This window comes from Coturnix japonica, chromosome 3, assembly GCF_001577835.2.
Source record: "Coturnix japonica isolate 7356 chromosome 3, Coturnix japonica 2.1, whole genome shotgun sequence".
Taxonomy (NCBI): domain Eukaryota; kingdom Metazoa; phylum Chordata; class Aves; order Galliformes; family Phasianidae; genus Coturnix; species Coturnix japonica.
The window spans coordinates 29,911,810-31,065,242 of record NC_029518.1 but is presented as its reverse complement, the minus strand read 5'-3'; the positions used below and the strand labels follow the sequence as shown (position 1 = coordinate 31,065,242).

General features: G+C 39.3%; 17 protein-coding genes and 6 long non-coding RNA genes across 45 annotated transcripts in view; 12 read left to right on the top strand and 11 right to left on the bottom strand.

Annotated features, from left to right (window-relative positions):
• Positions 1 to 173,186, top strand: part of KIF26B (kinesin family member 26B) — a 253,790-nt gene extending 80,604 nt beyond the window's left edge. For both annotated transcript variants that reach the window (XM_015857747.2, XM_015857748.2), the window contains 12 exons: positions 21,489 to 21,655; positions 76,786 to 76,969; positions 111,674 to 111,880; positions 113,537 to 113,630; positions 115,236 to 115,498; positions 118,200 to 118,383; positions 122,890 to 123,049; positions 147,193 to 147,355; positions 148,478 to 151,913; positions 163,146 to 163,348; positions 164,708 to 164,858; positions 167,144 to 173,186. In XM_015857747.2, coding sequence (XP_015713233.1) covers positions 21,489 to 21,655; positions 76,786 to 76,969; positions 111,674 to 111,880; positions 113,537 to 113,630; positions 115,236 to 115,498; positions 118,200 to 118,383; positions 122,890 to 123,049; positions 147,193 to 147,355; positions 148,478 to 151,913; positions 163,146 to 163,348; positions 164,708 to 164,858; positions 167,144 to 167,292 — 5,361 coding nt within the window. In that variant the 3' untranslated portion in view covers positions 167,293 to 173,186. The remainder of the gene's footprint in view (positions 1 to 21,488; positions 21,656 to 76,785; positions 76,970 to 111,673; positions 111,881 to 113,536; positions 113,631 to 115,235; positions 115,499 to 118,199; positions 118,384 to 122,889; positions 123,050 to 147,192; positions 147,356 to 148,477; positions 151,914 to 163,145; positions 163,349 to 164,707; positions 164,859 to 167,143) is intronic.
• Positions 173,187 to 184,872: 11,686 nt separating this feature from the next.
• SMYD3 (SET and MYND domain containing 3) lies at positions 184,873 to 512,793 on the bottom strand. Of its 2 annotated transcripts, XM_015857596.2 has the most exons (12): positions 512,535 to 512,793; positions 483,679 to 483,742; positions 477,229 to 477,336; positions 476,043 to 476,100; positions 471,483 to 471,619; positions 255,936 to 256,003; positions 254,327 to 254,429; positions 246,317 to 246,427; positions 230,217 to 230,304; positions 226,705 to 226,879; positions 191,009 to 191,117; positions 184,873 to 185,571 (listed from the first exon to the last, which is right to left on the bottom strand). In XM_015857596.2, exons 1-12 carry the CDS (start codon positions 512,696 to 512,698, stop codon positions 185,470 to 185,472), a joined length of 1,287 nt encoding a protein of 428 aa, XP_015713082.1. In that variant the 5' UTR covers positions 512,699 to 512,793; the 3' UTR covers positions 184,873 to 185,469. The 2 variants fall into 2 exon arrangements, with proteins under 2 accessions (XP_015713082.1, XP_032299451.1); XM_032443560.1 differs by lacking the exons at positions 471,483 to 471,619; positions 476,043 to 476,100; positions 477,229 to 477,336; positions 483,679 to 483,742; positions 512,535 to 512,793 and adding an exon at positions 387,357 to 387,405.
• Positions 512,794 to 512,946: 153 nt separating this feature from the next.
• LOC107311246 lies at positions 512,947 to 515,301 on the top strand. Its single transcript, XR_001553959.2, has 2 exons — positions 512,947 to 513,053; positions 515,060 to 515,301. It is a non-coding gene; the product is annotated as an uncharacterized LOC107311246 (long non-coding RNA).
• Positions 515,302 to 515,781: 480 nt separating this feature from the next.
• Positions 515,782 to 523,851, bottom strand: TFB2M (transcription factor B2, mitochondrial). Its single transcript, XM_015857597.1, has 8 exons — positions 523,530 to 523,851; positions 522,611 to 522,699; positions 521,703 to 521,856; positions 521,194 to 521,342; positions 519,334 to 519,423; positions 518,696 to 518,758; positions 518,104 to 518,255; positions 515,782 to 516,814 (listed from the first exon to the last, which is right to left on the bottom strand). Exons 1-8 carry the CDS (start codon positions 523,834 to 523,836, stop codon positions 516,628 to 516,630), a joined length of 1,191 nt encoding a protein of 396 aa, XP_015713083.1. The 5' UTR covers positions 523,837 to 523,851; the 3' UTR covers positions 515,782 to 516,627.
• Positions 523,852 to 523,905: 54 nt separating this feature from the next.
• Positions 523,906 to 569,981, top strand: CNST (consortin, connexin sorting protein). Of its 2 annotated transcripts, XM_015857593.2 has the most exons (12): positions 523,906 to 524,127; positions 526,300 to 526,410; positions 536,092 to 536,529; positions 542,301 to 542,506; positions 544,843 to 544,873; positions 547,949 to 548,035; positions 548,480 to 548,594; positions 551,597 to 551,618; positions 551,796 to 551,889; positions 555,848 to 556,719; positions 563,974 to 564,109; positions 565,766 to 569,981. In XM_015857593.2, the coding sequence occupies exons 3-12, from the start codon at positions 536,142 to 536,144 to the stop codon at positions 565,969 to 565,971; spliced, it is 2,157 nt and encodes a 718-aa protein (XP_015713079.1). In that variant the 5' UTR covers positions 523,906 to 524,127; positions 526,300 to 526,410; positions 536,092 to 536,141; the 3' UTR covers positions 565,972 to 569,981. The 2 variants fall into 2 exon arrangements, with proteins under 2 accessions (XP_015713079.1, XP_015713080.1); XM_015857594.2 differs by lacking the exon at positions 526,300 to 526,410.
• On the bottom strand, positions 559,990 to 588,382 carry LOC107311245. 2 transcript variants are annotated; one of them, XR_001553958.2, is made up of 4 exons: positions 588,289 to 588,382; positions 586,594 to 586,720; positions 571,778 to 571,928; positions 559,990 to 560,244 (listed from the first exon to the last, which is right to left on the bottom strand). It is a non-coding gene; the product is annotated as an uncharacterized LOC107311245 (long non-coding RNA). The 2 variants fall into 2 exon arrangements; XR_004306606.1 differs by lacking the exon at positions 559,990 to 560,244 and adding an exon at positions 571,142 to 571,668.
• On the top strand, positions 571,912 to 579,319 carry LOC107311247. The gene is made up of 2 exons (XR_001553960.2): positions 571,912 to 577,730; positions 578,032 to 579,319. It is a non-coding gene; the product is annotated as an uncharacterized LOC107311247 (long non-coding RNA).
• A 46-nt stretch (positions 588,383 to 588,428) lies between the features above and the next one.
• Positions 588,429 to 598,272, top strand: SCCPDH (saccharopine dehydrogenase (putative)). Its single transcript, XM_015857595.2, has 12 exons — positions 588,429 to 588,732; positions 588,809 to 588,921; positions 589,733 to 589,813; positions 590,272 to 590,401; positions 591,874 to 591,923; positions 592,406 to 592,536; positions 593,006 to 593,123; positions 594,647 to 594,766; positions 594,883 to 594,939; positions 595,444 to 595,555; positions 596,321 to 596,402; positions 596,831 to 598,272. The coding sequence occupies exons 1-12, from the start codon at positions 588,528 to 588,530 to the stop codon at positions 596,934 to 596,936; spliced, it is 1,305 nt and encodes a 434-aa protein (XP_015713081.1). The 5' UTR covers positions 588,429 to 588,527; the 3' UTR covers positions 596,937 to 598,272.
• On the bottom strand, positions 597,491 to 619,814 carry LOC107311240 (kinesin-like protein KIF28P). Of its 3 annotated transcripts, none has more exons than XM_015857588.2 (22): positions 619,711 to 619,814; positions 617,702 to 617,890; positions 616,762 to 616,965; positions 615,253 to 615,288; positions 613,958 to 614,182; positions 613,516 to 613,670; positions 612,921 to 613,032; positions 612,481 to 612,548; positions 611,588 to 611,730; positions 610,483 to 610,601; positions 609,639 to 609,729; positions 608,722 to 608,776; positions 608,224 to 608,347; positions 607,531 to 607,675; positions 606,336 to 606,454; positions 605,515 to 605,622; positions 603,768 to 604,042; positions 602,380 to 602,514; positions 601,567 to 601,733; positions 601,083 to 601,189; positions 600,570 to 600,720; positions 597,491 to 600,329 (listed from the first exon to the last, which is right to left on the bottom strand). In XM_015857588.2, the coding sequence occupies exons 1-22, from the start codon at positions 619,762 to 619,764 to the stop codon at positions 600,100 to 600,102; spliced, it is 3,012 nt and encodes a 1,003-aa protein (XP_015713074.1). In that variant the 5' UTR covers positions 619,765 to 619,814; the 3' UTR covers positions 597,491 to 600,099. The 3 variants fall into 3 exon arrangements, with proteins under 3 accessions (XP_015713074.1, XP_015713075.1, XP_015713077.1); XM_015857589.2 differs by having other exon boundaries at positions 610,483 to 610,598; XM_015857591.2 differs by lacking the exon at positions 600,570 to 600,720 and having other exon boundaries at positions 600,177 to 600,329.
• A 648-nt stretch (positions 619,815 to 620,462) lies between these two features.
• On the bottom strand, positions 620,463 to 672,448 carry AHCTF1 (AT-hook containing transcription factor 1). 5 transcript variants are annotated; one of them, XM_015857587.2, is made up of 36 exons: positions 672,344 to 672,448; positions 664,881 to 665,007; positions 663,511 to 663,764; positions 657,398 to 657,578; positions 655,683 to 655,890; positions 654,400 to 654,516; positions 652,969 to 653,053; positions 648,144 to 648,294; positions 646,065 to 646,197; positions 645,804 to 645,985; positions 645,321 to 645,382; positions 644,399 to 644,527; positions 643,834 to 643,924; positions 643,661 to 643,750; positions 643,360 to 643,500; positions 642,590 to 642,694; positions 641,794 to 641,887; positions 640,706 to 640,829; positions 640,491 to 640,547; positions 639,108 to 639,254; positions 638,191 to 638,378; positions 637,891 to 638,035; positions 637,669 to 637,800; positions 635,935 to 636,082; positions 635,699 to 635,849; positions 635,110 to 635,217; positions 634,336 to 634,531; positions 633,383 to 633,586; positions 631,698 to 632,124; positions 630,473 to 630,575; positions 629,604 to 629,710; positions 628,807 to 628,988; positions 624,376 to 626,212; positions 623,063 to 623,190; positions 622,044 to 622,150; positions 620,463 to 621,315 (listed from the first exon to the last, which is right to left on the bottom strand). In XM_015857587.2, exons 2-36 carry the CDS (start codon positions 664,999 to 665,001, stop codon positions 621,123 to 621,125), a joined length of 6,828 nt encoding a protein of 2,275 aa, XP_015713073.1. In that variant the 5' UTR covers positions 665,002 to 665,007; positions 672,344 to 672,448; the 3' UTR covers positions 620,463 to 621,122. The 5 variants fall into 5 exon arrangements, with proteins under 5 accessions (XP_015713073.1, XP_015713070.1, XP_015713071.1 ...); XM_015857584.2 differs by having other exon boundaries at positions 672,233 to 672,387; XM_015857585.2 differs by lacking the exon at positions 672,344 to 672,448 and adding an exon at positions 668,809 to 668,938.
• Positions 672,449 to 684,750: 12,302 nt separating this feature from the next.
• Positions 684,751 to 701,817, bottom strand: SRD5A2 (steroid 5 alpha-reductase 2). The gene is made up of 5 exons (XM_015857728.2): positions 701,503 to 701,817; positions 689,448 to 689,611; positions 687,288 to 687,389; positions 686,576 to 686,726; positions 684,751 to 686,052 (listed from the first exon to the last, which is right to left on the bottom strand). Exons 1-5 carry the CDS (start codon positions 701,784 to 701,786, stop codon positions 685,986 to 685,988), a joined length of 768 nt encoding a protein of 255 aa, XP_015713214.1. The 5' UTR covers positions 701,787 to 701,817; the 3' UTR covers positions 684,751 to 685,985.
• Positions 701,818 to 727,053: 25,236 nt separating this feature from the next.
• Positions 727,054 to 738,204, top strand: LOC116653171. The gene is made up of 3 exons (XR_004306604.1): positions 727,054 to 729,413; positions 729,819 to 729,983; positions 736,207 to 738,204. It is a non-coding gene; the product is annotated as an uncharacterized LOC116653171 (long non-coding RNA).
• An 853-nt stretch (positions 738,205 to 739,057) lies between these two features.
• On the bottom strand, positions 739,058 to 762,481 carry MEMO1 (mediator of cell motility 1). 2 transcript variants are annotated; one of them, XM_015857727.2, is made up of 9 exons: positions 762,288 to 762,481; positions 753,996 to 754,077; positions 752,277 to 752,345; positions 750,581 to 750,693; positions 749,297 to 749,408; positions 748,699 to 748,841; positions 747,455 to 747,531; positions 741,260 to 741,364; positions 739,058 to 740,020 (listed from the first exon to the last, which is right to left on the bottom strand). In XM_015857727.2, exons 1-9 carry the CDS (start codon positions 762,346 to 762,348, stop codon positions 739,889 to 739,891), a joined length of 894 nt encoding a protein of 297 aa, XP_015713213.1. In that variant the 5' UTR covers positions 762,349 to 762,481; the 3' UTR covers positions 739,058 to 739,888. The 2 variants fall into 2 exon arrangements, with proteins under 2 accessions (XP_015713213.1, XP_032299447.1); XM_032443556.1 differs by lacking the exons at positions 752,277 to 752,345; positions 753,996 to 754,077; positions 762,288 to 762,481 and adding an exon at positions 751,257 to 751,364.
• Positions 762,482 to 766,582: 4,101 nt separating this feature from the next.
• On the bottom strand, positions 766,583 to 771,112 carry DPY30 (dpy-30 histone methyltransferase complex regulatory subunit). Of its 2 annotated transcripts, none has more exons than XM_015857618.2 (5): positions 770,960 to 771,112; positions 770,534 to 770,605; positions 770,401 to 770,448; positions 769,079 to 769,221; positions 766,583 to 766,878 (listed from the first exon to the last, which is right to left on the bottom strand). In XM_015857618.2, the coding sequence occupies exons 2-5, from the start codon at positions 770,567 to 770,569 to the stop codon at positions 766,806 to 766,808; spliced, it is 300 nt and encodes a 99-aa protein (XP_015713104.1). In that variant the 5' UTR covers positions 770,570 to 770,605; positions 770,960 to 771,112; the 3' UTR covers positions 766,583 to 766,805. The 2 variants fall into 2 exon arrangements, with proteins under 2 accessions (XP_015713104.1, XP_015713105.1); XM_015857619.2 differs by having other exon boundaries at positions 770,937 to 771,040.
• Positions 771,113 to 771,206: 94 nt separating this feature from the next.
• On the top strand, positions 771,207 to 801,562 carry SPAST (spastin). Of its 4 annotated transcripts, none has more exons than XM_015857604.2 (17): positions 771,207 to 771,762; positions 775,368 to 775,451; positions 776,647 to 776,730; positions 781,573 to 781,668; positions 786,709 to 786,896; positions 787,651 to 787,784; positions 788,079 to 788,172; positions 789,642 to 789,716; positions 791,338 to 791,409; positions 791,912 to 791,987; positions 792,551 to 792,642; positions 793,909 to 793,988; positions 794,769 to 794,811; positions 795,479 to 795,558; positions 797,094 to 797,164; positions 797,974 to 798,014; positions 798,906 to 801,562. In XM_015857604.2, the coding sequence occupies exons 1-17, from the start codon at positions 771,357 to 771,359 to the stop codon at positions 799,026 to 799,028; spliced, it is 1,839 nt and encodes a 612-aa protein (XP_015713090.1). In that variant the 5' UTR covers positions 771,207 to 771,356; the 3' UTR covers positions 799,029 to 801,562. The 4 variants fall into 4 exon arrangements, with proteins under 4 accessions (XP_015713090.1, XP_015713089.1, XP_015713092.1 ...); XM_015857603.2 differs by having other exon boundaries at positions 775,365 to 775,451; XM_015857606.2 differs by lacking the exon at positions 781,573 to 781,668.
• Positions 801,563 to 804,210: 2,648 nt separating this feature from the next.
• SLC30A6 (solute carrier family 30 member 6) lies at positions 804,211 to 815,906 on the top strand. 5 transcript variants are annotated; one of them, XM_015857609.2, is made up of 14 exons: positions 804,211 to 804,339; positions 805,585 to 805,671; positions 806,466 to 806,550; positions 807,969 to 808,011; positions 808,780 to 808,845; positions 809,269 to 809,349; positions 810,147 to 810,182; positions 811,187 to 811,281; positions 811,647 to 811,695; positions 811,940 to 812,059; positions 812,312 to 812,414; positions 812,683 to 812,730; positions 813,313 to 813,381; positions 814,679 to 815,906. In XM_015857609.2, the coding sequence occupies exons 1-14, from the start codon at positions 804,322 to 804,324 to the stop codon at positions 815,174 to 815,176; spliced, it is 1,398 nt and encodes a 465-aa protein (XP_015713095.1). In that variant the 5' UTR covers positions 804,211 to 804,321; the 3' UTR covers positions 815,177 to 815,906. The 5 variants fall into 5 exon arrangements, with proteins under 5 accessions (XP_015713095.1, XP_015713096.1, XP_015713098.1 ...); XM_015857610.2 differs by having other exon boundaries at positions 804,211 to 804,356; positions 814,679 to 815,197; XM_015857612.2 differs by lacking the exon at positions 804,211 to 804,339 and adding an exon at positions 804,496 to 804,664 and having other exon boundaries at positions 814,679 to 815,197.
• Positions 815,907 to 818,515: 2,609 nt separating this feature from the next.
• Positions 818,516 to 832,021, bottom strand: QPCT (glutaminyl-peptide cyclotransferase). 2 transcript variants are annotated; one of them, XM_015857613.2, is made up of 8 exons: positions 831,840 to 832,021; positions 829,944 to 830,277; positions 826,346 to 826,492; positions 824,126 to 824,407; positions 821,444 to 821,620; positions 820,524 to 820,623; positions 819,958 to 820,074; positions 818,516 to 819,186 (listed from the first exon to the last, which is right to left on the bottom strand). In XM_015857613.2, exons 1-8 carry the CDS (start codon positions 831,899 to 831,901, stop codon positions 819,041 to 819,043), a joined length of 1,365 nt encoding a protein of 454 aa, XP_015713099.1. In that variant the 5' UTR covers positions 831,902 to 832,021; the 3' UTR covers positions 818,516 to 819,040. The 2 variants fall into 2 exon arrangements, with proteins under 2 accessions (XP_015713099.1, XP_032299438.1); XM_032443547.1 differs by lacking the exon at positions 831,840 to 832,021 and adding an exon at positions 830,395 to 830,497.
• Positions 832,022 to 834,477: 2,456 nt separating this feature from the next.
• On the top strand, positions 834,478 to 872,148 carry PRKD3 (protein kinase D3). Of its 3 annotated transcripts, none has more exons than XM_015857601.1 (19): positions 834,478 to 834,586; positions 835,960 to 836,994; positions 846,514 to 846,652; positions 848,383 to 848,514; positions 849,210 to 849,367; positions 850,549 to 850,738; positions 853,099 to 853,176; positions 854,434 to 854,617; positions 856,316 to 856,439; positions 858,301 to 858,378; positions 860,020 to 860,296; positions 863,913 to 863,965; positions 864,348 to 864,420; positions 867,400 to 867,506; positions 868,087 to 868,248; positions 868,702 to 868,800; positions 869,018 to 869,285; positions 869,803 to 869,888; positions 870,571 to 872,148. In XM_015857601.1, the coding sequence occupies exons 2-19, from the start codon at positions 836,704 to 836,706 to the stop codon at positions 870,742 to 870,744; spliced, it is 2,673 nt and encodes an 890-aa protein (XP_015713087.1). In that variant the 5' UTR covers positions 834,478 to 834,586; positions 835,960 to 836,703; the 3' UTR covers positions 870,745 to 872,148. The 3 variants fall into 3 exon arrangements, with proteins under 3 accessions (XP_015713087.1, XP_015713088.1, XP_015713086.1); XM_015857602.2 differs by lacking the exon at positions 834,478 to 834,586 and adding an exon at positions 834,731 to 834,751; XM_015857600.2 differs by lacking the exon at positions 834,478 to 834,586 and adding an exon at positions 834,967 to 835,089.
• Positions 872,149 to 875,009: 2,861 nt separating this feature from the next.
• On the bottom strand, positions 875,010 to 880,548 carry NDUFAF7 (NADH:ubiquinone oxidoreductase complex assembly factor 7). Its single transcript, XM_015857615.2, has 9 exons — positions 880,450 to 880,548; positions 880,055 to 880,129; positions 879,187 to 879,297; positions 878,408 to 878,618; positions 877,866 to 877,924; positions 877,066 to 877,179; positions 876,129 to 876,272; positions 875,686 to 875,859; positions 875,010 to 875,321 (listed from the first exon to the last, which is right to left on the bottom strand). The coding sequence occupies exons 3-9, from the start codon at positions 879,265 to 879,267 to the stop codon at positions 875,109 to 875,111; spliced, it is 996 nt and encodes a 331-aa protein (XP_015713101.1). The 5' UTR covers positions 879,268 to 879,297; positions 880,055 to 880,129; positions 880,450 to 880,548; the 3' UTR covers positions 875,010 to 875,108.
• Positions 880,127 to 895,250, top strand: CEBPZ (CCAAT enhancer binding protein zeta). The gene is made up of 16 exons (XM_015857599.2): positions 880,127 to 880,752; positions 880,832 to 882,405; positions 883,332 to 883,563; positions 884,148 to 884,319; positions 884,953 to 885,041; positions 885,534 to 885,587; positions 886,304 to 886,406; positions 887,280 to 887,348; positions 889,547 to 889,613; positions 890,665 to 890,765; positions 891,544 to 891,604; positions 892,554 to 892,762; positions 893,722 to 893,805; positions 894,255 to 894,316; positions 894,407 to 894,488; positions 894,923 to 895,250. The coding sequence occupies exons 1-16, from the start codon at positions 880,228 to 880,230 to the stop codon at positions 895,060 to 895,062; spliced, it is 3,624 nt and encodes a 1,207-aa protein (XP_015713085.2). The 5' UTR covers positions 880,127 to 880,227; the 3' UTR covers positions 895,063 to 895,250.
• On the bottom strand, positions 894,772 to 895,905 carry LOC107311256. The gene is made up of 4 exons (XR_001553961.2): positions 895,770 to 895,905; positions 895,453 to 895,497; positions 895,137 to 895,220; positions 894,772 to 895,023 (listed from the first exon to the last, which is right to left on the bottom strand). It is a non-coding gene; the product is annotated as an uncharacterized LOC107311256 (long non-coding RNA).
• Positions 895,906 to 896,087: 182 nt separating this feature from the next.
• On the top strand, positions 896,088 to 903,577 carry SULT6B1 (sulfotransferase family 6B member 1). Its single transcript, XM_032443548.1, has 6 exons — positions 896,088 to 896,235; positions 898,257 to 898,346; positions 899,280 to 899,406; positions 900,075 to 900,169; positions 900,454 to 900,610; positions 901,474 to 903,577. The coding sequence occupies exons 1-6, from the start codon at positions 896,203 to 896,205 to the stop codon at positions 901,602 to 901,604; spliced, it is 633 nt and encodes a 210-aa protein (XP_032299439.1). The 5' UTR covers positions 896,088 to 896,202; the 3' UTR covers positions 901,605 to 903,577.
• Positions 903,578 to 1,145,475: 241,898 nt separating this feature from the next.
• Positions 1,145,476 to 1,153,433, top strand: part of LOC107311223 — a 10,708-nt gene continuing 2,750 nt past the window's right edge. Inside the window, exon 1 of the long non-coding RNA XR_001553948.2 lies at positions 1,145,476 to 1,145,604. This is a non-coding gene — a long non-coding RNA (uncharacterized LOC107311223). The remainder of the gene's footprint in view (positions 1,145,605 to 1,153,433) is intronic.

Below are 1,153,433 nucleotides of genomic sequence, written 5' to 3'. Positions count from 1 at the left end.
CATATAACTTTTCTGTTATAACTTCTTCTTTTAGCCTGAATTAGCTGCATAGTTCTCCTGTGTTGGTATGCTCCTAAACCTGTAAAGTGTAGCGCTAGTTGCTTTGTGGTTTGAACTGCAGAATGTTAAATTTCCTTGGTCCACGGGGCACCTTTGGTTATTTTACTGCAACTTCATCTTTTAAAGTTTTAGATTTTAAGAAGATTATTAAAATTCAGTATAAAATTAGTAACAGCGTGATTTGTAGATCTGAGTGACAGGAAGATAAGAGAATAAACAGATCTAGGAAACTCCATCAGCCTCAGGAACAATGTGGGCTGCAGAAGGGAGGGATGGGGAACAGACAACATGGCTGTTGATGTGAGTGTATAGTGAGAACCTCCTGCTTCTGACCTTAAGGTTGTGAAGTTTGAATTCGGTACAGAAAAAGATGTATATGTAAGGATTTGAGTGGGGTTGTTGTAATTATAATGATAGCCAGTGAAAAAGTACTTCTTTTTCTACTGCACTTGAAAAAACCTTTTTGACCAAAAGTTTGGAAAATGAAGTCTTAAACTACATAGTGCCTCCTGGCCTCGGGCATTATGATCTCAAGCCCATTGAGAGAATTATCAAAGGCTTTGTTTGTGTACAGTTGATGAAAGCCTACAGTGTTTTCTGTTTCCTCTTTATGTAAAATATGTGTTTAGAAGAATACTGTTCTCGGAGAAAGAACCAGCTTGTTCTGGAGTTCTGCAGTGATGAATGATTTGTTTGGAGTTTACTTAAGTCATGGCTGTCTCATAAAACATCAATTCTTTCAGGCACAGCCTTTAAAAAAGAAACTGGTAATGATTAGATTTGGGCACAAGATGAAGAGTTCAGATACAGAGCCAAAGCCTATGTGAGAGGTATTCTCATCCAGAATTTTGATGCCAAGATTTTTTCATTGTCTCTACTGTCCAGTTTACTTCTTTTCTACCACCTGCTGCTGTTGCTTCTTCAAGTGTTCAGTGTGATAAAGCTAAAACGTTAGTGTTGCTACAACACTGCCACAGTAATTTAAGCAGCTTCTAAAACATACAATGCAAGATACAGGAATCATGATACTTGTTCCATCTGTGGGTTGACACGTTTCTTCCTAGAGCCAGACCCATTTTGCCAAAGCATCTTAGCAAAAAAGGAAAAGGAGATCTATATACTGTCTTTCCTAATACCATACTTTTACATGTCCACACGCAATTTCGTACAAGATCTGTAATATGGGAGTTTTTTTTTGTCCGTGTGCAGTTTGGTTTTGGTCCAGAATTTTTTGGCTTATCTTCAGTCACTGAATGTGTGAGATCTACGTTTGAGTGCGGTGGCACCCTGAACAATGTAGAAAATTTTGTTCCTCTTACTGACAGATTGTAAATGACAATGCTGAGAAACTCTTGTACTTATTTTTTGATTTTTAACTCAGAGAGAAACTGTAGGCTGGGAGTGCAGGAATTGTTTCCTAAGCTTGTTTGACTGGGCCGAGAAACAGATTGTCAAACAAATTCATTGACACTTAAATTAATATCCTCACTTTAATATCTCAGTTGCCCTTATTCTTCATGCATTAGTTGTTATCTCTGAAGTAGCTTTCTTCTGACTAAAAGCCTTTTTAATCCACATCACTAGTAATTAGATATGACCCTACTAAAGTCGCAGTATGTCATCAGCTGACGTTTTGCCATGATTGTTTGATCATTCAGTTTGTATGTTAGACAAATTGATTATTTGTATTTAATTCTATCTATCCCTTCAACTAACAGCTCAATTGTGCATGGATTCTCTAACACCATCAGGAGGGGAAACTGAAGTCCTTGCTAACTGATAGAGGTGTTTCTTTTTTCACATTGCTCTGGGGTGATTTGATCTTGTACAGCAATTTTTTATGCATGACTTAATGACCTCAGAATCATTTCTTTTTCCCTTCACGATACCAGGATGATGAAGGGAAGAAAGAAGTAAAAGGTATCCCATGGACTGAAAATAACTAAGTAGGCTTATCCGATGAGTATGAAAACCCCATGACTCTGATGTGACATGAGGAAGAAATCTGTGGACTATTACAGGAGTGAATTAATCCTGTAACTTAGTGAAAGCCAGGAGATCACAATTAAGGAGGATTTGGAGTTTTGGTTTTCTTCCCTACTTTTTAGATTAAGAATTTCTTCCAAGTATGAGACTGGTTTCTTTTCTGAAATAATAGCTGTGCGGATTCCTTGCATCGCTGAACAAAAGAATAAACTGAGAGAAGATATGGTTTAAATGATGCAGAAATGGGAATGGAGATAGGTGGGCAAAAAACAGATTGATTAACGCACATTTCTCTTTGTTTCCTATACTGCAAATAATGTGTCACAGAACCACTGACCAAAAGTGGTCAGCTTCTCCTTACACTTAATTTTATAGTTCAAGAACATAGAGATTCAAAAATTAAGGCAGCATATTCAGAAATGAGAAGAGGAAGCACACTTTTCATGTGATATACAATTCTGTGGAACCTATTAACATAGAAACAGTGTTGATGCCAGAAGCTTAGGAAAGTACATAAAAGAAGTATGTGCTTATGTAAGCTATAAACAAAAGAAACAAACCACCACCACAATCTTTCTGTTACTTGAGTAGTAGTAATGATAATACTAATAAAAAATAAGTTTCCATACAGCATAAGGTGATATCTTATATTCCAGGGAGGTACTTTCCTTTAAATACATAACTAAGGACTAGTATTCTTGAAACCATCACTGAAGCCTTCCTATAAAGGTGCAGCTAGGCTGCCTGGGGGAGGGATTCTGATGTACTTTGTTAGCTTTTATGCTCTTTGTCCCTCTGTTTTGGAAGTGGCCCTTGAGTGGCAGCTGGAGAAAGAGCGTGGATTAAAGCATGAACCTAGAGAAGGGTAAACACCAGATGACAACAGTGCTGTGTTTTGGATGGATTCCTGTAACAAACAGATCAGAGAAGAGAGCTTTTTCAGCAATTTCAGCAATATTGCTGGGGCTCAGTGTAGTTGTACATTTCATATTTGTTTATTTTTATTCCTACTGAAGTATGCGAAGATTCATTACTTCTAAAAACTTTCTTGAGTTGGAACATTAGTATGAACAATGTGCTGATCTTTAAAGCTGCATAACAATTCAGTCCAGAGACTGATATTACTTGTGTGTCTTGCTGTTCTATATCTGTTGTTAAAGTGAAGAATATAGAGATGTTTGCTCAAGGGTAACTCATTCCATCTGAAATGTAGGAAGAACATGGGTTGACAAAAGAATTCGGAAATTCATTAGTAGTTTTCCTTTAGATTCCTAGAGGGAACCAGTCTTCACACAAAGACAACAAAAATCACTGTCTTCTCTCCACGGTAGAGACATTTGTTTCTCACATTGACGCACAGAATTTAGATTAGATTTAGGGACATGATCATAAATGTGTTGTTCTTTTGATTTTACTTAGGAATTAGGAGCTGGCCTTTTAAGTATGAAGAATTACATTATTGTACAAAAAATTAATCAACAAAGCTATTTTTTTTTTCTTTGATGCTATGCTTGTGAGAAGTAAGGAACAAATAGCTGGGGGCTGATGTAACCCTGAAACGTGATTCTGCACAGTTATTATGTAAAGCTATTGTTTTCTTTTCTCTGAAGTGTTTCTGAAAAAGTATTGGAAGTGGAGCATCAAATTCACTGCTGGCATAGCTCTTTCTTTAGTTTAGCAGGTTTGAATTAAAACAATTGGTTTTTCCCCTGTCGTGAAATAGTTGAACTGAAAATTTTGGGTGTAATGAGAAAACAGGTCAGTAGAATTGCCACTCTGGACTTTGAGAAAAATTTGAGCCACTTAAGGAGCTAGATAACAATGTCCTATGGGAATATGCTTTAGAGCTTTTAGAGATCCATGAGAAATGGACACTTTTAAAGATACATCTTTTAAAAGCACAATGAGAGGCAACTGTGCTGTGCAAGTGAGGCAGAAGACCAACTTGCCTGAATAGGAATCTACTCCTGGAACTTGAGGAGGGGAAACAGAAAGATTTCTGGAAATAATATCAGGATTCACATGGGAGATTGTAGAGTTGGAGTTCACATTTGTAGGGAGAAAAGAATAAATGCCAATTTGAGTAGACACTGGTCAGTATGGTATTAGACAAGAAAAAAGGCCTTTTTTGAGTATTTCAACAATAGATCTAAATATAATGATGGACTGATACTTGATGAAGATCGTCACAAAGCAAATAGGGTTGAGAAAAGGGCTTGCTTTTGCCTCAGTTTTTTATAGTAATGATAGATTTGTCTGGTGGGCAATCACTAGGGGTGTTTCCCAGGGCTCAGTAGTGGGGCCATTTCTGTTCACCATTATCAGTGATCTGTATGTGGGAGTTGAATGTATCCTTAGCAAGTTTGCTTATGATAATTAACTGGGATGTGCTATTGACTCCCTGTAGGGGATGAGAGACCCTGTAGAGAGATCTAGATTGGAGCATTGGGCAGTCAGCAATGCCAGGAAACTCAACAAGTGTAAATGCTTGTTCTGTACATGGGACTGAGTGATGTACCTGAGGTACAGACTGGGAGATTCATGGCCAGAGAGCAGCCTTTGTGGGTGATGACCCAGGCCAGGGATGTGCTAGGGGATGTTTAGGTTGGATATCAGGATAAACTTTACAGAGATTGTTGGGAAGCACTGGAATAGGCTTCCCAGGGAGGTGGTTTAGTCACCATCCCTGGATGTGTTTAAAAACCATTTGGATGTGGTGCTCAGGGACATGATTTAGCAGAGGGTTGTTAGTTAGGGTAGTGTGGTTAGGCTGTGGTTCGCCTCAACGATCTTTAAGGTCTTTTCCAACCTGAGCAATTCTGTGATTCTAACAAAGCTGATAAAAGAGGGCTGAAAGGCATATCTCATGAGGGGAGTCTAAGGGCACTTAAATTGTCTAGTATGTAGAAAAAGGAAGCTGAGATGTAACCTCTTCACACCCTGCAACTTCCTGAGGCTTCGAAGTAGAGGAAGGTGCTTCACTTACGTTTCTCTAGCTTCTCCCAGGTAACCAACAATACAGCATGTGGTAACAGCATAATGTTTCCTCAGGAGAGATTCAGACTTAACATGATGAAAAATGTATTTACTGTGAAGGTGGTCAAACTCTGTAACAGGTTTCAGAGGGAGGAGATTTATAACCCATGCCTGTCAGTGTTAAAAAGTAATTTGGATAACGCCCTAAATAGTATACTTTAACTTTTGATTATTCCTGAAGTGGTTGGACTCAGTGCTCTTTGTAGGTCCTTTCCAACTGGACTATTCTGTATTCCAGAGCATTATAAACTTGAGAGATGAGTGTTGTCAGATAAAATATGTCCAAGGCCAAACTCTGTTTTCTCTCACTCTGGGATAATTGTCTTGCAGCTGGCATGACATCAGTGTAGAAGAGATAAGAATGAGATCAGTGTCAACCATATAATACCTGGTCATCTGAAGAGTGAGAACAGCAGTGGTGATGGAAGTGGATGTAGAATTTTGCACTCCAAGAAGTCTTGGCTTTCCTTTGTGCTGGTGAATGGAAAGGCTTTTTTTTTCCATGTGCCTTTGATCTAACCCTAAGCTGAAGAGGCTGTTAGAACTTCTCTCTTGACAAACGAAAGCAGAAGGCTGATCAGACAGCAACTTTTGAACTTTGATTTGCATAATGCTGTTCAGTGGAGAGTAAGGAAAGATTACATCCATACAGGGGTGAGGAAAAGATCGCTCTCACCTAGTGAACCCATCTTTTTAAAAAAATCTGCAATGTTCTCTGAGGAGAAATGAAATTTCACTTCACCTTTCACACCCAACCAACCTTTGTAGCTGAACTTAGAACTGCTCCAAAGATTGAAGGGAAGGGAGACTAATGAGTTACCATCTTTCTAGAAATTGGTCTGTGCTCACTGTACTTTCTGTCACTAGGAAACCTCAGTAGAACCATCCATAGCTGTTTTCATGGGAACACAGCAGTCACTATCACTCATTTCATTAAGGTACTTGAGGACTTTGGTTTCATACATGAAAAAGATAACCTGACTGGTAGATGTGAACATCCAAAGGCTGCTGTGCCATAACTGCAAGGTATTTGTAGCAGAGATAGAGGTGAAGATGAGGTGTTCCTGTTGTGACAGCTTTTAAATCAAATAAATGTCTGTCACAAGTGGGTTTGAAGTTATTTGATTCTTTATAAATTTGTGAAAATTGTATATATGTGTGTTTGTTACATAGCTGGCTACATTTATGTACAGACTGTTGACTAATTGGAAAGGCAGAAAAAGAATTAAGGGTTAGAACTATACTTAATGACATTGCCTTTGCTCCTCTAGCTTCATGGTAGCTGCATTGATCTCTAACGAGTGTGGTTTGGTGTCTCACTGGATAGTTGTAATGCAATCCTCTGATATAAATTCTGTAAGTCCTTTGTATCTTTTACTGCTCTACCTACTGCTTTCTAGGAAGATCAAACTTATTAAAAAGTCTAAACTGCTTTTTATTGAAAAAGATTTCTTTTACAGTCATGTACTGTGATATTTCCTTCCCTCTAAGGAAGATATAGCTAATAGCTAAATATAAGCCAATTTGAGACTTTCTGTCACTGATTCCTTCAGAATTACAGAAAGAAAAGATTTTTTTTTTTTAAAGTGAGTGTTCTATTTTCATAAGATAATTGTTTTGCTTTTTGACCTCAGATACTTTTGGTCAGGTCAGAATGTTCAGTTGTCAATAGCAATGCAAACTTTGAAGAACTGAAGATAATGTTCTTATTGTGTCAGAGGGACACATAATGCCAGTGGAAGTACAAGTAGGGATTGATAATCACTATGAATTTTGTGGGTGGATTTGTTCAAGTCTTCCATTTCTGCAGTAGTTTCTAAAGATGTAACAAATGGCAGGAAGAAAAATTGCAAGGCTTTATTACTTTTTTTTTTTTTCCCTTTCCAAGCCTGGCAAATTTCAGGCCACTGGAGGTTGCTGGTTTTAAATTCAGTCTTTGTGAGTAATCATATCTGTGTTTTGTTCTTGCATATTTTCTCAATTGTGGTATAATATAGAAGACAGAAAATAATTCAGTTGTTATTAAAGTTACATAGAACACATCTGAAGGAAATGTGTAGTAGTGAGATTTCATCAATTTTAAATTGATCAGTTTCTCTGATCACTGCCAATGCACAGGAACTAAGAAATGGAAGCAACACAACTCAGTTGTACCATGAAAATATACTGTGGCAGACTACATAGGTTAGGAGGTTTTCCAGGCTCAGAGATATGGCTTTCTTTGCTTCCTCTTTTTTAGCTTACAACTCATAATAAAAGTAGTTCCAGGAAATGCTACAATCGTGTCATCCTCATGTGGTGCTCTGATGCTCCTAGGGAATGTTCCATAATGATAATCTGCTGAAGCTCTAAGTTTTTTTTTCCTAACCTTTCATCGTCGCCTGTTACTGTTGGATAACTTTGGATGCTGTGTGCATGAAATCCATTGTAGAAGGGGTGCTTGGCAGGGATGACTCTGGGTTGGTGAAAGAGTTACACTGCCTGTTTTCTACAGCTGTAGTGAACAGAGTAGCTTAGTGGTGGAAAGTGTTCTAGAACCCTGTGAATGTTTTATTTAATGTATACATACATTGATTCTGCCTCTGATTTTTTGGGCATTGTTTTCTTTATTTGTGTACATATGTATTTCTGCTTATACGCACACAAATACATCTTTTCCTTTCTCTTAATTTCTTCTTAGAGAGACTGCTTTTCTGCTTCTGAAGGAACGTGCTGAGAAACAGGATAGATTCTGATCTGAAATCAATGTGAAATCAAGTTTACTTCTGCATGTTATAAAGCAGCAATCACGCCTTCGTGCTTTTAGTAATGTTATGGCATCCTGCTAACATTAAGAAAATCAAAGAATCAGAGAGCTTTGAGATTTGAAAGTTAATATTATGTAATGGAGAATGTTTCAGCTTCTCTTAAGAATACTTGTTAACCAGTGGTTCTAGTAAGAGTTCTAAGAGTGGATCTTTATTCTCCTGTGCATGGAATGGTCTTTTCCTGTTTGGAGCTAATTTGTGTCCATCTTACATTCCCTTTGTCCTGGTGTAAATGACTGTGCAAAACAATTATTTACTGTTAAACATATCTGTACTTTACAAAATTACAGAGACCTTTTCCCTCATGTCTATAGATTACATCACTGCACTCCCACTGACCTTGAGTCAGTGATCTTTCTTTTGGCATGTTGCTGTGGAGCAGAAAATCAGTTCATGATGGTCTATTAAAATTTAATTAAAATAAAGACTTCCTTTCAAAAACAGATTTAAAAGTAAGTTCTGAAACTTTTATGTTACAAATTGTGTAAACAAGTTGAAGAGGAAAAATCCAGAATGTTTCATGAGCAAATAAAAATTCTCTGTGGGGTGCTGAAAGCCAAAATGAAAATTGAAGATAACCATAAGGCATTTATTACAGTTCAGAACAGTTTCCTATATTTCAGTTGATTAGCCTGTTTGTTGTTGTTATGTTTGGGCTTCGTTAAAGGCATTTAATTAAATCTATTGTAAATCTGTTTTATTCCCAGTGGGCCAGTTAATGTAATCTCACTGTTTGCTTATAAAAAATATCAACCAATGGTTCCTCAACTAATTTGAATCAGTGTTTATCTTTAGACCCTAGTGGAGTGTGCTTTGTCAGTTTAGGTTATTGTGCAAACTCCTTGGGGCCGTTGACTTTTTGCTATGTAGAGGAAAGCTACTCGTTGCTCTGTGAGTAAAAGGTAGAGAAATAACTTGTTGAAGACTATTTAGGGTGACATTTATGAGGAAGAAATGAATGTATATAGTCATATCTTATAGTTACTTTCAGATAATTTTCATAAGTTGATTTTTTTCTCTTTATCTTCTGTATTGTTAAATTTTCCAAGGCTTTGTTTTATTAAATGTTATTGGGGATGCATGAGACTTATGGGTGTAATTTATTTGTCTTTTGCCCTTCTTCTTGGTAGTAAGTGGCTGATATGGGATCAGCTTCATTCAAGCTGTGTGGAGGTTATCCTTGGGTTGTTCTGAGTTCTATTTTACTGGAGAGTAATTTTTTAGGAATTAAGTAGTTATTATTTGTTCATCCAAAGCCCTCATGATAGTTTATACTGACTGAATATGAAAGAATATCCTCTTTGAGGGATTTTCACAGATTTAGTGCTACAGGTGAAGAATGTTAAACTGTTTCTCCTGCTGCTTTTTCAGGAAGTGCTGCAGAGTACAGCCAAACTATAGCCAGCAGCCCCTTTCCTTCTGTCATTTGCTTTTCAGTACCATGCAAGTTTGAAAATATCTGTAGCTTGTATTTTCCAAATTGATCACTGATCTTCTGAATGTTGCCTGAGGAAAGTAAAGGAGTTGCAGCCTAAATCTTAAATCTGCAATAAGAAAATTTTGTTAATCTGGTATTATTTAACTGGTCAGGAGAGATGAGGAATGATATTAATTGCCCAGTCTGCGAGTGAATGTGCACTAAATTCCACTTGAGAACTGATAGAATCACAGAATTATCAAGGTTGGAAAAGACCTAGAAGATCATCTAGTCCAACCATTACCAATATTTCCCAGCTAAATCATATTCCTCAGCACCACATCCAAGCGTTTCTTGAACACTCCCATGGTTGGTGACTCCACCACCTCCCTGGGCAGTGCATTCCAATGCCTGACTACTCTTTCCAAAAAGTAATACTTCCTAATGTTCAGCCTAAATCTCCCCTGACACAGCTTAAAACCATTTCCTCTAGTTCTATCACTGATTACACGAGAGAAGAGGCCAACCCCCAGCTCACTACAACCCCCCTTCAGGAAGTTATAGAGAGCTATAAGGTCTCCCCTGAGCCTCCTCCTCTCCAGGCTGAACAATCCTAGCTCCCTCAGCCGCTCCTCGTAAGGCCTGTGCTCCCTCAAGCCTTACGAGGATAGTCAGCACATTTAAGGTTTTCTGAGTAATAGAGGGGACCTACTGGGAAAAGTGGGAGTGTGGTTTCCTTACTGTAAAGCTATCATAGTGAAGATGGATTATGATGGTTCCCGCAGACCAAAATGTAATGGGAAAAAGATCATTGCATGCATTTCAATTAAATGTTAGGCCAGCTTTAGCTAATGTGATGTTCAGCATAGATCCCTTTAAGAAAAAGATTGAAAATGGCCAACTGAAACAAACGTGTTTGAAAATGTGACAGAAGTTGCATGGAACAACATGTTGCAAAAACACAAGTGGCTTGGAAAATAAAAGTAAACTAGAAGTATATGAAAAAGCCTGACAATACATTTGGTGTTGTGTAGGGAATACCCATTCCGTTTGGTGGAATATCATTGCAGGCGCATAGGCTGAAGCTCACATGTTGACCTCTGTTGAGTTGTTGAAAGGGAACTGGGATAGAGGGAGGCACAGTCTCTGGCAGTTTACAGCACACACTGACAGAGCTGAATTTGGTGTTCATTTGAGGATGTGTTCCGTCTTTTTGCTATCATTAGCTGAGACAGCAGTTAATCTAGAGTAAACAGAAGAGAACAACATAATTCAGCACCTAGTTGTGCCTATAGAATGCACTGCAGGAAGAGGCCTCCAAGTCAAATACTTAGTTTAGTGATTTTTATGATAGCCAGTAACAGATGTAGCGCTATACAAACGAAGGTAATAAGGCAATCAAACCTATGCCTTAAGGCATTCACCTTTAGGGCCAGGAAGGCGCTGTTTCTCTCTGGCTAGTGGTTTTGTTTGAAGGCTCTTTTGACACCTATTGAATCCTTTTCATGTATTCCTGTTAAAACTGTTGGCTGCTGCTGTCATAAAATAATTTTAAAACCTCAGCAGGACATTTTTATTATTAACATGAAAGTAAGACAGGTGTTCAGGTATTGTGACAGAGATTAGAAAAATGAACCTTGTTAAATGGAGAGGTCACTCCTGCTGTTGCATAGCTTTGTAGAGCTGACTATTTTTTATTTTTATTTTTTAAATATCAACTGCATACTGACTCCTTTGGAAATGAGGTAATTTCATGGCAGTTCCTATTAGCAATGACAACTGTGAAATTAGCTGCTACTACAACTCAGTTTTGACAACACAGAAGGGTGGGGTAGCTACACAAAGCCAAAGGGCAATGCGATTCAGCATGACCTGTGCTTTGAGACAGTAGATTAGTCTGTGGTTTCTGCATCCACCAGAAAGTGGAATTTTTCGGCATGGAAGCTGAAGCTAAATGCTATTTCCCTGTGGTGACAGAGGAAAGCAGTATTGTTATGCTTTTTTGACTTGAGAGGTTGTCTGGGATCAAGGCCTTGCAAGGAATTTGCACTGAAAGGATATGCTCTTAGGAAGATTGTTTCAACATCTCTGCTTTTGGGAAGGAAATATAAATGTTTCTCAAGCAAGTGCAAGGCTTAGCCCTGGGCCTTTTCCCCATGAAATCCAGACCCCATGCGTGCCTCTCTTGCAACACCAGACTGTTGGTTCTTCTTGTTTCCACTGTGCATTTTTATTTTTTAATATATAATAACCGGTTCCCTGTATTTACATTTTGACCCACTGAACCCTTCTGTACAAACGGTGTAATTTTTGAGCAGCTCTGTATGCAGCCTTGGATAATGACTCCTATTTGGGCATCAAGACTACATCAGAAAGTAAAAATTTTGAATGAAAAGTGTCACAGCATGAGCTTTAAAACAGTTTCATCCCAATGCCATTGGAATATTACTCCTAATCCAGTTTTAGTGTTCTGACACACGAGTAGCTTGGTAAGTTTCTATCAAGTTTGCTAATATGTAATAGATGTGCATGCCTGGTTTTAGCAAATTGAAGATGAGTTGACTTTGTTTCTTTCACTTAACTCTAAGAAAATTGATTGCAAAATAAACCGGACCATCTTGCGCTTGCCACAGGCTGTGTACCTATATATTGACAGCTGTCATAATTCCATGCCTGAGTTGTTATAACCTTTTGGTGAGATGGAAGGCGCTCAGAAAGCCAACTGGCTCCTTGAACAGCATTACAAATGATAAGCTGAAAGGATCACCTGAATATGCGCAACTTCAGTGATGCTGATTTTTTTAATTTTTTTTTTTTTTAATTTTTATTTTTTTTTTAGCACTTAAATGGATACAGAAGCATTTTATTAACCTTAAAATCTCATCCAGGAGAGTGGCTACATTTCCTTTACAATTGCTTCACGTGGAACTGAGCTCAAACAAAACCAAGGAAAAATGCCTTCCCCTTCAGGAATGAGACAATTTTCACTTTTTCAGAGGAGAGATCTTACTCCAGTGCAGGTACACACTGGAAGAAGACATGTTGCAGTATTGATCAATCTTAATTGAAATGCCTAGATAGAATATGTTAACATAATAGCCAGACAGCAAGGTTTTAACACAGTATTCTAGTTTTTAAATCCTTTTTATCCTCCTGCAGGTTCCTGTGGAGTTTTCTAAAAGAGCTGAGGACATTCGGAACCTTAGATCTGTCCTGAAGTTAACAAAGCATTGATATAAGCATTTTAATTTTACTAAATACTGGATTAGAACATATAAGATTCTCCTTGGAGTCCTTTCAAATGATCAGTGGTTAACTTTTCAAAGCAGTAGTGAAAGAGAAAGCTGCACCAACAGTACTTTTAGTCATTGGTGTCAATGTTTAACTTTTATATAATCGGCTTTTAAAAATGTACTTTGACATAGAGATGATTTAGGAAAGTTTATGGAAAAAGATACTACAAGTATATCTTCTAACTTAAAATGTTTGAATCAAGAAGGATTTTCAGTCTCTCAGCTTAATTTTCTTAAATGTCTGTATTACTTTGTCCAAACTATACCTGGCTACCAAGTGAGTTGACTCTTCAAGCAAGTGTTAAATAGTCACAAACCTATTTATTTCCATAGAAACCATGACAAATACAAACAGAGCAACAACACTGTTTGACAGGGGAAAATCTCAGCTATGAAACACTGTTTTTCAAAACAGCCACCACCAGTATCTGTGCATTTTGGCCAGCAGTGAACAAGAGCCTGCATGAAACGCTTGTAAGAAGCTGTTCTATTGGTAGTGACCCGCTGTTTCACAGCTGCTATAGCAGTGTTGCTGAAAAGCATCTCCCACTACCTCACGTCCACTGTTTGGTCTTTATAAATATTCAGCAAGCATTGATGAATGTCAGTGGATGCCATTTTTCCACATGGAGGAATTCAGTCCCACCCCTTTGCTCCACATACACTTCCATGCCAGACGCCATTTTGTCAGTCTGCCCTACTGCTGCCATCTGTCACATGGCAACAACATGTAACTGAATATTGTTGGGGAGGTTCAACATCTTCTGCCATACCACCATTATCTACCTCTCATGTTGTAGGCCAACATAATAAAATAGAATCCAAAATTCAAATGATCTGGAGAAAAAAAGTAGCTAAGAAAAAATAAAGTAACTGAGAAGTTACTTTATTTTGTGCTTGTGCAAAAGCTTATGCCTTGGATGCAAGATTCAAGTCCTCTGGTAACTTTAAAGCACTATATATATGATTGTATTAGCTAATGCACAGAGACATTGTGTATTACTGTGCTACTATCTGCCAGTACTGCTTTAGTTAAACCTTTGTCTGCAGTTTACAGAAAAACTGACATTTGTAATTTTTGACAGTGGAGAATCCAAGCTTCAAACAAATTCAAGACAGTTGCTAGATCTCTTAGGGTCAAACTCGCACAGCCTTCTGTGAGTAGATGGATAAGAGATGTGTCAGGCTTTCACTGATCCTATTCTCCCAAATGTGAGCTGTTGTGGTGATTGTGTGTGTTGCCTTCATTTGCTATGCCACATTTTTATGAAGCAATTAGTAGGGAAATCTCTGTGCCTGTCAGATGTATTCTTTTCACACTGGAAATGAAGTAGTCATTTCCAGTGTGGTCATTTCTCCACATTTTAATAGTAGAATTTGATCATACGTCTTTTAAATAAAGACTGATGATCTGTTTCCCACATCTATCTGTGGGAAAAGTAATGGTATTTTTTATTGTTTACTCCCTTGCTAGCTAGAGAAAGAGGTTGCTTTCTGGGTCAATAATGCCACTTAAGTTAAGCCTGTGTGCTGACACACTCTGGTATCTTCTGGTGCTGCTCTGGTCAACTGACAGTGAAAGGTCAATGGCTTACAGATTGCTGTTTGTGATAGGGAAACATCTATAGTAATATTTGAAAACCTTATAATGTTTTGGCATTGCTGGCATGATAGTAACTGATCAGAGAAATGGAAGTGTGTTTTCATAACAAATGTATTGGTCCTGTACACCATGAACTTGAAAGGCTTCTGCCTCAGTTACAAGGGTACATCTGCTTCATTTGACTGTTGCATTATGTGTACAGGGTCAGGGCAGCCACAGCTTTCTCATAGATTGTCATGATACCTCATTGATGAGAAAGCAAGCAGATTTTGCTGTGCATGTGCATGGTACTATTTTTTGCATTGCATTTGGGTGCCTAGCCAAATTTTTTGTTTGTAGAATAATGGGAATATGCTAGGTAGGAAGCCTTGCATTGCTGTACTGTCCACAGAGGTTTAACCAGTGGAGCTTAATGAATGAGAGGGGTATTTGGATATAGCTGAGAGTACTTTACTGCTCTACTTATAAGGGCTTATAAGTTAAACTTACACATTTGCAGCTTGCAAGTGTCTGTCCATGAGTAGTCTGCTTCTCTGCTGTGCAGAGAGTGAGAGAACCCTCCCCTTGGGGCAGCTGTCCTTCAAATGGCTTTCTTTGGGTGCAACAGGAAAGGCTGATAGAATACTGAGGAAGGTGAGTTATGATAGCTCTTGTTTTTTTTGTAACACAGTGGAGGCTTTACCTTTCAGAAAATGTGTTGACAATAAAGTAGTAGCCAATAAATAAAATGTGAAGGATGTGACACACGTATTGTGCTGTAAGAGTAGTGTTGACTGGAATCTGCAACTTTCATACAAGGATGCATTCACTGTAGGTGAATACTTAAATCCACATAGTTTACCCCCTGTAATATTTTTACATTTTTGTTTTCCCTTTTACCCAATAAATGTATCAGTAACAAATGAGAGAGCAAGAAGCAAGCCAATATGTTTTCATATTCAGTACAGAGATTCCTTTCAATGTAGGTAGAATACTAACCTTTCCATAGTATAGTTAGTTTAGGTGAGCACTGGCAATCTGGGAACACTGAGTTCGTTGCTAAGCCAAATCATCATTGCTAAGCCAAATCATCATTGCTAAGCCAAATCATCATTGCTAAGCCAAATCAAATGTGTTAAATAGCTATAATTTTTATAGAAGGACATATGAAGTGGCTGCCACAGTCAAAGGTTATCTTTCTTCTGGACAGCAGGTAGCTGGAGAGTGCAGTTAAACTCTAGGTGCTGTCATGGTTACTAAGTAGTAATGCTTAAGTACAAATAATTTATGCTAAATACAGTCTGACTCTTTAGAAGCGAAGCCTAGAATAGAATCATAGAATTGCTCAGGTTGGAGAAGACCTTAAAGGTCATCGAGTCCAACCACAACCTAACCATAATACTCTAACTAACAACCCTCAGCTAAATCACGTCCCTGAGTACCACATCTAAACAGCTTTTAAACACATCCAGGGATGGTGACTCAACCACCTCCCTGTGGAGCTTATTCCAGTGCTTCACAATGCTTTCTGTAAAGAAGTTTATCCTGATATCCAACCTAGACTTCCCTTGGGGCATCTTGAGGCCATTTCCCCTTGCCCTGTCAGTGAGGAGAGACCAGCCCTGCTCTCACTGTGAGCACCTTTCAGATACTAAAAGAGAGCAATAAGGTCTCCCCTCAGCCTCCTTTTTCCCAGACTGAACAGCCCCAGTCCCTTCAGTCTTTCTTCATAGGGCACATTCTCTAATCCCTTCGCAAGCCTTGTTTCCTTTCTTTGGACCTGCTCCAGCAACTTCATGTCCTTTCTGTACTGAGGTGCTCAAAACTGAACACAGTACTTGAGGTGGGGCCTCACCAGTGCCACAATTAGATTCTTGCTATCCCAGTGGTTCCTAAAACTTTATTCTTTCTAAGGGTGCACTGTTTTGTCTTTCAATACAAAGTATTGATGTATTCAAAAATATTTCAGATCTTCTGTGGAATTATTAATAAGGCAGGAGGAAAGCATGCCTGAGGAACTTCTCAGTTTCAGTTTTCACAGTGTCTTTGATAAACAGCATTTGATGTGTCTAGATCACATACTGCAAATAAGATCCTGAATGTAGCAGATGTTGTCCATGTCTTTTTTCATCCTTTTCCTCATTCTTCTGACAGAAAAAGACTATCAAGAATTGCTATCTTGCTCTTGTTCACTCAATCTCTGTATAAGCAGTCTGTGATCTCCTGCTGTAGCAGCTTAGTATTCTGCTGTGTGTGAAAAAGGTCATAATAAAATGCCAAGTTACTGTGAGGCTGCATCAGTACCCTTAGTTACAGGAATTTGTTGCTGTTTGAAAATGTTTTTCTATAGGTGGATTTTGCCCTGAATGTTATCTGTTGTATTGAGAGGTTTGTGGTAGATACGGAGCGTGTCCCTCATACTCCATGGTATGCTAAAGCCAATTGACTTTTTGAATTGCTGTTGCTTTTAAGTTGTGTACGCAGTAAAACTTTCCTCTCTCTGTTCCCCACTCCCAAAGCCCCACTTCAGTTTCAGTGAACTCTCTATCAGATATACCTCAGAGTGTTTGAATCTCTGTTTAACAGTGGTATGGAAAGCTGACTGACACTGAAGTCCGCTATTTTCACATAACTGGTCCCAATAACACGCCAGAGTTAGGAAAACAAAATGTATAAAAAGTAAAATTATCCACTTTTCTCTTTGTGGTACTTAGCACAGTTGATCCTAGCTGTTACCTTGTTCCTTGAATACTATGATAAAGAACAAAAAAGTGCAGCCAAAAATTATCATACAGAACTTACTGCATGCTTGTATGCAAACTTATGTGATTGGTAGAAGGAGTGATGTCATTATTTCGAGAAGGGCTCAGATCAAGGAGCCATATTGTAGGAAGAGTACACACTGATAATTGATATATTCACTTGTTGAGAAATGCATTTCTGCATTTACTTAATTTTTCTTGAAGAAGTGAATGAGGTACTGTGAGATGTCTCTCCTGTTGCCTGCTTTATCTCTCCCACAGACCATCATCTAAAGAATTTTGGCCAAACAAGAATAACAACTGTATCTTGTTATGACTCAAAATTCTGTTGAGCCAAATGGACTTGGCTAGAAAGTAAAAGCTGAACAGAAGAAGTGCCAGAACACCTGGTTGGGCATAATGGAAGAGCAGTTAAGCTGCTAAATTTGTGTTCTAAGCAGACATACGAGAATTTATGATGGTTTTGGAGTGTTAAAGCTTCTGGGGAGGTATTTTTAATAGCTTCCCTCTCATCTTATAAAGGGGAATCTTTCACAAGAACCTGTTTCTTGACATTTAGACATCCAGACATTTGCTTTCTAAAATCCAGCAGTTATTTCTTCAAGATTTATCATGTGAAAAATTCAGTGCTGCTCTGAATCAAGAGCGGGCTGCCAAAGAAGTCATTCATGAACTTGCATTTTTATGAAAGCTTTCTATTGTCAGTTTCTTTTTGCTAGTGGGCTTCACTTCTGAGAACAGGATCTTCTATACCGCCTCCAGTGTCACTGTGAAGCATCCCTCAGATGTTTATCGTGAATTTGGCTTCGGATGTGGATATGTTTCATGCCTTTCTGTACATTTAGTTAATTCAGCAGTCACTGAAGTGTACTAGATTTCAGGAATGTTCATGGGTACTTCACATCCTCCAAAACAAAGAATGTTTCACTTCTTTCATAAATGTTGACTTCAGTTTCTCTGGCACTACCAGTTGGAGTCTTCAGTAAGGAGCTTTAGAAACATTAATGAGATTGGCTGTAAAATGCCCTTATGTAAATATAATTAACCTCATACTGCAGATGGCAAGTTTTATTCACAGAATCTCTCTTTAATTGTAATAGGAAGAGAATCTAGTCTGTCTAACTCCTGTCGTTAACTCTATTTCCTATGAAATAGAGAATTTAAATTGTGTCTTATCTCCAGCTCTTGCTGTATACTGTCAGAAAGCAGAGAAAGAAGAGGTTAATGGTTGCCTCACTTTTATGAGACAGGCAAAAAAAATGGGGCTTGGGAGGGACATCTGTCTTGTTCCATGTGCACTTAAAAAGGTTTTTATTGAGGCATGAAAGGTTGTGTTGTTCCAGGCTTTGTCCTTTTGTTGCTTATCCATTCAACTGATGTGCTGCCAATAATTCAATAAAAGAATTTCTTAAAATATATCCTATTAATTTATCTTAAACCTCATGTATATGGTATGTGGGTAATCAAAAGGCAAGAGCTGAGGAATCTGTTTTTCTTTTCCCCCTTAAATCCAGAAACAGTATCTAGTGAGAGAGGCACTGACACTGAAGGGGCAGATTTGGGAAGCATCACTGCCAGGCATATCATATGTTATTTACTCTCTACCACGTGCCCCTTCCGTTTAGGAGATCCTGGACTTTGGCTTAAGCAAATTCTTTTGTCTTAATTTATCTATGCCTTGTTTTAGGCAAACTAAAATATGGTCCCATTTTGTTATCTTTCAGTGTATGCGTCTGGGAGTTTGATTCTGTGAAAACTCACACTGAGAAGTAGGTTAATGCTTAGAAAGTGAGTCACTGTGGGTAAGAAAACCACACAGTGGTGCCAGACACTGAGGACTTAAGGAGTGTTTAAGGCCAATTTGCCCCATTATGAGTGTCCATCCAGTACAGCTCTGGGAGAGATCTCTATCCATTGGTGTTTGCACTGGAATGCTGTTTTTCATGGTTGATTCATCATGGTCAACATCAACAACAGCTTTCTGTGCCAAATTGAGTTGTGTGAATGAAAAAGAGGGATAGTTGCAAGGAATTGCTGCTTTTCCAATAGGCTGTTGTGGTCAGTACCATACAGATGTTGCACAGCTTGCAGTTTGAGTAGTTTTACTATGGTTGTATTTAGACTATTGTATGACGTGATAAAAAAAAATAGTAGTACTACTGACAAATCATAGAAACATCCCCACACAACTCCAGAAGTATATGTTATTCCTAAAATGAGTATTATTTATATATTTTCTTTCTTTGTCCTTCAGGTTGCATGGTACTCCACACAGACAGACTCTGTAAAGATATTTGATAATTTCCAGTTTCTTATTCAGTTCCTTTGCATTTTTTTAATATAAGAAAGTATGGCCTAAGTACAGTCTTTTTTACATTACTCATCCCCATTTATTAAAAGGCATGAATATATGTTTCCTTGTCTGATATCTATTCCTGTTTGAGTGCATAGGTGAGGAGGAATGGTCTATATATGTATTTTTCTAAAATAATCTCATGTCTCCTACATAAGAGAGCATTTGATTTTGGACTGTGTTAATGAACCATGCATCTAATCAGCTTTTGAAGAAACTTGAGTATAATACTTTACAGGAAATGTACACAGTTAGTGGCTCTTTATTTCTCATGTTTGGTCTGTGGTCTTGGTAATAGCATTTGTGGATATGAGTTTGGATTGCCTAAAATTCTCCAAAGCTATTTCGTTATTCCTTTTATGACCATGGCATGGTGTGTTTTGTCCTTTCCTGTTATGCAGTTGGCTGAAGTGGCTCTTTCAAGCTTTTCCATCTTGCACTTTCAGGGAATCTGCTGACAGAGATAGAAATATGCTGCAGTGGCTTGTAGAAATTTATATTTGGCAATAGATGGGGAAGTTATGATTGCAGTTGAGACTGTCATTGAGATAAGACACCTCGTTAGCTTAATTGCTATCAGGTTCCTGTGGAGTGAGTGTCACTTCCTGTTAACACTCAGCACAGTCTGTATTGAATAATCACCACAGAATGATAGAAGGGTTTGGATTGGAAGGGACCTTTAAACATTATCTAATTCCAATGCCTCTGCCATGGTCCATCCCTGATTTCAGTTATATAAAGTGGATGGATTAAGATGGTTAATTCTGTCTACATGTTCCACTCTGAAAGAAGAGCCTTTTAGATCTGTCTGCTTAGTAGTGGCTATTTTAGCAGATGATGAACATAGTTTTAAGGTAATTAGGGGAGATGGGGCAAAATCTCGTGCTGGTTAATTCCCTGCAAATACAAATAACTGAGTTAACAAAAATTATGCAAACACTGGCAATTAATTGTTTAGTGAATTCAAGTGTTTTGGATGCCTCAGGTGGCCTTAAATAGGTTAGTATAGCATTGAAGAGTCTGGTTAGCTCTCCGCTGGAAATAAGGGGAGGTACTGGCAGGTAGTCTAAATTACTGAGTTTTGACAGTAGTATGAGATGATTTTAAGTCAACTATCTCATTGGTAGCTTCTGAGAGCACTGCTCAATAATTAAAGTGAGCCTGTAAATCAGAAAGGGGCAGTGTGAAAGAAACATGATTAGGACACTTTTAGCAATTTTACTGGTTTCTCATAAAATACAGTGGCTGGTATAGTATTCCTATCCATTGGTTATCAAAGTTAATTGACCTCAATTATGTAAAATATGGATGAACTGTTTTCTATCTGTAGTAGAATGGGTAACAGCTAAACTAAAGCAAGCTTAGCTGGAAAATGAGTTAACTACAGGATGATCTCAATTTTATTGATGTGGCTCACAGCGATATCCTTCTGTTGTTGTGGTGACATCACCTCCTTATTGTGGTGATAAAGATAGAAACAAAAAATGAAATAGAATGTGAAAGACTGGTTCTAGCAAATGTTTTGCAGGAGGAAGAAAGGCTATGCCTTGGTATATTGCTAGCATTATCTGTTTTTCCCAGACAGAGAAAGGTTGTGATGAGTTTTCATAACAGAGATAGAATGCTGACTGGCCATCAAAAGAATGAAATCATGGGGTGTTTAAAGCCTTTTAAGAAAGCCAATGAAAATGAATGGTAATGATAAATAGTCTAGGATCCTAAGGGACTCCTTCCTATGCTGTGTTGGCTTTCCTGAAGAAAGGTCAACAAAAAATAGTTATACGCTAGCACTGTGTTATTATACAAAGGCAAATAAATGTGTGTTTTCTTTTCCTGAAGTAAAATATAAATATCTTACACATATCAAAGCTCTTTTGGTTACCTTAATGTGAAACCTAAAAAGGATTGTGATTTACTCTTTCCATGTGGATGGAAATCCATTGACATTATTGACATTTGTAATGATGGGATTAATTTATCCCATTAATTTTAATGCAAACAAGGTTAGGTCTGAGACAGAGTAATGTAGATGAGCATGACAGATGCAGTAATCTTGTTCTTAGAGTTGCAAAGATGTAGTGGATGAGATTCCTCCCTCACTCCATCTGCAACCCAGAGGTACTTCTGGATGAGGAGGGGTCAGCTAGTGAGCTTTAGCTGATTACACTCACTTCTTTTTTTTCTATCTTCAGATATCTCAGCTTATGACAGAGACTAGTCGAGAGGGCCTGTCTGAAGCAGCATTGAACCGGTACAATGCAGATAAACCCTCCTTGTACAGCTTCCCTGCTTCCCAGAGCACATACGTTGCTGCTGATGTATCCACAGGCACCTCGGTGGCAGCATCTTTTTTTGCCAGGTAAGAAAGACCTCTCGGATTTTACTTCTCTGGAAATATAATTTCTTTCAAAGGGAATTCTGTAGTGAAGGCATGGGGTTGACCAACTACAGCACACATGTTAAGAGATGTATCCATAGATACAACTCTATCACAAACTTGCTGAATTACCAAGAAAATGTTTAATGCACCTGTGTGCTTCTGTCTCTAAGACAGGGATTATACTTCTACCTTTTTCTTTAAAATAACACTTAAACACTTGTTTTGGGTTAAAATGTGATTGCATTTGTGGAACAGTGCCAGATTTAGCGTGATTTTTTGAGATGATTCTGTGAAAGAGAAGAGTGCATCAGAGTAAGTTTTTGAGACAGGCAATAAATTGTACTGCTGATCAGAGAGGGATAGTTCTCTTTGGCAGACAACCTTCTGACTTCTGTAGTGAATTTGACTTCTGTCTAGGCAAATTATCAAGACTTACACCTACGGATGGATCATTTATTGTTTTTTATTTCATTTTCTGCCGTGCTTTGAATTGACCTGACAGTCTAAACTCAGCCTTAGACTGCACTTTCTGTTGAGTACTGAGCCAGTGTTTTCAATTGAGGAATATTATGATTAACTCTATTAATTTGTTGGTAAAATGACTTGCTCAATGGGCATAACAAGTGAAATATTCACTTTCAACAATGGAAATATTTTTTTTCTGTGCAGAAATATGCTTTCTAAAAAGTAATCTTTTCAGCCCACTTGAATCCTGATCTAACAGGAAGTTGAAATAATCTTTGACTTCTAATACTCTTCAATAATTAGAAGACTGACTTGAGAAGGGTTGCGGAAATAATGAAATAACAAGAGAATAAGTAATTTTCAAATGATATATCTGAATTTCAAAACATTGAGTGAATTTATGGGTAGCTGCCCCATATTCAAGTTAGCTTCTTCCCCCTTTACAAAGCTAACTATTAGTAATTCCACACAATTCTATTTTATTATCAAGGCAAATGGAAAAATTACAAAGTTGCTGAATTTTGAAGATTGTAAGTCTGGAATGAAGGTATTGCTGTCCTATTTTTTCCTCACATGAAGACTGCATATGTTCAATCAGTGTGGCATGATAAATGTATCATGTAAGAGGGTGAATAGAAGAATTTTTAGAGGAGCCGGTGAATGTTTTTTGGGACAGCTCTGATGTTTTCCCTTACAGATGCAATGCTGCATTAGCAAACGTGACTGAGGACAGCGGTCATGATTTACTATCCTTTTCTATTCAATTTCATGCATTTTAAATTAAAAGTGTTGAATGCAGTGTCTAGCTCACATGGTAATATCTAACCAAAGCACACTTTGGGATTATTGCGTATATTAATGTGAACTGATTCATGAAGATTGCTTAGCTCATTTGCTGTTCATTGTTGAATTGTTTTATGCTGATAGAATTCATTTTCTCTAAATATACTCTGCTGAAATGCTGGAAACTGGCTAAATTTACTCAAAATCCATAGTGAGAATCCCAGCATTTTAAGCAGTACTAGCTTCTAGCTGATGGTGTATTCACCACAGTTATCCTTGGCTCAGAAGAGAGATGCCATGTTTAGGCTGTTTATTTTTAAACTATATTTAGCAAGATGGAAGGGACTAGTTTAGTTTGGATTATTACATTTGATTAGTATCATTTATATGTCTGTTTAGCTCTGGACTTCGTATTATTTCATCTGCTGATAGTTCGAGCGGAAAGAAAATCTTTACTGCATAACATTTTAACAAGAAAGTCCACAACTTGCTTTTAAAATGTGGAGCCTCCTGTTAAGTTTTCTTTTGTATCTTATGTGTCTTGTGCTTTGGTGAAGTTTTGGTAGAAAGGATAAGAAACTGTGTCTTATGTGTGCTACAAAATAGCAGTGATTTGGAAACCCATTAAAACAGTGCTGTCTTATAACAAAAAAGGTTATTCACTCCAGATTATGAATCCTAAGCTTTTTTGGATGTGCCCCTTGAAGTAGTCACTTCCAGCTTTGCCTGTTTGTACATATGTTGTTCCTGATGTTATGGTAAAAAAGTAAATTTTTCGTACACACAGAAGTTTGATAATTTGTAGTTGAGATTGGAAGTGGAATAATGGAAAATATTCTTTTGGAATTTGGGTTGTATCACACAGCATTTCACTCAATTCCTTAAAAGCAACGCAAACTTCAAATGAGCCTCAGATATAAGTCATCCATCATCATGGAAAAAAAACCCGATTAACTAAAATGTTATAGCATGAAGGAAATGCCAAGGCATTCATGAGAACCTTTAGTTGTAAATGCTTGAGAAACAATCTGGAATAAACTAAGAACTAGGAGCCTACCATTTTTCTGTTCTTGGGTACTGCTGGTCCAACAGTGCTACATGCTGACTAGTCTACAGCTGGCAATGAGCTATGGAAAAATTTCTGAAGGCCTCAGGAGACTTCTTGTTTGTCTCAATATTTAATTGCCATGTTTTGTGATCGATACCAAGCAGATTGTCCAACTATTTAAAAGGATGGCAACTTCTGTGAATTGTCATTTGTTGGGATATTGCTGCAAAATAACCTATAGATAGATTTCCTGTGGAACAGTATATGTATGTTTTAAAGAAACAGTGAGAACTGTCCTGTGCTGGCAGGTTTATGAATATTAGATGACACATGTGAATAATGAACTTCTAATGGTGATATGGAAACTGAATTAAATAAATAGCCCTTTCAATGACAAGCGACAAATATGCCTTCTTTTTAAGGGCTGTAATTCATTTTAGTCCCAATTTAGCATTGCTTTCTAATAAGTACTATATTTGTGATAAAGATTAATTTAGTGAATGTGATATAATGTTAAGATTCTTTACAATAAAAGAATAGGATATAGAGCATTTAGGATTGGTACATGAGTTAGCTTCTGCTTCTATTTTGAATCTTTGTCATAAGAAGCACTGCATCTTTGGACTGTTGCAGCTTAAAGTATACTAGCCTTGTATCTTCTGAGCATGGTGTAGGAGTGTCACTATCTGCTAAGAAAGAAGCGTTTTCCATTGCTAATGTTACCACTGGACTGAGGGAAGGGCCTTGTATTGCTGGTCTCTGTGGGGATCTAGCAGGACAAGGAGTTTTGTACTGGACCTTGTTTTGCTCTTATCTCTGCTAGTTTCTACATGGGGAAAACTTCTGGGACGTGGACTTCAGCTTTTACCTGGCTGTTCCATAAATAAACTTCTCTTTCTGGATTAAACTTTTCTGTTGATCTAACCTGTGGAGTCTCAATAGTCTGTCAAAGCATGATAACACAAAGCAGGACCTAGAAGTCATGTATGTGATGCTACTCTTGTAGATACACCAAGGCATGTATGTGTTTTCCAAATCCAGTACAGAAGTATCTGGAATTTTGAGTAATGTCTTATTTTTAGAAGAAGTAAGAATATAAACCTTTAGCTTTATGTATAGCTGATGTGTAGCTGCTCAGCATGAGATAATTTCTAGTTACAGTGACCCTCCATTCCTGGAAAAACTCTGGTGACCCTTTTCGCACTCAGTCCCCATGACTGTTAGTTTGGCAGCTGGGGGAGGTGAGGCAGTGCTGTACTAGAAAGGGATATTGTGAATGTTGTGTTCAAAATGCTGCTAACTGCTCCATGAATTTCCTTTCCACTCATGCAAATGCTTTTTAAATTAATTAATTTCTTATGTTCTTTGATGACGTAGAGCTCCAGACTCCTCAGAACATTGAAACTCATGCATACTGGATTTTGCACATGTGATAACTTATCAGCTTGGCTCAGAACTGAGGAATATCAGAGTTTACTCTTTTCATTAAAGGTTAGGAACTGGTTTAAACAAATTATACCATTTTGAAGCCAAGGCTTGAATTTTTCAGCCTAGTGGAAGTTCACATAAATGACAGCATGGGCTGGTATACATGCAGCAAAAGTATATGAGAAGCAGAGGCAGTGAGTGGTTATGCTGCTTTTCTGTGTCTTTTCCATAGAACATTCGGATGAGATTTTGAGTATTTTAAAATGGTGTGTCTGCAGATATAAAGAGTGATGGACACAGCTGCTTTTTCAAGCTATGCAGTAGTTCACTGGTGTTTAGTCACTGCTTGATAAGTTTCAGAGGTCAAATAGTGCTGCCCTCAGTCTCCCTAAGAGAAAATTATTTTCTGAGACTTATATGAAAACTTATTTTGGTTTCTTTATGTTTAGACTCTTTCATTAACTGAACAAACTGGGTAAAATGGTTATATTATGATCACGCTCTCAGATATTTTTGCGGACTATGTATTTGTCATGGTTTTATTAAATCTGATAATAATTTCTATTCTTTTCTCATCCTTATAACATACTTGATAATAAATGAGTAAAGAGAAGGTTGTTAAGATTACAGATCCATGAACTGTCAGCAGGAATTCTGGCAACAAGATTTAAAACATCAGTAAATAGTTTTTACAAGTATTTCTGCCTTTAAAGACTGTATTGGGGCTGACTAGTTGAGAAAATTTCTGTGTGAGTGATCTCAGTCAACCTGAAAGACCATGAAAAAAATGTTTTCAATAGGCACTTAAGCTAGAGCTTACCATTTTGAGGGGTTTTTCATACTTGATTGGTATTCATCAGTAACGTAGGTGATCTGTGTTTGCAAGCACTACTTTTCTGTGTTCCCCATTGATGTAAGAGCCCTAACACACAGTTTCTTCCTGTTATTGGTGTTATTTCATGTGTATTAAGTAACTGCCTGTCAGAAAAGAATCTTGACTCCTCCAAAGCCAAACAATGCCAGTAGTTAGGACACAAGGAATACACTGCCACCTTTTCTCTCATTTGATGTAAACAAAAACATTCCATCAGAAAAGACTGTGCTGCCTGCAAGAATAGCCTGTTAGTTGATTCAGTGGTTTCATGTTGAAAAAAAAAAAAGTTAATTGTCACATCTGGATGAGGGAAAGCAAAGATATTTGAAAAATCTCCAATTTTGCATGTTACTGAAACAAAAAATTATGAATTTATATTCAATTTAGCCTTGGGTTGGAAATCTGCTTGTGATATGTTTAATTTGGCATTGGCTGTAAACAGAAATGGTTTGAAACTTCATGCCAGTTAGATGCACTTTTTGCTGGTGGCAGGTTAATAGATGTTATTCAGAACTTAAAATTCAAATAATGGACCTTGGTTTTTAAACAGGATTTTGGGAACAACCCATAGAACCATGAAAAGAAATAAGCTAAAATTACTCTTAGATTATCAGAACCCTGTACTTGTAGGATTGTGTTCTCTGATTGGCCTCAAAGGACATAACTGATAAAGGGACATAATTCCTCTTTGTATTCTAGTATCAAAAGAAGCCACTTCAGGTTTTCAGGGAGGTTTACTGTGACTTAACAAGCATAATTTTCTAGACTGTGTTTTATTAATAAATATTTAGAACTTGTACATAACCTAAAGTAAAAAAATAACTATACAGGAAAATGTATTCACCGTTGAACAGAGAAATTGGAATTCCAGTCCATGAAAGGTATATTGCTTCGATGTCATGCCTGTACTGAAATATGTTGCACCTGCTTCTGTGCACTGCATGAGATGAGTGCTTTCACATCTGTACTTGCTCCACATCCGGTATGTATTGTACTGATGGTGATGGCAATGAAGTCATCAGTGAATAATGTTATTAACTGAATAATGTTATTGAATTGGCCATCAAGATTTGGAGTTTCTTGTGTAACTTAACTTTCACAGCTTTTAGTAATCTTGATAATGTTCTGAATAAAGCTTCCAATTCCCTTCCTTTTTTTGGGACATTATATTCTCTATGATGTGATAACCATTTCATTTAATGAATAGTTCGTTCTGCAAAGCAAAAAGCAAGTACCACAAAACTTTTTGAGACACTTTTTAAAAACAATTTAAGTGTACTTCATTATATTCATCAATTATGATATATATTGCCTGAAAACCAGTATATTAACATTTTTCTGATCCCTGCAAGAATATGTGTGCTTAGTAACATCTCTTTTTCCCTGTAACTGTGTGAATGCATTGCATTATTTTTTACTTTTTTATGTACATAAGATTGTGGATGCTTGTTCAGTATTCATTTGCCATATTAACTTCTATGTGATCAATTCTGTTCATTTTAAAATTGAAAAAAAAACCAAACAAACAACAAAACAATATAACTAGGGGAGACAATACATTTCCATCTATATAGCAAAAATGCTAAGTCACAGCTTGAGCCAGTGATTGAGCACCTGGTGGGAAGGCAGGGCAAACCCAGGAGAGCTCAGGTGCAAGCAGTGCTCCAGAGTGATCAGAAGGGGTGAAGCCAGGATCCACCTCTTCCCAGTCCTCATTTAAGTGTTGGCAGTGGAAGTGAGGGCATCTTGTTTGAGATCCTTGCCTACCTGAGGCCTTTCAAGGGTAAGCAGATTCTTTCTTTTATTTCTTTGCCATGAAATATCCTCACTTGCTGCAACCTAGGACTTTGCTGAAATGCTGTTAGTGCTACACATTGTGTTACAGCATTACAATGTGTATATAAATTTTCCTTCATTTTTGTCTAAATGGTTTGTAGCCCCTTTCAAAGCAGAAGACAACCAATGCTTTCTCTCCTTGGTAGTTAGCAGTGGCCTTTGACTAATGTTTCTGAGATGTTATGGTGGCTTTCCCTGTTGGTGCTTCACTGATTACTGCTGATATAGATAAGAAACTACAGATCTTTAATTCACAGAGTGGGGTCACATTCTTGTTTCAAGCCATGTCTTAAATGATGTGGACTGATAAATGTTTTGTTTTAGAGAGGAGAATTTTGGATGCTATGATATGTCACTGAGGCACTGATGATTTTTGTCAGTTGATGAGGAAGGAGGGACTTTTTTCATAGACTTGCATTCTTAATTCTTGCAAGTAATTTTGAACATTCAAAACAAAAGTGTCTAGGTGTATGAAGTCTAAATTTACTCTGCTCTCCATATCCTATGTTGAAACAGTGGTAATTCCTTTAGATTAGTGGTAACCAGTGTGATTTCCTTCTGATTTCAATAAATTTCAAAGGGGGGAGATGACTAAGGATGGGTTTGGCCTTATAATTTCTAAGAGCTTTTGAGTACTAAGGTCTTTGAAATGTGAACATCCGTTCTCTGTTGATTTTAGGAAAACTTAGAAGGAAATGAAGGTATTTCCTTCTCTCGCAACTCCTCAGCACTGCATTTCCTTCACTCACAGCTCCTCAGCACTGCCTTTTGCTGCACCTGACATGAACACTGAGAATAATTGCTAGCAGCATATGCAGTAATCCTGCAGCACCTGTTACCAAAGATTCCTGGTATTTAATCTTGGCTTTTACACTTAGGGCAGTGGAAATAAAAATGGACAGCATTAATCTTCTTACTTCTAGTAAGCTGTGACTGCCAACTGTAGTAGATGCAGCTTCATTTTGATTTACTGTTTTGCATATTTCCTGCTTCCTTTAAACCTTGATGTAGGAGATCTGATTTATTGTGTCTCTGTCTTGGTTTGCAGAGAAAGACAAATGGGTGTAGTTTTGTTGTGTATAGCAGAAAATTATGGGTAGCACCAGTTGTTTTCTCTCTGTTTTTAACACCACCAGACTAACCTTCTCTCAAAGAGACCATAAATCCATAGTAACAAGACTTTTTCTTAAACACCTGGAAGTTCAGAGCGGCAAACTTTTTATTCTACTTACTGGTTTCCTGTTTCAAGAAGTACTGTTACAATTCTGTTCAAGTAGCCTTGAAACTCCAGCTGTGATATACCCTGTCTGCAGAGTTCTTCACTCAGCTGCTCGAAGATCCAGCTGAAATGCTGATGTAATCTGCCTCTTTTATTCAGTTGCCTGTTTTCAACTATTTTTCTGTTTAAATTTATTCCATGGATATAAATGTCCATTTAGGGTACAGACAAAGAAATTCACTTAGATTGTGTATTAATCATCCTCGTTTGAGTAACCAGATTAAAGACTGGTACTGGTAACTAGTAAGACAATTTCTTGTTTTACTACCTCAGCAGTTATGAGAGAAAAGGGCCAAGTTACTCTATTATTCCAGTTACATCAATAGTATATTTGAATTTAGGAAAGAATGATGATTAAATGGAAACCACAGAAATCTAGACAAAGAGAGAAAAAAATAGCAGAAATTATTTCCGTTTTATATCAGAATACCTCTTTGTATGCAAATGCAGGGGAAAAAGTCAGACAGTCTTTCATTAGAAAGGATAAGTACATAAAAGTTGGACAGCATTGTATCTTTTGTTCGGGCCATCTGTAAGCAAGCTGTGCTGCTAATCTGTCCAGGACAGAGCATATCAACACTGTACATAAGTTCAAAGTTGCCTACTTCTTCTTTTTTTTTTTTTTTTTATTACTGAAGTGGAAACTATAAATCTAAGCTTTTTCATTTCAAGAGCTGCTTCATTTCCAGTTCTTCTCTTTTACTGTGCTTTTGCCTTTCTGTGGCAACATCGACCTTTTATTATGACAGAACTACTTTAATTCAACGATGTGATCTTGCTTGAGTTATGTCCAACTATGTGTAAGACAGCACTGTCAGGAGATTCCTAAGAGCACAATGACCTTTGGTTTAGGGCAGTTAATTAGCTTTGGACTTCTGTTTTGAATCTTGTTTGAGTCATCTTGGGTATCTCTGCAGGACACCACATAGTAGAGTGTGCTCCAAAAACTAGCACTTCTGTAGACAGCAACTGTTACCTGTCACAAGTGAGATGAGAGCTGTATGAGATAATACAAAGATCATTTCTTGGAATTTCAGGTTTAAAGAATCTTAGGATTTCACACATTGAGATCCCTGTGTTTTTTCTCCTGTGTTTTAATGAAAGTTTTAAGTGTGCTTGTGTAATGAAAGGTGAGAAAAATAATACTTTTAATACTTCCACAAGTTGAAGAGAAACATTCTGTATTACAGAACTCATGGAACAATGTTAAGAATTGATAGGATTGGGGAATGTTTCTTCTGAATTAGGATGTGCATTGGAATTGGAAAAGCAGAAAGGAGAATAGAACTCTTAAGTGGAAGTTGAAGACTCACTAAATCATGATACTCTGGGAGTGTGAGAGCTAATATGTCCTTTAAAGCTCTGTATGTCATTTAAGCCCTCTTTAAAGAGGGCTTAGCAGAACAATTGAGATCTCCAGGAGCAATCCTGGACATAACAGTGATCCAGGGTGAGAATACCTGTAATGGCATACAATAACCAAAATAAATGAATGAATAAATAAATGACAATGAGTTTAGGTTTATGGGAAGTATGTGCTGGTCATACTTTTTGAAATGTTTCTCCTGAGGTTACTACAAAGTTTGTTAATAAAGCACAACTGGTACAGTGCGTGTGGATTTCACTGAGCTGTTTGGGTTAATACTGTATGGACTCTTATTAGAATAAGGCAAATGAAATTTGGAATACATTTAATAGACAAAACTAGATGAAATTATGTACAATGTTAAATTACATTGGGATTTTCTGGAGATAGAGCATGTCACAGGACATTGACTAGAAAAATACACCTTTCAGGTGATGCTCAGATGGTGGTGTTGAGAAGATTATTATGTGGGCCAATGTTATCTACCACTGTCAAATGTAATATCATAAATTCAGGAATAAATAATATAAAACATGCTTACAGATTAGGGGCCTGTATACTGAGAAGCATGTGCTGGAAAGGATCTGTTCATTGTGGTTAAATAGTTGTATTACAAGTGCACAAAGGGCCACTGTGGTCAAGAAGGCTAATGTATCTGTTGAATATCTGCAAGAATAAGATGTGATAAGAGACTGGGACTTGACTCTGCATTTGGAATAGATATTCTAACACTGCTAGGATTTTCTTATTCTGATGTGTGCAGGTCAAGAAAGATGTTGAAAAAATGGAGAGGCCTTAGAAGAGACACTGAAAGTGTTTGAAATTTGTAAAATGTGCCTTCCAGCAGCTTGACTTCTTTAGTTCATCAAACAGATTCAGAGAGAGATATTGGCAGTGCACAGGACACCCCAGTGTGGAACAGAAATGTGATACTGTAGGACTTGAGTCTAGCAGACAAAAGCATGTCAAGTTGTAATAGCAGGAAGTTGAATGTAGACAAACTCAGTGTTGTAATGAGATGTGCATACTTAAGAAAGGGCAATGACCCGTTGAAACGAACAAGAGTAGCAGTGCATTTGCTTTTAGTGTGTGTTTTTTCAATTAAAAATATTTGAACAGGAGAAAAAAAAGACTTGTTAACCATAGTTTGCCATTTTTAAGAGATTCAATGTAGGGAAGATCTTTTACTTTTGCTTTGCAGGAAGTTACATTAAAGATATAATAAGCTCATTTAACAATCTGGGAAGACAGTCATTTGTGTTCAAGTTACAATACCAGAGTACTATTTCTGTTCCTCTATCAGCCAAAAATGCTGTAATGAAACTAAAGATAAAATTGCCATGAAGAAAGAATTATTTTGTTTTTTTAATTTAGCTAGGTGTGATTGGGAAATGTCAGATTTTTTTCATGTTTTGTAATTGAACTTCAGTGGGTTGTTTATGTATTAGCTATGAGTATGTAGAATTTTCATTTTTACCTTATATGCAAGAAGAGGTGGGAATCTGTTTTCTTTCATAGCTTCCCAGAGTATACATCTGGTTTGGTTATGCATTGTTTTCCTCTTCTTGCCGTCTCTTATCTGTTTCAGAAAGTGTACCAGCATAAATCTTAAAACAACAAACCTCAAAAACAAAACAAAAAACTCTAAAAAGATATCAATTCTTTACTTCTTTCTTTGCATTTGGATTAAGGATACCAGTCAGCAAAGATGATGGGTGTTTATCACTGACAGGAGCATATTAATCAAAATCCTATTAGAGAGAAAAGAACCTCTTAATATTTTCACATCAAAATTAAGATGAGAAGCTAGCAGCCAAAGCTGAAATAAAAAACATACTGTGTGTGAAGTCAAAGGCTTGGGGGTAAATGTATGTACTTGAAAATTACTGGGATGAAACCAATGTTAAAAAAATACAACAACAAAACAAAGCAACACAAATCCAGCTGTTTCACTTGATGGATCATAAAATCTGAATAAAGTCCTTCAAGGGCTCTTTTTTTTATATATATTGTGAGAGACTTTTTTGTGTAGTTACAGCAGCATCTGTTTCCCATCTCTGGGAATTCAGAGAATCCACAGGCACCGACATGCTGTCTGCTGCAGAGAAGCTCTACAACATAGACAAATGCTTCAGACAAGTGCTCGATATGTAATATAATTGTCTGCAAGCTGGAAAGATGTCAGTGTTTGCAGGGAAGAAGTGAAATCTAAATCAGTAGCATAAGCAATAGGAGCAGCCCTTGCATAAGATTTCCTTTGTTCATCTGTAAGGAGGGGACTGATAAGCTAGCAGCACCTAAGTCAATAGGATTAATCAGCTGGAGAAGGTAAGCAAGGCATAGCAAGAGGACTCAGCGGCATTTTACTGAGGCTATATCCTTCAAAAAGGGTTCAAACAATGGAATGGATAAACTAATTGTTAACAAATTTGAGCCTAAAATATAAGGGGCCTTTTATGAATAATGACAATGGATTTAGTTACTGTTGAATGATGAAGGAAAACAGAATTTGTCTTCATTGTTGTTTCTGGTTCATCACATTTTTCATTCTAATGCCTTTACCCTTTCTATAAACAGGATTTGTGTATATGTATTAATCATTTTGTTATCTTACATGAAATTATGTTACCTCATGGTGAGAGTTTGTTACATGTTATTGACACCTGGCGTCACAAAGCAAAATCTTCAGGATGCTATAAATATGGATATAAGTATGGATACAGCACTGATTTTCTAGTCTGTATTGTGTTCAGTGTGTTGTTGCTTAGTTAGTGATATGCTCAAGGTAATGGAGAGGTACTGTAAACGTTGTACTTCTCTCATGGGTGGAGATGGACTCAACCTCAGTATAAGTCAAATATAAATTGCATTTAAATACAGATTTGTACTTGGATGAAACACTACGTTCATTCTAGGGCACCTGCTCATGCATATATATACAGAAGAGGTGATGGAAAATATCCTGTAATCCCTAGAGGACCACCATGGTGCTGTGTGAACATACTTTATTTTGTATAGTAACCTAGAGCACATTTGTCTGGAGAACTGCCTTCTAGCCTCCTTTGAACCTGAAAAGTGTTTTGTCCACCTCATTCTACCTTACCATTGCTCCTATAATGTAGAAAGGAGTGGAAAGATCTACAGGGCTGCTGGCAAGGAGGGAGAGTCTCTTCCCTATGCTCAGAGAACAAGATTAGGCTGGCTGTAGCTGCTGTTTGCCTCCTTCAGCTGCCACCTCTAAAAGAGAGAAGTGCCAGCCACCGTGTGTGAACTGTAATTCGGTCCCAAGAAGAAAGCTGGGGCTGTGAGTCCATATTTCACACAGGTCCCTATAAAAATGCTGTGCTAGTGGAAAGATGTTATTTCAGAAGTGTCTTCTTCAGTTTTACCAATGGATCAGCTTCTATTTCTGGTGTGCAAAGCTGGAGTGTTGTTGAACCAAGTTCTTGACTCTTCCTATATCCTTTATGTAGAAATTAGGTTCCTTGCATGAGTCTGTGACTACATCATTACCTGAGCTGCTAGGAAATCCCTGTAATTAAGGCTTCTTACAGGCTGAGGCTGAAGTTTAAATCTGAAAAATACGTTCAGACTAAAAGTTTCAGCTTTAATTTGTGTGACGAATAAGTGCATTATGAATACAAGAACCATAAATTCCCAGAGTAAAATGTTCAAAATTGCTGAAGAGATCAAGTTTCCAATAATACTGAGGTGAGAATGATTTGAGAACATAGGTCTCTGTTTCAAAAATTGAGTGTTTATGAGCTTAAGTAACAGTGACTGTCACTAAAATCCGGACTCCTGAAGTTATATTAACTTCTGAAAACTGTACCTGTGATGATTACAACCTTTTCAGCCTTCCACGAGACAGACTTTTATAGTTGTGATCTGATTCAGATTTATCTCTGGTTCTGTCATAAAGCACTATTCCTATATTTTGATTTTTTTTTCTAAATTCCTTACAAACAAGTATAGTAGAAGTCCAAACACATTATAGAATGTGCTAGCTCCAAAGGACAATATCTTAAATGGAAACATCCTTTTCTTTTGATTTGTGCCAACTCTTTGTTTAGTAGTATGGCAGTTGTACACGCATATCCCAGATGTTCCTGGGAACAAAATTCCTCCTTAATTTACAGCAGAATTCAGTTTTATCCCTTGCTGGCTTTGTGTTTGTCAAACATATAGATGTTTAAGGCCTTATACTCAACTGTGCTACAGTAGTCTTTTGTATGCCTCTTAAGAACTGATGTTTATAAAATAATTCAGGTTGGAAGGAACCCCTCCAGGTTTTCCTACTCCCTGTTCAAAGCAGGCCCAGTTGTATCATATTGCTTACGGTTGTGTCTCATGGAGCTTTGAATGTGTCTGGATGGAGTTTGGGCAGATTTCCAGAGTCTCTGTTCCATTGGTTGTCCATACATTCATGGTGAAAACAAGATATTTATGTATAATTGGCACTTCCCATGTTGCAACTTTTGCCTCTTCTCTTGTCCTGATGTATATTCAGGAATGCATCTGGCCTGTTCTTCTTTAAAGCCTCTTATCAGCTGTTGACATCTCTAAGATCTCCTATTTACCTGTTCAGGACAGAGTAAACTCAGATGGCTCAACCTATCCTTGTACTTTACATGCTCCAGCCCACTGTTTTCCCAGATGTTTGTGGGCAAAGAAATAGTTTTCATTGGAGAGAAGGTAATGGTAATATACTTTCAGTGAGATAACATTCTAGAAATATAGACTTCTTATTAAAGTAAACCTGTCTGTAGTGCCAACTCAATCAGCTTTTTTTCTGGGGCTTAGAAAAGATGCAAGTTTTCAGATGTAGTTATTTCTACAGCTAATATTTTCTCTGCTGTTCTCATAGTGAATATTAGTGTGGAACGTCCATGGTGGTTCATTCATATTTGCAGAGTCTTTGGCTGAGAATTTAACAGCATTGACAGCCCCAGCCTCTGTTTCATATCCTCAGGAATCATTAAACATTGATGTTTCATGGAAAAAGCCATCACCACAGATTGTGCTGATTTGGACACTATTTGACTGTGTAGGCCACAACAGGATTTTTCCAAAATCTGCTTCAGTCAAGCAGTTATTCATCTCCTTTGTCCTGGTAATAGACTTTCACCTGTTTCTTGTGTGCAAGTATTCTCACTTTTCTTTTGTATCTTCCCTCAGCTCTGGCCATCTTCTTTTGTATCTTCCCTCAGCTCTGGCCATCCAGCAGCTATTCCTGCAAGAAACTATCTGCTCTGCTCTGTACATTTCAGTTGCTTTTTTAGGACTGAACTATGAACTTAAGGACAGATTATCTTTGGTTTTGAACAGCTACCTAGCTTCTGTGATGCGATTAATTGCTGTTTTTTCAACCTCCTTTAGCATTTTGAAAGCACCCTGTTGCTCATGCCAATCCAGTTATGTACCCTGCAAAACAGAGCACCATATTCAAATTAATAAAGATTAATTAGTAAAGAATTAAAAGAATGAAAGATAATTAATGCCAATCAACATGAACTTACGGAAAATAGCTCTTGTCAAAATGACTTGTAATCTCATCAGAAAGAAATATCAAGTGGAGTTGATTAAATATAATTGCATTGATGTGAAATTTGGAAGTTGAGGACTCTTAAGTCTACTGGGTGTGTAAAAGGAGGCAATGGCTAAGAGATGAAGGAAGAAAAGCTCAGAGTTGAAGTATGTCTATAATGTAAGACAGTTTTAACAATTGCAGTTCTAAGACTAGTAACTTTTTAAAATTACTATTAAATTTTCTGTCAACATGAAGGTCATACTAGTTGCTGACAAATGGAAAAATCTATATGATGGTTACTGCCACTGATTATTTACATTAAGTCATATTATGAAGATACTATTTAATTCTGTGGAAATAAATCCATCTGAGCGGGACATGGGTATTCAAGCTTCATCACTTTGAGAAGAGCCACAAGAAGTGTCCTACCCGAGGATAAACTTGAGAGAAATTGAAACTTGTCAACAAAGTTCTCCTGCACTGAATCCTACTTTTTTGAATTACTGTGAAGCTACTATGATGGTGTGCCAAGAACAAACTGAGTTTGTAATGGTTGGAAATTAAAAATTGTAGACTGACTTGTTTTCTTGAGACACAAAACTGCAATGACTAAAAATGCAAGTTGATAGACTTGCTGTGTTTTTTTGCTCAATGTGATTGCCTTCATGAAAGGTTCTAAGGGAGGGATGCCAGCTAGGTGTGCCCATTGCTTTCAGCAAGCTCAGCATGTCAATGATACATCACTCAGGGTGATGGGGTGGGATGCTTTTGCATTTTTGCCATCATTTCTTTGCTTAGAGTTGTTGTGGTTCATAAGACCTCCTAGATATAGGTTTTCTGAATTTAGAAATGTGTGAAATATAGTAATTGGACAAAGCAGTTCTGAGATTTTTTTTTTTTTATTTTGCCAACTCCCTGGTTACCTGTGTAGTATCCATCCCTTCAACTGAATGGATTAAAAAAATCTGTATATGGCTCACACTTTAGTTATGCTGTAGTCTTCCTTAATCATTTTAAGTCTTCCTCAGTTTCCCAAGTAAAATCAGGAAGACAAGTATATGTTCAAATACAGATATGGACAAAATTGAACTTCTGTTTAAATACAGTTTATTTATATACAGTTTGTCCAATAGTATTTTCACAGAATCACAGAATTGTTTTTTTAGTATTTCCAAAAGAAAGGAGCAAAAACATTACCTGGATTCTGCTCTGTACTTTAAGAGTTGCAATTAAAGATTATTTTACTCTGAACTCAATCTGGAGAAGGAAGTGCATCATGTAGCCGTTCCAAGTATTTTCCTTTAAACCTTTTAGCAGTGTATACATATAGAGATAGACAGACCTGACAGCTATTTAGCTACACTCTACTAAAAAGAAAGAAGATTCAGAGTGTTGTGTTTTTTGAAATGCGCATTGCAGTTAGTATTCATAAATAATTGTTTAGCATAGGGATGCATTTTATGTTTTTCTATAGAAGAAAAAGATATTACTGGGTTTAGTGGTTTTATTTGAAAGTTTCTTAATCGCTCCACAAGTGTGGCTCTAGACATCTGATGTCAGGGTAATTAAATAACTAGAATTTCAGCCAACCCTCTGAGTGGTGTGACTGGTAAAATTGTTTTCACTGTGGAAGCTTGAATTGTCTTCCATGTTCAAGTATTACTTCTTCAAGTACAGTTCTTTAGCCTAGGTGAATGTCACCTCAGGCATAGAAGGGCTGATTCTTCCATTTGTATCAGAAAAAGGGCAGTGTATGCTAGAAATGATAGGATTTTCTTTAGCATACCACAAATTCTCCAGACCACTCAGTGTGAAGATCTTGTGGCCGTTTTAATCTCAGAGTAACCTCTTAGCTGAGTGTTTTGCCTTCTTTCATTTTATATTCTCTACATGGAATAAGGTGGATTTTTTTGTTTGTTTGTTTTTTTCTTTTTCTTTCTCCCCCCTCCCTGAGGAAGGGAGCTTTAACTTTATGGAAACTTTGTACAGAAATCTCTGTTTGAGGCTACAGCTGATAATTAACTGGGTGCCAGACAAGGTAGTTTAGATAGTAACATAAGAAGAATGCGTACTCATTAACTCCATATTCCTATTAAAATCAAATTTATTTTCTCTCTCTCTTTTCTTTTCGGCGTTTGGATTATAAATTGTACACAGTGTCATGGGCCACTGGACAGTCATCTGAGTGTGGTTTGCTCTGAATAAGTGATACTGAACAGTACTAGGCAAGCCTCATTCCTTTACAAAGATAATTTTAATTAAATTTCAATTGACCTAAAAAAAGGAAGAAACTAATTAAAATTATAAAGAGGTATTTCAGTTGACGTAATCTGTCAGTAAGAAAAAGAGAAAATCAATCTGCCATGGAATTTTCTGGCACCACTTGTACACAAAGACGTTGCATTACCTAAGCAGGAGCATCAGATCAATGCTTCTGCGCACAAAGCAGTTCTGAATAGCATCAATGGAAAACCTTGCTGCGTTAAATAAATGTTAGCTCCATGTTTTCTTAATGTATGATTTTTGTCACGTATATTTAATGCTGTCAATGCAATTCCCTTTACTGTTCTTATGTGTCTCCTAAATGTCCCTGAACCAGTGGCCATGGTAACCCCCGCTCACTGTATGTTAAGTTACCTCCAAGATTGCCTTACTAGGGCTGGTTGTTAATGAGCATCATTTGCCTGTTCACTTGTACAAGGTCGTTCTTAATTTCTTTCTGGATTTGGCATTAGTTCAGCATTGAAGAATTTCAGCCCTAGCATCTCTTAGATGCTTTATCTTTTAAAAAATAAACTAAAATATGTATATATGTGTGTATATTTACGTATTGTAGTGCTTTGCTTAGTATTTTTCTGATCTGATGTGACATCTATTTGCTATTGATTTACTCATCTTTTTATTGTTGAAATAAGGATTTTTACTAATTCACGTCTCTTCACTATAAATGTTGGGGCCTTCCTGTACACTTTCTAGTTACTCAGATAAGATCTGAAAAAATGCTATATATTTATTGCTGTCTTTTTGCCTATGGAATCTCAGTTCCAGTTCTGTGGGCCAGGCTTGTTGTTTAGTAAACTGATGCAGAAATAAAAGTGAAGCATGAGAATTTGGACCAAACACATTGTTATTTTCAGATTCATTTTTCTTCTCAGAATCAATAGATTTGCCAGTGGCTAAATGGGAGATCACTGCTGAAAAAGGCTTTTTGGCTTCTGTATCAATTTTATAAATGCACAAATTTTTTTTGTAATTGTGGACCTTGAAGTTTATGATGCTCTTAAAGGATTGTAGCTTATGCAAAATGTCAGATTTTACATAAGAGACAGGGCAAAATTGTCATATGTGATTGTGACTTCTTTTTGGCTACCTTATAAATAAGGTAAACTGTGCTTTACATTAAGTAACTTTATTCTTGCTGTATTTTTTCCCCCCTCTTTTTCAGAGTTTGCCCTTCACATTCTAAATTAGAATCCTTAGCTATAAATACAGAATTTAAAAGTAGCATAAGAATATAACTATTAGCATTACAGAAGCCATAAAAAAAGAAGCCATGAGAAAAGAGGTTATCTATGTCTCATCCATTATTTTCCTTCAGGAGGCATGGGGTTGTATATGCCTCCTCTGCATGAAGGCAGACAGCACAAGGCAGCTCGCCTATACCAGAGCTTCCATTGGCATTGAACATGCGAGACAGAAAGGGCACAATTTTCTTTTGACTTGAATGTTTCAGGCTGGCAGTAGGAGAAGAAAAATCTTGTGAATTTAAAACCAGAATTAATTTGCTGAGGATAATTGAAAGTCAGTGAAAAAGGAACCTCATGCTGCCTCTTTTAGCAACATTTCGGAGTGGAAACAGCTGGAGGGTTCAAGGCTTACCAACCTGAATAATATGCAAAGAAAATTAAGTGGTGCTAGGTCGTTGCTACTTAGTGAAAAATAGAAATGTGGTTTCTGGAGCAAAGAAGAGAAGAAGTCAGATTAAGGGTAATGTTAAGACTTGTTTGTTTGCACCTGAAGAAAAAGCTGCAGTTATATCAGAAACCGTGCAGTATCTTCGGCTGAATCAAAGGAGAGGTGGCTAGCAGGGCAATTGGAGTTCATTGTCCCACTTACTCTGCCCTTGTGAAGGTTCCCTGTGGAGTGCTGAGTCCAAGCATTGGGTGCCAGCACAAGAAAGATATGAAACTGTTGGAGTGGGTCCAAAGAAGGGCCTCAAAAATGGTCAGAGAGCTGGAGCGCCTCACCCTTCTATTATCGTCCCACTGTAGCATTACAGGCACGTACTTATTTTCTCTACCTGTTGGAGTTTGCAGTGAAATTGCAAAATGTTGAGGATGCACATCAGTGATTTTTGAACTGGGATCTTTCGATATCAATAGTGTTTCTTTCAAGGGGGAGCACCAACTAATGAAGATAGCCCGGTACTGATTTCATGAATGAGTACATTCATCTTAAGGAGATATGGAAATATATGAAAACTACTCCAAAAGTGGTAAAAATCATGGAAACAGTGGTAAGATGCCCTACCAGTTCATGCCTTTTTAAGGTATGTGAATGGTTTATTTGCCCTTGCAAGCTTTTTTTGGCTAGATCATGTAGTATCTATTCTCCTACCATTCACAGAAAACCCAGCACGGAATGTTCCTTCTAATGATTTAGCTGGATCAAGAGAAATGCAATTGCATGTTTTTCTCCTATTCAGACCGAGTTGTACTGCCAGGTAAATTGAGATTAAGCAGATGTGGTATTAACAGTTGTGTAACCTTGATGGTAATTTTTGAAGATTAGCGTAAGAAAGTATGGAGACTCAATTATGACAGAAGTCATAAACAATATTAAATTGATGAGTTGACTTGAATGTGTATGTTGCTTACCAGTTCCCAGCAGGGACTGCATGCTGTTCTGGCAAAACCCACCCACATGATGCTGGGTATGCCCACTTAGTCACAGATGCTGGGTATGCAGTGAAGTCCAGGCTGATAAATCTGCTGGTTGTATTAGTTGGGCTCTATGCTGGCACTGCAGGAAACAGCAGGAAGGGTGCAGGTAAAAGGATGCTGATGAATCAGTGATGTGACTCTTGTGGGATAAGGAAATATCTGTAAAGCTTGTCTGGGGGAAAAAGGTGAGAAAGCCAAGACTGTGATAGATACTGGGGGCGTGATGAACTTTCACATGTCATCTTGTGTTTTCTTTGATGTGGGTCATGGTCTGCTGATACCACAGTAGGGGTGTTTAACAAGTCTCAGTAAAAGAGAACTTTGTATGTATGTGGAAGCAGCTGTGCAGATTTGAATGGATATTAGAGTAGTAGAACAGTCAATGCACTGAGACATACGTTAAGTGAGACAAAACTAAATGAAGATATATAAATACATTTTCTCTATGATAAGGAGGGAATCTTTATAGTGGGAGATCTGCTATTCAATAACTTGCAGCTTACTTCCAGAATAACATCTACTTTCAACTATAATGGCTTCAGAACAATCTCCCCAGTATGCTGTAACTGACAGTGACTGCAAACACAGTGTTAAGGAATTGTTAATCCTCTCTGAATTGCAGCCCTACTGTGTTGGTGGTTAGCACGCTGCTCTTGGTTTACATTTTTTCCATTGTAACATAACGCTTCACTGGATTTTGAAAAACGCAGCAAAACCTTTGAAGATGGATAACAATTCTTTTTTTCACAACACTACAACCCTGCATTGTGGATGCAAAGGGCAATGAAGTGTTCAGGCAGGAAAGACATTTAGTGGATAAATGGGCAAGAGATCTGTTCAAATGCATTTCTGAGAGTTGTCTAGAAGAATGAGAATAATACAATACTACTGAGATTTGTATTGCCATCAGACCCCATTCTACACAGTCCTCTACTTCTGGTTGTTCATAGTGGCTGTTAGACTGGGGAGCCTCTTAATAAGTCAAATTAGTTCTGAATATGACTATGAGAAAGTGCCTGTGGATTTGCTGTTGCTCAGCCTTACAAGTTCAGCACGGATGGTTTGTGTGGGCTAGGTCAGAAACTGACAAAGGTGGTTGAATGTTATGTTAGCGGTTTCAAGTGTCAAAACGAAAAGCACAAGGTGATGTATATATTTTCTTTTAAAAAGCTATGATAATTTTATTCACAGTTTATTTAAAACATAACTTAAAGAAGACTGTGGTTTGAATTCTAAAGTCAAACTTGAATGAGAATGCTTAATAATTTTGTCAATTTATATGAGCATGTCAATTATTAATATATGTGGAACAGAGATGTAGACATGGAGAAATATACTTGTACACTAACTGAATTATTCCCTTCTGAGTTTTTTCTGGTGGGAAATTATACAAGATATTATGAAGTCTTAGAGTGGAAATCAAAGAAACATCACCCTGTGTGATTGGGTGTAATGGCACCAGGGGAGCCTGAAAATATTGTCTCAATTTATCATTTTCAAGACAAGCAACTTGAATTTTAAATGAAGCAAGAAAGCCTTCAGAAATGTTTGCTCATAAAGCTCAACTTCTACATTTATTTTCCTAGTATGTTTGGATTCTTGGCTGTTAAAATATCCTTTCAGCGTTGTTGACTTACTGCTGTTTTATCATGTATTTCTAGCCAGAAAAGGAAACTAAAAATTTCCTTTCTTGCTCCCTTCCACTGTCTGTCAAAAAAAAAAAAAAAACAAAAACAAAACAAAAATGGAAAAAAAACAACCCAATAAGCAAAACTGCTGATTTTTTTTTTTTTTCCCCGAAAGTTTTGTCTGTTTGAGACAATAAGAACCAGAATAGATGCCTCTGTTGTTTTTGTTTTGTTTTTGCCAGTTCAGTATTTTCTTAAGCTAATATGCCTCATCTCTTATTGAGTCCTTTTCACTGATAGCTTTCCATCCTGTGCTCTATTATAACATTTTAAATTATTCATTCATTTGCTTTTCGTTTCACCTTTTCTATCAGCTACTAAGATGTAAGAAGTGAGCTTCTGTGATTGTCTTTTCCTGCATGCTGCCCTCCTGCTTTTACTTAAACTGCTGTTAAAAGAAACATGCAGTAGTATGAAGCTTACTTGGAGGAAAGTGCAGAGGAAATTTTTCAGACATATTCTTTTTAGATTGCTCCTGGTGAGGGCTAAGGTGTTTGTTTTATTAATTAAAAAGTCCAGTAGAACTTGGTAGAGGGCTATCTTCTACTGATAGATTTCTTAAAGCAGCTTATAGGATTTGAAAGAGTAATGCCACTGTGCTATAGAACTCAATTAGTTACGTAAATATCTCTTTGAACTCTCCTATGACCCATATGTAGTTTGGAGTAATTTCTATAGAGTTTAATTTATTTCAGACTTCTATTGGTTTCTTCCTTATTATATTTGATAGGAATTTCCCATGGGAAGAGGATAAAAATCCAATGAAGTATGACTTGGAAAAAAAACAACCAACCCTCTGGTTGTATGCATTATTTGTAGAAGAAATGTAGAACTGTATTCTTAATTGGTAACATAAGAGATTGATTTATCCACCTGCATTCTCAATTTTCATTTGGGGGAAAAATGTGAAATTACAAGCACTTTTGAATTATAAAAAGCTTTCTGTAAGGTTGAGTAAAACTTTTTTTTTAATATTGTAATGTAGCACAGATGTGCTTCGCTAATTTCCTCTACCTTCTGAATGTCAAACTTAGATTACGATATCAAATATGCAGCATTACATACAATATGTACTTTGTAAGATAAATCATAGTGTCAGAGTAAATGAGAGGGAGAATAACAATGGACTCTAGCACTGAGACCTTAGTATGTCTTACTATTTCCTGTGCCTTTCAATATATATATACACACACATATATATACAACATAATCTGCAACTTAAAAAAAAAACAACAAAAAAACACCACCACTGTTTTTATCTATATTTAGAAGAGATGCTCTGTAAGAACTGCCTTCTATTTATTATCATGGAAACTACAACAGATAAGAAGAGCAGTCACACTGATACAGCAAATTCTCTGCTACAAAGAACTATTTTTTGATGTAGTCAATGCCATTCACTATACATTTTCCGTAGTGATAAACAAGAGACATTCAGAATATGACTTGTCACCACTGCTAAAATGTACCTCCCACTGCCTCATTGTGCTCACATCTGTCTGGGCTCTAGAAACATTTTGCAAGTGTCAATGAATGTCAATGGGTGCTATTTTTGTCACCAAAATTCTATGACACACCTTTGCTTCATATGTAGTTCCATGTCAGATACCATTGTGTCAGAGTGCCCCTCTGCTGCCATCTGTCTCTCAGCAAGAAAATGTAATGGAATATTGGTGGGAAGGTTCAGCCTCTATTGCCACGCCACTAGCATCCACCTGGGGCCTCCATCATAATAGAGGTGTGGACCTGTTGGAGTGAGTCCAGAGGGCAGTCATGAGGTGCTCCAGCCCACTGATCATCCTTTCCTCAGAAAGCAGGCTGAGGGAGTTGGGGTTATTCAGCCTGGGAGAGAGAAGACACTGGGGGAGATCTCACTGTGGCCTTTCAGTACTAGAAGGGAGTTCATACAAAAAAATGAAGAGATTCTTTTTACAAGGGATTGCAGTGAATGGAAAAGGGTTAATGTTTTTAAGTTGTGCGGCGGTTAATTAAGATCAGATATAAGAAAGGTATTCTTTACTCTGAGGGTAGTGAGGCAGTAAAACATATTGCCTAGAAGAGCTGCAGATACTCTATCTCTGGAAATGTCCAAGGCCAGACTGGATGGCACTTTGGGCTGCTTGGTCTGGTGGAAGATGATACTGTCCAATGCACGTGGGTTGGAACTGTGTGATCTCTGAGATTTCTTACAACTCAAATTGTTCTATGATCCTGTAGACAGAAAGGACTTTCTTGTGTTTTCTATTTATGTTGAGACTCCAAGCCCTATCTTTCTGAATAAACATTTTGTATGATGTATAGGTGCTATTTTCACATAATTTACAGTTCCATCAAATAAAACTCTTGTGCTTCATAGCCAGTTAACTTGTGAGGGAAATAAAAACAAATTACAGAATATTTAACATGGTTAAACTTTCCAAAACCTACAGTTAACAGCAGAATGTTTAGATTTCTAAACATGTTGGATGCTAATTCAGTAAACACATGGCAGTTTTGCTTAGGTCCTACATGGAACAACCAGAGATCAGCAGCTCAGTTTAAACCAATTATCTAGTGGGAAACTAGCCTCTAAACAAAGAGAAAGCAGCGATTGCAAGTCTAGTGATGTTTTGCCATGGGTTAAATAGGTAACTGAAAATGTGTCTTTATTCTGTTGGTTGAAGTTCCTATGTTTCAGACTTCCTTGCAGGGGTTTTGTTTCTGCCACCTAAGGCTTACAATCAGTATTGCAGTACAACTGAGAGTGTTGGCCAAATTGCACTACTTGCACTTTCAACCTAATTATTCTTGTATGATCGAAGAAGCTAGAAATTGAATTGGAAACCTCAAGGGTCTGTAACGTGAAAACTCAGCTGGAGATGCTAAGGTTATCACTATCAGCTTGGTATGCTTAATTAGAAGTTGAGTAGCAGATTATCATTTACTTTACTGGTGTCAAAACCTTCATTAGAAATGAAACTGTGATGAAGAGGAGCATGTGGTGAACAGAATCTACGAACCATAACTAAGGTCTGTTTATCTGGGCGATGACTGGAAAGAATGAGAAGAGAGAAATGCTGAGGCAGGCTTACTCTGGATGAATAAAATAGTGAATTTAAGTCAGTACTTCTGGGGAGCTGTTAAAACAACACTTTTATGGTGCGGGGACTGGGGAGAATGGAGAGCTTGCAAGTCTTAATATCTATTGATTTCTGCAATTTCATTTATACTTAAACCAAGTAATTTAAGGACTAACAAGATGAGTCCAGTGTAGACTGGTACCCAGATACAAGCATCAAGCTTAAGGGAAATAATGTTTTTGTCTGTGGACCAGTGGTGGATTTAGGTGTCTTTTCTCACTACGGGGATGGTATGTCATTTCTGAGCCCTTGTTCAAAACTCCAGCTGCCAGTAATTCCCCATATCTTATTCATACCTGGCAGCTAGTGAGCTGCAAATACCTGCTCAGGTAATTTCAAATTAGCTTCAAACGAATCTTGATCTTTAATTGCACACTTCACTGTTGTGTGAATATTGGAGTAGCGTGTATTGGGCTTACCATGATGGAGCCTTTCCAAGCCTCAATGAGCAAAGTCATTCCTATGTGCGTGTGAAGTCTTGTACACAGGCTCTCTCTGTTAGCTCTGATAACCACAGCATTTGCATTTTCACCCTCAGCTGCTGATTTACTCTAGTGCTTTCACATCAGATAGCCTACTTAAGCAGAGATAACAGACAGATGAGGAGCAGTCACTAAGAAATCTGTAATAGCTTAGGTGAGCTGAGTGAGATTTGTGGGTAAAGAAGTTCAGAATTTTAGTGAAAATCATTAATTGTTGGATGCAAAAGAGCTGTAATGCAAGAGCAGTTTTCACTGTGTTTTCTAGCGTTTATCTATGGTAGATAAGTGGTATACATTAGCAACAACAAGAAATTCTCATTTACCCTTAATGCAGACTATTCTATAGTGAAACAATTCTAAATAACATGAAATGTCTTTTCAAAGAGGTAAGAGTTACACATCTGATTTGGATTTTCATTCTGCTCTTAATGCTAGCGTTCCTACCAGCTTCAGTGGGAACGTTTTAGTATAAACTGAAATAGAGGAGCAAAGGTTTTTCTTCTGAATGGAGCAGAACAGGTGAACATAGTCTTGTTGCAGTATTCTATTAGCAAATGCCGTGTAGTTTTATTATGCAGCAAGAAATAATGGCCTTACTCATTGCTTGTACTCAAAAGTGTCAGCTTTTCACCGGAGTACTGCATAAAACGAGGTTACAATTAACAAAGGTTACCCCAGACAGACAAATATGTGCTGTACAGCCCTGTTTGGGGTTTGCTTTTATTTATTCACTAAACAGGGAAGTATCATCCTTGGCACTGTGGAGATCTAAGCTTCAGCTTTCTCCTCCCATAACTGATCTGAGCTGGTGGACTTCATAGTTGTGTGAGAAGTCCTTTGTCTTTTTCTGTTCCCTGAGAGAGCCATGATTACAAATGTGTCAAGATAGTTATATACCAAGTAGTCAAAGGCCTTTAGCAGAAAGCAGTATCACAGCTTGCTCAATATGTTTGTACCCCCTAAATCAGGCTGTAGGTTGCATCTGTCGCTTCCCAGTGCTGACATGTGTCTTGTTCATGTGCTTCGGACCATGGGACAAGAGGAGGGTGGAGAGTGGCCAGGAGCTAGCTGATGATACTAGAACAATTTGTCTTCCTACAGCTTGCTCCTGGTCCCTGGACAAAGACCAGACAAGAAGCTAAGAGTGTCAGGGAGTCATCTGTAGGTGGATAAATTGACTTGACAGGTGGCCTTGTCTGTGCTCTGTAGGTCAGGCGTATGCTGATGCCTGGGGATCATTCCCTTATTAGGCTTTTTGAGCTTTATAGATTGATGGCAGTGGTACTGATGACAATATTATGATGTGAGTGAGTGGAGAGTATTTCTTACTGGACTCCTAATAAAGTTAAACAAAGTTTAACAAAAGTAATGTGTGTGGCACCTGGTCCACTGCCTGCCAAGATCTTGAATGCCTTGGGCATCTTGGCAATGCTTATGGATGCTATTGCCAGCAACTTGTCAAAACTGACATCATTTTCTTTTAGAACCTCCAGAAAAATCTCAAGGGGAACCTGGTGATCCTCTAAGCCTGTCTGAATAAAGACAGGTTCCTGATAAAGACAGGTTCCTGTTCAGCCCTGAGACTATACTGAATGAGAAAAACTAAGATGGAAATACCCTCTGAGAGCTAGGAACAAGCATAAAGATGCTCTAGCTCTGTGTGACAGTGAAGGCAATTCATGCTTTGTAAGAATCTGTACAGAGAATGCTAGAGACGTTAACTTTGCTGGCATACTTTTCCCTTTATTTATTTGTTTACTTATAATTTTATAGTTGTCGTTACTGCATGCTGCAAAATGTATACAGCTGGGACTAATAACTATTTTCCTTTGACTTAGCTATGAAAGCAAGTTCTATAATGAAACCTTGAATTAACGTCTTCCCTGTCCATTGACAAGTTTTTTCAGTTTTTCCACTTAATGAAAAAGATCCCACATAGAGAGAAAAACATTCCCTGGGTGAACATATTAAATATGCTTTACTATGGGCCATACATAGATGTCACAAACAGATTTTTTTTGTTAGTAAAATGATGATCTTTTATTGTACAAACAATCTTAGGCAAGTATTTGAATGCATAGTGCATTCTATGGTTCATGCACAGTAGAATTGTTTTCCACAGTCATCTTCTGTATTGGACTAGGTATTACTTGTGTTTGTTGGTAGTGTCATATTGTTACTGAATTGATTTACATACTTACTGGTTAACTACGTGGTTGCAAATGTTCCCCATCAGAATTTGCAGTAGTTGTGTACAGAAAAAAGAGGCTTAAAACTGTTAGCCTGTGAAAACTAGAAGAGATTTTTGAAGTGGATGAGTTACTTCTTTAATGTATTTAAATAATATGTGATACCTAAACAGAAGGTATGAGTTCAGTGCAGTACCTGCTAAGTGAGTTTCTGTGGCCTGTGTTGTGTAGGATGTCGGGAAGGATTGTAGGACAATAGTTATGACTTCTATACCAAAAAGTTTCTTCTATAGCATAGCTTATTCAGAAACTTGCTCTACTCTTTCCTTGTGCAGAATTTCACAAATTAGGCTGGTACCATTGCATCCTGCTGTTTTCATAGAAGCTTTAAAAAGGCAGATTCATGCAGAGGCTGTACACTGAAGAGTGTAATACATTTGACTGTTGCCATGGTAATTATTGTCAGTATTGCTCAGTTTAAAAAATAATGAACTATCTTTGAGAAACTTCACTTGCTGCAGCGCATGAGTAAGTGCATACAAGCTAATACACACGCGTGCATACCAGCACAATCATTTATACCTGTGCTTCTATGCCAAATATCCAATTCCAATCATAAATTCAGTGATTTTATCTGCTACTTTATGCATACATAGTTTTAAAGGAATAACTTTGCCTGCTGCATTTGGAAACTATCCCTGCCATACATCAAAAGTTGTTGCCTGGCTCATGAAAACTTTTACCATTATTTACCATAATTCCACATTGCAGTTGGTTCTCCCTTATTCAGGACAAGTGGGAAGCTGAAATAAGCTGAAAAACCCAGCTATTGAGGGGAGGCAGCTGAGTGGCCACTTATACAAAGCCAATGTTTTGACAGTTTGGCTAGCATTGTGCTGGAGCTGCTAATCTAACACTGACTCCTGCTGATCAGACAGGAGTCCAGGGTTATTTGCTCAGCCAGAGCATCCATCTGTGCTGCTCTTCATTGCATTTAAGATGATATCCAAAAACCTACGGACTAAGGAAATGTTACCTGAATTGATCTTGTGGGAGTGTGTCAGTTTGGGTCTGGCTTGTCTTGTTAGCTCCAGATGGAACTGCCCATGGAAAACCCAACCTGGCCCCACGTGGAGCTATTCAAGTGTGTTCTGCAACACACATCAACATGTCCCTCTGTGACTGGATCCTGCAGGAGCTGATTTTTTGGGCTCCGCTTCAAGGGCTCTTGTGGTTGGTGTTGTATGTTTAGTGGAGCAATAAGGCTTGTAGCTCTGGTAGGTCCTGGAGAGGCAGAACAGAGATGGTTAAATTGTTCTGAAATACTGGAAGGCTGACTAAACTTATGAGTATTTGGTCTCAGAAAGCCTGTATTGTTACTTGAGTCATGTAACTGAATATAAGTAGTTTTTAATATTTTGTCAGTTCAGCCATAGGAAGAAGATAATCTGCATTGAAGCAATGGTTTGTACATATAAGATCTCACTTTCAACTTTTGTAACATGTCTTTCATTCCAGAGCAGTTGTGAATAGGGTTTATCTGGAATACAATGTATGTAGATATTTTTTATGGGAGTTTAAAACATTTTATTGTTGTCTACGTTTTATATTGAATTTTACTTTAAGCTTTTTATGAAAGAAGTTACCCTTCTCCTCTCCCTTAAAAAAGCTGTTTATGATTTTCTGTGAGCTAAGTTCTCTACAAGACAAGGTGTTACTGATGGCACAAAGCTGTGTGTGCCTTCTGTGAGGGAAAGATTGTCCAGTAAATACCCCAACTATTTCTCTGTTCTCAAATCAAAACTTTCTGTTACATCCCTTCTACAATAATTGGTTTTAACCAGACTGCAGGGAGAGCTGAAAACATTGTATCAAGAAGCACAGAGTTGCAGGGAAGGGGTAAATAGTCTTATCTATAGGATAGAGCCTCTTGAGCACTTCAGAGGCTTGTAGATGTGGTGCCCTTGACACTCCTTGACCCTTTAGACATTCTCAGCACACACAGTCTGTTCTGGAGAGCCTCTACTTCATGATGACTGATAAGAATCCTGACAGTATTGTTCAAAGGAACAGGATCTGTAATGAGGAAGCTTGAGATCATTTATCCACGTGCATGTTATGGATCATTCAACTGTATTGGTTAATTGTGGTCTAGTGATGTAATTGGAATTCTGGAAACATGAATTAGTGTCATCCTCAAAAAGAATCAGAGCAAAGTGATGTTTTCTATTGGTTATTCCATTTAGATATAATGTAATTTCAGATACTTGTAGGATTATAACATTGAGTCCCGACATGATGGATTCTCTAAGTGGCTAGATTGGCTGCTTGATAAAAATTAATAGTGAAGCAGGTCAGTCTTATTCTGAGGCAGAAAAGATCTTTTCAGCCTTATGTCTGAAGATTCTCCCAAAACACCACTTTACCAATCATTTAAACATAAATCAGGGTGTTTTAAAATCTAAAAGATTAAGTAATACGAACAGATTAAATAAGCATTTTGTTGATTTATTTTTTTCCAGTCTTTCTGGTTTTATTATGGCATGTGCTCTATGAGCTCTACTACAGTGGACTCCTTGTACTTAGCATAAGAAATAGAAACTGTTGATCCTGCTTCAGAGGTTCCAACTCAAGTTAACAAAACAGTTGTTTGAAGAAAAAGATCAGAAGTGATGAAGTAGCTGATGAGGTGCATTCCTCCAGTTGGTTCCCTTAGTTTTCTGTCTGCAATATGATGATTGTGCTGTTTATCAAGCATAATATGAGAATAAATTGAAATTAAAGAAGAGGGAACCTGGGAGCACTACATGTGAAGATGACTGGGAGAGCCAAGGCTGGGGAGGCGAGTTGAGTGTTTTCTTTGTGTGGTCTTTATCAAGTGCAATTCTGCTTTGCACAGCCCTGCTAGTGGCAGCACTCAGGATTCTGCTCATTCTCATCCAAAGTTGCTTTCTACAGTTACAAGTCCAGGAGGAAAACTTAAGCTACAAGCTGGATGTAAATGCTTTGTGACTTGGCTCGCAACTTGCTTGAGGGCTGCTGAGTATCTGCTTACAGGTCACAAGTAGGAATGAGTTTTCTGTTTACAAACAGTGCATTAGACTTGGCTGAGGCTGCCCATTTAAAGAAAAAAGTACAAAATGTAGCATCACAACTTATTTGAAACATGAAATAGTTTGTAATTCAAGGACGTTACACTGAGATTTAAATACTGTAGGTCATGATGCAGAGTAAATTCACTAAACATCATAGGCATGATTTCAAGGGAAAGATGCATATTTATTTTATTTTATTTTATTTTTTTTTCAATTTTATGAGGAGCAGATGTGTTTAGCTGATTCACTGTTTTGAAGCTCAGGGTAGTGCCGGTAGTATTACAGAGTGGCAACTTCTGGCCTGAAAGATGAAAAAGTGCTGGAGAAAGAAGAAATAAGATGTCAGGGCTTTGCTTGGTTGTGTGTGAAATGTAAGTGGGGGGTGATTATATTCTTAGGATTTCTTTTTCCTTCACTGAGGCTTTCCTGACAGTCCTTGTCTATGAGGACAGGGAGCAGGTGGGTGCTAGCGGTGAGGGACTTGGCAGAACAGCTGCCCCATCTTCTTTCTCCCCATCCTTTCTGACTCCTTCCAGCAGGAGCAGCTTTCCTATTCCTGGCCCAAAAGCGGCAGCCTTCAGTGACTGTTTCTGTAACCCAGACTGAATTCTCTCTGAATGACCAGCTGAGGCCATGCTGAGTTGATATGAATAGATGAAAGTAGAGTATCCATGTGCTTACCCACTTGTCAGTCTTTCTATTTTTATGCATACCTTATCAAATCCTTAAAACCTGTTCTTGTCTCCATCTCTCACAGTCTGTTGTTCACTTATGTGGACCTCTTGGCTATAGTGTAGACAGACATGGGATAAGCAATTGCCTGTGCCTTTTAAGAGTTAGCATGGCCATTTGACACTCTGAGAAATGGATAGTTTGCAGGTTAGTATGGACCAGAAGTTGTCCCCAGGAGCTGTGTTTGCATACATAGGCCCAGTTTTGAGGGCTGAGAGAGTTTATCTAAATTCCATACCAGCTGGTCTCCCTTGCTCATTTTGGGTATGAGCACAGGTACAGCCATGGGTTCAGTTAGTGATTGGTGGCACTGTAAGTTTTATTCTGGTTTATCTTCCCCACATGTGCTGTAGGAGATGGCTTTTGCTCAGAACTAGCACCTTACCTGTTATAATTATTACTAGAAGAGGGTTTATTTATTTATTTATTTATTTTTAAGTTCCAAGGGAGGGAGGGTTCTTTAGTTGTCACATGCAAGAAATGCATCTGAGTTCTGGTGGATGCTGTTGGTCAGCAGAACGTCATTTGGCTGAGAGAATGCTTCACTTAATACTAAAAGAATGGATTTCTAAAGACCTGTTTTTAGTATGAAGTTTGTGAAGTTGACACCATTATATATCTTTAAAACTGGAGTGGACAAATGTCTTTCACAAATGGCACAGGTATAGTCAGCTGTGGTCAGAAGATTCAGACCTATCAGAGCAGTTCAAATTTTTTTGAGACAAGTTTTCACGATGCAGAATAAATATGTTGTGTCCACAGAAATGGAAACCGTTATTTCACTACAGAAGTGACTGGAATATGAGGATATAACTGATGGAAACTTGTGCTTAAAAATAATATCACTGCAGTTTTTATTTGGCTTTGAGTGGTTTTACACTGTGGCTGTCGACAAAGAATGATTTAGATGGTGCAGATAATTGCAAATGGAATTTTCTGCAAACTTTGGGCAAATCTGTTCATTCACCGTGACTGGGTTTTGCTGCTGAATGGTTTTTCTGTGTGCAAAGGGAGTTTGTGTTGAAAGATTTCTCTGTGAAGGACTTTATGCAGAGGGGCTGCTCTATTTTTTTCTGGTTTGGGACAGCTCTGCATAGAAAATATCTTCTGACAGTGCACTGACTCTGTTGACTATGAATGCAATATGCATTAGAATTGCAGCAGATAAATCATTCTGGATGAGACAGGTAATGCCAGCTCTGTTGGACTACAGGGTGCTCAACTAGGTATTGCATTCTGACACATTTCCAGCGCTCCTTCATGATTTTCAGTTGCTTCTGTTTGCCTATACTGTGATTTATAATTCACGTAGTTCTCTTCATGCGTTGTTCTCTGCTTGTCTTTATTTCTTTGCCATATCCTCCATGTAGCAATCACTGACATACCAGGTGCCACAATGTCCCCTCTCTGACCATATTTTCTTTGCATACCACTTGACTGATATTGCTTGAAGGGAGTTTATCATCATCATAATATCATCATCATAATATCATAGTCTCTTGCGGGTTGGAAGGGACCTTAGAGATCGTCGAGTCCAAGCCCCGGGATTCGAGCCTCCTGTGTAGCAGAGCGGCACTTCTACCACTTGCACCACAGGGGGATTCGAACCCGGGCCCCAGTGTTGCAAAGCAGCGTTCCTACCAGTGTGCCACCAGGGCACACATAAACATTTATAAACAGGAGAGGGAACGACTTCTTACATGGGTTGATAATTATGTGACAAGGGGAATGGTTATAAACTAAGAGGAGTCTTAGATTAGATGGAAGTTTTTTACCCAGGGTGTGGTGATGCACTGACACAGGTTGCCCAAGGAGATTGTGGATGCCCCATCCCTGGAGGCATTCAAGGGCCAGGCTGGACATGGCTCTGGGCATCCTGTTGTAGTGGTTGGCAACCCTGCACATAGCAAGGGGGTTGAAACCAGATGATATTTGAGGTCTTTTTCATTCTAGGCCATTTTATGACTCTGTGATTGCAGTGCTAGCACCCACAGTCCTAACTGGATCAGGCTGCTGAAAAACATACTACGTGAAGGAAGCCTCTATTGTTTTTTCTGACATTTTGAAGTTATAGAGAACTCACACGTAGGAATGGAAATACTGAAGAGCATTAGAAGTCATGATAGTGTATGTTCCTGTTCCTGGTGGGTACACTAATGAATAAATGTTTGGTTGTCCTATTATGAAAACTGAGTTTTTTACATCTTGAGATGTGGCAGATGTTTGACTAAGGAACCAGTATGGAAGAAAAAGTTCATTCTCAGTCAGGAAAAGTAACTGATTTCTTGGAAGACAAATTGATGGATAAAGGACAGCAGACACATACAGCTGCTTCTGAAGTTGAAGATATGGAGACAAACTGCATGTGCAACTCAAGACAGAAGTAATAGTTTTATATTTTCTGCCAGTCTCCTGAGAAGGCTGTGTTAGTTGTATGTTGTAGTATTAAACTAATTTATATGTAATGGAGGATTTTTTTTTTACTTACCAGCTGATAAAAATCTCAGTGTCTGTAGAATCTGAATTCTGACAGGTGTTAACTTAGCATAGGAATCTGATAAAGATGCTCTCAGTTGTCTTTTGGAGGAGTTGATCTCTCTCTGTAGACTGAATAGATGCTAGAGGTACTACTTGAGAAGCTAAATAAGGTTCACGTGCTTCAGCATTATGTATATACTCCTTTTCTATGCTCTTTGTCTCTCTGAAGATGACATAAATGTGAATTTATGTGCAGATCTAGGAAGAGGGAAGAAAGTTACTGATTCAGCATTTGGCACTCTAATTATTTGCTGCTGCTGTCAGAAAAACCCAAGAGGATCCTAGCAGTGACTTCTGCTCTTGGACTCCTTTCTGAGCTAGAGAACTTCAGTGTTGCCTGAGGGACACCCTGGCACTCTTCTGGTACTACATAGGGCTCTTGTCAGAGAAGAACTTCAATGCTTTTAAGCTCTGGCGCTATAGTAAGTGTTATAGGTCTGGTGAATTCACTAGGAATAGGCTAACCAACAAGTAGTTGCTAAGCCCTGTTGAGTCACACAGTGTAGCTGCTGTATTAAATCTTAGTCACTCCCAAATATTATCAATTTTAATGAAAACTCTTAAATAATCTCCACAATTTGCAGTTAGAATAGTTGCCTCTAAACAGCATTTTCACTGATTGCTGCTGCATGGCTTACTGTAAGACTGCTTTCTATTCAGAATGTAAATTAATTTAGGTTATTACCATTTGCCTCAGATTTTGCCGATTAAGAATGAAGAAAGATGGAATAGTATTATTGCTTTGAAAGTGACAATTAGATATCTTGTTCTGCCTTAGGTTGCATTTCTGTTTGTTTTCCTAATTTCCTTTGAATACTGTTTTGCATTTTTCTGTCTTTTCACCTCTTTTATCTTTCAGAGGATTGTCAGCAGAAAATTCTAATGTAATTATTTTGTGGATCCTGTTCTTGCCATGAAATGCCTTTCTTGCCACAAACCCCTGTGATAGACTCCCTGTGGTATTTCTGGCTGACATACTCCAAGCTCTGCAGTTTTCCTACCCGTGTTCTGGTCATGTCATTAAGGATAAGGAATATAAAAACCTCTTTCTGTAAAAGATAAGGATCCCTAAATGTTAACTTTAACTGGCCTGACTAGTGAACATGAGATGCTGTCTGTTGCCCCATGTAACAACATGAAATGTTGTAGGTCTGCTATGAACTGTGGTTTAGAACAGTGGGTCTGAGTAGTCAGGTGGCGGTCACACTGTCATTGAGTAGATATTCCTGTGGCTGTGCCTGTTGAATCAGGCTATGCTCTTAAGAAACAAAAATGACAGGTACTAATGAAGCAAAGGCCAACCCATTGCAGTAGACAGATACAAAGCCGTATCAATTGTGTTCCCATTTCTGTGGAAGACTGTATATGTCAGAATGTCACCAAGTGTTGAACTGGCGCATTAAGCAGCAGTCATTGCAGAACAGAAATAACACTAAGAATATTTCCTAACAGGAGAGGTAAAGGAAAGAAATATCCTGGAGAAATGAAGGAAATAATGTGTGTCCAAGTTCTTGGCTGGATTGGGGTGTCATTTGCTCAGTGGTATGGATTTAGTACAAAGGTCTGCCAGTTCAGTTGCTTAGCTTTAGAGAACATATTAACAGGATCTAAAAGCCTTTCTTCTTCTTGTTTTTCTTTCCTTTAGTTTTTCTTATGTTTTAGCCTTCTTTATCTGAGATTCCAGTCTACACTAGATTTTCAGGGGGAAAAAAAAAAGATAGAAGGAATTTCTTTTAGCAACAAAAAAGCCCAAGTCCCTTTTTCAGAAGGACTTCTGCAGCCTCATGTGTTTACAGCCTTACTAATGAGTGGTGGAATATATCAGTGTTATATATTACAGTCTGACACCTCATACTTGTATGCATCTTCAGTCAAATTGCAGGAAAAACATTCACACGCATAGTGAGAAGAATCTAAAAAAAACAACCCTATATACATATATATATATTTTTTGTCAGAAACAGACTAACGTGAGTATGAAAGAAAGACATGAAAGACAACGTGTGGCATGGATTTCAGGCAAACTTTGGAGGTTTTTGACAGCGAGCACAGACACAGCTTATATAGCTAACATTTGGACTTTGTGGTCAGAAGAGCCAGGTTTCTGCTAGAGAGTTACATGTTATAACAGTAGATAAGTATATTTGGTTGATCATTTGACCCCTTATTAAATAGTAATGAAAATATTACAAATGTCAGTGGAAAACGTCCTTTAGTTCTGTAGTAATTAAGGCTTTCCCAAACTTTTTCATGTCTCTGGCTTACTCTGACGTGGCAGCACCATGTCATTTGACATTATTTGACAGTTGAATTTGGACTTGGTGAAGTTTATCCTTAGATACTGCTTCATAATGTCATCTTTGTCAGACACTCCTATTTTAGTATCTGTGAACAAGATGCAACTCCCATACTGTTACTCAGAGCTGCTCTGTAGGACTGGCAAGTTGTTTTACTGATAAATGTTCTCCATTAGCCATTGGGGCTGTGTGGCTTTGCAGCATAAAATAACTTAGGTGGTCATTTCTTTCTTGTCTTTTTTTGCTACTTAAATTGTGTAGGAGTTTGCCCAGGTCTTATTTATGTAGGTGTGTTTAGAGGCTGTGAGAGTAATGAGATAGAGCATCCTGTGCCTCTGCACATTGGAAGGGCAGAAGTAAACTTGCTCCCTCTCCTCCCACCTTGCCTCTTCAAGGGGTACAAATTATCTGAGAGATAGAAGGATAAAGGTAAGTTCTTCACTCTCTTGACATATGCTGTCATCCACAGAGGAGAATTGATTCTGTGTGAGGCAAGATGTACCCCATAAGGATGGACTGCACCTGCTCCCCAGTCTTGGCTTCTCTACCCAGCTCCCAAGAGGTTGAGAACTATCTCAGCATTTCAGAGCTCGTAACTGAATGAGCCCAATCTACTGATACTGGCAGTAAATCCCCTTGTTTCGCTGAGGCAGTGCCTCTGTAATTATGTAATGCTCAAAATCGCTATTTTTGTTATAATCCTTGATGATTATTAGGAGTGTTAGTTGCGGAAACACACTGCTGCTGTTGAAACAGTTGAATTACTAAAAAAATAATGTAGGACAGTAGTGAGAGATAATTACACCTATCCTCATGTTAGAGCAGCGCAGAAAATACAGTAATGGAAAGGAAATTGATTTGTAAATCACTATGTGTGGTTGATAGTTCTTAAGTCGGGTTTTGTGTATTTAGACATTTACTATTCAATCACTTTAGATGCTACTGAAATCAAGTAAAAACTCTTCAAAATTTGTTCCTTTTATTATTGCAAAAAAAATGAACACTGTATTCCATCTTGAATGAGAGAGCAATGCATTAAAAAAATAAAAGACTATGAGAAATGAACACAGTTTCAGATGATGGAGAAAGCCAATTCTTAATCCTGTTTGTGGGCTTGGCTCCAGTTGGGCTAGCCATGTGGGTAAGGGAAGCAGGATTTGGCACTGGGAAGCAATAATGCTGAGGAAGTCATAGGCACTGAGAGATGGAAGATGCAACAGCTAAGCTATATTCTGTATTTCCAGAAACACTGGGATGTAGAAAGGAGAGTTCTTCTCTCCAGTGGTGTAATACAGGAACATGGGGAATACTGGCTGCATTGTTTTGAGAGCAACTGAAGAACTTAGGGAGTTCAGAGGAGGGGATTAAAATAAATTAATGAAATCTAATAAAAAAGACTAAATATGTATAGTTTGGTTAAGTGGTGACTAATGTGGCCTGAGGGAAAGAACAGCCCACAAATACTTGAGAGATGGAACTCCCTCAAAGAGGGAGAGAAGAATTGTTTAGCATAAAGGATGAGTTCTAGTTATAAGTAAATGGGGGAAATAAAACAAAGAAAAACTTAATCTGAATATTGAGAACAATTTCCTGAATGAGAGCCCTGTTGTTGCTCCCTGGAATAATCAGCCCAAAGAAGCGTGGGAGCCTGACTTCTCCATGTATTAAACACTTGGCTGAAAAAATAACAAATATTCAGTGGGAACTGTCTTAGCCCTTGCAAGTGGGAAGAGAGAGGGTGGTATCACCATGGGCTTACTGCCCCTTGATTCCCTGAAGGAACAAAACATTCCTTAACATATTTTTCTTCCAGATTTTTATTTTCCCCTGAGAAATCATTTCAAATTTCACAGCACATCAGTAACTATAAATGTAAGCAGACATGGGTCACAATGTGCCCTGGCAGCAATGGAGAACACCTGCACCCTGGGCTGTGCTGACAGCTTTGGGTCAAGGGGAGTGGTTATTCCCCACAACTGTGTCTGGGCACTGCATCCAACTTTGAGCCACACAGTGCAAGATGCATGGAGAAGGCAGAGGGAGCTCACTGGGGCACCACCTAGACCCTGGGTTGAGCAGGGGGATAGACAGAGACCACCCTTTCTACTGAATTGTCCTGTGATCTTATGCAGCATTAGTCTGGTTTTGCTGGACGCCAGCAATGTACATCAGACAGTCTTTAGAAATTTTTCTAAGAATGACTCACTCCAGTTTGTCTTACAGTAAAGTATGAGATAATGTACAAGCTTAGGAAGAGGGAAAAGAACTCTACTGGTATAAGGCCTGCTCTTTTTTTCCCTCCCCCTGTTAATAAGGTCCTCACATTTTTACTTTGTACAATAGCCATGCCATTGGACTACACTGATAAATGATTTTTCCCGGGAAAGAAAGAAAATTGATTAAAAAAAACAATATGTAAATAGCCCCAAATCCTTGAGGCAGTTCTGTTTGTCTAAGCCATGAATGTGTCAGCGCTGCATGTTGTCCCCACTGTTTCGGTGCTCCCTTGATGACAAACTCCTGCTGCTGCTCTCACTCGCATCCCTTCTGTGCTGGTGATGCTGCTGGCAGTGCCTTTCTTCCAGGCAGGTTGTGGCGTGCTGGCTGTGCAGTCTGTGTGAGATGCCATTCCACTGGCAGCTAATGTAAATGCCGTCTCTCTGGGCTCTTGCTCACATGTGGAGAGATGGTGCAGTGCTGCGCAGAGCATCTCTTTGCTGGTAGGAGATCATGCTTCACTTGCTCTGACATTCTGCCTCTTGTGCTACCATTATACCCAGACCAGCTGAGGATAAATTGCTTTAACATCTGAATTTTACGCAGGTATAAACAATTAATGAGTTTGCAAGGCAGTGAAAAATTAGGCTTCAGATCCTCAGCCCTGCATGTTGTGTCATCAGCCCTGAGCAGATGCTGTCGGTATGTGAATGAGGAGACATGCAACAGTGATTTTTAAACTCTCAGTAGATTTTTTTTTTTTTTAAATTATTATTATTATTTTATTTTTTTTTTTGCCAGCTGCAAACTGCGTTTTGAAAACTGAAATTGTAAGATAGGTTGTGGCAACAACTGGGATAAAAGTAACAGGCTGTGGGTGTTACTTTTTTTTGTGGGTGTTACACCCACAGGGGGTGGGTGGGAAGTAAAGGAAAGGGCCACAGTGGCACAGAAGGATCACAGGAACTCCTCTCTCACACTGCTTCTGGCTGCCCCTTGACTTCATGCTACAGTGCCCTGTCATATTTTTCCTTCCCTTCCCCCTGATGTATGGGCACAGCTCTGCACAGGTCTGTGATGTGAACTGGAGCACTGGGGTGGAAAGGCAGCTATCTGCGTTGTGCTTGCTGTTCCTCTGCCCCACAGGCTGCAGCCAGCAGGGCAGCTTGGTGCCTGTGGCTCAGCTTCACTGGGACCTGGGAGCCTTGGAATTTTGCACCCAAAGGATTGGATTTGCTCTTCATAGCAGCCTTTCTGATAGCTCATATATAAGATAAATATCTGCTGTGGCCAGGTATACTGTGTATTCTTCGCTATGTAAATTATGCTTAGTTCATTTAGTTGCAGAGGTAGAAATTGCATTATGTGCACGTGTGTATCAGAACAGTGTATATTTTAAAGATATAATCCCTTGAGCTGTCTGCAAGGGAATTCAGGGAATTCTTGAGTTACAAGTTAAATGGAGTTCCAGAATACCATTCTTTCCCTGCCACTCCAGTCACATGTGTTTTGTGTGTCTTGGTCCTTCGCATATTAGCTGGCTGGGAAGAGAGAAACGGATGCAGCTTCTTTAAGGAAGCTGAAGGGAGGAGTTTGCAAAGCACTATTCAAAACCTTGCTACCACGTGAGAAACATATTGCAGGAGCAGGTATCGGGTGGGATGGTAGGAAGTTACTGTGAAATTCAGTGGGGCCATGTTCTTGGGTGAAGTCTGTTCAGCCCTGGCAGTGTGTGCCAAGGGAGTTGCAGCTCTTTCTTTCCTTCTGGCTTTGATTCATCCCTGTGCATTTGGGGATCTGTGTGGCTGTCTTTTGTAATCTCTGTACTGTTGCCTTTGAGGAAAGCTGCAACTCCAGCCAGGAACATCTGAACAAAATGTTTTATATCACACATGAAGAAAAGTTACTTGCATTTGATTATCTAGCCATAATGTAGTAATGATAATGATGGATTGGAAAGCAATTTCAGTAATGCAATTGTAGTTATTTGGATGGTGAATCAGAGAATTTTTAGTACATTCTTTGCTTTTTTTTAAAATAACTTCCAGTATGCCCATTTTAAAGTGTAATCAAAACAACCTGCTTTCTTGGTTTATGTGTTGGTTACTATGAAAAGTTCCTAGCATGGAGCTGTGCAGATGTTTTTTGTGTGTGTAAAAGATGTGCCTACATGAGTCATTCTCTTCTTGGTTCAGTATGGCAAGAACTGATTGGATCGAAATAGTTAAACTTTACATTAGCCATAAATAATACTTACGGTTATTTTAACTTGCTATTTATTTATTTTTATTAGCTGACCTAACTTTCATCCTTTGTTTTTTCTTCCTCCTACTTTAACAGTCATTTATGAATTAGAAGGGTTTTAGTTTCACATCTAAAGAGGCAATTTCATACTAATTCAGGGTAAAGAGTGGGACAGATTTCAAGGACTCCATGAAACAGCTGCTATGAAATCATACAGAACTATGTGGAGTGACACCAACTTAGATTCCCTGAAAATTTGCTCCAGATGTACTGTGTATAGTTATATGTTAGTACATAAAATGTTTTTTTTTTTCTTTTTCCCTGAGTTTTGTAAAGCTTCTTGGTGGCACTGCCTTTCTGTGTTATAGTATTTCTGAGCTGTACACCTGAACAGTCTGGTGAGAAGCAACAGTGGTTTGCAGGAGCAAAGCTCCACAACCCCAGGTAATACCCAGTGAATTCTTCCTCTGATTTTGGTCAGATTAGTGACTGAAGCTGTATGAACCATTTGTTTTTGGTTTAGTGGCAGAAATGAAAACAATGAAATTCTGTTTTGAGTTAAACACAGCATTAGGTTTCAATCTGATACAGATTATTTTATTTCTCTTTTCATGTATGCTAAAGCTTAAAAGCTTATGCATATGTTGCTTTAAGGCACTGAAACATTTCACAGGACCTTACAAAATTCCAGTACATCTCTTTTTCCTTCACATTTAATGTCCATAGTGGTGAGGGGTTGACAGTTGCGCTAGATGATCTTAGGGGTCTTTTCCAACCTTAATGATTAGCTGATTCCCTTATTGTGACCAAAGCCACTTGCCAAATTGTGTTTTGCTTGGCTATTTGTCCAAAATCTGAAGATCCTCCAGCTTCTATGGTAAATACCAATGAATGCCTTGTGTTCTTAAATGTCAAGTTTTAAGCTATGATCTGAGAGGTAAGAGTAAATCATCACAGTAAGTGTTATACTTATATACTTATATATATATATACTTATATATATATACTTATATAACCCCTAACCTAGAAATCTAACGAACTGGGGACCAGATTCTGAGCCATGTTGCTCTTTCTGTGCTAGTAGAGGGAGCAGCCCTGGGCAGCACTGTATCACTTGCAGGCTAAGATGTTTCTTGTTAACTTTTGGGTGGGAAGGTCCTTCTCCACCAGGGAGCAGCCATGTACCCCATGCCTCCCTGAAAACATGCCTTTCTCTCCCTAATAATTCAGACCAGTGTTGGGGGTACCACATGCTGACTGCCGTCCCCATCTCCAGGCTTGTCATTTGAAGGAAAGACCTGTCTTCTCCTCAGCTTTGGACTAATTTAGATGTTACAGAGGCTTAATCTCCTTGACGCTTTCTTCCACTAATTCATCTTACAAGGATTTATGTAACCAATATTATTACGGACTAATTAAAACTAATAATTTTCAAGCGGCCGCACATAGTTATTTATTCTTCCTTAGCTTGTGGCAATGTGACAGACGGTGTTCAAGCATCTAGAATAACTGTGCCTGCTTCCTGTTACATAAGACAAGTGCTTAAAATAGACTACTGAGACAATTTCTGTTAGTGCTTTTTTACTACCCAGCCAGCTTCAGAATATCAGAGAATTGTCCTTATTTAAGCCATTGTGACTGCCCTTCTGCTGAAATCTTGCTTAATCTTGGTGAAAAAGAGCATGAAAATAAGCTTTTTCTTTTTTGTTATTTGACTTTTTCTTGTGTCATCAGAGAGAGATGGCATAGTCACATGCCTTTCATACTCCCTTGGTTCCTAAATGTATTCAGCCAGCCTCTGTGCGCTTACAAGCCACTTTTACTCCCATCCAGTTACTCAGAAGTTGATGTAATTCAGTCGTGCATGAAACGATTATGTGGCTATCTTGGTGAACAGTGATAGCGTAGTCTTGTCCTGCCCTCTCAATCCCAGTTTGGCTGCCCAGCTGGACAACTTTGCTGTGAACCTCTCACCAGATCTGTCATTTTAACCAGCTTTGTTCACTGCCTCATTGTCTTCTAGCCTTAGGGCTTTCTGTAGTATCCTTCAAGTTACTGAGTGTTTTCTGCTTCAACAAGGATCCGCATCAGTGTGTGGGATGAAGCCTATAGATAGGAATCTGTTCTGTAACTCAGACAATGCCTATTCCTGAAGTGTGTTGAGCTTCTAAAGGTCCCATTAGTCTCAGTGGGAGCTGAGCGCATGTCACAGCTCACATCACGGGAGGTGCTTAGGTCCTTGCAAAACTGAACTTGTGCAGCAATTTATCATAAATTCATAAACAAGTGAATCTAAGATTGGCCTCGGTGAGCTTCAAAGCATGCTGCTGTCTCCCAAGATTCATTGAAACTGCCCTATTGGTATCGATTTGCATTTAATGTGATGTGCACCTCCATGCAGCAGTAAAGATGTGAAATATAAAGGTACAAAAAGTCCCCATGGATACACTGTTTCTCCTGGTACAACATGCTGTCTAATTATGTGTCACACAGTCTATAGTTTTTCACTCTGCACCTTCAATTTCAGAGGCAGTTATCTAGAATAATATCCAAATAAATCCAAAGGGGAATATAAATGAGTTCTAGTCTGGAGAACAGAATGGCAAATTAAAGTCTAACTTCGTGTAGTGAGCAGGATCTCCTAATAGGGTAAGGACTGCAGCATCACTCTTGAGTGGCTGCAGGTGTACTAATGGTGGGCTGAGTGCATTTTATCCACCTGCTGTGTTTCCACTATTATTTGATTAAATGACTTGATGGGGCAGTAATGGGAAAAAGTTAAAAACACACAAAAAAACCCAAACACAAATGTAGCTTTTTAACATACTAAAGCATCTAATAAAGTGACAGGAAAAAGAAGCCACTGATACTGATGAGTCAGAGATGAGAAAGATCTGTGGGCTGGTAGCTTTGTCTGGCATGGTGTTCTGCTATACCAGCTCAAGTCTGAAGCAGGGTGGTGACATCTGTCCAAGCTAACAAGGCCCATTGCCTGTCCTGTGTTCAGCAGTGTTTCTGCTCTTCAGTCTCTGCAAGCAGGACTGGCATGGATGGAGATGTGTTCAGGGGGAAGTAAGCTGGTTCAATCACATCTGTGTGTTCAGACATAACCTAATAAAGACATTTTTATTGGGGGGCATTTTTCTTCTTGCTAAAGCAATTGTCTCAGTACAACATCCTCTTGAATAACTGCAATTTTATCATTAGTTGGTACTTTATATTATGTTCTGCTATACCACTTGCTGAATGAGAATAAGCTGTGCCAGAATAAATATCTTCACATTAAGAAGGTTGTTTGCTATAACCATACTGCTGAAAGTAGTGTAACTTTAGTGTTTAAACTCTGTAGCTTGTTGAGAGTGCTTTTTAAGGTCATGAGAAGGGAAAGCGTTATGGTATTCTGGTATCTGCAAACAGTCTTTTAGAAAGTGCAGATTGCAATCTCTGTTTGCTGGCTCAGAGGACACAGAAAAATCAAGGAGGGAGGATGAAAGGGGGGAGTCTGCCTGGAGCTCCTCAGGGTTCCACACTGTTTTGTTCTGAGCCCAGGAGGCTTAAACTAGTAAAGCTAGTCAGTCTAAATAAGTGTCAAATGGATACCTTACAGATATAACGAAGACTCCTTTTTTATCTTAAACTTCAACAGGAGGGTGTTTTACTACAGGGGAGATGGAGAGTTTAATACAAAGAGGAGACCCCAGATGTGTCAGATCACCATTAGGTTACATCATTTTAAGTACACTGCTCATTCAGTAAGCTTTCTGTCCTCTCTTATTTAAATCAGATAAAAAAGTCAGTTGAGAGCAGAGTCTCATGACATTGGAAACGGAATTCTGTGTTTTATCTTCTGGCTAGCCACAGTGCATAGAGGTTTTACAGTTAGTTAAAATGAACAATATGCCAAGTGTATCACCTCCTTTCTGGTGGATTTCTCATGGATTCATGGTTGGGGAATGGGCTTTCATTCTGGCTGTACTGCATGAAATATTCACACCAGGTTCTCATTAGAGCAAAATGCGATGTTCCAGCATGCGGATGACAAAAATATATCACAAAAGTATATCACAACAGCAAGATGTGTCACAAGAGAAAGAAAATATTTAGTTTTCATCTTGAGAGAAAGGACTTTTCTGGTGTGCATTTGCCATAGGCCTACGGGACTAAGAGGCTGTAGTCCCCCTAACAATCCAGAATTGCCAGTAAGACCCTTGTCTAATTTGTCTGATTCCCTCACTCCAGAATCAGTTTTAGCTGTATTTCATAATTATTTAACATGACTTAGTGACAATGAGTTCATGTAGAACAGAGGGTTGCATGTGGTTATGAATCGATCAGTAGAGGCTGATGTTCAAATGAAATCAAATAAATCAAAACATGACACTATAATAGGATGCATTTAGAAGATTTTTTTTTTCCTTAAAATTCTGAATAGTTCTAAATAATGTTGAAAAAAAGTTTTTTTTTTTCTGAAAATACTTTTGCTAAGAACCAAGCATACATGAGAAGCGCTTGTTTACTTAGCTGTTTGCATGAGAAGTGCTTTCAGAACTGAAAATAAAGTGGCTTTCACTGGAATTTGTACAGGTAATAAGAGAAAAGCTGCAGGTTAAAGTATTTCTATCTATTACAAATTCTTGTTGATGTCTGGACCACACCTTACTGTTCACTTCTTCCTGGCAAATGCTTAATATTTGGTGTGATGTGTTTAATTCCATGTTGTTTTTCATTTCACTTGACTGGAAATATAAAAACAAGTACAAAAGGTTTGCTTATTAGAAAAAATAATTGCCAACTATTACCAGTGTTTTCCATTTTCATAATTTTTCTCAATAATTCATTCTGGAGCATGATTAATGTAGGCTAAATATTAAGGTCAGCTCACAAAGGAGCTAGCAGAATGCTGAACATTCTTGCAAGAGGCTGGGCACGGGTCCCTTGTAAGATGAGGATGTTTGGTTCCTTGTAGAATTGATCTCTGAGGCTTCAGTAGTTGGAGAGAGAAGGCCTTAGAACACGGGAAGTGGTGTGGGTGAACTTTTTACCCAACTTTTCCCTTGTAAGAAATGTAGATTTCAGTCAAAGTAAATTACTTCATCATCTTCTGCTGATTTAGTTTATTTCTTCTCAGATCAAGAATCAAGACCTTTAAAAATGTGTTTTGGTTACATGTTTGCAAAAGTTAGATTACTCTTTTTTTTTTTTCCTTTTTTTTTTTTTCTGTTTTGTTTTGTTTCCTGGAAATCTGTTTCAGTTATATTTAATTTAATATTCTAAAAACAAAACCTTTCATTTTGGATTGAATAAATAGCTGAGACTGATACTGACTGATTTTGTTGAAAGCTTTCAGAAAGAAGATATTTTGTAAGACAAAGAAGCATAATACTTTTGTTATTCTGCTGTCAGAAATGCATTAATGTGTTTTAGAGTTCTGCTGGATCAAGTAAACTGTAAGGGACCACAGGGACTTTCTAGTCCCTATCCCTTAGTCTTCTCAGAGCAAACTTATCTCTCAGATCTGATGGGTTGCCCAGAGCTTGATTTGTTTGTGTATTAACATGCCCCAGTGGCAGAGACTGGACAATTCTACTTGTCTGTCCACAGAATATAGAATCCTTTCCCCATCTTAAACCTCTCATTTTTCAGCATATGCCCGTTACCTCCTGTACTCCTGCTGTGCACCATTCTGATGTGCCTGACTTCATCAATATTGTGCCCTTCTTGTAGGTACTGGGGTCATGCCCTTAGTCCCCCTCAGAGGCAGAGCAACCAGTTGTGTGATTCTGTTGAGGAGATCTAAATTAAATTACTGTTTGCCACGGTTCATGAATTATGTTTCAGCAGAGTAAAAATGGGGTAATAATATTCCGTTCTTTTGTTTTCTTTGCTTTGTTTGTAGGCTATTGGCACAGTGCTGATTTTAGCAAGTCTGCAGTCTGTTAATAGCAGGACCTCCATCTTAGACCTTAATGTATTATGGATAGGCTCTAGTAGCTGAAGAACTAAATTACTTTAGGAAGATGTGCAAGGTGACATTAAATAAACTAGAGCTTCTTTAAAACACACTCAAAACAAATTACACATTGTAAAAGACATGCTGTGTTTAAGCTTGTGTCTTTTCAAATTGTGTGCTGTATGTGTCTTCCCAGTATGTTTTTGCTGGGCTCAGTAGAAGAAAGGTGAATTTGGAAGGGCCAAAAGGATGCTGAGGAAAAAATGCAAGCCTTGGCTATGTGTTCAAGATGGAAAAAATATTATTCAGTAATTAAAATATGGCTGTATTTTAAAATGCTCCCTTATAGTGGTGCCTGTTTTACGCCACCACTGAGGAGGAAGAAGAAAAAACCTCTCTTGAAGAACTATTATTATTTCTAGGTGGCGTCCTAAGTAAAAGACAGGACTTTCAGGAACTCTCAAAGGAAATATTTCTGACTATGACAGAAGATTGATTGATCATCAGAGCTGGGCTTAAGTGCATTGAATTTCAGTGCATCTACGCTGTCAGGATATTTTATCATTTGTATTCAGGTGTTACTTTAAATACAGTGGCCTTGGAAATATTAATGAGGCAAAGAAAATGATAAAGCTTACCTGCCGTTTGGCCTTTTCATGTATCTCTTTAATTGTTCTGCCAACCAGAAAGTTAAACAATGACAAATTGGGCTGTGAATCTGTGTGCTGGCTGCTTTCCTTCTTGGTATCATGAGAGGTTTTACTGGATGGGCCAGAAATAAAGCAAAATAGTTTTCCTTGCAGTGTGTGTCCAGGTTTTTTATCACTGAAGGTAATAAAATAACCTCAATCTTATAAGGCTCATAAAACTTAAAATTAAAAGAATGCCTTTATGTGATTTTAAGGACTGTTATTAAATGGCCAGCGGTTTGTTGGCCTCATGTTGCAAAGCTTTTCTTAGTCATGTTTTTGAGTTATGGTAATAACTGTAATTATTTCTTGATGATGAGTAGAGTCAACGGTGGGCTGGCTAACCAGAAGTCCTGTCTCAGGGGTTGAGGTTTGCTGGGTGATCTCAGACATGAGAGACATCTGTTTGTCGTCCAACCCTGGTGGTACTTCTGGCTGAAAACACTATAACAGTACATCTGTGCCCCTAGTATTTTCCAGCTAACTCTTGAAGACTGTAACAGATCTGTGTATGTTTCTTGTTTTACAAAAGAACAGTGAAAATATGAAACAGTGCACATCAATTTTAATACTTAGGGGCAATTGTAACATCTTATGATCTAAATCTTAAGTATATACAGGCAATAATGCTTAACACACAAATGGATGGAGATTGTTTAGGGCCTTTTCTTGAAAGATACTACTTCCCTTTCCCTAAGCAATGTGAGATAGAAATTAGGGCTAATCTGGTCTGTGGCTGTCAAGCTCCTGCCTGTGCAGTTTTTCCACGTGACTTGAAAATGCATTGCCAAGTAACTATGGCAGTAATTAGTAACTACTTACATTTGAATTCCTTTGAGTTACAGTACATGTAGCTGTTTTTCTTCCTGTATTAAACTAGTGCTAAACATCTGATTTTATTTTATCCAAGTATAATGGTTCAGTCTGCCTCATGCATTAACTGTGCAGCGATGCGTATTCAACTTATCCTTGCAGTTTTTCAGTAACGAGATAATGCTGTGATTAGTTATTTGTGTGACTACCATTTTTTATAAAAGCAGTTTTCAGATAGAAAAGATTAGTTAGATTAATCATAAAAACAACCTCTGTGTAGCCTTTAGAATGAATTAAGCAACTTGTGGTTTGTTTTCTGTGTTTTAGTGCTGCACATTTTCCTAACGGTTTTTTTCATCTGGTGTTTTGTGGATCAAACAGTAATGGCATGAGAAGCAGTTTGTTTAGTATCTTGTCATATGCTTCTATAAAAGTGAGTTTAACCTAAGTAATAGTAGTATAGAACAGAGTTCAGCAGTAGGTATTTGTGTAAGACCTGAGCTTCCCATTAAGCTATTGATCTTCAAGCGAATTGATTTTCTTCATCTTGGAGGAACCAAGAGCAGTTCTGATTTACACAAATTTGAACTTGATATAAGAGCAAGGCTGAGCTGTTAATTCCACTGAGATTACCTGTGTACAACAAGCATCACATTTTATAAGGCATGTTCTGAATAAGCCCTATTTTGAGTGTGTGTAAGAATTAAATAATAAGTTAAAATTAATGAATTTCTGGACAGTTTTAATACAGTTCCAGGGGAGAGCACAGTCACTAAGGCACTGTGGTCAAAACATCTGAATTAACCACCCAAGAAGTAAAAGACTGCAGCCTGGGATAGCTTTATTGTTGCTATGAAATTGAAGGCATGCATACAAATAATGAGAACAATAAGGGGCAAGTGTTTACTGGGCATTAGAGAGATGTTTATTATACCTTCTACAGCATAAGCAGAAAGTGCAAATTATCTCCAGATTTTAAAGGCATTGTAAAATAATTAAACACAAATACTAAGGATCTTCCTGGAACTACAAATCTAGAAAATGTTCCTCTGAGGATTCTTATTTCATTCTTTACATTGCTCACTAAGCTGCAATACCACAGCCCTGGATTTAGCCACATGGAGAATTACAGTGGTGTGAAGTTACCCTGATTTTCATTCTTAGCTCATAATTCCTGTTAGAGGGCATTGTTTGTGGGCTGGGATGTGGCAAGTTGACTGCAAGTTTTGTAGCTCTGTCATTTTGCTTTCAGTTTGGATGATAAAAACTCGCATAGAGATAGGCTGAAGAGCCTTTGAGTGCATTCTCTGCTCCTGGAGCAAGCTTCTCAGGTGTTAACTTGAAAGACATCAAGGTCCTGGAGCGTGTTCAGAGAAGTGCAGTGAAACTGCTGAGGGAGCAGGAGCACAAGTCTTAGTAGGAGCAACTAAGGGAGCTGGGATTGTTCAGTCTGGAGAACAGGATGCTCAGGAGTGACCTTACCACTCTCCTCTACTTCCTGAAGGGCAGTTGTGGCAAGGAAGAAGGAAGAAGGTTCCCAGCCTTAAGTAAGTTTGAGGAAAGAAGAAAAGGAAAGGAAAGACTGATACAGACAAGACAGTGGTGCACTTGGAGCCTCCCATTTTTGTCATAGTACCTAGGTCATATTAGCTGTAATGTCACCTCAGTGAGCCTTTATGATCTATATAGATGAGAAGGAGAACCAGAATCTCTTTGGGGTAGGTGATGTGCCTGCAATTGGATAATGTGAACGTCACTATTAGTGTCAAGTTTGTAAAGGCAGTGAGTAACTGATAAAATTCAGTATCTAAAGATCCTTAAGAAGCAACTATAGATTTACCCCCTGTAGCCAAAAAATCATGACTGCCAATTTTCATAGAAAAAGGCCTTATATGATTCTAAATTTGCTATATCACTTTGGTTCTGATGATATAGCTACATAAGAACCTATATGATGTGACAACTCATTGAAATAAATATGTTTACTGGAAACAGAAAATACACCATGAACCCACATTTGCAAACATGTCAGTTGGAAGTGGTAAAAAATACTGGCAGACTTCCAGAATGTTGTTGTTTGACATTCCATCAGTTAGTTAAGATACAAAGCAGATTATAATTTACTAAGTAGGTGGCAGTCAACAATTTCTACGTTTTCTCCAGGAAGAATTATAGCCTTTAAAGATAAATAATTAAATATATTTTTTTAAATTAAGAAAAAAGTACATATTATCAGCAGGGCTTATTTGTGGAGGATGAGGTTGAGCAGTGTTTCTTTTCACTGGCAGGTGACCGATTGGAGACCACAGAAATTGATGAATATGGATATTTCACATTGAGTAACCAACACGTTTGGTCAAAATTTATGTTACTGCTAGTTGTGTATTTGTACATGCTTGGTGACTTGGTTTGGGAGACTGATTTCCAAACTAAACTTCTTTCTGTATTTCATCTCAATAGAGAGGTATATCAGCAGGCAAGGAAGTTTTGCATTATTAAAGGTAGAGTTTTAATTACTAGACCAGACCATAAATCTCCTTTGACCTTATAAAACCAGACCATCTTGAGGTAAGCCATCCTTTCTCATATGAAGTTCATGCCTTGCTCCCTCAGAATTGCACCTAACGGAGAGTGTTCTTCCTATGAAATGAAATGTATGCCTCCAAACAAAGAAAATAAATAGATATTCAGATTTAATGCAAATGTTGAAATTAAAGTTAGCTAGTGCATGATTATGTAGCCTCCCTCGCTTACATGCCATTTTTTCTGTGGAAAATAAAATATGAAAGTGAACATAATTTCAATTTTTATTTTGTCATAGAAAGACTGGTATATCAGCTCACTGGACTCTGTGATCTCAAATTCTGTTTCTGAGAGTAATAAATACTGGATGCAACATAGTGTAATATAAAACTCCACTAATGAATAATTATACAGAGATGTACACCTAAGGAAATTTCACATGTCAATGGTAAAGGGTTTGTCAGGCACTAGAGTATGATCCAGTTTTACTCATCTATTATGATCTCTGCTGACACAAATGTGAATAATATTTTAATTATTCACATAGGTGTTTAATCTCCTCTGAATCTAACAAATCTGTTGGCCTTACTGACCTCTGCTTTGACAGCAAGTCCCAGAGTATTAATTTTGCCTTGGATGATATGTTATTGAAAACTTAGATAGCCGTCCCTTGAATTTTATTAGCAGTACCTGCTTTCTTACTTAAATGAGAGGAAAGAAGCATGCTATGAGCTGTCACAGCTAAGTCCCACAAAGTTGATATCTTACGTGCATTTATGCCTGCACTAGTCTGTTTGAGCAGAATGAATGTGAGCATTATGTACTGCAGGGAGGCTGTATTTCCTTTAGCAGCGTAACAGAGATTTTTGTTGTTACTGTTTTTTTTTTTTTCTTCTCCCATGACTATTGCTTAGCAAAAAGTTGGTGTATGGAGTTGTCCTCGGTTTCTTGAAATTGCTTTTTGTGAGCAGCCAAAGTTAGAAACCATGAATGTTCAAACTGCTACTTCCACCCCGTTTCCTTGTAAATGCTGTACTCTATTACCCAGATACCTTTCCAAACAAAGTATTTACAGATCTCCACAATGCCTTTTATTTTGTCTGAAAAGCTTCACCATCTTCAAAGTTCATTCATTTGTTACTACAATTAAAATGAATAATTTTCTTAGTAGAGATGCTTGAGTCTTCCATAGCAGTGCCTTTCTTCTATATTAAAAATGGATTATTTAATCAAGTTCTGTTAATTCATCTCTTTAGGTCTGCTGAAAGGTATCTGAGAGTCTAGAGGTAAAGTGTACTCTTTGGAAACTTATCTAGAGTACGTCCATTTCTTCTATCAATTCACAGATGATCTTCAGCTTCCAGAAAGCTTTCATTAATCTTGAACTGACTTTTACCCTAAGGAAGTTAGTTCTACAGTGAATGTGTCCGACAATCCCAGCATACCCATGAAATGGGGACATTTTTTTCTCACAAAATTTCTACATAGGTGGGAGGTGCAAAGAATTTAAACTGCCTCCAGATATGTCCTATTAAACTTGTGTTTTGCAAGAAAAAAAAAAAGAGCAAAGAATGTTCCTTCGAGAAATAAACTCAGTCTTTTCAATGGACCAGCTGGACTCACAAACCACTTCCCCTTATGTGCCAGTAATCCATCAGTTTGATTTGGAGTGAACTTTAATCAGCTTTCTAACATCCTCCTGCAATTTCAAATTGTGATCTTGTGATTTATTTATTTATTTTCCTCTGCTGCAAATATTTTAAGCTTTCTGAAAGTCTCCATTTGCTTGTTTGTATAAAGACTTTCAGGAAAAACAGTACAAATTAACTGAAGGTGTGAATACTTCAGTGAAGCGAAAAGGCTTTAAATTGGTCTTCCTTTGGAAGATAGCTCAGTTAAATACATTAAGGACACTTCTATTGTGAATGAGTGTGTCCACACCATGGCTCAATACCCTTTAAATTACCCACTTAATAAGTTTAATTTGGATCAGGTTTCTTCTGTGCTTCTGAGGGCTCTGTCCCTCTCCCTGTTTCTCATGCAGTGTATCAGCCTGTGTCATACAGGAGCCCACCACTCGCCCCTGTGTAGTTCACAGATGATATTTCTTGGCTCTTGGCTCAAATGAGATGTAAAGTAAGAATGAGTATAACCATCTTATTGCTAGCTCATGAAACCAGTCTGCTATTGTCACCATTACTGCAGCAGTATGCATAGTCTGAAGCAGAAATCAGAGTCCTATTATGCTAGTGACTAAATGAAAACAAATTAGCTGGCTCCTGTACAATGAGCAGAGTATGAACAGCTGCTAGCTATGCTGGGCTGGCAGTGAGCTGCAGCCATATTGGGTCTGCCAAGGTCCAGCCTGGTGCTTTTCCAGAGAGGTCTGGTGGCCTGGAGAGTCTGTGTGGGAGAGCCAGGCCTCTGACTTGCCTGGAAGAAAAAAATGTGACAATTTCTAACCTATGCTAGATCATGTGGCCAAATCAGCTGCAGCTTGTGTGACCAGCTGCATTTAGAGTAATGCTAACCACCCAAGCTGAATGCTTTTATTCATGCAAATATGCTTACGAGAAAGCCACACTGTGCAAGTTTGTGCTGCTTTGTAGTCTACATCTGGTTAAAACATACTTCCCTACCTAGTTAAATGCTCTGGGAATTACCTGAGGCTTGTTGCCTTTTTTGATCTCTTTCAAAATTCAGTAAAGTCTAATACTGCTCATAAATGGTTTTCTTGCCCTCCATTCATTGATTTTTCTCTCCTTGGGGAAAAACAGAAAACCTTACGAAGTGAGATAGAGTTCATTGCTTTTTTAAATACATTTTACCAGTTGAAGACCAAAAATATAAAGTAAAATGCAGGTTCTTCTGTTTGAACGCAATTGCAAAGGTTGTAGCTGTCAAACTAGAGCATAGCTCCAAGGTTTTGAAAAGACTGGTATCTTAAAAAAAATGCCACCTATGGGCTTGATTGGTTCAATGAGTAGTTTGTATTAAACTATCACCTTTGAAAGAGGAACCGCGTAATGTGCAGAAGCATTTTGTGATAGAGAGAGGTAATGGCTCAGTCAACTTAGAAAATGTTTTCTAGGAAATACATATTCACCTAAGGCTAGTCAGTGAGACCATAGTGAGTAGAGCCTTTATTTGCACCTGGATTAATGAGCTTGACAAGGTAAAAACCATAGTAAATTTTTTCAGTGTGTTTAATGCTTGTATGTTCAGTTGTTGCATGTAGTGAGAGATTTTCTTTTAAATGTTATACTGGAGCCAAGACACATAGGAGTTCTTTATTCAGCATGGACAGCTTTATAAAGTATGTGGAAGCTGAAATCACTGAACCCTCTCCAGTCTTTTAAATGTTATTAGGAAGAGACAAAAATGTTTTTTCTTTTTTTTTTCCATTTGGTTTTCTCTTATTCTGACTGTGCTTTCTAAAAAGGAAATAAATGACAACAACAATATTAACAGAGAGGATCAGGTTATGAATTGCAGTGTCCTAAGGAAGAATGAAAGGGCAAGGACAAAGACAAGGAGATAATACAGAAACTTTGAGTTATAATTCCGTGTCAAGTCAATTAAAATCCCCTACTTTTATTAAAACCTAATCTATCTGCAACTGCTTTGCATTTGCCATAGGCTAAAAGAATACACACTGGGAATGCATGCAGTGAGCTCACGATCAGCTGACATATGGCAGCTTCATGCCCAGCAGTGATTTGTTCATGTGTTTGAGACATTTGATACAAATGCAAGGTACTTACATACCAGAATGAAAAGTATATGTATATATATATATACATTTATATGTATGTGTATATATATTTTCAGTCTTTTTCCCCTAAGACCTTGAAACAAAGTAATCACATTCGGAAGTTCAGAGTTAGGTAACATATACTGATGCCAGCATAATGGAAGAAAAGATTCTTTAAAACCTAGTAGGATTTTGAGTTACTGGTCTTGACTGTCACAGTTTAGCAGGGTAAGGAGAGCTGCTATCAATATAGACTTCTTTTATATCTGTCTCAAGTCACAGATCAGTCTGCCTAAGCAAAGCTTGAAAGTAGCCTCATGAATTATTATATCCAGCTTTCCTTGGAAATTATGCTCTAGTTGACCTGCACTGTTTAAAGTGTCCATTTTGCAAAAGGGAAACCACGGAGCAGCATAATTAATATCAACACTAACCCTGGATAGTGCAGAATGAATGTGTTGGAACAAAACAGCTGCAACAAAGGCTGGGTGTTGAATTGTCTCAATTGTAAAAACAAAGTACTGAATGCTTTTGTTCCAGAAAATCTTACCTTCTTAATCAAACAGCATTTAATCTATACAAACTGCAGTATTTGTATCTAATACTGTAGTTTAAAAGCAGTCTTCATTGTTTTCCCTACTTAGTGGTTAATTCAGTTGCAGTTGGTATGATTGCCTCTCTTATTGCAAAGAGCAATATTTTCATTGGTCACAGTTTGTTCAATGTTTAGATTGTCTTGTAATTTAGGAATTGCTATAAATTTAAAATAGTTCATGCACTTTTTATGCCTCAGCAAATCTACCTGAGCATTTAATACTAATTAGCATCAACAATGACTGTTTATATCCAAACACTGCATAGGTGTTCATTTTCCAGTCGGAGATTTGAGAATGACGAGCAGTTCTGTGTCAACCACTCAGTGCCTGAACTGAATTTTATAATAGAAATTGGCATACAGCTCATTGATTTAATTGGAGGTTCAGGAGCTTTCTTGCAGGCTGACTTGTTTAAACAGTTGAGACAGTGACAGAGGCTTGGTTCAGATCCTACTTAATGCAAATTATACCAGAATATAACCAGAATAATAAAATTGTTGGAATCAGAGAGGTCAACACTGAGATAGATCCAATGTGGATGGTAACCTGGTAATTACCTTTATTTATTCTTGATTGCTTGTGTTGATGAATTTTGGATTGTTTTATCTTACTCTTGTCATTTTTCCCACAGAGCCGCTCAGAAATTGAATCTGTCCTCCAAAAAGAAGAAGCACAGGCCTTCTGCATCATCTGTTCCTGAATCTCCTCTCTTTACTACCAGCTTCAGCAGTATCCTTCAGGCTTCCCCACCCCCTGCACCACCTTGTTTGTTGAGGGCAGTCAGCAAAGTGAAAGACACTCCTGGTGTGGGCAAGGTAGGCCTTACAAGTATTCTCAAAATTCTCATTTTCTGTGGCAGATTATTTTCCTTCCTTTGGGTAAAACATCCAGGGAATTAGAAGAGTATGTCCTTTCTTGCATGAAGTGTACTGCAACTGGTCCCTGTACATGGACAAAGGACTGGCAATGTTAATTAGTTACAATGTGTGAACTTGTGATTGGGTTGAAGTTGTCTTGAACACAGGCAGCCATAATTGTGCAGCATTATGTTTTGAGCTCCTGTTTACAGAAAGTGCAGCTGCATGGGAACCACTATGCTACCCAGTGGTGACAGTGTCCATTCTGTTAGCATTTGTGGGGAGGGTTGGTCTCTGTGGCTGTGTTTCAACTGTATAGCAGGTGCTTACTGTGACATATTCTGGGTTCCTGATCCCCTTGTTGTTCAGGCTGGTATCTTGGCTGAACGACTGTAATTTACTTCTGACTCATGTATCCTGGCTTTCTTCCAGTACATTCAGGACAAGGCTTGGTCATATACCTGAACAAAGCCTATGCTAATAATGATGAATTACTCCTTTTTTCCTTCTGTCATGTTACTTCCTTCCATTCTCTTGGATCACATCCTCTTAAGATACTGTTTAGGTGCATACTTGTGAAAGGGTCCAGGCTTTTCAGGTGTATAAGTAAAACAGAGATTTTGCACTCCAGCAAAAGAAAGAGCTATTAAGCACAACAGAAAATAAGGAACTTTGAAGCATAGATCTTCTATGAATAGAATTTACAAAGATTCTAATCTTGTTGCAAAACTTGATGACAAGGATTCACATAAAGTTCTAAAGTTTCTTAGGAATGGGTCAACTGTCTTGTACAGACATAACTTCTTTGAGTGGGAGGATTCTACTATCAACAAAATATTTAGAAGTTAATTAGCCAGCTCAGTTAGTATGGATATGAATACAACTGAAAAGTCTGAAGTGGAAAAGGGAATGCAAGGGCTGCTCTGAAAGAAATGCCTGCTGTGTTATGATGCTGGTGCACGATGTCAGAGGCAGATGTTGATAGTGTGACAGTAGGTTTTGAACCTCCCATCAATATTCCATTACATGCTGTTGCTGTGTGACAGGGTAGCAGAGGGGCATTCTGAAGAATTTTTTTGGAATGAACACATAAATTAGTGCATATATAAGTTCCCATTTTTTCAGAGAAAAGCCCTGGCAAAGTATGCTGCACCATACTGATATTTGGAAGAAATACTATTTAAATACCAGCATTCAGCTTTGCAGGAGGAGGAGGATGAAGTAATGAGAATCAGCATTTTACTTTGATGTTAGCTACACCCTGGACCCTAGTGGAAATACAGCATTGTCAAAGCAAAGTAGTAAAGGATCTAATTTCCAGAATCTCTCCCTAACGTGAATGTTTGTGTGTATATTGCAAATAAATTAGCAGTGGTGCTTGTACAAGTTGTGACATGCACATTTGCTTTGGCTTTGCATTTGCTGGCAAAGGGAGCTGATCCCCAGGGAAGCAGTCTGTTATCCCTACAGTTTTCTCTTGATAGCAGTGTTTTCTTTTGGGCTGAATGACACTCAGCTCTGTAAGCTACCACAGCCCAACCATCACTTTTTCTTCTCTCTGTGCTGCCTTTGAGTTATTGAATATTGTGTAAAGTTATTGAGCTATTGTGTAAAGGAGAGTGGCAGATTACTTTTGCTGGACTTAGAGTGGCACTATTCTGGATGACTGTACATGCTGTTTCCCCAAGTCCCCTCATTGTCTAGAACATAATCAAGTCTGTTTTGTTCTTTCTGACAATGAGCCAAGAAATAAGAGAAAACAAGCAGGCTTTCCATGCAGGAAAAACAAAGTATTCCATGACTCAGGTTTCCTTGGATTTGCTCCCCAGGCTGCTTCTCTCTTTCTCCCAACCTCCCGTGTTATATTAAACAAAAAGTAAACTAAACCAGATTTTATTTTATTTTTTTAAATGAAAACCTGAAATGTTCTGTTAGAAATCACGTTTTTCTGACTCTCCCATTCCCTTTGAAAAACAGCTCGAATGAAAAATTTGCTGCCAGCATTAGTAAATGAGTTGTTTTCAGGTGGCACAAAGTTTAGGATGAATGGATGTGGTCTCTGTGCTCTCTTTCATTTATTATTTTCCTGTGCATGCTATTACAGAACTCTGCCACTGAAAGGTATTTGATGTTTGGGCAGAGAATAATTGAACTTCACTTACATATATTCTTTTATGTGAATTCCTCGTTGGTGCCTGTTAATCAGAAAATGAAACAATGAGGTTTGCTCATAAAAATCACCCCTCTGCAATGGGTGTTAGGGAGAAGTAAGTCATCACTGAGGTTTCTTTGGCAAGTCATCACAATATTGTGTTTTATTTTTCTGTAGCAATGGGATTCCTTTTTACAGAGCCTAGTACCATTTTGCTAGATAATGTATAAATTCAGACAGGAAAAAGCCACCAAAGCCAACAGTGGAAAAAAAAAATACACCAGTTTCTGCAGGGAGGAAGACCAGACAGACAGGAAGCAAGAAGAAACAAAGAGATATTATTGTTCATCTTCATAGTGGTGTCTTCAACCCGTCAACAGTCTAATATTAGATACCCCTTGCTGAGCTTTGGTAGGCATTGGAGAAGAGAGATTATTAAAACCTTTGAAAGGGGAATAATAGGTTACACTGCAGATATTTCTGAGGAGCTCTTTCTGAGTGTGTAGGGCAGGGTAGGAGGCAGCACAGACAGCTGTTTTGATAATCTACTGAGTTAGAGATGCAGGAGCCGGTGTTCTGGCAGGGACTGAGCACAGGGCCTGTCCTGTCTAGGAAGGGCTGTGAGTGGGAGTTGAACAGCAACTGTGGCCAGATGTCAGGAATGCTTGCAAAATGCTGGCAGGTGAGCTGGGGATGTGATAGACACTCCTGAGTCATTCTCCTTTCTCTGAAGTATATGTATGACATACTAAAGAAGACTCAAAATAAATAAATAAATAAATAAATACACACACATATATATAATTTTTTAAAAAAAATATATATTTTTAATATATATATAAAATATATTTATTATATATATATATATATATTATATACTATAATTAGTGATTAGCCTGTAGGATTTTAATCTTCCTTTAAGTAGTATGATATTAAAAATCAAAAGATGGTCTTATGTCATACCATCCCACTTTGTGTATCTACCATGTAACATACTATTCTTTTGATCCAGGTGGCTAATGAAAAAGCAGTGCTTTGCAGTTTTTCTGGTAAAGGAAAGTGATTATAAAAGGAATGGATCAAATATGTTTAATACGATTCAGCTCCTTTACAAAGTAATACAAATTCTTGCATGCAGATTGACAGAACCAACCAAAGTTAGTTTTCCCTCTTATGCCACTGTGATCTTTCAGGCAGGACAGGACTAGGATATTCCATTCCTTCTCCAGTTTTAGGGCTTTTCTTGATTCTATAGTACCAAGATTTTCTTGTTCATGTTTTTCTTTCTGCTTTTCTGCTTGACCTTCTGTGACTTTCTTTCATCAGTGCCAAAGGTAACAGTGAACAAGGCCCTACTGCTTAAGCCATTCAGATTTCTGAGTAGGTTCAGAATTATCTTTGGAGGAACATGCCAATTATCTGGCTTTGCAAACTTCATTTATCTCAGCTAGCCACTGCCTTAAAATTGTACTTTTCAGTAGACAGAGCAAGAATTACTGCACCGTCCTTGACATGCTTTAATCCAAATTTAATAGTACAATACATACGTTAATAGTAATTATTCTATTGGCTATAGCCTGTATGAATCATAGTTTGAATAGTATTTTTCAAAATATGTTTTCATACCTGTGTTCAATCTTTGTATCAATTCAGTGACTCATGATTGCAAAGTTGCCTTGAAGGGAGCATGTTTTGACTAAGCCCACAAGATACGGAGACATCCCTTTTGATTTCGAGAGTTTGCATTTTGACCATCTGATGCAGATGTTAGGATTACTTTGGCTACATTACTGTATACATTAAATTGATGTCTACGAAAACCTGTATTGTGGTCAGCAAAAAAGCCAACACAACTTGCAGGATACATTCTGTAGCTCACTTTCCTGCCATCCATCTTGAAACTTTTTCAGAGGGAAGTTGTTCTTTTCCCTTTGCAATGTAAAGGTTCTCTCTCCTTTATCATTCAGGTGTATAGGAAGGAAAAGTTAACCATTACATGATAAACCCTTTATTACAGAAAGCAGTTTCTGTGGTGGAAGCTGTTTTTGTCCAAAGTTACCATGGTTACTGAAATGGAGGGGAAAAAGAATGATCCCTTGAGGTGTTTAAAGGAGACTAATGTGTTCATCATTGTTGTCAACATGATTGTTGTATGAATTAGTTAGTTAGTTCTGCTTGGAATTAAATCCAGATAGCCCTTTGCCATCCAGATGGAGTTGCTCAGAACTAGGGTTTTCCTCTCCAAATGTATCAGCAGATCCAGGCAGAGGCCTTCATGCACTTAAATTAGATTACTGCTAGGTATCCTTTTTTTCAGAGGAGTTTTAATACCTCAAGCTGCTCTAAGAAAAAGACGAGATTAATAGAACCTGCAAAAATTACTATAAAATGAATTGTTTACCTCCCTTAAATCATATTTTTAACACAGTTATTTTGTCTTTATCATAAAGTCAGCTGTGGTTGTGCAAGTGCCATCACAGGAGCCTGTCAGAGTGCGTTTAGGTTGGCTGTGAGGTTGAAAGAAAGATGTCTTTTAAAGAAATTTCCACCCAGTCATGCTTCCACACTTTAAAGGGTAATTGCTGTTACTTTTCTTTGCAAAGTGTAGGAGCTTGTGGGAAACGAGGAGTACGTATCAGCCAAGCCTGCTATGGGAAAACCTGTCCCTCTACCTACACCAGATAAATCCTGCGTGGAAAAGCAGGGCTGCATTTCTGCCATATAGCCTGCCCTGTTTGGGAGGGGAAGATTAAGCCTCAGCCCACTAATGAGCCTGCCTATGGATAAGCCATTCATTTTGGCCCACCTGCATGCAAGCTGTTGAAAGCCTGAGAAGTGTCCTGGCAACTTGTCACTCCAGGCAGCAGGACTGCCAAGGTTAGTTGGTGAGGAGCAGATCCTGTAGAGAGGGAAGTGGTTTTCCAGAGCATTGACTATGCAGGCAGGGGGATGGAGCTGGCACCAAGGAATATGCTTATGTCTGCAGTGGGGAAGTTGGAGGCAGGATCCACATTCTGTCCTTGCATCTCAGTCCACAAGTGGAGTAGTTCTGTTACATGGTGGTATGGTTATATGCTCTACCAGTCCAAGTACTGTGCTTGGATTCTGCTGTCTTTTTCTTTGGTTTTTTTTTTTTTTTTTGCCTCTGCTCTTCTTCCATAAAATAAACGTTTCTCTTTTCAATGGGGAGGATGAAATGAGCAAGGAAGAGTTCTTTCTTGAGAGTAACCTACAGCCCTTAAATGAAGCTCTTTGTTATTGAAAAAAGCATCTCTATTTCCATATGTTATTGTAGCAGAACTAGTACTCTAATTTGAGCATTAACTGTCAAAGATAGCTAATATGGATAACAGTGCTGCCCAGTATACTTCTATTTTTGTCTCAGAAAGTAATAAGAAAATGTTATTTTTAGTGACAGCTTTCTATACATGTTTAGAAAATATAGTTATAGGGGAGCATGTGAACATAAGAGGTGGGTGGAGTGTGTTTCCAGATGGAATTGAAAGAGAAAATGATATCAAAATGGGATACAGGTTTTCTCATATTTCATCTATCTCACAGTCCTTTCTGTGGTTGTTTTATAGTGTGCTTCACATAGGGAAAGAGCTGTAAAAACTTAATTTTGTATTGTTTGCCTTGGCCTGTTTTGCTGGATTTTTGTGTAAACATTGAGTATCAAAAGAAAGAGAGTAAATGAATACAGGCTGAGGGCACAAAGTTTTGTACATTCCTGAGTGACTTTATGTATACAGTGCCCCCTGCATTGTCATGGATGTATGACTTTATGCCCAACAATCCTTGACTTTTAAGCAGCTTTGTTCTTATATCAAAGTCACTTGTTGGTGTTTATGATCACAATTTGATTAGGAAGCACTATCAGATGGCTCAATTAGTTTTGGATTTTCCATTGTTGTGAACCTTCATTAGCTGCAAAAATCTTTAATATTGATCCCATACTAACTGTGCTTTAAACATGTTTTCATGCTGTTGAAAAGCATCACAGCACAGTGGCCACGCTTTAAAATCTCTTAAACATTAATGTTTATGCAATTTGAGTGAAAACTACTGGAATTTTTCTAGAATAAAAACTCACTGTTTTTAAGACTGATTTCTTCTATTGTTTTCAGAGGTATCGTATTTTCATTTCCTCTGGTTTTCAGTTTCATTTATACTGCTTGTTGATATTTTTGTTCTTCCTTTCAAAGACTCAGTAGTACTATCTGAAACGTCCCCTTCTTCCCTGCCCTTCCATCCTCCACAATATGTAACCCCTTTAAATTGCTGTTTAAATCCACCAAGAAGAGGTTAATAAAAATCAGGAAAGTCAAGGTGGAAGGAACTTAAATTACAAAGGTGTTCCTCGGGCAGTGCTGAGCAAGAAAATGCTGAACAAATTGCTTAAATCTGGATTGCAGTTAAGTTTTCTGAGATCTTAGGCAAATTGCAGGCAGTGTACTCTAAATTCTCAACTGTTGACCTTATTGCATTTTTTTTCTCTTAAAATTTCCTGAAGCTCTTATCCTCCCCACTTTTTCTTTTGTGTTTGACTCCTCTCAGCATGTGTCCAAGAGCAGAGCTCAGTGGGGATACTACAGAGGCTCTGCTGCAGCTCTGATGTAACATCATGAACTAATGATTGGGCTGAGCCTCTTGATTCAGCTGCAAAGTTGTTCTGCTTTCCATTATCCTAAAAGTCTGGGTTTTATCTCATTTAGTAAGACATTGGTAAGACATTGACTTAAATAGATAACCAGCCCAAGTGAGAAAGAGTCTAGCATGAACTCTATTGTAATACTGGAAGTACCATTAGATATAGCCCTTTTAATTCACTGTCTCTTTTTCACCTCTTGGTTTAAGAATCAAACCAGCATAGGGAAATCTCTTTGGATACATTTACTGTATTTGCCTTTTCATTTATTTATTCATTTTTACTTTTTTTATAGGAAGCTCTCTCTCCATGCCAAGTCATTATCTTTCTTTTTCTTCACTGTTTAGAGCCTCAATTATTGCATTCTTAGGCTGGGATTCGTGGTGCTAAGTAGATTGATTGCTGCATTTCTGATCTCTGTTAGTCATATAAACTCCTCTCATGGATAAATGGAGAAAAATGCTGCCTCTGTTAGGATGGGCAGACTTCCCTGCAGGATGCTTGCTTTATTTTTCACTTGACTACAGGGGTGACTTGTAGACTTCTGCCTTAGAATAACTGTTTTTACTTCCTTAAATAAGGTGAAAAAAATCATGATTATGAACACAGCCTCTTGTGTTCTGCTCTGAACCTTTAATTTCAACATGAAAACAGATACCAGGAGAAAAAATAGGAAGATGCTTGCAGAAATTTATTTCTGACAGGATGGACCTGTCAGACTGGTGTGAGTACACACACCAATTGGATAAGAATTTTGGCCTTCAAATCCCCAAATGGTCATTGCTCTGTAACTAGAACAGTGAATTGCTTTTAGTGGAGACTCCTTCCCAAAAAGGCAGGTAGTGTGGCTTGGGGTTGGAATCATTACGTTACTGAATATGGATTCTTGACAACCAAGTGCTGTTTCATTTTCCTCATGTGCGCAGATGTTTTCCTCTGTAGTATTGCTAAAGTGATTGGCAATTAAAAGACTTTCCATTGGTTAGTTAAATATTAAATGCCAGATATGAAATGGGATACTTACTAGTGTTCTTGTTGATATGAAACAGTATTTCAGTTACATATAATAAAGCTAAAACAATTTAAAATCATTGACCTGATCAATTTCGCAAAATCAGGAGATTAGTTAGAACAATTTTTAAGGTCTCTGTCCCTTACAACATTTTCTGTGGAACTCAGAAAAGATAAATTGAGGGAGAGGGATGGATGGGGATGTATATGTGCAGTACATGCTGTACATACAGTGTACAGATGCATCTACTAACATAAGCATGTATATATGCATATATTCATCTCTGCCTTCCCTCAGTACAATGGGAAAGCATTCCAAAGATCTATGCATGTTCAACAAGTTACAGAAAAACTGAGAGAATAACTAGCTGTAGATTTCCACTAGTTTATTAGCTAGTGGCTTGTTTTAAGAGGAATAGTTTGGTGTTCTCTTTTAAGATACAGTAACTTCTCATGAATTTTAACCAAGAATGTTATCCTTCTTGCTCCAGTCAGTCCTCCTCCTCTACATTGCATGATTTTTCTCTTATGTGGGGATTGAAAATGCTTATACAAATGGCAGCATTTTACATTACATTCTCTAGATATCTGTGAGGCTCTATTACCCTTCTGTAGATCTCAGTTGATCTCATCCATATTAATAGCTGCTGGATTTTTCCACAGATCAGCTCAATTTATAATATTTGTTCTGAAGGGCAGATGCTTAGTTAGAAAAAGATGTGGTGTTGAAATGTGGTACGTATTAAAAGGCCAGGAGAAATTCTGCACAGTAATCTTCATAGCAGCTCATACTCTGTTACTTAAACATAAATGTGGGAAAACTTTAAAAACTGTTGATACTTCCTTCCCTACCTCCCTTTTCCCCCAGAAAATATAACACAGGTATTCCCAACTGTACAGTATAAGCCTAACTATCTTTGCTGTTATTAATGTCTCGCCCCCTTCTTCCACCATTTGGTGTTGCTGGGGGTTGGAACTACATGATCCTTGAGGTCCCTTCCAACCCGGGTCATTCTGTGATTCTGTGATTAGGCCAAATACAGACCTCGATTTGCAGCAGGAATTTTTTCTTGACTAACTCAACACCCCAGCCCAGATTGGAGAAGCAGCATGTCTAACGCAGCTGCCTCCTTCTCCCTCTCCCCATGAAAATAAATACCTTAAACATTGCATTTTTGTCTTTAAACTTCTGTCAGCTCTGAGGAGCAGCGCTAAGGTATGTGCTGGCAAGAGATCTGACAGAGGCACCGAGGTTGTGGGTTGCTTGGCCACACACGGAAGGAGAAGGCATGCACCCTGATTGATAACAGCATGTGCAGATGTGATAAATGTGAGGAGGCCCGGTCTGCTTTTTGGGAAGCTGAACAGCAACACAGACGAGGACGTGGGACTCCCCCAGGGCCTTGTGCTCGGTGAGCAGTGGAAGTCATGAATCTCTTTGGATGGAAAGGAGTTATTCATCATAAAGGCTATTATGCCATGTGGGGCATTGCTGAAATGGAACACCATCATGCTATTTCCTATCTTATCAGGGTGTATTAATAATGCAGCAGTAATAATAGAAGTACAAATTAAAAATAACTGGATGGGCAGATAAGCAGTATTCTTGTGATTAAGGGGATCAGGAATTGCTTCAAACATTTAATTGTGGAGCAACACATAGAGGGAATTTGCCTTAGCTATTTTGCCTTTATGATTTTTCTTACTCTTCATCTTATCTCTGCAAGCATTATTTCAGGGGCTTTTACAAAGAGACTAATAGGTACGCTATTTCCTCCCAATTTTAGACTGTTCTTTTTCTTTTTTTTTCTCCAAAGGAGTGAGGTATCTTTTGCTGATCCATCTAATTCAGCAGAGACTAATAATGCTAAATAAGAAGAGTATTCTGATTATTAGCCTTCCTCTACATAAACCGCTTATCATTTTCTCCGCCCATTTCCAGCCCACAACATAAAGGCAGACAAGACGTTACAAATGTGAAATATTTGGGATTCAGAATGAATTGACTGTTCCCTGGAGGTCTGTAAGCTCCTTTTGAATCACGGCAGCATGAAATCCCTGGCGTTCTCAAGTCCCTTGGGGCAGAGCAGTTGGGCTGAGCAGAGAGAAATGTGGGCATCTGGTTATCCAGCACCAGGTGACTGTGCTCTACTTCTGTCCTTTCTTGTGCAGCCTGTGTCTGTCTGCCGCTGGCCTGGCAGGGCTTTACCTGATTTTAGGATAGTGCAACAATTGTGCTTTCAATTTGCAGTTGTTATGCATAGCTCCATGTAAGCAATGCTGACCCAGTGAGATAAGGCTAAGAAGCCCATATGGTGAAGTACCTGATGTGGTGATGTTGCAGAAGCTTAGCAAAGAACTGCAGTGCAAATGTTATTCCACCATTTTTCTGGAAGTTGGTGAAACTAGCAATATGGGAGCTCAGCATCAAAGACTGTAAATCTTTTGTCATCCTGCTTTTACCATGGTTTTAGTGGTCCAAAGCCTAAGGTGAAACAGTGCTAGGAGGTAAACTATGCTGATCAAATTGGAAGTGGGCAGACTCTATCCACCTGTGTTTACTTTTGAGAAAAACAATCTGTGGAATGTTTTCATCTTGTTAACTAGGTGACTGAAACATTCTGAGCATATGAATTAAGGGGAGTGGTAACATTTCTAGAGATCATAGCCTACCAATAAACTGAGTGTCCATATAAAGATAACTGCTGTCTTATCACTTAGTCCATCAATCCCAATCCAAGTTCTCTTCCTTTCATTTCCTTCCCACAAATGTTTTCCATTTACCCATTCACTTATCTGATGCTCATCTTATTGCTACTGACTGTTTCTGGTGTCACTTGCTGATTTCAGTTTGGCTGTTGCAGCTTTACCAGCTGGGATATTGTTTTGGCCATCACTACATCCTCCATGGACCTTCTAGCCGTGTCTGTTCCTGTCTGAGTAGTGCATCTTAAATATTGATGCTCTTCCTCATTCCAACCCTCTCCCCCTGCTTTTCCCTATGTGGTTTACATATGTATCAATAAGAGTTTTATCTTATTCATGCGTCTAGAGGGTGGAAAATGGAAATGCATAGCCAGTTACCAAAAACTGGAGATAAAGCATACGAATTGAAGCTGCTCTTCTCATATGCCTGGTCTGTAAATTTTCAGACAATCATCCCAAAAGAACAGTTAATCAAAGAATCCTTCTTGCAAGGCATTGACGTCCTCTGCTGTCTCTTGAGGACAGACTGTGGAGATTCAGTCAGACCTGCAGACTGTACCAAACAATGAAGCTATTAATATTTCTTTTTAAAAATTTCCCAGTTACTGTCTAGACAGATAACATACAAGGTGGGTGCCTAGCCTGAAGAGCATATATATGTATATATATGTATATGTGTATGTATATATGTATATGTATGTTACTTTCTCATGGGAGGTTTGTAAGAACAAAAACACTTCCCAGGCTTTTTTCGCACCAAACTTTTGTGTTTCAGTGTGTTTGTGATTTGCTATTTTTGTATGTCTGTGTTACACAGTGATGTATATCAATTTGTCCTAGAGCATATGGATAAGAGAGAACATGTCCTGTCTAAAAGCCCAGATTTCCTTTCTCTATGAATTGCGCTTACATTTACCTTCCTCAAGCATCCTTCCACTTATGTAGAACTTATTCCCTCATGGTCCAATTATATTTTTTTTCTCTCTTATTTTTAGTTTACTACTTGAGATGGAAGAACATCCAGCAAATTCTCTCCCCCCTGTTGGAAAGCTTCTAAAAATATGCAACTAAGTAAACATGTCCATTACTCAGTCCAGGATCAAATGACCTGACAGGACAGATAAAGCTGTGACAACATGCTCTTTCCCTCCCTTCTCCCCACCACCTTAATCCTAAAGCACTGCTGCCCACCCATACCCTTCATTCATCTCCTTGGAGGAATGTTAGCATTCTTCCCTAAGCAGCAGGGTCAAAGAGCATACCTTACACAGCAGTACGCTTCCTTGTTTTGAAACAAGTGAGTCAAGTCCAAATTTGTAATGATTGTTCAAAGTCCAGCTGATAAGAAAATCAAGCCATGAATAGTTAAAGGCTGGCAACTGGTTTTCATACTTTCAGGATACTAAACTTTCATACTTCATTGCAAGCAGTATTTTCAGTAAATTGTGGAAAATCTGAACCGGAAGGTAAATTGAATATTTATCAGGCAAGTGTTACCATTTGAAGTCACTTTCTTTTAAGATTAGATGTCAAAACATTCTTCTGAATGAAATATAAAGGCTTTTATACCTGTGTAAGGTTTTCTGAACCAATACGAACCCAGTTCAGCTGTGATTCTCACAAGTAGTAGGCAAATGTTGCAGTGAGTGATTCCTGGTCACAGTATGCTGGGACTTGGAAAACAGAAAGGTAAATTGTAGTTTGCCTTGCCTTGCCTGGCAAGACTGCTGGCAGATATGCTGCCCTCTACTCATGGCAGCATCATGGTAACTGAAGTTCAAGGAGTACATATGACAGCAGTCACCCCATAGTGAGCAAGGGACCCTCAAGCAGCTACCCTTTCCTGTGTCCCCAAATGGAAACAGAATGGAAAGATACTTTCTTAAATGAAAATGGTAGAGTTTTAGACTCCAATATTTTCAAAATCCTGGCAGCTTAAGATTCAGAGCAGTGGAGGGAAGACTGTTGGTGGTCTTTCACTGAATAGACAAACAGATCAGGAAAACCATAATGTGAATTAGCAGTCTTGACTGAGAGCCTAAGATGAAACAGGCAGAGACACTAAACAATCCTCGTGCCTCTTGAAATGGCCCTGGCTAAATAAAACTGAGGTATGTTAATAGGTAAATTGGTCTTAATACAGTTTATGCACAGTACCTGGTCTGTTTAGAAAAAAGATTTTGGCCTCCAAAACTATCAGCAAGGCATCTTTTGTAGCATTTATTTTACTTCATTAGAAAAATAATTAAAACAAAAATAAATCTTGCTTTGTGCATGTTGGGCAGGCTATCCTGGCAATCATGCCTTTAGCTCAAATCCTAACCTGTGCTTGCAGAAGTCAAACAAGAACACCTCTGTCACACAGAGGTACCTTTTACTTTACACAACCCAAATAGTTGCCAGAGACCACATCAAGGTCAAGAGTAACAGGGAGGAGGAGGAGGAGGAGGAAGGATGAAGTGGGATTATATTCTGGCAGGAAGGGCTTCATGTTAAGTGAGATGTTAATTTGCATTTGCTGATATTTAGTTGAGTTTGGAAGTAAAGTCTGTTGCAACTCCATCATATACAAATGTTTTTACTTATGCTTCTGTGTTCACCCCCTGCCGCTAAGAATCCAATTTGTCTGTGTTCTGCTCATCTTAGGGATAAGAAAGAGAAAGAAAGAAGCAAACCTTCCTTTCAGTTCAGGCTGAAAAAAAGAGTAGCCTTACCCTTAGTTCCATCTGGACATGCCTTTGTCATTGTGGTTCAGACCTGATTTCTTTGAAAAATTTCTTTGAGTCACCATTAAAAATGTCACGAAAGAAAGAAGGTAAGAATGAACTGAAAATTCTTAGATCTTGCCTGGCTTAGTGCTTTGCCTTAGCAGAAAGTATACGAAGTGACAGTTAAATCATTATCACAGACTAAGGAATACTTTTTATGTTGTTGAGTAAATTGCTTTATTTCACCACTTATGTTCATCAGGCCTTTAAATTGTGAATCTGTAAGGGCTTAACTTACAGTTCTTGGTTTTCTGTTATTTGAATTATCAGGGAGCAGAAGCAGATAAGATAATACAAAAAAGAAATAATGCAGATAATAGAAGGTGGTGTAATTGAATCTGAATTAGATACAGAGTACAGGTTAGAGATTAAAGCAGCAAAGTCTCATTATGGAATGTTCCTTGGAAATAATTCTTCCTTTTGATTGTTTGGTTTGTGTCTTTGAAAATAGTTGTAATTAGTGCAGATGATGAGATGCGGAAAAAAGATGGTAAAAGCAAAAGAGACTGATAGCTGAAAGTATCAAAAGAGTCAATGGAGGTGTGTTAAGAACTAGTGTCCTGTGCTCAAATGCTTTATTTTTGTTGTTTCCAGCTGCTCTATATCACAAAAATCCACGTAGTGTTTTTTTTTTTGTTTTTTTTGGTTTTTTTTTGTATGGTCCTGGAGAGGTTACAAAGATATTTCTGACATATTTGCATTGATTCTGCTTTAAGCCCCTGAATATTGTTCTCAGAGGACATTCATTGCTCTGCGCCTTTGACAGACAAAGAAAAATAATTTCCAGCTGAGAAATTAGGTGCTTCTGCAGACTAGCCTTTTAGAATAGTGTCTGCCGTCAGAAAGGCTAATCGTCCAAATGATAGACATGCATGGTTGACTTTCCTCTTTATGCTGACTTGATTGAGACACGATGAGCATGCTGCTGGCCTTTACAGTGGATAATTTTGTTAGAACAATATCCTTCGGGAAAGGCTTTTATACAGCAAGGATGACAAGTGTGGCAAATTGCTTACAAACCCCAGACCTAGAGGCTTCTCTTTCTGAAAGCTGCCAGCCCACAGTGCAGCAGTGCTACAAAGCTGGAATTCAGTAGTTGTTCCCTCTGCTGTAAAAAGTGTCCCCCCTTTTTTTTTTCTTTGTTTTTCCTTCAGCTCTTTGCTTATTTTCTCAGAAGGTTTGTTTTCAGAGGGCCAACAAGTTTGGGAGGCCAAGAGTGCATGAAAACTGAACAGAACCAAGTGTTCCTGATGAGATCTGCTTGTTGTTACACCATCAGGGACAGAAGTGATCGACTCCTGATTAACTGAAGTAGGGCGCTATTTTCTCCCTTCCGTTCTATTTCTGTTACAGAAATGTGCATAGAGCCTCCCACTCTCTACTTTACTTGCTTTTTGTATTTCTCACTTTTGATGAAAGCAGAGTGCAGCTGCTGAAGCCATCATATTTCATGACATTTCTCATAGACTATGTATTTCTGTTGCAGCTACTACATAGCTTGTGGTGATCTGCTCTTCTTATATGGTGAGGACTCTAGTTCTAATTGCTTATAATATCATAAACAGAATGGTCTTTGCAATAAAGTGGAGAGACAGGGCAGCATGTCATTTCCACAGTAGGTGACAGATCCCAAAGGATTTATAATCTAATTTCCCTTCATTAATGACTGTGATATTTAGCTCTTCCATCCTGCCCTTTTGCTGTCTGTGCCTAATTTTCAGGACGCTGTATCATGCTTCTTGTACACAACGCATACCTTGACTACATCTTGTTTTGTGCCTTATGCCTTTGCTTCCAGAAATACAGTCTATTTGTATTGTCTTTCTCAATGCCACTTTTTTTACTCTCCCCCACTCCCCTCAGAATAGCCATCTGTGTTGTCTTCCTTTTTTGGAATATGCCATTTCCTCTTACACCAATCAGTGTCTTTACTCCCATCCAGCTTCCCCAGTGCAACCTGCTGACATTACTCTGTTATAAAAAGAGACGAAGATGCCTGAGCCATAGTTGAAGACTGATTGAGTAGATCAGGGCAGAGCTCTGTGAGTGCAACTCTGCTGATCAGTAACTACTTATATCTGAAGATCTGGTACCTAGTATCTTAGATTCTTCAGCCTAGTTCACTGTATCTCATTTTCTTTGTGTCTGGATAGGACAAGCAGACAAATATTTGGTTTCACTCTTTTTATGTGAAAAGAGACATGCAGAAGAACTGTAATTGGCTCAGATGCCATTGATGCACAAACAAATGTTTGTATTATACTTGAGATATGACTTGCTAGAAACAGTGTTTTAATGGACTTATCAAAGACAGACGCTTCCTACCTGCTCAGTTAATGCTGCTGTTCTATCTATGCAACCAGGGTGATGCTACCAGCTCCTCATTACCTCCCTTCCTGACCTCTCTCTATTGCCTTTTTGTGTGAGGATGTGCTGCCATTTCTCCCATAACGCTTTTTATTTCAGCTGGTACCTTTAGGATGTATTTAGATATAACAAATTACATTTAGCTCCCACACTGGTTTCTCTTTTCATAAACAAGCCTTACAAAAATCTCTGTGTTGGGCAGTTACATATAAATTTGAACTTTTTGTTCATAGAGAGGATAAGGTAAGTGATGGATTGCAATAATAAAATATACCAGTGTATTGCTGTGTATAAACTGGTCCCTTATGGTATAACATACCTCTTTTCAGCCTTATATCAACAAAATGCATTCATTTATATCAACAAGGCATTCATTTAGAAAAAGGAAAAAGTATCACCTAATCTGAAAGTTAAAGCCTAGAATTAGTACAATGTCAGGGTTAGTGAGACATACAGACACCTCTTTGTCTAAACTGTGTGCCAAGGAGAAAAAGGCCAGAAATGACCTTTGTGGAAACGTTGAGACCACAAATGAAGAACCTCATTTTCACTTCTAACAGAGCGTGTGCTGAGATTCTCAGAAAGTAGCAAAAGCTGAATAGGCTCTTTTGGCTTATACACACAGAGCGACACAGCAGAGTTCTTATGCTTTTCCAGTTGCATGTAACTGTAGATGTTGTGTCAGCATGTACGATAGCAATTCTAGAGAATCATTCAGGCAAATCTTGACTTTTCACAGCCTACTCTTCCACATCAAGAGAACTGTTGTCATGTGGAATTGAAGTAAATCACGGCTTCTATTGCAACTCTCTGGAGATTGTCAGCACAGTTAATGCATGTGTTGTGGATATTGTTGGAATTGATATCACATCACAGATCAGAATTCATTTATAATATTGGTTTGGAAGTCAGATAGAAATTTATGCTTATTAAACAAAACCAAACACCAAAACAACAGTGTTTATCATTCAGCCAAAAAAAGTAATGGTGGATTTTCTGTCATTAAACTGACAGGATGATACAACTGCTGTAAATAACACCAACTGCTAAAATCTTTTGGTCTCTCCAGTGTACAAACTAACTAAATATGGATTAACTATTTTCCTGTGATGTGGTTTGCACTAATCCAGTGTCCTCTGATAATGGGAGAGGGCCTTGATTAGAATATTTTGGTTTCTCCTCTGTATATGCTGTGGTTTCTCAGAAATCACTTCTCACCTTCATGGAGTTCAAAGTAGTATTTCAGAATCTGTTACCTGAATGATGCCTGAGAACATCTGTGCAGAGCTTATGTTGGGATGTTAGAGTTGGATGCCTGTCCCTAGGGACAAGAGTTGGACTTGGAAGAATTTGGAAGGTAATGGAAACAAGATGGTCAGATTACTCCTTAGACTTGAAAGTCTGCAGATTGGTGATACTGTGCCACATTCTTAGTCCCTCGTGTGCTTCGCTTTATACAGGAATGATATGAGGGGTAACGGGCTCTAGGTGGACCCTGACCTTCCTCTTGTATTAGCACATGGTTTGTTCACATCTATGAGAGCAGTACAGATGCAGGGCTGCTCTGGTGCTCTTTCAATGCCCCTTCCAGCAGCCTTTGCTTTTTACCTGAAAGTTTTTGGAGTGGCGCGTACTTTGCTTTGCTCATGACATGCCTTTAACACAGTGAGCCCATTTGGGGCTGGGCACTGGGAACAGATTTCTCAGATATGCTGCTGTACCTTGGGAGACCCATACTTTGTGGCTATTATGGAAAGATTAGATTCAGCAGCTCAGTGACTCTGTCAGGCTGCTGCAGTGAAATAGAGAAACTGAACTACTTTCTGTTGTTGACAGGCAGACAGACTGCTAGCAGCCATCTGAATTGAAAGGTTTCATCTTCACACTTTAACAAAAAAACCCCAACACTGGAAAGAAAGCATTAAAAGTGACAGTGGTAGAAGTTAGGCTCTCTGGTGCTCTGTGCCATCATTCTTCCCCAGATATCATTATGATCTAAAACAACCACTTCTCTTTCTGGTAATGTCACCTTTGCTATCTTGTGCCCCTTTTGGTCTTCAATTTTATAGCAAAGCTATTAGTGATTGTCAGGAAGGAGAGGGAGAGAGAGGATAGACTGAACAGGAGAAGCAGTAGTAAGCTACTTTCATAGAATACAGGCAGGTTGGTAGCTGAATATCTTCACTGAAATCGTTTTGTAACAAAACAGAGGACTGCCTATCAACTTAGAAGCCTGGAAAGCCTCTGTTCCAACTGAGGTTGGAGTTAGTGAGTTGTCAAGAACATCTACAAATGTCTCCTAAGTACTTTTGTGCTTGAACTTGTTAGGATTTTCAGCATGTAGAATTAGCTGAATGCTTTTAATGTTGGTGTTCTTCCCAGAAATCCATGTTTACAGTCCAGAGACTTTCCACACTTTGGAAGAATCTACATCTGGTCAGGTAGCACCTAAGCATGGTTGCACTGCCAGAGATGTGCCAAACAATTTTAACATGGCTCAAGATCTAAGCAAGCTTGTCAAGTCCCAAAGAGTGTGTGAGACCAACTGCAGCTGAATCTCTTATCAAACTCTTCTATGACTGGGACTTTATCTCCTGGTTCTGAAGCCTAGTGAAGCCTCCTTCCAGCTTTCTCCTGCTGGCTGGAGGCAGAAGAAAGCTGAATTAACCAGACATCTTTTTTTTGACTCCCTCGACAGACATTTTATATCCTCAAGGATACACCCATGTAGGTTTTCTCTTAACTTTTTCAGCACGTATTTACTTACAGTCTTTCACTGCATAAACCAGTCTTCCATAGAATCTGTGAATTTGGCTCTGTCACAGAGCAGTGATGATTTGAGCAGCCCAGACTTAGATGAAGGAGGAATATAGAACAGAAAAAAGGAAGTTACGTATGTCTGTAAGGATATTTAAAAACTCTTGATTGGGTGAAGGGGCAATATTTAATTGGTGCACAGTAAATTTACAGTGTAAATGATCATCTCAAATGATCTCATGCTAGAAAATAAACTCCCCATTTCATTTCTCCCTTTTTCGTATGTTTGGAACCATTTGAGAAGGCTGTATGTAAAAGTTCTGAAGATTCACAGCATGGTGGAGGGAAGATTGATTTTATCATTTTATACAGACATATACATCCACGGACAGAAACCAACTTACTGCAACAGTCTATAATACGTGATTCCAATCCAGAGATTCTACGTAATTAGATTAGCCTTTGGCCTAGCAAACACTTCATAAAGTTCTGTTAATACAAGGTGAAAGGCCTGGTATAATAAAAAGAGGAATTTATTGTGGGCTGAAATTGAAAAAAAAGCTAGTCACAATAAGAGTGGTAAACAAGGAGCACTCTAACAGTGGTCAGTCTCCATGTTTTTAGTAAAATATTTATCTACGGCTCTCAGATGAGGCAGATTTCCATTCCATTATGCACTGAAAAACTGATATTCAGTAGCAGTTACTGTTGTCATTTTTATCTTTGCCATCAGTGTGCTCAGTGCTGATTCAGTGAATCAGTTCTCTAAGTCAGACTAAGAAAACAGATTACATGTAGGACCAGGATATGGACAAGGTCCAAATAGAGGAAAAGTCTGAACTGTGGCATTAACATGTGGATGAGAGAGCAGTTCTAGCAGAGCATGGCAAGGGTCTACTCCTGCACCCATACTTGGCTTCAGTGGCAGCCTAATTTGTTCTCTGAAAACATTTGGAAAATCCCCATTGACATCTGATAGCTTTTCCCTGTGGTATCAGTGGAAGATGTGTTGTCTGTCAGTGCAAAAAGGCAGTCCTATGTGGAAATTTTTTTTTTAAAGTGTGATTTACTATTACAACCCTGCATTTTTCACTGTGGGGCTGAAATGAAGTGTGGCCTTGTTGATACAGCATGAATGCAGCATGAGTTTTTATGAAAGCAGACAAATGGCACAGTAAGTTAATGCCATACTCTATCTCTAGACATCTGGGTTTACACCCATGCTCAGACCTTGTGTAAGAATGAGTCTGGATTCCCAGCAGATGCTTTAGCACACCTCATTCATGGTACTCCTGTGAGTTTTGGCAGGTTTCCATCTCCGGCCAGGAGAGGTTTGGGATTGGAATAGCTGTCACTTGCAAACCTTTCCCTTACTGTAGTCCTCATTAATGCAGCAGCAGAGTTACCAGTGTATGCAGTCTAGCTGAGCCTAGGCATAGATTTCCCATTCTGGGGAATCATACTGGCCATACTGATGTAGATGTTCCAAGTGTTCAGCCTTGCATAGGCTTTCATCCTTCCTTTGTCCTAGGTCATCAACAGGCTTAAAGCTATTGGTTGCATTCAAGCCTTGGGGCAATGATGTTCTTTAGCTAGCTCTTCCTCTTTTATGTGAGGAAAAAAGTGGACTCATTGTCCAAGTCCAGCCTTGTCAGTCCCCATCTCCAGATACTCTTCTTTTTCTAAAGAGTTTGACTGGTCTTATATGTTTTCCTTGTATTGAGAGGAACCCATTTTGAGGAAGTATTCTGAATACAGTCTTCCTTTTGTATTTTTTATTCATTATTTGCAGTAGAATCTTTTCTTTCTAGTCTCATAAGGTCCTGTTAGTCTTCAAGAGTTACACTGATGAAATCCTATGATTATCTGTCTTGCCTGTAGTTAAAATCACTGTGGCCAGGATTTCATCTTATGTATTTTGGCTTGTCTGTGCATAAGTACTAACTAGAATTTTTAAAAGATTTTAAGTTATCTATCTGTCATTTTTCTTTATAACAGTTCTGTATGTTCCTATGTTTTTATTCTTATAATAGCATCATAGAATGGCTTGGTTTGGAAGGGTCCTCAAGGACCGTCAGGTTCCAAACCCCTGCCACAGGCAGGGTTGCCAGCTACTAGATCAAGTACTAGATCAGACTGCCCAGGGCCCCATCCAGCCTGGCCTTAAACACCTCCAGGGATGGAGCATCTACAACCTCTCTGGGCAACCTGTTCCAGCTCCTCACCACTCTCTTAGTAAAGAACTTCTCGACACCTAATTTAAATCTCCCTTCTTTTAATTGAAAACCATTCCACGTTTTCCTATAACTATTTACTCATGCAAAAACTTGATTTCCTTTTTGCTTATAAGCTCCCTCTTAATGCTGGAATGCGGCAAGGAGGTATCCGCACAGCCTTTTTTTTTCCCAGGCTGATCAACGTAAGATCCTTCTTGTGCAGTATTTGCAAAGGCTATATAATAGAGATTTCAATATGCTTTTCTAGGTTTACACATGAAAAACATGCCTGTTTTCAGACCCTCTGAAAAATGTAGGCTTGGGTTAGTATGCGATGTATACCAGTTCCTATTCAGAGTTTTCTGCACAGAAAAATATCTTGTTTTTTGAGCTGGATTTTGGGGATAGTTTTTATTTAGCTCTTGTTGTTTCATCCTAAGATGATAAATTGGTTTTATTAATGGGGAAATGTGTTAGATATATATAGATTTTGAATATGCGTCTCTAGAGACTGACAAAGTGTAGATTAGCCCTACAAAATACATGTAATACTACTTCAAAAAGACATAATTATGTGCATAGACATAAGCCTCTTTATAGACATCAACTTGCTCAGTCTTATTTTCCTCCATTTTTATTAAGTTTAATATAAAGTTTTTTAAAATAGTATTTTTTTCACCTGGGTTTTACTTTATACTTCTGGTATTTAACTTTTTTAATACACGCTCAGTTAGTAGGTCCGGTTCTATTAATTATCCTATGTCATTTTTTTATATTAGTTGTGATATTTATGAATAACTCTTCACTGCTATGTCAGTTATGCTAGTCCTCAGTAATCACTAAGTCAGATTATTTAAAAATGGATTAAATTGTTTGGAATTTGATCTTATCTTTTGAAGAAAAAAGCAAGTTTACAGTATTCTATAGGTAAAGAGTGCTTTTATTATAAGATTATGATATATTTATGAACATATAGTTTGCATTATGATTTATATATTATGATTTATAGAAGTTTGTGGACTCCAGTGTTTTTATGAGGCATATATTAATATAACATTTTAAATGTAATCTGCTAGGTACTAAGTCTCCTATATGAAGGCTATAGAAAATAATGACTTACTGAAACAGCAAATCGTAGGATGGTTTGGGTTGGAAGGGACCTTTAAGATCAAATAGTTCCAACCATCCTGCTATAGGCAGGGACACCTCCCTCTAGACCAGGTTGCTCAAATCACTGGAGAACCAAGGTAGTAGATGTGTGAACAGACTGTCGATGTCATCATATTCAGTTGTTGGTGTATCTTATAAATGTTAGAAACCTTTCTGCCGGGCAAGCTATCGTGAGTGATACTAAGTTATCCTTATTTGGAATTTGTTGTAGATAAATGACATCTTTGTCATGCTTTCGTCTCTTTGGTCGCTTGCAATTTTTTGGAATATATTCTAGAGTGTTATGGTCTGTGGATGTTCATACAGTAAGAGACATAGTAAATTAGACTTACTGTGTGTCAGTGAGCTGTACAGAAAAGATTTGAATCAGAGACCAAAACAGTTTGGAAAGAGTTATTACAATCTGTCAAGTCAATAATTCACATTTTAGAAAAGCCCTCGGTATAAATTTACAGTTCGGATTCATTTTACAACCTATCAGGCCATTAATCAGGGCTTTGTGAAGTCCCCTAATGTAGTTTTATATAATCTCTATTTTTGTGTTTTGACATGATAGACTATAACAGCTTAATTAAAATAATATTGAGAGGTTTACTGAATCCTACAGTACTGAGGACATCCAGAGTTAGTCAGTCCACTGAAACTTACTCTGTGTTATACAATGAATGGATGTCCTCAAACATCTTGATGGAGAACACGTTTCTTGCAACATCTAGAAAAACTGCTGGGAAGTAATGGCAGAGTGAGTATCCTTTGATTCGGTGACGTTGCATGCAGTGTTCTTATCATAAATTGTACTTAATATTAGCTAATGAACGTTCACATGCAGTCATGTAAGATGTAGTATTTAACAGAAATATAGTAAGGATAGTGGTATACACAAGATTGTATGAACCATGATAGATTAGCATTTCACAGAATCAACAAGGTTGGAAAAGAACTACAAGATCATCCAGTCCAACCATCCACCCATCACCAATAGTTCTCACTAAAACATGTCCCTCAACACAACATTGAAACGTTCCTTGACCAGCTCCCGTATGGATTTAGCTCCATTCACCACCTCTCTCTGGGTCTGGCTCTCCAGTCAGTTCCTTACCCAGCCAAGGGTGTACCTGTCCAAGCCACAGGCTGCCAGCTTTTGCAGGAGAATACTGTGGGAGACGGTGTCAAAGGCTTTGCTGAAGTCTAGGTAGACCACATCAACACATCCACCAGACAGGTCACTAGATCATAGAAGGAGATGAGATTGGTCAAACAGGACCTACACTTTGTGAACCCATGCTGGCTAGGCCTGATCCCCGAGTTGTCCCGCACATGCCATGTGATCTCCCTCATGACAATCTTTTTCATAACCTTCCCTGGCACCAAGGTCAGGTTAACAGGCCTGTAATTCCCCAGGTCCTCCTTACAACCCTTCTTGTAGATGAAAATCAAATTGGCAAGACTCCAGTCTTTTAGGACCTCACCAGTTGATAAGGAGAGCTGATAGAGAATAGAAAGCAGCTCGGCACTCTCAGGTGAATCCCATCCGGCCCCATGGACTCGTGGTGCTCCAGGTGGAACAGCAGGACTCTGTTTCCTCTTGAATCGTGGGGGTTTGCTCTGCTCCCCATCCCAGACAGCCAAGTCAGAGAGCAGAGAACCCTGAGGATAACTGGTCTGATCTTTAAAGACAGACATAAAGAAGGCATTCAGAACCTCTGCCTTTTCCTTATCCTCAGTGGTCACATTCCCAGTCTAAACCAGTAAAGAATGGAGATTCTCCTTAGTCCTCCTCTTACTGTTGATGTATTTGTAAAAGAGTTTCTTGTTCCTTTTTACCCCAGTGGCCAGGTTGAGTTCAAGCTGGGCTTTTGCCTTTCTGATTTTCTCTCTACACATCTTAACAACATCTCTTCTGAGTTGCCCATCCCTTCTTCCACAGGAGGTAGATTCTCTTTTTCTCCCAGAGCCTTAAGAATAGCTCCCTATTCAACCACATTGGTCATCTTCCCTGCCGTCTCATTTTGCAGCTCAAGGGGACAGCCTGCTCCTGCTCCTCCTTTAAGACTTCCTTCTTGAAGAGCGACCAGCTGTCTTGAACCCCTCTACTCTCTAAGACTGAACCCCAGGGGACTCCTCCTCCTAGTCTTCTGAACAATTCAGTCCACCCTCTGGAAGTCCAAGGTAGCAGTTTTGCTGCTCCCCCTCCTGGCTCCACCAAGAATTGAGAACTCTACCATTTCATGGTCACTCTGTCCAAGACAGCTCCCAACCTCCACATCTCCCACGAAACCTTCTCTGTTTGTGAACAGCAGGGTCTGTGTTGGTGAGCATCTGAATCAAAAGCAGATATAATTATATCAAAAGCAAAGATGCCCTCTTTCCAAAACAAGATTTGTATGTATACTTATTTAACCTTGTATAGGAAAGATACTACGTAAGAATAAAAAGCATGGGGCTATTAAAGAAATACGCACAGAGATGCATAGTTTGCCTCCCAGGTGAGTGCTATGATGACCTTCTTTAAAAAAAAAATGATTGTACAGCTATAATGCTGGTCAACAAGGGATACAGACAAGTGGCTCCAATTAAAAATCCACATTGTTGATTTTTCATTATAACACTTGTCCTTGTGTCTGCAACTGTACCTTAGGCTTTCCAGCTGGACAGATATTTGGTTCATTCTGTCTAAGTGTGGTATTGCCAATTCCAGGAACTATTTGGAAGGATTTTATGTAGTGAAAGAAATGAGGAAAATCTAAGTTGATCCAAGTTTTGGCTTTGGCTCCACCAGTGAAAAATCTGAATATTGTGGTTGGCATGCCTCTTTTGGATCTTGTCTCAAACCTGGCCACGCTCTCTTTCTGTGTTTCTCACACTTCATGTTGGTGTAAATGATCAATCTGTACTCAGGCAGTGTCACTTCAAGATATACCTTGTTCTGGCTTTGTGGTGTTAAACCACACCAGACCTTCACCAGACAGGCAGTAGAGCTGTTTCGATACCTACTATTCAGCGCTGACTGAGGATCACTTTTAGATTTGGAGGGTGAATATTTCATCAAGATTCATTTTATGCTGCACATTAAGAATCACTGTGTTATTTGTTGTGGTATCTTCTCCCTTTTATCTTTCTGATGTATTTCACCTTGCTTGTTTGTTCTGTCTATCCCCTAATCTATTGTGGGAAGATGGCTCTTAAAAGAAAAAAAAAAGAAACAACCTTATTTTTGTCTTCATTAATCTCTCTACTTTGTGCTGAATGACAAAATGTTACAAGGCATCAAAGATCATTTCTTCCTCGATACTAAGTTACAGTAGTGACAAGCATGGAAGATGAATTATCTTAAAATGAAAGATCCTTTTATTGCTAGAGAGAAGGCTAGTTGCTTCCATCATTTGTGAAACCTGTGCACTGACTGTTACTTTCATAGCCATTGTCTGGCATGCGGTGCCACCCATGACAAATAGCAGTGTTACCATAGGAATTTTTATAGCAGGTGAAAAAGGGTCTTTTAAAGAGGTGGATTTAGAAAGAAATTCTTCAGTGTGATAGCTGAGATATCTCCACTGGTATCAGTAGAGATGAGATGTCTCTGCAGGAATTGTTACCCACCAAAGGCACCAACAGCTCTAAATCAAGGGAACTCAGTTCTGAGAATGCTGAGCCTCAATCTTGTCTCCTGGTGACATCAGACTAGAATTGATAAGAGCACAGAGGAGATTAAGCACCTGGCTCTGTCTCCCATCTCCAAGGAGGATGGAGTCATAGAAGTGCAGCCTGCCCAGTTTCACCAAGGTCCTGTACTTGTTCTTATATACCACCAGATTTTTCGTTCTGACTGCGTCAGGAAAAAATAAACCATTAGTGTAGTTCAGGCTAGCTAAGGATAAAGGCTTCCTGAGTGACTCCTGAGTCATCACAAGCTTGATCTTTAGAAACTCTCCATGGGTGATGCTCCATGCTGGCAATAGTTGCAATGCGAGGAGCCTTGCTTGGGTTCAGAGCATCTAGAATAAGATTACAGATTTAACCAAGTCAGTAAGATATCTAGAAAACGGGTCAGACTAGATTTAGGAACTGACAAGACAGGATCACTTTGGCGCCTATGACTACATTCTTTATGCTCTGTAGGACTGAAGCAAACTTCAGTGAACTTCTGCTTTCATCATCTTGCTCATGTTTATCAGTGGTGGCTGTGGCACTTAACAATTGCTATTGCTGGATGTACGTTATCAGCAAAGGAATTAGAACTGCCATATGCTTCTCTGTTAAATCATTTACTAGGAAAAACATAAGCTTTTCCTAACAGTCAAAACTACTTTCTCCTTTGAGACTTGCTTCACCTAGCTATCAGGAAGAGTAAGCATTTTTACCATTCTCTTGGGTTGAAATGTTTGTCCAATTGCCTTGTTAAGGTTTTGAAACCTGAATAAGAATGCACTTTTGCATTTGTATTAAGCAGCTCAGCCTGTCTGCATCTACAGTGAGAACTGTTTTAAAGCCGCACCTGGAAAACAAGACAGATTGATCTCTTATAACTAGGAACTTAAGAGACAAAGTAGTAGTATGGCAGTTTTGCTTTAAAAACCACTGGTAATAACCATAGTGTTCACACTCAATAAGTCCTTATTTTGTATTTTGGTTATGGAAGAAGCTAATTATGCTCAGTATAAAGAAAAACATATTTGCAGGTCTCAGCAAAACTCTTTTTTTACAGTTCTTGTGAACAGCAGCTGCAGGCTATCAGTCTGGACCCTTGACAAATGGTTTTGACATTTTGTACAGACACCCCTCATGAAAAAGGGTTTTTATTTATTCTCAAATGTTGAATTCTGCATTATTGATCAGGTGCCATTCATTAAAGGCTGCTACTTGCTTGCAAGATTACACAGTCCTTAACCTACACATACCATAATAAATTACACTGTTGGTGAACATCAGCATTAAAGCAATGTTAAGGTTGCATGGTTAAGTGTGCAAAAGTCAGGAAATAGCATTTAAAGTTGAAAACAATTGAAGCTTTGCTTGAATTAAGATTGCAGAATGTCTTCTAAGGGCACGCACAAAGACTGTGAACAAGCACTAAATATTCATAGTAGGGCAAGTGGTTATAGTTACCAGTTCATTCACAAACACAACCATTATTTATTTGTCAAAGCATTTAACAGGGCAGAGAGCAGTGGATGAGATCATTAGTGGTAAGAGTCACCAGGCGCATGGGTACATTGTTGGCTGTTTCTTGCTGCCACAGAAATGTTTTCATCAAGTAAGTGTCAGTAGCAGTGCTGTGCTGTTAATCACAACTATGCGTGAAAGAAGTCAGTGGCTCCCTATGCCATGAGGCAAACTACATTTGTCGAAGTACCATTTTTATTTAGCTCTCCCCTGGGGGTTCCTAATTAGTTTTTTCTCTCCTCTCCTCTCCTCTCCTCTCCTCTCCTCTCGGCAGTTCCCTTTCCCAATTGAAAGAACTGGACAACATCAAATAAAGTAAGCAGGCAGCACACTAAACAAAAAGGAGAGAGAGATGTAGATAAGGCACAGGAATCCTTGGCAGAAGATGTTGAGAGTGCTAGAAGCTTGTCGATCCCAAAAAATAACAAGGAATTCAGGGAAGCAGAAGTCACTGAGAGTCGCTAAGGGTTCCTGCTCACAATGTTTCTAAGTTGCAAACTGCCGATGGCTAGGAGAGTTTTCTTAGGTAATGTCAATTCGAGGTTGCTGTCTTTTTCATTATTTTTTTCCTGAACTTTATTCCTGGCTGCTGTTCCTAATACTTAAAGCTTCAAATGTGGATGGAGCTGGGGAAGAGGGAAAAACAGTGATTATGAGAGCACCAAGTGAAAAATGGAAGAGTGGACAGTTAAAGAGTAAAAAACATGGAACAAAGAGAAATACTAAAAATAGAAGTCTGATAGTTTCCTGTTACTACCTGGAGGTGTGAATGCAGCCTAAGGATGCACACCCAGGGGTGTGATAAGATGAGAGACTAGAAATATATCTCACTGACAATACAATCCCTCCCTCAGACTTCCTCCTTCATATTCATGGATAGCTTATCTAGCTGCAGACAGAAGGAGGATCGTGTAGAAATCCCATGTCTGAGCGAGGCTTCAGCTTGTGAAGGTTATTTTAAAAATAGCTGAGGAAGGGAGCATCAGCAAGGGGATCTGGAGGAGCTGAGCAAAGCACCTTGAGAAGTTGTATGTACCCAATGGAGACTTTTGGGGAGTACTCCTCTCTCCAGGCCTAAAAGGAATGGCATGTCCCTAACGGGCTGTAGACTTGGTGCAGAGCACAAGATCCCCAAGGTGGACCATCACGGCCTGTGGCTTTCCCCTGACAGTATGAGTTCCCCCCAGCTTGTGTCTTTGTGTGGCGCAGAGTGAAGGAAATGGACCAAGTAGCATGGTGAGCCGTGGGAGTATTGGCCAGGCACAGCCAACAGGGAACCAGTGGGATGTCAAAGCAGCCTGCAGCAGCGGGAAGCTCTCAGAATCAGTCCCTTTTGGAGATGGTATGTTACTGTGTTTCTGATTTATGTGAACCTTTATACAGCTTATAGAGTCTTTTGTTCTCTTGTCCCAAACACAGTAAACAGTCCTTTTCATTTCAGAGGCATGCAGAATCAAGCCCCGCATAAAAATCTGTTCCACAAATTTCTTTTAAGGTTCAGCAAATGTATTTCTAATTATAGGTAATATGTAATGTTACAATTTGATCTCATTAATTCTAAGTGCCTGGCTGTTTAGGCTATGTAGCTATTGTGACTCCCTTTACCACTGCCAAAATGGAAGCATGCAGGTAGAATTAAACAGGATATAACATATAATATAATATAAAATGTTATATTTAATGTAATATTTATACCCTGGGAAACATTATAGCCTATGGTTATGGCATAGGAAGAGGAAGAACTAGAATTCATATAGTCTGTTTAGGAAAAACAGGCATTTCCTGGGATCGTGGATCATTCCTTTATTCTTATGCTTTATTTCTATAGTTGGAAAATGAATGTAACTGTAAATAGGTCATAATTCTGTCAAAAGCCATTGCAAAGCCCTGCAGCGTCTTCAGGTGGATGGTTTACTAATAAGATAAATCATTTTCATTGCTTGGGATTCAGAATCGTGGTTTTATTGTTTCCTCTTTTTTTGAGTTTCCTTTTTTTCATGCTTGTTCCTAACAAAGGTCAAGTTCAGATCACATATAATTCCAGGTGAGTAAGAAATTACTGTTGAAATAAAAGATGTTATATTGTATTAATTCTTGCTAAAGTATCTAGCTCTAATCCTTGAAGTCTTGACTGAATGTTTCATACTACGTTTGGCATTGCTGGGTGGTTATACTCCCCTTCTTGTGACTGGGTTTCTGCTCTGAATCCCTAAGTGTATATTAGATATCTCACCTAATACCATTACTGTATCCATTCATGTGGACTCTCTCCAGTAATACCAGCCCCTTGCTTTCCTTACATTTCTTTTTCTCTCCATGAATTCCCAAATATTTTTGCTAGTCAGTACCATAAACCATACCTTCTGTATCCTGGCTGTCATTACCAATTGCCACTCCCAAGCTCTCCTCATCTTTTTCCACATTTATCTGCATTAAACTCCAATTTGTCACCTCCTTCAGCGTGGCTTAAATAATGTAAATCCTTATATGATTGTATTGCTACTCATTTATTGTGCTATGCCGTATAACATTATGTGTAGACTGGCAAATCTTCTTTTGTATGCAGTTGTGGAGATCATCTTTATAAATAATGAAAAAGCCTACAATTGTGGTTGTACATCTTCTGTGCAATACCTGTATGTACTTTGTCCTTGTAGCACTGAAGAGACTTCACAAAGGCATACATAAGAGAAACTTTGTCTTTTATCTGAGTTCCCTCCACAGAAATTCTTGTTTCCTGAGACAAAAAACAGAGAGGCTTGTTCATCTGGGAGTTCTTATTCTCCTGAGAAAGAACATAATGTGAAGCCCTTGGTGCCACCCTCTCTCTAATTAGACTTGAAATAACCTGCATGCTTAAAATTGTTGAGCCACATTTTTTCACCTTTTCCATAGCTTCACAGAAAGGAGAACTGGATCTCTTAGAAGTAATGTAGCAAACCTGATTATCAATGAGCATGTATGAGGTATGCTACTGTTGATGTTGCTGTATTCTGTCCACACCAGTCCTTGTGGCAATGGAGTCGGCATAGTTCTAGTGTGTTGGTAGATTTCTTACAGGAAACTCTGAATGGATGAAGCAAAAATCCTTTTAGTCTCTCTGTACTACAGCAGGATATGAGCATCACCTATAAGATCACGTGGGGATTTATCACCTATAAGGCACGTGGGGAAATTTAGGGAAAAGTTGCTTCCATGACAGGATGATTCTTATGACTTCTTTTTAAGAACAAAGCAAAATTGCAGTGCCTTATGGTAATTTGGTAATCTAGCAAATGCTGAAGTAGCAATATGACAGCTGAGTGACTGGGCTGATGGGACATAGATGCTGGTTTCAGGAAGCGTAGGTGCACATCACTACACCAAATTACAGGATCAAAACTCAAAGCTACTGCTGACATAAACAAGACAGAGGTCACTGATCCATGCCCTGTGACCTGAACATATTTCACACCAGATTTTGCTGAGCTTATTAATAAACGTGCATCATGCATTTGATAAGGTTAAGTTCTTAAGATAAGAACAATATTATTAATGTTTGGTTACAACACACTTAAACTACTTTCTGTTATTGCTGGAAGTGCAAATCAGTTTTACTGCTGTGCAGGATGGAGTTAATGAGCTAGTAAAGGAAATGTTTAATTGCTTGTTTCAGCAATCATGAGAATGAAACAGAGACACAATTGTTTCCACTGCTTTTCCAAAGCAATATTTTGCTGCTTGCAGTAACAGTGACAGCCCTTTCCGTACCAAATGTAGCACTGAGAATGAGGCTTGTGCACATGCGTTTCTGACTAATTTACATCAGCATAATTTACCTCGGGGTTTTGAGTTATTTTTTTTTTTTTTTCCCCAAACATATCCAGGGAACTTCCATTAAAACAGTGTCCACTCATGCAATCTATTTGTCTCATTCTTGCTTAGTCTGTTTATCTTAATAGCCCACATTTCATTTTAGCACAATCAGTTAATTGTCTCATGACCTGTAAGGCACACCCTTTAAAATAATTAACAGACCATTTCTTGATTCTCTGGACACTGTAGACAAAGTTCTAGCTTTACATCCATCACACTAAAGATGTATGTGCTTAAGCACTTGGGATGCTGTAGTTTTTTTGTGGCTGCTAAGACAAAAATACATGCCTGCCACCATTATTTACAACTGTAACAGTGAGAAATTACAAAACCCACTCTTCATTAACCTCCAATAAGGCTGTTTTTGCAGCCAGTGATTGCCATTACATTGATGGAGTGCTAATACAGCTCAATAGCCTCAGTTGGCCTGTCTCACCCGTGACTGCATCGCAGCTCCTGCCTCCTACCACTACCCAGCATACGTCCAGCAGAAGCCGCTCAAATGATTGATGAGAAAAACAGCTCATAAAGGCAAGCACAGTGCCCAAAGCAACAGCTGTCTAGCCCTATCCTTGCAGTAATTAGATAAATGAACCCCAAATGATATCTTACAGGCAAGAGTAGAAGGAAGTGATAATATCCCCATCGCTTCTGTTGCCTCATTCCAGCCTCTGTTTGTAGTTATCTGTCTTTGGTATAGATTTGACACAGCTTACCTCTCCCCTCTTCCATACTCACTTCACTTCTGGTCCTGCAGACAGACCCCTGCAGGCAGAGGAGACACCAGAATGTCAATTGCAGAGGCTGGGCTCTCTGTTCTTTCTTTCCCTCCCCTCCCCAAATGTACCACTTGTTCAAATTTGCAGAGCCTGCTGAACCTTTGTCCTTCTCCTCTGAGGAGGATAACAGAAAGTACATGGTAGGTCACAAATAGTGTTTACCAGGAAAAAAACTTGCAATTAGCAAATACAATCTTCAAGAAATAGTTGATGTGTTCATAGTAACGTGCAAGATACAGAAGGAGGAAGCAAATAAATGTGGTTAATGCATCAGAAATTGCAATAGAAGCAATTAAAAGCTCTGCATTTATTTTTATGGTACAGAAGCACTGTGGTGTCACATCAGTGCTCCCTTGATGCTACTGAAGGGTAGCCAGGAAGGAACAGTAATTTTGTAATGCTAATAATCACCATATACAAAGTAAAAGTGTGTGTATAAAATTAGATACAAAGATACAGAAAGTAGCTGTGCATTTTTGAAAAACAGTTTATATAGTTTAAATATGCTCATAATCTATGTATCTATCTATATAAATATGAAGAAACCCTGCTCAGGAATAATACTGTAGAGGTAAATGACTGCAAATTTCAAGAACAGAACAATTCTTTGCAGGTAGAACCTGATAGCCCAGGGAAGGAAATGCAGGTCCTTTTGGATTGAATAGCTGTCAAATCAGACCCTGTGAACTCATAGGAGAAAATACAGTAATTTTTCAGCGTGAGCAGAATTAAGAAGTGAATTTATGTCCTAGAAGAGGCACAATAATGATGCAGTACAAGTGACCTCTTTTATTCTCTCTCCGCTCTTAAGCTTGGTTAATTCTAGCTGAGTTCAGCCAGATTTACAAGAGTGTAAGCTTAGATCAAAATTAGACCCAGGTTGTTTGTTTTATCAGCAGCACATGTCTCGAGAAAGTGCTTTCATCTTTCCCTGCAGAAACAGTCAGAGGTGCGTCTAAGAGTGGGCGCTGCCAAGGCCTGATCACTGGGATTCAAGTAAGAATTTCTGGCAGACAGAGTGGTCCCATTAATCACAAGTGGTATCTCTTAAACCCTTCAATTACAAGAGATTAGTGGAGAGCTGTAGCATTAGGCTAAAACAGTAATGACACGCAGGAAGTGAAGCAGAAAACCTGCTTTCTTCTTAAGAAGTTGTTCAATTTACGGTTTATTTAAATATAAATTGCAAGCATAAAGTATTATAGTTCTTAAACTTCACTGTTCAGTTAGCTTCAAATTAACCATACTGTACTTCCCCAGGGCAGCACTGTGATCTTCAACCTGCCTGTTCCTTTAATTGAAGTCTTTTAAAGTCCATTAGGTTCCTGTGCTATCCCCATACCTGCCTGAATTATGTTCTTTTATACTTGCACTGCTTTCCCTATGGCAGGGATTGCAGGAGCCCGCATGGACTCCAAACACCCCACCCCACTACCCTCAGTCATAAATTGCACAAAAGACTATGAAATGGCAGAGCAGGAGGCTATCTTTTCCCATTGTTTCTAATGCTGTTGCTTAGTTGATTTAGTAGCTTCAGAACAAGTAGCCCAGTTATCAGGATACCCACAGATAGTCATTGTAGTGCTCCTCTGCCATAACACACAGGAAAAAAACAGATCTGAAAACAAAAATCCGAAATGCCCAGGAAATAGAAAAGTTCATGCTAACAGCATGTTTTTCTTCAGAAATGTCTGTGTTTGCCAGAGTTGAAGAGCCAACTGGTTAGTTTATGCTGCTAGACTCTATCTCCTGGGTCTTCTGTGATGAGTTCCCTTTTTTATAGGGGTTCATTCAGTTTATCTGATGCTAGTAAGTTTTTAGGATTTTAGTTAAGTTGGCCTTTTACTCCAGAGAAAGGCAAACATGGTACCTGAGCTTCTATTGCTATAGCTGCTGGAAGTTAGGAGGATTTGCAGTATTACTTCAGTTGTATGTGACAGGTATTACTCTGATTTTGTGTGAAGAGGCTTAATCAGGACAAAAGCTCGCAATGCTATTCTAGTATAAGGCTAGTAACTGAGGTTAAAATAAAATGCCCATGCAGTTGGAGGCAAGAAAGGATCAGGTCCAGCACTTATGAGTTGTATAGGGGTGTTGGTGGCCTTTGTCATCCATAGAAATTAGCTTTGCTTGGGTTGAGTTTATAAGATTTTCTGGAAGTAGGAAGAGCTTGATGTGACGGTCTGCTGTAGGACAAAATGAATGCAGGTGTGAATAGCGGGCAAGATCTGGCAGAGGGGTGATGATTGTTTTGTAAAGTTCAGGAACTGATTTGTCTGCAGGTAGAGAATTTATGGGGAGAACTAAAGCCAGACTGATAATCATCCATATTATTTACATCTAAATTGCTTGCTATCTGGGCTAAGAATGCAGTATAATCTCATTAAATCCATGAAGAATTATTTCTGTCTTAGAAATATCTTATTATGTACTTATTTAATGATTTGTGAGCTAACGTGTTTTAACAAATTTTTTATTGCATATTACAATCCACTTTCTTGACAATGATTTCAAAGTCTTGCCATTAAAACAGGACTCTTTTCACAGCTCTTTGATAATGACACTTAAAACTGAGCAGTTCATCTTTTTGCGTTTATATGAAATTTGAAAGGTATAAATTACAAATATGGCTTTTATATGCTTGTTTTATTGATCTAACTTCTCCATAGAAACCACAGCAATTCCAATGGCTTAGCAGTCTAGATTACCTCACAGCCTTCTTAATTGGCTCACTAGAGTACAGTTACTTTTCAATTTATATTGAGAGTATGACAAAGTTATGTAATATCTCTTCATTGTTCTTGAGTAACATGGACACTAAAACACTATGAGATTCCTCATAAATTCTATATGTACAAGCTGCTTGTTGATTTAGATAGAGACAAGTTCTGGCTTTATGCAATAGGCATTTTAGACCAAATTCTGTGCGTAATCATTCTTGTGTTTTACACTGATTTCCATGGGGCTACAGCATAGCTAGTAAGATTTGGTTCAATGTTATGAGTAAGTTCATTCAACACATCAGAATACAGCTCATCAAATGACGTCATATTCTTGTGTTTGCTGACAGGTCAAAGTCATGGTGCGCATTTCTTCCACGCTTGCCAGAGACACATCTGAGTCCAGCTCTTTCCTAAAAGTTGACCCCCGTAAGAAGCAAATCATGCTCTATGACCCAGTCACCTGTGGAGGTCAGAATGCTTTCCAGAAAAGGGGCAACCAGGTTCCACCCAAGATGTTTGCTTTCGATGCAGTTTTCCCACAGGATGCATCACAGGTAGGCAAAATATGATCAGAATAGTTATCTAAACAGTAGTATCCATCAGTGCCAAACTGATTTCAGCTGTGATAGCTGTACTTTCATTAGATTTAGCTAGAGTTGAGTTTTGTCAATATCATTAATAATGAAATAAATTTATTAGTTTATATCTAAATAATTGCTGGCTTTTTTTATTCCTTACTGTAAGCAATTGCTCCTAAAATCACATGTGCAATAAGCATGCTAATTGTTGCCTAGAATGCAAATCCTGAATATCAATAACTTACATATTTAAAATTGATTATTTGGTGTATATAGCAATCTGATCAGAACTGTGGTTCTTTAATGCAGTACTCTATTCATTATGAAGTCAAGGATTATTTGAACAGTTTACAGTAGGAGGATTGGGATTTTAGTCCACAAATCTCTAATCATGTGTATATTGATTTCTCATTTTTTATTAGACTTTGATTTGATGAACCGTGTTACCCAAATATCACGAGGAATACCGTAAAAGAATAAAGTAACATTTCAGAGTATAATTAGAAAACAGTACTGCAATGCTACTTCTGTACCTGTGAAATACTCACAACTAGGACACAGGGCCAGTAGAAGAACCAGAGTATGATCAGATCAGTAGTTCCATCCCTGACCAAGTTCTGTTCCAGGCAGCCAGCACCTTCCCAGACTACTGCCTGGACACAGTTTGGGGATGTAATGTACCATCACACACAGGGTGCTTCTTTGAGGCTGCCCTGTCTTAGGGCAGTAAAAAAAAGTTCAGATTATGGACAGGAGTAAGTTGATACTTGTTAGTCTGTGAACAGTGCCCTTCCTGTCATAACTTTTACTATTATAAGGACCAGAAATACCTAGGAGATAATGGATGTCTAGTGAGAGAATTTATGTGATTTACTGTTTAAAAACAGAATGCTTTCTGGAAAACCCTAAACTGTTATTTCTGATTCTGTTCAACCCTGTATTGATAGCCAGTTACTGCAGAAACACTGAAGACTTTACAGAGTTTCTGAACCTTAAATCTAAGTATGCCCAGATATATTTGTGTTCTACTTCTTAAAATACTGCTGTAGACTTCAGGATGGAGTCTACTCCTGCTATAGGCAACAAAGACTCATAAAATGTAGAGAAAAACCCAGCTTATACCAGAGGCTGTTTTTCTCCCCTTACATTGCTTACCTACCTGCCAGTAAAAATGAATTCAGTCCATAATTGGGAAAGTAACAGAGCCTATTAAAATTTCTCAGTATGTGCCTTTTAATTAAAAAATAAATTTAAATAAACAGCCCTTTAATAGGCAGTTCTGACAAACCAATTGCATTCCTCCATCTCCTTACAGGATGTGCTTTTTGTTTAACCCCAGAAAGGATGTTAATGAAACTTCCTTGACAGAGCAAAAGTCCTGTTTCATGCACTTACACAAATATCACAAAATGTCACTACCATCAGAGCACTGACCACATAAATGAAATGAGCAGGATTAGATCTTTTGATACTTAGGCATGGTATCTGGAGCACTGACAAACTTTACTGCCATTTATACTGAAAACGCTCTATTGAATTTCCTTCTTATTACTCACAGTTTTCTTTCTTTCACTCTCTCTCTCTTTTTTTTTTTTTTTTTTTTTTTTTTTTTTTTTTTTGTGCCTATGACAGGCTGAAGTATGTGCTGGGACTGTGGCTGAGGTGATCCAGTCAGTGGTCAATGGTGCGGATGGCTGCGTGTTCTGCTTTGGTCATGCCAAACTTGGTTGGTATTGTTAAACGTCTCTACCTGAACAGCAAAGTGAATATTTGTAACCCAAGACTGTTAATACTTTAGGGAAAACAAACCTTCACTTTGCTTTGGTTTGCTGATACATTGCATGCATAACCTTACACCACATCTTTGCCTTTCATTTACACATCTCTCAGTTTGGCATAAATGTTGGACAACATGCTCTTTGAAGCAGAGATTGTCTTGAGTTGTTGCTTCATTCAGTCCCCTTATCGCTATAGTAATTTTTAGTATTCTATTATCTTCTTAATTAATGATCCAGTAGGGTCCTATACTTTTACAAGTGTGCCTGGAATCGAGACCACTTATCCAGCTAACCCCAGAATGCCTCCGGACCAAGCAAAAGTAACAGTAGAATGAGCAATTGGATGTTTAATGTTTTTGACTTCCCAAAGTCTAGTCTGGCAGGTGAGATGGAAAATAAGGCCCACTGGGCGATAGTGTTTCCCAAGTGCTATGTGTCCAGTCTAGGGCTCTGGTGGAGCTTGAGTTGAGTCTCTGCAGTTGTTTTGTTGTCCTCACCAGTCCACCAACCATGAACACGCCCAGATGTTGCCACAGACGTATACATAAAATATCATTTTCACTGGTCTTTTTCCACTTAGATTTAATGTATGAAACAAAACAAAGCAAAAAAACAAAACAAAACAAAAAAAAAAACAAAACACAAGTACTTACCCCAAATTATATATATTCTTATTATTTGTCTTAGAAATTTAGGACAGGTTTTGAACTTGTCTATATATACCAATATGTAGACAGTTCTCAGTCAACAAACTTTTACAGCAGAGAAGCCAGAGCTACACTTGCAGAGTTAAACAATAATGAAACAGCAGAAACTTTACACCCAGATATAATATTTCTTGTTGTGCACCCACTTCTGCACCAAATGAACATATGTGTCTGTATTTTTTATTTTGTTTTTCTTCTTCTGTATAAAGTTACATCTTTGTGATGCTTAGACCAAGGTTATATCAATCCCAGACACAGTGTATAAGGGATAATGTTGTATTCTGTAGTAGATTGGAACATGTTGCATATTGATGTGGTTAATGCCCCATTCCTGGAGGCTTAAGGTGAGTCTGGATCAGGCCCTAGGAAACCTGATCTAGCTGTGGATGTCCCTGTTTGTTGCAGGGGAGTTTGACTAGATTGCCTCTAAAAGTCCCTTCCAAGTCTAAGGATTTTATGAGTCTAAAATGGCATTCAGGGTACACCGCACTTAAGAGTATTGCAAGCAGGGCATTTTAGAAACCATGGCATTCCTGCTCTGCTCATTTACATCACCATTCCGCCACGGTAGTAGCTGCTGTGCTGAGTGGTAGGGACCTGCAGTACCCCATTTAGGACATGGGGCATGTCAGAGGAACATGTGTGATAACAGTTTGTTGAAAGCAACTCAAGATTTCATCTGTCAGTTTGAAATGTTCTCCATTTTCCATAAATTGTCTGTCTGTCTATCTCCCTTTTCTGAATGTCCTTTTTGTAGTGAAGAAGTTGTTATCATGAGGCTGTGTATGATAAGATCACTTTGCAGAAGGCTATGAAAGACTTTCTCTGACTCCCCATTCCTGACAGGGAAGTCATACACCATGATCGGCAAGGATGATTCCATGCAAAACCTCGGCATAATCCCTTGTGCCATCTCCTGGCTCTTCAAGTTGATTAATGAACGCAAAGAGAAGACAGGAGCACGCTTCTCAGTCCGGATTTCTGCAGTGGAAGTGTGGGGGAAAGAAGAAAATCTTAGAGACCTGTTATCCGAAGTGGCTACAGGAAGCCTGCAGGATGGCCAGTCCCCAGGTGTCTACCTTTGTGAGGACCCTATCTGTGGCATGCAGGTGAATCCAGTCTTCAATTTACATGAAAACAAGCATTATGATTTTTATTTTGATCTATCGAGATGGTCTGAATTCAAGAACTACCCAGAATGTAGAGTTTATAGAGCTGAAAGTGTTTACTTTAAAGCATGCAAGAACTTTATGACCTGCAGCTGCATGGCCATCTGCTCTCATGGCCTAAATATTTGTACCTCTGGTATAACTGATGTTGAGCAGGGGCTTGTGTTTGCAATAAAACGTGAAAGCATTTAGTACAAACAAAAATTCACCTCGTTCTTAAGAAAAAAAAGAAAAAAGAAAAAAGAAAAGAAAAAGTGTGATCCTTCTTTTGTAAAACAAGATAAAATATTTACAGTACTGCACAAATAGCTGGAGGCCATTAATATGGCTGTTTATCTCTTTATAAACATTATTTATAGCGCTTGCATTAGCAATGTTGTAGGAAGCATTAATCGCTACTTATTAATTGCTGCCAAGACAAATGCCTGAGTTGGGCAAGCCAAGAATAACTCCAACTCTTCTCAGGTTTGGAGGTTTATCAGGAATGAGTAACTGGCTTTTGTATTTCCTGGGTAACCACAAGAGAGGCTCAGTAGGCCCTTTATGTTTAATTTTGATTTGTGAGACAAAAAAGGCCTGTGCTTTCAACTTGTTCTCTGTGATGGAGTGAATCTGATTTTTGTATGACCAGATGGACAGAGGGCAAAACAACAGGATGGAACATGAGTACATTATTTTTTTGCCCTAACTATAATGGCTGCTTCCATCTAGAAACGGCAAAGCAGTTCTCTCCAAGTATGGGAAAATGAAGGGAGTAAGAAAACAGATTCTGTCTGCACCCTGTTTCCAGCTGCAGTCATGATTCACATCCCCAAATTCATAGATTATAAGATTTTAAACAGCAAGTAATAAAGTTTGTGTTTTCTCTCTTTGTGGTGAAGCCACAGCAAAACTTCCCATTTTACTCAAGGACAGGAAACTTTTTTGTCATTTTAAATAACAATCAGAATTCTCATTCTTGCTTGATTCCTGGTTTTAGTGTGTTATGAAATACTTACTTTGTCACAAGGGATCTCACTCCCTGGTATGCAGTAATGGGCGCAGTACAGAGAGTATACAAAGGAAGACTCAGGTTCTTCACATTTCCCATTGGGGTGACAGATGACTAATTTTGGTCTGAATTAGCATAGAATACTAATATGTTTCATAACTGCATTGTCTTTCTTTACAGCTAAATTCTTCACAAAGGTATTTAAGCACAATAACATTAATAATAATAGGTATTCCACTTATATCGGTAGCCTATTTTTGCATACCTATATAGAGAGGAGCCATAGGCTAAGTTAATTATTTTAGATAATGGAGAAAAGGTAGCTTCATGAGAGGTTTGTGTTTCTCTGCAATGTAAAATACTGCATTAAAATAGGACCAGAACCTCTCACTGTGTGTGCCTGTAAGACACAGTGATGTTCTGTAGTCTTGTCCTACACCTGAATTTTCAAAATGCTCTAGTGAAAGGAAGATGTTATAGCCATATAAATATGCATAATCGGCAGTGTGTATAGCAAATGAATAATCACCATATGTCATACTGTTTGTCATTGGGCCTTTCCAAGTATGCACATTCTCTTGTTGCTTACATAAGTGAGATCCGTCCACAGAATGGCCTACCTTCTGCTTGCTGTGTTAACTCCTTCTTGCCCCTCAGCCTGCAGCTGTGTTACTTCATCCTGTGCAAAGTCTTGGCGTTATCCTGCTTCAGGCTGATTAATGATCACAAAGGGAGACAGGAGCACTGTCTTCCTTAGGGAGAACTTTTAGCTGTATTAGCCAGTAGGTGGTAAAAAACCCTGAGTATGGGAATTCATCACTGTATTTATGCCAGACAAAACAAGTCTATACTACAGGCTGAGGGCCAATTCTGCATACTGTTAAAACCGATGCCATCAGTTTGCACTGTTACATGTGCCTTCCACAGGCAAGCAAATCTTAGTTGATATGAAACACGCATGCATTCCTTAACAACATGGTGGGTTAATTATATCTGCCCTCCTACGCTGTCTATCGCTTTGAAGAGATAAGAGCAGACTGGTGGCAGTGATTGAGGTCCAGCAAGTGGGAATGTATGCACGCTACTTGTCTTGCTCTGGTTAATGGATTGCCCCATCTTGTGTGCAGGTGCATGGGTGTGTGTTGTGAAGGAACATGAGAGTGGCTTCTATTCTGTGTCTCTCTTCACATGCTGTGGGGCTGAGCACAGGTTTGATCCTGTTGTCTCACAGTTTTAGCTGCAGACTGCTCCCTTCTAGCACCTTCTGATGGGTAACACGTAGGCCTTTCCCTGCCAGTCTTCACCAACTGTTGGGTTTGATGTCTCATCCGCAACAGTTTATTTTTGTTTTAACTGTCAGGAGGACACAGTGGTTGTCAGTGCAGGAAAAAGAATGTAGGAAAAATAATAAACTTTTAATAAATGGCTTAAAATTCTGGGGAAAGTGAAGGAACAAATGTATGTATCTATCTAGCCCATGGGACAGTTTCCTGCCAGTGTTGGGAGGGTCTCATTCAACAGGCTGCTTCCACTTTTCTAATCCCATCAGAAGGTGGCTTTTCTACAGCATGAGTTGACTGCGGTGGATATCTGATAGCACTGACTCCTATGGGAGCCCCTGGGTAATTTCTTCCCTATGTTAACCCTTAGCTCCAGAACCAGAGCGAGCTCCGTGCCCCTACAGCAGAGAAGGCTGCCTTCTTCCTGGATGCTGCTATCGCTTCACGGCGTGGCAGCCAGCGGGACTGCGACGAGGAGGATCACCGCAACTCCCACATGCTCTTCACGCTGCACATCTACCAGTACCGCATGGAGAAGAGCGGCAAAGGCGGAAGTAAGCTGCTCCCTCACTCCCTTCTCTTTCCTCCAGACTTGCCTACAGATGGGCCTCGAGTAGGCTTTTAAGCAGTGTTTTCTAGTGGTAAGGATTAGCAGTGGTCCACAATGGGGTGGGTCCAGCAAACTGCTTGCCCACGTGGTGAAGATCCAGCAAAGGTTATGAAAGGCTGCTAGGGATCACTGCCATCAGTTGTCAGTTGAGCTGTCTTTATGGAGATATTAAAAGTTAGTTCTCAGCACTTTGTTTACATGCAAAAGTGTTTTTTGGGTTAGCTTTTAGCATTATCTTTACTGGTAGCTCCAGGATTGAGATCACTGATTAAAATATTGTAGCCATGGGGATTCCCTGCCACCCTCGTATTAGCCATTCCAGTCCATCACCTCAATATATAGAAGTGTGTGGGAGCTGATTTTGGCAATAAGTGAACTGCAGCTTTTCCTGTAGATGCACAACATTTTAGTTACTATAAATCAACTGTTTGTGAAGGCTCCAGCCTGAGGGTTTGCTCCCTCTCTTTGCCAAAGATAAAGACTTTCTGACTTGAGTATTTCTGTTTCCCATTTGTAAATGAGGAAAATGTTATCTGCCATGTCTACCTACGTGTTGCCATAATTTTCAAAGGTTTCATCTGACTCGCACCATTTATATTTGATATATTTGTTATTGTATTTGTTATTATATTTGTTATTATATTTACCTTCTTTTTCAAGTCTCCCTAATTATTTATAGCTGGAGATATATACAAGTGTTTGGTTTTTTTCCCCTGCAAATTCCAGTGATAAAAGAATTATAAGGAGCATCCCCATCTAAAAGCCAAACTTTTCTGTTATTATTTTGTTAAATTTTACTAAAATAATCTTCTTTATATATATACACACATGTATATATATATAAAACAGAGAAGTAGTATTTGTTTGAAAGACACCTTTGCTTTTTGTATTGATGGGCCTAAGCAGTTCTTCAGATACACATATTTCAGCTCCTGTCTCTGCATTGGTTATATGTATTAAGGAGTAGATTGCACACAATTATGTGTAACAGGCAAGCAACTCTGGAGCATTAATGTCTAATGTTTGAAGGCAGAAAATTTACATTTACTGTACTTACAATGTGAGAGAGAAAACCAGAAAGTTGCTCTAAGTGGAAATACAGTTTGCATGTGTTTAAGTAATAACCCCAGTAGAATTGGCAGGCAGAAAACTCAATTAACTAAATGTTTATTAATTAACCACCCTGCGGTGGAAAGGAAAACTGTGAATGCTCAAATGGACTGGTGCATACAAATAAAGATGGCTGATTTTAAGGGAATTATTATTACAGTTATTTAATACTCCCTGCTTTTTACTACTGGCAAGTACACGTACATACAGTCCTTTGCTACTGTTTCCAAATGCAATTAATAAAATGGGAAAAAAATATTTTCCTGTGGCCATAATGACTCATTAAGAAAACAATAAAAGAAGAAGACACGACCCTTTGAGATTATATTATAACATGCTTTGCCCACTGTCTGCAGTTACTTTTTCATCTTTTGGCCATACCAACTCCTGTCTTCAGGTTTCCATATCTGAGTGGCCTCTCAAGCCAGGCAGGGTCAGATCTGGCTGATAATTGAATGAAGGGGAATTCCAGCTGCTCATAAATGGCACCTAGTGATTAGCAGTGTCTCCTGCTGTAATGAAGTACTTCTCAGAAAACAGCATGCAGACAGTGGAGATAGAGAGATTCCAGTAACAGGATTAAAAAGAGCTAGGAAAAAGAAAAGAAAAAGAAACACAGCTCTGAAAGGACGAGATGAAAAAGCTGGTTGATGCGTGGTTTTGGCAAAAAAATGACAGCCAGATTAATGAGTAAGTACTGTACTTACCTCATGGTTGGATTCATTACCAGGAATGTCATGAAGCAGACTTAGCACTGTTGAAAGAAATGGGACTGTGGCAGAACTGACCATTATTTTTCAGTTTCAGCACTGTAGAGTCCCTGTGGCCACAGACGAAAACAAGTGCTAGGATGTTCCACTTCTCTCTATAGTGCCAGGCACGTTAGTGGAGAACTTGCCTAACAAATAACTTCATTTTCAGATAAAGCAACTGGACTGTCCATCCTAAACACAGGTCTTATTTTGACTTGTAAACTAAATAGGAGCAAAAGATCCTGTCTTTTCTGTTGTTCTGGGTTTCCTCAGCCTGTGCAATAGGACTGTGAGTGCAGAGTAACTGAAGTTTAAAAGCCAGCGATTGCTTTTGTTTTGTTTTGTTTCCTCAATGGCTGGTAATCCTAGTAATGGAAATATTTATTTAATATAATTCACTGTAGTCATCTCCTGTCATTTTCAGTAGCAACTAAACTTGTTTTTCTAAGTAAAATCACTAGGGATTTCTCACAAAAACTAACATCAGCCTTCTGAAGGTCTTAAAGGACTTTGGGTTTCCTGTGTCTAAGGACACCTAAAGGGGAGGCAAAGATTCAGAAGCAGTGAAGGTGCAGCTGCCTGTGTGGCAGGGAAACCTGACTTCCTTCAGTGAACTCAGGCATTTGGTGCATGATTAGGGTTACTTCCCCATGAGAACCTCAGAAAGCATGGTGGTGAAATGTCCGCAGACATATTTAATAGATGGTAGTGTGATTTAGGGACAGCATTTTGAATGTCTGGCCACTAGCATTTGTTATAATCAGATACTTACACTTTACTTCTTTTTCATGATACTCAGTGTGACTTTACCAATATTGCAGTCTGATGTATGGAAGTCCTCTATTGCCAAATACCTGATGCAGCAGAAAAACTAACAAAGCCTGAAAGAAGTACTTTATTTTGTCAGCTGTTGACAGATGCTGGCTACACCGCTGGAATATAATTCTCAAATTCTATAGCATAAACCACCTCCACAGAAAAAAAACGCCTTCTTTCTTCCTTCTTCCTTATTCTTTTTTTTCCTCTCTTCTTTCTTTTCTTTGCTCTTTTTATCATTACTTTTCTGCTTTTTATTTTCTTCTCTTATTCTTATGTTTTTCTTTCTACTTCCCTCTCATTATTCATATTTCTTTTCATAAAAGTCTACTTCTATTTTTTCATCATAATTAGCTGTCACCTACAACTGAGCGCGAATTATAGAATGCTGCATAACACATTCCACAGAAAGGCTCTGAATTTTTAATTTTAATTTGTACAGAGCAGTGAGCTTTGTGTTGTACAGTATTTGCAAAACAAAATCTCACTCTCTCCTTATTTTTTGAATGTAGATTGACATGTTTGAAGTTACAGCTAAGTTGCATATCCCTTCAGGAGCAAGTCTGAAAAATAATATGATGTATCACCTTTTTTGTCAATAAAAACATATTTGTGATTGTTAAGGGATTTCCAGTGCAAAGAAATGTATCTAGAAACTTGTTTTCTAAGGTCTCCATCATGGAGCATGTAGTTGCTCACAATGTTGTATTTTCTTGGTGACAGATCTCCCCCAGTTCTAATGTATATATTTATTTGGAGGTAAGGTACATAAGTTAAGGTGCTGTGTTGAAATGGCTGTGAGTTTGTTTGCATACAGATGTAAAAATATTTCTGTTTCTGTTTATATTCAGATCCTCAAACAGTGCTCTTAACGTTTAAGTATTTTCCTAAGGTTTCTTCTAAACTAACTCTTGAGAATAGGGAGAACTGGTCATAGATTAGATGAAGGAAAAAAGAACTAAGAAAAAAATCTATAACATTGTCTTGAGAAAACAGGGAATTGGAAACACTTCTGCATAGTCTACATAGTCCCTATCCCTGAGTTCATAAAATAACCATAGGTTTCTTGTGAGAGCAAATCTCTGTTAAGCTTGGTGTTTCAAATGTAACATCCCCTCATTTTAAATGTAGTGGTATTGATACAGAGGAAACAAGAGGGAAAACCGGGATCTGCTCAGTTTTAGAGGAACTACTCTTATATGAGAACAACTTTTAAACACTACACTGTGCGTAACACTGCAAACCTTGTCTTAGCCCAAATGAGAATGGAAGAGTAAATAGGCTTAAAGGAAAGGTGAGTATCCTGCAGGCCTCATGGTTCTTCTGAACTTCCTGTACTAGAGTTGTGATAGAAAAGGGAAAAGCTGGAGCTACCACAAAGCCACTGTTCACTAAGCAGCAATTCCCAACCTGTAGTTTTCCTATCAGTACAGTAATCACAGAGATGGAAAGAGAGCCAGCTCAGGTATAGGCTAATAGAACTATATTAGAGAATAAAAAAAAAAGCACGGTGGTGACTGCCTGCCCCAGAGTTAAACTTGAAGGAGTAGGTAAGTAGTGAAAACCTCAGCAATTTTTGAATGAGTCAACAGTGGACAGCAATACAGTCTGAAAGTGAACTAACAGGATCCCTATAGTTTGTTACTACTACCATGAATTAGGAGGAGTTTCTGGGTTGTCTCCTCTTTGTGAGTCATGGCGAGTCTTTTGCTTTCCTGGGAAACTGCTGTTGGAGGCACATGCTAACCATCCTCTTCCTTTGTTTATGGCAGTGTCTGGAGGTCGCAGCCGCTTGCACCTTATTGACCTGGGGAGCTGTGTGAAAGTGCTCAGCAAAAACCGGGAGGGAAGCTCTGGCCTCTGTCTCTCATTGTCAGCACTGGGCAACGTCATCCTTGCCCTCGTCAATGGAAGCAAACACATCCCCTACAAGTAAGTGATATTCTGTGCACTTAATGAGTGAATGTTTGCAAGAAGTTGCTTGTCTGCCCCTGAGGCAAACTTGTGGTAAGCAGAGAGACTCCTGGGGTCAGCACAATCCTCTTGAGGCAGTTGACAAAACGTTCTGAAGGTTCAGTGAACCCTGATCTAACCTTGTGTCTGGTAACTACGCTGTACTTCATGTTAGTGTTGCCTTAAAGATCTCAAGGATCAGAGTTCTACATATGAGAATTTTGTTTTATAGGATTGTTCAAAAGCATTTTAATGTTTCAAAGCATCTGAGATACAGTTTTGTATTAGCTCCATGGAGGCAAAATTTGCTTCCATGAAGGAGCGAAATAATTATAGGGGACATTATTTTACTGCTCATTATGAAGATTTTAATTTCTCAAAAGTATCTGTCACAATAAACATGCATCTTTGCTATGGGATTATTACTGTGATGCAAAGATACTTTACACTTTATTTGTATGTGGTTTGAATCTATCAGCCTTTCACTTGATAAAAAAGAAATAGGCCCTATATGTCACAGTAGACAAGTGGCCTTTGTCATTGCAGGTATCTTCTGGGAAATCAGAAGAAATACTCACTTGGTAGATAAATTTTTTACTCATTTCTCTTTATTGTTGTCTTGAACCATTTGTCATGTGTATAGGACTGAAAGCAAGTTTGGACTACATTACTCAATCCAGGCAGTCACAGAGCTTTTCTTTCAGAGAGGTCTCTGATATTGCATGAATTATTGTTCATCTCTAGCCTAAATCCAAGAGAGTAACAGCCAGCCTTATAGGGATGGCTTGCAGTAGCCTCTTGTAATCAAACTGCCATTAAATGTCACCACTCATGGAAGATATGTATTCTGGAATTGGGAACAGTAGGATGACATGGAGATTGAACTAAGAAAGTCATTCACAGAGTATATTTTGTCCTTAAATTTACCCTTTTAGCCATTTTGAAGGCTGTAAATGTGGTTATTTCTCAAATTCAGAACTGTAAGATATTGGCTAGTTTTACTTCTTTGGTTTTGTCTGCATTTTGGAAAATAAAGATGAAATGAGTTTGCTTGTAATTTTAATTTTAACATTTATTTTCCAAAGTTATTTGGCAGTTTGTTCATAAAACATGATGTTCAGAAATATTCCTGCTTCTGGAATTTAGTCAGGCTGAAATTCAGTTAAGGGTCAACCAAATTTGTGCATATAAACCATCATAAAATGTGTTGTGGCTCATTCATCTGGTTGTAGTGTGAAATAGCTTGAACTCTACAATTCAGTCTATGCTTATCAAAAATCTATCCTTCTTGGTAGGTTTTATGGATGGAAGGGAAGACAAACTGTAGAAATAATAGAAAAATGATGTTAACAATGCTCCCTATGATAGAATTAAACATACAAGGAATTGCTACCAAGCACTACAGCTGTCTTTCCTTGCATGCCCAACTGTGAGAAAAGCGTTACCAAACATCTTGCTGCTCTAGCAGTCTCCTTCTGTAGCAATTCCCAGCTGCTGCACTTCAGAGTGTCCACAGCTAGGAGTGCCAGCAGACCTGCTCAAAGCTTCTCTGTACTGCTGAAAGAAGGCAAAAGCTCTCTTCAGCCCAGAACCTTCTCTTCTATCTGCTCCTATAAGAAGAGCAGTGGTACTGAAAGCAAGCACTATTGCTCAATGATTTGTCAGTGCAGGTGGAGTGGTAAGGAAGGAGGGGTCTGTGTGCTGCATTGTAGAAGCTGAATCCCATAGGCTGGTTCAGTAGCCCCCCTTGTTTACAGCAACAGCTCGTCTATCTAGTTAAGATCATTTCCCTTCCTGTAGGAGCATTCTCTTTCATCGTTAAGGATAAAATTAAAACTTTGTTGATGAACATTGAGTGGTACTGAAGGAAAACAGGGAAGTGTTTCCTTATGTGAATGCACTGTGTGTGTGGTCTCAGCTAATTTCCACAGAGCAGGAGACAAAATGGAGCATCTTTTTTCTATCCGAGCTATTAAAGAGCCATTAAGAATTTTGTGGCAGCCTGTCAGTAGGCAGCATATGGCTTCCTGGGAGCCCTAAAATAACATCTGAAAATGTAGATAGGTTTTTTCTTTCTGCAGAAATGTAGTTTCCCAAATTGCTTTGTCTTAAACTCTGTTCTTTGTTGTATCTGGCCTTTCTCCACAGGTAGCAGTTGTAGGGAAAAGCTTGTTTGGATTTATTGTTGGTATAAGCAGATGCTGCTACATTGCCTTGAGTGGGCAGTGTGTTCATAGTAAGGATTAATTTGCCTCTTTGTCTGTAGTCTCTCTGGAAAACAGATGCTGATCTACTGTATGTTTTGCACTTCTTTTTCTTCTTCCTGTTTGTTTCAAGGCTAGGGAACAGGGAGAGCCACAAAGTTGGAACCTTTCTCCCTTGGGAAAATATCTGGGAGCTGTGATACAGATGGACTCTAACATGTCATTAAAGCTGAAAGAAAGTAACACAGAAATTCTGAAACATCAAGTAATGCAGGTTGAGGTCTTGTCCTGCAATCAAGTTAAATTCCACTTACATCTAAGGCATTTGCAAGAATCCCTGTAAGAGGCAACCACTTGCAGCTAATAAGTGGCTATGCCATGGTTTTTGGAAGATTGTATCTTTCATTCATGTACTTAGAAGCCATCTCTAATATATCAGTGGGCTATCTATTTGTTGCTAATAACATCCAGACCAATTTCAAACCTTCCAAAGCACATCATTCTGTCACAGTATGAACTAGCAAGTTCTACTAGCTCAAGCCAAGTCTTATAAAAATAAAGTTATTTATTTGACTTAAATACATCACCGTTTCATGTCACCAGTTTCCATTGCTCTTGAGTTATAAGCAAGCCAGTCAGAAGACTGGATAAAAATTATTTCCTTCCCAGGAATTTGAAATAACTTTCCAGTTTTTATGAAGATACTTGCAGCCCCAAAGAAGAGCAAGGAACTCGGCCCTGAGCATGTCTGCTAAAGGAGATTTTGCTGAGCTGTAGTAAATACTGATGCCATTTTGTATTCTTAAAAATGTTTCTGCCTGATATTAGAGCTGGGTTTTTTGCCTCTGATTTCTAAGAAGAATATGTTTTAAGCCCTCAAATGAATACACATTTGCACAAACTCCAAATACTGGTTTATATAGCTCACTATTCAAAAATTACTCCAGTTGCTAGGCAACAGGAGTGGTGATAATTCATGGTAATGCTGTTTTGGAAATAATCATTTTTATACATTTTAATGGCTATGAGAAAGAAAGAACTGTTTAGAAAAGTGCAGGGCTGTATGAATTCCTTTTTCAAAAATTGTTGCTTGTTTTACCTATTAGGCTTTCCTATTAATGTGCATTCCCAGCGTGTTTGTGTTTCTGGAGGCATCCTGTATTTTGAGGATGCTCATGCTTATCGAGAGACGAAGTCTTCTTTGTAAGGTAAATAGGAGTGAGTTGGAAGCATGAATTTTTAGTCTGTACTTCTGCTCTTGTCTCAGATGTTTTCAGGTCCTTGCATATCCAACATGCTGGTATTGGTGTACTTTGTTTTTTTGTTCCCCCGTCCTATCTATAAAGAATGAAAGATATTAAGTGATTGATACATAAGAGGCAGAACCACCATGTTTTAAAATATAATCTGGTCCTTAAACAGTGGGCTAAGTTGTTTTTTTTTTCTTCTTTCTTATATGCATTAACCACCTACTTATGTATTTATTTATTCATCCCCATTTATAACAGAGAGAGAGAAAAAAAATCAATCAGAACTTTGTAAAGGACCTTCAAACTCAACAAAAAACACAGTTGACATTTTAAATGTTAAGACTCTGGAGGTTTTTAGAGTTAAGGGCTTGCACAGATGGTTTTAATGGCATGGGAAGTCTGGCTTTTTTATGCCCAAAGGGGGAGTAATAGACTACTAGACTTCTTTTAAGAGGAGAGGAGAAAGGGGAAGTGCTGGATAACAGTATTTTTGTATAGAAAATGAGCTTAAAGAATATGCTTTATGTCAGGTATTTTCTTTAAACTGTTAGTTGATTATTGGGATAAAAACAAAATTGAAGTTTCAATGAATCTCAAGCCAGTAAGTCAGATTTATTACCTTATTACCAATTACCTTATTGGTTGAATGCGTATATCTACCTAACTGCTGTTTTTTCGTCTTTCTAAAGAACTGCATGGGAAAAAAACTGGGATATCTTTTGTTTGCACATCTTGCCTTTACATGTATAACATGAACTAAAATATTTTTCTCAGACAAAATGTCAGTGAAAACTTTTCAGGAAGAGATAAGAAAAGCTAAAGATCACTTCAAAATAATTTTAAAGGAAACTGATTGCAACACCTGGATTTAACTAATCAATAGCATGTATGCTGTGCTTTTGAAACCTTACTTGCATCTTTGCCATTAATTCCTCTGTTATACTAAAAAAAGTGTGAAGTAGGGTTTCTTTCATGGATGTCAACTGGGGAAAAGTGAAGATGTAAAAATAGACCAAGTGTTAAACTGATGTGCAAAAAATGACTGAAGAGGAGAGTTCGTTACAGCAAGAAAACACATCCAGTAGTGATAACTTTCTTATGCTCTTTTTCATCCCTTTGTGAATCAGGAATGATTTCACTGGCATCAGTGGAATTGCAGCACACAAATAAATAAAAAATGATGGGACATGACAATCAGACAGTGTGCAGTGTACAGCAGTGGAAGATTCTGGCAGTGCTTCCAGTATGCCTGCTTCTAAGCATATAGTAGCACCATGAGCTTGTCTCTGGGATTACCCTTGCCAGTAGATGCTCCTACTAATGCAGTTCTTGAAGAAGTTCCCTGCAGAGCACATTGAGCAGCTGCTGATGAAAGGATTGGCCATAACAATATATGGAAGGGTATTCTGTGTAAGTGAAATGATATTTAATAGCCAGTGTTGCTACCTGTTGGAGTTCTTATTTCCAGAAGGACTCCTAGTCAGTTATTAGTATTCATACTAGAGGTTTTAACCTCAGTTACAAGCTTCTACTAGGTCGTACTTTTATGGGATTCATACTACTGAGTCTGCTTACTGGCTGCAAGAAGTTAATGACAAAATTGAACTATATGCTCAATGGAAAATCTATTTATTGGTTACTTCACAAGAGTCTAGACCATAAATTACTTATGTTTTTATTTGAGTGATTTCAGTTACTTAAGCTTTCTACTGCGGCATTACAATTTTTTATTGCTTGCTTTTGCTTTTCCCAATAAGATCATGGTACAAAGGTCACAGAAAGCCTCAGAAAAAAAAAAGTGCGATCTTTGGAATCTGTAATCTTTCTGTGTTAATGTAGTAGTTGATATATCAGAAGTAGGTGAAGAACATTTTTGCTGCTTTAATTCAAAAAATATGAAAGCAGATAAATGGAGGAATGAAAAGGGAAAATGAGGACATGAGTGACAACTGAAACAGAACCCCAGGACTGGGAAGTAGTCCAAAATGGATGGAAGAACTCCAAGAGACATTGGGAGATAAGGCATAGAGAAGGCACCAATTCTCAGAGAAGAACTCGGAAGCAAAGGAGAAAATGAAATGAGCCCATTCAAAAAGAGGAATAAGCCTAAGAAGTACCCTTGAGTGATCCAGTTGTAGGAGAGCTGTCAATTGAGATTTTGTTTAATGTGAAATAGTTCCTAATTAGCTATCAAAACCGTGAGCTGCTCAGAAACAAAAGAAGTTTTCTGTGATGTTGGCAGCCAGATCATATGGGCCAGAGCCTTGGCTAACAGGCACTGAAGCCACTGGAGCATTGCCATGTTGCACCAGCTGAGGACCTGGCCTTAGGTGCATGCTCTTTGACACTAGCCTGAGTACCCTGGCAACTTGCAAGAGCAATGCAGTTGCTAGTAATAGATGTGCACCGAAGCACTGTCAGCACAGATATAATGAGGATTTGGAGCATCTGGCAATTATTTTCACCTTTGGGGGTTTTCTGTAGTTGACAGTTTTACTAGGCTGAATATCTGTCAATTTTCTCCTTTATTCCAGGGCCCTGTATAAAATAGATGGAATCAGAGATGTGCAGTCTGTGAATGTAGGAGAACTTTTCACATTTTATTAATTTAATCTACAGCTCTGGAGCAGGAGGGTAAAGGATTTTGCATGCTCTAGCAATTGGTATTGCAGTGTTCATCAGCAATGTACTTTATTGTAGGACAGTTTGTACTGATAGTGTAGATTTGAGCTTCATCTGCATGTGTTACAGTACTGTAGTTCATCAACAGGTTAATGAGAGAGAGTAGACAAAATTCTCGAGGAAAGCTTCAGTGGAGCACAAAGTCACAACATGCCATTCCCCAGCTTTGTATTTTCAACTCAGTTCTGTCAGACTGGCAATGTGATAATTATTGAAGTGTCTGTATGTGTGTGTGTGTGTAGGATGCAAGTGAGTGTGTAGCTTTCACAGCAGACCTCAGTTGACAAGGCTCCATTCTGCACAGTGTTCATGTGGGAAGAATCAGGCCTTGTGAGTTAGCTCTTGTAATTCTCTTTCTGCCACTCAGTGAATTACTTCTTTAAAGATACTGTAATAAGCAAATAATGATGGACTGCAAAATGAAATGGGAAGGGAAGTGCTTATGGTTTATAGCAAAACTTAATGGCATTTACTAATTGTGTTTAATTAGCCATTCCTATCAGCAGCAGATAGCCGTATCAGTGAAGGACACCGTGTTGGTCCAGGGCCAGCACAGCCCTGACTGGTAATGAACAAGCAATCCAGTAGCATGCAGTTATTGCTGAAATATAACTTGATTAGAACCCAAATAGGCAGTTGTGATGATTTCACATACAAATGAATCTATACTTAATTCATTAAAATGCCATTTTGAACCTTGATATTGTTTCACTAAGGTACCCAGCAGTTTATTCCTACCTGATCCATGACTGGTACAGGCTCAATTGAACACTAATACATTTTCTTCCATGGCAATGTGGTGCTAATTCATTTCATGTGTAATTGAACAATTTTAAAATAGCCATATTCTTGGAATAACTAGATCTTTTGCAGTGTAGCAAATCATCAAAAAGCATGTAGTAGTTATTTTAATTAGTCCTAGTTCACATTTTTTTTGTTTTGGTTATATCCGCTTCCATGAACAGTTACGTACGAATATGATCTGTGAAATTAACTTTCATTTCCCTACTGATCCTTTCCCTACACAAAACTGGTGTGACTTCTGGCAAGAAAGCATAGACATCTTCCGCAGACAGCCAAAGATAGTATCTTTTCTGTGTATAGTGAAAGCCCCTACAATGTGTTGTTCAGATTTGGGCATCTCACCTCTACAAAGAGGCCAGAGAGAATTTAAAGGAGAAACAAGAAAGATTATGAAAAGCCTGGGATGAGAGCTGCTTACCTGGAAGAAACTGTAACAGAAATAAAGCTTAAGAACCTGCAAGGAAAAGATTTCTGAGAGAGGAGGTGACAATTGCCCTGTAAATATTTCAAGGATGTCTGAAATGTAGCAGTTGGCTGTTACATGTGCCTGTCATTTAGAAATTTTCAGCAATTTCTTTCTCAAGACTTGTGCCCCAGTGACATGAGATACCTAGATCATTTCTGTACTAGATGATTTAACTCAATTAACTGTTTTTCTTCCTCATTCATTTAGTTATACTTTTATTAAGGTCTCTTTCTCTTTGACACTCTTAGTCAAGTTCTCACAGCACTTGATCCACAACAGTGTAAGTCAATGGAAGTCTTTCTACTGGGCTTTGACTTAAAACCTGGAGATTAGAAAACATGCTTATATCTAATTAGATGAGATTATCCTCAAATCCTTGCTAGGGGTTATTGTATACTGTAGTTCATGTTCAGTATTTGATGACTAATGGCTTACTTTTTGAGAGAGTTAGCGTGTAGATAAGTTTTGCCTAGTAATAAGATTGATTGGGATTGCAAGGAATGAGTCCCACAGTGTGAATCAGTGAATGCAAAGACTAGAAATGTAGTCATCTGATAACATGTTGCAAATGAGGCTGCGATCATGAATTTGGAGCTCCAACAGGTTATACAGGAACTTACCACATAAATTGGGTTTTTTGCCACTGAAGTGGCACAAGCAGGACTCTGTGATTTTCCTCTTCAAAGTCATAAATACTTACAAATGGTATTTGCAACCTTAACTTACAAAATAAACAATAATGTCTCTTGCATTCTCCAGACAAATAGTTGAATGATGTTTCTTCAGACTGTTTCTTTTCTCTGACTCTTCTCTGTTGTGAAGCTTAAATGAACCCCCTCAGTGGAGTGGCAGGCCTTAGAAGCTTTGAGGAGAATAACAGGGTAGCAAATGCTGAATACATCAGCCGGTTTGTCAGATTGCTTCAGCAGCACTGGAGCAGCGTTGCACCCGCAAGATTTTTTCTTCCATACAAACTTATAACAAGGTTCTTATTTTTGTAACAAATTTAGAGGAAAGCATTGAAGACAATCCCCTCACTGCCCTTCAGATGCCAACCAGCTTTTGCTGGATGATCAAAGTTTTCTGGATGGTGGTTGCCTCTGGGCCTGTACACAGTGAACAGATGTGAAGTGAGTTTTGTAAAATATGCATTGACTTTTCAGAGTTAAGCAGCCTGGTTAGAACTAACTTCTGAAACATTAAAATGAGTTCCCTCTCCTGCTGCAGAATCAAACTTGTTATTTTAATTTTTAATTGTTTGTTTGTTTTGTACGGGCTATCAAGCAACATGTTTTCCAGCAATATGTGATGAGATTTGCTAGAATGAATTTCAGACAGCAGGTTTGACTAGTTGAGATGTATTTTGTCTCATCCAATTTTGTACACTGTCAGCAAAACTTCTACCTGCTATATTTATAATCATGGATTATTTCTGGGGAGACTTGAGATACTGAATGTTTTCTCTCCCTATTCCTTAGTTTGTTCTCTTGGGCAGAAAAAGAGCTTTTCTCATTTTGAAAATCAATGATAAAATGTACTCCAGTACTGGCAAAAAATATCAGCCTTCCTGCCTCCCTTCAGTTTCTGGCTCTGCAGATCAGAGAGCTGGACAAGTAGGACCATGTCAGTGGCTGTTCTGGATGCTGTTACAACCTGAGACCTATAGAGATACAGACTTCAGTCTCTGTAGTCAAAACAAAGGGACAGACTGGGAGCTGTGGTAAATACAAAGGGATTCTGGGGCTCAGGAGAGGAAGCATGATGTATTCGACTTTCTGCAATAGCAGATGCTCTCACTGATTGAGACTGTCTCACTGCCTGCACCACACACATCTCTGACAGCTTGCAGCACTCCCAGGTGTCCCGCCTGCCTAAAGCAGCAGTACCAGAGGACAGGGATCTCTCACAGCTCCCACATCCTTGTGCTGAGGGCAGCTCAGGCTGCAGTAGGCTCCTGCACCATTCAATTCAGAAACACCTGGAGAGCAAACAAGGGCAACCACTTACAGCTGAAGCTACTAAAAGCACCTCATCATCTCTCTACCTGGGACATGAAGCTCCCTGGTATAGTCTTTTGAGGACAGAACACAGTTTTCATTTCTGCCTCCAGCTATAAACACAGTAGAAGAATCTTTTCTGTTCCTAGACCACATTTTCTCTCTGTTGCAAACAAGGATTTTCATGAGCTCTTTGTGATGTGCTTTGAAGTTATACACCTGCACAAGAGGAATTAGATGCAGCATCCAGGTCTGTTACCTAGCTGGTGTATACAGCATAGGAAAAAATGTGTTTTCTAAGGTATGATGTTACAGAAATAACTGTGCTTCTGCAGAAAGACACTGTGCTGGGAGCTTTTTGCACTCACTCAGACCACACCAACATGCATCTCCTGAGTCCTGCTCACTCTCATGTATGGATATTTCTGGAGCAGTGGAAGATGGTTGTTCTTGTGCCATAGGGAATCGAGGGCAACTGTGCCATAGTTCTGCATGTTATTATACACACACATATATATATGCATGCACGAACAATATATTCCTGAAGTGTGTATTTTTCACTCAGGTGAAAGAAGGTCTGTGGAGTACCAAAGCTGAACAGGATTTGACTCTGAAAATGCATGTCTGTGAAAGAGAGCCAGTTTGGCAGGCTATGGTGTTTTTTGCTCCAGTGAGATGTGTGAAACCCTGCCATGTTTTTTCAGCCAAGAGTAGAGGTTGTTTACTGTGGAGTGTGTTTTACATACAAAATGAGGATGTTCTTTGGTAGCCCTTAGGATTGTTTATCATACAGAATATAAAATGATCAGTTACCAGTTTAACTAGCTTTTGTTTTTTCTTGTTGGCTGACTGTTGCTACTTTAGATGTTTAAATGTTGTGTAGTGGCATTTGATGGTCTTAATTTGGTTGCAGTCCTTTATGAGTTCTTCCACCTGAGATTATTTCTGTGTGCACCAGACATAAACTTCAAGTAGGTTACACAACCAGTCCTCTGTGGCTGTTTGTAGGTGCTATGCCAGGTCCTCTAACATTCCTCTCAGCACAGCAAACCCCATAGCAGTGAGGGTGCTGTCTGTGGAAAGACTGTTGTTGCTGTGACTCTGAACATGATGCTTTTGATCTCCCTCCTCTATAAGCTATCACGGCTGTCACTTGTGTTCCCAGTAGGGTCACAATATGTCCAGTTAGGGACATGATGCTTCTGCAGCACCATGGCAGAACTTCCTTGGCCTCTTGGTTGGTATCAAACACTTGTTAAGCATACTGTAAAAAACTGAAATGGATTTTTTCATCTTCCTAAGAATATGAAAGACCAGAGAACAACAGGTAACTGAAGAGAACAACAAAACAGTACATCTTTTTCATGTTTACTTCAGTGCTAAGAATGAAGAATGTTTCAAGCTGTTTGATATTACAGTAAGGTAATCAATCTAACAGTAACAGTGTGGATATGTGAGAATCATTCTGACGGGCAATTATATATCTCTTCTAAGCACACAACAGTTATATTATAATTTTTATTTTTATTATATTTTATATTATTTTCTGTATTGAAGCCTGCTCTATGTTCAGAACATAAAAACCTTCATCATAGTTTTATGTTCCCAACCATACAGATATAAAATGAATAACTGTGTGCTTCATAAGTATTACCAGTGTAATTTTCTTTTGCCTTAACGCATCTCCCAGAAATATAAAAATCAAAGTTTTTCATATTAAAATATAATTCCGTAATCTAATGAATTCTGTGTTCTTCTCTGTATGTTATTTATATCAATAACTGAAGCTTCAGATCAGTTCCCTTCTAAAATTTCACAATTTGGAAGTAGATTTCTGTTCTGCCAGAACCTAACTAATAGCATTATTTTAAATTTTATTTTATTTCAATTATTGTTTGTTATTTACAATTATTTATTATTATTACAGTAAAAAGGGACTGAGTTTATGTCCTATGCTGGTATTTTAGATGATATGCTGCCCATATCACATTTCATGGAATTTTGCAATACCTGAGGTTCAGGCCGTGACTCAAAATTTACCATACAAGGACACCTAATGGAAATAGTGTTTTGACTGCTGCCTCAATGATTGCGCTCCTAAACATTCTCTGTTGTCATATGTGATGATCTTTTACATGGTGGAGAAAGTCTAGAGATGTGTAAAGCTCTCGTTCTTTTATGTTTCCTTTTATGTTTGCTAGGTCTGAAATGGGATGGTATATACTGCTGTGCTAATAGATTAAATGGCATCTATCATAACATAAGAGATCAAACAGAATTATTTTTTCTCCTCTGTTACAGTTTAAAGCTCTCAATTCTTCTCAGATCATTAGCATATAATTTTCAGATGAGCTAGCCAGAAGGTCCCTAAATAAAAATTAGTAGAAAAGATTAGCTTGGAAAGCTATGCTGGTAATGAGCTGTTGCGCTATAGTAATGTGCTAGGTTTATAGTTCATATCTAGCCCTAATCAGTGATAAGTGCAAGTTGTCAGCATTTGATAGCTAATTGGTGTTCCTTGGAATTACATTGCAACAAAAACATTGAAATTAAAGTAAGGCTTTTCTTTATGTATGACAAGTTAAGAGTTAATTATAAATACTTAGGTTAAATACACCTCTTAGCTAAACTATATGCAAATCTGTTGCTCTGAGGGAGTATTCATGGGTCATCAAAACATCTTTGGTCCCTTTTGTATCATAATTTAGTTTTCTTGGAAAGTGATACAATGTCATCTTTGCAAAAAACAGAAGCCATTTACTATGTGTTTAATGTGTCATAAATCACATGCACACAAGCCCTATATATGGGCTACTGGAAAATATTAACAAGGCAATAATGACTTGAACTCTCATAACAGCCCATTTGTTATTGACTGTATTTACTCCATGTTCATTTGAGAACTGCTATCCTCCCACGGAATTAATTGGACATAAAATCATAATATAGATCTGAAAAATTATAAAACAGGAATAATTTAAGCCACAGGACATGATGGACTCAAAAGCTCAACTAACTTGACATCTGCAAGCTGAGATTTTTGTCTCTGCACAGCAATAATTAGGTGGCTCTAATCACTCTCATAATGCTAATATGGGAAATGTCCTGTCTGTCCTCAGTAGCTGGTGCTGGGAATGACTTCTCTGCACAATGCTGTCTTAAAACTGTGGAGTCTGAGGAGCTCCAAATGTGGGGCTGGCTCTGAAATACATGCTGCTGAGATTTTTAGCCACTTTCTAAGTGACTGAAGCACAGCATCAGCACGCCATCTCTTTTCCAGTCATCCCAATAGATTTTTTAATTGGCTGTTTAATTGACCATTTCCAATCAAATTTAACATGGGGATAGACCTTCAGATCTTTGAATCCTATGCAGGGCTCCTGGGACAGGGCAAGGAATACGGCAGAAGCAGGTGCCCACTTGGGCTGGGCCATGAAGGTGTGAGGCAGCACTTATGTTCTACAATGTGTGCAAGATCACATAAGGAGTTGAAATTTGAGGAGATGAGTCAGGCTGGGATGCAGCAAGTAGAGGCCACAGGGAGTATAGAGAAGAGGGGACAACAGAAGTATAGAAAATGGAGAAACATAAGTCACAAACCCAGAAGAAACCATTCTTCATTAATTCCTCTATTCACAGTATGATTTGTTCATTTATTCAGAGCCTCGCTGTTTGAAATGCAATTAGATGAATGTATTTTCCTGCCGAGTAAAATCCATACAGTCTGTGGACAAACCCCTCTCTAAATGATTTGCTCATCAGTGTGTATAGGTGGATAGGGAGAAGAGAGGCGCTAAAATGAGTTCACTGCTAGATTGTCTGAATTAAATGAATGATTTTTGCTATTGCAATAGCTACAGAAGTTAGCATTAGAAACTTTCAGAAAGTCCTGCTACCACACAAATTCAATATTAGCATTTACATGTTGGAGGAAGAAGTCCCTCAGGCCTGAATGAGTTGAAACTCGCTGTGGAGTAAATACAGACACCAGATATTGTCTTCTTGGAGGGGGAGCCTTGAAAAGACTGTTCCCAAGATGTAGAAATATACAATAGCCATTTATACATTTGCATTCAGCACTCCTGGATATGACTCTCACTTGTTCTTTTTTAAACATAATGATACCTAATGTTTGATTTTCTGGCTGAAAGAGCAGTGGTAAATGTCATCTGTCTAGATCTGAGTAAATAACTGAATTGGTATCCCATGAGAAATTATTTGTTAAGCTGAAGAAGACGGGGAGCTGTAAAATGTATCTGATAGCGAAGACTGATGGGACAGCGGTAGCTTGCATTGAAGTGGGAGCTATCAGTGTAGAGGAAAGGCCACCAGGGAAGATCCACAAGGATCAGATTTGGGAGAGATTTTATTTAGTGTCATTATCAGCAGCCTTGACACATAAAACAGAAGCATGCTAATCACCCTGGATGGCTGCACAAAGCTAAAGCCATCCTCTGTACAAAAGAAGAGCATTGGATGGGAGCAGCTCTGAGACTTGAGGGCTGGAGAATAGAAGAGGGAAAATGGCCTGAGCGAGGGCTTGCCTTGACAGACTACTAACAATTTCTACTGAAATCTGGGAGCTCATCAGCTACATAGAGGAGTGGGATGTTTGTGCCAGCTGAAGTGTATTGGTTAAGAATGACAGATGTTCACAGGTGATGTAACAGTGAGAAGGCTGCAATGAAGTCTGCAAAGGCATTAGGAATGACATTAGAAAAATATTTAATAATTAAATGATGAATTCAGACTGAAACTAGTACAAGAAAGACTAAAAAAGGAAGCAAAGATAACTCTTTTTATGAGAGAAGATTAAATGAATTTGTCTTGCATCCTCAAATTGAGTGAGGGAATAGAGAGAATGTGGGCAGCAACGCCTGTAATTACAGCAGGAACATTCCCATCCCTGGAGAGGGAGAGCATTGGAAAACAAAGGACTACTTTGGAGCATGGGTTAACAGGGGAATAGATGGCTTCCAGTGTGCTGCTCTCAAATGGTAGTCTGGGTGGGCACTGCTAGAAATTCCTAATGTTTTTAAGGATGGATCTTGTAAACATTTAAGGAGGATTATATGGTTCTCTCTACTGGGTTGGGGCAGAAAGTGATAATTCAGTGTCCTCTCACCCCAACCATCACCCCCTTTTTAATGACAGACTCACAGGAATCCATGCTCACAGAAACAAGCAATGCATTCCTCTTCCCTTTTTCTTGGTGGTTGTTGTCCATATGCTCTCTTTTAACAGAACAATTATAATTCCTCTTGCCTTCTTATGTCTCCGGACGCACTGACCAGTGATTGACGGGATTCTGAGGAATGCATTTACCCATTCTTAGGAGAGAACAGCAGGCATGCGGAGAGGATTCAGGAGGGAGGCTGTAGAGATGTGTTGTAAACCACAATGGCACAACACTTAGAATAAAAGGAAGGCCATACTGATTTGGGCCAAATGTCCCCTACTATCCTGTCTGACTAAATTCAATTGCAGATGCCAAGAAGAGAGTGTAAGGCTACAGCTTTGCCAAAATATTCTTGCAACATCAACTGTTTTCAGCTGCAGGAATTACTGAGCTTCAGCAGCAGCTCTGTAAACAGAAGAGGGACCTTCCAGGCACATTGTAAATGAGTCCAGTTTGAGGCTTTCTGAAAAGAGTTGAAGGTTAAAAGGAGCTTTTTATGAAAGACTGGCTCAGCTTGGTTTTGAAATTTTATTTTAACGCTTCTGGGATTTTGAACAGCGAACTCTTCAATAGATATCTTTTTTTTCTTTTTTTTACCATTTAAAGCTAAATACATATAAACACTAGTAGTTGAAGTTTGCTGTCAGGCACTCACAAGCCTGCTCTGACTGCCAATCTTGTGGAGAGGTAGCTATTAGCATGGAAATACTTGAATTCACAGTTGATTTTCTGAGTGTAATAGATGCCTATTGAACACCAAAGCATGCTCTGGTTACCTCGGGTAAAACTGCAAGCTAGGGTTAGAGATATGAGAGTCTATGGAAGAGCCTGTCTAATTAATGGTATTATAGTGAGCAAAATAAATCCCACTAAAATAAAGAATCCATTTTAAAGAGGAAGAAAAAACTCTATGAGATATGAAAAATGCATGTACCTCATTAATATTTTAAATAGATGAAGATAAATGTGTTTGGTACAGATGATCTCCAAATGGTTTACATGATAAATCTATATACATTTAAAATCATTACAAATTGATTCTTCCACTTTTATTTAAAATAGGAAGTATTTGCATGGAGACTGGGGTCCCTCAGGTTTTAGTTGGAGTCCCCTCTGAATGAAGTATGATGGAGTATTAGGAGGGGTCTAAGAACCAAACATGTACTTTTCTTGTGCCTATGTTTATAGATGAGAAAATTCCCATTGCCCTGTAGCAGCTGCTAGATCTTGCCCCATCCAGCCAAAACTTATTAAACACATCATAAAACTGCCTGTGGTTCCATGGTTTAACTTCATTCCCATGTATTTGACTTCAAGAAGAGATTATTCTATTCATCATCTCACGCATCCTGTCACTAAGTCTGTAGAAGCCCATTTTAAATCCTGTTGAAGATTATGGGAGCCTTTTTGTTGACTTCAGTGACAGCTGGGTTCAGACCACACTGCCATGGCTTTCAGCTTATAAAATCTCAGAATTGGAGCTTGTTTTCAGACATCACCAAAACCGGACAAGGGTAGAGATTTTTTGTTAACCTCTGATCTTCAGTTGAAGTTCATTATAACATCCTCACTGGTTGTTACTTAGTCTGTTTCATCACATCTCTATATCAGCCCATTGTGAGAGTAGCTCAGCCCGTTTGTGGGCAGAAGTCTGATGGCTATTCATTTTTTTCTTAAATGAGTTTTTGGTCCCTCTCCAGTTCCTAAGAAGCTCACCCCTCCCCGACTGGCTGTTGGCAGTACAAATATGGAAGTCACAGGCTTCCAGGCCAGAAAAAGAATGTGTAAAGTAGACAACCAAGTCTAGACTTAGTCACCTTGTTACTTACCCTGTCATTTTCAGAATATTAGTGGCAGGTGAAACCTGCTGTTTGTTTTCTTTCTATTCTGTGCAGGAGTGTGATGCCTCTACAATAATGCTGATGTTGAAGGCTGCAGGGGGCTGGCATATAAAATCTTCCTAATCAAAATGAGAGATATTTTGCTAGGTGGCTTTCCAGTCTCCTGGAGATGGCATCTGTTTATGCTAGCAGTAGCTCCAAGTGGAGTGGTTTCTAAAACTGAAGAACAGTCGGTTTGTTTTCAGGTACAGCTCCATTTGGTATTGCAATTAGGATAACCAAAGCTGCTCTCCAGAACAGGAAACTGGGAAGGTTACACTGCCAAATTTTTGGCATCTTGATGAAGGAGTGTAAACTACTGCTGTCAGTGCTGCAGATCGAATGAGCCTAACCAGAATGAAGTAATTATGAAATCCTCCCAAAATATCATGAATATTCATGGATCAAGTACAAGCATTAGAAGTTTGTTTTTGTGCGAGGAAATAACCCTGGTGTTCCATTCTTAGTACATATGAAATCATAATGCTCCTTGAAAGCAAAGGGCACAATGCTGTAGCTAGCTCCTCAGGTTAACAGGTACCACAGTGTGCAGCAGCAAGCAGCCTTTCTGACCCTTTTCAAATTGTCATGCTGTGTTGACAGTGGGGGTGGCCAAAATGCTTGCCTAGTTGTCTGGGGCATGCATAACACAGGGTCGTGCTGGTTGGATGGGCACGTGCTTGTTGCTTGCACTGAGACCAGAGCTGAAATGTCTGCTGCCCTGCCTTCTCTGCAGGGGCTGTCACTGCTGGTAACTCTTCAGCATATGTCACCTCTGCTGATGGCACTGGCAGCAGCTGAGCTGCAGGAGCTGAGGCTTTCCAAAAAACACCCCCCTTGTTTAGCCTCTGGAATACAGAGACGAGAGGCTTGAATTAATTGGCCATGCCTGAAAATGGCAGCCTTTGGCAAAAGCCCATGCTGCAAACCACTGCTCGACCCTGCAGGGCTGTGGGTGCTGGGAGGAAGCAGCTCTGACAACAGATTCTGAGTGGTGGGAACAGATCCCAGCGCACTTGCTGGATGCCTCCTTGCTGTGCTCAGGCCACCTCCCCCGTTAGCTACCACAGGGGCTGTGGCTTCTGGATCCTGTCCTCAGAGGATGGAGATAAGTCCTCACTTTACTTTCTTGTTGTGAAAGAAGGGATTCCTATTCCCCTGCCACTGACCTGTAGCACCAGGTGTTGGCCAGCCACTCTCTGTGCTGTCTGTTCCCAGGATGAGCAGCCCAGGAGAGGCAAGCAGGCTACTCAGCTCCCGCAGAGGCTATTCAGCAGTGGCTATGACTGTTGTTTTCCCATTGAAAGCAAACATATGGCTTCAATGAGATAAATCAAGCCAAACTTATACCTGCAATGCTTTCAGATAGGGGAGCCAAACAAGAAAGGGCATAGAAGGAGGAGGGCTTTTTCTTTCCCTTTGTGAATGAGCCTCCATGCTGGGTAGAGCAGAGCCTTGCTACATGTAAAATCTTTAAATTATTTAAATCTGTATCAATACTGGTTTTAACTGTGTGAATCTCTTTTTCTCCTGTAAATAACAGCCTGTTTATTGTTCAGGTTTTCCTAACTGCTGGCATTGCTGGTTTGGGGGGAATCTGGCTTTAACTTCAGCATACAGTTGCAGAGCCTAATTAGCTCCCTAGATTAATTGTGCTTCTGTTTTTCAGCTGAGAATTTATGAGGAGCTGGCACTGTAATGAGACAGAGCAGTAGGATCCTTTTTATCTTTGTGCTTTGTTTGTGTGTTTTTAATGGTTCCTTGTGAATGAAATTTTGCTCTGTGCTTGGAGTTGGAGTCCATTTTAAGTTCTTTATTCTCTCTGACACTGCTAGTAGTCCCTGCAGAGCTGTCTTGCAGGCCTTCCCTTCCGCCCACCTCTTAGACATGCTCTTGTGGTGTCAAAGACATTCACACCTCTAAGCTCTCATCTGAGAAGCATGTTGACCTGTAAATAAGGGGTAATGTCTTTGTTCAATATTCCCAAAGTGAGACATTCTTCCATACCAAACCACAGACATTCATGTAGCTGTGCTTAAGACTGTAGGGAACTTCTTTCTCACACTGGATTAATTATTTTATTGAAGCCAGTGCTGGTTCAGTTCTACTGCTGGCACAAGGCAGAAATGAGAAGGTCAGAGGGACAGTCATTTTAAGATAGAATAGCTGGAGCTGTTTGGACTATATTTTTATTAGTTTTCTGTCTTTGGTGAAAAGAAAGAAAAGATGCTATTTTGTGCTTCTGTCACATGCACAAGGATTGTTCAGCAACATGAAATTTCCACCGAGAGCTTTATCAGTCCCCTTGGCCTCACTCCACTTGTGTCTGCACACACTGCTCTTATTTCCTCATTCCTACTATCAAAATTATTAACAGAAAGGAAAGATGTAGCTAAGCAAACTATACCGGTTCTTCCTGAATTCAGCCATTAGTAACATACTGTTTTGGTTTTGTACCTTTTAAGCTGTATGTTGTCCTCTGCAGACATTATTTCTTTGCAATAAGAGCCAAAACCAAACAGAGTATTTATGTGATTCTCTCATTATGCAAGCATTTATTACTTTGAACAAAGCAGTGCATTAGCACAAGAGAGCAGAGTTAAGACATTATGATTAAATCTAACTGCCATACTTCCAGAGATTTTTCCTTTGACATAACTCTATAAATAATTAGACTACAAGACACCTGAGGGCATACATTGTCTTATCCTGTAACAATAACACCTTGAGAGAGTTGACAGCATTTTTCTTTTGGCCAAGTGCCTAGGAAGACACCAAGGTGTATAATTAATAGAGAGCCCAAGCACACACCCTTGCATGTCCTTATGCTTACTTATAATATTGCATTCTACCTCTCGAGAGTGTTATTTCTATTCTTGATGGCTCTGCTTTCATCATTAAATAGCCAAAATCCTTCAGCTAGTGCGGTGAGATGAAGGGGAAGACCAGGAAAATATTTTCTTTAAGGTAGGTGGCTAAAAGAAAAAAAAAAGAAACGAGTGATGCATATAATAGGATTGGTTAAATAACTCCGCAGCAAAATCAAAGTTCCAAGACTTGAGCTGGATCTTCCTTTCCAGCATTCCCTCTATCTGTGGAAAAGCCCTGTACTTGTCTCTCCCACGCAAAGAATGAGATGCTGGGCAATGCAAATTCCTTCAAACTTGCTGAGCATAATTTTCTTCCTGCTTCATTTCCATTCACAAATTCTATTTTGAAGCCCTAAACAAATGCAGTTATCATCTGCCTCTTCTCTGTGTAATGCATTTGGAACACGTTACCAGCATGGTTTCTCATAAAGCAGAAGGATGTCAGAAGGCTCTGTCCAAGCTGTGCCCCCTCATCCAGACCTGCACTTCACTTATGGAGTACAGTGTAGTGAGCATGCCAAAATATGTGGTGGTTATAGGGTACCTTCAATGGGTATCAGTGAGAAGCAGAAGGAATGTGAGTGGAGATAGGGGCCCTGATGTTTACACAGCACCAGTAGAGGACATTAAAGGGAACAAGAGTTGAAGGAAGAGAAGATCAGTACTGGAGGTGGGGGGCTAATAATGATGCTGGACTGTACAGTGACAATAATAAAAAGATAGCAATAAATATCCAAAAGGTTATTTACAGGAAAAACTCACCCATATGGAAGCCTTCAGCCTGCTGGGAACCACTGAGGCAATCTCCACCAAGGAGCAGTCTCCAAGAGATGCTGCCTTAGTGGTGGTCAGCCCTTAAATGAGGTCTAGAGGAGATGGAGTCAAGCTCCACCCCTTCCAGAAGCACAGCTAAATTACTCTCACCTGTGTTCCCACAGCTGACCAGACACTTGCCTCAGCTGATTAATCAGAGGTTCAGGCTGTGATTACCAATTTCCCATACAAGGGGGATTTAGGCATTGTCCAAAGTTATCATGATCTTAAGTACTTCATTCTTCTAATATCTGATTCTATTTTGTTTCAATCTGAGTATAATTAATCAATTGTGAAAAAGGAAAATACATATATATATATGAGAAGCATTAAGATGTATGGTTTTTTCCTTCTTGCTGAACCAGTAAAAAGATAATTTATGCTGATCCCAGTTTGCTCGGCAGTCTCAGAAGAAATAGCAAACACTTTTCTCACTGCAACACATATCTCTTTTTAGATTTAATATCTTTTAGGGATCCTTAATAGTAGTTATTAAGAGACATAGAAGATAGCAGTATGGGTCTTGTGGGGTCTTCTGTAAGGTCAGAGGGTGAAGATAAGAGAGTAGCCTGGAGAAGAGACAACTTCCCCTCCTGTCCTTTCTGCAAAGACAGTTGCTACTTCATTGGATGAAGTGAATCTTTCTGTCTGGCATCTTCACAGTTCTTCCTTCCTTTCTCCTTCCTCTACACCATAACTACTGACACTCTTCTTGGAGATGTGTGAGTGTAGCTTTCTTTTCCCAGGGTACCTGCTTCTGGATTTTTCCAAAGATAAAGCTTTGCGTAGTTTATTTGGGAGTTTTATCTGTGTGGAATTATAGGGAATAATTAGCAGTGTTTTACTGTAGCCATGGTGATGTAAGGACCATGGCAAGGAAAGGTTTACAGTTAAGGGTAATGCATTTTGTTTGACCAAATGCTGCAGTTAGAAAATCAAATAACCTTTAAGTACTGAAAAGGCTGCAGAATGAGTTTGCTGATATAAAGGCTTTGGCATCTGAGTATTTTTCTGTCCTCACATTCATGTGCTGTTCTCTGTGTTTTGTATTCCTAAGTTCACGAGGAGTTACGACAAATTTCCTAAACTATAAAAACATTAGTGGATAGGATTCTTTTAAAAGAAGAAAGATGCCTGCCCATGCAACCTGGTGTAGGGAACCTGCTTTGGCAGGGGGATTGGACTCGATGATCTCTGGAGGTCCCTTCCAACCCCTACGATTCTGTGACTCTGTGATTTTGTTTCTGTGAAAGATATATAAAATGGGGTCAGTGTGCTACTCTGGCATGTCAGCCCATTTCTTTTAGAGCAGAACACAAATGGATCATTTCTATTTCCAATGCATCCCTGAAGATCTTCTATTTGCTACAAAGAAATTGATGCATGAGAAACGTGCACCCAGAAACAGCAGCTGTTCTACATTTCCTATGTCTAAGTTTGTTTTTGCATGGGCAGAAGATAAAAAAATGTTCTTCCCTCTCGAACCTCTTTTAGTCCAGACCTTTCCTTTGTAAAGCTTGTGGCTTCACAGGCAATATTGTTTTTGCAAATACCAGCTCACGAGTCACCCAATGAATTAATTTTCTTTTTCACGCAGAAATGCCATCTCAGCACACAAAAGAGCAAAGCATTACTTCACATCTCACACTGTATGACAAGCTAGTTCCAGTGAGATATCCAAAATATCAATAATTTTATTTGTAGAGGATAGTGTGAGTTAAAAATTAATAGTTAGTAAGTCACATATCTGTGTTAATTATGTTCCCTTTGATTTTTAGTCTTTCCTTAGGAGTTGGCAGGGCCTATATTGAGACATCAGTGGACTATGAGCAGGTGAATGTTTTAAGACAGTGTCTAGAATTGACAAAAATATGTGATCATTGAATTTCTTCTTCTTTGTTTTATTCCACAATGTACAGTTCTGACAGAAGGTGAGTTATTTTGTCTACACTGATAGTCCAGATACAGGCAGTATTGGAGCAAACTCTGAAATTAGAAATCAGTATTGGCTGGACTTTATGCTGCTAATTTTCGGGCTTTAATTCTTAAAAAAAAAATTCTGCCCTTTAGTTTCTTTCTAATATGTGTCACAGCATTTGAATTACAGAATAAGAATTTGCTCTGTATCATCATTCTTCTCACATGCATGTATTTCAATGCAAGGCAGATGGGACAGATTATTTCATATTCATAATGCATATAGCTCTAGGAGAGCCGCACTGCAGCATGCTGATGCTGGCTGCATGGGTTATGTATTCTCAGGAGATCTACATGTTCAGAATGCATTCTTTTGCCCTTTCCCCCATCGTCTCCTGTTTGGCTGTGATAGAAGCACTAGCAAATGAAAGGCTTGTTATTGATTTCTGTACAGATGTTTATAATTTCCGTGTAACTCTGCATTGGAGTGGCAGTAACTGATGTACAAAATTTGACATCTTAATTATTCCTTGATGGAAAGGAGGGCCACTAACCTGAGGTACAGCAGCCTATTAACTTGGGATCTGTGGATTCAAAGCAGCCTTAGGTCACAAGAGAAATGAGTGAGGCCGTCTCACTGTAGTCTTTATGGATGCTTGCTTGCTTCTCAAAGCTGCCAGATTGTCTTCAGTGTGTCTGGAGCAGAAGGAAGCGGAAATCATGAAACAGAAAATATTTTCCATCTAGTATTGCTAGCTTAGCTGAAATCACAAATACTATTAAGCTCAGGAGTAGCACATTTTATGAGCCAGCAGTGCAGTGTGGCTATCCTAGAGCTATATGCCCCACCTTAATGCTAGATGCAACAAAATATGCATCCTAAATGCTGTACTTTACCCAATTAAAAAGAGAGATTCAAGAATTCTGATGTTTGTCTGGCAGTTCTATCCAGTGGACATAGGCTAATCTCCTACAGGTTGCAGCTTTATGCAGAATTCCCATGAGCTGGGAATGTTAAATGCATGACTAAGGGCACACATGAACCATAAGTATTAGCAGAGATTGAACAGCGACCCCCAAAAATCTAATCCCAAGCCATTGATAGTATTGCTGTCAGGAAGCAATTGCTGCATGCAGTTTATCAAGTATAAGTAAATATCAGGCTGCTGTCTTTGCTTTGAGCCATGTGTAACCATTATCCACAACCTTCAGTGCAGGACAGGCTCTCTTCAAGAAAATACATTTCCAAACTGGTCAGCTATTCGATTTCTGCATTTAATGGTTAAAGCTCCCTTAAAAATATATATTACACATTTTTACTACAGGATTAGATGAATACCACATTAAAGTTATATATGCATCGTTATGCTGTTAGAATTGTTGCGCTTGATGATTCCAATTCTTAGTCTAGTCACAGACAGTCCCACAGTTAGGCATCAGCATTTCAAAAGCTATCGAAATCTGAACAATAGAGTAAATGGCAAGAACAGAAAATTTGATTCCTGCTTCAGCAAAAGAAAAGATATGAGAAAGAACAGTTGTGAGAAGTCTTAAGGCTTGACTGGTTTGTATTTCACCAATATCATCCAAAGTTACTTCAGTGATTTAAGTAGCAGCATTATTGAATTACACAGTGCCCCAGCAGGCAAGGGAAACTTTGGGTCCTCTAATCTAATCCACTACACTCTTGTCTCCTGGAGCTAGTTCAGAGTCTGCTTGTACACTGGAAAAGGGCAGCACTTTACCATCTGCTGCAGCAATTCCTTAGTTTCCAGCACTGGTCTGCTATTCTGTATTCGCCAGTGATAACAGCGCTGAAGAAATGAGACCATATGAAGATGTAGAAGGGGAACTGGAAACATAAAAGAAGTTTAAGTTGAAGTCCGGAGTCTTTCAGTGTGCTCAGCTGCAGATACAGGATAGTGCAAACCCGAGGAACAGAACTAATTAGAATTCCATTAAAAAGAGGAGAAAAAATTTTGCCAAGACCCAAGTCACATCATGATGGTTGAAGTGAAACCTCGCAGGCTAATGTAGCCTTAATTCATTTTATTTTGCAGAGACAGCAAGCTCACCATGTTGCTTCGAGAGTCCCTGGGGAATATGAACTGCCGCACCACAATGATAGCTCACATTTCAGCTGCTGCGGGGAACTACGCTGAGACGCTGTCCACCATCCAGATTGCATCCAGAGTCCTCAGGATGAAGAAAAAGAAAACTAAGGTAAGATACATATAACTTCCTTCTTGCAGTGCTGGAAGAGGGAGCAGGAAAGACGCCAAAAGATCCTTGATGGGGCAGCGAGGCATGTAGCAAAATCAGCAATCGATTCCAAAGTGCAAAGGTTGTATGTGCCCTGTCCTAGGCGAGTGGCTCAGAGCACATAGCAGAGACCAGGGGAATGTAAACGCTTCAGCATCAGATAGAGGAGTGCTTACAAACATATCTGTCTTAACAGGTTTTTAAGCTGGCCTTGTTTATTGAGATAGCTGAGAGTGTAAATCTTCAGTTATGTTCTTAGTATTAACAAAATAATAAGGAACAGTAAATTGGGTTTAATAAAGAGTTAGATTCTCTGTGCTTCTCACAGAGAGTAGGAGCAAAATGAATGCGAAGTATTGTGTCCATTGCCAGCACTGATGCCCTGTTTATTGTGACTGCCTCCAAATATGAGTGATAGATTTTCCAAGAAGTGTTGGTGGGCTATATCTAATTCCATGCTTATGGAGTCCTGGTTCCTTCTGTATAGCTTGCAACGTGAACTGCATGCAACCAGTGAATGCCTGATTTAAACTGACAGTCTATGGATTGAAAAAATTTTTGAAGAGAGACAACTGAAGGGATTAATTCCACACACCATCACAGCAGTGTCCCCCTGTGAAGGGATTCATTTCATACACCATCACTGCAGTGTGTACTCAAGGACTCCCTTAAACATATTATACAACTTCACACACTGGCATTATGACCAAAAGGGACTGTCTTTATTTTTCTGTGCCTTATTTCTGTAATGAGTTTTCTTGTTCCTGTTCACACACAAAAATAGGAAAGCCTTTGCTAAATAACCAGTTTATTTGGTTGGCCTTAATTAGGTGAGGGCTCCTCACCTATTTTTTGGAAGCCTCATGACTGAGTGTGGGACATTTAGAGTTGGGGCACTGGGTACTCTATTGACACTGCTGTAAGTTTGCTGTAAGACTGGATATAAGAAGCTTCAGAGCTCTGTGCCTTAGTTTAGAGATTTCCCAGTTTGGATGTATCTTTTTTTGTGTTTGCATATGCTTTGTTTAAGGAGCTGTTTGCAATTCTGAAATGTCATGATCTCTGTGTCTCTTGGTGTTGCAGTACACATCAAGTTCCTCTGGAGGAGAGAGCTCTTGTGAGGAGGGCAGGATGCGGCGGCCAACCCAGCTGAGACCTTTCCATTCTAGAAACACTGTTGACCCAGACTTTCCTATTTTGCATTTATCAAGTGATCCTGATTATTCATCCAGCAGTGAGCAGTCCTGTGACACAGTGATTTATGTTGGCCCCAATGGTACTGCCCTTTCTGATAAGGAACTGACAGATAATGAAGGTCCCCCTGACTTTGTTCCTATAGTTCCTGCACTGCAGAAGACCAAAAATGAGGGCAGGCTGGAGGAAGGTAGTGAATCAGGGTCCAGCACATCTGAAAGAGATTGCCTGAAGTGCAACACCTTTGCAGAGCTACAAGAGAGGCTGGATTGCATAGATGGCAGTGAAGAGACCAACAAATTTCCCTTTGAAGAGATGCCTGCTCAATTTAGCTCAGACCAGATGTCTAAGTGCTCTGTCTCAAGCCAACTGGCAGAGCTTAGTCACTTACCAGAGTCAGATAAGGAAGATACAATGCCAGAATGTCAGCATCCTGATAGAGAAGCCAAGGAAAATATAAATGCAACCCCCAGCAAAACTAAGAGAAATCACTCCCCCATTCCTTCTGGAGCTCTTACTAATATTTCAACTCCTCCTTCTCCCAGGAGTGTAACAGGCAGCTCTAGTAAAGAGCTTAGCTCTTGCCAGTTAGCACACAGTACCAGCTTGCAGAGCAGCAGAGAAGGTCTCAATACCTGTGGCTTTGTGGAAGGGAAACCAAGGCCAATGGGTTCACCCCGGCTTGGCATTGCAAGCCTCTCCAAGACATCTGAGTACAAGCCACCAACTTCTCCTTCCCAGAGGTGCAAGGTCTATACACAGAAAGGAGTTCTCCCCAGCACCACACCTCCACCAGCTCCCCTGACTAAGGACACTGAGATGACATCGACTGAATCTTTGTTACAGCCAGAAATACGAACCCCACCTGCAGGAATGAGCCCTCAGATCATGAAGAAGTCAGTGTCATCCACCAATGGGGATTTTGAAGAGACCATTCTCAATGAAGATCAGCAACAAAACCATTCTCCTGAATCCAAGAAAGAGATTCTAAGCACTACTATGGTGACTGTGCAGCAGCCACTGGAGCTGAATGGGGAGGATGAGCTGGTGTTCACCCTCGTAGAAGAGCTAACCATTAGTGGGGTCCTTGACAATGGGCGCCCAACCAGTATCATCAGTTTTAACAGTGACTGCTCTGTGCAGGCTTTGGCTTCTGGGTCTAGGCCAGTCAGTATTATCAGCAGCATATCCGAAGACCTTGAATGTTACTCCAGTTCAGCTCCTGTATCTGAGGTCAGCATCACACAGTTCCTTCCACTTCCAAAGCTGGGCCTGGATGACAAGTCCCAGGATGATGGCAGCAGACGCTCATCTATCAGCTCATGGTTGAGCGAAATGAGCACAGGGAGTGATGGTGAACAGTCATGCCACAGTTTCATTGCCCAGGCATGCTATGGGCATGGAGAAGCAATGGCAGAACCTCCCGTCTCTGAGTTTGCAAACACCATACAAAGCACCAGCATGATTTGTGTAGGTGACAAACAAAAGCCAGCAACCGACAACATGCTTATATTGTCAGAAATGGGGGAGCAAGCTTTCAGCAAAGTGCCACCCATCAAAGGCTGTAAAATATCAGCTCTAGGGAAAACTACTGTCACAATTAAAAACACTGCAAGCCTCAGCAGCTGTGAGGGCTACTTCCCAATGAAGACAAACATTACTGTTTATCCATGTATTGCTGTTAACTCCTTCAAAGCACAAGACACTGATGATGCTGTATCGGCAGAAAATGCAGACCCAAAGGTTGCTCACCCCCATGAAGGGAAAGAACCCAATGCTAAAAAAGATATCAAATTTGAAGATCCTTGGCTGAAGAGAGAAGATGATGTAAAAAATGACAGCTCTGGGAGCAGTGATGTGTCGAGGTCTGACATGAACATAGCTTCAGCCAAACCTGAGCAGAGCACAAAGCAGTCCTCAGCAGACAGGTTTAGCAGCAGCAGCAGTGGGGATGCCTCTGTCTCCCCAGGATGTGACAGTCTGAAGAGGATTGTGGATGGGTGTGAGATGGCAGCATCTGGCTCTGCAACCCAGAGTCCCATTCATTCCAGTGATGTCTTAAAGGGCTGCAGCCTCCCACGAAGTCTCCCAAAGGCAAGCAAGCCAGAGGAGCCTGACAGTCACCTCCATTCTACCGCTTCCGACAGCAATGGAGTTGTTTCTCCTGCCCACACTCAATTTTCTAAGGCCAGCCTAGACAGAAAATTGGCCTCTCCCAAGCATTGTGTTCTCACTCGCCCCAAAGGGACACCTCCTCTGCCTCCAGTGAGAAAGTCAAGTCTAGATCAGAAGAACAGAGCCAGCCCCCAGCACAGTGCTGCCAGCAGCACCACCAGTAGTCCCTCTGGCCAGCCCACACCCTTCCTGGCCAGCTTCCCTGAGGAGCTGATTGCCAAACCAAAGGGTCCTGGCATTGACAACAGCAGCAACAACAGCAGCAGCAAGCTGTTCAGTGCCAAGCTGGAGCAGCTCGCCAGCAGGACCAACTCCCTTGGGAGGTCCACAGGAAGTCACTACGAGTGTCTGTCACTGGAAAGAGCAGAAAGCCTGTCCTCTGTGAACTCCAAAATGAACCCTGGCAAAGACACCACCATGCCTCGGACTGGAAGGAGCGTCAGCCGCAGTGTCATGTCCTCACCGACCAACTCAGCTCTCTCCCAGTCTGCAGGAGCCTCGCCAAAAGCTGGCCAGTCAAAGATCTCTGCAGTCAGCAAGCTCCTGTTGGCAAGTCCCAAGGCTCGAAGCCTGTCTGCCTCTGCTACCAAAACACTCAGCTTTTCAACCAAGTCTCTGCCTCAGTCTGTTGGGCAGAGCTCCAGTTTGCCTCCAAGTGGAAAGAATATGTCCTGGTCAACACAGTCCCTCAGCAGAAACCGAGGCTCTAGCCTTGCTTCTAAATTGCCCCTTCGGGCTGTCAATGGAAGGATTTCAGAGCTCCTCCAAGGCAGTACCAGCTCCAGAGGCTTGCAGCTGCGAGGAAACGTGGAAGCAGATGAGCGTGGTGGCCTTCATGGAGAGGAGAAGCCGGCAGTTCATGTGTTGCCATCCCCTTACAGCAAGATCACCCCTCCCCGGAAACCTCATCGCTGCAGCAGTGGTCATGGGAGCGACAACAGCAGTGTCCTGAGTGGGGAGCTGCCCCCAGCCATGGGGAGGACTGCCCTGTTCTATCACAGTGGTGGCAGCAGCGGCTATGAGAGCATGATGAGGGACAGCGAGGCGACAGGGAGCGCCTCTTCTGCACAAGATTCAATGAGCGAGAACAGCAGCTCAGCCAGCGGCAGGTGCCGGAGTCTCAAAACACCGAAGAAACGATCAGCCACAGGTAAGCTTGAAGTGATGTGAAAGGGGAACACAGACCAAAGCAGCTAACTGCTTCATGGTGGGGAGGCCCTTCCTGAAGGTGGGCTAGTAGATCAGTGCCAGCTGTGTTTGCAGCAGAGATAGGCCCAGACCCTGAGCTTCCTCTGAGCAACATGCACAAATATCTGTGTTTGCATTGCCTATGTTGTGGCTATCCTACTCTGAGCCTGTTGGATTTTAACTTTTGAGTTACAAGTCCTTCCTCTCCAAGTAATGTTACTGTTACTAAGGTATACTAGTAATATCATAAATATGGGCACTTTAGCTCTAACATACTTTCAAGTCCGAGAGCATTTAGTCATCACAAAGAGGATCAGAATCCCCAGTAGCTTTCTTACTGCGCTTTTAAAATCAGATAGCAAGACCCTGCTGGTCCATGCCAGGAGTCCATGATGTTGCAGCTTGTACATCTCACCAAGATAATAGCGTTTCATAGGTTTGAAGGAAAGGGATGAGGATCATCCATCAGCTGGTCACCTCACCTTTTTTCTCGGTTCTGTTTTTCCTACCAGAAGTGTAAGTCTTGCCTAACTTCCTTCCTTATTTAAAAAATGCCTATAGATACTAAAATTGGTATATACTAGTATTTAAAATATCTGTGGCTGCATATCCTGCAGTAGCTCTGTGTAATTCTCATAGAGTTCCTAATTCACTAGCTATTGTCACTTGCTGAGTTACTTACTTCTGGGATTCATTTAGAGTGAATGAAATGACGGAGGCATTACCCTCTCTTTCCTTAAGCTTTTGTTGTAGTAGCAGGAAGAACATGTGCAGCACGGATGTGAAAACAACAAATACCACATTTAAAACCATATTCAAAAGTGCGTGTCTGATAATACCTGTTCTGAGGATACATCTGAAAGTCACTCTGCATTGTGCAAGCAAGGGCCAAGTCATGAAGTAATCTTCCTGATGCTAATTTTGCATCCTATGAGAAAGACTCTCTCCCATCCCTTCTGCATATGTGCATACAACTTGATCTTCCTCTTTCTGATGAGCTGCTCTTTTAGTGGTTCCTTTCAAATATGAACTTCTTCATGGTAACTTGCAAGAAAAAGAAGGATGATTTTGTATACTGTGGAAAAGGAATCCAAAGCTGAACACACAGAATGCTGGGAATGCAATGTCAACTGACTGTGTCTTGTGGAGAAGCTGTCCATAAGATATAGACCTTTTTCCCACAGGTTATTTGCTTTTCTTTGGATTCTGTAGCAAAGATTGTGTCTTTTGCTTTCTCATTGCTTTGATAGTGAGACAGTTAAAGGCATCCAGTAACCATTCTTGAGAGAAGTCCATCTGCAGCACACTCTGTAAGGGTCACTGTCCCTTTCTTTAGCTTACGCCACAGTTGGTGATTTTCAACAAAATTTGAACCAGAAATAGATGCAAAAAAAATCACGATTTCTGTGAAAGCAGAGCAGCTGTGCAGGTGAGGGAAAGCATAGAAAACTGCAGTGTAGATTCATCCATGTCTGACACAAGACACTGCCCTTCACTGCCCCTTGGATCTAGCCAGCTTTGATCCTACCTGGCCAAGCAGTGATGGTGATCTGTCATGAAGTGCAGATATGCAAAGGTAGTCAAGCAGGAAGCTTTCCTTAGTGAGGCAGGTGGACAGTCTCAGCTTTGCCACTGTTTTACTGCTAGGTAAAATCTGACCCTTCTCATTAAGTACAACTTTCTCTGTGTCTGACAAATGTGTATGTTCAGTCTAATTTCTATTGTGGCTTAGTTCCTCTCTCCCTTGTCAGCAATGTTGCAGGTGCTTACCATTGCTAAATTTTAACCACTATGATGGAGCGTTTTCTGTGCATAGCCAACATCCCTGCAAGATGCTTATCCTGGTAGGCAAAGGATAAAAAAAACGTGGCATGTTGACATCCCTCAAAGTATGCGCAAAGCTTCTCTCTTAATTGAGTCTGTCACCTGACATGGAGAGTTTGCAAGCGTGTTATTTTTGTTGCTTTGCTTCTGAGAGTGATTCCCTGTATCTGCAGGTAATTCCTATATTGGTTTGAGTGAGTTGTGTTTCTAAGAGGAACCAGTTCTTTTAATGCAAATGAAAAAAGAAAAAAAGATCTTTATTACTTTCTATATCTGTAGCAGCAAACCACTGCCCAGAAATTCATAATCCTTCACTTTCTCGTAACCCAGCTCCAGTTTGAATTTCATCCTGCGGCAGTAATATCATAATTCTGGTTTGATGTGTTTGATAATAGTATAATTTTTCACATGTCAGCAGATTTATGATGGCATAAAATCGGGATTATTACCTCAATGCAGGAGAACATGAAGGAGGATCTGAGATATAAGGAAGAATAGAGCTGTTCACAAACATATTTTTATTGCATAATAAACAAAAAAATATGCAAAGGTTTGCAATCTTTTATCCTCTGTAATTTCTCCTGTCTGTAAGTCTGTTCTCATCTGAACGATCTCTCTCAAGGAACACTTTTTAATGAAAACGTTAGCATACAAAGGTTCTGAGCTCTTGAAAGATGGATATTATTTTAATACATAGTGTCAAGAGCATTGGACCTTTCCTGATTTGCAGTCACAGATCCACTGTGCTGTAATGGATATGGCACTATAGATATGCTCATTTCAGGTCAGGCAACCTTGTCCACTTTATTTATGATTATTATTAGCAGAAATGCTAGCTGTCAGACACGATCATCATGAATCAGCCCAAGGCTCCTTTAAGAGAAGCTATAAAGAGTCTTTAGCAGAATCACCAGCAGCCCTGTCAGATCTCACAATTACTTTTGAAGTTCTGACACATTGGGGAGACATCATTTTTTTCTTGAGATTAAGATCTTGTCTTTCAGTGCTTTTAAGTGCGTTATTTTTATGTGTAGGTGCTTCTGTGCTGATTGTCATACATGAAGCATCAGACCTACATACCTACATTGGCAGCTTTTGAAAGATAAAGCTAGATGATATCCTTCAGTGTAGCCCTGGGTTAAATTTTGGGCTCCACATGGGTACATGTACAATTCACCAACAGCCCAGTGCTGTGTAAATAGGAGTAAAAAAAACACCTGAACAATGACAACAAAAAGCAACCCAACCCAATTATTAGCCCCTTATATTCTGATATCTACTAAAAATCGTGTGTCTATATCATGAACCACTTAAGCCTTCCCCCTGAAGTAACCTTATATTCTCATAAACATTTCTGTCATTGTAGCTTTCAACACTGGTCCTATAATGCAGCATCAGCAGAGACTGCCCTAAAGTGACTGCTTACAGCAAGAACAGAGCTGTTTAACCCTGATATATCACTGTATATTTCAAAGCTTTGTGTGGCCACCCTTTAATCCACCTTGTGTTGCACATATTACTCTAGATTCCATTTTACAGGTGCAGAAATCAAGGCGGAGAGCTTTACTGACTTACATAATGCCTCCACTAAGTGACAGCTGGATCCAAGATTAAAGTGCAGGCACCCTTGACTCCTAACCTCAACCCTGACTGACTTGGCTGCACATCCTCCCTTGCCTTGCTGAGCACCAGAGACAAGGGTTTTATCTGTTATTTTTTGTGGCACTCCTTCCCCCCTCTCCATTCACATGCATCTGTGCAAGTGTATTTGCTCCCATTTATTTGCTCACTCTGTTAGCATTTTTCCTGTAGGAAGCAATCCGCATCTCAGCCATTTTCCTGGCTCTGTCTCCAGTCTCTCTCTCAGGGAGGCAATGCTGTCTTGAGCAGAGCACTGAAGTGTTACAGCATAATCATCACTAGCACCAATTATATATTATTTTTTTAATACCTCAGAAATTTAAAGTGCAATGGCCTCATGCTGCTCCATGGAAAGGCAATGACAAGGATGCTTTTATAGTACAAACTCTCTTGTGTTATCAGGAAGTGCATTCAGGCTTAACTCCATTTTACCCAAGCTGTATTTGTACCCTGGAAACACAACAGGGATGACAGGCAGGGTGGCAGGGAAGGACTTGCGAAATGTGTATTGTGTTCTCAGTTGTGCTGCTGGCTCGCTCAGTCACCTTGGGCAGTCTGTGTAATATCTGTTGTCTGTATCCAGCTCACAGAACTAGATCTTGGCCTTGTGGAAAAGCTCTCAATGCAAAGCAGGACTGGGTGATTTCAGCCATGCAGCTTTGCTGCTGCTTCCAGGTGTGTGATCCCATCAGCTCTAAGCTAGCAGCAGTGCGAGAGCCCAGGCTTTAATTAGATTTACTCAGTATAGCCAGGCCAATTGTATTCCCACACAATGTGCTCAAATGCCTTGTTCGCGCTTTTTGCCCTATCTTAGAGAACTCAGGACTGCCAGATCTGCCGGGAGGCCTCCCCTGGGGATGGCAGAATGGGAAGGGCTCTGGGACAACGTGTTACAAGATAAAGCTTTCAGTGGAAAATGTAGGGATGTTCCTGAGGCTGTTTGCTTTGCTGCTCCTTTTGGGAGCAGGCTCAGGTGCCTGAGGGAGCCCCAGTATATATGACATGTGGTGAGGCATAGGGACTGTTATGTATCATTGCCTGCTTCACTCTGCTGAGTCCGGAGCCTCCTCTGCTGGGGAGGGTCTCTCCTTTGATTTCTGTGCCCCAGTTGAGGTTTGTCAGAGCTGATGACAGAAGGGTAAAGTATGCAGGTCTGTGCTCTGTGTCCAGGCAGGCCAGAGGAGCAGCCAGTATGCAGTGCAACATGGCATAAAGGTGAAGGTCAAAGACATGGGAAGAAGAGGTGGCTCATGTGGGAAGGAGGCACTGCCAAAAAAAAGTCAAGGCCCAGAGGAGAGAGTTCTTGTAGAGGGCTTCTATATGGGGTTGCTCTGGGCCACTTTAGCCTTCCAGAACACTGTCACAAAACATTGAGAAACAAAAAACTAAGGGATGCTGTTGTTGGTAAGGCCAAGACTGAACAAGACTCTGGAAAGCCAAGGTCTCCAAATGCTGGTTTTCTGATGTTTGAATGTGTGCCCTGAGCTGCAGTTGTATTTCCCAGCATCTGCAGGACCATGCTCCTACCTGTCTGGGATAGGATTTGCCTCTGTGTGTGTGTGTCTGTGCTTTAATCTTCTTTGCACAGAGAACCTGTCTGCCTATAGATAATTAAAGTTTCTTGCTGCAGCAGTTTATTGCTTTTGCAGTAAAGTTTCATGACTCCTTGCGGCTCTTTTGCAGTTCTGAGTTTTGCTACCAAAGTAGAACAAATTGCTACATGATTTTAAACACTTTCATAAAAAGACAGACTGTTAAAACATGACAGTAATTATCTGCAATTAGAGCGCCTGTTTTGCTCTTACCTCTGTGCTCTAGATTTCACTGCTGGGTTGGTTTTAAAGATGGAGATTTCAGATTTCTTGGAAAGCCATGATAACTCCATATTCACACACACTGCCTCTCTGGAAGCAGTTAACCCAGTCCATGAAAGCAGCAGAAAAAGCCAGGGGCTGAATCTGGGGTCTGTAAATTATGGAAGTCCATCTCCAACCAGTATTACAAAGCAACATGTTTTGAAACATGGCCAAAATGATAATGCTGAAACAAACCACCAAGAATAAGAATCTGAGCTTTTTTTGTGCTGAATCCAAGTGAAAAGGAATTTGGTTCATGTTTAGACTGCCTAAGGCACTGGGTAGCTGAAAATTGCCCTTTGTATCACAAAGCTGTAAGGCTTCTCCAGCATTTCCACTTTAACTTGCTTACAATTGACGATAGCTAATTGATATCCTGCATTATACCCTTACCATGACAAAGGATGTTAGAGCCATACAGCAAGATGTTGTTTGCTTGCAGGTGACCCCTTTATGCATATGACTTCTGGCTGGGAGAGCAAGAGGAGGGGCAGTGTGGGCTTCAGCTCCACTTTTTTTTTGTTCATTAAAACAACAGCATTGATTTTCCCAGGTCAATGCGAGGCCATTTCATGCAGCAAATCTGTGTTGAAAGGGATCAGAGTAATCATTTTTTACACGCTTGACTACTGCATGCCAGCACTGAGCTTTCAGCCACATGAACATAGGAATGATTTAATAGAGGACATGGCAGCAGGCTATTGTGCACAGTGAAGGCTCCATGTAACATGCATGACTGAGTCGCACGCCATTACACCGAGTGTAAGTAAAACCTGCTTCTTACGCTGCCACAGAATTAGCTCATAGGAATGCCTCTACCACTGTCCCATCATGATTTCATGCTGAGGCTGCAGAGCCCATTCCTTCTCCGTCCTCTGTCTTTGCCGGCCAAGCCAGTAGCAGCACAGGCATTTAGCACAGAACTGCAGTAACAGTAACCAGCTCTTTAAGTAACACCCCAATGCTGAGAAATGCATGTCAAACCAAAATCCAGAGCAAAAGGAGATAAAGATGTAGAAAAGACTCTGGTTGTTTTTTTGCTAGGGATTGAGGGTGCAGAAAGCGCAGCCCCCATGATGTACATCTTCCCTGAAGCGTCTCCCAGATTACTTGTCAACCTGCCACACTGCAGGAGGGCTGCTTCCTCATCTGGTTTCAGCAGTGTTCATTCACCAGCTATAAAATGCCCTGAAAGACTCCTTTTAAAGTGAGATGGTAATTCAAGAAATATGGTTAAAACTGAACAGGATGGGTAGAAAAAAATTAGACGTAGGCTGTACCTCCAGCATATTTGTTATACATAGACATATATGTGTATGTCTATATGTATATATACATATAGAGGTTCCTTAGATAGACAGAAGCAACATGTCTAGTCTAGCTATGAATGGAAAATTATAAATAAGGGTTGCTTTATTCCTGCATACAGCAAGCAGTTCTGTCGAGCCCCAAGTGTCCTTGTACTCCTTTACTGATTTGCAATGGCAGGATTGCATACAAGCCAACACTGAATAAGGGCTGAATTGTTTAATGGGGAGGTGGTCATAGAAGACTCTATTCTTAATGACAAATCCCACTGGCGTTTTCTTTTCCAGCTCTTCAGGTGCAATCTGAATTGCCAGGATGAGCAAATGGAATTTAGATTTTCTGGCAATAAATGCCAGGATTCTTTACTGATTGCAGTACTAACCTCAGGGTGGGCACCCTAAATATTTCTGATGAAACCTCCATGCCATCACAACAACTTTCCACTGGAAAACACTGGCAATGACTTGAGGAACTGGGGGAGGATTTTAGCATTGCACAAATGGTGTAAAAATTCAAGGAGGAATGAGTAGCTGATCTCTTCACTGAGAAAAGGGCACTGTAAAATAAACTAGGAGGTGGGAGGTCAAAGGAAATGGGAGGAGTTGATTCAGTCATGGATAATTGCCCATGAGGGCAGACCCTGTAGGAAATGTGAAAGAGAGAAGTCAGCATAGCATCTTCAGCTCAAACAAAGCAGCAGCCTTATTGTTGGACAGGGAAGAGCAGCAGGAGGAACAGACAAATGATCTTTGCCAGTCAGCAAACAATCTGAGTGGAGGTTGTTGCTATTTTTCCTTGGAAGTGAAGCTACGGAAGGAATGATGTTGGCTCAGGGGTACTGCTCTCCTTAGCCAAGATTAGGTTTTTGTAATCATGCTTGTATGGACTTTCTAGTGAGAAACAAGCAAACAAACAAACAACAAAATGCTGACCAAGATCTGCACACAGTGGCAGTTTTACCTCCACAAGCATGTAATGCAGTGAGAATAGCTTTGGCTATGCATGCTGCTTTTAAGATCACACTATAAACTTCTGGAATTATACAGTATCAAATTACAGTTTCATCTTCAACAACTTGAAATTCCAGGGGCAGTGATTGTTTTGCATCCCATTCAGATGCATCCCGCTTTGAAGAGTGTGGGAATACAAGAAGGACTTTACAGAGCAGCTATACAAGTCCTTGTATTCCCACAGAAGAGATATGCATCATGCTCCTTTTTGTGGGTATTTGGCATTTAGTGATTTAGAGGAGGGTTGTTAGAGTTAGGGTAGTATGGTTAGGTTGCAGTTGAACTTGATGATCTCTAAGGTCTCTGCCAACTGGAGTAATTCTATGGTTCTATATGCTTTTTGCTTTTACCTTTTCCACATAAAAGATGCTCCAACTGGATTATGTTCTTAGAAAGCAATAGAAATATCGCTTTCTAGTCACAAAATATACAGTAGTTAAACAAAATCAGCTTTCTTAGGGGTTCTGCCATGGTTAACAGATGCTTTTATGAGCACATGCCCTTATGGAGTTGGGAGTTTTGCTGAGGTCAGTGGGTCTTCTTATCCTTGAAGTTACCCTTCCAGACTTAGCTAGCTTGGTCTGTGTTTCTAATACTTTAAAGATGAAGGCTCCTCTGGACATATCTGTGCTGCAGTGTGTTGTAGCTTCAGTGCCGCTCTTCAGCCAGATCCACTTTCACACTGCACGCATTCACTCCTCTGTTGCTCCTTTTATCTTAATTAAACCCTGTCTGGTCTTTGGCAGAGCTGAACCTGCCGGACCTTAACCAATTGCTCAAAGTAGAAAACCGATCTGCTGTATTCTAGGCATTTTCAGGGCTGTTTCACAGTGTGGTAATTCGTGCTGAAGCTAAGCCTGAGACTTGGAAAACTGCATTCATTTTAGCAGTTGGTTGTCTCTGTGTGTTGATATGGATGAGGAAGCTGTCAGCTGCTCTGTGGCACTGCTTAGGCTGTATCTCCTGGCTGATCCCAAGTAATATGAAATCAGAAAAGCAGAGACTGAATGGAGGAGTCAGTGGCAGGAGTCTCCTGTCAGACAACACAGTTATTTTCTGTACCTGGGCTAAAAAGCAGCCTACTGATCAGTGTATATTTTAAATAACTAGATTCAGTTTTGCATTCCTGCAAACATGCAATGCTCTGCCTGACAGCTCAGCCTTGACTTACTGCCTGTCTGTGATGGGGGCAAAACCCAGAGGCTGTGCAGATGAGCTTATGCTAGTGTATGTCTTGCCACAGCTGTGGTCTCTATCTCTTCACTGAAGGATATGGCCTCTTAGACAGTCTCATGCTGGTGCTCTCCTTCTAGACCCCAGGCTTCTGGTCATTCAGTTAAACGGGTATGAATAGAAATGCAATGCAAAAACATTTACTGTAATTAATACTCCAGTGACATGTGTTTCGCTTTGCTCCAAGTAAGAGCCTGGTGGTGTCCTCATGGCAATCAGAATTTTTGCATCTCCAAGGGAACTGCTGCCTCTAAAAGCTGAGGAGCAGCAAAGGTAGGAAAGAGGTTGCTTTCACACTCAGACTACTCCTCTGAGAGGCCAAGAGCAAAACCCTGACAAAAAGTGCTTTTAGAGGTAGTTAGTGCCTAAATCTTTTAGGTCTCATCGCAACTTGAAATGAACTTAGTGCCATTCACAGCAAAGCAAGCAGAGGGCTTATTTCTCAGGAGGGCTGAGCCCTTTGCAGGACCTCTTGCATGCAGCAAATAGTAATGGTCTGCCAGCCCATCTCATCTCCCTTCATACACACAGTTGCTCTTGCCCTTCAGTTGCCTCTCTCTGGCATCACTGATGACAGTCAGCCTCAATACAGCACTTTGTTGGTGCCTTCCCAAACCACTTCTCTGTTGTTGTTGCCAATTGTTAGCTACGCTGACATTGACTTCCAGTGGTGTTTCAAAAGGTCTAAAAAAAACTTGTGCTTGCTACTATTTGTAAGGCTTCATTTGTTCTGGCATGGGCTCATTTGCTGGGCTGCAGTTTGATTAGAAGCACGAGTATGATGAATGTGACAGGATGGGCAGGTCAGGGCTGAGGCCATTTGGTACAAAAGGGCTGCCTGTTTGCATGACTTCGCTTTGCTCTCCTTTTCTTGCAGGGAGTTCTTTTGGATTCACTGGAATAAAAGCTCTGTTCGCAGATAGGCAGCAAGACAGTGCATTCTCCTCCATGTTAAAGCTAGCATTTACAGGTTAATTGCTGATTACTAGCTGTTGGTTTCTAGCACAGACTGCTGCACTCACAAAGCAATGATAGTTCACAAAGTTGTCAGCTGAGATATAGACACCCGTGAATGAAACCGATGCTGGATACTTGCAAATCCAAACATTGTTTTAATTTTCATTGGCGTGTGAAGTTGGCAGACTTTTGAAGCTGTACACATTCAAGTTTCAATGAATAGAGTGCTAAGGATTCCTTTAGATGATTTTATCTTGTTTTTAAAATAAAATTTGCATGATCATTTTGCATCCCCTCCCTTCTGGCATCAGTTTTGTTCTTGCAGCCAAGAGTCAGTTGATAGTTTCATGTAGACTTGCTGGCTTTGGCTTTTGTTTTTGTTTCTCCCATCCCCTGTACCCCTGATGTCTCCTAGGAGAGACGGTGTCGGCTACAAACCCTTTTATTTTGTCTGTAACGCAGCTACTGCTCTGATTGAACTAAACTGAGCGGAGAAACGTAACCGGTTGTTTTCTGTTTTTTTTCTTGCACATGTCTGTTCTTTCTCCCAACAAACCATATGCTCAACTTCCCTACTGCTGCCATCAGGCCAGTGATGTGCTTTTTCTCCCTTGCTTTACCTGAGGCCCTGACTTGGCAACTCACATGGCAGATGCATTCCATATGGCTAGGCTTTATCAACCATGGTAAATATTCTGCTATTGCAGTGCTCCCATCCACTGTACTGGTATCATAAAGCAGAGGTATTGACGCAGACACAGTGACTAACCCTTCTGCCAGTCAGCTGTTACTGCTGCAGCCTTGCCCTTAGCCAGCACTAGGCTATGCGTGTAAGTGAGGAATGTTTTAGAAAAAATACCATACTGAACTGAAAAGAGGCTAATTCAATTCTGTGGCAATTGCTGAGTTTATACATACATACATACTGCAGGCATTTTGTCCTTGCTAGTGGTTTTGCTGCCCTGGCCACTCCAGAGTGGTGCTGTGCCAAGGACTAAGTGTTGCCGTAGTAGTTCCTGTGTAGCAGAGGAACTTGGGCATCAAAGTGCTTTTTCATGCTACTATAGGAAAAAACCACCAACAACAATGGAAACAGTATGACCATACCTCCCCTAGAGATGGGCTGTGGAGAGGCTGGCTGATGGCTTATATGTAGGCTGTAAAAACTAGCACCAGTGAAGAGAGAGGATAGCAAAGCCAGACCAGATATCACCTGATGCTCTGGCCTGCTGGCATTATACCTGTACATTCTGAGACCTGAGCTAATGGAAGCAGATGCAACCTCCAGAAGCTTTAGGGTACGTTTGCCCTCTGAGTATCATATCTAACTGTGCTAACACAACATGGTGATTTCTGCATTTGCAGGCTCACAGAGACGGAGGCTTATTCCAGCTTTATCACTTGACACTGCCTCCCCAGCGAGGAAGCCTGCCAACAACCCTGGGGTCCGCTGGGTGGATGGGCCCCTGCGAAGTGCACAGAGGGGGCTGGGGGAGCCCTTTGAGATCAAAGTCTATGAGATAGATGATGTGGAGAGACTCCAGAGGCGACGAGGAGGAGACAGCAAGGTGAGTGAGATCCTTATGTGCTGTCTGTCTCCTCTTGGAGAGGGGAATTCAGATCAAATGTGCAATTCATAGGACAGCAGTCAGAACTGTGTAGTATTATACATGGTTAACTCAATGGGCAGCAAAACTTGTATCTCATTTAAGACCAGTTGTAACTCAAGTTATGCCTCCTTCAGTAACAGCTAACAGACATTGGTCTCTTGTATTTTTGTCCTTGCTAATAGTCTTGGTGACTCGTGTGCTCCAGCAGCTCTTCACATCTATCTATCTTTCTATGCAGCAGTGGTGCCACAAGTGCTTTGATGATATTGTTTCCAGAATAGCAAAGCTTCTCCTGCCAACCTCACCCTGCAAAACTTAAAGTTGGAGAATTGTAAAGACCAGCTCTTGAGAAGTACAGTCATGAAGAGTATCTGAAGTTGGTCTTTTTACAATAACTGTGTATATGAGCTTTATTGTAATTTTAAGGCGTTTTTCCTTCCTAGCCTCCTGTCATTCATTTCAGGTTGCTGGTGGTGGTGTCATCTGATACAGTTTTACCTGGAGAAAAACATCACTGCTTGGGGTGGTGTTTCTGCTAGGCTTGTTTTACACAGCAGATTTGCCTACAGAACAGAAGATATAGCACTGTTTAGGCTCTAGCACAGGCTTGAGGAGTTTAATTCTGGTAGTGGAGCTGCCCCCAGACTGGTTATGATTGCCAGCCCTCACTGTGGCTTCACTTACTGCACATCTTGATGAGTGCCACACTTGGAAATCATATGAGGCCAACAGGAGTGCATCCAGACAGCACTGCAGCCTGTGCTGTTACAGTGCCCCTTGTCTTTAAAGATGTATTTTCATTTTTAATGATGATGAATTGATGGAACTTTTCACACCAACATCGTCTTTTTCTTTAGGAATGTTTAGAATTCATATTGCTACCAGTTTTTTTATTTGATGACATGACTGCTTCATTTCTTACACACCAAGCAGAAATGTATCGAGGATTTTAACACACCAAGCAATGGATTTCCTTTTCCCAAGAGTTTAGTTTTTTCTCAGCCAAACTTCTGTTGACAAAAACCAGAAATGTTTTGCTGCAGTTAATTCTGATTTCAAGATGCTGTGTGGTGTTATTTATTATTGTTTACTATTAAATAGAATTGCAAAGAGTCCAAAGCTCACTGATCAAAAGCATTGAAATAATCAACACAATAAAAATAAAACAGATGATATTTTGTGCAGTAATTCATATGCTTCCAGAGTAAATGTCTCACTGTTAGTATTACTGTTTGGAAGATGGTTTTGCTGAATGGATCTGGGTATTTCTTCTCCTCTTCACTTGTTCTTTCCCTGCTCATTTTTCCTGGATGGCAGGAAGTGATATGTTTCAATGCCAAGCTGAAAATCCTGGAGCATCGCCAGCAGAGAATTGCTGAGGTCAAGGCCAAGTACGAGTGGTTAATGAGAGAACTGGAGGTGACCAAACAGTACCTGATGCTGGATCCTAATAAATGGCTCAGCGAATGTAAGAACATATTGTTTATTGCTTGAACTTATAGGTTTCCTTTGCTTTATTTCACTGTGAGGAAGGGAAGTAGAAAGGTTTGCTAAGATTGAGATGCATGCTACTGTGTTTGTAGACTGAAATGAGCTGACATATGACCTAAGGACAAAATTTAGGTTGACCGTATTTCTAGAGCTAGTCCCAGTAATTCTTACTAAATCTTGATGATAGAACTGAACAATCCTTTTTGCCTGAAAGCTGAATGCTAAAACGGTACAGCGTTGTAACGGTGAATATTGCCATGGGTAGATTTTCGTTCACATCTTTCAGCTCACAGATTCCAAAAATGAGATAGATATTTATTTTCTTGTTCTCAGATCACTGAGCAATATTATAAATCTACTCTTCTACCACAAAGTAACACTGCAGAACAAACTTGTCCCTTGGCACCGGTGCACTTAAATGAAGAATGAATTTGGCCCATTTTTCATAACTGCAGATGTGTAAAGTTCAGACCTTAGAGGGCATTCACATTGAGATGCAGAACCTCAACACCTTGAAGGAAAAAGCACACTGCAGTAACTGTACAGCATTTTTAGTGTTAGTGAACAGAGGAACTTGTGTTAAAGAACTCTCAAAAAAAAGAAAAAAGAAAAAAGAAAATCATATCCAAGCGGTTGTTTGTTTGGTGGTTTCGTTTAATGATAATTGCATGGGGTAAAAGCAGGTTGGGAGCTGTGTCCTAACTCTTCCCTAGACAACTGTCATAAGTAAGTTAACACTAGATTTGTACGCCCTACAAAACAACCACAATATAAGGCAGAAAAGACAGATTTAAAGACCAGAGATTTGTACATTGGCTTTTGGCCATTGTCATGGGGTTACCCCTAGATGTAAGTCTGTGACAGGGGGGCACAGGCCCCAGGAAAAGAAAAAGGAGAGATAAAGGAGCAAAGGGGATAAAAAAGGAAAGAGCTTTGCCAAACGACCTGGCCAGCCCCGAGCCATGTTTTTCAGGAGAGGTGGAAAAATGGAGAGCCAGCAGATCGTTCTAACAAAGAGAAAACACAACGGCAATGATCTGAAGAGGAACTGGAATTTACTAAATGTAACCAAATCAAACAAAATGAGAGAGATGAGAGCACCCAAAGTAGGAGTCAAACCACAGAAGTGCGAGGGAGGCATTTGCTTTGCTCACTGGTGAGCTGAGAACGGCCGGAGGCAGAAAGTGGCTGGGGTCCAGTCCGGAGTCCCACCCTGCTTCCTCCTCGCACCAAGTCCTCTGGGGATGCTGCCCCTCCCCTCTGGGAACCCAGAGTGGCAGTAACACGGAACCAGAACATGGACTCTTTAACTGCCACTGTTCTGCATGATGTTATGTTGTGGAATACTGGTGACAGAAGTCACCAAACCACAACAGCCACACATTGCCATTCACATACTGATGTGTGATGCCTTTGCTTCTGATTCCAGTGTAATAAATTCAGGAAGCCTCGAGGATAGCACAGACTACAGGGCTTAGATGAGATGTGAAGTGTTGGCTAAGATCACAGTTTCCACACAGCTTCCATGGAAGCAGCTGCCAGCTGTCTCTGGCAGCAAAAGGGAATCTATGGTAGTGTGATGTACACACCTTCTGATAACACTCTTGAACAAGCTAGTGAGAATTGCCCGGAACAGGGAGAGGTGTGACAAGCAAGGAAGTTGGAGGATAGTTTCTAAGTTATGAATTCAGCAGAGAACTTACATAAAACTCTTTTTTGGTCAGAAGAACGCATGAGAGAGTCAATACATATCATATAAATGCATGATGCTAAAGCAAGCTCTGAATGGAAACAAAACCAACGGAAATGGTTAAAATCAACTTGGCCAGTATTACACTACACTGATTAATTTCTCCATCATGCTTAACTTGTAGGTTCCCTGTGAGAGCAAATGTTAGCCTTAAACCCACAGGCGTTTTGTTCCCACCTGGTTTACTTACAGTGAGCCATGTGGTTGCTGGAGGAGCAGTTCTATTGGCTTTCCAGAGGGAAAGATGGAATGTGGCAAAACTCATCTGCTGCTCTGGAGAGGATGGCAAAACATATTACTCAAGAAAATATTTTGTGCAATCTTAACAGTAATTTCACTGACAAGCCATTTTAATAGCCATTAAATAATACACACAATTTTCACAGACAGTGGGAAGCAAAAGATAACATTGTGTACAGTACAAATGTTCTTGAAGGCTTGAATTGGATCCATCTCTCTCAGCAACTAGTGCTGGATTTTTTATGCTTTTTCTATTATTTTCTTTCTTACAGTCGATCTGGAGCAGGTATTTGAGCTGGATTCTCTGGAATACCTGGAAGCCCTGGAGTGTGTAACTGAACGTTTGGAAAACCGTGTCAACTTCTGCAAGGCTCATCTCATGATGATCACCTGTTTTGACATCACCTCTAGACGCAGATAAAGAGCGAACCTCAAGAGAATTTCAATGCACATCTCTGCCATCCTCCTTTTCCCTTCTGAATAGCATCCCAAAGACAACAGAATGAGGATGAAGGTTGGAGTCAAGTCTCAACTGTGTGTATGAGAGATTTGCTTTACTATACAGAAGAGTAGTATTAAAAAATAACAGGACATGCATGAAAAAATGGAGATAGAAGGATGTTGATTCTCTTAGCCTAAAAGAGCACTTTGAGGAACCTATAAGGACATGTCTGTAAATAAGAACTGCTGGCAGAAGAGACTTATTTCCCTGCATTAGCTGAGGGAGGAGGGAAGGTGGTTATAGGACTTCCACTTGAGAGGTTCATTAGAAGAAATCCTATCCAGAAAGACTGTTCAAGTGCCTTGCAAATCTTTATTATCCAAACATTTATGTTCATACTTTCTTGTGTACAGATGGTGCTAGTCAAAAGATGAAAAAGGAAAAAAAAAAAACAAAACACACTTTTGAAATGTACTTACAGCTTGTTTTTCTCTTGGTGTTTTCTCCTGTTTCAGACTTGCTGTTTCTAAGTAACTTGTGTTTGTAGAAATATTTCCTAATCAGTACAACATATGAATAAATGTTAACTGTCTTTTGTTGTTAACAGAGTAAGGCCACTCAAAGAGAAATTTGGCTTCCCAGATGACACACAAATGTTTCTAACAGTGAGAAAGGTTTGCTTATATGTTCTTCTGTAAAATCTTGTGTTAGAGGGCACAGTGATTTTCCTAACCTACAGGTTTTACAGTGTGTGAGGGAGGAGAGTTGATATTATGGTGAAGTAAGTACCTTTTGCATTTGATTAAGCCCCCATAACATGCTTTCTTTTTCATATACTTTTACCTTTTTGCTGGCTAGAGCTAGTGATGAGAAGGTACTTTTATCCCAACCCCTTTTTCTGGGACTAACAACTCAATGGAAAATTACTCTTCAGGGTGAGGGCTCCCATGCTTGTCAGTTCAAAAATGAATTATTACTTTTTCTTTCTTGATTCCACAACTGATAAAGTTTAACTTTGCCTTCCTTATGTCCCTGGCCCAGACATACCTGCAGGTTCTGTTCAACTCACCTAGTCCAGAAATAAGCAGCAGTAATGAGCAAGCAGATCTAGTAATTCAGGCATGATGATTATGATGTTTTCCTAATCAGCACTCCCTTATTTGAACTATGACAAAAGTCACATTGACATCAGTGGGTGACATCATCTGGTGGGTGACAACCCTGCTCATGGTGTGGGGGTGTGGGGGTTGGAACTGCGTGATCTTTAAGGTCCCTCCCAGTCCAAATCATTCTGTGATTCTGTGATAAAAAGAATGAGGGTCTGGGCCTCAGTGAACAACAAGATATTCTACTTATTTGCATCTTTATCTATAAAACAGTATGTGGGGAGGACCATCCTTTGTGTTACTTAAACAAGTGTGTGAAGTTTGCATGTTAATTACATATGAGCATAAATAATTCTTCTATAGCTTTCTTCTTTTACATTGAAATAATTCACAAAACGATTCTCTCACATACCCTTGTGTGACCTTCCTGTTGGTTATCAGAAAGTAAGGCCAGCATTTGACATATACTCAGTATGCATCAATTCATCAATTTATTGTTCCTATATATAGCTCTTTACCTGCATCATCATCATATTAATGCCATTTTACAGTATGCCAAGCATCAACTACCAGTGAAAAAAAATCCACAGAAATACTGAGGAAACAGTGCAATTTCTCTGGTTTGTTTCTCTTTGTAATGATTTTAGTGATGCTTGTTATGTATTGGTTCTGTTGGGGCATCTCTTCTCCATAGATTCCCATGATTCTTGTACAGTTCTACAGAGCCATGGCAATTGCCTCTGCAGTTCTGTGCTGGATGAAGACCCAGTACCTTGGGGATATGGAGCATGTCTTCTTTTGTGGATTCAGTCATGTAGAGTCCCAGATTCATGCTGTCAGGTCACATACACAGAAAAGAAGCTTTCCCAGCAGCTCCCATCTTTCACTCATCTGTGTCCCCAGGTAGCCCTGTATGCTTCCCAGGTTGTCACTTGTGTCTGTTCTACTTCTGCTTCCCTCCCTGGTCACTCCTCCACATTAGATTCCCCACCTTAGTCATGCAAAAGGAAATTACATTTTGCCTTCTTTCAGCTTAAGCATTTGAGAAAAAGTATTTATTAGAAAGTGATCATTAGGCTAAATGGATCATAGAACCATAGAAATATAGAAGCACTCAAATTGGAAAAGACCTTAAAGATCATCGAGTCCAACCATGACCTAACCATACTACCCAAACTAACAACCCTCTGCTAAATCATATCCCTGAGCACCACATCCAAACAGTTTTTAAACACATCCAGGGATGGTGACTCAACCACCTCCCTGGGGAGCCCATTCCAGTGCTTCACAACCCTTCTGTAAAGAAGTGTTTCCTAATATCCAACATAACACTCCTGTCTCATACTAGCATTCGTATCCTAAAATCAGTAGTCATCTCTTTTTTTTTACTTTCTGTCACTGCATTTCAAAATCTGCATCTATACTTTTGGGAATTGTGGTGGCTTAATGCATACAGGGGAATGTAAATTTGAGGAGATGTGACATCTGTGAAACATTTTCTTGGTTAAAATTGCTTTTTACTTTAGAATCTATTCTATTGTACTTAAAATATCTGCAAAACAGATAATTTAAAACATCATGTCTATAGTAGCCAGCATTTTACAGAGGACCCATATGCTCCCGCAGGTCACCCCCGAAGTCCCATTCTTTCAGCAACTGCCAGTATAATGCTGATTTATTCCTGATTTCATTAAAAGTCATCAAGTTACCCAAAATATACAAGAGCAATGTGAGCGGAGTCCTTAATTGTTTGCATATTCAGAAATCAATCTTATTTCCCTGGAACAACTTTAGTGGGAAACAGCAATGTTAATGCAATTAGAAGTGAAGGTTATATCTTTGTTCTCTCATGTAATGGAGGACCACATATCCTTATTATCATGTTCTGCAATGACTACAGAGCAGCAGCCATTAATCTGCATTACCATAGCTATGTTCAGATCTACTGCTTGAGTAGTCTGGGCCTGACTGTGAAAACTTTTTCATCTTAATGTGCTTGAATGTTATTTCTACAAGGGGCAGAACTTGCTCTATGACCACAAATTCAGTTGAGGCCCCAGATTTGGGAGTTTGGCTGCAATCTGAATTGCAGATTTTTTGCACCCATTCCACTGATCCCCACAAGTGCTGGGAGTAGTCCAAAGCCTGGGTCATTTACCAGCAGCTCCGGAGCTCTGCTTCCCTTCAGGGTGTGGGAGAACCCTAATTGATGGTGCATTAGTCACAGCTACCTGTGGCTTTTCTCCCACCATCCATACTTTGTATTTGCTTCAAAATGGCTTCTTCTCAATTCATTCACATCTAAGCAATCAGAAGTATTATTTCACAGAAAGACAGGCAACAAACTAATACCCAAGCTGTCCTTTCTTAGCTCTTTACTAAAGCTGTATGCTCTAGGAGAGATCTAGTCCTTTAAAGAAATATTTTCTTTTCCATTTATCTCAATAATGTGGTTTATTTTAAAATGGCATTATTATCCATAGAGTAGGATTCCGATTTTATGACAGCTGAAGGAAATGGGCTTTCTGACAAATACTGCCTTTTACAAATGTTTGTGATTTTCTGTGTTTTTGTTTTTTCTAGTGAGCTAAAAGTAATGATAAAACCAAAGGACAGTATATACATACAAAAAATGCATATGAGCATAGCCTGAGAGAGACACCCCACACACATTACTGTGAGGAGATTGCATAACTGGTCACAAATGGCAACAACACTGCTATTCATCTCTTCCAGGGTTTGCCTTTAAAACCCTTCTCCTATCACTCACCAAGATGAAGTTGACTTATTCCACACCACAGGGAAAACTTATGCTCAAAACACTTTTGAAGACTTCCTTCAAAGGGCCTTTATTCCTGCTGTTCTTCAGCCTATAAAGCTGGGTTTCTGCAGTTCTCATGCAGAGGCTGTCATTGAAATGTTAAGGCCTGTCAAAATAATAGAAAAGAACCACTACGTATTTCAGGGTATCACAAGTTGAAGGCAAGAGATCTCACAATCATCACTGTTAAATACAATTTGTGCTTTTCTGTGGTGCAAGTAACCTGGTCATGTCCATTGAAAGCCGTGAGATAGAGCATTCTGTCAAGTCCTCATTGTTCTTAAAATTGTAATGTAAAAGTTTCCACATTGCAGAGGACTGACTATAGCAAATGTTCTCATAAACCAGAGATGGAGTGACCCCCTGCTGCCCATTCCTATGGGGAGAATGGTCACACAGTATGAGGGATGCACCAACTCACTTCAGAGATCAAAGAATTTCTACCACTGCATAATGATAGGAGTAAGAGATGGCACTATTTCTCAGTACTGTGGATAGATGACATGACATACCTTACCTAATCCTCATGTCCTTCTAGCCCTCATTTTGTTACTCCACAGGCTTTTGTGTTGGCAACACCCGGCGCTTTTTGGAGACACAAGGCTGGACGTTGCTAGCTATTACAAGATTTGAAATAGGCTTTCAAATAACTATGTCAAACAAAACTGTGAATGATTTGTCAATGCAAAGGTAATAATCTCTAGCTCTTGCATTTATTGTGTGCTCATCACAGGGTTATCTAAACCTCCATACCTGCTCTTGGAAATTATAAACCATTTTATTATTGGCTTTATCTTTTCTTCTTTCTCCTTCTCAAGCAACGTAAAAAAAAGAAAGAAAAAAAAAAAGAAAAAGAAAAGGAATCATTTTGCCTTGAAAATGTAGCACTCTTATCTTGACCCTATTGAAGTCAATACAGAATTTGCCAACAGCCCCACTAAAGCAGACTCAGTCTCACTTACACGACATTTTGAAGCTTATAAAGGGAGTGATTATTGCACAAAGAATGGAGGTGCTGAAAGTGAAATAGTAACATCCATGATATTTCAACACCACCTTCAAAACTCTCAGACAGGAAAAAAATAATCCCCAACCCAATCCATCTTACTTTGAGTGGTCCTACTCAAGTATTGAGCAAACTTTATAATAATGGTAATAAAATGGTGCTTGAGGCAGTTTCAGCTATATTACATATCTCTATATACTATCAATATGGATGTATTCACCCTCTCTATTGTATATGTATGTGTGAATATTTACATATAGCACACATACATATATATATTTTATGTATGCATAGTTGCTAACTTTCCTGAGTAAGTTTTACTTTTTTCCCCTCCCATAGCTGAAACTGCTGGTTACTAACATCCACATCATATTCTATGTATGAAGGATATAATTTATTTGTAAACTCAGGATGTTCTTGTTTTATGGAGTTGCTTGTGTTCTATCATTTATTTACACACCATGGTTGGAAATGCTCACCTGGGTGCTGCCCACTGCAGGGAATGTTTGCTAAACACATTTCCCTCTGTGCTTGGCTACGTTCTTTCTCATTGTAACAGCGGTATAAAATGGAGCTAAAGGAGGAGACAAAACAATGGATACAAAACCGATGGGCGACTCCAGAAGAGGATGTATCAGTAGTAGATATATCCATACTTCATCAACTAAATTTTATAGGAAAAAAAAAAAAGAAGAAGAAGAAGAAAGAACAGCATGAGGACAAGTTCAAAATGTTGGATGTCACAGCCATTTCCAAGTTGGTCAACAAATGCATTGACCCTTTTGCCATTAAAATTGTAAAGTTTATTGTTTGCTGGCTAAAAAGAAAAATATCCCTTCTGTGGTATCTGAGGTGTGAAACATTGTCAAAAATATGATGTCTGGAAAAAAAAAATATCAAACTATAGTGGCATTAAATGTTTACTTTTATCTTACCGATATATCTGCTTCCCCCTCCTGATTTGCTTTGGATAAGAACATTTATGAAATGGCAGAGAAGAAGGTGCTTTTGACCTAGCACAAGGTGATGTCCTATTAGTAAGAGTGAATTAGATCAAACTTGAAACTGAAATACCCAAAGGGGTTCTACCAAGCAAGTATTGCTGAGAAGCAGATTTGCCAGAAAATAACAATAAGGAATTGCAGAGTATGATAGCAATGACAGAAACACTGCAACCAAGCATAGCACCATTAACTTCTCCCCTGCTGCTGTCTGGAAACAAAAAGAAAACACAGCCAGCAGGTCTGAACTAGTTATCTTTATATATAAGGGGGTTATGGATATGTGCTTCCTCATATTAGCAGGCATTGCTGAAACAGTATCTGTGAGCAAGGAAAAAAAATTGAGACAAAAAAATTATGAAAGTGTGTTCAGAATTATTTTTCATCTCTCACATCTGTGTCAGATTTCCCTTGGCTGCCATGCAGGTATATTATACAAGGTGCATGTTTCTGTCCGTTACTTCAGATGTGTTACTCCCTCAGTGAGGCAATGGTGGCAGGTTCAGCCCATCCCTGAGCTTCCAGGAAAGTGTCTGCAATTTCTGCTTGCTTCTATGGTACTCCCTACTGATAATCAAGAGTGCCTCACTTGTGAGACAAGAAGCGAATTAGCTCTCTGGGGCAAATCTTAAATGCTTGTTAACCACTGGGTGAGTGCCAATAAGGAAATTCTGCTCTTCACATTGGAAGAAAACAAGTCATACTTCTTGTGGGAAGGAGAAAAAAGGAAGCATCTTAACATCTCCTTTAAGACTTGTCAAATGCTGACGGATGATTCCTCATATGCCCTGTGCTGGGAGGGTCAAGTTAGCGCTCCAGGAGTCTAAAGCTTTGGTTGACATCTGCGTGCATTTAAATAACCCTCCCTTTTGGGTTGTTATTATATCAGCTCAGTGACAGAGATGGCAGCCTCAGTGGCAGAGATGGCAGCCTCAGTGGCAGGGGATGTCATCACCTATGGTGACTGCCACTTATTAACTAAAAATCTTGAGGTGGCCACAGAAGCAATGCCTGGCCCATAACAGCATGGGTTGCCATAGGGGAGAAGGGGGGTTCCTCCTCTCCTAGTGGCAAACCCTGTATGACTCCCGCACAACTTCAGCTGTTGCCCCTGGGCCAACAAATTTACATGCTGGTGCCTCTCTGTAGTAGCTGTAAATGAAGATAAACAGCCATTCTTTCATCCGTGGGCTGCTCAGAGCAGCTTTGATTTGCTGTAAAGAGCTAAAAGGCTTATTGCCTATTTTTGAGGTAATTTATCTTCATTGTTGTTATCATGCAGCCACATCAGTATAAAAGAGCCCAACGTGCCTTACAGTGACAAAACCAGAGAAAAATGGGTTAGCACAAGTCCTAGACTTTGTCTGAGAGAACTGATGGTGATTTCTATACAAGCTGAAAACAAAATCAATTCATTGCTGGCCAATTCTGAAGCCTTGGAGAGCTTAATGCTACACAGCTCTGGTATGAAGCAGGACTGTCAGGAAAGGTTTGGGACATGGAACAAGAGCAGAGGCACATACCTGACAAAACATGGTGCCCTAATGAGGCATAGTTGAAATGGTTGGTACCTCTTGTAAACTGACATCTCAGCCATGACCAAGTCTTTGAAGTGAAAAACTTGCCAGTCTGAAGATAAAAGCAGAAGGTTTAGCAAGGAAACCTGACAGGGCTCTGTCTCCCGATGGTGGTCCTGAGCAAGCTTCCTTACTCCTGGAAAACCAGAGTGAGAACCAGAGAAGAACCAGAGGCTAAAGCTGGTTCCTATCTCACACTGGCCCACAACACACTGGGGCCATGAGACCTCACCTTATTTTGGTTGGCAGCATGGACTGTCTTTAAGCCACTGAGAAGAGAGGGAAGAAAATTAATCTCACTGCTTCACATATGAACACAAAATTAATGTTTATCTCCTCTAGAACAAGACCATCTGTGAATGGATTTCATGTCTTATGATATCTGTTAGCATTCATGACAGTTGCCAATTTGGCAGTTTTGGAGGCTGACATCTGCTATTTAACCAAGCAACACTATGCTGGGCATGGCCAGGCAAATGCTTTACAGTGCCCAAAGACCAAAATGCATAAAAGCATATAGGTAGCTTGGGGGTCCTATCTGCTTTTCCTTCAAGAACAACTCTGGCAAATGGTGACATGGGTACAGCCCTAAATGGCCAAAAATAGTTGGTCCCCAATGGACACTTGTCAAGGGAAAAGATTTGCATTAATCTTCTTGCATGTTTACGTGTACCTCTTCCATGGAACCTTATTGCATGGGTTTGGCATCCATACTTTGCATTAGATTGCAGATTCCATGCCAGCCAACTGGCAACCAAAAGTATACAGCTGTGTGCATTTGGCACACATCCATATTCCCATTTCTAGCTCCTAGCTGCCTAAGTACAGCCAGACGTGTGGGTGTGGTGTGTGGGACTCCCAAGCTTGCTGTGGAGAGAAAGTCTCACAGCTCCAAATAAGGAGGATCTTTGTCATGCATTTTAAAGGGACCAGGAAATGTCCTTGTCTCATCCCTGCCCCACTTCATTCTCTGAATGACCGGAACCCAAGGTAATGGGGAGAAAAGTGACATTTCTCTGGTTTATCAAAAGATTAATTCCTCATTGCAGTTACAGCAATGCAGAGAATGAAAACAGGAGTGCGGAAGCCAGGCTGCTCATGGCTGTGGTCCTCCAGCCTTCAGCAGCTCTGTGCCACCCACCCAACAAGCTGCTTTACTAGCTGCCCTGGTGCTTGTTTGAAACAAGAGTACTAAGTCATTCACTCCTATCTCTTAGCTGGGTGCCCAGGGATACAACCATAGAGAGTGGGAGCAGCTGCAGAAGATTCACAGCCCTGCTTTTATTAAAGAGCCAACTGCCCACTCCTAAACTGTATGTGATGGCAGCCCTACAATGCCCAGCAAGTTTCACCGCAGGAGCCAAGCAAAATACTGTAAACATCATTCTCTCCTAATTTCCAAGGACAACAGAATGCAACACAATTAGGCAAATAACTGACAAATAACAGCTCATCTTCTCACCCTGCAGTTCGTGACCTGTGCTGCCCCAGAGTAGTAGTTTGGACTCCTGCCTACCATGAGTTTCCAGAGGCTTGGAGAACATTTCTGAAGGTTATATGTAAAGCCACTAAGATGCTGCGAAATCCACAGAAAAGCTTGTGGAAAGCATCTAAGCCTGTACTTCGCATCCATCGGACTCTATTCTTTTAAGGCAGGATTCCCATACAACATATTAGCCAAAGAAAATTTTGAGTTGGAAGGGAACTTGAAAGACCATCTAGTCCAACTCCCCTGTAATAAACAGGGACATTTACAGCTAGATCAGATTGCTCAGAGCCACGTCCAACCTGACCTTGAATGTCTCCAGGGACTACCTCTCTGGGCAGCCTCTTCCTGAAAGCCAGGCACGGCAAAAGCTTCAGATACCACATGACAGTGCACTGCCAGGGCCCTGCAGTGGGGACCCCATCTCATTTTGGGATTCATCTCATCACAGTGAGAACAGAAAATTCACTGGTACTAAGAGCAGGGGGTAAACAAACAAACCAACCCTCTATCATCTAAAAGCAATGTCAAAACTAGCTACGAAGATTCTCTGATTTATCTTTTTTCCTGCTCAAACAGGAACTTCATGTAAGATTGACCCATGCACTAAGCCATGTTGATCTCTCCATAAGCCCTCACTATAAATTGTGGAGGCCATCACACTGCCTTATCTTGCTGAGCTTGTAAACCTTTGAGCTTCAAATTGCCTCCATGACCCTAGAAATTCTTCCCTGGGCAAGGCAGAGGATGCCTTGGGGCTTTTTTTCTTTTTTGTAAGAGCACAGAAATGCAACTTAACTCAAAATAACCAAAATGTTTCAGATGGGCAAGCTGCAAATTGATTTTTCTAAGAAATCAAGTACCTGTCCACAGCCTGGTTTTACTGATATGAGGCCATACAGGCTGCTGAGGAGCTGGCCCAGCCACTGAGGGTTACCTCCTGCATGAGCTTCTGCTACAAGAAAAAATCAGACAGTTCTGGTGCTGGATGAGGGGTGGGCAGGGGCAGAAGCTGAGCAGCCGCCACTGCCTCCTGCCAGCTGAGTGCAGCAATGGAAGCACCTCTTCCAGGGCCAAGGTGAGGCTGTGGATCCCTTCTGGTCCCAACCTGCTACTCTGGCAGTGGAACTCATGATGGCTGCTTTGAGATGAGTGTGTTTATGGTGCCTAGTAGGACACGGAGACTGATTTCTGAGGAAGAATAAGCATCAGTTGCCATCTCCTTCCCCTGCCAACAAATCTGCCTGGGATCATCTGCAGGCCTCAGCCAATTCAGGGTTTCCATCATTTCAGTTTGGTATGGTGCTTGAGGTTTTTCAGAGGAGCTGCAGATGGCACATGGAATTCAAGCCTAATGGCAGATGGCACTGTTTGAAGGACAAGGAACTGGCTGTGAGATCACACCCAGAGAACAGAGATCAGTGACTCAGCATCTGGATGGAGAATGGTGACAAGCTGTATCCCTCAGGGATCAGTACTGGAACTGGTGCTCTTTAACATCTTCATCAATGACATGAACAGTGGATTGAGTGCACCCTCATCAAGTTTCAGGGTAACACCAAGTTGAGTGGTGCAGACAACACATCAGAGGGACATGATACCATTTAGAGAGACCTAGGCAGGCTGAGCAGTGGGCCCAGGTGAACCTCATGTGGTTCAAGAAATCTTAAGTATGTGGAAGATCTTGCACCTGCATTGTGACAACTCCTGTTATCAGAACAAGCTGGGGGATGTAAGAATGGAGCACAGACCTGACAAAAAGAACTTGGGTGTAGTGGTAGATAGGAAGCCAGACATGAACTAGCAACATGCCCTCACAGCTCACAAAGTCAACCATATCCTGGGCTACATCTAAAGAAGGGTCAAGGGAGGTGATCCTGCCCCTCTGCTCTGCTCTCACGAGACCTCTCCTGGAGTACTGTATCCAGATGATCCAAGAAAAGGAGCGCTTCCTCTGCAAAAAGAGGCTGAGAGAAGCTGGGACTGGAGAAGAAAAGGCTCCAAGGAGAACTGATAACAGCCTTTCAATACCTAAGGGAGCTACAAGAAGGAAGGGGACAGACTCTTTAGCAGGGTCTGCTGTGACAGGACAAGGAAAATGGTTTCAAAATAAAGGAGGGGAGATTTAGATTGAATATAAGGGAATATTATTTAATTTTTTTTTTCACAACTGGGGAGCTGAGGCACTGGAACATGTTGCCCAGAGAGGTGGTTGATGCCCCATCCCTAGAGACATTCAAGGTCCATCTTCCATCTGCCAGCCATAAAGCAACGCATCATCCTTGTCTGGTGGCTGGCAGGCAGCCCTATCCCAGACCTAGAATCAGCATTCCTCTGGTCTTTTTGATTTGCAGAGGCTTTCTATTGACAGTTTAGTTTACCTTTCTCAGTTCACACATTTCCTTGTTGCACTACAGGTTGCCATATCAAATAAACAAAAACCAGCAAGGGCAGCAATCAGCACAGACCTACTTGTAGAAAATACATAAATAAGATTTTTGTCTGTTTTTTTTTTTACAAGTTATGTCACAGTCTCCACTGAAAACACTTGGCAAGGGAAAATAATTATTTGTATGCCCGCATTACATTGACCTTTCAAAATATCAGTATTTACTGGCACCTTCCACTGCAGATGTTAAATTAACATTCCCCGTTTGTAATAAGGAATCACTTTCAGTCAGCATTCCTGGTAGCATGATGAGGAGCATTACTCCACAGTAACGGGCACCTTGATTACAGTTCCATGTAGGGTTTAAGCTGGGTACAAGATTTTTTTCTCCAGAGCTGGAAGTGATTTTGAAAAAGAGACTGGATAGGGAACCAAGTGAGAGAAGAGAAAATGAATTGCTAAGCCAAACCCCAGTAGCCCATGGTTGCTCACCTTCACACAGTCCCTAATATCTCCAAGAACTCAGCTTGCAGGCTACCAGCTGCCTATCAGTGTCACAGTGTCTGGTTCATCCTCATGCAACATGATGACCACAGAAGCCCCTCCACCCTCTTCTTGGCTGCTCTGTTGCTCAGCAAACACTTTGCACACACCACTGGGGTATCTGCAGTGGGACAAGGAACAACACCAAGCAGGAACAGGCCAGTCCTCACCTATTCCATCATCTCAGCACCACGCCTGGCCCCTCCTACAGCAGCAAGGCAGTGCTCTAATAGCTTCATTAGAAACAGATTCATTAAATGGCAACATGCAAACATAGAAAAGAGCAGAGCAGAGACCCTGGGGAAGAGTGGAACTCTCCTAATTTTCTCATCAGACACCCTTCTACATAACCACCTCCTGGCTTCTGCTCTGAAAGTCAAGTGGAATTGTCAAGAGGAATCACCTGTGATTTAAAGAGCAGCTTTGCTCCAAGTACTATGTAAAACTGCCACCTTCCTATTCACAGCCTCTGGGGATAGGGAATCAGCTGCTGAATTGAAGGGGCGGAGGCAGAAAACATTGCTCTTTTCTAAATTCTTATCAGCTCTGAGCTGAAATGCAGATGGGAAGCAGGTTCTTTAGCTGTGAATGAAGTAGACCACTATGTGCTGCCTATCCAAGCTCAGGAGATAGAGGAGAAATTTAAGCAACAAAGTCATGTGATTATCTCCCCTTCTTCCTCCTCCAGAGGCAGGAGATATTGTGCTTTTCTTTCTGTGTAAGCATCTTTGGAGTTAAAAGGACTTGAGCAGGTTGCTTCAGCCTTGCCTTCTTGCTGGAAGCCCCATCAGAATCTGGTTAACAAGGAGCTGCAGCGTCCGAGACTACTGAAAAGCTTGTGTATGTGTGCGTTCCTCTGCGTATATGTGTGTCTGCTGCTGTATAGAGATATATTTAAAAGAAAGTTAATTGGTCTCCTGGGAACAATAAAGAACTTGTTAGGTTCCTCTGTGTGAGCAGTGACTGTATGAAGCCTAATTACTGAGCCTGAGTTATTCTTTTTGGAGGGGGAGGGAATCTCTAAGGTCCTTATTAAAACCTACAAAAAGTCTAAAGAATGATGGAATTAGAATTGATTGTCCATGTTGATCACAAGCGCAGAGCAAATAAAAATGTTGAACTCACCCCATGAAACACTAATGGGGGTCATATAGGTATGGTTTACACATCACTATTATTGGGAAAAACAGAAATCACTGTGCTGAATGACAGGACTGGGGAATAGAAGATGGCAGATTTTCAGGTAACGCGCATTCATTACGCTTGGGGCAAGAAAAACACACTCGGTTGTTCTTGTAGAGACCATTTTGCAAAGCATTCATCTCAAAATGTATTTTCAGCACGATTAACCTTGTAAAATCAGAAATGAAAAGGCCAGTGGGAAAGAGAAAAGAGGCTTTCTAACTTGGCTTTGGTCTGAAATGCCCAAAAGTATTTGGGATGGTTTTGTACTGCTTTCTCGAGGTGGCAGAGGCACAGCTTAGGCAAAGGCAGCTCGCAGAGTGCTCCCCATGTGCTGCAGCTTGGTTTTGGAGGAACTATAATTGCAATGAGAAAAGCTGATGGTGCCTTTCCATCCCTTGCACCCCACAACCAGTGATGGCAGGACTGAATGGAGCGCTTCTGCACAGCACTGCAGCCAAGCTGGACAGACTGATGCAAGACAGCTGTTACTTGGTTCAGTATGGGGTCTGATGTGCTGCTGGGTGCTGCTGCTCATATTTGACCACTTCTGCTGGAGCAGTCACTGACCCCTGGCCTTTGTTCTGGAACTTTTTGCCATCGTGGCATTGTGTGACCTTGGCCACATTGATGCATTTACCCATGAGCCTCATTTCTCTCAACTTTCTCTTTTCTCAGCTTTCTCAGTCTTTTCTGGAAAGTATCTGGAGATATTTGGAGAGCTACATCTTTTCTGCAAATAGCTTCCCAGCTGTCCTACAAATAAGGCACTAAAGGAAGGCAAGTAGATTCTTAAGCCCTCACAGGTAGGGAAACAGTGACATAAAAACATGGAGACTGTCACAGCTCATTCCTTTTTCAGTTTTTGATCATTCAGTTTTTTAGCAAACAAACAACAACAACAAGCAGAAATTTCCCAAGGATCAGCAACAACAGAGCGAAAATATGAACCTATGCACATCAGTATTGGTCTGACCCCAAGTGATCTGCCCAAGGTCACACACAGTTCCTGGCACAATGGAGAAGCCAAACCAGAGCTCTGCATCCAGAACTGTAAGACCTTCCTTCATCTCCTTGCTTTACAGGAGATTTAATTCTGAATCAGGAAAAAAAAATCCTCATAACTGGCACAACCAGAACTCTGCTCGTTATGAGTCTTGCAGTGGCCAAGAAATGGAAAATACCAGGCAGCAAAATAGCCTCTGTGTTTCATAAATATGCTATGCAAAACAACAACAACAAAACAACAAGAACAAGAACAAAAAAGCTAGCTTAAAAAACAGAAACAGCAGACAAATGGGTTGCAGCAGCTAGAAAACTGAGTAGAGTTTTGCTGGCATAAACCTGCACACAGCAGACTGTACACTGGGTGACTGACTCAAGGAGGTCACAGTCTCCTGCATGTTTCTCACCAGCTTCTTTCCTTTCTACCGCCTCTGCTATGCATTGCAAATTCTGTTTGCTAAGGACCTAGATTTTTTTATTTTATATTTTTTTACTTCTAACATCATTAGCACACCTTAAGGGGGTATAGATACAAAGAACTGCACCATGCTTAAAGAGCACAGTTTAGGGAACTGGTGTCATTTTTGACAGGCTTTGTTTCACTACTATCAATTATTCTCAGAAAACTGTATCATTTCCTCATTCTGTTGGCATTGCATTACTTCCAAACACAGAATACAATGTAGTGCAGTTCCTTTAAGGGTAATCTAACATTGTTGCTCATACAGTAGTTTAAGGGAAGGCAACAAATCAAAAGTAACTCAAAATGTATTTCTGAACCTCCAGGCAAAACCAAATTACCATTACTTTCCAAAGGTGCTGGAAAATCCTCTGACCTGACCTGCTGGAAGAAAGCAGCAAGCCTGCCAGAATTATTGACAGTGTTGCATTTAGCCTCATTCTGACTTCAGCATCTTTACCTTAGCAAGCTGATTCCACCCGAAAAATTTCTCAGATATTCTTGAGAGCCAAAACATGATGTCTGTATAAAGATAACTCCAACTACTTTGAGCTTCAGTTAAAAACCTTGTTTAGAAATGACTGCTTACTTAGCCAACGTGTCTTCATCCCTGGCACACTTGCTTTCTACTGCGCTTTCAAAATCTTCCTGCTGTCACACGCCAGCCTTCTCTGCAGAAAACAAGCTGCAGTGGGAAAGCTGTGAGAGAAAACCTGCCAGCAGCATCTCCCCACAGCACTAGCAGCCGACAAGTGAAACCACTCAATAATCAATTGAAACCAACCACAACACCTGATTCTTTCCTTGACCAAGCTGAAAGAAATGAAAGTGTTGTATCAACAGTAATGAATATGAAGCACTAATTACATCCCTGTACTAAGGAATCTGTGCAGAACAGCCCAGAGAAGCAAGACAGGCAACAAGGCAGTGCTCTCAGGACCCTGACCCAAAATCACTGATAGGGCACCTATCAGAAGAGCTACCCTACAGCTCTTCACATGGTTGTACACATACCTTCAGGATGCTCTGTAGCCTTTCTCATCCAATGCTGGGTAAATCTGACCCTCTCCTAGCACCTGTCTTTCCCCGTTGCTGTGCTTGCACAGTTGTGGTGTGCTGTACCAAAAGGCAGTGCCACAGTTCGGACATACAGACGTATCTGCATCCACAAGAGCTGGTGGGTATCTCCTGCTGTACAAATCAATGTACCATCTTAGCTCACACTCCGAAGTTCTTTTCATTCACAAGTCTTAGTACTAGATATAGACTCATAAGATAACACAGGTATCATCTTTACACAAAGACACACGTTTTCAAATATAATGTGTCCCTTTAAAACCAGAAAACAGCTCTTAAAGACTGAGCATCTCTCACATTTCCTGATTGTCCATCAGTGATGCCACAGCTTTGTCAGAAATCCCAATAAATGCAAAGGTCTGACCTCCCTCCCAGACAATTTCCTTTTCATAATAGCAAGAAGACCCAACCAAGCAGTGAATTTCTGTCAGGATTATTGCACTTCTTGAATGGCTGAGATGACTCGGCCTCTGGCCTCAAGCCATGCTACATACTCCAGAAGTGCACTGCATTTCATAGGTTATTGCTTGCATATTACTGCCGGACAAGTGAACACTCCATATGCTGGAACAAATTCAAATGCCTTGAAAAGAGATATCTTCCTCAGTGTTGGTATTCTTGTGCTGGGGCTGTAAATTATGCCCAGAGTGTTTGTTTTCTTTTTAAATGTGTTCCCGTCTCATAATAATTAATGGTGTCAAGTTACTGGTGTGAAGAAAGCCTGACTTTATAACAACTACAGATTAATGAAATAACAGTCATGGCTGGAGTAACAGCAATAAATTGTTGAGAGGAGTGACACACCTGGAGCGATATATTCAGGGGCCTTAAATTATCTAGGTTTCAACGTTCCTCATAAATATTTGGCTTTTGTTAACATTTGTTCTGTGTTAAAAGTGGAAGACAGCAGCGCTGGTAACAGCAACTCTCCTGTGAATGAGTGTAGGGAAATGGAGCACCGTATGCTTTCCAAGAAATGCTCCTCTTCCCCAGGGCTGATCTCCTTGTTCAACAGATGTCTGCAGATCTTACAGCTTCAACACAAGGCCACGTGTGCTTGGTGAGAGGGAGAATAAAGGAGATGTGGAAAAGAGGGGAAAAAAGCCCACATATAGTTGTCCTGACAGTATATTTAACCAGTATCATAGAATCATAGAATCCTTAGAGTTGGAAGGGACCTTTACAAGTCATCATCCAACTCCTCTGCAATAGAGGGACATTCACAGCTAGATCAGGTTGCTCTGAGCCTGGCCTGGTATTCTGGACTGCTCACATGCTTAAGCCTCAGTCTTCAGCCTGCTTAAAATCCTACTTAGTGTGTACTACAGCATCCACACTCTCAAATTTGAAGTACAATTTGGGGGAAGTGGGCACAGTAAAGACAAACTTAAAAAGCTTAGAAAGGTCTACACACCACACCACAAGCTGCCTGAGTGTGTGCTCAGTGCACCTGTCTGCTATGCAGAAGCAAATGGGATGCCACACTTCTCTTTAGGTACTTGACTGAGTGTGTAGGTGCTGGAGGTTCAGAGGCAAGCAGCACTTCTGTGCACTAGCAAAAGGTTTGGCTTCAGCCCTAAAAGAACTTCACAGTGATACAAGGATGCTTTCACAGCCTCGTCACCCTAGAAACCAAGTCATCCTAATTGCTTATTGAGTGCAGACTCATACTGCATATATAAATGCACCTCTAGAAATTCAAGATGTGATTTAGAATATTGGGAATCTTTTAAAGAGCACTGGATCTTGCTTTTGGAAACCGCATCTAATGGGAAGTCAAAGGGAAAAATATGATCTCTCTACTTATTTATAAGACTACATATTGAAGTGCTGGCATAAACTGGTGCAAAGAATTGACTGGTCATCTCAATGAAGTTATATCATTTTGTTGCAAATGAAGGTGGTATGCGTTTCTCTGTATTTATTATCAATTAAATCATGTGTTGCAAATGGATAATCAAGTCTTACCATCTAAATTGGCTGTCTGGTAGGAAAAATATACAACTGTGTTCTAGTCAACAAGCATAAGATGTAAGGCCAGAGATCATTCAGAGATAACAGAAAAGATAAAGAAATCATTACCTAAAAAGCATGTGAGAGGAGCTCAGCAGTTGTGTCCTATATCACTGAGATTCCAATCTGATTCTCAGTTCTTCTTACTTTCAGCAGTATTTGGATTTGAGGTTCTAGCTATTAAATAAAAACAAATTATTTTTTTCCTTGCTTTATGTTTAAGTTTGTAGTTTTATCAGCATGTCTTAAGATCAAGTACTAAGACTTACTTACTACCATTTTGACTTGTAGAATTTAAAAACTTTCTGAAAACATCACATATCCCTCCACACATTAACTCAATCTAGAAGATCATAGAGAAAAACACTTTTGTCAAGAAAGTAGGACCTGATGAAAAGATACCAGAATCACTGAGAAACTTCCTAACATAACAAAAAGAATTCTGAATCATTTCTCCTCGAATGTCCTATTCTCCAGACTTGGATTTTATTCAGTGCACTTTCATGATGGCTTCACACTGTTCCTTTAAGTCCATCAAGGCTTGCATCAGGCTGTGATCTGTCCCATGGGTCACCTTCATAATATCATAGGCCTGGAGAAGAAAACAGAAAGGGACAAGTTAGACATTGTGCAGACTATGTACAGGGGTTGGTAACTGCAGTGGGACATGGATGTAAGTGCCAGCTCTCAAGGCTTCAGTGCGTGGCACAGTATCTTAAGTATCTCAAAACATATAACAATTTGTCTCTGACAGAGGAGGAAGTACTGACACATTATTCTTATATGTTAAATCTTCAAAGTTCGCTAATGAATAGCACAGAAGGATGTTTAGCATAGCAGAGGAAGGTGCTTTTGCACTGAGGCATGAAGGCAATTTTAAGATTGATCACCTATGGCTCCCAAGGTTCTGATACATTATTTCAAAAATGACTGTGGTATTTCTGTGATATTTAATAGCCACAAAGTCCAATAAGTAGAAATGGATTAGTGCTTAACAAATAGAATTAAGTGCTCTGACTATAGATGGAGAAACGATGTACAGCTTCAATCAAGAAGAGTCTTTGGAGGAATGAATGAAATTCTACTTCAAACTTCTAGAGATGGACAAATGTGGAAATTCTGTCATCACTTATTTTTGTTTCCACTTAGCTGCTTTTTTAGAAGAGGTAGGCACCAAAATGTTAAAAGAACGAGATGAAATAGCAGTCAAAACAAAAACAGTGTGCAAAAAGCTCTACAGACAACTTCTGAGCAGCCACAGTGCCCTTCTACTACATGGTAAAACACTCTGTTAAACAGAACAAAGGAAACTCCTTCTTCAGCATTAGAAATGTCTGAGAAACATGAAACAAAATCTGAAATCCTAAATTTTTGCTGTTTTATTTTAGGAGAAATGCAAAACTTTTAATGGTTTTGCAAAACATTTTCAAGTCATAATTATTTTCCCTGAAAAGATTTGCTGAATTGTTTTTAGTGTTTGTTTTCCCTAATTTAATATGTTAGGGAAATGGTGTAAACAGCAGGTCCTTAGGTGTTTTATAGTTGAACATGAGGAATTCAGCTGTACAACAGCTTTATAAATATAAATAATGGATCAGGTAGTGCAAAAAGCAGTAAGAGCCCATCCTCATCTGGCAGAGACTGCTAGATAAAGATGAGCCCTGCTATGGTATAGGCATGCCTGGATGGCACAGAGCAGAATAGCTGAAGGTTGGATCCTATGCATGCTGCTGTGCAGCACAAACGTAGCTACACTCAGGCAAAGTATGGACAAGATAACTCCAGGATAAAATGGCAAGATATATTGGCTAGAGATCCAGACATATTCAATATCTGGATGGTCTCATCAAGAAAGGTGATGGATCTATTGTGAATGGGCTGTTTTAACAAGCTGTGCATTTGGATATGTCTGGATGCCAGGGCATAGTCCCAGGGCAGCTGACCTTGATCTTCATACCACCTACAAGACAAAAACCTGGCAATTAGTGATGGTTCTGAGCAGCCTGATGCACAGATGAAGATGTAATGCTATGTCCTGCTATATGTCTCTATTGTAACACAAAATTCCTTAATATCATACCACCTACCCTGGAGATAACACTAACATGGCTGACTTCTCTCTCACCTGAAAAAGTTAATTTCTTTAGTATGGCAGGTAAATGTACTCAGTCTTTGTTGTTCTGTCTCCTTCAGAGGGAAATCATACTTATCACATATGCTGAACTTCAAGTAAGAACCAGGCTATACTGAAGTCAGAATAACAATGACTTCTGTAATCCTGAAGGTACACTGGCATAAAGTTATGTAGCTATTTTTTGCAAAGATCAGCACAAAATTAGGGGTAATTTCACCTCCAAAGCAAATGTTTTGTTACTGAGGATGTATAAAAGGTGTGGAAAAATATGCCAACTCTCTGACACCCCTTTAATCTATGGAATCTTACAGCTAACCAGCAGAGCCAAGGCAGAGCAGAGTTTTGTTCTTGCATCTGAGAGGAAGACCACACACACAACAATCCTAATTATGAAAAACTATAGTGATTGCAAGGCAGCAGCAGAGGCTGCGGCGCGGCGTCATCAACCACACTGTCTCCCTGAAGAATATAAAACCCATTAGAGTAGTGGTATGACTGTTGCTCCATGAATGCAAATGAAATGCAGCACAGTCGTTTGCTCCTGATTTGCATTGGGATGGGATGGGATGCCCATTGTCACAGCTCCCCGCAGATGCAAGATGGCTCCACTCCATCACAGTGAAAGCAGAAAGCAAATGGCCATGAGCTGAGATGGCATAAAGTGAAGGCTGACACATAAGAGTGAGTGCTTCTCCTTGTCTCCCTGTTGAGGGGGGCACTTGTGAATGCAGGCAGAGATAAAACAAAACCAATCGGTACTGGGCTGGTATACATTTCAGCACTTGAAGCAAACACCTAGAAGAAGGGAATTTCTTTGCTGTGAAACCAGGGAGGGATTTTACCCCTCTTCCTGCACTTTTTGCCATCATGCCAGGAATTTCAAGAAGGGGAACAACATTGTACCTCCTGCAGGCCTTCACAAGGCAAGAAAACCATGTCCATCAGCTCACAGGAGGAGAGGCACTCACTGCCAAGAGGCAGGGGTCAGAAGACAGGTCCAAGCTTTCTCCTGTACCCTGCTTGTCCGCACAGAGTCCAGCTGCATTCAGCTTATGGGCAACCAGAGCAAAGAGTTTGCAGTGCTGTGATGATAACCAAAGACGCATACCAAACGTTGATACTACCTAGTGCACTTTGGGACAAAGCCAAAGGGCTCTGTGATTACAGTGGCTGTGGTAGTGCTTCACTTCCAGGCAGCAGAGAGAACATCAGTACAGACTAGGCTGTACAGCCATGTGTGAAGATGCACGGGTTTGAACACACTGATGCAGAGGGGCTGTCAAACCACAGTAGCTCTGCAGCTGTGCCTGATTAAACAGGATTTATATGAGTGAGGTGAATTTCACTCAGATCCCAATTCCTCTGCACCTTCCACATCTTTCTCCTTAATGCCACACTGAAATTAGTCTGACGAGGGCTCCAACAGGGTGCTATTCAATGTCAGAGTGTATTAAGAAGAGTAATGAAGCAGAGAAGGCAATCAAGTTTCTGCTCTGAACATGTGGCATGCTCTGTTGACACATCTAATCACAAAAGACCAAACTGTGTTCCGATATAACCCCAGGACATTATCTGAGGTATATTAGGAATCACATCCTTTACTCACAACAAACTGGAAATTATATCTTGCTCTGATTTGTTTTGGTGTAGACAGCAATGAAGAGAATCAGTTTCAGATCCCAGTCAAAGAAGCACTGTACCCTGTGTATACAGGTTGCACAGGGATGACAGGACCTTTCCCTTCTGCTCAGCAGTGGGAATGGGAGGTAAGGCTCTCCCTGACTTACATCTAGGGGTGGAAAGGGGGAGATGGAAAGGGCAGCAGACAGAGATGCAATAGAATTAGTGTGTAAATTGTTCTGCATCCCAGCTGCAAAGCCCTTACTGTATACTTTTGCCTTGGAGACCAAGGTTAGAGATGCACCAGTGCGTGGCACAGAACAGTAAACAGCATGCTCCTTTCATTTTTTTTTTTTTCATTTTTTTTTTTTTTAATGGATAGAGATCAAAGCTTGAAAAAAGGTTTCTGTGTTAAGTATTGCTCTGCACTCAAAGAATAATGCAGTAACAATCTGGCTTGCACAGAAAACTTAGTAAATATATACAAAAAGCTAAAGCAGCTTCTGCTTTCATTGACAGCAGCAGAGATGTATATGTAGACAGAGATGGCTCTAGAAGAGTTAACTCCAGGTTCATTCAATGCTGTATCTTATTAGAAAAGCTACTAAAGTCCACCTGTTGATGCACTGCACCAATCTCAAGGAAGACAGAAACTCTTCTGCCTGGGAGCTCACTGTTTGCTAAAAAGGAAGGTCTGAATGTTCGGAAATAATAAATATTACTGGGGAAATAGCACAGCAGATTACGTGGCACACGACAGATATATAGCTTACTGTTGAATAATGAATGGAAAATATAATTGATTACTCTCACATCAGCATGTTAATCATCAGAATTGGACACAATTTAAGTTAAATATATCAAAGGAACATTTAAGTTAGTTGGATTTAGTAAAAATAATAATAATAAAAAAGCACTGTATCAAATATTGATTTATTATTTAAACAAGTGAAAATTAATAGTTATCCAGTTTGTATAAGTGATCAGATGTTAAAACCTAATAGATATGTGGGTTAAAAAAAGCAAGTACAAGATATTAAGTTATCCATAGAGTCCTGACTGTTATTTAAAGGAGATCCAGACAAGAGTAAACACCACTTCTCCCATGTCTCCAGCACAGATTCCTGTCTCTTTCTACCCCAAGCAGCTGTTGTACCCCTTTACCACATAGCTAGTTCATCCTACAGTACAGATATCAACTAAAGGGAACAAAACAGCCAGCTACTGCACTGGAGAAGACTAAAATACCCCTGGTTAACTAGTGCTAAGATAATACAAAGGGCAAATAAAGAAGCAGAGGGAAAACATCAGCTTAAAGCAAGGCACTATACAAGCTTCACCCAAGTGTCAGAACTGGGGCCTGCTCCTGCCTGCAGCACTGAGCAAAGGCAGTGAAGAGCCAGCATCAGACACTGGAGGTGGGCAGGAAGAGGAGTTGGAGAACCTCACGGAACTGGTATTGCCTTCAGGTTTACTTCAGCAAAGGACAGTTGGCAACACACACAAATGAGCCAAGCCTTTCTTGAAGCAGCATATTGTCCAGGGGGAGAAAAATACCCCAGCAGTGACGCAGTTTGAGATGGGAAGTGAGTGAGTCTGCGTCCTGAAGACACATCACTCCTGAAAGGGGATTCTTTGGTATACTTAGGATGATAGTAAAAGCAATATAATGTTGGGCCAAATAATCCAAGGTAGGAGGAAATGAGTAAAAAAATCATTTTAGGTCCTGCAGGGACAGCTTAAAACCAAAAAGTGACTAGTAAAACAACTGCGAAAACATATTGAAGAAGATGGTAAATGATACAGAAATAGGAGGGATCAAGAAGCATGCCTGTTTGTTGTGTTTCTCACAATGAAATACAAGCACTAAAAGGCAAAGTTCTTCTACCCAAAATCACATACACTTATTCGGAATAAGGAGGGTAGAAACCACACTCTGCTCTTTGCTTTCCACTGGTCTCAGACTCTCTACACTATGAGAGTAGAAGGCACTGAGATATTTTTATCTCTTAGCTCTAATAGTCATTTTTCATTCAGACACCTCTGAGCTATCAAACTGTAATTAGCAGTGACTGATACCAAAGATAGGCAGTGCCAGAAACACTTTGCAACAGTGACCCATCACTACATTCAGCTGCAGCCTGAGGAAGCAGCACTGATGATAGAAAAAGTGGTGAGGAATATCCAAAGGCACAAATTACAGTCAGAACAGGAGGGTAGGGAATCCACGGTGGGTTTAGGGTTAGGGAAGGAAGAAGCAGTCCAAAGTACTGACCTGTTTCAAGGTCTCCAGTGCCTGTGGTAACATGCCTTGACTGTACTGCAGTTTGCCCACTCGCATCAGCTGCACAGCCCTCAGTGGATGGAAATCAGGATAATACAGCCTGCGGAGAAAAGGGAGGGAAACGCGTCACTGTGCCGGCTCTCACCTTCACAGTCACTGCCTCTGTGGAGAGCTATTAGGGTGGGACTGCAAAGTCCTTGTGAATGTTAATAAGGTACTCAGAGAAAATTAGCTGCTCTACCAAGAAGCATGAAACACTGAGGGGAATTAGAAAATTATTACTCTCCATCTCAAAGGAGTGCCTTTAACATTATCCTGTTAGAAAGTGACGGGAGTGGGATTATTGCATTTGCTACTGTTGGATAGCACAATAGCATTTACTGTACTTAGTATTGCAAACAGAGGTCGTTCACAATCCTACATCCCCAAAGAGGTATAATTTTTTCAAGGAAGGTTCAGTAGGAAAACCTGTCCTGGATCCTATAGGATGAAGGAGAAGGACTGCACGTGACACCAAGGGTATCATAATTTCTGAGGGTATGTTGCAGAATGAACTGGTAATTTGTGTTGCAGGAAACATTTTGAATTTGACTCGTGAATACAGGCAAGGTATTTGCTCGCGTGAGGAAAAACTCCTTTTCTCAGTTTTACAGAAGCAGAAGTTTTCCATCAACCTCACTGGAGTTACTTTCAGAACAACATATGTTGAGATGAAAGCAGAACTGTATTCTCTTTTCGTAAGACGTAGACGGAGGGCAATGTCATCATTAATTCTCTTCAAAACACTCACGAAATGTCATAAATCTAAAATGAAGATCAGCAAGCATCATGGAAAATGCTTGCACACCCCAAACCCCTTTTTCTGCTGGTTTCACACAATTTCAGTGAAGACACAGAAACACATGGGAAGCATGCCTGGTAAAAACTCAGCACCATGACCTATGATGCCTCTCCCAAGGAAGCAGAGAGCAGCTTCATGTGAAGAATCCATCCTGAATTCCCATGTACACCAACCTGTTCAGACCACAAAAACTACAAGAAGTGCACAGTGGTGTTCTCAGCCCTCTCGGGGGTTGCAGCCCAAAAAGGCTGGAGAGTCAGTAGGCTAAAGAGAAGAAAAATGGCAGTACTTGTCTCAGCCCAAACCAATTGCTGAGGAATTTCAGTGATCCAGATAAACAGACGCTACACATTTATCCAAAGGGTTATTTTTAGGTCTTTTTTTTCTGATTACAGTATCAATTAACATGGTACTGTCTGCTGCAAGTTAAACAAAATAAAAAATGCAACAAAGTCAGAGATTTGGGTGTGGATTAGTGAAGAGTGAATAGGAATTGCAAATGTAGCATGGCACCAAATAACAACTGATAACATGCACAACTTTATAAAACTTGCTATATGATGATACCAATATGGGTACACACTTCTGTTCTCACCTGTGACAGTGGCAATGAACTGAGTAAACAGGTAATTCTGCCTCATTTTGGACTACTGAAATATTGGGTTGCCTGGGGCAACAATCATGGCCATAGAAGCAGCAGCAAAGAGTTTTGCATGGATAACTTTCTGCAGTCCTCAGTAGACTTTGCTGTACTACGACAGCTCTGATTTCTCTCTGATCACGTGGACAAATCCAGGCTGCGCTTCGGTCTGGCAACATGAGGCTTGCTGAACTTCACAGGAATCCACCAGAGTGCAGAATCTGTCCCTGCATGCAGATGGGTCTCTTTATAGCTCACACATTCACTTGCAGTCAGTAAAGATTTACCACTGTGGTATGGGTAATACCCAGAGAAAACAGGAGGCAATTTAACAATGTCAGGTACTCAGCCCAGACTACCAACCATAAACTAAAGCAAGTGAAAATTTAAGATGAGGACATGGGAGGACTAAGTGTGGAACAACGAGCTCTGAGTTCATAAATATTTACAAAGCTATTTCACTGCACTGATTTATGTTGAGATCTTATGCATGTATATAGTTACATTTGCAAGCCTTAAAATTGACATTTGAAACTACTATTTATTATCATATTCCGGAATAAATCTGTTAAACTATTGGAACACCTTTCAAGAAAGCATATGCATTGAGTGAGTTTATAAAAGAAATCTGGGCAGCTTGCAGCTCTTCTGGAGGATGTGTAAGTGGGCAGAAAGCCATTGGCTTCTTCTAGGCATCCCCAGGATTCAATACTGTGTAAAGACAGCATGGCAAAAAGAGCTAAAAAGCAGTGTCAGGTACTTGAGAGCAAATCTGTTATCCTTGTATGCTGCTCTGAACAAAACAAATGGATATATTTAATACTAAGGAAGACATTTGCCAGCCAAAGAAACTGGTACCTAAAGACTGTCAACAAGAAAATAACACAACTATAGAGGAACATATGCTGCAAAACATGGTTCAGCTTGGGAAGAGTGGGATTTCAATCTGAAAAAGATTTTATGAGATTTACCAAGGCCTGAGGCACAGGAAGGGGAACAGCATCGTATTGAAAGATGAAATAGAGAAAGACAGTTCTGTGTAGTGATGTTTCCTGCCCCTTGGCACTGGACAATGCACGGCAGTTCACTTGCAAAGAGAGATTACACAGACTACAATAACTATCAAGTAAAGCTGCATTGTAAACAAGAGAACTGGAGGAGATCTTTAAATTTTAAACCCCACATTTAATCTAAGATAGTGCAACTTTGTTTCAGCTTCTGGCTAACAGCACCCAAGTCAGCCTGTCCCCTGCCTATCTGCTGGTCCCCAGCTTGGTGTTACCTGCAAACAACAGCAAAACAGCTTCTATTGCCTCCTCCAGGTTTTTGGTGGAGGTCCAGTCCTAAGCAGTACCCTACAGCACCAACTGATACCAATTGATCTGGTGGCCCGGCCAGGCAGGAGGGTTGGAGCTTCATGATCCTTGAGGTCCCTTCCAACCTGGGTGATTCTGTGATTCTGTGTGATTCTATTTGTTACCTATCAAGCTGTCTGCTCATCTGCACTGTAATATCCTAACTTGGATGTCAGCTCCCTGACCCTTTTGGCCTCCTATATGTTATAGTCAGTAACCTGGCCAGCTCTATCAGTGCCTTTGCCGGAGGCAGCCATCAAACCCAATGGGTTTGTATGGGTTACACTCTCTCAGGGAAAGTTCCCAGCTCAACTCTCCTTCTGGGTTGTGCCTGGTAGACTGACAAGTAAGAGCAAGGCAAAGAAAGCACTGTCACCGACTATTCAAAACTTCAAATGAAAGCTATCCCTTAGTCTCCAGGTAGTTTACTTCAGTATTTCACTGTTCCAGGAACCAGCAATTTCTGCATTTTGTTCACTTAATTGAAGGATATCAATTTTCAGTAGACAAAGATAAGGCCAATACTTTGTAAAGCCATAGTAGTTTCTAATACACCATGAACTCGATAGCCCCTATTTGCAGTTCAGCCCTCATGTTCGCCTTGGTGAACCTCCAGAGCAGTCACTGTTCATACACTTTATAAAGAAAAAATCTCTTCATTCTACATATCTATTTCAGCTCTGAATCCCTTCAAGCAATCATCTGCATTCTTTTACACATGGCAATGTAAAAAAAAAAAAACAAAAAACAAAAAACAAAAAACAAAAACACAAAAAACCCCAAATCAACAAAAAACAAACTTGACAAATTTTAGACAGCTCCTATTTCTTAATACAGTGGTTCCTCTAATTTCACTCAAATGATCTCCCATTAGAGCATACATAACCAGAAATGCTGTGTTCTCCCAGGAGCTAAAGCCTACTATTAAAAAAGAAAGAATATGCAAAACCATTGTCTTCTCTGACACCTCATATTTTAAAATAGACTCCCACCGTTTCCTGTAAATCCGTCTGCAGGGTTAACATTTGCACCTTTGTCTTCAGCCTGACGTAATTAGAAGCAGGCAGGATTTATAAAACCTGAAATAAGGGTTTAAGACGGAAATGTTACAAAGCTCTTTAATATGGTGACATGTGAAAAGTGATGCCATACATGACTGCAAATTGCTTTCTAGTACCTTTTAGCACAAGTAAATATGACAGCATAAAAAGACATAAAACAGTTTTTGGAGCCACGGCAACAGAGAAGGAATTAAGAACAGACTTCTGGGCTTCAGGAAAGGTGTGAGCCGAATGCAAAGAGGAAAGCAGCCAGCGCTAGCTATGCTGGATAGAAATGTTCACACAAATACAGCACCTGATAAGCATGACGTTCTTTTCTTCTTCTTCTTCTTCTTCTTTTTTTTTTTTTTTGACTTATTCTTGACTTCAGATTGAATCAATATTTGAGTGCATTCATTAAAGCTGCTTGCTTGACCACAGTTTAAGAATTAATTTTATGGTGTCCGGCTATTTGCTTTTTTCATTCTTTATTGATGTGACACTGGTCATCTAATTCACATGATAATTTTTTCCACTCAGTGACTGGGGTGACTTTTAGGACAAATTTAAGGAAAAATATTAATTATGCTAAAAAGTACAAAATGTTTGGTATCTATCAACATTTCCAAGAATGATCCAGTTGCCTTATGAGCAGTCAAAGAAATCATATTCCTCCAGAGTTGAATACAGGTAAACTAACTGTGCTCATTTACAGCTACCTATGTTTATTTGGGAGCTCACAGTACTTAGTACCAACTGTACTGTGCTACAGCTGCTCAGTCTTATCTCTAAACTTCACCTATCCATTCTTACACCAAAACCAGGAATCTGAAGCTGAAATAGTGCTTAAAAAAACAATGCTCTATTTACAGAAAATATCCTTTTTATAAATAATTAGTTTAATATTATAATAATCACTGGCCCCGAACAAGAGTTTTGTCTGAAATAAAACAAGATTATAGGGTTATTTCTGGAGGAAATGGGAAAATGTTATTGATACTGGAATAAGCAACTTTGTTTTCCATGCAAAGTATTAGAAGTCAAATTGTAATTGTATAATTTCCCAGGGCAGTATATCTGTATTAACTGATGCATAATCTTTACAGTTCCCCCACAGAAGATCACTGGCCCTGTTCTCATATTACCACGTGTTTATTTCTTGGAATAAAAATGGTTTTAAACAGACATTCCTTCTGGCTTCTCCCTCTCTCAGCTCCCTATTTATGGATAACCTGGTATGATTAAACCAGTTCAGGACCTTACAACTCCCCTTATACCTTTCTTTAGCAGCCATGTCAGTTTTGGAGCAGCAGACAAAATCCTTTACCTGTAGTAGAGTTGGTATACTCCAGCTGCCCTGAAATTTTTATCATCCATTTGATCTCCTCATCACAGTGTCTCACTGACACTGTCAAAGCGCCACTGAGCACTTCAATGCAGGCATCAGCTTTTTCAGTTGTTTTTTTTTTCCCCCCCCAATATTACCTTTGTCACTTGTGGGATCAATCCCTCAGCATTAGCGTGGAGGATTTCCTGTCGGTAATTGCTAGTGCACATCTCTAGCTAACAACAGAAAGTCAGCCTTCTTCTTTGAGCCAGCCACAGTCAGCCATCAGTAGAGATACGTAGACACTGCACCTCTGTTCAAACTTCCCTTGGAAGTCTTTATGCTCTTGACTATAATACATTTTGGCTTTATGTTTTTACAGTCTAATTTACATGTGCTCTCCATCTGTATTACTGCTTTATCAACAAAATCCTCTGTTATCTTAAATACTGGAAGTTTCATCAAAGCCCACAACTCATTTAAGTATGCCATCATACTGAAAAGTATAGCGTGACTGTCCTTGGTCTGCACAGATGAGAAGCTGAGGCACGGGTAAAAGAAATGATTTCTCCAATGTTACAAAAGAAAAACCACTGGGAAAGCCAACAATTGAACCTGGATCTCAAGAACTGTTTGCAGGTTCAGGCATTATGATCTTTTTTATGGTTCACGCAGGGCCTGGTTCTCAGGTTCGTGCTGTCTCATCTGTCTGCTTCTGCCAAGCCAAATGAAAGAAAATACGGTTTTGTTGGCTTAAAGGGCATGCTGTATTTCACAAACAAAATGTAGAAACAGTAGCAGTAGATTAGAAATGTTTGTGACAGACAACCAATTTCTTCTTAATTTTTTTTTTGTTCTGTCCTCACTCTAGATATGTCCCTTTATCTCCATGAAATAACTGCCTCTGAAAACAATTCAGGATTTAGATCTGTGAAATCACGGTTCAAAATCTTTTTCATCATATCTATGTCTTATAGTCCTCTACTAGTATTTGTTTCAGTAATTTAACTTATATGATCAAGTAAGCAATCACACTTCTTAATCAACGGAATTCACAAGAAATGTTAGCTATCCATCACAGAAATCATTTCTCTCTGGCTGCTGATCATTCTTCTGTATTCCCAATGGTGACAATTTATGCCACATCAAAATGGATTTAGTTCCAGATGTTGGCTCTTTGAACAATAACTTTAATAAAATATGTTTGAATGATAACTGTAGTAAAATGATGGAGTGGTATAAACCACCATTTTTCTCTTGGCTCTGGATCAAACTCCTTAATTTAAAATGCTGATGGTATTTGAGTGGTCCATGTCGAGTATTCTGTTTTCTGCTGTTAGGAAATGTCAGGATAAGAAACAATGTTCAGATTGGAATGGAAGAAGCAAAAACTTTACAAAGGATATTCCTGTGTCCTGGCTGATCATCTTGCTACTCTTGCTATTTTTACCATCTTTAGATGGTGACCTCATGACAAGTTCGTCCTCATAGATAGGATGAACTGTTACTTCAGAGAGGAATACACTGTGTAAAGTCCTTGCATAGCCAGAGGAACAAGAGGACATGGTCAACAGTTCAGTTCAAAGAACTTATAAAAAGAACATGCATGGGAAGAGATGTGAAATATTAATCTGTGACAAAGACCTTGGTTGTTCACATTCTTCTCTGAGCAATTAATCTACCACAAGTCACTGATGTTAAGAGAACTGCCCCACCCTCAATATCTTATATGGCTAGAATACAGCAGCAAGACTGGTAGGGGTAATGGGATGAAACTTCAGCACAGGAAGTTCCACACGAATGTGCAGAAGAACTTCTTTATGGTGAGGGTGACGGAGCACTGGAACAGGTTGCCCAGGGAGGTGGTGGAGTCTCCTTCTCTGGAGATATTCAAGATCCGCCTGGACACCTACCTGTGTGACCTGGTGTAGGGAACCTGCTTTGGCAGGGGGGTTGGACTCGATGATCTCAAGAGGTCCCTTCCAACCCCTACAATTCTGTGATTCTGTGAAGACTGGATGCAGTAACAAGCAATGCAAGTTTAGACTCCAGTGTTCTGCGAGATCGTGGATCTACACGTCTGTGTGACCTCTCCTTTTCAGCCACAGAATGAGAGCTCAGCCTGGGAAAGAAGGATAAGCACTACCAGAACTCCTATGTTCACTGCAGAAAACTTAACTCTAATAGGTTCCCTGTCCACTAGTTATGATAGGAGTCCCCCCAGTATTAGTGCAACCCATACCTAATTGCAACTACAGTTAGTAAACCTCAGAGCGGTGGTGTGAGTGTGCATGAGCATGTGTAGGTGCAAACTGCACATCAAAGGATGCAGCTGGCAGTGTCACCAGCGTCAGTGCAAAATGCCTTTTCTCCACTCAGCAGTATCCCAGATCACCTCAGAAGTGTGTTGTAATACAGAAGGCTGATAATGTGAGTTAGATCATTGGTTTAAGCAATAGTATCCTTTTTTTTCTTTTTTTCTTTTTCTATCATACCTCCAGATAATTTTGTAGAGAAACTATCAGGTGTGGTGCAATAGCTCCAGATAAAGGATTACAAACACTAATGCCAGACAGGATGGCTGTGGTTTGGAAAGACACTGTTCTCATGACAGCAGTGGGTCAGGAAAGAATCACAGCAACAAGTCCTTTCACTGAGTTTCTGTCACCTTCCACTTCTGAAGATGAAAGAATTATAGTTTTTAGTACTATTATTATTTTTACCCATAGATCAGTGTTCTTGTAAGCATTCACATATACAGTTGTAGTTCTGAAGTAGTCTGTATTACTTGAGGAAGAGATTTTGGAGTTAAAATAGATATTTCTACAAAAACATTAGCTCTGTGAATGTTATGGTCAAAAAAACTTCAAACCAAACTGACCATTAAGATATTCTTTGGAAAACAGAAAAGTGCTGTTAAAATACACCAGGCCACTACATATTGAGTATTGCATGCAATTCTGATCCTGTCGCTTCAGACAAGTTCAACAGAGAGGTATTCATATACCTGGCTTTATTTCCTGTATCTCAATTTTTCCACCTCTAAGGTGAGAATACCCATCTACTCAACGGAGTAACCATGCTACATGGTTAAAACGTGACAGCTAAACAAGACCACCTGTCTGTACTGGAGAACACTAACCTCTGTCCAGTCACTCAGATGGCTAGAAAATTTCTTGCATGACCTAAAAAGCATGTAAATTGCTCCAGAGTTCCTTAGAAAATAAAACAATCTGGAAGAAAGCGGAAGGGGAAAACAGCATTCCTTACAGGAATAAAAAAGAAAAAAGGAAATTGGCTATGAACTTCATGAGCAGCAATCATGAGCAACAATCTCTCCAAGGCTCTAAAGGATTGCCTGAAATGCTGGTTGAATATAAAGAACAGATTTTTTTCATACAATGCCACATTACCTCTTCATAGGTGGAAAAAGGTGCAATCCTTCAGAAGACCAAGGCATGTCTGAACTCTCTATTTGTAACAGAAAGCAGCACATTCACTGAGCAAGCATTTTTCAAGTAAAGTCATGTTTGCTGTACACCTTGATTAATGAGTACATTTGTATCTTGTCAGAACAGGCAAGGGGCAAAAAAAAATTAAGAGAAGTTTGCTTGAGGAGGAAAAGGACCCATGAAACAAATATTTCAGTTTACACCGTAAAACAATTTTCAAGCTTCCATGCTTTATATGGTATCTCATATCAGTACCTGGTTTGCCTTATGAGCTACTGTCTTCAATGGCTAAACCCAACATGTATGTTACAGATAGCAGAACATCTCAAGGCACCTTCCACTGATGTAATTCCGTATAATAACACCGATCTTAATGCTTGGCGCATTAACTGACATGGTGACACCAGCTTTTGCTAGTACATGGAACACCATGCATCTAAGTGCTATAAAACAGTGTCAATGTCAGCACCACAGAATCAAAATCAAATTTCCAAAACATTGCTCAGAAAGTGTAGTATTTTGGATTAAAAGACATTTGTTTCTCTTTTTGTTCGAATGTTGCTTTCTTTCTTCAGTGCTCACTGGGACAGCAAAGTTTTACACTCAGATTTTGCAGTATCAGTCTACCACTCTGTGGTCATTTATAATTGTATTAAGACAAAGAGATCCTGAGGTTTTGCAAAATTATACTGAGTTGCAGCTACGTAGCCTAGCAAATCAGAGCTTGTTTAGAGATATGTGAGACAAGAGGATAAAATATACTTTCCAACAGAACATAATATTGCATAGAATTTCCTCACTACAATGTTCTAGATTGTATATCTAGATTAGCTCATTAGCGTTTACATCTTAACACAACAAATTTACTTCTATAGGCAAGATAAAGCATGAACAACTCATTTAAGCTGAAGTGCAATGCATTTGGGTACATAGTGAGTAAACTGGCTATAAACAGAAACAAATAGTTTGCAGACTGCAACTATGGGGCACCGCATTCCCAAACTTAGCTCCCAAGGACATAACTGTTTTATCTCTCACTTAGTGGCTCCTGCATAAACATCCATAATGGGTCTGTTGGGAGAATAACATTTTCTCAAATTATGGGAACACCAGTCACTGTAAGGAGAGTTATAGAACACCGGCTGCCTCATTGGGCCAGACCGCATTTGCAGTGACCAAACATGACAGGGAAGAAAATGGCCTTGAGCCCATTAGACTTATAAAAACAACAAATATAATAAAAGAAAAAAACTTAGATTTGCACAGGAAATTCTGAGAAGATACATAACTGGGACAGGACCAACTCAGGCCCTACCATGGTACTTACACAGGCCCACTTCTGACAGGAATCATCCAAAACAATCTGGTAAACATTTACCTTGCATTGCACTCACTGAGGGCAGCAGGCACAAAGAAAGAGCTTCAACTGCAATGCAGGCACATGAATAAGATGCTTGTAACGGCCTAAAACCATGAAACATTGAGCAACCACATTTATCTCTTAGCCAGTAGTGTGGAGGCAACTAACACACTGATTTATGGCATAGTGGAAGAGGGGAAATGAGCAAAAGAAACACATACAAACTTTATCAAGAATATTTTTTCTCTCAAATGTTAATTGTGTCCCACTGATATAGCCCCAAATTAACAGCTAGCACCCTGGGAAATGCTCCAGCAAGCTGCTGTGCAAGTGCAGCAAAGCTGCCAGGGTAACATATGTTGGTTAGATAGGTTCTGGCCTACTACATCCATCTGAAACACAGGTTCAGATACTCTTTTGCCAGCTAAAATCCTTTAACTCAGTATTTACAATTGGTTTGCCACTGCACATACCAGTTGTTCCTTAGGCAAGACCTCCAGTCTATCTCACAAGTCACATCTAACCATTCTAATTTCTGAATTACCTTTTCCCTCTTTTCCCAAATACAGTCTCTTACTTAGTTCTCAGTTTTCTTCCTCTATTTTCTCTATCATTCTTTCCTCGGCTCTTTTCACCATTCATTTTATTTCCTTCTTTCTCTATTTATCCCACCAGGTTATTTTTTTTCCCTCTCACCTTCTCTGTCATCTTTTCTTCCTTTTTATTTTTTTTTTTTCCCACTCTTGGGCCCTGTCCACCTACACATAACCAAAGTGACAGAAGGTGATTGCTCACTTGGCTGGGTTACATACATATCTCTGAAGCAAGAGCTAACAGCTGCTTCAAAGTAAACTCTCTGTATGCAATAAAAATTATAACATGTTAGAACATGCAACAGTATACTGTGCATAAAGCCTCTGGAAACTGTCCATTGATCTACAACATGTCCACTAATTTCTGTAGCCTATAGGGCATCTTTCTAAATTGGTACAGGGGGCAGACATGAAAAAAAGATCTGTCAATACTCTTTTGTGAGATATAGGAAAACCATAAACTATGAATCCATGAGGAGGATCATGAGCAGGCATCAAAATAAAAAATGGCATTTACTTGCCTCAAGCAAGATCAAAATGTCACAGCCTCAGCTTGTAGCACAAGTGGACTTCACCATTTCATTGTCAATTTGTGATTTCTCTGAAATATAAGTCAGATATCTCTTGGCTTTCCTGGTATTCATTCTCAGGACTTCTGTAGTGGTTTGTATCTTGTGCTGAACCAGATGCATCTCAACAGAGTGAAGCAAAAGACCTCTCTAGAAAATGATCCTCTCCTGTCAGTTGGCAGTTTATTTCCTAGAAACATGGAGATCTTTCCAGGAGTCACCTTGCAGCCACATATTGCATGCCACTAAATTCTTTTCACATAAAGATTTACTGCTCTTCTTCTGAGATATATGTTATTTATAAAGACTAGTAACTACAAAGGTTTCTGCTAATTACCTTCTGCCTTCCTGTAGGTTTTTGTGGGTAAAATCTATGATTTACTTTATCATAGTCCTTCATATTTAGGGCAGTATTTACATTTCCCCTTATCAGATTAACTGATGAGGTGTACCTTCATATGATAAGGTATATGTCTCAGTTCTAGCCCTTACTTGGCTGGTGCCACCATCTGCAGCTATCCTTAGTCTTGAATAATCAGATCTGATTTCACCCAGCTCTACTATGGATATGCAACGAGATGAATACAATGACTGTGCTCCTGGTTTGACTTTTCTTGGCAGCTTTGCCATGTGGCCTTTTACAGGCACATTTTAGATGCAATCCTAAAGTTGAATGACCATTGCTTTGATGTTTAGGCCATGTTTTTGAGACTTTTGACCCCTCAGAAAGCACCTGGATCACTATGGTAATTTTTGTACAAACTAAATTTTAAGTTTAAATGTAGGACCATGAAAAAAAAAAACCACAAAAACTATGCATCGCTGTTACAATTATCTTTACCAGTGCATGTCCGGAACAGCAGTACGAATGATGCCCACTTCCAAACATACAGTTTCTAAATTACAATGCAGTAGAAGGCTTGAATAATTTACCCATGTAATGAGACTTTATATGTTGCTGTAAAGTACAAATAATGCTAACCACGCAAGTAAGTTATGCAAAATATGAATCTTTCCTTTTGTTGCTAGTTTGAGGCATTATACAGTAGATGCTTAAAAAACTGCAGAGTCTAATTTCTCTATGACATTTGTTTATGAATAGAGATGAGCCAAAAGGGAAATTTTGCTGTGCAAGGAAGTACACTGACAGCATGAACACTACTGGATAGCAAAAGTATTTCCACCGTGACATAAGTAGATTTAAAATGAATCCATTCAGATAGATATGCAGATTGCTTTAGCATTTTAAAATAAAAGGATTAAATACAAACATAGTGCAGTTTTTCTGATTCCTACATCATATAACATAGATTAAGTCATCTCATACAGTATGTCATACAATGCTATACAACATCCAAGACATAACATTTTAAGCCAGCTTCATGTGGACAAATATTTATACAAGAAAAAACACAATGAAAATGGTTATCTGCCACTCCTCTTAACAGAGAAGCAATAAATGGAGAGATTATTGGCTTAAAGAGTACAGGAATGTCTTGTTTTGTCTATACTCCAGAGCACTTACACTCATCTCTTCCATTCTTTTTATCTCCTCTTTTGGTGATATTGTCTTTCTATTTCAAGAACAGTCAAGCCTCCACAATCCATTTCCAAGCTCTCCACAATCAAATCTCCTCTAGCTTTCACTATGGCTTGATTAACTCCAAGGCTCCTTTCTCTGAATATTTTTACATCTTTACCTGTGCTCCCGACAAGATCACAAACTTCCACAGTCATCAGACCTGCCATTTGCATCACAAGCCCCATGTACAGAGTAAGGTATCAAAACATCACATACTCTCATTGTCAGCACATCTGTGGCATGACCCTACAAGTAACAGTTTTATTTTTAAAAGCAGTGAATAACCATCTACCTGAAGAATATGCTCCATAAATCAGAACAATGAACAAACTAATAGCAGTGCAGGCCTTCCATACTGTAAAGCAGTTTACCCAGTATCTTTGTAACCCAGTAGCCATTTTATAAGTACAAAATTATTACTGGCTGTCCACTCGATGTGTTCTGCTGTATCACATTTGCTACTTTATTCAAAACGAGTTCTAACAAATATTTACCTTACAGATAGGTAAATGAGTCAAAATAGGTTGAAAGATGATTTACAAATACTGTATGGGGTATTTGATCAAAAGGCAGTTCTACACTTGCCATCATACAGTGACTATCTGAATGTACCCTGAGTTAACTTGATTTGCAATTATGACTACATAACGTGTGAGTTTAAGGAGGATTCTTTCTGCTATGGTGTTAATGCTCCCAGTGAAAACAAACATAAGCAATTTCACACCCAGTCTGAATCATTTCCAAAGTAAATTGGGCCACACGGCATTAAATCAAGAGAAAGACAAGTATTTGCAAAGATTAATTAAAGTTCCTTGAAGTCTATTTGGGTTATTTACTACTGAGGTGAAAGTACTGGTCAAACAAAAACACTACCCTTAAAAAAAAAACAAAAAAGCACACATCTCAAGAAATGCACGTAAAGATAAAATCCAATGATAATGATCACGTATCACCCTCCCCTTCAGTGTAATTTGATGATTTCTTTCTCTAAGTGGATAAGAGGTAGCTACAAAATTGGTTTGTGGGAAAATTAAAAAAAAAAAAGGATTTACCTTTCAGATACTAGACAAAATGGAGTAAGGCACACGCTAGATACAAGAATGTACTTTGTGTTATTGGGTTAATATTCCTGTTGTGCTATCTTATGATTCAAAATTGATGGTACAATAAGTGTAAATTATGAACTATTAATTAGAAGTGGCAGATTGTGCTTAATGTACAAGCAAATGCTAACCAGCAAACAGAGTCAGTTGCTATAGTAATTCTATACTCGTTCGAGGTCTTAAGAATCATTAAGGGCTATGACGAATTTAGTCCTTTACAAAATAAGTGCTTTCTCATCACCTCATTTAGTGGATTTTCTACACAATCCCCATGTGCATACTGCACACATCACATGGTGTCTAATCAAATTCAAGTATATTTGAATTTTTATTAAATGCTGACCTTTCCAATATACATTTCATTTGTGTTCATATCTAATATATACATTGTGATCTCAAATATTCCTCAGTGCTTATATTTAAACTGAAGAAAGTGTTGAAAGCAGCTCACTAGGAAAAATGGGATCAGATAAAAAAAAAAAAAGAATAAAAGATTTTTAAAGAAAAACACAATAGTTAATTATTGCAAACCTAAAATCTGTGAGAAATTCTCCCTTGTGTAAGGGGCCAGCACCGGTCCTGTGCATCAATTAAGCCCACTTAAAACACATTTTAAAGGCTTAGATGGGATTTACGCGGTACATAAGCCTGGGGCTGTCTGTCTGCATGTGAATTTCATCCTCTATGAATATACCTGTCAAAATAGCTGAAGTCTGAGCATTAAGGATGTTGTTAGCAAATCAAAATCTAAATTTTCAGACACTGTGCCTGCTATTGTATTTGTCATCTTCCCTTTCTTATAGCAAAACAAAGTGGTTATACGCACAAAGAAAGTGCCAGCAACTGCAGCTTCAGTACTAAACTTCCTCATTTAACTTGCTTTAAAAAGGAAGATGGATGGTACTCTCTGATGAAGAAGATTGTTTCTCTCTTTTTCTCTTTAAGGAGCAGGCTTTAGTGCTACTCAACTTATGCGAGGGAATGCAGCGCAAGACAAGCATTGTACTGAGCTCCCGATACACACAAGGCTTCAATTACCTATTTTGTTCATGTAAATATAAGACTTTAAATGCATGATTAAATTGCTCCTAAAGATCTAAGTATCTAAGGAGCTGGAATTTGATCCCTGATGAACAGTTATTTAGGATTAATGGAAGGAACAATTCTAGAATCTGGAATCTCTACTAAGTTCAACAACTGAACAGAAAACAAGCTTTCTATTCATGACATGAAGCATTCTGACAAGTCGTCAATTGCTTGGACTCACATAAAATTGCAAAATGTATTTTAAACTTCATTTTTGTGCATTTTTCTTTGTATCACTTTTTCTTTCATGTCACACCAAATTGCCAAAATATCACTGTAGCCTCATTTAAATCCATCTTCAGAATTCACATATCATGTAGTGCCTGAAGAAAGCACACTCTGAAACTCCCCAAAGCTCCCACAACTTAGGCATCCTTGTCACTCCTCCCTCTTGAGTTTTTTGGGAGACATTATCTTCTGGCATCACTCTTCCAATCTGACCTCTTGCAGTCATTTCACGCCATCCTAGTGTACATTACACTGCATCATCTAAGCATCTAAGCTCTAACTTTACCTCTATTCAAGAAAACATTCAAAAGAAGTTCTGAAATAGCTGCTTAGTTTATCTATGTCGGCCTTACCTTCATGTCTAAACCCTTTCCTAGAGTTACCTGCTGTTGGTTCTCCACAGTTACCAAATAATCAGTTCTGCTACTATACTTGAACATGACTTGAGAAAAACTTCATGGGACAATAAGATTTATCCAATAGGATATTCACACAAACAGATATCAAACTTTTGATACCCAAATGGAAAGCTTAATGTTCACAGGTTCACAGGTCAAAACAGAGTCAAGGACTTCTTGAAGAGGAAATCCTGAAAATATAACTCACACTGCTGAATATTTCCTAGCATTAATAATTCAAGATGTCATTGTGAGCTGAGTCATCTGTCATGTCAACGCAGACTTCTCACTGTAGGGGAAATTTGCACCACAATCTGACTCTCCAACTTGAAATGGAGACAAATTGCTTGTAATTTACTAATCTTTGCCACGAAAACTTGAGGACAGTGCCTTCATATAGGAACATCACACCTCCAGAAAGAGAAGCCAACTAGCTACAAAACTCCTCCTTCAATTATACTGGATGTTCCAGCTACATCAGTGATTGCATGTAGTAATTGCTGGAGCAATAAATGCCTATAGACTAAGAACACAATCCTCAGAGGGCTACAGCTTCTAATTTCTTTGGAAAAGAGACACAATCTACACCATGAAAAATATAATTGCACTTTAATTATCAGTTAGCTGAGTAGCATGAGATATGTATGCCTTCATTTTTTAATAGCTTCTACGACTTCCAGGAAATTGTGGAAAGAACTAATAGAACCCACGAGTTTTATTTCTGCCTGATTCCACCAAAATAAATAAATTAAAAAAAAAAAATCAAATAAAGATTCAAACTCTTCTGGATCAGTCATAACCCAGGAGGAACACTAGCAATAATGAATACTGATACACAAGCACAGCTGCAATGTTCACATCAGTGGCAAGCGAAAGCAAAAATTTGCCCCTTCGGTTGAGTTCTGCTACATTAAACTGATAAAAAGCCCTTGTCTGACTGACTCAAGGTTACTTCGTTGTTTCATAAGGTCAGAGCTTTAGCATTTGAAAAATATTTTTTATACTGCGATATTTACCATATATCCTTCTACAGAGAAGTTGTAATCATTCAGGAATAGCGCAGAATATGCCTTACATAAGGAAACCCTTAGCAACAAAAACTTATCAGCATTTAGAAGGATTTTTTAAAACAGATTTATAGCCAACAAGAAACATTAAGCTGGATACACTGCAATCTAGCCTTGCTTTTATAAAATAAATGATATAGAGAACCAATGGAACAGCATGTAAGATGGCAACATGTTGACAAAGCCTCTGTAGGATTTAAATCTTCACACAACTAATTAAAAATATACATTTAAAAGGATTCCTCTTTAGATTTAATGGAAAAATTGAGGCAAGACAACGCATCTTCATTTTGGCCACAAAGTCTTTTGTTCATGCTGACCGTAAGCACAGGACAGCTTTTTAACTATAGTAGTATGTTGAATGCATACTATGTCACATCGCTGGGGAATTCGAAAGAATAGAAAGTGTGTCATAGGGAGAAGCAGTTTCTCCATCCATTTTCAGGGAACGAGGGTGGAAGGAAAACAAATGTTTGAAGCTTTGTGCTTCTTATCATATAACAGATTTGTTTGACCACAGGATACACACACTCGTTACAAATGAACATCAGTTACAAATGCAAAAAATGTACTCTGGGAATGGGGATATTTTATCTTTACAAAATATGCACCAGGCACAGTGATGTAAACCATTTTATATAATATTATTGAGTTTTCTCATTGTTAAAAGAGAAGTTAACCAGTGAAATTGTCACACAGTAGCCATTATAAATTATTTGGAGATGAAGAAACAATGCAGCTCATTGTAATAAATCTTCATCACTCCTTTGCTGAAAAGATACCTCCCGCAGGAAAACATTTGGCCTCTGAAGACAGAGAACTGTCAAAGCTGAAATATTAAAGTGCTCCCACATTGATATCACATCGGGATTCAATATTATACTGAAAGCGTAAATGAGACAGAACTAAGTATTTTCATTTGAAAATTAGAAAGGAAAGATCTTGAAAGAAGACCGTATTTTCTCCATATTGCTTATGCTATATTATCCTATGTAACACTTTAAATGTCCTGTGGTAATTAAGAGTAATAATAAAAGACAGGCAAAAGGCATATGTTTACCTATGGATAAAGCACCTACTAAAGCACCATCCTTGAGCCTGATTATTCAGTAGATAACGATCACTCACTGAAGGCAAGTAACTTTGAGCTGCACCTTGTATGTATAGGTGTGTTTAAGGTCCACAAATTTCCGCTGTAATTATTATCAATGAAAACAAAAAGCAAAATGAAAAAATAACCAAAACTGCTACATATCCCCTTTTTCTTTTGTTTCATTCTCACAGAATCATAGAATGGCTTGGCTTGGAAGGGACCTCAGGGATCATCAAGTTCCAACCCTTTTGTTGCTTTCTTTCTTTCCTTTTTTGAGGGGAGTGAAATGTGGACTTCTTAATAGCAGAATATTACTCTTTAAGATGAGAACCTGGAAAGCTTCAATGTTTCTGGGCATTTTAAAGACTGACTAGAGGTTACAGGGAGGTCAATATTAGTCACCATTTTCTTATTGTTATGCTCCTTTATTCCCACAGGTTTTCTGTACATAGCATGAATTTGCATAGGCAACAAAGCACTGAAATAAGAGACTGGACCATGGATAATAGAAGAACAGTTACACAAGAAATCAGAAACATCAGTTGCTTTAACACAAGTGTTTCTTAAAGGATTTGCACTAGAGAATAATACTCTTCCTGAGCACTTGCTCTATTTCCCCTGTCCAAGATGACTAATCAAAAAAGCACTGGTATTAAATCAGTAAGCAGAGCCAAAGCCTGGAGAAATGTGTCAAAAGTAGATGAATATAACCTTGCAGTATTCAAGGAATGGAAACAATACCCTGGGGCACGTTAGAGAAGTACATGATAGTAATTATCTAAACGGAGATAACCAGTGTGGGTTTAGAAAGGCAAGAACCTCCCTAACTAATCTACTTGACCTTTATCAGGAGGCTAAATACAAGGCTGATAATGAGCTTTGCAAATAGAAGACTGTGTTTGTATTTTCAGGAGATCATGTAGACATGCACAACAAATAGACAAAAGAAGTAAAACATCTTTGTAAAAAAAACCCTGTGAAAACTCACAAGAAAGCACGCATACCATGGGAACACCTTTAACCCTCCATTGTCCACTGAATCACACAGAGAAGTGCTGCAATCCAACAGCAGTGCTATGGGATGAACATTCATTACATCATCTACAGCCTAAGATTGCAGTGTAATATAGAGACAGAATGTGTAGCTCCATGAGAACTAATGGCTTGTTCGAAGCTAAGTAAAGGGGAAAAATGTATACTACCTACAGAGATTTCAACACACACCAAAACTTGATTTAACGGACTATGCAGTTATAGAATAATCTTGTATGCTAAACTTCTCTCTTTTTTTTTTTTTTTTTTTCCCTTCCATCAAGACAGCAGATGAACCCAGAGATGTGGATACAGATAAGGGTTACATAGGTACACCCACTCTCCAAAACAGTGTCCTTGAAACTGTTCTAGCTTATGATAGTCAGCAAACAATTTGGGTTTGTAATGCACAGGCCATAGCAAAGTTCAACCCTCTGTCAGCCGTATTCAAAGCCCACAGAAATTAATGAGGATTGGACCATGGATCACATCCTAACACGTTTTTATTTCACTGTAATGAAATTCCAAGGTGCTCATCTGCCCACATGGAATGAAGCAGACATGCTCTAGCACAATGATTATTTTCCTCATTCCTACACTGTCTTGGCAGGGAAAGGAAGGAAGACTGCAATAAAAGGAGGGGCCACTAGTGATGACAGAGATGTATATGCTCAGGTTGTGAGGGGAAGGGGAATAAGGGATAGAAGTAACAAAAATACAACCCAACTCTCCACAAAATCTTCCTTTATCATGTTAAGGGAGTATAAATAAATAAATAAGAAATGGATGGAGTCAGACAGGAAAGTAAGGAGTGTAAGAATTTGGGAGAGGAAGGAGGCCAGTCCAAAATACCTCCCCAATGCGAGTTGCTGAGACAAAGAGAAAATGAAGAACATTCACTATGGAATTGTAGAAAAATCATACTGCCTTTACCAATTGCTCAAGAGTTTCTTAGGTCAGGGAGGTCAGTAACTATTCAGGAAGCGTAAGAACACAGAAAAAAAACATAAACTATCCCTGCAAATGAGACCAAATAGTAAGCCAGGACACAGTGATAAGAAAAAAAAAATTATTCTTCAGATAATGTGCATTTGTAGTCACAGAAAAACATCTTGTTATAAACATTTAAAGTATTGGACCCAAAAAGCCATCTGGAGATGAATGTACACATTGCTTCTTTTTTTCTCCTCATTTCAGAAATGCACTAGAAACAGCAAGAAACATTTTGTCCCTCACTCTCAAGTGGAACATATTTCCCTGCATTTTTAACTGAATTTATCAGATCTCTGATGTTGTTCCACAGTCTATGACAACTTGAATCCTTCTGGAATAAATATTCATAGCATGCATATTCCAGTCATATGTGTGAATTGCTTAAGCTTGGTTCTCATAATTAAAGCCATTAGCAAAGGTTTCAAGATGGGTTTGTGCTTGTACAGAAACTTCCTGAAGCTTCATCTCCATTTTTTAGCGCCAGTGTTTGGCTCCTACTGTCTCAGCGTTAAGCTAGTATGGAAGGAAGCAGTTTATTCAAGAGAGAAAATCTGAGTTAAGGATTAAAAACGTTCACAAAACAGTCACAGAGTAAAATATTTTGAAAAACATTTGCTTAAAGAATTCCAATAGAAATAAATCTGAGAAGTCTGTTTGTGGATAGTTGGAAAGTCAAAGCATAAGTAAAATATGGGAAACAAATTTGTTGTTATTCCTTGCTTGCTCAGCTCTAGTCATAATTTGCTTTGCTCAGGCCCAGTTCTGGTATCAGTGATGGTGTCCCTTAACCTCTGGCTTAGTTCGGTCATGTTGTAAGGAACTGCTGCACACTAAACTTCTGAAAAATGGTTATATAGGGAAATACAAAATACAAGATGGTGATATATGCTAATGTAGAAAGTCCCAGGGCGTGGTCCCTTGAGGGTGGCTTTGGGTTATGAAAGAGTCTTTCTCTTGAATCAAATACCTCAATTTTAAGAGTTGGAAAAGCTGAAAGATGAATATTGACTGTAAAAAGGGCACCAATTGGACTCAGGAAGTGAAGTCAGTATTTTGAGTAAATGCAGAGGCTGAAAGCTTGTCATTTGTAGCCTACCTTCTAAGAGAAAAGGTCAGCATTTGGAAAAGAAAATGCAGGGAAGGAATGAGAGTGTCTGGAGGACAGTGGGAAAATAGAAAGGTATCATTTAGTACATGAGATAGAGGAATGAGTGTCCAAAGGTGGCAAAGTAAGTAACTCCTGGAAGTTTTTTCAGCAGCATAACAATCCTCGCAAAAAGAAGTTGACGCTACACTGCCATCAGTATACTGATAGCTAAAGCTATCTAAAGAGTGCCAGGACACCTAACAAACTGTGACATCCAGTAGTCATTGTCTGCCTAATTTAATAGGAGAAGCAACCTTCCTGAGATTAAACTTTCCATTTTGACCTGCTATATTTCCTCATACTTGTGAGAAACTTCCTATGAGAAACCATAAAAATACTTCATTAGTTTTCAGCAAATCTCTCATTAAAACTCCTCCTTGTCACAGTTCCTGGATAAAATCTAGATCATGTGGGAACTACTAACAGATCACTCATGCCCACAAAAGTCAGGCTGCCCAAGGCTGGAAGGGTCTGGTCATACTCTATCTTATTATTGGGTCCTTTCCTGACATGCTAGCTTTATCTTTTCCCATGACAGCTTAGGAAAAAAGAAAACAAAATAACAACAAAAAACCCCACCACTTTTTCAGCCTGATAACATGATTTATGGAGACATCATATGTCTGTCAGTATTTCTCTAGTAACTTCTGAGTTCACTGGCCAATTTCAACTAAATTTGGGAGTGCAGTAGACTTCTCAACAAAAGAGAAAGATACCAATACCACTTTCCTCAAGGTAAGGAATATGCTGTGAGATTCCCTCAAGTTGTATTTGAGGGAATGAATGCAGGAAAAAATGCTATAAATTCTCCAACCACGTGAAACTTTGGTTTTCACACTACAAAAGCCATTATGCTTTCTCTGCAGTGTGAATTCCCAGATGTGTAATAAACAGTGTGTGAACACTGAAGCACAGCTATCATTCAGTCAATCAGCATAAAAAGTCAGTCAGAGACAAAACTCTAATGGAAAAATAGCTCCCTTAGCTCTGGAGGCCAGGGAAAGACTTGCAAAACTTTTGTGCTTAGAACTCTTTAGAGCTATGAATGTTCAAATGGTGAACTCATAACAAGTCACTGTAGTTATGCTAGAGCAATGTCAATGTTCATTAAAGTAGAATAAAGCTCATTTTCCATAGGAATTTTCTCAGAGAGTTAGTCTGCTAAGAGCATCTGAATTTTTAGAGCATGTTGGTGATACTTTTCTTTTAGAGCTGCCAGGCCACTGCCCTAAGCTTCTATGGGCAGAACTTGTTCTGGTATTGCTTACATCTAGTATGAAAGACTGCTGCCTGTAGCAACGAGAGGCTACAAGGAAGGTACTGGGCTACCCTAAGCACTGGGCTCTGATACCTTGTGACTTGAAGACTCCACAGACAGCAAGTTTCCAATATGTGCCTTACTTATGCCTGAAACCAATTTTTCTGTGTGGTTGTACAAATGTACAAACGGACAAATGGATAGCACTTCAGGAAAATCTGTGCCTTAGAAAAGGCAAACATTTAAATGTAAAGAAGAAAAACAGATCTCCCGAGGGGCAGTTGTTAGCAAGCTTTCTTCAAAAGGAAAATAAACCAGACAACATTCTGTAAAGTCTGTCTATATAATACTTCTATTCCCCTGAAATACAGTATTCTTATTAGACACTCAGAGGACTAGGTACATCCTACATAGGTACCGTGTGACTGTGGTCATGGCATGATTTATATCAGTGGAGAGTTGAAGGTCAGTGATAGCTTGGCCAAAGGGCATTCATAAAGTGTTGTCAGGAATGAAACAGGGCAACAACATACAGCGATACAGAAGACAGATCATGTACAAAATTAGCAATATTTTCACACTAGAGAAGGAACAATAGTGGCAGCTATTAAAAGCAAAGTAGTACATACATCAAGTCTCGCTTCTTCAGACTGTGATGAGCCATCCCCAACACTTTAATTACCAAATCCATTGCCCAGTGTCAGCCAGAGGTGGGATTTATTTTCACTATTTAGACCTATACTTAGACTATACATACACTTCACTTTTCTATCACACTGTTATATGCTATCGTTAACTCTAGTCTCTCTGATCTACCAGCATCTTCTCAGCTTCTCTTTTAAAACACTATGAAAACAAGAGTCACTGCACTGAAGTCAGTGCAAGCTAAAAGCTAGTAAACAGTAAAGGCAAAAGTCGTGAAAGAACCACTCTTCACTAAATTTAACACACAACTTTATGATGGTTTTGGCCACATATAATCTCCCTGTAAAAAAGTTTCTGAAAAATGCTACTCAGGTACCTACAGATCACTTTATTAAAACAGACATTTCAGTAAAGTCCAAAACTTAGGATAAACTCTTATACTGCACAATATGCTCTTTAATATAGTCAGGCAGTTTCAAAATTGTTTATTGTAAGTTTTGTTTCTATTTCCCTGATCTCTCCCTTAGTAATTTCTTAATTGTTAGTAACTTAAAGAGATAAATAATACACACTTGATAATGGCTTTTCCTTTTTATTATAAAAAGCCCCTTTACTTAACAGAAGAGAGTGTGTAATACCGTGAAGAACACTCTACTGATGCCTCATTAGATCTTATCTTTGCATTTTAAATCCTAGCTTTGCCTGAGTTATGTGATAAAATAATTTGTAATCTCCATAGAACTGTGAAAAGTAGTTCTTTTCAACTATTGAGAACAAAGTAAAATTGCAAAGCACGGGCACACTAAAATTAAATAGCAGATGATGCCTCATGGAACTCAGGCAGAATTAGAAACATCTGACAACAAATCGTAACAAAAACCTTTACAGTGAACAAAAGTCATATCCACAACAATCTCACTTCAGGAGAAGACTGCCAATTTTAAAATGATGTACATGAAAGGTCTTGAATTTATGAAAGCACCCTCAGCCTTAAAAAAAGATCTATCAGAAACATAGATAGATGTAGAGAAACACTACAGAATCCAGAGACACCAGAATCATGCATCGGATGATAGCGGTATGAGTATGCGACTGTGCTTTCAGGAACATGAGAAGGGAGGGTCTATTGCTGCATTACTGCTTTATAGTGTTTCATCTAGCAACAAATTCTTCCAGCTAACTTTTCTCAGGATTCTGACTGTTGGGTCTGACAGCCATGGATTTGGAGACAAGTAATAGCCACTGCACCAGGGATCGGGAATATGAGGGGGAGGTCAGATGAACGAGTTTTCTATCCACTTTATGAGACTTGACAGTTTTGAAGATACTGGGGGCACTTCCATATGACTCATCCACAAGCTGTCCAGTTGACTGATCTAAAACCAGCCCAGCAGATCAAACTCTAGCCCAAATGAAGCCAAGAGAATTTTATCTATGAATACACCAGTGCCAAGGATTCTTCCTCATGGCTTTGATTTTTTCCAAACACATATACCAAAGAGTGTATTTACTTCAACTTATAAAAGAATACAGACTTGACAAATTCTCTCTGTCAAAAAAGTGTAGTAAGAACTCCAGTGTATGCAATAGTCATAATGGCATGTAACTCAAAATCCATAAAGTGGTGACTTCAGTGGTGCTCAGCAGAAATATAGGGGTCATTCCTGATATAGTAGTACTTACTATTTCTTCAGATTAGCAAGAGATGTTGCTCAGAAAGTCTCCTTTAGGGACTCAAATGTTACATCTTACATACATGCACACTTGCAGCAATATCCATCGTCTGCAGAATGTTAGTGTGTTTCAGCAGGTTGGTGGGAATTTTCTATTAAGCACCGAGGACTTGCATGGTCATTTCTGTAGAGTCCTACCTCACTTTTAGAGATGCTATTGAATGTTAGAATTTTAAAAGATGTCTGCTATGGAGTTAATTTTTCAGTGAGCTGGAATGAGACTTTAGCATCTTTTTCCTTTATGTTACTGTAGAACCATTAATCTTTTTTTTCACTTTCTCTGGATAATTCCACGAAGATGCAGTACTGTTTACCGATCTCACTCTTCTAGGAAATAAATATGCCTTTTCAGTAACATCCCCTCCCTGGTGAATTTCTGTGTGCCCATTAATATTGGGTCCCCCACATGCAGCTACAGGCACCTTACTGATAACGCAAGCATATGGGGACTGTGTTTATTTAGGTTAAATCAAGGAAGCATCCAACAAATCTGATAGAAGCTGTATACTTTCATGAATCAGTCTATTTTACAGGTTCCATCTGCTCTTAAAGGCTTCCCAGAGAACAACACCGTGTCATTATACCGCATATTTCCATTGCACTATCCCAAACACACTTAAGCTGCTGATAGATTAATGCTTAGTTCACTTGTGGCATACATTCTTGGGTTCTTACACATGTTCTTATAAGGAAATGGAACTCACTAAGCACTTAATCACAAGTTGGTGTACTGTTATTGTATTAAATACAACGTGCTAACTTTGTTTCAGAAACAGTCTAAGGTATTTCTCTGTAGCACTGCCAAAGACCTTGCAAATCAGATCACTTCTATAAACCTCAGTTAAAGAAAACCAAGCAGAAATTTGACAAAAGGTAGCCCTGGCAGCTAGGGATGAGCCATCTGAGACATGTTCAGAAGTTGCCAATGGCTTTTGCTGTTTACTAGAATACACGTTGTATAGCTTAAGTACACACACATTAGTTTGAAGTAAACCACTACAAAGATCTTTGATAAAAACATGGAAACAGGCAGATATAAAAATCAACAGTAGTAAAACTGAAGTAAAATACAACTAACATTACTAAAATCATCAGCAATCCCATTCACTGTGAATTTACCCAGTTAGGTAGCAACAACAGTAAGAAAAACTGACATATGGAACGAGTATATGCAAACATGAATATACATCCAAAGTGCCTGCACCTGTACCTGGGAGAAAGGCAGAATTTCATGTAAAATCCCTTACCACCCTCACCTGATGTAAAACATGTTCAATCAGTTCAGAACAGCCAAGAACCTGACTGTGTTTTATGTTAAATGTGTGTGTGTAGGGGGATGGGGGGGGAAAGAAAGATTAACAATGTGTATCAAAAAATTGTAAGTACATTTAATCTGCTTGAAATCTAGCATTTATTAGACCAATTCTGACTTAAGAAATAGCTGGAACAGAAGAAAAAAATAGTGCTTGATTCTCTTACTAGACAAAGCCCTGCCCTGTGATGTACAACACTATTATAACCAATAGGGGATGTCTTATGCCACTGAACTGTATATTGCTGAGGCCTGTTAAATAAAGGTCTGCAAACCAACGTGGATTTCTATGGATCTTTGTCCTTTTTGTTTATCAGCAAATTTGATGTCAAATCCATCATTTAATTTAGCAGGGTCTGAGCATAGTTTGCTGCAGTTCCTCACTAGCATCACTAGATGCATTAAATGCCTCATGTTTTCAAATGTTCTGGCACAGTGACAGTCCTTGTCACTGCAAACAAAAGGGGAAGAGTCATGCTCTGCTGAAATATAGAGTTGGTTTCTCACGGATGGGCACAGTTTAAAACAGCACAAGTGTATAACCACTGTACATTTGAGTTCTCTTCAAGGTATATGAAGACATATTTACCCTGGGACAATGCTGCTCTCAGAGCACAAAGGGCTAAAAACATGGAGTACTTTGAAAAATTAACTATTTTTACAGAATCACCTGGGTTGGAAGGGACCTCAGGGATCCAACCTCCCCCGCACCACAGGTAGGGCCACGAACTTTAAAGAATTATGGAATTATTTTTACAGAAAATTGATATATTTTTATTTACACAGCTTAATATTGATACTGTTATTGAAAAAATACATTTTTTTTTTAATTTTTTTTTTTTAAACACACACATTCTCCTTCACTCCACTGGCATAAGCAACCTTACACAATCTGATAGTATCTCTTGATATATATTAAGTATTGGTAGAGCTCACCTGCACTGCAACATGCCGGTAAGACAATACACAGATGATCTGACTCAAGATGGGTAGCAACAGATAAAGCTTGACTATGCATTCAGGATGTTATCTCACTGCAAGCATGTACACTCGCTTTTCATCTCAAAATTTTGAGATGCTGAAATGGTAGAGGTAATATTACCCAACTTGGTTACAGGTTTTGAAATATCTTGAAAAATAAATGGGCTTACTTTGGCACAGTACAGAGACACATTTTTAAGATAAGCTATCTATAGCTATTGTCATGAGAGCAAATAACTAACTAGTAGAACATCCCCCTATCGTATCTTATTTTGTGTGAACTTTGAAAGATTTGAGAAGTTATGCTGTGTTCCATCAGACAAAACGTCTGCACTTCAGAACACCTCAGACAGTACAACATACAACAATTTTCCCTTCCTTCCAAGCAAGATCTCCAGCCATATCTACATAAACAGTTTTAAAACATGTATTTTGAGCCACTGACTAAAGTTTCCCAGAAAGCACTACAGTAAATCTTGCAAATTCCCTATATGACAATAAAATTAATCTCCTGAATGTTTTCATTATTTATGACTGTATACACCAAGCCTTTTCTTTCATAGTAATTTAGGACCTAATTAAATATTTCAGTCTTCCAAAAACATTGCCATACAAAAATCTTTTCTGGTTTATCAACAATTAATCACGTAGAAAAGCTGGTTTAGAACACTTCTACTTGTTGGCTGTCACTTTCCTCAGTTTTAAAAAGACTTCTGAAATGCTGACCAGTCTTAAAAGCACACAAAATCCTTGGTGTACATTATTCAACACACCTGAATTAATATGGAAATGTATTCATGATGTGTCATTATAACACACTTTGATTCCAAAATCTTCACTTCTAGCAGTCCATCAACCATATGATCCAAGAGCATATGGCACTGCTGAAGAAAGCTGATTTTCCTCCTAAGGAAACTATTAGCAAACATGACAATATTCATTGTATTTGTTTTCTCTGTTATCGTATGTAATTATGGGAGATGTTAAAAGAAGGGTTTTCCTCTCAAATTTTGATCTTCACATACTTCTTCTAATTATTTTATGGTTGCCTGTACTCTTTCCTTTCTCTCTTTACTGGTAAAGCTTGCAGAGCACTCCTCAATTTCCCTCCAAGATGACCTCTGTTCATAATACATTTTTTCACTGTTCTCTAGTAGACCTGCATAGTTTTCTCAAGGTGATTTTTTCTCTCTGATATATTTATCTTGCTCTCATTTTGACAGCTTAGATGGTCCTTTGGGCAACCTAATTTCTATTTCTTGAAGCCTTTTTTTTTTTTTTTTTTTTTTTTAGCAGTGCTAAGTCCTTTGTTATCCTTCCAACATTTAGAATTATTTACTGTCTTAGTTAAGCTTTCTACCAATAGTTATATGCTTTCCATTTCTTATGCCTTACTTTCATTTTCAAAATAACATCACTGAAGGTGGTTCAGGCTTCTGTGTCTTGCATGATGATGAAATGACAAACTGAATCTGAGAAAAGAGCTTCCAGGATACTCAAGGGCAGAGTAGGGCACCTGCAGGAGGAGGTTGGGAGAAGTGAATCACTGAATCACCTATTTAACCATGGGAATTGATAATCTAGTGCTCAGTATACATCTCAGATACCAGCAGCGTTGGGGGTTCTAGCCAAAAGCAGATACATTGTTCTGTACAAAGCATGAAAAGGAAAGGAAGAAAGCATCAGCTTTGGTGGCAATTGAGGGAATACATACAAAAGAGTTTTGCAAGTTACCATAAGGTCACGTAATATCACTGTCATCTTTTTCACTCTGAATTGCATAATCCAGGTTTTGAATATGCAGTGAAATAAGGAGATTAGCCATTGACTTTTCCTATTTCTCCCCCTAGAGAATGCTTTGTTCCTTATAACTTCTCTACTGCCATTTTCTGCATGCCCCCTCTCTCTTAACTCTTTAATCAAAGATAATATTGTAAGTTTATCTTTCTTTTCATTTTTCACCACAAGTTTCAAAATAACACTCAGCTACTGTCAAAGCAATCCAAAACTGGGCATGCCCCATACGTATATATTTTTACCTGTTAATTATTCCCTTGACATCACTTTCCAATCCTACCCCAGATCAGGTTCTAACCAAACCTTTGTTTAGCACCTGTATGCTATCAGTTTCCCCTTTTCCTCTTGCCAAAGTTCACACAGATGTTGTGAATTCCCAAACAGCCTTCTCCAAATTGTTCCAGGTGAAAAACTGAGCTGCATTTTTTCCCACAGCAACCAGGTTCCTTGTAACACCTGCTTGTGCATTTGTAGGTTAATATGGTAGACATTTGTACCTGCTCAGTCCATCCACAATGTCTAATATTCACCTTTACTTTTGTCAGTGGTTTACTTTACTTGTGCAACAGCAAGCAATTACTGGGGGGGGGCGGCGAGAGGGGGAATCTTCTGAATATAAGACAAAGATATCAAACAATCCCATGTAAGAGCTAGAAAACAATCTGAATCTTTCAGATCTGGGAGGCAGACCAACTAGGACTAAAATCTTAAATCTAGATAGAGCACGAAGTTTGAAATGATCTACTGTCTTCATCTGAAAGAGATCCAGCGGTGCCAAAAGAAAATCTCCACAGATGAAGTTATCATTGGAAAAGAACACAGTTCTTTCAAGAAATGTCTCAAAACACTTGGAAATGCCAAGTGGGAGATGGAGAAATGAACACTTGAGCCAGATAAAAATGAAACTGGAAATCTCTGTGATTCCATTCACTAACATCAATAGAAGATCACTACTAGTAACATCCAGGTTCACATAGCTCTTGGTGCAAATGAAAGGTGAAACAAGAAACTAAAACTGAAACCAGAATCTTGAACTGAAGTTTGAAAAAATCAATATGTGTATACAGAGGTACTGGCTGAGCACTGTTAGGAACACCTTGCAGCAATGAAACTGTTTGAAAAACGGTCTTAGTCAGGCTACCTGATTATAAATGTTAGATATACTGAGGGCAAAGTACTACCAAGGTGATGTGTTGATGGTTGGACTACATGAACTCCGTGGTCTTTTCAACCCTAATGATTCTATGATTCTATGAATTAACAGGAATGTTTCTGTACTTCTTATGTGTAATACAGTATATTGGACAGCCTAAAAATACCTAAATTATTTGGAAAGATAGATTGTATGACTGGAGAGAACAGCAAAAAATGTTACATCATCACATATGTGAAAATGGAGAAAAGTAGACAGTGAAGCACTAACTGGAGCTTGTGTTTACAGAAGTCAATGAAGTTTATGTACCTTATTTTCACTTTGGGGAAAACAAATGGTTGTAATAGAAGGATACAAGACAGCTAGAAAAGAATCAAGCATCAAAGGTGGTGGTGCTGTGCAGACATACTATCAAGCAAGCAGCAAACCAGAAAATCCATTTCCTAAGCAGGAAATGAGTTGATTGAGACATAGATAGCTTAGGCACCAGACCTCAGACATAAAACATTTCTTTCATTTCTGGAGAAGGCTATTGGGATTGGAGGGGAGGAAGGATCTAATGGGGAGGAAGTTGGGAGGAATAAAGGGTAGGAGTGAGTGGCTGAAGTCTCTTAAGGGATCCCTAAAGATGTTGGACCAGTGACAAGCATGCTCCCTGTTTATCTGTAAAAAAGGTATAAAAAAGCCAGAAATTGTGCAAATATCGCTGCAAAAAAATTCTCATTTGGAGGAATTATGTAGATCCCTCCAAAAGTAAAGTCCAAAAACCAAATATGCAACACAAAATTTTACTGTGAAGCCTGTGTTACCTCCCTTTTTAGGATTTAAAATAGGAACAAAGACAATGATCATACAGAATTTGTAAATGTTCATATATACTGTTTTTTGAAACCTATGTTAGATGGCAATATACAGTGTGCTGTGCATTGGGAGGCTTGAATTACAATAGAAGACACTTCATATTTGTGTAAGTGAAAGATGAAACTAGCAACTAAAACTGAATCTATTAGCTGAAGCTTGAAGGAACCGGTAAGCATACACAGAGCTACTGGCTGACCACCACTAGGAAAACTTTGCAAGAGTGATGGTTGAACGTCTTTTCCAACCTTAATGATTCTGATATGATTCAATGAATATGTTTAAGGAAGTACTAAGAAACAGTCACTGAGGTGAAGAATGTTTTTCAGACTACAAAGGTAATTCACAATCGTCTCTCATGAGGATACCTAATTGCTTCTTGAGCTGTGGTGGCTTGTAAAGACAGTTTGGCTTCCACTGATTTATGCTAAAACTGCTAACTAATTTCAGACAACCCACCAAACACCAACCCCACAAGTTGTGGTCTGCTATCAATAACCTGGAAGGAAAGTGGTGAAGTGCTCCCAGTGCTGCCCACCATCTCATCAACTTCAGCAATTCGTCACTACCAACCTCTTTCTTACCTCTGTTCATTTCCCAGAAAGATACAACCTATTCTTTTTGTAAATGTACCTCATCAGTTCCTTCTCAAATTCTTTATGTTTACTTGGCCTTTTTACTATCTCTAGATGACAAAACAATGGAGCCATTGATGAACCACAAATCAATCCATGGCTGTTTTTAGACATCACAAAGAAAGGCTACCTCATCTATTCTGATGATTCCATAAGCTGTAGCTTTTTATGTCTTGCATTTGTCTTTTCTTCCCACACATACTTCTCTGATTTTCAGAGACAAGTACCAGTTTCTAAAACCCTACAGAAGAAAGCAGGACTAGCTATTATTCTTTGTCTAAATTGTTTCCCTACCTTCATATTTTTGTCTCCCTCTCAGGTGATCCCACAGGTAAGAGGTATGCTTACTGCTGATCTTTTATGATAAAGACACTGAACTTTGGTCACTGAATGGCTCCTATCTATAGGTTCAGACACCTGCCTGCCATGCACTAGTCCCCAAGGGACCTCCCATAACCAAGATGCCAATTGGTGCTGGGTCTTAACCCTTAAGCATCAGCATCCCCCAGTGGTTCTATCCATCACTGCAGCTCATTTGAGAACGGGTGTTTTTTTTTTTCTAGGTATCCCAACAGTCAACATACAAGTAAATTCAAGAAAGGTGCCTCAGAACCAGCCAGTACTTGGGAGTCCTCTCCGCTCAGTAAATGAACTATATAACACAGACAAAGTGGGATGTATCGATTAGAAAACACAGACATGTAAGATCGAGGATTTTTAAAAAGAGTGAGGGAAATTAGACAACAAAAATCAGGTTCATTATTACACCTCATTTGAAGAATTAAAAATGGCTCTCAACCTTGAGAGCCAGATTATTAGGTTCTACAGCCACTTTGGGCTTTCTTTTTTTTAATTACAAAATCATGACTCATGGAAAAGATATGATAGCAAACATTCATTTTTAATCTACCATCTGATAGAAATTCTTAGACTTAGAAACTACTTGCCATCGTATCTATTGAAATAGAATTCTAAATCAAAAATTGCTGACTGACATTTCATTCACACAATGAGAATTCAACTATGTTCTTAAATATATCCTGGGACCTGTTCTAACCTACCATATAGGACTTGTTCTGGGAAGTACAAAGTACTATGCAGTAAGCATATCCTGGTCATGGCCCTTTGCAAAATAATCTGAATTTGTGCTGATTGGGACTGCCTTCCCTGTTCCCTGAAACACCTCAGTCACTGAAAAAAGGACAGCTTAGGGAATACTGCAGAATGATGCTGGAAGGGACGAAGCACAGTAGAAGAAAAGCAGACAAAGGATGCACACCTAATATGATGCTCACATCTCCCCAGCTCCCTCCTGCCAAGAAGCAGAACAGCCATATCAGCACAAGCCCTGCATTGCAGCTGATTCAGCAGAGGGAGGATGGAGGCGGGGAAGCATGCAGGAAAACAGAGGTGCATCAGAATCTCACCACACCTGATGCCACAAGTGCCCAGAGAGGAAGCACAGCTTCATCTCATCCACTCTGCTTTCTAAATAAAAAAGGCCCACAGTATCATCTAGCCCCTTCTGTCTCTGGTTCTTATAATACAACAGCTGAGGACACCTAGTAGAGTTTATAACATATGAATACTGCCACTGTTTCCAGTGCAAACACTGAGTACTTGATGAAAAGGGAAAAAGGAAAACAATAAAAACGCCAAGCCAAATGCCCAGAACATAAGTGCCTTCTTTGCAATTGGAGGGCCAAACACTGGGCTCCTTCCCCAGAGGTAAGGGAAGTATGATGAGGGCAGTATCTCTGAATCAGAGCCTTCATGAGCAGCAGTCAGCCCAGAGTGTGAATGTGCTGAGGCATGACAAACCCATGCAACACCTCTTGCTGATACTCAGTTATTCTGTGCTCAGAAGATTTTTGTAAGGAAGTTTATTTTTACAAGCTGCTGAGTGCTGACTCTGATGTGGGGCAGCTTTCACTTACACAAATGCCTCAGATTTAGTTAAGGCTCTTAGACAGACAGCAATTACTGAGACATTTACAAGTAAAGCTGTGTAGATACACCTGGCTTAGATTATTCAGTGAAAGTACATCTTGTAACAAATAATGGACAGCTATGGTTCAGCACAAGAGGAGGCATCTTTTCATTTTGAGAGCCACCATCTCTCCCTTCCTTTGGAAGCTTTAGAAATATTTGAGAGTTCTTAAACAACGCTCCTTGGCAAATGCCATTCTCACTACCTAAAACTCAGGGGTCAGCATTCACTGTGACAAATCAGCTTTATGCAACTCAGCCATCCATTTAGCCACCAGTTGCATGAAGTGATGATTCATAAAAAAATGCATTGCAATTCAGTGCATTACACAGCACTGAAAATTAATCCCGCTGCTAAAGAAATGGAAAATGCACAGTAAACACATTACCAGAAATTAAAATTGTTTTCGACCAATTCTCTTGAGCCTTTAAGGTTGTAACAATGATCTCCTATTTATATGGACTGCTAGAAATCTCAGGTGATTCCCTGCAGAGAGCACCATGAATATGTTTTCCAGAGCTGAGAAAAGAAAAATAGAGAGCCATAATGGAACTGCAGGAGCAGCCAAGCAGTAGATTGATACAACAGGAAAAATTCAATGCATCCCCAAAGATTTCCTAGGATTTGCTCTCCTGCTGCTTAGGGCGCAATTTGTTGTAATGAGAAACCAAGGATTTTGTTTCAGGTGTGTCAGAGCTTATCATGATGACTATAAGGTATATATAAAAAAAAACAACAAGTGAAAATCACTCTTAAATAAGCTTCTGGATGAAGGGAGAATAAGGGTAAGTTCTTTAAGTTACATAAAAAGGTCAAGTACCTCGTGCGAACATTGTTTCCTAAAAGATACTAATTGAATAAAGTCAAAACCTTCACATCCAATCTCCTGCATTAAACCACATGAAAACTACAGTATGATTCAGTAAGCAAAACAGAGAAAGCTTTATTACATGACCTGGTAAAATTGCTCTTGGTCTCCCCGTAATCTTTGCTCACTGTAAAAAAATCCTCGATGTTCACATGTGAAGAACCGAGTTAATGAATTATAAAACAAAACCCAAGAGAGAGCACTGAAACGGAAGGCTGCTCTGCTCAGCCAGAGCTGGCAAAGGGGAAAGGCCGGCAGCAAACATGTCCTGCTACAGTAATGCACCAGCTTTGTTCAGAGGGCTAAATGGGACGCGTGTGATGTGAACTTCACCCAAAATAAATGTAAGAATTTGTTGGCACTCCTGCCCACCTATATGAGAGATAACAGTGACTACGAACACATAGGCTGTGGTTGGACTTGATGATCTTCGAGGTCTTTTCCAACCTGGGTAATTCTATGATTCTATGATCACGTCTCTGCAGTACTGGTGTAGCAAAGACCACAAAGATTTCTCATGATCTACATTATGGTGAAAGCTCTGAAATGCTGCATTGTTTCTCAGCTGTTGCCCAGAATTTTATACAGAAACAGGCTTCCAGATGAAATTTCCTCAGGCAAAACATTGCATGCTGATGGCAGCCTGGTTTGATTACAGAATCTATAAAACCTGAAACGCTGATATTCACAGCAGCATATATTGGTGTACATGGTGCCGCAGAATCTAAGTGAAGAAAGGGATGATCTAACAAATACCTTCCACAGTAGGAACATTCATGCATGAATGACACTGTATCCAGATATTCAGCTCAGGTTTATCATCTAGTTACAAACAACCCAGATATCCAGAACCAAAGACTTTCAAAACATAGCTTTCAAAACAGGGCAAACACAGACTACTGCAGGTAAAACAGCTCCAGGCTCCAATCAATTTCAAGATCTATCACACGAAGTAGAATCTTCTACAGCATCTTTGAATTCCAAAGAAAGACCATCAGACTCAGAAACTACCCCAGCACACAGTATAGGATCAAGTACTGACAAGGTCTTGGCCCCTTGCAGTTATCAGAATAACGTAGAGAGGCTTTTTCACTTTGAGCTGAAACTTCATTTTACAAGATTAAACTTTTTTTTTTTTTTTTTTTTTTCCCCCTGCAAATTCTCTGTACAGAACGTACTGAGAATAAACATTCCAGCCAGCACTGTCGCCCAGCCTTAACACAGCTCAGCATATCTGATATCCTCACAGTGTGGTCTGAATCAGAAAGTCAGCTTCTGATCAGAGTGGTGGGGCAGCACCTGAACACAGACAACACCAGGGAGTTGAGAATGAGTTATTAGAGCTCCTAGAGCTCATTTTATTTACTCTTAGCCTGACTACGCAAGCAGAATGGAACTTCTGCTTCATATATTTATCTGGAAAGCAAGGCAAGATTTATAGCAAGAAGTAAAAACCACTGAGCAGCATCTAGTCAGCATCTTACCCTGTAATGAGACACTCCCCAACACACACTTATAGCTGGAAACAGACAAACCCGCTGCAGCTCTTACCTGTATGGTCCAAGTGTCTTGCTGCCATAACACAAAGCTTGTTCCCAGGCTTCAAGGTTAATACAGGCATCCATGGCACAGTCCAGCAGTTTCAGCTGATAGATGTTTGTATCTGGAATACGACTGGTATGGCTGCTCAAGAGATGTTGGCATTTTGCTAGAACCTTTTCCCATTCTGTTATTGGCCATAGTTAAGGAAATATCCTTAAAGCAAAAACCCAGATCCTAAATGTTGTTAAAAAGGAGTGGGAGCTACAGGGTATTAAGATAAAAAAGCTGCCATCATTTCAGACTGCTTCCATTCTTGAAAACGTACTTGAACTTCTGAGTGGTAGTTTAGGTAACTGTGCTTTGTTTGCACTTAGAAAAACAACTCATAAAAAGAGCAGAATTTCAGCAATAAGAGGTAAAAGTCAAAATTACAAGATACTTTAATAGGTAGCAAACTAAAATTCAGTTACTTTTGCTTTAGCTTTTGAAGAATCCTTATTTACTGAAGTTATTCCTTCAAATCTTACACCCAATAGCAAGAATCCATGGAAATATGCCTTGAAAAAATGTTTCAGGAACTAAAATAAGAAAATTAATTTTCTGTGTATTAAAATAATTTTAAATTCTCATAAATTAGAACCTTTCTTGCAATTAATATTATTTTTCCTCCTTGAAACAGTTGCAAGAAGCACTGATTTTCTTTTTTTGTTTTTTCCCCCATGTATTGCTGCATGTTTCCTGCACTAGAAATAAAAAGAATCACCGTTCTGATGTCTGAGCACAGCTTGTGTTTAGGGACCTAGGCAGTGAAGATGATTTTCATATCTAATGCTACAGGAAGATTTTTGTGTTTGGCAGAGAGGAAGAGTGAGCTGGGGATCGAATTCGTATCAGTTGGAAGTGCCTTATCAGAAATCACTTCTTTTTATTATATTCTAAACTGGTTTAGCTTCTCAGTGATCAGTTAAACACTGATCTTCCAAGATTTTAAATGGGTACTGTCATCTGGGACTTTATGGGAGTCTCAGAATGCAAGCAGTCTAAACACTAAAAACTGTTACCATACACAAGTGTAACAAATTAAACAAATAAGCAAGAATTACAGCAAGAGAAGTAACAGCACTGCTTGTATCAGAGTCCTTTCTACACAATCAACTCAAGGACGTTCAGCAATTATCTTCATGACATTACCGCAAATGTTATTCACGCCAATCCAGCAATGGATGTAAACACACAATGATAACCCTATGACAAAGTAATTAGTCCTTCCTGAACATGGGAATATTTACATACTTAAATTTAAGAACGTGACCACTATGTGTCTGGGCCAGATTTATAGCATGGTTGTTACAAGGCTAAACCAATTATTTGTGAATTGCTCTCATGCCCTTGGATTGAAGGAACTGCAAAGAAAGGAATGTGTTAATATAAAATTGCACCTTAACCTTTATATCTCTCACCAACATTAATGTACTCTCTACAACTGATTAAGGACAGACAAACAGAAGAATAAGGGATATTATTTCTACTTGATACAATTATTATGAACTTTTTTTTGTAAAAGGTGTGAAGCACTGACATTCCTGAATGATTACCATTTTAGCTGATGTGCAGTCTTGCTCTGCTTTCATTTCTCATTATGTTGCATTGTTCATTCACTTGTATCTAATAGCAAAAGCGTTATATCACAAAACCTACTGGGAACAAATTTTCAGGTACATAAATTGCAAACTAGAAAATCCACTACCAACTGTACCAACTGCTCTGGGACAAAAGGGTGAGCTGTCGATCTTACATCTAGTCCTAAGACTGGAGAAGCAGCTTTCAAGCAACTCTGCTGCCGTTGAGCAGCACACAATAATCCCCCTGCACTTGCCTTTAATATCCCAATTTTTGCGCTTAAACGATTGTCAGAGACAATTTTAAGCCATGCATTGGCTTCTGTTCTCTTAACTGCAAATTAAGCAATGCAACACTCTATCAGTAACTCAGATTTTGGAAGTCACTACCTTTCTAAACTGTAGAAACTATTCATTTAATTTATTAAAGCAAAAACAACCCAAAAAACGAAAAACAAACATTTGCAGAAAGGAATCACTACGTGGTTCAGTCAGCAAAGAAGGTTTCTGTTCATTCTTGGCAAGTGGACCAATGTCAAGCTCCTTCCTCATACACTGTGCCCACTAAGGTATGACAATTAGCAAAGGAACAGCACTGTGCTGCAGTGGAATAGATGACATTTCAAATTTGCCACATCTGAGAACAGAAACTGAACAGACAACTTTTCAACCAGTCCTGACAGCTTTTACTATGGTGTGTTTGATGCATTTGTAAATATTAGTTAAATGAGCAATACTAAAGATCCTAGCAAAATTCAGTAAGTGCAATTTCTGCTGCAATTAAATACAAGGACATTAAACTGCAGAGTATTTTGGCTTCTTATCAGTTAGCATCAAAATCATTTAAGCCTCACGTTGTATATTTGTGATTTAAAGTCCAGGTTAAAATATGGGACCTAGACCACAGTTGAAGATCTTGTTCATTGTTGCCCATCTCAAGTCAGTTGCTAAAAAGAAACTTAAACTGGTTTCTAGACTTTATGAGTGTAGCTGAGATGAGCATTTCCCTTAGAAACAGTCCTTTTGCTAGAAGACTGAGTATGTCTGGAATGGAGAGAAAATTATTCATTTATGGTCACAGAAAAGAAATCACATTTCCAGTTTGGAATACCACTGCACAATATTGTTCTTTACATTGACGAAACAGAGTACTGAAAGATGTCATTCTCTCTGGCTTCAGAGATAACTCAGGGTTCAGAAAACAGCAAGACACCTTACTACAATATAGTGGAATTCATGGTCAGTGAAATTCCACCAAAGAGATGAAGATGACAAATGGATCAACACAGACAAATTCTTCCAGAAAAAATTCTCCCCTTCTACTTGTTGTTTTTGGACTTTGCTGTTCACTGGAGTTTTAGCTGAACTGAATGCATACATGATGTCTATTAGGCTCCAATCCTGTTATTACATTTGATTTGCTTAATTATCACTTATTGTTATGTAAGTTATTGCAATGATTCAGTAATTTTTGCAGTGACCCTGACTATGATTATGCCTTTGTTATTGTCATCGCTATGCAAGGAATGAGAATCTGGATTGTCCACCATGGGCATGATGGGACAGACAACATTTCAGTTTGAGTTTTATTCCATTTAGAAATGGATTTATATGAAGACTGTGATGGTAGAAGTCTACGTCTGATCCAAATTATACCTTCTCCACCCCAGATACCTGCTACCCCTGCCATGAAGCAGTTCCATTCCAAGAAATCAGAGAGTCCGCTATTACTAGCACAACTGGAAACATTACATGGTTTATGTGTACTCACATCAAGTAAATTAAAATTCTTTTTAAAACAACATAAACATTTAGGGGAGAAATCTCTAAAGATTAACTGCTTTACCTTATGATTGTGTTCACAACAGAATGATGAACTGTTGCATATCACTGAAAGGATACCTTCTTTTGATTTTGGATATTTCACCTCATTTACAGCATCTCTGACTTCCTTCCAGGCAGCCTCTTCACCTGCCAATTTCTTAGCATCCTGGTTAAAAAGAAGGAAGTATTTTATTAGAAAAGCAGCAAATGAGAGGGTGCAATCATGATAAAAAGTAATCTAAAATAAAAATAAAAACAAAACACACTGACAAAAGCAAATTTGAAGAATTTAATCACTTTTTTTTTTTAAACTGGAAAAACACAAAAATTCACTTTATTTTCATACTTAGCCAGTGTTTGTAAGCAAAGGAGAAGATAGGAAGGAAAATGAACGCAGAAATGGAAACATCAAATACTCCAACCAGGTGCTAGGTTTACAACAAGAGCTATGATCACACAAGAAAGAGAACCTGTGGCATGTGACTTTTTCCTACAAAACACATTGAGAAAATCAATTTCTCTCAAAAACCTGATACCTAATTCTTCACAGACTCTTAACCGCACTGTAGTAGGTATTAGCAAATAATTTTTACCACATTCTGATTATTGAGACTTCACAAGCAGAGGAAGGCTATGATTGCAAGCATAAGCTTACAGGAAATGTCTACAACACAGAAAAAACTGAACTTTGTTTTTGTTTTATAATTCATTGTTATTTATTCCTTATTCCACCCGATTATATAAACAGTTACATTTTCCTATCACTTTGTTATAAAGAAGGCAAAAATGATTAATGGTTACAGCAGAAAGGGAAACAGTTTCTCTTCCAGCTCTCTAGCAGGGACTAACTGCACCTCAGGCAAACCACTTGGAACAAATTTATTAAAGCATCCTACAGACACAGCTAAGCATCTTGAGGGATTTCCAAAAGCATCTAGATACTCAATTTCCATTGCTATAAGCACTTAAATAACTTTAAAAATGTGGCTTCTAAGACATTGCAGTTCATTATCTCTCTCTCCTTACAAAAGGCTCTGCTACTCTCGAAAGACTTTTTAAAGTGTAAATTCAGGACTATTTTAAATACAGTTCTGAAAGATCAGCCTTCAGCAGGGATGGAGGCCTGGAGATTAATAGAAAACACGTTAGAATCTAACCAAGCACTGCGTAACCAACAGATGCTCACTGTTTATCAGAGGACTGCCTCTATTTATTAAAAAGCTTGCAATTTGTATCTGTCTAGAAAAGCATAATTTTCATACTCCACTGCTCCTTATTTACCTTGAATTCAAAGCAGAAAATACTTGTAGTATGAATCAGAACCCACTTTCTCATTCAATTTGCAGTTTTGTTCTTCCAAGTACTTCATAAAACCCCAGACCTCTGTGTATTCCTGGGAGAATTAAATTAAGACTGGTATCAGCTGCCCCACATATCTGTAGGACACAAATTACAAGGTGGGAAGCCTTACCTCAATGCATTTGGCATGTGTACTTCCCACACAATCAATTCTCTGATCAAATGCTCATCTGGAAATAAATCTGCACATAGCTGAATTTACCACCAGAAGAACGTAAGGTGAACGTTAGGAGAAGCAAGCATATGTTGTGGAAATGTTGTCAGTACAGTTAATGGACATAACTAGCTCTGTTTCTGCCCTGCAAGAGACCTACACTGACCAGTTAGCTTTAGCATAACCTCTCCCAGTTTTTGAGGGAATATGTCCATTTCTAAGCTCAGCTTGTTAACACGTAGCAATCTGATTCTAACATGCCTTTGTAGGTAAGTGCAGTTCACTGGTAGATTTAAAAGACAAATCTAGATATTAATAACAATGTCCATGAAATATAGAATTTAAGGAGCTACATGGAAAATAAAAATTCATTTAAGTCCAAATACAATTCTCTGTGTTTCTGTAGCATGTAGTAAGTTTAACAAATAAAAACTCAGAAACAAGGAAAATGAGATGGATTTGTAAATCAAAGAAAGAAACCTATGCAACAAGTCACAGGCCAATGACTGATATGAAGCACCATTAGGATTTGATTTGCTCTCTGTGGGACTGATGGATGAGTCAAGTTAAAGCAGTCATTGACAACTTTTCAGTTGCTTCGCTTTTTGTTCTAGAATTTCATTAACAACACAAAGAAGTCCAAGGTCGGAGTTTCCTCTAACCTTTACACTAGAGCATAGGAAAAAGTAATCACAGGCTTTAAAAATATCAGGTAGAGAATAAGGACTGACTGTTGGTCAAATAATCTCAAAACCCTCTCTGGATTCATGGTCTTTATCCCTTTTGTAAGACACTTCAGGATGGAAGGAGCTGGGCACCCAGCCCAGCCCTGGGAAGGATTAAGTCACAATTTTCAAAGAGATATTTTGTTTTCAAGTAGAGGCATTTTCGGGACTGGCTTACATAAGAAAAAGCAAAGACCCTGTCAGCTGGCCCTTTTACATCTTGCCTGTTCTTCATCAGATATTCATACATCAAAGTTTTGTCCTCTCCTGAACACTCTTGTTCAAGGCACAGCGGCTGCTTCCAAACAGGCAGCCAGGTAAGAGCTGCAAGGCCACCAGAAAGGTCTTTCACTGAGAACACTTCTGCCCTCCACACTAAATGACAATGGCTTCTTCTGGACATAAAATCTGTGAGTAAATAATTATAATCCAGTGAGGCAGCAGCATGTAATTCTGCTTCTCCTCACTTTTTGTGGTAGCTTTAAAAAAAGTCTGTATAAGGAAACTTCATGAAACATAATATTTTAACAGTTTAAAAGCTACCTCAAATATCTGAGCATTTCACAATAAAAAGCCGACCACAACTTTGTAATTTGCTTAATTTAAAAAAAAAAAAAAGTTATGATTTGCTTATTTTCTACAAATTCAAAGTATCAAGTACAGATGTGAACCTGAAAGAAGAATTTTGACCAACCTAATGGGTTAAAAATTGATGAGGTTTTCTCAGGTTTTGTTTGAAGAAGGTTTCTGAAGAGCTCAGACATTTAAATAATGGCATGACATTTTAAAGTAGACCCTTAATACATTATGCTCTGAAAGCATAAACAACAACTTTCCAATTCTATTCAATAGTGCAGCAACTACTGACACCATGTTTGTAGTAAACACATTAACTCAGTGTTTTAGACCTGGTGTCAAGAGGAAATCATTACATGATTCACATGTGCTGTGTTTAACAGAATCCTAAATCTTCACCCAGTTTCAGTCTTGAAAATGACTTTGTTGAGAACTATGCGAATGTGGAAGTGTCAGTGCACAGTGCTGGTCAAAATGAACTGTCATGATCAAGATTCACCTGTGATATAAGTCTCAAAAGCTCCCCTATTCTCCCCCATGAAAAGAAATGCCGAATGCCAGTTCAACAATCCTGCTCAAGTTGTCCTCACCAAAAGCTGAGCTGGTAAAGAGAAGGCCTCATATTCTTTGCCATACAGCCCTGAATAGGGTGGCTGTGATATGTAGCGATTCAAAGGCTACTCCACAGAATAAAAACAGTGTTGCATTCCCAGTAAGACAGTCACGAGGGGGTGAGCCCTACTTCGGAACAAAATGAATTTGTACATTTTATTTTAGAATTCTTAAAGTAAAACAAGACACATTGTGGCTGCATGCCATACTGCAACTGTGAGGTACATTGTTCAGTATTAGGCAGCTGCATTACCTCACATCATTGATAATGGTTGTTCATATAGCACTTATCTTCATGGATTACAGACTCTGGTGTCTGGAAAGGCAAAAGAACTGAGGCTAGTAATACTCCAAATTGTACTCAAATATTTAACAGCCCTTCACACCATTCCCATTTAAGGATTCCACATAGTCATATAGGTCAAGATGAAAGTTTCCCCACACCCTGCATACAGTCAGTGGAAAGAAAACAAGTACATTCAGATAGTTGCACGAACATCCTTCCCCTAACATTGTTTAACTTAGCTACACACTATGTTTCCCTGGCAACTTAAAATGAAGAATCAAAAACTACAGTGGGAAATTTATTACAATGACGTGCTTTTAAGAAAGAGAAAATTAAGATCAGCATCCATCTCAAGAAGCTTAATCAAACAAAATGAAATGGGACTAAGATAAATTTATCCCAGCAACACCTTGGAGTTAATCAAGTTTTAAAGTACAGATTTAGAGAGGAGCAAATAGAGTAACAGCTCTCTCTCTCATACTCTACTCTTATTCACCAAAACCCATTTCTACTCATTTCTGCAATTCTTTTAGATGCACAAACATTTTTTAAATTGCATTTTCAAAGACCTAAAGTATCTAAATACTTTGTGTTACGGGGGAAGTAAAACAACATCCCTCTTCTTTCTGATCCCCCTGCTTGTAATCCAATCTTAGCCTTCTCGAACACAGCAGAATACAGCATTTTTCATTTCTGTTCAGATACCCATGCTGAGATTCATCTGACCAAATGTCAGACTACTTTTCTATACAACAGAGAAAGAGATGCACTCTCAGAGTGCAACTTGCGTTGTTCTAAAGCAAAGTGCTAAAATGCATAGGTCACTTTGAAAGTAAGGTCTCCTATTTATTTCCATGGAAACAAAAACAGATACAAAGAGCACAATAACGCTATTTGGTAGAGCAAATTCTCAGCTGCAAAACACCGTTCTCAACGCAGTCACCACCATTAGCTAGCCTGCATGCTGTGCCCATAAAAACTGGCACCAGCAGAGGTGGCCCAATGTAGCTGTTCACCGCTGCTGAAATGCACTGCCCAACCCCTCACTTCACTCACATCCACCACTTGGGCTCCATAAACACTCAGTAAGCGTAGGTGAATGGCAGTGGGTGCCATTTTTTCCACATAGAGGAAAACCCTTTTGCTTCATATATACTTCCATATCAGACGCCATTCTGTCAGACTGCCCCTCTGCTGCCATCACACAGCAACAATGTGTAATGGAATATTGGTAGGACGGTTCAGCCTCTACTTCCATACCACCAACATCTGCCTCTGACATTATCTGCCAACATAATAAAATATGACGCATTACTTTCTGAGCAGTCATCACACATCTGCTGAATAGCAGTCAGAGCATCCTTTTTTCTCCATTTTACCCATAACAGAAAGCAAGAGTAGCTAGCTCAGATGCTCTACAGCTCTGAGCTATAGAGCTATACAAGATTTGGTGACATACATCATACTTTTAGAACTCCATTTCAGATGTGGGACTTGTTTCCTACCTTTACAATGGTGGCATAATTTATTTCAAGGTCTAATTTACTAAGTAATTCCAGTTACTCTGTGTGATTTACCTGTCCTCATAGATGTTTATTATTCTATCAGTCTTTGTCAACCACAAATACAACCAGCAATGATTTTGCAATTACTTTCAATTCATTCACGAAAATGCTGGATACTGTAGAAACAAGGTCATTATGGACTCACTCTCTTGTTACCTGGTAAGCATTATATATAACTGATGATTATGGTGATTTAATGTTCAAGTGTGGTGTCAGAACAATCATTAGAGTGTATATGTATGAAATCCTATAATAAGAAAAAAAAAAAAGGACATCAAAAAAGGCTGCAAGCTTTTCACTAGTCTTGAATCTCACAGCCCACCTCATTTTTTTCAATACTGAAGACACTCACAAATCAAGTGTTACTAAGAAATATCTTCTGTTTTATATTCACTCTTTGTAACAAAAATCTAAGCTGCACTACAGGCAGAATTTCTTTTCTCAAAAAGCAGCATATTAGTAGGATATCAGGTTACTTAGTCATGACTGTACAAGGGCTATCCCAGCTCTTTTCATTGCCTTTTCTCCAAACTGTTTAACAAAACCCTTGTGGGACATCCAATTTAGTAGGTCCCCACCACTGGAGTCCCTGTGGGATGACTGGTTCCTTGCAAATGCAGGACCCCAGTGCCTACGATGGAAGCTGTTCATTTCATGGGCAACAGGACCAAGCTTTGTTGTTTGTAACAGCGCTGCTATTATTAACTTTCTAATTTCAGATGCTTAGAGCTTCTGACCAAAAAATTCCACCCAAGTTGCATAAGTTACAAGCAGAAACAAAAATACATTAGACCATGAGAAGAGTAATAAATGGAAGTTCACTACAACTCATAAAAGTCACAGGATGGGAGGAAGGGAGGAAAATCAAAGTATTAACAGTTTTGCATTGGAGAAACAGGGTCTTAATGCCAGATCACCTGAAATTTCTTGGTGCATTTGTAATTCCACTGTAATTTCTATTATCAGTCCAAAAACTCGCATGGGTAATTTGGTTACCTGAAGAATGATACTGTAAAGTAAACAATTGCTTGACACAACCTGTTCTCAGCACCTTTCTAGTTGGCCATTATTCTTATTCAATAATACTGAATTTTTTTTAGTAATTGTCATTAAAAATAGGAAATTGGCCATATCCCAAAGCATGAAGAGGATATAATCTAATATGACATAATGTCATGGAGACTACTATAACACCTTTGAATTATTTTTAGGGTCTTTATTTACTGTTTGAAAGTCTACTATGCAGTTGGCTCCTGGCAGCATTTGATTGCTATTATTACAAATTGATATGTCTCAGCAACCAGTGGTGATCAGGCACAGCAAAGAGAGGTAGCCTAGTTTCTAAAATATGTATAGAACATCAGACATCTTGACTCATGTGTAAGAAACCTGCTGAAAAATATTAATTGGTGATACTTCAATATTGGACTTTCAATTGTCTAAAACAGTCCACAGTATTAGTAATGTATTTCTCTGTCACCTGAGAAGTACTCTCCACCATTTCACTCGGAGCTTAGAGAACAGATCTACTATTCTCCTAAAATATTTTTCCCATTCCAATGGATGAGTTTTATCCCTCAGAAAGGCCTGGTATTTCAGCAGCTCAATTTTTAATATTTCTTTTGCAGGTGAGGGTTTGGGTTGGGGAAAAAAAAACTTACTTTGCATTCTGAACACATAACCCTACCTTCATTAATGAAATGTCCTAAGTAACACAGCTTCACAGCATGTTTCTTCCCTATAACAAACATCTATGTCCAAACTACCCTGTTATTAAGGTAGTTGCTGGAATCACCTCAAAAGCTTTCAAAGCTCAGTAAGACTCTTTGTGCCTGATTCAATGATTCAACCCTAATATACAGAGACATTTTGAAAGTAAAGATCTAGTTGTCCAGACATTGTCAAAGAAACAGCAGAAACTTTAGTCTATGACCAACTCTTGTTGGCCCTAAAACATTTTCTTATCATTTCTAAAGCAATATGATGCAGCAGCACTTTTCACTTAATGTTTGTGGTTAGGTAATCTTGTACAGTTGTGATGTACTATTCTAAAACACTCCTCAGTTGAAAACACTGTTTGCTATGTAATCAACAGCTTGAGTAATACAATTTACTGAGCAATCTTGTGGAAAATAACAGGAGATCTTGCAGTGGTTCAACAATTTACACATTCCTCTGCTGTAACTCACATGGCCAGAGTGAATTCAGCCTTTTCAAGCTTGCTGCCTTTTACACACACACACACACAAGCACAACGTTCCTGTTCATGCCTAGACTGAATTCACAAATGCAAACATTTGTAATTACTACTTCAATTACCACATTATTGTGATATTAATGAAATTATTGGCAAGAAATTGATCCGGCACATCGCTTACCACAGCAATTTTTCACTCCAAAGCAGCCTGTTGTATCTTTACAATCTCAAAAGTTATAGACTTCCTTGCTATTCACATGAGCTCATCCTTGCTTTGGTAGACCTTAGAGGATACTAAGTAAGGACTGGAATTTAGGCACCGAAAGAACTGTTCTTACCTTTGTCTATCTACTGGCAAGATATCTGATATAAGCAACAACACTTTAGCATTGTTTTAGTTACTGCTAAGTATAGTTAGCAAATGACTGACCCATATCTCACAATCCGAAAATAACTTTTTAACTACATTTCATTTTCATTGTAATGTTTGCTACATGCTTATTGCAGAAAGTCAGAATTACACTGTAAAGTGTGGCTGTATTCAGCCTCACATTAATCTTATGAAAAAAAAAAAAAAAAAAAAAAAAAGGAAAATCATTGAGCCAATAAAACTGCATGCTATTACAAGTTAACTTAGAAAATTGTTGCCAAAGAACCTGTTTCTACCTTGTTTCTTCTCTACGTTGTTGTGATTCGGAATGTTTGTTACGCTTACTGTTTATGTCTTGGTTTGGTGCTTAAAAAGTAATGTTTCCTATGTGGTTATGTGTTTAGTCACTCATTCCTTCACAGAAAAGGATTTAGACTACATCCGTGTAACTGATGAAAAATAGGTATTTTCACTCACTTTCTTTTCCTTTCTTTTTAAAATTCATATCCCAGTAGTTACACAACATGTGTAGGAAATTAAAGCTACTGCATACCTATAATTAAAAACTACTGCATTTTTTTAAAACTAAAAACGACTGCATTTCTATTATAACATCTATTTCATGGGACTTATGAAGATCAATAACAACATTCTTCTGCTAAATGTAACCAATGCTTTTCATTGTCCTTTAAAATTATCTAAAAACAAAATGGTTTATGGAAATAATTGATTTGCCAAGTGTTCTTGCAAATGGCTGACTCAGATTCCTTTTTGTTCTGTCCAGAAACTAAAAAAATATATATCTGAAACCATCTCTACCTACCTCCAACTTCTATTTGTCACAGGAAATTGGAAATTTTATCCTCTTTCTGGGAACACTGAGAGATTAAGAGTTCAGAGGCTCTTGACTTCTACATCTTGTAAAGACAAAATGTCTTGTGTTTCTCGCCCTCTGCCAGAGGGTCCACAGAAACATGAATATATAGTAATAATATCAAATTGAAAGAAGAGATGCGCTGATTTTTAATAAGTACAAGAAAAGAAAAAGTTAGAGAGACATTTCAGTTTTGTAAAAAGCAACAAAACATTCCAGAGAAAACATCTTAAACAGTTCTACAGAGCTGAGATGAAAGAGACTGATAAACAAATCAAGAAAGAGCAAAAAAGCATCCCCTAGGTCCTACTGATATTAGAAAGCACCTTTACATGTTAACATACACAAGCTATTATAGCATCCTCATTGAAAGAGAACTCAAGGTCTGTCTTAACAGAGGACTTTTAGGAATTCAAATGAGATAAAACAGTTTTCAGTTTGCTCCCTTCAAAGTACAACAGCATCTCTCCACCACATTCTTGAGCTGTAATGCATTGTCCAGTAACACTACATTAACAGTATAACTAACTTGACCAAAGTTAATTTCCCATATGAAGTATCACATGCAGAAACTTTAGATATAATAATTTGATGTTTCTATCCAGGAAAATGTGTTCACAATATGATTTGCCTGATTTCATAGAATCATAAAATGGTTTGGGTTGGGAGACACATGGAACATCATCTAGTTCCAGTTTCCCTCTAGACACCTCACTCTAAACCAGGTTGCTCAAAGTCCCATCCAGCCTGGCCTTGAATGCTTCCAGGGAGGAGGCATCCACAACCTCACTGGGCAGCCTGTTCCAGTGTCTTACCACCCCCACAGTAAAAAAATTCTTTCTAATATCTAGTCTAAATCTACCCTCTTCCAGTTTAAAGACATTTCTCCTTCTCCTGCCTTTACATGCCTTTATAAAAAGTCCCTCCCCAGCCTTCTGGTAGGCTCCCTTCAGGTACTGGAAGGCTGCTGTAAGGTCCTCCCAGAGCATTCTCTTCTCCAGGTTGAAGAGCCCGAGTTCTCTCATCCTGTCCTCACAGAGGAGTTGCTCCAGCCCTCTGATCTTATTTGTGGCCCTTGTCTGATCTAGTTTTATGTTATAAATTACTGCTGTTTCTCTCAGCATATTCCATCTTCTTTATGCTTATTTTAAAGTTCTTATCCAGAATGAAACTTTTCTTATTTCTGTTTATCTTCCAAGTAGAGATGAAAGAGGGAATGCTAGATGAATGATACAAAAAAAAAGAAACCCTAATAATAATTAGTTCTTATGACAGTTCCAAATAAGCTGGGCATTTGAAAAGGAGAACACTAGTTGGGCACTTAAATGTGGATGCTGCAGCGCGTAGCAGCAATGGGAGCAGATTCCCTTCCCTTGGCAAAAGAATATTTCTGCTTAAGACATCTGACAGAAAATTTATATTTCCACTTAAATGGATGTGTGTGAAAAGAATGAGGTTCTGCTCCCCTCAGATGAGCAGAAAGCTGGACTCTTTGGCACTCCAAGTCTCTAACTCTTATGTTGGCTCCAAGCACAAAACTGTTGGCCCAAATTGATTCTCGTTTCTCTATTGAGAGTGCCCCAAAAAAGAAAGGACTCTGCAGTATCTTTTCCATGACCTTTGACAACCTAAGCAAGCAAGCTGACTGCTGCCAAGTCATGACCAGAGCACAATGAGACAGTCCTGAAGCAACCAGGAACGATAAGTTGTCACGGAAAAATGATCACAGACCATTTGTCACTGTCTGACATTGTTTGTGGGACTGCCTTTTGATGGGGAAAAAATTACAATGCTGAAAGATGGAAGAAGCCTCAGAAGTTGTGCATGAAATGTTAAGAGACTGAAGAGAAAATGCCTTTGTTAACAAACAAGAGAGTCCAGAAACTGTTGCCTTGGTTTTCAGTGGCATTTTTGGCACTAGAAGAAAAGCAAACTGTTGGTCCATGGCTGTTATGAAGCACATCCCAAGAAAGTAAGACCCCTGAAAGAGAACGGAAGACTGTTAGACTGATGGATTTCAGGACATGATCCAGGGTTTACTTCATTACCAAATGTCTTGCCAGAATGAAGGAACAGTTAATCAGCCAACCACCTATGGAAAGAATTAACATTGTGTCTTAGTGGGCAGCTAATTACTGCCACTGGCGATACTAATGTTCAGCTGAAAGGGTGAGTGGGTGAAATATGATAGAGCTGATTTGACATCCAGATGTAGCTTGCTTTAAAGGCAGTTCAAGTGGTAAACAAATGAAAAGATGAGGAATGAACAGAGTATTTATAAAATAAGGTATCATAAACAACTATCTTTTGCTAGCAGGTCTATTAAACCAGCTTTTTGTTGGAACAAAGCCCTGATCTTTTTTTTTTTTTTTTTTTTTCAACATACCCTTAAATAGTTCAACATGAAATAAAGGTAAAAAGCCATATTCAAATTACTCTCAGAAACCTCGTCGACAAGTCAACCATGGACATACGATCTACAACAAATTTGATTGAGTTAAAGGACCATTTACATTTAATAAGAATCATAAGCTACTGTTTCATTATTTCTCAGAATAGTAAAAAACAACAACAACAAAAAACAAACCAAAACAACTCCACAACAATGAAAAAAATCTAGTAGTTTCAGGAGCTTCTTCAGTGCTTTTGTAAAAGAGCTGGTGAGTGCATGGAAGGGCAATACCAGCTAAAGAATTGCAGGTCACACTTTCATATGGAAGCAGATGGTTTGGCTACTGTTCAGATGACCTAATTCTGAGAATCTTGAAGTTGGAAAATAGACTTGTGATATTCTGTACCAAAACTCAGAGCGCAACATGACTGAATACTAAGCAGAGCAATAAACTGATTAAAGGAATAAAGTACTTACTGGCATTATGTTATTATTAGCTTTGGCAAGTATAAAACACTGGCCAAACGTAAAAATGATTCAAATTCATTGCTTTTGACCTTGTAATAAATAAAAGCTTTTGAAAAACCAAGCTAGACAGAAATACTAAATCCTGGCTCCCATGGAGAAAGACAACTCATAGTAAAGTGATTCTATATGCACAAATCTCCTGTAAATCCATGGCTGGAAAGGTGAACAATACTCTGGCTCATGACTCTGGAAAAAAAACATTCTCCTTTTAAAATGTTTGTCATCAGTGTAATCCCATCTTTAATTGTAATTAATGTAAGAGGCTTTTATGTGCCAGAAGTTCAGCTTTTAGGAAGTAATACACTTCAAAATTACAGTGGAGATTGATCTAAAAATGTCTGGAGTAAATAGTAATGTATAAAGCTGTCAGAGATACAATGAAGACATTATAGCAGCAAAAACTTGAAATACTGAGAGCCAGCAAACATTCTGTGAGTGACTTCAATAGAGGTCGTCTTTCTCACTCTTTTTAGTTCCTGAATTGTTTCTCACCTCCAGCCACAATCAAGTAAAAATATTGGATAGATTCACAGCTAGTAACATTTAATTGGGCAGTAACTTTACTGTCAAAAGGATCATCTCAATCTTAACCAGTTCACACTGCTGTGTTAACACAAGCTTCTCTTTCCATGTTAAATCAGTAACCACTTGACTAGTTGCTGAAATAAACTGGCTAGCATTATGGTATGATGTTCTAGAATTAAAGTGAAGCCAACACTGGGACCCAGGCACCAAAAATTATTTGAGATCCACAGCTAATCTAGTCACTACTGTTCACCTTCCATGTCTTCTCATCCTTGATGACAACTATGAACCTGCATTTGCCTATGACTGTCCTGGTGGTGGGACAGCCAAACAGAAAAAAATGCTTAAACTCACCATGAATCTCTTTGAAGAGCAGTGACCAAAGAGGAAAGCTAGCTTGTACAGCATGCAGTGCCAGGCCATCTGCACAGACATAGTCCTCTCCACTTGTTCTAGCACTGTGTCTGCTTACAATGAGTGAGCCAGTGTATCTCAACAACAGTTGAGCAGGATCCCTGTGATTGGGGTGTTGTATAAGTATACTTGAAAATGCAGACTTTGACATATAACAGTCTGAGATACAAACAATTGTGCAAAAGAACTGTAATTGGGAAGCAAATAGAGACGAAAGTTGATAATTCTGTGATTCTGTGAAAGCTACACTGTATAAAGCCTCCATGACTTACCATAACGACAAAGGGATTATGAACGTTAAAGCCACTGATGGTGTTAGAGGGAATTTTGCTATTTTATATAGCTATTGTATAAAATATTACATGTATCCACATTAAATGTAAATAAGAAATAAAGACTATTTCTCCACAGATAAGATGCATCTTAAATCATAGCTTACCTGAAATCTAAGATGTCAGAAAAAGCCCTGGCAAAATCACATCAACTAGTGCAACAGCGCACTTTGGCATGCTACTCTTCTTTACATACATAGTTAAACCACACAAATGTAATACTATGTAACCACAATCCCAGTTTAATCAATTTTAGCTCAAATAACAGTGAAGAAGCAGCAACATTGGCTGTATTACAAATGTATCTATAGTAGCAACCAGAGACAAATTATTTGAAGTGTAACCTATGCAGCTGCAACTGCACTCTGCCATGCAGAGCTAGTGAGACATGTAATCATAAGATTCTTGTTTTTGTGGAATAATGTAATATATCTCACCTAACTTTATCTGTTTAAAGAGTTGGTTTTTACTTGAAGGCTTAAAAAGGGTAAAATGAAAAGGATTTCACTTTACTGTAAATAAATCTGTACCTCTCAAGAGTGATTTGTCAACTTTCACTGGTCTCTAGTAGATACTCAGCGGCTTGCAGAGATACTCTGCAAGACCAGAACTTGGGAGCAGCAAGAAAACATAATCTCTGTAAGTGTTGAAACTAGAAATGTAGGGAGTTCTGAGGAGATAAGTACAACTGGAGAAAGGAGGAAGGGAGAAAAAAAAAAAAAAAAAGAAAAAGGAGGGAAAAACAAGAAAACCAGCAAAGAACTTGAAGGTGTAAGGCATTACTAAGGAAACTAGAACTTGCATTGTTTATAATGAAGACTTCTGAACTAGATTGCTGTTTGACTAAGCCCATTGTGTTAACGTGTCATGGGGTTATCTAGATCGATCTATGTCTGTGACAGTGGGGGCAGTAGGCCTGTGGGCCCCCTGGCCCCAAACAAATGGGAAGGGAAAAAGGAATGGGGGAGATGGGAGCTGGGCTCAAGGAAACAAACAGAGCAGCAGCAACGATCTAAGGAGGAAAACTTATTTCACTATGATATGGGAACGCAAGATAACACAACATAATACAATCTAATTGAAATTTAGGCTAATAAATCAAGTAAAATAAGAGAGAGAGGGGGAGAGAGAGAGAGGCTTCCAAAGACTGAGAAGCCTACTTTGAAAATGAAGGCTTGGAAGCACACCCACACATTCACATTCACTACACACCCCATTCTGTAATGTCAAAGAACAGAATTTCCCAAAAAATTATCTCTTCCACTGTTGTACCTACAGTGCTGCATGTCCTCCAGCTTATCATCAGAGCCTGAGATCAGTGGTAGAAATGTACCTGTTTCCAATTCAGTCATGAAAAGCATTATAACAGTAATATTTCTGTTGCATTGAAAAGAAATGATGTACTATGAAGATTGCTGGAGTTTATATCTAATGATCCTATACTGAAATAAAGAACAAAGAAGACTTTTTCTTAGATATCAATAATGTTGAGATAAGTTTCCTAGCTCTTTAAAGATGTCTTTACATGGTAACAGTGAGGAAAGCTTAAAGAACTTCAGAATGCAATCAGAAGGACTTTTCCCTCACAGGGAATTTTCCCAAAAGATTTAAAAAAATAAAAAAAATAAAAATAAAAAAATAAAAAAAATAAAAAATCTATTGGAGATGAATTCAAACCACAGTTAAAAAACATTCAAAGTGGAAAAAAAAAAAAACAACAAAAAACCTTTTAAACTTATTTATGAGGTTATTACTTCTATAAATTTACATATCAATAACATCAATACAGTATCTGCAAATGTGGTATATTGTGTAATAGTGACTATAAGTGCACTCCAACCTGTGGATCTTGTTTCTTAAAACATGTGACATGCTGAATGGTCTTTATGCCACTTGTCTCCCCTTCCACAGCTGTTAAGTGATCCATAAAAACTCTTTAGCACGTTTATGTTTCTTAATCATCATTGCATCTGTGTTGGGATGTCATTCCCCAAAGCTAATCTGAGATTTCATGGTGGGCGCTTGAATGAGCATCTTTAAATAAAGATAGAGGTCTTTGCTTCCCTTCATTGCCTCCAAATAGCATTGCAGCAATCTTTTTCAGGCACAAAATGCCAGCAACGTCTGCACATGGGCAGGAAGTCATTTAATATTATGTCATAAACCTGAAATTCTTCTTTTGTCTCCTTTTCTGAACTGGCTATCTATGATTCAAATGATATGTTTTGCATTTAGTGAGCATACTCTGGCTTGAACAAAATTATACAACTGTCCTACCCCAGACGCTTTTTAAATGCTGTTGTTCTTGAACTAATTTTTAATCTTTTTGCCATACAGCAATTACTTTGTGAATCAAACAGTACTCCTTAGAATCACAATTTCACTGTGACTCACCTGTGTGAATTTCACTGTGGTATGTGACTCAACAAAAGTGTTAATTTCTGAAAATTAGAATAAGTGTATCTATAACTAGAGAGATAAAGTGAACAAACTGCTGTGAATACATTTTACAGCCTCATTTTACATTCTGTTGAGATGATTCTGTTTGATCTCACCTCAGTCTTGGAGCCAGAATTATTCTGCTTGGGCTGTCTAAATATGATTAAATCCCAAAAATGATCAATCAAGGCCAGCTTGAACCCTAGGTCCAGTTGAACAAAATTTTATCTACAACAGCTTCTGCACCAAGAACTTCCAAAAGAGAACATAAAAGCTATGAGTAGTTGTGCAAGAAGATTCACCACTCTGGGTGTCACTTAGCTCTGACAATTGCTAAATGTATGTGGTGATTCTTGAGTATTTATTGATGTAGATGCTTGGGAGAGTTTATTTAACATTACTATGAGGATAAACACAGCCTTCCTGTAGCATTAGGCACTCAGTTCCTGTTCTAAAATTACTTCTTCTATAGAAAAAAGATCATCCTTTCCTTTCTCCTTATGGTCATATTAACTCATTTTCAGAGTTCCTTGAATATCAGAATAATCTGAACCACACCTTGGAACTGGAAGTGGTTCCTAGCTTTGTGGACAGCAAAAAAATTTAGCAAAAAATTCTTCTTATCATGTGGTCAGTATTCCCTGCCTTCCTTTCCTTCATGGTTGTCTTTTGCAGCAACAGAAACAGAACTGAGGTCAGGAGTTATTTTCTTCTGTATACTGGTAATTCAATTAGTAGCAAAATCTAAGCACCACATAAAGGAAGGGAAAGCGTTGAATGCCCCTGGAAAATTCTGCTTCATTGGCAAGAGATTTCTTTGCTCAACCTACCTTTTCTTGATCCTGGCAGAGGCAACAGTCACATTCAAAGCAATACTGGCGCTTCAGCTGCTTCTGTCGTTCACTGGTGGGCATCAGTGATTCAATATAGCTGACGGTGAGCTGTGTGCAGCAGATAGGGAAACAGGGTTGGTATGTTTTACAGAAATTTCATGTGTAGCTACGGTAACATTTTTTGATACATTTTTCCTGCATAACATGAAAACTTAACAGGTACAATAGAAAAAGAATGACAACTTTTACAAACATATATTCAATGGAGAAACACCCTTTCACACAACACATGAAATCCTGAAAAATTATAAGAATTTTAATCCTGAAAAAAAAAAAAAAATATAAAAAAAAAACAAAAAAACCAAAACATTATTCCAGATTTTCATCCAAAGCTGAAGAAAAAAAAACAAACAAACATAAAAGAAAGAATAAAAGAATGGCATTTCAGCAGCTGAAATGTCTGTGAATGATCTCATTTTTTGTCTAGCTTTAAAGCTGAAGTGTGCATGTAACATCCATATTACACAACTTCTGATTATCTCCAAAAAATTTATCGGAAACTGTTACTTTCTTACAAATACATCTTTTGTGCTATACATGAGCCTGCAGTAAGCTTCTCTTATGTCATCCCTGTCTCCAGGCCCAATGTGATGTTTCGCTCGTGATGAAAGTATCATAAAAGCACTGCAGTCAGTTATTGAAACTACTGACAAGAAAATGTATTTAAAAAAAAAAAAAGAAGAAAAAAAAAAGAAGAAAATGCTTAAATTTGTGCTATTTTAAGCTCCTCATGCTCCATAACAAATTCCAGTGAATTACAGAGAACACGAGAACACTTGTTTGTTCACTTTGACATCTGCCAGAAGGAATTTTTCAAGGCAACCATCTGTAGAGTTCCTCAAATGTTTAAAGTGCTGTGTGGGCACAAACTAATGATAAGGGAAAGAATATAAAGAAATAACAGCCCATCTCAGACCAGCATTCAGAAATAATTGCTATGGAGTGATTACACTGTACACCTTGCCCAACATGCTTTGAAACACTCCAGAGAGGTCAGAGCTAAAAAAATCAGGTCATATTACTTCATCCTGAGCCGATCCACTTCAACTAATTGGGAGAATTTTCACATGGTTCTCAGTTAAACCATGAGAGTCATCTCAAAGTACTCACAGTACACCAATTTCTACTGATGACTATGAAATCCATTGTTAGAACCTGCATTTTGCAAATTAGCTAGTACTCTAATTAAACAAGCAATTAACAAGCAACTAAAATAATGCCTGCATTTCTTTTTCGTTCTTCATTGCAGTGTGCCCTAATTACTTATTGAAGGAGGACTGTATTAAAACAAGATTACTGAGACAGTCGAGTCAAGCACTTAAAACAAGCATAAGCAGAAAGCCTGTGTAAAAAATATGTGGTAACCTAATTGAAATTGATAGTGTAGTTTATTAAAGAGATAAATTAAGTTACACATATTATCAAAAGTCAGAAAGTTTAAGAATTTTATTAGATTTTTCTTTTTAAATAATGTTCTGCCACAGCCTGTTCATTTCTCAGCTGAGAGAAAAGTAGCAGGTGGAAAGCAGAAGACTGTACTAATCCTTTACACAGAAACATTGGGCATTCCTGAGTGTTCTGTGGGGAATGGGTGGAAATTAATTTGCCTATATCTTTTCCACTCTTTTCTGCCAAGTTTGACCTCTTCTGCCTGTTTTCATTCTCTCCAATCTCTTCCCCTGGACATGAGTATTGTTGTCTAGTCATATTCTTCACACCTAGCAATCTAATCTTGGTTTCCAGCCCTTGGTTCTAGCTCCCTACATAGCACTTATTGGCACAAATGACTGTCTTAAGTCATCCAGTCAGTCTCAGATGTGCCCTTCTCCATCCCCTGCATGTATCTTACACATTTTGCCCACATTTAATCACTAACTGTTACTATCTCAAATGTACAGTTCTTGTTCTCCTACTCTGGCTTCTCAAACAACTTTAGTGACCCCACTGAGGATATGTCTTCATTTCTTCCTCTAGAGGGTCCTCCTCTGTATCTTCCCTGGTGTGGTAAGAAAGACCTGTCTCTTCTTTCCTACAAGGCAGTTTCCAGTCAAGCTGTAGGCTTTGTTGTTGTTGTTGCCATGTGTGTTGCAGAAAGGCGGAAAGCAGGAATAAGTTTGAAACCAGTAATTTCTTGTCTTGAAGGCTACTGAAGAGAAGTTGATAGGAACATCACTTAACAACCTGCTCTGGATTAGAACATCTGACAGAGGGAGGAGGACAAAAAGCCACATCACGTTGTATCTTCTTCTAACGTTTTAATGATTTAAGGTTTCTCTTGTCATTGGAAGCCCAAGTCCAAATTCCCAATCCTGCCATAAATGAAAAGAATGTTTGTAGCTGGCAGACTGAAAATACAGTTAGAATATTTAGAAACATGACCAACCTAACGGTGACTAAGTCTACACTAATCATTTAACTGTTTAAACATAAAAAATCTGCATTCAGGTCTCATTCCTACACTTGCTTAAATTTTGGATTAAATGAAGAAATCTCTTCATTAGATGCAAGCCTCATTTAACATGTACATATTCACGATATACGCCCACTTATCAAAGGTTGCCTTAGTGGTATTTGCATGTGGGATGTGTGGCATTAATTAAAACATTATTTCAGCTGACCAAAGCTTGCCTCTTTATTGCAATGATTATGAAGAATGTAGTAAATCTTTTTCCCCAAGCTGAAGAGTACACATTAAATAGCATTTAAGAAGGCAGGGAATTGCTTAACAGCCTTAAGACCTATTGACTCTCATGACCTTCTCCTTGGAAATGCAGCACAGTCTAAGCCATACTTCTTGCTCTGACAGAGAAACTTTTTAACCATTGGTATGGTGGATAGTTTCTCACATTGCTCATCCACCAAATGACGTGGACAAGATTTTCCCTCATCACTCCCCCTCATTCTGGTGGGGGGTTTCAACTTCCCAGACATCTGCTGGAATTACAATACAGCAGATAGGGAACAGTCTCAGAGGTTCCTAGAGTGTGTGGGAGATAACTTCCTGACACAGCTGGTGAAGGAGCCAACGAGGGGAAGCAAAATTCTGGACCTGCTGTTTGTTAACAGAGAAGGTCTGGTGGGGGATGTAAAGGTTGGAGGCTGTCTGGGACAAAGTGATCATGAGATGCTAGATTTCTCGATCCTTGTTGAACCACAGAAGGGAGTCAGCAGAATTGCCACCTTGGACTTCTGGAGGGCGGACTTCAACGTCTTTAGGACCATGGTTGAGAGGGTTCTTTGCTGGGTAACTTTGAAGAGCATGGGAGCCCAGGAAGGCTGGGAATACTTTAAGGAAATTATTCTAAAGGTGCAGGAGCTGACCATCCCAAAATCACAAAAGACGAGCTGATGGGCAAGGAGGCCGGGCTGGCTGAACAGAGATCTTTGGCTAGATCTCAAGAACAAAAAGAAAGTTTATGGTCTCTGGAAGAGAGGGCAAGCTACTTATGAGGATTACAGGTATGTAGTGAAGCTGTGCAGGGAGAAAATAAGGAAAGCCAAGGCTCATCTAGAACTGAGCTTGGCTGCTAAGGTTAAGGAGAACAGTAAATATTTTTATAAACACATCAACAGCAAGAGGAAGGCTAGGGAAAATCTCCATCCCTTGTTGGATGCTGAGGGCAACTTGGTCACCAAGGATCAGGATAAGGCTGAGGTACTTAATACCTTCTTTGCCTCAGTCTTCAATAGTAAAACTTGTAACTCCCTGGGAACACAGCCCCCTGCACTGGTAGATGGGGAGGGGGAACAGAACAAGCCCTGCATGATCCATGATGAGATGGTTCTGGACCTGCTTCAAAAGCTGGATGTTTACAAGTCCATGGGACCGGATGGATTGCACCCTAGAGTGCTGAGGGAGTTGGCGGATGTGGTTGCCAAACCACTCTCCATAATTTTTCGGCAGTCTTGGCTGACTGGGAATGTCCCGGTGGATTGGAGGCTGGCAAATGTGACGCCCATCTTCAAAAAGGGTCGGAAAGATGATCCTGGCAGATACAGGCCCATCAGTCGCACCTTGATGTCCAGGAAGGTTATGGAAAGGATAATCTCAGGAACCACCACGGATCAACTAAAGGTCAGCCAGGGGATCAGGCCTAGTCAGCATGGGTATATGAATGGTAGATCCTGCCTGACAAACCTGATTTCATTCTATGACAAGGTGACCCACTTGGTAGATTAAGGTAAGGTTGTCAACGTGGTCTACCTGGACTTCAGTAAGGCCTTTGACACTGTCCCCCATAACATTCTGGTAGAGAAGCTGGCTGCCTGTGGTTTGGATGGGCGCACGCTCTGCTGGGTGAAGAGCTGGCTGGATGGCCGGGCCCAGAGAGTTGTGGTCAATGGAGTAGAATCCAGTTGGTGGCTGGTCACAAGCAGCATGCCCCAGGAGTCAGTGCTTGGGCCACTGGCTGAATATGAGCCAGCAGTCTGCCCAGGCAGCCAAAAGGGCCAATGGCATCCTGGCTTGTATCAGGAATGGTGTGGTGAACAGGACTAGAGAAGTCATCCTGCCCCTGTACTCAGCATTGGTGAGGCCTCACCTCAAGAACTGCATTCAGTTTTGGGCACCTCAGCACAGGAAAGACATGGAGGTACTGGAGCAGGTCCAGAGAAGGGCAGTGAGGTTTGTGAAGGGCTTGGAAAATCATCCCTATGAGGAGAGGCTAAGAAAGCTGGGGCTGTTTAGTCTGGAGAAAAGAAGGCTGAGGGGAGACCTTATTGCTCTCTTCTAGTATCTGAAAGGTGCTTACAGTGACAGTGGGGCAAGTATCTTCTCACTGATGACAAGTGATAGGACGAGGGCAAATCGCCTCAAGTTGCACCAAGGTAAATTTAGGTTGGATGTTAGGAAACACTTTTTTACATAAAGGGTAGTCAAGTACTGGAATAGGCTCCCCAGGGAGGTGGTTAAATTGCCATCTCTGGTTGTGTTTAAGAGCCGTTCTGATGTGGCGCTCAGGGATATGATTTAGCAGAGGGTTGTTAGAGTTACGGTGCTGTACAGCGATGTATAGTGACAATAATGGAAAGATGGTACAAGAGAGGTGGTAATAAGTATCCAAAAAGTTATTTAAAGGAAAGACTCACCCAATAGAGGCCTTCAGTCTTCTGGAAAATGCTGAAGCAATCTCCACCAAGAAGCAATCTCCACCAAGAAGCAATCTCAAAGAGATGCTGCTTCAGTGGTGGTCAGCCCTTAAATGAGGTCTAAAGGGGGTGGAGTCAGGCTCCACCCCTTCCAGGAGCACAGCTAAATTACTCTCACCTGTGTTCCCACAGCTGACCAAAATCTTGCCTCAGCTGATTAATCAGAGGTTCAGGCTGTGATTACCAATTTCCCATACAGGTACTATGGTTAGGCTGTGGTTGGACTTGATGATCTTTGAGGTCTTTTCCAACCTGGGTGATTCTGTGATTCCCATACTGCCATGTTGCAGTGGTCTTAATTTATGGTTCTTCTGTTGTTGTTTTTGTTTTGTATAAGCTACAGAATTTTTAGACAGAGGATTCTGTAAGAATTTAAACTGAATTGTAATTAATGCAAATGGCAGGGGAAAAAGAAGTAAGTCATCTTGGTTTTGCAACAAGTCTCAAGGTCTTAGGGTTGTGTAGAAACATCTGTTCCTGAGACAGAGCTACGTAGGTCACGAGCAGGCTGTGACTTTTCTCTTTTGGCATTTATGATCAACATGACTTCGAATTCCAGGAAAATCTTACACATCTTTGTTGAAAATCCATCAAGAAGATATTTACCGCTGGTCATATGAACTTACAAATTTTATTTATATGCTTCTAAAACTTAAGAGGACTGCATGTTATGTGGCTTTCAGCAGAAAATATACAAATTTGCTCTAGCTGTACTCTGAAGTAGACATGAAGCAATGCACACATTTTGGAGCAGAACTCATACATCTCATACATCCTGTCTCTTGAGTACGACTAATTGATTTGAGCTACACACTAAACTAACCACAGCTATGCAACTTCTGATGGGAGAGTAGGCAAAATTAATTTACGTTTGTCTGTAAATTACCAACTAGACATAATAATTAACAACAACAACAACAAAAATAAAAAAGATAAAAAATTACTGGTGGAAGCCAATGGGAACTTTCTGCCTTCAAAAAGTATGCAATTTAATAGAACTGTAGTACAAAATCCAAACAATATACCCAATGTTTAATCTGAACTTCTATCTTGCAAAGCAAAACGCAAGGAACAGACGATTCTCCATCTTGACAGCTCTCGGTGTTTATGATGATCCCTGCAGCAGCATATTTTGCTTTATTAGAGCTTCAGCTCTAATCTGCAGTGATTATACATGAATCACACGTTTAAATTCCTATAAAAACTAATAGTTGTGACTCGTGATTTCTTAGTGTTTCGAGACTGTTAACAATGCCTTTGCCACAAAAGAGGACCAAAGAGGCTAGAATTTCTGCATGTGATTTTATAAGCAATTGGTTTTCCAAATACACAACACCATCATATTTAGCACCTTTATTTTATAGGGATTCAAGACAAAATTTTCTTCTGCCTTATGAGTCCTAACTTCCTACTGCCTATTTTTTGACCCTGAATAAATTCGAATGCCGCACAAAAATTAAATTAAAACCCATTAAATGATACCTGTCCTCATGTGAAAAACATACAAGGCCAACATCTGTCCAGACACAAGACCAAAAAAGAAATGGAACAACTTCCATCAGGAATTTATTTTTTTTTTTTAGGTTCTTGCATCCATTTTCTCAGTGGTGATCAGTATAATTATTGTGTATAGCATCAATCCTCTAAAGTATGACTGAGGCACAAATATACTAACATATACTAACATACTAACACCCTGGGGAGACACTACAGCCTGTTTGTATTTTTAAATACATAACCCATCTTTGTGAATCAGTAAGTCAAGATAAATGAATAGTGTTTATAAGTACATATAACTTGGCTTGAACAAGATTGCCAGACAAAGTAATGGCTACACTCACCGGCTCCGTGAAAATATATTGCATCCTATAAAATTTCTCATCAGAAAAAGTAAGCAAGCAAAAGCTTGGTGTTAGCTCTCTACAGTATTTTGCCTAAACATAAATTTCACCATTTACATATTTTGATCATAGAGAACGGATGGATTAAAACAAAAAGATCAACAACTATTTATAGGGAGGAAGAGATACTGCTCCCCAATTATAATATGTAAGTCCTTGAACTTCCTAGTCATCAAAGCACTGATGCAAACCGTATTTACTAGAGGTCATGATTATAAAATAACTAAGGGCTAGAACTGCATAGGTCATTGTTACATAGCAATTTACTTATATATTTCCTCTTCGCAGGCTTTACTAAACAAATTCTGCACTGCGTTTCTCTGACAAACATTTACATCTAAATTCTTATTTAGCCACAAATGAATTGCTTTCAAAATAAAAACAAATGCTGTCTTAAAAACAAAGCTGTGAATAATTTGGAATCTGAAATCTCTTGTGAGAAGTATTTTGAAGTTTTTCCCACTGAAATGTCAAGAAAACAAACCTGGCATTGCTACTTTTGCTGCCAATTACAGGTTTACTACTATAGCATAGCTGCAGCCTGACAAATGCTTATTGTTGCAACGATTTGGTGAACACTACATTCCACTCAAATATTCTAAGTGTTTCCATCAGGGTAAAGACATTCAAACACAAACAAAATGAAGTGCCTAGAGGAGGAAAGGAGAAACAAGAATTTATCAAGACTGCTAGTGATTTATGGGAAGTAATGATTATGGGGCCCAGGCAGTGTGAAGAGATGATTCTATTAATCATTTTCTCCCTGATAGCTACGTGCTAAAAATTGGCACCAATATATCATCAAAATATTAAGCTGGTGGCCCTGCAGTCTGGAATTTATTTAGGGAGATGTCATTGTTGCAGGTGTCTGTGATGGAAGAGAGGACAAGTTAATTACCTCTTCGCCAATCTGGATCTCTCGGACGGAGCGAAGTAAAAGCTGGTATCCTTCAAAAACGATCACACAGTTTGGGTCACAGCTGTGATTCAGCAAAGACATGCTGTGAGAGGTGGTAAAGGGAGAGAAAGAAAAAAAAACTTTAATATACTGTCATTACTGTGGACATAATTTGGAAGTAGCTAACTATATTACATCTTAAATATCAAGCAATTAAGTTATCAATAAATAAAATCCCTGGTAGATGAGCTGCTCTTGGTTAGGGGAGAAAAGTTATTGTTTACCAATGTCTATCTTCAAACAGAAGCCATGTCTGAATCTGCCTTCCTTAAACTCTGGATGGAAGGGCACTTGCCAAGGATTTGGGAACTATAAGTAATAAGTAATAAGTAATAGTCTCGTGCGGGTTGGAAGGGACCTTAGAGATCATCGAGTCCAACTCCCGGGATTCGAGCCTATGTGCTGCAGAGCGGCACTTCTACCACTTGCGCCACACGGGGGATTCGAACCCCGGGCCCTGGTGTTGCAAGGCGGCATTGCTACCACTGCGCCACCGGGGCACACGTGTGGAGGATGCGGACTTAAATTCACAATTTTCCCAACTCATAGTGATTTGAAACAGCAAAATTACATCTGCTCTGAATTAAACTGGAAAAAAAAAACTTTAGCACCCTTTTGCAAGGCACCATTAAAGAACACTGCAACTTCCTTACCAGGCAGAAGCTTTTTAGAAAGCTTTTAACTAATAATAATGCTCCAAAATAAGGTTCATTTTCCCCAAAGTATATGAAAAGATTTGTTTCCATTTCCCTCTGAAATCAGATGACTGTCCTGTGCTTTTCATAACATTAATTTCTCTGTCCTCATAGCAGTTCTTCTCCTATTTTTATCACGAAGCAGGCCTCAAGATCGTGCCGTTAGTCAAATCTTGCACATATGACATTAGTAGAGAAAGAAACAATAGCAACAGGCCCCTTTAGATTCTGACAATACAAATCAACCCTAGATTCACACAAATAAATTAATATAGTAAGGTAAAATGTTCAGTTATTCATGTTCACCACTGATAGTTACAGTAACAGAATTCTATGAAGGCAAAGCCTTACCTGTTACATATTTATTAACTAATACAAACAAGAATCTGAATACCCATTTTTCAAGGGGTTTACCTTTTTGCCTTACTTTCTTAGGTATGGTAATTAACTAATAAACACATTCAATCTTTTTCTTTTAATTGCCAATTTAGAAGGCTCTTGGTTGCAAAATATGTATCCTTCAAAGCAGCACAGAACATATTTCCTTTCAATTATTTAGGAAGCCTTAGTAACATGTTTATAATGTTAGCATTTATTGTTACTTAAAAATGACTACAATCTCCATAAAAATAAGGTATGAAGACACATCCTATTTAACTGTGTAATCAGAACCTTCTAAGAATGCTTTCAATTTGATGACTGCTTTCTATTCTCTTCTAATTTATTTGCATTTGCCAGTTTCTTGTTTAAACATGTTACCTGCTTTGATGGTGCTTATAGCTACCTCGGAAAAGAGGGAAAAAAGAAAAACCTAACATAGATTTTGCCTGTGAATGAAACAGTGTCCATGGTACCTGGGATATAGGCCAACACCAACATCCTGCATCTCTCCATTACTGATGGTGAAACAGTTACAGGTCACCTGTAAAAACAACGGAAAAAATCCAGGATTACCAGACTCATTTGGAAACCCCACACTCAAGTGAAAAATCTTCCAAAATAAAATGAAGGGGCAGCTGGTAATTGGATGGGAAACATTCAAGTCCAACACTGGTGCTCTTTCATTTAGGAGTAATCACATCTGGGACACACTCTCCTGTAAAACTGCCGTCAATTAAAGCAGAAATAATAGTATCCTGCAAAAATGTGGGGTTAAACACATGCAGAGGCCCTACTTTCCTGTCCAGAGGGAGAAAAAAAATACCCTACACAGAGTCTGAGAAGCTCAGCCTGAAGACTACAGAGCAGGTGACAGTGACAGCAGATGAAAAGAAGTGGCTGCTTCCATGTCAATATTCTACTGATGCCAGGCTGTCACAGACATTTTAATGAGTGCTACTGGAGCCCAACAAATATAGCTGTGTCAGTTTTAAAGTAGAGAGCAGCCTTGACTGTCGCCAATGTGATACAGGCACAAATACATACAAAGACGGTACAGTTCCCCATTGTTTGCTCTCTGGATATTTTGGTTTGTATATACAAGATCACATAAAACAAATTTCAAACTGTAATTAAAGATAAATATAAACTTTCATCTCAAATATTCCACTAGATATGTATCTTCCCTCTCACTCATACAAACTTAAAGTAGCTTTACACAGGAGTAGAAAAGAATAAAAGTTCTGTGCAAGGAGATAGAGTCAAACTGCAAAATAACAAACAGGAGTCATCGTGTTCAACTTAGAATACAACTCCTAATAGACCTTTAATATATCAGATTGGTTTTGGGGGCAAAACATGAATTTTTTTGTTTGTTTGTTTCTTTTAACGTTGTTTGTATTTTTACTGTTTGTTGGTCAGTTATCAATGACGTACTCACACAATACTTTATGCAGAAAAAGACTGCATATAAAAGAAAAGTCCCAGGTCTGTTCTACATAACATTAAATGCCATTTATTCTCTTTAGGAAAAAAAAAAAAAAAAAAAAAAATCAAAAAAAAAAAAAAAAAAAAAAAAAAAAAAAAAAGTTAGAGAGTTAGAGTATGATTTGGCAGTTCTGAAAATGAGACTGGAAAGTTGCAGTTTTATTCTGAGCAATTACACAGAATATTAAATTTGCACCTCTATTGCAAAGAGGTGCACTGAACAACTTAATAGTACATATTGTCTTACAGAATTGACAAATTATTATTTATGAGAGCATTAACCATAAGGTGAGAATGAAATCCTTTTTCAAAAATCTCTCATAAATTCTGACAGCAACATTAATTCAAATAAAAGTATATGCAGTAGGGTTTATGTTATTTTAAATGGTTAGACAACTCTATGATTAGTCTATTATTTATATAACCCATTCAAATGTTCCTCTTAAATTATCAAATACATACATCTTAATTATTTTTGTCCAACTGGCATTGGATACAAAGTATCAGACAACTTCAGAGCAAAGATTAGACTATTTCAAGTGGCAATTAAACTAGCTCTAAAAATATTGACTTGATTTTGGTATTTATTGAAAAAATAATGCCTTCCAGGTAAAAGAGAAAGAAAGCCAGCTTATGTGGACCTTAGCTCTCTCTAGTGGATTATGAAGTAGCAGAGGTCAGACATTTCTTAGAAGTAAATGAATCCCCCTTCCTTGCAAATCTCCTACTATTACCATAAAACTGTTTATATTTAACAATATGGAATTTTGATCACTGTAGAGTTATAGAGACAATTCCATTATTTTCTAGTAAAGGTACATATTCTACCATGTGAAAAAGTTTCACACACAGAAATCACAACATTTTCACTTTTTGCTTTTTATAGGGCATACTTAAAGAAAAACATGAAATGAACGGATGCTCTGAGATTCAGATATCAAGACTGTCTTTCAACAGCAGCTCTCTGTGAGGCACTTATTAACCTCCCTGTTTTAGATGTTTTCATGGTATGCAGTTGCATCCCAATATCCTAATGAAGTAGTGGAATACCATCTAATTTCAAATTATTTGCAGTTTCCAATATGAAACTGGGAATCAGAAGCATTCAGAGTCACATTTAGAAAGGCATGTAGGTACCTCAACACAGACAGAAGTCTAACTGCTCCTATGAATTTTAGGCTACATCATTTTGCTCATAGTCTGACCAGATTAGCCTCCTAGCAGACAATCTTTCCCCGCTGTTAAATTCAAGTATGGAAGAAAATTAGACAGTGATGCCCATGCAAAATGCAATACAGATGCTGCCCTTTGTTGTGGTTGCTTTCTGTCTGCAAGCGGAGAGAGAGAACATGAGACAGTAGTGAGAAATAATATCACCTATGGCATTTGAAATTCTGATATATGTTAGTCTCCACTGACAGTTTGCAACTGGCAATAGATAAATGAAATCTGTCAAAGTCCATCAACAGAGGGTTCAGTTGTTTGTTTCCTTTTTGATTTGTTGCGAAGTTCCTAAGAATCTTCTGAATATCCCCTATATTTCTGTTCACATACACTTTTAAGAGGTTTCTTATCTCCCAAAGTTACAGATGAACCCTGACAAGGGGACTGCTGTGGTTACAGTTCAACAGAGGAGTTAAGGTTGTAGGCCATGCCTTGCTTGAAACAAGAGTAAGAGGAATTTCTGTTACACAAATCCTGAAGAAAAATCCATTTTCTAGATTCTTGGGATTCAGTGTTGCTCAGACAGATGAACTGCAGTTTCCAACATTGCTGAGAAGAGCACACTGGACACTGCCTATTCCAAAATAAGATGAAGAAATCAGTTATTGATCAAAACCTGCTGTACCTAAAAGTCAACTGACTCCACATCCAAGAAAAAAAGAACAAAAACAAATAAAAACCCCAAGAAGAATAAAATCAAACAAGCAATGCCTTTCTCATGTGTATTTCTGTCAGGTTTCATAATCATCCTGTATAGCCTTATTTCTGTCTTAACAGATGCATCGTACTCCCAGTAAAACGATCTTCAAGGTTGTGATTCTTTGTGAACCCAGATTTTAAAATAAGGAAGAATAAACAACTCAGGGTAAGTTGCTGCTTGAGGATATGGTTTCTTCCCTACAGACACGTAGCCTTTGTCATCTTAACTCCTGCAGCATCATTTATCTTGGTTATTTAATTTATGTTTCAGTTCAACCTGTCCCTTCTGATTCCTCTAAACATTCTTTTCTGTCCAGTGCCATAGCCCTATAACTGCATATTCACATATAGAGACAGAACAGAGTATTCAGAGTTTGTCATACCCACAAATAAGGAAAAATGTTCACATACTTCAGAACTTCAAAGCTGAATAGTCAAATTCCTCTGTCACTTCTAAATTTTCTGAAATAACACATTTCCCAGTATGAGAACTGAGGAAAAATTCTCACAGAAGATTCACAGACTTTTTGAGTCTCCACAGGGCAACGTGTTTTTTTAGGACTCTCCTATAGTTCTCAAGACTTCACATCGTAGACTGATTGGCCATAGAATTCACTGACAATTTAAACTATCAGTCCTCAGTGCTTGAGTTTGCACTGTGGCAATAAATCTTGCAAGTTTATTTAAAAGGAACTGCTATGTCAAACAACAAACAATATTACATACACTGATGGATTTAAATAAAAGAACTTGCTCTTTTAAGAGACTGTACGTGTTTTAGAGAGGCATTCTGTACTCAGTAAGGTAGCCCAGAAAGAAGACAATCTTTCCCAAACCAGTGGAGACACAGCATAGTCCAACTGACCACTACTCTCAAACACAATTTATCAGCAGCAAATATAACTTGCTTCATTTTGTTACGTTTTATTTCTTCTTTGAATGGCACATGGGAACTCAGTAATTTACTTCATAGGAGGTCTCTGTTCTCAGGACATTTGGAGCTACTGTCTGAGCAATTCCTGTGTTCAGACCCACAGTTCAGAAGAGAGACATGAAGACTTATTCTGGTGTTTTTATTTGACAGAGGAGTATGCAGTTTGGGAACATACTCCACTATGTTTATGTTCATTATTAGGCCTATCCTAATTTTATGCCCTCCAACTGATTGTGAGTGACTATGGCTCCAGTTCAGTCTTCATTAATGTCACTTTATACTATGTCTTTGTATTTGGGTTAAACAAAGCAGACTCAGATCCGACAGCAGGACCATCTAGATTTGGAATTTCAAATACTAAAAAAACGGAAAATTGGAATAAGGGAGAAAAGAGAAAGAGAACAAATTTGGATTGGTTAATGCCCGCTCCTCAAATCAAATTACAGAAACCAGGACTAATAACCATTTTATCTCTACATATTCCTGTACATTACTAGAACACAGTGAGGTTGTTCTTATAATATACATAAGTAACCTGCACAAGAAGCACTGTAAACAGTATTCTTAAGAGACTCAATCATTAGTTAGGATGAAGGATTGGACAGTAAATGCTGTGCAAGGCGCACAGTATCTCAAATGACAAGCCCCAGAGACCTCCTAGAGCCACCATCCCCCATTGCAGCTCTGTACTGATATCTTTCCTATTTGAGGATGAACAGATACCAGGCACAGATGGCTGACAGATCTCAGATCTCCTAATGACTGCATTTGGCACACAGAGTGCTAGAGAAACAGTACCAAACACCAAACAAGGCTCAACAGCAAATGCATGGCATGCCGCAGTAGTGACAGACCAGTTAAGCCCCTGTTTGATGTCTTTCATTCAGCTGCTTTTAGCCAGAGTCCACAGCATCTAGGCAGGCAGAGTTCCCTTGCTCTGAAACCTCAACTGTATCCAATACACATGGTATTGGACAGAGTGAGAAGCATTAGATTGGCTTTCAGAACATTTTATCTTATTTAGGTTTTCAGACTAAGGAAATCAGACAAGCACTTAACTGCGATACAAGCTTAAAAGCCAAATTTTGCTGTAACACTATGAAATTCAGAGAAGTTATGTTTCTTTTACATCAGGACAGAATTTACAATTATTACATTTTTCTGCAAAACAATACATTTTTACCTCTTGTGCCAAAACATCAAGGCTTTGGTTGAATTTGAGATGACTACATCAGAGCTGCTTAGAGCAAAGATGTGTATTTCCATCTGTTTTCTTAGTTTTTCAACTTAAGTCATTCTCCTAATCAACTGCCAAAATTTCAGATCTTTTTGTAGTCCCACTACAAAGTAGTGTACAAGTGTAGTACCACTTTTATGTAGCACATAAAAGTGGTACAGAACATCAGTTTCCCTTGCGGAAGGGTGTCAACACCTACAGGCCAGTAGACCAGATAAATTAGTCCTGACATTAACAGATGATTTAATGCAAGAGTGCTTCAGGCATCCGTTTTTAGAACTCAGCTAAATGGTGCAATTTCAATTGGAATGGAATGAAAATAGGTCATGGCAAATTACCTTCTCTCTTCTTACCCGACGCATACTTCTCCAATTCTTCAAATAAAAACATTTAGCTAGGTAGCTAAATATAGTTGATTACTAAGAATTTCAAAGCTATCATTAGTAAGATAAATGTTACATTTGCTATGGGCAATTCTTTTGTAGTGTGTGTGTAAGATGCAGTTACTAACTCAAGAAATGAAGATCTTCAACCTGAAACATGGAAAAACATTGCACTTTTTGGGTAAAATTAACTATCTTGAAGCTCTGTAGAACTTCCATTAAAAATTCTGCCTTCTCTGTCCTGTCTTTTTACAAATCTCTACTTTGACAACAAACTGCAAATCTCATGTTCCTTTTGTTGAAATCCTAACTTTTTATCCACCTCTGCAAATATTACTGTTACTTCTTCTTGAGACAAAACCAAAACGTACCTATTTCTGGAACAGAGCTGGAGAGAAAGAACTGGAAAGCCATTGCTGGATCATATTTCAGTATGCATGCAGCAGTAGGCATTATTAAATGGAGTGGAGGCACGGCATCCTTCTCCCTTATTTTCCTACAAGTGGCTCCTTTCCTGTGAAGTGGCACAGTGTTGTTACCTTCATTTCATCAAGCCGCTGCATTCCCACTTATTCAAAGTGAACTATTTGCTTACTGGATTTTATAAAGCTTCATGGGTGGCTGGGAGTGGTTAAATGGCTTTGTATTTTTCTTGCCTTTCTGTTTATCTTCATCACAGAGAGTAAATGTTAAATCAAGTATGAAAAATAATGGTGAGATTCAGCTATGGTTGCCACTGTGAAAATGACATAGGCAAAATAAGACATAAATGTATTAATCTTGTATAATTCTAGCTAACAATACACTGGAATAAACAACTAAATAATCTCCCTCCATTACCCAAATGATTTCATCATACCATACTCATAACTGCCTAGGCAGCCTGAGTTAGATCAGATGAAACCAGTCTAAATATTCCAGGTTTTCCTGACCATATTCTTACAGTTCCCATACTATTATTTTTCCTTCTGGAGGTGTCTGATGTGTAAGGCCTTCAACTATATTTATCTCTTGAAGTTCATTGATAAATCTTTGATTTGTTGAACTTGGTGGATTTTTGCCTCTATTTTCTCCTACAGACTACATCTGTTTCCTAACAATGTATTTTCAACTTGGAAAAAAAGAAGATAAAGCTCTGGATAGAGCTTTTCATATAATTTCTTTAATATTACCTGCAACAGGAAATTTCTGAAGGCATGAAAGCTTGAGAATTCTTTAAGAGGGAGAAAACTCAAAATGAGAAGGAAAGTGAATTCAGTGATCTCTTCCAAAATGTGATCTCACAAATATTTATAATCTTTAAAAACATTTTAAAAAACAACATACATTTAAAATTGGATTTTTTCCCCAAAAAGGGCAATAAATGAATAATATACATAAATAAATGAATCCATTTAGAAATGTACTAAGCACTTTGAGAAATTCCCACAATTTTTTTTTTAAATTCTTTTTTTCTTAAGCATTATGCGTTTTCTTAACTTTCTTCTTGCTATTTTAGACAGACCTCAAAACTGACATAACTGGGGACTTTCAGAATTGAATCTTTTTTTCTTTTTTTTATCAGGGTGAAAAATGCATGAAAGCAGCTAAAGTGACTACATGGCATTGTAAACTTGTATATGTCCATGGTCACAGCAAGCAAGGCTTACTACATACAACTTACTCTGTTTCATATTAACCAAATGAAATTACAGTTTTATGTAAAGTTTGGATACCTAGGCCCAAAAGAATGCTCATATAACTGACAGTTCATTCAGTTCCTTACATTATCCTTACATGCTTTCCCCACAGGTTAGCAACTACTTTAGTGTTGACATTCAGTTCTATAAAATGGACTGCTGTTATTTTACAAAATCACTAAAGTGAAACATAAATATATCCATAATTTATTTTGTAACCTAGTCCTAACCAACAAAGTATTAATATTACCACTTTTAAAAACTGGTTGACTAGATATACCTCTATGTAAAGCTGTCTCTGTCAGATATCTAAGCCCTTCCTCCTGATTAAAGATTTTTAGAAATTAGTAAATAAGGCAGTTGCAAATATGCTTCCTTCCAGATAGCTAGCAGATCAATCATCTGCTGAGAGCAGCATTTTGAATTACACAGAAAACAATAATTTGAAAGCTCACAAAATGCCAAAGCAGAATTTCATAAAATACTTCTAACATTTGTAAGTTTGTTAGCAATTTATTAGTAAAAATTAGTATATTATGCCTGCAAAATGCAGGTAAACTCAACCTTACTCCTTTCTTCCCAAAAGTATGCATGAACGGACAAATGATACTGACTGAATGTATTAAGACCAGGTGGCAATGAGAAGTTTCACAGGACAAAGTAAAACTGAAACAAAAAGCTCACTATGTTCTTAACCTTGAAATGATTAAACATCCAGCTGATTGCCTTATTAAGACATCTTTTGGGGGGGGGAAAAAAAAAGTAACTGCCTGTTAGAGATTATTTTAAGAAATCCAGGCACTGAAGAGATGGTTAAATCCAGACCACAGTTCTAGACATCTATCTGATTGAAAGGGAAGACTGATTGTACTCAGAGTGTGTGTGCTGGCACAGAAACATGAATTTGACCATATCAGAAACTAGCAGGATTCAGAAAGGCAGAAAATGTAAGTCAAACTCAATTTCCTTCTTGGGTCAAAATAGAGCACTGTTACATTTAAGGTAAAGATGTAATGCATAAACAGCAAATTAAAACCAATGTAGCAATATTGAGGCCTGAATAATTCAAGTATTCACCATTCAAAGTGTTCATGGACTTTTGCAGGACACATGAACTCTTACTTAGTATATCAAAAAAATCAAATCCACAGGGCTTTCCAGACAGACTTTTTGTTATATTTATCCTACAACTCTATTCTGTTGGGCTATTTCAAACATTGCTCTACTCAGGGAATAGTTTCAATAATTTAATTTTTGGAATTCCACAACACTGGACATGTTTAGTCTCAACAGAGGACATACGCTTCTAGTTACTGTGAGGATAGCTCTCATGCTTATGTCACTAGTTTCCTTATTCCCATAATAATGTTAGTCCAGCATTCCTGAACAATTCTATGTGATGATAAAATACATGCAGCCAATGACTTTTAATATAACTGAAGACAATTTGCTAGCACTGTGTGCTATATGAGACCATACTGGGAAGTAACAGAGTAACTCTGAAAAAAAAAAAAAGAAAAGCATTACTTCTTTGGAGCTGAGGGTGCATTTAACACCAAGATCTAATTCAGAGAGCTTCATTTCCCATTAGCCAGGGTAAGGGATTTTACTTGAAGAGGCTCTGGGTGCTAAAATCTTTTCCATTCAGAAATGCCTGGATAATTGCTGCAGAGCAAGGGCTACAGAGGAAGCTCCATTTCACATTTTCTTTGGTAGAAGATAGCTCTTAAATTTCCCAACAGGAAGAACCATGGCCATAGTTTGGGTGAACAAGGCTTGAAGCATTCACAATATCTGTGCCCCAAAAACTAGTAGGAGGAAATATTAGTATCCAATCCATGGGGACGCCTTAGAAGTGCCATTGCTTCAACAGAAGAGAAAAAACTTCCAATATACTGTTCTACCTATATCTGAATAGATTTTTCCTTTAAAATAGCATTTTTCCTTATTGTACCAAATTAGTAGTGCAGATGTTCTGTACTGCTATTGTACGCTAGGAAGAAAGATAACACTTGAAAACAGCATTAAGCTACACTTTCATTAAACTAGTAATTAGATAAAAGAAATTACAATGACTTACTGCAAAATAACCTCATAAATTAAGTCCCAACACAGAACTCCTATCAAAGTGACATCAAACAATGAGCTGATGAACTGCAAAATAGTTACACATAATTTTTTAAGAGCACCACTTGCAGAAGGAAAAATGCCATATTCCTATGCATGAACTCATGGTATACAGACTTCAGCTGGTGAGAAAATCTATATTTCTGCTTCCAGAGAGAGAGATGCTGCTTGAAATGTACAACCAGTTGCCTGTTTCCCATGAATGCAAGGTCAACTTGAAATTTACTGGAAGACATTTAACTACCAAAAAACCCCCAGTGCTTCAGAGGTCCTCAGGATTTTAGGTACACTGGGAATTAGCAATTTTCAGGACCTGTCTGCACAAAGCTGTAAGCAACCTGCTCCAAGTTCAGTGTTGGCCCAGCTTTAAGCAGGACATAATAAGATGACCCCTCCAGATTCCTTTCAACCTTTAACTCCATCTGCACCAACTTCTCACATGTTCATATTTCAGGTTCTATATATGTAAACATAAATATCATATCTATATACTTTAAAGAAGTGCACAGTCTTACTAGAACATTAAAAGCCTGATTTAGAGGAAAAGAAACTGAATCAGTTTATTTGCCATTTTCTGTGATATCTTCTTCATACAGTTTGTAACTAAACAATCCATCTAAAATCCAGAATATTTCTTCTTGGGAAAATCAGAAAATGGAAGGTATCAAGAAACTTTCAAGCTTGTCTACAGTTCCTGCGTGTCCAAAGTTCTAATCTACACCCACACTAATATCAGCCAACAACTTTATTGATTTTCTATTGCTCCTGGTATCCTTCTTTTGGAAGGCTATGTAACAGTGTAAAGAAAGCTGAAAACCATTCTAGCATGACTTTCTTTTGGTTCTTGGAAATCAACTAGAGAACAATAATTTTGAAGTACTAAGCAAGAGTACAAAGAACAGATGGAAAGATACCTGAAAATAATCTGCAAATACAAACTATCTTCCTGTAATTCAATGAAATAACATGAGATTCTAATTTACTTGCTATCCAGTGTGATATGCATGAGTACATGAAGTAACAAAACTTAAATTAGGCATTGTAAATAGTAACAGTGACGCTGAAAAAAGACTCTTCCTCCACAATTACATTAATTGCCCTTTCTCTATAAAGAAAAAACAAACAAGCAAACAAACAAACAAACAAACAAAAACCCCAAAAAACCACCTTACTATTTTATTTTGAAGCATCTTTGCCAGATGCCTTTGAAATAGAGAATTAAAGGAAGGTTAGACAAACATGATCTTGAGCTCACCATTTAAATGCTTGTGGGCAGCTAATTAAAGTTCACAGACCTGTACGTAGTTGCTGTCTACAGGAAATTCTTATGCCAAAGAAAGAATTTTCTCCTCACTCCTTCACCTTTGCCATTCCACAAACTCACTAGCAAAGAAGCACTTCATCTCCTGAGAGCATTTCTGTGATGAACAGAACTACATCTATATGAGGTGAACCAAATCCAACAGCCAGGAACAGAATCTGTCAACTGCTCAGAAACATGACTTTAGCAAGTATTAATGGGTAAGAACACATGTTAATACAAATAAGCTAGAAACAGAATGATCCATCTGCTGGACAAACATTCATTTATATATATAAAAGCAATGAAAATGATCCCTTAGGGAAAAATTCATACTTCTGAATCTCTTTCTGCAAATCACATTGACAATCCTCTAGTTACACACTTGCTATTTTAAACAAAAGAGAAAGAACCCATAAAACTACTAAAAACTACAGAAGATAAACCAACCAAAATATAATCTCAAACAGATAATTTGCTTCTTAATGATCATTTATCAGCAGTTCAGTTATGAGAGGAGTGTAGAAGACCTGATAAAATTGCAACCGGGGCCTACAGAACTCAAATTCCACAATCTAACAATTTTTTACAATTATTATACATCTCAATTTGCTCAGCAGTTCCAGGCGTTAAGCCAGCTCTGACATACCATTGGCCTACACTGTCATGCTCTCAAAGATGCCAGCATGACAACAAAAGGAGAAGCAGTGCTGCCTCTGCAGCACTGAGGGCTAAATTGTGCTCCGTGAAGCTGAAGCTTCACCCACCTCTGGCTCTCAAGGTCCTCGACTGCAAGCCATGTTCACCAGTTCAGAAGAATGGCCTCTTACTAACAAAGGATGCTTTGTATCCGCCAGAAAACTGACAGTATTTTACCGTACATCCTATGAAAAGTTCATTCATTCACTTGGGTATTGAGGTTCTGGTTTACAATGAGCTGTATCTAAAGACCGTGTATTGTGATGATTCTAATATAGGTAACATTAACTAAACTTATTTAATTGAACAACCAGTTCATTTTCATGCTGAATCTGTCCAGTGGGAGGATTCCCAATCCAGAAGACTCAGAGACTGTCCTAGGACCTGTGCAAGAGATGGGAATGTGACAGCAATAACTATGTGACATGGCTTTTGTGTACACTGCTCATTGAAAAAATGAATCATTGAGTAATATCTGGCAACATTTAATGAAATGAATGCAGAAGTTTTTTACCAGAGGAAGTATGTTAAAGTGAGAAATCAAGCACAGCACACTCAGTTTTGGCATCTATTTTGGATAATCTCCTTATATTGCAATACTCCCACGAGACCATGCAGCAACAGCAAAGGGCAAGAAAGCTGTCAGGACTTCAGGAAAGCTGCATTACCATGGGCCAACGTGGGGAGATGAAAGTAAGGATAGTTTTGTGAAAATAAAATTAGCGATTGAACCTCTACATAAAGGTCTTATTAAAAAAACAAAACTAACAAAAACAATTCTCACAAATCTGTCTCAAGGAGATGCACTAAAATAAAACTCACATTTACCGACACTTTTCTTTGCCATATCCCTGTGTACTCCAAACACACTCCAGACTGCGAACATACTATCACATCGTTCTGTGTTTGCCTAAAAAAGTCATGTTATTTAGCCACAACGACACATTTTGCAAACCAAGTATCCATAGTAACTAACTGCACAACAGAACATGAATATTTATCCATTTCAAAATTATTCACAAATGAAATTGCTAGATATTTAAATAATAAACATGCGAATCTATACATTTCCTTCATTCCATGAAAAAAAAAATATTTATCCTAATTAAAGCTGAGCAGGCCATTTTCAGTATTTATTCTCCAAAAGCAGCTTTTGCCTTTACCTTTGGAATGCCTGAAATTAGGTGATAAATCTTTCAAAATTTATTCAGAACCAGTTCAAATGTTTCTTTCTCATTACTACTTTTGAACTTATGGAACCAGTTGTGAACAAAGTAATAAAAACACACTAAAATACCAGCAGTTGCTAAGTCTGAAAACACACTGGGTGACTGAAAAGCTGGAAATACTGTGGCTTAATATTGTTATACTGTGCAGCACAGATGCTGGATGTAGATCACAGTTCCAAAGGTAGAAGAAGTCTCTGGACAATAGCTTCATACTAAAATAACACCAATTAATGGAACAATAGATGTTGGGAAAAGTTAATTCTTTATTTTTTAGCCCACACAAATTGTTACCCAAGAATCCTGAGAAGTATGATTTCAAGTATTTTGGGGGAATATTTTTCTCCCGTCATTTTCAAGTTACTGGAATAATAATTCCTTAAATGCTTTCTGAGTAGAATTAGAATCAAAAATTAATAATGCATTCAATCCATAAAAGCAAAATAACCAAATATTGCATTATGTAGGGAGGGAAGAAAATAACCTTTTTGGAGAGTCTTTTCTCATTACAGCTTCTCTCGTATCTTTCCTGCTTCTCCTTTTGGCACTTAAATTGTGTAATTACAAGTTGAGAACAGAGTTCGGCAGGCATAAAATATTATTTGCATGTATATTTGTAGCTTTGTATTTCTATTTACTTGAGGACATCAAGCAATATATAGGCATTAATTAGTTGAGCATCATTACGGGACAGTGAAGAAGTGCAGGACTGAATCACAAAGGGGTTGAATGTAACACCACAGCCACACAGAAAACCAGCAGCAGTTGGATGTACAAAAGAATTTTGATCAGTGTCTTTGAGTGTATTCAGAAGGTTTGCAGTTAAAAGGAGAAAACAAACAAATGAGCTCAGTGTTCTTTGGAAAGTAACAGAAGCATAAAATCCACAATTGAAATTGGATTTCTGGCTTTACATTTCTCTGTGGCAGATGCTGATGGACCGTGCTGCAGGCACTGTATTGGTAATGTTATGCCAGTTAGGGGGCTGTGTACTATTTCATGTCCTCTGTCTCAACTGTGTAATACTGTGAAATCAGCTGGTAGCTCCAATGCACTTCTCTAGCGTGTATTCAGTCTCCATTTGCTTTTATTCATGCTGATTACAGCCTAGCTGTTAGCTGCCACTGCAGAGTACATTCATCATATAGCAAAAATTAAAGTAATACGAAAAGGGTAGAGGAAGAAATCTCTTCAGCAGTCAAAATTTATATAGCACCAGATTTCTTTGTAAACCTTAATCATAAATCCACGAGGGAAAACGCTGTTGAGTCAGGGATGACAGCAATCAAACTACCATGGGTTTTTCCCACAGTCCATATTGCACTCTTCCTATGAAGCATCTGTCACCCCAACCAGCATTTTTACTTTGGCATGGGGAGATTAGCACCTGCAGCACTGAGGGTGAATGGTTGCCTGCTGTGAGGAACAACACATGTGGGCCGTGCTGTGTAAGGGAGAAGCAGTGGTAGGGACTGCCCAGCCTACGTCCACAAATACAAATAACTCTGCCAGGGCAGGAAGGTTTCCATCATCAAACTTATCAGGGCTACAATTTCATAGTGAAACCAACACATCTAGAATGCCTTTTGTCATGTCCTGTTAGAATTCAGGTTCTCTAACCACTCTAACTGGCAGCTGAAAAGCTTTGTGTCCACTTCTGTCTTCCATAGAGCTGACAAATGCATCTATTCCCAAGAGCAGAGAAATTCTGGGAAGGGCCTTCACCATGATGGGCACCAGGAGGCCCTGAGGCAGCCTCTATAGCAAAGTGTCTACCATTAAATTTAAAAGAAATAAAATACCTGTTATCCTAGAAAGCAAGAGAAGTATACCTAATATGTGTACAGCATATAGTGTCAATGTAGAAAAACAACGCACGTGGGAAAATAATGCACATAGGAAAACATTCAGTATTACTCATTTTCAGTCGACAAATAATATGAGCTGTTTTTCTTGGAGTCATTGAAAGTGCACTATGAAATCTCTGCTATTTGCCACTCTCGGGGGACCAGACTGGGACAATGATATAACTTACTTCTATGAGTTGCTTTGACATTAGGGCCCAGCTAGAGATTAATTCAAATATAAATATATATATATATAGATATAGATATAGTCTATTTGGATTTCAGAAAATAGGCACACCCATTTGTTAAATTTTACATCATAGCTCAAAATTTAATAATTTCAACAAATTTCTGGTGCTCTGAAACCATCACAGATGTTTTGAAAGGCATGCATGCTGTTGTTAAAGCATACCATGGAGCTTTCCACGAATAACACCAAAAGAACAAGGCTCTTATTTTATTTTTTTCATCTTAGGAAAATAAGACAATTCCCATAGAGAAATGTTAAAATATGCTACACACAAATCACAGCCTCACCAGAAATAGGAGTTTTCTTCCCTAGGTATGGCTCATAAGCCACAATAACAGCACCAAGTAAAGCACAAGCAGAAATTCTTGCATAATTCATGTTACTTTCAGGTGACCTCCCTTAGCCCTCACACAAGACACAGCTGAAAACAGCTCTGTAGACGACATGAATTTGAAAGAGCACAAAAGCACTTACATTAGCAGAACAGAACCTTAATTATACATTAAAAAGTACAATTTTAATGAAAAAAAAAATGAGTTTTGAGTTAGATAGCACTAATATAGCTATATGTGAAAAGTTTTGGCCCATCCATCCCCTGAGGTGCTTGCAGTACTTGACCGGTTCCACAACTGATGTATATCAGTACATTTGAATCAGACTTCAGATGATTCTGTTACAATTTATAACAGTACAGTATCTCTCAGACAGTGACAAAAATTCAACATAATTATGGAGGGACTTGGTTGCTTTATTGGTAATATTCAATATTCTACACAGACTCAACTCATTTGTTGAATTATTTTTGCCTGAAGACTCACTCTCATTTTGACACTAATCTCTGTTAAGGTTGGAATGAATTAAACATTATCACAAGAAAGAAACTGGCAATAACAACATTACTTGGTAACGATTCATGATAGCATCCTTTTTTAATGTGCAGTAGTACATTTCTCAACACGTGAACTCTCTGCTCTGAGAAAACTAAAAAAGAAACGCAAACAGCTCTTATATGGACTTTTAAGAAACGTCATCAAAATGATCAAATAAAAAATGCAGATTTATCACAGGGGCCCATGACTTCCAAAATAGCTTTTACAACCAGCTAACTTGCTGTCTCGAAACTTAAGAATGATGTTCTCACGCTTATCTCAGACTGCGTGGGTGGATGAATGCAATCAAGTGCCTGTGAACCTCTCAGTAAGATACATCTCTGTTCTCAGGCGCTAACAAATCTATTGGTTTCTAAACCAACATGCCTGATGAATGATAGAGTTTTCACCGTCAGTTTAAATATTCAGAAGAATGTGCATAATTATTTTCTAGACGCAAGCCAGATACAGCCTCTGTCTAGGCTTTTAATACGTCTAGCTGGAGTCCCACTTTGGCAGCACTTGCTGTAGTGTCTCAGCACCGCCTGAATGTCAGCCTGCACTCCATACCCTGGAAGACCATTTTGTCCCAAAAGCTGCCCCATCCCATCCAGTGCATTTCTGTTCATGGTCCCCTTCTGCAGATCTCTTTCTTCTGTTTAGATCGCTGAGGCTACATAGTAATTCATGATTACTAAGAAAACCTGTGCCTGTGTTGAATGGTATGCCTCACATTGGGTAAATGAATACTACGCAAGCATTCTGGCTCATGACTTGCTCTTCTTTCTAAGGGGTATAAACATTACATAGACTAATTTTACAAAGAAATATTAGTACTTACAAGAAAATTCCCCTGTTCTTTGGCAGTTTGTCTGTTTTATCATGTTCCCTACTGGAATATAAGCACGTCAGCATCTACCAGTTCATCGACTTTAGTAAACAGAGAATTCACAGGTAGTAGAGAGGGTACAGAGGTCACACTGCTCTCAAGGGCAGAGTGCTCAATGCCTGTGCCAGAGCCACTGGCCTGCCTGCTGTATTGTCATGCACTTGTGCTGGAAAAAGAAGAAAACGACAGCAGTCTGTAGTGACAAAAACTCCCCCTGAACAAAATTTGTTTTCAGAAATTCATTCTGAGAGTTAAATATGCACCCCTGTATTGACAATTTCAGACAGTTAGTAACAATTTCAAAAGGGAAATATATATATATATATAAAGAAAAAAATTACCAAGGTATTTTAAAATTTAATCGTATGGTAAGATCAGAAAATCATGCACCACACAGTAACTTAAATTAGCCATTTACCTGACATGAAATAGGAGCATGCAGTAGTCAGTTACTGCAACTCAGCTCAAGGGTGGTAACTTCTTAAGACATGCTAAGTTAATCACTTACAATCATCTATTCATAATTCTAATTTACATGACATTGCTTCAGCAAATAGATTACGCATGTTGTAAATGACCTGAAGGGATATTACCGTATTAGTTAAAATTATAACAATGCAAATTAGGACAGGCCCTTGGCTATACATTCAGTCACAAATCATTATTCTAGTGGAATAGAACGCAGAATGTAAAACATGCCAATAGGACTTCCAGGGACTGTGCCTCATCATTAAAAACATACCAGTTACTGCCTCCCCAAAATTATGTGTCAGAAAACAAAATAAACTATAATTTACCAAAAAATAAAAATAGAAAATCTCAGTTGTCACGAGAATAAATGCTATACACACACACACACACACACACACACACATATATATATAAATTCAAATACTGTCTTTCAGAAAAGAATGAGAAATTATTTGTATTTCTCTGAGCATTAATCTTGCTTCCTACACCTTGCCCTGTCATACTCTGTTTTCTGCAGCAAGCAAGCCCTGAGTCAAGCTTGTAGCCAAATCTCTTGGAATGCACAAATTGTTCATCTGGAACAAACATACGCGAACTAAATGTTAGTGCCTGAAATGCATCTCAGCTGCAAAGCAGAATTTGTTGACTTTGATTAGACTGTCTCATGTGTTTGATACACAGCTGCCAATTTCTCATACACTGTTTTGTTAAAATGTAGGTCTATGTGAAAAAGATATCAACTATTTTGGATAATTCTATCTCCCATTGTTTATTCGTAAGAACAATGACCTTCTGTAATGCTTCATAACCAACTGTTATTTTCAATCAGTTAAGCAAAGAAAACAGCAGTTTTCCTAAGTGCAGCTCTACAAGGTAGCAGCATCTTGAGTGACAGTAAAATTACTACAGATATGCCTATTGTAAATGAAGTATTCATCAGTGAATGACTTTTTAAACTCAATTATACTTCCATACATGAGGAAAAAAGACAAACAGAATAAACATCAAACATTAAGTGCTTAAAGAAGCTCTCAGTGTTTTATGGGAAGAATGGTAAGAGTGGTAGTTCACTCTGAAGAGGCTCTGAATCCTTGCTGCATCTTTACATGCTTGAAATCTACTGAAATAAGGATTCCCTTGCCTTAAGACGAACACGGAGATGTATTCATGAAACCACAACTACCAACCAGCTTCACATGTTTTTAAGAGTGTCTTAATGCATGGGTAATAAGCAAATTTTCACTCCTGCAAGCAATTGCTTACTAATGTGTGCTAAGCATCCCCGAGCAAAACCAGTTCAAGTACTGAGAAGTAAATCCTGTCTCTGAGGCTCATTTTGTCCTTTTACATATGAAGTGCAATGCCACCGAAAGTAGGGAAGAATATAATAACTGCCATTGCAGGCAGATGCCCAGTACTGCTGTGACTAAGCTTTCTGTCTTTGGTAGTCAGGCTATAAGATTCAAAACTATCATGTGCTGGAGGGAGAATAATAAATACCAGACTTAATTTCTTCACACATTGAAAGAAGACACCAAGAAACTATTAGTTTGCCCATCAGCACAGAATGTGCTATCTTCCAACCCACATTCTATGATAAAGAAAAAGAATACTTTTCCATTTTTCAGCATTAGAATAGTGGAGAAACACTTTCCCCATGCCCATTAGGTCAGCACAAACTGTAAATCAGAAGAGACCAACACAAAGCTCATGACAGTCAATGGAAGAGTAACATGGTCTTCAAAGTCCTTTAAGCCAGTACTTTCATATACAAGTCTGAGAGCTGATGCTTTGCAGAAAATGAAGTGAATACATATTATCTACTGAGATCTTTGGCAGATAAACATCTACGCTTTGCAAAGGAGATAGCCCTTCCACTGCTAAGGACTTTTCCTCTAAATTATTATGTTTGTGTAGGAAGGACTGAAGGTCCACTTCTACCACCACTTGCCACAAACTACTGAGACCAGCACAACTGCATTTCACACGTTTGCACTCCTTAAAAGTTACATCCAGAGTGGTGCCAAATGTTGATACTTGTTCATTAGTACAGGAAAAAAATAGTTTTAGAATAGCCCATGACATGTGGGCAGTCCTACTTTTATCAGAGTGCTGATTTCCCATTTCAGATCCTTTCTAAATGAATGTATATAGCAAAACAGTCATCAAACAAATACAAGAAAAATCAAATGAAGAAAATTTTGCTAAACTGCAGACTGGAGATGAAATCACACTGATCTTCTGAATTATGCTGCCAGGTCTTCTCTGCCTCACTGTTAGTTTGTTTTCCATTTGCTTTTTAACTGCTCTGACATCATGTTAGGACTTCACAGTCTCTTTCCTTCACAAAGAATAACCCTTTCAACTTATAGACTGTCCTTGGCCAGAAATCTCTGCTAATCTGGGATCAAGTGCCTTTGCTCTTCCTGCTATATCTTAGAGCACAGATTTATGACTAATTATTCCTGCAGAGTATAGTTTCTCAAAGATCAAGTGCAAACTTTATGGTTGCATGAGTACATTGAGTGAAATAATCTGAAGGACAGACATTCAGTTATGATGTCATCCTAAAAGCAAAAGCTTAAGTGCTACAAGCAGATATAATGAAAGGGTGTAATTATTGAACAGTTACAAAATTAGTCTATCTGCTAAAAGGAACAGTTTTGGCAAAAACAAAACCAAACAGAAACAACAAACAAGCACACACACACAAATAACACTTCTAACTGTGTTCTATTCAACTCAATGGGAAGAAAATCTGATTGGACTATGCAAACATATATTCTGAAACATAAAGCAGAACTGCTACATTGGCATTTAAATACATGGTTCTTTAGCAAGAACTTCAACAGCATCACAAGAGAGTAATGAAAAATTAATAATTCATTATATGAAATCAAATGCATTTATTAAATACATCTTTTTACCCATAAACATACTTTAAAAAGTGAAGAATCTGATTATTTATTATTATTTATACAGAGTATAAATAATATATATTTATATTATATAATATATATAATATATATAATATAATAATATATAATATAATATATATATATTATATATAATAATATATATTATTATTTATACAGAGTAAACATTATTTATGTTTACTCTGTATACAGTGAATTTTTCAAGGCAAACATATTGGCAAAACCAATTCTGAATTTAATTCCATTTGAAATCATAAGAGTGACAGAAGATAAGTTTGACCCAATATTATATAATAAGGGTTAAATCAAGGCAACCAATGATTTGAATTTTATTTTAAATTCTCTGCATAGAATTACTGGCATCTAATGTTACTGCCTGTCTTCTTTTCTAAACATGAAAGACTTTTCCTCTTTTCCTCTGGCTGTGTCTGTCTTCTCTACCATTTCCTATCTTTCCTTCCCACAGCGCTAAAAATTTATCTCTAACTTTCAAAATCCAGAATAAATCTTCTTTGCAGACTTTCTTCTGATTTTGCTATATTGTTATGTCACTCTTCCTAACTGTCAGTGACCACCTGATCATTTTCTATTTATACTGTCTCATTAACACATTTCTTCCTCAAAGCTTTCAAGTGATGACCTGCTAATTCCTGTTTCTTACAATTTTAATGTTATCTATTGTTAAATTGAAGGTCTTAATTTTGCTAGGAATAGGAGACGAATCTGTTCAACTTCATTCAGTAAGCAAACAAGTCATTCAGATGAGCTGTGAAAGCTTCAGCTTTCAAATCATTCATTTTATCCTTAAAAGGCCAAAAACTCACATTCTTCACTCATTGTTTCACACACTGGAAAGCACCAAAATTAACAAGAGTCCAGCCAATGATCCATGTCAAGCTACAATAGGCACAGCATGCTTGAAATCCAACATTTTCAGACCTTTCTAGCTCCCATTTAGTTGGCACTACATAAAGACAAGGGCTGTTCAAAGCACATGTAGCACAGCAAGACTAACATCAGGAGTATGAAACTATATTCTTGATGCAGATGGTTTAAAGTTCAAGTTAGCAGAGTCAGTTCTGGAGAAGTTTTGGGAGATGTGGATAAGTTCTCATGCATTTGCACTCTTGGATTTAGACAACATATTTTTCCAAAACAGGGCCATTTTATTTCAACCTCAAGTAGCCATTCTTGATGAAGGAAATGGAAGAAAAAGTTGCAGTGTGTGTTTCACAGAAAGAAGAGCTGAAGCATCACACTGAGTATTCTGATTTTCATAATGTGTAAAACAATATTTTGATCTTTTTTTTCCAGCTTTGACAACTACTTCAAAATAAAATCTGAAAAATTCACTTCAAATCTTTTAAACATTCGTTTAGCTTCATGTGACTGTACAGTTCAGTTCTAGCCACTTCACTGCAGTCTCTTCCCATCAGGGATCTGTGCTTTATAACAAACAACCTGTAGAGACTGCAAGGGTTAAAACTTGCTATATATTCACCAAAGCTTTTTTTTTTTTTTTTCATTTCTTTTACCCTAATCGTATCCAAAGTCCCAAGTAACCGACATTTAAAAGTGCACATATAGCATGACAATATATTCCCCTTACACTTATCAACACAACAGCAAAGGTTTGTAAGAAAAGGTATTATTTTTCAAAGGGGGATTGACTCTTGAGGGAAAAACTGATAAGTTTTTGGTAATTTTTCCCATTAGATGATAGGAAGACAGCCTCAGCCTACAAGCATCAATACTTTCTTTCAACATTCATGCCTACAAAACAGTTCCTAAATACAGAATCTTTTCCAACCTTGGTGATTCCATGAATCTCTCATAACACTGTATGGTAAGCACAGCTCAAAACTACAATGCCTGTTCCTATTTTCCTGCTCACACACACACAGAATTCATAATTGAGTAGTTGAAGTAACAAGGGCCAAATTCTACCTTTAAGAACATACCCATGACTTTGTTATGACCTGTTCAGTACTATTTTACAGTGAAAACAATTTTGAATGCATTTTATGCAACTAATTTATGTATTTTAAAAGTTATAATCACAGATTAGCTGTCACACTGTTCTCAAACGAAAAAACACTACTACATTCTTTTTTTCTACCTTCTATCTCTCAAGTTATACTACTGCTTGTCAACTTTTAATTGGCTTAATCATAACTCTTCTTCCAGACAGATTCCACCTTTATCATAGAATCATAGAATCACAAGGTTGGAAAGGACCTACGAGATCGTCTAGTCCAACCATTCTCCTATTACTGTAGCTACAGCAAACCACTAAACCATAGCTTGTAGTTCTTCATCCAGACGCCTCTTGAACACTGCCAGGGATGGCGACTCCACCACCTCCCTGGGCAACCATTCTGAGATGAAAAGTTTTTCCTTATGTCTAATCTAAACCTCTTCTGGTACAACTTGTGGCCATTTCCTCGGGTCCTGTTTGTTGCCTGGGAGAAGAGGCCAAACTCCTCCTCATCACAAACTTCCTTCAGGAAACTGTAAAGTGTAATGAGGTCTCCCCTTAGCCTTCTCCAGGCTAAACAATCCCAGCTCCCTGAGCTGCTCCTCACAGGACATGTGCTCCAGACCCCTCACTAGTTTAGTGACTAGTGATATAACTAGTTTAGTGACTTAACTCATTAGTTATGAAGTGGTGACATATGAATCCCCCACTGTTAAAGCTGCAGTTTCTTTAGAACTCTGAGGAGCATATCATCTGGTCCTGCAGACTTGTACAGATTGTACAGTCACGAGGTGGTCGTGGACTTGCTCTGTTCTTACACCAGGAAGGATTTTGCTCCCATGACCCCCTCTTAGAAGATCAGGGACAGTAGTAATGTGAGAAACCTGACTGCCTCTGGAGACTGAGGCAAGGAACTCATTAAGTACCTCAGCCTTCTCCATGTCTGAGGAGGCCAGCTCTCCCTTTTCATTTATCAGAGGGGGTACACTCTCCTTTGCCTTTCTCTCTGCTTCTACTACTTATATTCTCCTTTTTTCCCTGGTCAGCAACCTATGCACAATGAACACTTCTCATTAAATGTGTGATTTATAAAGTTGAGTAGCAATGAGGAGATGCTGTAAACAGGAAAGAGCCAGCCAAAGCCAGAAGGAAAATGCTAATTAAAGAATACAAGTGAAATGCTACTTTAAAAAAGGCAGATACAGAGAAGGGAAAATCCTGGCTCCAAAGAGGAAGGAAAGAGGGAGCGTACCCTCAGCTAGATATGCATATTATATCCCAGGGCCCAGTTACAGCTATCAGGGGAGGGAAACACTGATCCTTCACATCTCTATTTAGTGCAAGTCCCCAGGCAGCCTTCCTATTGAAAAAGATCTAGGAAGGAAGTTGAAAAGAAGGATGGCAAAAGGAACAAAAGAGAAAGAAAGGGAGTGAAGCTCCGAGTAGAAACTGCTCTGAGGCAGGGAGGTAACTATGTAGTTCACTCAGTTGCGTCAATCCAAGGACAGACAAAGTCATTCCAGCCAAAATTAAGACACTGTCAGTATGGAAGAGGGTAAGTCCAGAGATCGAGGAGTGGCATTCCTCTATTCTCACTGGGTAAGGTACTACAGTGAGGTAAAAACTGTAAATAAAGCTATTGCCTTTCATCAGAATAACTTATATGCAGTGAAGAGAAAAATTAAAGGATAATTTTTAGTAAATTAAGCAACCATTTTGTTATTCCCAGATGTTAAATGGTCTCCGAACAGCATAAAAGAGAAAATTTTCAACTGCTGAGGATCATCAGAGTGAATCCGTGCAGCAGTTTTTCAAAGTTTCACTTTAATTAGTTTAAAGCTAAGAACATACTTCAAAAACTAATACCAAGAATTTAGTCAAACTTTTCACATTTTTGCCATTAATTATTTCAGTTATGCCACTGGAAACACAGAGATACAGGCCCTAATCAGAGCTCCCAAGTGTTAATGATCTCCAAGGGGACCAAACAGTCATAATTACGCCTTACATAACTGGGACCCTTCCTCATAATGTGTTGTTTTGTCTGTATATCACATCTTTGTACAGCTTAATATTGCTTTTATCCCTTTATGGTTTCTTTTATTTCTTCATGTAGGAAATGTTTTGATAAGATAGAATACACCTTCAGAGAATCGTCCTTATCTTTGACAATAGCTAGTTCTGCATTTACAGCAATAATCCAGAATTTATTGAATTTGCTAATTGTTTTATGATAGTATTATTTATCATAGTATCAGCTATCATTGTCTAAGTACACAGCTGGCTTAGCAACTCTAATATTAATATCTTCTAATAGTGAGTCATAACATTTGTTCCTAAAATGGAAAACTCAACTAGAATCCCAATTTCAATCACAGATTGCATTGTTGTAATGATGCCAAGGGCACTCTTCAGTGACTTTCGATATTTCATCTGTATCTGTGACTGAAACATGGTGTTTAGGGATAGAGATTTTGAGTTAAATGCTTTCCAAGACTGCTCCAAGCAGGCAAAGAGGTAGTCTTACTGTAACTGTTGCCTAACACATCTGCTGTCAGCTCCTTTCATGGTGTATTGACAAAGTAATTGGATTGCAATTCACGCAGGTGCATCTAAGCAAGTCAGATTAACTTCAAAAATTAACATTCAGTTCAATTCCAGAAGCAGCCAAAGCAGCTGAACTGTGATGCTGGCCAGCTAGGCATGGCCAGATAAGGCTTTACTGCCTATAGTGGAGTAAATCCTATGACAGTTACATGGCTCCAGTCCACCCAGGCATGTTTACAGGTGTAATGCACACATCTGGGCTACATGTAGATATATTATAAAGAGTGCTTTATGCTGTACATGCACAGGGTGGTATGCTTACTCAGTGACCTTGGTTGACAGGAAGGGGCTTGTAGAATTCTCACAAAGCAGACAGAATATAAATAGGATCTCGTAAAACACTTGTTTCTCTTCCCTGAAAAGAAATACCTGCCTAGCATATATCGTGACTGTCAGTTGGATCTGAACACCTGTGCAGACCTGCCTGTCACATAAAAACATTCTTTCATTTGGATACTAGCTCCCAGTTGATATATGCTGCTTCCTCTTTCCCTGACTGGGTGTGAGTGAATTACATTGTCCTGAATTTCCACCACAGCTCGTGAATGCTGAAAACAACAGCTGCCATATTGAGTTCAGTCCCATGTGCATCTTATGTGTTGTTTGTATAAACACAAGCATTACCTCATACCTTACTGAGGGATAAAGTAAAGAGAGTTCAAACCAAGCTGCCTGAAGTAAGAAAAACAGACCTCTATCAGAGAAAATGAATTTCAGAGAAGACCAAGGACACAATCCAAAACAGCCCAGAAAGTGGCTAAACAGCTTAGTCTCTTCCTGTTAAAGTACACACCAAATGGTAATCATTAATCCACACCTCAACATAATCTAGAAGCATTATAGGATACCAAGCTTTCAATTTAAGTTACAGTGGAAAGCAAGTGAGCACAGACATGAAGATCTGTTTTGATATCTTGTGATGAAACTGTGGCTCTATTTAATTCATTGAGTGCTTCATCATTGACTTAGGTACTCAACAATTTTAGCAGGCAGCTCTTCCCCATAAAAGACTAAACTTTCAGAACAAGGGCAAAAGGACTGGCTTTGAATCTAAATTCAGAATTTCTCATTATTTTGTCCCTCTCCCTCAAAAACAAAAGCAAGATAAACTACTATTAGTTAATACAATGTTTATAGAACTGTAGATCAAGATTTGACACAAGAAAAGTGAAATTCTAGAGGGAAACTGAAAAATATTTGAAGCATTTTTTTTCATCATCTTTAAACACATGGAGTTCATTGCAGAGATTTACTGCCATTAATTCATGATGTATTCATTCACATATTTTTTCTTTTCTGCGTCCTGTTCTCTATTATTGCAACTCTACTGATCTCCTCCTTCTTCCAGTGAACTCCACCTCACATCAGCTCTCTCTAGTCAATCAACACATGCATCAGTCCAAAAGGTAGGGCAATGAAAAAAACTACGGAAAACATCTTGCTAGGTATAAATTACTTTCAATTGTTTAATGATATTTTCTCTGCTGGATAAGTTCATTTGATGAGTCAATTCATCGTACATGTTGCCAAGAGATGTTTCCTGTAAGTGCTTTAAGGAGGTAGGAGTGACCTCATTTTGCCTGCACACAATATCTTCAAAATTCCCCAACTTGTTCTTAGGAAGAACGAAGATAATGTAATCAAGAATAACCATAGTATGGCTTGGGAAGGGAGGGACCTCGAGGATCATGAAGGTCCAACCCCTCTGCCACAGGCAGGGCCACCAAACTTCCTATCTAATTCTAGATCAGGCTGCCCAGGGCCCCATCCAACCTGGTCTTGAACGGCTCCAGGGATGGAGCATCCACAATCTCCCCAGGCAGCCTGTTCTACCACCTCACCACACACATAGTAAAGAACTTCCCCCTGACATCCAACCTAAATCTTCCCTCCTTCAACTTAAAACCATTTTCCCATGCCCTGCCTTTATCTACACTTGTAAAGAGTTGACTCCCCTCCTGTTTTTAGGCTCCCTTTAGGTACTGGTAGGCTGCAATGAAGGCAGCCTTCTCTTCTCCAGGCTGAACAAGCCGCCCAGCTCCCTCAGCCTGTTTTCATAGGGATGGTTCTCCATCCCTCTAATCATCATTGGAGCCCTCATCTTGACCCTTTCCAATAGTTCCCTGTCTTTCTTGCAATCCAATAGGAAACATTGAAAAACAAGCAGAAGTGACGACAGTTCCTTTTTCTTTCTTCTGGTTTTCACACTTTCTCAAATCCTTTACAAAAGCCAGAGGTTTGTGAGCAATATCCTCTGCACAAACCTACTTTAGGATAAGCCTGTCACTGTCTGAAAGTAATAGAACTCACAGCAGAAGGAATTCCCAATAAAGCTGATGTCTTTGTGTCTCCAGCAAGGCTTTGGTATCCGGTTTTCATTGCTCTAATAAAACTTGATGCAGTTTGAGGAACTAAAAGAGAATTACAGCTCTGAAAGAATCCAAAACATTTTGACAGTAGATCAAAATGCAACAGGAGTGCAATTCACCCCTAAAGAAATTAGGCCTCTAACTAGCTTGCACCAAAGTCTGAATTAAATTACAGAACAGGTCATACATAAAGTACAAATGCTTCCAGTGGCAGCTGAACAGTACTTTGGCCTTACTTTCTTATTTCAATCCTCTTTTTGTCATTCTTTTTTTAATTTATATTACATTTTAAATTATTTATTATACTTATTAACGAATTCCCAAAGCGATTGGGATTATATTACAGACAATTACCACTAATACATAAAATAAGTTATACATTCATGCACATGAGCTTCCTTTTTCTATTGTCCCCTTTCACCCAGCTTGTCTGCTGCTGTACAGCAGGCACACAACTCTACTGATTAACACAAGGATAATTTAAACCAGCTGGGGATTTAACCTGTCTTGTTGCTATGAAGTTAAACATTATCTCTTGGAGCTGCACAGATCTCTTATACAGTTATGTAACAGAAAATGTAGAAAAGTCTAAGACGGCCAAACATTTCCCCAGAGTGTTGACACTTCCTTCCTGCTCATTTCACTTGTAACACAGAAATAACTCTTGGATGACTTGACCTCTTTGAAAAGACAAGGTTTTCTGTACCTAAATCTGTTAATCAGTTCAAATTGCAGAAGAAAATTTATAGCTGTGTTCCTTTGAAACTGAAAATGATTAATAATTCCTTACTCAAATGCCTGAGGATAAATTGTGAAACAAACACTTTCTGCTTTACATCAGAAAATCACCCTACCTTCTTGATTTAATGTTGCTGGGTACATATCACTGTCTAGTGAAGAAACAGAATGCAATTTCATATGTTACATCTACAAATCATACAATCATTTGTAAAGACATAAATCATCAGTTTCAGAAGTGTTTCTGTATTTGTAGGCTCCAAGTCCTTTATAGGCCACTAAGATAAGTATGCAGGAACAGTCAGCATTTTAAAAAATATTAAGTCAATTTCTTGCTAAGTGAGATGAGACATTGCATGGACATGCAGACGTATGGAGACTTGATGAGATAACATCAATATTTTCAGCATGTTGCCAATGACTTTTCAAACACCATCCCTAAAATGGATTTTCTTCCTGTGAAAGACCAAGAGGGTTTTCAGGAAAAAAAGAAAAGTGCACACCACTGACTGTCTTGGCTGGGTAGCAGGAATAAAACATTAAATTATTTCTTTCTGGTAAAAAAAAGTAATTATATATCATGAGAGAGTACTACTTCACAAGATGCTGCAAACCATTTCACTCTCGAGAGTGAAAAGACAGCTTGTGGCAGTCATATTAGTCCATTTGCTACTCCATGCTCCCTAAATACACACAGCAAAAACACATTTATCCATAAACCGTAGTGAACTTAACTGTAATACACTTTTCAACTAACTTTAAAGAGATACAGAACCAATATTTAATTCCAGTAAGCCCAGCTCCCAGCCCATAAAGAACCCTGTTCTAACTGAGCCACTTAAATGCTTAAAATATAAACACATGAACCTTTTAAAAGGTGGATTTGTTGACAGAAACTGGTCAGCAACAGTGAGTAAAGCATAGTATTGCAAAACCATTTCTAACACATATTATGCCATGTGTGTGGTAGGTCAGTTTTCCACCAAGAATTTGCACAAGTAGCCAAAAAAGTGTGGGATATAACCACCCTCTGAGGTCCTTCCATTTTGAAAACAAGAGTTTTCAAAATCTGTACACATTCGTTTAAGCATCAAAAGGATTATATACCAAATTCACAGGAATAGTCTTTATTTCAAAAGAAGGGCACAGGAAGAAAGGAACTTCTAGTGAACTCTTAGCTGAAGAAGCTTAACTGTGAATCACATCTGTAATACCTACAACTAGTTTACCTCACATTCACTCTCCATCACTTGTGTAACAACTGCTTGCTTCTATACATTCAAAATATGATAACAACTTAAGCAGCTTGTTTAATATTGTATTAGTGACAATTTCAAAGCTCACAGTTGTTGTTTTCTAATCTCTGGCAAAAAGAAACTGAAAAGAAACCCACGTGAGGAAAGGAAAAACAACAGTGAATGGGGCCTCCTGTTAACAGAGAGGAAACTGGATAAGCTAGGATTGCAATTTTCTAGCCTGAAAAAAAGTTCAGCATCATCACTATGTACACAAATCTGTCAGTCATCAAGGAATGATCTAATGGCCTTCACTGCATCTCCTCTCCAATGAGAAGTGAGAAAGCAGAGCATCTAGAGCAGGTTCCACTCATTATTAATTTACTTTTTCTAAAATCTTTTCAGAGGGTCAAAGCTAAAGAAATCCTTCCAATATCATGCTAAAAACCTGAGGATCTAGAGTACAGCAGAAATTCTCTGAAGATGAGTATTTACACATAACAAAGATTGTTGAATGAAAGTTTCAGTGTTCTATCTTTCATCAGCAGTTATGCAGATCACCCTCAGCTTCTACCACAAATATTGATTGATATTCATCATGGAAATTTCATGGTTTTCAGGCCCAAGAGAAAATCAATGCAGTAATGTTCATGTTGGGTTTTCTGTTAGCCAGCACACAGGCATGAAGGAAGAGGGCACACAATGAGGCCCTTTGGTGAGTCCATAGGTAAACAGATGAAAAATGTGAGAGCAAAAATGCTGGTAGTGAATGAAAAGTAAATCTTTTAACAGCCCTAATACTAATATTCTTTGAAAGCGGATTTAATCCCTCCATCTCAGAAGACTATATTTAGCACACCAGGAAACACATTTCTACTAGGAATTTGGCAGGTTTCGGGATTATTATTCAAGGTATTGCAGAAAGACAGATCCCCCTCTCATACTCCTCATACATAAAAATTGCTATAGTGATGCTTTCTTATTCAAAGCTAACAGTGTATTTCATTCATACATATTTCTCTGTAAAATAACAGATGCTATATTGTCGTGTCACTTCATGACTAATGCAACAGTGTGTTCTTTAAAACAGAACCTGCCATGACTGCATTCATACCTGTGACAGAAGTCAAGGTACTTGAGGAACTGAAGGGTATATACATAGCAATGGAACTGATATACTGGTATTACATATTGTGTGTGTTGGGGGGGTGGGGGTGGGGGCAGAGAGAGAGAGAAGAAAAAAAGAGCATATATGCTAGCTAAATCATTTATCTAATCTAATGAGTTTAACTCAAATTATACATCACTGGTGAGACTGATTCCTTGGACTGTTGACTGCTCCAACTCCTGAAATACACAACACTAATGGAGTCAATAGAAATAATCTTATTTATCTTTGCAATTAATTGTTATGTATAACATTTCCCACTAAATTTCAGTTCACTGCTCTACGAGCGTAACCTCTTTCTGTCTAGAAAACATACCATTATGTGGCTGTGATTCTGGAATGGGGAGTATAACATAGACTATAAAAAGCCACCGAATTCATTCTGTTGGGGTATCTCAGAATTCCCTTTGTTTGTAAGAAACATTTGAAAATCAAATTTCTTTCTGTATTGCACCAGATGTGGCAACTGAACTGAAGTTCTACACACTAGAAAATGAACTACACAATCAGTAGTTTGCATTTGTAATAAATGAAATCAATTTTCACTACCAGAAAATAACAGAACAAAAGCAACAGCATACATTAGAAACATTTGAAGATGTATTACTATGTCTAAAGCTTTCCAGAATTAACTTCCAATATTAATGAACACGTGAATTTCAGCTATCACAGTTTATTGCAGGGCTAAATTTCATTTTCATGGTTATCAGCTTGCCTTTAAACACAGCAATCCAAAAGAGGAACCAAAACTAAAATCACATAAAGAAAACCGGTTTGAATACTTTTCTAACCTACCTATAAATAATCTATTTTTAGCAGTGCTTTCATCTCTGGATAAAATTTTAAGAATTACAAGGGAACAGATACAATTTTTTAGTTCCCTTTCAGAAACACACTATTTTGTCTGCCTTGTCTTAATGAAGCTGGAGTGATTCTCTGGAGTGTATCTATGCCACAGAGACAACTGAGTCAGTGAGTGAGTTGGTGAGCACCCCAAATCTTGGCCACAAAGCAAGGAATATCAGCACTCACTACACACTCATGGCCAGGATATATCTAGCCCGTGACCAGCCAACTAATAACCTCCTGAAATTAACTGATGCAACTCTTCATGGCAAAGTCTTGATTGCTCTGTAGCCAAATCACCAATACTCCTTTGTTTTTTAAGCAAAGCTAGAAGATGAAAAAGACATTACATTACGTTTTAAAATTGTTTTTTTTTTTCCATGAAACAGCAAGTGTAAACAGGCTAAACCCAATGGTGCACATGGCCATTCAGTAATTCCTGCTTCACAAACTAAATTCTATGCCAACGTAATTTAATCCTGTTTTACTGAAGGTAATAAAGCTGTATACATTTACAGCAGTATGTAATTTGGCCTGTAAAAAAATGAACTGCTGATTACTGAGATCAAGGGTGGGCAGACAGTCTCAACTAGCTTCAGTCTTGGGATTAAATAAAGATTATCTCTATTTATCTCATTTGTTCTTGTCATAAATGTATTTAGGGGGGTTCTACCTGATGCATAAGAATTTCTTTCCTCAAATTACTGCACTGTGCACTAGAGTAATTTAAACACTTATTTCCTTCCAATAGTTCAGATAATTATGTTTAAGAACTTAGAACAAGCTTACATAAAGTAGTTTTACTCCATTTTATTATGTGACAGATACTGTATTACTCATGAGTAACCAGAGCCTGTCACATTGGAAAATTTCATGAATAATATGTCGTATATTATGCATGCATGTATAGTTCAGCATAGTCAAATATAACCAAACAATTAATAAAACAAACGAAGAATGCATAATTGAAGTGCTAAATCTGAGAGCTCAAAAGTGAATTGACTAGCAGAGAATTATTCATCTGTCAGAAAAATACCCATTGTAAAGTAATATGAGTGTGTTCAACCAACCTACAGCCTTTAAAAAAATTAAATCTTGCAATTAGAAATTGATTATACTTTTTAATAGTAATAAATCCTCATGAAATTAGTTATTGCTTACCATAGCTATAGCATTAAGCTTTTGAAGCAAACAAAGTCAATTGCTAGCTAGTGTTAATGACAAGTTTCAAAAGGGATCAGCCCTTAACTAAATCACATCATATTCTGTGGTAATCATAAGATAGGATTGTTTTGATTCCATCTGCATCTTAAGGCTAACAGTCTGTACTGGAATGAGTTATGTTCATCCGAAGTCAGCAGTTAGTGCAATTAGGAGGAGCACGATCTTCCTGAAAGATCATAAGCAGCTACTGTCAGACTTGTGCTTGCCCGACTGTCTGTTCACTGTGACCTAACCACTGGAACATGAGACAGTAATATCCTTAAGACAGAGAACATAGACCATTTACACAGACCTACCTGATTTTTTACAAAGAAAGGTGACTAGATTTTTTTTAAATTATTACTACAAAACCATGAACAAAGTGAACTATATCTTTAAAATCTGCTCCATGCAACATTTCATGAATCACTATAGCTGTAATTTAAATGCAAATTTCAGTCTGATCAACAAAAGAGTTTAAATCAATCACTGATAGTTTTATCAGTGAGTCAAATGGAATGAAATGAAAAGCAACAAACAGTTCCAGCCTCTTAGACTTCATCCCTTATTCATCCTCTTCAGTTCTTCTGTTTATTATTTTAAAGAACTATCCAGAAAAACAAAAAAACAACAACAAAAAAAACCAAAAAAAAAAAAAAAACACCCAACAAAAAGCAAACAAAAAATCCCACTGACTGATTATGTCCACTTGGTAAACCTGAGGACTAGAAGTGCTTCTCTAATAGGCTTCCTCATTTTTGCAAATAAAGACAAAAGGACTTTTAAAAGACTTCTCTTATCAAACTGCCAATATGTGTATCTGCTGTTATTCATCATTTCTGGCTCAATGGCTTCAGCAATAGAATCTAGCTTTCAAGACATTTGTATCTCCAGCTGTTCCTGTATTGGACTTCCCTCAGCCTTAATGAACACCATTTACTAAAACGATCTCAGTTTGGATCTGAAATGTTGTTCTATGCAGGTGAGACATGCTGCACTGTTGGGATTGGTAGACTGTATTGAGATAAAGCATTGAAAATCCTGAATATGAATTCAGCCCCTCTCTCACCCACTGTCCTCTGGAGAGGTCAGGTATGACTTTACCTTGTTAAAATTCACATGACGGTCCACAGTTGGACATGCTTGGGACCTAAAATCAGGCAGAACTTCAACCTTCTAGGATTACAGGTAGTGAAGCTCTGGCGAAAGTGAGTCTCTTTTGCAAGAAACAGAGCATCTCTAGCTAAGAACCAAGTTGTTTCTACATTAATAGAAGTGCAAGAAAAAAAAGAAAAGACTATAGGCAGCTGCCACACCAACTCCAGCAACCAAAGCCATTTCCTCAAGCTCAAATAAATAAAGCAATCTCCAGCATCTTCTGCTAAATTCATTTAGTCCAGTTAGGAATACAGAAGTAGGGTAGAAATCAGCTCTCCTAGGCAGAAAGAGGGTAGTGATGCTCCACAGTATGCTGCTCTTCTGTGTAGCCATCAAAGCCCACAACAGAACACACCTTGGTGAGAAGGGCCAGTGGCTGCCCCACCATTGGCAGCAGAGTGGCTCCTGGCCAGTCTCTGCTCAAATAGCTAGGCTTTAGGAGATGGTTTTAGTGTAGGACAGGAACTCATTCTCTCCTGAAGATAACTAGGTGCTCCCTAAATATCAAGACTGAACATAATGGTACAAGAGATGCTTACTCAAAACCTGATTTCAGGCTTTTTTGAAGCTGAAATGTGATACAAATGAGCAAGTATTTGGCATATACTAAAGGAAATTTATTTAAAAAACAACAATGCAATTGTTTAAAAAAACAATAACAATGAGCTTATGCAACTCCCTGGTTAATCAAAACTTCTAAAGTACTTGCACAATTGCAGCTGCAATATGAAAGTAACCTTTGTTACTTAGTTCTGTGCATAATTAAAATGAGAAGAATCACAAACCAGAGGAATAACTACTGCAAAATATGAAGAAGTTTGGATCCAGATCTGAACTCTGTGGTTGGCCTTGCCTCCCTAATGGCTGGAGCCTAAGCCTCTGTTACAAAGCACCCCAAACTGTGATATGGATGACAACATGTGTGGGAAACTTTGCTGTAACGCATATATAAGTTTGCAGTTGTCATCACCCCCCTCTATACAGTCTTGGCTACAAATCTGAATGAAGTCCAGTGGTGCCACAGTCCTTTCCTCCCTACTTTTGTGTTGGTTTTTTTTTTCCCTACTTCAAAATATTTTTGAATACAATGCCAACTGAAAGCCCTCAAAGTTGAAATGCTTACTGTCATTTAGAATTTGCAAGGGAGTCAAAGTTTTAATGAAAACATTACTCCCTTTTTTTTTTCTTTTCAGTTCTGCTACTCCCACGCTATTGTTGGCAGCTTCAGATCCATATCAGAAGGAAGGCACGTAAAATGTATGCAGCCATGCAGTGATCCTGTAGGACATTTCATGTGCACAAGTATCTGCAGCTGTGCACTGCTTCTGATCTGTAGCAGACGACATATGGGTACTGAAATCAGAACGCATGACATCCTTGTTATTAGATGCACATGTCTTTAAAGCAGCCAGTCTTAATTCCTGTTAAGATAGTCCAATAATAATAATACAAAACAAAAACACACACAAAAGAAAACCCCAGCATATTTGCTCCTAGCAGAATTATTTCACTCTTCCAGTCCAGATCACAGAAATGCAACAAGGTAAAAAGTTAATAATGTCTATAGTGAGATGTCTTAAAATTCTACTTTCACTTCTTCTAGAAGTGAAATTCTTACTTTCACACTTCTTCTAGAACACAAGAAAGAGCTGTTTGGCAAAACCAGGTCCACTCAGATTTCTAAATGATGCATACAGCGTTGAGGAGCTGGGAACAAATGGTCAGACAGGTTTTTCATCTCCGAACACTTCCATACTGAGTTCAGGTGCCTTACTCAAAGCAATCCTAACACCAAATACAAACTAAGGAACAAAATAAAGGATAATTGATAAATTAAGGGCTTGTTATGTACAAGTGAGACTAGCTAATGTAATACTCTCCTTTGGATTTACATTCTAAAAACGTATGCTGTAAATGAAGTAAATATAAGAAATGGATACAAAGAAAAGCCAACAGAAAATAACACTTCCTTGCTGTTATTTTTCTTGTATATGAACTGAGACAGAACTCCTTGCCGACCTTTGATATAGATGCCTAAAAAGTCTAGCATTTTTGCCATGAATTTAGGAAACGTAAATGTAAGGCAAGAGACTTAGGAGGACTTTAAACTAATAATTCACAGGGGAGACTGCATTTAGGTCAAGAAACTTTACAACCATCATAAATTGTAAAGGGTACACAGTTCATCTGGCTTACGGAGAGAAATCCTCACAGACTGAAGTGGTGATATATCTCAAAAGGGATAGACATTTGTAAGACCTTATCTTGCCATTGTTGCTCACAGAGAAATCCATCCCTACTGACATATGGAGAAATTTTACTGGCACAAATAGTTTAGGACTTAACTAACAAGCTGGCCTTATCCTGAACGAAGGTCTTATTTTTTGGCCTCTGCATACCAGGATACTGATACAAACAGGGCTTTATGCATGTTTGTGGTTTTGTCCAGTTTGAATTTCAGATTTGCATTACACTTATGATTTTAGTAAATTAGGTCTTCTGTTTTTGGATAGCACTGGGGCAAGTTGCCCCTAAGCTGGTTCAGGACAGCTCTCCAGCCAGAGCACTACTGGTAAAAGAGCTGGTCATGCTTACAAACATCATGACTTGCAGAAGTCCTGAGGAAGGGGCATGGCTTTTGACTGACATTTTGAGAAGCCATCTCAATCTGATAAAGATTCACCATACTCTGACCTGAGGTGAGTCACCCATGACTGTTCCTGTTCCTTATTCGTCCTGGATTGTTTATGTACAAGCACCCATGACCTCAGTGTCCACTTCAATGCGGGGAAAGGGCAGATTCACCTCTAATTAAATTGTTCTGGTCATTCAGGAGTAGCAGACCTTTGACCAGTACTTTATGGGATATTCAAGGCAATCCAATCTACTGGCATAGGTTTCCTTTTTACAAGCCTATACATGTTTTTGTCATCTCAGCAACTGGAGATGTCTGGAAGACTTTCCTGCTTTCTGCGCACTGAAAGAAATAACATGTTTCTTTGAACTAGTCTTTCACCTGTATTAGCTGCTTAAAAAAAATAAAAAAAACAAAAAAAAAAAAAAAAAAAAAAAAAAAAACAAAAAAAACCCACCTACTTAATTCTTATAAGTTTCATTAAAATAGCTAATCACAAAGGTAGTTTATATTGGCCAGCAGATACCCTGCTTTGCTTTATAATTGGGTTTTGTATCACAGAGTATGAAGGGAACAGGTACCAAGAGCCTTTGTTTCTGCTTTAATAGTCAAATGGCTCTATTAATCAGTGAAATCCATGAGCATCTTTTACATTATGTCCACGATCTCCTTTAGGTAAGAAGATGTGAGGTATGAGGACGTAATGGATACACTCAAGTCAATGGTATCACTTAAACAGCTGTAATCTACAAGGAGTATTCAATGACATGCATGGAATAGGTTGGTGACCCCTAGCTGGTCTGTGCTCTCCTAGGCAATATACATATCCAGCATATCCTGGCAAAATGTTTTATATTTATACTTTTATCACACCTTAAAGAAGGAAGACATTTTGACTGTAAGATTTAGCAAGGAAATAAAAATGTGGCTGATCTGTAATGATATTTGAAATACTTAATTCTATATATATATAATGGATAATCTACTTGGCCTAAGCAACAGTTCATTTGAAAAGACTGCAGAATCTTTTCTTGTTTTTGTTTGCACGTTTCTCACTTTTTTTCCTCTTCTATTTTCAAACACAGTTAGATGAAAAAAATTATACGTCTGGGGATTCTGACATAGCATTACACCAATCCCAATGCATTACACTTTCATTTATATTTTTCCAGCCACTTTCTGGGTGCAGACTTAGGTTTCTTCACTGGGGTGCACAAGGTGGCTTGGCACCCCTTAGTGACTTTCCTGCAGTATGAGCCTACCACTGAGATTTTCATTTTCTTCTCCATGCTATAGAATGCTGAGTCTGAGTGAGCTTGTATCAACACTGCTGCAATTCTCCTACGAGTCTGATGACAATTTCAGTTGATGACATGTCAAAGAGTTCTCCACACAAGGATGTTTTCAGCCAATTCACAGACAGTATAATAGAAATGTCTTTTTTTTTTAACACTGATGTCAGAAATATTTTGTCACCTGAAGTGAGGTGGAGGCAGGCTTCAAAATCACACTGATCAACCCTGCTCCAAAGCAGTGACATTTTAATTCCTGTATCCCTCTGGTGTGCAACCGATAGGCCTGGGCAATTTGTCTCTGCTTTCCTGCATTCCCAATCTGCTGTTGCCAGCTGCTCGCACACCAAAAAATAGCTCTTGTTTTCAGCTAGTCAGGTAAAATATCACCTAAAAAGCAACAGTATCACAACAGTGAAGATGATAATGTGAAAATGTTAAATGTCAGACTTTGATATTTCGTATGTGATGAACAAGCAGAAATTCCCAAATTGATGAAGTGGTAATTAGCACGCTGGCTACCTCAAACACACAACCATCCCCGTCAACAGGTTGGTCTTGCTATCTGTCAAGAGGTGCTAAAAGACTGCATTCTTCATCCTTACATAAACATATAAATCCATATTCTAAAGATACAACATGTTCATTTGAGACAAACCTGCGAACCTCAAAGTTCTCTTAGGGGGAAGAGCCTCATTCACATCAAATGAATGTATATTTTTTAATTAAGAAAACAGATGATGACTCACTCACTGCATGTTAGCAAAACTATCTGCAGGCAGCAAGAGAGTGGTGAAGGGAATACAAACTTAGGAGATGTCTTGAAAACATCACAATGAACAATGTAGAACCACTTCTATTTGGCATATCTGCCTGTATCTTCTACTAAAAAGCAAGGCAGTGCTTCTATATTCCCTCAGCAGCTCTCTTAAGAAATAAAAATATGGAATAATTTCTCCTTCACCTTAACACAATGCATCAATACTCTGCTTTTACCTCCATGTTTAACAATCATTGATGTTGTAATAAAGTAACAGTAAAGTACAGTAAAGTTTATTGTTAGAGCAGTAAAAAAAACTTCACCGGGGAATTATGAATTCAAATTCAATAGTTAAACTGAGCATTTGGCATCAGGTTCAATCAGTTTCTTGAGACCCGTTTATTCAGTCATTATATTTTCAAAAACAAAAACAAATCAAGCCTCTAAATCTTATAATAGCCTTGTAGTTCCTTGAATCTACAGTGAAACTTTTTTCTTTTTAATCAGTTAAGTCAGCAGACAGAAGTAATTGTGCATTTTCACATCATGATGATTTTGCCCAGGCAGTAGAATTGTGCTCACACAGAACTTCCATTATGAATTTCCCAATCTTGACAGAAGATCTAAGGGTAAGGGAAGTAAAGTGTATGATAAAACAAAGCAGTTTTTGTTTACAACTAAGCAACTTATTCTTTATAAGTCTTAATTGTACTGAACTTTCAATGCAGTTTTGCATCCAAAATCTGCCACCATTTATACGGCTTTCTCCTGCTTTTGCATAAACAATTGAAAATAAAAAATGCCTGTCTTGACTGAGAAGGTTCCACACATCAAAAACATACGGTCACTGAAAATGGAGTTTTAAAATAAAACACATTAGTATACAAACTATATTAAAGTAAGAGGAAGCAACACTTGCTAAAAGCAAAATTCATAGCTTTTACTGTGGCATCACTGTGTACAACTGAAGACAGGGTTTGCATGTTTCCCATCAGCAGTCTTCAACATGCTGACTTATGTACATTACTTTTGCACAAACACATTAACATACCATGAGGAGATAAGAAAGCAACACATTACCTGCCTGCTTTTCTGCCATCACTAGCTCATATCTTATCATAACAACCCCATCAAGCCATTGCTGACATTCTGCCCTGATTAGTGCTTTCATCTCAAACACAACCTCAAAAGTCACTATGAGGAAATACCCATGGTAACATGGTCATGAGTTGAAGTCAGTGACACTTAATAAGTGGCACAGTCTATTCACAGCCCCTGGTAGGGGCTTGGAACTGCTGCTTGGAACATGAAATCTACACAAGAAAGAAAAGGCTCCAGACAATGCTCTTCTTCCCTGTTGCGGACCAGTCCACCATGCTCAGACTGACAGTTCCCAGGCTTGCAGCAGATCCTTCAGCTCCCACACACCTGGGCTGTGGGGACAGACCCACTCCTGCCTTCTGGAAGCACCTTAACTGACCAGCAGCCTCATCCACCAATTCCTTCAAGCATTACAACAGTTGAAAATTCAGCTGGATTTAGCATTATCTTAGTTTCAGCTGGGATGGAATCGTGTTTTTCAGAGTGTCTAATATGATGCTATGCTTTGGTTTTAGGAGAATAACAGTATTGATAAGCAGCATTGTACAGAGCCAAGGCCATTCACAGTGAAGGGCCCAAGGAGCTAGAAGGAAAAAGAATTAAGACAGCTTGCTTAAACTGGCCAAAGGGATATTCTATACCATATGACATCATGTGGAACGAGTTTTGGAGGGGGTGAGGGGGAGCAGGGGAGTGCATCTCACTCTCTTACCCTGCTCAGATGTGGCTGCACATCATCAGACAGTGGTGAGCAATTGCTTTAAAATATGAATATTTGTATCATATATTTAAAATATAAATTATTATATCATTTATATGTGTGTGTGTGTGTATGCATGTATATAGCCATATATATAGGCGTAACTATTACCCTTTTCTGTATCCTAATGTATCTTAGTAAATAGTCTTATCTCAACCCACAAGTTCTACTTATTTTTCCCCCCATGATTCTCTCCCCCATCCCACTGGGAAGGGCGGAGTGAGCCAACAGCTGTGTGGTGCTGAGCCACCTGCCCCGTTAAAGCACAACAGGCAGGCACCTGATAGACTCTAATACAAAAACCCAACTGCAAACATATGTATTTGAAGCGTTTCTTTTTCCATTACTTAATCCCTCCCTAATTTGTGCTCATGCTTTGTCAAGCAGAGGAAGATCTGCTGTTCATTTTAAAGTCTAAAATCAAACCATGTTTTCATAACAAAACCAAAACACTGTTGTATTCAGGCAAGATGCGGTGCACAAAACACAATTACCCTACCAATTGACTACACATCAATAGGACAGCACATGATTAGACAGCAGCGGGGAATCCTAATGATACCCTGTGAGAATTGGGTTAGTGCACGTCTCTCATTTTCTGCTTCATGATGTGTAGATGAAAAGTACACTGGAAAGGATACAAAATGAATGGCAGCATTTCTGTACACATCCTAGCTTCATTTCCACAAGGGTGTGGAAATGTAACGAAAGAGCAAGACCACAGCTATCCGGCAGAAGACAAAAACCACTACTGGCAGTGCCTTACTAAAGTGCACAATGTCTTGGTCAGTTTAGCCATGATATTTTCAAAGGACTGGTATTTTCAAAGCAGCTGTTAGATACACATGCTCACCCCAAGAATGGGGGGACCAGCATTTGTGGATGGACAGCAGAAAACACAGCTCTGACCTTACCCCACCTGGACCCTTACTCTGCAGCACTGTCCCCATTCCCACTGGGCACTAAAGCTGAGTTCACACAGCCCTCCCAGGAGAACACATTGTCCCAGATTGTGCTACACAGACACTGACCGATTCTGATTATGTTTGTTCCACTCCTCATCATCTGCATAGTGGAGATCTCAAACCATGCACAGATTTCTTTAATGCTGAAGAAGAAAATTATTTAAAAATGAGCTCTAAACTATGCTTAAACACACTATTCATTTCAGCCCAGGACATATTAACATCCCAAGAGAGATATGAATGTTACTGGAGGCTGTCAAATTAACAGAAACACATTCACAAAGAGAGTTTGTTCAAGGAATGTTAGTGCAGCAATAATGGTGCTAAGTGATGGCAAAGCATCATTTTGCTTAAAGCAAAATTTCATTTTTGCCCATTCATGAAAATAAATGCAACTTCTGTCACTTGATTCTTGGCCTTGCTTGATTTGTTTAGCATATTTTAAAGGGATTTTCTTTCCTTTTCATGTTATTTTCTGGCAGTTTCTAAGAATCAGTCTTTTATAATCTGCAATGCTTAGATACTCCCCAGCAGATTTCAGCAGATTGTGCTGCAGCGTTAGGAGGTTCTCACACAAAAAAAAATATAGGTTGGTCTTTCCTTGTCATTATCTTTCCTCCAGTTCTTGGCTATCTCACTACTCAATTGCTATGCAGTTAGGAAGCTCCTTTCCTCCCTTCCTGACTCCTAGAATTTATTTAGATCCATGACTTCTGGTTGTCTGTACCCAGAGAGGTGCAGAAGGTGCACTGGGCATCTTTAACACTGCTCAAAGCTGATGTAGTCAGTCAGGAACTGGAAGGGAAAAGTCTGGGACATTTCTGTATCCCCAACATATGTGAACATCTATTGTTGCTGCAAACAGCCAAGACTCACAGTTCTGGTGCAATGCCATCTTTTCCTCCATTGCCTGGATTTGCTGGTGAAAAAGCTCAGGTGATCAGACGGATCTAAAGCTGATCTATCTTTCTGGTGTTTGCACCTGCCAATGTAGGACTTGAGTAGTTAATGAAAGTAAGCAGTTTGCCAGAACACATTGGTTTTGGTGTACATCATTTTGGACACTTCTGCTGCAAGCTTTATATATATAAAGTGAATATTCCACTTCTGCTTTGAGGAAGTAGTGAAGCCTTTGGATCACAGACGTTTAAACATGGAGATATTTATGAGCAGAAATAAAAAGGCTGCTATCCCATATTTTGAATGACCTTATCAACCCTAAAGTGCCCATGACAATGTGATGTTGTTTGCTCCCTATCCCAAGTCATTCCTCTGCAAATTCAATTAGCAAAAATAATTACTTCACTGTAAAGTGTCTGAAAATGCCAAGACCTATTTAGAAACAACAGCAATCATTAAACAAAACCCATTTGCAAAAGAGCTAAAGGCATTTCCCGTACTCATATAAAATTTAAAAACAAGAAGACACTTCAGCGTGCTTAAACTGCAAACAAAATCCTGCTTAATTTAAAAGGTGACGGGGTTACTAATGCATCAGGTACTTCAAAGAGGGCAAAACAAATTGCTTTTTTAAAATATTGGCAGCTTCATCCAGCATGATGGGAAATGCATAAGGTTTACCAAATATGAAATTTAATGAGCACAAGTTGTTCAAAAGTTGCCTTAATTCACATGAGTGAACATAGCAAAAAGGCAAAATTTTCCATAATTAGGCTCAGCTCTGGAAATTACCATGCAGTCCTGAACCTCAAATAGCCAAATCACAAGGCCAACTCTCCCTGTTTTACTCCATAATTTTGGAAAAATAAGGAGCTGTTTACATAACTGGAAGGCTTTGCTTTATTAGAGAACACAACAGGAGAGTAATTTATTTCATATCATTATTTAGCACGTGCACGACCACAGATCAATAATGATCCACTCAAGAATGTAAGGCCTACCCTGAAATGATCTTTTCCAGTTCTCTCAAGATCAACAAACTTTTGATTCAAGATTACATTCTCTTTTCAATAATTATTTTCCTAAATCTACTAGAAAACTCTGATTACACTTACACTAAATGCAATTAAAGAAACAATGCCATGCACACAGGAAGGGCATACATGATTACTGGGACACTCATTACCAGGCTGAGCTGAAATTGCAATGAACTGCTGACAGGACATTGGCTTACATTGCAAATCATTAAAAATGATTTTTCTAATGCTTCATATTCAGTGTTTGATGGCTATTCATGGAGTTATTGAATGTGTTTTGCAGGGAATTGAAGTATTAAAAAAACCCAAAAAACTCCGACAAAACAACAACAAAAAAAACAGCCTGACAGTGTTTCAGAACAAATGGAGCTCCTATAGCCTCTCATATATATATATGATATATAAGATATAATAGTTATTAAGTGTATGTTTATGTATATATGTAACATGTAATATTCAGGTTAGTGTCTCCAGCTTTTGTCCACAAAAGAAACGTCAGAGTAGTAGCATCAACTTTTTCTGTCAATAAAACAAGAGGATGCTCTCAACTTTCAAGAGAGGGAGGGTCTCATCATGTTCTACCTTTCACTCCAAACTCACTGAACAGTAAATATTTCAAAGGGTTCAAGCTTGCTCATTCATTCTCTTTTCCCAGTTTTGCATAGTTGCTTTGAAGCATCTGTGCTCAAAGGATCAGATACCAAGTTTTCTAATCCTGTTTCAACTTCTCAGCAAGACTTCTGAGTTCTGTTAAAGATTAGGCAATGTTGTTCTGTGCTGAGGCCTTCTAGGCATCTGAACAAGGAGCTCCAAATATACTAACTGAAGGTGACATTGCTGCTGGCTATGAAACTCCTTAAAGTACATAATTTCCATTTACTAAAAATTGCAAAAAATCCATTATTTAAATCAGCACTTATTATCCCATTCAAATAAAAAAAACATATGTACATAATGAACTTCTGAGTATATAGGAAACAACTGGGATTTTGGAAAGCGTGTTACCTACGAAAAATATTCCAGGAAAGGGTCAACATACGCTGTGTGAAAGAAAGCCAACATCCTACACACACCTTCCCTAGGATACTGCTAAGTTTAGCAAAGACTGCAGGTGCCATACTGTCGGGTGGGAACTGTGGGGAGTAAATACTGCTATAGTTGTAATGCAGGCAGATATTCACTGCATATTCACGCTATGCCAGGCAGTTTAAAGTATGTGTGTGCAAGTGTGCAGATGTGTGCACATGAGCAAACAATGGGAATCAGAATAAAACATCATGAAATGGCACATCTCACAGGTTTACTGTTACAAATTTCAGCTGAGCTTCCAGGGCTTGTTAGTGAAATTAATCTTTACCTGTTTCTGTGAAACACTTGATGATAAAGAAGATGGAGATTTATTTTCTGAAATGAAGTAGAATGAACCCTAGGTGGCTGCCTAGGTTACTAATACCATCCATATATGGTTATTTTTTTTTCTAAACAAACAACTGACTCCTATTGTAGTTCAGGGAATTTACAGGTGAACTGACAACTCGAACAGTTGCATTCACACCCACACAAAGGCTTCTTCACAGAAATGGTCTGGATGCTGCTCTGGAAGTAAAGGTAGGTACCAAGGTAAAATGACATGCTGCTGACTTTTAACAGTTCTTTTCAGATGTGCTGTCACATGCAGTTCCCACACAGGGCATGGGTCTGGCACCTGTAGGGCTTTTATCCCAGCTGCATGTGCAGAGAATACATGACAAGCTGTAATGTGCGGGGCAGAGGAGACCCTTCCTCTCAGGTGGAGGACCTGGATATCAGATCATACTTTTCAACAAGGGAGCTTGAACATGTAGTAAGGTTGCAGATGAACACGACACATTTCAAAGCAGAAGAGACATAAGCAGGTATCCCAACCTTCTCTTCTGGAGTCTGTCTATATGGCAACAGTGCCAACCAGGATCCTGTGACTCCAGCCATGGAGTCCATAGGGATTAGTAAAGCTATGCTGCGAACAAAATACTAATAAAAAATGATGCTTTTGAAGAAACTAAGGGCTTGCCTGATATTCCTAATGTAGACACACAAAGGTGAGTCTTCTAAAGGGTTCTGTTCCATCACTACAGAAACACAAATTTAACAGCTACATTTCATTTTCAGAGGTAACTACTTCTGCAAAGGAAACACACTGTAGGGAAAAAAGCCTGAAAAAACAATGGGGCACCCTTACAGAAGTGGGAAGCCATTAAAAGCTTCTTAGCATGTGCAACTTGACAGCGTGTGACAAGAAAAAGATTTCTAATGTGGGAGTAAGCTTTCTCAAGTGAGCTCTTTTTAGATCAATCAAGAGAAGAGCTCTGAACACAAATGACCGAAGACAGAACAGTTGGAATACTGGATGTGTTAAACTGGATGGTTTTTTTTCCAATGTTAAAATACTCTGTTTCTATGAAGGTTGGATTCCACAGTCTCTCAGGTTTTTGTTTGTTTTTTTGTTTTTTTTTAAAGGGAGGCTAAAAAGCAACGAGAGAAAGTAAAAGAGACAGACACATTGGGCCCTGGATATCTAGAAACAAGTCTAAGTTACCTAAGCAGGTGTAGGGCACTCTGAGCACCAGAGAAGTGGACCAATGCTCAGGCAACAGCTAGAAGTACACTTCAGGCTAAGCAATGGCACAGATTATGCTGAGTATATGTTGTCCATCTTCTCAGTCCTCCAGAAGAGAACTACTCCTGTTACCTCCTATAAAGCTGTTCTGATGCTGACAAGTTGCTCACTGTGACCTGATATGACCACATCAGCTTGAATTGACAAGAGCACAAGTTTCTGCATCCCCCCTAGAGGGCAACAGCGGTTTCGTAACTACGTTTTTCATCAGAACTGATCCTAGCAAGTGAAAATACAAAATGTGGTATACTCCTTTGCAGGCTAACCTATAAAGCACCTAGGAATATCTCATCTCTTTTTAGCCCTGGGTTTAGCTGCCAAGCAGGTAATTTAACTGTGTTGCTTTCTTCCTCCAGAAAGGAAAGATAACTGAATAAGTGAACTAGAGACCCGGCATTCCCTACCACAGACATTTATGCCATGTCAGATCATAACCAAAAACTTTCTGGGTGAAAGCTAGGATGCATAGCATGAAATAAAAGAAATGAGACAGATGAAACCACATCCAAAGTTACGGAGAGATTAAAATACTAGAAGTCCTCAAGGTAACTAAATAGAACCTAAATTAAATGTAAATTAAAACTCTAAAGACTTGAGATGCATTTTAAATGGTGGAAAAAGAAACTGCAATATAGACTATTGTCTGTGAAGAAATTGAGGTAGGAATGAGCTGTAATGCTCTTACTGTCATATAAGCTACATCTACTGGAGAGTCCAGATTTTGTGCTACAGATATTGCAGAGATTCAAAAAAACCTGCACAAACAAACACCACCAAAACACAGGACTTGGTAATGAAAATATTGCCTTGTTTCTTATTTCTCATTGCCTCATTGCAAGCTACAGACCACAGAACTGCCAAAAATTGTAACATTAGAAGTTTCATGAATGATGACAGGATTTTATAGTATTTACAGTCTGGCTATGAGACACAAAGAGATCAAAGCTAGAGTTACAGATCAGAAGAAAACCTCTAAATGGTTGGGTTTTTTTCCTTCAAAGAGTCACATACTCAGAGAAAACTAGCACAAGTAACTAAAAATTCAGGGTAGGATTAGTCAAGCCAACTCTAGATGTACACCTCAGAGAGCTGCGCAACCTTCATTTTATTACAGTCACAGAATGGTCTGGGTTAACAAGGACCACAATCTGGTTTCAACCCCCCTGCCACATGCAGGGTCACCAACCACCAGACTAGGCTGCCCAGAGCCACATGCCTGGCCCTGAATGCCTCCTGAGATGGGGTGTCCACAACCTCCTTGGGCAACCTGTTCCATTGCTTCACAACCCTCTGTGTGAAAAGCTTCCCCTTAGTATCCAACCTAAACTTCACCTGTCTTAGTTTAAAACCATTCCCCCTTATCCTATCACTAAAGAAAAATTGACTTTTCTGTATTGACAGCAACAGGATGTTCTAGAATACACTGCATGCACTTACCTTGGTTTTGCAAGGCAGGCATGGATCGTTATTTTGGTCCTTATTCTTTTTTAACCTTTCCTTGTGCTTATGATTCATGGAACTGATAAAAACAGCTTGTGAACCTCAAGACTGTTAGTCGCCGCTGTGTAAACTGACTTCTAGCAGTGACAACAGAGGTCACAGTGCTGGGTTTTCTGTCTGCTCTAATAATAAACAGAACTATATAAAGGTCTAAGAATAGTTTTAAGGAGTCATCTTATTAGTACTGGGGAAATTTAACCAGAATTTGTCCCAATGGTGTAATTATATCCTTTAATATGCATCTGTCTCAGTCAGATCGTAATATATCATTGATTTCATTCACATTCAATTGAGTTATTACATGCTAAACTGAAATGTTAGTACCTCAGTTTAACTGTTGTGCCTAAGTATCAAATTACACACAGTGAATCCATCAAATTACCGTAAAGCTTTTTGACACAACACCCAAAGCACTTTGTGCTAATTTGAGCCAACATCAGAATTCTTAGAATGAACACCGAACTCCAGAAAAAAGAGTAGGAATAAGAGTGAAGACAACAAGGCAATGGACTGAGCTGAATTACAGTGCTAGGGCAGCAGAGTACTAAATCCGACTCAAAGCCTCTAGACGCTACTGCAGAATTAATGAGAACATAAGAATAAAAGCTTAAGACGTTTTCTGATTTTCACCATTTCTGTCCTGATGGATTTGGTACACTGACTGCCATTGTCCAACACATCACTCTTGTAATGATGAAATAGATTTGAAAAGATGAAATATCGTAAATTTCTTAATTGATTTTTTTTTTCAATTTATTAACATGATATTTATAGGAAAAGCAATTTTATTATCTATAAACAGTAGCTTAATTACTTACTGCAATCATGCAAGGTATGAAAAATGAATGGTGTAGGTTGAATTGCTGATAAAAACATTTTAAAGATTTTTCTGTAACTGTTTTCATTATATATATATATGTATATATATATATATTATCCAACAGTATCAATAATTTTTTTTTTTTACAGGAGCAAGAGAAAATGGCATTTTCTTACGTAAATCTCATCTAATTATCCCATCTTCTGAATCACGTGTCATAGAATAATATTTTAAATATAAAAGTGTCTCTTTCTTAAGAGTGAGACCTAGGATCCATGTATCTTGTCTCATTTTCTATCTTTCTTGTCTTTAACCAAAATACATTGTTACTGCTGAAAAAAGATATTCATTCTTGTGAATACTGTGAAACTGGGAGAATAAAATATTTAACAGTAGACAAGAGTCATGTCAGAAGCTAAAGTTCTGCTTTTTGACTCCCAAAGTGATAACAGTTCATATTTATTTCTTATGCCAAGCTGAAATATCTTATTTCAAGTCAGCATTAATGTTTCCTGTTATACTGTCTGTGTGTGGAAAGCACAGAAATACAATAAATTCCCCAGTCAGATGCAAATGTATGTTCTAAAGGAGACAATCTCATACAACAGCATTCTGAGGGAAGAATGTTGAAGTCCTTTCAATCTGTCTTTGGTTCATGAGATGTAATGTTTGCTGGTTTACATTTTATATTAAAGTTACAAGGTTTGACACAATATTCCCATTAACTTGTACCCACGAATACTCTATTCCCCTTCAAGTTCCATGTAATGGGTAAATTTTCATGTAAGAAAATATAGATATAAATACTGAGTTTACTGAGTTGAACCACACACTTGAATGATAAGAGAAAGCATGCCTTTCTTTAGTAACGTAACACATCAACATCTGTAGCTCAAAAAGTAATAAATTATGAAAATAACGTATAATATGCATGTTATAGATAATTAGTATTTCATTTTCCAATTTCAATTTATAATTGAAGCTATAACATTGCACGAATTCAAATTACATTTAATATTCCTCTGGCATCCACCACTCTGTCCCTGGCTATTTCTTATAAGCCCCCTTCTAATCCATAAGGACATGCTGGGTCAGTTTTCAAGATATTGGGCAGCTCCCACCTGAAGATTTTCTAGCTGTTACAGAGTTTTCCCAGCACAAACATTTCCTTCAGTTATCAAAGCACTTTTTCCACCTCCCAATTTTCACTGAATAAATGAAAGTTCTACATACATTTAGACTAATAAGAAAAATGCATATCTTGTTTCAGATACCCATAGATCAAGAAAGACTTCTTTCTATCTTCCATCTGTTTAATACTTATTTCTCTTTCTCCCATATTCATTAAAACATCCTGTTTCAATCCTGCAATGGGGACTGAAATCTGTTATGAAATATGTAATCCTATAAAGATCAACTACAAAGAACTTAATAATGCTGTTTAATTTGCCCATCTTTAGAACAAACAATACAGAGATGCTGTTTGGTTATCAGCTTTCCTAATGACTAGAACTTTGTTATTAGACAAGGAATACTCATTGAGGCTAATTTAAATCCATGTGGCTAATGTATTGCAACCAGCCTCAACAGTCAAAGAAGAGAAAAAGCATTTGTGACTGAAGCCTAATTTAACTTTTCTGGGTCCCTCTGCAGAGGAAAAATGACCCTCCCTCCACTATTTATAGATGGAGGTGATGGAGATCATTCTTGCTGTGTTAACATCAGTGCTCACAAAGGAATCCTTTCAGGACCAACAGGAGTCATGCGAGCATTCCTGTCCTGCATTCAGAATTTAAAAAGTGTTTTGAGGAATTTAAACAAATTAAACAATAACAATTAGGGAGCTAAAGAATAATTCCCAAATAACAAACAAAGAAAGTAAAGTTAAAATTAGAAATAAATTCAAGTTTACCTTTCTCTCCACATTCCCTCATGGAGGCTAGACTGCAAGAGACCTAAGAAGACTCAAATACTGGCCAAATCTACAAGCCATACATATTCTATTAGTTCTGAGTATCTATTATTCAGATTATTATATCTATTCAGATATAATATTCCAGACATCAAAATCTCATTACAGCGGAGTGGCTCAAGGAATCAGTAACAAAAAGCTCAGATATAAACACAGAATAATCAGAGTATGGTTTAGTCTGAATATCTGGGGGAAACAAAAATCTTTATATGCACGTTTATTTCCGCTGTGCAAGTGACAAACTGAATTTCAGGAATAAACAGAAATCACCCTTTTGGACATTTACATCTACATACACCAGTAAAAATGGAAGGGTGTGTGTGCATCTACTGATATGTGTATGAGCTCAGAAACACATTCCAGGTGATATGGCAAGAAAGGAAGTTGTTTCTGTGATGCTGACTGTAGCACCATACTGGGTGTCCTACATGTGTGGAAAGAAGCAGGTTCTCAGTAACAAGCAATCGTGTCAATTATTTTGAATACACAGACTTTGGGAGGCATATCAAGTTACTTTGGGTATATGTCAAGAAGACAGAAATAGGAGGAGGGAGTGATACAACTTGGGAGAGCATTCTGAGAAGCTTGACTAATTGGCTGACCTGAGATGAGGACTTAGAAGACAAAACATCTCTCTTAACTCAGTCCCTAAGAAGAGAAAAAGGTCTCTTTTCCACACAGTCAAGGAGCAAGACCCAAACCTTCATTTGGCTTGTGAAGAAAGACCGTGAAATACAGGAGATACAGGACCACATGGATTTTTGAAATAGCATGAAAGCACTCCCTGCACCTGAGTGACCTTCTACAAGCAGGCAACATTATTTCATCATTCCAAGGTTTCATTATTCCACTGGAATTAGGGATGAACTCTGCTTCCACAAAGTACAAGGGAGGTCACTTCCAATGTTAGGTGTAGCCGTTAGTTAAAAACTAAGAACATTTACAGAGTGTTTTGGGTAAATTATGGCCATTGCTGTGTTGTGCCTATATCCACTAGGGTGATACAGTGCCCTAGAGGTGGTGAAGAGAAACTACATGTTCTTAGTAGTGATAATATCCTTTAGGTGGAAAGAGGCTGATGCTGGGAGCACCAAGAGAAAGCACTGCACATCACTAAGCCCTAAGTGAATCACAGCCTGATTTTTAAGTATTTACTTTTAAGGGGATGACAATCACCTAGACTTTCCTATAGCACGTGGAGAAGGAATTTTCTACAGTTCAGAAGAATACATAGCATTAGGTTCTTTATTTGAAAATAAACAACTAAATTCCTTATTGCAGTATGTCACATAACTATTTCCAGAAACACCAAAATAAGAAAACATATCAGCCATAAACTGCACTTTTTAAAGCACATCACCTGCCAAAGCAGTGACTTTGAAGTTAGCTTTAATGTAATCTGAAATGGGATCAGAATAAGGATCTCATTCACCATTTTGCATCAATTTCCAGCCTTCATATTCTCAAAGCTAAAACGTTTTGGTTTTTTTTAACCTGAATTTAAAAGAAGCTCACATGGAAAACTACATTCTAGCCAACGCTACTCATCAATCAACTACTCACAATTTTCCTGGACACACAGAGCTCTCACTGCAATAGCTGAGGCACATCTGAATATAAAATTTTACCTTCAGTCATAGAACTTAATATTAACAATAAGAGGATTGTTTCCAATTTTTTCTTTTAACTCATTCCCCATTTTAAGCCCTGTTTTCTCTGAACTTTTATAGAGAATGTAGGATACTCAGTGTCACTGAAAATGGATGGATAAATCAGCTTCATGAACTAAGTACTGATTCATGAAGAGTTATTTTTGAAGGTTATGATAACAACGAACTGTTACCCACGGAGTTTTGTTGCTCAATCATCTATGCCTACACAAACTGAAGTAAAATGAATTGATTTTACAATTTGGTCTATAATCTGTAAAATGTATTCAGAAGGAACACAAAAAAAGATCATTCGATTACTTTTTATTTAGGAACTCTAAAATAAAAATCTGCCCTTCTAAACTACATATGCTTCCACAATGACTGATAAAACAATATACTATTTTATGAATTATTTGTCTAGTTTTCAGGGATACCACAGTCCAAAGTGCAAAACTTTGGAAATAACAATCCCACCACAAATGTAAGGATCTGATCTTCCAAGAAATTCAAGACAACCGCAAGATTATCTTTAATTTCCATTACTGATTTCAAGGAGAATTAAAAGTACACCAAACTTTTTGTGGGATTATTTTTCATGTTATGTACTCTGCTGTGCTATGTGTATTAGTACTGTGCACCTGGATTGGAAGCACATTTCTCTGTGTATCATTTAAACATGTTCAAAAGGATGCAAACCAGAGCTTAGATTCTGTGCCGGCAGCAATTATTGACCACTTTACATCTAGTTTGCTGTTTATAACTACACAAAATACAAAGCAATGAGGAAATTCAGAAGATGGTTCTCGGGTATTATGTATATACAAAAATCTTATTGGTGGATGGGAGTGGGTTGCTCATCACTTTTAAAGCATCTCCTTGATTTTATCCTTCTGAGAAAAATAGGCAAATCAGTAACATATGTTCATTTTCCTTAATCTGGGTAGAAGAGTTGCTTTTCTTTGTGAAGAATTGAATCACTCCTCTCTACCCTCCCAAATAAACACAATTCAATTAAGCTTGGGAAACACCGTGGTCTTGGACAGAGACTCCATGCTCATTCATTGCCAAAACAAGTACACAGAGTTTGCATGAATATAAGACAGAATTTTTTTTTTTGTTTAAGAACTGATACTTTGTTGATGCTTTTAAACACGAGTGGTTTCCATAATGCTGTCTGTACATTAAATTATCTGTTTTGCTTTCAAGCAAAGTCTTCTGTCACAAGAATATTCTTCCTCCCATATGTTCAAAACTTCAAAGATTTTTCAAATCTCTGTTTTGGTCCCAGTGCTACCCTACTGAGAACAGGCACAAATAAAAGTTGTGGAACACAAAGGTAATGAAATTACAGAATCTGTCACTTTGATCTGAGACATAAAAACCAGACACAAAAAATGCAAATCTAAAGATAAACAGCTCATAAGCTGTCAAAGCACTGTGCATTTACAGAATTTCCTGTGCTGAGACCCAGGCATGAGTGAGCTGTGCCGAGAAAGAAAAGCTGTAAAAAGCACAGAGAAATCTGCTTGCAACAGCCTGTGGGATAAACATTCATAAAAACCAAGATTCCATTGTGTATATATAAATTAAATACATCATTTGGAAATACGAGAAACAAAAATATTTCACAAACTTACAGCTGATCATAGCAAGTACATATCCAAGAGGGTACAATCTATTTATACTCCAGAATTAATTGACACTGCAGCATTTCCTAGGGACATCATATTTCAACAGATGTCCATGAGCACCTATGGCACATATATTATTATACACATTGTACAAAAAGACTGGGGTTCCACTTAACAAACATAACCAGGTGAAAATATACACAGAAATAGTATGCAGTGACAACCTACCCTGACGAACCAACAAGGAAGAGTCACTTCTTCCATTCCACATGAGTGGCTGCGAGGATGTGATACTGCCCAAAAGGAGAAATCCATTAATCCACCCAAAGAACAAGTACAGAAACCCACACTTGGGCCACTAATAGGACCTTCAAGAAAAATGGACAGCTATACATCCTCCATCAAGCCAACTGGCTAGTGAGGGGAAAGATCACTCACTCCCTGCATCTCTACCCTTTATGTCAGCTTCAGCAGATTATTTTCTCTTCTTCCTTGTGTGAGGTTACACTAGATATATTTACCTGTGACTGCAGGACACACATGACAGATGATTCAGATCAAATCATTGTGACCTCCATACCAGTCATACCTCAAAAGTTCAAAAGCAGACAAAGCTTTCACAGATCCACAAACCAACTGTGACGTATTGCCCTTTCAGTATGAACAATGGAATGTACTGAGAAATTGGCACTTTTTTCAAGCAACATGTAAAAAAGTAAAAATTTCTTTCCTTATGTCAAGAAGGCAGCAAAAATATAACTTCTGTTTCTGCTTCTTGGTCATAGATTAATGCTGATGGTCTCTAAATTTGTAAGAACCATCTCTTGAACTTTTAATGTCAACTTAACCAGATAGACTAAGCAAGAAATAGCTCAATAGCCATTTGCTTTTTTGCAGCATGCCCTCACTGACACTAGTAGATCTGCTTATGGGAGTAAGTATTCCCTAGGATGTGAGGATGGACCACAAAGGATGTATGATCCACCTGGCTCTACAAACACAAAACAGTAGGATTTCAAAGCAGATTATGAGTAGAATTTATAAAGTTTTGGAAGGAATTAAATCAGAAAAAAAAAAATTGAAAAATAAGCCCGTGACCCAGGGGGTCCGTGGAGAGCAATATCAACTATGGTCAACATTCAGGGAGAAAATGTTTATATCTTTCAGTTTCATGCTTTCCAAGTGTCAGAAGACTGAGACTTGCAGTATGAGTGTAGACTACTTTGTTGAGAACAGCTGCTGATATCTCCAGCATCAGAAAATATATGGGAAAAAGTGCTGTTGAGAAGCTCCTTTCCCTTCTCCACAGATCTGGGGGACTATTAATTCACACCTGAAAATCTGAGGGCATTCTCTGTCTATGCCAATGAGTCCCAACAACTGAAACTCAAAATTGAGCTTTCCAATCAACATCAGCAAGAAATAACTTCTAGAAGTGATTCTTTGCTTTTTCCTCTGACAAACTCATAACAATTCACCTAAGAGGACGTGGAAGCCAAACAAAACTCAGTTGCTGCAACAACACGTTTAAATGCAGAGGTTCTACCACCACCTGATGATGTATTTAAGAAAAAAGCAGGTAATTTTTTTAAAGGTGTGTTATAACTCAGACACACATCCATTGGCCTGATATAGCAAATACTTTTGTGGTTTATTGTCCAATATTATAATAGGTATCACTGAAATTCTTTACTAAAGACATATAAACTCTTCATTTTATTAGATTTTTGTTAGGATATTTTAACATCTATTTTCACAATGTGAATGCATATTTTTTTTTAAGAGGATAATGACTCTGTTTTTATTATCCATTTGGATTACTAAAAAGCAGATGATTCAAATAAAACAAGTGACTAGAATCATACTCATTACAGCTTCTCTTGCCTGTTTCTCATAAATTGGGAAAACTTGGCATGCTTGGGAAGGAAGGGTGGGGAATAACCAGCAAAATATTGGCAATATGTTTGCAGCTAAGTCAAAGTGTGTGCCTTTTGAGCTAGCTCAGTCTACAAGACAAATACATAGCCAAATAACTCACTCCTAAAAAACACCTTAAAATAAACCAAATAAAGCTGATAGAAACTGTAAATAAATTCCACAAACTATCATTACAGTGACCAGATCATAGTATTTGGGAATGTGAAATCAATAGTAAGCTGCCCACAGGCTGTAACAATTCCAGTTTTACTTATTCAACTATTGCCAACATAGTTCTTCGGTACTATAAACTGAAATTAAGGTGTGGTTTTAGGGATTTTTGTTGCTATTTTGTTTGGTTTTTTCTGCATGGGCAAACTAGCTTTGAACATTCTTAGAATACTTCAAAAATACTTTCAAGTGTAATAGACTTTGCAAAAGATAACTTGTTTGATTATGTATTGAGGGCAAGACTGTGGCAAGTATAGAAGCAAGAACTGCTTAAGTATATTTGTGGGAGGAAAGGAGTGTCAAGAGCCCCTGAGCCCTGTGTATCCTGGCTTTCTCTTCTATTCTGAATGTGAAAACAATTGCTGCTTTCGTGTTCTTCTTATTACAATTTTATTCTCTAAAATACTTTTAGATGACAGGTCTCCTAACCTCTTATTTCCTGCAATACTTCAGCTAGAAATGAAATTCTGAAATTATCATATTTAAACAAACAAAGAAAAAATACAGTCATCTGCTCAGGACTAGAAATCACTGGATGCACAAAACCACAAGCAAATACTACAGAATTAAGTTTGAGAAATCCAGCAGGGAAGGCATTCGGTGAGAGCACAGGAACAGCAATATTCTTCGTGACTGTAGGAGAAAGACCAGGGAAGAGACATACATAAAGAGGACGAGCTAAACTTCTGCCAAATGTTCTCCAAACATTTACAGCTAGAGCTTTTCTTAGGCCAAGTATGGTTTTTTTGCATTTATTAGTTTTCAAGAGAATACTCTTGAATACTCAGTTTGACACATCTCGCCTTGAGTCCCCGTAATCTTTAAGTATCCACAATGACTCATGGCAGCAATTACCATCACATAGCATGCTCTGCAAATCACGTGTAGAACTACGTTCTTTTGTTTGTTTTGTCACCTTCAAATTTCATTTACTATCATTCAATTGCAATAACTCATTGAAGAAGGATAAATACTGTTGAAATCTAACCTTCACCTCTTTCTTCATCTAGTTTTGGCTGAATAGTAACTAGCAGCAAAGCAATCTCAACCAATCACTCATCCCAAATTTGCTTCCCACAGGACCCCAGAAGTACCTTGCCCAGGGATTCCCACCTGCTCTCGGGGCAGGTCCCACAAATTCCATTCTCCACAAGGAGTCATCAGGACTCAGATGGATTTCTCAGGGATACTTTTAGTTACCCACACCTACTGGCACCCTGCCTATGGCATCACAATACGTTTCTCAGAGCCAGATTCATAGAATAGGTATTATGAATTACTTGACTTGCTCTCCTACAACAGCTGCGTTATAAGTAGTTATTCTCACATCATGAGGAAGGCAAAATCTGGTCCAAATGACATACCTCACCATGTTTTTTCCTAAGTTTGCTTGCTGTGCTGTTATTTATTTTACCTTGGTATTTGCAGTGTACACAGACAATTCTGGTTACTTATATCTTTTACTGGGTTAGAGAAAACTAGAAGCAGATACTAGCAATACCAAATGTACCTGTAAAAAGTAAGCATACTTTGCTTTGAGTTTCTGGCCCAAAGCTATCTGAAATCAAGAGCAAAGCTCTCACCAGTCTGAACAGGTGCTCCACTCTGCTGTGAACTCTTGGTGACACTGTTCAAAACAGCAGGACATGGATGAACGGCCTGCCCATCCCCTCCGCACACTGCCAGTACACTCTTGGGAAGAAGCAAGCACAAGCCTCTTTACCCCTCTGCCATCTGATGGGTGAGGCACATTTCGTCCCTGGGGAGGGACCTTGCTGGCAAGCTGAGCAACAGTAAACAGTAGACAGCATTCCTCATCCTTCAGAGAATTCAGCATCACCTCAGACTGGGAGCTGGATAACCATTTTGCATATTCATTCACTAAGAAGAAAGCACAAGAGCTGCCTTCTCACCTACAAGTGCTCCTGACAAAATTCCACAGTTCCACAGCCCAAAATAAACAGGCTCCAGCAACTATCCTGGTAGCGCCTCAGCAGGAGTCTCTATAAGGCCTGTACTGATCCTGCTAACATGAACCACTTTGGCAGCCTTCCTCCATTCACAAGTTGCACCCAATTCCTCAATTTCCAACAGCAAAGAAGCAAGGCAAACCCTTACACAATAGAGATATTCACAAACAGCTGCATTGGTGTCTACAAGAAAGCATAAGCACACGTAAAGTATGAGCCAAGATAAATCAAAACCTGCAATTAAGTGTGCAGATATGTCTGTACTCTGAGGTTGTGTTATACTTGCACAGCAAACTAATCCAGCTTGTCATCTCATTCAGACCATCATATATTTCAGAGAATTTGTTGCATAGCTGCATAATGCCATCTCCTCAATTATTTCCATTGGAAATCATTAATAGGTCATATTATACAGAACTCAATGTTTTATAATAAATTTTTTGGCTAATCATTAAATAAATAATATTTTTCTGAGCCTTTTTTTTTTTTTTTTAACTTGTAATCATCTTAGAACATTTTAATGTTTTAGAACATTTTAATTGCATCTTGAACAATTCCAGAAATTAATTTGGAAATACTTCTCTTGGTTGCACACTGCCTTTATGTTTTTGCTAGATGTTACAATTGATTTGAATTAGCTTTTATTCTTGAAATTATGCATGTCATAATCCAGTCTAATTCTTCTAAAACATTACAATTATTGAGAGCAGACAAAATTTTTTTCTTCCTTCATCTATGAGAGATTTTTTTTATTCTGTAATAGTATAGATATATATTTTGTCCATTCAAAGATGGGAAAATTGATGGGAAGTAGTTAATTAACAGCACAAATTAAGCTTTGCTATCACCCAGAAATGAAATTACTATCACATTATGCTAATTAGCTGGCAAAGTATCAGGAAAGAGTGTGTGGCAAAGGCATTCAGAAAAACAGTACCAAGTTTTATTTATTATAATCATTCAGTTTTACATGCTGCGTGCCTCTGGCTCCCCTGTTCAAGATCTGTGTTCAAGGATGGAGTAACTGTTTCTTTCTCATCAGAAGATAAAAAAAAGGGCCAAGAATACATATAATATCAATCAATTTTTAAGTCAAATTCAGCTGGCTATGAGAATAATTCACAACACAATGTAGTGAGAATGCAAACCATAGAGCTGGGCTTTGTTTTTTCCTCCCATATTTCTGACTGTACATCTCATAAACTGGCAGGAGTAGTAGCTCTCATTATTTCTACGCATGATCTTGGCACAGCACCAGGGTGGCTGATGGATGTCCTCAGCTCTCCAATAAGAACAGAACGAAACAAGAGCACCTATTCAGGAGTTTCGGAGCTTCCTGATCCTCACCATAAAATGAGAGACACAGCAGCCATGTCTATGGGAAGGGGAAAGAACTGACTTGCTATAGCTTTTGTTCGTATTCACCACAATCACTGTCCATTACATATGGTTAGTCAGGGCAAGTCCGTATATGCCCACTTTCCTTGATAATTTACTTACAGTACCAAGTGGGTATAAATGCTAAAAGAAGAGAAAAAGAAGCTTGATTTACTTCTCCACTAGTTCCTTCCCCCTATAACTAGCCATTTTCCCCAACTTTTGAGGATACAAATGCAGCCACTGCAACTGCCAGGACACAGATGAGCAGTGATGGTATCCTGTTGGCCTTCAAAAGCAAAAAGGCAAGAACATGTAAGCCCTCCTCAAGCCTCCTACACTGACATGAGAGGAAAAGCCACATTTCCTACAGGGCCATTCCTTGTTTATATCTAGAAGTCGGCTTGTGAATAAAACATACTTTGCTCACTTTTAAAATGCACAGCATCTCTCTCTTCTCCCATTCATATAGTCTTTTTCAATATATTACATACGTCACTAATAGAAAACACATTAAACAATGTGGATTCTCAAATCCTTAAATTTAATTTGTACTTCACTGAAGGGTCATTTAAGAAAAATGGGCATTTATTCCTGTGCCTAATTGTAGCGATGCTGTTTACAGTAAGGGCATAGAATAGATGCTCCTAGATGGCTTTTGCAATATAGAAGAAAAATTGGCAGCAAATGGCATAGTTTGGCTTGCTTCCATACTGTTCCAGGTTTGTTATATTTATACTTCTCTGTAGTAAGCAGGCCCCCATGGATATGTGGAAAATACGTCAATATATCAGTGGAGCAACTAGGACTTTCTCTGAGAGGGAAGGAGCAAATCTTATGCCAAGAGAAGGACAGATGATAACTGACACCAGACAATCAGCGAGCTGCGGCCAGGGCACAAAACAGAGAGAGCCAAAATGACAACATCAACATAATCTGAAGACATGTTTCACACACCCACATGTGTAAATAGCTTTAGAAGGATACTGACAACCTCAAGAATCATTCATCCTCACATCCTGACATTACAGCACACAGCACCCAGGGTTGTGGTACAAGAGGTAAAGAAAGAAGTCTTTTTCTTCTGCTTTGGTTTTGCTTATTCTGTACACCAATATTCTTGTGCACACTGTGCTTCTACAGCTCTGTGGATCTTCCACCCAGAGTTAGAAAAGAAAAACAATAGAAATTGTTGACACAGTAATTCACAGAAGTAATACAAATGGCATACTTGGTAGATGAAGCTATTGCTTATTGTTTGTTCAGTTTTAAAGCAGCTCTATTTCCCTATGCCTATTTTTATTTCTGTTTTTTCCTGACAAACTTCATTTTGTTGTGATTTAAGTAATTTACTTCTTCACATTGCTAAGGTATTTTATATCAATACAAATGTAATGTTCATCAGTTTTCTTATAGCATCTGGTCCTTCATTTCCCTCTCTGGATCTCTGCAATGCATTTAAGTTCAACCAATGAGACAGTCTGGCAGTCAGCAGTACTGAGTAAACCAGCAAGAACCTGTTCTCACTGGACCACTATTCAGACTGATGTTTATTTTGGCAGCAGTAGTTATGGTATGTCTCTGCTAACATAAACTACTAACTGCAACCAATAAATGGACAACAAAGTTCTTTCACAGAAGCCATCCATCTGTTACTTGCTGTTGAAGTATTGATTTGTATTCTGTACATGTAGTCACATTATCACACAATATACATAATAAAACGATGCAATTACTGAAAGTAACAGCTAAATCTTCATTTGTCTCATAGGCTGGGCAAATAAAAATAATAGACTCATGACATTCATATCCAAGTGATATTTTCACTTCTACTTCCTCATTTTGAGGCCAAGCAAAACATACCCACATAGAACATATACCGTAGTATTTTGAGAACAATAAAAGGTTTCAAAAACTATAGTATTGTAATAACTTCTTTTCAGAAAGCTGATTAGCTAACCTGAATGGGAGGGTCACAGTTGCAACAACAACAAAATAACAACCATGCCTAGCTTAACGAGATCCTTGGAATGAACTTAAAGTTCTCCTAAACTGTCAGAATGCAAGTAAATCCTGCAGCACCCTGTCAGTGCTACTATGAAGCAGACTCTTATTGCAAACTGCCTTTCAGGGACAAGCTTTTGTCTAATATTTCTGAAAAAGTAGTGCAAGAGAATCTATAGCTGTGAGACAAAGATTTTAGCCAAAGATCTTATTCTCAACAGCACATGCAACTCCCGCACCGATGGAGATGCCAACAATCTTCATCATATACAAGATAATATTAAGAATAAAGCTTTTGTTGGTCTTTACTTCCTTCTATCCAATATAAACTACTATAAGACTAAACTACTACTCCAGGACTGAAGTGGAACATAAGACTATTACAGGCAGAAAGTAAAAGTATGAGGGTTGCTCCAAAAGTAATGCCTTCTATTTTATTATGTTGTTCTGTGATGTCAGAAGCAGATGTTAGTGATAATGGCAGTAGAGATTGAACCTTCCCATCAATACTGTTATAGGCTGTTGCCATGTGTCAGATGGCAGCAGAGGGGCAGCCTGGCAAAATCATGTCTGACATGGAAGTGTGCATGAAGCAAAAGTGTATCACTGAATTCCTCCATGTAGAAAAAATGGCACTTGTTGAATGTTTATGGAAATCAAACAGTGGATGTAAGCACAGAGAGATGGTGGGTAATGTGTTTCATTGTGTATTTCATATGTATTTCATTGCAATGGCAATCACCTCCACTGATGCAGATTTTCACAAGTGTGGCATGAAGGCTCTTGTTCATTGCTGGCAAAAATGCACAGCTAATGGTGACTGTGTTCAAAAATACTGATTTGTAGCTGAGAATTTACTCTAACAAATAGTGTCATTGTGCTCTTTGTTGTAATTTTTGTGGAAATAAATAGGAGGCATTACTTTTGGAGGAACCTACATAAATACAGTAGGTGTGCATCCTTAGATCTCACTTTAGTCAGGGCCAAGGCTGCACAAAGGTAAGAAAATAATTCAGTAAGGGAAACTCCAGTCATAGCAAATAGAGACTTTTACAATATAAAGACACAGTAAATCACCATAAGAAATCCTACATTAAGCTACTTAAAATCAATGAGAAAAATAAAGGTGGAAAAACTAGACATTTCTGCCAAGGCAGAGATGTGTTTGTAGAGATATAAACAGTCTTGCAGTGTTTGGTTCTTCACATGCCTTCTCTGGTTATTGTCAAATGCCCCTGTAGCAGGAAGATCTCTGTACTCATAAATACACCCCTGACTGTGACTTAACTTGTTTTCTTTTAGACTTCCTTGAGCAGAGATTTATATTTCTCTAAACAAAAGTTTGCAGGCAGCTTTATCTTTCTTACACTATCTAGTGCCCATGGATGCCTATTCTTTGTAAAAGCACAGAAAAAGCACAGAAAAGGGGGGGGAAGGACAGCTGCAGAACACAATAACTTCTTGAAATCCCAAGAAAAGCTCAATATTATTTAAGAAAATAAATATTATTTATATATAAAATTTATATAAAAATATTATTTAATAAAATAAATAAAAATATTATAAATAAATAAAATAATAAAAATATTATTTTTCACCCTATTATTATTTAACAGTTGTCAGACATCCCTTAGAAGAACAGCTTTCTCAAATACTGCTTGTGTCCCAACACAGTTTTACTTCAGAGTATTAATTGACATGATTAATCAATAAACCACTTTCCTGAAACATCAGCCTCACTGTCTATCCTGTTCTTTTCCCTTGAGAAGGAGATTTCTTAAATGAATGACTCACTGAGCACCTCCCCACTGAGCAGGTGCGCTTTGAAAGACGGTCTCAATTAGATACTGTTCTTACACCTCTTAAGACCAAATGAAGATGCCAGCAGTGTCCTTGTCCAATGTCCACCTCCACTATCTTCTTACAAACACACTGTCTTCAGACAGCACTTTGACAGTCACTAATGTTTCCAACCATCACTGTTAGTCAAAGCAGCTCTGGCCACATCTGTCAAGCTGGGGACACAAATTCTGGGCTAGAATGAACAGCAGCTTTTTTACATCCCTGAGTTTGAGTTGTTTGAGGGTCAGTGCCAGGCAAAAAGCAATCCTAAATGCAGCACAGAGTCTACAGAGAACTGCAGCATCTGTACATTAAAAGGATAAAGGCAGAGCAAATAGAATTGCATGAAGACAGCACATTTAAACATATCTGCACCTCAAAGTTTAAAAGAAAAGTTTGTCTACAAAACATATCGCTCCACAGACTGACACAAACTGTAAACCAGAGAGCCTGGGAGCTCTGAGCCAGCCATCTTATAACCACTATCAAAAGCAGGTACGTTGCGCAGGCATATGACATTTTTCATCTCATAATATTTTCATATATTTTCAAATATATAATTTATAGAATATTCTAGTGTTTCAGCTATAAATTGATCTCATTAAAATTCTGACCAGATCACTATTTATGAGTCTTTCCCATAACTTCTAGTATTTCAAAGGGTTCATGACTGGCTTCTTTAAATACCTTTAATTTTGAAGTTTCGTTCTTTTTATAGAATCGCTATATTATATAATATTAAATAAGTCATTTCTGTATCATGAATTTACTCCTAAACAATGAAACAAAGCTTTTGCCCTTTTAAAATAAGAGGGCTTAACTCAACCACAGATTTACTGTAACAGGTTATTATTCTAATACTTTTAATACTCAGAAATTCTTAATAATAGATGCATGTTACAGAGAAGTTTTTGCATGTTTCTTCACCTATCATTAATGAATATTACATGGAAACTTTTTTTTTTTTTAACATATAAATGAACAGGCTGACCACAACACACTGAAAAAAATCATCTGCAATTAACACTTTAATTAAGAAGTAAATTAGTCATGAGTACTTTTTTAAGAACTTACTGCTACTTGAACAAAATACAAAACATGGCTGCACTGATTCCAAAAGAAATACAGTTTCTAGAGTGTATTTTTGAAGTGCTGAAGCTATTTGTATATTCACATACACAGGCTCGAATCAAATCTTTTCAGAGACTTCAGAAAAAGCTTCTACTTGAAGCATTATTAGCATGTAAAAAATCCTATCTCGCCCGAAGTTTGATATGGCATATGTTTAACTCCAAGTTCATGTACAGCTCCACATAAACTCAGGAATAGATTTTAAGTACGCAATTTTATAGCACTAGTTTATTCTGCTCCTAGTGGTGACAGGCAGAAGTGAGCAGTGGGTAAGCTGTCACACTGTATGAAAACTCTTGGGATTCAGTATTAAGACAGCAATCTATTAAGTTCTAAACTGTTTTGGACCAACCCGCATACAGATTTCAAGAAGAAAATAAGGAATAACAGTATTAAACTGGGCAAATTGCACATAAAACCAAAAATTGTCATGCCAAACCATTAAAAATAACAGACTTTGTGCATCTATTTCATACTGCAAAGGTAGACTGCAATAAAATAACGTTACCAGCTTCTCTGAAGTACTGAGTAGGTTTTTACAAATGCAACTAAAACCCAAGCTATGGCAAAGATAATGAATATCATATATTTACTTCTGGAGGATTATCACTATTACACAAAAAGAAATACCAGAAGCAGTCTCGTAGAAACAAAGTTTCTTTATATACTTGCTTAAATTTTAACTACCACTCACACACTCTGAAATCTAAATAAATTACACAGTTGAGTGCAAATGAATGTTCGCCCATATGCCATGTACCACAACCATGAAATTGAGTACAGGACGTGGAAAAAATTAAAAGAGATATCAGTATAACTTCTTAAAATGTTCTCTGAGACAGTATATAAAACATCCAACCATGAGACCTGCTGCCTATCACCAGCTGTCCCAGTGGAAAAGCATCACTGGAAGGCATGCAAGCCACACCAGGAAATCTGGACACTCAGTCCCACTATACTTCTGAGATCAGAAGGAATATTATTGAAAGCTGTTTTTTTGTTGGTTTTTTTTTTTTTTTCAATTATTTTGTTCTTGCTGTTTTCCAGTCCTACAAATGTCAAGAGATTTTCTGTAGGAAGCATTACTTCACAAAAGAAGGCTTGCTCCTTTTCAAATGCATCATACTTCTTTTAATGCATATTGGGATACAGTTTGCTTCTGGGCTGTGAGGGAACACTGCTTGCTCACATCCAGCTTCCCATCCACCAGTACCCCCAAGTCTTTTTTGAGTGGACTGTGTGCTATCCTTACATTCCCCATCTTGTAAGGAAAGTAGGAGCTGCCATGACCCAGGTGCAAGATCTTGCACTTGGCTTTGTTGAGCCTCGAAAGGTTCACCTGGGCCCAGTGCTCAAACCTGTCTAGGCCTCTCTGAATGGCATCTCAACCACACCATATAGCTTAGAGTCATCCACAAACATGCTAGGGTGCACTCCACCTCACTGTTGATGTTACTGGTGAAGATGCTAAAGAACAGTGGTCCCAGTACTGACCACTGAAGGATGGTACTCATTGCTGATCTCCACCAGTTCAATCGACCACCGCCCTCTGAGTACAAATCCTTCAAGTTCTTCCAGACCATCAGCAATGCAGGGAAAGATCATAATTTGATATCACTTCTGTAATTTCAGAAACTATTCCAAGTTCTGAAAGCAATCCACTGGTGTATGGATATGAGCTGAATTATCTTGGCAAAAACCTTTAACAGCCCAGAGAACTGGTTATGACTGGTGGTGACTGAAGGAGGAGCAGCAGCTGTGCCCCTCTGCAAAAAACCTCTGAAGGCCATCACCTTTAGTAACCTTCTGTTGTCTTTAGGCCCACTGCAAAATCACAAGACTTCAATGGCAGACACAGGAGAGACTCAAGCAACAACAGTGCCACATTTCTTCCCTTGAGATTCTCCTCTGTTCTCAGAAAAGACAGTTTACATGTTGCCCAAACACAGTCTGAGTTTCTAAGTTGAAGTGTTTGTTTCCAGACAGACCAGCCTTGTCTAAATGCAACATCCACAGCTTTGACATGACTGGGATGCATCAAACCTACCCCACTCACATTGCTTATAAATGACCTGACTGAAACAGAGGTATTTTGTTTAGATTTACTCAAAGTAAAACAAAGTATTTCAGAAAAAGGGATTCATTTCTAAGTGAAAATTCAGTTTTAACAGAATTCCCCTTTTCATTGTAGATACACCGACAGACAGTTCCCAGTAAAATATAAACTCCACAATGAGTGGAAATGAACGAGCTCTCTGCATAATCCACTTTGCTAATCTTACTTTAAAAATAATAATTGAAATGGGATCTCCAGTCTAAAAAGTGCACGTATGAAAACAACAAAAGCACCGCTCTTTTTCACTAATACAAACATAACTTAAAATGACAAATACACATGACTGAAATTAATAGAAAGAGCTACCTATATATTTATATCTATATATTTACATATACCTATATATTTATTGCCTAAAGTAAACCCCATCCTCATTTAATCTTGTCAATGAAGTAACAGCAATTTTGAGCAGGTTTATTTGTTAAGTATTTTTCATAGCTCTAGCTTCCAAAGGCTTCTCTCTGGGACACACTGATTTTTCTTAGTGGCACCTGTAAGTAGAAGGGAAAGAAGTGGCAAGCACACCTGCAGGCCCTTTATATAAGCTACTAGTAGGCATTACTCTACTAACCCAGTTGATTACAGTATTTCCTAAGACTAAATGCATCTTTTTTTTTCCATTTTTTTTTTTTTGCAGTGCTTGAAATTTTGTTTCCCTGCCAACTTGTTTAAAAACATCCAGAGCTAATCAAACTTTTTTGTTTGTTTTTGGCTGCTTCCTTATCAAAACTTTACAAAACTTTAAATTTCAGCCTCATGAGCCCTGCAGCTGTAAATTAATTGAATAAAATTTACAAACATTATGCACCGATAAAGCACTTTCAAGGCTTTTCCCTTTGCAGTTGACTTAGCTGCTTGGCATGACAGTTTTGCTTGACATGAGTTCAGAGCCTCTGGAAACCTTCCTAATCCCACTCTCTAGGCCTTGTGCCTATTCATGGAACCATATTAACTCAAATCCAGAAAATTAATAAATCTCAAATGGTTTTAAGCAGTCAGAAACAACCCTTGGTGCACATTCCACCTTCTTTACATTGCAAGCATCTTTTTACACAGAGTAACTCCTACTTGAAAGACCGAAGTAGAAACCAATGAAGTCCCCAAAGTTATTAACATTTAATAAAATATCTAATTTAAGATTATTATGGATTGAAGCATTATTGCATTTACTTAATTCATTCTGATGTCATCTGTTTTTGTTTCCAGCACAATGTCTCAGTGTCAGCTTTTGAAGTAAATCTCTTCGCCAGAATTGTTGGATGACATCTTTTATACTAAGGTGCAAAACAAACAAAAAAAAGGGGGGGGAAAAAAAACCACAAAAAACCCCACATTTCTACCCACATACAAATCCTTGAAATCCCTGATTTCAATTTTTGACTAATCTCTTTGATTAGACCAGGAAGCACTATTCTGATGAGCCACATTACGCTAGTATGGGTAGCAATCTCACAATGATTTTCTTTTTTTTGAGCTGAAGTGGGAACACAAACAATATATACCTAGAATCAATCAAAGAATCATCTTGGCCGGAAAAGACCTTCAAGATCATCCAGTCCTGCAAGCAACCTTGTCCTACCAAGTCCCATTACTAAACCACAGAATCAATGAATGGCTTGGGTTGGAAGGGACCTCATGGATCATGATTCTCCAACCCCCCGCCACAGGCAGGGTGACCAGCTTCCCCCATTTAATACTAGACTAGGCTGCCCAGGGCCCCATCCAACCTGGTCTTGAACACCTCCAGGGATGGTGCACCCACAACCTCTCTGGGCAGCCTGTTCTAGTACCTCAACACTCTCATAGTAAAGAACTTCCCCCTGACATCCAACCTATATTTTCCCCTCCTTCAACTTAAAACCATTTCCTTGTGTCCTGCTATTATCTGCCCTCTTGCGGAGTTGAACCCATGTCCATTAGTGCCATGAAATATTTGACTACGTTGTAAAGGGGTTTTCTTACACCTTTTATCTGTGCAGTGATTTGAAAACAACTGTCAAGCAATAATCTTCAGGGACTGTTCCTCCAACAGTCTTTGGAGACTACTCTTAAAATGAAATCCATGTAACTTCTCTGAGTCATTCCTGTTAGAGTTTGCAGAAGAAACACATGGCAGTAAATCTGCAGGGTGTAAAGAAATGATTTGTTGCGTGTAGACACGAAGAAAACTGGAGGGCTATATTGATATACATAACATATGCATTTCTAAAAGAAGTTTCAAGAGGAATGAATTTCTCACAACTTTATCTCACCCCAAGCTTCTCTCCATTTGTATTTGTGTGGAAAATTAACTACAAATGACATGACACTAAATTGATGTCCAGGAACAGAAACATTATTCAAAGTTAACAAAAATTTTCCAAAGGCACCAGGTGCACAGCAAAAGGAGCACCAGCTGTTCCCAGTGGTGATATGCCAGTACAATGTTTAATAAAACCTTCAAGCAAGCAGCAAAACAGTATAATTCAAAACAAAGTCCATAAGATAAATAAAATGCTGGAATGTATTTGAATATATAGCATACAGACAAAATACAAAACATTAATGTTTTAGCAGACTGATCGTTTTAAAGAAATCAGATCATTATTTGTATCAGAACACCTAAATGTACAAATGTGATATCATAAAACTCCAATAAGAACTTGCAGGTGCATTTCAAAAGTCAGTTCTGAGCTACTGAATGACACAAAGAAACAATAGGAACTATGCTTTCTTAGTTTACCCAATCCATAATTTAATCGAAGACTACAACTGCCAAATATTTCATGGGCAATATTTGAGCAATCAAAACATAATTAAATTGGGAACTTACAGGAAAAGGATTTTCATAGGCACAGAATCCTTTCAGTGCCCTAATCCTGTAGAACAACAAAAGTTAGTCACATTACTACCACTTTTGCTTTGAAAAGCCCCCACAAATCAACTGTGCCCTTGAGACTACATTTTTTAAATGCCTTGGATTCAATTCAGGAAAGAAAAAGTAATCTATGTAAACTTAGAGCAACTGGTACAGTAACACTCTTGGTGGCACTGACCACATGGGGGGACACAATGTTGCAGAACAATGGACACCAAAACTGGAGTTTTCATGGGGAATTCTGCGTCAGTGTTTCCCAGACAACACCTGGTAAACTAAAGCAAGTCTCACCAAAGAAGGAGAAAAGAGTAAAAAAAACAATTGAATGTGGGCAAGATTCATAATCTAGTATTGTAAGTCAATTTGATGTACAAACCCCAACATTTTAGCTTTTGCTTCTAGTTAGAATAAACTGCCCTAACCAACACTTCATGCCTATAGAGGCATTTCTCACAAGAAATACCAACATAAAGCATTTAAGTCACAGAAGTCTTAAAGAAAAGGTAAAAGTACACTAAAATTGAAGGTCAACTTTTGGTCTCTACAGAGAACAAATAAAAGAGCAGCCAAGTGAGTGCACTTGGAGCTTTGCAAGCCCTGAGCACTTCCAGTCCCACAACTCAATCTGCATTCCAACCTTCAGGGGGTGAGCACCAATCTCCAAGCTTCACTTCTGTAACTGTAGAAATTATGTTGCATGGACCTACTACATGCCTTACTCGTTATCTCTTGCATACCCAAGAATCACAAGGAGAACTGGCCTTCAAATAGCAAAAAAACACGCATTCATTCCACATTTTAAACTGACAGTAAAATAAAAACACTGACAGTTTCAAATAACTACAGCATAAATTACATTTATCTTTGGCAGAACCAGAGAACAAGAGGACAGAATGCCTTTATGAGCCCCGAACAGTTTTCATCCATTCCACAAACAATATCTGTAGAGATAGTAACTGCAACAGCATCTAATATTCAGTTAAAAATCCACTAAGAAATGCAGCACGCCATTCTATAACTGTAAATACTGCCAAAGGCACTGCAAATGTAAGGACTGAAGCTTTCTGCAATTCTGCAGACAGATTATCAACCATTTAATTATTGAGGTCAGTGCAAATTATGGGAAGACACACAAACATAATTAGGAAGTCAAGCTTTTTAATGAACTAACAAGAAGTGCTACAGGTAGTCAGACACTTACTCATTGCTACCACAATGCCAGAAGCTTTCTCATTAAGGAGTTAGTTTGTGAAGACTTTTTCAGGTGACAAAAAAAATGCACGTAGGGGCCTGAAACAAGTTCAGTTATTTGCACTTATTTAAAAACTTTTTTTTTTTTTCCCACAGAAAAGTAAGAAAAATAAAGAGCACATCTATGATTACTCGGACTCTAAATACATGAAGGTAGCATAAAATCATGGCTCCATCCCAGGAACAGGAAGAAAGAGTAGAGTACTACATGCTAATTCAAAAGCACTGACTTTCTTCATCATTTTATGCCTCAACACAATACCGTGTACAAGTAAACAAATCTGGGTGGCATTTCTAAAACATAATTAATACAAATGCGGGATCTCTATCTTTGAGGCTACCTGAGTTGGGCAGATCCCTGGCCGACCCGATCTCCTTGATGCTGCTTTGAGAAGGGATATGACCGCGTGTTCTCTGGGCAAGAGTTCTATTCTAATCTAGAGGTTCGTTGCAATCCTGACATACTCTATGATTGATATTGTCAAATGTATTTACACATTGAATGCTTTTTACAACAGTTTCAGCATGGCATACTTGGGCATATATAATATTTCTATACAGAGAAAAAAACACAATGCAGCTTGTATTACGATAATAGAGAAAGTAAACAATGGAATAATTTTTGTTACCAAGTCTAGCATGGTACAGACTTTATATGAAAGACATTTTCATAAAAATTCTCAACCTTATAAATGTTATTTTCTATGACATTTTAACTTTGAGGTGGATAAAGATTACCAAGGTTTAATTTAGCAAGGAGAGGATGTTCTATTCCCCAATTAGATCCATTTGAGACTTATAAGCAATACTGACAACTTTCATTCTTCAGTATCATCAGTGCTTGTTAATACTGGCATCCTTTCTAAACAAGATCAATTCTAATTCTGTTGCATCAGATTAAAAAACAAACTGATGTACGGAAATGAAATAACAAAAACAAAAATCCCAAAACTCTGTTATCTGAATTTGAATTAATTATGAAGGGGCAAATAAGCAATTATTGACTGAGTTTCATAATACTGAGCACTTGCCAGAATTACTGGTGATCCAGGGATATGAGCACAAATGTTCATAATAAAAGCAAATCAATATTCAGCCTTCTGGTTTCCTAGCAAACCACAGCTTTTATTTTCATGTTGCCAATTTTATGATGCTGAGATAGCTATGAATTTTCTCAATATATTATTTGCAGTTTAGCTCAGAATCCATAAAACTCATCCCACTTCCCATGTACCCTCATTTATAGCAATATTTTTAGCAGCCACTTTACAAGTCCTGGACCTCATGAACAGGTGAGGGCGGGCAAACTTTTGCTACTATTGTGACTAAGGATGTCTCAGCAGGAGCTTCAGTAACGAATTTTCCCTTCCTCATTTGCATCCTCGGTTTTCTTTTTGTAAATGATTACCAAAAAAAAAAGGAGCTGAAAAGCACTAGAGTCACTTCAAGCAGTAGGAACCATCAAGCAGAAAACATGAAATTCCCCTACTGCCATTCCTCTCACCAGCACGCGTAACGTTGTCTCTTGATATAAGCTACAAAACCATGTTCACCAGTAGGAATCAGTTCAACAATTTAAGCACAATTTAACCTGCACTTAAGTCACTACAAACTCTTTTGATGAATGCAGTGTGCACTAATTGTTTGAGTCACTCAGTTAAGATGGTCCCAGTACTAAATAATAAGCAGTAAATGTTGTGGAGATCTGACCATTTAAGCACCATTTGTAGTGCAGAGTACTGGCTTGTTACATGTTCAGTTTGCAAGGCCATGGATGAGCAAAAGGCCATTGCAAATGCTAATACCGTTAAGATCAAACAGACTGGAGAACATGACAGAGTCTGTCCCCTTTTTATAGCTGCCCCTTAGATATTGAATGGCTGCTACCAAGTCTCCTCTGAGCCTTCCCTTCTTCAAGCTTAACCACCTCATTTCACAGAATCATCAAGGTTGGAAAAGACCTAGAAGATCATCCAGTCCAACCATCAATTTCTCTCAGCCTGTCCTCATAGGAGAGGATCATTTTTGCACGTTATCATGTTATCGTGAACTTGTACTAGTATGCTAACTTACCTCCAAGAAAATAAATCCAAATTAAATTCTACCATTACTTAAGTCAATGGTATTGCCCATTGAATTTAACAGCATCAAGTTTTCAGTTTGTATTTTCTTGGATCTAGAAACACTGAACATAATAGAACTTCTGAGACTCTGGATGACTCCAAAACCAACATCAAAATAGTAAAATACAGTTTTCAGTATCAAATTCAAATTAGACTGTCTTCAGAACATTATAGAGGAAGAAGATTATGCCTTCATCTTATTTCATATAATTAAAATCTGTAGAATTCCCTGAATTGAAAATAAAAGCCAAAAATAAAGGCAGTGATTAAATATTCACTGCATGCAGAGAGCAGTCCTTTTAATGACATTTTCATAGTCCAGCTGAGCTGATTTCCTCCACTAAATTACGTTGTTGTTTGGAAATGGTTCTGGCAAGAGACAGAAAATAAAGTAACACAAGCAAATTAAAAGGAAAAAGGAATAAAATTTTTTTAAAAAAAAAAAAAAAAAAAAAAAAAAAAAAAAAAAAAAAAGAAAAAAAAGAAGAAAAAGAAACATAAGCATTAATTAATATGGCTCCAAAGAAATCAAAGCAAATAATAGTAGAAAAACCTATGCTACTACTGTTTGAAACCACAAGATACACAACTTCCCACACTGGCACAGAGATGCAATTACAGCATGTGAGTACTATGTTACCCTTCAGCAATATTCATAGCAGCAGCCACCTTCTCACCTCTCTGACATAGTAAGGCAAATGTAATCTGGGAAAAGACAATCCCAATGTAATCACCTCCTGAGAATCCAGAGGGTAACTATAACTTGGAAGCCGTGCAAATTACTCCAAACACATGGGTAAACCTAAACCAAAATTCCATCTGCGACCCCTCACAAAGGACTTGGGAAATTGCCTGTTCCCTTCTGGAGAAAAGGGCCAGTTTTCTAACTTCAACACTTTTCCTGATTCACCAGTTCTTTCTTTGAACTATTACCTTTGCTGAGGAGTAACTGATGTCCAGCAAATACATTAGATGTCTCTAATCAGCTGATAAAATTATTGTGTCTTTTCTACTAATGGTGTCTAGGATCAAACTCTTATCTCAAAAAGATACGAGAATAAAAGGAGAAGTTGTTTCTAGGGAATATGGCATTAGCTCAGAGCTGCTTAAACATACATGGCTGCATTAGTCCTCACAGAAGGGAAAAAAAGGGGGTTCAAACTGAAAGTATCCTTTGGAAGAGGAATCAGATTAATTCCACCATAAAGAAGACTTCAGGAAAAAAGCTGGATTCATTTTCCTATAATAACTACAGCAACATCCATACAACTCTTGCTAGTAGTGCATATTATTTAATAAAGAAAGAAATAAATCCATTTCCAAAGCAGAAATACTATCATTCTCTGAAGACTTGCCATCCTGATTTGAAGCTTTGTATGACAAAACTGAGGGAAGCATGGATAAACACAAGACACTGGTGGTTCATTAGGTAAAAATACATACCTGCAAATCTCCTGTAAACTATCCAGTGCAAGCATACTGTATGGACATTTAGTGTTTAAATTAATAATACAAGTCATACTGGACACTACAATTCAGAAAAACAAATGTCTACCATCAGTTCCTTAAGCCTTTCCTGGCAAGTCAGACCCATTGGTGCCTGCATAAGCAGAGCTGCCCTGAGGAAAGCCTTTCTCTCCTGCCAAGAGCTGATCTGGGTCTCATCGCCTGCTGCTGTGTTCAAAGCAACACAGTGATGCAGCAGGTGCTAACCAAGGAGCTTGGATGCGGTTTCTGATGAGCACACCCTCTGGGGCTGTGCTGATGACTTTTACAGCACTTGCTACTGTTCAGCCACCACAGGGCTGTCAGCAGGATGCAGGGCCAGTGCAGCCTGCCTGCACGTGGCCATAGCCCAGATGGAGACAGCAGAGGATGCAGCCTCACTCTGAAGCACAGTGACAGCAGCAGTGGTGTTGACAAGGATCCCTGCGGCTGTGACAAGAATCACTGCAGTGTCCTGCTGCAGGGCTGCTGGCAGAAACCACAGTGGAACACAGCTGTGCTTGTTCTATAATCTTAGAGAAGAACCTGTTTACATAAAGGAGTTCTACAACAAGCCCAGAAATCTCAGAAGGTTGTGGCTAACACCCCTGCACTCGATTCCACTCCCACCACACTCAAATGGACGAGGCAAATGCACAGCAATGTGTCAACAAAAATATTAATGTGGTCAAACTTAAACTGGTGGAAGAATGGCAGAGGGATTTATTTCCAAGCTTTGGGAAGACATGCTGCCATCAGCCTAAGATTGCTTTAGGGCTATTGCCATTGATCAAACTCACCAGCAGACAAATGTTCCAATGGTTCTTCAGGCATCTCAACTAGAAAGGACTGCAGTGTCCAAAATCACAGAGAAAACTGCATGATATACAGAGAGAGTGGCTGGTAAGACAGATGTCATTCTGAGATGCTCCAAGGGAAATGGATGCATTGGTCTCAATCAGCACTGTGCAGGATGGAGTCATCTGTTGTCAGCCATGCCCCTGATCTGCAGAGACCAACAAACGCTGCCCTAGGATGCAAAATTTCACTGCAGAGGTTCATCTGCTTCCTCTGTATGCATGTCAAGTACACCTGTATATGCTTCCACAACATGGCAAATGTCAGCTCCTGCTGAGCACTGTGTCTGCAGCCTTCTTCTATTACAAGAGCACATGGATAAGTGTAATCTACAGTCTCCAAGCTAAAGTCATTACTTTAAGTAACAAAAAATATGCAACACATAGAGCATGCCAATTAAATTTATGTTCTTCCCTATTTGAGAACATGTCTGCTTGTCCTCAAGCAAGATATTTTTGAGAAAGTAAAATAAGGCTTTCTTATTTATGTGGGAATTGCCCAGAACTGCCTCTTACAAAAACACTTCCCTTGTTTTTCCCTCACACTTCAACACAATGGCATGCATTTTTCTAGTATTGTCCTTGAGACTATTCAGTCTTAATTGGGAATAAAATTAATTTAATTTATACTATGTGCTATTACAAAAGGGTATTTTAAGGGGAAGTTTTGTTCTGCTATGTTTTGGAAAACATTGTCAGTATTGTTTTGAGTTCAGTGGATGGAAAAATTAGAGGATAGAATTTGATCTTACGATAGAACATGGGTATATTCAGCCCAAAAAATACCACAGTTAACTCTGAGCTATCTCTGTACTTTCCATAACGTATCAAGTTAGTATTTGTTAGGACTAATGTCTTGCCTCACTTATACTGGCATAAAGCAATGGCAGCCATTGGTCTTTTGTGGAGATTCTCTAACAAAGACCAAAAAAAAAATTGCCTTTTTACTTGAGAATGTTGCTTCCCATGGCTTATCATAAGATGTCAGAGTTTGAAAATACTGGGATATGAAACACAAAGGACAAATTGGCCAAAAAAAAAAAAACCAAAAAAACACAACACAATTTGGGTTCTTATTTTTTGTTCTGCAGGGAATCAAACTTACACTTATATAAGTTGGCCTGTGTTTAATTATAAATGCATAAAACATTTTACCAAGCTCAAATATTAACTTAATCAAAAATTATTTCAATTTAAGAATTTCAATTTAAGAATATCGATCTAAACAGCAAATCCACAAAGTCCTTTCTGTGAATTAAAATAAAAATAAAATGCAGTGACACTACCAGCAATGTCACAATGCAGTGTATATGACTCCAGCATATCATAGACTGCCAAGAAGCAGCCAGCAGCCAATGTGCTGTTTTCATGGCCAGGAAAATCCTTTAGCCTGTACAGGGAAAGGGAAACCACCTGGATATCATACCCTGGCACTCAGTAGAGCAGGTGTGAGTGCAAGGACTTTCAGGTGAAGGAGTACTGAACTCCAGGCATGTTGCCTATGCAGGTTACCAGAGCATATCTTCACCTGTTACATTTCATCCTGCTTGCTTCCTTACACTTCATTTGAAGCATTGGTGTCAACAATCTGTTACAATCAGAGCCCATTTCTCATTATTTTCTCAATAATTTTGTGTAGCTATAAGAAGTTGAAGGCAAAAGAATCACTGTGAGAAACAGTCTAGACTAAATAATGCTTTTCTGTTCAAATAACAGTCTGTGCTACTATTTTCTCTACAGCAGGGTGGGAGGTTACATTTGCTGGAAACAAACCAATGTACAACTAATTGTAATGGTTGTTTTTGTTGATTTTGGTAGCCAGGAAAGACACAGTATGTTCTCCGGGTGGTTTGAGCTTTTACAACTTTGTTGTATACAATGAAACTAGACTCTAAAGGATAATTACCGCCATCTGCTTCAACTTGCCATCTTCCACCATAATAAAGCTCCTACATTAGGTCTTTCCTTAATGCACACATACACATAAATACCCACACTGGGTATTTAAATCATGTAGATATACATTATATTACAGTTCCTAATGTGGTCCTGTAGGATACGTAATGAATTTGTAGTTCTGGGAAGTAAACTGAGCTGCAGTTTTCTTCATTTTATTTAACATTACTGGGCAGACTTATACAGTCTCCACTATTATGGCTTGATATATTGGCAGCAAACAGAACTTACACAGCATAATATATTTCTTGGAAGGTCTTTTATAAATGCATTACTTGCTTACCCTTGTTCTGATGGTAATTTGTATGTTAAGCACATGAGTATAGATGTAAATTAAGTGCTGCTGGTGAATTAAGTTAAAATCATGATCTCTAACTGAAGTAAAAGTAGAATCCCATCACAGAAGTTTCATTCCTGCCCAAAAGATAGCCTTCAGCCCACTTTACAACAATACATCTTCCACACAAGACCAGAAGCTCTCTTGGCCATCCAGGTGGACCTGGCAGTCACTAGGAAAAGTAAGCAAGGGGCCAACATTGGGTTCAGTTCCATGAGCTTCTCTGTATGTCCTGAAAGGCCCCCCTCTATGTTCTATAGAACCTCCTCTTCTGCCCTGCTCATCTGAATGATGTATAACCATTATTTTTCAGCCAAAAATCATGAGCTCTTCCAGAGTAATGGCTATAATACAAGATCATTCATCATCTATCTTAAAACTGGGAACTGGAAGCACTTGGTCATTTGGTTAAGGGGTTCAAATAATGAGAGTTAAGCAACAAAAACACACCATAACAAATACATTAGATTAAGGCAGCTTTTCATGTTTTGCCAGTTTTCTTCCCTGGCTTGAATTAAAATTTGCAAATATGAAGAATTTAATAAATGCATGTCTGGCTTGGGGCTAGCATCTATGATTAACAATATCTCACAAAAAATTAAAAAAAAATAAAAATGAAAGATGCGTTCTTTTGCCTCAGTACAAACTGTAAGATTTTGTATTGTATTACCAAGCAAGAATATACACTGCACATTGCAACTATGCCAATTCAATCAAGCTTTAGTATGCGGGACCCTCTATATTTTATACACACTTGTTATAAAAGTATGTTATGTAGGAAGTACTTTGAAAAAATTGTTGCACGATTAACTAGAAACAATTATTTTGTTTAACTTTCTCCTTAGGTCCAGCTTTGGCAAATCCATGCCATATAAAGAGTAAGTAGACAATAGATTAGAGGTTTGTACCCTCATGTTACATAATGGAAATATCTAAAATTTCAAAGTCTTGCAGGAAGCACGTCATGGTTTTGTAATTTTTGCTATTGGTATTCCACATCATAACATCATGTGAAGCACAGAGAAGAACAACTACATGTCCCATAGGACCTCACAGTCAGAGAGGAAAACATATCACAGAAGCGACCCAGGTATTATATTGTGTTATCTTGCATTCCGACATCACAGTTAGTAAAATAAGTTTTCCTCCTTAGATCATTGTCGCTGCTGTGTTTGTTTCCTTGAGCCCAGCTCTCATCTCCTTATCCCTTCCCCTTTTCCCTTCCTATTTTTGGGGGGTCAGGGGGCCCACGGCCCTACTGCCCCCCCTGTCACGGACATAGATCAATCTAGACAACACCATGACAATGAGACTGAGTTTTCTAAGGTTACCTTATGACCCTTCTGAGATTATTTCTAAGGTCAAATTCCAAGGAACACTCTTCCAAGCAGTATTAAATTATCTTCTGGTATGATGTCGCATGAATGCAAATATTTATCTGTGTTATGTTCTTCCTTTTTGAATAGGGGAGTACAAAAATTTCAGAGCACTCTGATATAGTAAAATAGATTTTTAAGTTCTTCATGATTCCAGAAAACTGATAAGTTGTACGAAATAAAAAAGCAACCGAATAAATGCAGGGCTAGAGTCAAGGGGTTTTCCTCCAAAAGCCATTGCTGAGAATCTTAGGAGGCTATGAAATTAAAAATGAAATGAACCTCATCAGTAGGCTTTTACAGACTGACCTCCATTCAGATAGGAAGGTAACACAATTTTTCAGACAGAGCTGTGGGGAATAGACAAGCCAGTGAATGTCAGAGACTCATCCAGGAGGAAGTCAATACCCACTGGATACCACAGGGTGATTTAATAACTGCCTACAACTAATTAAAGGGCGGTTTTTTTAACAGCAGCACCACACTCCCTCAGCAGTACCAGACATTACAACTGGGACAACCACCACACCTTTTACCTTCAGAGGTCCAGAACGGACAGCTGGAAAAATACTTTCTCTAGAAAGGTAGTGCAGTTTCTGTCCTTAGGAAGGCTCATCCAGACAAAGTAATGGGGTGGATTACTCCTTTGCTATATGGCATTTAAACATCTCATCATTACTGATTAAGCTTCTATAGGGGCTCTTCCTGAGAGCCTCACAATGTGACTGGAACACTTGTAGTGAGGTGCCACAGCTAAGAAAAGGGAAGAAATTCTAATTAAATGTTGTGCAGGAAAAGAAGTTTATGTTGATCAGCAAACAGCCTGGCTCTGAAGTGGGAACTAACAAATGGAGAAATCAACCAGCTCTCATTTAAAAATTGTACAAGAAATGAAGAAAAAACAACAAAAACAACAATGAAAGAAATCCAACACAGAAGAAATCTGAAACACTGAGGAAGCCCTGGATTCTTTCCAACAGGCAGGCATGCTTCATGCTGCTGTAACTGGGTAAAGGTGCTTGCTTGCAAATGCGGTATGTTGCCATCAACAAACTAAACTTTGAATAATAAGCTTTGATGCAAATGCTATGCTTGGATCCTTAATTAGTGAAAGGAAAAGGTAAATAACAGCAAAGAAAGTCTCCATGCAACAGATCGCAGGCAGGTATTGTGCAATACATGGATGCCAATCCTTTACCCACATTCAAATACTTCTTAGCCATTTAAAACTCTCAGCACTTGTTATTCAAGCACTAGTAATCACAAAACTAGCATGCATTGAGATCAAAATAAACATCTGACTTCACATACAAATGATATCATGGCATCTTCTTGGTATAATTGAAGCAAAATGGATCACTTAAATTCAGTAAATTGCTACAGTTCTATGGAAATTATTAATGGAAAACTATTCAAAAACTCTTTACAAATTGATTATCTAAATACCTGAAATAACGTTCAGCATAAGCCTTTGTGGTTTTTTGTTTGTTTTTCAAGACAGCAAAAAACAACATGGACACGTTCATTTGATGCCTCTTGGAGTTTTAAATATTTTCAAAATAACACAGTGGAAGTTCTAAAACTCATTTTAAAAGTTAAGGCCAATTTCTGAGGAATTTCTGAGTTTCTGAAAAGAGAATTAAAAAGCATGAACTATTGATCAACTGGGTTTAAAAGTTCTGGGAATGTTAGAGCAAATAAAGAGGAAATGAAAGAGTGGGACTGGGGAGGAGGGGGGAGAAGAGTTATTTTGCTCTTTAGCCCCTTAAAAGACTTTGAAATTATTGTTTCTCGGAGCACTGATCCCTTTTGACAGCCTTTTTTTGAATGATTCATTTATAGTATTATTAAAAACGGCTCTGTATAAAAAATTGAGCATGTCAAAAAAATCTTCAGAGACACAAGGTGCTCAGCCAGTGAATCACACTACTTAAAAACATCCAGAGAGATGCCTGGCATTTTTTAGGGCTCCAATGTTTCCACTGAGACACACTGCTGGGCAAGTGCCAGATACTTGCTGCTTGTACCAACAGTGACCCCTTCGGGAAGAGAAAGAGGCAAAATCTTGCTAGTACAATACAACCTAATTTCAGCACTGTCTAGTTTGCACCAGGGCAGCTTGGGGAACTGCAGCATCCCCAAGAACACAGCGAGCCAGTACAGTTATTGTCAGTGCACAGCCACCAGCTTCTCCTGGTCCAGAAGCACAAGAGCTATTCTACCACAAATTGAAAGTAATGAGAACAGATGTAGACCAGGTGGCAGAATTAAATATATGTTTCACTGTGGGACCACAACTACTTCACATGGCCCAGTGCCTGAATATAGTATTTTCTGTGGACTTGGAATGAGTCCCACGTTACCACTCAACTGGCAGAACCATTGTTTAGGAGCGTTCTGGTCTAAATCTCAAGTTGCAGGTTGCTATAATAACTTCTAAATCTTTCTCATATCATGTTTCGAAAGATCTCCCTATTTCTCTTTGCCCGATTTCCTCATTGTAAGTCAGGTCCTCACAGATTCATGAGATTAGGGTTCTAGGTTACTAAGAAGACAGAAACAAGCATTAGGTTCCCAAAATATCCGTTCTCTTTGCTTATCAAACTATGCATTGAGGATTTGTTCAGAGTGCAGAGGGATATGCAGACTCCTCTGATACATAGATGAGATAGAGGCTTGATGCATTTCCTAATTGACACAGACGTGCTCACAACTAATCCTGATGGGATGAAGTTATTTCTACAAAGCAGGTGAAGAATTGAGAATGGAATACCATAAATTCCATCCAAACTTGTCAGATCTGAAATACTGAATAAGAACAAGCACATCAAACAAGTCTTTCTGAAAGATCAAATCCCAAAAAGCCCAGAACATGACACACTTATTATCTGCACTACTGCAGCAATTTTCCACGTTATTTTGTGATCACCGCAAGAGTCAAAATTTGGAAGATTATGGGGAAAGTTGGGGATCCTGCAAATAAACTAATCCAAACATTACCATAAATGCCCTACAATACATAAACACAATTATAGTTTGAAAGCTGAAGAACTAAATTCAGAGTCCTGTCCAGGCAGAGAAAAAAAAAACAAAACAAAAAAAAACCACAAAAACCTGATTAAAGACAATGAAGATGTAAAGTGAGATTACATTGTTGAACTAAGTTTGACAAAAAACGATCAACCATTCAAATTCCAAATAAACATAAAATATAGATTTCTTTTTCTGTTTTAATCACAACACTTCAACTAGGCACAGCTCACTTAGAATTTAACAGACATCACTAGGAAAGGATCACAGATTACCAGGCATAGGAAAGTATCTTACACAGCATGCAGCATTAGACTCTGCATTTCTTTTCCCCTGCCACGTATATCCTAAATATTTAATAATGAAGCAAAAGTCTTGATTCTCATGGGGTTTATTTCATTTAGGTGCTATATTTTTTTAAGAATGAGAAAATGTCTTTGCACCTCTAAGTTATTTGTAAGTGCTTACAAAAATGGTAACTTCCTGAAAACATTTTTTGGAAGGAAAAAGAAAATGACTTTTAAAATAAGTTTCAAAATCCTTCACCTTCAAAAATCAATTTCTGTGTTTCCTTTTTGGAAAGAAATATGACTGGAATGGAGAAAGTTAAAATGGAGAACAGTTTATAAAACTCTCATGCCGGCGTTATCTCAAGCGTGTAATATCTCAGACTTATCTTAAAATCTGAAGGACTATGGCAAACTACAACATCTCGAGGAGAAAATTTTACACAGAAAGCAAACAACATACATACATTTTACAGACATCCTGGGGCACTTCAAAGAAATGAGGCAGAATGGTCAGGGTCAGCTGGCAAGTGTCAGGGCTGAGTCTAAGATCAGCATTTCCCAAGCTCCAGTTCAGAACTGGGTTCCCAAGCCCAGTTACACACGCTTACGCATAGCTGGAAATTCAGTTTCCACCTTTCCTATTATTAAGAATTCATTAGCAGGTTTACTAATGACATCTGCAGAATTAACATATATGAAAACCCAAATTCTTTCCTAACCACAGAAAGAGTTTGGAACACAAATTGCTCGAAATTATTTAATTCAGCTTCTTTAGAGTCCACTGCCAGCTAGAGGCAATTCCTTCAGAATGAAAACCTAACTATTCTAAATTAAAAATATTGTAGATGTTAGTAGACACACAGATCCTGATCCAATTAGAAGAGCATCAACTATAAACACTGGAAATAATATTAGAAAAGTCTATAGGATTGTTTATTTTGTTAAATATAACAGTAGAAAATAATTTGTTGGGAAGCTTCAACTTCTTATAGACGAATATTTATAAAGAATATCTCCATACTTTTGTGGAAAGACCAGACAAGACTACTTTCCCATAGGCCAGAACAGTAACGTCAGTGGGGTTAGGAAAAAAAAAAGACTTTTTTTTCCAAAAGCATAATTGCTACCTTCCTATTTTCTGGACGTCCCATATTTTTTCTCAGTGTTTTACTGAAGAGCATCATTCATTATCAAACACAATTTCTTACTAAGAAGAATAAATTTCAGTAACACATACATCTGAGAAAGCATATCAGAGACATTTCTGGAGGATAAAACATTAGAAGAATATATACATTTCTTGTACAGAAAGAAAACAAGTCCATTTGAATCCAATAAAAGAACAATTTCCAAGCTGTCTAAAAATTCACAAAATCTGTACCTTACAGACACCAACTATAAGAATATCTCTGAGTAACAGCCAATTTAACATAACCTGCACTGAGACCAAACATTTATAGCAACACACAACCATCACACAAATAGTCGTTATCACCCGCTTTAGGTCACTATTGCTGCAGCTACAGATGTTTGTAACGTAACACACACAGAGCTCACTTGTGAAGCTTTAACAGGCCTCAGGCTGTGGTGTGGTTTTCAAACATCCTGTTTAAAATTAAAAATAATCTTCACCTCTTATTGTCCAGATATTTACACTGTTCATAGATTCACAATTTAGAGTCATTTAACCCCCATGTTCTTACACATAAATAGACCAGAAGGTTAGACAGATGTATACATACATATATAAACATGTATATGATTTATATATATACATAGATGCATGTCCCTGGGTGCATGGGAATCATCTACACATGTACACAGTGGATATGCAATGCAAACATAAAACTGCAAACGCACATATTGCATGTTAATAATCATCCTTCCATCAATTTACTTGAATATAAATTAATACTAAGTACTTAAATATTTGATACACACAGTGACAGTCTCCAGGCTTAACCTCCAATCTCAGTGTAAGATAATAGTCATAACAACTCCCACAAGCAGTAACCTCCTTCTGTCGTTTTTAACATAGAAAATGTAAGAAAAAAAGGATCTGAGCCTGCTTTCCTTTCTGCGTTCTACAGATAGTCATCTCTAGCATCAGCAGACAGAGGCTGGGCTTCACATTGATTTTTTTTTTCTTCCTGATGTATACAGTGAAATCAAAGTCCTATGCATTTCTGCTAAATAAAGCCCTGAGTTAGCTAATAGCAAGCTATGACAACAGTCCGTAAAGAGAGGGAGAAAGGAAAGGAGTCAAAAAAAAAACCACCAACCCATCAGCAGCAGCTGTGAATTTATAACTGTCAATAAAATTGCTGAGGTTTTTATATGCACATTAACAGCATGCTTCAGTGTAAAATGCGATTCTTAATTCTTTTCACAGAGCATTAAATCATATTTAAGATGGAAAAAATAAATCCTTGTTCAGCAACTGACAGGTTCCCTCCCCATCAAGAACATTCTGCTCTCCTTGTTCAACAGAGTTGGACATTAGTGACAGTTAATTGCTAAAGATTCTTGAAGTAAAATATAAAATGCTGGGGTGTGTCTACACAACATACATTGTTCTTCATTTACTGCAAACATGACTGAAGGTGTTTAATGTGTTTTCTTGTAATGCCAGTGAAATCTGTTTTGAAAGAAAGGTAACTGGCATCCTGGTGCAGGATGAGGCTAAAAGTTCCATTAGCTACATGAGAAAACATCTTCCATTTATGGCTCACTTCAATGAGAGACCACGGTATTACCTGTGAGGATCATATGATGAACTTGCAAAGCAGTGTACAACATTTTGTTAGGCTTCCCTCAGGTAACCTGCAATAGCTAAGCCACTGAGCACTGTCAAAGTGTTTCCCAGTTCCCAAGTCCTAGTGAGCACTACAGTCACTTTCTTGCCCTTATTCACACTTCACATTCCATTCCACCTCTTGGCAGTAACATGGAGTTTATTAGTGTCTCACTTCTTGCAGGGGTGATAACAGCAAGCAACCATTAGAGCCCCCAATACAATTTGCAGGTAAGGCTATCTATTTAACAATTGTTGCTAAAATAGATGTTACAGAAAAGAAACAAAAAACAACCTGTAATAAGAGCTATAGATTACCTGCATCTATTTGATATTATTATCAGGTTTTGTATTTGGGGTTGTTTGTTTTTTTTTGTATTTTTTGGGGTTTTTTTTAACATAACAGACATTCTTTTGGTAGGAATTTGACTGTGATCTGCAGTTTCTTTTTCAAATGCCTATGAAAGGCACGACCGCGATAATTTTGCGGCACAGCCAACACACAGATAGGTCAATGCAGCAGCTTAATTTGGCATTCTACTATAAGAACTTGACTGAATTCAGCATCTGGTTGTACAGCAAGAATGAACAAGCATCGTCAAGCAGCTCCATTTAAAAATTGCCACTTGACAGCAGCACTCTATGGAGATGGCTGGGACCCTGAAAGGAGCACAAGGGAACATGGCCTGGCTTGGCCCAGCTGCAGCACTGTATGTTTGCCATTCCAATGTTCTAAGGTCATTCCACCACTCCTGGGGGGCTCCCACCAACGTTCATACCTTGTGCTGGTCAAGGTATGAACCTCAGACCTGTGCTGCTCTCCTTCTCCCACCCCAGCATGAAGGTGCAACAGCATGAGGGACAAATGTACCTTCAGCTTCTGGGCCTTCTTGAGAGAAACTGTCAGCTTGAGTGACCCTTTGTTACTAAACTCATTTCTGATGAAGTGCTACTACTGCACACCATTATACAAAGAGCATGTGTGGCTGGAAGTGATTAATTGCACTCTGGAAGAACCTATTAACAGATTCTCATATTTAAAATATTTTATGGCAAGTATTAATTTTTTCCCTCTAATTAGCAGAGTAGCAATGGAATAATGGACCCTTGACCTCAAATCTGCTTATTTCTGTTTTTCCATCCCTCCATCCTAAAGCTTTGTTAACCTAGGACCACCTTGTCCCTTCCCTAATGCTGATTTGTTATCTTTGTGCTTTGCAAAATACAGTATTTTTCACAGGGCTAATATTAATTGCTGGTTCTGCACAACAGCTGAACTTATTTCCATTTTCAATTCATAAGAGATAATGTATGTCCAGACAGAAATCAATGCAAAAATACTTTCAATTTTGCCAAAAACATTAAAATATATATATTTCAATCTTACCTTTTTCCCCCTTTTTTGTTTCCCTTCCTTCCCCAAAATAGCTGTCACAGGGAATTTGTATCATCTGATTTCCACACAAGATGGGTTTTAGCAGCAGACTATCATGGGCCCAATTTCAGATGCCCAAAATGCTAAGCAGGACTACTTCACTTTTGAGACATGATGAGCACTGCTGAGCACTGAAAAACAGTGGTAGTTGTACATATACAGCACTGTAAACTCACACCTACATTGACTAACTTCAGGAAACTACATCCCAGTATCCCAAATAGAAATACAGCTTTTACTTTTTGGAGTTCAAAAACTATGGATAGCCCTCTATTTTAAATGTGACCCTAATTCTAAAAAAGTAAATGGAATAAATGTTTGAGTAAAAGCCTTGCTTTTCTGTACTGGATCAGGAGCAAGTCCAGAGAGAGTTCTCAGCCTCCTGAGATATCCCAACCTGCAAGTACTGGCCAGCAATAGAATTTCAGTAGCAGCTCTTAGCTGCTGAAAGAATATCATTCATATGACAGAAAGTCTCATACTGATCAAATGAAACAGAAGTCCATTTAAATTTTCACTAATTTTAACACACTGCAAAAGACTCTGAGGAACACTGCATGTTGCCGCTAGAGTAAAACAAAAAAGGCATCTACTTCTGACTACTCCTTTATGGTCTGACTTAGTGCTACTTTCCAAAGCTAAACTATTCTCAACCCTTGTTTTACACAGATGAAAACTGGCCAATGTGGTATTGGAAAAAAGAAACTTCAAGGATTCTAATCCATGTGTCATTAACTGTACTTAGCCCAAAAGAGAGAAACAAAAACACAACATATATAATATAATACATATATATGTATATAATATTCAAATTACAAAGTGTTACAGTTTCAGGAAAATACAATTATTAGGAGTTCTTAAAATTATTTTCAAGATTACAGCAGGGCCATGGATCAGCAGCTGATGTGCAGTCACAACTGGCTTCATAGACAGCTTTGTGCATGCACTGCAGGGTTACAGACACTGTGCTGTCTTATTAATGTGCACGTGAGGGAGAGGACAGTCTGCTCAAGAACAATTACTTTGTCTTTTCCCATGCCTGTTGGTGGTAGCTGCATCCAACGCACTTAAACACAATCAATTTGCAGCCATCTAAAACTGTATGTCAGGACAAAACTAGATAAGCACAAACACCTACTGTAAATATGCCTGCCTTTACAAGCCTAATGGGAGGGTGCAAGCCTCATTTTTTTGCTGGAAAAGAGCATGCTGAGTTCTGCTATTTCGCCCCTTGAAATACACTATCTTCAGGAATTAGGAGCGTAATGATACTTTATTGTTTGAGAAAGCCACATGCCCCCAGAGAATGTGTGTCATAAGCCTCAAGCAAGGCTGGCGGAGCAGGCTTTATTTAGGCTTTAATAAAAGAGGTGGAAAAGAGGAGATGAAAAAAAACCACCAGAACAAAAGATGCTTTTGTTAGAAGATGAGATAAATCTGAATCAAAAATGTGTTCACAGTTATAATTTCTTCTAGAACTGGGAAAACTGCCAGTAGGAATAGCATGATTCTACTTCGCAGTGCCACTGTAATTCTTATTCCTATCAAAGGAAGCTGAAAAAAAAAAAAAAAAGCCAAGTTATTTCATTAGGAAATACAGCTAATTTACAGGCATGGTAATTTTCCCCCTACAAAATTGTATAATGAGCTTTAAACTCGCTAAATAAAGGGTCTCTTCTCCTAGTGATTATGTTTAATTTACACAGGAATTAATGGTGACTGGATCTGTTTTCAGAATGGCTTTAAAAGAGCCACATTACAAAAACAACTTCAACAGCTTTTGAAAGAATACTAGCAGTCAATGGAGTAAAAAATACTTATCTTTCTAACAGTGCATATATATAGGTGTCTTCATGAACATCTTTTATAGGAGAAGAAGATAACTATTGAAGCAGATATCAGAATCCAGCAAACCTATAATGCTGATTTTATATTAAATGACTTGGGAAGGATTATGCTTTTAGACAGTTTAGAGAAGCCTAAATAAACAGATGGACAGACATCAGGGAGATATATTTCTACCTTATTTCTACCATTAAATTAGCTCTCAGTGTATTCAGCACTATTAGTTTTTGTCTGCTTTGCTTTTATTTTTCTTAGTTAACGTTTCTAAAGAATGGTTTACAGAGAAGCCTTGCAAAATATAGTCTCATTCTCATGTAGTTAAACAGTACATAGAAAATCCCACTATTTGCAAAATTCTGGTATTTTTGGATACTTACATATAAGCTAGATGTCAGATGCTATTCCCAAGAGCAGCTTGTTTGTGGCTTCACAAAGGTAATGGACATGCCTTCAAATATATAGAGCTTGTCTCTAGCAAGCAGTTACCAAAAGTTGTTTACTCTGAGGTTGTGAAGAGTCATGCATTTGCAAGTTTTAGTTTTGTGAAATAAGGAGACACACGTTCGCAAGTTTTAGTTGACAAAATCTTTTCTTCCTTTGTAGTGCAGGAAGGCCTCATTTTCTTTCCAATAAATCATAAAAGGGAGACTTGTAAAATTTGAAGTCTGAAAGGGACTAGTAAATCACATAGCTCATCCTCCTTTATCATGAAATTTCATAAGAGGTTAACAGATAATATGGAATCAGTGGCATCTGTGAAAGCAATTACCAAAATCTAAACAAAAAAAAATAAATATATATATGAAAGAACAATATCTTGCTACCATAGCAGCTTGGTTAACTCACCAGAAATGGAAAGAAAAAAAAATGAAAAACTAATAAAAATTTCAAAAGAAAAGTGAATCAGTTTATATAATGTCTGGAACCTCATATGCCATGGTTAAGAAAACAGTATTTCCTCCAAACAAAATATGGATGAGGTGGTGTTTTTAAACATGTCATCACCATCTACTGGACACGAAGGAAAATGCAGATGAGAAATAAGACCATGCAATGGTCACCCAAACTGAAAAAGGAGTTGTCAGGTCTGTCAGGAAATCCTGTAAAGCTGCCTTCTTATATCCAGACTTCACCTTCACCCTCCACACACCCATCTGAACAAAGTGACCTCCCTCTCAGCTTTAGAAAATAACCAGACAAAAGGTGTGAATGTGGATCTGGTAGCTGGCATATATATCCCACCATCAAGTCACGAGTTTAGTTTTAGTCATAAGTCTATCATGAGCAGTGATGTAAAGCCTGACACTTCCTTGGTAAGCTACACACACATTATTCAGTTTCCACCAACTCAGGCAAAAGGAAACCTGTGGATCTCGTTCCTGATGCAAAGTCAGTAAGGTTTCCTGGAGATGTTTAACAGCTCCTTCCACATCTGGAAGTCATTTGCTCACTTTGGAATCAAATTGAAAGGTTAGAGAAGATGAAGGAGAGCTACAAGAATACAGAATTTGACAGTGACGATGCTCTTCTCTGATAGAGAAGTCTCTACTTCATCTTGCAGAAATCCATCAGTATGCAGATAGAAACATCTGCTTCTGAAAGTAACTGCACATCCATATAATTCATGCATGTGATTGGATCCAATGGATTAAGAGTATATTCCTCTAGGATACAAATGTAGTAAAGCACCTGTTATTAGGCTTTTAAATCAGAACCACTATTTACTGAGCTGACACAAACCTTTTAAAATAAATTAAATGAGGCACTGTCAAAGAACATAAAATTAACTTATTAATGTCTACTAAGTAATGAGGGACAACTTGCTGACAATACTGTCACTCATCAAACTTTGAACATGCAGATAACTCAAGTAAACCAGTTGAGTGTTCAGGAATAAATTTTGCATGACTGCACATAACTTCTAGTAGTAGACCTCAACAGCAGTGGCCACCTTATCAGAGAAGGAGGAGGGAGAATCCAACCCTAGTTTTCCTCCTCCCCATCATAAAACAGGCAGCCTATGGGATATAGAAAAGTGTTGAAGCTTTGCACAGAGCCTAGAATAGGATATCACTAAAAACCCACAGCAGCCTCATTTTATTCTCCAAAGTATTTTAAAAAAAGAGAAAAAGAAACAAAAAAGAAATAAACGCAAAGAAACAGCAACAATGATGTAACACAAACAGCTACCCCAATTTTTCTGAATATAAATGATATCTATGAGGGAACAGAGGCAAGGGTTGACCCATCAGCCATAAACTCCAAAGAGTCATTCTTGCTTTGGACTTATGCTTTATGACATGCAAAAAAAGTACAGACCACTCCCTGGGGGTGCCCAACACACAGTGCTCATCCTGCAACTGAAGAAACACGTTCATGTATCTCTTCTGTTAGTAAAAGGATTCTGATTAATCTTTGCAGACAAAATGAACAACTGAACTTTTCAGTAGAAATATGTCTGAATCTATTTAAACACTGGTCACAAACATTCATTTCGTAATCCTCAGATTTGACACATCCTAACAGGCATCTTCCTCATCTGAAGACTGATGTACATTTCCATGCTATTGCACTGGTATCAAGCACAATGAAACGCAGAAACTCTGTTAGGATAAATCCTAGAAGTATACAGAGTATCTTTCTCCATAACAGAGATGCTTCTAACTGGTAAGGTAATAAGGGCCCTTAAGACATGTGGTCACAGTGGCTAGATGTATGTTATCAGGTATTACAGACAAATAATGACAGCTCTGTAGAAAAAAAAATAGTGCTGAGAATAGATTTTACCTACTGTACATACTCTGTGTATTTCTGTTTCTTTGGTTAACCTTCATACTAGCTCTGCTCCAGCGCCCTGGCCTGAAGCTACCTTGCATCTGAACTGCATTCAGGACTCCCAGAGCACATCTTCCCATTGAGTTTCATCAAAAACAAATCAAGACCATGCATTTCATGACTCCTGCTCAACCAAAATCAACCAAAAGGCAAATTCACTTCAGAAGTGCTCTCCTGGTCTGAAGTAGAACATGTATTTAGATGAACTTGATAAGGCAAGTTTTTGCAGTCCATTAAGTTTTGACAAATGAGTATATCTCAGTAACAACTCGCCACAGTGAAAGGTTTTGTATTTTTTGTTGCCAGAAAAGATGAATAAAACCCCCAAGATGTAAAACATATATATCCTGAATTATTTCCTCCCAGATAAAATTGAATTGTTGTCAACCTTTGTTTCATCACAGGTGACCATATCACTTGGTACATTTATGCAGCAATTTGCTTACCCTCTCTTTCTAAGACCCTGTTATTTTTACTGTCAAAAAGCTGGCTAAATTATGCACATCAGCTACTCACAGGCCTGAAGTACGGGGCACAGGATATCAGGTAAGAGCTGAGTACCACAGACACCAGCAATCCAGACTGTAGACAAGTACTCAGCTTCAGCAATCCAGACTGTAGACAAGTACTCAGCTTCATCAAAGTCATCACTGAATTTAGCATTAATCTGCAACTTTTTGGAAAGGCCTTGCAGACAGTAAGAAGGGTAAATGCCATAAAATGAGAACATCTCCCCCCCTCCCCCCTACACACACATACACAGATGTGATCCCTCAGATCTGCTTCCTAACAAATACTAATGATACAGAGCAGAGAAACTGCCTCTAGCACTGTCCTTTAAATGGCACATTGTCCTTTAATCTGGTGACTGGGAACTTTAAAAATATCAGATGGAGACCCTGCCACTCTCAGGAAACCAATCATGCTTATCTCTGCTTGACATGAGCTTTAATATGTAAACTAGTCAAAACCATATAAGTTTTAAAGGATGCTAAATGAAATATTTGAAAACAAACAACATCAGTAATTTGTTACATTTCTACAGCTACTGAACTACAAAACCTCTGATCATTTCCTTCCATTTTGACAATTACAGACGTTGGAAGGGACCTCAAGAGGTCATCAAATCCAACTCCCCTGCTAAAGCAGGTACCCTACGACAGGTCTCAGGCAACCTGTTCCAGCATTCCGTCACCCTTCTTGTAAATAAGTTCTTCCACATGTTTGTATGGAACTTCTTGCATTCAAGTTTTAGGCCATTATTCCTTGTCCTATCACTACATACCACCAAGAGCCTGGCCTCATCCATTTGCTGCCCACCTCCCTTTAGATATTTATAAAAATTTTATCAGATTAATCTCTCCAAAAGTTATTTTCTTACATTAAAGAAGAAATTTCAATTTTTAGATGTTAGAAATTAGTGCCTTGTCTCCTTGCTACATAAAATATATTTTCTGATCTCATATCTTTTCAGAAAGCTAAGTGAAAATGAGGGCTCAGGAGAAATTCATCTCTAGTGATTGTCCAGACTGGAAGCAAACTCATAGTTCATTCTGAGAGTTCTGAATAACCATTAAGTTTTAAAGAGGATCACAAAGCACACAAAGATGTCATGTACACTAAGGTTGAAATACCATCTTGATCTTCCCAAACTATGTTAAGAAAGGCAAGTTATCCACTTTTGCTGTTAGTACCTTTCACACTTCCAAGATTGCATATGAATTCTCATGTAATTTCCTCAAGGCAGCTAGCAAAAAATACTGAGAAAAACCCCAAGACCGTTACAGATATTTTTTCAGTTTGATGGTATCAGTAAAAGTCTGCCAAGAAAAGCTTAGCAGCAGAGAAGGTGGCCTACAAAAACTGCATTTGAACATTGAAGGTCAGGAAAGAAAATGTCAGTAGATTTTATGTTATTATAAATGAGTTCAAATGTCTTTCAGAGCTTACACGAGTTTTATGTAAACTCCAATGAAATGCTATGTATTCTTCCAGGAGAAAAAAACCAAACAGATGTACTGTGGCTATCAAATACAACTTATTTAAAATACAAGAGCTAGCAATAATCTTGTGGCCACATACACTACATTTTGTGTTTTAATGCTAGTTAACAGCATTGTTCCAAATATAAATGTAACAGCGTAACTCACCAAGAACATAGAGTCATGGATATACATGTCAGACAGCTACCATTTTTATTTTTTCCTTCATTGAAAAAACTAGAATAACGAAAGAATTACACAACAGTGCATGTGACAGTTGTTGTAAGGTGAAATGATACAAAAATGGTAACAGATATTCAAAAAGTAATTTATAAGGAAAAACTCACCAACATGGATGCCTTTGCTGGGAAATACTGAGGCAATCTCCACCAGGGAGTGATCTCCAAGAGAGATACTGCCTTAGTGGTCTGGCCTTAAATGAAGTCTAGGAGAGGTAGAGTCTAGGAGAGATGGAGTCAAGCTTCACCCCTTCTGGGTGCACAGCTAAATTACTCTCACCTGTGCTCCCACAACTGACCAACACTTCCCCCAGCTGATTAATCAAAGGTTCAGGCTATGATTACAAATTTCCCATACAGATGTGTATTAAAATGGAGTCACACAGAGATGAACTGGCATTTCATGGTTATTTTAATATATTAATAATCTAGCTGCTTTACTTAGATAAGACGTGAAATGGAATATGTTGGATTCAGTTTAATTATTTCTACTGAAACAGCCTGCTTATGATTTTTGCTGCTATACTGGAGAAAATCCCTGCCATATAAAGACAGTAGGAGATGTAATCTTGACTGCATGTGAAAGAGAAGTACTGTAAAACTGCTGAAACGAAAGAAACAGGACCATTATTTCCATTAATATTCAATGTCACTGTATTAGGAGTAATGGTGACAGTATTTGGGGGGAAATGCGAAGCCAAATGTCTGATCAGAATTCATATTGCAAAGAATACAACAGCAAAATAGATATTAAAGAAAAACAGGAAAGATCAATACTGCACCAAATTATACTGTGAAAGAACAGGTGATTGTGGCTGCTTTCTGCTGCCAGCAGAAATTAGAACAGACTGGTCTTCTTACACCACACTGTCACAGCCAGAAAGCCTGCACAAGGAAGATGCATAACAGTGCCCATATCAAGCCACAGTACAGAGATGCCCTTGATTAATATGCCTGTCCTTAATTAATATGCTTATCCAGAATAGAAAGTAAAAAAACACTTTCAGAGCTGACAATGCTTTATGAGTTTGTTTGAAGAAGTAATTTTCAACAGCTTCAGCACAGAAGCTCCTAGTTGAAAGGAAACGAGTACTTCAAGAAATATTTTCATTAACTATTTGAGTATACTCACTAGTTACTTTTCTGGGTACTTTTATGCATGTAAGGCATTCTCTTGGCTGAAATCATTTGCAACAACAACAAAAAGCAGCTCAAGATGCAAGAAATGTCTTGAAAAGATTTAAACATTACTTTTATCTCATTCTGAATGATGAGTATTTTGGAAAATCTGCAGACCATATATTCAGCAACAGTAAGGAATATTGTTTTGAAGAGCTACAGCATATTTTTCATGACTAATCACCTGATACATCTGAATGCTCTAAACCTCACTGTAAACGTAGAGACACAATAGCTGAGGCATCAGATTTAGGATCATCTCTAGAAGCCTTTCCCAGTAGCTGGGCCACAAGCTGAAACTCTGACAAGATAAGCTCCTGAGAGGGCTCCCCACCCCAGAGTGGGTAGAACAAAGGAGAAACCAAACGAAAAGCAACCCTTCTGCCTCTTTATTTGACCATCCCAGCACTTTAACATGCATTCAAAACTTTGAATTACAAGAATACATCAATCCAGACAACTTTGCACAGAACAGAGAGAATAGGGACGCAATATGATAATGATATCTCAAGGGACAGAAGGAATTCAAGATTGGTCCTCTGGAGAGAATATGCGGCTCTGCACCCAGGTCTGTTACATCTGTCCAGACACAAACATCTTATATCACTGTTGGTTTAAATACAAATACCTTGCTTTTGCATGCACATGCAGAAGTAAGAACTAGAAACATCTTTAGGAAGAAAATGATAGTTGACATATAGTAACAAACCTCCGGCAACACATTTTACAAAAGATGACAGGAAGAAAGCAACAAAAGTAAGAGAAACCTCTGGAGAAGATGCCATGGGAAAACAAGAAAATATATTCAAACAAAATCATCTAAATCAGCCACTGGTATTACAAACACCTTTGAAGGAGCAGTGTTTAAAATAAACATAGGCTGGATCATAAACTTAAAGGTGTTGTCACGTTATGGTAAGGAAAAAGCCTCTGTGACTAAGGAGGACTGCATTGTGTGATCAGTTGAAGATAATATGAATTCAAAATAAAAATTCTCCTGGACAAAAAACCAGAACTGACAAAGGGAAGAGAGAAGATGTTGGGAAAGGAGAGCGTTGGGACTACTGTATGTAGTCTAGAAATAACAACAATCTTGTATAAAATCAAAACTATGAGATGGAAAAACACAGACATGTTTTGTAAAAGGGTCAAATGCTCGAACAGCAACCATGGCTAATACTGACAGTCTGTCAGTCCTTCCACAAGAAAAAACACACCTTGTACACTTATTAAATTTCAAACATTGCAGCACTAAGCTGTCATACATCTTGCAGTATATCAACAGTACAACAGCTGACTCTGAAGAGGCTGGGAAGTAAAAGAAGCTATAAATGGAAAAATTAAATATGAAAATCTGCTTGGACAGAACATAAACACATTAAGACTTAGAACTAATAGGACAAACGACATACGTTAGAAAAATCAGTTTCATTTTAGACTGTACATGTTCCCACAGGATACTAAGTCCTGTCAGAGGCCTGCCAGTGACCTGGGACGAGTCTCTTCACCAAACTCATTCCCCAACAGGACAATAAGGATGATGACACTACCATCTTTCAGGAGACACAATGAGATCTATTAATTAAATTAGGCAGGTAAAAAGTAAACATTAATGTTATTTTCATCAAGGCATAGACAGGGTAAGCAGGAAAGTCTAAGAAATGTCCTGCAACAAGGCTTCAAAAAGTTACAAGGGCACAAAGATTTATGTAATACATTTGCGGGTGAGGTTCTTATTTATTCTAGTTACAAATATCTCCAACATTACTATAGTTGAGAGGAGTTGAAAGTAAAACAGAAACATTTGTTTATTTTGTTTAAAGTAAACATTCCTTGATCAACTTCCTTTAATACTGTCTTGAGTATTTACTTATATTTATTTCTTCCTACAATAGATGAGTAATAGCATGAGGAGAAAAACACTGTAAACTCACATCTGTGAGGATTCAGGGCATAGGCTCGCACCTGAAACAAATCTTATTGCATGACTAACTTCCATGCTTCCTGCCTTTAGAGAACAAAACACAAATTGAACCTCAGTTTTTTCTAAATATAAAATACACTTACCACAAACTGTTGATAAATGGTTCTTAAGCACTACTTACCTGAAAAACAAATAAAACAAACAGTTACTTAAAAGCACAGTATACAACTAAGAGAGTAGATATTATTTAGGTGGTTTGGTAATCATTCCTATTTCTGCCTCAACGTTGCTTCTGCCCACACATCCTCTATGATCTCCTTCAGATATACAGTCTCTAGCATGTTCCTCTTCTGGACTAAATGCATTTTCATAAAGTTAAAGAAATTCTTGGGCTTGGTGTTATTTAACATAGAAGCACCAAACAAAAAGTTACATGAAAAGACAACCCATATGTTATTGATACAATCCTATAATTAAGTTATTCTAAATATGTACTACAGTCAGACATTGCAGCTATTACAGCAGGCAGTCTGTTACTATAGTACTTAGAGATACAATGGATTGAGGCTAATGGTGTAAATAGGTTCTTCACCTAAACACAAAATTCACAGAAAATTATCTGAATACTTTGGCTTTTGGCACTGCCATGTCAAATATAGCATTATCTTTTTTCTTTAAAAACGTAGCATGAATACGACATAAACCTTTGGAATATATCTACAAGCCACACATGTACCAAACCTACATTTCTACAACATACACACAATGTTCAAAGACTAATATCACAAACCCATTCTGCCTTCATATTGAGGTTCTTCCATAACATGGACCAGTGGGCCAGAAATACTTTTAGAAATATAATCTGTCACAGTCTCCCATCAGCATATTTTACATTTAAAATAGAAGAATTGTTTTCTTTTGTTTTGTTTATTAAAAAGAAAAGGCCTGTCAAAAGCCAAAGTTACATTCTGGGAAGAAATATAAATTGGAGAAAACCCCACTGGGGTAAAGATAGAATCAGCAGTGCAGACTTAAAAGTGGAAAGACATTCACCCTAGTAGTGTTGCCATTCATTACTCTGGGATTCTTGTTGATTAACTTACGCTGATTCTTATTCATTGCATTTCAACTCTGCTCAAAATTCAAAACAGACCCATATAGGTCTATGCATTTTCTTCTTTAAAGCCAAATTTGTTTATCAATCATGACAAAAATTTCTAAAAGAAAGGCAGTCTTGAGATTTCTGACTATAAACCCATATTCAAAATTCCCTTGGTGACGTAAGGAGGTTAATGAAATATAAAGTTCAAAACACTGTGATACGTTACAATTATCTCCATGGATGCAAAAAAAAAAAAAAAAAAAAAACCACAAAAAACCACTGTAATAGACTGGGTACAATCCAAAGGAAAGAAAACCAGTATAGATTTTAAAACACATATTTTATATATTTATATAATGTGCTATAAGGAGATTGCACTGACAAGAACTTGAAGAAAGTCAAGGACAGCTGGAGCTGAGGAAAGGATGATGCCAATTTAATTTTTAAGATTGACAGCTCTGCTTGGGACAAGGAAAGCTGAGCGGTTGCTATACAGAAAGGAGAAATCACTGTTGAGTATGAAAAGCTGCAGGAGGAATATGTTAAAAATAAATATGGAACTTGAGGGCATGTTTAATGTAAAGCAAGCCAACTGCTTTGCTAAAAATGTGGCCTTTGTACTCTTTTCAAACTATTATCACAATCATTTTGCTCCCCTTGAGCTAAGTCCCTCAGCAGACATTAAAACATCTGGTAATTAGTATTCTGAAAAACAGAAATATACCCCAAAGGGTTCAGCCTCACTGCTCTGTGAAGTGCTCTGCCACAACACCAGTTCTGGGCAAACAGCATCCCGAGGCCTGACACCCCCACAGCTCCAGGGCCTACATATAATGCTTCAGCTCAATCCAGAACCTTGGGAAGCTTGGGGAGAATGGGAAAGGAACCACCAAGTGATGCTAAAGGTTGGCACACAGAACTGCAGCTCATGTCACAGGGTGAGTTCAGAGTCTTCAGGGAACTAGAAAACTTCGAATTCATTGAATCCACAACACATCTGGAATACAGGAAAACCTGCTACTAAAAGCCAGGAGTCTTCCTGATCTGCTTTAACAAGACAGGCTGGAGAATTGGGTGGAGATGAACCGTATGAGGTTCAGAAGAGGCAAGCATAGAACTCTACATGCAGGGAGAAATAACCGCACTGCATTTATACCAAAGAACAACTTTCATATTGTTCTCCCCACCTACAGACTGTCAGCAACTGTTATCCACATACTGATACTGAGTAAAAACTTAGATATCAAGCTTAATGACTTTCTTGATCAACAGCATTAGAAATAAAAAAATGTTTGTAAATTAAATGTAGATCTCCTTTGTCTCTCATTTGTCGTTACCATAACAATGAGCTTCTTTTTTTCTTTTTACTAAAAAGCCTTGTATCTCTTTAGGTTGCAGGGCAAAATCCTGTAGATCTTTGTCATGTCAGACACACAAAAAAAGTCATGCATTTAGCTTTACCGGATCCAGAACTTCAAATTTGGGCCGCAAATTCAGAAGCAAAGCTGGCTAAGGAAATCCCTCCTGCCAACAGATCTTTTAAGCAACATATTGCATGACACATCTGGCTTAATCTGGGTAAGTCCTCACGTGTATTCCTGAATTATTTCTGATTATACAAACTCAGTCAATTAGCTTTAGAAAATGTACATCTCTTCCCTATGAACAAGTTCCCTTCCCTCTTGTCAAAAGTCGTCAGTGTGAAGATGAAAGCAGGTACATGAAAGCTGCAGCGCTGTTGATCTCCTCTCTTCCACCTTTTCCCAGTACAACAATGCTACAGCTCCAGATTTCATTTTCAAGAACACTCCTTTCTCCAAACACCAAACACTTGTTTGTACATGTTACCAGCTGAAAAAGCAATTAGAAACCGTTCAGCAGTAGCTGTGATCATATGCACAATTACATTACATAAAAATGATGAAAGTTTTGTTCGGGAAGATAGCAAATATGTATGGATTTATCCAGTATGTTCTCTGGACGACATCATGCATCTCAGCACGTAATTCCAGAAGCAAAATCATTGACTGGGTTTTGAAAGTCTGCGTTTAAGTCAAAAGATGAGATGAAATGCAGGAGGTATCCCATTATTTTTGCCTTTGCACATTAGGAATTCCCCCAGTGATGGAAAATACAATAATGCTGTGCTTTGCTAGGCAAAACCTGATCTGAATCAAAACAACGGGGGCTCATTTAACTCAGGCTGCAGTTCCATTAATTCAATGAAAATACACCTAAAAATTAATCTAGGGAAAAGACTTTTTATCTAAAAACTTAGATACTGCAGTCACTGCCAGTGACTGACCTTGACGCAAACATCAGTTGATTGTAAGTCAGACATCCTCTTTATGAGCAAGCAGCTTCCTTTTCTTTTTTAGCAGCATATACCTTTCCAAACAATTCTTCATGTCACCTCTCACTAGCACTGTTATTTTGTCTGCTTTTGATTTTCAAATAATAAAAATATAACTATTCTATCAATAACCACCTTAATGCTTTCTTGTTCAAAAAACAATATAAAACAAAAACACTCAAATATCCCTTTAATATTTCCACATTTCTCCTTAAATTGAGCTTCCATGTCACCTACTGCCACTCATCCATTTGCTTATTGATATTTCTGTGCTCCATCTAATCCTACTCTGTTACTCCTGATACATTTATCACTAAAATGTTATTTTTAATCAGAATATCTTTCTTTTTCAGTGTGTTCTCACAATGCTGTGTCCAATTTGGCACCACAAAATACATAATAGTTTCTAAATTAGATATAAAATATGAAAATGCTGCAACAACTGAGAACTTCAAATCATGACTTCAGAAATAAAAACATCAGAACTGACTCTCAGCTGGAATTCAATTTAATTGAGCTCACTTTAGAACCAGGGTGTTTAAAACAAAAGTCTTACCAGGATCAACAAGCACTAACTCAGCTTACAGTTTCATCATTGGGTTTAAGTTGTTTGGAAAGGCATAGAACGTTGCTAAATTAAACAAGTTATTGAAAAAAAAAAAAATCAATCTGCATTCTAATAAAATGGTTGTTTTTATTTAGTCATGATACTGCAGCTGCACAAGGATTAGACAGACCTGGCTTAGAAAGCACAAAGTCTGAGTAAACATTACACAATTTCTTTCACAGATCTTTCTTGCTGTGGGCTACTATATTTTTATCTTGAAGTCTCTGTAGAAATCATCAAGCAAGTTTGCCCTGCAACTAAGCGTCCTGAAATGCCAGGTTTACTCCTCCTGAACAGAATGTCTACCCTGAAAAACCAAGTAGGATATTCAGAAAGAGGCTACCACTGTAGGCTTCCCATGCCAAAGTGAAGATTTGTTCTTCTTTCACATACTTTTACAACTGCTCTTATCCAAGTCTGCTCAAAAGCCTCACTTAGGAAAACGTTTTCAACATAAAAGTAAGTCTTCATTTATCCCTTCCCATTTATACTAATGGTGCTAATGCACTTAGAGAAGAGAGGTTAGATGCCTTTCAAAATCTTCATTTCACCCATCTGATAAAAAAATAAAGTTGTCTTATTCCTCTCTTTCCCTTCTTTGTTCCTGGTCCATTCTAGATTCATCTACCTTTTGTACAATTCAAATCATATGGAGATATGGAGAATTCTTGGAAATTCCTGTGCCAGTACATTTCAAGAATACATCTTCCATGGTGGCATTTCACCAGTGGTTGGTCTTGGTGGTTCATTTTATGGCTGAGCAATATATGTTGGTACCTACTGAGCAGTCTTTTTCAGATCGTTGGAAACCCCCAGAGCTGATGATTCCCATCCACTTGCTATCTTTGCTCATGGCCACTGCAAAACTACTTTGTTTCCTCTCCTAAGACACAGAATAGCCAGAGCCAGACTCTTTTCAGAGGTTCACAACAGTAGTCCTATAGGCCATGTACAAGTTAGACCACATGAAATTCTAATTGTAACTAATTTTTTTTTTCTTTGCCAAAAGATGGTTAAATATTGAAAGAGTTTGCTGAGATTGGTTGTAGAATCCATTCTGGGAGCTGTTCAAGACAGAGTGGACACATTCTTGCGCAACCTGATCTAATTAGATGGACTCCAGGAGATGCCTTTCAACCTAAATTATTGTGCCATTCTTCTATTCCAGTGACTTGATTAGCAAGTTTCTCCAGACTGGTGAACAATGACATCCAAGTCTTCGCTTCTCTTGCTGGTAACTTTTAATTTGCCACTCCCTTTCCTGAAACCACTGCTAATAAATAATTATGAATACACAAATCACTATTTTATTAAATCTATTTGCAGCCAACAGTCATGTGCTAGCTTGTTCAGAATGAAGGGATGGCTATCATCCACTGTTCTACATGCTGCCCTGTCTGATGTAACTGTGGTCATTTCCATTCTGGGAAATATATTAAATCTATTTCCACACTCAGCAACACAGAATTTGCTAATTCCAACCGTTCAATATTGATCTTCATTATTTTGATTATAAGCTACAAACAAAAAAACAACAAGAAAAACTTGTATCTGTTATAGTTTACATGAAAATAAACAGAAGGTATTGCTTTCAGAGCAACCAACATGCAATCCACCTCTAATAGCACAGGGGCTATTAAGTACAGAAATCGCTCATACAGAGGAATAATTGGGTTCAGCCATCATTCCCCTGTACATGACAACTACTACAACATGGCTGTTTTGCACGTCATTATGCAGTTGTGAGTCAGAGTCGTATTCAAGAAATATAAAATTACACATTCAATTTGCAGTATTTCGTTTTGTGATGCAATGTCTGAACACAGGTGCTTACTGAGAAATGATGAACAATCAGACTAACAGCCAGACATCTGCACTCCGTAACATAAATAATTCAACTCCCATTTGCTTGTGAGAAGTGTTGAGGATCCACACCTTTTAGCTGCAAATGTTTAACTCTATCAGCTGTCAGGTGCATGTCTCCCCTCAACAAACTGTAGGATAAAACCTTAAATTATTTCTTCTCAATTCATCACATTTAGCCAATGGAGAAACCTGTAGTATCTTAACAGTAAAATAAATTGACAATTCCCCACCTTAGTTTGCAGTAGTGGGCAACATAGAAGGAGATTTCTTCTCTCAGCTCTCTTTGAGCACACTGTCAACAACTGGAAAGGCTGGCCCTCACTCTGCACTCTGCCGTAACCCAAACCTGATTCAAGCCCTTCAGTATTTTACTGCTTTGTTCCAATCTGCTAATTTCACATTTACTTGTTCACAATTCTTGCAAGTCCTGAAAGCATACACTTTTTAACATCTGAAATACAGCTGTTCAAAGTTGTGCTGCCAAAATAGATGTTCATATTTTTAACTCGAGGCAAAAGGATCATTTTAGCATTTTAAAAATAAAGCAAGTATAAGACAGACATTTTGCATGCAAGACAATGTAGCAGGCACGCACTTTGAAAATGCAGGTGGACTTTTATGCCTTCCAGTGCAATGCCAGTGGTAGTTCCAGATGTGGGGAAACTACCACTCCTGCCCCCCACTCCACCAAGCAAACACTGCAATAAAACACCACCAGAGGAAGCCTGGAGCGAGCTGGCACCATTGGGGAGCTTGGAAGTCAGCCAGCCAAATTACGGCCTGGGCTTTTTGGAGCTGTGTCTGAAATCAAAGCTGTTCTCCCTTTTCATAGGAAAGCCACAGGAAATGGATGAATGGGAGAGGGTAAATGGTGGGTATAGCCTTCATTACACGTGCAGAAGGGTATAAATTACAATCCCTTGAGAACACAGAGGTGAAGCAAGGTTCACAATACTGTATTATATTAAGCCACATTATGAAAATGACTGTTTATGTTGATTCATTAATGTTTGTACAGGGCTGTGAACAAGCAAAGTGCGAAGTATCAGCACAAGCATCAACAGTGTCTCTACACTTTGACGTGTTCACAAGCATTGTAACAAAATAAAATACATTTTAATCATAATAATTATTGCCCACAGAAGACAGCGGTTTAGCATATTGTCTCTCTATATCACTGCTGACCACTGAAAACAAATAAGAAATGGATATCAGCAGCAGATACTGTTATGCTGAGCAATTCATTTGTTCCAAAGGAAAAAGTGTCTGCCATCATAAACAAACTGACAATTCAACCTGCAAAACCTAGTCCATTTGGAGCTGCCCAGCTAAGTAGGTGCTGCGCTGTTAAAATATCTTCAGCCATATAGTGTACAGCTGGTGACAGAAAGGTTATTTCTCATTTATCTATTTTTTTTTCTGCTTTTTAATTTATTTGATTAAAAGACCATAACTACAGACCTGATCACAACGTAAGGTTTTAGGGAGACATGCTGAGATACGTTGTCTCCAGTAAGTACTCTAGCATTTCAGAAAGTAAGTTGTGTTTGAACAGCAGCCAGAACATTAAATGATAACAAAAAAATATATATCCTCAGCTCCATCAAATGGAAGAGGAAAAGGAAGTGGCATTACAACCAAGTCTCTCCTGAATCACCATGACGGGTCATTTTCTCCAGTCCAGCTCTCAGCTGACCAATATCTAGCTATTTTTTGGATCAAAGCAAATTCTGTAACAACTTTCTTGATGCCTAATGCAAACGTCTCTGCCTTCAATATCTGAAGGCTGAGTAGCTGCATCCCTTTACCTGTCCTAGAAGCAAACTCTACCTTGCTTTGTCTGTACTGCTCACCATGTGCTCTAACCAGTGGTAGCCAGTGTGACTTCTCCACTGGCTGGGATGCTTGGGGATGGGGCAGCATGCTGTGGTCCCAAAGCATACACTGAAACAGGATCACAAGGGCCAGGCAGGCTTCCCCTCTGCATCTTAGCCACAGCCTTTTGAAGAAGCACAGGACCTGCAACTGTAGGGAGACTGGTAAAGTTTAGGCTGGTTAATAACAGAAATACTAGAAGAGAGGTGTTGGGACCAGTCTCATTTAATATCTGTATTAATGACATTGGAAACAAACAAGCAACAACAACAAAAACCGGAGTCTCACATAGAAAAAGCTGGATGACTGGGAGGGCTAATAGAAATGGGATGAAATTTAATAGCAGTATGCAAGGTCATAAGCTTTGGAACTAATTATGAGACATTTGCTGTAACTATGAAGCTGTCATCTGGATGGGCTATATAGAAGGCAGTACATTTGTGTAATAGAGGATGTCTGCATGTCCTCAGTGTGACACAGCCATGAAAGGAGTAAACCCATCAGGTGACGTATTCTCAGAAGAACAAAGGAAGATTATTTTCCATGGTGAAGGCCCCCTGGAAGCTCCTGCTCTGAAACTGTATGCACAGTACCAGCCACATTCTATAGTTAGTCTTTCAAATGAAAATGAGGCCAAAAATAGGCTTCAAAAATTATCAGAATTCCTATTAGTCCAAACTAAACCACCTCATCTTTAACTTAGCAACACCAGGACAGGAAGGATCACACTGTTATCTAAACATTCACCAGGTGGACTGAACATAGAAGGTCCACAGCATAACTGGAAGTACCCTCTTTTAAGAGTCGCATTGTTTTAGATGGGGCTTATAAAGTTAATAGAATTACTGTAATCAGTGAGAGTAAACATGATGAAACAGGGTCGGATTTACAGTGAGAAAATAACACTACATACACTACATATTAGCATCAGATTATTATCCAGCTTTTTTGTCTGCAGCAAATATCCATCACAAATAAATCTCCTTAGCATTTCTGAAGAGCAGTAACAAGTTTTTCCCTGTTCTTTGCAAAAGTGAAATAGCTTCTTGAGTCACATACTAACACTGTAATGGCATATTGCTCCAACACCCGAAGGTACTGCTGACAGCTCATCTCATGCTGTGCCCCACATAAGCTTTCTGCAGCACAGGAAATCAGATGTGCCCATTCTGCTTTTCTCCAGCTGCATCCTCTCTGCTGACTACTATTATTTTTGTAATTTATAAAACAGTATGGTGTATTCCTTCATGTCTGTGCTGTCTGTCACACTTCTGTAGCCTACAAATAATGCAATGTGCCACCTAAAAGAAATACATCATTTGCACCGCTCCTTACACCTTGATACTATGGTAGATAAATCCCTTCCCATTACTAGAGAGCAAAAGATGTAAAGAAATCCTGCCCTTAGCCTTGCACCACAGCAATTGCTGAAGGACTATTCCTCACATTCAGAGAGAGGAAGTGTGTGAAATACAAATCATGTAGCCAAAATCCTCAACCCCGTGGAAGCCAAAACCAGCAACAAATAGTGGAGGCTTAACAAGTGATATAATGAGGTAGTAGCAATTATTTTAGAGAAAGAGTTAAAGCATGTGAATGAAAAGTAGAGTAGAAGAAGTGAACATTCCTCATTTCAAGTCCTATAAGCATCAAAGACGCACGACTCCTCAGAGGTCTCCTCATGTCTTACTTTCAGGATGCTGGAAAGAACTCATTAACGGGTGCTAAGGGAAGTGGAAATTTATTCCATCATTTTCCATGACAAGAACCTTGCACTTCAGAAGAAGCTGCCTAAGAAGGATAGCTGGATGGCTCAGAGCTCAAGCACAGCCCAGCACGCACAGCTTGTAGAAAGGATAGAAAAGTGAAATTCAAAGAACAGAAGATCAAGGCCTTTCCTCACAGGAGCATGCCATCAGTCCACAGAATATCAAATAGCAAAGGAGTTTCTGGAGAGAGCTGTTTTGCTGCTGAAAAATTTAATCATAGGTTTGGTAAACATTTAAACAAAAACAGCATTCTAATTTCTTCAGAAAATAACAAAGCTGAAATGCTTATTTCATTCTAAACCAGAATATCATCCAATTGTCATTTTACAAGACTTGGACTTAAGCTGGAACAACGCAAGTTTTCCAAATGAGCAGGTTTCCTGAGGAAAAGTAATTCTCATTTCCAGTCAGCTCCCTCAGACACCACCAAAAGAAACACCTCAGTTTGGTCTCCACTGTCAAAACAGTGCACTGACATGAAATCAGTATTTTCCTGTCAAGACTCAAATTATACATGGGTGAGACCGATCAACACCTTGCATTCTCCCCACACCTAAGGTTTTTTGTATTTTCTTTACATGGGCTCACAGCTTTTATTCTGTCTTTGATTTTGTATAACAAAATACAGTCACTGAGCTCTTCTGCTGCTGCATGTTAACAGAACACTCTTATTTTGCAGCCTAGAAATGAAATCTTAAAATCCAGGGGCTACCTGCTAAGGCTTGGATATAAATGAACAAAAGAACATTCACAGAACATAAACTACAAGCAGGAACAATTTCTCCTAACACCATATCTACTACTTACAATCCTCTTCACATTTGTAGCTTAATCTAGTTCACAATTAAAGCAATCAAATCTTTGATTTCTCTTGTTCCCTTCAACAAAGCAACAAAGGTCTGTCTTTTTTACCTGTTGTAGGAGAATCACTTAAAAATTCCAAATTCCTTAAACATTTTTGTATAAAATATCTTAAAAAGAAATAGCGCAAAAGAAACTATTTCCCCAAGTCTTTAAGGTTTCCATATTAAAACTGGTCTTTGACAATGACTGTGCATTAGAAAAATGAAATTGTTGCCAACATGAACAGCACACTTAGATCACAATATGAATTAATGAGCTTGCTTTTCATCTTCATCTCCCCGTTCCTCAGTGCTTTACTTCTGCTCCCAAATAAATGAGCATGTTCCTAATAAAGTGCTTGAAAGGAAGGCTGGGAAATTTAATAATAAAAAGCTCTCTGAAATTAAGTTTCTGGCACTGCTTTAAAAAAGAAAATGTTATTACTTGGTCCTTTGCTTTTCCCCAAAGCAAATTTCAGTCCTTTGAGGGCAGCACAAATATAAAGCAGATAATTTACAAACCTTTTATTCGGCAATTTGCCCGGTCCAAATAAGCAACTATAACAGAAATTACTGACTGAGTATTTTAAAGATTCTGGTATAGGAAGTGAAACTGCATTTTGCAGGAGAAGGTCAGAAAGTCTCTGTCAAAAATACCAAATACTAGAATTTCAATAGAGAACAAATTGTTGAACATGTTAATTTTCAGAGGAAATAAAAGAGAGCATTAAGAACTGAAAATCCAACCGTAATTGTTGGACTTGTTCATATAATAAGTTTCCTAATCTCAGTTCTTTTGCATTTGCTGTACGGAAGGTGACAAAGGGTAAAATACTATGAGTTTGCATTCGATTATTCAAGTCCAGAAACGTGAAAGGTTATTTTGCTATGTGAAGCCAGCCTTTTGCCTCTGCCCAAGTCTTATCAAAAAGAGCCATCAAAATACTCTTGACTATTTAAAAAAGCTTAAAAAAAATAAAATAAAAAATAAAAATAAAAATAATTTTTTTTAAAAAAAGACAACTAAATTGTGAAAATTTCACTAGAAAAAAAAACAGCAAGGTTAATTCTCTTGTTCTGTAAAAGTATGTAGACTGTTCCTTGCATAGTTCTCAACAGAGTGTGGAAGTTACGGTCTGTTGAATTCACCAGGATTTTTTCTGTTGCAACCATTGGGTCAGGATCACACTGTAATGCGATAAAGGATTCTGTAAAACATCTATTGACAGAACTACAGTCTATATCTTCACTTTCTTGTTTGTAATTAATAGTCTTCCCATTTCACATCATCATAAACACGTATCATTTCTGCAAGATACATATTTTATTCCTTAATCACTTCCCATGACTATTTAGAACTATTTTATACCCACCACAAAAACAAGAAACAATTTCCTGCTCTGTCCCCTTACACTTCCCACTCCTCATACAAATGGTCAGTTCAAAGGAAATAAAAGGCTGAAGTGTGTGAGAAAGAATCTTCCTGTGTTAAATAGAGGATTTTAAGCTGCTTTGTTTTCAGTGACGTCATAAAACATCCTTAGAGGATGGATGGTTTTTATTTCAGATTACTTTCATACTTCACATGTGTTAGGTCAAGCTGAAACATGCCTACTCCTCTCTTCTGAAACACTGCCATTTGCAGCAATGAAGATCAGCTGATTTCAGTGTTTGCATTATATCTTGTCCTCTTCCTCTCCATTGGTTACAACTATCCTCTTCTAAAATACATCAGGATACTACAGAAAAATACACAGAAACGATGTATTTGATAAATTAAAAGCAAAAACCAAAACCAAACACACAGAGACAGGTGCCCCCAGTTCAGAGATATTCAGAACTGGTGCTTTGCTTCATTACAGTCTACATCACATGGATCCAAAGATTTCAAATACTTGGAAACTGGCCTTTGACTGCAGTATAGCCCTCCAAACACATGCTCTGGTCTGTTATGTTCAAGGTACATGAGTGCTGCTGCACTTCATTAATTCTGATCTTTTACTTTAAGGCTCCATAGTCAGCAACCCAACACATTCAACAAGGAAAGAGCTTCCCAACCAGAAGCTAAGAAACAGGATGTCACCTCAAATATGTACAAATAAGTGCAGTAAGATAACAAGCTGAAATCACACAGCTGCACGCAGAAAAGTACAAATGGATGCCAACAGGCATCTATGTGAGTTAACATCATTCTCAAGATTCTTCTTCTTCCACCAAATCAAGTCAAAAACTCCTACAACAAATGGCAGTAGGTGAGTCCTCTAAACTTTAAACCCATTTGTATTTTGCTTTTCTTCCAGGAGCAGTCCTCCATAATACTGAAGGATGGTTGCAGGATGTATGAAGAGTCAGTGGAACCAGATGACTGTCTGAGCAGCAGCTGACACAGAGTGACTTCAGCTGTCACTCCGGCTCTGTTGCAACTTAGCCATCACAGAGCCAAAGGCTTGTAACTTCCAGAACCACTTGCCCCAATGCTTCCCATCAACAAGAGGGCACTGCAAGATCTTTCACTCCCCAAACTATACAGCTGTGCGCACACAAGCAAGTATAAATTCAGGAAAAGAAGGAGTTAAATCTCCTTTCACAACTTGGTAAAAACTGTTTTTCCTTCTGAACAGGGAGTATGGGAAACTTAAGAAATTCTCTCGTCCCCATTACTCTGAGGTGGCATGATGTACAGCTATGCCCCACTCCTCTCTAGATCAGAGTTTTGTAATCAAACCTAAATTAGAAGCTAGTCCACTGCATTACTATGACGCTTATTTTGTAGCAGCCCTATTACTAATCAACCGCTTTACATATACAAGGAATTTAAGGTCCCAAGCAAACATCTCCATAACCCAGTTAAGTCACAGAGCATTCAGAAAAGTCATATGGATAGGTCCAGAGATTGTATCAATCTTAGCACAGCACTGTTTCAGGAAAATACTTTCAGTAGACAGTGGATATATATGTAGTGATGTCTTCAGCTGGAATAAGTCAGTGCTCCTTACCTAATGCCTGTGGCAAAATTCCTCAGTTTAGTATAAAATAAAATGGGCTGAGAAATTTCAGAATTAGATTTAGAATCGATATTTAGTTTGGAAACCAATGAGGCCTTGCACAAGTTTAGATTTGGACAGATCAAAATTTTGAAATCTATGCTAATGGCACCTTGTCATTTATAGGCAGAGCCCTTCACACTTCTCATTTTCGACTGAGAAAAATCTTGTTATACAGGCAGCAGAACCCCAGAACTGGCTCTGACAGCTATTGTGCAATATTTATGTTGCCTAACTGACAACAACAAAACATTCAGATGAGATCAAAGGTACAAATTCTGACCCATTTTTCACATGCTGAAGAAACTGTATTGGAAATTCTGTATTTAAATCACCTGAATTTTTGAAAGTCGTTGAATAATTTCTTACTACATTTACCAGAAGAAATGATGGATGACTAATATTTCTTCAAACACCACTTCACATAAATCTCAAGGTTGTGAAACTGAAATGTTTCACAAAATCACTTTCCATCTTGATTTCCATCTCACATAGAGTTGTGGGGAAAAAAAGTACATAGAAGATTGTATTTGTGAATCTGTCTCCAATAGGAATGTTAAATGAAGAAATCTGTGAAGGTGTATAAAGAGCTGCTCAACCCCAGGAAATGCCTGAGGATCTGCAGAAAGGCCCCTAAGTAGATTTTTGAATACAGATTTCTGATTCAGGTGAAAATAAATTGTCATATTGCCAGACAGTTCTCAGTGCTTTGAGAACTGGAGGAGGGTTCAAACAAACCTCTCCCCCATTATTAGTGTGAAAGCGTAAAATGGTTGAAAGGCATTGTCCTCTCCCTTGTGAGGGCAACAAATAAGATCCTTCTGTGCTAGTACCCTGGCACACTTATAGGCTGTGATGGGGCTGGAGGTGCCCAGGCCTAGCTTGCCTGAACAAGCGCCTCATTCAGATGTAGAACCATAGAATAATTTGGATAGGAAGAGACCTTTAAGGTCATTTATTTCCAATCCTCTGCTATAAGCAGGGACACCTCCCTCTAGACCAGGTTGCTCAAAGTCCCAAGTATAACATGAAGCACTCTCAATATCTTGTGCCTCTTATTCAGACTGGAAGACATGTACTTCTCTGGTTTAGCTTAACCAAAGCAGCTACCTCTGACAAAAGGCAGAATTGTGCCTTTAGAAAGTTAAATCTTTCCATATAATGAAATAATTCTGCACCCTGGATACATGCACCTCAAGCTGTTTTGGTGCTGCATTTTTGTCCCTTGTGAATGGGAATTGGAACAAAAAAGCACCATGAAAACTGCCGTGTGTAATCCTTGGATGAACCAGAAAAGTCAAATTCCTTAAGCAATCCTGTGTAAGAAAGACTCCTGAGTGGCGAATCACATCTTGAATTACACTACTTTTCAGACATCAAAGGAGAGCAAAGAGATTACCCCTCTACGTCTTATTCCTGCCTTATATAAAATGAAGCTGCCTTTTAAAAAACAGTCCCCAAACATGTATCCTATTGATCCATTACTAAGCTGAGCAGATCCATCAGAAGAAAAAATAAGTCTTGACATATGAAGCAGCACAATTAGCACTCCAGCTCTGCTGGGAGAAGAGCTGCTCTGCTCACAAGGAGTACTTATTCACAGCTTTTAGCACCAGGAGGAAACTCACAGGTTTTACACCACCTTCGTGAGCAATAATTAATTAGACTCTTCAGCTTTACTCAGCTGTTTTATATCTCTCCTTAAAATGCCAGCAATTGGCCTGCTCTAGCTCCACAATGAATCATGAAGTCAATGGCAAAACATAAGTCCAGTCATTTTACATCATTATTCCTGGAGCCTTTTCTGGTCGTGCAGCTTTGAGAGGAGCAGGACTACAGCTCATTCAAACAAGAAATGCCTTTCTACCATAAATCATCTGCTTTGACAACAAAGAGAAGCATAGGAGAAGTGGTTCTTGTACTGCACTGAGTCATCAACAGCAGGCAAGCATGGCAGCCCGCTGATGGCATGGAACAATGGAATGGAGTCGACGTCTCTGAACAAAGAGGAAAAGGTAGACAGAGGTGATGAAAGCCCCCTGTTATTATTTTTATTCGGTCTGTTCACTTCTATCTCTCTTCTGATTTGTGGCCTTGCATTGCTTATGATGCCCAAGGCTTCTCATGCAAACCCAGGAGCTGCTATAGCTCCTTCTATACCCAGGAGCCTTCCTACCACACTCATTGTGCTCTAAGGGGGAAAACACTTACAGGCAAACAAGTGGTGACTGAGACAGGATCTCCTGCTCTGAGCAGATTGCTGTGAAATGTCTATGACTGTTTTTAAATGTAGGTTAGTGACAAATAACCTTGTTCTTCAATTTTAAAACAATCTACTTAACTTTTAAATGCAACTGAATTCCCATTCACTCCAGCACTGGAGAAAAACATTTGTGTCCTAATAGACACAAGTGCACAGTAATAAGTGCAGTCTGACATTTATTAGTTTTTTTTTAAATATATGGAATACACGTAGATTTTAACTTCTCTCTACCTTTCAATGACTGTATTTTCTTGATAATTATGTGAACATCTACATTATGGAGCAGCTGGGTGTAAATTTCTTTGCTCCCAATAGGTAAACTACATAAATAAAAATAACAACCTTGTCTTTGCAAAGATTGCTGCAAAGGCTTTGAATCTGTTAAAGAGTTAAACACAAACTCTAGTGTATAACCCTTTTAAATACTATGTAAGCTATCAAAACTTTGATTATTCAGCTCAGTCAGCCAAAAAAAAAAATAAAATAATAACACATTTTTCTATTCATTCTTTCCTTATGTGTAACCAAAGATGGCACACTGTCAGACAGAGACAGCTGGCAGCAAGGTTGCCTGTCTCTGCTTTGCAGGTAGCTGTAGTTGCCAGCTATTTGAAACAGCCCCCACTCTTGGTCTCACAGCAAGGTAGTTTGTGCACCCACCTGGCACCAAACCACAGCCATCACTGCAAACTGCAAAAGGCACTGAAGAAGCAACAGATTTTCACAGAATATATATATATATATACACACACCAGACCGTGAAGTGCAAAAATATTGTAATAAGTACAAGGTATTCATAACAAAAACCTCTTCAAGAAGTTCTTTCTCTGCCTATGGATTTCAGAATATCATCTGGTTTGGATCAGCTCTCCTCACAATGCAAGCACTAACAGCCTGAGGCAGATCAATGCCATCCTCCTCATTACATCAGAGAATTTATACAGGGTGCTTCAACTGTCACCTGCTGCTGGATAGATCACTTCTACAAAAATACCTTCTAAAAAATACCTTTTTTAGGACACTTAGAAGTGCACAGGACTCTGATGGAGAGAAGGTAATTTTGAAGTAATGCAACTTGGAAGGGAACAATTTCAACTAAGATTAAAGTAGTTAGCTTTTACACACCTATACAGAGATGGAGAAATGACTATAGGCACATTGATTAATCAGCCTACTTAGCAACAGTTGAAGTGATGAAAATACAAGCAGATGAAATCACAAGTTCTGCAGCCAGCCAACACACCCAGCAGCACAGGGGGAGCCCAAAGCAAGGACCCAGAAGCAGCACTTTGCCTCACTGTAGCCAGCTCAGACTTTTCACAGGGCCTGCAAAAAACATTCATAGTGGTCCTCTGTATCCACCATACTGATGTGTGTACACAGGAGCTCTGTGCTATCATTGCACTGAGCATAGTGGTTTTAATAACCACTCTTTGCATTAATGACAAAGCCATGAACAATTTGGACAGGCCTCCAATCTTGCTATGAAAGTGGAGACACTCACTTCGATGGCAATTACAAAGCCATCAAAGAACATTCAGAAATCAAAGTAAAAACAGGGCAGAGAGTTATGAGAACTGAGAGCTAACAGATAACAGAAAGGGAACTCAATGTGAAAACAAAATGCAAATCCTTGTCCTCAGACTTGGCCAAGCTGTAGACACACAGCAACACACAGGCAAGCTGTTCTCAAACACGAAAGTGCCCAGACTATGCAACTGTTCATAAGAACTTCTAATATTTTGCAATGCATGAATCAGAATTACAAACCAGATTTGCTGTTGGTAACTGTGGTTAGTTGCCTCTATGGGCTGCCAAACAATCTGCATCTCTGTCTTTACTTACTGATGCTACGCACATCACCTGTCTCAGGAGAGACCATGTCACAAAATTTAGAGAGCAAAAGGAAATATAAAACAGCAAATTGGGAAAACAGCCAATATAATGCTGGTTATAAACTCCTTTGTTGGCATCTGTCAGCATTTGCATTTGTTGGTATTTTACTACCATATCAGTTTTCATCTGCAGACACTTTAAATTTCAACCCCAATCTTTCAGGCAACACATTGCCAGTCGAAAATGTCCTTGTGTTGGTGCCTGGAGGTCAGGAGAATTTCTTCTGAACAGAGGGACACATTCCATAAATCTCCCTTTGCCCTCCCATCTCAAACAGTGCTGCACATTCCCTCAGCCCTTTCTTTCCCAACATAAAGCAATTTTTACAGCAACTACTACCAATGTTTAAATTGCAAATGACATTCTCTCTACCATATGCAATGTTTTAGCTCCTGTCATTTCCTGATCACGCTTCTTCAGAACAGAATGTCCCCGTGCTACCTCACAAGAAGCTCTGCAATTGCAGCTCAATTTTGCATGTGCATCACACACAGGCAGTCACAGGCAGTGTAGGCAATGCGTACTGGTCTGTAAGCACAGAGCCATGAGTTCACATTCATTCACTGTGCAGAGATTTCTTCCCCTGCAGGGTGAATTCTATGGAGGAACACTGGGACTAGGTCAAAACAAAACTGTATTGTAATGCTTATGCATAGCAAGAGAAGGAAAAAGCCATCTTCAAGTTCCAATATGCAACTGAAGTATTCTGTTTAACCCAGAGTTTCACATCATTTTTACTATATTGTGTGTCTTTAAATGTTATGGAATCCTAAGACTATTCTAACTCCAAGATATGATCATATTTAATAAAAGATAAAAATGAGTGATTCCTTAGTCCTACACTGCCTAACATTCATAAACTTGGCCAGATGTTTAAAAGAAAAAAATAAAAAGACCTTGAAGGTAATTAAGCCCAGAGAGTTTAGACTGGTTCTGAATGAACGGTAATACAACCATTACTTCCTAACACTACAGAATAGTTGAGGAGCAGAATACAGTTCCCACATCCTCTGCAGCTTGTTTCTACTTATAAATAGTCAGTGTTTCTGAGCTGCCATACTGCCCAACCTTCCACAGACTTCTTGCTTCAACACTCAGAAGGGAATGGGGACAGAACATATCTTAACCTCAGCCTGGCCTGGCTGGAAGCTGCACCAGGAGCAATCTTTTTTTTTTTGACTAATTCCCAGAAAAAATCCAGGAAACATCCTGGGTTCATGTCAAAGAGCAGACAGCAGGCAGGAGGGCTGCCCTCACAAAGCACTTCTCAGCTGCTGTACGTCTGTGTCTGCATTTTTGAGGCCAGACAAGGACCTAACCTGCCCAGTTCCCTAAAGGTCATGAAGAAACCGCAGTTGCAGTATCAGACCACTTAAGCAATCAAAAATTTCAGATTTTTTTTCCATTTTCCTTCAAAAGGAAGCCAGTAATGAAACCCATTAAAAATCAGAAGGATTTTTCTATGAGTAATAAGGCTGAGATTCTTGTTATTTGGCTATTGATTCACAGTGGTTCACTTGGACTATATTTTGAGGCTTTTCTCTGAATCATAAAACCCAAATATTTGCACAAAACAATAGAAAAAGAAAGTCAGCCAAACTTGCCTGTCATTGGCTCTGTATTTCAGGGATCAGTTACATGCATTTCCTTCTCAGCTCTCAAGCATGTGTACCATACACCCTTGGCACAAGACAGGGGTCCAAGAAACTGGGCACATGATACCTGAGAATCCTCAATAAAGTGAGAATAGGCAGTAATGGCACCCTGCAGCTGAGAGTGTGATGCTACAGACAGAGCAAATTGCTGAAAGCACACAAGTGATAAGCAGAGCATGCTGAAAGTATTTTATATAGCTAGTCTAAGCAGAAGGGCAAAAAGAAATCAATAAATAAAAAAATCTCCCTGATAAGTTATCTCCTGGCCCTGAACCAGCCCACAAGCTAGTCTAGCTCTTATTGCATAGCTACAAAAAACACATACCAAATGGGCTGATAACAGTTTGCTTCTCATTTTGGCAGGATGCTGAAAATACCATCAGATCATGCTCTCTTCCCTGCATTCATTATTGCTCTGTTTTAAAAATAGAATAGGCAGATGTGGTAATGATCATCAAAGGGATCTCACCAAACTGAAGCAATGGAGCCTTCTCCTTCATTAGGGATAGGACTAGAGGTGATGACCTCAAGTTGCACCAGCAGAAATTCAGTTTGGACATTAGGAAAAATGAAATGGTCACAAACGGAAACAGGCTGCCCAGGGAGGTGATGAAATCACCATCCCTGAAAATGTTCAAGAAAAGAAACATTTAAAGGTATTATTGAGAGGCACGGTTCAGTGGGGAAATACTGGTGGTAGCTGCACAGTTGGACTGAATGATCTCAGAGGTCTTTTCCAATCCTGGTGACTCTATAATTCTATAATTTCTGCTGTTGCAACAAAACCCTGGGCCACTTTGTTCGCCATGGCAGCAGGAAATTTCCCAGGGTACAAAGGTAACTTTCACTGGGTGTTCATTCCATGTGAGTTAAGCAGTGCCCTACCCACCACTTAAATGCAGTACCTGGGTAAAAGCCAATAGTGAAAATTCTAAAATAGAATTAAATCACACAGCAAATCCGTTCTCAGCATGTACATGCAGATCTGTTGACTGACAGAAAACAAAGCTTTTACTTCCATCAGCAAAGCTGAACTGGCTCTCCTAACCACGTTCCATGACAACAGCTTAATTAAGTGGTGGATGAGTCCACCTTCTGCAGCCACAACAGATGTGTGTGATGCCAAACTGATATGCTTCATGCTCAGCAGATCTTCAGCAGCAGCCAGCAGCTCCATGTACATGCCTAATTTTGTTCTGGATCAGTCATACAGTAATTCTTTGGAAAGCACAGATATCAAGACTTTGTATGAAAGTTTTGGCTAGTCATCAAAGCAGCAAATAGTGTAGAGCAGAGTTTCTATTTGTGACTTCAAAGCAGCCCAGGTTGTTTGCTAGTTTTGGTCTGTTCCCAGATCAATATACACACGCACTATCTCAGTATGGGAGAGATGGTGTAGTGAAAAGTCATACTTACACCTGATGCTTCTTAGCATAACAGCTGAACAATATGGACCAAGAGAAAAGCATACGGTGAACCAATAAACATGTTGTTTTTTCCCCTAAAAGAAATTACCCTTATTTAATTCTAAAAACGAGGAAAGCAATTACTTGTTACCATCCAGTGTTTGTCTTATCCTTTTGTTGTTTGTTATTGTTTTGTTCTTGTTTTTTAATGTACATCTTGGCTAGAAGCATAAAGATATACAACAAAAACACACTGGGTCCATATTTGAAGACAGGCTGTGCTAGAGCTGGGAACCATGGATGTTAGACAAGGAACTTGCCACGGTAGTACAACAGCACAGAGGGAAGCATACAGATAAGTAATGCAGTTTCTCAGAGATGTGGCACATGGCCATTATTCCACAGCTTCCACAGAAATGCCCAATCAGAATGACATAAAATAGCTTAATTCCATCCTTTCCATTCTAGATCAAGACTATATTCCCCACCCTCCATCCCCCCAGAAAGATTATACGATCTCATTTCAGGAGTCCTATGAGATTTTCTAAATGAATTATCACTGATTAAGGGATGATTAAGCATACACACTTTCAGAATGTCATTTAAGAAACTCCTGTCACATGATGCAGCATTTCTGTCAATATTCAAAACAAAATTAAGCAAGTTCAACAACGATTATTTCTTCAGATGCAGAAATCTGCCTTTTTCTTTATTCCCTTGTATAAGTGCTTCCTAGAATTGCTCATAACTCATTTCTCACAAACCTGTCTGCAATTTGATTGTCTAAGTATATCCAGAGGTTCCTTCCCCTTTCATTTTTCTGTCCCTGTATTTCATAGGCATTCACCTTTCAAATGGAAACTATTCCAGCACCTCACCCCTAATCTCCTTTTAGTGAAAAATCACCAGCTGTTTCATGACTTCTCCAGAATCAATCTCAGGGCCCTCTCTCACATTCCTGGCCTGTCCTCAATACACATGCAGCCCAAATACCACACATGGCCAACAAGGCTGTGCAGCTGCAAGGCTGTGTTGAGCACTCAGGGCAGCTCTTGGCCTTTCTCAGATACTTAGAAGATAGATGAAAACACCTTAAAAGCTGATGTGATCATGTGGGAAAACAACAGTCATGTATAGCCAGATACTGCATCTTATATTGAAAACCTGAAACATTTTCTGTTGGTAGGAGAAGACTTTTGGTGTCCCATGAAGGAAACAATCACAGAATCACTAAGATTATAAGAAATCTCCAAGACCATCAAGTTCAACCATCAACCCACCACCACCGTGTCCACAGCAACTCTGTCTCTACAAAATGATGTTGTTACCTAAGGGTAAGGTAGGACAGTTCACATCAGCCTGTGGAGCATACCACAACACCACACAAGAAGTGAACACTGAGAGGCATTAGTGGGAGCTTGTTTGAGCAGTGGCTGCAAAACTGAGAGTGCTGGCACTAGAGATGGACAGCAAAGGGCAGGATTTCATCTGAAAGGATCATAATGCTTTGTCACCAAAGCCAAGGGTTAGTGTGGCATTCTATAGCAAATGTTCGGGTTTTGTATTGGGGGAAAAAAGGGATTATGTAAATTTGAATTACTGGACATATTGCACATGTAAGGATAAAATAAAAAAACAGCTCAGCAAATAATGTGTCTCGTAACACTGCAAAGATGTGTTTTCTATAGATTATCCTCATCAAGACACATGACAGCTCTAAAATCTTTTGTAGCAGAAATTCAGGTTAATAAATCCTCCTAAAATGCTTGTCACTGCTTGTTGTTTATCATTAGGTCGGCTTTTGGCTGCTGCAGACTCGAAACACAGCAGACTGCTCTCATTTCTAAAAACGACATTGTTACAGTAACCATTTTTCAGTCATATCAGTATATTGTAATATACATCGATTCCCACATTCCTCAAAATCATTGATAGCACAATACTAGGCCTTTGTGAAAAAGGCCAACCATATGAGAAATTTCCCCTTCCCCCAGCTAATACATCTGCTCAAATGAGATGCCATAGCACAACAAAAAAATACAGCTCTTCCTCACCTCTACTGAACAACTAAAAGGGATCCTGTTATTTTAAACCACCGATGCTGTACACATTCACATTAGCCATGGCAGCCACACATCATTGTTTTTAGTCACTATTATTTTGTGTGTAGGAAAAACAGAAACGTCTAAACCTAAGCTATAGCTTTTTCCTATGAAACCAAGTATTTCATATGATCAGTATTCATTTTCACTGTATTTAAAACTTTGCATTAACATCTTTATCCCCCTCTGTTAAAAGAAACCAGGATCCATCAGATCCCACAACAACTAAAGAACTGGGTTCTCTAATCAGTTACACAGATTTTGCTTAGACTCTCTTAACATACTTTTTTCCTAGCATGAATCAGACTCACTCAAAGCATTTGTTCTCACGTAATGGGATTAACAAATAGCAAATTCCAATCTTCAGTACGAATTATGAGAGAAAAATCCATTTCATGAATCAGACTGTTGAATCCTTCAGCAATAGGAATTCAAGGTTTCCCACTCACACAGATGTTCCTGGCCCACATCCCTATTCCAAGGATGGCATTTGTGGAAGCAGTCAGCAGCTGCTCGCCTATCTAGAGCACATTGCTTTCAACACAGCCACTAGTGAATTACACACCCTAAATCTGACATAAATAGAGTCTCGAGATATAAGGAGTCATAAAGGAGATTTGATGGGATTTAACTGCAGTCGAATACTACAGGAAGAACCTGTTCGGCAATAGCATGTACATCGTATGGATGCTATTTGCTTCCTCGTGATAAAGTGGCAAGTTAAGCTGCGAAAATTACTGTCATCCATCTCACTGCATGCATTCACACGCTTGGGAAGTGTAAGCGAATATGCAGCTACGTGTTTTGCAACCAAAATATTTCTCCTATATTAAAAAAAAAAACAAAAAACAAAAAATAAAAACTTAAAAACAAAAACCAAAAAACAGAAAACAAAAAAAACCGAGAGATTTTGATGCATTTCACAAGAGATGATCAAGCCTGTGTGCATCCAGCCCATCAAAATGGAGCATGTCAACCTGCCTTATGCTAGCACAACCCCTCTGCTTTGCAGCAGATACACAGCCCAGTATTTCCAGTGAGAAAGACAGAATTTATTTCTTTAGCTGAAAATCTCCTCATCTCTACTGTTCAAGTACTTCCTTGCTATTTTTTACGGGCACTGACAGCATTTCCTCCCAGTCCTTTCATCTGATCTCATGGCTCCTATAATACATCTGTACAAGGCTAGATGTGCAAGGAACACATGGGCAAACGTTCCATGAGACAGGTTTCTATGTATACATACTTAGCTTATTTATACTTAATGAACTCTACTCCCCTGAGATCAGAGCGTACCATGAGACATTTATGTGTTGTATAAAACAAGGAGATAGGACAAGGAGAAACAGTTTCAAACTGAAAGAGGAGAGATTTAGATTGGATATAAGGAAACAGGTTTTTTTCAATAAGAGTGGTGATGCACTAGCATGGGTAGCCCAGAGAGGTGGATGCCCCATCCCTGACTATACTCATGGTTGGGCTGGATGGGACTCTGAGCAATCTGATCCAGCTGTAGGTGTCCCTGTTCACTGCAGGGGAGTTGAAATAGATGACCTTAAGAGATCCCTTTCAACTGAAATGATTGTACGACTCTATGATCCTATGAAAACTGAGCTTAGAAATTTTAGAGATTTTCAATTTTTTTTTTTAAATTCAAATATCATTTCTGCCTTTGCATCGTATCCATCTCATTCCTTTATTCTACATAACCAGTTCCTGGTGCACTTCTATCAATTTTCTATTTAGATGATAACTCTGTAAATATAACAGTTCCTTCACCCATTTGCTTCTTGTATCTTTAATGTTATCATCCAGTTTTCATTTTCTGCCTCTGGATCTTTTCTTTTCCAACTCTTTCAGACAGAGATCATAATCTGGTATTATTCATTATCTCCCAGTGATACTAGAGAATTTATTGTTGGTGATGTACTATGGAAAAACTAATTGATTTTAATAAAGATAAGCTGGAATCCATCAGCTGAAAATTTGGTCTGATTTTTATATAGGACGTTAACTCACCAAAACAGCTCTATGCTTAATTATAATGCAGAATTGCAACCTCCGGCTTTAAATTTACAACAGAAAGTGATTCCAAATTTTACCCTAACAGCCAAATACAGCAGACTCTGCATACCGAGTTGTAGAGTAGAATTGGATAACTCAAACACACGTATTTTCAGAGCTCAGGGGGCTGGCATTTGCATTTGTCACTTGAGATAGAAATGTAAAGATGGCCTTGACTACAGCAAAAGACACAATATTTGCAAAATTAAAGACATAAAAGACATGAAGCAACACACAATTTCTCATTCTAATGGCTAGTCTATGCTCACTTTGCTTTCAAAATTAAATGCAGCATAACATCTATTTCTTATTTAATCCCCCATCGTATTTTTTTTTTTCATGAATTAGATGAATAAAGCACTTCAGATGCTGACAAAGAAAAACTGAAAACTTAGTGCCTAAAATATTAGCACAAGTGAGACCTGATGCAGCACATATCACTTTTATAAGGTTCATGGCCTGGGCACAGTATCAGAAATTAGAAAAGCAAATAAAAGCAGTGAAGGAGAAATAACGTACTGCTTTTCTTCTCACTGTAAGTGCAGAGACACACAAAGCCAAGAAATTTACATTAAAAAGTAAGGCTAAGTAATGCAATGGGAAGAAAAAGAATCAGTCTTCAGCACCTTGCCATCCTATACACTAAAACTTGGCAGAAAGAGGGACCACCATTTCTTCAAAGGTGACAGTGGACTAGCAAGACAACAGGAGGTCACCAGAGCACCCTGCCTTGCCAGCAGGTATGAGGAGCCAATTAAAATCTTCACGTACATTTACCAACATCATCATACCAGCAGGCTAGAGCTGATCTTCACAAGTTACAAAACTAAATAAATAAATAAACAGTTTTAATCAGAAAGTTGAGATAACAAGGGAAGAAAATGGAGCAGTTCAACTCTGCCACATCCAGAGTCTTTTCTTTTTATGAAATATATACCACGTAATATGGAGGTCACCTGCCCCAAAGTAATGTCTCCTATTCATTTCCATGGAAACTAAAACAGACACTAAAAGTATGATAACACTATTTAAAAGAGTAAAATTTCAGCTACAAAACACTACTTTTCAACAGTCACCACCATTAGCTGTGCATTTTTGCCAGCAATGAATAAGAGCCTGCATGCTGCACTTGTCAAAATCTGCACCAGCAGAGGTGACCCACTGTCACTGTCATCACTGCTGAAATGCACCACCCACCACCTCACTGTGCTCACATCCATGTTTGGTCTCCAGAAATGGTCAGCAAGCATTGATGAATGTCAATGGGTGAAATTTCGGAATAATTCAATTCCATCCCTTTGCTTCATAGAAATTCCATGTCAGATACCATTCCTGCCATCTGTCACACAGCAACAACATGTAACAGAATAAGGTTCAGCCTCTACTGCAACACCAACCACAACAGACCCCATCTTTTGTCACAGACAAACAGAACAAAATAGGAGGTGTTATTTTTGGAGCAGCACTGATACAACTATACAAATATATTCTAGTAGGCTGCTCTGCTAAGCAGATACTACATTTAATACATTTAAGGAACCATTTACCAATTAGTCATGTTCCTCTTTGAGGATACTGTAGGTCTCTCCACCACTAGAGACACCAAGAGACTGGAAGCTCTGTACCCCCACCCCCCCCACCCCCTCTGTCCCCAAGGCCCTGTTCCTAGGCCTACTGCCTAGTCAACCCTGAGGATCAGGTATGAGCATTGTCAAACATCTACACTGTACAGCTGGAGGAAAGAAAGGGCATGGTGACTGCCAGAACTCACTGGGTAGGGCTGTCAGGGTGTTGTAAACTGCTTAAACTGCATTATCAGTTAAACAGTTCCCTGTCACAAGACACTGGGAAAAGCTAGTAGAATAGCACTTTTATGCATATTTGAGCTGAAACAGAAGGTATTACAAGAGGGACTGATGTTCATGTGAAGAAAATCAAGCAAAATGAAGGAAAAAGCCATGGGAAGACCAGAGTTTTACAATAGATGATTGCACAAAATAGCTAGGTGAGTTACAGCCAAAACATCCAGCACTGACTGTATCCAACTGATATAAATATCCACACAGAACAACACAGATCGACTGAAGCATAATACATACTGTAAAGTACTAGAGCAAAATTATTTTCTGGTGACACCAAAAAGTATATTGAAATACTGCAAGGAACAAGAGGCTTTTATGTCTTCCCAGGCATTGCCTAACATCTTATAGGTTGTTATGAAACCACAAAGTTTTTAGGAAGCATCAGTGATTACCTTGAAAGTCACAGCTGGAAGAACAAAAACTGTGTAGCAAAAAAAGCAAGTAAAGGTCTTCATTCACTTCCTTGAATTAATCTCCGACTAGAACTGAAAAATGAACTCCAAATGTATCCATTTTTCATTTTAGAAAAATCAGAATTTTTACTGAACCAAACGCTGAATATTTAATAGAAATGTTTAACAGAAGCAGGAAGAAGTATGAGTAGAGAGTTGAAGAGCACTCTTCATGCTTTATCTTTTGAGGCAACCAGCTTAAAGCAGGGGGAAATAATGTACCGCAACAAGTTATAGGTGATCGGTTACAGAAGTGCAATAAATCTAGCTCATTTCTACTGACATATCATTATAGAATCACTCTTTAGAAAATTGAAGGTAAGCAACACAGCCTACAAAACGTAAATGAAATCTCAAATGACACACAGAAAAAGGATTCTTTTTCAAAACGTATTTCTGAATATCTTGTAGGTTACTCAGAATTTCATCCAGCGAACAGACCTTTAGCATTTGGGTCCTCAGCGCTATGTTTGGTTTTTAATATGCGTTCTTAAAAAAATCACTCTACATGCTTAAGTTTTACCCCATCTTTCACAGTTCCTCATTCAAAAAGTAGAGTCGTGTTTTTGAAAACTCTCTGGGCTCTCCCTGTGCTTTCTCCAATCTGTTTTCTGGGCAGGTTTGCTCTTAAACCAGGCAGACTTCTCTCTTAGCCACAAAATAAATAAGAGATGTTAGAAAACACTCAGAAGCTATTTATGCCCAATACTATTTTTTCCCCCTGGTAAGTAAGCCATTCTTCACCTGAAAGTATATAAAGACAATTATATTTGCTTATGCTGAAAGCAGAAAACTAGCACATAAATTAATAAATACCAGAAAAGAGGTAGGCATGTGAAGTATGCCATACACATTAATGAACATAAGAGAAATATGATGCCATTTTAGCAGAACCTACAGAACAGTAGGACAACACTGGGTGGTCTGCTCAGAGACCTAGAATCATACGCTTGCCAAATAAAAAACTGAAATAATAAATTTTGGCTGAAATAATAAATTTTCAGCAATATGGTTAAATAAAGATATGGCAGGCAAGATAATATCAGAACGCATATCTCAACAGCAAAAGCAACTCTTCAGAGAAGAAAAAGATGATTAACTTAAAACCTAAACTCAGACGTACAACCAAACAGTGTTGTCCTTCATCAAGCTAGCATCATTTCAGATTACCTCTACTGACTACAGTCCATTACTCAATAGGAATATTCCAGTTTTAGTACACAATAAATGATTTCTGAATTGCCAGTTTAACCAAGTAACCTAGCATTGCTCAGTGCAAATCAACACAAGAAGCAGAGTTGCACAATGGGTGAGCAGTATCAGCTTCTTGATTTACAAACTATCCACTAAGTACTTCTTGGGCTGCCCAACCAAACAATGGGGAAATAGGAAAAGCAAAACCACTGAGTTCGGAAAGGCCTCCTTTTACAAACTGAGGAACCAGCTCAGGCCTCATCACGTTTGTCCTGAACCTCCCTCAGAGGATCCCATGAATACCTGGCTCTTCCCAGACACCTGAGCCAGGAGAGGGCTCTCATAGCTGGACCATGGTGCAGAGCAGATCAAGGTACAGGGATGCTGCAGGCAGCAGGCTCAATTTGCCACGTGGCAGCCCCTGCAGAAAGGCAGCCCCACAGCACTGCCTGGGCTTTGTAGCACATAAACATGGTCCAGAAATCTGGTGTACAGCTGGGAGAGCTTTGACCCATTGTGGCTGGCCAGAAGCTATTCTGGCATCAGGTATTTCTTTCTGTGTTTTAACCAGGATTTTCTGAAAACTATTTTCTCTTTTTCTACCTATACTGCTTTGTTACAGTTATTAATACTAGGAAGCAAGCGCAGAATAGCATTTGATAGACAGCCTGTCAGAAAGACCTAAAAACCTTTCAATAACACACAGAAAACCAGACCTATAATGGGTGTGCTAAGACAATTATAACTACAGCAGCTCAGACTATGATGCTGCAATGTAAAAGTAACTGTGCCATTACAGTAATTTGAAAGACACCAAGAGAGGAAAGAAGAGGGGGAGGAAGCTTTCAAGATTTATAAGATGTTGGTGCTGCAGTGCTCTTTCTTTGAAAAAATACCATGCAGTACCATTCCCTGCTGACTCCAAAGCACAGCGACTGAGAGCACAGCTCACAATTACGGCAGACTCTGAAACCTGTCAGTCAAACAGCTGAGCTGGTAATGCCAAACAAAACAGCACATTTACACCTGGGAAAAGAAGCTATAATGGAAGAAATACATTTTCTTTGCTCTCATCTATAACGGTAGTGGGGGAACTAACTACAGGGGGTGCTTAGCATATTTACAAGACACTACAGGAGGCGTTTAGCATATTTACAAGCGACAGTGGCACAATTTTACATGCAGAAGTTTAAATATTATAAAATCTGCTCTGTATTTAGTTTCTTTGATTTAAGGTATCTGCATCTACACCTCAGGATGAAACTTTCACATCAAATAATTTCAGTAATGGAAGCTCCATGCTCTGCTGGCTCACCACACTCAAAGAGGTCCTGCTATGAATTCTCTAATAGCAATAGGACATCTTTGGTTTCTTTATTTTATGCTTAATTTAAATAGAAAATGAAAAAAAAAAAAATGGTTTTCTAATGCTTCAGAATAATTTAGGGATTTATTTTTAGAAAATATTTTAGTTTGTAACAATAAAATCAGTTGAACTAAACATGCACACAGTATCTTCATGCGGTCATGTCCTGCTAAGCACTCTATTACAGTGGTGTACACGGCCCTGCCTCTTTCACACAGTAAGATTGAGAAATCAGTTCAGTTTCCATTCTGCCCTTTGTTCTTCGGAAAGGATTTCATGAGATAGACAGAAGAAACAAGGTATACGCCAGGAATGGTTTGTCACAAATCAGTTGGATGGAACTAGCAGACTTGGGTCTGGCCCAGTTGTGAATCGGAGAATCCTTTCTCCAGAACTGGGGTGCCCAGGGGAGGAAAAAGCCTCATTCATTTTATATTTCACTGTTTGAAAAATAAAACCTAGATTAAGCAAGTGCAGACTGCACCAGTCCTGACCTTGTGTTTGCTTTAAGAAACCTGATGATCTAAGCATCACGTGCTCGACCAAATGAAGAGCAATTTGTATAACATGTAAGATTCCTATCTACACTTAAAATTCCCCTCTGTTCTTTAATTGTCTAATAAAAGTCCTTTAAAGATTTATGAAAGTCATGGAAATTTCTTAATTATGTATGTCTGGAAATAGATTGCAACTTATAATACTGAAAATATGTTTGCTAAGAAACTTAGGTAAATTGCTTAAAGAAAACCTAATTTTTCTATATTTAAGCTTATTTCATAAAGTCAATAAAGATTTCCACATCTCATATGCAGTGAGACACCATAGAAGATCAAACCAGAAGCAGCTTTGTTATTTGTAGCTTAAGTATGGCTCACCTCCAAAGGAATGATTAATTTAGGATCATGGACCTATACAGCAATTCTCAGAGGAAGCTGATGAAAAAGAAGGGAGAGGTTCAGAGGTTAGAAACAGCTGAGCTAAACAGAGACCCATTTCTGGTCTCTGTTCCAGAGCCTTCCAAAGCCTGACTGAACAAGACACAGCATGTGACCAAACCGCAGGGCAGCAAAGATCGGCTCACCCGCTGTGTGAGCTGGGAGCAGCCCACGTGCCAGCTCAGCAGCAGCAGGGCCATGCCCAGCCCTCCTCCTGCTTCACACAGACCCCAGCACCCACCAAAACAACAGCCTTGTGCTAATTCCCACCTCACGTTACACAAAGCGAAGGGCTTAACTCTATAATCACTCAACTCTGACAAGACACGTTTGATTAAATTAAGACAGACTCAAGTCAGGGCTTTGTTGCATTTGATGAAACTGCTGCTGCTGTGGCATCATGTTGGGAGCTGCACCATTCATACCACTCTTTTTCTGCCACTGCTCTACTCTCTTTTCTTCTGCCTACACGACTGGCTGCATGCAGAACTAAAGAATCTCCCAGATGATGAAAAAACACCACTTCTGGTGACTGACATTCGGACAAAACAGGCATTTCAACCCAGCCACAAAGGAGCAAAATTGCCAAGTATTGAATCGTTAATTAATTGTGCAAAAATAAACTGGGTTTAAAAGTAGGCATTCTTCCACATCATAGATTTTAACTGATGGAAATTGAGTCAGTGTTTACCTCCAATGAGAGAAAGATCCTACTGCTGTATCTGTAACTGCTTGATACAGCTGTAAGTGTGATAGATATGCATACCTGAGTAGATAAACGCAGCTATCTGGATTATTTACTACTATAGTATGCACCAATTTGGGACCGTTCACAGTCCTTGTCTTTACTGCGTATATATATCATCTTCAGTGGCAACACGTGTTTCCAAAATGATTAAGTGATACAGACCCTTTAAGGCCCCTTACACAGTATAATACTTCCAAGGCATATGGTCTGACATATAATTATTTTAGTGTATGATTTGTTTGTATGCTGTAAACTGAAAATATTTAGCAGGCTGTCTTCTGAATTGTGAATAATGGACTATGAGAATCTGTCAGAATTGCTATTTCATTCAGGGAGCTGCATTCATATACAGCCCATTAAAGTACTGTTTTCACTTTTATGTCTTTACAATTTTGTATTACTGCGTTTGGGGCAGTTTAAAGAACTACTTCAACAAATACAGTATGCCAGGCTGTTTCTCAGGGGAAGAACTCTTTACTTCAAAAACGCTGAAGTTTTGCGAAAACTATATATATATAACACAATAAACAGCTGTGGGATGCACAATGCCTCTCAGCTGACCTTTCATCTTTATAAAATGGAGAACCTGGCAGAAGCTCTACATGGATTTTTGAGAGCCAGCAGTACATGGGAAACCAATCCAAACTGAACCTGGCTCCGTGCTATCCCCAGGAAGCAATTGCTCAACATATGCTGCAGCACTGAAGATGTATTGGCATGCAAATATCAAGAATTGCATTCGTAATGAATAAAACTCATTATACCAATATTCTAATAGACTGTAAAATGACCTCTGAAAGTCATTCCTTAAGTTTTCTTTATGACTGTTGAAAGACAGCTGCAGACTACTAGAACATACAAAATACTTTTTTAACTTGGTGCACAAATGACTATTGATACCTTTTGGCAAAGAATGCTGCCTTTTAAGATTAATTTTAATGCATTCGGATTACATTCAAATTTCTGCAGGAAAGAGAATTGAATTTTACTAACAGTTTTCTTGTCCTGGGGGAATGTGTCTAAAATCATCTTCATTTTACATCAGAACTGCATAAAGAAGAAAGATAACAGAAAACAATAGACAGAATACTGAATAGAGGCCTAACGCATATGCATTATTTACGAGATAGAACCTCTCAGTGTTACAGAGGTTGAAGCCAGCTACCATATTACAAAAAGGGATATTTGAGATAAGATATTACATGATTCCAATACTAATATTTTAGGACATTTTGAATTCAAAATCTATTCAGTGAGAATCACTGTAGACTGGATGCGTTTATGAACAGTAATCAAAAACAACTGTTCAACTTTTAAAATAGCTGGAATAAGGGAAAAATCTACTTAAATTGACAAGGTTGAATAATGGAGTAAAGCCCCAAAGAATCAAATTCTTTCCTTCCTAAAACCTTATTGCCAAAATATTTAACAAAAAGTTACTATACCTACACATTCTGGAACACAAATGAAAAATATCTTTGTGTCTTTTGACAAAGGTCATCACTGCATAGAAACATTTGAACTCCCAGTATTATTATCTGAGCAAGCACTCCTGAACCAGTGTGAGAGCTCCAGTGGGCAGGAGAGAATTACAATTTCTACACACAAAAAAAAAATCACCATGGCACTGCAGAAGATCTCTACTTTGGTCTCTCAAAGTGTTTGATCAACTCTCTCTCTTGCAGCAGCCACAGAGCAGATGAGGCCCTTGGAAGCTCAAAGGATGTGGCAAAACCTTTCTTCAGTTAAGCTGCTAAAAAATGAGGTTCCCCATGGGAAGTGGGGCATGGGTTCTCTTTTTCAGATGAAGACAACGCAAAAGGCTTTCTTGACTCTTCCTAACAGCATACCAGGGGAAAACCAAGAAACAAAGTAGGGACACTGAGAAGGAGCTACTAAAGGTGAGTGCCTTCCTCAGCTGGGTCTGTTAATGAGGCAACTCAGTGCCCTCCTTTGCTGACAGATGCTCCTCTGAAAACCTGCTTAACAAATCATTGCCTTCTCAAGAGAAAAGCTACTAATGACTTGACACTACAGACCCTTAGCTCCTACTTCTACAATGCTGTTGCATGTTCCGCCTCTCCACTCAATCTCCCATTTTGGTGAAGATCAGCTTAAAGAAAACCAAGGCTAAACAGTACTGCAGGTGATACTATATGCTTTTTACCCGTTAAGCCCTCCCAAAATACTGCAGTGTTTACACCACAGAGTACACTGCTGCTCACCTTCCCTTATGTACTATGGGGCAGTGCTGCAAAGAGCAAAGTGCAAGGGAGCAACACCAACAAAATGGCTCCTCTCTCTTAGTTGCCAAGGCCAGTTTTTGAGGATTTTCCACATGTCACAAAAGCAGCCATGATGAAGCTCTTCAGTTCAGAATATTCATGTGCTTGAGCCTTGTTGCCATGTCCCTGAAGGGCTAACAGCTTAAGCTCCATAGAGGTTGAAGTACCATAATGCAGCAAGCATAACTTCAGAAAAATGTTTTGTCTTATGAAGTAAGCCTCTCATTCTGGAATGAATAGAATAACTTATGCCACCAACTCAGTACGGTATAAATTATACAACATGTTGTAACTTTAAGCTGTGATGGCACTGTATTTACAAATATCATGCTCCACCTTCTTGCCAGATTACCTAAAGCACCATTTTGTAATGTACTTCTAACAGTATCAGAATGTCTCCTATCGAAAAGAATGTTAAGAATATTTTACTGTTCAAAATGGGGACAATGATTCTTGTTCTAGATGAATTCAAAACACAACAAATGTCAAAAATCAGCGTTCCATGTTTGTTTTTTAAATTCAGAATCCACAGTATATTGTGTATTTTTACAGAGACAGTTAATGAAAACCAGTAGCCACACTAAAACGAGATCTGATCTTCGTTTACATAGACAGTTCAGAAAATGTAAGAAATTCTTTGCCACAAGCACCTATGGTAGCACACAAATGAGAACAATTGCATATTTCTGTAAAAAAAAATCCATGAATGAAGGAAAATAAAGGCTATTTATATTGGCTAAGGTATGTGAAGCATAATGGCTAGCTACTTATGTGGGAAACATTCCAGTCTCTTTTCAGTCTACAGGATTAAAAAGATTTTCCTAATTAGTAAGTAAAACCATAGCACTCTCTTGAGGAATTTTCTGCCATGCTAATATGGAAATATTTCATTCCCTAAAGAGGAAATTCTTAAATAGTAAACAAACATATAACTTGTAGTTATATTAACGCAATAAGTGAAAAGGCCCGAGATGCAAAGAGATCTGTCCTAGTATGCACATTAGCCATTTGTTTGAAGGCAGAAAACATTTCATCCATCCCTCCCCCTTTAGTGCACACTGCACAACATAAATGCTGCTCCATATCAAATTAAATAGAAGTTTTGGGTTATTGTTTGCTTTAACCAAAATCATCTGGAAACTTAATTTCCTTTCTTAAAAGGAAATTTTAGAGAACAAGCAACATGACAGGATACAAGAACATATACCAAAATAGGAAACAAACAAACAAATCAGACCCTGTAAAGAAATCCCCAAGGCTACCTACAGTTTCAGGCTGGCTGCAAATTCCACATTTGGTCCACAGATTAAACTACTTGACTAACATGAAGTGCTCACACGATCGTTCAACATACAAGTGCTTTAACAGCTCAACCATATTTAACAGATGGTGTTGAACATGATTACACAACATAAAGACTGATTTTAGCATGTTCCAAGCCCATACCATACACACATGCATTTATTCAGTATTGGTCTTAGTTGGACACAATGACCTTTAAGATGCTTTTCTGCTGCCCAAACAAAATCATCCATCGCCATTTAGGATGCTGGAGCTTTGTGCAATCTGGAATCTACTGATTCCGTGGCTACAAGCCTAGACCTTACCTATCAATACCATTTAGAACATCTCAAATAATAATTAGATGGGGGGAGGGTTGTTGGTTTGGTGTTTTTTTGCAATCATATAGAATCCCTTACACAGTATTTTTGCATGTGCCTGTCATTATTTTTCTGCTTTCCCTTCCTTCACCTCCCTCCTTTTAGATTTTACTCCAGTATCTATCACTTCCTGAGGCAGTCTTCCTATAACTGGGTGTCTCATTTAAATTTCATTTGTTGGGGAGGTGGCAGGAAAATGCGAGGAGCAAGAATAACCTTTTCTTCTATTTACAACACAGTATGACCATTATCCACAGCACTTTTTCTATTTCTGTTTCTTTCTTTTCCTTATTTTATCCTCAATGTTTCACCTTGTATTTGGTGATTTTTTTTTTTTCTGGGTTCCTTTTGATTTTTTTCCACTTCTTGTGTTTAAAGAAAAAAAAAAAAAAAAAGCCCAGCAAAAGACTTCAAAGGTCTCCTTTCCCTATCATCACCCAGCTTGAATCACCTGCAGCTGCCTTGACCTCTTTCGGTTTGCACTCATCTTTCTACTTTCTTCCATTTTCTATTATTTATTTTTTCTTTTCGTAGAACCATAAAATGACGTGGGTTGGGAGGCCCCTAAAAGCCTATCCAGCCCCAGCCTTGGGCAGGTATGCTGCCACCCCAGCTTAGGCTGCCCAGGGCCCCATCCAACCTGACCCTGTGTGCCTCCAGGGATGGGGCACCCACAGCTTCTCTGGGCAGCTTGTGCCAGTGCCTCACTGCCCTCTGAGTAAAAAATTTCCTTTTAGCATCTAACCTAAATCTCCCCTCTTCTGATTTAAAACCCTTGTCCTGGAACCTTACCTTCTCTTCTTCAGACCGAAACAACCCAGATCCTCCTTCTTTTCCTTCCTGGTTTCCAGCAACTGTCTCATTTCATTCAATACAATATTCCACTCAAAGTATTATCAACAATGGAGATAAACAAAAAGTCTTACCCTCTTGAAAACTTGGCACTGTTAGTAATTGCTCTAATGGACAGTTTAGAGACATTGCATGAACAATGATTAGTGACCTTCCCTTTTCCATGCAATCAGTCTATGGAGATGAGCTGCACAGAAAAACATTTTGAGTCATATCAGGACCATTTATGATAACTATGTGAAGTGCATTATACTCAGATCAGCAACTGCAGCTTTTAAGTTTGCTGCAGGATGCCTGTTTTTAAGTGTTCGTTATTCACACACAATGCTGCAGACCACATAGCAGAACCTGAAAAAAAACAAATTAACTTCCACGTTACAAATCTTGCTTAGTATAAAGCATATAGGTAGCTGTTCTGAAGGAACAAAATATGTTCCTCATGTTTTTTAGCACAATCTCCATCAGTGGAGTATCTTCTTTTTCTGGGTTTGCCACAAAAATCCTATATTCTTTAGCTAATGTAGAACAATGTCAAAAATAACTCAATTTGCTTTCTTGGCAAAATGACACTTTATCAGACGCACCAAAATCACCATCTGATGACAGCAGATGACACCTGAGTACACCATCACCAGTTCTGAGGTAGAAAAGATTATACAGGAATGCCTCAGTCAGACTTAGCTGGATGTTCAGCACCTCCAAGTTTAAAAAATGTACAAAAGCCTCATTACTTTTTCAGCTCATCAAACTCTAGTTTGCCGGGTTGGATATGCACACACTGACCTCTACAATGTCATGACTTTCAGGTTACTCATTGATTTCTGCGAATCAAAAATGTGACGCAAATAAGGAATTGCCAGTCAATTAGTTCTTATCACAAGCTCGCAGTCTGTGGTAATGGGATGACACACTGTTCTGCATAACAATTACAAACAAGTCTTTTATAGCCAGGTAGCTGTCCTCAAAGGAAAGACATGTCCTCTTTCCAAAGAACAGATGTAGTCAGCAACATGATTAATGCTTTTGCACATGTTACAAGACTGATTTTAACAGCTGTCAGCAATTTCAGATGGTATGGGCAGTCTCTTCCCACTTATCATACACACGTGATACTGATACAATCATTGCTTCAAATCCGCACACAGAAGGAAAACTTCTCTTTTTCTCATCATTATTATTTTATTCCATCACTGCCAAATATAATGGAACTATCTGGGGCTTCTTTAAAATGCCTATGGTTTACCATATGTTCATTTAATTTTTTAAGAGACAGCTACATCATGCAAGTTGCAATCCTTTGCCTCCCAATATATGTCATTAGAATGAATATTCATGTAGCACTTCCAGTGGCTTTGCTTAATATCACATCTACCAGAGTCATTAAAAGCCTTGGCATCATAACCCAACAGTGCCTCTGGCACATGTAAATTATTAACTTTAACTCTGTCTGCAAGTGCTAATCTCAACGCAAAACAGAAAAATAAATTACTGACATCAATTATCAAAGGTTAGAATTTTCACAAGTCAACTGGGATTTCCACAGTACCTCCAACACACACTTACCTTTGTTAGAAGTCACTAATAAGCTATTCTTGACCAGACCAAACAAACAGGAAAACCACTTGAAACATTTTCAGATGTTACTACTAGCAAGCAGATATCCCAGTAATATTAACATTTATTATCTTAAATCATGTGAGGTGCTGCAGAAATGAAATAGAAGCTCTGTCCTTTTTCCTTTCTGCGGAAATCCCACAGCAGAAAAGCTAGGTAAATACCAGTTTGTATGAGAAAAGTGAAAATCAATGGCTAATTAACGGTTGCTTGATCCAGAGCAGTCCCCCATGATAAGTCCTTCCAGGATCAGCATGCAGGATAGCATTCTTTAGCTTTAGTGTGTACCTCAATGATGGCCCAAAAGCTGCTGACATTCCACACCCACTGCATTTGGGGTGTTGTGGTGGCCAAGAAGAACAGAAGGAAGAGGTTGATGCATAGAGGGAGGGAGATTTTGTGCCTGCCCTGCTCCAGCGCTCAGTTGGGAAGAACGGAAACGGCACAACCAACCACAGAGACTCCACTGTATTCCAAATTTTTCCCTTCACAATCATGCTTTGTTAGCCCATTACTACTGAAAAGAACAGAGCTGCTGATTACAAAAGACTTAAACAATTTAGTAAGTATTCAGAGAACAGACCCCTTGATGCTGTAAATGGATGCAAGGGAGCCCTTCAGGTTGGCATAGTGGGGAGATGTGAAAGAGCAATCTAAGAGAAAAACAGCTGCCAAAGATCAATCTACTAGACAAGGAATTGCCATAGAGCAACCTGTGTATCTTAACAGCAAAGCCATATGTGGGCAAACTGAAAGACTTCATGCAAGAATCGCTTTATTGAAAGATGCAAGCACAGTGTTAGATTTAGTATATATGACAATCATGGGGACAGGTTATCACTGGAATTATCTGCTTGCTAGTAGTAACAACTGAGAGTGTTTCAAGTGGTTTTCCTGTTTGTTTGGTCTGATCAAGAATAGTTTATTAGTGACTTCTAACAAATGAAGATTTCATAATACAACTGCACACAAATACAAATATTTCAAATACATGCATGTATAGAAATGCATATATGTATATTACCAACTGACCGAACAATATTGTTCAATTACATTTTTAAATAAATTGGTATTCCTAAACTGGAACCAAGATACAAAATTAAAACTCTATCAGTTGAGTTGATTTTGATTTGTTATATATACTGCTCACTTTGACCTCCACAGCTTTATAAGCACCTCTTAATGTCCAGACACACTTACAGCGAAACACACACAGCTCTTCAGAAACTACATATTCTCTCCTCAATGGGAATTCAAAGATAAAATTCCTGGGTAGTTTCTCGTCCTCCTACGCAATGACTTAAGCATGCTCCAGAGATCCTCTGCTCCCATTCTATCACTCAGCATACACAGTAAGCTTTTGGGAAGGTTTGTGAAAAGATCAGGGATGCTGCCTAAATTAGTGTCAGTGACTTCTAATGCCTCTCTGCTACATTTGTCTGAACTGGAAGAATAGGTTCGAGCAAATAATCCTCAAACAAAGTTGAGGTAATGTCATGGTTGTGGCTGCCAAATCACAATGCAGGCCTTCTGAAAAGCACAACTTAAGGAGGCAGAACATGTAAACTAGCACTAGGCTGACACTTCAGTGGACATCTGAATGGCAGCTTTCTCTTAACACTTTGCATAAAATCTCCTGGTTTTAGATGAAGAGTGGCTTTGGTTCTAGGAAGACAAGCTCTGCATTTGTCTAAACAATATAAAGAATATTTGACTCATCCTTAAAAACATGAGTTTTATGCTTCTTTTCACGTGTCAGATTGCCATCACTGTATGAGTAGCAGGCTGCATTAGGAGGTCATCTCTCCTGAACAGACTGAGGCTGCTTCAAGTGCACACACTTTAAATGAGCAACCAGCAGCTGCCTATACCCTCTCACCCTGGCCAGAATTCTCCCAGTCTCTACAGACAGATTTGTTCCCTTTTAGGCAGCAAAATAATTCATTCAGTATAGCCAGATTTTTTACAGGCTTGAGTTCTCACTGATCCTCAGCTATTTGGAAATGTGACCTAAGCTAAACACTTCTGTGAAAGCCAAGAACTACTGAAATCCTGACAGTGCCAGATCCATAACATGAGTGTGCACATGTCTACTAAACGTTTAGCACCAAAAAAACCCATGTATGTGGCCTCCCACAGCTCTTTCAGATGGTAATTTATTGGAACAAGAGATCTGATTCCAGGTGGGAGCTAGGAAGGGGTCTGTTTCCAGAAGATATGTACTTTTCCTAAAATGTTTTCTCCCAGACAGTAAAAGTCAGAAACAACAAAAATTTATAAGCATTAACAGCTGCTAAGAACAATATGAAACTACAGGACAAGGAAAAGCTGAAGTTTATTAACCCAAAAAATTTTGAGAAGTATTTCACTCTACATTTCTTAATCCAGCCTCTGCATTTTTTCATACTTCATAGTGACTTGACTGTGCACAACTCACTCCTGCCTCATTTCTTTAATGCCTTTATGGTTTGTAAACTCCTGCAGAAAAAAATTCAGGTTAGTAGAGATCTGTTTATGACGAACACACAATGCAGCACAAAGCTACATTTAGCAAAGCACTCACGGTGAACAGTGGAGAAAAATGTGAGGCCGAATCACACGGCCATTAGTGGACAATGCTTTCCCTTGAGAAATCTTCATGCAATCCTCCATTCCTGGATTTTGGTTGTTCTTCAAAAGAACCAAAGGATGCTCCTGAAATCCCCCTCAGCTGAAGCACTCCCTTCCTGAGCCAATAAACCTTCATTAAGCTATCTGAATTACTTTTTAAATTAAGAGAGCAGCACATGTTCCTGCATACTAGAACAATGAGAGGCTCTTGGCAACAATCCTGCTCAAGTAATTACAATATTTTACATTTTTATGCTGCCTTTCATCTTGCCGGATCCCAGAGTGCTGCACTAAACCCAGGGCTGCCTCCCTTTCTCGATGTAGGATGTGCACAGGTCTCACAAATTCCACACATGCTTGTCTCACACACAAGCTGGAATGCCACCACTGACAGAATTGTGGATTAATGTCGCTAACATAGAAAGCACAGGAGTCATAAATTTAGGCCAAGGAATCTGACACAATCATATGAATACTGTTTGAAATGGGGAAAATATTTCAACCAGGCAAACAGGCAGAGCCTTAAATACAAGGCACAGGCTGCATCTCATTCAAAAGCTGCAAAAGCAAAACTGCTTCTTAGCAGTGTTTCTTTCCCCACTGTTTATCTCTACAACACTAAAAATCCTACCAGCACTGTAGGTACTCACTGTGCATATCTTGTGGCAGCTACATTCAGCCATAGAGGTGTTACTCCAAACCAAAGCCAGTTCCCTTAATGACCATGTAGTGCTACAAAGTGTACTGCTGTCACCAAAATGAGTATCATGGGTAGAAACCCACTCCACTCCCCCAGACAAGAGACTCAGATCATCATAAATTTAAAGCATTGTTTGGGGTGGATGGGACCTTAAAACCCACCCAGCCACAGGCAGGCTGCCCCCCACCAGCTCAGGCTGCCCAAGCCCCATCCAACCCAGCCTTGAGTGCTTCCAGGCATCTGTAGCTTCTCTGGGCAGCTGTTCCAGCACCTCACTGCCCTCGGAGTAAACAATTTCTTCCCAACATCCAACCTGAATCTTCCCTCTTTTAGGAAATGAAAGGCTATGTCTGAGTCCCCTCCTCCACAGGTCAGCACCACATCACACAGCCCTGGGGCTCTTCGGTTCAGGTCAAGAAGAGCAGGAAGGATGGAGGAATGATTATCGAGGTCTTGACAGAACACTGCCCCTAGCATCCCAAAGGCGCACAGCTCATAGCTGGGCTAAGCACGAGGCTATTTTCTCTCCAGCTTCTTTCTGTTATACAGAAGAGCTTGTTATTAATTTTGTGCTAATAACTACAATGTGCTACATTTTTCCCCTTCAAAGCACTCCCAAGCCTCGTGTGAGTTCAGGGGGCTACAATCTGGCAGAGAAACCTGTGATTTCTCCCACTGTACTGCTCCATCATCACAAGAGCTGTGATGAGAACCCTGAAGACACTGAACTGTTTTGCTCATTTCCAGTGGAAGAGAAAGAAAAATGCCAGCAGCACTTTTGCCACTATCCATGCAGCATTTGCAGGAGCAATGCTACCTGCGGCCCCATCAGAGCTGTGTGGGCTTGCAGCCCTCTGGGCTTCAAACTTTGGCTTGATCGAAATAAAATCCACCATATTCTGCTCATTATAAATAAACAAAGAAAGCCCATCCTGAAATCAAAGCCCCAAAACCTTTGGGGGGAAGCAATAAATGTGGATCTTCCGCACAATCTTTTTCTTGAAATTATCACCAGCTGGTTTTGCATTACTCATTTAAAAGCCCTCTTTCCAAGCAACTCTGAGATTAAAAGAAACGTGGCAAAAAAATGTGACGAGACAGAGCAAATTACATTTCTGCTCATGAAAAGCATGAAACAATTACAGCAAGAGGACTCGCACTCTGCTGAGAGACGTCTCACGTGTGCTGCTCAGCGAGCTAGCTGGCAAAGAACACCATCTGCATACAGTTCAATCAGCAGCCCGAATGTGTATTCATCACACCCAGCTGCTGGCACCTTGCTTTTTCTCGTGTTTAGAACAATGAGGTGGTATTCTCAAGATGATAAACTTGTAATGTACAGTGTAAAGGCAAATCTCAACTTCCTCAAAGCTGAGGCTTCATGTCAACTTCAGACCTTCCCTAGGGGATGGTCTCACTGAACAGCCACTTCGTAGTCCCTCACTTGATAGTTTTCCCCTACCTACCCACAGACAGCCCATCTCTGTTCAGACCTGCTGGATTTACTGCTCCACCTGGCAGCCTGGACACCATCCCTTGTCAAGCTCCAGATCAAACACACTCAGCTCTGGCAGCTCCCTTGAAAGTTGATTTAACTTTCCCCCATCAGATGCTGTGCAGGTAAGCAGAGCAGAGCACCTGGCCCAGCCCCTGAGATCCCATCATCATCAAAGAAAGAAAAAAAAAAAATGGTATCCTAAATGAATTTTCCCAAAGGGCACAATCACTCATGAACACGGTTTGGGTTACAGCCAGTCTATATACTATGGGAATACAGACATATACTGACTGCTGACCAAAATAAATGCTTTCTGCTTAGTTACTTCATAGATACTTAGAAAACAGTTATTTCAACAACAGGTAAAACAACCATTTAATATTAATTCCTAGTGTTTTACTGAGGGAAAATAACCTACCCATTCCGCATTAGAAGAACTGGACCATTTGTAGAGGCACCTACCACCCCAGACTCAGCATGAAGAAAACAAATCATACATAACTGAGAGCAAAAGTTGAGATTCAGATCTTATGCCAAAAGATTATTACTTCAGTGATGGGCTCAGCAAATCTAAGACGCATCATCGGTTGACGATAAATAAAATCCTAACAACAATAAAGTAATGCTATACTGTTTTCTAGATCAAATTAAATGAAGACTTAATGGCAAATATTTGAAAATGAGTTGGTTTTGTTTGTTTTTATTTTTTTTATTGTTGTTGTTTGGTTTTTGCATCTATGAATTCAAATATATAAGAAAGTTTATGAGGTAACAAAGATTTTTAGTATAAATATTGCACATGTATGTATTGTTTGTTGAAACACAAACAAAACAGATTAGGAAAATCAATACTCAATTCTTTTTCTAGATTTTTATCCACTGTAGTATACAAAAGCAATTTAGGCACTGGCTGCAGCAAATCCTTACTTCAGCATCTCTCAGACAAGTATATTTGTCATTCCCTCTGACAAATAATAGATAACAGGTGGCAAATCAAAACTGTTTGTATTTAGTGCAATCTAAAAATGTAAGCAAAATACACAAGTTATTTTTCAAGAAATAAAAAATATTCAAAAAATAACTTAAAAAAAAATTTTTAAAAACCATATTTTTTCTCTGTCTTCAAAGCTGCAAAAATCAGGAATATCATCAGACATGAACTACCATAAACATCCACAAGACAGGAGTCCATGGGCTTTCCAAAAATTGTAGCATAAAAATTGGAAACTGAAGAGAGGTTGTAGTGAGCTGTGGGTCAGCCTCTTCTCTCATGTAACCAGTGATAGGACTAGAAGGGATAGCATCAAGTTGTGCCATGGGAGGTTCAGACTAAACATTAGGAAACACTATTTCTCTGAAAGAGTGATCAGGCAGTGGAATGGGATGCTCAGGGAGGTGGTGGAGTCACCAACCCTGGAGGTGTTCAAGGAACATCTGGAGGTTGTGTTGAGGGACATGGTTTAGTGAGAACTATTGGTGATGGATGGTCTTGCAGGTCTTTTCCATCCTAGCTAGGGAGCAGCAATCTCTCATGCAACTTTGTCTTTGCAAGGAAGCCAATGTGACCACACCTTAGGCTGAATAAAAAGATATGTTTATATATTCTTCTCTGAAGATTTTTCAAATTGTATTCACTTTAAATTTTGTTTCCCTTCTGACTTTTGAAAGCCGTCAACCACATCAACTGTGCACATCATGCTCACGACTGATGGCTGAAGTCAGCTGTACCTTTGGGTATAATTGAAGCTCTAAGAAGGAATTCACCTTACAAACACCAAATGTCTTTCTAAAATATCCCAACCATAATCTAAGTATATAAAATTCATCAATATTAATGGGAGTACATACATGAAGGAAGGGAGACTATACACCTTGAGACCAAAAATTGCATTTCTCCATTAAACTAAAAAGGAAGTTATTCCTATCCATACAAGGCAGCTGAAGTACGAGCATTTATTTTATATTATAACACCTTGATATCAAAGCACACTTCAGAGCTGCTGTTTTCTTGAGGGCACTATGACAGTTCTTTTCATAGAGCTTTAATAGTTGGGATGACAGGAAATGAGCTCTGAAAGATCCTCTCAGACAGAATGAAATTATTCTTTTTGGCTTTATAATTGAAATATACTCAATTCCAATTTGAAGAAATGATGGATCATACATTTAAGTGTATGGCTATTTTCTGATTTACATTATGGAGAACATTAGTTACTTTTCATTCCTGATTAATACAACAATTAAACCACACCTCACAAACTGCTTCACTAAAAACAAATAAGACAGACTTTGTGCAACACAGAGGAAACGAAAAGAACTAGTGGCTAGGACAAAAAACAAGGTCAGGATCAATGGCAGAAATAAAATGCAAGTTCTGCTGAGTAAATACTTCTCATTTTTCTTTATAAAAATATCTAATGCAGTCAGTTCTGATGAGTGTATGATAATGCCAGGCAGGGAGGTTGAAACTTCATGATCCTTGAGGTCCCTTCCAACCCAGGTCATTCTGTGATTCTGTGACTTGATGGACGAGTTAATATTCAGTATGCACTGGCCCTTATACGAGTCCTTAGCAAATCACACTTCCTGCTTGCAAAGCTGCAGCTGTTCTCACTTCTTAGCATACACACAGTATAGAGATGGTATTACTGCATCAGGTCAGATCTATTCCTCTGAATCTGTATAAGCTTTAAAAATACCCATCACAAGACATAATTTCAAAATTCATAACTTCAAAATACTTTAATTCCTAGACAAAACCATTTTTTTCTTTAATAGCATACATTGTTACTAACTTTTTTAGAAACATGCACATTATGAAACTCTACCCCAACCATTTCAAAGACATGTCTTCCCCCTCTACTGGACTTCAGGTCTGAGATTTCCCGCTGCGTACAACAAGGCAGCAGCTCAGAGCTCCACAGCCTCTTGCCACACAGCCTGACTGCGTGGTATGGAGAACATCAATCATCATGGCAGAACCTCAGCTATATCAGACAGATGTCCTCTAACAGTAGGAAAGTTGGGAAGAAAGCCCGGCGTACACTGATCAAGTCAGCAAACTGAACCAGAAATATCTGCGGTTAAATCCATCTGGGGACTTCTCCTGCCTCCAGTTCTTCCCCAGCATTCAGTCCTGTTGTTCCCTCCCCAGCAGTGGAAACAGATGCTCCTCACAGCAACTGAGGTTACCCTGAAAGTTCCATTCAGTATCTGCCCCAGTGATTTGACCTCATTATTCCCTACCTCACATTCTAGTAGTTTAAAAATAGGGTGGGGAAAATGAACTCCTTTCACCACTTTTTATTTGCCATATTTGTGTCCATAGACCAGAAGCCATCACAACACATGCTGCACTCCAAAGCAGCAAAAATGCAGTGCTGCTTCCAGCACTCCCAGTAATGAAGACCTTCAGAAACAAATGCTTTTGCACACATTTGGCCTTCCAAGACTGGAGGAACCCACCACATTCTTACACACTGAACAAGAACAACTAATTTAGAAATGCTGCTCTCTTTATGCATAATAAAATACATTTTATATTAAATTCTAAGAGTAAAAAAACTTACACAAGCACTTACTGCAAGTTAAGTACAAATGACAAAACTGTATGTTATACTGGTATTTATATGGAACCATAAATCACACTTCTATAAACACTCAGTTATCTTTTTTCCAAGCACTAGTACAATCCTTTGAGACTGAATAACATTTCCTGCATAAGAAAAGCCATAAACTGGCCCTATGTAGCTGCCTAGGCTGAGGTACTCTGAGAACACAGGCCTTGCAGATGCTACCAGCCATTGAACATGGGGCCATGACAAGCTGAACTCCTCTCTCAGCCCCAACAAGCAGATACATTAGTTTTCCATTGACAAATCTAGGTTTCCTGTGCATCATTTCCACACACATGCAGAATGGTAAAAATGACTTTTATTCAAAGGACTTTGCAATCAACAGATGGAAACACACGCATAGCCAATACAAGCTTATCTTATACAGCATGCTGTGCTTTCTCCATGCAGCCCAACAATTATTATTCATTCCTAGAGCATGTGAGAGAGGGATGCTTTAACAGCATGGCTCTGAACTGGTGGTTCTTGGTCACTGTTCCTGCTGCCCTGCAGATGGGCTGCAGATGAGGCTATGCAAGCACAGACAGGTTGCATGGCAACTAGAAGCAAAGCAAGTTTTATAATTCCACTGAAAATTCACAGGAACATCCCCATGATCTTCTAATGCTTTCTGCATTAACTACTGCATACGTATTTTTATTTATTCACTTATTTTGCACCTAACATGCTGCATTTCATGGCCAGCCTTAGTTGAAAAAATGGAGCAGCCAAGAAAGGTCAAATGATGCAGCATAAAAAGGTTCAGAGACTTCTTTGATGCAGAAATATTCATTGACAGATGACTGAGTTTATTTACTACATCCTTTTATGCTGTCATTTCAGAATCTGTTCTGGAAGCTGAAGCCATTAGCTTGAATCGTCATTCTGAATGCAAATTGCATGAGATAACGCCAAATTTTAAAGGTTTTGATTCCTCTAATTGTAAAGATTTTGATTCCTGTAGTTATTGCGATGCTTCTCCTTTAGAGAGGTTACTGGTCTGTTACTTGCTTGTATATAAACAGCCATGATTTTCACTATCCCAGACAACAGTGTTCATTCATCACATGTATAATGGCTGAACATCAGAGTATGTACTGAAGAGTGCATGTTGACCCGCAAAAAAGAAATGAATATCTGAGATATTTAACAGGTTGAACAGTGAGGGAACAAATCAATCAAATGTGGAGTAGAGAAGAGAAAGCTGTGAGAGTCTTTGTTTTATTAGGTTTTATCAAGTTCCAGTGGAAGTCTCGTCTCACACAGTGGGAGGCGAGTAAGGCCAATCTTTGGCATCTCACCAAGTCACTCACTCCCTGCTCTCCAGGGGTCAGCAGAGCAGGTCTCAACAGACGACCATGGCACAGAGAAATAATACAAGGCAATTCACTGAACTTCCTAACAACAACTGATCAGCTACTGTGAGGCAAAACTAGGCAACAATTAGTAAGCATCATGGATAAGGGTACTTGGCATAGGTGCTATTTCCGTATCAACTACTTTACAGGAAATTTAGGCATCTGCTATGGAAGAAAAGTCAAAGAAGAAAAAGAAGAAACAGAAAGTGAGATAGAGAGATTTAGATATAGTTCACCACTCCTGATTCCAGTATTATCTTAAGTGTACAGTCTCGATCCCTGGGCAGTGAGCTGACAAAGGTAAATGTGTGTGTTCCATGTTATGCAGTCCAGTGGGTCCGAGACTGCCCCTTCAGGGCAGCACCCCACTTGTGTCAAGAAGATTTGGGAGTTCATAATGGGAGTCTCTGGTCATCATGGACACTTTCCTCCCTTTTCTGATCTTTATCAGCCAGGAGGGGACATGGGAAAAAGTGAAGGCAAACATCCATCACTCTACCTCCACAGAATGAGATTCCATAGACCTTACAAGCTTCCAAATTGGGTCCTTAAGGCTCTATTCTTCCATTCTCACCGTTGTTAATGTTAGTTATTGTTTGAGTCAACAAGTCCTTTGTACAGCCCTTAAGGCTCCATTCTGTGAAGCCCCAGAATATTTCAGAGACAGAGCCAGGCATTCCACCTGACAGCAGCAAGTGGTTAAACAAGCAGTGAGAGTTCAAAGCCAGGTACAGAGAAGCCACAAACAGAAGACCATACTTGTACTTAAACAGCCTACTCATCCCTACAGATCCATTATTTCCTGGCTCTGCCTAGACCATTACAGTTTGTTTTGAGTGTAACTGCGGAAGCACAAGGAAGCAGTAGTGCTCTGCTCTGCAGAGCCCTCCCCAGGTTACTACCCTGCACTCTGCTTCCTCCAAGATCAAACACAGCTTCAACAAAAACAGCTCCTGGATTTTTCTGCTACACTTGTGTGGTTGTCTGCTTAAAGGGCAAACTAACATGACACAGCATTTATCCCAGGTCAGGAATTTGCACAAAAACAGTAACCCAGTAGAATACAAGATGGACTTTTGATCCCTCCAAACGCTACTGGAGACTTCACTGTGGTTTAACACAGTCTTTATACCAATTATCACGCTCCTAAAAGATGCACTACTTGTTCAGCTCCCTTGTCCAAAGTACTGGGGAACACTCCACTCCAAATAAAACTCCATACCACCAATTAAGTATTAAGAAACAGGCATTACTGTAATTTGTAACAGATTTGTAATAGATATCTTCAGATCTCAGCCCCACCTCTCCCATTCACACAGATTTGGTTAGTTAACGATAGGGCTAATCTCCCTTCCAGCAGGCTAACTAGACATGTTCATTTTAAGATGCTCCTAAATGAGAATATTCACTATATCAACAACAATTTCAGGTTCTCATTTTGAGGTTTTGTTTTTTTCCTCCCCAGCATATCATTTGAGATTCCTCACCACTGCATTTGATTTACCATTTTATGAGCCAATTACTTATTTACTACAGTGCATGCTCTCCTTCCTGTATCATTTACAAGTATGTACAATGCATTGCACATATCAACGTCAGACCTCACTGATGCCCCCCCGGGCAGAACTGACTGCTCTACCTGCTGGTTTTTATCATTCAACCAATGGTTCATTCTCTTGTTTTACGGGAATTTAATTTCTGTGAGACCCTTTAAAACAAGAGACTTCCCTTGTGCACACTTGCTGAGATCACTGTGGAATCAACTACCTTCTGAAGCATGACTTTGCTTTACAAATGCTCTTTTGGCTCTTCTTCCATCTGGCATTGGCCTCTGGAAGTTGCCAGGGAACAAAGCAGTTTAAAACAAGCAGTTGTACAATAAGTGGTGCAGGTAATTTCTCCTGTTAATTTTGCTTACCTGATTCACAACTTCTTTTATCATCTTCTCAAACCAAAACAGACCTTTCTTGTGATCAAGAATGTCTGGCACCTAATGCTTTCTTGCATGTTTTTTAAAATGCTAAGTAAGTTTTTGCATAGATCAGCCCTGCAGCAGCTGGACATCCATCATCATAAATATGTACTTCCATACAAAGCCATGCACATAAACATATGTAAGTCATAAATGCCCTGAACTGGTGGAGAGTTCTCTACTGAGACACAAACTAATGCCAGTACACGTGGGGGTACACAGGGTAGTGCTTCTATCTCAGAAAGACACTTTCTATCCTTTGATCTACTGAAAGAGAAAAGCAGACACACTTCTGCAGCAGTCAAACTGGCTGACACAGAATTCTCAAAGTTATTGATCCTGAAAAAGAAGTTAGCAAATATTTACTTGACTCTATGCGCAGCCTTCACCATATTCCTGCCTCCTGCCTGAGGACGGATTGTGACTTAGAGTAAGAGCCCTAGGGGTGCTGAGGCTTTGCCCTAAAAATGGCAAAGGACAGACAGTGGACTTCACCCTTCCAAAAGAGTCAGCCATGACAGTTGGGGTGGTTGGGGAGGGATCGTAGCATGGGGACTGCTGTAGACCAAGAGCAATCTGCTGCACAAGTGGGCAGAAAATGGGACCAAGTTGTACCTGGGAGAAGAGTCTCAGTGGCAACACTGCTGTTGCAAGCTTTGTTTGGCCTAATGATAGCTCAGAGCAGTACTGACTGGCAGCTGCACTCAGAAATCAAACCTAGTCCTAAGCTTCACAAGAAATAAGTTTGAAGACCTAAGTTTGTTTAATGAGTATTAATCGGTTTACAAAGCTGACAGCCGAATTTCCTCTTCAATCTACATTATATTGCATGTCACTTTCGTTGGTTTCTGGGGACAACAGCAAAAAAGAGAGCAACGCTTATTCAAAAACAAAAGACAACTCATGATGAGATTGACATGAAAGAAAGTTGTTTTTCATCAGTAATTACTTCCCCCTGGGCTTCCCAGTGTTTACAAATGAAAGCTTTTTCTTCATATATGACTTGACCTATCACAGATTATAGCTGCTGCTCCCACTTCCACTCCTCCCTGCGTGCAGAAAAAGAGAACTGCTATCTCAATTTTGTACTGTAATTAAATATTTTCAGATGGCAAATTACTTATTCTTCCTCACCTGCAGCTCTCCTGGCATTTATAAATCTCCAAATATTAGCAGGCAATTAAAAATCTGTTATTAACAGCATTAATATCCTAAGAGCTTGTCTGATGTGAGCAAGACACAGCAGTGAACTGCTTAAGTGCATAGATTTATTTTACTTTCTGTGTTTTTCCATTATCAAGCGCCTTGCAGTCTGCTTATAATCAAGGCTCTTGAGGATTCTAGAAAGAAATGCCTTTAAAAAGGGGGGGGGGGGGGGGAAAGAGCTAGATTGATCACTAATCTAGTTCCAGCCACCATAAGAATACCAAAAAGTAAAGTCCAGTTATTAAATAATAGTGGATATAACCAATATTTTACAATTTCAGTAACGTTTTATTTTAAAAAAGAATACAAAAACTTTACAGGCAAGTAGGACCTGTTGCACTGTTGGGAAAACCTAAGATCAAACCAACCCAGATCTCTGGATTTCAGACATGCAAATCAAATTGCCACCATGACTCAAAACTTTTAACTTTTACATCTCCTTTTTTCTCTAAGCATTACATACTTCTTTTCTACACTAGCATAACTCAGCACAGCCTCTGGAACGCACCATGGGGTCCAAGGAGAGCCCTCACCTGCCTGCTCTCTGTTCCCCAGAGGGGCTGGGATACAGGTTAGTGTAAGGGAAAGAAGAGGGCAAGAATCAAGCAACCCTACAGAACTGCTCAGCTGAGGAGGTGAGAGGTTTCAACCTGGTAAGTGAGAAAAGCAGAAGAAATGATGGTGACAGCAGCTTCTGATCTGCAGAACACCTTATTCCTCACGTAATGTTAATTTAAATCTAACTAATTTTGTGTAAGGACTTGAACCCAGCCCTCTAATAAATGCTGCAAACCATCGCACACATTTGGTGACACAAGTGTCACCTCCCGTAACAAAATATAAATGAACACTTGCATGTCTAGATCAACATTTAAATTAACGTAGTTCATGCAGAGTAATGTAGTTAAGACCCCTTAATTAGCACTCCTCATAAATGGTATGTTTTCAGAAAATTTAAGGCACCAAAGATATTTTCCCATATTTCCTACTATTGCTACTCTTCTTTCAGTAATAAAACTCCATATATATATACGTGTTTAAATTTTTCCCCTCTATAGAAGAAATAAATTAATGGCATCAGGAAAATGGGATTTTACAGTGACTTGGTATTTATCACACTAAACCACTAGGACTTCTTGCTCAGCTGGAACCACGCACAATCCCAGATGGTGCATTGGATTATAATTCCACAAAACGAGTTTACTTTCGCAACAGTTACTCCTGCAATTTCCGCCAAAAAGACATCTAAATATTTCCACAGTATCTGTTCCTCCTCCCTGTGGAGTCTCCTCTGTCTTTTCTATATGACATTATTTTATTTTGCAATCAGGGAGTAAGTATATCTAGGAAAAACACTACTGAGCTATTTCTACACACTGTTATCTTCCACTGTTTCATTACAGTATTTATGGTAAACTATGAAGCTGTTTCTAAACTGGGTTTTTTAATGTTGTATGTTCATTCCCCCCCATATCTGATTCCTTTAAAGACTGAACCATGACCTGACATGTTTTCTCATAGCCCTTTATGAAGGGCAATTCAAATCTAAAACAAAATTGGATGCTGACACCTACGTGATGCAAGGTTTAATCTATTAGCAAAAATTAAATTTCAGGCTCTTCAGCATGTATAAATGCACCAGCTGTGAAGGAAACAAAACAGCCCCTGTGCAGGAAAGCTGCAGAAAGCTCAGAAGGGCAGCAGACTCTGGGCTTTGAGAGCACAGCCCTATACAAAGCCAGCAAAAAGTGGGGTATGGAGGAAGCTTCTCACTGGCAGCTCCCACAGCCACCAATGCTCTGTTATGACAGGAACGTAGCATCAGGACAGGTGCCCTCCCACCCCAACTGCTTCTCAGCTGTGCATATAAAGGGTAGAGAGCCCGTGCATCACCAGCGTGCCCTCCAGTGGTGGCACTAGTGGGAACATGCAGGAGGAAGCAAACATAACATTGGGAACCCTCTGCCCTTAAGGCATATCATAACCAAAATCAGAAAGTGAAGCAGGATATGGGCCTGCTCCAGTAAGCAGTGCAAAGAGAGGTCCAGTGCTGCACACCCTGGGAAGTGGGGCTGGGCACAGTGATGCCTTGGTGAGGAAGCACACATGGCCCAGCATAAGGCTTGCAGCAGCACCTATGATATTTCTGAAAGGCAGTAACAGCAACAGTTTGGAGATGATCCAGGATTCACCTCCAGTCACCTGAGAAACCTGGCATCCAACTGGGTTTGAGAATAAATCTTGTCACAGAAGGATCACCCAGAGAAGTCCTTGTCTGAAGTTTCTAATGCTGAGAAATTCACTGATATATAGATTTTTCAGAGATAAAATGTACCATCTGGTTCCCAAATGTAACTGGACTAAGGTAAAAATACCAGGAAAAAAAAAAAAAAAAAGAAAGCACTTTTATATCTAAAATTGGCAGGTTACTCTGCTCAGATCACATTACAGAAAGGCATTATTTGGCCTTAGAGCTTGTCAGTGGCATTATACAATCTGGCATCTGAGGATTTATATTATAAACTCACTCTGTTGGAAAACAAAAGCTTCTTCATGATTTATTGATTTTGTTTGTGCAAGTGGAAGGCGGCTTGCGGATAGTCTTTGGTACAGCTCTAATCAGGTCATCATTGCCTGGAAAACTGGAATGTGGCTTGTTTGATCAAAACCCAACCAACTTTATACATTTAAGTTTAAAAATGACCTGGTTCACTGTGCACACTGCTATGAAGTAACTGCTGATGCAGCTAACATCTCGCACAGCATCCCACTGCCACTGCAGAGATCTTAAAATACTAAAAAGCAACTCATTCTTGCAGTTTTCATAGTTGGGAAAAAGAAGACAAGCTTAGAGAACCGGAGTTTCTGGGGAACATCACTCTTGTTGAGATTAGTAACAAAGCAAACAGTTGCGTACTGCTAAGTGAAAGCAAGTAAATTTGACAGCAAGCTAAGCCTGAGGTAATCACTGTAAGACTGCCTACTGCTTCTAGCCACCTAGGGAACTGTCTAGGCTGCTCAGTCAAATATCTCTGTTGGTAAGCAACAGAACTCCTCAAAGTTAGCTTGGCTTTCAGTGTCAAACTTGCACAGTATCTCAGATGGAATAGTACACACACACCACATTTTCAGGAATAAGGAAGAAGTATCAGGACACATGCTACTAGAAATAATGCAGATCTCTTGTCTTCTCTAGTCCCATGGATTCAATGGATCATGAAAAAAAAAAAAATTACCTATGCACATTATTCTTCACATAATGTTTTAAGAGTCTACAATCTTAATAATAAAATGACAGTCATTATTGTTCCATTGTAATCTCTATTGTCCACAGCTTATCTACCTGGGCATGGAAATGAGAAAATCAGGTAGCAGTGTTTAAATTAATACTACACACCTATTTACTAGGTACTCTTCTTGCAAAATTTTGCATGCAGTCAAGCTATTTCAGTTGTCAATGGAATTGACACACTGTTCAAAGCATCTGGAATGCCGTAATGGTTTGAAGCAGGGCAGTGTTTTCTCTTTTTGTCTTATCAGATTTCTGATGACTCATCTGTAATGCGTACTCATTCACTTCTCCATCATTTACTCCTTTTGACATTTCCCTTTGATTACTTAATGCAAGAGGTTAATCTTCATAAAAGGGCTAATGAGAAATAAACAGTGGGAAAATTTATTTAACATTCAGAAATTTAGAGCTTAGTAAAAACGGGTAAATTTACTAACCTATAAACAGGTAAAGTTACTTTTCAGTTAATAAGTGAATGAAATTCTTTGGGATTCTTGTTTCCACACATACAAAGATGGATTTCTTATGTCTTATTAAGAGAGACTTTACCAGCAGTGGGGTGCTTCAGCTCATGGAGGCTCCTGGCTGGAACTGGTGTATATGTACATACAAGATACGTGTGTATGCATAGGCATATGCACACATTCCCTATACATATACAAATACATGTATCTTTACATATATATGCACACATCTTCAGAGAGACACTATAGATCATTTAATCAAAGCACTAAAGGAGTTAGAATATAAACAAATTTGCAGATCTGAAGACCAGACACTGGCCTGGCAAGTAACTCCATTTTCTTTGGCTGTTTGTGAACATATGCTCTTCTTGGATGCAAGTTATACGTGGGACTATGTCACGTACACACACGCCCAAAGTAATGAGTCTACATTACAGATGTTTCATATCTAAGCAATTCAGGAGCAAGACTGAATACAAAACATTAATACTAGAATAAAATTTACTGAAGAGGCAATTTAGCATACTAGAAGATATCTTTCCTAGGATACTTCTCTAAAATTATTCTGCATTATTTGCGAAATGGACAAGGGAATAGCTTGTGCTCCCAGTCAATTTCCTGTTAAGTCAAAGAGGAAAGAACTGGGAACACTCAAGCTGTGGCTATACTGCTGTTACAGAAGCAGGCACAGCTCCACACTGGCAATTCTAGCCCTACCTTGTATAGATGTATAGCAGAGATGATTAGGAAAATATATTTTTCAATTGAAACTGAACAATCACAGTGGTAACAGAGGAAATGGGATAATCAGCAGTGACACAGGTAGAATTTTGGCGACAGTGAAGGATTTTCAATCACCCTGAAGTACTCTGTAATGTGCAGCTGGGGCACATACCTGGCCAGATTTGGGGCTAGAACAGTGGACAGGCAGGGGCATGCAGCTGGTCACACTGTCCCAGTGCTCTTATCTTTAGCTATGCCTATTTCCCTAATGACCATCTTACCTGAATCCCTGAAAATACAACAGGTTATGATGGGAAGAAAATCATTAATGGGAAAATAGTCTTGGTTTCTGTAAGACAGAAGCTCCCGTCTCATCCACCCACTTGCAGTGCCACGAGGATGCTGCATGCAGCAGTGGCTGTGCCAGACACAAGCTGGTGGGTTTTTTTTGTACTCCCTAAATGGAGTGAAGTAATCAGGTGACATTCTGAAATGCAGCCACACAAAGCATCTATAACAGGACATCGTCGTTCCTCTAAATTACAAGGAAAGAGTTTGCAGAAAAAGCATTTGTTGGTACAATTTCCCCTAATCACTGCACAGACATGATGGTTGTAGGCAGAAAGCTTTGGCTGCCTACTGATAAGAAGCTCAATACCACCAAGCACACTTTTCTTTCACACAGATATTTTTTGTGCTGGATTTTGCTTCTTTACCTATACAACTCTCTCTGCTAGAAAAAATTTGGTTACATTTGACTTTAATGTGCACAGTTTTCTTCCAATTCCATCTGGACTTTTTTGGCTCTTGATTATTAAACTTGCCATTTCTATTAATCTTGATTTCAGATCTGTGAACATCCTTACTTGATAAGGCAGTGGATTAAGCTCCTTCCCGTTTTCCTCTCTTATCTTACATATTGTCAAATCAGATTTCACATTATGTCACAGCTTGTATATCCAAATGGTTAATGTTTCACTGAAAATTACACAGATGGACAATTATTTTAAGGCTTGAATACCTGCCAAAGATTGTAATGGCACAGAGTTGATACCCAAAGCCTACACAACCAAAAATGGAAGGCAACACTGTATATAATTATATCAATTTTTACAAATGACAGAATTAAAATGAAAAATGACTGGAGTATAAAAGCAACTTCACTGACCACAGGTATATGTTTCTGCAAAAATACACATGCAAAACTTCACATTTTAAATCTCAGAGGAATAACTAGAGGGAACCAAACCAATCCAAGGAACAAAGAGGTTTTATTTACTTATGTACTTGAAGATAAGCATACTACTCATGGGAGGAGTCGAGTAACTCCACCAAAGTCCTACATGCATTTATCTATAAAAACAAATAAAACATAGGCACCACTTTTGAAAAAGAAATGTTATCTAGGAAAATGACGAGTGTCTCACTTTCAAAGTCAACTAGGCTGACAGTGGAACTACCTATGACATTCTGCTTTTAACTGTTATCTCATGCGCTGAAATTTGGGATAGGAAAACAGCATTTCACATAAGCACTGCATTGATTTGATTCTGCATTCTGCCCAAGGGTGCAACAAAGTCCCACCTTCAGAAGAGCCCGAGCCAGAACCGAGGACTAAAGAAAGCACCACACTTATATTTATGTCCACTGTGGATAAGTATTACAACATACAAGACATAAGAATATGAAGTCACACAGCAACCAGCCAAGCCTAGCAATGATAAAAATCACATGCTGTCTTCTCTCTATGCTAAAAGTCCCACAAACTTTTAAATCAGTTTTCTAAGGATTCTTAAATAGTCCTCCACAGTATGAAAAGCATACATAGTGACTTATAGGTGTGAACGCGATGAAACAAAACAGCATTTTGAATAAAACAAGACAGCAAGCTAACCCAGGCGTTCAACAGAAAGCATTGCCATAAAGTAGCTCAAGGTCCTCAGGTAGAATCCTCAGGGAATCATTTACTAAGAGACACGAACATTTGATTCTGCAACTGGAAGGAACTAAGAAGAAAAGTACATATTGCTGCCTTTGTCTGACGCATTCTCTAGTAGTCAAAATCACTGCCATCTCCCCAGAAAAACATTCTACATTCTATGTAAAATAAAATGGAAATATAATTCAGGTAAAACTCTAAGTAATTCTGAGTAGAACTAACCCTGATACTGCCTGAATCCCATAAAATTAATAATTTGTCTGACTTAAATTAATTTCATTTGATCCTTTTTTTTAAAAAAAACAAAACAAAAAAAAAAACAACAAAAAAACCAAGTAATACTCCTTCATATTCCTCACTTCTTGACTATCAAAGATAAGGTCAGTGAAGTTATTTGGTGTTTTCTGTTAAGGCTTTTGAGCTTTAACTGTTAATTGTACACATCTGATATATAGTACTTTGATAAAATGAATAGCTGTATTTTAAAGAATCAGTTCATCTCAGTGTAGAGAATGTCTAACCTACCACCTGCTGCGTTTCCCTATAAAAGTGAAATTCGGTCACAGACATTTCAGTAATATTTAAACGTTCAAAGTGGGCTACTTAGAATGAAGAGGGGAAAAGAAAAATCTATGAAAGACTGTTTTAATTTTCATTCCTTTCCATTTTCCTTTTGTCTTTTGGGTAAATAAATAAATAATCTATAAACACACAACTGTGAGAGGTTCTCTCACGTTTTCATTTGCTGTGTTCATACAAAATCCACTTGATTTCTATTGAGGAAATCCCAAAACTGACCTGGGATTTTCTGTCCATACGTGAACAGTCCCAGAGACCTGTAAGGATCCTTCACTGCAGGAGAGTCCTAGCAACCAGTTATGGTCTTCAAGCAAAGAAAGGAATGAACACACTCACTGGACCATGTCAGTTACCCATTTATGATTAACAGCCTCAACTACAACAATGTGCCGCAGAGCTAAGTTTTAAAATTTCATTTCAATAATCTGATTAAAATAGAAACTGCTGCAGAACAGCTGACATCATAAAACAGCAAAAGTTGCACATGGTTCTGATTTTAAAAAGTGCCATAATTAAAGGTATTTCTGGTAGCCACTGCAGAGAGTTTTTATTTCCAATACGAATGGAGTTAATTAACTTTTGGTTTTCCAAAAGCATTAAGAATTAGGAGGAGTCTTCCCAGATGGCGCTGAGTTGGCCACATACTAAACTTACTTATTAAAGCTTATTAGTTTGCCACTGCAAAGTACCAAAAGCACACCGGACATGTCACAGAAACACAGGCATGCAGACAGGCTGTTCTTCCTGCTCACAGCTACTTGACCCAAACGCAATCCACAGACTCAGTGGCAATATTAAGGGTGGAGTACATATGTAAGCCCACAAAGATGGGGAAGAGACCATACATCATGCTGAACTATGAGTTCTGTGAATGAACTTCCTCAATGGACAGGAAAATAAGCTGTTGCAATAGAGCAGGGAGAAACGGCATGGGGAAAAAAAAAGAAAAAAAAAAGTGTACTATGGGGGAAATCGTGCACATGACAAAAAAAACCCACAAAAATCTCATCAGGAAACAATGGGAACCTTTCTTCTAGCAACAGCCTGCTCCCATTCGCATGAAAGTAGGAGGGCTTGCTGAGCAGACTATTAACAGGGTTATGTCAGCCTTGTGACTAGGTGACTGCTAATTGCTACCTGGACTGAGACAGATTCTCCATGATTTAGTACTTTAAAAAGAACTGCAATAGCGACCTTGGTATAATTAGTTTCCTAACACTAGAAAGGATTTCCAACAAGGATGCCTGAGGAGCAGGGATAGAGGAGGGCTCGCTATGTCTTTCTTGTTCATTTGTTTGCTCTCATTTCTTTCTGGTGACCACTGATTTACTTTTCAATGCTGTAAGGTAGAAATGATCATTAACAGCACAATACATATAATTATCCATTATCACTGTTTTTCTAATGTTAACCTACCACATCTTCTTGACTTCCACAATTCTGTCAGAGAGACTCGCTATGTATATGTATTTGTATATGCCATGAGAACATCCCTGAAGAACAACAACTACTACTACAGAAGACTGAAAAATTTCCTTTAAAACAGTTTTCTGCTCTAGTATACCTTTGAGAGCACTGTGCTTTTGCTAAATATCATTGATTGATTTAAAATTACATTCAGTGTACTTTGTTTTGAATCAAAATACTATATTTCTAAGGAAATTCTACTGTGATGTTTATTTTACTTTACTTATTCATGAATGTTCTGAATATTCAGTTACTGACAGTGAACGAATCATTGATAGACCCTTATTGTTTGGCCCAGAATGACAAGACACCACAATCACTTGGTTATTTCAGTTGACTATTTAGATTGTATGAAAGAATCAAGGACATCATAAACAGCTACTGCTTTTGTTACACTAACAAATATAAAAACTAAAATGTCAAAATAACTCCAATTTTGTAGCAAAAAGTTTTACCAAGTTAATTCTTGTGTTATTTTATTTCCAGTTTGCAGCGAGTTCTGGAAATATTTCCGCTTTCCATAGATGAAACAAATGTGACTGCCTTCTCCCTTTGCCCTCACTGTGCTGCTTCAGCTTCTCTTGCTCCCCCCAGAGCAAGACCCTCCTTGGCTCAAGCAGTGCTTATCCCACCCCACAAGCACCTGTTCTCTGCAGAAAAAACAAAGCAACATCTGCACATCAAACCTTTTTCTCTCTCCGTGTGACATGAGAAGGACCTACGTAAGAAACTCATCACCTTCATCAACACACAGACACACAAAGAAAGTGCCTTTAAATGGCAAGTAACACCAACCCTGAACTCCCAGGCTTCTCCAACAAAACAGCAAAAATATTTCACAGCATACTCTGAGAGACTAATGCCACTCAGCCATGACACTCCTCTTAAGGAATTCCAAAGAGGTAAAAAGATAGAATAAGGTTTGGGATAAACAGCCATTTACCATAACTTACAGGCAATTCTTCCTAACCTTCTCTAGTCTGTTGGACATTTCGATATTTTTTTCAGCACTCTAAAGTCCTCCAAGATTTCAAATCATAAGCCCTAAAATATAGCCAAGGAGTTGTTACATTTAGCATCACAGAAAAAGAGAGACCACATGAGAGTCAGACAGCAAGGCAGAGAGAGGAAAACAAACCTTCATAGGAAAAGCAAACAAGAAAAATCTCATTGCACTCAAAGAACTCATAATATTACATTGCTAAGCAGACTGAAATTCCTGAAAGAATCATGGAATGATGAAATCAGAATGGCAGGGGGAAAAAGGGCTAGCTGACCAGCATTACGCTGTCTTCATCTCCTTTCATGGCAAATAGTCTCTAGTGTACTGTGTTGATGCTTGAATATAAAAATTACTTCTGCCAATTCCAATGTCTGTAAAAACAGACAAAACAGAAGAACAAGAATCTAATTTTCTACTGGTTGAGAACCATCTTAGACACATACAACATATATTTCTAACCTCCTCAGTCTAAGAAAGTAACTACTGTAGTATTCCTCCATATGGGGTGCTTATGAGAGTTCCCAGTAAGCTCTGGCAAGTGTTTCCTGTGTAACATACGTGGATCATCACATAAAGGTCTTGAATTAATAACACAAAAACTTTTAATAAAGAAGAAAAAAAAATCCATTTCAGCTTCCATTTTTCCTGGCAAAAGTTGCTTCTCCCAGTTTAAGCTCCTCATTCAGTTATCAAGCACTGCATTCCCTTAGCCAAATTTCACATAAGTGCAGACAGAGCAGTGAGACAGACACATTTTGCCTTTATTGTCAGAAATTCCCACCAATGAATATTCTTTCTCTGACCAGTTAGAAATAAAAAGCTCTATTTTTCATTCTTTTTCTGTCTTACAGGAACAAAACATTGCTACAAATCATGCACTCATGCAATGAATGACATACCAAATGCAGAAAGGCACTGAAAATCTGAAGTGTATTTGTGAAAGAAATAGCATTTCTTCTTCTAGCAGCATACCAGTTCTTTCTACGCGTTGTCTAAAGATGTGGCTTTTAGGCTCCTTGCATTTTTATATGAAAAGTATTCTGTGAAAACACGATCCCATAAACAGCAATTCTAATATATATAGCAGAAGGCTTTAAGTGGCTGTCTACATATAAAGCAATGTTCATGTAATGGTCAGTCAGCTCATTTCTCCTGTTTTGGCTCTCTCTAGAAGGCAAAATGGATTCTCATTACCAATTCCCAGGCTAGGAGAAGACTGACCTACGCACATGGTTTGGAAAGGTTTGGTTTCTCTGTAACAGCTACAGATGGGGAAAACACCCAGGAGATATGTTGCTACTGTTCTCTTTCGAGGAACTGATTGTACCTCCCCCACATTTTATCACCCAACATACAACCTTCATCCATAACCACAAGAAACTGACTTCTAACATTCTTATGTTTGAGTTTTCCTTCCAAACAAAAGGACAGAATATGAGGATTGAATCCTCGTAATCCTCTTACCTGTGAAGACAACACCATGTAACCTCTAAATAAGAGGTTAGGAAGCTACCAAAAAAGCCAAGAAAATTCTTGATTTCCTTGTGGGTTTTGGTTGGTTGGTTTTGGTTTTTGTTTTGTTTTTGTTTGTTTGTTTGTTTTTGTTGGGTTTTTTTGTTTTTTTGATTGTTTTTTTGTTTTTTTTTTTTTGGAGGGGTATGGATTGATTCTTTATACAAAGAGACTACTTTATCCTTAAAGTATAATTTGAACCATGAAGATAAACAGAAAACTTTAATAATAACCACATTCCTCATCAACATCATCACCATGTACTCAAGTGAATGCTGACATTTTGCTGATGGTTCAGATCTAGTAACAACCTGGTATAACACTGATGTAAATAGTGCTCCTCCAACTACTCTAATATTATGGAAGCATAGACTGTAGAATTTAAAGAAGTAGTACAAACTAAGTTATACCTTGAACAACTCATATGTCTTACAGAAATATGATTTTATTCTCCTTTTATCTCCTTTAAAAAAAATGATCATCTCGCCTTCTCATGGGGTAGAACCTAGAAAGGTTTCCCATGAATGGCTGAGATTGAACTGCCTCCTATAAATATTCTTTCTACTGCAGCTACACGATCTAAGGCAATGGCAACACTAGAGAAGACAGTGAAAAAAATAATGAATGAGCTTAATACAGAAGGTTTTGTCTTATCAGTTGTAGTCAGAGGATGCTATAAAATAAAATTATCCCTTAGAAGCTCCATTCCACAAAAGCAGTCAATAGACATCACAATAAACATTTTCTAATCAATAGCGATAAAGTCAGTACAATTTAGCTATCAGATGTTTCTTCAGCAACTGTTTCTGTAATACCCAATTCACTACTATAACAAAATCCGCTTAATTCTGTAAATAAGGAAGTCACTTAGTGGATTACATGGCAGAGATATGAAGGAATGGGACAGCGCTATACAACGGACTTCACGGGTCAAACTCTGTTCAACTATGTTCTGTAGAAGACCTGCTGTAATGCTGGAGCATACAATCATTTTAGAAATCACAGAAGAACTCATTTCTTTTAGAATTACAGTTCCTCATTCAAAACAAGCTTTCCCTCAAGGCAGAAATTTCAGGACCTCCTTTCTTCCTTTTGTAATTGAAAAACAAGTGGCAGGAAAAAAGAAATCTATAAAATTGAAAATCATGGCTTGTAAAGACTAAACATGAAATATGTTCTCTTACGAGATCGCTATGCTGTACAAGAAAGAAAGGCAGATTATTTACAGACCATCATCAGGAGTACCTGAAAAGTGAATGCTGTATTGTACCTGTATTTTATTGCATGTGCTTATCTGTAATATTAAGTCTCAGCTTCATTCAATGTACATTCAAGATAACAAGTGTTTTATCCGGACAAGACCTCCCTAAGGACAGCCTTAACTACTAGAGCCTTATTTTTATACGAGGTAAGAAGACATGTAGAGAACCCAAACTGCTTTAAAAAGAAAAATGAAAACAAACTGAACACTTCAGCACAGTGACATACTTTCAGAGAATGCAAAACACAGCACCTGGAGAAAGGGGACATCTGAGCAGAACACAGCTTTGATTTCCCTAACAGAGAGAAGAAAAAAAGAAAGGAAGTGTTATTTACCTGACATTAGAGTCAAATAAATTGAACTGAAATGGAAATAAACTCAGGTTGACCATTCTTTTAAGCATATTCAAATTCTTTCATTGCAGAGACCTTATCTGTGTATGCAGACTTCTGCAATAAGAAAACTCTTTATTCAGATATAAAGTCAGGCTGCAAAAGAAAGCCTTTTTTCTTCTTTTTCTTTTTTCTTGGCTTTCACAAATACAGTTGCTCATTCCTCATATCCATTCCCATTTGGTGCTACAGAAAAAAAATCAGTTGGCTTTCCTTCAGAAGTAAAAGAGAAGGCTGCTTGCACAATACAGTTATGAGGGAAACAATTCCTTGACAAATTTATGACAACATCAGTCTTCCTGCCTTCTGTGAGCAAAAAACTACTATCTAATTTACCTACACCCAGCAAGCCACACACAAAATAAACACAAGAATCCTCTCCAAATAACATGAAGCCATTAAAAGTAGATTGAACATGATAGAACAAGGTGAAAAGGTTCCAAGCTCAAAGAGGGTAGATTTCAGTTGGATATAAGGAAGAAGTTTTTTGCAGTGAGAGAGTGGTGAGGTACTGGAATAGGTTTCTCCCAGAGGTGTGGTTGATGTCCCTATACTTTCAAGGTTGGAGGCTGGATCAGGCCCTGGGCAATCTGATCTAACTGTGGCATCCCTGTTCATTGCAGGGGAGTTGGAAGAGATGGACTTCAGAGGTCCCTTCCAACTCTAAAGATACTATGACTCCATAAAGGTAAACTTGTCTCTCAGAAAAAGTGGAAAGACCAAATTGCATTAGTGAGGTTACTGGCAGTCAGAAGAAAGATTAGTTACCTGAGTGCAGGACGTTCCATGCATCTGAAACAGATCTGGCAGATCTGTCAGACATAGGACTTGTCAGAAATGAGCAACCAAAGGCCAAGCGGGATGCTCAAGATCAACTCAAATGGCAGGAGATGCTTAGGTTCACACTGCAGCATCTAACTCAAAGTTTTCAAGTGCTAAAACAGGAGGAAATTAAGAATCTCTTACGCAAAAAGGTACCATGAAATAAGGTTGTCATCCTTCTCCTACATGGCAGGAGTATCTCTTTGAGAGAGACCTTAACATGGATGAGATTCTGCAATTTTGTGTCTGGGTGTTCCAGTCACAAGAATTCATTCAAACTTGTTGGCTTTATTTCTTCATGAACAACATAGCACCTCAGACTGCCTGCACAGCACTCCTGAACCATAATTATAAAAACACATTACCAAAAGTTAGTTTTTTCTTCTATTTCATAGCAACATGCTCATAAAAGTCTGCCTAAAACTAGATGCTGAGGAAACGAGACCAGAACACTTGATGTTACCTGCTATCTCAGACCCGTGTATGTTGGGTACAGTAGAGAGGGAAATAATGCAGTTCTTCAGATGGAGACTAAATTACTCAAGAGTAACAAAGAATAAGTAGGCAAAGATGAAAGTAAATTCCTCCAAAACTTCAAAAGATGTGCAAAGGTACCATTTATAATAGTCTAGTAGTATCTTCTTAATACACATTGGAACTTTAGAATCACGGAATACCCTGAGTTGGAAGGGAACCACAAAGATCAATGAGTAGAACCACAACTCTATAAAGGACCATCCAAAATTCAAACCCCATTCTGAGAACGTTGTCCAAATGCTGCTTGAACTCCAACAATTCAGGGCTGTGCCCACCAACTTCTGATACAGACCATGTCCTTAACCCCCAGCTGCCCCCCCAGCACAGCTCCATACCCTTCCCTCAGACCCTGTTGCTTCATAGAGAGCAGAGCTCAGCACTGCCCCTCTGTGCTCCCTGTGAGGAGCTGGAAACTCCCTTAAGGTATTCCCTCAACTCCCCGGCAAACTCAGACTCCAGCCACTCCTCATGCACCTTGCTTTGCAGACCGGTCATCTTTGTATCCCTCCTTTGAAGGCTCTCTAATAGGTTTATGTCCTTCTTATATCGGTGGCACCCAAACCGCAGGCAGTGCTCAAGTGAGACCACACAGTGCAGAGCAGAGTGGGACAGTCACTTCCCTTGACCATAAGGGATGAGATAACTCTTACCACACAGTTGATAACTGAAGGATTTAATGAATGACAAATATTAGAAAAAAGTAAATTATATTTGAAACACAACATATCTCAAATCCCATAACTATCCACTGACTTTTCAGTGCTGGCAATCATATAAATGTTATATATATATATATATAACATTTATATATATATATATTTATATATATATATAGGAACTCAGTTTACCACTGTCTCTGTCCTTAAAAAAATAAAATAAAAAAATAAAATAAAAAAATATATTTTAAAAAAATTATATATATGTATACATATTATTTTTTTTAAGGACAGAGACAGTGGTAAACTGAGTTCCTACAGTTCCCTGCTACAGGGGAGGGAAACAAAATCATTCAAGAAGTGTTTATCTTTCTGGGTTGTTTACTCTGGGGAGGGGCCTACTTTGGTTTGGCTTTGCTGTTGTGTTTTGTTGTTGTTTTTTTACATTCTGTGAACTGGCTTTTAGTCAAATTAATGTACGTTTACTATGGCAACAGTTGCATCCTTTCATATTGTGCAGTCTTGGATGAACAGATAAAACCAGCACCTCCTTCTCACAACCCAGAGCTTTGATCTTAGAGGCTGACTTAAAAGCCCCTGCTTCCAAGATTTCCAGTCCAGTAAGCCTATGCATACAAGACTTCTAGCTGATTCAGAAAATTTTCTGCTCACAGTTGATCCAGCAAAAGCATTTTGCTATGAAAGCTCCTTTGTGCTACTTGTTATATTCAGTAGTTAGGGGGTTAATGCGTGAAATGGATCACTGGGCTGAAAGTAAAAATCACTGTTAAAAAATGTGATACCAAGAGAATTAGGCACAACATAATTTTGTAACCACTGAGAATTCTCAACAGTAAAATAAAGCCTTGTACTCCCAGCATTTTCATTAGTTTTCCAGTAGTGCTGGATGCAGTGTGAATTACAATGAGCTAGAAAGCAGTGGTTGCTCTTTTTAAAGAACATGCACTATATAGCGGGAAGTCATTTCTTCAAATCACACTGTGCTGCTTATTGGTTTGTATATGCTAGTACACATTTCAGCACTTAGAAATTCTATTTCTCTCCATTACTGAATGCTGCATATGGCCTGCAAAACAGTAAACGTTTAGCAGCTCTCAGAATGGGCTTCATTGTAAGCTAAATATTTGTTTAGAACTATACACAGTGATATAAATCTGTAGAAAGATCATCCTGCAGCAAATATTTCACTCGGAGGATATTTTTAAGTCTGGACAGGAAGCATTGTATTTTCATTATAACAACTGCAGAACAAAACATTAAGGACATGAATAAAGGCCAAAGCTGTACAAAAATGTATGCTGATATAAACTTCTAATATAGAATGTTGATCTGTTGATATCTAGCTATTCATCAGAAGGACAAAAAAAAAATTAAACTGATTTGGGTAAGTTGATTTGATATCATAGTATTACAGTTTTGAAAATGAAACAATCTTACAAGGAGAACTATTAATCTAACTGAAAATGCCACTTCCATTGCTTTTCAAGAATGAAACACATCATTCGCATTTGAAGGAAGACTTAGTTGATCCAGACCTCAGCCTGATCTTCCCAAAAATTCATTTGGGATATCTATTATAGGTTGAGTCAAAGCAAAACACAAGTAAACAAAACAAACCAAAGATACACCACTCCTTGTCATTTTACTGCGCACCGATTTCTGTTTTCTTTCATCACCTTTGTCTAAGGTTTTGCTACCTTGTTTTCAGTACAGAGCAGTACTCACCTCTCCCTCAACACCACCGTCTGGAGGGTTGCTTGTTTTTTTAAAGGAAAGGAATTAAAACCATACGATATTTTCCAGCAAAGCTTAAAAGGAACGACTTGTCTTTAACCAGATATGCAAATAACAGAAGACTCTAAAGCATGCAATTAACAAGCACTGAAGCTTTTTTTTTCCTCGCCTTGACAAATGATCTGATATTGTTCTCTTGAGAATTCTTTTTTTTTCCTAAAAGCTATTTACAAACTCATTAAAATGAAATATTTACTGAAGAAAAAGAAATATATTTCAAGAATAAATCTTCAATGCTGTTTTCTGTTTTAAGGTACTTACATTTAGTTATTAAAACTTCACTGACCTTTAATGGCAAAGAAGGAATCAAAAGGAAGGGTGCAGAACATGCCCACATTGGGTATTTCTGCACAGATGACTGAAGTTATGGAGTTTCTCTGATCAAGGGACAAGCAGGGATGCACAAGGCAAGCAATAGACACCATATGGTCCACCACAGGGTTGTGCAACCTTTTGGCTTGCCTGGGTCACTCTGGGTAAAGAACTGTCTTGGACTACATATATGTAGGTCATACAGAAAGTAATGCCTCCTACTGTTTCCATGGAAACAAAAACAAATGCAAAGAGTATAATAACACTGTTCAATAAATGCTCAGCTATGAAACACTATTTTTCAACTGTCACCACCATTAGCTGTCTACTATTACCAGTGATGAACAAGAGCCTGCAAACATGAATCACTGCCACTGTCACCGCTGCTAAAATGCACAACCCACCACCTCACTGCACCCACATCCATTGTTTGGTCTCCAGAAACACCCAGCAAGCATCAGCGAGTCCCATTTTTGCCACATGAAGGAATCCAATCACACATCTTTGCTTCATACACTCTCCCATGGCAGATGCCATTCTGTCAGACTGCCCCTCTGCTGCAATCTGTAACAGGGCAACAACATGTAACAGGATATTGGTGGGAAGGTTCAACCTCTGCTGCCATACCACCATCATCTATCTCTGACATCATGGGCCAATCTAATAAGATAGGAGGCATTACTTTCAAATGTAGCACTTGTGAGTTATATAACATAGTTAATCTGTAAGTAACAAAACTTGTTTTAAGATTACTTTTTTTTTTTTTTTTAACTAAAACATTAAAAAGAACAACAAAAATAGTGGGATACTTTGTTTTTGTGAAACTAATGCATCAGTCTGGTTCAATGGCAGCAGCTGTGTTTCTTAGTGAGTTCTCAAGGTGTTTCTCAGAGAGTTTTGAATAAATATTACTTGCCCCGTGCTTCATCTTTGAAAATAGTTATTCACAACTTTGTGCCTGTCAAAGAGTGATAACAAAAGATGTGAGACAAGGGATAATTCTCTCTGGTAGGAGAGGGATTGTACAAGTCTGGTAAAAAGGCATGACCAGATCTTAGAGTTGGATATCTGACTGCAGCTCTACATATTCCAATTGAAAACGTGCAGGTCATGTATTTATGCTGACTGAAAGTGAAGTCACAAATATACAAAACAGTTGGTAACATTATTCAACAACCTAGAAACCTCTTAAATCCCTTTATCAAAACAGAAAGCACAGCTGTGTAATTTTTGCTGTTCACAGGACTGTCTTAAGCCAATGCAAAATTATTTGCCATAACTTCAGTTAGAACTGCACTGCACCCTCCCCTTGTTCTGGTTTCAGCTCAGACAGCATTAATAGCACACCAGTGTTGGGCCATTACCAAGCAATGAGTGCATGCCAGGGGTCATTCTGGGCTGCTTAGTGGGGAAGTGGACAGGCCACTGTATGAGCTGGGCTACCATACCACATGCAGTCCAAGCTCTTGACATACCTGCTCTGTTCTGTCTACTGCCCTTTTTTACAGAACAACAAAGGATAAGACCACTAATTAAACCACTGTGGAAAAACTTTATTTCAGGATGGAGACCCTTGTGAACGAAGCTAACAGTCATGCATTAGGCAGCTGGACTGAACAAGAGAAGATGAGCCATCCAGAAAATATATCCTACTCCTCAGAGGATAGAAAGTCAAAGCAACTCTTTGCCCTACACTCTGCACAAAGTTTGGTTTTGAGGCCGTTGCCAGCATTGATTCACTGTATCTCTAGTGCAACAGACAGCTCAGGTGATAGACTCCATCCCCTATGGGTGCTACCCCACCAAACTTCCATCACTGAGTGAGCACACAAACACGGGAACTGTGGGACCTCCACACTGCTGGTCAAAGTCATTCAGAACTCACCAATGGCTATAAAAGCTATCACAGAAGAAGATAGAAATACAGAAAGCTTTGTCTTTCTAATAAACCTGATTAATACAAGTCAAACAGCTATGGCAAAAGTACCCATACTTGACATACTAACAGAAATACACTATTTTTGAGATCACAGAAATCCAGCTCGCAAAGAAAGCAATCTTGATGAACTAGCAATCCACTATATTTTATTTCTTTTTCCCTCCTCAACACAGAGAAGTGGATTTTAGTCTTTGTCCTACAACTCTGCATGGAAACAAAGCAGTGCATCTGCCCTTCACCGTAATAGCATTAAGTTCTGGCATGGCACCAAAACTACATTTTCTTGTAACACATGATGACCCTAAGGCAGAAGTACACAGTACAACAACTGCTAAATTTTAAATGCACATTAAAAACTTTATACTGGAATTTTTTTTTGCTACCCAGGAACAACAGATGGCAGGAAGGCACAGAACCCTTCAGGACAGGATGCTGAGCACTCTATATTTGCATACAGAACAACAGTAGGAATTTGTAATATGGGAACCAGTTGTGTTGTACATCCCCAACAGCAACACCGCAATACTTCCCAACTCAAAACCAGATCACAGTACTGTTGGTTACCATTAATAATAAGGAGTTAGGACCTCAATCCTTGTCCCACCTGAAAGCCCAGTCAGTTCAACACTTGTAAGACCAAGCCTGAGGTCTTAAGTGACAAACCACCTAGAGACTAACTTTTACCCATGCTACTACTGTCTATGAACAGAAGAATATAATAACCAAAAGATTAATGTGCTGCATTCAGTGAACCATTCAAAAGGTTAGTTCTGTCAAAAAAAGGCACAAAATTCATTAGCTGCATAGAACATATAAAACTTTCTAGTAAAAAAAAAAGTTAAAAAAAATTGCCTAGGACTTCCTGAGCTTTTCAACAACTGTTATGAATAAAGTGCAGATCAAGGTAACCCATTAAGAGTACTTATTCTGTTTTTCCAGGTGTTTTGTGTGATTAGAGTACTACATATTTGCATAAATTTTGGATTTTCCAGACTTTAAGAGTGAAGCAAATGTAAAGAGAAGCTTGTAATTTATCAAGTGGCTTCTCAGGAAGGAAGAGTAATTTTCCCTTACAAGACATCTGTATGGTTCACCATGTAAATAACCCTCTATTCAAGACAGCAGAATCATATTTTATTTGTGGGCTGAACAAACACAGTGCCTTCCCACCTCAACTCTGTTCCACCAGCAGAGGAACTCATTAAGAACCAGCAATAAGTGTACTAGCAGGCAGAGTAACGAAAGGGCATTTACACCTAAAAAAGAAAGGAAGAAAGAAAAATCTTCATATTTAATTTCAGAGCAGAGGGGGACAACATCTTCGCATCCAGTTTATGGATATTGCTACCACAAAGCTTTTAACCAAGACAAATTGTGATCACCTTCTTCCAGCACCTTACTAAATCTCCTGAGTCCTTATTTATTTACAGAGAATCCATCACTGCAAAGTCTAGGAACAGGAACAGATTAGATACTTAGTCTGCATGCATTCACATGGCCTTGGTTCACATGGCCCAGGAAAGCAACCAAGTCTATTTTCTCTTTCACCCCTTCAAGCCTGAGCACAGCTGATAACAGCGAACTGAGTTTTCCTTCGAGACTAACTCATGCTATGTACACACACATCTCATCTACTACATTTTCCTTGGTATGGGTGCCCTCCACCTGTTGCATTCCAATTCAATGGCTTGCAACCTGGTGCTGTGCAGTGCAGTGGTAACTCAGCATTACTGTGCCATAAACAGAGCAGTCCAGGAAACTTTAAACCCATGGATTAAAAAAGAAAAAAAGACAATATTCTCTAAAATTTTTTATGCCCAAAGTATGAATTAGTATATTGATAGAACAGTGGGGTCACAGATTGCTCCATCATATTCTTCTGTTACAGAGAAAATAAGCAATCCATCCACATATGATAAGTGGACATTCATCTGCATTTATTTTTCACAGATAAACTTGTGAAAACGAGACAAGAAACTGCCTAATAATTAGGTTTTGCAATTTACAGTTTAATAGCCTATGGGATTTAGGGCTGCTGACTTCCCTGAGACTATGTCACACCTGTGCCCTTTTGGTATTACATACTAGTTCAGCATTCTCATTAGAGTCCAAAGATTAATATTAATGAGACAGATTCTCACTCAAGGCACGCTAACTTGCACGACTTCAATTTAAATTTTTGAGTGAAACTTAGAATAAGAAATTACCTTTTCCTTATTACTTTTATTTTTAAGAGCTTTCAGTTTCTTTTGCATATCAAATGATATCAGGAATAATGCAACCTTGATTAATGCCAGGAAAACAGTAATTGGCTCCATACAACAGCAGAATCCATATTAGAAAGAGATTTCAGTGTCTGTAATCCTCTATGAGGAAAAATGAGTTGTTCTTGTTTTTGACTCACCTATGCAAGCCCTGAGTAAGTAAATCATTTGTAAACACTGTGGTTGAGGAAGGACACTACTTAGGATTGTCAGAATTGCTAGTCCTGGTAGCCTTGTAAAAGGACTGTAATTACACAGTAAAAGTATTTTTTCCGTTGTCCATGGAAAGGAGGTAAAATCCACATCTGCAACATGTGTTTGCTGGCTGTCTCACAAGGAAGAAATTATGATGCAGTGCAAGACATAACATTTTTACTCATCTTTGAAGGATTCTCCAGGACTCAATATAATACAGCAAAATTTGCTCTGCTGAGAAGAAAAATCCACTGCAGAATACCAGCACTTCAGTGATACAGGTGCTGTTATCTACTGTAATACTTTGATTGTTGAACCTACATGCACAGATCAGACACACAGAAACAACTAGATATCACACCTTTCTAGCAAGGCTAGAGCTTTCTATTTCCTTCTTTTTGGGGGCTGGGTTTTTGTAGCCAGGGTATGTGAAAACATGCTTATACAATCACACAGCCTCCATCTAACTCTTGAGTTTTCAAGCCAATTTCAGCTTACTGTAACAATGGAACAGCAATCTCAACACTTCAAGTTCCATGACAATAACAGGCTGAGAGACAAGAGGTATGTATTACCCCTTGGATGGGAATAGCAGCAGAATGCCCACTCTAGCTCTCTGTGGCTGGACATAGCACCTGCTGCCTCTTACCTACACATTTAGGTGACCTGGAAGAGACCCAAAACACAATGGAGGAAACTCAAAACACAGTGGAGGAAACAAAGGAGCTTAGAATCTGATTTATTAATTTTTAGGAAGAAGAATAAATTAAGGTTTGTCAAAGTATTGATGCTTCTGAACACCAGAGGCTCAACTGTACTGTTCAAAGCTGCTCTAAGCTAGATTCTTCTCAAATGTATTCATCACATGGTGCTGCCAGCCTTAAAGAGTTGGCATTTCCCAGCTCCTTCTATATATGTACTACAATTTATTATTAGAATGGCAGGGAAAAAATAAAATAAAATAATATCTCAGAAAGCTGCTTTTCCTATCCTGAGCACAGAATTGGCTTCTCAACATAACCAAGGCTTCTAGACATGGGGAAGACATCGGTAAACAATTGTTCGCGTATTTATTCATTCTTTTCTTCCATAATGGCGCAAGATCAATTTTTTCCTTTCTGCATAAGCTCACATACTTTGTAAAAAGCCACGTCAAATATGTTTAAATGCCTAATGTAATTTTGCAAATAGCTTCATTATCAGCCAAAGGTGAGAGGGGACAGCAGCTGACACAGTGCCTGTTCTGAATTCAGGTTATTGCTCTACCACTGTAGCTATACCAGATTGTTTTGCACTGTGCCCCAGTGGAACCACAATGAAAAATTAGCTGCTCCACGTTACAAATTACCTTGTTCTCAGCTACAGCAGGTAATGGCATTTCAAGGTGCACTCACAGCACAGGATGGGAGGAAAAAAATAAAGCGTTTAGCTTGCTAAGTCTCACAAGCCTCTTCTTTTCTCTCAATTCCATGTTAGCATTTGTAAGCAATTCAAATTTATTTTCCTATATTACAAAATAGCAAAGGTACATAAAAAATAACAAGCAGTTTGACTTCAAAGCACACCGGTGACTGCAGGTCTTCCCCTGGGGCTGCACAGGGGAATGACAAAGCCCAGCTGGCCATGTTGATCACACTGCCTGCAGGATCAAGCCAGAGCCCCTCTGCCCTCCAGAGGCCTCCCACAGCTCCATGGGAGCCTGCACCTTCCCCCAGCAGCTCAGGGTTGTACATATATGCACAGCATCAGGAGCTAGGGCTGCCTTCTGTGATCTGCCTTGGCATGACACAGCAGCATCCTAATGGCACCTTGTATCTGCCACCAAAGGCCAAATGAGTTTAATTCCTTTAACTGCTCATTTACAACCAACTACTACTCACTGTAGATCACTTTTATTATGACTGCTGTTAACAGCATTCTACTATCTACTTTGCTACAGACCATTAGAGTTTGAACATCCCACCAAGAGAAATCCTCCAGTGGCATTCCTGACACACAGTCATACAACTCCTCCATCTCACAAGACAAACCAGCGCAAAAACCTCTCAAAACAGATGTGTTCTTACCCCACTTCCATTAATGCTGAACATTCACATTCCAGTCACATGCTGCCATTACCTTCAGCTCTTTTTCTTTTTTCATAAATAAGATTCATACCTATGCTGGTAAGTACTTATCCCAGGTTATGTGGAGAAGTGCAAAATTAGCATTAACGTTCATCGTATTATCTCTGCTTTTGTTTATTAAAATGACTTCGGGCAGTTTAACTTCAGTCCTCACCTATCTATTCCTCAGTAGCATGGAATTATTTTGCATGAAATGTTGTAAAAACCACGCACTTTGAAAATCTATTTATCCTTATTAGAAAAAAAAAAATCTATCCAATTTTACTTCATTTTTTTATTCTGTTACCAAAAAACTCCTGTCAGTTACATATTTCTTATTCTGATTTAGACTCAGACTGAAATGACTTTAAGGAAACTTGAGAGATGAAATAAAAATACAAGGAATGTTAAAACCAAGCATAATTTAAGTGTTGATTCTTCCAATTATCAACAGATAAACTTTTATATATTCAAGAAGATTAATCCTAAATTCACTTTTTCTTGGTCTAACTCCCAGTTTGAAAGCCCTTCAAATAAAATGAAACTAAAAACAATGAATACAAACATGATTCTCCAATAAGTAATGTGTATCTATGAAGTGTGTCTTCCTTTCATGGTTGCTAAACCCAAACTTCTGTTAAATCTCTCATTGAAAATGAGAGACATATGGCTGTCCTGCACCCGGCTCACTCAGTGTGAGGTGCAGTTGCTAAATTTGTGCAAATGCAGCAGCGCCAGCCAGTGGGGTATGGGGAAACACGTGGGAATGTAGGGTGCAGTGAGGTGTGGTGGGAGCATGGTGAGGAACAGTCAGACAGCAAGGACAGTCACACTGCTGTGCGAGCTCTGACAGGACACAAGCCATGGAAAAAAAATGAACAAAATTCCAAAGACAGAATTAAGGGATGAAAAACTAACTGAAGCCTCAAAACAGAGAAAGCAAAGGGAAAGAATACATGGCTAATAAATTGTATTTACATATGAAAAAGAAAACGCAGAGAACAGGACATGTGAGATTAAGATGCAGAGGAAACAGGGGCAACCAAAGAGAGGAAAAAGTACTGCAGCAGTGAGGAATAAGCAGGTTTTAATGATCACAGCTGGTAATGTTTCAAAGATGCAGATGACTTCAGTGAGCAGAGGAACTGGCTGGGAATGAGGCAATGAGAGAAACACACTCAGACACCAAAAGACCCATGTACCTGGTCACTGCATGGGCTGGCGATAAGCAGACTGTCATCACTACTAAGTACAGCCACAGTCATTGTATTCTTTATATACATATGCGACTGGGGAAACATAGTCCTGACTCTGATTGGAAGTGAGGCTAAATGGAGAAAAAACGCAAAAAAAAACCACCAACAACCCAACCAAAATCAATATTAAAAAAGTCACTGTAATCTAATGTACATTCAGCAAAACCTAAAATTGTCTGTAATGGTCTTTTTTATTGCATAAAAACCACTAGAAATCCAACCAAAGGTACTCAGAGGTTTTATATCTACCCAGTTTTTCTAATGTTATAATTAAATTTCTATGACTTCAAGGTTCCTAATTTCCAATTGTAATACACACAGTACAGCTCTGGTATCACTTTTTCTTTTTAGTATATAGGTTAAATGCACATCAGCTTCACAGATAAAGTATATTTTTCTGTGGGACTCTGAATATTCTTTCCTTCCCTTCCCTTCCTTTTTTTTAAAAAAACAATCCAGTAAAATAAAGTATAATTCACTTAAACTTGCAAAAGGAAAGATGCTGGGAGTTTCTTGCAGGCAAGGAAATACTCTGTTTCCTGTTTGGGTTTTTATGTCCCCCTATATCTGCAGGTCTACATCATTTTAAAAATTAAATGTAGCTGTATTATTTAGCACCAATGTTTATCTGAAATCATCAATTTACATTAATCTTGTTCAGCTGCTCTGCAGAGGATCAATCCTTAAACTTCATTTCAATTTAACTTTGCAGAAGAGTAGAGTCAAGGCACACGACAGAGTGAAATAAGATTGCATCTCTTTACCATAAATATGGTAAGGACTGGGAATACAAACCGTAACTCACAGTGGCTGATAGATGTCTTTTGGCATCACTGAAAACATTAAGTTTTCTTAACTTCTGACTTGTACTGCCCACTCATAATTAAGAATGATGTTAATAGAGCTTCATTAAAACGTCTAGGAGCTCACCAATGCACAGCAGCTGGTGCAGCATGACACTACCTTAATTTAGTCAGCAGTTCTGCAGTAAAAGAGAAAATAAAGGATTTGCTGGAACACTTCGCAATGGCAGCTTCACTTACAATTATGGATTACAGAAGGGGCTGCTCAGCAAGGCTGTGCAGTCTCTCCATCCCAGAGTTTCAGCGGCAGAGTAAAACCCTGAGTAACGCAGTCTGACTGTAGAGTAGATTCTGCTTTTGATTTGGGCATACATTACTCCATGATGTTATTTTTATCTTTTTTAATTTACCCATTTAATACGTAGAACTAATTCTGATGTTTCTCTTCCACTGGTGACAGTGTCAAAACAAGCAAGCAAAAAAACCCAAAACACCAAATCCAAAAACAACCAAACAAAAAGCCTGCCAACAGAACAGCACCACGAAAGCCTGCAAAGCTTCAGAAGACTTATCAGGTTTTCTGTACAACATTAGCTGTTAGTCAACTGTGTACTAGTAAAGATACATTTCTTCTCTCCCACACAGCAGAGGATTCTCTCCAACCAAACTAAAACTCTTCTCTTTGTTCATGTCCATGTCACTATACAGCAAAAGACTGAGATTTTCACGTGTTATGGTAATACCTTACACAGACTTTGCCATCTTTAGTAGGACCCATAGCACACCAAGGCAGCAATCAAACATCAGTAATCACACAAGCTGGATTGGACTCCGCAACATACCAGTACAAGGGATTAGTGGGTATTCTCCATCACAAAGCAAGGGAGGCCTTTTGGCCACGAGTCTCATGGTAACAGCTCATCCAAAGTCTCTAGTCTAAGACTACATTTCAAAATGAAATACTATTTCAAACTTAGCTGCTCACATTTTATGCAGGGGCACATCATCATCCAACAGATGATCCACAGGCTTTTGCTTTCATCACAAGGAGAGAACCCCACCTTGTAGCTGTCAATCAGATCTGGTAATTCCCCTAAAAACCACCCAGTGTTTTACAGCAGGCAGCAAGTTATGCTGCAGACTGGAGTGCAGGCTGAAGTTCAGCATAAGAACCAGCTTCACAGCATCCAGCTTTGCACAAATAATACACTGCAGCTGTGGGAAATCTATCTCCACCCAGGGAACCTAAAAGCAAGCAGTATCGATCCTGAACCAACCAATGCAGGGGTTTCAGCTCCTGAATGAGCAGCATCAGTCAAGAAGGTTTTATTGATATGGAGGCAGTCCCTACTCCCAGAACCACTTCAGGATCTGACCTGGGGATGTTACAGCAGCATGGATTTACTGTGGTTTGCCAGATGCCAGAGGACAGTAGGGTATTTTATGGCATTTTTGGAGACTCACAACTTTATAACCTGACAAGGAATATTCAGGCCATTGTTAAAAATAAACAGTTAATAAATGATTAATGTTACAATTTATTAGTAACTATCATTTCTTAGGTAGCGTAGCTTTTCATAGTATTCTTTGGATATGTGTAAAATGCACTGTTTATCTCTAACCTCCTTCATAAATTGATTCTTTTCATACTAAGCACTCCATAGACTACAGCTCACACAAGCTTTCTTTTGAAAACACACAGACTTTGATGGCAACAGCATTTTATGAACTCTTTTCCCTTCTCCCTTGTTCCCAACTGTAATCTTCAGTCATACAGCATAGACATTAACCATTATGAACTAGAAAGGAGAAAGACTCAAGTGCAATATAATTTCAGAGAGGAAGAATTTTGAAGTAGAACACTTCATTGGACAGTTTATAGCACAATTGTTAGCAGTGCAACCCCAGTAGAGTAAACACAGACAGACAAGGGCAAAGCAGGAGAAAGGTGCTGGCAAAACCCCTGTATCGCTGAGATACCATCACAGCATCCACGGTGCAGAGAGACCAGCAGTCAAGGCACTCCTGCTAACAGCTGCTGTTCAGGGAACGCACAGATCACTCCTGCTTACGGAAATGACGCACGTGCACAAAGCAGCAAGGATGTCAAAAGGATGGATGTAATTCTTGTTTTAACATCAGAAAATTGAAAAGTGAATTGAATGGTGCAAAATATGAAACCAGTATTTATAAATACTTCAGAGGGCACTCTTGAAACTAACACCTACAAGTGCTTACTTCCATGCTATGCAAATAATGGTAGAAGAAAAAAAAAAAAGTGAGAGAGAGAACAGAGTGAATATAGAGTTGAATATGACAAGAGTGAATATAGGCCTGCTGGTAAGAAATGACACCTCACAAATCTACTAGACATCTTCAAAGAAATCGTTTAACTTATGGAGCGGTTGAGTGATTTCATTGACGGTCTGTCTGAATTTCCAGGAAAGGCTTTCCCAAAGTTCTTCATCAAAATCTTTTAGAAGCTGAGACTTCATCAAGTAGAAAGAAAAGATTTCCTGAGAATTATTAAGGGGTTGCAAGACAACATTCCTACAGAAACAGTCGGTTTTCATAACATGAGAAAGGATCTGTGGAGTCGCACAGGAATCTGTGCCAGAATTCACACCATTGAAAACAAAGTGAGATGGCAATATCTGCTGACAATATACAATTATTCAGGATAATCAAGCCCCAAACGGACCATGAGGAGCTGTTGAAGTTTTATAATAATTGACTAGAAAGTAAACTGGCAGGTGAATTCAACTTTGACAAACACAGAGTAATACATTTATAAAATATAACCTTCACAATGCATGTACCACTGTGGGCTTTAGAGTTCAAATTCTAACATCTGTTGAAAAACAGATTTTTGTGTCTTTGTTTAAAGTTCTTTGAACATCCACTGAAAACCAAGCAGCAGTGATAATGCCAAACTCACTCTTAAGAGTTTCTAGAAATAGAACAGCATGTAAAACAGGAAAAGGTTAATTTGACAAACACGTGCGGCTGTGCTCACCCTGCTTCAAAGGGAACATAGCAAAACTGGAATCATCACAGAGAAGAGCAATACTGCAGATGGAAGGTATGAAGTGACTTCTACAGGGAGACAAGATCAGTGGATTCATTTCAGAAAAAAGCACAGTGTGATGTGAGGCAAAATGACTCATAGGATGGAGATAATGAACGAAGAACATATTCTTATTTTCTTGCATTAGTAGAACTATAGGCAGATGATAACCACAAAAAATGCTCACTCCACATTAAAATTCACATTAAGTGTAATTAAAGAATGTACTGTTGTAGGATGCTGTAATATATATATATGTATATTATTTTTAAAGGCAATTAAATTAACGGGAAGTGTCAGTTGAGACCTATTAAACAAAATGCTCCAGAAACAGTACAACTTGGAAAGACCAAACTACAGCATACTGCATTAATTCTCCTAATAAAAGCAGCACTCCTATCACCTCAATTTCATGAGTCATTGTAACATATATCACTTCAATTGGTCAAATAACTGGATACCAACTCCTCTTTGACAAAAGCCTTACAATGATAGGATACCTGAAAATTGTACCCTGCCTACCATTATCAGTGGCATACAAAGACATGCCCACTGCAAAACTGGCACTCAAGCTCTGTTTCTTTTCCTTGAAACACAGCCTCCCTCTCTTCTACTCTGGGCAGTACCACCATTTGCCCAGTTACTCAAAATCAGCAATCCAAGCATAAATTTCTGTTAAAACAACATACTACATATCAAAATCATAACTTAAATCCTCCAGAACTCCCCTAAGAAAAGCAAGTGGGAAAAAAAAGAGAGAGAGAAAAAACAGTCATTTCATAGAGTTTCATTGTACCTATGCAAGTCTTATTTTTGAAAACTAGATACAGCATGGTGGAACCAGTGCAGGACATGCACTTGAAGACTCCTCCAGAAGAAGTCGACTGTCATTCCATACCATAATATCATTCACTATAATTGCTTGAATGCCAAATGAATAAAAAAAGAATAAAAATAAAAGGACATCAGGGAAAGCAATAAAGCAAACACAAAATGAACTGTAAGTTTTCTTAACATTATCATTAGAAATGCCAGTAGAATCTGTATTGATGATGGGAACCAGAGAATTTCTATCTTCGAAGATCATTAGTAAAGGCAAGTCTTAAGAGAATTAACAAATTAAGCTTAAATCGGCTATACGAAGAAATGATTATTTGGTAACTACCCTGAAATAGCTAATCTACAGTTAACATCACCACATTAAAAATAAGGGAAAACTGTAAGAAATGTAATTTCAAAATGCTGGATCCTTTTGATAGATGCAGTATTTAATCGATTTTTACACTGAATATAATTATCAACCTTTGGAAGAAATCAATAATATTTTCATCTTTAGTGTATCATAGCATTAATGTTTTAATTTATGATTGATTCTTAAATAAATGGACAAAAGAAGTAGCTCTGACTTGAGTTTTAATACCACATACTGCCAGAAATCCGATATATGATCTCAGTAAGACCAACAAAGCTACTTAAAAAAAAACAAAAAAAAAAAAACAGTTTGTCTTTTCTCCCATCAAAGCTACATCATCTTCAAAGAAAGACATTCACTAAGCTAGGGAAGATTATCCATGTGGAAACTTTAGCAAGTACTTATCAGATTCTCTACGAAGGGATAAATATTAGGAGGAAAAAAAAAAATAATGCAACAAAACAGAAGGAAATACAAATAATGTGAAGGAGGAAAGATAGTGGAAAAAAAGTTGTTAGTGGGGTATGAATTGACCTTACAAGCAATCCATTTTCCTCCTCACAATTTGCATACCAGCTTCCTTCTCTGGAAAATACAGCACAGATTAAATCCCTAAAATAATCTAATTAATGATAGAGCAGCAACTTTCCCTACAGCTGTCACTCAAAAGGAAACTTATTGGATGTGGATACCTGCCTCCAATCTAGACATTTAATGGGGCAAATCATACATACAGCATAGAGCCATGCTTTGAATCACTGCTAGCACACCTGAGCATTTGTGCATATCTGGCTTTGTCCTTGGTTGCACATTGATCTACAATTTACAAACATTATTTCCTGAGTGCAACAAGTACTAGGACAGGGAGGTGAAATGCAAACAGAACTACAAAATGGCTGCAGACAACACCCAGAAAACCCTGAAAATCATCACACTTTCAGATAGTCGGGCTGAGAGGTCTTTTGTATTTACTTTTAATTTTCTTTCTCCCCGCCCCAAATAAGAAATATCAGCAAGAAAACAATCTTAATCGTTGCTTCACATATCTTCTATCCTGGCAGTTTATATCTCATCTAAATTCACAAAAGTAATTTGGGATATCACCATTAATTGCTTCAGAAACTGTGATATGTCAAAAAGTAGGTGGTTTTGAATTGATGCATGAAATTAAGCATAGTAAACAGAACAATTCCTCAAGTTCAAATTCATTAACTGACATTGTTTAAAGCAATTCTCTCTCTCTTGTTTTCTTTCTTTAACTGAGCTTTAACAAATTATTCTGCAACACAGCAATTACTTACAGAGAATTATAATCTTTAGGTTTCAGTTTCCAGTTACATACTTTGTGGTCTTAAAATAGGAAAGAAGAAGCTGGCTGTTCTATTCTCTTTCATATTTTTTTTAGCTTTCCCACACATTTCACCATTGAGACATGCCAATAAGTATGGTGCATGATGAATTCTGTTCTTAAATTTTGAGTTGACATAGGCAATACTAAGCCTACGAAAAATATACATTGGCTGTAGAAAGAATCACAGTGGTAATTTTAAAGTTGAGATGATACATAAAGGGTTTAGATCTCCACCAGCAGTATACTTAGCAATGATCTTGAACAGCAAAGAAAGAAAGAAAGGGGAGTAAAAATGGCAGTAATAGTTGCAGATGAGAAAGTTATTACAGTGCACAGGCCTGACAACACAGTGAAGCACTTCAGAGCACACTAAATGAACTGTCAGAGCAATAGCATAGTATACTCAGTGTTGATGAATGCAAAATAAGGGAGAAAAATGACCATACAAGCTATCAGCTAAAGGAAGCTGCACCACAGACTGAAATGGCAGAGAAAAATCTCTGTTAATCAACAGCTGCAGTTAAGAACAACAACGCTTAAAGACTACTATGGCAAAATGCATGGAGTAAAATTTGAAGCATATTTCTGAACTAGTGGATGAAGGATGAGAGTGAAGAAAACCACCTCAAGTCATATCCACGACAAAAAACATTACTGTTATCTTCTGAAGGGAAAACTTAAAAGCATGAAACACTGTGTATGGTCTAAAAATTAGTCACGGGCTTCTCCTAATGAAACAAATGAATTTTCAATTTCAGAGACACTTTTTCATTTCTTTGCCCTTTTTTTCTAACCATATCACAACTTGATCATCCAATTTCAAAAACATCATATAAAAAAAAAAAGATATTTCCATTACCTGACATACCTCTCCACTGAATTCAACTGCAATAAAAAGTTGAATCTGGGCTACTGTACATCATCATCATTTGAGTGCACCTGTCTGACTGAAATTAGTTTTAAAATGATTCATTAAGCTGAAGAAAAGCAATTCGGTCTGAATTAAAGGAGTGTGATGTCATTCATATTGATTTATCTAGTGTCAACCGTAAAAAAATCTAAATGTGTACAAGTAAAATTTTTCAACTAGCTTAACAAACCCAAACAAATTCTGTGCTATTCCAAAATGCCTAGATAGGCGGAAGTGGGTACTTTCAGATTTGACACTACCAGAAAGGCTGTCTTAATGTAATATTTCATTCTTGTTCTGAGAGAATTCAAAAAGAAAGAAAAAAAAAAAAAATCAATTTTTTCTACTGCTTACACTCAGGAAACGTGAGAGTAGGAATAATATAGAATGGATAAGAATGAACTAAAAAGACTTCTGTTTACAGGATTAATAACACTTTAGTGTTTTCTCTTGTTAGCTAGCATACAAATCATTATTTCTACCAATACCTTTGATTTGCCTTTGGTCTGCAAAGGCTGCTGCCTGGAGAATGTTAGATTATGCTTATATTAATGATTATTAGCAATAACTTTTTATTTAATCTTTATAGCTACGTAAAATAGTAACCAAACTATTTCTCCTATGAATTTACACCAATTCTGGAAATAACTAAGTTACATAATCAATGTAACAAAGGTCCCCTAAGGAAGCTTCAGTTTTGCCTTGTTTAGCTTCATAATATGAAAAAAACACTCAAAAACACAAGGTTGTTCTAATTTCTGCCTGTAATAAGGCAGCATCCTATTAATTCTCTTCTGAAGGCCTCCAGTAATACAATTTAGACTACTCCTCCATCACAAAGAAATTTGGATTGTTTTCTGCCATAAACCCTTTATCTGTTTAACCACCACACAATATACCTTCTGTATACACAGGAACACTTTGCTCTTGCCTTTGAAATGAAACTGTCATAAAATCAGTTGTTTAACAACATTAAGGGCAAAATGAGAAATTAAAGAAAAGCAGAACGCATCATATGTACAGGTGCATACTAATGAAGAAGTCTTTCTCCTTACCAAAAAATGTATAACCTTCAGAGGGCAAAAAACAACTCAAAGCACAGATTACTATCAAGGCTTTTCCTCCTAATAAGAATTTTACACCAAGTATTTTACACAGCTTGTCAGCATCTCTTTTAGACCTGCAACATAAGATAGTTTTGCATTCTAACATTTCTACCTCACTCTCACTTCAAGTTACTCTTCTGAAAGAAGGTGGGCTGGCACAAAGGATGTCTGATAATTTTTTCATTAATCAAAAAAATATATAAATTAAAAAAAGAATTCAAATTCATTAGTTTATCAAAGAGAAAACACAAGCATAACCAACTGCCATTCATAAATTTTAACTAATATTGCTTAAAGACCATCAGAAGTAATAATTAAGGAGCATCCTGTCCTACACACACAATACAGATCTGATCCTTTATGAACCGCAAAATATGGCTTTGGCAAGACAGCACGTTTTGATCTGAATCCAGCAGAAACACTTGGAAAAAGTGACAAGGTTTTCTAATCCAACATTCCTAGAAACATCCAGATAAACTGCCTTTGCTTTAATGGAGTTTCAGAATGAATTAGTAATATTCTAGATAAAGCTGTAAATGCACCTTCCTAAAATGCTTTCCTCATCCACAGTTTCATGAATATTTAAAGAACGGGTAGCAGAAGAAGCAATTCCATATTGTTTCTTTGACTGTCCTTCCTTTGCCCTGATGTAAGTACTTCAACAGGTGCGGAGTGAACTGGATTAAAGAGCCACATTAAGTTAAAACTAATCTAGCAAAAGGAAATAACTAGTTTAACAAAAAAAATTCTCATTTTCAGAAGCGTTGGTGAACACCATTCTTTCTCCCCGTTTATTACTATTACTCTCACAGTACTCCCAGCACTTCAGAAAATTCAGCAACTCAATTCATTTCCAGTACCTATCCGGAATTCTATCTTGAATTTTGTTGAGTCACCCACTCTGAAATCAACCCTAAATTTCTGTTGATTAGTTCACGAAGCCCTTACACAAAGTAATCTAACCAGATTACATTTTACTTGTACAGATTTTGAAACTGAACTGATCAGATTTGTACAGAAAAATAGCCTTTCTTGCTGGATTGACAAATAATTGGAGAAATATAACAGGCCTTGGGCACTTAAACCTTTTCTGCACACCAGGGTCAAAACGTACAGATGCTTGAAACAACATCCTTAAAAAAAAATTCTAAACATACTGTCAAGAACGTGTACTAAAGGCCTCCAGCTATTTGATTATCTTCCTGATTAACCATTCTTATCCACCTTTGGTTTGACTGGCTCCTCTGACCTGGATCACAGCAGGACCTCAATTACTAGCTCTTCCGGAGGCCATGCTCAACTTGTTTTCTGGCCCCCTTTTAAAATGGATTCTTTGGGTCTCGGCCCAAGAATAACTGATGAAGACTGAGAAATGTATTTATAATAGTCATCAAGGTCACACATTGTTACTGCTGCCTTACAGTTCCTCTGATTTACAAAAGCACACTCAGCTCCTGCCTCAGTCAGTGGAAGATGTTGAAATCAGCCACTTGAAATGAGCCATCTTACAGATGCAATGGTGTAAGCGAACAGCCTAAGAGCTGCTACAGCCAGAAGGCTTCTTTGGTTCTCATGAGGAGAGTATCATCTTCTGTTTCCTAATGGAATATTTCTTTCACCTAGTAGTATAAATTTTGGGATAAAGTCACTATCCTAAAAGCTCTTTCACAGAGGAATTCTTCCTTTTCAGGATTTTCACTGAAACACCAAACTCTTGAGAATTTTTTGACCTTTAGGGTCCTTTGCAAATTGTTTCTCAGACCACCTACCTTATTAGAGACCATTTCAAAACAAACAGAACAAGAAGTTCCCACATCCCACCTCCCATCCTGTGGGGTATTTTATGCACTGAGGGCTTACATACATTTTAAAGAAACATTTCCACTTACAAACATAGTGGTTTCCTGCTCTTTGTTACTCTATGTTATTAGCCTCAAAGTACATAATTATCAAGTGATTGCTACAGAAAACTTGCTGATTATAGTAAATCACTTCCATATCACTGTGAGTTTTGCCAATTTTGCAATGTACTTCCCTCTTAAACCATTTTCTGCATTTCTGCATCTTGCAGGCACTGAGTGGAACATGGTGGATTTGTACTCCTTGTGCAAGATGTTTAAGGTAATAGCATGGGTTAGAATAGGAATTTGATAGCCTCAATAGTTTTGATGCTCTAGAGTATTCTGTACTCCTTCCAACTTCCCCTCCACAGAAGACATAACAGTCCTCCACTGACACCTTAACACTAAATGCTGTCATACCTTAGCCCATTTAATCTCAAGAACAAAAGATATTGTCCAGAAGCCTTGTTATTAGAATTACTTAAATCTGAGTCATTGAAATATTCTGTCACGCCACAAGATGAAAAGAAAATAATCCTTATGGGATAAGCTTTACTCATTTAAAAGCAGATCAACAGTCAGTTAAGAAAGATCCTTGTCCTTTGCAAAAGAGGCGAAGCATTAACATTTCAGAGCAAGCAATCTCATTGCACAGATCTGAGCAATGATGAAGACAAAGCACATAAGGTCAGGTACTGCAGAACTCCCAGTGGTCTGATCTTAACTCAGTGCAAGTGCATTGTGGAGCAGGTGGCTGATGAGACACTGGGTGAGAGGAGAAGTCAACTCTAATCTTTTGGTTAATGGGAAAAAATAACAACCTATGTTCAAGACATGTAGATCCACCCTGCCAAACTAGGCTGACAATAATCATATTCATTTATTAACTATACTATTTATTAACTTGTATAGTTAATGTTTGTTTGTTGTTAACAAACAAACAAAAAACAACAGGTGCTAATGCAAACAGGTCAACAGAATTAGGTGATGGCAAAGAAGCCTGACTTGCGACAGCTCAAAATAGACAAGCATGAGATGCGGCACCACCCAGTTGCTTTCCAGGCTAATTTTATTTTTTAATATCAAGACACCTCATCTTTAAACTCGTAAAGAAAATGCGCTCAGCACTCACAAAATACCGCAAGCATTAGCAATCCACCAACCAGTGTTTATGAAAAAAAACCTCAAAGTTCACATTCTGTCACAAAAATCCATCAAGAGGCAGAAAATTGAGAGCGTGCTTTTTAAAAAGCAATACAACTAGTCTCAAAATAGCTGAGATTACCATGTTAGATTTTTGCTTCAAACAAAGCATTAACACAAGATCGTTTTAAGCAATGTTATATCCTACCAAGAAAATACTTAAAGTAATTTAAGAGATAGAAGTGAGCAAAACACTGTTCTGATACATGGCCTCTTGCCAGAAACATATGTGTGAATCTCACTTTTGTCCCTACAGTCTCAAGATACGGAAAATCTTACACTAGCTTTAGATGCCACACAAGGTGAAAGTCATTGCAACAAATTCCTGAGAAGTGAAGGCAAATAGAAACAAAACCTACGATCATGAGTTCTTGTGTTGCTTAAGTAGATATATTTCAGTAATGCCAGCTTTAGTTACATGATCTGGAGAGTTGAAGCAGAAGGATACTGCTTAAAGAGGAAGAAAAGAAAAAGGGGGAGGAGGGTAGACCTAAAAGCTGTTACACTTGATGCTGCTGCAAACAATCATAACAGCTCCCCCTAACTCAGTGTTATTTCAATTTCAACTGGTTTCAACTGGGATAGATTAAATTTCTCACATGGAGATGGGGGGACAGAACTAGGACAGCTGACCCAGACCAACCAAAGGGATGTCCCACACTGCACAGGCATCACACCAGGATGGGTGCTGCCGGTCAAGGACTGCATGGGCAGGTGGTGAGCAATTGCATTGTGCATCACTCATTTTGCAAATTCTTTCATCACTGTTATAATTAATACATTATTGTAACAAGTGTAGGTTAGCAACTCCACCGACCTCCAATGATATGATTATTAATATCCACTCAAGGTTCCTAAACTTCCCATGAGGGAAAACTGTTCATAAATGTACTACATAAGAGTAATCAAACGCAAGCTAAGAATTTCTATACATGTCACTACCAACCTAACAATGAAGTTAAACTATTCTACAAGATAAATGCTACCATTTACTTTCCTGTGGAATAAAATAGTCTCAAAATTGATGTGCTCATGCAGTTATTCCAGCATTCTATTCAGCATGCATCAAAGAGGTAAGGAACACAAGCAGGAAGGAAAGCAAGTTACCTGCAGAAAAAGAAACCACACGAAACAAAGCCAACAGAGAATCTCTTGATGATATTAAACATGTATTTATTGATTTTCCAATTTCATCCTACCTCTGCCTTTTGATTTTGTATTTTAGGTGTATTTATCCTCACAAATGGCTCACAATTGCTCATGATCTCAAGCAAAATAGCAGAAATTCAACATCTCACCAGTTATCAATGAAAGCAGTGGTGATTCCTTTATGCACAAAACAGTGTTTCTGCCTTTGAAAAAATTTGACCTGAAGACTTTCCCATGCCTACATCAAGCTTTATTTTTAGTTTAAGAGTTGATCAGCATAGAATTTGTTTCTTTTCCTTACACTATCATTCTTATGCTTTTTAATAAATAAGCACTTGACTCGTAAAGCATCATATGATCCATTCACATATTCTGACAACAAAATACTGAAAATATTGTGAGAAATACAAAGAAACTTCACAACAGGTTAGCTTTCCATTTATTTTTAAGAAAAGAACTCCAAATCCAGTAAGAATAGCAGAGATGGTTTTACCAGGTACCAAGTTACATACAGCCTATTTGTAGTCTGATCATACAAATTCCCTTTTGCTCCTTGTGTGTACAGAGTCCTGAAGTTCCAACTTTCATTGGTACTAAACTGACCCCTGCTGGTATGACTTGTAGTTGTCGAAAACATCTGGATTTTTTCAAAAGGTTTATAAGGATGGAAACAATTTTTTTAATGGCACCCAAAAGCATGCTAATACACCTCCTTGTACAAATCCTTGCAACCAAAGGAACTCACTAAATTAGTTTCTGACATGACCCAGAAAGGAGTAATCAGAGAACGGAGATGAAAAATGGAAGCAGACACGAAAGATTAAGTGGCTGAGCAGCAAGTTTATGTTTAAGGGTCAGCACTTTCTCCCCAACTTTAAAAGGGCACAGCTCTTCATAACCATCTCACACAAACATGAAATTAAAAGAAAAATTAAAATAAATACAACTATAGCCCCATATTTTTGAAGTTGTATTACTCAAGGGTTAAGAGAATTGACATTTTTGGTCTTACAGTGCTAACAGAAAGCATTAAAACTGACAGACTTTCTTGGAGATTTTTGCCTCTATTATTTTTTTTCTTTTTCCATGGATTGCCCACATAAGGATGCTAAAGAACAATAAAATCCCCCCTACATGAATTCCATTACAATCTTCTATCAGAAATAGATACTATCAGAAATAGATACCTGAAGGGAAACATGATTTTTGTAGGCCTGGCCCAGGCTTCAGCGTCCCATGGAAACAAAAAAAATCATGATGGGAAAAGTCATGTAAAAGTTGAGAAAGCACTGGCATGTTTTCTACAAGAGTCAAAAATGCTTTTTTGAGATAGGTCTGACTGAGCTTCTCCCTCATTTATTTTCTGCTGACATTTATTACTATTCCTGGTCCCATAAATTACAGTTTGTGGGAAGCTCAGAAAGGAGAATCCAAAATGAATCGAAGTAAAAGGGATCTAATCCTTTACATGATTCCATAATGAGCAAGGTTTCTATTTAAAAAAAAAAAAAAAAAACTTGAAGGTATGCAAGTGCTTTGTGTGTTCTGGTGCTAAACACTGCACATCAGACAAAACAAATCCACAAACAGGAGAACTCACAATGCCTTGTCTCCTTGGTGTTTACTCTTAACATCTCAGCTACAACAACTACAGGCTCGAGGCAGAGTGGCTAGAAGACTACATAGAGGAAATGGACCTAGGGGTGTTGGTTTGTGCTCGGCAAAACATGAGCCAGCAGTATGCCCAAGAAGCAAGGAAGACCAACAACATCCTGGCCTGAATAACAATTAGCATTGCCAGCAGGAGCAGGGAAATGATCATACCTAGTACTGGTGAGGCCACTCCTTATTACTGTGTTCAGTTTTTGGCCCCTCATTACACAAGGGGCATTGAGGCCCTGAAGTACATCCAGAGACTGGAAACAAAGCTGGTGAGAGGTCTGGAACACAAGTCTTGGGAGGAGTGGCTGAGGGAACTGGGATGGATCAGTCTGGAGGAGACAAGGCTCAGGGGAAATCTTATCTCTCTACAACTGCCTGAAAATAGGTTGTGGTGAGGAGGGGGCAGCCTCTCCCTCCAGTGCGACCAGTGATAGGACTGTAGAGAACAGCCTTGAGCTGTGCCAGGGAAGATTTAGCTTAAATATCAGGAAAAAATTATTTTCCAAGAGCGTGTTTGAACAGGTTGCCCAGGGAGGTGGTTGAATCACCATCCCTGATGAGTTCAGTAAGTATTTAGACGTGGTACACAGGGACATGGCTTAGTGAGGAAACATTTGTAGCAGGAAGATAATTGGACTTGATCTTGGAGGTTTTTTTCCCCAACCTTGGTGATTCTGTGATATCTGGATTACCTTTTGTCTAATGGTATGTTGTGACAGCTGCTAATGAAAACACTAAGCCATCTCTTCCTTTCCTCACATATGCGTGTATTTTCATGAAACTGATAGGAATAGCTTTGAAAACTGCCCCCTTTAAGCGTGGTAGCAATTAGTGGGGAAAGAAATGACTATCTGACAGACAATTCAGAGCACAAACAGCTAAATTATGCATTTCTTTAGGAAACAACCAAAAATGGATGTTGAACAGAAAATAGATACAGAGAAAGAAAGAAAATGGAAGTAAATCATAGAGCTAGAAAGTAATGTTTCTTCATAAGCTATAATAATTAAAAAGAGCAGCATGAACTCATGAAGCAACTCTGGAACACAATAGTGGAATAACAGTGTTGGGAAAATAGCGTTAAGAACTATCCCACTTTTCAGAGTACATGGCTTTCCTACATTATGGATGTTAAAAAAAAATTCAATTACTCTCTTTACTCACGGAATATTTGTAATTCTTTCAAATAATTTCCATTATAATATGCAAAGTTATATAAGCTAAGAAAGAAAATATTGAGAACAGCAATATGAAGAATGAAGTTTTAATTTAATAAACAACACAAACTAACACTTTCTGATGGCACTTTTGGGAAAAGGAGAAGCAGCAGCAGTTGTGTGAAGAAGGCTTTTACTCTGTTCTGATTGATCCTACCAGGCTCACAGCAGATAATCACAGACGTGTGCAAACCATCCCCAGTAACCTATGGACAAGTCATTGTATGCGCATTTGAGTGCCACGTGCACATGTGCAGAAAAGTATAATTATAAAAAGCTTCAAGAATGCATTTGAAACATTTGGAAAGCTAGGATTGATGAAGTGTCACTTGTGAACATGCACATATTTTATATAATGCAAAGCAGACAGTAAGTCCTGATAACCAATGATTGCTCTGGGAACTGGTAACACTCACAGACACAGGTTATGAAACATGACCCTGAACATTTTTAGTAAGTCTTAAAGACAATATTTAGCCAGGCTTTGTACTTGTTTTCCAATTACATGTGTTTGAACATTGAAATATTTCCTGCTTTTATCTAGCATTTAAAAGCTTTAGGGTTGACGGTACAAAATCAACACATGGTTGTGAAAACATTGAGAGATTACCTGGATGACCTAAAAAGAAATCTTACCTTAAATGAGGATTTTCTTTAGATATTTCATTCTTATTTTTAATTTGATATCATAAAGCCTTTTAAAAGAAGTTTTGAAATGCCTTATTTCATTAAAAGGAAACACAGTTTTCTCAAAAGAACCATATTTCATGCAACAAAAATTAAAGCTATAAGGATAAACACAGAAGCAACCATATGAAGTTCAGTGACTTGCACGGTTTAAAATAAAACAGACAACAGCCACTTCTGGCATTAAATATTTTTAACTCAAAATATAGTTTCACCATGCAAGACAAAAAAGTGCTTTAGCAGACTGAAATTGAAGCATGAAAGCTCTTGAGATGTAACAACTATACTTGCACACACCTATTCACAGTATCTTTTTCCTGGGGTGAAGGGAAGAGGGGGTGATGAAATTAGCCACATCTTAGTAGACAGCCAGTAATGCATTCTTCAGCTAACCCCATTATCAATTTTCACATAACAAATACTAGCATACCTCATTACTAGACATGTTAATGACCTCTCAAAATGAAAGTCAAATCTTGAAAACCAGGTGCCTCCTGCAGGTACATAGATTCAAGTGAATTTATTCTCTCAGAGAGATATAATCACCATCTGGGCTTTTTACTAGTACACAAGCAGGAGTGGAAAAAACACCACAACACTACACCTTTTAGAAGAGAAATGCCTTTAAAGAAGCAGTTATGCCAGTTAGGTATGTTCATCCTGTCTCTATCTTCAGCATTGGAAGGAAAGCAAAGCTTCAAAAATAACTTAAAAATAATGTTTTTGTTTAAATACCCCCATCCACCATTTTGCAAGCTGTCCAAGCGTATACACAAGCTTAGTTATTTCTTGGAATTTCCGATTGGTAACACATTTTGCTTCAAGACTGGAAGTCATTCCTGCACATCAAAAATCTTTAATAAAAGCCAGTTTATTAAATTAAATTTATTAAATTGTCCAGTCATATTTCTTCAGGAAAGTTTGGTTTTAAGCAATCATTTACTTTAAACATGCAGTATACAGTTGTATAGCCATACTTCTATGATTAACAAACAACTCAAACTGAATATACTGAGTTACTCAGGCATCCAATGACAAATAGTACATTTTTTCTCTTTCAAGTGATTTTCTACTCCAAGTTTTAGAATTAGCATGATACTGCAATACATATGCATACAGCTTAATCCAAAAGTTACGCCCCCTATTTAGCTCCATGGAAACTAAAACAGGTACAAAGAGCACAATTACACTGTCTAATTGAGAAAATCCTCAGCAACAAAATACTATTTTTCAGCACAGGCACCACCATTTGCCATCCATTTTCCTCAGTAATGAACAAGAGCCTACATGTTGTGCTTCTAAAAGTCTACACCAGGGGAGGTGACCCACTGTTGCTGTCACCACTACTGGAAAACACCACCCATCACCTCACTATGCTCACATCCACTGTTTGATCTCCATAAACATTCAGCAAGTGTTGATGAACATCAGTGGGTGCAATTTTTCTGCATGGAGAAATTCAGTTCTCCTCCTTTGCTTCACAGACACTTTTACATCAGACGCTATTCTATCAGAATGCCATTCCACCATCATCTGTCACACAGCAACAAAATGCAATGGAATACTGGTGGAAAGGTTCAACCTCTACTGCCATACCACCACCATCTACCTCTGACGCGATAGGTCAACATAGTAATAAGCAACATTACTTTCAAATCAGCCCTCATAAACCCAGCACCACATACAATACTGAATGATTATTCAGGTCACAGTACCGTGTATAACTGCTGTATAACTACAGCAAACCAGCAAAATTTGTCACTTGTTTGCAAAGCGTGCAGAAGCAATGAAAATACCAGACAGCAGTTCTGCCTTGATGGACATGTACATCATACACTAGGTTGCCTAAAAGAATTCTTCCAGAGACTATATAAAGAAGCAATCTCCTTTTGTGAGATTATATACTCTGAAGTTTTTGCAGTACCTCAGACCAAACTAATCGAGGACAAGCGACAAAGCCTATAAACCTTCAATTTCACAATACAAGTTTACTGTTTTTACCAGCTTTATATTACTTCTAGCTGTGTCTACCTCACTACCATCAGGAAAAAGTTTTATATTTCTAACCATTCAAGTGGAACAATGTATAGTATAAGGAAATGAGTTAAGGACATCAAAGTTAACTACTGTAGCTCAAAGAAAAAGCCAATGCAGGGGAAAGCATAGCACAAGATGAACTACTGGAAAAAAAAATAATCTTGAACAAGTATAAGATGGGTTAAGAATAATTAGTTTGTTTTACTGATTTCTCAATATACTCAAACTTCTGGCCCTGTTTCTCCCTTCGAATAAATAAGATACTGATGTGCTGTAGTAGCAGTAAGTTAAGCATTCTGAATATACAAATAACTCTTTAAATCCTTTCACAGTAGAAACAGAAGCTTTCTTTTTTCTCACTTTGTCATCTTAGGTCTTCTGTTAAGCACAGTCTCATAAAAATAGATAGTCTAATATAATAGACCACTGACCTCATGAATTGCATAAACAGATTAATTCTGCTTCTGACATGAAACACTACTTCAGCCAGCTAGCTGAGAAAGCAAGTCTATTTGACTGTTCACATCATAGAATTAAGGCACAGACTCTAGCACACCGCGGGCACTAAAACCTTAGTCCTCAAAAGGATGATGCAAAATTACATTGCCAATACTCCACCTCAGGATCTAAGATTAGCACAGCACCAAACCCTAGAGTTAACCACCTCTGCTCAGGGGGCTGCTCTGATTCATTTCCATGCCAGCAGGGCTGCTCACAGCCTCCTGCCTGGGTAGCTGAGATCTTTACAAGAACGCACTCAAGAACTGCCTGCACAGCACTGTACCAAAACACTCAGAAGCATTTCTTCAGAAAGCTTATTTCTGCGTAGGATATTAAGGAAACTTGAGTTAATGATGGTTATTTAAAAAATTAAAAATAAAAACACAAAGCAGACAGATCAAAACAGGCAAGCACCTGGATGAACCATTTTGAAACATTAAAAAAAAAAAAAAAAAAAGAGACATTTCATTGGAAATATTCAAAGACTGGGTCAGCACTTTCCAGAAATGAGTTAGCAGAAGTAATACTACAGTTTCAATGCTTTTGTCCAACCATGAATATTAAGCAGAGCCTTTAGAGTAGTACTATTTGTAACCCACATACCTTACAGTTTCTCAAAAAACTCTGTCTGCCTGTTCACTTTTCACTATGTATATAAAATACTGTAAAACAGGATTTGCAGCTTAAATTTGATGTCCTTTATATTTTATTTATGTGTTCAGAGCAGTGGTATATAACGACAGAGCTTGTACTGAAAGCCTAAAATTTGATGTTCGTTTAGCCAGAAGTATTAGACCACATGTTTAAAGGCCATTCAAAATGTGAGAGGCCCTCTGCATCTGGTTCTCTTTATGATCAAGTTATTGCTTGTTATTTATACGTAGACTTCAGCTCAGTTTCAGATAAAGTAACTTCCTAAATTAAGATGAATAGTTAATGATAATTTAAAAAAATAAAAAGCAGAAACCTTCTTTACAGATGGTAAGAAAGGTAGGATGCTGAGAAACTCTGAATATCACCACATTAAAAATGTGAGCTTTTGCTGACAGAGTTCAGACAACAGCTTAGTCAACACAAACGCCCATATGTCTAGACCATTGAGTAGAACCACAATCCGCATATACAACATAAGTCATCTATCTTAATCCAAACCAAGCAGACACAAACATTTCTGACCAGAAATAATTCATCTTATCCTCATAAGTACATCATACTTTTTAAAAAAGCCAGAGCTACTCCACTGAGCAGCAGGATTTGTCTTCCCACAGATGCCTACAGATTCTGTTTTTAGAGATCTTTTCCTACTTTCTCAGAAGTTGCTGTGGTTTGGTGACTTCTGTTGTCAGTGTGCATCAGAACATCATGCAGAACAGTGGCAGTCAAAGAGTCCATGTTCTGGTTCTGTGTCACCACCACTTTGGGTTCCCAGAGTGGCAGCATCCCAGGAGGACTTGGCACAAGGAGGAAGCAGGGTGAGACTCTGAACCAGACCCCAGCCACTCTCTGCCTCGGGCTGTCTCAGCTTGTTGGGGAGCAAAGCACGTGCCTCCCTTGCACTGCTGTGGTTTGACTCCTACTTTGGGTACTCGCATCTCTCTCATTTTGTTCAACTCCCCCAGCCCTTCCCCCCCCAAGCTTCGCTCCTTTCTCTCTCCTTTTTATTCCTTTTCCCATGGCCTGTGCCCCCCAACAAAGACTTACATCTAGGGGTAACCCCATGACAGAAGTATAGCAGGCAGTGTTCATTTGGCATGATTACCACCATATCTACTTTCAGTATGAAAGACTGAAGTCTGCAAGAGACCAAAACCAATAAAACTCCAATGATTTTAAGCAAATAGCCTTATCAGGAACATAACTGCAGGATGTTTTAAAGCATCTATCTTTTTCTGTGCCTGTAAGTCACTGAAAACAGTTAAAAAGATGCAAGATATTTACTATGAATACCAATACTGGCATTTGCTTTGATATATCAGTTATCTGGTATATCCCTTCACCTACAAAGCTAAAAAGTTTTTAGTAAGGCTCTTCTTGCTTTCTCACTAATGGAAAAAAGCTCACCTTTAAGTCTACATTTGCCTCCTCTGGTTTTCTTAGGTTCCACAAGCGCAGTAGTTTGTTATTTAAAGGACATCAGCATACACAAATTTTACTGACCGTTCAAAATACTCACTCATCTGGAAATATAAATGCCTAATGGACATTTTAATTTATATGCAGTGAATAAAAAATGCTTTTTTCCAGCTCAAGCAGCATATCAACTAAAAAAACCTATATATATATATATATATATATATATAAACAAGTTGCAGAAAACGGATTTCTTAATCTGTTACCAAGTAATAGCAAAAGAGAAGAAAGTTCTTAGCAGCCACTGCTCTGAGGCCACTGAAACTATTAGCTGTTCTTAGAAGCTCATAATTCTTCTACATCATCTATTTTGGCTAAATTTTTCTATGCAAAACATCAGATTCAGGCATTCCCTCCAAGGGAAAGAATGAGGAGATCAGGGCTACGTGTAATGGAGTGCAAGATTTAGGCAATAATGTCTCAGACATTTTTGAGGTTACAAGAAATACTTTATTCTGTCCATTAAAGAACAAAAAATCTTACAATTATTATGTTGGGTTACCATAACACAATTGACTTCAAGAAGTCTCCATTTCTTGCTAAAATCCTTAACCCTGTATACACTAAAAAATATTTAGAGTTCTACCCTTTTGCACATTCTTGGATAAGTCATCTTCAGCATAACTAACGTTTCCAATGTCAGCTAACAAAACGTTAAAGAAACTGTAGAAATGAGAGAACAAATAGGTTCCTAAAGCAAGCAAGGCAAACGAATTTCGGTTGCACTGTCAGAATTACATCGCTTTTTACTTTCTGTAATTACACTCTCCCATTTGAAGACCATACCAAGAATGCTGTTTGGTGCTTTTCACTTAGCTGTAAAGTTTGTGATTCTACGATTCTTAATGCAATCGGCTTCATTAATTAACAAATAAATACTAGTACCTAGTCTATCACAATGTTTACTGCTTCCTCACATTATCATTTTGTCAAGAGGAATTAGACAAAACACAGCCAAAGAGCTCAATAAAAAAAGCCAACAGGCAGAAACCCAAGATATCATCATTTGGAGAACACTGATGGGATTTAAACATACAGCAGCAGATCCTGGGGTCATGCTACCCACTCTACCTGCAAAATTATAGGATTTTGACCTTGACACCGAAGCAGCATGAAGCCACAAGCCCCAGATGGCTGTGGTCTCTGGGCAGCAAAAGATAAATTGTGAAGTGATAGAGAGCCAGGGGGGGGGGAGGAGAAGGAGAAGAGGACAGGAGGGGTCCTAATTCATAAAGGTGGAACAAAAGACAGTGTGCTCAAAGGAAGCACATAGATTTTAAAAACGAGTCTTAAAATTTTGCAACAAAAGTTCATTTTTTATAAAGATGTGATTTTAGCTTTAAGGTCCTCCCAGCTTTTTTTTTTTTTTTTTTTTTTAAAGATTTGTAACAGCACTTCTACGTGCACTAATGTATTTGAGTTTCCATAACTTAAACCACATTTACAGAATATGCAGTATACAGCATGTCTTTAACCAGCTATTCTACCTCCCCATTTCTCACATGCCACATGTTTACTCTCTACAACCACTCACAAATTTAAGCTTCTCCTGCAAGTGCTACCTGTATTTCAGATTGCCTCTTGTCCATTTCCTTGAGCTGGAAGAACACATCGCACAAGTGGGGCATGGGTCTATACAGTTCTAACTGTTAACAGCCCACAAGAAACTTCTCTTGCTTAATTAGTGAAGACATTTACTCTTTCAGTACCAGGAAGGTGGGCTTAATCATCATGATCCAAGATGATGATACTGCAGAATTGCCCAAGCAAGTCAAAGATGCTGAGACAGAAACCACTCAGGATTACAGCCTTTGGTATAATCTTGATTGCTTGTTTAAAACAGTCTTGATAACTATCAGTTTTTATAGCTCATTTCAAGATAATTGACACTTTTTCCAGCAATCAGGAGACTCCACAAGAATAAGACAAAGAAAACCTTCTTACCATTGATTAAAGCTAAGTATGCAAACACCGTTTTCAAGTCAGACAACAAACAAGCATTACCTCAGTTATTCTAATGAAGAAATTCCAGAAGTAAAAATCTGTATCTCAAGACACCTATATATTGAAATAAGACATCAGCGTCTCAAACTGCTGACCCAGTAACTTTACAACAGACACATAAATTGATGTCATTCCGGCAAGACAGAGGTTATGAACAGCAACTTCATGAAGGACAACCCCTTGCTATCAGGCTAATTAAAAGAAATGCTGAACCAGTAGCATGACAGTAGCGAAGGTGCTGAACCATTGCAAACCACAAACCCCCTTTTCTTTGCTGAAGAAATGCAGCTAAGGCCCATTAACAGCTGACAGAACAAAGAGTCACCAAATAAAAACTCTGACTTAAGCACAGACAACTGTTTCTCTTAAAATGGAGTTGACTGTATTCAGATGGCTCACTGAAAACAGTGCAGTTTCAAAATGCAAAGATTATTCTGCTACATTCTTAATATATCACTTATTTTCAAAATATGTGTTCTGATAACATAACTTTTGGCATAATGTTACATATAAACACTGAAAGCTGCTGCCATTTACAAAACCTATGGCATATAACACTACTACGGAAAAACCTTGAGGTAGAATTTACCTAATAAGACAGTCTGTAAAAGAAAAAGACTTTATCCTCAGCTTTTCAGTGAGAGAGGCAAAGGTTTGCATTGTCTATTTTATGTTTGCCAGCAAATTGACATTTAATATTTGCTAATTTTTCTCCATCAGATAAGTTTCTTGGCAAAAAAGTGATACTTTAATCTTTAAATGTCAAAATTTCCCTTACTTTTTGGCTTGCAAACAACGCAGGTCTATAAAATCCAACTGTAGAGGACTACAGAATCTCCACAGCATTAATTATGCTTTTAATTAAATTAAAAAGTCTTCCCTACGTGACCTCCATATCAGTCCCATATGTACACAATTCTATTCTCAGGCTCGTCTCACAGGACAACAGACTCTCCATTATAGAACCAGACCATTTTCTCTTTTGATGCATCTGCCAGGAGGCTGTTTGGAATTTAATTGCAGCCATTATTTCTGAATTATAACTACAGGAACAGTTGTTTGTGTGACAAATATTCTGCAAACTTCCATTTTAATTGCACTGCTTACTGTAGGAAAAGAAGAGAAATACAGCATGGGTTTTCACGTAGCTCTGTCTTTAAAACACGCACGGTCTGCTTCATAATTAATTTTCACACATCCAAAGCCAACTGTTGTATCTGAATGCTAAATACTGTACACACTTAATTTAAAATTTACACAAACCTCTCCACATGCATTTTGTGTATGTATAAACACACGTGCACACAAACTTCTGAAAGGCTAAATATTCCTGGGAGGCATCAATGAGCTTATAAAGATTTATATTGGTGGAGAGGGGAGGGGAAAGAAAAGGCAGTTATCCAGAGGATGCAAAAAGAAGAGACAAACTGCAGTGGCGTGCAGCACCGCATACACAGCAGGTGAAGAGGGGAAAAAAAATCTGCCACAAATATTGCTCATTAATCTTCTTCTCCAGACTGAATAAAACAAACAGATCTCCAAAACTGAATTGGACAAGGTGCAATTAAAAGGCAAAGCACATAGTGGAAGATAAAAGCTGTAAACAACATAATGGAGTCTTTATGTGAAATTACGTTCACAAAGCAACTCTAGATAACGTTCCTGCCTTTTGTTCCTCCTGAGCAGTCACAGCAACAGCAGCGCAGTCTGCCACAAAGCATGAGGGACTGGAAATCAACCACTGCACAGTGATGAAACAGAAGATAGATTCCTGACAAGCAGCAAACTTTCAGACCCTTGCATCATTTCTTAAAAGAACTCAAACAGGAATAGGTCAGCTCTGTCCCTCCACACAAGCTTTTGTCAGTGCAGCTTGATTCATGTTAAGCCTTGGCTTGGCACATTTAATTCCATCAGTGGAAACAGTGGGAGACTCACATTCATCTCTCACTAAAAACCCCAGAGAGCCTTACACAAGCTCTGTGTAGAGGCCAATGAGGCTATGGCTCATGAGATGACAACTGCTGGGAATGGTACTAGGTGCTATGGACAAGAAGAGCCCATCTGGGCCAACCATCAATCCCATTCCCCCGGGAGGGCATCCCAAGCCACACAGAACCTCCTTCCACAGTTCCAATGCTGCCATCAGTGTCAACAAGGCTTCCACACAGGACAACCAATGGGTGGATGGTGCAGCTTCTTCCACCACAAGCAACCAAGAAGCATGCAGAACAAGATTCAAATTTGGTCATCAAGTTTGCACAAGTGTTGGTTAAAAATAAGGCTGGTACAGGGAAAAGAGGTGGATCACAGAATGGTTGAGAGTGGCAGTACCTTCTGTAGGCCATGTGGTCCAACCACTACTCAACTGGAGCAACTTGCCAGGAGCCATATACCGATACCTTTTGGCTATCTCCAAAGAGGAGACTTCACAGCCTCTCTGGGCATCTGGTGAAAGGATCAAATATCTAATCAATTTTTAAAATATACAGGCAAGAGCTAATCGTGACAAGAGTGTTACAGCAGTAGTAAGTTATTACTAACGAAGCCTCACTGTAAAGTTACTGGTCCCTGTATCTCTCAATATACTTTCCAGGAGAAATATACAAGGGGGCTGTGTTTCAGGTACCATTCACTTGGAGACAGACAAATTGAATTGGCATTTATCACAGAACAGTGGCTTCCTACCAAGCACGAAATAGGGTATAGACAACTAATAAGCAGAATGGATTCATCCTTAAAAGCAAAAATGTTAACTTAATTTCTTTCCTCTTTTCAAAATCAATTTTAAGCTGAAACATTAAGCATCTCATTCCACTAACAAGGTATTTTGACAACATATTCAGTATTCCTCATTTCAAATTCTTACTCGGAACTTTTAACAATCTTCCTCATCCAAGCTGTCAAAGCCCAACAGCTTCCTCTGCAATGACTATTTCTGTCATACTCAGAGACTCATGTTTCAATCTAACGTGCTGAGCAACTATCTAATGGAGGGGCATTTGCTCCTCTCCTGCCATTAATTACCTGTGCATTACTGAAAAAGGGCATTCCAGCATGCAGATGTCACCTGCATTATTGAAAACCAACTTAACCAAGCACCAAGAGGCTAAATATCTCCTTCTCTCTCTTAACCAATTTGTTCTGCTCTGCAGGAACAAACAATTTAATCAGATGTCTTCCAGGAGACTCATCTACAGTTCTATTTCTGGAAAAGATTATCATTAAGAATTGAGACTGTAACACGTCCTGGAACCTCTAGGACCTCAGTATCTTGAGCTCAGGGCCCAAGGACTACCTTGGACTTCCAGTGCCTTCTTGGCACTGCTAGATCTGGTCCATATTTACTCCTCAGTATCATCAAACAAGATGAGAATTAATAATTATTTCAAAATTCCACACATTAATTCAGGATTTCTGTCTTAAATCAGATCTTTTCGTGGACCAATATTTGATGTAAACAGATTCCTAATAGTTCAATTTTCAAAGCTAAGAGCAAGTCAGAAAATCTTCTGTGAAAATTTTCAGATTCAAAGGTCATTTCTACACTGAAGTGCCATCTGCTCATGTTAAAATATGTAAAATAAGTTTCATTACAAGTCAATGACATTATAAAGAAAATCATAACATGAAAAATAGTTGAAAATGTAACTTGCAAATGCTGAGATACACTTTCAAAGATCATTTTAAAAGAGTTGTTTCGTACAACATCATGAACTAATTTTAAACTGGAATTAAAGCCTTTTATTTCAGTTCATGAAAAATCAGAAGCTTAACCATTTCTGAACTTGAGGAACAAACTTCAGCTTCTAATTGTGGCAGATGAGATGAACTCAGTCTGCAGTAGTGTACTGTGGAAGGGACAGATATGGATTACTCCATGAGTAAGTACATAAAAAGAGAGGACAGAAGGAAGAATATTACTTTTTAGCCAAGAAAAAAAAAGCAGAAGAAAACCACTGTGACTTCTTATGATCACCTGAATATCTGGGATCAGCACCTGAGACATTACTCAAAGTCTCACATTAAATGTAACAGGTATAACAGCAGTACTAGAAACAGTAAAGATATTTAGTCTTATTGGTTTGGGTGATAAGTGGTTTTTTGTTGTTGTTGTTTTGTGTTGTTGTTTTTCTTCCTTATTTTTCTTCCTTATTCATATGAAGGTCTCCTACTAACTGAATAATTTCAGTAACCTACTGTATAAATCTTAACAGTTTATAATAATTTGCCTGTAAATACATTCCTTTGTTTACAGGCTTTCCTTCGTATCCATTTGATGAGGAAGTATCAACTCTTAAATGCTACAGAAAAAGATTGCTGAAATGTAACACAAACACTTACTCTCATATATATGTCTATAGATTCATCCAACTCTTATTTCTAGGGTAGTATTACTATTTTTAAAAACCACTTCTGCCTGCTTAGACAGAACAGGCTGAAGAGACCTATTCTTTCTTTTAACTTGCTCATGAAATTTCACCACGAAGCAGCATTCAGCCATAGCAGAGCCATATTACTGAAGTTCTCATTACATTCAAGCTGGTGCAGAGTCATAGTTGATATATGAGCCCGTCACTCTCAGCACTGATTTGCAGAGCTCTCTGAATGTCTCTGAACAGTACAGTACCCTTAAAGCATTTTTCCCTTCTCTCTGCCGCACATCGTAACTCAAATTGTCAAATCTTATTTACATTTCATCCTTACATTAAAAATATTCATCATGTAGGTCATTACACATAGTTATGCATCTTCTTTTCTTTTAAGAAAAATCAAATCATAGCAAGCAAAGGAACAGAAAAAACAGCTGAGGCAGGAACATAAATCTCTCATGACTGACATAACGAGAAATATTAAAAGAAATACTGCAGATATGTGTTTTGCTGCTATGTTGGTTAAAAAAAAACAACTTTCCTGTATTCCATTGTGGACATTGCTCATGTAAGCAGTACAGGGATCAAGGTCAATAAATCTTTCACTAAACTTCATGTTCTATAGCTCTCTTTTCTCTGTAGACTCTTATAAGGAATAATTACCTCATCTGTAGGTAAAACACACACCAAGTGTACAGTCCTCTTATTTCTTTTAGCATCCTATAGCATCTTATAAAAACACTGCATGTTTGTATATACTCAAGCACAACACTAATATTAGACAATAAAACCATTTTTCAGCAAAAGAACAGCATGGAAATCCACATGAATAATTAATCATTTGGTAAAATTCTTCACTGACAGAAACCACAGTTTTATTCTCTATCAAATAAGTTATTAAACAGCATACTCTTCATGGGAGGTAAGGAAACTGCCCACACAGCACGCTCACCAAACGTGCATGTGCCTGCACTACATCTTCACTAAGTAATCAAACACAAGTATGTCTTGTCAAAGGCCAGATGTGTTCAACTGGCAAAAAAAAAAAGCTCTACTCAAGAAAGAACACAAAGATAGTGGTTTTTAACTGCTAATATAAATTTGTGCCCACATTCATTACTGTACTTGGCATGGGAGGGTGCATTAAGAAGGCCCTAGGCAAACACAGAAATTAAGCTATGGGGGTCTCCAGATGCATTACTGTTTATAGCCATACCCACATACGATCTTGGTTACAAGGATTTGTTTTCCCTACAAATTTTAGTTACTGTAAAGAAATGCACTTAACACATCCAGCATACCTCAGACTTTAACCCATGTCTACCAGTGCTCTACTCTGCACTGTGTGTTTGACCTAAGGGAACACTACCACTCAGGAGGAAGACTAATTCAGTATTTCCCACTTTCAAGCATTACCTCTATCATCTATTATCAAGTAGGGCAAGAAAAACTGCCAGTAAGTGTGTGAGCAGCACAGCAGAACCTCATAACTCAGCACTCGAAATTCTGAAGTACAAGCTGGCATTATAAACCTCTTTATACTCTCTCTTGTTTTACGTGTTACACTATTTCTGACCACACTAAGTATCCACTGCTCCCTGCACCCTAACTCCTAAGTGTAACTTATTAGAATGTTATTTGTCAGAATGAAAGAAATCTATTATGTTACCAGCAAACAGGAAAAGTAAAACAAACAGCTGTATTATCACCAACTTTATCTGTTAGCCAGCCTCACATGGTCTGCCCGGATTATATTATGCTAATCTGTTCATAAGTCACAGTTTTGTTTGCTGCTATTTTTACCTACCTTCTCTTACAGGCTTCTTTACAGGAATAGGAAAAGCAAAATAAATGCTTACAACTTCTGGCTATCCCTTTGAACAGAAGTATGTCAAGAATTAATGAAGTCCTTAGTTGAGATCATACACACATTCCTCAGTGAGGCTGCCCTCTTGCTGTTAAAAACTAGTCCCATTTCCACCAGGTCAAAAAAGCTACTTTATTAAATAGCTTGCATAATAAGACTGAAAAGACATGAATTTATGATAACAAAGAATCTTCCCAGACAATTTGATTTTCAGGAAGAACATCAAAAGATGAGTTATCTCCAAATATGACCTCAGCATATATTTAGACAACCACAAGAAATGAGGATACTGTATTTTTGAATCACTCTGACAGTCTCAAGTCTACCAAGAAATTCAGCCAGAATTTTGAGGCTAAAATAAGATTTTACATGTTTACTCAACATCCTTTTATTAGCAGCTTTTTGACTTCCTGATAAGCTTGCATTTGCACAATCTCATGATTGCCTATCTAAATAAATGGAAAAAATATATATATATTTTTAGAAGTCTTAACTGTTTTCATTTACTGTGATTGAACATTTGACTTCATTCCAAATAAAACACATTAGGCAACATCTTTATCTAGTTATGCAAGTAAAGAGCAGCTCGCATTATCTGAAAATTTAAAGAAGGCATTTAATATCATTAAAATGTTTTATATATATATATATATATATATATATATACACACACACATATGGAAAGAAGCTGAAGAGGTCCCATCACTTTTGTCCTTCCATGTATGCAAAGTTTCCCCCAAAAGGACTGAATTACCAGAGAAGGGGACTTCTGTTGTACTCTGTGCCAACCACAACTATACACACACAATCACCATAAAGCAGTACTACCCACCCAAAAATAATCATCACCTCTAAGATACCACCATTGCCATGCTTTGCACCTAAATGCAAGGATGAGGAAAAAAAAAAAAACCAAAACAAAAAAACCTCTTGTCACACACAATCAGCTAACAAAGGCATGAGCACTTTTGCTGCTTCATGAGAAACCAGCAAGAACACTTTCATCTTGTCTTATTTATACAAACTGGGGAAGATCTCCTTGAGAGAAGCCCTGCAGAGAGGGACCTGGGGGTACTGGTGGACAAGAAGCTGGATATGAGCCAGCAGTGTGTGCTTGCAGCCTGGAAGGCTACCTGTGCTTTGGGCTGCATTAAAAAAGGGAGGGCCAGAAGGGAGAGGGAAGTGATTGTCCCCTTCTACTTGGCACTTGTGAGACCCCATCTGGAGTACTGTGTCCAGGCCTGGGGCCGCCAATACAGGAAGGACGTGGAGCTCTTGGAGCAGGACCAGAGGAAGGCCACTAAAATGATCAGAGGGCTGAAGTACCTCTCCTATGAAGAAAGGCTGAGGGAACTGGGCTTGTTTAGCTTAGAGAAGAGAAGGTTCTGGGGAGACCTCACTGCAGCCTTCCAGTACTTGAAGGGAGCATATAAATAGGAGGGGGAATGACTGTTTACAAAGGTGGATAAGAATAGGACAAGGGGGCATGGTTTTAAACTAAGACAGAGGAGATTTAGGTCAGAGATTAGGAGAAAGTTTTTCACACAGAGGGTGGTGGCACACTGTAACTGGCTGCCCAGGAAGGTTGTGGATGCCCCATCCCCAGAGGCATTCAAGGCCAGTCTGGACATGGTTCTGGGCAGCCTGGTCTAGTGGTTGGTAGTCCTGCATATGGCAGGGGGGTTGAAACTAGATGATTATTATGGTCCTTTTCAATACAGGCCATTCTATGGTTTATTAATATGATTTGCCTAGAATGCTTCTAAAAGCAAGCTCATCAAAACTCCACTCAAGATCACTAGCTCTGCTCGCAACATATCCATCAGCAGTGATGAGCATTGCTCATATTGTCCACTAAAACTTAGTAAGCTTAGTTATTTGTCTTCCTTAAACAGGAAAGGGAAGGCAATCCAAAGTTTTTGAATGGAATTTGGAATGCACGCTTAGTATTAGGGTACCTCAGATTAGCAATAGAAAAAGTCACATTTTATTTAACTCAGCAGTCTTCGATTTATCTTTAAATTAAGCCATCATTCTATTATCATGTCTGCTTCTTAGAAAAAAAAAAACTCTTAATGCTCAATCTAAACTGTTTCCTGTGGTAATCTGACACAATACAAAATTCTCTTTAAAAAGAAATTACATTACTACCAAGCATTTCAAAGGATGAATAAAAGAAACTGACCTAAAAAGATAGAATACATACTTTAAAGCAGAAATAAAACTATAATTTCCCTTATCTTCCTTAGTCTTCACAGCTCCAGAAGTACAGAGAACAAAAACTGAATTTCTGCTGAACTGAAGTTTTGGTAGGACCAGAAGTTTCACGTACCCGATTAAAAATAAAGAATCAGTAAAGAGTAAATGTTTCTATTCCTTCACAAGTAGCAATCAAAACTTTTGTTTCAGGGTAAGTAACACACTGCTTCTGACCTCTCTGTCCTTGTTATACAGTAACAAAAACATTGTCAAACTCCAATACAGACAGTAGCATGGAAAGTCCTTCATAAATGATTAAAACACTCATCTGACTGAGATACAGCAAGGCAGTCATCTCTTTGCTGGGGAGAGGAAATATTCTCTTTCCTAATATATTATAAAACAGAAGACATTGTTTCCCATGTACTCCTTCTCCCAAAACTCTTTTTGCTTTCTTCAACTTTTTATTAACAGGAAATGAAAGAAATTGAAACATTAAAAAAAAAAAACCAAAAAAAAAACAAACAAACAATGAAAACATATCAACTTCTGTTTCTCCCTCTCACCACAGAAGTAGACTTAAGAATGGTTTGGGTTGGAAAGGACATCCAAGACCATTTGGTTCCAACCTCCCTGTCATAGGGAAATCACATCCCCTTAAAAACATATGTATTCTTCTGTAACTCCCTTGTTTATAAACACAACAACATCCACTAGTATTTTATACAACAGTTGAGTATTGTCATCCACAGGCAAGCTCACTGCATTAGGCATGCAATGGACTCCTGGAAAACTCCAAACTACAGGAATTTTATCTGTTCACTTTCTCTCCTAAAAACACTCAGATAAAATGTAACATGCAATCTGAAATATTCTGTAGCATCTCAATGCCATCAACCTCTTACTCTGTAGTACAGTTACCAAGACATGAAAGATGTCCAAATGCAGAACATCAAACTAGCTTAAAGTGGAAAATCCTACTCCTTTTTTTAAACTAATTTTGCCAATAGCATTGTGTTAAGATAAAAGGCCTGTTTACTGTCGAGCTGCAGCTCTCACGGTCAGCAAAGGACAGTTCCTCCCTGCTTCCATTCCCAGTTTTCTGGTAATACAGTAGCACTGCAAGAAGAGAAAAACGCTGTAGCAATGTTTCTTCTTCTCATTTATTTTAAGCTATATACATCTCATAACCTTGCTCAGATAACCTTTAAGATTGCTTCTTCTGCCCTTTCCAATTTCTTCTAGCCCATAGTAGATAATATCAACTACAGATCTGTTTTGCTTGCAACAATGCTTTCCCAGTGCCACAATTCCCACATAAAGCATCCTTATAGAAGGGGCATTACCTGGCTGAATTCAGACTGATTCAGAATGCAAGTCATTATGATCCAACAAAAAGAGCTTTCTTCAGTAAGAACAATACTAAAGCAGTTCCTGAGGTTTCAAGTACTGCAATGGCCCTCTTCCCAAGGTCCTGAGCTGTTGGTAAAAAGTATTGAAGCTTAAAACATAAGACATCGGGCAAGGAATTTTCCTTACTTTAGAATGCATAAAAGGTGGTAAATAATTCTTCTGTCTTGACAACTACTAGAAATACATGTGATTTTTCTTTTCCCCCAAAGGTAGAATCCTTTACTGCAAAGAAATACATAACCATATTCTGTTTAACAGGTGTCTCAGACCACATGATAGTTGCACATAGCTGGAACCGGGCTCAACACTTAAATGCTGTAGTTCTACCCTTTAAACTTTTGCACAAAAGCCTTCAAACTTAACTCCCAAGTATTCAGTCTGCATCACCATCAACTCAAAAATGAAAGGCATGAGAGTTTATCTAAGCAATGTTTCAAACTCAGAGAAGTGTCAATTAGCACATTTTCCTGTGCTGCCATTCTTTCTCAAAAGAAACTACCTGCTCCCAAGAAGCTATTACTGAACACGCACACAACAGTCCTGATTCAAACAGTTAAAAAAGGACAGATGCCCCAAGAGTATCAGTTCTGGCATAATATTCATGACAGTTATGAAATTTTGGGGGTTCAAAGTACACAGGTTTACAGACATTGTTCTGGATAACCCACATATATAGAGTCACATGTGACCTATAAGATTCCAGTCCCACTTCAGGCCAGAAAATGCACACTCACAAATTTTAAGGCTAAAGTAAAAACCCCAATCCATCCTAGTTTTATTTACTTTTCTTCTGCATGGCAACACATTCCAGAAGCACATATGAAACAAATAATTGAAAGCTTTTTATAGCATAAAATTAGTGTAAAATTCACTATTCATTCTATAATGATAGCAATACTAATTCATCCTAACCTATAGCAAAACAGTCTGAATAATCCCACTAACATCTGTTTAATAGTGTACATCTTACACTGAACATTCTTGCACGATGTTGAATGAAACTGAAATATCACATCTCTCAGATGCAGAGAGAGATCTTCTCAACAAGGCAGAACAACAACAAAAAAATGATAGTGGTTAAAGTTCAAGGTCAGTTTCCTGTTTGACTCTGAGTAGCAAAGAATGCATGCACATCTTGTCTGTGATCCCATTAAATCACTGATGGGACTCCCAGCAATTGAATCTCAAGTTACGAGAGCCTACACACAGAAGGCCAGATGGTTTTAATGGATACTCCAAGTCAAATGACACACGTGTCAGGATGCAGAGTGCTGGGATATGGGAGCATGCAGCAGGGCAAGGTCCCTGGAGCCAGCTGTGTCTGAAGCTGTACCTCCCAGAAGGACAGCCTCCAGCTGCAATGCAGCACCAGGACCACAAGGAAGGCATCCATGGATAACCCACCCATGTGGATCCTTGATGAGGAAGAAGTCTGTATCAGTACATCCCAGTCTGCTGAGGTCAGTCTTCCTAGAGTAAATCTTTGAATGCATGGACAAAAACAGAAGTTGCAGACATTGCTCCTAACCCTTCCAGTTCAGAGGAAATAAGTCAACTGCAATCACAGGCTTGCCTGTGAACTGGGCCAGAATACTAGATAAAAATCATTAAGCAAAGTTATCTTTGAGCTTTAAAAATATTTTAGGCATTGTGGAAAGATACATTGTTTTGCTTTCCTTTAATATCTAGATATAAAAATCAGAAATACTGGGAAACAAGTGAGATTGATTACTTAAGCAAAGCTTGTTATAGTTTTTAAAACATCAAATGAACTTTGTAAAATCTCACGGTCAGGTCTTTTACTTAATCTTTTCTTCCAAGAACTCAGCTATACTTAGAACAATAAATCAAAACTATTAGACGTCATTGTTCTAAATTCCACTGTTTATCATTAAATTCATTTTAATCAATGTCATTTGCTTGCACGAGCTAGAACAGCCACCAGTCATTTCTCTTGAACTTAACTCCAAATGTTCCATGCAATCTCATTCTAGAGTAGCAACAGCATTTCTACTGAAATTCTAGCTGAATTAAATACCAATTGCAACAGAGGAACAGTCCTACAAAACATTTATCCCTAGAAAGCTGACTGTGAGAGGCATATGCATTAAACAGTTTGGGCCCAGGTAAATACACAAGTTACAGGATCAAGCAAACTAATATTAAAAATGAAGCTTGAATCTTATTTCTGTCTATCAATCACCTGGTAAAACAAAACTGTAGCCAAAGGAAATCTTTCTACTTCAAAACAACAACAGAACTACTGTCAAAAGTGTATTATCACCATAGAATGATGATATTGATGACATATCCAGCTTCCCACTTCCTCTTATATACACAGAACATTGCAAATTAGTAAAATAGCTAAAGCAACACAACACTACAATGAACTATACAAGTGAGTAGGACACAACCAGTCTACCCATCCCTCATCGATTCTTGCTCTTAGTCAAATTCAGTTAAATTTCTTCAAATTCTATTCCAGTGGATCACAGCAGAGGAATGTCCAACTATGCTTGACTTTTGGGGGATTCATGAGCTACCAGACATATCTGAATTTGTTTGGCAAGGGTTTCTTAACTTTTCCAAAATCATACAAACTGTGTGAAAGTAATCACTCTGATGTTACAGCCATGTGCAAATATGCTTTTTTTTCTTCCTGACACAGTAACATGGACCATGATTCATTACCTGCTGATAACACTTCCAACAGCAGGGACCATTGGGGAACATCAGCTAATCTACCTAAATTCAGCTATCTCCAAGAAGATGCAGGTACTGCAAATAAGAACTGTCAATGCTGTAGAAGATTCTGCTGTTTCAGAATACTTTTTGTGGCCTGGTTCTAACACCCTCTTGATTTTGCGCCATGGCAAGATATAACAAGGGCAGTTCAATAAAAGATAGGAATCTTATCCACTTCTTTAAGATAAGAGGTCTTCTAGAGTCCTGCATATGTTTTGAGATAACAAGGAAAAGATCATTTTCAAAATTATAGTTAACACAATTACCTTGTATTGTGATTCTGTGATCACCTTGCATTGGTTTCCCCCCTCCTCCCCCACTTTGTGGTTCACGCATGCTGAAGAAGATGGTACAAGTTGTGCTGTAATTCTCAGCAGCTGCTGTTGATTCATCTCAAGTATCATCGTTTTACAGGATGTGATTAAATATACTTTTTCACATCATGACATACAGATACAAGGACATTATTGAGACAATGGGCTGAATTCCTTTCTTAGTCACTCTTGACACCACGCAGGAACTGTTCCTATCCATTTGTGTCACCCAAATAATGGTACAAATGTCGGTCCAGGGTGTCACTGTTGGGAAACAGTCAGAATGGGAGCAACCTGAAGTGCTGTATTAGGCTTTACCACCAGAGCTAATTCCCAGAATAGTTGATTTTCCAATCAAATTGCTTCAAAAAATGACTAGCACATGAAAAGTCAGTTTAATTAAAATATACTTAAATCTCTATAAGAAATGACCTCAAATCTGACAGCATTTGCTGTCATTCTATATCTGACATTGGGCCAAATCCACTACCCAAAAAAATAAATAAAATCCAGTTTTATCATTTTATTCTCAAGATAAACTCGTTTAAGATCAACACTGACAAAACATTCATTTATACAAAGCTAAATTTCCAATATTTACTTGAGAAGAGAACTGGATAGAAGCTTCCAAACTGTGCATGAAGGAAGATACAAGAAGGAAATCATTCGCCTATTGATTGCTCAGTTCTTGCATCTCCCTTCCAAGAATCTGTTGCCAACCACTAATAAAATTTACTTATACTCATTGCCATGCCTAGGAGCTGTCTAAATTAGCCTCATCAAATTCAAGCTGGGATGGTACAACATAAGCAATCTCAAGCCAGGTCAGTATTATCAGTTCTACAACCACTTTGACTCAACCGTACTAAAATATCAATAAGGGATTGATAACACAGCAGTTATGACTACAGTACAACTATTGCTTCTTTCTCCATCTTCATACCACTCAAAATTCCAACTCCATTAATGATAGTGTTTTCAAAACTTGTAAAGTAACACCCCCACAGCTTGAGAATTGTTTGAACTAATCCATAAATCCCAAGTAACTTCTAAAACTAAGGAGGGGCTTGATGAAATAGTAAGCTTATCAAAACTACAGAACTCCACTGCCCATTCTTAAATGAGGTCTGGGAAGGGATGGATCCTGGCTCTATCCCCTTCTGGTCAACCTGGTTGGCCCTGCCTTCCTATCGGCGCTCAATCAGGTCATGACTTAGCATTTCCACTACAGTAGCTATTACTAAACTAGTCCCCACTGAAATGCCTGCATGGAACAGCATGTCTCATCTTCAGTTGATACTTAAGGCATAGCAGCTATTTAGTTCTATAGGATACCATTTGGACAAAGTTAAACCCATTTTTCACAGAGATTCTGAAGTAGCTGAGGCAACAGTAAGCCAGAAGCAACACCACAAATGCTTGGTTCCCATCTTATGTTCAAAGAGCATAGTACTTTTCAACAGACTATCAATCTACTCCAATGTCTTCCTGGAAGGAAGTCAATTTTTAGCCTTTTCATCTATTAAACATGTTAAACAAGTCTCAGAGCTGATTAAGAATCCCACCACACAGAACTCCAGCATTGCTCACAGCCAAAACAAACAAGCAAAAAAGCTTAAAGCAACCCTACTGCAGGTCATCCTAAAGACAAGGATAAAACAGTTTGCTGCCAACAGCTTTACAAGCAGTTATCTGGCGTATCCTCCTCAATTAAAGGCTTTTAAAATTGCTGATAGAGAATGTAAATGTTTTTCATTTAGTAACCAAATCTTTACTAAATGTGTCCATGACCTCGTCCATGCTGGCTTTTCCTAAACACAGAAGGTGCCTCACCCCACATATTTTGTGCATGTACTCCAGTGCACAACCACTGAAGTACGCTTTTTGTTGTTTTGTTTTTAAATGTTTACTGTTTCCAGTTCACTTCCATAAGAATGTCAGAAAAGAGACCAATGTATATCACGTCAGGAACCATTAACTTTTCAAGTACTACATTTTGTGAATATTCTCTGAACAGAAGTAATGGTAATTAAATCCCTGGCCACCTGGATCCTTTTTCATTTGTGAATAGAATTATCATAGCTCTAAAACTAAACCAGAGAGAAACAAAATTAAGATAGAAAATGCATTATATTATCATCCTCATTCTGAAGCACCGCTGCAGCATTTCTCCTCATTTCACTCACATTTTTACTGTTATTTTTCCCACCCTTTAATTTTTATTTTCATCATTGCTTCTGAAGCTGACACTTAATGGCTTCTACTTCTTCCTCAGTTTTAAGTTAGAGAAAGAATACCTACTGTAACCAAACTGACAATATTAGCAGCTGCATGGAACTATTTACGTAACATTGAACAATACTGCCTAAGAGACAGACTCCTACTTGCAGCTGTCACTGCTCCTGCTATCTTTATGTAGCGCTACACTATTAAAGCAGGCAGCATAGCCTGCAACAGCCTGTGGCAGGTGGGATGGGATTTAGTTCTCATTGTTCTATAGGTCTCTTCTAAAAAGACAGCCAAACCCTTCTATATTAGCCTTCTTCCTTTGAAAAACTTTTTATCTGCTACTCAAGAAAACCATGAAGACTCTATGCTAGATCATTTGAAAGTTCTTCTTGAGCCTTACTGGAAGCACTATGCAAGCAGGAAGCATTATTGCTTCTAATAGACATACCAAAATAATGGGCAGAGACAGGAAAAGCAGGTAGGTCAGCATCTGTTTTCCTATTTACTCCTACTATTTCAGTAGTAGCTGAGTTGATGGGGGAACAAGAAATACCAAGCCGACAACCCAGTGACCTTGCAGACCAAATTAAGTAATGCTTCAATAGCCCCAAGAACCTCCCCACATTTCTTCACCATTAAATAACTTTCTGTATTTTGTATTTTTCCCCTCTATACAAAATACCATCTTCCTCCATAAGATACACAACAAAACTGTGCCAGAAGTGAGCATACATCATGGACTTCTGTAGTCCTGTCCTCATGTCAGCTCTCTAGATTGGGGGTCAAACAGCTCTGCCATAAGCTGACAACAGCTTGTCCAGGTTCCTGCAGCAGAGCCCAAATACCCAAGGGGAGCAGCATGTCTCAGTTCTGAATCATCACAAGAAGTTAGTTTAACACACTGAAGTATGTAAATGATAAAATCCAATACTCAAATAGAACCTGTCTACTAGTTAAGCTGCATTAACTAGTGCTTAGATCCCTCAAATATACTTAGATTTTTCCATTTCCTTTGCTTTCTTGTACTGCAAAAGCAGTGACCTCAGATTATTCCCTGCTTGCTAGATAAAACAGCTCCAAAGAAACAATGGTATACATTAGGAAAGTAATAATTAATGTCCTCTGAAAACAAATATAAGGGTCTGTCAGAATGAGTTTTGTTACGCCCTGGTGGAATATGCTGGAAAGAGATTACAGAAAAATTCCCCTGAACTTATTTGGGAAGTAACTGAGCACAACTTTTCTGATGATCAAAAGGTAGTTCTTAGCAGCTGTAAGTGCTTTCAATGGCCTAAAACCACACACATAGAACAGGGGAGAGAGGACACACCATGATTATATTCCCACCAAACAAAGCTTCATCAACAACAAAAAAAAGTGAATCCATAGTATCTTAGATAAGAAGCTAATCACAAATCTCTTGTAATAGACTTAAAGATGACAATAGTCAGAGAAAGAGGTTCTGATACAGTTCAGTGAGCTGGAACACACTACCCCAACTCTGAAAAACTGAAAATAGAAAGAACCAAGAAGACTGAAGTTAAATGTAATTGCCTGTTGAGCGTCTAAGTTTAAACACAGTTTCAGGCACAGTGATGTCTGGAGATTACACGACATTGGAAATTATAGTAAAAAATGAACTAACAAAATGAAAAGGCTTTTGTAAAACAGTTTCCTAGGCCACAACTGAAAATAAATGTGCTACCAGTGGCCTGGACCTCAGTTTTAACATAAGCCCATAGTTACACATGAAGCAGTAGAAATGCACAATAGATGTGAATTAAACTAAGAACAAAAGGTGGATAAACATATTTGCTGTTATTATCTCCAGAAAAAGAACTCTGTGCCCTCCTAATCACATGAAAGCTGAACAGATGCATCTAATGCTACTTAATTAGCAAACATGGTGTCAGAAGGCAACCTACCTACACCTGTGAGCCTTTAACAACTCCTCACTTACAGATTTACTCTTAACTTTATACCAGTATTTCCTTACTTTATACAAATAACTTTCATTTCTCTGTTGACATATTAGTAAAACAATTAATCCTAATGAAGAGTAAGCTGCTGAAAGTAGTAGTAAGAACCTTGATCAGACAGATGCATTGTGCTTAACAAGGTCTGCTCAGAAAACTGATGTATCTGATGCCTATAAGATCTCAGAAAACAATGCAAAGATACAACTTTTTTTTTTTGCAGTGGTATCACTAGGAAGCAATTATACCCAAATTATCAACTAGAATGCAGGTATTATTAAGATCAAGTGATACTAGTGAATGCCCAGTTCTCTTCTGCTTACACAGATGCAATACCAAAATCCCCTTAAATGGTAGTAATATCCTCTTTATTGAAAAGAAACTTTCAAAAGCATCAAGTGGAATAAAAACCAACAACTTAAAATAAGCTTTGATAGGATAACTAAACAACAGATTTTGAAGAGAGCAGGTCACTTTGTCTCTTCAGGAACGTACCTCTGCACCTCTCAATAGCCCCTTACTTCTTCTTAAGCTAAATATAGAATTTATTGCATTAACAGCCTAAACACACAGCAAAGCTGAATGTCCACTTCACTTTCATTTCAACTTAATTAATTCCAAAAAATTAAAGTAGAAAAAAATAGTCTGATATATAAAAGATTTATATATGTTACCAATATAAATGAATAACAATTCTCTTCCCCATTCTATCCTAGACTTCTAGGTCTGTCCTCACTTAGACCTGTTGTTACTCTATCACTGACTCGTATCAATTCTAAATGGATCTAAAAATTAAATAACAGAACACCTGAGAAGTGGGTGAGGGCAGCACATCTTACGCATAAAGAGGCATACTCAGCTGAACTGTACAAAGGCACACAATCTCTCCAATGAACTGGATGAAAGGAGCTTTTTAGATCAACCAAGAACAGTAGTAGTCACAATTCAATAATAACAAAGGAATAGCTTACCCTTTCTGAGGATCAGGACTCACTAGAAACTCCAAAAGGAGACAATCTCCAAGTAGAGATGCTTCCCCTTTGGTTGCCAGCCCTTAAATGAGGTTAGGGGAAAGGTGGACCCTGATCACGCAAGTGAATTGCTCACACCTGTGCTCCCAAGGCTGGTCACACCCCTTCACCAGGTGTTCAATCACTGGTTCAGGCTATGAGCTAACAGTTCCCATACAGAGCTCGTTTACTTTAAAAGTAAAATCTGTTTGTAAGAAAAAAGAATTAGCAAGATTTAAACTAATTTCAGAAAGATAGAATTTCTCCCTCTAATCACTATCAGCACACATGCAGCTAAGACACAGCCCAGAAAGCTGCTTATGTGTAACATAACATGTACATGTTATGATGTAGGGAGATTGCTCTGTGGGGTTTGTGAAGATCTTGAGCCCAGCTGTCCCTTTATCAACTCATTCATCAAAACACAGAAACCTTTTTGTCCAACAACATTCTGTTCTACAGTTACTAAACTGCTCTAGAAGTTTGTCACATTATAGTTCATTAAATGTGGCTGGATTTTGTCATACTGTTATTTCAGGGCAGACGTTGCATATATCTTACCATTTACATACATGTGAGGATCTGCAATTTAAAATGGCTACCCAATTTATCCAACACCAAAATCTCACCTTTTTCTTATTATTTGATAAAAGTTTCAAAATGTTCATAATCAATTGACTGTGATATAGTATTAGACAATACTATTATTGTGCAAAACACCAAATCTGCACTTGTTCCCACAAATAAAAAGCTTGTCTCAGGCTCGATTTCACTTAGAGGAGTCACTGTTTTACAGTCAACATGTTAGGGACAGATTTCATTCAGTGTCTTAAAAGGTTTGTGTGGTTCTGTCCTTTATTATGAAAAGAAATATAAATACATACACACAAAAAAAGGATTATTTATCCATTAAGTGTCTCATAGGATTCCAGGCCACCTCCTCACACATGTGTAAGTGAAGGCTGAAGAACTAACAAAAACAAGGACTGATTTTATCTCAAGGTTATGGAAACACCATTAGACCATAAAACCATGGTGTCAAAAATTTATCTTGACATTTGAAAGAGTCTCAGTGGAGTTAAAAGCTTATCATGTAATTAACTGTAGATAAGTCTGTTTAATACTGAGGATCAGAATTTAAAAAGAGCCACAACCTTGATAAACAGCACATTAAATACACCAGAGTTTCCAAAGAGTGATCAGATAGCAAGAATGAAAAAAATCCATCTCCAACAACAGTTGATACAAGAGCAAATTGTCTAGTGAGAACAGTGCAAAACTCTAAAAAGGAAAGGTACATTACCCTTCTGAAATACATTCCTATCCAGTTCAGTTGATATTTTCCACATGAGCTAAAAGTACGCTGGGCTAAAATTCTGTCCCAACTTAAAGCAATAGAAGAATTTGATTTGATTTTTCACAAGGTTGCACTCAAGGGGGCTCTGCCTACCGAACATCACAACAAAGTGAATAAAACTACAATTAATTTTCCCCAAAGATAATAGCAGTGGACAGCAGAAACTGAGGACTCCTTAAAAGAGGTTCCAAAAAACTCCTTTGACCTAAATCAGGTTGGAGAGCTTCCAATAACTATCTGGAATTTTGTCATCTCACTGCAGGACAGATTTTCTCTCTTGTCTAGATGTTTGCTCATTTTCTTTCTTGAGGATCCAGCACCAAACAGAATAAAAATGACCTTTAATGGGGGTTATTTTGTGGCACGCAATGAAAAAAAGTAATCCAAAAAAGTTCAATGACAGAATAGGCACCTACTGAACTTGAAAGGAATGTTGGAAGAGATTGGGATAACAAGATTACATCTTGTAATCAAGTATATGTAGTATTTCTTTTTTTCCATGACCACACAGAGTAGTCATCACAGCTGGTCTTTTTTGAGAGTTACGCTACAGGGAAGAGAGACTTTACAATTCCAATCCCTATTTAGCTTGTGGGAGAAGGAGAGGGAGGTGGGGGGTGAAGGTGGAGAAGAAGGGGAGGAAAAAAAAGTATTTGTTTGAGAGACACTCAGCTTATCTCCCAAGAAACATTCTATAAAAGTGGGATAAATATAATGCAACTCTCATCTGACAATCATATTGGGACAGCTGTAAATTACCACGCTGAAAATTAGACAGTGACATTAGGGTCTCCAAAGGCATTGTGCCTGACAGGAATTCAAGCAAGATGTCCATTTTACTTGTAGGTATAGAATATGGTTATATTTAGTCAACAGCTCCTTCCTCCCATCAAATTCATCTGTTTAGTCAGATTCTTCCTTCCCATATGCCAGTTTTTTTTCTTTTTTTTTTTTTAATTAGCAATATGAAATAACTGTGACCATGATAGGTCTGTGTCATTTGTCCTCCCTTTTCCTTTTTTATGGAAAATTGTCACACAGGCTGAAAGTTACATGAGCAAAGGAAGGAGAGGAAAGGACTTTAATCACTTCGTCGCTTGTGAATTTATAGAATTTAGAAAGAAAGAAGCAACACCTTGAAAACTTGGTACTTTACGGTACATTCAATAAGTTCCAGTCAAAATATGGAATATGTTTAGTTAAAAACATATTTGTTATCGCATAATGGGACAAATGTTATCTACATTAATTAATCATTCTTCATTCTCCAGTTAACAGGATTAGGAGCTATGAAGTCCTACCTTTCACTCTGCCCTTGATCCTCTCTTGCATCACTTGAGTAAAATACATGGGAGGGAAGAGGAGATGCACACAGGCAGATGCTTGTGAATACATGCACATAAAACTTCTAAAAGCTTACGTATGTTTTCCACCAGAACTCCAACATACTGAGCAACCCTCACTTTTAAAATTAAATTTCTATATAAATTTTCTTCTAAAATTAAATTAAATAATTTAAAGTTAAATTTCTATGCAAAAAAAAAAACTTAATAATGAGCTGAAATTACCACCGCTTGTCACAGGTCATAACAATGTGACTACAATCTTCACAAGAGCCTACCAAGGCACCACTCATTGTATTTCATCTCACATGTTCAGTAATGATCTATAAGAAATCAATGAAAGAGCCATGGCCAGTATCCTAAGTTTATTGTTAAATAGAGGGCAACAATATCTGTAAACAAATTCTTACAAGCTGCAACTCAGCTTGAACCAGTTACACAATGGTCATTATCTGATATCTAGCCTTATCTTCATCTGTACAAATTCTCTAAATCAATTAACGCAGCATGCACATTCCAGTTGAAATTCATCTGGCAAATCAGATATGCCAGGCTAAGACAGTAAAACAGTATGACTAGAGACTAGTTCTTGCATGCCTTATTTTTTTCCCCACTGAGTAAGTATAGTTCAGCCTGCACATTTTTTCAAGAAAAATTGAAACTTTAAGCTGTAGCAGTTCAATAACTAATAAAAATTCCAAATAAACAATACTGTTGACTGTGTTACTCCTGTTACCTACAGCAAAAGCAGATTCCAATAGCATGCAAACAGACCAAAAATAACTGCTTTTTTTTGTTTTGTTTTAATTTTGTTAGAAGAGGCTCTCTTATTTGAATTAGAAGCAAAACATAAAAAGAGTTTGACTCTTTCATAACAAAACACTAAGTAAAACTACAAGCATTCTCCATATGATGTGGTTAAATTTTCTAAACGGAAAGCAATAAGGGAAAAACAATTATACTTATTTAATAATGAAACAAACATTTTGCATGTTGTGCAAATGAATTTCAAGTACTTTATCACATAGCATTTTAGAACAGATGATAGACATGACCCTCAAGAAAGCACTTTGTGGGATACAATACAGCCATAAACATCCATTAGCACACATTACTAAATGAAAAAACAGACTGAAGCCTATCTAGAAACAGCAGAAAACTTCTAGAATGATGAGTGATGCTATATGCTCTTCATTAAAGAAAAGAACCCACTGTGTGCTACTTTCACTTTGAAGTGTTACAATGATATAAACCTCTGCTTTTTCCTTGACTGCAAAGAAAAAAACAGTTTGATTTTGCTAGGTTATATATCACATTCTCGATGTGATGAACTTCTGCTCAAAAATAAATCAAGAACACAAAGAAAGGATAATTTATGAGTTGTCAAGTAATCACATTTTAATACTTACTTTTGTGAAGATCTGAAAAAAGTCAATTGCAGGTGGCAAGTGAGATGCATCCTGGATCTCTGCTTTCAGATACAGTTGCAAGGTATGTGCAAGGTGCCTGAGGCCCTCTTTCATTTCTTCACTTAGTTGTTCAGCATCTTAAAGGGAAAAGAAAAGTACACCAAGGTGTAAACAGAATCTTTCACCAACATCTTGAAAATGTGCAATGGCGGTTATACAGTCTAGACATTTCCAGTTGCAGTATTAATCTCGGCAGAGGACAATTTTGAAAGAGGGCAAACATTTGTCTTTTTTATTTTGGTTTTTTTTCCCTGACAACTATCTATCAACACAAAGAAGAGTTTACCACTTTGCTACTACCAAATGGTATAAATAAAATGGTGAGTTAAAGATCAAAAGCCAATAGATAAAGTGGATGCATAAGCAGATGTAAGTCATCAGTTACAAAAAAACAGGCATCTAGGTTTGTAATATTAAAAATTAGTTTAACAGGATATACAGCAACTTCTTCCCCCTTGCAGAAGAGCTTGTTTTTAGGCTATATTCTCCATACTTTTATTCTGGCAGACAAGAAGTCTTTTAGAGACAGAGGGATTTTTCTACACAGCAGTTGCTAAACAGAATGGATAAGGAGTATTAAGCAAATATGACTCCTATATTAAACAATAAAGCACCATTATTCACACTTTGCGATATGAATCCTGAAAGAAATATAGCAATGTGTTTTCTAATGGAGTGACCACTCATCAGTCAGGTCAGTGATAACATGGAAGGTGAAACTCAGCTGCTCTGATAAGGTTGATAAGGTCAACGTCTTACTAACTTGCTCACAGTTCTTTTTTCCTGGCAGTTAGCACAAAGCAAATGCCTAAATGGAGACTATGAAGATGAATGGGTTCAAGAATCAGCCATAACAAAAGGCTAAGAGGATAACTGTACATAATCAACTTCATCTCTGCACAACAGTTAATTGTTATTACATTTTAAACATTTATCTTTATTGAGAACAGAAATAACCTTTCACTAACAAAAGTTCTTCCCCGTACTTTAGATCCAAGCCTGCTGCTCTCATGGAAGGAGGATTTAGGATTCTCTTTAAAGATACCTCCTATGACTCACTTGACAAGAGGATGCAGTTAAAGCAGATGTCATTGGGCTTGATAAAACAGCCAGCTAATGTTACAGTTCTCAGGTTTCTGTGTTCTTTCACATCTAGCATCCCTGAACTTGAAGGTTCAGGCTGTTCTATAGATACACATCCAAGCAATGCACAGAATCTCTTCACATACAGTCGTTTTTGTGTCTTGCACTGTCTTTTCCCAAAGTAGTCGCACAGTCCTTGAAGATGCTTCTTCAGCTTACAGCAGGGTCATTGTAAAGACCTGTAGCAAACGTCTTGATGTCCAAACTAGTTTTACAGAAAATTTTGAGGGCACTTGTCTGGTACAGTGAAGGTACTGAGAAACAGTTACTGTGAGAAGTTCAACCTCAAGTGCACCACAGTTGTGAAAGACAACTGCCAGAGTGGGACAGGTCAGATCTTCAGGCAAAAAGAAAACTGGGAAAAGTTTGATAGAGACCCTTAGAACAAAGTTCAGTGCTAGAGTTGGTGAAGGATGAAAGCCTGGTCAGTTTGAATGTCCTGAATCTATATTCCTAGGATTGTAGAGTTTCAGGTAAGTAAACTGTGGCCTTTTTTTTTTTAATGGATTCAAGCCATATTTTTTTAATGGAACTGAAGACTCTGAATTCCACACTGAAAGCCACACTGTGAGTCAACAGTTTTATAAGACTCATTGGGCCATGGGACACACACACAGTATCACCATCCTGGTCTGGCAAACCCACAACTGAGGTCTTGAGCCAGAATTCAACCTCATGAGCTGTGCCAGACGAAAATAAGCAGAACCCCTAAGGCAGCACTGAGTAGATGCACCCAGTGAGAGCCATGTTTCTACATCACAACAATGATCCAAATTTATCTTTAAATGTAAAACACCAGGTGCCCTAAAGACACATTTATTCACTCTACACTGGTGTTCAGTAACTGAATTTACAAGGGGTGACAGAACAGTGCAATCCTCAGCAGATGACACAAGTGTCACAGCTGCTGCCAGTGTACAGTGCAAGTGGCTATGATGGAGCTTCCACTTTACACACAACATATTAGTGAGCTGCTTTCATGATCTCCCATGAATCCCTTCTGGCAGAGCAGTGTGTGCTGACCTGTTTAAAAGAATGAGCCATGGCTCTACCAGTCAGACGCCTTCCAGGGAAACCAGCTGGAACACAACAGCAACCATTTCCTTCCAGTCTAGAATGGGACTCCTTACCTGAAAACTCATTTGGAGCTACTGAGGACCATCCTAGTTGGCTGAAAGATGCAATCCTACCAACACACTGCATTAGAGCAGAGTACACATCTTCATGCTACACACTGCCATTATAAAATATTTGTTTTTTGTTCCAGTGTATGTTAATCCTTTCTTCAAGACCTGCTCCCATTTGAGGAGGACTGGGTCTTCAAGTGAAGTAGCAAGCTTTTGGATGACTGGAAATGTCAAGTTTTTTCTTTCAAATATCTTATTTCAAGAGAGCAGTGAGTTCTGAACTTTCTTTATGTTATTTATTTTAAACTACATAATGTACACTGCAAAATGGATTATGATAGAGGCAGGCATGATCTGCTTTGCTATTAGTAAATGAAAGTACCTCTAGAATAGAGAATAGTAATAATCTAAGCAACACAGCGTAAATGGGCACTGTGGTTTAGGACAGAGATGAAAAAAGAGTACCAAATCCAACTGGAACATCACGGAGAATTCTAAGAGACAGGAACAGAATGCAGATTATTCAAGCTAGGCTCTGTTCAGGGCATTTGAACTAATGATCTCTGCAAAAAGTCCCTTGGGGTTTTTAGTGGCAAACAACCAAAACCCAGTTTTCACAACTCCTCATGAAACCAACGCAAAAAAAAAAAAAAACAAAATGAAATAAAAATGTGCGAATGTTTTAATTGTATATTTCTAAGAAACATTTTTAATAGTAAGAACTGGGATGTGGGAAAGAAAATGCTACAAAAGGCTTGTGGAAAGTTTTCTAAATCAAGCACTGGGATTTAATTATGCAGCCCTGACAACTCTGATACAAATATGAGTAAAGCAGCAAAAAACAATCTTCCAATTGCACCACACACAAACAAACACTTGTATGCATGCTGAGTCTTGTTAAGGGTAAGAAAATGCCCTCATAATTTGAGCCACCTTAACACACAGCAAGCCAGGAAAACCATGTAAGTAACAAACTGTATAATAAACCAGAACTAGTGAAAGTCACCATAGGCACAGACACAACTCCTACTTAGTCAGATGGAACATAAACTGAAGAAAAGCATGTAAGTCATCAACACTGGAAACTATACCAAGTGACACTGAAAAAGTAATGCTTTAATGGGACTGGGACGGGGTAGTGACAAGTAACACCTTTCACATCTTTTGGACTTTGAAAAGATTACAGCGTTGAAATAATATTGTGTCATACAGACACTTCCTGAGAAGTTGTTTGCCTCAGAGAATGAAATCAAATTCTTTTCCCTATAAACTTAGATCTTTAATGAAAAATAAATGACTTCCAAATGCATTCTACCAATACTGAGGGTAAGTATATCTCAAATCTTTATCAACACGACCTGTAAATTGTGCAGCAAATAGGAAGAAGTGTCAAAAAATAACAGAATTATCTGTTAAAAGCATCACTGACTACAAGCTGTCCCATCATACCACAGCACTCTTTTGGACCATTTTAAATGAAAAACAACAGAAGCAGTTCAAGTTGTATTAAATCCAAACACCAAAATAATACTAACAAATTTGAGATACTAAATACTTTGATGCTATTTTCTAAAAAATCCCTTCAGACAAGACACAGGATTCAACTAAAGATGTATTTCTTCCCCTGTAAGTCTTCAAACTTCAAGGTACTGCAAAATCTAGGAAAAAAAACTTTCCTGTATCAATATCAGCTTTACTGAGAGACTGTAATGAACCTCATTTCCTATTCAAACATTTGAAACTTGTGGCAGCACAAAACTGTTATTTCTCTCCATTGAAAAGTCATGCTCAAAGCAAACATATCACATTTAAATTTTAGATATATTTACTTTTGCTGGAAGTTATTTAGAAGCTTTAAACAATAATGCCACTAAAAAAATAAAACCATTAATAAATTCTTTCTGTACTGAAACAGTACGTAAAAAGGAAGATATTCAGTTAACTTTAAAAGCTTCATCAGCAAAATGTATATTGTGAAATGAGGAAAAATATTAAGGCTAAGTAAGGTGGAAATTTTGCTTGAACGATACAAGTTCTTTTTTTTCCCCTGTCAATCCTTGAACATCAAATTCTTTCCCATTCAGTTTTGCCTTTAGTTTAGGCTTTCCTGCCATGTTCTATGATTCTGCATTAGCAGGCTTTTAGAAGGCAAGCTGCAGAAAGATAGGATGGTTGTTCTGAAAAACAGAATGTGGAAGCGCTACCTGCAATATGGCTGGAAATTACTTACTTGACTGAAGATCTGAAAAAGAGTAGAGTCTCTCAGAAAGGCATGATGATTGCCTAAGCTGTAGAGAAAAACAGATGATTAGCACTTACACAGCGTGTTTTATCTTGAAAACACTCTACAAAATTGATTATTCAATGTGATATGCCTGTAAGATAATTAGGTAAGGGTAAATGCATCAACATAAATCTGGTCAATCTATACTTTATGTAAACTATCATAAAATACTACTTAATTTCTGATGTTATGACACTTTCCACTAGTATATTTTCTCGACTTTGGCAGTTTGCCCTTAGTAATTTACTTTGGCCCTTCATGCTGTAATTGAAAGCAATTTATGAGGTTAGTAGTCTCAGATTTCATGAGACTATAATTAATGCACTGCATTGCTAGGTACATATTTGCCCTTTACAAACCATCATGCACATGCTGTTCCCAACAATGTATAAATGAAGATATTAAATTACATTTTATCATTCAGACCCCAACAAATGAATACATTTTTATTCAAAAAAGACAGCACCATGGAAAGGTCAGAAAAAAAGAAAAAAAAAAGAAAAAAAAAAAAGGATTTATAATCTGAGTCATAAGACTATTGATTTATATTGATTTAACAGAAAATTTAGTCTGTGTAAATTAATCAAGCTGTGGGAATGTCAAACCCAGGATTTGCAAGAAAATTTTAGGAAAAAAATAGATAATTGAGATTAAGAAAATAGATAATTGAGATTATCCAACATTATAAGGATAACATGGTGTACTCTAAAGAATGGGCAGTGTGTGCCTCTCTTTACCACTCATATATATTAAAAGAAAATCAAAAAACAAACAAAAAAATCCCACTCAAGTTAATGGACGCAACAATAACTTTGATAGTATCTATCAAGAAACACTGTGTACTCTGCTTTCCCTCTAGGCAGGAATAAGTTTAGTATGCTACGACACCCATAGCAATAAAAACTTCATAAACAGACCTCTTGAGCTTAATTATGTCCATTTCAGTTCCTCTTGAACCTTTTCACACTTCTGCAAATTAATTAGTAATATTTTAATGCAATAGGCAGTCCAATTTTGTTCAGTGATCCCAGTCACTTCAGCTCTCGAGCTCTTAATTACATTAAAAATGTAGAGTGAAAAAGTATTAACCTGAAACTATTACACTGAATATATCTAAAAGTATGTCACTTACTAGCTTAAAAACAATCCTGCCAGCAAGTCTGACAGAGTCTGGAGGAAAATTAGGTTTGACGTTCTGAAGGCATCTGCACTCCCGCTTGTGGTCCAGCCAAGCTTTTTTCTATCAATTTAAAGATAAATAAATAAATGGAAGATAGACAAAAACATCATGTCATTATTATATATATAATATATACATACACACACACACACTCCTTTATAAACACATTGTTTCACTGTGGAAAGAAGACAGGAAGCTCCCTACCTCTCATGATCAGAAAGGGTGCTATAATTCCTTCTTGCTACCCCAATTCTGCCAACCCACACAACTCTCCAGGCAAGAGTTTACTCAGACATCAAGAACACAGAGCCATTTGGAGTCCATCCACATCACCAAAACACAGCTCTACAGCAATAGTTAAGTTTCCCATGTGGCATAAACTGCCCCCAAAGATACTCCACCTTGTTGGACACTAACAGCCTTGTTGGATCACTAACAGTTGGTATCTCCAAACTGCAGAGACCAAGAGTGGTTACCATAACCAAAACTTACCAAAAAGGGAAAAAAGAGTATTACGGTTGCATGTACTACCTACAATTTTGTTTCCTGGACCACTTGCCAACTACTCTGATAAGAAGAAAAACTGCTACACCAGTGGGAATGACAACAGGAGGGAGGGAAACTCCCTGTATGTTGAAATATGCCTTTTTTCCTTTCTCCTTTTTTTCCCCAAGTTAGTTTTAAAGACAGACAAGTCTTCAGCAGAGAAACTGGTGCTGGAAGACCGAGGTAATGTCTGACCACCCTTTTTTTCCCAAACTTCTGGCTTTCTAAGCCCAAAATTCTGTTCATACTTTACAAAAATCTCCAAGCTCATCTCATTAATACAGCACATCTTCACATTGGCAATATATATGTATATTCACAGTATAGACCTGAAGAAACTGAGCTATTTTTGAGACATTTTTATAAGCAAATTGAAAAAACAGAACTCAATAAACAACTGTTATGTTGATAAGAACTGAAAATAACAAAGAGCTTCTGAAGGTGACTTCCCTCACAGATAATGCAGTGAGGAAAACAAAAAAATGAAACTCAAGAAAACCAGCTTCTACGAGGTAACAGCCACATAGGAAATGATACTGTGTCTAACACAAAGCAATTCTACATTCAGCAATAAAAAAAGAAGGAACGCCTGTGATATGTACAAGTACACATTACAGCTACATTACAGCTAAAGATACTGACATTCTAGTTATAAAGATTACAGAGGTCATTGTGCAATTTTATTGTTGTTTTTAGGCCGTGTTTATCAGGGAGAACATTTCAGGTGGCCAGGCTTCAGCATCAGTAACACTCATTCTGTTTCACTGTGGGTTTTCCCCTGCCTTTGGCTTGCATATAATAAATAAATTGTATTTTTTTTACTTCTTCCAGTTGCATGGGAGATTTCATTGTGATTTCATTTCCTATGCCCATAACTCAAGGAAGGGAAAAAAAACGACACCAAGAAGACATTAATCCAAACATAGTTAGTGTCACATGCTGTCTGACAAATAAAAGCCAAGAATCTACTGTTCAATAGAAATATTCTTCTCTACAAGAAACAAGGTCACACTTGTAAATGTCCAGATGTCATTCTCTGCAACATAATTACATGGGCATTTTTCTACTGCTTAAACTAAAATTGTTCTTTGGAGCAAGGCTTTATCTGTCGATTTTCATTCCTTACATAAATTCTGCACAGAATTTCAAGTATGCTGAATGTGACACCAAAATGATTAATAGCTTACCCAACCAATAAAGCCCTAATGAGGCAAAATACACAGCACCACCCAGCATAATATGCCATGTTTCTCAGGGATGTATTTCCCTGTGAAAACAATGCTGAGAGCAGAAGCTATCTTCTAAGCAGTGCTTGGCAGAAGTCAATGCCAAGAAGAAATTGGTGGGACCCCTCCACAGGAGGGGTGCTGGAACATGGAAGAAGCAAAGATCCAAATGCATAAAGTACGATAAGATTCAGCAGTATTTCTTCTTACCATCCAGACAACGAACAAATTACAGAACTACACATAACTGTTAAGTCCTGTGACCCTGAAGAGACCCGCTTTTAAAGTCAGTCTCTAATGAGACATATTGGTGGGCTTATCTTGATGCCATGGCTCTGAACTCCATATATCCTGGCTCTCAGACAGGGCTTTTATATCCCATAAATGGCATGAGTACAGACACTACTGTGCAGAGGTATGGTCACCTGGTCTGACCCTGCTCCCTCCCTGTCAGGAAAGTGCTTCCAGACTTTTTTCCCGTTAGAAATGAACACTCCCAGAAGAAAGCAAGGGAAGACAAATAAATACAGAGAGGAATGCCCACCACTCTTCCCTCCAGACTTCCCTGCGTTTAGAAATTCAAAAACAAAACCCTTCCTTTTACCTCCTCCCAAACCAGTAGCTCTCATTCAATCCCAATTTATTTCAACTGCAATTCCTCAACTTTTATCCAAGCAAAAAAAGTTAGAGCACATACGACTCAGAACATACTACAACACAGAGCTGTTTGCTGGTAGCAGAGTGAAAGCCTGTCCACCTGAGCCACCAGCACATAAACGCCACTACATTGCTGTGTTTCACTTCACACAGTCCCAGTATTACCTCCTGCTGGCTCAGGGTACTGGCAAAGACCACCTCCATTAGCCTGCAGGATCTCACAAGGATTTTAGATGAGCTGTATTGCCAAAATAGTGATGCTCATCCTATCATGCAGTGAGATACACTATCCCTGCCTCCAAAGTGTCCCTCTAACCCTTTGTCAGATCCTAAGTAAATGCTTAATAAACGAAGACAATGGGAAAACAGACAAAATAGGCATAAGCAGTCGAGAAAGGAGCTGCAGCAGAGAAGTGCTGAGAAGGGGCAAAAGTAAATAAGGTCCAACTCAAAAACACATTTCAAATCAAAAGGCCTCCTTATATGTATAATAGGTCTTTTGACTATTACATGATCCCATATTGACAATTCAATCATGAAGATAAGCCCAAAGGATCATTTCCAGCCCTACATTTCTAATATTTCTTCTTTTCTAAGTGTTAAAAAGTGAAAGCAAGCAGCTCCAACTGGCCTAAGAAATAAGAGGAAATTCTGAAACTTGACCCTATGCACTTGAAATTTTTCATCTTCAACATTTTCTACAAGCTGGAAATTCCAAATCCTCTACTTTTTTGTTCAGAACTTCTTGCTCTGCCCACATCCCTCCTTGACGGATTATAACATTTTTCAAAGTAAGTTCCAAGAGGCTAAATGTCTTTTTCAAGGGTGTTTGCTCTACTATAGGTTAGCACAAAGACACTTTTTATTACCCACTAGGAGCTTGAAACCAAGTGAAGATTTCTACAAGATATTTTCAGTTTTACAAATGGCTCATGTTAGAAACTCAGAATCCTTAGAATTGGAAGGGACCTCGGAAGGCCACGTGGTCCAGCTCCCCTGCAATGAATTTTGATTCTCCCTAAAATAGAAATTCCCTGCTGAGTGTACTTTGAAGTTTCATTCACCAAGTATACCTTTATCCCAAATCCGGTTCAGCTACTCAGGTTAATATGAGGTTTTGGTGAGTTTCATTCTGGTTCATTTTTGAAAGTCAGACTTTTGCTTCAATTCTGATTCCATTAACTGTATAAATTGGAAAACTCCATAAAGCTAACAGTCTTAAGCCTCGGTTAAGTGTTTAGTATAGTGGGATTTATTTAATACACATGAAAAATTAATCAAATCATTCTGCAGCTAAGTGTAAATTGTAAATCCAACAGCACAACTAACATTTCTAAGCTGGTCTGTATTTACAAAAATAAAATAATCCTGTTTTGCCAATATTCACTTTTTAAATGTGCAAACTGCAATTTGAGTCAATACCCTGCTGTTTATTTTGTTCAGCAATTAGTTCAATTGTAAGTGCACATACTAATGAATCGCACTACAGCTACGGAGCCCAAGAAGAGCACAAAGCCCTCGCCTTGGCCAAGCAGAGCTCCACTAACAGCTGCTGTAAAAACAGAGCTATGCAGTAGTTTAGACAGTTTATTGAAAGAAATATTAACTAGGAGACAGTACTCAACAGAAAACAGATCTGCTTTGTCTCAGTTTTATCCGGAACATTTGCACACAATTGTCAGTCTCAATAAATTCACTGTTTTGTCCAGAAAATAGAATTTTTTCAGTTGTTTTCAACTGCTATCTACTATCAAAACAGACTGGATGACATTAATTATATGTTAATTCTGTATAACATTAATTCTGTATAACATATGAGATAGTAAATACACAGCATGTTAAGTGCCGATTGCTTACAGCAGAACTGGTCTGTCTCTCTGAAATCAATACCTACAGCAGTGGAGGTAGGGAAACTGGAGATGGCTTAAAGCATAAGAACCCTAGGGCTGGAAGCAAAAACAAGAATATTCCAGATGACCTGAGGCTATCCAGTGTGAATCCTCAAAGCAAATTCATCTAATTGCTTTCCCAAAGGCTAAAACTCCGTTTCCTAGTTTTGTTGCTATTGCATATAGGTGAGAAGAGGCTATTGCACTACACCTTGTAAATTCACTTGTGCAGGTCAGTGCCAGCTTAGGGACCATGCTGTCTCATTTCACATTAGAGAGTCTTCAACAGAGGCTTTACCAATTACTCTCCTGACACATATTTGTTTTAAAGTTACATTACAAATAACTCTGGTCTGCTATATTCTTCAGTCATATCTTCCTTGTGATTTCCTATAATAAATCTCTTTGTGGCACATATTATTGATGCTACAGTAAGCACCTAATGTGCGTTGCACACATTTGCTGTACAATGAATCAAAATGTTTCACCTTTCTTCCTTTCCCTCTCCATATGTTTTAATTCCCAAAAGAATGGGTTTTGGCATGTTTAGAACACTGCAAATCATACTAAGGCAGAATTGCTTCTAGCATCACATTGTAAAGGATCAACAAAAAACACATTATGTGAGGGGACATGGCACACCTAAAGTTTGAAAGGACCATCGGAAGGTCAGAGAATTAATAAGTTAAATTCCTATGCCTGTAATAGAATATCACTACTAGTCTTTAACTATTAATTGTATTCCTTTGTTTTTCATAACTTAGACAAGTAAACAGAAATAACCATAAAAATCTAAGAAAAATTATGCAGAAATTAAAGGGATTTTTTTAAGGCAACCCTCATGCTTTGAATTTCACTTGAGTTTTCTGCCAAGTCACACCTTAGGCAGTCCATCTACTCACGTAGGACTATTTGATACCAAGTCCTGCCCAATTCTGAGCACAAGCTTCAGTTACAATATCAGACAAAAAGTAAAGCTAAGGTTTTAGGGTTGAACACTTTTCTGAACTGTTTCATACAACAGAATAAGATAATTCAAATTGTAAGAGACCTCTGGAGTTCTCAAGTTGCAAAGAAGTGTTAATTCTGTGGTCAGATCCCTTCATTGATTTAAACAGGGAGATGCTGAAGACCTCCAAGTTTTCAAATAGCACAATTACCCTAGTCAGCCCATTCCAGTTCTTGGCTGTCCTCAGAGTCAACAAGTTTTTCCTTAACACACACCTAAACCTCTCTTCTCTTAACTTATTTCCACTGTCTCTCATCTTCCTGCCATGCACTGCTGCAAAGCGCCTGGCTCCATCTTCTTGACACTACCCTTTGAGATACAGTTTTGCCCAAGAATGCCTCTTATTTGCAAATTCTCAAATCCTTCTTCCTCTTAAAACAAATGGGATACGTACTTTTCCACAATAAAAATTACTTGATCCAGGTTTATAAATACTTGAGGTGTGAGGGCCATAGTGGCGAGGCTGGTCTCTTTTCAGTAGTGTGTGGGGACAGGACTAAGGGTAATGGGATGAAACTTCAGCATAGGAAGTTCCGCACGAATGTGTGGAAGAACTTCTTTACAGTGAGGGTGACGGAGCACTGGAACAGGCTGCCCAGGGAGGTGGTGGAGTCTCCTTCTCTGGAGATATTCAAGACCCGCCTGGACACCTACCTGTGTGACATGGTGTAGGGAGCCTGCTTTGGCAGGGGGGTTGGACTTGATGATCTCTAGAGGTCCCTTCCAACCCCTACAATTCTGTGATTCTGTGATTACTTTTGAAATACAAATGGTTTTACTGCAAAATAGGCTTAGAACCTCCAATCTGCACCCAGCAAGCTGCAGAATCCTGTCTTTCCCTCTAAGTACAGCCAGACACCACACATTTCATCTTAGTTCTGCCTCACTAAATATAATCTTATATTCGTAAATGTAAGAATAAACAAAATAAAGCAAGGCAATACATTCTATCCATGAATACAAACCAAAAAATATAGAGGTGTGCCAACATGGAAAATTTATGGAGACCCCGTAAATTAAGTATTCAAATGATTGTTTTTCTGTAGTACTTCATAGCTGTAATTCTTCATCTTACCTGACATGATTTACCACAGTATTTAGCAACCTTGCACTGAGAGCATCTGTGCAGATGTTCATTCCTGTTAAGAAAAAAAAAAAAAAAAAAATCTGTTAAAAGAATGAATAGAGCTTTACATTTATCCTTCTTACATAACTGGCAGTCTTCAAACACTTTAAAAAAGAAAGAAAAAAGTACCTGGAAACAAAAAAAACCAAAAAAGCAATAATGCATTAAAGCCCAAGGAGAAATTGACACACTAAGCTATTTTCACAATCCATTACTCACATGACTTAATATATGTGGGGCCACCCTGAATTAACAGTAGAGATATCAAATGTGACTTTTTTGTGTGAGTGCCATACAGCTATAATCCTAATGAGTTTGGCTTTTTAAGATAACGTTACATCTGTATGTTTGTTAAGTGTTTTGAGCATTGGTTTCCATGTCAGCACATCTTAAGCAAGACCTGATTGTCAAATAGTAGTTATGACATCAGATTATAACTTTATTATTATAGTCTCGATGTGACAAGTCACAGCAGAGTGGTGGACAGTAAGACCAAACTAAAACTACGTTTAGAGGGGAAACAACAATTAACTAATGAAAGCTAGGAGGATAACTTTCAGAGATGCACAGCACAGCCCAAGGGTTAAAAGCATCTCCGCCATTTTCTGATGCTGTCATAGTTTACAGTTATACAAATTGAAAAGAAAAAATCAGTAAAGCTTTGTAAATATTTCCTTAATGCCTGAAAATTAAGTGTGAAAACATACACAGAGGACATCTTACACCTCAAATATGTGAATACAAGAAGAAAGATTTACTTTAGAGCATTGAAAAGAGACAAAGATTTTGATGTTCCTCTCTCCTCAATTTTCTGTAGAATGTACTACACACAGATCATTACAAAGAAGTAACATTCTTTGAATAGCTTCTGTATGAAAACCACTATTTTGCTACACAATATTTTGTAGACATTCCTGCAGACTACCAAGACAATCATAACATAGAGTCATAGAAAGGCTTGGGTTGAAAGGGACCTCAAGGATCATGAATCTCCAACCCCTCCACCACAAGCAGGGCCACCAACCTCCACGTTTAAAACTAGACCAGACTGCCCAGGGCCCCATCCAACCTGGCCTTGAACACCTCCAGGGACAGGGCACACACAGCTTCTCTGGGCAGCCTGTTCCAGCACCTCACCACACTCATAGTAAAGCACTTCCCCCTGATATCCAACCTACATCTTCCCTCCCTCAACTTAAAACTATTTCCCTGTGTCCTGCCATTATCTACCCTTGTAAAGAGTTGACTCCCCTCCTGTTTGTAGGCTCCCTTTAGGTACTGGAAGGCTGCAGAGAGACCACCCCACAGCTTTCTCTTCTCCAGGCTGAACAAGCCCAGCTCATGTTAAGTTTTTCATCCACCAGGACCCCCAGCTCCTTCCCTGCAGGGCTACTCTCAAGGACTGCTCCTCCCAGTCTGTACATATGCTTGGGATTCTTCCGACCCAAGTGCAAAGCCTTGCACTTTGCTATGCTGAACCTCATTAGCTTCACCCAGCCTCAAGAGGAACACAAATTAGAAGTATTTCAGATTCAAGCACATGTTCTGCTATTGCATGCCATGCAAAACAGCATGTTCCATCAAGGACATGAAAGACTCATTTTTAATAAATGACCCACAAATTCTTTCTAGATGTTTGCAATTAACAGCACAGATGAACACTTTGCTGAAGCTCGACATTTCAGATTACTGAAAGATGACACGACAAGAATTTCAACTTCTTTACTCATTGCTTTGTTCTTCCTATAAATCTGCCAGTGAGCTTTTCACAACACATTAATCATAAGCAATGCTATCACCAACAAATCTGCCTACCAAACTGTAAAGTAAAAATGGAAGAAAAAGAGATGGAGCTCTGGCATGCTGCTTAGCTGTCCACCTGCACAGCTGTAACCCTCAAGTCTGCCACTCCGCAGTGTGACTGTGCTCGTCACCGTAGTACAGCTCTATGCAACTTCACAGAACCACAGACAGCATGAAGGATCTTTCAGCCTATCCTTCTCCAGAAAACTTCTTCATTTCCACCACTCTACATCTAGCAGACTCCTTCAAACTTCTCTTTATCACCTCTGCCTTCAGAATGACTGAGCAAAACATTTTCCAAACCAGTGGGGTTTTTTTTTGTTTGTTTGTGGGGTTTTTTTTTGTTTGTTTGTTCTAAAAGCTATCCATTAAACAAGTTAGGGCTTGGCTAATACAGCATTAGCAATTTCAGTGACGTGCACATTAAAGTACCAAAAAGGCTGAACGTCTGCATGCAAAAGACAGATTCCCAAAGCAGAGTAATTATAACTTTCTAGAGATAGATTTTAAAGGAATGGATGCCCACAAGTACTGAAGAATTCTCTCCTACAGATTCCACATCCTTCCATCAAACTAGATCTGACAGCCTCAATAAACTACAAACACACCTTGTCTCAGTCTGTTTTTTTCACAGGATTACTTCACAGGATTAGATTCCTCGCATCTTTCACTGCAAAGGGTTAACAGTGCTGCAGTAACAAACAAATATACACAGAAATCTAAGAACTATCACTCTAAATCTGGATTTTTTCCAGACTGACTCTACCAGTCAGATTACTTGAATAAGATGACCCCTTCTGGCACTGTATAACGAATTAACAACCCGTTCATCTTTTGGGGTTCCTCTGAGTGACAAGTGGATGTAGGACACCACTTACAGACCTGCACAGTGCAACTACTGATGAAATGGTTGTTCCCCACTTTATTCCTGTCCTCAATATTTTATTAACATTACAGAGTACTAAAACAAAGTCGCTGTCAAATGCAGTAGCTACTGCTTCCCACCTGGTGTGACCCACCTGGGACATAGACTGCAAAGGCTGCCCAGGCGGTGCAACACCAGCACAGTCGGATCCTACCAGCACCACACCCACACCTTTACAATATGCAAAACCTTGCCCTTCTGAAAGCACCAAATGAGCAGTCAATAGGTACAACCCAACAACAACCCAGTGAATGAAAGCACTTTTATTTGCTGGGGAAGAGCCTAACACAATTATAAAATACAATGAAACCCAAGCAAACACAATTAGACTACTTAATTTATAACGGAAATGCATCTGCACTCCTCTGCTGATTGCAGGCACTTGACTTTCAGCCACTGCTCGCCAAGATGTAACACAGTATTTGATTGCCAGGCTGTGCTCATCTCTCCTTGCTGTAAAGTTTATTCACACTTCTGATGCTGCCACAGATTGCAGGATGAAAGGGCAATCTCACGTTAATTCCCTACTGCATTTTTGTAGTTGATACTGCTTTTCGGTTAATAATTCAGCTCTATAATACGTGTTACAGAAGAGGTGCTCCTTCACATCCACATCATGTAGAACTAATTTCCTGAACAAATTCTTAGGCCTTTTATCCAGTCGAACATATCAAGTGCATGATGCTTACTTGGATTTTTCTGAGTGTGTGCATATCAGACCCATCACAGAGTGAAATCAATCAATACCCGCAGCGAGCAAACATGCCATTCATCATTTTGCTAACAGAGTTTGGTCTTCCAATAATAAAACTAAAGATGCTGATAACAAACTGCATTTTTTTAACTTTAACTATGAGCAGTGGGTTACATGTGGCATAGTGACTATCTTCCTTCCCATCTCCCAGCAGATGGATAACATCACATAACTGCAGAGCTGCTCATGCATGTGGGCACTAGCAATGCTGGAAAGCATCTTCAGCACACTAAAAGTAGCAGCACAGCCCTTGGGATAAGGTCAAAGGGTACCACAGGAAGACCTGTGCAGGGGATAACACGCTCACGGCCTTCTGCACATCCCAAATCCAAGCCCTTGGCAAGCAATGAGTACCTACCAAAGGCCCAGGCAACAGTACCACATGGCTCAGTCTGCTCCAGAGCAGCTTCCCCTTCTTTCCTGGCCCCATACATCCTCTGCTGTTACAGGCAGCTTGGTGAGCAAGTTCCCCAGCCATCTGGTCCCCACCACACACAGGTGCAGGGGCCCACCTCACCCTTTGAGCTTATGCAAGAACAATGTTTAAGAAGTGCTGGAAATCCGTGTTCTACAAAGTCATACAAAAATGCCCCTTATTTTCCACCTGCATGCTTTACTGTGTTGAAAAAGCACATAAATTACTTTTCTAACATAAGAATAGCACTTGGGAGAAGTGGCATTTCAAGGGGTAGTTAGAATGTCCAATATTTATAATTAAAAAGCAGTAACCACAGCTAACCATCAGACTGACTTAATCAAGAAAAAACTAAGAGAAATCTTGTATATATATATGTATATATATATATGTATATATTTCCAAATGCAAGCATCATTTCCTTTACACCTGAAAATGTTTCAGAAGTGGTCCGGCATTGCCCAAGAAAGAAAGAAAACTTGTGGCAAAAGTTCAGACATTTGAGCTCTCATGCGCACCACCCAGTAACACAAAAGTACAGTTTGTTTGCATACCAAATAAACCTCCCACAACTTTCCTCTTGCCTTCTGAAGTCTCACATGTCATCCCAAATGCTGCAACTTGCAGTAATTCTTGTTACATTCAACTTTGTATTTAACACCTCAAAATGTTTTTGGATACCAGAATTCAGACAGATGAAGGAAGAGAGGATCCTTCAGCTTAGAATGAGCCTCAGCTCTGAACAGAGCTTAACAACTATCATCTTTACATGTGTACTACCTTTTTTATTTAGTTTAAAAATACACACTAAGTAGGTGATAAATGTGCTATGTCATATTACTTCAGCTAACTGGGAGTTCTGTGGTTTGGTTATTATCTCCCATAACTGGACTCTTCTGAAGTACCACTGGCCCAAATAAATCTTTGTTGTAGTCTACAGTCTTTTTTTGTTCCACTATGATGTTTTTCTATAAAATTTATGTTAGATTTCGTTTTTTCTTCTTTGCTGGTTTGAAGGAATCAAGGCTGGGAAGCAAGGCTGGGAAAACAATAAATAAGAGACATCCATTGGATAGATTTTCATTCATTTTCACATAGAAACTAGTCTTTCTGTTCATGCTACATTAGCAGCATCTCTAAATTGGGATGAGAAAACATTTACTTTTCAAAAACTTCCCAAATCCTCTCATTCCTAAAAGAAAATAATCTGGAAAGTACTGAATAAAAACTGAAGGACTCTAAGCAAAGAGCTCCTACCAACATGGCACTACATCTGGGCTCAGTATAGTATACAGCCTTGAAGATTTCCAGTTTGGCAAGGATAGAAGCCAAGTTAACTTCTCCTTTTCACCTGGTTTTACTTCTATGTTAAGAACTCACAAAAATCTAAGTTATAAAAATACAGATTATTAGAACACAGTAGCGAAGATCACTCATGAAGTCTGTTTACTTATAAGCTGGAGAACCCAAAAAGCTAGAAAACAGAAAGAAATGCAAGCATATTTCATATCAGACAGCAAAGGAGGATGATGACACAGAGAAACACATTGACCCATGTATGGACACAGACCCCGAAGAAAATATCCAATTTCTTCTCTGCTCAGGGGTCATTTTAGATGAGAGGTCTTGCAGTGTCCAAAGGACTCTTGCAATGAAATGTATGATCATAAAATCTCACTGCAGACTTCTCTAGTAAAATAATATTAAAATAGCTCTTGACATCGGTAACTCCACTCCCACTTCCAGTCAACCCTTTAGGACAGAATGGCTTTCTATAGTGGAACTGGCCAAGATGCTGCAATGACTGATTCCAGAAAGCCTCTGCACATCTGGATTGCTTATACTCCAAAACAAACAGTCAAAGAAAGAAATCAGCTCCACATCGCTTTATCACACAGACTACTCTATGTACTCTGGTGACATCCCATGGTGAAAAGTGTAATAGATGGTTTTTCAGTTTCAAATATTAGTCACTCTATTTTCCCTTTTCCATTTAATCACGATTATAAAAAGTCAAAAGAAATGCCTGTACCACTATAGTGAGACCAAGATATTTTCAGGAAGAAAAAAAGAAAAAAGCAACTGTAATTTGACAGACAAGAGCACTACGATGCCTAAATGCACTCCCCACCCATTCCACATACCAATTTGACAGTAGGTAGAAGCTGTAAGACATTCACGTTTTCCAAATGTACTGATCTTAAACAGAAGACTTTTAAAAAAAGCCAAAGAAAACCTATCAAATTTGGAAGTATACTTTCATGGATTTTAGAACACATTAGGCTGGAGACAAGATTTCCTTGTTAAGAACTAACAGTTAGACCAGGAGTATTCAATTCAAAAACTTCAGAAGTACTAAATGATACACTTTAAGATGTGCACACATTTAGATACATCCAGAAATGGCAGCCCTCCCTCATAAACTACATCTTTCATTAGTACTGGTACATTTCTGACTGTAGGCAACATGTACACAATAGATCTCTATTCCAGCTGAGGTTTCAGAATAATTTAGTATATCTTAGAAATCACTCCTCCTTTTAAAGACAGACCATGGATTTTACTTGGAGAGGAAGAATCAGGGTTTTTGTTTTTGCTTTTTTAATTCTGAAGCTATCACTTCCATTCACGGAATTCATTTCTAAAGAAGTCACGAGAATCCCAATATACAACACACCTCCATACACTTAGGCCATTGGTTCTCCACTTTTTCCTTACAACATTATTTTATGGTGAACATTGAAAAAAGAAGGAGCTGCAAAGCCATAGTATCTGCCATGAGAGACTGTCATCTATTTGCTTGCTGAGTTGGCCCAACCACAACACATCAGCACACACATCATCATTTCAAAAACTGCTACTGGTATGGAAGAAGTTTCAAAGAGTAATGGATACTTCAAGGAGGTTAGAGCTAATACGAAGAATTATAAATTGATGTGCATTGTCTGTGGACTCCATGCGATTATCCAGCTAAAACGGTTGAGGGGTTTTCTTGTGTGTGTGCGTGTATTTATTTATTTTTTTAAAGCTCCAGAAAATATTATGTTTACATCACTATAAATCTTCAGTTAAATCTCATTTTCTCCATAGACAAGAAATATGAGCCTTTAATCATCGTACTGTAGCTTTAGCAACGGGTCATGAGTGAAATCAGATTACTTGTTTCAGTTCAACAACCATGGAACGAGACTTTGTGGAGTATGGTACAAGAAAATGAGAAATACGTTTTTCTCCTGTTAGTAAAGGGAGAGAGAGTGAAGGTTTATTGTGATGGGCAAAAGCCAGAACAGCACTACAGGTTTTGTTAGCATATAGCAGAACTGATGCAGCTTGCAAATAATAGTGTTAAAATTAACAGCAATACTTTGTTGTGCAGAGTGCCTTCCATGATTTCTAAAGTGAACCATGTCCCAAGCCAACAAAATGAGAATGTCTCTTCTTCTGTGGGAGAGGGAGAACTGAGGCTGACTCCTCCATTCATTATAAATAATAATAAATTGAAGGGAGAAAAAAAAGTACAATAGGCCAAGGACTGAAGGATCAATCCCTGACCCAGCACATACAGTTTTTAAATGATTTTCTTGCATCCCCATTCTAAACAACAACTTAGGTGACAATCAGACTCATCCCAGAAGAGACAGCAGAAATTCCATCACCTACCTACCTAACTGCAAAACTGGAAAGCTTGTGTTCGTGAAATTTCCAGAAACCCAGGGTGGAAACCTGGATTATTCCATTAGTTTGGTATTAATCATTCTTGTAAAACTCATGAACTTTGAAAATTCCTGTGACTGAACTACAAATGCTAATTTGTGTTGGCAGCGTTCAAGACAGAATTACAAACAGATGCTCTAGGTTTGCCTGAAAAACTAAGGGATTTGGGGATAAAAGTCTTCTTCCGAACAATTAATGATATTGCCAAAATAAATAAATACGCAGTCTTCTGCTAATATTGAGTATATGTAAGCTCAAAACCCCAAACCAAAGTACATATTCTACGAAAACATTTAACAGATAACAAGCTAGACATTGCCAAGTCAATTGCTTTACATCAGTAAAAGAACATGCTATGGCTACTTTACAGCAAAGAGATGACATGCTCAATAGTAACAAAACATATCAAAAAACTATGTGTGGGAAGAGTACCACTGAGACGTGAACTCAGTAAAATACTTAAGGAAGAATGATCTCACTAGCAACACAGTTTTGTTCTATAGAAGGTATCAGGGACACTGACTTTGAGAAGAAAATGAATATATATATAAACATTTTAGAAAACTGGAAAGAAAAACAAATTCTACATTCAGTGCACCATTACATTCAATTTGTGGAGCAATGAAATAACATAAAATGCATGCCAAACTGATCTCAAACAGACAAATTGGTCATATAATGCTTAACTGGAATTCTTTTGAAGAACTAAACCAAAAAGCAGCTGATGTGCATTCCTTTACTGGATCTGCACATTTTTATAATGAAGTTACACCTTCCTGCATCACTTCAGCTCTTAGAACTTGCTCATCGTATGTAATTACCAAGAAACACAACTCAGCTGTGTCTTGAGGAAATCAATTAAGTTCCCAAATATTCATTTATTTTTAGAGTTAAACAGTTTAAGTTCTAAGATGACAAAAACTTTATTCATGAAAGCATAGTTAGGGTGCATATATCTAATCACTTACACATTTATATTATACACATTCACTGGGTGAGTCAACAGTTGCAGTAAAAAACACTGACTACAGAAATTATGTAAATGAACAAGAGGAAAAACCATAGATTTCAGGGAACTAAACTGTTGTGTTCTCAAACACAGTACTGAAGACAAAACTGAAGTCATACAGTGCCATCCTCTTTCTTAGCAACAGATTTCTTTCGTACCACTGAAGTCTTTGACATTTTCACCAACTACAACAGCTTTTGAGGAAGGCAGTAATAGAGAAAACTATACACCCTGGGAGGGTTTCTTCCAGTGAAGAAACATGTTTCAACACCCTGTGTTCACTGTTACAGTGAGAAGACCAACACCAGCAGAAACACTTGCAAATCCCATTACTGAAGCACAGGTAGCCTTTTTAGGTTTTTCATCTCATCTCATTTACATGTTATTCCATAATAACAAAATTTGGCAAGACAGACTTCCATCAACATAACAGTTGCACCGTGTTTGCACGCCCTGCAGGAGCGGCACAAAACCAGCGCTCTCACTAATGGCTGCACAGATGTTCCACTGTGTATCAGCATGGACACTGTGGTCATTTTGGAAGGCTCTTCCCCAATCTGTCACAGAGTACCTGTTCCTAGTTTCCTGACCCGGGGAATAAGATTCACCATCACATGGCTTACTGATAATTGCCTCATGCTCAGTCTGTTGTGAACGAAACACACGTTATCGCTGCCTCACTGTGAGGAACAGCCGTACATTAAGCAGTTGGAGAAGCGACAATAGTATTTATGCTACTGATAAGCACTGCAATTTAATTCACCTTAGAGCTTGCACTTAGGTCCTTCTATACAAGTCATGTGGCCATTTACAAGTGATATATATTTTCCCCTCTAATGTGGCTTCAGCCATACTGCATGTGAGCAGTAATTACAGAGTAATCAATGACAGTCCAAACTCACCTTCTAAATGGTTTACAGAGACTAAATAACAAAAAGGCTACAGCAAACCGAAACAGATTTCCTTAGTACCACAAATTATGGTTTTGCGTATAACTGCTTTCTAACAAGGATCACAAGACATAATCCACTTCAGAATTCTTCTCTCTCTAATCAGATAGAAGAATGAGGCATTTAAAGTTCACATATAAAGGGGTTGAATGCCAAGGTTGCCAAAGGTAACATTGACGGAGCAGCCAGATGATGGATGATCACAAACAATAAAAAGATGAACAAAAAAAAGACATTTCAAAATTTAAAGATCACAGACAATTGTTGGACATTACGGCTATTTAAGACATTATTCCTTTTGTGTACAGTGTCGTAATGTAACATAGGAGTCAGCAGCACCAACTATAACACACAAAGCTGGAGTGACACAGACCAATATCACATGAAACCATAGCAGCAACCACGTCAAGGATATCATTCAGTATTTTGCTTTAAGACACCCTTTTGCTCAATTTCAGAATCATAAAACCTGTTAAAAATATGCCCTGTGCTGTTAGCAGCAGAGAAAGATGAGACAGTCTCACTGGAAGAGAACTAATTTTGAAAACAAATTTAAAACACAGTAACATTAGAAAACACCATAAAGGGTTCCACGGTACATTCTGAAGACCAGAATTATTCATGGTGATAGAATTCAGTTCTGTGATGGCACTCGCTACTGAAAAATATTGTTTAGTTTCTATGCTTTTATTATTAAAGCATCGACAACTTATTGTTTTTCAGAATTTTTGGTTCACTCAACTGTTAAAGCAAAAAAAAAAAAAAAAAATCATGAATATAAGAATCTCAAAAATACTGTGTGAACAATAAAATTACATTAGAGACATTTCTAGCCCTCTGCAACAGCATCTGCTCTACCCTGCCTTCACTATGACCTCAACTAGAGCTGCTGAGTGCATTACAGCCATGGGGCAGCTTACCTCATAGCAAGAATAATCCTACTGATTGTCCACCTCTGCTATGTATCTGTGAGGCCCCACTTGCTATACTGCATCCAGGCCTGGGTCCCCCAGCACAAAAAATGACATATTTAAGTGGGTCCAGAGGAGGGCCACAAGGATGATCAAAGGGCCGAAGCACCTCTCCCATGAAGTTAGGTTGAGGGAGTTGCAACTGTTTCCTTTGGAGAAGAGAAGGCTCTAGGGAGACCTCACTGCAGTCTTCCAGTACTTGAAGGGAGCTCATTAAAAAAGGTGGAGAGTGAGTTCTGACATTGTCTGGCACCAATAGGACAAGGGGAATGGTTTTAAACCAGAAGAGGGAAGATTTGGGTCATATGTCAGAGGGAAATTGTTTACTCAGAGAGCAGTGAGGCACTGGCACAGCTGCCCAGAGAAGCTGTGTGTGCTCCATCCCTGGAGGTGTTCAAGGCTGAGTTGGACGGGGCCCTGGGCAGCCTGAGCTGGTGGGGGGCAGCCCTGCCAAGGCAGGGGGTTAAGACTGGGTGGGCTTTGAGGTCCCTTCCAACTCAAACCATACTGTGATTTTATACTTGAAGTTAACAAAAAGCACAAAGGGTTGTAGTGATACTGAGGAAGACAGAAATCTCAGTGATAACTTTACCAGGATTCGCTCAGCAGCCATGGCCTGGGCAGCAGGGATGTTGTCTTCCCAGAAGGAGCCCTGCACTAAAAAATCTGGAGGCATCAGCCCTGGTGAGCTAAATGGTAGCTCATAGAGCTGCACACCCTGCCACTGTGGGATTGGAGTGATGCCTGCTGGGTGTTACCAACAGTAATTGCCCCCAGTCTGCTACTGCAAATTGAAGTGGCTGAACCTCACCCCTCCATGAGTTTTCAGTGTCACAAAACCTTGACCCAGGGCAAGGGAGAGGCTTTTAAGCCTGTTTGTGAAGCAGATGGCCACACAAACTCGTTTTGAAGGAAAACAAGATAGATTACATCATGCATTTCACAGACTATTACACTACACCTCCCTCATCATTTAATTTTTCAGATGCTCTGTCATTCCATTAGCTTAAAATTGGAAAGGAGAAAAGAAGAAATAAAAGTCTCTTCAAACAACCTTGTCAGCTACAGTTTCCTACACCACTTATTTCAATGGCGTGTTTATTACCATGTCACTGTGTCCAGTAGTATCTTTTAAATAGCAGTGGGCATCAAAGAATTTAAAGGCAGTGGAGAAGCACAGGCAAGTCAGCCCCACAACAGGTCAGTGAGGAGGTGACGGAAGGAGCATTGGGCAGCAGACTGCAGGCAGGTCAGAGCTCAGAGCAAAGGGCCCTACAGTAACAAAAGGGATGGAAACACACAGAAAAAGGAAAGGGAGGGAGCAGCAGCACCGTGGTACAGCCAAACACAGCAGGCCTGCTATGTCCAAATGATGAACGAGGAGAAACCAGCCCCAGATGAAGCACCCAGCTGTCCTCCTGGTTATTTTTCCTTCATGAAAAGATATGAAGATTTGGATTTCACAGGAACTGACAATGAGTCAGCTGCACGTGACAGAGCCCAAACTTTTGTCAAAAAGAACAGGTTGGTGATGTCACTATCTTTCCAAGCACTGAAACAACCTGCAATTCATTTTCAGTGCAATTAAAATAAATACTCAGACACTATACAAAAACTGTCTCAGAATGATTTTAAAAAGAGAAAAAGATTATTTACTCATATCCAGATGCGGAAGTGATCTTGTGGCACTGAGAATTTTTTCATATTCAATATTTTAACTCACTGGCATATAACAACCTCTCTACCACTCAACCACAGTTAGCCAGAAACAGCATACTTGTAAAAGCTATAAAACCAATTTCAAAGGCAGTCCTTCAATATTGCCACTGAAAATGATACACAAATTGTTGCTCTCCTGCTTCTTTATCCACCTAAACACAAGACTAACAGCATAAAATTGGCTGAAAACCCAAACACCAAATGCTATGACTCATTATCATCACACCCGTAAATTTAGAGCTAATGAGTTCTGCGTGAGTTATATGGTACAGAATAAAAACTGCCTTATATTCCCTTTTTGCTACAGGGACTGTTACTACGGTAATCTTCTAGTCATACAGTATTAATCAGCTGTAAATATCAGATGCAGGCACAGACACTCCGGCCAGAAGCACCAAAAGAAATCAGCAATTTGTTTTTTTCTTTTCTATTAACTCACAAAATATTATTCAAGGGGAAAATGCTGTGCCTTTGGATTATTACTCTTATTTTATATATATAATGAATAAGCACCATGGATAAGGATATTTGGCATAGATGTTATTTCTTTCTCAACTACTTTAAGGCAAATTTAGGCAACGGCTACTGAAGAAAAGCAAGTAAAAGAACAAAGAGAAGAAACAAAAACAGAGAAAGAGAAATTTAAACACAGGTATAGTTCACCACTCTTGGATCCAGTGTTGTCTTGAGTCTATGGTCTTGATGTGGGTAAACATGTGCGTTCTGCTCTATACAGTCTGGTTGTCTGGAAGTGCCTTTCAGGGCAGAGCCCTACTTGCATTGAAAAGATTTATCAACTTTTGATGAGAGTCTCTCATCATCACGGACACCCCTCTTCCCTTTTCTGATCTTTATCAGCCATGAGGGGACATGAGATGAAATGAACGTAACAAGCCTCTCCACCTCCACTCCACCTCTGCAGAGTGAGGTTCTATAGACCTTACAAGCTTCCAGCTGGGATCCTTAAGGCTCCATTCTTCCATTCTCACCATTGTTAATGTCAGTAATTGTTTGCATCAACAAGTTCCTTGTGCAGCCTTTAAGACTGCATTCTGTGAAGCCCCATCCTATCTCAGACATATAGCATTCAGAAAACAACTACCTGTCTTTTCTTTTGCTGTTGTTTTATCAAACAGTGATAGTATTGAGAGCACACTGAGTAGAAAGCAGAAGTTTCTGATCACTGATACCCATCTAGGTTTTTGGAAGAATTACTTTTGAACTTAAAATCACCTTGAAGCTTATAAATGTCTCATCAGATTGTACAATCAAATCTTTCTAAAAGGGCAAAGTGCATGGTGACCACTGTCAAATTAATTGTTCAATCAAGAAGCAGTAAGTAAAAGGAGTTAGCTCTGTTCTGCTCCATTGCATACACTTACATCTTTGATAACTGCCTCATGGGAGTTTATGGATCCTCCACGACCCCTGTAGAAACTCAATTGACTTCTTCCCTGCAAATTCTATTAGAATCGGTCCCCGCATCGCTGCTCACAATAATCAAGAACAGAGAGCCTGATTTATGGATAAGCATTTCGTTTTAGTCTAACTCAATAGAATTTAAAATAGATAAGGTTATGAGACGGCTGTTTAAAAAAAAATAATAAAAAATAAAAAACAGAAAAAAACAGAAAAAGGCAAAAAGTCAACTCCATCCCATTCTATACCATATGCTAGAAAAGAAGTTTTAAATTTAAAAAAATGCCAAAAAATATATATACTGGATGTCCTTCAGGGACATGGAGAAGGTGAAAGAGGAAACCATTTTGCCTATATATCGTCCTTTTCAAAAGTACCAAGATTGGTACGCAAAAGAAATCATGAATGACTAACAGTCACACTGTCACAGCTTCCAAATGTTCTAAAGTTCCCCAACAGCAAGAAGCATCTCTTACAAAATGTAAAGGTTCCTAGTAGGAGCAAAACCGATGAATTTAACAAGATGGCACATGCTGTTTACTAGTAAATTTAACAAGTTTCATGGGCTAATCCTTCTTCAGAGATCTAGCAGCCCCAATCAAGAACACAATAGTTATTTTTCATTTCCTTCAAGTTATAGACATTGCTCAGCTATAAATATTAAGCACAATTCAACTACCTCAGTTCAGCTTGTAATTTCAAGATGTTTGAACTGACCAAAGAACATAAAATATAAGAATAACAAGACATCTCATATCAGAGAACTCTTTGCTCCTAAATTTCTACAGTCTGGATCCTCCCACCAAGAAGAATCCAGGTAGTTTCAGGTATAGAATTACATTACTTACATCATTATAAAAGCTTGAACAAAATCCGCTGGAAATAATTATCAAATGATGAGCAGAACAAACTTATAGAAAATAAGCAGATTAAATTACTTGGCCAAATGTCATACTTGTGGCACATAGGACAAAGAGGGGGAAAAAATACTCTTTTGTTGTTATTGTTGTTGTCATAAAAGAGCAACTGAAAATAACCTATTAGAACCATTAAAAATTTGGGAAGTTACTATAAAGGTTTAGACTGAAGACGGGTCATTTTCAGAACACGCTTAGGGAAAAATCCTCATTCCAATGCACTCTGGGAACAATTTAAGGCCATACACAGATAATCAAACTCCAAAGATGAAAATAAACACATGAACCAACACAGATTCCAACACAGAAACTGGTGGAGTTCAGAAGCCAATGCAGAACCCAAAGGGAATTTTGAGAAGTCAATGCATCTGCAACACAAATCTACCTGAGCTGACAGGAAGAGCCATCTATATGCTGACTCCTCTACCTGACAGCAGAATGCCTGTACTGATTTGTTTTGAACCCATAAAGCCTCCCTCCCCCAGTGTATGCATTAGCCACACTGCAATTGTGTCCTGAGCAGCCTATCTCCCCACTGTTATAGAAAAACCCACACACTTCATTAAGCTGGTAATTATATTTACTGCCACTGACTTGACCACTGAGCCAAGATGCATCTTGCAACAAAGGCTTTCTTCAGTGCAGCTTTATGAATCCAAAATTCGAGGCAAATTTCTCCATCTAATGCTTCTTCTCAGCAATTTCAAGTTGTGCATCCCAGCACTGTGCAGAACACACAGGGACTTTGCACACCCTGATCTTGCAGAACACATCTTTACATGAGAGCACTAGACCTACTTGCGCAAACGAAGCAATTAATCTCATGTGAGCATTCCAAAAAGCAAGACATATTCTGAGAGGAAAGGAAAAAATAGAAGAAAATAGGGATTTTCTTAACAAAAATTTCCTTATTTAACAAAAATAGGGAGAAAATCTATGAAAATAATTAAAGTATACAGGCCCTAAGGTAGGGAAAAGCTTATGGAAGTCCTTACATGTTTTTCAGTCCATGCAAGGTACATTTAGTGAGACTGACTGCAAGTGATATTAGAATGGGAAAACAAGAAAACCTTACATATTTTGACATCTTTGTGTATCTTCACTGCATTAAGCATTCAGGTTGGATCGTTTTAAACAATACCCACAGCATGTAAACACAAGATTACCGTAGACTGGGGGTAGGGGAAATCAACTCATATTTATTTTAAATCTGTCTTGTAGAGAATACTTACGGGAGCTTATTAACCACACTTAGGAAATACATGGCTGCTAAGCTCACAGCATAGAAAATATTCAATATGTTTGCAAAGCTTATCATTTTAATCAAGATAAAAAACACATCCCCTGAAAATAAGCTGAGATCATTTCACAGAAAAACTGCCCAGTGTCTACATACTATCATTATTATGATCTTTAAAAGAATATAAAATTCTTCTAGCTCTAAGTTTCCCTGGTGCCCTATGCCAATTTATTTCAGACAGTTTATACAATGGCAGTAGCAGCAGCTGAATGTCGAAAAAAAGTCTGTCATAATTTGTCACTTATTGTCACTGACACACTTTAAATACTCTTTAGAATGATTACAAGCTTAAACCTGCCTTCTAAGGAAAAAAATCTTGCTTCAGTGAAAGAACCCTAGATTCATGTTGATTGGAAAGTCAATCATTATGTTCTCACAAAGATAGTTTTCTTAATGAAAGGAATTAAAGGAGTACTAGATCTGAATAATTTCATTACCCTGGATTAACGCACTTCACTCAAAACCTGGTGAGGTTTTTTCCCTACTATGATGAGCGCTCCCTTGAAAGTTTCTCCGATTGTAATGACAGATGGCTTTTCATCAGAAACTACAGAGTCTCAGGTCTCCTTTTCTATTGCAGAACTGTAGTTGAAATGACAGTTCCATAGCAAAAGAAATTCTAATCTTTCGGTATCAAAGTTGAAATTTCAGTCTTTCAAACTAAATGTATCTTAATGAACCAAAAGCTACTCATGAGACTCCAAACCCATCTCTGCCCTCTAGTGGAACAACTCCCATAGTTCAGCCCAGTAGAAGTATAGTATGGGGCAGGAAGGCTGCCCATAATCTCTGAATAAATTTGCATATATTTTTCATTGGTTTCATAGAATCATAGATTGGCTCAGGGTGGAAGGGACCCCAAGGATCATCAAGTTCCAGCCTCCCTTGTCCTGCCACAGGCAGGGCCACCAACCTCCAGAGATTTGGATTATTCTATGGGAGACAAAACATAATAGTTCTAGTAGGATTAAAACAAGATACACCTAAAGTCACTTTAAAATATCATAATGAATTCTTGGAAAGAAGGAACCATGTGGCACCAGATACAGCTAGGGTAGTTGTAAAAGGAAACACCAATCAAACAGTAAGTTCAGGATCATTTGCACTTCAAGAAGCACAGGTCCAACATGTGACTGATTAAAAAACAAAATCAAACAGGGCTTCTTTTATGTTTCTTGTTTACCATTAGCTATATTTTCACACACTGGTGTGTGCAGTCCATCTTCATTTTGAGTGCTCTGACTGCTGAATGTTTCTGGATGCTATTTCAGACAACTAGAAACCAGTGCAATGAGCAGAGTCTGATGCAGCATTCATGTTGTTCTTCTGAAAGACAGGTTTGCAGACTTGGACTTCATCTGACTTTCATCTGATTGTAAAATAACATTACAGGGTGAAACAAAAAAGCTGGAGTGCTAGCTGCCCACTTAGAACTTACAATGCCCAGTTGCAGTTGCAGAAATCAGCCACCTCCCTTGGTTATCTGCAAGCAAGCACACCAGTCTCACATAGGCCTCACGCCTTCTGCATACCTGCTCTGGAGCCACACTAGTTTTAAAGAATTGATAATAGCAAATCATTGTTGAACAGCAACAAAATGTAACAGAATACTGGCTGGAAGGTTCAACCTCTACTGCCCTACCACCAACATCCACATCTGACGTTGTGAGCCTGCATCATAAAATAGGAGGCAATGCTTTTGGATCAGACTTTCTAGATTTCATTTTCTTCATAAACAAGACTGGCCCTACTGTTATTTTAACCTAGTTTCTGCTGCACTTACAGCATATAGTTAACAGAAGGAGAACAATGATCTCTCCCTTATAACTGGCTGGTTAGCTGCACATACAGCACACCAGTACTCGTAGTGCATGTTGCAGCTTGCTTTTCTCAAAATAATAGGATTTGTTGCCTGTCACCATGGAATAGCTAAAGAACATATGATGCTGTATCTTATTTCTTGACGCAAAGTAGTCTGAGGAGAATGTCACTGCAGGGTAAAAAATATCCCTGAAATGCAAACCAGAAGCTCAATGGAAGCATCTATCCTTCTCTATGGCATCCTACCAATATTTTTTCATCATCCGGTTTGTATGACAACCATGAAGAGAAAATAGCTAGAAATGATACTGAACTGACTTTGGCAGAAGTTAAGACAGAACTCCTGTAAAGTTCAACACCCTTAAAATACATACATATACAAGAGATCTGTCAGCAGACAGGAAGACAGCTGATAGACTTCTTTTTCAATCTTTTTCTTTCTACAAGCGTACATCACACAATAAGGTTACCGTCCCACTGTTGTTCTCTATAAACTTTAAATTAATTCTGAGCCACCAAAACCTTTTCACAAAAATCTATTATCTCGGAAATGCTCAGAGACACGAACAACATAAAACATTCAGTTATTCACAGCAACTACAGCTGATATCTATAGATTTAACACGCCACCTGCTGCAATTGAATGGAGGAGATTGCAGTACTGCCAAATATTTTTTTTATAAGATCCACAATATAGATTCTTTTGAGGTCCATGCTGTAAGAGTATATGCAAGTTTTATGTTCTATACCACATTTTCCAAATGAAGCAGGCTTTGGTTTTAATTAAAGTGGAATCTACACGGCTTTTTCAGACCCAAAGTCAACTTTCATGCTTTCAGTTCTTCATCGTCATTCTGTTTCTCATTAGCAGTTTCATTTCTTGGCTGCTAAGAAATGAAAGCATCAAGCCCCAGTAGCTATACAGAGCAAATACAGATTTCTTATATACACACACACAGCTTCAGACTATGGCTAGCTTCTACTAAGCACTGCTGAAGAAAGCACTGTAACCAAGGACAAGATTAACATCGTGCTCCACGCTCATGCTAACCCACAAAGGAGCCAATGGACCTGGTCCAACCTCAACCACTGTTGGCGGTGGGCCAGCGTCCCACCTGCAGTCCCTGGAGGTGGATCAGCAAGAATTGAATACTTTTTTCACATTCTGCATTAGAATATCATTAACAGCACTTCTATACAATCAGAATGTTATCATTTAAACAGAACTTCAGCTAAAATGTGAGTGGCAAAGTTTCAAGAGAAAATTATTAAGAGCGTGATGGAGGATATGCAGATGACTGTATATCCTGTATATATGGAGGATATCTGATGACTGTAGCTTATCTCTTCATAACTGAGACCCTCACAACACTTGGGTAGTCATAGAAACACTCCAATGTCTTCTGTTACCAAGAGTGCTCTAAATCTTGTATCACAAAATATTCTACAGAAAAACTCATGAGAATAAGCAGTGAGAAAAAAATAATAATAATAATAATTTAAAAAAAAATAACCCATCTTGAATGCATGTTGTACATAAACCAGACTATAAAATTAAAGCTTGATTTTCGGAGCAGCAAAATTTAACTCCCAAGTCCAAACTTTAAGCAAAAGTAATTTCAGCAAAAGAAGTGCATAATAATCCTGTGACCCTGAAAAACACTGCAGGTTTACTGCTTCAAATCTTCAGCAAATAAGAATCTACCAGGGAACAGCAAACAGGCAAAGGGGTTAAATAAAAATGTGATAGCACAACAGATGGATATGTAATCAATTTATTTTCCTTGTGCAGGGAATGCAGATTTCACAAAACTTCACCAGTGCTGTAAGAGATGTTTTAAATGGTCAGGTATTCTTAAAGTATGGTTTTCTAATGACCCACATCTGTTGGAAGTGAAACAGCAAGTGTATGCATTCATTTCTTGAAACCTGAGATCCAATCCTGTCACAAATAAAGAGAAATCCAATGAAACGAGGCATCTTATCCACCTTATGTCCAATTCCCATTCGCTCCAACAGGCATGGACACACCTCCCTACCTTCTAAGATGAGACCTTGTATTCACAGAGGAGGAAGAGCTACAAACATAACACTCACTGTAAAATCTGTTTGCAACTGCAAACATCTCTGAAATAAAGTATAACTTCAGATTTCAGATTAGCTGATGTACATGAAAGATGTCAATCAAACTGACTGTTGTGTGGGGTAGTTCTCACTTTTGCTGCTGCTACCAGGAATTTTTTAACTGAGCAGATAGACTACATTAATCATTTTGTCCTCTTCCTCTCTATATAAAACTCACCTATCTATACTCACAGAGAGAAACAACACCCATCAAGGAAGATGGAGCTGTGTACACATCTTGGGTCTTACAATCCAAAGCAATAGATCAGTCGCCAGCTCATGAGGAAAAAAACCCATAAAATTATAATAATAACAATAATTCTATTTATATATATGGAAGCAGCAATTGAGGTAATAGATTTAAATGTTTGCAGTTACGAAAATGTTCGGCTTTACATCAAGAACATTGCTACCAAAAATGTAACAGTTTCTCCTTAAACTACAGTAGTCCTGTAGATCTGTCTGCTAATTGGACTTTACTGCACACACAATACATTAAGCACATACAACATACAATATGCAGCAACAACATACTGACATTCCATGATGCTCTTCTCTTCCTAAATACAGTCCATTAGCAGCCCCGATTTCTGATAAGATCAAAAATATCCAAATAATCTAACAGCACAAAAGTGAATGCCATAGAAAACTATTCAGTGTCACCAACACAAAGGGAAAAAGCATTACTTCCATACCACATTTCAACAGGTGAGATTCATGCACTACTTAAGCAAAATTAAACTTGGTGGATTCGGTGTAAACCGGGCAGAAAAGTGAAATCTATTTAACAGGATCTTTTCTATTGATTTACCATTCACAGCCTTGAGTTAGCTTCTAGCTTGTTATCTATGTTTACAACGTGTTGTTACATCCCATCTGAATACTATTTTTCCATCTGGCATTGATCTTTGCAGTCAGCATCAGTGAAACTGAAAAATGACGACTTTTTAGGTCTATCTGCTTTCTTAATGCTGAGTATCTAAGGCAAGGTTGGAGGGAAAAGTAATATACAGCGACCATAGACAACAGTAAATTGGAAGGAACTGTTGACTCCTTCATGGGTAGAGACAACTTCCAGATAGATCCTGACAGACTGGAGGGCTGAGCAGCCACCAACTACATGAAGTTTCATATGAGCAAGTGTGGGATTCTGCACCTAGGACAGGACAACCCGGGCAGATGTTCCTATAGGAAGGTTTCCCCCAGAAGCCTGATATTGAAGCCATTACCACAAAGTTTCATGACAAATATCATTAAGTTTCAAACTGATTAGAGGGCCTACTACCACATTATTGTATTGTATTGTAGTAATTGTATTGTATTGTATTGTATTGTAGTAAGCACACGGTACCAGCAGTGACTTTACCATCATACAAACGTACACATATTTAATTATTAATTAAACCATCAACGACTGTAAAGTAAAATAAAACAAAATAAAAAACAAAGAGAAAGAAATGCTTTTTTTTTTTTTTTTTAATTAAGCTGTTTGGAAACAACATATCAAAAATAAGAACCAAATTGTTTAGAGGATGTTAACACCATTTTCTCTTTACTTCGGCTACAAAGTAAGTTTACAAGAACATGCTGTTCTTCCAATTAAAATTAATGCAGTTTTGTATTGCATAGGAAGCACACACACAAAAATGAAACAGAATTGAACAAAAAAAAATGCTTTCTTGGAAATCAGTAATTCTACTAATTCTAATAATTACTAATTCTCAGAGACATAAGAGAGCCTTGCTCTGTCTTCATTAAATACAGGAGTAAATGCACAGAGATTTTATTCCTCCCAATTGGGAACTCTCACCCTCAGCAGCTGTAAACACAATCCATAAATATGAATGACAAATCTGACTTTATAGGAGCAAGTCTGAGAGAAATCAGAGATCATTTATTTCTACCAGCCAGGCTGACAAGATGAAGTCAAAATATCTTCTCAGTAAAAAGCTACTGAATGTTTGGGACAAAAGTGGAAATATTTATCAACTGTAAAACGTTTCTAATCCCATCAGCTTCCAGAATGGGGAAAGATGAGGAAGTTTCTGTTGCAGAGACTTGCAGAGTCTAGGATGACATTGCTAAGCTTGCAATGACTGTTTAAATATTGTCTTAATGGCAAAAATTCTACACAGTGAGCATACATGTGCATTACAGTTTGTAGCTACGTTATTATCTACGATAAACAGGTAAGTATCATTAGGTTCTGCATGTAACAACTGGCAAGCTATTTCATACCTCAAAGAATTTATAGCATAAAAGAGAGAGGAAAACACACAGTGCAGGTGACTTTGTAGCTGGAAAATAAAATGAATACTTAACGATGCTGTTACCTTCCAGCTGTACAGCAGCTTGATATTAAGATGTCCCAACAAATGTGGTTTTAAAAGCAGATGCCAAATCCTCACGAGTCATCAAGCAGAAACGCAAGTACAATCTTTCGATTAATAAAAAACAGATATTACTCTTCAGTATAAATTAATTTTTTAATTAAAACTGAGAAGAACATCGGAGAACGAGCACCAACAGCATGCTACACAAACAGCCCTAACTACAAGGGTCATAAACTAGTGTGCGCACAGACAGTTAGAGCTTGTAAGGCTCCACGGAGAGAGGTTAAAAAGAAGATAAGGAAATTAAAAATTAATAACTCCACAGTACAGTCATTCTGAACAGACATACTCCCCAAGTCACAACTCCCACGGCAATCTCTAAGGACAATGGGTTTGGCTCCATAATTATTTCTGAAGCACTTGGGAGTTCTGTAAATTATTTCATCTGTTCCAAAGCAGACAAATAGAAAAAGGAAAGCTGGGGGAAAAAGTGACCAGACTCTCACAACAGCTCTCTCAAAAGAGAAATTCTGCATGCTGCATTTTATGTACACAAAACACTGACACTGCTGCCAGATACCCATTCAAAGGCAGAATATGTCTTTTAATAATTAAGCTCCTTCTGACAGTCAGAAAGAATCAACTCTGAAGGTGGATACTTAGCATCATTGCTAACGCTGACATCCACTGCTACTGACCACTACACCCACATGCTCTTATGCATGTGGATATGTGGATATCCAGCAGAAAGCATAACTTGATGCTGCCCTGCAAACAGCCCCAGCTCTGCATCCCCAGCTACACATCCAATTCTCATGCTCCCAGCCCACAGCTTCCTGCTTCCCACCTAACACCTACATCAGGCTGCACACAAGCTCTCAGAGATCTTTTCCAGTAAGAAACCACGTTCATTTTATATGCCTTTATCCTTTCCGGGAGAAGCTTCTCAGCTTTGGGAAATTCAAGCGGAAAGTAGGAATTTCTTTCCAGAGCTGTATTTCCCACTTCCCTTTTGTTTTTACAGATGCTCCCATAAGACACGTACAGGAGCTGCTGCACACAGTCTTGTCAACCTCTTAACCCCCCAGAGAAAATACAGATTGTACAGGACACCTTTCAAAAGCCCTCAGATGAAGTTTTACACATTCAAGCAAAAATCAGATAGCACCCTTCACACCACACATTTGTTGCTACTTCAGAATCACAAAAACATAGAATGACAAGGTTGGAAAAGACCTACAAGATCATCCAGTCCAAGCATCCTCCCATTACCATAACTACAGCAAACCACTAAACCATAGCTCGTAGCTCCTCATCCAGATGTCTCTTGAACACTGCCAGGGATGGCGACTCCACCGCCTCCCTGGGCAGCCATTATAGTGCCTGACCACTCCCTGAGTGAAAATGTTTTTCCTTATGTCTAATCTAAACCTCCTCTGATACAACTTGTGGCCATTTCCTTGGGTCCTGTTAGTTGTCTGGCAGAAGAGGCCAAGCCCCTCCTCATCACAACCTGCCTTTAGGAAGTTGTAGAGTGCAATGAGGTCTCCCCTGAGCCTTCTCCAGGCTAAACAATCCCAGCTCCCTCAGCCTTCCAGGGCCTCAATGTCTTTCTTGTAGTGAGAAGCCCTATAGTGAACACAGTACTCGAGATGCAGCCTCACCAGAGCTGAGTACATAGGGATGATTACCCCTCTGCTCCTGCTGGCCACACTATTTCTAATACAGGCCAGGATGCCATTGGTCCTCTTGGCCACCTGGGCACACTGTCGGCTCATGTTCAGCCGAGCATCAACCAACACCCCCAGGTCCCTTTCCTCTTCACAGTCATCTAGCCACTCAGCCCCAAGCCTATAGCACTGCATGAGGTTATTGTGGCCAAAGTGCAGGACCCGGCACTTGGCCTTGTTGAACCTCATCCCATTCACCTGAGCCCAGTGATCCAGCTTATCTAGAACTCTCTGAAGGGCCTCCCTACCCTCAGGCAGATCGACACCACCTCCCCACTTGGTGTCATCTGCAAACTTACTGAGGGTACACTGATTTGGTATGCGCTTTGTATTATCCAGTGGCAGACCAGTATGTTTAAAGGCTTCACTTTTGGTCTGTTTTTCCCTGAGGTGTAAGATCCTTTTAGCAGCTCTCAGGTTGTGCTACTGAGCTCATCCCACGTAAACACTTTTTAATACTGACATTTCCTTCAGTTTATTCCTATTTAAATCCCTCTGCCCCCTTCTCTATCCTTCTGTAGTATCAGTTAAACCTCTTTCCATTCCACACATGCCATTTTTCCTTGGCATAAGGACAAGTAAGTTTCACGGCTTTTGAAACTGGAAGGAACCCTCATACAATCTAGCATAATAACGTTCTGATCTGGCAAATTGCACAAGCCATAAAATTTCACACAGCAAAGCTTTCAGCTCTGGCAGAAGTAGGACACATTTTAGCAATTTTAAAAAGCTCCATTAATTCTAAATGTATGAATAAAGTCGTTGGTGTTTGGACTTTTTCCTATTGGTACCAGAAAATTTACAGCAGATTTGCCTTCTGTTGCCTATAGTCACTGTTTAAGACACCCTCGTGGGCTACAGGTTACATATTGCCCGTATGGTGATACACATTTGCACAGTTGCAGTATTTTTTACTTCACGTATGAATCATCAGCAGTTTCTGACCATACACGATGAATGTTGTAAACTTCAGACAACTCTCTCAAATCCGAAAGCCATGAAACACCTTATTTACAGACAAAGCCTGGGACAAAACAAAGGCTAAATCTCCAGACATACTTCTGCATATGAGGTCATCCCTCATCAGTTGTGTTCTTCCTGCATCTATTAAAACATACTTATCAGCTGAAAATGTTGTCAGCTTTACACAAAAGTATGATCAATTAAGAAGAAGAAGAGCACTACCACTTATCGCTTCCTCCAAGCTCTGTTCAAAGATTGTCTATGAAGGCTTTGTCTGGCAGCAGAAAGAGAGGAAGAAGACATCGACCCTTACAGGTTGGAAATCTTACAATGGCCTCTTCTCATTCCAGCAGTTGGAAGGATTTGCAGTCAGCGCATCACAGAACTCAAAGCAAGCTACACGAAGTACACAGACTCATGGCAATATTCAACTAATTCTTTCAGTACCTGGACCAGATTTTTAGTTTCACCCTGCTGTAATATTTGGGAAACACCAGCCCTACAATTAACAGGATGCTCCTGGGAAAGAGTCAAGATTTCATCTTGATCTCTAAGCAGAAAGTCCTGCTCGGCACAGAGACATGCTAAGAATTACAACCAGAGGAATTAAGCATGGGCTCTGAGATCGGTAAAATCAATGGCAAGAATAAAATTATCTCAGACAAGAAACTCCTATAAAGCCAAGACATTAACGAAAAATAATAATTCCCTGGGTAATAAGAAACAACGCAAACTGTCTGCATTGTTTCTTCCACTAAACTGAAACTAATGGTAAGAAACAGTACTGGAGTAGCAAAACACACAATACAATAGAACACAATACAACAGAAGGAATAAATCTCTGGGTTAGCCAGGGCCGACCTAGACTAGAAAGAAAAAAGAATCCTCCTCACACTAAAAACCCAGCTGGTCCTGCACTCCTCAAAAGCCCACCTTCTCCTGCAGGCAACCATATGAACTCAGAAATTCTCTTTGCTGCCCCTTTTCAGGTTTCATTTTCGTTTCCTAAACGAAAGGTAAGCCACCACCACAAGGAGCAGCCCTTGACTGCCTTACCTTCCCCCCTTCCCTTCTGCAGTCCCTTCAGCTCCACATGCAGTGCTTTGATTAAAGGACACAAATGTGTTTATTTATGTTTGGTAAGCTATGGCTTATACCAATTTCTTTCTCTGTACTAGAGTCCTGTAGATCAGACAAAAGCAAAGCTGACAAATCAGGGAGACTGCCATGCAGTCCCATAACCATATCCTGCTTCAAACCCTGAACAGCTGAGGTGCAGCCATGTCAAAATTCTATAAGCCTCACCCAAAACAACCCCAGCAATTGGTTATGAACACGACTGTAAGTGCTTCAAGGCAGAACAGCATCACGCCATTCACTTCACAGCCACAAGCACACAATGGCTTTGGAGCACAGTCACAATGAATGCAGCCATCAGCTATTAATAAATTCCAATGGCCACAGGAAAGATATCATTATGAGTTCTTAAAGAATTTAAATAAGTTCTCCAATGCAGTGTAAAACTTCCAGCAATTTTTGCAAAATGAAAAAAAAAATCTCCTCAGGAGATATGTAGTAACAAAATTAGTTCCAGATATGGCGCTCACCAGAACTTACCCATATTTTAATCACTTATGTATTACCTTATAACGCTACTTTTCATTTTGTACTTGCACTTCTACAGTTTAACGTAAGAAAAGGAATATGAAAGATAATTCAATTCACAAACTCATTTTGGTGGCTCTCATTTGCTACCGGCAGAGAACGTTCCTGTGGAGGATATTATTTAAGAAGCTAATATTATGGGCTGAACTATCTTTGTGGACTTTTAAAGTGCATCGAAGCTTGAATTTTGATTTTCCATGAATGATGGACACAGCAATAAATGCTTAATACAGTCAAATTTATTCTTAATAACACCTCTCCACTTCCTATTTCTACTCTTATATTATGGACAGGATCCAAGCCAGGTTGGCAGCAGAAAGCAATCAAGCAGCCTTGGAACTGGAGGTGAAGGGAGGGATGTGGGCAGCGAGTACTGAAACGCTGCCCAAAGGAAAGGAGGGTTTACAGCAAACTGAACATAAATGACATCCCCAAACCACATCTCTAAGAGGTGGAAAACCAGATCAAACCAAAAACAATGAGACAAGAAAAAGGCAGCCCACAGGATATGTTTAAACAGGTGCACGGGAAACTCCCTGGCCACACTGAAGGTGATTTTATGAAGGTTGCTGAGGGAGCTAAGCAAAAACACATGGCGAGCCAAGAGTTTGTTTTCAAGACGCTAGCAGAGTCTCAAAGCTACCTCTACATTAAACGGTGATGAAAGTAGTTTTTGGAGAGAAATCTGTAGGCAGTTCAGGTGTTATGGCCTCATGTATCAGTGAAACTCTCACAAGTGCTAAATTTCTTATCTTCTTCTAGCCTCGAATGCTTCCAGGGAGGGGGCATTTACAAACTTGCTTGGGCAACCTGGTCCAGTGCATCTCACCACTCTCACAGTAAAAAATTTCTTCCTAAAATCTAAACCTAGTGTAAATCTACCCTCATCCAGTTTAATCTGGGTAGATAGCTGTAAGCATCTGTGTCTTCTGATACAACCTACAATCTCATGGGGCATTAACAGCAGAACTCTCAATATACACATAAAGCATTCCAGTGCTTGCAGTGCTTCCATTTTCTAAGGAAATTAAAAATTTCCATCATCACACTCACTGTACCAAATGTAAGCCTGGCTTCTAATCCCAGTAAGACTATAGACTATAATAAAGAATAAGATTATTTATCAATAGTATGAATAAATCCCGCAAGGGAAAAGCAAGCACAGCTCCTGTGAAGGAACAGCTTGCTCAAGTTTCATGAAGACATCCATGCACAGATGAGTACAGAATTGTGCAAATACAGTTCACTTTGCTCTCTTCTACCGCTCAGGGGGTCAGCTGGGCATTGGTTGGGGGTGGTGAGCAGTTACTGGTGCATCGCTTATTAAATATATATGTATATAACATTTACATAAGAATGTAACATGTAATATGTGTATATATATAATTGAAGTGTCGTAACTACTATCTTTTTACTTTTCTCTGCCTTAGTAGACAGTTTTGTCTCAACCCACAAGTTCTACTTTGGCGGGTTTTTTTGTTATTATCTCCCGGATCCCACTGGGAAGGGGAGGGAACGTGTGAATTACTGTGTGGTGCTCAGCCACTTATACAGTTAGACCACAACAGAGACAGAAGTCAGCATATAAAGACTGTATAGCATAAGATTGATAAATGCAAAGTCATTCTCTAGAGGAAAAAAAAAAAAAAAAAAAAAAGGGGGGGGGGGGGGAGGGGGGGAAGGGTTGGTTGTTTGTTTTATTTTAACTGTGTTCCTGTGCTGCCACCTAAAGATCACAATAAAAAGTACAAGTTGTACCCAAGGGGAGTTATCTGCAGGAATCACAGTATGGCCTGGGTTGCAAAGGACCACAATGATCATGTAGTTCCAACCCCCTGCTATGTGAAGGGTCACCAACCAGCAGACCAGGCTGCCCAGAGCCACATCCAGCCTGGCCTTGAATGTCTCAAGGGATGGGGCATCCACAACCTCCTTGGACAACCTGTTCCACTGCTTCACCACCCTAAGAGTGAAATACTTCCTCCTAATATCCACCTAAACCTCCCCTGTCTCAGTTTAAGACCATTCCCCCTCACCCTATCGCTATCCACCCTTATAAGCAGCCAGAACATGCAAGAATGTGCTAGAACAGTGAGAAATTACTTTACTGTCCTTAACTTGCAGTTAACCTCTTAAACACACACACACACACACACACACACACACACACACACACACGGAGGCGGTGCCGCACACACGACACTCCTCCGTCCCGCCCCATGAAGGCGGGGCAGCACACGATGGCTGTGCCGCCTTCCTGTGCCCGCTCGTACCTCTGCAAGCAGTGCTCGCACACGCCGCCCAGCTGCTCCTTGGTCACCACGTAGGCGAAGGGTTCGGCTCGGTAGAGCAGCTCTCCGGGCCTCACTTTCCGACGGGAGCGGAGCCCGCTGCCCTTGCCCGGGCTGAGGAAGCGCTCCAGCGCCGCCACCTCCATCCCGCCGCCGCGCCGTCACCGAGAGGAGGAGGATCCCGCCCCTACAACGTGACCTGGCGCTGCCGCCGCCATCTTAACAGCGGGCGCCCTCTGGCTGCTGCCTCGTCGGTGTGCTGATGACGTGGGCAGCGCGGGGATGAGGAGCCCTCAGAGGGAAGTCTAGACTACCACGTTTCCTCGTATAGGCTGTTCTATGGAGCTTCTAAACAGGTATCACCCAAACCCGTAACATACAACTGTAGTAACAGAAGCTCGTTTCTACCTCTTGGATGGATACAGTTAAGAAGTGGCTGGTTAACCAAAGAACAAACTTCAAGTCTTATGAACAATGAACAGAGGGAGTGCACTTAGGAAGGTAAAAATCTCCCATTTTTACAGAGAAGAATGAGTTATATGGGCCTTCAGATTGTTTTATCCTGAAATTTCTGGCAGGAATCATGGAATGTTATTAGTAAAGTCTTCCAAAAAACCCCTGTACAGCACTGCAAGCCTCTGAAACCTGCTCTAATTTAAGCAGTTCTAGTACAAATGGCTGAATATTCCTGAGTTGATTTATGGATCACTTGCTAAAAATCAACCTAAAGTCAAGCCAAGTCAAACTGGCTGCTGGCTTCCTCTTACCTTCAGAGTGTGATTCCGCAGCAGAGAAGTCTTTGCATGTGGCTACTACAATGCAGCTGAAAACAGGGGAACACTACTGCTAATGGTGAGGTCAGATGTTTGCCACTGCTATAAAAATAACACCCAGTAAACAAAGACCAAGACAATACATTGCTGCAGGATTGTTATTGGAGCTGCCAGCTTGGAAAGATAACTTACGACACATGCAAGTTTATGAACCATACCAAACTCTGCACAGAAGTTTTAAGTGAATGGATAATGCTGATAGTCTACTTCGTGTTTTATCACCAAGACTGAGTGTTAGTCTTGATTACTTTATGAGTTATTGACTGTTCCATTTGCTATACTTTAGCTACACCTAATTTCATCTAGATTTCCCATGCTTGCTGTACCCTGTGATCTATCAGCTGAGGACAGCAAGTGTCTACTTTTAGCAATGACCTGTAAAACAGCAAACAAGGAAAGATGCAATAACTATTGAACCAGGTACAACGTGAGTGAATAAGCACCTCCCACTGACTTGCTGTCCTTGTTGGAAAAGCCGCTTGTTATTCCCATTCTCCCTGTTCTTATAGAAGAAAGGGACAGCTTTGTTCATTAAAAGCTTGCAAAACCTAAACTGAGTTTTCAGTCTACAGCCCCATAGATTGTGTTTAGATTGTGTTAGTTTACTAACTAATGCCTTACTGTGGTATGTGAAAAGCCCTTTGTCTACTCCTCTAGTAGCTAGAGAGCAGAGGCAATACTTAAAATGGTTGCACTTGACAAATGTCTCATGTTTTAGAAGTTCAAGAATATAAAAACCTAATTAAGAAAATTCACACTACACCTGGAAATACCCAACCTTCACCTAAGTATTGTATGTATGTTGTAACCATCAACTCAAAGATCAGAAATTCAAAGAAAGCAACACATAGGAAGAAGTAAATCCTCCCCAAAAAGCTAACAGTTAACTAATGTGACTTTTAAACCTATTATTTTGTATGTATATGAACTGTCATAACACGAAACTATATAAAACAGAACTGTGCAACTTTTCCCAACATAGGTGCAAATTTAAAACTACTATTTATTACTCACCGTATCAAGCGTGTGAACTCACAAAGTAAAGCCCTTTCAGAGACGGGAAACCACCTCTGGGGTTCATTAGAAGCTCAGAGAGAAAACTGTTCACTGCTGTCTTTATAGACACTAGAAGTGAAATCTCATCTTCACGTGGAAGAGGATAGAAAACAATAAATCCAAGACCACTGTGTACACTGATAAGCTCAAAAACATTGTTTAACCTCTTGATATCAAGTAGTTTGAACTTTTAAGGTATTAAAACAGAAATGTCAAAAAATGAATAGTGAAAATATTGCCTATAAATTGCTGAACAGTCAAAGGGATTTGTGACCAAAACACTGAAGAATCTTGCTCCATATCTCCATATTCTGTCGTAATTCACCGATATTCTTCACTTTTCCTACTTCTTTGAGCCACTTTTGTAACGACAGCCATTGCTCTCTTCACTCCCCATTTGTGAGCAAGGTAAAACACGTTCCCAGTCACACACTACTCCATACACTTACAGACTCCTGCTGTTATCTTGGGAGTCTCTGCATTGGCTCAGTAAATGCTATTAGTCTACAGCACTAAAAAAAGAAAAGAAAAATCACAGTGAATCATTTTCTTTTTTCCATTTAAGGTTCAAGATATTAAGTAAGTTTATATAAGACCACCGTTTTCTGTATTTTACAGATTGAATGTGTTCCCTGCTATGTTGCTGCACTAAGATACAAACATTTTATTCATGGAAACAAAAATAAACATCAGGCCAGGAGACACTGCATTCCTGTTAACCAGTAGATAAGACAGTTACCACCTACTGAAACTGATAAGATGTAGAATTGCTTCTGCTGAAGTCATTTCATAATGCAACTTATCTCAACTGCATATTAAGATATCTAACCTGGAAAAAAAAAAAAGCCATAGATCTTCAAGATGTACATCGTAACAGCAATACTGCTCTGAAACAGAATGCAAATGAAGCCTCAGCCTTTCCATTAGTTTCATCATACCAACATGATGCAAGACAGCAGCTTAAAGCACATAGGTGAAATCGGAATAGCGCAGCACTGACTAGCAGCCTAGCTAGGAGAATGAACTGAAGATCCTTGAAATCCATTTTCCTTCTGCATCAAGAGCTGCAGGAGGAAAAGACTTTCAGAGCTCTAAAAAGAAGTGAATGCCTGTCACATCTGCATCCAACTATACTTAAGAAATAAAATTCTCTGTTAGCCTTGCTTCCATTGTTGTTGTCCAAATCCTGTAGATAGCACCATGAAAAAGCATTTTATTCACTCAGCCTCCCAGAGGAGAAAAATGGAGAAAATGGAGCCAGTACAGCCTGTCAACACCGTCAGAAAAGAATGGAATAATTACATGTGAAGACAATGAAAGGAATAAGAAACAAGTTGATGTATGGAAGAGCGTAGCTAAAAAGACAATTTTAATAGCACATCATCTTAAAGTAAGGTTTTATATACACATAATACATATGAAACAAATTTATATCGCAAAGGTTGCAGCTCAGAAAATTCTTTTTCCCAACTACAACAACGAATGAACTGGTGAGCTGGATTTCAGACCAAAAATAACCTAAAGCCCATCTTAATACAGGTGCTTGCATATGGTGAACTAGAACAGACCGCCCAGTGTTCAGTCATTTCAAGTTTTCAAAAGAACAAAAAAAAAAGCTATTTTGTTTTGCCTAACCATAAATATAACAATTTTACCCCAAACTCTGTTGATGTCTTACCATGTTGTCACTACCTTGCATTTATTAACCCACCACTCACGCTTTAATATATTATTTTAGACTGCAAGGTTTTCAGAGAAGATGATGAAGGGATTCAGTGGTTATATAGACCCGTATATATTGGGAATGTGGGAAAGAGCATTCCAATCACAAGCCCTAAAATACAAACCACACATCACTGTTTGGTCTGTTAGTTCTTTCAAGTGCTGTAAAGACACAGTAGCATAGTACTAAGTTCAGTTTAAGTGGCACATCCAAAAGCAGCAGGTCACCGATACGCTCCTGGAGAATATGCAAAGTTTGTCCATTCTGGATAGGATTGTGGCCAAATTAGCTGTAAATCTCATCGTTTCATCACATATAGAAGGGCTCTCTTCACTTGCTAAGTTTATTTTCCTGTTTGGACAGGAAGTCATCTAGCTAATAATACCTCGATTTTATTCAAATCATTTATCACAGTAATCTTCCAGAAGCAACGATGATCTTCCAAAAGACAGCAGCTTTGGATTCACAAGTTTATGTTCCTTATACTTTCCAAGACCTCATCATGGAACCAGCTTTCAGCGAACACACTGGAGTTTTGCAAACCACAAAACAGACGCTTGTAGTCCTCTGGGTACACGTTACCCGTCTCAACGTACTTTGGAATTTCTAGAGCTTTCAATAATTTGTCAGCATTGTCCAAGCTCCACGAACTGAAAGAAACAAAGCAAACCACGATCACAAAGGAGCACTTGCTCCTGTGAAAAATTAAAGAGCAAGAAGAAGAATCTGAAGATCAATTTCTTCCTTCCACAGCTTCTTCCCATAATACAAGTTATTTTCAATCCACTCTGCCAACAGAGAGAAACTCCTACTGTGACAAGATGCAACTAACAAATAAAGCAACCAGCGGACAGAGAATATCAGACCACATAACCCACCTCTACCTCAAACTGCTTAAATCAGCAACAGGCATCAGAGAAAAAAAGGGGGGGACTTTTGAATGTCTGGGAAATGAAAGCCAAGGTTATTTTCAAGGATGTGCTTTGGTGTAGCATGATTTAGCATGGCTTACACCTCCCAGGTGTTTTCTTCTATATATAAACTGATCTATAAACTGTTTCCACGTCATTTATATGAAAACTAGACCTTTTATAAAATGTGTATACACATTAATTATTTCCCAGGCAATAAAAGGTATTTAAATATACAGAAGATGTACATTAAAAGCCTTCAAGGTTCACTTCCTGGCTGAAACAGAGGGGAAAGCAGGCACATCACTGAGCTTTAAGAAGGAAACCCATTAAAGCTTTTTGCACTTGTCTTTGCTAAATGAGTTACTGGAATTTATTAGGTGCTGTGGGGGATAAACAAAAAGAGCTATCTAGAAACTTACATCCATACACCCCTATCAACAAGTGAGACATGTTAGTTTCATCAGCAAATGAAGCCAATTCTTTAGAGAGTGCAAACAGGGAGCAGAAATGTAGTGACCATAAAACAAAGCTCCAATACTGTATCCAAGGGAATAATTAGAGAACTGCATAATTGGCAAACAACTCTAAAACTGATTTTTTAATTCGGTGACAGAATGCCATTTGAGGACATCCCTACTCAACCTTCAGTAACCTTTGGCTAATTTCATTATAAGAAACACCAAAGCAATGCTAATCTAAACCTCTTCTTCAGCTTTTTAATTTCTTTATTTGCAAAATCTTGACATTTTACTATGTCTAAACAGAGTGAAGGTTTCCTGCAGATATGTGAGCTCACTGACATTTGAAGTACAGACACTTAATGCAAATCTGTACTCTATATACTTGTCTACCTTCTTGCCAAGCCTCAAAATTGTGAGCAAAGACCAGAAACAGTACCCAAAATAGTGTATTCGGGGCTGGAAATACAAAATATTCTCTGTGTAGATAATTAATAAAGAGGTTCTGTTTCAGGTACACATAAAAAAATAGAAAGTGTATAAAAACTGTATTTCTTCCATACTTACTTTAGTCTATCAATAAGCTTAGACCTGGGCTTAGTAAGACACTGCTTCACCATGAAAATAAAGGTAGCTGAATTAGCGGGCTTCAAGCCGCCCGTAAATAGGTTTTGCTGGGGAGTCAGTCGTACCAAACATAAATGGTCATTTGGCAGCCTCTGCAAGAAAAACAAAACAAGTCGCTGAAAATAACTCACTTTTAAGACCACGTCTGTCTTCATTTTAGATAAAGTGCTCCATCTGTACCAGCAATAACATTTCTGAAGGAATTTTAGAAGCCGTAACAAGGTAATTCCATTGGATGGCAAGGCTATAACATTTCATTCTGTAACTAAAATAGCTTTACAAAAAGGACATGAGAAATCAGATACGCTACAACTTAAGAAACAAAAATAAAGATTTAATGTTCTTAGTGGAAACAGACAACACTTCTGATGCACCCACATGGTACCTGTGACTTTTAACTAGAACACTTGTTAAAAAATACACTGTTTGCAATCAAAAGAGATCTGTGTGATCTGTCGTAAAGTTACTTTTAACTTATAATGGAAGTGGATTAGTTGGGTCTCTAAAAGAAAAAGCAAAACAAAGCTCTTACGGTGCTCCTTGGAATTGCCAGTCGCCCATTTTTCAGATTGGTTAGAAATGATGACCAGGGTTCCTTAGAGAGGGAGAAAACACATTACGTAATTGAAGTGCTTTGTGACAATGTAGAAAAACATTTATCATCAATCCTAGCAAATTAGAAATGTACTCCAACTTTATTCAACAGCTTCACTCCAGAATCAGCTATAAGCGCATTCATGGAAGACAGTGTAAGAGCAGTGCATGCCTATACAACAGGTCCTTAAGCTTCTTCAAACTAAACTATAATGCATTTGATAAGGTACGGTACTTGTTGACTAATGGGAGAAGCAGGCCTTCATTGCATGAGAAGCAGAGAAACAGAAAATATTATTTCTACTGAAAGCAGTTCAGGAAGGGAAAAGCATGAATGAAGTCAAAATACAGAAGACAGGAAAAGCAGACTGTGTGACTGAAAGAGCAGCCTGAGTCTCACACAACACCTAGCAAGACTGAAAAGAGCCTTCTATACCCCAGTCTTCAGTAGTTCTCAGACTAATCTAAAAGTCAAATTAGCTTCCTTTTAGTTTACAATAGCAAAACAGGTACAGATTCCTTTCTGCATACACAATCATAGCATTAAATCATGTTCAGTCAGTACAAAAAATTTACCATGTGCAGTAGCTGGATGTCACATCCCACTTGCCAAAGCACAGAAAGTGCCTGGTAAGTTCTCATTTCCCCAGGTTTTGCTGTTAATACCTAACAAAAATACAAAGCAAGAACATTTTTATTTCGAAAAACAAGATAACTTCCTCATCCAAGTAAAATCCCCATCATTTTAACAAGTGGCAAGAACTTCAGAGCTAAATCTAAAATTCCAAGGTGAAGCTACATGAGGCCTCAAATCTGCGCTATTTTAATATGTCTTACTAGAAAGCACAATTAGAAACCATTCTGGCAGTCCAAGTATTTCTCTCTAGTAATTATTTGGATAACTGAGCTGTGTAGGAATTTCCAGCTTGTACTTCCTGGCTCCTTGCAAAGCACAGTCGAGTTTCATACAGAGGAGAAACAGGGGTCATATTTTGTTTTAAAACTGCAACAGAGGTGGAGCTTACAGCTTGAGTTCTTTCACATTGGTAAGAGAATATTCCCAATAAAATACACAGTAAGCCAAGCTGACCATTAAGCAGCTTGCAGTCATTCTGATATTACAGCAGCACAGATTTGACAACACTTAAGTGTTAAAAAGCAAAAACAACAACAAAACCCACCACAAAAAGAAAACTCTCATGGTTATGTTCAAATAGGTCAAAGAAAGAAGCCATAACAGAGAGATTTAACTTCTCATAAAATATTTAGAAAGCTCTGACACACAACCAGCTCCCCCCCTCCACCAAAAACCAGAGAAGTTTTTGGTGAGAACCAGAGGAGCCCACTAAAGGAAGGTTCTCACCGCTCTTACTTTGGTTCTCAAAACTTATTTAAGACTCATAATTCTTTGCCCAGAAGTCTGGTCGTTAGAAAAATAACAGGCTGGTGTTTCAGCAGTGTCCAATCTGTCATTGTGCAGATAAATATACTCAAGACTTCAATTTTTTTCCAGAAGGGTGTTAAACAATACAGCCTGTGTAGGCATATCTCAAAGTCTTTCCTTACCTCAAGGTAATCAAAGTTTAGTGCTTTATGAACCTGCTTCATAAAAAGTAGCCTCAAACTAGAAGTACACAGAATCACAGAATGACCCGGGTTGGAAGGGACCTCAAGGATCATGAAGCTCCAACCCCCTGCCTGGCAGGGCCACCAAACATACACCTTTACTAGATCAGGTTGCCGAGGCCCGTCGCAACCTGGCTTGAACACTCCAGGACGGGGCCATCCACAACCCTCCCGGGCAAGCCTGTTCCAGGGCCTAACCATCTCCTAGTGAAGAACTTCCCCTAACTCCAACGTAAATCTTCCCTCCTTCAACTTGGATCCATTTCCCCTAGTCCTGCTATTGTCAGCAAGTACAGTGCTAAAAGACTGGGACAGCACCAATTATGAATACATAACCAAGAAAGCTACTCTCCAGCTTAGTGTACACAACTTCCATTAAAAAGGTGTGTAAATCATTCACATTTTGACTCAGTTTGTTTCCGTACTGAAGTCAGCTCAAGAGGACGTGAAGTTCAGCTTGCTATCTAGTAATTCTGTATCCTCTTCAAGAGGCCTTTTGAAGTCCCTCTTCATTGGCTACTAGCTGCAACTTGCAAAACATTTTGTTGCACAAGCACCAAAGGCTGCCAGCACCAAAGTTGTTACAACAGAAAGCAACTCTGCTGCTGCTGAATATCCTTCACACGGACCAGCCCTACACATTTGAAGGATTTATGGTTAAATGACAACAGACCTTTCCTTTTTTTCTGCATATGTTGTAAATTCTGCCAGGAAAAAGAATTCCCCAGCACAAAGGTCGACTATGCAACGTTCTGGTGCTCTCCAAAGCACCACTTTTTCTCTACTACCTTTAAAATCTCTTGCACATACCTTGTATTCTTTTTCACTTATAAAGACATTGAGTTCTACTCTTCCATATCTGTAGATGGAACTGCATTCATACAGGATAAAAAGTAGCCTCCAAAGTGTGTTCCTCTCCTTTCTTTGCGGAAAGATGCCAAAAATTCTCACAGGTACATCTGTTTCAATAGTGTGTAAAAGTGTCTTTAAAATTTTACAACAGGTACTGGATAATCTCATTAATATTAATGTGTAGCTTATAACACAATAAGGGGGAAAAAAAAGACATCTGTCTGCTTATTTTATTCAAGAACAAATCAAATTCAAGCTTTATTCAAAGCTAAGCCTTGTCAGCATTAGACTAAATCTTTATTATGACAAATAACTGAGACTTCATTTTGCCATCTCTTGAAGCTATAAAGAACCATAAACATCCACGAATCCAACAAGTATGTTAAAACAGGACAGATATCTCAAGCACATCCCAAAGACCTCACCAAAACACCTATGTACCCTTCAAATATATTTGTAACACGTACCTGCTGTCCAAGGAACTGCTGCTATACCCATGGCCTCAAAAAGTTTGTCAGAACACACAGCAGGTGGTTTCACTGCTCCAGTAACCAAAGGATCCAGTCTGAAGAAATCACCGTAAATTACCTTTAATTGTCCATCCAGGCTATTCTCTAAGGACTAAACCAAATTAAGTTTCAGTTGAAGCAATGTGGATGCAGTAAGCTGCCTTACTGAATACTAAGCCCAGACAAAAAATTACTCAAGTGCTGCTCAACTGGAGCTTTAGAACTATCCCCAGATGAGTAATAAGTATCTGTACAAACCACTACATTTAGCGATTTAATACTGAAATCTTCATACATGCAGAGAATCGTGCATAAAATATGACTTTAGTGCACATTATAAAATGGGTGAAAGTCTTAGCTTCCTCATCTCTATTGTAACACAAACCACACAGTGCAAATTCTAAGCCTCTGTGTCTGAGAGCATTTGAGACCACGCCAAATATGAAGAGGCAACACCTGTCCGGGTTGCAGTATTGCCAGCCAACAGCAGAACAGATTAAAATAATACTGTGAGATAATGAGAATAACCAATGCTACCTTTATAGATTTTTGAATGCCACATACAGACATTCTGCTTAAACAGGATTTTGATGTTAGCCTCTAATTTATATACGGAACTATTCACAGACAGACAATGAACTTGAATGAGTTCATACATACACAAGATGTCAGATGAACTGGTTATAAAACAGACTGTTATTGAACATGTAAAACCACACAGTACTTAATAACACTCAGCATCATTTCAGCCGTTTCAGGTAATGATTGCTAGCTAGTTCCTTTTTGATTCAACAGTTACTACTCATTTCTAAGTTCATGTCCTCCCTATTCAGTCTTAGAGACGGGATACCATATCAGATACGTACCTGTAGTTTGGAAAGGAAAGTTGGGTGATATTCTAGAGCTACCACTCTGAGACCTGCATTGAGCAGAGTCCGGGTCAAGACTCCAGGACCTGAAAGGACAAAAAAAAAAAAAAAAAAGCATTTATCTTTTGAAGTGATTTTCCACTTGGTTTTCTCAACACAGCCCCTGAAGCACGTCACCTTCATTAAGGAGATAGCTCACATTACCTAAGCATGCTCCAAAAGAACTAGAAAACACATTTACATGTAGCCTTCCTCTGATTAATCACTGCATTACACTACAAGAACAGGCCTATCTCAAGTTTTTCCCCTGCTTTTTCTTTTGCCAACTGAAACACACTTTGAAACCTCACCCATGGTATTTATATGGGCAAAAGAGAATCACTGAATCCTTAGAGTTGGAAGGGATCTCTGAAGGCCACCTAGTCCAGCTCCCCTACAACGAACAGGAGCACCACAATACTCTCTGTGAAGCTCGTCACGTCCCCCCTGTAAGGGGATGGAAGGGCTGACCAGATTTGCGAGTGTAAAACCATCAGGTAACTGCAGAGGCTGAGCTCTGTGAAGGGCCCGCAGTCCGTAGCTATGCAGAGGCAGCTTAAAAGACGTAGCGCATCACCCAGAGGAGGATTTCAACCCCTACTTGATAGGAAACTGTTTAACATCAGTGACTCGAGTCTCAAGCAAACACTCAGGCTCCCCCCAGAGCTCTGCACAACCGAAATGCCACATCTACACCCCACGAGCAGCTCGGCCTCCCGCACTGCCCGCCCCGGAACGGCCCCAGAGCAGCACACACGGGAACCGGGCAGGGAGCGGCGGAGCCCCGCTCCTCTCCCGCAGCCCGCATTGACCCCGCAAGGTCACCGGGGCCCGCTAAGGCTCATTGCGGCTGGGGCAGTACCGTAGGTGAGCTTACCGGGCGCGCACTCCAGCACGACGGGCTGCGGGCCGGAGCCGTCCTGCAGGCAGCGCTGCACGGTGCGCGCCAGCTGCGGACAGGCGATGAAGCGGCCGCAGGGGCCGCCGGCCCGCAGGACCAGCTGCTCCGCCTCGGCCGCCTGCGGCACCCGCAGCCCCGGGCTCGGCCATCGCCCCGCGGCCCGACGTACCGTCACCCGGCACGGCCCCGGCCCCGGCCCCGGCCCGCCCAGCAGCGGCCGCAGCCCCGCCACGAGGAGGCGGCCGCAGCCCGCGGCGCCCGGCAGAGCCCGTCCCGCCCGCATGGCGCCCAACGCCGGCCGCGCTCCCAGCCCCGGCCGCGATCTCCGCGGCAACGGAGAGCGTCACTTCCGCCTCGGGCCGGCCTCTCTAGCGCCCTTCCGCTCCACCGTCGGCGAGAGCTGCTCCCGGCCGCCGTGCTCTGTACGCGGGCAGCCCCGCTCGGCCGGCAGCTGCCGAGCGACACGGAGAGAGCCAGGATCCCCCGCTCCCCGACGCACGCACACACACCGCGCTATGCCGGGCGCACGGCACTCGCCGCCCTCAGCGGGCGTCTGAACCGCAACCGAGACCGGGTGAGCTGGGGGGGCTCGTCCGCGGGAGGAGGAGCGGACAGACGGACGGACAGACAGACCGGGAGCAGCGAGAGGGCGGGGGGAAGCGGCCGGATCCGTATCGCCCCGTGCAGCTCCAGGCGGGCGAGGGCAGAGCGGGAGCCACCGCGGAGCCCCGCACGGCAACCGGAGCCGGGACGGGAAGCGGGGAGGCCGCCGCCGGGAGACAGCGGGGAGCGGGGGGTGCGGGGGCACCGCGGGGCTCCGAGCCTCCATGGAGAGCTGCCGGGCAGGGCAGCACCGCCGGCTGCGGGATCGGTGTGGCCGTGCCCGGTGGGCGGCTGTGGCCGGGGGGCTTCTGCGTGTGTGTGTGATGCGCCAGGTTTGTTTGTGTGTATGTGTATGTCTGTGTGTATGTGTGTGTATGTGTATGTCCGTCCCAGGAGCTGCGTCTCTCGCTTGCTGTTGTCTCGGTGCTCTTGGCGCTCGTTGCCGGCCGCAGCTCAGCCGTCAGCCCGCAGCCCGCAGCAGGTGCCCGCAGCGCTGCTGAGCACGGCCCCGGGGCGGCCTGCCCGCTCGCTGCCCGCGCTCCGGGCAGTGCCGGAGGCGCCCATCCGCCCTGCTGTCCTCTCGGCGCTTTCCCAAGTGATACCCTAAAAATGTACGTGCGTTGAGTGGGACTCATCGCGTCCTGCCTTCACCTGGGGGCGGGTAGACGGCCGTGCAAGACACAGTGAGGATCCCCCACTGCAGGTGGGTTGTGCAGGAGGTGACAGGGATCTGCCACGGCGGAACTGAGACATCTTCAGATCATTGGTTCACAAATCCACATGCTGTGTAATTGTGTGCGAGTTCTATGTCTTCACGTATCTCGTTTCCCAGTGGGTAAAATAAGAAATGAACACTCATCCACTTGCTGAACGAAGCATCATTCTTTTTGACTTATCTCCATCCCACGGAGCTTGGGACACACAGATGTGGTTTTCCTATCTTCTGTATGCCACATGTGCACTCAGGGGCTGAGATGGGTGAAGCCTGCAGCCCCTTTGCTGACTGCAGCGCTTCTCCCCAGCCGCAGTTTATTTTTACATACTCTGCTGTTTGTACTGAGTACTATTTAATAGTTTTCCTGAAGGGAAATAGACGGGATGATGGGATCGGCTTCGATCCATTTTTAAACTGGACGTTGTGTTTTAAATAGCTTTTTTTCCTCTCTCGCTAATTAGTCTGTTAATTTTGTAGTTTGTAGGTCCTTCAGAACATCAAAGGGAACTTGGGTTTTCCTAGACGGTGTGGTTAGCAATGCCCTAATTCAGTATTTCTTGTTGAAGTTCTATGGTAAGCTATGGCTTGCTGTAGCTACTATACCATCGTTTTCTATGCCACAGCTTTGGAGACTAAATAAAGACTTTTGGAAAAATCTGTTTCCAATCCAGTTGTCCCTTTGTACATATTACCTGTGAGACCACAGCTCGGATGTTGTTTTCGGTCCCTACAGAAGGGACACTGAGTTGCTGGAGCATGTGCAGGGAATAGTGAGGAGGGGAATAGAAAACAAGATCCACAAAGAGCAGCCAGATGAAGTGTGGCTGTTTAAATCTGAAGCCGAGGGGGCTGAGAGCAGACCTCAGAGCTCCCTGCAGCTGCCTGAAAGGAGGTCACAGCAAGGAGGGTGCTGGTCTCATTCCTCAGGTGACAAACAGACAGGGCATGAGTCAGTGACCTCAGGTTGCACCAGGGGAGGGTTAGCCTGCGTATCAGGAAGAATTTCTTCAAAGAGAGAGCAGCCAGGCATTAGAAAAGACTGTCCAGGGAGTTGCAGGAGTCCTCATCCCTGCAGGTATTTAAGAGGCGTGTGGATGTGACACTAAGGGTCACAGTCTGGGATTCGGTAGGTCAGGCTGATGACTGGACTTGATGACTTCAAAGGTCTTTTCCAACATAGATGTTTTCATGATTCAGATCACATGGGAGCATTAGGGTCTTCTTTGAATGGGCTGTTCAGAGTCATTGAGATGGTTCCCAAGTGTTTGCTAAGGGAGACTCAAAGCTATGCCCTGACATTCTTCGCATACCAGGAACTATTTCTTTTTCTCCATATTTTCATTTAACTTAGCATATTGCTTGCCTACTTTTAACCTCAGATTGCTACATTATACATTTATGGTTGTCTTTTTTTTCCCCCTCATAAAGGAGCTTACCCTATATAAATATACCAAAACTTGCATGCATAGAGGACAACGTGACTACCTCTTTCTGACCTGGTCATCATCCTTGAAAAAACACTGAATCCTTAGGAAAATGGTAAGCTTTGTACATCTCTCATTTAAAATTACAATGCAGAAAGTAGTTTAATACACTAATGTATATCCCAGAGTCAATCAAGTTGGGGTTATTTGTAAGTTAACAGCTGATCACACGACTTCTATTTTCTAATCTAGCTATTACCACAAACAAATATTTGAACGTCCAGGCTTACGTCATAGGGCCATATGTCTTTGTAATTTCACATCATTGTTGGTTGCTCTGAAATTGTTTCCTCCTAATTATTGTTTCTTCAAATAGAGGAGGAATCAGAAGCATTCCAGCCTGTTACAGCCAAAAGAGCTCATTACTTTTGTGGGTCAAGGAGATCAGTAGAGGGATGCTTTTCTTCTCAATGGTTCTAAATGTCTTTTGCATTTACTTTTATCTGCAAAGTTCTATATTGACAGAAATAACTCCATGCCTTGCTTAGATGCAGAGTGTCACTGAATTGTTGTTTTCACTTGCACTTTGCTCGCCCTGCTTTGTTAATCTTATTGTAATACTTTGGATGGTGACCAAGGAAAATGATGGACGAGTGGTAAGAGAGATCTTCGGAAGTGCTGTAAGCATCTGCACTCATCATCCGTTGTCATCACCGCCCCTCCATTGCAAAGCCATACATGCACCAAAAAAGGTCCCTGGAGATGCGGTTGTATTTAACTCTGTGCCACAGTTTGGTTTAAGATGCAACCAGTGGGTAACAAACTTTCTGTGTTGGAAATCTTCCTACTAAATAAAAGTGTTCCTTATAATGAGATCAGTAATTTTACATTTGGAGCCACTGTGCTTTATAAACCTTGACTTATTGCTATTTTACATGTAATCAGTTGACAGTGGGAAAATGGCTGAGCTCTTGGATTTGAGGGATTCAGTTTGGGGTTTTTTTGCTGTTTAGCCAAATTATTAGCAAGCAATTATTAGCAAGAGTCTGAGGTTCCTTAGAAGCTGACCTGCTAAGTGTGACAATGTAGCTTCCAGCCTAGCATTACAAACATATAAAACCTGATTAATTGGGAATTACTGACCTTTAAAATGAGCTAGATGAACTATGCAGATCACCGGAGAGTTCCTAGGTACTAATTAAGTGAAGCAATTAAGTTATTCTGAGATCATTTCTGAGCAGTAGGTGTCTGGTCATGTATGTGACCATAAACTTACTTGAAAAAACTCCGTTAAACCACTTTTCTTTGGTATTTTTCTGTTGGGATAACACCCCGTTTAATAATTGTTTTCATAGCCGGTGCAGTTTGACTTTTCAGCCTGTCAAACAGCGCAGCAAAGTTCACAGCTGACAACAGAGCCATTCAGCTCAAAAATAAACATTTTTAAAGGAGCTGATGGCTTGAATTGTCCCTGCAGATGTTAGTAACAGCGTCCACATCATATTTTGCCTTGTAATGAACACTAAGCAGCGGTATTTTTAACATTTTCAGTGCAGTGGCAAAGGGTTCTGTCGTGTGAAGGCTGTTGCATAAGCTGTGTATTGTATGGCATTCTGGCAGGGGTACAACTTTTTTCACTCTGTGCTATATCTGTTCTCTGTATACAGAGAGACTCAGTCCCTAGGGCTATCAATCTGGCATCTTTCATCCGCATTAAGTTTACTGCAAATAGTTTTTGTGTGCATGCAAAAAAAGAAGTGCTCTTTAAACCTTCGTAGACAAGGAATAAAGCATTCAAATAAACGCATCTGCTGCTTACTTATCTCAGAATTCCTTGTCATTGAATCCTGATATACACATCAGCACATTCTGCACTCTCAGATTCACCAAACCTGGTTTGCCTGTGTATACCCTCAAAAGTCTTTAGTTTCAATACTTTGACAATGCTATCTTACTCAAGAGTTTGTCATGCTTATTTTTGTCATGTTTATTTTTAATCCTTTATTACTTATTTATCTTTCTATTGTATGACTGTAAACATCTTTGAAAATGCTTTGCTAACTTATAAAGGAAGTACAGAGGAGAAGTGATGTAGTTGTCAAATATGCATGTAATTTTTCCCTGGCCAGTGTTTGTATAGACTCCTTTTAAAAGTGCTGCAGCAATGAGAGTTCTCCATTCTCCTACTCTGTTCCACCACCTTAATACCCCTGATATGTTTAGTTGTTTTGCTTCAGACAAGACAAAATTAGCATATCAAATCACAGAAGGGGTTGGAAGGGACCTCTGAATATCATCTAGTCCAACACACCTGCTAAAGCAGATTCCTTACAGCAGGTTATATGGAAAGAGTCCAGGTGGGTCTCATGTCGCCATAGGACAGGATAGTTCCATAGGAGGAACTCCACAAAACCTCTGGGCAGCCTGTTCCAGTGCCCTGTTACCCTCAGAGTAAAGTTACTTTGATGTTCATGTGGAACTTCTTGTTTTCCAGTTTGTGCCTGTTACCTCTTGTCCTGTCAGCAGGCACCAGTGGAAAGAGCCTGGCCCCATCTGGCCCTTTAGATATTTGTAAGCACTGATTAGATCCCCTCTCAGTCTTCTCCAGGCTGAATGGTCCCAGGTCTCTCCACCTCTTTTTTCATAAGGGAGATGTTTCAGGCTCCTAATCACCCTTCTAGCTAATGGTGAGGTCCCATCTTATGTATGAGAATAAGTAAAGCCTAGTAAAACTTGAAATCGAAAACTTCTCACATACTGAAGAGGATCATCATTTTGTATCTCAAGTGCTGAAAAAGCTTGTTTGTTTGAAAGAAATTGGATGAAAATTTCATATGTTCTAATAACATATTATTTGTTCCCAGACAAACATCTTGTATTTGGCTGGTGACTGAGACATACTTGTACTAATGGTACATTTGGAAGAGTAGGTTATGCCCAGCAGCATATGTTTATCATTGTTTACCAAAGCAGTGAATAAGCAGTGTGACTGGGAAGTTTAGAAGTTGAAAATAGCATCTAGAACTTCCTCTCAAAACCACATTATTCCAGCTCTTTAAAAGCGTAAAGATCATAGAGCAGCTTAGGTTGAAAGAAACTTTAAAGGTCATCTAGTTCCTCCCTCCCTACCTTTCCCCACCCACAAGATCAAGCTGCCCAGGGACCCATCCAGCCTGGCCTTGAACACTTCCAGGTAACTTCTATAGGCATCCTGTTCCAGTGACTCACCACCCTTTGAGTAAAAAATTCCTACCTAATATCTAAGCTGAATCTCCCCTCTTTTAGTTTGAAATCATTTCCCAAATAATATAAATAGTCCATATTCATCTTGTTTATAAGCTCCCTTCTACTGGGAGGCCACAGTGAGACTGGAGCCTTTTCTTCCAGCTCCAGGCCTGGGTGCAGTACTCCAGATAGGGCCTCAGAGGGACAGAATAGAGGAGGACAGTCATCTTTCTCTCCATTTGCTACCATCTTCTGATGCAGCCTGTGATACTATCGGCCTTCCAGGATGCAAGAGCACACTGCTGACTCATGTCCAGATTTTCATCCACCAGAACCCCCACAGTGCTGCTCTCAAGGAGATCTCCTCCCAGTCTATAGAGATACGTGGGGTTGCCTCAACCCAGGTACAGTAACTTGCACTTGGCATTGTTAAACATCATTAGTTTTGCATGGACCCACTTTTCAAGCCTGTCCAGGTCTTGCCAAATAGCATCCCTCCTTTCTGTTGTATCATCTGCATCACACAGCTTGGTGTCATCAGCAAGCTTGCCCAGGGTGCACTCAATCCCATTAAATATGTCGTTGATAAAGATGTTAAAGAGCACCATACCCAAGACAGACCCCAAAGGACACCACTTGTCCCTGACTTTTACCTGGATGTAGGATACAGGTAGCCCAACCCTCTGGCTGTGACCATCCAACCAGTGCTGAATAACCTCCCCCCCTTTTCTAAGCTATATATTTCTAATTTAGAGATGAGGCTGTGGTGTGAGACTATATCAAGGGTTCTGCAAAAGTCCAGGTAAATATCAGTTACTCTTCTGTTGTCCACTAGTGCTGTCACTCTGTCACAGAAGTCCACCAGATGGGTCAGACGTGATCTTCCCTTGGTGAAGCTGCACTGGTTGTCTTAGATCCCCTTCTCATCTGGCACATACCTTAGCCTAGTTTCCAGGAGTATCTGCTTTATTATCTTCTCAGGCACAGACATGAGGATCATCAACCTGAAGTACTGCTTCAGTGTCAGAAAGTACCAAACCACCAAGCTGCTCATGCTCAGACATTTTGTGAATTCAGATATTAGATGAGCTACTCCAAGCAACTTGGAGAATACTGGAATGTTTGAGGAGAGAGAGACCTCCTAAATCATGTATCTGAAATGGAAGCAAAATTCATGCAGGAAGATATTTTTTATGTCTAGTACCTGATTTCAAATCAGGACATAGGGCAAACTGAACACAGTCAGAAGGAAGTTAATGAGATTCTCTTAGAGCTAGGCTACCCAGTAATGGGATTGTACCTAAGGCTATCTTGTGAAATGGTAAACCACTAATGAGCCTGTGCTCACAGCATGGCAGTATTTTTCCTGCAGGAATGTCAGGTTGTAAAATTGAAGTATTTATATGCTTTTTTTTTTTCCTTCCCTTCTTTAGAAACAGAAGCATTCCAACCATTAAGTATTGGACATAAAATACAATGCAGAGCAAGCAGTTGTAGAGAAATGGCACTTTCTCAAAGGAACCGGCTACTGCATTGTTTTCTCTCCTTCATTACATCTTCACATTGGAAATAAATAATTGTTCATTAAATAAAAATCAATCATCTTACCTGCTGTAATGCTATAATGGGATAGAAAGTACTGCGATAATAGCAGGGTGGCAGAGTCTTTGGCTATAACAAATGAGAAAGAGCCCAAATGCAACAGCCACAGAAATAAAGGAAAAGAGCTGCTTTACTTTTGATAACCTCAGGCAGGGATCTCCACCAAGAGATGTCCTCACCTCTACTGCCAGCCCTGAAATGAGGCCTGGGAAGGGGTGGATTCTGACTCCACTCCTTTGGGTCACTCAGTTGCATGCAACCACTGAGTTGGCCCCACCTTCCCATCAGGTGCTCAATCACTGGTTCAAGCCCTGACTTAGCATTTCTGCTACACATGCATGCAGACATTAGTTTGCAATAGTACATTTTCTGCTGTTTTACTTTTTTTCTTTTTATTTTTTTCAAGAGGCAAAAGCCTCAACTCTGTAAAGATGCCATTTTTGAAAGTCAATTTCCTTTTTAGCAGAATGAAAATGCTTTTTGTCTTCCTCTAGGACTTGCTAAACTATTAGTATAGTATAAACTATTGTATTAAAAATAGTAATAAATGTATATGAAAACAAGAGACAAAAGCCTTGCTACAATAAAGAAAATTAAATTCCCTTAATCCTAGGTGCTATCTTTTTTTCCTGTCCTCAAAATTGGGTCTTGCTTAATTTCTTCTTTAAGAAGGTGGTGAATCCGCATCTCTAGACAGCCTGCTTGCTTGTTCATATGGCAGCCTTTCTAGGCTGACTAACTGTTACCGCATGTTGTGTTGTCCCTTTCCCTCTAAAACTTTTACCTCAAATATTCCATTTTTTCCTCCAAACAACCGTATTTAAGGTGCTGTTCCCTTAGTAAGGATTGATGGAAGGAACTTGTGGTACACATACCACAAAAGTGAGCAACTAAGAAAGTTGTTGGAATTATACAAACTATGTGACAGTGAACACTGAAGAGTATGGCCTCTTTAAAATGGAAGTTGGTTTACTTCAATAAGAAGCATATGGCAGGGTATTTCTGTAATATAGGTACTGTCCGTATTCAAGCCAGCACATAACTAATTTCTTCAATGTAGATGTTATCTGTTAGCCGCTTAGCAAGTGCTTTCCATCCTATTTTGGATTTATGCTACAGTCATAGTGATTGCATACGCCAATTGCCTTAATGTGTGTAGCAGTTGTGTAACAGTGTAACACTGTAAACCAAGAAAAGTTGGCATGCTCAGGCTGCAGAGGCTATCCAGTGTTTCAGCTAGAGGACTGTCATTTTAGCCATGTGTTAGAAGGAAATGACTCAGTATTTTCTATCAAAATGTTAACTTCCTCTATATAAAATGTCACTTGTCAAAAGCATATTTTCCTCATTTTGCAATCTAATAGGAAACTACTTGTTTAAATGTTTCTGTTTTTTTAGTGATAGCTGTTGAAAGGAAGAGCAGTTGTTTACTGATAGAAGCAAAACAGTGGTAGGACATCACAGGACATCCTGGTTTTTAATTATTGCTGATAAAACTAATTCCTCGTTAGCTTTGGGCAGTGCACTTTAACCTCTTTTATCTGATGTACCATTCAATCCATGAGCTGGGTGGGGCAGCAATAATTACTATTTCATGTGCTAGGAAGAGTAAGAAGTAAACCTTTCAAGGTTAATGTGGTGTTTGGGCTTTTTTTCCTTTGTTTTTGTTGTTGTTTCAAATGATTAGGAACAGTTACCATCAATAAATGTTACTGTTGTGTGTATGTCTATAACAAATATATTCTGGTTCTCATTCTTGCAGGAATAGTTCAGTTCTGTTCTCATTTAACTCCTGAAGAGAAAGGGGCTTGAATAAGGAATATCCCTCTTATGGACAGATACATTCTCCAGATGGGCATCTCCTCTTGAGATCCCTTCCTTGTCTTTCTGATACTTGAGGAAAGCTGTTTCTTTTGTTAGTTTGCCAAAGAAAAATACAATTTGCATCTTTCCTACTTCAGTGTACAATTCATTAATCTCCTAGACTGAGTTTTGTTGTTGTTTCTTTTAAGATGCACATATGTTATAGGAAAGGCAGTACTTTTTTGTTGGACTGGTATGGCTGGAAATGGCTAACAAGCTCTTCGGGTTGGAAGCAGAAAATGAGCTGTACTGACTTTGCTTTTGCATTGCCCGGTTGCTGGTGGCTCATCAGCCTCTGTGTGCTTACAAGGAACTCTTAGAACATTCATTCTGAAAGCACCTGGCACACAGTCATTCCAATTCCTAACCTTCACAGAGCATGTGCTCATTGAAGTATTATCTAAGGGCAGGTGTAGCTGCCCATGTCTTGCCACTCCTGCTGAACCAGTAGAATGGTATGTGATGGAGTGACCCAAGAATACCTGAGTGGAGAAGTAAACTTCTGCTAATAGGGGTTGGTTGACTACTAGAAGTTATTTTAGCACACTTCCTGGCAACTGTTACTTCAACATTTCTGTTGTGTTAAGAACAAAGTGTTTTAGAAATAAACTCAGGAATACTAACAAGTTGTGTCAGGACAAGTGGTGAGGGCAGTCACAGAGGGTCAGAGTACTTGATGTAGTGAAGAAAGAGGAGTGGATTGGTCAGGACTCTGTCCAGTTGGGCTTTGAATATCTCCAAGGATGGCTGCTCCACAACCTATTCTGGGTAACACCTTTCCAATGTTCAATCACCCTTATTAGTGAATCTAATTTTTATGCTTAGTGTTTCTTATATTTAGCTTGTGTCAGTTGCCTCTTGTGCTTTCTCTGAGAGACTCTGAGAAGAGTCTGACACATCTCCTTTACTTTCTCATTTTGTATTTATATGTGTTGATAAAGTTTTTCCGAGCCTTTGCAGGCTGAACAATTACAGCTCTCTCAGCCTCCTCTGATAGATGCTCCAGACTCTTAATCCTCACTTTGGCCCTGTCCTGGAGCTGCTTCAATATGTCCATATTTTTGTGCTAGAGGTAAACCGAGGACTGGACTCAGCAAGATGTGTCTCACCAGTGCTGAGTAGAGAGGAAGGTTCACCTCCCTTGACTTGCTTATCAGTAATGCAGCCCAAGATGCTGCTGGCATCTTTTTCATAAAGGCATCTTGCTGGCTGGTGATCAATTGCTGCCTGCAGGGACCTCCAGGCCATTTTTGCAGAGCTACTTTCCAGCTGGGTGACTGTCAATCTGTACTAGTGCATGAGGTTATTCCTTCCCATGTGCAGAGCTTTGCATTTTCCTTTGTAGAACTTCATTAAGTTTCCATCATCCCCCTTTTTTTTTTCCAGCCTGTCAAGGTCTTTGTGAATGGCAGCACAACCTCCCACTGTATCATCATTAAACCTGCTGTCAGTTGACTTTCTTATTGCCCTGGTCATTAATGAGGGGGTAAACAGTACTGGCTTGGCTCTTAGCTCCTGGGTGTACACTGGTCACTGGCCTGGAACAGGACTTCCTTCGCCTGATCACAGTGCTCTGTCTCAGACATTCAGCAAGTTTTCAATTCACCTCATTGTCTGCGTAGCCTGCTTTTTGTATTTTTGTTGTAAGGATGTTATGGGAGAAAGTGTCAAAAGCTCTTCTAAAGTCAAGGTAAATGGTATCCACTGTTCTTATCTACTGAACCGGTCACATAATTACAGAAGACTATCAAGTTGATTAAGTGCTGTTTATCCATCCTAAGTCCATGCTGAGTACTCTTCATGACCTTCTTGTCCTACACATATTTGAAAACGACTTCTGGGATTATGTTCTACATCATCTTAAAGGGACTGAGGTGAGGTTGAGCAACCACGTAGCTGCTTTCTTCTCCTTGTCTTCTCTAAGTTGAGAATGGTGTTTTCTTTCTTCTAGTCCTATAAGCAACTACAAAGGTTACAGAGGAATGCTTATTTATTCTCCCTGGCATTTTGTCACTTTTATTCTGCAGTTTGAATTCTTCTAGCAAATAAAATGAAACAGTATCTTGCATATTTAGTGAATGTGCATTTCAGTTATTTCTGTAGTATATATCAGAACACAATACCTAAGCATTCAGTGAAACAGAGTTACTAAAATGCTTATTCCTTTGCAGGAAAGGATAGGAAGCTACCTTACGAACCTTGTCAAAGCTCTTCCATAGTACAAGAGTGCTAGCCATTTTTTTGCTTTAATTTTTAAAATACTTGAGTTAAATCTAATGAGATGTATGTAACAGAGCTGCCTTTCATCTGTATAGTTGCTAAGTTAAACCAACAGTATTTCTATGCTTCTAAAAGCTGGAGAAACCAAGTAATAAAGTCCTCTGTAAGTACCATACAACTCTACTGCTGAGGGTTATATTCTTTTCTTGTAACTATGTGCTTAATTGCAGCATTGTTTAGAGCTGCATGTTCACTAAAAGGGAAAATTGACCCCTGTTGTGAGTAGGTGGTGGATTATTTTTTTTTATCAGCAAACCATCTGCTTGTGTGTTATCTGAAGACATGTTGAATGTTCTCTTGGAAATAGAGTGACAATCTGAGTCAATAAACAGGTTCTGTTTGCATCTAGACATTGTAAAATAATTAACCTATCTATATGTTTGGTGTGGTGCCATGAGTGACAGAAATGAAAGTTGTTTAGCTTTTATTTCTTCCAGGTTTATTTTTACTTCAGACAAGCTGTGATCTTAGGCAATAAGTATGTTTTTATTTTGGCCATGGATTTAAGTGGAGGTGGTGCTTTTTGTTTATCTTTTTGTTTTTCTTGTTACCTCACTGAGCACTGCTGTGAAGATCAGCTGTGCTGTTGGTTATTTAACTGGAACCAATAATAACTGCATGAAAATACAGATGTATAAATTGTTGTTGTATGTAGTTAGCTTCGCTTTACAAGACTTCCAGCAGGGCAAAGGGTTACTGTATAAAATAATATCCCCATACCTTTAAGCTATATCACTTTGCTAATGTGATCCTTTACTGACTGGAGTTGAGCATGAGCTTAATTATAGTACCATTTATAAATGCTTCTTCTGGTTTTGTATTTTAGGTCTAAAAATATCTGGAAGGGGATTAAGTGGTTCAACAAGTAACGCTCTGATGGACGACAGAGAATTTCCACCAAATGATCTACAGATAGACTCAAAGGACAGTCTTCCTGCTGACTATAGGGTCGAATGTTTGACCTCTCATTTGGTTTCTTCAGCCGATGAAAATGAGAATCGACTTGACAACGATGGGAATGATGTTTTGACCACTAGTAGAACTGCTATGGGAAGACAGGATGAAGGTGAGCAGGACAGCATCAATAATAATGAGAATATGGACAGTGGAGACTGTACCCCAGGCTGTAAGGAAAGTGAGACTGGGAAGAGATCTGTGAATGTCCATATGGACCCTCAGCTGGAGGAAAAGCTTATTACAGAAAAACAGCCAGGTGGAAAAAGAAGCCCAAGAAGCAAAAGAAGCTCCAGTAAAAAATCTAAAGGTACTTTCTGAAAAATATGTTTCTGTTTTGTTTACTACGAAAAATAAATCTAAAGTTTTAATCTGTGGACTAGTGATAAAGATAGATTTTAGATGCCATACTAATTATTTTTAAAATTTAACTAACTTTTTTTTTCTACTTCAATATTACTAAATCAGATTCAATTGTAGATGTTTTAATTGTATGTATTTTAATCAATCAGCTATATAACAAATGAAACACATCAAGGAAGGATGAGTTGAGCAAGTACAGACTTTCAACATGGAAACTGGGCTGACTTCCAAATTAGAGTGTCCAGAAATTCAGGCATTATGTTTGTGCTGAAGTGCTCAAATGCAAGATTTTGGTGTCTGGATACAGAGTCAAGATTTTAAGTCTTGGTATAAATACTGTCTAGACCTGCTGCTGTCAGAATTTACTTAAGGTGTTTAAAGCTTGCTATGCAGTCTTAGGATGTGCATTTCAAGTAATGAGTTGTTCGAGTGTGTTTTGATGTTACTTCTCCTTTAGTTTTTTTTGCATCAGAGTCAGGGAAGGAATACATAAAAATTTATTCCATGTCTTTTTTGAGATGTTTCTTCCTTTTCAAATGAGTAGGATTTGTCTGCATCAACATGCATATTAGGCTTATGCCATAGATCATAAAGTTTATGTGACATTGTGCTACAAATATATTAATTAAATTCAGTTTGTTCCATCCCATTGGTTTCTTTGAAAGCTGCTTGGAACGATTGAGTCACTCTTGCTTTTTTTCTTTTTTTCCTCCTAAAGGCTGAGAAGGTAGGGAATTGGGGGAATAAAAATAGTGGAGTTTTACAAATGACTTGTGTTTTTATGGCCTAGTTCTGAAAAATGATTATCTGAAAGGGTTGCAAAATAAGTGGAGCAAGGAAAAGGAAGTTTTGTGTTCCATGTATTTTACATACAGGCAAGATCTAGAAGAGAAAAATTATGTATAGTGTTGATTTTATATTTAAAAAGAGAAGAAAATAAAACAAGAGATTGGATGAAGTAATTGAGGGAAATTAAAAAAATAATAATAATAATGTAATGCAGATGTGTGGACAGAAGCACCTGAGGTGTGTGATGAGAGGAAGAAAAGGAGAAATTTCCCTGAACACTGAAAGCCATACTTTACATGCATTCTGCTTCCATTAGTTTGTATTCTTGCTGATAAATGCAATCACCTGATGCAAAAGTACCACAAAAGCAGCTATTCATGATAGGTGGTACACTTAAGGTAAAAAGCAGAAAACTGAAATAAAGAAAATTCCTTGGAAAAAAAACCAACACCCTAGAGATGCAGAATACAATAGAGAAGAATATTCTGCTTGCAGAGCTTTCTAAAAGTCTGGCTGGGAATAAAAAGCAAATCTCTAGATTCACTCAGAGTGAATTGACAAGTTTGTTGCTTCTAAGTCCTGATTTTTTTATCACATTTGTTTGGATATTAGTATTAGTTATGAATAGAAAGACTATTTTAAGAGGCCAGTGATGATCAAAAACATGATGCAGCTTTAAATTGACAAATTTACATTTTGATCATTATTGGTTCTTAGGTTCCTTGTACTGAACTGTGGTAGCTCTGGTGCAATAGGAATGGTGATTTATCAAGTGTGATTTGCTTCTATTTATTCTTGTAAATGTGAATCTTAAAGTATCCCTGTTGTCTGAAACAAGAAAGAATAATAATCTTTTCCCAGAAGATCAGCCCTGACATAATTGGTAGCTGCATATTGTATTATATCATGAACGTGGCACAGCATGCTGTCCTACATTTGGTTATTTTTCCCGGTGTTCAACTCTGCAACACGCTCTTTTCCTGTAATTATTCGGTTTATTTCACAAGGTTTTAAGAACATGACGAATGAATAAATGGAAAGGGATCTTAGCCCATAACACCTGTATGATGAAATAATGTTACTAAGTGTTGCAGCCTCAGAAAATGTTCTTGGTTATGTTGTTACTAAGGGGCAAATACTGGCTTGTATTTAAATAAAGAGAGGTAGAATTAACCTGAATTACTCTGATGCGTTGTATTAAATCCAGTGTAGTAAATGAGGGCAAAATTGGATTCCAAGTGAGTGACAGCTCAAGTATATGCAGGAAGAATATGCAGTGTCTAACTATGTAGTAGAGAAGTACCACAATAACATTAATCTAAAGGGGTTTTGTGGTAGTTGCTATTGAGCATGTTTCATGTTTTGATGTGATAGCTGTTTATTAACTGCTTATTAAAGTGTATTTTTAAGTGAGTTTTTTTCCTGAGAGAGGTTTGCTAAAACATGTGCATCTTTTTGTATTTCATGGCCACGTGCTGAAAAAAAACCTTCTTAAATACAGCCTTCATTCTATCTAAAAACACCTCTTGGTTTGTAGTTTGCATCCAGTTATGTCTCTTGTTGCTTTTGGCCCCGTAGCAAGCACAAGTGGAAAAGAAGAGGCATGCATTAATATTGAAAAAGCAATGTTAAGTTACACCCATATTTTGTCTGGCCATAAGCCGTGCAAAAATAGCCACCCACGGAGATTGTTAGGACTCCTGACCTGGGTAGTTTACAATAAAGAGTTTATAAATAACTAAAATAGGACAGTGGTGCCTTCCATGGATATTCAGTACCTTTCTTAAGCTCTAAATCTTAAACCTGGATCACCACTGTAGGGTTTCAGTTGCAGTGATCGCGAGGGAATTTGAAATATGCTGAGTGCTCAAGTTGCGGGAGCAACAGAATCAGAATGGTTACAGAAAGTGAGGGTGATTGTTGGGAATGGGTGAGCTTGACATGGTGCCCCTGTGTGTCCTGCTTTTAGCTGATGAGTTCTTAGAAAAGGGTGTAGTTTGGGAAGAACATGCTTACCATGGTTTAAGTTTATACAGGTTTCTTGCACAAGTCTCAGTGTATTTGTGTTTATCTCATCTGTGCAAGTTGCTTTTTGTATTTTGTCCAATTGATTTAATTTCAAGAAGTCCTTAATTTCACGTACGTATTTGCTGGGACCGAAGATAGTCAAGATGCCATCACTGGGTTTTTGGGGGGAAGGTTGGTGGAGCTTTTGTCTTTTTCTTTTCATTTTTTTTCTTTATTTCCTTCTGCATCGTGCTTCACGGCTCTCAGTTGTTATGTACAGTGTCAGGCTTTTCATTAATCAGTAGGATACAGTTTTCCTGCAGCAATACTCAGAATGTGTTTTCTGAGAACTAGCAATATTTCTGGGGTGATTGTTTGCTTTTTTGTCCCCCCTTCAAATTGGAGATGTGTTTCACAATTTCTTCCAAAATGGAATTTGCTCTTTTCAGAAACTCCTGGGCTGAGTGTGCTGCTTTCTAAGAACAAGATGCACCTTTACATGGAGAAAGCAGTGTCACTATTGGCTGACCATAATCTTTAACAAGTAATTTTAACTTTTACTTTAAGCCATACCATACTTCAGTCACAACACGGGCATTATCCACTTACAGCAGTGTAGCATTTGAAATAATGCTGATATTTTAACAAATATCTTCTTAATTTTGTAAACCTGTGTCCTCTCTAAAGATATCAAATACATTTTGTTATTATAGAAAAAATAAGTTTGTTCATGAATTGAGCAATCAATTGTTTTAGGACTGGGTAGGCACCTACTCTTTACTAATGCAGTAAAATCTGTAATGGCCAAGTAGCCAGCTTTGCAGAAATAAAGCCAAGCTTTGTGCTAGAACCAGTTCTCTTAAAGGAACAAACTTACCACTTTCACAGAGCTTTATGATAGTGTGTGTCTGTGGTAGATCCTATCTCTTCATAGCCCTCAGCAGCCATGTCATAGCAAAACTTACAGCATGGTCGTAGTTTTATTTTGTGGTGCAAACAGTTCCTGAACTTTTTACTGGTACTTACAGGAGGAGATAGTTAACAAATCAGAACTGCCCTGCCAGTCCACTTAATCCAGTGCCTTGTCTCTGATAGTAGTAATGGGAGATGCTATTTAGGGAGCGTATACAAGCCTGACCGCTTTCTGCAGCCTGTTCTACATACTTACCCATATTCTACAGTTGTTGTATTGTGGGTATTACTGGGTAAGCCTATGCCTTGAGAAGAGTCTCTGTCTAGAGAAGAGACTGGAACTGTGCACTGCCAAAAAATCTGCATTCCAAGTCAGAAAATTCTATCCTCAATTTAGTTCTCAACAGTCTGTCTGATGATGGCCAACTTTTGTGGGGTTTTTTTGGCAGATGATGCTCATATTCTAATGATCCCACAGAGTCATCAATAATGACTCTAAGATCTTCCCTGAATTTTATTACCTGTTTTTGAAATTGGAATTGTACAGGCAATAGTTTAGTTTTACCTACACTGCAACTCATCAGCCACCTTTTTGTCAGCACAAGTTCTTGAAGTCCTTCTGGAGTTCATCACCATTCCTGCAGTATCTGACTGCCCCAAAGACCTTTGTCATTTGCAGTTTGAGATTTCATTGGCTTTACATTATGCTTCACATACATTGCCAGTCATTCACCTGCAAACCTTCCTTTTTTACTTCTGTAAAAGTGGTAGACAGGCAACAGTGGATAGGGAGGGAGTGTACCAGGGAGGTACTGGCTTCCTGCCTACACAGAAATTCTGTTTATCAAATTCCTTGTGTTGTTGGTGCCAAAGGGGATCATCATTACTGGCTCATCTCCTGAACAGTCTTGGTGTCGAGGGATGTTTTTGTTTTCACCCAGCAGTACACTCCTTGCTGGTGTCTGTGTCCCACAGCAGAATTCCCACATCATCTGCTTCTTTTTTTAAGTTCTTGTCATCACTGTGAGGAGACACTGTGTTGTCATCCAAAGAACAGGTTGAATTCACCTTCTCAGCAGGAGACCTTCCTTCCCTGGACTTCTCTCTTTACAAGCTCCTTAGCAGGTGCTGACAAGCACAGTTGTTTACTAGTGTCCCTTTTCAACACCAGGATTCAAGGCTAAGCCTCGCGGAATCCGGCCTCCTCCAGCCGGGCCCATTTAACTACACGTTCACACCAATATGGTGAATAGCTAAATGGCGTTTTATTGTGTGTGTTTAGGCGGTTTAAATAAGCCGCTATCTACTTCGTCTACACCCCTTCTACATATGCATAACTCCTTCTACATATGCATAACCGAGCAGGGGAGGGCCTATCGCGTTACATCCCGAGTGTTCATCGCACGCCTAAGTGCAACACACCAGCCAAGAGCCTACGTGACGTAGCCATTCAGTGCATTCTCCAGACATTTGTCTTAGCAAGCCAACAAAGCTCTTTCCTGGAGGTAGGTGACCGCCACCAAAACACCCACTCATCTCAAACCACTCCCTGCCTTCCTGGAACTCACTGTTATTTCTTTTCTTCCTTCAGTCCATTCAGAGCAAAACTTCACCTGTTTTAAAATGGAAGTTTGGCATCTCAAGCCTGAACTCTTAGGTATTGATTTTAGCTGCTGAAACAAACATCAGCCACAACACTTCTTTTGGATTTGTGGTCTCTAAAAACAGTTTAGGCTAGTTGATTTTTTTTTCATACCAAGTTTCAAAGGAGTCCCAGTTAGTAGCGTACAAAAATAGCTGATGTGTGTCACTGTGTCTTTCCAGGTAGGTGAGCTGACATTGAGACAGATCTATCGCAACTAATTTTGTCAAGACTAATACTTTGTGTACTTACAGGACTATTGCTTAAGATGATAAGATTTTATCCACAGCTTTTTTATTCATATTTCCTAAAAATGCAGCTCAGCGTATCTTTTTTAATCCTAACCTAAGTACTTGTTCTTTTCAAAGGAGTTCCTTCAGTGGGAACCACAGCCATCAAGGAGGAAAATACTCCTGTTACACATACGGATTCTGTGCATTCTGAAGGTGCTGTTGAAGCAAATGAAAATTACCACCAGAAAGAACAAAAACAAACGTTGCAGTCCCTTTTCTCTTTGCTTCGTGAAGAGGTTGAGCAAACGGATTCAAAGACGCTGCCCCTGTGTCTCCATCAGGTACTTCCTATGATTCTGGGTTGCTGCACACAACTGTGTGACTGAGACTTTTTCTCAGTTGTAAAAAGATGCACTGATTCAATATATGTCAGTATTCACATCTGGACAGTGTATTTTCAAGTTTTGCTGTTTAACAGAGGATCAAGGCAAATATGTCCACTCTAATAGATATTAAATTATAATCTCTCTCGGAAGTACATTCTGCTTTAGAAGGAAACTCTTAAGGACAGGCTTTCCATGATATGTGGGACATAAGTGGGATATTTAGGACACAGAAATGCAAGATAGCTGATGTCTAAATCACATTTTGTACCTGGAATTATTTTTGCTATTGCAGACTTCTTCCTAGCCTGAGCTTCATGTGTGAAGGCTAAGATTCAAGATTCCTTAGTATATACTTTTTCTAGCACAGTCACCACATCTGCACTACCAAAGGAAATACTGTGTAATTTGAAAAGCACACTTTGAAAAGTATATGTCTAGAACTGAGTGCACTATTAATGCATAGTTCTGTTGTGCTGGACCAACAGCGGGCTGGAAGACTTTTTGTTTGGCTGAAGTGACTCGTAGGCTATAGAAACATGGTAGTGTCTGACTTATTTACATTGTCCTTATTGTGAAAAACTGGACCATTATAATATTTTAAATATTTTCACTATGATGACACACCTGCATTCTTATTCTCTTTTGACAGAGAGACCTTATCTCTAAGGTCCCTTCCAACCCGCACAAGACTGTGATACTGTGATATTGTGATAAGAGATGATGTTAGGAGATGGTTCTTTTTCATATCACAGTTATAGAAGCTTCACATTTAACGCAGGAGGGGTTTTTGGGTTTTGTTTGTTTTGTTGTTGTTCTTGGTTTAAGATTTGTGTTTAAGTGAAGTTATTTCTTATTGCTCCTTAATTTATTTGGAACTTAACATTGAGGTTAATCAGTTGTACTTACAGACGTGTCATATTTGGTGCTTATCTATGAGTCAGTACAAAGTTCTACTTTGGAAAACAGTACCGCTAGGGCAAGAATCTCAAAACTCTTGACAAACATGAAGGTGTGTCACTGACCGCAATGGAGATGAAATCTGTTCACAGCTTCATGCGTGAGGAAGCCAAGCCCTAAGGCAAACAACCTTTTCAAAGTCGCACAGAAACTGTGACGGAACTGAAAGCACAGTCAAGGTTTCCAGATTCAAACATGTCAACCAAACACATTCTCTTTCTTCCTAAGACATATCAAGCAATTTGTATTAGGATATTTGTAAAACGCATTTCTGAGGTTTATGTTGTATTTACAAACAAGCCCATCATTATTCTTCTGATTTCTGAGAAAAGTCTACCTACTTTTCTGGAAAACACAGGTTTTTCATGTTGTAAATCTTTGAGAGTATTTGTCAGGGGGGAGGAATGGTCTTTTTTGGTAGAGCTATCTTGTTACAGACCCAGTGTTAACTATAGAAACGTCAGTTCTAGGAAGAAAAGACTCGCATTTGTTCTGTCATAACAGCAACAATTCTAATCAAACAGCTGCTGTCTGGCTGAACTGTATGACCTGCTCTATTCTGAAAGAGCTTCAGACACCAAGGTGCCATGCTTTGGGAAATGACAGAAGAAGTGGAGAGTCTTTAGATCTTTTTACAGAGAAGAGTAGTTTTATAAAGAAAGCAGAAGAAGGTTCCTGCAATGCTATTGTTTGGATTCTGCTGGTGTAACAAAAAGAAAAAAATCATTCCTCTCATTTTTATCTCATGAATTTCAAATGCTTAAAATTTGAAATGTTGTAAATGGGATATAAACAGGAAGCCTGCTGGTATATCTCTGATCTTGCAGTAGGTTTTACTTTCAGTGTCTTTGATCCAGAGATTGATCTTTTCTCATCAGTCAGAAAGCCTCGACTTCTCCATTTTATCACATTGCACTGTAATGTTCAGGAGAGCTTGACAGTGATCTTATGTCATGGTCAGTAATAGAAATAAAACTCATCTATCATTAAACACAGTGCTTCTGTCATTTTATAACTTCCTAATATAATCATTTTTTAAAAATGGCTGAAATAAATGTTTGTTGTTGTAACAAGACAAAACCCAACATACATTTGGGCAAACTCATTTGTGCAAGTAAATGTACAATATCTTTGATACTCTCTTTAAAGCATCTTTCTTAGAATAAGAGTACATGCATTTAGTGTGAATATTTGTATTCACCCAAAGCTAAATATGAACCTACAAAGCAGACATTTAAAGTTATGATGAAAAGTTTAAATTGTATCCCTGCCACTCTTATAAAAATGAAGGAATGCTAATTTTCCTGTGTATTTTTTTTTTTTTTCCTTTTCAGATAGCTGAGACCTATTTTCAAGAGGAGGAATGTATCCTTTTACCTGTAAAATTTGTTATGTGGCATTAAAATATTCTGATATGGTAAAACAGAAAATACATACTTTGATGGTGACTCACAGGTTGTGGGTCAGGGCAAACCACCTCAAGTACAGTGTTTTGGGCACCTCCGTACAGAAAGGAAACTGAGGTGCTGGAGCAGGTCCAAAGAAGGGCAACAAGGCTTGTGAAGGGCTTGGAAAATTAGCCTTATGAAGAGAGGCTGAGGGAACTGGGGCTGTTTAGTCTGGGAAAGGAGGCTGAGAGGAGACCTTACTGCTCTGTAACAGTGCTCACAGTGAGAGCGGGGTTGGTCTCTTCTCACTGGTAACAGGTGACAGGACAAGGGGAAATTGCCTCAGGTTGCACCAGGGTAAGTCTGGGAAACACTTCTTTACAGAAGGGTTGTGAAGCACTGGAATAGGCTCTCCAGGGAGGTGTTCAAGTCACCATCCCTGGATGTGTTTAAAAACTGTTTGGATGTGGTTCTAAGGGACATGATTTAGTGGAGGGTTGTTAGTTAGGATAGTATGGCTAGGTCATGGTTGGACTCAATCTCAATGATGGTTAAGGTCTTTTCCAACCTGAGCAGTTCTGTGATTCTATGAAGAGCCATAATTTACCCATGAGTGAATATACAGCATGTTAGCAGTTTCTTCCTAATCTGACAGTTGGAATGTAATTAAAGTAATAAATCCACTTTAAAAAACTGTGCTGGTACAATTGTTTATAGTTGGGCAGAAACAAGGAAGTAAGAAAATGGTTTTAAAGGACATCTGTTTTATAGGATATGTTTTGTTCCATGTATTAATAACTGGAAATATGTCCAGTCTAGATCAGATTTACGTTATGTTCTATCGAATAGGGCACTATCATAGTAAGAACAAGATTATCACAATGGTTGACTAGACTGTGTACTATTAGTGTTTAGGTTAAAATAGAAATACACACATTGTGCTAAGGGAAATCAGTAACCTGCATACAGCAGCAACCTGTTCTTTGTCAAGTGCTAAAATCATACCAAAGTAGTTTGAAAAACTGTCACAAGAAACCAGGGGTGATTGCCTCTGGGAACAGCCAAGTGGTTACTTTGATTTATTCCTAGGTAACGTAAACAAGTTTGGTCAGTAAGTTAGAATAGTCAAACTGGTCATAATTGAGATATTTCAGTAATTCTGGGATGATAATTATATTAAACCTTAAAGTATATATACATATTTTAAATCTGGACTGAATATTTCTGTTTGCTTCTGAAGAAAAATGTTCAGGCTGTAAAAAGAAGAGGCAAGTTGTGAGCTCTTCATGTGCGTATGATTCTCTAAAGTGTGTCAAGTTTAACAAAGTCTCTGTGTACACATTGTTTCTTTATTATGTAATTTGTTACCTTTGTAATAACAATATGGAGCATGTGGGCAATTATCATGATTAAACAACGAAGCAAAGGAAACACAGTAATGTGTCCTTAAATGTGTCCTTAAATCTTGCCAAATTACATTTGGGTATCATATAAAAACAGGGAAACAGCTATAGCAATGTTTTAAAGGGAATATGTAAAATTACCCATCACTGTCTTCAAAAACATCCGTCAGAAAAGGGAAAATATATATATATATATATATATATATATATATATATCACAAATTAGCAGAATAGAAAAATTCTGCAGGAAAATTATGGCTGTTCTTGGAAAAAGGCACTTAATTTTAAAAGAACATCCAGCAGTATGACAGAAATGGCTCTGGGCAGCCTGTTTTAGTGGTTGGCGACCCTGGCCGTGGCAGGGGGGTTGAAACTAGATGATCTTTGAGGTCCTTTTGAGGCCATTCTATCATTCTATGATGAAATACAGTTTCTCTGTCATAGAAATTGCTTAAATGGAAGAGCCTTATATTTATATCTGATCAAAAGAAATATTTAAAGTGCAATATACACCTGACATGGAATTCAACACCACACTATAGTGCATATTTATGAAGGAAATCTCCCCTGTACTTGCAGCCATCAGTTTCCTGAGGTTAAAAAAGAACTTACTTGATCATGTTACATGGTGTTAATTATCCATGATGGGTATTTTAATTCATCTGGTGTAGAACTGCATATTTAACAATAATTCAGGGTCATTACTGTGATCCTCTAAGGCTATCTCTCTGATCTCTATTTCTGTTCACAGTAACAGAACTCTTTAGGGCAAGGAATATTCTTTCTGGTAATACTGTTGTTTATAAGCCATGCCATTTATATGGTGCATGAGCCTAACAAACATAACAAAAACTTATGTTTTTGCTTATGTTTTTTATAATAATTACTTCAATATTTTAATTAAAATGACTATTGGAAATTATTTTTCTATATTATGAATAAGTTCGTTCAGAATACTTCTATTCTCATTGCACTGTTTAATTAAATTTGAAATAGCTGGTAAATGTGGCCTTGAACAGGAAGACAAACAATTTGAGTTTAATGGAGCTAGAAATACCCTCCACTATTACAAATTATAAAGATATAGTGATGGTTGTCTGAATATGATAAGAGCCCTAAGGGAGGGAAGGAGTTCTTCATGGAGACAAAAATGAAACAGAATCTGTATGAAGAAGAAAGAAGGTGTTTAGCTGCCCAACAGCGCTGAATACAGTGGTTGAACAGGGGAAGGGTTAGTTCAGTTAGTTATGTTTACTGACACATCATTGCATTTCTTGAGAGACGTATACTAACATTTGTATCGTTGTTTTGCTTTTCTCTTCCAAGAGCTTTCATTTACCTTACAGTTGTCAGCACAGTAATGTGTTGCTCAACTCTTTTCTAGGAAATCTTATGTTAGCTACAAGACATGTGAAGAGGTAGCTGCTGAAAAGAATAGTTTTCATTTTTGGAACTTATCTTTGTTCTCATTTGCTGTATTCATGTCTGCTATAATTTTCTCCCATGCACAGAGATCTGCAGTCTAATTATTGTTCAGGATGATTTAATGATGTTTCAGGTACATAATGATCTTCCATTCAAATATGATATCAAAAACAAATAGTAGCATGTTCGCATGTGTGTTCATTTTTCTTTAACCAGCCTTTAAGATGAGAAGGCAATGAAGTTCATTCAGCTTGAACGATTGTATCATGAGCAACTGCTTGCAAATCTTTCTTCCATACAGGAACAGTGGGGTAAGTACAGGCTAAACTAATATGATAGCAGCAAGAGTTCACTTGTTTTGCCTTTGTAAATAAAAGAGTGATTTGTGATCGTAAAGCCAATAAACAGCAGAAATAGCATTTATACCCATGTTTCTCTAGTTTGTTATGTGAAGAGTATTCCATCTTTGAGCCCCTTCTTGCATGTTTCATGAAAAAGGTGCAAATTACTTGTTTATCTATAAACCCCATAGCTTTTAGGGGCTCATTTTTACTTCAAGTTTCAATCTGATGTGTTGTAAATAAAGTATGTGATGGCAAAATATGATGCTTTTTGCACAACCTGAAACAACATTGTAGAGCATAGCAGTGGATAAGCTGTTAATTTTTTTCCATGAATTAGTTAATTATGCATGATTTGCGTTAAGCAAATATTACTTTTGTAATAGTTTATTTGGATATTTGGATTTAATTTAGAAAGAAAATGGAAAGCAGCAGTTTCTAGTCCAGTTAGAACACTGAGGAATTCAGCTAAAGAACTGAGTAGTGAAGAGTTGGAAAAGCTTACTAAAGTTTGTTCGTCGCATCAACAGTAAGTATAATGTTACTTCTTTAGCGCGAACGTGTTAGTGTAGCTGTTCTGCTTATTACTACTGGTGTTTTAAAACAGTCAGACCCAAAGTAAAATCTACCTTCAGTGAATTTGATAATAAAGAGGTTGCTGCTCTGGATATGCAACGAAATGTTTGAGTTACCATCAGTTTTCATGATGTTCTAATATCATTCAAGGAATGCATAGAGGCTAGATCTGAACTGCTTTCAGCAAATCGCTGTTTTGCCAGAAATGGAGCATTGAGTTTGTTTGTAGTTATCTTCAGCCAAAATAGAAATGGAGAAGTGTTAATTTAGGAAGAGACAGACTGCAGATGTGACAATGGTACTTGTACCTCTAGCTATTGTTTTGATCAATCATTCTTACTAAACATAATTGCTCAAGACCTCAAACTCCACAACTGACATCTACTCTGCAGGATTTTATTTGCAAATCTTCTATATTCTGGGATAATTCCATTATGTTTTGACTCGTTATACTCAATAGATTTTACATTAATTACTTAAGCAGTCGTTCTGTACTTACTAGTGTAGCTGTTTTCTGAAAAGTTAAGAGATCCTGGCTTATGCCTTCCTTGCCCAATTCAGCAGCCATCTGAGCTGTTTTATCACAATAAAGCAAACTTCCATGGGTGCAATTGACCCAGGGGAAGATCTGATATTCCATTGGTGAATGTCCTACCTGCTAGATCTTGAGTTTAAAGGACAGACAGAAAAAAATGATACTAACTACCTCTGAGAACTGATCAGCCAAAAGGCACTCTCAGTTAAATGGGGAGAGAGAACTTCTTCAAATATATTTGCATGGGCTTAGTCAGTCCGGATACAACAGAAGCCAGAATACTCCTGTTGCTCTTAGAGTATGGTTTATCTTCCACATATGTTTCCTGAGTGATAATACAGAAGTTAGAAGACACCCAGGCTGACCATCGGAACCCAGGCTGAAGTTGTTTGGGAAGGAGTTTGCAGAAAGCATAAGCCTGCATTTCCACAAGAGGAAGAGGCAACTCTAGCACAGCAGGTTTACTGCCATGACTGTTGCTTCTGCATGGTTACTCTGAGTGCCTGCAGGGTTCCTCAACCTACATTTCATTATGCGTGACCTTGCAAGCTCACACAAATATTAGGATACAAGACTATTATGATTTATGTGCTGCAACTTGCAGCACCTCCCTGGGCAATGAATTGTTGCCTTGTTAAACATTACTCAGCTTTCTCCTCATAATTTTTCCAAGCAGCCTCACTTTTAAATACAAAAATTCATTTATGTATCCTTTATCTGTTCGTAGTCCTGAGGAAGCCTGAAACTTGAGAAAAAATTGAGGACTGTGTTCATTTGCCATGATTAGTTCTCCATATTTACTATTATCACTTTTCCAAGCTCTCCAGGCAAAAGCCTATTTGCTTTTCCTGTTTCATATCTGTTTTCTACATATTAAGCTGTATTTATTTTGAAATTAAAATGATACTTTAATCCAGGGTCTTGGAAAATATGAGCTTTTTGTTTTTGTAAATGAAAGTAATTTACATGCTGTGCATGAATGTTTACATGGTTTCCAAAGTCCACACTATTAACAATGCTGACTCACCTGTGAAACCCAGTGGAACCAATGGGACCTCCTATATCATTAAATCCCCAGGAAATATGTCCCAATGTAAACAACACAGGGGGAGAGAAATAAGGGAGAGGAGGTGGCAGTTTTTTTCTTTCCTCAACATCTGCTCTAGCAATCATTGTTTTTATAATAGTAGATATTGCGCCCTTATATTTTTTAAGTTGGCAATGTTCTCTTTTAGCATAGACTTTAAAAGGAATTTAGATCACAGTATCATAGAACTGTAAGTGTTGGGAGGGATCTCTCAAGATCATGGGGTCCACCCCTTGCTAAAGCAGATTCCCTACAGCAGGTTGGATAGGGAGGCATCATGATGGGTCTTGAATATCTGCAGAGGAGACTCCACAACTTCCCTGGGCAGCCTGGTCCAGTGCACCCTCACAGAATAGAAACACAGAATCTTAGAACTGATCAGGTTGGAAAAGACCTTAAAGATCATTGAGTCCAATCACGACCTAACCATAGTACCCTAACTAACAACCTTCTGCTAAATCATGTCCCTGAGCACCACATCCAAATGGTTTTTAAACACATCCAGGGATGGTGACTCAACCACCTCCCTGGGGAGCCTATTCCAGTGCTTCATAACCCTTTCTGTGAAGAAGGTTTTCATTATATCCAACCTAAACTTACCCTGGTGCAACTTCAGGCCATTTTCCCTTGTCCTGTCACCAGTGAGAAGAGAACAACCCCATTCTCACTGTAAGCACCTTTCAGATACTGGAAGGTATAAGGTCTCCCTTCAGTCTCCTTTTCCCCAGACTAAACAGCCCCAGTTCCTTCAGTGTCTCCTCACAGGGCTGATTTTCCAAGCCCTTCACAAGCCTTGCTGCCCTTCTCTGGACCTGCTTCAGCACCTCAATGTCCCTTCTGTATGGAGGTGCCCAAAACTGAACACAGTACTAGAAGTGAGGCCTCACCAATGCCAGGATTCCATTGGTCTTCTTGGCTCATATTCAGCCGATTGTCCATCAGTGCACCAAGGTCCCTTTCCATCAGGCAGCTGTCCAGCCACACCTCCCCAAGCCTGTAGGGCTGTCTGGGGTTGTTGTGACCAAAAGGCAGGATCCAACATTTGGCCCTACTGAAACTCATGCCATTAACCTTGGCCCATCTATCCAGTCTATCCAGGTCCCTCTGTAGTGCCTTTCTCCCCTCAGGCAGATCAACACTTCCTCCCAGCTTGGTTTTGTCTGCGAACAGTAAAGAAGTTCTTCCTCATATTTGTATGGAACTTCCTGTGTTGCAATTTTTGCCTGTTACCCCTTGTCTTGTCACTGCACGCTGCTGATTTCAATGACATTTGTTATGAAGAATGCTGTTGTTGAGTAGTGTAATTTATGCCTTTTTTTCTTCATTGCCGCAGGCCACGGGCACCCGAAAATAAGGTAAGCAGCCATTTCTGTAACTTCTGCTTTGCCGAAGGTTGCTAATAAATGTATTTTTAATCTTATTGTAGTTTTTCCAGCTTAGTATAGAAACTGCTTGAAGCATGAATGTTTCAAAAAGTCACAGTATTCCTGCTTGAGCCCCAAAATTACAGGAAATATCATCATATTTTACAGCCAGTAGTTGCAGATAATACATCAGAAAGCGGTTGTTTGCTCAAGTTAACTGGATCAGAGAATTTAAAGGAAAGAGAAGCTGCTTTCAAATCAGGTATGTGTGACTGTATGTCCATGCGTTTGTTTGAAATATTGTCTCATAACGATGTATTGGTATAAATATGGTGAAGCTATTTCATTTGAAGCTACTTTTAGATTACTACAGACTGATCCATTTTTTGCATTTTTTTTTTTCACAACAATTGCACAAAATGGACATACTATGCACTTTTAATTAGTCATTGATATTCAGAAGTGTAGTAAGATATTCTAGTCTCTATGAGAAAAGGTTTTTGTAGATGAGTATGCATTTATAGCAGCCTCCCTAAGCTAAAATTTGTGTAAAACTAGAGATAGGATAAATAAATGATGATAAACATTCTGAATTGTGGCCACTTGATGTATTTAAAAGTGTTAGTAAATCTTTTTATTTCGGCATGATATACTGATTATTAGCCATGTATTTCTGTAAAAAAGAACAGAAAATTAAGGAGCTTTTTGGGAGCCTAGAAGAGTAAGCTAGACTTCAGCTAATTCTTTTCTTTAAATGCTTTTATGTCAGTTTCACTTTCCTCCTCCTGCCTTGGGGCAGCAGCTGCTTTATTTGAGTGATGTGTTGGAATCACTGAAAATTAGTAAACTGTTACAGTGGAGACAGAAAGAGAATTGTTTGACTACTATGCTGCACTTCGTCTTCACTCTCAGCTTAAAATGTTCCTTTTATGCTGTATTCAAGTTGCCAACAATGGCCTAAACTGAGGATGTTTCCTCAAAAACAGCTGTAACTTCTCACAAGATGAGAGTTGACCAAGATGACACATCCAGAGGCCCCTTTCAGCATAAACTTTTCTACAAGTGCATATCATCCAGAAAGTTCTGAAGAATTTGGAGTTAATGAAAATACAGAATGACAATTCTCTAAATACATGGATTCTCTTAATCTTCATCCTCTTTTATCATGACCACTATATTGCCCCTTCTCTCTCTTTGTTCATGTAACCAAACTAAAAACAAAATACAGAACAAACATGCTCTACAACTCAGAAAGCAGTTTGAAAGGACTGGATTCTTTTTTAGTTTTGGATGGTTAAAAGAACATGGAAAAACATTGGACACTTGAATTTGGTCATTGTTTTTGTTCCAGCTGGGAACAGCAGCTTTCTGGACAGCAAAAATTCAGAACTTTTGAAACTTGTGAGTTAAGTACCATTTTGTTTCAATGTCAAATGACAGCATCTAGGCACATTAAAATTAATGTGTAGTTAATTGATGGTATAAATGGATTTCTTTTGTAAGTGTTTTCAGAACATCATCAAAACCTTATGTGTAGGATTTACAAGAGATGCCTTTCACAAGGTTAGCATGTTCTTGAGGAGGCAATGACTCCTGACACTGGCAGATCTCTTGATTTGTTAAGGAAGTTTTAATAAAAGCTGTGGTCATGCTGCCCCTCACAGTGTCCATATGTCAGCAGCATGCGGCTTTTGTCACAGTTAGGATTTGTGTGAGGAGGATACCAGCACAAACTTAGTGCAGAAAATGAAGAGAGATGATCCGTAACTCTGGATCTGTAACTATCATTGAGTGCTGCACAAAAAAATAGCCAAACGGTGGCTCAGTTATACAGTGCTCCAGTGATAAGGACTAGAAGCAGTATTTGCATTTCATAATTCATATTTTGTCTGAACTCCAGCAGAATCCTATGCTACTACAACTGTACAGCTTATAATATTTAAACTGGCCTCTTCAGCATTGGTCCAAGTACACGGCTTCTTCTCATTGCAAACTTAAAATGCTTATGATCTGTTTTTGTGGTCTTTCTTTCTACATCAGAATGAATCTTGGTTTTGGTTTTTTTTGTGGTTTTTTTGTTTTGTTTTGTTTTGTTTTGTTTTTTGTTTTCCTACTTTCTAGACAGAAATGTATCTGCCAATATGAAGGGGAACTACTGGACTGCTAGTTAAAATATGACTTACAGTGTGACAGGAAAAGGATACACACAAGTGGTTTGAAGGCTGTCCTTCATATGAATTCGTATACTATTGCATTTTCTCCTCCGGAAGATTTTATCTTTGATTCTACCAGCAGAGAGACTGAACCATTAAAGCTATGTGTATATTTTAGAGGATGAGAATTGATTCATACTATATTCATCAATTTATTTTGTTTCTAACTGAAAACCTTAATGACCTTGGTGTTCACTAAAGGTAATCATGAAGCATTCTCTAAAGAAATGATGAGTTTAATGACATTCTTGTACCCCTCTGTAGGCAGATAGCAATGCTGGAATCATTTATTACTTTCTTAGGAACAGAAGCCTGTAGAGCTCAAGGACCATCTTTCACACTGAAGAGTTCAATCTAATTTCTGACCACATTTAATCTTTGATGTTACAATTGGTGCTGCCAACAAAGATGCCTGTTGTATCATGGATGTATTCACTGGGAAAAATTGACAGATGGTAACAAAACCTTGTCCCAGTAATCCAGGCTATGTTCGACCTCATGACCTATACGTGAGAGGCTCAGTATCCTATTACGAGTCCTTTGGGCTATCTATTCATCTGTGCCTATTTTTCAAGAAGTCCCTGTCTCATAGCCATTTCTTCATTCATAAGCCAGGTTCTCAATGCCTCTCCGGGTGTTAATTTTGTTCTGACATTTGTCTGCATTCTGAGATGGCTGAATATTCTTTTTTTTAATTCCCTAGCCTGTCTTTTTTATACTGCCTCGTACTTCATTGTCTTTGAAAATGGGGATAGCATGGAATTTTAATAAAGTTGGTCAATAAAATGAATTAATGTGAACATTTCTTAAGACAAAAGAATGTGACCTTGTTTCATCTAAAAAGTGAAAGGCAAGAGCTCAGATTTAAAGCGATGTTTTAACAGGTGAGGGAGGAAACGGTTATCCTTGAGATAGATCTTCAGTCACTGTCAGAACACATTCTGTTAATGAGGGCAGTGTTTGATCTCTTTGTTAATCTATTCATGAGACCTTTCTGCTTTCGGATGTGACCAAAAAAAAAAAAAAAAAAAAAAAAAAAGCAAACAGGCATTTTCTAGAAGTGGGAATTTTTTGTTTGGAGCTATTACTGTTAATATAACAGTAAGCCTGCTACAACATAGTCTTAACTTAGATTTTATTAAAGGATGGGGAAAAAGGTCATTTTTGTTAGAGTCTTCATGATTTTTAAGGGCAAGATTTGACTTTGAGATTCTTATAATGGCTGATGTCTAGTAATTTCATTCACAACTCAGGCCAACCATCTATTCCTTCATTAGCAGATCATATCAATGGTATGTGAATCACAAGCTATGTAGAATTCCTTTCAGCTCTCTCTGAAATTCCACATAAGATAAATGAATTTCTATTTGTTTTATAAATATGAACTCTTAAATAGTCTGAATCCCATTTTTAATATGTAAACTAACATCCAAAAAGTGACTTGTTACACAGTGTTACATAAGATATTATAACTGGATTTTTAATTTATGATTGATCAAAGGAGCTAGTTACCCACTTAAAATAATGTAATTTAAAATATATTAAATTACCATCATTTCAGCTTTCTTAAAATACTACTGAGATCTTCCTGCATGGTAGATACATCGGCATCAAAATACAGCTTTCAGTAGTTTTTAAGTGCATTTATCTGTGCTTCGGACCTCCATGATGTGTGCTCACTAAAATATGCTTTAGAAGGAATCTAGTTACTTGGAAAGTCACTTGAATACATGTTCTTCTGAAAGCATGGGAGTGACTCTCTCTCTTTACAGGTGGACACTTGGGCATATGCTCAGCCTGTAAGAATGCACATGAACACTTTAATCGTGAGTCAGCTTTTTAGACTACAAAACTTTTATTTGCCTGGAGCGCAACGACCTGCCCTTTATGGGAGCGCATCTTAAGGATTAGATTACAATGTTATCAAATCACAGTATACTTTTTCTCCTCTCTGCTGATGCTTTGAATCATTTAAAAACACTGCAACTGTTTTCCTGTCGCACTTAGGTACTGAAACTTGTCCTGGCATCCGACCTAAGAAAGAAGATCAACAGCCGAGCTCCCATCCTAGCAGTGTAAAGCAAACTGAGGAGCAGGAGGCAGGGAGCCTTTCGGTAGCTGCAGGAAGGGACCACATGGAGGAGCAGCACCACAGTGCAGAATCAGCGCTGGAGCCACACACCCAGTCCACAGGGACAGTGGGCAGGCCTTCTCCGGGCTGTTTATCATCAGGGGATGCTGGCAAAGATAACAGTTTGCTGCTGAGAGAAAGGCAGATCTCTAAGGATGCGGAAAAAATAGAAGAGACAGCTGGGGAACCCGGAGTGAAATTCTCTCCCGGGCCAATGGTAGATGCCTTGGTTTTAGCAGATGCTGATTTTATGCCTGCTGATTTGGTTTCCACTGATAAAGATGTACAAGCTGATAAAAATCGTCTCAGATCAAGACTTGTTGCCAGCTCTTCAGAAATCACTAGTGCCCAGCTTGGAAATAATGATTTAAACCAGCAGCAGAAACAGCCTGATGATGATGATGAAAAATCTCCCCAGGACAGAATTGCTTCAATTGCATGCTCTGAAAGTAGTAAAGTATCTGAACACGAGAGTACTGCCCGTTCACGAGTATGCAAGGAAATGCAGAGAGCAGCAGGACAGGAGAAGGTAAAAAGTGAAGAACGAGAAGATGAATATCTCAGATTTTTAAATGGCAACGTAATAGACTCTGGAGAATCGTTTGCAAACTTAGCAAATCAAGAAGAATTTGACACTGTCCCAGATATTTCACCTGAACGAGCATCTTACAGCTCACTGGAAGCTTTATCACTAGATGACAGCTTTTCTTCTCTTGATGAACTTGCAAGAAGGATAGAGATTGCTGAGGTAAATACTCTGAATCCTCTAAAACCCTCCATGTTATCTCAGTTAAAATATTTTAGGTATTCTCAACTTCAAAATATGCCCAATATCTCTAATCTTTTTATTCTGAAGCCTGTATGCATTTACTTGTTCTGAGTTAACTCAGGTAAAAAGTTCCCTTTTATCTGTTTGTGTCCTTCTTGGCAAGTGCTGCTCCATGCATCAAAAAATCACATTGATTTTTACTTATTAGTGCCAACTCTTTATTGTTTTTAAATTTTTAACATAAATTGTTAGGAGAGGGGTTGACAGTCCCTGTTAAATTATGGTTTTATTTAAGAGGTCTACAGAATACCTTTGTTTATAATATGGATTTTGTCTATTCGAAGAACAATATTTACTTTTCCACTCCTACTGACTGAAGGTGAGAAAAGCTGCGTATGTAATAAGCTCTATAAATGCATGGACTTCCAGGTTTGCCAGGCTTAGGAAGTTTTATTGTTCAACCAAACTTAAGAAAGAACTTCTAAACCTGAACCCATCATAGGCCACAACAAGGATGAGTGTTTCATAAGCTGAAGTGCTTTTCTGGAAATATATATTATATATTAAGTTTTATTGCTGTATGACTTGGTCAGAGACTGTGTGGTTCCTTCTTCACTTTATCTTCTGGTTTTGTTGCATTTGCAAATATTGGAATGTAAAAGCTTTCCTTTAAATGTAAAAATGGGATTATTATGAAATTATGTGATTTCAGTTGCTGGAGGGGAAAGACAGAAGAAGATGTCTTCTTGGTTCCTCTCTATTTTTGATGAATTTGACAGTGCAACATCCCTTGGCAATAAAAAGTAATAGTACTTTTCTACAGATCAGAAGCTAATACATGTAGATCAAGAACCCATAAATGCACACAGACTGCACCCAAGTGGGGAACTAAGTACTGGAGATGCACGCTGATGTTATTACATCTTTGGCAAAATCTCCATAGCTGGAGACAAAGCATTTTGTGTCAGTGTTTTGGTTTTTTTTCCCCACCTAAGCAGCTTCTTTTCTCCCTTGCAACTTCAGGCATCCTGATCACCCCTAAGACACCTTGTCGTTCTGTGGGATGTCAGGGAGCATGTCACATACTGGGACTGAAGGCCCTGTACACAAAGCTGGTTTTACTTCAGCTGTTTTGGATTCAGTGGTAGCTAAACACGAGCTCTTCACAGCACATACATGTGGGATCCCACATATATATTCATATAGGTAATTAAACTTTGCACTGGATCCACGGGCTTAATCCACTGATTTCCAAGGAGATAATTGTTTTATGTAGAAAAATCATAAATTAACCCTATAGCTGCTATTTTTAAGTTGCTACGCTTAAGCCATTTGCATTTTAAAGGATTGCATAGGAAGGAGCATATTGATAATGTTAGAATAGTGATGCTTGTATTGACTGGGCCAGTGGCCAATGACAACAGTGCTTTACAGGGAATCCAGTGTCATTTCTAGTTCACTGTCCGACTGCTAGTACTGCCAGTACTCTGACAGCAGAACTGGGCCTCTAGAGAGGCAAAAAGAACCTTGAGTATTTCCATAGCATTGTTTTTTTAAATTATTATTATTTTGTATGTAGTGCATAATGTTGGCTGTCACTGGTGGGAGTCTTTGCTAGTCTTAGCAAGAGACCTGAACTGTGTAGGGCTGTGGGGGATTAAATAAGGGAGAAGCAAAGATGTGTTCATTTTGACACCAATTAAAACTTGTAATATGCAACACCTGGGCTTGTTTTACAACATCTGAAATTGCTGGGTGTACACGGGTGTGTAACCTGTATTGTTTCATTATACATTTATATTTTGTTTTCCCAGTTAATCTTATTACCAGTCATTACCCTCAGGGGTTGCATCTCAGACTTGGTGTTCACCTGCAACTTCCTCAGAAGGCACCAGGAACTGACCGCGTGGCACCTCTGAGGAATGACCCCCATTTACTCACACTGACTTTGTTTTAGCACTAAAAGAAGATTCTACTGATGTTTTGACGAGCAGATTGATCTTTGCATCCAACCATAACAATTTTTTTTTCCCTTTCTTGTTATCATTGTCAGCCTTTGAAGTTGCACTGTTCTGACTGTGGCCATCTAATAAGTTTACAGTGTTTTCTTACAATAATTGTGGAAGAAGTACTACAAATGCGTTGTGTAGATACATGCAAGCATAACAACAAACCTTACATGAGGGGTGCCAGAATAACAACTTTATAAAGGTCAGTCAGTGTGACTATGATAAAACTTTTCCTGGAGCAAATAGTTACAAAATTGTCACAAATAAGTCAGAATGCAGAGCAGAGGTAAAGACTGTTTTGAAATAAACTGGGTACAAAAATCATGTGGTAGAACCAGTATTACTCAATGGGGGTGTAATATCAATTTATTGTAAATGGGGAAGGATAAGTACTTGTGTCAGAAGGGATTTTTTTGAGTCCATATTGAGCACAGTTGTCTGACAGAGTTCTGTAATTCAGATCCTTTATGTCCCTTGCTTTTAGGCTACAATTTGCAACAATTAATTAAAGACTGGAAATCTGCTGATTTTTTTTTCTCTGGCTTTAAATAACTTGAAAACTGAAATCATTTTTTACATATTTTACAGTCAGTTGTACTAGGTTTTTCTTTACTAATACTATTCATGCAAATTTGTGTGCAAATGATGGAAAATCACTGAAGCTGTATAGAAAGTGCCTTCATACACCTAGTGAAGAGCTTCAGAGTGTATCAACAATTGGCAGTGACAGATTTGAGAAGCGTTTGATGAAATGGCACACCAGCAGTCACACAAATTGTCACCTCAGTAATGTAAGGTGTGTTCTCCTGTATGAAATAAAGCTTTATATCTGTGAGATTATTAGGGAAATGAATAAAATTTGTTTGTTTTTCTTTCTTTTTGGCAAATTATCATTTGAAATTTGTTTCAGAAAGTGAAAGTATTGAGACTCCTTACCACAGTGTAAAGTAGTAGCTTTGGATTGCACTTTCTGTATACAAAGATTTCAAAATCTACTCAATATGTACTGACTGGCAGCTGATTTGGGTGCAGGAATGAAGCCTCCACCTACCTGCACGAAGTGTGCAGACAGTGCTTTGTTGAGATCCCTTGTCCTGTCGTATGGCTCAGGTCCTTTAGATTTGAGTTTGCTTGCTGTCATTCCTGAAGTTAAAGAAAAAATCCATGTTTCAGTAGTGTCTGTTACCTGTCGCTCTTTTATGCTGCACAGAACAGCCCACAGCACCGCCTGGCGCAGGCCTGCATCTTTCCTTTTGTGGTTCAAGCCAAGAACAGGCTTGACTTGTGGTTAGCTGTATTAACCACACTTCCCTCATTAAATTCAAATTTAAATAATGATTTCAGGCTTCTTAAATTCCTCCTACCTCAAACACCAACGTAGAATCCTTCTAGTCTTGTATGGTAGCTATATCTCTGTTCTTCTGCTTTTGATGGCCATTTAATTAGCAAGAGATGGTTCTAAAGTAATCCATTTGTCTGCTGCTTTGAACTCTTTCTAGATGAAAGGTGCAAGAAAAGATATTTTATTGTCAATTTTTATAAATTATAATTATAATTGAGATTTTATTTGTAGTGAGATGGGCGCTATTCTCACGTGACAGTCTTAAATATAGTAATGATATTTTAATGACTAAAAATAGGAAGAATAAAATGTGGTATTTATTTTAGACAGTTTTCAGCTGCAGTTGAGGATGTGGTAGAAAGAAAGCTGTAAACATGGTTTTGTTTAGAGCTCCATATGCTTGTATTTGTATTTGCATTTTAAGAATAAGCCATCCCTGTGTAGTAGGCATAGCTTTGTAGTTGCTTTGCAGAACAAAAGGAAAATCTAGGTGCCATGTCTAGTGAAAGGCAAATGAAATAGTGTAGGTATGAACTGCATATCATGTAAAGATGTTCTCATCAAAGAGAGCCTTCAAAGTGTGATCTATGGCTCTTGCTGGGTCAGGAGAGTAGCATTACCATAATGATTGTATTGCAAAATCAAAAGCCCTCACTTACTCCTTTTGAAAGAATATGTTTAGTGTAGAGAAACTGTGCTGTATCAATTAGGTCTTTTACACTTAGAAGTAAATCCCGAAACATTTATGTGTGCTGGCAGCAGAAGTGAGCTTCATTGTAGCAAGCCTTTTACATAACTGTAATCGCTGGGACACATTTCCAGGTAATCACATAAGACCTAGTCCTCTGCTTTTCAGCCTGGAGGAGACAGAGCCAGTGACACAGTCACACAAGAACTAGCAGGAGCCAACAAACACAACGAAGCGTGCAGAATGGACTGCTGCACCTACTCTTAGGACAGGAGTAAAAACACCCCACTGCACCCAGGTGAAGTTCCCAGGTGCTATCAGAACCACTCGTGAGCAGGCATATCTGTCAACAGCTAGCCTGCTGTGTGGGTAGCTCAGGAGGAGCCACTGATCCTCTTTATAAAAGCAGTGCCATACACAGAAGCTTAAAATAATCCACTCTTTTGAAGGACATAATGTCATCTTGCCCTCCTAAATAAATGAGTCAAATTAATGCACTTCTCCACAATCCCCCTTCCTTGTCACAACATGGAAGCATTAGTATTTATTTTCCAGCTGACCTGATGAATTTTCATGGCAGCTCTGCAAAGCTAATTTAACATCAGCAGTAGAAGCTTCAACCCAGTTCGCTTCTTGTGGTGAGAAGCGTGCAGGCTGTTACTGCTGCTTCATTGGTACCACATACCAGTCTTCCACACACTGATTTAAACTATTTCTTTTCATACTTTCACTACTTTATAAGTACTTCCTTGCATTGTTTAATTAAATAAACCACTCAAGTTTTTACATAGTCAAAAGCAAAAGTGAGGGTTTACCACGTAAAAGCCAAATGACACAGCCAGGGTAATGCCTATTAGATTGTGCTCTCTGTTTGTGCTCAGCACACCATCTCTCTGATTGTAGCATGTATTGGTGCGTTACATAAGAAAGTTTAGGACTGTAAGTTATGAAGTCATTTGTTTATCTTGTTCTTATTCTGTGATTCTGTGATTCTCTACAACTCTTATAATTGCATAGTCTCCTAATTTGCTTAGATTATGGGATGGTTAGTCAGTCAGTTCTCTGCAACTATGGTACTGTCTGGAAAGTTGTCTCCTTCTTCACTATGAGGTTTTGGGTCATGTCTGCTACATAGAAGAGTTGCAAACTCGTTTGCAGATGTGGCATGTTTCCTTAGTTGTAGCACAAAAGTATACACATCTCTATTGAATGAGGCAAAGGTAGTCACTGAGATACAAAATAGGTTTTAAAAGGGACCGCTCAAATTTGATGGCTAAGGTTTCTTTTCAGAAAAGAAAGATTTTAAGACAAAAGAAAGAATGTGGCGACTATAGGACTAAGGAATAGGATTTGCTTCTGTTTGTGTTTCTTAGGTAGTATTTATGTCTTAGATAATGCTTAGGTAATACTTGTGTCAAGCCTCTGTCTTGTCAGTAGATTTTCTTCTTTGCTTAAGCTATTGTATTTGTAACAACTTTAAACAATGTGCATTCTCATTCAAGGGGCATGCTTGGTAATGAAAGAAAAATGGTAGCTGTTTTAAAACAGAACTGTGAAGCACACAGGCAGTGAGTCCTATGCTTAGTTTAACTGAATGCTAATATCAGCGTGTAGCTTGTTACACCTGGGAAATATCAGCATGTTCTTGAACCCTTTCAGTTTGCTAAAGCACAGTCTGGCAGCATGTTAGTATGTCTGGCACATGATCCTGGAAGCCCAGTTGCAGGGTTTCATCAGGTGACTCCCTATTGGCATCTGCTTCACAGCCAACATAAACTGCTACCATGGCAATTTTAGCTTTGGTTTTGGTATAACACACACAGGTAATGTATCCTGCAAGTACAGTTGTGTTCACTTTCAGTGTCTGTAAACTTAGATGTTCCTTTATACTGCTCACCCAGGATCTGCTTGTTGAAGACCTTGTCTTTTGTATAATTGTATCCATGTTTGGCAGAGATGGAAGAAAAATGGGATAGTTGAATGCAATGTGTATCGTTCTGTACCTATAGTGGGTACCTTTGTATTGTTATTGTCCCTTGCTTTGCTGTTTCAACTCAAAGTGTTTCCTTTTCTGTTTCTCTTCTCTTTGACTTCAGAAAATTGGCTGGTACTTTTGTTTGTAAGGATCCAGCTGTGTGGTATATTTGCCATAACAAGGGAAAACATTTTCTGATATGTAATTAGGAAAAAACTACTTTCTGGACACAGTTTTACAGAGAAAGGTGGTTTGGTTTATATTTTTAACCGATGGAAGTTTTGCTGAGGAAAATAGTAACCGTTGTGGAGAGTCAAACACACAGGGTATTCAGTACTAATTCATTTGGCTGAGGACCTTCACAGCGCCAGTTAATTACAGCATTCTTAATTCTCCATTATGCATTTTTATTCTAATATTCCTCCTATTTTTCTTCCTATAACCATTAGGATATTATGAACTTCTCCTTGATCTAACATCTTAATATGGTTTTGTGGGAAGAAAAGTGTGTACTATTGAAGCTAAATCAAATGACATAGGAAAGGACAGTTAATGACTTATTGAATGTATCACTGCTGGGAAGCATTTTTGAACCGGTGCTTTATCCAAAGAGCTTATAACAATATGAAGCTGACACTTATCCAGAAGCACAAAGATTTCTTTTTCCCCTAGTGTTTTTATTTGCTTGTCCTCTGCTGAAGCCTGTTTTCTCCCTTGGGGAACCAATCACAATGCTGAAAAATTAATCTCACAGTAAGTATTTGATAGGCTCTGCAGGATTATGTCTTTGAAAAGGCAGCTGTGGTGTCTTTGACCTCTTTCTGTCCTCTATTGACAGTGGTTTTGACTGGAGCCCACCGCCCCAACCCACATGATTTAAGGACATGAGACTATGAGGAGCTGATGTATAGTTTAGATCATACTAGGTATTCATTGCATGCTTAACTTTCATAGTGACCAAAAGCAAACACTGACATCTTGGTCACCTTTCGGACAGCAGAATGATACTGCAGCTTTCCTTCATGCTGTGAAATTGCTTTGTTCAGGAAGAGAGTTTCACAAGTACTCTGATGTTTAAGAAAAGCAAAGTAGAAGCCATTTGTTCTCTATTTCTCTCATTTACTCCTCAAAGCCTTTGTTAAGAAGATCATATGCTTTAATTTCTCACATCTGTTGTGCTAATCACTGTCAAATGGTTTTTGGTAATCTTTCCTGATAGATTGCCCCAGCAGAAGGGTTGGTGTCTATTCTAAAGAAGAGAGATGACAGGGATGGGAAAACAGTTGCCCAAGTCCAGCAAAGGCAAACAAAGAGAAGAGTCCGGTTCCAAGAAATGGAAGACACTTTTGATCAAGGTATTCTAATACTATTAGCTCATAGTTTATGTTCTCAGGGTGCAAATGATGTTGAACTTTTGGTTCTCAAGAGCTAAATGAATGTTCACTGCACATTGCACCTTGCTTTTTTTAAAGCTGAAATGAGAAAAGGTTATCAAGTTTCAGTGGTCTTTAATAGCTGAGGCCCTCTAGTGCTCTCGAGTCATTTCAGGCTCAGAGATTTAGTATTTTGGTTTCATTTCTTCATTATTTATTTCTTTTTTGAGAGCTCTAGATTGCAGAAGCCTGCAATACTTTACTGTTTTGCCCTAGGATCATTTAACTAAGGCCCATTTCTGTTCTGAAGTGCTGGAGTAGTTTTGTAATACTTCAGTACAGTCTGCTAGAGAAACTGAGCAGAATTTTAACATGTCATGACAAGTCTCACACACCGAAAGGAAAATCCATTTGCTGCCCAAAAAGGAGCTTGTCTCACTTATTTTTCTTGTAAATACTTAGAAACAAATTGTATTTTAAATACAATTTCAGTAGTTAACTTTTGCAGTATTATTTTTGTTTTTGCATGGATTTAGTGATTCAGAAGGGAAGCTGATTTTTATTATTATCATTTAAAATCAAATTAAAAAAAAAAAAAAAGAAGAAGAAAAGAAAAAGAAAAAGCATCAATTTTTCTCCCTTTCCCCCTCCTGATGGGTGAAAGATGCTCAGAAATTTTCTTAGAGCCTCTTCAGTCTGACAGAAAAGGCCGGTGTTGTTCATGCAAAACAGCCTGTCAAGGAAAAGTAGTGAAGGTGCAGCAACACAGCTGCAGCATCCTCATTGCAATAAAGAGTCTTGCAAAGAGTTATCACAGATAACAGTGATATAAACTAACCCTTCACAGCTTCTTTGAAAGTTTTGGCTCCACCCTTACAGTCAAAATGTGAGAGTAAATATAAGCAGTTCATCTTACCAGTCAGTGGCAGTATGAGTAAAGGAAGAATATTTACATCTATTTTACTTTCAAAGCTTTTGTTTCATTTCAGGTATTTCCATGTGCAACATTCTGTCATTCAAATCTGTTATACTTCAGTGTGGATTGACTCCACAAGAGATACCAGCAAAGACAGGGACATGGGTTGCAGAAAAGGCACTGCATAATTATTTAGGTTTCTGAAAGGAATCTCAGGTTTGCTCATACTGTTGCGGTTTGGAGAGTTAATCACGCAACACCCTCCCTCCCTTTGGGAGAAAGAGTGGGGAGAATGAAGAAGGAAAAACAACTGTAGAGATTTACTAGAAGGAATGTGAATTAATACAGAATAACTAAGAGTAATTAATGAAAATGAACCAAAAATAAAACCGGGGGAGAGAGGGTCAGTCTGAGTCTTTATCAGCAGGCCCTTCATGGCTTGCCTCCTAGAAAAGATCAGAGAGCTCTTCCCCCATCACCCAGAATTGGAAATCATGTGGAGGCTCCTGGGAAATGCAGTACATCCCAGTGTATCTTCCTCTTGGAGAGTCAGAATTCATGTGAGACTGCTAGAGAAACCAGGAAACACAGCTCCGCAGTGCACTGTGCCTCTGCACCCAGTCTGTCGCATGATGTCATGAGACAGAATACTGATAAAACTATGACACACACATTCACGTTGCTTTTTCTGGTCCCTTATTCACTTTCTCTTCTGCTCACAGATGAAGTAGCTGGTGGCTCCTGTATTTTGCTGATCCTGCTGTGCATAGCAACCGTTTTCCTTAGCATCGGAGGAACTGCATTGTACTGCACCTTTGGTGACATGGAATCCCCGGTGTGTACAGAATTTGCAGCCAACATGGATTTCTATTATAGCCAGATATTGCAGCGTATGGAAGAACTGAAGCACTGGATTGCCTTCTCGTAGCTGAAATAGACTGAGACAGCACACCACTGGTAACTGGGAAGGCTATTAAAAAAACCTGTGATTTCAAGTTCTTTGTAACACTTGCCACCTGCAGGTGATGTGCATTTGATGATGTACTTACACTTTTACTTAGAAATTGAGAAAAATTCCCTTTTAGCAATCAGGTGGCAAACTGTTCACATCTTAAGCCGTAGCAGCGTGGTATGGGAGAATAACAAGTCATTCTCTAAATCCTTTTAAGATTAGACAAGCAGCTTTTCAACAGCTTGAGCAACTGAAGAAGAAAGAAGAAAATGAACCGTCTTCTATATGCTCTCCCATTGCCACACATTGTGTAAGCAATCTCTGAAAGCTTAGTTAAACAACAGCTCTGATTTACAGCTGTTTGTGCAAAGGTGTTGCCTCCAGCTATCATGCAATAAGTCTGTGTTTTATGAAAACATTATTTTTCTTCTAAGTCTTACTATTTTTCTCCATTTTAATTCTCCCGGTGAGCCATGTAATAATTTGCATGGAGTGAGAAGAGTGCAGCAGCATTCACAGAGCCCCCATTCAGTGATAACAGGCCAACCCGCACCTTACAGCATTTGGGAAACATCATGCTTAGGATAAATCTGCTGGCAGATTTCACAGTGTTTCCTGGAATTTTACTTCCAGTGTTGTGCGGGCTGTTTTAGAAGGAGGAGGATAAGAACGAAATAATCAGTCTCACTAAATGCAGAAAAAGGAGCAAGATGTTTGGTAAATTATTCATGTTAGTAGCAGATTGGCTTTGGCCAATTTTAAAGCACCTGGCTGTAGGTGTCAGGCTAGCTGGGATTTCTGTCCAGCTACGTCACTGACTTACAGTAATCACTTTGTGCCTCAGTTTCTCCTCGGTAAATGGGGAATAATGATCCCTGCCTTTGTGAATAGTTACTACAATTAGGGCTTGTGTCTGATTCCCTATACCCTGGAGGAGCTCACAGGATCGCTGGACTGCGTGGCTGCAGCCTCTCACCCAGTGAGTATTTAACATACAGTGGAACTGATCTGCCAGCCAGATACTCAGGCTGCAGATCCACAGCCTCTGGGTAGTCCAGGGCACTTGTTCCAGCAGATAAAAGCACATTTGCATCTATTTGCCCTCCAGTTCTGAGACTTGTAAAATCTGCTCTCTTTTTCTACCAGCTCTACAAACTAATTTAAATCAGTAAAAAGAGTCATTTCTCATGGCTGTTTCTATCGCCTGGTGCTCAGCCCTTCCTGGGTGGTGTATGAGAGAGATACTGATGTGACGGTGAAGGTCAGAACTGGCAATGTAGGCCCTTGGTCTGTGCTGTGGTCCGAACACGGCAGCTGTCCTGGCACAGAACCTGTTGGCCTGGCCCTGCTGCAGGCCTTGTGTGAGACGAGTCCTTCGCACCTCAGGTAACAGCAGTTTTCAGGGGGCCCGCTTCACTCCGCTCCATGGTTTCCAGCTTACTAACGTACAATGCAGCACCTCTAGGTCGAGATTATTTTGTATGCTACTACAAAGTGGAATCCTCAAGGCACCACTCAGAGTTTTAACATTAAACAATCATGCTTTCTGGCATCTGCAAGCCAGTTGTCCCTCTACTAGCAATCTTGATTGTTCCTAATGCTCTGTTATACTTAACGGGATTTTAAAGCAGAAGTTAAAACCATATTTTTTTCTGAAACAAACTGCATACATGATTTCTTTGCCAGCTCTCACTGCTGAGGCTTAGTTGATACCTTCGTGTGCAGCTCTTTATTAAACTGTAAATTTAAAATGCCCCAATTAATGACAACGTTTGTTTTCAGAATGAAGCTTAAGAACAATAGTTTGGTGTATTTTCTGCTGGTTGTCCTCAGAGCATTGTAAAGCTGGACTGATCTAGGGGAGAAAGGGAGAGATTCTTTTGTATTTTAAAGAGTTACTGGCTGGTTCAGTTGATTATTTTAAGCCCTGGTTTATGTATTTATTTAGTTTTTATTTTAAAGAAAATCTTGATTTTCTTCTTTTTTGGTAATTTCCTCACAGAGTAATTAAAAAAGCATGCATTCACTTAAAATATATATTTATAGTGATTGTGTAGTTAGAATATATTTTGCATTTCTGTAACTTCACGTTGAGTGTTTCAGGATATTAAGTTTGTTTCTAAAAACAACTGTTGATTTCAGCTTAAAAATCTGTTTTAAGTTTTCGTGCACTTCCTCACCAAAAAGATCAAGAGGTATATATAGAACTATTTATTCAAAGGTATATCAGATATGAAGATCAAAGATCTTCTACTTCTAGGTTTGTTTAATTAGAACTATTTAAAAATAATTATTTTATTTAAAACGGTAAAGCTATTTAAAGTCAAAGCAATTTTTGATAAACAGTTCAGAGAAAATTTGTGGTCTGAATCCTGGCATGGCAGCTTTGTGTTGTGTTCCCAGTGCAGAGTCTCACTAATATCAGCAGAACTGCCAATGAGAAGATCACGGAGAGGTAGGGCATCGCTTCATCTGCACACACCAGGGGAAGAGTGAGTGGCCACGTGTTCTTTGTAGCCCAGCTGCCTTGTATTTGTGCTGTAGTTTGAGCATCTCTGCAGCCTCCCAGCCCCTGCCCAGGCGCCACTGATGTGGGATCTCTCAGGATCTGGGGGAGCATACGGGGCACACACGTGTGGGCTGTCAGGCTCCATTTTTGAGCTGTTGTAACCAAGTGCTTGAGTCTGGATCTGATTTCTGTTGGCATTCCTTTGTGAGAAGATGATGGCACTAATTCTTGCTTTGCCTCGTAGTTGTCAGTACTGTTTGCATGGTCTGCACTACATTATCAGACTTGTGGTGACCAAGCATAAAAAATGTGCTTTGTTTGAAATCCAGAAAGCGTTCAGGTTGGCCAGGTGTTGGCTGTCCTGTGTATTCTGTTCCCTTTTGATTGCTGGTGGCATTGCTTCCACCTGGGTGGCCCCACTGGTCAGAACCTTGGTCAGAGAAATCTAAGCTAAAAGGGGATTTGAACAGTTATCCTCATCTGAGGAGTTTGTGGTCAAGTAATGCTGAGCAACGGCTAAGACTGTTATAAGTAGGAAGAAAGGAGTAGAGGCTTTTTCCTTCATTTTTGTGCATTGTAAAACCCATTGCATTTAAGTTTTTTGCTGACTCTTTTCTTCCCCTTCCCTGGATGGTTGTTCTGCTGGGCAGTAGGGGAAATGGACCACTGTAAAACCATTTGTAGTCAATAGGAACATTCAGGGAACAGTTCAGTACATGACAGTAGTTAAACTCATTTCTTGAAAGACAACTGGATGTCAGGTTGATGGTTTACCTTCAAATGTGAAAGCTGTGGCCACTTACCACCTGCTGCACTCCATCAGAAACCCCATCTTCCAGTTTATCCCCTCCGTGTAATGATTTTAGACAGGTTCTTGCAATAGATCAAAACCAACAAGGCTCTCAATGCACAGGGCCAACAAGAGCTTTCTGATGGCATAATTAGCACCCTCACCCCAAGCAGGGTGAAGCAGCATAACAGTGCTGTACCACAGTCTGGTTCCAAGTAGGGCCACTTAGGAAGCATTTTCCACAGCCCAGATATGCCAGCAGAGGTTTGTAATCTAGACAGGGCTCATGTTTTAAAATGTTTTTCTACTATTTTGCTTTCATACTTGGAAAACGCATAGTGCTGGTGGCACACTGTGGGAAGTAGTCTGACCAAATGGAAACTCGTTTAAGGATTTCTGTGGGTAAAGGGCAAGCTTGAAATATCGAATGAATGGAGTAGGTCAGAAGTCCAAATTGTTGTGTGATTGCACTTGATAACCAAAGGGGATGCTTCCCTCCCAGGAAAATATGTTTGCCTATTTTGTACCATAATGTAAAACCGAGATCATCTGGAAGGACTAATAACTATTTGTAACAAATTTAGCAAAAGGAGTAAATAATTGTGTTTGAAACCATCACCCAAGCTTGTAATTTAAATACTGTAGCAAAAACATAAAATAAAAAGTGTCCCAAAGAAAATATATGAACATTTCTGGGTACTGTGATTTCTAAATGTATTAAAAGACCGAGAAGGTATTCTGTGAAATTAAGTAAATGAACAGCATCTCCAAAGAGAATTTCATGATCAAACCCAAACCAGGAGAACAGATGAGGATAAAATGCTTGAGGTTTGGCCAATTGAGGCCACTCAGAATCTTAGACTGGCTGAAAATGTAGTAAAATCCTAAGAGGAAATGCATCATTTTTATTCATGTTATTTTGGTTTTGTTATCCTTGAGTTTTATATTTTCAAATTGTTCTTCAGTGACAGAAAGAGGCCCTTTGGGGCTGTGGGAGCATCAAGGAGACTTTCACATTGCTTTTCTGAGATAGCTCAATTCAGTGCACTGTAGAAAGGATGCACTGGAAAGAAGAGAGCAAAAGATTGGAATCACTAAGGATCCAAGCAGCAAACTTCAGCTAGACAGAATGTCAGCATCTATCATAGAAGTTAGCAATGTCACTCCAGCATGTTTGCAGTAGGTAGGAGGTAAGAGATGATTTGAAAGGAGGGAATTGTTGTTGTTTTTTTAAAGCCATATGCTGAGAATTCCTAATGATTAATCAAAGTTCTGAGGTTTTAAATAGAAGTTAATGATTAAGGGGAAACAATTTCTCAAGGTTGTACAAAGGTAAAGGCGGTGTATTATAGGTGAATGGCTGCAGAAAGAGTATAATAAAGACCTTTAATGTAAGAAGATTAAAAAAATGGTAAAGAGTGAGAAATATTTCCTGTAATTATGCTTATCAGTAATGGGGGAGCTATAAGAAAGAAGGGGACAGACTTTTAGCAGGTCTGTTGTGACAGGACAAAGGGAAATGATTTCAAACTAAACAAGGGGAGACTTAGATTTGTCATAAGGAAGAAGATTTTTACAATAAGGATGGTGAGGCACTGGCAAAGGTTGCCCAGAGAGGCAGTGGATGCCCAGTACTTGAAGATACAGCAGATCAGGCTGGATGAGTCTCTGAACAACCTGATGTAGCTGTAGGTGGCCCTGTTCATTGCAGGGAAGTTGGACCAGATGGCTGATGCTAAGGGTCCCTTCCAGCTCAGATGAGTCTAAGTTTGGGTTTGTTTTTTTTTCCAACCAGATTTTATAGAAGGAAAAAAAAAAGCCACAACAGTTCAATGAAGTCAGGAAAGAGGAAAAAGGGAGAGTAACTGTTAAAACATCACTGGATTCTTTGCAGGACTCTTGGAGTATTTCAGTGGTCTGCACAAAGTCATGCAGCAGACAGAAACAAAACAGGCCTAGAGCTTGTAAATCCTGCTTCTGATCTCTAGCCTGCTAGGACAGCATGGGTTAGGGAAGATGAGTTCCCTGTTGTTCACGTTGTCTTTGATTTCACACTTTGAGGACTTTGTTTAAAGATCTTTTTTTATATTCTTATAAATTTTTCAGTGATTGTAAGGAATGAAATTAATTCAGGAGATGAATTTCCTTTCTAGTATGCTGCAATAAGTCCAAAAGCCATTTATTTCAGTGTATTTTTAGTACCTGATATCATCATACCCATGGTAGCTGGTTGCTATTTACATGTATTGAAACAAACTGTATCAACAGACCACATGGGAATACAATGTAATTGCAGCTTCTGTAGTCAGAAGAAGTGGATGAAACTGCCTGTGGCGGCTGCGTGCTTTGCTGTGTGGCCCTTACTGCTCACGCTCTGTCGAGTAGCAGGAAAGCAACAATGCTCGGCAGAGCAGGCACAGTTGGGAAATGTGTTAAAAAAATCAAGCTACAATCTCACGGCTCCACTGGGCTTCATACAATACCTGTCAATGTGCCACAAGGGGAAATCACTCGTGAAGAAACGCAGCGATGTGGAAAGAGGCAGCGGCCACCAGATCCTGCCTCCCGGCAGAAATGGAGCTTGGGTGAGGCACAGAAGCGTTCTGACCGTAAAGTGGATGTTGTCATCACTGTCTGCAAATAAGAAAGATGAAAATAATTTCAGATGTTCTTGGCGTCCCCCAAAATGCCTTTATTAACCTTCTTTTCTTCTCAACTCTTGTGTAATTGAAAGCCCTCCCTTAGCTGAAGGCAAAGGAGGAAAATTAAGCAATGGCTAACCTTTTTGTGAAGAAAATTGGGATGTACCATCTCTTGTATTTTTCTATAAATAGGGCATTACTTTCCTGAATCAATTCACTGCAGGGTAATAGCCCGCAATTTACGTACAATGGCAAAATAGATGGCAATTAGCAATAAGTAACTCATGTATTATACAACAGCCCCATTAAAGAGAGCCACCCATATCGGCTCACCCAGTAGGACATTGAAACAATATTTCAGCAAACCAGAAGAACTTTGCACTACAGAACAAGCCTTGCACAGCCTGGCCATGCTGCCCAATCTGTCCTGCAGGGCTCATCCTTGTGTGGCACCTTCCACAGCTGTGACATCCTGGTGAGGAGCAGTCAGGGAGGTGAATCCTTCACCCCAGCAGCCATGCACTGGCTGCAAAGGCCTGTGGGTTTTCAGCGGGATGCTCCGGAACAGCCTGTGTTTCCCTGTGCTCCCTGCAGGCAGAGGTCAAGTGGGAGGTTGGTCCCAGGAATGGTCTCGAACCCACACAAGTGTGGGGTAGTTACTCTCTGTTGCCTCATTTCATCTGTGGGAGACTGTGGCAGATGTCCTGCCAGCAGGACAAGCAGAACCCTCCAGAGACAAAGAGAGTACCCAGCACAGGAAGGGGTGCACAGTGTGTCCTGTGGCCCTTTCTAAAGTATTTCGAAGTGATTGCTATTCTGAGCACATCCAATAACATTTTAAGACACTAAACCTGATGGTCTTCTTCAAGAAGAAATACACAGCATAAAGGACAAAAGGCTTGAGTATCCTGCAGTAAAGACATGGCTGGAACCACAAAAGCTTATAAAAAGTTTTCAATGAATGCAGCACTGCCAAGAGAGCCTCAGGATTTCAAGGTCACTCAAAAACAAATAAGAAGGGCAAACTTGAAATAAAAACTTGGTTTTATGAAGGGGAAAAAGGCTGTGCCCTGTAGCACTTCTTGTTGGAGAGCACTTAGCATCACAGGCATGAATTCTAATATGGTTAATGGGTTACAGTAGGACAGTGACAGTGTGAGTTTAAAATTCATTTTCTGCCAGCTGTTGTCCTCAACTGTAGGGTTACATAGCAGAGCACTTGTTTCTCAGTTCTCTATTTGTATTCTTAACTATTCCATTTTTCTTAAGCCTTCATTCCCAGTGGCAACTAGGAGAAAAGTAACTGAGTATTCATTGCAGGAAGCTGCTTGTGTTTGAAAAGCTGTTTGAATGCCTTATATGTTACTGTGTGTGTTGACTTCATATTGCTCTCCCATCTTGTCCAGATGAAGAAGTATTTTCCCTTAGACTCTTTCCAGGTATCAGTGGTATTCTGTGAATAGACCCACCTGAGCATCTATCTTGACCCAGGGAAAATTAGAGACATCCCACACAAGACTTAACCAGATGCTCAGAAACCACTCTAAAATCAGAGGAATGTTGCAATAATTCCAACACTTTGTCTTTCCATGTTTTGAGTTACTCACATCATGAGGAAGATTTCTTTGAAGAAATATCAAAACACTTTGATGCCATAATCCAATGCAAAAGAAGATTCAGTCAAAGAAAAGGTAATATTTAAATGCATCTCTCAAGCTTTTCCTGTAGTAGGTGCATTCAATGGAATTGCTCTGTACCCCAAGTTTCACTGTTGTCAATTAATCTGTTCTTAACCACCATTCTGTTAGAGATCCGCCTCACAACCCCAGTGAACATAACAGCAGACAGAGGTGTCTTGTTGGAAAGGAACAAGGTTACAAAGAGGGAGATGGACAAGTGCTCTTTGTACTGCCAAGGAGGCAAATCTTGTAGTCCTGACTTGTGATGGCATTCATTGACTTGAACAGAAATGACATCAGGACAAGAGGAGTGGATGGTTTCTTGTTTCTTTACCTGCTGTGCATCCACAGTGCTTTTGCCAGAATGAGGGCTTTCCAATATTAGCACTGCAAGGGCAGACAGAAAGGCATTCTTTTTAGGTATGCTGTACATCCTATAGCAGTTACGGATTATTGACCAAATGTAGCTTAATGATCTCTTTCCATTGGATTTCAGAAATAGAATATTAGAAGAATATATAAGAATATAAAAGGCTGTAGGAAAAAAATACTTGAAAGCACAAAGGTACACTTTAGTATCACTGGCATTTTTTGGTTGTTGTTGTTTTGCTGTTAGATGTCAAAACTGCACCTGATTTGTTTGTTTGTTTGTGAATTTTTCAGCATTGGAATGACCACACTGTGAGATTTTACAGCCATTTCAGGCAACCTGAGAGAAGGAGTATAGAGCTATAAAAGGCTTTTGCATCTTAGCATTTTCCTGTGGGAGTAAAGGGTAAAAAGAAACATTTTCTTGATGGATTTCGGTAGCTGCTATCTTCAGTGTCCAAACTGCCCATCCTTCCTGATTGACTCTATCTGCTATGGGACAAAGCTTTTAACAATTTCAATATTACCAGTGGCATCAGAACAATAAGCAGGCTGTGAGCAATGTTTCCAGATGAATTTTGAAAGTCTTCATACTGCAGCTTTTGAGAAAGAATCCAGAAAAATCCATCTTCAGTACTATCAGCCTAAATTTTTACATCTTTTTCTGACAACATTTGTCTATTGATGTACTTGATATTTTGGGTTTGAAGACTTTGAAACCAACAGTTTTGAGCAGTTCTGCATAAATTATGCAAATGAGCAGCTTCAGTATTACTTTAACCAGCATGTTTTCAAATTGGGATGAGCAAGAAATTAGTGACTGAAACAAAAACTTATTAAGGGCTCTACTATGCAAAATGATCGATGAAACGTCATGGATTTATTTTTATAAATGTTTGAATGTATTTTAAAAACTTTTTTTTCCTCACTTGTTGGGTTTATATCATTTCTTATGATATTGCAGAAGGTTGCAGTTTTGCCATACTTAGTGCTCTGCACGAACTAAGGACAGCTGGGTCTTTCTTTAAAGAGTTGGCAGTAAGTTTCTATGCTTCAGAACAGCCACCTCCGTCAGCACCTCACTGTCATAGATGTTAGCTGTGAAACTGCCTCTAACTGCAGGAAGATTCAGGCATCTTGCCCTCTGCTGCTGTGGATTGTCCCATTTACAAGTGATTTTCTGCTGGACTTTTGTGCAGAAGGCCGAGACTGCAGCTTCTGCTGAACTCTCTCTAAACATGTACACCAGCGGTGGCAGAGAAGAATGATGCTATTGTAACCACTTAGCAACACTTTAAAGGAACTGGGTCACAAGAGGCAGGTAAGGCACTGTTGTGTGCTCATTTTGGGACTCATGCATATGGATGTATGCACCTATTCAGTAGATGCTTGGACTAATAAATAGAGAGGAGCCAGCACCCATCTCTATCACACACAGGTAAGGCAGAAATGAACATGGCAGATGAATAATCCTATCAGAGTTCATGAGCTGAGGTACTCAACTGAGCTCACCTCACTGACATACTGCTTTTCAGCACTTGTCTCCATTTCCAAAGGCATGGGGTATATAAATGGTTAAAAACAAAACCAGAACAAAACATCAAAACCTTATTAGGGGGAAGGAATGTGTAGGTGATGTAAATAGACAAAAATAAGTTGTATGATCAAATTGCACTATTGTGATGCAAAACTGTAGAGCAGCTTTCTCTCAAAATATTTTGCAAACTCATTGGCAGGGATCAAGTATTCTAATCTTTGTATCCTTTATAAGGTTACAGGAAGGACTTCAAGCACTGCAGTAAGATGAGTGCTAATGCATCACTTCAAGTGAACAGTTTCATAAGCAGAACCTGTTGGAGAGAAGGCACTCAATACCTGAGACCTGGATGCACGCACAGGGTAGAGAATGTGAAAAGAATACTAAATAGCTTCCCAGTGACTGCATGAATAGGAATCCTTATGGACAACAGGATATGCTAATGTAATTAAAGAAAATACATAGGTACTAAAGCCCAAATCATAAATTACAAGCAGGCCTATTAAGTCACTGACTTTACAACCTTATTAAATAGTGCTCTTCAGAAAAGTTACAACAGAGCTGCATTACTTTAAGATTTGCAGTCTGAGCCAAATTAGAATGTTCTGAGTGTTAGCCTATTTTCTTCCAAAACATCATAACTAAGTGGGAAAAAGCCTTCTGACTGTCACATCATCCCTAGCTATGGCTAAGCCAGATTTTGTTATTCTCACACCTGTTCTTGCCCAGGAAGTCCTGCATGGGTTTGTTACTGATGGCCTTGTAATCTCGGAGTTATTAATGTTATCACTATTATAATTAGTGCTTAATGCACGAGATGTCATACTGTTTGGCAGTGCATGAGGCTTCTGTACTTGATACCATGAGGCTTCTCTGTATGTTTCACCTCTTATGTATCCTAAATCTCTGTAAAGCAGAGTCACTGAGCAGGGAGGGCAGACCTTGCTCTCCCTGCTCCCACCTCCCTGACACCTACAGGGAATAGCAGCTCAAGAGCAGCCTCAAGCTCCATCTTTCTGACCCATCAAATTGCTTCCTTTCCCTCCTACTCTTGCAATGCAGCCCCCTAGAGGGGTTTCATTCTCAATAGACACCTACCTAGGACTGCTAAAATGCTTTGTGGCTTTTGTATCACTATGGTTTGCCAACAATATGAATTTATTTCAAGCAGCCTTTTTCAGTAAATAGCAGACTGAAAGAATTCCATAGCCTGCTGCTATAACTTTCCTGCTGTTTCTGTCTTGTTCTGAAGTAAATCTTCTCTCTTTCTGGTTCAGAAAAGCAACATGACAGTTCCTAATTCCTTCTCATGACAATGACATCCTGATATTACTGATATTACTGATATTATTGTTGTTTGGGTTTTTTTTCCCACTTTGAGGTGGACTAGCAAAAGAGGCTGGAGATCTACTTAGATAGCAGCTTTAAATTTTGCTGCAATTTGTTTGTTCAAGCTGGCTGGGTAATTCAGCTTGTTGTTGACCTAGTTCCAGTTGTAAAAGATCAGACTATTTGTTCTCACAGAAGTGTTATACTTTGACCCCTAAAATAATTAGACTTTTTAAAAATATTTGCCATAGATTATTAATAAATGTTATAATGCTTTGCTAACTGAGTTCCTTGTTTCATAAGAAAATATTTTGTTTGCGCATAGCCTTGATGGTGAGTCTTTTTAATTGTAAGGCGTAAGTGCTACAGGGAAGGGTAACACTGAAATTCAGCAGTGAACTAGATTTTGATCAGCATGGCACATGACATTGTTGTCACAGATGCTGTGGCTTCATTGCACGTTTCTTTCCCTCCAGCAATAATGAGGCAAATGCATTCACTGTAATTAGAGATTTGAAACCTGTGTTATGTAATTGGTTCTGCTACACTGAGCAGAATGAGTGTCCTTTTTAAAAAGTAGAAGAAGACAGAAAAACAAGTTAACGGAGCCATCCATGTAGTCTCCTGCCTGTCCTTCCATCCCCTCCAAGTGCCTGATTCTTGCTCACTTGCTCACACTTCAGCAATCCTGAGAGGAGCAATCAGTTGCCGCAAAGTTTCTCAAAGCAGTTCACTTGACTTCTAGCAGGTTTCTGGGGAGGACCTGGATCCAGCCTACCATGATTAAGAGCTGTGAGGGAGATGGCTGTGACTTTTCTGGTTCCACCTATTGTGGGAATTCACCCAGGCTCCATCAATGTGTGACTAATTTCCTGGACAGGTGAGCTGACATAAACCTCTGGAGTAGGTACAGAAAACCAAATTGTTGCTGGTTATGTATTCCAGTGGACTTAAGGTAATTTCATCAGTATTTGATGGTACTTGGAATCTGGGTACAAATCCAAGGTGTTGCTGCTTGGCTAGAAGCTTGGAGGACTCTTGGACGTACATTTAAAGTGCCTCCAGTAGGTTTCTAGAGTGGCAAAATCAGCAGAACAACATTCCTGGAGCTGCTCAGTGATTAATAGCGAGGGCTGTAATAACATGTTCATCATAAACATTTCTGCTGTTTCTCCTCCCAGGCATGTATTGCAAAAGAGTCCATGGAGACCTTTGTGCCTTCCCTACCCAGCAGAGCCTGCGGCCCTTCTGCCTGACTGCCAAGGGAGCCACGGGGATGTGGGGAGAGGCAGCTGGATTGCCAGGGGAGCTGGATCAGCTTTGAGAAAGCAAGTGGACCCAGGGGAGTGGGAGGGAATAAAGTAGAAAATGCTGTAGATGCAGCTTTTGGATTCAAACGAGAGAGTTGCTCTTTGTGGGCTTTATTTGTAAGGGTTGTCAGAGATATCCTTTTTGCCACCCAGAATGCTGCTAAGCAATTACAAAACATTAGCTGCGATTTCAGACATTTACGCAATCAGCTGTTTCTGGGACACTGGTGATCAGAGCTGTAGGCTTCTGCTATGTGTTGTATTTTCAGCACTCTGTGCTTTATCCCAGGCCAGAAAGTATTTCTGAAGTCTCAATTAATGGATGTATACTCTTACTAGAATCTGACTTTATTTTTATTTTATGAAAAATGTTCTATCCTTTGGAACCGGGACAGAAACATGTGCCACACACATAGGAGTATGACATAGTTATTTGCAACTAAAATGTTGAACTTCCAATATCTGGAGGTAGTTACACAGAATCAAAATGAATTCTTGGTGATTTGCTGCCACATCAAAGTGAGGAATTGCCTTCTCCCTTTATGTCCATCAGCAGTGTGATGTAGAATATGGGTAATAGTTTGAGGGTGTGCGGTGATGTTCCATCTCTAAATGTGGCACTCCCTGGTGCAACAGAGAGAATTCAAAGAGAAAGCAAATCAGAAGAGAACACGAGTGGAGGATGGGGCAAGAAGGAGTGACATCTGGGCACTGCTGGATAGCTTCCAGGATCTGGAGTAAGATGGAGTGAAAAGCTCGGGATGATCTGGTTTAAGCAAGAGGCCAGCTTCAAAAGCCGTGCCTTCTCAGTGTGCTTAGGCTAATTGCATGGACATTCATCTTCTTATTTTTGGCAGAAATCATTGTTTCCACAGTCCTTCCTTCCCTCATCTCTGCTGCCTCTCCAAGAGAGAGAACAACGTATGCATATGGGTTGATGCTCTGAGAGGGATGAGTACTGAGAAAGACCAAAGAAAACTAACCGTAATCTCAAAGGCCACTGATAAGGAGCAAAACAAATTTAAGTTTTAAACAGACTTAAGCATTTCAAAACCAGATGAGTATTCTGATTTGTTTTACTGTAAAAACAAATGTTGACCTCTGCATAGTAAGTTTTTCCTGGACTTCTGCTTCCAAAATAAAACATTTCATTCATTTTCATGCCCTTCTTTGGAATTTTTCACAGAATCATAAGGATTGAAAGGGACCTCTGGAGATCACTGAGTCCAACCCCCTGCTAAAGCAGTTCTCTACAGCACAGGAAAGCATCCAGATGGGTCTCAAATATCTCCACAGAAGGAGACTCCACAGCCTCTCTGAGCAGCCTGTTCCAGTGCTCTGTCACCCTCACAATAATGAAATTCCTCTTTTGTTGGTGTGGAACTTCCTGTGTTCCAGTTTCTGCCCATTGCCCCTTGTTCTGTTGCTGTGCACCAACATAAAGTGCCCAAACTCATGGACTTGATTCTCGCACTTTAGTTATTTATAAACAGTACTGAGATCATCTTTCAGTCTTCTCTTCTCCAGGCTGAACAGACTCTCAGCTTTTCCTCATCATGGAAATACTCCAGACCCTTCATCATCTTTCTTGCCTTCCACTGGATTATTTTCCTCTTCTTTTCCTGCTTATATTGAAAGCAAGACAGCACCATGGGCCTGACCCTAGGGATACAATAGCTGGCGGCCCTGTACAGGGCTATTCCTCAGATCTAAGTGATGCTGAGCAATTTCTCTGCTCCAGGTTTTCAGTGCAAAAATCCATGCTCACCAGCGCAGCTCATTAATGCCTGAGAGTAACCTTCAGGTTATCTGTAATACTCTGTACCAGACATGCAAGTTTAGCATCTGTTTTTAACTGGTAATTGTGAGTGTCTATGGCCTGTTTTCAGAGGTGACTTACATGCCTAAATCCCAGTGAGTTATTTTTAAGCTAGAATGTCCTAGTTTCAGCTTCAGGTTCACCTACTGGACCTTGTTATCAGTTCTTAGAGGAAAGATTGGTCATTTTTAATAAAACGGGGGAAAAAATAAAACAAAGGGCAAAAAGAACAATCAGAGCTCTTAATGTATACCAAGGGCATGGAACCATAATAAGACTAAGGCCAGTGATCATTAGAGATAACCTTCCTTCTTCCTGGACGTACTGCTAGTAGGTATACAATGAATTAGAACAGCGTTCTGTCTTCAGGTCCACTGAAGAGCCTTTACTTCCTTTAAATGAGGTGTTGTTTTTAAACAGGGCTTGGTGTCCTGTCATTAACTTGGTTTCACGCCTCTTTTGTGCTTTCATTGCCCCAGGCCTAACAGTTTCAGCATTACATGCTTCCTCTGATATGGAATCTGACCATTCCACCCCAGGCTACCTGCCCAGGAGTGGAAGAGACTGCTGCGGTTCCTGGCAACCCAGCTCCTGGGTGCTTCATCTCCACCTGAGATCCGTAAAAACAAGTGCACAACCCTCCTGTGGGTGAACCTGTGATGAGCCTGATATGGTGGGCAAGGAAATGTTACTGCTATGTACTGTTAAATGCATAGCTCCAGTTCTTTGTTTTCTTCCTCATTTGGGCAAATTAACTTCCCCTGCAGCTTGCACTTTCCCCTGGTAGAAGTGCTAACAGCCTTTCACTGTGCTCACATCAACTTCATGGCTGCTGGCGTGATCACCGCTACACTTGCACCTGGATTTGAGAACTCTGGAACAGAAATGCAGGCAGAGCTATGAGGGAATTACTTCTCTGTTGTAAAGGAGATAGGACTGTAGAATATTGTTAGTAGCATCTATCTCAGAGGTAAGGATTTATTTAGAGGCATGGGACTCTTGAAGAGGATGAGTAAATGAACAGAAGTTAATTTGTTGTTGTGGCTGAATGATGCAAAGAAACGTGGTCCCACGGGTGTAGCAGAATGGATAACAAGCCAAAGAATAGCAACATCAGGAAACAGTAACAGCAACGTACAGCTTGCTGTCAAAGTAATGCCTACAAGAGGGGATACAAACAAAACAAAGTGCTCAACCTTGCAGCAAGTCAGTGCCAGGTGAAGTGCGCTGTGTACAACTCCCCTGTGAAACAGCAGGAAAGCTGGAGATCACACCGACCACTAGCCAGATGAGAGTGGTTATGGTTAAAATATTCCTATTTTTCCCCCCATTTTGAGGGCAAACATAGGTGGATGTGTGTGCACGTGTGAAAGAGCAGAGGCAACAGTTCATAGCCCCTTTAGCTGGAGCTCTTTGCATACAGAAACATCCTGATTTCAAGAATAAATAACTCAACTGGTAGGTGGAGAAATGCCATCAGGATTAAGGCGTCTCAAGCCACGTGTTCAATGACACAGAGAGAAAAAAAAAATGTTTTTAAATGTTTGTTTTGGTTTTAAAACACCAAGGGAATTGATTTATACACCAGCCTTGTTTCCAGTGGTAGTTTCACACCTACTCTCCTAGAAATGCTACTTTAGAAAATATTTATGCAACCTAAAGTAGGAAGTTATACAAAGTAACTGCTTTTGTTTTACAGGAGCTTTGGAAACAGTCTAGTCTCAGCTTGTTTCTAGCACCATTAAAACTGTATTTGTTCTCCTTTTTACTTCTCTAGCAACTTCTGAAAAAAGGAACTTAGCTTCGTGAAGTAGAATTAATAGGAACTGTACTGGACAGGTAAAAACACCCGATGTCTGCTTATTAATATATATATATATATATATATATACATGTGTGTATATATATATATGTACATTTAGCTGTTCAGTCCACAAGTACACAGCAGCTGGTAGCGATCCCTGAGTGTAGAAAAACAATACAACTCGCTAGAGGGAGCTCGGACACAGCTTCTGAGCCCAGCGAGGAGCTGCTCTACGTCAGTCTGTTGCTAAGTGTTTTGTAAACCTCTTCTGTCTGTCTAGATTCTGTGTGGGCAGCCGCAGACTTTGTATGATGAAAAGTACACCGATATTTCAATTGCAGAAAACTTGTAAAAGACTGAAGTGGAGCAGGGAGCTCTCCAATTTTAATTTGTTTCTGAGCTGCAATCAGTAGATTTTACCAGCATACATTTTTTTGCAGACCATAAAGATGGGTCAGAAGGGGTACACTTCCATCCTTGCCTGCCTCTCCTCTCTTAGTGTTTTCCTTCTCTTCTTCAGATCCCCAGGTGCATGTATTTCTGCAGGTCCCACTCCCACAAAGTGGTGTGCTACCTCAGACCTGTGTGACCTGATCTAAGTGTTCCTGCTCCATCAAGGAGACTGGACTAGGTGACCTCTTGAGCTCCCTGTCCCTGACATTCTGTGATTCTGAGATCTTCTGCTTTCCTGTCCTTGTAACTTTCCTCATCAAGATCGCAATTTTTTTCCTCTGCCCATCTACTGCATGCCCTCAGTGTAAGCCACTCACCTACCTAAAGTACATCAGATTTCACCAACACTTTGTGCTTAATTTTATCCTCTCCCCTTTTCTTTTTCTTCCATGCTGAACTGCAAGTGCAGGCTGCTGCACCACCTGGCTTGCTGCTGTGGGCAGTTTGAGTGGAGCAGTCGAACGCACCAGGTGTAGCAGTGAGGTTCTGTTGACTGGCTGTAATTGCTGTTGTGAAAGCACTTACCTAACGTTCAGGAAGTTACTAATGAGCAAAGACTCATAAACATGCTTCTCTGGTGGTGGCCAGGTTATCAACTGTCAGACAGTCCCTGTCTTCCCCTCACACAGTAGCTGCTGGCATGGAAATATTTACTCCTCTTCAGATAAGAGCTGGCACGATGGAGCCTTTGAATCTGCTACTCTAGATACATAAGATGTTTGGTGTTTGGTTTTTTCTTCCTTTAAGAAACTCATGTGAAAATTGTATGCCACATCTTGAAAGTCTCTTTCCTGGAGAACCATGAATTTAGAAGTCATCTAAACACCTGGGGCAGCTGTAGGCACCGTGTTTTACAGGAGGAGGTGAGAGAATATCAGACTGGGGCCTTTGGCCTTTATCCACTCTGCATATGTTCAGCTGTACAGAGAAAATAGTATGTTCAGCTCGTTATTTTCCATGAGTCAAGCAAGTTTTTACAAGTGACAAGATAAGATGGTGATGCTGAAGTAAAGCCTTAAATAACTGATTCTCGGGACACATTGATGCCATCTCAGAAATTCAGAAAAGAGGAGAGAGTTGTCTCTGTAAGTGAGGCTCCACTGTGACATAAACCAATGCTGGGCTCTATGCGGGCTTTGCCAACAGTCACCTGGGGGTGTCAGAAGTAAGTAATGAATGACGAAGCATGCTTCACTGCAGGTATTTCCTGCACTAAAGGATCAATTGGTTCTTTAGCATTTCTCAAAGTTCATTTACAGGCCCTGCATGCTGCTGAGCTGATCAGATTGATAAAACGAGGAGAATTTGCTGGCTCTGCATTACATGCTGTGTTTTTGTTCTTTCCATCCTCACAGTAAATGCTTCGTGTGCCAGCTACTAAATCTAAACTCAGTCTGTGGCACGACAGTGGTCTGCAGGCTAACCTTCTGCTTTCTACAGATTGAACAAAAGGAAATAGTTTATCATACTTGTGGCAATTCTCAGAAAACCTCCTGGGTAGGACATATCGAGAGCTGCAGAGTTTGGAAAATGTGCCCAATACTAAAATCACAGACACCAGGAATCCATTAGGATCTTTTCCACAAGGAAGATGTCTGCCAGCCTGCAGAACTGGACAATCTGAGTCCCTCTTTGCATGAAAGCAGACTGTGTACAAACTGAAAAAAGAAAAGTATTTGTGGGTACTCTGTGTGAACACTGACACAGCATTCAAATGCACTGAGCAGAGGCACGTGGGTGTGCGGCCAGGCCTGGCTGGCCACCAAGTAGTTCTGCAGGCAACTGAAGCCAGTAAACCACAGCACATGACCGAGGAACTGTATGTTTGTGCCTGCAAGCAGATATAGCTAATTAGTGCAAATATGTGTTTTTTCCCCATATAATAACATTCCTTAATATATACAAGAAAGATGAAGTTTAAAGACTATTTAGAACCCATTGTTGAGGTAGTTGAGGGAAAGGTTGCTAGAGGATTTTACCATTCACTCTACTGCTGCAAATTGCAGATGGTAAAGAGCAGGTGAGCTCTGTGGTCCATCTGCTCCCTTTTGCAACAACACATTGAATCCTCACAGTCAGTGTCCTGCTGTTCTGCTCTTCATACTTGCACGTGCAGTTCCAGGAGTCCTTTCCACTGGTGCTTACCAAATCGCCACCCTCATCCTCCCTCCAAATCTTTTGCTGTGAGGATTGAGTGGTGTCAGCCACGTTTGCCCAGGTGCACAGTCCCTAGAACTCACATCCTCAGACATCTGCAAAGCATTTTCCTGCCTCTTTATCTACTTTTAGCTCAATAATATAGATGGGATCTCTTTGATTTTTGCCGGCAGGAGTCTCCATCCTTCTTGCTAATTCATTATTTCCTGGATTATTTTCTTGGAGCTGTCCGTAATTTATTATTATATTCATTGTAGTGAAGCAGCTGAACCAGAACACAATGTTTTAAATTAGACTTTCAAATGCTGACAGTGTTGTATTTCCTTCTCTGTGATCTCATGATTCTGCATAGCTAATAACTCCCACACTTGCCATTCACCAGGAAAAGGTTTTATTCCTGTCTCTCTCAGCACCACTTACCTTCCATGTTTTAACTTCCCACTGAATGCCTGAAACTCAGACTGCTTCTCCAGTACAGTCTGAATTTTCTTAATCTTCTCACTTGGTAATTTCTTGGCTGCCTTTGAATTTGGAGTCCAACTCTGGGAGCTTTAGATGACCTTTAGAAGTCCCTTCCAACTCAAAAGATTCCATGATTCTGTGAATTATTTCTGTGAACCTTCAGGGGGTATTTTAAGTGCTTACCTTATGGCCACTTTTCAAGCGTTAGACTGTTGTCAGCAAAATGGCTGGTGAGATGTCAGGTAGGACAGAGCCTTCCATTCTACTTTGTGTTCCTCATTTATTTGTCTTTAATTCCATAAAATTGGCTTACCAGAAAATAAAATATTACCAAATATCCAAATATGTGGCAAGCAACTCCCTGTTGAACTGAGTTTAGGAAATGCAGCTCTTAATTTCAAGCTTTTCTTTTTTTCAGGAGTTGCACCCAGTGTTCCTTATGGATCCTTTCCAACTCCGGATATTCTGTGATTCTACCATTTATTCTCCCACTCTAAATGGTTTGGTTTATTACCAATTCAAAAGCTCTGTATGGTGCGGCTTTTTGGAGCATCTGATTATAAGGCCATATTCTGCGTACATTCAGGATAAGATACACTGCAGCACTGGGAGGCGTGGGCTTTGTTCCAAGAACATTTGTTCCCACAGGCACGCAGTGCTGAGTAACTGCAGCTGGTAGGTAGGTGCCCACCTTTCCTTTTTATTCCACATAGACTCACCACAGAATATTTCATACTCTGCAATGAATTATCCATGCATTATTAGATAGCCTTATTTCCCAACACCTCTGCCTAATTGTATGCTGTACTTTTCTGGAGTCCTGCAGTAACTTTTGTAGTGATGCAACTCAGAGATCTTATTTTATTCTTTGGGGTATGATACAATTACAATGATGGGGTTTTAAAGGCACTGCCTTCACATAGCATTGTGCAATTCAGAGCACATTGCATTCTTTCTGCTACCTTATTGTTGAAGTGATGGAACAGCGTCTTCATTTTCCACTCTAATAAACAAAACACACCTTGAAGTTGTAACTGAGTAGAAGAAATTTAACCCTGGATTGGTGTCCGAGGAGTATATAAATATTGAAAGCAAGGATATTCTCAGGACAACAACAGCACCAAATGAAGAGACACACAGGTGCTGTTGTAAATGCCCGCAGACTCCAATCCTGCCAGAGGAACAGGAGGAGCTAGCACAGGGAGGCATGCCCACTTTGACCGAGAGCATTGGAAAACATAAGGCTTGTCTGGGAGCCCAAGTGCATTTCTTGGTCCCAAAGAAACTGTCAGGGCCCTCTAGCGACCGAAGTTATTTTAGACCGAGGCAGTCTGGTTTAAAGAGGCTTTAACTGAAGTACTTTAAAATCTTTAAACATCTTTGTACACACGAGTGTTTAAACAGAAATAATTAAATAAACCAGTACTTTCAAATCTGAAAACATGAGATTTAAAAAGAAACAGCTCATTTTTATGAGCTTCTAAAACTGATCCAGGTGGGAACCTCCCTTGGGGAGCAGCAGCTGGCAGCAGATCTGGCATTTCTTGTCTTTTTATTGGACACGGGGAAAATGTAAGCCATCCCACAGCTTTCCCACAGAGTAACTTTTGCAATCCTGCATTGGCAATACTAACTAGGGAGACAGGTTAACCTTTGCCTTTAGTCAAGACTGCTATAAGCCTTCCATGTAAAATCAGAGCCTTGACATTCCCTTGATGTTTGCTATTTTGAAACACACCTGCCTATTTCTGAGTTCCAAGGTCAGGATTGTAAACTGGCTTTTTGTTCTTCTCTTTATGCAGGTTACTGGAGTGAAACTGCAGTTTCCTACAAACAGGTTCCTTCCACTTGCCAGCCACACATCTCTGTCAAGAAAAAAAGAAGTTGGAGCTGCCATTATGAAAGTTTATGTGAACAGAGTAACAGTTTTGCCTTGTGTTTTTTTGTCCTTCTCATTGGTTTTCAGGTGTCCCTCCGCAGCTCTACAAGTCCGATTTCTTGCCTGCATTAGCTGCAATCTATGTGAATTACTTTGCTCCAGTAGATGTGTTTTAAAGAAATATAGCTGATGCTGAAAAAGTAGAGGATATCTTAAGAGTTGTGCCTTGCTAGACAGGGTAATTCTGCATGATTTGGTGTAACATGTCAGTCCCTGAGAGGGCTCTCAGCTCAGCATACAAGCCTACATTGCCAAGCCACTGCCCAACAATGCACTGCAGGCCTTATTAACTGCATATGGCCCAAGGAAGATTGTGCAGCCCTGATTCTTCACAGATTATCCCATCGGAATCATAGCTTTATAAACTGCTTTGGTTTTTATTGTGTGGTGAGAGGGGATGAGATGTGAGAAAGGGACAATGGAAAGGAAGAAAAAGACAAGAGAGAAAGAGAGGCAAGTTTCTGGAGCAAACTTCAGAGAAAAAACAATGTTTGTTTAGTTCAAGCTGGTGAAAAATCTCTCTTACTGTTGCAACTTCTTGTTGAAGTTTTAGCAAAGGAGAAGAGTGGAAGACCAAAGTCTTCAAAGAAAATAGCCTTTATTTTGAGAACTGGGAGAAAAAAAATAAGACTGAGAAGAAAGTTGCTCAGAGGAGTTTGGCCTCATTAAGAACACAGCTGGAAGTTATCCCATTGTGTAGGAAGGACAAGATGATAGCAAGAAACCAGCTCGCCCAATGAGATGTTCAGTGACCTCAAACAAGAAACTGGTTTTGCAGGGCTGCTCTGTAAATCAAATCAACAAAATGATCTGGATTAATAAAGAACACAAAACTTGTCTTTGTCCTCAGCCCCCTCTTCTCCTTTGTTTTTTGTTAGGCCGAGTTGTTTCACTGACACAGCTGATAGCGTAGGCCTACGAACTACAGCATCAGCACAACTGGAGGAGTGGAGCCAGTGCCTGGAGTGAGGATCTGCCATGCCTTGGGAGACAGAACATTTAAATGTATTCAGGAAGGAGGTCAGCCTTCACCACAAATCCCACATGGGTAAAGACAAAAGATAAAGCAGGAAGAGCCCTGGAGGTAACACTGGCAATGAGTTGAATGTGCACCAGCAATGGGATGCTCACAGAGGAAAGGCAAATGTTTGGCCACGCAGAGATGGGGATCAGGGGATCCACCCTGGCACATTACATTACATTATCATTATATCCTGTGTTGGAAGGGACCCATGAGGATCACTGAGTCCAACTCCTGGTTCCTTGCAGAACCATCCAAAGATCAGAGCAGGGGCTGAACGTAGACGGTGTGGAGGTGTAGGTTTGCGTTCCCAGTGATACGGACATCTCTGCTGGAGGAGATGGCCTGTGAGAGAGGCTTCTGTCACTGTGAGGCTTAGACTCGCAGGCCTCTGTCAGGGCAGGTAAGGGGCATCCACAGCCTCACCGGGCAACTACCTGTTGTAATTCGGGATGAAACCGACTGCACTCTACCTGTAGGTAATTTCCTTTCAGATTAACAGCAGTTCTCAGCTCATCGGCAGGACCCATCAGTAACGCTCACGTCGGTCGCTGAGCGGAACGGCCGCCCACACAGCGGCAGCGCGAGCCGCCAACGGCCGCCCCTCGAGCTGCTTGTGGGGCGGGGCCAAGCGGTGCCGGCCGCTGCCAGGCGCTGAGGGGCAGTGCGGCTCTTCACTGCGTTGCGTCCCGTCTAGTCCGATCGCCTCGCCATGGCTGCCGGCAGCGGGGAGGCGGCCGAGCGGCCTTACGAGCTGGTGGTGTTCGGGGCCAGCGGCTTCACCGGGCAGTTCGTGGTGGAGGAGGTGGCGCGGGCGGCGAGCGGCGGGGAGCTGCGCGGCCCCCTGCGCTGGGCCGTGGCCGGGCGCAGCCGCAACAAGCTGCAGGAGGTGCTGGAGCGGGCGGCCGAGCGGCTGGGTACGGACCGCGGCGAGGTGTGGGGGGGCGGGAGGCCGAGAGGGGCCGGGGATGTGACGGCGGTCTCCGTCCGCAGGGAAAAAGGCGTTGGGCCCGGAGGTCGGCGTGCTGCTGTGCGATGTGGGCGACCCGGCCTCGCTGGCCGCCATGGCGAAGCAGAGCCGGGTAGTGCTCAACTGCGTGGGCCCGGTGAGTTGTGGCGTGCGTGGCACTGCGGTCCTCGGCGCTAAATGGAGCCTTAGAGCAAATCTGCGGTGCGAGGGTGATACACCAACCTTCCGGGTGTTGTAATGCACGGAAAGATCTCACTGAAGAGTTCAGTTTTAGCCTTTTCATCGTTCAGAGGCAGTGTAAGAAAGCAGTTGTAAGCCAGAAAGGAGTTCTGGTTTATGCCAGGCGTTGTAAGTGGTGTTCGGGTTGGAAGTAATGCTGGGGAGTCATAGAATCATAGAACGGCCTGTGTTGGAAAGGACCACATCATCCGGTTTCAACCCCCCTGCTACATGCAGGGCTGCCCGCCACCAGACCAGGCTGCCCAGATTCACATCCAGCCTGGCCTTGAAAAGGGAAGAAGCGATTGGAGTTGTGCTGTAAGTTCTTGGCCGCTTTAAAGCTTGCAGTGATGGTGTCACCACCTCAGCCTGAGCAGATCAAAGTACGAAGCCTGGTGGCTGGGCAATGGCCAGCTCTGTGAAAGGTGTTAGCCACAGAGTATGCAGATAATATGGATGCAAAAAGCATAAACCAAGGTGACATATATGCAATTGGCCATGGTGATCTTATCTTAACTCAGGAGAGATAACTGTTATCAATGATGAAGTTTGTTCTGCTCTTCCTGCCCCTCCCTCTCCCGAAGACAAGACCATTACATTTGCCCCACTTAGCAAAATCAATACCCGAGCTTATTTCTGCTGGAGGTACACATACTTTAGACAAATCAAGCTGGGTGACTTGTGTGAGCTTTATTTTGTTACCAGTGGTGTTTTTTTCCCTCCTTTAGTATAGATTTTTTGGAGAGCCTGTAGTGAAAGCTTGTGTGGAGAATGGTGCAAGCTGCATTGACATCAGTGGAGAGCCCCAGGTACGTGAGCTTGGAGAAATGCTACTTGGTGTTAGGGGCCTAATAAAGCATTTGTTTGTTGTGATCCATGTTTCTGTTTGTGAATGCGTGGGCAAATTCTGCTTCCCAGTGTGCAGTAAAACTGATTTTAGGGTATGTTAATGTCTAACAGTGATTAAATAAACAATACACAAGATTCTCTCAGGACCCTATTCTCAGTAATTCCAAGATGTTTGAATTCTGCTTTAAATCTCACTTATGATTCCCTGTATGAAATTCGGGTAGATCACGTTCTTTTTGCACTGCTGCAACATTTTCATACCATAAAACAGCAATAACGTGCATCTGATGTGAAGATGCTTATGAGTAGCGTGACATTTGTAGGGTGCTATGATACGAGAGTAAAGTGCTGGTGGTTAACACTGGGTATTGCCAGATATGGGGTTCTACTTAAAATATTTATTCTGCTTGTGTTTTAGTTTCTGGAAGGAATGTACCTGAAATACAATGAGAAAGCTGCAGAGAAGAAAGTGTACGTCATCGGAAGCTGTGGCTTTGACTCCATACCAGCTGATATGGGAGTGCTGTACACCAGAGACAAACTGAAAGGTGACTTATTTAGCGTGTCTGTAGGCTGATAAAGACGTGCAGATTATGGTTTTTAATTGTTTTCCTAAAACAGCAGTGCTTGTGGGGAAAGGCTTTCGATCTGCCTTTTTGCCTGCCTTTACCATTTAACTGGTTTCAACCAAATCTGGTAGATAGATAAAAAATGAAATGTAAATTGTATTCCCACTAGAGTCAGGAAAATTGTTGATAAGGTAGAGGAAGGATTCAAGGTCGTGTTGCTCACTGACAGAACAGGAGCCTCAGTTATCAGGAATGGGCTGCTCTGCAAGTGTGTAGGCATCCACCCATAGGTGATCCTTGGCTCTCTGCCACCTGTGCAGTGAGAATGCTGGAAGGATGAGGTGGGAAGGCACAGTGCACGTGGGGAAGGGATTGCAGTAATCAGGTTTGCTAAGTTTTGTTTCTCTACTGCCAGCACCGAGTAGTTGTCGTATGGACCTAAAGCAGATAGCACTGTTAATAGCTTTTTTTTGTCGAGAGCAGCTGGACAGTAGCTCAGAGAGTAAATATATTTGGAAAAGGTGTGAGATGATTTAACTCTATGCAAACAGTACTCGATCCCAGCCCCAAATAAGGATAGTTTGTTCACTGGTTCAGACTTTCAGTTGGAAGGGCCACTAAGAGTATCCAAATGTTCTTCTTGCATTATCACTATTAGAATTGCTATGACATGCTTTACATTGTAGTGTCATCAGCTTTCAGTTTAATAAAACTAAATCTGTAGAAGGACCTGATTAGAGGAAGAGGAGGCGTGGAAATGAGTATCTGGAGTGATCACAGTGTTATAATCGGATGCTTGAATAAATTTGATGCCTTTTAAATAAAGATGTGTTTCAGCTCATCCTGTTTTGACTTTCTGCTTTTAGCACCTGTCTGTCCAGTTGCTTGTTATATTTAAATTATCTCTTAATTTCAGGAGGAGGTGAGCAAAGCAGAACTAAGCAAAATGTGGAGTTGTTTTGCTGTTTGTCACAACTAAGAAACCTTTGGTTTAGGATATGTTGTGTGATTCATTTAATTTATTTTTATTATTATTATTATTACTTATTGTAGTAACATTTACCACGCTCCATTAGTTCATGTAGGTTTTCACAGCCTACATCACCCTTTATCTCAAAACTTGGAGGAAAACTAATTCTGCCTTTAAATATTCTTTTGCTGTTTGATTTATTCTTTGCATGATCTTACTAGAGAAAGCAGGTAGCATTTAATGACCAATGACAATATTGGTTATCTGAAGTGACTGAAGTACTTCATGTATGAAATTTTATACTTGCTAACTAAAATAGCTTTGGATCCTAATCTTAGTGAGATAACAGTGTGACTCTGTCTGTCCAACCAGTGATGTTGCTGGTCTGGTATTTAAGGCTCCCAGAATGTACCGTAGGTGTGTGAACAAATCTGCCTGTTTGTCCCAAATGATTACATTTGATGTTTTCTCCTCTCTTAAGGTACCTTAACTGCTGTTGAAAGTTTCCTGACAGTGAAAACTGGACCTGAGGTTAGTTGGTTTATGCCCTTGTGGAAACTCAGGGGTACTTGTAGCAGCATTGGTATAGCTGATATGAATAGCTGTTGTTGCATTAGTGTACATCAAGGAACAAGCTACGGCAGTTCTCTGATGACAAGTCTTTAGAAGCTGATAAAAGTACCCCAAGGAAACACCCTTCTGTAATATCCATTTCCATGGGCTGTCAACATAAAATTTGTTCTGCTATACAGTTTCAAGAAATAACACTTAGTATTTGTTGTTAATTTATTTGCACAGAGACTTGGGAAGGATTCATACAGAAATAAGCTGTAATGCATGTATGTGTGTTGCCAGAAAATGGCAAAGTGTTTGGGTATTTGTTTTGATAGCGCATGTAATCATAATGCATACACACAATAATTTTCTAATGCTACGTAATGATTGTAAGGTCATTATTAAAATAATACCTGAAACCTTTACTGAACTAATTACTGTTCCTTGGCCTTTATCAGGGTTCTTGCATACACGATGGGACCTGGAAGTCAGCTGTTTACGGCCTTGCAGATCAGGACAACTTGAAGGCACTTAGAAAGAAGATCGGATATTCCCCTGTTCCAGTCATTGGTGCAAAACTTAAGAGAAGGTATAAGAAGCTGATGATGTGGAACAGGTTGTTTTCTAACTGCTCCAGACATACTATTAAATATTAAAAAGATACATGTTTGTCTGGTAGAGCTGAAGGTACTGAATTGATATTTTATCATAATAGAACATGTTAGCAGTTGCTGGGTCTCAAAGTTAACTTATTCTATTAGTCTGGTAGAGTCATGGCAACTTTCTTACCTTCATTTCAGAAGCAAGCAGCAGAACAGGAAAAACAAGTGTGGGAATCTTATTTATTTTGATTATCAAATCCATCCTGGATGTAGTTCATGGAATTACAAGTTAAGCCAGGGATAAATCTGAATCATTGATTTGATTTGCTTTCAGTGAAGAGATCGTGTTGTGAAAAAGCTTCAGGGAAAGCCAGTATTGGTAGCGCTGTTATGGTTTATTTCTTTCCCTTTGGTGGAGACTTGAACACTTCTTGTGAATGTTTTTTCTATTTGCAGAGGACTTGTGTTTTACAGTCAGGAGTTCAAACAATACTCAATTCCATTCATGGGATCTGATGTTTCTGTTGTGAAACGGTCGCAGCGCTATTTGCATTCACAGTTGCAGGAAACACCAGTAAGTGACTGTTATTACTGCAGTGCGTATACGTGATAATTTTCAGCAACTCCTCCCTCTATGTAATAACAGTTCTTCATGGAGATCTGTGTAGCAGAGTTTCTGTAGCTAGATAAAATAACAATGAATTTTTCCTTCTGTAAAGAAGGAGGCTTGTTCTGTTGATGACCTTTCAGTCAATTCGCTTGACCTGATGTAATACAGGTTCTTCTGGATGCTGTTTTTCATACTGTATCCTGCTGGATGAGCCTGCTTTTGCTGTTAGCAAAATAGTTCATAGAATCCTAGAATGACTTGAGTTGAAAGGCACCTTTAAGGTCATTCAGTTCCAACTCCCCTGTTATAGGCAGGTACACCTCCCTCTGACCAGGTTGCTCAGAGCCTCATTCAGTCTTGCGTTAAACATCTTCTGGATGGGGGTGTCCACAGTCTCTCTGGGCAACCTGTTCCAGTGTCTCACCACTCTCACAGTGAAGAATTTCTTCCTAATATCTAGTCTAAATCTACCCTCTTCCAGTTTAAAACCATTTGCCCTTGTCCTGTCACTACATACCCTTATGAAAAGTCCCTCCCCAGCTTTCCTGGAGGTCCCTTCAGGTTCTGGAAGGCTGCTATAACATCTCCCAGAGCATTCTCTTCTGCAGGCTGAAGAGCCCCAGCTCTCTCAGCCTGTCCTCGTAGGGCAGGTGCTTCAGCCCTCTGACCATCTTCATGGCCCTCCTCTGGACCCACTCCAAGAGCTCCATGTCCTTGTGTTGTAAAAGTCTCTCATAAAGTTCTTGTGCTGACTGATTTCTGGGTGTGTATTTGTAGGGAATGGAAGATTTGGGTCACAGAAATATTAAAGAGGTGGGTTTCTTGACTTTAGGAAAGGATAAAAGTTTTTGATTCTGTAACTGCAGAGGCTTTTTGTTGTATCAGTGGAGATTTTAAAAGCCAGGTTGATATAATGTAGTAAATATTGTCCTAAAGAAGTTAATCCTTCTTGTTTGTACCTGGAGATTTCTTTGATGCTTGGGTCTCTGGTGTGCAGGATGTTTAGTTCTTGTTTTTTGTGGCTCCTTGAGAGGAAACCAGCACCAACACTATAACAGCTGTGCAGAATCGTTGGCATCACTTAGGACTGGTAGTGACAGTGTGCTCTAAACATAGAATTGTAACCATTAATGAGAAAGTTTTATTGTTACTACTCCAGAATTACAATACAAGGCCTTGTGTTCTCTTTGATGAAAACATAATGGGATTGAAAGGAAGATCTAAAAGGAGATACAAAAAGACAACTTTCTTTGAAGTTTTCCACTTTTCTTTACCATAGTCTTTCCAGCACCAATCTGTAGTTAAGTTGTCTTCTCATAATGAGTTATCAAGTGAAACATTACTTACAATTACTTAGAACTAAGACAGCTGTTTAAGGTTCTTTTCAAACAGATGGGAGTTGTATAAAAAAAGTTGCATCTTTAAAAAGGAATCGATGCAAAAACGTTAATGTAAATCCTATCACTGACGGTATGTTTCTGTTGTAGGTACAGTACGGTGCTTATGTGACTGTAGGTGGCCTTGGCTCTGTTATGAAGCTGATGTTTGCTGGCATTTTATTTCTTCTTCTTGTGAAATTTAGCTTTGGAAGAAAACTCCTGACAAAAGTAAGCATTCAAAGCACAAAAGAATTAAAGAATCAAAGTGTCCTTTTGTTCCCTCTAATTTATTGTGGTTTTTTTTGTTGTTGTTAATTATTTTTCTTTTCCTTCTCTTTATGCAGTACCCAGAATTTTTCTCTGCTGGACGTTTCACAAAGAAAGGACCAACCCAGAAGCAGGTAACTGGCTGCTTTCCATCCCACCTAATAAGAATTTTGTGGTAATGGTGCAGCTGTAAACTGGCATCCACCACTGAGAAATGATTTATTTCTTTGAGACTAAGTACACACTGTGTATACCTGTTCAGATGGCTTTGACTACTCAAAAAGTGATGTCACCTGTTAGTAGGACATCAAAATATGTGGAGCTCTTGTAAGAAAAAGTGGATCACATTGCTGGTTTTCATACAGTGATGTGAATAGTTCACAGTATACAGACTGCAGCAAAATCAAGCCTGAAAGCAATGAGAGAATAAATGGAGTTCAGGACAATAACTAACTGTTCCAATAAAATGGAAGTGATTAGAATATCCAAATTATGTAAATGCAATCATACCTTTTAAACAGTAACTCAAAACAACTGCTGTCATGTTTGGATGGATTTTAGGGCTTTACTACTTGTATTTGCTTGATAGAAGTGCATTACTGGTTTTGGTGACTTGCCACCTGTGTTACTCATTCCAGATGGATGGAACCTCCTTCACAATGACGTTTTTTGGTGAGGGTTACAGTGAGGGGCAGGATCCGCAGAATGGCAAACCAAATGTCAAGATCTGCACTCAAGTGAAGGGACCAGGTATGTACGTTAGCAGCTGACTGTTTTTGGCTCACATTTCTTCATGCGATAAAGGGTTGTTTTTCCACTACCATTCCCTTTGCCTTTGTAAAGCGCTTGCAATGTGGCAGCAGTCTTTGCAGAATATTATTTTGGATACCAGCATTCATTTTAACCTGCTTTTTGAGAAAGCTAACTAACTCACTATGTCTTGTGCTTGCCATTCTCTTTTCTTTTGACTGTCATCACACTAATTCTCATTTTTTCCCGGAGTAGAATAGTAAAGGGAGAGTGATTCAAGGGTGGTTCATAGAACCTGGGCTTCTTACACACTTACTTATTACCAGTCCCCTATAAGTGAACCTAAAGCCCATATGTTATATGGTGTTGTTTGGAGCTACAGCGTACTAATGTTCTGTCCATGTTCTGGGTTAGTGAACCATTGCTACTACAAACAACAAAACGTGTAGCAAAGAGTGTGTTACATCAAAAGGTCTGAAGTAAAGCACAGAATGGATTGATGTGGAGAGCCCTTTGTGACTGTGAGGTGATACTGAAGGTTCTTGTGTGGTCCCAGGCCTGTATTTGAAGCTGGTACTTGTCCACTTTAGTTCTTACAGGACTCCCATTGCTACTTGGGATGATTTACTACACAACAAACCTGTTCTTAAATGGAGATACCAGTTTTGATTGGCAAAGAGTTTATCTTTAGCATTGCATATACAAGAGTGAGATTAGAAATGTGAACCTGTGTTTGAACACACTGTGGTTTTTGGTTTTCATTAGAGCCTGGCTATGTTGCTACACCGATTGCAATGGTTCAAGCAGCTGTAGCTCTTCTGGAAGATTCAGCTCATCTGCCTAAAGAGTGAGTATTTTCCTTTGCAGAGCAGTTTCATTTCCCTTACAGTTATTCTCTTTGATGAAACAGATTCTCTATAACTCTGTGGATTGCTTTGTTACTTCACCCAAAAGGCAGTGTTATTAAACATGGTCCTTGCTAGGCAATGGAGATAGTTCTTCATTTGCATTTCAATTTGAAAGGATGCAGTTGTGTTTTTAGTAACATTTTTGCCACAACCATTGAACCAAGTCTATATTTTCAGTCAAGGAATAACATCTATTGGGTTTGTTGAATCTGTAAATGAACCTCTAAATATAACAAGTTTGCCCAGTTCCTCCTGTACTGGGACAAAATGGTGTTTCCTTTCCTAGACAGAGAATCACACTTCAAATAAAGGTGTCACTGAGCCACTGTTCCACTAATGGTTTTTCTCTTTTGATTGTTGTTAACAGAGGTGGTGTGTATTCTCCAGGAGCTGCCTTCTCTAAAACAAAGCTGATTGACCGCCTCAACAAACGTGGCGTTGAGTTCTCTGTTATCAGCCAGCCCGAAGTCTGACATCAAAACAGCTGTGTGAATTAACATCTTACCTGCGCCTCATTCCAATAAAGCTCATTAGGCTGGAAAAGCCTTCTCATAAAACAGTTGCATTGTGCTGTTGTTTAGAGCAGAAACAGGTGGAAAATTAAGTTTAAAATTGTGATATTTCCTATTGTGAGAAAACCCATAAAGGATACTGACTTAATTCATGAACATGTAAAATTAGTGATATATTGGGTACTAGAACTTTGTTTAATGTCTTTCACCTTAAGTTGCAGAACAGCAGCCTCAGTTACTGCATAATTCATTCTGCTTCACAATTAACCACAGCCTTCTCGCCCCAACTGTTTAAAGCAGGCAGGCCCTGGATACCAAGTGCCTTAGCAGAGGAAACCGCTAGTTACTCATGTCTGTGTGGGAGAGGCACTATTAGTTTGTGGCGTTACTACTTTTAAAGCCTTACTACCCATAGTCAGATAAAAGTAGTTGTTTTTCACTTAAGGTTTGAGGAATATAATTGTCTTTTTGCTGTATTATTCTAAGGATCTGTACTGGTGTCTTAAGGATTGTTGACTTTTCAGCCTTACTAGCTTGCCATACTAAAAACCAGAAAGCACTGAGAGTAGGGTTTGTCAGTATAGGTAGCTGGAGACCAATTGCAGTTTAGACTGACTAGAAGAATGTGTGCAGTATGCAAAACAGCATCAAGAAAGATGCATTTATAGTATGACTGTTTCAAGTAGTGGCCTTGTCGGTATAGTAACTGAGAGGTTAAATTACTTAAATGACTTCAACTGCTGGAACAGCTACCACGTTTGTTTGTAAATATTAAATTACCATTCATGAGTCTATATCTGATTCTTTGTGGTTGAATGATAATACATCTAGCAAAATATTTTTTTCTAGTATGTGTACATTTAATAATATATAACAGCTATTTTTTCTCCCAACATGCTGAGATCAGAGCACTGTTGCAGATTAAGTATTTCAGAAATCTTACAAGTTTTAGTCTTATCCTGAAGCAGACTTGTAATGAGTGACATCACAAGCAAACAACTGCATTGACTGTGCTGTACATAGAATGCTCTAGACTGAACTTAACGTAAAGGCAAACTGAAAACTCACGTGCACTTCAACGTATTCCTAGAAAGGGATCCTCAAGGTTTGCTGTGTGTTATGCATTCTCGTTTCCTCTTAACTATAAGAGCAACATCGCTTTTCAGCTTATAAACTGTAGACTCAAGTTGTTGGCCAAAATCACTTATCATTTGTGACTGTGTCTCTGTAAAAAGACGTAGTACCTGCAAATTATCTTCCTGCTAAAACATAATAAAAGAAATTAGTTGGCTCAACAGTCATGTCATTTTTCTTACTTCTACACCAAAGGCTATTGGAAGGTCTCATGGGATAACTTAGGTGGCAACTGAATAAAAGGGAGACAAGCGGTAGGACAAACTGCAGGTTCAAAAACTAAAATTAGGATCATAATTACATGTTATTTTGCCAAGAATAGCATGTACCACAGCTGAAAGGATGTGCTTGGGAGGATAGCTTTGCTCTTTATCCAGGCCAGATGAATTACACCACTCACTCTATTGGCAGCAGCATCTAAAGGACTAAGGTTGGACACCAGCCATTCAAGGCTGAAGGGCTACGCATTAACTTCATAGCTAACTTTAACCTGGTGGCTATATATTTTCAGTGTAGGCACAGAAGAGCTCCTGTGACTTGACAACGTGCATTGTCCTTGAGATCACCACCAAGCACCCCGTGCTGCTAAATAACCCAAAGTTAAGCAGCAGGCTTTAGAAATGAATAGCCTGTAAGCATCTAATATCTGTTGATACACAATTTTGTTCTTCAGTTGCAGAAAAAAAATATACCGACATCTGAAGAAATACACATTTGCTCTATAATTAAAGTCTCCTAGTATGAGATCAAAAACTATGATCAGTATCCCCACGGCTGTTACACCAACAGCACACTGTGGTTCTGTGAGCTATGAATTAGGCCAGAGTGAGAGGCAATAATGATCAGCTACTAACAAAGGAAACATGGTATGTGGTTCTTTAATACAGTCAGGCCTAAAGTATTTGTTGGATTAGAATTCAGATCATGCCACTCCTAACTCAGATGCCAGAACTACCGCACTTACAATATTAAATTGAGGAAGGTAGTAGGTTTTGTTTTCTTTTGTGTGTGTGTGTTACTTCCTTCCCTTCCCCCCTACAATCATATGAAGAACAGCCTTTTCCTCAGGTTAGGTTCTAAGTCACTGATGCTTTCTGCCCTGGGTGATAATAGTTCAAGACAGTCCAAAGGCCTAAAAAGTTGTTACAAATGCTTCCTAAAGAAACGTGCTAGCCTGCATTTATGTATGTAGCTTTACAGTACTCAGTACAGGCTTGCTCCAATGACTGCTGGAAGTCAGGATGGCTCTCCAACTCTCGAGCCGTGTTTTAGGCTAAATACTTAAAAGGGGCCAAAGCAAACCCATGTTTAGGTGTTTCTAACTTGTTCTGTGCAGAAAAACCTTAAGTGTTGAAAACCGTTAAATGATACACCAGTATAGAAGACTCTTCTGTCTAAATGTGTAACTGAAGGTTACATAGAGAAAGAAAAACCAGAACAATACTGGCAAGAAATGGGGCTGTTGAGCAGTAACAGGAAGAGTTACAACCCTTGTGAAAAGGTCATACTGAGGAAAGCCAATATACACCACAAAGTCCCCTTGCCAGCTTGAGTAAATAATAGCTTCGTTGTCAAGCAATCTGGAAGATTTGCTGAATAGTGAGCCAACCATGTTCTAAAAGCCAATTTGCATCATTCTGAAGCAACTTTATGAACAAGATGATGACAACACAACCGCCCTAAGCACAAAGTAGATATACAACAGGCTTGGTTACAGCACAGCTTCCCTGGTAGGCAAACACTTCTGTAGCAACATGCCTGTTTGAGTCTGTTCAGCACCCTCAGTTTTAACCTGCAGACTTCACAGTGTTTCCAGTCCTAGACAGAACCTCTGTTCTGTGCAAAACACATGGAGACAATGAGTTTCCCTCCAGAGCAGGAAACCCACTGTAGCACAACCTCAACGACCTTGTGACCCTGTGATACCTTCATTTTCCAATTCCTGAAGTTAAGACAAAATTCCTTAGAACTGGAAAACAGCCTCAGACACTTAAACTATTGCAAATAATAATAATAAAAAAAGACTTACTGGTGGCCTGGAATCCTTCAACTGAAGGAATTGCTGTCTGACTACACTCATGTTTTGATAGAACGTCTTCAGGGCCCTGGCAAGCTCTGCATCGCAGCTGGTCCGATGGCTGCACGTCTCTTCAGCGTCTCTTGATGACGCAGACTGCTTCATCACTTTAACTGCCTTTGTGGGTGACTCAGATTTCTTCTCTAAAATAGAAGAGATCACTTTTTATTAATAAACTGAGATCGTTTTTATTAATCAACTGAAAGTGATCACTCAATCCTGAACTTATTGCCATTGAAAGAGGCGAGCTAATTTCCTTTGTCAGAGGAAAAGAAACGCCAGTGAGACATAAATTAACTTTCTGTACAGCCTGGAGCACTGCTGGTAAGGAAGAACTGTAACAAAAGCATGCAATACTGAGACAGTTTGTGATGGGCACTGACTTTCGTGGTGTCCTGTGTCCCATTTCTTCAGTTTGCCTTTAAGGAGAGTGTTTTCTTCTCTTAAAGCTCTGTTGAGCTCCCTCAGCAGCTCTGTCTCTTGTTCCATCTGCAGCAGTTTCCGGTACAGCTCAGGCACCTCGACAGCTGCATCCTACGGTGGTGTTTCTTTTAGAAAACTGCAGTTCAGATAAGTATCACCAAATCTTCATCGATTCTGTCAATCAAAAGCACTTGTACATAGATAAATGGATGTTCCAATGAGGGCAATGGAACACTCCTCAGGATATTGAATTTTGAAAACAATTTTCTCAGTGGCTTCAGATGGACACTCAGCACCTGCCAGGCTCTGTCAGCCCACACAGTGCTCCAGAGTGGTACTCCGGGAACACTCAGGCTCAGTGTGCAGCACTGTGCTCTGCTTAATTAGATGCTTCCCTGCAGCCCTCGCTTGTCACATATTCCCATTAAAATCAAGTGGGTTTCTCAGAAGGCGGTGTCAGTAAGTACACTTACCAGACCAGCGCTGCTTGCAGTCAGAGCTTTGGGATTATCAACCACAACGGTGCCCTCAGCTGTGAGCAAAAGGCCATCAAGGGAGGAATCCATCTCCGTGCAACCTTCTGCAGCAAAGACAGCATGCTCAGGGCTCAGCCAACACAAGCTCACTGCTGTTGGTGCCCTTCTTTTACATTGTGTGCAACATTTAAGGTGGAAATAAACAGGCTCCTCTTAAACTCTGACAGAGAGCCTTTTCCTTCAAACTTCAGCCAAGCTGCAGGCTGGCATCCTCATTTTAAAACGAAATCAGGAAGCCACAAACCATTTTTCATATTCCGGATTAATATTTTACTGAATGACTGAGCTGATCATCCCCCAAGCAAACAGTTCCGTATCCATAATTATGGACAATATGGTCTGATTCTACCTCCAAAGCATCAATGAATATGAAATATGTAACATACAACTTTCTAAAGTGGAAATTTTGGAAAAGAAATACCTTGGAGGCCCCATAAATCAACAATTAAAGCGTTTTTCTGTAAGTAATGCAAAAATTCATAGGAAGCATTCAGAGCTGAGAAATGGACTGTTTCTTCTATCTTCGGATTGACGCTTCCCCAGACAGGCTTTGTGTATAAGCACCGGGGGAGATCATAAACTCTGTACCTAAAGACATAAAATGTAAGCATTAAAAAAAAAACTTAATTCAAAACCAATTTGGTCTCTGAAAAGGTCAGCTATTAAAACATGACACAAAATTTGAGCAGCAACAATTACTGTAGTGTTTCAAGGTCAGCTCTTCTTTCCTGCTTAATAAAGTGCCCTGTGCAGTCATACAGCACCCACAGGACATGTGAAAATATCACTGTGCTTTATTAATGTTTAGTATTTATTGTGTTGACAGGAGCGGTCTGGCACTCTGTCAAAAATGCACAAAAGCTTTAAAATATTCATAAGTCCTTTGTTTGTGCTGAGACCTCCAGCTTTCTGCCTATTCTATTCAGTAATCCATGGGGCATTTCTCCCGCTCCACCCCACCCATTCCTCTGTGGATAACAAAGCCATGAAAATCCTGCTCAACACAGAGTTTTTAAAATGGGAGTGATATTTTTAGGCCAACACGACTTATCTTCTGTCGTTTCACAGATTCAAGGTTAAATTCTTCCTGCAGCTCAAAGACCCGAGCAAAACAGATAATGGGTTATGTGGGCTCACGACTTCCACAGGAGCAAGGCTAAATGTGCTCTCAGTATCACCAAAAGCACAAAGTGGCATTATGCTGATGTGGCGAGGCAGTGGTGCAACACAATACCCGATCTGAATGCCTCTCCCCACAGCGCCTCGCAGCCATTTGACTCCAAGGCACTTTGCAATGTGAATCTGGAAATCAACCCTTCTTTCCAGCAGCTCCAGTGGATCAATAACCATCTCGTCCTCCCCGAAGAGTCTGCCAACAGAAAGGACAGCTCAGCATATCTGACCCAGGTCATCAATCAACATCAAGCAGGGTGATAACAGAAAGAAAGAGGACACTGGGGTTAGAAAGAAGAGCTGCTGCTATTTGACATGAACGTGTGGATAATTATCCCTCAGTAGCAAACAAAATGCCATGTTTATATGATAGCTGGTAAGCTGTCTTGTTGTTTTTAAATCCCCCTGCAGATCTCCCAGAAAGCAATGCAACCTTCATTATCAGATGTTATCACAGAATCACACAGAATCACAGAATGACCCGGGTTGGAAGGGACCTCAAGGATCATGTAGTTCCAACCCCCCTGCCTGGCAGGGCCACCAAACATACACATTTACTAGATCAGGTTGCCCAGGGCCCCGTCCAACCTGGCCTTGAACACCTCCAAGGACAGGGCATCCACAACCTCCCTGGGCAGCCTGTTCCAGGGCCTAACCACTCTCCTAGTGAAGAACTTCCCCCTAACATCCAACCTAAATCTTCCCTCCTTCAACTTGGATCCATTTCCCCGTGTCCTGCTATTGTCAGCCCTTTTGAAGAGTTTACTCCCCTCCTGGGTGTAGGTTTCCTTCAGGTATTGAAAGGCTGCAATGAGGTCACCCCGCAACCTTCTCTTCTCCAGGCTGAAATTATATGTGTTATGATACGCAAAATAGAAGTGCTTGAAAGAGAAAACAAAGAAGCCCATCACAACAATATGAACATAAGAACCATTCAAAACAGAGGAGAACTAACCTGAATCTATTTTGCTGTGTATTTATTTCCTTCCTCAGATGAAGAAGCTTCAGTGTTGACTGTAATGCTGCTAAACTAAAAGCAACTCACTGTGATATACCAGCTTGCAGATTTCCAGGTGTAAGGAATAGGTGCTGGCATATCAACCTCACTGCAGACACTGCAGTAGGACTACCTGGCTCTGGCCATCCCTTCCCTGCAAGATGACAGCTCCACCTGGGAACAGGGACAAAGCTGTCATGCAGCAGGGCTGAGATTGTGAGAAACTCAATTCCTGGGGCCCTCAAGAGCAATTCAGCAAAGGCAGAAATTATGACTGACCACCCATCACCTTATCTAATGAGATAGACCAGTAAGATCTGCCTCCCTCTTCCCCATTTTGCTCATCATTTCCAGCTTCTATTCTCAGTTAAGCATTTCAGCAGGCAAACTTCCCAAGTTCCCTGAACAAGGAATGACCAACAGACCCCAGGTCAGAGGCTGTGGATGGTTACCTCCCATCACTGGAGCAAGGAGACAGATTTATCAGCACAACAGCCTCTTCCAGTCCCTCAGAGTTGAGCAGCTCAGCCCGCTCCTCCAGCCTCACGCGGTACGCCAGCGCCTGCAGCCAAACATGTGCAGATCCCACATGGACAGCCTCCACTGGGTCCCAGAAGGGATCACTGTCCTGGTTCATGGCTGCATCCTCCCCTTCCAGAAAGCGCTGGTAAAGCTCCTCCATTAGGAACTTCCTGTTAATGAACTTGGCCTTTGACCATACCCACACCTATGGATGAAGTGATTCGGGCAGTCATGGACATGAACAACAGCAAGGCATCCCTCCATCTTTTTACGTACAATAAATTGTTCTGACCAAGCTACATCAAAGTTCATATAAACACAAAAGAATGCAGGAAAGGAAAGAGGATTTTTGCTACAGACAGATGTTTGGACCTTTCAACCACAATAAAGCAGCTGAGACTTAAGGCTCTGCGCCAGGGAGAGAGCATATATTATGTAGAATGGAGATTTCAAAGATTTATTAGAACACAAATACCTTACTTCCTTTCAGTCCAACCCAGTATTGCTCATTAATTTGATTTTTCTGCATTAAGAGAGTTTTCCCATGGTCATATTTTCCTCTGCTTTCAGCTTTAATATTATTTTATTTTTTATTTTATTTAATATTATTTAATATTAAATAATATTATTTAATATTATTTGTTCTTTCAACAGGTAGGCAAGAAAATACCACTGAAAATCTAAATGAATCACACTGCTTGGATCTAGAGGCTCCTCCTGGTTCCACCACTGTGTTTTTAAATAACACAGAAAGAGCATCGTCTCTATGACCTAAGCTTGGTACAGGCTAATTTTATGCAAAGACAACTGGAAATACTTTCACAAGAAAGCAACAGCATTACACATTGCAGCTTTGATGGTTTGAAAGATTAATGGACATTGATGATGGTAAAATGAGGATAATTTACCTTATCAAATATTTCTGCAAGCTGACAATTCACCAATTAGAACGTGCAATCAATTACGAGTGTGCTATTAAGTACAAGAAGTGAAAACATAAAATTGCTTTTCTTTGTCCATCAGTTGTGAAAAACCTCTTGTTTTAGAACAGAGTAATAAAGCTCCCTCCTCCATTATTTAAAAGGTGAAGCATCGTTGCTAAGCAGCCAATGACCAGCTGCAATTGAGCTGTTTCAGTGACAAGGATGTGACCTGGTGCTCACCAGTGGCTACAGAGAACCATCAGTGAGATCTTGGCAGTGAGAGCCTTCACTGTGAGGTTTTCCAACAGCTTCTCCACGTCAGATGTGCTTGTTTCACTACAACAGGAGCACCCCTGTCAAGAAGTTCAGCAACAGAGTGTTTGAAAGTAGATAAGTGTACGCACACATGCCAGGGCAGATCAGCCCTTTAGGGGCAGAACTAATACACCTCAGGGATCTCCTGTAGATAATACAGGTTACCCAGGATAATGGCTGCTCCATGAACAAGCAGTACATTGGTTCCTCCGGAGAAGTGAATAGATCCAGCAATGACTTGTGAAGAGAGTAATCCATGTATGGTGGTACAGAAGATGGGCATCAAAGAGTGGGAGAGTAAAAGAGTACAGCTCCATTAGGGCACAGCCCAAACAATACTGCAAGGATTCCACAAGGATGAGCATTCAGCACGCATATTCCTTATCTTCTCTTTAAACCTTTTCTTCGCATATCAGGCTGAGTTGTTCAGCCTTCTTACCTGCTGTGTAGTTTCATGTGTCACTTTTACTGTTATTTCCTTTTGTAGGTCATGGCCTCTGGAGTCTGACAAGGCCAGGTTTTTCACCTTCAATTCAAATTTGAGGTCCTATTAATTAAAAAAGTTTCTTCAGCACATTCATACCTAAGACACCTTTAGCTATGCAAGTTGGCAATATTTTCCTTTAAAACTAATACTAGATATTTATGTGATCCTGCTTCCAGAGGAAATTCTCACCACTAAATTTCGGCAGTGCCCAGGATTTGACATCCCCTCTATTTCAAATGTTTGAAATCCACCTGGAATGAAGCTTCCTTTACCTCCCCCACTGACATAGTGCTGACATAGCACTCTGCCATGAGTTTGCACAGAGATAGGAGAACCTTTATCCTAACCAATGTATTTCAATTTTTCTTCAGGAATTTTCTCCAGAAGCTACTTACTTAGATTAAATGCTCAACAGTTATTATTGTCCATTTAGATTGCCCTTGGATCCATCTCAATATTCCAATGTTAAAGAACAAGCATGAGGAGGAATTCTCCCTTCTTGGACCTCTTGTTCTCTAGAAAGCACAGAATCAGCCGCTGCTAGCATATTTATACAGCGCAATGGCCCTGAAATGCTGCTGGCAGCCTGCACTCCCAAATTCACATTCACCCCACGTCATCCCTCTGCCCACAAGGGAGATTAGGAAAATGAAAGAATGGAGAAAGTGGAAAGCCAAAAGTAATGGGAGATGCTCTTACAGTTCTTCCTATTCATGCTCAATATTGTGCAAAACAAGTGTGACCCACAGAAGCCAGGGAGAAGCCTTTCTCACCTTCCTCAGCTCCTGGCTCATCTGATTTGCCTCCTCCACCAGTGGCATCAGCTTGATGTAGTCATGAAATACCGCCAGGACGCTGGGATCTGGTCTGTCCTGCCCACTGCCCACAGTGCCTTCAGGAATATACGAACAGGAGAGGTGAGCAGGCAGCCATCCCCTGTAGGTAGCTTTAGGGGGGCACTTGTTCTCAGCCAGAAAGCAATGAAAAGCCCCTGGTCAATGCCACTGTCTTGCCCTGAGCTGGACATTCAGCATCCAACCTGCTCATGTCCCATAGGGAGAGAGGGGCAGTGCTAGAGCAGCTTAGCTGAGCTCACTTCCAGAATCAGCTTTGGTGACACAGCTGAACACGAGTCACAAACTTCCTTCAGAACAGCTAGTTACACACAGGTGCTCAGATGCGCATTCACTACACCCCTCACTGTGCAAGTGACAGCAATGCCATGGAGCATCAGGCATCTCAACTGAGTCCTATGTGTGCCCTCAGCCCTTCCAGAGCCACTCATCACAGGCACTTGGTTGCACCTCAGCCACACACCTGGAGGCAGCAACATGATTATGCTGACTGCTCACTGGGGCTGAACAACTACTGCATGCTTGTATGGAGATGGAGTAACAGAGAAATGTAAGAGCCACTTAATAACTCAAAATGGTCAGGCAGATTAGTACACAGTAACAAACAACACATACCCCCAGGTTCCTAAAGAATGATAAATACTTGAATGCAGAATATCTATAGTAAATACTCTCTGGATGTTAGGTTTGTCTATTCCATATTTACAAATCAAACATTTTACTGGACTAAAGATATTAAAATGGCTTGCAGGAAAGTCTCATTCTGACACAGAGGGCAAATGCACACAGTACTATTTAGGAACACAGCAGTATAAACAAGTAACAGCTACTAGACAAGCTTTTGGTTTCATGAAACAACATACAAACTAGTAAAATAAATTCAAACAAAACACATTTCTCTTTCTATTGTAAGCAGCAGATAGGTATCAAGCAATTAGTGTGATTCACGGCTGCTTCTGTGCAAAGTACTGCATAGCCTCCAGCCCACAGAAAGAACAGTGTGAAAGTTGCAGAATGACAAGGCAGGTTTTGAAGATGTCTGAACATGATCCAAGGTGATGAAACACCAGTCCCTCAGAATAACGTCACCCCATGCACAAGTAGTGACACTCACCAAGTTTATTCACACTGAAACCTTCTGCTGCTGCCAACTCTGACTGAAAGAAATCGTAGTCATATCTGCTCAGGTCCTCCTCTGTTCTTTGTGCAGGTGGTCCAACATAGAGGTAAGCACTGTTTGATCCCAAAATAACACGATCCTGAAATGTTTAGACAAAGAATGCTCTAAAATCAGGGATACAACATGTCAAGTGTCACTGTATTCAGTGGTCAGTAGTGGGTTTTCTCCCTTGTGAAAGAAGAGAGTACACCTTCACTGAATCACAGCAATAGTCACCATTTCCACAAAGTCCTCTGGCAAGGACTGATTAACTGCATCTTTGTTTGAGGTGAGGATGAACCTTGCTAAGATTCATTTGATGTCTGTTGACTCTGGTCTGTCATGTTCACTGTGTAGATATGTGCATGTGATTTTGGGCTAACGACAAAAAACAGAAGAAAATGCTTAGGACTTCTATAAGAAAGGCACAGGTTATCTATAGCAATAAATCATTCTGAAGCTGAACAAAGATTCTGATCTCCTTCAGAGCAAGACAGCTTCATTGGATTGATTTTAAATAAGTAAATAAAATTGACCCTCCCTTAGACACATAATTCTGCTAGAAGACACAGAGCTCACTCTAAACCTTTGGTTTGGACTTAGTGTTTTTTCCCTCCAGAGTTTTGTTTTACGTTCAAAGATACTCACCAAGTGCTGCAGTTCTGTTTCCCCTGTGATGGTCACTCCATTCACAACAACCTTGCACTTATCCTGTGGTGCTAGTGTAACTTTGCCATCAGCATTTGTAAATGTGGCATGTTTGTCCAAAATGCTGAAAGATGTCAAATTTACTTGTGATTCACTTTTTGTTTTTCATTTGAAAACCATCATAGAACACTTAAGTCATAATTTCAAAGATGATACGTTTAGGCTGCCACTCAAGAGGCAGTGGGGCTCTGTGCTAAGTGCCAATTTGGCTTCATGTTTTAGCCATTACAAGAATGGCAGTTCCTAGAAACACAAGAAGCTCGTCAGTCATATGCTACAGCCTTTCACTTCCCATAAAAAGTTCAAAATAATCATATCCCATGTTTATGCAGTTTATTACATTTCCTTAAATTAAAAACAATAATAATAAAATTAACACCAAAAAACAAGTGGATCGTGAAAGAAGACATCTTGTTTTCCATAAATTAATGTACTTACCCCAGACCTCTTAGGATTATAGCATTTGAGGCTGATTGACCAACATCACAAGTACCTTAAATAAAAAAAAAGAGGCATTTTCCAGTACAAACTGTATGCACTTTAAACACCTATAGGTAAAGAGTGTTGAAGTTTTACATTCCTTTTTACCTTTTCTCCTTTGCATTAGTGTGAAGAGCTGTGCTCAGCACAAGCCTTTCATGTTAGTGTTCCTACTTGAATATGACAATATAGTCAGTTATTCTCTTTTTAGAGACAAGATTCGATCCTGAGAAACCAAAAGGATTCATTCCACGTGGCCTCTGAGTCAACACATAAAAATAATTACAAATGTATCTGAGAGCTCTCTGAAACTCCTGGGGTAGGCTACCAGCAAATGGTGGGGAAGCATAACCAGACTAAATACCCTGTATGCAACAGAGTGCCTGATCTTCAAATACCAAATCTTATAACTGTAGCCCTAAGTCAGTGGTGGAAAACCAGCAAAAAACAGCCTGCACAGAAATGGTGCTCAGGCAATAAGGAGGAAGGCAGGAGGAACGTGGTTAGTGTTGGACCATAAGCTTTCAGAATGGGGGTTCATATTTTCAAACCAACATTTTTAGGGGAAGAAGTGAACAACATCCAATAGATCGGATATTATGACTTAATTTTCTATTGTATATGACTTATTTGTCTAGAGCACCATAGCATTTTTTGCAATAGAAACACTTCTCACAGTAAAAATCTTCAGTTCTGATCTCAAACGGAGCACAAACTTAATAGTGAAAAAAGCTGTCAAGAGCTTAAGAAATAAAGAAAATAATTTCGACTCCTATGTCTGAATAACCAAGTGTGACCACAGTTCTGTTATGTGAGAGTCCAGACACAGAAAGCACTATTCATATGTTAACTTCAGGACTTTAAAAAGCATTTACCATCCTGAATGAAATGCTTGAGAACCCATGAAAGCTGAGGATCTTCATTGATATTCAGGAGATATGGGAACATTTCCATCATCCACCTCTCCTGTACAAGAATTGAGAAATATATAATTTCAGTGGGTTGCACCTGAAAGCTTNAATATATAATTTCAGTGGGTTGCACCTGAAAGCTTGAAATAACAGCTAATATTACACGTAGAGTTCCGGTTTTTGGTGTTTTTTTTCTTTTTTTTTTTTTTTTTTTTTTTTTTTTTTTTTTTTTTTTGATAAGATAAAGCATCACCATACAGCAGCTTACATAAGAACATTCCCCCTCCTCCGCCCCAATATAAATGTCAAACACTAAAGAGGATTGCATTGTGATACATACTCATAGTTTCCAAGTTCCAGGGTGTTTATAATATCACTAGCTTTAAAGGAAAAAATCTTTGTCTCTCTTTGTCAAGGAGTTTGAAATGACACAAGTCAGAGTTAATGTAACATAGCTTAGTGCATTCACTGGCACTTTTAAGTTTTATTTAAGTAATGATTCCTTAAAACTGCAAACTAAAAGCAAGAAGCTATAATATACACACCACTGGTAGAAGCAGACAGACTATTCTGTTATCTTAACTCATGCACAATTCAATACGATATTGTGGAGCCACAACCAAGGACTAAATTATCACCAGTTTTCCCAAGCTAAAAAGCCCCAAGAGGGCTGTGCTGGTGCATTGCTGGCAAAGAAGTGTGTGAACTTATCTGAAGCGTGTGAACAAATCCTAGAGATTACAAGACAGGCAAAGACTCAAAAGACTGGAGTTTAAGGCATCTGGAACAGTGATGCTGGGAGACTGACCTGCATCATGGCAGAGTACTGCTGCTCCCACTCATGCCGGGTCTCCTCCAGCCGAGCCTCCCACGTCACCTGTGCACTCTGTGTCCGCCCCTCACTCTCAGCCAGCAGTCGCAGCTCTGCTGAAGAGAGACAGCTTGAACCCATGCATCTGCATGGGAAAACAGCAAGCTCTGTGAGAGACAAGGGCTGCACACCAGGAGGAGGCCTGGCCTTGCAGAGCTTCCTAGGGTGGCACAGGACCCACTTTCACTGTCCCAAAATGAGAAGAAAACTGCCATCTTCATTCTCTAATGAAAGGTGATCACTAAGATTTTGTGCTACTCTCACCTTGCCATAATCCCTAAAGCTGATATACTTTTCACTCCTGCCTGTTGATGCTGTGTCCTTATTTAGACTGTTTGAAGCTTTTACCTTGAACAAACCATCAACACCCGATAAGGGGACTGACTGTGAGCAACTGCATGTTACTGCACCAGGGCGGCAAATGAAGGCAGGGACGCTTTCTCAAAGGCAGAGCTAACTTTTTTTATTATTACTTTTTTTTTAAAGCAGCATCTGTTTTGATAATGTCTGGGGGGAGAAAAAAAAGCCCATACCACAACTATCAACTGCAGCTTACACATCAAGAGGCAGAAACACAGCAGTGCTGCTAGGCTGCCTAAACAAAGCAGAGAGTGAGCTGGTGGTGCAAGAAGAGCATCCTCTTTGTGAGGCTGCCCATCTGGAACAAGGTGTTTGGTAGGTGCCATCCTTACATGTCACATCTCAGGCATAGATAGAGTCCTGATCAGACAGTGGAGGGCTTGTACTGCCACACATCCTCCTCTCAGGGTTAATACAGGCCTCCTACACTTTGTGTCCTCTCCTCACACCTCAGCTTGAGATTTTGAAATATTGGAACAGACACGGTGGGGCCAGCATTTTATAGATGGCTTGGCTGCCTCTGCCCCTCTGCCATCCACTTTATAAGAAATTCACCTGTGGACCTACATCAGCTTCCCACCATTCTGCTTCCATGTCACAGGATACCAAAAAGGTCTACTAGTGTTTCGGGAACTCAGAATCTATTTGTTACCTGGAGCTGTATTTATGCTGAAATACATACGTGCTTCATCAGATATTGATCTCCCTGCACTCCCGAGCCCAGACATTCTGGACAATATTTTGTTATTTTCAGCTTTCAGTTCTCTTATAAGCTTTTCGGTAGGGCTTGCATTTACCACTGCTTTGTTCCTGATCCTTTTAGCCCTTTTAAATGTGGAAACACATAAAAGACAAAACAAAAACAAAACAACAATCTCAGCAGAGGACAAGATTTTTTTGGTAAACATGACTTTTTTCCCTCCCCCCTCTTTTGTTATTTTCCCTGCTCAAAAATATCCCATGCAGCTCTGGAATGTCTGAAGCTAAAAAGAATCTGATGGAAAATTTGCCCCTTGGCTGTAAGTATCTGACACACTCTCTCCTGCTACTACAGCAATTACAGAGCTAGAACTCTGGTTTTGCACCCACCAGCCCAGTACAATCCTTCCCTTCTCCATCTAACCCTAACCTGCACATGTGAAAGCAATTCAGCTGCTTGCAGAACTGAACTGGCCCTGGGAATAATAAATCTCCCGCTCCTGACACCTGCTGGCATCCAGGCTGCTTTGGGTGCAAGATCTCTGAGCTGCAGACAAAGCCCAGCTGAAAAGATTGTGAAGAGAGATTCTCCAGTCCTGAGTCTGAGAAAGGAACGGAGCAGAACAGGAGCTCTACTTCAGAAGAGAGACTCAGGGAAACAAATAGTTTCCTTTGCCATACAACTCATTTTAAAAATGTGTTATTCATGAATAAGAATGACAAATCACCTCCTAAAATGCTGCTCTAGATTATTCACAGATTCATTCCTCCACCATTCTGAGCTGTTGATCAATTAGAATTATCTTTTTTCATTTTGCCCAACATCTGACTGCAATTTGCTCCAAGACCAGAGAGGAAAATATTATAGAAGTGCACCTTTCAGCATATCGTAAGGTTGACAAAGTTTCTTCATAGCAGATGTCTGCTGGACTCAAGGCTGCAATCTGCGAGCATACAAAAGTATTAACGGTCCTTAGATTTTGAGCGATTGTTGTTTAAGTAGTTTTAAATACTTCCAAAAATCAGAAAAAGATTAACATGAGAAAATAGACCACTAAGTCCTGAAACATAAAAGGAAAAGCCTAGTGTCCTAGAATGTACATATACATGTGTATATGTATTTGTATGTGTGCATGTACATATATGTATATACACACACATGTATATATACACACAATACACACACACCCTTCGGAGCACACAACTCACTTAAGACAAAGCAAAGATCCTGCGAAGATTAATCTTATTAGGAATGCAACATCTGGTCCACAGTTTAAGCAACAATCAGGAAAAAATATTGAACAGAATCAATTTACCATGATTGTCCTGCTGTTCCCCCCAAGAGCAGATTGCAGGAGTTTAGTCAGCACTGAGTCCCTGTATGGGATATGCAGCACTTTCCTTCCTGTTGCTACCTCAGCCAGAGCACTACAGGAAAGTAAAGGGTTTAACAAAAAGGTGTGATCAATGTAACTGTATATATAAGGCAATTTTAGGAAATAAGAGACAGACAGATTAGATACTGCAATAGATGCACTACGGAAACTAAAAAAAAATACACCTCTAATTTATACATAACTTGAATAATTCATTGTTAAGACTTTCAGACTAAAAGAACTGCTCTGAATGGCTCAGTTCAGAGTTTCAGGAGAGCCTGGACATATGGTGCACGGAGCACTGGCTCTGTCAGGCTCTTTCACTTCTGTCACCGTCCAGAAAGCAATGACAGGGCATGGAGCCAGGATAAATAACTAAGTAAATAGATAAATATTTTTGTTTCCATGTGCTTATTCATTAAGTACTTCTATTAACCATACTGCAAGGAAGATCTGAATGGAGAGACAGGTTGTTTCATACACAGGACTTGGTTTTCTACCTTACAGACGGGGATATAAAAAACATAATGATTACCTGATGACATTCCCTAATGTGGTTAGGCTTAGATTTACACGTGTTCCTTCCTTCAATCTGTCTTTTTCAGATCCTGATGATTTTTGTCTTTCACTTCCTGCCAAGTCCACCAGATTGATAACTGATTGCTTAGTGATAGCTTCATCTAGGAAAATCTGTTAAAACACATCACCAACATAAGGAAAGGTCACCAAATCAGTGCTTCAGACGCTATCAAGATACAGAAAAGGGTACCACGTGCACATTCTCAGAGAAATTGTGCTGTTTTATTTATCAACACTGGTGCACTCCTGAGCAGCACTGATGAACAACACGTGTCAAAACTACAAGCAGTCATGGCTGGCCCAGCAACCTGGGATAAGAAAACCTGATACACACTCATCCACTTGCTCTATGGTGGCAGAGGTAAGAAACACAGAGGGAAGCAGTGCCCTCACACTACCTGTTTGAATTGGATTGTGATAACCATGTGGGATCGACTGCTGGAGGCATTCATGGTGGTTGTAGCTGTTGTTCTCATCTTATTCCCCTGATCCATTAACCTCTCAATCTGAGCATAATTATCACAAGGCACCAGCTTCAAGCCGTCCACATAAAAACCTTGTTGCTGGTCTTCTCTAATCTTCAGCCCTCCAGGCTTCCTGGTCTTAGACAGCAAGTCTATTACCTGTGGAGAGAGATTCATAGTTGAAATATTCTACTAAATATTCACACCTAGTAAAGACAGAATAATTAAAATTAGAGAGGCTACAGCTGACCACATGGTAGCTGTTTTAACTTTATCATATCTAGAAACTCATTCCCAAAGAGTCCCACTTTGCAGAAAAGTTTAATCTATACTGAAGGTTAATGCTGCAAACATCTTAAATCTGCAGGTATTATGTAGTTAGTTGTTATGAGAAATTTATACAAGCTTACTCCATAAGCTGCCAAAATGAACTGTTTGCTTTTCTCTGTGCTCATTTTCTTCCCCTCTCTTTCTTGTCCACTGCATCAGATATGATTGAAATTGGCCAGATGTCCCAAAACTAATGAGGAGAATGGTTCAGGGGAAAGAATCCACAAACAAGTGGTGACGATACATAACTCTTAGAAGGAAAGCTAAAAATGCAATCCTCTGAGACATACACCATCTTCAAAATAACCTTCTTCCCTTCAGGTTACCCATTTGCATCAGACATCTCCTCTGTCTGCCAGTACAAGAAGATAACACAAAGAGAAAAAGGAAAACACTAAAAACATCACCTGCTTATTCACTTTTTTCTTTCTTCAGCAACAAGCCAAATACATAAAGGAGAAAAGCAGTGGTGCGTATAGCAGCCAGTGGGCTATGGTGACAGTTGAGGCCTCCTGTTCAAAGCACTGCTGGCTTTGCTGCACAGATCCTTCTCAAATTACCACTGCGTGGAGAAATGTGCCCCCTTGTATAATGGCTCTTGCAAAGGCAGTGCTGTATCTTGTGACCAGTTTTGGTCTGAGATATCTCCAGTGTGACTCTCACTGTCCCATTCTGGTAGCTGAATATGAACCTGAGAAGACCTTTGCTACCAGACCCTCACATAGCTTAAGCAGCAAAAAAATAATGCTAGGCCCAGATACTGTCCACATCTATCAGTCATCATGCCCAGTAGTGTCATGAAAGGAGAACGGAAGACTTGTTTTCCAATCACACTACACAAAAAATACACAAATGTAGAACTAATATTTGTTAGCAGTGGAAGAGAGCGAGATCATTACCTGTTCATTATAGATTTCCAGCATGCTGAAAGTAATCTGTAAGGATAAGAAATAATAAGAATATGCATTTGAAAAAAACAAAAACCCTTGGAATGGAGTGTCATCCCATTGTAAAAATAACTAAGGTTACCTGGATCAAAACTTCCTTTCATCCCAACCCATGATGTCATTTTAATTGAATCAGTTATCAGACACATAACATTTGATCACAGCTGTGCTTCCTCTCCAGCATTTCTTTAATTTATCTTTGCATACATAATTGTTGTTGCTTAGGTAGGCTACATCACAAGATGCATTTCAATAAATATTATTTAGCAACTAGATAGCGTCTGTAGAAAAGTCAAGATCAAATGTTAATTTTTGACAGAGCTATTAGCTGGCAGGGTGACAGGGAGCTTCTTGAGAAAGTCTAGCAGAGGGCCAGAAAGATGAAGGGCCTGGAGCATCACCTTTATGAGGAAAGGCTGAGACATCTAGGACTGTTCAGTCTGCAAAGACTGACAGGATTGTACCAGATACTCAAGATCCACCAGGATGTCTTTCTTTACAAGCTACTATAATGAACTACGCTAGCAGGGAGGTTCAATTCAGACATGGGGCTGGACCTTCAGAGGTCCCTCCAATCCCTATGATTCTGTGAACTTTTCATTCAATATTTGGATAGGATGCACTAAAGTTTGTGCAGTAATTTGTTTCATGTGCCCACTGTTTCTAATTTTACTTTTCTGAATTTAAAATCTTCAGAGTACAATCTGGAAAGATCTTGGAATTGTGGGAGATGAAATGTTTCTGCATTTAAAACACAATGAGTATTTCATGGCCCCTGCTGCCATCTAATGTCAGTTATTGGTACCAAAACTTCTTTTCAAGGTTCCCTTTATTCCAATGGAGATGGACCTTTAATAATCCTCATCTCTTGTCCTTTAGGTAAACTTACCATATTTATGCATGCTGAGTAGTTAAGTTAAAATAATCAATAGGCACAGAATTCTAGCTTTTCTATTATAGACTATTCTTCTTTGCTAAGAGGCCCTGAGCAATAAATGGATGACCCAGAGCCCCTGCATGAGGTCAAACTGTCCCACCTTTGGGGTTAGGAGGAATGCAACAGATACTCCCCTAGATTCTTTCAAGCTTATCTCTATCCAAGGATGCCCAATGTCCAGGAAATAAAGGCCTAGTGTTAAATGAGTGTATGTAAGAAGTTTACTAATTGACAATATATGTTTATTCAGCCACAATTTATGTTGAGCCAATATCTCTATATTTAGTTGAGTGTCGGAAAGATTGTGAACCTGAAGTACTCAGCCAATGAGGAACTGGGGCAGAAAGAGATCAGCGTGGAGTAACAGGGCCTAAAAGATGCAACGCTGCTTTCTGCATGCTCTCCTGCTTGCAGGGGGCCTGCCATTGCAATTGTGAATAAAATCTGCTTTATCAGAGATACTGACCAGATAAATTATTTCGCTATTTCCAACAGAAATAAACTACAATTTGTGCTAATCTCACCTGGTACTGCTTGTTCTTTTCCTGACTCTGGATTGCTTTGCAGAGCTCTTCACACACACTGGGAACCAGTCCCCTGTTTGCTCCATACCCGATCATGGAGTAGCTCTTCCCTGAGCCAGTCTGGCCATATGCCAGGAGAGTTGCATTGTAACCCTGCCAGGCACTCTGCAGCACTCCTTGGCCAAGATCACGAAAGACTTCCCTCTAAAAAATGATCAAATACATCATCATCAAAGATGAACAGGGAAATCCACACACAAGTGCTGCTATTTGGCAGGAGCATCCCCACTAACAGTTTAAACAAATGGTCAGGATTTACAAACACCTAAGAATAGAGTGCCAGGATAAAAGAAATGTAGATAATGCTTCAAACCAGTAAACAGAGATGGCAATCAAATTAATTCATCACATAATATCCCAAGTTGGAAAGGACCCACAAGGATCATTGCATTCAACTCCAGGCTCCACTCCAGATCACCAGAACTGCAAATATTATGCCTGCCCTGGGCAGCCCGTTCTGTGCTCTCTGCCCTCTGGTGCAGAAGCTGTTCCTAACCCCCACTTGTCCCTCCCCTGACACAGCTTTTTGCTGTTCATTTGGGCCCTGTCTCTGTCACCAGAAAGCAGAGCCCTGTGAGGAGCTGCAGCGGCCATGAGGCCTCCCCTCAGCTCCACTGCTCTGGGCTGAGCACACCCAGAGGCCTTGGCTGCTCCTCACACACCTTGCCCTACAGACCCTTCACTATCTTTGTAGCCCTCCTTTGGCTGCTTTCTCATAGTTTTATACCCTTCTTACACTGTGGTATCCAAACCTGCACACTGCTCGGCTGGAATGTTAATCACAGAGAAAATAAAGAAAACAAAATAAAGCTAAATGGCCGGTTTACAATTGTGTATTACATGTATCTGCTGTTAGTTGGCTCTTTGAGCAAAATCTTACCTGGCCTGCATAACGGTTAGATCCTGCTGAGATGAGCATACCGCTCTCATCCTTCAGAAAGCCACTATGAGACCAATACGCCAGGTCAAATGTGAAGGTTTTCACGTGCCCTGGATTCCTAGGATCATAGATGCTTGTACTGTTGGATTCCATAGAAACCACACACCTACTTCCTGCATCCTTCTCTCTCTGCATCAAAATCATAATTGCTGTGTCAAAACATAAGCAGTCATCTAGTAAAAAGTCATGTTCTAGTCTGCATTTAGTGGCTGTCAAAAGCAAAATAGGTTTGCTTTAATTCTCCTTCATGTTATAACTTGAACTGAATACTTCCACCAACCTTAGCGGCAAAACACTTAATGGAAAAACTTGTATTTTTGTCCATTATCTGAGATAACTCAGCAAAACATCTCTACTAAGGCACGTCCTGACAAACACCCCTTTGACAATGGTCTGTAGCTTTATTCACATTAAAAATCCCACCGTGAATATCTCCTACTGTTTCCTGAAGACAGAATCTGCCACTGCATGTTTTTATTCTGCCTTCTGAGAAGTGAGGCTATTACAACAAGGAAGTCAGTGTTCTACTGGGATTTTCATTGGGGTCAAGGCCCCAAGGCTACAGGTGCATGCTTCAGCTTTTAGGAGTCCTTTTAGCAGGAATCCCTGCCATTTTTTAGGCGAACAAAAACAAAGACTCCTCAAGCAATATACCTTCCTACAGAAAAGCTTTGTAATTGCTCTATTTAGTGATAAACAGCACATAATCATCCCCAGGAAATCTTTATCTTATTCACAGAAAGGCCTGCTGTGCAGATTCTTAAAAAGAATGCTTCTCTGCACCTCTTAGGGCCTTCTGCATTCATCCATGGCAATGCTGTATGACAGCTTTCTTTTACAGCCCCCCCCCCAAGCACTCTTAAACCACAGCCACTACTACCCCGAAATACACTTGCAGACACCTGCAATTCTGCCAGATGACTCCATTGCTCACCAGCACACAAGTCACTTTGTCTTTTTAAAACTGCAGTATCCTCCATTTCTCTCCATTGTTAAAAAAACATATTGCACACATGCCAGATATTTCTCTCCCTTACATAAATGACATTATCTTTTCCACTCGCCTCATACCGATTGTGAGTCTGCACAATAAACCAAGTAAAATCTATTGCCTCCACTTCATTATAAACCCATCTTTCTTTGTATTGCAGTCTTTTATCCTGTTAGGCTTTCTCAGAATGTTAGAAAAAAAAATAATAATAAACAAGAAAACCCCAGAGCTTGCTTTTGCTTCCATTTCTTTCTTTGTCCTTCAACGTTCTGAAATCCCATTCATTATTATGCTAACACTCCCAATTCTCTTTAAACTCCCTGGACAATCTGGGAGTTTAAGCTTCCAACATAAATTGAATGTAAGTAACTGCATAAAAATGGAGAAAAACATTTTAAACATTTAATAGGATTAAAAGTCTCTTAAAATAAAAATTACTGGATTGTAAGAAGCCTTTAGGAAATTATTAAATCTCATGCCAATTTTCTTGCATTGCCATTGCTTTCTTTTTTTTTCTCCTGCCAAAGCACTGCCAAGGGAGGGTAATTCAGCTGAGCTGATTATGACAGAGGCTAAAAATTACTACAAATTATTACTAAAGTTAGATTGTGTGTTCTTATTCCTTATATTTTCATACAAAAATAATCTCTAAGTATAAAGAAGTATCATAAAATGCTACTAAACAACCTTCACTAACAAGACAGTCAATTCTATTTGATCAGGAATCCAAGCACATCATAGTTTTGTGCACTACGCAGAGCAGATGTTCGGGTTTGAAGTCTTTTCTTTCTCTGCCACAATTTGATCTCTTACCCATTTTCTCAGCTACTCAACGCAGGACTTACAATGTACATTTAAAAAAAATGTTCCTATAACTTCCCCTCCTCATCCTCTTTCATCATATGGACACTGCAGTTCAAGTGAAAACAAAAGGTATCCAGAGTAAATAATTACTAACCTGACTGAAAGGCCTCACTCGAACTGCCACTTTCACACTGTCAGCACTTGGCATTTTTTAAAGCAGCATTCGGTCATGAACACTTCCAAGAAGCAAAAATACTGAAGTGAATGCAGTTACTTCTCTAGAATGTCCTGTTCTGAGACAGAAAAGTCATGGCCCCGAAAGAAATTTCTTTTACACGCTTAGTCTGTTATTAATACATTCATTCATTATGTACAAGGTGTTAGTTAACCAATAAATTATTTCTTAAAGTAACTGTAGTAGCTTTTACTAATCGAAAAGTTTAATGTCAGGTTCCACCATTTTGTAGTCTTCAAAGTTGCATCCATATATAAATTAACATACATAAAAAATAATCCGTTGTCTAAAAGACTGCACATCAAAATAGTACTTCCATGTCTCCTTTTAAAAGAATAGTCCTTTTCATCTACTCTTACAAACTGAAACCTCATAGGGACATTTTCTCTGTAGGTTGATCATGAGATCATTATTCAAAAAATACAGCTTGCGATTTCTGTACATTTTTGTACCTTCAGCATTGTGATATTCAGGCTTCAAATACTGCAAAATGTTTAGACAGTAACTATTTCAAGTATAGTTGCTTTTGTATTAGTCTTATGAAAACATTTTGGAATTCAAGCCAAAATTGTGTGGGCAATATCCCTCTAAATTTGATACGCTATTGTAAGCATCAACTCTTCTAAACAGTTTGTTTTTGCTGACAACAAATTGTAAAAAATAGCAAAACATCTGAGATGTGATCTGGTTTTATAAACGAAAGAGCAGCTTTCCCAAACTTTAAGACAAATACAAAAAAAATATTGCACAGCGTAAAATACAATTGTTTACATTTTGACTTCAACACAGTACAACTTAACCGTGAACATTAAAGAATTAACATTTTGTATTTGGGAACCCAATCATTTGTTCAAGAAGGTCAAACACCATCTATAAAATTTCAACTACCACGTTGCAAATGTTTCCTTGGTACAGTAGTTCTAAACAAACTTTTAAAAACTTTTGGCCTCACTTTTGAGCATCACCAACTCTTGTAAACCAACATTAAAATGTCTGAACAATACAGGCTATTTAACCCACTATTCCCTCAAAAAGCTATCAGACAGTAAGCATATTGTGAAGTATACATTTTTATTTAACATTCCTAAAATAGGTTGTATTTACATATTATATAAACGTATGAAGTCTTAATATAAAATAGAAAACTGCATTGACTGAGGAAATCATACTCCATATGGAGTTACTTATTGAAGACCATTTGTTTATGAAATTTTACAATAATTTATATAAATTATATCTTCCAAATTAGATGATTAATTTTTCTTTTAACTAATCCACACAATTTTGATGACTTTACAAACAGTGGTGTACATTACAAACTTAAAAAACAGTTACAGCATCTTCCGGCGCACAACTGGCTTTGGAAGATTAGACAGTCTTTTTTTGTTCTTTCGCACAGTCTTCTCTGTCGCATCTGCGGTTTCTTTCTGTTTACTATTCATTTCATCCACTGGAGTTCCAAAAGGAGAAATGAACTTTATTTCCACTGGTGGAGGTGACCAAGAAACTTCTTTTCTTGAGGATCTGCAAAAGCAAGAGGAGTCGAATTAATAACCAACAATATTAAGTAGAGAAAAGTGGAATTACAAAATAAATACCAATAAATTACTACGCGGACTACCTTGTAGATAGGATTAAAGCAGAAGTAGTACATTAAAAAGCTCACTCTTGCTTCCATTCCTTACCAGACTGCTTCATGAAATCTCAGTTGTTACTCTTAAGCGATTTTAAAGATTTTGCAGGCTTTTAAGTGGTAAAGCATCTTCAGATAAACTGTTTCCAGAAGAAAGCAAAAAAACAGGTCCAGAACCAAGACGTTCTCTTTATTCACTACCTGATCCCTCCCTTACTTGTATGAGGAACTGAAGACCTTACAGGTATGGCTTTTAAAATGGAATAAGATGACAAACAATCATACAATTACCCAGGTTGGAAAAGACCTCAAAGGTCATCAAATCCAACCACAGCTTAACCACAGTACCCTAACTAACAACCCTCTGTTAAATCATATGAGGATACCACTGAGTAATCACACAAATAACTTTTTACCACTGTCTATCCCTCTCTTCTTCTATTACCACTGGAACACAAAATCATTAAGTGGGGAAAAATGTGCCTATCAGGACAGCAAGTTGGACTGGCTCTTAAAGTGAGGGTAGATCTACACAGCCAAATGGGGTAGATGAAGTTAGGGGGCTAACAGATGAATCACAACCATAATGAAAGTAAGCGTTCAAAAAGGAATTACATACCTGCTTGCTTTCTTCACTTTTGACACCGCAGGTCTACCTCTCTTCAATTTTTGTTTCCCCACAGATTCTATGGATTTGATATCCTCCTCTTCTGTAGTTGGAAGCGCCTGCATTAAAGCAACAAGAATGTTTTTAACATGTATGCATTCTTACACTTCTAAAGAATACTAATGAAGGTTTATTTGAGGTCATAATAAAGTTATAATTTATAAAGGCTCTGCATCTCTGAAAAACATAAACTTTCCACCTCAAATTATTGTATCTTCCTAAAATTCAGAAATTAACAAGTAACACACCGGCTAAGTTTAAATAAAGTCACTGTGCCCTCTGTTAAAGCTAAGTTATTAGCTCTTAACCAACACAGATAGAAAATCAATTTTTGTAGCTATTTTTCATATAACAGCAAACTTGTTTAGCTTATTAAATGTCTCTCTTTAGGTACACAGGGGCTGCTCCAAAAGTAATGTTTCCTGTTTTATTATGCTGGCCCACTACATCAGAGACAGCTGTTAATGGCATGTCAGTACAACAGGAGCGTTCCCACCAATATTCCATTCCATTTTCTTGCCATGTGACAGATAGCAGCAAAGAGACAGTCTGGCAGAATGGCATCTTGACATGGAAGAATGTATGAAGTGAATGTGTGTCACTGAATTCCTCCATGTGGGAAAAATGGCACCCAGTGACATTCATCGAAGCTTGTTGAATGTTTCTGGAGACCTAAGAGTGGGTATGAGCACAGTGAAGCAGTGGGTGGCACATAGGCTCTTATTCATTGCTGACAGTAATGCACAGCTAACAGTGGTGACTATGATAACAAACGATGTAGCAGTGAATTTGCTCCAACAAACAAAACAATAACACTATTTCAATCTGTTGTAGTTTCCATGGCAGTAAGTAGGAGGCATTACTTTCAGAGCATCCCAATTGTTTCTGAGGAAAAAGCAAGGCATGAGAAGAGTAATTTGAAAGAGATATGGAGTAAAAGTATAAGATGTGACACTACAGTTTTTACTCACCGGTTCTTCCACCTTTTGTGGAGTACTAGATACACTTTTCCTCCTTGACCTCAAAAGAGGAGGTGAAAAGACAAATTGAGAAGACAGGTCTGGGTCTAAATCCTCCAAGTGCTGGTCTGCTTTTCCAGCTAAAACGACAATGAATTGTTAACATGAATGTACACTATATGGGAAAGAGATGTTAAAATACAGCTGAAAATCAACAAACAGTACAATAGCTTCCTAAAATAATGGGCCCAATCAAGTTTACATTCACTGTCAATGTACTTTTCCCTATTAACTGTGTCTTTGGATCCATTATTTTATAGTGAATTGTGAAACAAGAATAAATGAATCACCACCCAGAAAATGTTTAAGGTCAGGCTGGATGGGGCTTTAAGCAACCTGGTCTGGAGAGGGGTGCCCCTGCCTATAGTAGGGGGGTTGGAACTAGATGACCTTAGAGGTCCCTTCCAACACAAATCACTTCATGAGTTTATGAACCTAACAATTAAAAAAAAATATTTGATCATGCAGTCTAATATAAAAGGAGAAGGCTCTGAGGTGACCTGACAGTGACCCTTTGGTATCTAAAGGGGAGCTACAAGAAGGAAGGGGACAATCTCTTTAGCAGAGTCTGTGGTGATAAAACAAGAAGAAATGGTTCTGAATTTAAAGAGAGTAGATTCAGGTTGGATATAAGGAAAAAAATCTCCAGTGAGGGTGGTGAGGAACAGGAACAGGACCTGTTCCAGTAGACGTTCAAGGCCAGGCTGGACCAGGTTCTAAGCAACCTGATGTAGCTGCAGGTCTGCCTGTTCACTGCAGGACTAGACGGGTGTTAGACCAGATGGCCTTTAGAAGTCCCTCCCTCTAAGGATTCCATGATAAAGAACTCACTAGCAAAGCAAATTTCAACAATCCCATAATTAAACAGTTGTCTAGTCCATTACAAAATGCACGCATTCTAACTTAAAAATTGAACATAATTTAGAAGTATGTCTTCTTTATTTCTCCACTGTGGGGAAAGGGATGGCAGTAACATTAACTGACATCCTCCAGTTTCTTATATGAGAGAAATTAAGCTAATGACAAGAAATTCAAATTAGACTTCACTCTGTTCCAAAAACGTCAGCCTCAGCTCACTTGTTCCCACCACAATGAGCCAACCAGGTACAGAGTTCAGGTAAAAAGACTGTTTTCCTCTTTCCAAATTTTTTCCTTTTTTACAGTTACAAGTCGTACAATACTAAAAACTGTACTTGTAAGTATGGTGTATGTTGTTTACAACCGAGCAATACACTGTATTTTACACATGAACGTATTACACCTACCCTTGAATTTCTTTGTCAGCTTTGTGAGAGGAGGAGAGAAAAAAAAGGATTCATTTTCCTCAACAGACAGTTCCTGATGCACCCTAGTTTTACGAGATCTGTTTCTTCTAACGGGATCTGTTACAGTTCTTGATGTCTCATCATATCCTGCTGTGTTTATGTCTGTAAGCAGTAAAGGACTGCCATCAGGTTCTTCTGGAAAGACTTCTTCCCTTGTGTTCTCCTCCAATATTGATGGTAATCGTCTCTTTCTGCCCCGAGTCCCTGACCTTATTGTAGTCCTGGGCGTGGTCGACTGCTCATTTGGCTGCTCAGGTGTTTTTTCAATAGTATCTGTTTTTTCTGGTTTAGTATGTGCAAGTTTCCTTGTTCTTCTCCTAGGAGTATCAAGAATTTCCACTTCCCCACCTGAGGGTGGGTGTTCCCGAGCAGAGACTGATTCCATGTCTGCGGACAGATTCTGTGCTGCCTTTCTAGCACTTCTTCTGGGAGTGACAGGAAGTTTCATTTCCGTTTGAGGAAGTGATGATTTTGACAGATCAAGGTCAGAATTTTCAGAAACATCTGAAGAACTCATTTTACTTCTTCTGCCTCTTTTAGTTGGCCCAGGTAAAAGAAGTTGACCGGCAGGCTGTAGCTCTTGACCCATAAGAGTATTTTTAGCAAGTGGTGAAGTACTGCTTTTTAATTTTCTTGCACTTCTACTGGGACTAACCGCCATTTTTATCCTATGGTCAGTGCTACTCTGTCCAGTCTCTTGTTCTCCCACTAAGCTTTTTCCTCCTCTAGTCCATCTGGAAGTAGTAGATGCAATAACGGTACCTTCAGCAAGAGACATTTCCCTATTAGCATCTTCCAAGAGTTCAGATGCAGCTTCCTTTACTCTCCTTGATCGTCTTGGAGTAACAGCTATGGACTGTGTACTACTGGACAATGTTTGTCCATCAGATTGGCTGCTTTCTACTTTTTCTAGGTTGGTCTGTTTGGGCTTCCTACCTCTTCTCCTAGGAGTATCAGGTATTCGCTCATCTTGAGTATTTTCTACTGTCACAAGACTAGAAGTCTCAGATGCTTCTTTTGTTTGCCTGGTACTTCTTCTAGGAGACAGTCCAAAGAGAACTGGTTTGTCCGTCTTCAATATTCGCTCATCATCTGCTGATGGAATAATCAGAGTTCTAGTCAGCTGTCTCCTCGCACGTGTTCTAGGAGTGACAACATACTCTACTTGATGTATGCTGGTTTCATCATCTGCTTCTGCTGGCACAGCTGTTAAAGGAGTTTTTGACTTCCGAAATCTAGTTACCTTTTTGCCTATGCTTTCATGAATAGACTGTTCCACAACTTCAGATGTAAATTCTTTACTTCTTGTGTCCTTGATTACATCCAGCAAGTTCTCAGCAATAGCCACCTTAATTGGTTCAGGCACATATGGGAGTGACTCTGCAATATTTTGAGACTCCTGGTCACTAGTTACAGTAGACACTGAATTTGTAACATGTTCTTCATTTTCAGTACTTCCTAAACTGTTCACAGGTTTTTCATCTGTTGTTGTAACAGCTGCTTTAGAAGCATCTGCTAAAGCAAGGTCACCCATCTCTCCCTTACCTTCTTCTCCTTCCAGCACTAAAGTAAAATTACTCTGAGATATAAAAAGCTCTCCATCTCCTTCAACAGCATAGCAATCACCATCTTTATTATCAGGCAAATCACATGCAAACTGCTGCTCTATAGTATCATAGTTATACTGAAGATTGCCTGATGGATGTAGTTCACGACATGGAGATATTTCAGGTGATTCTTCTGAGGTTTGTGCCTTGACTGCAACTTCTTCAAGAACCTAAAGTTAAAGAAAAGTCTGTTAATGCATTATTAATTACCAAACTACCTTCAAACTGAGCTAGATGAAACTAAGGACAGTAAAATACTGTTTTTCCTTTTAAATCAACCACTGAAAGTTAGAAACACAACGTAATCTTTACTGATGTTCATATGTTTGAGGAACAGAGAAAACAATATTCAGTGCAGGCCATCACATGCTCCATTTTTGATATTTTGGTTTATGACTAATAATTTGCCACCCTTCACAAACAAATGGAGCAGTTGTACGCTCAGTTGGCAGTAACCAGCACATTCTGCATCTAACTGTAAAATACAACTATGCCCCCAAGGTTTAAATATAGATCATAACACGCTTATAACAACTCATCCCGCAGTCAAACTGGTTAAATATCACAGCAAACTTGATACTGCACCTTAAGGAATCACGGGGATTCTGTGAAAATATACACATTCTAAATAACTCCATTCCGTTTTCTTTAGTTCCCTGTTCTATAAAGTTCCTTCCTTCTTGGTCCATATGAAATACTCAAGCTTTTATGTTGAGAGTAAATATAAGAGAATACTGAGAACGATTCTAAAGAAAATTACCACTAGATTCAGTATGGTACATAGAAGACATTCTATGAATCCAAATAATTCAGCCCCACTTGAACTAAGGAGAGCAGGAAAAATCTGAGACAACTGTCACCTCCAGTCTAATTTTCAATCAAATAATGATCTTTTAAAATTCCTGTTTAACTAAATATTAGATATTTAAAACACGTATTTTTATTTTTTTATTTTTTAAGTAGCTGAGAATACCCTGACAATGAAACTAACTCATTACTGTGAATTTTATGCTAGTAAAAAAAAAAAAAAAATAGTAAACGACAAGCACCTAAACCATTCTGAAAACAAATTAGGTTCCCACATCATTTTGGTAAATGATACCCTGGATCATTTGCAAATGGTACCCAAGATTGAAAAACTGACCTCCCCAACGTTTCCTGCTACCGTAAAAATAAAGAGAAAAATGAAATGTAACCAAGAAACATTTAAGTCATGTGGGTCCAATCTTTTGGCTTGCCTTGGCCATACTAAGTCAAGAGGAATTGTTTTGGGCAGCATATAAAATATATAACATAGTTAATGTGCATGAGTAGCAAAGCTATTTAAATAATTTTTTAAATATTTTTGATATTTTGTATTAAAACATAAAGAGGGCAACCCCATCATAAAACTAGTGAGATATTTGACCTTGTTTTTGTGAAACTAATGCATCAGTGTCTAGTTTGATGGAAGTGGCTGCAATTCTTAGTGAGCTCTCAAGGTGCTCATGAGATTTTTGATCTAATTTTATTCTTCCTGTACTTCATCCTTGAAGCTCAGAAATCCACATACTGCCAAAAAGTAATGACATGAATAAGGCACAATTGCGAAGAGAGGGACATTTTCTCCCTGACAAGATGCTTACAAAAGTCTAGTAGAGACATGACCACATTTTTCTTTGAGCTGAATTTCTTACTGCAACCCTGTATGTTTCATTTGAAAATTCACAGATAACGTCTTTAATGTTGACTGAAAACGGAATCATAAACATAGAAAAAAAAAACCTGACCAGAATTTTCAGAAAACTTGAAACCTATTCTCAAGTTCCTTTACCAAAATAGAAAGTAAGGTTGCATATCTTTCCTGTTCACAGGACTCTGTTCAGCCGATGTATCAAAATGCAAAAAATTATTTGACATTACTTGAGCTTGACATAATTTAAGATTCATTTCAAACGTAGCACAGACAACTTTTCACCTTGAAGCATATTTAACTAATTTAAGTTATAAATTTTTTCAGCACTGCATGACTGCTCTTACCATGTCTTCCACAGTGAACCTAAACTACTTTTGAAGTAACACAAGCCCCACTTTAATAATAAAATACATATCTGCTTAATAGCAAAAATCACGTCTTCACAGGCACACACATTCCAAGGTAGGCTGAAATATTATTACCAGCAGTCACTGTGTTCTATGTGCCAAGCAACATGAGTACACATAATATGTAACATGTGTGGGTTTTGATTCTACTGTGTCATGGGTGCGAGAGGCAGAGCCAACACTGCACTGTGCCCTCCCTTCCACAGCATTCCATTATCCGTGCTTGAGCCATTCTCAGTCAGCTCGTGAAAAATACAACAATTGCACAGTAATGTTAACAGTGCATGATCTTGTGGGGTCACATTACTAGCTGTACAGGGCCACATGGAGCCTGCAGGTTTAGGCTGGACACAGCTGATTTAAGTTATTTAACACAGTGATTTAAGTTATGGCAAGTCAAATGAACATATGCTTATTAAATGAACATACGCTTATTAAAAAACAAACAAACAATCAATGGGATCAGGTTTTTGTTTGTTGTTGTTTTTTTTTTTTAATTACTACAGTTCTCAAAGCTCAAATCCTGAGAAACACGCTGTCTGCCCTTACATAGTGAAGTTAACTTGAGTTAACCAGCTAAAGAAGATGAGATGTTCCTGCGCGTCTTCCAATTGTTTTAAAAATGACTGTCCTAAAATTAGTGTTTTCTGCTTTGTAGAAAATAGGACAATAATTCACTTACATTAATTTCTTCAGTTTTAGGAAGATTGTTAGAATTATGTATTTCCTGTTGTGGAAAAGAAGTGTTTACTTCAGCTTCATTTTCTAGGTTACGCTCTTCAGGTAAATCAACAAGCTTTTCTTCAGGGTGATTTTCTGAACGGGTACTGATCACATCCTCACTGTCAAGGACACTCACCGCAGCTGAAAGAGATTGATGTCATTTTAACTTAACCATTAAATAAATCATGTGAATCTAAGCAACAGAAAGTAACTGAGGGAATGTGAACGATCAATAGATTTCTCCACTGTCCTAAGCATACCCAAAACATGGATAGTCCAAATCTATTGAAAAATATTTCTTCAAAAGCTACAAAGCAGTCCCACAAGAAAATTAAACTGAGAAGGGGAAATGAGCTGCCAAATCTATAGAAAAAAAAAAAGGAAGAAAGAGTGGCCAAAGGCACACTGACAGCTAGTCACTGACAGCCTGAATACTGCAGATATATTATTGTTTTAATACAGTAATTCAAAAAGAAGGTCCCAAAGCACATAAAGTACAAAGGGTGCATAAGAAACTTTAAGGTCTCCTTCTAGTATTCTATATTTTATCAGTTTTCTCAAGATCAGTAAGACTGACCATGTATTTTCTACAAGAACTTTCTCTGAGGAGTTTTTAGTCCATACAGGTTAATTAAAATTAGCAGTAACAATCCTAATGATATTTTAGTCTGAGACACACATAATGTTAGGACCGTACATATACTTTCAGTTTAGCTACCTCAGCTCATGTAAAAATCTCTAACACACTATACGTACATTCACTGTCTGCCACTGGTGATTCTGAAAGCTGTGGATTTGTTACAGCTAGCGTGTCTTTTTCTTCTGGTGTAGAAGACATTTTAGGCTCCTCGTGGGTTATTTCACTTCATGAACAGGAGAAAAAAAACATAAGAAAGAGAAATTCATTATAAAGCTTCAGAACAGGCATTTAAAAGGATTAATATATTCTCTCAGTGTTTTAAAACAGAGCAAAGAAAAACCAGAAATTTCTCATCCAACATACCTACATCCAATTTATGATTCATTTTATGTAACGAATGGAGTTACTTAGCAGTCTTTCCAGCTAATGCTGGTTCCATAATAAGACAGCTGTATTAAATAATTACATCACTGTCCTCTGCAGAAAGAGCACAACTACTATATTGAATGTTTAGAACAAACTGAACAAAAGTCTTTTGGGTTGGTTTTTTTTGTTGTTGTTGTTGTTTTTTAATTTTATTTTATTTTGAATGCTCAAGTGTACAAAATAGTACCAGAAAGAATTCAAAGCCCAAAATAAACCTGTGAAAGTTACAGGAATAACAGGAGTTATTTTTCAGCCATTCAGTTTTCATACAGTTTGTTCACAGTACCTACTCTGTAATCCTCAAAGTGTGCAAAGGTTTACATGGCCTGTTGAATCAAGTACTTATCACAATACTGTGGGGTCTGCAGCTATTTGAGTAGAATGACAGTCAGTCTGAGCTATGGTCATGCCCAATTATATGTAAACAGAGACAGAAAGGAATAAGAAGACTGCTATACACAAGAAGAGAGGGAAGAGCCAATACCAACATCATAATTTGAAAAAGGAAAGTCAGCAGTTACATGCTGTACAACACCAATGATGCATTTTATCAACTTACTCTTCTCTTGAAGTCTGAGAAGTAACAGCCTCAGCAGCTTTAAACACCAGTTTACCATCCTCGGGAAGGGTAGGACATTCAGGAGTTGTTTCTTCCAAAAATCCTGGAAAACAAACAGATGAATGACTTTACTGTTTCACTTAGCAATAACTCCAAAAATGTTCATGTGATTTTAAGAGAGCCTTTTACATATCTCTTCCGCAATAGTGGTATAACAAAATACTGCTACCAAAAGTTCAAACGCACAGATCTAAATTCTTTCCAGTAAAACAAGAACAGTCTGCTGTGTATTTTATGTCAAGAAAACAAAAAGATCATTGGTATTTTGATCATGAACTAATATATTACTGACCTAATAAGTAAACACTTCAGAAAACATCTTTTCTTTTTAGAATTAGGTGGTTACATTTTGTTATTTCTCTTTGGATACTTATTTCAGCAATGCTGAAGTCATTTCAAATGCTTACTCAACTGTTATTACCTTGACAGGTTCAATTTCAGTATTTTTCTTTTTTTTCCTCATTTCTACTGCCTGCTTCCTTCATATCCAGCAGTTACATCAGCAGATAGTACACACACCTGGAATAATCTGCCAGCTCAAGGCAAACAAGAGCTATGCAGACTGCCCCAATAAGGCTTCCGCAGTACTGAAACTATACAAGAGTATTTCTATCACACTCCAGCAATGACGGCTCCTTTGCAAGGTTATTATTCAATGCTGGTAAGCTACACCCCTTCTAACCTGCCAGCAGATCTGCTTGCATGAACACATCTTTAGCAACCCGGACAGATGTTAATACTGTAGACCAACCGAAATACATTTGGAAAAGGCTATAAAAGCTTTTGTGCCAGTAGACTAAGTACACACAGCTGTAATTAAAGCAGACACTTGCAGACTTGTTTTCAGAAGGAAAAAATTTAAATGAAAAATAACGAGATAAAAATTCATCTAGTCATAGTAGCGTTGTCTAGTTAAATACTAAACTTCCTGTTAAAAAGATACATATAAATATATACAAAACTCTACAATAGAGCAAGAAGACCAAGTTTTCAGATTCTGTCCCATTAACACCCATAAATCACTACTGCATTTTAGCAGCAAGCGCACAAGAAACGCCAGCCACAAGCAACATACATTCTAAACACTCGTCAGCATCAAGTCTTGCACTCATCAGTAATTTAACCTTGTGAAGACATTTGAAAGAAGTTATATGATAAAACACACCAGCTTCTTTTCCTAGTTCTGATGAATCTGTATGTTCCACCTGGGAAAGTTTATCTTCAGCTATTTCATTGTCCTCTTTTTCTGGTTCTTGAAAATCAGCAGATTCTTCAGTGAAAGAACTAGCTGGTTTAGCAGCTATAAAAATAACATCATCTTCAAAGTCACTAGGTGATTTTGCATCGTGATACTCCAAAGTAGTTTGGTCTGACTTCACAGAGACGTTACTATGTTCTTTACTGACATCCATTTTCTCCAGACCATCTCCAGGAATGCTTTCTTGAGATTCCTCCATTGCAGAACGATCAACCTCAGGATTGCTTAGAGTAAAGAGGGGTGCTTTATCTCTACTTCCAGACCAGTTGTCCTCCACCAATCCATCACAATGCTCAGATGAAGCTCCAGACTGTGCTTTATCATCTTCTGTTACCTTTAAAAAAAGAAAGAAAAAACAGAAGAAAAAAAAGAACTTACATCACTAATACATATATGCTTTATGCCAAAGCAAGAAACAATGAATAGAAGTTTTAAAACTGTCACCTTAAGCAAAATTACTTCCCACTCTCTGGCACTGTCTTAGCTTTCAAAGTTAGGAGTAAAAGCTGACTGTTCCTTTGACTGTGCTTATTGAGTTTCCACAACTCTGGAGAACTGAAACAAACTAGTCTTGTAAGTTATTGCTTCTAATGTCATCTCAACCCTGTTCATTGTCTCACTGCTTTGTTTTCAAGAAGAGGAAACTACCCAGAAATTGCATCACAATATTTCCTTTTTACTGCTTGCCTTTCCAACCCATACATGTTGCTAGTATATGTTGAAGTGCAGCACACCTGTAGCATGAAACTAGTTAATTAATCTGGCTGTTGTTATTAATAAAACATTATAAAGGAGGACAAACTTCTTGTTCTGAGTAGCTATTTACAACAATAATTTACAAATGCACAATTAAAGATAATAGACAATTTGTTAATGTATGTATGGAAAGCTCATCCATACTAGCGCTTGCCCCTCATTTTGGTACTACTTATGAAACAGCCTGATGAGTTAGATGAGGGAATCAAACCAACACAATAAAACAGTGGGAAGAGTAGAATGGAGCAGCTGTTAGACAAATAACTCTCAACAGTTACAAGAATACCAGCCCTGGTGCAAACCAAGAGAACTTCAGGGCTGAAGAACACACAACAATGAAGCTCTTTTCATCAGGAATCAATTCTTAACATAATTTAAGTAAACACAGTCTAAAGCAGACTAAAAGTAAACACAGCTCATGACTTCTCATGCTTTCAGAGGTGCCTTATTTGCAAAGCTTAAAAAATATTTGTCAGTTAAGAATGACTGGCTCAATCTGTATTTGTTACTTTTTTCCCAAACCAGTACTTGATGAGGTATGACAAGGTAAACTAGCAATCTGGAACAACCACAGCTCCTAACAACAGAAGTAAAAGCTCTGAAGACCATTAGTATTTATTACGAGTATGTTCCTGAAATGGCATGTATTTGAAGATCTAGCATAATCTTTTTTTTTTTTTTTTTTTTAAACTAAATGCAAATATGCCAATATGATTTGCAATTCAAATTTTCATTAGAATAAATTTTGGAAAAGTTTTTATCTATCTACAAAGAATTCTTTCATATGAAAGTCTGTAAAACTTTTAGCTGTAAAAAAAAATCTGACACCAGCTTACCTCAACAGTCCATTTTGCGTTAGAGTTCACTTCCCTGAAAGATATTCTAGGTTCCTTTGCTCGTAGGGGAGGAGTAACAGACCGTCCTGGAGATGCTGAGGGAGTTGCTAGGGGTGTGGTGCGAAGGCTGGATCTGAGAATAGACTGAGGAGTGAACCCAGCAAAACCAGAAGCAGAAGATGATGTCACCAAAACTTTAGCTCTCTATGAAAAAAAAAAAAAAAGGTATTGTAAAATCAATTCTATCTCTCAGGGGAAGACTTCACTTGCTAAAAATATTAGTCTCAACTAAAACTCAATCTGTAAAAGCACAGAACAAAATATAACCTCTATATTCTCTTTTACTAAAGGTAAAGGCTGCTTTCCTTTTTTAATGCAGAAGTAGAATATTATCTTTCAAACTAATTTCCTGAAGAAATAAGTATTCACCATCTTCTTGTCTGTGATGTCACCTTGATGCCAGTACTTCCTATAGCTTCTGCAATTCTAAAATTCCAGAATCACAGAAAAAAACCAAAACCTGCAGATAACCACAGCTGCTTAACTGGATTAAGAAACTGAAGCATACACACTCTAGCTTCCAAGCGGGCAAGTCAAACAGAGCTATGAAGCACTTAATGAGATGGTTATGCTACAGAGCACAGGTGTAAGTACATATAGTGAAAAATACAATTTTGACTTCTTTTCCACCACAATAAAAATAACTATTTCATTAGTTATTGGACAGGATGTACATTGCAGTTAAGTTGGAAGTTAACTGCCAGTTTAAAACTCCCTACCCAAGACTTACTGACATGCTTTTTTCAAAGGCACTTTATAAACAACAACTGCATGTAAACTCAAAATTTGCATTCAATACTGTTTGTGTTAAATGTTGTGGTTAAATTTCAGATTTCACAGGCTTTTATTTTGGTTTGTGGGTTGTTACTGTTTTTTTTTTTTTAAATACCAACCTTAACCACAAGAGGAGTCTCCAGTAAATTCAGCTCTGAAGCTCTTGAAAATTTTTTTTGTGAGCTGGAACCATGTACATTTGATTTCAGTGAGCTGGATTCCATGTATGAAGTAGAAGGAAGGCATGGTGACTGCCAGCTATCATTCTGTGCTGGAGAACATGAAGGAACAGGACGAACCACCAAATCCAGCAATCTGATGAGATATGCAATTTTAAACCATAAAATAAAACTACATTTGAGACAATAAATAACCAGACAACACATTGGACAAGATATATGAGCGCATCCTCACTGCTGGGGTAGCATATCAAGCCCTGGTCCAAGTAATTGGCATCTTCTTTTTATTATTAAGTAGAAAACATAAACAATTTCCTAAATCACTGCCTGTGAGGCAAGAGTAATCCAGTTTTCCTCTTACAAATGTCACGTCAAAAGAGAATTAATCTGCACTTCAAATTCCCTACTTAGTTGTGACCCTACACTCATTTTTTAGCAGACACAGAACTGTATGGAAACAGAGAAATTTGAAAACACAAGAATTACACACCAGAAGCATATTATGAAGATATCTGAAATGTACTATCACTAACTAAAGTTAGTAGTGAACAGTAAGTAATCCATTAACACCAAAATTATTATTACTAACTTGATAACTTGATACACAAAACACAGTTAAAATAGAAATTACTTTTGATATTTAGAACATAGACTGTATAATACTTGTTCCCACCCCCACAACTTTTGGATCTTCACTCTATGGATCTGCAATACCTGGAACATTTTCGTGAAAATTTTGTAATTGGTGTCCCAACAAATGCATCAGGCAACTCTGCATCAGGGAGAGGATGTGTTATGACTGGTGGTTCCGCAACTCTGGGGCTAGGATTAAAAGGAAAATGTCATTTACTTTCATTCCCCTTAGAGTCCAAATATATTAGTCTCCTTTACTTAAAAAACAGAATTGCAAATGATTTTAAAAGGCTAATATAAGGCAGAAAAGAGACAAACAATGGTGAAAGATCACTATCTGTTCACACAATCACATCTATCAAAATCAGTACAAAATGACTGATGGCAATCATTTTTTGCTTCAGCTATCTTTAATTCTGTATGCACGTTTAACCATGATGCAAAAATATGTTTTTGCATAATTAAGACTATCTTAACTGGAGAATCTTCTTGCCAAATATTACTCATCACAAATTGAATCTTGAATGTTGTGTTTTACATATCCGAGGCAGCTAAAGCAAGCTTTACGCAGGCCAGCCTTTCCACTCAAATGCTAAAGCATTCAAATAGATTTTTGTCTCTCAGTCCCAAACACGTAGCTAAAGACTACTTTTGTTAAAAGGTTTCTTACCTATCATGTTGTGAGATACTGCTTTTCTGCTCATTTCCTACCCATACTTCCCCAATTTTGGATAATACATTACTGATGAAAGTTGCTCTTGTATGCACGTTTCCAGCATTAGCTTGTTTTGCTACTGTTGATAAGGGCTTTGGTCTTGAGACTGTAAAGGAAAAGGGAAAAAATAATTACCCTTGTGTAATCAGAGTGGTGGTCAGTTGTCCACTATAATTTCTCCCCTAATTTACCTTCTCTGAACACCGATGAAGGCAAACGGTAAGGTTTGGCTCTCTCTAAAGCCAGCTTCCTTTGAACTCTAGGAAGGATCTTGCCATATTGATCTAATATAGAATTTCTGGCAACTGCTCGCTCTCTCAAACGAGGATCACGATCATTCTAATAAAAGAGCAAAGGAAGAAGTTAACTAATTACAAAAAGTTCATTGCAGAGAATCTACCCTACTCTAATTAGCAAATAAACATCAAAAAAAAAAAAAAAAAAAAAAAACCAGCAAACACCAATTCTGCCTATTTTAACAAGGTGGATGGCAGACTAACCTAACAACAGAGTCTATATCTTTAAGTTATGGCAATGTTCGTACTCTATCAAACTCTTTCCTGATTGCAGCTTTGCCACCTGCAAGTCCCATTTTCAAATAGCTTACAAAACAACACAGTAACAACAGAAAAATCAAGGCCAGAAATAAGTGAATTAACAAGACAACTACAAATTATGTTGGACAAAAAGGAAAAACTACCTAAACACACCTTCCAGAGAGATGGAAGTTTTCAAATGCAAGACCTAAAAATGTCAAGATCACCTCGTAAGCTTGATTCACCGGAAAACTATGGTTCCAGAAATCCTGAAGTCCTGCATGGGGTTAAAATCCCTTCTCAATGAACATTTAAGCAAAAAAATATTTTGCTCTACACTGTTAGTAAAAATTGATTTTTTGTAACGCAGGACTCTAGTGAAACTGAACTTAGTTATATATATTAAAAAAATAATAATAATAAAAATATATAGCTAGCCATATAAAATAAATATCTAGCTTTTTGCTCCAAAAATAATGCCTCCTTTCCTCTACCCTCCCCCTCCCTTGAAAACATCAACATATATACAGAGCACTATAATACCATTTGATAGATTAAATTCTCAGCTACAAAACATTGTTTTTCAACTTAGTCACTACCATTAGTTATGCATTTTTTGCCAGCAATGAACAAGATCCTGCACTCCGCAACTACAGAAATGTGCATCTGCAGAGATTCACAGTTGCTATAATTGCCATTGCTAGAAAAAAGCTGCCCATACAATTCAGTTTTCACTGTTCAGTTCACCTCTGCAGGTGGTTGATCTCCAGAAATACTCAGCAAGCACCGATGATTGTCAAAAAGTGCTGTTTTTCACGCAGAGAATAATTTGATAAGATAAATCATACACACTTAAACATTAGATGCCATTTTGTCAGACTGCTCCTCTGCTGCCATTTGTCACACAGTAACAAAATGTAAAGGAATATTGGTGGGAAGGATCAACCTCTACCGCCATACCACCAACGTGCACCTCTGACATCATGGATTGATGCAATAAAATACTATAATAAATACACTAAATAATATATAATATTATATAATAATAATAATAATTTATAATGTAAATTAATATTATAATATAATAAGGCTGCTCTGAAAGTAATGCCTCCTATATTAATCAGATTTGAATTACCTTAAACTGAGTCAATTGGTCTGTAACAATTTAAAAATTCACAAAGTAGCTTTGGACAAGTGAAAGATTTCGTTCAGCTCTTAAGTTCCGCTTTTACCCAAGGTCCAGAATCTTATTCCTAGCACTTCAAATCATGTTTTAATAAACAATGACCAACATAAAAAAAATGAACAGGATTTTTATGGAATAATATAAAAACCAGATAGCAACATGTACCGTAAATCTGTGCCCCTGGAGGGAACTTCTGTGCTTACCATAAGATTGACCTTCATTGAATGATTCAGCTGCAGAGCTGGAATATAGTTGGCACGCTGCAGATGGTGGACTAAAAGAAATTCATGATTTTGAACACCACCGTTGGTCTGTAAGAATTTCTCCAAACACTCCTATGAGAAACACATTTCAAAAAACTATTACGATTCTGTCTCCTCTCTTTTCAAAAAGATGATTAAGATACCTTTCTTATCCGCACTTACTTGTTCAGTGTCTGTGAAAGGTAGCTTCAGTAAGTCTTCCATTAGTCCCATCTCCTGGCAGATTTCATACATGTGTTTTAACAGTTCTTCTACATTTAACTTAGTGGAATGTTGCTGCAAAAGGCTCCAAGCCTCCACCATGCACCTGGAATTAGTTTTTGAGATGTAAACAATAATAATATTATCAAAAAGATACCCCAAAATTGCTGTACATATAAAGTTTAAAAGTGACAGTGATTTCTATCACTTTTTCTCCACCTTCCCATCATAATACTAATATGGTGGGATATATTTCTTTACCTATTGGACAGTAAAACAGTGAGGAAAAGCTGCACTTCGCTACTGCTTGACATTGCTGGCTTCATCATCTGCATGTATCTGAGGGCTCGCCTATGCTCTCCTTGACACATTAGGGATTGAATAATTCTCATATGTTGCCATGGCATAGTTTTGATTGTAGCTGGATGAAAGAGAAGGGCCAATGAATTCTGTAGAAGTCAGAAATTAGGTTTGTTAAGATACATAATATTCACTCATAATGAAAGTACTCAAAAGCTTCCTAAGTAGTGGCAAATCTCTTAGATAATTTTAAATGACTAGTACTAATGAAATACTTGACAAAAGAAGTGTAAATAGACTTTTTAAGCATTTACACACAAAAAAAATGCCAACCATACAGAACAAAGTGTTCTAAAACCCATTTCTAGGTTAATCAAGTATCTGTATATAAACATAATTTTTATAGCTATTCACAAAAGTAAATAGATTTTATTAACGTAGTGACAAAAAAAAAAGAAAAAAAAAACAACCTTCAGCAACAGAAACAACATGAATTAAGTTCAAAAGTCACTTTTGCAATCTTCTGCCTAAAGCATTACTTTTATCATGGTATTTTTAGCAACCTAAATACCTAAAACATCATTTTTTGGGGCAATTGTTCAGCTGTTCTGCCTAAAATGACTTAAATAAATGGCTTTGAAAATTCAGATATCAAGTATTATTAAAATTCATTTCTTTTTTAATCAATTTCCTGCCAAAGTAATTAAAATCAAATTTAAAACCACAATTAATCATTGAAAATGCTGTGTTATAAAAAAAGCTTCTAATCTTTTATCACCTGCTATAAGCTAAGCACCAACTTAAAAAAAGAAAACACCTTCTTACAGTTTACAGCTCCACACAGTAATGCATGCGTAATTAAGCAGTAACATACTTACTTCAAAATCATTGTGATCCAGAAGCCAAAAGCCTTGAATAAGCTTTACAAGACCCCAAGGGATAGCAAAAACAGTTGGGAAGGAATCAATTGAAGTTTCTGTTTTATTTGGAAAAGAATGCATGATATCCAGCAGTAAGTAAATGGTCTGATATCAAGTACATGATTAAGGCTAATAAATTTGTAAGACCAAGAATTTACCACAATATATTCAGAAAAATAATAATGAAATAAGAACATAAAAGTGTTAGAAAGAAGAAAATAGATTAGTCTTGCCCTTTTAAGCTGTTAAAATTCAAAGAAAGCCAGGATTTAAACCACAAAATATCATTCTGAGTAAATAACCAGAAAGAAATACACTTTGATTTCTGTAACGTTTTCAAAAAGGTTAACTTCAGATAAATAAAAAACCCAGATATAATCTCAGACCCCTCTTCAATCAGTGGAGCTACCAGCTGGACATTTAAAGTATTTAAACACTCATGGCTTATAAATTCCCTGGTGTTATTTCCTCATTTCCAGTGCATGTACAACAATGTAAAATTTCATGTGTATCAGTTCCCAATGAAAAAAACTGGAATTAAAACAGCATTATTTTCTGGTAATGCCATTTTCACTTTCCGACATGTTTTTAGGGATATACTCTAATCAGGGATCTCTGAAGTAAAAATTTTAAACACCCTTCCTTTTTATGCTCCCCTCCCCTCTGTTTGGTGAGGCAACAAAACAATTCTGTGTATTGCAGCAGCTTAAAAATTAGGTCTCTGTCCAATCTTGTTTCTGTTTATTGTTTTATGTGCCTGCAATTAGAGCAGAAGAAAAGCAAGCACTGTTAGCTGTGCTGGAAAAAAAATAGAAAAAAAACAATAGTCAGTGATTTAAAAAACAAAACAAAACAAAAACACAGGTACTGATACAACACTACTACAACTTGCTTTGCTCTGAAGCAGCATTTGAAGTGCATCATGCTAAAATTCAGCTATTTGCTACTCCTGCTTTTACTTCAATTTTAAGAAGGCCAGGGTTATTAATCTTTACCATTTAAAGCACACTTCAACATTAATGTACATGTTTTCTCAGAAAAGACTTTGCAATAAAGTATGAAAGAAAATAAAAAAACAAAATCGACAGAACAGAAAAAACTGATTTAAATTACCACTTAATTCTAACCAAAATCTTTTCATCTACACTGCTTCAAGCATACATTTAAAAGTATTAAGTACACAGTGAATGTTTCAAAGCATATACTGTGTACATATATATATATATATACACACACTGCATGTACTGTGCATATACTGAAGGTGTAACAAAAGTTAACTATAAAGTTAACTATAAAGGATAAGTTAACTATATAATACAATAAGTTAACTATAAAGGATACAATTGCATGCTTGTAGTTTTCTTCGATGTTTTCTAACAAATAGAGATCCAGCAGTGCCTGAAATGAAAAATTTTCTTTTTACAAAAAAATAAACAAACCAAAGAAAACCCAACACCCTCCCACACTCTTTCAATCATATGCTCGGATTCTTTTTTTTTATTGTTGTTTTGTGGTTTGTTGTTCTTGCTTTGTTTTTAAAGGAATATGACACTCACGTGCAAACTAGCAGGTGGGTATTTCCCAGTTCCTCCTTCATCCCTCCGCCACAATTTCTCAGCTTGTTCTCCTAACTGTGAAACCATTCCATCTATCATCAAGCAGTCAGAATCCCATCTTCCTCTGGAAAAAAAATAAGAAGTAGAAAGGATTTGGTCAGTGCCAAACACTCCAGCACCTCAACCAAAACACCAAAATAAACAAAGGCCTCTGAAGAAAAGAAAGCAACAAACATACAGAGGTGTGAACATCGCCTGAAACACATGTGAAAATTTCTGAGCCAGTTGAGAGATGCTCATTAGGTTGCATTCAATTATTACAGGAGCTTAAAACAGTAATCTTAAAAGCTCTTCTACTGAGTTAAAATCAGCAATGAACTTTCAGCTTTCAGGCTGTTCCTGCCTGTGTTACTTGCAATGCAGAAAAAACTGTGGGTGAAGTGCCAAAAATCAACGCTCTCACACTACCTGAAGGAGGAAATTTAACAGTATTGAAACACCACAACTTCTTTTTAATGTTAATCTCATAGTTCAAACTGGAGTGTTCCCATGTAGCAACTGGGAGATAACTTGATGGAAATATCACCTTTTGTTTTCAGCATTTCACTTTTATTACTGAAAACCTTATTTTCACAAAGCTGAATATTACAGGTGAGTTTCAGTATCATCACAAGCAACATTTATGTTTATGGAGACATACCATTACAATTACGCATGTATGAACTTTTAAAATTACATTATTCAAAGACAAACATCACTGACTGATGCTGCCCTCTCATTTTCCCAACAATCAAAAGCAAAACAAACAAACTAAATGAAGTGGCTCATGTTCCTTACCAGCGCACATGTAAGTTACTTGAGAAGTCAACTAAGATGCACTTTAAAGTCAATAGTAAGCAGAGGAATACATACAGACCATAGCACAGCAAAGTAACCTCCTTATTCAACAGAGCAAATCCATCACTGAATTTGGTACTGCTGGCAAATGCACTTAGTACAGTAAATACAATTGTTTATGTAAAAATGCCGTTTACTACCACTTCTGAACCTGCAGTGGAAGTGTTCCAGAGTTCCCCAGTAAATCTCACCTTGATAAGCGCTCAAGTTTCTGTCGATGACTGGTATAGTAGCTCTGAATCAGAGAATAATTGTAGAAAGGTCTAGATAAATGCATATCATCATCTACAGGCAATGAAGAGAGAAAAAATAGTTAAAAGAACTAACAAATTGCACAGATTATAATGTCTGAATATCAAGAAGCATAAGTAAACCTTCAGCTTTGTTTCTGTTTTTACTAAAACAAATCACAAGACAATTCCTTCTTGTATCCACTGTCATTACAATTTTACATCTGATGTAAAATTCAGTCAACAGTAAAGATCACAATTATAAAAAAAAAAACACCTCAAAGGAGTTTGCTGGGTTTTTTTAATAAACATGCAAACACTTGTGAAACTATAAAGGCTGACGATGAAATCTGTATTCCACACTTACTAAAAAAGCATTTCCAATGCTTTGCTTTTTCCCCTCAAGCAATAAAAATGTTCAAAATCTTCAGGTACTGCTTTTACTGTAAAACATCCCAGGAAATGCTGTTTAACAGCAACTTATTTAAATACCAAGTATTTAAAGCATTATGTGTGTCAGTGACATTAAACTCAAAAGCTCGTTGCTGTTTGCTGTTCTTAAAGAACATACAAGGAAAGAAACTGCTTGCATTATTCCATGCTACACATTTGCAAAATACAGGAAAATATTCATTTCACCAACAGAACTTCAGCATGCACCATCACTAAAATAACACCTCTTGTAGTGAGGAAACACGATGTGGCTAAACGTGTTCACAGGAATCACTGTTAGAAATGTGTTGCAGCTAAAACCTACCTAAGCCCTCTGGTAGGAGACTGGATCGACAGAACCAGATGACCACTTGGGCATACAAAGAAATGAGGCTAGTTACCACCTGCTTATTTGTCAAATCTGTGATCCCTGAAAAATAAATGATTCCTTTTTTAATTAACATCCTTTCATTATGCAACGTAGAAAGTATAAATATAACACGGTAATTTTTTTACTTAGTTAAAGAAAAACACACAGTCACCGCGACAAAAGTAAGCCTTTGCAAAGCACCACCTTCAGTAGTCCAGAGTAAGTCTGGAGTATTGAATGCACTTGTTATTTCTGTTTCAAATGGCAGATTTTTAGTACAGCAAGGGAACTTTTCTATTTTTTTTTCAATATGCCATGCTGTTAAAAAAGAAACTGTACAAATTTTATTATCTTATTCTTACAACTTGCTCAACTGTTTCCTTTACAATCATAATGCAGTATTTGTACTCAATTATGTTGCTAAGAACTGTGAAGAATAATTTTTAGTATTACAATACTCAACTGCTGTATTTCCAACCCAGTCGCTTATGCCATCTTCTTGCTGAATCTAACTTCCCCTATGACATTCACACACTCCAGAACTAATCACTTCCTTGAACAGATGCACATCTCACTCAAACTTAAGCCCTTCTCCTACCTAAACCTGACTGTCTTCCAAGCATCAAAACAAAAAAAGCTCTTATTTCCTCAATTGCAACCCAAACAGCATCCTGAACGAATGGATTAATATGATATATGAAAGATGTAGTAATGCTATTACAAACCTTTTTCAGTAAGCTCTCGTGCTTCCGTGAGAAAACAGTTTAAGACTGTGCTAAGGTTGCTCAAAACTAACTGGCAGTGCTGAAGAGACTGCATTGTTTGTGGATCAATGAAGTTGCACGAGCCATCGAACAGCGGAACACCTTTACAGAAAACATATGAGATCATAAGCATTCAGAGCAATTTCAAGTAAGTTTCAAGGTACATTTGAAGAACTATGTATCACGCAGAGTCAAATTGTAAAATATACTCATTTTAAAAAGTTTAATTTTACATTTGCAAAATCCCTGCAGTATTACTCACAGATTTGGTCAAATTCATCTTTCGTATAGATCACTTTGTTCCATGTCCACTCAAGAACAAACCGTAAACTGGCAGCAGAACTTGGCTGCTCTTTAAAAGAGAAAAGAAAAAGGAATGAACAAACAATTTCAAGCTCAAGAATATAAAACAAAATCACCATTAGTGGTCATTACCTTCAGATGTCCAATGCTTAATGTATCCAGTCAGAAGTTCTAAAGAACTTGTCTGAACAGCAGCTGACAATACAGCTTCTAACTGCTCCTCCTAAACGTGAGGCAAAATAAAATGAGATTCTTTCATACTATCAATGTCTGAACCATCAACAATCAGTTTTAATCTATACAAAAACTGTCATACAGAAGAGGTTTTTGTCCCAGTATTACTTCCCCAAATCTGGAGAAGAGACAGAAATACGAGGGCAGTGGGAATGCTGTCCCTTGCTCATTAATTGCTTCACCATCAGATGAAAAGCAGATCAGCTAGACAGCTTAGATCCTGGCTTGGATGAAAATGGGTTGTACATCACAAATGCTTCCTCTCTTAGGAAGCACTTCAGCTGACAGAAAGTTCTGTCAGTGTACTACAAAAACAAAAACCTATGAAAGAGGAGGCTACAGATGCTGTGGCAGGATAAAGCAGGTAGGACACAGTGGGTGTCAAGATACTGTTCCTTACAGTTTCTACAGTCCTATCAGAGATCACAGTTGTATTCCCCCTTGATTCCTGACGTGCGCTCACCTGACTCAGACTGGACGGCTGGACGTCAACTAGTCTTGGAGATAGCAGGCCAGCTACAAGACACCTATTGTAGCTATCGCATATGGCTTCACTTATTGAAGGACCAGACTTCTTCAAAAAATTCAAGGTCTGAAACAGCAATAAAAAACAAAGATAAAAGACAGAATTATTTTTATTCCATCACAGAATAATACCCTGAATAATCACTGAAAAAAATGAAATTAAAAAGTTGATAAAAAATCAGAAAGATTGTGTCAGTAATACACTTTAGGTTAGCAATCTGACTAAGCATTACTATGTAGACTTCAAGATGACAGACAAAAACCTCAGTTTATAAAAATCCTATAAAACAAAATATCGGCCTGTACCATATTTCAACTAGGTATTTTCTAGCTTCTTTGTTTACACGCTGGCTTCTCCACTGAAGTAAAATACATCCTATAAAAACGCTCCAGCTTTTAGACAATTTTAAATTACATTTGGGATGATCAATGCTTTGGCTGATTTTGCTGAAGCATAACGTTATGTTGGATGGGTGTTAAATATTTAAAGGTGTGCAATGAAATACATAACTACTTATGCTGGAAATACATAATGAGCAAAAAAATAAGAAACCGTTTTCCCTAATCTCTACAACACTCTTGCTCTTGTTCCTAGAGGAACTATGTCCTCTGTTCCTAGAGGAACATTGTTTTACTCTCCAGACACCCAGATCCATTATGCTCAGCAGGAGTCAATGGAAGTTTTATACAGTAGACTTCAAACATAACCATTTGCTTAAAGCTGGAAGATAATTGTAGTTACAATTATGCAGGTAGGTGGGCAGGATGAGCATAAAATACCCTCCTGCATTGAAAGCAATGCAACAGAAAAAAAATATACATTTCTTGACATTCTCAATGAAGATATGATAAAAGATCACCTCCTTCTGGAAGCCAGTGCAAGTCATGTGAACTACTCCAGAGTTCAGCAAGCACGTACCATCTGCAGAAACAAAGAATGTTTGTTAAAATTGTATAGCCTCAACATCACATTAGGACCAGCCTACATTTTTAACATAGCAAGACACAAGTCAGTAACTTTTTTTTTCCTTTGCCAAGTCGCTTGCAAACTTTTTGAAAACATCCTCATTGTATGTACAATTCTTTTCTTTAGTGTTGCTGTGTGGAAAACCTTCAGTTTAAAGTCATTTCATTTTATAACCATCATCACTTCACAGGCTACATTATAAATGCAGCAGAACCCAAAACTGCCTGGTATATTTTACAAGATTAATTACTTTGTTGGTAAACTCATAATAGTTGGGTCTTGGTTTGGTTTGTTTATTTTTTAAATAACAAACTAATAAAAGACACCTGACCTCAATTCTGAAACTTATCCCTACTAAAAGCAGAGAAATACCTACCAAAATTATAGGTGCTTGGATTGAAAAACTGCTCAGGCGGTGGATAAGAAGGAGGAACTCCACGACTTAAAGTCCGTTCATGTACCAGAACATCCAAAATAATGTTTGGAGAAGTCACACTTGTTACAGCATCCAGAGACCACAAAGCAAAATAGGAGCAATTATGAAGGAATTCTTCTGGCCTTTAGGGAAGCAAACGTGTAAGTTCAACAACAACGTTCAAATAAGTTATTTGTGAGAGCACTGGGAACAACAACCTACCTTAGTGAATCTGGCATTTGAGCATGATACCAGCGGTTAATGTCAAATACACCCAAATAAGTAGATGGTCTTCCTTGACCGTATGTATTCACTTGCCAGCTGAAGATTGATACACTGGTGTCAGGAGATATTACTGCAAAAGACAAGAAGTTGTTTAGTTGTAGAAAGTATCGTATGTCTGATGTTTTTTACACATCACTTTCCGTTTTACTTTAATTCTGTTGTATCACTCAGCTCATACATCAACAACCAATTGAGATTTTTATCTTGATAAATACTTTAGAAAAAAAAATAGCATGCTCAAGGCATACGGTTACTTTTGTAAGTATATTTTTTAAAGAAGATTTTAGAACACACTCCTCAGAAATATGTGATAAGTGAAGAAAGTCCAAGGATATTCATTAGATTTTGACACATTGTTCATAGAGGTTAGCATCACAATTACAGATGGATGTTGCCATTTCAGGATTAAATCAAAGACAATAAACAGAAACAGCACTGCAAGATCATGCAAATGTCTTCCTTGTAACATCTGACATCCATAAAGGCCAGGAAAAAAAGAAACGAGGGGAAGGGTAACAAAGACAACGCAGGAATTTATCACAGCAGCAGTCTCAAAGATATGGACAGAGCATAACTGAATTTGTAAACCCAGAAACGTACCCTTAATTTTTCCAACATCAGAACAGAGGTGAGATTTTTTTTAAATGGCATATAAAGAAAGCTATTGCTAAAGAGCTGGTAACTACAGGACTTCAATAGATTTAGAGAAAACACAGACAGGCAGATGCAGAGTAAGTCTGAACAGAAAGAAAAAAAATCCAGATAACAATCCTAAGCAATGGGAAAAAAAAAAAATTGTTCAACACAAACCACCACACCTTACATTGTTACAGCATGTCATGAAGCATAAAACAGAATTATATATATATATTTTTTCCTAAGGAAGTCCCACTCTATGATCTTGCAGCTGCTCGTACCAATGTCTTCATCTCCTGGCCTAAAACAGACTAAAGCAATTCTAAAATAACCAGAAAAAATCGTAAGCAACTGGTATATCACAAATACTAATTCATGCAAGCCTGTATCAACTGCTAACTTTTTAACAAAGGGTTAAGAAGAGCAAATTCACTCTTGTATTAAAAAAAATCTTTAACTTCCCCATTATCAAAATATTGACTTCTAAACATGTCTTTACTTCTTCATAGAATAAAAGCAGGCTGTGACATTCAAAGTCAAACCATTTTTACCTGATCAGGATGTCTAAAGCACATCCTGTTCCCTCAAAAACATTATCTTCCACAGGCACGTACATTTTATTTTGTTAGAACAATAAGTATCCTATTATTGACCAAATCTCTTTTCATTTAAACAAATCAAATGCATTAACTGTCACAGCACACTGAAGATCCCTTTCAAATACAATTATTTCTTGCAAATATAATATAATATATAATAATAATAGCGTAATAAGCAGCTTGGCAACTTATGGCTATCAACACTTAAGAAAGATGCATCATGAATTTGAAGCTGAATGTAAAGTAAGAGTTTAAATTAAAAACTGGACGAAGAAATGCAGAAAGAAAGGGATTACAGAACTTCTTTGTCATATTTACTGCTAACTGCAATGACATACACTACCCTTAGGAAAAAAGTTCTTCCCACTGCACTTAAAAATTACTTTGTACATTTAACTGTATATAACATTAACTTCAATGCCATCATCATGTCAGAACAAATAAAAGCTAGCAGAGTGCATCAATACACAACAGTGAAGTTGCGTAATACTTAGAAGTTTTATTAATGGATAAGCATCAAAGATGTATTTCTTTTTTTTCCTTTTTTTTTTTTTTTTAAAGAAATATGCTATTTCTGACATTAAGAAACAATACATTTTTCTCACTGCAATGTCAATCTCGCTTTTTAAATGTAACTCATGCAACACGTCTTTCTTTTTAAATAAGTCACACAAGCTACTCCATACAGATATTTGACTTTCAGACTGTGGGTACAGCACTCATTGCTCAGATTCCAAAAACATTCCTTTTAGAGTAACCAAGCATGTACATCAGAACAAACCTTCGTTAACACTGTCCTCTCTGTCAAAATGGTTGCGAAATTTTTCTACGGTCTGACAGCTGAGTAATTTAGTGTTGCTGGTCTGTCCTCTCAAGGGAAAGGCTCCACCCGTGAGATCTAAACTGTATCTTTCATCACAGTATTCAAAACCCTGTGGAAAAATATGGGAAGAAAGAAAAGTTCATTTTGAGATGAAAATGTACATTACACCTAAATAATTAAGACTGTTTCTAACTACAATGCTGTTTCCCTTGAGATTGTTCCCAAAAGTAAACAGAAATTACTTTTGTCTGGAAAGAGAACTTTAAGAAGTATAAAATTCTAACAGCTCAGTTTGGTTGTAAAGACGTTCCCCATTTTCAAAATGTGGCCTTATTCAGTTAGAAAAAAAACATTCAGCAGATTTCACAGAATGGTTTGGGTTGGAATGACCTTAAAGATCATCTTGATCCAACACCCACACTGTGGCCAGGGCTGTCAACCACAAGACCAGGCTTCCCAAGCACAATCCAACCTGGCTCTGAAAGCCTCCATGTCCTACTAACTCAAGATTCAGTTAGAGACCTACACATGTATCTACAAATAATGCAATACATATGCAAAGCTCTTTGTTCCCTGTCTTGATTACAGAATCCAAGGAATTGTGGCACAGCAGTAGCTAAAGTTATTTTGAGAGGTATTACCTATATGCACAGCACTAGGCTGAACACACATGCCCTCTGCAGAAGCAGTGAGAGCTTCTTCCTAATTAACAACCTTCTTAATCGTCTAAAATTGTATTAGCTATATCTTCTCAGAGACTAGTGAGTGAAATCTCCCTTGGATCCTTCACAGACCACAGCTAACAGCAGAAGAGGAAAACAGAAAAGACATACATGTGCAAAATATATCTAAGACTAAAAATTACTATAGGATACACCGTTTTGGTACATTCAGAAATCCTAGCAGAACTGCACTGAATCTCTAATACTCCCATGTTCTAACTGAAAACTAACTGAAAAACAGCATTTCCAAATGCAGCATTGGCTCAAAACATTACTATGAAAGATTTGTCAAGATCTCTTACACATTAGAGAAGTGGGCAGTCACCAACCACAGGATCTGTAATAAAAGTAAGCGCTGGAATTCTGCACCTTGGCAACCCTGGATCTAGACACAAACTGGAGAATGAGAAGTTGGGAGCAGCCCCATAGAAAGGGGCCTGGGGTTTCTAGTTGACTATAGGTTGAACAAGGCATAAGTGTGCCCAGGCAGCCCAACTATACCCTGGTGTGCACCAGACCCAATAATGTGTGACCCCACCTCCAGCACTGGGTGCGGGTTCGGGTGCCTGAACATAGGAAGAAGGATATAAAACTATCAAAGAGCATTCAAAGGAGGCCTACGAAGATGGTGAAGCATCAGTAGGGCAAGGTCTATGAGGAAAAGCTGAGATCCCTTGGTGCATTCAGCCCAGAGCAGAGAAGCTGAGCAAAGGCCTCAGCCTCACAGCGGCTGCAGCACCTCATGGGGAGTGGAGGGGCAGCACTGAGCTCTGCTCTCAGAGACAGCAACAGGGCCCTAGGGAACGGCATGGAGCTGTCAGGTGAAGGGCAGTGGAGGTTAGGGACAGGGTCTGCGCCAGAGGATGGTGGGCCCCGAGCTACCAGAGCTCACGAAGTGTTTGCACAACACTCTCAGAAATATGGTTTGAATTTTGTGTGGTCCTGTGAGGAGCCAGAGGTTGACTCAATGATCCTTGAGAGTCTCTTTTAGCATGGGATATTCTGTGGTTCCATAATTTCATTACCAAAAAACGCTAATGTTTACTCCAAAGCATGCACATTCTGTTCTGATTTTTCAAATAACTTTGGAAATAACAGACATGCAGATATGTAATAAAAATGTAAAAGATGTCCCTGGAAAACTAGCATGAAGCCATCTGTGCCAATGCTTACTTAACTACGCAGTAAAAACATTTCCTTATGTTCAGATAGAGCCTCTCATGGTGTATTTTTTGCTCACTGCCTCTCGTCCTCTCTCTGGGCACCACTAAGAGGAGTCTGGCTCCGACCTCTTTGCACCCTCCCTTCCAGAATTTCAGTACACTGATGAAATTCCCGCAGGCCTTCTCCTCTCCACACTGAGCAGCCCCAGCTCTCTCAGCAGAGAGCTGTTCCAGTCCTTTGATGAACTTTGCAGTCCTCTGTTGGACTCTCTCCATTATGTCTGTGACTCTCTTGCTCTGGGCTGCCCAGACCTGGACACAGCAGTAGCAGCGTGGCCTCATAATGCAGACAAAAAGAGAAGGATCCCCTCCTTTGACCTTTTGGCATCACTCCTAGTGCACCCCAGGATCCCACAGCCCTTCTTTGTGGTAAGGGCATGCTGCTGGCTTGTGGTCAATCTGTTGTCTGCCAGGCAGCCAAGGCCTTTTCTGCAAGGTTTCTGTCCCCAACAGACAGCCTGCCCCAACATGCACTGGTGCCTGGGGGTTGTTTCTGCTCAGGTGCAGGACTTAGCCTTTCCCCTTGCTGAACAATGCTACAGAAATCACCACAGAGAACTAAATTTAAAATACAGAATTGCAGGTGAAAGAAAAAGAAAGATGTTAAATAAATCCAACTGAATTTCACATTATCTAAAATATGCTGAAAACAGCAATTATCATCAGACTACATTCAAATCCTTTTCACACAGTTCTCTCCATATGGACCCCCTGGATATTAAAGCACTAGCAGAGCAAACAAATCTTTCAAATGTATATAAACCTTATTCAACGAACAAAGGTCAACTATTTTTATCCCTGTTTACTCAAACTTTGACTAATAAAAAGGAGCAACCTAAAAATTTTCTGTCGCTAGAAATGGACATGAAACTTTTCTCAGACGGTTGTGCAAGTGGATCTAAGTATTAAGAACTTCAGAAATTCCCTGAGAACTACAGTATTGAACAAATTAGGACTACATCTAAAATATGCCTTACATTAACTGCAGGGCACGGATTCTGTCCTGATGCATCTATTGGGTTTGGTTTTTTTTTTTGGCAGTATGCATCATCATTTCTCAACATGAAGCTACACAGTGTAAATGGCTTAAACTGGAAACTAGATGAAGAACTTAGCTTTCCCCTCCAGCAACTCCAGCTGTTAAAGTCTCTCTTTAACCACCTCGGTCACACTTCTGCAACACTCACTGAGAAGGAGAAATGGCACAGGAGTAGAATAATCTCAGATCTAGAGACTAGTTCCTGACACCTCATGTCAGAATGCATGTGAATGAATCACTGCCTGCAAGGTCCGTAGAGGGTTGTAAGTCTTAAATTAACTATGCCACAGTTCTCATGGGTCACAAGCATAAAGTATTTGATCACACTACTTTCTTAAAGAAAATTTCTAGTGGATCCGTTTTTAAAACCTGCTGAAACATTTCAGTTCTGAGGTAAAAATTAACACTTGCCACATCTTGTTCACGTACAGAAGATGAAGACAAAAAAAACCACTGAGCAGTAAGAGGTCCCACTTTCTAACACTGAAATCCTGAGATAAAACAAAGTAGCCTCAAAAGAAATGGATATAGACAACTTTTCAAAAAAAAAAGCCAAACAAAACAAAAAAACACAGAATCAGGAACCATCTTCATCACTGTCAGGATTGTAGTTAAGAACAACTTAAAAAAGGATAAAAAACAATGAAATAAAAAAAATGGAGAAAGATTAAAGATTTCTCCTATCAACCTGCCACAGTGCTCAGAGCACTGTAACAAAAGAAGAAGCAAACTATAATGAAAACCTTTTTAAAACTGAAAATTCAATAAAGGTGTGCTCTGTTCCTCTAGAGCAAGCTATACTTATATCATAAAAAAATAAAAAGCAGTCGAAGATAAAGACATGGCATCTATATTTAGAACGCACTGCATCACTTACAGATATTTATATCTTGCCATGAGATAATGCATTTTAAAGAAACATCACCTCCCCTAAGCACCTCAACTTCACTTATTCAAAGGCAACATTTACAAATGACAGAGGAGCTTGGCTGTATATAAGCAAAAAGGTCAGAATTTAAACTCAAATTTTTGCCTTTGTTCAAAAGAAAAAAAACCCCATGAAGGACACAGTCCCTATAAAACCTAATACATAACACAAGAATGACTCTATTTAATCACATGAGAACATTTAATCAGAAAATCAGAAACACCTTTGGAGCCATTTTCAACTATTTACATATACACTTATAACCAAATCATACCAGTATTTATTATATTCGCGTTCTGCTAACTTTAAGAGTACATTTAACAGAAAATCCAATCAAACATAAAGAGCAGTTTTTGTAGCTACTGTTCTTAGGATCAGCACTTAAGACACAATTGGCATGTTCTCTTCACAGTCCAGCAGACAAAATTCAAAAGAAAAATAATATACAACTAAAGATCAGAAGAGAACACAGACACATGACTGTATTATAAGAAAGGATGACAGAAACTTATTCAAGATTGCTAAAAGAAAGCTACTTGTAGCTTTATCTTCTCTTAATGGTTGGCATTAATTTGATTTTTCGATTAAGAATGATTTTATCTGTAAAACCTGTTTCCTCTTTAGGAATTGAGTTTATACAGGCTCTTAGCAGACAAATTTAGTTGGAACACTTAACACTATAGTTTAAAATTATATGACTTGTTTTCAAAAGGTCTGAACAAAGCTCATGACCAAGCAGACTTACAGAGAAAAATCACTGCTTCAGGGCAGCTCTGAATTTTCATGGTAAACATTATTGTGTCAACATCACTGATATTCCTTCAGAGAAAATTACTGTTCTTCTGTTTTCACATACACACACACATCTTACCTCATACATAACCTGTCCCGATGCCAAGCGCTTTCTGTCACCAAATGCTAACTGCAACAGATGTAAACTCAAAACATCACCTTCACTGAAAAAAGTACAGATTAAGAAATTTGATTAGAAAGCTGATTTATAGTTCTCATTATCTTTTTTTTTTTTTTAATCATATCTAGATCAAAGTTGACATATTAGCATCCTCTGGCAGAAAAGAAAAGCACCATGTCCCTAAACATGACAATTGGTCCCATTTAGCTGCCAAAACAGAAAGGACTTTTGACACTAATAGCTTCAACAGCAAATGCTAAACACATAATTCAAAAGCTTCAATATTTTGTATAGACTAAAAATTGTTGGAAATAGCCCTCTGCAGTGAAGAATTTCTTAAACCAAACTTCCTTGAAGTCAGGATTTAAGAGACTGCAACTCCATGAGCAGATGAGCTAACTACACAGCTTGTTGATGAAGAAGGACATCTCTCCCTTATCCCCATCATAAAGTTCCATCCTCTCTTACATACATTAAACCGTCAAACAACATTTATTCTTACACTGAACAAAGACAGTGTTCTGCCAGGCAAGCTGAATTAAGTCACGGAGGTTCCAAAGGCTGCTAAAACTGGAAGAAGGTAATCAGTAATACTATTCCTTTAGGAGGAATGAGTTGTTTTACCAGCACATTTAGTCTTCTAGATCAGTAGCCTAAACTATTTTAACACTGTGGTGTAAGCATCACACAAATCATGAAGCATTCATTAAGAAATAAAGATAATAATTGCAAGCACAAAAAAAAAATGCAATCTTATTCACAACTGTATCACCTTCTTTCAGAAACTGAGCAACATAGGACCTGTAGGACCCCAAAGCTTCCAGAACACTAAAAATACACAAACACAATCCTACAACAGCAATTTAAATAAATGTGGGAAAGAAGGACTCAACATCAGAGTTAAAACTAAGAGAAAATATGTAAAGAAAATGACTACCAGCACTTGATTAAGGGAGCTGCTCCAGAATCATACCTCCTCTATTTTGCTATGCTGGTTTATGACCTCAGAGGGGGATGTTTCCATGGAAATAAACAAGGAGGCATCATTCTGAAGCAGCCTAAGTAGAATGTCATTATCATTATTATGTCACCTAGTTAAACCCAAACCTCTGGAACAAATCTGCAACACAACTATGACAATGTTTCTTCATGGAGTGATTTCTACAAAGTTTCGAACTAGAAATAAAAGAGAATAAACGTATTCTGTAATAAAAGGATTTCTGAGGTCAATGTTCTTTTAACCAGCAGACCCATCCCATATCTGCTAAATGCTGTAAAAAACTGCAATGTAAGCTTGCCACCTTCTGCATTCAAAAGAATATCCTGCATACATAAACAAAATAAATATACATATTAATTCAAGTATAAAATATATACTTTTTTATTCACCTTTCTTGTGTAGATTGAACAGCCCACAAATAGCAACAATTGCGAGGATCATTTTCAGGTTCTTGGAAAGTAACAGCATAGACAGGAATCCTCCCTCCTTCAAGTTGTGAATGGTACCTATACGTTTACAAAGAGAAAAAGACCAGATGAGTCTACTGGCCCTGTCTGAAGAAAAGCAGAAGAGGATTCTGATAACTACCTACATGTTAATTCTCAAAGCAAAGGATACTCAAAGTAGAGCCATGCTTCTAATTCAAACAGTTGAGTCAAAGAAGCAACTGTTGCGGGTTTTTTTGTTTGTTTGATTGTTTTACAGAACAGTCAAGAAGGGAGAAGATCACTTTCTATCAAATGCAGTAACCTGTGTTTATTACCTTGGCTGACATACTTCAAACCAGCTTCTCCTAACTAATTTCTTCAACTGCCACACAAGACATTACTGTCACTCTTGTAGGCTACTTAAACACAGAATGTAAAATTCTTCTCACAAATTCAAAGCACTGCCAAACAGAGGTAGCTGCTTGTTTCTTTACCTGGAATGTGCAGAAAAGCTTTCTTCTTCCCGAGTCAGGAACCCTATTTCTAACTCTTACAATCTACTCTTGCTACCATTCCTCCACCGTCTATTCATGTATCCAATAATTTCTGATGGGCTTACCTCAGAATTGCTTAAGCAAATCTCTTTCTGAAGTGGGTCAAATAGTTCATGACTGTTCTTTGAAATTATCCCATAATTCTTCTATCGTCCCTTATTCTAGTCTCAAGTCATTCTAAGCAAACTTTCATTCGCATTCCCTCTTTCCTTGCGTTAAGTCAATCTTTTATTTCAGAAAAGATTGAAACAGGAACAAAAATATTTTCAGACACAGATCAGCTACTGATGTTTCACTTCTCACTAGTTTCATCCTGAAAACTTCAGAGAATATTGTAACCAAGTTATTAACACATTCCAGGCTTACAATTTATGTTCTACAGTAACTGGTTCTTAAAAGTGAGTTGTCTTCTAAGTTTCAGCCCTGTCATACAATTAAAATAACACCAAGAAGAGTTCCACAACTTCTCAATTCAGAGGCACAATAAAGAAAACAACCCTAGTTCTCTGGGGAGAAGATAACTTAATCTACGCATGACTTCACAGTTATTTCAGAAGACAATTTCCAAACATCCCATGATTACACTGCAGAATTTCAGTCCCTGAAAAAGTTCTCTTTAACCTATTTCCTTCAATTAAAACCTGAGATCCCTACAAGTCCAGACACAGCCATGCATAAAAGCCTACTTACTCCCGCTTCAAAGTTTTCATATTCCATAGTGACAGGTAGCCATCTGAAAAACCCACAACAAGCAGATTGCTTCTGCTTATGTAGCACAGGGTTGGTATTGCTGTTCCTGAAGGATTCTGTACTTGAAAGCAGAGATGTCGCCCCTCTCTGGTCACAGCTTCTCTTCTTTGTGGAACTTCAGCAGGAATTCCAGTAACAACTTCTAGGTCTACGTACACAAAATCATATGATAAAATAACATACTATTCCAGTTAGTGTGAATGGTATACACCAACAATATGAATAATCTCATTCTACCCTCCCAAGCAAAATAACCATTTATGCATCACAAATTTACTATCCATTTCACATGTACCAAAGAGCAATGAACTCTCAAGATAGAAATGTAACCACAGATATCTCTCATGAACTCTCTATGCCAGGAGCGTGAGTCTCCTGGTGAACTATTTGAAATGACAACTAGCCTGAAGTTTCTGTTACAGTAACACAAGTGTCTGCAACCTGAATAGGTAAACCAGGTATTTCTTCCACCCAAATGCATGATTTTGTACAAGTTGGATTTGTTTTAAAAAACTATCGACAATTTGGCTTCCATGTTAATTTAGCAGGAAAAAAACCAACAATCCGAAGAAATACAGCCCCTCTAACAACTTTACAAATGGTAAAATTTCTGTGCCTCACTGGCAAAAATCAGTGACACAGGGAACTCTCAGAGTGGGAGGGTGGTTTTTAGAATAAGCATTAAGCCAAAGCCACCTTTAATCAGTCCTGGACTACATGACGTCAAACCTCCAGATGCAATCAGAAGTCCCAAACGTCCACCTGCTACTATCTTCATAACTGGATACACAGTGTTTGCTTGAAAGACATATTTTTCCTTACATGTAAATGAATATTTACAACACAGCAAAGTGCAAGGTTTTGCACTTGGGCCAGAAGAACCCCAGGCACCTGTACAGCCTGGGAGGAGTTGTCCTTGAGAGCAGCTCAGCAGAGAAAGACCTGGGGGTCCTGATAGATGAGAAACTTAACATGAGCCAGCAGTGCGCTCTGGCAGCATGGAAAGCAAATGGTATCCTGGGCTCCATCAGGAGAGGGGTGGTCAGCAGGGATAGGGAGGTGATTGTCCCTCTCTACTCTGCTCTTGTGAGGCCCCATCTGGAGTACTGTGTCCAGGTGTGGAGCCCTCAGTACAAGAAAGACATGGAGATTCTGGAAAGGGTCCAGAGGAGGGCCACGAAGATGATCAGGGGGCTGGAGCACCTCCCCTATGAGGACAGGCTGAGGGAGTTGGGTTTGTTCAGCCTAGAGAAGAGAAGGTTGCGGGGTGACCTCATTGCAGCCTTTCAGTACCTGAAGGGAACTTACTCCCAGGAGGGGAGTAAACTCTTCAAAAAGGCTGATAATAGCAGGACTAGGGGAAATGGTTTTAAGTTAAAAGAAGGAAGATTTAGGTTGGATGTTAGGAGGAAGTTCTTCACTAGGAGAGTGGTTAGGTCCTGGAACAGGCTGCCCAGGGAGGTTGTGGATGCCCCGTCCTAGGAGGTGTTCAAGACCAGGTTGGACGGGGCCCTGGGCAACCTGATCTAGTAAAGGTGTATGTTTGGTGGCCCTGCCAGGCAGGGGGGTTGGAACTACATGATCCTTGAGGTCCCTTCCAACCCGGGTCATTCTGTGATTCTGTAATATTTCAAGCTGAAAAACCGCAGGCTTACCTGATGCTTCTACTTCATTTTGACTGCAAGATAAATCATCCAAACAAAGGTCAACCAGAAGTACATGTCCAACATCTGTAACCACTGCTGCCACTCCAAAGAGCCATCGCAGACTCTGGTGTAGGTGCTGAGTGCTCACACTGGCTCCTCCATGATTAATTATGGGTTCTATAGCAGTTACCTACAGGAAAATTGCAAGTTAACATTTAAGCTGTTTGACAACCTAATAAGAAACCATTCAAGAACGAAACCTCAATTAGTGCATCAGAAAAAAAGAAAGTAAATGCACAGTCATGATATTTAAAAGCAAAGCACTGTTTTCAATTATTTGAAGAAAAAAATACCAAAATTCTGTACAAAAATCTGCTGTCTACCAGATTTCCTATAGTTAGCTAATTGAATTAACTCCAACTTAAATGGTACACACTGTTGTTACAGTTCACCACATTCTATTTCCTACTTAGAATATTTCTATTTTCCTACTTCCTGTGCTAAGAAAACTATTAAGGTTAATTACATGTAAGAAACTTTAACAAATTTACACTAAACAAAATGAAAACTAGTCCTCCCAGTGTTCATACCATATTATCACTGTGATACAGTCTAAGCCTTCTTTATGGATCAGTTAATGCTGGAAATTATCCAGTGACATGAATGACAGGAAAATCACCAGAAGCCAGCACAACCAGAAGGAATCTACATAGTAAATTACTGTAATTCTAAGATAAAAACGACTAGACGGGTTGATGAGGAGAAAGTGGTGGATACTATCTACTTTTATTCCAGTATGGCCTTCCACACTGTCTCCTTTAAGATTCTCACAAACAGATGATATGTGGGTTGGAAGAAAAGGTTAAGGTGTACTGAAAACAAGATGTAGGGGCAAGTCCACGGTACGGCGATCAGTGTCATCAACTCTAGCTGGAGGCTGGTACCAAGAGATGTACAAGGGCTCCTCCAAAAGAAACGTCTGTTTTATTATTGCCCCACAATATTATTTATTATTGGCCCACAATGTCAGAGGCAGATGTTGGTTGTTTGGCAGAAGTGTATGAACTTTCCCACCAATATTCTATTTCATGTGGTTTCTGTGTGACAGCTGGCAGTGAAGGGGCAGTCTGCCACAATGGCATCTGACGTGGAAATGCATATGAAGAAAAGAGGAGGGACTGAGTTGCTCCATGTAGAAGTGGCATCCTCTGACATTCATCGAGGCTTGCTGAAACATTTACAGAGACTAAACAGTGGATGTGAGCACAGTGAGGTGGTGTGTGCTGTGTTTCAGCAGTGGAAACAGCAATTCACCTCTGCTAGAGCAGATTTTTACAAGCACAGCATGCAGACTCTCATTCATTGCTGACAAAAACGCATAGCTAATGGTGATGGTTAGCTTGACAAATAGTGTTCTGTAGATGAAAACTTCCTATATCAAATACTGTTATTGCGCCGTTTATATCTGTTGCTGTTTCCATGGAAATACACAGGCAGAATTACTTTCAGAGCGACCTATGTACCCCAGGAATCTCATTCTCTTTAACATAATTACTGATCTAGATGACAGGGCGGAGGACACCCTTGGCAAGTCTGGCAATGACACAAAACTGGGAGAAGGGTCTGAATATACTAGAGTGTGATGCAGCCAGAGGGACCAAGACATGCAGGAAAATTGCACTAACAAACTCTGGGCAGGTCAACAGTGAAAAGGGTAAAAAGTCCTGCAGCTGATCGGAAGCAAGCCCAGGCAACAATGAATGTTGGGGGCAGACCACCCGCACAGAAGCCCTGCAGAAAAGGCCTTGGGTGCTTGGTGAACAACCAGCAGCATGCCCTTACCACAAAGAAGGGCTGTGGGATCCTGGGGTGCACTAGGAGTGATGCCAAAAGGTCAAATGAGGGGATCCTTCTCTTTCTGTCTACATTATGAGGCCACGCTGCTACTGCTGAGTTCAGGTCTGGGCAGCCCAGAGCAAGAGAGACACAGACATAATGGAGAGAGTCCAACAGAGGACTGCAAAGTTCATCAAAGGACTGGAACAGCTCTCTGCTGAGAGGCTGAGAGAGCTGGGGCTGCTCAGTGTGGAGAGGAGAAGGCCAGCGGGAATTTCATCAGTGTACTGAAATTCTGGAAGGGAGGGTGCAAAGAGGTCAGAGCCAGGCTCCTCTTAGTGGTGCCCAGTGAGAGGACGAGAGGCTATGAGCAAAAAATGCAACACAGGAGGCTCTGTCTGAACATGAGGAAAACATTATTTTTTTTTTACTGTGCAGATGACTAAGCAATGCCACAGGTTGCACAGAGAGGCTGCAAAGTTCCCTCCTTGAAGATTTTCAAAGGCCATCTGGTTCCTCTATACAGATAGCAATCTGCATGCAATTTGATTCTAAACTGAAGCAATGCCTTTCAGCACCCACACCACATCCCAGGACAACACTCACCCCTATACCAGAGATACAAACACCTGATGATTACTGCACTGAAGCTATATAACACATTCAAGGCCAGGCTCCATCAGGCTCTGAGCACCTGATGTAGCTGTAGGTATCTCTGTTCAGAGCAGGGGAGTTGGACTAGATGACTTTTAAAGAGTCCTTTCAAACTCAAATGATTCTATAGAAGAACACTGTTCTGCTGTCTTGCAGAACTCAAGACAACAAAAACAGGAAGCTTTACATCAACAACACTTTTACAACAAACTGAAAGAAGCAATCAAAGTAGGCCTCTTCCTATATGCATTTCTTTACCAGAGATGGAAAATGTATACCGAAGATCCAAAGTTTCTTCCTGCCCCATATTTGTTAGGACTACACTGCCTGACAATCTGCTCCAGGATTTATCTCTTATCCTTGTCACAACACTTCTAATCTTAGAAGTATCCGCAGTTATTTAGATGATTTCATTTTGTTCCATTTCTCCTATGAATGAAACTAGATTTCCAATCTTCCCACTACTCAAAGCAGCACACCAAAAGCACTTTGATTACTCATATTCTTGCTGTTCCAAGTCTTGATGACTGTGATGAGGAAAGCAAAACACAGTACACACCTCATACAGAAACACCCACAATTCAAACATAACTTTTGACTTTTCTTTTACATTTTATTTCCATTATACAACCGGCTCTTTCCAATTTTGGCACACAGCCTTCCAAAAATGTTTCCCAGTTTTAACACTCCAATTTTCTGCGTAAAATCCCTGAAACGGAACATTTTCCCCCTGTTTTATGCACTAGAGCTTTTCATAGCCACCCAGACCACTGCCAACTCATTCTGGGAACGAACAAACAGAAGTCTTGTCAGCTCACTGAATCTGAATGCCACCTTTCTGCCTCATACAAACTGGGAAATTTTGTGAGAATACTGTTCAGTGGCTCTGAAACATTCAAGCGTTGCAAAACAATTTAATTTAATTAATGTTTTTAATTCAGATTTGCTTTTACTGGAATATAATTCCAATAGTACTGCATTAATGCTTTCAGCTTTCTGCTGCATTTTGCCAAGGGCAATTACAGATGCCTCCACAAAATTAGAAAATGCTATTTTTTTCTTCCCTAAGTTTGCAAGATTTCTGAATCCTTTACTCTCTGAACAAGTGAACATCTACTCTTGCACTAAAAGGCACTCACACAGTTGCTCTAACTACCCTGTAATACTATATTAATAGTTTAGCAGCTTTGACCAGAGGTACTATAAATTAAGAGTTAAGCTTTAGAGTTGTCTACAGAAGATATTCTCACAGTCAAGACAGTCCATAAGTTAATGTGCTCATTAAAGTAACAACACAAACTGCAGAAAGTGATGCTAATAGATGAGCGTTTCGTTTCTAAAAACAATCAGTGCAAAAAACCAGAAACATTTAGATAGATTAAAATATCAAGTTATATATAATCTATGTGCTGGAAACAAATTCAGAATAATGAAACGTAAAACAGTGACCCACTGCAAATGTTATCTACTTCTTTTTATTTACCTTTACTCCTTCTCACAACTTAGAATCTAACATTTCAACTAGCAACACCTACGCGCTATCAATCTAATTAATCTAATAGCAAAAGGGAACTGAAATTAAAGCAACAGACCAAACATACTTGTAATCACAAACATTCAGGGAAGAATATCAAACATTCAGATAGGCTTTGGCTTTACTCCAAAGTTCAAACGTTTTTCATGAAACAGTCAACTTCTTCCCAAAAGCTTCCTCACATTTTCTCCTGAACATTTTGCTACGCAACAGAAAAACTCCCTAATACAAATCATACTATATTCAGTTCCAAATGGCTTTCACACACACAGATTAGGTATGTCACAATGATCCCTCTTAACCTACTTTCCTCCTCCTGTTCGCAGCTTACTCTGTTTAGATTTAAGATACAAAACTCAAACAAAGCTATGACATTCTTCATAAAGACTATTTTCTTATTGATTACACACTAGTCAGCACACAGCTGACACACTACAGCATTGCAAATAAAGTACAAAAAAATAAAACCACCCATATCCAAGCAAGTCAAATCAAATCATATTATGCAAAGCCAAGTAATAAATAAAAATTAAGCTAATATGATAAAAACATAGTAAACCTTGATGGTCTATTAACTTAGACTGATTATAGTGTCCATTAATAAAACAAGACTAGGAGACATTACATCATTTGAGTTCATGGGTTAAAGACCCTCAAGGAACAGGAAAAAAATACATCATCAATACATGTCTACACTGTCTACACAAAAAAGCATCTGCTAGAGATTCAAGTAAGACCACAGGGAAAGAAAGGACCTGGGAGCAGCGTGAGATGTTGACTTTGGACATTCAAACAGGGGAGCAATTTAACATAGAACTATTATAAACCATTGACTGAAGAGGATGGTGGTGAAAGGAATTAAATCCAGCTGGCAACTGGTCAGCAGTTGATATTACAATTTGTCCAGTTCAGTATCTTTACTGATGACCAGGATGAGGGCACCACAAGAAAGTCATCGAGCTCCTAGAGTGTGTTCAAGAGTAGGGCAGCACAGGTCCTGAGGGGTCTGGAGCACAAGTCTGATGAGAAATAGTTGAAGGAGCTGGGATTGCTCAGTGTGGAGAAGAGGAGGCTCAGGGGTGACTTACAGCTCTCTACAGCTACCAAAAGGGAAGAGGGGGGCAGCCTCTTCTCCCATTTAACTAGCAATTGGACTAGAGCGAATGGCCTCAAGTTGATCCAGGGGAGATTCAGGTTGGACATTAGGAAATAGTTATTCTCTGAGAGGGCAGGCAGGCACTGGAATGAGCTACCCAGGGAAGTGATGGAGTCACAAACCCTAAAGTAGTTCAAGAAAAATTCAGGTGTTGTATTGAGAGAGATGGCTAAGCGGGAACTATTGGTGATAGGTGGACAGTTGGACTGGATGATCTTAAAGGTCTTTTCTTGGTGATTCTATGATTCGTTAAAAAAAATATCAAACTGATGATCAATGTGTTTAAAAAGATTATTTTAAAAAATTTTTTATTATTTTTTTTTTTAAACTTGACAGGACCTAAACTCAGATGCTGATCATAAACTCGGAAGATAAGGACTTCAGATTGAAAGTCAATCTTTGAAAAATCTATCAATTAAGCCTGTAAAGGCTTTTTTTTTTCCTATCCTAGATCAACATAAACAGATATTCAGATCTAAAGTAATTTATGAGCCAGTTTGAGATTCATGTGACTATGTCTAAACCATTCACACCACAACAGCTACTGAAATTTGAAATAATTTCAAGACAGTATTTGTGACAGAAATTAGCCACTTAGGAAATGATCACTACAGTCACTTCAAAGCATTTTTTTTCCCTTTTTCACTCTTCCCAGGAAAAAAAAAAAAATCTGATTTCTTTTAAATCTGACAAATAGATAACAATAAACAGATAGACCCTATTTTACTAGCAGTATAACTGAAAACATAACAATATTGCTGTGCCCAACATGATTTGATTATCAAGACTCTCTTTATTGGATGCTCTGTGGTGGCAGTATATTAATGTGATACAGAAAAAAACACCTCCTACAAGGAGACATTTCAGAATTTTTCCCAAAACAGGACTACACAGCACACAGCAATTTAAAAAGTTTCATTTCTATGATTAACAAGTACATACCCTTCCTGGAAGAACAACCGCTTTAACCACTCTTGATATTCCAAGGTCATACAGACAGAGAACACTTCCTTCTGCTTCTTCCAATCCAACCAAGAGCCCGGTTCTTTTCTGCCAGGAAAACTCCTTTACCACACGAACAGTAGGAGGCTGCTCATTTACTCCACTGAAACGATATGCAGAGAGCCTCTCTCCTGTCACAGAGTTCACCACCTCAAGTTGAGGACCACATGCCAACCATGCCAGGCCATTTCTTCCTGTAAAGAAAAAGCAAGCTGAGTTAATCCTTCAAAAGAAGATTGAAAACAACTTAAGATGCTGTCCCTTTCCTTCAACAGAAGTATCTAATAAAATAAGACTGACTTTCCTAATTTTGGTCAATTACTTAAAATTACCCCTTCAAATTCTCAAGAAATACACCTTAAAATTAACAGCCTTGTTACTTAGCATTTACACCTCAGAATGATTTTCACTGAGATAAGGATAGCAATACATTGATCCACAGTCTTTACACTGTTTGTCTTGGTTTTGCTAAACGTCATCTGAATACAAAAGGGCACTACAGTCTTCAGGCACATTTCAAATGTATCAGACCTAAAACAATTCACTGATATATCCCCACCTTAAGAATTTAGAATCTGACAAGAAATGATCTTAAAATGGTCATCGAGGCATTAGTAAATTACAACTTTTACATGTGTTACAGAAAGAATTAAACATATTTTGCTTCATACAACTACTGCTTATGGTTAAGACCAAGTAAAATCTCTACTGCCCAAAAAAGAAAAAGAAGAGACCTAGAAATTCAGATAGGCACTCAGCTCTACTTTCAGATCACCTAGAAAGTGAACTGTCTAATCTGCTTAGCCGCTACAGAAACTCTCACTGGACACTCATCCGCATCCTATTAAACACTTTGGAAATATGGCTGCAGCGCTTAACAGTCTTATCCTCCTCCTTCTGTTTTTACCCAGTTTTGAAAAGAAACATCCTTTTTTTTCCCCATAATGTTGTGGAACTACTTCCACACATGATATCATGACAGTCACACCACTGGTGCAAGCCAAGTGTAGCCTTGAACAACACTATTAACTAAAGGACAGATTTTAATGTAATTAAAAATTGAGAAGTGCTCACTGATTCAGCATACTTAAGTAAATGATTCTACTAGCACACCATTGGTTTAGTCTTCAACACACGTTATAATTTCCACACTTACCTAATGCTCACATACCAGCATTTTTAATAGTCCTTTTTGTTCTAAGCCTGATGTATCCCAACAGCACCAATCTGACACAGCTGACACTATAACCCAATGCCTCTAGACAATAATCACTTCATACGAAGATTGAATTTTAAAGAAAAATGCTCACCTCCAGAAAACTTGCCCCGCAGCACAGAATCAAGGGTTATCTCATCCTCCCCAAGTGCTTGAATTGTCACCTCAGGAAACTGCAGCAGACTGCTTGTTACCTGAGCTCTTAGGTCTTGCATTCTTCACTGTAAATGAAGAAAAAAAGAGCGAAAACAGACTAGTGTCAGTCATAACTACTGAGATTCACAGCATTTTCATCCTCATACAGCATACAACCTTCAACAAAGGAAAAAAAATGCACTTAGAACAGTTTCTGACCTTACAACAGAGCAAATGGAGCATCACTTGCTTTTCTTTCACCTATGGAAAGTTTCAATAAGACGTGATGCACAAGTGTGTAAGGATAAGAAGGAAAACAGTAATACACCAAGCTCAAGTCTGCTCAGATACAGAATAGTGAGACAGAATTTAGAAAAAAGCATATTTAAAAAGCTTCTGAACAACAAGCTGCCATTTGTCCTTTATTTTACACTTCAGTAACGTCAATTCTAGTCATTTCACAATCAAGCCTTGCTCATTTTTTGCACGTACAGCTTGAACATTCAATGCTACATTCTTGACTATCTTGATTCTCAAATTCTTCACAAAAACATACAGTTGATATTTTCACATCACTTTAACAGCTCATCTATTAGAAAACAGTTTTTCATATTCTTACGCACAGCACCCTGAAACACTGATTCTTTCTGTACCCAAATTCTTTATTTGATTTCCTCCCTTGTACAGACACTGCACAGAGATACCGATACATTTTGCTATGTCAAGACTTTTTTTTTTTTAATTTGAAAACTTAAAATGATGGAGAGATTTATAAGATGAAGTAGGCGGCTCCATAAGAGATATTCCACACACGTGCAAATACAAAATACTTTAAGTAAACGTATTTTGCAAGATCTGCAATTTATCCAACAGAATCCTTATTCTACACTATAAACTATTAGAGACTGCAATTTCGACATGCACACAAAGCATACTGCATTCACTGCAACAAATACTTGGTTGTATTGTTCAGCATGCGCTCACAACTATCTGCCATACAGCACAGGTCACAGCCTGTTCTGAAGACTAGACTCTGCTAACAAATTGCACGTATTATGGGGAACACTACCTCATAAACGTAACTTACACAAATCGTCCTTCTGTGGATTATTTGGGCATTGGAAGCTACTGTATCTAACTAATGACACAAGCACTGCATATGTGAGAACACATTACTGTATCTCCTAATGGCATTCAGTGCCCTGCACAAAGAACAAGGCAACACCTTGAACAACCACTGCCTCTGGCAAAGCCGGTACTGCAGGTCCTGACCACCCTGCCAGCCTTTACAACCACCACAGTTCCAAGCAGGACAACCTATCTGCTGCAAGTTCGCTGGACTTGCTTTTGGCAAGTCATAGAATGACCTTAAAGATCATCCGGTTCCAACCCCATGCTATAGGCAGACACTTTCCCCTTGACTAGGCTGCTCAAAGCCCAACTCAGTGTGGTCACTATCACATTCCACCTGTTGGTCCTTTACAGGCATAAGAACCTCCAGGGTTGGAGCATCCACAGCTGCTCTGGGTAACCGTTTCTAGTGCCTCACCATCCCAAGCAAAGGATTTCTTCCTTATATCTAGTCCAAACCTACTCTTTTTTTCAGTTTTAATCTCTTACCGCACTTCCTGATAAGAAATTGTCTCTCCATCTTTCCTGTTAGGCCCTCTTTAATAATAAATCATCATTTAGCAATGAAAACAGAACGAGCATCTGTGCTGCGTACAGGTGCTCCAGAGAGCAAAGAGTTCCACATTTCCATCAACAGCCTGGCTTAGTTCAACTGTAATGATCTAACAAGCGTTTTACAAGTAACACAATTCTAAACGCTAAAATAGAAGATACTATTCAACTGCCTAGAATCTCTAAATGCTTTCAATGCCCAACTGCCTTGATAGATGCCTCTGAAACACCGTGTTGCTGAACAAGAAAGAAGGAACGACCAGAGACCATAATCAGAAGTTTCAGAAGAACAAGACAGCCCCTGATACACCTGAAAGAGCAGAAAAAGGAAGCAGCCAAGCAGAAAAATAATATTCAAGACAAATACTTGATGAAATAATGTGGGGACACACTGTATAACAAACCAATTAACCAGCAAAGCACACACAGGAGATTAACAGACTAGATGGAAGCAGGAGATAGAAAAGATTAGGAAAAATAGGTTGTACCTACCCAAAATGCTTCTCATGTAACAGGATATAAGGGGATATAACATGTGTTCTTATTAATCTGTTACCCGTTTTAGAGAACAGGTAAGACAAGAAGATAAAGGATTTGAAACACACAGTCTGTGTTCAGAGCCCTGAATTGGTATTTCGCATATGACTACAGTCTAATTTTGTTTTCTAGAAAGTAAGTTCCTGGCTCTAAGGGACGGCATTATTTTTTTTCCCCTCCTGATTCTAGCAAAAGTTGGTAATGGAAAGAATACTAAAAAAGAATGGAGAACAAACCAAGTTCCTAGCAGCACATTTCCCCAGCCTGCTCAGGTCCTTCTGACAGAGGCACAACCCTTGAGTGTACCAACCACTCCTCCCCCTTTGGATCACCACCAAACCTGCTGGTGATACACTCTGCCTCATCATCCAGATCATTACTAAAAGTACTGATCTTCTTAATGATAACTTCAAACACCCCAAGACAGCCTACTTTAAAGCATTCACCTGGTTGACCCTTTGAGAGAGAACACTGATTCCAACAGCATACATGGAATTCAAAAACCAGCATGATTGTAGAGAATAAGCCATAGATCATTGCCAAAAATCAGCACTAATCGAGATAACTAACATGGAATTTTGCAGCAGTCACAAGATAAATTTGATGAAGAGTGAACATGCATCTTCCAATAGTAAGGGACAGCATTTAAGAATGATTCTTTATTGCATGCCCTCACTGAGCCCTTTCTACAGTACACACCATGGGCACATATCAGTCCAATGCTACCAGAGACACAGCAGAAGCAATGCTCCAACACGTGGATCATTCCTCTAACTTCAAATTTAAACACACTGCAGCTATTTTAAATGCATACAGAAGCAAGAGAAAATTACCCATACAGCACCAAGCATGCCCACGTTTCCCCTAGTAAGCCAACAGTAATTTGACATTTTTTTCCTAGAAATCTGGCCTGGCCATATAGAAAGATAAAGTCCACAATAGAATTATGAACAATATGCAGAGTGATCTGGTTATAAGGATGTTTGACTTGCATTATTCTGCCAAGTTAAACCATAAAACTATTGGGAAATCAGAACAGATGAAAAATACTTGCTCACAAGAATCCTGTGACTAGGTTAGCCAGTGATTGAAGGCACAGGACATCTACTTTAAAGAAATACATTCAAGAATAACTGCATTTCTGGTCCTTCAAAAACAAAGACAAGCATTCCTCCTGTCTATCAGAAACCAAATTAGTGTAAAATGTCTTGCTCAGGAGTTAAACTGGAATCCAACCTTTCAGCTACACCCTACACCCAAGTTGGTCTGTGTACACATCACCCAAATTACCATCCTTCTTTCACCGTGGCCACTTATGACTTAGAAACACCACGAGCTATTCCCACAGCCAGAAGCCCCAGACTCATGACAGGATTTTGAGTGATGAGATTCGAGAAGAAGGTGAGAAATTACACGCTCAAGCAGAATCACGTACAGCCAATTCAGAGTTCTGGGATATCAGTTCTGAATGACTGAAGTATATGAAAATCGGTTTCAAATACAAACTGTTATCTGCTTTCTGAAGAAAAAGCTCAAAACATGGTCAGTCACATGCAGCTGTGATTTCATAAACCGTGGCGAGTTCACTGCCATGAGAGAGGCCTTTCTGCTGCCTCCCATCACTCCATCTGCATTGTGATCAACTCCCCCGTACTCCTGCAGCTTACCTTGCACTGACTGCAACGCCTGCTCTGCTGGCATACTTTACAAGCCAAGGTAACTCCCTGAGCAGACTGGAAACTAACCTAGAAAAGTAGATAGTTTTCTGTCAGATTAGACAGTTAACCAGGCCTGCTCTCAGCAAGCACAAAACCTGGCACAAGAAAGGAGGCAGGACAAGGTAACAAGAATAGAGAGAGAGAATTAGCCTTCTCCATTTTATGGCAGCAAGACATGCTGGCTCACGTGTGAAATGATACGCTTAGATTGCAAGAAAAGCCAAAACAGCCTTTACTTTTAAGAAAGGACACCAACCAAGACACGGTCAACTTCTAACTCCTTGTTTCATGTAAAGACTCACTAGGTCAGAAGGGCTGACAGCAGATGACAAGCATTATCTTTCATGTGGAAGCTAAAGGGATTTCGGGAAGTGTTGCTTAGCAATCAGAGAACAGACAGCACTGGTCACATTTCCTACAGAAAAAGGATAAAGAGCGGGAAGAAGCCAAAGAAGAACATAAGACAAAGGCTACAGAATCACAGAATGGCTTGTGTTGGAAGGGACCTCAAGGATCATCAAGTTCCAACCACCTGCCACAGGCAGGGCCAACAACAACCTCCAGATCGTGTTGCCCAGGGCCCCATCCAACCTGGTCTTGAACACCTCCATGGATGGAGCAACCACTGTCTCTCTGGGCAGTCAGGTCCAGCATCTCCCCACTCTCTCCGTAAAGAAATTCCCCTGATATCCAGTCTAAACCTTCCCTTCTTGAGTTTAAAACCATTCCCTCTTGTCCTATCACTGTCTACCCTTGTAAAAAGTTGATTCCTCTCCTTTTTATAATCCCCTTTTAAATACTGCAATGAGGTCTCCTCACAGCCTTCTCTTTTCCAAGTTGAACAAGCCCAGCTCCCTCAGCTTTGTTCTTTTGAGACAAACAACATCCACAAGTGAGGATGGCAATTGCAGAATTTCTGTATTAGTACTGACTGCTTCCATGACATTTTCTCCAAAAAACAGGAAGCAACACAGAATATTGGAAGAGCAGGAGAAGGAACAAGACACTTCCTGCACTTCAGTAGTCGGGTTCAGCAAATTAGCACTTCGCCATGTTTTACTCCCACAGAAAGACAATTTAGTCAACGATTCAGCAAACATGAATGAGACAGAATTTTCACCCTAATGTTTCAAGCAAAAACCCTATATTTAACTAAAAGTCGATACTGTAGTCTAAAAAGCCGCCCGTATAACAAGGATATTCAATATCAGAACTCTAGAATCAGGGTAACTTCACAGAATCATTAACACTGGAAAAAGCTGCTAGTCCAACCACCAACCTATCCCCACCATGCTCACTAACCATGTCCCGCAATGATACACCCACACAGTTCCTGAACACCTCCAGGGCTGGTGACTCCACCACCTCCCTGGGCAGCCTGTCCCAACGCATTTCCATTCCTTCTGAAAAGGTTTTCCTAATATCCATCCTGATATGGATCTATCCTCCCTGGCACAACTTGAGACCATTCCCTCCCATCCTACTGCTAGTTATAAGGGAGAAGAGGCCAACTCCCACCTCACCACAACCTCCCTTTCAAGTCATTGCAGAAAGCGGTAAGTTATCCCTAAGCTTTTGCTTCTCCAGATTGAACAATCCTAGTTCCCTCAGCTGCTCCTTGTTAGATTTATTCTCCAGATCCACCCCTAAAACCTGCCTTATAGGGACTGTGTGGATGCTCCATAAGCTCTGTGGAGCTTAAGGGAAACCGAGAAGCACAAACCCCCAGGAGAAAGTGAAAAGAAGAGAGTTTCAGCCCGCTGTCCCAACAACCTCCAACTGCTAAAATCCCGTATCTGATGCAGACCACAGATCTGACTTCCCTTCTGATGGAAAAGCATAGGAAACCACATCAGACCAGAGTATGACACCAGATCCAGTTCACCCAGCTACCCCCTACTTTCTAACATGACAACCATTTTTCAAGCACTATGGTCCCTTGTCTAAGGCTGCTAAACCAGAAGCTCCTAAAGTCAGCCCTCAAATTACACTCTTCCCCCTGTTTCTGAGGCAGGTGCAGGCGAGGACAGCCCCATTACAGGGCACACACAGCCTGCCCAGCTCCGCAGCTCCCTGCCCTGGACTTCCCAAACACGGTTTTCACCAAGAGCAACACAGACAGAATGAGTGGCACAAGAGTCATGGCAGTGCTGGCAAACAGCCCCGGGTTTTTGGGAACTCTCTCCTATCAGTTTAAGCATTCTGTTCACTGCACAAGTGGTGAAATAGCACCACACCAGAAAACACCTATCACCATCATTTCTCCAGAACTGCATCTGACAGCCTACCAGATAGGAGATACAAAATTAAGTGAAGCCTGATTAAGCTCATTTGGCTATGTTAGAAGAGCAATCTCTAGGCAAATCAGTGCAACGAGGCAAACTGAAGCAAGGAATGAGAGGAGCTGTCAGAGGCAGGGCAGGGCACAGTCATGCCCCGATGCTTAGTATCACAGAATCACAGAATTATCAAGGTTGGAAAAGACCTAGAAGATCATCTAGTCCAACCATTACCAATACTTCCCAGCTAAATCATATTCCTAAAGTAGTAGGAATAGTAGCTGCCAGCCAGGGCTGGTGCAGGCACCTGCATGGACAGTACTCACCAATTTCACCACACAACTTGGGTAGGGCTCAGCACTCCCTAAATTCCACATTATTTTATTAAACACAATCTAGAAAGGAGTTATTAGACCCAAAAGACTGACACGATGCTTCACAGAATCACACAGAACTGGAGGGGTTGGAAGGGACCTCAGAAGCTTCAGCCCCGGAGTCGGTGCTTATGAAGCAATTGGGCACTTTAGCCTAAGTCAGCAGCTCAGCAGCACGATGTGCGCCCCACGCACCAGCTCAGGCCGCAAAACACTCAGCACCACGCCCGGGAAAGTTGCTGCGGCCAAGAGCGAGGGGACGGCGCCGGTTCTGTTCCCCCCGTAGGGAACCGATACCCCACCTCCTGCTAGGAAACCGGCACCGGGAGACAGGGGCAAAAAAAAAAGGCGCAGGGTTACAGGGCCGGCCTGTCCCGAGCACACCGAAGGCGGGAGGCGCGGGGCGGCCCGCACCGGGCGCAGGAGCCCTCTGCCGCCCCTTCATTCCTCTGCCGCCCCTTCATTCCTCTGCCGCCCCTTCATTCCTCGGCCTCCCGCCGCCGCCCCCACACGCCGCGCAGGCCGCACCGCCGCCTCCCGCCGCGGCCGGGCCACGTGCGTTGCGGCCCGAGGGTCACTTGCATAAGGTCCGCGCCCCGCCGCGGCCTACCGTCCGGAAAGCGCCCGGTACCTGCCGCCGGGGGTCGGCCAACGCCGCCTCCGACCCGCGCCGCCGCCCGCCCCTTTTGCCCTTGCGGAGCCCCTTTTGCCCGTACGTGCCGATGAAGGCGGCGGCATCTCCCGCAGCGGTTACAGCGGCCTCGTCCTGCCCCGTTCGGCCCACCCGCCCGCGCCGCGCTCCGTGCTGCGCAACCGCGCGCTCCCACTCGCCTCTCGGCTCCGCGCTCACCCGCCGGGGGCGGGGCGGGACTGGGGGGAGGCCGGAAATCTCGCGATAATTGCCGCCGTTGTCGCGGGAATTTTCAAATCGGCGGAACTGCGGCCCGGGCAGCGGCCGCGCACTACGTGTCCCGGCGTACCGCTACCCGCTACTTCCGCTCCGCAGCCACTTCCGCTTCCTTCCGCCGCGGGGCACGCCGGGAAATGTAGTTCCCGACCTCCATTTTGCCTCGGGGACCTGCTGCCCCCCCAGCTCCATAGCAGAGTGCCATATCTAGTTCACACCACAAGATACACGTCTCCATCACATTGGCAAGATATGTTGTGTTGAGTAATATGATTTATCTGGGAAGTATTGGTAATGGTTGGACTAGATGATCTTCTAGGTCTTTTCCAACTTTGATAATTCTGTGATTCTGTGAAGATGCTTATTTATCCTTTCAGATTTCCCCTCTTGGAGGCAGGTCATCAGCCACATGAGGAGTGGAAAGTAGCTGTACTTATAAAACGCTAGTTAATGACCTTGGTATTGTGGATATTGTTCCAGTTAGGATGAGAAGATGATAATAGATGATGGCAGCACTTCCTGTTCTAAGGACAATCAAACTCCCACTTTCCTGTAGAGAGTGAGAATTAGATGAGAGAAGATGTGTTCAAACCCCTTTCCACTTACCAGTTGCTTCCACAACCCCCACATTCTTCTTAAGGTAGCTAAGAGCAACGTGTTCTTTTTTTCATATGGGTTTAAATATCTATTTCTTCATTTCTTCTTCTGTTTCTATATTTCTTCACTAGGAGAGTGGTTAGGCCCTGGAACAGGCTGCCCAGGGAGGTTGTGGATGCCCCGTCCTTGGAGGTGTTCAAGATGGGGCCCTGGGCAACCTGATCTAGTAAATGTATGTTTGGTGGCCCTGCCCGGCAGGGGGGTTGGAACTACATGATCCTTGAGGTCCCTTCCAACCCAGGTCATTCTGTGATTCTGTGATTCTGTGATCTATCCACCTGCAGAAAGACTGTTTTTAATCAATCCACACATACCTGTTCACTATATGGTACTACTTTTATACCAGCTATCAATAGAGCTCAATTTCTTCTATACTTAATAAAAATAAATCCATTAGCCCTCCTGGATTCAACAGAGCCTAATACAGTCACTAACACGCTTAAATGGCAGCTACCTAGGGGTGCCTGTAGTATGTTATTTCATCTGTCACTTTAAACTAATGGACTAAATTCTTCTGTTTTCAACTTTAAAAGCAAAAGGTTGGAATTCTGATCTTTGGCATTTTAACAGATTTTCCATTTTCATGCTATTTTTGCTCCAACCCACGTAGTATCCTTCACAAAGAGATTTGTTACACAGCACATTTGAGATCATCTCCATTACATGTTACAGATTGTCTGGAAAATGCCAGAGCTATCAAGTGTCACTCTAGCAGTTTGACAGTGATCTTTTTGTTCGTATTCCTATGTGCCTGTCCTAAAAACAGTAAAAGTGAAAATCAGAATACAAGTCAGTTCCTGTATTCCAGACCTGTTCAATACATACACAACAGATTTTGAAGCAAATCAGCTAAACTTTGAGGCAAATGTTTAAACAGAAGAAAACATGCTCAGAAAGCATAAATTATACCTGAATAATTGTACCTGAGATTCCAGCGTACTCCTTCAGAAGAATGGTTTTGTCTGTTCCCCATCACAGTAAGGATTCCTCGGGAGACTCAGAGTTTCTTTAAGGACAGACTTTTATTTGACATAAAATTCAGCAGAAAAAAACCCCTCTGTATGAAACGCTTCCACTGAGCACTCTCAAAGACAACTCTGCAACCACTCCAGGCATTTGATTAGAGTAAGGCTCACAGACACCTACCTCTTTCTTCACCTCCTCTTTGCCAGGAGAGGAAGCACATGCTTCCAAAACTATTCTGGTAACTACCTCTTCACCCTCCATCTGTCTGGGCTTTAAAGGTGTTAAGATATTTAGCTGCAGATTGCCCTTTACTTTCATTGAGAAAACATACACTAAAGAACGAAGATGGTCAACATAAATTAAGGTTACCCTGTTAGTCACAGAAAGAGCTTAAAGTTAGTATTAAGGGAAAAGGGCATGTCTAATGCTATCCCTTGGAGTGTAGGTATTGTAGCATGGGCAAAACACTAGGACATTAAAGTAGGCATCATCAGATGTTAGTAAACAAATCTGCAGTGCTACCAGGAAGTAGCAGGATCACCAAAGGAGTGTCAGATACATTCAATTTCTCCCAGCTTCCTACACGACAAGCAGCATATATTATCCCTAAATTACAGCTGCTTCTCATAAGGCTAAGACTCCCATTCCTTACATTGTCATTCAAATGCTGATCGTATTTCAGTGGTTGCAGTTGCTGTTTTTAATATATTAATTTGTAAGATGTAAGAGCATGGGTTGTGGATGAGGACCTCACCATGCTAGCATGGAATTAGCATGGATCTTAAGGAGAACTGAGTGGGACTCACAAGGTCCATCAGGTCCAAATCTTGGCTCCATGAAGGAGCGTGGGTCAGAGGCCAGGTGAGAGGGCAGGAGGTGCAGGAGGACTCTGGGCTCCTTTGGCCTTCCCTGCAACATGAGGATAAAGGATGTGCATGATGGTGGAAAGAAAATATGGGGAGAATTGTTATTGGGGCTGGGGGGAGTGGAGGCATTTGTAAGCAATGAAGAGGATTAATAGATGCATTCATTGAAATGCTGAGGAGCCAGAGAAGGGCGGGAGATTAGAGAGAAAATTAGAGGGAGGCAATTCAGGAGCTGAGAGAGAGTGGAACCAGGAACAAGCAGGGGAGCAAGGGACAAAAACATCCAAGAGGGTTAAACATCAGTGCCAGGAGCACAGAATTGCAGGGGATAAGTAGGAGTGGGTGTGAAACAGTGGTGGGAAGCAGGGGTCCTAGTGTCAAAACAGTGGAAGAAAGCAGCAGGATCCTGTGCAGGTGAAGAGGGAAGGAAGGGAGGTGGAGTAGCAGCAGCTGAGACTGACTGCAAATTGAAATTGTTAGGCCAAGCTGGAAAAGTTAGGCTGCTTGGTCTGTGAGGTTGCATGCAGTTTAAATTGTTTAAATCCTATTGGACAAACTGTATTTCAAAGATAATCTTTTTTAGCTAGGTCAGTGATTGACAAATCTAATTGCCAGGGCTGCATAGGGAACAAGCAGGTCACCTCTGCAGCAGCACTGCTGAGCTCCTGAGCAGGGCCCACAGACCCTTGAGCTCAACACCGAGGCTGGGAGAGCTGAGAAGGAGCATGAAGGAGGATGTGAACTGCAAATGTATGCTCAGTTGTACTTTTTTTTCAAGCCACTGAGCAAAGCACACAGTAGCATTCCTTACAAGCTCCTAGTTGAGGCTTGCAGTCTGAAATTTTCAGTAACCCTTACCAAAATTAAGCAATCCACACATACAGAAGGCTTTGTTTAAAAATGCAGTTCAGAGTGTAAGAATATATCATCAGCTTAAAGGGGAAACAAATAAGAAAATGCTTTGGAGATATAGTCATCATTTCCAAACACAGGATTATCTGTAAACATGGAATGCTCAGAGGTGTTATACTTACCTAAGCATGTAATTACAAAGAGACAAGTTTAAAAACAAGAATTAAATACAATTTACTTCCACCCTTCAGTAATGACATATACCCAATATACCCTCTGTCTTTAAAGCTAAATATTAAAACACCTCAGCGGTGCTTTGATGCCATAGCAGGCAGGAGTTTGGTTGGTTGAGGAGTTTCATTGTGAGCTGAGAATGTAATTGTTTCAAGTGAGAGTTTCTTGATTTCTTCTCTTTCAGAGATTGTAGGATAATAGAATCATAGACTCATTAAGGTTGGAAATCATCTCAGATCATCTAATCCAATCACCAACATATTCCCACCATGCTCACTAATCATATCCCCCCAGTGCCACATCAACACAGTTCCTGAACATCTCCAGGGATGGTGATCCCACCACCTCCTTGGGCAGCCCATTCCAGTGCCTCACCACTCTTACTGAGATAAATTCTTTCTAATTCCCAACCCAAACCTCCTCTAGTGCAACTTCAAGCTGTTATATTTCATCCTGTCAACAAGATGAGTCCTAAGATTCATCTTCATTTAACTTTTTGGATTTGGAATGTGAGATCCTATTTATTAGTGCTGTATATTTTATAGATATTCTTAACCTTTCATTCTACTATATTTTTCACTGGGAATAAATATTTTATATTTTTCCTCGAAAATTATACTAACTCAGTTGTAGGGCATTGCTACCAATGCACATTAAAACGTTAATTAGTGCTTTTGAATATCAAACCTAAAGTGATTAGAAACTTAATGGAGCAACAGTAGTATCATAGCATCTCTTCTATTCTCCACTGGAGTGGCAGTAATTTAATATAGCGAGAGGCACTCTGGAATTTCTGAGGGAAAGAGGAAATTAACTGGTGACTGGAACTGCAGTTACTAACACATTGTACAGCCATTAGAAAAGAGAGTGTGAAAGAAGTGCCTGCATTCCAGTTCAAGTAGAAAAGCGGATCTTTCAGGATCCAGAAGACTGAGCAGCACACCATGCAGAGATTATATTTTGTCATCCTCTGTGTAAAACATTATCTCCTGACATCCGGAGGTATTCCCAGCTGCTTCTGGCTGGGTCAGGATTCCCTCTAGGTTTGTGCTGTACCCAACTCAGCGTGGTGGCAGGTGACTCCAGCACACTGCTTGGGGCTCACCCCACCTCCCCACATTTGAGTGAGATTATTGTCTCTAGTTTATGGTCTTATCCACCTTTTGCCATGTGACAGATGAGGATCTAGGTTGGATGCCCAGCAGCCTGTTTTCCTCCAGCTGTGCTGACTGATTCATAAGTCTAACTGCCCACCCTTACAGCCCTGGGCCTTTACATGTCCCTGGCTCCAAAAAATGGCAGGGGTCACCTGAGCTCCCCAGTCACTGAAGCACAGAACTGGCATGTTGGGAAGCTTCATGGATCCCTCACCACCCAGGGGAGTCAGCAGGAATTTCTTACTGGAGTGCCTGGCTCTCTCCTCTGGTGTTAGAGGGAACCCAGGCAAAGCGCAGGGAAAGGCATGTTGCTTGCAGGCAGCCACCAGGTGCTGGGATGAATCATGCTTGGAGGGATCTCACTGTTCATCGTGGTTGGGTAGCTGCTGTTCTTGCACCCTGCTTAACATGCAGCCAATTGCACCTCCCTGAAGCAAGAGTCTCTTATGTGCTGTGCTTGTTGGGCTGCTCTGAGACCTTCCAATTACCTGTACTGATCATGAAAAGAAAGGCAAGGCCACTCCCCATACTCAAGAGTTTCTAATTATATATCCCAGTACTTGCTGAGAAGTTCATGACCTGCGTTTGTTTACACTTTCTTTTATTTCTGCTTCTAGATTCATGCAGGTAAAGGTAGGTGGTTGCTGAAACGTGTCTGAAGGGACTGGCAGATCAAAACAAACCACTGGTAAGCTGTGCCAGCTCAGCTGCACTGTGCACCAGATAATTTGCAGCATGTGTTCCTTTCTTTTCAGCTTACTGTCGGCTGAGTGCACAAGAAGTTCCCAAGTTCTCCATCGGCCTTCACTTCCCCACCATTTGGATAACTGATGTGATGCGAAGACCACACAACAGAAGGATCCACAGCTCAGCTGTGCACTTTCACATTGCAGCAGTAGTGCTCAGTCTGAGATGCACAGCTTGAGAAAAGCAGGGTTTGGATTTATGGTGTAAACAATGGATTCTCTTACACACAGGAAAGGAACAGAAGATCCTGCATAGCGCGTGTGCAGTGTGGCAGAATTAATTGTCCTGTTTAAGCATGAAGGTTTTTGTGCCCATGGTTTTGTTGATAAATCCCAGTGGCCATTAGTTCCTAAATCAAGATTTTCCGAACAAGAGAATTTAGTTGGATCTGAGGTCCCTGTTAGGGCTCCATCAGACCCTCATTACTGTTCACGCTAAAACAAAACAAGAATGGGCTTGTGCAAAATAATATCATAAATAAACAAAAAGAAAGTCCTAAAGACTAAGGTCTTAAAATCTAAAAATCTAACTTTAAGATACAATTTCCCCTCCTTTTTTTCTACAGATGGATCTTTACACTCAGTTTATGCAGTGCAATGGCTACAGGCAGTACACTGGAGCTGAGAATTGGACTGCTGTGCTGAGGTGCTGCAAAGCAGCCTGCAGATGTTTTCTACAACAAACACTCCAATCATTAAGTGGGATTTTGTCCTCTCATTGGCACCAAAGTCACTCTGCTGTCTGCAGTTCATTATCGCAGTGCAAACACAGAATATGTTAGGTTGTTTACACAGTGTTGAAATTTGGAATGTCTTAATTTAGCACAACTTGAGATGGGAAGAAATCAAGTTGAGATGGCTGGTATTAGGCATCTTCTTTGGTGGTTACTGTGCCTGTGTGCAACTTTAGGTCGAAATGCCAAAAGGTGTAAATGAGAAAACTTGCAGTAATCAAATCCAAACTTGTGTAGCAAAAACCTGAATGCTGGAAAATACAAATGTAGAAAGAAAATAAATCATGATGGTTCCTTTCCATAGGGAACACGGATGTATGTTAAGTGACCGTCAAACAGAGGCTTTTAAAAAGCATTCAACAGACAAAACAAGCTCCTGATCACAGCACACAGGGGAGCACAGGATATCCATGTTTCCTCAAACTATCTGCAACAGGCTGGTTGCTGAAAATGCCTGGAAGTATGAGTAATTTCCCTGTGCAGGTAAGCTTTAATGCAAAGGTACCCAGCTGTGAGAGCAGTGCTGCTGAGTGAGAGCAACAAATAGGTTTGCCAGCACAGCAACTACAGTGTCTGATTTATTGCTGTGTGGGCTGTCTGGGTAGCTCAGCCCCGCAGGTTTTTGTTCTGCCAGATGCCCATCAGCTCCCGAGAGGTGCTTACACACCTCATTTGTCAGTAGGTGCTTGGTTCCATGCAGAAAGTGATCAGAACCTTGTTGGGATCCAGCCGACAAGTGCTGAAAAATAGAGGCTATCCATCCTGATGCAAACACAGTGAACACAAAGCCGATGCCCTTGAGAGAGCCACTGTGACCTCTGATGTGAGCAATTTGGAGGAGGAGACATCACTCAGTCTGCTGAATCTGCTTATTAGCTGCTGGAACAAAGATTTACTGTGAATAAATTGTCCTTTCAGCTTTTCCCTCTCCGCTATTTGAAAGATAGAAAATGTGTTTCTGGAAGCGGTGCCTTGGATATTATCCAGGTGCCACCAGCTCTAGGGTCTCCCCAGTTGACCATCAAGTGTGGGGCGATGCCCAGCTGGGCTCCAAGAGAGGCTCTGGAGGTTAGCTCCCAGGTTTTGCTCTCCTGCCTGCATTCATCAGTTGGTTTGTGTTGTTCCCGATGTTCAGGGTGACCAACAGGGACACTGCATCACTGTGCTGGGCTGTGCTCCTTTGCCCAGGCCTCATGGGGGATGCCCAGAGAGGAACCTTGTGTGTAACACTGGCTACGTAAAAAAAACCTGACTGCAGGTTTCTGTGTGGTCTCCCCGTCCCTTCAGCTTATCCCTACCTCTGCTGCTGTGGGATGGAGTCCTGAGCCCCTCTTCCTTCTGGATGCACTCATCTAAAAAAATCAGAGCCAACAAGTTTTATCTCGATGTGCTAGCAAAGATCAGAGTCCTGTTTTGTGAGCCTCCATACAAGGACAGGATTATGTTCAGTCTGCCTTGCAAAGTGCTTGCAACTTGACGAACTGGAAGGGAAACAGCTGCAAGAAGTGCCCTGCCAAAATTCCCCCCACAGCCCGAGTGCTGAGCCAGAAGCTTTGACCAGGTATCCCAGTTCCTGCTGTCTCGTGCTCAAGTAGGCTCGCTCCAAGGTGGGTGGCAGGTGGATCTGTGTCTTTATTGCTAGTAGTGTCTGCTGCCTCTTAAGAAATGTGCTCAGAATGCATACTGCTGAATTAAATATGCATTGGAGGAGCTGCTAGCCCCTGGCTGACTAGCACTCTATCCAAGGAACAGCTCCGGCAGCAGCTGCTCTTTCTGGATGATTAACATCACCTTCCTGTAATTTTGCAAAGCTAACAGCATACAAGGATCTATCCAAGGGCCAGATGGCATCACTGACTTCTAGGCTAAATTTGCAACTGATTGCAACAGAGAATTCTACCTAAAAACAAGCACTGTGATTTGGCCCTGCCTTTGAAGTATAAGGATTTTCAAGCCATAGGAGACTAATTCAGTATTCTAACCTCACTTTCTGAATGAGAAAAAATCACTGCATTTTACCTAGTCATTTTCACATCAAGATCATGACTTTTGGTGGAATGACAAATGGCACTGCTGTACCGTGCATGTTAGCAGAGTTTCTTTCAGCTGGAATTAAACCATGGGGGTGGGAGCCCTCCTCCCAAGCTCCCTGCCTTCCTGAGTGAATGTGACCTGACCCAAAGTGGCATGGATTATTTTAGTCCTTGAATATGTGATAGATCCTGGCTGTTCTGCAGCTTCCACTCCATGTATCAAAATCAGCTCCCCATAAAGGAGGATTAGGCTTAAAATTTGCTTTTGTCTGTGTTGCCTGTTAGGTCTGCCAGGAAAGAAAAAACTACTGTAATCAAGAAACATAACCCCAGAGAGTGATAAATTTCATCCCTGTGCATGTGCTTAGAAATATGTGCCTAAGGTTTCTATTGTGGTTAACCTGCTGCATTTTTAATAAGGGAATTCAAAGCCCTTTATCGTAGTCAATCTCCTTTAAGACTATTCTGCACTTAGGCAATCCAAATTGTTTCACCACACCCTGGAGAATTTTTAGGCAGTGCCAAGATGCAACACTACGTACCAGTAAGATAAACCAGGGGACAAAGGTGACGTCATCAGAAGGAAGAGGAGAGAACAAGGAACAAAACTACAGAGATTACATACATGTTAAAATCCCACAGTCAACCGAGGAACATCAGAGCTTGGCTGTTCCCTGTATTGAGAAGATGACTTTTTCCCGAGATAGACAGTGATGAGGACTCGGTGAAGGTTTAGGCTGTGAGATGGGTGGTTGTGTCTTCAAGCAACCAGATTGTTCTTTGTCATAGATGAGCATTCCAACCTTGTGAACTGAGTTTGATTTGTTGCACAATTTTCACCTTTCTTGTTTGACTGGTTGGTTGTTCTGTTATAAGGTTCTGTATGAGATGAGTGTCAAGGCAAAAATTACACTTGCCAGAGGCAACAGCTGTTATACTTGTGCTTAGAAAGGAAGAAAGAAAATGTTTTTTCAATGGCTGCAGTTGACTTCTTCATGCTTTTTGGAACAAGCGGAGCAACAACTGGTAGAGACATGTGTTCCTCTCCCCCTCTCTCTCATCTTGCCTGAGTCATTCCCGCTTCTCAGAGAGAAACAGGCCCCAGACAACTTCGCTTTCACTCTTTCCACTCAGGATAAAATGTCATTACTTCTGTTACCTGCCCTCAACTCAAGGAGTGGAAACAGAACTATGTTCTGTTCTGGTTTCATAGATTGAGTGCGGCTCTTTGCCCTCTACGATTGTTCTCGTAACACTTCCTGCATTTCCCCCGATAGCTGGGTGGCAGGTTTCCATACAGACGGGCTGTCTTCAAGTAACACCAGGAGAACCTGTCCATTCCCTCAGGAGAGTAAGCATGAATCTGGATCTCACAGCAGCTTCCCTGGGACAGCTCTGGATGTGGGATGCTGCTCTGCTTTTTGCGAGGATAAATTGCTAAAGCTGAGCAGTTCTCCAAGGCTGGATGAAACCTCCTCAACTTTCCAGCCCAGCTTGAGCAGGTGTCATAGGTGACCACTGCTTCCTCCATGCCCATTAACTATCTGCCCTGTTTGTAGCCGGGGGCTGTGCATCAATAGCTGTGCCTGCTCATTGGCGCCTCTTCTGCTGTCTTACCATCCTGCTTACCACCTGAACTTCATAACTGGGCTGAAATTTGAGATGTTTTGGGGGGAAAAAGTCACACTAATCAATCATAGGGCTACAGTGAGTCCCCGGTGTGATGTGGACAAGGGAGTTGTAGGATGTGTCAGTCCAGGCACTTTCAGCAGACTTTGTTGCCGTCTCACAAAGGCAGTGTGATCCTGTGAATAAACCTGGCCATTTAGTTTACAGGCAGCAGTGGGAACCACTAGCAAGACTAGATAGGTTATCAACCTCACAGAGCCAAAGCAAGAACAGGGCTTCCAGCATGGGGAGAATCTGAAGCAAGGAAGATGGACTTGCTGGTCCAGACCTAGGGAGTACACCATGAATTTCAGCCTTGCTGAAATCAGGGAGAATCTTGCCATTTGACGTATTGTGAAGCATCAGTTGCCAAGCTTGACTTCAATCGAATGTCATTACCACAGCTCCAGAGCATTCATCTCAGTTTTGAAACAGTCATCACATTTTGCTGTTTACAGCTTTTTCTATGATACATTAATAACCACTGGGGCTTTGACTGTATCTTGCTGGCTGTGAAGCTGAAGCTGAGTCACACACAGGAGGGCTGCCTGCATGACAAAGCTCAACTAACACCCCTAGAAACCTTTCTTGGTGTGCAAGGCTGCCAGGACCCGCAAGGGTAATATTTCACCCCTCTGCACAGGAGGCGGGATTAATATATTAAGTGCTGACATACACGCTTCCCCATCTACCAACAAAAGGCTGGCTCTGAATTCCCAGCTGAGGAAGCTGAAAGTTTATATTAGGAGGCTCCATTTATGCAAGTGCATTTTAAACCAGATTTTATTCCAAGTGGTATTTGGTGGTATATTAGAACTACCTGTTCCATAGGTTTGCTGGAGCCAGCATTCCACATCACTAGAACTCCCCTGCATTTGGGTTTGAGAGGAGACATCTCTAGAAAACTTGCTCTGTGGAACGAGACATATTCAGGAGAACCCAAGTGGTGGCAGAAGAGCAGACATGAGGCTTCCAGGACTATGCTCAGATTTAGATCAGGCCCTACAGTGATTTGCATTACAAAGGATTTTATTAATTAGACAATTGACTTAAATTCAAGCAAGCAATCTCTCTGCTGTCAGCAAATGATCTTGATGTTCAGGGGGTGACGTGTTTTAGCATTTTTCCTTGCTCAAATATTTCTTTAATGTACATCTCAGCACACCACCTGGATATCTTATGCATCTTCAGAAAAGTACACAATACTGTAATAACCATGTCTCCTAAGAATATGCAGCAGGCTGCATCTTACTTGTGTTACATCAGTAACTTCTGTCCTCAGCTTAGATTGGGCCTATTTTGTCAAGTAATACAGAACTTATAAAACAAGAATCAATTCTGGCCCTCAAGACGATTTCAAGGGACTAGCAATAATACAAATTAAAGAACTCTGAACAACTTGCTTAAGTTCATCGGTGGATCAGTGATACCGTCAAGAGTACAGTCAGACATCTGGAGACTGGGCCATTAGAGCACCCTATCAGTGTGTGAGTCCCTTGGTATTTGTGATTCCAGCACACACCATGGGTTGGTACTTCAGCTGAAACATGCAGAGATCCTGGCCAGGCCTGAAAGGCTTCATGTTCTGTGAGAGTAATGGGAGCAGTACAGCTCCCAGATGAGTACTTTTCCTGAAGATGATCATTCAAGGGCCAAAAGTGCGGGGTTTGCCATTTGAGTAAATGTATTATGTAGAGTAAGCACTTTAAAACAATAGCAACAAATGCTCTGTGTTGCATGGAGCCAGTTTTCAGTTGTCTTACATGACTTCTCATCTGAAGCGTGAACTAAACCTGGGCAAAGGCTTAAGTGTGTGTGGCACAGAGAGATGGGAATAAGAAATGGCAAGTGCCATTGTTCTCTTCTTTGCCTCCATGTCAGCAGCGTTTCACTCCGTTTTCCATTGTCAGAACAGATTAGATATCTAAATTCTGGCATCAATGAGTGCTCTGTCTAATTGCTCGGGTGCAGCAAATGTGCTTCACAGAGGAAACGGCCACGTAGGTGTGAAGCCACTTGTGTGGCTTAACACAGTGATATAGTGCATGTTTACAGAAAGTCAGATTCTGAAGATGGCATTTGAACAACACAAAACTAATTAAATCAACAAGAGGCCTGGGGACAAAGGGCTCATTTTCCCATCAGCTGCCAGCACAGATGAAGGCTGGTGATCAGCCCTACATATGACATGTCTGCCCTGCCGCACTCAGAGCTGTCCTCAGGAAGACCCTCTCCAGGGAAGCAGCACTAAAACTTAATTGTTCCTCAAAGAGAAATGGAAACTGAAATGTGAATGATGGGAAAAGAAAAAAAACAAGCAGAAAAAGGTTATTGCAAAAGGAGGAGTAAAGGAATGAGTTACTATTTGAAATGGTTTCTGTTTCTGTAAACAGTAAATAATAGACCGTCACAGCTCTGTGCTTTATGTACATTTTATTGTGTTTCGGAGAGAATTGCATACAGCCCATCAGGTTACTCTAGCAGCATGTAATATGTTTAGTATGTGGCCTGGTCTTTTTTTTCTTCCAGCCATTCAGCGTAATTCTTTGCAGGATGGTGTGCTGTGAAGGGTAGCTAAAACTAACAGAGTTTTCTGAGACATCTGTTCCTATTAAGGTTAATGACATCTTTTTTCTTCCTGGAAAATTCCTAACTATATTATAAAATTATGAAAAAACATACTGTTCCCTTGTGGAAATTCAGTAATATCCACGTATCATTTCCTAACAGGGGTACCTGAAAACGTTCCTCTTAGACAAAATGTACTGCCAGTGTCCGAGAATGTTTTCTTCAACCCAAAGCTTTTTATTTCCATTATTTTTGTTGTTATACATCACCATTTCAAGGTTTGTTTTGTTTTTGTTTTTAATGAAGAAAAATTGCGTGGGTTTGAGTGAACAAACTGCTATTCTGAAAAGACCTCTGTGTTTGCCACAAGGGAAAAAGTTCTAACGCTGCTGCAACGCTTTTAATGACGTACCTCTAAAAAAGAATAAATTCTGGTGGGTAAATATTAACTGTCTGGCAGTGAGAAGGGTATTGCTCAAGGAAGTAACGCAGACGTGCTTGTGAATGACAGCTGAAGATGCTTGCACCTCCACATACTTCATGCTACCTCTGTGACACAACACATTGCTCCCAGCCTCACGCCCACAAGTGTCCTCTTGTTGCATTGTAGCTCTGTGACCTAACTTTGCTTCTAGGTGCAAAATAAAGGGTAGAGTTACTTTCTTGACAAAAGAGGCTGCCACGAGTGCATATGTGCTATGGCATGGGGCAGGAGGAAACAGCTGCAGAAGGGCTGTAAGACTGGAGCGGCCCAAGACTTTCTCTTGAAGTCATGGGCTTAGTTTCTCCTTTTCTGCACTGTATTTTAGCCAGTGCTTTTGCTATGATGTCAGTGGAGTCATACTCATTTTCCGCAGGTAGAACTCCACAGACAAGCAAGTATGTTACTTGGGAAGTCCCTCTACACAAAACTGTCTGCAATTTCCCCTGTAATTAAAAGCAAGAACTTTGGTTCCGCATGACCTTCTTGCCTATTACAACCCCAGGTTATCATTTGTACAATGATTTGTAGTCAAACCTAACTTTAAAACTAGGAATTGGAAAAAGCCCTATAAAAACAGGATACAGAGTCCATATCCAAATCATTAAAAAACAAAAGGAATCAAGGCTTTCCTTGATTTTGGATAGTCCGTAAATGTCTTGAGATAGTACCTGAAAGAGAACGAGCAAGAGAATGAAGATGCATATGAGCAAGAAAATTGCACAGTTTCAATACAGCTCAGCTGAGGTACATTAAAATGCCTCCAATCTACCTTGCTTTGCAAGCTCTTTGTGTTACTCTGTAAAACAACATTCCCAAGGACTTACACTATTATTAATTCAGGAATTCAGTGAACAGGAGCACATCTATTCCAAAGTGCTGCAGAGGCTGCAAGAAGCCCTCGGGAAAAGTCATGTTTACCAGCTCAGTAACAAGATGCCTTAACATGGAAGGAGCAGTGATTTAAGCAGAGCTACTTAAATGACCATCAGGCCCACTTAACAACTTTTCCAGTGCACTGCTGTACTTTCACCCAGTTGCAAACAGGTCAATATGCTTCTTGTATATAGCATTATAATTTTCAGCTTTACTTTGTACTCCAGTCCTGCCTCTCTGCCCCTCCCTGGCATTTTGCAAAATGCATCCCACGAGCAAGAGGCAGCACACTGCAGGAAGCAGTTTGAGTTTTGATACCTGTGATGGTGGTAAGCACGAGGCCCAATGCAGCAAAGAGTGAAAAAGGCAAAGGTGAAGGCTGGTAGGGACCAGGTAGCGATGGCAAAACCAAACCATTCCACAATTTCTCCAAAGTAGTTGGCTCCAGAAACATAAGTGAACAGCCCCCCTGCAATGAAAGACAAAATATGCAGTTTTTATGCCATCTTATGCACACGGAAAGTTCCTTTACCTTAAGGTCAGCAACTGAATACCTTTCTTATTCAGAACCCATATGAGAAACTTAAAATGACTTCCCTGAAGCCAGAGTAGCCAGGACAAACTACAAAGAAGGATCTTGTACAAGAATCAGAAATTATTCTAACCAAGAGGTTTCCAGCACTTTCACAATTGTTTATTTCCTTTTGCAAACAGAAAGGCTTAAGGAAGCCGTTATTAGAATTATATAAATGTCAGTTATTAACATCTTCCACTCTGGGTAATGCAAAATCTGGATCTCGGTTCTGTATCTTAGCTAATCACAGCAAGCGGAAGGTAAGTGTTGGAGGTAAAAAATGGGGGCAGAGGTGGTAATAGAGAGGAGATGCGAGTATCCAAAGCAAGCAAGCAGGAGTCAACACAGAAATCAGAACGTCCTGGATCCCCACCCGTGTTTCTTCACAGAACTGGGCATTTCCTGGTTCATAGCTCTGACCTACATCCAGTCTTCCTCACTAGGACAAAAACATACCTTGAGGAATCTTGTAAGTGACTTCCCCAGGTTTCCTCAGCTGGCGCAGCAGGAGATCGCTGTGAATATTGATTCCCATTCCCAGCAGAAATAAGAGGAGGCCTTTGAAAGAGAAATGGGAAATGGATTAGAAAGATAGTTCCTGGTCTGTCCCCGTTATCCCTGCACAAGGGATATGAGAACATTTGTGAGGTTTGTCTTCGGAGCAGGCAGATATGAGGCCTAATGTGATGTGGGTAGATGTTTTTTCTCTACTCAAAAGATGCACAGCTACTGGGAAGGTCATAGACCCTGAGAAATATGAGTGAATGATGATAAGATACGTTAATGATCTAGAAAACCAGTCATTCAAGAGAGGCCAGGGGGAGCCTGAGGAGCAGCTATGTATTCGCAGCCCCCGGGGATATCAGGTAGCCAGGTAGTGGATGGGCCAGGAGAAGGAGGGGGCCAGGAATGAACAGCATCACAGAGAAGTGGATGCTGAAGAGAAAATGCAGCAACTGACAGAATTCTGACAGCAGCTTTACAAAATAGGACCTAAGACAGGCCGATTTGGGTTTGCTGATAAACAAAGTAACCAGAAAGGTTAGCTTGATGCCAAAAAGGGTCCTCTGCCTGCTACTGCAGGAGGGGGTTGTCACTGTACCTTCCTCCAGCTTCTTTGTCAGCTGCTGCTTGCTTCTTCTTGGGGCTTATTATATAGTAGAGAAAAAATGAAGAAGGGCAAGCTAGCAGGGCAGGCTCTATACCACATCCACACTGACAGCAGCCTGCCACAGCTGACTACATAACTGCTGAGTCACTACAGAGCTATATGCAAGGTTCATTAATCTCATTTTACCGCTGTGAGAAGAGAAGCCCAGAGAACACTTATCCAGCACATCACCAGAATAAGGAGAGGTGCTCAGTCCACCACAAGTCAGGCCATTTGGGCAGAGCTGAGGCATGAACATGGAGCAGCCTCTCACTTGCTGAAGGCTGCTGACAGTTTCTGACCAGAGAGATTCATTGACCAGATTCCATTTAGCTGCAAAACTAGATTGAGGGACTCTGCAGGTGACATGCCCTACATTTCATGCTACATTAGACACTGAGAAAACCACATCTGACAGTGATTGGGGAGGCAGGAATCAAGTAGAGGTGGTGCATGCTAAGCAGCAGGGCAAAAAACAAAGTGCTTGTAAAACCTCAGCACTCCCAGTAGCAACAGGAATTTGGGAAGAAGTTGTAGAAGAAGAATATGTTGTTTTAGCTCGATGTTTTAAGCACTGCCACTGCTGCTTTCTTTTTAGTTCTTTCTTCCCACCACACACATATATATGTATAATTATTATCCAAATTAAGTAATGAATGTAGCATGTTCTTTGATGGTTATAGGAGCTGCTGCTACACAAGGATTTTTAAGATGGGATGCTGTGAGTTAAAACTGAACTTTTATCTGCTACTTTCAACAGAGTATGGAAAGTACCTCAGTTACTTTATACTTGCTGCATGCAAAACATTTCTTCTGACCTCCCTGTTCAATTTTATTTCCATGTCTGCATTTAAAAACCATCCTCTGTGCAGCACCAGCTGTGTAATACACCTAGCTGCCCTTGCTCAGTTATTCTCCCTGGGCTTTTACAGGGTGAAATTCAGCTTGGCTATTAAGTTCAGAACATAAAGGAACATTATTAACATACAACCAGACTGTGCATGATCTCTAATCTACCCACGTGCCCTACACAAGAAAAAAGAACCCTTTGTCTCTAAAGCCCATTTATGCTGGGGCTTTGCACTTTGCCAGTCAGAATGGCTGCATGGAGTGCACACCTCCCTGGCAGAGAGGGAAAGCCACAGTTTACCCTTGCACAGGGCCACTGTTTGATGGACATCTGGCTGAGAAAGGGCATATCCCTGCTCAAGCAGCATCAGAAAACAACATTGGTGACTTGAGACTGTGCTCCAATACCCTACGTCATAAGCCTTCAGTGGTAACTGCTTAGCAAGAATAAATGTCACCGCACATTCAGTTGTTTTATCTGGGCCAGAGGGCATGTTTTATACCTATCTCCATCACAACTGATCTGACTCATGTGTTCAGTGAAGATTAGGATGTAATTCAAAGCGCTGACAAATTGCTTGGAGATTAGATCTTGGGAATCCTACAGCTGTAATTACCTGATGTAAATCGGATGTCGGTGCACCAGTCACTTGGGTATTCAGCACAGTAGATCAGGTAGTACCCTTGGAGGAAGCCATTGTAGATACAAAATAATGTACCAAAGAAAAGCAGCTGCAGCGGGAAAGGCCTGCCTCTAGTGAAGAAGGGGTAAATAAATGTCCTAAGGTAGATAAGAAAACAAAGTCAGCACATTTCATGATAACAATATATTGGCAGTTTCTCTGCTGTAGGAAGAAAAACCTTAACAAAATACAAAAAGTCAGGAAACATTAAGAAATGGAAAACAACTGTAACAAAGCAAGACCAAAACCAAATCGGAATCAAGAAATATGTTGCCCATATCCACATTTTTATGGTCTTTTGAGACAGAACACAGGAAGCTGGAAATCTCATCCAGAGTCACTGTGGCCTCAAGAATGTCTCTCTGTCTTCCTCTTCCCTTGTTGGTAACTGGAGGAACTTGAACCACAAACAGCACACTCATACTAAGACCTTGGCTGCCCTTTGCTACAGAGAGGGGCAGTGCCAATTGCAATACCCATTGCCCAAAGAAGCCACAAGCACTGTGGAGGAGCTTTCATATGGAGAAGATGCTCCTGACCCCACCACCAAGGCTGATCCCTGAGGGCTTCAACCCATCATTTGGGTATATGGGAGTGTGGAGTTCAAGGCTACCACTCTGGTTCTCCCATCCTCTGTGTTATGTAGCCTGATGGAAAATCCCCTTTCCCAGCCTCTACCACATCATCCTCAGGAGTGTGAAGAGGAGGAGTTATATTAATGGTTGTTAAATATTTTCTTACCTGACCAATTAAATTCTATATGTGGTAAAATCTACTCTTTTTTTTTTCTTTTGCCTTCCTGGGATTTGTGTGTTGCTCATCATAGCAGTACATGAGTTCTACTGATAGGTAATCCACAGTCTGCACTGCCAAAGACACTTCCAGTACGCTAAAGTGTAAAATATAATCACATTATAAATCTAGCTTAAATCTTATTAAACACATCTAAAAGTGATTAAGCTGAGTACAAATTACAACACATCAATGTATTTGCTACTTTCCAGAGTGAGATATGCCAAATTTCTGGCAATTAAGACAGATATAATGATGAAGTACTAAATATTTCTAAATACAGTGTAACCTAAGAAGAAAACATTTTTCAAGCAGATATATCACATTTGTTATAGTATGAGATTTCCTATAGCACGGAAGGGAATGCTCTTTGGAGTCCTGTTACCAGGAATTAGTTCTGGCCTTCAGGACCAAGGTGCTGGAGTAGGGGAGGCCATCTTCAACATCAGACCTGCCTGCAGAAATAATATTGGCAAACTAGACCCGTGCAGCTGTGTTGACCCAGGATAGAAATACATCCTGTATCTTGCCCTGGAGAGCAGACCTTCCCCTCCTGGTACCTCTGAAACATCTATATTACTCCCTGTGGGTGTTCAAGCTTTCAGACTCACTGGAAGGAATGAAATGCCATCAAAGCATGTTGCTGTGTTGATTGTGTGCAATACCTGGTGATGGTCTGCATGGCACCCCATTTAAGATCTGACTACCACTGGGGAAGGATCTCTTCTTGGGATTGCTCCCTGTGGAAGCTTTCAGCAAGCCCAGGATAAGGGTAAGCTCCATCCATTCTTCTCTAACGTAATGACTTGTTAGCTTGACTCTTCTGTATATTTCCTAATTATAACATTGGTTATCCATTGATTACACACCTGGCATCGGTGAAACTCCTCTGCATAGCACTTCTGAAATTCCCTGTCTGGATTTCATTGAAGAATCCATGTTATGAAGCAACATTTCCTGCTTGACTAAATCCAGAGCTCTGGATTCTCTGGTTCTCAGTATCTGGACAGTGCCAGAAGTTTCTGTTTTAGTACAGCCCTTGTCAGTTTGAATTGTGGGCACACAGATTATTCCTGGTGGGTTTTGATAAAGAACTGAAATAAAATGAGGACATTTGATAGGATTAAATAGTACATGGAAGAGTTTGTATCGCTGCTGAGATTATTTTGCCCTGTGCAAATCAGAAGAGGATCAGAGGCAACCATTTTAGAGGAGCAGATAAAAAATTGGCCTTTTGGATTTAGGCCTATGACAAATTTGACCTTTTTTTTCTAGTGCAATACCGATGACTAATTCTTTTGTCCTTTATCCTCTTTACTGGCCAAATACATCTGACTAAACCATTGACAACAGTTTCCTTTAAAATGAACGAATAATAAATTATTCTCCTTCTTTTCTGTCATTTCTTATCCAGACTAGCATATTTCAAAGACAAAATGAGACATCATTGCATCATATTTTATCTTACATGGAGTATATCAGCTCCCTTGAAAACTGTGAAGACTCTCACCTGAACTGAGGGAAAAACCACATGCAGAGCATCCTACTTCTAGGTTCCTCCAAAGATCTCTGGACAAATTTTTAGTCACTATATTTTAAGGAATAAGAAAGATACACACTTTACTGACAAGCTTGCAGTCCAGCTGTATAAAACAATGACAAACCCATCTTGTCAGGTTTATTTCTGAGCATTCTATCTAAAACAAATTGCTCAGTCTGTAATCTCTGAGCTACTTGTGGCCTACTTAAAAAATTCATCCAACTTGAAGTCTGTTCACAAGAAAGCCCATTTTGTTTTGCAGTCTCTTAGGAACAGGATCAGGACTGAATAAAAGCTTCTAGTGGAAAAACTCACCTTTCCTGGGGAAGGGATGCAAGCATAAATCTGATTGAGGGATGGGAGGAGGACTGAGGAAACCCTGAGACAGACAGCACCATGTCTGGGTTTTGTGAGTTCTTGAGAAAAAGGGTGATGGAGAATGGGGTGCCTGGGCAGCACTGATCGAGTGAAAGACAGCAGAAATGAGAAAGGATTTGGAGTGGCAAAATAAGAAGAGACCTGGAAGAGATTCCCATACTGTACCACTGGAGCTGCTGAATTCAGAGTGGAGACTGAAGTTAGCAGATATACTGGAGATAAAAAAAAAATAGCACTGAATATGAGAAAATAATCTGTTTGGGGGAGCAGAATAACTGTGTGCAAGTGTTCTCATGATACTGAAAGGAAGCAAGCTCAGATGTAATTAATAAACATACTTAATACAATACACAAACAACACTGAAGTAAAGAGCTGAGCAGGACTGGAGGAAGAAGGGGGATAGCCACAGGTTATGAATAAAGGCAAGCCCTTTAATAAAGAGGAGAAAAAGTCTGGGGCTTTGGAATGCATATTCATTTTCATACTTCAATACAGTAATATCAGTTATTGCTGGGGGGGAAGGAAAAAAAAAAAAGGAAAAAAAGGGAAAAAAAAAGATGCATTTGGCTGCAGAAAAATCTAAGGAATCTGAGCAACATAATGCTAAATTCCAACAGTACAAGTGCCTAAAGTCAGTCATCTTGGCAGTCTAGTACTAGTCAGAAGAGCATGATTGATTGTTACACATTTTAGGTATGCTGTATGGTTAGGATAGTCAGAAGGATGTATACAGCATAGGGATGAAAGTGAGTCCTTTTCACATAGTTACATGCAGGAATTATTACATGTGATATACTTAATAAAATACATATTGTTGAAAGAAAAAGAAAGGAAAAGAACAGGATTTAATAATGAGTATTTGTTTTTAATTGGTGAGGAAGGACTGTGTTGGCTTGACTCCCAAGAATGAACTTTTGCTCTTGTAAATTCATTACAACAGCAACCAGGTTTCAAAAGCATTTTGAAAATCTGTGTACAAATTATTTCCTTGCTTCTCTTGTCTTCCAGTATTTCTGAAGCTGTCACTGGAAAAATCTGGTATCTTCCAGTGATTAACAGCCAGTTAGAACCAACAAGGGAGACTTCTTTCTTTTCATAGTTTAAAAAAGGCACTGAATTGTGAAAAATATTGAATCATTGTAGTCTTTCCAACTGGCTTTAGCAGGTATATCAGTAAGTCCTGCAATTACTATACATTTTCCAAAGGGAAGCCAAGAACAGTGTTCTTTCCTTATTCTCTGTAATTTATTCTGCAATGGCAATTTCCAGTTGTCACAAGCCTGGGGCAATGGAGCTCGTGTAGGCCTCTCCCGCACTAATGTCATCCTTACAGGCCAAAGCACTGAGAAGAAAATTGAAGGAGATGAAAATGGAACTTAAAGCCATCTTGGTGAAAGGGAGACACTGACAAGGAGCTGTGGAGCAATTAATTAGCTGAGCAAAAGAAACCACAGCACAAACAAAACCTTTTGCCCAGGCTGCAGCCTGAACTCAAAGCCCAGCCAGCTATATCAGATGAAACCCTATCTAATCTTAGTCCTGATTTAAAATTGTATGAGTGGTGGAGGACAAGACTGGGGTCAACGTGACAAGACGCTGTGGTTGTACCCAACCACAATATTTCATGCTTGTCTCTACTAATTGGTAGTATCTAAAGGACAACTGTGCTTAAAGATTTACCAGAATGTCTGTTGTTTTATCTAAGCAATGGTGTGTCAAAGGCTTAGCCAGCCAAATCATATATTTCAGCAAGGTATCTCCCTCTTTCCTTCTCCAGAAATAACCATTTGATATTTATGAAGACAAATCACTTTGTTCCTATTGCTAAACTATGGTTGTCTGCCAAACGCATGAAACATGTGCCAGAGTAACTTGACCAGACGCTATTCTGTGCACTTCAAAAAGCTTAATTCTCCACTGGAGCAGAGTTCAAAGAGTCCACAGAGGCTCAGAGTATGAGCAGAACATAAGGATGCATCTGCATGAAAAAAAAATGTTACAAAATCAAGGATGCACAAAAGTGCTCACTTACACCTGCACTAGACTGTATACCCACTGGTAGCTATTGATGGTGACTACACTGAAAAACAGCATTTTGTAGCTGAGGATTTACCCTATCAAATAGTTTCATTATGCTCTTTGTATCTGTTGTACTTTCCATGGAAATAAATAGGAGGCATTATCACATATTTAACTCTGAAATTTGTTGGCTTTGCACAGCCTTGGTAGGTCACTACATAACCGGGACATAAAACAGTGCTGATCCAGTATTTCCAGTAGTAGCACTAGGCACCTGTTGACATCAGAGGAGGTGAGGACCTCCTGGTTTCCTCTCCCCCTGTCCTAAATGCCCATGTGGTTGGTTTGTGTGGTACCTGGTGGAGGATGCTTTCCAGTTTCCATCTTTAGCTGGGGAGCCTGTCCACTCTGGGGGAGCTATGGGCATGTGCTCGGGGGCAGCAGACTTACTGCTCCCATCTGTGGAGAGCCAGCCCCCAGCTGCAGCTCAGCCTGAGCAGCAGTGTCTGGCACAGGAGACCACAGAGCAGGACAGATTACTGGGGGCTACATGAGACTGAGATACAGACCTAAGGACATGAGTGTACAGGACGACAGACAATTTCTACCTGAGAGTCTCACCCCTGAGTGAGGAGGCTTGGCACATTTGGGTTGTTTATTCAGCTACGTTAAGCAGTTTGAGACTGTGAGCTACGTGTTGATGTAAAAAGCACACAACAAACAGTGAGAAAATAAGGTCATAATCTAATGTGGTTTTTCTCTAGCTCTGTTTTACAGGTGCTCCTATCAAAAACAGTTAAAGGCCCTACCTTTGCTGAGAATGCTTCTGTGTTTCACCATGCAGCAGGACAATGGCAGAAGGATTTCTGACCACCTCACCACAGCCCACAGGGTTCGAAAGTGCAGCACTGGCTCATCTTCCTTATTTCTTACTATGTAAGGAAATGCTCTGAGAAACTGAAAGATTCAGAATTAAACCTCTGCAGCAGCTCAGGCTTGTTACATGTTAGAAAATTCTTCTTCATAACCAAAATAACCAGAAACTTTAGATTTATTTTTTTTCCCCAGGTTTGGAGCCCAGTGCTTTCTTGAAAAATAAGATTTCAGGCCTTTTTAGCAGACTTGTTCTCTGCACATATTCAAAAACACAAATAGTTGAACAATAACAACATTTCAAATAATTTTTCATCTTTGACAGCTTTGCGCAGTCAGCTCAGTTAAAACAAATGTCTTGGGATAGTCTGATTAAAAACATGAAGCTTCATTCCACTTTTCAGACCAAGCTCTGTCCTCAGCTGAATCTCTACTTCAAATTGTTTCAAAAACAGTGAGGATTAACTTGATTTTTGAAGGAAAACAGAAATTTGGAGACACAAGTATATTGTTACGATGACAAAGCAGGAAAGAACTCGAACTCTTCGGGCCCACACTGTGTTTGAAGAACTGTTAGTATCAAATTATTTAGTGTAACCATTTTTACCAAGACTATAGAAGTTGAAAATGGAAAACACAAGCAAAAAGCATGAAAAGTCCCACTTGCATGTCTAAAAATTAGAGGATGTTTTTGAAATGACCTGAAGTCCCACAATTGCGCAAACTTGCATCCTGGGTCTTGAGGATTACTGAGCACGTTCGATTTAATTAATTTTAAATACCTCTATTTATTGGCAATATCATGCCATTGTCAGTTAGAATCTCAAACATATCCTTCTAACAGCAGTTCAATCTGATAGATTTCTACAGCTGTTACACAGAAAGTCACTTCCAAAAAAATGGTGGGGAAAAAAATGATTATCATTTCTAAATCCTTAGGTTCACATTTTGAAGAACATGGTTGAAATGTCTTCCATTTGGAAAGGTAGTAATCTGAACTGCTTCTGAACCCATATGACCTCATGTCATCTATGTCAGTACAGGCACAATGAGGAACAGAATCGGAAATGGCCAGGTCATGTCCTGAGTTTGCACTTACATTAAAATGATCAAAAGACTTAATATCCTCTAATATCCTGTAATAAAAAGAGCTACCATGGGCTATCTCTGATTCACAGTCAATTTGGCTTCCTTCCAGAGTGCATATTACACAAGATTTCCTAGCAAGATTTCCTAGCACATAAAATTGCTATGTGAAGCACTCGTTACATAGAAAACATCGGTGTTAGTGTCCTTTGCTCCCCAGTTTTACACAGATACTGCCTTCTCACATCACCTCTTCCTTTCCACACATCCACACATTCTTAAAATACCTCCAGGATAAAGACTTCACCACTGGGCAGCCCCTTCCAGTGCCTAACTACTCCTCAAGTAAAGAAATGCTTCCTAATGTCTAAACTTCCCCTGACACAACTTGAGGCCACTGTCTTGTGTCTTACTGGTTGTCATCTGCAAGAAGAGGCAAGCACTCTCTTCAATGCAGCCATTTTTGTAGAGCTGTAGAGCTACAGAAAGCAATGAGGTCTCCCCTCAGCCTCTTTTTCTCTTCTCCAGTTCCCCAGCTGCTCCTCATAGCTCTTCTTCTTACCGACATCCATCCCATGAGTGTTCAACCTTTTGGCTTGCCTAGGCCACACCGAGTGAATAGGAATTGTTTTGGGCTGTATAGACATAAGTCTGTATGTCTATGCCTTTTGTTTATTTGCATGGAAAATACAACAGATACAAAGAATAAAGTAACACCATTTAAGAGAGCAAATTCTCAGCTACAAAACACTACCTTTCAATGTAGTTGCCACCATCAGCTGTACATTTTTGCCAGTGATGAACAAGAGCCTGCATGCTGCACAGGCTGCACTGAGCTCTTGAGGTATTTCTCAAAGATTTTAATGGAAATTTTACTCTTCCTGCACTTAACCCTTGACAGTAATTGTTCAAAGTGTGCATAATGCCAAAAAATGATGGCATGAGTCAGAAGTGACTGTGAAGTGATGACTTCAATTTTGAAGGAGATACCAAGAATATAAGTTACATCACTGGCCATCCAACAGATGCAGATCCTGGAGTGTGGATATGTTTATAATGGTAATACTACAAAGTTATTTCAAAGGTTTTTATTTTCATCTGATTTCCCCCAAACTAGGAAAGAACCTAAGTATATGGGCTTTTCAGTGCACAGAGGGGCTTGAGAAAAATTCCTGTTGTCAAATTAGATTTACTGACTCATTAAAAAAGCACTATCTTCCCCATAAAGGCTGCCTCTTTTATGGTAAGAAATCTAAAAAATAGATTTGTGGACCTTGAAACAGTAACGTTCTCAACAAATGCTTTGCTGCGTGTATGGAACAAATCTTACCTCCTTTTCTCCTTTCCCTTGCATTTTATTTCTGACTTAAAAGAGCAGCCCTAACAGGGGAATACCACTGACATCCCACCATCAAAATGTCCTTGTTTGGTAGAAGCAATGTTATTTTAAAGCAAAAACATTTACTGAAATGCCTGTGTATAATTTAGTCTTTTTTTTTTTTTTCTTCTCTTCTTCTTCTCTGTCAGCCCTTTACAACTCTTCTCATTTCAGCAGCAGGAATCTGGTAATGGACCAGGCAAAGGAAAAGCTTCTGCAGCCTGCTCCGTGTGTACCATACTTCCCTTCCAGAGGACAGAGCAGACCCTACATATATGGAGCTTAGATCAGTGGACTGACCGTAGAACAATAAACATCACCTGGGAGGCTACATAGTAATATGGGGCAGCACACAGGAGTACAAAAACCTTGAACAACCAAGTATAGTAATTAGGCCTTAGTAGCACAGTGGGAGTGTTGTGCATGACAGGGAATAGAGAGCAAGAGAATGGCACACAGAGGTACCTATCTGGGAAGAAAGCTTTGGCTATAAATACAGAACCATAATGGTTTGTAAAGCTGTGTGGCAGTGACAAAATAGCACAGAAAAATCGGCATCACGTAGAAATATCCTCAATAACAGGCGTGCCATCTTGGAAAGTTGTGAGGAAAGATAAAAGTCTGAGTTACCTCCAGTGTAGAGTGACCTTATGAACCACTACCTGTTTGTTTGGTGTTTTTTTTTTAAAGGTGATGTTGATTTGTAGAAAACCAAGTGCAGGCACAACGAATGGGTCACTTGCAACCAAAGGGAGATGCGGATCCAGCTGTCTCTGAAAGAACGGGCCTCTTTGTGCCCTTCAGTCTGACTTGAGTGCACTTCAAAATGCAAATATAATTTTTCTGTAGTCGCAGAGTAAAACATTCTGTAGCTCAGAGACAAGACTTTCCCCTTGCTACTGTTGAAGGTGACATCTCTTGTCCTTCTCTGTCTTTCTCATTTTTTATCTAGTTCTAGTTCTAAGAGAAATGCAGTATTAAGGTCCATACACAATTCCATTGCAATGCCATCCTCTCAAGACCTTATTCTGTTTCCCCATTTGGTTCTTGAAGCGGGGCTGCAAAATGGAAATGCAGCCAACATGCTTCCTCCTGCCACCTGAGGGCTTCAGCTGCTCTTCCCACACAGCCCCTTCACAAACTACTTTTCAAACCAAAATCCTTCGTAAGTCATTTATGCCAGGAACAATTCCTGTACGCTCGTTGTTTCCTGATTGCGGATTTTTCCCCCAGAGTCCGCTGCAGATGGCGGACTTGGCATTTACGGCTCTTCTCGCTTTCTCCCTCCTTTTCTCTGCCTACACGCACGAAAGCGAAGCTGTGAGCTCACCTCAACCAGACGCGATAACGTTCCGATTCTTACGGGACGTTCGCTTTAGCGCCACGGGGCCATTTGGATTTGATTAAATCACCACCGCGCTGCGGTAATCAAGAACGCGTCGAGGGAGCCGAGGAGCTGGCTCAGCAAGGCCAGCAGGCAAAGAGCAGGGGAGCGATGTGGGATTCCCTTGGCAGCCGCAGCTCGGCTTCGGCCCTTCCCGAAGCCGCACGGAGCGCACCTTCTGCCGCCCGCCGCGAAGAGGACGGCTGCAGCCTAGCGGCGGCACGGGGAACGGGCAGGGCTGGCGGAGCTCAGTGCGCTTTAGGATCGGTACCTCCGAACGTGGCACCGCGTACAAAGGCACGGCACCATCATTACGCCGGCTTAAGGCTGGTCCTACGTTTGTGAAAGGGGAACTTTATCCCGGAGGACCGCGGGCTTGACGGAGTACGGCGTGCTTGAGCCGCTCCGAGTCAGGGGTAATGTCCTCTTACCGCAGCTAGTACCGGGACACGAGATAAACCTAAACCCTCCACAACCGCCCTACAGTGTGCAGCAGCCAATCCATCAGAAATACGATGCGTGCTCCTGTACCATCTGGATCACACAAGTGCAGCCGGAGGAGCTGACGGCTCGGTAACAAGCAGGCTGAAAGATGATCTGATTACTGTGTAAATGATAGCACGGTCAGAAAATACTATGGCACGTTACGGTAGTGCAGAGCGACAGTCACCGGGAGGAAATCGAGGGGAGCCAAATTCAAGCACATTTTAAACACGTCAAGTGACAGCAGAAGGATTCACAAGACTAAACTACCAGAGGAAACAGCAGATTCTCTATAGAATAAATGGTGGATTTTCTGTCTTCTTTCAGACGGAGCCTTGGAGGTACTCAAATATCTGCTTCAGATAAATGCGAGGTCCTAAGGCAGCACAGCGGGGCTGATGGACAGGAAGGTGGAACAGCCAGCTCAGTGGCCATGACAAATCTCCTCTTCTGTAACAGCCCGTGATATTCTGTAATATTCCTTCTGTAATAGCTTCTGTTTGAAACTGCCCTTCCACCAGCACGTTAGGTGTAAGAGATCTGACTAAATTAGGAGCAGTAAGAGCTTCCCTGCAGAGACTGGGATGGCACTAAAATATGTAATGATGTCTGAGGAGACTTTTCTCTGCTCAAAAGGGGGTATTTTCACACAAGCATAAAGTAATGCTGAAACACAAACGTCAGATGATCGGAGGAGGAACAGCTTAGCGGGATGAATTATGACTAAAAGCAGAACATCACTATTCACATCACGGTTTTGAAGTCAAAATACTGCAATAGCTGCCTTCACTGAGTTAATGTAAGTTTATCACTGACCAGTTGTATATTGTGCCATCATCAGGAACACATTTAAAACTGTTGTTGGCTTATTTCTAGTGCAGATAATTACTTGAAAATATACGAACTATGGCTGTTATGTCAAAGTGCTGAACCTCAAATTCACGGATGAAATGCCCTGAGCCGGAAAACTCCTCGTTCTCTCTTTCCCTCTCTCTTCTACATAACAACGAGCACCGGTACCTAACACCACACTTCGGATATTGATTGCTTTGAAAGCATCCCGCTTTGCTGCGAAGAATAACAGCAGAGTGACACGCAATATTAGAAACGAAATAGGTTGTTATATAGACTTAGCTAAACGAGAGCTTTTACTTTTATGAGGGAATAAGTATTCGCTGGCCACGGGTGAGAAGAGTCCCTGAGTGATTTGAGAAAGAAAACGTAAGAAAACACGGAGCTTCATCCCGAGCCCCGCAGCAAGCAGAGCCCGGCTGAAAGGTGGTTAACACGTCAAATATTCTAACACTTGAAACTATTTCCCCCCCTGGTTTAAATGCATTTCCTACAGCCTATATGTATTTGTTTCCGTCCCTCACTACCTGGAGAGACACCACAGCTGGTCTTTCAGCACTGAGATTGCGGGTGAGTTGCAAAGACTCATTTCTGGACCATTATTCCTGGCGTGTTTTTTAATTCTAGGAAGGAAAAGATTAAAAAATAGAAATAGAAATTTGGATTTAAAGAAGTAGAACCCTCAGAGGGAGGTTTTGCTGCAGCAGCCCCGCACGCTGCCGCACTGAGGGACACGGGGCGGTCGCCGCATGTGAGAAGGCCGGTATTTCGTGAGCGGGGAATCACTGACACCGAACGAGGGTCGCGGCTTCGCTCTACAATGACAAGAACGAAGCTCGCCGGCATTCACCGACACACCTACGGCGGAATTTCGGACGTAAACACGCACCGAATCTCACAGACCGGGTCTGCTCACAGACTCTGGCCGGCTGGGCCAGAGGGACCGCGGCAGCCGTTCTCCCCTCGGGGCCGTCCCCACTCTCGTCCCCCCCGCCCCGAGCGCTTCGCACGCTCCTTTGCGTAACGTTTGCTTTCGTTTCGTTCCAAACTTCGTTCCGGCTTAGCGAAACCTCTCTCTCTCTGCCGGAAAGAGCCGTGAGCATCGCCTCCCCGCATCGCACCGGCTTCTTCTCCGCGCCCCCCGCCCTCCGCCCCCGCGGCCGGGCAGGTGCTGGCTGCCTCCCTTGGATCGCCCTGCGGTACCTGTAGAAGTAGTGCCAGCAGAAGAGGCAGCAGAGCAGGCGGCAGCCCAGCGGCTCGAGGCGGGGCGGGCTGCGCAGCGCCAGCAGCAGCGCGGGCACGAGGAAGGAGGGCAGCTCCTGCACGAACCAGGCGCAGCGAGCCGGCAGCCGGCCCCGCGGGCGGCACAGCCGCTCGTCGTGCTTGCCGTAGCGCGACGGCACCCGCAGGTAAAGCGAGAGCTGCAGCAGCGCCAGGGCGCCCAGCAGCGAGCTGAGAGCCAGCACCAGGCTGGGGAAGCACTGCATGCCGGACGCGGGGCACCGAGGCGAACGGCCGTCGGACGGTGCCGGCCCCGGTCTTATTAGAGCGGCGGCGGTCACCCCGCCCCGCCGCGCTGCCTCCCATCGCCCGGGCCCGTCAGAGGGCGCAGCCCCTCGCTTCCATGCGCCCCGGGGGAGCTGCCCGCAGCCGGCCCCAACGCCGTCCTCGTGGAGCGGGGTGCTGGCGGACAGCTACGGAGCTACGGGTGCGGGATCCCGCTCGCATGGCCCGTGCGAGCTTTGTAAGCCGAGCTCCCGCAGAAGGGCTGCCAGAACGTCAAACCGAACAGGCACGGCGGCTCGAGACCGTGAGTTCCAGCTGCGTCCGTGACATCGTGAAGAAAGTGCTTGGATACGGCTCAGCAAAAGGTTGGACGCCGTGCAGACTGCCTGAGAAGCCGTCCCCTTAGAGCAGGAGTGGTGCTGGATGGGGTTGTGTGCTAACGTGGGATGCAAGAGGCTTAGGTTCAGTCTATGTATCAGGAGGTGCTGGAGAATGACACTTGCCATCTGCAAGTGAAAGGAAAGCTGCTCTGGAGCAGAGCTGTGCAGATATGCTAAACATAAAACAGAAATGAGTCCACAGTAAAACAGCTGGAGATGAGGAGGTAGCACTCAGAATACACAAGTTTTGGTGTGGTCTACTTCAAGGAATTACTTTAGAGCAACAGAGTTGTGAAGAGTCTGGAATACTAGTTTTATGAGGGGCAGCTGAGGGAACTGGGATTGTTCAGTCTGGAGAAGAGGAGGCTTGGGAGAGCCCTTATCACTCTCTACAATTATCTGAAAGGGAATCATCCTCTTCTCCATTGATTCAAGATTCAATGACCTTAAGATGCACCAGGGGATGCTCAGGTTGGATATTAGGAAAATCCCAGGAAGTGGTGAGGCAGTGGCACAGGCTGCCCACAGGGATGGCAGAGTCACCATCCCTGGTGGTGCTCAGAAAGTGTGTGGATGTGACACTGGGGATATGGTTAGTGGCCATGGTGGGGATGGATTGCTGGTTGGACTAGATAACCTGAGAGGTCTTTTCCAACCATACTGGTTCTATGATTCTATGAATCTAAGTGACCTCCCATATATTGGAGGCATGTTAGAGACAAAGAAACACATTATGTGTACTCATGGAGTGTATCTTCTGGCTTAGTTTAATTAAAAAACAAAAACAAACAAACAAAATATCCAACAGTAATGCACCTCAAGGCTGCTGATGAAGCAAATCAAAGCTCAGTAGTAGTTGGAGATGTTTGTGGAACTCATTTCAAAAGTATGCTCTGGATTCAAGCAAAAATGATGGGGAGACGGTGTAAAGATCAGAGGCCACAGTGCTGGTGGCTTTGGCAATCCTCGACTAAATTTTCCATTGGGGATTATGGTGAGAAAGTGAAAGCAGTTCTGCAGAAGCATTCTGTGTATAGATCAGTGGGTTCTGAGAAGGCAAGGTACACTGCTGAAAGAGGGCACGTTGTAAAGCATCATTAAAACTGAATTTTATTTTATTAAAGCTGAAGGTCATTTTTTTCTACAGGTGCCTATACAGATGTTGATTTCACCAGCCTAAAGGAGTACCAGGTAGTGAGGAATCTGCCTTGAAATGATCTTAAGCCAACACAGTCACGTTGCAAAAGGTAGTTCATAGAGTTCAGACTTCTCTTCTAGTAAATTACTGATATTCAGAAAGCTTTATATGTCTTGGCAGTAAAAACTTTGCTGGAAATATTTTTTTGAAGAAACATGGTAAAATGTACATTCTCAGCCCTGTTGCTTGTCTGATAAGACTTCAGAAATCTTAGCTTGTTTGGGGGTTTTTTGATTTTCTTTTTGTTTTTTAATTGAAGGGAAAAGCCCAAATCTTCTGAAGAATTGAATTGTAGGATGTATAAAGTGAGGTATGTCAGAGGTAGAAATTTATGAGTGGGGATCAAGAGGTCCTGGTGCTTGGGCGTAGAGTAACACTAGGTGAACAGTTGCACACACATAATTGTAGCAAGGGCTGCCTATAAACAGCTGCCTAAGGTGGCTCCTTACATCTCTGGAATTTTTGTATGCACTGATGCAATTCTGAACAAATCTCTTTCTGGTGCTGACTGGAATTCAGCTGGATTGGAGTTGAAAAATATCAGGATCCATCAGCTGCTGTTGCCATTTGCTTTACATCCTATGTATCCTGTGCTGAATATGAAAATTCATTTACTCCTGGTCTTTCCTATTGTGCTATCCTCATATTGTTTATAACGCTGTGAGAACACAAAGTTCACAAGCTGATGCAGACTTTTCTCTCTCAGTCACAAACAGCCTTTTACTGTGTGACAGGAATTGTCATCTTTCAACACAAGAAGTTGGATTGCTGTCACTTTGCGTTTCATACTTGAAATTAGTGGGTGAAATTAGAAATATGGGGGGGGAAAAAAAGAGGGAAAAAAAATCTTCGTTTTCGTCACAGTGTGGTGAAAGAATAGGAACTAAACTACATATGGTTAATGGAAGCACGTTTCTAAAACACTGTTCTGTGAGTTGTGCAGGCAGGCATAAAAAAGCAATTAGAACTGCAGAAGCATGCACTAACTTGGCTTGTGAATTTTAATAAATAAACTACAGCTCGTTTGTATTCCTGATGCTGAAGAAAGTGTGAGAATCTCAGAAAACTATAAAATATCACCAAATCCTGGTAGAAATGGAGTATCAAATTTTGTGTTCTTGTATGTGGAAGAGTCGGTGCTTGTAACTTGCAATGAGAGCTCCATTAGCAAATCTTCACCATGTAAAATCTGTGGTCTGTTACTAAGACTCTTCACTACATATGCTCACTTACCATTAGACAAATGCATAGAAGTGCTCATTTAAGAAAATTTAAAGACAGTTTGGGTGAAAATACAGTAAACGTAGGTTTTCAGGAAGACAGACTGTCCCAACGTATGTGAACAAGGAGGAACAAGTCTCTTATGGGATTAACTTGAATCTTGTGCACACACGGTTTTGAAGCAAAATGTTTTTAATATGATGTTTTGCATCGCTACCGGGATAAATCAAAAAGGCTACAAACAAACAGCAGAGATGTAATGTTTTAAATCTGGTTTTCTTTTCATTTCCATTTCTCCTGAGTGGCATTTATATAAATCTGCCACACAACTGGAGCCAGACCACCAGTTCCCTACTTTAACTGCTCTTACTTTATCGGGTGACATTCTTACTATGTTGGCTGTTTTTCATGCTCTAATCTCAGAGGACACAGTTCTTCCAGCAGAGAGGGGAATCACCTTTGTACTCTCACTGCCCAACCTATTCCAGTTCGTTAGCATTACAGTGTTTTAGTTATTGAATTTTATGAGGAGATGAGGAAACACACTCAAGTTAACTGTCTTGCTCATTGAAGTTGAGTCAGAAAATCACAGAATGAAAAGCAGGGGGAGCTTGAGGAGCACAAGTGAATCTTCCTCATCTGGTATCTGTTGTGAGCACCGAGTCCACACAGCAGAGAACTGCAGCCTTTCTGCTCACCAGAGCCTGGGTCATTATCATTGCAGGCGGCTTCCCCTGGGAAATCAGCTATAAACTCAAACATGTGTGTCCTGATCTTCATCAACCAAGTATTTTTGAAGACTTCTCCCTTGGCATGTCCCAGACATGAAGGCCACCTTCTGTCAAATGTCATGTGAGTGCTTCAGAGCTTGGGGGTGCTAAAGCAGCTCAAAAAAAAAGAAGTTTCTTCTTTTTTCTTTTATTTTCTAACGTGGTTAGCTATTTTCTTTTAGGAATAGTTGAATTGTTGGCTGACATTTTCCAAGGAGTTTGAGCAGACACCAAACTTGGAAAACATCAGGCTGTATGGTTAAAGTTGGCGTACAAATTAAGATGGGTATTAACAATGAATGCCAAATGTATTGTTAAAAAATCTTGTTATTTTTTCCCCCTACTGGTCCTGCATGTACTGGTCGTGTAATAAGTGAGGTAGAGCAGCCCCTATGCTGCTGAGTTTTCCTGCCTGCAACTCCACAGCAGGGGTTGCCCCCAGATGGTTGTTTGTGCCATCCCAGCACACGACTTGCGGGTGGCCCAAGCCAGTAGAGCACCCTGTGGAAACTGAGACCATGCTGGCTTTCAGGGCAGATGCCTTCTCTCCAGGTTCTAGGCACAATCCTGTTAAAATCTGGGTCCCGCATGGAGCTTACCATTACTTTCAGCTGATGCTTCTGAGTTTCTTATCCATGGAAGTAGAGAGTCTAGAGAAGAATAGGCCTTGAACAGAGCAGGGTATTGTCCTAATGCAAAGTCAGTTGTATTGTCTACCCAGAATACCGAGGTTCTGAAGTTACATGTTTAAACCTCAGTTGTCTGTGTAGGGTCTGTTTTCAACTATATAAATTGGAGAGGTTTTGATTTCTGAGCTTTTACAGTGGTCAGTGAGTTCAGAAGCAGGAGTTCTGATGAATATTTTAGGTTCGTGGCTGGCTAAACATCTAGCAATTGTTTTGTATAACTGGGAGGCATGGAAAGTTTTCTCACCAAGAGCCCATCTTCCTAGCTGGCAATATTGTTTCATTGTGACTACTGACTCTGCAGGAAGGCTGCAGTTCCTTTTCAGCTTCTCTGAGCCATTCCAGTACCCAAACTGCGTCCTGATGGCCCTCCATACCTAAGGATAACCTGTAGGTCAAGTTTGAGCCACAGCAGTCCTCTGATGCTAGAAAACTGTAAGTAGTCTGGAATAAGCCAAAGTAGTTCAAGCCCTTACTCACAGAAAGGCAATGGACTTTGGACTTCTTGGGGCAATTCAGTGTGATATTCAAGACTGTTGAGCCCTAAGAATTGCTTTATGGTAAGCCAGCTCAAAGTTCCATCTATGTCAGAAATGACTGATGATATCCGGGGCTGCATCAAGAGTCTTGCTACTTGGTCAAGGGAGCAGATCCTTCTTTTTCACTCAGTACTGCTGAGGCCAAACTGGGATTGCTGCATCTAGATTTGAACTGCCCAGTACAAGAGAGACATGGACATACTGGAGGAAGTCCAGAGAAAGGTCATGAAAATGATGAGAGGCCTGGAGCATCTCTCCTTTGGAGAAAGGCTGAAAAATCTGTAACTATTCAGCAAGGAGAAGGGAAGACTTGGAAGGGTTCTGATTAGTGTATAGAAACTCCTAAATGGAGGGTATAGAAAGGAAAGCACAAAACTTTTTTCAGTGGTTCCTGGGTCTGAGCAGCCCAACGCAAGAGAGACACGGACATACTGGAGAAAGTCCAACAGAGGAACCTTCACCCTCTTTATAGCCCTTCTTTGGACACTCTAATAGTTTTATGTCCTTCTTATATTGTGTCACTCAAATGTGCACACAGTGCTTGAGGTGAGACCTCACCACTGCAGAACAGAGTGAGACAGTCCCTTCCCTCGCCTGATACACCCCAGGATACAGCTGTCCCTTACGGTTGCCAAGGCACTGCTGACTCTTCTATTCTGTACACATATTCAGGCTTGCCCCATTTCTGGTGCAAAATTCAGCACCTGCTCTTTTTCATGTAGTTGGTGGTTGCCCAGCCCTCTAATTTATCAGGATCTATCTGCAAGGCCTGTTTGCCCTTGAGGGAGTCAACAGCTCCTCCCAGTTTAGTGTCATCTGTAAACTTACTTAGTATACATTCAAGTCCTACATCCAAGTCATTGATGAAAACATTAAAGAGAACTGGCCCTAAAATGGAGCCCAAAAATTAACAATGGCTGCATTTCCAGAAGGTATTCTCCAGGCCAGTATAATTATCAAGCTCAATATATGAGCAGTTGGATAAAATAAAATGGCTTTGGTTAGCATTTCAGGTAAGATGAATCTGCTTCTTTCTGGCTTTGAAATGAATTAGTATATTAAAAGCATGAAGAATCCATTACTGGATCTATTAAATCCACTTCTGTTCTGGTTATGAAGCCATGCTGCTTGGATCAGAAAGACTGTTCACTGTGTTGGCTATTGAAGAAGACAAAACAAAGCCTAGAAATAAAGTTCCCTTCAGAACAGTGTGATCTGCTAACAATACTTAGACACCTCTACCTGTTGCAGTGGAACACATACAAGTTTCTACAACAGAAGACAGAGAAAATTAGTGCAAGCACAAAACCATCAACTCAGCTACCAACATTTGCACTTAGCAGTTCAGCCTCTCTAGTTCAACTTTTCACATACTGCATTGGATGGTTCAATTGGAATTGATCGCTGCAGCAACAGTAAAAATAATATGGTATTAGTTTATTTGGGAAGTGTTATGTGATCAAACAATCAGGTGGATTGCTGCATGCAAATTGTAGCTTGTAGTAACATACCCACATGTAAATAACTAATTTAAGTAGGCAGTGATGACAGTAAAGATTGTGAAATGTAGAAGCCAGGAAAGCACAAACTTGTTTTATTTGGTCCATTGGAACTTGATTTCCTTAATTGTATTTCTAATTATTTCTTGGTGTATTTTGTTGTCCTCACAGTTTGTTTAGATTTTGGCTAATTTACGGCATTGGAACTGATCTAGTACCACTATGCCATGTTTCTGTTTTGTGACTTCTAAAAGCCTTGATGGAGAATTGTTGTTTGATTGCTTCTACTGACTTTCACTTCTGGCAGTCTAGTAAGAAGTAGGTAAACCCTTGCAAAAACGTCATGTAAAATGGCACTGAATTGTGCTTGGCAGTTACAGTGAGAATCTGAGTAACAAAGCACACAAGCCCATGTGTTACCTTTGTTCTAAAATCTGAAAAAGGTAATACAGATTGCTGTCACTACACCTAAAGATCTACTGCCAACCATCTGGAACTGGAGGACAGATGCAAGGAGGGTTGGTCATGGGCTGTCCAGACAGCAGTGGCTGCTACATCTGCAAAGGGTACATGTGAGGAAGAAGAGATGTGCGATATGGGAACAGGGCATCAGTGTACTGAGCATACAATTGAATACCTTTGTAGACTAGACCAGAAAGTGCCTGGTATAAAGTGCTCACTACAGGGATACCGAGTGACATACATGTAGCCAAAAGTACTGTCTTCTGAAATGTAAGCTATAACCATATACTATGGCCTTTTTTTGCCCTATGTGCGTCTGTAGTTTCCATATTTTAGTCAGCCTATCACACATTTAATATGCTTTTAATCGTTATTTGCTACGTGTCGCCTCTCTCCTTCCATGAATTCATTGTAAAATAGTTGAGATTGCTTGGAAAGACTCCTACTGACTTCAGCAAGGTTGGATATGGCATTTCCTTAGGTTTCAAGTCAATGTTATTCTAGTCATTGGTTACCCTTTTGTATTGGATTTAATCTGTACCATTTGAGAGGAGACCCTGAGGACATGCGTTTTTGCACATTGTTTCCTTATGCTCTGGTTCTAAGTATATTCTTGAGCAGACAATAGAAATTTAACAAGAGAAGAAATGGTTTAATATTTTACCCCACACTTGGTAGATTCGAATTCACTTCTCAGTCTGCCAGAAATTCCACAGGTAGTTTTGAACAAGCTACTCAGTCACTTTTTTTCCTCCAGTCAATGCTTTGGGAAATGGCAGCTATGGCGTTTTGTAGAGTCACAGTTCCCTGGTGTGTAAGCAGGTGAGTGTGTTAAGGACAGTACAGTATTAAGCATGACTGGATTAAAGAAAAAGACAAGGGGCTAAAATGAAGGAAATGTACATCACCAACCTTTCAATATCTTGTCATTGCCAGCAGTGCTTCATGGCCCTGCCCTAGATGCACAAAGTTGACTGTATCAGCCAAGAAACATTTCTGACTGCACACTTTGTGAAGCTAACAAATTCCTGGCATGACCTTAGATACAGCATGGGCTACACTGGTTCTATGACTGCTACTTGAAACATTATTCTTTTATTTTACTTATGGTGATGTTTTTTAGGAATAGTTTGTCATTGTTCTTACCTGTCCTTGCCCTTGCATGAGCCTTTCCTACCTCAGTCTATCATATCAGCTGCAGCCCATCCCCCCTGCAAACTTATATAAGCCTGGATAAGTTTTACTGCCTGATTCTTTTCGCTGATCCTCAAGGGCCTGTAGCAAAGCCTTGTGAGTGAAAAGCAACAGGAGAGAGGAAGCTTGTGTGCGATAAACTGGATCTCTGGAATCGAGGCTTTAAAGCCATATTGTCCCCTGGGAGCAGATTTCTTCCAGTGAAGTAGAGTTTACCAACAACCATTCCCAGAGGCTCAGCTTACTTGAACACCTGAGCACAACAGAGCAGAGCCCTTCCTCCCAAGCCTTCTACTGGGTCATGGTGTTGGGATCTGCAGCATTCCTCCATCATCTCCCTGTCAGCTGTACTCTCCCTCACTCATCTTACAGGCCTGGTCTGAAACCGATACAGCTCAACAGTACACTGAGACTTGGCAAGAGCTAGTAGAAATAAGGGAAGTATGACCTTTTTGGAAGTATTATAGCAGCTTTTTCTTTAAGTTGTATATCCCTCACATTTGGAGACAGAGACTTGCTGTTCACGAGCATTTGAATCTGGGGTCTTTTTCAGAAACGTGGCTTTTGACATTCTTTAAAGAGCCACATGCATTTGTTCAAGTTAGAAGTATTGTTACCATTAACTAGAGCTAAAATCAAAATTCAAAGCTTTTGTTAAGGGAATCAGAATAAGATCAACATAATTTAGGCAAAATTAGAGGACCATATAGAGAGATATAGCTGCACTGCTGACCTACATAAAGAACAAGAAGAAACTGAGAGCCATTTTGCTTGGTGTTGGTGACAGAAGAGAAGCAACCTTGCTTGCATGAGGCCATATGCCAAGTCCAGTAACTTTGAAGTTCTACATATTGGCAAGCATACAGGACTCATGCACTTTGAAAACTTAGCAAATGTCTACTTACAGCTTAATGGAAGCTCTTAAAGTGTCTTATTTTAGTAAGAGCTGGAATATAACAGAATCACAGAATGACCTGGGTTGGAAGGGACCTCAAGGATCATGAAGCTCCAACCCCCCTGCTTGGCAGGGCCATCAAACATACACATTTACTAGATCAGGTTGCCCAGGGCCCCATCCAACCTGGCCTTGAACACCTCCAGGGTCAGGACATCCACAGCCTCCCTGGGCAGCCTGCTCCAGGACCTCACCACTCTCCTAGTAAAGAATTTCCCCCTGACATCCAACCTAAATCTAACCTCTTTCATCTTAAAACCATTTCTCCTTGTCCTGCTATTATCAGCCCTTTCAAAGAGTTTACTCCCCTCCTGATTATAGGTTCCCTTCAGGTACTGAAAGGCTGCAATGAGGTCACCCCACAGACTTCTTTCCTCCAGGCTGAACAAGCCCAGCTCCCTCAGCCTGAGGGAGCTTCACAGGAGAGGTGTTCCAGCCCCCTGATCATCTTTATTGCTCTCCTCTGGACCCCTTCCAACAGTCTTTCTTGTACTGAGGGCTCCACACCTGGACACAGTACAACAGATGGGGCCTCACAAGAGCAGAGTAGAGAGGAACAATCACCTCCCTATCCCTGCTGGCCACCCCTCTCCTGATGGAGCCCAGGATACCATTTGCTTTCCGGGCTGCCAGAGCGCACTGCTGGCTCATGTTAAGTTTCTCATCCATCAGGACACCCAGATGTACTCCAGTATGTACTCCAGTTGACTAAAATGAAATTTCCTTAAATTTACATTTAAACAAGTGCATAATGAAGAATGATTTGGGAGAAAAACTAGTAATTTCTGATAGAAAAGAATTCTGAATTCCTGCGTTAAATGTTGAAGTAGCATGCATTTTTACAAATACAGAGGCAATTTGACAAATGAAGTTATGAATATGTTTCTACATTATGCTTTTAATACAAAACCCATCAGTGCCATTGAATTTTTCCAGCTGTTTACTGTCATTCAGTGAGAGGCTGACTGGCCTGCAGGCTTGCTGCACTGACTCAGCATGAGCCATGCCTCTTCCTTGCTGTAAGACAGAACTGGACAGAAACTTGTGCTTCTTTTGGACATAGACACAGATCAGCTGTTAAGTCACCATCCAAATATCTGACTGAATACAGCAGTTGTAGTTTAGCTAATAGATGTAGCCAGCAGATAGCTTCTGGTTGCACTGAGAAGCGAATGAGAACTGAGCTAACGGGGTTGCAGCAATGGGCAATTGGTGCCATTAGGAGCTACAGAGCCAAAGAAGTGAAGGAGTCTTGGTAGCAGATCTAATGAACCAGTACTGCAAGTAGCAGGCTGCTTTTCATGTCAGCCTGATGCTGTTGTGGAGGGATGCAGGCAGCCACTCTGCTCTCACACACCACTGATGTTTGGGAAACCCATAAGAACAGTGGGAAAGATCTTGCTTAGTTTTTGGCCATGGGATGGACACTGCTCTACCAGTTATCAGAGACCAAGTGTATTCAGGCTGCTGGCAGGGACTATGCTGCGCTCATTACAGACAGGTGTTTGGAGAATTAGCTGGCAAATTACGAGTTTCTAAAGAACACACAAGTCATCTAACACTTGACAACTGGACACATTCCAGTGTATTTTGGCAGGGCCATCACCAGGATAAATTACTGCCAAATGCAAACTCCCAGATATAAAACTTGGAGGCTTTTTCTAACTTTAACAGGATGGTTCAGAGAAATTTCTGTCAGGGAAAATGCATCTGTTTTCCCTACATGTCGTTTTTGAAAAAGCTTGTATCTTCCTTAGCATTAATTCTTTTAATTATTTTGCTTTGGTTTACTGTATTTTAACTAAAATATTTTGGTGTTCCCAAAACCAGAAAGAAATTTATTCTGTTTCCCATGTAAGTGGTGTCTCCTGAAGTGCCAAATGTTTCACTGGATCTTTTTGATCAGCCTTAGGCAGGTAACAGGGAAAACAGAGATGGAAATAAATAGGGGAGCATCAGCAACATTAAGCAGAGTGAATATTGTTGGCACAGCTTATGTCAGCTTTTGGAACAGGGGAAATAAGCTGGACTTTTTTCCATCATTCTTATTTCATTTTATTAATGCAAATCCATTTTCTTCACCTATGTTGTAACAGGAACTTACTTACTTTTTTTCCTGTAGAAAGACTTTCAGTGATTGTCCTTTTATCCCCCAGTTTTGTCCACATTTTGTGTCAAAATAAGCAGAAGAAACTGTGGTGTTTTGTTTGGAATCAAAAGTGAAATAAGTACAAATGTAATACTGATGTCTATCAAAGCTCGAGCAAGTGCTGCTGCACTTAGTTCAGCCTCAGCCATCCCACAAGGCCGCACCATGGACTCAGATTGTCCTGGTCACGTTGTTCTGGCATGACCACACTGTTGGTACACATTAAAGAGCTTGTGTAGGAACTTATGGAGGACCAGATTTTACCATAACAACTTGCTGAGGGTCTTTCCAGAGAGAAAGGCCTCCCTATTGGCTTCTTCCCAAAGAAACCATAGGTAGGAAATAAAACCACCCCTAAAATGCACCAGGTGTTGTGACAAGGCCAGCAGGTCATACAGGCTATGTGAGGATAATGTCATTTAACCATCTTCATCAGGACATCTCCAATAAAACTCATCTGACACAGAAACATTAAATTTCATAACACAATGGTGCAAGAAGCTTTGCCAGGAGATTTAGCTGGAAAAAAGCCTTTCCATTTTCAGGGGCTCACCACAATGGCAACGGCAAAAAGAAATTAAATTCCCAAACTGAAAAAATTGAGGGAAAATAACGTTTTATCTATGCTGGCAATTGGCTAACATTGTTAGGCCATGTAACTGTGTGGTTTCTCTGTTCTGGTAACCCCTGACTGGGCATGCCCTCTGCAGAAATACTTGTAGATCACATGTGCCATTCCCAGGAGATGCCAAACATGACTAAAAGACTGAAAGGAGAGAAACACGCAACAGGACAAGAACCAGACCTGAGGGATGATTGAAAAGCTGTCATGGGAATATCTTTGCAATGAACATACAGGGAAAGGAATACAAAAGGAGGATGGAAATGTGAGCACAGCATCCATCTGCTTTTTTTTTTGCCCATTCCTCCCTAGTTGCTGTGTTTGCACAATGAATCGCACACGGAGCTGTGGGTAGAGGCGAGGATCACTGGTCCTGGCTCCATGACAAGGGGACAGCAGTGCCCCTGACACACACCTACCATTCTCTATCATACACATAAGCTGTGCAACTGTTTTCTTGGCTCAGAGTTGACATTGTCTTGCTATTTACAAAATCAATGAAATCTTTTTGTTTGTTGGGCATATGTTCTTGGTTAAAAGGTTTACTGAAGCATAGACGTCCTTCACCAAACATGTGGATGTCTTTTGGGACGGACGGTCGAATTTTTAATGTCGTAGGAGGTCATATTCAATTAGAAATACCATAGCATATTAACAACACATGCACAGCAGCTTTGGAATTGATAATGTGCCATAACAACCTACTTAACTTCATGAAAGGTTTTAGAGGCTTTTTGTGAACTGATGCATGAACGAGTACCGGTGCACATTAATTGCTCCTGCAGTCTGCTTTTGAAGATGAAAGCGCATCTCCATGCACCTACCCAGCTAATGCAAACACCAAGCAGACACCTCTCCTTCCCTCCTTTACTCTGCTAGGAAGAGTTCTCTGGTGATTCTGCCACCCACTGAGTAGGCATTTGCCTTTAGAAACTTCTAAAACACAATATGCATTGGTAACACAAAACAGAAATTTCTCAAATGTTAGGATGCTTCGAGCAGCATCCCAACATTTCCATTTTTCTTTCCCTCTTCCAGAACTCGTGGTCACTCTTCAAACACTGATGCTGTGACTCAGAAGGCATTTTTCTCACAGTGCCACATACAGAAAAGCCTATCACGCTGAGAGCAGATAAAATCAGATTTCTCGTAATTACAGCACCAGTTTGTGCATTTTAGCATGGGGATGTGGAAAGTGGAGGGGTGCAATATTTGTGCAGCCAAACTGGAGTTTTGAAACATCTTGGCATCAGAATCTATGCCAGATCATGTCGCTTAAAGCATTTTAGAGCAATACGGAAACTATTCTTCAGGTTCTGTTCAACATGACAACAAAATAGGAGCAAATGAAGATTAAGAAAAAAGCAGTAAGTCAATTAGGCATTTCGAAAGAATTATTTCATTTAAAATGTGAGAAAATAGCATTATACTAAAACTGCTTGAAACTGCAAAACTTAAGCTAACATATCACTCAAAAGAGGAAAAAATAAACTTTTTTGCCTAGATTTTGTTTTGTTGAAAAAGGAGAAGCCGCTAATCAATTATTTGCGTAGCTCTATCATCTGAGCTCGGCTGCTGTAAGGCATTTTCTGATTCCCTTTCCATTTTAGCATCTTTTAGTTGCTTCAGACATTCCATCTTGTCTTCTTTCTTCTCCACCTGTTCTTTTAGATTAAAAAAATGGCTTTTTTTTACTTACTTTGAATCTAACAGTGAAAGATGGTCAGATATATCACGTATATTTCTTTATTTTTTTTCCTTGTGCAGGGGAGAGAACCTTCTCAGCTTTGTTCTTTAACAGTTTCTGAGCCAGACTCATCCATTAAAAAAGACAGAAAAGTATGTTGCCAAAAAAAGACTAAAAATCATGACAACCTTTTCTATAATATGGTACTGTAGCGAACACCTCCAAGCAGCTAAGACTGCTGGTTTTACATTGTGAGCTTTTGGGAAGTCAAAAAAATACAAGGAATATTTTTTCTGTTAAAAAATGAAGGTCCATTATTGTTGGTTAACTAATTTCAAAACATGGATTCACTGGCCAATGATAATTTTCTCTTTATTGGAGCTAGATTAATCAGAATATATAATTGTAAATCTAAGCAGATGCTGGGTTTTGCTTGTTTGGGTTTTTTGTTAGCAAGATTAAAGTTTCAGGTTTTGTCCTCATTTCATAAGGACCAAGTAGTACACGCATCCAGACACATTCATTTCTCTTTCTGTCAGTGATGCAAACAAGTCTCACATTTTCCATCACGGGAGAAAAGTTCAGCCATTAAGGGATGCTGCAGCAGAAAAGTTCACACGATCATTAGAGTCACAAATCAAATGCTGAAGGACTTTTTCCCCCACACAGAGAAATTTCCTTTTCCTAATTGCAATGATTTCTAAGATGTGTGTGGTAAGCTTTGGGAAAGAATACCTATCTGGCAGATTTTAAACACAGAATGCCTTGATATCGTTTGTTTGGTTCTGAATTTACAGTGCCTTGAGAAGAATTTTCCTCTGGCTACCTGTGTGAGAGGTGGCACTGGAAAGTTCCAGCTCCATGACTGTTGCATGAAGCCGTAACTCATGAAAATCAAGTGCTGTGTGCTGGCTGCTGTGGAAAACCCTCTGACTCCCTCTTTGCAAGGAAGGCCTTCGGTTGGTGGGCTTGCCATAGTGCCAGGACGGCCCAGGCCTGGGGTTACAGACATCAGTGAGGCAGTGTGGTGACCACAGCCCTCTGCAGTGGCCAGTAGGCACCGGGAGCCTCTGGTCTGAGCACCTGAGCTGCCCTAAACTCTGCTTTGTGTGGTTCTACCCCATTTTGATGAGGATTTTGTTGACATGCCTCCCCGTGTCAGAAGGAAAAAAAAGATTTGCCCCTTTTCACTCATTGCTACTGGAGCTATCTGAAGCATGGCACTACTATTGCACTGGGTGCCAGTGGGGTGCGGGTACCTAACCCCTCGAGGTGCTCTGGAAAATCCCAGACAATTATGAAATCAAGTGGTGCTCGGCTGTCAGCACATATTCCAGCAAAGGCTGTATGTCTCTCATTTGCAGGCTCCAGACTGTCTCTAACCATTTGTGCCTCTCCTTTTAGCACAGGAACAGTGTTGCTTCAGGGAATAACGGCACATTTCTGGGCCACTATAAAGTAAGATCCTTGCTGGTCTGAAGATGTCCTGGCCAGCAGCATGAGGACAACAGATCCCACTGAAGATAGTTTCATAGTCTGGGTGTCAAAATACCTCTCAAGGACTGGGCTTCCTGTACAAGCTTTTGCTGTATGACTTGGTTTGCATCCCACCACTCCTTTTTTCCCAATCCTTTGCAGCAAGCTATTTTTCATAAACATTAAGCCAGCAGGAACCTACCCTGCTTCCACTTTATGAGAGTTTTGACAATTGAAAATGCACCCCATCATGTGTTTCAAAGCAAATCTCAACAATTCTCCATCTATCCCCTTGCTGCGAATTGCCCAGACATCTGATCCAAATTATGGCTTCAGCTGGCAGCAACAGGGATTTGCTCAATGAGAATCAATTGCTCCAAACAGTTTCTTTCATCTGTGCAATACTTTTCAATGGAAGTTTGAAGCTCAGATTGGTAAGAACTCTTCTTTATCACTTACTTCCAACTAAAGATTATGAATTTCTCCACCGTTTTCAAAAGAAATAGGAAATTAATTACCCTAAAATTTCTTTGTTTAATGGGAACATATCAATCCTGATGCAAAAAAATGGGATATTACAGTGCAAACCTCAATTTCTTTTGAATTGTCTCATTTCCCTTTTATTGTTACACTGCAAATTTTATCATGCCCAAAATGCCATTAGAAGGTTAGAGCAAAAATGTGTGCAAAGACATATACATTAAAGGGCACCTGTGCCACTTAAATATCCTACAAAATAATACATGCAAGTTATCCTGAGCTGTGATGTGCCCACAGAAGGTCCCATATATGTCTGTAAGCCTTATTATTCAAGCTGGCTAGAGCTTCCCTTGGCCTGTTCTTTACCACAGCCCCTCTAGGGCACCTGCTTAGAGAAACATGTTTTTCTAACCTTTGTATACCCATTGTTTACCCGGTCAGGTGGAAATGTCAGGTCCTTGTCTGTGGTCAGAGAGAAGCAGTTCCCTTTTCCATATCACTTCAGGCTGAGCTTTAAAGTCGACTGAAGCTGATATCTCCAGACCAGGCACCTCGTAATGATATGTTCTTCAGTGCATATAAAGGCTTTTTTTATTCTGATCAAGGCTTTTTCTGAAATTATTTTCAATATCCTTTGTCTGAATAAGTTGAAAACTTTATTCAAGATGGATGGGTCCCAGAAACAGAGGCAGTGCAACATGGATTGCATACTTGGATGTGATGCAAGGATGCTGCTCAGATGAGGATTTGGCTTGGAGGCTGGCCAGATGCAGATGGCGCATGCTGCTCTCCCAGCATGCATCCCAGTCTCCAATAGGATTCCATGTTTTCTAGGATCTCCTTGCTGTGGGAAGCCAGACAAATTCTTTGATAAAATCACTCTTTAGCTAACTAGCTTTTGTATTACTAAATAATCTTCCTAATCTTTTCCATGACAATTTCCATGGGCACAAGACTGACGGAAGTGATTCAAAAGCCAAATTTTTACATAATAACCTACTCTCAAATCTTCACCCATCTGACCTTGAGGACAGCCAGGAAATCATCACCCTTCCCCTGTAAGGCTTTGTGCCTCCTCCCTCCTTAAGTCCAAACATCTGCTGTTCTTCCCATGTTAATTAAAGTTTGTTTTTGCTTTTATCTCTTCTGGAAAGCTTTGGGTATTGGTCACCTGAATTCATTTTGCTGGAGTAGATGGGTCTGATAAGATTTGATGTTTGCTTTGAATCATTCACTATTACTACTGGAGAAGCAGACAGAATTTCACTTAACTCTTACCTTGCTGTTATTACACCTTGTGTGCAGCCTTTGTGTTCTGATCACTTTATCTTTTTAAAGCTATTGTGATTAAGAAGCTTCTCTTTTTGGAGGCAGATCCAACTTAAATATAAATATATATATATACTTAATAAAGCTTTTCCTCTGGGGAAGCCCTAACGTTGCAAGGTGCTGTGCATAGATTTTTCTCATGGCTTCAAACTTTAGAAAAACCTCAAAGATGAGGCACAAATAGAACTCAAGATATGGGTTATGGATCCCCTGGTTTCACTTTGGAGTGTGGGGGCAATGAAGTGAATGTATCTTCAGCTCAATCAGCTGTGGGTTGATTTCCACCCTGCTATCAATCACCCACACACAGATGTCTTGGACAAGCATTTGCCCACCTGCAGCATGCCTTACCCTGGCACTGCTGCAGGTGACACAGTTGTCTTCTCAGATGCTCTGTGTGGTGATAAGATCAGAGCTACCTGTGTCTGTCTGTGTCCCGCATCACTTTTTTGATGGCATCACAGCACCTCAGTAGTTAGAGTTTCCTCAGAGGAGTTGACATCCTGCTTAAATGTGCTTTGTGGCAGGAAACAACCATAACAGCACCTTGTAAAGTCTGGTGAAAACAATACCATCAGATGCATCTCATCAGTTTCCTCACAGATGTAGCTTAAGGAGGAGATTTGATCCAGCTGCCATAAGGGTAAACAGAGCTGAGTACAACATAGCAGGCCTGAGACAGCCACCTGTGTCCAGAGGGAGAACCATCAGCACTGATGTTTATTAGCTCTTTGCCCGCCCTGACTGAGAGTGTCTTATGGGGTTAGATGAAGCCAGGAAGTACAAGGAGGACAGGAGGCAGGCCCCTATGTATAAGAATCTACTGGTATTTAACCCAGAGGATCTGTGTCCAGTTCTCTGCTCCTCAGTTCAAAAATGATGGGGTTCTTCTATATGGTCTTTAGTGATGTCTGCTTTTGCAGGGGGTTACAAGGCTTGACCTGGGAACAGGAGGTCAGTGCTGCTTTATTCACAGCATACTCTAAGGAGGATAAGTTCAGCTGGTTGGGTGGATCTGAAAATGGAAGAGAGGTGAGACTTGTTTCTGGATTTTACCTTGTTTTTGTTGTCTGATGTGTGTGTCTTGGGACATATCTCTGTACCTAGGGCCTGACAACTGGAAGCGGTACAGACTGAAGAGAATGACAGCTGCTGTGCATGTTGAGCCAGTGGCGATGCTGGGGTAGTGCCTATTGGTGGTTTTGGTAGCAAGTCTGAGCCTTGCAGCTTGACTCCTTTTTATTTTCTGTAAAAAGTCTCACTCTTGAGAGCAATTTAGAGTTTGTGTCTCTGCATGTACACCTCATCAGAGAGACTCATCTTTTTATAGTCTATGTTCCAAGTGGTGATAGATTTATGTTATGTGCCATAGATGCACTTGAGTAAAGACAATTGAACTGGTAGTTTGCTGAGTAGGGGAGAGATGTTTTACTTAAGTGTGGTGTAGAACTTACAGCTCTGGCTTGATTTGATTACTGTTCAGGAAGTTGTTCCAGGTTGTTTATTGGTGTTTTGAGTTCCTCTTTTGAACAATATAATATTTAATTGATGTTTATGTTTCTTTTATATGGATAATTTGTTCTCTTGGCAAATTGTTTAGTGGCTGATTCTTTTTTTCTGGAGGAGTGATTTGAAACACTCTTAACTAGCATTTAAACAGGAGACATTTGGAACTTCATCCTTTCTGCTAAGTGATTTAGTCTTGCCTCATGGTTGGTGACATTTCCACCCTGAGGAAAATATAATTCACTGAGTTTTAGTATCACTCTCTTTGTGGTCCACTGAACAAGTTTTAATGCAGGGATAGATGATTTATTGTCTATCTTTATTGTCTCTAACAGAGTTGTAGATAAGAGCTGGAGCTTGTATTTGATAGCTTGTATTTCTTTCAAACCTTTTCCTCCCTTAACTTTCTCAGACTGAACATACATAGTACACATACTTTTGGTACTATTGGAAGAGATGGATTTGCTTTGAGAGACGGCTTTTTCTCTGTTTAAGTAGTGCTGGAAAGTATGAAAGTAAATATTCATGTTCTGTAAGCAACACAGACAGATAGCACACAGCCCTGGATCTTTGCCGCAGTTTGAAGCTCTGGGTTCCAGAGGGCTAACAAGAGGTGTAACCTTAAACACTACCAAGAGTACAGAATAGCAAAAAATCTGATAGGAGTTGTGGGATGACAAAGTTTGGGGAAAGTTTGCTCCTGACACCCCCAAATGTCTGCACCAGGTCCTTTCTGCCTCACTTTGGGCTTGAGTGTGGTGTTGTATTAGGCGTATGTGGGCTTCAGGTTGTGACGCGTTAGGCCTTTACCCTTGCGATAAGGACAATGACATATGCAGACCTAGTGGGCGTACTTACAATAAGGACTAATGACGTGTGCAGCCCTAGTGGGTGTATTTACGTTATTGATCCATGATGTGTGTGGCTTTAGTGGACATACATGATAAGCATAGAATATATAAGTATGTATCAGCTTCAATAAATTGCCTTTTGCTGTTCACCACATTGGTGTCACCTCAGTGATTGGCCAAGCTGCAGTCTTCCAGGGAAAAGGACACAAGAAGTCTACAGTGTGAGGCACAGAAGGCAAATGACAGTGTCAAGGACCTGTAGGATTGGCATTTCCTGGACCTAGATTTTGCCGAATGCATATCCACTTGCGGCTCATCAGATTTCATCAAGATTCTTGCAGCATTTCAGCTTTGGATCTGCAAAGACTGGATTTGATTTGATTCCCTTGACATTGTCTACTGACCCAAGCAGTCATATTCCCAGGATGTCACTCAACATTAGTGGTTTGTCGCTTGAGTTTCACAAGATCTGTTGGTCTCTTTCTCAGGCCGTCTGAGAGAGACTTGGGGAAAAGTTTTGCTACTCAGTTATTACCAGGCCTCTGTCCTGAGGCTCATGGAGAGAAAGATGAACCTCTGGGGGATGAAGCAATGAAGGGTTTTGTCCCTTTTCTGGCTGTTATAGTTAGGCGAAGAGTTTGGCAAATAGACTTGCAAGTACATGTGGTTTGGCTATGAGTCCTCATCATTCCTCCTTTGATCTCAGTTGGGTTTTCTCTTTAAAATATATGGCTTTGGCCTGAAACACATATGGTTCTTCCACTAAGTTGATTTCTGTTGATGGGAGGTGCATTGTGGTTGTGAATTGAGTGATCTTTGGTCTCTTTTCTAGGTACTTTTGGAGTAAAGGCTGCATTTGTCTCCTGTGTTCTATTATTGTATAATACTTAGGAAATGAGACAGGGCTTGGCCTTGTCAATCCCAATAACTCATTTTTAAAGCCTATTATAACCAAATCTTGGCTAAGAATATTGTGAAATTGCTTTTCTGGCCTTTTAATTTTGCTCATCTTAGGCTGCATGTAAGAAAAAGCTTCATTTTCTAGAGACTGATAACAGGATCATTTCTCACAAGTGTGCTGTGTCCATCTCTCCTGATCACACCATCTTCCTGAACAGCCTTTTTCAGTTCAGGCAAATAATTAATTAGAAATTATTCAGGTGCTTAAAAGTTTTCAAATGGACTGAAACTGATGAACTTCAGCATGGGATCCTGAACACCTGGTAGAAGTAATCTCAGGACAATGCAATGAATGCAGTTGGAAAAAAAAAAAAAAAAAAAAAAGGTGATTTGAAGAGGAGAAAATGGAAAATGTACTGGGTAACTTTTAAAAGCATAGTATTAAGATGAGAAATTATCAAACGATTGAAGGAAATTGTCCTTGAAAAAAAAAAATCTTGATGAAAATAGTTGAACAAGCTGCAAGTATCTGCCAGACAAAGAAGAGTGTTGGCTAAGATAGATTTGCCAACCATAAATAATGTTAAACTAGTTTGCTGTGCTTCTGCAAAAGCAATAGGTTTTGTGGAAGTGGAAAAAGCAGAGTTTCCTCATGCTGTGTTTCTATCCAGACCTTACTTATCTCTGTATCATTTGATATTCTCATTAAAAGCTAGAGAAGCATGAGTAGGATGAGTCACTTTCAGACTTTTCTAATGTAGATTCATGAGAAAGCTTGGGGTCCTCCATAGTAATTCTTAACTACTTAGCTACACTTGAAAGACCCCTTAAAGGTAGCCCTTGCTGAAGCCTAAAGGCAATAATTTCAAATCACTGGGTTTACACAGTCAACCAAGGATCAGTACAGAACCTAGACACCTGCCCTCAAGGTAGCCACTAGTGGTCCACTGTTAAAGTGTAAATAGGGGTGGTCATGTTGGAATCTCTTGTAGGTTTGCTGTTATTAGCTAATGAATGTAAAGTACATACATGACTCTCCAGAGCCACAGATCACAGCTGGCAATAGAAAGGTTTGAAGCTTTCCCAGAAAACAGTCTGAGAGGACTAAGACACTAACTTAAGCTGAACTCTATCAACAATGCTGTTCTGTTGGCAGTAGAGCAAATATTATTCTTGTAATAGCAAGACTATAGATTGTAAGACATAAGAAATGACCGTCCCACTCAACACAGTGCTTGGTAATAGTTCAGCTGGAATACTGCCTGTGCTGCTCTGGCTTATCTCTCTGTAGCTGGCAAAAGTCTAGTGAAGAGCAACATGAAAGATTAGTGATCTAGAAAATGCAACTTCTGAAGAAAGACTGAATGAACTGTGTTCTCTGGCCAAAGGAAAAGAAGACTGAAGAATTCAGGAAGTTCCTTTACATCCTTAAATGTACATAAAGTCATAGTATGAAGGAAAGAAATAAGCTGTTTCACAATGGGAAGTATAATAAATAATAAGTTTGAGTTACTGCAAAGAATATCTGAAATAAACATTAAGAAACGTATTATAATACTGGGGGTTATAAAGTGGAGCCTGTGGGCTACCCAGCGCTGCTGGTCTTTTGAAGCAAAGGAGGAAAGGTGCAAGAGCACTTAATGCAGCCTTAGGGTGAGAGATTGACTGGTCTCAGATGCCCCTTTACAGCCTTTATTTCTAGGAGCCTGTGAAGTTGTCCAAATTCAATGTTAAGAAGATGACTTCTGGCAGTGGGTTTCAGCCAGCCAATGTAGCCAGCTGTCTGCAACTTAAGAGGCAGGATAATTTATGATAGGCAGTTCTTCATAGTACTGCTTAATGGTATTACAAGCAAGTCTACATTTTATTTTACTTGATAATAACATAGATGGAACTACTTATAATTCTGGGTTTGTCTGCTATTTGTTTTGTACCTGGGTTATATCTCAGTTTATTTTGAACTTTTTATGACTTTGTGCATTTTTGTTTCTAGCAATCTACTTTTATATCATCATGTGTCTTGAAATCCTTGTCTGAAATCAGATGGGCATAGTCCATCTGAACAGCTTTTATACTAAACAGATGTTGTTGCCCCACCGCTCATGCACTTCTGATCCTACACGTACATGGGCCCATGCCAACTTCATGAAGTTCAACAAGGCAAACTGCAAGGTCCTATACCCGGGTCAGGGCAATCCCAAGTGCAGATAAAAATTGGGTAGAGGATGGTTTGAGAGCAGACTTGAGGAGAAGGATTTGGGAGGGTAAGTTGATGAAAGATTCAACATGAGCTGTCAGTGTGCTCTTGCAGCCCAGAAGGCCAACCGTATCCTGGCTCTCTTCAAGAGAATTGTGACCAGCGGGTTGATGGAGGTGATTCTATTCCCCTAATCTGCTCTGGAGTGCTGCCTCCAGTCCTGGGGCTCGCAACACAAAAGGACATGGATCAGGTCCAGAGGAGGGCCACCAAGATCAGAGGGCTGGAGCACCCCAAGAGGGCAGGCTGAGAGAGGTGGAGCTCTTCAGCTTGAAGAAGAGGAGGCTCTGAGACCTTATAGAGGCTTTCCAGTACCTGAAGGGGGCCTACAGGAAAGCTCAGGAGAGACTTTTTATGAGAGCATGTAGTGACAGGACAAGGGGAAATGGCTTTAAACTGGAAGAGGGTCGATTTTGACCAGATTTTAGGAAGAAATTATCTACTACGAGGTTGATGAGACATTGGCACAGGTTGCCTGGAGAGGTTGTGGATGCCCCCTCCCTGGAGGTGTACTCAAGGTCAGGCTGGATGGGGCTTTGAGCAACCTGGTCTAGAGAGAGATGTCCATGCATGTAGTAGGGGGTTTGGAACTAGATGATCTTAAAGGTTCCTTCCAGCCCAAAGCATTCTATGCTGAAGAGCCTGGATCCCAGCACTGAGTTCTGAGGGATTCTACTGATTTTACAGCCATAGAAATGTAGGATGGTTTGGGTTGGAAGAGACAAAGCCGACCTAGTCCCGGCCCACTGCCATGGACAGGACAGTCACCCACCGTCTCAGGCTGCCCAGGGCACCATCTAAACCAGCTATGAATATCTGCAGAGATGAGGGCACCACAGCTTCTCTGGGCAGCAGTGCCGGGGTTTCACCTCTTGCTGAATGGAGAATTCCTTCATAATGTCTAAACTAAATCTACACTCTTCCTTTAAGGTTTATTCCATCCCCCTTGTCCTACGACAACACTCCCTAATAAAGTACCTCTTCTTGTTTTTATTCCCCTTTAGACACTAGAAAATCACTGTACTAGCTCCCTAGATGTCTCCTCACTGTTGACAAAACTTTGTTTTCTATTATTCAACCAGATATTAATACAAAAAGAATAATAATAATAAATATTCCTTTTAGCCCCATGCAATTGATTTCTTTTACAAAAACTTCAAAGCAGCAGCATGGCTTTACTCTGCACAGTGTTTGTCTGTGTGACTGCATCTATTCTGTGCCATGTCCCTGAGTGGAAGTCAAGATTGCTGATCTGTTTCCTGATTTAAAAATTAGTATTGCATCTGTCATCTTTCATTTCTGTGTCACCACAGCTGAGATATTACATATGGGTAGATTATATGACACAGTAGTGGTTTAAAGACTTTATATTTGGGTTCCAGCTGTATTCATAGCCCCTGTGTGAATACCTGGGACTGAATTCAATACTTTATGACCCCTTGTGTGAGCACTACTCAGATAAATAGCCCTCTCACAAGAGATGCATACTGCTTAGAAATGAACAGGGAGAGCTGCTTTGCTGTGGGTTCCCTGAGGTGAGGGCTGTGGGCTGTCCCCAGAGATGTCTTGTTCCTATGGTGGAACACGGAGCCCAGCCCAGGCCTCACTGTGCCGCATGCAGACCTGGGAACCGTAAGCCCTGAGAGCAGTGCCAAAGCAGAGCCCTGGCTCAGCTGCCTTTTTGGGTCTGGCTGGGGCTAGAGTTTAGGGTTCCTGGTGCAATGGGGCTGTTTGCTTTAGTCTGCCACTCTGAGCTGGGCCTGGCCAGCAGCAAACAGGGCAGATTGTGGGAAGGGCTCAGCACCGGCTGGGAGCAGCCTTCTGCTTGGGGAAAGGTTTAGTCCCTGCAGCTGGCAGTTTTATTGCTAAGGGAAGAAGATAGGAAACATCACACTTCTTCCTGGCTTTGCCAAAAGCACTTAAAAACAGCTTCAGAGGTCACAACCTCCCCCAACGCCATGCTTGGAGCGTACAACATCCCCTTGTAAGGGAGTTAAATCAGACTGATGGCAAGGGGGAGAGAAATCTTCTCTGACCTTTTGTTACTCAGAACTCCTCAGTGACAGTTTCGAGGCTAATTCAATGTGACTTGGCGCTGACCATGGCTGAGCTTGTGCTCAAGCCACAGAAATGGGTTCTGCAGCTGAAAGCTTGAGTTATCGCAGCATATGACACGGTCCTTCCAATTAAACAGCACAGGCACAGCATATGGCAGGGTATGAGACCTGCTTGCCTGCCTTAAGGTTTCCTCGTGGAGGAATGAGCTTCACATGCCAGAAAATTGATTATTTTCTCAGTTTTAGATGTGTAACTCCAAATCCATTTCTATCTTTAGGAAAGGAAGAATGTGCTTGGTTTTTTGTAAACTTTCTTCTTTTAATCCAACTGATCCATGACCAGACTAGCTCTGCCATGTCACCTTCTCTACATTAAGAAGTGGTGGGGGGAAGGCAAAACTGTCATTCCCACTCCTTTTATGATGAGGAGCAGGAGGAATGAGTGGACTACATATGGAGGGCTGTGGCAACACTGCTGTGTTCCTGTTGCTCTCATGTCTGCACTCAAGGCCTCAGTATGTCAAGTCTTACAATGATTAAAGATAGTACAAAAGTCCTACTGTCATGGGAAAACCACTACTTCTGTGAAGTACAGCCTACACTCTACCTGAAACAGCTCCAGCCCAAGGGGAAAATGCAGGGCATCATCTCCTGTACCTGTAGCTAAAACTGTACGTGGCTCTGTACAGTGGCTCCAAATGTGCCCATGGTGAACACGCTCACTGAGGAAGCCAGTACAGATCTTGGGCCAGACCAGTCACAGCACTGCCAACTACACAGCCGAAAATCTCAAAGCAGACTTTCTCTTTGTATGAATGAACTGGGCTTACAGCAATGGAATTAAGAAAATACCAGTGACTTTTTGCCTTGCTTGAACCCTGTAATCAAAAACAAGTAACAGTTTCCAGCTCCTCTCTAGCATCTGACATCTAGAAACTGAATTAATGCTTTTTATTCAAGCCTGAGGTTGCCTTCCATCCCCTGCATTGTGGATGCCAGGGCCCTCAGAGTCCCTCCAGTACTACAGCAATTGCAGAAAAACTACTTAGCTCCACAGAGCACACCCACAGTGGAAGGGCAATTCTGCTTGTGGATTTTGTTCTTGTTAGCTACAAGATGAATTTCCCTTCTCTGCCAGCCAGTCTGGGAAAACTCATGCCACCCCATGGATGGGTTCAGCACAGCTACCTCATTGGAGATGAAGGGCTCACAGTTTTTTCTATAGGGCTCTTAGATGAAGGCACGACAAAGGCTGTGAGCATTCAGCTCGCTTATGAACCAGAGGGGCCTTGTTTCCACCAGATTTGTACTGAGGTAGCTTTATTCCACAGCAATAGATTGCTGCTTCTGCTGCAGGGCCAGGAGGTAGCTCCATGCACTGTTCTCCAAAGCACAAAGAGGACAGGTGGGAGGATGTGTGACTCAGAAAGCTGTCAAGGGCCTGGTCTGTGTTCCTAGAATTGTTTTCTCTTTGCATCCAAAGGCTTAAAGAGTGATGTTCAAGTAGACCTGTGCTCCATGCCCTGAGTGCACTCGCTCATCCCTCAGCTGCACAGCCAGGCCTTTTTTTGCAGCGTCTGATGTGGGTTTGAACGTCCTCCAGCCAAGAAAGGCTCAAAACCCTTGTGTCTCATTTCCTGAGCATGTGTTCAAACCACTAATTCAAAATTCAGGCATTACCCGCAGTGCCTGCTTTATATTTATGCTTTTAAAGGATAAAATGGGTGTTGTTTTATCCTGAAAATACAAAGCGTTACCGTTGGTCATCAAGGTAGGACAATGTGTTTGAGTGCTGAAGGTCTAGAGAAGTGTGCCAGATCTTTCCCCAACATCCACTGCCCAGGGAAGCTTCACACTAAACTCAGTGACCCCAGCTGATAACTCATGCTGGTAAGAAACAACCACACAACACTTAATAGGAAGTAAAATGAGTGAGTGAGTTTTAATAGAGATACTGCTTCTGCTGTCAGATGTTTCTTGATTAAAATACTGCCAGAAAATATGTTTAATAAAATTATATGTTTTAATAGAATCTGATTGCATAGGAGTCTATTACCTAAGACGTTTTCTTAGAGTTCTAAAAGGTTAACCTAACTGGAAAGTCTCCTAAAGGAAAACAGTTTTGTAATGCAAAGCTCTCTTGTCTAAGGGTTTACTTTTAGTACAGTGTTTTTGTAGAAGATTTACCATTGCTGAGAAAACCTTGTGCATTGTCACTCTAAATTTAGAACTGCGTGCTGCAGGAATACTGAATGGTCTGTTCTCATCTTCAGGACAAAATAATATTTTTACTTCAGCATGAAACAGTGCTCGATCTTCATCCCTTTGTGGTTTCAGATAAGGCAATCTGGCCCACAGCAGACACAAAAAACCTTTTCTGAACTGACATGGAACAATGTTTTCTTATTCCAGCATAAATTTAAAAACCATATTCCTTTTCAGTTTCAGTATTTTATGGTTCCAAAACAGAAAAAGATAACAGATAAATGTTTATTTTGTCATTGCCAAGGAGTTGCTTAGTGTTGTCCTGTACTCTCCAAGCATGACACCACATCCAAATAACATTTCAATTTACCTGAGTGGTGCAGCAGCCCAGCCATGTACCCCTAAACGCAAGGGGATCCATCTCATCATCACACAGGTCACAACAGGAATGGGATCCCACACAGGCACCGTGCTAGGCTTCCCATTGCTGCCAATGCCCTGACACACCAAGCTGCAAGTGTTTTAGACCCTTGATTCCCATCTAACTCTATTCTATGATCCCTGCACACAATGGATGCTGTGCTTCATGAATGTTTTTTCTCTTGTTTGTTTGTTTCCCTAAGAAAGATCTCCTGAGTATGGAAGGAGAAAAATGGCTCATGCCATCAGCTCTGCCTGCAAAATCTCTTCTGCCTCTTGGCACTGGAATTTATTGGTGGTGTTTTGGCACCATCGTGCACTTTCTGGCCGAGAAGATTAGTTGTTTTAGTTGTTTCTAATTAATACCGAATTTTTAAGTAAGTTTTCCACATAAATTAGACTCTTACACACTTCAGTACTGCCAGATGGATGGAGCCATCTGTCAGAGATTAACACTCATTAAAGGACCACTTCGTATTAGGAAAAAGAAAAAAAAATAACAATTCTGTAGAGTTCCAATAAAAGTTTTTGCTTTGTACATGGGTTGAACTAAACAATTGCATGCGAAACTGCTCTTGTTTTCAAAGATCAGCATTTATGATTGCTTGTATAATACTTTGCTGAACTTGAAAAAAGAAACGGTTGCATGATTAACCCACTTTTACAGCACAGACATATTTCTGAGGGCTGCTGGTCTGGGATGATGCTGTAGATGCTACAAGAAAGTTTGGAAAGCAAGAAACTGTGTGGCTCACACATGTGTGGGTAAGTGGTAAGCAAATCAGGGATTGTTGAGGGAAAAGTTTAAGCCCAAAATCATAGAATGGCATGGATTTGAAGGGACCTCAAAGCCCACCCAGCCCCATCCTCCTGCTGTGGGCAGGGCTGTCACCACCAGCCCAGGCTCCTTAGGGCCCCATCCAACCCCACCTTGTGTGCCCCCAGGGATGGGACACCCACAGCTTCTCTTTAGTCAGAGACAGGGCCTCTGAGTAAAAAATTAACTTCTAACATCTTTCAGTTTGAAGCCATTCCCCCTTATCCTGTCACTATCAGACTGTGAAAAAGCTGGTCCCTCTCCTGCTCAAAATCTTCCTTCAAATACTGGAAAGCCACAATGAAGTCTCCCTGACTGAACAAGCCCAATTCTCTCTCTGCTTGCCTTCACAGGGGAGGTGCTCCAGTGCTCTGATCTTCGTGACCCTCCTCTGGACCTGCTCCAATAACTCCACATCTTCCTTGTGACCTGGATGCGGTACTCCAGGTGGGGCTTACAAGGGCAGAGTAGAGGAGGAAAGCCTTTCCCTTTAACATCAGAAGACAGCCCTGGATAAGGTCAGCAATGCAGAGCTCGCTGTACTTTTGTTTTTCTTGTTTCTGTCGCTGTCAGTGTCAGTTAATACGGTGATTAATGGTTGTTGTTTTTTTCCTATTTCCATTGGAAAGGTCAGGTGTGGTCAGACAGGTGACAGAACTGCCACAACTTTTAGGCTGCTAAAAAAAAAAGGAAAAAATGTTCCCTGAATGTATCTTACGGAACCATCTAGATTAATCAAACGTTTTCAATGTTTGTTCTCGACGCAATACACCATATCCATTTCCACCACTGACAGAGGCTAACTCAGGCTGAGAATTTGAGAGGCATGACCAAGCTCACACAGCACTGACCAGGTGCAGGCAAAGTGCCTTGCTGCATAAAGGGGGCTCGAACAGGCAAGACAACCGGAGAGCACTTGGCTTCGCTTCAGTGTCCAGAAAAACACTGTAAGAACAAACCAGATGACATGAAAGATGCCAAGCAGATGAGTGATGGCAAACACAGATTAACAAGGAACAAATATGAAACCCACTTCAGGTTTCTCCTCTAAGAGGGTAAAAGTGGAAGCTGTCGTTCTATGCGAGCAACAGATGTGCTTTAGCTGCAGAACAGCTCAGTTCCCTCCATGGTGTGCTTGCCAGGGAAGGTGGCTGAGTCAGGAGATCCTCCAACCTTCAGCTTGGAGAAGAGAAGGTTGCGGGGTGACCTCATTGCAGCCTTTCAGTACCTGAAGGGAACTTACTCCCAGGAAGGGAGTAACTCTTCGAAAGGGCTGATAATAGCAGGACACGGGGAAATGGTTTTAAGTTGAAGGAGGGAAGATTTAGGTTGGATGTTAGGGGAAAGTTCTTTACCAGAAGAGTGGTTAGGTCCTGGAACAGGCTAGCCCAGTACGGTTGTGATGCCCCGTCCTTGGAGTGTTCAAGGCAGGTTGGCGGGCGCCTGGGCAAACTTAATCTAGTAAATGGTCGTATGTTTGGTGGCCCTGCCAGGCAGGGGGGTTGGAACTACATGATCCTTGAGGTCCCTTCCAACCCGGGTCATTCTGTGATTCTGTGATTCTGTGATCCCTGTCAGATATGTCCAGAGTTGGCCTTAAAGTCATTAAGGCTCCACGGCTGAGGGCATGGAGTACAATTATTGAGTTTGGAGTTGACCAGGACAGGTCTGCCAGCATGCAGGAGAGAGCTGAGGCATTCAAAATGACCTTGCCATGTAGAGAAACTATCTAAAAACAGGAGGTAGTTGAAAAAGGACAACAAAAGCCTTGTTGTCTTGTTGCCTTGATGTTCAACAGAAGCACCTCCTCTCTCAGGTGCTGTGCTTCAAGGAACCGAGTACCTCTGCCTCTGCTTTTAAGGAAACTGAGGCACTGTCTGGTGAATGCCAGCTGTTTGGCCATATACAGGGACTGTGAGGAAGACCAGTGTGCTCCTCTCTATACTGTATACCCACTGTCAGGGACTGGGAGAACAGACTAGAATTCAGCTAGAATCCACCCTGATAATATCAAGATGAGGCTCTGCTTTGTGTCTTTGTTATGTTGCTCAGGGAAAACGTTAGAAAAATATTTTGCTTCATTTATATAACAGTTTAGAATCATGTTAATCCCTTTCATGAAATGCACATGGAACAGATACCTGAAGATTTCATTACACCTCATTTATCAGTTAAATGGACTCACAGCCCCCCTCCCCAAGGGAGTCTTTTCTCCCCTGTAAATTTCTTTTTAGAGTCACACTGCAGGAGGTGATGTATTTGCCTGCTATGCCAAGGGGGAAGAGGGCAGTTAAAACAATAGACAATTATTCTGATCTGTAGATGGGAAAGCTGAAGAAGCTTCAACCTCCTTTGAAAAGTCCCAAGGGGCAGAGCCTGAGAGCTATTCCTAACCCACCCGTACAAAGCATTGTGAAATCCTTTGGTGAAAAATCACCCATGGCAGTGACCGCACAACCACACAGCTGCACTGCACTGTCAGGAGTGCAGTCAGTAGATGGAAGGATGTCATTATCCCACATCGCACCTGGGCACAGTGTCTGTGTTCAAGAGGGTCACTGAAAAACAGGGGCACATCAAGGTGGTAAATGGGGCTGGAGACTTTGATGTCTGAAGACTGAGGTAACAGCATCCATTCAGCCTAGAGAAGAAAGAGCTCAGGCTGTTTCATCCAGTCTTTCAGTTCCTGAAATGCTTGTGTAGAGATGATGAAGGCACTGTCTTCACAAGGCACAATGGGATGGGTAAGCTGTTTCAGACCAAATTACATCTCTGCTTACAAGAAAAAATGCTCTACTATGAGACCAGCTCAGATATGAGATGTGGCAAAGTTTCCTATGACAGAAGGCCGCAGGGCTTGGCCCAGCCGCCTTGCTCTCCCATCCTGGCTGAGCTGAGCTCCTCTGTTCCCTACAGGGACACAGCTGTGGGACAGCACCACACGGGCACAAGTCTCCCTGCCACAGAAAGCATGTGCTTGGCCTACAGCAGCGTGTGTCTGGAAAGGGCTGGGTGTGGCATGAGGTGACAGGGAGACGGGTGCCCACCAGCAGAAAGGGCGATTTGGCCATATAAAGGGAGGGACCTGGATTTCAGAACGCCTTCACTGTCCCAATGCTGTTCCAGCTGGAGTCAGTTGAAAAAAAATAAATGTGAACACGGTTTTCCTTTTTGTCAGTTCCAGCCCAAATTATTGGTCTCTCACCTTCTGACTTCATTTTGAAGTTCTGCTTGCTTAAAATATGAGCCAGGTCCAGCCTGAGATTTCTCTTGCAGATAAGATGAATTTAGCAGCTAAAAGAAATCCTAGCTATGGGAAAGCTCAAAGCTCATCTGTCAAGAAAATTAAACCTAACAGAGCATTGTTGTTGCTGTTGTTGTTTTCCCTGGCTCCTATTCCCTTTTTAATGAACAAAATACTCTCATAAAAATCAACTGGCAGATCAGATAAATGAAACTTATGCCTGCGGTCAGCTGGCACAGACATTTATCTATGGATGCAAAGGGAGCGCCTCTCCTTGTTCCCAGCTCCATACAGCTGCAGGAGCCTTCAGTAGCACCGGCCCACACCTCTGCTTCAATGGATAACGGCTGCACTGTGGGGTTTGATCCACCTCCTGTTGATGTCAATGGGAACTCAGTCAGATATGGAGTTTTGCAGAAGCTAGCACCCATGCCAAGATAGATGCTCTCACAGGCCCTGCCTGCACCACGTGCCAGAGCTGGGCTGCAACAAGGATTACAATATCTGCACCCAGCACGATTCAGTACTTGGGCTCAGCCCACTGAAACCCATCAGATCTTTGCCACTGAATTCTGCAGAGATAAGATGGCATCCTTAATGCCTCATGCTCTAATTCCACTTACACCAGAGCTCACAGGAAGCCTTTCCTCACACTACATGCAGGATGAGGGGGACTGCTCCCACCTAGTCCCTAATTGAAGAACAGCTTTCCTGAAGCACCAGACAAACCCAGTAACCCATGTATGACTCATCAGACACAAATGGGTCCATGGACTGAAACAAAGGTGCACAATCACTACAACATCGAACAATTGCTTATGAGATATTTGTAAGTAACAGATGCTGTTGTCACACTTTTACTGTAGTCTGTGATGGAGGTAATTCAGTAGGTGAAGATCTCCGATGTAAACTCATTCCCTATTTTTATTTATTTATTTCCAAATACTGTTAATATTTCCAAATATTGTAAATTGATGCTTAAAAATGAGCTTTTGGACTTGGCCACAAAATTCAGGTCAAAACAGAAAATGAAATGTTTTGATATTTTGCAAATAATAAACGTCTATGGACTAGCAGGGGCCAGAAATATCACAAGCCCCTAGCAGGACATCCCCATCTCTGCACTGACAGCCTGCTCTCCCTGGAGACACCCAGAAGCCCACAGAAGCCCGACACTGACATCTAGTGTCAACCAGGCCACCCATCCCTCCCCCCCGAAAACAAAGCTTAACATAATTTATTACCTACTTTTTAAACGAAGGTACTGAGGACCCAAACGTCCCTTTGTGGTCAGCTGATCTGACTGATGATCACTGATGAGCTCAAGCATAAACCAACAATTCTTACTGAAGGTTTGCAGCCTCCCCTTTTACACGTTTAAGAGAACAGCTTAATTCACTCCATGTGGTTTCAAGTTTCTCATCCTTTTTGTATAAGTCCACAATAATACATTTTTACTTCCTCAATGCACATTTATTTGCATTACCACTGTAAAAATCATAGGGATGTGAAGGCACGAGCCATATTCTCGCTTAATAGCTCTATGTTTTCACAACAGCATGGAAGAGAAGTAAAACCAGGAAATGGCCTTCAGTGGCTGCCAGTTATTGAGCTCACAGGAGCAGCACCACAGAGCCTCGTGCACATCATGCCTCACTGCAGCCCCAGCCTCCCTTCGACTGCACTGTGAAACCATGAAACTCTGAGCTGCTGCCTGAGCTACAGGGCACAGCCCCATGCACAACCCGCTCCAGCCAACACAAGGCAAGCAGCCCTGTGGCTCCCATTCTGCATGAAGGAAGGTGGCCTGTGGGCCACAGGAGTGGAAATGGCTGGGGAGGGGTCACAGTGGCAGCAGCCGCCCGTGTTCTTCCACACAAGGATCATGCGGTGAAGGAAGGGAGCCCCAGCCCCCAGCAGTTTCAGCAGACCTTGGACAAAACTCTGCCTGCAGAGCAGGCGCTCTTTAAGCTGAGACTCCTGCTGAAGGTCACACACATCTCTTCTTGGAGTGACGGCAGGATTTCAAGACTTGCAGATCAGCAGAGACTCGCCTTAAAGCAAAGCAGGTCTGAGTCTGGACAGAGGAGCACCCACTTCCATTGAGCAGCTCCTGCTGCAGGCCTACAGGGCAGCCTACACACCAGCTATGTCCAGCATTCCGTGGGATGTCAGCAATTAGACACCCACCCCCCCACAACCGCTTACATCCTTTATGTTTTATATAAATACATATCTAAGCAGACGCTAATAGTCCTGTAATTTCCATGAAGTACACGTTTGTGTCTGATTCAACATGTGCTATCCATTTAATTGGAATTATTTTCTCACACAACCCCAGCTGTCCCCTTACAGTTGCTGTCTTTGACTGGATCGTCTCCTTGAGTTCATGATCGTGAAGGAAAGTACATTTTTTGGTCACTAAAGTCACAAGACGTCACCAGCAGCTCACCTTAGGGGCTCACCATCTAAGCCTTTGTAATTATTGATGGAGACAAATGGAAAGCAATCAGGTCAGCAGCTGAGCATCAGCCAACACATCTCAGGGCCTGCCTGGCCCCAGCATTCCCCTCTGTGCTGCAAGAGCTCAGCAGAAAAAACGCAATGAGCTTTTTTAACCCAAGGAACTTCATGCGGGTGTACTGATGTTCTCAGTCTTGACGAGCTCAGCAAAGTCACCTTTCATTGATTCAAAATTCACCACAGAAAAGACCTGATTTTAGGTTGGGAGAGTTCCTATTTTATCACAGTGTTTTCTTCTCTTTTCTCATAGCTCTTTGTTACAAACAGCACAGATACTGTACGAGTGAAGTCTGTAAGGTCACTGCTGGCTTTGCTCACAGTAGATTTCAGGCTCCAGGTAACTCTGTCCTGGGATCCGTTTGGAAATGGGAATTACATAACTTTCCTTCCATGAGCATTGAAATATGCAGACAGAACTGCTCATTGGGAATACATATTTACTTCCAGTAAAAAAAAAAAAAAAAAAAGTACTATCTATCCATAGATTACAGGGCTGAAACAACTATTTTTGCCTCTTAAGTCCACCAAATGCAGCCACCATCACCTCAGTGACCATGGGGCAAGGAGGAGTTTCCATTTGCCATCTTTGGACAAAGGCAGAGGCAATTTACTTACCTGTAATCTGAAGGTATCAGTGTAGGACCTTCACCCTTGAACTCCACCACCATGAGCACAACTGGACAAAATGCCCCCACAGCACTCCTCCCCTTTGAAGCAGCATTATCAAACTGCACACTGCTGCAGCACGGCAGGCAGTACTCACAGCACATCGGCTCCCAGACCCTGACTGTAAACCAGCTGCTGGCACTGAAAAGGAAACAGCTTGTTTTCTTCCCATGGCTGCCTATTCTCTTCTTTCTCTCTCATCCTCAAAAAGATATATCTCAAGGAAAGGAAAAAAAAAGCAAGCAAGCAAATTGATAGTCATCTCTCTAAATTTAGCTATATCCTTACTGTGGCATTTTCATTCCCAGGGTGTAACAGGAGGCGCATCGTGAACCTTGCACTAGGGAGTGCTCAGACTGAACGGGTACACAGACACGCAAGGAAGAGGAAAACACTAAGTTTGCAACTCATGCTGGAGTAACACAACCTCAAACAACACCAGCAATGTGGAAATGCCAGTTGTGTGCATGGACAAATTGCTTTCAGAGTTGGATAAAGTCAGATAAGAAAAATAATCTTGATGGGGAAAAAAAGCTCTACAGATAGTTAGAATAGAGGCAGTAGAATTTGCATTACTGACAGACTACAGCCAGCTCATTCCTACACACCGATTCCAAGCTATAAAGTTTTGCAACCACCTACTGAAGAAGACACCTGGCTGTACTGTATGCCCAAGCAAAGAACATCTCACATCTCTGAGGAGCGGTAACCTGGATCCTAACATTCAGTGCTCCATCAGATGAGATCCTATCACAGGCCAGGTGAAGGCTCAGCTTCTCACAGAAGTAGAGAGGTCACTCTGCAAGGGACTTCAGACAATTCTCCATAAGCATTCTATGAGCGGTTTAGGCAGTTTCTGGCAGCAGATCAGATACCAGGGGCACAGCTTCTATATATGCAGGAAAGAATGTTTTTCTTCTGGCAATAAATGGAAAGAACACATCTATGAAATGAAAAGAACCTTGCACCAACCACTGACGACATATACCAAAGGACCAGGAGTCTGAACGTACCAAAGTCAGACAGCAGCAGGCTCTTGATGCCCCTTCTGCCCATCACACTTAACACAATACACTGCATATCTATACCAAAATGTAGGCTGGGGAATAAGTACTGCTCCATTTCAATACCAACAACGTGGAGCTGAAGAGTCAGGAATTAAGTAGACAGTATTTTAAAAACAAGTCCATAAGGCTCTACTGTAAACAGCATAAAAACTGAAAAACAAGGAGTATTTTGATCAACGCTTTCATGCATCAAATACTTTTTCTAGCATGCCAAAATTGGAAAACATGCATTGCTTCCCTGGATGGATTCAATGTGCCAGAACAGAGGTCGAACCCCAGTAATCCTGTGCAAAGAGAGGCCTTCACAGAAATGAATAGGTGGCCTGTGGACATACACTATTGCATAAAGCAGATAATCTTTGTCTCAAAATGCTACGTTTAAACACGGATTGGAGTGGAAACAATGTGTGCTGTAAGGCTAATGGTGGAAACTGCAGTCTTCAGGCAAGATCTTTTCAGAACTTCGTTGTTATTTTTAGTTGCTTTTCCTTCTGACATTTTAAACTGACACACCAGGAAACCTGAGTGGTCAAGTCAGCTCCCTCCAACCCCACCAGAAGTCAGGACACAAAAAACCTGAGTCCTTTGAGATCAGATTGATACATCCAATTCTCAAATAGTTAAAATTGAAAAAGATCTAAATCTTTTTCCAGTTGGAGCATACTTCACTAAGCTTAAATGCCTCTGAGTGGGCTTCTGAACTGTCACTGCTGGTATTATTAGTAGGCAAAGAAAGTCCCATTTTAATTAGAAACTTTATTTTGAAATACATACACAGTTTACATGTGAAGTGCTTTCACTGTAAGATACTTCAAAACATTGCACTGAGCAAAATGGCTGACCAGTTTCCTTGAAGCTCATCCAGATACGTTTTGTTTTTATTAACAATATCTTACAGAACTAAGATGCAACTTAGGCATTTGTATTCAGAATCTATGACTAGGTTTACCTTAGGGAGAAAGTTCATGCTTAACTGTTCCAGTTAACTATGTGCTTCAGTAACGATGTTAAGGATTTGGCATTAAGACTGAAAAAAACCTGAGTCCTAATTAAAACTCGTATTCACCAAAGATTAAAAACAAAACAAAACCATCCCTTCTGAAATTACTTTGTTTAATAAGGCACAGTCAGACACGTATTTATAAAGACTGGCTACCAACTCAGTTTTACCTGCACAGCCTCCTTGCTGCTGTGTCAAATGCAGTCTGAAAGTTGTTCAACCTGTCTGCTGCTGAGAATTTTCAAGAACAAGGCAGAGCAATAAGGCAACTAAAAGAACAAAGCAAGGAAGTTCAGCGTTCATGATGGATTCTGAACATCTGCATAGTAGTTCATTCTGTAAATGGAGCGTTCACCTGTTGTTATTAAAACGGTGGTCAACTGTGCTAAGGAAAATAGAAGTGGTGAAAGCAGGGCATGTTTGCAAAAGGAGTATTGCAAAGGTTATGTTTTGCTGTTGGCTGTGAGGTTTTTGTTCCCCCTCCCCCACTTCCATAACCTCAGGACATTTGGTGTGCTTTCAGGTGAAGACTGCATGCAGCAATTCTCACTGCTTTCAGAGATAATCTAAATTGAATTCTAAAATTCCCCTCCGTTACCCAGAAAAGCTGAACGTAACAGGAGGTTGCTTGACAACAGGTCAAATATCACTGAATGAAATCTCCATTTAGATAATGAGCCAGAACCGCCATTCTATTTTACATTTCTTATTAGAATGAGAGGAAACCTTCAGGAATAACAACAACTCCATTATTCCGTTATTTTGTCAGAAAGAAAGTTCAAGAACTCATAAGATACGGTGCTGTTTAAAGAACATGAAGGAACTCAACGCTCAAAGACCTAAAAAAACAAAAACAAAAGGGAGCAGGGAGGATGCAGGACAGAGGAGAGAAACCTCCCCTTCCTCTCCCAATTAAATCCTTAAGGAATAATTGCTTGAGCAAATCACTGTATGCCTTCTGTGGCCTATGAATGCCTCACAGATACTCTTAAATCATCATTTCAAGCTGCTTGATTTCAGTTTTAGGTCACTTATAAATAATGCATCCATTCCCCTACGATAATCAAACCCAAGAAAAAAGAAAATCATGAAGAGCATTTCTGGCAGAAATTTATATCACATATTAAAAGATACTCTATAGTTCTGTGAAACAAAATACACAGGTTGTTAAAAATCCTTTTGCACAGCTGAACTAAGTGCAGGTTTAAGATTAAAAATAAAATTGTAAATGAAACAGGCATAACAAATGTTGAATATAAAATACACTCTAAAGCATTTTACAGAATGGCTGAATTTCAAGCAAAGAACTGAGGATAAAGGATGTTAATGACAAGCAGCCACATACAGAACACAAAGCAATAAGTTTAAATCAGACTATTTTGGTTTGTGTAGCCCTTTATTAGCAACTAAAATAGAAGATATCTGTTGTACATCACGGGTAGTAACTGACTATACTGGAGTTTTATTATATTCTAATACAGGATCATTTATAAATGCGTTGTTTTCCATTTTTTTCCTTTTAATAAAAAGCTTCCACTCCTTTTTTCCATTAACAACTTGCAAAACTATTCTGAAAGCTGAGTACATGTGCACAGGTCTGCAAAGAGTGCAAATTTAGGATATGGTAAATGCTTTACATGTCGCATTTGTAAGGACTGCCTGCCACCCACACCTTCACAGCTATTATCTTTCCTAAATATCACAAAATGTTTTGATACCACTCTTCCTTCCATTGTCCTAAACAAGAAAGCATTTTTAAATGAGTTGAAACTAAGGAAGGACTACACCTACTAGAAAAGAAGAAAGTTCTATTAGTTTGAGGTTTCAGTATACCCAAAGACCAGGGACTGTATCTTTGTAAGGGCTAGGCTGGGACCCCGTATACAGAGTGTGTGCAGGTGCCATCCCTGAGCATTCAGCAGTTCAGTGAACCATAAGTGCTCCAGCTGCGTAACTCACTGAGCTGTCTTGCCAGTTTCGACACTGGCTTGACTGAGCGTAATTCAAAAAGGAAAAGCTCATATTCATTCCATTCTTCTGGAGCTCATTGATAGCCTGGAGAGAGGAGGGGAAAAACAAAACAACAAAAAAAGAGGATCAGACTTTAGTTTGTTCCCCAGCCCCTTGAGGGCTCTTGTCCCCCAATGTACCACATAGATCCATGGTGCACCACATACATTCATGCAGCAATATAATGCAATACCAAACAACCTTACAAAAAATCAATCCTTTGGAAACCACTTACAGTGGATTTACTCTTATAGAATTTACACAGGAACACAGGCAACAAAATATCTGTAAACACTTTTCAGACAGTATTTTTTCCATTAAAGAAGAAACGCACCAGAAATACATTAAGTGTGACAACTGGCAAAAGCAAACTAAGACTTTAACTCAGACTCATTGCAAAACTCATCGTTATTTGAGGCTAAGAGTTGGATATTTACTCAGTTAAGCCATAATACTGAATTTTGATACTTGCATCTCCAGTATAGATATTGCACATATCAACTTCTATAGACCACACTTTAAAAGACTCTTCTAGATGTTCTCCATAGACTGCATTTCCAGGGAATTAGGTTTTCCCTTGTAAAAAGGTTAGCGTGCCTCATATTTTAGATTTAAATTGTATTAAAAATACAGTGAGATTCACTCAAGCATTATGATAAATCCGCAGCACTCCATCAGTAAAGCAGCTGTGACCCAATTTAAACAAATAAGTTAAGGCAGGTTTATGCCTGCACTGCATCAAAGCAAAACAGAATGTAAGCATAAAATACCAGTTATGCTGAACTCTAATTGCCATAAATTTACGAGTTAACAGTGCACTGCACTGATTCTCACAGAAGTGCTCTCGCATCATATTATTTGCAAAAACAATGCTGTCACACATCACAAGGCATTCACAATAGCGAGCTAATAGCAATACCGAAAAAGAATATACACATAAAGTGCATTTGTAAGTACTGATTCAGAAGAATAAGTACATACTTCTCCACAGAGATGGGTTTTATTTTAAAGTGCCAAGAGAAAGTGAATGACTATTTCATTGAAATTCAAGAGGATCATGGTACCTCATCTCCCTCAGGCAATTGAAAACCTCAGCCTTTGCAAGAATATTTGTCTATGAGCAAGACAAGGAAATTAGAAACCAAATTGAGAACACTTGGAGAAAGGAATTAATTCAGGACTTGCCATTTTAGAGCTAAGGAGTACTTCAGCAATATCATATTTAATACAAATGCAAGCACATTGCTATATGTTACATTTCTTAACAGATCAGAAATTACTTACGTTTAATAATACGCCAATAGGATGTCTTCCACATATTGTATTGTGGTATTTCTTCAAGTAATTGCTAAAAGATACAGGATCTAGCTGCTCTATAATGTTCATACCCTGAAAAAGAATTGATAACAGTGATTATTTCACACATTCATAAGCAGGTGTCTGCGTAATCACCTACTTATGAACACAGAGCACATGAGGAATAAAAATCCTCTACTTTCTATCAAGGGAATCTCAGCATATGAGGGTCTAGCTTGTGGTCTTCTTGTTGCCAGCCCTTAATTTACAAAGGCAGGAATTCTTCCAGATCTGTCAATGACCCAAAGATCTGTGATATTATCCTTACAGGTGTCAGTGAGGCTCATGTTAAAAGTGCTCCTCTCACAGACTAGCTGACTCCCACCTCCAAGGATCTCTGCTTTCATAACATTTTGTACTGCAATAAGCAGAGACAGTTACTAAAAGAGCAAAGCAGGAAGAGGTTTCTCCTCCATCTCTTCTCTCTGTTAACAGTCTTCCAGACAGAGCACTTTCCTGGGACTTTTGGATGTCAATAATCTCCAGACAAATTATACATGTGCAAATCAAGCACATGGAAAGACGGATGTTTCCTAGACAAATCAAGCACACAAATAAGGCAGTTGATCTGGGCACAGGAGTGCCATTCACTCGGAGCATAAAAATCAGATCCAGAATATGTCTAAAGCACTGGTAAATTGGCACACCACAGAACCCTAAGAGCCAGGAAACCTCGCTTCCATATTCCACAGGGCCATCACATCAATATATTCCTTTCCATCCACAATGAAACCCATGATAACACGGGGGTCTACTTTGAAAGCTAATGCAAGGAAAACAAATGTATGTTTGCAAATATTTGCATTCCCAAAGGCAAAAAGAATCTTACAGCTACACATACAGCCTACTCTTCTCCTATCCCCAAACATACGTGATGAAACATGAATTATATGTGATGAAAGTAGTTCAAAGCAGGTCTAACACCACTGATGTCTGGGTTTCATCACGGTTTCGGTTTTTTGGCTATATCAGGGTCCATTCTCTGCTGTTTTTCCTCCCTCTAAAGATGATTAATTCTGTTCACCAGGCAAATGAGCCCCAGACACTTACTAATCAGTAGGACACATAGCTGTGCTTCTTAATTGTAACTGATGAAGCAGGAAGGTTTTCCTCAGAGACCAGAAGAAATGCATACGCTTTGCATGGGAACAGTGGGAATTTTATATTAGTAAGCTACACTAAAAGGGGAGAACAGAGATAATTTCTCCAAAGATTTCTTCTGTTTCAGTGGTTGCCCCGACCACTTCGCCTAGTTTTGTGAAGCATAAGCGATAAAAGCAGAAATCCTGATGCAGGAAGCAGCCTGTCTGAAGTCTCCATGTCAGAAATGAAACCTCTTCAATATTCTGCAAGGGCGTTGGCTAGTCTGGCAGATACACTAAAATTATTCAGACTGGATTACAGCCCAGAGGTTCCCAGAGCTGGAGGTTCCCAGGAACGTCAGGGGAGGATTAGAAAACAGCAACCATAACCATCACCTTTGTGTAATTTTAATTAAAAACAGACAGAAGATGATTTCATAAAAAGATTAACTTTGCAGAAAAATAAAACCAAACTGTACTGACTAACTTCTGGCAGGAGCCCAGTTCTTCTAGTGTCACAGAGAGGGTATACAGACCCCTGGCTAGTAACAGCAGCTGTTACTCACACTCCAGATCTACAGAACTTAAATGAGTGCTAAAAACAAAGGCAACTCCTCTCTAAGTAGCAGTGATTACAGATACCATTGTATTCCTAAGGAGCTTAAGAAGCATGTACTCAAATCACGTATTTACTGCTCAATTGTACACTTCAATATACCAAAGACAGAAGAACCAGATATTGAACAGCTCAAAAGAACATATTTCACCCATTAATGAGCCATTTCATGACTTTTTAAAAGAATGGCTGCTCACCTAAGAGGCTCACTTTACAGCCATAAATCACTAGAACATACTGTGCACGGCATTTGAGCATTTGTCTCAAATGAATGAATGAGGATTTATAACAATGCCTCATAAGCTTATTTCCACGCACAAATCAGCAGTTAGAGCTATGCAGTTCAACCCAGCAAATATTAGCAGAGCTCCATACACTACAGAGTTGATAGAATCCATTGGAGATTGGCAGTAACAACTATACTGTCAGCATTCAGCAGCACTGAACATTACAAACTTTCTGATTTAAGAACTGTGGCAGAACCAAACTTGGTTCTTCATCTAAAATGGCTTTGAGAAACAAAAGAAATACTCCAATCAGGTGGTGTTTCATTTGTTCTAGAAAGAAGTATGAAGCTAGTCAGAAACTTGCAGCATTTGGAATAACTGTTCTAAATCTTACTCAGCTGAATTAAAATACATGACAGAATGTACACTATCACATAGTTTTACAGTTTATCACGTAGATATTACAGCATATATCAGTTAACCAGACAGGATAAATGGCATCTACAACAACCCAGCACAGTGTATATAATGTAATTAAACAAACAAACTTTGTAAAATGATCCCAATAGAATGAAATATCTACCAACTTACAAAACAAAGAAACAAACCCAAAAAACCACACCCAATCTATACTTATTTTACACCATAAACTCCCACATCATTCTCTCCAAATTGGAAACGTATTGATTTGATAGGTAGACTGTTCAATGAACAAAGAACTGGCTGCAGGATTGAGTCCAGAGATTGGTGGTCAATGGCTCAGTGTCTCTATAGAAAGATAAGTGACTCTATAGAAGTGATAAGTGGTGTCCCCCAAGGGTCAGTGCTGGGACCGATACTCTTTAATATTAATGATAATGACAGTGAGGTCAAGTGCACCCTGCCTCTCTGTGCTGGTGAGTCCTCACCTGGAATACTGCATACAGATACGGAGTCCTCAGTAGAGAGAGATCTGTTGGAGTGCATCCAGAGAAAGGCCACAAAAATGATCCAAGGGATGGAACACCTCTCCTACAAGGACAGACTGAAAGAACTGGGACTGTTCAACCTGGAGAAGGCTTGAAGGCGACCTAATAGCAGCCTTTCAATATCTAAAGGGGAACTACAGAAAAGAAGGGGACAGACTCTTTAGCAGGGTCTGTGGTGACAGAACAGGGGAAAATGGTTTCAAGCTCCAAGAGGGTAGTGAAGAAGTCTTTTACAGTGAAGGTGGTGAGGCACTGGAACAGGTTGCCCAGAGGCATGGTGGATGCCCTGTCTCTGAAGGCTTTCAAGGCAAGACTGGACCAGGACCTGGCCAACCTCATCTAGCTGTGGTTGTCCCTGTCCATTGCAGAAGAGCTGGACTAAATGGCCTTCACAGGTCCCTTCCAACTCTAAAGATTCTAAGACTTTTTGACAAGCTCAAGTTTCCAGTCAGTAACCTCAGTGGTTTCTTCATATTTAAATACACATACAAATATACACACAACCACCATTATCACACACAGGAAAGCAGAAACAAAAAACTTGGGCTCAGCACTAGTCAGTTCAGCTCTCCTTGCATGCCGGAGTCACTCAGACTAGGAGAGAAGTCACAGAAAAATTAATGTCTGGGCACAGCAGAGACTGAAGAAATTGGCAACCAGACAGAAAGACATAGTCTTGCATTACACCTAAGCTAACAAGTCTCTCAGGTTGAAGCTCTTTGGAAGGTACTAACACACTGGAGTAGTCAACAAAAACCACCTCAAAAGCCAGCCACTGATTCTCCACAAAAACGGCTGGCTGTTCCTGCACAAGATCCCCTTTCAGTACTCAGGGTAACAGAATCCTACCAACTCAAGTGAGGTATAAGCTTTCACAAACAGATACAAAATGAGCAATCTGGCAGAGAAGGTTGGAGCGCATAGTCTGAATTCTCTGGTCAATGACAATCACAGAATAATTACTCTTCTATGATGCTCTGCAAAATACTCCCCTGCTCTTATTTAAGAATCTGGCAGCTATCAGGTTACTATATACAAAGACAGTATTGTCCATCAGCTGCTTAATTACAACTTTCCATTTGAGGCTTCTTCCCTAAGGTACCCCTGTTAACGAGGAGGATGTGGTGCCCCTTTCAGTAATTATACTGCAAGGCAACAGAATGGGCATATTAAGAGTTGCTGTGGAGAAACTGACATTTGCCCAGCAATATTTACAACTCTGCATCTTTTATGCTCCAGTCTCAAGTCTTTAACAGAATTACAGTAAATTAAGGTTCCCACAGCAATTAAGAGGTTGGGAAAGCTCTAATACCCACAATGTTTACGGTTGTTTATACACTAGCTAAGAAAAAAATAAATCACACACATATGCATAAGATGAAGTCCTACTAAGACCACAGTCCTTCCTTAAGGGTATTTCTAAATAAAAGTCCTTTTATCTCAACACAGAATACTTTCCTGCTTACAAAGCATTCAGTCTGCTGCTTTGCTGGCTAGAAAAAATCTGTAAAATTAATGCTATTAGATAGCAATAATTTTACGGGATCAGCAATTGCAGAAGGTGACACCTCTGCTGGTTTTAGTTCAGTTTTGTCTTTAACTTTATCCTATTTTCACTGTGGAGAGGCCCAGAAGTTATAACAGCAGTCTCTTCAGCATACCAAATGACATTACAAAAATCAACACTTCAGATAAGAACAAACAAGCAAACAAAAGAGGAAACTGATTGGGGTATATAAAATTGAATTAACTCATCTAAAAAGCTGGAAGAATATGACAGGCAAATCTTTATGGCATTGTCCTTAATGTCCTATTGCTAGAAGCAAATTTCCTAAAATTGCTAAAAATATCACTTTGTATCAAGTTTGAACACGGAGCCTGATTCTGGAGTTATGTGTTTTATGATATTATCCAACAGACAAAAAAGCATACTGCCACAATGCATGGTTAGCTTTCCAGTTAAAATTAAGACAGACTGTACTTTTAAAATCACTACACAGTGTACAATAGACATCAATTTCACCAGTGCTACAAATATGTCACTTCTTTTTGGCTAATAACTATATAAAGAAACAGCCCAAAGCAGCATGTTCATCAAAAGTAATGAAATGCCCACGTTCAGCCTTCTTTGCAGAAATAAGCAAGAGGAAACTATGTTTGCTTACTCACCTTAAACCATGTTCCTATAAAAAACACGCAGAGCTGCAAGTTCTGGGACTCTACACAGACAAACCTCTCATTTGACAATAGGAATTAGTAAAAATGGCTTTGAGCAAAGGCAAATTTACTGCTTCTATTCCAGCAGCAATTGGTGAAAAGCAAAGACATCAATATAGATACACAAAGGAAAAAACTCCAGAGCTCTCTCCAACATATTTCTTATTTTACTCATTTCAGGCAAGAGAAAAAAGATAATAAATAAATGCTCCCTAAATAACAATAGCTTTCTCTTCCAACATATTCACAGAGTCACAGAAATGATCCAGTACTTTTAGTTGAACTGAATTGAAGCTGTGTTTCCAGGAGAATTACTTCTATTCTGTGAGTTAAATATGAGTTAACCTCAATGAAGGTTACAATTATTCCTTTTTCCCTATTTAAAAGGAAATACTTGGCTTCTAAGATTGCAAAGAAAATGTATCAAAATTGGCGTTATGGTCTCCAACCATTTGCCAAGCATAGCACACAGTATGGCCTAGCATTTTTCCCTCATCAACAGCTACAGAGTAGAAGAGAGGTAAGACTGCTCCCCCAAGAAACAGGGACTTTTGTTTTCCTGAAGAGCACAATCCCCTACAGCCTTTTCTCTTCATAATTGAAGATGCTGAAACCATTAACACAATCACAAAGATCACAAAGCTGTTTTATTATGCAGGTAACATAGCTATCAAGTCTGAACTACCACAACATTTAATCATTTTTACTGTTTTTCATACGTATAAGAAGGTACATGGATAGGAATTCACTGGGGAAACTCTAAGTAGGTAAACATGCATTTATTCTCATAAATTATGCTTATTAGATTACACCCACAATGTACCGTGCACACTCAGTAGAACAGAAGATATTAGTAAAAGACCACAGCTAAGTTCTGGTAAGCAAAGGAAAAGTATACAGCCAATAAAATAGCCAATTTGTAACACTTTGTTAGAGAAGTTTCCGACGTGTTCAAAGTAATGTAAAGTACAGGAGAAACTTGTTAGTTAGTTCCACCAAATCTGAAAACTTACCATTTTATCTAGGTGCTCAATGGATCTATAAATTTCTCCTTGGGATTCATCATAGTAACTGTAACGGAACCTCTGACCTTGAAACAAAAATCACGTATAAAATAAAAAAGGGAAAATTTGAAGCTAAAACACTCCCTAGTACTTACAAATTAATCGAAACTGTAACATCTGTAAGTTGTAATCTCCATTTGCTTTACATCTTTTAGATCCACTGAGAAAATTTTAGGGCTACCACAGAAGCAGCCCAGAAGCCAAGTGAAAGAATTAAAGAGAAGGGCAGCTGTACTTAAAAAGAAAAGCCTGTTCTGTAGATCTGACACTGCAGTGTCGCTTATTAACTGCCTGTTAATGCCTTGGACTCAATTTCTATAAGTTTACATGTAAAGCAACATTTATTTTCGCTTTTTCTCTTCAGATATAAAGTCAACCCTGGAGTCAAGCTACTGCTCACACAATAACACCCACTGCAAATGAAGGTTATAAGAAAAAGTTCAGGGTAATTCAATTAAACGGTTCTAGATGGCTCACTGGCCGCAGCTGAACACAGGTCACACAGGTCCACCTATTCCACAGTTCAAAGATGAGTAAAACATGAACTTTGTTACATAAGGTGACCAAAGGAGACCATGAATAAAAAGTAAGAAGGTCTGTTGTGTAACATAAAACATCTTTGTGAAGCAGTTCCCCTTTCCGGCTATTGTTACAGTAAAGGGAAAACAAAGCATTAAAGCAAAATGACAGACATCTAGGCTTCTGGAATCTATCTAGTTCTGTCACCATGAACTGGAATAACTCAGCTGAGTTGGAGTATTTATGCCATTTGCTATCTTACTCAGCAATAAAAAATACAAAACTTATTTCTGAAGGGATGTTGACATGTCCAGTGAATTTTTAACTATTTACTTTTGCAATATCCCTTGAGATGTTTAAAAGTAAAAAAGAAAACAACAACAAAAAAAAGCAAGGAACTTTAGACATTCCATTGCAAGTGAAAAGATGTTTATAAACCCATATTCCTTCCCCACCTCTTTGCTACACTGAAAAACATAGTATCACTTTGTAGTATCATTTTAGTTTTGTCTATTGCTCCAACTTTTTTTTTTCAGCTTTACAAACATATTTAAGTTTCAAATACACATTTACCAAAAGTTAAAATGTCAAAATGCATTTAATGAAAGACGTTCTTTAAAAAGTGAATACAAAATATTAATCATACTGCTGTCATAAAGAGATGTGAAACTTACCCCAATGGCAAAAGTCAGAAGAAACCACAAAGAGGTTACTAGGATCAGCTAGGTATTTACTGAAGAGTTTTCCAAATTCCTGCTCTTTTGCCTCACTCAGTGCTCCGACCAACACAGGAATAATAGTAAACTCATCCTTATGGCTTATAAGCAAAAGAAAAAAGGCTGTAATTTAACTGTCATCTTAAGGTGTTTTAAGACTTGCTAACAATTTGCAGAATGTTTTAAAAGGACGTTTTCGAGACACAGTTCACTTGATAAGATCATACTCTTAAGTTAATCTAAAACCTCAAACTACTTCAGTTTCAAAATACAACCCCCCCCCCAAAACAGCATTTTTGCTGCAAAATAGAAAAACAAGTGAAATCAATAAATAAAATCTCTGTGTACAAGTACTGCCCAAATGCAGACTACTCTTCCAAGCAAATAATACTCGTCTCTGACCCCTCCTCCCCAAGGTTTTCCTTGAGGGATGGGGGACTATGGTAGGAAAATCTCTACAAAGATATTATTTCTTCCTTCTGTACGGTAAATGTCTCAACTGCATTTTAATGCACATCATGTATGTTCCTGTACAAGAAGTAAATAGCCCTAGTACCTTTCCATGGCTTTAGCAGTATAAGGCAAATGCATTTCAATACTGTGTTCATCTTCATCTGTCTGTAAAGACATACGCTCAAACATTCCGGTCTTCCACAGTTCTCCATAAACTGAAATGAATCAAAAATCATTTGTATCATTCTTCCCCACACACAAACAATAAAGCAAAATGTAGTGCACCATTATCAGAAACAAGCCCAATAAATCAAACTACTTGTCTCCAAGAACTGTCAACATAAACCACTTGATTTCTACATAAACGTAAGATTAAAATTACGTTCAAGTCATAAACTATTTAATTTACAGAATAAAGTTGTGTTAAATCAGTCACCTTGTTGGTATAGAGATTTTCAGCTATGCTACAAGATCTAATAATGAAACTTCATGGCATAGTAGAACATTAGAAAATATACATGCAGGTGCCTAGTCTTTCAACTCTTATTTTCCCAAACTACACCATCACATTGTTTTTGAGAAGTTGACCAGCTGAGTCATTGCTGGATGTATTACTACTTAATATAGTTTACTATTAACTGAATTATCAGACAGCAAAATCTGATTAAGTAATGCATACCTATAAGCTATGTTTCATTCTCTTAAGTGAACCTGGTGGTATGCAAACAGTGATCTCTGCATTAGGAAGCTCTACTCGGTGGGTAGACTGACGTAGGGCTCTGCCTTGTTCTCCATTACATAAAGGCGTTCTGCAAAACCTTGAATATTTGGCACCTAAGGAAGTTTTTACAGGCATCATGCAGGAAGCCTGATCTGGCTCAGTTAATCAGTGATAATGAAGCAGCAACAAATTTGGCTAACAAGCACTTCTGAAAAGTATAGTTTAGATATACTTTGAAAATTATATGACTCAGAACATCACAGCCATCTTCAGTGCATCTTTAAACTTACTCTCGAAGACCAGTCTTTCATGGACTAACATTAAATTTTGTAGGTACTACACTAATTAAAAAAGAAAAAAAAGTCACATGCAATGGGACAGCCAAATAAAGGTAGTTTTCTGTTCCTTCATTAGAAATACATTCAAACCAACTAAAACACTGTGGTTTTTTGCAGACAGAATAATTCAGAGAATGCTGGAGCAAAAAGACCTTAATATGTTAGGATCTTCAAGAAGTTAGCTTTCATTGGAGTAAAACTTTCACATCTGTATGCCACAGAAGAGCAATGATATGCCCAGCACTATAATGGTCCTCAGCACTGCACCACCGCAGCTAATTCTGAAGCCCCAGCAGCCAACAGCAGGTAAGCTTTATTGCACACTTACTCTTTTGGTCAATTCGGAGATCATACAGAGGTGTTCTATAAATGTCCACACTGGAAAGTGCACATCGGGAAAGGGGCACGTGATGGGAAGGCCCAAGAATGAAAATTTTTCGGCTACAACAATCAACAGACAAACAAGAAGCCCAGAATTTAGACAACAGCAATTGAACAGAGGCTTGTTTAGAGTAACAAGTTTAAAAAAAATGCTGGCATATGAAGCAATACTTGAGCAGTTGGTGGTTAACAGCAGAGTTTTATTCTATTATGCATCAGACCACAGATCAATCCCTGATCCTCACTCAGTAACTCAGAAACAGTCCTAAGATCGGTGCAATAATGCTTCACATAGCTTTAAACCTCTCAAACAGATTATATACCAACACTAATCAACTAGCAATTGACTGGGGTCATCTGAAGGCAGAATTATACATTATAGCCCTTTGATCAAAGGAGTAAATTGAAAAATCTAACTCAACCTTCACTTATATGTGGTCAACAATTACAGGTATGCACTCTCAAGTGAGGATTATAGATTTATCACCTATTCGGAGCTGTTCAGTAGTTTACTTGATTACCCTTTACTTCAAGTTATACCAAATTCCACTTTAAGCTACCCTCAACTGGTTTATTTGCCCAGCTGTTGCATTAAGAACAAGGATCTGGATCTATACACTCACAGCCTCAGCAGATATTGCCATCTTTCACCCATCATGGTATTATTTCATGAAGTCATCAGCTCCTGGCTCTTGCTTAACTCTCCTGCCACAGAACTTTAGAAAAATCTACAGGAAATTCAGCTTTTCAGAATCAGGATCACATCTGCACTGAACTAAAGTGGTGGAAACATGAAAATATCTTTATTTCTTCTCTCTTGCATGCGAAATAAAAGCAATACTAAAATACTACACCTGTTTACAGAGCTCATACAAGCAAAAAATCCAAATGTACAATACTTCAGTTGAAAGATTAATTACACTCTAGTGAATTCTAGACATCCCATGCAATAAAACATCAAGTGATCCAGAAAGTTCAATTAACTCACTGTGTCACTGAACTTGGGGAATGCAACTCGATTTAGTGTAACAGAGAACTGGCCTCTCTAAAACTAAGTTATCTTCACGTTGTTTTACAATAGTTTAGAGTGTATGCTAACACTGGTTTTGGTTTTGGGAGCACAACATTTATCTTCTAAGCAACTTACAGAGCCAGTTTTTAGACTGGCATTGCAAGATGCATACAGTGAGAAAATACTGGAGATGTTTTAAAATTCACATTGAACAAATGTTGCTGTCAAAACAGGAAAGAATTATACTTCTTTCTAGAATAAAGTCTCTTTATACCTTTAGATGCAGACACAAACTACAGTGGGGGATGTTTCTTGTTGGTGTTGTTGGTTGTTGGTGTTTTGTTTTTTTTAATTTTGGGCTTTTGAGTCTCTGCCATTAGTAACACAAGTCCATTTAAAACTATTACAACAAGTAACTTTCATTGGCTTTAAGTATTATATACACACAATGGTTATTTTTCTCCATAGCAGAAGACAATCCTGGTAGCATTCAGCTTGTAATCCTGCACTAAATAACCAATGCAGAATGTGATCAAATACTTCAGTATACAAAAAACCAAAAATATAAGGGTAACAAAGAACACTTCCTAGACCTCATCTTAAGATTCCTAAAGAAGAGTTTAATACTTACGTAATATTTGGATCTACTTGCTTGTAAGCATGGGCTGCACAAGATCCACAATAGGTATATCCTGCATGGCTGTAAATCAAGTTAAACAGCATTAACTCTGTTGAACATTTTTGTACAATGCACATCACATTCACACTGCTATTAAACATTAACATCTTTATCACCTAAAAACTAGAAATAACAAGAATAATCCTCAAAACATCCCATGGAACAGCTGAAGAGCACTATTGCAATACTGAATGCATGCATGATGTATTTGTAGAAGAGCTAGCAGTAAACATTAAATAGGCATCCTTAATCAAAGCACCTTCTGTTGTTTATAAAAGATATAGTAGGCCCTCTGTACAACTGCATACTATCAGAAGCTCATAGTAATGCTGAGAGTGCAACCACTAGACATGGAAATAATACAATGTTGGAGGAAGTTTTCCTAACCAGATACATGTAAACTGAACATGGAGGACAGTGGAAGAGTTTGTCAAAAGCAGACTGTTAAAACAGAAAGAAGAATAAAAATATTCAGTCAATGATGAAAACCACCTCAACAACAGAATAAATAGGCATAAGGGAGTGGAATGCAGTAAGATGCACACATACAGATGATATCTGGAGCAAGTTATCCTCAAAATTATTCCCAGATTTTACTTCAAAATGCTCCACTACTGCAGACTAAGTGGATAACAGGGAGACAGGGTGAATCAGCAAGGTTAACACAGCCTTCAAAAGGTTCCCTCTGATGCAAGTTTTTGTCCTTCACAAAAACTGTATTAGCCATGTTCCACTTTACAGGTGCCAAAACAAAGGCACAGATGAATGAAGAATTCAGCAAGGCCACAGAAGCATCTCTGTTACAGTGTGCTTTAAATAATAGTAGCAGTAGTCATGCTAAGGCTCGTAGTTAGGCCTAGTCTGTGTTTCTCACGTATCTAGGAATGCAAGTTGTGTTTCTTATGAACCCGAGCACAGATCTAAGTAATAAATCTTATCTTTATCTAAGCCGCAGCTAGAAAGCCTTTCTCCAGATATTCCCGCAAGAAAAGACCATGGTAGACTTGAGACAGTTTCTTCCATGGATTAAGTACTATTATGAAATACCTCTAATGTTATGTTAACACTATGGTTACAACAGGAAATACCAGAAGTTAATTAAGGTGCATTTTCTAGTATCCCCTTCCTACCCACAACAAGCTTGAATAATCAACATACCTTTCTTATATATACAAGCCTTCACTAATGTCATTAAACTTAGTTCTACCTAAATAACTGAGATGGTTTCTCCTGTAGCCCAAAACAAAAATAAATACACCAAAAAAGCACCCAACAAAAGTAAACCATTTTGGATTGCTGAAAAATGTTTCAATACAATTTTTAGCTTTGCAAAGTGGTTTTCTCTTTGTTGACTTCAAAAATAAACATACACGTAGCTGTTCAATGCAATAACTGCATTGAAAGAGTCATCGTCTTAGGCTACCTCTTATCTTAGAGGATCACAAGGAAAAGATTATTTCTTCAAGCCACCTGCAAAAGGAAACTGATCATATACCAAGATGATCATGGGTTTATGCCACTTCCACTTCATTTTCTAAATATTATTGAGAAACCACATGACGTTTCTTTCAGCTACAGTCAGGACTTCCCCAGTTCTCAAAAATCACTCAGAATAAGTATGTATTTAACAAACCAAATATTATACACACCAAAAATGGACTTCAAACTTACGGTGCAATAATGGCTCTAGCAGGTCTCTTTGTGGACTGTACTTGAGAAAGCCAGCCTTCTAGTTGTGCATTCAGCTGGGGTCCTATGAAAACAAAAGGAAATAACTGAAGCCATAAAAAAATATATATATCTAGAACACCTCCATAATCAACATTTAAAGTCAAACATTTAAAGTAATCTTAAACTTCATGGCCTGTCCTGAAAAAGGAGGTATAAAAACCAACATGCCTGTAATGCTTAAGTTGGCACTAGAGAAATTTCAAACTCTCTGTCCTTGAAGTTCATTGATTCTACATCCACATGCTGTCTGGACAGATGCACATCATTAGAAAGCATGGCTAATGATCTCAAAAGGGAGCTCAGTAGATCATTTACTCTTCCAGTAATCATATTCACAGGATTCAGAAGTAATAAGACAACATGTGCCAAGAAAAACCAACATGGAAAGATGGTGCATCCTACACACCAAGATGATGGCCAATGGTAATATAACAGAATATGAAGCGCAACATAAAGCATGTTGTAAGTTGGAAAAACTGTAAAGAAGACAGCTGGAAACAGTGCTAATACTAATTCCACAACAGCTTCCAATTATATACATATACTACAGGTACATACACTTCTTGACATTAACCTAACTACACATTCCACAGACCAGATCTCATGCTGACAGCTCTCTCAAGAGCTGCTTACAGCTATACATAACATTGCCAATACGTCAGCTTCTGTAGAAGGGGATGGTAGGAGGGGAAGGACTTCCTTTGTGGTTGTAAGAACTCCCATTTTCTCACACGTAGAAGCTGAACATTACTGCAATACCCTTCTCTCAACCTACAATCACCTCCAGGGCCTCAGACACAGCCTACACCTTTAACGTGGCACAAGTGGCATGCTGTAACACAGGAACTTTATGAAGCAATTAATCTGTCCAAAATACACACATATCAATTTTGTTCTACTGCTTCTATCGTACCCTTCTAAAATTAAGAAAAAAAATATATATTTTTTTTAATTCTCTCAAAACATGTACAAGAAGTTTCTAAACAAAGCCCTTTAATAATGGACTCCTTGAAACACCTACTAACCAGAGACTTAAACAATCCATGAATCAGCCCCATCTTCAAACTTCTCTCTGAAAAGGGCTCAGTGGCAGCACAACAGCAGAAGTGCCGGAAGCTTTCAGGCACCCTGAGATAGACCTGGACTCACCCCCAGCCATGCAATGTGTTTGGCCTTCTTCCATTCCTTGTCCAGCAGCTATTTTTAATTAAGAAGACAGTTAAGACGATTTATCTCTCATTAAGACAAATCAGGTAACTCACTGAACAGTTTAAAGGCAAGGTGCAGGATTTCTGGTAATTTTCTACAATTTCATATGATTGTTCAAAGAGGACTAAACTGTTGCATTAGAATGCTTAAGTAATCAAATCCTTTTCCAAAGGAAGTACACAAAGGAAAATGATAAACAAACAAACCAGACAAAACCAAGAAAAGCCCCACACATATCCATCCAACCTTTCAAACCTAAATAAACCACAGTACTCCAAGAGAACTTGTGTCACTGACAGGGTTACCTGCAGCTCCCTGTTCTTACAAATATTTTAAGGGGGATATTCTAGCACAGTAATTTCCTTGTTACCAAGTTACCTAGGGACAGAAAGCTACAGTTAGCATCAACTTAACGTGTTCAGAGAGGTTTTTCTTCCAGTTTATCAAACATGACAGTGCTTAAGGCTAAAGTCAAAATATTTGAATTGAATATATACAATATAAATAAACCCACATTATCACAGTAGGTATGCTCTGCCATATGGGATGATATAATAGGAGATGAATAGCACCGTAAGTTTTGTTCATATGTAAGTTAAAATAGAAAAAAGCTTTTGCAAACAGTCCCCAGATAAGTGAAACGGGCAGCTCCTCAGCTGATAGTGCTGCAGTGATGGGAGAAAAGAGGTTTCTGTCCTAAGGAGCATGTGGAAAGCCCAGCCTGGGAAAGCTGGCAGATAGAACTGCCTATTTAAGGCCTCAGAAAGCCTGCTGGATGCTACTTCAATGAACAGTCAGCATGCTTTAGCATCAATACTGTAAGATGAGAACTGCCCTTGACTGAAGAAAGATTAAGCAAAAACCACAAGCTTCACTGAAACAAGTAATATTACAACAGGATTTCGATCCTATGAAATAAGGGATAAATATGAGTATGCAACTAAAGAATGTTGATATTATCTATGGGTATTTCCCATCCTGTTTTGTTTAGCAAACTGGCAGAAATTTCACCAAACTAAGAATAATTCCAAGTACAGGCCAAGTCTCCAGCAGACAGATGTACAGAGACAGTTACAGTCGTAACTGGTACAAGTTTTCTGCCTAGAAGCTAGATGTATTTTTACAATCAATCTCCCAGTGCAGTGAGCAAGAAGGAATCATTCCATGTTAAACAGCATTACCCTATGAATCATACACCCGGCACACACACACTTTGGTTCACCAACCCCATTTACACTTGTCACAGTGCAGGCTTCGAAAGTTGCACCAAAGCAACATGTGTTCCACAATGACAACCTGACACTGCTGGATGAAACTGAAGTGCTCATACACCATGGGTCAGCACAATATACTGGAAACTTGCTTTGGACACAGCAACCACCATTAACAGTGCAAAACCTCTCTTTTCAGGCTGGTGATCTGCACCTACTCCTTATATATTTTCATTATCTCTACCCATACATGAGAAAACCTACACAGCTTAGAAGCACTTCTAATTAATTCTACAGCAGATGTACTTGTTAAGGCTCTAGTCTTGTGCCAGGTTGGAAAAACCAAAGTCATTAACAGCAAAACCTTTGGGGCTACCACAAGACAGTTTCGTGATACACTAGGGGAACTCCTATCCCCATAGCTTCGAAGGGGAATCTAAACCAATCCAGCTGTGGGCAGACTGCAGTTGGAAATGTGACAGAGGACTAACTAGTTTTCTCAGTTACAACTGCAGAAATGTAGTGGTTGTTTTAAAGAATACAGGTCCCACTCAAAAAAAAAGTATTTCAAACAATAAAGGCCAAATTCTTGAATAAAGAACAGGCTTTGTACTGACAAAGACTGGAATTCGTCAGGAATAGAAAATGGTTTTCAAAGGCTTGTGTTGATGAGCACATTCTCTGCTGCTGTAATGTAGACTTTCCCAATACTGAATACTGATGAAACACTGAAATCAGCCTAAAAGCAAGGCAGAAATTTACTTAAACAAATTACAGGACTGCAAAAGAAAACATCAAGATACAAATGAAGATTATACTTACGATACATAAATTCCTGTTTTACATACTGCAAGATGAATGTAAAATAGCAGGTGATGCTTGAACAAGGGAAAATAAAACTGAAGCCATAACACCAAAATCTTCTTTGGTGGCAGTTCCCACTAGCATGTTCCAGCTTTCCTGTATTCTACCAGTTCTAATTTGCTTCACTGAAAACTACTGGGAAATAAATAATCAAACACTGTCTGCATCCATTAAGAGCATCAGCCAGCACGCACCTACTTAACTTTATGAAATCCTCCCCAACTAGGCCATTCAAAGTACAAACAAACGACCTTCTGTTTTGTAGCTCCAAGAAAGTGATTTAGATTCTAATGAGAAACATTTAGGTGCTAAACGCAATCAGAATTTGTGAAAGTATTCACAAGGTGATACTTGCAGGACTGTTTTAGGAGCACGCCAAACACAAAGCTCTTTTTCAATTTTATTTGTACCATAAAAGTTGAAGCTTTACTTTCTTTACCTGGAATGATTACAACCGTGTTTAAACGTTCCAATTAGAAACAATAGCCAAGAAAGCGTATTAAAAATCACTTCTTTATACTTTTGCACTGTGCAATGCTGAACAGTAAAGTCTGCATGTTAATGGTGCGTTCCATGATTAATTTGTAAGAGATCCAGCAGCAGTGCACCCACTTTCCCCATAAAATTTCTAAGAAAGACAGAAGATCAAATGGGGAAAAACACTACAAGCAGTATTTAACCTTCCAAAAGACATGGATGAAACAGCAACCAACCCTCTCAGCCCCCTCCCACACCTTCATTCGCAGTCGAACAGCTCACAAGGCCACTCGCATTCTTCACTTCTGGCCCCTTCTACCACCACAGACACTCAGCAAAGCACTGAGCAGTGGCCCTGTGCTGAGTGAAGGCAGGATGCCATGGCTCCAGAAGTCAGGGGGAGGCATCCCAGAAGCTACATTTGTCTTCAAAATGCAGGCAGCGGGCCTGGCAATGACATGGCATTAATTGGAGACGACAATGGCTGAGTAGAAATGGCTGTAACTGTACACACTTTTTTTTCCTGACACTGATAAGAAATGGACACAAGACAACCATAAGGTTCTACCCCCCCCCCACTCAAATATCTATACAGAGATAGAGCATTTACTTGGCTCATTGCACAAGTAGCTCACAAGTGCAATGGCCTTTTAAACCAATGCAGTGATTACTATGCCAACTTACATTTGCATCAATAAGCATACAGAAATTAAGGTCAAAGGATTTGGTACAGGCTACCAGTGGTCACTTGTGACCGCAAGGCTTAGTCACAGAGAACAGAAATAAAGTGTACCTAATACGATGACAAACCCGTTTTACAGGACAAACTTCAACTCGTGCAATATTGTCATTCACACCATCAGTTTGATTCTGCTCATGTGATTTGGAACAACTCACTCTTTGTGTTTTGATTGTATCAGTGTGCCACTGACTGGAGAAAGGTTGAGACAAGAAGACTTATCACACACTCTACTAAGGAACGCCATAGCATTCAATCCAGGAGCCAGGAAAGGCAGGCTGCCTGCCAGCAAACAATGTGTGTTAAGTGTGTGTGACATCTCACCTGTAATGGCATTTTTTCTCCTTACTTTATGTGTAGCATAAGTGGATACACAAAGAATAATATTTATTCTCATTTCAGGCACACATGGGTCAGCACCCCACAGAACTGGCCAGTTGGGTGGGGCCCTGTGCAACCTGATCTAGTACTTGATCTAGAGGTTGACAACGCTGCCTCTGGCAGGGGGGGTTGGAACCTGACAGTCCTCGAGGTCCTTTCCAACCTAAGCCATTCTACAATTCTATCTAGGAATGCATCTGTCCCGCATTTCAAGCCATGGAAAATGATGCAATTTTGTTTCATGTTGTCCCTAATCTTCTCTTTTCCCCTGCTGTTCAAAATCAATTTCTCAAGAGATCTGAATGCAGGGTGATTGAATTAACCCAGCAGGATTTTCTCCCAAAAATAAATCAGTGTACTATTTTTCACCACAGAATGATAATACTTCAGATATAGATACGTATCTGTTAAGGCAGTACAACAGGTTCATCATTTCATCTACATTAGTAGCCTGTATCTCATTTTTGCCACCAGTTTTAGCAGCCACTATACATCAGGCTGCAAGGCCCCAGAAGCAACAGTATGTCACATACTACTCCAGATTTTCACTAAAAAAGAACAAAACTTTTTAGGTTTTCTTTTACAATAGCATGGTATGGATGAAGAACAATTTGGGAGTTAAACGCTACCATCACCATGAAGCACCCCTCAGCTTCATTGATGAATAGAAGATGCAGTGCTTTCTGCCTGAGACATCGCCCTCCCCCTCTTAACAACAAAGTTGTTTTCTTACAGCTAGATATGACACACTAATGTGTAGGCACGCCTAGATGTGCATAATCATGCAGCCAGTCTCAACAGCTCTGAAAAGTTTATTAACATCACACAATTAGGTGATGTATTCTCACTAGAACGTAATGCATGTTTATATTTTCCAAGGCAGAACACCCAAGCGATACATATTACATAGCTGGAGAAAACAAAGGGGAATGAGGGTTTATTTTCAGCTGAAGCAATTGCTGCCCTACAATAACGATCAGTCTCTGATGAGAATGAAGAGTATTTCTTGTAAACCCTTTTAAGGGCATCCTTTCAATGATATCCTTTTGCCACAACACTGTTTTCCATTTCAGATCCATTCTGATCCTCTTCTCTCTCAGCTTCCAGGGTCCACTGCTCAGCTGACTCAATCCTTTCCTTCCCAGACCAGACACCCACAGTCAGGGTCTTATTTTTGAACACGTCCTTCAAGCACCATGTTTCTTATTGCCCTTTTGGACAGATGGAGAATGCCAATAGTCGCCTCAACTATGGAGCGGGATGAGGGTTTCCAAAGCACCTGCTTGCTCTACACAAGGGAGCACAGCTCTATACAAACACAATACTTATCAAGAAATGGGAAGCTTAAATGCTAACAGGTTGAATATAACCCATCAAATCACTTCTGGGCCTGGATGGGAAGCACAAAGGGTGTAGGTAGGAGGACTAGACGACACAATCCCTGCAGAATCACAGGAATGCAAAGAACTATCACAATTGTAATTCCATGGTGAGCACACACCCTCCTGGTCCTCATCTGTTTCCTGTTCACTATTCATAGACCCTTGTAAGTGGAACTCAAAAATGAGTTCCTGTGCAGCAAACCACACATAGCTCCTATCCTGCTGCCTCACATACCCTACAGAAACAGCACATAGCAGCTCTACAGAAAGGAACATTAATAAAGTTATTTCATTAAAAAACAAAAAAAATCCCCTCAAAAGGTAAAAACATCACCCAAAGCTGGCAGTCCGTGCAGCATTAACCGCCAATCCCAAACGCACACACTAGCAGTTACAATTTAACTTGTCAGAAGTACCATCAGCACAACTAGTTAGAACACGATTCCCCTTAACATCCTTGTTTGGTTGTTTTCCTGCAGGGAGGTGCCTGGGCAGACACCAGATCCCACACCTCCCCAGCCATTAATAGCCACAGGCAGCACAAAAGCTTCTGGATGTCCCACTGCAGACAAGTCCTACTGGCCAAACTCGTCACACGGATCTATGGAGATGCAGTCTCACAGACCTACCTGCTGAATTAGCATGGAGGGAGGCGGGGGAAAAAGCCAAACACTACCTATGCCTCCCAAATTAATTATTAAGCAACAGCAGGGCTTGTTTTTATTTGCAACCTGGTATGAAGCCAGTATGAAAATCAAAGCTACAAAATGTATATGAGGTCCTTTAGCAATTCCACACTGCAAAGCAATTTTCTGCTGTATTAATAAACAAAACAACAAGAAGGTGCTGACACGCAGTCTTAATGTTCTGATGTCCTTGCACACGTTTAAAAATACGTTCGACACAGTCTTGCTTGCTTGCTACAGAGCAACTACCTTTCACACCAAACAAATGGAGAACTAAATGCAAGCTGTCTGCTCCAGACGCAGGTTTGAGGCCAGTTTTGCAATGGACACAGCCATTGTGTCTCAAATACGAGGCTCAGAAGGAAGACAGTCATTCTCTATTGTTGTCTGGAAGCACACAGCCACAGCCGACAGCTCTGCTCCTTATCTCACAGCCTGCATCTTCCGGTATCACCTCCCCCGTGTATTTCTTTACTTCCTTTCCAGTTTTTTTTGCTTCATACCTTATTCATTACTTTGTGAAGAAGAGGGGAAACCGCCTCATTACAGCCAGGAGAAGTGCTTTAGAAATGTCAGTTCAGGATTCGAAATACACAGAATGCTTTGGCTGCACCCCTCCCCTATCTCTGCACCCCAGCAGTTCTCCACAAGAACCTCTCGCTTGCCCACACTCCTGCAACGCTCTTTATCCTCAAGACCAGCAGTGGACCGTGCCCTGCATGTCACTTCAGTAACAGCTGTGGAAATACAAGTGGGAGCCCCACACAGCTCCAGAACCCAGCAGAGGGTATTGCCACGCACACGTGCATAGAAACAGAGCTATTCCTGGGGGGTTCAGTCTTCTGCCGGAAGGTGGGAAGGGCCCCCTCCAACGCACCACCTCTTTTCTGTTTTCTTTTACCACAAATATCACTTCTTAGAAAGGGTCAGATCCCACTCTGTGCATCCTCCGGCAAAGAAAGAGCTTTGGAGAAGCAATCACGAGTCGGGCCGCAGGAACAGAACGAAGCCTCCCGCTACCCCCCCAGCCCAGCACCGAGCCCTACAACACACGCTCCGCGCTCCCTAACCCCAACGATGGACCTTGGACGCTCGGCCCCCGAACTGGCCCCGGTCACAGCTCCGGGAGGGGCACCCGGCGATACACCGAGCCCCGCCAGGCCGCGGCCCCCCGCCCGCCACGTGCCGGCCGCACCGTCGGGGCGGGGCTGTCGGCGCTCCCCGGCCCCGGCTCAAAGTGCTGATTCAGCCCCCGCCCCCGCCCCGGGCCGCGGCGGCGCTACCTGAGGCAGTGTACCAGCTGCCGGCGTGGCTGGCCTCCCGGCAGAGCACCCGGTTGGACATCTTGGTGCCGGAGCCGCCTATGGTGTTCGGGGGAGCCGGCGGGGGACGGGCCCGGCCGCGGCGGCGGCGCTGCTCCCCCTCCTCCCCCGGCGCGGCCCGGGCCCGGCGGGCGGAGGCGGCGCTGCCGGCGGTGCCTCCGGGCGGGCGGACGGACGGCGAACGGGAGGGGGGCGCCCGGGGGCGGCGGGCGGGGCGGCGCGGGCCGGGGCCGCGGGACCGCGCTCGGCCGCAGGCGCTCGCCCCGCGGGGGACGCCGGGGGGGGAGGCGGGGACGAAGCTCGAGGCCGCCGCCGCCAACTCCGCGCCGGCGGGTGGGGGACGCGGAGAGAACGGGGACGCGGCCGCGACCGGGTTTGGCCCGGCTCGGCTGCCGTGCTCTAAGGGCCGCGCGGGCGCCGCTCCCCCATTGGGCACGAAAGCAAAAGCCTCGCCGCCATTGGGCGCCCGGACCGGCCGCGCCCGCCCCCCGCTTTGACGGGCCCGGAACGGAGCGGAGCCGCCGCCGGGGGGAGGGCGGAAAGGGGCGGGGCCAGGAGCCGGAGCCCCACGGCGATTGGCCGGGCGCGTTGCCGTGGTTGCCGCTTCTGCCGTCGCTGATTGGCCGGGCCGTGTCTCCGTGGTAGAAGGGAAGATTACGAGTGAGGGTCAGATGAGGGGAGGCCGCGCCGGCCGGGGGTGCCGTGCGGTCTGTCAGTGCTCTGCTGCAGGCGGCCTGTAGGGCTGCTCCAGCGGGGCCGTCAGATCCATCAGGGCCGTCAGATCCCGCGGTCGCAGGCTGACGGAGCACAGTTCTCCGGGAGGCCTGAGGCCGAAGCTCCCTTTTCTGAGGCGGCGCAGTTTCCCAGCCGCTCCCGTCCGTACGCGCACGGCTTTGCCGCTGTGGCACGCAGCACAGGCTGGGGGTGTACCGTGTAGAAGCCTCTAATTCTCGGCTTAGTCCTTCCCCACCCCTTTAATGGTGAATGGACTGCTGCTATGGAGACGCCAAGCTCAGCTCAAAATGGCTAATAAGGCGAATTGGGAAGAGAAACGTGGCCAGTACGAACAGGGGAAGAGGCCCCTTTTGCCACTGCCATATCAGATACAGCCAGGAGAGAAGGGAAGGTGGCAGCCATCCAGATAGAGGTACGCTTATACATTGCAAGGTGGAAAGCGCACGGGTCAGCTCAGGAGATGTATTCTCCTTCTCCCCCAACGCCATTTTATTCTTTGAAAAGTCTTACAGCCAAAGCTGTAAATGCAGGCAAAACACACAGCTTGTTGGGTTTGTTTGGGTTTTTTCTTGAACAGCAGAACAAAGGAAACATGGGGATAAAGGCATTGCTTGAGGTGCACCCTGAGGATCAGAAAGGCCAGCACTGTAGCTGAGTGCTTCAGGTCATGTTCATGAGCGAGAATCATCTTCTGCTCCCCCAATACCGGCCTCACCATGAGGGGATGTAATAACCCTGACAACAGCATTTGATTCTACCTCTTCCTGACAAAGCTTCTCATCTACAGTACTACAGGAGCAATTTCCACTGGCAAGGGTGACACTAGGGTTGTTTTTTGTCATCACTCCTCATCCCAGGTAGACATAAGCAGTAGTCAGTGATTTGTGGGTTCTTCTTTATGAACTTTTAATCACCGCCTCCCAATTGTGAATAGTTTATTTGCGTAAGGGCTGGTAAAGAGGCAGAAATACAAGTAGGCAGCTCTTCAGTTAAACAGGAGAAGGTGGTGCCGGGGTACCTGCTGCTCAGCACACAGAGGAATGGAAGTGAGGCTGTGGGCTCACTGAGTGCTGCTGGAGCATGAGCAAAGTCAAGAGCTTCTCCTGCTTTGTTTGCAATTGTTCTGAGCATCATTTGTACAGGGAGAGGTAACAGGAACACTTACCTGTTCGGATCAATTTCAGTCATGTTTTCTCTAATGTGCAGGGCAGGGCTGAAACAACGCATAGACAGATCCCTGAAGTCACCATTCCTTTAATCACAGACACATATATTTCTGTTGGTTGATTTGTCCCTACCTGGAAGATGAAGGCAGGCTGTGGCAAGAATGACTTGCTGCTTGGTGTGTACTCAGCAGCAGGGTTTTCCTGAAGTATGTCCTATGCCTTGCTTGGGTGACACAGGTCTTAACTGGTCCAGTTTTCTAGCTCTTTTGCTTCCCTGTCTTTTGTTCTCTTGTCCTCTTACACGTGCTTTGTGTTCTTCCCTGTCTTGCTTTCCCCATTGTCCATTTCTAGTCTACACCCTTCTTAGGAACTTGTTCTCTGCCATTGGTATTCTGATTCTATTCTCTTTAAAGACTGTCATTCCCAGCTGTCATTCACCACACGAGGAGCCTGTTGTTCATGGCAGTCCTTCCTTCTAGCATTAAAAGCAGCTCCCCCCCCCAAGCTTCATATTACTTAAGAGAAATGTTACCACTTCCTCTGTAATGTAATAGCATCTCAGATCATATAAGAGGATAATATATTCTTTTTCTGCTTACTGAATGGTAACTTTTATATATTGGATCTGAAATGGTCACCTTGGAAATTGTGCTGTACTACTAACCATGAATTGGTTTATTTTCTGCCTAATTTTACTGCCCTTTTGAGGGTAAACTAATTCAGTTACCAGGGAACTGTAAGGAAAATGAAAGAATAGTTGTTCAAGAGATATGGCTTTCATCTGTTTAGCAGTGCTACTAAAGTTACTGTTTTCATTTATATCTTCAAGCTTTTATTTTAATCATTTGTGGTGCCTTACATCTATTCTCCATTTTATTAATTAGTTCCTATTTTATAGAAATAACATCATTGATATTTAGTTTGTACTTCAAAATTAAATACGTTTTATCTTGAAGCCTTCTGAATCGGTCTTTTCTGTAGTAAAAACATCATACTCCTTTCTTTCTAAACTATAATGGGAAATGTGTCACACCTCTTGGTATCATTTTCTCTTTCTTTCTTTGTAGCTGGGAAGAGTTTGAAGAGGAAAATGCTTTAAAAAATTATCATTACTTCCTTAACTTTGAAAACTGGAATACTCAGACGTGATCTGATAATAGTAACTCACTATCTTCTTCCTGTTACAGGATATTCCCCTTGTGGGTAGTCCTAGTTATTGAAGATCAGTTCACAAGTAAAGGAATATGGTTGCACTTTCCTGCTGATGTGTTGAACCCTTCTATGAGTCGGTAAAATACCTCAAGAGCTCCTACATTCACTGTTCCTGGTAATATTTTGCGTTACTTTCTTGGATGAAGCTTCCCAGTGGAACAGCTATAGTAAATATATTAATACCATTATCTTGTGAACATGGCTTTTTCATTCTCTTTATCTAGTCTCATTGGGAAACAACAGCAGGTTACTCCATGTACCAAATGGCGGTGACAGGTGAATAGCTGACGTGCTGCTGGAGGAATAGCTCACCTGAAAGCTTGTACTGATGCTTTGAGACTTAAGGGTGATCCAAGAGCTGTGCAGCTACCTGAAGGAGTCCAGTATAGTCTAGCTGTCTAGTCCCTGCACACATTGTCAGTAACATAGTGAGCCTGTTCTTCAGCTACAATATTCAGATTTTCATGATGGTATTTTAATTGTTTTTTTACTGTCTTAATTCTGTCTTCACATTCTTCTGCTATGCTTTTTTAATACTGTACATTGAGCCCTGTAGCCTTCACCTCTTCTGAGGGGATGGCAGGAAAAATAAACAAAGGTCAGGAGAAAATGTTAAGAATAGGAAACAAAAAGAGATGTTAGTAAACCTAAGGGGGGGAGGGGAAACAAGGTTCAGTATTTCACCGAGATAGCTCAGAATTATGCTTGACAGAGAAAGGATGCACCAACTAGGATTAGCAGAACAGAGAACTGAATTACCAAACTGTTGAGTCCCTTTAAACTTTCTGTCAGCTAAATCTAGCACACCAGCCACAAGAGATCAACAAATGCTTAACAGCACAGCATTAATAAAAGCATCTGAAGTGTTGGACGCTGTCTGCAGGTAAACCTAATTATGTTTTAAACTAAAAACTTCCCAGTGTTTTGAATTAAGTTCTCTACTTTATCAACCCATCCTCAAAATCAATTGTAACTACACTTAATTTACATTGTGTTTAGATACTTTGCACGGGAAGAGTGCAAAATAAAATCAAATTAAGTTATAGACATTACAACCACTGTGATTCCCATAATTGTATTCCTTTTGTTTCTTGCATGGAGGTGACGTATCCCCAGTGAATTATTCAGCCTTTCATCCAGTAGTGCAGTTTCAGTATTTTATTTTGAAAGACTCTGACTAGCTAGTTTAAAACAAGTGAACAAATAAAATGTAAAGTGTTCTTCCTTAAATAACTCCAAAAGGTAAAGCAAATTGTGCGATTAAGAGAGACAACACTACGGCTCCAAAGGATTTTTACAGCAGAAAACAGATTGCAACAAATAAGCGTTTCAGTCTAGCAGCCAAATTGTCCTCATTGTAATGGAGTTAATTTCGGTCCTCAAATTGTGACTTGTTTTTTAAAAGATACGCTGCTAGAAATTCAATGGGATTTGGCGGTCTGTAAGAAAAAGAAAAAAATAAGGAAGTAAATCAAAAGCAATTATTTTCTATTATATGAAACTGGGCAGGTGAAGAACTAATTGCCTTCTCTGAAAAGCAACACAACTCCTCTCAAGCCCTGAGGCACTGCCTTAGGGACATTTGTGCATTACAAGTGTTTGCCTGGTTTGTGGCAACTACTATCTCTTCTTAAAGAACAAAAACTTCCATTTGAAAAGTGCTTTAACTTTCAGGCCATGAAATGTTTGCATACTGGCCATGCTTTGTAAGAAGTTTCTTATTCTCACTAAGATGAATTCTGTCTCAAAACAGATGATGAGCTTGCTTATACCACTTTGGGTTAGACCAAAGGTCATAGTGGTGAGCCAATATCATTATGAGGAGCGAAAAGAATGCTGGGTGGATCCCTCTACAACATTGACCAGCTGTTCCTTTAGCCCAAATAAAGCACTAATGTCCTCAACCCCAGCTAAAAAGTTACATATCTTAATTATGCGACCTATGAAGAATCACCTCCTTCTTTTTCCAATTATGAATTTTCTACCTGCTAGCTTAATTTCATTATTGTATCAGAAGAGAAAATGCAATCCATTCCAATCCATCATCTCGCTATTCATAATTAATCATACTCCTAATATATTTTCTTTCAGACAGGCTGCAGTACTATCTATTCAGTCACACCCTCCACAAGTGACATTCCATCTTATGACCCCTTTGTCACTCCTTTCTCTACTTTTTCACATTGTACCAGAATACAGGGGAATTGGAATTACACAAAACATTCAAAATACAAGAGCATTAAAGGTTTAAATAGTGACACTGTATTTGTACCACTTGGATTTCTAAATCCTAGCGTTCCAAGTCTTTATTTATTCAAAAGATAGTTTCTGTAAGGGCAATGGTCAGCTTATGAAGTTCCTGTGCTGTTATTTACAGACCGATCAACACACACACACACAAAACCCGAAACAGCAAACCCAGGCTATTCTGTAAAACCCAGAATCATTAACAAACTGGCACTAACTTCTTCAAACTGTTGCAAATGATCCTTTCCATGATTATAGCAGTGAGCTTTGTTCACCACGGAAATTCATTGTTTACTTCCATTCTATGTCTTGCATCACCCAGCCAGCTCCTCACACATGAAACCTTTTCCTTCTGTCCCACAGCAAGCTAACTCTCTTTAACAGCCCTTAGTGACAGACTGCCAAAAGCTTTTTGGAGACTTAAACATCCAGTCATCTGGATTCCTGTTTACATATGTTTGTTGACTCCTTCAATTAAGACCAACAGACTTAAAAAAAGTTGTGCTGATTCCTCCCCAAATGACATTCAGTCTACAGCAGGACTCCCACTGATGGTAACTGAAGATCAGCGTGCTGCCTCAGGGGCAGGGCACACCTTCCTACATGCTCTTTTGCTTTGCTAGCAGCCTGTATAATTCAGTTCAAATTCACAATACCTTCTGAGGTTAAGGCACTGCTAATTGTTGTTCTGGCCACAGGTACAGTGAGGTCATTCATCCAAACCAGCTTCTGATAATGTTATTTCAGCAAAACTGAGAAGTTGGTGTGACTCACCAATAGTTGAGATAGAAATTCATTTGGACAAGGTGAACTACTTTGTTATTGTTAAAGAATATGCTTCTATGTTGCCTGATAAGAGATTTGAGGCACTTTGACAGAACAGTCTTTGCTTAAAGGATTAACTTTGCTTTGTTGTATTACTGCATTAACACTGCAGGGTCAGTCTCATCCATTAGAAAGTGTTTTAAATTTCTTATGAAGAGATATGTCAGGCCTGGTTTGCATTTGTTTCTTCCTTTTGAATGGCAAGCAGAACTCTATAATCCCATACTGTAGAAATCTTGTTCAAAATTAGAACTTCTTCTGTTTTTGTGAGGTAAATTATGTGATAAAATTAATGAAAAATAATATTTTCCCTACAAAAGACTCTGCAGTAGCAAACTTCATTGTAAGCCAAGAAATTCATTAAATAACTTTAACCACGCCATGTGCAGCTCAGTGAGGAACACATCCTGTTACAATCACAGTATTTTTTTGAACTTGTTGTAATGGCTTTCGTACATCAAGCCAACAAAACCATATCTGGTGCGTGAGGTCAAAAAAGGTGACACACTACCCAAGTCTGACACCTACTTTCTTCCTTAGGACAGAAGGAACATTTCAGTATCTTACCTCTCTTTTGCAAGAACAGCAAGTCCCTGTAGCAAGATAGGTACAACAGTCTGATCCAAGTAGGCACGTGTAGGTAACGATTGAAGATCCACCTTCTGCTTTGATGTTTTCTCTGCATTTAACTTCTCATTTTCCACTATCCTCTGAAGGAAAAGTGAATGAACATTGGTAATAGCAGTAAGATCTACTTTGAACCTTTTTCTCTGCAAGCACACTGAAAATGACTTCTTTACATCTTTTAAGGAAGCTTAAGTGTGCATTTTTCCTTGGACAAGCTTAAACCAGAGGAGTCTCTGTTCTAAGAAAACAGTCTTAGGTGTAACTTTAGCATGAGCAGCTCCAGCTGAATGGTTCCGCATGCCTGCACTTCCAATACAAATGTGACTCTGTTAATCCCAAGCACTTTCAGACCACAGTAAAGTACCGGATACTTTAAGAAAAGATACACAAAATGGTTCCAGGTGCCTGAAACATCTTGAAACTATTAACTCCAGTTAAAGAAAGAACACATACTGCTGCCAGCATACACAACACCATCTACAGAGATATACAACCATACAACCCGTGTGCTATGACTGCAGAGGATATGGAGGTGTGCAGGCAACTTTGAGGGTGCTCAGTCGCTAAGGATGTTGGAGAAGTTTCAGCAAAGCTTTAGCTAAAGCTTCATCTTACGGTGGAGGGAGATGAAACCTCACTAACAGCAGTAAATGAACATCACAGAGTTGGAATAATACATTCTAACCCACACTGTTACCTGCAGCAGAGGCAGACTGGACTCCGTCTGCCCTATCAGCATAAGTAATTACAGCTCGCTTAGATTACTGTGATCCCATGTTCCCATTTACAAGGATATTAAAAAATCCCTCCCTTTGATACTTTTATAGAAATGCCATTGACTCCGATCCTCCACCCCGTAATGAAAGCCTGTCTGCAGCACGGTGTGTTACTGGCAGCCATCACAGGATACTTCTCAAAGGAATCTCATCAAAACTTTCATGAATCACAGAATCACAAGGTTGGAAAGGACCTGTAAGATCATCTAGTCCAACCATCCTCCCTTTACCATACCTACAGGAAACCCCTAAACCATGTCTCCTAGCTCCCTATCCAGACGTTTCTTAAACACCTGTTGAACACTCATTACTTACTTCAGCAGCATTCTGTCCTACAGAAGCAACACAAGACAACGCACTAAGGAGCTGAAAGACAATCTGCTGGTGCAGATCCCAACTCTCTTTCTTAGGAGCGTTGGCTATTAAGCTCAGACCCAACATATAACTGATCCCTGCCGCAATTTAAAGCAATAAAATCTGCATTACCTCTACGTTTTCAGTGAGCCCATATTCAGAATGGGGATTTTCTGGGACCTGTAAAAAGAGCACACGGTCAGCGAAGCACAAACACTTGTTTTACACACGTACCACGAGGCACAGCAAACGCTCCTTGCCGTACCTGCGGCTGCCCCTCCATGACCTGTTCCGCCTCCATGGCTTCCAAGGTGGGATCTGCTGGACGTACAGCGATCTTGAAAAGCAACAACACAATCCACTCAGTCGGCTGAGATCGACACCGAGACAAGCGTTTCCTTTCCCCTCCCTCTTCGGCTCGCTTTACAGCCCCATCAGCCCGACACCCGGTCGTTGTGTCCCGGTGGCGCAGTGGTAGAAATGCCGCCTTGCAACACCAGGGCCCGGGTTCGAATCCCCTGTGGTGCAAGTGGTAGAAGTGCCTTCAGATGATAGAGGTGCCGCTCTGCTACACAGAGGCTCGAATCCCGGGGGTTGGACTCGATGATCTCTAAGGTCCCTTCCAACCCGCCCCAGACTATCACTATTACTATCACTATTACTATTACCCGCCGCCCCGTCCCGCTCTCACCGCGCAGTTCCCGCTGCACGCCGCTTCGCTTCCCGACAGGACGGCGGAGCCGTAGCAACCACAGCCGGCAGCGCAGCTGTCGTAAACTGTTTGGACGTAAGTGAAGCGGTGATCTTACAGGTCGCACTGCAGCGGCCGTACCACGGCGATCTGCGCTCGCGCACAGCGAAGTACCGCCTCCCGCTCGTCCGTAGCTGCGGGTGCCGTCCCGCGGTGTGAGCCCCGCCTTCTATTGTGGCTGCTGCCGCCGCGCCTCCACAATAGCGGTGCCGGGAGCGCTCCGCCCGGCCGCCGTCAGCGCTCCTCCCCCGGGGCCGAGCGAAAGGGGCGTCGCCGCCGTCGCCGCCATGGCCGGTTGTTGTCAGTCGCTGGCAGCGGGTTATGGCGACGGCGGTGAATGAATTCTCCGGGCGGCAAAGGGAAGAAGAAGGGCTCAGCCGGTTCCAGCTCCGCGCCACCCGCCGCAGGGGCCTCTCCTTCCGCGCCGTCCGGGCCGGCTCCCCCCGCGCCGCCGGCGGGGGCGGCAGCGGCGGCAGCGGCGTCCCCGCACAAGCGGAACCTGTACTACTTCTCGTACCCGCTGTTCGCCGCCTTCGCCCTGCTCCGTTTCGTCGCCTTCCAGCTCGGGCTGCTGGTCGCCTGGCTCTGCGAGCGCCTGTCCCGCGGCGCGCTCATGGCCTCCAAGAGCAGCAGGGCCGGCGACGCGCCCGAGCCCGGCGGGGCGGCCGAGCGGGTGCGGGCGTGCCACAAGCGGGCATTCGAGTGCATCTCTATGGCGCTGCGCATCGACGAGGACGAGAGAGGTAGGGGCGGGTTTGACAGGCGAAAAACACTCCTCGCAGTGTGACTGGTAAATAGGCTTTAGGGAGGTGAATGCGGGAGTGAGGGTGCTGCACCTGTCTTTTGTGTTGTGGTGGTGGTGGTGTTTTGTGGGTTTGTTTTTTGTCCAGGAGGTTAAAGCAACCCAACCACACCACTTCTGTACTTAAGTTTTTGATATATCTATGTGAATAACAGAGTCACAGAACGGTTTGTGTTGGGAGGTACCTCAGAGCCCACCCAGTCCCACCCCCTGTCATTGCAGGGCTGCCCCCCACCCGCTCAGCTGCCCAGGGCCCATCCAGCCCAGCTTTGTGTGCCTCTGGAGCACCTGCAGCTTCTCTGGACAGCTGTGCCAATCAATGCCTCACCACCCTCTAAGTAAACGCTTTCCCTTTGACATCTAACGTTAATCTCACTGCTTTTCATTTAAAGCCATTCTCCCTTGTCCTACCCCACCTACCCATGTAAATAGTTGATTTCCTTCCTGCTTTATGAGCTCCATTTAGTACTGGAAGGTCACCTTCTATCAGGTCTCTGTTGAGCCCTCACTTCTCCAGGCCGAATGTTTGGCCTAAATACAACAGCACAACTGTCAGCACCCAGAGGCAGCCCTGTGGGTTGTGCGTGTTCTAAAATCCTCAGGGAGCGTCAGCAGACCTTGCTCTACCCTTTTGGCTGGGCTGTCTGTGCAGCCTCCTAGAGAAGCAGTAACACTGACACCCTTGCGGTAGGCCCCTGCTGGAAGTGGCTTGCTGGGCACGCTGTCCGAGCTCTGCTGCACTGGGAGTTTGGGAGTGGCAACAGTAAGCTCTGGGGAGAGAAAAGCAGTGTGTGTGCATTGAAGTCAGCTCAGAACAGATGTGGGAGCTCGGTGCTGCTGATGGCAGCTCTGTGCATTGGCCAAGGCTGAATTGCTGGTTTAAAAGCACAGCTATGGAACAGGTGGCTTGGTGGTTGGGAGGGGGAACCTGCACATCTTGATTCATCATTGGCTTGTTTTATGAGTATTCTTAGAGATGTCATGTTTGAGTTAGTTGAGTATATTTACTAAGAAAGCAGACTTTGCAGTCAGTACAGCAAGCACAAGTGTATTGGCTGTGTCACTGAGGAGATTGGTTTCCTTTAATACACAGATTGACTGACTGCTCTTCTGTTTTGCTCATACCACTGTTGTATGTGTGTACCTTCTAACTTGCTTTTTATTTAAATAGCTTTTTGTAGCTTTCAGTAGAAACAGTGTGTTAGGTGTAGTACATGAAACGCTTGGAATTACTGGATTAGTTAACATCATGTCAGTTACATGAGTTCTTGATGCTCTGGAAGGTCCACAGTTATGGTATCGTTTCTGATCGCTTACAAGCTTGTATATTGTTTGGAAATGAGTGTTAGTGTTGTATTTTTGAAGACCAGCTTAGTGCCTTGTATTTCTCTGGGCAGGTCCCCTGCAAATAATGGTGTGGTGGCTGCCAGCCAGCTGAGAGCGGTGGGTAGAGAGCAGGAGGAGTAGAAGTGAGAATCTGTGGGCAGAAAGTACAAGGAGTGAAGGGGAGGGACAGGGGAACGCATGGCAGGAAGGCACTCCCTTGGTACCTCCCTGCAAGCAGACCTGTGCCCTGCCAGGTTCTGAGTGATGAAAGCCAGCCCCCCACACACATACACCTACTCTTCTACCTAAATCTGTATTTCTGGGCATGATGTTACATGGTATGTAGTATTTCTTTGTCCAGTTTGAGTCAGTTGTCCTGTGCTGTGTGCACTCCAGCCTTCTCACTGGGGCAGTGGAGTGAGCAGAAGAAATCTTTGAGGCTGTGCAAGTGTTGCTCGGTGGCAGGCAAATCAGGTGTCTTATCAACACTTCAGTCACAGATCTAAACACAGCAGCAGAGGCTGCTCTGAAGAATGCTGTCTCCTTCCCTGTGTAGTGAATGAGTGACTTCTGAAGAGTCTTCATGCCTTCGCCCCTGGGAATGTGTAAGTGGTTGTGTGTGGGCGCAGTGCTGCCCTTGCAAGCAGCTGGGCTGGGGCTCTTCTTTCAGAACTTCCTTCTGTTAGAAGGTGGAGGTGGGATTTAGTGATGTGCTCAGCACGTCTGGGACTGCTCTTCAAAGGAGCAGCGTGACTCAAGCGATAGCAAGGGTGGCTAGGATCGCTTCACATTTCTTTTCTAATGGCTTTAAGCAGCTTTAAACTTGCACTGCAGCTGACACTATTTCTGTAGGTGAGAAGGAAAAAAGGCTGCAAGAGAGATGGTAGCCACACAGCTTTTGTTATTTCACTTTGATAGCTTTTCCTTAACAGTCAGGGTGTGTGAGGATGGTGGAAAAAGGGTAGAAATGAAATGATTCCCAAGCTGTAGAAAGGTGCTTCTCCTGCATTCTTTATTGGAAAAAGGGTTAAGTATGGAGTTAGCTGCACAGGAAAACCTGCTGAAAGTTAATAAAAGGGTTTTCATCTGGATGGGGAGAAGGAATCATCTCAAGGTTTTTCTCTAGAAATGTGTTGAAATATTTTCCTGGCACTGAAATTTTGTAAAAAAAAAAAAATAAAATAAATACATCTGGGATTGAAGTTATAGAAGGGTTTGAATAAAGAAGCGACACAGTTACCGCTAACTGGCATTTATGAATACTTTTGTTATCTCCTCTGAAACCAAGGTGATAATATCTGAAGACTTCATTCTAGGTATTTTTTTTCTCCCAGCACTAGGAGCTTCTTAGTGCTCGTCAGCACATTAAGTATAACTAATTAAGCCTGTATGCCTTGCTGGAAAGGTACGCTTAGTTATGGCACTGCTAACTTGAAAAAGCAGCTGTCAGTATGCAGCGAGATAGCTTCTGACTAAAGGATATCTATAGGAGGGGAGGAATTATGTAGATCTGAGTTTCTTTCAATAGATCATTTGTTTTCATGGTACTAGATAATGCAGGTGTAGGCATGTTGATGGCTATATTTGCTGTGATTTCCATTTAGAACACTACTGGTACACTTGTTCTTTTCAAGGCCATGTGTATTTTACTTCGTGTACAAGTTGACATACACCTGTAATGCAGCTATTTAATGATAAAGTGAAAAAAAAAATATACTCATGGCAAGTGAACTGCTCTGTACAAAACCAAACCAGAAGTAGTATTTGATATCATGTGGGTAGTACCTCAGACTCATCACTTTTCTTCTTGAATTTCAATACCTCTAGTGTTACTTGGGTATTAGGTATCCCTGGAAGATTAACGTGCTTGTCTTGATTTGATGTTCCAGAAGGAAATAACCCACACTTCACCATTTCTGTTGTAAATATGTGTAGGTTTCTTTCTTTCTCTTCCCCCCAGCTGACAAGGGGAGCAATCTCTTTGAGGTATATGGGGTATGTTCTAAAACAGGTGTAAGTGGTTTGAGGCAGGTGTAATAGCTGTTGTTAATAGAGAAGCTTATTTGGAGCTAAGTAGATATGAAGCTGACCGTGTCCCTTTCAGAATTTTGTCCAAATAAATCTTTCTTTACTTTACTTACTTTATGTGGTGTTATATGGAAGCATTCCTGAACTTTAATCCGTTACACAAAATAATGGGTTCACTTCCTTTTTAAGCAGGACAAAAGGAACAAGCTGTTGAATGGTACAAGAAAGGAATTGAAGAACTGGAAAGAGGAATAGCTGTGTTAGTTGTTGGTCAAGGTAAGCCAGTTTTGAGTCTGGTGGAAAAGACTTGCTTTTTTGGTCAATACTGGTTTTATGGCTTCCTCAAAATGAGATATAATTGCTAAATATGGTACATGCTAGGAATGGTTTGTTGTTTCTCATTCTAGTTTAAGCTGTAGGTGAGCACTCGTCCATTTCTCTATTCCACTTTAATGCTCAGGTCTGTAATGGAGTTCTTGCTCCAGACATTACAAAATAATCGACTCGTCTAAAAAAAAAGTTGTAAAATACTCAATTTGTTAATATTTTGGCATTTCCTTTTATGTGTTTTGATTTGTTTTGCCAAAGCTGACAGTCATGAATTAGTTCATGTTCTCACTTATTCAGATTTTTATAATCTCTTCAGTATAAACAAGGAAGAAACAGTAAAAGCCGTGCTGATTTGGATCTGAAATTGCATTTCTGGATAGTTTATGCCAGAATATCTGAGCACTTCCAACAAAGGAAGTAAGCTCTCTGAGTATATGGAAACATTTTGAGCTGTAGCATAGGAACCTGTATATGACACAGAGAAATAGTAGTAGTGAGGGATCTCTGTCCTCAAAAATAATATAAAAACAAATTTAAAAACCTCTGGGGCTGCTTTTGTACACTGCTGGTTTGTTTCTCTGATGTGTTCAGAAATGTTTGTGAGCAGTAAATGCTGGTGCTTTACTTGTGCAGCATCACCATTAGCGTTTGGTACAGCCTAGACTGTGTAGCTTAAAAAAGTTCAGCTTGAACAGATGTTATTTTCAAGAAGTAGTAATATTTATATGTGTAGCTCTGGGTATTTTGAGATGTAAAGGGACAGAGTCAACTGAATTTAAACCTCTTCACATTATCATAGTGATTGTTTTGACTTGCCCCTTAGTCAGTTTTCAGGCTTCTTAAAAAACCTATTTTATTTGACTGCTTTTTAGAAAAATGTAGTGGAGAGGAGTATATATTAGGTCAGTGTGAGAGGTAAAAGAATAGATGTCTACCTCTCTATGAGCAGTATTATAAAACACTGTAGCAACAAACTTCAAAATCTTGATTAAATGGAAAACTGCATGAGTTATGCAATGACATTTCTAAGTGGAGGGGGTAACTAAGGAGTGGGAGGAAGAAGAGGGACGGCTGGATGTCAGTGTTTTAGCAGTTTAAAATGTTAATTTGCCAACTTTTAACGTGGACTTTTCTTTGTAAGGTGATCAGTGTGACCGGGCTCGGCGTCTGCAGTCTAAAATGAAGACAAATTTGGCAATGGCCAAGGATCGTTTGCAGCTTTTAGGTACCAATTAAAATTAATGTCTTTGGAAAGTTTCGTTATTTGCACAACTTGTTGTAATCCATTTTTGTAAGATATGTCTCTGTGATATTTGTATCAGAGGAGTTACTGTCTGTAGGATCTCCTGACTAAGTAATGTTTTTCAATGCCGTTGAGTTTTGAGATTTCCTGCCTTTAAAAATAGGTGTAAAAGTTACTGAGGAGTCTTTATAGCTTAGCATTCTGAACTTCTAAACTGGGGAAGTGTTGTCAATGTTGGAGTTGGTTTAGGATTTCTGTATCAGTGCTGCAGTAAAACTCATGATATATTGTTGATCATGGGAAATTAGTGCAACTTTTTCCTGAAATTTAGTTGTCACATAAAATATTCTGATTATTGGGATGCACTGTAGTAATAAATCTTCAGTATTAAGAAGACCATAAGCTTGTGAAATACTAATTCTTGTAATCTTTATCTAGTAGTGTTATATTTTAAGTCTAGTAGGTAAAATAACTTCTTTTTGGAAGGATAACATTGCCTAATTTTGGCTTTATTAAAATTGAGTGGCTTATATAAGCTGTTAATGGTCAGACTAAACAAGGAGAATTGGAAATGGCGTCTTACTGTGCATGATACAAAGACAAGATCCATCCCCTCAGCCCACAAATCCACAGCTTTTTGTAGTGTATCCTCCAACATGAGAATATTGGAAATGTGTTTAGTCAGTGAAGTGGAAATAAGGATGTTTAGTGTTCTTTTAGGGAGAACTAACAAGTATCCTTGAGTTTAACTTGCATGTCTGTGTCTTCCGTCTTGCACTGTGATGTTTCCAGTTCTATAAACTCACTCTCTTAGGAGCATGTAGAGCAGCTGGGAAAACTAATGACTGTTCTTCTGCTTACACTTTCTGATTCTTTCATTGTAAATGGAGATTGGCAGAGGTGTTATGGCAGACACAGGGAAGTTAATCCTTTTTGTTCCCCTTGTATTTGGGTGTCATCCAACCCTTTTCCTCAAAATATGGAGGGAACATGTTGTCAAGGTCCCAGCTTCTTTGTTTTGCTGTAGGTTTTTACCTGTAAAACCTTTTGTATGTCCAGGGAAGTGGCTGTGTTATTTTGTTGGGCTTTTATTATACTCAGGTGAAATCAAGCTGGTATCTTCATCTTTTCTACCATATGATTGCGTGATATTTGGGTTCTCCATTCAGAGTGCAGGTTGAAAGGTAAATGGGTAGAATAGTGTTTATTGCATAAGTTGGGGTCAAATACTTTTTTTTCTTTAGATATCACAGGCTTAGTACTTAGTTCAACTTAGTGCAAACTGAAGAACCTAGATCTGATTCTAACAGTGTATGTGAGAGCAAAGCTTAACAAGGAGCAAGTGAAGTCATTTGCCCTCTGTGAAGGAGATTTTCCAACTGAGTTACATCCTACAAGCTTCATCATGATGGATCTATTTGAGGAGTATTTGTTATAACATATAACCTACTTTCAAGTATTTTAAAGCTTTTTTTTAAAAAAAAAAAATAAATTACATGTTATTTAATGTGGATTTGGTAGAAATTTAAGGTAATGTAGAGCTGAATTGCATGTGTGATTCTAAGTGTAGCTTTTTACTTTTAGTAACAGACCCCTGGAAGTTTTCTAGTGGCTTGTAGATGCTTTTGCAGCTGGACTAAACCTGTGGCAGTTGAAGCAGTGAGGATTCAGGGAGGTGATTTATCCATGAATTAAGGAGTAAACTTTTTCTCTCTTGCCTTTGAGTTTTCTTTATTTCTTAATGGTACTTTATTTCATGAGCTAGCAAGATACAACAGGCTTAAAGTAGAACAAAATACTTGACAATTTTGTCTGTTTGACAGACAAAAGATGCAAATGCAAATTGCTAGACTGAAGTTTTATTCAGTCAATCTAAGGGATGTCAATAATACAACTTAATTTTCACTTTATATATATGGATTTTAACTGTCACTTAGAAGTACTCAGTGTTCGTCTTTCAAAGTGTGTTGGGTCATCAGCAAAAGGTGAAGATGATGGTATTGGTCTTTTAATGTTTGACCAAGAGGATGTAGCTACTTACCTGTTTTGATCCCTGTTGAATCTTGAGTGTAAATTACTGTATTGAATTCTGTTTAAAGCTTTATTGTGACACAGCTTGGAAGCTGAAGCAGATGTGCTCTGGGGAACCTCAAGGTGGCTCAGTCTCTTAGCCAGCAGAACTCGCTGTTGCCACTGGTCTGCCAGGCAGGGGGCCTTCAAATCTGACCCCTTGATGTTGGTTGATGCCCCCTTTTTTGGTAGGGATTTGTGCATTGTGCTTTAGGGGATGTTAGCTGTGCGGCTGTTAAGGTGGGTGGATAAATCCTGCTCTGATAACCTTCACAGACCTGATCTCTCCTGGATGGGTGATCATCAAGTTAGAATCATTATACTTGACACATTCAGGAGTCACAGGAGGTTATTTGTTATCTATGATCAATACATAAAACTTGTCATTTTTCTGTTGCTTAAAATGGATAACTACAATGTCTGGTACAGCACAGGTCGATTCTAGTGCTGGATGTGCTTAGTAAGAATATGTATTCTCCCATTTTGGAGAGAGATTCTGTTTGGGGACAGGTTGTCTGCACAAGTGCATTTCTGTGTACTATGCATGGAGTAAGTTATTTTGGTTGGAAGATGTATATGGCGCATAATTTAGATACCTTTTATCAGTCTCCTATCTGGTAGTTATTCTGACCTGGTATGGACGTGAGCTTTAACGGATGCCTTTTGTGACAGCCCCACTTTCTTGGAGGTGATGGTGCTTTTGCTTTGGAGTTGTGTTATAACTGATTTCTACTAAAAGAAAACATTACTTGGAATGTTGCATAGGTAAAAGGACAGCTGTGGCGGTGTTGGTTTGGTAGGTTTATGCCAATGTTGTATCATTAAGGAGAAATAATGAGTGAGATTCAATAAACCCTTATTAGTCTTCCCAGTTTATAGGAAGAAAACATTAAAACGAACAGTGATAGAGTCCTGAATTCCCTGAGATAATTTTCAGTAGCTTGATTTATTTTCCTCTTTATTCCGGAGGACTCTGCAGCTATTCTATCATTGAAGAAAAGTGTAATGTGCCTTATTCAAATTGCATGTTAATATGTAACACGCTGGGGAGGAATTGTGTGAATTAAAGGTGTACAGCAGTTGGGCTGCTTGGTTGCTGTTGCAGTTCTGGAGTTCTAAAGACATGGAACTGTTCTGGAAGCGCAGCAATTAATAAATATGGTAAAACCCCAGGCTGAAACTGCAGTACTGAAGCAAATAGTGTTTCCTGAATTCCTACCCAAGCCAATTGGTTTTATACTTAACTCACTAGGGGCGTTTTCTATGTACTTCCCACCTGGGCTGCATTGCTGGGGAGGGAGTAGACTATTCTGCCTTCTCCTTCAGTTGTGCTGTGCCCACTGTGTTCACAGCCAGTCATACTCAGTCATACGTTTCTGAGCAATGAGATTTCAAAGAGTGTGCTGGTTTGCAGGTGTTGCTGTGCAGCCAGCATTCTTGGTTCCACACTACCCCCAACTCTTCAATGCTTTCAGCCTGCAACAGAATAAACTGCGGGTGCATGTACTAATCTGGACTTTGTATTTTCATGCTTTCCTATGATTACTAACTTTTCACTCTAAATTGCATCTCATTCAATTTAGACATTATTCTGTGTACATTAACACTTTACACTCAGTAGTTTTAAAGATAATTCTTGGGGAAGCTAAGATGTAAGGAACTGTGAGCAGGGAGAAGAAAAGGAGAAAAACTGTAATAGATGTAGTGAAATTAAGGAATTGGCTTTGCTTATTGATTATATGATCTGCAAGCTCTGAATGGTGATTCTCCTTCTATCCAGCATGAGTGTTTTCAGCAGAATTCAGCTTCTTTTGTGTTAAATTCCTCTGTGCTGCCAGAGGACCTCTCTCTTCTGCTAGGCTGCCTGTTTTCCTGCAGCTTCTTTGTGGCAAAGTGTATTTTATGGTTGTTTGCACCCAACTCTGCCCCTTTTTGTAGAAGCAAAATAAAGGTGGGAGAGCTTGAAAAGGGGCTGTGAAGTAAGGGCAGTGGTAGAAGTGGTATTGGTGAGCTGCACTGAACTGATGTTCCTGAGACCTAATTCTTGGTTTATGTAGGCTGTAGCCTTACACCTCTTTGATTTGTGCTTTTGCTAGTGACTGGGAGTTCTTATCTTTCTCCTTAATCTTTAATCTTATAAATCTTGCATTTGGATGTTTCTGAAGTTAATACTCTTAGAGAACACAGCTTGCATGACAGTTTTATTGACTTACTTTCGGGGCAATAATAATTCTAAATAGAAATCATGAAAGACATCTTAATGATATCTATGTGGCATGTTCCTTGAATCAGTGAGGTTGTTGTGAATGTAGGTGAATGCACTGATTCAGCAAAACACTTAATGTGCAGTAAATTGAAGACTCCTTGCAGTTGGTCAGAAGTAAGGCCTTGGGGAGGACTTGGAGGAGTGGGTTATCAGCACAAATCTTAGTAGATGAAGTTAAATTAATCCTGACCACTGCTTTTGGCAAGCAACTGCAATCAGTAAACTGGAAAGATTGCTTTAATGAACTCAGCAAGAAGTGGCTAGTTTTTAAGCAGTTTTCAGTCATGTATGCACTGACAGCATTTTCTTACTAGCTTGCTAACTGTGTAGAATAGATAGAAATACTCCTTTTATTTTTAACCCGATATTGAATGTAACAAAGCCAAAGTTGACATTTATGTGTTCAACATACATGAGTTTTCTTGGTTCATTTTTGTTTTTTTTGTTTGTTTGTTTTGTCCTTTCCCCTCCCTCTTTCTACTGCATAGAGAAGCTGCAGGCAGATTTGCAAATTTCCAAGCCGCAAATGGAAGTCTATAATGACAGTACTAACCTGGCATGCCGCAATGGACATCTCCAGTCAGGTGGGTTTGGCTCTACCAGCACCTAACTATTCAGGGGATATTTTCCAGTTTCTGGTATGTTACAAGGAAAAATATGCAATGCTATGTTCTGGCCCTACAAACCCTTTAAAAACCTGTTTAGTATTTCTGTCTTTAAAGACTATGTAAATACATTCTATTCTTTCAAAGTCTATGACAGCATTGTTTTATTTTGTAGCATGCAGTTCTGTCTTTAAAATGACTGTCCTTGCATCCTCTTTATTAAATTGAGTATTAGAGTTGGAAACTACTTATGAATACTGCATTTCAGGAAATAATTTGTTATGCACCTAATAGAATTAAACCTGTTTTAGAAAGTGTCAAAAATAAATGTAGTTTATGTATTGTGCCTACGTGAGCAGCTCTTCCATTGGGATATAATAAGAATTAATGTACATTTGCATTAAGTTCCTTTAAAATTCAGAGATTTTAAACCTGCAAAAGCATTATACAGTTAAGGTGGGGAGGGGAAGAGATGAGGGGACAACTGTTTGGTTTTTTTTTGTCATAGAAGTCTGCACTAGGAGTACTAAGCTCTCAGAAGCAAATACCTGTTTGTGTAGAAGTAGAGTTGCTGTAAGGTGTGTAAATTGTCTTCAAGCAATGTTATAAGCTGGCAGTCATAATCATGACTGCCATAATCATGGTCTAAATGAAAATTTATACGATAGACTATGATGTGAGGTTAAGTAAAATAGTGAGCTAAGGAACAACAGAATTCACAGGGCTTGTCTGCTGGAGTAAAGAGCAGTATTCAGGTTTTAGAGTAATTATACTTGAAACTTATTGTAGACAACATTATTATTTTTTTTTTTTCCATTCCATTTCTGGTTCTTAAGTCTTTTTCCAGCTTGTTTTTGTATGTTTTGATGTTTGAGGAGTTAAATTAGTGGCACTGTTCTGTTCAGCACCTGTAGACCTTGGTATGGGGTGTTTTTGTTGAAGTGTTATTTATCAAAAAGATTTAGTAAAAATGGTTCTCAGGTATAATTTCTTACTTAAATTGAATTTGAGAACACATTATCTTAAATGATCCAGTACATCTCCTCTATTTTTATCTGACTGGCAGAAGATTGAAAGAAAGAATGCATACTTGTGTACATCCACATGAGATAAGATAGCATGTTCCATCTGATTCAGTATGAACAGTTTTTGCTTAAAACCCATTCCTTCACATGTTTTGGTACCTTTTTGTCAAGGTCTCAAAATTGGTTGGTGCAGGAGGAGGTTACCCTGAGCTTTATTTTCTGTGAAGATTGTTAACTTCTGTTACTTAAATGTGTTAGTACAACACCATTGGTACCTCCTGGAGACAAAGAAATGTTTTGCTTGTTCTGTGACAGGTGTCTTTATTTACAGAAAATTCTGTAACAGAATTGTTCTGTAGCACTCATTGTTGATAAGCATTTAGAAAGTGGTATTGGTGAGCTCACCTATGTAGATTCATGCTTACAGTGATTTATGGAAGTTGGATGAGTGAACCACTTGTTCAGAACTGTTCTGCAAGGAGCACAGAAGCAGCTGTGAAGAGCATTTTTTTGTTGTTTTTGTGTTGTGTGTCTCTTCCACTGTTTGAAAAGATTCCCTTCTCATTCCTCCAAGGCTGCTGCTAGGGTTGGAGAAGCTACAGGCTGTGTCAGATGGGTGCACTGGAGGCCTCCTGATGGAATTTCACTAACAGGGAAACTTGCATTGACTCAACTATGTGGCAGCTGAGACAGGAGGATTGAAATAGTTAGGTACCAAATATCTACTGACTGATCACCTTGAGCAAGGCTTCTAAAGGCTTGTTGTATTTCTAATTACCTAGTAAAAGATATATTTCACATTCAGAATTTGTACAAGTCAGATTTACCCAAAGTACTGGACCTCTTCTGCAGCTGTGAGATCCCTGGAAGTGCCCCAGAGGTCGGCCCGTTAGCAGCTGTGGCCATTCCCTAGTAGGCTGTTGCTGTGTGTGCTCAGTCTCCCTCTTAGTCTTGTTCAAAACAATGTGTTGCTTCTGCAGCTTGCTCTTAAACTACTGTTTCAGTTCTGCTTTGGTCTCTTGATCATCTTGCCATTGTGCTTTCTTAACACATTAGGATAAAGTTGGTATTTTCAGTGACAACTGTACTGAAAAGAATTAAACTACATGAATAAAGTAAAGCAGCCAGCTACTCGGGGGTAGGAGGGCTGCTGTTATTGAACAAGCAACAGTACTGAGCGTGCAGGTTTGGATGTAAGCTTTGTTTTTGTACCTGCGTAAAGCATTTCCTGTGCTCTTCCCTAACTAGACCAGGCTTCTTCTGAGTGTAGGGTTTCATTAGGTGTGATGCACAGTCATTCACATATTTAACGTCAAAAAAGGGCTGCTTAGCAATGGAGTTGAGGTGTAAGACATGTTTTCTTTTATTTGCCTTTAACTTCTACGCTCTTCTAAAACTTGTATCTTAATTCTGCTTGATATTATATTCTTACATTTATTGCACACAATTTGTATATTTCCAAACTGATAGCGACTTGAGAGTCTTGCTTCTTTCAAAGTGCTATTTGTGTCAGCCTTCTAGACTGATATACTTGATTCTAGCACAGGTGTCTGTGAATCCCTCCTTTACATTTGTTTTCTAACTTGCCTGAACCAGCTAGAGGTTCTTTAATATGTATGTGATGAACGTTTTGTAAAGCCTCACTGTAGCAGTATATAGCCCTTCACTTGCAGGAGACTATACAGTAGCTTGTATTAAGGGTGTTAGCCTTCATGCAGAACGTTATTTTATCCTTCCCTCTTGTTCTCATAGTGGTCTTAAATTAGACTTAAAAAGACTTAATTGGATCTTTTTTTCTTCTGATGTGTATTTTCTGTTGTTCTGAGTGGTTGGGTTGTTTATTTAATTTCTCAGATGTCACGGTCTTAACTCTAGATCTGTGTCTGTCTGACGCAGGGGGACTGACGTGGCTCTATTTGGAAAGTAGAACAAATGCATCCCTGATTGGCATAGTTGTGCTGCCATCCAGGACATGGAGCAGGTTCTTGTTAGCCACTGAGGTCTTCTGTTAAGCGTTTTTTATTACTTGACTGTACATATAATCTTTGAAGATATTATTATTAGGGATACTACAGTGATTGTCAGGTCTGAATACTTCTTTCTTACAATTGCTGTATATATTTTGCTCTGCAATATTTGCAGAAAGTATGTAGCGATGCATCTTAAAGATTTTCATTTGTGTAAAACTTTGTAATGTTTTTAGATTAGTGGGGTTTTTTGTTCAATATTTATTATTATTTCGAATTTGATGTCCATGGGCCGCATATAGTACGTGTTCTTGGTTACTTTATATATAATCATGAATTTCTTTATAAAGCAAAGCCTTCCTGTGGAGGTGAAAGTGAAGGACTAATTCTGCAGCACTTGGTGCTACCTGATAGGACTGACCATAGAATGTCTGTAAGCTTTAGTGGTTTTGATTTCTGAAGGTACGGGTAGTGTAAATAATGATTTGTGCTCTAAACCTTCTTCTCTTTCCTTTTTTGAAGAAACAAGTTGTCATTTGTTTTGTTTTTCTTTCCCATGTTTTGGTCTCCCCGTGCTTCCAGATTCTTGAAATAATCCTTAGCTGTGCAATTCATGTGGTGCTAAAAATTGCGTTGTGTATGTATTGCTTTACATACATAGGGAAACTTTTGGAAAAGCATGAGGATTGAGCAGCATCTTAGTGTGAAGGAGATAGAGGAAAAAATTACTGTGGCTTCTTGAAACCTTCCCGTATTGACTTTAAAACCAGATGTGCAAATAAAGCTGAGAAATTAAAATTTGAGTATCAACTTCTGATTAAATTGGAGAAGTTACAATGTCGAGTAGGATTTTTTAACAGATTGATAAGCTTCTTTTTGAACTTGAGCTTCGAAGAGCTCTCACTTAAAGAGCTTTTGACCTGCAAGCTGTTGTGCAGGAATGGCTAATTGAAAACTCACTTAGATCAGCTCTGGATCTTTGTGTGATTTAGTCAGGAAGCATTTTAAAGGTATAGTCAGTTGTATTCTTCAAGTTCCCTTGTGTTTTGCATGTGCCTCTTTCAATACTGTATTCCCCCAACACAGAAAGGCAGATGCTGTGCTCAGAATTTTAATAGCCTGACCAGCCTTTGTGCCTGCTTTTCACCTCTTAGTCTGTGTCTACATCTGCATCTTATGTTTACACCTGTCAGTTCTGAGCCAATGAATCCTGTTTCATGCCATATCCCACCAAAAGAATGTAGAAATCAAGAGCTGTTTGTGTAGTCTGGACTGGAAATGTCTTTTTAGAGTTTAATCACTTGTGGCCAAGGTGTTAAGTTATATTTGTCACCAGACCTTTCTGCTCCATCATAGAGGTGAATTGGAGCAAATGTTGAAGGAACGTGCAATGGTGTTTCAGTTCAGTGGTGTAATATTATAAGATTTAATTTAGACTGTGGGAAGCTGTTTCAGAGCTGTGCATTCAAAATTTATTTACCCCTTGAGAATCCTGAAGTGGAACACATCTGTAATCCAAAGGTTTTAATAGTTTACTGTAGGTATAACTATTTTAGCTTTCCCAGTTTAAAGTGCTTTGGTAACGCTTCTGTGTGTGGAAGGTTCCAGACAGTGCCTGATAACATCACTTAAAGAATGAGTGCTTTGAATCTAATGGCTTGAAATTTGGTGTTTTCGTATAGTGTTTGTCTATTGAAGTTCTGGGGAAGAAAAATATTCTGGCTGGTGTTCTGTTAACTTCTGTCTTAGGAAATTGAGGGTGCTTTTCCATTGCTACAGAATGTAGGTGTCTCCAGCTTTTATAATATGGCAAAATAGTGTTGATATTGAGAGCTCCTAAAAATTTGGAACTTAACTTTAAAAGAAAGTTACAGCTAATATCTCCTTAAAAGTATTAAACCTCTCTAAAAACTCATATTAATCTAATAAGATACTGTATTATGTGTCAATAAAGCTATGTTTAATTTACGGTTGATGCTGAAGTTTACAGCTAAAAATGCCCCCATGACATTTGGTTTTCTTTATAGAAAGTGGAGCAGTTCCAAAAAAGAAGGATCCCTTAACGCACACAAGTAATTCTCTTCCACGTTCAAAAACAGTTGCAAAAACAGGATCTACTGGCCTTTCAGGCCACCATAGAACACCTAGCTACAGTGGGATATCAACTGCTTCTGTGTCTAGACCAGCAGCAAACCCTGCAACTTCAACTCACAAGGTATGGTGACAACAGATACAGTGGTGTTTGCTAGGAAAATCAATGTGAAATCCAGAATGAGCTTTACGTTTGCTGCTTTTATTGCAGTGTTGTGGTATGATAGCAACAGGGTTTTGAGGAAAATGAACCTACACCGTAACATCATAACCACACCAAGAACAACAACAGAAAAGCCACCCAACACCTAAACTAAATCAAAAACATTAAATTTTTTTGTTTAAGCCTCTTAACCTAGACTGCAGAATGGATTTTTGAAAGCAGGAGTCTTGTTGAGCAAGGGGATTTTAGTTGTAACAAATGATATGTTGTTTTGAAAATCACATATGATACCAAGAAGGCTGGGGGGCTCCTACTCCACAACTGTAGGGTTTTTTTCCCCCCCTGCATTTTCTTTCTTCTAAACATGTGTATGTGGGTTGTATTAAATGATAGAATGGCTTGGATTGGAAGGGAGCTTGAAAATTCTAGTTCCATGTTGCAACCGGACTGAAAAGCAAATTACTTTTAAATTGTGATTGGAATGTAAAAGTAAGTTCTACTTTTTTCTACTATTAAGGCAGAAAAACGGTGTGTTTCTTTTGCACTCTTTCCTTTCCCTTATTTTCCCACTTTGTCATGCTACCCGCACGTAATAGAGTTGAACCCATATTATGACATATGTGTTTGACAGCACTCTTGTTTGTGATATTTGGTACTTGAAGCAGTGTGCCTAAAATGTATCAAGCTGTTTTATATTCCTTTTCTTCCTCTCTAGGCTCCTCCTAAAAATAGCAGAACAAATAAGCCTTCTACTCCTACCCCTGCTGCTCGAAAGAAGAAAGACATGAAAGTATTTAGAAATGTGGACAGTAATCTTGCTAATCTTATCCTGAATGAAATTGTTGATAGGTAAGTTTGAGGAAAAGTAGGTGTTTTGGTGCAGAAAGCCAATTTTTCACTAAAAAAAAAAAAATCTCTGCTCTCAGCATGAAATCTAGTAATGCATGTTTGTTTGTTTGTTTTTTATCTTAGCAAAACAAGGAAAACTCAGTTAAGAAATGCTGATTTCTTGAAATGTGTAGCAGTGTAAGTTGTAGAATTCCTCAAAGTAGTTCTTTATAGTCAAGTACATTTAATTAGTCAGCTGCAGCTGAAAAAGAATCTCTCTTTGTTAGACTAATTAATATTCTATTTCTTTGTTAGTGGGCCAGCTGTCAAATTTGATGATATCGCAGGGCAGGAACTGGCTAAACAAGCTTTGCAAGAAATTGTTATCCTTCCTTCTCTTAGACCTGAGGTAAGCAGTTTGGTGTTGTTATCACTGCATCAGAGTCAAAGAAATGGATTGTGCTTCACACATGAAGTGGGGATTCTGATAACCTGTCTTTGTTGGGTATGATAGTTATCCAAGCTATTTGATGACAGCTTTCCTGGAAAAAGAGGTGTGTTTGTGTTCATATGTGTTAGAATATTGTGATGAATTTTTTCACCTTCTGGTTAGTCAATGTAGGTAGGATGAAGGGGCTGAAGTGGCAGCCTGAAAATTAGTGAAGCTGCCAGATCCAGATACTTATAGCTACGTATAGAGATGTAGAGGACAAAGCCCAGAACTGAAAGAGTGAAACACAAAGTGCTTCTTATAATGAAATAAAGAAAATGCATGTTGGTTGGTCATCCTACAGAAACCGACAGCCATTTCTAATGATGGGTATTATGGAAAAGAATGCCTACTGACGGTGGTCTCAGACATGGTGCACATATGAGTGACTGTGTAACTCTCTTCCTTTTACTTCTGTATTGGAATTATTAGAAGCTAGAATGAAGTGAGTCTGAAAACTAGAATTCTGAGACTTTTGAACCTGCTGGAATCTGATAGAAATAACTACAAAAGATGCGTGATAAGGGAAAGCGTAGATTTGCTTGCAGTGATTATAACAGAAGTAGTTTCATGGTATAGGAAAGAAAATCCAATGCTGAGTGAGAGGGAGGAAGTTATCAATGATATGCTGAGAGGGCAGGTGGTAGATATGTAATATTTTAAGTTGTTTTCAGGTTAAAACAAAAATCTCTAAGTTTTCCTTTTTGATATATTAAAAAACGTCATTCTTCCACATGGAGTTAACAGGAGCACTTCTTTAACTCTCTACAACGCATGTGCTTGTGCACACACCCTTGTTTTTAAATGGAATTTAATGCTTTAAACATGATAGATTGCTCTGTCTTGAAGAATATATTTGTCTTTCATATTCATTTCATGTTATGTATGTACATGGAATGATCGTGTTGTAGTTTGACCATTGTGTGAAAAAGTAATGAGGTGTACTAGGGCAAGGCAGTAATGAAACATAACTTCTCTAAAATTCTGTACAGTTGTAGCGCTGTTACTATTGCTACCAGTCCTATCCAGTGAGTCTTTAACCATTTTCTTATGGAGTTAAATCATCACTTTTTTTCCTGTCTTTTCCTTCCACCCTGTCCAAGATTGAATGGCTTCCTTTTCCTTTGTCATCACAGTTAGTTAAAAGTAGTACACAACTCTAGGAGTTAACCTTAATTGGTGGCTGTTAATGCTGGTGAGTCTACGGAACAGATTTTAGGATTTCCTTTGGTGCTTCATAAAATTATGTGGGGAAAAAACAACCCTCATTCAGTTTAAAGAAATTGCTGTTTTGATTCCATGTAAAGATCTAACCAGGACCAGGTGTACATTTACTGTTTCTAACACTTCAGTTATTTTTGAAATTAACTTATGATGTATTCTTCAAGTTATTTACAGGGCTTAGAGCTCCTGCACGTGGATTGTTGCTCTTTGGCCCACCAGGAAACGGGAAGACAATGCTGGTGAGGAAAAATTCTGTGTATGTGGGTTGGTGGGTTTCAAATGTAGCCATTGGGGTGGCTGGCATTTAGGTTTCCAGAACTTCATTGTTTCTAAGCAGCCTTTTACATTACATAATTTTGAACTATTCTTAAAGTATTGTCTTTAATATAAGCTGTATTCTGCTTTACTGGGAAGCTTATTGGTGTCATGTCAGGATGTTGTGCTGTCAGTACAGTTGGAACTTGAGCCAGGACTTCTCCAACTATATGTGCAATATAAATGCAGTGTGTTTGCATACATCTAAATCTCTTGGACTACTTGGGTACATTTTACTTTCTTGAAGTTTTAAAACTTAGTGCGACACAGGGGAGTTTTGTTGACATCAAAAGGGTTGGATTAAGATCACTGTGGCTTACACCAGGGAGCTTCTCACTGTAGAGGAGTGTTGATGAAGGTGTGAAATGGTTGTTTATTGCTTAGATAAAATAGTATCCCTTAACTGGATACTTCTAGATTCTTAGCAGCAAAGGGGTTTTGATAATAAACATGAGTTTTGTAGTAACAAACCATATAGTGTCCCTCCATATGTCCTTGGAGTGTTGCCTTAATGTGAAATGGTGCACTTTGTGGGCAAGCCTAAACTGTTTGTAGCTTAATTCTCTTTGGTGTCACAAGTAATATCTTAAACTGGTGAGTCCAAGTTTTGTTTTCTGAGAGAGGAAAAGTAACATGGTTAATTGTGTGCAGCAGCAATTAAAACACTGTGTGCTCTCTACCAAAATAAGAGAGATGCAGACAGTTTTTTAACTGTAGGGGAAGCACAGAAGCGAGGAGGTTTTTGCCTTCCACGCTATGTGAGAAACAACAAATAAAAGCAACATAAAACAACCTTCTTGTTTTATGGTGTTCTAGGTTCAGGGAACTGGAGAGAAATGGCTGTGCATCAGCCAGGAAACGTTGTGACAGTGCAGCTGAGCTTGGCACATCCTCCCTCATCACATGGCATGCTGCAGATGCATGCTGCCTTTGCTGATCGTGTAGCTAGATCTGCTCTGAAGCCCTTAGTGGAAATACCGAGCACTTTTCTTGGGCTCTTCTGTTACGTTTTACCTATTTGAACTTAATTGCTAATCAATTTGAAAGAAACAAACAGAATAATGCAATGCCCTGCTCATGCACACAAAAAGCTTGTATGACCAATAGTAACTTCTTGAATGTGGTGAAATTGTTAATGAAGAAGGTACTCTGAGTATGGTTAAAAAAAAGTAATTTTAATGTGACTTAACTCAAATGCTGCTCTAAATTGCCAACCTAAATAAGTTAAAGTTGTTTTCAGTGCTTACTCATGATACACTGAAAAGAGCAGTAGACTAGTGTTCTTTGGTGAGTAAATTGTAGTAATTGTAGTTGGCTGTGGTGATGTTGTGATTAGAGAAGTGCAAGGAAGTCTGGAAACTTCTGTAGTGGTTCTGCTGCTTCTCTGTTCCAAATTGTCAGTGTGTAAGTTGTTTCTAGCATTGACATGGTAATTCCCTCCGAAGGAATAAGGATTTTCAAATGGCAATAGTGATAGCTCCAGAAATAAAGAGGAATCTTCAATGTGATGTTTTAAAAAGTGTATTTTTTTTTTTTCTGTCCTAGGCCAAAGCAGTTGCTGCAGAATCAAATGCTACTTTCTTCAATATCAGCGCTGCAAGCCTAACTTCAAAATACGTAAGTAGTAGCTGTGAACTACATTAATGAGAAACCAATGGCTGTAACTGGGGCTTTTAAAGGCCAGAACTTCTGGTAAGTCTTTGGTGGACTGGTTCCCTATAGCGAATAAGAAGCCTTCAAGGAAATGATTTGTCAAGTTAAGAAAAAAGTTTTGTGTTTGTGATAACTCAATGTCACTGGGTTTCTCCTATTTGAGATGGCATTGACTGTGACAGAAATGAGTGGTAGTTGGTTTTTTCCTCTCCTTTAACAAGAGTAAAGGAAGCATTTATAACTTAGGCACTAAACTCTTGATTTCTTAATTGAAATCGTAAGTTCGAACCTTTCTTTTAAAACAGGAAGAACATTGCTGTATGTAATACTGAACTAGTAATAATTTCTGTACATACCAGTGGATTGTGTCACGTCATTGACATTTTTTCCTGTAAGCCCTTATGTTAGAGGTCTTGTAATAAATACTTTCTAAATTCCTTCCGTAAAAAGTTTACTGTTGTTTCAGGTGGGCGAGGGTGAGAAATTGGTGCGTGCTCTATTTGCAGTAGCCAGAGAACTGCAGCCTTCTATCATTTTTATTGGTAAGGCCTTAAATGTTATTAACTTGTTTTTTACTCTTTTAAACATATTGACTTTTTAAATTTGAATTACCTGGCTAAATATTTTGGGTAAATCTATAGTGTAGAGCTAATGTCTTAATTATGACCTGCTGGCTAACCACTAGTTCCAAACAATATGTCAGATTATTGTTACTGTAGTGCTTGTAGTGAGAATTAGTGCCAGCAAAACCATAACAGGCTGTACAACGTTACAGAGCAAGTCCTCCTTGGTATTAAACTTCAAGCCTGAAAATAGGTTTTGCTTGCCCTGAAGTTCAGTTTATTACCCAGCAGGATTTTTTTCTCACTTGTGTGTAGTATTAAATGCTTAAATAGCAACACATAGCGTGGTAAACCTGTTTGGAAAAATAAACAAGCTTTTAATCTTTCTTACACATTAAAGATAAAGGATCTGTCTGTCTCCAAAGGGGGGAGGAAAAAAAAGAAAAAAAGACTTGATCATTCTTTCTGGAGTCCTATATTAGCAAAAGAATTTAAGCAAATACAGAGTCTTTAATGTATGTTCATTTTCTTTTTTCTTGCAGATGAAGTTGATAGCCTTTTGTGTGAAAGACGAGAAGGTGAACATGATGCGAGTAGGCGTCTGAAAACAGAATTTTTAATAGAATTTGATGGTGTAAGTATCTAGCCTAAGTATTGCATGATTTTAGGTGAGTCAGTTAATGTCATGGGTGCCAGGACAAGCTGCAGATTAAAAGAGGACTTGGCTGCTAGGACTTACCTTGACAGACAGTGTGTGTTTTGTTTTCTGTTTTGTTATTTTTTTTTTCTTGCTGTTAATTGTATTTTATTTTTTACTTATGTACGGTAGCACTTAGCAAATCGAGTCAGGCAGTAATAAGGGAGCTGTGCAAACAAACAATATTGTTTCTGAGGTAGGTTGATAACTGAGGGATAGACAGAGCTGAATCTTTGTTTGCAATTGCATATTTTGGTGAAGTATGTTTCTAGCAAAGTAAGAGGATTCAGTGGGTTTTAAGTAGAGTTGTTGCATTGGTTGGGTTGTTTTTTTTTTGTTGTTTTTGCTTTTCTTTAGGGATTCTGTCTCGCAAAAAATGTGCACTTTGTCAAGGGGGTAAGGTGAGATTTGAGGGGTGATAATTTCAAAGGGACTACTTCGGATCGTTGGTTTACACAGCTCTGACACCTCAGAAATACTCATTTTTATGTTAGCATGCTTTGTATTGAGTTGTTTGGGTTTCGTTTGTATCATAACCTAGAGATGACAAGATGCAGGTTAAACATATTTAACTGCAGGTATGTGATATCCAGGAAAACAAAATGGACATTTCATTATTGTGTGCTGGGGGGGAACCCACAAATGAACATCAGAATGCTTTTCTGTCACACAGCACTGATATTTGTATTGAATAATCTTACTTCATTTTCCCATAATACAGTGGAATACTGCTGCAGCTGTGTGGTGATAATAATGAAGTACAGGAGGAGAAGATAACTATATAGAGAGACATAATAAGATTAAGAAAAGCTTGTCCAGAGCGGGATGAATCGGGACAAATAGTGCAGTGTGTCAGTAATGTGCAGAGTTTACTGCATGCATGTATACAAACAGGGTTTTCTTTTAAAATAAGGAGTAGAAAATCAAATGTAGTTTTTAAGTTAGGAACTGAAGATCAAGGTGGAGCTTTATTACACAATACTTTTGTGCACTGTTTTGGATTAACTTATACAGCAATGAACTTGAGCATTGTCTTGCACTTCTTTTTCCTCGATTTTAAAGCATTCTTTAGATAAATATGAAGCTAACTGCATTAAAAGAAAAGACATATGGTAAAATCCTGTTGGTGCACTGAATCAATGGCAAATTTTCAGTTCACAGCACTTAGTTATAAAAACTGTCTTGCTTTTCTATGTTACATAGGTGCAGTCTTCAGGAGAGGACAGAATACTTGTGATGGGAGCAACAAACAGGCCACAGGAGCTTGATGATGCTGTTCTCAGGTATCAGAATATCTCTTCTCTTTGAGTGTGATCATACTGTGCTTGTTAGGAACAGCAGGTTTTGCTGCTTAGTGTCTTGATTGTAAGTTTTTGACTAATTAGGCAAAACTGTTTGGCAAGAATAAATTATTTAGTTTCTCAGAGGTGCCTCTCTTCTCTTTTGCGATACATCTGTACAAGCACAGCAGTCTTAGAACTGTCTAAAGCAGCATTGTCTCTTAAAACCAAGTCAGTCTTTTATAACTCCTGCATCTCTCGTGCTGCTTTTTATTTTTACCCCCTCTTTTAATTTGGAGCTTAAAGAAGAAATTTGATGAGTGAAATCTAGTACTTATTCTCTGTGACTGCTTGACTGTAGTTGCCTGTAGTTGAAGATGCTGCTGTAGGTTTGCCATAGGCCTTTTTTAGCTAAAAGCTTTCATCTTTGCTTCTCGGTTCCTTTTTGACTGAGGGAAAATAGGCATGTCAGCACTGTCTGAACAAATAATTTTGTTTATTAAAAAATTCCAGAGACCTCTTGGGTCCAGTGAAGAGATGCTTTATCTTACTGAGAGGCAGTGAGTTTTATTTTACTTCTAGAGTGTTTCCTCTTTGGGAGGAGTTTCATGACATCAGTAGTAAGGTGACACCAGCAGCTCATGCATGTTGATTTTGTTTTAAGCCTAGAGGTTCTGCTTCCTAGAATTAGATGATGGAAGTGTATTAAGCCAGATGTTAGGTTTATATTCACTACAAAACCAGAGAGGTGTATGTGTATTTATATATGTTTGTTTTTTCTAGACGATTCATCAAACGGGTATATGTATCTTTACCAAATGAGGAGGTAAGTACTGGTTTCAGTGTGTGTTCTTTGATTTGAGATGTGTTTTCTCTGAATCAAAACAGAAGCCTCTGAAAAGTGTCTCACATAATAATTTTGACTTGCCCTGGATGATTGCAGTTTGGCAGTTTAATTTCTGGCCCAACCTGGCCATGTAAACTGTGCTTTAATTCTGGCAACTATCTTGAGCTGTTGCATTTTTCTATGCTTGCTACTAGCAAATTTAGTAGTAGTTACTCAGTATTAGAGAGATGTTGCTTACATACTGGCAAGCAAGGACAAGTCTGAAATAAGGCTTGTAGGAGCAGGTTTGGTTGGCAGGAGAGAGTATTTATTGCAGTAGATGAAGGTAATTTAATGTGTGGGTTTTTTGTTGGTTTTTTTTTTTCCTTCCAGTTGAACAGCAGATAAGGACTTTTGATGAGGATTCTAACATGTTATTCCATGCCTCTTTAGGGCCAGTGTGATCCTTGTTCTCGTTATTAGCAAATCCCTCTCTTTCTCTGAAGAGATTATTTTGTAAAGTCTAATCAAAAAAGTGCTACAGGCAAATTTAAGTCAGTGAAGCACAAAAGGTAGCCTGATGAACATGTAGTTTTGTTACTGCAATAAAATTTTAAGTGTACCGTGAAAATCAGTTTTACATATGATAAATGTATCATATTTTCAGACAAGACTGATTTTGCTAAAGAATCTTCTAAGCAAACAAGGAAGTCCGTTGACCCAAAAAGAGTTGGCACAGCTAGCAAGGTAAGTATTTTATAACTATACTGAATTATATATACACATTTACTGAATTCATTCATGCTGTTTTCTTCCCTCTAAATTTAATCTGACGTTGATCTTCAGGAAGTGACAGTACTGAGCATGCAGTGTCTGCATTCTGAGATGTTCTTCAGTCAGAGTGTAGGAAATTGTTTTCTTTTTAGGATTCTGTATACATATACATATATATATATATATATATATATATAACCCCTACACTATGTGATGGGGGTTTTTATTGTTGAAACATGCTCATCAATACTTTTATTGAGAAGTGAGGGAGATGCTTCTTTCCACCCATTGTCCCATGAGTCCAGTTGTCTTCCATAATGTAAAAAGTCAGTACCTGTTTTGCATTTGTTATGCATTTAAAATCACAAGCAAATTTTCTTTCATTTCTGTTGTTGGGTTTATTGGAAGTATTACCAACATAACAGAGCAAGTAATGAGTAATGTTATGTTCTTTTCAATTTCATGTTTGTTTGGAAAAAATGAGAGCTTAGTACCCTTACTATGGAACAAAGTTGTTGCTTTTTTTTTAATCATTAATATTGATACAGTAGTGCTCTTTTCATTCTTCAGATAGTGCAGAGGGTGTGGAGGAAGGCTGAGTAAACTTTAGGTAAGGTGACTTCATCAGGAAGGAGTGAAAAACAATTGTGAGATCTGAAATTTTCAACTGTGTGTCCTTCTGTATTGATTCTGTTTGTGGTAGTACGCAGGAGGTGTGACAGAAATGTGGTGTATAATCCACCTGAACAAATTCTCTGTGCTAGCTCAAGCTGTACTTAAGCCACAGTAGTAGCTAGGTGAAGGAAGAAGATAGCAGTTTGGATTCTGACTACCAATTTATGCTACAAATAACAAATGCAAATAAAGAGGTTTTTTTTTTTTTTAATGAAACAGTATAATCAAAAGATTAAAGTTGAGGGCCCTAAGTGGTCCAATTGACTTACATTTTTGTTTCAGGAGAAATTGGAATTTGTACTTCTTCATGATTCTGTGAAGTTCTCTTATGTAATATGTATTTTACTTTGTTTTTACTAACTGGAGCAGTTATCTGCAGAAGGCTGGTCTATAGATCTTACTGTAGATCACTCTGAGTTGGAAGGGACCCACAAGGGTCATGTCAGCTCCTAACTCCACACACACCTGAGAGCTGCACCAGAAATATGAAAGTTGTCCAAGTGCTTCTTGACCGCTGACAGGTTTTTGAAGCTGTGACCACTACCCTGAACTAATCCTTAACCTAAACAAGTTTTTAACTCAAATAGTTAAAAACAAACAACGCACAAACTTAAATAATTATAAGAAACACCTGTTGATTAAAGAATAGATGGCTTAATCTAAGACCTGGTAAAACTGAAGAGTTTCTCTTTAGGCTCTGAATTGTATGCAACATTTAAATAGTATTTCTTCTGATCAAATAATGTCTTAACCATATGCAGTTAACAACAAGGTATTTCAAAGCAATCTTTCCATTCTTCTCTTTTCCTATCTCTTCCTTTTTCTTTTTAAAGAATGACAGATGGATACTCTGGAAGTGATTTGACTGCATTAGCGAAGGATGCAGCACTGGGTCCAATCCGAGGTAAGCTAGCACAGCTTTTATGTTTAGACTAAAAAATTGCAATACCCTTGAAGACTTTAAAGGTATTTCTCTATAGTAGTTAAGTTTATGTATGCATTAGAGTTAAAAGTTACTTTTATCTCTAAAGATACTTTGGCACATCACTTTGCATGCGAGTCCATGTTGAGAAGAGATCACAAATTACTACTTCTACCTGATCCTAGCTTCCAATTAAAATCCTAATTGTTTTTTAATGTCAGCCTCGCTGATCCCACCTATGTTCTTTGTACCCTCAGAGCAAAAAGTTTCCTATACTCTGTTACCATAATAATACTTCAAAAAGAAAACTGTAAAATGAGGAGGGCTACTGAAATGGTGAACTTCCATTATTAGTGTATGCAGTGAGATGCAGTTTTATGTGCCTACCTAATTTATTTCTGTATTCCTGGCTGATAGTACCTTTTTGCTTGCTGGGGATTGTGCATGTTCTGCTGGTAGAGAAATGTGGGTCCTAAGAATAAAATGGTGGAGGGCAGCTGTTATACGTGGATGCTTCCCTTTGTGAGGAAGGATGTTGTTCTGCTGTCATCCTGTATCTGTAGTGAGTCACTTTGGAAGCAGCCTGGGTGGGAGGGTGCTTAATGGGAAGAAAGAGGAGGAAAAGAAAAATGCCACCATGTACTTTTCCTTAAGGAATATTATGTTGATGGAGATAGATATCTATCTTGTCTGTGGTGGTGTTCCAATTAAAACTACATTTTAACATGTTTTAATTGTCAGAAGAGGTAGGTTTTCCTACAAAACTCAGTAATCTCTCTTTATTTTCACAGAATTAAAACCAGAGCAGGTGAAGAATATGTCTGCCAGTGAGGTATGCTGTTCCAGCAATTGTTTTCCCTTTTGAAAGTAACATGCTCAGCTGAAACTTTTAATGTCTCTTTGCTTATGCTTAGTATCCTACAAAACAGGAGTTTGTTTTTTCTTTTTTGGCTGTTACATCTTTGTGATTACTTCCTCACCGAAGAAGTTTTAAAGAAACTGTGTGAAGAAACACCTGTCCTCAGATATCAGAGGTTCTCTGAGCAGTTTTAAATCTCTAAGCCTAGAAAGGAGAAAATGAAGAAACTGGCTCTTGTAAAGTCTTATAAAAGTATTTTCCTAAGAAGTACCTGGTAATCATGAAACCTGGAGGATCAGCACCATCTGTAACGTTAATACTCATTTGATGATGCGACTGCCCTTACACACTCTTTGCCTACCTCCCACTGTGTCTGGATGTATTTCTACTTGTAATTGTGTTCTCAGTAAACTGAAGGGTGTATGTTGAATCAGAGAAGTGAGATGAGAAGATTTACTTGGCTGAGAGCCCACTGTGATCTTGAATACATTATCTGTGTATCTTTTTTTGGGTATGGAGGACCTCTAGTGCACAAAGTGGGGGTACAAAGTTAGGCCCTAAATGTGTTTTAAAAATCCCACATTGTGCACTTCACTCAGGCTTGTGCCCCTGTGTGCATTGGCTTGCACCACCTAGCGGAATAGGAAGCAGTAACACATTCTCATGGGTTATTAAGTAACAAAACTAACATAGTTATCAAACGTATTATAAGAAAAAAGTAATGATAATCTTAAATGGCACAAGACTATTGCATCAGATCATATGAAGCATGTTAGAAGTAAATACTGAAGTACTTTTTGAATAAACTGGAGCATTTGAACTGCTTGTCATCATAATATCATTTGCTTTTTGCTTTTCTTTTAGATGAGAAATATTAAATTATCAGATTTCACTGAGTCTTTGAAGAAGATAAAGCGTAGTTTGAGCCCGCAGACACTGGAAGCATACGTTCGTTGGAACAAGGACTTTGGAGATACCACGGTGTGAAACGCTACTTCAGATGGAACAAAGTGCTGCCTGAGGAGCAGGAATACAGACTACTGAAAAGCAGCCAAAGTTTACAGGACTTGGCAGATCTTTGAGAATCTGCACTAAAACTTGAGAATATGAAAAAATTATACAATGTGAAATAAGTTCATCAAAACCTCCTTGCCGTTTAGTGAGGATTTACACACTGTAAGTAAGAGCACAATAGGACTTTGGTTAAGATTCCTACCAATCTGATCATAGTTTGTGTGTTTTGTTTCAGTTGGAAGGCTCTGATGATATTGATCATTGGAAGGCTTTTTCCCTATGTTGTGTGCATTACTTTTGTTTTTAATTCTGCCATGACATTCATGTCTGGCTTCCTTCCTGATGACTACTAATAGTTAAGACTGTTTTGTAACCTTCGGTTCCACTTTTGTCTCTTTATTTTTATTTTTACCCTTAATGTGCCAAATAAAACAAATTCCCCATGCAAAGCTGAAGGACAGCACTGGGGGATTACGTTCATTACAATGTAAAGTGCAGCTGGTCTGTTATTATTTGTCTTTTTGTTTAGTTGTATGTGAGTGTGTTGTTCACAGAACAGTTCTAAAAAAGACCTGTGATAGCAGAACAGCAACAGACAAACCAACAAAAAGCTATACAACCAGTTCAAACTGTTCTTAAGAAAATGACTAAATAAGAAATAGATTAAGACGTTCATTTACTGGCAGTATTTTCACTTAACGCGATTTGTAATGCTTCCATTGATAGAATGTTAGCTTAACGCTTATGGTGTGCGACTTGAAGACCAGCTGTTTGAGAGAGTAAGTGACGCTAATTGTCAAGTTTCAGAAACGTGTTTCTACTTTGTATTTTGGTCCGGCTGCGGTCATTTGAAAGTGAAATTTCCATTGTGTAATTTTTTTAAACCTACACATTTAACCTTTAAACATAAGGCTACGTGTTTAATACATTGCGAACATTAATGTTTTTATAGCTTTCATATGTTTTTGGTTTGTATATTAAAGTATGAAACACTCAACTGATCTGCTTTTTTTTGAAAGAAACTGCATCTTTGTACAAATACTTGGATTTTTATTATATAAATGACAAGCTATTAAAAAGTGCAAGCCTTTAAATGCTGTAATAAAACATCTCTGCCTTTACTTCTAAAGGCCTGACATCTTGTTTACAAATTCTGCATCAATCAAACACTGGGATGTTTGTAAAGCAGATACCAGTTCCTTGTTAGAACTGCTGTAAAATTAAGAAAGACAACTCTCCCAGCTTAGTGATGTTGCAAAGTTGTGTATTGTTTACAATTGTTATAAGTAAATTCATTTCCCTCCTTCATTTCCTTTTGGTTTGAATGGCAAACTTTGTCCTTTTTCCTTTAAATTATTTTATTGTAAGGAGTAAGTCTTAAATATTTCTGGCACTACTCATTTGAAAATTGTCTGTATATATTATAATTTTATATCTGTGAAGACACATAGCTGATGCAGTGCAAAGGCAGTGATACCAAGAGAGGGCTTGGTGTTCGCTGCATGGTATTTGTTACGAGATAGCTGAAGGTGTGTAAAGCTTTTGAGATGTATTCATGCAGTATGTTTGGGATTAGTGTGTTTTGTTTGTTTTTTTAACAAGGGACACTTTTAATTTAAGTTACTTTTAATTTGAATATATGAAAAGATTGTGTTACACTAGTATGCCTTTTGAAACCATTTCTAACCTTCTAACCAAATCACTTCTAGCCTTCTAAGCGTATGACTCTATCAAATGTGTGTCTGATATAGATGAAATGTGATTTCTGTTCCCCTGAACAACCTTCCCAGAGAAGAAATGCTGAAAGATTTTAGTTTGTCTGATCTCCTGTCTTTCTTGCTTTGCCTCAGTTCTGCCTTCAGCAGACTTATCTTTCTTTGAGATTTCTGGCTAGTATAATATGTTTGTCACAGACTTCATAGTGTTAAACACAGGTATTACTGTTTAGTTACCATATGCCAAATGGCTAAACAGATAACAAATGCCTCTGGTTTTCCTACTGATAAAGCTTGCAAATTTTTCCCGGAGATTATTTGCAAATGGGAGCTCTGAGGTAACACTCGTGGCTATAAGCATTCCTAAATACTTGTTAGGAAACTAATTTCCCTCCATTAAATTTTGAAGAATATAGAGATATTAATTTCAGGTGTGTATTGGCAGGTGATAGGTACATGGAATGTAAAGGTAGAACATCGCACCTCCTAAAACACCACAAGCAAAAGCAGCACAAAGAGTCAGAAGCCTGAGCTGCTACCTCAGAAAGGAAAAGAACAACTGGTTCAGGACTGGAGAATGTGTGACACAGTAATGTTTTTGGTACCTATCCTGCCTTAATTATTTTATGTGTAATGTCTAAATTGATGCTCTGTGGATGAGTTCTGCAACACAGAGCTTTATTTTGTTCTGCAATGTCAGTTTGCCCCAGTGGCTGCTGTATTTTTTAGTCTGTAACCAAGTGCCATTTGGTTCATGAATTGCCTTTAAATTACATTTACACATTCACACTATTTACTGAACAGTATCTTTTTAATAATAATTCTGTTCCCCTCGGGATGTTTAATCGCATCTTCTCATTTCTGATGTTACATACGCTGAGTAATTTCCAGCTCAATGATTTTCATCTGTGTGCTAGATTAACTATGTATAAAAGCAAATCTAAAAGCAGAGTGGGGAGGGGGGAACCCACAACTCACATATTTTGTATAGAACTTTGTGACCGTATATGTCATAAAATCAGATTATGTTCTAATGCAGTATCTATCTTGAATTAGGTTAGGATAAGCAGGACAACAGCTTGGATGCTTTTAACCTTTGCAAAGGTTATGTTTGCATTAAGTCCCTAAACTGACTTATTTTTTTCCCCTCCTAGGATGAATCTGTCCACTGCTGTAATGAATGACTTGACCCACTTCTCAGAGATTATTAGGAAGCAGCTTGTCTGGCTCGCTGCATATGTTTTTTTACTGGCCTGAAGTTAAACACTTACTGGAGGGAAGGGAAAAACAACTGTCTTCTTTGTGCATTCTTGCCTGTTTTATTAAGCTGGAAATACCTGTTTTGTTTTTCTACCTGCTGAAGGAGCAGTGTCTAAGGCAGCGGGTTGGTTGAAGTGGTATATTTATGCACTTGCAAGTTTCACCTGTTCTCTTATTGTGTCAGAATTATAGTTTAATGCATTAGGAACAGGCATTCCTCCCCAAAACTTCTTATCAGCTGTACTTCAGAAAGTCAGAGAGTAAGAGTTTTGTTGAATATGGCCCTGCAACTTGCTTTATTTAGATACCAAACATGATAGTAACATTTGATAACTGGAATGGAATCTGAACTGGGAAGGAACTCCTTGTTGCTGCAGTAACTAGAAGCAGATCTTCTAATTTGATCTCCCTGTTGGATTTCTTTGAATGTGATTAAAATGGCAGGTTATTACACATACAACTTCCTGTGACAATTAAACTTACCTTCCAGTATAGAAGAAATTGGTAGGTTTTCCCTGTTCTAAACAAGCAATTTTTAGCTGGCACAGCTGTCATGTACATTGTATGAAATTTAAGTACTGCGAAACCAGGTATGTTGGCAAATTTAACTGAAGTATTGGTTTTGCAACTGATATGGAAAGCAGCATTCTGTTTCCTTCACCACAGATGATGAAATTTCTTGTGTGCTAGAATCTTCTACTGCTTTCCTACAAGGCATGGATAATTGCATAGTTGTGCCTAAGATAAGTTTAGCTATTCTAATGCTTTAGCGATGCTTCTGCATGTGGCAGCTGTGGGAGATGGCAAGCACTATTGTAGGTTACAGATGTTCATTCGTTTTGTGGTAGTCTTAAGCTCCTGTATTTTTAGTGCTGGGGACTTCTACCAGTTGTCAGAAATGAAAAGGTAACAAGCAAGCAGTGGAGAACAGTTCCCTTATTGTCATGCTCATTAGAGGCAGTTACCGATTTCACTGTTAGTGTCTCTTGAGCTTCTGGTTAGTATTGAAGGATGTTGTTTTACTCACCTACTTGAGTTTCCATGGTCATCTTAAGAGATGACCAATACATAAAGAGTTTAAGTACTGTAACTTCAACAGGACACAGACATAAACTAGCTTCCTACAAAGGCAGAATCATCTAAAGTACAGGCAGATGTGTGTTATATTCTTTCTGCTTCTCTTGTAAATTGTAAGCTGTCATGATGTAAACTGTTTATTTTGTCAGTAACTACCTCCTGAGTTCAGCAATAATTGACAAGGTAGACCCTCCTCCACTGTATCTAAATGTATCGGTTAAACACTGCAATTCTGTCGGTACTGGTCAGTTTCGTCTTTTTGATTTGCAATTGTCTGTTAGTTTGGTGATTAGACTTTGTCTCCATAAGAAACACTTCTAAAAGTTCTGTTTCAGAGGCTGACTTTGAAGATTGACTTTCTTCGTACTTGGTTAATACAGGTTTATTCTTTCAGGATGCTTAAGATGTGGTCTCAGTTCTGCAGGGTGTTTTTGTTTTTGCCATTGGAAGTGAGAAGTACTTGATGTAATGCTTGTGTACCTATCAAGGGGGCTGAGAACATGGAAACTGTCACAATTCAAATCCTCATTCATGTGAAGGGCTAGTCAGTTTTTTCAGAAGTCTGGATTTAAGTGACACAAGCAGAAGGTGGAGGCAAATTGCTGTCCCCTACCCTGTTAAATACAGTGAATAACTCTGGTTTGAGACAGAGCTGATGCTTGTCTTTGGTTGTGTTGAGGGTCTTATGCCTCAGTGTTCCCTAAAGAACATTTTGTGGAATGTTAAACATGGCTTCATTAATAAGCAATGTAAGGCAGCGTGGTGAGCACTCACACAGCGTCAGCTTCACAATAAAATGTTGCATTTATCCTTTTCTTACTGCTCTCGTCTGTTTATCAGATTAAAACGCCCAAAGCTGCAACCCTTCTTATTAAACCTCAATCTGATTAAGTTGTTACTGCTTTAATAAATGAATCAAGTCAGGTGTTGTGCCTGCTGGATGATGGAACAATAAATACGTCAATACCTCATTTAGTTTCTAAAGGACTTGAGTCAAGTTCTTATTGAGTCAAGTTCTTAGTACTAATATAGGCAAGTGCTGCTATCCGTGACTATCCGGATATCGCTGTGTGGTGCAGCAGGGCGGGGTAAGGCCTGGTGTCCCCGCCCTAGGGGCGCGCTTCCTTTGCCGTCACATCCAGTTCCGCTGTCGCCCCGCAGGCTCTGCAGGTTGCCACAGTGACGGCAGCCCCCTCCGCCTCTTCCGGCCTCGCATGGCGCCGTCTCTTCCGGTGCGGGCAGTACTATGGTGAGCTGGACGCGACAGGGAGGGACGGGCCGGTTGCGGCGGGTGTGAGCGGGGAGCTGTGAGGGCGGGGAGGCGGCTCCCGGGCGGGCCGGGGGGTTCCAGCTCCGAGCTCGGAGCGCGTCGTCTCTCATCCCCCCCTTGTGGCGCCTCCCGCCCCGCTCCCGGGGCAGCCCCGCCGGGCCCGCGGTGACGTGGCCGCCCGTGTTTTCCTTACCGGGTCGGGTCGGATCTCCACGGACACTGCAGCAGGTGGGGGCGCTCCTTGGTGTCCTGGGGGGTTCGGTAGTGATTTGCCTGGAGACAGCGCAGTAAGTGCTTTGCTTTCGCCTCGGGGAACGTGTATTTGCAGTCTGTAGTACTGCGATCTACTTGTGGTACCGACCCAAACGTGGGTGTGCCTGCAGGTACTGAGAGCGGCGTGAAACACGGCTGTATTGACAGGCGTGTCTGTCAGCTGAGTGAGGCTGGTTAGGTGACCGGCTTGGAAACACCTCTCCTGTCGTGAATTCTGCTCTGTGTCAATATGAGGCTTGGTTCTAAGCCAGCCGTAGTCTTGTGGAAACAGAACATGTTATTGAGAGGCACCGTTGAATTTAACTTTAATTATATGTGTCCAGTTCTGGGCTCCCCAGTACAAAAAAGACAGGGATCTCTTGGAAAGAGTCCAGCAGAGGGCTACTAAGATGGTGAAGGGCCTGGAGCATCTCCCCTATGAGGAGAGACTAAGGGAACTGGGTCTGTTTAGCCTTGAGAAAAGAAGGCTGAGAGGAGACTTGATCCAGGTTTATAAATACCTGAGGTGTGGGAGCCATAGTGGTGGGGCTGGTCTCTTTTCAGTAGTGCGTGGGGACAGGACTAGGGGTAATGGGATGAAAGTACAGCATAGGAAGTTCCGCACGAATGTGTGGAAGAACTTCTTTACAGTGAGGGTGACGGAGCACTGGAACAGGCTGCCCAGGGAGGTGGTGGAGTCTCCTTCTCTGGAGATATTTAAGACCCGCCTGGACACCTACCTGTGTGACGTGGTGTAGGGAGCCTGCTTTGGCAGGGGGGTTGGACTCGATGATCTCTAGAGCTCCCTTCCAACCCCTGCAATTCTGTGATTCTGTGATATCATTGAATCACAGTGAGCTTTGAAATAGTTCATAAGTGAAGGTTGTTTTGTTTTGTTTTAAATCTAAACCGGGGGGTTGAGTCAAATATTAAATTAACCTTTAACTTTCTTAAGGGGACAATCCACCTGTTCCGCAAATCACAGAGATCGTTGGTTGGAAAGTTAACACATGAGTTTAGGCTGGTTGCAGCAGATAGAAGGGTGAGTATTTCTTTTGATAAATAAATAATAAAGCTATTAGCTGTGAAATGTTGAGATGAACTATTAATTTAAGCAAATTGTTGGAAATATCTTTTTAAAGTAGCTGTACTTCTTTTAAAAAGTGGCAGTGTTTTAAACTTAGTTTCACATTGAGCTCATGCATCAGGTATTAAGATTATCGTAGTGATGCTGTCTGCTGTAAATACACCAGAGTGTACAGATATCTCATTATTATCAGCACTGTGAATAGTAACGATGCCTTTCTGTCTTTAAATGGAGTTGTACTTTCTGTTAAGTTGGAGTCCTATGGCCTGTCCCTGATAATTAATTTTCCCCAGAGTTGTGCTTATGTTTAATGCATTAGGTAGAACTGTAAGCCAAAGCTGTACAGGTGTTTTTGGGGTCAAAGTTCTAGCATTAAGAAAAAAACCCACTTAGATCTGTACTTCTCTGTCAGAAGGGAGGGCAGGAAATAGAAAGCTGTTATAATTCTGTCTTTAACATTCAGGAAGAATGTGTTGCAATTAGATGCGGAGGGATGTTTTTTCACACCAAAAATGTTTTAAGCATAATATGCAATGCTGATGGAAAATGAGTTTGGGGACAATCTGTACAATGAAAATAGAACATGAGATTGTTACCCTAAAGTGAATTGCATGTTTTTGGGTGAGACACAGGTAGTACTGCTTGCACGATGAAATGCTACAATGTTGTGGTTTTTTACAACAAGATAGGTATGTTTTTGTCTTGTGAATCTTGGAAGATGTAAAATATGTGTTTATTCTCCTCAACAGTCCTGGAAGATCCTGCTGTTCGGTGCTATAAATTTAATATGTATTGGTTTCCTGCTCATGTGGTGCAGCTCTACAAACAGCATAGGTAGGTGGCTTTTTTGCAGTGAAGATTCTAACAGCTGCACTGTGTTTCTGTACCCATAAAGTTCCAGAGTACAGCAAATCAAAGCTCTGCGCATAATGGAATTTGGTGACTGAGAAGCCAGGTCTGGAAAGTGCCGCCTTTTTGTTTGCTATGGTCATTGTGGAAGCATTTACTGTGTTCAGTTTTGGGCCCCTCACTGCAAGAAAGACATTGCGGCCCTGGAACGTGTTCAGAGGAGGGCAACAAAACTGGTGATGGGTCTGGAGCACAGGCCTTACGAGGAGCGGCTGAGGGAGCTGGGATTGTTCAGCCTGGAGAAGAGGAGGCTCAGGGGAGACCTTATAGCTCTCTGTAACTACCTGAGTGGAGGTTGTAGTGAGCTGGGGGTTGGCCTCTTCTCTCATGTAATCGATGATAGAACTAGAGGGAATGGTTTTAAGCTGCGCCAGGGGAGATTCAGGCTGGACATTAGGAAGTATTACTTCTCAGAAAGGGTAGTCAGGCATTGGAATGCACTGCCCAGGGAGGTGGTGGAGTCACCAACCATGGGAGTGTTCAAGAAACGTTTGGATGTGGTGTTGAGGAATATGATTTAGCTGGGAAGTATTGGTAATGGTTGGACTAGATGATCTTCTAGGTCTTTTCCAACCTTGATAGTTCTGTGATTCCTTGCAGAGAGGTGTTCCAGGACTTCCAGACTTTGTGTTGATTTTTCTCCATGTAGCATCATCCTCTGCCTTTAAGACTGCACAAAACAGGGTTCTAAACTGGTCCTCAAACCTCTTCTATAGAAGTAGTACTAGCAACATGGAGAGATCTTCATTTGCAGTTGGTTGAGAGCATCTGTAGTGTGGCAAAAACATTCTCTAATTTCAGGAGTGCCCTTTTTTAATGTTTTGTATTTTTCCTGTTTTTGTACAGGGGCTCCAAGATGCTCCCTATCAGCTGTACTGAAAGTAGAATGCCCTATATTTTCACTTTGTGACATAGGTATCCATGCTCTTATAGATGTACTAGAGGAGTAAAACAAGTGAACCTACTTTTTCCTGCATTAATGTGTGTAAGAGATCTCTTGCTTTGGTGGAGTGTGTGTTACAAGAAGGTCTCCCAGCTTCTCTGTCTTTAAGTCCTTTAAGTCTTTAAGTCACAGCTATTTATTTCTGGTAGCTTAATACATTATGTGGCTGGGCAGTTAGTAGAATTTGGATTGCCATAATCAACCAGTTCATTAAGTCAGAGATGCTGGTGTTCTCAAAACATTCGTGTTATGTGCACATAGAAAAAAGAGTACTCTGTACTATCAGCAGAGATCATTTGTTTGGATAGAAAATGGCGTGGAGATGTGGTGGAGGGATTTAACAGAAGAATACAAGTGACTGATAAATTATAGTAAGTTTTAAATCTTTGGTTTCTTACAGCTTTAACTGCCTACACATATTTGACAATCTTTGATCTTTTCAGGTGAGTTTTTCCCATTTAATCTCACAGTTCATTTGTGCCTGGTTTTGTTTATTGATATAGGTAGAAAATGTATTGACAAACACAGTGGAACACCAGCTGGTTTAAATGAATGTAAAATTGTACATCACAGTAGAGGAGAAACATTTAGCTGCGTTGACAATGATTACATTCCTTTGTTAATTTCAGACTTTTGCTTTGTACTCTTCACTTGTAAGTGTGATGGCAGACAATATTAAAGGGATTTTCTCAAAGTACATTTTACTGTTAGACAGATTTAGGTCTGACCTCATGTAGCCTCTGGTATCCCTTCAGAGAAACTCAGATCACATGCAAAATAAACACTACTTGTGCTTACCAGGATGTCAGTGGAAAATGCATTACATTTGGGGTTGTGACAAACTTGATTTAGGTTGAGTGATGTTGTGCACTGGAGGTTGATGGTAGCCTTTGAAAGTGCAGCATGTAGTAAGTACAGCGTTTGGATGTCTCCTGATATAAGGACTTAGACTGGCTACCAGTGTGCTAATGTTCTTTGCTGTCCATTTTCTGGGGTCAGCTTAGATGTCTTGGCAACATCCCTTTTGTTTCCAAACAGTCTTTTCTGGATTCACTGGAAACCTCGCTGGGATAATGATGGAAGGGTTGAGTTCATGGTAGAATGTTATGTTGGATAATTCAGTTCTGATGGATGAAGTGAATGTCTGTATACCTCAGAGTTTGTGAAAGCCATCGTTGTTTATTAGAGTCTAATTCTCTCTTTTCTTTCAGTTTGATAACATGTCTAATAAGCTACTGGGTAATGGTGAAGAAACCCAGTCCAGTCTATTCATTTGGGTGAGTACTATTAACGAGATTCAGTGTTTGATAATACAGTGTTTGATTTGTTATTGAATATCCTTGCTCATGTTCTGTAACAGCCACCACAGACAATTGGTGTGTGTAAAGACTGGTTCTCTAAAGAGCAGGCACGGCATACAGGAGGAGAGGAAAGGGAAGACACCAGACAAAGTACTAAGGAATGTGTAATTTTAAGCTGGAATCGTAGTTTTTCTTCTGTCAGAACAAAAGTTTGTTTGTGGTAATTGGAATTTTGGCTTAAATTGAAAATTGTGCTACATTGTGAACTTCCAATTTCTTTTCATCTGCTTGAAAGAATTGGAACTAGTAGGTCTATTCCACTTGCTTCTCCACAGACCACAGTGCAGTTGGTGAATTAGGAACACTGAACGTTTAACAAACTTAATATTTTAATTGCAGGTTTGAGAGGTTTGAAGTTCTAGCTGTATTTGCTTCTACAGTTCTGGCTCAGCTTGGTGCTCTTTTTATACTGAAAGAAAGGTAGGGATCTGTATGTTTTTTCTTTGATTTCTCTTGCATAAGAAGAAAGTCCATGTTAAGCAAAAGCGTGTGCGTTCTACAAATGTTATCTGTAGAGATAAATTGTAGAAAAAAATATTGATAAAATTTACCTCCAATTTATATTGATTACTCTGCACAGAGGCTTTAAATCAAATGATAGGAATTGGTAATTGGAATGTAGCAACTGTCAAGGAAAAGGTGGTGTTTTTAGGAATGATATTTTCCAATCGCTGTTAGGAATTTGATGTAATATGTCTGCCTACGCATCTTGACTTAAGTTAATTACTAAGTAAAACTTTTTTTCCCCATAAGTTTCACCACGAAGTAAAGCAACTCCTTAATATCCCTGGATGTTAAGCCATCCCTGGTTGTGTGTTAGAGCTGTTTGCATGTGGTGCTCAGGGTTATGATTTAGCAGAGGGTTGTTAGAGTTGGGTACTATGGTTAGGCTGTGGTTGGACTTGATGATCTTCAAGGTCTTTTCTAACCTGGGTAATTCTATGATTCTAAGAATATGTTAAGGATCAGAATGTTTAGGCTGGCAATTTCATCAGTCCTGTCTTCAGCAGTTTCAACCTGTCCTGCTTCATCTCAGTGATACATATCATCATCGCTTCAAAACCTGATGTGCTTACTTAAGTAATTAATCTTTCCCAATGTTGTATCTGTTAGTTTTGTTTATGGATGGCAGCTATTTATTCACAACATAAGAAGTATGCTTCAGTTGTCAAGTCTGTATTATGTAATTTAACTCAAATTTTCCATTGTTTTTGTAGTGCAGAGCGATTTCTGGAACAACCCGAGATACACACGTAAGAAATTGTTTTGATATGTGAAATGATAAGTTTTTAATTTTCCTTTGTATTCCTCATTCTCAGTCCAGCACCTTGTAGTGGAAATGCCAAGTCATGGCCTGAACTGGTGGTTGAGCACCTGGTAGGAAGGCAGGGCCAACCCAGAGAGCTCAGGTGCAAGCAATCTGAAATGGGTGGAATCAGGATTCACCCCTTCCCAGACCTCATTTACAGGAAGGCATTGGGCAGTTGCTACCTAGAGTTCTTTGTCTCCATATAATTTTACAAAATTTTAAAGGTAGGTGGTTAATGGGACTTTGTTTTATTGACATTTGGAGGTACAGAAGAGAAAGCCAGGTTAGTGCTCACATTGTAGGAAAGGCTCTGTGTGAGCATACAGGCCCGCTGGCTGCTGACTGGCCTCTCAGTGCATTCATAGTTTGGAAGGAGTTGTAGTATCTGCTGCCTCTTGCTAAATGCTATGTTAGGAGGCTGGTATGTTGGAGGGAAAGGTGCTGTAATCATTAGGGAACTGCATTTATTACCAAGATGATGATGACTGCAAAGAGCATGGGAAAGGGGGAAGAAGGGGTAGAAGATATGGTGAAATCTTAGTTTTAGTAAAGAGCAGAGACCCTGTGTCCTTTCTGTAGGAAAACAAGTGTTGCTATTTCTGCTAAGGGGGCAATTAAACTTCAAAGGACAGTATGTATAAATATACACCTGCATGTATATGTGTGTATGTACATGTGTGCAGTTAGTTACTCAACATTGTGAACACTGTGTTCAGTGTGAGGTGACAATGTTAATGCATGATATTGGCAGATTGCATTTTTTCCCCCTGAAATGCTAATGCACTGTCAGTTATTAGACAATATGCTGATACATCTTACTTTCACTTTTGATTTCAATGCAAGCTACCAAGAGAAGTGGGTGTGGCATCGTTAGCAGTAATTACAGCTTGGTTTCATGCATTTTGTCGATAACATGGAATAACTACCTTCTTTTCTTTCTCTCCTTAGGGGGCGGCTATTAGTTGGTACTTTTGTGGCTCTCTTTTTCAACTTATTTACAATGCTTTCTGTGAGGAATAAGCCTTTTGCTTATGTCTCTGAAGGTATGTGATTCAAATATATCGAGAACTAAGAAGAAGTTTTTATGTTCCTTTTTTTATGAAGGAATAGCTTGTCTGGTTAGCTTCCTTAACTAGCTGGTACATGTTACTATTACTTCTGAACTTAATGAACTGTGTTGAACGTAACCTGAAGTTATATTTATGCTTAGTCTGTTCAGGTTGTTATATGAAACAAGCATTTTACTTCCTAGAAAAGCTGGGCTTAGTATTGTTAATATGACAGTGATTCTTCTGAGATGCACTTATCTATTCATAGAGTAATAAGTTCTTCCCTTAAAATAAAGCTTGAAGTGTTTTCTAAAATGGATTGCTTTACTTTTAGTCATGTCATTCACTTTCTTTTGAAGCTGCGAGCACGAGTTGGCTTCAGGAGCACGTTGCGGATCTCAGTAGAAGGTAAAGCTGTGTTTTTACAGCACTTAACTTGTGGGAGGCACTGTTGTGTTTTGTGCATAATAGCAGTTTTTGAAAGATGTTGAGACAAGAGCTGTTACGTATGAGCAGAGTCAGAAGGGCCTTTATGGTTCTTGAAGGAGTCATTTGCTATGTCTGCAGGGTGTCACGTTCTGAAGTAGTTGTTCTGATGCTCATGTGTTCAGTGGTTTGGAAGCTGACAGCTGCTTGTTTGGTTTTGTTTCAGTATTTGTGGAATCATCCCAGGACTGAGTAGCATCTTTCTACCACGGATGAACCCTTTTGTCTTGATTGATATTGCTGGAGCTCTGGCTCTTTGCATTACGTATATGCTCATTGAAATCAAGTACGTATAGTTGCTGTTTAGTGAAACTCATTTTATATCCATTCTGTGGGAAGCTGCTTTTTCTTATGTGAAAAGAATGTTCTCATCAAAAACTGTAATATGTATGAATGAATTTGCAGTTGCATTAATGCATTTATCGTTTCTCAAAGAGACATAGTTAAGATCTCCTCAATGTGTATGTGATTTCTTCTCATTTCTTTCATTCTTTTAAATCTTCTTGCCTTTTTTCCCTTTTTTTTTCTTTCTCTCTAGCAATTACTATGCTGTAGACACAGCGTCAGCTATAGCAATAGCTTTGATGACTTTTGGTACCATGTACCCCATGAGTGTCTACAGTGGGAAAGTCCTGCTCCAGGTAAGGCAATGTTGCATAACACTTTTAGGGGGATTTCAGTTTTGTTAAACTTGTCTGTTTTAAGGATGTAAATGGGAAGTGTTCCAAGAGGAGTGTGTGATAAAGGGCCAGAGGAATTGTAAAGACAGTAAAAGTGTTCAGCATGAAGTAATAAGAATGTATTGTGTCATATCATTGGTCTTGTGTAGGTAATTTGGTTTTAAAGGCTCTGCTATTTAACCAGAGCCAGATAATCTTTAGTGTAACTTTTTTTCCTTTTCTTTTAAAGACAACCCCTCCACATGTGTTTGGCCAGTTGGATAAGCTTCTTAGAGAGGTAAGTCAGCAATAGACGAGGTACATGACACGTCATGCACAGCCAGTGTTAAGGAAGCATTCAGGAGTATGAAGACTTTTTATGGCTAAATAATCCAGGATGATCACTCAGGGATTTATGTATTTATTTATTCTTGGATGTAGATAATATGGAGTTTATTATCTAAGACAAGTAAGTGTCACAGAGGTGTCTGGAACATACCTTTTCTAGCACTGCATGCTGTTGGTTGGTTGATTCTTTTAAGTTTTAACCCACTGTGCAAGAGGCTTACCAGTGTAAGTTGAGGTAAAGAGGAGTAAAGAATGCTGTTCACAGACACCATATCAGGTTTAGACAATGTTTTCGTTTCACTGTGAGAGCAACTTTAACCTGAGCTACTGAAATCCACTTTTCTGATGGATTTGGGTATTTAGAGATAGCAGTAGGTAAATGTTAATGTTACAGTTAACAGATCTGTTCAATTTTGTAGTGTGGGAGCTGTTGTTTCATTAATGGAAGTGCTGGTGCTCAGCTGTGTGAATAAGGACATTTCTAAGAAGATGTGAACATTTCTAACTTCTTGTATTTTTTGTGCAAAATTAGGTTTCCACTTTGGATGGTGTCTTGGAAGTTCGAAACGAACATTTCTGGACATTGGGTTTCGGCACTTTGGTAAGTCTTCACTGTCTTTAGGAAAGTATTACTTTATTTAAATAAAAGTAGTGAGGAAATTCTTTTAAAGGAAAAAAGAAAACAAATGGATTGAGTCAGTGCTTATTTTCTCCCACCTGAGGTTTTTTTTAAAGCTTTGTTACTGGTTAATACTCTTCATGTGTGTAGCAGCTCTGAATTGGAGCGTTTCTGACTTCCTCCTGTATTTTGGCACTGCACGTAATAGTAAAGACATCTTTCTAAACGTGTAAAACCTCTCTGTGAGGGGAACAAAAACTGTAGACCTCCACATACAAAAGGACCTCAATATTTTCAGTGTTTATAGGTAGCAGGAAAAAAGAAATGCAACACAACTACAGGTGTGCGCTGATATTCTACTGAAAGAATGGCCTTTTTAGTGGTCTAGAATGATCACAGACAACTCAGTTATTCTGGAATCAATGCAGGTATGTTGTGATAGTCAGAAAATTAGGACTGTTAGATTTCTTTTTGTTGTTTCTACTTCTTAATCCTTCTATTAAGCTACTTTTTGGAGGGAGAAAAAGGGCTTGGTCAGACCTTTGCTTGTATGTTTACCTACTGGCATCTTCCAGATTGCAGTAGAAACTCCCAGAGACCTCTTAACTGCTCCATCTGATGTAAAAATACCCTAAATTAGCAGAGGCTGTGAACCATCTTCTATTAAACATGAACTGAAAAAGGATGTGGGGGTTTGTTTTGTGTACCTTTTTGCATCAGTAGTTCAAGGTGAGCAGTGCAGCATTGCTGAGAGGTAGGCAGGGATAGCTCACAGACATGTACGCTTTGAGGACAAAGTCATTCTGAGTTCCCCTAGGGGCAATATCTTTCCTTTGTTCTTGCTAGTGGTTTCATTTGTAGCATCTGCCATGTATTTTGTTGGCTTTGTCTGCTCCTGCAGCCTAGTGATGATACGTTTCCTTGAGTGTGAAACTGGAATTAGTCTGCGCTTTCATCTTCTCTCAGGCCTTTTCTGTTGTTGCCTTTTGTTTTCACACCATCACATGTTGTATTTTATAGTTCAGTTTGAAGACACTCTGCTGTTCCCGAATGATCTTGATGTGTTCATGAGGTGAACACATTAGCAAAGATCAGAATCTGTTCTAGTAATGGAATTCTTGGGTTTGCTTACCAGCTCAGTCGGTAATCTCTACTGAGAATGATCTTCCTGTGATTCTCTGCGGGGTAACTTCGCTGCTTCTTGAATGCATGTGGAGAACCTTATGAAGGTGACAGTTATTATTTTTATCTTTTTTACTTATTTTTATAATTTTTATAGGCTGGATCTGTCCACGTCCGAATTCGGAGAGATGCGAATGAACAAATGGTCCTTGCCCACGTCACTAACAGGTTATACACGTTGGTCTCAACCTTGACTGTTCAGATTTTCAAAGATGACTGGATCAGACCTACCTTATCATCTGTGCCTATCGCAAACAATATGCTGAACCTTTCGGATCACCACGTTATTACAATGCCGTCTTTGAAAGCTGCTGACAACTTGAACCCTATTACATCTACTCCAGCAAAGCCCAGCAGCCCACCACCGGAATTTTCTTTCAATACACCAGGCAAAAATGTGAATCCTGTTATCCTTTTAAACGCTCAGACGAGGCCCTATGGATTAAGCCTTAATCATGGATCCACACCTTACAGCAGTGTACTCAATCAAGGATTTGGAATACCGGCAATGGGAGCTACTCAAGGATTCAGAACTGGCTTTACAAATGTCCCAAGCAGATATGGAACAAACACTCGTGGTCAATCCCGACCATAATAAACAGCATTATTTATTGTACTTAAGGGTATTGACTTAATTATTTTATTACCCAATTTTTATGAACATTTGGAATGTCAGAGCATTCCGAATGGCTGGGAACAAGTGCATTGTTCAGATTTGTGAAATGGTTGAATTGCTTTCTTTTTCTCCTTTCTGTTAACAGTAGCTCGTATAACGCCACAGATGTTTTCCAGACTTAGGGTACTTTACAGATAGTTTTTATAGCATCTACTTTTATTCAGTTTTCTATTCACTCTCCTGTTGTTTTTTTTTTCCCCCCAGAATGTATCAAGATTACAGCACAACTACACCAGACAGTCAATTTGTCACTAAGTAAAGCTTTTTTACTAACAAGAGCAGCTTGTTGAGTGCTGAATGGATTGAGAGCAAAGGGAACCACTGATGTGCAAGGCTGTTCTTGAGGATGTTTTGATCGCTGTGTTAAGCCACATTCTGGCAAAGTCACAATTAGTTTTTGCAGGGTTGCAAAAGTCCATCAGTATTATTTGTATTATGGCCATTGTAAGGACAATCTGACATTTCAGGTTCTAATTCATTTTATGAGACAAAGTTTTTATCACTTTTGTTGATGCCTTTATAGAAATTGCGGTGGCTCAGCAACCATTTTCTAGCTGTAAGTTTTCCATATCCATCTCTGGTATTTCTTTTTGATTGAATTTCAGAACTACTTAGCAATATACCGGGAAATAAAGGATTTCAAACTTAAGGTTTTACAAGCACCTCTTTTTTACAGTTGACCCTGTTTAAGATACAGAACAGGTGGCTGTTTTGTTTCTGGAGCCAGTATTTAATTTTTCACTACGGAAAGTGTTCTCCGATTTGTGACTGTATTTTGCCTCTTTGTATTTGTCCTGTAGTTTCCTGTAGCAGAAAAAGATGACCTGCTCCTCTGCCTGAGTTTCTGTCCAAACCACCATCGGTTCTTACAGCCAGTGCTGGAGTGCTTCACATTCGGGGCACACAAGGCTGCCTGTCTCTACTTTTGCATCATTGTTTTACTGTGCCTCTAGAAGGCCCTGTTTCTTCACAGCCTTTCTCAAGAAGGGTTTCTCTCTGCTTGCTCTGATGGTAGCAGGGCAAGGCTGTGTAGCAATCCATGAGGTTTTTGTTCTGTCCTCCCTTGCAATGCGCATCTTTTAATTCCCCAGCCAGTACCTCCTTTGCATTTCCTTCTGCATCTCGTGGTGTTTGGGAACAGGCTGCCCATTCCTGTCCTTTCACTTGCAACTCAGGGTGCTGTGTGTTGGCTTGCACCTCATTATTGTGCATCCAAAGCCTCTCCGTTTATCCCAGGCAGAGCTGTAGTATCTCAGGGACTCCAAGTGTAATAATGTTTGTTACCTGAAGATAATGAGTTCAGTAGGGGAAAAGATCTTGTTCCATAGAACTGAGTTGAGAAGCAGCCACCTCCATTAGAATTTTCAAGATCTGTGGCCTCTTAACATTGGCTGAGGATACTTTTTTCCTTGTTTTCTTTTTCCATATGTTTTTTTTCTCTGCTGCCTCTGACACATGGAGAAGGGTGGCACTCCTGCAAACAGAGCAAGGTGACGTTCTGCATGGAGGCCCCTTGCTGGGATTTTATAGGCTGAGGGAAGCGTCCAGACTGCATGTAGCAATGTCAGTTACACACGGGGGATCTAACTCTGTACTTCCTTTGCAGCAACAACAGTTTCACTGCTGTCTTTGAATGTATAACCATCAGGAAAACGCATTTCAAAGTCATGGCGTCAGCTCCGTAACCACCATCCTCTCATTGCTCTGTGTTTGTGCGTAGCCCGTTGGATGTGCCATTGCTGCTGTGTGGAGGCTCACAGAAGTACATAACGCTCCTGGGTGCTCAGCTGGGCTGCACTCTGCACCACCTGCAGCAGCGTGGTGCCAGCAGGATGTTTACATTTCCTACTCTCACGTGGCCTACTGCAAAGTTGAGTTGTTCCTTACTCCAGTTTCATAAGCGACTTCTCCTTGTTGGTGACATTTGAAATATGTTGTATTCTATTGGTTGCATGCCCACTTGTTTTTAGTAGGAAGTTAAAGCTTTGTTTGATTAAAAAAAAGGAGTAACAAAAATGAAGCCGATCTTTGATTTAAAATGCAAAGGGAAAACAGAATCCCAGAGTTCTGAGTGCAATATCATTGCTTTAACAAAGTTATTTTTTGAGTGATTGTTTATACATATATATATATATCTATATCTCGTATGTGCAGATGATAAAGGGTCTTTTAGAGATTAGGACAGTTTTTTAGCTGCTTTATTGTAATGAATCTGATTCAGACTATTTGTTAAATCAACAGAGAGTGAAATGTCTCCTTTTATAAGAGGAAAAATAAAATCAGTGTCATCTGTGAATGACAAGGAAGAAAATGGTACTTTGTGTGCAGAATGTTGTAGTTATCTTCTGCTCAGAGAAATCGATGTGGTTTATGGGATGTTCTCTGAGCGATGCCCATCTACACCATGAACAGAAGTGTGTTTTGCTGGGTCCTTCTCTGGGTACGTTGGTCCTTGTCATATTATTTCTACCAAAAGCCTTTTTACTGCACCTTGTCTTTTCTAGCTGTATTTTGCTGCTGGGTGCTCACCATCAAAATAATTATATGACGTGTGACTGTGAATTGCTAATTTCTTTTGTCTTTATTCCCGGTGATAGGATTGCTACTCCAGTAAGAGGAGGAAGAGGACTGCGACTCACTCTTGCCATCACTTCTGCTTAGAGAACGTTCTGCATTGCTGCTCCCTTAACTGGTTCCAGCTGTGTATGCTTAGGATCATTTCGCTTGTAGGTAAATGCAGCAAATGCTGAAGAATGAGGAGTGCGCATCATTACTTTTCTTATGATGAACTTATAAAGGAGCTAAGGTTCATGATACAGCACACATAACTAGCATAAACCCCGAACTAAAAACCTGTTGAGCACTGACTCTTGAGTTTGTTCCCTTCCCCCTTGTTAATAACCTCATACACCTGGAGGAGGTTTGTGACAAGGCAGTGACAGCCTCCCAGGGATGGTGGTTTCACCAGACTCTAAGAGTTTGTACAGGTTGTCTCCTACCTGCTCGTTCTGCATTGGCTCAGAAGCAGTGAGGACCCATCTTGTGCCGTGTCTTTACTGATGGTTTTCAGGGCTTTAGATCCATAGTGACGTGGGCAGATTTCTGTATACAGCTGTTGTTCCCTGCCTTGGTAATTTCTGCTGCTCAGCGTCTGCAGAAGGTGGGCTGAAGTCAAGGAGAATATGATTACAAACAGCTCAAGTAGCTTTGATGTAGCCATGGATGTGTGGTTGGATTGATCTGAAAAAGAAACACTTCTGACCCGTTTTTAGAACTTTATTTGTGTTCTACTTAGCCATTTTCATACGCAGAAGAAACATTTCTCACACACAGGAAAATGGTGGGAAACACAGAATGCACCAAAGGCAGATCAACTTCCATTTTCAGGCTGTCATGTAATAGTAACTCTTGACGAGTTGGTGTTGCTGTAAATACAAGTTTCTGTTGCAACTTTAGAATATGTTTGTAAATATTTTGCTCAGATTCAGGAATCCTTTCTTTAAAACACAGGTAACAGTGTGGGAAAGCTCTGGAATTGTATTTTGGTTTATTCAGAGGCAAGACATTGAAAGGTCAAATTATTTCTGGGCTGAAACTAGTGCTTATTTAATGCTACCTGAAATTTCTTTGTATGGAACGTTGAGCCAGGGACAGTGGAATCAGTAATCAGTGTAACAAGAGCTATTGCCGTATTTTGCTTTGCTTCGGTGCTCTCTGATGTAATTAAATAACAGAAGGTGAGCAAACAACATTTAAAACAAAGTAAGATTTGCAGCCAACGCGTCACAGGTTTAGATATTCCAGCACAAACACCTGAAGGATTTTGCTGAGGTTCTCAATAGTGGTTTGGTCAAGGTTTTCTTCAGTGTCCTCCATAGTGTGCCATACTTCAGGAAAAGGAGACGGGATCAGATGTAGGACTGGAACCCCTGTGAGGAACAAAGTGAAATTTGGAAATGACATCGGAGTTAAGTAGTTTCTCCCATGTAGGTTTTCTTATGTCCCTTTATATGTATATGGTAGCTGCATGTATTTCATTGGAGCGGAGTCTCCCCAAAGAAAAGAACGAACATGTTGCCAGTGGTGCAGGTGTCTGCTGGGAGAGATCTCCGGTAGGGAAAATTTCAGGCATGTGCCTAATGCACATTAGGCACGTTGTGTCCCTTGCTATTCTTACTGACCACTATATACACCTCTCCTATCTCTGCTCTGGTAAATCAGAGTCTAACTTGCATATGTTAGCTTTTGCAGGAGTTAGTGCCTTCAAACCTGAACAGGTAATTCTGAGCATTGCAGTAAGTTTGCCAAAAGCTCTTTAGAGACCTTATTGATCTTTGCAAATGCAGCCCTTGAGTGTGTCTCGCTGCTTCTAGACATAATAGCCAGCTGGCAGGTGTGATGTGTAGCGATAGCCCATCACATCAGCTCCTTGTCTTTGTGGAGCGCTGCACTACTGGCACAAACGTCCATTATTTCTGTGCCGGTGGAGCTGTGCACGTACAAAATGATGGTAAGGATGGTTCTCTCTACTTCTCTATGTTTTTCAAAGCTATGAGTTAACCTGCGTAATGTTGGATTTCAAAGCCACAACCTGGGGCAAATAAGCTGGGAAAAAAAAAAAAAGTTAATCTGCTTATTTGCTAAGTGGAGCTTTTGTTACTGAACTTGTATTTGAAAAGCAATACTAGAACTGCCAGTACCTCTCAATAAAAATGGAACATGGTCATCTTCAACCAAGCCTTGATGCACGTTGTTCTGGAAATACTGTGTTTCATCAAGGTGATTCTTCAACAGATTCATGTTGTGCAGCTTCTGCTCTGTAATTCAAGATGTGACTGTTACAGCTTCTGGACAACATGAGGCACGTTAGTACACATGAATTATTTTTCCTCTCTTGTGGAAGCTTTTTCCACCCAGCAAGAAAAGGAGCTGGTGACTGTCTATTGCATTTGTTTCTTATTTAGACTGATGCTGTTACCATCAATTTACAGAAGTGAGAACTAGAACACAAAAGTGAAGCAGAGCTCAAGAGTCACAAAGTGGCCATCGGGATCCTGGTGCTTCCAAGTGTCTGTGAATCATAGTTAATTTAACCTATATGAAGATATCAATGGTGAAGATGCACCAAATGTAACATTTGCATTATTAAATATTAGAACTGTAAACCAAAAAAAAGTAATTAAGAATCTGATTTATATGGCTTTCTCCTTTGTAAACTATCTCCTAAATCTTCAAATTAATTAAGAGCCCATGCCCCTCTCCTTACCAATTGCTTGAAGCCTCTGAAACCATCGGCTTGTGTTTGGAAAATAATTGGGGAAGACAGGGTTTGGTGCGCCAATTAAATCCAGTAGTACCAGTAGGTCCTGCAGAAGAAAGAATCTTTAACAGAGAATTCTTGAAGTTACCCACCAGCAGCAGCAGCAATGAAACCTCTTGGTTCCTGTGTGGATCACGGCTGGGTCTTTGATCGATCATTGCCAAATATCTCTATTCTACCAGAGTCTGAGAAGAACTCATTAGCAGAACCCTACTCGGACCCAATGCATCTTGCTGCCTTCCCAGTGAGGAGGGACAGACTGTTTGTCCATTCCTCATATTGAACAAGGCTGTGTTGCTTTATTTACAGTCTGTTTTATATCAATTTAAAAGAAAGACTATGTCACAGGAAGAAAAAAGAGGAAATTGCTTCTACCCTGGAGAAACAGCATCTATCAAGTGAAAGAGATGTTATGAGTCACATTATAGAATAACAGAAGTGGCTGAGCAATGAGTTGGGAAACCAGAAGGGAGGAGATGACAAAATGTTTGTAGGAATCAAAAGGCAACCCAAAGAGCTTGCTAGAACTGTGATTGCTGACACCAAGGCTGAGCTGGGGGACATTTTTTTCCAGAGATTCTTATTTATTGATCACATTGAACAATCTCTACCGAAGGAGGTAGGTGCCTTAGTTTATACTGTAGTAAATCTGAATATTACATTTTTTTTTTTCCTACAACTCCTTATACTTGCATTGAGATCTTTTCAGGTCTCTTGCCAGGTCTGTATTTTAGCATGTCCAAATTTTTCACGATCTTGCCTCAGTTAGTTTAGGTGATGTTCTTGGTTTCTTGGGTATTCGGCTTAATTGAACAATAAAGAATTGCAGCTTGCTATTAACTCGTTATGGAGGTGAAGACACTTACCATGCCCTGGAGTTGATTTGTGGTGGTTGAGCCCGGTGGATGTGGAGTTGATACCATCTTTTGAGCCAAGTGTTGAGACCCATAGAGGGAATCAGTTGGGGACCATCGAACAAAAGCTTCTTCTCCATCAAAAAAGATAAGCTGAAGGGAAAGGTCCGGTCTTGATGTTGAGCTTGTCTGTTGGAAGAAGTAAAAGGTGACAGAACTGATTCTGGCCAGAGCATTATGTAAATGGAGAGTACTGCAGTCAGATAAGCTCCTTTGGTATGATGGTATCTTCAGGGTATTGTATGCAAGCCTTCCTAGTACCATCAACGTCAAATGTGTCATGGTGACATAGTGGTAGTGATCAATTATCATTACTTTTTAATCCAGCACAATGACACATCCCCCGCCCTGGCATGATTTTTGGTCCTGGTTGAACGTTTTATTTTTGGCATCAGCAGGTGTGAGCTGAGTATTTTGAGACAGGTCTACAAAACCAGGTAGCCAGGACACTGTTTTGAACGGCAGAGGAGACACGTCAGCAATGACATCTGAGGTGAGTGCTAATGCTGTGACAGTGCCTCAAAGGAATAGTATTCCTGCTACAGTTCTGCACCAGTGGAGATTAATTATGAAAGGTGTATGGTTCATTGAGGGACAAAGAGCAGTCAGTCATAAGAATGATCATTTCTTCTCCTTCAGGGAGACTTACAGCCATCCAGGTAAACTTACCCCGAAACCAAAGAGAGAGGAGTAGATATGCCCTTCCTCTTTGGCAACTGACAATATCACAACAATGGAAACTTGTAAGAATATATACACGATGAATGTATTTAAGGTCACAAAGGAGACATCTGTGTGAGATTCTTCTCAAGGCTGAATGAGTCTTCTTTTTTTTCCTCTATTTACTAACTGAAGCCTTGTTTGCTCTGGCAGCATTTCCTAATAACTTACAGCATGATTAAACCCGGCTCAGCTCTGCTATATGAACAGTGCTGGGAACTGTGATCTTGGCAGTTGCTGTGAATATTTTAACCCCTCTATGAATAATTTTTTCTTCAAGTAGGATTGCATGACGTGGTTACGAAGGTGGGGTCACTGGCAGCACTCATGTCCTGTATGGGCCACAATTCCCAACTGGCTGGAGCTGATCCAATACAAACAATAGAGGAAAGCCTCTCTAAAATGTCGCTCACGTAGGCAAGATGACTATTGATTACACTCACAGCAATGTATGGATTGTTCTGATGGCACTGCATTGCTGCCCTTTGTCCTTTGCACGGAACAGAGCAATTCTGATAGCGGTTGTTTTCATTACATTTTGGAAGCAGTGGTATTAATACAACGTGAATTTTAGAAAGCAGTATTTGTAATTATTATTACTGCTAAAACGTGTTCCTAGATCTGGATAATGCCAAGAGATCTCTTTGACCTTATGGTTTTAAAACTTACTCTTGTATAAACCAAAGAAACATCAGGATAAAGATCACGGTTTCAAGTATAAATAGATTTGGCCGAAAGCATAAAGCACACCAAGGTCTGTTATGCTGCTGTGAGCAGAGCAAAAAGGTCACTGCTAATGGATTAAGCAGATGGGTCCCAAAGTATATTTTGTTAATGGGCTGTACGAGTGATGGGCTGTGCAAAGTAATTGGATTGCTTTTCTGTCAAGCACCGTCATCTTAATGAAATCTTAAACAAGAAATAGCGTATTGCCTGCCCTCTCCCCAAAAATCCAGTCTTTAAATTGACATATTTGTCGTTCTGTAAGTAACAAACTTATTCTAAATGAAGCTTCTAAACGCACGTGTTTACAGAAGTGCTTCGTTATGTGGCTAAAACCCACAGCATCTCCTTAATCTTTCAATTTCTAAATATTCTAATGCCTGAAGGCACCAAAATCAGTTCTGGAGACAACTGCAGGCAGCTGATCTCGATACCTGAACTGAGTGCATGCCAATAGTTAGCAAAGCGTTTGAGGAAGCTTCCTGTGGAAATCTGTTGGTGTTTGAAGGGTTTGTCACTAGGAAATACCGAAGCAGTAGATGGCGCTCGTGAGTCGGTGAAATGGCTCACAGAGATTTTTGTGCCCAGCAGTGGCAGGGCTGGGAAGCAAATTTTCCTGCGGTCAGAGACCGATAACGCGATCGTGTTACTTGTCTGCACTCCTCAACTTAGATTGTTGTCGTTCATCTAATAAATAAACGATCCAAACTGATAAAGGAAAACAGGAAGGAAATGTTGTAGTTGTTATGGGCTGAGTGTATTTGACAGTGTAACTCCAGCACTGCAATCAGCTCAGCTGTCTCCCAGTGCAACAGGGGGACATTAAAAATGCATCATTCAGAAAGAAACACAGTGCTTTACTTAATAGGGTAGGTACATCTGGGTAGGATTCTGTGCTTTTATGTATGATGGAGAATTATATCTCGTTAAGGCTATTAAATGTGTTCTCCATGTGCAAATTGCTTTCATATAGTGTACATAAGATACTCCCACTTTGCATGCAAGTTTTTAATGTTATCACGTGCTAAAGCAGTAGGTAGAGGTCTCCGTCCATTTCCTCTGGAATATGATGGGAATTTTCCTATAGGCGCAGTGACTAGAGAATCAGACACAGAACAGAGAGGAGAACATGGGATGCTCTCAGGTCTATTGCTATTGCGAAACCATATGAGAACAAACCAAGCCAGCTACCTGGATGGACTGAAGCTCGTTGTCCAGGGCACGTGCCAGCTCCAGCATCATGGCACAGGGCACAGCCGAGTCAGTTGCTCCCACAAACACTCTTCCATGCCACTGTGGGCCAAAGAACTTTGAGTCGTAGTGGCAAGCGAGGACCAGGTGGCGCTTTGCAGAAGGGTTGAGAGTGCTGATGATGTTTGAAAACGTTTGATATCCATAGGGTGTGTACTTCTGAAAGGTGTCTTCTTCAATCTCCCAACCGGCCTGGAGACTTTGAAGGCGCTGCTTGATGTGCTGCAATTAAATACATGTATATACACACACACATACACACCAGATGAATATTGCTGAAGATATTGCAGGCAAATTATTAGTAGCTAATTAGCAATAATGGCACTGAAGTTTATTTCTGGTGTTCTTAACAGGTTACTCATAGCAAAAATGATTATAATAATAATGTCAGTGTGTAGATTAAGATAAACACCACCCTCACTGCTTTAGCCTACCCTCTGACCTCACTCACTATTCATCTCCATTTTGTGCCTTGTATTTGGAGTCTTGAGATAGCTTAGAGTGATTGCCCATCAACGTGACATGTTGAGGTGCTGACCTCTAAAGTCTCCAAGCCAGATTTTTCCCGGGGTAACCAGGATAGATACAACGTTTGCCTTGTTCAAATACAAACTCAGTTGTGTCCTGAAGTGTCAGAACTGGCTGCAGAGCACTAGTGGCTATTTTGGTAATTGCTGTGTATAGACTCCATAAATAAAATATTGGGGTTTTAAAAAATCATGTTATTTTTAACTTCTAAGAGAAATCTGCCTTTCAAGTGGCACAAGCTGCTTACAGGGCTATAAAAGACAGTCAGTTACAGAATGAACGAAGCATTTCAGAATGTGGTAAAATTGAGACCCTTAGAAACTGATACAGCGAACCTAAGTAAAGGATGATTCATTTTAGGTAGCTTCACATTAAAGAGAATAAATGTAACTACCTCGGCGGTACTTAGTACAGAATTCTGACTGACTCATATTAGAGGGCCATCTCTGTTGAGCAGCTGATCTTCATGTGTCCCTAGAGTGCTTCTTCAAGGCAGATTCCTCTCTCTCTAAACAAACATTAGCAAAAGCCTCTAAGGGGAAAAAGAAAATAGACTTTGAGGACTTGTCCTGCTCTCAGTGAAGTCAGTGAGAATCTGCCATAAATTCTGTGCTAGAACAAACTTCCATTTTGCTTTGTGGTCACCTTCTGGAAGCTTTTATGGCATCATATGGCCTACCCACCAACTGTGGGCAGAGCAAAGGGCTTTTGTTATGGAATAAGAGGAGTATGTGAGCCTGGGTGAAGTTCCCAGAGTGCACAACCTGTGAGTGGAACTGCCCACTCCCTTCCAGGAGTCTGATGTTTTTCCATGTCTCAGGGGAGGATTTTTTTCTTCTCTGGGATTCTACTCCAGTATGTGCCATTAACTTGTAACAAAATGATCCTTCATTGAACTTAATTTGTGGTTTTGTACTCCAGGCTGTGATTGTAGTTTGTTTTTCTTACTTTTTCTCCTTTCGGTTGACTTCCTTCTAGTGTATTGCTAAGGAAAACCACAAAACTAAATCTGTAGAAACAACCAGCATTTCCCTTATCTATCATTTGTAGAGTGGCAAATAAGCTTACTGTAGTTAGGGGTACCTTGGAGCTGTTCAGTTGCTTCCTAATGGGTAGACGATGGATTGTGAGATGTTCTAAATGCCTTCTAAGTAAACTGGGCCATGCTGGTGCTTCAGTCTCTGGGTTGGTTGCTATAAGTAGGAGTGAGTGAGTGAGTGAGGCCAGCATGGGCCTCTCTGATCCCTCTTAGGGTCACCTGGATGGATGAAATCAACTCTTACAGGACCTCTCCAAAGCAAAGAGTGGGGGCGTGCAGAGTTCCAGGTGTTTGAACCACCAAAATCCTGCTCATGTGAGGAAATGGACAAGCACTGTGTTATACTTCAGTTACCAGACCTGGGGCCAGCTTCTTAGTTTGAAACCTGAAGTTAATCTTTCCTCTTGCCATGCAGCCCTGGGAAGTAATGCTAGCTAAAGGGCAGGCTGTGTCTTGTAGGCATGGTCCTACAGTAACACAATGATCGGGTTCATCTACCGCATGAGAAGACCTTGTACCTTTGTGGTTCCTAAAGGCTTTACCGGCATGTAAAGAAAAGGTGTGCTTAGAGGTTTTCAGAGCTGTTTCCTTACCTGCCTTACGGCGTGATTTCCTGGTGACCCTGGGTATCTTTCTATCAGGATGGGCAGCAAGTCATTCTCCCACATTTCATTCACATCTGTTTTTTCTGCAACACTTTGGATGGCATCCGGATGTAAAATACTTGGTTGGTGAGAATACTGGAGAGAAAAAGGAAAGATTTCTCCAACTGTTACTGGGTTTTTTTAACCATAGTCTTCTTCAGAATTATGGTAAATGATACGTCAGTATGTGGGACTATTTTGGTTTGCTGACTATTACTTTAAGAAAAGGTTTTCTGACAAAAAACTTTAATAAGACAGTTTTAGGTTCTGTGGCTTTTCTAGCTCTGCTTTCCATGTAAAATAAACTAAGAATATGGGAGAAATGTTTATCTGCTAACCAAACTCTGCCTTTTACTGGGTTCTCTTTTCTGATATCTTAATTATACATATTCTACAGTTGTGTCCTCTAGTGTCTCCCTTGAGTAAAGATTTCTTTGTGACCAATCCCACAAGCCTTGTTTTGGTAGCAATAATATTTGGGTCTATGGTCTGTGCACATTACGGGGCACAGCACTGCAAACAAATACATCAGCCAGCTCAGTCCTACAGGAGTGGTGCTGTCATGGCTCTGCCCAAAGGGGTGGTGTTGGTGTGACCGCACGGTGCAATGCAGTTTGTTTGGAGTGTGCTCAGGTCCATATCTATTAGCCTTGGGTTAACATCAGAAGTGGCAGCTTCTCTTCCGTGATGACAGCCGGTAGTGCTAGCTACCTCCCAAGTGCTTCTTTTCTCTTGCCTGGGGATGAACCTTTGGTGCTATTTAAGATGACCTAGAATACCTGTCCCATCTTCTTGGGGCTGGCAAATCCATTGGGGATGAGCCTTATGATGTCCTGGAGCAACAGGTGAATGCCAGGCAGGAAATCCAATGATATCTCAAGTGCTCTTTGGGCATCAGGTTTCAGCCTGCTCAGACTTGAGCCGTAGTCTTCTCAGGAGCTTTGTGAGCAACTCCTGGTTTTATAGATAAAAATGATAGGTACTATCATAGGATATTTCTATCCTAACCCATTTCTGTTACCAGGAATTCCTTCTGGTCCTCTCTCCCAGTGAGATTCCCTGCTGCATTCACTCATGCTTTGCTCAGCAGTGCCACACAGGGCTGATGAAACCTGCCGTCCTTCAGTCTGCCCTGTGTGCTTCATCCTTTCTTCAGAAAGACAGAGAAACAGCAGCAGGAGAGAAGCACAGCTTATGGTGCAGGACAATGGTAGTTTCTATTTTATTCTTTTCCTGTCTTACAGATGCTTAACTGCGGAGTTGCTTTTGGGCTGCTGGTGCGTCGAGCTGATGTTTTCTTCGATGCATTTACTCTCATTTCAGCACTGAACGTGTTAACAAAAAAAATCAAAAATCATTCCTCCTTCCTCCCTGCTTCCTCATGTGCATCGTTTAATCTCTGTCTAAAACGACTACAGAAACTCAGTCCTTACCTGGTCAGCAAGCACACTGACTTTGGGACCTTCTGCAGTTCCTATGATCACCTTTTATCTTAATTACCCTGACAGACAAATATGGTTTAAAAAAATAAAAGCAGTTGTTGTCTCACAACTTGTCACCTTTCCTCCTTCGTTAGTTCATGCGGAGCAAAGCAGGCACCAGCACAGACATTTCCTGGACTTGACTGTACATTAAGCGTTTAATTCTCCTCGTTCCAATCTGCCAGCTGTTATTTGTGTGAGGACCATTCCACATACGTAGAAAAGGCGAAGACAGGAGAAATGTTGTCAGAACTGCTCTGCTGAGGAGAGAGGGAATGTAGAACTGCGTGCTTTAGGAGTGGGAAGGACATCTGAAGAAGTGAAGGGCTCGGTGAGGATGCTGAATAGCAGCAGAGTTTCCCTGGTAGCTGGGGTCATGGGATTGCTTTGCAAAGAAACATTTGCATTATGGTACAAGTGTATGAAAATGCTACAGAAGGAATACATTCCTGATTGTAATAGTGAAAATATGTTCAAATTTGGGAAGTGAAAGGAGTTACAAAGGAGTAATACATGAAGTAGAAGAGGAATGGAGCAAAGCATGTTGGTGGCTCATTCCTTGGGATTGCTCAGTCTGCGTTCACTGCAAAGTAGCAGCAGAGCAGTGTGTTTGTGGCAGGGCTGCTGCTGAGCCTTCTGCACTAAGCTGCACAAATGGCAAGCCTTCAGCTTCTATCAGCAGCCCGTGCTTATCCTGCTGATCTGAGCACCTTCTGCCTCAGTGCTAATGGAAGCTTTCTTCTTCTGAGAGCTGGTAAGTTTAGGACCTGGTTCCTCCTCCCTGTGAGAGCAGGAGGGAGTGGGTTGCGCACTACTGAGACATCCAGCTTTTGGCTCATGCTTCCTTTCAAGGGGGAAGGAGCAGAACTTACCAAGGGATGAGAATCCGATGTGAAAGAAGAAGTGGTTCCTGGTGGGTGCCTGCCAGGGCTGAGGAGTTTGAGTGCCGTGGTTGTGTGGTTGGTGGGGTTACTTCATGAGGAAGCAGCTCGGAGTGTCACTGAGTGTAGCAGAGTGTGTCACTGTGGCTGAGGGGGCTGCGAAGGGAGAACTGGGGCTGCACAGCTATAGGTCTGCCTCACAGTCTTACATGCACATGTATATATATGGATTCTAGCATCTACTTTAGGAATGTAGATTCTGTGTATGAGATAGATGTTATATGTACATGTAACTGTGTATATAAGTATATTCATAGAGAGATAACAGGAGTAGAACAGAATGACAGTACTTCTGATCTTCAGAATTAAAACCCACCACCTCTGTTGAATGGGCAGTGAATGGTATCAAGGGGTAGTGAACAAGAACTGAATGGGAGTGACTGGGGATGTGTGAAGGTTGTTGTGGCTCTGGCTGAGGGGCACAGAGAGCACTGTGTGGGGTCAGTGGGCTCCTCAGTTCCAGGTGAGCACTGAACGCAGCTCTCCTACAGCCAGCCAGCAGCGGGGCCTAAAGGAATATGATTCTGTGATTCTATAGCTTTCCTTTTTGAAATTCACAAACGCTTTGATTCAGTGGAAGTCACTGTTCTGCGGTCAGCTGTGTTCCATGTGATTTGGTTCATTAAGAAGCTATGCTGGCATTTCGTAATCAGCTACTGAGAGCTGCACAGAGGCTTTACCACATGTTGTTTCCTTAAGCATTATCTCAAGAGTTTTTCCCCCCCCCCCCCCACAACTTCACACAGCGTTTTAAATGAAGAGCAATACACTACGGTCCCTACAAGACATTAAAATACTGTACCCTTTCGAAACACTCATGCAGTAGCCGTCATCTAAACCCAATCCTCTTTTTCCCAGCTCAACGCGAATCCCCTCGGGAAGAGCTGCTCGTTGTCTCCATAGCGCCGTTAGGTCTGACGGGGCTCCGGGAGCGCAGCCGCGGGCTGCAGCCCCTACAAGGGCGCCGAGCTGCTCCCGCCCCGCCCGGCCGTCGGTACCCGGGGCGGGGGCAGCCACCGCTCCTCACCTGCGCCCACCCCGCCCGTGCCGGCAGCGGGCCGAGGGACAAAGGACAGACCCGCGAGGCGGCGGAAAAGCACGGCGGCCCGGTACGGCCCGACCCACCTTCTGCTGAGTCCATCCCGCGTCGCTCTCCCGGCCCTGCGCCGGGAGCAGGCAGACCGCGGCGGCGGCGGCGAGGCAGAGCGCCACGGCCAGCCCCGCCATCCCCAGCTCTGTGGTGGGGAGGCAGCGCCGGAGGCTGGGCGGGAAGGAGGGACGGACGGAGGGAGGCGGCACCGGGCTCCTCCCGGCCGCGGCCCCGCCAGGAGGCTCGGAGGGGTCGAGCCGGACGGCGCTCGGAGTGGCCTGAGCCAGCTGTAGGTATCCGTGTTTGTTGCGGGAGAGCTGGACCAGGAGGCCTTTAAGGGTCCTTTCCGACTCAAACGGTTCCGTGATTCTGTGAAAATACGAAGTGAAAGGTTGCAGCAGCTCAATGAATGCGATGAAAACGTGCAGGGGAGCTTTAGGAGTCCTTTAGGTCAGGCAGTCGGCGCTCTCGTACAAAACATCTGACCTTTGCATTGAACTCCTTTTTAGATGGTTCTGTGCGGAGCCAGGAGTTGGACTCAATGATCCTTATGGGTCCCTTCCAACTCAGGATATTCTATGCTTCTGTGTAACTGAAAGGAAAAAAAGGTTAAAATGAAGGCAGAAATAAAGGAGGGAAGAGGAACGATCCTCTTGCTGCTCTCCAACCTCATCCTGAGACGCCACGTTCTGAAAGTGCAGCATGGCAAGTATTCAAAGAGCCTATGAAGCTAATAGCAGAGAATAGTTTGTCCATTTGCAGATCTTTGAACCAGATCCACAGATTTCCTAGAAAAGCCGGTGGCTGTGCTGCCCAGTGGACAGATGGGCTCGCTGCAGCTCACAGTCTTACTGCTGAGTCAGTGCCCTTGGAAGTGGATACCAAGAATGTAGCTGTAACCAAGATTTCATAGATGGGGAAATAAGGAGCTTGTGTGAAGGAATGCCATTTTTTCCCACAGGATTCTACACCTCATCTTTGTTAGGAAGTCATTCCAAATGTAAAACCAAGTCACCGCAGCACAGGGAGAAATGGGCAGTCATTTAATACTTCAATTTAATACCTCAGTTTTGTATTCCTACCTTAGGTGGTAGGAATAGGCACATGTGTACCTGCAATGGCAGTGGGGGGAGGGAGGGAGAGAGGGAAGGAGGGAAGCAATAGCCCTTTGTGTGCTTTCAAAGCACCGTACGAAGAGTGAAACGAGGAGAATTTGGGCCAGGTTGGATGTGGCCCTGGGCAGCCTGGTCTGTTATTAAATGTGGAGGTTGGTAGCCCTGCCTGTGGCGAGGGGGTTGGAGATTCATGGTCCTTGAGGTCCCTTCCAACCCAGGCCACTCTGTGATTGTGAGTGTGTGATATTATTTAGGCAGGAGGCATGGGGTGGTGGCAGCTAGGAAACTGGTTTTTGTTAAAATATGAGTGGAATTGTTCAAGGTCATTGACCTGGATATCTCAGCACAGAAGCTGAGAAGGAATAGGGACAGTTCTCAGTGATTCTGCTGCGCAGTCCACCAAAATAGATCCCGTTAGCATTTCTAAAGAGCTCTCTGCCCTCCCGTTTGATTCTCTAAAGAGTTCCCTGTCTAATGGTACATAGAAGACTAAGGAGACAAGGAGCAGTAACAAATAAAAACATAGCATAAATCAGAGCAGGTCACAGCTGCAAACAGAATTATGGAACTACTTTAGAAAAGAGCACAAAAGTTAAAAATACAAACAAACAAATGTAATGAACGTTTTGTTTCCCAGTGATTTGTAAGGGAAAGATGCGTTGTTGAGTCCTGCTCCATCCTATCTGATTGGAAAGGTGTCAGTGGTTAGCTGCTCTCTTTATCTTAGTCATTTGGTTTATTAACTAGAAATTCAAATAGCCAGGTATCAGTTAGAGAATATATCTGTATATATATAGGAAGAAAAACAAGCATTACCTGTGAAAACACAATCTGTGCGCTGCTTCTTTCCTGTGCACAGGCTGATGTGACAGTGCCATCTGCTGAGGTGTGGGAGCACAGCTGGCAGCAGCAGTAGGAAAGAAGCCTGTGCTTTCTGATGCTCGGCACTTGCAGTTAACAGGCAAGGAGAGGAGATTCTGTGTGCTTTGTTGTGCTTTCAGTCCAGCTAATATTTAGTGCTTGAGGTGGGTTGCGAGAGCTGAGATTTCCAGGTGGCCTAACCAATGGGGGACCCACATAAGCTGCAGCAAAGGGTGGCATAGCTGGTATCACAAAGGCCTGGGGGCACCCCAAAGGCCTGAGCTGCTGCATTGATTGAAGGCATCATTCCATGTTTTTGAAGCCTGTACTGAACTTTTCACTGTTTCTCTGGAGGTGGATTTTAGGACAAAGTTCAGCTGAGGGCTCAAATTGAGACGATGAGGTAATTCGGAGGCACATCCACATTTCAGGATTTTATCCGAACCAAAAGTGGTCCCCTAATTCTTTTTCAGTTCTCCTATAACAGAGGGGTAGGGGGAAAAGAGACGGTGAACTGCAGCAGCAATTAAACATACAGAGTGAGGGGGGGCGGGGAAAGAACAGCTCTTTCTGTAGGCACTTCTGGTAGCTGTCACAGATCTCACAAAGACACATTTGCCATGCAAGCTCAGTGTCAAAAGTAGTGAAAACTAATGATGGCAGTAATAGGCTTATGGAATTTCTCAGACAAATGGTCCAGTCAGCTATCCTAGGACATTGCCTTCTTTGTAACCCAGACAGATGATACGTGAACGTTCCACTCATCAGACTGGTGCACAGAAATGAATATATTCAGTTCCCATTTGCTGACACAGTGCTATAGAAGTTGTATCAAACCGGGATAAAACGGATGTGCTTTTAGAGTTAAAAAGCACCTGTTCCAAATGTAGCTTTTCTGTATTACGGACAGTGACCTGCCTAGAATGAAAATGTGGGGTCTGAAAAAGGAAAGAAATGCAGAGTAAGTTACCCATATTTCCTGTCATCTTACACCTAGAGGAGGCTGCAGTTAGCAAAGTGCAGCTGGGTTCAGCAGGGAAAGCTCTCCGCAGTGAGAACAAGCTCTGAGACTGACGTGGGCTCTGAAAGAGGTGAAGGACTTCAATGAATTCCACAGGAAATCACTAATTGTGAGAGTCACAAACATTTCAGAACAGAACGGTTGTGTCAGTTGGCACAGCCGGGGCTGGTGCTGCTGTAATGCTGCGCTGTGTGAGCACACAGACTCCGCTGGGCACATGCACAGCTGTATGTGCTTCTCTATCTATAGCTGCTGCCACGCAGAGCTGCCTTCAGACCTGTTTTGCTCAGAGATCTTCACAAACGGGACAATTTTGGATGCTTCGGGAGTGTTTGTTTAGCAGAAAGCACCGCTGCATCAATGCTTAGAACTGTTTGTTTTGATGGATGCTTTCCCGTGTCCTATACTAAATCGATTTCAACTAATCCATCTTCTGCTCTCATTTATGAAAAAGCAGATATAACGGCTTAGCGCAGCAGATTGAATGGCTCCAACCCCATCGGATGACACAAAGCCGAGCTCCTCTGCAAAGAAGTATAATCTGTGCACAGTGACTGTGGTAATTCCTAACGTCCATCTGGCAGTGTCCGTAAATGGCCGTTGTGGGGCTGTTCCTCAGATTGCAGTGTTAGTCTTCGCTGTGCTACACATCGGAACCCACGTTGGTGGGGGCGAGTTCTGTTTGTAGCGCTGATGCGTGGGACCTCAGGAGGAAAAGGGAAACGAAGATTGCTCAGTTATCTGGTGCAGAACTTCGGCAAGAACATCCTCTATTCATGGAATAGCCTCCATTTAAAAGTCCCGGGGTGTTTTTTTTTTAGCATTTGAAACCAGTTAAAAGCAGAATCGGTGCTTAGCTGCTACAGCTCCAGTTAAAAGTAGTTCCAGATTTCAGCAAGATGCTTCAGGCTCATTTTTTATCAAGTGAACTCTCTCCAGCGGGAACGCAGGCTTCGTTACATGCCATATCAGCTGCACTGCGTCATGGTTTGATGCAAAGTAGGGTGAAGTAAGCAGAAAGACTCTGCTGAGCTGCAGCGGGTGTTGGGTCAGGCCCCAGGAGCATAAGATGAAGGAAATGAAAAACGTTCGTTACCAACAGCCCAAGTGACAAAGCACTAATCTGCTTCTCCATCTTCTGCACGCCGAGCAGAGTTAGAGCTCTGTCAACATCTGTTAGCAGCTTCACTGCCATGGGTGCATCATTTCAACTTTGGCAAACGATGGTGATAGTGCATGGTGCATTAAGAGCTGTATGCAGGAACGCAATCTAAGCAAGAAAGGAGATGATGGGCTGTCTCTAGTAGGGAGCTTTGGGGCTGGAGCGCAGCTTTGATTTGTAACTGGTTTCACACAGTTTCCTCCAGTCACACACTGGCGATGCTGCACTACTAACACCGAGCAGGGTGAAGGATCACTACTAACACTGAGCAGGAATACACGATTTGGCTGAAGGATTTGTGTGAAGGATTCGGCCGAGACACGGCGGCGGGCCCGGCCATCCGCTGAGGCGAGGCAGCGGCCGCCCGCCGGGGGAACTCGGAGCCGTTCGGAGCAGCCGTGTCAGCGCGATCCGGTGACACAGCAGGTCAAGCATTTCCTGTGCGGAGCCCAGCGGCCGCGTCCGAGCCCGCGGAGACAACACGGCGGGGCTGAGCCGCGCCACCCGCCGCCCGGAAAGGTGAAGAGAAAGCGGCTGGGATGGAGGGCCGGGGGGAGGGGGCGGGACGCGGGAGGGAGGCGCGGGGCGCAGCCTGAGCTGCGGCTGAGGAGCCGTGAGGACGGAGCGGGGTTGGACGGAGCGGGGCCGAACTACGGCACGGCAGGAGCCCAGGGGGCTGCGGAGGTGAGGCGAGGAGCGAGCGGGAGCTCCGGGCCCCGCTCCGTCCCGTCAGCGGCTCCTGCCGCCACGGCCGAGCAAAGTAACGGAAACTCAGTCGGGCGGAGCGCGCACGCGCCGTGTGTCCGATTGCGGCCCGCTGTCGGGGGGCGCGCCGGGGGCTGTAGTTCTTCTCCTCGCGCCGCCCCGGGCCGCGGCGGGGTCTCGGGACTACGGCTCCCGGCGGCCCCCGCGCCGCAGCCCGGCCCGGGCTGCTGTGGTGCGTGCGGGGAGCCGCGGGGCTGCGCGGCGGGGGAGATGTGCGCGGGGCGGCTGCGGCCATCGGGGCGGAGGAGGAGCGGCAGGTGAGGGCGGGGGGCCAGGGGAGACGGGGCCGGGAGCGGCGGGAGGGACGGGAGCCGGACAGCCGGACAGCCGGGGAAGGGCGGAGGCGGACTCGGAAAGTTCCTGTCGCCGCAGGAGCGGCGCCGCCGGCACGGCCCTGCCCTGCTCTGCCCGGGGGCTGCGGGCGGCACCGGCTGCGACGGCGCCGCGTGCGGGGCCGAGGCCGCGTCGTCTCCGAGCGCCGCCGAGTACGGCTGCGTTGGCGGCCCGCAGCGGCTCCTTGCTTGGCGTTTACCGAGCGGGCAGCGCCTGTGGGTTTCCTTCCTTAGACGGGTCCGTCCCGCCCTGTAGCGGAATGGGCTCCGTGGCAGCCTTACGTGCGAGTGTGTGCCGCGGGGAAAGGCTTCCTGCGTGCAGATGCGTTGCGCCTGTAGTAGATGTAGGTAGCGTTCCAGTGAGGCGGGCGTAGCTGAGGTTTGGCTGCATGTTTGCACTAGTTGACCGGAGCGGACCCTCTGACATCGTGCAGCTTTCCCATTCCCTGTGATGTTGGTTAGGTATTGCTCGTTTTCGGTTCAACCCTTAAGGCTCGGTGTTTTCTGTCTTTGGTGTCTGTGAACGCAATTGAAGTCATCTTCGAGCAGAACTGAAGGCTTTGTTGAGACAAGTACCTCAGTGTTACAGCTGCTGCCCTTATTCTCTTCCTGTTTATGTCCTTTATGGGTACCCTACTTAGCGTGCTCCTTAGGGCAGATGTGGCCCTTTGAGGTGTCTTTGCCAACATCCTGGCAGCTTCTGGGGTGTTTGCAGAAATTACTTTGTAGAGTTGAGTTAATGGCACTGGAACTTCCTGCATTTCATGTGAAATAACTGTATCTTTTTCCCTACAGGCAGAGTACAACGCTTCAAAATGCTGGAGGTTATTTGGGTGAATCTAGACGTGACATTTGATGTGTTTGCGTCTTCAGGAATTCTGCGTTTCAGGAGCTAAAATATTTTATAACAATGAAGTTGGATACCTTCACTGATCTCCGAGTTAACCACGTCCTGTGAGTTCAGACATCTTCCGAAGAAGGAGGAGATTCATCAGACACGTGGACTTTTGTTGTTTCCTAGGGATACCCTTCTCCCTTTTTTTTTTCCCCTTTCATTCTGAAAGACTATCTGCATGAAGATGGATTTGCGTTTAGCATACAGTCTGTGGAGTTAGATGAGAGAGGACACTGTTCATGAATGACCGACGTTTATTTCCATCTGCGTTTCCAGCTTTTTTTCCTATTTTTTATTTTTAACACAAAAATGAAGGACAAATATAAAACAACAGAGCTGGTGTATTTCTCTGAGGCCTTTATGTAAGCCCCTGTTGTCTGGACCTGGTGCTAAAGGAAGAGCATTCTGCTTCTGATCAGCTGATTGTGGCTGTGCAAAGAGAGCCTTTAAACTGAAACAACTTCCAGTTTCTGGCTTGCACATAATGAAAGGGAATACGAATACGTTTTACTGGTCAGGGGTGTTTTACTGAATGAAGAAAGGGAACGTTAGATTATCCTTGTTTTAATTTCAAACCAAGAACTGACCACATTTTTCTTAGACTTTGACTACTAGGGAGATCTCGACAGTTTAAATCAAGTCAGATGTCAGCAAACGACTCTTCTCCCCCATCCTTACAGAAGTTTTCCCCACCCACATGTCATGCTGCTGCACCACAAACACCAAGTTTGTCTTCGAGTCCCCTGTCGGGGCTCTCCAGCCGCCTCTCCAATGGCAGTTTCAGCACACAGAGCCTCACCAACTCCCGGGGCTCTATGCACGGGGTCTCATTTCTTCTGCAGATTGGTCTCACGCGGGAGACTGTCACCATTGAAGCTCAGGACCTGTCCCTATCTGCTGTTAAAGACCTCGTGTGCTCTATAGTTTACCAGAAGGTATGGTATAACAGCGCCACATTCTGCTGATGGCAATGCTTGTTTTGTAACGAACTGCTAGGAATATCAGTGTGAAATGCACAGCAGATCTGATACAAAGATTCCTGGTAGTTGTTTGCAGTTGCACACAAGGAGATTTAGCTGATCCCAAGATAGAAGCTTTCAGTTTAAATGGAGTAAACCTTCCTGTTGTGTTCTTGCTTGTGAAATCCAATAAAACAAGGGTAGTAGTAAACTCCTTTTGAGGATTGGTTTTCAGAGTACGGTGAAGGTGTTTTTTGCATTCAGTGACTGTCATCAGAGTATTGGGTTTTTACTTAAGTTTGTCTTTCCTCCTGCTGCTATGAGGCATTCTTGATACAGCACAGCCAGCTGTAATCAAAGGACCAATTGTGGCTGCAGAAATGTGCTGTGAGCCTGCAGATTTACATGGTGCTACCTCTTGTTGTTGTTTTGTCCTTACTTATGGTAGGTCGCTTAGATACTACTAACCAACCTGAGAAATGCTTAGTGTTGTTTCATGCAGTTAATTATGAAATAATACCTTTTGTCCCTAAAGGAAGTTGCGCGTAGCTTATTTTGTAGGGAATTGCTTTCTCCATGTCTTTTATTGTAGTGGTTGGCATCTTTAGTTGATTAGTCTCATTAGGTGGTTGTTTTTCCATTAATAGTTTGAGAGAAACTGCATGCAAATATTGTATGAACTCTTGTTTGCATACGCTTGCATATCTTTTTCCCCATCTCACAACCTATTGCATCTTCCAAATGTTTACAAATTAGTTGGCAGGCAAGTTGATTTCATAATGATTTTATGGCTTACCACAATGTACTTCATGATGTTAGTGCCTTTCTGAACAGACAAGTTATGTGGGTCAACCTTTTTTTATCTTCTTTTCTCCCCCCCCTTCCGTACTACATGCATTAGGTGCAATTTTTGCAGCCATTTTAGGGCCTTCTTCTTTCTTTGTAACTTCTTCTTGTGTGTGCGTATATCCTGTCTCCTCTTTTGAAGAAAGATGAAAAGAAATATATTCACACTTACTTTTCCTTTCCGTTCTCTAGCTCAATTTCTTGTTATGGCTTAAGGAGCTTATTACATGCTGAGCCTAATCTACCGCAAAACTGGTAAAGATTTTGGGATCAGAGTTTGCCTTTTCCCATCTGGCTTTGTTTCAGTGCATGCTCTACAGCTGATGCTACCAGTACTCAACGAGTGCATATGTTGGATTCATCTTTCATGAGCAGTACGCAACTGGTGCACAAGTGGCAATATCCTCCCTCCACCCTCTCTCTGACAGTAATATGTCCTGCCCGTGTTTTATTCATAGATCTAGTGGCTGTTTCAAGCATATTGAATGTGTTAGTGCTAATATATAAATCTCTGATTTGTGTAAAAAGCTGTAAACTGTGTTCTTCTGCTGTGCACATGGCTGGCTGCTTTTTCCAGTTGCGGACATGAAGCTATTGGGCATGTCTTTGAAGTTCAGTGGTGTTAAAGCTTCCCTTTGCTCTGGCCTTGTGCAGATTGCTCAAACTCTTTTCTTGACCAATTCCTTGTTATCAGCTTTAGGATTTTGTAGTTCATTCTTGTGATAATTCTGCAGTTAGTCTGCTATTTACTGCTGCGCTTCTTTAATGAAAAAGGAGAAATATCTTTTATATTTGGAGTTGTTCGTAGCTTGTCTTCTTATTGGAATAGTATCTTACTCTACTAGGATTAAGTTTCCTTACTCATTTAAATCATAGCTCAGACTTGTATTTCTTTGCCTACCTTGAACAAAACTTATTTGAGGGAGCAGTTTGGTTGGAAACTGAGCACTGTGTTTCCCTAATGCATTTTCACAGTGTTTTCTGTCTTGACAGTCTCTCTGTGTCGGTGATAATCAGCTGTGCTTCCTGTTTCAGATGCTGCTGTTCTGTGCAGCTTGTTCAGTGTTTGCAAAAGGGTGCTTAAAAGTAGCATCAGCAGAACTGAAACTAAAGAAGCAGCAGACACGTATTTGCAGGAGAGGGTGATGAGCAGTGCAAAGATTTGATGTGCCTCACGGCTCTGTCAAAAATGTCCTGTATGTCAAGAGAGGAGCAAAACTGCTTTTTCGAGTTGAATTTGAGGCTTGCTATGTTAATGGTGTTGCATATTGAAATGGTTAAAAGAAATCCTCAGCATAGTCTGGGTTTAAACATGATAGGGATGCTTCAGAAGATTATTGATCCTAGTTTTGAGCCATTTTTCCTGTTCATTCCTTACATAGATTGTTGTGTATTGAAGTACCAGATGTACAGGTGTCAGGGAGAGTCTGAAGAACCAAAGCAAGAACAGATAGGAATAGAAAGTGTGTTTAAAAGCAGAGAAACGACTGTAGAAATTGTAGATGGGCAAAATGTGTCTTTGCACTGTGATAAAGTATTACAGAGACAAGTCTTAATCTTGCGTTTAAACACTGTTAGTTCTGGATATGAAGAAGCAGAACATGCTGTTTGCTAGTCTAAAACTAGAAGCTTGCATGTGGTGATGCACCGCTGTCTGCAAGCTGAGAATTATGTAAGACAGCATATGGTGTTATGAGTGCTTTATTCCAGTTTACTTATTTCTCCTAGTTAAAGTAAAAGCTATAAATGAAAAACATTTTATTGTTCTGTTATTACTTGAATAACTTTAATATTTACAAGACAAGTTTTTACTTTTGTGACTTTACTTTTGTGACTTTAAAACTTCTCTTATCTACCCCTTTTGTCGATTAACCTGTACTTCATGCTTTTCATTTTCAGTCTCATGCAGCATCCTCCTCTTTTACGTACCTATCTTCCGATGGCCTTGCTACATTTTGCTCTGAAATAGGCCATTTGCTCTCCTATCTCAGGCTGTTTGCGCAAAATTGTCATCACTCTTTTTACCATTGCCTTCTCTTTGACTTGAGTGCTGATACGCTGCCAACCTCTACAATCTGTTTCTAATCTTGCAATCTAGTTTTTCTTTTTTCCACTTCACTGCACCCACTTACAGTCAAGGGGGGGGGCACTTCTTCTGTCCTACTGATTAATAAACCTCCCTCTGTATTTTCATAACATCTTGTGGCGATACTTCCTAATTCAAAAGGAAAAAACAAAACCAAAGCCAACCCAAATTTACTTTGTCACTCTTTTCCTTATCTTTCTCTGCCTTTATATTTCTAGTTTTCCATTCATGCTCGCTACCCTTGTGTCTTGTCTTTTGTCTTTTTCCTACTGACACTCCACTAACAATGTTTGCAGCTCTGCTATCACCGAGCCATCTCTGTATGTTGTTTTTTCACTTCTATCTTAGTGGCCTCAAAATTATCCCCTTTGCTAATGTATAAGTTTGAAATGCATATTTTGCATCTATTGCTTTCATCTCAATTCCTGTTACTTCTATGTTTGCTGTCTTTGAATTGCTGGGAACAACATTTTTATTGTCCTCATTTTTGGTCACCCCAACTTGATCACTCTTTCAGTTGCATTAGTAATTGTCTATTTCATTGCATTGGATTTTTATTTCATATTCTTACAACTACCTAGATTCCTATCTTCCTTTGTGCTTCTTTGTACTTTAATCTTTTCCACTATTCTTTTCATGGATTTTTTTGGTCATCTTTCTCACTCTGTACATTCTTTGCTTACTTCAAATTTCTTCTTATCAACGCTTTCTTATTAATGTTAATTCCCTGTTTATTTTGTGCTACAATATGTCATTTTCCCTCGCCTAAATTCAGGCTTTGAATTGTTAATAGCTACTTACCCAGTGCATGATGTGTACTCTCTTATTCAGTGCTCTGAACTGTATAAGGTGTTGAGAACACATTCACAGCAAGTATAGTTGCATTCAGAAGGAGTTAAATTCTGCATGTTACATCTGTGTGTGAGTCTTTCTACTTCTGTGGTTTCATAGTTCAATTGCACTTGTGTTGTGGTCCTGGTACATTGTATTCCTTGGTTGAAAATGTGAAATAACCGAGTTGCATGTGATCCTGTTGGTATGTACGTGCTTTCTTGGTTGTTCTGCCTCTCATTTTAATTAATCACAGGTGAGATTTAATTAATCTGGGTGAGATTTCATTTTTGATAATAGATTTATGACTGAAGTCTGTGGATTCTTTGGAAAACCAGCCATTTTTCTTTGAAGATGAACTACACTTGGGGGAAGGAGACAAAAGCTGTGGAGATGTGTCCAAACATTTTGCTTTGAAAATTAGAGAAGAAAAACCTGATGTGTAACACACAGTAATGCTGTAGCCTTTTCTAACTGAGTGACAATTAACTACATGCTTGTATTATTTGTATACCAAATAATTCAGTTTTAATGGAACTGATCAAAATGGTTAGATAGATCTTCTTTAATGGCTGCTGAGGAGGGTAAAAAGTAGTGTGAAAAGACCAAAACATGTGGAATGACTATGAGATGTCTTCTGAAGGTTTGGACACTGTCGTAATAAGGGGGAACTATCTAACCCATTTGTGGCGGAGGTGTTGACTTGAAGCTTAAAATGATTTCTAAACTGTTAACAGATGTTTTACTAATAAAATACTGAGAAGTAAAAAGAAAAAATCCTATTGCAAGGATCATATTACAATTGATCCTTACCTTACTCTGAGAGTTAGAGAGATCCATTTTTAGTAATTTGGTGTACTAAAAAGGTAGTGATACTGTAACCACCTTTTTCCACCACCACCAAATTAATGTTGTAATGGTTCACAGTGCTTATTTTTGAATGGCTCTAAAATTAATCCAAACCATGCTTTGTACTCATGAGCTGCATTTGAATGTTTTTTCCCTGTTAGTCTGCCTTCTTGACTTGCCATCTGCTTTCTTGCATGAGCTAAATAAGGCAGCAGAGTAAGAGAGCCGGGGCACAAGAAGCAAACAGGCCTTCAATAAAATGTGGGGTCAGTGGGTAGAGAGAAGAAATATATGCGGGGCAGTAGAGCATCTGCAGTGTGTTAATAGGTTTCTGTGCTGGAAAACGTAGCCAAGCAGTAGTCCAAGTATGTCTGTACTGAGGCATCCGGAGGGGGAAGTATCTCATGCACCATGCCTGAAGCCTCGTTCTCTGTGTGATAATGTGATTTGGCACACGATTTTAGAGAGTGGGAGTGGATAGCTGCAAAAGCATGCGGGAGAATGGATGGGAATGATTTCAGTGAACCAAGAGACTTTCCAAGGTAATGGGTGTTTTGCACCATTAGACTTGGGGATTAACTTCCAGTGATTTGAAGCATTTGTTTTGAGTTATGATGGGTCATGAGATACTGGATCTTGAAACAATATCCGCCTACGCTTTTCCCCAGTGTGAATTTTTGGCAACTGGTCCAGAACTTCGTAAAGCAAGTCCTGGAACTTGAACTAGGAGGATTTTTCAGTTGCTGCCAAGATAGAAAGAAACCCAGTTGTGTTTTGCTCCAGCAATACTGGCGGTTGTATGTTGCATTCTTCTGGGGAAAAGGAACAGTGTAATGCGCTATCAATTGAAAACCAGACATGTTGTAACACTTACTTCAAGTATTCCTGTGGTGCCAGTCATTTTTCCCAGCATAACCCTACTAATGCACTGGTGATAACAGTGCTCGTTCATCCCCGGTACAAAGGAGCACATATATTCTTCATGCGTGTTAATATCGGTGTACCAGAGATGAACTTGGCACAGTCAGTCGCATACGTAGACTTCCCGCAAGCGATTTCCTGTAGTTAGATGCTCTTTTGGAACTGCTAGCACTGGGAACAGCCTCCCTTTTGCTTTTAGGAAACACAGTGATACTGGGATTAGCAGTTTGTCTTCTGAGTGACTGTGCAGATGGTTTGGGCTTTTAGGCAGGAAAGTAATAACTACATAATCCTGTAAAATAAAACAGGCTTTAAAACGATTCTGCTTTGAGTTTTGTCTTCAAGTTTACATTACGAGCTCTTAACGCATCAAAGGAGCTCCATAGTGTTCTTCCTTAACAGCTTCATGTAATTCAGCATAAGGACAGCTATAAAACTGTGCTGTGCTGTGCTACAGGAGAGCAAAATTTGGTAGTGTGCAACTTGAGTGTAGTTCAAGTTTGTATAAACATTCTGTTAAGAGAGATTACTTGGGGGGGGAGAAAACACCTCAACGAAAAAATCCCTGTGTTAATCAGTGAGGTTATTCTTGGCCAGCAGTCCACACACATCCTGGCTTAGGTGCCAGCGAGGAATGCTGTATTCCTGGTGGTGCTGGGGAGCGGAGCAGAGCAGGGTGCTTCAGGCCTGCCAGGAGCCCCAGAGCTTATAGCCAGGCGTGTTAGATGTGGGCTGTGGTGGCCACCTGTGCTGCTCAGGGCCGGCTGTGCAGAGGGCAGCCAGTTCGGGGCGCTCGGGCCTGTGTGCGGTCTGACAAGTGTGGTCTGAGCTCAGGCGTAAGGAAGGGAATGCTCAGGGGCTCTGTGCAGTAGGATCTGTTCTTTTCTAACAGGGGAATGCAAGGGAAGAGCAGGACTTGTTTATCAGATGTGAAAGGTGTGGTTAGGGAGGGCTGAGTCCGGCAGCCTGCAGACAGTTGTAGGCTCAGGCAGCAGTGAGGCTGCATGCTCCTGGTGGGCACAGGCACAGGGGTGCCACGCACACAGCTGTGATCCTGCACTGAGCACTCGTGTGTGCACAAGCAGTGCTAACAGCCTCATCCTGCTCCTGGCAGTTCAGAGTGTAGCTCTGGTAGTGGCATCGTATGCGTGTAAACATGCTGGGCTCACTGTCCAGCAGTGGCTTCTGGATCCCAGTTTCCCCAGTTGCTGGCACCTGAATACATAAGCTGCTGAGGCTGCAGACCCACTCTAGTTGTTGAAGCTTGGTTTCACTCACTCTGTTTTTTCTACTTGCTGGCAGTATGGATACACAGGTATTCCAGCAATTTGGCTGTACAAAATGTATAGAAACGTGTTATGAATGAAGTCTATCATGCATCTGCAGAAGTTGTATGCAGACATCTTGCAATACCTCTTAGCGCAGAACTCTATTCGTCTTGTTCAGCTCGGGATTGTAATTCTGCTGTATATCAGGATGGTGTTTGTAAATCGAGCTATTATCTTCTATGGGGTTCACTATTATGGTTGTGAAAACAGACAAGTCATTTCATCCATGTGTAGGTGTATTCTTTTTTGAGAGATGAGGGCAGTAAAACATGTAACCACAGCATCATCTGCGCTCCCAACAGCTTAAAAGGTCAATTTAGTTAATGTGGGGCTGTTGAGGATGTAGTTGCCAACTGTTCTAGCAGTCTTTAATGGATGATTTTGCTTTTTCTTTTACAATGCTTTTATTCCACAGAAATAATTTGAGTCTAAGTGTGCAATTTACATGAAACCCAGACCTTATTTACAGGTGTTACAGTGTTGCTTACAAAATTTGGAGTTAATGGTGATGGTACTTTCTAAGGAATGTAAGAGTAATTGTGTTTTTAATGATTACGCTTGCTGTCACAAAGAGGATTTGAGTATCCATCTGTAGCTTATGCAAGACATGCTTTTTTGTATGTGATTGCTATGTCTAGATAATGGAGTGGAATACCCTACACCCAGCGTGTAGGGATGCTCGGTCAGCTGCATGATTGATTTATTGACTTGAGGAATGAGAAAAAGAGATGTATCTCTATCAGAAGGAAGAGTCTTAAATCTGTGAAATATCATAGATGATCCATAAAGTGTGTGGTTTGTAGGTGAGTTTGTGAACTGAGAACAAAGAGGCAATAGTTCAGACCACCTCTGTCTCCTGGCAGTTGAAGTTAACTACCAGTGTCAATAAGAAATATCACATTGATCTGCAGGCAGATGGCTTCTTTTTGTGCTTTCTCTCCCTCTTGTTGGAGTTGTTAGTCAGCAACGTGATGCAGTTGGTATGCTATAGTTAGAAGCCGTATTGAGGAATAAAATTGAATGCAGCATGGATGTGGTAACTTTCTGTTATTGATGCTAATATTAATGTGATACATGGCTAAACAGTATGCATGAGATCAAGCTGTAATACCTCATAGCATATATTCAAATCCTGTAAATATAACATATTTCCTTAGTAGTTGAGCACAGAAGGCTTTGTAGCTTTACAGAAGGGCCAGATTTACAAATGCATATTTCTGTTAGTGGGACTGGAGGAAAATCTGCTGTGATTTGGTAAAAGGGACCATCACGGTCAGGCTGTAGTTGGACAGCAAGCAACCCCTTTACCTGCTTGTAAGGAACGTAAAATAGCCCCTCAAGGACTCTGCATCCCACAGAAGCCTATTGTGAATGTCTGTAAACGTACAGGACGCGCACACCAAAACAGAGAGGGCCACTTTAATATTTTGGATGAAACTGCTGCCGGAAAGAGGAAATTATTTTCTCTCTGAGTGGGAAGGGAGTGTGAAAACAATGGGCAGGACGGATACCTTCATTATGTGTTTGATTTGGTAGAAACAAGTCTTTGGCTACTTTAGCTAAGGACAATTGATATACCACAGGCTTCATGCAGTTTAGAACCTGTTACTGGCTATGCAGGTTCTAAATTACCAAACTGTAGTCTGTTTGCTACCTAATCAACCGAAAGTCTGTTGCATGCTATTCTATGCTTTTTTTTCATGCTTCCTGTCATCTGTCAAGCACTTGCATGTGTTTATTCATGCCTTGAGCTTGATTGAGTTCTGCATTAAATAAAAGGGCCAAAGAAGCTGATTGATTGATACTTGTTGCTCTCCAGGGTCTACTCCTGACCTTTTTCTCTGTGAACTGTCTATTAACTTTTAAGCTGTTTCTTTTAATAAGTTAATAACATTCACCAATATTTTAGACAGTGGAGCAAATACAAAATAAGAAGACTGTTTTCAGTGAAATGTCATGAAAATGGAGTGTGCTGTGTACTGTATAGAGTCATAGAATGGTTGGGGTTGGAAGAGACCTTTAAGGTTGTCTCGTTTTAACCCTCCTGCTGTAGGTAAGGACATCTCCTGCTAGACCAGGTTGCTCAGAGCCTCATCCAGCCTGGCCTTGAACACCTCCAGAGTGGGACCATCCGTATCTGTTTCCTGTATGAATTTGGAGTATTACCCTTTGTCACTGGGATGAATTGAGTTCCTTCGTCTGCAGATCTAAACTGTTGTGGAATGGCAGCGTGGAGCCTTTTTTGCTTGCCTCTCTAAGAAAATGTGTCAGGCGCTCCTGGGGTGTCTGGAGCAGACTGCTTGGCTGCTCTGAGTGTCTGCAAAGTGAGGCTTGCAGATGGTGATAAGCGGAGTTAAAGATCTGCGTTGGTTTTCAGGTTGGCCAGACTGATTACGCATGTCAGAGATTAAAAACCCAAAGAAAAACCCCAAACGCTCCATTTCCTCAAAAAACAAGTCAAGAAGATCAGGTTTTTTTTGTTTTGTTTTTTGGGTTTTTTTTCCCTCCCCCCTATAGGACACTTAAAACACCGAAGTTCTGTAGCTATTATCAAAAAAGAAAAAAAAAAAGTTCAGTTTGTGAATAGGATTAGCAAAAACCATGTGTTAATTTGGAGTTTACTTTCTGTTACAGTTCCCAGAGTGTGGTTTCTTTGGCATGTATGACAAAATTCTCCTCTTCCGGCATGACCTGAACTCTGATAATATTTTGCAACGGATTACATCAGCAGACGAGATACATGAGGGTGATCTTGTGGAGGTGGTTCTCTCTGGTAGGTATCATTCTAACAGTGAAGCAGCACTTTATTCAATTCCTTAAAAGAACATGGGCCCTTATGGGTTATTAGTATCATGCTTGCCTTGAACTTTTGATTAAGCAGTTTCACACGGGGTCAGTGTTTCTGGGGTAGAGTTTTCCAAGAAAATCTGAGTGGAACTGATGCATCAGTACAAAGTTTTTTTTGTTGTTTCATTGTCATGTTTTAATCTTCGAGTTCATTAATTACTGAAGGTGAAATGCAGGTAGTATTCAGGATTTGCTTTTCCAGCAGCATTGCTTGGTTTTCTTTTGCTTAGATCTGACAGTTTTTTCAGTCTACAGCTTTTGCATTGATGGTTTGTATTGCTAAAAGCTTCATATAAATGCAGTTGCTGAATGATAGCCGTAAGAACACAGTCTTAAGAGTTATTGCAGTGTTTGAAAAGGGTTTCTTTGAAATAATGAAGTCTGTAGTAGTGGTGGTGTTGACGTGTGGTACTCTTCAATAACATCAAAACATACCCTGACTAACCTGGATTGTATGTGTTTCAGAAGTACTCTGTTGAAGTCAACTAAGAAGTCAGCTGCTACTTGCTAGTTGAATTGCAAATAGAGGCTGTTCTTAAGCAGTTCTTCAGGGCTTTGAGGAGTGAGTGCCAGATTGAGGCTGCATTCTAGAAAGACAGAAGTCTTGTCTGTCTTGGGATTAGATTTATTACTTGGGTCGATAAAGTATGATTTTCAGAGTCATAAGGCTGAGTTTCTTGGCTGCAATTTAGGACCCACTGTTCTAGGCAAGTTTGGGATATTCAGTGATTGATCATCTTGGTTTGAGCTTTTCATTGCTTCTGGTTAATGGCACATTGGGGAAACTTTTCTGCGTCTCTTCGTGACAATCTCTGACAGTTTCCTTATAAATAGAGACAGACCACGAGAAACTGAGGAATTTTGAAGACAAATCTCTTTCAATAGGATTTTTAAAACTGAGACATGGGAATCTGAGTATTAAGTGTTATTATATATTGTAATCAAAGAATAATAGCCATTAGGGAAACATAATGTTGCCATAAATTCATTTTTTTTACATTCCAGAGAAAGAGGACAAAAACTCATTTTAAATATATTAGTGCTGGTTTAAGAAACAGAAGGGGGTCTAAGTGGAGTGTCCAGTGTTCCATTGAAACTCTATCTGTAGTTCTGTTTGGACAAGTTCAATCTAAGAACTTTTTACTGTGAAAGCCCTGTAGAAGATAAAAGTCCAACCTGTCCTTGGATTGAAAATTTTGTAAATTACTGAACAGATTGAAAATGAAGTTTTTAACAGTTATTTACCTCTAAGCAGGTTTTAATAAAGCTTATACATATATACATATATACAAGCTTTATTAAAATATATATATATTTATTCCTTCTTAACTTAGTGAGGGAAGTTTCCCTTTCAACATGAAATGGAAAAACAACCCCAACCAACCCTGAAAATTGTGTATTTTATCCCAGCTCAGACTGTTGATTAGTTTTGGCTGTCAGCCTACAAACTCTGATGGAATTTTTTCCTTAATAAACAAGCTTTCTGAAAATAGTTTTCCACACAACATGTGTATTTAAATATTACACAGCATAATACCAATATGTAAACAGCTCATTAGTGTTCTTTGAATCTGCCATTTTATAAGAAGAGTATGTGGAAATGATGTATTGTTGATTGTATGACAAGAACCATAACTTTCTGCCATTTTTTAAAAGCTTTGGCTACAGTTGAAGATTTCCAGATTCGTCCTCATGCACTTTATGTGCATTCCTACAAGGCTCCTACTTTTTGTGACTACTGCGGAGAGATGCTGTGGGGTTTGGTACGACAAGGACTGAAATGTGAAGGCAAGTCTGGGATTTTTTTGTTGTCGTACTTTTGTTGTGGGTATTTGTATCAGATATGGAAGAGGAAAATGCATCTTGTTCAGTATGGAAATGCATAGTATTTAGTAGTGTTGGAAGTCCGCATCTGGAAGCCTGAATTCTGATCCTGACTTTAATGCAAATTGTGTGTGACCTTGGGCAAACAGTTTAATAACTGTACTTGTTTCTCACTTTGAATAAATATCTAGCTGACAAATGCGTTCCTTGCACAAGGAACACATTCTTTGGAGAGACTCCTGAAGGGAAATCCCATTGCTTATGGCTTTCATCCAGCTGGCTGCAGAACATTCTGTAGCCTGCTGACAGGTACCAACCCTGCTCCTTGGCTCCTGTTCTCCAGAGCAAAGTAGCGATGAAAGCTTCCTGGTGAGAGGAGAAGAGAGAAGGGAGATCATCTGCTTCAGTCTTATACCTTGTTTCTAGAGATGCACTTACTGGAAATCAATAAATAAAGCCAGCAGTGCAAAAAAATAATAATAAAAAAAAGCTGTTTCTGTGAATCACATCAAGAACACTAAAATAAGGGAGTTTAACAGAACAGACTGTTTCTTTACCATTTGTTTGGATCCCATTTTTCAACTACTTCATCAGAATACAGATACTATTTTTGTTATTTATTTATTTATTTATTTTGTCTGAAAAATCATTTATTTCAGGTTGTGGATTAAACTACCATAAGCGGTGTGCCTTCAAGATTCCAAATAACTGTAGTGGAGTGAGAAAAAGGCGTCTGTCCAATGTGTCTTTACCAGGAGCAGGGCTTTCAGTTCCAAGACCAGCACAAGCTGAACACACATCCTCTGCTTCTGAAGAGGTATGTAATGTGAAAGGGGAAACAATTCCTGGTTTTAAAACTTTTAATCTCTGGGGAAGTAGCTGGTGTTATATGTGGTTAAAAGAGAGTATGGGAGAGCTGAACTTAACCACTGTGATTGGTTTTAGTTCATTTTTAAATCTCTGTTGAGACCTAGACTGAGACATTTACAGATAACTATTGTGAGAAATGGAAGGAAATGATAAGCTATGTGTTACTTTGTTTTTATTCTGTCACTACTGGTTATGTGAGCTATGAGAACCTTGAATTTGGGAATGATAAAATACATTGCTGCCTTTGTAATACACATTTATTCTGCAATTACTGTATCAGTATAGAGTAGTTGTTTGGCGAAATCAGAACAAATTGTAAGCTTTTATCTGGGGAGAAGCGAGAATGTTCCTGGTATGCTGTTAAACTTCCTGCAGAAAAAAGTCTTAAGAAACCAAGGAGAGTAAAGGGGATTAAGAGTATACAGTAAAACCGTCACCCATAATTGTTATTTGTTATGATGGGAATTACAATTGCTGAGAGTTAATTGGATATGCTCATGAGATTGGGCAGACTGTTATTAGATGCACTTGTTTCATTGCCACTTTCACTAAAGGGTAAAAGGAGTCTTTCCCACTTACCTAAATTGCGTCATGGTGATCAGGTGAAGTCCTTGGTGACTGGTGAAAAAGCAGTATAGCACCCATTTTAAAGAAGAGTAAAAAAAGATGACCCAGGGAACTACTAACCTATTAGCTCCCTTCTCAGTGCTGGGGAAGGTCATGGAGCAGATTCTCCTGGAAGCTTTGCTAAGGCATGTGAAGAGTGGAAGGTGATAGGGATGCTTGGTTTCCAAGGGCAGGCCCTGTCTAACCAACCTTGTTGCTTTTTATAATGGTGTGACTGCATCAGTGGGCAAGGGGAGAGCTACTGATGCCATCTATCTGGACTTCAGTAAGGTCTTTGACACAGTCCCACATAACATCCTTCTCTCCAAATTGGAAAGATATGGATTTGATGAGTGGACTGATCAGTGGATGAGATACTCATTGTAAGACTGTACCCAGAGAGTGGTGATCAATGGCTGAATGTCTGGTTGGAGATCAGTGACAAGTGGTGTTTCTCAGGGGTCAGTACTAGGACTGAAATCTCTTGATGCAAGTCCTATGTGTATACCTTCTTTATTCTAGCGTTGCTGCCCAGAACCTAGTAAAAGGATTCCCTCCTGGAGTGGCCGTCCTATCTGGATGGAGAAGATGGTGCTTTGCAGAGTGAAGGTTCCCCACACCTTTGCTGTTCATTCTTATACTCGTCCCACCATATGTCAGTATTGCAAACGGCTGCTCAAGGGCCTTTTTCGACAAGGAATGCAATGTAAAGGTACGTGCTTATTTTTTTGCTACAGGTATGAATTAGAGCAGTATAATATTTGATTAAAATGCACTCTTGGGAAAGGATTGTGGCACCCCTCTTTTCAGTGTGGTAATATTATATATTTTTATGAAAACCGAGATCTAATCACATGTGGAGTGGGAGCACCATAATTCAATGATAATTCTAAGCTATTAATAAAAGCAGGAAATCCTCCCCTTTGTTAAATGTCTGTCTTCTACACTCATCACTAAAGACTTCATTATTTTTTGTTACATTATTTTAATACAGTATAGTGACTATTATCTTTTGGAAAAAAAATACGAAGATGTGTACCTTTCCTGAACTAGATTAGGCTCCATCAGTTGGTTTTTATTCAACATATGTTCACCTGCGTGGCATAAGCTCTCAGATTCCTTCCTGCCTATCCCAGGACATAACTATGACATTGTGTTTTTCTTCTGGCTCTTCATTACTGGATCGTACAGATCTATTAGCTTTGTTGCAGGGAAGAAAACTGTAGTGGAGAATCCTAAAAGTTAATATGGTAAGGATTTTTCATTTCTCTCACACAAGTTTGTCAAATGTGAATGCCAAAGATAACACGTTGGAAGAGGTCACTTAGAGCACACAGTAGAAGAGAAATAGGTATATTAAGAGAGGTTTATTTAAGCAGTGTGGTGCTATATGTGTATCAGCAATTGATATCAAACAATCAACACATTTTCATACTGCTTTTTTATGTTTTTTTTTTACTGTTTCCCACTGGCTTTTTTTGCTCACATTCCCAAAGGTTGGGGTCTTTCAGAAGTTTCATGTTCCTGAGTATCTCAGAGCCTTGGAGTTCTTATTTCCTCCAGGCTTGATTTTGAACTCTGAGTTGATCTTTGGGACTAATGCTATAACTATGTTAATAAATGAAATCAACTAGGATAAAATGGCCAGTACTCTCACACACATTTTTTTAGCCTCTCAGCCCTGAGTGGCTGTATGCAAACTACTTCTTGGGAACAACGTCGTGGAATGCTCTAATTTATGAACTAGACCTGGGAATTGTTTGAGATTGTGTTTTTATGGGCGTTATGAATGAGTCCATCCAAACGAATTAGTCTTTTTAATAGTTCCCTGGTAGGATCTGAACCATCTTGTTTGTTCCAGCCCCCTTCAGGCTAGTGAAGTAACCATATTCTATAATACAGATTGAAAACAGTGCTTATAGAAAGAACGGTTAGGTGGTTTTCTTGAATGCTTCCTCTTAGGCACTTGGAAATTAAACAAGATTGTAGCTGGCCTCGGGGTTTGGCTGCTCAGCTACTTAAAGTGGGTTAGACAATAATTTCTTTGTGTATAAGAGGAAAGCACAGAGCTTCTGATTAGCAAGTCAGATACAGATCCCGTATTTTGTAATTTGATTACTGTGATTTATAACAGATGCCACATCCCAGGGAGTCCTCAAGACCAGGTTGGATGGAACTTTGAGCAGGCTGATCTAGTGAGAGATGTCTCTGCTTGTGTTGGGTGCGGTGGTAGAACTGTACAGTCTTTAAAGTTCCTTCTAACCTAAACTGTTCCATGATTCTGTGATAGCAGAAAGGGACTAAATTGTCAGCTTCAAAAAGTGAGGACAGTAGGGAGTTTAAACTTTGTGATGCAGATATGTGGTTGGAAATTATGGTGATGCTGCTAAAAAAGGAAATTCCTGTAATGCTATTAATATGTGCTGGACTGTTGAGTATCAGATACTGCCTACTCAAATGCAGAAATGGCACACATCCAAGTTAATGTTCTATCTCCACATTGGGTTTTATGTATCTTACTCTATCAGCTTGATGTCCAAGGAAATTAGGGCAGGCGAAAATGGAGCTTCACTGTTGTCTGGCTAAATCTATGATCTGAATGAAAGGGGGAGCTGAACTTTGAGATTTACTGCAAAGTGTTATTGCTCCGTGATTTAGGATTGTGATCCTAGTGCAGTGGTGGCTGCAAATCTTAGGCAGCAGCTGGGGAAAAATGATAGAGATGACACATTTAAAACAAGTAGCAATGGAAAAAAAGGGTGTGGATCAGATTAGAGGACGGGAAAAAATTACATCATAATGGAAAAAATAACTAGAAAGAAAGCTAGAGATTAGAAAACTTTTGTCCTGTAAGGGAAAGTGCTGACATAGTAAACTGGTTTGGCAGATCATCATAAGATATTGGGACAAGATTGTCCATTTCCTTCTGGAGGTGATCTCATCAGTACTGTCTTCTGTTATGTGCAAATGTACGCATCTGGTCTGAAGCCTGTGATGGAAGTTGTGATTAAACATGTCTACTTGAGTAGGAGTAAAATTCTGGTATCATGGTCTTGTTTGTTTTTGTTTTAGATTGCAGATTCAATTGTCACAAACGCTGTGCATCTAAAGTACCTAAAGATTGTCTTGGAGAAGTGGTTTTCAATGGAGGTAAGATGAGAAACATGCTTTCAAATACTGTCAAGTCTTTGGAGGCTTAAAAAGATTCTTTGACTATTTTACATGTTTTTATTTTACCTTTCCAGTTTCTTCACTTGAGACTGCTGAGAATTAAGATTTCACTGAGATTTTGGTGACTTCAGTTTTAATTCATTAGCATTCATTAGCATAGGCAAGTGTAGTGTGGTACAGGAGAGGCATGAGCATTCAGGAGAGAGTCTAGCTAAGGACTGTGAAGTTGATGAGGGTATTGGAGCATCTCTGTGAAGAAAGGCTGAGATTGCTGGGATTGCTTGAGCAGGGATACCTGGAACAGGCTGCCTAAGATAGAGTTCAGATATCCTTTTGAGTATCTCCAGGGTTGGAGACTGCCAAACCTCTCTGGGGCAGCCTGTGCCAGTGCTCAGACACCCTCACCGTTAAAAAGTGTTCCATGATATTCAGGCAGAGCCTCATGTGTTCTGTTTTGTGCCCATTGTTTCTAGTCATGTCACTGGTTACCACTGAAAAGAGGCTGGCTCTGTGTTGATTCCTATCCATTGATGAGATCCTCCTCAGGCTTCTCTTCTCCTGGTTGAACAGTCCTAGTTCTCTCAGGCTTTCCTCACAGGAGAGATGCTCCAGTCTCTTTGTCATTATCAGGAGCTATGAGATATAGTTTAGTGGTTTGCTGTAGCTACAGTAATGGGAGGACGGTTGGACTAGATGATCTTCTAGGTCCTTTCCAACCTTGTGATTTTGTGATTTTATGATCATTTCAGTGGTGCTTTGAAGGTGAAAAGGAGATAATGTTCCCTCTTGGCCCTATTGACGCCATACCTGAAGTAGTGTCTCCATATGGGCTCACCAGCAAAAGAGGGATGTGGACATACTGGAGAGAGGCCAGCAAACCAGGAAATAGCTTTTTTCCTTTACATTTTTATTTCAGAAGGAGTAATATTGATGTACTGATCACTTGTGGAGCAGAACTGCTTAGTGAAATGCAAATTTAGACCTTGAGATTTTCACTATGAGTCTTTCAGTACCAGTGTACAAGTGTTGTTTTGGTTGTGTCTCCTTTGGTATTTAACAAAAACATACTGATAATGTTGATTAGCACACTCTGAATCATTTAGCAATGTCTTGATGATTTTTTTTATGTTCTGGTTGCACCGTGATGTTTACTTGCATAAATGTGAACTAGGAAACAATGTTTTGCCTTTTTTAATTGTTCTCTAAAGTAATATCTGCATCCTGTGTTGCTCCCAGAACCTGCTAGCCCAGGCCAGGATTTGGACCTGCCAATGGAGGTTGATAGCAGTGAAATGAATAGTGATTGTAGTCGGGGTCTGGATGATACTGAGGAGTCTTCAACTCCAGAGGATAAAATCTTCTTTATGGATCCATCTGACCTTGATACAGACAAGGATGAAGAAGCTGTCAAAACCATCAGGTAAGTCATAATGTGAATTTTTGTGCTCTGGATGTACCTTCCACAATATTCTAAAGGAAATTTTCAATTAAAGCGTTTCTGAGTTGCCCAGCTTTAAATTGTGTGGTAAAGTAAGTAAATTAAAATCATGTGTTACATTCTAATTGGGAAGGTGCTGTGCTTATGAATGTTATCAAATAAATAAAATGAAATTATCAAACCATGGTTAAACGTATGGCTTAAGGCAAAGATGTGAGAAAGATTTTTGTGACTTCAGCCTAATTTAATTCCTAGTGTACAAGTGCTGATCTATAAATAATTACTCTAGAGACACTCTAATACTTATATTTTAGTTTATTCTAGGCAGCTGATTGCTTTAACTAGGATGTGATTCTCACATTTAACTGATGGGATATCTCTTTCATCAGAATATATGCTCCATAGAAGCACAAAATGGCTAGAGTTGGAAGAGATGTGTAAACATCATCTAGTCCCCGCCCTTTGCTCTGTTGGGGAGACATCTTTCACAGTATCAGGTTGCTCAAGCCCTGCCCAACCTGGCTTTGAACACTTCCAGTGATAGTTCCTTTAATCAAATTTAGCCTTTTTAATTTTTGTATTATCATAGAATCATAGAGCAGACCAGGTTGGAAGGGACCCCAAAGGATCCAGTGTTTGTAGGAAAAGGGAACCTAGATGTGATTATCTTCAATTGCATCTTGAAAGCCTCCACCATGTCCCTGGGGAAATTCTTATTCTGAATAGCGTCATCCTGATTTTCTTAGTATTATTCTTAAAAATAGAAGAGCAATTGTAATAGGTCAAACAAAGGTAATTTTAGCCCAGTGTCTCATGGCAAATATGTAAGGAAGAGTATGAGAACAGGAGGAGCATATAGTTCAGGAAGAGTAACTTCCAATGATTTATAGCTCAAGGACTTCTTAAGTTGGAAGTAGCATCATTCTGTGTTCCACTTCTAGGTCGATTTTTTTTCTTTTATTTCTAATTGCATCTGAAGCAATTCTCTTCTGGCATGTGCAATGTCTTGTGTCAGCAACTTCTGCAGAGTGACTGCATTGTGCTGAAGCATCTTTAAGTTTTGATTTGAAATTCTCATGATTTCATGTGATTACAAATTTTTCTGCTAGCACCATGTGTAGGATGTGTTGTATCAAGCAGGTAATGTGGTGGCTCACTCCACATTGAACAGGACTGAAAGCTGTATGTTAAACTAATGACTGTCAAAATGCTAGATGATCAAATCTTTCTCTGCAAGGAAGTTAATACATTGATTTGAATTTTCAGGTATCATTTGAATTAACACTCTTTTGTTTTCATAAATTGAAAGCGTGCTGTATTAGTGTAATATTATGAAATAATGAAGTTGACTTAGGCAAGAGAAAATAGTAACAATGCTGATGTTAATTACTTTTATGCTGGACTAAGATTCAAGCAGTAAATTGTTTTGAAAAAATGATTTATGTAGATTTCTCATTTCAGTGCATTTCCTTTGCCTTTCTGTGATGTAATACAAGTACTGCAGTACTGGCATTAAAAGAGCTAGTGGGAGATCAAATTTCTTATTATCTATCTGTGAAATAAGCTGTATGAAAAGAGTAAGTGCCTGTTCTTGAAAATTGTGGGCTAGATGTACAGTACCATTATCATTGTAGTACTCTTGTATTTTAGCTTAAATATTAACTTTTTAATCTTTTTTAGCCCCTCAACAAGCAATAATATTCCTCTCATGAGGGTTGTGCAGTCCATCAAGCATACAAAGAGGAAGAGCAGTACGATGGTGAAGGAAGGATGGATGGTCCACTATACTAGTAGAGACAATCTGGTCAGTGACTTTGGTTTCTTCCTACATTAACTTAAATTATTTCTCTAAGCCACTGTATATTATTTCCCATATCTAGATATTCTGATTTACAATATCATCTGGAATAACTTAGTACTGTTTGCTAAGAGGAAGTGTGATGCAGTGGAAAAATCTTCCAGGTGGCAATCCGACAGCATTTTTTAATTTAGAAAAAGTAGCATCTCTAATCAGTCTCATATGAATAGCACGTTCAAGATTTCAGCTCTCCCAAGATAAACACTGGACTTACCTTCTTTCTGTTTGGAGGTTTTCTTCGCCTACCTGAAAATATTAATTCTGTTATGAAATGACGACTAGTGAAACAATTCCAATGATAGAGATATTTTAGTAAGTTTGGTGCATAGATATGGAAGCCTGTTATTCCTCTAGCAGTTTGTTCTATCTCGTAGTAAACACTGTTGAGCACTATTCCCCCTTCCAAAACCACTATTTATCTTCATGTTAGTAGAATAAAGATCTGTGGCTTGGTTGTATTAGCTTGGGTTTGCAAGCATTTTACACAAAGCTGACACTGTTTGTTTGCATTGCTTCTAGTAAGGATCTCTCAGTTTATTGAACCTTCTAAGGAACTTGCCTTATGTGGTTTTATTTTGTATTTGTCTTGTGAAAAGATAAGAATAACTGGATTCCTGAGAATTACCTAATGCAAGAAAGTGAATTGACTTTTCTTGATAGATGAAAGGAAAGTATGAAGTTGAAAAGTTCCCAGAGCTCATGCAGCCCAGTTTGTTGCATTGAGACTGCGAATGGCAGCATAAATATTCTTGCGTTCCTTGTCTCTGTGAAGGGGTCTGTCAGAAGAGGGACTTCGGGAATTTAGTTTTAGTTTATAAATTTGGGAATTTAGTTTATTTCAGTTATGTTGAAATCATAGTTAGCTCAAGGTACCTCCTGTATTTTCACTTTCTGTGTTTGTCAGCTAAACAATTTCAAGCAGTCTTTAAAGTACAGTTTTGTATTAACTAATTATACTTATCACAAATCGAAGTAAATATCTAACATTACAGGTGTGATTTCAGTCTAGGCTCCTTAACAGGCACAATTATCATCTACTTGCTGTGAAAAAATTAAAGGCAGATAATAGCTAGAAGATGAGTAGTTCTAAGCAGTGCTCAGGGCAGACCTGCTGCTTGGCTCTACTTTATCTTTCAGCACAACGGTACATTTTTCCATGGATTTTTTTTTTTAAGTTTTATTTTTAGCTTAATTTTTCCTCTTTTCCCCAAGATAGATTGTCTACTTGACCCTCATCATCTGCCTGTTTCTTTTTTTGCCACTGTGCTCTTCAACCACCTAGCATCACAGACTTGGAGGGGTTGGAAGAGACTTCTAGAGATCATTGTGTACAATCTCCAGAATTTTCTGTTTACAAAAGAATGGAGAACTTGTTAGGCTCGCTCAGTTCTTAAACCAACGATGTGTTGGTGTGAGGGCGCAGAAGGAGAAACTGTGGCTCTCACATTTGTAGCCAAGTGAAAATAATTCAGATGTTGTGAGCATGTGCACCCAGAGTGAAACTTGTGTAGGTAGTGGTTTCCTGTAGGCGATGATAACTGTTATCACCACTGTCACTGTAAGGTCAGGGATGGTTTTCTTCTGGTTTGTGCAAATACTTCTATGAGCTTATTCTTGAATTAAAAAAAAAAAAAGGCAAGCAAATAACTGTGTTCCCAAAATGTGTTTTTCATGTATCCAGTCTAAGATGGAACTATAGAGTAACATCATTTGATAATCTTTGTTAATTTAAACAATTTCCCATGTAAGTAATTGGATGCTATAAGTACTCCTAATAATTTATGTTTTTGTGTTGTGTATTTTGTAGAGAAAAAGACATTACTGGAGACTGGACAGCAAATGCCTCACGCTATTTCAAAATGAATCTGGAACAAAATATTACAAGGTAATTCACTATGAATAATAGTTGTGTCACATTTGATTTACTTAAGGGTTTTTATGTGCTTGAAATTACTGCTTCCGAGTAGCATAATAAATATTGTGTTAATTGCCCATCTTTTTAAGTGAAAATTGTGACAAACTAACATTTAGGCAAAGCTTTTAAGTGAAAAAGACCAAGACTTGTACTCAGAAGCTGCTCACATCTCCCATTTTAATCTCCTTTAGAGTGCCTTTCCTTATGCTTTATGTGTCCTTACTCTCTTGAATTGGCTCATGTATTATTGCTTTTTGTTGTTTTTTTTTTTAACCTTTACTAGAGAATGTGACTGGCTGCTAGTCTAGATGCAGGCTAGGATTTTTGCTCTATGGAAGTAGCAACTGAAAGTTGCTATTTATTTCCTTGTTCCCAACTGTACAACTGAAAGTTGTGAGCAAGTTTTAAGAGGAAAATTTACTGTGCAGCCTGGCATTATATGAAAGAAGCTTGGCAATAAGTATATTATGCTGCAAATATAATAGTGTGTTCAGTGGTAGAATATTCACAAAATGTCTTCAAATGTATAAACAAGATTTTTCCCTTTCTTGTCTTTCACCTTTAGGTGGGGGTCCAAATCTTGCAGTTTCTTCCTTTATAACATCTCTAAGATCAAGCCTTTTCTCTGTATACCCACCTACACTTGCCCAGATCCTTTTCATCCCTATCTTGACCAATGCAGTTTCTTCTTCTCAGACCTCCCTGATACTTGTACATTGCCCTGTGCATACAAAACACAGCTGGTAAAATATGTTCCTTGCTTGTTATTCCATCCTGTCACTGCTTTTAGTCCTTTGACTTGCCCCTTTGCCCCTCCTTTTTTTACTGCTTCAATCTTGGATCGTTTATCTTTGCTATTAGAAACATTCACAGTTATCTCTACATCTGTTTGCTTTTCAACTTATTCAGCTACAGCCTGCTAACCTCATAATGCCAGCCCAGTGTTCACCTGCTTGTTCACTAATCTTGCAAGTGATGTGCACCTGTAAGCCCTTCCATATACGTGGAATGTCCTCCTCCAACTAGCTTGAATTTGCAGCTTTTCCTTCCTTCAGATCAGTTCCCTAATACTGCTTTGTAGCATGTTCTTAAACTGACAAGGTAGAGAAATTGATAGAAATTGTTTATATCTGCACAGAAGAAAAAATAATCTTTTCTAGAGTTGATTCAGAAATGTGAAGTAATACTTTTTGGCTAGCTTATACAACCACATCCTCTTCCTAATGTGTCGCTCTTTTTCCCTATCGTGTTCTTCTCTAGCTAAGCTGTACAACCTATGGGTGCTGTGGGAAATGTTCATTCTGTAGTTGTGCATCACATGTATGCTGGATGATGGGCTGTCTCATGCTGAACATGAACGCAGTTTGTGTAGAGATTAGTGGTTACATAGAGGGAAATGTGGTGGGGCTCCCTAGGTATCTGTAGAGGAATTTGGAGAGCTGTGGGTGGGTAACGATTTGTCCACATTTTGTCAGTAGTGACGAAGCTTGGTGCTTTGATATTTTGATATATTTGCTTTGATTCCTCTGCAAACATTTTAAGTTCTGAACAGTTGTGTATTAAAGTATTATATGTATTTTCATTTTTTTAATGTTTAATATTTTTCTTCAGGAGATTCCGCTTTCAGAAATTCTCCAGGTGACTCAGCCTCGAGATTTTTCAAACATGGTGCAGGGCAGCAATCCATACTGTTTTGAAATCATCACTGACACGATGGTGTACTTTGTTGGCGAAAACAATGGCAGCAGTCACCACAGTCCTGTTCTTGCTGCCACCGGAGTTGGACTTGACGTAGCTCAGGGCTGGGAGAAAGCCATTCGTCAGGCCTTGATGCCAGTCACTCCTCAAGCTAGCGTTTGCACTGCTGCAGGACAAGGAAAAGATCACAGTAAGCAGGCAGACAAGGCACTGTTACTCATATTCTGAAGCTGTAAATGATAGAGATTCCATTCCAGAAACGTCTATTTGTCTGTCCTCTGCTAAATTGGGTCTGTATTCTTCCACAAGATTCTAAGAAGTGGCACTCAAGTTTATGGAGGGTGTATGAGCAAATCTCTTCATCTGTTGTAGTCGCAAGTAGTAGTAAAGAATCGGTTTACCCACATAAATTCATACTATGGAACGTTTATCATATGAGCATTAACATTTATCATATGAACATCCATGTAGTTGCTGGATGTAAAAAGGGACCGTAGTTGAGATATTTCTAATAAACTTTTATAAACATCTCTTTCCATCAGGTTATTTATATTCATATAAAAAATGGGATGCTTTTCAACAACAACAAAAAAAAGATCTGTAGCTAAGGAGAAAGAGGGCAGTTAGTGATGAAATGTAAATGTTGGTAGTGATGGAAAGAATATTTGCTGAGCTCTGAGTTCTAATACAAAGTACATTTTCTTCCTTTTGTGCCCTTTTTACTCTTCTTTCTCTAGCGTAGGATTCATTATCAAGACTCCACTGGGCACATATTGTTCTCTTCAGATATCTCCTCGTCCTTTGCGGTCCTGCACATTCTGTACTGACACTTATGCTTTTGTTCTTCAGTTTCCTTTCATCTTCCAGCTACTCTTTAATCTTCTCCTAGGTGTGTTTTTTTGTTTGTTTTCTGTCAAGACATCCTGTGATTATTTTCTCTGTCTCTGGTATCTCATTATTCTGCATCAGCAACAGTTGAGAGCATGGAAATGCTAATCTTCAGTAAAGGCACTTTCTGAACATGCAACCGTGGTCAGAAACAGTAAACTGTAAAATGCAAGTGCTTGTATTTCTAATTAATTATAGTCAAGAAACACAGCTGTAAGGTAGCTTGTAACAGGCCTTTTACCAATGTAAAATGCCACTTCTGGTATGCAAATATGTGTTCTGAACACCTGTATGCCGAAGCACACTCTGTTTAAAACTGAAGGCCTACTGTCCATGAGAGACGTTTGACTGCAATTATGTTTTCCAAAACCTTTTTTTTTTTTTAACCTTTTTTTTTTTTTTTTTATCCTTTATCCTCAGATACGTTTTCTTAAATGAGTAGAACAGAGCAGGAATGGGGCATTACTAATGCTTGAAATACGTAGAACAGCAGGGAATGTGTAGTGTCAGAATGTCCAGCTAGTCAGTTAATGCCATGTTTTTGCCAGCAAGTCATTAGTAATGAGGGTACTCCTCCACTCTGACTCGCAGGAAGGAATCCTTATGGACACTTTGCCTGGCGTTTGGGATGGGATGTTTCTTTGTATGATGTTTCTGAGGTGAAATGGGAAACAGGAGATTAAAAGAAAAGTAGCCACTTGCATAAACTATTACCTGGTGTAAATTAGATGTTAAATTCTGACATGAGTGTTTTCTTCATGAATGTCAGCATTTCAGCCCTTGTTCATGTGTGTGTCAGAGGCTTCAGAAAATTAATTGGGAGTAACTCAATCCCTGCCTAAAGAGGGGACGCAGATACTTTGTGTTCTGTAGCTATCTGTGGAGAAATGTTCAGTGCGTTCACATAAATGGTTTCAAAAACTTTATATTCACTTTTTTTTCTAGTTAAACTGTAGTGAGCTTGAAACAGTTTTCCCTTAGTAGCTTTTTTTTTGTATGCCTTCTTCTTGTTTTCCCTTGTGTTGTGTATTACTCCAGTGCAGACCTGACTAACTTCAAGCAGGAGGCAGTAATCAGTAGACATGTGCATAGCTGTAATTCCAATTAGCATTTCAGATGCAGGTTCAGAATTCTTTGAGAACAATTATTATTTCCTATCTTAAGTCTATACTTTCTTTGAGATAAAGCACTGGAGACAAAAAGTGGGTATGTGTTCACAGAATTGCAGTGACCTCAAGAAATTATTGAGTCAGACTCCTATGCTAAAGCTGGTTTCCTATGCTAGGTTGCCCAGGTTGGCATCCATACGGGTCTTAAATATCTCCATAAAAGGAGACTCTACAACCTCTCTGGGCAGCCTGTTCCAGTGTTCTGTCACCCTTACCATAAAGTTCTTTTGCATGTTAGTATGGAACATCCAGTGATCAAGTTTTAAACCATTACTCCATGTTCTATTGCTTCATACCACCGATAAGACCCTGACCTCATCCATTTGCCTCCTACCTCCACTTAGATATTTATAAACATTAATCAGATCCCCTCTCAGTCTTCTATTCCCCAGGCTGAGTAGCCCCAGGTTACTTAGCCTGTCCTCACATGGGAGATCCTCCAGGCCCTTAGTCGTCTTTGTGGCCCTCTGCTGGCTTCCTTTTAGGGGATCCCTGTCTTTTTTGAACAGGGGAGCCTAGAATTGGACACAGTACTGTAAATGTAGCTTAATGAGGGAAGAATAGATGGGGAGAATAACTTCCCTCAACTTGCTGACCATGCTTTTTTCAGTGGAGCCCAGGATGCCATTGGCCTTCTTGGCTGCCAGGGCACACTGCTTGCTCATGGCCAACCTGTTGTCCACCAGGACCCCTGGGTCCTTCTCTGCAGAGCTCCTCTCCAGAACATCAGCCCCTTGCCTATACTGAAGAGTGTGGTTATTCCTCCTGAAGTGTATGACTCTACACTTCCTCTTGTGTTCCTCCCTACCCAACTCTCCAGTCTGTCCATGTCTTGCTGAATGGCAGCACAGCCTTCCAGTGTGCCAGCTCCCAGCTTTGTATCATCAATAAGCTTGCTGAAGCACAAAGCTGTTCCGAGGGTGATGAAAGTTCTTTACAAAATCTGTAGTATGTTCTGCATTCACCTCATAAGTGATATTTTTCTTTTTAATTAACATAAGAAATAGTAGGTGTCTGTTTATCTGAAATGCCTGACCTCCATCTTGAAGTCGAAGGAAAAAGGTACTTTCTGCTTCCAAATACCTTTTCTTGCCTGCTTATCTTACTGCTCTTTCTATAATGAAAGCCTCATGTCATCTGTTGCAGGCTGAAAAGAAATTGTGCCCCCCTTTTTAGTGCTTTTACTTGAAAATTATGCTTCTTGAATGTGCTGTTAAATTCTAAAGATTGGTAATACTTCTTTTGTGCATCTGTGAAACACTTTGAAGACCTTTGTTTATGCTATGGATTTTTTTTTTCTATCAGGTCTTGTTAACATTTTTTGCTTGATTTATTTCCTTTTCTTGTACATTACTGATTTGGTGTAGCATCAAAGTATACAAAATTAGTCACACACATTTGACTATAGGGGATCCACCTAATCCTCCTGTCTGCATTCTTCCCTATTACTACCAGAATTTCTTAGTAGTTGAATGAATTCTGATACAATTGCCACGCTGTTATTGCTTTTTGTTCTCCAGTTCTATTGTCCATACTCACATACCGTTCTATCATTTTTATAATTAAGGATGTGACAGAAATGGGCAGATAATCTCAGCAAAACTCCCAGGGTTGTTCATCTAATCAGTGCGTGAAGCTTGAGTTCCAGGCCATAAAAATCATTGATTGGGTTATAGACAGTCATTTTTTGCTATCGAAAACCTAACTTTTCTATTCTCTTATTCTGTTGTATCTTCTTCTTTATTGCAGAAGATTTATCACTAAGCATCTCTGTTTCAAATTGCCAAGTCCAGGAGAATGTGGTGAGTCACGTGCATGGTGTTTATTAGTCTGATTATTTTAAAGCGATTGATAGTAACAGTTTATGACAGAGAAAGCAGCACTCTGGTGTTGCCACTAGACAAGACCACATTATGTACCTAACAGGAGGCATTCTATAGTCTACTTGCTTGACACAGTTGTTAGTTTGTGTTATAACATATATCTGTAGTCAGTGTGGTTAAGTGTAACCACTACATGAAAAGTCTCTTCTTCTCTTCCCTTGAGTGTAATGCTATTACTCTTTACATACTCTTTACATACTTTAAGATAAAATGTAAATGCAGCTTAGTTAGTACTAATTCATATGCTACTGAACATTTTGAGTATGCCTGATACTTACAATTTCTCCTCTTCATGCATTAGGATATCAGCTCTGTGTACCAGATATTTGCTGATGAAGTTCTGGGTTCCGGTCAGTTTGGAATTGTATATGGAGGTAAATAGATTCTGTTATGTTTTTAACTAAGGTGGAGTGTAACCAAGCTTGTTATAATTGGCCTTTTCATATTTGCTTAGCTGTATCAAGGATATCTTGATGAAGTTGATCTCGTTAAAAGTTTTGTGTGGATAACTGTGGTATAGCCTCTTGTACATGTTATAGTTTGTGCTTTAACAGTACTTTGTGCAGATGATTTCACTACCGATTTTTGTCAGCAGAATAAAATAGAGGACTTCCTTACTGAAGTCTCAGCTTTAGTCTTGAGATGTAGTTATATCACTTTTTTATTTAAAAGCTTCCATTGCAACATATAACTTATTTATACTATTTAATCACAAAAAGAAGAACTGTTTGAAATACATCATGAACTGATGCCCTATTATTTTTTTAATTTATTTCTTATAAATCCCATATAACATATCTTGAATGTTGAGAAAGCCATGGACCATAGATCTGGAAAGGAAGAAAAAGGCTACCTAATGATTTAAAAGTGGGAACCTTCCTGCTTCTGTCATATTGTCTCTAGTCTGGAAATTGTGTGGCTGTCGTTCTTCTATCTGCCAATATTGTGCTTAAATACTTCTCTCTGTTACTTCAGCACCATCTGATGGAATCTTAGTTTGATAATCTGGTTTATTTGTATGATGCTTGACAGGCTCCCTTGTCTCCACCCCAAGATTTCGTAAAGCATATTGTGAATTGAATTACGCTTCTTTTCTTATGAACAGAATGTACATAAATACAGACAGTAGTTACATTTAGATTTTACTTCTAAATATACTCCCCTAAACTACATTTTAGCTAAACCTCAGGTGGGTATTTTTTCATTTACATAATAAATGCTTATAAAAGGCTTTGATCTTATCCAGTCTTCTCACTTATTTATTGATGTCTTCAAGTATGTAAGGCATGCATGTGCAATTTCTTAAGATAAAATAATGAATTGAATGTGCACAGAAATAATGTAATTTACTTTTGTTGACTGTGCACGCTGCCTAACTGATGCTGGTGTTTTTCAATGATCTTCCCTCCACCTCTACAGACTTACTGAAATAATAAAATCTATCCATTAAAGAAATACAAAGATGTAATTAAATTGCTTCTTCTATTGTCTTTTTTCCCCCCTTCTGGACAAACATTAGACATTTGCAAATTGTAAGTCAAAAAGTTTATGGGCTATTGATATCTCACTGGTGTTTCTTTCTGTGAGAATAGTTTTCCCCTGCATTTTTTTTTTATTTTGGTTTGTTTTGAAGGGTCTGAAAAGCTGTGACACATATGGGGGAAAAAGCAGTTCTTGACAGTTTTTTACTGATGCTAAAATTGCCCTGAAACCTGGGGTAGTTTTACATCAGAGAAGGAATTTCAGGCTACCTTTCTGTTAATTTTTCTTTGTGTACTTTTAGCTACTGTATCTGTGTGTTGTTAGTTTGATGCTTTTGTTTTATGTTCTCTTGCAACCTTGTGTTTGTTTCTCATTTTTCTGATGGTATTGCTTTTGCACTTCAATATAATTTGATGTTTATTGGAGCTAGAGATGTTTTCCCTAACTAATTTAGAGTTTTATTTAAGCCGTAGCCAAGAGCTGCGATTCCTAACTTCCTGCCTAAAAATTGCTGATTTGCAACAGAAACAAATGGCAAAACTGCTCAGATCTCTTTTGAGACTTGTGCCTCGATGCTTTTGCCTTTGATTAGTCTGTTTTCCTCAGGACTTCATGTAATCTTTTAAAATATTTCTTTTCCAATTATTAATCCTATTTGGTAACCTTGTTTAACTCTTTTGGACTTTGAGTGATTCCACTGTCTTACCTCCTCCAGTGGACACAAGCCTGATTTGAGTCTTTCTTTATTCATGAGGATCTCTATGGCAAGCACATTGGTTGTTCCATGCAGCCTCAGAAAGCAGTTCCTTTGCCTTAACTTAAGCCCTGGCCGGCAGCACTGACTGCAGAGCAGCAAGTGAGGCTGTCAGGTTCAGTAGTGAGCTGTAGCTAGGCTTTCCATACTCCAGTCTCTAGCTGTGATAGTAGATAGAATCCTTTGTGTTGCTTTGTCCTATAGCTGCATGTGTCATGCCTGCTTCTAAAATAGCTTCCAGACCTCACATAGAGCAGATAATTACTTTCTTTTTCTTTGACTTGCACTCACTTTATCTGTATCAATTTAATATTAAATGTTTGAAATTATCCAAGTCTTTCAGTCTGTCATCCCTCTAACCTCTCTGATTTGAGTGTGAGAGAAAAGAGATTTAGAAGTTAAGGGAAACCTGGGTGAGCTGCCCTCTTAGCCCTTGAAATGTCCTGTCTATGCAGGATGCTTCACACTTAGCTGGTGCAGGCTGCAGCAAGGATTAATACTAGCATCATCAGCACTTTTTTTTTTTCCACATTTGTCTTGAATGTTTTGTTTGTTAGTTTCTCTTTTGTGTTCTTTGTGAGAGGCAAGATTGTGAAGTAGGTAACACTTGCTAATGTAGGAGTCCTTTGTACAAGGCACAACTCCACCTAATACTTCTAACATAGAATCATAGAATCATTTGAGTTGGAAGGGGCCCTTATAGGCCATCTAGTCCAACTTTCCTGTAATGAACAGGGGTGCCTACACCTACATCAGGTTGCCCAGAGCCTGCTCCAGTCTGACCCTGAATAACTCTACCACCTCTGGGTAACCTGTGCCACTGCCTCACCATCCTTACTGTAAAAAACTTCTTCCTTATGTCCAGTCTAAATCTCTCATGTCAGCATGCATACGTAAGAGCAGTGTAGCAAATGGTTTAAACTTATCTACAACCATCCTATTGAGGTTGGTCACTTCTGGTTACTCATATACCAGCTGCAGTTTTAAATACAAGTAGAGTAATATTGTAGATTTGTATAGAATATAACTGTTTCTCCAAAAAGAGATTTCTGCTGTAGTTTTCTGTAGCTATGAATTGCTTGTGCCTCTTGATATTTGATGTTGACTTTCTGTTCAGGAAAACATAGGAAGACCGGAAGAGATGTAGCTATCAAAGTCATTGACAAGATGAGGTTTCCAACCAAGCAGGAAAGTCAGCTTCGTAATGAAGTTGCCATTCTCCAGGTACAGAATTATTTTTGTATTGTGTCTTAGTTTTCCTCAATTAAGCCATTGATAACATGTTGTAATGTCTGTAAGTGCTCTGGATTGACTTCTTAATCTGAGCATGTGATTTTTGAATCCTTTTGTAGGAAGGAATCTTATAAGTAATTGCCAAGCGTTTGATAGTGCTGATAACTTGAGGGTAGCATCTGCTGCAATAGGAGATGCACCGAGGACCTGTACTTTGGTCACATGTCTCCTTCAGCCAGCTGGAAATTGTAGTATTTTAGGTTGTCTTTCATTACTGACTCCCCTGCCTGGATGGTGATTTTGCACGTTCTGTACTCAAGCTACTGAGCCTATCAACTGTAAAATAATTATAGATAATTTGTGCTTAAAAAGTAGCCTTAATAGTGATTGTTTGTGTATTCCATGGATTATCATGTATGTTTCAGACTAATTTCTTGCCTCTGACGTGTTTGTTTTTCATTTCTGACTCTCTGCTTAACTACTCTCTGGTTTGTACTAAGACATCTCTGTGTAGTTCAGGATGTTTCATGCTGTTTTATTTTAGTGATGTACTTCTACTACTTTATTTTAGAATTTACATCACCCTGGCATTGTGAATCTGGAATGTATGTTTGAAACCCCAGAACGGGTCTTCGTTGTGATGGAAAAGCTGCATGGTGATATGCTAGAGATGATTCTTTCCAGTGAGAAAAGTCGACTTCCAGAACGAATAACCAAGTTCATGGTCACTCAGGTTAGCATTCGGTCTCTCTCCTTGAGAGGAAAGGCTAGAGCTGTCTTTGATGATTAGGTGAGAATGTCTGGAGAAGAGTTACTTCTGTGTTCTTATAGGAGGCAGCACAAGGAGTTGTGTATCGACTGTAATGGCAGTCGAATAAACATAGAAATAATTTTGAATATTTTTCTGATCCTTCTTTCAGAGGACTTAATGTTGTGGATATCCAAAGATGTTACAGCAAAATTCTGAATGTTCAAAAAGGTGGAGTTTAAAAAAAGTCCAGGTTTTGGACAGGTCAAGCATCATCGAAAAAGCATTGGTTCCAGCCTATAGACTGTAATGCTTGTACATTGTATATGAATTCTTTAAGGCTGCGTTGAAACAAATTATTGTACTGCTTAGTTGTGTGGCTTTTGAAGCTGCTGATCTTTTTAAATAGCTATGAAAAATTTTCTTTTGCTCCTGTAGATACTTGTTGCTTTGAGGAATTTACACTTCAAGAATATTGTGCACTGTGATTTAAAACCAGAAAATGTACTACTAGCATCAGCAGAGCCATTCCCTCAAGTAAGTAAAGACTAAGAAATACACATTATTCCCTCACTTTGTGTTTTTTTTGTTGTTTTTTTTTTTTTGGGGGGGGGGGGGGGGTGTCTGTCTCCGTTTTGGTGCATACAATATTTAAATGACAGGAATCAAACCGAGTACCACCCTGGTTTTGCACAGTAGTACACTTGGGAGATCAGCCAGAGATTTCTCAGTTTAAAATACATTTCTTTTGCAGGTGAAGCTGTGTGATTTTGGCTTTGCCCGTATCATTGGTGAAAAATCTTTCAGGCGCTCTGTGGTGGGGACACCTGCTTATCTTGCCCCTGAAGTGCTCAGGAGTAAAGGTTACAACCGCTCTCTAGACATGTGGTCAGTTGGAGTTATTGTCTATGTGAGCCTTAGTGGTACATTCCCATTTAATGAAGATGAGGATATAAATGATCAGATTCAAAATGCAGCATTTATGTACCCACCAAATCCTTGGAAGGAAATCTCTAGTGAAGGTAAAGAAACAAACTTTCTTTATTAGAACATCTTTATGCATAGATAGTGCATCCAAATACTTAAACCACAGGGTTCATTGAGAGAGCAGTGCAAAAATCTGGAGTAGTTTGGGTTTTGTAGGCTATGCCAGAATGGCTAAACGTGAGCCACTTGTGAGGTGTGAAAGGACACATAATACATTACACAAAGAGTGGAAGTACCTTTATCATGTTGGAACGCAGGATTATGCTCAAGCTTTATTTAAATGCTTCTGAAAATCACTGAAATTTTAACAGATAATAAAGCTTCTATTCATTTCTGTCAAAGGGAAAAAAAAAAAAAAAAGCAACAATAAAAACAAACTTTCCCATGCCTGTTTTGTAGCCTAATTTAGTATAAGCAAAGCTACGTACAAAATTCAGGGGCTTGATTCACTTAAGAAGAGTTCAGTAGTGTACGCACAGTTCGCTTCCGCTGCAGCATATGAAAAATGTGATTAATATTTAAACAATATTTTTTTCTGTTTCTCATTGTTAGCCATTGATTTAATAAACAATTTGCTTCAAGTCAAGATGAGGAAACGTTTCAGCGTTGACAAATCCCTTAGTCACCCGTGGTTACAGGTAAAATGATGTGCCTTCATCCCTGTGCTTATAATGGGCAAATAATGATTGTTTGTATGAAATCCTTCAAAAGCTTACTAAAACTACTGCTGGTAATGCTTATGAACAAACACTCGTGTTATTCACGCCTCTCCCCTTCCTTCTTATTCACTGCTTGATGCTAACACAGTGTTCCACTTTTCTGTTGCTTCTGAATACAGGCAGCAATGAATGCATGGAGATTCACTGAAAACAGCACAGGCGCACATTGTTCAGTGCTAAAGGTGGCTCACAAACTAGCGTGTGCTGTAGTTGGTAGCCATTTTAGAAGAGAATTGTTTGAAATACTTAAAAGACATTGTACAACTTAGAACACGTTAAGGGGAAAATTCAATTAAACAAACAGGACAAACAGTTCTGGAAATAGTGTCACTTTATGTATGTATACATATATATACTAGTACCATTAGTTTTAAAACTCTGTTTTCTAGCAGTTTTCATGATTTCTAATGCTACGGCCTTGGGAACTAGCCTACTTAATTTTGAACCCCTCTTTTTTTTTTTTGTTGTACTGTTTTTAAACAGCTCCTGTTGGTTTTATGTTGTTGTTATTTGTATTAAAAGAGACAAATTGGCAGATTTGTCTTCAGAAATACAGGGCTGCTGTTTCTTGAACTGCTTCATTAACTCCTCTTCTCCATAGGATTATCAGACTTGGCTTGACCTCAGAGAGTTTGAAACACGCATTGGAGAGCGTTACATTACCCACGAGAGTGATGATGCACGCTGGAAGGAACATGCAAATGAACACAACCTTGAATACCCCCAGCATTTTATTATGGCTCCGAATCCAGATGACATGGAAGAGGACCCTTGATTTATTCATATTGCTAAATTGCAGCAAAGCCTGACACTCCAGACAGAAACTGAAGATAAGTTTTGGAACAGTTGTCGCTCTGTCTGAATGCTTTACATGTAGTTCAGCGTACAGAGCCTCAGAGGATCCTGTGTTGATGTGGGGATAGACTGTTACCCGACAAGCTTTTCTCCGTCTCTCATCTAAACTATGAATAGTTATTGGACAGTGGGATAAACCCCATTGGGTAACGCTGCACCCAGCTGTATGGCTACAAAGCCATTTCTGAAGTGTGATGTGTACAGATGGAATGCTTTTGCGTTTTTCAAGGTTTCCATATTTTTTTTTTTTGTAGCTTACACAATAAGACTTTTGTTATGGTTTTCTAATCCCTATTTATCCCTATTTACTAGGCCATAGAGGACTGTTTTTTGTTACTTAGATACATCTCCTGTTTCTTAGACTGTGCATTGTGAAAAGAGATTGTAAAAGGATATCAGTGCAGAATACCTTGGCTAGTAGAAAAACATGGCGGCTCAAGGTTGAATATGGCTTCATAGATGAAGGAGTAATTTGCTGCTGTTAAGACAGTTGGGTGTGTCTTTCTTTGCCCTAACTGAACTTTTTCCAGATTCAAAAAAATCCCAGAAAAACGTGCAACTTCTTACATTCCTGTTGAAATGCTGGCTGACAATCTGAGAAGACGACAATCAGAGCAGTGCTCATCCTGTGTTCTGTCTGTTAGAACAGAGCAATAAGCCACAGTATTGTGTTGCTATGCAAGGCTGGTGCATGCCATTGATACGCACCAAAGGCACTTTGCCTTAAAACTACATCAGTAGTGCAGAGAGCACACAAGACTTGATGTAGCTTATCCTTTCTCTCTGGAAAAAGTTTATAGAAGGAAGATTTTGAAAAACAGGGAAAAACATACGCAGCTTTCTTCTGTTGTTTGGAATAACAACATTTTGAAATTTTCTAGTATTTTTCTACTTTTATAAGGTTCCCTCAACTAACATCAGAAATAGTTTGTAGCTTGCTAGCTTGTGTCTTAATTCTGTTCCATGCTTGGGTGTGTCAAAATCACCTGTTGCTCCCACCAGGGCATCTAGACTGCAGGAGAAAGGGCTTTGCCTTCCCTCCAACCTTTACCTGCAGCCTTTCCTGTCCCTGTTGTGCTCAGAACTGTTTAGAGCTGAATGGAGAGTCCAAAACCAACCCCTCATTCAGTTTCTTCTGCAGATGTCTCAGTTGATGGATTCCCAACTATTTACTGGACTTTTGCAGCAATATTCTTTGGAAACGATTCCTTAAGAGCATAGATAAAATTCACTGTATTTCAGGGAAGTTGGAGACCCTGAGTGCTAAAGGCACATGGAACAGGGGTTTTCTCCTCACCTATTAAAAAAAGTGGGAAGAAAAAGATTTCCTTTTGTGTGGATCAGCTGCATTGTGCTGCTGGAAGGTGCTGGGTGGCTCTACACATCCCTGATACGCCAACACAACTTAAAGAACCTTAATACTTTACATAGACTTGAACTGCAGAGGTGGGGGGATGCTTTGAAGTAACTCCTTCTCTCCTACAAAATATTTTTTTCAATGTATATAGAGAGAGATTCTTCTTTTCCTCCTCGTGTTGTTCAGGTAAGGAACCAGGTGAGCAGATGTCTCCTACGCTGGTAGATAATCACAGAATTTTACCAAGTTGTCTTGGTGCTGTCACTTGCAGTGACAGTAAACTGGTAATAAGGTCAGTGGCAGCTGCAGAAGTTTATATGTGGGCGGGCTTGTCCTAAACGTCCCTTTATTTTTCCAGTTGCCCTTAGTGTAACTGCTGTTGTTCTACAGGTGTCTTTAAATTAAATCACAGAATCACAGAATGACCCGGGTTGGAAGGGACCTCAAGGATCATGTAGTTCCAACCCCCCTGCCTAGCAGGGCCACCAAACATACACCTTTACTAGATCAGGTTGCCCAGGGCCCCGTCCAACCTGGCCTTGAACACCTCCAAGGACGGGGCATCCACAACCTCACTGGGCAGCCTGTTCCAGGACCTAACCACTCTTCTAGTAAAGAACTTTCCCCTAACATCCAACCTAAATCTTCCCTCCTTCAACTTAAAACCATTTCCCCTAGTCCTGCTATTATCAGCCCTTTCGAAGAGTTTACTCCCTTCCTGGGAGTAAGTTCCCTTCAGGTACTGAAAGGCTGCAATGAGGTCACCTCGCAACCTTCTCTTCTCCAGGCTGAACAAACCCAACTCCCTCAGCCTGTCCTCATAGGGGAGGTGCTCCAGCCCCCTGATCATCTTTGTGGCCCTCCTCTGGACCCTTTCCAAAATCTCCATATCTTTTTTGTACTGAGGGCTCCACACCTGGACACAGTACAACAGATGGGGCCTCACAAGAGCAGAGTAGAGAGGGACGATCACCTCCCTATCCCTGCTGACCACCCCTCTCCTGATGGAGCCCAGGATCCCATTTGCTTTCCGGGCTGCCAGAGCGCACTGCTGGCTCATGTTAAGTTTCTCATCTATCAGGACCCCTAGGTCTTTTTCTGCCGAGCTGCTCTCAAGGACAACTCCTCCCAGCCTGTACAGGTGCCTGGGGTTCTTCCGGCCCAAGTGCAAAATTAAAGCTGAAGTCTGGCTTCCCTGTTAAAATACACCTAACTTTGCAGAAAAATCTTGATTGAATCTGTTCGCTGCAGCCACCAGTAAGCAGAGTATTTCTGCCCTTCCTACTATCTCGCATCCATTCTCCTAGCATGTTATTCTCAGGTTTGCACAGGGATGTGCCTGATGGGAGGCTGTGCCACTCCTGCACCAGGGCAGGTCATTCTTTCACTTTAATACTGTCAAAGCAGTGTAATGGAATTTGAGAGAGGCAGAATTTGACCCTTAACCTTGTCCTCCTGCTTAGGTGAGGTTTTGGAACCGATTCTTCTCCAAGAGGCATCCAACTGACCAAGTTTCAATGAAGCTGTTGCTACCTTCCATTCCAGCTGTAACAATATAAATACAGTCTGGTTTTAAGCTTCGGATTTTAAACTGGAGTTGTCACTGTCTGTTGTTTGTTTTTTGTTTCTAAAGGGAGAAAAGAAGCCAGCTCGGTTGCTTGAAAAGCACAACACAAGAGAGAAAAGGGTTACAGTAAGAAGTAAGGCCTGACTGCTGTCTTTCCCCACGAAGTCTGCTTTGTGCTGCAACAAAAAATATTGTATTAGCTATTTATTCTTAACTTGTATTAGAAAGAATGCTGTTAGCCTTTGGAGTGGTTTGCCTGATAATATGTGCACATATGCAGACTTACGGGGTCAGACAGTAGAAGCCACAAGCTGGTAGCTGAGGAACCAAAAAAATCAGACGCGTGTTATAAGTAAACTTTTTTCACTGAGTAGCAAAAATAGCTGAATTTCCTTATTCCCTTTTTTCTACCCTTACTGCAAACTTTGACAGCAGTAGGTTATAGTGTTTAATATCCTTACCCCTAGATGAATTAAGTTGCATTCAGTATTGCTATGATGATGCTAGAAAAAAAGCTCATGTAAAATTTTATAGCCTCAAATGGACACTGTCAAGTACTTTTATATTTTTATACATCCAATTGTTTGTAAATATCCTCTGATAAGCTTGAAAATAAAATTTATTTCCCTATCAGACTTGTTCCTTGTATTTACATGAAGTTTTTCTCCTGTAAACTCTTTTTAGAAGTGAATGGTTCTTCAGACTTTTTTGTTTGTGGATTGGTGTGGCATTAGATATATTCTGTTGTTGGAATTCTGTTAGCAGTTGCTTTCTGAAAATAACTTCTTTGCATGCTTCCTATTACCATTCTTAGAAAAATTACTTCCAAAGATGTTGAGACGTTGTTTTGAGTAAGTACCTCAGCTGAGCGCAGCTGAAATCTCCCAGATCACTTTTGTCACTGACAAGTTTTAACTTGATTCCTTTATACAGTATTCCTCTCAGCTCTGTAGTAAGACCCCGGAAACACTGTTCATTCTCAGCTCTGTGTACACTGATTTCTACACGTGTGGTTTAAGTAGGTCAGTCAGTAACAGCACTGTGTTGCACCAGATGTGCTCTGAAAGCACTATTTTTCAAAACATGCCTAGGCTCTGGAATGCGGGTTGGTATGAGAAAGGTTGGTAAGAGGAAAATTGCCTGGAAAAAATGTGACGTTTCATGTTCCTTCGGTTTAAAGGTAAATCAAAATGCTTAGTTGTCACCTTACTGCTTACTATTGCAAAACATTTAGTACGTGAAAATATAAAATGCACAGGACTTGATGGCTTTAACCTTAATTTTTTTTTTTATTTAATAGGTTGCTGCTGAAAGCTACCAATGCTACACATTTTAGTACAGTGATTATTTGTAACGAAGCTTACTTGAGTGAGAGTTCACCAAATCCAGCAACAGGTGGTAGGGGAGACTTGGATTGTGGATTATCTTTCTCGGCAGGACGTACAACTCTGTGATGAGGCAGCAAGGCGAAAAAATGAAAACAGTCTCCCATTTTCTTAGGGTTCATCAACATATCAAAGCTGTGGAGCAATTGCTCACGAGTTGCTGAGTCGCGTGAATTCTGCAAGAGCACCTAAAAAGAAAAAGAAGGTAGGCTGTAGCCCTTCTTGCTTCTCTATACGTTCCCTTGTACCTGTAATTTGCCCTTCAATCCTCTCATCTATCCTAGTGTCATAGTCCCATAATGTTAAGTAGGATGGGTGAGCACTGGTGGAACTCAACAGTAAGTATATACCAAAGTTTTGCATTAAATACTTGTAGAAGGAGTATGATGAGAGGGCTCCATATATCTAAGGGATGCAACTCTGCTACCTCAAAACAACAAGCAGTTTTTAACCACTTTTAGTAAGAACCTGATTGTAAAGCAGCTCTCTCGCCCATTGAGAGTGCTGCCTGTGGGCAAGGAGTGCACTGTATACCTGCACACACTATCATACCTGCAATCGGAGGTCAATACCCATGTTCTTTAAAAATTCCCGTTGTCTGATGGGACCCAATGTTGCTGTTCTTCCCTCTGCCATCTTTCGAAGATAGCTGAAATCAACATCTGCTGTCAGGTCTGCTGTACCTGGGGCTTTCAGTACATCATGATGTTTGTGATTCCGGAAACCCTGAAAAAGTAAACTGGAATGTTACACTCAGCTGTATTTCTAGCTATCAAAGATGTAAGTGTAGCAGGGTCTCAAGTTATGCTTCCTATCAGACAGAAACCCCAAAATGTACTGATTAACTGTGAAAGCAATTACACCGTTTTATAGCTGTGATAACAGTACAGTTTCCTGCTGTAATGTCCAACTGATTCCTTTTTTGCACCAGAACTTAATGATCCAAAGGAGAAAGAAAAGATAACAGTATTTTAGCATAGCACTTCTGGACTTACCCGGAAAGTGTCAGTTTTGGTTCCATCGTGACCATAATCAGCAATCAGTGCAGCCCCACCATTCTTTTCTATACGACAGGCAAGCCTCTGGATGAGGATGCCAGCCTCAGGACATACTTCCACGTGATCTCGTGTTTCTTCAGGCTAGTGCAGGGTTCAAAGACCAAAATACCTGTATTAGCAAAAAAGTACAGGGCAAGAGTATTTCACACGTGTCTTGTTGGGACTCATCACTCTTTGGGCACAGAGATACAGGGGCACAGTCCATGCTACCTATAGCTTGAGCTCCTTTTTGCTATAATGGTCTCTTTCAATTAGAGTTTTCCAAGTTCTCAATTTCTTTCATCTCTTATACAGCCTAATCCCTGGCATGAGGCTTTATAACAAATGAGAATACCTGCATGGAGTGGAACTGCATTACTGTGGTAATAAAAATTAGAAACAGCATTTTAGCCATGCATACACTTCAGAAAAACCTCTTTGTGTAAAATCTTGCAGTTTGTTTTAATCTCAATTACTTTAAGAATCCAGTGAATTTTAGAGAGAAAAAGTCTTAGACACTTGCCATTAAAGGTCAGTATGGCACATGTACCCAGTGACTATATATACAGGAGGTTGAGAGCCTGGCTTAGGTAGGGCCAGTGTTGAGAGGGTGATGTGCCAAACCCAACATAGAACTGTATGTTCCTTGCTGCATCCATAAAATGTCTTAGCCCCGATTTTGCTTAATTTGATGTAAACGTACATTGTTGTACCTTCAAAGCATACAAGGTTTAATGCTAGTGGACGCTTTGTGAAGTAAGAACTGTGTAAGCTGTGTTCACTCACTGATGGATGGAGGGGCATCATTTTCCTGTCAAAGTAACTGAGAGGCAGAATGTGGCTTTAAAGAGACAGTAATGACCTAATTAACAAACTCTGACAGTTATTGCCTTACCTGAATAAAGTTTTCTGTTGCAGGGGTCCTGGATGGTGACAGGACAAAGCGCAGCTGGTCAGGGACTTCTGGATCTATATCAACCAACACTTCATGCCAGCCCTTCTCTGTTCTCTGTTTAATTAACCCAGAGTATGCATTTTACACTCTAATTAGGTACGCAGCATCTTGTTTCTTTGACTGAACTATTCTATCAAGCATTTTCTCAAAAGTCTTAATTAAGAACATCATGTGTTATCAATAGTTACTTGTTGCTAATTAATTTCAGTAACTGCCTTTGAAAAAGCATGTGATAGAAACTGGGCAGTAGATTTAATAAGCACATGTTGAATTAAAAGGAAGAAATGGTGCAGTTGAGAACAATTCTTTTGACAATTCACTGTGTAACTTACTAAAATAAAATCATTCTAGCAATAATTTTTCATAAATATTCTGAAATTGAAGTTGAAAGTTTCTTCTGAATCGCATCTAGGCGGTTTTTTTGCTATTCACATTGCCATTAGCGGTACACAAAATAAAGCTGAAATAGAAACCTTATTCATGTTGTATAAGAAATGAGGGGAAAAATGACTTCTCTAAGCAAAAAGAAGCATTTAGATTTCCAAAGTTTTTCTCCATGCAAAAACTTTACTAACTTTACAGGTGTCAGATGAATTAACACCTTATTTGTCCCAGCTTAGTTAGAAGCATTTCATCACCACAGTCAATGCACGTATCTGGTTTGGTACCATCACTCTGTTCACCAAAGAGAAAAGATCATTAAGTATATGGTCACATTTACAATACTCATCTTGTTGTACCTGAAATTTATGTATTGGCAGGGCATCCAGAAACTCATGTGCTAAATAAAAGCTGTAACCTGGAAAAAGGTTAAAAAAATAAATAAATCAAGCTTTAAATTCTATTAAATCATTAATGCTTTCATAGCTGTTTTCAATGGAAAGTTAAAAATTAAAATGCTTTTCTTCTTCTTTTTTTTTTAATTCTAAAACATTAAGCCAGTTAATGGCACTGTAAAATAATCATTATTCCCAGCTTGGATACATTAAAGGCAACATTTCTACAGGCTGGCTTATAGCTTCCAGTGCTTTTTAAGATTTGTATCTCATGAAAGGACTACTATAGTTCCTGTGCCATTATTCGGGCAAAGAACAATTCAAAGTACATGAAATTGGGTAGCTATCCCAAACTGAAGTTATGATTCTCATTAATAAGCTTAAGAGCCTGCTTTGGACTCATGTAAGAATTAGGAGCTAGTATGTATAACTGCTTTTTTACCCATGAGGAAGGTTAGCAGAGCTGTCCTCAGTTACCCCTGTAACATGACACTTAAGCCCCTTACCTTGTGGTACATCCTGAATGTCTCTGTACCAGTAGATGGGAATCCCAGTCTTGCTAATGCCTTTCATGTAAGCAGAGTTGTTCTCAGGGTTTGACTGCACTTTTCCTCCTGTCAGCATCTCTGCTTGGATTGCACTGAGCTTAGGACTCACTTCTACCAGATGAATAGAGACATCACATTTACTAAGTACAGAGGCAAGCTGGTTGAAGACCTGCAAAGGTAGAAAAGTTCTATAAGGTGCAGTCATATACTGTATACCTTCAAGAGAGAATGAATGATGTGATAAAGGGTGTTTTTTAATTACTATGTTAATTACTTGATAGCTATACTCCAGTATCACAACAGGGATGGTTAACTTGAGCAATAAGCCCAGAAAGCTTCTAAAAACCCAAAGGAACACAACAGATTCACTCCTGCACTCTTGTTCTCTCTGCTCCCCACTGCTGCAGTCACTGAGGCCTCACACTTATGAGAGCCTGCATAATATATTTTCATAAATAAGCTGTGATGGAATGTTCCTGCCCTCCCTGTCAAGCAGTGTTTGTGTGGTTACATGCATGCCTGTGCTGTCCAGCAGTCCATATAGAAGCCTGGGCCTTTTTCTAAACAGCACAGACATGCACATGTTTTAGTTTAGAGCCAATGCTGCAAATCTGACTGCAGTGATGTGGTTACTAAAGAACATTAAACCCCAACAGCAGAACCTTCATTCTTCACATCACAGTGCAGCCACTGAATAAGGCCAGAAATAGGGAGTATTACAGTTAGCTTTCACCTACCCGCAATATATCGCTTGTGAGGGTGCCCGTCCCTGGGCCCAGTTCCACCAGCTGGAACGCATTCTGTTTGCCCATGGCCATCCACTCACTGATGTACCATATTCCTATTAACTGATAGAAACAACACAAAGAGTTACACTTGAACTCCAGTCTGTGGAAAGTGACACCTGCCTTCTGCCTGGTAACAGCTAAGAGTGGCAATACGTTCTCTCTGAACTTACAGATGGTGCCCCAAGCTATAAAACCAGAAAGGGCTTCCCAGCCTACTGCAAAGACAAGCTACTCACACAGACCAAGTCCTCTTTCATAGAACCAGAGTCTCATTAAGGCTGGAAGGACCATGAAGGTCACCTAGTCCAGCCACTGACCCATCCTCACCATGCCCACTGACCACGTCCCTCAGTGCCACATCCATATGGTTACTAAACACCTTCCAGGGACGGTGACTCCACCACCGCCTGGGCAGCCCGTGCCACTGCCTCACTGCTCTTTTCAATCAGTTTTTCCTAATACCCAACCTGAGCCTCCCCTGGCACAACTTAAGGCCACCACCTCTCATTCTATCACTGTTATCCAGAAGAGGCCAACCTCCCTCACTACAACCTCCTTTCAGGTTGCTGTAGAGAGCAACAAGGCCTCCCCTGAGTCTCCCCATCTTCTGAACCACCCCAGTTCTCTCAGCTGTGCTCCAGATCCCTCACACCTTTACCGCCCTTCCCTGGACAAGCTCCAGGGCATCAATGTGCGTTTAGACCTAAAACTCAGTACAGGGGGTGCAGCCTCAAATCTCTGGGCGAACGCTTTCCAAGGGAAGCTGAGGAACGAAACCTAAATCCTCGCTGAGCGGGTCGGGAGGGCGGTGCGTCACCTCTCCAAATATCTGGCTGATCTCCGGCGAGGTGATGAAGTCCTGTCCGACGCCGCCCCGCCGCGTGTAGTATCCCTGCGTGGGGAGGAGATGAGCGTCAAAGCATCGCGCCGCTCGGCTCGACCCCCGCCCGTTCCCGCCGCACCTGCCCGGGGTTGGTGAGCGCTTCCCGCATGTATTCCGCCACCGTTACCGGCCCGGTGGCCCGCAGCTTCAGCATGAGATGCCGCAGCACTCCGCCCGCATCGCCGCCCCCTGCGGCCCGCACCTCGCCCCCTGCGCTACAACGGAGCCGCGCCAACAACGGAGCTACGAGAGAGGAGACGAGCGGGGCTCAGGGCGGCCCGGCCCGCCGCTACCCACGGCGGGGCAGGGAAGAGCGGGCCGGCCGTTACCGTGGTGACATGGAAGAAGCCGATGGCGGCCGGCGAGGCCCAGCGCCGTGGCCAGGAGAGCGCGGCACGGCGGCAACTGCGGCAGCATCGTCCGGAACCACACGCTGCTCCTCCGCGACGGAAGCGGGCACCGCGCCTGCGTCAGAGAGACGCCTGCCTGACATGGCGGCCATCGGGGAGTTCGGCGTGCGGCAGCGGCCGGAGGAGGCGGATGGTTATGAGCTGGATGAAGATGATGACGATGGTGGTGGAGATGGCGATGGGTTCACGCTGGACGAGGTGCTCCGCCTCGGCGGCACCAAGGTGAGGGGAGGAGGGAGGGAGCGGGAGCGTGTGGGACCCGCGTGTGAGCCGCGTGTAACCGCCTCGATGTGTCCCGCAGCAAGACTTCCTCATGCTGTGCGCCTTGGACGAGGCGGAGGAGATGGTGGACGGCGGCAAGAAAGGGGCCATCGACGATCTGAAGGACGGGGAGCTGGAGGCATTCATCGGCTCCTTGGGGCTTGGAAAGTATGCAAAGAGCTGCCTGCAGGAGGAGGAGAGTGAGAATGAGGAGAAGAAGGGCAGCAAAGAGAACGAGAAGACCGTAAAGAAGGAGAAAAGCAAGAAGGAGAAGAACAAGGAGAAAAGCAAGGAGAACAACAAGGAGAAAAGCAAGAAGGAAACAGTTTCTCCTTCATCAGAAAGGAAAAAGGAAAAGAAAGCTGAAGAGCAAGTGAGTAGTAGAAAAGACAGCAAGAAGAAGCCAGCTGGTGGTGATCCACGGCAGCAGCAATCAGTACAGAAGGAGAGGCTGGAAGAGGACTTCACGTTTCGTGCTAGGGAGGTGATACTGATCAAACCTGGCGGCAAGTGGTACGACTTCGAGTACACTGCTGAGACTTCTGCTGAGCCGCAGGATCCAGCACTCCTGTCCCAGTACAAGGCCTTGGCCCAAAAGCTGTACCAGCATGAGACTGAGCTGTTCAAGAACAAGACAGAGTATCAGAAGAGGGCGTCGTCAGCGTGGATGAAAACGGTGGTGTCATCAGGCACCCTTGCTGACAGGATGGCAGCCATGACCCTCCTCATTCAGGACAGCGCTGTCCACAGTCTCCACTTTATTGAGAACCTGGTGAACCTCGTAAAGAAAAAGGGCAGCAGGCAGCAGAGCCTCATGGCTCTGGATACTTTCAGGGAGCTTCTCCTTTCAGATCTCTTACCAGATACTCGCAAGCTGTGGTCTTTCTCACAACGTCCATTTAACAACATAGAGAAAATGTCGAGTGGCAACAGAGACTCAAGGGACAGACGGCTGATACTGTGGTACTTTGAGCACCAGCTGAAGCTGCAGGTGGCGGAGTTTGTGCAGACCTTGGAAGTACTGAGCCACGATTCCCTGACAGCAACAAAAACCCGGGCACTGGCAGCTGCCCACGAGCTTCTCTGCAACAAGCCCGAGCAGGAGAAATTTCTGCTTGTTCAGCTGGTAAATAAACTGGGAGACCCTCATAACAAAATAGCCACCAAAGCCTCTTATCTGCTAGAGACTTTACTTCACAAGCATCCAAATATGAAAGGAGTGGTATGCGGTGAGGTGGAGAGACTTTTGTACCGCTCAAACATCAGTGCAAAGACTCAGTATTATGCCATGTGCTTTTTAAATCAGATGGTCCTCAGTCACGAAGAAACTCCATTGGCCAACAAGCTGATAACTTTGTATTTCTGCTTTTTCCGGAACTGCATCAAGAAAAAAGATGTTGAATCCAAAATGCTCAGCGCTCTCCTTAGTGGGGTAAACAGAGCTTACCCTTATGCTGAGATCGGTGATGAGAAAGTGAAAGAACAAATGAACACCTTGTTTAAAGTTCTGCACCTTGTGAACTTCAACACCAGCGTCCAGGCCCTGATGTTGTTGTTCCAGGTTATGGACTCCCAGCAGACCGTATCCGATAGGTACTACACGGCGCTGTATAAGTGAGTGACAGGTTTGGATCTTTGTTAAAAGCTTCACTGCCATTAAGGTTTTGCAAACTTTGTGTTCCACTGGATAAACGTTTCTGATCTTTACTACGAGCTAGAAAATAACATACTTAATTCGTTTATTTTTTCAACTCATTGTGGGGATAAAGAACAGTGGGAGGTTGTCAGAATGTGACTTCACGCTGTTTTCTGGCAGCACATTGTAATTCCAGATGCATTTTAACACTATTTGATAATCACTTATTCTGAAGTCACTTTTACAGACAATGTGTTTTAGTGATTTAATAGCCTAAAATCCTGTTGTCTGTTTTTCATCATGGAGGAAAACCCTGTGTCAACATAGTCCTTAGGTGACTTAATTTGTTGAGTTGGGAAAACTTGTGGTCTAAAAGAATCTCCTTTTTGATTGTAGCTGATTATTTAGACGCTTGGTGGGATCCTTACAGGTTTCTGTTTAGCTGATGCTGATTTTATAAATGGAACTTAGTTCCCCCCAGACCATGCAATGCATTTGGAGGCCTTCCAGATAGTGTTGGAAAAAAAGTGAATAGAAAGCAGACTTGCCAACACAGATATCTGGCCTGATTGTGAAGCCTGACAGTTGCCAACCATTTTCTTTCTACTTTTTTGATTATCTGAATAGTTCAGATTAGTTTGTATGACCTCAGTGTTTAAACTTCTATGTTGAACTCAGTTTTTAATATGTATATTTTCTTACCTTTATTTCACTTACCGATACAATGTTTTTTAAAGTTAATTGTTTGTTAAGTATTTGCAGATATCATAATTGTTTGTTCTATTGGAGAACAAACTGTGACTGTACTTCTGGATACCTGTCTATAAAATGTATGTTGTAGTTTTTGATAGCAGTTATTCTCCAGTGTGCGTTATGATGATTAATTCTCCTTTGTTTTCTACAGGAAGCTTCTAGATCCTGGTTTAGCAACCTGCTCAAAGCCATCCATGTTTCTTAATCTTGTCTATAAATCTCTGAAGGCAGATGTGGTGTTACGGCGAGTGAAGGCCTTCGTGAAGAGGTTGCTTCAGGTCACTGCTGGACAGGCACCGTCCTTCATTTGTGGAACCCTGTACCTTCTGTCTGAGATTCTAAAAGTAAAACCAGGCCTGAGGGTCCAGTTACAGGATCACGTGGTATGACTTCTTTATTCCATAGGGCTAAGAGAGATGTTCACCTTTCCCTTACCTATTTCTCTTTGTGAATAATTCTTCGTACCTCAAAAGGGCTACCTTTTAAAATGGGATTCTTAAGAGATTTAGTTCATATCTGATTGTTCTGTGTCTAAAAGTACTTGAACAATTATAACTGCATTAAAAATCTGCAAAGATGTTGTCCACTTTCTAGCGGATCCTACAGCCTCCATTCAAGGAGAGAGTTATTTTACTAAATGCTGTATAAGTAAGCAGATAAATGCTTCAATCCAAAAAGCTTTGTCAGAACATGGCCTTCTTCTTTTTGCAGTCTTTGAAGTATAACCAGGCAGTATGGAAATAATGTTATTTTCTTTCATCAGATGATGAAGGACCATTGCACTTGTGTAATGACTTCTGCATGACTGTAAAGTTCAACTGTAGACTTGTATCATGGCCAAAAATACGTGTTGCCTAAACACTGTGTTTTGGTGTGCTGATTCTTCAGAAATGTGTGGATTTTTCTAACAAGTTGTAATAAAAATGAAAAAGAAAAGCTGTTCACAAATGTTTTCTTTGTTGTTTAGGAGTCTGATGAAGAAGAGTGCTTTAAGGATCAAGAAGAGGCTGAAGAGGATGAGGAAACTTTCTTGGATGCAGACAAAGTAGAAGGGGAAGAGATGAGCGCAACAGAAAATTCTACTAAAGCAAATAATCTGAGTTCAGCTGCCTCATGGGTTCATCATCAGAATTTGGGAGGTAAGTTAGCAAGAAAACATAATGCATTCAGTTCCTAACATTCAGTAACAGGGACATGTTGATCAAGACTGGTAAAATTAATTAGAACATAATTATAGATTTTCTAATTGAAGTTTGATTCAAACCAATCAGAATCATTTTTTTTTCTTCCAAGTTGAAAGGCATTCAGAGTAATGTAGCCATTGTCAGGGTGTGTGTAGCTGCATATTCAGTTGAACGTTGCTGGAACAAGTTGTCTAGCTCTCAGCCTGCTTCTAGCTTTGCTCTTTCCTGATGACCTTTTCACAGAGTCATAGAATCATCAGTCTGGAAAAGATGTTCAAGGTCACCAAGTTCCAGCTATCATCTAACCCACCAAGTCCCATCGCTAAATCATATACTTTAGTGCCACATCCACACGTCTCTTAAATACCTTCAGGGATGGGGACTGTACCTCCTCTAGGCAGCCCATTCCAGCACATTACCACCCTCTCTGAAGAAATTATTTCTGATGTCGAGTCTAAACCTCTGATACAACGCAAGGCCGTTTCCTCATGGGCCATCACTTTTCACCTGAGAAAAGAAACCAGCATCCTCCTGCCTGCAAACTTTCAGGTGGTGGTGAGGTCATTTTCTATCTCTTTTGTCCCCCAGGGAGAAAGAATGGAGTTTCCTATGATCCTTTTCACCGAAGTCCTTTGTACTGTGGTGCTGAAAGTACAAGCCTTTGGGAACTGAAGAAGGTAAAGCATTCTCATGTTACTGCATGCTGTGTTTCTTAGTGTGATCCTTGTATCAAGAAAAGGAAATCAACTTGGTTATTTCCGGAGTAGTTCCCTCAGTGACATGACAGAGGGGTTAGAAGACACATCGTTCAGGTCTATGCTTGTATGTGCTGTATTTGGTGCTGTTATTCCAGAGTAGGAATAGTAGTTTTGGAGCAGAAATTTGATCTATGATCTTTTTTAGACTTTTGAATCTTTTATTAATGAAGCCTGTTAGTCTTTAGTTAAATAAAATTGTAGTTGAGGATACTTCTGGCTAATGATAACAAAAGATTAGAACTTGACATTCCTTAGTTTTTCAAGGGCAGAGCCTCAGTACCTGCTAATGTGTTGTTTGGTGAGTTGCAGAGTGGTCTTAAAATACAGCGTTGTCAGAAGTCTACGACAACCTGTAAAAACGATGACATTTATTTTTGATGTAGAAATAAACAAATGTTTTGTGTTTTTCAGCTTTCTGAACATTTTCATCCATCTGTGGCTCTCTTTGCAAAAACAATTCTAGAAGTAAGTGCTTTTACCTGTCTGTAGCTTCGAACTGTGATTTTTATCTTAGCTGTCTTTTGCCGTTGAAGAAAGGTACAAAACCTTATTGCACTCTGCAGGTTGCTAGAAGTTCTGCAGAGCTGCAAGTAACATGCACTCAAATTCAAAGCTTGCCATTGAATTAGTGTTTTATCTAAACAAGACTGTTCACAGAAGGAAATAACATGGTTAAAAAGTGCATATTATGACCCTTAGAGCTATTTTAGGTTTTGGTCTGTCTGCTTCAAAAGTTCTGGGTTTTTTTGATGTGAGAGGCTCTATTTTTGAAAGAAAACTGTTACTTATTTAATTCTTAAAATACAGTTGTGATATTATGCACAAGCACCTACTTATGATTTTTATTTTCTCTTATATATATGGTCTACAAGTTGCACTGTTAACTTTTAGCAGTTGCAAACTGTGAATCTCTGTCAGTAAAAAGAATCTCTGTTTCTTTAGCACAATACATTGCAAGGCAGCTCATCACTGAAACAAAGCAAGGGAGATGCTTTTAGAAGAAAATATTGACATTCCAAGAAGAAAAGCGTGTAAAAGAACTGGGTTAACTTGTTGGGCTTAAATGATGAGATATCCCCCAATTTTTATTGTTGTTTAATTTTGTTCTCAGACCATTTGAGCCCTCTGACTATATGTTTTTCTTTCTGAAAATGAAGAGAACAAACATTTTCTTATTTCAGGGGAATCACATCCAGTACTCTGGTGACCCTTTGCAAGATTTCACGTTAATGAGATTCTTGGATCGCTTTGTGTACAGAAATCCCAAACTCCACAAAGGCAAAGGTAAATCTATGCTTGTCAAATGTTTGGAGTGCATGTGGTGCACCAGAGGAGTGGCATCAGTCTGCAGGGCTGTGTGAAAGATAATCTGTAACTTAGAACCAGCTGCCAGCCGCATAGGGCTGCCTCATAACCAGAGTTTCAGCAGCTGCCAAGCTAGGAGGAATAAATGTAGGGGAATGTAAGGACTGAGTGCAGAATATTTGAGGTTGGAAAGCATCTATGGAGATCTTTTAGTCCAACTCCCCTGCATAAGCAGGCTGCCTAGGACCATATCTAGCTGGCTTTTGAAGATGGCATCTTCAGAGGGAGGCTGCACAGCCCCTATTGGGCAACCAATGCCAGTGCTCAGCCAGTCTCACAGTAAAAAGTGCTTCCTGATGTTCAGATGAGTACAAACCCCATTTCGTCACCTTATCCCTGGGCCCTCTGAAAATAGCCTGACTTTATCTTCTTTATACATTCCCTTTAGATATTTGTACACATTGATGAGATTCTCTCTCAGGTCTGCTCCAGGATGAATAGTCCCATCCCTCGTGGCTGTTCTTCACAGGAGAAATGCACTCGTCCTTTCATCTTTGTGGCTCTTTCCTGGGCTCCCTGTAGTATGCACATCTCTCGTTATGTTATTATGTATTATTATTACATTATACACCCTCCAGGCGTATAGCTTCACCAGGACTGAACAGAGGGAAAGGATCCCTTGCCTTGGCATGATGATAACACTCCTCCTAATACAGTCCAGGTTAACATTGATTGTCTATGTGGCAAGGGCACATTGCAGCCTGTCAGGGTCCCTCTGGATGGCAGCCATTCCTCTCAGCTTTGTGTAAGTTCTAATAAAGTAATTTGTTTCTGATTTATGTTCTGCTACAGAGAACACCAGCAGTGTGGTAATGCAGCGGAAGAAGAAACAGTTTATGACGAGTACACAAAATCTGGCAGGTAGGCTGGCCTCTTTTCTTTTAACATTATGGTTAAGAAACTGTTTTTTTGAAGTTAAAGGAAAGGAATCTTGGCTGATCGTTGTGAACATCCATCCACTGTGCTGTGCTGTTTCTGTTGTCTCAGTCAGTGTCTATTTGAGTAGAAAAACAGTTTATCTTCTGCTATACTACTACTCAGCTTTACTCATCAAATCTTTATTATACATTTCCTCCCTATATTATCTTTCTATTTATCAATTATTTTCTGTTAGTAATTCCTTTTTCTTAGGCAGTGCATCATCAGCCTCATACCTTCTCCTTCGCCATTAGGAAATGTATAACAGCAAAGGACAGAGTGCCTGAAAACAGCATGCCTTTTTGTCTACAGTGCTATTTTTGCTTTCACCCTTATGTATTTTCTGTATTTTCTCATGCTAACTTTCCATTTTTTTCCTGCATCTCATACAAGGTGATACATTCACTGGGTAGAGAGTATTTGCAGTCCTGTATAAAAAGTTCAGGGCATTGTTACAAATTGGCTTGTAGCTGGCAGTGCTGGGGGCAAAAATACTGCTAAGAAACAGAAACAGCCCTAGAGTTTCATCTGGCTAGTGATAATTTTAGTTAGAAGAGCAATCTTTCAGGGTATTAACTTTAGAAACTTACAAGACAGTACGTTTCCTGCTCACAGATATGCCATTTTTATGTCTCACATCCTAATTTTTTTGCTTCTTGAAATTTCATAAAAATATGCCTAGAATTATATGATAATATTTAAAATGTAAGCTGGTCTAGTACCAGCTATTGCAATAGTAGTATGCAGTTAATGCATTTGTTTCCAAACTGTTGTATAACCTCATTAATTCTGCTTAATATAATTGAAAAGTGACTTATAATCTCAGAAAATGGGTTTATATAACAGTGTAAAACGTATTAAGCTCTTTCCTTAGATTATGTGGATTACTTCAAACAATGCCACAGCTGTGGCTTTTAGGATTTGTGTTCAGTATCTCTTGTATTCTTGCTTTGGTGGGTGACTACCTGCCTACAGAAAAAACCTGGGTTTTGTCCACTCCCAGTCTTTACAGTGATTATGGGCACGGTTTGATGGTAAGAACCAGTAGTTAAAAGCAGGGTAAAACTTCAGGCTTGTTCCTTGAGGACAAAAGAGGTACCATAATCTGTGGTGAAGCCTTTAACGTTCCCACAGATGTACTTCCTGTAACTTTAGATCTGATGTGTTAAGCAGAAGCTTTACTAATACAGATTAACTGATGTGCCATTAATGATGTGTGTTTTTCTGGCTACAAAAGCTTAAAGAATTCTTATCTAGAATACATTTGAGGATGTAATTTGTTTTTGCATTATATAGTTTATTCTTACTTGAAGTAACAAACTGAACACTTACCACAAGTTGAGGAAGTTAAGTATTTTACAAGCAAAATGTCCAATATAGTATTTATATTATATATATATTATAGTTAGGCACTGCTGAGGCATGAAGAACTGAGATTGCAAATCCTCTGATACCTTCTGCTGTTCATTCGAACAGTCCTTTTGTATGCTGATCCATTTGACTTGAACCTTTGTCACTTAGGAAATAGTACCATGTATGTCCACTGAGATAAGTGGTAGCACTTTCTTCTGAGGTGAGGGAGGGAAGTGGAAGACACAAGAAGGAAAGCTTCTTCACAGGGCCGATCATTGATACCCTAGTTGGTCTGTTGCTGTGGATGTCATACTTTGTCCTGTTTCCTCAGGAATGGTGGTAGAGCGGGGCTGGATTTTTCAGCATGCTTGATTGGCTTCTGGTACATGGCTCTTATTTCAGCTGCATTGCTCCTTACTGCCTGGGGAGCTGGGCAGAAGCAGTTCTACTGTGTCAGTGGATGAGAGCTAGCTTATATTTTTTCTTACCTTATTTCTAAAATAAGAATAAAAAATAAAAGTATCCCTGGGGTGGGTGACTGCGCAACCTCACTTGTTGGCGTGTAAATTAGAGCCTGATGGAGTTTGTCCAAGGAGGCTGCTCACAGCTAATTATCAGTGTATAGCAAGAACTGTTGAAGTTTTGTGATGAACTCACTTTGTGTAACAGATGGCACTGAGTATTGGTGTGCTTCTGTCTGTAATGCTGTTTAACCATTTGTGACACCGCTGAAAAGAATAACAGTCATTTCAACCTGAAGTAAAATCAGTTCTTTTTGGCTTTTGCAGTCAACAGTAAGGAATTCCTTGCCAAAGATGAAAGCAAAATCCCAGTGGATGAACTATTTTTTCACAGGTAATGAAATATTTACGAACATTCATTTTAAGAGTTTTTTAATGCAATGCATTCAAAAATAAATTACATCTAATAAGCATTTGCCAGTGCTTGCAAATTTTGATTAATTTGAATGACTTGTGATGGCAGTTTCCATGGAATGTAATTTCAGAATTTATCAAAAGGAAAGAATAGCATGAATGAAAGCAGTCAGTGCTTGGAGACTACACATCAAATAATATTGTGATGATAAGTACACTCTAAACAGTGCGTGATAATGAATGGCTCGTGGGTTGCAATTCTTAAGTAATAGAAGTAGATTTATTATTATGACTTAATTGGTAGATCGCAGGGTTTTTTTTTTTAGTCTGGGGAAGGGGAAGCTGAGGGGAGACCTTACTGCTCTCTTCAGGTGTCTGAAAGGTGATTGCAGTTCAGTGTTGAGTTGGTCTTTCCTCACTGGTGACAGGTGACAGGACAAGGGGAAATGGCCTCGAGTTGCACCAAGGTAGTTTAGGTTGGATATCAAGAAACACTTCTTTACAGAAAGGGTTGTAATGCACTGGAATGGGCTTCCCAGGGAGGTGGTTGAGTCACCATCCCTGGATGTGTATAGAAATTAGATGTGGTGCTCGGGGACATGATTTAGCAGAGGGTTGTTAGTTTGGGTAGTATGGTTAGGCCATGGTTGGACTCAATGATCTTTAAGGGCTTTTCCAGCCTGAGCATTTCTATGATTCTAAGTTGAACTTGGCACTTTCCAGATCTGTACATCTTCCTTTAGCCCCTTTATAAATTCACTGTGTTCAAAATGATTTCTAGAACCTCTGTAAAATTGTGTTGGTTTAATCTTACAGTAGGGATTTACAGTTCGAAAAAGAAAGAAAATACAAATCTCTGTCCTGGGATGTGTTTGAAATAGTTGACCTACTCTTTTCAACTGGAAAAATACACTATTGAATTAATCAGCTGGGTTATTTTTTAGTCTTTTTTTTTTTTTTTTTAATCTTATAAAGAATTACTTTACTTATAAAGAATTAGCTTTGTGTCTGAGAGTAATATGTTGTTCCAGATTTTATACAAAGTTTGATAAGATGAGAGAGAAACGCAGGCGCCAGGATGACGAAGAAAGTGTGGAAGATGTGGACGATGATGAGTTTGAAAGAGCATTGGGTAAAGTTGCCTTTTTTCTTGCAGTAATTATTCTGGTATTTCCTGCTTTTACAAATTACTAATTTACCCTTTTTGTATAAAACAATCCGATACATGAATGTGGAAGTGGAAGAAAACTGACTTTTCAATTCTTGTTCTGTGCTACTAAATACAGCTTGTTTAGCTCAGGTAGAAAATCATGGGTGTTTGAGTGTAAACAAACTGGAACAATCAGTTGATGCCCCTTTGATCTTTACCTTATGTAGCCTAAGAATGAAATAACCTTTTCTTTTAGCCTGTTCATTTTTACTGCCCTGTCTTTTTAAACCTTCCTCAGAGATTCTCCCTCGCGAGATGAGTTGTTCAGTTGGAGCCTTGGCAAACTGCTGGCCTGAAAATTAGCCAACAGATGAGCTGTCAGGACACTTGTCTGAAGTATCCTAGTTGAGTTCTTATCTTATTTGGAGTAAGGGTTTAAGAACAGAGGTGTCTGCTTCTATCATCATCTGGTCCTGGCCAGAAATCACATTCTGGACAAAGCAAACTCTTATAATTATTCAGAGAGAAGTCTGTCATCTATCTGTTTTCATTTTGTTTGATTTATTTTTCTTCAGAAAAAGTCCAGTTATTTTAAAGTAACTGTTTTGTGGAATATTTTTTTGTGGGAGTATGAACCCTTTAATATCAGATCCCTTTGTTATTGATGCAGATCATGTAAGTTGTTCGGGGAAAACAATGCTTAACATTTTGCATCAACTTTGTTTGACACTTCATAGCAAAAAGTATTTTTGTTCCCCAGATGCATTTGAAGCTGATGATAGCGCTGTTGGTGTTAACCAGGATGATCTTGATTTTGCTGGGTAAGACTTTAAATCAATTCTTTCATCTTTCAGCTTATCATTATTAAAGGAATAAAAGAAAGCAATAGCAATTGAATGCTGGGTAATGCTGCTTTTGTCATCCCTCAGAATGGAGCATTGTGATTCAATGATGCTTACAGCACCTTGGCCTGAAGCGTGAGACCTGTAGTATGTTATCTGTACAGTGCAGTAACCCAGTAAACAAGGTGTAATCTTACTTGTTTTTCATTGTCTCTGGTTTCTGCTTGGGAATTACCACGTACAGGAGGAAGCAGAATGAGGCATAGTTGTGCTGCTGCTGTCAGGACTGGTTGTAACTGGACCTAACTCAGGGAATAAACTGTGGAGTCCAGAATCACAGAGCTCAGTTTTCAGGAAGTCAGCAGTTCATTAGTGATTGATTAACCTCTTTTTTTAGTTAAAATATCTTCAACATACCCCTAAAATCAGTGTGGAAAATTCTTTTTAAGAACTGAAATGAGAATTTAAGTTTAAGCTCCTACTGAAATGTTTCTGTAACCCTGATTGGTGGAAGTAAAAAACAAGAGGAGACATAAAACAATAACTAAGCACCTACTATCCAGGGAGCTGCATTTACTTTCTGTGGGGAAAAAAAGCAAGAGATTTCTTTCTCATATGGAGATCCGACATATGATGTGGCTTTTACTGAAAAGACTTTCCATGTGTCTTTGCTCCTTTTCAGGAAGACTCAGTTTATTTTAGAATAGGATTATTCCCGAAACTTCTTAAAGTTGCTTAGTTTTTAACTAAGAGTTTTTAACTAATAGAGTTCCATACCTGCGTGCATTATATATTTATTATTACTGTACTTACAGAATTTGCCGTGATGTTTTACTTTTTTACCATAGTGTTTATGGGTAGATGGATGTTATCTGACAAACTGTATTCTAACAGATGATGTGCTGAACCTGTTATGTATTTGTTTTAGTAATATAAAAAAGAAAAGCGATGGGAATAAGAAAAGCAAAAGAAGTGAGGATTCCGGTGATGACTGGGATGATTCTGATGATGAAGAATTCAGTGACCTGGATGATGAGGAAGTCTCCTTAGGAAGCATGGAAGAAGGTGACTTCGAAGAGGATATGGATGAAGAAGGAGGTGTATTTATGGATGTGTCTGGTGATGATAACAGCCCAGGTAAAGTAAAAACAACAACAAAAAAAAACAACAAGAAAAATCTTAAAAATAGATCATTTAATTTGCAATTACATATTTAAATTAATATTTGGTTATCTAGGTGAGAGGTTTGGATTTTAACTGAAGAACAAAAACGTTTTCTGTGCAGTCTCTGAGATGAAAGTGGGAGTTATGCATCAGGGTTTAACAGTTTGCATCTAAGATGTGATTTCTTGATTCTGAAAGCACTGGCAGAACAAAAGTAGCTTTATAAATAAATGACTACAGTACACACCCTTATTTCAAAGAGAAAAAAAAAAGTTTCTGACTTCTTTTATTTCTTTAGGTTAGGTAATGTTAATTTTTATATGGGGTAACTTTCTATTTTACTGGCTTGTATGTAACAGCTTACTCATCTGATGCAGCTGTGCACCCCTATTTTTATTGCCTCTGTAACAGTAACTGATTGCTGCACCTTTATGGTTTTATTGTCTTTTCAACTGAAAAAGATGGGTTACTCAGAATGCACTTTCTGTGCCTGGCAAAGCAGAAATTAATGGAGTATTTCAACTAATAACTTAAGGTCACAGGAACGTGATTGAAGATAGAGCAGGTAAATTATTCATACAGCTGTTAACACGTGAGTCTTCCATAAGACTGTTATTTCATCATACTTAAGCATGACAAAGTTTACATAGTGTCCTAGCCTTCGTATGTTATATGTCTTAGTTTCTTACTTCATTCATATTTGGTGCTTTGGAAAAAAAGCTTAAAGGCAGATCACTGAACAGTATTTATGGCTTTAAGAAATCGAGGTTCACTTGCGTCCACTGTCATTTAAACTTATTTTTGAAGTAAAGACTCAGATCATTGAGATAGATTTATATCTAAACAGATATTTTTATTGGCTATTGCACTTTAAATACATGCATAAGGTGTGAGAATGAGGAACTGATTTATTATTGTCTTTTTTCTGACAGACCTTAACAATGACAATCAATCGAAATCTGTCAGTAAAAAGACCAAGAGAAAGAAAGATGTGAATTTTCTGGCATCACGTGAAGGTAAGGAAGTATTTCCATTTGTGAAGGCCTGATACTCATGAGAATAGTCCACTACAGTGGATTTGTGGATCAGATTTCAATGAACCATAGAAAAAAAGGAATAGGTTTTAGCTTTGTCCTCTAAACAGTGTGGCCTAATTCAGAATGATGATCTGCTCTTGAAGGGCTGTGGATCAAAGGAGGTGTATTTGAAGGATGGAGTTGTACTGACAGAGTAGCTTGTGGGTTTGCATCTGCTACCAATTGCATAGAGTTCTGCTATTTAGTTCCTGCTGGATAACTTCCCCTCCCCTCTTTTTAGGGGAGGTGGTGAATAAAGCTTGTTAACAGAGTTATTTTAGGTGGTCTTACTGAATTTAGAAACAAAGAACAGTAAAACACCTTCTGTTCTGGCATTATTGTGAATCTGAATTTCTGTCTCTCATAATCATCATACTTCTTGTTTGAAGGATCCAGCCAAGGAAAGAAGAGAAAACTCAAAGATGCCAAAATATTGGCAGCTGCTGAAGAGGTAAGTTAGATCAATCCTTAGGAAAAGAAAAAAGTTGAAGTATTTTACATGCTTCTTTGTAGTAAAATATGAAAAATTCTCTTTTCACAGATTGGCTATCTGCTGGATGAAAATGCTGGGTCCAAGTTTGACAATATTGGAATAAATGCTATGGCTAACAGAGATAACGCAAGTAAGTACATGCTATGGAGAGCAGGTAGTTGTGCTCTTCTGCTTCTTTCTCTTTAGATTTTATACTTAAAAGTGATACACTTTAAGTGTGGTACACATAAGGTTAGAGAGAACGCAGGAGTGAAAACAGCTCAGTGTAAATAAGAGATGATATAGTATTTTTCAGGTAAGAGATGCACGGTGCTAATATTAACTGTGACAACTGGACTTAATAAGGCTTCAGAAAAGAGGAGGCTTTTATGTTCTCCTTTTACACTGTAAAATAAAAACTGTGGAGAAAAAAGTTCTCTGGTGTTAATAAAACCAGCAGTTTGCATTTTATTACTGTTTATAAATAAATAAGTTTTAACTTTTACATGATTTATCTGTATCCCACATGATGTCCAGAAGTATCCATCAGCTCCTGACTTTATCTTCTATTTTTCCTCTTTGCAGATATCAAACAGATCAAGTGGGAGATAGAGCGTGACAGGTGGCTTCACAACAGGGATGCAAAAAGCATCATCAAAAGGAAAAAACAGTTCAGGCACGCAGGGCTGAAAAAGAAGTACAGAGGCAAGAAAGCAAAGAGATGAGCTCAGCATCATAACGTCGATGTTTTTATAATAACTGGTGCAAAATAATTATTCTCTTTATCATCCTGTCTTACTTTAATTCTTGCTGCTTAACCATGCCATTTGGTCATTCTCTCTTATGCCGTGAATTCCAGACCACTCGTTGGATTTGTAATAAACTGAAAAAGAGGAAAATCTGTTAGCTGTAACTTAGTGATTTTATGGCTGCTCTGTTTGGACATAGAGCCCTCCGCTTCTGAGGTCTCCATCCAATGCTCCAGCCACACATACATGTAACAACAAACACTTCTACAATCTCTCCTGGTGCAGCTGTAAGCAATAATACAATCCCTTTTATACATAAGATGAAAGAGAAGCTTGGAGCATGAAGCCAGCAAAACACAAACCTACCTTCCAGAACTGACGGAAACCTCTTCTGCATTGTGTATCTGAAGTCTGACAAGAAATATAAGTCAGCAGTTACTCAGCATATTTTAAGAGAGATAATACACAATTTTTTAAGAGAAATAATTAAATACACTATTTTTTTCTAAATACTTTTGCGTAAGTTTGGCCTAACTCAGCAGCTCTATCAGCTGAGTGCTTCCTGGGCTTCCTCACACTGATGGACTTTAAGCCGTACCGTTAGTGCAGTGATGGAAGCCTTACTCTGAGCACAGCGAGCCACTGCCCGAGCTCACCCCGGCCGCCCTCCCGCCCCGCCGCACCTCGGCTGCGGTCCATGGCGCGGTAGAGCAGCAGAGCCCCGGCCAACCCCGCCGCCTCCAGCGCTACCAGCCCCAGCACCAGCCGCCTCCTCATGGCCGCCGGGTTCCGCTTCCGCCAGCGCCGGTACAAGCTGCGCACACGCCCCGCCCGCTGGGGCTGCCTGTCATTGAGTATCGCTGCCTCCTGCGGCTGGTTGGTGTATATATAAAGGCGCACACTGGTGTTAAATCAGCGGTTTCATGTCCCAGCAGAAATTGGGAAGCATGGCTGAAGAGAATAAAGCCTTTGTAGATGAAATGAATAAAGCAGTGGCGAAGTCTGAAGGGTTTACCCTGAAGGAGCTGCTCTTCTCTTACCGGGGGACTCCTTATCCGGTCACAGTGTGCAGTGCAGAGACCTTCCAAGCCCTGGAGAACATGGAAGTCAGAAGAGATGATGTGGTGCTGGTGTCTTACCCCAAATGCGGTGAATACATTATACATTACTTGCTGTTGTCTGTGGTACTGTATCTAATTAGCTGACACAATAAGGAGGGAAATAACAAATTAATTATGGCTTTACGTTGTAACAGAAATGCTCATTATCCTCATACAAGCAGAGGCAGCAGGTTTTTCTCCTGCTTTATCTTAATTATACAATCTGTTCTGGTTTTTAACATGATTTATACTTCTGAAAAGACAAAATGTTTTAGCATTCAAAACTATTTTTGGCTGTAGACGTGACAGTAAAGACTATAGTTTTTATTTATCACTGGAACAAGATGCCTTTACCAGTGTGATAAACTGCATTCTGAAAAGCATATTAGTAATATAATGTAGTGTAATGTTCAGAAGCAATAAAATTATGCATTAGACCCTAAGGAGTAGAACGTGGCAGCATGCACCATCTTTACTTGCAAGACAATAAGCATTTTCTTGGCATTACATTTAGTATCATTGTTGTATTTTGTTTTGTAATTGCAACGTAATAGATTATAGCAAACTGGAATTAAAAACCTTGTAGTCAGAGGTCAGCAGAAAGGGAGAAAGGTGCAATAGGAGTGGTGAGGGTAAAAAATACTCTGCGACCAACCAGCATACCAGCTAGTTGATTTTGATCAGTGTTATGTCTTGTGTGACATGTTTGCTTACAAGGAAGGGCCTGGTTTTGATAATGGAGGAAATGCTTTCTAAGCATGTGTTTCTACTTTGAGACCTAAGCAGCAGTGGCTAAGAGCTACTGAGAAAGCATAGGTCTAGAGGAGGAACTCAGTGAACTAACACAGCTGGTGTGCTTGCATTGACCTCTGATAGGAAAGCCCTTAGCCAAGATCTCATCCAGCGAAGTGAAGAGCATGGTCAGTTCCTATGGTTTTGTTTTGGTCAGTTCTGATCTGAACTCAGTCTCTCCCACCAGCTGTCACTGGGGCATCCATAGAGTTCTGGGAAACCTGAGGGCAACACAAAGCAGCTGCAGGAGGACACAGAGCACGGGGTGAAGGTGTGCTGCTCCAGCAGGCCTGGCATCCAGCCCATCATGCATGGCAGGGCTTCAATGCAAGGTCTTTTCCAATGGGAAAGATGCAGGTGTCTGGTGGGTTGCAGCTCTTCTAGCCCTTCTTCTGTCAGTCCCTTTGTGGAGAAAGCAACAGGCACAGCTTGGGACAAGCACTGCTGGTAATGCTGAATAGGCAGCTGTTTCATCCTCAGCCCAGTGCAGGGAGAGGGGCAGAGAATTCTGACAGATGAATGAAACTCCTTACTCGTTCCTTCATTCTTCTACCTGGACACTTCCCAAGTGTTTGTCTGTAAACAACAGGAAAGCTGCCTTCATTGTCTGTCACTGATTGTTTTATGACTATACTAAAATATATGTTAAATGTATTGTTGTGTCAGTTCTACTCCTCTTGCTTTCCATGTATCAGTTGTAAGTGAGCCAAGTTAAGAAGCTGTTGAGAAGTTAAGAAGCTGTTGAGGATCTTGTTAACAGAAAACATTATTTTGTCTATAGTCATTTGAGAGCTTTAATCCCATTTGAATCTGAAATTTGATGACTATTATTGTCTATTATGCTGAATTAAGGCATGTAATGAGAAGGGTCTGAGATTTTACATAAACGTCTCATATATTTTGTTTTGTTCTCTGGGTTTCTTGATCCAGGTGTGAACTGGCTTATCCAGATTTTAAATGATTTGATATTTACAACTATTCAGCGTAAACTTGTAAGCGCAGAGCTACCGTTTATTGAATGTGGAGATCCAGATAAATATCAGGTTAGTGAAGAGAACCTACTTCAGTTTTCTGTCCTGCGCCCCCACACACAAGTTATTAAAATGAAGTCATGTAGCAAGTAAAGATATCTCTCCTGAGAGGGTAAAAAAGGATAATCTGGGATGAGTAATGCCTTTTGATTAGGAGCTGCTTCACGCAGGCAACTAAAGCTTGCAGATTGTTGCTGCGCCCGTGTAATAAACCTGTTCTCACTTATTGTTCTGTTTATTTCTAAAGAGGATGAAGCAGATTCCATCTCCAAGGATTTTGGCAACGCATCTGAATTATGATTTCCTCCCCAAGTCTATTTTCAAGAACAAAGCCAAGGTGGGCTTTTTTTTTTTTTTTTCTTTTTTTTTTCATGCCTGATTATTATTTGGAGCTACATCCTTTTCTTGCACCCAAGCAACTGTCATTGAGGGAAAGTAACTTGGAGGGAATGGGAATCTCATGACCTCTGGACCACCTTAGCACAAAAGCACTAGTGATACATAAACAAAGAGCTGATCTAGAGGCTGTCACAGTGCTCAAAAAATATTTGAGGTGTCATGTTTTGCTCTTTTACCATACTCTTGTCTATATACAGCCATGGTGGGAATGAATGTGACAGCAGTACCTCTTGAGACACTGACTGTCTCCATGCAGAGTCACATTTTTAAAACTTCAATATTTCTGGTTCCAAGCCACCAAACAATGAAAGGTACATAGCAGTTAGGAAATGTACCACACATGAAAGGAGGAATTGGTTAAGGAATAGGGGTTTTAGCCTTGTTCAAGGAGTATTTTTTCCTGTTTTACATATATCTTGTTTATAGAAGTGTTTACGCTCTGCAAGGACTGTAGTCTGTTAGGATTTCAAATACATTGTTGCTGTGCTTTGAAAAATGGGAGATGATTGTAGCAGCTGTGGTTTCCCAAAGGAGAATCAAGTGGAGCTTTTCCTACCTGTGGGATGGTGAATGGTTCTTACACATTTCCCAGGTCTTAGGTATTTATGAGATAGCTTTCCATGACAGTATTACAGTTTTTTCAACTACTCCTTTCTACATTTGCTTCAGGACCATAGGCAACTCTTAGGAGTGGTAACAAAGCCGTTACTATGATCATGTTATAAATTTATTCTCTATGCCTTACCTAATAATGAAAATATTTTGTGGTCCCTGGTAAGTTATTGATTGCAGAGTGTTTGGTTTTACTGTCATTTTGGTTGCCAGGGGAAATAAGCGATCTGAAGTTGTTGATCTCTTTCTCCCACTCCAGATACTAGTGTTGTTTCGAAACCCTAAAGATACAGCTGTTTCATTTTTCCATTTCCACAATAATGTGCCAAGTGTCCCCAGTTACAGCTCCTGGGATGAGTTCTTCTCAGAGTTCATGAATGGGAAAGGTATGGTTATAGTTACTGAACGTAGCTGAAGAAACAACAGAAGAAAATACTTGAAAACAACTCAATGGGACCAGTGGGAAAACAGCTGTGTCATAATTAGTTTACTGGTGGCCATACCTCGTGATGAAAGAGACAGTTGAATGCAAAAATGGGGAGAAAGCCCAAAAGATTCTTTGCTTCTGTATATTTTGCTCTTCTAAGCAAGGGGAGTTGCTTGGCAGCTTGACAATGGCACTGGGACAAAATCCTGTCAGTAAGTAATGGAGGTAATGCTACAGCTCTGAAATGGTGGTAATGGAATGACTGTGTTGTCTTTACCTCACGTGTTCCCATATGTGATGCCAAAAACTGTGTAAGGAACTTAGATTTTAGATTTAGGTTGATGTGTAGCTTTGGCTTTTAAGATGTATGTTTAATGACAGTGTAGAAATGGAGGGGAAGCACATAGGAAGTACATGTTTCTGTGTGGAAGCCACCTACCTACAAAAGTCCAATGGAAATCTCTACTGTTCTGACAGACAGTATGGTACCACCTCAGCGGTACCAGAACAGTCTGTTCTGTTTGTCTTCATGGACATAACTGGTGGGTCACAGAAAGCAATCCTTCAGAGAAAAATAAGTATGCAGTAGTAAAAAGGGATCACACTGATGTTTTTTTCTCTTCATAGTTGGCTGGGGATCTTATTTTGACCATGCAGTCACCTGGAACAAACACATTGAGGATGAGAACACTATGATCGTAATATATGAAGACCTGAAAGAGGTAAAGCAGCTGCTGTGTACTGATGGTCAAGACACATCTGAGTCCATTTCCTGAAACCTACTGAAATTAGAAGCAAATAGTACAGGTTTCTGAAAGCAAAATCAATTATCCATTTAGGAACAAGTTGAGTCTGGCTATATGAAAATTGAGCTCCAGCGTAACACGCAAAATGTATTGTGAAGGAAGATAGTGTTAGCAGGTGATGGCCATATGTGTCCTGAGTGGGTAGGTCCTTTTTTAGAGGAAGCATATAGTATGACCCCCTCTCACTGCGTTATTTTCAGAATCTGACTTCTGGTGTAAAGCAAATAGCAGAATTCTTTGGATTCTCCCCAACAGCGGAGCAGATCCAGTCCATTGCAGACAGGGCTACTTTCCAGGCAATGAAGAACAAGGCTCAGGAGACTCATGGTGCTGTTGGCACAGTTCTTTTCCGCAAAGGTAAATTTGTTTTCAGTAAACAAGCAGCATATTTTGCAAGGTTTGTGAATGGTAGCACTGCATCTTGGACGAATGGATTTGGATAAGTAAGTGATTAATTTTTATGTATAATTTTCAGGGTTGGAACTTAAGAAACACTGATGGTGTGTCAGAATACTATCAGCTGATTTCATCATAAGGGCCAGTATCATTCAGTAAAGCCCTGTATAATGTGGTTAGCAGAAGTGCCTTCTAGGTAGCACACACTTCAGTTGTGGTATGCAGCAAGCACCAACTAAAGCAAGAAGTTTTATTTTGACTACTGGGGTTAGCCTGGCACTTGATGTACGAAGTACCTCCAAAGATTTCTTTTCTTCATGGATTTCCTAAATAACCTTTGTGGTTGCCTAGGAACCTCACTCAATTTGTTGAATCCAGACACTGTACAGGTTAAGCCATACCTTTTAGCCACAGATCACGTTAGAGCTGTAGACCCAGAATACCTCAGGCAGTGAACTCTCCAAAATACAGATCAGAAGTAGACTGCAGCTTAGGGTAGTGTCTGGTTGTGGCTCACTACTCTCTTGCAGTTAAATGCCACATCTTTGAACTTTTTGAGTTCTTTTCATAGCTGCTGATCATCTCTTATAGACTTCTGCAACTGTGTATGGCACAAGGCAGACCAGTAGCTTCCCACTTCTTTTCACATTCTCTTAAGGACACTGAAAGTAAAGCAGCAGAGTGTATTCTTTGGTCAGATTATTATTATTATTTTAAAGTGGGCTATCCTGAAATATGACAACAGGTGTGATTTTGTTTGTTTCAAACCATACTCCCTTCTTTTTACAGTCCAGGCTATAATTTTACTTTTCTTTATATTCCAGGTGTTGTTGGGGACTGGAAAAATCTTTTCACCGAAGCTCAGAATCAGGAAATGGATGCCAAATTCAAAGTATGCTTAGAAGGAACCAAGCTGGGAGCGAAGCTAAAATACGATGTGTATTGCAAGGCCTGAGCTTCCGTTATGGAGAAGTCTAACATCTAGGCTGCTTTTTGTTCGCTTTCATGTAATCAAAGAGAAATTAGAACAATACCTGATCTGAAAGTTTTGAAAATCTGTGTAATTTGCAAATATGTTTGTGCTGTCCTGCACAAGCAATCCTCACTTATACAGTTATAGTATCATTGACTTTACTGGTTTCTCTTGTTTCTTAAAACTGATTTTTAACCATGATTCTGTGTGAAATTTATATGCAGTAGCTGAACCTGCTGAAACCACTGGAGATGTGTTTGGTAGGTTGGAAATGATCTTTCAAGAGATTTTTTTAAACCAATTGTGAGATGTCTTCTTCATTTTCAGATTTGGAAAGTGTAGTGTTTCAGTTTAAAATGAAATTTCAGAAGTGGGTTTTTTTGTTGCTGTTGTTGCCACTTTCTCTGTAAGGTAGAAAGTTTCTACCCCATTTGGCATGAATATTGAATATGAATAGTGGAAGTTCTAATTCTAAGCAATTGAAGGAATTGCCTGGGGCAGAAGTTGCTCATGGATGTTGGAGTGAGGATTGAAGAACAAAGTAGAACGCAAAACCAAACCGAATCAGAATGAACTGTGTTAATACCAAACAAGAGAGGTTGATGAAGCTTTTAAAACTAATCCCAAGATCCATATAAGTGGAAAATACAGTTGTGTTCCTCAAATATTTGCCTCAGCTGTTATAGGCACTTCTGGAACAGTAGGTTAGTGTCATTGCTAAGAAATACATGAAAGGAAATTCAAAAAGCTCTGATTGAGGATGATGTTGAAAAGGTGTATTAATCTGTAGTAAAGTAGGTTGCATGAATTACATGACCAATAATAGGCAGTCTATCTGCTTAAGCTGCCATCTTTCTCCATTTAAGATTTTTCTGAAGTATTCCAGGACAGTTCAAGAGAAAATCCTGTATCAAGATGCTAAATAGAGTACTCTTACATTTTTACACCTTTAGATCAGCAAGGTTATTTAAGCTAAGGTTGCTTAGCCATGTGAAATAGTATTTTATAAATGGCATTCTTACATTCTTAATCTGCAGACACTCCTCAGCACATACACACACAGTGATTACAAGCTAAGAATGAGCATTAAAGTGTGTTGAATGTAAGGTTATTGAGTGTGAGGGGCAGCTGATTGTTTTGCAGCTTTCTGTGTGTTTTAGTTTCTGTTCTGTTAAAAATGAAAGCATCGATGAAAGCTAAATGTAATGTCACTAGAGAAAGGGAGAATTTTTACCTTCCTCAAACACATTCAGAATGGAAAAGTACTGTGAAATGTTTTCAGACTGTGGCATTGAAGGTCAAACCCAATAGCCCATAGTGTTTATGGCTTTTGTCAGCAGTTAAACATAAAGAATCAAACCCAACAGAAAAATTAAACTCCTCGTTGTGGAAAATCACCAGTCATGTATTCTTTCAGACATACGCATAGACAACAGTTTCGGTTTTACATTTTCCATTTTTATTTTGTATGTTATATCCATGTTCCCTATTATGCATAAGTTATTATGGAACTTAGCAGTAAAACTTAAAGTGTTTTTAACACATTAAAGAATATGTTGGATCATTTGCCTTTCAAAGAAGAAAAATTTTACTCCCTGACTAAAGGCTTTTATTTTATTTTTATTTTTTTATTGGTGACTTGTTTTGCACTTAAATTTTCTAGCAGTTTTAAGTATTTATGGTATCTATATTATGGTAACTGCTATATGCTGCTCTATTAGTACTTTTGTCATCTCCATTTCCCTTATGATCTGCTCAGTAACAATCATAAAGTAGGAAAGTATATTAAAATGATCTTGAAAAAGAGAAGTTGGAGGTCTTCTTGGAAAAGAGAAGCATAAATGTATCTTTCCAATGCAAGAGATGGCTCCCTTGTGTGTGTTCAGGGTGTCAATAACCCAACGGAAAAGAATTCTGGTACTGAATTGTAATAAAGGTACAATGGGATCAAAGCAGACAGAACTGAGCTCAATTTTCTCATTTACAAAATGCACACATTTTATATTGCAGCATTATGCAGTACATTAATTGGAAAGATAATTAACATTGAAATACAATAGAAGTGCTCTAAAAGTACAAGGCACATATGACATCCACAGGAACATCAAATAATTCTTTTCTGATGATATGCTGGTTATTAGAATGGATGCCAAATGGATTTATAATGAAGGGGGGTGTGAAACACAATCATACCAATCTCATAATAGCAAATGCCTGGGCTTGTAGTCTAATGTAGTTTCTTTAGGAAAAGCCCTAATGCTGATCTCTGTTTTGGCTGAAAGATCACCTTTGGTGGGGAATAACACCTTCTGTTCTATTCTTAGCATTCTGCAGAGCTTGGCAACATGCACAAAAGGTGCTGAAATGAGACTGGTCAGTGATTGTTCTGAATGTTAATATTGTCTGGATTGATGCAAAGGAGAGAAACAGAAAACAACATAATGAATGACAGCATATATCAGTGCTATGTCTAATAGCACCTTGCAAAAGTGCTCTGGTAAAATGTTGTTTACATTAGATGCTTATGGAAATGGATACAATTGTGATGAACTGTATTTGTATATACACTTTGTATTTGTAGATTGGATAATATGAAGGAACTGCCAGTGTAGTAATATATAGATGGTTAGTACTGACGCAAACTAGGTTGTGCCTAATTACTTAAGTCAGCCAGAACCAGGTAGAATTGAGGTTTTTGATATGGTACTGGGACTGGAGACCAGCTGGTGAGAGAGCAAGACTTGGTTTGGGAGTCCTGGGTAGGAATGATGGCAGAAGGTATCACTGCCGACAGTATCACAGGGGGGGAGGGTGCTGTGGCACAGCCATCTGTGAAAGCAACAAAGTCTGCCTAAGAGTCTATTCTCTCTTTCACATGGCTCCTCTCCTTGCCACTATCAGTGAAAACCAGATCTTCTTTGTCCAAATTGAAAGCCAGAGAGAGCTATGAAGTGACCATCTGGCCTCTCTGTCCTCCCTCCTTTCTTTATAAAGCTGTAAAGATGTTAGAAGAAAAATATGGTAGGATATCAGGACAAGGGCCTGCCATGGTGTGTGTTTGATCTTCTTTTGCTGGGTGCTTGGCACTGCCTGGCTTTGCAGCCAAATTAGGTTCAGCTGGTGCTGGGAGCGGGCTGAGTATCAACTTGTCCCTTCTCCCAGCTGTGAGAAAATGTAATCAGTAGAAATGTGTAGGTGTCCTGCTTAGTCTTAGAAACATTCAGTTTACATCTGAACGGAAAGTTTTCCGTAAGATCATTTGGCTTCTGCAAAACCTTTAGAAGCTTGAGGAAGAAAATTTGTCTTTGACTTGGCTCAAAATGTGAAGCAGGCAGGAAATGAAAGAAGGTTCTGAAAGTAGTGTCTTGGGAGGCTTGTGTACTTGTGAATAATGTAAGCTTATTGGCATATGCATGTTGGGTCTCCAGTGAGTTCCCTGCTGTTTTGCATTTATGAGCCAATGAAGCTGTTTTCGTTACTACAACGCTCATTAGCATTCCACCAGCAGGTAAATAAGTCATAAATTCATTATTGTGTATTTCTGCTGTATCCGTAGGCAAAATATTTATATTCAGAGGAAAAAAATAAATTACAGGATAATCTACATTAACCACGTGCCCCGAAAAAGTAAAAACAAAACCACCACCAACAAAAAACCCACCAGCCCCCCAAAAGGAGCACTCACAATGCAAAAGGAAGGATGTATCTTTTCACAGAGCACAGAGAGTGACTGGAATAGTTGCTGCAGATTTCCAGACTACTCTTTTCTTTTGTTCCTTATACAATTACTTAATGCTGTGTGTGTGTTTCCCAACACAATCCACTATCTTCTTCCTATCGGCATGGAATTATTTTTGTTTTCTATTAGTTGGTTAGAGAGCTGTTTCTACCCTTTCTTTTTTGTTTTATTCTGGCAAGCTACAGAGTTTGTCTTCAGTTGTGACTTGCAGGCTGCTGAGCGCCCTTCTTTCTAGTGGCTTTGGCACCTGATGTGGTGTCACTGTGGAAGATTTACCTCAGTGATGCTGAGCTGGTGTATTGCTTGGTGGATCCCACCTCTGTCAAGGTGGCGTTTAGCAGCCATCCAGACCTCTACATGAAAGGGGTTCAAGAGGATGGGAAGTTATCTGGAGCAGGAAAAAAGGGCTGTGACAGAAGATTGGGCTTCCCTGTGTTTGACTGCCCTGAGGTGGAGTTGAGGCCTAGACTCCCAGCAGTGCCACCTGAGTCCTGTGGCCCTCACTGCCCCCAGGGGAAGGTTATGAAAGGGAAAAAAGTTCAGTTGTCTTAAGGATATGTGGAAAAGCAGGGTGAAGGAGCAGAGGACTGTAATTGCAGCCCAGGTGTGCATGCAGGGCAGCTGCAACTGAAGGCTGGTGGCACATGCTGGCTGGGGAAGGGAAGGATTGTGCTTTCCAGAGCTATCAGGTGGATACTGCATGGTTTGCTCTTAAAGGTAAGATAAACTGTTCTTCTCTCCTATCTGAAAAATACTGTTCAGCTCTCAGACTGTACTGGGGCAAATATGTGGGGGAATCAGTTCCTTGTGACTTAGTCCTGTCATGCAAGCTCTATTGGCTGTGGTCACAGTGTGGAGGTGGAACTGGACCTCCTACCTGCTGTACATATGTGATGGGTGTATTCCAGAGGTGACCATGCAGAGCAAAAAGCATTTTAAATGCTGCCTTTAACGCGTGTGTGCTACAGAACCTCTGCAGAGAAACAAATATGTTTGAGCGCTGCGGTTTGTTTAGTCTTCCATATAGCAGAGAATAATGCTCAGGGTGGAGGAGTAAACAAGGCAATAAACAATCTTCTGCAGTTATCAAATGTGAATTTCTCTGTGGCATATAGTTGTTTTGCAAGCATTTTATGCCTCTATGGTCCCTGTGCCCTGTCTACTGTCATTTTAAATACGCATTCTGAAGCACAGGAGACAGAGTGCGTATTTTGTTCCTGAATGATTTCAAAGTTTCAGTGCAATGCAAGATGGGCCCTCTAGGGCTCTCTCTTGTTGCATTTTTCACTGACAGTGTTTTGAATAGTTTACAGAATAGGGCCATACAAGTGCTTTGTCCATAAATGAATTGTGTGCTGAAAGCCCAAGGGCACAGAAAGAGAAGAAAAATGCATTAATACAAAAAGACAACTATGTAATGCAGTAGACTAGGTATCATTATTAACTGCTGTAAATACAAAGCTATTTGCCAGCATGACATACTCTCCAGAGTAGCAGTAATGGAAGCAACTCAAATTTGTTTCAGAAGGAAACCTGTTCAAAGTTCAGAATTCAGTCAAAGCTATTGAGGGTAAAAGTAAGAAAAGAGACGGTGTTAACTAGGGTACAGCGATGCGGTTGCTGCTGTTTTGTAGTACAAAAGGGAAAATGAATGCTGATGTCCCAAAGAAGAATGTATATCAAAAGAATCAATATGGCAAATTGCATTCATTGAGTAGGAAACGGTTCAGCTTGAATAAAAAAAAGGAGAAATCAAACCAAACGTGGCATCTGATTACAAAAGAATGAACATAAATATGGAACGAATTGAAACAAAAAAAAACCCCAAAGTTAGGCTATGATCCCTTTGGACCAATTGAGTTCCTCTTGCCTACCTGCCCACAGATTAAATTTGCATTAAATTTGCATTCATTTACATAAATGAACAGGAAATTCTGTTTTATGATACAGAGGCTTCCAGAACGTCTCCCTCAGTGTTGAGGGGGACAAGGACACAAGCAGTAATGTATTCTGCCTTCTGTGATAGGCTGCATCCTGCTCTTTGCCTCTGTAACCCACATGTGGCAGCACAGCTCTTTGCTGCTGCATCCTCTGCATGTTGTATGGTCAGCCCAGTGTCTCCTGAGCGAGTGATGGGGATTGCTTCCTGGGCACAGTAACTACTGAGACACTAAAGCAGTTTAGAAGTGAGCCTAAAGGGAGGAAAGGAACTTAAAAAGAAACATATCCATTTTCCCCCCTCTTCATATAAGATAATAACCTTTGACACGTGGTGGTTACAGCCCTGTAGAAGTGATACTTTCTTCTTTTGTGCCTCTGGAGCCCAAAGGTAGAGGTGGATGCCAGAACCCAAGGAGTGCTGTCAGGCTATGTGTTCCAGCTTCCCATCTGCGCCTGTATCTAGGAACGTGGTTTTGCAGAAATGCTGTGTTTTGCAGACTTTTCCAGTAGTTGCCTGAAGCTACGTCTGCTCTCCCTCTGCCTCTCCCATTCAGTGTACTGGATAATATGAACCTTGTTCTTGGGTATTTACTTCTCATTCTCTGCATGTAAAGATCCAGCTTGCCATGCTGGGCTGCTTGATTTGTAGGCTGATTGCTCTGAACTTCCAGTTGCTCACCTTGAGGACTCTATCAGAGCACGTGCATGCTTTGTTTAGACCTTCGGTTTGGGTAAATAGCTCTGTATAATCTTGCAAAGGTAAGCTCATGCATTTACTCAGGGGTGCTGTAGTTATGGCCCTTTGTGGAGGAGCTGTCCTGACTTGTTCTGGGGCAGTGAAAGTACATTGGTTTGTACTGAAAAGCCAGTGCCTTATTCTGTGAGCTCTGGGGGGAGCACAACAGCTCTGTCTTCTCCTTGCCACTTTTCCATGTTGTCACAGGCCTTTCACACTGCATTCATCTATTGCCGGTGATGAGTGGCATCCCCTATGGGGTCCAGCCTGGGATTGGTGCTCTTCAATATCTTTGTTAGTGACTTAGTGGGACGGTGTGCCCTCAGCAAGTTTGCTGATGTTACCAAGCTGAGTGTTGCAGTGGATACAACAGAAAGAAGGGATGTCATTCAGAGAGACCTAGTCAGGCTTGAAAATTGGGCCCATGTGAACGTAATGAGATTCAACCTTGCACTTGAGTGGTGGCAATCCTAGATATGTGTGTAGACTGGGAGAAGAATTAATTGAGAGCAGCTCTGTGGTGGAGATATGGCAGTAATAAATAAGATGCAGGGACAGGCTGGATGTGGCTCTGGGCAGCCTGGTCTAGCAGTTGGTGACTCTGCCCAGGGTTGAAACTAGATGATCTTTTGTGGTCCTTTTCAACCCAAGCCATTCTATGATTCATTCTATGATCCTATGATTCTGTGAGTCTTTGGCCTGGGGACAGTGCTGGGGGGAGCTGCCCTTGCTTTATGTAGTGGAAGTCTGATTCCTGACTGGCCCAGAGTCCAAGCGTAGCTCCTCTGGGTGGCACCAGGGCTGATCAGTGTGACCTGATCAGTGATCAGGGGAAAGCTGAGGTAACTCAGGTGAATAGCCTCAAGCCAAAACATGCCATCCTGAGGGCAAACGTTGGGTATGCATGTGTTGCAATGGTCCTACTGCTGGGCACACTGGAAATGTAAAGTGGCAAACAGGTCTGATTTTGAGAGGGTCTGGAAGGTGGTGGCTGTTATTTGTGGATTTCAATATTGGTACATGCAGTCACTAATCTTTTTAAAAGGAAATCTGAGTCTAATTTGATTGCATTCTGGGGTGATTATATATAAATTGCTTTCTTTTTTAGAATTTTTTTTTTTTTTAAGAATCAAATGAAATATTACACTGCTGAGTTTTGCAGACTTTTGCTAACTTTATAAGAACATAATGGTTAGTTGGTATTTAATTATGCATGTAGCTAATCCAAAGCAATACTGGGTTTTATAAAGATAATTGGTAAGTTGTCACGTAGGTGGTTTCTCTAAACAGCTTCATAGCATTTAGAGGACAAAAGAAATTGCACATAAATAATAGGTTATTAGAAATAAATTGGTACACATTTATTCATAGCATCAGAAATGGCCAATTCAGCTCATAATGGAATTCTTCAGAAAACTACAGCCACGTTATTTGCATAAAATAACATCTGAAATTTACAATTGGCTTTGTTTCCCATCTGTAATGTCTTACGTAATTACTGCAGCAGTCCGCTTTTGAAGAAATCCATTACAATTTGAATTGTGGTCATTCCGATGCTGTGAGTAATTGGCCATATATTCAGTAAAGTGGATTTGTTGTTTTGACCCTTTAAATCTGAGTGAGCCATCCTAAGGGGATAGACTCTTGACATCTTTGTAGCCATCTTCTTTCCATAAAACTTTCATCCTATAAAACCCTTTGCAGGAGAATGGCGTAAAATTTATCTTCTAATTAGGAGCTATTTGGGAATGGGGAGAAATTTTAGACCTGTATTTTCCTTTAGAGAGTGTAGAACAGCGTGGATTGTTACAACTGCAACTAAAACAAAACCCACTTCCCCTCACCCCCCCCCCCCTTTCTTTGGACTGTAAATGTTAACTGAAATTAAATATAGGAGGAGAGCTGTGCCACATTCTGCTGTTGGGTAAATGCTCTCCTTAGAAACAGTATCAATCTTCTGGGATGAGTTTGGCCTTTTTAATGCTCTGTTCTGTGTTGAAACATGCTCCCAGCCCTTCTCATCAAGGGGAGCAGGCAGGAATTGATGTTGGGCTCTTTTCTGTGTGTGTGTTATGGAACAGGCAGATCATTGAGGGGCTGGCACCGCTTTAGTCATTAGGTATTACTTTCATTCTATCCGTCTGATTATGAAGTTCAGTCAGAATTAATATCTGAGAAGATCTATCAGACCTATGGGTGGTGGAGCACTGGAATAGGCTGCCCAGAGAGGCTGTGGAATCTGGACTGGATGGGATATACTGAACTTCTCAGTTCTTCTTTTTATACTGCTTTCCCTAAAATACAGATGCAGATTCTCAGGGATTTAAGTGGTGCCCTGAAGCCAGGTGTTTTTTCATTCCCACCTCTGCTGTTCAATCCACAAACCAGACATGAAGCAGAGTCTTTATCTTTCTGCTTGCTTAACTGGAGTGATTATATCAGTTTTCCCCTCTTCTCTTTCTGGGACACCCCACAGGAGATTATATCCTAAATTTTAATTCCTTCATTGGAGGTCAAACCCATATCTCCCAAGAGAGAATGAAATGCCAGGTTGTAGGTGCCTGTGATGTAAGGGAACTTAGAGACTCACCAATTGAAGCTCTTGTACTTAGCTAAAACAATTAAAATTAATTGGGTAAGACAGTGGGAACATGACATTGTCTGTGCCAATTTACATGCTTTTGGGAGATGTGAGGTGAGGGGCTGAAACATTAGGAGAGGAGTGGAAAATTACTGTGTCTCTTGTATTCTGCATAGTACATTAATCACCGATCACTACATTGTGCTGTGCTGTGCCTGGTATGCAGAGCAGTCCAATGGGTGCAGGCAGCCTAGTGCTTGCCTATCAGGCAGGCATGTGATCTCAGAGGTCCTCAGGGAGGCCGAGGAATGTCCTCATGCTAATCTTTGCAGATTTAGACATGGGAGAATGGAAATATATGGGCATGTGGGCATGAAAACAATACGAATCCTCAGTTAAATGGAAATTTATACTCACAGAGTAAAGCTTATCTGGACAAGCTCATCTGCCTCTAGCTGAATATGACAGCAGTACCCTGTGTATGTCACCTTGATGTCCCTCAGGACCAGCAACAGGACTGCTGGAAAACAGGCGGCAAAGAAGAGAGGCTGGGTCAGTTTGAGAAAACATTCTGACCAAGGAGTGGTAGGAAAATGTAGCTGAGGGTTGCTAAAAAAATTCTGTGCAATGCACTGTTCTGCGTGCACCTTTTTGTCCATCTGTCCTGTAACTTTCAGCCTCTAGCATGACTTGCTTACAAAACCATGACACACATCTCGCCTTATCCGAAAAATCTCATATTTGTGTGTGACAGCACAGCATAGTGTTACTGCTGCTTTGTCCCCTGGCTCCTTTTCAGCTTCAGTACACATAAAGCAGCATGTAAAATACAGGAAAATAGGTGGTTTGCTTGCTAGCACTTTGCCACTGGTGTCTGGAAGGGGAGTGTGTGGGTGATCTCTATTTCACATATAACTTCTAGCATATGCTGTCCCTACAATGTGTTCTGGACAGAAGAGCTCCAGGACATGCCAGTGTCTCTCAGCATGCAACATCCCTGGCAAAACCAATATCCCAGTTCCTAGTTTCTAAACCATCTTCTTGTTCTTTCTGTTTATACAGAAGTACATTCAAAAACAATTTGTGAAGAACTATTACTCGTGTAAACTTACCATCAGTCTGAGTAATCCCCAGATAAAAGCTGGAACTGCTGTGGAACTGCTTATTGAGCAGCTAAATAACAGTTTATCTCCAGCATTGACTTCACTGATTTTTGGGCTTTACCACTTATGAAGTTTGACAACATTTTAGTTGTAGGGGGATTTTAGGATTTATACTGGTGTTGCCAGATTAATGCTAAGAACCAGCTAATTATATCACACAACTTTCTGATACAAATTTGTTTGAAATTCTGTTTGCATAGAAGGTAATGCTCTGAACCTGATTTGTCCCCAGTGTTCATTTGGAATCGAAAGTAGCTGATTTTAACTTTTTACGGATAAAACGCTTCCATTGATTTCTCTAGTACCTAAAGCCCTGCTTTAAGAAAAAAGCACTTAAACACTTGTTTGAATCAATCCCTATTCAGAAGAACATGTGAGAACAGGCTTAGTTTAAGGTCCCCTGTAGACCACATGGATTTCTTACTGCATTATGAAGTCTTTAAGTCTATTAGTCATGGTCTCTATTATCCTTCATCCACCACTCCCCTTGGTCTCTGATTATGATAAAAATGCTCTCTTCAGATACGTTTGTGTTTCAAAGGTGGGCTAACCCCCAAATCCTCATAGACTGTTGCCTAGACCGCTCTCTTTGAAGATAAGTGTGCCTTCTCCTCTTCTCAGCCTCTTTGCTTTGGGTTCCCTTGTCTCAAGGGCTGCAGCTTTCTGGTGGGTCCTGGATGGTAGTAGTCATAGCTGCTCATCGTCTGGTGATGCCTTCCAAAGCACTATAAGGACCAAAGGTTTACTGCCAAAGAATGCCTCTTGTTTCTCACAGCATTCTGTAAAGATACTGTATGTTCTACACATGAGGCATTGTTGAACTGGAGTCATACAATTAGCTTTCAAAAATGCATTCCATCTGTGATGTAATGTTACCTGAATTGTGATGTAGCAAATCCCTACTTAGGAAAGAAGTCCAAATGCTGGATTCCTTAAGATGTGGGTATATTTATATCTGGGAATTGGCCTGTCCTGTTCTAGAGAATGTAACCAGCTGAAAAATGTAGATCCAGAATTTTAACCACACTTAGTAACAAAGAACATTTGTAGTTAAATTCAGGTTTGGGCACCAGTTCCTCAAAAGCCATTTTGCCAGGGTATGATATTACTAGCCTGATCACTTCTTTTATCTGAGAAGCATGGAGACATTTAGTAAGATATCAATAGAAGCATTTTTCATGTGGAGCATCACAGAACATTAAGGAGAGTAAATGGAGAGTGGGGGGAAAAAGTTTTACAGGCTGAGGCGCTTCCACAGCAGCAGAGAGCTTGGTACAGTGGGTATCAGCTTTCTTCTGTAGGTGAAACCACAGTGTAACTGGGAAGCAGCAAAGAAGATCATTAATTCTTGCATCCTTCTTTTACTGGATTATTATAAAAGCTTGCCCTCCAGCCTGCTGTACAAAATGCTAACATCCCACCTTCTGCGAGGTTTTCCTTACTTACATGTGTATCACAGTGGGAAGCAATAACTTCTGCTCTGTGTTCTCTCATCTCTATGTCAGCTACTCATTGAGTAAGTTTGACCTGATTCTTTTTTATTTTGATTACTGCTATTTTTACTAAACACCCTACGTAACAAAGATGTAATATATGGTGTATTTCATGCTGATGTTTAGGACCAGATTCTCATCTCACTGCAGATCTAATGAAAGTCTTTTCCATCAATTGAACTCTAATGGCATATGAGACAGTTTTCATGGAGACAGAAACTTCTGTTGCTTATCTTCAGAAGGTATTTCTTTAAGTATTTCAGGAACATAGGAATTACACCTTCAGGATTGCTCTTGTGGTCAGGATACTTTAGGGTTTGGGGAGTTCATAAAACCTGCAGGAGGGAAGTATTAAAAGTTTCAGCCTGACCCCTAATAGTGTAATGAAAATTGACTTTGTAGCACTGAAACAGTTCAGATATTGTTGCATTTGTTTCTGTCAGTTTATAAAGTTTGAATCCTCTTTCATTAGGACATATATGAATGGGTTTCACTTCAGATTGCTTATCTAAGTGCTTTGTAACTCTGTAAAAGTATGAGCTGTGCCTGTGACATGGAGGATCAGCGGTCATCCAGGTCTCAAATGTAACTTTGATACAGCCATTGTGTGACTGCAAAAGGTCAACAACTGCAGCATGTGTACAGAATGATATGAGTTATTTTGAACAAGATAAAGATCTCAAGAATGATCCATTTACTGGTGTGATCTTTTGAAACTGAATGCAATTGAACTCCAGTATTCGTTGAAACTTTTAAATACCTCAATGTTTTGGGAAGTACTCTTATCTTCTGGCATTGTGTGGTATATTAAGCAATAGCAAGCATTTTGGTTATGTATTTTAAAATATCTGTGACAGAATGTGGAATGTATATTAATACATTCCTCTGGATTTTTGGGGGATACTATGAACGCCCTGAGAGTTGCTATGCCAGGCTGCAAACTTCCTACATATGTCAAAATCTAAAATACTAGGGCCTGAGCCTTATTTAACACAGGTCTTTATTCCTTTGGTTAACATAAGTCATGTGCTTTGTCCTTAGCTACCGTATGATTCTGAGTCACCTTCTTTTGCTGTTTCTTTGCTTTGATGTTTTGGGATGCCCACAAGCTGTTCTGGCTCCTTTGCCCATAGAGAAGGTTTATGAAGAAACTGAATAGAGACAGGTACTAGGGAATGTTGTGTACTAACTGCTGATATTTGGAACCACTGTTAGAAGGTTATTTCCCTTTTGGAGGTGTATATTGTAATTATGTGCCATGTATAACTTTCATTAGATATCAAAGAAGGCAGAGGCATCGTATCCCTTTTAAACCTTTTTAAACAGTAACCTTAATATGGGCCATTACTCTTCTGAGTTCCCTGGCAGATGTTTAGGCTGACAAGTGCCTCAAAATGCATTTTTTTTTAATTACTGACATGCCAGCATTTGATCCACAATTAAGTAAATCAGTGGATGCTTAACAGACCAACGTGAGCAGGTTTTACCTCACCGATTTGCATGGGCAACCACAGCCCATTTGCTCAATTTTTATGGGTAAATTTTTTCTTAGACAATCTGACTAATAGCACGGGATAGTCTTTAGGAGGCAAGTGGACTTTTATCTGCTCAGGAGAGCTGCCAGGATCACCTTTTATTCCTTGTAAAGTTTGAGCTGCATTTGTGTTAGCTGGAGATGCTGGGTGAAGTACAAAAAGCTCCAATGCAAGAGGCAGATAGTTTGGGTTAGGAAATGAGCCATGAGAAGTGGATTTGTGTAACATATATAGTAATCCTGATTTTGTTATGTTTCTCAAACAAATGGTTTCTTCTTTTGTACTTTAATTTTCTTGGAGCTGCAAGCAGACTGTTTCTTGTTCAGAGGCACAACAGGTCCAGCTTTATTCAAGCTCTCTTCCCCCGAGCAAAGCCTGTATATGGGCTTCTGGAAGCTCATCTAACTCACTGCTGGTAAGCTGATCTGTGGCTCCTGAAATGCTTCTGTCAAGCCAGGGCAGCTCTGTCTTGTCAAACATTGTATGCCTGCAGGGTTTCAGGTTTGATTCAAAACCGTATGGGTCTCTTTTCACTAATTCCACTGAGCTTTGGATCAGGAATTTAATGCTCTGTGGGATGTTTTCAGCATGGAAAGCTTGGAGTCATTTCTGGTGTTTCAGCGTACTTTTAAACTTCAGACAGATTCCTGTTTACAGGTTTTGCATTCTAATGCTTTATACATTTGTAAAATGGAAGCACAGTTATTTAGGTTTCACGGGGATGCAGTCCTAGACACACCTGGTCTAATTAGAGGTTTAATTTCTCTCCCAGGTTTAAGTATAAAATCCTTTTAACTCTCTGGGGAGATAGAACAAAAATGGTTGTGAAGTATTGAGCAGAGGCAATTACAGAAAGAAAAGAGTATTGTTGGATGGTGTAAAATCTGCAAAGCACTGCTGTGGATACAGAATAAGATGGTTCAGAGAGAGGTTCTGTATCAATCTGTCTCTATAGCAGGCTTGTTAGATCACGCAAAGCAATTTTGGGGCATGCAGTTTTGCACTTAGCTGTAGACAAGTAACTTTTGCATGTGAATTATTTTGTTTTTGTCTATGTTGCAGGTTTGCTCCAGTTAATTTCTGAGTGATTCTACTGCAACGCTCAGGTGTGGTTACTGTATCAGTGGCCCTACAAGTCTGGGGACTTCCCTTACTACTCAAGGCTCTTTGTATGGCAAGGTAGTAGAGACAAGGCATGGTGCAAGTCAGAATTTGTGCTTCAGGTTGGGCTTCTAGGAGCTGAATTTACCCAATTATTCAGAACAAAATCCAAAATATGGGCTTTGTCCGAAAAATCAGCTACAAGAACTGAAAAGAAAGTCAATTGTGAGTAAAACACGGTTGAGAACAAGTTCCACTCTTTGTGTTTTCACAAACATTAAGCCATAAGAAACAATTTAGTTAGTCTTTGTTGTATATTTTGTATTAGGCCCTGAGCCAATAGCACTTGTTATTTTCCTGAATCTTTCTCTTACAGTACCAAAACGCATCAGAAAATTGAACTCAAAATGGCAACAATAGAACAGTATTCAGAGAAGCAGAAAAATATAAGGAAGGGAATATGAAGTTCAGTTAGTTCTAAATTAATTTGTTTTTCCAGGTCAATGAAATACATTCACCACCTCATAGTCTTTGTTTGATTAAAATTATTCTTGAGAAGCTTTTATATTTAAGGTGGGGGGGAGGGAGTAACCTAAGTATCTACAGCTGTTGCTGCTGGCTTTGTGGGCACCATGAGTATTCTCAGGGAATAACTATAGATTTTTTTTCAGTACTTTTTGTTGAAAAAGCAGACAGGTGATCATTTTTTTCCATGTATTATTTTACTTTTGTTCTGCATTCATTTATTTCTGAAGAATACAATGCTCCCACTGAAGTGCCCAAATTATGGGAAGCAAGGATAGCAAACTAGAAGCTTGTATGGTGTAACGTGTGGAAGTCAAACTCTATAACCACAGAGTAGTTATAAAGCAGGTATGTTTAATCAGCACTGCACACACACTGGATGCAGGGGGGATATTCCCACCTAGCCTGCATACCAGAGGGCAAGAAAGGCACATACTTAAAGAGCAAGCTGCTTACATATGCATTAGATGTCCAAGAAAAGGCTGGGTTATTACAATGAGTCCCCAAAATGATTGACATCCCTCCCTCTGCCCCAAGTCTCAGCTCTTTTACACAGTCGTATCTCTTGGTGGTCTTTCTGATGAAGGTCATCATCTTATTTTCTTGGGCTTGGGTTAGGATGGAGGATGCTTGGCTGGCTCTGGTTGGTCGTCTCATTGGCCACAACTCTATTCACCAATCTGCTGCTTCTTCGTTAATTTGTGGTCTTACTGTCTGAGCCTGCTACCTTGCATTCCAGAGATAGGATAGCTAACGATGTTATTTGAAAAAACAGGAGACCCACTGTCTGCACTAATTGTCTAAGTCTGTAGAAAAGCATCTGTTATCAGCAGTGAGAACCTGGCTTAGCAAGGTCAAATCTGCAGCTGCCAATTCAACACCTCATGAAGGCACATAACTTTTAACCTAACTTACTTTCCTTAATTCAATTGAATGAGCTGTATGTGTGCATAACTGACCATATAAACTAAACTTCTGCCGAGTGCTTACAAAAAGCTCATTAGTTATTCTTGACATTTTGGTGTGATGAGCTTCCTCGAATGAATTTAAAATTAGACCTCATTGCCTGTAAGACATGGGAGAGTGTTAAATGTTGACAGTAATTGCCTTGTCAAATAGTCAAGAATAAGAAGACATCAGATAAACAACTTTTTGTTGTTGCATTATTGTTATTGTGTTACTGTACTCACCTGCTGCCTTTCATTTTGAGCCTTTTCAGTGTGATGACTCGACTCAGTGATTCCTTTTGTTTTCTCCCCTTGAATCTAGTCCCCACGCACAGCAGAGTTTTAGATCGGCAGTGCATTTTTGGAGAGGCCTGTGTGGAGTGTCCCAACCTCCCACCATCTGTGACAAACACGGGCACACTGCAGGATAAATACTGTCATTCTATGGCTCTCATGATGTCCTGTGACTCGGGTACATAGCCAGCAGAACACAAATACAGCCACTCTGAGTTCCCAGTGCTGACACTGCTAGATGATTCATAACTCTCCTCATTGAGTAGATTCTGGTGTGCTTTAAACTTAAGGGCTTTTTCCTGGCTCTTTTTTCTCCTCTTGGTGATTTTTTCCCCCCACTGTTGCCCATCATTCTCTCCCTGCAATGTCTTGTGTATCCCTCTCTTTATAGAGCACCATTAACTTCAGTTTAATAATCAGTCTGTTTAGATCAACAGAGTTGAAGACAACATTTGGTTTTTATCTGTTTGCTCTGAACATACACACATATATATGTATGTATATATATATACATACACATATACATACATACATATATATGTATGTATGTATACACACACACACACACACACACACAAACACATATATGAAGATATAGAAATTATGTCTCTCCTACACTGTCTGTTACAAATTGGTTTGACTTTTGCCATCCAGGATGGAACTACAGGTATGAGTTTTGCTGGTGAATCAGAATGTGGCTGGGAGATTAAAGCAGGACCAGGTGGGTGCCCTCGTGCGTTCTATCTAAAGATGATCACTAGATGGCAACGTTACATAGCTGAAAGGACCTGTAAACTCCTGTTCCAAATGCAGTTATCATCTGCAGACGAAATGGTTCCTTTCACTCAGGTTGTTCAGCCAGGATGGAAGATTTCCATGAGCCTGCTGTAGCTTACACAGCCTGTCTCAGGAGTTAGGTGACTGTGTAGAGACCTCCTGTTAATCATTCTCAGGTAGCTTAAGGATACGCCATTCTGCACCAACATAATCCAGTGACAAACTCAGCTGTACGTAGTGTTCACTGGGTAATGGCTTGCATCTTGGATAAACATCCTTTTAGAATGCCATTTAAAAAATAAAACAGGCTGTTCATGCTTTGTTTCCTAATTACTATATGCTTCTAAAGTTGTAATGATATCTGACAACTCTAAGCATAGTTTTAGATAGAGGGCTTACCCACTGATGCAGTTTTACCCTCTCTGTGGCTGTAAAACAGAATATGATTTCTCATGTAACCCTTTAAGAGGATGACACGAGCAAAGTGCTTTCTAGGTTCTGCAAGTAAACAAATTGAAGATGAATAGCGTGTAAGACTGATTCTTAAGCTCTGATGTGATAATGTAACAAGTTGTATGTGCCAGAAGAAGTGAACATAATCTTCCAGCAGAAGCCTTGTGCTGAAAGCAGTGCAACATGGATTTCTTGGGAAGTGTGTGTTGGAGGGATTAGAGACCAAGCATGCACCAAGATCTCTTTGTCATGGAATTTCTGGGAGCTTTTGGTCAGAAATGCTGGTGAGCATCACAGGTTGTAGCAAGCAGAAACATGCTAGGAACAAAAGTCTGCCTCTGAAGCTTCTCAGTGTATGAGGTATCTTCAAATCCTGCAATGGTGTTTTCCAGAGATGAGGACACAAAATCTCTTTGAAGTGTTTATATACAGTATTAGAGAAACAGACTACAGACATTACTAGTGAAGTCAGGGGAAAATATTTCTTAACTATACCAGATCAAAATGAGATAGTTCATTTGTGGATTAGTATGGAGACTGAAGGATCACCAATAGTGAATGAATATTGTAAAATAATATTGATTTTGATAAATTTCATGGGGACAGTGATCCCAAAGACACAAAGTTCACATTGCTGCTTGTTCCATGTTCACCATATTACATAGGCTTTTTTTTTTTCCCTCTGCAAATTGGAAATTAACAGACTGGAAGAAGCCCACATATATGCATTAGGTTGTAAGGCGCCATGGGATCCTGGTATCAAAAGTAAGTGTAGGATGTCTCTCATAAGCTATTCTAGCTGTAGACAGAAAAAGGTTAGTACTCTACATGCTCTTCTCTGATACTTGCATACATTCTGATCATGCCATCTTCAATGAAGATAAACTCAGAACAGGTTGGTACAGCCCCAGAAGGTTCAAGAAGAGACTACAACAGCTGTTGTTGTTTAACCGGAAAAATGAAGGCTGAGAAACTGAGTGTTTAGGGGACATGGTGGCAGGGGGAGAAGGGGAGAGAGAAGCTAAAGAATCACATTAGTAAAAGAGCTAGTGGGTGCAAGCTAGAGGAACATTATAAAGTAATTTTTGCTGTTGGGGCAGAGAGGTCTAAATTAACTTCTGATTGTCACCTGGCAGGTGAGAGAAATCTGGCTGATGTTTTTCTTGAGTGGGTTGTGGGCCTGTTTGTTTGAGAGAACTGATCTTGTCAGCTCCTTTTTAGTTGCTTGTGTTTGAGGAATGAATATTTGATGCTCTGGTGAATAATCATGCAATAGCAGATTATACTCCGGCTCTGTATGAGTCTGTTTTGGAAAGGTTTGTGCGCTGGATAGCTCAAAGCGCTGCTGTGCTCAAGGCACCTGTTGTTTGCAGGACTGCTGGGGGAATATTTATTAGTAGCGGTATTGACTAAGTCTTGATATGGGGATTTCAAAAGCTGAACTCCATCTATCTCCTGATGATCCTACTGGCACGGACTTAATCTTTTCTCTTATCTCTGCAAAGCTGAAGGCCTCCTGTCAGCAATGGAAGCTGCCTGTTTTAGAAATGAAGATTAAAAGGGCAAGATTTAAATCTCCATTCATTTTCACACTACTCTGGTGGTATGGGGCAGAAAGAAACTGGTCTGAAACTTGCCAGGTGGAATGGAAAACACCAAGACTTCTGTATTTCATACCCGCATCTTCAGGTCTGCGTGGCAGCTTTTCTTGTGTTGTCTGACTTGTACACCTGAAAGGGCAAGGTTTGATGTGCACTTCACATCCTAACGCAAGATGATCATCTCAGATTGTTGCTGCTGTGTTACCTTTCTATTGCTCTAATCCCAAACTCCACAGTAAGGAAAAACTCATCACCTTGTGTGAGGAGGGAGATGAGAAAGGAGGGGAGGCATTTTACATTCCCGTATTTTTAGTGTATCTATCTCATTCAGGTAGTGGAAATTCCAGGCACGAAAGCAAAAGACTTCAGTTTTTGTCTGTTCGGGAGAATCCATGTGGTTTTGCGTAGACGTCCGCCGGGAGGAGCCCCGCGCCCGCAAAAGGCCCAGCCGTGCGGTGCTGTCACTGCGGCACCGCTCAGGGCCTCCTCGGTTTGAAGCATAATTAGTTCTGAGGAAGAGTGTTATCAGCCTACTCTTTGGGGAGCGGTAGCATGTAAACACTTATTAAAATATTATTTTGGGGTCATAATTCTGTCACGAGTAAAACTTGACAGATGCAGATAGAAGAAGAGGTTATCTCTCCACGGGGACTGTTAGTGTTTCCTTCAGATTTACATCAAATGATGCATTTCCCTTCAGTCTGTGAGATGGTGGGAGGATAGAGGACACTGTTGTACATTAAGGAAGTGCATTGCCTTTTACACTGGATAGGATGTAGGCAGCACAGATTCGTATAACCAAGATTTTCCTTTTGATAGCTACAGAAAGAAGAGTAATAGGCATTAATTGACAAGGACATCAGGTCTTTTTTTTTTCCTCTGTTCTCTTTGAAAACTGCTGCTCAGCAGCTTTTAAATTAATGTATCAGAAAGGACAAAGGAAACGTGTTTTCAGCTCTGTGATGTTCCAGAGGTTTGCTGTGAAACTGGGTGGACTGCTTCATGCCTGTCCCTTGGTTTCCTTTTGGTAGGGAAAGGGCACAACCATCACTGTCTTCTGTTCCAAAGCTGGACTCTTTCTGTGGAACAATCTCCCATGTACTGACTCACATGAGAGTGGTGTGGCTACCTATGTGTTAAGAGAACATCCTGGGATGCATTAGCCACCTCTGAGTTTTGTATCTGGGGAGTGACTCCACTGGCACTGCTGACACAAGCTTACCCAGAGTGAAGGCAGATTGGTGATTGCTTTGGGGCTGTCCGCCACTGACTCTGGTGGGTGCAGCCTGGCAAAGGGGGCTTTGCTTGACACTGTTCTGCTGGGTTTTGCAGGATGATGTGCACCCTTGGACAGCGTGGCTTGGAAAGATGGCATGGTCATGGCCATTGTGACGGACATGGCCATAACTTCCTGCTTTCTCCTCTCCTGTTTTATCTGTTCTGTGATGTTAGTGGCAAAATTCCCACAGATATCAACAGGAGTGAGATCAAAATCTTTGAGCCTTTTAATTTTTCCTTTTCTGATTGAATCACATTTAGAACGTGTGTGGGAATTGAAGCGCAACCTTCTAAATTCACCTACCACTCCTGCTGCCAGGTGAATGCACAAATACACTTCAGAAGGGAACCAACGTGTTCTTTAAGCCTTACTTTTATGTTTCTGTTGCACATTGCTGAACCAAATGTCCTGAGGTAGTTGACTTCACTTAGAAGCCTAATTCTCATCTCACTAAACTTTTATTCTGGGGTGGTGCTGGTAGCCGCTATTTGATCTTGCTCATGTAAGTTTTACAACAACGTGTCTGCACTGGCAACAGCAATGCTTCTGCTGATTTGGAGGGGTGATCGAGCTGGCTCCAGGAGATCCCAGTGTTCACAGGACCTGCTGATATCAGTGTTTCTGACACAGATGCCTCTGGGGAAAGGATATGCAGCTGTTCATCACTACTAACTGAACACACACAGAGTATAGCATTTTCATTTATACCTACTTAAAACTGCGCTCTGTTTCTCACTTCTCATTAGCAGTGATAACATCATCTGATTGTACCAGCATGATCTGGTCTTCTGTGATTGATTAAATGCAGAGGTAAATTTGAGTGATTAAATTAGTTGAAGTACTTTCTTACAAGTGGACCATGGGAAGTAGAAATAATTGCTATCGTACAGAACACCACAGGGATCTTTACCCTTTACCTCTGTTGAGGCTTAAATGTGTTGTGGCATTTTGTTTTCTCCATGTCTCTGTAATAAAGAAGGATTAGTTTGTGGTTATGGAAAGGAGCACCGTGCGGGTATGTGTCAAGAGATCTGTGTTGCGCCTTGGCTGCTTCTATCAGACTCCCTGCTTTGTTGAGATAAGCATCTTTGCCTCCGCTCTCCATCTGTAAAATGAAGCTAATGTGACTTTGTGGTTGCCTGGGGACACCGAGAGGTTCAGTACAATGTTAAAAGCCGATAATGACCACCAGCAAGGAGCCTCTGGAGAGGGATTATACCAAACAGTTCAGCTCAGTAGAAAAAAAAACTAAGTCCCTCTATATTCTTAAAAATGACTAGGAGCTTGTGCTGCAGGGACTGTGGAGGGTTTTGAGTGTTGAAGAAATGCAAGGCCGGATTTGGAGGTGGATCCCCTTTGCACATCCAGAAATGAAGAGTTTTTGGAAGCCCAAAGGCTAGAGATGAGCACAGGGACTTCTGCAGGGCATTGACTCAAAAATCAGTCTTTGATTCCTCTCAAGAGTTTACAGAGATGTCTGGTTTGGGATTTTCTTGAGAGAGCAGCCTGTGTGTTTCTGTTGAATTTAGGAGAAGGATTTTTACTCCTGTTTCTTCTTAGGGTAGACTTACTCATTTACAGACTTAGTTCTCTTTGAATTTCCTTGCCTTGCTGGAACAAGTCTCCAAGCCCTGGCCACTCACAGTCTTTTCAGCTGCAGTGTAAGCATTACTAAGTGCTTTTTGGATACTCATAATGATGAGCCATATAAAACCAGAGATCCTCACTGTGCGGAGGCTGATGGACGGGCTCAAATCTGTAGTTGGTGCACTTTAAAATGGCCACTAAGATTAAGTGTTGCATGGGTGGCTCAAGGATGCCTTTTTGTAACTAGTGGAAAAAGAATGATTTGGAGTCTATGAGAAAGCTCTTTTATGAACAGATAAAGAACTTCAGTTGTACTTGTCACTAATGAATTTATTTATTTATTTATTTATTAGATTTGTGGAAAGCTGTCAGTCTGTGAGGGTGAGGTGTCCCCCTTCCCCTGCCAAGTCCCCTGCCATCAGCCAGGCGTATATTTGGGATGCATTTTAATACATAGGATCCTGTGGTGGAAATGAGTTTAACTTCCCTCTTCCCCCCTCCACCAGTGTCTTGCTCCAATAATACTGGTATTTCCTTCAGTCCTGATTCTGCTTTTCGAAGACATCTGAAATGTCTGCTGAGCTATGCAAAGAACATAGGAGTCAATCCTCTGGTTCTGAAGCCTTTGGTTCTGAAGCCAAATTGAAGTGCTTATGTTCTTTGCAAGTCCAATTCATGGAATCATTGAATCGCCTGGGTTGAAAGAAACCACAATGATCATCTAGTTTCAACCCTCTTGCTATGTGTAGGGTTGCCAACCACCAGACCAGGCTACCCAGAGCCATATTCAGCCTGGCCTTGCATGCCTCCAGGGGTGGGGCATCCACAACCTCCTTACACAACCTGTTCCAGTGCATCACCACCCTCTGAGTGAAAAACTTCCTCCTAATATCTATCCTTAACCTCCCAATCTCAGTTTAAAACCATTCCCCCTTGTCCTTTCACTGTCCACCCCTGTAAACAGCTGTTCCCCCTCCTGTTTATATGCTCCCTTCAAGTACTGGAAGGCCACAATGAGGTCTCCCCGGATCTTTCTCTTCTCCAAGCTAGACAATCCCAAGTCCTTTCCCACAGGGCTGCTCTTAAGGAGATCTTCCCCCAGTTTGAAAAAACACCTGGGATTGCCCCAACCCAAGTGCAGCACCCTGCACTTGGCTTTATTGAACCTCATTAGGTTTTCATGGGCCCACTTCTCCAACCCGTCCAGGTACCTCTGGATGGCTTCTCTTTCTTCCAGTGTATCAACTGAACCACTCATCTTGGTGTCATCCGCAAACTTGCTGAGGGTGTACTCGATGCACCCTCGTCTATGTCATTGATGAAAATATTGAAGAGTACTGGTCCCAAGACCAACCCCTGGGGGACACTGCTTCTGACTGGCCTCCACTCTGACACAGAACCATTAATTACAACCCATTGACTATGACAGAGCAGATGATCTCCCACTGCTTGAGGAACGTCTCCCCCACGTCCTTCCTGTAGGGATGGCAGAGTGCACCTCCACCAATCAGTCATCTTCCCACAGTCCCAGATGCTCCTCAGCCTTCCTACTTGCTTCTTTAGCTCTACCACCATGCTGTGCAGATCACCTACTTGCTCATGCTACACACAGGTGGTATCTCTGCTGCCCTCCTGTAGCAGTGACAGGACCAAGCATTCTCTGTAGCCTGAGACCTGAACTGTGACATGGACATTTATGATTTCAGTCTGAGTTTCCACATCCCTTTCAGCAGCAGCTCACTGTGGTGTTGTGACCATGGTTGCACCTCGGTGTACCCAGAGGACAACCTGTTAAGTCTTAAGTGCTAAGTGTTAAGCCCTTCCTACATGGCAAGGTGCCCTGCCCTGCCTGATCTGCTCTGGCTGATCTGCTCGGAGTTTGCCCTGAAAATCACTTGCTTCACAGTGAGATAACAACCCTCCTCACTGTGTAGTCCCGTGAATGGGTGGCTTACAGTTTCTCCTCGTTTGAACGGCCCACGTGATTCACACACCCTGACTCCTCCTCTCCGTCCCTGAGGCTTTTTCTAGGCAGGGGGCATGGATGCAGAGCTGTTGCCCTGGCAATGCCCACTCCATGTCAGCCGCTCTCACAAGAGCTGCTAGGCTGCTCTGTTACTCTCAGGGTTCCCTGGATGAAGGAACCGACGGAAACCCCCCTGTACCTCAGGATCAGTCACTGTGGTTCTGGCCGGGACAGCTCTGAACCAGTGAACCTCAGCGATCAATTCATTTCAGTTCCTTCCAGAAAATCTCAGTGGGATAAGACAGCATCATGCAGTGTTCAGTCAGATTTCCTTAGTGATGTCTCTTTCATCTTGTCCAGATGAATAACAAAACCAGTCTTGTGGTTTAGTCTTGAAAGGCAATAAAAATGAACTCCAGCCATCTTAGTTCCGCTGTGTAAATTGTTAGCCTTCCTGTTTGTTCCAGAATCAGATTTTTTCTCTTTTCTGGTCACTGATGGTGCTGATGCATGGGAGAAATGCAGTAACTTGCATTTTGTAAGCAGTGTTGATAGTGTGGAACAGTGGCTAAAACAAACATGGCTATTTAAGTATATAATAAATTAGGCAATGCTGACATGGATGTTATAAGATACAAATAGGTAACATGGAGCTGTGCTTACTAGGGCAGTTTCTCCAGAAGCATAATCAAGTAGCTGATTCTCATGCCAGTTCACTCTTCTTTCCCTTCCTCCCTTCCTCCTGTGTACGTTTCTGTCTTCTCTCCAGCTGAATTTCTGTGTGTGCTTCATTCTGTCCCAGCAGCCTTGAATCCTAAAGACCAATTTTTTGGGGAGGGGTAATTATTTCTTTAAAATGAAGAGATAACTCTGGAAATTGAGCTTGATTTACTGTTCTCTGAATGCAGAGCCAAAGGAGCCACTCTGACTAATACCTGCTAAGGACCTTGTGCTGAAAGTCTCATCTCAAGTTTTTGAGTTTACCTGAGCTACTTCTGCAGACACTTCTCTCAAAAGGTGCTGATATGAAGCATGCCACTGGAACAAGAGATTGTGGACAATGAAGTACACTTAGAAGATGTTTATTTGAAACTTGTGACTATTTTAAAAATGCATCTGAAGCAAGGGATATGGAGTGCAGGGGTGTATGGGAACTACTGAGTCATGGAAACACTGATTGAACACCTGGGGAAAGGACCTGATCAGCCCTGGGAGCACAGGTGAAGGCAATTCAGCTGTGTGAACAGAAGGGGTGGAGCCCAGCTGCACCTCTCTTAGACCCCATTTAAGGGCTGACTGCCACTGGAGAAAGATTCCTGGTTGGAGATCCCTATCCTGTGGTATATTCCCTGTGAGCCTAGATTTTCAAAGGTGGGTGAGTGCATTTCCTTTGTAACACCATTCCATTCATGCTGATTACTTTGCTGTCGTGCTTTTCTACTGCCTTTCCACTGTGTGAGTCTTTCGTATTGTAACAAGAAGTGAGACTTGTGCTGACCTTCAGCTGAGTCCCCACTGGCAGCTGCCATGTGCTTTGGATGGAGTAGGAGCATAAAATGCTTCTTACTCCAGGGCAGGGCTTGATGGGGAAAGCTCTGTATGTCTCTGTGTGCTTCTTGAGCCTTTATGAGTGTAATGCTAGATTTGTGAGGCATACAGTATAACCCCTGAGGCTTTGAGGAAGAAGGAGGCATGTCACGACTTCTGTTTCATTACAGGTTTCTGGCTTCATAAGGCTCTTAACGCTTGTTTAGTGTGTATGTTAGGGTTGTAGTACAGCGGAGGTCACCCACCTGTGATTACAGCTTTGCTGCTTAATTGTGATGCTCCCCTCTCACCCTCTGTTTTTTTTTCAAAAAAAGAAGATCATAGTTTAGAACCTGAGCTTTTTCTTTTTTCTTTTTTTTCCCCTCTTTTAAGAGAAAAGTCAGGTCTTCCCTCTAAGGAAATGCCTGGAAAACTAACATTTACTGGTGTGCCAAATTAGTTCCTTTGAAACAGCAAGGTGAGGAAGGTTGTTAAGCCAAAGGCTCGAAGAGGATTTCTTCAGCTCAATGAAATACCTGAGTGGCTAGCAGAGCTCCCCCTCCCCTTTCAGGTAGCTCTGAGGGCCAGGTCAACGTTTTGCTTTGTATTGATCACTTGTTCCCGCTCACCGGATTTTTTTCTGGACTGATTTACAGTCCTGAATGCCAGTATTAAAATGAAGCCTAGAAAGGTTTGAATGGAGTAATAATGGACAAAAGTTTCAACATGGTGTGTGGGGGCTGGGCCAAATGTAGCCTTGGTGTTGCTGCTTCGAAGTTTCACACCCAAGTACAGAGTGCAATCTAGTGTGCATCTCTGCATATCGGTGTGTGTTTGTTTGAATGTGGTCTTTTCTAAACAAGAAATACCTCTCCACTAGATGTGTTTATTCCAGCTCAGCTGCTGATTTCTTAGGGAAGGTTTGGGGCTCTGGGAAATGATTTAGACTTCAGATCTTGTGCTGCGGAGCTCCTGGATATATCTTAACACATCTGTTTGGTATTCATGGCTCTTACTCGGGAACCACAAGCGGGAGATAAATAAGAAGGAGGCAACTTTTGCAGTTATGTCGTGTCAACCCCTCAGCACATTGTCTTGAGTAATTACAGTTGATGTTTTAATGGAACGCAAACTACTCTTGCAAGCTTTTGTGTTCTGTATTGGGAGATGAGGGAGAGCCTGGAACAAGAGGCTATAATATTAATCTACAGAGCTACCAACATTCAATTTCCTTTTTGTCTGAGTTAAGATTTATACAAATAAACAAAATGGAACTTTCTTGACAAGAAACATGATTTGTATTAAGCAGGTCATTAAGCAAGGCAGCTGCCTAGTGCTGAAGTCCCAGTAATGATTTTTGTATAAAGATTTGCCATGCTCTGATCTTCTGATGCTATTATAATTTTGCATATTTTAAAAGGCAAGATGGTGTACTGATTATGTCTGTTCTGCTTTATCTTTTACCCATTAAGTATAACCTAGTGAGCTCAGTAAGAAAACATACAGTTCAATAAGAATACCATCTTTGGTGCCCTTCTAATATTTTAGGAAGAATTAGAGGTGTTAAATGCTCGACTTTGATGGGGCCTGTAAGCATCTACACTGCTCCATAATGGGAGATTTACATTCATTGATTTGCTGGAACTTTGTATCTAGGATCTTCAGCCCTTAGTTTTGCATCTGGCATTCCAGTATGATACAGGGCATCTTGTAGTGGTTTGACTGCAAAAGATGATTGTAGCTCATGTGTCATCCTTTTTCATAGAAGGATGTTTACTAATCTGAAACTGCCAGGTTGGGGAAGAGGTTCTATATTCATTTTTTAAGTATTTCTTATTTCTATTTCTTTTTATTATTGGAGGAGAAGAAAGCCCTGTAGCATTTGAGATGTGACATAAATGCCACCTTTCTTCTAATGAAGAGTCCTATAGGATGATGGCTTTCTGCACTCAAACCCAAGGCAGAGATAAGCCTAAGGAAAAAGAATAGTGCATTTTGTAACTGTACTATAGTGTCTCACAGCCACCCATGGAGAAACTAGTAGGCAACCTCTCTTGATCATGGAAGATGGATGGGCCTGTGGCAAGACTTCAGTTGCCAGATTTCAAATTCACTATCAGTTTCTGTCTCTGGCTTTAAGCGTGTTACAATGGGTCTAATTTGAGCTACCAAATGATGATTGTAAGGAAATATGTTGTTATTGCTATTGTAAGAAGAATATCAGGAAGTTTTATGAGATACATGCTCTCCTCATCACCGAAGGAGGTGGACCAAACAATCCTGTTGTTTATTCAAATGCTGGACACTTAACATAGTGGCAGTGGAGACTGGGAGGCTGTATTCTGTGGGTCTTCATTAACAAAAGACAAGAGAGAAGTTCCAAGTCTTACTACTCTGAATATATTTCTTCAAATTAAAGAAATTAATCTCACTACCTGCTCTCAGACCTATTAATTGAAGGAGACTATATGTGTCCTCAAAAGGTGAGGAAAAACCTTTGGTAGAAGGAAACTTGTTTTGGATTTCCAGATGTTATTATTTTTGATGGTCAATGGATCAGGGTGAGAGTGAGATGTGGCTTCATTGTGCTAGAGGGGCTCCTGTGGCCTGCTGTGGGCGTACCAGAAGTCCGCATTCTGGAAGTGAGCAACAGTACAGTATTACAGTATATTGTTTTGTTAAATGCAGTTACTTAGTGTTATATGGAATGGTTAGTGATGGTACAACTTATTGAGGTCAGATTGCTGCTTCCTCCATGTGAGTTAGTTCCTTACTGTTGCTTAAGTCTATGGCCATCTCTCTTACTTGACTGCTTACTCTTGCCCAGTAGGAGTGTGGCTGAGTGAGGCTGTTCAGATGCTCAGTGGTGGTGCTGGCTAACTGGGATTTGTGCAGTGCACAATTTGTGCCTAGTGGCACTCCTACAGAGTAGCCCCCCCCTAAGCCTCAGGTAGGTCTGTGGTGTGAGTGATATGGGGTGATTTTTTGAGTTGCCTTCTTTCAGGAAAACACAGCTTGTTTCTTGTGTGTGTGTGTGTATATATATATATATATATAATTTTTTTTTTGCTGGACTTTTTTTTTTTTTTTTTTAATTATACTTGTCTGACTTGCTGTCTCTATCCTTTGAGTGCTGGTACCCTGACACACAGAGGAATTTCTGTTTGTCTGTTTGGCCATGGCTGTTGTCTGTACTTTGTACAAGAGGCCGCAGATGTGAGTGTCCTCTGAGCTGTGTTTACTCTTGTTTTTTGTTATTAGCCTGATAGTTGGTTCCTTGTCCTGGAAAGCTGTGACTGAGTTGTCTGTAAAATGTGGAAACTGCACACTCTGCTTGTGTATTGTTCATCCAGAAGTAGATGCTCCCATCCCTTAGTAACAAATCCACATCTGTATTTCTGGTCTTAGGCAGGGCCTCAGTGTGACCAACTGTGGAGAAACTGAGAAGGCACCTAGTAGGAGTAAGAAGCTTGCCAATGAAAACAAGAAAAACTGAGGAAAGCACTTTATGTCACCAGCATGGAGTTAGAGGGCACAAATTAGGTGATCCCAAAAATGGGCAAAGTTGCAAATAAAACAGTTAGAGCAGGAAGAAGAGAAGTAATAAGTTTTGTCTGGAAAACCAAGTGCATCAATTTACTTGATGTAAGATGGGTTTTAAAGGCTAGGAGTAGGCATGTGCTTTTGAAAGTCCTTTCTTTGGACCTCTTCTCTTCTTCAGGCTTCTCTTGTGGTTGTATGTTTTCTGTGGATTTAGCTGAGGAATGGATTTTTGTTTTTTTTTATCTGCTGGTTCACGTGCCTTCTTGTTTGGGCAGCTCTATCTGGAATCAACCATTTTCCTACCCATGTGGGAGGATTTGGCTAATGAGGGGTCTGCACACAACTCTGTTCTTTCAGGGTAGTCTGAAATATTGAATAGATAGTGCTGTGCAACAGAAAGCAAATAAAATGTCTGTCTTGAACCCTTGGTGCTGGTCTGTTCTGCTGACTGGTGTGTTCTGCTGCTGAAGGTGGCCCTGACTGGTGCTTTGGCAGCTTGCGTCCTTATGAGTTTATATTCCTTTCATATACTGATCTTCCCTGTATAGTGAAAGGGCCTCAAGGCTCGCTGGCCTCTCCTATGCTGTATTTTATTTTCAGGTGGCCTTTGGGGGTGCTCAGCAACTGATCAGACTGCTGGCCTGTTAGGGCACATGCAGGCAGGTTTTATGGCAGCTCAGGTAGTAGTTCACAGATGGAAAGCTGATGTCTGTCAGCATGCATTGGAGGGCACTTGGAAACATGCTTGGTCTTTCTAGTAATGCTCTATTGCTCTACCTAGCTCCCAGATCTCTGCAAAAGAAGGAAGAGTTTCTCACAGCAAATACTGATACATCACTTTACCTGTGGTGTTGAGATTACGTATGCTGAGGAGAGATGGGGCTTTCAGGTTGCTCTTTTGCCTGGCTTCAATGCAGACACTGCCTGTGTCTGTGTGGTTAGAGTCCCTGGTATTCTGCAGGAGTTGAGTGTGAAGGAAGGCTGCCTGCAAAGGCTGGGTCTGGCAGGTGCATCTGTCCTTCTGCACCATCCCAGGTTACAAGAGAAGCAAAACCAGCATGTGGTTGATCTCTCTATGTCTACAGGAGCACAAGGAAAGGCCTAAGACATATAGGATAATTCTTTATTGTTATACTTATTGCCACTATATGATACAGCACACTTGGTACTTACTGGACTTGAACATCTGAGCAGATATATGCTGTTACCTTACATGTGTGCTGAGAATAAATAACCATAATCCTGCATTGCAGATCTCTCCTGAGGTACCTCTGGAGAAGTGCAAAATGGGACTGTCTTTTGTTAAGGACACAACCTGGCCCTTGAACTAGAAATTATATGTTGTAGTTTTTTCGGTGGCTTTATGCAGTAAATGAGAATGTGTGAGTGCTATACAGGTGCTTGTGAAGACAAATAGGAAGGTTTTGAAAAACAAACACCTAACTGATAAAAGCTCAGGAACAATACAAACAATACCAACTGATAACAAAATTAAGTATTTCTGAAGTGAAATAGCTTTGGAAGTATATCTGAGAAATATTTTGGAAAGTGCTTTAAAGTATTCATTATGTTTCCCAAGACAGACTGAGAAGAAATAGAATTATTTTTAATGAAACAAATTGATCTCTCATTGCTAGACGTTTTCTTCCTCCAGAAATTGATGAATTTAACATTGCGTTAGCTTGTGCAAATGTCACATGAAATAAATGGGGAGAATGACTTGGGAGAAAAGCTGTAATCAATCACAGAGTACCACAGTTTTCTCTCTTCTGTTGCTCATCTTCCCAGAAAGCAATTTGAGGAGTGGAAGATTGTAAGCACAGAGAAAATAAAAACAAATGCCCCTCCTCTTTGGGAAGGTCTGTTCAGTTGGTAAATAACAGTCTTCTTCCTGCAAAAGAGAATTTACAGGCTACAGAGTGGTTTGAATTTTTCTAGAAACATCTTCCAACTTATTTGAATAAGCAGGATAAGGAATAGTGTTTAAATGGTCCTTTCTGTGAGCTGTTAGTTAACTTCTAAAGCAGAAGAGAAGTAATGGGGAAAGAAGCAAAATAAGAGTGTTCTCTGAAAAGAAGCCAACATTTAAGATGACAACTTGAGGTCAGACTAGATGATCAAAATAACCTTAAAACCAACAGAAATCTTTTGTACTACAAAACTGTGCTCTCACATCTTCCAGGAATGGTTCCATTGACTGTCAGGATCTGTACCTTAGTTGTGTAACTCTGCAGTTTGTTATTCTGTCATTTCTATTAAACTGTTACTGCCTTTTCATATTGTACCCATAGGTGGTTCTTTTCTCTCCCTGTTTCACATCTGCCTGCCGTAGGCAAGGGTTTGCAGGGCTCTGCAGCAAATGCCGTCAGCACAGATGTGCCAGATAGATGCCCTTTTGCAGACTGTGTGGTTTGTCCTCTGCTCTGAAGGCACACTGGAGGAGAAATAATGGTGCTTCACTGTGGATAGCCTTATTTTAGGCATAGACTATAGTGAGTTTTTCAGCTTGACATTTCAAGAATAAAGCAGTAAACTTGTTTAAAGATTTGGTAAAGTATGATATGTGGACTTTGCTCAAGTTGCATCAGCCACTACAGAGCGTGTTTTGCTTGTGTGAGTGTGGAGTGAGCCAGTACCTAAAGTTCTGGTGAATGCCAGGCAGCTCCTCTAATTAGCTGGTATTTCAGGTCATTGACTTCCCATGAGGAGATTCACCTTCTCCCAAGAGAGAAATATATTATGAGCAGGCACTGAAAATGCTCCTATTTAGCATGGGAACTTCAATTACATGCATTTTGCAGTCAGGAGTTGTGTGCTAAATGCCATGAAAATGAAGGGAATATCTTTTAAGTTCTTGATTTTGAGAGAAGAAAGATTTCTTGTTCTTTTATCATTTTGGTAGTTACATTTTTAAACTTTTAGGTTATGAGTTCTAGAAACTCTCAAAGAAAATAAGATAATTCATTCAAGTGCAAGCTGTTATCTGTCAGAACTGCGGGGAGAAGATACAGCATGCAGCTCCTTGTGTTTGCTGTCCTGTATCCTTAGCTGTAGTAGAAAGCTACCTCCTGACCTGTGGGTCAAGCCAGCAGTGTGACTGTGGAAGTGCTGCTCCAGACTGTCCATTTTACTATTTCCAGTGCATCTTGGCAGTGGTGCCAAGGTATCTATTCCTTGTGGCCAAGTCTCATTTTGATAGTTCCTATTTCCATGGGAGAAGTTCCCATGTTTCCCATATTTCCATTATTCTGTTCCCCATCCCAGACTTTTAGGCCGGGGTGTAGAGTACTCTGAGGACAACTGGTCTGACTTTTAAAGATGAATGAAAAAAAGACATTGAGAACTTCAGCCTTTTCCTTATCCTTGGTAGTCACATTCCCTACCACATCCAGTAAAGGCTGGAGATTCTCCTTAGCCCTCCTCTTACTGCTAATATATTTGTAAATAAGTTTTTTGTTCTCTTTTACTATGGTAGTCAGATTGAGTTCAAGGTGGGCTTTTGCCTTTCTAATCTTTCCCTGTGCATCTTAGTAATTTCTTTATATTCTCCCTAAGTTACTCATTTTTCCACTTTCCATTTTCTTCTGTTTTTCTTCTTATTTGTTGTCTTTTCATCAACTGCAGTATCCTGAGCCTACGGAAGTCTGCTCTCTGATAGAGAGTTGGGAAGGGTTCTGCCATTAGGATAGCAACCGTCTGCATTTGTATGCAGTCTGCGTTGTTGACTTTACTATCAGTGTGGTTCATTAGATGATCTTTTCCCAGTGTTTCTGCATCAATCACTAGGGCTGCTGTAATATCTCTTTGACTGCTTTAAACATACCAGAGTACTGGGTCAATAAAGAAGTCAGAAAACATCTGTAAGCAAGAAAAATTCCAGTGAATGTTATTTTCTTAGCTCCGGCTGTTGACAGTGTTGTTGGGGGCTTGCTCTGTGTTCTGCTGTCACTTGCAATATGCTCAGATATGTAAGGATCTTCATGTTCTGTAATGATCCAAGACCTTCTGTATCACTCTCCACTGATCTGAAAAATAAGCAATTTCAGAGGAGTTGTCATCAAAGCTAGGAAAAGCTTGTGAACAGTGGAGTTTTTTTTCCTAAAGTTCCTGCATAACCCTTCAGTCTAAAGCGCTGGGAGAGCTCAGTGAGTTCAGTAGACAGCTTCAAACGATATCGCACCACAACGCTGAGTTCTTCTGCTGTGACCTTTCTTTTTCAGAAAGTTTTTCTTTTATTTTCTGGTTCAGATCACAACATGGGCACATGAAAGCGCCAAGGGTAATGGCCAGCAAGGCTTCTACATTTTAGATTCATAGAAAGACTAAGAGTGCAGGACTTGTGCTGACACTGTCAAATGAGATGAAATGGAGATGTGGATAAATCTTTTCCCCAAGAAACTATGAAACAATCTTTATTTGCATGACAGATCTTCAACTGCCCTTACTGAGTCTGGTGACAAAGATGACCAGAGAGTACATACAGAGATTACACATCTTAATGTTTTTCCACACATGATCTCCTCTAAATTGTAGGAAACAATATCAGGAGTTTAAAACTTGTATGCTTGATGTCAAGATACCATTTCATCTATAGGCTTTGTATCAGCACTGATCTGGGAAACTGTCCTGGGTCAGCATGGCCCAAGAAACCAGGTGTTTCCAATGAGACATATCTGTAAGATATGAAGGCAGGCAAGTTTGAACTGTGAATTAAAAACATGAAGAGCATTCTGCAGGCATCAGGATAAATAGCTTCTGTTTATGTGCAAACGTGCTTGTGTTCACTTGGATTCTTTTTTGAAGCATTAAATACATTTTAGAACTCAAAAGACTGGGCTGATAGGGGCAGATGCTGAGAATTCAGTCTGGGAGAAGTCAGTCACAAAGACCATTAACAAGCTGTTTTTTGACCTTACATGAGGTCTGGCATCACTTCCTTCTTACTTGTGTTTTTGTTCATAGTAACTTGTGTTACTACAGCTGAGATTTTCTTTTAACACTTTAGAAATTTTGTATTCTTGTTCAGAGTAATCTGTATAAATATACTTCCTGACTGATGTTAAGATGAATTTCATGTGCTTCCACTAATATACTGGGGTTAGTGTCTGCATATTTTTTGACCTTTTTCTTCCTTGTTATCTGATGAACTCCTCTGTGTGCTCTAGTATTGATCTACCTTTTCAAGGAGTCACATGCATGAACAGTATTTTTTCTTAGGATGCTTATTTCCACAATTGCTTTTGTTCATGTCAGTACTTCCCATTTTGAAGTCCTATGATATCCAAATGTCTCAGCATCTCCAAATCTGTTGCCTGTATTCCCCTCTAAGTCACAGCTTACTGTTCCAAACAAGGTCCCGCAGGGTCACCAGCCACCAAACCAGACTGCCCAGGGCCACATCCAGCCTGGCCTTGAATGCTTTCACAATCCACAATGCCCTTGGACAACCTGTTCTAGTGCTTCTCTGTGTGGAAAAATTCCCTCCTTTAAAAAAATAAAAAGCATCATTCTCTTGTTTCTAGTGTCATTGCAAACTGCTTACCTGTGGATCATCTTTTGATTATATGAGGAAGGCATTTTTACTACTCAGAAATGTGTAACACAAAAATGCGTATAAGCATGTATGTGTAGCATAACCTGCATAGAACTGCTTCCTCAAGGCTATTCCTCTTCTCTGAACATCTGCCATGCATTTCTTTCCACCGAAGACTTACTACCTCAAGTTCCTTTCCAGTCCCGTCCCCCCCCCCCCCTTCTTTCCCTTTTCACATCTTCATTCTGAATTCCTGTGTGTCTTGTTCATCTTCTTATCTCTTGCTGTTCAGTTTCTAGAGATTTGTTATCTTTCCAATTCCTACCTAATGCTGTACGTGTTCTTTTATTATTGATACTCTCTTTCTGTAGTCATGGTTTTACCTGCAAAGGCTCTCATGTTTATGTTTGCCTGCTTTTCTGTTTTATGCATTTACTATCAACAAAATGACTTCATCTCTTTGCTCTTTAACGCACTGACTTGTTATCATGTAAACTCAGCAGTGCAGCAACAAGAACTATCTCTTATTTGGAGTTTCAGCAACTGGGAACTGCCTTTCGGAACTGCCTTTCTGTAGTTCCAGGTCATTTGTTTGTGCCTTATCTGTATTTTCCTTCGTGCCTTTTCTTCCTCTCTTAGCCTATGATCTTCTTTCTCTAACCAGTTTTTAATCTTGTAAATCCATTTGGGACTAAAGCTGTTAGATTGTATTTGCATCTCTCTTCAAATGTTACAATATAACATCTTTATCCCTGCAATACAGTGAAATACCACATATCCACGTGCACTCTTTCCAAACATTCTATGTCATTCTATGACTATCAAACATCCCACAACTATCCTGCATGAAATAACAGTATGCGTGAGTGCAATGTGTAATGCTGAACACTGGAGAGGGAATCCTAGTGGGAACTATGTATCTACAGAGAGTGGAGCTGCTAAATTCCTCAAAAGCTCTGAAGTACACAATAGAGACCCAGCCTGTGCCTATTACTCAATTTGTATGGATAGTATTTCCTGTTATGAGTATTGGGGGATAAAACCTTTGAACTCTTAAGATGAGAAAAATAGATATAATGGAAAGTTAAACATAGGCATATAAGATACTTCTTGAGTTAAATTAAATGCAAAACATAAAGCTACACTTTAATGGTGCTTCTTCATGTGCTAATCAGTCCCACATTGGTTGCTTGATGATGCTGAAGCAGAGAGGAATTAGAGTTATTTAGAAGAACATAAGCATTAAAGGAGGAAGCCATATATCACTGAAATTTTAGGCCCTGGTCTTTTGAAGTGTTGCTCATTATTATAACTACATAGTATGTGAGTTACTTGCAGCACTGAAAATTAAACATGTATGAAAACCTTTGCATGTCCAGGGATGATTGAAATATGGTGTGAGGATTTAGTTTTAGGGCAGAACACAGAATGAGCAAAGGGCAGTCAGGCATCCTGAAATACAGCATATGTATAAATTCTACACTTCTGTCCTTGTTATAACACCTTGGATTAGACTCTCATTAACCAATGTTGAAGTCTTTTTACTAACATAGTGCTGCTGGGTTCTGCCCTGATAAGTTTTAATTTCTTATTATTTAATTTAAGGTAAGATGAGCGCAATAGGCAAATTGGATGATGGGGCATGGTAGGTTAAATAAGCTTAAAACCTCAGTACAGTGCAGACCAAAAACGAAGATGCTGCTGGTTCTGTAATGCTCAGCTTGGACTTAACCTCTGATAAGACAAACAGGAGAGTTTGAGTGGGGAAGAAACATAAACTTCATGAGACAAATATAGACCAATATTGAAATCACAGTACAGGCTCCAGTGTTCAGATAGTAATTAAACTATGTTGGCTCTTTAGAAGTGTGAAACAAACAAGAAAAAAAAAAAAAGACCACCAAGCACCAAAAAACTCCCAAACAAACAAACAAAAAAAACCAAAAATGGGGAAACAGTAATTTTTTGCTATATAAAATGACTGAGCTTCAAAGGGATCTTCCTCCCTCTGGGATGCTGTTTCTCCTTTTTGTTTTGGTTTTTCCTGGGCATTTCTGTTTCGCAGAAGGGGAGTCTCCTCATTCGGAAAGGTTCAGTGTATGCTTTATTCAAACAGTTTGTAGTGTACTCCTACTTTTTTAAGATAAAGTGAATGTTTCTTCTTAAAAACAAGCTATTGACAGTTCAGGGACATTTTATACCATTTAAATTCATGTATTTGGAAAACAAAATCCTTGAAAATCTGTGCAAGCATAGAGAACAGCTGAGATAGGAAGCAGCCCAGGGTTGCAAAAAATTCACCCAAAGGGATCTAAACTGTAAGCATTCAATAAACAACAAATGAAGTGAGACACAGTAAATAGAAACAGCACCTGGAGGACTACGTACCTAAGGAATCACAAAAAACCAATAACCTAACACAAAACAAACCAACAAAACAGGCTTCTTGATGAATTTTAACAGCAATGTCTGGATCACTGGATTTTTTTCCCCACCTATTTGATTATCTTGTTTTCATATTCAAGCTATATCTTAGTTGATGATGCTCAGATTTTGTAGGATTATACTTTTCCAGGTGTGCATTTAAAATACCACTGATAAGGATCTTATTTAAAGCCATAATGATCTGAAATCCTTAGCTGCTGAACTGCTCATTTCTTACTGAAGCAAACAGGAACTGTAAGTTTTCAGCACCTGTTTGTGAATAAATAATATTCTAAGATTGTGCTTGATTTTTCTTTGGTCTTAATGTGGAAAAATCCTTCAAGAAATTGAGTCTATGAGAATCAGTGGCTGGGACAGGCTGTTAAGGAAACATAAAAAGCAAAACTGATATGTGTAAGAGCTTAGGTGCAAAGGAGAAATTATACCAAATACAATAAAAGCAGGAAACTAAGAAATAGAAAAGTTGAGGGAATGATGAGACTGGAAGTTTGGGAAGCATTTAAGAAGCAAGGAGGCTATAGGAATGGGAAAGCATGTAGAAACAGAGGCCATAGCTCAGCTCAGATACCTGTCTTAAGAACTTACTGAATAAGAAAAGCAAGTAATTTGTGGTGCATTAGAATAGAGAAATGGAATTTTAATGCTAAATATTCTTTCTTGTTAAGATCAACGGAGTTTGTCAAATGTGGAAATAAGATAATTGGCATTATCGTTTGCAGAAATAACCAAAGGTGAACTTCTTGGAAGGTTTTATGTGCTTGCTACTGCCTTGAGTTGCTTCAGGAGATACCCTTCTGGATATGAGACATTTCAATTCAAGATCATGAACACTTCTCAGTGCTTTAGTTTATTTATTTATTTGTTTTTGGGTGGACTGTAGCTACTAGCTGCTTCTTACAGGACAATTAATTATCTTCTCAAAGGCACATCTTCACCTGCTTAGCAGTCTGTAGGTTTTCTCTCTCCAGTGCTCTTCTGTTCTGATTGCTTATAGTCACAAATTTTGACGTATGCTTTAGGTATGTCTTAGGAATGCAGATGTTTAGGAATGGCTAGAGAAAAAGTCAGCAAAGTCTCAAGTAGGATGGAATGGAGTGCTGTGCCAGAAAGGTCTGCTCTCTACAGTGTTGATTTTTGTACTTCAGTCAGGGGGACAAACAAAAAGACTGTTTTTTCATTTGCAGGCTTGGATTTACAAGCCCTGAAATTGCTGAAAGTGAAGCTTGCAGAAATCTGTGGCAGATAGGCTTATACTGCTTTGGATAAGCAGCCTAATGGAGATGTTTTCATGCTGTGCTTTCATCTAAAGGCTGCTTTAATATTAGCAAGGCAGGAACAAATCTTCTTGCCCATGATATTATACTTGAATCTGCTGCAGTGCAGGCTTTGGCTGATGTAAGAAAATACCTTCTTTAAAAGAAAGAAGATTGAGAGACTGAGCTTATAACTGATTATTTTATTTGCATTTAAAGAAAAAAAAAGGAATGGTTCTGGATGAAATGTTTTCTATGTTTTTTCTCTCTCGTTAGAGGAAAAAAAAACCAAAAAACCAAAAACCCACAAAACAGAACTCAAATACTTTTCATTCTGAGATTGATTTTTTTTCCTTCACCTCTCTGATGGCCTGAGGCAATGTGTTTAGGCTTTGGGCTGCTGGGAACAAAAGCAACTTAGTTTTTTGATAATAAGTTGAACTTCTATGTGGATTAACTTGATGGAAGTAGTTTCTGTCCTCATTCTTGTGGAAGCTTCTGTGCTGTAAGCCACTCAAAAATTGTCTTTTTTTAAATGTGTTTGAACTTTTCCCGTGGTGGTTCTGATGTTTTCTCGGGGTGGTTCCTAACTTGTTTAATTCTCTGCTTTATTCCTGTCGCAGAATGACGGAAAGCACACACCTTCTGGCTAGAAAGCAGCACCCTGTGTATTTAATTAAACAGAAGACATGTTGAGACTATAGTAACTTGCCATCTATGCTGTTCTGTTAACAACTGAGGATTTTACATTTTGCAAGGGTACAATTGTCCTCATTGCTGACTGGTGGTATAAACACATGATGCATGAGGCACAGTCGATTATGTTAGAATAAAATAGCAAATTTTTTCTGCTAGTGAGATGAAGACTTGCTCATTTAGAATCTCCAGAATGACAGTTAGCAAGGTGCTTTTACCACATACCCCAGAATAGCTTTGCTTAGAACCAACTTTCTTCTTCTCAGATTTCAAGCTGCCATCACTTTATTAGGATGCCTCTCTTATAAGAGTTTAATCCCTCAAGCTTTTCAAATGGTTTTGGGAGTTGAAAATTATGAGTCCTTCTCAATGTTTTACTGAATTAGATGTGGGATGCATAAAATGGACATTAAGCACCTGCAATCCCCTTTGAGAATGCTAGATTTCAGGGTTTGGGGAGACTTACAGTCAGCAAATTAAGTCCGTTATCAAGAGTAGCATGTGGAAGTGTTGCCTTTTGTTAAAAGTGGAAAGAAAAAAAGTGAACTTATTTACAGGCATAATAGGTAAGCCTTGTAATTGCTGCAAATTTATTCATCAGAACTACCCTTGACATGCATGAAAGTGTTAGTGGATAAATTAGTTGGAGAACAGAGGGAAAACATCTGGGGAAGAACTGCTAGATTCAGATCCACTTGTGGTACCATGGGATTACAAGAGTATTAAGGGAATAGTTGCTGAATCTTTCATAATTGTAACTGGGAGCTGGGGAGCCCCCCTCCCCTGTGTGCCATTAAATGTTCAGTACTGTCATACTCTGTATCAGAAACATAAAAGCTGTGAGGAAAACACTTCATTTAGTGTTATCACTTCTCATAGCAGTTTTCCTGGCTTTTCAATTCAAATGAATAATTATACCATGTAGCTGATAATGTTTCCACAGGTTGCTTTGGGGAAAAAAAAAAAAAAAAAAGCAACCTTGTTTGAGTGATTTATTTTCTACAGACACCTGGGAAAGGTAGAGATTCAGTGAAGCAAAGAAAAGGGAAAAGCAACCAAACATGGAACTGAGTAGGCCTCCCTCAATTAAGTGCTTCACAAACTTCCAGGATGAGTCTGCTCCTGTTTGCTTCTTGTGTAGAAAAAGAACTGGCAACATAAACACAAGAGTCAAGGTAAATGTCTTGAACTGATTGACAGGGGAAGCCATTGCTTACCTAGAAAGTTCAATGCAGTGAAAATAGTGAAAGTGAACTCTGTGGGCTGTAGTCTTTGTACTTACATTCTTGAGCTGCTTTTATCTGAAAATGTCATTTTTGATAAATAGTGCCCATTGTATATTGGGAACAATCATGGTAGTTGGGGAAATCGAAGACGGTGAGCATTGAAGAAGGGAAAAATATTGAAAAGAAACTTTAATTATTTTGGATTCAATTTTAGGGATGGAAAATAGTGCCATTATCCATCAAGCAGCTGATCATCCATCATTCCTTTTCATCCACCCTCGCCAATAGAACATTTGAAGTTCATGGTCAAAGTGCCAAAGAGACACAGTTACAAATATCCCTTGGAACATTTACGAAATGAAAAGAGTGGGTTATATATCTTTAACTTACTTCTAAGATCTGCTAAAACAAATGGTTTCTTGTTAGATACAGTTGGTATTGTACTAGTACTTTTAAGTTGCCCAAACTTTGTGTCTCAAAGTACAACTAGTACAACTTCCACTTCAGGTAGACAAATCCTGTGTAATAAAAGATTTAGATCTTTATAGGTTTTAGATGTGATTAATTGTACCTGGATCTGAGAACTTGCCCAACGCTTCTCAGTGATTTAGTGTTAATAAAAAAATTTTAAATAGCTATGGTTTAGCTTTAGGTTGATTGTTGTTAAGACAGATTCCAATTTAAGAATACATTCCTAGTCTTTTGCATTTATTTATTTTTTTTCTTTCCAAAATCATGGGTATGTCCTGTTTGGCCAACCTGGTGGCCTTCTGTGATGATGCAACTTTGTCAGTGGCCAAGGGAAGAGCCACTGATGCCATTTATCTGGACTTCAGTAAGGCCTTTGACACAATCCCACATAACATCCTTCTCTCTAAATTGCAAAAACATGGATTTGATGGGTGGACCATTGTGTGTGAAGAACTGATTGTATGATTATATCCAGAGAGCAGGGGTCCATGTTGGAAACGAGCTTTCCTCCGTTTTCATAAACATTAGGATGTCTTTTGTGCAGAGATGAACACAAAAATCATTTGTGGACATCACTGAGTATTATAAACAGAATACTGACTATCCTGGGTATATTCTGATTTGAATCATTTATTGGCCCATAGAGGATGTGGAAAGAAGAAAACGCCTTCTCTTAGAAAATACAGAATAATCTGGATCTGTGTCTAAAATGTTTTATCAAAGTATTTGAAAAGTGAATGTTTGGTTTTAAAAAAAATAATTTATTGAGAAGTCAGCCCAGCTTAAATGTGGCTCTGGTGAAATATTAAAAACATTGCTCTAAACTACAACATTTTTAATAGCCACAGTGTTGCTACTATGGATGTACTGATAATTGCTGTTCTGTAAAACTGTCAGACAGGAACAGAAATGAAAAACAAGAGAGTGATATTGAGTGGTGCAAACAACCCACTTAGATCTCACCTGGTTAATAACCTTGAAAAAGTTGTTGGAAATAAAATTGAGATTCAGTTATATTTAATGAATAAGAAATGATTATGGACATCCATTGTTCTTTTGGTCTAGAGAGTGGAGAGATTTGTGGACTGTGAAAATAAATAATTCTGTGATTAGTATGAGTGTTGTGTGTGGTACCTCAGTGTATGGTTGTCAATCTTTGGACTGTGACAAAGTGTTGGTGTTTTAGCTTTGAGTAAATCCTTCTATAAACATTCATGTTTCTATGGGTGATGAAAAATGATTTTTTTTTTTTAAATTTATTTCATTATCATAAGTAAACAGACAATTTGCTGCTCAGAAATCTTTGGAGGTCACGTAAAAGCAAGGTCGGATGCAGGTGACTCATGATTGTGCAGCTTTGTTTGGTTCTATTGAATCATAGTGAAGAAAGACTTTTTTTTAAAAAAAAAATCACTGTTAAATGGAAGCTTCTGCAAGCACGTAGCATCAGGTATCGGTCTGATGGCCTCCTTGGCCTTAGCCGTGCTGGTTTGGCATTTGTAGTCAAGCATAAGTTCACAATATGACTTATATGACTTTTTTGATCTTGGATTCTGTTATGCTACTACTGTATGGCTCATAAATGTGGGGCACACTTAAACTTGAAGCAAATACACTGGACATTACTTCATTACAAACACCTTGCATATAAATACAAATCCTAATGTCCACAGTTGTGCTTTTCTGGTAAAGGTATTGGCAAATAAGGAACACAGGAAATGTATTCTGGTTAGATTGCATTTCATATTCAAAAATATACATATTCTAACTATCATTCATGAAATCTGTTTCTTTATTATCTGATATTTGGTTAGAACACTTAATAGAGCAGTTGTACAAGTAAGTACTGCTGCTTGTTAGCACCGTTAAGACCCTCGTTTTGTAAAATAGAACAGGGAGAGATGAAACAACCCATAAAGGTCATATGAAGTCTCAGAATGGGAATGGGATTTGAGCTTAGGTCTTAGCAGGTCATGCTCTGCTCTGTCCTGTTTTTGTGGTCTCAGGCAAACATAATTATGTCAGTGGTATGGTAAATTTTTACTACTGGCTGCTCCTTTTCCAAGTTACAGTATCACAGAATATCCTGAGTTGGAAGGGACCCACAAGGATCATTGAGGCCAAACCCAGGCTCCATGCAGCACCACCCAAAATTCAAACACTGTTTCTGAGAGCATTGTCCAATTGCTTCTTGTACTCTGGCAGAACTGGGAATGTGACCACTGCCCTGGGGAGACTGGGCACCATGGACTGAGGTGCATGACCACTGCCTTCTGGTGCAGATCCTATTCCTAGCCCCCAGCCTGACTGTCCCCTGACATGGCTCCGGGCCATTCCCTCAGATCTTCCCCTATGCTCCCTATGAGGAACTGCAGCTGTCATAAAACTCAGCTCCTCTGCTCCGAGCTGAGCAAACACAGAGGACTCAGCTGCTCCTCAGACATCTCTTTCAGAACCTTCACCATCTTCATACCCATCCTTTGAATGGTCTCTAATAGATTTATGTCCTTTTTATGTTGTGGCACCCAACCTGCACCGAGTTCTGGAGGTGAGGTCACACAGTGTAGAATGGAGTGGGACAGCCCCGTTCCTCTTCTGGTGGCAGTGCTGATCTGCTGCACCCCAGGATACAGTTGGCCCTTTGGGCTGCCAGAGCTCACTGCTGACTCAGCTTCAACTTGCCAGCAGTCAGAACCCCCACATCCCTTTCTGTTGGTCTGTCCTCTTCCTCCTCTCCCCCCACTCCCAGTCTGTCCCTATATCCAAGATCGCACCATTGCAGGAGCACACTTGGTAAACTGTTTTTACTGGTGATTGCTTTGTTTAAGATTTTTCTATAGGGCCTCTCTAACCTTTAGGGAGTCAACAGCACCTCCATATTTATTATTATCTGCAAACTTACTTAATGTGAATTCAAGTCCTGTGTCTAGAACATTTGTAAAAATGTTAAAGAGAACTTGCCCTAAAATGGAGCTTTGCAGAACCCCAGAAGAGACTGGCTACCAGGCTGGTGCAACCCCATTTACTATAACCCTTTAGGTCTGACCTGTCAGCTGGTTGTTTGCCCATTATATTTTCTTTTTGTCTACCCTTATGCTGGACATTCCCCTTGGAAGTGTCAGAGGGTCCTTTAGATCACAATTAAAATTAAAACATAGACAGGAGGAAGAGGCAGATTTAAAGCAATAATGATGAAATACTAGCCTTACAGGGCCTGCCAGAGGTAAGTCTAATTACATCATTAAAATTGCTGACTGTTGCTAGAAACTTACAGACAAATGTTTTCCAATATAGCATAAAAGAGGTTGTTTCTAAATAAGAGCTTACCGTTTTACAGCTTGCAATGGTACAATGCCTTGAGATCTTTACGCACTGTTTAGAGATACAGTATATTCCACTGTTTAGAGATACAGCCATATAAGAAGCAATAAAATAAAAAAAGAATTCTAATCCCTTCTTGTTTAAGTAGCAAATGTACCTTCCCTGAGAACCTGTGAGAATTCCTTTCTTAGAGCAATCCCCTAATAATTTCCAGTCATTTTATGGTCAAATTTGGCTTACTTATGGTTTAGCATATATTAACAGATTTCTTGTGTAACATTCACACCTAAAATGTTTCTGCTGGATCAGGTTAGACTTGTTAGAAGGTAATTCATTTTGTGGCTCTTCTTTTCAGACACTGGCACAATATTTTTTTTTTTTTCTCCTTTCTTCATGCTTCTGTCTTCCTTAGTTCCATATGAATTTTCATCGTGCTCTAATTTTGTTGCTCCATCACAGACTATCCTGAGGCAAATATCAACAAAGTGTAAATACTATAGATAATTTAATGAACCTGAACCTGACAGATAAAAATCTCATGATTTCTTAAATGAAGTGGTAGAGAAGGACTTTCAAAGCAGTTTCAGACCTGGATTCCTTGAGAACAGGTAAAAGAAGTGATCAAAGTGAGAGTTTTGAGAGCTCTGTGAGGGATTTATCACTGGTCTGAGAAATGGCTATAGGCGAGAGAAAAAGTATCTCAGAGTTAGGTCAAGTAGGATGGATAAATAGTCAAGAGGTAATAAGAGAGAAGGCAGTATCCTAAAGTTCCCAGTGACAACATGTTTGGAAACAGCTTACTACTGTGTCTGTTCCCTGTCTGGTTGAGAGAACCAGGAGTTGTAGTGCAGATTTTCTGTTGTAACCACAGAAACTCCTGGTCACATCTACTTCTTCCATCCAGCTCTAAGAATAATTCCAGCCTCCCTAGAATTATGTGATTAATGACTGAGCATGTTGGTTAGAAGACCTATGTTTCTTCTTGTTTTTATCTTGATACAAAGAGCAATGAGATGCTAGAAAACATATTCTGTTTTCTATACTAAATCTGTCTTTCTGTTGGGCCACTGGGCAAAAATGATCAAAAACAGAAATGATAAGTGTAATGTACTGTTCTGTGAGGACAGGACTCTTCTAGATTGTTTCCCACAGTGAACTGAGGTAGCCCATCAAACTATGATACTGGTGGGAAAGTTGGCTGAGCAAACTGAAGCCCAGCAAACCTAGCAGACTAAAAGTCTGATAGATTGCCAGGCTGTAGGAACAGGAAGGCAAGAAGTCTGCATGCTGACTCTCAGGCTACTTGCCTTGCCAGCCTGAAAACTTGAAAACTTTATCAACTACATTACTATATCCTTGCAGAGCTTTTTGGTTCTGTAAAATGATGTTTCCTAGAGGTGAAATACTGTCAAACATTTCTGCCAGTTCTATACCTTTCAAGCAATAGATCAGTCATAGAGAAATCACACAGCTGTTTTTTTTTTTCCTCAGATGAGCTCTGGTACTTGTTTTGCTACTGAGATAAAGGGCGATGTATCATGTTGCAGTTAGCAGTTAAATCTGGCTAGCGTGGCTGTTAGCTTTAATCAACTTCTCAATCGATTCAGTCAGAAGTGTACAAAATATGATCAGCTTCTTCCAAACATCAATTTGTACTCACTCGAGGAAATAGATAAAAACTATGAAAAATGCTTGCTAATCATCAATAATTGTAAATGCATCCAGAAAGATCCTAAACAAGCAAATATTCAGCACCAGTAATGGTGACAGCAAATCAGAAATTGACAGTGCTTTTTGAGCAGGCAAGTCACAACAGAGAAACTCTCTACCCAGTCCAATAACTAGGAAAGTGTTTGTTGTTTTTCTTTGTGTTTTTTTTGTGTTATTTTTTTTTAAAGGCAGGGGAGAAAAAAAGAAAAAAGAGGAAAAAACAAAAAAAACCCAAAAAACCAAAAAGAAAATGTGGACACTCCAGGGGGGCTCCACACCTCTCCTCTGCCTTGGTATTAGGGGCAATCTCTCAAAAATCTGGTAAACCCAGGATACTGTAAAGGACCCAGGAGAAACCATGAGCCTACTGTGCTCTGCACACCTCGAAACTCTATGGTAATGTTCTTCCCTTTTCTGGGCCACATCATTTTTACTGCTGAGGAGAAAGGCTGTGTAAAGATGCATGATGCCACCCCACCCTTCTCTTTCTTCCTCCACCTTCCTCACAACACAGGGAAATCATCTGACTGGTTAGCTGCGTGCATCTGAGATAAAAGTGCTTTCAGCATCCAAATCTGCTTAGTTTACACAGTGTCAACTGGTTTTAAATGAATATTGGATGAAGTAATCAGGTGACTTGTAGAAAAAGGAAATGGGAGATAAGATTATGAGATAATAACAGATCATTCAGCATGCTAGCTGTTGGCACACAACCTTCCATCAACATGAGCATTTCCATAGATTGCATTGAGTGGGAGAGAGCTTGAACAAAAACATTCTGCTAGAGTCCCTTCATGATACATGACTGAGTGCTGCTTCCAAACTGTACTGCAAATAAATGTTTCTTCACACATTTTACTAGGTACTGTAGTTAACGGCTGTGTATCCCCATTTCGCTCTCTACTTATATGGAATAGTCCAGTGAGTATATAATCACCAGCAATACCTGACAGATGTCTGAACTTTGCTAGTGCAATAAAAACAGAAGCATGCATAATGGACTTCTGGGCTGCCCCCTCTCAATTGCAGCTATGAGATGCTCTATAAAAGGACCAGCTGCCAGTCTGCCAGAGAAGGAAAGCTTTAACATGGTGCACAACAGAAAAATGCTACCACAGTTCCCTTGCTAGCTTGTAACTGGATCCCAGATGTACTTCAAGAAAACCCAGACTTGAACTCTAGCCAGGAGAGTAGGTTAATGGAAGCAAAGCCAAGGTACACACAGACAGGGACAGGAAAGTCTGTTTTTTATGCCTTGCAGTCCCATATACCACAGCAATTAAAAAAAGAAAAAAAGAGGATGACTCATTTGACTGGCTGATAACACACAGATCTCTCACTCAGGCAGCACACCTGAATTTTTAACAACATATAAACACTCACTAACTATTAAAAAAATAATATAAATGTATGTATACATACACAGTAAGTTTTCAGATCTGCTTTCTAGACAAGCAAAGGAAATAATGACTTTTTTTTTGTGATTCATCATAAAGACAGTGTCTGCAAACACTGAAATGGAAGCAGCACTGACTGTGTTCTGTAAAAAAGAAAGGCTTAAATCAAAATTTAAGTTCTAAAATGTGAAAGTGTCGAAGAATTTTATTTCAAAAACCAATCTGATCTATCCTTATAGTTTGGATTTATAGCTAATTGAAGCAATAGTTAATTAAATCCTTGGCAAACAGTGCAGGAGAAATAGATGATGGTAAAGTCACTATGATAAATTTTAAAAAAGATATCTGAAATCCAGTGGCAAGCAACCTTCACCTTCAGAGAGTTAGTGCAGATACTATTGTAAAGGTAGACATTTTCATTTTTAGAATGGACACAGCTGAAAGGCTTAAAGCTGGGGAAAGCTTTCTCTATGCTAAGAAACAACTTAGAAGCACGACAGTGTTTAGTACATTGCTAGGAGGTATTTGATGTTGATGGCAAAATGTGAATGAGCTCAAAGAGCTGTGGGGGGCAATTAATCTGAAAAGGTTGAAATTTTGTGTGACTCTCCATGGTGGAGTGCTTGTGTAGGAAGAGGGCAGGAAGAAACATTTCAGTATAGGTAGAGATATATTATCCTTGAATCCTTTGAGCATCTGCATGACTCTCTGTCCTGGACAAGGCAGATGTTTGGCTATTGCTGTTGGCATGCCTACTCTTCAATGAAAATGTCTTTTGATTTGTGGTGCAGTAAATAGCTTATCAGTATGTGGTTCAGAATCTTTATCTCGTTGTGAATGTGTGCCCCATCAAAGCTAAACTGATATTGCAAATCAGTGAGTACTGATTTGACAAAACAAACTGAAGGTGGCATTATTACTAGCAAAGACATAATTGTGTTAGTCACCTTCTTTCTGATGTTTTAGTGTCACTTTCATTGACAGGTAATGAGGAGTGGGAGAAAATAACACACTGCTGCCAACATAGTTCAGTGGTTATTCCATCCCAATATTAAAAACTGTGCTCAGACCATTAATATCAGTATTTTTCCACAGCTCTGTGGTTGTAAGGCAGCTGAGGCATTGCCAGTTCTTTTTTCATAGTGACGACTGCAACTAAATGCAGCTTCTCAGGTGCTCCTGTGGACTTGTCAAAGATAACTGATGTAGCAGGAACTGCCCCCTGTATTTTGTACAATTGTTTTGTTCTTTTCAGCAGTAATATATTTTAGGAAACTGAAGCTATATATATAAATATATAAATATATATATATATAAATATATATATAAATATATATATATATATATTTGGATTTGCATCGCATGACATTAAGCTCTTTTAAGTTTGAAGGCTAATAGGAGCTTTCTCATAAGTTGATTTGTTAGAGTCTAATTTAATATGTTACCTAATGATTTTATTTTCCTGGCTTGGTTGCTGTCTGCCTAGTTGCCTGCTTTCACAAGCTTGCAAGACTTTGTCTTTGATACATCTCTACTGATCTCAAATGTACTTGAAAATTGTTATGGGAAGGAGACTAGGCAAAAAACTGTGTTATGTTCTCTACTTTTTCTTTTAAAGAGAATGTTGCAAATGCTTGTCTAATCCTGACTAATTAGAGTTTCCTAGTGTGGCTAAGAGTGTAGCCAAAATAAGATATGAAAGGCAGTCTTCAAAGTGTATACTTGTGTGAGCAATAAAAGGCAGTGGCAGTGGCCTGAAAGTTTCCAGCTATCTGCAGAGGGAAGACAGCATGCCAAGCATGTAAGCAGCACATTCCTACTGCATGGCTATGTATGCTCCAGTTCTTGAAAGATGGTGCCTATTGCAATGCCAAAGCAACAATGAAGTGTTAACTTTATTATCCTTCTGTCTCAGAAGGAACCATCCACAAGGAAGTCTCATATTTAGGAACAAACTGATTAAAAAGAAAATGAAATTTTAAATCTAAACTTTTAACTCTATTTTCCAGTATTTAGCTGCATGCAGATGATTAATCAGTATTTAATAGCATTTGCCCTTCATTTCTTGCTGCGTTTCTTGTTTGGAGATTATGTATCACCTGTTACCAGCTGATAACCTGGGCTTCATGTATTAGTTAGGGAGAAACACTCTGATCTGCCTTATCATATAGTTTGGAGGTGTACAATGTTTTCCATTTCCCTTTTCGGGCAGTTTTGAAATGCAATATGAACTTTGATTCTACCCTTTAAAGAAATCAAAGTTTGTATATTCTCACAGGTGAGATACATGGAGATTTCTTAGCACCATGAGATAACTCCTAGTCATTTTGTGTTTTTCTACTTAATCTGTTTTATCTTACATTCACTTGCGCTCTTTTTCAGAAAAGGTTATCTATAATGCAGTAACATTTAGCTTTTTAATTCTCTTTTATATATGGCCATTTGGGAAGCGTCTCTGTGTTATACTTTTGGAAGTATGTTCTGTTGTGATTTTGTAGGAAGCTTTCCATGCAGCAATCACTACACTTTCTTCCAAAGTTTAATTCAAGTATTTGATCTTCTACATATGATGCTTTACTTACCCAGAAAAGTTTCAGACTTTGCAAGGGTGAATTGTGGTCCATTATTGGATACTAAGTCTTCTGGGCTTCACTTTGTGGGAAACAGTGGGCAGGAAAGTAATTACAGTAGCAGGTGTGACTTGTGACGTAAATGCCATTTATTGAAGCAATCTCTCGGGATGATGGCATAGCAGAAGTCAATGGTGCATGAACAAATAGGTCTTTGATATTAGTAGCAAACCTTACCCATGATGAATCAAGTAAAGGCATAGGCTGCAATGGTAACGCATAAGTCCCTGCTCTCTTGTCAAATTCTTTGCCTTATAGACAGTGTATAAGCACTGTTTTGTTCTGACAATCCATTGATATGACTCACAGTTCAGACACTAAAATGATCATAGTGTGTTTGTAAATTCTCTAGAGTAAAAAGTCACTGACTAACTTGTATCATAGCTTTGTGGAGGAGAAAGATGTAGTAGAAACAGTAAGTAGGGCTTGACAATGAGGATGGCATGAGCAGGTTTTGCAGTCAAGATATCATGTCATTTCTGTTGAACAGTGCAAAAGCAAAAAATATTTCTTTCGTAGGTGCCAATGAATAAGTTTCTCATTTGTTCAACTTTGTATTTCTAGATATACAGTAAAGGTAAAGCACAAGTGATAAACACTGAGTAATTACACTTCCAGTCCAAGGTCTATAATGCATATTGTACATAGAGAAATATAATCTTGTGCACTATGGGGTGACTTGCACTAGTAATGGTTTGAATCTGTACTTGGTGTCTCAGTACAGCATTAAACCCTAAATCTGTATCCCTAAATTAGGCTCACTATTGTCTGTGCAGAGCATGTGTTTTTGTTCTGTTCTTATGTACTTTTTCCTCAGTTTCAAATGGTCTAGGCACAAATGTGAAGGTCCTCTCAGCAGTGTTCCATAGGTTTGTGCCGGTATGAGTCCAAGGTCATAACTGGAGGCAGTGACAAAGTCACACTGGTGTGTAGATAGGGTTGAACAATATCAATACCTGGATTTTTATCCGTCAGCATTTCACTGCTTCAGATCTCTGGGTTTCCAGAAATTTTCCCTCTAATTAATTGTGCAGCAGATACATAGCTAAGAAGCAAACGGTATCATACAGATTAGGCTAAAATGTCTCAGTGGACCTTTTGTAATAATATTTGTTTATTCTGAATTTTTACTGCTGTTGGAGATATTTGATAGGAAAACAAAATGAATTTGCCAGCATGAAGTGGCGATTGGTAAAGTTTAGTTTATCTCTCTCTGACAACATACTGTGTACACTGCTCTGCAAGGCAAGGCTAGGGCTGTACAACAGGTTTGAGAAACCTTTCCCAGTTCTATTTGGACTTTACACTGATTATTGAGAAACATGCCTGCCATCCTTTGAAAAGAGTTGGGTATGGAAGAAAGTCTCCATTTAAACTGGAGAAATCTTACAAGTGTGCTAAAATACTTTGCAATAGCACGCTTATGTAGCAATGCACAAAATCTACAGTAAATGACATATCTGTGCATTCTGCAAATATCAATTCTTTTTTTCATAGAAATACATGAAGTGCATTTGCTTGGCTTTGGTTTGCTCCCTTGAATGTGTGCAAAGATGCACCATTTTTGTTTTTTTTTTTTGCATTAATTGGCAAGACCGTTTTGAAACTTCAGTTTAACAGTAATGTTACTCTGGATTGTGTTTAGAGAGTTAAGATGCAGATAGTTGGTTGGGCTACAGCTGGTGGCTTGTGTCTTTTCTATTGTGTGAGTAAGACACTAGAGTGGATTTTGATTCTATGAACAGACCCTTTACACAGCATTATTTTGTCAACACTGTCATAGTCACCAACGTTACAGTCCATTACAATAGTGTGCAATACTGCTGGAGCTTTGCAGACAGATATTTACAGTGGGTGTACTTACCGGTTTGTTAGAGGAAGCAACATACCATGCTCCAGCAGTATGTTCTTGTTATTTGTTTTATTTGTCTGTAGTGCTCATGCCAAAATTACTTTGCAGGACATTCAGGGTCATCTGCAACGTGGTGCAGATCAGAGCAGTTAACTGGTTTTCCCTGTAAGCAGAAGTTTGCAGAACCCATGCTTTGTTGTTCGTAATATTGGCGTTTTCTATAGGCATTGCTTTGCGCTGTGTTATCTATCTGGATACCTAGCTTGAACAATGTTTCATGTTATGTAACTTACCCCTTTTCCTTTTGCTGTTGCTGCTGCTGATTGTCACTAAACAGTTTTCAATATATATTGTAACTTGAAGATAAATTTTGAAGCATTTCATTTTCCATTCTTCCAAGTTTGCTTATGACAGTGAAATTGGCAAGGCAGCAGTGTCTTGTTTTTCAGATTTCCTGAATTTTTCCTTAGGCTGATGAAATTCATAGTGCCTGGTTGTAATATTTACCTAGCAAATGAAATGTCATTAAAATGTACATGTAAGTACCATCAGCAAGAGGAAATGTATACAATGAGTACTGAGCTCTGGCTTCAGAACAGTCTAAGTAGAGTGTGGTTTCTCTCCTCAGAGAGGCGTTTGTCGTGAAATCTAAGTATATAGCTTTGCACAGATTCTATCTCAAGCTAAGAGATATAAATAGCAGACTCTATGAATTTGAAAGGGTGACCCAGACAAGTGCCAAGGCAAAGCAAACCAGGTAAACACTAGCTGTACACAATAAAATATTCTCCACATGTCTCAGTTTCTGGCTTTATTCTCAAATCGTAACGATTTGCCAGGTCTGGGATATTCCAGAATAACTGGAATTACCTGGAGTACTTTACTGAGATTCCTACTTCAAGGCAAAGATAAGCTGAAAGTTTTGGAGATAAACTCTACTGACAACAATTGAATCTCTGAAATGAAAGTGAGTGGGAGAAAAGACACCACTGTAAAAGAATATGTTCATATTAAAATAAACAGTGACTTTTACTTGATTAAGAGATTGCTGCTTCCTATGTTGGTTTATTAGAGCAGCCAGCAACTTGCAGCTAAAATGCTTCACTTGTGTGCTAGAAGTTCCATTTCAACTCTGTGAGCAACTTTTCAATTGCATGAAAACAAAGGAGATACCTTCATTCTACAGACCGTGTACAAGGAAAGAAGCTAGTATGGTTGAATTGCTTGAACATTTCTGGTAAGTGGTGTAATACTGTCCAATTTTTGATACAATAAGCATACCTGACAGGATTCCAGTAAAAACAATGAAGAAATTACCAGTTAAAGTAGTGCAATTTCCAAGTGCATTCATAGATTTCTCAGTTTCAACATGCAGTAGTGGGACTGGAAGATGTTGCAATTGCAGAATTTAAAGTTAAGGTATCTTATGTTTGAAGAGCAACAAATGGAAGTGCTCAGAAAAAAATACTGCATTTGTAACGTACATGGCAGCTTACAGTAAAATGTTCATCGTTAAAATAAATAAAAATAGGGGTAGAATGCTAAACTGTTTTGAACTTAATTTGCAAAGCTATTGCAAATTAAAATCTATTGCCACATCATCAAAAAATAAATGGGGAAATGAGATGTAGGTCTGGAATATATCTATCCTAAAACCAGTTACTTAGTCTGTGATCTCTTCATCCTTACTAGTTCTCTTCTTGTTAGTAGGATAATATGAAAACCATAGTGCACAGCAGTAATTACAAACCATGCAAAGTTTTTATTCAGTTCTAAACTGATTTTGGCTGTGATTACATTTGTTGTTGTCTTGGGCATGGCAATGGTTTAGAAAGAAAGGGATCATGCTAGCTATCTAGTAATCCCTCCCTTGTGCCAGGCAGTAACTGAACTGCTAGCAGAACTGTGTGCTGCTCTATGAGTCTGTTGTGTATTTCTTGCATTTCTAATTACGAAATTACTGAACACTGTGTGTGAAAAATCACCTTTCTCGTATTTGAGTAGTAGCACGGAGAGCTCTATATTGTCCAGGCTTAATGGGTAAACACTGCCTGTTTGGATTTGTCCTCAACTGTGTTTATATGATGGGATTTGTTTGCAGGACTGAGTTCTTACTTGTATCTACCCTGCATTATTGTGCTTCAAGAATTCTGAAGGAACTGAATCTCATAGGGTATAGCTACTGGAATAGATTTTTTACAATATGGATTAGTGGAAATTTGTAGAGAGATGAACATTGCTGGATTAGGTGGAGACCACCGATACTTTTGATCTGGCTGAAATCTGTTCCCTTGATCTTTAAACCCAACAGTGCCAAACATGCTATAAGATCTGACAAACTGTGTTTCTGGTAGAGAGAGGTGAGCTTTGCTCCAGTGCTTGTACTTCTGAGGTTCCTCACCAGGAACCAAACAAAACATTAATTAACACATAATATTGCCAACATCAAAGTAAATACATTTGGAAAGCAAAGGCTGTTTAGCAATTTGTTGTCTTTGCAAACTTTGCTGCATTTTTGTTGCTGGTTAGAATATATATTTCAAGATATACGTATTAGTTATTTTTAGAAACCACAGTCAGTGTTTTGTTTCCACAATGCTTTAGGGGGGTCTATTCAGTTGATTAAACTTTAAAAAAAAAATTAAACTTGATTAAAAATTTACATTTGTGTCACCGCAGTAACACTTTAATCATGGTTATAGCATCATCATTACGATTTAACCTTATGTTAGAAAAGAATCTCATAACTATATTCTACCTAATATATCCAGTGATTAGAGCTTTATATTTTCTACCTCAGCTACTACAAAGCCAGTTCCTACTTTCCAGTTTATACTGACTGGGATAACCCTACTGAGTCAAAAGTGAGCTACCTCATGGATTCTCCTGCCCATAATTATTTTTCCAATGCCAAGGGGCAAAACTCCCAATTACATGGGGCACTTAGCATTTATGTTTTTCTGCCTGCAGGTGTACAGAGCATTAATAAAGTCAGCATTTTTTACCATGAAGAATCTGGCCTTGCTGCTGTATCTAAAAAAGAGCTTCTCTTGTTCAGAAGTGAGGGAAGATCTGAACACAGATGAGGAGTCTGCATCCTGCTCAGACTGGCTTCCTGTGTTAGGCTCTAGGCATTGTCAGTGCATACATCAGGTGTTTATAATGGTTTTCTTTTCATATACAAGCCTTTTCAAATAAGAAAACTCTAGTCCTACATTAGTGTAATGCTTTGAAATAAATGTTCTAGCTGAGAACTACTCAGTGAGTCCTGGAAAGCTAGTGATGAAGAACTTGAGTCTCCTTCACCTTGGCTTTTAGGAATGCTCTTTAAATAGTTAGGTACCTAGCCATACAGGCTTGAATATCTCACCTTTGGAGGGATATTGCTACTCCTGAAATCTATAAGGCTTTTCCCACAGGTTTCACTGAAAAGGCTTCTGATTCACAAAGTTGTCAAATCAACTAGGAAAAGGATTAGCATTTACGTGCTAATTGCATACAGTATTTCACTAAAAAGCAGTGAAAAGTAAATGAATGGGTCTTGCAAAAAGAATAGACAAGTAGCTGCTAAATGTAGCTAATCTGTAAAAGAGGCTGGAAAAAGCGAAAATAATTACTGATTAACAGTTTCTTTCTGAAATGTTAAATGTTAATTTGGAGCTTCCTAATAAAGCAAGCCATGTAATTGGTGAGGGCTCCTGATTGTGCTTGCATGTCTGTAAATAAAGGAAATAAAGGCACTCTCTACTGAGACCAAAAAAAAAAAAAAAAGCCTAATCAGGATCAGAGTCCTAACAGGTGGAAGTCTCCTCTATCAACCACTGCCTTCCCCAGAATGAATGAATGTAGGATTTGTCCAGGAGTTATCTTGGTCAATATCTCACTATATGTTTACAGGTACTGCATTTCATTTGTATGTTCTCCCCACTGAACCTTTCTTGAAGCATGACATTCACAGGCATATAAGGAATGGTTGGACCTCAGCTGACTGACAGTATGAATTCTAATTTGCTCACAAATTCCAAACAGAGAGGGACAATGTTGGGTATATACAGACGGTGAGAGGATTTGCCCTGAGTAGTATGGTTTCAGAGAAAAACTGTGAAGCTCTGGTGAACTTCAAAACTAGAAAACATAAAGAACACAACATTTTAATTTATATAAAATGTCAAAAGATGGAATTAACCTTGGTTTACATCGTCTGAGTACCTAGTCTAAAAGATTTATAGTTAATATGATACTATTGCAGAATTGATGAAATATCGATCATCTAAGGAGTACATTTTAGAATCTGTCAGACTATTCTTCTGTTAAACCTTTTTGATCTGTGTTGTAAATATTGCTATGTAATTACTTACTGTTAAAAGAAAATACTCTCAGAGAGTAAACAGTGTACATTCAGAAGTAGACAAAATGATAAGACTAAGTCATACGTATTGTTTTATTGCCAAACCTAGCTATTCTTGAACAAGTCAGTATTTGGTTGCTAGAAAACCTGGAGGGTAGAGCTGTCCCAGAGAAGTGAGAAACAGATCCACTTTCTAAAGAGTGACTTTGAACCAAATTTATGATATTCTGCTGATGGGCAATTCTCACACAGGTCTGCTGTCTCCACAGCTCTTCTGTGATCCTTGTGTTGGCCTTCTGTGATAGTGAACCCCAGAGTACACCTCACTGCAGGCTTGTTCGAACTTAGTGTATTTTTGCAGTAGTGAATCTAGTACATGAAAAACAGAAGCAGTCTGCAGTGTTACTTCCTCTGGTAGTTGCTATCGTTTGCTTTCAGTTATTGAGGGTATTCAGAGACACCAGCTTTAGGATGGTCAAAGTCTGTGAATTTGTAATAGCCCTGTTTGTTTTTTATTTTTGTTCTTTCTGCATCCTCATAGGCAGCTTCGTCTAGTAATTATCCATCTTCCACTTCCCTCTTTCTTAATTTATTTTGTCCTGCCCTCAAGCAGAACTAAATCAATACATAGAGCTGAAGTTTATCAATTCACTACAGCATAATTCTCTATTTGCAATATCCTACCAGAGCATGGTATAAGACCTTACACTGTTGAGACCTTATGCTTCAAAATCATCTTTAGAAATCCTTCTGTTGTGTAAAATAGTTAATGCTGAACTGCAGTAAAAACAATCAAAATACTTATAGCACAGTCTCTAAATAAAAAATTGTGGAACTTTTTTTTTTTTTTTTTTTTTTTAGTCAATTTACTTTTTTACTAGCTTGAATATACAATAAATTTTACTGGGTATTTTTTAATGAAATCTGTTCAGACATTTGTATGCATTCCTGTGAGAAGTTTAGAATTTTATTTTGCACTAAAAATGTGGAAAAACTTTTAAGGTGGAATTTTAACTACCTGACAGTATCACACATATTCTGGTACTATTGGGGAAATTGTAGAGTCGTAGAATGGTTTGGATTGGAAGGGATCCCAAAGACCATCTAGTTCCAACAGTCCTGTTGTGGGCAGGGCTACCCCAAACTAGCTCAGGCTACCCAGGGCTCCATCCAGCCTGGCCTTAAACACTTCCAGGGAGGGGGCACTCGAAGCTTCTCTGGGCAGCCTGTGTCAGTACTTCACCATCCTCTTAGTGAAGAATTTCTTCTTGACATCTAATCTCTTTTATTTTAAAACCATTTACCTTATCCTATTGCTATCACATGGTTTAAAAAGTCAGTCTTCCTTCTGCTTATAAGAGCTCCTCATGTACTGGAAGGCCATAATGAGATCACTGCAGAGACATCTCTTTTCCAAGCTAAACAACCTCAGCTCCCTCAACCTTTCTTTGTAAGAGAAGTGCTCCAGCCCTTTGTTAGTCTTTGTAGCCCTTCTTTGCAACCATGCCAACAGCTCTGCATCTTGTTTCGTGCTGGGAGCCTCAGACCTGGATGTGTGTATAGATGAGTTCTCACGAGGATAGAGTAGAGGGGGACAATCTCCTCCCTCACCCTGGTGGCCATCCATCTTTTAATGCAGCCTCGAATTCGGTTGGTCACCTGGTCTGCCAGCATACACTGTTGACTTGCATCAAACTTTTCATCCACCAGGATTCCCAAGTCCTTCTCTACAGAGCTGCTCTCAAGAGGCTCTTCTCCCAGTCTGAACACATATCTGGGATTGCCCTAAAGAAATTGCATCACCTTGCTCGTGCCCTTGTTGAATATCACTATGTTCAGTTGGGCCCACTTTTCAAGCCTGTCTAGGCCCCTCTACACGGCTTCCCTTATTTCTTTTGTGTCAGCTGCTCATTTTGGCTTGGTGTCATCAGCAAATTTGCTGAGGGTGCATCGATCCCACTGTCTATGTTATCTAAACATGGAGCTGTTGACCACAGCACTATATCTAACTGATTGCTTATCCACCAGATAGTCCACCCTTCAAGTCAATTTCTCTACAGTTTAGAGATGAAGGTGTGGTGTGGAAACATGAAATGAAAAATAAGAGAGTGATAACTCTCATTAATCATAGGAAACTATGATTTGATATGGTGTTAGGAACCAGAAACATGTTAATAGTCTATTAGTATTACATTTCACTTTTTTACTTATTAATATGTAAACTTTTCAAGTTTTATGACAAGAAATGCCAGGCATTTATTTTGATCCAGGAATTGCAACAAATCCATACATTTTTTACAAACTGAGTCTGAGAATCTGAGAAGGAAATGCCTGCTTCTGCGGTTGGAAAATGGGTGTAATGGTTGATGCAGAATAAAGTATAGGCTTTCCTGTTGTGCTGTTAAATCCTTGTCTAAGAAACCCCACAAGCCTATTTTGGCATTAGTACAACCATGAGGGCCTGGTGTAGGTAAAACATTATGCACTGCTCTATAGCTTCTCATTCAGCATGGTTGTTATATGAGGCACTTCTATTTTGTGACACAGTACTTCTCCCACAGCACTGCAGTATTTTTTTATTTAGTGTAGTTAGTGTAGCTCGCACATTCCAAGAAATAATTCTTTAAAATTCAGCACAGCTTGATGTTGTACAGTGAAATTGGTTCCCCGATAGTCTTAAGCACCGTTTGATTTCAGGATTGGTATAGGTCTGCCATTGTATAACATACTTTTAACTACATCTGGAAAGATTTTGTGTGTTGATGTTGCCTATTGTGATAGAACTAAAAACCCCTCAACATTCAACAAGAAGAAAAACAACAGAAGCTTACAATGAGTTATTTTATTGTTTTTGTGTGTGAAGAGAAACAGAGGATTTTATGTTGAATTAAAATATGTTTGAAGGGCAAAAATACGAAATAGTGCTTCACTGAAGCATTGTTTCCAAGGTCACAGCTTGTTTTTAATGAAACATCTGCAAAAAAGAAATAGTTCCTCTTTCTGCTTTTCTCTTCTGTAAAAATAAAAAGAAAGTTTTAATTTTCTAAAATATGCATTTCAAAATATACACAATTCAAGGGAATAATATATTTTTATTCTTTTTAATAATCTACAACGAATGCTGACTGATGTTCAAGTTAAGTGTATGGAAGAAAAATGCATTGTTTCACCGAAGTAATAAATTACGCTATAATGAGATTATTTTTCTTCTTTTATATTTATAGAATAGAGAAAGAGCACCTAGCTATCCTCCATTTCAGGTTTTTTTAATGTCAGTGTAAAAGATATGTATGACATTACTCTTATAATCATAAAAAGAGAGGCTATTAAAATGAAATTAGAAATGCTGATGAATAGTGTTTGGATAAAATGAGAAACTCTTCTAATGGATTTGTGTAAAATTTTAATGAGTTAAACATTTTATAGAGATAGTTCTTTTATAAAAGTCAAAAGTTGAAATAAGATAGAATTACATTCATGTACTTGATTTCAAATACTGCATGATGGAATGCATATATATTGTATTTGGTATATTAAAAGAAGTACCGTTATCAATCGAGAATGTGATTTCATTTGTCATTAAAAGGGTAAAAGGGAAATTGCTTAAACTTTGATTTTAAACATGTGGGTAAGATGATACTGTGAAGTGGAGACTCAAAATCATTTAGAAAAAGCAAAGCAATGAATAATTGACCTGACCAATAAAGGAATGCACTTTATTGGAAAGTTAAAACCGAACTTTAAATATAGATTAACTATTATAAAATGTAGTGCAGTTTAATGCACAAAAATTATTAACTTTCTTCAATATTGGTCAGATATGTATGGATTAATTCTTTTACATTAACAAAAATTTACTTAAGTCTGTTTGCAAATATAATACTTCAGGAATATTAGGAACTAATGAACAAATAGATCCCTTAGAGAGTATGGAAGACTACTCATCCATTCTTCCTGGAATAGCAAGTTGATTTACCACTTATAGCCTACGAGAAGTGTCTGGCTATTGATGGAGAGGTGGGCTCACTACTCATACTCTCCAGCAAAAAAAGTATTTACACAGCCTCTCCTCATTACCACAGCTAAAGATCCTGAATGAAAAGTATCTTAAATCTGATATACTTGAATTTCTAAATAAATACATAGATACCACCTGAGCAATGATGAAGGTTTGGACAAGATATGATACAGATGCATGTTCTGTCCTCGCTGGTAAATCAGTATCTGTCAGGGAAGAAGGAAGGTACATTGATTAAGTTCTATCAGCATGATCTTCGGTTTCAGAATACTTCCATGGTCTTGGGAAAAATACCAGTGGTCTTTTTATTCTATGATATATCAATGATCGTATACAAACAAATGCAGAAAAAGGAAGCTTTCTAATGAATGTGGAGTATACTCTTGATATCTGTATGTTTACATTGATCATCTGAACAGACAGGAGAGGTTTGTTCAAGTGGAATACTGTATTGCTTGGCTTACAAAGAACTGAGCAATCATTGTTATTTCATTGGGAAACAGATGTATGCAGTGCCTCAGTGTACTAACTATGGCTTTTCTTGTCATAAAGCCTTAATGTCCTTATCTAGGTCACATTTACATTAGTTTGATGATGTGTTGTATTTTTTGAAGGCTAAGTACATCTAAATATTTATAAATACGTCCATATAAATGTATAATCTGATAGGTACCTCAGCTTGAGATTCCTACTTTATAAATGCAAGCTAGAAAGTAATGCTAACTTTTGTTCATACTGTGAGGAAAGCTAAGTGTATCACTAATGTTTCTGTCATGGATTAAGACACTGTTATCACCATAAGATAGAATTTGTTGTAATAAAATTTAGCATGCCTTATATGTGAGTAGAAGCTAAGGTGAAAAACAATTGAAGATATGTACTATGTCTGGTACCAGCTGTGCATACAAAGGAACCTGTTGCACAAAGTGATTCTTCATTAACCCCACATACAGTTTATTCTGGTTTTCAATTTGTCTTTTGTTTTTAAAATTCTTCCAGATGAAAGTATCCCACACAGATCGTAATCAGTTCCATTTGGATAAGAGACAGGAACTTCCCAGTATCTTTTTTCTCTCTTGTATGATATTTTTAGCACCTGTAAGTTTCAGAGTATAAACAGTCCTCTTAAAATCACTTTGCTCAAAGAAACACCTTCACTATCATGACATGGTGCCAGTATTAGGTGTTCTCTTATGTAGTTACTGGTCATGCAATGGGAAAAGAGGCTTTGTGACTGGGACAGGACTGTGTTAAGAGCCACGTTTGGTTTCCAGCTAGATATTCATTTCCCGTGTGGTCCCCACCTGGCTTCCTTGTCACAATGTTTCCTGATGGGTAAAATAGGATTATGCTTCATTTCTCTCTCTCTCTCTCTTTCTTTCCTTTATTTTATTCTTACTTAACTGTAAGTGCTTTTGCCTCTTGCATTATGATGGTTCAATGTGTAGGATATTGAGCTGCTAGGAAGAGCAGCATGATAGTGTTTGCCCGAGACCATCAGAACTGTATTCTTAAGTACACATTTGCTGTGTCGGGTCCAGATTTTATGACACTGTTCATTACAGGGGGACTTTAAGAATCACACATCTTAAAATGCTCAACTGTACATGACTTTATGCCATTGTTATTGGTGTTGACAATATCTTTTTATGGCATAATATTTTTTTTTGACATTTTTACTGATAATATGTAGATGTCATAGTGAGGGCCTTCCGCAGTGTTCTAGCATTTGCCTTGCTGAGTAAAGTAATTATAATGTAGTGTAGCAGTTAAAAACTTTAAATAGTTTAGCAAGTTCATTAGGGAAATAATTTCTTAGTGAAAGGGCAGATGGAAAGAAAGACTGGAAAAAATTACTGGGAGGGCAAACATAATTAAAGAGAAAGTGTGAGGAGATAAGCTGAAACATGTCAAAAAGAGATGAATTCCCCTTTATGGCTAACTTTTTTTTCCTATCCCTCCATCCCCCCTTATTTTCACACTTCCTCAGTTTATTCCTCATTTCTCTTCTACACTGTAACCTTTAATTTTTTCCATGTTCCCTTATCAATTGAAATTCTTAGTGCAGAATCTTTCTAGCATTTAAGAAAAAAAATGTAATGCCATTTTAAAGCCAGCATTGCTAAATTGCACTTTCCTCCCTCTTGTGCTGCCTTCCTTTATCAAAGCCAGTTCTTTCTGGAATGTGCTCAGAAGCAAAGAATAACTGGGGGATACTTCTGAAAATTGCTTCAAGTTAGTAGGAAAGTAGGCGAGGAAAGACATTAGAAACAGTATCCGGAGGAAGGTTTAAGAAGGGCAAAAGCTGAATCATCAGACTGCAGAACAGCATATCATGTCCACATGACTTTTACACTATTCCAAACAGCTAGGTGCACCAGGGAAGGGCTTTTCACAAGTAGTTAAGTTCAGATGCTATTGGGGACAAGCAGAAATGCTTATCTATTCCAGCATAAAATTTCCAGTGTTCCATGAAGGGGTGCTATGAAAGGACCTCTACTTACCTGTTGTCTCTTCTGCTGGTTGCTAGCTGTTTAAAATCAAGAAATGCTTTCAGACTGTTCCTGAATGCTGATAAGGACATGAGTCCAGATCACCAGGATTCTAATCCTGCCCTCCCTGACAGTGCCAGAAAAAACAAAAGTTTTACCCAAAACCGCATTGATCCCAAGTTTGTGACTGTAACCAAAATGCACACTGACAAGATAATAAATGATCAAATGATCTGTCTCAGGGGTGCAAACCAGAACATTTAACTGGCTATCTGAGAAAAGTGGTCATTGTAGTGAAGTAGGCATGTACAGAAGAGTAAATGTTGATTGAGTAATATGCTGCATAAATACTATGACCTCACAGCTTTATTCCTATCGGTGCAAGAGTTTGTTTTTGTTTTTGTTTTTTCTGTACCAGTAAGACCAATGAAACCAGCAGGTTTTCTCCAGCCATAAGGTGCTAATTGAAGTTAGTGATCCAGGGACAGATTCTGTGAACAATGTGGCTTTCATTCAATTGCTGTTTTTACGCCATCATAAATCTGGTGTTTCCTTTGGGTTACCAAAATAAGTGAGATGAAATCCATCTTTCCTACTTCTCGATATATGTTAAAAACTATTTCCTTTAATATCATAGCAAGTTAAAACACCGTAAATTTTTATTAGATACTAGTTCACTGCTTTTTTAGGCATCACTATGCCTGGAATTAGAAGTCAGCAAGAAGAGCAGCATTTTGCAGGGAACAGAAAAATCTATTTGTGTCCTGAGTGCTTTCATCAATACGAATCAGAAACGCAAATGGTGAAAGAATACTATCAGACTACTTCTCTGTGTAAAAAAAACAATATAATTACTACTCTGCATGAATTTTTATATACTTTTGTATATTAGACATTGCAATGCAAGTACTGTTTTGGTGCCTTGCTGTAATAGGATTTTGAAGATAGAGAATCTCTTCTCAAAGAGGATTTATGGCTGTGTCTCTAGAGTTAGTAGATAGATTTTGAATGCTCACCCTAAGAAACAATTTGATTTCCTCTAAACCAATACACTAAATTATCAAAAAACACTTTGTAACATTGATTTTGAACTTATTTTAAAGAAGCACTTAGCTGTGCTCTAGCTATTGAATTTCTGAGTGTAACACAGCAGTGAGAGAATATCTCATGAGCACATGGTATTATCTCACCTTGTGACAGCAATTGAAACAACATACAGCGACAAGGCATAATATAGATAAATAGAGATAAGTGGAAATGAACATGAGGAACTAAAGTAAATCATGCAGAGTTGTCCCTTCCATGGAGCATTTTTCTGCTGTATAAAAAGAGTCCTCTCAAGCTCAGGTTTACTACTTTCTTCTATACAGACTTCTGATGGTTTCCTGTTTTTTTCACCATCTGCTCTTCCTACCTGCATTTAACTACTACTGTGATTTTAAAAAAAAAAAAAAAAATATGTATGTATGTATCTATTTATTTATTTCATTATTTTGGTGAGAAGGGACAACTATGGCAATTGCCGGGCGTCCACTGAGACAAATTAAGAAGTGGTTCCAGTCTTATCCTTTGCCCTCTCTCTGGCGATCTGTCATAGAAGCTGAGGGAACGGCAAGGAGCTGCTATTGAATAGGTTGAGCTTGGATATCAGGAAAAGGTTCTTCACCAGAGGGTGTTCAGGTACTGTAACTGCCTCTCCAGGTATGTGGTCATGGCGCCAAGCTTGCTGGAGTTCAAGAAATGTCTGGACAATACTCTTAGACATACGGTCTGATTTTCAAGCGTTTCTGTGCAGAGACAGAAGTTGGATATAGCGATCCTAATGGGTCTCTTCCAGCATGGGATATTCTATGATTCTATGAAAGCCTAAGCCTAGTCGTTGTGAGGGCTTTACTGGACACATATCATTTTCCAATCCGAAATCATACACAGATGGACTGTAAGGACATTTTAAATTGGTGTAAGATTTAAGAATGTCTTCCAGTTCAGCCAAGCCAGGTACTGCTCCAGCACACTGCACTTCTAGAAATGACCAAAGCATGTGTGTCTGTGTGTGTGACATACTGCAGCCAAATCTCACACACTTTTTCAGAGATAACTTGGCTAAACTTCTAAATTGCCTCTGCTCATGTCCCCTTTCTCTTCCCCCTGCACTTTGGATTTATGTCATGAATGAAGAACACATTCCTGTATCTGAAATTTCCTGGGGATGTGGGATTTGCTGTGCTCAAAGCAAGCAGTACATGTACGCATACTTCTGACTGGCAATTATGGACAGAAGTACATGAGGGTCCTCTCCTTCTGCTGTGCTGCCTTGTAAGTTGGAGACCTACTTGCTCACCACCTTGTCTGAAACTGATCTCTTTGTCTTCCAAATTTTCCAGTAAGTTCTGTCTTCTTAGTTTTGCTTTTAGTAATTTGGGTGATTACCCAGCTACTTAAAGGAAGGCTCTGGCTAGCTGACTCCCTAGCAAGTGAGCAAGGGATCCTGCCATCAAAGTTTTCTTTAATTACTAGTTATGAGAATAGTCTGATAAAGACCAGAAATATGTTTGATATTCATGGGTAATGATGTTTTTTTTTTATTCTCAGAAATGAGCTTTGATTTCTGAAGACAGAGTGAAGAGGCAAAGCGATAAATGGAATAGATAATTTTGTTTGCTGCTAATAATTTATCAGCTCTAATCAGGGTGAAACATATCCATTAAAATGTATGCGGAAATGTGATGATAGTATTAGGAGTGCCTCACTATTGTTAATTCATGCAGTACTCAGTGTAATAGCGCTAATCATAATTAACTCCTCTGGTATTAATACGGTTGTCATACAATATGTACAGTATTTGCATGAGAATTCCACTCTAGATTCTCATTAATTAAAACACCATAAAAATGTCGGTACTTTAATTTGCCTTATGTTAAATGTTATAAGGCTTCCAATTTTTTCCTCTTAGAATTTCTCAGAATACTGCTGCTACATTAATTTTAGCCAGAAATAATAGTTTGTAACCACCTATTTATCATCTTATTACTTTAATATTTAAAGCTCTTTCATTTTTCAGAGGATTGCATTTGCTAATGGACAGAGAAGGACCGTTAGCTTAACATAGTGATGTCTGAGGTTTTATTAGGCCAAATGTCATCAATTTTCTGAATAGGCTTCTCTACCATTCTTCACAAAATGCCTGCTTTCAGAGCTTCCTCTACCAGGGACAGTGGCTCCCTGAGAGACCAACAGTGATGGATGCTTCCCAGGTTCCTCAGATCCTATTATGCTGTTTTAATAGATCCAACACCTCTTGCTATAGAAGGGCGTAAACTGTAAACAGAAAACTATAAATGGGATCTAGCAGGTCTTTATTTTCAGACTGAGCAATACAGGATCTGCAAACCATCACAGGGTTAATTAAAATTCATGTTTCTTTTATTTTCATCCTGCCTTATTTATATTCAGAACATGTCCTAGGCAGGTTTATTTTGATAGATTGTTATCCACGATAAATTGAAATATCTTTCACAGTGCTTCCTGTAAGATAAGAAAAAATTACTCTAGTTATATTCGTAAATCCTAGGTGAATAAACCAGTAGATTGATTTGTGCTGTAGGCTTCCACCTTAATTTAAGCAAGCTGAAATGAGCCCGAAGCTTAATCGTTTTTATCAGCTCTCTAAGAAAATATTGGAAATTATTAATTGATCATGCATATTTAAATACAGCAGTAAAAGAATCATTCCTATCACTGATGCACACTGTGGTCCAACATTCATCCATCAGTTCAGGCATTTGTTATTCTCTTTGTTTTCTTTTCCCACAGGGCAGTTTGTGACATGATTATAGTATGTCTGTGGTATAGTATTACACAAATAATACTGTTTTGATGCCAGTGCTATTAAAGTGGCTGTATATTTGCATTGACATTTCTATCAGACCAGAGGACTGAATGAATGGCAGGTCCCACAAAAACGTCCCAAGTCTTGTACGATGAAATGTGAGAAAGAGACCTAGTGGACATTGTCCAAGAAAGAATGATCTTTCTGAATATGAAGAAATATGCAGGAGAAAATCTTAGAGTCATAGAATCCTTAGAGTTGGAAGGGATCTCTGAAGGCCATCCAATCCAACTCTCCTGCAACAGGGATACCACAGCTAGATCAGGCTGCCCAGGGGCTGATCCAGCATCTCCTTGAAAGTCTCCTGGGGCATCAACCACATCACTGGGCAACCTGTTCCAGTGCCTCACTACCCTCCTTGTAAAAGTTTTGTTTCCTTATGTCTAACCTAAATCCACCTGTCTACTGGAGTGCCCAAACAGTTGTCCCAGCATGAAGGTATCTGATAAGGTGACATGTGACTGGGCCTACATCTGCAAAATATAAAGATAACCTTTAAAGACTTGGAAAAAAATATTGAAGCTTATGAAGGATAGATCATTCTAGTGGCTGGTGAGCCAGATAAGGAGTCAGGTCAAGACATAGCTGGACCAGATTATCCTTTCTTGCTGGGTGAAATCTGAACAATTCTTCTTTCCCCCAGGTCTTCATCAAAGAGTTGTCTCTTCTCAACTCTGTGCAGTATCTAGCACAGTGGGATTTGAAGCATGAGGTAGACTTTTGTATGCTGTCACAGAAACACTAATAATTTCACATTTAGAGTTCAGTTTATTTGCAGAAGTGTTGTATTTTGAAGCTGTCTTCTCTCTGCGGTAAGAAGGCAGGGCTATGCAATTTTTACGCACTCCCTTATCAAGGAGGAGCTTGTGACACATAAGCTGGAGAAAGCTGAAATGCTGGAAGAGTTTGTAAGAGTCCTGACAGAAAAATGATGTATTTAGAATTCTTCCTACAGTTTTTACTGGCAGCCAACTTATATTCATTTGTGAAAACTCCGTTTTCTAAATTGGAATTAGGCTAGTGATTGGCAGAGATTGGCTGCTTGCTTAAAATCTCTGTCAATGAGGAAGAGACCTTTTGATATCTTATGCTGAGCAGGGATTTTCATATTTTCAGTGTCAGAAATGTGAAACTTGAAAGTATGGCTTGTATTCAAAGAAGTGTTTCTCACAGTGTGACACATTTTTATATTCTTTACTCTAATGTGTTTTCTGAGTTCCTATCTGCTTAGAGCTATTGCTGAGAAGACAGGGTTTTGCTGCTGCAGAGCTCACATAGCGGCAGAAGGGCAAAAGATATTGTGCTTTGCCTTTTTCAATGTCAGTGCAACTATAACAAAGCCCAGAAATATGCAGTTAATGCAACCTGTTTTGTCATCCTTTTTCTCTGTGCCCCAGCAGTGAAATGATGTTGGCTGCCTAGTGGGTTCCTACCTGCCTATTTGAATTCCACAGTGATCAGATGTGATGGGGTAGATAGTGATAGAAAGTTGCATAACTAGGATACTGTATTTCCTTTCTGATGCTGTTTGCAGTTTTTGAAGAGATGCTACCAAATTTGGTAGACCTGACTCGCTGTCTTTATATATTTTTCCCATTTATAAGTTTTATACAGTCCTTTATGTACTTTTTTCATTGCATTCTCAAACCCAAAGGCAGGCCTGTGAAACTGATGGTTTATTTATTTCTCTCCTATCATCAGGCCTAAGGGAGATATAACATCTGCCCATCAACCTTGCCTATATTCTTATAGTGTCATGGATAAATGGCAAATCTTGCAAGATTTTTTTTGCCATTAAAAATTGCTGTGTGTACTAAAAAATATTTATGATGTGATCTCTGTCTAATGTACTGCTCTTGTCAATTTTTAAAAGTATTTGTGTCTGTCTGCTTGGACACATCTAAATGATTTACTTAGCTGAAATGGCCAATTCTTAGTAAGAGCAAAGTGATGTTGGTAGATAGCATTTTACTATTTCACAATATAGCTGTTAAAATAAATTGTGAACCTTTTACTCTTTTGAGTACTTCAAAGCTTGGTTGTCTGTATCCTCACTCTCACTACTCTTTCTTTTCTGAGATAACTGTACTTTGATATTTCTGGTATACTTAAGATCATGAAGTAGAAAGCAGGATCTTCTTCAAGCTCCTTTCTGGTATGGTCTACTTTATATAGGTGTCTTCTGCAGATCTCTGGCTCTGCATACTACAGCCATACTTTGCTTTTTTTTTTTTTTTTTTTTTTTTTTTTCCATTTCAGGCATTTCATTCAGAGCAGCCTTTAGGTAGTGGCTGTAAGGGAAAGTAAGTGCCATCATATAGAAAAGGAGGTAATTCATCCATTTTCTAGAGCAAGAATGGAAGGGTAAAGTGTAAGATTTTAAAACAGTTTATCATGTAGAAATAAAAAGAGTGTTTTCTCTACAGACCTGGTTCTATGGGCTAGAGCCCACAACTTGGAAGCCTTCATTTGGAGACCTTCTCTTGTGAAAGTTTGAGAGCCTAGATGAAATCCTTATCATATTGAAATTAGTCAGAATTTTTGGCACTGACATCAATAAGGCTAATATTTTATCCTTTTTATTTTACAATAGTTCTGTGATCATAAAATGCAAGATATGTACATTTTTCTATGGCTGCATATGAAAGCAGGTCTAGAGAGTTATGAATATACTTCTTTTTTTTAAATAAAAGTGTATGTTTTCTTGGTTAATATGCTTCAGGATTTGTTGGGGGGATATGAGCTAAAGGAATAAATTATTAAGAGACTACTGGCACTGGGATTCTGCAAGTGGAAAAATATGTATAGTTAGGACCAGATGTTAAACTGGAGTTTCAAATTAATATTCTGTATGTAGGATAGTTCTGGAAGCTAAAAGGCTTAAGCAAAATGTGAACCTTCCAGTGGAGATGAAGAACTCGGGCCTTAACAACTGAAAACTGGAAACTTCTCTTAGGGAATGCTTTCAAACTGTGAAATGGAGATAAGAGCATTCATTTTATTCTCTCTTTTCTTTTATTCTTTCTTGCTCTGTTTTGTTTTTATTCTTTATTCTTTCTTTTTCTGTTCAGGCCGAAGACTGGTGGTAATTTATTTATGCAGACTTTATTATGAGGAGCTGTTTGTTGGAACTTAAGAGTGCGAGAATACACTGATATTATAAGACATAATGTCCATTTTAATGTGTCTCCTAAAAGAAAAAAAAGGAATTTAGGTTTTTAAGTACAGTAAGTCAGATGTTTCTTAGTGTCTTACTGTGCTGTGTATGAAGCATAGTAAGACACTAAGAAACATCTGACTTACTGTACTTCATACAATACTTTAATGAAACAATAGTGCATTTCTGATCATAGTGCCAAAACCATAGGAAAAAAAAAAAAAAAGTAATCTCTGTTGTTACAGGAACAAAGGTATAGCAAATTGTTTAAGTTCAGCTGTTTTGAAACAGAACTAGCTTCTTTCATGGATGGTACCTGTATGAGTTACTAATGTGGCCCCTGGATGGTCTACTGCTTGAAACATAGACTTCCCTCATTATGGTGTTTTTGTGTTTGTCTTCTATCCATCATTTCTTCTCTAATATTTCCCTTGTTTCTTTTGTTTCTGAATTTTCCTCAATTTCATATTCATTTCTGTATTTTCATTCCCCAGTGTTGCTAACATCTGAGATTTAGTTCAAATAAAACTGTTATGTGCTGCATATGGACATTATGGTTATCTCTCTCTCTCTCTCATGCAAATGGATACTGACACAGAATGAGAGAAAGGTGAAACTAGATTTCCAACTCTTTACTTCAGAAATTTTCAATAATTCAAACTGAAATACCTGCTTCAGATATTTCCCAATTTGTCCATTGTAGAGGGTCACAGAGTGACAAATTTGCTTAGGTTGGAAGGGGCATCAAAGACCATCAAGTTCCAACCCCCCTGATGTGGGCAGGGTTGCCACCCATGAGCTCAGGATGCACAGGGCACCATCCAACATGGCCTTGAGCAGCTTCATGGATGGTGTACACAGCTTCTCTGGGCAGCAATGCCAGGGCCTCACCACTCTCATTGTCAAGAATTTCTACCTAATGTCTAATTTAAATCTCCCCTCTTTTAGTTTAAAACCATTTCCCTTGGCCCACTCCCTGATAAAGCATAATATAAAGTGCTTACCGCTGCACCAGCGCTAATACATATGAATACAAATCCAATAGTGACCATTAAAAATAATTCCTTTCACAAAGTTATGTATCAACTATATACTGCCAATTAAAGCTTTTCTGATTATGTAATTCTCCTAATTTAATAACTTCATCTTATATTATGATTGTGATTAAGTACTAATTTCTCTACCCATGCAGACACCTTCAGCTCTTTAGCTTGATAGTACTCCTTGACCTGCCATATTAAAAATGCTTGATTTCTGATTATATCAGAGTTTTAAAGTTGATTGTTATTTTCTCTGTCCCCCATTCAGAGTACCTAAATGAAGTGGTCATAATATTAAAACTGTGTATCAGTTAGAAGCTCAATAAGGATGACACATTTTTGAAGAGGGAAAGAGTCTTTTAGAGTCTTTTTCTCTTTAATTAGGATTGCAACTCTCTTTTCCTCAAATGTCAACACCTAACGTTGTGAAGAGACCAAAAATAATTGGGCCACTATACAGTAAATAAGTATCTGCAATATTACAGTTTTACAGAGCAGGAAATGCTTTGCTTGTGCTTCACTTGGCTTTTGCTTTATGAGACAATAAAGTCCTGGCAAATAAATGCCAAGACCTCATCCCAAGGGAGTGGTGATGCTTCTCTGAAGACTTCTGCAGGGCTTGTTTATTGCCTCATAAACTCAAAACCAAATGAAGTTGCTATAATGTTACTTTGCATATGAATTATGCCTCCCCTGTCTATCTGCAGTTATGCATACTTCTTCTTGCCTATATTTCTTTCTCTTCAGTCTGTTCTCCTTTACAGTTCTAGCTGCAGATGTTTTAGTAGGTGAGACTACTACACCCTAGATATATGGGAAATATCACTACTGCTAACTATACATGTTTACAAGTCAGAACTCAGGCACTAAAATCAGGTGGAGACAGAAATCAGCACATGCTGCATATACCTTCTGGGATGTGAGTTGATATACCTATGACATGTTCGTAAGTTTTCCTCTCAAGATGTGTGGGCTAACATATAGCCCACGTGGAAAAACAGAAAAGAAAATGGAGAATCTAACTTAATCAAGTACCTTTAGGGGCTCAGACTTCAAGTACAGTGTGAGAGTTGGTAGTACTGAATGTGTGTTCTTCATTTCTTAGAAAGGAAAACGTCAGCCATGGGTGATCACTGAAATGAATGTCAGCCTTGCTGCAAAGCTGTCTGTAGGGAAGCTAGAAACCAAGTTGCTGAGCAAATGAAATAGGCCATACAGGAGCAGATGGATTCTCCTGTCTCAATGTTGCAAAACCACACAGAGCTTTCCCTGCCACTGTTAACCCTCTTCAAATATGCGAGAAATGAAGTAAACACAATTATTCCAGGCAGTCCACAACTGTAACAAAATATAATGAGATCATAGGATAATTCAGTCTGGGAGGAGACCTTTGGAGTTCTGTAGTTCAACACTGTCAGAGTGAAAATATTTTCCCTAGTATCTACTTTGAGCCTCTCTTTCAATTGCTTCTCATCCTCCTGCCACACATTTCCAGACATTGTCTTGGCTTCAGTATCTCAGAAGCACTGAAGGGTCAACATTGAGAGAAGACACTGAGCAGAGGGAAATGTAAGAACATTTCTGATTATTATTATTAGTATTTTTAACCCCTGAGGGCTGCAAAGCTCTGAAATCCATTGCCAGACTGATTTAAAACTACTGGGAATATGTTGTTGTATGGGAACTTTTGAGTCATGGCCTGAACCACTGATTGAGCACCTGGGGAAAGGACCAGGTCAGCCCTGGGAGCACAGGTGAAGGCAACTCAGCTGTGTTACCAGAAGGGGTAGAGCCTGGCTGCACCTCTCTTAGACCACATTTAAGGACTGGCTGCCATTGGGAAAGGGTTTCTTCCTGGAGATCCCTCTATGATGGTGCATCTTTCCCCTGCGTACCTAGAATCTTCTGATATGGGTGAGCACAATCTTTTTCCCTTCCTTTATAGCACATCTCGCTTGTGCTAGTCCTTCCGTCATCACACCTTTATTGTAATGCCTTTTCTGCTGTATCGATCTGTCCAATTACTACGGTTGTAAAAAAGAAATTCTGTGTTGATAACAGAAGGAAGGAGGTAATTTCCTGTTGTGTCCTTGGTACCGTAGAATCCCATTCGTGTTTTAGAGTGTGTGGCCTGGTGGTGTTATATCCTTTGAAGAGTAGAAGCATTATTTATCTACCTATGCCAGCTTATTCTTAAACCTGTTCTAGTCAGGAGACTGTAATTATATTAATGCAATTTATGAAGGTTTCATCACAAGGGCTCTTGCTAATTGTGGAGTATAGGGCTTCATGTCTTGTTTTGTTAGCAAACTCATTGAGAGGAGATGAGATGCAAATACTTTTGTTCCTTTTGTTACTACTCAGCTCTCCCTGGTCTTCTGTAAATTCCAATATAGTTACAATTAAAATTCAGTGCTTATTTTCTGTGTAGATGATTGTGTGTGGTAAATGCTGAAAAATTGGGTGTTATTTTATATATGCTACAGGTTCATTCACTTTTTTATAGTGTTTATGTTGAACTGCACATATAGTGCAACAAGGCTTGGAGAAGGGGTGCTTTGCAGGAGGAGCCCTCCTGCCCTACTTTCCCTGTGTTTGCATCAGCTGAGCCTGACTGAACATTGGGTGAAACAGGTTATAACCTGCATGCTATTACTCCTTAATTATCTTTGTTGAGATTAAATAAAGCTGTGTTTGAAAAGGGGCTGAAGGGATCTTTGCTAAGTAAAGCTTTCTGGGGGTTGAGCGTAGACCTTCAGAGAAGCAAAGGCTCAGGATTTGCTGAGGTACTTTTGGAGTGCCTGAGATGGAGGTACAAACTGCTGAGCTTGACTATGTTTTTGGCACATTTCCATCCAATGTGAGTTAATTTTCAGACACCTGTATATGAATATCATTGAGTAGTATCCTCATTTATTATAAGTGTAGCTTATGTTATTACTTGACAAGGATTCTAAAACATTCAGTGACTGTACTGCAAGACTGCTATGGTCAATTTCTGTTCCCACTCTTACCTTATGCCAGTTAGTGGTTTAGCAGTGAAAAACCTAATTAATTTGTTATACCTACAATATGCTGCCTTGTTACAATAGATTCATGTTTTAATGTTCCTTGGAGACTCTTATCTCTTCAAAGAGTATAATTGAATAACAAGTTTACATTATTTCTTCCTGAAAGCTGTCCGACTTCTGTTCTTCATAAAGATTTACTTGTTATGCTTTCAGCAATTTTCTATGAAGTCCTGTAAAATATCTGCTTTACTCTTCCTTTTTAGTAGTAAGAACTCTTGTTCCAGATAAAATTAACTTGTGTCTGAGGTCTCTCTATGAGTTTTCAAACACGTATGTGCAGTAATGGCTTGTTTAGAAGTATATAGTATTTCTCTCTTTTGGGGCCAAAGCAGACTTTTATAACAAATGCTGTTCTCCCTTCAATATTGGAACTTTCTTCTGCGTTGATAGAGAGGTAGATATTTTTCAACAATGTCTTTTAATACAAAATACACATGAGTACAATATTTACTGGTTGTGCTACTGTCATGTGCTTAAACCTTGCCAATTCAAAAGGGGGAAAAAAAAATCCACCCTTTTTGCTAGCCTTTGTCATTATCAATTAGACCTTTCAGTTATTGCAGCTGAGTGACTGATCCTAATCAAGTTTAATGAAGGCTGTAAGTAAGCTCAGTATGTTAGCACAGCTGCTATTAAACACACTTCTACATGCAGGAGAGTCAGAAATCCATGGCTGATCCCTTTGCTTTCACTTCAGTGAATCCTAAAAATCAGCATGAGCAGTGAATACATGTTAATCCATTGCTGCCAGCAAGTGAAGCACCATGAATAATGGGAGAGTATAAGCAACTTGCCTTTCTCCTGAGAGCATTTGCTGAGGGGTAGTGCCAGTTAAGGCTGGCACGATTGTCCTTAGTAATGAAACTCTTGACCTAGGAAAGCTATTGAGGGAGCTTTAGGAAGACTATCACTGGTGTAGTCACTGTAGCCCTTGAGCTTTTTCATGGCTCTTGCTGCTGCTTCATTATCTGGTCTTCATAAAGCTGCTATATGGCTGGAAGGATGACCTGCTGTCTGCCTAGTGCCTTCTGTACTTGTTATCCTGTGTATAGAGCTCTAGGATTTGTAGTGAATTGCCCTCAGCTATTGTTCAGCATATGATTTTTTGTTTACTTTCTCTAGCCTGCATGTTAGCACTGTACCTTGATTAGTCATATAGGGATACATCTATCCATCTCATGGGAGACCATGAAGCTGTTGCAGGAGATTAGCAGCTAGTTAACAGGCTGTTTAGTTAACAATTAGACATGGAAAGAAATTGCTCTAGTATTATAAGGGGATTTTTCAGATATTTACTACGGCAAAAGGATATATTATGAAAAGTGGCTGTAGGTTCTTTTTCTTGGAGGTAAGACAGTGGCAGATGAAGGAAACACCTCATTGCTCTCCCTCTGAAAGGATGTGGCAACAAGGAGGGTGCTGATCCCTTTTCTCAGGTGTCATGTTAAGATGGGAGGTAGTGTCCTCACACTGTGCTGGGGGTGGGTTTGGTTTGGATGTTAGGAAGAAATCTTTCCACTGAAAGAGTGGTTGGTGTGTACTGGAACAGGCTGCCCAGTGAAGGGGTGGAGTTGCCATGTCTGGAGGTATTTAAGAGATGTGTGGAGGCAGTGGTTAGGGATGTTATTTAGTGGTGGCCCTGTGCTAGGTGGATGGATGAACTTGATGCTTCTGAGGGTCTTTTCTGACCTAATTGATCCCATGATTCTCTGCTGAAGTTAGGATAGATTTACTATTTGTTCTAACAGGATATTCTGTAAGAAGACTGATATCTGTTGTACACCTGAAATGTTGTCTGAGTGTACTACCGACTGTAGATTGTTCTGTGAGGAGGGTAGCTATGGAAGTAGTAATTCATGCTGAAGAATATACTCAATGGGAACAACATAATGAAACTTCTTTTGCTTGGAATGGCAGATTCTAGAAAATGCTGCTACTAGGTTTCTTCTGTTGTAGTAGGTGGTGAGCTTTGGTTCTACTCGCTCTTTTGTGAATTCATAGGAAAATCTTTTTTGGGAGTAATTTCTTACTGAAAGTCTCAAACTTTGCTTGCAGTTAGTTTAGTGATCTTCAGCTGTTGCTTTCATCAAACCTTTTCACTACCAAAGAGAGGAACTCAATGGCAGTGCAATGCAGGTAGTCTGGGAAAATAAAAGAAAAGTTTAAGCTAGAGGAGTACAATTTGGATAATTTCTCAGATATTTCCAAAACTACTCAAGCCAAAAGTTTGTCAGTGTTTCACAATGACTTTTCATTAGCATTGCTATTGCTGTTCACTTGTCTGCAAAATTTAAACTGTTCAGAGAAAAACAGTTGTGTGGCTGAAATAACTTGCTGGTGCCACTAGTCATAGCTCTATTTTGCAGAAATGTCTCATTCACTAATTACCATCAGTTTCAGATCATCTACTTTCTGCTGACGTGACTGTAAATGTATTTGAATTCTCAGTAAGCTCTTAACAAAGTTTTTCCATCAAATGGGAACTGATTTCAGACACAGGGTCCTTATTTTTCATGTTGTCTTCACTTTCACTGCTTACTGAAAGCTATTTTTGTGCAACAGGAATATCGTTTATTGTATTGCTGAAGTAGTTGTCTTCATAGTGTTCAGGATGTATATGCTGTCATTTGATATACAAATGTGCTTATGCTTTGATATACTTGATGTACTTTTTTTCACCTTCATCAAAACCATTTGACAGAATTTTGATGAGATTCTTTCTTTGACAGGACAGTGCTGCTGTTTTGATTTTGATGTACAGTCCTTTACTGAAATTATGGCTGTGTTTGTATTCTGGTACATTTTTCTCTTAAAATAAATTTGAAGAAGAAAGTGCTGATAAGAGCATAACAGTGAGGCATTTCAGTAAACCAATATTATTTTACAATTAAACTTAATAATGATCCATCAGAGGCTTCTGAACTACAAACAGGTGTAAGCTGGGAATGAGTACTTTTAAAAAGAAAGATACAGATTTCAGCTTCCATGATGCATTCAACTGCCTATTCTAATGTAAAGGCACTGATCACTGAAGAAAACCATATAAGGACCTCATACAACAAATGGCAAGTAGCAACAATCCGGTAGCAGCTTTAAAGCTGCAAGCTGGGTTATAGGTGAATGTGTCCTTTGTATTCACTGGATGGTCACTGTAGCAGAGAACTGAGCTGTGGAGGCTGGTAATGCAATCAAGAAAAAACTGATAGCTGGGTGGGAGAGCCAAATTTCTTCCTTGGCAATCACCAAACCCCACTTGATGATGAGCATGCATAACCAATTTGTCCTTTAGGAGGAAATTCTGAAGGGTGAAGTGTGTAATCATTGTAGTGCTACAAGATTCATTTAAAAATGAATGCAGCAGTAGCTTAGATGCTGATGGGAAGGAAGGGAAAGTCACAGATTAGGAAAATGCTTGTTAATGAATTTCAGGAGAATCTGAGCATATTCAAATCAGCAGACAGATGAAATTTAGCTTAGTGTGTTCAGTGAACTGGTTAATTGGATTCAATTTCAGTTAATTTGGATAATTCATAGAGGACAGGTAAGTTTTCAAAAGGACAAATACTCTTGCTTGGAGAAAAAGGGTGTGTGTGTGTGAAAAGGGACATGTGAATCATGGCCCAGTGAGTTTAATTACAAGACCTAAATTGTTCTAGTGGATCTACTAAATAGGGCAGCAGGTTTTACCAGTATCTGGAGAGCTGAAAATCTATGGAGAGCTGTAAAACTGATTTAGTTTCAAGGCAAACATATGCAACATCTAGACGTCTGTTGGAAGTTTACATGGGCATTTGAATTTGGGAGGAGGGATAAAGGTCCTTCCTCTTGGTTTCCTGTCTCGGTAATCATGCACAAGGGTCTGCAGAGATAGATACTACTCGCTGACAATAGCATTGGTATCATATTGCAGGCTTTTTCAAATTATGGCATCTGTCTTCGTGGCAGAAAATGCCAAGAGAACAGTATCTGTGTACTGGGAAAACCTGGATTATGTGAACTGCAAAAAGTAGTCAGATGATGGCAGGATTTTGGGGCCACACACTTCAATACAGCTGCTGAAAGACCAAGAGCTAGCTGCTACTGGTACCAATGGAAGAAAAGATCAGATAGCCTTTTCTACAGTGTCTACACTGAAAGTCATGAAAACTGTTATGAAGTAAGTTGGAAATCACAGATGATCACAAATAGCACATAACAGAAGTCTAAAGGTAGAGAAAGGGAAGGATCTGGAACCCAGCAAAGTATTCCGCTTATTGTGGTTTTACACATATCCATCTTGCCTGGTCTTATTTGCCACAAGTGCTATCTCACCATCAGAATTTCTAAGCAATAGACCAGAGTGCATAGAAAGGACAAAGGGGATGATGGTCCTTCTGTTAGAGTGCTTCTGCTATCTCATCTGTCACACTGATACAGGAGATAGGCTGTCAGCCTGAACACAATTGATATGGAACAGCGTTCTTCCTTTTAATTTGAGCAGGAGCTTGTGTACTAGCAACAGTGATACTGGCACTAAAATAAGAACCTTAGGCACTGCTACAGATATGTAAAGGAGTAACATTATTTCCCCTTCTACATAACGTAAAAGGAAACAATGTTTTTATAAAGACTGATACATACGGTAGATAGAGTCAGTGTTGGCTATCTTCAGCAAAGAAGTATATGAATTAAATATCAGATTGGAAGAGATTCATTAATATAATTTCTACCTGTATTTAACCATTACTGGGTTAAAAAAAACCCCACAAATACTCAAGAAACAATGAAGCTGCTTACCTCATAAAGAGAAAGGAACTGAAGCTGGAGTGTGGAAGGGGAATATAGTGAAGATTTTGACTGGTGGGATTGTGCTGTAAGATGACAGATGAAAGAGTGCAGCTGTCCTGTAACTTACACCCCTAGGAGAGTTCTTCTGCCTTCAGGCAGATTGAGAGGAGCTTAGCTCTTTGTATTATTATCAAGGCAGAAAATTTGAATTCTTATAGTGCTAATTGGCTTAAAAAAATAAAAACCCCTTTCTCTGGAAATGGCAAAGCTGGCTGAAAAACAGGGTTACTTTTTCTTTTTCTTTCTTTTTATTTTTTATTTTTTATTTTTAAATTTTTACCTGCTTCTGGTTTAATGCTGTCAGTATTACTGCAGAACTGCTGTATATTGCCAGCATTTAATAAGGATTTTTAAGTCAATATACTCTTTCCCATGAGATGGGCTGTTCCTGACATGAAGATCTTTGAGAGCAATAGCTCTCAGAAACGTGATATTTGCGAGTATGTATTTCATTGGGGGTGATTCCAGTGTTATATTATTTATCTTGCTGTTTATAAGCTTGGAAATAATTATTTTAAATTCTTTCTCACTGTTCCTCCTGTTCTACTGTCAGGCAGTGGAGCTTGCTTTAATTGAGGCTGTCACAAGTCAAGATGATATTTGCATTAAGTGGGAGTGTTTATTTGCTCTTTCATAGCTCCCCATTGTAGCTCAATGATATCTGCTCAGGTGGATGTTGTAAAGGAGGGTAAGACTTCAGAGGGTGATTTGGGTGTACAAGTTCCTAAGTGCTATGTTGAGGAAAGCATTTGCTATAGCATAGCTGAGTGAAAACTTAAAGCTAGGAAGCTGAAATGCAAGTCTTCATTGAAGTCCTTACCTCTCCTTTCTTCACTGAAGTTCTCAAAAAGGCTTCATTTTTGCTTGCATTCTAAGTAAATCTGCTCAGAGATCTACATGTAGATGTCCCAGTGTGATCAGAAATGAGTACAAAGTGTACTACACCTCTTTGTAGTAGGAGTGTTTTCACTCAGACAGCATTATGCTGGGAGATATCCAATATGAAAAGTAGTACAAACAATCCTTTTTAATCATTAATATTAGTGATGAACTGTGTTCTTGTAATTGGACAAATAATTGATAGAAGTGAATGTTCAATGCTGTAAATGCTCTTGTTATAAATAATAGCCAGTATAGCTTGAGTTTGCTGCGCATGATCTTGAAATTGGTATTAGAATAACACCAATTTACATATCCCTGTAATATGTGCACAGATAGTAACCTTCACAGTAACCCATTGTGCAGCTATGTGCATAGGCACATGAGATCTCAATCTGCCAGTACTCAGAGTTCTTTTCTACTGAATGTCATACGTTTCTTTAGAACAAGGCTTGATTTATTGGGAGTGAAGTGTCATTTCTAGGAGTCCTTAATCAGGTAGTATTTCATTGCTGAGCAAAATGGTTTGGGTTGAAGTGCAACTTGCAGGTATTTTGACACACATACCCCTACTAAATAAGATTAGATAAAGGAAGCAGATAATCTAATATGCTGTACAATATATAGAAGTCACCTGGATGGCATGCAATTGCATTTTTCATTTAGAGGCATTTGTTATGAATAAAATCCAAATGAAATTCTGAAAGTGACATGCTGCCTCAAGGTTCTTAGCCAAAATACTGATTGCAAAGACTTTACATGCTGGAATTATTTGTGAAAACTTATTTCTGTTCTGGAAAGAGTAATGTAACCATGGGATGGCTTGAGTTGGAAATGACCTCAGAACATCCAATCCCAGCCTGCTGTTATAGGCAAGATTGCCACCCACCAGCTCAGGCTGTACAGGGCCCCATTCAGCCTGGCCTTGAATGCTTCCAGTAATGGGGCATCTGCAACTTCTCTGGGCAGCCTGTGCTAAGGCTTTATCACCAAAACAGTGAGAAAAACACCAACATCTAAGAGAAATTTCTCCTCATTTTCTTTAAAGCCATTCCCTCTTGTCTTATCACTGTTTGCCCATGTAAAAACTTTGCCTCCCTCCTGCTCCCTTCAAGTATTGGAAGGTCACAATGAGGTCTCCCTAGAGCCTTCTCTTCTCCAGGCTGAACAAGCCTTGTTCTCTCCTCCTGTTTTTGTAGGAGAGTATGTGCAGTATGTGACACAAGATAAGGAGGAAAGAGCTGCTTCTGGCAAACTAACCCCAATCTCTGAGCAGGCTGTGGTGTTGCGTGTAGACTCCTTAAGTCTGTTGATGCTGCAGAAATAATTATGTTGATAACACATTAGTACATGTCTTGTATAGTATTTTCTATGAATATAGTAGCCACAACTTGATATAATGTGGGCAGCTACTGGTGGCACAGTCAGGAGCAGACAAAATCCTTCCTAGATGTCAACAGTGAGTGGTTGCCAAAAGAGTCATCAAGGGCTGACATATCACTCTATGACCTGTTTGGCAGTCTGGGACTAGGAATGCAGGTTCACTTACCTGCAATGCATGGTTCCAGACAGAAACAAACTGCTGAGTGACTGAATCTAACACTCAGTCTTTATGAGGCCCCATGCAGATGCTGTAGGAAGGTGACTGTAAACCTGGTGGCACATGGTGCTCTGAGTTCTTAATGTGGGAGAAACAGGAAGGGCACTGAAAGTTGTGAAAGAGTTGTTCTGATAAGTCTTGGTTAAGCTTCTTTTATTTTTGCATTTGTTTTCCTTTGTGATCTTTTGCTTGCTTGCAACTTGCAGCAGCAAGTTTGACTTCAGTCCTGACAAATGAACTTCTGTTTCTTCACAATCAAACATGCTTTGTGTTGTGTGGACTAAATAAGTCAGTTTGATATTGAAAAGTTCTAGGGTTTTCTTTTCCCCATGGATACATTGTGTCAGAAAAAGAGCAGATGTGTCCAGGCTGTGGGAAGCAGACTGTACAAAGGGACAGTGTGGTAACTGCTGGGCAGGTGCCTGCCTTTTAGTAGGGAATTCTCTCTCCGTGGTACAAATTAGCACTCTGTCTTCAAAGAACAGATGGTGGAGAGGCGTCCCATGGTGTGGATACAGCCAGAGGCATCACAGTTCCTTTTTAGAAGGCAATTGAATTGCTAGATAGAAAGAATAAACGCAAACTTTCAAATTGCTTTTTAGTCATAGGAGCTGTATGTGTGAGATGTATAACAACCTCAAAATGTGAGGGATTGAAAAGTGAAGCTCCCTACAGTACATGTACTTGCCTTCAGGAGAACGTTTCCCTTCCCTTGGTAAGCAGAAATAGCAGTATGCTGCACTAGTAACTGTTGTCCCCATGGCTTCTGCTTTGCTGTTCCCAGTGGCAAAAGCACTTCATTTAACTCTACTAATTGCAGTTATTTAATATAATGCTTCTATGTGCTGGGAGGAGAGAGTTTTCTCAAGCCCTTAATGTACTGACTTGAGGCAAACGTGTCCTCAATGCATGCAGCCACCTTCTTGAAATACAGCTTACTACAAATGTGTTTCTAATGTCTCAGTATGGTGATACCTATGGTCAGAAGAGCAGTGGAAATGTGATTGATGGGTCTTCACTCAAGTACACTTGACTGCTCTGAGAAGGGAACTGAAACTTTGAAGGACTGCATGAGAATTTCCAATAGAGAACTTGGAAAAACAGAGCTCCCTCTGAGCTGTTATGTGCCTATTCAGAAAGGAGGTCCCTCAGTGCCTGCTAATTGGTGCAAGCCCTACGAAGTGAGATGAAATCACATCCTGGAACCCAGGCAAGTCCAAGGGAAATAGTTCACTGCTGGTGTTCCTGCATTCCCCTCAAGGTAAATACAGGAGTTAAATTGTGAACACAGTGAAATTGTAGGGCATTCCACATCAGGACACAGCTATGAGTCCTGGCAGGACAATCATAGCAGCTGAATTTCTAAAGGAAAGCCCCCTGTGTGATTCCTGGCAGGACAATCACTGTGTTTGAAATCTCCAGCCATGCGAAATTGCATAATACAATGCTATCAAAACATATGATATTCCCAGCGTGCAAAACACGAAGGGGGTATAGAGGCTTAAACTGTGTTAGTAAAACCTTGCTGTAATTGGTCTTTGGCAAGAAAGGGGGAAAAAAAAACCACTGCCATTTGGTTCTCTGGCAAGGACAGAACTTTGTAAGTTGAATTACTGGGAATTATAACCTTTCTTAGAGCATTGTGCAGTTAGAAGTTTACTTTAAAATGACTTTCAGTATGTCTAAATGTTCTAACACAATTCAGGAGGTGGGAACAGGCTAGAAGACAAATGTGACTAAAGGCACTTGTGTGGTCTCTGTCTTCTAGGGCACTTACTGGGAGATGCTGATGTGGCCTCAGAAATAGTCAATGTATCATTCTGGTTGGATGTAATGCTTGTCTCTCCCAGGCTAATGCTTATGTCCAGAAGGAGACTGTATAAACAACAGGACTTAAGCATCTATTTTGGGCTCGATGAAGAAGGTCTTGTAGCAATGACCTGACAATTGATCACTTTGATAATAAAGCTTCTGTTCTCTATTTTATCAAACAATGAGGTGCTAGCAAAGCTGCAGGTAGACAGCTCCTTTCTGGAGACAAGTATCAGCATGACACATGTAATCATTTTCCATCCCTCTTCTTGGTACTGTGACTGGGTGAGGTTTCATCCCTATCTATGAATGTAACTCATCTGTAAACTCTAATTTACATTAAGAATATAGAATTTGTGGAGTTATCTTTGCTGTGGTTAATGGTACTTCATATGGTACTTCATCTGTAAACATACTTTCTGCAAGTAAATGGTAAGTGCTGGTGAAAAGATATGAGAAATAAGTTAATTTAAATGTGAGTAGGAACAGAAGAATTGTAGCTGCTCTTTATGGTTTACATAAAAGCATTTTTTTGTGCACAAAACTTCATTTAACTCCTTGAGGCTACTTTTGGGTGAGGACTGGATGGTGTGGTGTGGAGAAGACTGCTTAGTAGTCACACAGCCTGGTTCTGACTGCAAGTTTCCCAGTCACTTCTGCTTTCCTGACTGCTCTTTATTTTCTGTGACATGACTGCACACCTTTTTTTTTATGTTTAGGAGTCATGGCCTAGACTCATCTCTCTTCAAATGCATTATAAGTGGGGAGCAATGGAAAGGAACCATTCCCATTTCATGAAATAATGAATTCTTTATGAGTATGAGAACTGCAGCTAGAGTCCTTAAACAAATCAACCTGCAGTGAAATGAATTGCAAATGCTTTTATCTGACTTAAAACCCAGCATCCTTGCTTTTTTTCTTTTCATTTTTTTTTTTTTTTTTTTTTCCTATGGTAGACTAGTGAATAGAAAGAGCATAGTCTGGTGACCTTCTGCACTCAACTCAGGAGCATGAGGTCTCTGAAAACAGATCTCACCTCCCAGAACACAGTTAAGGGGAAAAAAATAAACATCAAACCAACTGTGTTGGCTTTGAGGAGAGAATGCTAATCAGTAGTGGAAATCTGAACTTCTTTTGGTACAAGAACTACTTAAAATTTAATGACAGTTAAATCTGTATTGCTCCCTGATGCCCTTAAGGTTCATGGGCAGTTATCCCATTGCCCTTTCACATGTAGCTGGTGAATACATAATAAATGCTTGTGCCTGATGTTGCCTTCAAGCAAGATCAAGACTATTCTGTGCCTGCCTCAGGCTCCCTAGGCTGAGAGGGAGACTCCCAGGTTCTAAAATTCAAGATCTGGAACAAATGTCACTGCACAAAGCACTGACAGACCTGGACCTGATTAATGGACCTCAATGGAAACTTTCATGTGCTGCCAGTTGGAAAAATGAGAGAATTTATCCAAAAGAACTTGCCATGATAATTTTGAAATAGCAGCATCTTCTTGAGATTAAATCCTCACTATCTCTTTGCTACAGGGCTGACTCCTTTTGCTTTGCAAACCTTGTTACAATGGGGAGAACGGTTTGTATGTTAGGGAGAGTTTTTTCTTCTGGAAGCTGTTCTTGCTGTATGCTATAATAGATGCCCATTAGTATTTTCAGTGGTGGTTTATGGACATCTAGAGCATTTTATTAGAATATGTTCTAAGATGGTCAGCTTCATAAACCAAAAGAGAAGGATCTAGATGGGTGAGCATAGCCATGAGAGATAAGTCTCTCCTATAAGGTGCTGTTGCTACCCAGTTCCCTATCTATGTTTGTTTTAGGGTTACATGCAGTTCAGAAATAGTTCTGAAGTAGGACTCCCATATCTTACTTTCTTCCAGTAAAGAGGCTGGCTGGTTTCATAGAATCACCAAGGTTGGAAAAGACCTAAAAGATCATCCAGTCCAACCGTTCACCCACTAGCAGTAGCTCCCACTAAACCATGTCCCTCAACACAACATCCAATGGCTCCTTGAACACCCCCAGGGTCTGCGACTCCACCACTTCCCTGGGCAGTCCATTCCAGTGCCTGACCACCCTACCTGAGAAGTAACGTTTCCTAATGTCCAGCCTGAATCTCCCCTGCCACAGCTTGAAATCATTCCCTCTAGTTCTATCGCTAATGACATGAGAGAAGAGGCTGACCCCCAGCTCACTACAACCTCCCTTCAGGAAGTTATAGAGAGCAATAGTGTCTCCCCAAGCCTTCTCTTTTCCAGGCTGAACAGTCCTAGCTCCTTCAATCTCTCCTTGTACGGCCTGTGCTCCAGACCCCTCACCAGCCTTGTTGCCCTTCTCTGATCACCTTCCAGGCCTCAATGTCTTTCTTGCAGTGAGCTGCTTTCCCACCTTGTAGCCCTCCCTATGCTGCCTGTGGAGTTACTGGCTCGCTTACTGGATTGTTCTGTAAACTGAGTGAAATCAAGTGGGGAGTTATCTATTTCATCTATTTACTTGTGGATTTAGGCTTGTGCTAGCAGTAATGTGAGTGACATGAGAACACTTCATCATTTTGTAAACTGAGGTGGTGGTCTATAGGGAGATTAATAGGTTTTATTTCTGTGGTGTGATTTGTGGACAAACAAGTCTCACATATCTTGCAACCTGGTATGCAGTCTAAAGGGTTTCTGCATTGTCTTGGAGACAGTGAAGGGAAATACCCTAAGAAGGAGACTGTCAAGTCAGAAAACTAAATGAAGAGAGTGTTGGGATAATGTTCATCTGAAGTGAGAATAATTTGTGCGTGTGTATGTGTATATATATAGTTTATGTATGTATATATTTAATGAAAATCTGGCATATCTTCAGTCCTTTTCACCACTTCTATGTTAGTGAGTTGCAGGGGAATTCTCTGTGGGTGGCAGAGGACCACCAGTGGAGCTGTGATACCATATGCTTGGCGGAGATGTGGTTCACACTGATCCAAGTTCTATTCTTGCTCTTTGTGTGGGCTCTTCAGGTCCATGGGTGGCTAGAATGGCTTGAAATATCTTTTGGAATGGATGCTGTACTCTTGTTAAATCTTCACATCCAGACACTGAGATGGAAAGCCTTTCCTTTTCTCATCCACAACAGTATAGGAAACATCATCTTGCCACAAGCACAGGACCAAGATCTTATGCTAAGAAGTCAGATTATTGGCATTACGCAAGCTGTCTATATTTACTTAAGGCTGAAATAAGCCAAGTTGAGTTTGTGGGATGACGTTGTTTCAGGTTATGGTCAAGGTAGATCTGAATTTCCTCCTTGACCTATGCTATCCTTATTTTTGAAAGACTGTAGCATCCAGTAATGGATTTGCATCTATACATGCAACTTCTTAAAATCTGGACACAATTAAGGAACTTCATACTACTACGGAATGACACGTTTGGAAGCTGTGTGTGGAAGACAAAACCAGTCAAAACAGTAGTTTTGGTGATATGTGGAATGTGTATAGTATGTTCCTGAGTAGTAGAAAGCTTAATGCATGGGATATTACTACTTAACTGCTGTAGGTAGTAGACCAGTTGTCTAGGTAAACTTAGATAAATGAGAAACTAAGATTAAGGAGCAGAGTTCGGACTCTCAGATGTTCTGCACAAATGGGTGATATTTAATCTGAGAGCTGATTAAATATATTTGGCTGAAGAAGTAACATTAAACTTAAGCTTTTATAGAAACATGCTTTTGTTGAAGGTGAGATGGCCTTAAGTAGTAAGGAAAAGAATTGACGTAATATTGCCTAGTAGTGATCACTCTTTCCATTTGAGTGATTTATTTATTTATTTATTTTGGAGTGTTCATTGGTGTAAGAGAACAGTTTCCTTAGTGGATTCCAAAGAAAGCTGTGTATAAATTATTGGCATAATTACACTGCTTTGTGTTTTGGCTAGAGAAGTCTTACTGAATGTTGGCATTACTCTGCTTGGTCAGCTTGAGTCACCTGAGTTTCTGTGGAGGTGGTGACACTACAACTCTTCGTTTCCCAAGGATAACACGGTGATTTATAAAACATTTCTCTCATTAGATGAGCTCTGATGAAGGCAATTCTGTGCTCCTCTGAGTTGGAGAGGTCATATGGTTAGCTTTCTTCAAGTACTCCTTCATTCTTAAGTTATTAAAGATGAACCAGTTTCCACTGCTGAATATTTCATGGAAGCTTGTCTTGTTCTCTGATTTTTATGGTTACTAGAGGTTCCTAATATTGGGGAAAAAAATAAGTTTAAATACTTTTAAAGCTTCTGTTTCTTTTTCAGGCCTTGTGATTGATAGTTTGAGTTGCTTTAATCTTCTCTGTAATTACAGATGTACTGTATAATTAAAAAAGTACTAGTTCCTTGTCTTTGTTTGGTATTAAGGTTTTCTTTGACTGATTGTTTTTTCATCCTGTAATATTTCTCCAGATTTTTTTAAATACAGTACCCTAAAGTAAAATCAGTACTCTACTGAGATCAAGTAAGTACAGTGAAGAATCATCATCTTATTACCATAGATATTACAGAAACAACTGTGCAGACATTTGTCTAATAAACGTTTCCCTGTACAGGTTGTAAAAAGAAAGATGTGAGGGTTATGGAAGGCTGAGGAAACCTTTAGTGATTAATTCCCATTACACTTTTCACCCATAAATCTGCTGGGGTGAACAATGGAGTCTTAAGAGAATGGTTCTGTCACTTGATTATTCTGTGCTGTTGGTCAAGGCAATTCAGCCCTTTGTGCTTTGCTCCCTGTCTAGGGATGGTGGTAATGGCAAGGGGAAGAACAGAAAATCCCAGTAATGACAATTACCAGTGTCAGGGACTATAAAACTATGTTATAGTAAAAACTTCAGTGTGTGTAATGGTATCTGAACTAATAATACTTTTTAAAAACCAGCACTTAAGACAAATGACGCATCGTAGATAGTAGCTAAGGAGGTGCCTATGTATCTTTTTCAAGAGATGTGTGTTTACTTCTAAGTACTGTGAGGAGTATTTTTCAAAACCTGGCATTTGGAATTTATGAGCCATGCTGTTTGTTCATTCAGAGTGTACATTAGTAGGCTGCAAGCGTTCTTGCTGGGAAGCTGGAGGCACTCCTCCTTCTGCCTTGGTCTTTAGAATGCCTCCAAAGTATGCGCCAATAGCCTATTGTTGCACAGCCTGTTGTAACTTATTGTTATGTTCAATGCACAGCAGATTACAAAGGTAGGTTATTTGTTAGCGTGATTTTTCCAGACTGCTGCTTGAAGAATTTTAACAGTGTCCACTGAACTCCCTAATGCGTACTTCAGAATGAATAAAACTCTGCTTGATGATGTTTACAAGAGTCTCTGTGCCCACTGCTGATGAGTCATGGAAAACAGTGTATTCCTCTGACTCCTGACTACGTGCATGACATGCATGGGTTATTAGCTGTGTGGGGCTGTGTTTTACAATTAACAGATCGGTTGCTCTTATTTTGAGCTGTATCTTAAGTCAGATTTTTCACTGTGCAAGGAAAACAAACACACATTTCTCTTTCCCTCTGGCTGATCTGTCTTCCAGCCACAGCACTTGAGCTCGTGCCAGCTGAACAAGTTGCCCTCTTGTTTTCCTTGACCTGTTGTAGCCTACCCTCATTATCTCATGAACTTCTGCAGAGGCTGTTACTACTGAAGCCTTATTAGCTCTTTTTTTTCTTGCTTTGTTTAATGGATGTTCAATTAATTCTTGGTATGTCTACCTTTCAGATGGCTAGTTCATTCATTTTTAGCTGTGTCATGCAGAGCTTTCATGATGGTTGAGTATCTGTGCAGCTTTGCTCCAACCTGAATGTTAAAACAGTCTTCCTATTTGATTCTCTCTGATGAGACTATCATGCAGAGTACTTTTGCTGTGTTATCTAAAGGGGGTTGGGGGAGAGGGATTTTGTTTAGCTGTGACTTTTCTTCAGTTCACTTTTAGATTCAATTGCTAGTAAATTATTCTACAACTATATATTCTCCTGACCATTTCCAAGAGGGAATGATATTTTAGTTTAATATATATTCTTAAATATATTGTAATGGTATCTTGTTTCTTAGTTGCTTGGACTTCAGATTGCTGTGGAACCAAATACCTAATCTTCTTCAGCATGTTCTACACTTCAGTAAAAATAGTCATATCTATTTGAGCACTTTTAATTCCACAGTTGGTGTTAATATCTGAGCTGCTATAGACTTTACTTAACTACTCTTTGAAATGGGGAAATATTTTAAATGCTTGAAAATGGTTTATTGATTCTTAGAGTCAATTGAAAAGCCTAAGACAGCTTCTGAACTCTGTCCCTTTAACTACACTGCTATCTTAATTTCTTCCTCCCTCCTCAGTTTATGCTCTTTACCATCTTCTCTTTTAGCTGTCAGCACAGTACCTTAAATAGTTCCGACTTCAGACATTGGAATAACCTGACACATGGTAGGCTTGACTAGTCATGGCTGTGGTAGGAAGGCTTTGCTTTACCTTGTGGAGAACTAAATGAGGAGAGCCCCAGATCAGTACCCTCTCACGTGACCTATAGGTAGCTGACCAATAGAGCTGTCAGTGCTTAAGGGTGGATTCATCTAAATCAATTTGAAGATGGTGTGTTACTCATTAAAGATGAACTGAATTAGGCAGGTGCAAAGCTGCTGTAAACTCATGTGTTTAAAAAAGCAAACCTGTTTGAAAATCTTTTGCAATAATGAGAATTCTTTATGGCTGTTTACTTTATCATAATGAAGTTGACTTTTCAAGTGAACTTTGAAGTTCTTCATGCATACTTAAAGATAGTTTTTAGGAGTATTCAGTATTGCCTTAACTTCTGGTGAGTAAAAATCCTATCAACTTCTGTAGAGCTGTGACAGTAAAATCAATGTTGAATGTTGTTAAGCATTGCTGACCATCAGCAAATTTAGAAAAATAAAATTAAATTTGCCTCTGATCCACAAACATATTTGTGACAGTACTCATCTTCTAATAGTCTGCTTCCATGTTATGCACCTGTTTCTGCATAATGAAGGTGAGGAGCAATTCACAGCCTTGCTAAAAATAGTGTTATCCTTTACTTTGAATTCTGGTTTAAGAACTAAGTCCAGCTTATAGAAGACTACTACTGTCTGTGAAAATACTTCTCTAATTAGATGATTATTCCGCCTCTTATAAAGGTTTTGATTAAATTATTAGAGTTCAATGGCATCTAAAACTGGCTATAAAATTTTATTGATCCTATTGTGTAAAGACTCAAAATGAAACTAAACGGTGAATGGCACTTTCCTTTTCATTCCAGCATACCACAAATGCCAATACTGCCCACTACGTTTAAAGTACACAGACTGAAAAATGCAGGGAAACATTATAGATTCCACAATATTGATTTTGTGGAAAAGCTTAAATCATTGTTCTGGGAACTGTGTAGGACAGAAGAAAGACAATTCTTTGCCTGAAGGCTCTAAGAGACTGGATAAACAAGGCAACTGGGAGGTGACATTGTTCCAGGTAAAAAGCTAAGAACACTGAACATAAGCAATGCCACCTTTATGAATGTATCGTGCAGAAGCAGATACTCTACATCTAGCATTATTGTAGCTGGTGCTTGTATAATAAGTGGAGAAGATGGCCCTAATATTCTTCTCTTAGTTTTAAGATTGATCTCTGAACAATGGCAGAATACTACATGAAAGGATGTCAGAAGTAAGAAGGGAGTTTTAAGTATAATTTGATTCATTAGGTATGCAGTTTCTCCTGAACTCCCACAGACTTCAGTGAAAACTGGAGGGAATTCCTATCTTTAAAAGTTCTTTAATTACTTCAGCAGATTACTAAGCAACAACCCCAGTTTGATTCTTCTGGAGTAAAGCCATACAGTGTTTCTATTACACAGTCTTTCCAAATGGTGGTAGAATTGTTAGCATATATTAAAAAAGTAGAATTTTTTTTTTAGCTTAATGATTTACATTTTTGGTCTTAATTTTTAAGGCCTATGTGTATTAGGATTTTAAAATGAGAGAGACTTGAATTTCTCTGTGTTTTGTTGGAAAATGACTAGGTAACCTAAGTATGGATGCACTAGAGCAGATAGCTAAGGCCTTTAAGAAGCTGAACCCATTCCCTCTCTATACAGATTGCAATCAACTTCAGATAAAAGAAATGAAGATGCCTCTCTAAGTAGACATGGAGCTGAGGAGGTTTGGAATAATGACTGTGTGGAAGCTTCCATCCACTGAAGACAGCTGGTCAGAAGCCAAGCTGAAAAGAAACACATCTGACCTAAACAAATGCTTTATTTCCCTGTTCAAGGTAAAACAGAGGGGAGTTGAGAATTTGGATTTGAGAGAGTTTGTATTAGTCTCACACTAATGTTCTATGAATATCAGGAAGCTTATGTGTGAACGTTTCCTTGAATGGCATTCAGGAACAGGAGAACTAAGGGCTCACAGAAGCAGAAGAGGAAGCTTCAGGGACAGTTTAACTTGGGCTTGTAAGCAAATGTTTAGCTAATGCAGATGACATGCAGAAGCACACAGCTGTAAAGCAAGAGGAGAGCTGTATGCTGGAGACCAGGGAATGTAAATGAGGAAATTCTGAGTAGTGCCTGAAGATGACCTGCTTTGCAGGTGGTAATAAGAAAAAGAAAGATGAGGGGCTTAAATCAGTATTAGTGTTTAGGGGGTAGAAGAAATGGCTACCATGTAAGTAGATACGAAAAGTGGAAAACAGTGCTGTTTACCGTGAGTTAAGTAAAGGGAATAGCAATTTGAGAGTAAATGTATCCCTGAGGACACAGAAGAAGAACTTAAGTGATAGTTCATATTCAGATAAGGTATGCTGCTATTTAGTACTGGCTTGATATATGCTGGAGAAAATACCTAGATAGAAATGAATTTCAAGCAATGTTAGAAATGGGGTAAATAATGGATTGAAAGTAGTGAAAAGAAGGATAAAGTTCTGCTGATCTTGTGCTGTTGAGAGGGGGAAGTTCGCATGAAATAATGTCCAAGGAGGTTTAAGGAAAAAAAGCTTCATGCCATCTACAAGGGCAAATCAGCCCCCAGCATCTAGTATTTCTTTGCTTATACTTCATGACTGTAGTTAGATTGATTTACTGGATACTTGTCCCTTCTCTTCAGATGGCAGACTCTGCTTGACCTTTGTGGAAAAAAGCTGAAGTCTGCCTGTTAACCTGATTTACTGCTTGTGGTGATTTGCATTGTTTTTTTTCATGATACTTTCTTTCATCCCATTACACTTGTCCAGATTCAATATTTCCTGGGACTTTAGTAATGTCCTTTTGGTGACTGACCACACCAAATTCTTATGACTGAGTTGCTCCCACCTTGCAGCCTGTAAGAATATAAAGGCAGTTTCTTTAGCAGGGTTTATAGTGAAAGCTTTGTCAGGTGGACCCTAAGTGTTCATGCAGGAAGATATGATCTATGTTTAGCCTATCTTGGGGCACAAAAGGAAAAGAATGCTCTAAGCTTTCCTTCATCACAGTGGATATTCATATTTCATGCACTGAGCATGTGGCACCAAGCTCTCTGCTAGAAGCACTAAGAGAACTTGTTGCTGCCACAAGCAGCTCAGTGACAAAGATGCTGTCAGTGAAGGCTGATAAACCATATGAAGCCTGGCACTTGGGCTTCCTAGAAATCAAATCAGGAGCCATATCTGCACTGCTGAATTGTAGTCTTTACCTCAGTGACCCCAAAATTGCCTCAATATGTTTTTTCAAAAGCCTTTAAGATATATTTTTTGAGAACATCATTAGTCTCACTTAAAGTTCTGAAATTTGCTTATGTATCTTGGGTTCATTGTTGTTTGCTTCAGTAGCAAATATTTTCCTGAATCCTTTTCAAGATAGGGGAACAAATGATTATGTGTGGGGAGGGAAAGCACTGTGCTGCCAACTTGTTAAACTTCTGGGAATACTTGTCTGGGAGATGAGGTGCCATGAAAACAATAATATCATTGAAAATCCATTTTCAGAGCCTTATAGATTGTAATATATTCATGCTAGTTCACACTCAGTGGGGCTCATAGATTCATAAGAAACACAGTTTTAAATTCTATTATTTGGAGCTGAAGAAATTTAACTGGCAACCTCTTTTATATTTTTAACCACAAAGAAGTGACTGTGAAGGCATGTTCTATGAATGTGAGTACTTCTCTAGAATACTTTTCAGAGTTTCCCACCCCCCTAAATAAGATTTCATTTTTAATTGAAATCTATTTTTCATACTCAGGATGTTTCTTTTCATTTTTATTGAAAAATGTGGATATACAGTGCAGTCTGAATATTTCTGGCTAGGTTCCTGTCAGAAAATAACTTTGGAAACCAAAATGTTTTCTCTAGCTTTTTTTTTTTTCCTGGCAGTATTAGTTAAGTTTCTATCATTGTGTGATATGTGAAAATACACCTTTGAGTGTCAAAATTGGTAGGGAAATGAAGAAAAATATTTCTATCAAACCTGGATAATCTGTGGTTTATATGCATGATAATAAAAGCACATGTTGGCATACCATTGTGGAATCTGCATGGTGCATTGTATTTTGAATTAAAGTATATTAAATGCTTTTTGTCAGAGTCAGCCTTGCTGATTCACATCTAGGCATGTGGCTCCAAAGACTGTAACTATTATTTTTAGTAGCTATTTACTGGAATGGAAACATAATGGAAACTAGCATCTATGCAAAGGGGAGAGCGCTTCTGTCTTGGAAATGGCCACTAAGTGCTAGAAGCATCATCAGATATTGGTATAATTTCTAGTTGACAATTCAGGTTGCTTCCTCGAGCCATTATCTTTTTGAGTTAGTTTTTAAATTGTGCTAACAGCTGTCATTGCCGAGTTGTTTCATCTGTTACTTCTATTAGCTAAACATATCAAGAAGGATGCAGCCATGCTGGGCTTACAGCTAACTAGGAGAATTAACACTCAAGAGTTTGGTTGTGATGTGCAAAGCACTCTTCTGTGCTGCTTTTTCCTCTACTGCTGCTCAATTTCAGGCAACAGGCAGAGCGTTTAATCAAAATGGTGTTCAAGTTTGTACATAAATGTTTTAACAAAATATTACTGAGAAAAGCTACAAAGAATACTTTAGTTGATTTATTTGAGGCAATAATGCCCGAAACACTACTTCACAATATTTTTAACTTTTTTTTTTTTTTCCTGAAGCAAATCCCTTCTGTCATTCTGACAGGCCAGGCTATCATTGAATGACTTTGAACAGTAGTTCTATTCCTCCTGCTTGACTCCTCTGTGCAAGCAGAAGCATGTAGAATTAGAAGTAGTCAAGCATTCCGCAAACTAGTGTGTATGGGTGTGCTTCTGTTTCTGTGCACTAGAACACAGAAAGTCCCTTTTCCTTGTGGGGGAGTAATATGAAATACGAAGGTTTTAGTAGGCAGGTGTTTAAAATTACGTGTGTTGCTCACCTGTGGCACAGATTTTTCAGAACAGAGTGAATAGTAAGGCACTGCTGGCACACCAACACATGGAAAACACAGAGGTAATCCTAACTTTGCTGGACTGACTGAAACAGGAATATTTTCCTAGAATGCTACTTTGCTTACAAAGACTGGATTTATGATATACAGTTTCTAGAATCATAGAATTATATTCTGTTACCTGTTGCCCCTAGTAAAACACTCCATACTGTAAATAAGGTCTTCATGCCATATCAAATAACTAGTTATTACTAGGCAGTGTGCTCAGGTATTTTAGAGTACATAGGAACTTGCATTCTCATAATTTCTGTGTAATAGGTGCAGTCAGGCTAATTCTTTCTGTAGCCATGCAGGTGCTGAGAAAACCACTTCACTTCCAGTCAGTTATAGGGCATGAAAAGTTCAGAGCCAAGTTGTGGTGAAATAGTACTCTAGGAAGGTGGAAAAAAGCCCTTAATGTCTAATGCCAGAAAATGAGAGAGAATGGTTTTAATGCAGCTGAGAGAACTGACCTCACTGCCAGGCAGTGAGAGGTTTGCCTTACTGTTACTCTGATTCAAGACTTGTCACCTTTCCCAGCACCTTCTCTGTTTTGCAAAGTTTTCAGAAGGTAGTCTTCTCATTTCTTTTTGTTGCCTACTCCATCAGTGGGATTTCTTCTGGCTTCTTGTATTCAAAATTGATTGACTGTTCAATTGCTTTGTCTTAAACATTCCAGTTCTTGAATCCTTTTTAGAGGAGGAGGTCAGTGAAGTGGTTTAAACTGAGCCTGGCCTAACTCTTGTATTGTAATATTTATCTTAAAGAGACTGTCTTAAAAATAAGTGTGGTTAATGACTAAACTTGAATAAGCTGCATTCTTAATTTTGCAGCTATCTTGCTTCCATCCTGGAAGATGAGATTCTTTCTGGGGCATGAACTCAAGGTTGAGCCCTCCACTCTGGGCTCCCAGCACAGTTACAGAGGTAAACAGAAATATTTCTAATAGTCCCTATCTATGTCGTCTAGGAGATAATTACTCTCTTGATCCTACAGCTGATGACTAATTGAATACTTAGCAGGGTTTAATGCCTCTACCAGGGTTAGTGTGCTTCAGCTTTTAAGCTCAGCCAGTTTTCAGTTTCACAAAAGTTGAATGTTGCTTACTTTTTCTTGGTTGCCACATCATATCTTAAGGAGAAAAACTCCTTAATAAAAACTGTGTCAGCATCTTTGGAGTGTGCAATTAATAAATGGAATAGTAAATGTGATATGAACAGAAAAATGGCAGTCAAGGAGAATCCTGTTGTATTTCTTGGGTAGTAATAGGACAGAAGAGAAATGATAAGGAAGCTTTCAGACACAGCTGAGAAATCCTTCAATGTTATTAAGGAATGACATTCAATTTGTTAGCTTTAAAGAGTCTAAGTTTTAGCCTATTTAAGTTCTTGTTACTTTTCAACATGGACATGAATGCAAGTGTAACAGTTGGGCAGGACTTCCCACTCTGTATTTCTGCTTCATCCTTTCTCAACCATGGACTCTTGAAGAAAAGAAAGCAGTGATGATCTTCTCACATTTAAATGCAACAGAGGCTCAAGCAGGGGTAGATGGCAGGTGAGAATGGGGGACTCATGTGGTCTTGTTACGGGAGAAAGGCAGGCATGAAGACCAAGTAATGCAATACTTTGAGTCATTCTGTAATTCTAAGTCTAGGTGCACTTCAGACCTTCAAATTTTTTTGCAGGCATAAATTTCAAAAGGAAAAAATGTTTTTGTGGAGCACCAGCATGTCCTTCTTTCTTATTGTGTATGTGAGTATGAAAGAAGAACGTGGCAACTCTCAAAGAATTATTGATTGGTGGTAGATGGTAATATACAGTAATTTTTCCTTCAAAAAAATACATTGTGAATCTGATCTTGTAGTCTAAAAGTGCCCCCTTGCCCTAAGGGAGAGTACTGAACTCAGACTGTAAGCTGTATAAAGAGTACTGTAAGGCTTTGTCGTATTTGTGCTTAAACAGAGATGAAAGAAATGTATTTTGAAGTAATGTTTACTGGAAAGTATTGCACCATGAGAAGCTGTAAATAAATCTAAATCATTGAAACAGATTCTGCATCTTTCCATCAAAAATTTAGGATCTTTTCTGAGAGTATGGTCAGAATGCTGGGCTGGTTTAGCTGGCTTTAAAGGATGCCAAGATTTCACATAGGTTAGAAACTGATTTCTGTTTTGTGATATCCTTTCTATCTGCCCTCGATCTATCCATGGAGAATAAAAGGAAAGTTAACAATCTGGGTGATCAGTCTCGCTGGATGAGGCAACTGCCTTCTGTGAAAAGCAGCTTGAAGTTCTTGAATAGTTTCTTATAGCAGTATCTAAAAAGATTCAGGGGAAAAAATATCTAAATTTCCAGTGTGTTTTGATTCAATTTATGGAATTTAATGAAATTGCAGGTTTTGGGTCCCGAAAGACTCTACTCACACGTATATGTTCTCAGTACAGTTGGATACCTGTCAGTGATTCAGGAAAGAGGCAATTATGTTTTGCAGGTGTGAGATTTTGCACTTATGAAATTCTTGGACCTTAGGTCAAAATGGCTTTGAAAACATGTATCAAATTTGTACTTGGAAACATGATCTGAATTACTGTACCTGTTCACAGGCTATCCACAGACCATAAACATTCTCTTGCTGTTTTTTTTTAATTCATTTTTTTTTTCTTTACACATTAGAGAAATTCCTTAGGAGAAAAAGTATAATGTGTTGATGTTTTTGTGGGACAGCTTCACAGTGTGCTAAATATTTTCATTTCAGTTCTTTTCACTGGGCCATAACATGCCATCGTTTATTTCCTGGGTAGAGACTGGAATGGGCACTTTGCCTAAGTGGACTACAACTTACTGGAAGGAAAGGACCAATGTTTTATGGTTTATGTCCACCTCTCACCACCTTTTCCACCTCCAGCCCCCAGGCTCTGCAAAAAATGCTTAAATAGCATTTCTTGAGCGGTTGTGACTGGGCTAATAGAATTTAGGTTAATTCGAAGTGGATACATTATGGTGTATAGAGACGTTTTGTGGAAGGTATTGTGAGATTCCTATTTCTCTTCGGACTCTTGCCTAAAGTGTTGCCAGGTGATAATGGAAATTGTCCTAATAGAGGAGATATGTGAAAAGTTCTCTAGGTTTTTTGTTTGGTTGGTTTTTTTGTTTGTTTGTTTGTTTTTCCCAAAAGTGAATGACTATCTTCTTGTTTCAGCTGTACATGGAATGGCTTTGTTAAAGAAGTGGCTAAGTGAAGTAGGATTCCACCAGTCTTGAAAACACTTAAGGAGAAAAGACAGTTGTGGGAGATATGGAGAAAATGTAAAAAATAAAGTGAAAGGCTGTCCCTCCCCCTTCCCCCCCACAAAAGCAACTAATCCAAAACAAAAACAGTGCATGACAGCTTCAGTGGCCTTATTTTTTTCTTTTCCCTAGGCTGGCAGAACTCTGCAAAATGAGCAATTTTTAATCTTTACTGACATTCTGTAGGTCATTTAGCTTATTCTGATGTCTTTTTTCTATCTCTGTAGAAGACCATGGTGGTCCAGATAATTTATTTCACAATGCATGTACTTGGGCTGTGTGATTCCAGGTGTGGAAAAAATCCTACATTTACATAGACTTTTCTATTGACCATATCTATAGGAAAAGTGGGTATTTCATAAGCCTGTGGGTTCTTGTGACAAATGATTTAGTAACAGGCACTTGGGTTTCTTGATATTTTAACTGCTCATTTGTAACACCTTAAGAACCTTTGGAAGTAAAGGCCATCAGAACCATCATAGTGATGCTTTCCAAAAGCTTTTATTGAATCATCACCTCAGAATCTGAAGCTTTGTGATAATGAATCATGTCCTGTTACATTCTTATCCCTTGTAATGCAATAAAGGGTGATATATGTTAGAGAAAGATTGGCAGAAATATGTTGTTTTGATTTAGACCAGCATTTCAGTGATAGTTCATAAAATTTATGATAAAATATAGGCATGAAGATCAACGTGTTATTTATGTGTACACGCACCAGCTAAATGTTTTGATAGAGATGACTGAAAAGCATTGGTGTCACTCAGCAATATGTTATTCACTTTTAGGGTCGTAAGCAGTGCTCAGAGTTATGAAATTACTTTGTATATTATTGAATGTATGCACAGTTACCACTATTAGCATTCACGAGCATAACAGAAGACTCTTCATTAATTGTTACAAACTGTCAAAAGACTCGTTGTAAATGAGGTCATTTGCCAATATATTTCAGTGCAAGATGCTAGTAAATGTAGACATTATGTGATAAAGAGCAAGAACATGGATCAGATTATATATATGGTATGTAAATGTGCTTTGGGTCTAAAATAAATACCAGTAGTATTTTGACTGTAAAATGGAGAAAGGAGGGACTTACAGCTGGTGGAGTTGAGAAGGTATGTTTTGTTTCCTTGTGACTCATGTGAATAAGGGAATGTTGCTGAGTGCCTCGTTGTCCTAATCTCCACTACAGATGTATGTTTCTTGCTCTTGGGAAAGCAGTTTGATCTTTCTTTCAAGATTTAGCACATCCTCGTGAGTTTATAAGAAAAAAAATCATGTACGTGTAGATCACTCTGGAGAAAAAGGGGGTACTGGGCATTACATCTATTATCACTGTCTTCTATACAGCTGCATTGTGTCTTAGAGAACTATTTAACTGATGAGTGGATAACAGCAAATAGAATTGCAGAAGGTGTTTGGAATAATGAATGTTTTCCCCATTTATTCACATAAATATTCCTAAAAAAGAATATTTTGAGGATTATTAGAATTCAGTGGTGATCATACAGCTTGGTTGACCTCATCCTTCTGAGTTTTCTGTGCTTAGAACAAGGCTTTCACAGACTCCTAGATCACTGTGTGATTGAAAAGTTGTCTTAAGCTTAAGTTCTACTAATTATTTTGTTTTCCTCTGCATATTATTTTTTGCTTTTATTGTATTACCATTTACTATTAAAAAAGAAAAAGAGGAAGTCGTAGCAACTGACTATGCAGTTACTGAATATTAGAAAACATTCATGCTTCTGTGTTGGAACTGGGCGCTTCAAAGCACAGAAGAACACTGACTATCCTATCTGCAAGTATTATTTTATATGGCATACAGCTGCTTTCTTATCAGTATTAAGCTTGTGATTTTGGTGCGTAAGATTGATGGAATGTAATGTGCATCTCTGCATGGTTATTTTCTGGGGAGCGGTGATGATTTATATTGACCTTTATGCATTAAAATCAGCAGTCAAGCAGGATCAGATGTTTTTTTTTTTTTGTTTTATTTTTGCATCTGTTGCATGAGCGTCCTTCTGTATATAGGTCCTCTGTGCCCTCTTTAATGACTTCAGTAGTAGTAATTAGCAAGCTCTCTAGTGAGTTTTCTTGCAAAATGAATTATATATATGTCAGTGTCAACTATTTACGGGCTGGTTTGGCCTGGTTCCATGACTAGTGGGGTGGTGGGCTGGAGGGATTTCTCAAAATCCATGCTTCCAAAAAAAAAAAAGCAGGATAACACACTATTATACAATAAGAAATGAAGCTAATAAGTATAATGAGAGAAAGACTGAAAAGCTGAAGGCCTTACACTAATACTAAGGTGATGCATGCAGTCGGTGTGGGCAGCAGCGAGGAGAGAGAAAAGAGCAATCAAGTGACCTTGCCAGGAGTTCTATCTCCTTTCTGACCATAAAGCCCCCTGGGGAATGTAGTTCTTCTCTTCTGGACAGGTACCCAGAACTGGAGCATTAACACTTCTATCTCCTAGTGCACTGCATGATGTTATGATGTCGAATACTAGTAACCAAAAATCATAAAACTATGACAGGCAGACTTCAAACATCCAGTGTCATTTGGACTTTGAACACTTCTTAACTATGTATGGGTTCTACATGGCAAGATTTTGCAAGCAGGTGACTTCTGTGACTTCTATTCCAAGTCATGGCTTTTTGTTGGTTAGATACAAATGAAGTCCAGCTTCTAGCTTACACAGCCTTATCACTTACCTCTCTTAGCAAGGTGTCATAATCATGCAGGATGAATTGGATTCTGTGGCCAAGAGGTACTGTTAAAAATGGGAAGTATACCTGTGGCCAGTTTCCTCTTCTGTGGCTGGAAGCTTTACTCATAAGCTATAATGTTTGCACCCTGCAATGAGTGCACCCTACAGTTCTGGGTGGTAGCCTGGTCTAGTGTTTTGCTTCCGTGCAAATAGGAGGAGGCTTCTAGATTATTTTCTGCACAGTTGCTTCTCAGCTGTTGTCCCCTTAGTACCTGGAGTTGTTCCTTTCCAGGCGCAGAACTCTACTGCTTAAACTTCAAGAATTTCTTGTTAGCTCATCTCTCCAGCCTGCCAAGATCACTCTAGTGAAATGGTCGCACTCTGTGTCACCTGTGAAGTCACCCTATTGTCCAGATAATTAATGAAGAAGTTAAAACTGGATCCAGTGTTGACCTGGGGTACTCTACTCATTACTGGCCTCTAATAGACTTTGTGCCACTGATCACTACCACCTAGGTCCTATGTTCTGATAGTTTTCAGTCCTGTTTCCACAATTCAGTGCAGTATCTATTCAGTATAGCACCTGTTCTCTTTTGTTATACTTTGCTATTTGGTAACTATCAAGTACATCAAAATCTTATCATAAGGTTTAACTGAAGTGTTAATGGGAAAAACACCGGAAAACATAATCCAATTAAACTTATCCTAATAGAAATTTCTCCCTCAGAGGCTGTAAGTAAGCTGTAAGACAATTGCATGTCAGTAATTCCTTCAGTAGGGTAGCAGAACATGTTGCACTGAATTAGTTCTGAGGGAAACCACAGAAAAACTGGTATGCTACTTTTCAGTCTGCTAGTTCCATAAATTCCCTCTTCATTAGTGGCTGATCATTTTCATTAGTTGGCAATTGTTTTAGCATGCAGTCAGTATTTATGGGTTTTAAGTTAGTAGTTTCGTTGTTGTTACACCCTAGGTTTAATTAACCTCTGAAAGGGAAAATGAATGCAGTGGGAGCTAGGGGAAAAAGCCCTGATGGATAGGGTTTGCTGTCAACAGTCTCATTCTCACAACTCAGTCAAGTTGAATGTTAAGTCACTGTGGAAGATTTTATCGCTGAGATAAAGAGAATTGGAAGCTAGAAAGTGGCTCGTGTAGATAGTCTTGCAAAAAAGGCATGGATTGTCAGTTAGATTACATGACCAGATGGATGCACGCTTTGTAGAAAAGGCAGTTAAGAAAAAAGAAATAGCATTTTAGAGCAAGAAAAGGACAACTAAATGACAGGTAGAAGCTGTCCTATCAAAAGCAGGTGTCAGTAAATTAAGGCTTCTCGGACAGAATGGTGGGATCCAGACTGACCCCAAGTGAGTGCTGATTTCTTAATTAGCTTCTTGTTCTGTTCACCCTGCAGAACACAGTTTCAGTCTTAAAATTAATGCTCATCTGAGTGTTGAATTTCAGTACTTGAACTCTGGCTGTCTTGAGTTATGGACTAGTTGTTCCACCACAAAGCCCTGATGTTGTGCAGCACCTTATGGATGTAGAAAGCAAGGAATCAGCAATGGAATAGGTCCATCTCTTCACGCTTTCCTTGACAAGAAAGAGCTGATTGAAGGCATACTGACTATAATTTCATTTCTAACAAGCAGTAAGTTAAGTGCTTGTAGAGAAATCTCATCCCTCCCATTCTCAAACTTGAGGTGAGTCTGTCCGTAACTTGCTTTCTACAGCAGTTTCAGGTTAGTTGTTCTGAGGGCATGTTACTTTAAGTGGTACTTCATGTGTTTGTATGTATTTGACCTGTTGCAGTGATTACTAGTATTGTGAGCTCGTCTCGGTGAATACTGCTTCACACTCGCCCAGGGCCAAATACAACACCATCAGTCTCAGAGTAAAGTGCTTCAAAAATGGCTTCTGTCTTCTCTATAGTGTCTTACCTCTCCTTATATATTCACTGCTAACAGCCTATCACAGAGCAGGGGGGGTCTATCACGTCACAGCTCGAATGTTCGAGAACGCCTACTACAACACTGACCCTCTTTTCAAAGGGCAATTAGAAAACCTTGTTGCTGTTTTATTGTGAAGATAGGAAAGAAGCGAATTGTTAGTGCCAGAATGTTCCCTTATATTTGGAGTAGGATTACTGAACACCGCAATGTAAGATCTGAGCGTGGACTCATGATACTGGGACCTCAGGCTTGAAACCAATTTCTTGAAGGCATGTGTAGACACTGTCATGCTGTTGTCATGTCACCCTATGGCAGTTGATCTAAAATGCCTCAATGCTAATTAGGTAGAAAGTGAGGTCAGGGATAAAGGAAATTCTGGTAAAGGTGAAGTGTATGGACACTGATGAATGTCTGTTCAGATTTACCTTTAGATGTAAGTCACCCAACCTTAAATAGCAATCTTTGTGCAGTGCTAAGGAAGGTGAGAATAACTGGATTTTGCTGGAAGTGATTAACATCTAGGAAACTGATTTAACAATATGGACTTCAAAAATAGGGTCTTTAGTAGCTTTAAATAAATTTATGTCTTCTATTTCCACTGAAGGTCAATGACATGTAGTTGACTACCATCAAAAATGCTATCCTGAGAGTTTAGCCATCCACAGCATAGATTATATAAAGTAAATTTACATATTTCTGTATGGTTAAATTAATGCTGTGTCTTAGTTCCTTACTTTGAAGATATTTTGCTCATTGTTCTAAAGCTCCACAGGAAAACAAATCCAAATGATTACTTGAAAATAAGTTCAAAAACTTTAAGTTCAGTCATGTCTGACTGGGTATTTGCTTCTATGTTCTGTAATGATCTTCTGGGACAGGGTAATTTACAAGAAGATGCTTGTACTATTTTAAGGCAGAAGCTTGTGTCCTGCTTCTCCTCTCCTGGAGAGTAGAACAGTCTTTCTTATGAGAATTAATTAAAAAACCAACAAAGCAAACCCAAACTATTTTCTATTTACTGTTTTAGAAGTCTAGGTTAACTTCCTAATTTATTTTTAATAAGTGCTTTTGGGAATTGCTGGACTTACTGATTTAAAAGTGTTCATGTAGCATGTCATGACTAAGGCTGGCATGTACCTCAGAAAGCCATCTAGCCCAGCCTCCTGTTCAAGTAGAGCCACCAGAGCAGGTTGCAGCTGCGTCCAGGCAGCTTTTGATGATCTCCACAATGGAGACTCCACAGGGAGTCTTTGAGGGAGCCTTCTGTTTTCCACTTTATGCCTATTGCCTCTTCTCCTGTCACTGGGCACCACTGAAAAAGAAAAAAAGCCTGACTTGACCTTTGTTCCCTCTCCTTGTATATTTACAGATGTTGAAATCCTCCTGAGCTTTCTCTTATCTAACCATCTCAGGTCTCTCAACATTTCTTCACAGGAGAGATGCTACAGACCCTATGTTATCTTAGAATCATAGAATCATTTGTGTTGGAAGGTGCTCTTAAAGACCACCTGATCCAACTCCCCTGCAGAGGCACCTACAGCTACCTCAGGTTGCTCAGAGCCCCATTCAACTGGACTGTGAGTGTCTCCAGGGATGTGGCATCTGCTACCTCTCTGGGCAAACTCATTCAGCCCGTAAGTACTCTTAGTGTAAAAAAACCAAAAATTTCTTATATCCAATCCAAGCTTCCCTTCTTTTAGTCTGAAACTGTTCCCCTTGTCATTGCCAGCTAGTGTTCATTTTGTTATACTCAGTGAGTTTTCACTTATCTGTAATTAGGTAACTTTCTTAGAACAGAAGCTCACTTCCCTTCTTGTCTGTGCTGTTTTCAATAATGGAAATCTAGGCTTCAAGCACTTTTTATTTCTGTTGACTCTCCCATTCTGGAAGATAAAACTGATAAACTTCTTTTAAATGATGAAACAGTTTGAATACATGAGTAAACACAACATAAAAGGTACTATGTTTTTTGTCCTGTCTGCATTTTGGGCATGATGGGAATCCACTTACTGGTAAGTAAGGGGCATAGTCTGCCAGCTGTGCTATAGGACAGAAGTATACTTCCTGCAAATGCAGGTGATGTGGCTTCCTACTTGTTCATGTATATCTTCTTAGGTATGTTTAGACAAAATTTTCAAAGAGTTTAGTGGGAAGGAATTGTGTTCATTTCTTCTTTGCATGTCAAGTTGCTTTTTGTCCTGTTTGTGAAGGGGGAATTTTTTTTTTTTTAAATTTTTATTTATTTATTTTTTTTAAAGAGAGATGAAATAGATCCAAATATGAACGGCAGTGCCCATGTGGTCATTTTAGTTTTGAGAACTTGCGTAAATCTATGTTGGTTGCTGCTTCCTGCATGTCATTTTGATTTACCAAGTGGTTTTGGTATGTGATGTCAAGGTGGCTGCCCTGAGGTTGCCCCAAAATCACATTCCTCAGCTTTGTTATAAGGATGTCGTGGGAGACAGTATCAAGTGCCTTGCTGAAATCAAGGTTGACTACATCCACTCTCCCCCAACCCACCCAGCTGGTGACAACATCATAGAAGGCCACCAGGTTGGTCGAGCATGACCTCCCCTTGGTGAACCCATGCTGACTACTCCTAATAACCTCTTTTTCTTCCAATTGTCTGGAGTTGGCATCCAGCACAAGCTATTCCATCATCTTTCCAGGGTCAGAGATGAGGCTGACTGTCCTGCAATTACCCCATATGTTCCCTTGTGATTTAATGTGATGCCAGGCACTGAAACAGCACATGGGCCACCTTGCCACTGACTTCTTGAATACACATTGTGGAGTTTACATTCTGGAAACTTCATCCTGTATTCAGAACAAATTAAACTAACCTCATGTAGACTATGTGTAATGTAACTGTGAATCCCCTGAGTGGCATGTGGAGATGTGAGGTGTCTTGCAGTTGAAAACTGGTTACTTCCATCTACTAGTTTGTTTTGGTTCTGATAAATTTCTCAGTGATCATGGTATAGCCAGTACAGGTTTGTGCTTGTATCACTGTTTACTTTTTCCTCTTGAGTCTGCAACTCTGGCTTCAGTCTGAACCTAAATATATCCACCAGCAGATTTTGTAGATCTGGTATATTAGTATTATTCTCCAGACTTCTGGCTGAGTCCATAGAAATGTCAGACCTAGTCTGGATTTTTATATTTTTTTGTTGGGCCTATTTTTAAATGTAGATCACTAGGGAAAATGCCAACAAACTCAGTGATGCTGAAAGCTGTGCAGTAATTGGACAGCCTTCCCAGCCTTCCTAAACTACATTGTTTTACTGGGTTTTCTCCAATACTAATGCTGTGAACTGGGATTTTTCTGACAACTTTGCTCTACATGGAATCTGCTCTTAGCATAAGATTTGTACCTGAGAGATTTTTTCTGAAATTAGTTTTTCTGAAATTTGTTTGTTTTCTGTGGTGTACTACCCAGTTCTCAGCTCAGTCTTGAAATCTGTGGTCATAATTTTCATCATAAGGTAGATCAAAGCACAGGCAGTGCCAACAGTGTTTAGCATTACTGTCTTTAATCTTCTTACTCATCCTTTCATCTCTTGCTGAGTGTTGTATCTCACCTGCCAAACAGACAAGAAATTATGTGATAAAAAAGAGCATGTTAGCATTTTTAACCTCAGAATCTGACTTACTGCAAGTTTGCTCTTTGAGTTTTCCAGCTAATATTATGGAGAAAAAAATAAATAAAAAATAATTAAAAAAAAAAACTTTTTAGGTTTATGTGAACAAGTGACTTGAATGATCTTTTCTATCAATTATATAACGTGAGGTATAAGATTTGCCCTGAGAAATATATTCATCTAATGCTTTTTGGTAATTGGATGGTCAGTGCATGATTAGGTCAAGCTTGACTTTCAAGGCTGAAAAGAGCAACACAATCCTTCAGAGTTCTAGGCAGTGATCTGAAAGCCTTACAACTAAGCTATGATAGAATGTGAAACAGCTAGGGGAGCAGAATGAGGCTTACTGGTGTGTCAAAAAACATAAGGAAGAGGCCCTTATAATGAAGATGGAAGGAGCTGAATTTAATCTTTGCTGTCTGTCTTCTAATGTTATTATAGAGAAGATGCCAGCCTGGCTGGGAATTTATAGTTGCAATCTGAAGTGGTGAATTCCTCTCTTAACTTACCTTTGTGCTATGGGCCATTTTGTCAGCTTGACACTTGCTCTTGAAGTGTTTGTGCTGATTGTAACAGCTTAACAGAACTCCTTTGTGAACTGAAGAACAACCTTTTAATAAAACCAGCCTAAAATGGAGCACAAACTGGCATTTATACATTCTTGCAACTGAGTAACAGCACTTTGAAAGGAAGTGAAAAAGCAAGGTGTCTGCAATAGTGTACATCTAGGGCAGTGGCAAATCTGTTGGAAGTAGAAATTGTGTAGAAAACAGAAATTTGATGGAAATCAACTGTTGATCACATCTGCCAGAATCATTAAAAAAAAAACAAAAAAAAAAAAAAAAAACAACTCAAAGTTATAGAGGAGAGGTTTTTGCCTGATTCTGGGATACCTTTAACTCTTCTTCTTTTCTCTTTAATGTGACTCAGTTTTAACTTCTGTATTTATATGAACTATGTAAACTGCTTGGCATTCTTTGTAAATTACATTGCCTGTACATTCCCCAGTAATCTGAAAGTGCAGCTTTCCTACAGAGTGCAATGGAAGCTCTTGCTTTAAAGGCTTCAGTGCAACAGCTTGATGAAAAGTACAGGAGGTTCTGCCTTCCTTTGGAGGTGATTGTTTTCTCTAGCTAGAATGATTTCCCTTTGAATTTATCAGCTGTTCCTTTTTAAAAAAATGTCTGACAAATGGCTAGTTTCTTTTAGAGAAAGAAAATTCATAGAGTGGGATGTATGCTAAATGTGATTGAGAAGCTTCTCACCATGACTGGGTTTATATTGAATTTAGGTTTTGAGCTGAATTTACTCAAATCAAGTGCAGGGATGGGTAGAAAAAACACAATGTTTCAATTCGGTCTATTATAATTTCAAGAGAGAATGAGATTTGTTTTTAACTTTCTTTTCACTGCCCACCGTTTGTTACACACATTTCTTGTATTGCACAAAATGGCATTTTAATATACTAGAAGTGGATAACACTTTTGAAAAACACTTATGACTGAAACCATTTGGAAAATTACATGTTGTATACCTAACTACATAAATAGATGTATGGATCTTGTGCCAGGACATCTGTTTTAAAGTTAGAATTCTGCAAAAATATCTGTGGTAAATGCCCAATAGTGGCAAGTGAAAACAATCTTCCTGCCCAGGACAACTTGTATAGCTAACACAAAAGATTAGAGACAAGAGAAATAAGATGAAAAAAAAAAGCCATCTAGAAAGTATTGCAGATCAGGTGCAAGCTGATGGGATATTCAGACATATACTTATTTATATTTCATTCACTTGTCAAAGAGGACAGCAAGATTTATAGAGGAAAACATCACAAATTTTCATGGCTGTCATGTGGGACAAAACAAATGGTTTCTGTTTAAATGCAGTAAATGTGTCGTAGTCTGAAGTGTGAATATTCCATCTGATAGAAGTAAAGTTAGTTATAGCAGTGTCAGATAAGTGAATATACTGTGGTAATGGAATTATTGAAGTAAAAATTTGTTATGGAAGTTTCTTTGCTTGTATGTGTGTGTGTGTATATATATATATATATATATATATATATATATATATATATATTTGTGTGTGTGTGCAGATATCCTGTTAAAAGGGTAACTTCATTGCTTCCTAAGAAAAGTAGCTAGTATCATCAGCTTACATGTGGAACTGATACAACTGTCGTTCTAACAATAAGTATGTCTTCCAGTATATATGAACCAGGTCTACTTGAATAGCTGAGAATTAAAAATACAAAACAAACAAAAAAACAACCAGCAAAATCCAAAACCAAAATGGCACAAAACCCAATGTCTGAAAACAGTGCTCAAACAATGACTCTAAGTAAAAAGGCAAGAAAATGATTAATACAGTACAGCTGTGTTATAGGATGTTTGTGATCTGCATAAATGAATGTTGTACCTCTGATGTCAAGGGCTGACTGATAAGTTTATTCAGTGTAACCATGGTAGTAGTCTTACTACATGCCTAAAAGTGGGCAGGGGCCCAAAGGAATTAGACAAGTAAATTCTGACAAGGAACCGTAAAAGCTTTCTGTCACATCACACATTGTGTATTCTATACATGCTATGTGTGAAAAGCTTTCTGCAAAGATGGTCAGATATTGGCAGGGTAAAAGCTGAATGAAAACTAAGTTCCTTGGTCACCACAAACACAAATGTACTGAGCCTCAGTAAATAAGTGAATACTTTTAGAAGCAACTCAGAATAACGTTTCCTTCTCAGAAAATGCCATGGTTCTAAAATACTGTCTCTCAAGCCTCTTTGATGCTGGGAACATGAGCAGTATGTAACTAAAAACAAATTCATTTGTGTTATATTCTGTGGGATGCAATACAGTTGTGTGTAGCGCAGGCAAGTCCTGTGTTATTTTCAGATATAAAGAGTTTAGGTGCAGAAACCTTGTTGTATGAGCAGCTTGACTCATGAGAGGTTGCTGTTTATCTTGCTCCACAGCTGCTGCTCTGAACAGCTTTTCTTGTATTCCCACAAGAGGTCAAAAAGAAAATAGGGATCTGCTGAAAAGTCTCACAGTTTTTGTTTTAAAATAAAACATTAAGTATTAATTTATATTCCTATTTTACAATATTTTGTTAATGATTTAGAAATTAGGCTGCATTTTAAAACTCGTGTATTTAATGGTCCCTGTGGAGGGACCTAGCTTCAGACAGCAGAAGATAACATACTGCAAATTTTGTTCTGACTCTTGTGTGTGAACGTCTTTCTACCATCACAGCCAATTGCCCTTCCCTGTAGCATGTCCCCTCCATCTTTCTAGCCTCGGGGTTTTGACATAGTTGCACCATTTGATCTTCTGCTTTCTGCACCTTCTCTTCTTATAGCAGCTTCAGTCCAGGGGTCATGAAGAATTTCAAGACATTTATAGGCATACTCGCAAACAGGAATGCGGTAGACAATCAAATGAATGGGCTTAGGTACCAACAGGTACCAATAGGCATGGAGGGCTTTGCATATGTCAGTGTGTCCTGCTTTGGATGTCTGGCTTTGTTTGTCACCTCTTCAAAAGAGATTTTCTGTGCTATTCTGCTTGTGGGTGTAATTTTGAGTTGCAAACTGTTGAGGCTTCCTGGTGCAGCAGGCAAATTTACTTCTCCTATGGCTGCAAGAGGGGAAAGCATCAATGTGAACAGAAGTGCTGGGTGGGTTCATTGGTGATCTGAGGATCTTCAGAGAACTAGGTAATGTCAGTAAAAATTTGGTAATCTAGGGACGTTGTTTTCAGTTGAGTTTTAGAGGAAATGGAGTAGGATAGGAGCCTGTACCTTGATCTAGCTATGATTACAAAAAAGATTGGTGAAAATCATTGTGAATAAATCATTAAAATCTCATTTGCCATTCTGTATAGCTGTGCATATATTTTATAGACTGTAATTTCTTTAATTACTCTAAAGTACTGAAAGAATAAATGGAGTATTGAGATTGCTTCCCCTGGTGACTGACCTACTAAAAACTAACTCTATTTACCTCTCACAACAGCAAAATCTGGAAAGAGTTAACAAGGGGCATAACTGCTTTCCACACCTGTGGTCACCAGGCAGAAATAACTGCTTTAAAAGAAAAGAAACTGAAGAGTACCTTAGGCTAAAGCAGAGTGTTGGCTAATTTTAGGAAGGAACACGAGGTTGATGACTGCTGTGCAGTTAAGAAGTAACAAGAGAGAAAGGAAACAGTTTCTTTGGGGCATGCAAAACCTTGCTTGACTTTCATGTAAATGGTATAGAAATGGTTATATTCAGAGTTCCTGTGTCTAATACCAGCAATGTGTCAGTTTAATAAGTGTTAGACTCAGTTCCTTTTAGGGGTAAAGGATATCTGGGAATGTCTTAGCAGTGAATGGTAGGCCAGTAGTAGCAGAGAAATACGTCTGTTGCACCTGACACTATGTAATCCCATGGAAGGTGGTGGTTGATAAGTAATGCTTACTTTTTGCAGCAAAAAGAAAAACTTGTTTTCAGTATGACCTTCGTGCCCCAAGTGGAGAAGCAGTGTATAAAAATTCCATTGATTTTTTTTTTTCCATTCCATTTACCACAGTGCTTGGATAAAATGGAGCAAGTCCAGTGTATGACTAAGGTGCTTGTCAGAGGTCTGGAGATGATGGCATATGGTAAGAAGATGAGAGTCCTGGGTCCATGTAGCCTTGAGAAAGGAGGGCAAAAGGGGAGACCTTAAGTCTGTGTTCAGCTACATTAAGTAGAATGAGAATACTGAGGACACTGGATCATAAACTTCATGGGAGCATACAGCACACAACACAATCCATGGGCTTTAAGATGTAGGGTATGAAACTCCAGTTAAATATCAAGAGTGTTATATAAACCATGAGAGAGGTGAGAACAAGGCATCAGTTAAGATAGGCTATGCACTCTTGAAGATTTTGAAAGGCCACACTGCTGGCTGTGATTTGGGTGAAGTACTGGATCAGGTGACCTCCATGGACTGTATTCTGTGATGCTGTGCACTGGTGCAAATCCCCTTCTAACATTATATGTGTTGTCTGTGAGATGCACTATGATACCTTTGGGGCATATCATAGACAAGTCTGTTCCAGAGGGTAATGGAGCTATTAGGAACAATCAGTGTCTCTTAATAAAGAAGTAATATTGTCAGGCAAACTGGGTTATACTCATGGATAAAACCAAAAAAAAGAAGACAGAAGAAAGACAGGGAATGATATAGGTGCTATAATATCTGGTTTTTAGTGAGGTACTTCATACATTGCCTCATAAAGTGATATTTGCTTGGTTGATTTTAAATTGAGAATCTGTTGGAGATTTGAATGCTCTTACTTAGATCAAAAACTTCCTCAGGGACTGGGAAGAAAAGTAAGGGATAATTTCTCCACAGGTAGGTTTTTATAAGATGCATAATGATATCTCTCTTCTTATGTCAAAAGAGGTGATGTACCATTTACAACAACTGTTATTCTGGTGCTGAAATCTGGCCCTGGAGCAGACTTGGATTTTATTTTATTTTTTCCCCTCTCAAGCAATCATTGATGAATATGTCTGTGTTCCTGGTGTCTTAGTGTTTTCAGTAGGTTATCTTTAATTACTTTAGAGAGGATGTAAGCATATACTAATGACGTTAGCAGATAATATCAAATTGAAATGAATTGCATGCATCACTGGAAGTAGTAACAAAAGGACTAAGTGAGCTAATATAGACTTTAATAATGTGATACTCTGTTTAGAAAAAGAAGTGTACAAAGGTTTGAGAAAATACAATCTAAAGCTCAGATAATCAGTAGGAGGTAAAGTATGAGATGCTGAAAGTGCTTCTGGCCTTAAAAGAAAGCAGATACTTTTTTTTTTTTTTTTTTTTTTCAGTGTATTTAAGTCCTGCTTTTAGACTATCACACAAAAATGGAGAACAGAAAGATGTACTTGCTCTGGAGAGCATATCTACAACATTAATACTTCTGTTTCTGGAGAGCATGCAATACAGTTTTGAGTTCTTGACTCACTGATTTATTTTGATTAATTATTCTTGTGTCCTTAGGTTTGCATTTCTCATTTAAATTGCTTCTCACACATTGATAATTCTCTAGTACTGGTCTGAAATGTAATATATGCTCATCCATGATACAGACTAAAATCAGGTTTAGAAAATGCAAGTGAGACTTCAGTGGCAACATGCAGGTGTGCAGGTTGTAAGTGAGCGTAAGTACTGTATGAAACTCAATGAAGTTTATGTACTAAGAAGCTGAGTATAGGAGAGTGATGCACTAGTTTTACTGAATCCTTAAGCTGAAGAGACAATTTGAGAGAGAGAAAAAGTGATTATGGCGTACCTATAGTTACATTTGCTGCCTAAGCAGTCTGTATCTCTAATTAAATAGGAAATTTTCATTTGTATTGATGAGGCCCAGCTCGCTGCTCTGTCACAGTGCCCCCTTCTTGTTGTGGTTATGTGACCAGGGTGCTGTCTATGCCTACTGATAGTGAACTGCTGCTAAATCTCTAGAATGTCCTTGAATGTTTGAGCACAGGTGAGAGAATAGACCTACTTGCACAGAATCGCTTCACGTGTAAATGATGGGGTGGGGAGAAGAATTTTGTTCCTCTCAAAAGGACCCTTTACAGTTCATGGAGGCTTCTGCACTTCTCTGCCCAAATAAGCAGGCAAACAGAAGATGTTCTCAGCAGTGCTACCTGTCCCTAAGGCTGGATAGCTTTTGAAAGAGGTTGATTGACTGCAAAATTCTGTCTTTCTCAAGCAAATGTCTTTTGCGCATTGAATGAATTGGATACCACTGACGATTCTAAAGAGAGAATGTCTGCTTTGATAGTTAAGGTATTGTGCCTGCAAACTGTAGTGGAACTAGTGTCAGTATTGCTGTCTGCCTTGGAATTTTCTTTTTCTTCAGCCTTTCTCTCTGGACTGCTTTGGATCTTAGGTAGGTAGCTTCAAAGAGCACTGTTCTATCTTCCCCTTAGAAAAACTGTTGCTATGCTGCTTGGATGAGATACTGGTATTATTATTACTTTTGCAGCATAAGCTCTAGGAGGGATGAAAAGAAGAAATCACAAAAGTAAGAAGTGTTCATAATGCTAAATTTCCATCTTCGTATTACTGAGGTGTTAAGAATAGTGAGTATTAATTGTGCTGTGTTATTGAAGAGATGCTCCTGTTCCCTGAAGAGATTACTCAGCTCTGTGATATTCTTATGTAGAAGGCTCTTCAGTGCTTGAGGATCTTTTACGTAGAGTCTTTCCAGCCTTTAGGATGATTGAAGTTCCTTTGTGCATCTTGAAGGGGGCAGGATGAAGCATAGTAAATTTTATTTCTAGGAGATTAGTTATGTTAATATCACCCTAACACAATATCATTCGGTTCAGACTAGTTTGGCCCCTATTACAACAATATGTAGGCCCTCATAATTAGTAGTTTATCTCCTTTAAGCCTCAGTGGCTTAAAGTTCAAGTTCAAGAAAATTTGCTTGAAAAAGTCACATGATAATGTGAGACACTGAGACTCTCTTCTTACCATGTACCAGAATGTCACTGGCTGTAAGCCTGTGTTGTCTTGTCACCTGCACGCATTTTCTCCTCTACTGTGTGTGACACACTTTAAATGCCACGTGAGATTATTTGACAAAGAAACCAACATACTACTGTTTTGAGCAGATTGAACGCAGCTGGATTTTGTAGCCGAATCTCCTAAACCTCTGCTTAAGCTCAATGGTACAACCACAAGTACCATTCTATGATTCTAAGTAATCCTTCTGATGCCAGTACGTTATCTGGGTTAATTACATAATAAATTATCTGCCATGGCATGATGCTGGCTCATGGACACTAGTGATGCTTTCCTCTTAATCTCTTGCAGTGCTTCATAGTACTTGTAATCTTGGTTTTATCACTGAGAACAAAGTTCTCCGCGGGAGGTTGTTTTCACAGTCATTAAGGTGCACGGGGAACACATACTTCATAGTTTCTTCTGTGTTGCAGAAGGAAATTTGGAAAATAAACTTGTTAGCCCTGGCTTTACCTTTTGCCTAGGTAAATGCATGCGTGGTTGGAAAATCTTCATTTGATCCCATACCAGCATTTATTAATCAGACACGATATGAAGACAAGGCTTGTTAACAAGTAAAGCAATTCCCTTTGGAGATAAATATCTCTTTCTAAGTTGGAATTGCATCACTGTGGTTATGGATTTGTAAACAGCCCTGCAATCTGTGTTCATCTGCACAATCCAAATGTAACGATGTGACTGAAAGGAATACTTCAGAGCAAGGGGACAAATATTTAAGACCTGTCTGAATGAGATTGCTTTATGTCTGGGTGTTTTGGCAGAGCTGTTAAAAGATTTTTCTAGGAAAATTAGCTAGACTGTTTTTAGAAACCATTTCAGAGTATACTTCACAGAAGACTGCATATGCAATAACATTAATTGCTACTGCTGAGAAGTGCCTTTCAAATGAATAAAAATACCTGTGTCAGTGCAGCACTAATAAACCTTTCTTTCTGAAAAGTAAATAAATGAGATCTACTGGAATGTTAAATTGTTTCTGTGTGAATAACTTCCCTGCTTCTCCTGAGGTTTTTAAACATGTCTGGGAGGGTGGTCGGTTTTGCTGCTTTTTAAGTAAAACAGCTATTTCTGTGCAGACTAACATCTTTGTAAAGCATACCGATACAATATAACTGAGTGAGAAAGCACTATTCTGTATGCCTTTTGATGCCGTGATTTGGTAGAATTGCAGAAAATGAAATTAAAGGTGGAAATCAGAGGTAATAAATGTAAGCTAAGTAATCAGTTAGCTGGAAATTCAGGTAATTCCAGATCTCAGACTGTAAACAGCGTGTTTGTGAACTTGTATAAATCTAGCTGCCCCTCTAAAGAAAGCCCTCTGTTCAATGGGAAAAGCTCTGCTTGCCCAAACAATGTAATCCTTCTCTCTTTATTCCTGCCCTATGTTTCATTCATACAGTTTGCCATCTGTAAAAAGATACTGAGGAGCATGGCTGGCTGAGAGAACCACTCCTTATCTCTTACAGTTCTTTCTTGTATCTGCAGAGGCACTCACTGGTTTTTACTTTTATTTTTTAAGTAAACTCATGTGAAAAGTAGGGATGAGAATGGAGTGTTGTCACCATGGTTGTCATTATGAAAGTCCTTTGCTAAGCTGTTCCTAACTCTGGAACTGAGAGACTGAAGAAGAGTTTCTGGGGATATATATTATGTAAAAAGATAGGCTGCTTGTACTGTCATGGATTTCACTCTGTGTTTATGCATCCAGAAACTGAGCAAAGCACAATCAGACTGACAGCAAATCTTTTTCTGGACTTGGGCCAAATCACTTTATCTTGAAAGCATACCGCTTGAGATATTGCAGCCAAAAGTTTCACGCTTCCATTAAACCATAAAATATTTCTCCCTCTGCACAGTACATGGCTTTTTAATATGTCCATTCCAATAAAAAGTTCTGTTCTTTTGCAATTAGCATTGCTCTTAAAGGTTTACTTTAATAGTCCTGAATACCTATTGAAAGCCAAGTTCTTTGTAGTTTGATTTTCATTAATGTAATTAGATCGTACTCAAAAGTATCAATGGAATAATTTGATTTCATACTAATTAAAGCCTCAGACCTTTTTACTGAAAATTCAAATGTAACAAAAGTAAAAATAATTAGCTCTTTACTCACATAATTTAAAATTATGTAAATTACTAAACTATTACTGTAAGTGGAATCTATGGCCTTTTTTTTTTTTTTTTTTTTAAACTAAGGCACAGGAAATAATTCGGTATATATAAGAGTATTTGAAATGCATAATCTGAAATACAACTAAACCTTAGGAGCTCTTTTGCACCAGGAACTTCTGAATTTGAAAATGAAAAAAAATTCTTATGAATGCCAGAGGAAAATACTTTGATAAAACTCAAATTGGATCTGTAGCCTGCTTCTCAGCACTGAGTGGAGGAGGCTGGGAGAAATTAGAGCAATTGCATGTGGTCTGTTGAACCCATGCTGCCAGTGCCACTCATGGCTGCACTGGCAAGTGGATGGCCACTCTTGCCCTGCTATGTTTTTTTTCTGCTGTAGGTGAAATCTCCAGCTTGAAGATGGCAGAAATGGTTGGTTGCTTATCTCAGTCATTTTAAATAGCCTATATGGTAGGAAGGTGGGTGAATGGAGAAGTTGAAGTGAGTCTCATCTTTCTTTTATAGTAAGATAGAAAAGTGTACCACTGAAAGTCTTGAGTAATATTTGGTCAAAAGCTATAACATTACCTTGCATGCTGTTGAAACAGAATAATTTTTCTGTTTTTTTTTTGTGCTTATTGATTCATTTTTAACAGTAGAAGTAAACTAGCGCTGTGGCAGAAGACTGAAAAAACTCCTCTGGGCATGCTTGCTTTTGCACTGTTGCTGAAGGGGAATCCAGGGTTTTTCTAGGTTAGGCTTGGTGATGTTAACAGAGGGATATTACTCAATTCTTTGCACGAGGGAGAGGAGATAATGGAAAGCATGGTATTCTCCTTGAATCTGGGTAATGGTTAATTACAAACTGCTTGGAAGGCAAATTGATATGTTGCTTGTCCTCCCCGTTAGCCAGCAGACCAAGCACTTTCAGTGCAGATCAAGTACTTCCACAAGCTCTGATCTCTCTAGTGTGAGCCTTCAGCAGGTGCTCTAGGATGATCTTACTACTAGAGGTATGCTGGCTTCATGGAAGCTGTGCTGCTTAGCGCTTTTCCCTATGATGAGGGTGTGGGTTGAAATAGTTTAGGTGCTTGTAGTACGATCTATTTTATAAAACCTTGGCATGATTATCCTTCTGATGTTGTTGTGGATCTCCTTCTATGTGCATTCTGTATGTAATAGCCTAAGAGGCAGATGCATAAGAGCTGGTGTGCTACTGTTTGGTTTGGGATGGGGAGTAGTAAAAAACCTCTGCTCTCCAAAGCCTAGTAGTGAAAAACCTCTCTCAAAAGCCTAGGAGCTCAGTTACCTCAAAGTATTTTGTGATGTCAATGGCTTGTGTTTCCTTGTAAGGAGTGTTATTGGAATAACACTTGTGCTATCATCTTAAATACCTGCATAGTTTTAGGGCAGCAGTCACTTAATAAAATTTGGTAACTTTTTACAGGGATTGAAATATTAGCAGTTTGCTTTGCTTTCACTGCCTTGCTCACCATAAGTTCTCAACTTAGTTTAACTTGTATGTGGAAAAGAATATTTGGAGCCAGGTCAGTTCACAATGGATCAATTTTTTAATGGCTGTGGTTTAAATGAGACTGGTTATTTAGCCTTCTGAAACTTGGCACATGTTTGGTACTTAATTAGAAATCCCAGAAGTTTGTAGCAAGTTATCTGGTGTCTACATCTAAAATTCCTTTCTTTGAGATGTCATATTTCTTTCATTAAGACTGGTTGTATGCATGTGACACACAACTGACTGAAGTGAATGTAAAATTTAAATGTTAAAATAATATGTTATTTCTTAGTTGTCAGGTGACTGTAAATAATTTATCTCCATCTTTAATTGGGAAAAGTAATACTGTTAATGTATATATAAATATTACATTTAATGTAATGCCATAGGATCTAGCAGTCTATCAAATAAGAGTCTTTAGAGGCAAGTAAGATGTGTTGTCAGTCTGGTGGTATATTGTGCTGCTAAACTTCAGTACTTCATTTATGAGCCAGAAGAAGTACAAACCTACAATTTTTTGTAAAGTATTAATTCTCATGTGTTCTTTCACGTGGACTTCTAAAATGGACAGGGCCAATGCCCTTGTAGTAGTGTCTGCACTAAGAACCAAATGTTTTAGTGATGCATATGTTTGTTGCACAGGTTTAAAGTTTTCTTACCTTTAGTTAATGCAGGGTACCTAAAGAACTTGTCATAGGGCCTCCTTGCATTTCTCGCGCGATACATTTTTTCAACTTCGGTATTACTGTATGTGTAGATAGTCCCTCTTTGGGCTCACTGCAACTCATTTTTAATTTGTGTTATAGAAGCAAAAGCTTTTTAACTCTAAGACCACATGATGGGCTCTGGATGGAACTTGAAAATATTTGGCATGTTAGGATGTTGGGATGAACACTCCCTCAAAGAGATGTCTGTTACTTCATCTGTTTTCAGCTGGTGCTTTTCTGGTGTTCCGATGAGGCTATTCTCTTATTAGTCAGTTGTGGAACATCGTTTGGCCATTGGAGACTTTTTCCTAGAGCTTTGTGTTTCTACTGTTTGCAAAAATATTTCCTTATGGTTAAACTGGACTATAATGTAGATCAAGAAATTACTTTCTGTTCTTTTTCTTCCCTTTTTTTTTTGTGTGTGGGTGGTTGTTGTTGTTTTTTAAGGTAGAAAATACTAAATTTATTCAGATTTTCTGTACAGTTCATGTCTTCTAGATTTCTGGTCTTTTTTCCAACTGTCTTACAGATTCACATCTGACCTGATTAAAGTTTTCTTAATGTGTGCTGCACTGAAGCTGATAGTCTTTAGTTTTTGATTTTACTCACAAATCTTTATTCTGCTTTATGTTTTCATGCCTATGTTTTATATGCAAGAAAAGCTACTGCAACAACTCTTGTGCTTACTCAGTCTTACGGTCTCACTGTTCTCATATACCAGAAGAAACTTGAATGTTTTTGGTAAATCCACTTTGAAGTTTATAAGCTGAAGTTTTTGTAAAGAAAAAGATTGTCTTATTTGCTTTTATGTATTTTCCAGAATAAATAGTAATATTGGGATTTCCCTTTTCCTCTCTGCCCTTCCTTCATTTCTCTAAGCTTTAAACTTGAGAGATTTCAGTGAATTTACATGAGCTAATGAAAGGCCTTGGCAGCTCTGCTTGTCCTTGACAAGCACTTGACAATTCTTGACAATTCTTGAAGCACTCCAGAGTAAATTTTCATCAAGCACAGTTAATTCAACGCTTAATTTAGTTTCCAAGACATATTCTTAAAACAGTTGAATTGTTATGGTGGTTCAGATGAAACAAATTGTAATCAAACTGGCTCATTGTAAATGAAAATCTGGGTTCTTACTAGGGACCTAACTACAGTTTGGTTAATGTGGAAGTAGGATATTTGGAAAAGTAATAAATGGAAAATGAGTTGTGGAGAGATGTCCAACAGCACTACAGAGATAAGTATGAAGTGCATTTTCTTTAACATCTGTATTAATGATCTATAAACAAAGTAAACATCATATTAAAAAAAAAAACGACACAAAAAACTATATAGTTTATAAGTCTGGAAGTTTTTTGCAAATACAAGAGGAATATAACAAAAATGCTGAGGCACACACAGAGTTTTGTAAAATGTCTGGCAAATATGAAAATGGCATTTAATCTAGAAAAATCAATATAGCTAATGCATACAGACAAAAAAATGGTAATAGGATTATTTGTTATGAGCAAAATAATTAGCCTAGTGTAGTAGGTAGGTGCCGTATACACCTGAACTTTATGGTGCTGGAGAGGAAAGAACCAGGAGTAGTTACAAATCTGTGCTTGTTTGGAACAAATTTTGATATAGCAAGGCTGGCTGAAGAGAACCTCAAGGAACATGACTGCTTATGTTATGTTGTGGAATGCTTATGTTATGGAACAATATTATGTTATGTTATGGAACGTAATTGCTTTTGTCTTGGAATGTACAGATTGTTTTTTCTTGTAGTTGACCACTTTTGAGAGAACTTCAAGCTGGGAGTGTTTTTTTTTTGTTTTGTTTTTTTTTTTAAACTGACCCACAATTTTTTTTCTTTACTATGTAACAAACACCAAGGAAGTAACAGGAACAGTGAAACCAAACCAACTAACCAAACACAAGTTGTGTGGATTCCACAATTCTCTACCTTCTCACTGTCTAATCTTGGGAAAGGGCTTGTCTTATCCATGGTCCAGAAGAAATAGGAGCATACCAGAAGGCTGAGTCTCTTTTTTTTTGGTGGATTTATAAACAAAAGAATTTTGGCTGAACTGTATTATTTATTTATTTATTTTAGTATTTAGTACCCAAGAGAATGCAGATATCTTATAAGTCAGGTTGTGTATAATAAACTAAATTAAACATTATGGCAGCATGTCCTTTAAGGTGAAGCTAAGAGAAAACTGTAATTTAAAATAGCAATCCATTGAAAGACCAAAAGAAAAACTTGAGTTTTGTAGTAGCTCTTATTGAACAACCTGAAAAAATATGTGAACAGTGAATAAATATGTGGTGAAGTTCCTTGAAAGTGTATAACTTTGTATAAGAAAACAGTGAAGTCTATTGGATCTGTCAGTTTTTGTGGTCATGTTATGTTATGAACAGTGAAAGCTGTTAACCTTACATCTAGAATTCCCTGAACTCTGTGTGTTTGATCATGTAACATTAATTTTTCATTGTCATAATCTTCTCTTCCTGTTTTTCACATGGGAGGAAGGAGCAGTGAAGGAAAACTACAAAGAAAGCCTCTGGATCTTTCAAAGGCTGTTGATGTGACAAAAATAAAAATATTAGGTAGAACCTGAGAAATTCTTCCATCATAAGACTGTTTGGCTAGGTACCCCTTGAATTTTGCTACGAGTACTTCAAACTGCTTTGGAATTTCCCTTGTCTCACTCTGCCTATAGAAACCTCTTGTTTATCGCACAAGGTGGGGGGGACTGCATTGTCTGCTTTGGTTTTCTGTACTGGAAACATGGCTCAATTGTTTCTGTGAATCTGCACTGCTAGTTGTATACACATCTTGAATAGTGTGAGAGACCTCACAGCTCAGAATGTAAACATAAACTCATCTTTCCTAGGTAGTGTGTGGAAGGCACCTGGATTTGTCACTAATACAGGCAAGCATGAATTTCCTGTATTTAGGAGAACTATACTTGCTTGGACTAGATGTGAATTTTGCCCAACTCTTTCAAATGGGTGAGATATGACACAGTGTCCATACATGCAAAGTACATTGCCAGGGGATTTGACTAGTTCAAATTCAGCTAAGCTTCTAAAGCTACCAAATGGTCATTTTTCCTTCCTGTTCCTTGGCAGATTTTCATGAGTTTGGAGTTCTTTTATCTTCGTCATGTCTCTAAACTTTTTCCTATTCCTGTAATTAATTTTTAGCAAAATGAAAATCAGTATGCCTTTATTTTTTCCAGTGAGCCCACTGATTGTGAAATGTTGGCAGTGGTGTTTCTGATTAGGCTTATGTTTTATTATCGAATTCTTTAATTTGCAGTAATTATCTTTTGGTTGCTAAGAAGGATAGATTGCCTTCAGAGACATTTCTGGGAAGCTGCCCACTTTCTTGCTTGCCTATTTGAATCTCAAATGCTGTTAGATTTAAACAGTCTCTTAGGAGAACACATCAGACATAGCAGTCCTGCTCCTTTGTTTGCAAGACAGCTGAGTGCACATGCTTTCTGCAGAACTATGCCAACTGATATGCTCGGTACCTTGTATCTCACTGGTGTTTCTTATGTGGTCATGTGGATTTCTGTCCTCACTAGGAGAGGACAGGGTAATAGTGCAGTGCTCTGCTGGTTGCTGTGTGAAGATGATGATTAATTTGTTACCAAGCTACTGGATTTGATGTAAGGTGGTTTAAATCCCTTACAGGCTAAATAAATAAAACATTCAAGGATATTGATTTGGTTTATTTTGAAAACAGCATACTAGAAATTGGCTAGAAGTGGAATAAACTGATGGAATTTTGACTAATTGGCTTCAGGAGAAGTGAGAATAACAAGTCCAGTTAAAATAACAGGAGTAGAGACCGAAGTGTACTTTATTTGGATGCACCTGGCCTTATTACAGAATTCACAAGGAACTATCTGTAGCCCATTAGCTCAGGCAAAGCACGGTGTGTGCTCTGAGCTAGGCTGTGCCTGGCTGTCTGCTTGTACCTAAACTGGGAAGAGAAAAAGGAATCTATTCTTTTCCCAGTACAACTGATGCAGCTGGGATTTATAATAAATTGTAGGTGTAATATTTGGGTTACAAATGTTAGTATTGCAAAGGCCATCCAACTGTAGATGGTAGAGAGCTTATTATTCTTCTTACTACACAATTCTGCAAGTTCTCCGATCATCTTATTTCTTGAGGATTTATGATAAGTAGAAGGAAAACTTTTACTCTTGAGGCAATCTTCAATTTTCCATTTCTCTTTAAAGAACACACCTATATTCCTGAGAGAACTTTCACAATTCTCTTAATTTTGATCTAACAGTGGAACACAAAAAATGCAATTATGGCTTTACATGTCTTGTCATTGAAGTTAAAATATTGTCATAAGATTAGAAATGCAACGTTCTGATCACATCTTGGTTTTGTGGGGAGGTTCTGCTGGCAGAAAAACTCTCATAGAACTCTGACTACTTAGAGCTTAAATTCTTCACACTTGCCCTTAAGTGTGGGGTGGATATTAGGAATTGAAGGAGTCTGGCTCCTGTGCGCACAACAGTGTTGGTTCAGATAGAACAGAAGTTATTTTTGGCTTTCTACAACTACAGCAAAGCACAAAACCCACGATGCTCCAATTCTTCCTATATTTATTTTTATTTATTCACTTTCCCTTCCAGATACTACAGTACTTTTAGCTTTGTTGTACCTGAGGAAACTCTGGGATTTCAGTATAGGGTGAAGAATGTTAAAGTTGGGGGGAAAAGCTTGGCACAAAATGCTAGAGAATTCTTGGGCTTTGATTTGCTATTGATAATGAGCAGAAGTTACAAAGGAAATCTGAAATGCATATATTTGGAAATAGGTAGAAGTAAATACAAAACAGGAAAATAGCAAATTACTTGTATCTTCTCATTTCCAGGCAAGCTCTGCATTGAAATATGATTTTGTCTGGGAAAATCGATGTTAATACAAAGAATTTATGAGGTTTTTAAGAGAAAATTTGTCATTAGCAAGTCCCAAGACACAAAATCCTTCCTTCCTGAGAAAACTAATGTTAAATAATTTGGAGAATGTGTTACATGGCTGAATGAGTTCCATGTTTTCTAATTTTCAGTTTTAAAGAAACGATACTGAATATTCATTGATAAAACTGTAAATAGTTGGGTTTTTTTTTTCTTCTTTGTTTCTTCTTCTAGTGAATAGATTTATTACTTATAAGTATCACTTAAGGGGGTAGATAATATATTTCGTTTAAGTAGTCATTCAGCATCACAAATTCTCTTCTCCAGCTTAGTGAGTCAGTAGCAGTGCTGTACGCCTCAATTTCCATCTACTCAATTTAAAAGCCCTGGTTCTCCTCCCTTCCCCAGCCCAAGAAATTCTGATCATGAGCCATCTAGATACTGGATGCAGAAAACTCAGTGAATCCATCTGTCAGTACTGCCAAGGGTATAAGATGCAGTTCTTTAATGTATTGATGAATTGTCCATGCTTTGAAATGATGTAGAAGGACACTTGATTCCCCAACTTTATGAAAACTTTCATGAAATATTAAATGCTTGTCTGATGATTTATTCCTCTCTGCATAATGCAATCTAAAAGAATGGTTTAGTTAATTATTTACGCTGTGCTGCTGATGCTATTTCTCTCCAAATGCTTTCCAGCAGTAGTTGGTTCAGCTTATTACCAGGAGAGACTTTAAAAGGCAAATCCTGTCAAGAAAGCAGACTGATAACCTGTCTCTTTTGTTTCTGTGTGTTTATAATACGTGTGCTGTTTGGTAAGTATTAACGGGGCTGAAACAGGAAGCAAAGGGCTGAAAAGCACCTGGGGGACTGAGGCTCTGAAATGAGAGCAAACCCTGTGCCTTGCTGGGACAGGTGAGAGCATGCCTCCTTTTGCTGCTTGTGGCTGTGCTGGGGAGGAGGTGAGAGGCTGGAAAGAGCAGCTCAGGTTGTTTCTGAAACAGCGTAAGTGTAGAGTGATGAATTTTATAGAACCTGGGTGAGATGCCTGGGGTCATGACCCAGCAGTGCTGTAGGACTATGAGCCACATGCAAGGTGGCTGTGGATAAGCTTTTGCTCCTGTAATCTTGTTGTAACAGCATGCAAGTCTGACCGCCAGCCAGTGGTGAGCTTGGCAGATGGCCACTCTCGCTGCTGCTGCCAAACCTTTCTAAGGATGCATGGGAAAAGGGCCTCTGAGCCTTTATATCCCATAGTGGTTCTGTGGCCAGTGATACCTGGCAGTCTGAAACCCAGGAGAGATGCCAGTGCTGACCTGTTGAAGGCTTTGCTTGCTGTTCTTTGGCTGCAGTAAGGGAGCAGGGTAGAGTGCAGCGTGGCCCTGTGGCCTCCTGTAAAAGCTGGAGCATGATGTTGTTCCTGTAGAGCAATGGAGCTGGCAGCTCAAGCTGCACAGGAGGGAGTGGACTGAGCTAACACACTTTTCAGATGTTTATTTGAGAGCAACCCTTCTAATTGCCAAGAATGACTCAAATTCTAAAATATTTGTCCAGCAAAGGTCAGAGCATGCTCAAAACAGAAGGTTTCTTAAAGCTAGCATGAAATAGCTTTTCAGGTGCTATAACCGGAGGTAGAATTTTAGGAGACCAAAGGCAAATGATACTATGAAAACAAATTTTATTTGATATGTAAATCAAAGGAAAAAAGCACTTGTAAATACCTCTTCATGAGTGCTATTGAAGACATAAGTAAATTTCTTTAGTACTGGATTGTGCAATCTGATTTATAATCCCATCGATGCTGTTTAAAATGTTTAATTAGTTTGTTTCTAAAAAATGCCACCTTAGTATGACAAAAAGCAAGATTTTTTTTTCTTTGATTTAGCACACTTTAAATTTTTCAAAGATTAATTCAGTCCTTGACCAGCATAGACTGTTCACTGCGGTGTATTCTTCTAGGAAATAATAGTTGCAGTTTTTATTTATTTATTTATTTATTTATTTTAATTTAACTCCCAAAGAGAGAAGGAAATAAATCTCATCTTTGTCCTGATGCACAGTGGAGGACATCTCCTGGGTGGTCGGAATGTGTTTTTCAGGTTGACATTTTGTGCAGGGCATCCCCTGATGAGAATACACCAGAGACTTTTCTCAGATACATCAGTAAGAATTAGAAGTAATCTCAGTCAATTTGATTTGTAATACTAGGAGAAAAGAATGGACCTGCCAATGAAGCTGATTAAGCAGTTTAATTACGGAGTTGGCTTCAATTCAGTTGTTGACCAGATCTCTAACTACTGGTGCTCAGGGGTGTAGTAATGTGTCTTGGGACAAGATATATGTTGCTTTGTGAGCTACAGCTATTCCAAGAACAAAAATTGTGCAGTAAGTTGTAAGAGATAAGGTGTAGCAATATCTGGTCCAATTAGTCTTATGGGACCTTAGTTGCAATACGTGTATTTCCTTGTTGACTCATAATCCAAATTAAAGTAAGCTTGCTGACTTTCAGCATGGCATTAACTCATGACTGGGAAGAATATTGTTGCTTAATTTAATGCTCTGGTATTTTGCTTTATAGAAAAGCAGCAACAAAAATTGCTGTATCTTTTTAAAGCTTTAAAGCTCTAACAAGATGCAGGAGCGACTTGTTAGAGTTTGAGCCATGCCGTGGGGCTTGGAAAACTTTCAACCACCTAGCTCGCTTGTCTTGGAGTGTTCTGGGTCAGCAGAGACCCAAAGAGAAGCTTCGAGATGCTATCGATGGGCTTAGCGCTCATCTGGGGGCTTGAGATGCATTCCTGGGGATTTCTGTGCTAAGCCAGTTGCCCCTGGCTTGGCTATATCAGAGACATACCGCATATCTTTCAATCTCACACTACACTGATTTAAATAAACATGCGTATGGGACAGTGATGGGTAGGAAAAACACTCCAAATTTGTCAAAGGCTTTTTCTTTATTTTTTGAAGAGTGTCCAGAGTTGTTGCTTGAAGTCTTTCATGAGTTCCCCATGTAAGCCTCTCTGAAATTCCTTTATGCATTTGGAAATATGAAAGCTCTGGGACACTGTAAATCCACAGCACCCTTTCAGTGCTGACACCTCCATGCAACGAAAAAAGAGAACAATAGACTGAGTTTTATTTCACAGTTCTTGTATATAATGTTGTCTATAATCTTAATGTATGCTGCAGCAAAATTGAGTGTTCTTAGACATCAGTGACCTTTGCTCCTGCCTGTGCCCACCCACTCCAAACACTAGTGAGCAGAATGAGTGCAGGCAAACAATTTACCTATATATCATTGTTGTGTGTATGTGAATCCCCCTCTCTTTGCAGTCATCCATCAAGAGTTGGTAGGGATATGTTTGTGTGCTGTTCAAGCTGTTGTGGGTATAATCTCTAGGAGCACATCTTTGAATTTACTTATGCATCTTACAGAACAGATCATGAATGTCATTAGCAGAACTGCTTCTTAATAAGTACACAGCCATCCTATTGCACTATTAGCTACTGCAAGTCATAAAACTAAATATGGTGTTGCAGCAGTACATGAAAATGCTGAAATCTTGTTTAACAAGAAGCAAAGGAGGAACGTGAGTAAGATTCAAGGGTGTCTGAATTCCCTGAGGAGATAATTGAATACACTGAACCATGATTCTGAAGTTATCTGTAACTTCTAAGACCATTTCCATCAATTCTTAATTTCCTTTCCTGTTTGTTGGATATTGTTTCCTTATCTGGTCTTCTCTCAATTATTAAAACCCAATTACTGTTTGTTTGGTTTTCAAAATTAATTATTTAAAATTGAGGATGAAATGTAAGAGATACTGAACAGCTGTGTCCATCACAGATGTTTTGGTTTTTCTTTTTACTGCCTTGTTAAAATTCCCATTAGTTTCTTACACAACTGCTAGCTACCTCATCTTTTTCATAGGTATTCATTTTAAGTTGTGTGCTTTTATGTAGGAGATAGAAAAATTCTGTTTCTACATTTCTACGTACTGTGAGAACTATTAGATTTGTCCTTTGGTTGAGAGAACTTTGGCGAGTTCTTATTCTGGGTGGCTGCTCAGGTCACTCTGACTTTCAGAAATGGACCTGATTTACATTAGAATATGTAATTTGCCATGTTGTATCATTGCATTTATCTGTGGCTGAGGGAACAGAATTAAAACTACAGCAGATCTTTTTATTTCCTGGCATGCTTTTATGAAATATTTTAGAGTCAATGCAGGCAACCTGTCATTCTCTGGCTTAAGATTTGTGGAATTTTGATAATGTAACTTTTTTTTTTTTTTTTTTAATGGTGATGGGATGCTCACATTTTTTGCCTTGAAGCCCCATAGGAAAAAGGATAATAATTTTCTCCCTAGGGCATTAGAAATGTGGACTTGCATTTCCTTATTGTCATAATCTCTTCCTGTTCAGAAGTGGATGGGTTTTAGATGGTGTTCTGGTTTCTAGTAGACTTGTTATGCTTGGGGGCTGCTATCAGGTTGTACAGCGCATAGAGAGGTTCCCTCCCTCTCCAGAGAAGTACTCAGTTCTGCTATTGCAAACCAAATTTCTTACAAAGAAAAACAAAGCTGCTTCCCTGAGGAAGGCTTACTATCTAGTGTCTGGCATGAAAGGAGCTCTGCCATGGTGGTGATGCTGCTGCAGGATTGATGTGGGTGTGAGACCACAGACATTCATTCTGCCTATGGCCAAGGGACTGCTCTCTGTGGAACAGGTCTCCAGCTCTGGATGCAGATCTGCAACACATCTTCCAGCACATTCAGGGATGCTCAGCCTTGTTGCCTGTACTGAATTTGACTTCTCCAAGTGGGAGGTCCTCAGGCTACACATTCTGGAATAGGAAGAGAAAGGCCATTTTGGGGGAAGATATTTGAAATGAGAGAATGCAATGGATTGTATGATGGAGACCTCAAATGGGATGGGAATTATGGGAGCAGAGGGAAATAATGCTAATGCAGAGGGAAATAAATTTGGAGCAGGATCAACGTCCCTGGGTTAATGCTTTCAAAAACATGTTGGCACCAAATTACCTCTGGAAGCTTGATGTGGACAGCATTTGCACATTTGTGCATTTCTGAAAGCTTAACTACTGTACAGCATTAAAAAAAAATGTTTATGCATTGATAGGGACTTTTACTCTGCTATTACCAAGGTCACTCAATATCAGATATTATGATGTATCTAAAAAAATTGAAGAACATCAGAAAACCAAAATCTTGCTCTTGTGGTTTTCAGTCTAGGGCCTTGTCTCTAAGAATATGCTTTCTCAATCTTTTCCTTATTCATGTCTGCAATAGTTTTTGATACGTTTCGATGATTTGCCAACTTCTTCAGTTCAAAAAGCCTCATTTTCATTGATGATACCATGCTGGTATAATAGCAGAACAGAACATGTTGGCAGTCAGCTCTTGCATTCATTACCAATTCGTTTTAGTTGGTTTCACATCGCTAAAACTTCCCTTTTGCAATGTGTTATATTAGCTTTTTCTTGCAAGCTAAATCTTATAATGATGCAAGTAGGCTGGTGTGAAAACTAATGGTCTGCAAGAGCTCACAAGCACATGGGCAGCTGTTTGGGAAATACTTTAAAATCTAGCATGTTCAGTGTCTTGACCATAAACGTTTATTGTCTGTTTAGGTTTTTAATTACTCAATTTGAGGTTCTCCACCTACGTGGACAGGCTAATCTATGAGAAATCATACTTGCTTGAAGGGGCTTCTGACAGCATGCATTGCTTTAGAACAGCTTTTCATTGCAGTATTATTGAAGCCAAAGCCTAATACAAAGAACACAAAATTGAGGACATTTAGCAGCAGGAACATAGCAGAGAGTCAGGGGGAAAAGGCATTTATAATATAAATGATGATGGGTAGAATGCCTTGCATGAAGGCAGTGCTGCTAATTAATGACTGTGAGGTGGCCCAAGACAGGGACTGAGATCAGAGGAAGGCAGAAGTCCAGATGGCACGCTGTGATCCAGAAGTGCAGGGTATCAGACTGTGGCACAAGGTGGATGCAAGGTGAGACTTTTTTTTTTTTTTTTTTGTTAAAGCAAATGCTACAAGAGAAACTTCACAGTGACTGAGCTGAGCAGATGGAGGATAGACCTAGCTCTAGAGCTATGCATAGATCCTGATTTTCTCCCAGGGTTTTGTGACATGAATGGTTTATAGCCTAGAGATGACACTGTGAGGATGTACAAGGAGATGTGCAGCCCAGGAGGTAGGGAGCTCATCAATTGACTGGACAGTGTAGAGGCTGAGGGTCACAGAATCACAGAATGACCCGGGTTGGAAGGGACCTCAAGGATCATGAGGTCCCCAACCCCCCTGCTTAGCAGGACCACCAAACTTCCACATTTACTAGATCAGGTTGCCCAGGGCCCCATCCAACCTGGCCTTGAACACCTCCAAGGGCAGGGCATCCACAACCTCCCTGGGCAGCCTGTTCCAGGACCTCACCACTCTCCCAGGAGTATGGGAGCTACTTCTCTACTATGCCTTCACAAAGTTGCTGCTTCTTATAGCCTGTATCTTGCTCTTCTTTGAACCTAACCTATTTCAGTACTTTGCTCTCAGGCACTACATTTCTTGATTGAGTTAATGCAAAGATTTGAGCAGTGCTTCTACTGTGAGAGGTTTCTGACTCTAAGAGGAAGTATGGATCTGCAGAATGGGACATAATCAGGATGACACATTCAGGGTGTCAGTGCTCAGTGCAATGCCAAGGTTTTCCAAGTCTAATCACTTGTGACATGCATCATTTTTGATATAAAATCAAAAACTTCTAACGAAAGTCAAAGCACTTCTGACTGGTGTTTGAAGTTTCAGTATCTAAGAAATTCTTCATACAGTCTGTGATTCAGATCCAAAATGTGACTATATAGCAACCTTGCAAATTTACTAGAAGGAAAGGTGACAGGATATAGGTGTTGCTAATGATGCTTTTTGATGCAGTTTACAGATACACATTTCAGCCTTTATACTGGTTGCAGAAGGGAATTTGTTGATGGTTGGTGATGCTTGGTTCTACCAAGAACTAAATTACAGACTCCAAATGAAAAATGGCTCTTCCCAGACTATACTGATTTCTATGCTGTATTTCTAGACCTTAATTAATCTTTTGTGATTTTATAATAAGTTGTGGCTTCTGGATCTGAGTCTAAAGGACTCTAAACTTCAGAAAATCCTACATTCACTGTTCAACTTCACTCTATTTAGGGAAAAATATCTCAGACCCTGGGCTGCAAGCTGGGGATGAACTTTAATCAGTGTACATATTATGTGAGAATAATCTGTAGTGCACAGTACTAGGCAACTCTGTTACTTGTGACTGGAGGAATGGTTATGTGTGCCTCATGACTCTTTCATGTGTGTTTGTTACTTCAAATTAGTTCACAGTATTTAAAATGTAAAGCTGAATGTTCCTTGTGTGGAAAAATTCATGATATTCAATCCCAGAAACCAAGTTGCTGGAAATAACAGCTGTAGAGATCTGATGAAAAACTTACTGAGCATAAAGATGTAATGCCTTAGTACTCTTACTCCAGATGAACTGCAGTGTTCAGCTGAGCTGTTAACTGAAACTTCTGATATTCACCAAGAATAATTTTGCATCTTTGTGGGAAGCGTGAAGTGGCATGACTGCACTGAACTTGTCACATCTTTCGTTGTTTCGTTTTTGCAAGAAAAGGCTTCTGGAATGCAGCATGGCAGTCAGCAAAACTAGAACTAAGTGAGGTGTCAAAAGCTTTAGCGTGGAGTTCTGGTAATGAAAAATGTCCTTCTACAATATTTTGGTATAAATTGACATAAATTGATGCACTTCATGTCTCAATGTACTCTCTTGCCATAGTAATTCACAGATTGTTGTTGAATGAGATGTGACTGTCAGCATTTCTATTTTGAACATGAAAAGAAAAATGTAGTAGTCTGACATAGCTGACAGCAACACCAAATAAATTTGAACTAAAAATTTCTGTAAGATCTATAAAGATCTAGGTTTAAAATTCAGGGCAGAGTTTAGCCTACAGTGTGCAAACGCTGATTAGTTTTTCTCAGGACTGTTTTAACAGATTTCAATCTTGATATTTCTAGTATTATTAAATAGGAAACCTTATTCATTTAAAAACTGCTTTGTTATAGAAATACGTGTACCAATATGTGGTGCTGCAAATTTAGAAATTATGAGGACAGCCTAAAGAGATCCATAGTTTATATGAATTAGCTCTTTTGCTGTTCTGTGGACTCAGTCCTTGGGCCTGCATCTGTTCATTCTTACATTCATGTGAACTGGGAGTAATATGCTAACATCAGTTGAATGCTTAGGTAAAGCATCTCTGAGATCTGAGCTTTTGCATTTAATTCTGGCCTCCCTTGAATCTTTGTAACGTGTATTTACAGCTTGTTTCACATGAGCTGTGTGTATATGCTTATTTTTATAGGAAATGCTTTCAAATAGAACTGCTATATTCTGTAGTCATTTTTCATTGGTTATGTAGTGACAAAATTCAAAGTGGGGGGAATTGGACCAGAAAACACAGAACTAATTTAGGGTTTATCTGCTCCAGTGTAGCTACTACTGTGACTGCACAGGGACTGCATACACAACTTAGATTTATATCAGCTGGCTTGATAAGAGTATAGTAAGTAGCACTGCCAAGAACTTACTGGGCTTCCAAGAAAGGTGTTACAGCCTTTCTGCTGAGCTTGTTGCTGTATCTACCTTTGCCTAAGCTGATTCACCTTCAAGGCATTGTGTTGCTGGCATGGCTTTAGTATCATGTGGATGTGTCATTTGTGCTACTTTTCTTATCTTTGAGAAGGATCTGCTACTACTGAGAGTAGGAGGTGTTGTAACTCATTAGCATCACAATGAGGGAATAAGCTGGCAAGAGAACATATATATTTGTACGTAAAAATTAGTGTAGTTTTACTTAAGTCATTACCTCTTTTGATTTTCAGATGTGAGAGGTGATGTAGACAGAGAAGCAGAAATCTGCTGGATGTGGATGTTGGGAGGCCTAATGGCTGGTGAATTCTGCACGTGGTGAATTCAGCTGAGAGCTCAGGTCTGTGAACAATTTCTAATTCTGCCTTCTCCTGCTTTGTGCAGATGGTTAGAAGAAGGTTCTGAAAGAATGAGGTAACAAAGAGGGCCAGCTGGGGAATAGAGTGATCTTTCCTCTTGGTATAGCAGCCCTTAGCTAGCTTGTTCTGGTTATTTCGGAGGAGGGGGAGGAGGAGAGATGAATGTCAACTTTGTCTTTGCTTCAGGTAAAACATATTGTGAATTATTGCTTTATCTCTGCTGAATCACATCAATGCTTAAAATTGGGCTGCAAACTTTACATTTATAGCATTCATGAGACCATTTTAATGAGTGTTCCACGTGTGAATCACTATTCAAATGCTCACTTCTTTCTTGTGGGTAGTAAAAAACATTCTTAAGTGAAATGTGCAGGTATGAATGACAGAGCAGAATGACCTTTTGGTGTTCACACTATGAAAGGACTCAAGGCAAGAAGTTCAGATCACTAAATATTTGTGAAGTTGTATTGTTGCTGCTTCATTAAAAGCAGGTCTTTATGTCCTCTTCTAAAATCAGAGGCGCTCTCTTTGTGGGATTTAAATTTTCCGTGCAACTTCTTTGCTAAGGTTACAAAGGATGCCTGATTTAGCAGTGACTGATTTGCTAGTGAGACCCAGCATCAGGTGATTCAGTGTCTGTTATTAGTCTGCACTTTGTTCCCAGGGAGTACTTTTCAATTTAGTTTGCCTCGTACTGTGTTTGGCATGATTTCTTATTGAGAATGAAAATGTTTTGCCCCTAGATTCATCAGAGACTTTTAAAACCTGAATAGTGAGTGAAACTCATTAAGGTCAAAGGCAAGAAATTGTGTTTGAGAAAATGGGAGTGCTGGAATCCTTCACTCTTCAACCCATGCCAACAGTTTTTCACCCTCATTGATATTGTTGCATCATGCTGTTTGTCTCTTACATCAATCAACTGTGGAGTGAAAGAGGGAGATGGCTGTATATAACCATGAAGATGTCAGGCAGAGCCTTTTCCGCAGGGGAAGCAGAGCTGGTGGTGCAGCTTGTGCTGGGGTTCTTTTTGAAACACTGCGTTTACATTTATGATAGGCACTCTAGCAGATGTAAGAAGGGTCAAAAATGCAGGGCTGGTATGGAGAGCTGGCAGTTGTCTGTAGGCATTGTATTTGCCTGGATGTCAGGGTGCAGATTGAATGTCCCAAGAAGCCAACAGCTGTGTTCTGAAGTACACTAATACTAACACAGTGAATCTACATTAGAGATTCAGTTTGGACTAAGAACATGCTTTTAAATTGCAACTCCTGTATTTAACAGTTTTGGATTTTACTGTGGAATGTTTTTGGACCATGGAAAATGATGACAAAAACTAAACTACCAGGCATGTTGCAGTAGGAAACCTATATAAGCTCCTGCTGTTAATGAACTTTCAGCCCAATGAGACAAACTGGGACAGGTCTGAAATACTGCTTCCTTCCTCTACTATTTCTAGTATTGCTTCTTAGCACAATTTGTTCTTTACCACAAATATGTTCCTGTTGAACCATGCTAGCTGATACGGCAGATATTACTGTAAGATATTAGTTATGGGTTTCATCTCATCTGACTTCAGCTCCTTCAAAGTAGTTTTAGTCAGGAACAGAAAGAGATGAATCACCCTCTGTTGAAGTGAGTGCTTAGGATGGGCTGAATCATCCTTGGGGGAGGGGGTGTTCTGTATTTTTCTATAGCCTGTAAAAAGAAGCCCAGGCAACTAACTGAGAGCAAATGCTTGTGTGCATTTGAGTATCAAACTGATAGTTAAATGAATCTCAGGAAAAGTGGGGAATAATACATTGTGTGAGATTATTGGAAAATTACACAAAACAGACCATAAGATGTTGACTCAGAAGCATATTCTCAGGGTGATTATTTGAGAAGGATGGGGCTAACATTAGCTAGAAAGCATTGTACCCGGTAATACTAAAATGAGATCTTGAAATAAGGCACTACACATTTGTCTGTGGAAAATAATAATGAAACTGAAGAGTTTTTATAGAGGTCATTGCATTATTCAGCAGCATGTAAGGAAGTAATGATTATGAGAAGGTTTTCTTTGGGATCCTAAACAACTTGCGTTCATTGTGTGAGCAGAAAACCATTAGTTAGGTACTATCTGTTCAGAAACCAGATGTGAGAAACTGAAACTTTTCCCTGGAGAATGGTTCTGTCAGTTGCCTTTCAGTATAAGATAGCCAACACACGTATTTGGGTGTGATATGGTGTACCTGTGTCATAGATGTCTGTGTAGGGGTTGTTCCCATATATGCTGTGTGGCTTCACTCTGAGCACTATATGCAGGTTTGGGTGATACAATATGAGGAGACAAACCTATCAGAGTATTCAAAGGAGGGCTATGAACTGCATGGAGCCGTACCAGGCGAGGGTCAGGTAGGGGCTAAGAAGAAGTACATTACCAGTGGACAGTAGGTATTGAAGAGGCTGCCCAGAGCAGTGGTCATAGTCCCAGTCCTGCCAGAGTTCAAGAAGCTTTTGGACAATGTTCTCTGACACAGGGTTTGAATTTTGTGTGGTTCTGTGTGGAGGTGGAGATTGAACATAATAGTCCTTAATGGTACCTTCCAACTCAGGATATTCCATTATTCTATGGTTCTTGTTGTTGTTGTTTAGTTCACTTGTACTGTTCTGATTAGACTTTAATTCTTATTGGTTAGTGTACAAGTAACATTTGGTATAGCATTGCTTTAAAATTTTTCAATGGAATATTTGAAAATGCTATGCTGACTATTACAATTGTGCATGCTATAGCAGTTCTTCTAGAAAGGCTGAAAATAATTGAAATTGAATCTTTAGCAAGACATTCATAGAACTTCTAAAATTGGATTCTTAGGATGTTTTTTTTTATTTGCAAGCTTGATTTTGTTCACTTACACTAGCAATGAACAGCTCTTTCTGGATTCTTTGTCATTTTAATGGGGAATGCAATGGAAATTCTGCTGAGTTTTATATTCTTTTCAGACGTTTATCAAATAGCATCATATTTTAAGACTGTTTTTCCTTGTCAGTAGTTTTTTTAATCAGCTGCTTTTGAAAAAGAATGTTCAGCTTCAACTTTTTTGGAAGTAACAGGGTTCTTGTAATGCAACAAGTCCTCTATGATGGGCTTTGAATGATTGTTTTTTCTAATGTTAACTTGACAGCTCATTCCAGTTTCCAGCATGGCTTGAACAAATAAAAAGGACCTTGCAGCCATTCTTTCCACTGTCTGTTAATCCACTCTGAGCTTATCTTCTAATTTCTTAGTTACCATGTGGAGCGATAACAATGTTCTATCTGCTCCACTTTCATCTGTTAATTAATATTTCTACTTGAAACACAAATATCTCAGTCAAGACAGTAGACTTACAGCCTGTTTGTTGTATTACTCACTAAGAAGATAAAATGTGAGTAGGTGGATTTAGGATTTAGAGGAAGTATGGTCTGTACTCTGTTATACTTGGTGTAGAACACAAAGCTTAGTTATATGCTTCTTCTTGTTGAATTAGTGATGTGTTCATTGGCTGGTATGAACCATGATCAGATAACTTTTGTTCCATCATAGATCATTTTGCCTTTTTTCACTCCTTTTTAGCTAAACTAGTGAAACTGCTGTCTAGTGTGCCAGCAAAACTGCTACCTACTCTTAACTGATCTGGCTGTTTTTTGTCACTGAGAATCCTATGTGACTGCTCTATATGCTTTGTGGGCACTATTTTGGTACTGATATCTACTCATGAAGAGTATCTCTACTAAGCCCACTGAATCAGTAAAAAAAAAAAAAAAAGGTATGTCGTTTCAGGAAAATGTTAAAATTAATCAAAATTTTTAGATCATATTTCAAAGCTGTTCAGAGTTGTTTTAAATTTACTGTGTACATTTGCTATGCACATTTGTACATATATTTGTTTGTAAATAAACCCAAACAATGACTATTCTTGCGTTACTGGGGAAAACTGTTAGTCAATCTGTGATGAATCATCAGCTTCTCAAGGTCAGGATCCTATTTTTTGTTGGTCACGCTGGGTGCAGAAATAGTTAAATAAGCTGCCAATAAAAAATGCTATCCTTTTCTCTTAAATGTAGCAAGATTGAGGTGGAAAGCAATTACTAATATTCCAAATTAATCCTACATACATCTGTGCATCGTGGGCTGCTAGGATGCTTTTTGGGAGAGAAAAGTCTGGATTGTCTGTGGACTAAACTCTTGTACTAAACCAAGGAAAGTGTTTCCATTAAATGAAAGCATTCCATATCTTTAGGGAGTTGTGGACACCTGGATTTCAGCCTGAGCTCCAGGGAATTAAATGAAAAAACTGAAAGAGGAGGCAAGGGTTGGGCTATTTCCTAGTTACAGACTTGGAGGTATTGTCAGTGGGTTCCAGATAATGTTTCTTAGAAATTTTACAGGCCTTTTCTCAAATAACTGGGTTCAAGGCTCTTTGTCTATTATTCATAATGAATTTTATGGGATCTAACCACTTTTTCTATGAATGGAGGCTAGCTTTATTTGAGAAAACTAGCTATGTCAGTGCTGTTGTGTCAGTTTGGACTAGAAGCAAATTTTTTGCCATTTTTGCTTACTGTGTTTTGATTTGCATTCCTAAGAGGATCTCAGACCAACAAGTGAGCTTTATTTGAGAGGAAATTTAGGTGAAAGCAGTGCTTTAGGCTGGCCCCAATGGATGCCAATGGGCATTCATTCCCTGGGCCCAGACTGCAGCAAGTAGGGTTTGTGGGCCAGACACTGGATGCCAGCACCTGTTGTTCCTCTCCACAGACCTAATGTGGGACCAGCCTCTGTGCCTGCTGCCAGGTACAGACACTCAAGGTGGCTTCATCCTGACCTACTGAGTCACATCACTATGCCATGTCCCATAGTGCCACGTCTACNTCCAGGAATGGGGGTTCCACTACTTCTCTGAGCAGCCCTTTCCAGTGCTTCACTACCTCTCCTCTAAGAATACTTTTTTATAGCTCATTTAAGCCTCCTCTAGCACAGACATCTACAGATCTTGAAACTTTTTTTTTTTTTTTTTTAAATTTATTTTTTATTGCCTCATATTCAAGCATTCATTTTCAGGTGTTTAATTTCTTAGTTCCCAAAAGCTATCTTGTTCTTAAGGAACAAACAGCATTACTCCCTTCCTTCCTGTTTTTAGTGGTTTTTTATCTCCCTAAGTTCTCTTGCCAGGGACTCATTTAAGAAAGAACAAATTTTGTTGGATGGAAAATCCACACGATTTTTCTGCTGTGCCAGCTGCTCAGTAGTTAAAAAGTTTGGAGAACTCAATCACGTTTGATGTCTGCTTGGTGTCAGTTCTTATTTGATGCAGAGTTATTCAGAGGAATTTAGCTGGGAAAAAGCCAGTGGACAAATACATCACAACTTTGTTTGAAGGAAAAGTTGGATTAATATGAAAGGGAGTGTTGGCCAGAAGTCATCCTTGAGGTGACAGTGGGTTTAACATTGTGTGCACTGTGATTTTGCTGTGCTGACTGTGTTCATGATAGCATTCAGAAAACTCAGCTGGGGAGAAGCACTTCTCACAGATCACAAAGTGTCTGTGGATGCTGAAAACAGTGGCTTATTCTGTATGCTAGTAAATGACCTTGACTAGGATGCTGAAGGAAGTTTCCATGACCCTAGCTAAAGTGAAGCCTGTTCTCAGGATGTCATTTTAACTTGTCTCAGCTACTCAGTAGTCAACATTAGAAAAAAGAATGGAGGAAAACATTATATTTTTGTTTTAATATGCATTGATGATCTCTGTCCTGGTGCTTGCTGTTGTTTGCTAAGTATGAAATTGTCTTATCTCCCAAGATTGTCACAATCACATCTGTAAGGGATAATTTCAGAAAGAGGCATTTTTGCACTACTTGTCAGTAATTCTGCAAAGTACAAGAGCAATCAAGGATATTTGTTTGTGTCTCTGTCCTTGTAAAGTTTTCTATTGCTAACAGGATTTCTGCAGCTGAGATGGAAATCACTTTGATACTACCTTGTTGGCAGCAGGCTCAGGGAAGATAGGCTGCTGCTAAAATATTCTGCTTTGTAAATGGTGCCTTAAAGGATAATACTTCCAAAACTTGGTGTTTTGTAAAAGCTGCCTCAAAGATCATTTTAAGTTCATCATTTTTTTTGTTCATTTTCCATCTCTTGGTGTGTCTGAAAAATCGGTTTGCTGCAGAGCTGTATTCCCCTGTAAAGTTCACACTTTGGATGACTCTCCAGAACATTGTTAACATTTAACTCCCACTGTATTCAGAACTGAAGGACCTGATTAAGGACAGGATATATTCTTGCCAGATACTTTTCTAAGTGGTCTTGACTTTCTGTGGTCATCCTGTATTCTTGAACTTAGCTTGGGCTTCAAGTACTTCTAGGGAGGAACAAGGTAGAATTAATTTTCTCTCTACCTTATGACTTCCAGACAGCAAAGATTTCTTCTGACTTTGTATTAAATATTAAACCTTCCAGAACTTAAGAGTGTTTATTAAAGTTGTGATTTCATGATGAATCCTTTCTGAAAAAATTCTATCTCCTATTTATTTCTTTAGGAACTAAAAACAGATACGAAGAGTGCAATAACACCAATAGAGCAAATTCTCATCTACAAAACACTTTTTCAGCAGTTCTTATGATTAGCCAGTATTGCCAGCAATGAACAAGACCCTGAGTGTGATGCTTGTAAAAATCTTCACCAGTTGAAGTGGCCCATTGTTACACAGCTACTATGATGACATCATTGCTTGGAAATGTTACCTATGCAGTCTGTCTTTCACTAGCCCAAGCAGACTGAAGTCAGAAGGTGTCAAATCTGGACTGTATAGTGGGTGTAATGGGACATTCCGGCCAAGATTGGTAGCGTGCAGCGTGGTCTTAAAACTGGTATGGTACCTGGTGTTTTTGTGTTGAAAGAGAAATGTTGTCTTCTCCTCTGGCCTGACTCCGGAAGTTCAAGTCTTCAGCTTTGTTGGTGTCACGATGCAGTTGGAGTTGATGGTTTGTCCAGGTTCCAGGAAGCCAACAAGTTAGCTGATCATAACCCTCTGGTTTGCATAGGTGAGCTGATTGGAGACACTCTTCATTTTGTGGTGTAGCAGATGTGTATGGTTATCCACAAGGCAGCTTCTCTTTCACATCACTGTTGTCATTGCTGATACGTGCCATGCTCTGCCTCACTGTGCTTGCATCCACTGGTCTCCATAAACAGTCAACATGCATCAGTAGATGTCCATGGGTGTGAATTTTTCCTCATGGAATTCATTTATTGACACCCCATTGCTTTATACATGCTTCCATATCTGCCAATTTGTCAGACTGCCCCTCTGCTGCCATCTGTAATGTGGCAATAAAATGGGATATTGGTGGGAAGGTTCAACCTCTACTACCATAATACCAACATCTACTTCTAATGTCATGGGACAATATAATAAGATAGAGGACAATACTTTCAGAGCAACTCTTGTACTAAGTTGTCTAATATTCAATGCTTCCAGTTTTGAACTGTGGCTCATCTCTCTCACCTCTGTAGCATGTAAGAGTTCAATTTCAATTGTGCCAAAGAGATAAGGCCCTGAATGGAAAAAGTTATGTGAACTTAAATTTAGATCTTGACATGTAAAGAGAGCTTTGGGCAACAGATAAGAATCCCTGGAGAGTGTCTTACTGATAAGGTAAAAAAATATGATGTCAAAGACTCCATAGTTTTTGCATGATAATTTTATGGTACGTACATAACTACCTCTCCCTTAAAAATTAGTGGATCTCCATGTTCAGATTGAGTTATTTCATACAATGATGTGAAGTGTTGTTTTTTTTTTCAGCTGTTTAGAAAGAGCTTTGTGCATAGTTCCAGGAGCCTTTTCTCTTTCATCAGTGTTGTGTTTTGCCTCCTACTTTGATGTAGTTTAATTGTCACTTTCTTCCTGATAAAAGTGTGTGTTTACATGAACATACATTTCATCTATTTTTAAGCAGCATTTTCATTTTCTTGATGATAACAGGATGGCAAGCTGTGACATGCGTGTTCTTCTAGAGGCACAAAGAGTTTATAATGAGTCATTATTATAATTTGTGTGTGTGTCTTTGACTGATGCTATTGTAGCTTTCCAAGCAGATGTCCCACCCGCTGTGTGTTCCTAGTTTCAGTCTGATGAACTGCTAAAGCTACTGGACACTCAACAGTAGCTCTGGCATCCCACAATGCACTGGTAATAACTTTTCTTTGAGATGAAGAGGCTTTAACTGCAGCACACAATCAGTAGCCCACACTAGAAGAAACAAATCAGAAAACCACTGTTCCATAAGCAAAGAATTGAAAGAGCTGCATAAGTAAAATGACAGACTATTCATTCCAGTTTGGAAAGCATGAATAAGATTTTTGATGAAGCTTAATTTTCCTCATGCTCTTCAGCCACAGATAAACTATTTAAAATAAAAATAGATGTGTTATGGAGCACTGTTGTCGACACTTTATTGTTTTGGAAATGTATGGGTCCTTCTCTTTGATAATGACAAAAAATGAGTTAAATCTGGATCTCAATTTCAGTAATACAGAAGTGGGGTAACTCCCTTGGCTGCAGTGACTTCGCTTCATATTTATTGCAGTCAATGGAAGGAAGCGTTCAGACCAGTGGTTTTAATGGCTTGTGGAAATGCTCCCAAATAACAGATCATGCATTTTCTGATACATCACAGAATTGAATCTTTAAAAATTGTTTAGTGTAATTCAAATAAAACTCCAGATGATAAAATTTTAATTGAAAGGATGCATTTTACTGAGAGATACCATGCTTTGTTGCCAAATGAGCCTCCCAGGCATCCCATGCCTTTTTTTACTCACTGAAATCTATTTAACATTTGAACAGAATGTATCTTTGGGTTGCTTGTTCTGTCTCCTATGCAGTTCAGCTAAAACCACCAAATCTTAGAGAACCTGCCTATTTTAAGACATTTGAATGAAAGCAAAATGAAACTTCCCCAAAAAGGCCAGCAACCCCCTTCAAACAGAGGGGGTCAGCACAAACAAAAACAATTGTAAAACATAGCCAAAAAACACACCAACTTAGTGCTTTAGAACAGAACTTCCAGTTTGATAATACTTTCAAATCCCAGTGACTTGAGTAGTTGTCATTGTAGTTGGGAAAGTTGTTGAGTAAAGGCAGTGTTTTAATGTTGGATATTGAGTATGATGCCTTGATTCTTGCTGGGCGCTGTGTTGCTGTAACAAAATCTGGGTTCACTCCAGTGAGCCTTTTTAGAGAGTGCTGCTCTGGTCAGCTCCAGCTTCTTAGGGGAGCGTGCAGATTTGTGCTGGGTGTGCTGAGGAGCAGAAGGTGGATAGGAACAGAGAAATGCAGCCTCCCCTGTTCCTCTTGATTATTTCTGTTCTTACAGTTACACCTTGATGCAATCAAAAGGATGCGTAAGCATGAATCAGCATCTTCTGAAGAATACCGAGCTTTGTAGATTACCTTCTCATTTTGTTTACCACTAACCATTTTGCAGTGTGACTGCACAGAGCAGAAAAGGTTGTATAAGTCTTTGTTATGGCAGCATAGTTGTGCTTTCAACTAAGGCTTCTGCCTTTCCTTTGCTGTATTGTTTGAATCCCGAGATCAGAAGTAGCTCAAAGAGGTGCTTTTGAGCTCTCATTTCATTTTTCATTGCTGATCAAGTGCTAGGCTGATAGGGGCTGTTTTTGGAAACTGCTGTGTTTCTACAGTGGTACTTTGGGAATTACAATAACTGCAGTTGGTTTACAGGTTCTCTCTTCCTGGGCTTGAAGGACAACCATTTTACCAGCCACACAGCCAGGGTCGAATCCAATCAATTGACAAAATATTTTGCCAACAAGTAGCTTAACAGTCTGATGCGATCAACTCATGAACACATGCGAAGAATGAACAGCTTACAAGAGGTGAAGAGAACAAATAAAAGAGACTCTCTGCCTTATGTTGCTGATTTATTTGTGGCAATAATTTTGCCAGACCTCATTTAGATGGTGGCCTCTAGAGTAAGCAGTTCATTAGTAGGCAGGATTCTGTTTCCAAGGAAATAGAATAAATTTTCTCAGTTTTGGAGATGTATTTATTAGTTTTCAATGCTGACATGTCAGATAAAAGAAAAAGTAGCACATTGTTCATGCCAACAGAAGATAAAAATACCAATCAAATAAGTGGTAGCAAAACTCACGCCAGGAGCGCCCAGGCTTTAGCTGCTGATGCCATCTGTTGAGATAATCTTTGTTCCTATGTGTACTAGTTTGTTTTGAGTCAGATTTTTATTTTGATGAGTTGTACTTAGTATTGTGAGGCCATGAACTGATACAATGCTAGTGAAAAGATTTCCAAGAAAGAGCCAGTGGGCTTCAGATCAACTTTTCTTTGTAAACAGTTGATTTCTGTGGCACCTCAAGCAGAACAAGTTCTCAGTTCCTGACTGCAAGTACAAGTCTGTGCTGGCTGCAGTCTTGATCTGTTTCAGCAGACACAGAGACTGAGCTGTTGTTCCCACCAAGCTACATTCTTAATCACTGAACATTTGCAAGTGACCTTTACAATTGGCTTGTGTCCTCTCAACACCTAAGTGGCTGAAAATGGTTGGCACTTTTGGGGTGTTATGGCTGGAGATACTAAATAGGCTTCTGTGGATTGTGGGCCAGAGGCCTTGTCTAGCTATCTTTGCAGTGAGCCTAACAGTCTCAAGGCTGTCAGAGCAGTTGTAACTTTGGTGCTGTGTCCTGACTGAGATGTCAAGGTAGTCCGCTTTACTTGAAATGGATTTTTCAACTTATGAAGACTGATTGTACTAATGTAAAGTAACTGTGTCTCTTATTTACCATGACTGAATAGTATCCATTGCATTAATGTGACAATGATCTAGTCTTCCTCTTCTCAGTGAAGCTTGATAATTCCCAATGAACTAGTATAATATTTTTATTCCATCATTAATATTTAATAGCATGGGAAATGAGCCACTTTATGGACTGTCCTCTGCCTTTCTGGAGTTTGAATTTGATGCTTTAAATGGTTCACCTGGGACACAGTTTATGTGCTCTCCGGCTGACCATAGTAAATAGATGAGGAACATTCGGGAACATGCTTTTCTTGTGCTTCCTTTAGGTGAGGGAAATGCAATTTGACAGCTGCTTTTATAAACAGAAATCCCCTAGGATGTATAACCAAACCTCTGGAACTCATCCCTTCCCCCCACCCCCTTTTCTTTTTTCCTACTGACTACATCCATTTAGTTGTATCATGTTATTTGCTCTAGAACTAAAGATATTACTTGAAATACTAGAACCTCTATTTAAGAGTAAAATCAGATTAGTTTTGGATTTTTGATCTGAATAGGAGAGAAACTGTACTTAGCCTTGCTTCAAAGACTCTCAAGGAAATAGGATGCTGCATGTCTCCTAGGGATCAACAGAATCATTGAATCACCAAGGTTCCTGTGAGATCTGAAAAGGAGAACAAGTTCATGGGGGGAACCCGTGAAGCACTGAGTTGATTAGAAGTAGATGAGGGACAGCAAGACAGCCTTATGAAAATGGTGCTTGTAAAAGCTACTGCTTTTCATTGTGTTGCATTTCAGAGATTGCTGTCCAAAGATCCACACCCATACTGTCGTTATGTGGTATAATTTCTTGCTAATATAGGTTTTTAAATTGGGGCAGTGGAACAGAGAAGAAAGGTTTGTGCACACTGAGAGGACGGGGGAAGGGCAATAGGAAGGAATGCGCAAAAGAAATGTGTTTTAAGAAAGAGTGCTGTCAGTAATGCAAATTAAAATGCTGTTTGTGTGTAGGCAAATTGGAGTGAATGTTAAATGTTTTGGGACTCTACCTGTGGGTTAGGTGTAGCCTCCCCCATTAGCATTTAGGGTTTCATATTTGCTGGAAAGTTTTGAGAAGCATGTAGTGGTGTTTCTTGTTGTTGTTGCATGTTTTTTATTGTCCTCCCAGGAACATCCAGGGGAGGGTGAAATCAGAAATTCAGAGCCTTGAGTAGGTTCTCTCATTCTGTATCGAATGGGCTCTAACTGATTTGTGTTAAATATATATATGTATATGTATTTAAAGTCTGGAATTGCTCCTACTTTGAGTTCAGTGTCAGTTGATCTAGCTGACATCCCTGCAAAGTTCTTCTCAGGGAACAACAGAACTCCTCTGATTTTTCACTTCCACTTTTTCGATGGAGTTCACAAATCAAATGTAATATATATATATAATCAGTATCCTTTCAATTCACTTAAGGTCAAAATAAATACCAAGCATAATAAATAGCTGTATGGTCTTTGATGAACAAAAATATATTAATTTCCTCGTAACTCTTGTGGATTTTTATGGTAAAACACATTAGGAGCTGAATATAGAAGTGGGTATAGTTTTTTTTATTTTTTCTAAATGAGTTGATATTGATGGAGCTCATTGATAGCTCATAGTGCTATCATCTTGTCTTTGCTTGAAGGTAAACAGTGAAGATGCCAAGATGTTCAGAGGGCAGTGGTGACCTAAGACATGACTTAACATTTGGATAACTAATCATAGAACTTATAATCAATTAGATTAACAGCTGAACTTGCAAATGATGTCTCAGGAGGCATATTTCGGAAAATGAATCAATTGTCAGTTCTCTGAAGTAAACTGCTTGATATTGGTCAATGGTAAATTATGATCTTGTTAATTTAATTGCAGTTCTGTCAAAGGTATAATTAGTGCTTCTATCAAAGCAGTGAATCAGTTCATTGGAAAAAGGCAGCAATATAATATTAAATTCCCTGTTGCCATGACGCGGAACGTGAATCTGCATAGTAATAATGTTGGCTGTGCTCACTGTGAACAAGAACTATTCTTTTTCATTGAAACTGCATAACTGGATGCAACAGTGTTCTGTGTTACTACAACCCATGCAAGCAGATTGCCCCAGAAAGACTTCTGTCACACTAAGAAATTTGGTTGTCTTCCCAGCTGACAATGTGGCTGTGTTTTACTGCCTGTATGACTCAGAAGAAAATCCCTATTATTACTCATCCATATTTATATTTTCTGTTCTCCTTTCTGAGAGTTGTTTTATGAGGCTAATCCAGCTTGGACTCTGCCTCACACACACCTTCTGTTCTTCAAATGAAGGTGTGTGATGGTCACCTCCTTTCCAATTCTAATGCTCACCTCCCCTTAAAGCCATGATCAGTCGCCATCTGAACCTGAGGGCCTTTGTGATTACTGGTTTGGGCTTGTTCTGTCTGAGTGGAAAGGAAACTGTGTTCTTGACCCTTCTGAGTTCATTTTGTGTTGCTAGTCCATTGGGAAGCTGTGGCAAAGAGTGGTTAAGCAGGCAGATAATTCTTTTTTTTCCCTCTTGGAGGTATACTCCAGTGAGCTGTACGTATCAAGGAGAATTGAGAAGAAAAGGGTTATTTCTGCATCACTGGTACTGCCTGGCAATCTTGTTCTGCCAAGTTGTCATGCTGGAGCTTATCTCAGCTAATGTAGTTTGGAGCAGGCCAGTGAATTGGGAGACAGCTCCTTAAGACTTACTGGGTAACCTTCTTCATCTGCAAAAGTCAGGAAGTCACAGAAGCTGCTTCCTAGCTACTCTGCTTGCCTTCTTTCTGATCTGTGCCAGGTATTGGCGGTACCTAGCAAGTGCTGTGTTTCATATTCAAAGGCTGAAGCTTCGGAAGATGCTTATTAAGTTGAGCTGTGCTATTGAGTCTGTCTGTCATGTTTTCCCTTCTCTTCTCTTTGCTTTGTATTGGTTTGGATAATAAGTACATAAAAGTGAACTAGAATGTTGTAGGAAGCATGGCCGTTAGCCTCCTTCTTTAGACATGAAGTCCCATTCATGTCTGTTCATTTCTGCAGACACAAATTCTTACAGTGCTTACAATTAATTGAGGCTTTCTGAATTTTTCTTTCTTTGTTGTTGTTGTTTTTGGTTTTTTTTTTTAATTAATTAAATTTAATTAATATTCCTAATGCTGCTTGTTAAATGATGAAACAAAAGCAATATATACCTAAAAAGAAATTCCTTTCTCCAGTGTCTTGTATACTGCTATCAGAGAACTGGCATTTTAAAAGCAACTTATGAAGCTGCTGTTGGGTACTTTATTACCAGTTTCAGAGCTGCTTACTTTAGAAGGTGGCCAGGCTCTGCAAGCCTACTTGAAGCAAGTCTTCAGTACTTCTGACTGGAGAATAATAGTAGACTTTGCAGAATTTCTGATATCTAAATGCTGACAAAGTAGGTTATATTTAAAAAGAAAAAAGAAAGAGCAAAATTTTGTAGCTGTAAGTTGTGTTTCAGCTTTACAAGAAAGTCAAAAATGTGAGAAGGAAAGGTAGCATTTATATATAAACAAGTATTGAACAAAGTAGATAACTTGATTCAATATTGCAGGAGAGGAGAAGTGCTCAGGAAAAATAATATTGAAACTGTGTTATGAAAATGAGATACCTAACACTTTCCCCTTTATATGCTGTTTACCATGAATTTAATTACATCAGTGATGACTGGAAGAGACTCATACCCATGTAAAATAAAAATGCATTTTCCACTTGAAATAGTAAGTGGAAGACTGAGCAATTGCTGATGATGATTTTCTGAGTTTAGGACATATTCTTATCATCTAGCTAATATAGTAACAGCATGGAAACCAGACAGGCTTTGGTAAGAGTACTGATACCTGAAAATTAAGACTTTACAAATCTATTCAGGGAGGAGAGAGAGTGATTTTACCTGTTATGTGTTCTTATAAATTATATTTTATCCCAATTTAAAGATTAGGAAGAGAATGAGCATTTGTTTCCATTAAAATATAATTAGAATGCCTGCATTTCTTAACACAAAGAATTGATGTTGACACACTTCTTAAATTATTAATTCACACAAAAGAAACTTATCAAGCAGTGAGCTGCTTTGGAGCATTTTAAACCAAATGGTTAAATGCTGATAGAATTCTGAGACTCAAGAGTAGATTGAAGATCAGTAAATCAGCATGGGTGCTGCATGTAGCCACATTATAATTGCAACCAGCAAGATTTAAATAAGTCAGAGATCTGTCTTCTCTAGAAATATTTTTTAACTGACTTTCACATCCATCTCATTTCACTCTTTCCCTTCCAAACAATTAGATGTTAATTTTAGTTTCATGTCAAATTGTCTCTCAACTGCATTCTGTACGTTTATACAGAGTGCAATGCTTTCTACTGCTTTTTATGAATCTGTCCATCTACAAGATGGTAAATGTGCCTTGCAATTTCTACCAGTTGTTTTTTCTTTTTCTTTTTTTTTTTTTTTTTTGTGAGTAGCAGGCTTCAAACACCAGTTTTACCACATGTACCCAATTAGCTTGAATTAGACCGGGGTGTGTGAGAATAAACCGACACTCCCACATGTTTGTAGATTGGTAATTTGGATTTCTGAGCCAGCTCCTGATGTTGGAAGTAGAATATTAACTTTTGATAAATTCCTCTTGTTTTAAGAACCACAAAGTAGCTTCCAAAGGCTTCTGTGTGAGAAAAACAAGAAGGAGGCCAAGCTTAAGATATGTGCGTCCACTGATGACTGCAGTATCCTGCCACCAGCTAGAGAGTGAGCTTGCTGTTGGCTGTTTTGCAGCAGCATACTGATGTCTACCTTGCAAAGCTATTGCTTCTTGTTCTTAGCTCTGCTTTGCCAGGGCTATGGCACTGCAGGTGCTCCAGCCAGAGGGTGTGCAGAAATGTGGTCCAGGAACCTGGGTGTACTTATCTCAGAACCACTGGCCTACACAGTAGCATCTTCCTTCAGATCCAGCACCAGAGATTTATGAAGAAAGTCAGGGACAACTTTATATGCAAAATTCTTGAATATGCTGTCCAAATGAGGAAATTTACACTCTTACGTGTCTTGTAGTTTATAATTTATTTATTGAATATCTGGTAATTGCAGCCATTTAGCTAGGTTCTTAATTTTCAGTCTATTAAGCTCACTGATAATGTGTGACAAAACATCATGTGCTAATTTTTGGTGATTTATGCCTAGCTTTTATGGTCAGGAAAAGATCGATCTACCTGATCACTAGTTTATCCCTTCACTGTGTTCTAGTCTTTTTGTATTTTCTTGCACATAAATTCTTTCTCCATATTTCAGAAAATCAAACAATCCCTTTCTTTACTTTGCTGTGTACTTTTTGAGTATGGGATCAAGAGAGAAAGAAGTATCAGATTGAGAGCTGGATGGCCAGATGAGATTCATTAGAACTGAGGAAAACAGTAATGAGGGAGTCAAACTGCATTTGCATTACAGCACACGTGATAGAAGTCCACAGAAGCAATAAAATGAATATTACCATTCGTATCTCTAAAATCCATAACCACTGTCTCCCTACATGTATGTGTTTTACCATTCCTACTGTTAATGATACTGTACCTAGAAAACCACCTGTTGCACTTTGGATTATTCTGAGTTTCACATTGTGGTAAAAGAAGCCTGATATATTCAGGCAAAATTAAAACATTTCCCTTGGCAGCTGAGAGCCTGTCTGTAAGGACTGCAAATGCAGAAAGCGTATTCTGATGTATTGTAGGAAGTGGTTGGCGTTCTTTTTGGGATGATAAGCTTTCACAACTGGTAAATATTTTATAATTCAGATAGCTGTGCAGAGCCGAGCACTATTAGATGATCTCTGAGGTCTGCATTTCAAGTGATGAGATAGTGACACAACTTTCAGAGAGAAATGGGTACGTACCAGATAACAAAGTTTGTGTTGGTACCTATGAGGGGAGAGATTATAAAAAAAGATGAGACCAGGATTTGTTCAGTTATTGGCCTGACATCTCCATGAACAGTTACTTCTGTGGTGCACTTAGTGACTGTGTCTAGTCTATGTGAATAGTCCTGAACTAAATCTCAGTTTATAATTTGTATACTTTTTTGATGTTCAGCCACAGTATGGCTGGGTAGCTTTTGGCACATTAGGTCACAATTTCATGACAACCACCTCATAATAAAAAATGAAGTATAAACCTCCATCACAGCATATAGCTTAAATCAGTGTCAGGCTGCAACAGCTTTTTTTTTTTTTTTCTGCTGAGGATCAGAATTCTGCTAGATTAAGGTTGTGTGTGAGTGCAAAATGCTAAAACTGAATTTTGATGACTCTCTGAGCTAGTGTAAATATCTGACCTTCCTGTAGGGCATGAGAGGTTGAAGTCAAAATTCCAATATATGCAACCTGGTGAAAGCACACCTACTGTACTGTAAACAGCTCTCCTCTCTCTCTGTGTCTATCTCCATACCAACAGCTTTGATTTTTCATAAAATGATGGACCTTGCAAATAGGGTATTTGCATTGCGGTTTTCGTGAGGAGTACATCAGAAAATATGGTTACGTGTTATACAACAGCTTTAGAACACTTTTTTCAGAAGGGTGCTCTATTTGCTAGATGTTGCTTCAAGTTTCTTTCTGATCTTTTTAGTTGAGACTGAGTCTTACTTCATTCAAAGCAACCAAGACACATCTAAGAGTTCTAGGAAATAGGTATGAAACAAAATGCGTGCTGTTGTCATGACAACTAAAATGCTAAAAAGGATGCGGAGAAATGATTATCAAATAAGATGTTGCGTCAGGTTATGGCAACTCTACACTAATGTGAAAAAGGGGGTGAGTTTTCAGGATAATATTATAGGGAAATTTTCCTAATTATGGTATTTTTACAATGCAGTGTCATGATAGAGAAGGGAAGAAAATTAAAGGTAGTGGATATTCTGTTACAAAGGAGATTAGGATTCAGTTGCCTACATTGAGCAACATAACATTCCACAGAGAATTTCTCTGCTTGGGTTCATCCTTTCATAGTTGGACCAGAACATGGAAGACACAAGAATATTTCTCAGTGCTCCTTTCCGATATTATATTCATATTATTCTAGGCTGCATTTCATAAAGTGGCAAGCCTTTGTGGCCCTAAATGGGACTTGGGGAGCCTCAGCGGCACTTGAGAACAGTCTGTGAAATCTTAACATGAAAGTGGAGTGGGGAAAATGTCAGCTCTAAAATGTAGTGTTGAGATGATTCAGTTTTGTGAAATAATATTTTTTCAATGCACAGAACAGCTTGTTTAGCTTGGGTATTTGTAATAAATGAATTTGCTACAAGAATGATACAATGGATTGTATAAACTTACTTTGAAAGCCAACAAGTCTCTTAAGCAGCAGCTATGGGGAAAGTGAACATCTAAGCTCTGTGCCACAGCTTGTGGTATGAGCAGTACTAAAAGTTGACTTGTCCAGCACAGAAGAAATGAGGTTTTACACTGTGGGAATCAAAAAAATCTCCTTGTGTTTTCCATTTTGTACAGAGCAAGGCTGGCTCCATTTGACAGTCACTGTGGTTTGCTCTTCCTGATTGTTAGCCCTGTCCTGGGGTGCTCCAACAGGGAGATGGGGAAGTTTATCTCTTGGAAACTGGAGTGAGTACAGCAGAGTGGAATGTTGAGGGGAGTGTAGGGAAAGCAGTGATTGGAGTGGTGGTGCAGGATAGTGAGAGGGCTTCTGGCTCAGGAGCTGGCTGCACCCTCAAACACTGGATTTCACTGCAGGAGGTAAAGCAAAGCTGAATAGTATATCTCTCTGTGAAAATGTATTTTTCCTGGTAAATCTTTTTTTTTTTTCTTTTTTTTTCTTTTTTTTTTTTTCTTTTCTTTTTTCCCCCACTTTTGTGTGAAAACTGTTGAGTGTGGAGATACCCATTTTTATACATGGAGGCACTACACTCAAAGCCTACTTGTCTGATGTCTGACTTCTTCAAAGGCTGGGCTCTCAGAATGGAGTTTTGCAAATGATTTCACCCACAGTTCTCTCGTTTAGCACTGCTCCTTTTGGTATCAATTAAAAGTGTGTAACGTGTCTGAGGGTAAAGGCAAATTTGAGTTTGAGGCATGAAAACTGCAAGCAGTAGAAGACGTCAGAACTTGAAGCAGAATAATTTTTCAGATTTCCTACTAAAAATATGAGATGTCTGTGGCAGATGGAGAATGTTTTGAAGTGTGAACATAGTCTTGCAGAAAACCAGGCTACATTGTGATTTTATATGTTTGGAAGCAGTTGGTGCTTTACTATTTTTTTCCCCTGACTTGCGTTGAAAACACACCTGAACTGTGACCTGAGCTCAGGTGTTAAATGCATCTCCTTGGGACAGGGATGGCAGAGGACTGGCTAGCTGTGATCGCTTTTGCCTTTGAAACTTGTTTAGATCTCACTATTCTTCACAATTTTGAGAATTATGAGCTTTTACTAGCCACTATGGCTGTAGGCACATTCCTTAAGCTCCAACTTGGTTTCTACTGTTTGTACTGGAGGTATGTTCTGAGTTTACTTTTCAGATAGGGCTGGAAAAAAAAGTGTTCTAGCAAAAGCTGGAGCAGGTGGTGGAGAACTGCTTGAAGTAGGAGAGAGGAGAGGAATTGAAGTGTGAACAAACTACAACTTTGTTCTCTCACACCGAAACTGTAAAATGGAGCCAGCAGAGCTCTTCCAAGCAGGGTCTCATTAAAGATCCCCAAGCCCCTCTGCGTAGTTTCTGCTGTCTCAGCTGTTCTCATTACTACAAGCTTTTGTTTTATTTTGCGAGACTAAATTAAATGGTTTTGCTAGCCCAGGGAAAATTAATTTGAAATGCTTCCTTGCATATAATAGACTGTCCTAGTGGCCTGCGCAGGGGTCTTGAAAGCATGAAGAGATGTCCAAGCCACCTGTGCACAGCAGGCCCTTCTCCCAAGTGGCTAGTTATAGCTAATGAAAAGAACACAGTCTCAACTCTAATCAAATTAATATATTTCCCTCAGGGAAGAACCAGTTACAAACTTCTGTGTAGTGTTTATGGCTTGGCTAGTTCTCAAGGCATGACTTAGCAATACCAACAGATTTTGCTGGTTACTGCCATTCTTCTGATTGCTTATTTATGGATCAAACTAGATGGCAAGAGTTGCATCCAAGACTGCTTGGTCTGCACACTGTATTATCAGCCCATGGTGCTTGTGCTGTGCCATCTGCTGTCAAGGGATGTGGAAAACACTGTCCTTCTGACTTCTAGGGCAGTTTTGGAACACAAATGCAACTACAGAATGCTCTGAGGAGTTGGTAAATCCATCAGAATGCAAATACTAGCATCTGTTTAAATAAATGTGGGAAAGGAAAACATGTATCAGGGAAAAACTATGAAAAGAAGAAAGAGTAATACAATTTAAAGCAGACCAGACAGAGGCTGGCATCTAATTACAACTCACTCATCAAACAGTCCAGTAAAGCTGCCAGAAAGGAATCTTATTGAGAAAAAGCATCTAGATTATGCTCTTCAGAATATATCCCTATTTTTTTCTCCTCTGACTAAAGAGAGAATCCAATAGGATTGCAGGGCTCTAGCTACATACTAGTTTTGTTCGCCTTCACCCTTTGCAAAATATGGTCCATTTAAACTTTGGTCAGATGTGCCTCTACTCCGGAGTGCTTATTCGTTCAAAACTCTTCATGGTTGGTAAGAAGTGGTGGGTGTAAACCATCTTTTTTTTTTTCTTAAGAACATCCAACTTGACTCTCTTTGTACAATGCCTTCCTTCTGACCAGAATGCACTTGCGAAATGTGACTATTGTCATTAGCTTGTCTAATAACTTCTTAAATACAGCTTTCAGTTTGCATAGGTATAGACTATTACGTTTGCTGGCTCTGATAAAAAAAAAAAGGCATAGCCAGCCCTAAATTCTTGACGAGCTGCAAGCAGCCTCTTCAGTTGGATACAAAAGGCGTTTCAACTGTGGATTGAACCTGACCCATCAGATCCAAAATTGATACCAAGCAGATTTTGGAAGACTGACACTTCAAGACATTCCAGTACACAAAATGTACATTTATTTCCATAAGTAAAAGTGGTTTGTAATGTATGATGCTTATATTCTGTTCTGGAAAGAACAGGCATGTAAGGAAAAAGTGGAAGCTGAGAGGCAGTGAGCTAAAAACTCAAGCACTTCCTCCTACAGTGACTGCAGCTTCATCATGTCTCCTAACAGCAATCAGAGGAATATATCATGGTTTCTGCAAGCACATGGAGCAGTCAGTGGATTTGAAAGAAAGATGGAAGGGAAAGAAGGAATTATTTTCTCATTTTCTCATGATTTGAAACCTTGCTCTACGTTCATCTTATTCCGATGAAGAAAGGTGTAACTGGTGAAATGTTCACTGAAGCACAGCAGAAAAATGAGTGCTGCAGGAAACTGAGGGGTTGCTGCAGAGTTTTGGTGCAGTGATTTGCAAAATAGATGGGACACTGGAAATGTATTTTCAGACTAGCTGGAATTCTGGAATCTCAGTGGTATGGTAATGCAGTTTGTTCATTGCCTTATAAAAAAGAGCATTGAAAATATGTGGATTTATTTGATCATGACTCATCTAGACAGATGAGCCAAGGGACAGCAGTAGGGAAGTGTCAGCTGTTTTCATTTTTCTAAATAGCTTCACTTTCAGGTTGCTGAAAAGGTGTTTGATTGCAGTTTGGATATTTTTCTCTTGGATTGTTTAATGATACTGTTTTTGCTTCAAATGGTGTTGGCAACAGTAGACCTTTAAAATTATTTTCCATTTTCCTCTGAGTGCTTTTTACTATACGGGAATTGATAAAATGACCAGATACTGTGGGGATGGGTATTTTTATATTTTTGGAAATGTCTTTATTCACAGTAGCTCCATTGCATTGTCATTATACTGAAGGCTTTATTTTATCTCACAGGAATAATAAGGAAAAAAAACTGTCTCAAAAATAATCAGAGATAATATTCATTAAAAATAACCAACACAGAGTAAGAACTGATTCTTTTTCTCCTGTTACAATTCATCCATTGAATCTTGACCTCTATTTCTATAAAGATAATCTATGGTGTAACTCCATTTCCTTTCTGGTTTCTTCTCTAGCCTGATAGATGGCCTGCCATCATGATTTCCTTTTTAACAACTTTACTTCCATATATTTTTCTATGGGTACTATCTGTGGCTGAAAAAGTCTCGAAGAACTCAAGCATGTCTGTAGTGTAGCGTTAGCTCCTAGGCTAAACTGGTAGCTTTGAGGTAACCTGCCTGAGTACCCAAAGCAGTTCAGCAGTGACATCATCTACCTTGACAGTGGGTGACTTATACCCTCTTCTGAAGTTGGGAACTACATGTGAACTTCCCTGCTTTGGTGTTTTTTTTCATCTCATGGCATTGTAAAAAGACAGAAATTGCCGCCAGATGTGGCTTGGCTAAAACTACTGATCTATAGAAAATAAATAACATCCATAGCAAGTTATGGAAATGCCTTAGTATTGACCTAAAACAATGGAGACTTCAATGCAAGATGCATTATGGTTTATGTTTTGAAGACCAATTAAGAGTGTAACAATTCTCTACCTCATGTAATATGGAGTTATTGTTGCCATCCCAATTCCCATTTTTTAAAGCTGCAAGAGAAGAATAGCTCAGCATCTACCTGTCAATGTAAATTATCATCCTACTTGGAGATACTGAGCTAATTCTATTGTCTATTAAAATAATCATAGTGAATTGCTAGAGGGGGAAATCTTAATTGGAGAGTTTGATGTAAGTGGAGTCTAAACACAAAGCTAGACAGATCTATCTTCCTTCTATCTGCAGTATTAAGTAATGATTTGTGTAGGGCTTTTTCTATTTTCAAAAAATTAATTTCATTTTAATATTAGGGATAGTTTCATAAAATGCATCTAAAATACATGGGATACTAAGCAGTGACATTGGTATATTCTGTAGCAACTCAAAGGTCTCAAAGTAATGATTAGTATACTTGTCGTAGTAAAGAACCACATTGTCTTCTAACACTCATATTGCTCTATTTGGTGATATTGTATAGGTCACATATGTTGCCTTGAATTTTTTATATGTACAATGGGGGTATGTGCATTTTTCTGTCTCATAAACTACTGCAAGACCTGAACTGTATTCAGAAACTATTTTAAACATATGCTGAAGGAATTAAACTTCAGAACAGAGCAGTTTCTGGTTAATTTTTGTTTGTATGTTTGTACAAACATTGCAGTGTCTATGAGATGTTGCAGTGGATCATCTTGCAATCTGGACTTTCCCATGCTGGTGTGTTTAGCAGATAAGGCAATTGAACAGACACCAGATAGTGTAACTTTGCAGCAATTAGCATTTCAATGTCTGTCTTTTACTGATGCAGGTAAAATCTTGAATATGAACTTGTTATTATCAACCTCAAAGCAGCAAGCATAAAGAGTCTCAGAAAAAAATCGTAGCACCAAGAAAGGTAGAGGTCTCTCAAAGAAAAGCCATGCACTTGAATGCATGTACAGCCACACGTGCGAAACCTTTATTTTGAGCTGCTGTAAGGGTATTTCTAAGTAATTGCAAATGTCAAATACCTGATTTTTTTCTTAGTTCAGGACTCGAGCAGCTCCCTAGGGTAGCACATGTGAAAATGCTATTAAGGATAATGGAGGACAAAGATTACCATAACCACAATTTTACTGCAAGTTCTAAGTGACAAATTTTGACAAGACCACTTTGATTATGTGCAAAGTGACTTAGTGTGAACTTTCAGATGAGAAGACTTCTGTGTTTACTGTGCTATTGATTATTTTTCATTTTTAGCTAGTGTAACAATAGTATCTCTATTAATCCAAAGTGACCTGTCAGGTAAGTCTCTTAAATGGGCTAATAGGGTGATATTGTATCCCTTTGAGGTATCCTTGACTCCTAACCCTCCCCTGGCAAGTACCCTTTCTTCTAACACAGTGAAGACAACTTTCCAAAGCACTGTATACTTTGCTGCCCAGCACCTCACTGTGCTCACATCCACTCTTTGGTCTCCAGAAACATTCAGCAAGTGTTAATGAATAGCTATGGGTGCCATTTTTTCCACATGGAGGAATTCCATTAAACACTTTTGCTTCATATGCATCTCCATGTCAGACTGCCTGTCTGCTGCCATCTGTCACTTGGCAACAGAATGTAATGGAATATTGGTTGGAAGGTTCAGTCTCTACTCTCATACCACCAACATCTGCTTCTGACATCATGGGCTAACATAATAAAATTAGAAACATTCTTTCAGAGCAGTCCTTGTGTGTGGTATCAGTAGTATGTTCAGCAATAGCACAACTAACTGCATGGGCATTAACCAGAATTTTTTCTTGAAAGCTTATTTAGCATTCAAAAAATTATTCACATTATTCTATTTACAATGTTTTCTGAACGCAATAAATGTTTATTTTGCTGATAAACCATTGATTATTCTCTTTGAAAGACACCTGGAAATTAAAATAACCTACCTCTCAGAGTTATTTTCATTTTGAAGCCCCAAGGTTCAACATTAACTTTTTAATATTTTCTAAGATTTATATAGAATACTTCATTTGTTATAGCTGGATTGTCTTCATTAAACTTCTATTAAACAGCTGTCATGCAGTATAGCTGAATCTTGTTTCCCTAACTTTTTTTGTGATTTTTGCAACCTTGATTGACATAGTATATAGTATCCTGATGTAGAGTGTATGTTTGTGTAAAAACCAGCAAAGTTTTCCTTGCAAATTTTCTCTCCTTTTCCAGTTGGAAAATGTCCTGAACTATTGCTGAATAAGGTAATGGATTACAAAGGCATTACTTTGGGAAACCCCAGTTGCAATTAGTTGCATTCTGGAGGCTGCTGCATATGTATTTTTCTCTGGAGGAACATTATGTATGGGTCTATGGCCTTTCCTGAGAAGTAGGAACTGTAAAATATCCATTTAAGTGTTCTTCATCATGTATATTTAGGTTGTCATAGCTGATGCTCTTGCATAAGTCACATCCCTTGATTTCTCAGAGTGGACACAACTGGCAACCTAGGAAATCCAATTGCTTGTGAAACTAATGGCCTTTTAACCTTCACTGATGAAGATCAGGCCTTCAGATTTAGTATTGCCAACCTTCCTGCAGATTCAAGAAACATCTCATGAACTTCCACATTAAAACCATAGCAAGTCAAGTGCTGTAATGCTTATATGCATAACAGTTCTTGGTCTGGTATTTCCAAAGCTTTTCTTGAAGTAAAGGCTGTACAGTCTTTTCAAAATGTGTTTATACTGGGAGAGTGTTAGCACATGACTCATTTGCTTGATAGTCTCTGGAGAGCTTAACTCAAAGCCCTAGCAAGGAAGATGAGAATGATTTCACTGACTAAGGAAGCCTGGGTGGTCTTAAAGCTCACCTCCTGTTTGTGCTTTCTTATTTTTTCCTCTTCTTTTGTTTCTTCCCGTTGCTCCTTTGGCTTCTGTTTGAGAAGTGTCACTCTTGACATAAATACTTAACAGAAGAACTACTTAGCTAAACTCTTAGGTTTAGGTTTTCAACCTGTCTGGCTACACAAAGCACCTAAGGTGTGAGCTCCCCAGAGAGGCTGCAAAGTACCTTGCCTATTGTTGCAATGCATGTGTTCATTGTTTCAGGATTGGTTAGACCCCCCCCTCTCTAAAGTACATCAATTACAGCTGTCAGAGCAAGTTCAAAAAGTGTACCAATATACATTTTTTACGCATATTTAGGGGAAAGTTATCTCCCACTGTACTATTCCCTTTTAGATTTCCTTATTCTATACCAACTATATCGCATTCACTTTATCAAGGGTAGCTGTCTGCGACTCATTAAAAGATCAAAACCTTCCAACTGCTATTTTCTTTGGTCTTTTTCTTTTATCTCACATTCCTGTGAAAAATGCAGCTTGGGGAAAATAAACACTAGGTATCTCTGAGCAAATGCCATACTAACTGAGACAGGGTCAGTATACATGAAGTGACATATTCCTTAATGCATCACTAGTAGCCTGCTGTCGAGGATGAATTTTAGTTCTCTGTCTCCAATGACCAGAATCTACTTCTCCATTAGCACTTTTTCCTGCCAACTTATCTTTCCAGATTCCAGTAAGAAATATAAAGAAGGAAGGTGTGTTAAAATGACGTGGCAGTGAAAAAAAATTAGGGTAATTTTTTGTTGTTGCTTTGGGGAAACGGTAGCAAAATTATATTCTGAGTGAAAGCTGAACTTTATACGTTCATGGTGTTGGTAATACAACAGAAAAGGAGGTGAGTTGTGGTACTGAAGTCTAATAAGGATTAAATGGGATTGGAACAGACAAAAGTGAGTTTAATTTTCCCATTTACAAAGTGTGAGCATTCCATATTGCAGCACTATTCAGTGCATTAATGTCAAATGTAATTAATGTTAAATTACAATAGAAGTGCTATAAATGTACAAGGCACATATGACACCACTGGCACATTGAATATGTATATATTTTGTCTTTTTTTCCTTATTTTTTCTTTTTTTTCTTTTTTCCTTTTTTTTTTTTTTCCTCCGAATAGGCTGGCTATTAGAATGGCTGCCAAATGGATTTGTAATAAAGGGGAACATTAGATACAGCCTTACCCTAGTTATTGTCACAGCAATTACCTAGACTTGATTTCATCCTAATGGTGATACATTATAAGCACTAACAATTTGATCTGAATTTTGTCTAAAAGATCACAGTTGCTGGCGATCTGCACCTTCTTTCCTGCTCTTAACTGATCACAGAGCTTAACAACATATAGTGAAGGTGCCAAAAAGTGATGTGTTAATAATTTTCTCAGGAACATCAATGTATATAAAAAGAGAACGTATAGCACAGAAAGGTGTAGGGCACATTTGCATGAGTGCAGCATGGAAATGATCAGACACAATATTTTATAACTGCAGTCAGACCTTTAAGAGGATTATTTCAAGACTAACATTAATAGATTTGGTAGCTCAAGTAATATTACTGTAAATCCAAAATCAGGTAACACCTATTCCTTGTGAAAATTTTTAGCTTGTTTTCTTCTTTCACCCCAGGAAAGAAGCCTGGCTTAAAATTAATGTATGTGTATACATCCCTCTCTGTAAAAAATGTGTAAAGACTCTTGTGAAAACACTCTTCATACAGTCTGTAAAAGCACCCTGTATATGATTTTTATTTGCAGCCTAATGGAAATTTGAAAAATAGTTGAAGTTGTAAAGGCTGTTTTGTTTCAACAGAGTCAATTGGCAGTATGCTATGGGAACAAAATAGTGCTGTGTGATGGAAATTTTCCGTGTAAGCCCAGCCAAAAATATGGTACAGTTGAAGAAAGAGATGATAATTTGGAGTTAGTAGCTTTAGAGTTTCATATTCTTGTGAATTATACGATCATATTGGCAGTGTTTCACAGAATTTTTTATGGTTGTCTTCCTGTTTCAATTTTTATAAGCTAGTAAAACTGTCGTCTTCACTACCTATCACACTCATTGGCATTAACTTTTTTTTCAATTAGAAAATGTATTTCTTTGTGAAGAACCATACAAGATAAATGAGAGTAATACATAAATTATAATGACTGCCCTATTCATTCTTAATGGATGCATAAGCAAACTGTTTCTCTATTAAAGTAAGTTTGTGAGAGGTGACCTTAGATATTATTGCTGTCAAATGAAATAGCATGGAGAAATAACTAGATACTACTGCACATTTTCTTTTCCCCATTCCTATTTGAGAAAGTACAGATTTATTTGAACCATTTTTTGCAGAACACGTCCCTTTGTCATTTTTCTATCTGGTATCTGGACTGTTTCTAGCTTTTTAAAAAGATATTCTACTATTTCCATATATTCCACTCTTTCCTTTGTAAAACTCAATGGCATTGCAGTTTGTTGATGATTATTACTATTCTAAAATGAAGTTTATTTCTCCTTGGAACTTTTTCAGTGAAAAAAAAAAAGGTGTTCTTTTTCTGTTTATCCATTGCACTACTTAATGTGACTATTAAACATATGAGTACTTGAATTTTTCCTTAGCTGATTTGAGAGTGAAAAATAAGACTTTAGAGTTACGGGAAATAAGGTGCTTTTCCTTATCTGGAAATATATGTGTATTTGCAGTGCTTTTCCTCAGCTGACAAGCTCTGGAGGCTTTTATGGGTAGAGTGCCAGTTTGAATGCTGTCCATTTCAATGCTATTCTTAGTTAATGAAGGGCCAGCCCTGTGGGTGCTGTAGAGCATGCTGTTTGTCTCTTACTATGCATTTCTGTGGCGGCTGTCCCAATGGGATCTGATTGCTCCACGGGGGCCTCATCTGAGAGTTCCATAGCAGCAGCCAAAAATCTCTGTACTCGCTACAGGGTGTTGAGGGATGCAGTGCAGTAAGCATCACATGCATACTGAGAGCAAGCAGGAATCACTCCCCAAATATAGTTGTTGTTTTTAAGCCTTGTGTTGTTGGTGTTTCCTGATATTTTGGATTCTGACCCACAGTTTGTGAATTTTGAAGTTAGCAGTTTGACGGCTGCCGATGGAAAGACCCACAGGAAAGATTTAGGAACAGAAGGATGTGGTCTCTGAAAGAGAATGTCAGTAGATATTCTGGAGAGAAAGGTTGTAAGGAAGAGGCTTTGAAGAAGGGGGATGTTTAAAGTTTGGGTGGAAAAAATCCACCTCCCTCCTTGGAGCTGACCTGGGAGTGCAGACAGGGGAGGACAGTCCCAGCAAACTAACTTGTCCCCAGCAGCTGAGAGATGAGCAGAGCTGGGTTAAAGAGACACATCCATCTTGCTGTTGCCACAGCCAAGGGGGATGGTGCAGAGGCATTCTGCTTTGTGTGGTCTGTCTGCCTGAGGTAGCTGTATATCTGAGCTATTTTATTATTTTTTTATCCACATCTCTGTGTGGTTTGACATAGTATCAGAAGGATAATTCTCACTGCAGTCCTGCTGATTTGTATGGAGTTCTGATGTGTTGTGTTTAAATTAGAAAGTAGCTAAGAAACTTATTAAGATTATGAAGTGATTTAATATCCATATAAATGAACTAAATTGGAAGATTCTCTACCTGATTAATGGGTTTCCCACATACAGTATAGATTTAAGGGAAACGGAATTTGGTCCTTTGATCTTTTCTCCCACATACCTAAACACTGCGCATCAAATAATGGCAATTTTTTTCTTATTATATTTAGGCCTCCTTGCAAGATCCTTTTGGTTTTATTTATCTTGAAGGCCACAAATGCAGTTTTGTTTTAGTGTGGAATTATTTATTTATTTATTTATGTATTTATTTTTTTAAAGTGAGTTTAAGAAATGTGCACTTTTGTTTAAGGTAAAAATTAAGAACTTCATGTATCACAGAAGAAAAATGGCTATGTAAATTTTGTGGAAGAACAGCATTGGAGCAGTCTGGGGAGGAGGATGCAGGCAAGCATGAATTTATGTACTTGATGGCTCTGGGTATTAAGCAAATTAGTGCTCTGTAATTAAACCCTTGCCCTTTGGCTTAGCCCTTCACTGCAAGGTTGCCAGAGATGTCCTGACCCTTTCTAAGAGGAAACATTTCTCTAGGAGCTGGCAGGCATACCTGTGGCCTTCAAGATCAGGAGGGTCAGAGTATCCCAGAGGTGTAAGGATAGTACCCAAGAGATGCTCCAGGGCAGTCGCTAAGCTGAGATACACCTGCTTTGTCTCTTCTGTCTTTAGAGAATCAAATTCTGGTTCAGAAGTAATCACAAAGCTTTAGGGCTCATAATAAAATGTGACAGATCAAAGTTTGTTTATCTGTGTTTCAGTTGGTTTAGACTCTGATCTTGGGTATTAGGAAAAGTATTCTCTAGTTTTTATTCTGGCTGCACTCTGTGGATAAGTTGTGGTTGATGGTGAGGCAAGGAGAGGAGTGGTTTTAATCTGCAGAGCATTGGTGTGATACAGGCTTTTTCACACAATATTTTCCTGTGCAGTTTTTTCAGAAAGCTCAACAGTTCTTTGTAAAGATATATTCTAGCGATGGCTAATGATGTCCATATTGCATATAGTAATTAATTTGGGTGACAGTTTACGCACACAAATCAGCTGACTAGAAAAAGTATAGTGGGCTTTGGGGCTTCCTAAAATTTAGGAAAATTAAAAGCCTATGGAGCTTGTCCAGAATCTACTGCGATGACAATTTACTTCGTAGACATTGAATCAGGTCTGTTGTTTGTAGAATAGGAATGAACAATGCAATGAACAGCCTTGGCAATCATCAAACATCATCATCTGCTTTTCTTCCAAACAAAACACAGGCAAGACATTTTTTGGCCTCGTCCTTTTTCAGAGAGCCAAACCATTCTGCAGATACTAACTGGGCAGAATGATGGATATCATAAAATTACAGCTCTTCTCTGGGAAATGTGTATGTTTTCTATGTGTTGAATGTACAGAAAAGACAGGATGTGATTTCTGTAAGTGTGAAATTGGGTCTGTACGTGGGTGTTATTCAGTGCAGTGCAGGGTAGGGCCTGCAGGGCTCTCTGTTGTTGCATTTTTCTCTGGCAGGATTCAGAATGGCTTGCAGAAAAGGACCATATGAACGTGCTTTTTTAATTCCATTTTTATAACTTTTTATTTATTTTTTACCCCAAATGGTCTGTGCACGACATGTAAGCACATGAAAAGGTGAAAACAGCATTGCTATAGAAAGCCATATATGCAACGTGACAGAATAGAAATGAATATTCACTACTCCAAATATTAAGCTTTTCAACATTATGATAAACCCTATAAATAACAATAACACAACTAACTAAAGACTACTTCAGAATATTTCAAAGTTCAGGACTGAATTAAGCACTACTCATAGAAGGCAAAAAATAATCCAGAGCATTGCAGTAGCACAGTCTTAAGGGAAAAAAAATGTGAAAGACAAATACTAACACACCAGTGAAGAATGCGCATCAATAGAGTTGTTGTGACAACATCTTTCTTTCCCCCAAAAATACTGGTAAGAAAAATAATTCAGTCCTCTTAAATGAAAGTGTACAGACAGCACTGCCATATTAAAACAAGATACTGTAAGAACAAGCACAAAGGAAAAATATATTTGCTACAGACAAATTCTGAAGTTCTTAATCTTTCATTATTCTGAAGAATGAACAATTATAGAGAAGCAACAAACTGAAAGGCAATAACTGGTGTGTGGTGCCAGGGGAGATGTTTGTATTCCACTCAAGCAACTCATAGTTGTCATGAAAGCTAATACAATATGACGTTTTTAGATTATAATAAGTAAAGTCTGACCAGTAGCGTGCAGATGTCATTGCAATTTTGCTTTCAAACATGTTATGGACATTTTTTCCCTGCAAGACTGCAGACTGTCTCCTTGGGAGATGTTGGCCCTCTACGTGCTGTTTTATCACCACTGGGGTCAGTAGTTTTGATTAAGCTATAGCCTTTTTATATGGCAGAGTGAATGATCAAGCATTTGCTAGGAGAACTTAGCTAAAATGTACATTGAGTTCTTCCCTTGATCTTACCTTACTGAGCAAGTATTGGCCGAATGGGCAAACTGCATGGCTACTCTTTTTACTAGTAAAGATGTGGTAGATTAGATTGAGTTATAAAATCTAACTACATGATACTATCTTGATCTGCATCTACAGTTTAGTTCAACAAGGCTGAAATCCATTAAGAGATGAGAGTAGTATGTTTTGTTCAATCACAGTGGATGTGTTGAATAGTAAGGGTATGTCTTTAAGCCTAGCTGCCTTCTCTACCAGTCTATGAGACCTCATATGTGAAGGTCTTGTGGTGAGTGTGCAGCAAGTGTCTGAAGGAGTAACTGCTTGCCAGCCCAAGGTGCTGACAGGAGACATATATTCTGGTGGTGCAGCAGCCAATAGGGGCCTGCAGTATGATCGCTGGGTCCCTGGAGGTAGCTGGCCACCTTCCTGACCCTCAGGTCTCAACTCCAGCTGATATGCTCTAGCTGCTTCTCCAACTCCCAGACTGGGAAAGAGGCTGTGGCACTGGGCTTTTGACCCATAGTGAACGGCATAAGGGCAGAGCACTGTGGCTGGGGTGAGTCTGTTACTTGAGTATTTGCTGAGTCTCAAATCCAGATACATATTGCAGAGGTAAAGCCATTAGCCTAGCAGTGAATTGCAGCAGTCTCTATTAAAAGTACTATATTTGCTTAGTTTTCTTTTAAATCTAAAAATGAGGGGGAAAAAAAACACGGAAAAGAGGCTTTTTAAAAAACCTTTCCTTCTTTCAATCCTACAGAATAGAGCACTAATTTTTTCAGATGTTGTAACTGCAAATGTGTGAGAGTGATGTATTCTCTACCCACCTCTCCATCCCCAACAAATGTATTTCCTATGTGTTGCATATCATTTCTTTTTAGGGCAGGGATTGAAAAATGAGATGTTTTAGTATTTTTTAGTCCAGCTCACAGTCTGGAAGTGTGAAAGCCTGTTTTGACTCTTCAATAAACTTCTGGTCCTGGAAATGGGTAAAAAAGATTACACTGTTTGCAGGAATCACAAATCTGGGAGTTTGACAAGTCCTTTTCCAGAACTGACTGTCAGTTTAAAATTCTATTTTATTCCGCATTATTGTATCTGCCAAGTTTTGTATAGATTAAAAGGAGATAGTCCTTTCCAGTAAGACAGTTGCATCTTCTTGAGATCTGGCCAGTGTGCAAGGAGGTATCTTGGCAGTATCCATTTATGTCCCAGGCATCAGGAGAGAGGAAAAAATTCCAGCTTGGTTCCAGGAACAGCAATGGATCTGTCAGTCTTCCTGAAACTTTGATCTGTGCAGTGGGTAAGGAAAAGTGTGATGCCATGGCAACCCTGTCCAGGTAGCTTTCCCCTTATTTATTTATTTATTTTTGCCTGCCCTCATCAAGATGGAGAGCAGAGACACTCATCTACACTTGTTCTGTCTTGCTTCAGAAATGAAGCTCAGTCATCCCAGGAGAGCACCTGCAAAAGCCACTGAATTCCAAAGGGGCAGTTCAGCCCACTATTCCTCATCCTTAGATCTCTCCTACTCACTGTTTGTCTGTGCTTATAAGTGTCAGTAGCATGCTTAAAATAAGACTGAACTAAGCATGCAGTAAGTAAGCTGAGGCACCACAGTGTTCACAGGTGACTGGAAAGAGTAAGTAGAGGGGGGCTGTCCCCCTCATTCCCACCAGACAGGAAGCATATGATTTTGAGCAGTGTTTGGCGGCCCCAACAGAGGTACTGAGTACCACAAGGGCAAGGTTAGTTGACAGCAGTCAGGTGGTAGGGCAGCCATGTTCATTTGGTTGAACATGACCACATGCCTCACTGCTGGCAGAAATAAAGGATTGCTTCCAGTCATTCTGCAAGACAGATAGCAACCAGTAGTGAAGGCTGAGGAACAGACCAGTGTGAGGTGATGTCTCGCTCTTAGATGCACCCATTCCTGTAAGGCAGCTGTTGTTGTGTGTACCAAAGGTGAACTGCAGAAATACTGACAATCTGAAGACAGAAACAGCAGAAATTTGCAAGGAGGAATTGCATTATCCCTGGAACACAGTCTGCAATTGTAATATTTCTTCTCTCTTTCCTGTTGGGTTTTTAGTTAGATATTAAAAAAAAAACAACACACCTATAAACTTTGGTTTGAGGATGAAATGCTTAAGAATAGGTCATTCAAATGAACCTGTGACATTGCTGCTGCTCTGGTTGTGGGAATTCACTGTTGTAGGAGAGATTTTTATCTAAGGCTTTTTCAATTGTGTCATTAAATACTACTATCATTAGGTCATATTCTGGAAGCATAGGATTTTATTCAAATAAAATTAAGTTTTTTTATTGTGATCTTGGAAGAAATGCTATTTCTGTGGGAAGTACGTGGCAATTCAGCTGTGTGTGTAACATACTGAATATAGTGAATTTTTTTTAACCTGAATACCTTGATCACTCTCTATCAGTTTAAGTCTGGCTATTATGCCCCCATGAAGTTGTCTTTTTTTTTTTTTTTTTTTTCTTTTTTAGTTGCTAATTACATGCATATCAGAATAATGGAAAGAGTGATTATCCTTATTGTGCTTAGTGACATTGAAACCTCTATTATTCTGTGATTGGAGCTGCATAATTGCAGATAATTACTGCAACTGTATTGTCTGTTCAAATATAACTCTGCAATAATTACCTTATTTTAATTAAATATGTTCGGGATTTAAGCAGATCTCTCTCCGTTTACTCTACTAGACAGAAACTTCATTTAGGTATAAAAATGTTGTACGTTGCTAACTGAATGTTCTTTCAATACATCACCTATTGATTTCAGCTAATGTGATTTTGCTTGTTTCTTTTGAAAATAACTCAAGACCAGCAAATCAAATAATAATAATTATTATAAATCACTCTCCCCTGTGTGTCTCAGGGTTTGAGTTTGGAGAGAAAATCCCCAAAACACCTAATACTTTTAACTTTTGTAAAACCATCTTCAACAGAATTAAAGTAGCTACATTTCCAAGTAGTTAGAGCTAGATTCTTTGTTTCAGAAAGTAAATTTGACCTGGATTTAGCATCCATTGGAAGTAAGCTATGTGCTTTTTATAATCTTGGACTTCTGCTGACCTGACTGCTAAGGAGGTTTTGTGTACTCAGGTCTTCATCCCCTCGTGCAGGCTCATGGAGAGCTCCCATGGCTAGCTTTTTCCTTTTGGGCCTGGTGGAGGAGCTGGGGCTGCTCACTAGCAGAGGCCATATGAGACCAGTATCCACTCCCCTCGTTATTGCATAGAAAGGTTGTTCGCAGAAAAAATTTACTTTGTACTGCAGCTAAGGCAAGAAGAGCTGTGTATAGAGGGAATCAGAATGTAGCTGATGGCATGTGTGAAGTACTCTGATATCCTGTGAGACCCTTTCCTTTAAAACCTGTCACATCTGTCATGAAATGCAGCTCTTTTCAGAGCTTCAGCAATGCCTTCTGCCTAACGGAGTTATTCAGGTCACTGCTGAGGAGTTAGGTCAGTATGAACTGTATTTGCTGGTGCTAAGATTGCCTAGTGACCTGTAACAAAGATTGAGGCTTCTAATCTTTTTCTAGGACATTGGTTTGACCCACTACTGATTAGGACTGCTCAGTGTTTATCAGATAAGAAGACAGCCTCAGCAGGGCTCTTTGCTTTTAGTGACAGCTGAGCTACCTGACATTTGGGATTTCAGCATTTTAATGGAAACTTGGGATTCAGGAAATTAATTCAGGAATGTGTGCCCTGTCAGCTCAAAGGGCTAACTGCACCCAGGGGTGCACAAAGCAAGTCCTGCTACCAAGCCATGGGTGGGATTGTCCTCCTCTGTTCTGTGCTGTAAGGTCTCACCTCCAGCACTGGGTGCCCTTTTAGGCTCCACAACATAAAAAGGGCATAAAACTGTTAGAGAGTGTCCAAAGGTAGGCTATGCAGATGTTGAAGGATCTAGAGGGCAAGATGTGTGAGGACTGGTTGAGGGCCAGAGTAGAGGAGGCTGAGGCATCAAGGTGGCCTATGAAGCCATTTCATCATGAAGGGAGCAGAGGGGCAGATCTGAGCTCTGCTCCCCGTGGCAGCAACAGGACCCTGATGGAACAGCATGGAGATGTGTCAGGGGAGGGTCAAGTGAGAGTTAGGGATGGGTTCTGGATCAGAGGGTGGTGGGAATGGAACAGGTTGCCCAATGCAGTGGGCACAGACCTGAGTGCCAGAATTAAAGGAGTGTTTGGTCAGCAGTCTCAAACATATGATCTGATTTTTAGGTGGTGCTGTGGAGACAGGAATTGGACTCAGTGATTGTTGCTGATCACTTCCAATTTTGGATGTTCTATGCTTCCATGAAATGTAAATTGTAGTTACAGCAGCAAAATAGAGCACAATGTTGCAAGGAAAAAAAATCAAAAGTGATAAATCTTCCTCACAAGTGCTGATGTGTGACCCTGTCTAATTTACTTTGGACTTACTGACAGCTTGAATGCACTGCAAGTGAGTGGATTATTCAGTCTCATTCTACAATGCATTAAAACAAAGGGATCAGACATACCCTGTCTGAATCCTGCAACATAATGAGAGGACTTGCACTGGGCAGCTAGAAAGCCTTCAGTTTCAAACAATTATGTAGTCAAAGGATAGAGGAATAATGTGAGTAATATGAAGGTATGTAGAATGTACGCCTCAAATATGAAACAGCATAATTGTGCATAGATTAATAATATCTGAATAATTTACAGGCAACAATATTATTTATTAGATTCTAGTTTTAAATATCTAATTAATGTGCTTACCACACAGAGCAATGGAAAAATCACAATAGACGGTGTGGGAATTAAAGGTTTTTCTCAGTGTTTTGTATATGAACAGAATCATAGAGTATCTGAGCAAAATACTTGAAAAATAACTTCAGTGATAGCATTTAAGTAGTTTCTCATTAATTTGTTTTCCTGCCTATGTTTAATTTGCCAATACAAATGGAAATATTTCTAAGTGAGTTGATGAACACAATTATATTTTATTCTTGAGGATTTTTTGTATGTTTGGATGTGATTTGGGAAGATGACTACCATGGGTATATTTGTTCCTAGGGACTTGTTGTGTTTCATTAAATGTGAGCAATTTAAAAGATACTGCTTTATTGTAAGCAATTAACCCAGTCCTGAAAAATATGGGAGTAGTTAGCCTTATGTGTGCAATCATGAAGATGTTTAGGCTGGTCATTAATAGGAGCATGGACTGGCTTCTATTTTTTGAATATTCCACAATCAAACTTGCCAAAGTTTAAACATAACAGTCACTCTTAAGGAGCACTGAAGCTGCTGGGTGTAGTGGACAGCTGCTTTTAGGAAATTCCATCAGCTTCTCTTCTTACCTTTAAGTACTGAATTTCCTGTGATGACTTGATATTGTTTGTTTCAAAAATGCCATCTTTGTCATGATTAGGAATTTCTCTGGGAGGTTGTGTTGAGAAAAGATTGCTTCACAGGAGAGTTTATCTTCAGCTTTGGTTCGTTTGCTCAGTAGTTACTTTGTAATTTGTAATTACTTGTTATTAGAATCCACTACTGATTTAAATCAATCAGTAGTAATTTGGAGGATAGTGCCACTTTATAATTACTGAGTAACAAAATCTGGATTGAATTCAAGATGGTGCTATGGGAATTGCTCAGTCCTGAACAATGTCTAACATGTGGTAACTTCCTGTATTTTACGTCTCTTAACTGGCGCTCCCTCGCCATAAATAATGAGAAGAAACCCAGACCAATCAGCCAAAGCTTTCTAAAATGAAAACTTCACTACACTGTTGTTTTTAATTGATGTTTTTTAGGGCTGGGGCATTTCTGTACAGTCGACTGCAGTAAAGTGTTGAGATGCCAGCACTAAGGGAATTAGTTCTGGTATAAAATAATAATAATTAAAAAAGACATTATATAAGCTGCACTAAACTAATGGTGGGTAATTCATGTTGCTTGTTGACATGTGCTGAAGAAATTTTTTCAGAATCACCAGAAACCCATGATGTCAATTTTGGATGGGTCACTTTTGTGTCAGTGGTTTAGGGGCTGGTTTGGCCCAGTTCCATGACCGGTGGGGCAGAGGGATTTTGCAAAATCCATGCTGCTGGAAAAGGGAAACAGGGAACCCCAGAATAATTAAAAACAGTGGCAATGATCTGAGGAGAAACAAACTAAATTACAGAATATGGTATCAGAATGCAAGATAACACGCTATAATACAATATAAATAGAATTGAAGCTAATAAATCAAATATAATGAGAGAGTACCTGAAAGCTGAAGGCCTTACAGTAATACTGAAGTGATGTGTTCGGCTGGGATGGGCAGCAGCGAGGAGAGGTGAAGGAGAAGAGAGCAAGAAGAGTCTAAGAGCCCAATCAGGTGACTTTGCCAGGAGTTCTATCTCCTCTCTGACCACAAAGCCCCCTGGGGAATGTAGTTCTTCTTCTCTTCTGGACAGGTACCCAGAACTGGAGCATTAACACTTTATTTCTCAGTGCACTACATGCTGTTATGATGTGAAATACCTGTAACAAAAAATCGTAAAACCACGACAACTTTACTTTGCATACTTTTATCTGATTCTGGAGGACCTGGCCATGTTAAGTGCCTGTAAACGTCTGATATTTTTTACATATACATATATATATATATATGGTCTTATTTAAAGGAGGAGACTATTTTTGAGAAAGAAGCTGAGGGGCAAACTACTCCAAATGTTTTCATCCTGAAGTGACTCCTTAATGTTGTGTCTGGTTTCAGATAAGTGGCCAGTCTAACCCTAGGAACATGTATCCCAATTAGATATTCGTATCTAATGTTTTTTTTTTTTTTTTTTTTTTTTTTTTTTTTTTTTTTTTTTTTTTTTTTTTTAAATTTATTGTTTAGGCAGTTAAATGTTAATTCAGTGACTGGAGAGGTATCACATGTAAATGTGTACAGTAGGTTGCAAAAGGAACACAACTTGTTTTACCCTTCTCTGATATTTTATTTGAATCAGTTATGTGCAGAGCATGAGGGCTAGTTAATATTTGTATCTTCAGATGAGATGCATCTGTTTTATTTAGGGGAAAAACATGGGAATGGGGAGGGAAGGATCCAACCTGGTCTATGAGGCTTCCCAAAAAGTCTGTCACAATTGGATTTTCTGTATGTGAGATGTTGAGAGTCTTCCAACTCGATGTGATCAGCTCTGCACTATTAGTATGCCAGCAGCCACATCATATCACTGAAACCTTGTAACTGTTATGTAAAAACAATAAATTTAAAGATAAAATGAGTGAAATAAGAAAAGAAAATGTGTGCAAGCTGTACTGTCATTTACAAGGGTCCAAATGGGTCTTGACACCACTGAAGTAATTTCTTTTGGGTGAAACTTTTTTTGTAGGAAGTGCCAGTGGAAAGGTTGGGCATTTATTTTTAAATTCTCAGAATAACACTGTACTGCAGGAGAGACTCTAGTGTGGCTCCAATCATTGCATGGTAATTTATCAATGGTGAAAAATATCCTTGAGAAACAAAAATAATTTAAATGTTGTTACGAAAATGGATTAATTTGATATACAAATGTTACACTTCAATAATTGCTTCTATTTATTTCACCTTCTCTTTAGTTTGAAAAACTTAGTGCATTTTAACTGAACCTCTGTTAGTAGCAGCCTCATTTAGAGAGAGACCATTTTCAACCTCTTCCCTTTTCTCCTTTAATTAGCATGATCTGCAGGCTTCTGCGTCCCAACTGTGCAGATAATAGTATCTAGTAACTTTTCAGGCGGCTCTGCTGTTGTCTTCAGCTTCCCTTGGGGTCCAACATATGGTTTGTTAAGAGATACTTTAGAAATCCTTCAGTGAGTTTCAGAAGAAGCAAGTAGACACAGGAAAGGTTAAAATGATTGCCTGCAGGCGAGACCTATTTGGGAAAGGAATATTGTGCTCTATGAGATGGTACTAACACTTTTGGAAGTAGTGTGACCTTAGTTATAGTGGTATGAGTACACACATTCCTCTGATTCACTCAAGCTGAAAACCTGATTTCGCTAATGAACCAAATCAGCACCCAGCTTGCAATTAGTGTTTGTTCATTTCGTGTAGTATTTGTCCACTTCAAAATCCCACAGTGTGGTATTATTAGGAGTAAAATACATGATTCTGGATGGATGAATTTAAGTGGGTAACACAGTGAGCATTGCTCTTAGGACTAGTACTTTTGCATTCTCATGACAAGAGCAGAGGAGGTAGCTAGGTGGCAGATTTTAATATAATTTTGTGAAAGGATCTGATGTCAAGCCGTACCCAAAGCTCTGTAATGTAAAATAATGACCATGTAACTGAAGAAAACACTGGTCAGCAGATTCTTCTGGGAGGACTGCAGCCTGTGCCCATATGGCTTGTTTTCAAGTGTCTGAATGATCTTCGGTCTGGATCTTGTGGTTCTGGTAATTGATCCCTTATTGCCTCTTCTATCTTGACTTTGGCATTTGAAACTATTTTCTGTTTATGAGTCTATATAGGCAAAGTTACAGTACAGGTACAGTTAGAGGTTCCCAGCAGAAAGATCTTATTTTCCTCCTCAAAAATGGATCACTGACCTGTCCCCTCTAGTTCAATTTTCCACTGCTCCCAAGCAAGTTTATTCATTCTACTCTTTTCTACTGGAAAAAAGTATTCGGAAAATCCAGCTTCATATTTATGTTTCTGGAAAAATTTTCCTCTTTTTCACAGGTAGTACTACACCTGGTTTCTTCCTAACCCTCATGATTTAGATCCCTTGATAGACACTGTCCCATGGTATCCACACTATCAATCCTCCCTTCATGTCATTGATGTGACCATCAATGGGGGCATGCCGGAGAGGGCCAGCAAAGTTCACTGGACAGATGAACATGCCCACGCTTTGGGCAGAACACAGAGTTATGAAGTAGTGAAAAGAAAGAGATTCTGTAAATTGACCTTGTACTTTGGATCCAGTAAATCAATTGCTCAAGTATGTTTTGAAATGGAAAATATACAGTTTGGGGGTGGTGCACCTTGCTATCATTTCTTATTCACTGCTGTCCTTTCTTCTCCTCCTCAGTTGGTTTCACTCTATTCACTTTTGTCTGCAGGCAAATCAGGATGGAATATTTTAGTGAGGGTCCTCTATGATGTCTAACAAGACACTGCAAAGACATAGAAACTACAGAATTGTTTAATTTCATGCCCCAGAAGGCTTGAGGATTGAACAATAGACACGTAATTACAATATTTAATCATAGTGGGATTTTTTTTAAGAGATTCCATTAGGTTGAAGAACGACTATAATTCAAGCCTTTCCATTCTCCATCCAAAATCACGAAAAGTTTCAGTAAGATGTACTATAAATATTTTGCAGTGTGAGGAAGAAAGGCAATGAGTGGATAATGTAGAGGTATAGTCAGCTCACTCAATTTCTTCAGGCATTCTTTTGCCATGCTTTGAATTGTTGATTTAGATGACAATATTTTAGAGTATGAGTGCTCTATGGTGCTTATAGCAGCGACCTGAGTATCAAATTCACATCAGCAGCAGATAAAATGAAAATCAGAGAGGTGAAGAGATTGTGTGGAAGCAGTGAAAAAATTTTGGCTTTAGGTACTTGGCAGCATTAGTGGAAAAAGAAAAAAAAACCATTATTCTCAAAATGTGCAAAATAAAGAAGCAGAATTTCTTACAACAGGAAAGTCAGAAAACATTATTAGAATTATAATTCCTGATTCCAGAAAAGGAGATTTGGTCGTTAAGCATTTTGAAACCTTTGCCCTTAGAAAAATGTTAAAATTGAAGGAACTGAAAGAGGGGACAAATTCAGATGGAAAAACTGCAGTGATGTGAAATCCCACAGTGGAGTATAAGTGGAAGAGTATGTAGAAGAATTGAGAAATAAAGAGAGCTGGTTAGGAATATTTTCCGTGAAAGTTTTATTTCAGATGAAAAATAGAATTCCTTCAAAAATGATATATGTTGTGCCACAGATTTTAGAGGTCTTTTCACTCATAATTTAATTTCAGTTAATAGAATTTAAAGTGGGCATTTTAAGTTTATTTGATCTAAACCAAAGTAAATAATTTAGCTGGATGCTTTAATAAGTAAAATAAAACGATCAGCTATACTTTTCTTTGGCATTTTGATCTTTTCTAGTGACCAAGCTCCCTGGTGAACTGTGCCTTTTGTAATGACTATGACATGGTAGTGGGTTTCACATGTCTGCATGCAGCAGAGATAGAAGCTACTATTCCAATGATATGATAAAAAGTACAGAATGAAAAAAGAATACATTTTCACAAGGAATGGATTGGCAAGAACTGTCACCAGTCCACTTCCAACCCTTGCCTCTTTAACCAGAATACATCAATTTAATTTTGTGAAAGGCATAGTTTTAGTTGTCTTGAAAAGTGAAACTTTGGCAACTTCAGGCTGCACCTTAGATTTTCTCGTTCATTAAAAGTTTTAGATTTTCTCTGTTAATTTCAAAGCTGTGTTTTACACGTTGTGAGTACAATAAGATCCTTAAAGATCCATGACAATAAATTCAGAAATATGGCTGATCAACGGCAGAACGATGTCATGAATTGAATGGAAAGCAAGACTCAGTCTATTTGTGCTTCTCTGTCATTCACAATTTATGAGTAACTGGGCAACTGCAAAATTATGTATTATACACCAATCCCGTGTATTGCAGCTTTGTGTGTTTTTGTTTGTTTGTTTTTAGATAAAATTTGCTTTAGTGAGAAATAAAATCAGATTTTTAATGAAAAATGTATAATGAATTAAAGTGTAGTGCCACAAAGTGAGATCATATAGTCAAAAGTCAGGAACAACAGCAGAAAGTAGAGATGGCATGCTCCAGGACTCTGAGAAAATTACATGTGACACCCAATCACTTGTACAAATGTTCGTAAAACTCCTCACAGAGGACCTGCTAGTGAGAACTGTAACTGTGCTTTGGTAATGTGGAGTTTACAAAGAACAGGTAAGTAAACCCCAGAATAAATTATTCTCAGCAATTAGCTCTACTTTTTAAAAGCACAGTAAAAGAAACTTTGAAGGAGACTGCATCAGTGGAGAGCTTTTATTCTCTTCTGACATTAAGGTGACAAAATGGGTTTCTTTGTGTTCTAAATGGAAAAAAAATCAATTATTCACAACAGGTTTTTGTAGGTCTCTGAAATTGCAGCATTATGATAGTAATGCATTGCTGACAGCAAATTTAGTAATAAGAACCTATTAGTCCAATTAGGCTTGAAATGTATGCTTTTTCTCAGCAGAAGAATATGTAATGGTTCAGTATTTGCTTGCAGGTTGTTATGTACAAATATACATAAATATGTTACAGGGAAAGATGGTTGGTTTTTTTCCCCCTCTCTCCACCTTATCCTATAGCTAGCATTTGATTCCTGCCTTTTAATTTTATTATTTTCATTCTTTTATATATAGTGAACTTCGTATCATTATATATATGTTAGTCATCTAGTAAATAAGCTGAAAGGTATTATGGAATTCTTATATGTTAATAGAAATCCACTGATTTCAAACACATAATGTAGAGGATGGCTGTGTAAATACAGTCTGTGGACTATCACTTCTCATTCTGCATATGTCTGTCAGGGAAGATATTCTGTTGTTTATAAGTAAGGGTTTAAAAGAGAGGGGACAAAGTGTGCATCTCTCAGTTGTCGTGTTCTTTCTCACTGACAACGTGACAGAAAGCCAGTGATTTTTATGATACTGTTGGGTTGTTAAGAGTTCGCATTTTCATTCTACCAGGGTAATTGTATATTTCTCTTGTAAAGCAGGGAGCTGAGAAAGACTGATAAATCCATTAAAAAACAACAAGGAGTTATAAAACTGTGATTTTAAGTTTTGATCTGTAGCATTCTCAGATTTATTTCTAAAAAAACCCATACAAGTTCAGACAAGTTGGTAAGATGTGATGATCTTGCCTGAGGTTATTACTCTGTTAATCAGGGTGTGTTTCTAAAGGGCTTCCAGATTTAATTCTCCACTGCTTCTCACATTTTCGGGTCACAGCTGTAATAGATTGTGCTATAAATGGAGATATCAGGAATGCCAGTTATGCTTAACCCTGTGTAGAAGAGTTTGTTGGTTTAGGATACACTTTCATCTGGATAAATGCATAGCTTTGGATTGCCACTGGACTTCAAACAGAAATTTTAGTTATTTGCAAAGGACTATCTAGCTGTGCCTGAGTCTGTTCTGTCAGGAGCTGCTGCTTTCAGCACTGAGGTTTTGGTTTTATGGGTCCAGCTGGATTTTAAAGGACCATGGTAAAACTGTTAAACCACTGGGATATACAAACTGCTGTGGTACCAGTGGGTTCCTGAGTGAGGTCTGGGGCTGCTGCTGCTGGATGAGCATAACAGGGTGAATAGCGGGAAGGAGATGGGATGCAGTGTCAAAGTGGGTTGGTATTATGACTAAGGCCATGATGGGTTGCTGGTGGGCTCAGCAGGGAGTGGTGAGACAGGTTTGTGACGTAGCAATGTGCTTCTGCATTGTCCTGCCTGTAGTGGTCATCACTTTATACTGGTTTGTATAAGAAGAAAATGATAGCTCTGTTGTACTGTGATATTTCTGTTCTAATTCATTGCTGAATAGTAGTGCAAATGTTGAAATGAATTCAGTTCAGTGGACTATCAGGACCTCTATAATGGTGAAACTCACATCAGAAAACCTCAGAAGTTTCAGATCTGAGTGTTTCTAAAACTTGATACTGATCTGAAAATAAGGATTCTAAATCCTACTCTTGATCCCACAGCTGAGACATTGGATGAGTCGTGATGTCTTCCTGCTGCTGTTTGCCATATCTATTTAGAGTGCAGCCTTCTTGGGGGCAGAGGCTATCAGCAGTTTATAAAGTAGATTACTGAGCATGGCAGATACAGCATCTCAGCTGAAGACTCCAGGAGCTGGAAGGCTGGGAATTCATGTTAGAATTTGATCCAGATTGACAGAGTTCTGTTGCTGATCACTAACAGCAATGATCCCCTCTCTCTTTGCATCAGACTACATGCCACGTGTTACTTATCTTTTGTCAGTTCTAACTGTAATCTAATTTTGTGATAAATAAGTGGAACTTGCTAAATCAGCAAAAAAACCTCAACCACGGGTGGGGGGAAATGAGACAATATTTATAATACCAGCATTGGAAGCTGAGGGAAGACTGAGAAAGAATACAGCAATAAAGAAAGAAGAGCAGAACTGAGGAAGAAAATAAGCTTACTTTCAGCAAGAAAAACTGGAAGTTCAGTCCCGTCCCTCTTTAATGTGAAAATGTATAGTGCAAATGGTACATTTGTGTGAAGTATCTTTTTTCTGATTGTACATTGTGAATGGTTTCATGCAGGTCACTAGAACGTTATCAGCATAAGGTAGCAGGCTACTGCCTGATATTCATGTGAGACATACTGTGTGAATGTATTTCAGCAACTACTATGCAACTGGTATTTATAAGTGATAAACTAGCAGTGTAGATCACTGTTTTTCATAGTCCTCTTTTGTTGCTTCCTAGATAAGGGAAAAATGTAAACAAATATGATAGTTAAGAGAACTCATATTCCATCTATTTCTACTTGGATTATGCAGGGTATTTTATACATGTTGCTTGGTTAAAGATGTAAGGAGGAGAACACTGATTTCTTAATAGAATGGAAGTTTGCAAATATTAGAAGGAGCACTGGATTTTATCAAATATTCTAAACTCGTAGGATGGCAGCCACCTACGTACTGACTTGCACCACAATTTTGTGTAGGCCAAGAATATTTTTTCCTTAATGAAATAGTTTCTGGGAGCAGATGCTCCTTTCTAATGCTCTGCCAATAGAGGGTGGCAGTTTGATATTGTTGTTGGCTAACAGTCAGCAAAGGGAAACTAAGCAAACCCAGAGTGGCATCTACGGTCAAATCAATTTGTACTGAGTCTGCTTCTGAAGCCTTGCAGACTTAGTGCAAATCAAAGGCACAGGTATGTGGCATGAGTGAATGACCTGATGACTGGGCAAATCTGAAATAAATGAAATGAGATTCTGATAGTGGGATAGATCTGCCCAGATCAACAGTTCTGCCAAAGAACATTTTCAGCAAACTGGGGGAGGAGTGTTGCAAAGAGTGGCAAGGATGGAGGAATTCTTCAAAAATACCTGGTTAATCTCTTGCCTTCTAAACCGTCCTACAGATCTGTCATGGTTGACAAGATCTTTGTTTTGAAACTTTCTCTTTTGACAAGTGCAGGGATTGAAAGTCATTGAAAGAAAAGTGATCTGGAGAGGGGCAGAGTACCAGAATGTTGTTACAAGGTCTCCAGGTATCGTTAAAAAGACAGATGAAACTCAGTCTGTCCTTTGCCTGAGAGCTGATGAATGAATAGGTTGGTGCGTATGCCACTTGGAAGCAGTGGTATTGCACACGAAGAGGAAGTATGTGATTTTGATGTGAATGCTCTTCAGTACTTACAGACAGAAAGATAGAAGTCAGAGGACAAAATCTGCATTGGAGAGCCCTGGTGCCAGCAGTTGGGATCTGACCTGAATGGGAGTGGCAGCACCCTGCATGTGGCTCTGCCCTGGAAATGCACCTATTGCAGGGAACCCAGGGAGCCTTTGCAAGCCTGCAAAAACTTCTGAATTTCTCCTTTGGGGTGAATGCACTATTTTTTTGGTCGTTGTCATTGAGTGAAAAGCAGGTGCTGTGAGGCAGATGTTTCATTGGCATCTCACTTTTGATGTTCTTCCACTGAGTATGGCATAGCAAAACTCTGTGCTTAATGCTACAGTTGCTACCTCTTTCCATCCTACTGTTTTAACCCCCATATAATCACATTTTAACAGTTGCCAGCATTGGACAGGACAGCAGAGCTGCTCAGGAGCTTGCCTGAATTGTTCACACATTGTTTGTTTTGTTTTGTTTTCCAGAATTCTCCAGTTCAAAAGCTTTTATAGTTCCAAGTACAGTCAATCCAGAGTTTTGCATTTACACTGAAATGGCTTTAAAATAATTGAGCTCTGAGGCTGTAAAAGTTTAGTAAGCATCAAAATGAAATGCTCTGAATCATTAGTGTACAAAATTCTCTTTAGGGAGAATATGAACTTTGTCTCCATCTGAGTTTTCTCCTCTTACACTGACTTAGCATACACCAGGGCATGAGGGATGCCAGTGTGCTGCCTGCTGACCTCTCTCTATCAGCAGTCATTTATTGTCTGCTCCACAGGTTTGTCTCAGTTTTTGAAGCTACGAGTGCTGTCTGCATCCACAAATTTTGTAACAGCATATTACAGAAGCTTGCTATACCACTGGGCAAAGAAAGAGTGTTTTTGAATCTATTTTAAAGCAATCTTTTAGCATCATTAAGTGTCCCTAATCTGAAACTCTCCTGTAGGAAGGGCAAATAGTTGCACGGTTCTCTGTTTTACTCTGCACAGCCATGCATATTACAGAACAAATGTGTGGTTTTATGATCTTCATTTTATGTCTGTAGAAAAAGCTTTGCCAAGTAGCTCTGTTGTTCTTGTATCCTGTACTCAAACACTTAGGGTCGATTAGACCAGGGGATATGAAAACAGTGGAGGGACAGGACAGGTGTCATGGTTCCCAACTGCAAAATACAGCAAACCTGTTTACGTGAGGGTGGGTAGAACTAAGAGCAGGTCCAAAGAAGGGCAACAAGGCTTGTGAAGGGCTTGGAGAATATGCCCTACAAAGAGCAACTGAAGGAACTGGGGCTGTTTAGTCTGAGGAAGAGGAGGCTGAGGAGAGATCTTGCTCTCTTCAAATACCTGAAAGGTGAGTGCAGCAAAAGCTGGGTTGGTCTCTTCTCACTGGTGACAGGTGACGGGACAGGGGGAAATAGCCTCAAGTTGTGCCAGGGGAGGATTGGGTTGGATATCAGGAAAAACTTCATTACAGAAGGGTTGTTAAGCACTGGAATAGACTCCTTAGGGATGTGGTTGAATCACCATCCCTGAATGTGTTTTAAATCCACTTGGATGTGGTGCTCAGGGACATGATTTAGCAGAGGGTTGTTAGTTAGGGTAGTTTGGTTAGGCTGTGGTTGGACTTGATGATCTTGAAGGTCTTTTCCAACCTGAGAAATTCTATGAGGGAGGAGAAGCATTGCTTTGCCTTCCTGCAGTCAGAAATAGAGATTAGCATAGAGTATGAAACATGAAGTTTCTGCTAAGTTAAGTGACTTCTAATCTGTTTTTGTTATTTAGGCCAATCTATTTAACATAGATATACTTTCTTCAAACAAACTGGAGGAGTCTCTTTTGGGAAAAATTGTCTGAGTATACCCTCTTTGCTGTTTTCTTGAGGAAGTTGCTCTCAGCTTCTAGGCTGTTTCTAGCTTAACCTTCACATCATCACAGGCTTTTTTTTTTTTCTTTTCTTTTCTTTTTTTTTTTTTTTTTCTTTTTGGTGAGGTGGTAGTTATCTTTTGCTTAGTCATTATGGTAATGCTTGCTGTACATATGCAGAAATCAGTACAGCCTGCTTCAGCATCAAAGGGAAAAGCTGATACAGCTATGATGAGGTACTTAGAATGCGATACACATATCTGACAATAGGTGGGTGTAATGGTAATGTCTAGAGATAAGAAAGCAGAAGGGAAGTGACAGCACACTCATCTATTCCAGCACAGAAAATGGAGACTATGTGGTAAAACTGCACATTAATTTCTTACTACCATTTATTTGTATGAGATTATTACAAAATAATCAATGCAGAAAGACAAAGTACAGGTCAAAGAAGCTGTAAAACTGTAGTAATACTGGGCTACACTGCCCTAAAATTACATTTTATTAATGCTTAGAGAACTTTGCAGCTTGGTAATTTTAGCAGATGTACAGAGCAATCACTCAGCCTGAAAGAAGCAGATCGTCTTTGATTTTGAGAGGAAGTATTATTCTGCAATGAGTGAAGCATAGATACAGAGTTGTAGAATTTCGGATCAAATCAGTTCTTGCTGTTTGAATGAGTGCAGGAGGAAGAGTGGATGAGAGAACCATCAAACCACCAATGGTATTAATCCTTTTGAGAAACATTTCTGAATTTTGAAAAGCCACTAACGAAGTAGCTTTTCTTTTTAAATTTAAAAAGATTCAATGACTGTGTCTACCCACAGAAATGCAGGAAGGTTACCTGTGTCACCTTGGTTGTGCTATTACCTGACTTACTTTAGTAGGAAGGAGTTGCTAACTTGTAAAGAAAAATATTTCTGAAAAATTAAAGCAATTTTTAATATAATATATCTATGAGAAGATCACTTTTAATCAGATATATTTGTGATTTGCACCAACTCTATGTTTTGTTTTTTGTTTTAATAGCTAAATTTAAATCTATTAGAACTCTTCAGTGTGTTGTAAATATCCTCTGATATCTATAGCAAGACTTCTATTTATATTTTTTCAGGATTGGTTAAGTTAAATCACATGATGACATCTCTTCTATTAGACTTGCATGAGCATGCAGATACCTCTAGCTCTGGCAATTTACAAATACCAAGGCCATACCAATCCTCTTCCTGTTAAATTCTGTTAACCATGCTACTTAAAAATAATTCCATACAAATGAGTCCTAAAGTGGCAGAATTATGAATGATTTCAAATGTCCTTATTTAACAATTAATAATCCTTAATTGGTTAGCATGTATTTCCTTTTCTTTTAGTCATATAGTTTAAAAAAAAAAAAAAAATAATCAGAATTAAGTTGTCATTAGTGCGCTGCCAGCCTTCTCTATTACAGAGATTACTCTTATTTGGTTTTGGACCCTGCCATACTTTGAGAACCCCTCTGGATTTTTGAAATGTGGAAGGCTCTAAGGAGCTGAGCAGAAAAAGATGTTCTTCAGGATTCTTTTCATTTCATTTGGCCTGGTACCTTAATATCACAAGTAATGACTTGAACTGTGACCTTTGCCTGGCCCTGATATTGATGGATCGGTGTTTTTGATGTTTTCCCTTGTCCAGGTGAGATGATTCTGAGTCTGCTCAGGGATTAGAAGTATCTGATGGGGAAATAAAGTAGTGGAAGAGGTGTGGAAGTTGAAAGACAGGAGACTGATGGTGTGGTACTTTTCTAGGAAGAATAAAGTGAGTTCCCTCCCTTTTTGAAGGCTCAGAGCCTTAATTTCCCTTTTCTACCTGAATCAAAGTCTTGAAAGGTCAGTATGGGACACTGAACACAGAAAAATTATCTGTTTAAATTTGATCTTCTCCCCAGGTTTCTGAAAGGTCAGGCAGTCATCTGTTGTATTTGATATCCTCTGCTGAAGTATCTCACATGTGCAATAAAGGATAGAGGCTTCCTGATGTCTATGTATGGAACTTAAGATCATATGATTTTTTTTTAGCTGACTTTATAAACAACAGTATTTCCTTCATTGTGTTTAAGTGGGTGATGGCAAAGATCTTGCTGATATCAGTCACACTGCCTTCTCTCAGGGAAGATGGAAATCATATTTTGCTGAAGGTTGATGTTCTTTGCTGGGCAGGCAGGGTGGGACTTAGAAGCCAATGATTCTGTTGCAAAGTAAATGAAGCCAGCTGACAAAAAACTGTCAGAAAGGATTTTTATCCCCCTCAGTCAGAGATTACCTAGTAAAAGTGAAGCTGAAGTAGAGAAAAATATGCATTTACTGTGAGTGAAGAAGATCTTTTTGGTCAGGAAGTCTCCATAACAACAGCTGTAGCATCAGTTTTCAGGCTGGTGCTTATTACTCGTTTCCATGATTTGGCTGTACTCACCATAAATATTTGCTTTTGTTGTATGAGGAATTTTTATTATTTTTTTTTTTTTAACCACAGGAATAACTGACTGCAGAAAAGGGTGATTTCCATAGGGCAGTAATGCTGGGAAAAGATTTCCTGTTCCTTAAAGGGACACCTCCAGTGTGGGTTGCTGGTAAGTTTTTGGGAGTTTCAAACACTGTTCTGTACAGCACTTCCTGACTGCTTCCTGACATTGGTCTTCAGGTTTAGTGTTGCTTTTCTCAGTTCCTATCTGCAGTGGCTGTAAAAATCAAGCAGTAGACAACAGACAAAAAACTCATCTACTGCAGCCATTGACAGTAAGCCTGCTGGTCCCTAAGTACTTTTTGGATGAGGTCAGACAACTATGATGAGACACGGATTGTGTTTGTTCAGTGACATGACCAGCTCCTGGCTGTGCTGGGTGCAAGCAAGCAGCTTTTGGCTCTCCTGGGCCTGATGGGAGGAGCAGGAGGAGTTCCTGGCAGGGCTCAGAAGCTTCTCTTTAAAAAGACAGATGCAGCTACATGAGCTGAGCCTTATTTATAATGGATGGCAGCCGATACTGCAAAGGCATTCCTTATCCACTTAACTCTCATGGGAAGACTGTTTTACTGATTAACCACCCCCCCCTCTTTTTTTCTTTCTTCCCCCTCCGCCCCCCATCCTCAGCCTCCTTCAAGATTTCATTCTCTTCCTCTAATTTAGATAGTCAGCATGTTTGTTTTTAGAAGTCTCACATTCTCAAAACACTTGACAGATGATTCCTGGGAAAAAGCTCCAGCTCCAAACCTCTGACTCAGCTTCCTCAGTAGTGTTGTAATCTGAAGCAGACAAAGAAGAATTGATTTTCCCCTACAGTGCACACAGAAGTAGCCAAGATCTGAGCATCTCTCAGCACACAATGTCCTTTATCCCACCTGTGCTCTTTGACCTTGTTTATCCATTTTCATTTCTGGAATGGTTTTTAGTTCCTGGATTAAGACCAAAGAAGGCTGACAGTGTAGGGTGTCCATGTGGTCCATGCACATAACACCAACATGAATCTGAATAATTTATATATACTGCTGCCAGTTTGATGGACAGTTGCATACACACAGGTGTGTAATCAGATTGTTTTTACATCCATTTTTAGCCAATTGGCCCATTTACCACATAGAGGAATCAACACTTCAGAGAGTCTTCTCATAGGATTAATGGAAAGCAAATTTCTGCAATGACTGTCTGCAAAATTGAAAGAACAGAGTACAGATGTACATTTTGCACAGGTTTGGAATTATCTTAAATTTCTTTCTTGTAGTCCTTGTATATTTTATTCCATCATTTGGACTATTAGGATTATTTTGTTATTCTTTTTCTCTGTAAAATAACTACCATGACTCATAGCAGAAACTATGTTCAGCGAGTGCTTATATTTTTTAAGGGACGATTGAATTAAAAAACAAGTACTAAATGCTAAGAAAAATGAGAGTACTGAGTGCATATTTTTGCACTTCCACTTCAGAAGTTTAAACTTTTTTTCCAAAGTAAATTAATTCAATGTCCTGTTGATTACTGAATTATTAAAAATACTATTGATTTATTAATACATGCATATATTAATATCTAACATATATTAATAAATCCAACATAGAGTACATGCACACAATCTGTGTTTATGTTGATACAACTCTCTTATCTCTCTAAAATGGCTTAAAATACTTTTTTAGTTAAGCTTTTCTTCTCTTCCCATTAAAATCTATTTCCTTAGTGTGAAAAAACCTTGGGTATTCACTATGCTATTTCCACAAAAGTCAGTTGAAAAAAATCAAACAATCAAACATACAAACAAAAAGAAACTCACCTGGAATAAATAAATAAATAAAAGCATTACCTTGACATGAATAGAAAGTTCAAACCTGAAAATGTACCACTGCACCAAATGCTCTAGTAAATGAAACAAATCAATATTTAATACCAGTTCAGCTGGTGGGCCCAAGTTTCTAACTTAATGGAAACCGAACCTAAGCAATGGATTTCTTATGTCCATATTACAGAACAGATTAAGTTTTGCATAAATTAAACTGAGTAATACGGAGAGTGCTCATGTTTTAGAGGACAGTGAAAACTCTACAAGAGTGGAGCTTGCATCTTAAAGTCAATAACAGCCCCTAAATCCTGGATGTCTTTATAAGAATGCCTTCAGCTCAGAAATACGGTTGCACAAAGTGCTTTGTTATGAGAGACATTTAGTGGATTAAAGGAGAATTTAAGGTTGGGAAGAAGTAAGAGAAGTGCTGAAGGTAGAGAAACTTTTCCCTGAATTTGAGGGAAAATGTAGCAAGATGAGTTGTAAAACTGCAAGGCTGTTAGAGCTCATACGCTGATAATTCTTAAAAAGGTTAGTCCATACCACTCAACCACCTTGTTGTTTATTAATACTTTTTTATACTCTAGTGTTTCTAGTGTTGAATTACATAGTCAGCTTTACACAGGATGAACAATCGCATTGATTTTTGCTGAGTTCGGTGAAAAGTGGAATGGGATTTCATCCATTTGGGTGGGATTTAGCCTTAACTATATAGATCAGAGAGTATGGAAATATTTGCAAAGAACTTCAGGGCTTTTCTTTTTTAGCTGGTTTAGGAAGCAGCCATCATTTCTTAAGAAGAAAACTGACTGACAACCATGCTGAAGAATTTCTTACAGCTTGGGCTCTTGTTGAGACCATTCTCAGTAGTCCTCCTTGCATTTTCTCAGCCCCTTACTGGAAGGATAGAGCTACAGGCTGCATAAGCAGATGTATACTGTCGTTGTTTTAGGTTATATCACAATCCTTACTTCTTTTTTTATCATTTTATGCCAAGCCTTTTGTTTATAAATTGCAGTGACGTTCTTTTCATTTCTCTGATGTTTTCCCAGCTTTTCATTGTGTTCACACCCCCTCCCTCCCTGCCCCTTCCCCCCCAATATTTTTAAGTGCTTTTCTTTTTTGTTTTACATTTTTGTTCTGAGTTTTCCTTTACTTGCTGCCATTGGTTGTTTCTTCCTCTCTCTGAGAAATGTCACTTGGGTGCTTTAGATGTGATAAAAATTTGAAACTGTGCCATATCTCACAGCTTCTGGTCACAGTTAAACATTTATGAATGTGCATAATTTTAAGGGGTAATAAAGCATTTAGATATAATTAGAACAAGGACAAATTAATCTGGCAAAATAAGATGCTGAGCCTTCATGAAATGTCTTCTGAGTGCAAAAGGCTGTTGGTAAGCTGCTGGAGTTTATAGATACAAGAATCATAGAATCCTTAGAGTAGAAAGGGACCTTTAAAGGTCATCTAGTCCAACTCTCCTTCAGTGAACAGGGACATATGCAGCTAAATGCACATGGTATCCTGGGCTCTGCAAATGGTATCCTGAGCTCCATCAGGAGAGGGGTGGACAGTAGGGACAGGGAAGTGATTGTCCCTCTCTTTTCTGCTCTTGTGAGGCCCCATCTGGAGTACTGTGTCCAGGTATGGAGCCTGCAGTACAAGAAAGACAGAGAGCTGTTGGAGAGGATTCAGAGAGCCATGAAGATGATCAGGGGGCTGGAGCGCCGAGGGCTGGAGCACCTCCCCTATGAAGACAGGCTGAGGGAGCTTGGCTTGTTCAGCCTGGAGAAAAGAAGGCTGTGGAGTGACATTATTGCAGCCTTTCAGTACCTGAATGGAGCCTATAAACAAGTAGTCATCTCTTTGAAAGGGTGGATAACAGAACAAGGGGAAATGGTTTTAAGTTGAAGGAGGGAAGATTTAGGTTGGATGTTAGCAGGAAGTTCTTTACTAGGAGAGTGGTGAGGTGTTGGAACAGGCTGCCCATAAAGGTTGTGGATGCTCTGTTCCTGGAGGTGTTCAAGGCCAGATTGGATGGGGCCCTGGGCAACCTGGTCTAGAAATAGGTAGGGAGTTTGGTGGCCCTGCCTGGCAGGGGGTGGGACTTTCATGATCCTCGAGGTCCCTTCCAACCTGGACCATCTGAACAAGAATTGTGATAAATTAGGTTGCTCGGGTCTTGACCCAGCCTCTCCTTGAAAGTGTTGAGGGATGGGGGCATCAACCATATCTCTGGGTAACCTGTTCCAGTGCTTCATCATTCTCACTGTAAAGGACTTTTTCCTTGTATATAACTGAAATCTACCCTCTTTGAGCTTGAAAACCTGTCCCCTTGCTTTATCTATTAAGTCTGTCTCCTTCTTTCCTGTAGCTCCCCTTTTGATTTTGAAATCTCAAATATGTAAGACAGGAAAAATGGTCTTTTGAAAGTTATCGTTCCCCTTTGAAACAGATCAGGATTTTGGTACGTCATCTGCCATTTATTTTTGAAGATGGTTGTGGTGAGAAGGCTACACATGCCTGGTGATGGTCTCCCAGTCCTCCTGGTGGATGTGTGGGCTGGGAGAGGTTTTTGCCTCTGTGTTGGTAGTGACAGCCTCAGCAGCTGCTTCCCAGCAAGATGTTAGTAAGAGCAGCAGCAGCTGCAGCTTCACTGAGGTCAGGTTGTGTTTTCAGGTGTGTGTATCTCCTGACAGCTTCTGCTGTGGTAGGAAGAGCAGGTAAAAGGACAGAAGATGTATGTAGCTGCAGCCACTTCCACCAGCTGCTACTGAGCATGGCAGTGCTGGAGAGCGGCTGGTTGCAGGAACTTTAACGGGATTTCTCCTGTCTCTTAATGGTCCTCATTGCCACCTGAAATCTGGCCCTTGGGACACTTTCTTCATTTGCTTGTATGTCTATTTTACTTCACAAGGGAACACTAAGAGCTTTAAAGCACATACGCAGAAGAGTCAAGATATAACAAGTTAGGGTGTGATATAAAACTGTGTTAGCTGTAGTGCATTCAGCTCTGTCTGGATGCTGTCATTCAGCAGTAAAGTACCCATGCAGGAATCTAATGAGCTTTAGCTAATGTTCTTTCACTTTGTACCAGTCTTTAATTAGTCCTTCCATTCCCAGAGTCCCTTAATCAGTGCAGACTCTGCAGGTTGTATGTATCATATCCGCACCTAGCACAACTGTGCAGCGCTGGAAACTCAAGGAGAAGTTGAGATCTGCACACGTTCCCAAGCAGAGAAAAATATTGTTCTCTTTTATAATGCTATGGTTTGCTTTAAAATACAATTAGGTTCTCCCAGTGGCAGTGTAGCATGCTCTCTCTATACAGCTCTTGAGGTTGATTTAACTTTGGTTATTAATCTCAGCAGCATTGTATAGTACAGCAGTAAGAAATAAAGATTATCCTTTAAATAAATACAAAGATATGCAGGCAGTTGAGCGCAGTAGTCTCATAACAGCCTAACCACAGGTATGCTATACTGCTGTGTAATAGAGCCTACACTTGAAGTTTAAACTCTTTTCTTTGCCTCTATTTTGTGGGAAATGTTTTGAACTGCCAGAAAAGTAAAGGTGGTTAGAGGTTTTCCTCATGGGTTGGAGATTTGGTCATAAAATCGAGATGAACAAACTAGCCCTTGCTTAGATATGTTTTTTGTCATAATAACATTCTTCATGTTGAGAACTGATACTGTTATTTGTGAGGCAATAACCTGCTCTTTTGTGGCCATATGTTTGTGACAGCTTCTGTCTCACAGGTGTTTGTAAAGTCTGTGAAACTTCACCTTGAACAGAAACTTTGCTTTATATCAAGTAGAGTCCATGGGACCCAGCAGTACTTGAATTTCTGCTTTAGGTGGTTTCTTACAGGACATTTTCTATGAAACTTGGAGGAACATAATTTTGAGTCTTTGTGTGTCTGTCAGATATTGTTGATATTTGTTAATGGTTAAAATGTTAAAGTCAACACGTCACAATTCTATCAGGAGTTATTATATCAGGACTGTTGTATTCCTGGAAACTGTTAAAAGTTAAGAATATAGACCATTGCATTTAAAAATATGGCCAAATATTGAAGGACATATTAAAATAGTTGTAGGAATTATGTAGTTTTTTCAGTGCAGTTACTAAGCATTTTGCATCATCTCCTTTCCTTTTCCTTCCATGTCCAGTAAACCCCAGCAGGGACCATAGGGACACACAGATCTGGGGTTGATCTGCAAGAAGTGAGTCTTTTTTTCCTCATGAGTGAGAGGAGAGGTAGAAAGCCGTAAAGCCTGATACATAGAATCTAAATGGCACAGCTGTGACTGAATACACCTAGGAAAGAGGTCTATCAGGTAGATAGGTGCTATTTCTATGGTACGTTTTGTGTATATATATTTTTGCTTATCTTAATTCTTAGTGTGGGCATGGCCTCTCCCGCAGATGCTGCTGCTACATCACTAATATTTCATTCAGGAGAGGGAGTGAAAAAGCAGCACAGAGAGAACAAAGAAAAAAATCAGGCAAGGAACTATTGTGTAATGGGTGAAGGAATTCAAAGAAAAATACAATAAATACAATTTATAGCTTGCTTGTATCAGACTAGCTTATAGGGAATGTTTATTTTTCTATCCATAGAATTAAGCAGAAGCACTGTTTAAACTAGACAGACCTATTTAAACTTTGAATAAATCTTAAACAGTCCACATAAGTAGAAGAGAAACAAAGAAAAAGTGATCTATTCTGAGGTTACAAATATAATCCTCAAAGAAAGATTATTCAAAATGCCTGGATTTGAAGATATTTATTTGGAAATTTATTATAATATATTTGTGGGTGGACAAGTTGAGTGAAAGAAAATAATAAACCCCAATGTAAGTACATTATCTAGTCCTGAGATTGAATGACAGAGTAACCACTTCTGAAAAACAAAGGATGCCTAGTTATATTTCCTTTATATTACATATTATTATAGCTTGAATGAAATGTCTCAGCTTTAAATCAGCTATTATTGTGCAGAACTGATGAATAGTTAAAGACCAGGCTTACATTTTAAAAAGACACTAGTAATGATTTGGGGATTTACAGACCATGACCCTGTCCTTCCTTTAGTACATAGTAAATTGCTTGAAATTGTAAGGGAAAATGAGTCTAATAAAACACTTAGAATATGATATAACAGATACAAACAAAAGTGGTTTATATATGTAAGGGAAAATAAATCTTGTCCAATGTGCTGTAGTTCTTACACAAGGCACTACTTCATTTTTGAAGTCTTTTAGAAAACTCTTTGTATGGGGAGGAGGAATAGTGAAGAAGAAGTTAGCAGAAAGAAGCATCAGAGCCTGAAGTTCAGAAATACTGTGTTAGCTCCAAAATTCACTTTAAAATCTCCTGTACTTTCTGGGCTATTGTAAGCCAGGTGATGTTCTACTTTGCTGTCTAACCAGGGAAAAAATGCAATTTTGTTTATGGAAGATATTCATAACCATAACACAGAAGAAATCACTGGTATCTTAACTTGATCAACCAAGATGGACCAATTGAGAAGATGTTTTCTTTAGGATGTTGTGGATAGTGCTCTGTCTAGTGTACTAGTGGCTGAGGAGTGTTAAAAGACTATTTCCTGCTGATTTAGGCTTCTGTAGTCTTATTCTTCAGCAGCTGCTGGAGGGTGTAGATGGCTAGCCCACGATCTATGCAAAAACTTGACCTACCTCAGATTCACATGACTATAGGAATGTAGAATAATGGACTGGAAAAATTTAACCTAATTCAGTTTCTTATTACAGTCATGTATCTTTCCCAGCATCACACAGAATTGTTTCTTCCTTGGCTGCGGTAGCAGATGTCATTTATTTATTTATTTATTTTGTATTGGTTAAGAAACACATTCTTACACATATCTTTACAGGGATAGAAATCCTTTTGTTATCAAACTGCACACATCACAGTAATGCTTTTCTCAGCTTACTGTGGGACATTTCATTACTATTAATATTATTTTGCTTTCTCTTCCTGATCTCTTGAATGTACAAGAGGCCTTAAAGTCTTGCTCTTCCGAGATGTTCGTCTGCTCACTAAACCCTGAGTACATTCTACCTTTGAAATGTGCTCTGTGTCAGTCTGATCTAATGGTGTTTCATACTAGATCAAGAAATCTGCCAGCTAAAGTAAAAAATGTTGGGTAAGTACAAAGCCAGCTCATGTTTTTCAACAAATTCTGAAGTGAACACTTTCATTTTGAATTTCTGGCTGCATGCTTGGGTTTCCCATCCTGGAGAAGCGGAGGCCAAGAGGCGACCTCATTGCTCCCTGCAGCTCACTGATGAAGGGAAGCAGAGGGAGGTACTGGGCTCTGCTCTCTGCTGGTTGCTGATTACAGGGTGACAGGACCTGCACAGGCAAGTTAATAAGGAGAGGTTCAGACTGGACATTAGAAAAAATTTCTTTGTGTGAGAGCACTCAAACACTGGAACAGGCTTCCTAGAGAAGTGGCTGGATAATCATTGTTAAAGACATGTATGGATGATGCCTGTTATGGTTTTGTAATTTGGTACTTTGTTCCTTCTCTCCCTGGGTTTGTTCCCGCTGTCATGGAGTGAGCTCTAGAGAGAACTCCGTGACAGTGCCATCAGTAATATTCTTCAACTTTTAGTTAGTCTCGAATAGGTTAGGCAATGTATGGGTTGAACTTGGTAACCTTTGTTGGTCTTTTCCACCTGAACTATTCTATTTCTGGCCTGTGCAGCGTTAAGTTATGAAAAGTATCCCCATAGTGGCACAATGTTTACATCTTAAGTGGTTTCCCTTGCAAGATTTGTTACAAAGGAGCCACCCGCAGATATCTTCATGATGGAGCAAGGCCCATGAAAACTGCAGCATCAGGCAGTACAAAGTTGGATGCCAAATGACTTCCCCATGGTACCCACTTGCTCAGTTTGCATGTGCTCTGATTTATTTTACAAAAGTACAGTCAAATGCTTATGCCGGATCTGTAGCATGTTTGTATGTTAGGGGCACATCCAAAGAAAGGAAGTAATATTGCAGCCTTGTAGAGACAAATAGCCTTTTGTTTAGCCAACAGGAATTTGGGTGTTTCAAGGCAGAGGAATTTGTATTCCTTATTTGGATCTGTGCTACTGCAGATCCAGAGATGGATATGATTCTATTTATTTATTTATTTATTTTCTTGTCAGATCTTACGCTATGCGTGGCTTTTGCATTTTCTCTTTAGATAATTACTCTGTCAGTCGGTTTCTGCCTTTGCTATCTCTTCCTGTCATTGTAGTAATAATGGACTATTGTAAATGTGACACTTATGTTTTCTACTGGAGAGCGTTGTGCCTTTAAACTCAGAGAGCTGGGGTATTTTCTTCTGTGGACTGGTGCATTAATGGTTTCCTGGCATGCTATTCAAGCTGTGTACTTGGTCACTGAAATTATTTTACTGTCCTTCTCTTCTCTCTCTGGGAAAACTGTAACAGATTTTCTTGCAAATGTGTCCTCATGTGAGCATGCAGATTTACGTGCACACATACACACTGGCAATAACATAAGCTTCTTCCAAATGTTACTCTGAGTAAAACTTTATCCAGCTGCATGCTCACAAGCTAGAAACAGAGCTCATGCATATAGCTTTCATTTGTCCAAATCCTCTTACAGTTTTTTTTTTCTTCAGAATTTTTGAGCCAACATTTGCAAAGCACATATTTTCACAAGGAATAAGATTCAGAGTCTACCTGCCCATTGTTTCATAATTACAAGGTATATCTGGTAGTTTGGAAAGCATGTCTCAGAGAGCTTAGGTACTGCATATAAAGTTTTGTAAGGTTATAATTGAGGGCGTTTTTAGCTTTCAAGCAGAGAAAAATTGCAGGTAGTTGAGAGATTGCAATTCTACCCATCTATCTAACTCTGCTTAAATTGGTTGCTTGAATTTGTAGCAATTTCTATCTTGCCAAATAAGACATGGAGAAAGTTGCAAACTGACTGACAGTATCAACAAATTTCTTTCATATGCCCGCAGGCATTCTTTCTGAGTTTAACCAATGCTAATTTATACTTACTCCATGTATGTCAAGCTAGAAGAAAAGAAAGGAAGGAAAAGATGGATGAAAACTAGCTTAGTACACTTTGGGGTTCTGCTGACAGGTAGTAAAGTCATTACTTCTGTGCAACATGGTGTGCACAAAGAAGCAGTCATCTTTCTGTGTTATTTCATAGGCTGTCCTATTTGGCATTGTGGAGAGGAATTACACAGACAACTTTGGAAGCTCTGTCCTCTGGTTCTGTAATACACTTCTGTTGCAGGGCTCAAAGCCTTTTGAAGCTGAAGGGCATCAGTATCATTAACCTCAGTTACAGGAGAAGTGCTGAGGAACATATATGCCTGTCCTTTAAAAGGCTCTTTGCCCACTTATTCGGTGAAATAAAAAGCAGAATCTTGCAAAGAAATGTTAGTTTCCATTTCCACAAAACAGAAGGGTTTCAATGCCATAGCTGATATAGAAATTGGATGGCCTGCAGTAAAGCTCTTTCTAGCTCACATGTGGGAATGAACTAACAGAGGGTTCAACTTATTGCGTCTGTCCCTTGTGCTACCTTTCTAGGTGTGCAACAGTGAAAAAGAGTACTGAAATCCCTGCCAGCTGTCTCTGTTTGGATGGTGCAAATCTAGGTGCTCTACTTCCAACTACATGTGTTTTGTCAGTACTCTTAGACAGCGTGGTAGACAGGCACCTGGTTTATACATTGTCTATGTCTACCAGGAAGCTGAGGTGATATAGTTTATTCTCCTTGGAATGTCAGCCTTCTGGAGAATATGACAGGTTTGATTCAAGTCAAGTGAGTTGGTAATGGATTGTAGTCAGTCTTCTTTCCTAGCATATAGCAAAGCATATTTGTCATAAAGGTTGTAATAGCTAGCAAAAAAGTATCCTTTGATGAATTATATTGATTTTTACAAATATCCTGAAAACTCTGAGTTTTGTTCTATTGCAAACCCATAGTGTGGGCTTTTCTAGTTAGCAGCTTAGCATGCTTACAAGACTGGCTAAGATGGAGAATTCCCTTTTAAAAGATGTATACAAATGATTTGAAAAACTCATTAGCAATGCCTAATACATCTGTAATCAGCACACTGAAATTTTCCATAGTTAAAAAGTGGTAATTAGCCTCCACTAGTATCTTAAACATCTGATTTTTAAAAATTTGTTTATATGCACATTGTATTTGATTATGGGTTCACTATTAACAAACAGTGATTGAAACTATGAATTTGAAAATATGTTAACCTATATTAGCCATTTGTAAATGTGATTCCTCTGCAAATTCTAGTTTTAGAATCTATTGTTGTAGTGTTGTTGATCACTATGATAAGGTATAATTGTAAAGGTTAGTAGGCATGTATTAGGAAAACAAAGCACTGGTGATTAGGCTGCTGTAGCTTACCAGTGAATTATTATTGAACCAATTTCATCTAATTGCTTGAAAAGCTGGGTATGTTTATGGGCTCTATTTCCCACTTGCTGTTGGGTTAGCCTCATTTACTGAATTTTATCTAAATGAATTCTTTAAAAGAATTCCAAGAATTAATAAATTCATATTTTTAACATTGAACAAGCAATAATAAAGTTCTTTTCCAAATAGATAAGATTATTTTCCCCCTTTATTTGCTGTCATTTCTAAGGCAATTTCCCCCTTTAAAAACTGCAGCTGAATCTCTTTGGTACGTGACGATTATAGGCAAGGTATATGGGATGTTTTAATCTCTCTTTCTTTTTAAAAAAATCCTTTTTATCTTCTTTTTTTTCGTCTTTTAAAAAATACATCCCAGCTGTGTAGTAACTGAACATTTTCTTTCAATCTGTTCCAATGAGGTAGTTAAAAGATTTCAGGGATTATTTGCTCTGGAGTGCTTTATACCTCCATTTCTTTCTCAATAAGTGAAATCAGTGAGCAGGTGGTATGAGCTGAAAAGACTATCACTTCAGAACTTTTTCTCAGAGATCTTAGTTTGAGATTATAAAAAGATAATGTTTCTATTGCCTAAAGTAAACATTTCAGCTTGCTTCCAAAAATAAAATAAAATAAAATAAAAAATTAAGAGGAATTATCTCAGTTTTCTTTGGTGCAATGTTTTTTAATAAGCAATTACTACACACTACTACTCTATATGCCTAGGTAAAGGATGCTGACATTTTGCCTTTTCATAGTGTGACTTAGAATTCATCCTGCAAATCTTACTGTGGATTATGCACTGACTGAGAACTTAATTTACTCAGTGATGCTTTCATACATTAAGAAGTGACACTATTGCAGTTGCATGTTTGACTTGTTTTTAAAAGGAAATGGAAGATATTTAAGACCACATGATTCCTTTTCAAAAGGTTAGCATGCAGGGCAGCAGTTATATTACGCGTGTTAATGTGAAGCAGAGCAATGAGAGGCCCCCTTATGTAGCCTAAATTTGTTTCTGTGGTAAACCTCGCAGCCAAAAAACTAAAATAATTAATACGCAAGAAGGAACTTTTTGGATGATGAAATGAGATCAGTGACTACGTGTTGAGCCAATCTACAAGTACAAAGGAAGCTGATGACAGTCTCTGGACTGTATTACTTGCTGATTTGTACCTTAATTCTGATGTTATGGGAACAATAGTGGCATATGCAGCTGAAAATACAATCCTGAAAATATCTAGTAGTGTAAACAGCACAGAGGAGGCAATTTTAGCTGTGTTAAGGAGCATCATTGGAAATAACAAGACTCAATGGGAAAAACAACACACAGTTGTGAAATTAAAGCACCATTACATAATGCACAGGGGGATTGAGACAAGGTCTCACAGGCAGCTAGTAATTCTCGTATTTGTTAACTGTAATGTTTCTCTTTGTGAGATTAACATTGTTTTTATGTAGGGCTTGGCTTTTCAACTTTTATAAATAGCAAAACAGATGCCTTGTGAGTTGTTTCAGAGATGGTACCCAAGACAGCAATCTGTGAGGACCTAGTGGGGTTGAGCAGAAAGGCCATGCCCTGCAAACCTGTGTATGAATTGTAGGCCATGAAGGCTAAGCAACCGTAGGAGGAAAAGCTCACTGCCTCCTGGCTCAGGAATATCTGCATTTAATTACTGGTTCTGCTTGACTGGACTGAGTCACTTCCAGCACATACATGAAAAGAGAAAAAAAACCCAGAATTTTATTCTTAGGAGAGTCCCAAGTGGGGCTAGCAGCACCCCTTGGTCTTGACTGTCAAAGCTAGTGACTTGATCTCTCTCAGCAAGGGCAATGACTAGCAAGAGGGCAGTGGCTCACATTTTGGAAAAGGGAAGTACTCCTAAGAGTTAAAAACAGTTGAAATGTGTCTCTTATCTCACAACCAGAAGCAGTTTTGTTCTGCTGTGTGTCAGGCATTCTTAATGATCAGCAAGCACTATCACCAAGCCTAGACCTAATGATTTTCCTGACTTTCTCAATCATGTTCCTCCCTCACTGCTGTCTTTCTTTGTGATGCCAGGGGAGACTTAGAATGGATGTCAGGAGATACTGCTTTTCTGAAACAGAGGTCAGGCACTGGAGTGGGCTGCTCAGGGAGGTGGTAGATTCACTGACCTTGAAGGTGTTCAAGGAACAGCCACTGTGGTTTAGTGAGAACTATTGGTAATAGGTGGATGGTTGGACTGGATGATCTTGTAGGTCTTTTCTGACCTTAGTGATTTTATAATGTTTTTCAAGCAGTAGGATGGTCTCTCAAAATAACCAGTGGAAACCTCAAAAGCCAACAGTTGAACAGATTGCAGAGGACAGTGATAATTTGAGGGGAATGATCTAATAGTTCTTTTCAGTATCTCTTTCGGTGAGTCTATGTATGTCTATACCAATCTTTTGGTAATTTTCTGAGGCAAAAGTGCCATCTTAGCTAGATATTATAAAATAAAAAATGTAAATGCCAAGTTGCAAGAAGGAAATTTTGGTTCAAAGGTTGAATTTTCATGAAAACTGCATGAAAGATTTTTCTTTCTTCCTCTCCTGGCAATGAACGTTGTTTTTATGTATTGTTGGTACATTTTTTCTTGACCTTCAATTTTCAGGTGAGCGAGCAGAGTCTGTCAATTAGACTACCTCAGGAAATAAAAAGAATAAAGAATTTCACAAAAGAAAAGGAAAGAAGTATTGAAATACTATTGAAACTTGATAAGAAGCTCTGGAGTTTTTCTTGTGTTAATTTTTTCTTTTCTATGTGGTTGGTAATATTTACCTGAAAATATGTATGTAATTGTCACGTTTTCTAACTCTGCAAGGATGGAATTACAAAATCTCAAATTCACCTGGAACTGAAACTACTAACAGTCTTAGAGGGCAGAAAGACTCATGTAACCACTGATAGCAAAAGGAGAGTACACTTGCTGTCAGGTGTAATGAACATGAAAAAGAACTGTTTTTGCTGAGAAGATTTACTGCCAGGCCTCTCAGATCTTTAAGCTTAGTGGAAGAGAATGTGGGAATGAGCATTACCCAGGGGTGCAGGTAGGTCACACCTTGGCAAATGGAGTACAGAACAGCACTTCTGGGATGAGAATGGGCACATAAATGCTACTGAAGTATCCGTGTATTGTACTTCGTTTAGTTTTAAAATCATGTAGCCTTTTTTAGCTGGGTTAATAACTTGAGGAATAGGGGTAAGTTTGTTATTTTTTCAGAAGGTTCTATTACTTGTTTAACATTTTGAACGTTGCAAAATTCAATGTTAAGTTTAAAATAAATATTAATTAATATTCTTGGGAATAAAAGTAAATTGTAAAATCTCTGAATGAAGGATAAATCGCAGGGTCAAATGTTAATTCAGTGGAGCCACTAATAACAAAGTGTGTGCCTATCATCATCAGGCCTCTTTTTCTAACAGTCAGTTGAATTCTCCCTACCTGATTGTTAAATATCTAGCTTAAGCTTATTGCTTCAGTACTGTCTAAGCTTATTGAATGATGAGTTTTTCTTAGAGAGTGAGTACTCTGTATTAGGATGAATCTCTAAGAAGAAGTTGCCAGGGAGGTGTGCACTTAGCCAAACATTATGCTGTTTGCTTAATTAAAAAAAAAACACTGAAAAGGTATTTTTTTTTCCTATTATTACTATTTTATTTATTTATCCGCAGTTGTAGCTGTTTTTATGTTTTGTTCGGATAAGGATGAGGCTGGTGAGATATGCTGGTCTGAAGTGATTTTTCCTTTATTGCAGCGCAAGCCATTTTTCATTGTGGTGACTTTGTCTACCCTTGAATAGCTGGCAGGCAGATGACTTGGGCATAACAGCATTTGACTCGCAGAAGATGGAAGATTTAGTACTGACTACAGTATTCTTGCCAAATTCTGGCATCCTGTTAATTGGCTCAGTATCAAAATATTTTCTTGCTTTCTTGGATTAAAAAAAAAAATTAAAAAAAGGGGGGGGGGGGGGGGGGGGGAAAAAAAGGGGGAAAAAAAAAAAAAAAAAAAAAATTAAAAAAAGGGGGGGGGGGGGGGGGGGGAGAGAAGAAAGAGGGATAAGTTAATAAACTAGGAAATAGCCCTTCGATTTTATTTTTTTTTTTCACTAAACAGAGTACACAAGGAAGTAAATATAAGTCTTAAATGATTTCTTTTATCAGTCAGGCCATATCAAGATCAGATATTGATTACAGCTTGCCTTTTTGTGCTCTGATGCTTTTTATTGACTTTTCTCTTCAGTGCCCTGTGATGCAGTACCAAAGTGATTGGATCAGTATATTTTCCTTTTGGGATTACACAAGAAATCTTGGATGTCTAACAGATGCACGTATTAGGCTTCCGAATATTCAGTGTTCGCATAAAATGAACAAGAAATACATCATTATTTAAAGGCAAGGAAGAAAACCACTCTGAAGAAAATTCTCTCTTTCTTTTTTTCTCTTGTAATAGCTGCAGATCTGTACAGAGAGGTCTCTTTAAAGCAGACTATTCCTCAGAATAGAAATACAGTAGGGTGTCTGAATGTCCATGGGCTCTCTGCTGATCTGTTCAATGCTTTGTTTAGTGATAAGTTTCGCTGATGTTACCTTTATTTATTCTTTGCTACCTTAGTTTGGAAGAGAAATATCTCTGGCCTGAAACTCATTTGACATTTGAGCTGCGTTACCCTGACAAAGGAGAAGGTTTCACTTTCATGTCCTTGTGTGCTTACCATTTCATATCTTTGTCTCCAAGAAGGTCTCCAAGACCTTCTGAGCACCTGAATTTATGTGCTAGTAGATGCTGGATTTACCCAGGACCTTAGGGATAGTTCTCCTGTGCCACTGTTTAACACCAAGAAGAGCTGTTCCTGTAGCTAATAAAGCCTGCAGAGATTTCATAGCCAGAGGTACAGCTTTTTCTTTTGTTAGTAGCTGGAGACACATTAGCACATCATAATGCTTTGACAAGAATGAGGTGGGAGAATGAGTGGGTGGTGAGCGGCTGCACAGTGCAAACTGGAACCTTGGGGCTGAAAATTTAATGTATCTAGGTCATTAAGCACTCAGATATCCTTTGGTGTAAAGTAACACTTGCCTCGTTTAGTCTCATTAAGATACTTATAAATCTTCTCTGGTTTCAGTATGTTTTAATATTTTCACCTCAGAGTCTCTGTGAGATAGGTAAGCAATGACACATAGAAAAAGGGCAGGGAGGGGAATAAAAAATAAACTCAGATCAGAAGAGCACTGTTTTAAGTACAGTGTTTTCTTCTTTTCCCATTTCAAGTGACTTTTATAAACCCTTTCTCTTTCCATGTGATGGTAAAACAAGGCCAAAGAAGAATAGTGGTAATGGACACTTGAGCTGCACTCAGATAGTTCTCCAAATGTCCCTCCATGGACATGTGGTTTCATGTGCTCTGTTTCCTATGGATACAGACCTGTATTGTTTAGAATTTGGACTACGTTACTTACAATGCAAAGGCTTAAAATCCTATATCACTTATGTAGCCCACATTCATATCACTGAGGCAGACTTATCTGTAGATGTGATCAGGAGACAAATCCTATTTGCTTGAACAGGGAATGAAGCTGTGAAAGGAGTGGGGGAAAGCATCCAAGTGGCAGTCTGCTACTTGCTTAGGGTGGGATTTACCTTGGGAAACTCATACTGATGAGTACTAAAACCAAAATGTGGTATGAGATCCTGTTGTGCTGCCCCAGTGTTATGACAAGAGATTCTGAATTCTTGGAGTTTTTGCAGAAAACAGCTCAACTTCTTTTAGCAGACAGGTGGAAAAAGCATCTTTGCAAAGCTTCTTTCATGCCACATGGAAAGAAAGCACAACAGCAGCCAAAAGACCTGCCCGACTGTAAGACTGCCTACTGCCCTGCTGGATGCTATGGCAGCAGAGCAGCCTGTGCTCATTAGTAATGAGGCTGCAGCAGGAGGGCAGCTGCCCAGGTTGGGGGCAGCTTCCTACTGCCCCTCTGGGGCTGGCATGACACTTCTTCTGCATTCACTGAGGCATCGTGTGGTAATTGTTTCTCACTGTGTTGCCCAATGAAAGCAGAAAATCGCTAAACACAAGCAGAATATGAAATGCTATTATTTCTCTCCTTTTCAGAATGCCCAAGCGGTGTGGACTGGAAATCATTCAGCTCTTCACCCAGAAAAACATCTAAGTGCTTACTTAACTATAAGCAAGTAAATAATCCCTCTGGAGTCACTTAGGGGCTACTATGACTAAATGCTGTGTTGCATCTGGGCCTGAGTTTGCAGCTGGCTTGAAAGTCTTGTGCAGGCAGCCCACATACAGGAGTGGCAGTCACAGAACCTGCAGCCTTGTGTGATGCTTGGGCCCCTAAACATGCTAATCCTTGCAGTACTTCTAAGTGTTTTAATCTCATAGCTAGCAATTTAGGAGTTCATATCAAAATAACTGATGTAGAGATACATTGGAAAGCATGAAGTTGTTATTTTTCCTCCCACTTGCTTATTCCCACAGCCAAATGAATTCCCTTCATTGTCACATAAGTTCCCGTATATCCCTCTGGAGCTGGTTTTTGTATCAGTGGAACGTGTTTTCAGTATGCCTCCTACGTGCTTGGAAAGCAGCACAGCAGGGTCAAGATGTGGTTCCAAGAATGTCTATCCCTAAGTTGTAGTTGTGGAAGAGAGAGCCTGTTAGCCTGAGCAGGGGGCAGTCAGGTGCTTCCCCTGCCGCCTCTTCTAGAGCAACCTCCTCAAACTGTCACAAGCTGTTTCCTGAGCAATTATTTCATTAATAACAAATGAATTATATGCTACTCTAAAGGAGGAGGAAACTGCTAACAACAAAAATGGAGAAGCTCTATGAGGATACAATGGGGTTATCTTTCTCCTGTTTTCACATACACTATTCTACTGTAATTACAAACTCAGTGCAGATGATTTTGTAGACTACTTTATAGAGCATTGTGCTTTTGAAACATATTTCAGTGCTTATTCTATTAATGTTTTTACCAGGATTACAGACTTGAATGCAATTTTTAACAGGAGATTTTTCTAAAATGTATTGATCTCTACAATTTAAAATGTTTTTGAAAAGTGTGGACTCACTTTTCAAGTTGTCTTTGTTTTATGATTTTTGGTTACTGGTATTTCACACCATAACATCATGTAGTGCACTGGGAATGTATTTTAACTTAAAATCTTAAAGACAAATGAAATATTCTTCCTTGAGAAGATGGTTAGGGCATTACCATTGGGCAGTGCTATAAACCTGCTGGTGTTTTTCTGACCCAGAATACATGTCTCTCTGTATACTTATAGGTCAGCTGCAGGTCCTGTTCTTCCCCCTTCTATTCCTGTTCCATTTAATCAACAAGAGCTTAGCTCACCACTCTGATTGCGTTGATTCTTAGAACAGATTTCACCAGGACCTAAAAGAGGAAGCACAAACTGCTCCCCTCTTATTTTTTTGACTGATGCTTTCTCATACGCTACATGACAAAGTGATAGATGTACTTAGTTAACTTTCTGCAAAATCATTAATGCTTACTGGTTTGCTACCCAGGTACTGGCTAAATAGTTGCCATGTATTTGTTACTGAAGAGACTGAGATACTCTATAAGCAGCCCATTAATTTTCTTCTGGGGTTGATACTACATTTCTGTTATGAAATACATAGCCAAGAGAAGAAAACTAGCATCCGTTCATATATACTTAGTAGCACTTCAGGCTTTTCCTCTTTCAGCCTCAGATCAAAGCTGCACATTGGCAAAAGTATGGTTGGAAAAACTGAACTAAGTTGTTAAAAATATATATATTTCTTCTTCAGATTGATTAGAGCCTTTAGCGAAATGGTGCAAAGCTATTTCCTACCCCCATAGTCTTCTTGACCTCTCATTAGAGGGCCTGAATTCAATTGACTGGTTGTATGAGTGAGTGCTCAGACAAAGGAGACTATCTGGTCTGATTCTTGATGCGTCTACAGAATTACACTTTTACTCCTCTAATCCCCATTGCATTCTGACCGTTGACAAGTACTCCCTTTAATGTTCAGCCAAAGCATATCATCCCCAGGTGATATGGAACCCATCTCAGTTTAAAACTTTGAGTTCTAGAGTCCGCCACCAGTCTCCACAGGATTATCACTGTGATGTCTTTTGACTCATGTGAATTTTGTCTTGTTATATTGTAAAGGCTTTAAGTGCTGTATTTCCCTGTGGAGATCTTTATATACAGGTCAAAATAATCCTTCATTTTATTAATATATTGAATGAATGTGTTTAAGAGCTGTTTGGACGTGGTGCTCAGGGATATGATTTAGCAGAGGGTTGTTAGAGTTAGGGTACTATGGTTAGGCTGTGGTTGGACTTGATGATCTTCAAGGTCTTTTCCAACCTGGCTAATTCTATGATTCTATGATTTAGAGTTCTCCAAGCTTTCCTTTGAAACACATTTTCGACAATTTTCAAAACACAATAATAAATCCTTTTTTTGTTCCTTCCATCATTTTTTCAACATAATTTTAGTAGTACAGAAAATAAAATGGTAACAGCCCATAAAACACCCGAGCAAAAGCATTAAAGCATTATCTGTTCCTGTTGATGCAGTTAAGACTGTAGATGGGTTCATTGCAGCGGAAGCTTGTTTACTCCGATACCTAAAAATATTCCGGGACTTGGCATACAAAGGGCCATCTATTTTGTATCTTAGAAATTGTGTCCAATTCCAAACTGTTTTTCTCTTTTTGTGTTCATTTATTTTACCCAATGTTATTATCTTGCAATTGTTTATTGCGTTTACTGGTCTTCTTTACTGTCTGATGTGTAAGGGGTGATTTTAGAGTTTCAGCTCTTTAGGCAACAAACAGCAACTCAGTCTACTGCTGGTCTGGACAACATCCTGCACTAATCACCCATTTCATGAGCATTCCTCACTGGAAACTTCTTGAATGCTGACAGTTATGGACTTATAAATCTGTGCCAAATTTATGCCACTGATATTGTTTGGTGAAGTAAAAAGTTTTGTTGTTTGGCTTGAGCAAACGTTTACATGGTGTCTCTAGGTCTGTGGGAGAGAGAACCTTCCAAAATTTGGACACCCTTCCTGACTGTGCCATAAACCTCATGCTTCTGAGAGATGTTACATGACAATTAGCTCTGTTTTGCACAAGATTTAACTGAAGCTTGAAACAGCAGTACTTTGAGTCAATTAACTTGGAGTTAATTAGCTCAGTAACAAGTACTGCTATTAAACCTGTCCAAGACTCTCAAAAATAGCTCTGGAAATGTATAATCTATGACCGAGGCTGTGTTGCTTGAGGCTGTATGCCAGTATGTACTGGGGATAGGTGATTTAATTTAAGTTTATATGTGTTTCCAGGGGATCCAGTCAGAGCTCTGAACTGTACACATACACTATAATTGAATGTAATTGAGGGTATGCATGTAGAGAGCATGCATGTAGGGGATGCAACCTTTAGAGTTAAGTTTCACCTAAAAAGCCCTTGAGGTATATCAGATTCTTTCTTTACTTCATGGATACATCTCAGGTAACACTGTGTTCATGCTTAATTACCACATTCTCCTGTATGTATGGAGATGCTTAAACACAGATTTACATCTTCCCTTCCCTTCTTTCTTGGTTCTGTCCCCTCTTTTCCTTTGTGTTGCTACCATCTGCCTTCTAGTGATGAAATAGGGATGTTGTGTTGCATCAGTACTGTGTACTTTGAGCGGCTTTTTCATCTGTACATTCAGTATTGTTGGTGATCTTCGTGAAAATTCTGGATGATCTGGACTGCTCAGCTACTGAACCTCAGAGATCAGCATGGGTGCCTACTGCAGATAGCAGGCTAGATCTTTTATCCAAAAGAGTCAGCACTTGCACTTTCTGGGAGTACTTCAATGAGTGGTCCATGCTACTGTTATGATAGATAGTGAGGATTTATTTATCTGTACAAAGTCAGTCATTTCATTTTTTTTTTTATCAGTAAAATGAAAAATAAATTAGAATCTACAGTAACCTACCGTTATCAAGATTACAGAGTTCTTACCTGTGTGTCATGAACATGACTACTCTTGAAAGGATACCTTTTAGTGACAGGGCTACAGGTTGAAACATTTATTAAGCACTCCTGATAATTACTGCTATGCATTATTATGTTGTTACTTGACTATTTATCATTTCATATGCAAGATATTTTTGTAATGAAGTCCGATACAGAAACAGAACTAGGGGATGGTACAAACAACTTTGCTTTCAAGCTATCTTGTTTCTTGGTCATACATGTATAGGACCCTTCACGAATATACTGCATTACTTTCCCCTCGTGTCAAATTCTCAGTGAGATTTGTACATTTATTCAATTTCTTTTAGGCATACATTTCTCATTTTAAGAGACATTCTTTTTTCGAATACCCAAGAACAATTTTAAATTTTAAATTTTGATAGTATCTACAAGGTGAGAAACCAGAATTTGTCTTTTGTGTGCTATAATGTTAAAAAAGGGATGGATTCTGCTTCAAAAAATTAATAGTACTGAGTGGAAGATGGGAATCTCAGTTAATCTCAGATGTAGGGAAAAGTGCTATTTTAAAGGTTTCTGAACCATTTCAGCTTTTGACTTCCTCGTATTACCTGTCTTATCCGTGATGAATGGTTAGCACTTCATACCTTTGCAAAACGACTTACAGACCTTGCCTTATTCATTTGTATTTTCAGAATGATGGATTATGATTTGAGTCCTTCAATGTTTGGTGCTAAAACAAACACCGAATCGAACTCTTATTTTTAGTAGAAAGAGATACGCTGAAGCTAACCATAAAAGAGCCATATAAAGCATCAGTAGGAGGCTTACTCACTGCTTAATTTTTTTGAGTTATGCCTTTTATGCGAAGGAAGCTCAGTGACTGTAGGGGAAAAGAGTTACGTATGGGTGAAAAATGCTGGATGTATGTTTACTTAACTTGTGTGCTTATGCGAAAGAATTACCTTCCAGAAAAGTGAAGAGAATTCATACATGCGTTTCCTCAAGCATTCTGAGCAGTCTTGGTTGTGAATATTAAGCATAAACTAAAATTGCTGGCATTGATTTAGATAAAACAACACACCTTTTCCTGAAAGGTATGAAAACTGAAAAATACCTAATAATAAATAAAGTGTATGTTAAAATATTAGGTTACACGGTGGAAAGTATTTATAATTAACTTCTGAGGTTCTGCCAGCTTTGGGCTAATTGGACAATATTACTTTTCCATTAAATAGACAGATGGATGACACACTTCATAAAACACTGGTTCTTATTGGCAGTAGTTGGTGTATCAATCAATATTTGCCCAACTGAGAGTAGAATTTTAAATATCAGTTCAGAGTTCAGCAGCAAAACATCTGTACCACAGTCCTGATGACAAAATTGTTTTGTTATAAACAGCATTTCTAGAGTTAAATCCATAAATATTCCATTCCAAGTGTCATTTTACATGCCTGTAAATCAGTGCAAACCAGGAAAATAAAATAACTAAGCTATCAGTGATTACTTTGTCACCTTAGCAGGTACAGTTGGACAAAATTTCACTGTTAAACTGCTTCTGAGCAAATTATTAACAGGATGGAGGCATGCATGATCCTGCTCTCCTATGACTAGAGATGGGAGAATTCACAGAATTCTTGCTCTGGCAGATAGTAAATCTTAAAATGTTGTCTATCAAGCCTTGTTAGTGATTCTTACAGCAGACTCTAATTTCCAGTGTTATCAGTAATAAGTCAGGTTTTGCATATGGGAAAAAATTCAGAAAGATAAGAAGAAAAGTCACAACTTCCTGTTAAGTATTTTATCAGATAAAACGGTCAGAAGGAGTTGCAAGGTACAGCGAAACACAAGTGTCAGTTGCAAAAAAAACCCAAAAAACCCAAACGTAATGATAAAAGAAAAATCAGGGTGATACAGATATAAGGAAATAAAAACAAGCTTTAATCTATGTCAGATATTAATTGGATGAACTAGGTGTTTATTCACCGGTAGTAGCATCTGCAATCTTTTGTAAATGTTTTGTAGATGTTGGATAACTAATAAGGGAGACAGAAAATACAGAGCATGTGAAAAATCAATATAGAACATTGGGTTTTGGTTATGTATCTACTCTTCCCTAAGAGTATTCTTTCAAAATGGTGTTTAGAGTGACCTGCTGAAGGTGGGAATTGAATTTTTGTGGCTAGGGAAGAGGGAGCTATGTTGCTATGGAATTTGTTATACAAGTTAAATGATAGTATTTTAACAGCAGTTATTGTACTACGTATTATTTTTGCAAGTCAGAATTATGTTATTTCCTTTTAAAAACATCTTTGTAAACTACTTTTTGAAGGTTAATTTGACACTTGGAAATCAGGAACTCACTGGATTTATTTTATGCTAGGTGATCAGTTAGTAGAAAGCTTTATTTATCCTGTGTATCAGACGTTACGTTTAGACATTAAGAAAGCAAATGTTTTTAATGAAAAACTCTCAGTTATTGAAACCTAGGTATAAGGGAGCTCTGAAAAGCATTTCTCACTCTGTGCATCTAGTTCATAGAGAAAGCAATGATCCTCTGCGTAAGGGGTTAATAGCCATTAATAACTGCCTCCCAGCAAGACAATATTTTTATATTACTGAGATGAGTTGCAGTCAGAATAACTCGTAATCAGCACTGAAAAAGGAAAGACATCATTATGAGAAATAAGGTCAAAAGTGCATAGTAAGAAGCTGGCTGTTGGAACCAGAATGTACTGTCATAATGTTGATCGTTTTTCATCTTGAGCACGGAAAACAGAAAGCTACCTTTCCATCTTCCAGGAAGTTAAGTCTGAGTGATTTTGTGGTTCTTTTTCAGACATGCAAGTGATGTCGAGGTTTAGAATCCTTTTTAAAAAAATAAAATAAAATTTAAAGGAATTCTCAAAAAAGTATTAGAAGAAAAAAATAACTGCCTCTTCTTATACATAATCTTCGATGTATTTTTTAAAATGAGTTATAGATATACGCTTTTCATGTTAGATGAGTGGATCTAAGAAGACTGTGCAAATCATGACACACTCAGATTTGGAACTGCTCGTGGATGTATAAGTGCCTGTAGCAGTGTTTAAAGTTGTATCTTTGACAGGCTGCAGAACAGACTCAGTCTACAGAATATTGAATATTGTGTGCATATACAGTATTTTCCCCTCTGTGTCTCATTACAGTTTATGGTAGAAGAAAGCATCTCAAATTTTGGGAACTGCCCTGATTGCCTGCATTATACTGCATAATGGCATATGGGTGTCAAGGGAGAATTCTAATTTTCATCGGAGAAGAGGAAGCCTATCCTGATGCCTATCCTGATGCCTATCCATGACTGCTGTGCAGGCAATGTGGGACAGTGCTTCTGGAATGCACAAGATTAAGAAAATGCCAGAAGGAATGTGCATGTAAAAGTCTGTCAAGAATGAGATTGTTTGAATTTCTAATGGAGTTTCTATCTGAGGCTTTAGCAGAGAAATATGCTGCTGGCTGGAGTGGCCAAGCATATCATAGTGGAATTCAGAAGATCCTAAGTGCGTGCTTTACTTCTTCCTGTAATAAGGTAGCTACAAATGGTTTCCTTCCTTCTGTCCGTCCTTCCTTCCATCCTCCTTGATTTTCTCCCTGAATCTAATTTGTTAAACCTTTTGAAGTGCTTCATAAAATTTGTGGCTTGGCCATTTTGAGGAATATAGCAACCTAGTTCTGGATTGCAGAGAAATGCTATTCCTTATGAGGAATTTAGATCCTGGCACCTTCTGCAGTACCTGAGTCATTGGTACCGTGAATCATACAATCTACTCTGTCAGGAAGTGATACAAATTACTGCTGTTTGTAGTCACCATGACTTTTAGTCATAAGTTTTTTTTTGGTTGCAGAAAAGATGTGGACAGTTTTAAGAGTTTTCAAGGTTGGTAAAGACTGACTGAGCTAACAAGGGCTGCTCTGAAGTAAAGCCTTCTATTTCATTACGTTGGCCCATGATGTCAGAGGCGTATGTTGGTGGTGTGTGATAGTAGAGATCGAACCTTTCCACCAATATTCCCTTACATTTTGTTGTCGTGTGACATATGGCAGCAGAGGGGAAATCTGACACAATGGCATCTGACGTGGAAATGCATATGAAGTAAAAAAAGTGTGGCATTGAATTCCTCCATGGGTGGAAAAAATTGCTCCCATTAACATTTATCAACGTTTGCTGAATGTTTCTGGAGACCAAACAGTGTATGTGAGCATGGTGTAGTGCTGTACATTTCAGCAGTGGTGACACTGGGTTACCTCAACTGGTAAACATGTTTATGTGTGCAGGATGCTCTTGTTCATTGCTGGTGAAAGTGCATAGCTATTGGTGATGACTCTGTTGAAAAACAGGGTTTTGTATGTGAGAATTTGTTCTATCGAATAGCGTAACTGTACTTTTTGCAGCTTTTGTAGTTTCCATGGAAATAAATAGGAAGCATTACTTTTGGGGTGACCTTCATAGTCTCTTTCTGAAAGCAGCAAACATGCCTCACATTGCACCAGGAGAAATTCAGGTTGGATGTCAGGAAAAATTTGTCCTCCAAAAAAGTGGTTAGGCACTGGAATGGGCTGCCTGGGGAAGCGATGGTGTCTCCATCCCTGGAGACATTCAAGAAATGTTTAGATATTGTACTGAGGGACATGATTTAGGGGGGAAATATTGGTAGTTGGTGGATGGTTAGACTGTACAATCTTGGAGTTCTTATCCAACCTTGGTGATTCTGTGATTCTGTGCTCAGATGCCCTGTCTCTGAAAGGCTTGGGAAGCTTGTCACATCTAAAGGGTAGGTCACATAGTGTGTGATATGATTGGTGCCATTGAAAAAGCGTGTTTCTCAGTGTTTCCTGAAATATGTGCATATTTTAATCACATGATAATTGGGTGATGGGAGAACATAGTTTTTGAAGGCAGGCACCAGCTCTTCAAAGATTGTGAGAAAGGGCAAGCAGAAAAAAAAGTACAGTCAATGACTTGACAGGAGCAAAATTATGTACTGATGTGTCTCCAGGGTGAGATGAGAAATCTTGCAAATGCCTGTAGCACCTGACTGTTGATACAGACACTTAAAAAATTCTTTAAGCACAAATTCTTCCTTTAGTGAATCTTTATGAATTTCTTTACTAGAATCAGTATTATGTTGTTCTTGTGGGATTTTACAGCATTTGCTTTCTGACAGGCCTTAATATCTGACTCTTTCGTATCCATCTGAAACATCAAGAAGTATTTATTACAATCTAGGATCTGGAGTGGCCTGTGACTAGAAGTCTGAAACATTTGTATTTATTACCATTTATTTATTCACGATATTAATGCTACAGTACAGAGTAACCAAGAACTTGTAGAGTAAGAGGGCACTAGAGTCCCTGAGATCAATTTATTCAGACAAGCAGAATACACCCCCCGGGCAAAGGGACACTGTGATTCCTGGCTGGTAATTTAATCCCAGTTTTGAAGAATGCAGTATGAATTTAATGTGCAAGTAGCCCATATGTAAAGAAAGGAATTTCTCCCTGAGGACCAGTAAAGTTTTCTCTGGTAGACCAAACACTGTAATTTATAAAATCCAATCCTTACAATTCCATTTTTCTTATTTCATTACTGGGTTAAAATATTTTTAGCATTATTTTGCAGCTTAAAACAATGCAAGTCTATCCCATAAGAATTAAGCACAACTTTTAACTTTTCAAGTATGACCTTTTATAATTCATAAAATATAACTCGTAATTAACAACTTGAATGGCAAAGTAAGCAATTACCCAACACAAGAAATCAGTAAATAAACAACTGTAGAAAGAAGTATGATATATTAACTGACTTATGGTTAAGGAGAAAAAAAAATAAGGCTTTTTTACTGTGCCAGGTATATCATTCTTGTCCAGTTTCCCAACAGAACTTGCAGGACCAGCCAACTACAATTTTTAAAAACTTAGTAAGCTTATGACTCAAATCAAATAACTTGTCAGCCTGAAATAGCAGAAGAATGGTCTCTTATCTATTACAGATCCTTGTTAAGCCAGTGCATTTTGTTTCTTCTAATAGGTTATATATAACAGTACAGGACTAGATGAACAATATGAAATAATGCATGCTAAATATGGCATTTAGACTGGGCTCTGCTAACTAGGCTTCTGTACAAAACTTAATAGTGTTATATTGCTCTCTAGAGATTAAATGTTATCTATTGTGTAGAACAATACCTATTTAGTCAGATTCATTCTGCATTTATTGTGCTGTATTTTCTTTTTTTCTAACTAATCTAAAGAGAGTAAATATTTCCCCTTTGTTATCTCACGCACAAAGCTTTCAGAAATAGAGGAAAAGAGTACTATTAGAAAATGAAATAGATTTCACACTCTAATTACTGCATGTGACTGGAAAGAAAATAATTCCATTTCATGGAGTGATACACTTTCAACACTTTTTCTTTTCTCATATTTACTGCCATGTCAGAAAAATAACTTGAAGTCTAAGATAAAGAAAAAGAAGATACTTGTTTTCCCTCTCTGAACATATTGTGAAGTACTTTAAGTCTCTAGATTACTGGTTAATTGGATGCAGCACAAAGATTTTTTTCTTTGACCCTCAGCCTTTTGAATTTCAGAAAGCCTGAATCAGCAAAAGCACTTCTCTAACCACACGTATGCAAATGCTACCAGTGTAGAAGAACTCCTGGGCCTAATGCAACTAACAAAACAGTCTGAATTTTTGTGAAGTAAAAATATGTGATTTAATCAGTGAGTATAATATATATTGCGCCAACTTAGAAATACTCCAAGGTAGACAAAAAATAAATGTGAAATCCTCTTCCACTGTCAATTCCATGAATTTCAGTGAAATAAATCAGTTCCATGGAGTTCAGTGAAATAAATAAGTTTATCAGAGGAACTGAAAGGACACTGTTATCTGTTCTTTTGGACTGCAATTAGAGAACAGTCATTCTGATACCAAATTTTAAAACACCTTTGCCCAAGATCCTACCTGAACTTATATAGCCTATTTTGTAAGACTTGAAAAGTTGAAGTACAAAACAGTCCAATTTGAAAATTTGCTGTTTAATTTCAACAGAACTGTTCAGTTTGGAAATTTATCTAAAGATATGTTTCAGGCTTAAACGAAGCTTTCACCTATTGTGTGGAATACTCTGTGAAGTCCCTGGTAACTTCTTATGATAATTTCATTTCCTTTCCAACAGTTGCTTAGAGTGTCTCCCACCCTATGTAATCCTAAAGTAGATTGAAGAGTAGTTTCTACAGCTTACAGAAACTTCAGGTGCTGAGACTGGTGAAAGGTGCTTAAGGCTCATACTTTCTATATGCACATGATTAATTTTATGGATGTTACAAGTTAGCAAAGTTATAGTCAAGTATTTTGTTCATTGCTAGTTCCCATTTATTCCTTTGTTTGCAACTACAAACCAACAGTCTATTATTACATAGAAGTGGCTCTCCTCTTGAGAAAAAAATTGCCCAGGGATGTGGTAGATGTGCCATCCCTGGAGACATTCAAGGTCAGGCCGGACCAGGCTCCTGATCAAGATCATCTAGCTTTGGACATCCCTGTTCATTGCAAGAGAGTTGGAACAGATGACTTTTAGCAGTTCCTTGCAATGCAAACAATTCTGCAATTCTTTGAAAATGTTCCTAAGAACAAGCTGGTGGTATAGCAAAGATGATGGTGATTTGAGAGTTGCTCTAAAATACAGCACAGCCCACAGGCACTCGACACAGCTCTGGTCACAAGAACATTACAGTTAGATTAATGTGTAATTTCTAACCCTAATAAAACATCTTTTCAGTCTGGGGAAAGGGCCACACTGGCAGCACTCTTTAATATCTAGAAAGACTGTGATCTTATGGTGAGGAATTTGTCTTTCTGCAGAAGGCCAGCAAGGAGTGTATTTCATCAAAGAATTACTTTTAGAACTCAGTTTTGAGGCTTAAATGATACAAAGACCTTAAACAGGACATTTGCACTATAGAGATTCTCTGAAATTTCAAAAGCACCTGAAAAGTATTTAAAAATCTCAAAATCATTGTAAGGGTGATACTGATAGTGTAGATCCCTTGTATCTTAATGCTTTGTTATGGAGAATGAAATCTTCCACAAACGAAAAAATAGCTATTTTCTAAATTTGCAGTGAATGAATTGATTTTCACTGAGTCACAAACATCAGTTATCTTCAATTTTGAAATTGTATATCAGTATTTTATGGTCTCCAGTCACTGGGCTAATACAATATGTGAATTTAAAAGCAAGTATTACAACCTAATAGGAATAAGGTTCTAGGAGGCCCTCTGATTAATAGAAATTAGAAAGAGGGTATTTATATAGCAGTTTATTAGAAATTTTATTCACATACACAAGCATATTCACATGCATCCCATAGATTATCTCAATGTTGATACATTCTCTGGGGCTCTGTGCATTTTCTAAGACTTTTAAAGAAAGATATTTCAGCCAGAAATTATTAATGGAACATATAATGAATACTGTAAATTTAATTTTAAATATAGTGAAGGTATACATTTTTACAAGAACTTAAAGTTAGAGATTGTTGTCACTTGCTGCTGTCCATGATCTACTGAGAATAATACAGGAGGACTGACATTTGGGGAGTAATGAGTTGTAGTGGCTATTCAACAATTTTTCTAACTCCCTATTCTACTTGATCACTTCTGATTTCAGCAGTTTCAGCTATTCAGAATTACCAGTTGCTCCTCCCAGTATTCATACACAAGAGATACAGTAGCATCTGGATAAAGCACAGCCAGTGAATGCCACAGCTATAGAACTGAGAAAAAGGAGGAAATGTAGATTTTCCTATGTACCTAGACATGTTAAATAGGATTATTCTGATTGTTGACTTGCAGGCTGTTGTCAAGGTGCAAGAGATGCAGCGTACAGCCTGTTTGCACTTATTTTCTAATAATTGAAAGTTCCTGTTTTTGGACCTTTTAACCAAAAGGTCTTCAGCTTGTGTGCATGTTCCCATGGAGGTGGGGGACATATGGCTGCAGAATGCCAGTGGGATATTGTGTTCCCAAGTGGAGATCGTTGTGGTGCTGTGGCCTATTACTCATCACACTCATTGCTGCAAAACACGGTGATGGTTTTCTGATGCTTTCAGATGCTTCAGTCAGGCACAGATGTTTGGCATGCTGAAAGTTATATTAATAGTTATTCTGGTCTATGGGATCAAGAAGGGTACGTGAAGACTCAACTATAGCTGTACTATAGAGTCCATACCATGAATGCGGCATTTGCATTTATCCTGTACTCAGGGTGCTATCCTGGCAAACCTGGCTGTGAGCAAGAGGACTGCATTTTGATTTTTTTGAACTATATTCATATACAGTACAGCTGTGGTCATAGAGAATCATAAAAATGAACAGACACATTAGAAATATTAGAAATATTAGTCCTTGCATCTGAACTCTGAATACAGGGAGTGGGAGTGATGTGACATGACCTCTGATGGAGGTGGTGTTATTAGCAGAGATAGTAACTGATACACCAAATTCAAGTCAAGCCAACACAGTTATGGTATAATTTTTTTAAAAAAAGACACGTTATACTTCTTCACTCAGCTACAATGAACTGACCTGTGTATCGAGTCCTCAACAATTGATTTTTGGAAGAATGTTTTTCAAAGAAATGATTAAAACAGACAATAACTTGTAATTAGATTGAGGAGTTGGTAATTATAATTGTCATAGAGGAAAAAGTCAAGAGAAAGAAACATCTTCAGGCTAGAGTGGAAATCTAATAGAAGCCTTCAAACTCAAAAGGAGTTCAGAATAAGTACCTATTATTTTCAATAGTCAGAACTGAGGAAGAATTAAGTGTTTTACACTGCATGGAAAATTTCACTAGACATTAAGACAATGTTTAATATAGCAGCTGAAGTTGGTGTGAAGACCAGTGCTTTGAGGCATGCTAACTTCAAGCTAGAGGTCATCAGATGGAGGGCTGTGTAGGGAATTCCAGAGTGGGGGAATCTTTACATATGATAAACTAGGTTATTGTAATTGTTATCCTGCAATAATTAGCAAAGGTTGAGTATTAAGAAAAAAAATTCTTCTTGGAAAAGACTGATGAGGTATTGGATCAGGCTGCCCAAGGAGGTGGGGCAGTCACTGTCCCTGGAGGTGTTCAAGAAACATGTAGATACGGCACCAAGGGAAATGGTTTAATAGGCATAATGGGAATGGGTTTGCAATTGGATTGATGATGTTAGTGGTCTTTTCCAAATGTTATGATTCTAAGTCAACAGATGTTCCAGATACCCAGGAAGAAGGGTAGAGGTAACTCTCAGCTGTCCTTGCATATCGCGTTGATAAAGGTCTCATTTCTGTTATGCTTGTTTTAATGTAATGACTATGTACAGAGAGTGAGCTGCTCCTTCCCATCATATTGTGATATGTGGTGGTTGATAGCCTTGCCTGTCACCTAGATCTGTACATTCACTTTTTATTCCCACTTCGGAATAACACAGAGAGAATAATAATAATGTTCCCCCCAGATAGAGAGACTGCAGTAAGTACTGCATGGGTTATGTAGGGAATAAGAGAGGGGTTGCTTGTATTTTTTTTTTCTTTGTATTTCTTGAATGCTTCAGAAAAGCAGTAAGCTGTAAATCTGACTTGATACTGTCACGGACATTGACAAGGTATTTCAATAGATGGTACACATATACTGAGGTGGTACAAATCAGCATTGCTTCATCTGTCCCAGAACGTTCTTTGATCTGTTCTCCCTACAGATACTTTATCTTCTTTTCCTTCAGCAAAAGTTGTCAGTGAGCCATAATCTGTTGATAAGCCTGTGAACAGAAGTCACGCTGAATAGGAATCAGAAAAGGAAAAATAAGTTATCTGTCCTTTGGTTATTCAATTTTTTTTTTTTTTCCTTATGACATATTCTCTAGAGTTCTCCCTCCACACCTAATTATTTTGAGAGAAAGGGGTGCCCACCTAGGTAAGAACAGAGTAAGTCTCTCAGCTTTTACTTTGCTCTTTTCTATTCTGTAATTGATAAAGACTTTCTCACACCCTGTAGTCCCTGTAGCTAGCAATTACTCATTCTGCTTTGTTGGCCATATCCTTCTTTTTCTGCAAGCTTTAACTTGCCTTCTGTAATCTTCGTTGGTTTCCTCCCTGTACCTCCGTTAAATCTGTAAGCTGTCCTTACAGAGTCATGTATTTCACTTCTAATTGACTGCATTTTTTCTGTGCCTGTTAGACTATAGCTTGTTATGCATTAATTATTGCCTCATAAAATTCTCCAGGCTGCATCAATACTCAGTGTTTATAAATGTTTCTTTTTGACAGAGAATTGTAGAGGATGGAAGGGATCTCTACTCCAACAACCTTGCTAAAACAGATTCCCTAGAGTAGGTTGCGCAGGAAAGTGTCCAAATGGGTTTTGAATATCTTCAGACAAGGAGACTCCACGACTTCTCTGGGCAGCCTGTTCTAGTGCTCTCTTGCTCTCAGAGTATTTTTTCCTTATGTCCGTATGGAACTTCTGTGTTCCAGGGGGAATCCATTGCCCCCATGTTTTTATCTCTGAACACTGCTGAAAAGAGTTGGGCCCCAACCATTTCTCTCTCATCATAGTCGCACAGGTTTTTTACATAATTGTTTTTGTCAAATTTTCCACTTGAACTTAAATACCTGTGTGAAGCTCTCTGAAACTACTCGACATAGCACAAATATCAGATGGCAATAACTTGGGTTGGTTGTAAGCCTTTCTTCATATTAGGCACTCTGACTTCTGGGAATCTGTAAGAATTTGCACTTTTTCTTTTAATCAAATGAACTTGTTCTAGATGAAACCTAACAATTGTTGTGGCTGTGGATTCCAAACTAAGGAGGCAGAAAAGTGAAACTAGAAATGCACAATTTTTGAAGTCATAACTCTGATGGGAATCTTGCAGCCTTTTTTTATCTGCCTCATGATTTTTGAATGCTGGTAATTGCTTTTGATTACTTTGATTCTTAACATTTTCAGCTTCGGATACAAATACCTCAGGAGTTAGCACAGGAGTTCAGGAGCTAACAAATGTTTGCCTGCTGACTTGATGGTGCATGGAATTAAGTGAAATAAAAAGGGAGGGAAAGTCATTGTTTCTTGATTTAAGTAATTGTCAGTGCTTTACTCTTTTGTATGATTTAATTCTAATAATGGGAAAGGTGGTAAAAATTTGAATTTCAGTTTAAATACACATTTTAAATGTAAGATTTTATTATAAAAAAGTAACTCTGGATATTAAAGACCTACTTAGGAGTTGGTAATGGATTTCTTCCCTTAATTACCCTTCCCCCTTAATTATCATTAGAATTTTTGAATTCAGTACTTGACCTATATACATTCTACTGTTGTTTTTTTTTTTGTGTGGTTTTTTTTTTTGTATGTTTGTTTGTTTGTTTTTGTTTTTTTCTTCTTTGGTTTCGTTTCTGTTTACTTTTAAGCTCTAATTATGGATATAAATACAGATACTACCTCTAGAAGAGTTATGTCTCAGGTGAGTGCCCCTCAGCTTAACTAATATACGTTAAATGAGTCTATCCATTAAAGGGAAGTCACAGGGAACACTTTGAAATGTGTTGCTTTAGAAAGTTTGCAAATGCCTGGAACAGTTTTGCAGCTTTGTAAGTCTTCAAGGTCATGCAAAAAAACATAGGGCTTAGGAAAGTAGGAGTTGTTTTTGAAAACAGTAGAGGCAAGCTTGAAACATGGCTTTATCAAAGCTTGACCGTTTCTCAGTCACAGACAGTAGATGCCACTAATCTCTTCTTTTTGTTTAAACAGATGCTCTTTTCTTGGTGAGCAGATGAATTTAAAACACATAAAATTATTGTACAATGGGAGGAACCTTAACTGAAGGTTAGAAATGGAAGGTTGAGTTCAAGAAAAGTTCAGGAGACGTTCTTATTTTCTGTGACATTTTCAAAGCTATGTGAAGTACTTTTCCCCCTGTGTTGGGAATTATCTATTTTGACATATTTTAAGATCAAAAGTTTCCCTCCTTTATTTCTTAATAGTTAAGTATAATGATGATATACAAGTAGCTAATAGTTGAATCCTGCAGAAGTTGTTTAAATGGATGTATTTGATGTGAGTGACAGGGAAGGAGAGATAACATTCACAAACTCTCCCTCTGTCTCCCTTTGCTAGAGCATCATGCAATTCCATCTTACAAATACAGATCCTTCTTGTTTTAGCTAAGTCAGGTTAATCAGGACTCAGTGACATGGAGGCACAGACTTTTTAGCCCATTTATTGACTACAGCACATCCAAGCTCAGTTGAATTACTTCAGTTTATGGGACTGGATTTGGTTACCTTTTCTTTCTATATAATGAATGTGAGGGAACTTGAATACTGTCCGCAGCCTTCTTACAAGTCAACCAAAACACATCAGCAGGAGAGGGAAGGAAATCAGCATGAAGTTCCAATTCAGCTGAAAGCTTCAGAGAATTTGTTTCATGCCCTTTGCAAAAAGTTTTGTGCTGTATTGAACTTGAAATGATAATCACCTCCCAGCAGCTGTTAGATAACATATCAATAGTGGCTGGTTTTGTAGTCAATTGTGACCTGGCCTTTAATGTCAGTTCCACCTAAGTATGTGGATTCTGTCTTTTGGACCACATAGAATATGTGGCTGAATGTGCATTAAAGGTGTAGGTCTAATCCAATCTGTGTAGCTCAAGAAGTTGTTAGCTTTCAGAGATAGAATTTCCTGCTAGAGTATTTTGACTCTAACTATAGCTCTTCAGCATCAGATGGTTCCTTCCATGACACATCTCTAATGTCATGCTGTCATGCTGAGGCTATCATTCAGTAGGGGTTCTTGGCATTGATTCCTGCAGTGCTTTACTTTATCCTTTTTTTTTTTTTTTTTTTTTTCCTCCCCCCTTAGGATTTTGTTAATAACAAATAAAAACCTACTCCTATTGTTCTTATTTGTATTCTGTATTTTGTGCTTCCCCAATGATGTATTCTTCCCCATTCCTTCTTCTGCTCTTGCCACACGAAGACAGCTGTTAACACATTTCCAGAAAAGAAACGTTTGTGATGACATTGTAGAAGTTTAGTAGCAGAAAGGCTGTGCATGTTAACTCTTCAATTCATCCTTGCTGAGCAGATATTCCATCCTTGGCACAACTCTACCTGTACTGCAGAATTTCAATATATAAGAAAAATTATGACATCATATTAAAACTCAGAAATAGAGGCTGACTTTACCTTAGCGGAGACAATGAACAGCTTATGCCCCAATACCAACAACAGAAAAAACAGAAATCCTTGTTGCTGTGCTCCTGTCATTTTCATGACAGAACTGGTACCAGCCTGGGAGGGAGTGAGATGGAAGAAATTCAATACTGCTCTCTGTTCTGTTCATTGGACTCTTCGTCAAGATTTCAGTGAAAGTTTACTTTCAGCTCTTTTATTTTTAGGTCTGTAAGTCTTTCATTGTGATCTTTTGAATTTTTGTTAATAATAGTGGTACTTAAATGCAAGCACTTATTATTATTATTATTTTCTTTTTAACACTAACAGAAGGAGTAATTTATAGGAAAATAGAAGTGAGAGACAGATTTTCACCCTCTCCAGTTAACCATTTTTTGGATATTACATAATCTTTTTCTTTTTAAAAAGGAACCTGAAACAATTCCTTCATATGTATTATATTTATCAGGGTTTATTAGATGTCATGCTCAGCATAGTCCTTGGACAAAATCTGTTCATTTCCTTTTGACTTTCTACTAGCATAGACTGGCATTTATGGTTTCCATATATCCCACTGTTCACTGATAATGTTCTTTTTGTGGTATATTTTCACAGGCAGCATCAGGTGTACCACTCTAAAAGAAAATGGCATAAATATTTCTGTTTTTCAGCTTGTGAATTAACATGAAGTCATACTCAGAAACAGGAAGCATTTGTCTCAATATTTTGATAAGTTTCCTTATTTATTTATTCCTTAAGTTTTAATATGATGCAGGAATTTCTCTCATGATGTATTTTTAAAAAAAAATCTAACAAAAATTAATGAGGAGGAGTTGGTTTATGTATTGACTTTCACCTAGCAAAGGTCTGATATTGCCTCTAGCAACAGCTGATATTGATAGAGCTATGTATGTAATAATGCCATGAGGTGAAGACCTACTTTGTTTCACTAAGGATACATCTTGATCGTATTCTGATTTGCTCTGTAAACTGTCTCTGATAATAGTGCTGTTTTAGACATTCCTGCACAAAATGACTCTGCTTTAGGCATTCTCTCATGCTTGTGAGCTTTAGTCCCCAACTGGGTACTTCTTAACCAGCTAAATCAACTTTTCCTTATTCAATTCATGAACATCCCTAGGCTTCTAGGTTTTGTCATTTATAAAAACCATAAGTAAATTTACTATTACTGTTTTGAATATAATGCTTTTTACTAGCATATTTAAACTGCTGATGCTTAATACATGGTACTGGCTTACTTAAATTGTTGACCAATCTGCCAGGGACTATATAAGGGACAATAAAAATTGTTATCAGATCACTGGTACATTTTCCATCATAAAAGAAGCATGTCCTCTTCTAGGATGTGATCTTACTTCTTTGTTATCTTCTGAAACTTCTGAAATAAAACAAATGATAATAATGTTACATTACATATAATACTCAAATTTAAAATATTATTTGAAAAGTGATATTTCATTTTCACATAAAGAAGGCTGTGAATTTCCAAGGTAATCTGATTCAAACCCTTGTTCATCTTATTTCATTTGGGGTTAATTCTAAGATTCAATTAGATGATGCTAGAGATCTTTCTTGGCTATTGTAGGCACCTGGAAGAAATTCTGTTTTGTAATTCCTGTGAGCCAACACAGTGATGTAGATATGGGGACAGTCAGAAGATTCTATTATTCTTTGAAGATGCAGCCAGGCATCTCTAAGAGTACCCCAGTCCTCTATCAACAGGGCTACACCAGAGGATGCAGTTCTATAATGCTTTGAGATGCATCTCTGCTTTGGACCTGATCATCTTCACAGATAGCTGTTCCAGTAAAAGACAGAAAGAAGCAGGGTAACCATGCAGATGTGGTGAAGACCTTGATCCGTAAAGGTGAAGATCTGCTGCAGGTTTTGCTGGACTGGGTCTCATAGGTAATCCCTACCTGGCTGATTAGGGATAATTTTTAGACATCCTCAATATCTGCCTTTGAGGTAGAGCGCACTAGATTTTCTGGTCAGGTCACAGAATCACAGAATCACAGAATGACCCGGGTTGGAAGGGACCTCAAGGATCATGTAGTTCCAACCCCCCTGCCTAGCAGGGCCACCAAACATACACAGCATCATACATCATACACAGGTCACTCCAGTCTTCTTTTACCAGCACCTATTCTTTCTCCACTGCTTATTTACACTCTGCTTATTTGGATAACTGTTTTGACAGTTCTGCTAATTTATGCTTTTTCCCACTCTTTGTAGATTTAAATGTTCCTGTGATAGATGAGTTATACACTTCTATACATAACTCATCTATGAAAGCTCACTGAAGAGACAGTCTTCCCATATCTGATGATTCAGGGCATATCTGACAGGAAAAGAATGTCTGCCTCTATTGAGCCTTTTGTTGTCTTTCAAGCTATCAAATGGATCAGCATTCACATAAAGACTTCTCTGTCTTTTTTAAACAAAAAAAAGTAGTATAGTGCTAGTATTTCTCACTGGCTAATGGTTATGAGAAGATGCAGAGGTAATCACTTTCTTTCTGGTTATCATGAGTAAGTAGAGGATTATGTAAAATGTTACACAGTACTTCAGAACTTGGGAGTGAAATGAAAAATTAAGCCTTTACAATATAATATTAATATGTCACAAGCTCTATTGTTTTGTTCAAATTGTGAAAATTTTCTGCATAAAATTATTATGGTGCAGCTAGTGAATGCAGAAATCTTGGCTCATTGCTTCTGTCTGTATGTGGGACTCAATTCTGCCCACATTTGTTCAGTTTGCATATTGCTTAAGTAACACCACGTATGTTTGAATTTTCTCCTCTTTGTTGTGATATGAACCACAGGCATTGTTTTAAATTATGGCTTTCATCATTATCTTCTCTTTTTAATTATCCTTGATTTCTAGTGTAATTAACTCCTTTTTTTTCCTCAGGATTTTTTTTTTTTTTTTTTTTTTTTTTTTTTTTTTTTTTTTTTTTTTTAAATTGTTTCCCTGCTGGTTTTAGGGGAAGTTACTACAGATAATTAGTGTTTTTGTTCTATCAAATCAGATGATATTCCTAGTAGTGGTAAAATGGTTTTTCATTATGCCTTGATAAAATTTCATGGAACTAAGGCTAATCTAGTGATAATACTTCAAAGAGGACTTTGAGCCAAAGCCTATTTAAATAAAGAGTACAACAGGATCTGACTTAGACTTCAGATGAGGACTGAATATATGGAAATTAATTTTCAGAAGACAGGAAGTTGTCTATACTCATACTGTCCTTTATTTCATGATGACATTTTTTTTTCTGACAAACACATTACTGATTTTGGTTGTGTCTCTCACTCTTCCTTTTCAGTGGCCTGGCTGTGGTTTGCAGATTCTATGCCACATCTACATTCTTAATAATTCTCGTTTCAGCTGTGTTGACCCTCCCGTACTGGTCATACAGCTTCACCTAGCAGTAGATGATATGAATATCAAGTCCAAATGTCATGATCTTTGTCAGCACTTTTCTTCTTTTTCAGCCTCAGGATCTTTCACTATCTAATAGAAGTAACCAATTTATTTCCTTTAGGGAATTGAAATCAGTCTTTCTGAGCTGTCAGATTGGCAATTTTCTGTGTGAATGACTTTTTAAAGTCACTGAGATGCAGAGAGTAGATGCTTTCTGACCAATTTTTATATCTATAAGCCAAGGTTAAAAGCCGGGTAGATTCAGCAGCTACCAACTTAGACAAGGAGTCTAAAAGGGTTGCCTGTAATATAATAAAGACTAGTTTTACCCAAAAGTTAAAGAAAATTTCTGGAAGTCTGAAGCCATTTCTTAAAATTCTGTCATGCTCTTTCATTATTTAATTAAAAAACCCACAGTGATTTTCCATATAAATCACAAAACAACACTTTTAATGCTCAAGACTGATTCACTTAATCATTTACACAAAATAGATACTTCCAAAACCTATGCTTGACCTAAGGCTGGTATTTTTAGCATTTATCATAAGCCTGCAGGTTTATTCAGCCATCATAGTTAGCAGTAATAATGCAATTCATATAAATGGTTTAACTTCAGTTTGGGCCTTAAATTGCTATTGGTCATAACAAAATACTGTAACCTGTGCTAGAGCTACGTACATAGTCCTGGATCCTGCATTAAAAAAAAAAAAAAAAAAAAAGTGAAGAAAGAAGCAAGGATTTTATTTCCTAAAAAGTAGTAAGCTGTAAAAAGATAAATTGAAGTATTTATTTTGCAGTGACATCCTTCATTTACAAAATACTTTACTTTGCCATTTGTAGTCTCTTATACAGTCTTTTAGATGCATTAGCCTGACAGAGTTTCAAAGAGAAATAATCAGAATTGCTAGCTACAAGGAAAGCATCATGTCTTTATGACATTCTCAAGGCAGGCTGTTAGTTTTGAAGCAATTGATTTCCTAAGTTTTCATTTATGAGTATCATTATCTTTCTCTGTGAGGAATACTTTGCTATTTGTATTCCTTGAAGCCAGCACACGTAACCCTCATTTTTCCACATTAGCACATGCATTAATTTAACTCTGGATAACAACAAACCCTCTCTTAAAATTTTCAAAGAATGACAGTACAATTTGAAAAGGAGGCAGTTAGAAGAAAAGCAGTCTGCAGTATGATAACTCTTCAAGGCAAAGATTTTACTTTTAAGCTATTGTTTGAATATCACCTTTACTGATGTCTTTCATCAACTTTGACTTCCTTTGTTCTGGAACTAAGGGATAGGAAGTGGAAGTTTTGTCAGATCTGTGGAGCCTTCTCTGTGACTAGTGGTTTCTGAATGTAGATATTAGGTGAGCTGCTCTGATGGGCTACTCTGACCTCCTCTGACCACCAATGTGATAATCTAGTTCTTTCTGAATCATGCCACTAATTCCAACTGAGCTATAGTTTACAGTTTAGAGTAACATCCAGTCTTAATTCATGTAAGTAGCTCCTAAAATGGATTGTTGTTATGGAAAGAACTGTATTCTACCTTTTAAAAGATTCAATGTCCTATCTGTTTGTGATCTCCAGTTTCTTTATCGTAGTGTTTGTTAGACTAGAATATCAGGGAGATACCAAAATATTTTCTCCCATGCTAGAATTAAACATTTTCAGTGTCTGTACAGTCAGAAGTGTTTGATTTTGGTTTTTTTTTCCACCTGGGTCAGGTCAGCATGATTTGAGACCTGGTGTACTCCTGTGGTATGTTCTTGCTCTATGAGAATCATTGTATTTGACTTGATAGGCTTTTACATTATTTCTTTGTCTTTCTCAAGCTGATGGGCTAGCCTCTTCAGAGCCAGTGATGTGATTTGCACAGAAAAAAAATGTGTTTTCAAAAGTGATTCAGGAACAACTCAGATCATTCAGAAAGTTGGTAGGTCTTTGTGTTTGAGATCAGGTTTCGGAAAATTCACTGCTGGCATTTTTGGTGAGCTAGGAATTAATACTTTGATATTGCCAGAAATGATATTTACCTTGTCATTATAAACACAATCTGACAGTTCTGGTCAGCGAAACATGACTTGTGTTTCTTTCTTCTATTAGAGGAGAAACTTGCTGCATAGTTATATTTTAATATCTTTTAAAGATCTCTAGTGCTGAAAAGGATGTAAGTAAATCACTTGCTTCCGCCTTTCCCCATAGACATAATCAAACACTTAAACTATTTCTTACAAATACAGGTTCAATCTGTTTTTGAGTCTTTGGAGATGAGAATTCTGCCACTTCTGAAGCTAGTGCTTTATATTCTCAATTGCTAAAAGAATTTTTAATGGAAATTTGGGTATAATGCTCATAAACAAAGTGGATGGAATATTTTTCTGTGGGTTAAGGATGAGTTTGGTTTAGAAAGTCTAGTAGGACACTTGAATATTGCTTCCTTTTCTTTACTATGTACCATTATTAAAAAAAAAATCATTAACTTTCGGAAGTGCATCTTGAGTATCCTGGCTCTCCTGTCAAAGTCACTAAGGACTTAGTAGTGATTCATAATTACCTATGCTTGCACTGCAATATTTTCCTTATCCCTCAAAATCGAGCTGCAGGAAAAAAAGGAAAAAAAAAAAAAAAAAAAAAGGCTATGGTTATCATTAGTTTCTGTCACTAAGGATGCACAGTTTCATTGTCCTTGGTGAGGTGACTGTGTCTTTAATGAGATAGTCTGTCATGTCAGCCCAGTGAATGCTTATGAGATTTCTTTCCTAGAGCCAGGAAATCTTTCATGACAACACAGCATGCTGATTCACATGAATAGCTGATGGCTTTGGAGTTTTTCTGGTTTAGATGGTAAACAAACAAACAAACAAAAATCCCCAAACTTTTATCTGTTATGCTCGGACATAGCTGAACAATGCACAAGTTAAGTGAGGTCTCATTAATTTTGATTATGTGATCAGTTCTTAGGTTCATAAGGTGAGCCATACCTTGCATGTACAGTGATTGTAGACAGAGCCCCCTCTGTGGAACTGTTTGCATCCACATATGGAGCTACGTAAGTACAGAATGTGATTTCTTCCTCCATTGGTTTTTACTGGTCATGACAATATTTCTTGTCTCTCAGCTCCAGCTACCATGAAGTGCCAAATGGCTCAATATCTCCATTGGCACTGATGGATTTGGAGCTTTCAACACAGGCACTAAAGTTCTTAGAGTTCCCTGACGTGGTAGAATTGGGGCCTGTTTGAGACCTTCACTTGGCAAATCTTACTGAAATAAAAAGGGAAATAAAACAGTAAAAATTGACAGTGTGTAACAGAAGGGAAAGTTCCATGCAGGCTGGAACATTACAGCATCATTTCATTCATTATATTGTCTTATTAGCAATGTGTGAATAACTTGCAACATGTATTTTCACCTCTGTGACAGGTCTCGAAAATATTTTGTATTCTCTTTGTTTTTATTTGCTGTGCATAGACTTCTACCATTATGCAGTATTTTTGACTGGTACTCCAAATGTTTTTGAATTTTATAGATGGAACTAGTAAAAAGAGCAGCAAAGAGTAAATGCATGGTCAAAATATGGATTGTTTATTTTTAAAATCATTGAAAATCTGAATAAAATTTACCAAATAATTTAACTCAAGTAATTTATTTACAGACTTAAATGTTAAAATGATTTTATTTTTATTTGTGATTTCAAGACTGCAAGATTTCCAGCTACAGCAGGTATTCTTCAAGATTCTAAGACAATCTTTATTGTAATCTCTTCCATGTTAATAACACTTGCATGAGTGTCAACTAGGTGAGGCCAGAAGCTCCCTTGTACTTATGCAGTGTTCTCTACTGCATTCTCCTCACAACATCACTTGCACATTTTGTTGTCTCTCAAGATAGATGTCTTTTACATTTGTCCTTGATAACTTCTCATATCCCTTACAACTGTAAATTCCCATTTAATTCTTTCAGAAATCTATCAGATGTGCATTTTTGTATTTGGTATGAGGAATATTTGCCTGTTTTCTCCAAATCTTCATGATTGGACAAATGGGTTTACTGTTTTCAAGTACTTCCTGTTGTAAGGTGTTTGAATATATTTTCTGTATTGGATGTAGCGAATGAGAGTAGAGGTAGAAGGTGTTCTATTTTCCCAGAATATTTGTTTCAGGGGAGTACATGTACCTTCAACACCACAGCTTGATCTCTGCTGTCACGCTACAAAGTTAAGGGCAATTGAAAATTTATTTGTACTAGAGACATTTATTGATAAAATGAAACAGTTGTAATTTGAAAGGCTGGTGGAGGCCAACTAGTTGCTTCCTGAATAAATGTTTTAAAATTATAAATTAAATAAATAATCTTGCTTTAACTAACAGTCTGGTTCAGGCAGTGATGCAATTTCTTAAAGTATGCATAAGACTGAAAGCATGTTTTTGCTCCATAGAATTAAATTGTCTACATGCATATGTACAAACTCTTCCTGTTGTGAATCATATTAAAATTATAATTCAAACCAATATGCTGTGCTTTAGAAGCATGTCTAGAACAAACTGAAGGACGTCTTAGAAAATAATCTACCACAAAAGTGCCTGCTGTGCCTTTTATCTCCCTTTGGTAGTTCTTGGAGAACAATGGAGAACATTTGGAATTGCTGACTGTTACATTTTATTGTATGGATTTATGGATTTCAATTTTAGTGTGTAGTTGTGCTTCTATTTAATGGGATGTATACCTATAAAATGGGGAAGCTCTGCTGCTTAATCTGCTCGCAATTCCTAAAGCACTACAAAATTCTCTTATGAGTCCTATATTTCTTCTAAGTGTTCTGTGACTGATACAGTGCAACATTTTTACTGATGTTTTGGAAATGGCCTATTCTTCAGGTGCGTGATATCTGATTTGTTGTCTTGCCTCTTCATTCTTGCTTTCTGGTGGGAAAACAGTTCAGTAACTGAAGAACTGACACATCCACATTCTTATTTGGAAGATACTCTTTCTCTGCAGTTAACTAACAATACTTACTTTCTAACAAGCTATACAAAGAAAATGAGGGAAAGAAAATTATTTCTTGTCTTGGAAAAATGTAAAGATTTGGCTTTTTTTTTCCTTTTTTTTTTTTTTTTTTCTTTTTTTTTTTTTTTTTTTTTTTTTCTTTCTTTCTGTGCCTGAGATGCTCTCAGAGGAAGTCTCCTGACATAGTGAATTGGTTCTTTACTACATTTTCCAAGCAGATTTGCCCTTAACCTCTTGTGATGAGAGGCTGCTGTATCCATATGTTCAGGCTTGTCCACTGCTCCTTTAACTATGTGCTCACTAATGTCATTAAACCATCCTTCTGCATCATCAGTGATGACAGATTTATAACACTTCAATACAAGTTGGAATGAAAGTCCACCAGTCTGCCAGGTGTGATGTGAGGGCCAGGTATGGGAGGACAGAGGGATGGGAGATATCTGTGGCAATGAATCTCTAGTGCAGCTGTTTGCATGAATTTTTCTTGGCAGGTGTAGCTGGCTTCACCTGTTACTGATTGGATTTTAGTTTTGACGTGCTATTAGAATTATAGCTTTCACAAATACACACACAGATTCACATAATATATCCCATAAAACCACTAAAAAGAATTGAAGTCCATTCACTCAAAATATAAGGTAAAACAGAATGATCAAAATAGTTTATTTTGTTTGTTAGTCTCTCACATTTTTTAAAATTTATTGTCTACACTAAGGACCTAGCTGCATGGGTGGTAACCAAAGCATGTACAATAATTGTCATCAAACTGGCGGTCCTGAAAACTCAAGATTATGCAGCTTCTGCCTCTGCAGAGACTGTTAGATGAAGGAGAGGCAAACCAACTTTGAGTGGGATCATTTGTATAATGAATTGAGGAACAATTTTATGTCATGACATTTTATTTTATAGGAACACCTTTTCATTTGTTCTGTCTCAAGAATCACCTCATAAGCTTCAGTAGAAATTAGATGAATGTAAAAGTTCAGGATATTCACAAGGAAAGCTGCTTTCATTGTGGGAAATATTTGGGCACTGAGTGTTAATGGAAGGTTATCCCACTGAATGTCCTTGATGTCACCAGAGCATCCCTGATGATGACCTAAAAGTAGTTTAGGGTAGTATGGTTAGGTTTTGGTTGGACTTGATGATCTTGAAGGTCTTTTCTAACCTGAACGATTCTAGGATTCCATGAATGCATGGGAGCATGCATATATAATCTTTGCCAAAAAAAATGGCTTGTACTTTCAGCAAGAGGCCAAGAACCTAGGATCCTGAGTCAATAGAAATTTCTTTCTACATCTAAGTATTTATTCAAAAATTAAGATAAATGCCTCATGGCACTTTAATGTCTTCAGCATTCGTTAAAAAATCTGCTTGTGAGTGACAGTGAACTGGGGAACTAATTTGCACTATAATTTACTATGTGGCTTTGATCCTGAAACCTCTGATATATTTCACTATAATAATTTATATTCATAATGAAATGATTAGTGTCCTCCAATGTCTGCCTAAAATGTGAGCCTATTCTCTTCACATGTCTTACATTGTTTGAAACATATCAGTTAATTGGAGTTGTCATTTACCTGCCAGCTATGCTGGAATCAATTTTGAAGTCAATGCAAGACACACTGTAATTGAGAACGAGATTCCAGGTATCCTAATGGTCACTTCATGGTGCTCCCAATAACTGCCACAATTTAGAGAACATAAAATTAGTCTCTCATCTGCTAAATGCATCCTGCTGTGAAATTGCAGCCAGATAGAAAAGGAAAGATGCCCTTAGCATAGAAAAATGGTTCAAGAGAATATGAAAGTTATAATGGAAAATGTAATAGATGCCAGAAATAATTACACAGGTGACTTGCACAGGATTTGACTGCCATTCTTTGTATTTCTTGAGAAATCACAGAGCCTGTTAATAATTAAGCTGCAAAAATAGGGATCTGCTGTGGTTCTTTAATCATCAAATAGTCTACTTATCTTTTCTATGCATTATGTTCTTTAAAAGGGTTCTTGTTCCTGGAATCTTTTTCTGTGGATATAAAGAATCATTAAGTATATAATTTTGGGGGTCGTGCAACACTTTGTCTAACTTTTTGAGATATCACTTTCTAACACTAGCAGAAAAGTTAACATGCAAAAGTGCTTTTAAAGATGTATGCAGAACAATCAGTAGAAGAGAAATGAGTCTGCTTTGAATACTGACTGAAAAGCACAAACACTGAAGACCATTCATGCATATGAAACTGATAAGAAAAGAGAAAAGCTTAAAAGCTTTTGAAGAGATCAGGGTATTGATGCCTGTAGGTGATTCTTTAGACTTTCTTGCAATTTCTCTTCTGTCAGTGTGCATGTGAAACAATGAACAATCTAGGTAGCTTTTTTGGTGTTTTGTTTTGGAAGAGATATTCCTACTACAGTGAATGAGTAAGTAAAATCAGAGCTGTGAATAAAAAAAATGTGCACTCTTTTCCTTGAGAGAATTGAAAACATACATGATGGTTAACAGTCTTTCAAAGCCAAATACAACTACACTTAATTGACTGAGCTTTGACATGAGCGAATGAAGTGAGAATGAAATAAGGCTGGTAATTGGAAGAAAACATACTGCATGTATTTGTAGAAATATAAAGAAAGAAAAGTAAAGAAAGGGGCACTAGTAACAGGTAAATGACAATGCAGTATCAGTAAAACATTTCAAAGTAGTACCACAGTAATAAGTTCTCTGAGGGATTTGGTTAATGTTTTGAAACGTTTGAACATAAAAACTAACCTTAGTTTTTACTGCATTAGAAAGTTCATTAGTGTGAATATTATCCTGGTACTCTCATTGCCAGCACTGTTAAAACTCTGTAGACAATCTAGAAGAGAAATTGTGTGACAATCTTTAGTCAGCTGTGCCACTTAGTTAATGAATATTATCCTTTTTAGTTAAATAATTGAGCCGAAAGTTTGAAGATGGAATATTCGGGCATAGCAAAGACCTTTTAGAAAAACAATATTTTGTGAATGCTGTACCAATTAAATTAATTTATTCTGTTGTATATCTCTACTGATTTGCTTATTCTCTCGGACTGACATCTGGAATTAACATTCCCTATGAGTCTTCTGTAATGCTTTTTGCTATTTGAAATACAAAATATAGATGGTTGTACTTCACTCTATTTTTCCTTCTCTTCTGCTACATACATTAGACCTCCTACTCTCTTCATTATACAGCTAGGCACCCAAGCTGGGGACGGGGCATGCTGTGAGTCAGAAGCAGGTGTGCTAGATGGGGTCAAAGCACATCTTGCTGTGTGCGCTAATTTACTCACATCCCACTAGGCTAGGATGGACTCCAGTAACTTCCCTCTAATATTCCCAACATCATCTTCCAGCTCAGGGTGGAGATTTGAGATCGAGCTGTCAGCAGTGGGATCATTCCAGAGCAGAAATTGAAAGTGGAAGTTCTAGTGTCTTGTTAGTCCTCTCACAGGCCTCCCTCAGTGACAGTCGGAGCAGGAAGACAGTCCATTTGACTACTCCTGCTTACACAAGTAATGGCAGGAGTGCTTTTCAAGCTTTGGTTGTTTAAATTCCAGTGTAGTTATAAGATCACGACCTATGTTCTTCATGGGAGAGGAGGGTCATTAATCAAGTTGCAGGGTTTTCAGTTCAGAGATTAGTTGTGATGGGGAAGATCAATAAAGTGAATTTACATTCACATCAAAGATACATAGAAGAACAGGTAAACAGAAAATGGGTTATATTTACTGGTCAGGTCAAGTATCTTACACACACACACACACAAATGCTTCCAAATTCAATGACTCGGCAGCTTGTTTCTTATTATCTACATAATTTCTGCACCTGTGGATAAATGTGTTTTTCTTGCATTCATTACAGTGTTTTGTATTTCTTCAGAGGTAGGCAACTTGAGAAATACAATTTGACGAATTTTGATCATATAAATATTACAAAAGGTACAGATTAACAAAGAAGGATAATAACAAATGCAAATCATTTATTATGACAAATCAAGAAACAATAATATCTTAGGTCTCTTGGAAAAATATATCCTGTGCTAAAGTATTGATTTTTCTTTTACTTTTTAAAAATAATTCTTTCAAGTTGGACTCTGTGGGATTTTCTGCACAGACAGTAATAATATCATATTGTTTTTTTTTTTTTGTTGTTTGGTTGGTTTTTTTCAAAATAATAATATCAGGATAATACATTGTGTAAGACAATTTAATTATTAGTTGGAATTTGACAGGTATTCTTCTTGCTGGAAATTTCCATGGCTGAAAAGATGTTTGCTTTTGCAAAAGCTATGTAAAAGTGATTACATAATGTTTATGTTTGTCCTTGCCAAAAGGAGTCAAATTTTCAGCATTATTGGTTTTGGGAAGCAAAAAAGTTTCAGCATTTGTGTAGGGGCACAGAGACATTTCCATAACGCCTTTGATGTAGCAGTAGAATTTCTGTGGGGAATACTTGTGCCTATCACAATAACAGCAATGCGTTGCTCATCTGTGTATAGAGGATTTAATTCCCTGGTCCTTAAAAAAACAACTTGTTAGGATTTTGAAATAGAGTGAGGCTGGAGTATCTTTTTGAAATGGCAGGCAAGTTGCTGTGAGCAGTTTTGAGAAAAGCACCAGTTGATATTGGATGAAGCCTGGCCATGGAGCTGTGGGAACAAAGTCAGGAAGCTCATACTCTGTTGTTCAAGAAAAGTCACAGATTTTTCTAAATACCATTGTAATCATTATTTGAGTAGTCACCTGCAAAATAGAAATAGCATTTTGCAATCTGTGCTTTAAAAATGAACTTAATTGATACATAATGGAGATCCAAAAAGTATAGAGCCCATATAGCAACTGACAACTGTTAAATGTTATTGAAGAGGAACAGGGGAAATAGGTTTTATATGGTTTGTTGTAATTTGTCTTGTCAGACTGGAGTTCATCATGAGTTTCATTAGAGCTGAAGTCAGATTATTGTCTACTTTGATAGTACATAGGCTGAGCAAGACTTCCTATAGTAGATAACTCATTTTTCTTGGTATACTCTAATTGTTTCTCCCTCCTACACATCTCTTGAAATTTTCCTTCGCTAAATGATATTTAAAAAAAAAAAAGAATAGGAGGAAGCCTGATGGATATTTCTCTTGTATTCTGGAGAGAGTGTTATGAGTTGCAGTGATAATGTGACAATTTGTTCCCATAAAGACACTTGTTTGTTCATCCCATGTTTTTCAAAGTGGAATTATCATTCTATTTCCTGGGTTAAGGCGGATGAAGCTGAATGACAGTGTAGTTCACAATATATCTAAAGTTGTGCAGCAAGTAGGCTACAGTTCTGGGAATAAAGGTTATAAAATGATCTGTGTTAATTGATTTTATAACAACAGTAGCAGCAACAGTATCGAGATATCTTAGAAGCTGAAAATGAGAGATGACAACTGATTGAAAATTTCTCTGTTGATGAATCGGGTCAGGTTGCAGCATTATAACAAGGACAGTGTGTTAGGAATAAGATAAAATTTAGTGATGATTCACTGGTAAAAGCAATCTCTTCAAAACAATAGCCTTATTACTTGTTAAGTAACACACTAATCCAAATTATATAATGTGGGCAATTTTATAAGCCCCGGCTGAAGTGCCTGGTGATTGAGGTGTGTACAACCCTGGCTGTGGCCACACCTGAGGTAGCTGGGAGATTCCTTATTAACTGGCAGGGCTAGAGCCCTGTTGCTTTGATACCTAATTCTTGTCACTAACTACATGGTGAGACTGGGTTTATAATAGCTTTGTAGCCTTTTGAAAACTAAATGTTGGGTGAGGTGAATGTTTTAGACAGCAGGTATTCTAACATGCTTTTCAAATTCAGAGGTTTTTAGCTCATATGTTTTATTGTCAGACTGTTTCAGTTTATGAACCAAAAGATATTCTGATCTCTTCAAAATTTTGAATGGGTGAGGACTGAGATGTCTGAAAATAAAAAAGGATAATGTAAATTAAGACAGCTAGAAGTGATGTGGGAGATGACAATAGATGTGAATTCTGTAACATGAAGATAAAATCCTTTTCATTGATTGAAAAAATGATGAATAATGTTTAGTGTTGCAACCATTCATTACATGTTTCTTGACACTGCAGTGTTCAAATTTTGGAGCTAGGGGACAAGGGGAAATGGATTTAAGTTGAAAGAGGGTAGATTTAGGTTGGATGTTAGCAGGAAGTTCTTTACTAGGAGAGTGGTTAGGTCCTGGAACAGGCTGCCCAGGGAAGCTGTGGATTCCCTGTCCTTGGAGGTGTTCAAGGCCAGGTTGGATGGGGCCCTGGGCAACCTGATCTAGTGAGTGTGGAGGTTTGGTGGCCCTGCCAGGCAGGGGGGTTGGAACTTCATGGTCCTTGAGGTCCCTTCCAACTCAGGTCATTCTGTGATTCTGTGACTTCACAGCTCCAGGAGAAAGTGTGCTTCAGGAGAAATTCCCCAAAACAGCTGCATATGCAGAGAGAGTTCAGGTGGCTGTGCTTCTTGATAAATTTGTGTTTGCCATTTTCTTCTGCAACATCCAGTTCTGAGTCAGTGGGATGTGGCTACTGCCGCTCAAGTTACTTTGAAAATTCAGCTGTGCAGGGAGGCGTGGAGTTAACAGGAATGCTTCCTGGAGTTAAGAAGTTTAAAGCAAGAAGAGACCACTGAGTTGCAAATCTGGGCTATGCATAATACAAACCATGGGATTTCATCTAGTTAATGGTATGTTGAGCTTTTCCTCTAACTTCAGAAACTTTTCCACAACAAGATTTTGTTTGGAAACATCAAACAAATGGAGAATAAACAGTTATCTCAGTAGCTTGCACTCTGTGTTACAGATCCCCCGTTATTAAAAAGGCACTCAGCAAATTGTAGTACAGGGCTCTTTAAATATCTCTTTAAATCTTATCTTGTCATTGAATATTTTGTTGAAGAGGCTTAAATGAAGAGACTTAAACAGACTTTTAACCAGCACTGCTTATTTTTACTGAAAAATAAAATAATCACAAACTATTGAGCAAGACAGACTGGTGATTTTCTTTTTTGTTTTTAAATCTGCGTAGTTCTTAATTTGCCACACTTTAGTTTGTTTTGTTTTGTTTTATTTTAGTTCATTTCTGTAGTAAATGTACTATGCTGCTAATGTGAATGCTTCAAAATCAGAAAGGGGAAGCAGTTTTAAATTAAGAAATGTTATTACAAACCTACAGAAATTGGAAGAGAGATTCAGAGAAGATATTCCATGTGCCACTAGTTTTAATTAAGTCAAAAGCCCAGAAAAATCGAACATGTGCAAAACCAGAATTCAGTCAAAGTATTCTATCAACTGAGTTGTATTTTCAGAGGAGTCATTTTCATTAGAAAGTTAAAATAGTCTGAAACTGCTTTATTCCCTGCCATCCAGTGTGTGGTGTGTTATATGAAACAGAAGTTATTAAAGGAAGCAGGTAACCTTCTTCTGAACCATTGTAATCTTATTTATTCATGTTTAGAATGCGTGTGTACTGTATTGTGTAGCCCTCAAGTCATTCAAGTTGTTTTTAAAAACATGTTTAGCTTTTTTACCACTCTTTTTGAGAACTTTGTTTTCTTAGATCTTAATGTTTGAATTGCTCTTTAACTGACCAAGTGAACTTTATTGTCGTTAAGGTTTGCAGCATCAAATAATCATTAACTAACTTTTTGTGTGAGTATATGAAAAGTAGGCTATTGAAAACTCCCTCTAGAATAACTAGCAATTCAGTATCTTAAGACCATGCTAAGGTATCTGCAGATGTCAGTATCAGCTAGAGTGGGATAGAAATCACTGGGCATTGTAAAATTGTTGAGACACAACAATGAAAAAAGTTATAATTTGCCAAATGCCAAATGACTACAGATGAAATAATGGTGAACAGAAGGCTTGTGTCTGTTATGGCCTGGGACTTCTGTATAGCTCTGAGATTCAGCCTAGATCCTCATCTGCTCTCATGGACACATCTCTGCTGTTCTGGGCACATTGTAGTGAGCTGTTTGAGCCAACTGTTTGCTAGATTTTATTTTCTCTAAGGAAAAATGGGTTGTGGGCTAATATAAGCAAAAATATTTACATGCATAATGATCTAATACCACCAAGACACGGGAAAATACTGTGATACCACTGCACCGAAATTCAGTTTTTTACATATTACAGGATTTAATGATAGAAATGAGAAAAACTCTTACAAATCTTAAGCTTTAAGACATAAAAATTCAACCACCGTATCCTTTAGAAAAAGAATTTTAATGCATGTCTCATCATTAGTCTAGCTTGCTTTCAACACAGGTATTCTAATATTAAGAATAAAACAATCAGTGTTCATGTTATCTAAATCACTAGCCCACATGGGCTAGATTAGTTAACTGCATAGATTTTAATAAAGAAAAATTGACTCCACATTTGTGAGTATTTCAGAGCTACACAGCTTATTCAAATAGTATAGAGATCCTAGCTGATATACCTCAGCCATGATGAGAGCAATGAAGGATATCATTCACCTAATAATGATAACCCTTCATCTTTAATTAGGTGAGAAGGTCTAAAAGGTGGAAGAATAATTAGCTTCTGAAAAGTTTTGTATGCCCATTCAGAGGTAGCCTCATATGTTAAAGATAAAGCAGATCCAACACAGTCATATTGATGAAAGCTCCAGTGTGAGTACCTTGCTGGTGAAAAGAGTATCTTCTTTCTCAAGTGATCTTTTGAGGCTAGCCCTATACTTCTAAGGGTACAAGATACAAGGAACTGCATTTATTGCGGAATAGGTCCCACTTCCAATTATTTTATACATATTTATGTAAATAAATAAGGAGTATGAAGGAATCCTGTGAATTATGTAGTGCTCATTGAACACTAAAAGAAGTGCTGTTAGATGCCTTGGTACTGATACAGTTTTAAAAGACCTCAGTGATAGATTTCAACTCTTAGAAAACATTTGGCCTTTGATCATAAGTCTGTGAGTTCAACTGCAGTGTTGTTGCTAGTGTAGCGTGTGATTAATATTCTTGTTCCTCGATATGCAGTCTCTCCCCCCTGACCAAACTGTTAATAAAAAATAATAGTTCAGTCATTGTAGTTATCCATTCAATCTCTTGTATAGCAAGTAAATCTAAGTTCTGAATACATGTAAGGGCTTTTATATCATGATTATGTTCTATACTTTTTGCATTCATGTATAGGTTTGTACTGAATGACTATGGCTGAATAATGTGTATCACTTTCCTTCTGTCCATTTTGATCCTCTTGTGACTATTTCTGAGTTTCCTAATTTTGGGCAGTGAGCCTAGATTATATTCCTTTGTACCCAAATTTCACCATTTGTAGGATAGGGCTGTTGTACAGACCTATATATAAAAGCCTATTTTGAAAAATGCCACACAGGGCATTTTTATTACAAATTTGTCTCCTGGCAGCATTGAGTGGGTACTATTGCTAAAAGACCTGTAAAAGTGTTGTCCTCTCCAATATATTTTAAGGGCTAAAATAAGCAAGGAAAGGTAGCTGACTGGGAAGAGAAGTATAGGCATGACATAGCAGGCTGGAATGGTAAATACCATTCTTTTTCTTACATAAGACAAGAGGGCATCTTGTGTCTGAGCAAGCTGATGTAAAGTAGGCCTAGGGGAATCAGGCAGTAAAACAGCAGACAGAGACAGTAATAAGATACTATATGGAGCAACAGCAAAACAGATGGTTCAATGGCCCCTCTATCCACTCCAGAGAATACACAATTACTTACAGGACAAAGTCCATCTGCTCCTACAATAATCTGAGAATTCATCATGACTAAAGCTGCAGTGGGCTTTTTGCCAGAAATTTAAATTAACTTGATCCATTCCCTATAGAACTATCTAAAAAATCCAATCTTCTTCACCCTTTAACCTTCTGTAACAGGTTTGCCTCTTGCTTTGAGATTGGAAAAATAGAAGAAACTAGTGCCACCTGTTAGCTTGGAGAAGAATGGCCTCTGCTATTGGAAACTGCTGCAAATGAACTGAGCAGTCTTAAACTTTTAGGGGCCACCCTGTTAACTTATTTGATATTCTGATGCTGTGACATTGTCTGAGGTCAGACAGATAAAGGAGGAGATAGCATGCAAAGGTATATTGAAGAATGGAAGGGCATTATGAAAGGGCAGTATTTTCAAGACACTAAGCTGAAGATTGTACTGCTCTACTGCTCTCAAATGGTGCAAGTGATTGTGCTATAAAGAGGAGCTGGTAGATGGAAGAGAAAGAAATACAACTAGACCAAGGCAGCGCTGCAAATTTGAGGAAGTATGGTACAGCAGTGGTATTTTTTTTTAATTCAGATTCCATTAAGTCATTGCTTTCTGCCTTCTATAGTCTTTTATGTCTGAACACCAAGATGGATGCAACAATGGTCTCTTAGTATGGGGTGGAAGCTCGATTGATGCACAAGTGCAATGACTATATGCAAGTTGTTAAATTGGACATTGAGATGGTGAGACTGAGGTAGGGGGAAGAGCAGGAGCAAAAGGCATTTGAGTTCAAGCTGCAGTTTTCTGGAAGTGTCCTTTGGAAATACCATTTGTACTTCTTTTTTAATTTCTTTCATGTTCATTGGTCACTCTGGAGAAATTTCTGAGTCAAGTAATATATACTGTTAATTCCTTTCTAAAATTGCTTCCTTTATGCACATTATTGTAATTTTCAGCTTTGATCTGGTTTTATCTTTTCTAAGGGCATACATCATTTCAGCATGCAATTGGTTTACAGAAAACCATTCAACCTTTCTAAGCATTTACTTTAACAATTGAAAAGGGATGATTGCTACCTGCAGGTGACAAAGGGATAGAAAAGGAGTGAAATGGAGCAATATATTTGAATATAAGGCTCAGTTGTCTGTGTATGAAGCTAATACTCTCCTAAGGAATAAGCAAGAGACTTCTTCCTTGACCAGGCATACAGATCTGTGGAATTAATGCTTCCTCTAATACAGCTTTTCTAATCTGACCTCTTTAGCTTTTCTACAGCTGTGTTGCAGCTAAGTTTTCAGTAACCAACTGCCAAAGAAAAAAGTATATGCATAGCAATACGTTTTTTGTAGTCTGCAATTTCAGGCTGTCTTTTCCTCAATTTCAGGTGTTTTGACAGGCTGTAACCTGTCCTTCTTGAAACAATTGACAATTTTGCAGGCAGGAGCTTTGCAAATAGCCTGAAAAATGAGCAGCTATTATTTTCAAAATATTATTTAAAATGAGAAATCTGAAACTGAAAAGTACAGGTGTTCTTATTTTGAGTGGTACTCTTCAGAGCAGTGGATATCATTTTTGTGATTCTACCCAGTGATACAATTATAAGTAAAGACTCTATGTTTTGACCAGTGTAACATTTAAGGAGAGAGGAAAACACACCATTTATCTTGTAGGAATATGGAGTTTAGCATGCTGGATAACTGGGGGAAAAAAAAAAAAAAAAAAATATATATATATATATATATATATATATATATATATATATGTAATTAAGCATCTAAAACTCACATTGTTGTAGTCATAGTGTGCTTGTAACATCTATTTCCTTTAGTAATAATGAAAGATCCCAGCATGGAGAATTTCATATTGCAGCTAGAAGCTCCTGTCTTGGTGGTTTTGCATTTTTAAATAGTAACCTAGAGAGTGACCTGAAAATGTCATGTTGCTTCTATGTATGTTGATGGCTTATGGGCTGGTTCAGCCCAGTTCTGTGACTAGTGGAACAGAGGGTTCTGCAGATCCACACCTGTGGAAAAGGGAAACAGGGGACCTCACAAACTAATTTACTAAATATGGTATCAGAATGCATGATAACACACTATAAGACAATATAATTGGAATTGAAGCTAATAAATCAAATATAATGAGATAAAAAGTGTCTGAAAAAGCTGAAGGTCTTACACTTAGTGGCATGCAGTCAGGATGAGCAGCAGCAAGAGAGCCTGATGATTGAAAAGAGGGATGTCAGGTGACCTACCGAGGCCTTATATGTGTTCCCCCTGAGCAGGAATGGTAACAGAACAGCAAACAGTCTTCTGGGGAATGTAGCTGTTCTTCTATTCCAGACAGGTGCCCAGAACTGGAGCATTAACACTTTAATTCCCAGTGCACTATATGATGTTATGATGTGGAATACCAATAACCAAAAATCATAAAACCATGACAGTGTAGATGTCTTATCATTTTGTAAGTTTAAATGAAAAAAAGAAAAGTGAATTGCAAAGTTAAAATCTCCATAAAAAAAAACCATTCATCTTGTTTACAAACATACTTCTTGTCAAATGTACACCTTAATATGTCTATAAGTGTGTTGACTTAAGTCCTGTTAATAATTTCTTGGCCATCAGTGAAAGTTTTAATAAAAGTGATGGTTTGCTCAGCCCAGGGGAAGTCTTGAATGGAATGTGGAGTCACTGAGAACACACATTGTTTTCACTGGGGGTCTTGAAAACATGTTAAACTACAAGGGCTGCTCTGAAAACAACATTTCCCATTTCATGATATTGGACCACAATGTCAGAGGCAGGTGATGGTGATATGGCAGTAAATGCTGAACCTTCCCACCAATATTCCATTCAATTTGGTTGCTGTGTGACAGATTACAGTAGAGAGATAGTCTGACAGAATAGCATCTTACATGGAAGTCTGTACGAAGCAAAGGTGTGCCACTGAATTCCTCCATGTGGAAAAGATGACACCCACTGGCATTTACTGATGCTTGCTGAATGTTTATCAAGACCAAACAGTGAATGTGAGCACAGTGAGAAATTAAAACTAAGACAAATAGAAGCTTTAAGTAATACTTCTGAAATACTGAAAATAATTTTGTGTCAAAAAGAAACCAAAATTCTGTGGAATTAAAGGAAAAATTGGTTGGAGTTGAACAAAACATTTCCTTTGAAGTAACAGTAAAATTATATTTCTGTGAGTGTTACTTTCTGTTAGTTTCACAGAAACATTTAAAACTGATAGTAAGCAAGTGTAAGTAAAATTTTGCATTGAAAATAAAAAGATTTTTTTTTAAATGTGTGGAAATGAAAATAATGGGTAATTAGTAGTGTAGAAATACTACTGCATTTTAAAAATTATTTAGTCATGTTTTCTACCCTTGAAAGTTTAGAAACAAGTATATTTTGGCAAATAAGATTATACATGTATTTATTTTTCTTTTTTATGTTTAAATTTTCTCCTATTTCTACTTAAGCTGTATTTCAGGTCGTGTCACATAACTGCGAGCGCACACTTCTGAGCAGATCCAAATGTCAGTTTTGATGATTTAGGTGTATATAGCTGAGTTGCACCATTTTGGCTGGCTTTCCTGGTTCTTGTGTGGTTCTTGCAATGTTGTATGTTCACGTATCCATGTGTGTGTCAGTGGTGTGCCTTGAGCCTACCGCACTCCCAAACCATCCGGCCTCTGATGTAATGTGTCACCTGAAGCACAGATATACCTCTGGCTTTCTTTTGCTTCAGCACTTTAAATGGATACATTCTTAATATGTCTTAAGACTATAGGTAATTCTCTCTGCAGAGATTGTGTCCAGGTATATATCATCCTATGCCCCCAAGCAAATGATGATAGAGGGACCTGCACAGAATATAGGGATACTCTGCTGCGAGATGAATTTTATCCTATTAAGACCCCTAGTATACCTCAGTGATTCAGTGATGCATAAGCTTTTTATGGGTTGTCAGCATACAATTCTATTTTATTTGTATTGACTACTGCACAAACATTCCCAAATTCAATCTAATGACTGTGGAAGGTATTAACTTCTATCAACACTGTGCATGACACCTTAGCATCTTCTGTGTTTACAGTTTGTAATGAGTGCTTCATTAAGATTTCTGTGTACGTTTGCCATTTCTGCAACACAGCGGGGATAGATTAGGATAATATAAATTGTTTATAAATCACATGTAGGAATTAAAACAGTTGGCACAAAATTACTACCTTCAGGTAGGAGAAAATAAGATTTCAAAGCAATTATAGAACATTCAATATATCTGGTTTTTTTAAGTCTTCATGGCTTCAGTTCAAAACCAGGTGATTTTATATGTAGCTGTGATGGGAAAGCAATTGTAATCCACTATTGAACAACTATAATAATAGTCTATCTTTTCATTTTCTCTTAATTCTCTGAGATGACATCTCCACAGCACACAAAATTAGGCTTTCTTCTTCATTCTCTTTCAATCTGGTGAATGTCTTAAACTTCTTAAAGCTTCCCTCCATCTACCTGGAAGTTGCAATCTATCTGGATGGCACAGTGTAACTATTTGAATGCCTTCTTTCTGTTTTGGAATAACAGAATGTTTTCTCTGCATACAAATTATATCCTTTAGACGTCATGACTAAAAATGCACTGCCTATCACTAGTTTTGAAATGTTTTAAATTCTTGTGCCCTGCAGATTTCAGATTGCTTTGGATGGCCAGAATTAAAGGTAAATCTTCAAGTATTTCATGTTGATGCGGCTGAACCTAGCATTAATACTTAAGGTCCTGGAATAGAATGATGAAGATAGATTCTGTGAAATTTAGTCATTCAGTCTTAAGACACCCCATGGCTGGTGTCTGGCTTTTGTATTATTAATTTTTGAGCTGAGAAGAAACCAAATAATTCAGGAGACCAAAAATGGTTATTTTTTGTCAGTCTTATTCTTCTCTCCATTGAGTTAGAGCTGTTGTGGGCAAAAATGCAGTGTTCTAACAGGATTTAAATGCAACATAAATGCTTATTGGAATTTTCAGAGGCCCTTGGAGAGAAACAAAACAGTTTTGGCATTCCAGTGAGTGACATAAATGAAACCAGGCACCAAATACAAGTGTGACGTGAAAAAATGTGTTCTAAGATGCTGAGAAATGGATCAGCAGATCGATTGCATCTGAGCTGGTCTTGGGCAGACCTTAATCAAATAATCTTAGGTTTGTGTTGTTGATTCACCCTCTGTCTCTGAATTTTCTTCCTGCTAAACTTTACATATTCAGTTCATGGCAGTAAATAAGGAGTGAGTGTTGTCACAGACTATGGCTCCAGCAGTCGTCTGTCTGCTCTTAGTTCTTTGCAGTGTAACGCGTTAGCCGACACACTTTCATCCTATCCTCTTGACCCTGTTCTGCCTCTGCTTGCTGGTGTAATGCAGAAGATCAGAGTAGTTTGTTCTTCCAGACATTTGCCACCGTATGTAGACGCACAGGTCGTATGTGTTAATTATATGTATGAAAAGGAGAGCTGACCCCTAGGATCTTGTCTGAGATTGCTCATTTCACAGAGGTTATAGAAGTTAATATCTACTAGATAAGCACTTGAACAGAGATGACTAGAAATATGAAGAAATGTTGTGTACTGCCTTCACACAACCTTCACCCAAAGAACAATATTCACCCGATGAATTCTGTCCTGTTTCCACAAATGGAAACTATGAAAGGTACATCCCTGTTGCATGTTACTGCAATTCAATATAACATGGCTCCTGTCCCTCATTTACTTTCATGATCACAGAGTTAATGCAAATGTCAGGGCCAGTTTGCTTTCACCCAGAGATGTGTTTGTTTTATTCAGTGAATCTGTCTACATTTCCTAATTCTGATATGGCATGTTGTTTATTTATTTATTTATTATTATTATTTTTATATCAAATAGAAATAGGCAGGGTTTCGATAGACATAGAAGATCATAGGGAAGCTGTTCTTTGATGATGTTCTGCTGCATGGCTGTGCAGCACCTGTCTGTTGTGTAACAGCAGTCACTCTGTGGGTCCTGGCGTGGCATTGACAGGGAGTCACTTTTCTTTAGATGTTTACACTGCGCTCAGAGATTTACCTGAGAGAACACAGCTGTGCTAGATGGTGGAGCAGAAGGAGTTGAACCAAGCCTGCCATGAGATGGCCCAAACTGTCAAGCCAGGATCATGGCAATAATACAACTATTAGCACAGTATCATAAGATGTGTATTAAAAAACATAGGCTATAATTTCTTCCTAATACAAGAAAATATAAATTCATTACCGTCTATGGCTGCATTAGTTAACTGCAACATAACCAATGGGATAGATCACAGGTTTCTTTTAGTGCTCCAAGGTGTCTATATGGGAATCTTTCCTTCTTTATTGAATTCGAGTGTTTCAGTGGAATGCTTATAGAGCGTTTCTAAAAAGCAATTTCCACCCCCTCCCCCCCTGTTATTTTCCTCTTTCTTCTCTCTCCTCCATGTGTGCATATTGTTGATGAATGGCTTACCTGCCAGTGCGTTAGGAAGGCTGTCAAAAAACACTCTAGTTTGGATTGATTTTACCTCTCAGAATAAGAAAAAAAACAGCAAAATCAGAAAACTCATCCTGACAGTAAATGATGCAATAAGACAAAGCATTTAGAAATCTAGATTTGAAACATTTATAGAAATACACATCAAAACATATATTAGTAATTCCCAAGATATAAGTAAAGGTTTTTTTCCCTCCAATTTTTAGTGTCTGTTAGGAACATAATTTTTTGTGTGTGTCTATAGTAGTCATTTGATGAATGCAAGGAAAGTAATTTGAAATCTTCACCTAGAAATGTTTATTCAAAGAAAATAGACATTTGTCAAAAATATAAGGAACCTATATGTTCTGTCACAAGTGTTTTGATCATTTCTTACTGAAGAATGTTGCACAGTGTCTAATTATCTGCTCTCCAGGATTTGCACAATCCTGTATTCACAAAAGAAAGTCTTATCCTTGTATCTTTGTCTGCCTTTTCTCAGCCTGAAACCTCATGAAATCTAACTTTGATTACCTGGGAAGATAGATAAAGAGGTAGGTATAGAAACATTCATCCTCATCCTCTACTATACATGTTTGTTCTGGCTTGTGTTGTCTACCTAGAGACTGATATTTTTTTGAGCAGATCCTTTTGTTTTCTAGCATCCAGTTTGGGAACTTCCTTCCAGAACAACACTGTAGTTTTTTGTATGGTTATCAAGATGTTCTGAACTTTGAATTTATTCTTTTGTCCATTTATAAGTCTCAGTTGACTATTATTCATTCAACAGTCTCTGTTTTTGCCCCATTTCCCACTCTTCCCTATGTCTCTCAAGCATTCTTGCTCTTGTCTTGATATTTACAGGGAAGGAGAAAGAAAGATCAGTGCTCTTTCTGGGCATATGACAGAGATACTTTAATTAAAAAAAAAAATAACAAAAAAACCAAAACAAAACAAAAACAACAACAAAAAAAAAAACCACAACAACTATAAGATAGGATATTATGTGATCTAGAGATCTGCTACCTATAACAGGCAAGAGAGATCTTTATCACCATCACATAGAAGTATTCCCTTTTTTACTGAAGTTAAAGACATCTGATGGCAAGAGGTTCTCCTGTCAAAAGTTGTGCATATGTATTTGGCTGGGTAAGTTTTGGGTGTGCTGAACTGTTATCTGCAGTGGAGAAGGGGAAAGCATAGAGTGTGCAGACTCGAACAATGAGATTTTCTTTGATACTGAAGGGCTGAAAGTAAGATGTTGACATTTATTGCAGAGTTGGAAGAGCAAGAAGAGGTAGGTAGTTTTCTGATCCGTGGTGAAAATAAAAGCAAATTAGAGCATGAGACAGAGTGAAATGTATTAGCATTAGAAAAATTTCTTGCATACAGAGGAGGAATCCAGATGACTTTCCTGGTCAAAAGAGCCTGAGTGTTAACTCTGTCCAATGGCAGTTTTTGATCAAAGCAGTGAGCCTGTCCTGTTTCAAGGAAAGCTTATCAGAGAGAATTCCAGCTTAATCTAGGGATAAAACAGTCCATAAAGTCTAAGATTATGATCCTCCAGCAAGAGTTTTCTACTATGTCATTGGATAAGCTTTTACTGTTGATGCTCTGTGCATGAGCTATCTTGTAGAATGAGTGGAAGGTTAACATCTTGTAAAATGTAGAGAAGTGATGTTAAGGAAAAACATTTGATATTGTATTCAGTGCACTCGTTGAGAATTTCTTTATCCTTGTTATTTTCATTGTTGATCACCGTCAATGCCCTTTTAAGCTGCTCATTATCTTTTCTGCAAAGTGGAATTAATTTTTCCTTTTGTTCCCTGAGTGTTAGGGATTTACCTTACTTTATTATACATGTTCCTTCTGCAGGTGGTGTACCAGGTAGTACCTACCTTACAGTAGGTACTTGTAATCTGCCTTCCAAGGCTTTTGTGTACCTTCCTGTTAAATGTTACTTGGAATCAACAAATGAAGCTGGATGCAACTCCATCCTTTTATGCAGGTCAGCCTCCTTTGTCATTTGTTACACTTACAGTCAGAATATTTTTTATGAAGAAGCTGCTTCTCTTTTTGTTCTTCTTTCATGATTTTAATCTTACTCCCAACAAAACTTCCTTATCTGAATCCTTTTTCTCTCCTTTGTGCTGTTTCAGATACCTCATTTTTCTTATTACTTTGTCAGAGGGATTTTGCATACTTCAAGCTTCAGCTTTCACAGAAAAACATGGCTCGGATGGTTTCTGATGGTTTCAGAAAAATCTGTTGTCACAGTCTTCTTCCACTTGAATGGAAACTGTTGAAGTTTAATTGTTCTCTTTTGTCCCTAAGCTAAGACACAACACTGACAGCAAAACGTTGGGACTCTCAGCTTAGCATTTGTGGTAGGACAACACCTCTACATCAACAAGAATTTAGCTCCAAATTGTCATTAGGACCATGCTTAAAGTATTTTCCTTCTGATTTAGCCTCCTTAAGAATCACAGATGTACTTTCCAGTTGTCACGGGTTACTTAGATTTACCTATGCCCGTGACAGGGGAAGCCACCCCACGCCCCCCCCCGGGGCCCGGAAAGGAGGGGGAAAAGGGGAGTGGGATAAAACAGCGACAATCTAAGGAGGAAAAACTTATTTTACTAAATATGATATCGATAACAAGATAAACACAATATAATATAATAAGGCTAACAAAATCGAACAAACAGAGAAGAGAGTCTCCGAAAACCGAGAGGCCTACTGTGAACTCTAGGCGACACGCTGGAACGCTTCCCACTCTCCGAGAGTTCGGAAAGAAGGAGGGACTCCAGCCTGGGAACGAGATTATATAGAGTCCTGTCGTCCGTGATATTGTTAATCCTGTTGTTCTCTGGGATATTAGTCTTCTTCTGTGGACTGCAATTCACAGAAGTATCCACACTGACATGATGTTATGATGTGGAATACTGATAGCAAATTACAAAATTTTATAAACGCATGACATTCCACCTTATTCTACATTTTACATCATGGTAAATATATACATATATATACATATTATTACACGTATGTAAAATTGTGATAGCTAAAAATGTAGAATTGCATGTAACATAACTAAATGTACAACTATAATAACTAAAATTAACTACACATGCAAACATATATATAATATTAATATAGATAACATAAAATTATTGACTGATTCCCCAGCTCAATTCCCTTGTGGACACACATTGAACATCCCCATCCTTTGCATACCCACCAAGTGCACCCAGGTCCCTGGGCAAAGACAGTTCCACGGATAGGTTTGCCCTTTCCAGAAGTGGAGGACCCAAACAGCTTTTCCCAACATTTCTTTACATGTAACAGGGACCTTATCTCCTTCTACGTTGTAGGGGCTAGTTGACTAGGACCATCTTGATTTACAGATCCCCAAGTACTGATTAACCCAGTGGCTTCTGCTAGATATTTATCCTGATGCTTGAATGTTCCAACACACATTGCTTTCCACAGAGTTTTTCAACAACCATTATATCGTTCAATTTACCAGATGGTGCATGGTAGGGAATATGATAAATCCACTCAATGCCATGATCTTTGGCCCAAGTATTTATAAGAGAATTTTTGAATGTGTTCCATTATCAGATTCATTCTTTCTGGGTGCCATGTCGCCACAGGACTTGTTTTCTCAAGACCTAATATGGTGTTTCGAGCAGTAGCATGGGGTACTGCGTATGTTTCAAGCCACATGGTTGCCTCTTACCATGTGAGTAAATAACACTTACCACTGCGAGATCGTGGCAAGGTGATATAATTCAACCTGCCGCCTCCCCATATTTATACTTTTCATCGCCTTCCTCCCAGAGAGTTTCTCCTTCTGGCTTGTTTAATATATGGCAATGTTTCACAATCATGAATAATCTGCGCAATAGCGTCCATGGTTAGTCCACCCCTCGGTCTCTGGCCATTATATGTCGCGTCTCTTCCTTGTGACCTGAGGTCTCATGAGCCCATCGAGCTAGAAATAATTACACCCTTTATTCTGCCAGTCCAAGTCAATTTAGCCACCTCAATTTTGGCAGCTTTATCTACCTGATGGTTGTTTTGTTGTTCTTCAGTAGCCGAATTTGGGCACATGTGCATCCACTGACGCACCTTTACAACATATTCTTTGTTCGGGAAAGCAATGTCCTTCCAGTATTCAGCGGCCCAAACAGATTTTCCCCTCCGTTGCCAGTTGTTTGTTCCCACCTGTAACCACCCCCATAAGGCATTTGCCACCATCCATGAGTCAGTATAAAGATACAGCATTGGCCACTCTCCCGTTCAAGCAACATCTAGAGCCAGCTGGGCAGCTTTTACCTCTGCACACTGACTTGTTCTCCCTTACCTTCAGTGGCCTCTGCAACCTGTCGTGTGGGCTCCACACAGCAGTTTCCATTTGCGATGCTTCCCTACAATGCGACATGATCCGTCAGTGAATAGGGCATTTTCTTTTCATTTTCTGGTAAATTCGTTGTATGGTGGGGCCTCTTTAGCACGTGATACCTCTTTGCTGCTGGTGATGTTTCCAAACTTTTTATCTTCAGGGCAGTCCATGATTACCTCTAATTCCTGGCAGTTGAGGTTTCCCATTCGCGCTCGCTGTGTAATCAGCGTAATCCACTTGTCCAGGTGCATCGGTAGCATGATGGGTGGAGGGAACCTGTCCTTTGAACATCCAGTTCACCCTGGCAGTCGAGGTGCCAAAAGGAGCTGTGTTTCAGTCCCGATACTTCGGAAGGCACGCGAACCCCTCATACGCGGCTAAATCTCCTTTCGTTGAGTGTAGCACTCTTCAGACCCCTTATATGATCGACTCCAGAATCCAGGGGTCGGCCTCGGGTCTCTCCTGAGGCTCTTGCACAAACTCCAAGTGGGGCCTTTCTCTCAGCGGCAGTTATAGAGGATGTTTTTACATCCTGTCCAGTCCGTTACTGCCCCAGGGCTACGACACACGGGCTATCTTTCGTCTTGTTAATCTGTTCAAAAGCCTGCTGCTGCTCAGGCCCATGCAAAATCATTCTTTTCCGCGTTACCTGATAAAGGGGCTTACAATTGAGGCTGAAGTTTGGAATGTGCATCTCCAAAAGCCATGCACCCAGGAAAGATTGTGCTCTTTCTTGCTAGTTGTGGGACATGCGGTGATTTTGTCGATCACATCTGCTGGATGTGACGACGTCCATCCTGCACTTTATACCTAGAAACTGAATTTCCTTGCAGGTCCTTTTACTTTGCTTCGCTTAATAGCAAAGCCAGCTTGTAGAAGAATCCGGATTATATTGCTTCCTTTTGTGAAAACTTCTTCTGCTGTATCGCCCCACACAACAATGTCATCAATGTACTGCAGGTGTTCAGGAGCACCCCCTGTTCCAGTACAGTTTGGACCAACCATGGCAATGGTTGGGCTGTGTTTCCACCCTGGGGCAAACGGTTCAAGTATACTGAATGCCTCCAGGTGAAGGCAAACTGTGGCTTGCATTCTCGGCCAAAGGAATAGAGAAGAAGGCATTGGAACATGTCAATGGTGGCTAACATTTGGTGCTTTTGACTCCAGCTCGTACTGGAGTTCCAACATGTCCGACAGCAGCGCGTCAATGGGGGTGGACCTCATTCAGGCCACGTGTTAGTTCAGCACTCCATTCTCCATGGCTTTACACATGACATATGGGACTGTTAAAAGGTGAGTGAGTTTTTACTGATCATCCTGATTCTCCAACTGGCGAATCAATCATGATGTGGGAGCAAGAATCCTGTTTGGTGCAGTACTGCCGTCTGTGCAATGTCTTGTAGCAATCGGTACCTGCTGCTCTTTTACTCGTAGCAGCCCACAACAGACGGGTCCTCTGACAAGGCCAGGCAAAACAGACAGCTGCTTAATGTTGTCCATGTCTACAGCAGCTATCCCAAAGGCCTCAATACCCCTTAGGATTCCTTGAAATGCCCCTTCTGAGGTAATCAATACCAGTATACATGAGCCCTGGGCCAGTACAATAGGATGTTTTTGCAGTCTTTGCCAGTGAGGCTTATTTCAGCCTCCAGCACAGTCAATTCTTGAGGGCCCAGTCACTCCAAAATGATGGGATTTCTGTCCCTTCATGACTGGAGGGCATATAGGGTGCACTGTGCACCGGTATCCACCAGTGCCTTATATTTTCTGTGGTTCTGATGTTTGCCAGCATCGAATCCACACAGTCAATAAAATCTTATTATCCCTTTCCTCCCTGACTGAGGCAGGCCCCTCTATTGGTTACCTGTGATGACTGGAGCAACTCCACTGGTGGTTGGTATGTCTAGTAGTTCTTTCACCGTGCTCGTAGTGCAGACGTGGGCTGAATCATGCACTTCCTCATGTCTTCTCCCCGGTCACGTATGGTAGCGCACATGGAAACACGCGGTGCAAATCGTACTGTTGTTCTTTGCTCGAGCTGGGAAGCGTGTGCGTTTAACAGCTGAGACTTTTGATGATGCAGGTGGGAGTAGACTGGACTGTTATCAAATCCTTCATTAGACCTGAGCCCGTACAGGATTGACCTTCATCAGTTGTTTCTGATACTGTTACGGGATCATTACAATTAGTTGATGGAAACAATTTCTTGCACTTTCATCTACTCGGTTTTAGCCGTGAGATGGCAGAAACTGCGGCATGCAGTTTGGGACTGTGATCAGTGGTTTGAAGCATTATAATCAGCTCAACAACTCGGGGTCATTGTCCACGAATCCTTTAGATCCTGATACCAATGACTGTGCCATTCTCTCGTGCTTTACTTGTGATTTTCTGCCAAATGTCAGGATCGCCCTCACTCTCTCTGGTCAAGTTCGCTTGGATCAGGGCTGTACAACATTTTCGCCATGGCCAATTCCTCAGGCGGCTTGAATACCTTTTTGACGTATTCCAACTATCAATTTTGGCTTAAAGCATCCTTATAGGGGTAGCTTTCTCTCCGGCTTCTAACAGCCGAACCAGAGGTAGCAGCTCCATCCACATCTGCTAATCCCTGTCTATCATGCATTTGGCAATGCTTCCTAGTTGGCGAGCTCATTACCATCTAGAGAACAAGCTGTTGGCCCCGTTGTCCCAGCAAAGCGAAGCAACCAAGCAAGGTACCTTCATCTTGACGCCGTGTGAACTCCTTTCTGAGCCTTGGATTTCAGTCAGTTCAGAGGTCGACAATAAGTGATTTCCTCATCATCTCAGTCTCTTCTTCATGCCTCTTTGGTGTTTTGTTTGCTTTTTTTCGGTACTGCTCCATGCCGGCACCTGGGTCTTTTCTTGCCCCCCCTGTGCTCTCCTTTTTTCGTTCTAGACGCATGGACACCTTTCCATTTTGCTTCGCACGGGCAACTGATATTGCTACTGATGCCTCCGTGTTGCATAGAATTACTTGGGCTGAGATCTCAGATCGGAAACTCTCTCTCTCCAGAATAGTATGATACAAAGCACGGTATGCATAAGCCAAACCCCACATAAGGTTTACCTCTTAGATCTCTGACCCAAATACTCACTTATTTCTTAGGGTCCTTAGGTGTTAAGAGTGAATCCATGACACTGCGGGTCCCATGCTTCTAGATTTTTGCTTTAAACCTTTCCATATTCCCTGCCAGTCATCATTCTCTGGTTTCGGAGAGAACTTCCGCAATAGAACGAATGCATAGGAAATATATGGCCATTGATAGTGATACATGAATGCAAGTATGAACCTATCTCAGTTATTGAAGGTGTGGAAATCTGAGATAAACCTAAATAAAAAGTGTTTTTTTAGCCTGTACAATGAATTAAACATGGTGGTGTTTGTAAAATTGCCTGTTCCATCTGGGATGCAAGTATTTGTAATTGCTGTTCATCTGGGATGCAAGTGTTTGTAAGATTCACAATTCCATCTGGGGTGTAGATGCCAAAAATTCTGACCATACCAACTCTCGTAAAAGTACCAGGCGGTGTCTCCATCAGTATCACCTTATTAGGCTATATATCTGACACAATTCACAACAAGCCAAATTATTCTCGGTGTTAATTAGTTACCAATACTTTAGAAGATAATAATTGCTTTTCCAATCCTAAACAGGAAGAACTGGGAATGAAGCAGTTGGATTTAGCTGCAGCTCTGTAAATTCAAGAGCTAAGCTAGCTTTGCTCTAAGGGGAAAGAAATCCCTTGTTTTCTAACAAGTTAGATATGCATGCTTGGAATGTGCAGCGCCCTTATTGTTGCAATTTGTCTGGTAGTTCCAAGGTTCACCTTCTCTGTGAGCAGCTACGAGAAGCATACACACTCAACACTCCCGTAACGAAGCTCTTTAACGAGCAAGAGCGAGTTGTTGCTTGGACGAACAGCTAAAAATTTATTGCACGCATTTCTCCACCAAAAAAAATCTGCGCACGGGTACCTTAGATTTACCTATGCCGTTGACAGGGGCCACACGCCCCACCCCCGGGCCGAAAAGGAGGGGAAAGGGAGGTGGATAAAACACGACCAATCTAAGGAGAAGAACTTAATTTTACTAAATATGAATCGAAATAACATAAACATATAATATAATGTAAGGCTAACAAATCGAACGTAAACAGAGAGAGAGAGTCTCGAAACCGAGAGGCTACTGTGATTAGGCGAACCGGCTGGAGTTCCACTCTCGAGAAGTTCGAGAGAAGAAGGAGGGCACTCCAGCCTGGGAACGAGATTATATAGAGTCCTGGTCCCGTGACTTATTGTTACTCCTGTTGTTCTCTGGGAAATGTAGTCTTCATCTGTGGAATGCACATTCAACAGAAGTATCCATACTTGACATGATGTTATGATGTGGAATACTGATAGCAAAATTACAAAATTATAAAACCATGACACCAGTGAACCATTTTCTGTAACTATCATGACTAACGTGGTATTACATTTGTAGTCCCCATTACTGCTACAGTGTCAGATGGAGTGTTTTTAAACCATTACTGAATTTTTTTGCAAGCTGAAGGATCCTTGATCTGTAACTGCTATATTTAAAAAGAGTCAGAGAGTTTCGTATCAGTGAAAATATAATAACTAGGGTTCCTTGGGGTGCTGTTTTATTTGTTCAGTAAGGGAGTTTATTATGGAAAGTGTAGAGTTCTTGCTTGAAACACTGAGATCTCAGAGCACTGAGGTTCAGCTGTTACCTGAGAATACTACAGTAGCGTACACTTAAGCTATCTGTATGGTAAAGTGCCCTTTAAGTGGAAACAGTCAACATTTACTGTGAGCACTGTATGTCTAAAAAGTTAAATAAGATAAGCAATATTTTAATCATATTTTTATGTCAGAAACAAATTTAGTTCTGAGTGAACTTTGGTTCACAAATGGATACAAGAAAAAATTTTGGGTAATGTGTGGTACTAGCAATTGGTATGTTTCGACATGAGCTAGCAGAATAAAGGAACTCTAGTTGGAAAAACAGATCTGCTTGCTATATTTTTGAGGGTGAGGTATTATTACTTAGCTGTCAGTAGTCATAGTAACACTACTTTCCTGTGGCTGCGGAATGCTTGGTGTTGAAGGTTTCTTTAGTTTCGGCAATCTGTTTTTCTGTTTGTTTATTTTTCTTGTCAGAATTCGTTCCCCTGAGATTTTAAAACTAATTTGACAAGTTTGCATATAATTTAACATGTCAAAAATTGGAGGTGCTTCCACAGTTTTTGCACTTTTTATTTGTTTGTGCCTTAGAGTTTATCTTACTCTGCCAAATTATTTTAATACCCTACATTTAGGACAGGTTTCTCAGCTGGTGTTGATGGGCAAAGCTTCAGTAGAGCTCTTAGGGTATGTCTACACAGATGGGTGCAGACAGCTGCGAG

Coding starts and splice junctions, on each gene's coding strand:
- SMYD3 (XM_015857596.2), bottom strand. CDS start 512,698: ATGGAGGTGGCGGCGCTGGAGCGCTTCCTCAGCCCGGGCAAGGGCAGC. Junction 476,101..477,228: donor GCAGGATTGTTTTTAAGCTA/GTAAGTGACATA, acceptor TTTTCTCTACAG/CTTAGGCAATCATCATGCCT. Junction 185,572..191,008: donor CACTGGAGACCTTGAAACAG/GTCAGTACTTTG, acceptor TTTCTTCTCCAG/GCCTATGATATTATGAAGGT.
- TFB2M (XM_015857597.1), bottom strand. CDS start 523,836: ATGCGGGCGGGACGGGCTCTGCCGGGCGCCGCGGGCTGCGGCCGCCTC. Junction 522,700..523,529: donor CGTGCTGGAGTGCGCGCCCG/GTAAGCTCACCT, acceptor TTGTCCTTTCAG/GTCCTGGAGTCTTGACCCGG. Junction 518,759..519,333: donor ACATCCAGCTACTGCACATG/GTAAATTTTTTG, acceptor TCCCTCTCTAAG/GAACCCTGGTCATCATTTCT.
- CNST (XM_015857594.2), top strand. CDS start 536,142: ATGGACGACAGAGAATTTCCACCAAATGATCTACAGATAGACTCAAAG. Junction 542,507..544,842: donor TGCCCCTGTGTCTCCATCAG/GTACTTCCTATG, acceptor TTTCCTTTTCAG/ATAGCTGAGACCTATTTTCA. Junction 551,890..555,847: donor AGAAGCTGCTTTCAAATCAG/GTATGTGTGACT, acceptor TGTCGCACTTAG/GTACTGAAACTTGTCCTGGC.
- SCCPDH (XM_015857595.2), top strand. CDS start 588,528: ATGGCTGCCGGCAGCGGGGAGGCGGCCGAGCGGCCTTACGAGCTGGTG. Junction 591,924..592,405: donor CAGTGAAAACTGGACCTGAG/GTTAGTTGGTTT, acceptor GGCCTTTATCAG/GGTTCTTGCATACACGATGG. Junction 595,556..596,320: donor CACTCAAGTGAAGGGACCAG/GTATGTACGTTA, acceptor GGTTTTCATTAG/AGCCTGGCTATGTTGCTACA.
- LOC107311240 (XM_015857588.2), bottom strand. CDS start 619,764: ATGCCAAGTGCTGACAGTGTGAAAGTGGCAGTTCGAGTGAGGCCTTTC. Junction 615,289..616,761: donor AAAAGAACAAGCAGTACCAG/GTGAGATTAGCA, acceptor TTATCCTTACAG/ATTACTTTCAGCATGCTGGA. Junction 609,730..610,482: donor AGTACTCTGCCATGATGCAG/GTCAGTCTCCCA, acceptor ATTCTTGTACAG/GAGAGGTGGATGATGGAAAT.
- AHCTF1 (XM_015857587.2), bottom strand. CDS start 665,001: ATGCAAGACCTAAGAGCTCAGGTAACAAGCAGTCTGCTGCAGTTTCCT. Junction 646,198..648,143: donor AGAGGACAGTGTTAACGAAG/GTTTGTTCTGAT, acceptor TGTCTTTTGCAG/TAATATCTCCTGACACCAGT. Junction 640,548..640,705: donor ACCCACCTGCTAGTTTGCAC/GTGAGTGTCATA, acceptor TTTTCATTTCAG/GCACTGCTGGATCTCTATTT.
- SRD5A2 (XM_015857728.2), bottom strand. CDS start 701,786: ATGCAGTGCTTCCCCAGCCTGGTGCTGGCTCTCAGCTCGCTGCTGGGC. Junction 687,390..689,447: donor CGACATCCGATTTACATCAG/GTAATTACAGCT, acceptor TCTCTTTCAAAG/GCCTCCTCTTATTTCTGCTG. Junction 686,727..687,287: donor CACTTACAAGATTCCTCAAG/GTATGTTTTTGT, acceptor CTTTCATTGCAG/GGGGGCTGTTCACTTATGTT.
- MEMO1 (XM_015857727.2), bottom strand. CDS start 762,348: ATGTCCAACCGGGTGCTCTGCCGGGAGGCCAGCCACGCCGGCAGCTGG. Junction 741,365..747,454: donor TTGAGCACCTAGATAAAATG/GTAAGTTTTCAG, acceptor ATTCTTTTTCAG/GGTATGAACATTATAGAGCA. Junction 740,021..741,259: donor CTATTGGCGTATTATTAAAC/GTAAGTAATTTC, acceptor TCCTCTCTCCAG/GCTATCAATGAGCTCCAGAA.
- DPY30 (XM_015857618.2), bottom strand. CDS start 770,569: ATGGAGGCGGAACAGGTCATGGAGGGGCAGCCGCAG. Junction 770,449..770,533: donor TCATGGAGGGGCAGCCGCAG/GTACGGCAAGGA, acceptor CTCTTTTTACAG/GTCCCAGAAAATCCCCATTC. Junction 769,222..770,400: donor GGCTCACTGAAAACGTAGAG/GTAATGCAGATT, acceptor CTTTTCCTTCAG/AGGATAGTGGAAAATGAGAA.
- SPAST (XM_015857603.2), top strand. CDS start 771,357: ATGAATTCTCCGGGCGGCAAAGGGAAGAAGAAGGGCTCAGCCGGTTCC. Junction 791,988..792,550: donor GCCTTCTATCATTTTTATTG/GTAAGGCCTTAA, acceptor TTTTTCTTGCAG/ATGAAGTTGATAGCCTTTTG. Junction 792,643..793,908: donor TTTTAATAGAATTTGATGGT/GTAAGTATCTAG, acceptor TATGTTACATAG/GTGCAGTCTTCAGGAGAGGA.
- SLC30A6 (XM_015857609.2), top strand. Junction 808,846..809,268: donor AGTCCAGTCTATTCATTTGG/GTGAGTACTATT, acceptor TTTTAATTGCAG/GTTTGAGAGGTTTGAAGTTC. Junction 809,350..810,146: donor CTTTTTATACTGAAAGAAAG/GTAGGGATCTGT, acceptor TTGTTTTTGTAG/TGCAGAGCGATTTCTGGAAC.
- QPCT (XM_015857613.2), bottom strand. CDS start 831,901: ATGGCACTGTCACATCAGCCTGTGCACAGGAAAGAAGCAGCGCACAGA. Junction 821,621..824,125: donor ACGAGCTTCAGTCCATCCAG/GTAGCTGGCTTG, acceptor TTCTTCCAACAG/ACAAGCTCAACATCAAGACC. Junction 819,187..819,957: donor TGTTCCATTTTTATTGAGAG/GTACTGGCAGTT, acceptor TGTTCCTCACAG/GGGTTCCAGTCCTACATCTG.
- PRKD3 (XM_015857601.1), top strand. CDS start 836,704: ATGTCAGCAAACGACTCTTCTCCCCCATCCTTACAGAAGTTTTCCCCA. Junction 836,995..846,513: donor GCTCTATAGTTTACCAGAAG/GTATGGTATAAC, acceptor TTTCTGTTACAG/TTCCCAGAGTGTGGTTTCTT. Junction 860,297..863,912: donor AGGACAAGGAAAAGATCACA/GTAAGCAGGCAG, acceptor TCTTTATTGCAG/AAGATTTATCACTAAGCATC.
- NDUFAF7 (XM_015857615.2), bottom strand. CDS start 879,267: ATGGCCATGGGCAAACAGAATGCGTTCCAGCTGGTGGAACTGGGCCCA. Junction 877,925..878,407: donor CATTCAGGATGTACCACAAG/GTAAGGGGCTTA, acceptor ACCTTTTTCCAG/GTTACAGCTTTTATTTAGCA. Junction 875,860..876,128: donor CCAAAACTGACACTTTCCGG/GTAAGTCCAGAA, acceptor TTACTTTTTCAG/GGTTTCCGGAATCACAAACA.
- CEBPZ (XM_015857599.2), top strand. CDS start 880,228: ATGTATTCCGCCACCGTTACCGGCCCGGTGGCCCGCAGCTTCAGCATG. Junction 893,806..894,254: donor TTTTCTGGCATCACGTGAAG/GTAAGGAAGTAT, acceptor TCTTGTTTGAAG/GATCCAGCCAAGGAAAGAAG. Junction 894,489..894,922: donor GGCTAACAGAGATAACGCAA/GTAAGTACATGC, acceptor TCCTCTTTGCAG/ATATCAAACAGATCAAGTGG.
- SULT6B1 (XM_032443548.1), top strand. CDS start 896,203: ATGATGTGGTGCTGGTGTCTTACCCCAAATGCG. Junction 898,347..899,279: donor TTTTCAAGAACAAAGCCAAG/GTGGGCTTTTTT, acceptor CTCCCACTCCAG/ATACTAGTGTTGTTTCGAAA. Junction 900,611..901,473: donor CACAGTTCTTTTCCGCAAAG/GTAAATTTGTTT, acceptor TTTATATTCCAG/GTGTTGTTGGGGACTGGAAA.